Source organism: Ranitomeya variabilis, chromosome 3 (assembly GCF_051348905.1).
Source record: "Ranitomeya variabilis isolate aRanVar5 chromosome 3, aRanVar5.hap1, whole genome shotgun sequence".
Classification (NCBI taxonomy): domain Eukaryota; kingdom Metazoa; phylum Chordata; class Amphibia; order Anura; family Dendrobatidae; genus Ranitomeya; species Ranitomeya variabilis.
In genome coordinates, this window is record NC_135234.1 from 441,212,999 (window position 1) to 442,327,192 (window position 1,114,194).

Here is a 1,114,194-nt window from a genome sequence, read left to right on the forward strand (position 1 = left end):
GCAGCGCAAACTTGAATCAATATGATCTAATAAATAATGAGCAACCTATTAGAAACTCATATAGGATAATGAGTCCCAGGAGAAAGATCGCAAAAAAAGGGGATATGTATAATAAACAAGTAATTTTTATTAAACATGTAATACACAATATAGGGACAAAATTGCAAAAGCAATGTATATGGATAGAATGCAGCTAAAAGACTATGGCACTGAAGATAACAAAAATTGGTGCCAAAATAAGGAGAAAAATACACACGTCTCAGAGAACACGGCCACACAGACCAATTGGAGAGAGGTTCACCACTGATGAAGATGTCCAGTTAGTGATTAATTTATAATAAACAATTGCATTCGGTTAAAGGCATTAAATGTCTCATATCTCTCATATATCTCTATAGTTAGCAGACAGGCCCAATTGAGCTACAGACTGCCCGCTATACCGACATACTGCCAAATTTACTGAATGCTCCATGAATAAAGCATGGCCGCAGAAAAGCAGGTAAAATACTAAGCGGCAGTAGGTAAGCTCAAATATGCGGTATCAGATGAAAATAAGCAGTTCTTATATAAAATAAGCCCTTAAACCTATCGGTAGTGCCAGAGCAGGTAATAGTCATAGCAGAGTTAAAATGCTTTACCTTGCGACATGATCCTCTCTGTGTGCAGCCGCGCCTGTGAGACACGCTATGCCTCGACGCGCGTTTCACCACCCATGGCTTCATCAGGAGGCGTGGTTAAAAGCAGGGGTCACGGGTATTAGTATCAGAGAGTGGGGGGCCAATCAGCGAATCGACACGCTACTGCCCGCGATGCCCCGCCCCCTGAGGGGGATGCCCAGCGCACGACCCGGAAAATGGAAATGAGGACTTCCGTCATCACTTCCCATCACCGCGGCAATGCACCCGGACCCCCCCAGCGAAGGGCGGGCGCAGCGCGCGAGCAAAGCGTGTCTGCGCCTGAGTGGATATATATCCAAAAAGTATGGGCCAGGTCAGTTTCAGAGTAACGGAAACTAGGATGTGTAATCGTCACCCCGGAAAAGACTGTCCAGAAAAGTGAAATCAATTAAACAACTGCTGCCAGAATGTCTACAACAGATGCTATATCCTCAGTATTATGGTTGTTGTGGAATGACCAATACATACTGTAATTATGAATATAAATAACAACAAAGCGCATGTTATCAGGATCCGGAAAAGAATATATACACCCGAAATGATGTCTACACATAATAAAGAGGACACACATATGACCATATCTGTCATGCTGTAACATGACAGAGACGTATAACAAACAAGAGCATCTATGCTAGCAAATGCAGAAGATGCTATATGTAAATAGCACATAATTACATTAATAACGTAAACATGGACAGCATCAAGCAAAAAAAAAAAAAAAAAGGAACCTTTATAATAAATATTCTATAAATAGGCATACATCATTTTAAATGGTGACACAAATCCAGACTCTATGGTGCGATTCATCATGTCCACTTAGATCTTGGGTTATTTTCTTGAATTCATCCAAAGGCGATAATAAGCATGACTAGATCCCCCAGAAAGGCAATATATTTAATGAAGTGACAGGACAATATCTAGAAAATCAAAACATATTATTAATATCAAGAATAAAAACAAACACAAAACCGTGACCCGATTAAAACTAGCGCACAGATGAATGATTTAAAGAAAAGGCTTAAAGCTGATGGTTTCGTTAAGGCCATTAGGTGTCAACGTGTTAAGTGTCACAATCCACCGTGTCTCTTTCTGCATGAGTTTTTGTTTGAGGTTACCCCCATGGATGCCCATATATACATGGTCAATACCACGGGCTACAAGGCCTTTTGGATTACATTGATGAACATCCAGGAAGTGTTTTGGAATGGTTTTTAAAAGCTGTGGCTCTGAGCATTCAGCTGTAGGGTTGAGCGACTTTCATTTTTTTAAGATCGAGTAGGGTTTTGGGAAACCCGATTTTGTCCAGAGTCGAGTCGAGTGCAGTCGGCCGATTATCGCTAAAAGTCGGGGATCGACCGAAACACGAAACCCAATGCAAGTCAATGGGGAAGCATAGTCGGCAGTGAGTGGAGGCCAGGAAAACACCTACAGTGCCCATTTTAATGCCAAAAACATCCATTCTTGTTTCTGAAGCTTGCCAATCTTAATTAACTGTATAATAATAGTTGGGCATAGGGAATTGGGGGAAAGTTGTGGGGGGAGTAGGGCTGGCTCAAGTTTTTCGTGGGCCCAGGAAATGCGGACTACGTCACGGCGGTGTTGCAGGGAAAGGTAAGTATTTAAAAGTTGCAAGTGCTGTGATCCGGAGCAAGCAGGGGGGGGGCCCACTCGTTCGCATTGCCACTGGCACAGGGCCCCTCAAAGTACGGCGGTGTGTTTGCATGGCGGGGGCGCCTCCCACCAGCAGCGACACTTTTGCGTACTCTGAGGGGCCCTGTGCCAGTGACGTCGCCAACGAGTATGCCCCCCCACCTGATGAAGGAACCTGCACTTTCATCTGCACCTTCCTCTTTGTCCCTGTGTAAGGTGGTATAACATGCGGGAAGGGGAACCTTACTTTCAGCAGGGACAGATTCTGGCTGTGTAGAGTACAAGGGGAATGTAGTGGTCTAGGTCAATGTACCAGCAGACTCATTTAGCAGTGGCTGGGCAATGGGCAGGATGAGGAGGAAACAGATATAGGGCCAAAGAATAAAGTAGGCTACATGCAGTTCAAAATTGGTAACAGGACTAAACAGGCGGCATTGCTTTGTTCAGTGGAGTAGCAAACCCAAGAGCAGCAGACACTGTTTCAAGGGCCTAACCACACTAGTAGGCCAAATGCAGTTTAATATCTGATAGTATAGGGCGAAAGCCAGAATGTGGAAGCTCAGCTTTGTTCAGTTGAGGACAACACCAGGGAGGGGCAGACACCTTTAGTAGGCCGGAAAAGCCTATTGCATTTTTTAAAATGGTAATTTGGAGCAGAAGGTTGAAGCTCAGCTTTATTTAGTTGAGGGCAACACCAGGCAGGGGCACACAGACAGACACCTTTAGTAGGCCGGAAAAGCCTATTGCATTTTTCAAAATGGTAATTTGGAGCAGAAGGTTGAAGCTCAGCTTTATTTAGTTGAGGGCAACACCAGGGAGGGGCAGAAGCCGTTAGTAGGCCCTAACCACCATTTTTTTTTTAAAACCACTTAATGAGAGCCGGAAGGTTGAAGCTCAGCTTTATTTAGTTGAGGACAACACCAGGGAGGGGCAGAAGCCGTTAGTAGGCCCTAACCACCATTTTTTTTTTTTAAAACCACTTAATGAGAGCCGGAAGGTTGAAGCTCAGCTTTATTTAGTTGAGGACAACACCAGGGAGGGGCAGAAGCCGTTAGTAGGCCCTAACCACCATTTTTTTTTTTAAAACCACATAATGAGAGCCGGAAGGTTGAAGCTCAGCTTTATTTAGTTGAGGACAACACCAGGGAGGGGCAGAAGCCGTTAGTAGGCCCTAACCACCATTTTTTTTTTTAAAACCACATAATGAGAGCCGGAAGGTTGAAGCTCAGCTTTATTTAGTTGAGGACAACACCAGGGAGGGGCACACAGACAGACACCTTTTGTAGGCCTGAAAAGCCTATTGCATTTTTCAAAATGGTAATTTGGAGCAGAAGGTTGAAGCTCAGCTTTATTTAGTTGAGGGCAACACCAGGGAGGGGCAGAAGCCGTTAGTAGGCCCTAACCACCATTTTTTTTTTTAAAACCACATAATGAGAGCCGGAAGGTTGAAGCTCAGCTTTATTTAGTTGAGGACAACACCAGGGAGGGGCAGAAGCCGTTAGTAGGCCCTAACCACCATTTTTTTTTTTAAAACCACATAATGAGAGCCGGAAGGTTGAAGCTCAGCTTTATTTAGTTGAGGACAACACCAGGGAGGGGCAGAAGCCGTTAGTAGGCCCTAACCACCATTTTTTTTTTTAAAACCACATAATGAGAGCCGGAAGGTTGAAGCTCAGCTTTATTTAGTTGAGGACAACACCAGGGAGGGGCACACAGACAGACACCTTTAGTAGGCCTGAAAAGCCTATTGCATTTTTCAAAATGGTAATTTGGAGCAGAAGGTTGAAGCTCAGCTTTATTTAGTTGAGGGCAACACCAGGGAGGGGCAGAAGCCGTTAGTAGGCCCTAACCACCATTTTTTTTTTTTAAAACCACTTAATGAGAGCCGGAAGGTTGAAGCTCAGCTTTATTTAGTTGAGGACAACACCAGGCAGGGGCACACAGACAGACACCTTTAGTAGGCCTGAAAAGCCTATTGCATTTTTCAAAATGGTAATTTGGAGCAGAAGGTTGAAGCTCAGCTTTATTTAGTTGAGGGCAACACCAGGGAGGGGCAGAAGCCGTTAGTAGGCCCTAACCACCATTTTTTTTTTTAAAACCACATAATGAGAGCCGGAAGGTTGAAGCTCAGCTTTATTTAGTTGAGGACAACACCAGGGAGGGGCAGAAGCCGTTAGTAGGCCCTAACCACCATTTTTTTTTTTAAAACCACATAATGAGAGCCGGAAGGTTGAAGCTCAGCTTTATTTAGTTGAGGACAACACCAGGGAGGGGCAGAAGCCGTTAGTAGACCCTAACCACCATTTTTTTTTTTAAAACCACATAATGAGAGCCGGAAGGTTGAAGCTCAGCTTTATTTAGTTGAGGACAACACCAGGGAGGGGCACACAGACAGACACCTTTTGTAGGCCTGAAAAGCCTATTGCATTTTTCAAAATGGTAATTTGGAGCAGAAGGTTGAAGCTCAGCTTTATTTAGTTGAGGGCAACACCAGGGAGGGGCAGAAGCCGTTAGTAGGCCCTAACCACCATTTTTTTTTTTAAAACCACATAATGAGAGCCGGAAGGTTGAAGCTCAGCTTTATTTAGTTGAGGACAACACCAGGGAGGGGCAGAAGCCGTTAGTAGGCCCTAACCACCATTTTTTTTTTAAAAACCACATAATGAGAGCCGGAAGGTTGAAGCTCAGCTTTATTTAGTTGAGGACAACACCAGGGAGGGGCACACAGACAGACACCTTTAGTAGGCCTGAAAAGCCTATTGCATTTTTCAAAATGGTAATTTGGAGCAGAAGGTTGAAGCTCAGCTTTATTTAGTTGAGGGCAACACCAGGGAGGGGCAGAAGCCGTTAGTAGGCCCTAACCACCATTTTTTTTTTTAAAACCACATAATGAGAGCCGGAAGGTTGAAGCTCAGCTTTATTTAGTTGAGGACAACACCAGGGAGGGGCACACAGACAGACACCTTTAGTAGGCCTGAAAAGCCTATTGCATTTTTCAAAATGGTAATTTGGAGCAGAAGGTTGAAGCTCAGCTTTATTTAGTTGAGGGCAACACCAGGGAGGGGCAGAAGCCGTTAGTAGGCCCTAACCACCATTTTTTTTTTTAAAACCACATAATGAGAGCCGGAAGGTTGAAGCTCAGCTTTATTTAGTTGAGGACAACACCAGGGAGGGGCAGAAGCCGTTAGTAGGCCCTAACCACCATTTTTTTTTTTAAAACCACATAATGAGAGCCGGAAGGTTGAAGCTCAGCTTTATTTAGTTGAGGACAACACCAGGGAGGGGCACACAGACAGACACCTTTAGTAGGCCGGAAAAGCCTATTGCATTTTTCAAAATGGTAATTTGGAGCAGAAGGTTGAAGCTCAGCTTTATTTAGTTGAGGGCAACACCAGGGAGGGGCAGAAGCCGTTAGTAGGCCCTAACCACCATTTTTTTTTTTAAAACCACATAATGAGAGCCGGAAGGTTGAAGCTCAGCTTTATTTAGTTGAGGACAACACCAGGGAGGGGCACACAGACAGACACCTTTAGTAGGCCTGAAAAGCCTATTGCATTTTTCAAAATGGTAATTTGGAGCAGAAGGTTGAAGCTCAGCTTTATTTAGTTGAGGGCAACACCAGGGAGGGGCAGAAGCCGTTAGTAGGCCCTAACCACCATTTTTTTTTTTAAAACCACATAATGAGAGCCGGAAGGTTGAAGCTCAGCTTTATTTAGTTGAGGACAACACCAGGGAGGGGCACACAGACAGACACCTTTAGTAGGCCTGAAAAGCCTATTGCATTTTTCAAAATGGTAATTTGGAGCAGAAGGTTGAAGCTCAGCTTTATTTAGTTGAGGGCAACACCAGGGAGGGGCAGAAGCCGTTAGTAGGCCCTAACCACCATTTTTTTTTTTAAAACCACATAATGAGAGCCGGAAGGTTGAAGCTCAGCTTTATTTAGTTGAGGACAACACCAGGGAGGGGCAGAAGCCGTTAGTAGGCCCTAACCACCATTTTTTTTTTTAAAACCACATAATGAGAGCCGGAAGGTTGAAGCTCAGCTTTATTTAGTTGAGGACAACACCAGGGAGGGGCACACAGACAGACACCTTTAGTAGGCCGGAAAAGCCTATTGCATTTTTCAAAATGGTAATTTGGAGCAGAAGGTTGAAGCTCAGCTTTATTTAGTTGAGGGCAACACCAGGGAGGGGCAGAAGCCGTTAGTAGGCCCTAACCACCATTTTTTTTTTTTAAAACCACTTAATGAGAGCCGGAAGGTTGAAGCTCAGCTTTATTTAGTTGAGGACAACACCAGGCAGGGGCACACAGACAGACACCTTTAGTAGGCCTGAAAAGCCTATTGCATTTTTCAAAATGGTAATTTGGAGCAGAAGGTTGAAGCTCAGCTTTATTTAGTTGAGGGCAACACCAGGGAGGGGCAGAAGCCGTTAGTAGGCCCTAACCAAAGTTGAAGGCCAAATGCAGTTTAATTTCTGATACTATAGGCCGAAAGCCAGAAGGTGGAAGTTCCGATTTAGACAGTGGAGGACAATTTGAATTAGGGACTGCAGACAGACTTAGTAGGCTGTCCCCTGTGGACCATGCATCCACCACATTAACCCATTGCGCCGTAATGGACACGTAATCTTCCGTGGCCATGCCTACAGGTCCATGCGTCTGTTGTCAGGTGCACCTTTGTACTCACAGATTGCCAGAGTGCATGGACAATGCGGTCTTCTACATGCTGGTGGAGGGTTGGGATGGCTTTTCTCGCAAAAGAAGTGTCGACTGGTTAGCTTGTAGCGTGGTACAGCGTAGTCCATCATGGCCTTATTAATAGTAAATAAAATATATAACTAGGCTCTATGAACTTTTAAATAGGTTCCAGGGGTACACGGGCAGCATTGGTGTGGTCAGTGGAGGAGTATTGCAAGTAGGGGCTGCAGACAGGCTATCAAAGGCCTAAAATAACAAACAGTAGGCAGTCATGGCAGTTTTACATCGGTTACATGGATACACAGGCAGGCACTCCAGGCAGCATTGTGGTCAGTGGAGGAGTATTGCAAGTAGGGGCCGCAGACAGGCTATCAAAGGCCTAAAATAACAAACAATAGGCTCATGGCAGTTTTACAGCGGTTACATGGATACACGGGCAGGCAGCTTGGTGGTCAGTGGAGGAGTATTTAAAGTAGGGACCGCAGACAGGCTATCAAAGGCCTAAAATAACAAACAATAGGCTCATGGCAGTTTTACAGCGGTTACATGGATACACGGGCAGGCAGCTTGGTGGTCAGTGGAGGAGTATTTAAAGTAGGGACCGCAGACAGGCTTCAAAGGCCTAACATAAGAAAATGGGCTGGCTGTAGGCACTTTATAATTGGTTCCAGGGGTACACGGGCAGCAGTGGTCTGGTCAGTGGAGGAGTATTTAAAGTAGGGACCGCAGACAGGCTATCAAAGGCCTAACATAACAAACAATAGGCTCATGGCAGTTTCACAGCGGTTACATGGATACACGGGCAGGCAGCTTGGTGGTGGTGAGTGGAGGAGTATTTAAAGTAGGGACCGCAGACAGGCTTCAAAGGCCTAACATAAGAAAATGGGCTGGCTGTAGGCACTTTATAATTGGTTCCAGGGGTACACGGGCAGCAGTGGTCTGGTCAGTGGAGGAGTATTTAAAGTAGGGACCGCAGACAGGCTATCAAAGGCCTAACATAACAAACAATAGGCTCATGGCAGTTTCACAGCGGTTACATGGATACACGGGCAGGCAGCTTGGTGGTGGTGAGTGGAGGAGTATTTAAAGTAGGGACCGCAGACAGGCTTCAAAGGCCTAACATAAGAAAATGGGCTGGCTGTAGGCACTTTATAATTGGTTCCAGGGGTACACGGGCAGCAGTGGTCTGGTCAGTGGAGGAGTATTTAAAGTAGGGACCGCAGACAGGCTTCAAAGGCCTAACATAAGAAAATGGGCTGGCTGTAGGCACTTTATAATTGGTTCCAGGGGTACACGGGCAGCAGTGGTCTGGTCAGTGGAGGAGTATTTAAAGTAGGGACCGCAGACAGGCTATCAAAGGCCTAACATAACAAACAATAGGCTCATGGCAGTTTCACAGCGGTTACATGGATACACGGGCAGGCAGCTTGGTGGTGGTGAGTGGAGGAGTATTTAAAGTAGGGACCGCAGACAGGCTTCAAAGGCCTAACATAAGAAAATGGGCTGGCTGTAGGCACTTTATAATTGGTTCCAGGGGTACACGGGCAGCAGTGGTCTGGTCAGTGGAGGAGTATTTAAAGTAGGGACCGCAGACAGGCTTCAAAGGCCTAACATAAGAAAATGGGCTGGCTGTAGGCACTTTATAATTGGTTCCAGGGGTACACGGGCAGCAGTGGTCTGGTCAGTGGAGGAGTATTTAAAGTAGGGACCGCAGACAGGCTATCAAAGGCCTAACATAACAAACAATAGGCTCATGGCAGTTTCACAGCGGTTACATGGATACACGGGCAGGCAGCTTGGTGGTGGTGAGTGGAGGAGTATTTAAAGTAGGGACCGCAGACAGGCTTCAAAGGCCTAACATAAGAAAATGGGCTGGCTGTAGGCACTTTATAATTGGTTCCAGGGGTACACGGGCAGCAGTGGTCTGGTCAGTGGAGGAGTATTTAAAGTAGGGACCGCAGACAGGCTTCAAAGGCCTAACATAAGAAAATGGGCTGGCTGTAGGCACTTTATAATTGGTTCCAGGGGTACACGGGCAGCAGTGGTCTGGTCAGTGGAGGAGTATTTAAAGTAGGGACCGCAGACTGGCTATCAAAGGCCTAACATAACAAACAATAGGCTCATGGCAGTTTCACAGCGGTTACATGGATACACGGGCAGGCAGCTTGGTGGTGGTGAGTGGAGGAGTATTTAAAGTAGGGACCGCAGACAGGCTTCAAAGGCCTAACATAAGAAAATGGGCTGGCTGTAGGCACTTTATAATTGGTTCCAGGGGTACACGGGCAGCAGTGGTCTGGTCAGTGGAGGAGTATTTAAAGTAGGGACCGCAGACAGGCTTCAAAGGCCTAACATAAGAAAATGGGCTGGCTGTAGGCACTTTATAATTGGTTCCAGGGGTACACGGGCAGCAGTGGTCTGGTCAGTGGAGGAGTATTTAAAGTAGGGACCGCAGACAGGCTATCAAAGGCCTAACATAACAAACAATAGGCTCATGGCAGTTTCACAGCGGTTACATGGATACACGGGCAGGCAGCTTGGTGGTCAGTGGAGGAGTATTTAAAGTAGGGACCGCAGACAGGCTATCAAAGGCCTAAAATAACAAACAATAGGCTCATGGCAGTTTTACAGCGGTTACATGGATACACGGGCAGGCAGCTTGGTGGTCAGTGGAGGAGTATTGCAAGTAGGGGCCGCAGACAGGCTATCAAAGGCCTAAAATAACAAACAATAGGCTCATGGCAGTTTTACAGCGGTTACATGGATACACAGGCAGCTTGGTGGTGAGTGGAGGAGTAGTGCAAGGAGTGTCTGTCCCAGTACTCCCAAAATATAAATAGATGTTAATGTCTCGCAAAACAACCAAAACAAAAAAAAAAGGTGGCATACTTAGGTACAGGGGTGGGCTCATCTACTGAGTTTCTGACATAGTAATTTGGCAGTAACTATTTAATGGTGCCAATATAGGACACAGACACAGACTACTTTAAGTTGCATCATAGATGTCTACAAATTTGTATTGTCAGTGCCAGACATTGAATGATGTCAGCGAATAGACTAAAGATTGGTGGAGCTGTGCGACATAATTTTGCACGTGGTAGAGCACATTTTGAGCTGGGGTAGGGGGGAACTCTCTTGAGGCCGGCGGGACCGCCCCAGGGCCCCTCATGTTACAACGGTGTGTCTGACGTTGGGTGCGCACCACCACCGCCAGAGACACTACATTGTACTATGAGGGACCCAGTAGCAATGCCGTCAACCAAAAGCGAGCACACCCACCTCTTCAGACAAACAGCAGTCTCACGGGTGCTTGCGCCAAGTCGCGATACCACGGCCCCGTGTGGGGAGTTTTGCCATTTAGGGAGGTGTAAACATGTCGTATGCTGTACAATCAGCTGCAGCAAATTAGACATTAGAAAAGTAATTCACAGGCAAGAGCTTTTCATAGGAAAGCTAGGTGTCGGCCGGGCAAGGTGGGGCAAAAGATTTCGAAATCCAGTTGTGGTTCATTTTAATGAATGTTAGATCGTCAACATTTTGGGTAGCCAGACGAGTCCTTTTTTCGGTTAATATTGAACCTGCAGCACTGAATACTCTTTCTGATAGGACACTTGCTGCCGGGCAAGCAAGCTCCTGCAATGCATATTCTGCCAATTCTGGCCAGGTGTCTAATTTGGAGGCCCAGTAATCAAATGGGAATGACGGTTGAGGGAGAACATCGATAAGGGATGAAAAATAGTTAGTAACCATACTGGACAAATGTTGTCTCCTGTCACTTTCAATTGATGCAGCAGTACCTGTCCTGTCTGCGGTCATAGCAAAATCACTCCACAACCTGGTCAGAAAACCCCTCTGTCCAACGCCACTTCTGATGTGTGCACCCCTAACACTCCTAGTCTGCTGCCCCCTGGAGCTCGTGTGAGAACGATCACGTGCGCTGTGTGCTGGGAATGCCTGAAGCAAACGGTCAACAAGAGTTGATTGTTTGGTTGCTAATATTAGTTCCAAGTTCTCATGTGGCATAATATTTTGCAATTTGCCTTTATAGCGTGGATCAAGGAGGCAGGCCAACCAGTAATCGTCATCGTTCATCATTTTCGTAATGCGTGTGTCCCTTTTTAGGATACGTAAGGCATAATCCGCCATGTGGGCCAAAGTTCCAGTTGTCAAATCTCCGGTTGTGATTGGTTGAGGGGCAGTTGCAGGCAAATCTACGTCACTTGTGTCCCTCAAAAAACCAGAACCCGGCCGTGACACGCAACCAAATTCCTGTGCCCCCGGGAAAGGTTCGGCATTAAAAATATACTCATCCCCATCATCCTCCTCGTCCTCCACCTCCTCTTCGCCCGCTACCTCGTCCTGTACACTGCCCTGACCAGACAATGGCTGACTGTCATCAAGGCTTTCCTCTTCCTCTGGTGCAGACGCCTGCTCCTTTATGTGCGTCAAACTTTGCATCAGCAGACGCATTAGGGGGATGCTCATGCTTATTACGGCGTTGTCTGCACTAACCAGCCGTGTGCATTCCTCAAAGCACTGAAGGACTTGACACATGTCTTGTATCTTAGACCACTGCACACCTGACAACTCCATGTCTGCCATCCTACTGCCTGCCCGTGTATCCTCCCACAAATAAATAACAGCACGCCTCTGTTCGCACAGTCTCTGAAGCATGTGCAGTGTTGAGTTCCACCTTGTTGCAACGTCTATGATTAGGCGATGCTGGGGAAGGTTCAAAGACCGCTGATAGGTCTGCATACGGCTGGCGTGTACAGGCGAACGTCGGATATGTGAGCAAAGTGCACGCACTTTGAGGAGCAGGTCGGAGAACCCAGGATAAGTTTTCAATAAGCACTGCACCACCAGGTTTAAGGTGTGAGCCAGGCAAGGAATGTGTTTCAGTTGGGAAAGGGAGATGGCAGCCATGAAATTCCTTCCGTTATCACTCACTACCTTGCCTGCCTCAAGATCTACTGTGCCCAGCCACGACTGCGTTTCTTGTTGCAAGAACTCGGACAGAACTTCCGCGGTGTGTCTATTGTCGCCCAAGCACTTCATAGCCAATACAGCCTGCTGACGCTTGGCAGTAGCTGGCCCATAATGGGACAACTGGTGTGCAACAGTGTCATCTGCCGATGGAGTGGTTGGCAGACTGCGTTCTGTGGAAGAGCTGTAGCTTCTGCAGGAGGACGAGGAGGAGGAGGAGGAGGGGGTGCGAACGCCTACAGCCAACTGTTTCCTAGACCGTGGGCTAGGCACAACTGTCCCTAAATTGATGTCGCCTGTGGACCCTGCATCCACCACATTCACCCAGTGTGCCGTGATGGACACATAACGTCCCTGGCCATGCCTACTGGTCCATGCATCTGTAGTCAGGTGCACCTTTGTACTCACAGATTGCCTGAGTGCATGGACGATGCGCTGTTTAACATGCTGGTGCAGGGCTGGGATGGCTTTTCTGGAAAAAAAGTGTCGACTGGGTAGCTCGTATCGTGGTTCAGCGTACTCCATCAGGGCTTTGAAAGCTTCGCTTTCAACTAACCGGTAGGGCATCATCTCTAACGAGATTAGTCTAGCTATGTGGGCGTTAAAACCCTGTGTACGCGGATGCGAGGATAAGTACTTCCTTTTTCTAACCAGAGTCTCATGTAGGGTGAGCTGGACTGGAGAGCTTGAGATCGTGGAACTTTCGGGTGTGCCGGTGTACATGGCAGACTGAGAGACGGTTGGAGACGGTATTGTTTCCGCCGGTGCCCTAGATGCAATATTTCCTCCTACAAAACTGGTGATTCCCTGACCCTGACTGCTTTTGGCTGGCAAAGAAACCTGCACAGATACTGCCGGTGGTGCGGAAAATGGTGGCCTTACAGTGACGGAAGGGATGTTGCGTTGCTGACTAGCTTCATTGGCCGAGGGTGCTACAACCTTGAGGGACGTTTGGTAGTTAGTCCAGGCTTGAAAATGCATGGTGGTTAAGTGTCTATGCATGCAACTAGTATTTAGACTTTTCAGATTCTGACCTCTGCTTAAGCTAGTTGAACATTTTTGACAGATGACTTTGCGCTGATCAGTTGGATGTTGTTTAAAAAAATGCCAGACTGCACTCTTCCTAGACTCGGATCCCTTTTCAGGGATTGCAGACTGAGCTTTAACCGGATGGCAACGCTGTGCTCCAACAGGTTTTGGCTTTGACACGCGTTTTGGTCCAGATACGGGCCCGGCAGATGGAACCTGTTGCGATGTTGATGCCTGCTGCGGCCCCTCCTCCACCTCCGCTTCTGAACTACTGCCGCCTGCACCCTGTTCCCCCAATGGCTGCCAATCGGGGTCAATAACTGGGTCATCTATTACCTCCTCTTCGAGCTCGTGTGCAACTTCGTCTGTGTCACTGTGTCGGTCGGTGGTATAGCGTTCGTGGCGGGGCAACATAGTCTCATCAGGGTCTGATTGTGGATCTGTACCCTGAGAGGGCAATGTGGTGGTCTGAGTCAAAGGAGCAGCATAGTACTCTGGCTGTGGCTGTGCATCAGTGCACTCCATGTCAGAATATACTTGTAATGGGCATGGCCTGTTAAATGTTTCACTTTCTAAGCCAGGGACGGTATGTGTAAAGAGCTCCATGGAGTGACCCGTTGTGTCGCCTGCTGCATCCTTCTCTCTTGTTGTAGTTTTTGCTGAGGAGGACAAGGAAGCGACTTGTCCCTGACCGTGAACATCCACAAGCGACGCGCTGCTTTTACATTTACCAGTTTTGGAAGAGGAGGCAAAAGAGCTAGAGGCTGAGTCTGCAATGTAAGCCAAAACTTGCTGTTGCTGCTCCGCCTTTAAAAGCGGTTTTCCTACTCCCAGAAAAGAGAGCGTTCGAGGCCTTGTGTAGCCTGACGACGAAACTGGCTCCACAGCTCCAGACTTAGGTGGAATATTTTTATCCCCACGACCACCTGATGCTCCACTACCACTACCATCATTACCAGCTGACAATGAACGCCCACGACGACCTCTTGCACCAGACTTCCTCATTGTTTTAAAATCTTAACCAAAGTAACTTTATTTGTTGCTGTCAAACAACTTACACGGTGAGCTATAACTTCAGTATGATTTCAATATCCCTTAACAGGTTGGTGAGACCACAAGGAAAATCAGGCACAATGTTACACACTCTGTTTTCTGTGGCACAAAATCACAGAGATGACACACACGCAGGACTGTCACTCAAGCACTAATGTCAATATTAATCTCCCACCTAATTTATTTATTTTTTTTTCTCAGGGAGACTTTAGAAACCAAATAATATTAAAAAAAAAAAAAAAAAAAGGCTTTCTATGGCCCACAATTAGAGAGAGAGAGGTGGCACAACCAGGAGTCAAGACTGGCGCACAAGCTGAAAGGGCAATATTACTCTCCCACTGTTTTTTATGTTTTTTTTGTTTTTTTCAGGGAGACTTTAGAAACCAAATAATATTAAAAAAACCAAAAAAAAAAAAGGCTTTCTATGGCCCACTGAATGAGAGGGAGAGAGGTGGCACACCCAGGAGTCAAGACTGGCACACAAGCTGAAAGGGCAATATTACTCTCCCACTGTTTTTTTAGGTTTTTTTTTTTTTTTCAGGGAGACTTTAGAAACCAAATAATATTAAAAAAAAAAAAAAAAAAAAAAAAAAAAAAATAGGCTTGCTATAGCCCACTGAATGAGAGATAGCACACACAGCAGTGGCACACAAGCCCTGACTGAGGCCAATATTTTTCTCCCACTGATTGATGTAGTGTTTTTGTGTTGAGGTAGAATTTAGAACACAAATCACGGAAAAAATAAATAGGCTTTCTATGGCCCACTGAATGAAAGGGAGAGAGGTGGCACACCCAGGAGTCAAGACTGGCACACAAGCTGAAAGGGCAATATTACTCTCCCACTGTTTTTTTATGTATTTTTTGTTTTTTCAGGGAGACTTTAGAAACCCAATAATATTTAAAAAAATAAATAAATAGGCTTTCTATGGCCCACTGAATGAGAGGGAGAGAGGTGGCACACCCAGGAGTCAAGACTGGCACACAAGCTGAAAGGGCAATATTATTCTCCCACTGTTTTTTTAGGTTTTTTTTTTTTTTTTCAGGGAGAATTAGAAACCAAATAATATTAAAAAAAAAAAATAAATAGGCTTTCTATGGCCCACTGAATGAGAGGGAGAGAGGTGGCACACCCAGGAGTCAAGACTGGCACACAAGCTGAAAGGGCAATATTACTCTCCCACTGTTTTTTTAGGTTTTTTTTTTTTTTTCAGGGAGACTTTAGAAACCAAATAATATTAAAAAAAAAAAAAAAAAAAATAGGCTTGCTATAGCCCACTGAATGAGAGATAGCACACACAGCAGTGGCACACAAGCCCTGACTGAGGCCAATATTTTTCTCCCACTGATTGATGTAGTGTTTTTGTGTTGAGGTAGAATTTAGAACACAAATCACGGAAAAAATAAATAGGCTTTCTATGGCCCACTGAATGAAAGGGAGAGAGGTGGCACACCCAGGAGTCAAGACTGGCACACAAGCTGAAAGGGCAATATTACTCTCCCACTGTTTTTTTATGTATTTTTTGTTTTTTCAGGGAGACTTTAGAAACCCAATAATATTTAAAAAAAAAAATAAATAGGCTTTCTATGGCCCACTGAATGAGAGGGAGAGAGGTGGCACACCCAGGAGTCAAGACTGGCACACAAGCTGAAAGGGCAATATTACTCTCCCACTGTTTTTTTAGGTTTTTTTTTTTTTTTCAGGGAGACTTTAGAAACCAAATAATATTAAAAAAAAAAAAAAAAAAAAAAAATAGGCTTGCTATAGCCCACTGAATGAGAGATAGCACACACAGCAGTGGCACACAAGCCCTGACTGAGGCCAATATTTTTCTCCCACTGATTGATGTAGTGTTTTTGTGTTGAGGTAGAATTTAGAACACAAATCACGGAAAAAATAAATAGGCTTTCTATGGCCCACTGAATGAAAGGGAGAGAGGTGGCACACCCAGGAGTCAAGACTGGCACACAAGCTGAAAGGGCAATATTACTCTCCCACTGTTTTTTTATGTATTTTTTGTTTTTTCAGGGAGACTTTAGAAACCCAATAATATTTAAAAAAAAAAATAAATAGGCTTTCTATGGCCCACTGAATGAGAGGGAGAGAGGTGGCACACCCAGGAGTCAAGACTGGCACACAAGCTGAAAGGGCAATATTACTCTCCCACTGTTTTTTTAGGTTTTTTTTTTTTTTTCAGGGAGACTTTAGAAACCAAATAATATTAAAAAAAAAAAAAAAAAAAAAAAAATAGGCTTGCTATAGCCCACTGAATGAGAGATAGCACACACAGCAGTGGCACACAAGCCCTGACTGAGGCCAATATTTTTCTCCCACTGATTGATGTAGTGTTTTTGTGTTGAGGTAGAATTTAGAACACAAATCACGGAAAAAATAAATAGGCTTTCTATGGCCCACTGAATGAAAGGGAGAGAGGTGGCACACCCAGGAGTCAAGACTGGCACACAAGCTGAAAGGGCAATATTACTCTCCCACTGTTTTTTTATGTATTTTTTGTTTTTTCAGGGAGACTTTAGAAACCCAATAATATTTAAAAAAAAAAATAAATAGGCTTTCTATGGCCCACTGAATGAGAGGGAGAGAGGTGGCACACCCAGGAGTCAAGACTGGCACACAAGCTGAAAGGGCAATATTATTCTCCCACTGTTTTTTTAGGTTTTTTTTTTTTTTTTCAGGGAGAATTAGAAACCAAATAATATTAAAAAAAAAAAAAAAAAATAGGCTTGCTATAGCCCACTGAATGAGAGATAGCACACACAGCAGTGGCACACAAGCCCTGACTGAGGCCAATATTTTTCTCCCACTGATTGATGTAGTGTTTTTGTGTTGAGGTAGATTTTAGAACACAAATCACGGAAAAAATAAATAGGCTTTCTATGGCCCACTCAGTGAGAGATGGCACACACAGGGATGGCACTGTAGCAGAAATGCCAATCTTAATCTCCCACAAAAAAAAAACAAAAAAAAAAAAAAAACTGTCCTACAATTACTATCTCCCTGCAGTAATGTAAGCCAGGTATGGCAGGCAGCAATAGGAGTGGACTGATGCACAAATTAAATAAAAAGTGTGGACAAACAAAAAAGATAGCTGTGCAGAAAGGAAGGAACAAGAGGATATGTGCTTTGAAAAAAGCAGTTGGTTTCCACAGTGGCGTACACACAGCAATACAGCTATCACGGAGCCTTCTAGGGCAGCCCAATGAGCTACAGCGCTGAGGGGAAAAAAAAAAAAAAATAGCTTCCACAGTCCCTGCACACCGAAGGTGGTGTTGGACAGTGGAAATCGCTGCAGCACAAGCGGTTTGGTGGTTAGTGGACCCTGCCTAACGCTCTCCCTGCTTCTGACGAAGCGGCAGCAACCTGTCCCTAAGCTCAGATCAGCAGCAGTAAGATGGCGGTCGGCGGGAACGCCCCTTTATAGCCCCTGTGACGCCGCAGACAGCAAGCCAATCACTGCAATGCCCTTCTCTAAGATGGTGGGGACCAGGATCTATGTCATCACGCTGCCCACACTCTGCGTTCACCTTCATTGGCTGAGAAATGGCGCTTTTCGCGTCATTGAAACGCGACTTTGGCGCGAAAGTCGCGTACCGCATGGCCAACAAGCACAGGGGTCGGATCGGGTTTCATGAGACGCCGACTTAGCCAAAAGTCGGCGACTTTTGAAAATGATCGACCCGTTTCGCTCAACCCTATTCAGCTGCATTTTTAATATCCCTTAAATGTTCTTGGATCTGAATTTTAAATGGTCTGGTCGTCATACCAATATATATAAGGCCACAAGGGCAACTTATATGGTATACGACCACTTCAGTGTTGCATGTGATGTGATGCACTATTTTATATGTCTTGTCACCCTTTGCATTTGAAAATTCTTTTGTTCTTATGATATTGCGACATGCAGAGCAATTTCCACAGGGGAAACATCCCCAGGGTGGCCCTTTGCTATTATCTGAAAAAAGGTTATTTCTGGGGGGTATGTAGTGACTCCTACATAATGTATCACCCAAAGTCTGGGATCTACGCCAAGTGATAGAGGGGTAAGGTGTCAGTTGTTTTTGTAAATCTTTGTCAGTTAGTAGAATGGGCCAATGTTTTTTAAAAATTCGGTTAATCTCTGTCCAGTTGGAGTTACATTTCGTAATGAATCTTGGATGTGAGTCTGTCAATGTGGTATGTTTTCGGGGAGGTTTGGATAGAAGATTTGATCTATCCTCTTGCAAAGCGCGGGAATAGCCTCTTGCTATGTCCTTGGTTGGATATCCCCTATTTCTAAATCTCCTTTCTAAATCTTTGGCCTGTCTATGAAAAGTTGTATCATTTGAGCAAATACGACGAGCTCGTAAAAATTGTCCCGTAGTGATAGAGCTCTTAAGTTTTGGCGGATGTGAAGATGAAAAATGTAGTAATGCATTAGTTGCAGTGGTTTTTCTAAAGATGTCTGTGCAGACAGTACCGTCATAGGACTTAGTGATTTGTAAGTCCAGGAAATCAATTATAGTTTGACTGTATTTCCAAGTCAGTTTAATATTTAGTGGCAGGGCTCCACGTCGCAACTCGAACAGTTCCTCAGTCTTCTCAATATTAATCCACTAAATATTAAACTGACTTGGAAATACAGTCAAACTATAATTGATTTCCTGGACTTACAAATCACTAAGTCCTATGACGGTACTGTCTGCACAGACATCTTTAGAAAAACCACTGCAACTAAGGCATTACTACATTTTTCATCTTCACATCCGCCAAAACTTAAGAGCTCTATCACTACGGGACAATTTTTACGAGCTCGTCGTATTTGCTCAAATGATACAACTTTTCATAGATAGGCCAAAGATTTAGAAAGGAGATTTAGAAATAGGGGATATCCAACCAAGGACATAGCAAGAGGCTATTCCCGTGCTTTGCAAGAGGATAGATCAAATCTTCTATCCAAACCTCCCCGAAAACATACCACATTGACAGACTCACATCCAAGATTCATTACGAAATGTAACTCCAACTGGACAGAGATTAACCGAATTTTTAAAAAACATTGGCCCATTCTTCTAACTGACAAAGATTTACAAAAACAACTGACACCTTATCCCTCTATCACTTGGCGTAGATCCCAGACTTTGGGTGATACATTATGTAGGAGTCACTACATACCCCCCAGAAATAACCTTTTTTCAGATAATAGCAAAGGGCCACCCTGTGGATGTTTCCCCTGTGGAAATTGCTCTGCATGTCGCAATATCATAAGAACAAAAGAATTTTCAAATGCAAACTGTGACAAGACATATAAAATAGTGCATCACATCACATGCAACACTAAAGTGGTCATATACCATATAAGTTGCCCTTGTGGCCTTATATATATTGGTATGACGACCAGACCATTTAAAATTCGGATCCAAGAACATTTAAGGGATATTAAAAATGCAGCTGGATGCTCAGAGCCACAGCTTTTAAAAACCATTCCAAAACACTTCCTGGATGTTCATCAATGTAATCCAAAAGGCCTTGTAGCCCGTGGTATTGACGATGTATATATGGGCATCCATGGGGGTAACCTCAAACAAAAACTCATGCAGAAAGAGACACGGTGGATTGTGACACTTAACACGTTGACACCTAATGGCCTTAACAAAGCCATCAGCTTTAAGCCTTTTCTTTAAATCATTCATCTGTGCGCTAGTTTTAATCGGGTCACGGTTTTGTGTTTGTTTTTATTTTTGATATTAATAATATGTTTTGATTTTCTAGATATTGTCCTGTCACTTCGTTAAATATATTGCCTTTCTGGGGGATCTAGTCATGCTTATTATCGCCTTTGGATGAATTCAAGAAAATAACCCAAGATCTAAGTGGACATGATGAATCGCACCATAGAGTCTGGATTTGTGTCACCATTTAAAATGATGTATGACTATTTATAGATTATTTATTATAAAGGTTCCTTTTTTTTTTTTTTTTGGTTGATGCTGTCCATGTTTACATTATTAATGTAATTATGTGCTATTTACATATAGCATCTTCTGCATTTGCTAGCATAGATGCTCTTGTTTGTTATACGTCTCTGTCATGTTACAGCATGACAGATATGGTCATATGTGTGTCCTCTTTATTATGTGTAGACATCATTTCGGGTGTATATATTCTTTTCCGGATCCTGATTACATGCGCTTTGTTGTTATTTATATTCATAATTATGTATTGGTCATTCCACAACAACCATAATACTGAGGATATAGCATCTGTTGTAGGCATTCTGGCAGCAGTTGTTTAATTGATTTCACTTATCTGGACAGTCTTTTCCGGGGTGACGATTACACATCCTAGTTTCCGTTACTCTGAAACTGACCTGGCCCATACTTTTTGGATATATATCCTCTCAGGCGCAGACGCGCATGCTCGCGCGCTGCGCCCTCCCTTTGCTGGGGGAGGTCCGGGTGCGTTGCCGCCGTGATGGGAAGTGATGACGGAAGTCCTCTTTTCCATCGTCCGGGTCGCGCGCCGGGCCTCCCCCTTGGGGGGCAGGGCATCGCGGGCAGTAGCGCGTCGATTCGCTGATTGGCCCCCACTATTTGATACTTATACCCGTGACCCCTGCTTTTAACCACGCCTTCTGACGAAGCCGTGGGTGGTGAAGCGCGCATCGAGGCATAGCGTGTCTCACAGGCGCGGCTGCACATGGAGAGGATCATGTCGCAAGGTAAAGCATTTTAACTCTGCTATGACTATTACCTGCTCTGGCACTACCGATAGGTTTAAGGGTTTATTTTATATAAGAACTGCTTATTTTCATCTGATACCGCATATTTGAGCTTACCTACTGCCGCTTAGTATTTTACCTGCTTTTCTGCGGCCATGCTTTATTCATGGAGCATTCAGTAAATTTGGCAGTATGTCGGTATAGCGGGCAGTCTGTAGCTCAATTGGGCCTGACTGCTAACTATAGAGATATATGAGAGATATGAGACATTTAATGCCTTTAACCGAATGCAATTGTTTATTATAAATTAATCACTAACTGGACATCTTCATCAGTGGTGAACCTCTCTCCAATTGGTCTGTGCGGCCATGTTCTCTGAGACGTGTGTATTTTTCTCCTTATTTTGGCACCAATTTTTGTTATCTTCAGTGCCATAGTCTTTTAGCTGCATTCTATCCATATACATTGCTTTTGCAATTTTGTCCCTATATTGTGTATTACATGTTTAATAAAAATTACTTGTTTATTATACATATCCCCTTTTTTTGCAATCTTTCTCCTGGGACTCATTATCCTATATGGGTTTCTAATAGGTTGCTCATTATTTATTAGATCATATTGATTCAAGTTTGCGCTGCTCTTTTTGAGCCAATTTTTCGGTATATCCTTCAAGTTAAATGTCTTCCTCTGGTGAACAGCAGTCTTCAAGTCTGACCACAGGGTCTCATTTGGATTAAGGTCTGAGCTTTGACTAGGCCACTCCAAAACATTTACATACAGTATATGATGGGCCCCACATAATGCTTCATACATAATGGGCCTCATATAATGCAACAAATGCAATGGCCCCATATAATGCTCCATAAATAATGGGCCCCATATAATGCTACATACATAATGGGCCCCATATAATGCTCCATATACAATGGGCCCAATATAATGCTCCACACATAATGGGCCCCATATAATGCTCCATATACAATGGGCCCCTTATAATGCTCCATAAATAATGGGCCCCATATAATGCTTCATACATAATGAGCCCCATATAATGTTCCATATACAATGGGCCCCATATAATGGTCCACTCATAATGGGTCCCATATAATGCTTTATATACTGTATAATGAGCCCCATCTATTTCTCCATACAGTATATGATGGGTCCCACAGATTGCTCCATATATAATGGACCCTATATAATGCTCCATACAGTATGTACTGGACCCCATATAATGCTCCAGAATATATTGGGCCCCATATATTGCTCCATAAACAATTTATTTGGTAAATTCAAAAAAGTTAATTTTTTTTTCTCATTAATGTACACTCTGCACCCCATCTTGACTGAAAAAAACAGAAATGTAGAAATTTTTGCAAATTTATTAAAAAAGAAAAACTGAAATATTGTATGGTTATAAGTATTCAGACCCTTTGATCATTATTTAGTAGAAGCACCCTTTTGAGCTAGAACAGCCATGATTCTTCTTGGGAATGATGCAACAAGTTTTTCACACCTGGATTTGGGGATCCTCTGCCATTCTTCCTTGCAGATCCGCTCCAGTTCCGTCAGGTTGGATGGTGAACGTTGGTGGACAGCCATTTTCAGGTCTCTCCAGAGATGCTCAATTGGGTTTACATCAGGGCTCTGGCTGGGCCAGTCTAGAATGGTCACAGAGTTGTTCTGAAGCCACTGCTTTGTTATTTTAGCTGTGTGCTTAGGGTCATTGTCCTGTTGGAAGGTGAACTTTTGGTCAAGTCTGAGGTCCAGAGTACTCTGGAAGAGGTTTTCATCCAGAAAATCTCTGCACTTTGCCACATTCATGTTTCCTTCAATGGCAACCAGTTATCCTGTCCCTGCAGCTGAAAAACACCCCCATATCATGATGCTGCCACCACCATGTTTCACTGTTGGGATTGTATTGGGCAGGTGATGAGCAGTGCCTGGTTTTCTCCACACATACCACTTACAATTATCACCAAAAAGGTCTATCTTCGTCTCATCAGACCAGAGAATCTTATTTGTCGTTGTCTGGGAGTCCTTCATGTGTTTTTTTAGCAAACTCTAGGCGGGCTTTCATATGTCTTGCACTGAGGAGAGGCTTTCATCGGGCACTCTGCCATAAAGCCCTGACTGGTAGAGGGCTGCAGTGATAGTTGACTTGCTCCCATCTCCCTAAGACATCTCTGGAGCTCAGCCACAGTGATCTTGGGGTTCTTTTTACCTCTCTCACCAAGGCTCTTCTCCCACGATTGCTCAGTTTGGCTGGACGGCCAGATCTAGGAAGACTTCTGGTGGTCCCAAACTTCTTCCATTTACGAATTATGGAGGCCATTGTGCTCTTAGGGACATTGAGTACTGCAGAAATTATTTTGTAACCTTGGCCAGATCTGTGCCTTGCCACAATTCTGTCTCTGAGCTTCTTGGCTAGTTCCTTTGACCTCATGTTTCTCATTTGGTCTGACATGCACTGTGAGCTGTGAGGTCTTATATAGACAGGTGTGTGCCTTTCCAAATCAAGTCCTATCAGTTTATTTAAACACAGCTTTATTCCAATGAAGGAGTAGAACCATCTCAAGGAGGACCACAAGGAAATGGACAGCATGTTACTAAAATATGTGTCTAGGCAAAGGATCTGAATACTTATGACCATGTGATATCTCAGTTTTTCTTTTTTAATAAATTTGCAAACATTTCTACATTTCTGTTTTTTTCAGTCAAGATGGGGTTCAGAGTGCACATTAATGAGAAAAAAAATGAACTTTTTTGAATTTACCAAACGGCTGCAATGAAATAAAGAGTGAAAAATTTAAAGGGGTCTGAATACTTTCCGTACTCACTGTAATGTACGAGTTTCACTTTTTGTATTAAAGAACTGAAAGAAATTAACTTTTTGATGATATTCAAATTTTGTGAAAAGCACCTGTATAAGACAGCAGTATCAATATAGCAATGCAATTTTTTTACAAATTCTTTTTGTTTGGTGGGGGGGTTTGAGGCCCAACTATAGAATTGTAAAATGCCGTATGAATTGTCAGTGCAGAAAAAAATTACTGTATTACAATGCAAGCATAATGTGCCCACTTCATATGGACGTATAAGACTGCACTATCTATATAGTAATGCTATTTATAACCAAATAATTTTTTTGTTTTGGGATTTTGAGGCCCAACTGTAGCAAGATAAATGCTATATAAAATGTCACTGCTTAAAAAAGTTGCAGTATTATAATAGTAGGAATTTGCCCAATTCAGATGGACGTATAAGACTGCAGTATACCAATGTGATTTATTTAACAAACACAACTGTAGCATGATAAATGTCACATAAAATGTCACTGTTGAAAGAAATTGCAGTGTTACAATGACAGGAAGATTTTCTCAACTCAGAAGGACATATAAGACTGCAGTATCAATATAGCAATGCAATTTTTTTAACAAACTATTTTTTGGCGGGTGGGGTTTTGAGGCCCAACTCTAGCACGATAAATGGTGTATAAAATTTCACTGCTTAAAATTGGGGTATTACAATGCCAGGAAAATTTTCCCAATTCAGATGGATGTATAAGACTGCAGTATCAATATAGCAATGCTATTGAGATCCAACCAAGTCTGGCTATATGCTTCTAGCGCACAACTGCCACCATAAAAACGGTGTATAATATTTCCTAGATCAGAACAATTTGCAGGATTAAGAGCAAAAAGAATATTATTAGCCCTGAGTAGGGGTTTTCGTATGAGTTGTAGGCTGCAACATAAAGGACATGCAATTCACCCTATCCTGTCCTACACTACCCCTTCAGCACATTATGCATGCCAGCTTCTGATGTTGGGTCAGTGACTTTATCATCCACCACCTCGTCTTCCATTGCCGCACCTTGGTTCTCTTTACTTGGTGATTTACGAGTTGACTTATTGACAATTGTATCTCGTCATCATCTACCTCCTAAGGCAAAATTTGCCATTCCCGCTGTCATTTTCTTGTGACCAAGGCTGCTCCAAGTTTTTGCATCACTAAACAGCATGTCCTCCTATTCCTCCTGGAACATGCAGGGTGAGAGGCCACAATAAAGAAATGATAACACTGGTCAACAGCATTTTTGGTGCCAAAAATATTTCATCGAATTTAGGGTATTTTTGGGGTGCTGATTCTGAATATGTCATCAGTTTTGCCAGATTGGCTCAAGTTTTTGAGATTTTTGGTATCTTATTTATAGCACTTGTTGGTAAATGCGACGCATCATCTCATTAATTTCTTTGGATTAGTACTTGAACTGAGCAGTTCTCAATATAGTTTTGTGTTAATTAGTGTTCTAAAAGTTTGTTCATAGCTTGATTTTTGCACTAACTTTATGTTGTTGTCTGTTTTCCAGTGAAAAGCATGAACTCATCAAGAAGAAGTTGTCTTAACGATCCAGACTCATTCTGTTACATTTGTGGTGAATACACACTGCCAAAACATAGAAGAAACATAACAGACTTCGTAAAAAAAGTGTATTTTGCCTATTTTGGGGTTATGCTTGGGGACCAAGACAAGTTTTGGGCACCACACATAGTGTGCAAAGCATGTATCGAATTATTACGAAAATGGAGCAAAGGACAAAGAAAAAGCTTCAAATTTGGTGTTCCAATGGTGTGGAGAGAGCCAAAAAATCATCATGATTTGTAGCTTCAGAAGTGGTGTCCCATGCCTCCCTCAGCAATTCCATTTCCCTTCCCTTACCACACGCCTCACACATTTTCTAATTGCTACTAGGTCTCTGAAAACCAAGCTTCCTTGATTAATTGAAACCATATTTTTTAACTAAAAAAAATGTGGTTACCTGTAGCAGGCCAAGCCTTTTTTTTTTTTTTTTTTAATTTCAAACCACCATAATTTTGGGTCAGTACAATATCATTTTTTTATGTTTTGGCGCTTTTACACAATACAAACTATTTTATGGAAAAAATAATTATTTTTGCATCGCTTTATTCTGAAAGTTATAACTTTTTTTTCCACTGATGGAGCTGTATGGCTGCTTATTTTTTGCGGGACAAGATGATGTTTTCATTGATACCATTTTATTTACATTAATCTTTTTTATTGTGTTTTATTGGCAGTATGATGAAAAAGCATTGTTTTTTGCCCCATATTTGTTTTTACGGTGTCCACTGAAGGGGCTAACTAGTGTGACAATTTTATAGGTAGGATTGTTATGGTCACGGTGGGAGAATGCATACTTTTTTTGGTTTTATACAAAAAAATAAAAATTTATGGGTATAATATATATATATATATATATATATATATATATATATATATATATATATACTAGACTGTGGCCCGATTCTAATGCATCGGGTATTCTAGAATATGCATGTCCCCGTAGTATATGGACAATGATGATTCCAGAATTCGCGGCAGACTGTGCCCGTCGCTGATTGGTCAAGGCAACCTTTATGACATCATCGTCACCATGGCAACCATTATGACATCTACATCGATACTGTGCCCGTGGCTGATTGGTCGAGGCCTGGCGGCCTCGACCAATCAGAGACGCGGGATTTCCATTATGACATCTACATCTATACTGTGCCCGTCGCTGATTGGTCGAGGCCTGGCGGCCTCGACCAATCAGAGACGCGGGATTTCCAGGACAGACAAACAGACAGACAGACAGAAAAACCCTTAGACAATTATATATATAGATATATATATATATACTAGATTGTGGCCCGATTCTAACGCATCGGGTATTCTAGAATATGCATGTCCCCGTAGTGTATGGACAATGATGATTCCAGAATTCGCGGCAGACTGTGCCCGTTGCTGATTGGTCGAGGCAACCTTTATGACATCATTGTCGCCATGGCAACCATTATGACATCTACGTCGATACTGTGCCCGTCGCTGATTGGTCGAGGCCCAGGCAGCCTCGACCAATCAGAGACGCGGGATTTCCAGGACAGACAGAAAAACCCTTAGACAATTATGTATATATATAGATATATATATATATACTAGATTGTGGCCCGATTCTAACGCATCGGGTATTCTAGAATATACATGTCCCCGTAGTATATGGACAATGATGATTCCAGAATTCGCGGCAGACTGTGCCCGTCGCTGATTGGTCGAGGCAACCTTTATGACATCATCGTCGCCATGCTGTGCCGGTCGCTGATTGGTCGAGGCCTGGCGGCCTCGACCAATCAGAGACGCGGGATTTCCATTATGACATCTACGTCGATACTGTGCCCGTCGCTGATTGGTCGAGGCCCAGGCGGCCTCGACCAATCAGAGACGCGGGATTTCCAGGACAGACAGACAGAAAAACCCTTAGACAATTATATATATAGGTATATATATATATATATATATATACTAGCTATTGAACCCGTTCTACGCCCGGGTGGCGAGCATTTATATTGGTATATGGTCTCCATCCTGGTATGTGCTGCTCCCATCTGGCTCTCTCATCCTGTCATGTGCTGCTCCATCCTGCGCCCCCATCCTGTCATGTGCTGCTCCACCGTGTCATGTGCTGCTCCATCCTGCATCCCCATCCTGTCATGTGCTGCTCCACCGTGTCATGTGCTGCTCCATCCTGCGCCCCCATCCTGTCATGTGCTGCTCCACCGTGTCATGTGCTGCTCCATCCTGCGCCCCATCCTGTCATGTGCTGCTCCACCGTGTCATGTGCTGCTCCATCCTGCGCCCCCATCCTGTCATGTGCTGCTCCACCGTGTCATGTGCTGCTCCATCCTGCATCCCCATCCTGTCATGGGCTCCCATCCTGCGCCCCCATCCTATCACGTGCTGCTCCATCCTGCGCCCCCATCAGTGCGGGCGGCTGTGCTGAGTGCGGGCGGCTGTGCTGAGTGCGGGCGGCTGTGCTGAGTGTGGGCGGCTGTGCTGAGTGCGGGCGGCTGTGCTGAGTGCGGGCGGCTGTGCTGAGTGCGGGCGGCTGTGCTGAGTGCGGGCGGCTGTGCGTGGCTGTGCTGGGTGCGGGCGGCTGTGCGTGGCTGTGCTGGGTGCGGCGGCTGTGCTGGGTGCGGGCGGCTGTGGACGGCTGTGCTCGGTGCGGCGGCTGTGCTGGGTGCGGCGGCTGTGGACGGCTGTGCTCGGTGCGGCGGCTGTGCTGGGTGCGGCGGCTGTGGACGGCTGTGCTGGGTGCGGCGGCTGTGGACGGCTGTGCTGGGTGCGGTGGCTGTGCTGGGTGCAGCGGCTGTGCGTGGCTGTGCTCAGGGCGGCGGCTGTTGTGAATTTGGATTCTGGGCTCCCCCGGTGGCCGCTTGTGGAATTGGACTTGTCATCCTCTTTCCTGTTTCACCTGGTTCCATCAGTAGTGGGTGTCGCTATTTAAGCTCATTTCTCTGGTGGTTTCTTGCCGGTCAACAATGTTATCTGATGCCTCTCAGTGCTTGTTCCTGCTTCTAGACTACTACTAGATAAGTTGGACTTTTGTCCATGTTTTGTTTTGCCTATTTGTTCCAGTTCACAGCTGAAGTTTTGTTACTGTGTCTGGAGAGCTCTCGTTGATCAGGGATTGCTACTCTGGCGTTATGAGTTAATGCCAGAGTTTAAGGTAATCTCTGGATGGTGTTTTGTTAGTGTTTTTCTGCTGACCATGAAAGTATACTATCTGTCTTCTGCTATCTAGTAAGCGGACCTCAAATTTGCTAAGACTATTTTCCTGCTGCGTTTGTTGTTTCATCTGAACTCACCGTCATTATATGTGGGGGGCTACTGTCTTCTTGGGAATATTTCTCTAGAGGTGAGCCAGGTCTTATATTTCCCTCTGCTAGCTATTTAGGTCTTAGGCCAGAGCTGGGCATCTAGCGATAAATAGGAAATGCTACCTGGCTATTTCTAGTTGCGCGGCAGGCTTAGTTCATGGTCAGTATAGTTCCATCTTCCGAGAGCTTGTCCCTCTATAGGCTTGCTATGATCTCTGCCTGCAGAGATCATGACAGTTTGACCGGCCAGTAAAGTGTTAAAGACCCAGGTTGAGAAAGGAGAGTTATAAGAAGTCTGCTGGAATTTTTTTTTTTTTTTTTTTCCTCCAGTCTGCCTTGCTGCAGTTTTTTTTTTCTCTCCTCCTAATCTCTGTATGGCTCTGTGTGCACCTGACAATAATGGATCTCCAGAGTGTAACTGCGGGTTTGAATAATCTCATCACGAAAGTACAAAATTTACAAGATTTTGTGGTACATGCTCCGGTATCTGAGCCGAGAATTCCTTTGCCGGAGTTCTTCACAGGGAATAGAGCTAGCTTCCAGAATTTCCGAAATAATTGTAAGCTTTATTTGTCCCTGAAGTCTCGTTCAGCTGGAGACCCTGCTCAGCGGGTTAGGATTGTGATTTCCTTGCTCAGGGGTGACCCTCAAGATTGGGCCTTCTCATTGCCAGCAGGGGATCCTGCGTTACGCGATGTGGATGCGTTTTTTCTGGCCTTGGGCTTGCTTTATGAGGAACCTCATTTGGAACTTCAGGCAGAAAAAACTTTGATGGCACTATCTCAGGGGCAAGACGAAGCTGAAGTTTTCTGCCAAAAATTCCGTAAATGGTCTGTGCTTACTCAGTGGAATGAGTGCGCCTTGGCGGCAACTTTCAGAGAAGGTCTCTCTGATGCCGTTAAGGATGTTATGGTGGGGTTCCCTGTGCCTGCAGGTCTGAATGAGTCCATGACAATGGCTATTCAGATTGATAGGCGTCTGCGGGAGCGCAAACCGGTGCACCATCTGGCGGTGTCTATGGAAAAGACGCCAGAAAGTATGCAGTGTGATAGAATTCTGTCCAGGAGCGAGCGACAGAATTTTAGACGGAAGAAGGGATTGTGTTTCTATTGTGGGGATTCTACTCATGTTATATCAGCATGCTCTAGGCGTACAAAGAAGCTTGATAAGTCTGTTTCCATTGGCACCATTCAGTCTAAGTTTATTTTGTCTGTAACCCTGATTTGCTCTTTGTCATCCATTGCCACGGACGCCTATGTTGACTCTGGCGCCGCTCTGAGTCTTATGGATTGGTCCTTTGCCAATCGTTGTGGTTTTGATTTAGAGCCTTTGGAGACTCTTATTCCTCTGAAGGGGATTGACTCCACCCCATTGGCTAATAATAAACCACAATACTGGACACAAGTAACCATGCGTATCAATCCGGATCACCAGGAGATTATTCGTTTCCTGGTGCTGTATAATTTACATGACGATTTGGTACTGGGATTGCCATGGTTGCAGTCTCACAACCCAGTCTTGGACTGGAGAGCAATGTCTGTGGTGAGTTGGAGTACGTTGTGGAGAAAATTTTGGACTCTCGTGTTTCCAGACGGAGACTCCAGTATCTGGTCAACTGGAAGGGTTACGGCCAGGAGGATAATTCTTGGGTCAATGCATCTGATGTTCATGCTTCTGATCTTGTTCGTGCCTTCCATAGGGCTCATCCTGGTCGCCCTGGTGGATCTGGTGAGGGTTCGGTGCCCCCTCCTTGAGGGGGGGGTACTGTTGTGAATTTGGATTCTGGGCTCCCCCGGTGGCCGCTTGTGGAATTGGACTTGTCATCCTCTTTCCTGTTTCACCTGGTTCCATCAGTAGTGGGTGTCGCTATTTAAGCTCATTTCTCTGGTGGTTTCTTGCCGGTCAACAATGTTATCTGATGCCTCTCAGTGCTTGTTCCTGCTTCTAGACTACTACTAGATAAGTTGGACTTTTGTCCATGTTTTGTTTTGCCTATTTGTTCCAGTTCACAGCTGAAGTTTTGTTACTGTGTCTGGAGAGCTCTCGTTGATCAGGGATTGCTACTCTGGCGTTATGAGTTAATGCCAGAGTTTAAGGTAATCTCTGGATGGTGTTTTGTTAGTGTTTTTCTGCTGACCATGAAAGTATACTATCTGTCTTCTGCTATCTAGTAAGCGGACCTCAAATTTGCTAAGACTATTTTCCTGCTGCGTTTGTTGTTTCATCTGAACTCACCGTCATTATATGTGGGGGGCTACTGTCTTCTTGGGAATATTTCTCTAGAGGTGAGCCAGGTCTTATATTTCCCTCTGCTAGCTATTTAGGTCTTAGGCCAGAGCTGGGCATCTAGCGATAAATAGGAAATGCTACCTGGCTATTTCTAGTTGCGCGGCAGGCTTAGTTCATGGTCAGTATAGTTCCATCTTCCGAGAGCTTGTCCCTCTATAGGCTTGCTATGATCTCTGCCTGCAGAGATCATGACAGGCGGCTGTGCTGGGTGCGGCGGCTGTGCGTGGCTGTATGCAGCTGTGCGTGGCTGTAGGCGGCTGTGCTGGGTGCGGCGGCTGTGCTGGGTGCGGCGGCTGTGCGTGGCTGTGCTCAGGGCGGCGGCTGTGCTGGGTGCGGCGGCTGTGCTGGGTGCGGCGGCTGTGCGTGGCTGTGCTCAGGGCGGCGGCTGTGCTGGGTGCGGCGGCTGTGCGTGGCTGTATGCAGCTGTGCGTGGCTGTAGGCGGCTGTGCTGGGTGCGGTGGCTGTGGTGGGTGCGGCGGCTGTGGGTGGCTGTGGTGGGTGCGGCGGCTGTGTGTGGCTGTGGGCGGCTGTGTGTGGCTGTGGGCGGCTGTGCTCGCTGTGGTGGGTGCGACGGCTGTGCTGGGTGCGGCGGCTGTCGCCACCTGATTCATTTCCGCCGCCATTTTCTTGGTCCTGCTCCCGGAATCGGCGCCTGCGCAGTCCGCGCTTTCCGGCGCCATTTTCTTGAAGACACACTGCAATGTGTCTTCAAGAAAATGGCGCCGGAAAGCGCGGACTGTGCAGGCGCCGATTCCGGGAGCAGGACCAAGAAAATGGCAGTGGAAATGAATCAGGTGGCGTAAGTAACAAATAGCTGTGGCATGAAGTGCCACAGCCTCATGGCACAGCAATTTGTTACTTGCGCTACCTGATTCCTTTCCGGCGCCATTTTCTGTGTCATCCTGGTGCCGGAATCGGCACCTACCTGCGCAGTCCGCGCTGTCCGGCGCCATTTTCTTGAAGACACACTGCAATGTGTCTTCAAGAAAATGGCGCCGGAAAGCGCGGACTGCGCAGGCGCCGATTCCGGCACCAGGAGGAGCAAGACAATGGCGCCAGAAAGGAATGGCGGGTGTAACAAATTGCTGTGGCATGAAGTGCCACAGCATAATCAGGGCGGAAATATTGGACGGTGTCCCCCTGCTCCCGACCCCCTGCTCCCGGCAGTCCGCGCCTTCCGGCGCCATTTTTTTTTTCCTGACACTATAATGTAATGCTAGGAGCGTCGCGCCTGCGCAGTCTATAAAGGCTTCGGACAGAGTGACGCTCCCAGCGTTATATTATAGATATGTATATATATATATATTTTATTTTTTTTTTAACTTTGTATTCTCCTAAAAAAATATTTGTACATTTTTTTTTTACTTTATTACTCAGTCCCTATATGGGAGATCAGAAAAGACACTTCAGGGAAAACACTGTTGGTGTCTTCCGGAAGCGTCTTCTGCTTCTAAAGCAATGCAAGTATGGCAGCTTCTAAAAGACGCCATGTGTACGTTTCCTCATTGGGTGTCTAGAACAGTGAGTACTTAAGGGTTTTTTATATTAGAAAATGTGCTGCTCCTTTTTTCTTCTGTTAGAGAGCCCCTCTAACTGGAGAATACCTCAGCTTTTGACAGGCGTTATATAGGATTCTACCTGGGAATTTTATTGCTTATAAAATTCAATTTTGTTTTTATTTTTTATACTTTTAAAATAATGTTCAGCTAATAGGAACATTTTAAAAGCCTATTATTTAATGAACTTCCATGGCAGAAAAAAAAGTCATGTTATCAGATTTGATACAGTAATTAACGGTGTAAGCGATAAAATATTTTACAGAACACACAAAACATTTAAAGGTCAAACTTGAAAAGGTGCCTGGAGAAATTTCGACTTTTTATTAACTGTGAACACAGCAGACTTGACCTCTCAACTTAGAGCTGAAATGTCATCAGTAAGATACTAAACAAGTTATTTTTTTTTTTAGAATACATAATTAATAGGATGTTGTGATTTTGTAAAGTGATGACACATTGCTGAGAATAAAAGTACTGTCCTGCTGATTAACTGTTTTACTAGCTGAGCAGTCCTGTTTACTTGAATGATCATTTTGCAGTTACAGTATACAACAGCTAGGGCAGAGACAGACTGCCGTATTTCTCCTGCAAGAATTGCATCGCACTGCACAGACTGGCCTGGCACCTCTCCTGACCTGAGCAAGACAGTATGATGTATTTCTATGCAGCTGTCAAGCTCAGGTCAGGGGAGCCGACAGCCAATACGAGGTTTACGATGCGATTCTCGCATGAGAAATACGGTAGTCTGTCTCTGCCCCTAGCTTGATGCCGCTGTGCAGGAAAATACTGAGAAATTGTTGCAGTCACATCACAAAAAAAAGACACCATATTTACCAACAGTATGCTTGGGGCAACACATGTGCAAAGTCCTGAAGAACAATGACTTGCATACCTACCATTCATGAGGAGAGTGGTTGCTGAGTATGATAGGCACAAGTATAAGGTCTGCACAAAGTTCCAGTCACACATATACTTAGTTTACAATATAGCTTAGTTCACAATGCCGGCTTCCGACCTATTGGTCATGCCCATCCTACTAGATCAGGCGGGCTGCCCAGCACTGTGAAAGTGAATCATTTATCCATTCTAAAGACATTACAAATTACCAGAAAACATTAATTTCATGTAAACAAAAAGGTGATTCTGGCATCTAAATCTAAATAGGAAAGGGTTCTTTACGGTTAGAGCAGTCCGACTATGGCGTGCCCTACCCCAAGATTTTGCAATGGCAGACACTATATCAGCTTATAAAAAAGGCTTGATGTTTTTCTCACAACAAATGGTTTTGTGGGTTATCCATAATCTAGCGTTAGAGAATGTATAACTGGTGGAGAAAGGCTGTACTTCATAGCCCTGTGTCTATTTTTAAACTTTTTTCAACCCCACAAGGACAAACAACCTATTTTCCATAACCAACATCACACTTCCTAGATACATCCTGCAATGAAGGAAAAATGCATGGTGAAATAGTTGATATTTTGAGTAAAATTCACTGCCCCTTTCAGTGAATTGCTGGAAATTATAGTAGTGCCGAAGTAACACTATAGTTCCTTCATTATCAGGATCTAGAACTACACTAAATATATTTGCCACATCTTTATATAAAGAGAAAACAACCTCAGTAATTTCAGTTACATCATTTACAGTTTACAAAATACATTGTTCTGTTATTCTATCACAATCATACCCCCAGACAAATCAACAGGAAATCACACATTCGGATGTGGTCCATATTCTGGCCAGTATTGGCAATGCTAAATGGCTGTAATTAAAGCCATAATGTATATATGCCCTATAATTTGTAATTTGTGAGCGTGACCGCTCACGCGACCAATCACAAGCCACCACGTCATCTAAGGTCTTTCAAGCGCTCATTCTTAGGAACGGAAGCTGCCGGTTACATCAGTAAGGTCCAGGCTGCGTCGGAGAGGTGAGTATATCAATATTTTTTATTTTTATTCTTTATTTTACACATTAATATCGATCCCGATACCGATTCCCGATATCACAAAAGTATCGGATCTCAGTATCGGAATTCCGATACCGCAAATATCGTCCGATACCCGATACTTGCGGTATCGGAATGCTCAACACTAGTCCTAATAAAAGGACTATATCCTTCACAAATTCCAAAGCAATTTAGATCTTTCTAAATGGCTAGCTCTGGGTATGCAGACCATCTCACCTGTAATGCAGGAAAATGGCAAAGAGCAATCGCAGTCTTCTCATTTTGTCGTTCCCATACAGGTCATAATTGGGAGCCAAAAATATAATGCTCTGCCATGTTAGATTCTCGAGCAGGAGGGAATTTCATGGATTTACAATTCACACTTGAAAATAACATTGCAAGTAGGACTAAATCCTTGCCAATCGTTATGGAAACTGTAGATGGCTCACCTTTATCATCTAACCTGTCACTTACAAGACAATTTAACTTGAAATCTGTATTGAACTGAATGACCATGAAGTGGTTATTTTTCATCTTATTTCATCTCCAAAATTTTCAGTGTTTCTAGGAATTCCCTGGTTTTCAATCCATAACCAGTCTGTCAACTGGGCATCGAGGACTTTTACCTTTCTCTCTGAAGAACAAATGCCATGCTAATTTATTTGTTCTCAAACAAACTTCAAGTATCCAAGATTTCTCTTCACAATTATGATAAACTACCACCTCAGTACCAGCAGTTCAGTGAGGTCTGCAGTAAGAAGAAAGCTGATCAACTGCCTTGCCATCGTTCTTACGACTGTCCCATTGAACTGCTTCCTGGAGCATCCATTTCATTTGAGCAAATTTACAATCTTTCTGAGCCAGAATTGAAAGTACTAAAAGAATATCTAGATGAAAATTTAGAGAAAGGCTTCATTCAACCTTTTTCGCCAGTGGGAGCACCTTTGTTTTTTGAAGAAAAGAAGGACTCAACTCTGCGGCCTTGTATTTATTATATAGAAATAAATAAGAACACCATTAAAAATCGCTACCCACTTCCATTAATTCCGGAGTTTAAATATCTGGTTATGCCTTTGAGTTAACAGATTGTCTGCAAGACAATCACGCTGGGCATTATTTTTCTTCAGGTTTACTTTTATAATTACTTATCGGCCAGGATCAAGAAATGCCAAGGCTAATGTTAGGGGTCGAGTTCCCGCCTCCGCACAGGGGGAATCTCAGGCCATCTCCGCTGCGGTCTCCCATTCTTCTTCTGCCGCAGTGGAGCCTGCTCAGTGGAGATGTCGGTCCCAGCGTCTCGCTCAGTCTGACTCTGTACAAAGAGTTACTACTGCCTTTCCTGCTTCTGCCATTGAAGTCAGTGCTGGGCAGCGGTGAGCAGACGCTTCTGGGACTAAGTCCTGATTTTCTCGTTCTGAGCATGCCCAGAGTAAGATCTCTCAGTGGAGATCGAGGGTCACATGATCAGATACTGCAGCTAAGGCCATTGGTCCTTCAGGAAAGTCCTGTAGGTGCTCACGCTCTGTGGCAGCCTATCATTGGTCCTTCTAGGAAGGTCCTGTACGTGCTGCAACTATTTAAGGCTCGCATGGCCGCACGGCCATGCGCTAGTATTGTTCTATGTTATGTGCTTTGCGCCAGTGTGGTCATGTGTGCTTGTGTTCAGGGACCCGGCCTCTATATTTACTCGGTGCATTCCGCTAGCCCTAGCAGCTGATGTGCTATGCAGGATATTTACTGAACCTGGACCTCAGGAAAGGTCAAACACTGATTGTACCTTTCCATGTCCATAAACTGTTGGGTGACTAATCAGTCCATATAAAACATTGATATAATATAGAGCTTCCCCATATTGAAGTTAATAGACTCCACTCTCAGCCACCGGTGCCCCAACGTGTGTTTCGCTGTTACGCTTTTTAAAGACAAGTAAGACCAGCCGGGCTGTGTAGTCAGTAAGTGAAAATTCCTTCAGAAATTTACAATAAATAGTAATAAAAGATTTACCACAGTGAAATGGTAACATCACTTACATTGATTAACACAAAATATATATCATTAACATTCATAAATTCCTATGAAAATCCATAAATTATCCAACCAATATTACTAAAAGGTCAATATTCTGTACATTTCCATTGACTCTACCAAAAATTAGCCCCAACTCCCCTTGAGAGAGCGTAGCAGCAAAACGCACATTGGGGCATCGGTGGCTGATTGTGGGGTCTATTAACTTCAATATGGGTAAGTTCTATATTATATCAATATCTTAAATGGACTGATTAGTCTCTCATATTAGTATTTAATATTATATTGCATTACCTTCCTTGTGGATTGATTAATCGCCTGCTTATTTTTGCCTAGTTTCTTATATTACATTGTATTACTGTCCACATAGATTGATTCACTTATGTTTCACATGTCATCTGAATATTTGAACTTAATCAGTATTACCCAGTTTTGCGATAAAGATAACGCTGCTTTTACCCTTACGTTGAGGTTGTGCTGCCACCTCTCTTCTTACTTGATTGAATCCTTTTTTGAATCCTTCAACATGTCCCAGTTATGTTTGGTTCATATCTTCTTGAGTGGTGTTTTCTTGTGTACTTGGTATTCTGATATTGGTTGTATGCTGTAAAAGAACCCACCTATTTACTTACTTAATAATGATGGGGAGACTAATATAGAGATGTCTCTAGCCCCTACATTCATGTATATATGTTTCTTAAAAAATGTTATGGTAATGAATCTAAACTTGTAGGTCACCCTGCAGTCATGAAAATACTAGGATTACTGTTTCATTCTTTTTGGTGGCCTAGTTGTAGGAAGAATGTGAGAAAATATGTTTCCTGATGTATAACATGTGTACGGGACACGACGCCATGATCTTCTCCTCTAGGACTCCTTCAACCTCTTCCAGTTCCATCCAGGCCTTGGGGATCAATTTCAATGGATTTTATCATGGACCTACCTCCATCTAAAGAAATGTTATCCTTGTTGTGGTGGATCAGCTCACAAAGATGGCCCATTTTATTTCAAATAAAGTGATTCCTACCTCTGAACAAACAGCAGAATTGAGAGTCAAAAGATATGTATGATGCATGGAATTCAGGTGTTGATGTTCTGTCTTCATACAAGTTGATACGGTGTGTGATCCAACATACAGCATAAACCACTTCTATCTTCCAAATAAGCAGACTGTTCTCTGTAGTCTAACTTGTTTATTAGTAAACATGTGTGCAGTAAAACTATAAGAATACAAATGATATGGATAAGTATTTATTGCGCCAAATAATAGCACAGCTGATACTTTACAACTAACAGAGAAAGTATACAGTATGATGCAACTTGTGTATATAACTACATACAGTAAGTCTCTGATAACACATTTCCTATGTACTGGCTGCTATACAATAATCACATTCTGTACAACACTATATTACAAGAAAAGAAGTAACAATCTTACCGGATAAACTTAACCAGGATGGCAACTAAGTGAGATAGCTCCAGCACAGCACATGAACACGTGTGTCCCAGAAAGTACACAGAAAGTAATGGAGTTTCTCTTTCCCAGAATACCTTGGTTCAATCCCATAATGCAACACTCTAATTATTACTAAAGCACAGATTATAAATTTAACCACCATTAGATGGTGCTATAACACAGCAAACCAACACTGTAATACTAAGCTTCAATACATAATATGAGCCACACTGGCTTTTCTTGAAATGGACAGAACACTCCCCGCTTGTCATCAACCGATGCCACATACCTTTCTTTTGGATTAGAGGTGGTTGTCTTTAGTCACCGTTCATAGAATGGATAACTGAGGGCGGATTTCCTCATCTGCCTCTGGATCTACCAGTTCAAAAGTGTTTGACTCATCAATGTATGGCTTCGAACGGTATAAGAATGTAGGGCCAGTAAACCTGGTTGTGTCCTTAAGGTGTCTCGCCTCAACGGATCTGGTTGCGTGGTCTGCAGGATTGTGGTGTGTGGACACATAGTGCCACTGTTTAGGGTGGGTGGATCTCCTGATCCTTAGCACCCGATTGCTGACATAGACATAAAAGCGGTGAGTTTCATTGCCAATGTACCCCAGCACTACTTTGCTGTCTGTGTAGAACTCGACTTCTTTGACTTCCAGGTCTATTTCTGTCGAGATAAGTTCAGCTAACTCTACTGCTAGCACAGCTGCACAGAGTTCCAGTCTGGGTACTGCGTGTTTACGGAGTGGGGCCAGTTTTGTCTGGCTCATAACAAGCCTTACATGGCATTGTTCGTTGGTGTCAGTAGTTTTCAAATAATCCCCATCTCACACGACCTTGCCAACGAACCTATCCATTACAGTAAACGGCTGCCCACTCTCCCCAGTCTCACAAGCCCGCTGTCTTGGGGTAATCCTTGACACTGATCTCTCCTTCAAACCACATATCCAAACCCTTTCCACTTCCTGCCGCCTCCAACTCAAAAATATTTCACGGATCCGTACATTCCTAAACCAAGAATCTGCAAAAACCCTAGTGCATGCCCTCATCATCTCCCGCCTCGACTACTGTAACCTCCTGCTCTGTGGCCTCCCCTCTAACACTCTCGCACCCCTCCAATCTATTCTAAACTCTGCTGCCCGACTAATCCACCTGTCCCCCCGCTATTCCCCGGCCTCTCCCCTCTGTCAATCCCTGCACTGGCTCCCCATTACCCAGAGACTCCAGTACAAAAGCCTAACCATGACATACAAAGCCATCCACAACCTGTCTCCTCCATACATCTGTGACCTCGTCTCCTGGTACTTTCCTGCACACAACCTCCGATTCTCACAAGATCTCCTTCTCTACTCCCCTCTTATCTCCTCTTCCCACAATCGCATACAAGATTTCTCTCATGCATCCCCCCTACTCTGGAACTCTCTACCACAACATATCAGACTCTCGGCTACCATCGAAACCTTCAAAAAGAACCTGAAGACCCACCTCTTCCAACAAGCCTACAACCTGCAGTAACCACCGATTGACCAAACCGCTGCACGACCAGCTCTACCCTCACCTACTGTATCCCCACCCATCCCTTGTAGATTGTGAGCCCTCGCGGGCAGGGTATTCTCTCCTCCTGTACCAGTTGTGACTTGTATTGTTCAAGATTATTGTACTTGTTTTTATTATGTACACCCCTCCTCACATGTAAAGCACCATGGAAAAAATGGCGCTATAATAATTAATAATAATAATAATATTAAAATACGCTACTGCTGCAATTGCTTTGGTTGAGGCATCGCAGAAGATACAAAGCCTTTGCATCTTGACTTCTGTTGATGGCATGGAAGCATATGGTCGTGCCACGTAGAGACTTGACAGGGCTTTTAAAGAGTTTTTCATCTTGCCCACAAGTCTCTTTTCTCGATGGGAAGCGGATCATCCCAATTGGACTTCTCTTGGGTGAACATCATTTTACCTTGAATAGTTACAGGGGTTACAAATCCCAGGGGATCGTACAAGCTGTTTACTACGTACAGGACGCATCTACGCATGAAGGGTTTCTCTTCTTCGCTGATCTGGAAGGTAAATGCATCTTTTTTCAAATCCCAGAGTAAACCAAGGCTTCGCTGCATGGGAAGGGAGTCCAACTTAAATCCAAATCGGTTGAGTAATCCTGAGAGGGAAAGGCTGCCATTAGTTTTTGGCTGTTAGAAGCAATTTTGTGCAACCTCAAATTGGACGAAGCGAGCATTTCTTGTGCCCTTTTCAGGAGACTGACTGCCGACTCTTCTGTGGGTGTGGATTTCAGGCAGTCATCTACGTAGAAATCCTTTTCCAAAAACGATCTTACATCCAACCCATACTTTGCTTCACCCTTTCTGGCTGAATGTCTAAGACCATAGATAGCGACAGCAGGGGAGGGGCTGTTCCTGAAGATGTGTACTTTAATATAATATTCAATGATGTCTTTGTAGGGGTCATTATCGTGGTACCAGAAGAACCTCAAATAGTTTCTATGTTCTTCTTTAACAAGGAAGCAGTGAAACATCTGTTGGATGTCGGCCATAAATGCTACTGCTCCTTGCGGAAGCGAAGAAGTACTCCCAGAAGTCTGTTATTGAGGTCTGGACAAGACAGAAAGACGTAATTTAATGAAACACCTTCGTATCTGGCACTTGAGTCAAATACTACTCTTATCTGACCTGGCTACCAACATTCCTCTGAATCTTGAAGTACAGGTGCAATTTCCGCGTGGCCACTCTGGAATATTCTCTCAATGAAGGTAAAGAAGTGTTCTTTTGTTTCTGGTGTCTTCTGCAGTTTGGGTTTAAGGGAGACAAATCGACTGTAGACAAGTTCTCTGTTGTTGGGTAAGCGTTGCCTCTGTGGTTTGAATGGTAAAGGTGCGACCCGACTCTTTGATTCATCTCTTACTATCTCTCGATCCATGATGTCCAAAAACAGTCTTTCCTCTATGGACGTTGCTACCTGATTGTCTTCTCTTGTCCTGTGGAAAACTGTGCACCCTATATGATCTTGCTCACCGTTGCATGCATGGTGTTCACAGGAAGGGTCAGCTAACGGACAAGGTGGAGGGGTGTTGTGTGGCAATTCTTAAATCAGGAAACTGCTCTCGCATGGCTGGAAGAGAGACAGATGTCCATTTTCGAGAGTATTGGTGAGCATGCTGTTGACTGATGTCGGCCTGTGTGCTCCACCAAACAGACGTCTCCCACAATGACCCATCCTAGGTCAAGTTTCTGAGCATATGGGGCGTTTTGTGGGCCGTTAATCTGTCCTCTAGCCTTGTGGATCTGTAGTATGTCTCTTCCGAGGAGTAAGACGATTGGAGCTCCTTGGTCCAGTTCCTGTATCAGGTGAGCTATACGTTTCAAGTGGGTGTGATGAGCTGCTACCTCTGGTGTAGGTATCTCAGACCTGTTGTCAGGGATCTGGTTGCACTCCAGTATTGATGGCAAGGATAAGCAGGTTTGACTGTCTATAGACTCTACTTTGAATCCGGTTGCTTTTCTCCCCGCCATCTCGACAGTACCTGCACATGTCTTCAAGGAGTATGGAGAGCCGGGGCCAGCAATGTTGAAGGTGTCGAAGAGAAAGGACTTAGCTAGAGACCTGTAGCTCTGATCATCCAAGATTGCATATACCTTGATTGCCTTATCCCGTTGGCTTGCTGGGAATACTCTGACAAGACAGATCTTCGAGCAGGATTTTCCTGCTACAAGTTCCTTGCAGATCTCTATACACTGAGAAGTGACCTCTGGGCCTGGGTGTCAATGTCAGTGTACATCTGTTTTTCGACAGACTCTTCTACTCACGACGATACCCCCAAGGGTGGTCCAGGGTGTAAAGCCGTGTTGTGCTCCACACTACTACATTCTGCGCATTTCACACTGGTTTCACAGTTCTTGGCGAAGTGTGAGGTCGTCGCGCAGCATCAGAAGCATATCTTGTTTTCCTTTAGGAAACTCTTATGGTCTTCTAGAGACTTCTCCCTGAAGGCTCTACATTTTAGTAGAGGATGAGGTTTCTTGTGTAGGGGGCAGTGTTTGCTGACATCCTGTGGTTTGTCTTCTTCTGGAGAGGACTTACTTTCCCTGTAAGGAAACCCTGTGGAGGTAACATTAGTTTTGTGGACTGCCACTGGTGTTTTACAGGGTTTTACACCAGAGGCAGTGGTACATGACATAGTGAAATCGAAACTGGGGTCATTTCTAACTTTAGCCTGCTGAGCAACAAAGTCTACAAACACCCTGAAAGGAGGAAATGGTACTTTATGGGCCTGTTTGTAACGGGACCCGTGACTGACCCACTTTTCTTGTAAGTTGTAAGGGAGCTTTTGGACAATTGGGTTTGATACCTCTGGCAGTGTCCAGGAATGCCAACCCTGGTAGGTCACCTTCTGCCTGAGCAGCATGTACCTCCATTAACAAGTCGCTCAGTTCCCTGAGCTTTTGATAACCCTTATTTGCTATCTTGGGAAAATCATCAATTCTTTTATACAAAGCATTTTCTATAGCTTCTATTGACCCATAACATTCTTCGAGTCTCTCCCACACCATACGAAGTCCTGTGTGTACTTTATGTTAATGTTCCTGATTCTTTTGGCGTGTTCAGCTGACTCGCTCCCAAGCCACTTTACCAGTAGATCTAACTCTTCACTACTGGAAAGATCCAAGTCTCTGATGGCGTTCTGGAAGGAGGCTTACCATGCTCTATAGCTTTCAGCTCGATCAGTGAACTTTACAAGTCCCTTGGTCACCAGCTCTTGGTGGGTAAAGAACCTTGCAAAGTTCATAGTGGCTGAGTCAGTGCCAACATGAGCTGGTGTGCTGTTGTCATGCGGTGTGTGGTGCGTCCTCATACCTGGTAGGAGCTTCTGGCTTAGGAAAGTCTGTATAAAACTGTTCCGAAGTGAAGGGTGTCCCTGTCAGTCTGGGAGGAGGCCATACCTTCTATTCTGTAAGATGGTAGTGGTGGTCGACGTCGTTTCGCGGTGTACCTTCCTGCTTCCAGTACAGCATTTGGAGGAAGGATCTCTGGTAATCTGTATAGGCTGGTTGGTGTAACGGATCAGAGTTATCATCTATTCTAGGATGTTGGTGGACATATTCTGAGACGCGTTAAGCTGGGTCCTGTCGATCAAGGTCTGGTCCACGTACGTCACTGTCTCACTCAGATTCAGGAAACTCCACGGCTTCCAAGAACTCAGCTTTGGCTATTGCAGCTGCTGATTCTTTTTCAGCGGAAAGCCTTTCCAAAGTCGCTCGCAGGCGTGCTGTATCTGCGTCTCTATCTGCTTGCAAGCGGGTTCTTTCTGCTTCTTGCTCTGCTTGCAGGCGGGCTCTTTCTGCTTGCAGGCGGGTTCTTTCTGCTTCTCTATCTGCTTGCAGGCAGGCTCTTTCTGCTTCTTGCTCTGCTTGTCTTAACTTTAACTGCATCTCTTGTGCAGCGAAGGAGGATCTTACTTTCGCCGCCTCGGCTTCTGCACGGGCGAGAGCGGCAGACCTTTTCGATGACGACTTGCTAGAGCGGCTTGTTTGGGACCTCGTCCCTAGTGAAGATGCTTGACTTGCAGACATTTCGTGTCTGTTTGAAGACTGTAGGACGTCTCAGAGCGGGTAGAAATGAACTTCAGCGTGGCCTGAGACGTGTCGCGCTTGGTGGGCTGCACTCTCGGTACTTGTGACTGTATGGCAGCCACTGCGGTCTCTGCAGGCAATGCGGTATAGTACACACAGCTGCGTAAGTGGTATTTGCTATCGCTGGCATCTAGCCTCTGTTTTACTGTTCTGTCTTCATACATGTTGATACGGTGTGTGATCCAACATACAGCATAAACCACTTCTGTCTTCCAAATAAGCAGATTGTTCTCTGTAGTCTAACTTGTTTATTGGTAAACATGTGCGCGGTAAAACTATAAGAACACAAATTATATGGATAAGTATTGGGCCAAATAATAGCACAGCTGATACTTTACAACTAACAGAGAAAGTATACAAAATGATGCAACTTGTGTATATAACTACATGCAGTAAGTCTCTGATAACACATTTCCTATGTACTGGCTGCTATACAATAATCACATTCTGTACAACACTATATTACAAGAACAGAAGTAACAATCTTACCGGATAAACTTAACCAGGATGGCAACTGAGATAGTTCCAGCACAGCACATGAACACGTGTGTCTCAGGAGGTACACAAAAAGTAATGGAGTCTCTCTTTCCCAGCATACCTTGGTACAATCCCATAATGCACCACTCTAATCATTACTAAACCACAGACTATAAATTTAACCACCACTAGATGGTGCTATAACAAAGCAAACCAACACTGTAATACTAAGCTTCAATGCATAATATGAGCCACGCTGTCTTTTCTTGAAATGGACAGAACAGTTGAGCTTACATCAATATTTTGGAAACTCTTCTGTACAGCTTTAGGAGCTCCTGTCAATTTGTCTACTGCCTTTTGCCCACAATCCTATGGCCAGACTGATAAAGCTAACCAAACTCTTGAACAATACCTGAGCTGTCTTATTTCTTACCTACAGGATGACTGGGTGGACTATTTACCCACTGCAGACTTTGCCTATAATAACTTGAACCACAGTTCTACATTACACTGTCCATTTTTTACTAACTATGGCTTGCATGTATTTATTCTTAATTTTCCATTTAATACTTTGGTTCCCGCTGAAAGAACTAAATGAGATGTTACAAAAGGACCAAGCTGATTACACAGTAACAGCAGATAAACATCGATAAAGCCCCTCCTCGCCTTCAGGTCAGTGGAAAGGTTTGGCTTTCTACAAAAAATCTGAAAACAAATGTACCGTCTTCTAAATAGGGTCAAAAATTCATAGGTAGTGTTGAACGATACCTTCCGATACTTGAAAGTATTGGTATCGGATAGTATCGGCAGATACCCGAAAAATATCGGATATCGCCGATACCGATACCCGATACCAATACAAGTCAATGGGACTCAAGTATCGGAAGGTATCCTGGATGGTTCCCAGGGTCTGAAGGAGAGGAAACTCTCCTTCAGGCCCTGGGATCCATATTCATGTAAAAAATAAAGAATTAAAATAAAAAATATGGATATACTCACCCCTCCGGCGGCCCCTGGACCTTACCGATGTAACCGTCACCCTCCGTTCCTAAGAATGAGCAGTTTAGGACCTTCAATGACGTCGCGGCTTGTGATTGGCCGCGTGCCGCTCATGTGACTGCTCACGCAACCAATCACAGGCCGCGACATCATCGCAGGCCCTAAACTAGGAGTTTAGGACCTGCGATGACGTCGCGGCCTGTGATTGGTCGCGTGAGCGGTCACATGAGCGGCACGCAACCAATCACAAGCCGCGACGTCATCGAAGGTCTTAAACTGCTCATTCTTAGGAACGGAGGCTGCCGGTTACAATCGGTAAGGTCCAGGGGCCTCCGGACGGGGGAGTATATCCATATTTTTTATTTTAATTCTTTATTTTTTACATGAATATGGATCCCAGGGCCTGAAGGAGAGTCTCCGCTCCTCCAGACCCTGGGAACCATACACTGGGAACTTCCGATTCCGATTTCCGATACCACAAAAGTATCGGAACTCGGTATCGGAATTCCGATACCGCAAGTATCGGCCGATACCCGATACTTGCGGTATCGGAATGCTCAACACTATTCATAGGACGTTTTCAAATTTCTGCACAAATTAACCAAGTTGCTTTTAGTTTAAAACTTACTAGCAGCCTGAAAATTCACCCTGTGTCCATGTATCCTTGCTCAAAACATTCAGTGAGAACCCGTTTCCAGGCAAAACTCAGCCACCTCCTCCACCAGGAAAAGTCCATGGTGAAGAAGAGTACATTGTGGATAAAATTCTGGATTCTAAAAGATTTAGAGGAAGACTACAATATTTTGCGCAATGAAGTGGTTATGGACCAGAAGATAATTCATGGAAACCAGAGGGCAATGTTCATGCACCCACGCTTACAAGAGCTTTTCATCAGAGACAACCAGAGAAGCCAGCACCTGAGATGTACAGAGGCCATCCTGGAAGGAGGTGGATACTGTCAAGACTCGAACATAGCAGCTCTTGTGCACCATGTGACAGCTTTTCCCTCTGAGGTATTCAGTTCACTGGACAGTTCCTTGCTCGCCCAGATACTAGTGCCTTTGTTGTTTATGATTTTCACCTCCATGAGTGCCTGACTGGCTCCACCCTGATTGAACACCCCATTTAAACTCGGCATTGCACTTTCTTTCTTGTGAGATTATTAAGCTACCAGCCTTTAGTCAGGCTTCCTTTCACCTGCTCGTTCCTTCCAAGATAATACTCCTGCTTCCTGACTATGCTACATGATGATCCTTTAACTACATTGCCGCTCCTGTGTGCTGACCCCCTGGCTATTCCTGACTATGCTACCTGTTGGTGCTCCCCTAGTTGCTGCAATACCACTACGCCAACCCAAGTCAGTCCATAACACTGCGTTTCTTAGAGCTCACCATGGAAATCATTCCATGGGCCAACCCTCCATGGAAACAGAATATGTGCAAGTCCAATTTCTCTATTAACTTAGTTGTTATTATTGCACACCCTTATGAAATTACTGTCCCCAAAACCAGTCTAATAGGGTTGCCTTTTGCTTGACCTTTAGGGTCTATTATTATGTCAGAGTCTCGGCCCACAGGAGGATCTGTTGTATTCTGACACATTCTAAAATAATATTAATAATACAATGATTCAGCATACTGAGCAAGGAATATTCATATACCTTATTGCAATGTAAAATGTCTCTTTTCCCAAAGCAAATTTATATTAGGACTCAGACATTTTATACAGATTGTGGCAGGTTATCAATTGTTTTTACAGTGTGCTGACTAACCAAGACATTCTTTGTACACATTTTATTTCAGTGGAAACAAAAGATGCCATACTAGTCCTTTTTCATCATTGAAAGGAATCAAGTAAATAACACATTTGACAGATATCGTTAATTGTTCTTTACTATGCGACCCAGAAAAGCTATTTCCCACCTTCTGATATGACTGGTCGTTCACTCAGTGCATTGTTATTGAAACATTGCAAGCATCGATCAATAAGATTATCCCCAGAGTCAGTAAATGCATTCAGCAGCATGATAACTTACTAAGAGATCAATGTGGTGTATAGGTTAATGGGGCCAATAGTATCTTAACAAACTCATAAACTACTTAATAACCATGATTATAGCTACAGCTCAAGACACAGCTTGATTGACTTTATTATATTGATATTCACTGATGATAATACATTTTCAGCTTCCTAAGAAGATTAAAATCCTGTTGGCAAAATGATCCTAATATATTGTCAGTGGTTCCAGTTATTGCCTGAGAAAGCAATAATCTAAAATGTTAGCACTTTGTGAGCATCTAACAGGAAGTCATATACCTTGTTTAAAAGAATAGGATACCTGCTTAGTGTTACTTGAGAATTTGTAATGGACAAGATGTCTCCCCTCTCACTTCATTGAGCCGTCTGGTTTGCATCACATTTTCCAAAGAACTGTGATGTCCAGATATGAAAGTACATCATAACGAGACTTTGTTTGGTAGCTCTCTTCTGCCATCCATTGTTTCTAAGAAGACTGAGCAAGGATATATGATAAAATTAAATTGACTCCATCTTTCTTGATTACATGACTTTATGAATAATATATTGCTATAAGAATCATAATGTAAATACTTCCTGAGCACTTGATTAGCATTTGTGATGTCTAGATAAGAGAGCGCATAGCAAGAATATACTTTGCAGCTTTCTTCTGCCATCACATTTCTGGGAAATCTAGGCAAATACAGCTCTGGCAAAAATTAAAAGACCACTGCAAAATGTTAAGTTTGTCTAATTTTTCTCTTTATAGGTATATTTTTGAGTAAAATGTAAATTGTTTCTTTATTCTTTAAACTTCTGACAACATGTCTCCGAATTTCCAAGCAATAAATTTTATAATTTTTTTTCTTGAAAAGGAGAAATGGTCAAAATTGAAAAAAAACCAATGCTTTCAGACCTCAAATAATGCAAAGAAAACAAGTTCATTTAGAAACAGCAATACTAATGTTTTAACTCAGGATGAGTTCAGAAATCAATATTGTGTGGAATAACCATGATTTTTAATCACAACTTTCATGCATCTTGGCATGCTTTCCACTAGTCTTTCACACTGCTCCTGGTGCAAAAATTTAAGCAGTTCTTCTTTGTTTGATGGCTTGTAATTATCCATCATCCTCTTGATTACATTCCAGAAGTTTTTAATGGGGTTCAGGTCTGGAGATTGGGCTGCCCATGTCAGGGTTTTGATGTGGTGGTCTCTTAATTTCTGCCAGAGCTGTATACCATCCGCACCCAGACAGTATTCAAATCTATTTGCAATTTGTTTAATTTGGGTGCCTCCTCCCCAAATACAAACCCCAAAAACTGTGACTATCTTCTCCGACTCTTCAACCTACACTGCCCCATCCACCTCCTCCTGCAGTTGGTTCTCCACCCCTTGCTTGTAGCTTGTTAGTTTATTTTGGGCTCATTCTACATTATTTTAAGTGAGTTACCTCTAAAAATAAAAAAAACACAAAAAACACAGTTTTGTATTACAAAACAAAATGGGGGTAAGAGCCAGACAATTTGCCTGCAAACAAATGTTTGCTGTGTGTAGTCTGCACCCATATCTGTGGGAATACAGTGAGAACAATCCCTGGTGTATCCTCTGCAATCCTATGGGAGTACTGTTCTTTTAAGCTTCTGTGTGTACTCTGATGCCCCGACTGTAGGAGTACTGTTCCAAAATAACTCTGCAGCTACTGTATGTCTGTAGGAGTAGTGTGCCAAAAAATATTCTGTTTTGCAGCTGTCTTTTTGGGATTAGAGTGTCTAAAAAAATTGTAGTATGCAGTCTTCTCTTACCCATTTGTGGGCCAAAAAAAATATTTTATTCTACAGCTGTGTCTATACGAGTAGTGTATCTAAAAAGTGATAGTTCTATGTAGCCATTTTTTGTGAGTAATGTGTCTAAAAGATAATTCTACTCTACCGCTGTATCTGTAGCAGTTGTAGCTATGCTTAAGAGAAAAAATGTGCATTTAATCCTCTGTGTGTACTCTGCAACTCTGCCTCTGGGAGTACTGTGTCAAAAAGCCTCTATGTGTACTATGCAAAAAAAAAAAACCTGGGGGTACTGTGCCAAAAAGCCTCTGTGTCCTCTGCATCCATGTCTGTATGAGTAGTGTGCCTAAAAAATAATTATACTCTGCTGCTGTGTCTGTACAAGTTGTAAGCCTAAAAAAGAGTTAAAAAACAAAAAATAGGCAGGCACAACCCCTCGGGATCACCTAAAGCATGCTACAAGACACAAATCAATTAACAAGAGAGAAAGGGTAGCATGCAAGCAAAGAGGGATCACCAGAGCAATAATTTAATCAAACCATCAATTTTATTACACCACATTATTGAAACACTACACAACACAGTTAAAACCACTTAAAATTTGCAAAAACATAGCAAAAGTAGAGAAACACAAGACCAGTAATATGATCAAGCCACGGTGCCACCCACCGAACTGACTAGAGAACCATAATGCAAGATCCCCACATGGCTGAAAGTAGCCACACCATAGGACACTTTATGGTGTGGCTACTTTCAGCCATGTGGGGATCTTGCATTATGGTTCTCTAGTCAGTTCGGTGGGTGGCACCGTGGCTTGATCATATTACTGGTCTTGTGTTTCTCTACTTTTGCTATGTTTTTGCAAATTTTAAGTGGTTTTAACTGTGTTGTGTAGTGTTTCAATAATGTGGTGTAATAAAATTGATGGTTTGATTAAATTATTGCTCTGGTGATCCCTCTTTGCTTGCATGCTACCCTTTCTCTCTTGTTAACCTAAAAAAGAGTTATACTCTGCAATCATGCAAATGGGAATACTGTGCCAAAAAACTGTGTGTGTAATCTGCAAGCATCTCTGTGGGAATACTCTGGAAAAGCCTCTGTGGAGGTGCTGGGCAAAGCAACCTCTGTGAGGTTACTCTCCAAACAGCCTGTGTGCCTGTAATATGCAAAACAGCCTCTATTTTTTATTTAATTTGGGCAGGCCCCAAAACATTGTGAATGTAAAATAGAATAAACAAACTGTGGTAAACTCTAACAATGGCTGGGTGCGGCTGAGCACTTTTTAATTCAGCCAAAGGTACAGCCAAATCCTGTGAGATTCACGCCTGGTTCATTTTAATGGTAGTGCTGGATGTTGTGATATGCTGATTAAGGTTTAACACATTTCTGCCATTCTATCTCTACCTTTCGAGGTGGTGCCGATGCCCTACTGCATTAGCAACTTCCTCCTCTGCGTAGGGTTCCGCTGAGCCCCCGCTGTCAGGTGAGGACTATCAGAGGTGCATCTACCGGTATGCTCTTGTATTTTCCAATCACGCTCTAGTGATCGAAGTAATGGCAGGTTGTGCTTATAGCGGTGATCCAGCATGGATGTCAAACACTAATCAGCACTTTTAACAATCCGGGCAACCTGGTGGTCGTCGCAGAGGCACAGCAGAAATGTCTCAGCTTATGTGTTCCAGTCTACCCAGAGACAATGACAAAAGGTCCTTGCTAGGAAATGTATAATATGGGTCCTCTGGTTCATCTGTATACCACCAGCCAGGCTCCAGTGATGCCCATGAGCTGGTTAGTGCCATTCTGCTATGAACATGGTTGTTCTTCATCCTCTTCCTCATACTCCTCCTCCTCATCTTCCAAAACTGTCCCCTGGCTGGACATTTGTGTACCTGGCCACTTTTGATACAAGAATCTTTAAGATGCGCCAATTCTGGCACTTAACCTCGCTCTTCCCACTGGCCCTGTAGCGGTGGCAAGTGGGATGATAGTTGGGGGATGATGTCACCTTTGTATTGTCAGGTGACATCAAGCCCCATGGATACTAATGGAGAGGCATCAATAAGATGCCCCCATTACTAACCCCATAGTCACATTGTAAGAAAACCCAGAAACCCAGAAAAAAAGTCCTTTACCTGAAAGAAAGACACATGCTCCTCTAATAATCTTTATTAAACCATACTTATGACCTCGCCCATTCCCTCGATGCCCTCGTCATCTGCAAAATAGGTAAAAAGCAAACAACAATATTCCTCACCTTTCTGCAGAGATGCATTTAATCCATTTGTCCCATGATGAGTTCATCTCTGCTACATCTAGATGGCAGGCTGCTTGATGCGACCAAGCAGCCTGTCATCTAGTAGATACTGACGGTGCTCAGTGTCTGGCTGTGAACTGCTACTCCCTATCTGAGGTCACCACCACTGTGCCGTCTGACAGGTCCTGCAAGTTTACAGCCAATGAACTCACTTCACCTATGTGACGTCAGCGCAAGACTTTTGGGTTTTCATTGGCTGTAAACCATAATTATCAACATTTACAGAAATAAACACTTATAATAGATCACACTCTTTGTAATGACTCTATATAATATACAGTGAAGTATAGTTTCTCCTTGCGGAGAGTGACATGATAAGCATGTCGAGGTGAGGAGACTTAAAGCTGCAATGCTCCTCTGGGAAATATGCAAATTGTCTCTTCAGAGAGAAAGAGGACTAGAACTCTAGTGCCACCTGTTGGAAGTAGCAATCCTAACAGTCAATGTCGACCCTTTAATGAGTCTTGTCACATGACTTAGGATAATAGCCAAACCAGAATCTCAATTTGCATACACTGTGTTTCGGGGTACTGCCCCTCGTTAGTGCAAAGTGGATTGCGGCTTTAAGTCTCCTCACCTTGACATGCTTATCATGTAACATTCCGCAAGGAGAAACGATACTTCTTGGATCCCGGTCAGACGCCTCTCAATCAGCCAAACCAGAACTGAAATAAACTAACTTTTTGATGATATTCTAGTTTTGTGGGAAGCACCTGCATGAACCATTTGCACTACAGTGAATTGATATGTACAAATCTTTCTCTGAACCAGGTGTTAATACTCAACAAATGTGTAGGCGCAATATTGCTCCCCACAGCAACACCAGATAACTGTTTTTAAAATGCTTGACTATCGCCTGCTGTGGCTTGCACAGTCTCTCCAGCATATGCAAGGTGGAGTTCGACCTTGTGGGTATGTTGCATATGAGGAGAGGAGCAGGTAGGTAGAATTGAGGCTACACCGCAGACAGGAAAGCAGAAGCAGGGTGACAATGGCAGAGGCACACACTGCCTGCACTTTCTTAGCGGATGAGGAGACAGTGGAGGAAGCATAGCAGGAGGAGGGAAAACATGTAGATTGTAAGCTGGCAAACAGAGTTCTCACTCCTCCTGTAACTGTTTAACCTTCTTCACAGGTCTCCCCCTTTGATGTGGGCTCTGTTAGAATCTGTTTTGTTTTTGACCATCTGCCATCTTGTTGTGGGTTTCTGGCTACTGGTCTTTTTCCCCTGGTGCTGGGTTGTCTTAGGTCAGGTGATTGTATCGCCCTTTATTACCCAGCACCTGCCTCCCATTCCTTGCTGGACATCAGTGTTCTGGCTAGGTGCTTTGATAGCTTTCTGTGTTTGATATTGTGCAGTTCTGGGATCTCTGGTTCTGCTATCTTTAGTTTCTGTTTTCAGTTGGTTTCTGCAGACGTCTCTGTGTTTTCTATTAGGAGGTGGCCTGTTTTTATACCCAGACCTTATATCTTTCAGGGACCTCCTTCCCCATATCTATAGGTCTTTGCTGAGATTAACCTAGGATTGTCAGTGGGTCTATTCGCAAGGAATGGGTCACCCACTCCATCGTAAGGTATCAGCTTAGTCTCAGTGCAAAGTCAGTTTTCCCCCTTCTATCCTAGTTCGAAGTTGCAGTTACGTAACAGTTTGTCCAGCCATACAAAAAAGAAATTCTCTCCAGGATTCCTTCAATATATGCAGCATCCAAGAACTTGTTCACCGCTTGCAAGAGTTAACTTTGGAAGTAGCCGACCTGCAACAGCACGTGAGTAATTACTCTGGAGCATGCTCTGAAGAACCTAAAGTAGGATTACCTGAGTTTTTTTCTGGTAAATGGCAGGAATTTTTTACTTGTAAAAATGCATGTTTACTATATTTTTGGCTTAGAGCCAGATCCTCAGGGAGTGAATTACAGCGTGTGGGGATTATTATGTCTTTATTGCAAAATGAACCACAAATCTCGGCATTTTCATTACATCCTGATGATCCTTGTTTGACATCAGTAGAAGCATTTTTTTTTCTTCTGTGGGGTTGTTATATGATGATCCTGATCGGGTCACATCAGCTGAGGTAGAGCTCAGATGGCTTAAACAGGCTTCTGATGATGCTGAAAGGTATTAGACCCAGTTCAGACGATGGTCCGCAGAGGTCAAGTGTAGGGTTGAGTGAAAAAGATCTGACAAATTCAAAAATCGCCGACTTTTGGCAAATCAGGTTTCATGAAACGAGACCCGATCCTAGTGTGGGATCGGCCATGAGGTCACCGATCTGCGCGCAAAAGTCACGTTTCATATGACGCTTTCAGCGCCATTTTTCAGCCAATGAAGGAGGACGCAGAGTGTGGGCAGCGTGATGACATAGGTCTCGGTCCCCACCATCTTAGAGAAGGGCATGAAAGTGATTGGCTTGCTTTCTGCGGCGTCACAGGGGCTATAAAGGGGCATGCACGCCGACCGCCATCTAAGGCTGCTTTCACACTTGCGTTTTTGTCTGCAGCGTTTTTTGCACAAAAAACGCATGCGTTTTTTTTTCCTATATTTAACATTGAAAACGCATGCGTTTTTTTGCACATGCGTTTGGTCGCGTTTTCAAACGCATGCGTTTTTTGACTGCATGCGTTCATTTTCAAAAATGCTACCTGCAGTATTTTCTTGCGCGTTTTTTTGCCGCGAAAAAACGCATGCGTTTTTTCGCGGCAAAAAAATGCATTGCTGTCTATGTAAACGCATGCGTTTTTAAGCACATGCGTTTGTTTGCGCTAAAAACGCATGCGTTTTTATAGAAAAAACCCAGAAAACACACTAAAAAGTCACCCACCACCATCAAGGTGATAAAGGGATCCAAACCCTAACCCTAACTCTACCCCTAACCTCACCCCTAACCGTTTAATGAACATTTTCTGACAGTCATATTGCCACGTATTTAAGTGCCACGTATCACGTATTTCAGTGCCACGTATGCCACGTGCCACGTATTTAAGTGCCACGTGCCACATATATAAGTGCCACGTGCCACGTATTTAAGTGCCACGTGCCACGTATTTAAGTGCCACGTGCCACGTATTAAAGTGCCACGTGCCACGTATTAAAGTGCCACGTGCCACGTATTTAAGTGCCACGTGCCACGTATTTAAGTGCCACGTGCCACGTATTTAAGTGCCACGTGCCACGTATTTAAGTGCCACGTATTTAAGTACCACGTATTTCAGTTGCACGTATTTCAGTGCCACGTATTTCAGTCACGTTTAGGGTTAGGGTTAGGGGTAGGGTTAGGGTTAGGGTTTTCTTGTTTTTTCTTGTTTTTTCTTGTGTTTTCTTGTGTTTTCTTGTGTTTTTCTATAAAAACGCATGCGTCTAAAAAACGCATGCGTTTTACCGCGTTTACATGCGTTTTTCACACATGCGTTTTTTTAAAAAACGCATGCAGACAAAAACGCAAGTGTGAAACTAGCCTTACCTCTGCCGATCTTAGCATAGGGAGAGGTTGCTGCAGCTTCATAAGAAGAAGGGATATAGTTAGGGAGGGAAGATTAACCCCCAAACTGCTTGTGCTGTAGCGATTTCCACTGTCCAACACCACCTTTTTTGCAGGGACAGTGGAGGCTATATTTTTGTGCATCAGCTCTGTAGCTTATTAGGCTGCCTTATAAGGCTCCCTGATAGCTGCATTGCTGTTTGCATGCTGCTGTGCAAACCAACTGCTTTTTTAAAAGCAAAAATCCTGTTGCTCCTTTCTGCACAGTTATCTTGTTTATTTGTCCACACTTTTGTGTGCAGCAGTCCTTTTTATTGCTGCCATACTTGTCCTGAGATCATTGTAGGGAGATTGAAATTGTACTACAGTCCTTGTATTTTTTCATATATCTTCCAGCCACTTTCTGCCACTTACATTGTGTTGTTATATACACTGGGCCTGAGTTTTGGTTCAGTCTCCCCCCAAAAAAAGTGAGGTTCAAATTCTCACAAAGTGGATATACTTCAGTCCTGTTAGTTTGTCGCATATCAGCCAGCCACTTTCTGCCACTTACATTGTGTTGTTTTATGCACAGGGCCTGAGTTTTGGTTCAGTCTCCCAAAAAGAAAGGGAGATTTAAATTCTCAACAAGTTTATATACACCTTCTACCTTGTTTTACAGTACCATATAACGGTTGTTATTTTGGTTAGATTTCCCAAAAAATGAGGAAGTCTGGTGGAAGAGCCCGTGGGTGGTGGTTGCCAGCTGGTACTGATGGTGGTGGTGGTGGTGGTGCATCTGGTGGTAGTGGCAAGAGCACAATAGCACCTAAGGCTGGAGGTGTTGAGCCAGTGTCATTGTCTGGCTACACAAGGCCTCGAAGGCTCCCTTATCTGGGAGTAGAAAAACAGCTTTTAAAGCCGGAGCAGCAGGAAAAAGTTTTGGCTTTCCTTGCTTACTCAGCCTCTAGCTCTTTCGCCTCCTCTTCAGAAAGTTCCAAATATAAAAGCAGCGAGTTGTCAGTGGATGCTCCCGGTCAGGAACAAGACGTTTCCTTGTGTCCTTCACCCAAACCAAAAGTGAAGGATGCGTCAGGTGACACTGCAGGTTACTCCATGGAGCTCTTTACACATACCGTGCCTGGGTAAGAAAGGGAAATTGTTAACTGCCCATTACAAGATGAATCGGACATGGAGTGCACTGATGCACAGCCACAGCTAGATTATTATGCTGTTCCATTTACTCAGATCACTACATTGCCCTCGCAGTGTACTGAGCCAGAATCTGAACCTGATGAGGCTATGGTGCCCCGTCCCGAACGCTATAGCACCTTACACGGTGACACAGAGGAAGGTGCACATGACATTGAAGAGGAGGTGATAGATGACCCAGTTGTTGACCCAGATTGGCAGCCATTGGTGGAAGAGGGTGCCACTGCCAGTAGCTCAGAAGCGGAGGAGGATGATCCACAGCAGCCATCTACATCGCAACAGCTGTCATCTGGCAGGCCCGTATCAGGCCAAAAACGTTTGTCAAAAATAAAAACAGTTTTAGGACAGTGTGGCCATCCGGTGAAAGTAGCACAGCATGCAATGCCTGAAAAGGTAATCAATAGTAGGAAGAGTGTAGTGTGGCAATTTTTTAACCAAGATCTGAATGATCAGTCAAAAGTTATCTGTAAGAAATGCTCAAAGACCTTTAGCAGAGGGAAGAATTTTCAAAATTTAAATGCAACATGCATGCTTAGACAGCACTTGCAAGCCTGGACTAACTACCAAATGTCCCGTACCGTTGGTGCACCTGCTCTGAATGAAGGTAGTCAGCAACTCTACATTGCTTCCCTCACTGTAAGCTCACCGGTTAGGACACCACCAGCAGCAAATGTGGAGGTATCGTCGCAAGGCCAAAGCAGTCAGGGAATCACAAGGTTATTGGTAGGAAACACTGTATGTAGGCCAACATCAAGAATACCATCACCATCCCTCTCTCAATCCGCCATGTCCACCACCACCACCGCTAGTTCCACCATATGCAGTCCTCCAGTCCAGCTCACCCTACAAGAGACTCTCATTAGGAAAAGAAAGTACTCATCCTCTCATCCGCGTACACAGGGTTTGAACGCCCACATTGCTATACTAATCTCGTTAGAGATAATGCCCTACCAGTTGGTTGAAGGCGTAGCTTTCAAAGTCCTGCTGGCCTATGCAGTACCACGCTATGACCTACCCAGTTGGCACTTCTTTGCGAGAAAAGCCATCCCAGCCCTCCACCAGCATGTCAAAGACCGCATTGTCCATGCACTGAGGCAATCAGTCAGTGGAAAGGTGCATCTCACAACAGATGTATGGACCAGTAGGCATGGCCAGGGACGTTACATGTCCATCATGGCACACTGGGTTAATGTGGTGGATGCTGGGTCCACGGGGGACAGCCATAGTTGGACAGTTCTGCCTAGCCCACGGTCTAGAAAACAGTTGGCTGTAGGCATTCGCCACCCCTCCTCCTCCTCCAGAAGCGAAAGCTCATCCACAGAGCGCAGTCGCATGACCACTCCATCCGCAGCTGCCAGTGTTGCACACGAGGTGTCCCATTATCAAACAGCTAGTGGTAAGCGTCAGCAGGCTGTGTTACAAATGAAGTGTTTGGGCGACAACAGACACACCGTGGAAGTTCTGGCCGAGTACTTGCAGCAACAAACTCAGTCATGGCTGGGCAGTGTACATCTTGAGGCAGGCAAGGTAGTCAGTGATAACGGAAGTAATTTAATGGCTGCCATAGCCCTTTCAGAACTGAAACACATACCTTACCTGGCTCACACCTTGAACCTGGTGGTGCAGTGCTTCCTCAAAAATTATCCGGAGTTACCAGCCCTGCTCCTGAAGGTGCGAAGACTTTGCTTGCACATCCGCCGGTCGCCTGTACACTCCCGCCGTATGCTGAACCATCAGCAATCGCTGAATCTTCCCCAGCACCACCTAATAATTGACGTTGCAACAAGGTGGAACTCCACACTGCACATGGTTCAGAGGCTGTGCGAACAGAGGCGTGCTGTAATTAATTTGTGGGAGGATACACATACACAGGCAGGCACTTGGATGGCAGACATGGAGTTGTCTGGTGTGCAGTGGTCGAAGCTACAAAATCTCTGTGAAGTCCTTCAGTGTTTTGAGGAATGCACATGGCTGGTAAGTGCAGACGACACCATCATAAGCATGAGCATCCCACTAATGCATCTGCTGATGCAAAGTTTGATGAACTTTAAGGAGCAGGTGCAAAGCCGAGGAGGAGGGAAGCCATGATGACAGTCAGCCATCGTCTGCTCAGGGAACTCTCCTGGACAAGGTGGCGGATGAAGAGGAGGAGGAGGAGGATGATGAGGATGAATATTTATGGGAGGAGGATGCTTCTCAGGGGGCAATAGAAACTGGTGGTGTTGCAAGGTCTGGTATAGGATTTTTGCGGGACACAAGTCATGTTGTTTTGCAAGAAAGTGCTCCTCAACCCAGCACAAGCAGTGAATTGACACCTGGAACATTGGCCCACATGGCTGAGTATGCCTTGCGTATCCTAAAAAGGGAACCCTGCATTATCAAAATGATGACCGATGACTATTACTGGTTGGCCTGCCTCCTGGATCCACGATATGAAGGAAAATTACAAAATATCATGCCACATGAGAACCTTGAGCAAATATTGGCTACCAAACAAGCAACTCTTGTTGACCGTTTGGTTCAGGCATTCCCAGCACACAGCAGCGGTGATGGTTCTCACACGATCCGTAGAGAGCAACATGGCAGAGGTGTTAGAGGTGCACAAATCCGAAGTGGCATTGGACAGAGGGGTTTTATGACCAGGTTGTGGAGTGATTTCGCAATGACCGTTAACACAACAGGTACTGCTGCATCAATTCAAAGTGACAGGAGACAGCATTTGTCCAGTATGGTTACGAACTACTTTTCCTCCCTTATCGATGTTCTCCCTCACAGGTCATTCCCCTTTGATTACTGGCCATCTAAAATAGACACCTGGCCTGAATTAGCAGAATATGCATTACAGGAGCTCGCTTGCCCTGCTGCTAGTGTGCTATCAGAAAGAGTCTTCAGTGCTGCTGGTTCAATAGTGACCAAAAAAAAGGACACGTCTGGCTACCCAAAATGTTGATGATCTAACCTTCATTAAAACGAACCAATCATGGATTTCAAATTATTTTGCCCCACCTTCCCATGCTGACACGTAGCTTGCCTGAAAAATGTCTTGCTTTTGGCCTCGTCTTACTGACTGGCCATTTTTATACCTCCCTAAATGGGCTGACTCCCCCCACAGGGCCGTGGTCACCACCTGGAGCAAGCACCCGTGCGAGTGCCGTTTGCCAGGACAGGTGGGTGGGCCCACTCTTGGGCGACGGCACTGGCACAGGGTCCCTCATAGTACAATGAAGTGTCTCTGACGGTGGTGGTGCACAACCAACATCAGACACACCAACGTAATATGAGGGGCCCTGTGCCAGTACCGCCGCCCACGAGAGAGTGTTCCCCCCCAGCTCGAACAATGCTCTACCACTTGCAATACTTACCTCTCCCTGCTCCACCACTGTGTAGTCTGTGCTGTTAAATCCTTCAATGGCACTGCCAATACAAATTTGTTGAAATGATAGATGATAGTTAAAATATACAGGGGCCCTGGCCTCCATTTAGACCAGTTAATACTTTGCGCCTACTACCACTGTCTGCTACTCAGCAGAGGAGCCCACCCCTGTACCTAGCCATGCCACCTGTTTAATTATGAACAATTTTTTGGCAGACACTTAGCCCACTTTATTATTTGGGCCTACTAAATTAGTCTGCTACTCATTACAGTTTTCCTCCACTGAACAAAGCAATGTCGCCTGTTTAGTCCTATTAGCAATTTTGAACTGCATTTAGCCTACTTTATTATTTGGGCCTACTACGTGTATCTGACACTCATTACAGTTTTCCTCCACTGAACAAAGCAATGCCGCCTGTTTAGTCCTGTTACCACATTTGAACTGCATTTAGCCTACTTTATTATTTGGGCCTACTAACTGTGTCTGCGACTCATTACAGTTTTCCTCCATTGAACAAAGAAATGCCGCCTGTTTAGTCCTGTTACAAATTTTGAACTGCATTTAGCCTACTTTATTATTTGGGCCTATATCTGTGTTTCCTCCTCATCCTGCCCATTGCCCAGCCACTGCTAGATGAGTCTGCTGGTACATTGACCCAGACCACTACATTCCCCTTGCAATCGACACAGCCAGAATCTGACCCTGCTGAAAGTCAGGTTCCCCATCCCACATACTATACCACCTTACACAGGGACAAAGAGGAAGGTGCAGATGAAAGTGCAGGTTCCTTCATAAGGTGGGGGGGCATACTCGTTGGTGACATCATTGGCACAGGGACCCTCATAGTACACAAAAGTCTCTCTGCCAGTGGGAGGCGCCACCCACCATCAAACACACCGCCGTACTATGAGGGGCCCTGTGCCAGTGCCAACGAGTGGCCCCCCCCCTGCTTGCTCAGGATCACAGCACTTGCAAAGTTGAAATACTTACCTCTCACTGCTTCACCGCCGTGACGTATTCCACGTTTCCTGGGCCCACGAAAATCTTGAGCCAGCCCTACCCCTCCACAACTTTAGCCAAATGACCCCCAGATTTCAATGCCTAACTATTATTATAAAGTAAATTAAGATTGACAAGCTTAAGTAATAAGAATTGATGTTTTTGGCATTAAAATGGGCACTGTATGTGTTTTCCTGTCCTCCACTCACTGCCGACTTTGATTCCCCATTGACTTGCATTGTGTTTCGTGTTTCAGTCAGCTCCCGACTTTTCGCAATAATCGGCTGATTTCACCCGACCCGACTTTTGACAAAGTCGGGTTTCGCGAAACCCGACTTGATCCGAAAAAAGTAAAAGTCGCTCAACTCTAGTCAGGTGGAATGATCCAGCGTTCACGAGTAGTGTTGAGCATTCCGATACCGCAAGTATCGGGTATCGGCCGATATTTGCTGTATCGGAATTCCGATACCGAGTTCTGATATTTTAGTGATATCGGAAATCGGAATCGGAAGTTCCCAGTGTATGGTTCCCAGGGTCTGGAGGAGAGGAGACACTCCTTCAGGCCCTGGGATCCATATTCATGTAAAAAATAAAGAATTAAAATAAAAAATATGGATATAGTCACCCCTCCGGCGGCCCCTGGACCTTAGCGATGTAACCGGCAGCCTCCGTTCCTAAGAATGCAGTGAGTTTAGGACCTGCGATGACGTCGCGGCTTGTGATTGGACGCGTGAGCGGTCACATGAGCGGTCACGTGACCAATCACAAGCCGCGACGTCATCGAAGGTCCTTCACTCCTCATTCTTAGGAACGGAGGCTGCCGGTTACATCGCTAAGGTCCAGGGGCCACCGGAGGGGTGAGTATATCCATATTTTTTATTTTAATTCTTTATTTTTAACATGAATATGGATCCCAGGGCCTGAAGGAGATTTCCTCTCCTTCAGACCCTGGGAACCATCCAGGATAGCTTCCGATACTTGTGTCCCATTGACTTGCATTGGTATCGGGTATCGGTATCGGCGATATCCGATATTTTTTGGATATCGGCCGATCCCATCCGATACCGATACCTTTGAGTATCGGAAGGTATCGCTCAACACTACTCACAAGTCAGTTTTTAGCAGGTTTGAGTTAAAGAGTTAAACATTTGCTCATTGCATATCCTGGAAACTGCTATGCAGTTAGCTATTCATGTAGATAGAAGATTGAGAGAGAGACAGAATGAAGAGAAGGCTCTTATAATGCTGAACCCCGTCTCTCAGGATAGCCCCGTCGACAGCGGGGAACCGATGCAACTTGGGGCAATATCTTCTCGTTCCCAGGAGAGGGAGAAGAGGTTTTCTGAAGGGCTATGCTTGTATTGTGGTAAGGTTGACCATTTTATTAAGCAATGTGAGGTTTGCATAATGAAAGAAAAAAAAGGTTAGTAGGAGTAACACTCCAGTTCGTATAATAATAATAATAATAGTATTGCGTTTTTACGATCCGCAGGAGTTTTTTTTTCTGGTAATACCACATATCTTGGTCATTCCATTGATTTTCAGGTAATGGTGGATTGTGGTTCTGCACTTAATTTGATTGTTCAACAATTTCTAGACAAATATAATTTTGATTCTGAACCATTGTCATCTCCTATTCCTGTTGTGGCTATTGCTAACACTCATCTGTAACATGGGTGTAATTCTCGAAAGGTTACCGGGTTCTCACTTACTGTGAATATAGAACATCAGGAGTGTATAGACTTGTTGTCCTTGCTAAATTACCTTGCCCAGTCATCCTGGGGTTACCCTGGTTAAAAATGCACAATCCTTTGCTGGACTCGTCGTCTAGTACTATAAGGTCCTGGGGTCAGGGGTGTTATGGTAATTGTTGTAATGTTCATGCAGCACCCCAGAGTCCTGGTTGTTGCAGTACTGTGGCTCCGCCACTATGGGGAGCTATGGTACGTCTGATTGCACTAAGGAGTTTCTCTGACCAGGTACACTCACACCACACTTCACACTCCGGCCACCAAGGGGGGTGGTCCTATCTAGTAGGCCACTCCTCACAACTCTGGTAAAACTGGGGGTTGGACAGGAAGACAGAGGGAAGTAGCTGGGGAGAGCTAGTGAGAGGACCTGTCAGGGATGGGATCCTGGCAGACTCCTCAGAGCAGAACTAACCAGTGCACAACGGGAATACAGTAAAGAAGTATTGGGACCAGAAGGAGTCGTGCTGTTAGACCGAGGCAACATCCTTCTGAGGCGCAAACAGTCGGTGGCCGGAACGCCGAGCAAGTAAGAGACTTTAAGTACACTGCAAACCACGGCCGGACAGCCAATTATAGGTTGGCTGTCTCACACAAATCACCTAAGCAGACAACGGAGGCAGCTGTGGGAGAGGGGCGACTCTAGGGTCCCGGAAGAACTCCAGGCCTACCCCGTCATACGGGTGCGTCCTACCATATCACCTGGAGGACGGAGAGAACGAACAGTAGAGACAGACAGAAACAGTTGTGAGGACTATCCCGGGAGCTCAGCAGGGAAGAACTACAACACCCAGCGCTAGCAGGTAGACACTGATTCCCACCTGTAAAGAGAACTTCTGATGTGCCTTTGGACCGGCCGGTCTCTGACAACCCAGTTAACAGCGCTCTGGACTGAGGTCTCCAAAACCTTCAGTAAAGAGGTAAAGAGACTGCAACCTGGTGTCCTCATTATTTACCGCGACCTGCACCCCACAACTGCACCGTTACAACACCACTTATTGCACCGGACGTCCCCCACTGACAGACAGGGCCACGGACCGGGTCTAGCCACCGTGACAACCCCAGAACTGAGACTCAGAGGCCCGGCTCCAGGTACCCCTCGGTCCTGCGGCGGTGTGGGGGCGCTCGAACTTGGCGTCACGAACAGGATTTACTTAAGCCTGAAGAATCAGGTCATGTGTGCCTTGGAACTGTGATTTACTGTGCTTGGACTGTACTTTATTGAAAAGACTGTGTGCTGTGCCATTTACCGCCAAAATTCGCCATTGCCGCGCACGGAGGGAGGAGCCTTAGCTACGCGGGCGGAACCAGCCAAAAGAAGCGCGGAACGGAAAGCGCGGTAAGGCGCCAATCCCGGAAGAGGAACTCCGACCTCCAGCAGGTTAGTGGGAGGAAGGGACAGCCATGTCTAAGTCGGGAGGAGAGGAGGTGGCGGTCGCAGCCGCGGACGTAGGGGCAGCTCCGGTCCATGCAGCGGGCGAAGCCGCGGCCCTAATACCACCACCGGCTGCCGCAGTACCCGCTGTTCCCCTCAGCCAGCCGGACACTGCCGCTAACACAAAAGCCATAATGCCCTTTTCTATGCCGTACCTGCCCGGAGCGGCCTGGCTCCCACGATACTCTGGGGAGTTGCATACATTCACTGACTTTAAGGAAGGGCTCTGCAGCCTGCTCGAGTTCTATCCCCTGACAGAGCCCCAGAAGGTTCATATGATAACCGGCCAACTCTTTCGGGCGGCTCTGAAAGAATTGAAATCCTGGCCCGCTGAGGATAAAGGAACTGCACAACAGATTTTTGCCAAGCTTAAAGCCACCTTCGATACTCGCACTGCTACGGAAATTAAACTGACTTTTTATGGATGCAAACAGAGGCCGCAGGATAGCTTACCGGACTATGCTCTTAATCTCCAGGAGGCGATGCGGGCTATTAAGCAGAGTGACCCCGGCAGCATGCAGGATGAGGATAAACTTCTGAAGGAGCGGTTCATTGAGGGGCTCCTGTGCAGTCACCAGCGGGGCCAATTGCACTTCCTGGCCATGCAAAATCCAGACTTGACTTTTGTGCAGTTCAAAGATAAAGCTATCCAGGCATTGCAGGAGCGACATCCCAGCCGCGCAATACCACCCAGGCGCCCCGCTCTCACATACCACCAGGAGGTGGCATCGGATACCCCAGTTGCCGCGGAGGCCGACGCCCAGAGCTTCGAGGACGACTCCCCTGCAGGACTCCGTCTTCAGATGCAGGAGCTGACCAAGAACGTTGCTGCCCTAGCCCGGACGGTGCAGTCCCTACAGGAGGCCCCCAAGAAAAAGATCCAGCTAGCCTCCGGACCAGAGGATGTTCCCTGGATGCGACAGAAGAGGACCCCACCGACCAGAGGCCGGGACAGCGATCGTTTCCATCAGGACGGACGACCCATCTGCCGCCGATGTCACCAGGTGGGCCATCTTGCAAGGTACTGTCCTTTAAACGAGCAACCCCTGGGGCAAAGGGCCAACCCCCATGAGTAGGACGGTCAGGCCCGCAGCATTGGAGAACCAAGTATATTGGAGGACGACCAGTTCTCCCTGTAGTGATTGATGGAATCCCCTTGAATGCTTTGCTGGACACCGGTTATCAGGTGACGACTATACCTTACGTGCTCTACAAACGGTATTGGGAGGACGCTGATATTACTCGTGGCCCTGACGATGATTTCACCATAATCGCCAGTAATGGTCAGCCGTTGCCACAAGTGGGGTATAAGGAGGTCACCATCAAAGTGGGGCGGGTGGAATTGAAAGCCCAAGGGATTGTGATTGTTGATATTGATCGTCGAGAATGTAATCCCATGATGACTCTTGGTACTAATGTTATAGAAAATTGTCTTGCAGAAGTGATTGTTTTGTTGCAACAGGTGGCAGAAACCGCTGGCCACAGTGAGCAACGTGCCCTGCAGAAGGAAATCAGAGCTCTGATGCAGAGACAGCAGGTAGAGCTGACTGGTGGTGAGATTGGTCGTGTCACTGTGAGTGATTCAAACCCCATCGCGATACCCCCCAAGAGTGAAATGTTAATATGGTGTCGAGCAGCCATAGGCCTCAGGGGTAAGGACTACCAGGCCTTGGTAGAACCCGTATATTCAGACCATAGGCCTACTGTTCTGACAGCCCGGGGGGTGGTCGACGTCCGTCAGGGGAGAGTGCCCGTACGTGTCCTCAATTGTGGGGAGGAAGAGGTTCACCTCACCAAGTATACCACGCTCGCCAAATTGTTCACTGTCAATAATAATGTGATACAGACACCTGAACCCTTGGTCCCGTCAAACTTGGCGGAGAACAAAGGTTCTGCAGAGCCCTCGAAGGACTGGTGTCGGGAATTGCATGTGGGCACTGACTCTACCCCATCCCATCAAAAACAGGGGGCCTACAGGGTGGTACACGAGTACGAGCAGATATTCAGCAAACACCCCTCAGATTTTGGGCAGGTGAAAGGGATCCAACATCACATCCCCACGGGAGATCACCGACCCATAAAAGAGAGATATCGCCCTGTACCCCCAGCTCATTACCAGTGTGCCAAGGACATGTTGCGGGAAATGAAGGAGGCTGGGGTGGTGAGAGACAGCTGTAGCCCCTGGGCAGCTCCGTTAGTCCTTGTTAAAAAGAAAGATGGTACAATGAGGATGTGTGTTGATTACAGGCAGTTGAATCGCATTACACATAAGGACGCATACCCACTGCCTAGGATAGAGGAGTCTCTGGCTGCCTTAAAATCTGCTAATTACTTCTCTACCTTAGATCTCACCAGTGGGTACTGGCAGGTTCCTGTAGCGGAGGCGGACAAAGAGAAGACGGCCTTCACGACGCCAATGGGTCTCTGTGAGTTCAACTACATGCCCTTCGGATTGTGCAATGCTCCCGGAACGTTCCAGAGGATGATGGAGTGCTGCCTGGGACACCTGAACTTTGAAACCGTGCTGCTATATTTGGATGATGTCATTGTCTTCTCTAAGACCTACGAAGACCACCTGAAGCACCTGGCCGAGGTGTTTGAAGCCCTATCCAACTTCGGCTTAAAGGTGAAACCGTCCAAGTGTCATCTGCTGAAACCTAAAGTGCAGTACCTGGGCCATGTGGTGAGCACTGAAGGAGTGGCCCCAGACCCCGACAAGGTCACAGTGATTAAGGACTGGCCAAAGCCCAGTGACCTCCACGAAGTCCGGCAGTTCCTCGGGCTGGTAGGCTATTACCGGAGGTTCATTAAGGACTTCACCAAGAAGGCCGCACCCTTGCAAAACCGAACGAAGAGCTGGAGGAATCCTTCACCTGTTTGAAGTCGGCACTGACGGGAGAAGAGGTACTGGCTTACCCCGAATACGACCAACCGTTTGTGCTGTACACAGATGCCAGTAATGTGGGACTAGGAGCCGTGCTGTCTCAAGTCCAGAAAGGCAAGGAAAGAGTGATCGCTTACGCCAGCAGGAAACTCCGTCCCACGGAAAGGAACCCTGACAACTACAGTTCCTTCAAACTGGAATTCCTTGCCCTTGTCTGGGCAGTGACAGAGAGGTTTAAGCACTACCTGGCCTCCGTGAAATTCACCGTCTTCACGGACAACAATCCGCTAACGCATCTGGGTACTGCCAAACTCGGGGCTTTGGAACAGCGGTGGATGGCCCGGCTGTCCAACTATGATTTCACCATCAAATACCGGGCAGGACACCAGAATGCCAATGCCGATGCTCTGTCCCGAATGCCCAATTTACCAGAAGTGGGAGAAGACCCGGAGGCACTTGAAGAGGTGGAGCTGCCTGCCTTCCATCGCCCCAAAGCCACTCAGAACTCTCACCATGTGAAGAACAGGCACAAGAACCAACCGGATGCCACGCTGAATCCCCTGCCCCACCACGGATGGGCAGAAACCCAGGATAGTGACCCCGCGGTCCATCAGGTGAAGGAGCTCTTGACGCAGGCTGGGTTGCACCCTGGCCCAGATGATCCACAAGAAACCCAACAGCTGTGGAAGGGGAGAAGCAAGCTGTTTATCCATGATGGCAAGCTGTGCAGGAGGAGCATCGACCCACGTACTCATGAATTAGTGTGGCAGATAGTGGTGCCAAGGCGAGATGCGCCCATGGTTCTGGGAGCCTACCATGATGGAGCCGGACACTTCGAATGGAGGAAGCTGGAGAAGCTACTCCGAGGGAGGTTCTATTGGATTGGCATGAAGAGAACCATTGAGAAGTGGTGTCGGGAGTGTGGTTCATGTAGTCTGCGCAGAAAGGACCGTGACAGTCAACGGGCTCCCCTGCGGCCTATCATCACCAAACGGCCGCTTGAACTGGTCGCGCTGGATCATGTGAAGCTGACACCTAGCCGGTCGGGCTATATCTACGCCCTCACCATCGTGGACCACTACTCCAGGTTTTTGGTGGTTGTGCCTGTTAAAGATCTAACGGCCAGGACTGCCGCCAGGGCCTTCCAGCAGCACTTTTGTAGGCCCCATGGCTACCCAGAGAAGGTACTGACCGACCAGGGACCTGCCTTTGAAGCAGAAGTGTTCCAAGAATTCTGCCAGCTGTACGGGTGTAAGAAGATCAGAACCACTCTGTACCACCCTCAAACCAACGGGATGTGCGAGAAGATGAACCAGGTAGTGATCGATTTATTGAAGACCTTGCCTGTGGAGGAACGGAACCTGTGGCCGACAAAGTTGCCTGACCTGGTGGATATGTACAACCACATCCCAGTAAGTTCCACCAACTGTACTCCAGCGTACCTGATGCGAGGAAGGTCTAGTCGGTTACCCGTTGATCTGGACATGGGGGTCCTAGTACCCGAAGATACCTCGCCGGAGGCAGATTGGGATACAGAAAGGCAGCGAAGATACCGCGAAGTACAGGAGTGTGTAGAGAGAAGTCTCGCCCAGGCTAGGCAGAAACAAGAAAAGGACTACAATCAACACGCTCCTGCGATTCCCCTGTCACCTGGTGAGCAAGTGCTTAAACGAAAGAGGAGGTTACACAAGCTCGATGACCAATGGGAAGCGGAACCGTATACCATCTTGCCATCCGACTTCGACAACACTAAGGTCTGTCTCATCAGCAAGGACAGAGGGGAGACCTCGACAGCGGTATCCAGGGATCACCTTAAGGTCTGCCCCGATAAGTTGAAAGAGAGGGGCACGGCCCCAGAAATCTCCCCGCCGGTGGAAAAGGAGAAAATGTTCCATACTGTCCTTGGTGACTTTCCCCAGTCCTGGACTCAGATAAACCAAGCCGTTGTGGTACCTGTCGTAATGTTTCAACAGCCGGACCCGCCAGAAACAATGGTGGTACCAGATCATCTGGCTCCACTACCTCAACAAGCCTTACCTGATGAAGCCCTGCCAATCGTTGAACCGGCAAGTCCTCCCTCCGCTATCAGTGAATCTGCTGTACCCACTGTTGATAACCGCAGCTCTGAGAGCCCCAACCTGCCAGTGCTACCCAGACTCACTAGAAGTGTAGTTAGAAGACAGCGCACTACACCAGCGGTAGCAAGCATAGCGGGCCCTGTTAGGCCAATAGCAACCCCCGCGCTGCGAAGGTCCACACGCAGCACTCAAAATCAAACTCCCCTCCGCTACAAAACTTGGAGGTATTGATAAGGGCTGCTATTTAATTGAAAATGTTTGTATGCATATCTTTTTGTTACAGGTTTTTAAATGGACACTAGAGTAATGGACGGTGAATTGCTCAAAAACTTTCATAAGGGGGATCCCTTTGTTTACCCGGGGTCCCCGCTGTTTCAACCACTGAACTGAGAGTCATAAACTGTGCATGACCTAACTTTTGCAACGTTCAAGAATCCTCACCTCCCGTAAAGGGAAGCATAGTTATGTTCAATTGTTATGCTATTTCAAAAATTTGTGTGTTTCCTGTTAACATGTATTATTGTTCTTGTTTTCCCAGTCCCGGAGTACTGGATTTAACCGGGGGGGAGTGCAGCACCCCAGAGTCCTGGTTGTTGCAGTACTGTGGCTCCGCCACTATGGGGAGCTATGGTACGTCTGATTGCACTAAGGAGTTTCTCTGACCAGGTACACTCACACCACACTTCACACTCCGGCCACCAGGGGGGGGTGGTCCTATCTAGTAGGCCACTCCTCACAACTCTGGTAAAACTGGGGGTTGGACAGGAAGACAGAGGGAAGTAGCTGGGGAGAGCTAGTGAGAGGACCTGTCAGGGATGGGATCCTGGCAGACTCCTCAGAGCAGAACTAACCAGTGCACAACGGGAATACAGTAAAGAAGTATTGGGACCAGAAGGAGTCGTGCTGTTAGACCGAGGCAACATCCTTCTGAGGCGCAAACAGTCGGTGGCCGGAACGCCGAGCAAGTAAGAGACTTTAAGTACACTGCAAACCACGGCCGGACAGCCAATTATAGGTTGGCTGTCTCACACAAATCACCTAAGCAGACAACGGAGGCAGCTGTGGGAGAGGGGCGACTCTAGGGTCCCGGAAGAACTCCAGGCCTACCCAGTCATACGGGTGCGTCCTACCATATCACCTGGAGGACGGAGAGAACGAACAGTAGAGACAGACAGAAACAGTTGTGAGGACTATCCCGGGAGCTCAGCAGGGAAGAACTACAACACCCAGCGCTAGCAGGTAGACACTGATTCCCACCTGTAAAGAGAACTTCTGATGTGCCTTTGGACCGGCCGGTCTCTGACAACCCAGTTAACAGCGCTCTGGACTGAGGTCTCCAAAACCTTCAGTAAAGAGGTAAAGAGACTGCAACCTGGTGTCCTCATTATTTACCGCGACCTGCACCCCACAACTGCACCGTTACAACACCACTTATTGCACTGGACGTCCCCCACTGACAGACAGGGCCACGGACCGGGTCTAGCCACCGTGACAACCCCAGAACTGAGACTCAGAGGCCCGGCTCCGGGTACCCCTCGGTCCTGCGGCGGTGTGGGGGCGCTCGATTCACATTGCTGCTTTTGTGAAGAAGGAGCTTCCTGAAGCCATTTAGGATTTCTGGAGGGTATTTTGGGAGGATGAGTCTCAAGCTCTACCACCCCATAGAGATTACGACTGCGCTATTGAGTTCGTCCCAGGTTCCACACTTCCTAAGAGTCGTTTATTTAATCTGATGATTCCTAAGAGGAAGGCCTTAAAGGAATACCTACAGACTAGTTTAGCTGCAGGTCATATAAGACCCTTTAAGTCCCCTGTGGCTGTAGGATTCTTGTTTGTCAAAAAGAAGGATGGGGGCCTTAGGCCGTGTCTGGATTTTCGGGAGATTAATAAGATCACTGTGAGCAATCCTTACCGCTGATTCCGGATTTGTTTAACCAACTAACAGGAGCGAAGTGGTTCTCTAAGATTGACCTTCGTAGGGCACATAATTTGCTGCGGGAGAAGGAGGGCGATGAAACGAAGTCAGCCTTTAATACCCCAGAAGGTCATTTTGAGTGTCTGGTGGCGCCTTTTGGCCTTACTAATGTACCTGCGTTTTTTCAAAATTTCATTAATGACATTCTGAGGTCGTTGATTGGTAGGAGTGTTATTGTTTATTTGGATGATATTTTGATCTACTCGACTGATGTGGAGTCGCATTGGCAGAGAGTCCGCAAAGTTCTACAGATTTTGAATGAAAACTCACTCTTTGCTAAATTGGAGAAGTGCGAGTTTGCTGTACAGAAAATGAGTTTTTTGGGGTACCTTGTGTCCAGTGATGGGTTTGAGATGGACCCGATGGAGGTTCAGGCAGTATTGGAGTGGCCTAGGCCTGAATGTTTGAAGTCGGTTCAGAGATTTTTAGGGTTTGCTAATTGTTGCAGAAAATTCATAAAGAATTTTTGTGTGACCGCTAAACCTATAACTGATCTCACTAAGAAGGGTTCTAATACTGTTTAATGTCCTCTGAGGCTGTTAAGACTTTTGAGCATCTGTTTTGATCCAGACAGATGAGACCAAGCCATTTCTGGTAGAGGTTGATGCCTCCTCAGTAGCGGTGGGGGCAGTTCTGTCCCAGGAGTGAGAGGATGGGGTGCATCCCTGTGCTTTCTTTTCTAAAAAATTTTCGTAGACTGAGCTCAACTATGATGTTGGGAACAGAGTCGTTGGCCATTAAACTCGTGTATGAGCATTGGCGACATTTTTTGGAGGGGACTAGACATCCGATACAGGTTTTTACTGATCATAAGAATCTGATATATCTGGATGCTGCTAAAGTTTGAATGCCCATGAAGCTAGGTGGGCACTGTTTTTTGCCCGGTTTCATTTCTCCATAACATATATCCCTGGGACAAAGAATGTTAAAGCAGATGCTTTGTCTTGTAGTTTCTCTCCAGCAGTTAATACTGAGAAGGAGGAATGTATTTTGCAGAAAGGGGTGGTGGTGGCAGCATTGGGTTCTGAGTTGGAGAGTAGCATCCTAGAGGTCCAGAATTGCCATGATTCTCAATGGCGAGAGAACATAGCCCAGCATATATGAGAACTAGCTCTTGGAAGATGGAAACTATACTGACCATGAACTAAACCTGCCGCACAACTAGAAGTGGCCGGGTAGCATGCCTACGTTTTTTAACCCTAGATGCCCAGCACCAGCCGGAGAACTACCTAATCCTAGCAGAGGAAAAGACAGTCCTGGCTCACCTCTAGAGAAATTTTCCCAAAAGGCAGACAGAGGCCCCCACATATATTGGCGGTGATTTTAGATGAAATGACAAACGTAGTATGAAAATAGGTTTAGCAAAATCGAGGTCCGCTTTCTAGATAGAAGGAAGACAGAAAGGACACTTTCATGGTCAGCAGAAAACCCTATCAAAACACCATCCAGAAATTCCTTTAAGACTCTAGCATTAACTCATAACACCAGAGTGGCAATTTCCGATCACAAGAGCTTTCCAGACACAGTAACGAAACATCAGCTGTGAACAGGAACAAAATGCAAAAACACACAAGGACAAAAGTCCAACTTAGCTGGGAGTTGTCTAGTAGCAGGAACAAGCACAGAAGGCTTCTGATTACATTGTTGACCGGCAAGAAACTGACAGAGGAGCAAGGTTATATAGCGACTCCCACATCCTGATAGGAGCAGGTGAACAGAGGGGATGATGCACACAAGTTCAATTCCACAAGTGGCCACCGGGGGAGCCCAGAATCCAATTTCACAACAGTACCCCCCCCTCAAGGAGGGGGCACCGAACCCTCACCAGAACCACCAGGGCGATCAGGATGAGCCCTATGAAAGGCACGGACAAGATCGGAGGCATGAACATCAGAGGCAGTGACCCAAGAATTATCCTCCTGACCGTATCCCTTCCATTTGACCAGATACTGGAGTCTCCGTCTGGAAACACGAGAGTCTAAGATCTTTTCCACAACGTACTCCAACTCACCCTCAACCAACACCGGAGCAGGAGGCTCAACGGAAGGCACAACCGGTACCTCATACCTGCGCAACAATGACCGATGAAAAACATTATGAATCGAAAAGGATGCAGGGAGGTCCAAACGGAAGGACACAGGGTTAAGAATCTCCAATATCTTGTACGGGCCGATGAACCGAGGCTTAAACTTAGGAGAAGAAACCCTCTTAGGGACAAAACGAGAAGACAACCACACCAAGTCCCCAACACAAAGCCGAGGACCAACACGACGACGGCGGTTGGCAAAAAGCTGAGTCTTCTCCTGGGACAACTTCAAATTGTCCACCACCTGCCCCCAAATCTGATGCAACCTCTCCACCACAGCATCCACTCCAGGACAATCCGAAGATTCCACTTGACCGGAGGAAAATCGAGGATGAAACCCCAAATTACAGAAAAACGGGGACACCAAGGTGGCAGAGCTGGCCCGATTATTGAGGGCGAACTCCGCCAAAGGCAAAAAAGCAACCCAATCATCCTGATCCGCAGACACAAAACACCTCAAATATGTCTCCAAGGTCTGATTAGTCCGCTCGGTCTGGCCATTAGTCTGAGGATGGAAAGCAGACGAAAAAGACAAATCTATGCCCATCCTAGCACAGAATGCCCGCCAAAATCTAGACACGAATTGGGTCCCTCTGTCAGAAACGATATTCTCAGGAATACCATGCAAACGAACAACATTTTGAAAAAACAGAGGAACCAACTCGGAAGAAGAAGGCAACTTAGGCAAGGGAACCAGATGGACCATCTTAGAGAAACGGTCACACACCACCCAGATGACAGACATCCTCTGAGAAACAGGCAGATCCGAAATAAAATCCATCGAGATGTGCGTCCAAGGCCTCTTCGGGATAGGCAAGGGCAACAACAATCCACTAGCCCGAGAACAACAAGGCTTGGCCCGAGCACAAACGTCACAAGACTGCACAAAGCCTCGCACATCTCGTGACAGGGAAGGCCACCAGAAGGACCTTGCCACCAAATCCCTGGTACCAAAGATTCCAGGATGACCTGCCAATGCAGAAGAATGAACCTCAGAGATGACTCTACTGGTCCAATCATCAGGAACAAACAGTCTACCAGGTGGGCAACGATCAGGTCTATCCGCCTGAAACTCCTGCAAGGCCCGCCGCAGGTCTGGAGAAACGGCAGACAATATCACTCCATCTTTAAGGATACCTGTGGGCTCAGAATTACCAGGGGAGTCAGGCTCAAAACTCCTAGAAAGGGCATCCGCCTTAACATTCTTAGAACCCGGTAGGTACGACACCACAAAATTAAACCGAGAGAAAAACAACGACCAGCGCGCCTGTCTAGGATTCAGGCGCCTGGCAGACTCAAGGTAAATTAAATTTTTGTGGTCAGTCAATACCACCACCTGATGTCTGGCCCCCTCAAGCCAGTGACGCCACTCCTCAAAAGCCCACTTCATGGCCAAAAGCTCCCGATTCCCAATATCATAATTCCGCTCGGCGGGCGAAAATTTACGGGAAAAAAAAGCACAAGGTCTCATCACGGAGCAGTCGGAACTTCTCTGCGACAACACCGCCCCAGCTCCGATTTCAGAAGCGTCGACCTCAACCTGAAAAGGAAGAGCAACATCAGGCTGACGCAACACTGGGGCGGAAGAAAAGCGGCGCTTGAGCTCCCGAAAGGCCTCCACAGCATCAGGGGACCAATCAGCAACATCAGCACCCTTCTTAGTCAAATCAGTCAATGGTTTTACAACATCAGAAAAACCAGCAATAAATCGACGATAAAAGTTAGCAAAGCCCAAAAATTTCTGAAGACTCTTAAGAGAAGAGGGTTGCGTCCAATCACCAATAGCCTGAACCTTGACAGGATCCATCTCGATGGAAGAGGGGGAAAAAATGTATCCCAAGAAAGAAATCTTTTGAACCCCAAAAACACACTTAGAACCCTTCACACACAAGGAATTAGACCGCAAAACCTGAAAAACCCTCCTGACCTGCTGGACATGAGAGTCCCAGTCATCCGAAAAAATCAGAATATCATCCAGATACACAATCATAAATTTATCCAAATAATCGCGGAAAATGTCATGCATAAAGGACTGGAAGACTGAAGGGGCATTTGAAAGACCAAAAGGCATCACCAAATACTCAAAATGGCCCTCGGGCGTATTAAATGCGGTTTTCCACTCATCCCCCTGCTTGATTCGCACCAAATTATACGCCCCACGGAGATCAATCTTAGAGAACCACTTGGCCCCCTTTATACGAGCAAACAAATCAGTAAGCAGTGGTAACGGATATTGATATTTAACCGTGATTTTATTCAAAAGTCGATAATCAATACACGGCCTCAAAGAGCCGTCTTTCTTAGACACAAAGAAAAAACCGGCTCCTAAGGGAGATGACGAAGGACGAATATGTCCCTTTTCCAAGGACTCCTTTATATATTCTCGCATAGCAGCGTGTTCAGGCACAGACAGATTAAATAAACGACCCTTAGGGTATTTACTACCCGGAATCAAGTCTATGGCACAATCGCACTCCCGGTGCGGAGGTAGTGAACCAACCTTGGGTTCTTCAAAAACGTCACGAAAGTCAGACAAGAATTCAGGAATCTCAGAGGGAATAGATGATGAAATGGAAACCAAAGGTACGTCCCCATGAGTTCCTTTACATCCCCAGCTTAACACAGACATAGCTCTCCAGTCGAGGACTGGGTTATGAGATTGCAGCCATGGCAATCCCAGCACCAAAACATCATGTAGATTATACAGCACCAGAAAGCGAATAACCTCCTGGTGATCCGGATTAACACGCATAGTCACTTGTGTCCAGTATTGTGGTTTATTACTAGCCAATGGGGTGGAGTCAATCCCTTTCAGAGGTATCGGAGCCTCCAGTGGCTCCAAATCATACCCACAGCGTTTGGCAAAGGACCAATCCATAAGACTCAAAGCAGCGCCAGAGTCGACATAGGCGTCCGCGGTAATAGATGACAAAGAACAAATCAGGGTCACAGATAGAATAAACTTAGACTGTAAAGTGCTAATTGAAACAGACTTGTCAGGCTTCTTAGTACGCTTAAAGCATGCTGATATAACATGAGTTGAATCACCACAATAGAAGCACAACCCATTTTTTCATCTAAAATTCTGCCGCTCGCTTCTGGACAGAATTCTATCACATTGCATATTTTCTGGCGTTTTCTCAGTAGACACCGCCAAATGGTGCACAGGTTTGCGCTCCCGCAGACGCCTATCGATCTGAATAGCCATCGTCATGGACTCATTCAGACTCGCAGGCACAGGGAACCCCATCATAACATCCTTAATGGCATCAGAGAGACCTTCTCTGAAAATCGCCGCCAGGGCGCACTCATTCCACTGAGTAAGCACAGACCATTTGCGGAATTTTTGGCAGTATATTTCAGCTTCATCTTGCCCCTGAGACAAGGACATCAAGGCCTTTTCCGCCTGAAGCTCTAAATGAGGTTCCTCATAAAGCAACCCCAAGGCCAGAAAAAACGCATCCACATTGAGCAACGCAGGATCCCCTGGTGCCAATGCAAAAGCCCAGTCTTGAGGGTCGCCCCGGAGCAAGGAAATTACAATCCTGACCTGCTGTGCAGGGTCTCCGGCAGAGCGAGACTTCAGGGACAAAAACAATTTGCAATTATTTTTAAAATTTTGAAAGTGAGATCTATTCCCCGAGAAGAATTCAGGCAAAGGAATTCTAGGCTCAGACATAGGTGCATGAACAACAAAATCTTGCAAATTTTGTACCTTTGTGGCGAGATTATTCAAACCTGTAGCTACACTCTGAAGATCCATTTGAAACAGGTGAACACAGAGCCATTCAAGGATTAGAAGGAGAGAAAGAGAGGAAGGCTGCAGTATAGGCAGACTAGCAAGTGATTCAATTAAGAGCACACTCAGAACTAGAGGAAAAAAAAAATAAAAATTGTAGCAGACTTCTTTTTTCTCTCCTTTCTCAGCCAGTAATTTAACCCTTTTTTGGGCCGGTCAAACTGTCATGATTCTCAATGGCGAGAGAACATAGCCCAGCATATATGAGAACTAGCTCTTGGAAGATGGAAACTATACTGACCATGAACTAAACCTGCCGCACAACTAGAAGTGGCCGGGTAGCATGCCTACGTTTTTTAACCCTAGATGCCCAGCACCAGCCGGAGAACTACCTAATCCTAGCAGAGGAAAAGACAGTCCTGGCTCACCTCTAGAGAAATTTTCCCAAAAGGCAGACAGAGGCCCCCACATATATTGGCGGTGATTTTAGATGAAATGACAAACGTAGTATGAAAATAGGTTTAGCAAAATCGAGGTCCGCTTTCTAGATAGAAGGAAGACAGAAAGGACACTTTCATGGTCAGCAGAAAACCCTATCAAAACACCATCCAGAAATTCCTTTAAGACTCTAGCATTAACTCATAACACCAGAGTGGCAATTTCCGATCACAAGAGCTTTCCAGACACAGTAACGAAACATCAGCTGTGAACAGGAACAAAATGCAAAAACACACAAGGACAAAAGTCCAACTTAGCTGGGAGTTGTCTAGTAGCAGGAACAAGCACAGAAGGCTTCTGATTACATTGTTGACCGGCAAGAAACTGACAGAGGAGCAAGGTTATATAGCGACTCCCACATCCTGATAGGAGCAGGTGAACAGAGGGGATGATGCACACAAGTTCAATTCCACAAGTGGCCACCGGGGGAGCCCAGAATCCAATTTCACAACACAGAATGCTGCACCAACTAACACTCCCTATGGTAAATTATTTGTGCCTAGAGCCTTGCGGAGAGCTTTGTTTGCTGTATGTCATAAGTCTCGGTTGGCTGGTCATCCAGGGATTTCGGAAACTAGAAAGTTGATCGGTCAAAATTTCTGGTGGCCACGGTGGCAAAGAGAAATCATCAAGTGGGTGCGTCAGTGTACTGTGTGTGCTTGGTCAAAGGCCTCACATTCCCCGGCTGCAGGGTTGCTGTGCCCTTTGGAGGTTCCTAGTTCACCATGGTCACATCTTGCTATGGATTTTTTCACCGATCTGCTGGTCTCTGAGGGTTTTTCTGTCATCTGGGATGTTGTGGACTGGTTTAGTAAGATGTGTCATTTGGTCCCGTTCAATAAATTACCCTGCGCCAAGACTCTAGCTAAGGCATTTGTGAAAGAGATTGTCAGGCTCCATGGGGTTCCCACGGACATTGTTTCCATTAGAGGACCACAGTTTGTGGCTCGCTTTTGGTGTGCTTTTTGTGACAGATTAAAGGTTCATTTGTCATTTTCGTCAGGTTATCATCTGAAGTCCAATGGACAGACTGTAAGGAAGAACCAGGACGTCGAGCAGTTTTTAAGATGTTTTGTAGCAGAAAATCAGGAGATGTGGTCGGAATATCTACCACTAGCTGAGTTTGCTCTTAATAATCATATGTCTTCCATGGCTGGGTGTTCTCCTTTTTTTTGCTGTACAGGGAGGCATCCATATTTCAGTCCATTTTCAAAGATTGGGGAAGCGGTGCCTGAGGAGCAGAGTTTTTCTGTAAATTTGGACAGGGTTTGGACCAATGTACGCCATAATCTGAAGGAGACAAATAGGAGTTCAAAGAAATATTTTGACAAGAAAAGAAGGGAGGCGTTGTTAGCAGTTGGGTGACATGGTCTGGTTGTCCTCTAGGAATCTGCGTTTGAAGATCCCTTCTAAAAAACTGGGGCCTAAGTTTGTAAGAGCCATCAAAGTGGTTCAGGTTGTCAACTCGGCAGTGGTAAGATTAGACATCCCCTTGTCCTGGAGAATTAATTCAGTTTTTCATGTATCTTTACTGAAGAAAGTTGACACAGCAGATAAGGAGGTGATGCCAACTGTTCCTCCAGTTGATGAGGATGTGGTTTTCTGGCTGCTGGTCTTTTTCCCCTGGTGCTGGGTTGCCTTAGTTCAGGTGATTGTATCACTAGTGTTGATACCGCAAGTATCGGGTATCGGCCGATATTTGCTGTATCGGAATTCCGATACCGAGATCCGATATTTTTGTGGTATCGGGTATCGGTATCGAAACAACATTAATGTGTAAAATAAAGAATTAAAATAAAAAATATTGCTATACTCACCTCTCCGACGCAGCCTGGACCTCACCGAGGGAACCGGCAGCATTGTTTGCTTAAAATTCGCGGGTTTACTTCCTTACGTGAAGTCCCGGCTTGTGATTGGTCGCGTGCCGCCCATGTGGCCGCGACGCGACCAATCACAGCAAGCCGTGACATAATTTTAGGTCCTTCAGGATTTTAAAATTACGTTCCGGCTTGTGATTGGTCGCGTCGCGGCCACATGGGCGACGTGACCAATCACAAGCCGTGACGTCACGGGAGGCAGGACAAGCGCGCATTTTAAAATGCGCGCATGTCCAGCCTCCCGTGACGTCACGGCTTGTGATTGGTCGCGTCGCCCATGTGACCGCGACGCGACCAATCACAAAGCCGGAACGTTATTTTAAAATCCTGAAGGACCTGAAATTACGTCACGGCTTGCTGTGATTGGTCGCATCGTGGCCACATGGGCGGCACGCGACCAATCACAAGCCGGGACTTCATGTAAGGAAGTAAACCCGCGAATTTTAAGCAAACAACGCTGCCGGTTCCCTCGGTGAGGTCCAGGCTGCGTCGGAGAGGTGAGTATAGCAATATTTTTTATTTTAATTCTTTATTTTACACATTAATATGGATCCCAGGGCCTGAAGGAGAGTTTCCTCTCCTTCAGACCCTGGGAACCATCAGGGATACCGTCCGATACTTGAGTCCCATTGACTTGTATTGGTATCGGGTATCGGTATCGGATTGGATCCGATACTTTGCCGGTATCGGCCGATACTTTCCGATACCGATACTTTCAAGTATCGGACGGTATCGCTCAACACTATGTATCACCCTTTATTACCCAGCACCTGCCTCCCATTCCTTGCTGGACATCAGTGTTAATCCTCTAGAGTTCTGGCTAGGTGCTTTGATAGCTTTCTGTGTTTGATAATGTGCAGTTCTGGGATCTCTGGTTCTGCTATCCTTAGTTTGTGTTTTCAGTTGGTTTCTGCATCCATCTCTGTGTTTTCCATTAGGAGGTGAGGTGTTTTTATACCAAGTGCTTAGACCTTTCAGGGACCTCCTTCCCCATATCTATAGGTCTTCAATAAGATTAACCTAGGATCGTCGGTGGGTATATTGGCAAGGAATGGGTCGCCCACTCCATCATAGGGTAACAGTAGAGTCTCAGTGCAGGGTCAGTTTTCCCCCTTCTATCCTAGTTCTGTGTTGCAGTTCCATAACAGGCTCTTGCACTGAGCCCACAACTTTTCCAGCACATGTAATCTGACTACAACAGCTAACTTGTGCCCCTAACAACCGCCAATGGAATCATGATCTACCTGCTGCTGTTAACCTGTTAAATGCCGCTGTCAATCTCTGACAGAGGCATTTAACATGATCGTGCTGGAAGCAGATCAATAATCCCATCCATTGGTGCCCGAGTCACATGACCATGATAAGGTGGACAATCTCTCACCCACTCTATGGTTGTCCATAAAAACCCCGCCCTTATAATGGCCGATAAACACCTCTCAACACATAGTGTGCTGAAGGAAACCTCTGGGTTTCAAATCACTGAAGTTAATAGCGTCAGTGAAATGTATCTCCCCTCCAGCACTTTGTCAGTGACTTTGTCTCATTGTGTGCACTCTGCAACCCTGCCTGTGGGAGTACTGTAGCAAAAGTTGCTGTGTGTACTCTGAAAACCTGCCTGTGGGAGTACTATGTCCCCATGTCTGGGTGTGAAATTTTTAATCAGATTCTCTGGGGAAAATATTAAAACATGCTCTGTGGGTGACACGTTTAATCAGCTTCTCTGGGGGAAATGAGGAAACATGCTCTGTGGGTGAAATTTGTTATCAGCTTCAATGTGGGAAATGTGAAAACATGCTCTGTGGGTGAAATATATTAGCTTTTGTTAGTGTACTGTACCCCAAAGCCTTTGTGTACGCCACAGCTTTGTATCAAGAACCCTGCTGCAGACTTAAGTTACCGTCACACTCAGCGACGCTGCAGCGATATAGACAACGAGCCGATCGCTGCAGCGTCTCTGTTTAGGTCGCTGGGGAGCTGTCACACAGACAGCTCTCTCCAGCGACCAACGATCAGGGGAACGACTTCGGCATCGTTGAAACTGTCTTCAACGATGCCGAAGTCCCCCTGCAGCACCCGGGTAACCAGGGTAAACATCGGGTTACTAAGTGCAGGGCCGCGCTTAGTAACCCGATGTTTACCCTGGTTACCATTGTAAAAGTAAAAAAAAACACTACATACTCACCTTCTGATGTCTGTCACGTCCCCCGGCGTCCACAGGGTTACGCGCTTCTGCCGAGAGCTTCCTGCACTGACTGAATGTGTCAGACATTCAGTGCAGGGAAGCCACCGGCGGGGGACGTGACAAATATCAGAAGGTGAGTATGTATATTTTTTTTTTTTTTACTTTTACAATGGTAACCAGGGTAAATATCGGGTTACTAAGCGCGGCCCTGCGCTTAGTAACCCGATATTTACCCTGGTTACAAGTTACACACACCGATCCAGCGATGACAGCAGGTGATCAGCGACGAAATAAAGTTCTGGACTTCTAGCTCCGACCAGCGATATCACAGCGGGATCCAGATCGCTGCTGCGTGTCAAACACAACGAGATCGCTATCCAGGACACTGCAACGTCACGGATCATCGTCGTTCTCGCTGCAAAGTCGCTTAGTGTGAAGGTACCTTTACAGCAGGAGTCTGTGCACAAGATACAGAAGGACAGGGGGGTGAGAGGGAAGTGCTGCGGTGAATTTACCTGCCAGAGTGCAGGACCTGAAACACTTGATCACCGGGGGAGGGGCCAGATTTGGAGCCAGACGCCGAGTAGTCGTGGTGACCGGTGAAACCGAGAGTAGTCTGAACATGACGAAGTCAAACCAGGAGGTCGATAAAGTACTAAAAAGTGAGATGCTGAGAGTGGTCAGGGCATAGCAAAAGGTCAGGTAGCCGGAGATAGCAGTGCAGTACAAATGGGGCAGACAGGAGATTAATAAGAGTACTAAGGTCAGAGCCAGAAACAAACCGTAAGCCTGGAATCACAAAGCAATGCACAGAACGAGAACATAAACCGGATAATACACAAGAAGGCAAATGGACTACACAGTATGCAAGCACACCAGGGGGTCAGACACATAACCAGAACAGATGTATCACTGATAAGGATCCCCCAACTAAGGCAGGTAAATATAGCCCTCCCCAAATCAAAAGGAGGCCATGCAAAGTTAACCCTGAGAGGACAGGGAAGGAACCCTGTCCACAACCATGACATTAGTCTGCAAGAGTAGTGTGCCTAAAAAATATTTTTTCTCTACCTTTGTGGCCGGGGTTAAAGCTCATCTGGTGATGTCATCTCAGGGACACCCATGTCGAAGTCAAAGGGGAACCTGCCAGGTCTCACTCTCATCAGATAGTCTGGAGTGCAGTAGGTGGAGTTCACCGGGATATGGTTGTATAGGTCTACCAAGTCTGGCAACTTGGCCATTGGTTTCTCTCTTCCAAGGGCAAGGTCTTCAACAAGTCAATTACCACCTGGTTCATTTTCTCGCACATGCCATTTGTCTGCAGATGGTACGGCGTTCTGATTTTCTTGCATCCATACAGGTTACAGAATTCCTGGAACACTTCTGCCTCAAAGGCTGGGCCTTAGTCACTGAGCACTTTTTTCAGGGTAACCATACAGTCGACAAAAATGTTCTTAAAATGCCTTGGCTGCCGTCTTCACTGTTTGGTCTTTGACAGGCACGGCTACCAGGAACCTTGAGTTATGGTCCACTATGGTGAGGGCATAGACATAGCCTGACCAGCTTGGGGCTAGCTTCACATGGTCCAAAGCTACCAGTTCAAGTGGCTGCTTAGTGATGATCAGCTTTAATGGGGCTCGCTGGCTGTTACGTTCTTGCATGGGCCACATTCTAAGCCCCACCTCTCAATGGCTTTCCTCATGCCAATCCAGTAGAATCTTTCACGAAGTAAGACTTCCAGCTTCCTCCATCCGAAGTACCCTGCTCCATTGTGGTGCGCTTCTAAGACCATTGGCACATCCCGCTTCAGGACTACCACCTACCACCAGTTCATGAGTGCATGAGTTGATGTTCCTCCAACACAGTTTTCCCTCCTAGATGAACAGCTTGCCCTTTTCTTTCCACAACTGTTGGGTCTTTTGTGGAGCATCTGGACCAGGGTGCGAATCAGCTTGCGTCAACAACTCCTTTACTAGGCAGACTGCCGGGTCGCTGTCCTGCGTCTCTGCCCATCCATGATGGGGCAATAGGTTAAGTGTGGCCTCTTGCATGATATAGCACTTGTCCCTCTTGCAATGGGAGCACTGGAAAGCCTCAGGGTGGTGGAAGGCTGGTTACTCGATTTCTTCACTTTCAGGCCAAAGTTGGATAAGGCTTCAAACACCTCAGCCAGGTGCTTCACGCGATCTTCATAGGTTTTGGAGAAGATGATCACATCATCCAGATACAAACAGAACGGTTTCAAAGTTCATGTGCCCGAGGCAACACTCCATCATCCTTTGGAATGTCCCCGGTGCGTTGCAAAGCCCAAATGGCATGTAGTTGAAATCGCTTAAGATCCTGGGTGTCATGAAGTCGGTCTTCTCTTTATCCGCCTCTGCCTTGGGAAGCTGCCAATACCCACTGGTGAGATCTAAGGTGGAGAAATAGTTAGCGGATTTCAGTGCAGCTAATAATTTCTCTATTCTGGGTAATGGGTAGGCATCCTTATGTGTAATGCGGTTAATCTGCCTGTAGTCAACACACATCCTTATTGTAACATCTTTCTTTCTAATGAGGACTAATGGAGCTGCCCAGGGACTACAACTGTCTCTGATCACCTCAGCCTCCTTCATCTACCGTAACTAGTGTTGAGCGATACCGTCCGATACTTGAATTTATCGATATCGGAAAGTATCAGCCGATACCGGCAAAGTATCGGATCTAATCCGATACCGATACCCGATACCAATACAAGTCAATGGGACACCAAGTATCGGACGGTATCCTGTATGGTTCCCAGGGTCTGAAGGAGAGGAAACTCTCCTTCAGGCCCTGGGATCCATATCAATGTGTAAAAGAAAGAATTAAAATAAAAAATAGGGATATACTCACCTCTCCGACGCAGCCTGGACTTTACCGCCGTAACCGGGAGCCGTTGTACCTAAGAATGCGCGCTTGAAGGGCCTTAGATGACGTCACGGCGCTCTGATTGGTCCGTAGCGGTCGTGTGACCGCTACGCGACCAATCACAAAGCAGTGACGTCACCTAAGGTCTTTCAAGCGCTTGAAAGACCTTAGGTGACGTCACTGCTTTGTGATTGGTCCCGATACTGATTCCCGATACCACAAAAGTATCGGATCTCGGTATCGGAATTCCGATACCCGCAAGTATCAGCCGATACCCGATACTTGCGGTATCGGAATGCTCAACACTAACCATAACATACCATTGGCACATTGATAGTGAGCTGGAGGTACAGGCTGGTACCTCTCTTTAATGGGTTGATGATCTCCAGATATGTTGTTGGATCCCTTTTACCTGCCCAAAGTCTAGTGGTTGTTTGCTAAAGACTCGCTCATATTTCTGGACCACCCGGTAAGCCCCATGCTTTTGGTGCAAAGGGGTGGAGTCAGTTCCTAAATGTAACTTCTGACACCAATCCTCCAGCTGCCCCTCAGAACCATTGCCCTCCACCTAGTCAGAGGGAAGCAAGGGTTTTACTGCCTGTATTGCATTGTTATTTACAGAGAACAGCTTAGCCTACTATCAGAGTACACTGGTTCTACCAGGGCATGGTAGTCTTGACCCCTGAGGCCTATTGCTGCCCGACAACACATTAACATTTCACTTCTTGGAGGTACTGCAATGGGGAACGGATCACTCACTCTGACATTGCCAACTTCTCCACCAGACAACTCTAACTGTTGTCTCTGCATCAGTGCTTTGATTTCATTTTGCAGGACTCGCTGCTGACTGGAACTGGCGGTCTTGGCAACCTGTTGCAAAAAAAGAATAATTTATCCAAGACAATGTTCTATTACATTAGTGCTTAAAGTGATCATAGGATGGCATTCTCGTTTGTCAATATAAACTATAATCAAGCCTTGTGACTGCAATTCTTCTTGGCAAATCTTAATGGTCACCTCCTTATACCCCACTTGTGGCAAAGGCTGACCATTGCTGGCAACTATGGTCAGATCATTATCTGGGCCGCAGGTAATATCAGAGTCAGCGCAGTGCCGCTTATAAAGAATATATGGTATAGTCGTCACCTGGAAGCCAGTGTCCAGTAAAGCGTTCATCGGGATGCCATCAATCACAATGGGCAGGACTGGCTGAACTCCCACGTACTTGTCTCGCCAGCTTTGTGGGCCTGGTCATCTTACTCCTGGGGGTTGGCCCTCTCACCACAGGGGTTGCTCGATTAAACTGCAGAATCTTGCGATGTGCCCAGCCTTGCTGCAGCAGTGGCAAATGGGTCGTCCATCCTGGTCATAGTGATTGTTGTCTCTTCTAGGGTTGAGCGACTTTCATTTTTTAAAGATTGAGTCGGGTTTTGTGAAACCCGACTTTGTCCAGAGTCGAGTCGAGTGCAGTCGGCCGATTATCGCTAAAAGTCGGGGATCGACCGAAACACGAAACCCAATACAAGTCAATGGGGAAGCATAGTCGGCAGTGAGTGGAGGCCAGGAAAACACCTACAGTGCCCATTTTAATGCCAAAAACATCCATTCTTGTTTCTGAAGCTTGTCAATCTTAATTAACTTTATAATAATAGTTGTTCAATGGAACTTGGGGGTCATTTGGCAAATTTGTGGGGGGTAGGGCTGGTTCAAGGTTTTAGTGGGCCCAGGAATCGTGGACTACGTCACGGCGGTGGAGCAGGGAGAGGTAAGTATTTCAACGTTGCAAGTGCTGTGATCCTGAGCAAGCAGGGGGGCACACTTGTTCGCATTGGCACTGGCACAGGGCCCCTCAAAGTACAGCGGTGTGTTTGCACGGCGGGGGCGCCTCCCACCAGCAGCGACACTTTTGCGTACTCTGAGAGGCCCTGTGCCAGTGACGTCGCCAACGAGTATGCCCCCCCACCTGATGAAGGAACCTGCACTTTCATCTGCACCTTCCTCTTTGTCCCTGTGTAAGGTGGTATAACATGCGGGAAGGGGAACCTTACTTTCAGCAGGGTCAGATTCTGGCTGTGTAGAGTGCAAGGGGAATGTAGTGGTCTAGGTCAATGTACCAGCAGACTCATCTAGCAGTGGCTGGGCAATGGGCAGGATGAGGAGGAAACAGATATAGGGCCAACGAATAAAGTACGCTACATGCAGTTCAAAATTGGTAACAGGACTAAACAGGCGGCATTGCTTTGTTCAGTGGAGTAGCAAACCCAGGAGCAGCAGACACTGTTTTAAGGGCCCAAACACACTAATAGGCCAAATGCAGTTTAATATCTGATACTTTAGGCCAAAAGCCTAAGACTGAAGCTCAGCTTTATTCAGTTGAGGGCAAAAACCAGGGAGGGGCAGACACCATTAGTAGGCCCTAACCACCAATTTTTAAAAACACAGCACTTAATGAGAGCCAGAAGGTTGAAGCTCAGCTTTATTCAGTTGAGGACAAACACCAGGCAGGGGCAGACACCGTTAGTAGGCCGTAACCAAAGTTGAAGGCCAAATGCAGTTTAATATCTGATACTATAGGCCGAAAGCCAGAAGGTGGAAGCTCAGCTTTATTCAGTTGAGGGCAAACACCAGGGAGGGGCAGACACCGTTAGTAGGCCCTAACCACCAATTTTTAAAAACACAGCACTTAATGAGAGCCAGAAGGTTGAAGCTCAGCTTTATTCAGTTGAGGACAAACACCAGGCAGGGGCAGAAACCGTTAGTAGGCCGTAACCAAAGTTGAAGGCCAAATGCAGTTTAATATCTGATACTATAGGCCGAAAGCCAGAAGGTGGAAGCTCAGCTTTATTCAGTTGAGGGCAAACACCAGGGAGGGGCAGACACTGTTAGTAGGCCCTAACCACCAATTTTTAAAAACACAGCACTTAATGAGAGCCAGAAGGTTGAAGCTCAGCTTTATTCAGTTGAGGACAAACACCAGGCAGGGGCAGACACCGTTAGTAGGCCGTAACCAAAGTTGAAGGCCAAATGCAGTTTAATATCTGATACTATAGGCCGAAAGCCAGAAGGTGGAAGCTCAGCTTTATTCAGTTGAGGGCAAACACCAGGGAGGGGCAGACACCGTTAGTAGGCCCTAACCACCAATTTTTAAAAACACAGCACTTAATGAGAGCCAGAAGGTTGAAGCTCAGCTTTATTCAGTTGAGGACAAACACCAGGGAGGGGCAGACACCGTTAGTAGGCCGTAACCAAAGTTGAAGGCCAAATGCAGTTTAATTTCTGATACTATAGGCCGAAAGCCAGAAGGTGGAAGCTCCGATTTAGACAGTGGAGGACAATTTGAATTAGGGACTGCAGACAGACTTAGTAGGCTGTCCCCTGTGGACCATGCATCCACCACATTAACCCATTGCGCCTTAATGGACACGTAATCTTCCGTGGCCATGCCTACAGGTCCATGCGTCTGTTGTCAGGTGCACCTTTGTACTCACAGATTGCCAGAGTGCATGGACAATGCGGTCTTTTACATGCTGGTGGAGGGTTGGGATGGCTTTTCTCGCAAAAGAAGTGTCGACTGGTTAGCTTGTAGCGTGGTACAGCGTAGTCCATCATGGCCTTACTAATAGTAAATAAAATATATAACTAGGCTCTATGAACTTTTAAATAGGTTCCAGGGGTACACGGGCAGCATTGGTGTGGTCAGTGGAGGAGTATTGCAAGTAGGGGCCGCAGACAGGCTAACAAAGGCCTAAAATAACAAACAATAGGCAGGCATGGCAGTTTTAAATTGGTTACATGGATACACAGGCAGGCACTCCAGGCAGCATTGTGGTCAGTGGAGGAGTATTGCAGGTAGGGGCCGCAGACAGGCTATCAAAGGCCTAAAATAACAAACAATAGGCAGGCATGGCAGTTTAAAATCGGTTACATGGATACACTGGCAGGCACTCCAGGCAGCATTGTGGTCAGTGGAGGAGTATTGCAAGTAGGGGCCGCAGACAGGCTATCAAAGGCCTAAAATAACAAACAATAGGCAGGCATGGCAGCTTAAAATCGGTTACATGGATACACAGGCAGGCACTCCAGGCAGCATTGTGGTCAGTGGAGGAGTATTGCAAGTAGGGGCCGCAGACAGGCTATCAAAGGCCTAAAATAACAAACAATAGGCAGGCATGGCAGTTTTAAATCAGTTACATGGATACACAGGCAGGCAGCATTGTGGTCAGTGGAGGAGTATTGCAGGTAGGGGCCGCAGACAGGCTATCAAAGGCCTAAAATAACAAACAATAGGCAGGCATGGCAGTTTTAAATCGGTTACATGGATACACAGGCAGGCACTCCAGGCAGCATTGTGGTCAGTGGAGGAGTATTGCAAGTAGGGGCCGCAGACAGGCTATCAAAGGCCTAAAATAACAAACAATAGGCAGGCATGGCAGTTTTAAATCGGTTACTTGGATACACAGGCAGGCACTCCAGGCAGCATTGTGGTCAGTGGAGGAGTATTGAAAGTAGGGGCCGCAGACAGGCTATCAAAGGCCTAAAATAACAAACAATAGGCAGGCATGGCAGTTTTAAATCGGTTACATGGATACACAGGCAGGCACTCCAGGCAGCATTGTGGTCAGTGGAGGAGTATTGCAAGTAGGGGCCGCAGACAGGCTATCAAAGGCCTAAAATAACAAACAATAGGCAGGCATGGCAGTTTAAAATCGGTTACATGGATACACAGGCAGGCACTCCAGGCAGCATTGTGGTCAGTGGAGGAGTATTGCAAGTAGGGGCCGCAGACAGGCTATCAAAGGCCTAAAATAACAAACAATAGGCAGGCATGGCAGTTTTAAATCGGTTACATGGATACACAGGCAGGCACTCCAGGCAGCATTGTGGTCAGTGGAGGAGTATTGCAAGTAGGGGCGGCAGACAGGCTATCAAAGGCCTAAAATAACAAACAATAGGCATGCATGGCAGTTTAAAATCGGTTACATGGATACACAGGCACGCACTCCAGGCAGCATTGTGGTCAGTGGAGGAGTATTGCAAGTAGGGGCCGCAGACAGGCTATCAAAGGCCTAAAATAACAAACAATAGGCAGGCATGGCAGTTTTAAATCGGTTACATGGATACACAGGCAGGCAGCATTGTGGTCAGTGGAGGAGTATTGCAGGTAGGGGCCGCAGACAGGCTATCAAAGGCCTAAAATAACAAACAATAGGCAGGCATGGCAGTTTAAAATCGGTTACATGGATACACAGGCAGGCACTCCAGGCTGCATTGTGGTCAGTGGAGGAGTATTGCAGGTAGGGGCCGCAGACAGGCTATCAAAGGCCTAAAATAACAAACAATAGGCAGGCATGGCAGTTTTAAATCGGTTACATGGATACACAGGCAGGCAGCATTGTGGTCAGTGGAGGAGTATTGCAGGTAGGGGCCGCAGACAGGCTATCAAAGGCCTAAAATAACAAACAATAGGCAGGCATGGCAGTTTTAAATTGGTTACATGGATACACAGGCAGGCAGCATTGTGGTCAGTGGAGGAGTATTGCAAGAAGTGTCTGACACAGTTAGTACTCCCAAAAAATAAATAGATGTTAATGTCTCGCAAAACAACTATAAATAAAAAAAAGGGTGGCATGCTTAGGTACAGGGGTGGGCTCATCTGCAGAGTTTATGACAAAGTAATTTGGCAGTAAATTAGTATTTACTGGTGTCAATATAGGACACTGACCCAGACTACTGTAACTATCATCATAGATGTCAACAAATTGGTATTGATTGTCAGTGCCAGGCATTGAATGATGTCAGCGCATAGACTAAACATTGGTGGAGCTGTGCGAGATAATTTGGCACGTGGTAGAGCACAGTTTCAGCTGGGGGGGGGACTCTCTTGTGGCCGGCGGTACCGCCCCAGGGCCCCTCATGTTACAACGGTGTGTCTGACGTTGGGTGCGCACCACCACCGCCAGAGACACTACATTGTACTATGAGGGACCCAGTGGCAGTGCCGTCGACCAAAAGCGAGCACACCCACCTCTTCTGACAAACAGCACTGTAACTAACGGGTGCTTGCGCCAAGTGTCGAGAGTGAGACAACGGCCCCGTGGGGGGAGTTTTCCCATTGGGGGATGTGTAAACATGTCGTATGCTGGTAAAACAGCTGCTGCAAATTAAGAGATTTTAAGACTCAGTAAGACCAGTCCACAAGCAAGACCTTTTTATAGGAAAGCTAGGTGTCAGCCAGGAAAGGTGGGGCAAAATAATTTGAAATCCAGGAGTGGTTCATTTTAATGAAGTTGAGATCATCCACATTTTGGGTAGCCAGACGAGTCCTTTTTTCGGTTAATATTGAACCAGCAGCACTGAATACTCTTTCTGATAGCACACTAGCTGCTGGGCAAGCAAGCTCCTGCAACGCATATTCTGCCAATTCAGGCCAGGTGTCTAATTTGGATGCCCAGTAATCAAATGGGAATGACGGTTGAGGGAGAACATCAATAAGGGCTGAAAAATAGTTAGTAACCATACTGGACAAATGTTGTCTCCCGTCACTTTGAATAGATGCTGCAGTACCAGTCCTGTCTGCGGTCATTGCGAAATCACTCCACAACCTGGTCAGAAAACCCCTCTGTCCAACGCCACTTCTGATCTGTGCACCTCTAACACCTCTGCCCTGTAGCCCCCTGCAGCTCGTGTGAGAACCATCACCGGCGCTGTGTGCTGGGAATGCCTGAATCAAACGGTCTACAAGAGTAGCTTGTTTGGTTGCTAATATTTGTTTGAGGTTCTCATGTGGCATAATATTTTGCAATTTGCCTTTATAGCGAGGGTCAAGGATGCAGGCCAACCAGTAATCGTCATCGCTCATCATTTTAATAATGCGTGGGTCCTTTTTGAGGATACGCAAGGCATAATCCACCATGTGGGCCAAAGTTCCAGTTGGCAAATCTGCGGTTGTGCTGGTTTGAGGGGCAGTTACAGGCAAATCTACGTCACTTGTCTCCCTTACAAAAACAGAACCCGGCCTTGCAACGCCACTAATTTCTGTTGGCCCAGGAGAAGCTTCCTCAGTAAAAAAGTACTCATCCCCATCATCCTCCTCCTCTTCGCCCGCTACCGCGTCCTCTACACGGCCCTGACCAGACAATGGCTGACTGTCATCAAGGCTTTCCTCTTCCTCGGCTGCAGACGCCTGCTCCTTTATGTGCGTCAAACTTTGCATCAGCAGACGCATTAGGGGGATGCTCATGCTTATTATTGCGTTGTCTGCACTAACAAGCCGTGTGCATTCCTCAAAACACTGAAGGACTTGACACAGGTCTTGTAGCTTCGACCACTGCACACCTGACAACTCCATGTCTGCCATCCAACTGCCTGCCCGTGTATCCTCCCACAAATACATAACAGCACGCCTCTGTTCGCACACTCTCTGAAGCATGTGCAGTGTGGAGTTCCACCTTGTTGCAACGTCGATGATTAGGCGATGCTGAGGAAGGTTCAAAGAACGCTGATAGTTCTGCATACGGCTGGAGTGTACAGGCGAACGGCGGATATGCGAGCAAAGTCTGCGCACTTTGAGGAGCAGGTTGGGTAACCCCGGATAACTTTTCAGGAAGCACTGCACCACCAGGTTTAAGGTGTGAGCCAGGCAAGGAATGTGTTTCAGTTGGGAAAGGGCTATGGCAGCCATGAAATTCCTTCCGTTATCACTCACTACCTTGCCTGCCTCAAGATGTACAGTGCCCAGCCATGACTGAGTTTCTTTCTGCAAGAACTCGGACAGAACTTCCGCGGTGTGTCTGTTGTCGCCCAAACACTTCATTGCCAATACAGCCTGCTGACGCTTGCCACTAGCTGTCCCATAATGGCACACCTGGTGTGCAACAGTGGCAGCTGCGGATGGAGTGGATGTGCGACTGCGGTCTGTGGACGAGCTCTCGCTTTTGCAGGAGGAGGAGGAAGAGGAGGAGGGGGGGCGAACGCCTACAGCCAACTCTTTCCTTGACCGTGGGCTAGGCAGAACTGTCCCAATATTGCTGTCCCCTGTGGAGCCTGCATCCACCACATTCACCCAGTGTGCCGTGATGGACACGTAGCGTCCCTGGCCATGCCTACTGGTCCATGCATCTGTTGTCAGGTGCACCTTTGTAGTCACAGACTGCCTGAGTGCATGGATGATGCGGTCTTTAACATGCTGTTGGAGGGCTGGGATGGCTTTTCTAGAAAAGAAGTGCCAACTGGGTAGCTCGTAGCTTGGTACAGCGTAGTCCATCAGCGCTTTGAAAGCTTCGCTTTCAACTAACCGGTAGGGCATCATCTCTAATGAGATTAGTCTAGCAATGTGGGCGTTCAAACCCTGTGTACGCGGATGCGAGGATGAGTACTTCCTTTTTCTAACAAGAGTCTCATGTAGGGTGAGCTGGACTGGAGAGCTGGAGATCGTGGAACTAGCGGTGGTGCCGGTGGACATGGGTGAGTGAGAGAGGGTTGGAGATGGTATTCTTGCCGGTGCCCTACATGCAGTGTTTCCTACTACTAACCTGGTGATTCCCTGACTGCTTTGGCCTGGCGACGAAAGCTGCACAGATACTGCAGGTGGTGTGGGAAATGGTCGGCTTACAGGGAGGGAAGGGATGTAGCGTTGCTGACTAGCTTCATTGGCCGAGGGTGCTGCAACCTTTAGGGACGTTTGGTAGTTAGTCCAGGCTTGCAAATGCATGGTGGATAAATGTCTATGCATGCAACTTGTATTTAGACTTTTAAGATTCTGACCTCTGCTTAAAATAGTTGAACATTTTTGACAGATGACTTTGCGCTGATCATTTGGATGTTGTTTAAAAAAATGCCAGACTGCACTCTTTCTACTATCGGATACCTTTTCACGCATTGCAGACTGAGCTTCTTTAACCGGATGGCCACGCTGTCCTCCAACTGGTTTAGGTTTTGCCACGCGTTTTTGGCCAGATACGGGCCCGGTAGATGGAACCTGTTGTGATGTTGATGCCTGCTGCGGCTCCTCCTCCTCCACTTCAGAACTACTGCTGCCTGCACCCTGTTCCCCCAATGGCTGCCAATCGGGGTCCACAACTGGGTCATCTATGACCTCCTCTTCTATGTTGTGTGCAACTTCGTCTGTGTCACCGTGTAAGCCGGTGGTATTGCGTTCGTGACAGAGCACCATAGTCTCCGCTGGTTTTGATTCTGCCTCAGTACACTGCGAGGGCAATGTTCTGGTCTGAGTCAAAGGAACAGCATAGTAATCTGGCTGTGGCTGTGCATCTGTGCACTCCATGTCCGATTCAACTTCTAATGGGCATAGCCTGTTAACTGTTTCACTGTGTAACCCAGGAACGGTATGTGTAAAGAGCTCCATGGAGTAACCTGTTGTGTCGACTGACGCATCCTTCACTGTTGTTTTTAGTGAAGGACACAAGGAAGCGACTTGTTCCTGACCGGGAGCATCCACTGACGATGCACTGCTCTGACATTTGGCACTTTCCGAGGAGGAGGCGAAAGAGTTAGAGGCAGAGTCAGCAATGAAAGCCAATACTTTTTCCTCCTGCTCCGGCTTCAAAAGTGGTTTTCCTACTCCCAGAAAAGAGAGTGTTCGAGGTCTTGTGTAGCCAGACAACGAACCTGGCTCAACAACTCGAGACTTAGGTGCTGTACTGCTTTTACCACGACCACCTGATGCTAGACCACCACTACCATCATTACCAGCTGACAATGACCGCCCACGGCCACGACCTCTTCAACTAGACTTCCTCATTGTTTGCAAAACGTAACCAAAGTAACGCCATTTGTTACTGTAAAACAACTTATCAGGTGAACTCAAACTTCTGTGGGATTTATATATACCTTTATAGGTGCCTGACACTGAAAGGAAAATCAGGCCCAATGTTACACACTAGGTTTTCTGTGCCCCAATAATTTGAGACAGATGGCACACACAGGACCAGCACTCAAGCAGAAATGCCAATCTTAATCTCCCACTATTTCTTTTTTTTTTCTGGGAGAATTTACCCTAAAAAAAAAAAAATGGCCAAGTATTACACAGTGTTTTCGGTGCCACACAATGACAGACAGATGCCACACACAGCAATGGCACGGAGGCAGACTTGCCAATATTTATCTCCCACTAATTTTTTTTTTGGAAAAGGGAGAATTTAGCACAAAAAAAAAAGGGCCAAGTATTACACAGTGTTTTCGGTGCCACACAATGACAGACAGATGCCACACACAGCAATGGCACGGAGGCAGACTTGCCAATATTTATCTCCCACTATTTTTTGGGGGGGAAAAGGGAGAATTTAGCAAAAAAAAACTAAATGGCCAAGTATTACACAGTGTTTTCGGTGGCACACAATGAGAGACAGATACCACACACAGCAATGGCACGGAGGCAGACTTGCCAATATTTATCTCCCACTAATTTTTTTTTGGGAAAAGGGAGAATGTACCCAAAAAAAAAAAAAAATGGCCAAGTATTACACAGTGTTTTCGGTGCCACACAATGAGAGACAGATGCCACACACAGCAATGGCACGGAGGCAGACTTGCCAATATTTATCTCCCACTAATTTTTTTTTTGGAAAAGGGAGAATGTACCCCCCCCCAAAAAAAAAATGGCCAAGTATTACACAGTGTTTCGGTGCCACACAATGACAGACAGATGCCACACACAGCAATGGCACGGAGGCAGACTTGCCAATATTTATCTCCCACTAATTTTTTTTTGGAAAAGGGAGAATTTAGCAAAAAAAAAAAAAATATGGCCAAGTATTACACAGTGTTTTCGGTGCCACACAATGACAGACAGATGCCACACACAGCAATGGCACGGAGGCAGACTTGCCAATATTTATCTCCCACTAATTGTTTTGGGGAAAAGGGAGAATTTAGCAAAAAAAAAAAAAATATGGCCAAGTATTACACAGTGTTTTCGGTGGCACACAATGAGAGACAGATACCACACACAGCAATGGCACAGAGACAGACTTGCCAATATTTATCTCCCACTAATTTTTTTTTTGGAAAAGGGAGAATGTACCCCCCCCCAAAAAAATAAATGGCCAAGTATTACACAGTGTTTTCGGTGCCACACAATGAGAGACAAATGCCACACACAGCAATGGCATGGAGGCAGACTTGCCAATATTTATCTCCCTGCAGTTATCTCAGAAAAGTATGGCAGGCAGCTATAAAAAAGACTGCTGCACACAAAAGTGTGGACAAACACACAAGATAGCTGTGCAGAAAGGAAGGAAAAACAGGATTTGTGCTTTGAAAAAAGCAGTTGGTTTGCACAGCGGCGTACACACAGGCACAGCAACGCAGCTATCAGGGTCAGGGAGGCTTCTAGTGCAGCCCAATGAGCTACAGCGCTGAGGAAAAAAAAATGTAGCTTCCACTGTCCCTGCAATCAAAAGGTGGTGTTGGACAGTGGAAATCGCTACAGCACAAGCGGTTTGTAGCTTTATGTACCCTACCTATCACTATCCCTGCTTCTGAAGAAGCTGCAGCAACCTCTCCCTACGCTCAGATCAGCAGCAGTAAGATGGCGGTCGGCGGGAACGCCCCTTTATATCCCCTGTGACGCCGCAGAAAGCAAGCCAATCATTGCAATGCCCTTCTCTAAGATGGTGGGGACTGAGAACTATGTCATCACGCTGCCCACACTCTGCGTCCACCTTCATTGGCTGAGAAATGGCGCTTTTAGCGTCATTGAAATGCGAGTTTGGCGCGAAAGTCGCGTACCGCATGGCAGACCCCACACAGGGATCGGCTCGGTTTCATGAGACGCCGACTTTGCCAAAAGTCCGTGACTTATGAAAATGAACGATCCGTTTCGCTCAACCCTAGTCTCTTCCTCTGGTCGGTGGGATCCTCTTCTGCTGTCTCCACGGGACATCATCTGGACTGGAGGCCAGCTGGATCTTCTCCTTTGGTGATACTTGTATGGACTGCACGGTTTTGGTTAGTGCAGCTACACTTTTGGTCAGCTCCTTGATCGGGAGATGCATTCTGAGCATTGGCCTCAATGGGGGCCTATGGAAAGGATGCCGCTTCCGGTAGTATGTAATTGCTGGGTGCCTAGGGGGTGCTGTGCAGCGGGAATTTAGTTCATTCCGCACCCAGATGACCCTATCTTTAAAGTATGCAAAGGGCCAAGATATGCAACTGTGTCCTGTGGATGCTGGACAGGAGTCCCTCAATAAATTGATCCTTTAACAATCTGTCACATGCATCGCATATCATTGTGCTAAATATCTTTAAATGTTAGTACTCCAATTTTGTAGTGTCATAAGCAACTTATTGACACAATAAGGTGTCCCCAAAAATAAAGGACACATTTTGATCAGTCTGTTATATCTGGCTGATGCCTGGTGTATCTGTGGTGTTAAAATCCTCACTTTTCAGGAATGCATTGCATTGTTCTGTCTGCTAGCCTTGGTCTACTCAGTATTTAGTGTTTTCAAACATTTAAAAAAAAAATGATACAGTCTGTTATCTCCGTCACACGCCTGGTGTATCTGTGGTTTAAAAATCTTCGCTTTGCAGCCATACGTTGCATTGTTCTGTCTGCTAGCCTTGGTCTACTCAGTATTTAGTGTTTTAAAAAATTAAAGAAAAAAAATTATACAGTCTGTTACCTCCGTCAGATTCCTGGTTTATCTGGGGTGTCCAAATATTCGCTTTGCAGGCATACATTATATTTTTATGTCTGCTAGCCTTGGTCTACTCATAATTTTTTGTTTAACAAATATTTAAAAAAAACAAACATATTTTTACTGTGTCATCTTCGTCAGACGCCTGCTGTATCTGTGGTGTAAAAATCTTTGCTTAGCAGGCATATGTTGTTAGGGCTAGCGGAACACACCAAATAATAAAGAGGTAGATATGAGGTGCGTTCGCAGCCCGGAGTTCACTGTGCAGACAGGGTACCTGCTGCTGAGTAATGGTGGATGGACACTTGCTCACACGTGGGTTAGACTTCACCCAGTGTGAATGGAAGTGAACTCTGCTGCTTCACAGAGTCGCCAAAATATGCTGCGCCCTGTTAGCAGTCACACACTAGTGGGATCCCTATGAATCACCCCCACTAAACTGGTGATTGGACTCGCTCTGACCCTTGGTGGCTTTTGAGCCCGCGCCTGAGGATGCCCAGAGTCAGATGCAGAGTCCAGGTGAGAATTCCCACCCTACACTGCCAGGCTGTCAGGAAAGCGCACAGAATGTGCACGGTGCCTTACAGACGGGCACTGCAAAAAGGCACTGTAACGTGTGTTACGTGTGCATGTAGCACTGTCAGGCGCTAGATAGCTTCCACCATTCGAGAGCAGTCAACAACACAAGGAATGGGAATGATTAAGGAGCTTTCATCCATTGACAGTCATTCATCTACACACACACATTATCAAGTTTATACTGGCGCATGGCCGGGTGGCCATGCAAACCTTTTATAGTGTAAGCTCTCCGGGACCTTCCTAGTGATCCAATAGGAGCTGTTACAGGACCTGAGCATGTGACCCCCAACCTCCATTGAAAGGTCATCCCTTGGGCATGCTCAGTAGAGAAAAAGCAGGACTTAGTCCCAGGAGTGTCTGCTCGCCGCTGATCAGTGCTGGTTACAATGGCTGGACCTGGAAGGGCAGCAGTAACCAAGCGCACAGTATCTGCCTAAGCCAGATGCTGAGACCGATGTCTCTACTGAGCAGGCTCCACAGCAGCTGGAGAAGAATGGGAGACCACAGTGGACATGGTTCGAGATTCCAACTGTGCAGCTGCGGGAACTCAACACCTAACATTACCCCCCTCCTAGGGCCCTGCTACGTTCAAAGGCTGCAATGAGCAGTGGAGCCTGAATGTGCTCCACAGGTTCCCAGGTTCTGTCCTCTGGGCCATGACCCCTCCAGTCCACCAGATAGTACTTTTTGCCATGTACCACCTTACACCCCATGATGGCGTTCACCTCGAAATCGTCCGTAGACGAACTCGATGACCCGGCAGATGACTCGGAAAACCGGGACATGTGAACGGGCTTTAAGTGGGACACATGAAAGGTGTCGGTGATGCCTAGGCGTGGAGGAAAGGCCAGACGGTAGACCACAGGGTTAATCTGTTCCAGGACCTTGAAGGGACCCAAGTAGCGAGGTGCAAACTTAGTGGACTCAACTCACAGCCTGATGTTACGGTCTGAGAACCACACTAAATCGCCAGGAGCAAAGGTCGGAGCGGGGCACCAATGTGCATCAGCGGAGACCCTCATTCTATCCTTGGAGGCTCGAATGGCATCCTGTGTACGGTCCCAAATGTCGCATGCCTCCACAGCCCAGTCTGCCACCCTGGAGTCGACGGAAGACACAGGCATGGGCACAGGAATCCATGGATGCTGGCCGTAATTGGAATGGGGTCTGCCCCGTGGAGTCGGCTACGGCGTTGTTCAGTGCAAACTCCTCCCATGGTAGCAAGGATGCCCAGTCATCCTGCCTGGCTGAAACAAAATGTCACAGGTATGTGACCAGGGTCTGTTTGGCCCTCTCTACCAATCCATTCGTCTCGGGATGGTATGCTGAAGAGAGATTCAGCTTGATGCTGAGAAGACAACAAAGCTATCTCCAGAACCGAGATGCAAACTGGGGACCCCGGTCACTGACAATTTTGTCAGGCATACCGTGTAGGCGTAAAACGTGCTTAATGAACAACGCTGGCAATACCTGTGCAGAAGGTAGCCATGGAAGAGGCACCAAGTGCACCATTTTGGAAAAATGGTCGGTGACTACCCAAATAATGGTCCAGCTATGGGACTTGGGTAAGCCCACCACGAAGTCCATCCCGACCATTTCCCAGGGCCTCAGCAAAGTGAAGGACAGGATCCAATCCAGGTGAAGTAAAAAAAGTCCTTTATTGTGCCAAATGCATTTGCATTTTATCCGCTCCTCTTCAGCATGAAGAAGAATCCCGCCCCTGCAGGTGACACTGACTTCCTAATGAATCCTCTTGCCAGATTCTCCTGAATGTGTTGGGTCATCGCCTCCATTTCCTGGAGAGAAAGGGGATAGACTTGACCTCGGGGAGGCTCTGCACCAGGCAAGAGGTCAATAGGACAGTCATAGGAGCGGTGGGGCGGAAGGGTCTCCGCAGCCCTCTTGGAGAACATGTCCACATAGGGCCAATAGTGCTTGGGGAGAGAGGAAAGATCTACGGGTACTTCAGTTGTAGCAACCTGAACGCACTCCCTCAGACATCTACTCTCACAAGACTCACCCCATCCCTGAATTCTACCAGACGATCACTCTATATGAGGAGAATGGTAGCGTAGCCATGATATCCCTAACAGGACCTCATCAATTCCCTTGGGAATGACTAGCAGGGAGATAATCTCCTGATGGGATGGAGATATGGACAAAGTAAATGGGATGGTCTGGTGTGTTATTTGTGAGGGCAGAGTCGACCCATTCACCACTCGTACAGTCACCGGCTTGGCGAGCATCACCAGGGGTATTGCGTGGCGAAGACAGAGGACATAAAATTCCCCTCCACTCTGGAATCCACACAAAGCTCGACTAAGAGTGGTCGGGCCTAAAGTGATTGTCCCTTTGAATGACAGTTTAGAGGAAACTTCGCCGTGTCTAGTGTACCACCTCCTACATCCACTAGACGCTGACGTTCTCCTGACCGCTGAGAACATCTGGAGGCAAGGTGTCCTGACCGCCGGCAGACATGACAGACCTTGAGTGCATGAGCGGTCTGGGACTTAGATCCCGGTCGTGACACCTCCTTGGCCTCATGTGGCTCGGACGCCTGAACCGGAGATTCCAGAGGTATGGTGAAGGTGGGAGCCAGCCGAAACCTCTGCCTACACGGGGCTCGCTCCAGCCTTCGATCATTAAAATGAAGGTCGATGCGAGTTGAAACAGCTATTAGCTCCTCCAGTGTGGCGGGAATCTACCTAGTGGCCAAAGTGTCCTTTATATGGTCAGCCAGCCCCCTCCAAAATACAGGGGTCCGGCCACTCCAGCTCAGATGCTAAAGTCCGGAAGTGGACGGAAAAATGGCTTACCAAGGATGATCCCTGTGTCAGTGCCAGCAGTTGGAGCGCCGTATCATGAGTGACTTGAGGTCCCAAAAAGACCTGTTTCAGAGTGCTCAGCAATCGGAGAGCACTCTGCACCACATGATCGTCGCACTTCCACAGCGGCGTAGCCCACTTCAACGCTCTGTCCGACAAGAGGGATATAATGAATTCCACTTTAGCCCGCTCTGAGGGGAAACGTGCAGCCAGAAGCTCAAGGTGTATTGCACACTGGTTCATGAATCCTCTGCATGACTTGCTATGGCCAGAGTACCTATCTGGCATCGGGAAGCGGGATAAGGTCGGAACAGAGGTGGCAGTGGACAAACTAGCTGCAGCCACGCTAGCAGCCTGAACAGCTACTGCAGTAACATCCACAGCTGAGGTTGTGCACTCGAGAGCCGCCAACCTGCCCTCCAGCTGCTGGATGTACCACTGACTGCAGTCGCTGTTCTTCCGCCATTGCTATCCAGACCCTGGTGCTTGTATAATGAAAGGACTAGTGGAACACACCAAATAATAAAGAGGTAGATATGAGGTGCATTCACAGCCCGGGGTCCACCATGCAGAGATGGTACCTGTTGCTGAGTAATGGCGGATGGACACTTGATCACACGTGGGTTAGACTTCACCCAGTGTGAATGGAAGCAAACTCTGTTGCTTCACAGAGTCTCCAAAATATGCTGCGCCCTGTTAGCAGTCACAGGGTGCAGCTGCAAGACACTAGTGGGATCTCTATGAATCACCCCCACTAAACTGGTGATTGGACTTGCTCTGACCCTCAGTGGCTTTTGAGCCCACGCCTGAGGATGCCTCAATTAAGATGCAGAGTCCAAGCGGGAATTCTCACCCTACACTGACAGGCTGTCAGGAAAGCGCTCTGAATGCGCACGGTGCCATCTGACGGACACTGCAAAAAGGCACTGTAACGTGTGCTACATGTGCAGGTACAAATGTCAGGTGCTAGATAGCTTCCACCATTCGCGAGCAGTCAACAACACAAGGAATGGGAATGATTAAGGAGCTTTCATCCATCGACAGTCATTCATCTACACACACGTTATAAAGTTTATACTAGCCGTGTGGCCATGCGAACCTTTTATAGCGGAAGCACACCGGGAGCTTCCTAGTGATCCAATAGGAGCTGCTTCAGGACCTGAGTATGTGACCCCTGACCTCCAATGAGAGGTCATCCCTTGGGCATGCTCAGTAGAGAAAAAGCAGGACTTAGTCCCAGGAGCGTCTGCTCGCCGCTGATCAGCCCTGGTTACAATGGCTGGACCTGGAAGGGCAGCAGTACCCAAGCGCACAGTATCTGCCTGAGTCAGACGCTGAGACCGACGTCTCTGCTGAGCAGGCTCCACTGTGGCTGGAGAAGAATGTGAGACCACAGTGGACATGGTTCAAGATTCCCCCTGTGCAGCAGCGGGAACTTGACACATAACATACGTTGCATAGTTCTGTCTGCTAGCCTTGATCTACAAAGTATTTTGTTTTATGAAAAATTACAAAAAAAAATTGAAAACATTTATACAGTCTGCTATCTCTGTCAGATGACTGGTGTATCTGTGGTGGAAAAATCTTCACTTCGCAGGCATACGTTGCATAATTCTGTCTGCTAGCCTTGTTCTACTCAGTGTTTCGTGTTTTTAAAAATGACAAAAAAAAATAAAAAAACATTTACAGTCTGTTATCTCCGTCAGACGCCTGGTGTATCTGTGGTGGAAAAATCTTCGCTTCGCAGGCATATGTTGCATAGTTCTGTCTGCTCGCCTTGTTCTACTCAGTATTTCATGTTTTCAAAAATTACAAAAAAACATTAAAAAATATATACAGTCTGTTATCTCCATCAAACTCCTGGTGTATCTGTGGTGGAAAAATATTCTCTTCGCTGGCATATGCTGTATAGTTGTTTGCTAGCCTGGTTCTACTCAGTATTTCGTGTTTTCAAAAATTACTAAAAAACATTAAAAGAATGTATACAGTCTGTTATCTCCGTCAGATGCCTGGTGTATCTGTGGTGAAAAAATCTTCACTTTGCAGGCATACGTTGCACAGTTCTGTCTGCTAGCCTTGTTGTACTCAGTATTTCATGTTTTCAAAAATTACAAAAAACATTTTAAAAAATGTATACAGTCTGTTATCTCCATCAGACGCCTGGTGTGTATGTGGTGGAAAAATATTTGCTTCGCAGGCATACATTGCATATGTTGCAAAGTTGTGTCTGCTAGCTTTGTTCTACTCACTATTTCATGCTTTCAAAAATTTCACAAAAAGTAAAAAAAAATGTATATTCTGTTATCTCCGTCAGACAACTGGTGTATCTGTGGTGGAAAAATCTTCGATTTGCAGGCATACATTGCATATGTTGCATAGTTCTGTCTGCTAGCCTTGTTCTACTCAGTATTTTAGGTTTTCAAAAATGTAAAAAAAAAATTAAAAAATGTTTTACAGTCTGTTATCTCTGTCAGATGACTGGTGTATCTGTGGTGGAAACATCTTCACTTCGCAGGCATACGTTGCATAATTCTGTCTGCTAGCCTTGTTCTACTCAGTGTTTTGTGTTTTCAAAAATTACAAAAAAAAAAAAAATATATATATATACAGTCTGTTATCTCCGTCAGACGCCTGTTGTTTCTGTGGTGAAAAGATCTTCACTTCGCAGGCATACATTGCACAGTTCTGTCTGCTAGCCTTGTTCTACTCAGTATTTTGTGTTTTCAAAAAAAAAAATGTATACAGTCTGTTATCTCTGTCAGATGCCTGGTGTATCTGTGGTGAAAAAATCTTCACTTTGCAGGCATACGTTGCATAGTTCTGTCTGCTAGCCTTGTTCTACTCAGTATTTCATGTTTTTAAAAATTACAAAAAACATTTAAAAAAATGTATACAGTCTGTTATCTGCATCAGATGCCTGGTGTATCTGTGGTGGAAAAATATTCGCTTCGCAGGCATACATTGCATATGTTGCATAGTTGTGTCTGCTAGCCTTGTTCTACTCAGTATTTTGTGCTTTCAAAAATTTCAAAAAAATATTTCAAACAATTTATACAGTCTGTTATCTCTGTCAGATGACTGGTGTATCTGTGGTGGAAAAATCTTCACTTTGCAGGCATACGTTGCATAATTCTGTCTGCTAGCCTTGTTCTACTCAGTGTTTCAAGTTTTCAAAAATTACAAAAAGAAAAAGAAAAAAACACATACAGTCTGTTATCTCCGTCAGGCGCCTGGTGTATCTGTGGTGAAAAGATATTTGCTTCGCAGGCATACGTTGCATAATTCTGTCTGCTAGCCTTGTTCTACTCAGTATTTCATGTTTTCAAAAATTCCAAAGAATTTAAAAAAATGTATACAGTCTGTTACCTCCGTCAGATGCCTGGTGTATCTGTGGTGGAAAAATATTCGCTTCGCAGGCATACATTGCATAGCTGTGTCTGCTAGCGTTGTTCTACACAGTATTTCGCGTTTTCAAAAATAAAAAAAATAACAAAATATATAGTCTGTTATCTCCATCAGACAACTGGTGTATCTGTGGTGGAAAAATCTTTGCTTCGCAGGCATGCGTTGCATATGTTGCACAGTTCTGTCTGCTAGCCTTGTTCTACTCAGTATTTTGTGCTTTCAAAAATTAAAAAAAAAATGTATGCAGTCTTATCTCTGTCAGATGCCTGGTATATCTGTGGTATAAAAATATTCACTTCGCAGGCATACATTGCATAGTTCTGTCAGCTAGTCTTGTTCTACTCAGTATTTAGTGTTTTACAAAATTGCAAAAAAAAATTTTTAAAATGTATAGTCTGTTATCTCCGTCAGATGCCTGGTGTATCTGTGGTGTAAAAATATTCGCTTTGCAGGCATACGTTGCATTGTTTTGTCTTTTAGCCTTGGTCTAATCATTATTTTTTGTTTAAAAAACAAACATATTTTACCCCCTTTCTGTCATTGGACGTACTATTCCGTCCATGTGGGGTGGGCCCTACTTCCCCAAGGACGGAATAGTACATCCAGCGCGATCGGCCGCGCTCACAGAGGGGCGCGGCCGATCGCGGCCGGGTGTCAGCTGACTATCGCAGCTGACATCCGGCACTATGTGCCAGGAGCAGTCACGGACCGCCCCCGGCACATTAACCCCCGGCACACTGCGATCAAACATGATCACAGTGTTCCGGTGAATATACACTGTGTGCGAATTTTAATCTCCCTTTTTTTGGGGGGGAACAGAACCACAACTCTGGCCCAGTGGTATAACAGTAAACTATGAACGTGCCAGAAAGTGGCTGCCTGATATATACGACACACTAGCAGTACAGCAGAATATACACTGTGTGCAAATTTTAATCTCCCTTTTTTTGGGGGGGAGACACAGAACCACAACTCTGACCCAGTGGTATAACAGTAAACTATGAACGTGCCAGAAAGTGGCTGCCTGATATATACGACACACTAGCAGTACAGCAGAATATACACAGTGTGCGAATTTTAATCTCCCTTTTTTGGGGGGGGAGACACAGAACCACAACTCTGGCCCAGTGGTATAACAGTAAACTATGAACGTGGCAGAAAGTGGCTGCCTGATATATACAACACACTAGCAGTACTGCAGAATATACACTGTGTGCGAATTTTAATCTCCCTTTTTTTGGGGGGGAGACACAGAACCACAACTCTGGCCCAGTGGTATAACAGTAAACTATGAACGTGCCAGAAAGTGGCTGCTTGATATATACGACACACTAGCAGTACAGCAGAATATACACTGTGTGCGAATTTTAATCTCCCTTTTTTTTGGGGGGGGGGAGACACAGAACCACAACTCTGGCCCAGTGGTATAACAGTAAATTATGAACGTGCCAGAAAGTGGCTGGAATTATTATTTAAAAAAAATAAATAAATAACAAGCTCCCTACAATGAGCTCAGGACAAGTATGGCAGCAATAAAAAGGACTTCTGAACACAAAAATGTGGACAAATAAACAAGATAGGTAACTGTGCAGAAAGGAGCAACAGGAATTTTGCTTTTAAAAAAGCAGTTGGTTTGCACAGCACCGTGCACACAGCTATGCAGCTGCTGCACTAAAATACGACCTCCACTGTCCCTGCACAAAAAGGTGGTGTGGGACAGTGAAAATCGCTCCAGCACAAGCGGTTTGGGGGTTTATATTTCCTCCCTAACTCTGTCCCTGCTTCTGACTAACTGCAGCAACACCTCTCCCTATGCTCAGATCGGCAGAAGTAAGATGGCGGTCGGCATGCACGCCCCTTTATACCCCCTGTGACGCCGCAGACAGCTAGCCAATCACTGCCATGCCCTTCTCTAAGATGGTGGGGACCGAGACCTATGTCATCACTCTGCCCACACTCTGCGTCCTCCTTCATTGGATGAAAAACGGCGGTGACAGCGTCATATGAAATGCGACTTTGGCGCTCTGATCGTGTACCGCATGGCCGATCCCACACTAGGATCGGTTCGGGTTTCATGAAACCCGACTTTGCCTAAAAGTCGCCGATTTATGAAAATGACCGATCCGTTTCGCTCAAACCTAGTGGTAATGCAAAAAAACATTTTTTGCAATAAAATGCGTCTTTTAGTGTGTGACGGCTGCCAATCATAAAAATTCGCTAGAAAACCCGCTATAAATAGTAAATCAACCCCCCCCTCATCACCCCCTTAGTTACGAAAAATTAAAAAAAATGTATTTATTTCCATTTTCCCATTAGGGTTAGGGCTAGGGTTAGGGCTAGGGTTGGGGCTAGGGTTAGGGTTGGGGCTAGGGTTAGGGCTACAGTTAGGGTTAGGGTTGGGGCTAAAGTTAGGGTTGTGGCTAAATTAGGGTTGGGGCTAAAGTTAGGGTTAGGGTTTGGATTACATTTACGGTTGGGAATAGGGTTGGGATTAGGGTTAGGGGTGTGTCAGGGTTAGGGGTGTGGTTAGGGTTACAGTTGAGATTAGGGTTAAGGGTGTGTTTGGATTAGGGTTTCAGTTATAATTGGGGGGTTTCCACTGTTTAGGCACATCAGGGGCTCTCCAAACGTGACATTGCGTCTGATCTCAATTCCAGCCAATTCTGCGTTGAAAAAGTAAAACAGTGCTCCTTCCCTTCCGAGCTCTCCCGTGCACACAAACAGGGGTTTACCCCAACAAATGGGGTATCAGCGTACTCAGGACACATTGGAAAACAACTTTTGGGGTCCAATTTCTCCTGTTACCCTTGGGAAAATACAAAACTGGGGGCCAAAAAATAATGTTTGTGTAAAAAAAAAATATTTTTTATTTTCACGGCTCTGCGTTATAAACTGTAGTGAAACACTTGGGGGTTCAAAGTTCTCACAACACATCTAGATAAGTTCCTTGGGGGGTCTAGTTTTCAATATGGCATCACTTGTGGGGGGTTTCTATGGTTTAGGTACATTAGGGGCTCGGCAAATGCAACGTGACGCCTGCAGACCATTCTATCTAAGTCTGCATTCGAAATAGCGCTCCTTCCCTTCCGAGCTCTTCCATGCACCCAAACGGTGGTTCCCTCCCACATATTGGGTATCAGCGTACTCAGGACAAATTGGACAACAACTTTTGAAGTTCAATTTACACTGTTTCCCTTGGAAAAATACAAAACTGGGGGCTAAAAAATAATTTTGGTGGAAAAAAAATAATTTTTATTTTCACGGCTCTGTGTTATAAACTGTAGTGAAACACTTGGGGGTTCAAAGCTCTCACAACACATCTAGATGAGTTCCTTAGGGGGTCTACTTTCCATAACGGTGTCACTTGTGGGGGGTTTCAGTGTTTAGGCACATCAGTGGCTCTCCAGACGCAACATGGCGTCCCATCTCAATTCCAGTCAATTTTGCATTGAAAAGTCAAATGGCGCTCTTTCCCTTCCGAGCTCTGCCATGTGCCCAAACAGTGGCTTACCCCCACATATGAGGTATCGGCATACTCAGAACAAATTGGACAACAACTTTTGTGGTCCAATTTCTTCTCTCACCCTTAGGAAAATAAAAAATTGGGGGCGAAAAAATCATTTTTGTGAAAAAATATGATTTATTATTTTTACGGCTCTGCATTATAAACTTCTGTGAAGCACTTTGTTGGTCAAAGTGCTCACCACACATCTAGATAAGTTCCTTAGGGGGTCTACTTTCCAAAATGGTGTCACTTGTGGGGGGTTTCAATGTTTAGGCACATCAGCGGCTCTCCAAACGCAACATGGCGTCCCATTTGAATTCCAGTCAATTTTGCATTGAAAAGTCAAATGGCGCTCCTTCGCTTCCGAGCTCTGCCATGCACCCAAACAGTGGTTTACCCCCACATATAGTGTATCAGCATACTCAGGACAAATTGTACAACAACTTTTGGGGTAGATTTTCTCATGTTACCCTTGGTAAAATAGAACAAATTGGAGCTGAAGTAAATTTTTTGTGTAAAAAGTGAAATGTTCATTTTTATTTAAACATTCCAAAAATTCCTGTGAAACACCTGAAGGGTTAATAAACTTCTTGAATGTGGTTTTGAGCAGCTTGAGGGGTGCAGTTTTTAGAATGGTGTCACACTTGGGTATTTTCCATCATATAGACCCTTCAAAATGACTTCAAATAAGATGTGGTCCCTAAAAACAAAATGGTGTTGTAAAAATGAGAAATTGCTGGTCAACTTTTAACCCTTATAACTCACTAACAAAAAAAAATTTTGGTTCCAAAATTGTGCTGATGTAAAGTAGACATGTGAGAAATGTTACTTATTAAGTATATTGTGTGAAATATCTCTGTGATTTAATTGTATAAAAATTCAAAGTTGGAAAATTGTGAAATTTTCAAAATTTTTGACAAATTTCCATTTTTTTTACAAATAAACGCAAGTAATATCAAAGAAATGTTATGATTATAATGAAGTACTATATGTCACGAGAAAACAATGTCAGAATTGCCAGGATCCGTTGAAGCGTTCCAGAGTTATAACCTCATAAAGGGACAGTGGTCAGAATTGTAAAAATTGGCCCGGTCATTAACGTGCAAACAACCCTTTGGGGTAAAGGGGTTAACTCCGTCAGACGTTCGGTGTGTCTGTGCTCTCCAATTGTTTGCTTTTCAGGCATACTGATCACATAAAATTTTTCTCAAAATAAATTCATTTGTATTGAGCTTTTCAAATATTTCAGTAGTACATTTAAAATGGACAAGGCAAGGGGTGATACACCGGGAAGTGAACGTGATGCTGATGGTGCATGTAGAGGACGAGGCCGTGGCCAAGCTGAAAGTAGGCCACAACAAAGACCCACATCTTTGCAATCGACCTTCCTGTCCCAGGTTCTAGGGGATCGCAGCACACCACTATTGAAGCCAGAGCAGTGTAAAACGGCTGTTGGTTGGATAGCAGATAATGCTTCCAGTCACTTAGCCACCACCACCACCATGTATTCCAGATGGTCAAGTCTGAGTAGCCGTGATTGTGGACCGGATATTACCCTGATCCTCCTTCCTCCCACCATGCCGAGTGCCCTGAGACAACTGATACCACACTTTGACACTCCAAAGAGCTGTTCAGTTTTCCCTTTAAAGATTCCAGACTCGTGGCCAGTCAACATGAAGTGGGCCAGATGAGATCGCATGTAGCGATGGCCAAAGTTTTGAATTGCCACGGTCATATGAAGGCGATGGTGGGAAAGTGTCACCAGAGGTGGGAGATGATGAGACACAATTGCCAGAAAGTCAGGAGGAGCAGGGTGCGGATGTGGAAGATGAGGTGGTGGATGACATAGTGACTAACCCAACCTAGCAGGAGGACATGCAGAGTGAGGACAGCAGCACACATGGGGAAGGAGGCATATCACCCCAACAGGAAGGAAGAAGCAATGTGGTGGCCGCAGAGAGAAGGCATGCATCCGATCCCCATAACACCAACATGACAGACTGTTAGATCTTCCCGAGTCTGGTTATTTTTTAAAGACTCTGCCTATAACCCCAAACAGGCCATTTGCAGAACCTGCTATGCCCACAACAGCAGGCGTAGCAAAACTACCAGCCTGACCACTACCAGCATGATTAGGCACATGGCGGCAAAGCACCCGACTTTGTGGGTCAAACCCTAGGCTGCAGGACCACTGTGTGCAGGTGACAACACTGCTTCTTCCACTATTTTGCGCACAAGCCAATCCCAAAATTACCATGCATGTGAAGATGCCTCGGCACCTGCACCTGTTGTTGTGCACAGTTAAACAGCACCATCATCAAGCCCGTCCACGTCCTTGTCCCAGCCCAGCCTTCAGTTGTTTATACCCCAGTCATTGGAACGTAAGCGGAAATACCCAGCCAATGCCTCACATGCCTCAGTACTAAATTCTAACATTTTTAGTCTGCTTGTTCTTGAAATGTTACCTTTTAGGCTCTTTGAGACAGAAGCTTTCCACAACCTGATGGCGGCGGCCGTCCAAAGTAACTAGGTCTCCAGTTGCCACTATTTCTCCCAGTGGGCCATGCCAGCATTACACCAGCATGTGTTCCACACCATTACCCGTCCCCTCAACAATGCTGCTAGAGAAAGTCCACCCAACGATGGACACTTGGACAAGTGCTTGTGGGAAGGGATAGTACATCTCACTCACGGCACACTGGGTTAATATAGTGGAAGCCGGGACCCAGTCGGACCTAGGGATGGAGCACTTCATCTCCATGCTGAGGATTGTAGGCCCTACGTCAATCAGAGTTGCCCCCACAGTCTACAGCTCCTGCAACTCCTCCTCCTCTTCAGCCTCCATCTCTGAAATGAACACATCAGTCAGAAGCTGGAAGCACTGCAGCACTGCCTCAGCCAAGCGTCAACAGGCTGTGCTGAAGCTAATATGCTTAGGTGACAAACCACACAATGCTGAAGAGTTGTGGACAGTGCTGACAGAGCAGTCTGATATTTGGATAACATTGCTGAACCTACAGCCAGGTATGGTCATGTGTAACAATAGCTGGAACCTGGTGGCGGCTCTGAGCAAGGTGAGCTCAAACACATACCTTGCCTGGCCCATGTTCTTAACCTCGTCATTCAATGTTTTCTCAAAAGCTACCCAGAGCTGCTGGATCTGCTAGTGAAAGTATGCCATCTGTCTGCGCACTTTAGAAAGTCAGCTACAGCTTCAGCCACCCTTGCTGTGCTTCAGCAGCATTTTTTTTCAGCTTCTGGCTCACCGACTGATGTGTGATGTCCCAACCCATAGGAACTCTACACTGCATATGTTGGAAAGGATTTGTGAGCAGAAGAGGGCAGTTGTTGACTGCCAGCATCAACAAGGCCATCAATATTCAGTTCAGATTTCACACATAAGACCTCAGGAGTGGACATGGATGTCCAACATATGTACCATCCTCAAAAACTTTAAGGACTGCACCAAGATGGTGAGCGGCGATGATGCCATAATTACCGTCACCATCCCGCTTCTCTGCATTCTGAAAACCTCTCTGCTCTCAATTAAAGAGGATGTATAGCAGGCAGAGCACAATGACATGGAGCAAGCAACCATAGAGTCTGATTACATTCAACCCAGCCTCATGTCGTCTCCACGTAGATTGGTAGGCAATGAGGAGGAGGAGGCGGAAGAACAGGAGCTACTTTCATGCGCTATAGATGGTACTACAAGCACAGCTGTTATACCGTCTGTTCAGCGGAGATGGCTTTAGGACAGGGAGGTTGAGGAAGAGGACAGCATGGTCAGTCTTCCTGTTGATGTGGACACAGAAGTCTTGCCTGCTAGCAGTCTGGCACTCATGGCTGACTTTATGTTGCGCTGCGTTCCCGTGTCCCTCGCATTATTAAAATTTTTGGTGACACTCATTACTGGTTGGTGACACTTCTAGACCCATGCTACAAGGAGAACTTTCAATCTGTTCTTCCAGAGGCAGACAGGTGTACTAAACTTTTGCTGTGCCAGAGGGCCCTTGTAGCGGAATTACTTAAAAAATCCCACGTGAGAATGCTGGTAGCAGAAGCCAAAGTTTGTTGTACAACCAAGGAGTCCAAGCGAGAAAGACAGAAGTACAGTCCAGCTCAGGCAGGGGAACAATGGCAAAGTTCTGGGACAGTTTTCTCAGACCCTCCCATCATGCCGGCACAGAGGCAAGGGGTGCTGTCTAGTAGTGTTGAGTGATACCTTCCGATATTTGAAAATATCGGTATCGGATTGGATCGGCAGATATTCGAAAAATATCGGATATCGCGGAAACCGATACCCGATACCAATGCAAGTCAATGGGACAAAAATATCGGAATTAAAATAAACCCTTTCTTTCCTTGTAGGTTCATTCAACATGAAGGAAAACAACGAAGAATAATGTAGGATGTACTGGGGGAGGTGGAGGACACATTAAAGGCATAGAGGTTTAGCCCAATCAAATGGAATAGCAGGAATTATTATTTTTTTTAAGACGTTCGGAGTTACAAAGTTATTGACTATGTTAAGATTTTTTATATTTTGTCAGATATTGATGTTTCACTAATTCCATGCTTTTCACCTTCTTTATTACTTCTCCGACACTTTCTTCTTCATCATCCACAGCAGCAGCATCTTTTACATCAACTTCTTCTTCACCTTATTCATCTTCTTCTTCACCTTCTTCTATTATTCTTTTTTGTTACATTCTTCATATTCTTTTTAGTCAACTATTATTCTTCTTCATATTCTACTTCTTCATCATATTCTTATTTGTGACAGGCTGTCAGGACTCTGAACATTTTTTATTACCTTTTGTGCATTACTACGCTTTTCTAAGATGGCGTCTTTGGTCTCACATGCACTGTGTCTTCCTGCTATAAAACTCCACCCCAGCCTTCAGTCTGTGCTAGAGTATTCTGCCTTGCATCCAGCTCCTGATCTCTGGTGACTCCCTGGCTATATACCTGCTCCTGTGAACCTGTGGGGTTATCCTGCTAATCTGCTCTGTGTTCCTGCTGCATACACCAGTTCCAGTAATCCTCCTTCATCTGCTGCTCTTGTTTACTTCCATCTGCATTTGCTGGACATGTAAGCTGTTGCTGCTCTGCAAGAACCTGAGACTACAGTTATATGAAAAAGTTTGGGCACCCCTATTAATCTTAAGCCTAATGTTTTATAAAAATAGTTTTTTTTTGCAACAGCTATTTCAGTTTCACATATCTAATAACTTTGGACACAGTAATGTTTCTGCCTTGAAATTATGTTTAATGTACTAACAGAAAATGTACAATCTGCATTCAAACTAAATTTGACAGGTGCATAAGTATGGGCACCCTTATCATTTTCTTGTTTTAAATACTCCTACCTACTTTTTACTGACTTACTAAAGCACTTTTTTTTGTTTTGTAACCTCATTGAGCTTTGAACTTCATAGCCAAGGTGTATGCAATCATGAGAAAAGCTACTTAAAGTGGCCACTTGCAAGTTGTTCTCCTGTTTGAATCTCCTCTGAAGAGTGTCATCATTGGCTCCTCAAAACAACTGTCAAATGATCTGAACACAAAGATTATTCAACATAGTTGTTCAGGGGAATGATACAAAAAGCTGTCTCAGAGATTTAACCTGTCAGTTTCCACTGTGAGGAACATAGTAAGGAAATGGAAGAACACAGGTACAGTTCTTCTTAAGGCCAGAAGTGGCAGGCCAAGAAAAACATCAGAAAGGCAGAGAAGAAGAATGGTGAGATCAGTCAAGGACAATCCTCAGACCACCTCCAGAGAGCTGCAGCATCAACTTGCTGCAGATGGTGTCACTGTGCATCGGTCAACTATACAACGCACTTTGCACAAGGAGAAGCTGTATGGGAGAGTGATGCGAAAGAAGCCGTTTCTGCAAGCACGCCACAAACAGAGTCGGCTGAGGTATGCAAAAGCACATTTGGAGAAGCCAATTTCTTTTTGGAAGAAGGTCCTGTGGACTGATGAAACCAAGATTGAGTTGTTTGGTCATACAAAAAGGCGTTATGCATGGCGGCAAAAAAACACAGCATTCCAAGAAAATCACTTGCTACCCACAGTAAAATTTGGTGGAGGTTCCATCATGCTTTGGGGCTGTGTGGCCAATGCTGGCACTGGGAATCTTGTTAAAGTTGAGGGACACATGGATTCCTCTCAGTATCAGCAGATTCTTGACAATAATGTTCATGAATCAGTGACAAAGTTGAAGTTACGCAGGGGATGGATCTTTCAGCAAGACAATGATCCAAAACACCACTCCAAATCTTCTCAGGCATTCATGCAGAGGAACAATTACACTGTTCTGGAATGGCCATCCCAGTCCCCAGACATGAATATCATTGAAAATCTGTGGGATCATTTGAAGAGGGCTGTCCATGCTTGGCGACCATCAAACTGAACTGAACTGGAATTGTTTTGTAAAGCGGGATGGTCAAAAATACCTTCATCCAGGATCCAGGAACTCATTAAAAGCTACAGGAAGTGACTAGAGGCTATTATTTTTTCAAAAGGAGGATCTACTAAATATTAATGTCACTTTTCTGGTGAGGTGTCCATACTTATGCACCTGTCAATTTTTGTTTGAATGCAGATTGCACATTTTCTGTTAGTACAATAAACCTCATTTCAAGGCAGAAACATTACTGTTTCCAACAGTTATTAGATATATGAAACTGAAATAGCTGTTGCAAAAAAAACAATTTTTTAAAAAACATTAAGCTTAAGATTAATAGGGGTGCCCAAACTTTTTCATATAACTGTATTACCCAGGCCTCCCTGGTTGGGCTAAGATATTATTTGAACTGCCTTATAAGCATATCTATCTGTGTTTTGGACTAAGCAAGGACTTATTCGTGTCAAGTATCCTCAAGAATAATTGTGCTTCATAGACTTTCTGCGTGATTGCATTTTCCTCTGAAGTTTCCTATAGACTGCTAAGCTGCATTTAATATTTACTCCAAGTGTTGTGGACTTGAGTTTCTCTCTGCACCTGTTTGAATCACCATGTGATAATATTGACTTTACCACTTATAAAACTGTGTCCTGTAGTTGTCTTGTTCCACGCAAAGAGTCTCCTGAGTTATCCCCTATAATTATTACAGGATACTCTAGCCTAAAAAAAAAAGGAAACTGCTGGAACAATGACTGCAGAAAGCAGACTAGAGCAGGTGTTTTCCATAATTAGATCACTGCAGAAAGATGTGGAAGGTCTGCAAAAGAAGTTTGGAAGCTTTGAACACAATCAACAAGTGTTTGGACAGACTTTGCAGAACTTAAGCACCCGCATGGCAGCCCAGGAAAACAAACTTGCCGGCATAGAGTCCCAGTATGGACGGGCTTTTCAGGACATAAGCACGCAAATAGCTGCACAGGCGACTTTTCCCTCTGGGCAACCGCCACCAGCTAGCCCACCTAAGTTGCCCCCATTCAGATTTAATGGTGATCGCGACAAATTTTGTGGCTTTGTGAATCAATATATGCTATATTTTGATGTGCATGCTGACCGTTTTCCTAATGATAGATCCAAAGTATTGTGTGTAATAATGCTGCTGACCGCACGAGCACTTGCCTGGGCGAATCCGATGATTGAGTCTCGTGACCCACGGTTAAATAACGTGGATGATTTGTTGGCCACTGTGGCATTAATGTTTGATGATCCTAATCACCGTGCAACCACTGAATTTGCTTTATTGTCTTTACGCCAGGCAAAACGTTCTGTTATTTAGCATGCTACTGAATTCAGGAGATTAGCGGTAGATACCAATTGGGACAGTTATGTACAATTGCCTATTTTTAAAAGGGGTCTGTCTAGTACTGTAAAAGATGAACTAGCTCGCTCTGAGTCACCACAAGAGCTAGAGACATTTATACAGCATTGTGTGCGCATTGACATTCGCCTTACTGAGCGTAGGCAGGAGAAGTTTGCTGCATATAACCGTATTTCTAACTTTTCCCTTCCTTCCAAAGAGCCTGCAGGTAAAACATCTCGGGAGGTGGAGGAGGTGCCCATGCAAATTGATTCCGTTCAAAGGCGCGAGATCAATGAGCGCCGGGAGCATCGCCTTCGTTAAAGTCTATGTTTCTACTGCGGCCAGTCTGACCACTTTGTGATCAATTGTCCTAAGTGTCCCAGACGGCCTAACAAGGTGCTAGCAGCGGTAGGGAGTATGACAACTGTGATGATGAATCTGACATCTCTGAATGTAGCCTGCCTTTAAATGCTGTATTCCATTCACTTTCTATGACTTCACCCCCCAAGGAACTTAAGGAAAAGAACTCTCACTGCTCTCTCCCTATTAAGATCCTGTGTTCAGGACAGTGGATTTCCAGTGCAGCTATGATTGACTCTGGTGCAGGTGGCAATTTCATGGATATCGCATTTGCCGAGGAACATGGTATTGAAATTCAGCAAAGAGCCTCTCCAATTACCATGGAAACAGTGGATGGGTCACCTTTAATCTCTGGGCCTGTGGATCAGGAGACCGTACCCCTTGAAATTTTGTTGGAGCCTAATCATCAGGAGCAACTTTCTTTCTTGCTAATTTCTTCTCTCATTTTCCTGTGATTTTAGGCATTCCTTGGTTGCATTCTCAGAACCCAATTATCAACTGGGAGACCAAGGAGATTATCTTTCCAACAAGGAGCAACTCAGCGTTAACAGAAGCTGTCCCTGAGTCCACGGCTACGGAACCACATGTACAGGTATTTTCTTTACCTCCAGCATATAAAGAGTTCTCTGACATCTGTGACAAGAATAATGCAGATCGGCTTCCTCCACACAGGCATTATGACTGTCCCATTGAGTTGCTTCCTGGGGCAGCTATCCCTTTTGGTAACGTATACCCTTTGGCGGCACCTGAGCTTCAAGCCTTGAAGGAGTATATTGATGAAAATCTGGCCAAAAGCTTCATACATCCTTCTTCCTCACCAGCAGTGGCACCTATCTTTTTTGTAAAGAAGAAGGATGGGACCCTGAGACCCTGTGTTGACTATCGGGAACTCAATAAGGTAACCGTACAAAACCGTTACCCTTTGCCTCTGATTCCCAAATTACTGGAGTCCGCCATGCTAAGGTGTTCTCTAAACTGGATCTTTGTGGGGCTTATAATTTGGTGCATATTCGTCTAGGGGACGAGTGGAAGACAGCATTCAGATGCCAGTATGGACACTTTGAATCTCTTGTGATGCCCTTCGGGCTTTGTAACGCCCCTGCAGCATTTCAACACCTTGTTAATGACATCTTCAGAGATTTGTTGGACCAGTTTGTGGTGATCTATTTGGACGATATACTAATCTTTTCTTACTCTCTACAGGAACATGAAGAACATGTCAAAACTGTTTTAAGACGTCTGAAAGAGAACCATCTGTATATTAAGCCGGAGAAATGCGAGTTCCATCGTTCTGAGATACAGTTCTTAGGTTATATCATCTCTCCCCAGGGGCTGAACATGGAATCTGGTAAGATTCAGGCTATCCTTGACTGGCCGGTACCCAAGAACGTTAAGCAGGTCCAACGTTTTATTGGTTTTGCAAGTTTCTACAGACGCTTCATTCAAAATTTTTCTGATATTGTCCGTCCCATTACTTCCTTGACAAAGATGGAAAAGCCCTTTAAGTGGTCATCACAGGCTCAAGAAGCTTTTGATCGGCTCAAGATCTGTTTCACATCAGCACCGCTGTTGATACACCCAGACGCAACACTTTCTTTCATTGTGGTGGTGGACGCTTCTGATAATGCTTTGGGGGCTATTCTCTCCCAAAGAACTGGAGAGAAGGGTCTGCTACATCCTTGTGCTTTCTTTTCCCATAGACTAACCTCAGCAGAGAAGAATTACGACATGGGAGACAAGGAATTGCTGGCTATTATTGCTGCTTTCAAAGAATGGAGGCATCATCTGCAAGGAGCTGCACAACAGATCATAGTGCTAACTGACCATCGCAATTAATAGTTCCTTAGATCCGCTAGATGTCTTTCTCCTCGTCAGGCTCGTTGGAACTTATTTTTAAATCAATTTAACCTTGTTATCTCGTACCATCCAGGTTCTCGTAATGGGAAGGCTGATGCTTTATCCCGAATCCATGCTGCGGATTCCGTATCTGGAGCCCCGTCCAAGACCATTCTATCTGATGCCAATTTCATCGGAGTTATTCACGATCAGGACTTGTGGAAGGAGTGCAGGGAGGCCTATGATGGTGATGTATTTCTGGCCAACCCATCTGTGAATATTAATCTTGTCTTTAAGGGTGGCATGTGGTTCAGAGATTGACGTATCTACTTCCCTGAGGTCACCCGTCTGCAGATCCTCAAGTTGGTACATGACTCTAAGTTGGCTGGTCACAGGGGGGTACAGAAGACACGAGTTCCTGAGCCAATTCTTCTGGTGGCCAACTTGCCTGAAGGATACCAAGGACTATGTTCTCTCTTGCGAGGTATGTGCTCATTACAAGACTCCTCATGTGGCACCTACGGGTCTTCTACAACCATTACCTGTTCCGTCCCGCCCTTGGGGGGTCTATATCAATGGACTTTATTGTGGAGCTGCCTACATCAGGGGGCATGAATACAATCATGATGGTAGTTGATCGCCTGACTAAAGCTGCTCATTTTGTTCCGTGCACCGGCCTCCCCTCAGCTAAAGATACAGTGAACTTGGTTATACAGAATGTCTTTCGGTTGCATGGGGTTCCGGATGAGATCAGCTCTGACCATGGAGTGCAGTTCACTTCAAGATTCTGGAAGGGGTTTTGCTCTGCACTCAATATTAATGTCTGTCTCTTTTCCGCTTACCATCCCCAGACAAATGGTCAGACTGAGCGTACCAACGAGATGCTGGAACAATATCTAAGATGCTATGTCAGCCATCTCCAGGATGATTGGTTGGAGTTGCTGCCGTTAGCCGAATTTTCATATAACAATTCTCAGAGCGCCTCCACTAAATTTACATCTTTCTTTGCCAATCTGGGTTATCATCCATGTATCTTACCTGGGTTTCCAATTAATTCTCCGGTTCCGGCAGTGGAGGAAAGGCTGACTGCGATGAGGCAAAATCTGGAGGTTCTGAAGGAATCCCTGACCATAGCTCAAGAATGTTATAAGAGATCGGCTGATAGATTCCGCAAACCTGCACCCATGTTCAAGGTAGGAGATTCCGTGTGGTTAGCAACTAAAAATCTGAAGTTAAACATTCCTTCACGAACACTTGGACAGAAATTCATTGGTCCTTTCAAGATCAACGGTATTGTGAGCTCTGTGGCCTGCCGGCTGAAGCTGCCTAGGACTATGAAGGTACACCCAGTTTTTCATGTATCTTTACTAAAGCCTGTATCTCCTAATACCTTCCAGGGACGTGTTGTTCCACCTCCGCAGCCTGTGGTGATTGCCACATGAGGAGTCGGCCGGCCGGAAAGCACAGCGGTGACGTCACTGCTGTGCTTTCCGGCTGGCGCTTACACAGTGCAGAGAAGCACAGCGCCGGGGGACAGACACCGGAATGTAAGTATGTAGTGTTTGGTTTTTTTACGTTTACGCTGGTAACCAGGGTAAACATCGGGTTACTAAGCGCGGCCCTGCGCTTAGTAACCCGATGTTTACCCTGGTTACCCGGGAACTTCGGCATCGTTGGTCGCTGGAGAGCTGTCTGTGTGACAGCTCCCCAGCGACCACACAATGACTTACCAACGATCACGGCCAGGTCGTATCGCTGGTCGTGATCGTTGGTAAATCGTTTAGTGTGAAGGTACCTTTACTTATAACATTTTTTGCCTATTCATAGGAATGCCACACACCATTTATCTCCTCGTTAGCATAGCTGCAGTAAAAAGAGGTATATTGCTTATTCACAGAGAGTATAAATCTGCCCTGGTCATGATGAACATACAGGTGAAAAACGGATTTATGTTACAGCATCAGAGCTAAATTTTGTATTTTGAACAATGCTCCAGTCTGACAATCATCACCAGGACAGATTATTTCCACTAGAAGTAAGCAAGAAATGTTTCCATTGAATGACAACAGGCAGAGATCTTAACAGTCATTAGTAATGATACCCCTGTTTTACTTTGCAGTAAAGTTGGCATTTCAGATTTCTGAGGTCAAAGTTGTGATCATATCTATTACAATTTCTAATTCAAAACTACAGTAAGTATCTTCCAGAAAAAATATTATACTTCTTTCTAATAACTGAATAAGTGCGTATTAAAATATAAACTAAAATATAAAAGAAAAAAGCCATTTTCTTTCAAGTGGCTTTTGAATATGCTTAAATAAGTTGGAGGTCAGTTAAAGTAATTCTAGAAAAGATGCTTGCCAGTATCTAAGAAATATTATACATTATGCCTCTTAAAATAGATGAGTACTTGGGAATTCAATTTTGAAGACTGCAGTAATCTTGTCTTTGACTGCATTAAAATTTAGCACTTCTTCATAATCTTGGTTGACATTAATATTCATAAAATGGCAATAAGTTCATGGACTGTCATTGTACTTTGCATTTGTGCCAAATATGCTGCCTCTCTGTGCAGTAACAGAGCTTTCACTTACAACCAGCGAAGTTGAATAGAGTTTAGTGCATCGGGATGATACATATTGATTTCCAATTCACTTCCAAAAAATGTCTCTATCATTGCCTTGAAGTCATGCAATTTGCCTTGCTTTTTACTTTAAACTAGAGACCTCAGATCACACTGTCAGAGTTAATCCTGTGGGAAATGTTCAATTAGAAATGAAATGGAAAGAATTACTGTAAATCAGCATGTAGTTAGTAGTACTGGAAATGCTATTAAATTCTCCAACTCTCATGTGAGTGAATAGAAGCTAATTTATTCTTTCCATCTCCCGGGATATGCAGTAGACGCTTAGACAATGAAATACTGCAGATTCTTTTGTGTGCTGATATTTTTAAAAGAGAAAATTTAAAAGAAATGATAAGCCCAAATAATCTAGTAATATGACAACATTTCAAGAAAAATGAAGATCAAGTGACAGCCTTTATTAGGAATCTGGACAGAATTCAAGAGAGCATATTCAAAGCTACTGTTATAATTGTAGACAACCTAATATATACTTTTTAAATCTGGAGTGCATTACCATCTCTAATCATTACATTTTAGATACTCAGAGTTAGAAGAAACCTGTCACTAAATTTTCTTAATATAAACTATGGTCATCACCTTAAATGCCTATTTTACAGAAGTCTAGCAACCTGTATATCAGTTCCCAACCTCCTATCCATAGCCAAAAAATTACCTTTGAAATCCTCCATAAAGAGAGGTCCAGTCTAATGGACATAGCTGTTATTGCTTCAGCGCCTCCTCTTTCCTCACAATCACCATCCTGCTGGCCTCATGCGGATGATGCAACCTACGTCATTTACAAAGTATCTTTGCTTGCACCCTTAAGCAGCTGTTTTTATCTCTACCCTGCAAAGGGAAGAGCAAAGTACTGTAATGCACCTGTGCCAAGAGAGTCCAGAGAGCGACGATGACCTAGAAGAAGGCCAACACATGCAGGGCAGTGCGAAATACCCTGCACAGGAGCATGATTGAGGACACTTGTGTGGATAATGTAGGATGAATCATTCACATGAAGTAAGCACAAAGGTGGCAATTGTGAGGAGAGAGGAGACGTCAAAGCAAAACCAGCAATGCCCATCAAACCAGACCGCGTCATATGCAAAGGAGGTTGTAGACTTGTATACAGTTTGCAAGACTATTGTAAAACAGTCATTAAAGATGGTGGCCATAGTTAATATTGGGAAACCTGGTGACAGGTTCCATTTAACATTTACAGTGCCTTGTGAAAGTATTCGGCCCCCTGGAACTTTTCAACCTTTTCCCACATATCATGCTTCAAACAAAGATACCAAATGTAAATTTTTGGTGAAGAATCAACAACAATTGGAACCCAATTGTGAAGTTGAACGAAATTTATTGGTTATTTTAAATTTTTGTGGAAATTCAAAAACTGAAAAGTGGGGCGTGCAATATTATTCAGGCTAACACGGTACCAAGATATATATCTTTCCTGTACTTGTACAATAAATTTAAAACTTGGTGTGTTTTAAAAGAAAATTGTCACTAGATTTTTGAACCTTCAAAACATCAGCATGGCGGCATACTTCTGCGGATGTACATAAGGACAGAAATGTCCAGGAAGGATGGGAAATTTTGAAAAAAATGATTCTCAAAGCACAATCCTTAACAATCCATAAAAGAGGGAAGAATAGGAAGCATTTAAGGAAACAGAGAACTTAATGCTATAAAGGAAGAAATAATTTTTTATCATGTGGAAAGAGAGAGGCATATCTAAAGAAGAATATAATGCTGTCTGCAAAACCTGCGGAGCACGCATCAGATTATCTAAGGCTGATAATGAATTAAGGCTTCCAAGATACATCAAAAGCAATACGAAGGGATTTTTGGGGTATGTCAAAAGTAAAAGAAGTCAAAAATATTATAGGATTTTTACAGGTTGAATATGGTAAAGTGGGAAAAAATGATGTTGAGAAGACCAATCTTTTAAATTTCCATTTTTCATCTGTTTACTCTTAGAAAGTAAATGTAACATCATCAACTGATTTTCACTGTACTATTGAAAGAATAGAAGAATCCACACTATCTATAAACAGAGAGATGATGAGGAAAAACTTAGCTAACATAAATGAATTCAAGTCTCCAGGTCCAGATTAATTACATTCTATGGTACTGAAGGATATAGCAGAGAAAATTATTGAATTACACTCCATAATCTTTGAAAATTCTTTGAGAACATGAGAAGTCCCAGAGTGAATATTGTCCCTATCTTCAAAAAGGGGAAGAAGGTGGTTCCAGGGAATGATAGGCCTGTGAGCATGACTTCTATACCAGGAAAGATATGCGAACAAATTATTAAACAACATGTATGTAAGTACCTTTATGAGAATTAAGAGATTAATCAGAGCCAGCATGGGTTTGTAACTAATAAGTCATGTCAGTCTATGACAGAATCACTGACTGGGTGGATCAGGGAACTGCAGCAGATATAGTATATACTGACTTCAGCAAAGCATTTGACAAAGTATCTCATACCGTTCTTATTGGAAAAAATGACCAAGTATGGAATGGACAAGGCAACTCTTAGATGGATTCATAACTGGTTTAGTGATCAGACCCAAAGAGTGGTCATAAATGGCTGCACACCAGTTGTAAGAAAGTCTCAAATGGGGTACCAAATGGCTCTGTCCTGGGCCCTGTGTTGTTCAACATCTTTATCAATGACTTAGATGAAGGAATTGAGGGTAAACTGATTAAATTTGCTGATGACACAAAGCTAGGAGGGATAGCTAATACTAGAGAAGAGAGAGGATTAAAAAAGATCTAAACAAACTGGAAATGTTGTCAGCAACTATCAGAATGGTTTTAACATTAAGAAATGCATAGTCTGCCATCTGGGCAAGAAAAATGAAAAAAGCATATGCAGAATGGGAGGAAAAGAGCTAAGCCACAGTGCATGTGACAAAGACTTGGGTATACTAATAAATCACAGACTGAAAATGAGTCAACAGTGTGATGCAGCAGCAAGAAAGGTAAACACAATTCTAGGTTGCATTAACAGAAGCACGCAGTCTAAATCATATAAAGTAATTATTCCCCTCTACTCCTCTTTGGTCAGACCTCATCTGGAATACTGTGCCCAGTTTTGGGCACCACATTTTAAAAAAGACATCAACAAACTGGAGCAAGTTCAGAGAAGGGTGTCTTGGTAAATACAGCTGCCTTTTTTTCTGCGTTATTTTTCTAAATATGCCCTAGTAAAAAGTCCCTGTTTTAGAATTATGTATAAAAACTAGGTATAATACAGTGTACACTGTATATAAATTACTGCATTTATTATTACATAAGCTGCATCAGTACATGCATAGAGTGCACATAAAGCCAGTGCCAGTACACCTTACTTTACAGCACATGCTATGTATGTTACTGGATTCTCTGATAATTTACATGCAGCATACACTGTACTATACCTTCTGATTATACAAAATCCTATTTTCCAGCAGCATAACCATGTGATGGTGGCTTAGTGTAATAAAATCTAGTGAGTTTCCCTTTAACATCATTTATAGACTGCATTACATTACAATACTTTTTTATTTTCTCCAGAATTTGATATTATCTTTTCTTTTGCATATATTTTAACTTTTCACAAGTTGTCCTCACTCTCCTGGTGGATAACATCTTGCTCACTTGTGTCATCATTAGCATTAATATGTGTGCTGTAAGGTTTTTGATCTACGTTTTCTTCATGATTTTTTAGTGAGTCCTCATCAGAATTATATCTTGCTTGTTTTCCAGAAATTTCAAAATCATTACTGTTCTCCAAAACTTCAGGAATGGTATCTTGTGTCTTCATGTCAAAGTTCCTTTTGAACTCTATATTTTCAGACTCATGAAAATGGCCATTGTTATCACTATGGTTGTTACCAGGGTGCTCATAATCAGACTTCTTTGTATGCAGCATTAATTCTTCTTTAATGAAGAGATCATTTTCAAACAATGCCTTTGTATCAGAGTCCATGTAATCTGTTTCTTCTGTCAAACCTGTGTTCGCAGCCTTGCTGTCATCTTTTTCACCTGGAACAGAGTCTATCTGATGTCCAATGCTTACATCTTCCCCAATGAGATTTTCATCTTCCTGATATGATTCTGCAATTTTACCAGAAACCATTACATTTTGCTCATCATTAGTTTCTATTTCCAAGTCTCGAATAGAGTCTATGTGATGTCCATTGTTTGCATTTTCCCTGATGAGCTTTTCATCTCCCTGATTTGAGTCTATATTTTTACCAGTAACCATTAAGTTTTGCTCAGTATTAGCATCAATTTCCAAATTTTCCTTAGATTTTTCAGACTTCTCAATTCCATCATTATGGGTTGGAGTGCTATCTGAAGAAGGAATATCTGTAAAAAAAAATTTAAAGCATTATGTGAAATCATTTTTTCTAATATTATTATTATTTATATTTGAATGTTTTACATAGTTCCATACTGGAGCATTACATTATCAGAATTACAATAGATGCAGACAAGTGAAACTGTGTTTACAAGCCGTACCCATGTCAGCTTAAACTCCGTGGAAATAGGTCTAGATATGTCAAGTGAAAGAGGAGTTGAAGTACAGGTTGGTGCACTGTTAAGGGGGTTCTCCATTGGAAAGAAGTTATCAGCTATCCATGGGATGCCCAATATTAGTCAGAATGGGTAACTGTTATCCCCATTAGAATGCAGCAGCAGTGGGTATGCTTAACTGCCACTCCATTAATTCTTTATGGGGTTGCTGAACACTACACTTAGCTTTTTCTAGCAGCCCCATAGAGAATGAATGGAGCTGCAGTTGGACATGCAAACTGCTCTATTCTGTTCCATTCTAACAGGTTTAAAAATACTCATTCTGCTAAACATGTGGGATTCCAGTAGTCACACACACCCCGATCAATTAGCTATCGCCTTTCCTTTAGATAGGTGAAAACTTGCTTTCAATGGAAATCCCTTTGAAGCCTGGTTACCCATATATACTCGAGTATAAGCCGAGATTTTCAGCCCAAATTTTTGGGCTGAAAGTGCCCCTCTCGGCTTATACTCGAGTTATGATCGGCGGTGGGGTCGGCGGGTGAGGGGGAGAGAGGACTGTTGCATACTCACCTAGTCCCGACGCTCCTGGCACTCCCCCTGCCCGTCCCACGGTCTTCGGTGCCACAGCTCTTCCCCTGTTCAGCGGTCACGTGGGACCACTCATTAAAGTTATGAATATGGACTCCACTCCCATAGGGGTGGAGCCGCATATTCATTTCTCTAATGAGCGGTAACGGTGACCACTGACAGAGGAAGAGGCTGTGGCACCCGGAGACCAGCTGTCCGGGATAAGGAGCCCGGGACGCCGGGAGCAGGTAAGTATGTCATAGTTACCTGTCCACGTTCCACACGCCGGGCGCCGCTCTGTTTTCCCATCCTCTTGCAGTGACTGTGCAGGTCAGAGGGTGCGATGTCGTACTAATCTGCGCGCCGCCCTCTGCCTGAACAGTCAGTGCGGAGAGACGCCAAGACGGGACGCTGAGGAGCTGCGGGCAGCAAGAGAGGTGAGTATGTTATTTTTTTTTTTATTGCAGCAGCAGCATTATATATGGCACAGCTTTATAAGGAGCATCTATGGGGCCATACTGAACGGTGCAGAGCATTCTATATGGCACAGCTTTATAAGGAGCATCTATGGGGCCATACTGAACGGTGCAGAGCATTATATATGGCACAGCTTTCTATGGAGCATCTATGGGGCCATAATGAACGGTGCAGAGCATTATATATGGCACAGCTTTATGTGGAGCATCTATGGGTCCATAATGAACGGTGCAGAGCATTATATATGGCACAGCTTTATGTGGAGCATCTATGGGACCATAATGAATGGTGCAGAGCATTATATATGGCACAGCTTTATGTGGAGCATCTATGGGACCATAATGAACGGTGCAGAGCATTATATATGGCACAGCTTTATGTGGAGCATCTATGGGACCATAATGAATGGTGCAGAGCTTTATATATGGCACAGCTTTATGTGGAGCATCTATGGGACCATAATGAATGGTGCAGAGCATTATATGTGGCACAGCTTTATATGGAGCATCTATGGGGCCATAATGAACAGTATGGAGCATCTATTTTTATTTTTGAAATTCACCGGTAGCTGCTGCATTTTCCACCCTAGGCTTATATTGAGTCAATAAGTTTTCCCAGTTTTTTGTGGCAAAATTAGGGGGGTCGGCTTATACTCGGGTCGGCTTATGCTCGAGTATATACGGTATATCTTTGTTGAGAGGGGATAGATTCCAGAAAGTGTTTCAAAGTTTGGAGGGATGTGGAATGATGGGTGGAAGGAGGGAGGTAATTTCAGAAGAGATTGATGTGGGATTGACTAACCATCTAAAGTGTATAGGGGCCTCGCTACTTTACCATGGCAGATTATATTTTGGATTCAAATACACTTTTGTTCTGCAGATGGAAGTATTCATCAGTCGTTGCCTGCACTGTAAATAAAACAAATTTTTTTAAAAATGACAAGGGGTCTACTTTTGATAACCAGCATTGCATAGCTGACAGCTCCAGACAGCAACTCTCAGCTGTCTGCTTTTTCTTGGCTGGTTATCAAAAATAGAGGGGTCTCCATGCTGTTTTTTTAAATTATAATTTTTGACAAACAGCCATGCTAAAGCAGCTATTGCCCCCCAGCCTAAAAATAGCAGTGCGCAACTGCTCACAAAAAGGTGCATCTATTAGATGAAGAGGGTACATTGGGAATAGAACTGGCTGCACAAAGACCAAGGGGCATGTTCAGGAGATGGCCGCACCAGGACTAAGGGAGTTTGGGAACAGGACTGGCTGCACCAGGATCGGGGACAATGTTCTGGACCATGGCCACACAGACTAGGGGAGTTCAGGAACAAGACTGGCATCACCAAGACCACAGATTTGGGTTCAGAACCTGGCCACACCAGGACTAGGGATTCGGATTCAGAAACTGGCCACATCGGGACCATGGATTTGGGTTCAGGGCACTGGCCATACCAGGCCCAGGGATTCTGGTTCAGGGCACTGACCACACCAGGACTAGAGGACCTAACAACTCTCTAGTACACTAGAAGGGGAGACTACATACTAATGAATGCTGTTGCTTTGGCTACTACCTAAGGGAAAAGGAGCCTTTTATGCAGGATGACTCTCAGCAATTGGCTTTGAGCCATCTTGTAGGTGAACTAATTATACTAAATGCCTCTCAGGAACAGGCTGAGAGCATTTCACTATATGTGAGACTTTTTCTCACGGTGCCAGCTGTGATCTCACGGAGGTCACCGCAGTTCATTGGCCCGGCTCAAAGCCTCAGTGACTTGCATCTTAATAGGCACCTCTCCATTATTAACTGCTGGGCAAAGGTAACATCAACCCCACAAATATGAACTCCTCTTGCCACCATCACAAGGCAAGTAGGAAGAGCCAGGATAAGCACAAGAATTGGTGGATCTACTAGATGCACCTTTTCTGGGGCGACTGCTATTATTAGGCTGAGGGGGCAATATCCATGGCCCCTTACCAGCCTGAAAATACCAGCCCCCGGCTGCCTGCTTTAGCTTGGCTTTTTGTAAAAAATGAGGGGGACCCAATGCATTTGTTTCTTAATTATAAATTTAAATAATTTTATAAAACATTGCATGGACTCCTCTATTCTTGATAACCAGCCATTACAAAGCTGACAGCTTAGGGTTGCAGCCCGGAGCTGTCTGTTTTGCCATGCTGATTATCAAAAATAGCAAGACCTCAAGTCATTTTTTTACAAAAAAATATTTATTTATAGCATAGGCGCTGGCTGACAAATACTCCCATCGGCTGCCTCTGCACTCGCTATTATTAGCGGCAGTACGGGTAGGCTGATGGGAGTAGTACTTTCTCATACACTAATGCCTCTGTGACTCAAAGTAAACTTTTTACCACCGATCACAGCTGCTGGCTCATGCTGTAATCTCACCGCCAATCAGTGTCGCCAGTGTTTCTCTCACTGTCCTCTAGATGACACCCAATGTAGTACTCCTACACTCATAAAAGCTCTGCACACAGTGCAGGGCCAAAAATTACAAGCAGGGTAATCCATACACCCTTGAAGGCACCAACTGTAGAACCTCATTCAAATATTGTGAATAAAGTGTAATTGTGGTACTCATGGACTCATAAAGGCTCTGCACACAGTGCAAAACCAGAAAAAAATTAAAATGAGGGTCATTCATACACCCTTGAAGGCACAAAATGGAGTGCCTCATAAAAAAATTAACAAGGTGTAGTTGTGGCACTTCTGCACCAATAAAGACTTTGCAGAGAGTGCAAGGCCAGAAAAAAAAATTATAATGAGGGTTATCCAGTCATCCATGGACCCTTGAAGGAAACAACTGGGGGGTATCATTCAAAGATTTTGAAAGTGTAGTTGATGTACTCCTACACTCAAAGACTTTGCACAAAGTGAAAAGACAGTAAAAGATGACATGGAGGGTAATACAGTAATCCATAGACCCTTGATGGCTACAATTTGCGGACCTTATTTAAATATTATGATAGTGTATTTGGTGTACTCCTACACTCATAGGCATTTTACAAAGTGCAAATCCAGGAGGAAGTGATAAGGAGGATAATACAGTAATCCTCTTCAGGTGTCCATTTCTTCTTCTTCTTCGGAAGGCTGGAGGGACTGACTCCACCTGCTTTCTTTTTGGTAGGTGCCTAGGCTGTAAGTGACCCGGCTTTTGCCAGTGCCGCAGCCCCCGACAAGCAGAAATGGGTGACAGCCCCTGTTTCACCTGCACCATCGTCTCATCCCAGACAGGAGGTGGGGAACTCAAGGACAATCTCTCGGGGGTGGTAGCCCTGTCTCTTGCCACCTCGAGGACCCTCTACCAGGCCCATTAATTTTTCAAGAAGGTTTCATCCTGCTCCCTGGTTCCAGCCATCAGTTCTTGCAGCGTTCGAAGCAAGCAGTGTTTCATCTCTACTGCCTGCTGGTTGAAGATATGATGGCGGGTCACAAAATATTCTATAGAACCCCATCTCTGCTGTTGTCATACACAGCAACCTCCCTCTGGGATGCCAACTCTCAGTACCTTGCAGCTGGCGAGCCCATTAGCATGTCTCCAGCCATGCTCCTGGCTTGCCTCCTCTCTTCTGATCAGCCTAGGCCCTTCAGTCTGCTCACTAATTGCTGGATCATGACTCTCCCATTTGCAGTCCACAAGAATCTGATACAAATAGCAGATACAAATAGTAAAGCACAAGATTAGCCCTTACAAGGACTGTTAGTATGATGGTTCAGCATCGGCACCAGTATCAACACTAGAGGCCTCTGATTAGTTAACCCTTGCACACAGACCTGGATAACTGCTCTCTCCCTCCAATCACAAGTGTCCCTGAGCAGCGCAATGGCATCAATCCTCGCATGTTTATTGGCTGTGTAACAGACGACAAACATACGGAGCAGGAATTCGAGCTACAAATCTGAACACGAGCCAATGCTCGTCGAGTGCCAAGCACATCCGAGCACCCAGATACTCGAGTAATATCCAAATATCACCGAGCATGCTAATCTCTACCAATTACTCATAAGCGCTATATTTCATAGAGAAATAGCAAATTATAGGAAAATGAAAAGATTATTAAACTCAAATATACACTAAAAGCTGCAAGAGAGAGAGAACAAACGTCTATATAAAGCTATGTAGGTGTTCTACCTTATGAATAGTGATATTCATTGAAGATAAGGCATTTCATGAAGATATACACTCACCGGCCACTTTATTAGGTACACCATGCTAGTAACGGGTTGGACCCCCTTTTGCCTTCAGAACTGCCTCAATTCTTCGTGGCATAGATTCAACAAGGTGCTGGAAGCATTCCTCAGAGATTTTGGTCCATATTGACATGATGGCATCACACAGTTGCCGCAGATTTGTCGGCTGCACATCCCAAAGATGCTCCATACAAGGCAGGATGGATCCATGCTTTCATGTTGTTTACGCCAAATTCTGACCCTACCATCCGAATGTCGCAGCAGAAATCGAGACTCATCAGACCAAGCAACGTTTTTCCAATCTTCTACTGTCCAATTTCGATGAGCTTGTACAAATTGTAGCCTCAGTTTCCTGTTCTTAGCTGAAAGGAGTGGTACCCGGTGTGGTCTTCTGCTGCTGTAGCCCATCTGCCTCAAAGTTCGACGCACTGTGCGTTCAGAGATGCTCTTAGGCCTACCTTGGTTGTAACGGGTGGCGATTTGAGTCACTGTTGCCTTTCTATCAGCTCGAACCAGTCTGCCCATTCTCCTCTGACCTCTGGCATCAACAAGGCATTTCCGCCCACAGAACTGCCGCTCACTGGATTTTTTTTCTTTTTGGGACCATTCTCTGTAAACCCTAGAGATGGTTGCGCGTGAAAATCCCAGTAGATCAGCAGTTTCTGAAATACTCAGACCAGCCCTTCTGGCACCAACAACCATGCCACGTTCAAAGGCACTCAAATCACCTTTCTTCCCCATACTGATGCTCGGTTTGAACTGCAGGAGATTGTCTTGACCATGTCTACATGCCTAAATGCACTGAGTTGCCGCCATGTGATTGGCTGATTAGAAATTAAGTGTTAACAAGAAGTTGGACAGGTGTACCTAATAAAGTGGCCAGTGAGTGTATGTTGCCTTAATGATTGCTTCATGAGATGAAAATCTTTTTATTATCCTTTATTTGTTGATATACTTTATTTTAAACTAGAACAAAGGTTATCTAACAGCAATACCAATGCCAAATAATAGTAAAGTAAGCAATAGTAAAGTAAGTACTGCACTGTATGAGTCTATAAACAGGAGCCATAGGGATGACAATGTGGAACTTCAACTGTGTGAAGCAAGCAAAAGCACCTAAAGTATTTCCATACAACTGCTCTAATTAAAATGGATCTTACGTTTACTAATTTAGTTATCAGAAATATTTTACACTTTTGCCAATTGGTAACAAAAGGATGCAAACATGAATGGCAAAATGATACACTGTACGAGAGGAACCAAATCGTCATATTGTCCTGGTCATAGTCAAGGACAGAGTCAATATTTGGAAAGACGTGCTGTATGGATGGAAACATTTCAGCAGGACTGCTGTAATGCCACTGTCAGCGCCCCCCGCATGACTCTCCTCCCTCCCCCATACAGGGACGCTGACATACTCACCGCCTTGGCTGCACAGTGTGTCCCTCGGCCTAGTGCGTGCTCACGCTGCTCTGTTCTCTGTGAAGAGGTGTTGAGCTCAGACATTTTTGCAGACAGTCCTTGCAGGCTTGAAGAAGAGAGTGCATAAGGTGGGATACTGTAACACTACTGTCAGTGCCCCCGCATGGCTCTCCTCCTTCCTCCATGCAGAGTTGCCAACATACTCACTGCCAGAGCCGTGCGACGTGTACCTTGGTAATCTCCCTGCGTCCTGGTTCTCTGTGTTCTCGGTGACGTGCTGCCCTGTTCTTAAAGGACCAGCATATGCACTTGCAAGATGGCTCCCTGACAATAACTGGTAGACATCTTGTATAAAGGGCACCCTCTCCAGTAGAAAGGTGCAGAATAGTGATGAGCGAGTGTACTCGTTGCTCGGGTTTTCACAAGCACGCTCGGTTGGTCTCCGAGTACAGTGCCTTGCGAAAGTATTCGGCTCCCTGGAACTTTTCAACCTTTTACCACATATCATGCTTCAAACATAAAGATACCAAATGTAAATTTTTGGTGGAGAATCAACAACAAGTGGAACACAATTGTGAAGTTGAATGAAATTTAATGGTTATTTTAAATTTTTGTGGAAACATTTTCATTCAACTTCACAATTGTGGTCCACTTGTTGTTGATTCTTAACTAAAAATTTACATTTGGTATCTTTATGTTTGAAGCATGATATGTGGGAAAAGGTTGAAAAGTTCCAGGGAGCCGAATACTTTCGCAAGGCACTGTTTTGTGACTGCTCGGAGATTTAGTTCTTGTTGACACAGCTGCATGATTTACAGCTACTAGCCAGCCTGAGTACATGTGGGGGTTGCCTGGTTGCTAGGGAATCCCCACATGTAATCAAGCTGTCTAGTAGCCGCAAATCATGCAGCTGTGACAAGGAAAACTAAATATGTGAGCACTCACAAATACTCGGAGACCACCCGAGCAACGAGTACACTCGCTCATCACTAGTTCAGAAGCAAAAAACTGTCCTTAGTGTGCTAGTGGCGCAACTAGTGAGTTGTTAGATCCCGTGGTCCTGGTGCGTCCAATCCTAAACCTTGTCCCGTGATCCGTGTGCTGCATTTGCCTGAAACCCTCTCTGTGAGGCCAGTGCCTGAACCTTGTCCCCCAGTCTGTGTGCAACCAGTACCTGAATCAGTATCCAAGACCTGTGTGTCTGTGTGCAACCAGTACCTGAATCAGTATCCAAGACCTGTGTGTCTGAACGTATGCCTGAGTAATCCTTGTATCCGAACTTTCCAATCAGTCTCCAAATCAGCCCTGTCTAAGACTCCATGTCAGCAACCGTTCTACCCTTGGATCCTGAACCTAGAAGTATGAACGGAGTCCGAGTCCATGTCCATAACCGTTTTACAGAGGATGCAGAAGTTAGTAGTTTGAACAGAGCCCAAATCCTACCCTGGGGTCAGCAGCTGCAGGACCAGGAACCGTCTAGGAGTGGTACCTGGTGACTACCTGCAGCTCAAGCCGGACTCCACCATCAGCAGCTCCAGTGAACACCAGGTAGCTGTTTAGCTATGCCCTCTTGGCAAGCCCTGCCCTGTGGCACAGTGGGTTCACGAACCACGTGTGCCAACCTGCATGGGTAACAACTGGATACTACGTACTTTGACAGTTCTAAAATAATATGCTTAAACTAAAAGAAGCAATTGAGCTCACATTAAAACCCGATAAAAGTGACTGGAAGGCAAAATAATCTGACACATGTGCGAACTCTCCTGAGTTCTGTCAGACAACATGTAGATCTATTTCAGTTGACAGTCTAACGCAAATGACACATGATTGTTGATGGAGATAAAGATCTGGTATTACTGATTTCGGACTGGCGATCAATTGTTTTCTAGAAATAAGCAAAGACCAGAGATGTCTGGCGACGACTCTGTCATAGAGAATGCAGGGTATTTGGGAAAGTGAGCGCTTCCATATATGAGAGCGTTGACAGACAGTTGCCGGCCAAATGAGTGGCTGCATCATTGTTCAGTCAACAGCAATCTAATAGAGGGACTTTATAGCTAAAAGGAACATAAGGGTTGTACTTGGCTTTCTCATGTAGCCCCACAGACAATCAATGGAGGTGAGGTCAAATATGTGCACCTTTTGTGCATTTTAGAAGGGACTCTTCAGATCACAGTTACCAGGATTTGGAGCTTCAGAGCCCAAGTTAATCATCCCCTATCCTATACATAAGAGATAGCTTTGAAATCTGTGAATATCTCTTTAATAGCAATGCTATAATCACCCATATCACAGATTACCCAACCATCTGTACAACTTGAATGAACATATATTTTCAATATTTTGGTATGACATTTTTATTCAACAAAATATTGTAAAAAAAAGAGTAATGGAAATTAAAAACAGCTGTAAACAGGATTGTTCAGCCTCATGTGTATCAATAAAATGCCCTGACATTGGCACTCATGTTTACAGAGGCGATTGTGTGCACTGTGGAGCTTGAAACAGATAGAGATCAAATGTAAAGTCTGTAAATGGAATAAAAGCATAAACATAGAAGGACGAGAGCACCCGCAGGCACACTCTGAGCTGGGAATGCTTCAGCACTTTTGTCATCCATTTGATTTGGCTCATATAGTAACAGATGAGTGGTGGAAAACTGGATTTATCCTCAGATAATCAAATAAGGATACAAAGGTTTATATCATATTTGTTCATTTAAATGGAGGGTCATGTCAAGGAAGACTGAAAGGGAAAACAGCCATGCCTGATGGTGCATAAAGCTGCCTACTAAAAAGATATATTGTGTTTCTCAATAACAATACACACTCACGATGCTGGTTTTCTTATTCTACATTTAATGAATGTCTTGCCTCGTTGTATTTATTTGATTTTTCACAGCTAACACAACACATGCCTATGGCAGATTTTTACATCCAAATTGTCATAATCAGATAATCTCGGGTAGTCAGATGTTCCTAATTAGAACCAAACAGGGACCAGGTAGTTAAAGCTTTTTTCAAGAAACATTAATGAATTCTATAGGGAACTGCCTTGTGAGCAATCACACAATATTAGAAATAATACTAACAGAAATGTGCCAGTTTGAAATGTCAGTTTTTTCAGTACGTGTGTATCCTTTATTTTTACAGATAGATCATGGACCCATTACAATGCGCCTTTTCATGTTTTCACATGTCCTTTTTTTTTAGAAGAAGTCAGTGGCTCCATATAAAAACTGGATGCTTCAGCAAGGCTGGAATTGAACAGGTTAATCTTTGCAAAGGACATATGAATCAAGCCACATACAAGGTTATCCTGGAAAAACAGTTGATTCCTTCTGCTCAGGCAATGTTCCCCAACTCTGAGGACTGTTTTTTCCAGGAGGACAATGCGCCATGCCACACAGCTAGGTCAATCATGGTGTGGATGAAGGACCACCACATCAAATCCCTGTCATGGCCAGACCAATCTCCAGGCCTGAACCCCGCTGAAAACCTCTGGAATGTAATCAAGAGGAAGATGGATAGTCACAAGCCATCAAAGAAGAACTGCTTAAATTTTTGTACCAGGAATGGCATAAGGCCACCCAAAAGCAGTGTGAAAGACTGGTGGAAAGCATGCCAAAACGCATGAAGGCTGTGATTTAAAAATCAAGGTTATTCCACCAAATATTGATTTCTGAACTCTTCCTGAGTGAAAACATTAGTATTGTTGTTTCTAAATGATTATGAACTTGTATTTTTTTGCATTATTTGAGGTCTGCAAGCAATGCTTTTTTTGTTATTTTGTCCATTTCTCATTTTCAGAAAATAAATACAAAATGTATTGCTTGGTACTTTGGAGACATGTTGTCAGTAGTTTATAGAATAAAAGAACAATTTACATTTTACTCAAAAATATACCTATAAAGAGAGAAATCAGACAAACTGAAAATTTAGCAGTGGTCTCTTAATTTTTGCCAGAGCTGTAATGTAACCATGAAAAAAAATGGAAACTACACGTACTGGAAACTGTGTGAATGAATGTAATATAATAATAATAATAATAATAATAATAATAATAATGAAGCCTATTGGGTAAGAGAAGCTAAGAATTTTTTTTTCATGTAGAATTTTAAAATTGACATATGGACCAAAACTAGTCCAACACATTGGAAAAAATTACAAACCATTTTTCAAATATAAGAAATAAAAACTGATATTTAAAAATGAGCCTACATGTTGTTATAAGGCTAGGACTACATCTAGACATTTTATCACTGACTACAAAACAATTACTATCTTCTTCTCTTTGTTTGAACATATACTAGAATTGCTAAATTTCTTTCTTTGAACTTCCAGCACTTTTTTGCATATGTATACATAACTTAATTACATTATTTCTTAGTCTGATTTGTACTCTTTGGTCTAACTTTATTCATGTGATCAAATTTGAGTACCACAATTCATTTTTGGCACATTGCCACATTACTTTGCACATATTTATTGTCATGATTCCTCTGCTCAGTGTGTCTTTGACACAGTGACATAGTTTAGTCGTCCAATCTACTGCAGGGGCATGCTGAGCTGTCAATATTTTGATTTACAGCTCAAAAATCCAGTCTGAGACTGGGAGGTGCTGAGCTTCCTTCAGGTATTCCCTGTTTAAAGTAACTACCCAGCTTATATTGCTGTGCTCTGTTTGCTGATCTATTGTTGCCTGACCTTGGATCTCGTTCTGACCATCCATTTGCCTAGCCCCTTTGCACTATCTTTCTGGTAGTCTGACCTCGGACTGTGACCTGACTTCACCTTTGTCTTTCCCTTTTACTTTACTATGTGCTCTCTTGGCATCTGATCTTGGGATATTTGATTATCCTGCTTTACGACTTGTTCATGAGTAGTAACTGGCGTCACATTTATACTTGTTAATTCCACACTATGGATAATATTCTTGTGTCTATTATAAAATGTAGTGTTTTCAGGGATGTTTAGTCCTAGTGAGCATTCTGGCTTTGGAATGTAAGTGTTTTTAGTTTTTAATGGCAAGCTTACATATACTGGATTAATAAAGGTATTTTTATAAATTGATTGACATATATTGGTATGTGCTTAAAAATTATGCATCTTTTACACTATAGATCTTAGATAGGTAATTTGTGTGCTGGACCTAAACATACCGTATATACTCGTGTATAAGCCGAGATTTTCAGCACATTTTTTTGCACTGAAAATGCCCCCCTTGGCTTATACATGAGTCACTGTCCAGAAAGCCAGTGGGAGAGGGGAGCAGTGGAGCAGCGGCAGGAGCCGGCGGCTCTGACATCATACTCACCCTCCTCGCGCCATCGCTGAACGTCCCTGCATTTCAGTTGTTCAGATGCTGCAGTGCTTACTGTGCTGAGCGGTCACGTGGTGCCGCTCATTAAAGTAATGAATATGCCTGTGTCTCCACTCCCATAGGCGTGGAGCACATATTCATTACCTTAATGAGCGGTACCACATGACTACTCAGCACAGGAAGAGATGCTGCATCAGGACAACAGAGATGCAGGGACGTGTAGCCATGGCACAAGGAGCACTAGAGCTGATTTGGCTATTATGATTTGCTGAAAACAGAGATACAAAACCAGACACCAGCTTCTTGGGTTAGTGTGCTGCATCCACCTTCTTCAAATCCCATGGAAGATTTTCTATGGTGCTCAAGTCAGGCAACTGTGATGGCCACACCAGACTCTTTCAGGACTTTTTTTTAAACTAAGCCTTTAGACTTTAAAATATACTTGGGATCAAAGACCAATTACACCCAAGATTCATCTTCCTCACAGAACACATGATGTTTTCTACTGATAGTTGAATGAATCCGTCTTACCCTCTATATGCTACATGTTTCTAGTGCCAGAGAAAGCAAAAGTCTATGCTTTTTCTTCTTCCTGCAGGCATGCTGCAGATCGATAAACTATAAAAGTCCCAGTTTTGTTACACTGCTCTACAATACTGAATCCCAAAACGTTTGTGCCTTATTTACAGGGTTTTAAACATAAGGTTGCTGACTTTTCATGTGCTTTTAGGTCAGTTGCAGTGTGCATCTTGGGAGTTTGGACATGGAAACCTTTAGTGTTTGGTACTGTGCAAGCTGAAACCTGAGTGCCCACAGGTTTTTGGCTCAGAAACCTGGTTGCAGATGGTGATACTTCCTCTTTCTACAATGTCCTGGTGATGTTTTAAACTTTATTTCCAACTGTATTTCTAGGAGCATTCAATGCATCTTCTATTTTTTTGTATAATTTTTCTAGCTTGTGCCAGACAATGATCTCTTTTCTCAATTTTTGAACCACTCTCTTGACAACCCAAGATTATCAGTGGACTGCAGGCCAGTGCCCATGAGGCATGGGCTAAGATTCCACAGGAGCGTTGTCAGAAGTTAATCACTGATTGTGCTTCATGTTTTCAACAGCCAAAGTGTGCTCTACCAAAAACTAAAAAGGCTGGTCATGGAGAGGTTGAAAAATTCTGAGATTTATAAAATGCTATTTTGTGTTGAATTTGGAGAATCACTTGTTATATCAGTTGTATTGAGTTATTACATTATTCTTGCTTGATTCACAATTCCTCACGTCATCCCAAAGTCCACGAAGGATACCTCTCTCTCTGCATCAGCAATACTTCCAACTGTCTCATACTCTTTACTGCCTTCTCTGATACATGATGATCAGGATAGGTTTGTCCTGGAGAAATAAGCAGGGACAACACAAGTAACACCTCTCTCCTGATAACAGGATCAATGCCCATGAGAAATATGCGAAGATTATTCAGGAACCCTGCCAAAAGTTTGTGTCCTGGCTATGCACCAATTTGCATAGATATTCAGGTCATAACAGCCAGAGGGTATGCTATTAAGTAGTGAAGACACTTGTCATGAAAAGGTTGTATAATTCTGAGACTGCAGTAGTCATTAAAAGGGAATGTATAATTGTAGGTTATATAAGGGTTTGAATAATTCTGAGACTGCAGTAGTTATTAAAAAATGACATTTTGTGTTGAATTTAGAGGAACCACTTGTTATATTATATGTGATGAGCAATCTATAATAATAATAATAATAATTTTTATTTATATAGCGCCAACATATTTCACAGCACTTTACATTATAGAGGGGACTTGTACAGATAATAGACATTACAGCATAACAATAAACACAGATCAAAACAGATAACAAGAGGAATGAGGGCCCTGCTCGCAAGCTTACAAACTATGAGGAAAAAGGGGAGACACGAGTGGTGGATGGTAACAATTGCTTTCGTTGTTCGGACCAGCCATAGTGTAAGAATTGGGTGTCCACGTAAAGCTGCAAGAACCAGTTAATAGCCTGAATATGTAACAGTACAGACACAGAGGGCTATTAAAAGCAGAAAGCGTATGAGAACATGATGCGAGGAACCTGATTATGGTTTAAGTTTTTTGAATGGGCATCACAGGAATAGTTAGGTTGATGCGTTGAGACAGTAGGCAAGACTGAACAAATGCGTTATTAGGGCATGCTTAAAACTGTGGGGATTTGGGATTAATCGTATTAACCTGGGTAGTGCATTCCTAAGAATTGGCGCAGCACGTGAAAAGTCTTGGAGATGGGAGTGGGAGGTTCTGATTATTGAGGATGCTAACCTCAGGTCAATAGAAGAATGGAGAGCATGGGTAGGGTGGTAGGCTGTGACCAAGGAGGAGATGTAGGGTGGTGCTGAGCCATGGAGAGCTTTGTGGATAAGGGTAATATGTTTGTACTGGATTCTGGAGTGGATGGGTAACCAGTGTAATGACTGGCACAAGGTAGAGGCATCGGAATAATGGTTGGTGAGGAATATGATCCTGGCTGCAGCATTCAGGACAGATTGGAGTGGGGAGAGTTTGGTAAGAGGGATGCCAATTAGTAGAGAGTTACAATAGTCCAGATGAGAATAAATAAGAGAAACAGTAAGAGGTTTTGCAGAGTCTAAAGTAAGAAAAGGTCTAATTCTAGAAATGTTTTTGAGGTGCAGATAACAAGAGCGAGCCAGTGATTGGATGTGGGGGGTGAATTAAATCTCGAACTCAAGTATGACCCCAAGGCAGCGGGTATGTTGCTTGGGAGTAATGGTGGAACCACACACGGAGATGGCAATGTTAGGCAAAGGTAGGTTAGTAGAGGGAGAAAACACGAGTTCAGTTTTTGACAGGTTCAGTTTCAGATAGAGGGAGGACATGATGTTAGTGACAGCGATTAGACAATCAGTGGTGTTTTCTAAAAAGGCCAGCGTGATACCAAGACCTGAAGTGTATAATTAGGTGTCATCAGCATAGAGAGGGTACTGGTACCCAAATCTACTGACTGTTTGTCCAATAGGGGCAGTATACAAAGAGAAGAGGGGGGCGCCTAGGACTGATCCTTGAGGAACCCCAACAGTAAGGGGAAGATGAGGAAGAGGAACCAGCAAAAGATATAGTAAAGGAGTGGTCAGAGAGATAGGAGGAGAACCAGGAGAGAATGGTATCCGTAAGGCAGATGGAGCGGAGCATAGTGAGGAGGAGCTGATGATCCACAGTATCGAATGCTGCATAGAGATCCAAGAGAGTTAGCATAGAGAAGTGACCATTAGATTTAGCTGTTAGCAAATCATTAGAGACTTTACTGCGGGCAGTTTCAGTAGAGTGTAAAGAGCGGAAACCAGATTGAAGAGGGTCGAGAAGAGTTATCTGAGAGATAGCGGATAAGATGGGAGTGGACCAGGCGTTCGAGGAGTTTAGAGATGAAGGGAAGATTAGAGACAGGTCTATAGTTATCGGCACAGTTTAGGTTGAGGGATGGTTTTTTAAGTAATGGAGGTATGATGGCATGCCTAAATGAGGAGGGAAAGATACCGGAAGAGAGAGAGAGGTTGAATATTTTTTGTTAGATGAGAGGTGACAGCAGGAGAAAGGGACTGGAGGAGATGTGACAGAATGGGGTCACTGGTGCAAGTGGTCGGGCGAGAAAATGCAAGGAGCCTGATTACTTCTTCTTCTGTGACTGGTTCAAAGTCAGAGAGTGAGCTAGATGCAGTGGGGGAGGGCAGTGCATGATATGAGGATATTGGGAGATAATTTCCTGTCGGATACGGTCAATTTTTTCTTTAAAATAATTGGCCAGATCGTCAACATGGAGATCCATGGTTGGGGCTTGCACTCTTGGGTTGAGTAGGGAATGAAAAGTGTCAAAGAGACGTTTAGGTTTATTGGACAGTGAGGTGATGAGGGTGTTGAAATAGGTATGTTTGGAGAGGTGAAGGGCAGAGTTGTATATTTTTTCTAAGCATAAACTTATAATGGATGAAATCTTCGGGTAGATTAGATTTTCTCCACAGGAATTCGGCGCACCTGGAGCATTGCTGTAGGAATTGTGTTTGCAGTGTGTGCCACGGTTGTTGCCATCTGTGCCGACTTGTTCTATGTATTGGAGGTAAAATTTCATCCAGGGCACTTTGCAGGGTTTCATTGCACTGCTTCAGTGCAGAATCAGGACATGAGAGGGAGGAGATAGGGGCCAATGAGGACTGCAAGTTCTTCATAAGTTTCTGGGTGGTATTGGCCTGTATGTTTCTATAAGTGTGGAAAGTGGGGGTTACCTGAGCAGGATGGCAATTCTTGATAGAGAATGAAAGAAGGTGTTGTGGTCAGAGAGCGGGAGAGGGGAGTTTGTGAAATCATCCACTGAGCAAAGCCGGGAGAAGACCAGGTTGAGGGAGTTTCCATCTTCATGAGCTGAAGAGTTAGTATGCTGCAAGAGGCCGAAAGAGGTGGCTAGAGATAAAAGGTGAGAAGCAGATGGGGAGAGGGGAAAAGCAATGGGGATGTTGAAATCATCCATGATGAGGGTGGGGATGTCACAGGAGAGAAAGTGTGGAAGCCAGGTGGCAAAGTGATCAAGGAACTGATGGGAGGGGCCTGGAGGACGATATACCACCGCCACTCGCATGGAGAAGGGGATGTAGAGTCTGACCGCATGGACCTCAAAAGAAGGGAAGACAAGTGAGGGTACTTGGGGATAACCTGAAAAGTACATTTGGGTGACAGGAGCAGACGAATGCCTCCACCTGCTCTGTTGTCCAATCTTGGGGTATGAAAAAGAGAGGAAAGGACAGAGGGGTTCAAATGAATGGAGTGTAAAGAGTTAATGCAAGGGCAGTGAAGGTGAGTGAATGCAGCAGCCAGGATATAGATTATACAAATGCATATGGTGAATATTTGTTGTGTTCTAAATGTACAGGTACAGTGTTCATTTTAGGACATGATCACATATCAAAGTCAAACATCAGAAATACTCTGTCTGATACCTGATTCTGATACTTTATTCTGATACCTGACTCTGATACCTGAGTCTGATACTTGACTCTGATACCTGACTTTGATACCTGACTTTGATACTTGATTTTGATACCTGAGTCTGATACCTGAAGCATTCAAACATCAGAATCAAAAGATTATTCAGATTCCCTCACTACAGTACTTGAATGGTTCATCTCACAAAATTAATCCCTAACATCTCTCTCGACCTGGTGGTGCCATGGTAAGGCTGCTGGCTGCTGTTTGGGGTCCTTAAAATGTAGCTTCTTCTGGGTTCAAATCCCCATGTTTGATTATTATTACCACAAGCTCAAGTGATAGCCTGCAGTGATTTTCTTTAGCTATGAAATCTATGCACACTCTCAGGAACTGGAAAAATAATTTTGTTTTTTGTGACATAGGATATGTGACTTTCTTAAGCTAGTTTCACACTAGTGTTTATCCGGGCTGCGGAGAGCTGCGTAGTTCCTCCGTGAAGCCCCACCCACTGCCTCATCTCTTCATTCAGCTCCGCCTACAGCTGCATGTGACGTGCGCACCCTATCTTTACCATTGGGTAGGCAGGCCATGCTGATGTATGCGGATGCCTCCACATGCGTCGATTTGACGGTGTGGCAACCGCACCAAATTGCAACTCGTTGCATGCAGCGCAGGTCACCGCACCATCAAAACGACGCATGTGGAGGTGGCCTGCGTACCGACGTAGATGGAGCTGACCGGAGGAGGTGAGAGCTTTACGGAGGACTTACGCAGCCCTCCATCCACAAATGTGAAACCAGCCTTAACTCATCAAAGTGAAACATCTCTTTGATTAGTGCAGAAAGTCACATATCATATGTCGCGTTAAAAAAAAAAATAATCAAAAAAGAAAAATTTTACTTTGGGGATAGAACCCAGGTTTCCCATTCTCCAGTCCAAGAGGTTAACCACTCAGCCATCAGCTGAACTAGCAGTGAACAATTCTCTTTTCTTCCCTTATGAGGTGAACCAAGCCAAACCAAACCAAGCAAGTACTGCAGTGAGTGTATCTGAAAAATAGTTTGATTTTGATGTTTGAAAGTAATCAAGTATCAGGTATCAGACAAAAACATTTCGATTTTGATGTTTGAGAGAAGTCAAGTATCAGGTATCAGACTGAAATCACTGAGCATAGAGTTTGTGCCACGTTTACATTGCCAGTCACATAGGCAAAAAGATGAGTTGAACTGAGAGGATAGCACAGTGGTAAGGTGTGCAGGCTTATAAACAGAGAGCTGTGAGTTCAACTCCACACAATGGAAGTTAACTTTTTTTTTTGTTATTATTTTTCTTATAATTTTAAACCAAAACTATGTGTGATGCAGATGCTTCACCCTTAGGCTATAGATTATTTTATTAGAAAGCAGGATAATAAGAATATCAGATATTAAAAGTGGAGCATGATTGGGGTTTGTGTGGTAACCTGCATAACTTAAAAAAAAAATAATAATAATCAAACATGGGGGACTTGAACCCAGAAAAAGCTACACTCTAAGGACCACAGACAGCAACCTTACCATTGCACCGCCAGCTCAAGAGAGATGCTGAGGATTAATTTTGTGAGTTGAACCATCCAAATACTGTAGTGAGGGAATCTGAATAACCTTTTGATTCTGATGTTTGAATGTTTCAAGTATCAGAATCAGGTATCAGACTCAGGTATCAGAATCAAGTATCTGTCACGGGAAGCCTAGGTAGGCAAGAGCTAATAACCCGGGCCCCTGCGATTTCCCTCAGACTAGGGAAATCCTGACTGACCCTCTTCCAGAGTTTACACTGATGGTGTGCATGTCTGGGCCTCCATCCTCACCCTATCTCCTGTTTCAACCCTAGGCTGAAACCACCACCCACCACCCAGTGAAGAGACCACACACCAATACCCACTGTTAGCACAGACAAGGATAACGGAAAATATGAACCACGCCGCAGTCACTCAGGAATACACTATAAATGCACAGGGCAAAACAAATACAAATATAGGAAGGAGAAAATAAGACAAAGGGAAATACACCACCAGATACGATACTCCAACTCCTAGCTCACCACTCCAGACCGAGATAACCAAGCGCAAGACAGAAGCTATAATCGGCGACGCCCAATGTTCAGAAGAACTATTTAAAGGCAATGGGCGTGGCCCAGCTTCCAATCCGAGCACCAGCTAAATTAACCCTGGACCAGCTAGATAAAATCTAGCCGACGCCACTGAGCGCATAGTGGACAAAAGCGGAATTACCGCTGTCTGTCGAACGCCCTAGTATGAACAGCGTCCGACATGACATTACCCCGCCTTCTACGAGGGACCCCAGGGCCCTCACGACTTATAGGACCCAGCTTGTCCGGATGGCGGCGGTGAAACATACTGACCAGCCGATCCGCATGAATGTCCGAGGCTGGTACCCAGGACCTTTCCTCAGGCCCATAACCACGCCAGTGTACCAAGTACTGTAAAGTGCGGCGCACTACACGAGAGTCAACCACCTTGGAGACTTCAAATTCCAAATTACCATCCACCAAGACTGGAGAAGGCATTGGTGTCGCGTCCACAAGACTCACCATCTTTTTTAGCAACGATCTGTGGAACACGTTGTGTATCTTATACACCGTAAGAAGCTCCAATTGGTACGCTACTGGGTTAATGACGGCGGCGACCCTAAATGGACCAATAAACATTGGACCCAATTTAAGGGATGGTATTTTGAGTCTTATGTTTTTTGTGGATAACCACACCCAGTCATCCACACTCAGGTCCGGACCTGGCACACGCCTACTGTCAGCCACACGTTTGTACCTAGCACCCACGTTCAACAGGCTGTTTAACTCTCCTCCAGACTGATGATAATTGTGCTCCAAACTGGTCTTCCTCCGGGACGCTGGAAGAGCCCCCCCTGACTCACAGTACAAAATTGAGGATGTAGCCCGTAAACACAAAAAACGGAGACTCCCCAGACGACTCATGGCGGTGATTATTGATGGCAAACTCAGCCAAAGGAAGGAACGTCAACCACTCCTCCTGGTTATCAGAAACAAAGCAGCGTAAGTACTGTTCCAAATTTTGGTTCATACGCTCGGTCTGACCATTTGACTGAGGATGAAACGCCGAAGAATGAGACAACTTGATCCCCAGCCGTGAGCAAAATGCTTTCCAAAATTTTGCCACAAACTGAGTACCCCTATCAGACATGATGTCAGACGGAACCCCATGAAGTCTGACCACCTCCTGCACAAATACCTGAGCCAGAGTCTTAGCGTTAGGCAACGAAGGCAAAGACACAAAGTGCGACATTTTTGAGAACCGATCAACAATCACCAAGATGACCGTGTTCCCAGCTGAGGAGGGCAAATCAGTGATAAAATCCATGGAGATTTCCATCCATGGCTTACTAGGTACCTCGAGAGGAAGTAGTGTGCCAACAGGACAGGAGCGGGGCGTCTTAGCCCTAGCACACGTGGTGCAAGCTGACACGTATGAGACCACGTCCTGTCGGATCTTGGGCCACCAAAACCGATGTGACACCAACTCCAAGGTACCTCTAACCCCTGTATGCCGATAGAAGAAAACAATTGGAGGAGCGATATCCAATATAAATCATTTATTAGTCATAATATTCACAATACAACATGCAATATACAAAAAGATTTAATACAAAAGAGTACAACTAGATAGAATCATCCATTTGTGGATAGGTTTCAGCAGAAATAGAGAATTACGGGAACAATACCCCAGGCCTGGTAGACCAACTTGAAAACATCCATAGGGCAATACGATAACCCGCCCTAAGTGTTGAAGTGCAAAGAGCAGTCTAATACTATGCTATACCCAATGAAAAACAATCTGCAATATCTCATAATACTGCTTCTTGTATTGCACCAGCCCTATAGCCTAGAATACCATTTAGACCTTATTTATATCATTTTACATAAAGGCACAAGGGAAAGGAAAAAAGGTATGTATAGTACCTGTGGTCATGATGGCCTGAGCGTTTGTCCCGCACTAATGCACCTCGACGCGCGTTTCTCCACACCTGTGGCTTCGTCAGGAGGTGCTCCTACATGTTTATGTGGAGGTATATATATCCCTCGTTCTTTTCTGCCTCTTAGTTTGGTATATGAGGCGTTCTCTTCTGGTGTATACCTCTAACCCCTGGGTGGCCAGCCAGGACAGCATCATGATGCTCCGCCAAAACCTTTAAGCGGAGATGAAGCGGTACAAATGATTTGTTGATGGGAAGCTCAGATGGTACCTCCTCCTGAGCCTCGGCAATCTCAGCCTCAACCTCAGTAGTGAGAGCCGAAACCACAACACCCTATTGAAAGATGGGTACTGGATCTTCCCGAGGTTCTCCCCCCGGAAAACACCTGGACAGAGCATCCGCCTTAGTGTTTTTAGACCCAGGTCTGTAAGTGACAACAAAGTTGAACCGCGTGAAAAACAATGCCCAGCGAGCCTGCCTGGGAGACAGACGCTTGGCAGACTCCAAATAAAGCAAATTCTTATGGTCAGTAATAACAGTAACCTGATAAACCGACCCCTCCAAGAAGTGTCGCCATTCCTCAAAGGCCAACTTGATTGCCAACAACTCCCTGTTGCCGATATCGTAGTTACGTTCGGCGGGCGACAGTTTCTTGGAAAAATAGGCGCATGGACGCAAATCACTCAAGGATGAGCCTTGTGATAGTACCGCCCCCACACCAACCTCAGACGCATCGACTTCCACAACAAAAGGTTTTGATACGTCTGGCTGCACAAGAATGGGGGCCGAAACAAAACTGTTCTTAAGAAATTCAAATGCGCGCACAGCAGCCTCAGGCCAAAGGGAGAAATTGGTACCCTTTTTAGTCATGTCAGTTAGCGGTTTAGCAATGATGGAAAAATCTTTGATAAACTTCCTATATTAGTTAGAAAACCCAAGGAACCGCTGAAGTGCTTTCAGGTTATCAGGCCGTTCCCAATGCAACACCGCTTGCACCTTAGCGGCGTCCATTTTAAAACCAGAAGCAGACGCAATATAACCCAAGAAAGGCAACTCTTGAACTGAAAATACACATTTCTCAAGTTTTGCATATAGCTTATTCTCTCTGAGAAGCTGTAACACCTGCCTGACATGATCCAAATGAGTATCACGGTCGCAAGAATATATGAGAATGTCATCTAAGTACACAATAACGAATTTCCCCAAAACATGCGAGAACACATCATTTATGAAATGTTGAAACGCTGCAGGTGCGTTAGTCAACCCAAATGGCATCACCAAATTTTCAAAATGACCCTCAGGGGTATTAAAAGCCGTCTTCCACTCATCACCTTGACGGACTCTTATGAGGTTGTACGCCCCCCTGAGGTCAAGCTTGGTAAACCATTTAGCACCTGCCACCTGGTTGAACAAATCCGATATCAATGGCATAGGGTATGGATCACGAACCGTAATCTGGTTCAACTCCCTGAAATCCAGACACGGGCGTAGTCCGCCATCTTTCTTCTTAACGAAGAAAAACCCTGCTGCCACAGGCGAGGATGAAGGCCTGATATGCCCTTTGCTCAAACTTTCAGCAATGTAATCCTTTAACGCTTGTCTCTCCGGACCGGAGATGTTAAACATCCTTGCTTTAGGCAATTTGGCCCCTGGTTTAAACCTGATAGTACAGTCATAGGGGCGATGTGGTGGCATCTCTGAACAACCCTTCTCAGAGAACACATCCACAAAATCCAGAAGTGACACCGGAACGCTTGAAGTCACAGCAGACACACATGTAACCAGGCAATTCTCCTGGCAGAACTCGCTCCACTGAATTATGTCCTGAGTTTTCCAGTCAATAACCGGGTTGTGCATAGACAACCATGGAAAACCCAAAACCACCTGTGCAGGAAGATTCTTGAGCACCTTACATGTAACCTGCTCGAAATGTAGAACCCCAATGTGGAGTTTAACCTCAGCCACAAACTCAGTAATCTCCCCCTGTGAGAGAGGAGCAGTGTTACAGACGCCACTCTCCTGCGGCGCCGTTCTCACCGCTCTGTTCCCGGCGCTACGCTCCTGCGTTCCCGCTCCACCGCTGCACCGCCCGGGTCCCGCCACTCTCACCGCTCCATTCCTGGCGCTGCGCTCCTGCGTCCCCGCTCGGTCCCGGCACCTGCTTCCGTCCGCTCTGCTCCTGGTCCTGTTATCGCCGGGTCTTCCTTCCCTGCTGCTGCATGTCCTCGACTATCCATGTCCGGGTCCGCGCGCTCCTCTGCTTCCCTGGCACTTCCGGTGTCCAGGTCCTCTGCAGGTATTCTCTCTTTGCGCAGGCGCTCTAGCTTCCCTCAGGGACGCAGGCTCAGCTCCACTGTTACCTCTTCCTGAGGTCATGAGGTCATCTGTCTCTCACCCAATCCCGTTCCTGCCTCTACTATAAGAGGTAGGTCTTCCTGCTCCCTGGTGCCTGATTGTTTTAGCATTTCTGCTATTGCGTTTGGCCCTTCATTGTTTCCCTGCTCAGCGTTCGCACTCCGTTCTTGTCCGTGCCAACCTTGTCTTCTGTTCCGTCCCTTCCTTTGTTGTTACCCTTCAGTTCCTGGTTACCCATTCCTGTTGTTTACCTATTGTTTTGTTTTGCTTTTTCCCTCAGCGGTCTCTCCGTTCTGGCTTCCCAGTCCTCCTGGTTCTCCCGCTGTTTTCCGTATTCCTCTTCAGTATCCAGCCTTCTTCCTGGAGCCGTCCCTCCTGGTATCTCACCGTGGGTAAGTGACCTCTGGGCTTGCTCCTTGCGGTCCCTGTATAGGGGTCGTTTCTCACCTAGGCCGCTCGCCCAGAGGTAGGTCTCCCCACGGTCCAGAGGGTCCACTCTCTTTCCTCTAGTCCGCTACAGTACAATCAGGCCATGGACCCCGCAGGTACCCCTTTTTCGGCCCAGAAAGTGTTAGCCCATTTGCGCGATAATCAACAGCGCATAATGGCTTTTTTGAAGTCTATGGAATCTCGCCTTACGTCTATACAGACTTCTGACCCTGTTAACGCCGCCCATTTAGCTAGCCTCCAGCAAGAGCTGGCCCAGCAACGTGATACTCAGACCCGCATGCTGAGTTATATGGCCTCTATAGATGATCGTCTGTTTAATCTCCAGTCCGCCCCTGCTGCGGCCGCCCAAGTACCTTCCCTTGACTCCAGTTCTCCGTCTACCGCTCATCCTCCTCCTCGTTTAGGTAAACCTCCCAGGTACTCCGGCGATCCTAAGCTTTGTAGGGGTTTTTTAAATCAATGCCGCCTCCACTTTGAGCTTTTGCCTCTTCAATACCCCTCGGACCGGGCAAGGGTGGCGTTCATAGTGTCTCATCTAGAGGGAGAGGCATTAGCATGGGTTAATCCCTTGTGGGAACGTGACGATCCCGTAGTCTGTCACCTGGAGGATTTCCTTGAGACCTTTCGTAAAGTCTTTGATGAGCCCGGTCGGTTAGCCTCTACGACTGAGTCTCTCTTTAATTTGCGTCAGGGTTCCTCTTCCGTTGGACAATATGCCATCCGCTTCTGTACCCTGGCCTCGGAGTTAGGGTGGAACAATGAAGCACTTGTGGGTGCTTTTTGGCGGGGCTTGTCTAGCCGGATTAAAGACGAGCTCGCTGGTCGTGACACTCCAACTACTCTTGAGGACCTTATCTCCCTTGCCACCCGAATTGACCTCCGCTTTCAAGAGCGATCTCGGGAGTCTGCTCGAGAGAGGAGACCTATTCCTGTCTCTTCTACCTTCCGTCAGTCTAGCTCTCCTCGTGCTCCCGTTTCCGTTCCCTCCTCTGTTCCAACCTCTGAACCCATGCAAGTGGATCGAGTTAAAATGGCGGAACAACGCCGCAAGGAGAGGCGTACACAGGGTCTCTGCTTCTATTGTGGTAGTGCAGCCCATTTACTTCGCAGTTGCCCTGACAGACTGGAAAACTCTTCCGCCTAGGACAGGTAAGAGAGGCCTCCCTAGGTGCCCGCGTTTCCTCTCAACCTTTGACTCTTTCCATTCTTTTTATCTCTAACCAGCATCGGTCGTCTGAGGTGGCGTATGTGGATTCAGGTGCAGCAGGCAATTTTATCAGTCTTGGGGCGGCTCGGAGACTTCGCGTACCAGTAATCTCTTTGGACTCTCCTCGCCTAATCGCCTCTGTGGATGGAAGACCTTTACAGGAGGCTATTTCTTTCATCACTGAAGAGGTGGAGATACAAATCAGGGCTCTCCATCACGAGAAGATCGCTTTTTATGTTCTGCCTAACCTCTCTTACGCCTTCTTGCTGGGCCTTCCCTGGCTTCGAGTTCATGAACCTACACTGAATTGGCGCACTGGAGACGTGCTTCGGTGGGGACCTTCATGCCATGATCGTTGTCTTCGGTCTGTATGTCCGGTTTCCCGTACCCAGCCTGCTGAAATTCCTGGTGGTTTACCTTCTCCTTACTGGCCATACGCTGACGTCTTCAACAAGAGGGAGGCTGAAAATCTTCCTCCCCATCGTTCTTACGATTGTCCTGTGGAACTCCTTCCCGGTTGCTCTCCTCCTAGGGGAAGAATTTACCCGCTTTCTGCAGCCGAGACCAAGTCTATGTCTGAGTACATTCAAGAGAACCTGGCTAAAGGATTCATCCGGAAGTCCTCTTCTCCTGCTGGAGCTGGGTTCTTCTTTGTGAAGAAGAAGGACGGTTCCTTAAGGCCATGTATAGACTATCGGGGATTGAACAGCATCACTATCAAGAATCGGTATCCTCTGCCCCTTATACCGGAGCTCTTCGATCGCCTCCGAGGCGCTCGTATTTTTACTAAGCTTGATTTACGAGGCGCCTACAATTTGGTCCGGATCCGCTCCGGCGACGAATGGAAGACCGCCTTTAACACCCGGGATGGACATTACGAGTATTTAGTTATGCCTTTCGGTCTCTGCAATGCTCCCGCGGTATTCCAAGAGTTCGTCAACGATCTTCTCTACTCTTGTGTTGTGGTTTATTTGGATGATATCCTTGTTTTTTCTCCAGATCTCCCTTCGCATCGCAGGAGTGTTCGCGAGGTCTTTCAACGTTTAAGAGACAACCACTTGTATGCCAAGATTGAGAAATGCTTGTTCGAGCAAACCTCTTTACCCTTCCTTGGATACATTGTCTCGGACTCTGGCCTTAAGATGGACCCTGAAAAGGTGAATGCCATTATTAACTGGCCGCAGCCCTGCGGAGTTAAAGCCATCCAACGTTTCATCGGGTTCGCCAACTACTACAGGCAATTCATCCCGCATTTTTCTTCCGTGATCCGTCCTCTTTCTGTTCTCACTCGCAAAGGTTCCTGCTCCAAGGGATGGACTCCTGAGGCTGAGGAGTCCTTTGTTCTACTCAAAAAATCTTTTTCTTCTGCCCCAGTCTTGCATCACCCGGAGGTGAACAAGCCTTTTATTCTGGAAGTTGACGCCTCCTCTTCCGGGGCTGGAGCTGTGCTCTCACAAAGGACTTCTGACGGTCAAACAGCTCCATGCGGCTTCTTCTCGAAAGCCTTTTCGGCCTCTGAACGAAACTACACAATTGGAGATCGAGAATTGTTGGCCATCAAGTTGGCTCTAGAGGAGTGGAGATATCTACTGGAGGGGTCTGTGCATCCTTTTGTAATCTTCTCCGATCACAAGAATCTTACTTACCTGCAGACTGCACAAAGATTGAATCCACGTCAAGCCAGATGGTCTTTGTTTTTTGCTCGCTTCGAATTTGAGCTTCGTTTTCGGCCCGGCAACAGGAACATAAGAGCTGACGCTCTGTCCAGGTCATTCCAATCATCTGATGCCGTGGAGGAACCAGCATACATCATTAACCCCACTAAGATGGTAACCGTTGCTCCTTTACAGATGCTCTCTCCTCCACCGGGTAAGACTCTTGTCTTGGACGAAGACACTAGGAGGGTCCTATCCTGGGGCCATTCTTCCAAATTGGCTGGGCATGCCGGTACGAAAAAGACTTTCCTTCTCATTTCACGGTACTATTGGTGGCCTACTTTACGTCAAGACGTAAAGGAGTTCGTGGCCTCTTGTACTTCTTGTGCCAGAAACAAAGTACCTAGACGACTACCGCTTGGAAATCTGCTTCCTCTCCCAGTTCCGTCTGCACCGTGGCAACATATCGCCATGGACTTCATCACCGATCTGCCCTGCTCTTCCGCATGTACGGTCATCTTCGTCGTTGTGGACAGATTTTCTAAGATGGCTCTCTTCATTCCGTTGTCCGGGTTACCTTCAGCTCCTGAGTTGGCAAACATTTTTATTCTTAACATCTTCAAATTCCATGGTCTACCTCAGCACATCGTGTCGGACAGAGGGGTTCAATTTACTTCCCGTTTTTGGAGAGCTTTGTGCAGACTTTTAAAGGTGAATCTGGACTTCTCTTCCTCATATCACCCTCAAACTAACGGTCAAGCAGAACGAACCAACCAGACTTTGGCTGCTTATCTACGGCATTTTTCTAATGCTCACCATAATGACTGGGTCTCTCTGCTTCCTTGGGCTGAGTTTGCCTATAACAACCATTCCAGCGAGTCCTCTGTAAAGTCTCCGTTTTTCATTGTTTTTGGGCGACATCCTGGTGTGCCCCTACCAGTTTCTCCTGCCTCTGGTGTTCCAGCAGCTGATTCTATGGCTCTCGAGTTTTCTTCTATCTGGGACGAGGTCAAAGAGACGTTAAACCGAGCTTCATCAAGAATGAAAGAACAAGCAGACAAGAGGCGTTTAGATTCTCCTCCTTTCTCTCCTGGCGATAAGGTTTGGCTTTCTTCAAAATTCATCAGACTCAAGATCCCTTCCTACAAGCTTGGCCCACGTTTCATCGGTCCTTTTGAGATTCTGCGTCGAGTCAATGATGTCGCCTACAAGCTGAAATTGCCTGCTTCACTTCGTATACCCAATACGTTTCATGTCTCTCTTCTCAAACCAGCCGTCTTTAACCGTTTTCATCCCTCCTCTTGTTCCCCTTCTCAACCAGTCAGCACAGACAACGTCTTTGAGGTAAAGGACACATTAGCTGTTAAAAAGGTTCGGGGTAAGGAATTTTTTCTGGTGGATTGGAAGGGTTTTGGTCCGGAGGAGAGGTCTTGGGAGCCCTTGGAAAACATCAATGCTCCTCGTATTCTTAACAAATTTTTTGCTATTCTTCGTAAAGGGGGGTGTAAGAAGGGGGGTACTGTTACAGACGCCGCTCTCCTGCGGCGCCGTTCTCACCGCTCTGTTCCCGGCGCTGCGCTCCTGCGTTCCCGCTCCACCGCTGCACCGCCCCGGGTCCCGCCGCTCTCACCGCTCCATTCCTGGCGCTGCGCTCCTGCATCCCCGCTCGGTCCCGGCACCTGCTTCCGTCCGCTCTGCTCCTGGTCCTGTTATCGCCGGGTCTTCCTTCCCTGCTGCTGCATGTCCTCAACTATCCATGTCCGGGTCCGCGCGCTCCTCTGCTTCCCTGGCACTTCCGGTGTCCAGGTCCTCTGCAGGTATTCTCTCTTTGCGCAGGCGCTCTAGCTTCCCTCAGGGACGCAGGCTCAGCTCCACTGTTACCTCTTCCTGAGGTCATGAGGTCATCTGTCTCTCACCCAATCCCGTTCCTGCCTCTACTATAAGAGGTAGGTCTTCCTGCTCCCTGGTGCCTGATTGTTTTAGCATTTCTGCTATTGCGTTTGGCCCTTCATTGTTTCCCTGCTCAGCGTTCGCACTCCGTTCTTGTCCGTGCCAACCTTGTCTTCTGTTCCGTCCCTTCCTTTGTTGTTACCCCTGTTACCCCTGTTGTTTACCTATTGTTTTGTTTTGCTTTTTCCCTCAGCGGTCTCTCCGTTCCGGCTTCCCAGTCCTCCTGGTTCTCCCGCTGTTTTCCGTATTCCTCTTCAGTATCCAGCCTTCTTCCTGGAGCTGTCCCTCCTGGTATCTCACCGTGGGTAAGTGACCTCTGGGCTTGCTCCTTGCAGTCCCTGTATAGGGGTCGTTTCTCACCTAGGCCGCTCGCCCAGAGGTAAGTCTCCCCACGGTCCAGAGGGTCTACTCTAGTTCCTCTAGTCCGCTACAAGCAGCATTGATGGTGACCACACGGATAGGATGAGGCAGTTTTTCGATCTTAAAACCAGCAGTGCACGCAAACTCCTCATCAATGAGATTTGTGGCAGAACCACTATCCACAAAAACAGTAATTGTCAGCTCTCTGACAGCGATAATAACCTTAGCAGGGAGCATGCATTGAGAAACCACCATGGAGGATATATATAAGCTCAGATTGGCCTCCTCCACACCCTCTGAGCTTAGAAGTTTTCCGCCATTGCGTTTTTCTTAGACAGCAGAGGACAAATGTTAACAAAATGACCAGTTTTACCGCAGTAAAAACAGGCTCTCTGCTTCCTGAGCACAGGGGCTCGACGCTTAACATGTGACACCCCTGTGATTTGCATAGGCTCCGTGGGCTCACCTTCAGCAACCTCACGTGAACCTGAACCCTCTCCCAAAAGTGGCGTCTCATGCTCCCCCTGACGCAAACGGCGATCAATGCGGACAACCAGACTCATAGTGGAATCTAGAGAAGCAGGAGTCTCGTACATCAGGAGGGCTTTTTTAACCCTTCCAGAAACCCCATGAATAAACTGACTTCGCAGCGGGGGATCATTCCACTGTGTGTCAACCACCCAGCGGCGAAATTCAGAACAGTAATCCTCTGCAACTCGCTCCCCCTGGCGAATAGTGTGTATCTTAGATTCTGCTAGAGCCATTCTGTCAGGTCATCGTAAATGTGTCCAAGAGCGGAAAAAAAACTCTCCACAGAGTCAAATGCAGCAGAATCAGATGGCAAAGAAAACGCCCATGCTTGGGGTTCCCCGTTTAATAATGACAACACCAGGCCCACACGCTGAGCCTCATTACCCGAGGAGGTCAGTTAGCACAGACAAGGATAACGGAAAATATGAACAACGCCACAGTCACTCAGGAATACACTGTAAGTGCAAAGGGCAAAACAAATACAAATATGGGAAGGAGAAAATAAGACAAAGGGTAATACACCACCAGATACGATACTCCAACTCCTGGACCAGCTAGATAAAATCTAGCCGACGCCACTGAGCGCATAGTGGACAAAAGCGGAATTACCGCTGTCTGTCGAATGCCCTAGTATGAACAGCGTCCGACATGACAGTATCAAAGTCAGGTATCAGAGTCAAGTATCAGAATGAAGTATCAGAATCAGGTATCAGAGAGTATTTCTGATGTTTGACTTTGATATGTGAAAGTCAGGTATCAAAGTCAGGTATCAGAATCAAGTATCAGACTCAGGTATCAGACTTTGATATGTGATCATGTCCTAAAATGAACACTGTATACAGGGAATAGATTTAATTAATTGTCTTACCTTTCTCCTGCCCTGTCTAACTGCCATGTTGTAACTGCCAGTACTTTGACGAAATGTACTTCGATTACATGTGCACAAATGCCCCCCGCATAAATGCCTCCCCAGGCTATGTCTGAATATATAGGAGGCTAGTTCTTAGATCTTACTTTTCTTTCTTCTCTTGTTAGCAATCAATCAGATTAAGTTGAGACAGCAGGACACAATAAATGTAGTGAACAGATAAACAAATGTCCAGGCCTACTTGGATCATAAACCATTTTGAGAAGTTAGTTCTCATAGCATAAGAGGACAAACAGAGTAAGTTGTAATAACTAAATACCATTATCTATGCAGCTAAAATGAATAACATTTGTGGGACTCATGCAGGAATTCTATTTAAATATCAGTTGTTTGCAAATTCTGGTAACAAACCTAATTTGCAATGGGTATTGAATAATTTTGACAACAACTGTATACGTCCACAGTAGCGTAAGAAGTAACTGTGTTGTAATATTGCAGGATATTATACAATGGATACAGCTGCAGGGTAAGACTGTAGAGATAGTCTTGTGTATGAACATTTTGCATTGGAATTTCCTTTGTAAATAACTTTCGGTTCTAGGGCGCACTGGGTTTATTTGTAAGTAGCAACACTTTCATAACAAAATTGTCAAGATGTAATAAGCAACTTGCATTGCTGTCAAAAGTGTCAGCAAAACACTGCTGTTCTTCAAATGACCTTGCTACCCATGTAAAGTCCTTGCAGTCAGAAACAAGAAAAACTTCACTGAGCAAAGTTCATATTGAAGGAATAATGAGGCTGAAAACATAAACAGTTTTCTCGCTCTTGTAGTTCAATTGTATCCTTTTCTAGAATATCTCTGGAGGACCCAGCCAGTGACTATATTACATGCATAGCTCACTGAATTAAAAGGTGCATCATATAAGTTTTTATTGCACCTGCAAAGTGCTGCGGAGAATGTCACACCCTTAGAAAATATGGTACCATATTAACATCTTAAATACATTAATAGAGAACCTATTAACAGTGTTGTCATGTTAACATGGCATAGTGGCTGCAGAGCTGAATTAAATGTATTATTTAGGGTTTTTGCATTGCAGAGACATTTGCTTGTAAAGGTTAGATTCACATTTCTGATAGCCAGCAGCATCAACAGAGATTTGTCCCTGAAGGCATGTATTTTTTCCTTGTCTGACGGTGACCAAGCATAAGCAGGAGGCCTCATGCAAAGGAAAAAAAGAACATGCCCCCAGAAAAGCTTTAAAACAATCACTCCTCTGTGTGCCATTACAAACACCTGTTAGCAGATTTCATTTTATGGCAGTCACTGTGGGGGAAAAGAAGTACAGTACAACTGACAGGGCCTTGAGACATAAGGCCCCGTCTCACATAGCGAGATCGCTAGCGAGATCGCTGCTGAGTCACAAGTTTTGTGACGCAACAGCGACCTCAGTAGCGATCTCGCTATGTGTGACACGTACCAGCGATCAGGCCCCTGCTGCGAGATCGCTGGTCGTGTCGGAATGGCCTGGGCCGTTTTTTGGTCGTTGAGGTCCCGCTGACATCGCTGAATCGGTGTGTGTGACACCGATCCAGCGATGTCTTCACTGGTAACCAGGGTAAACATCGGGTTACTAAGCGCAGGGCCGCGCTTAGTAACCCGATGTTTACCCTGGTTACCAGCGTAAATGTAAAAAATAACAAACAGTACATACTCACCATCTGATGTCCGTCAGGTCCCTTGCCGTCTGCTTCCTGCTCTGACTGCCGCCGTAAAGTGAGAGCACAGCAGTGACGTCACCGCTGCGCTCTGCTCTCACTGTACGGCGGCACACAGTCAGAGCAGGAAGCAGACGCCAAGGGACCTGACGGACATCAGATGGTGAGTATGTAGTGTTTGTTTTTTTTGGTAACCAGGGTAAACATCGGGTTACTAAGCGCGGCCCTGCGCTTAGTAACCCGATGTTTACCCTGGTTACCCGGGTGCTGCAGGGGGACTTCGGCATCGTTGAAGACAGTTTCAACGATGCCGAAGTTGTTCCGCTGATCGTTGGTCGCTGGAGAGAGCTGTCTGTGTGACAGCTCCCCAGCAACCACACAGCGACACAACAGCGACGCTGCAGCGATCAGCATCGTTGTCTGTATCGCTGCAGCGTCGCTGTGTGTGACGGGGCCTTAAGCTGTAAGACGGGTGTCCATGGCCTGGTGTGGCCCTGGATGGCTGTTAATGTGGCCCAACACAGATTCCTAGTGGGCTGCACTGCTTAATTGTGTTATGCAGTTGTCTGGATGCAATGAACAAAGATCACGAGGCGGGAAACAATCAGGGATTGATATAGTTCTTTACATACAGCTGTAACTTTAACAATTAGTGTTAGTAACTATGCAAATCAACAGTAGAAAGAATGAAAGAATAACAATTTTAGAATAACCAAGAAAGTCTCTAACGCTTGAACGTTAATATACTTTTCACAAAAGGTGGTGCGCCCAGTCATGGGAGTCACCACGTAAGTTCTCCCTGAAGCTCTGGCCCTAGTGGGGTCACCGGTTTATCTAATAGGCCGCAAGTCTCTTTCTCACGTAGTCTGTCAAAGCCCGTTAAGCCTCCCATGCACCCACTGGCCCCCTCCCAACCTGTAATCCTAATCTCAGACGACCCCGATTGTTGTGAATTCCGCTCTTGGGCTCCCTCCGGTGGTTGTAAGTAGCACTTTTGTGAATTCTGCTCTTGGGCTCCCTCCTGTGGTTTTGAGTGGTATAGCTGCTTCTTGGATTTAGTATCAGCAGCTGCTTCCACTGATCTTCTTTCTGCTCGGCTATTTTAGTCTGGCTTTATCCCTCAATCAATGCCAGTTGCCAATTGTTCTTGCCTGGAGGCACGGCTCTTGGATTTCCCTGACATTCTGACTCGTTCAGCAAAGTTAAGTTCTTGCTTGTCCTTTTGCAGTCCACTTGTTGTTGACTTATTGTTCAGCACATTTATGTTTTGTTCATTTGTCCAGCTTATCAGTATGTATCTATTTAGCTAAGCTGGAAGCTCTGGGCTGCAGATTTTGCCCTCCACACCTTTAGTCAGGTGTGGAGATTTTTGCATATCTCTGCGGTGGACTTTTTCTAGTTTTTATTACTGACCGCACAGTGTTTCTTTCCTTACTGTCTATCTAGCTAGAATTGGCCTCCTTTGCTAAATCTTGTTTCATGCTACGTATGTCATTTCCTTCTCCTCTCACAGCCAATATTTGTGGGGGACTGTCCTATCCTTTGGGGATTTTCTCTGAGGCAAGATAGCTTTCCTGTTTCTACCTTTAGGGGTAGCTAGTTCTCCGGCTGTGACGAGATGTCCAGGGAGTGACAGGAACATTCCACGGCTACTGCTAGTGTTGTGTTAAGATCAGGGACTGCGGTCTGTATAGTTACCACCTGCCCAGAGCTAGTCGCATGTCGCTCCTAAATTACCAGTCCATAACACCCGATACCGTAGATGATAGCTGGAAGTGACAACCCTGTTCACTCGCTCTGTTTCTCCACACTTGCCAGTGGGCCTCGACTGTCACAATCTACTCATGGATCTACTCAGCATGACCATCGGCGGAAGCCTCTTATGCTTGGGGTGTAGAGGACTAGGCCTTGGCTCTTGACAGGTGACATCTGGTCTCAGAGGCTTGACCAGTGTAGCACCAGGGTAGGCAGTATTTGGAGGTCTCATGGGGGGAATCTGGACCTTTCCAGGTGGCGACAGACACCTGGGTGGTGCAGACTTCCCGCTGAGGCCTGTCACGCTGGTCTCAGTGGTGTCTCTGGAGCACGTTCCCTCCACTCTCTACCCTGGCGCCAATTCTCCTCATGGTCTGGGGTGCAGGGTTTTTATATCATGGAAGTTCTTCATGTGGGTCAAATGATCCAGTCTAGCACACAACGTTGCTCCCCCTGCAAATCTTCCAGCACAGTTTTGTTCCACTTGATTTTGGATAGCCAGCAGATGGCAGTCTCTCCTCGTCAATGGCACATCCTGCAAAAATTCTTCAGAGATATTGTCAGTTCTTATTACATTCCTCCCCCTTTTTGCTTGCCAACGAGTGGAATTCTTTGTAGTTTCCCCACAGGTAGGCCAAGTTCAGCCAACAGTTGAGCACACTCCTTGGTTTTCTGCTGTATCTGGGACCAGACAAATTCATCCTGAGCATACCAGCTAGGGGGAATTCTGGCATTGGCCCGCTCAGTCCTGTGGAGTTCTTCCTGTAGAGACGTGTCTGGGGTACTTGGAGACACCGCTACTAGAGGTTTTAAGTTGAGTCCTGGTTCATTTTCTGCTCCATTTGAGAGCAGCAACTGCATCTCCGATTAACTCATCAACCTGTCAAGCCATCTTTCCTCTTCCTCTAGGACTGCCCTTTGTGGGACCTTGGCCACTTCTGTTGAGGGACCGGCCTTGGTACGGTCTTCTGCTTTGAAAAAGCAGAGTCGCAGCATATTTTGGTGCAACGCCTGTCATCTCCCTCAGGAGAGCTATCCAGGTGGATGTTCCTCTCTTCTCGGCAGGGTAATGACTCCCAACAGTGATCCAGCTTGTTCCCAGGTCACTTGGCCCGCACCAATACATGGTCCCCCCTGGCTGAAGTTGTCCACCTGACATTGGGGATCGACTTGAATGTTCCATTTCCCGAAACTTCTGTTCAACCAGCTTCCTTACCATCTGAAGTCTGTGTCGGTGTTCTCTGATCCAGGCACTTGGACTACTACCCGGTCAGGAGTCCTCCAAATCTAGCTCCAGTTCAGTGATCTCTATGCTGCTTCGCCCAATCAGCACCATGTAAGGAGTGTAACTGGTAGTCGCATGGACTCGATTGTTATAATTACACACACACTCGGACACGAATTTGGGCCACTTCATGTTCATATCTTCTTTCAGAGTCCACAACATTTGCAACAGGGTTCGGTTGAAGTGCTCACAGGCCCCATTCCCTCGTGAATGATACGGGGTGGTTCAGGATGTATTGATTCCATAGATATTATTATTATTATTATTTATTATTATAGCGCCAACTATTCCATGGCGCTTTACATGTGAGGAGGGGTATACATAATAAAAACAGGTACAATAATCTTGAACAATACAAATCACAACTAGTACAGGAGGAGAGAGGACCCTGCCCGTGAGGGCTCACAATCTACAAATGATACAGCTCGTCTATTACTCGCCCATGGAAGCAGGCCCCTTGGTAGGAGTCAGAGGCGTAGCTAGGGTTTCAACTTAGGGGGGGCGAAACATCTGAGTGGGCCCCTAACCAGCTAAGGCTACTTTCACACTAGCGTCGCAGTGCGTCTGGCCGACGTACCGATGCATACTGTGAAATAGAAACACAATGGGGGCAGCGGATGCAGTTTTTCAACGCATCCGCTGCCCTATTGTAATGTCTGGGGAGGAAGGGGCGGAGTTCAGGCCGCACATGCGCGGTTGGAAATGGCGGACACGATGCACAAAAAAATGTTACATGTAACTTTTTTTGTGCCGACGGTCCGCCAAAACACGACGCATCCGTCGCACGACGGATGCGACATGGGGCAATGCATCGCTAATGCAAGTGTATGGAGAAAATGACGCATTGTGACGTCCGTCGTACGACGCTAGTGTGAAAGTAGCCTAACCCTGATAACAACTACGGTTGCGCACTCTAATTGTGAATATAGTGGAACCTCAGAATATGACCGCTCTGTTATTGAAAATAAATCTATATACAAAAATGAACATTGATTTTACCGCCATATTGTGACCATACGCAACTTTGATGGTCGCAATACTATGAGTGCCCCTATAACAATACAGTAATGCTTAAGTGCCCACTTTACACTTAATGTCCCCTAAGTTCCCTCATGTACTGCTCCATTGTACACAGTATAGTGAGCTCAAAGATCCCATATACACAGTATGGTGATTCTATAACTCCCCTGTACACCGTATGATGTTCCCACTGCTCCCCTCTACACAGTATGATACCACTGCTCCCCTATAGATAGTATGAGCCCAATGCTCCCCTATACACAGTATAATGCTGACAGAACTCCACTACAGAAAGTGTAATGCCCCCCAGAGCTCCCCTATATACAGTGTAATGTAATGGGTCAACAGCCCCCATGTGCACAACATGCCTTCACAGTTCCCTATACACAGTATGGTGGGTCCACAGCTCCCTTATAAACAATACTGTATAATGGGACTGCAGCTTCCATCAAACAGTATGATGTCCCTCACAGTTCCCCTGTACACAGTATGATGGGGCCACAGCTTCCTTATACACAGTATGATGGGGCCCGCAGCTTCCTTATACACAGTGTGATGGGCCCGCAGCTCCCTTATACACAGTATGATGGGCCCGCAGCTCCCTTATACACAGTATGATGGGCCCGCAGCTCCCTTATACACAGTATGATGGGCCCGCAGCTCCCTTATACACAGTATGATGGGCCCGCAGCTCCCTTATACACAGTATGATGGGCCCGCAGCTCCCTTATACACAGTATGATGGGCCCGCAGCTCCCTTATACACAGTATGATTGGCCCGCAGCTCCCTTATACACAGTATGATGGGCTTGCAGCTCCCTTATACACAGTATGATGGGCTTGCAGCTCCCTTATACACAGTATGATGGGCCCGCAGCTCCCTTATACACAGTATGATGGGCCCGCAGCTCCCTTATACACAGTATGATGGGCCCGCAGCTCCCTTATACACAGTATGATGGGCCCGCAGCTCCCTTATACACAGTATGATGGGCCCGCAGCTCCCTTATACACAGTATGATTGGCCCGCAGCTCCCTTATACACAGTATGATGAGCCCGCAGCTCCCTTATACACAGTATGATTGGCCCGCAGCTCCCTTATACACAGTATGATGAGCCTGCAGCTCCCTTATACACAGTATGATTGGCCCGCAGCTCCCTTATACACAGTATGATGAGCCCGCAGCTCCCCTATACACAGTATGATGGGCCCACAGCTCCCTTATACACAGTATGATGGGCCCGCAGCTCCCTTATACACAGTATGATGAGCCCGCAGCTCCCCTATACACAGTATGATGGGCCCACAGCTCCCTTATACACAGTATGATGGGCCCGCAGCTCCCTTATACACAGTATGATGGGCCCGCAGCTCCCTTATACACAGTGTGATGGGCCCGCAGCTCCCTGTCATGATTTGGCAGTCTGCAGTCACATAAAGTGACTGCAGACATTTATTCCCAGCCTTTATCAACTTTATAGTACTAAATTGCTTATTATTAAAGCACCACTCTAGCAGGGTTTTTTTTCCACTGATGGAGAAGTGTTTTAAGCGCAAGTCCCCGGTCACTTGCTCATCCTCCGGCGTATTCACTATTTTGCGGAACTGTTGCAGTCCCACGGCTCAAACTTGTGAGCGCAGCTTCTGACAGGCCAGAAGTGAGAAGCTATGTCACAAGTGCTCAATGTAAAACTATGAGGCTATGTGCCCACGTTGCGGATTCGTGTGCAGATTATTCCGCACCGTTTTTGCAAAATCCACAGGTAAAACATGCTGCATTTTACCTGTGGATTTACTGAGGATTTCCTGCGTTTTTTGTGAGGATTTCACCTGCGGTTTTACACCTGCGGATTACTATACAGGAGCAGGTGTAAAATGCTGCGGAATCCGCACAAAGAATTGACATGCTGTGAAAAATACAACGCAGCGTTTCCGTGTGGTATTTTCCGCACCATGTGCACTGCGGATTTGGTTTTCCATAGGTTTACATGGTACTGTACACCGCATGGAAAACTGCTGCGAATCCGCAGCCAAATCCGCACCGTGTGCACATAGCCTGAGAGTGAGAGAGAGGCCAGAACGAGGCTCCCATAGACTCACATTGATTAGTGACCTCTGCGCTGCTGCATGATACACTGGAGCCTCGGACAGGACACAAACTGCAGGAGACGGAGCCGAGCGGAGACTAAAACAGATGAAGACGCCAGAAGGTGAATATCAGACAGGGGGCAGGGGACGGGGATTGTCAGCACCGCTCCAGCAATGAAATAAAAAATAATGCTGGAGTGGTGCTGTAAATGTGATGCAGCTCTTGGTTACTGTATGGGGGCTCCTTATAGTAATACTCAAAGACCCAGGTGGTACGTATCAAAAGCCCCCTACGCCCCATCTCCAGCCTCCCCAGACAGCAAATATTACATGATGGAGCACATATAACAAAACATTATAATATTCAGCCCCCAGTGACCTGTCCCCCCTCCCCCACTTCAGCCCCAATACCCCCATCATCTCACATCCACCCCTCAGTGCCCTGTCCCACCTCACCCACCTTCAGCCCCCACAACACCCCCATCGTCTCACATTTACCCCCTAGTGCCCTGTCTCCCCTCCCCCACAATACCCCAATCGTCTCACATTTACCCCCCAGTGACTTCTCCCCTCCCCCACTTCAGTACCCAATACCCCCATCATCTCACATCCACCCCCTCAGTACCCTGTCCCCCTCACCTGCTTTCAGCGCCCACAATACCCCAATGGTCTCACATTCACATCACAGTGACATACCTGAATTTAATAAACCTAATAAGTCCCATCCCCAGCACTTACTGATAAAGTTTGCACTGCAGGACCAGGAAGTGTCTAGGTGAAATGCAAGTTGTGGGCACTAGGACCCAGCGTGCCTGAGCCAATCCCAGCGTGCACAGAGTGAAGAAAACTGCAGCCGGGGAAAAGCTTCATGATCAGGTCAGACGGGCGAAACCATTCACTGCAGGAGGGAGACTCTGCAGCCGGCCACTGTGCTAATAGCCAGCTTGCAGAGTCTCCATCAGACGGAGCAGACAATATACTGCTCTGCTCCTATGCGGTGTTCTGCCTCGGCACAGAAGTGGCCCTGGCTCCCAGTGGGCCCCTTCATGTGTCAGGGCCCGGGGCGATGGCCCCCTCTGCCCCCCCAGTAGCTACGCTACTGGTAGGAGTGATTTCACTTCCAGCACCCATATATGCGAATAAAGGCCTGAAATATGGCTCTGGCTGCAGCTTTGTTCTTGTGCTGAGATAATCTTATAATTGTGCCATAACACAGTAGCGGCACATTTATAAGATTAGCTCAGCACAGGAACATTTTTTTAAAACACATCCATATGCATATGTGGAAATTATTATTATTCTAAGATCTATTGATTAAAATGAACTTTGTTTGTGGGGAAATCCCTTTAAGTTAGCGGTAATGCCAAATGGGCCCCTCCAGATCAGAAGCAACTGCTCCCTATGCCTCCCACCAGTAGCTATGCTACTGTAGGTAGAGTTATACACATTCATTCCTTAAAATGTCTTAGAAAACAGTAGAGAACCACAAAGCAAAACCAGCTGAGTTTGTTACATGGGAGATTTAACATGGAGGTATAAGGGTGCGTGTCCACGCTCAGGATGGCCGGCGGTATCGCCGCAGCAGAGAAGCCGCTCGGCGCTAAGCCCCGCCCCCTTTCTGGGACGCGATCATGCCGAATGTGTACAGTACACATCCGGGATCATCGCACCCCTCGCTGCGTCAATCACGCAGCGTTTAGGGTATGTGTCCACGTTCAGGATTGCATCAGGATTTGGTCAGGATTTTTCATCAGTATTTGTAAGCCAAAACCAGGAGTGGGTGATAAATGCAGAAGTGGTGCATGTGTTTCTATTATACTTTTCCTCTAATTGTTCCACTCCTGGTTTTGGCTTACAAATACTGATGAAAAATCCTGACCAAATCCTGATGCAATCCTGAACGTGGACACATACCCTTACAGTATATTTGTTCTGTGGTAGATGAACTAAACAGGACTTCCTGACACCCTATTGAATAATTAAGAAGCTACCTTATATCTTACTAATTTAACTTTTTGCACACTTATAAAAGTCCCTGTTTAAAGTGAATCTCTAACAAGAGACTTCGAAGGCCATGTTCCCATACAGCATAAAAGCTGATGATCGCTCCCATGTAGCTGAGCCAATCGAGTTGTGCCAGCTTCTAGCCTCCCATGGAGGCTATCAAAGCATGGTAAAAGTAAAAAAAAAAGTTTAAAAAAATGTGAAAAAAAAAAAAAAGTTTAAATCACCCCCCTTTCGCCCCATTCAAAATAAAACAATAAAAAAAATCAAACCTACACATATTTAGTATCACCGCGTTCAGAATCGCCCGATCTCTCAATAAAAAAAAGGATTAACCTGATCGCTAAATGGCGTTGCGAGAAAAAAATTCGAAACCCCAGAATTACTTTTTTTGGTCGCCGCGACATTGCATTAAAATGCAATAACGGGAGATCAAAAGAACGTATCTGCACAAAAGTGGTATCAATAAAAACATCAGCTTGGAACGCAAAAAATAAGCCCTCAACCGACCACAAATCACAAAAAATAGAGACACTACGGGTATCGCAATTTTTTTTTTTTTTTTTTTAGCAAAGTTTGGAATTTTTTTTCACCACTTAGATAAAAGAGAACCTAGACATGTATGGTGTCTATGAACTCGTACTGACCTGGAGAATCATAATGACAGGTCAGTTTTAGCATTTAGTGAACCTAGTAAAAAAGCCAAACAAAAAACAAGTGTGGGATTGCACTTTTTTTGCAATTTCACTGCACTTGGAATTTTTTTCCCGTTTTCTAGTGCACGACATGCTAAAACCAATGATGTCGTTCAAAAGTACAACTCGTTTTGCAAAAAATAAGCCTTCACATGGCCATATTGATGGAAAAATAAAAAAGTCATGGCTCTGGGAAGGAGGGGAGTGAAAAACGAACACGGAAAAACGGAAAATCGGAAAATCTCAAGGTTATAAAGGGGTTAAGCATACTACAAATTTAAGTACATAATATCAGCATTACTGCAATAAAAAAACACATAAAAATGCTGTTTAAAATCTGCAGTACAACATAAATAGGGGAAAATACAACAAGAAAATGCTGAAAAAAATGCAGAAATCACAGCAGATTGCTAATGTATATTTTGGTGCTGACACCTGCAGTAATAAAAGCAGTGGAAAAAAGCAGCGTTTTTGCATGTGGGAACATGGCGTCAGAATCACTCAGGTGGATACAAATCTCATCACATCTTCAAACAACTGATTTACTCAACATTCATACTTGATGTATATATAAAAAGTAATGTATAATCAGAAAATGATCAACTAATTCAATCTTTTTTTTTTTTTTAACATTTTTGTTTACTTAATGAACTTAGCACTTGTTCATTAGATGTTTCAATACAAAACAGGGGGTCCAGAGTAAAAATGTAATAATTGTTTTTATGCAGATCGGGTATATCACGGTCCTTGAAAGGACTGCAATGCATGGACTGGCCACGGGTCTCAGGCATATATGAGGCTGTCAAGGTCAAATCAAGACTCAGGAGACCACAGCCAGTCCGTGCATCGTGATAAAGAAGGACATCTGACTTTGGCCAAAGGACAACAAAAATGTAGTTCCAGAAAATATTATGACTTTTCTAGTGATTCAAAATGGAAAAATGAAATGATCTTTATGACAGACCAATGATATGTCACATATTTACCAGTTTGTCTGGACTTCTCTTGTTCTTGCTCCTGAGAAATCACACAATTTTTATCCTTGCTTGGTCTGTTGAAAATTCTGGAGTGTGATGATTTATTCACTTTTGTCAGCGAGCTGGAAAACAAGAAAGAAATGGTGACTCAGGGGAATGATACATTTTCTCAAACATTCTGCCTGGGAAATAGACATGTGAATATAGAGATGTACATAGAACTGACACATTTATATACTATTCTTGTGTACCTCTTGCTATCAAAGGGGTCTGTTCCTGACAAATGAGTAATGTAAAGCAGTTGGATGACTTCCATTTTTATGGCTTGGTTTGACATTGACAGAAATGTAATTGTGAAATCATTTTGTGTGTTAAAAATCATACTACTGGTTTGCTGAATAAAAAATAGAGCAAAGAAAACTACTTTAAAATGAATACCAGCTCAGCTATATATGAAAAAAGGAGTTTGCAAAAATCTCTACATGTGGCGCTATTTATTTTCCTCAATGTTGGCTGCTTTATAGCGCTGCCTCATTATAGCACAGCTACTATCAGTGGCTACAGCTTAGCTACCTGGTATGGTAAATGTCATTAGTAGTTCAATGAGGAGAGAGGGGAATAAGCCTCCGAAAGAGCTCCCTAGCCACAGCTTATCTGGCACATTTAGAGGACCCGCACAATCACATTGTTGGCCAATTCTGCAAGAGTCAGTCGACATGATAGTATAACTTTATACAAAACATATTTTACTGTCACTACTTCCGTCGCAAATCTCATATACAAGAGGTTTATTATTAATTTCGAGAGAGAAAATGGTTGAATTTAACATCAGCTATATATAAAAAGACAAAATATGTAATATATTGTACTGAATGCTACATAGTCTGTCTCAAGGGCTGATCTAATAGCTCAAAGCTACATGTGGGTGGAAATTGTTTGCTCGCATAATGTATACTATTCCATTTCATACCCATAATCTGATAGAGCAATTTTAATAGTTTCTCTATAACTCCAGAAGTGCATATTAATTAGATCATATAGTTGAATGCATACTAATTCATACCCAACGAAAAAAAGAGAACTGAGAGTCCAAAAATGGCAATTTTTATTATATATACGGTACATATATTTGTTATTGCATCTATACTATTGATATAAAAAATCACATGCACTGACACTTGTTATAGGTGCAGATGCCCAACATATACTTGTTATTCTAGTTAATATTATTCATACATAAATGTATATATAATAATTGAGTATAATTTAAGACCTTTATATATGTATTCATTGTGATCTTCTATTGAACTACACTTTAATGTACCTATAATAAAAAGTGGTATTTTTTCTATAGAGCCGTGTGGATTTTTAGTTTTCTTTTTTGGCAAATTTTAACAGCATCCAGATAGAATATTAGTTAAGTTACAGTTTTTTTTATTTTACTTTATATTATATTTTTAATACTATATTTGCAGACTCACAGATAGGACATGTTAACTGCTGGAATATTCAAGTTATCCTATCGGACACGGAGTTTCCCTCAGCAATTCTCCAATTATCACACTAGAGGATAATCTAATGTACGTGACCTTAATTTGAGGACAGTACCTCACATAGACATGTCTCATGATATTTAGCTTCCAACTGTTCTACCCAATTTGTCAGTGTTGTTCCAAATGAAAGTTTCAGCATACCATGGAATTTGAGAAGTAGACAGCCTTGTTTTAACCTCTTCCAAAGGTAAATAAATGTTGGCACTTACTGGGCTTGAGCAGCGCTAACTTTTTTAAGGTCAACAATCTTGCAGCCCTTAGGAATCCCAGAGTCTTCCAAGTGCTTGGATTCCGGTGCAGAGTGATAGCTCTGACCGGCGACATCATTGGGATCCAGATGCTGAGATCAATAGCATTTGCAGCATTTAGAAGTTTTTTGGAGCCGAGGGTTGTCATGGCAGCCGGAGGTCAAATGATGACCTCCGGGTCTGCTAACGATGGTGGCCTTCTAGACTGAGCCAGCAACAGGGTCTAGCAGGTATTCTGACAGTGTAAAATTGACAGTTCTCATGCATTGTAACACACATGTACAGCAATGTGTGAGACCAGCAATCAGAGAATTAAATGTTAAAGTTCCATACAGGGTCTAAATAAAGAAATAAAATAAAAAGTAAAAAAAAAAAACCTATTAAATAAAAAAATCAAATAATAAATAAAAAAAGAAAGAATATTAAAACAATAAATACGTATATTTATGTAAAAACAAAAATAAACAAAAAACGTCTAATTTTTGGTGTCACTGCATCCAGGATGACCCAATGTGTAAAACTGCCACAATAGTTAATCCCTTCATTGAACATTGAAATAAAAAAAATTAAAAACATGGCAAAAAAACTGTTTTCTCATCATACCGCTGAAAAAGTATAATAAAACGCGATCAATAATACAAATGCAATTAAGAATGGCATCTAGGAAAACGTCATCTAGCCACACACAAAACAAGATGCAATACTGCTCCCTCAGCAGAGAAATAAAAAAGTTATACTGCACAGAATATAGTGATGCAAAAGCAATTCTTTTTTTCTATAAAGTAGTTTATATTGTATAAAAGCGGTAAAACATAAAAAAAAAATATACAGTTATATGAAAAAGTTTGGGCACCCCTATTAATCTTAAGCTTAATGGTTTATAAAAATTGTTTTTTTTGCAACAGCTGTTGGACACAGTAATGTTTCTGCCTTGAAATGAGGTTTATTGTACTAACAGAAAATGTGCAATCTGCATTAAAACAAAATTTGACAGGTGCATAAGTATGGGCACCCTTATCATTTTCTTGTTTTAAATACTCCTACCTACTTTTTACTGACTTACTAAAGCACTTTTTTTGGTTTTATAACTTCATTGAGCTTTGAACTTCATAGCCAGGTGTATGCAATCATGAGAAAAGCTACTTAAAGTGGTCACTTGCAAGTTGTTCTCCTGTTTGAATCTCCTCTGAAGAGTGGCATCATGGGCTCCTCAAAACAACTGTCAAATGATCTGAAAACAAAGATTATTCAACATAGTTGTTCAGGGGAAGGGTACAAAAAGCTGTCTAAGAGATTTAACCTGTCAATTTCCACTGTGAGGAACATAGTAAGGAAATGGAAGAACACAGGTACAGTTCTTGTTAAGGCCAGAAGTGGCAGGCCAAGAAAAACATCAGAAAGGCAGAGAAGAAGAATGGTGAGATCAGTCAAGGGACAATCCTCAGACCACCTCCAGAGAGCTGCAGCATCAACTTGCAGATGGTGTCACTGTGCATTGGTCAACTGTACAACACACGTTGCACAAGGAGAAGCTGTATGGGAGAGTGATGCGAAAGAAGCCGTTTCTGCAAGCACGCAACAAACTGAGTCGGCTGAGGTATGCAAAAGCACATTTGGAGAAGCCAATTTCTTTTTGGAAGAAGGTCCTGTGGACTGATGAAACCAAGATTGAGTTGTTTGGTCATACAAAAAGGCGTTATGCATGGTGACAAAAAAACACAGCATTTCAAGAAAAACACTTGCTACCCACAGTAAAATTTGGTGGAGGTTCCATCATGCTTTGGATCTGTGTGGCCAATGCCGGCACCGGGAATCTTGTTAAAGTTGAGGGACGCATGGATTCCTCTCAGTATCAGCAGATTCTTGACAATAATGTTCATGAATCAGTGACAAAGTTGAAGTTACGCAGAGGATGGATCTTTCAGCAAAACAATGATCCAAAACACTGCTCCAAATCTACTCAGGCATTCATGCAGAGGAACAATTACACTGTTCTGGAATGGCCATCCCAGTCCCCAGACCTGAATATCATTGAACATCTGTGGGATCATTTGAAGAGGGCTGTCCATGCTCGGCGACCATCAAGCTTAACTGAACTGGAATTGTTTTGTAAAGAGGAATGGTCAAAAATACCTTCATCCAGGATCCAGGAACTCATTAAAAGCTACAGTAAGCGACTAGAGGCTGTTATTTTTGCAAAAGGAGGATCTACTAAATATTAATGTCACTTTTCTGGGGAGGCGCCCATACTTATGCACCTGTCAAATTTTGTTTGAATGCAGATTGCACATTTTCTGTTAGTACAATAAACCTCATTTCAAGGCAGAAACATTACTATGCCCAACAGTTATTAGATATATGAAACTGAAATAGCTGTTGCAAAAAAAACAATTTTTATAAAACATTAAGCTTAAGATTAATAGGGGTGCCCAAATTTTTTCATATAACTGTATAAATATAGTATTGCTGTAATCATACTGACCCCAAGAATAAAGAAGTGTTATCACTTTTACCACATGGTGAATGGCATTTCAAAAACCCTCAAAAAAGAAATCCTTAATTGCTATTTTTTGCTCATTCTGCCTCCCAACAATCTGAATAGAAAGAGATCAAAAAACATTATGTGCTCAAAAATGGTACCAATAAAAACGACAACTCATCCCACAGCAAAACAAGCCTTCACATGACTGTGTTGGCAGAAAATAGAAAAATTGTATCTCTCAAAATATGGCAATGAAAAAACTTTTTTTTGTAAATAAAAGCGTCTTTTACTGTGTGATAGCAGCCAAACATAAAAAATGATATAAATCTGGTATCACTGTAATCGCACCGACCCAAAGAATGAAGCAGACTTAATACTTGTATAGCACGAGAAACGGCATACAAAATAAATAAAAGTAATTCTTGACCTGCTGTTGATTTGTTCATTCTGCCTCCTAAAGATTGTAGTATGGCTCGGCTCACATTTATCCTATGCTCTACGCTGAGCGCTTTCACTGGGGCTTCCATGTAAATCTCTGAAATACGTGACTGACAACTTTCAGTGGAAGATTCCCTATAATGAGACAGAAGAAGACACTGTGGACACTGTCTGGCTTACGATCCAGCAGTGTCCCACTTTTTAAGTGTGCATAAAAGCACAGTTGACCACAGTTTTGTGCACTTCTGAAAAGACAGACACCACTTAACAGAAGCCAGATGGATTCCAGAGTAACTGTGCTTCCTCATTTTAGTGAATGGATTCCACAGAGGTTTCATCTGAATCAAATCATTTGGAGATTTAGATGGAAACCCCGATGTAAGTGCTCAATGTAGAGGACAAGATAAACGTGATCCGAAATGTTATGTAAAATGTTCCCAATAAAAGCAAGTCATCTGTCAACGAAAATATAGGGGGCTTCCATGGCACTGGTAGCATTGAGGCTCTAAAAACATGCAATGGTGACCTGACCCAAATAAAAAAAATACATTTTGCGCTCCCAAATCCATATGCTCCCTCCTTTCTCAGCCACACAGTGTGCCTAAACCGCATTCAGCATCCACATATGTAGCATTTCTGTAGAGATGAGAGCCTGCTTAATTTACGGGGTTCGCATCTCCAGAAGCAAGAGATGGAACGATGTATGGGCACTACAACATACTGGGCACTTCAGCAAAGTGGACATTAAAATGGCAGATTTACCATTTTCACTAAGCAACATCCATTGCTGCTTGTTTCCAGAAAACACACGCGGAGTCAAAATTGTCACTACACCATTACATAAATTCCCAGAAGGGAGTAATTTCCAAAATGGGGTCATTTGAGGAAGGATTCTGCTCTTATTCCACTAAAGGCTCTGAATATGAAATCTGCAAACTATTCTCTGAAAATTTGATCTCCAACAGTCAAATGGCATTCATTCCCTCTTTGCAGTACTGTGCAGCCATGTGGGGTTTTGCCATGTTAAGCTGAAATTGTGTAACAAATTTTGGTGCCATATTCTATCATTTTTGCTTGGGAAGATGTAAAATCTAGGACTAAAACATTTTTTTCTTCACTGCCCAATGGTATACAATTCTGTGACACACCAGTGGTGTCAATATCATCACTGTACCCCTAAATGAATTAATTGAGAGATGTAGTTTGTAAAATGGGGTCACTTATAGGGAGTTCTGAGACTTCAGGTGCTCTGCCAATATGACATGGCACCTGCAAATCATAATGGCAAAATATGAACTCCATTATGGCGTGCCTTCTTCCCATTTGAGCTTTTCACTGTGCATCAAAAGTAGTTTTTTACCACTTATAGGGTATTGGTGTACTCAGGGGAAATTGTATAACAAATTGTACTGTTCATTTTCCTCTACTACCTCTCTTAAAAATTTCAAACTTGGGGCCAAAGAAATATTTTAGTGGAAAAATGGTAATATTTAATTTACTCAGCCCAATGTTAAACATTACTGTGAATCATCTGAGGGTTAAAAATACTCCTTACCCTCCTAGTTGAATTCCTTGAGAGGTGTAGTTTCCAAAATGGTGTCACATACGTTTGTTTTACTATTTTAGCATGTCAGGGGTTCTTCAAATGTGACATGGCGTTCACAACCTATTCCAAGCAAACTGAAGTCCTTTCCAAGCCATGTCATGTGCTCAAACAGTAGTTTTCTACCACGTATGGGGTATCAGTGTACAAAGGAGCAATTGCACAATAAATTGTACACTTAATTTTCTCTTTATGAAAATAAAAAATTTTGGGCTAAAACATTTTTGTTGGAAAAATACAATTTTTTCATTTTCACAGCTCAAAAAAATTCTGTGAAGCACCTCTAAGTTAAAGGTGCTCACCACACATCTAGATAAGTTCCCTGAGAGGTCTAGTTTACAAAATGGGGTCACTTGTGGGGGATATTCACTATTTAGTCATGTCAGGGACTCTGCAAGCATAACATGATGACTACTATCTGTTCCAGACAATTTTGTGTTTCAAAGGTCAAATGGTGCTCCATCACTGCCAAGCCCTGCTGGGCGCCCAAACAGTAGTTTTCTACCACAAATGGGATATCAGGAATCTTGCTGATCTACCAGATCTCTGAATGCTTCCAATGATTGACAGTTTTTTGTGTACACTGTGCATAAGCAGAAAGCTGTCAATCAGTTCTGGGGGCTGGGGTTATATAGAGTTCATTAATATGGAGAACAACATGGCAGCAGGCTCAATAGTCTTCTAGTGATAATCTGCTTTGAAAACAGTGATTATGTCAAAACTACAGGCCAGTAAATGGCACATTGCCGGAATCATGGTCTCTGCCTAGACATGATGGTGCAGTCAAATTATGTGGCAAAAACCTCATGACATACTCCCTTTATGTGTAGCTGTTTGCCATCTCAATAATAGATAGCTGGATATGGTGTACAAAAGCAAAATTATTATAAATTATTGAGTTTGACAAGAGATGAAATGGCTTTAATACCATAGCATTAAAATAAAAAAAATAAAAAAGAATGACAAAATGCACATAAAACTGACACATTTTAGCAGCTTGGAATAGTAATTTTGTGTTATTTGGTTGCGAGTTATTGTATATACTTGAGTATAAGCCAACCTGAGTATAAGCCAAGACCTCTAATTTTGCCACAAAAAACTGGGAAAACTTATTGACTCAAGTATAAGCCTAGGGTGGAAAATGCAGCAGCTACTGGTAAAATTCAAAAATAAAAATAGATATCAATAAAAGTAAAATTAATTGAGACATCAGTAGGTTAAGTGTTTTTGAATATCCATATTGAATCAGGAGCTTTATATGCTCCATACAGTTCATGATGGGCCCCATAAGATGCTCCATACAAAATACGCCCCATATAATGCTCCATAAAGTTCATGATGGGCCCTATAAGATGCTCCATATTAAAATATGCCCCATATAATGCTGCATAAAAGGTTAATGATGGCCCCATAAGATGCTCCATAGAATAATATGTCCCATATAATGCCTCATAAAGGTTGATGGCCCCATAAGATGCTCCATAGAATAATATAACCCCATATGCTGCTCCATAAAGGTTGATGATGGCCCCATAAGATGCTCCATAGAGTAATGTAACCCCATATGCTGCTCCAAAAAAGTTGATGGTCCCATAAGATGTTCCATAGCCTAATATGCCCATATGCTGCTCATAAAGGTTTATGGCCCCATAAGATGCTCCATAGAATAATATGCCCCATATGCTGCTCCATAAAGGTTGATGGCCCCATAAGATGCTCCATAGAATAATATAACCCCATATGCTGTTGCGATTTTTAAAAAAAATGACATACTCACCTCTCGTCGCTGGGGTTCTGGTGCGGGAGTCACCGCTGGCTCAGGACACTGGCACTTGCGATATTTACCTGTCCCGGTTCCACCGCCGCGCGCCGCTGTGTCTTCCGGGTGTCTGCAGTGACTGTTTAGGCAAAGGGTGCGCACTGTCCACGTCATCGCGCCCTCTGACCTGAACGTCTCAGCCAGAGGACGTGGAAGACGGAGCCCGGCGGTGGAACGGGGACAGGTGAATATCACATGGCTCACCCTCCCCCATCATACTCACCCCATCCTGGTGCGGTCTCTCTGTATGTCCCTGCTTCTTCGATGGTCTCTGGTGCCGGCAGCTTGTTCCTGTGTTCAGCGGTCACATGGTACCGCTCATTAAAGTAATGAATATGTGCGCCACGCCTATGGGAGTGGAGTCACGTCCATATTCATTACTTTAATGAGCAGAACCACATGACCGCTGAACACAGGAACAAGCTGCCGGTGCCTGAGAAGCAGGGAAATGCAGAGACCGTGCCGGGAGGGTGAGTAAGATGTGACCGCCGCCCCCCCTCCCCCGCCGACCCCCGGGGACAATGACTCGAGTATAAGCTGAGAGGGGCACTTTCAGCCTAAAAAAATGGGCTGAAAATCTCGGCTTATACTCGAGTATATACAGTATGTTTTCTACTTTTGTGTTTATTTAATGGAGATAAAATACATAACATATCCATTTTATTTTCTTATAAAGTTAGATCTCCCCAGAAATGCATTTTCCAACATGACAATTGCATGATGCTCTCTCTAAGTCCTCATTCACACTTCAGTATTGTTGCATCAGTGTTAAAGGGAACCTGTCAGCTGAATTTGGCAGGACCGGTTTTCGGCTATATGGGCGGGGTTTTCGGGTGTTTGATTCACCCTTTCCTTACCCGCTGGCTGCATGCTGGCCGCAATATTTGATTGAAGTTCATGCTCTGTCCTCCGTAGTACACGCCTGCGCAAGGCAATCTTGCCTTGCACACGCGCAGTATACTTTGCCCATCTGCGGGCAAAGCCGAAAAGCATTAGTGCGCATGCGCCGGCACACTATGTCCCGGAAGTATTTCGCTGTGTTCCGGGACATAGTGCGCTGGCGCATGCGCACTAATGCTTTTCGGCTTTGCCCGCAGTTGGGCAAAGCATACTGCACGTGCGCAAGGCAAGATTGCCTTGCGCAGGCATGTACTATGGAGGACAGAGCATGAACTTCAATCAAATATTGTGGCCAGCATGCAGCCAGCGGGTAAGGAATGGGTGAATCAAACACCCAAAAACCCCACCCATATGACCACAAACCTGTCCCGCCAAATTCAGGTGACAGGTTCCCTTTAAAAAGCTAAGACAGGAGTTGAATTTGCAGAGAAAAACTATAATTGAAAGACTGTGTTTTGGAGGAACTCCTGGTTTTGGCATACAAACACTGATGAAATACTGATGCAAAATACTGACATGTGAATGAGACCTTAGAAATTAGTATTAATATATTTTTCAACCAACACCTTAGCCATTACATTAATTTCCTACAAATTGGACAGTAGGACAGGAAATCAAGGAGCAAATAAGAATGATATTTGACAACATACAAATGTTTCAATAAGAGACAAAATGAAGACCGTAAACTACTATTTTTTGTATTTTGTTCCAGTGCAGATCAATCATTGTTCTGTTAAGCCTTGTTATGTTTACCCTTGGGAATTTCTTATATAAATAATATGTACTATTTCAAAGAAATCTATATCTACAAGAAATACAAAGCAAAGCATTAACTATTTGATGTTGGATCTTTATATATTAACCCCTTTCTGACATCTGACGTACTATCCCATCGAGGTGGGGTGGGTCCGTATGACCACCGATGGGATAGTACGTCATATGCGACCGGCCACGCTCATAGGGGAAGCGCGGCAGATCGCGGCTGGGTGTCAGCTGACTATCGCAGCTGACATCCGGCACTATGTGCCAGGAGCGGTCACGGACCGCCCCCGGCACATTAACCCCCGGCACACTGCGATCAAACATAATCAACGTGATCGCGTTGCTCCGAGGGTCTCTTACCTCCTCCTCCATGCAGCAGGCCCGGATCCAAGATGGCCGCAGCATCCGAGTCCTGCAGGGAGGTGGCTTCAGTGCGCCTGCTCAGAGCAGGCGCCGGGAAGTCTGGATCTGTGCACTTCAGATCGCCGATCTGACACACTGCACAAAAAAAATATTCACATGTGTAAAAAAAATTTAAAAAAATTCCCCCCCAAAAAATATATATTGTTCCTATAAATACATTTCTTTATCTAAATTAAAAAAAAAAACAATAAACAATAAAAGTACACATATTTAGTATCGCCGTGTCCGTAACGACCTGACCTATAAAACTGTCCCACTAGTTAACCCCTTCAGTGAACACCGCAAAAAAAAAAAAAAAACACGAGGCAAAAAATGACGCTTTATTATCATACTGCCAAACAAAAAGTGGAATAACACGCGATCAAAAAGACGGATATAAATAACCATGGTACCGCTGAAAACGTCATCTTGTCCTGCAAAAAACAAGTTACCATACAGCATCATTAAAGAAAAAATAAAAAAGATATAGTCCTCAAAATAAAGCAATGCAAAAATAATTATTTTTTCTATAAAATAGTTTTTATCGTATAAAAGCGCCAAAACATAAAAAAATGATATAAATGATGTATCGCTGTAATCATACTGACCCGATCAATAAAACTGCATTATCCATTTTACCAAACGTGGAACGGTATAAACGCCTCCCCCAAAAGAAATTCATGAATAGCTGGTTTTTGGTCATTCTACCTCACAAAAATCGGAATAACAAGCGATCAAAAAATGTCACGTGCCCGAAAATGTTACCAATAAAAACGTCAACTCGTCCCGCAAAAAACAAGACCTCACATGACTCTGTGGACCAAAATATGGAAAAATTATAGCTCTCAAAATGTGGTAACGCAAAAAATATTTTTTGCACTAAAAAGTGTCTTTCAGTGTGTGACGGCTGCCAATCATAAAAATCCGCTAAAAAACCCGCTACAAAAGTAAATCAAACCCCCCTTCATCACCCCCTTAGTTAGAGAAAAATTAAAAAAATTAAAAAAGTGTATTTATTTCTATTTTCCGATTAGGGTTAGGGTTAGGGCTAGGGTTAGGGTTAGGGCTAGATTTAGGGCTAGGGTTAGGGCTAGGGTTAGGGCTGGGGCTAGGGTTAAGGCTACAGTTAGGGTTGGGGCTAAAGTTAGGTTTAGGGTTTGGATTACATTTACGGTTGGGAATAGGGTTGGGATTAGGGTGAGGGGTGTGTCAGGGTTAGGGGTGTGGTTAGGGTTACCATTGGGATTAGGGTTAGGGATGTGTTTGGATTAGGGTTTCAGTTATAATTGGGGGTTTCCACTGTTTAGGCACATCAGGGGCTCTCCAAACGCGACATGGCGTCCGATCTCAATTCCAGCCAATTCTGCGTTGAAAAAGTAAAACACTGTTCCTTCCATTCCGAGCTCTCCCGTGTGCCCAAACAGGGGTTTACCCCAACATATGGGGTATCAATGTACTCAGGACACTTTGGACAACAACTTTTGGGGTCCAATTTCTCCTGTTACCCTTGGGAAAATACAAAACTGGGGGCTAAAAAATAATTTTTGTGGAAAAAAAAGGATTTTTTATTTTCACGGCTCTGTGTTATAAACTGTAGTGAAACACTTGGGGGTTCAAAGTTCTCACAACACATCTAGATAAGTTCCTTGGGGGGTCTAGTTTCCAATATGGGGTCACTTGTGGGGAGTTTCTACTGTTTAGGTACATTAGGGGCTCTGCAAACGCAATGTGACGCCTGCAGACCAATCCATCTAAGTCTGCATTCCAAATGATGCCCCTTCCCTTCCGAGCTCTGCGATGCGCTCAAACGGTGGTTCCCCCCACATATGCGGTATCAGCGTACTCAGGACAAATTGGACAACAACTTTTGGGGTCCAATTTCAACTGTTACCCTTGAAAAAATACAAAACTGGGGGCTAAAAAATAATTTTTGTGGGAAAAAAAGAATTTTTATTTTCACGGCTCTGCGTTATAAACTGTAGTGAAACACTTGGAGGTTCAAAGCTCTCACAACACATCTAGATGAGTTCCTTAGGGGGTCTACTTTCCAAAATGGTGTCACTTGTGGGGAGTTTCAATGTTTAGGCACATCAGTGGCTCTCCTAACGCAACATGGCGTCCCATCTCAATTCCTGTCAATTTTGCATTGAAAAGTCAAATGGCGCTCCTTCCTTTCTGAGCTCTCCCATGCACCCAAACAGTGGTTTACCCCCACATATGGGGTATCAGCATACTCGGGACAAATTGGACAACAACTTTTGGGGTCCAATTTCTTCTCTTACCCTTGGGAAAATACAAAATTGGGGGCAAAAAGATAATTTTTGTGAAAAAATATGATTTTTATTTTTACGGTTCTGCATTATAAACTTCTGTGAATCACTTAATGGGTCAAAGTGCTCACCACACATCTAGATAAGTTCCTTAGGGGGTCTACTTTCCAAAATGGTGTCACTTGTGGGGGGTTTCAATGTTTAGGCACATCAGGGGCTCTCCAAACGCAACATGGCATCCCATCTCAATTCCAGTCAATTTTGCATTGAAAAGTCAAATGGCGCTCCTTCGCTTCCGAGCTCTGCCATGCGCCCAAACAGTGGGTACCCCCACATATGGGGTATCGGCGTACTCAGGACAAACTGTACAACAAGTTTTGGGGTCCATTTTCTCCTGTTACCCTTGGTAAAATAAAACAAATTGGAGCTGAAGTAAATTTTTTGTGAAAAAAAAGTTAAATGTTCATTTTTATTTAAACATTCCAAAAATTCCTGTGAAACACCTGAAGGGTTAATAAACTTCTTGAATGTGGTTTTGAGAACCTTGAGGGGTGCAGTTTTTAGAATGGTGTCACACTTGGTTATTTTCTATCATATAGACCCCTCAAAATGACTTCAAATGAGATGTGGTCCCTAAAAAAAAATGGTGTTGTAAAAATGAGAAATTGCTGGTCAACTTTTAACCCTTAAAACTCCCTAACAAAAAAAAATGTTGGTTCCAAAATTTTGCTGATGTAAAGTAGACATGTGAGAAATGTTACTTATTAAGTATTTTGTGTGACATATCTCTGTGATTTAATTGCATAAAAATTCAAAGTTGGAAAATTGCAAAATTTTCAAAATTTTTGCCAAATTTCCATTTTTTTCACAAATAAACGCAGGTAATATAAAAAAAAAATACCACTATCATGAAGTACAATATGTCACGAGAAAATATTGTCAGAATCATCAGGATCCACTAAAGCGTTCCAGAGTTATAACCTCATAAATGGACAGTGGTCAGAATTGTAAAAATTGGCCTGTCATTAACGTGCAAACCACCCTTGGGGGTAAAGGGGTTAATAAATCATCTTTCCTTTAATGTCTAAATGCCAACTATTATAGAAAAGATCACAGTAGAACATCAGCACTTTTCAAGATGCTCAAAACTACATTCAAAAAGTTTACTACAGGCGCATCACAGGAATTTTTGGAATGTGGAAACAAATTAACATGGAACTTTATGACACAAAAATTTTACTTTCGACTCACTTTTTTTTTCACAAGGATAACAGAAATAATGGACCCCAAAATTTGTTGTGCAATTTCTCCTGAGCATGCTGATACCCCATATGTGGGGGAAAACCACTCTCTGGGCGCAGGGCGGAGCTTAGAAGGAAAGGAGAGCCATTTGACTTTATGAATGCAAAATTTGCTGAAACAATTAGTGGATGCCATGTCTAAACAGTGGAAACCAACCAAAAGTGACACCTTTTTGGAAAATAGTCCCCTCAGGGAACTTATTTAGATGTATGGTGAGCACATTGAACCCCTAGGTGCTTCACAGAAGTTTTTAACATTGAGCCATCAAAATTAAAAAAATCACATGTCCCCCACAAAATGTATTTTAGCTCCAAATTTTGAATTTTCATAAGGATAACAGGAGAAATTGCACCATACAATTTGTTGTGCAATTTCTTCAGAGTACTCCGATACCACATATGTGGGGGACTACTACTTTTGAGGTACAATGCAAAGATCAGAAGGGAAAAAGTATCATATTGGAGTTCAGATTTTGCTGGAATGGTTTGAGAGTGCCATATCACATTGGCAGAGCCCCTGAGGTACCAGAACAACAGAAACTCACATATGTGAACTCATCTTACAAACTACTGTACACCCCCAATGAAGTCATTTAGGGGTGCAATGATCATATTGACACCACATGTGCCTTACATAATTTTATACCATTGAGCAGTGAAGAAAGAATAAATTACACTCTTACTACTAAAATGTTGTTTTAGGCCCAAGTTTTTAATTTTTCTAAGGGCTAATAGGAAATTTTTACAACAAACTGAGGTCCATGTTTTGCCAATACCCTACATGATATTGGGAAATATTTTTCAGGCATAGTGCAAAGCTCAGAATGGAAGAATCACCATACCATAGTGCAGATTTTACTGTTATGGTTTGAGAGTGCCATGACCCACTGGGAAGAGCCCCTGAGTTGTTAGAACAGCAGAAATCTCCAGAAGTTACCCCATTTAACAAACTACACCTCTCAACAAATTCATCTAGGAGTGCAGTGATCATATTGACACCACGGGTGTATCACAGAATTTTATACCATTGGACAGTCAAGAAAAAATAATTACATTTTTACAACCAAAATTTTGTTTTAGCCCCAGATTTTACATTTTCACACAATAAGTAGGTAATAATGGCAGAATAACTTATTCCACAATTTCTACTGAACTTGGCAATACCCTATATGTGGCTGTACAATACTGCTTAGCCACACGGCGAGACTCGGGAGGGACGGAGAGCTATTTGCCTCCTGGTGCGCATAGTTTGTGGACTGCATGTACAGAACCCCTAAGTGCTCGAATAACAGAATCCCCCCTCAAGTGACCCCATTTTAGAAAATATACCCCTTTAGGAATATATCTACAGGTGTAGTGACGTTTTTGACTCATGGGTGTTTTCCAGAAACAAGCAGCAATGAATGTTACCGAGTGAATATTGCAAACTGCTGTTGTAGTGACCATTACCTTATAGTCACAAGTAGGGTTGAGCGACTTTTATTTGTATAGGATCGGGTCGGGTTTCACGAAACCTGACTTTCTCAAAAGTCAGGTCGAGTGAAATCGGCCGATCCTATAAAAAAAGTCGGGGTCAGGGTCGGCCGAAACGCGAAACCCAATGCAGTGCAATGGGATACTATGGTTCCCAGGGTCTGAAGGAGAGGAAACTCTCCTTCAGGCCCTGGGATCCATATTTACGTGTAAAATAAAGAATTAAAATTAAAAAAATTGATATACTCACCCTCTGACGCACCCTGGTAGTAACCGGCATTTCCGTTCCTAAAAATGGCGCTTGAAAGACCTTTCGAATGCTTCACGGCTTGTGATTGGTTGCGGCGGCCCATGTGACCACTGAGCGACCAATCACAAGCCGGTGACGTAATTCTCAGGTCCTGTTCTGGTTCTCAGGTACATGAGAATTACTTCACGGCTTGTGATTGGTCGCTGAGCGGTCACGTGGGCCGCCGCGACCAATCACAAAGCCGTGACGTCATCGGAAGGTCCTTCACGCGTTCATTCTTAAGAAGGAAGGCTGCCGGAAAGAAGCAGGGCGCGTACGAGGGTGAGTATATGCAGCGCCCCAGAGTCCTGGTCGTTGCAGTAGCATGGTTCAGCCACTAAGGGGGGGCCATGCTGCGTTCGATGGCACGGAAGGAGTTCTCTGAGCAGGTATCACAGTCACCAATACATTTCACAGCTGGGCCTCCGGGGGGAGCTAAGGGTGCTATTCATTAGGCCACTCCCCACCATAGTGGGTAAACTGGGGGTCAGGCAGGAAGTTAGAGAGAACGCTGACGGGATTGAACGGAGCAACACCTGGTGGCAGAGGGTGTTGTGAAGGGAGAGACTGTAGGGTCTCTGCCAGGGGTGGGATCCTGGCAGAGGCTTGGCATGGAAAGAACGTAAAGGGACCGTGCCTGCTCAGCATAGCGGCGGTGCCCAAGGAAGGACTAAGAAGCGAGATAGATTGTGCTGAGTGAGAAACGAAATCAAGCGAAAGGAGATACCAGTGAGGGTTGTGCTGAAAGAGGCAGCACCTTACTGAGGCGCACTACCGGTGGCCGGAACGCCGAGGAGGTAAAGAGTTTCAAGCCATACCTCAGACCTACGGCAGGGCAGTTAGCTTGAGGCGGACTGTCTCACGCATCACCCAGGAAGGCAAAGGGGGGTACCAACAGGAGAGGGGCGCAGATAGAGTCCCGGAAGATCTCCGAGCCTCCCCGTCATACGGGTGCGTTCCTACCATAGTATCTGGAGGGACGAGGAAGATCATTGCGAATTAAGTTGTTGTGAGGGAACACGAGAAACAGACACAACAGTTGTGGGGTACTTTCCGTAAGCACAGCAGGGAAGGACTGCAACACATAGCGCTAGAAGGAAGGCACCGATTTCCACCTGCAAGGAGAGCTCTGGAAGTGCCATTGGACCGGCCGGACTTGCGCAGCCTGGTGAGCCGTATTCCGGACTGAGGACCCAGAGAGCTTCAGTAAAGAGGTAAAGAGACTGCAACCTGGTGTCCTCGTTATTTACCGCGACCTGCACCCCACAACTGCACCGCTACAACATCACTTATTGCACCGGACGTCCCCCACTGACAGACAGGGCCACGGACCGGGTCTAGCCACCGTGACAACCCCAGGACTGAGACCTAGAGGCCCGGCTCTGGGTACCCCTCGGCCCTGCGGCGGTGTGGGGGCGCTCCAACTTGGCGTCACGAACAGGATCTACTTAAGCCTGAAGAATCAGGTCATGTGTGCCTAGAGACTGTGATTTACTGTACTTTATTGCAAGATTGTGCTGCGCCATTGGCCGCCAGAAGTTCCCGCCAAAAGGCGCCGCCATTGCTACACCCCAGGAGAAGGAGGGTGTGTTATGGGCGGAGACTCTCAGTGTGGCGCGAGAAATGGCTACCGCCCCCTGCACTTCTGGCTGCAAAGAGATGACCTGCCCCAAAACAGAAGACAACCCCCTGAGATGCAACGGCGGGAAGCGGGTGATGGAGAAGCCCAACCTCGGAGAAATGGCGGAGCTAGGTGCATGCACTGCCACCGACTATCAGGCAGCGATGATGAACGGCGAGTGCCTGAGCGAGGAAGAAGCGGTTCGGGCCTGCCTTTCTTCACCGGAGATGGACCGGAAGCCTGCGGATCCAACAGCGAAGCTACGTCCACCAATCCCGACCTCGGAGTTAGAGGAGGAGGAACCACAGCAAGCGGAGCGGAGTCCGAGCATCCCATTGGAGGAGCCCCGGTCCGGGCTGCAGCAGACTTCAGCGTCCTCGTTAACGGACCAGAGCGACGCCGGTGGAACCACATCAGGCGCAGGTATGGGCGGCGCCCCTACTCCCCTGGACGGTTCTGCTCTCCCGACCGATCCTCCCCACAACAGTAACCCCGCGTTTACAATCGACCGGGCGGTTCTCACCCCCGGCGCGTTGGGGAAGTTGTTACCACCATTGCCAACCAGGTGGGGAGAGCCCATAGAAATGGACCCAGGAGGGGTGATGTTCCGATGGGATGTTCCCTGGGTCGAGCAGGATGGGATTCCAATGGAAGGTCTCACTATTGCGATACTTACCTGGGACCAATACAAACAATGCGTGCTCCAGCATTGGGGGCAGCGCACTGAAGTTGAAAAACGGGAACTGCAGAGCAAAAAAATGATCTATGATGGGACGGATGCTGTCAGGCGAGGGACGGTGGCGGCATTCCACCCAAAGAAGGGGTGGGGTTCCATTTGGGAGTCGGGTCTACCTACTGGCATCTTCGTTGCCGGCTATGATGTGGAGACTCCCTGCTGTGATCGAGAAGGTGAACCACTCCGGGAGGGGGATCAGGTGACGTATACCCGTCACTGGAACACACAAGGATGGCGTGCCCGGAAAGTTCAGCGATACGAGTCTGAGAGAATGGCACCTGTGGCCCCAACTGTGGTCAATCCAGGGCTGCCAGACCTTGTTACTGTTTCTACTGTACGCTTTGTAGCAGCTCCTGAACTTGCCGACAGAGTTAGGCTTCAAATTCAGACAGCAGGTGACCAGGTGGTCCCTGCGGAGCTTGCTGCTGGTATCCGTGCTACAGTGGCCGGGGTTCAGGAACCCAAGCCACCAGAAGAAGAATAAACCTCGATACCATGAAAATGTAAATAGTTACTGTTTGTCTTTTATTCCTTTAAGTTGCTGCTAAACCCGCCCAGGGTTAATGGATCCCTTTGTTGACCCGGGATTCCCTTTGTTTGTTTTCCTTTTCTGAAGTTGTTGCACAAAAGTTACACAAACTGCAGTAATCATGGACTGTGCATGATTCGAACTTCCTTTGTAAATAGTTTGCACCTTCTTAAAGGTGCACCCTACTGGTTTTAGCCAAAGACACTTTGCGAAGATATTTGCCCTATTGGTTTGAGCCAAAGACACTTTGTGAAGATACCTTTCCTACCGGTTCTAGTTAAAGACACTTTGCGAAGATACCATACCGGAACCTTTGCATGGGCTGGTAGGCTGAGAAGACGAGCTACCTTAGAAAGACTTGGTCTCCTCTTAAAGGGGATGTGAGAAACTGAACTTGAGAGAGATACTGTTGCAGAACAGTAATGCCATAATGATGCCTTGAAAAGAAATGTAACTGTTTTACATGCCGAGTTATATGTGTTGAATTTGTTAAAATGTGAAATTTGAATAATGTTTTGAAGACAGGAAAGATGCAGAGAGCCCGTAGGGGTAGATGTAGAGGTCTGCATAGTTGAAAGTAAGCGAAGTAATAATGAAGGTGAGGATAGAAGGTAAACCCCGCGTCCCCATTGAAAGTTACTTTGTTACTAAGGACAGAGAGTGAACCCGTAGGGGTTAGAGAGTGAGTCCTTAAAGGAGCCGAGTAGAGCTGGCTCAGAGTTCTTCAACCGAAAGGAATGTTATGTCTATACTGTGTATAGTAGCGAAAGGCAGTAGGCCCTGGCTGAACAGGGCGGTCCTGTAGAAGAAAGGAGAGGCAGTAGGTCTGGTGCCGTAGGGACAGGCGGTCCTGCAGGTTCACAAGAAGGAGAATGTAAAGTTGAAATGCCTTATAATGTGATTATAGGAAGGCCTTTGATAGACTAAGAGTGTGAGTTTCTTAAAGGCAATGTTAAGTTATTATTTCAAAAATTGCACTAAATAGAATACCCGGTTGGGTAACAGAAGTTATTTATACTCTGTAAATTATAAGGTTAATTATGTTTGTAACGTTACAAGTGTCCTCACCTCCCATAAAGGGAAGCCTACTTAAGTATACTTATTGTTATTTGCACTCAACAAAATTGTATGTCTTTTTGCTAACCTGTATTGTTGTTTTTTCTTCCCAGTCCCGGAGTACTGTGTTTAACCAGGGGGGAGTGCAGCGCCCCAGAGTCCTGGTCGTTGCAGTAGCATGGTTCAGCCACTAAGGGGGGCCATGCTGCGTTCGATGGCACGGAAGGAGTTCTCTGAGCAGGTATCACAGTCACCAATACATTTCACAGCTGGGCCTCCGGGGGGAGCTAAGGGTGCTATTCATTAGGCCACTCCCCACCATAGTGGGTAAACTGGGGGTCAGGCAGGAAGTTAGAGAGAACGCTGACGGGATTGAACGGAGCAACACCTGGTGGCAGAGGGTGTTGTGAAGGGAGAGACTGTAGGGTCTCTGCCAGGGGTGGGATCCTGGCAGAGGCTTGGCATGGAAAGAACGTAAAGGGACCGTGCCTGCTCAGCATAGCGGCGGTGCCCAAGGAAGGACTAAGAAGCGAGATAGATTGTGCTGAGTGAGAAACGAAATCAAGCGAAAGGAGATACCAGTGAGGGTTGTGCTGAAAGAGGCAGCACCTTACTGAGGCGCACTACCGGTGGCCGGAACGCCGAGGAGGTAAAGAGTTTCAAGCCATACCTCAGACCTACGGCAGGGCAGTTAGCTTGAGGCGGACTGTCTCACGCATCACCCAGGAAGGCAAAGGGGGGTACCAACAGGAGAGGGGCGCAGATAGAGTCCCGGAAGATCTCCGAGCCTCCCCGTCATACGGGTGCGTTCCTACCATAGTATCTGGAGGGACGAGGAAGATCATTGCGAATTAAGTTGTTGTGAGGGAACACGAGAAACAGACACAACAGTTGTGGGGTACTTTCCGTAAGCACAGCAGGGAAGGACTGCAACACATAGCGCTAGAAGGAAGGCACCGATTTCCACCTGAAAGGAGAGCTCTGGAAGTGCCATTGGACCGGCCGGACTTGCGCAGCCTGGTGAGCCGTATTCCGGACTGAGGACCCAGAGAGCTTCAGTAAAGAGGTAAAGAGACTGCAACCTGGTGTCCTCGTTATTTACCGCGACCTGCACCCCACAACTGCACCGCTACAACATCACTTATTGCACCGGACGTCCCCCACTGACAGACAGGGCCACGGACCGGGTCTAGCCACCGTGACAACCCCAGGACTGAGACCTAGAGGCCCGGCTCCGGGTACCCCTCGGCCCTGCGGCGGCGTGGGGGCGCTCCATATATACCTAATAGGAATATACTCACCCTCGGCTTCTTTCCGTCAGCCTTCCTTCTTAAGAATGAACGCGTGAAGGACCTTCCGATGACGTCACGGCTTTGTGATTGGTCGCGGCGGCCCACGTGACCGCTCAGCGACCAATCACAAGCCGTGACGTAATTCTCATGTACCTGAGAACCAGAACAGGACCTGAGAATTACGTCACCGGCTTGTGATTGGTCGCTCAGCGGTCACGTGGGCCGCCGCGACCAATCACAAGCCGTGAAGCATTCGAAAGGTCTTTCAAGCGCCATTTTTAGGAACGGAAGATGCCGGTTACCAGCGGCGATGTCCAGGCTGCGTTGGAGAGGTGAGCATATCAATATTTTTTATTTTAATTCTTTATTTTACACTTAAATGTGGATTCTGATACCGATTTCCGATATCGCAAACATATCGGAACTCGGTATCGGAATCCCGATACCAGATTCAGAAGATCGCCGACCTCATGGCCGACCCCACACAGGGGTCGGGTCGGGTTTCATGAAACCCGACTTTGCCAAAAGTCGGCGACTTCTGAAAATGGTCGACCCGTTTCGCTCAACCCTAGTCACAAGAGAAACAGCATGCACCAAGCATGAACCAGACCAGTGAAAAATGACAGGGAATATTTGAAAATATATATATTTTTATTATTCCATAACAATAGCTAAAAAAATATTAAAATATTACAAGATAAAAATCAATTATGTATATGTATCACATGTGCACATATCAAAAAAGTGTATATATAGTGCAATATATAATTGCAAGAGGCAGGTCAAATTATATTATATACTAGATACCCCAATAGGCAAAGCAAATATCAAATAGAAGGGTAGAGACCATATGTAGCATATAATAAAAGCCAAAAAGTGAAAACGTGTATAAAATAATCTCATACAAAGTGGATAGTTAATCAAAAAACATTAAAAAATTATATATATATTAAAGATATATCAAAGCATACAGAGATGCAAGAAAAGTGCAATGTGCTGGTTTTATAAAATATAATAAATAACTTGCCATCAAAGGTGCATGCCGTGCATTTTCCACAAAAAAAACGTGCTATATGCACATAGGATCGAATGCCACTTACTTATGAAAATAGGGGAAGTATTCTAGGACCGCCAAGTGCTTGATAGTGTGCACCCCTTATAGTCACAAGTACGTTAACCCCAGCTCATGCTTCTAGAGACACGCACTCGTAAATTAGGCTGGCTCATCTCTTCAGAAATGCCAAAAATGTGGACGCTATATGTAGTTTAGGAACACTGTGGGGCTCAGAAGGGAGAGAGGGCATTTAGATTTGGAAGCGCAGAATTTGCTGAGTTTCTTTTAGAGGCTGAAGAGTCATTTTGTTTTTTTCCAGAGCCTTTGTACTACCAATAACGTGGAAACCCCTATATTTCCGGAAACAGATCACTGACCTGAGTGGGACCTTGCTTTTTGTGGATTGAGCTGAAGCTTTTGTTAGAAATATTTTACATAACTTTTGAGATCACATCACGCTGATCACTTACATTGGGGTTTCCATCTATTTCTCTGAGGGACGTGATTCAGATGAAACCCCCTGTGAAGAAAACTGGCTCCTCCCACATCACCAATCCGTGACGTAACAGCACAGACACAGCTCTCCGGCACCCCCTTTGTTTCTCAGGCCAATAAGGGAACTGCACCTAGAGCAAATGGCCGCCGGGGAGACTGCCCTGTTACCCACACTGGGTATTCCAAGATTCGCAATCAGAATAAAAGGATCAGCCCAAAATTAATTTATGGTTTCATTGCCTTAAGGGCGCACTAAATATAGTAATTACAAGAAATATACAGTAAAATTATACCAAGAGTTACAGTCAGAGTAAAATATAGCAATAATAGTACAAGGCTTAGAGGTATAAAGCTGGAGGTCAATTTACCAGGTTGAAGGTCACATGTGGAGGCCGGGGAGCTCTACGTTCCACAGGTACAAGATTTCTACTTGCCGGGCAGCCCCCAAAAAGCATGTGCTTGCTCCCCTCTGGCTGGCATCTGCCCTGTTCCTTATTTCATCATCATCATCTGCTTCTGTTGTGTCTCACTCTCCATGTGTCCTCAGCTCTTAATCCTTCTGTGTCCCTCCCCCCTGTACATGGGTGGGCTAACAATACCCAGCCTTCTGCTTCGCTGCAGAATCTATTTCCAATACCTTATAAATGGAATAACTTCTCTCAGGATGATCGGATCAGTAGACGGGCGGTACCGGCGCATGTGGTTTGTTCTGCCGGTCATACAGGGATCAAACCTGGACCCATTTGATTGCTGTGGGAGGCTGATCTCTATATCTCAGGTTCCAGAACTCTCACTGACCTGGGAGTTGCACTGTCTGATGCGCAATTTCTTCAGGGCTATGAGGATATTTTTTATAAGCCTGTACCTTGGACGATGCGTCTATAATTCATAATTTCATTTTGTACAGTCCGGCTGGGAAGACAATTAGACGTGTCCTCCTGTAGCCACCTGACATGTATGCTTTAATTGAGCCCCCAGGTACCTCCATGCCCCCTGCTGGTGTGGCTTCCTCAGTAAAGCTTTGAAGTGCCATTTGCCTGCTACACTGGTCTCAGTCCATTAACATACTAAAGGGTCTTCATTCAAGTAGGGAAAAGGTGGGAGCCAGGGGTGCTCATGTCCCTGCCGACGTGTGACCAGGTGAATTCTGATATGAGACAAAATGGAGTCAGGCCAATCTCTGATAGGAGGCCAGCATTATGCCCCATATCCAAGATGGCGGCTGCTCCCTCTTCACACCCCCAAGGGATCCATTCACTATAACGAGGCAGCACAGTTACTCTGGGCTCAGTCTGGCCTCTGTTCAGCGGTGTCCTTCTTTTCAGAAGTGCAGAAAACTATGGTGGACTGCTCTTTTATGCAAGCCTAAAAAGACAGTCACCGGTGGATCACAGTTCCTATAGCGTCCACAGTTCCTCCAGCATCCACAGTTCCTCATCTGCCTCATTATAGTGAATCTTCCAATGGGGTTCCGTCTGAATCACGTATTTTAAATTTTTACATGGAAACCTCAATGTAAGCGCTGAGCGCAGAGCGCAAGATAAATGTGTGCCAAGCCTTACTGTGATCTTTGGGAAGCAGAATGAACAAATCAACAGCAGGTGAAGAATTGTTTTTATTTATTTTTTATGCAGTTACTCTTGTGGTATAAGTGATATGGTGACTTTATTTTTTGGGTTGTTGCGATTACAGTGGTACCAGATTTATATTGGATTTTTATGTTTGACACACTAAAAGATGCTTTTTATTGCAAAAACTAGTTTTTACATCACCATATTTTGGAAGCTATAATTTTTCCATATTTTGGCTGTTAGAGTCATGTGAGGGCTTTTTTTTTTAAGGATGAGTTGATGTTTTTGTTGGTACCATTTTCAGAAATATGACATTTTTTTATCGTTTTCCATTCCAATTTTTGGGAGGCAGACTGAACAAAAACCAGAAATTCAGGAATTTTTTTTTTATGCTGTTCTGCGTGTCGTAAAATTGATAAAGAAGCTCTATTCTTTGTGTCAGTACGATCACAGTGATACCACATTTATATAGATTTTTTTTATGTTTTGGCGCTTTTACACAATAAAAACTATTTTACAGAAAAAATAATTATTTTTGCATCACTTTATTCAGAGAGCTATAGATTTTTTATTTTTCTGCTAATGGAGTTACATGATGATTTGTTTTTTTGTGAGACAATATGCTGTTTTCAGCGGTACCATGTTTATTTATATTTGTTTTTTTAATTGCGTTTTATTCCACTTTTTGTTTATCGGTATGATGATAAAGCATTGTTTTTGCCTTCTTTTATGGTGTTCACTAAAGGGGTTAACTAGTGGGACAGTTTTATTGGTTGGGTTGGTCCAGACACAATGATAATAAATATGTGTACTTCTATTGTTTATATTTTTTTCATAAAAATATTTATTCATGGGTACAATAAATTTTGATTTTTTTTCTTATTTTTTTATTTTTTGTTTTAATGTTTTTACTTTTATTTTACTTTATCCCACTATGAGACTTTCATTTTTTGCCGGCTGATCACTTGTATAGTATAAGGATGCAGGAGCATCCCTACACTATGCAGTCAGCGCTGCACTGACAGTCAAACTTGCTTTATCATGCTCTGAGCCTGGTCAAGCAACTCTGCTAGCTCTTGTGACCCAGATGTTGTCATGACGACATCAGGTCACCATGGCAACAATCGGGACCTCACGGGGTCTCCAATCTAAGGGCAGAGGGGCTTTCTTCCCTCTGTCTGCTCCTGAAATACTGTGATTGAACTCGATAGCAGCATTTAGGGGTTTAAAGTGACGAGAGTGGTGCTGATTAAACCATCCGCAACAGTTTATAAACTTTTTGAATGTAATGCAATTAAAAGATATATACATCAAGTTGTGTGGCTGCATCTGCAGACACTTGTATATAAGTTAGTCGTGTTCTTATATAGCGCATGTATTGTACATAATTTTACAAACTCTTACTTTATTACTGGCTTGCTTCTTGATATTTGCTTCATTGCTGATACAGATCTTCCTAATGTGGCGACACCAAGGTCCGGGTTTGAAAAGATGGCCACCCTCTTTAGATTCCATCGTCTTACTGGCTTTGTGCACTGGATGGGGATCGTCATTACACAATTCTGAGAAAGGCAAATAGATAACATTGGGAGGGAGGAGTGACATCAGACACATGCAAGCAGATCCTGCCCACATCCTGCGCACATTTATTGCAGTTGTAATGCAAGCTAGCATTACACTTGATTTTCATGACAAATGTCAGCAGTTGCTCCGCCTAGTGTTTAAAAGTTGAAAATAACAAAACTTTTTAACATACTTATTATTTTACTTGAAAAAAAAGTATGTAGTTGCTAACAGAGGCAGCCACCTGTCTGTTGTACCCGATGACAGTCATTGGCCGTTCTTGCCAGACATTCAGCTGCTCCCTGTTAACAGAGCAGCAGCTTCTCTTCCTACTGACAGGACTACTAATGTCATGCTGATTGATAGCAGGCTTTCCGCTGCCTAATTGCGGGAAGCCAGCTGTCAAGGAGCATGACACCAGTAATCCTGCCCTGTCAACAGGAAGATGAACTGCTGTTTTAACAGGGAGTAGCTGAACCTCTGGCAGGAGTGATCATGAAAGGTGCTAGGTACAATAGACAGGTAGTTGCATCAGTTAGCCGGACATCCCCTTTAATACTTTACAGTTTTGTTAACTGTTAAATACATGTGTCACTACCTAACATAATGAGCTTAGTAAGATTGTATCTCAAACTATGCAGCACTGAAACCATTTTGGCAACATAGAAACTTTCTGACACATTATCAGCATCCTGTCATTTTCTAATGGCTACATAAGCTATAAAGTCGAAAGTGTGATAAGGTTTTAATAACGATAAAGCAAAAAAAACCCTTTCCGTTTCTTCATTAAGAAAAGCTTTATTATGTAAAAATATAAATAATAAAAGGTACACATAATTGTAATCACTACAACCATACTGACCAAAACGTTAAAGGGGTTGTCTGGCCTTAGCTACAAGTCTGCAGTCACTCTATGTTAATGCAGACTTGTGTATTCTCGCACTTTGTACACATTGCGCTGTGAGGATTCTCTGGTCCTGGCACCAGTAGCGGCAGGCGTGTGATTGAAAGTGTGTGATATGCATACATGTGGTCACGTGCCGACTAGTGCAAGGGTACTGAGCGAGGCATAACACATTTAGCCAGAATGCAGCTGTAAGAATGCAAATTGCCTACTTGTGGTCACACGACCACCTGAACCCGGTGTCAGCACAAGCAGTGTGTGTGATGTGAGGATTCACAATTTAAGATAGAGTGACTACACACTTACCCTAAGGCCAGACAACTCCTTTAAATTGTAAGGAATGCTTTAAAAAATATATACAAATATACTGTAATAATAATAAACAACTCAAAATTATTGTTTTTGTTCATCACTGCTAAAAAAAACTGAATGGAAAGTTATCAAGAAGTCATATACACTCACTGGCCACTTTATTAGGTACACCTGTCCAACTTCTTGTTAACACTTAATTTCTAATCAGCCAATCACATGGCGGCAACTCAGTGCATTTAGGCATGTAGACATGGTCAAGACAATCTCCTGCAGTTCAAACCGAGCATCAGTATGGGGAAGAAAGGTGATTTGAGTGCCTTTGAACGTGGCATGGTTGTTGGTGCCAGAAGGGCTGGTCTGAGTATTTCAGAAACTGCTGATCTACTGGGATTTTCACGCACAACCATCTCTAGGGTTTACAGAGAATGGCCCGAAAAAGAAAAAAAATCCAGTGAGCGGCAGTTCTGTGGGCGGAAATGCCTTGTTGATGCCAGAGGTCAGAGGAGAATGGGCAGACTGGTTCGAGCTGATAGAAAGGCAACAGTGACTCAAATCGCCACCCGTTACAACCAAGGTAGGCCTAAGAGCATCTCTGAACGCACAGTGCGTCGAACTTTGAGGCAGATGGGCTACAGCAGCAGAAGACCTCACCGGGTACCACTCCTTTCAGCTAAGAACAGGAAACTGAGGCTACAATTTGTACAAGCTCATCGAAATTGGACAGTAGAAGATTGGAAAAACGTTGCTTGGTCTGATGAGTCTCGATTTCTGCTGCGACATTCGGATGGTAGGGTCAGAATTTGGCGTAAACAACATGAAAGCATGGATCCATCCTGCCTTGTATGGAGCATCTTTGGGATGTGCAGCCGACAAATCTGCGGCAACTGTGTGATGCCATCATGTCAATATGGACCAAAATCTCTGAGGAATGCTTCCAGCACCTTGTTGAATCTATGCCACGAAGAATTGAGGCAGTTCTGAAGGCAAAAGGGGTCCAACCCGTTACTAGCATGGTGTACCTAATAAAGTGGTCGGTGAGTGTATATTCCAAATTACCCCCCCATAACCTTGAAAAAAATTAATCATTTATCAAGACATTACATGTAAAATCCGATTTGTCACCCAAAAGCAGAATTCACAAGGAAACAGTAACAAATATATTAAAAACTTATGGCTCTTGGAGTGGAGTAAAATGACATAAAAAGCTCAGTCCTTAACTTGTTATTTTTATGGTCAGAAAATAAGTGCAAAGCTACCCAAAATTTTGCATGGAGCACAATTAACAACAAAAATAAAGGAGCAGTCTGGCATTGTCATGTCAATAAACCAGTGGATTGACATAAACAAGCATCAGATTCTGGGCATGCTAATGATACTTCAGACTCACCCACTTTATAAGCTAGAATCCACACTGAATCCACATCATAATTGTCATTAGTAAGGCAATCTGGACACCTTTGCAAATAGATGGGGCCAACCTTGTGGAGCTGCTGGATCTGGAGCTGCCATGCCTGAGGTGACAGTTCTCAGTCAGCCGTTTCCAACAGGTGGGGGATTGCACTCTCTCTGTCTATCTCAGCCTACTTTGAGATTCACATGTCAGGGGTTGATCATCATCAACTTCAAGTTGGAGACTGGATAAAAATTAGCTTAAATGGATCTAATTAAAAAATAATCAATCAATACAACTACCCATTTTTGTCAAATTGCATTAAATATTTAGGCTATGTTCACACATGCTGCATTTTTTAATGCAAATTGTAAGTTGAGTTTTACAGTATCATCAAAGCAATGAGATTTCAGAAATCTCATGCACAAACATTGTTTTTTTTCTTGACTGAATTGGAAAACTGCTGCATTTTTTTAAAACTGCAGCATATCACTTCTTTCAGCGTTTTCTCAGCAGTTGTTGCTGTTATATTGATTAAAATGATACACTGGTTGATGAAATCCGTCTTGTGGTTGTTTAATCTGTATTTGTAGTTTTCAGTTAGTAAGCTTCTCGTGCGGGCCTGTAGGTGTGTCTTTATGTGGTCTCTGCTTACATATTCATCTGTATGTCTTATGACAGGTCACTGATCCCTCTGTGACATGCACCTTATTTTACATAATGCATATAATATTGTGGTATTGTGGGGTTAGAAAAAAATTTGCATTCAGCAAAATGGCACTGGTGATGGCGCGTGCGCAGTAGCATGTATCATATAATGCATATAATATTGTCAGGTAAAAAAAAAAGTAACTTAATCAAAATGATGCCAGAAGCGGCGCATGCGCAGTGGCATCTACCGCGTTCCGATTGATGCTACTGCGCAAAAACGGCCGGCGCCATTTTGCTGCAGCCATTTTTTTTCTCCAGCAAAATGGAGGTGGTGCATGCGCAGTAGCATCTATTGTTTCTAACCCCACAATATTATATTATATTGCATTTTGCAATATATGATACTACCCAGGTGCTGCCACCGGCGCAATTTTGCTGAATGTAAAATTTTTTTTATAAGGCCACAATATTATATGCATTATGTAAAACAGGAAGCAGGTCACTGAAGGATCGGTGAGTGACCTGTCATATGTAAGCAGAGCACCACATAAAGACCCCCGCCACAGGCAGCCCTTGAGCACGAGAATCTCATTAACTGAAAGCTACAAATACAGATTAAACAACGGCAAGACGGATTTCATCAACCCAGATATCATTTTAATCAGTATAATGGCGCCAACTTGACACTGTGGGTTAATGAACACATTCCTGCTGACAGGTTAGCTTTAAGCACAACATATATTACAAGCTAAAGAAAAAAGTGCTATACATTTACAGTAAAGTTACAAAAAAGGCTGTTAACTCAACGTACAATACAGGCTGCTATTGAACTGGTTGAAATAAAACTTTATATATATCATTCAAAAAGAGTGTAAAAAAATGAAAAATCCCATTTAAGACCAAACATTGAGTATTTGGTGAATTTTTTACATCAGTATTTGTAAGTCAAAAACAGAAGATGTTAAAAATACAGAAGTGGTGACTAGAGATGAGCATATTTGATCGGGTCAGGGCTTATTTGTCAGGCTATAGCGCTTACTAAATAAGCTACAGAGGGAACCGGGATACCTGGATTACTCCAGCTGATCAGCTGATTGGCTCTGCAGCTGCATGTGCTGCGGCTGTGTCACTGTCATAACACATGCATGGAGAGCCTGTTTGTTGGGCTCTCCATGCATGTGTCGTAACTGTCACACCGCCGTGACACATGCAGCTGCGGAGCCGTTCAGCTGGAGTAATCCAGGTATCAGAGTTCCCTCTGCAGCTTATTCGGTAAGAGCTATAGCATAGGACCCGTTGAAGCACAGCTAGCGCGAAACGGCCGTCGTTCACAGAAGGTATCGGCTCCTCTCCCGCTGTACCTGTGTCATGGACTAAATAAAGGAATGTTTTACCGGTTGGTGAGTGCCACCTTTTTTCTCTGTTCTTGGACTACAGCTTGCTGAATAAGCCCTGACCCGATCAAATTTGATCATCTCTAGTGATGACGTGTCTATATTATACTTTTCCTCTGATTGTTCCACTCCTGATTTGGCTTACAAATACTGATGTAAAATGCTGACCCAATACTGAACATGGAAACGTGGCCTAAATTATTTTTCTTTTTGGTACAAAAAAAAAACATTTTCAGAATTCTCTACAGAACATTTGACTTTTCACTAAGAAGGCTTAAAGTCTCTAAAAGCACTGAAGATAATTATCATTTTTTAATTGATTTAGATACAGCCTGTAACAGCAGTAAGTTATTAAATGCAATGAGATGCAGTCAGAGCTTCTGTACATCAGACTGTAATGAGCACTGTTTCATTTTAAGAGAAGATGCAAAGTATAAAATACATTAGAATGTAAAGCAGGACATATATGCCTCATTTACCACTGCAGATGTCAACAGGAGCTTAGATTAGCATTTCTCTCATTCTGCCAAGCTGATCATTTTTTGCTCTCTACAGTATTTCCCAGAGGGTTATGTTTGTGCTGCTGGGGGCACTAAAGGCCTAAAGGCAGTTGTTGCATGATTGAACATTATCCCTTTACAGCACTGAACATAATCTCTCTGGATGGCAGTGATTGCTTAACATTCAACCCACAGGCTTCCATTCTCATTTGCTGTATGTAAGCAGAGAAAAAAAAAAACTCTATGCATGTATGCTCAGATAAGCCAAGAAGAACAAAAACACTTACTGGATTTTAGAATATACAGAAACGCTACATAAAAACGCATTACCTCACCTCTTGTAAAGGAAAGGTCACATTTCATGTCATTTTTTACTCAATTTTACCCATAATTTGTTTTTCACAGAGATGTGTGCACCTAAGCTATATTATCCAGAAGGGCACTGAATCTTAGGCACTGCAAGAGCAAAAGTGCCGTACAGCTAGATAATAAATACCATTATAACAGCTAGCCATGACTATTACACTAGCCTAGAATCTAATCTACGTGTTAAAGGGAACCTGTCAGCAGGATTGTGCACAGTAACCTACAGACAGTGTCAGGTCGGCGCCGTTATACTGATTAAAATGATACCTTGGTTGATGAAATCCGTCTTGTGGTTGTTTAATCTTTCCTTTCGGTTTTCAGTTAATGATATGCTCGTGCTCCGGGGCAGGTCTGTGGATATGGGTTGTTATTCAGGTGGTGCTCTGCTTAAGTATTCAACAGTATGGCTTCTGACTGGTCACTGATTCCTCAGTGACATGCCCCTTAGTTTACAAAATGAATATTATGTATATCTTGGAAGAAAAAAAAAAAACTTTTGCAGCCAGGTGCCAGGGATGGCGCTTGTGCTGTAGCATAATCGCATACCGGTATGTAGTGTGTTTATGTTTAATTTCTTTGCTGTTTTCCTGATATTCCTAAAAGGTTTTTTTTTTCCAAGATATACATAATATTCATTATGTAAACTAGGGACAGGTCATTGAGGGATCAGTGACCTGTCAGAAGCTATACACATGAATACCTAAGCAGAGCACCACATGAAGACCCCCCACAGGCCACCCAGAAACACGAGCATATCATTAACTCAAAACTGAAAATAAAGATTAAACAACAACCACAAGACGGATTTAATTAACAAAGGTATAATTTTAATCAGTGTAACGGCGCCGTAAGCCAGTAGAGAAAAAATGAAGGAATAATGTGATCTAAAGTGCAATTTTATTAATAATAACAAATAAATACATACAGTATATAAAATGACAATATCATGAATATAATCTACAAAAATGTAAAAAGTACATATAAAGTAGTATCACATAGTTAAAGGGACTGGCTGCAAATCATGAAAAAAGATAGGGCCACAGATCTATAAAAATTCCATGTTTAAATAACACATCATATCCACTTTAGAGACAACAGAAAAAAGTATCAATAAAAATTCTACATACAGCTGTCTCCTAAATTGGTACAAAAATGGTTGCTCTGACCATAGTAACATGCAGGAACATTGTGCACTGCTCAACTATAAAATATGCACTAATAATAGTTATGAGCAGAAGCACATAGGTTGTGATGAACTCCAATGGTGTATGCCCATCAAATAGAACATGCTTATAAAGTGCTCAGCTATAAAGCTGCAATGCAAATTTTAAACTGCAAAACAATAGTATACCATGTCAATAGAGCTACATCAGTATAGCCATAAATTACCTGCAGTCATTATGCAACCAAGATGTGTGGTCCACCAGCTCACCTCGACGCGCATTTCACCATCTCTGTAGTTGCGTCAGGAGGAGAGTAACGGTGCCGACCTGACAGTGTCTATAGGTTACTGTGCACAATCCTGCTGACAGGTTCCCTTTAAGAATATATTCACATTTGTTGCAGAAAATTCTGCCACTGATCTGATTGAGACCTTAAAGCACCGTTCCAGTGTTCTCTTTATGACAGCACTGGAGTGGTGTTACTAATCAAAGTCTCCTGCACTTAGTATTATACTTGCCAGCTACCTTCTTCATTTGTTACCAGCGCCGCTTTAGTCAATCTCCAGCAGTGTGTGACCTGCTGGATCACTCAAGTATTTGCTGGGCGATTCAAAAGTCACAACTCAATGTAGATCTATGAGAGCGAGAATGAAGTTGCAGTCACAAGATAGCGGTATGGGACCAGAGCAGCACCAGGAAGAACTGAAAACGGCAGCTGGTAAATATATTGCTAGGGTCAGAGAAGTTAAATTGGAAGCACCACTTGTACACTTTAAGAAATCCATGGAGTGGTGCTTTAAAAAAGTCATATGCTGCCCACAAAAGCAATCTCATTATGACACATGGAATCAATTTTCAGTTGCAAAAATTTCAGAAAAAAAATCTGGAGCATGTGAAAATACCCTGAATGTTGTTTCCATAGCACTCAATAATTAACCTATGTTAATTAATTTTTTTCTCTCTTATTATATTGCAATCATCATATTATATAGCACTGTGTACTTACAATTGCTTATTTTGCCATTCTACCCAGTAAATTCTTCTCTTTTGTCTGCTCTATGTAGAAACATGAAGTCTACAGAACATGGTAGATGCTACTGTGCATGTGCCAGTGCCATTTTGATAAAGTGAAAAAAAAATATCCTACAATATTATCTGCATTATGTGATACATGCTACTGCTCTAACGCCACCACCATTTTGCTGAATGTAAACTTTTTTTTGCTAACCCCACAATTTTAAATATGTTATGTAAAATAGGAGGCAGGTCACTGAAGGATCCGTAACCTGTCATAAGCCATACAGATGAATATCTAAGCAGAGCACCACATAAAGCCCCCCACAGGCCCACCCAGAAGCACCAGAATCTCATTAACTGAAAACTAAAAATACAGATTACTCAAGAACCACAGGACGGATTTCTCCACCTCAAGTATCATTTTAATCAGAATAACAGCGCCAACCTGACAGTGTCTGTAGTTTACTGAGCAAAATACTGCTGACAGGATCGCTTTAAAGAAAGATTGACATAGTTTTCCACTGTCTCCATAACAATTGAACTATGAGTGAATCTCGATCTTATAATAAGCTGGTAATTAATTAACTACTTAATTATTATGTTTACGCTGTAAATTAATTTTTAGACTTTGCTTTCAAAAGTAAAAGTTAAAAAGGAGCAAAATAGTTGTGCAAATGTATAGCTGTTAAACTAGCACTCCCATCAAAATTTGTATCCTCTGAATACATTGCAGTCATCATATTGTATAGCACTGTGCACTTACAATTGCTCATTTTGCCTTTCTACCCATAATTTTTTCTTTTTTCCGTGAGATCTATGACATCACGACGTTAAAAACAAACTAGCTGAGTCCTTCTCCATATTTTTTATGTAGAAACAGATCATCTCTTTTTCCTGCATGAGTCATAAGTCACTACAAAAGTCCATGGAGCCTGCACCCTGGCCCTATAGCACAAAGAGGCTCAAAAATCTATTTGCTCAATATGAGAACCAATGCTGTTAAAATACAGTGATATTTAAATGTCCTGTTGGAGATTTTGCATGAGGACTTACCAACTTAAAGTTAAGCTGCTGTGTAGAAAACTGCAATATTTAAATATTTATTGCGTGAGTTACATATTCAATATTTCAAGTTGTTGGTCTTTATACAAGACATATAGACAGAAAATATTGATACAGCAGAAATGTTTTTTTAATGGATTTATTAAGTCAATCTGTATGTTTTACCTGATAAACAGTAAGTTATTTCAGTGAGAAAGCAGTGCAAATTACCTCCTTCATATTGATATTTGCAGGGGCATAACTACCGCGGTCGCAGCGGTCCCAGTGCGACCGGGCCCGGCGGGTCAGAGGCACCCAACAACATGTTGCAGTTCAGGAGATTCCTCCTGCACGGCAACAGTCCAAGGCGTATCTAGGGGGAGGGGGCAGCCAGGGCACGTGAGAGGCAGGAAGCAGCTCCAGTAATCATGGTGAGACAGCTTCTGCTGCTCTGCACTCTGCAGCCCCGGGACAGAAGGCGAGAGCAGGGGGGAGGTGCGGGACAGAGCCGCTTTAGTCAGGAGAAGCTGAGGAGCTGCAGCCAGTTTACATCAGCCACCCCTGTACCAGAGAGGAGATTGTGAGTTGTGTATATGAGCTGGTATCTGGTGTGTGTGTGTCTGATATCTGTAGTGTGTGTGTGTGTGTGTGTGTGTGTGTGAGATATCTGTAGTATGTGTGTGTGTGATATCTGTATGTGTGTGTGTGTGATATCTGTAGTGTATGTGTGTGATATCTGTAGTATGTGTGTGTGATATCTGTATGTGTGTGTGTGATATCTGTAGTGTGTGTGTGTGATATCTGTAGTGTGTGTGTGTGTGTGTGTGATATCTGTAGTGTGTGTGTGTGATATCTGTAGTGTGTGTGATATCTGTATCATGTGTGTGTGTGGTATCTGTAGTGTGTGTGTGATATCTGTATTATGTGTGTGTGTGGTATCTGTAGTGTGTGTGATATCTGTAGTGTGTGTGTGTTATATCTGTAGTATGTGTGTGTGATATCTGTAGTATGTGTGTGTGATATCTGTAGTGTGTGTGATATCTGTAGTATGTGTGTGTGTGATATCTGTATGTGTGTGTGATATCTGTAGTATGTGTGTGTGATATCTGTAGTGTGTGTGTGTTTTCTGTAGTGTGTGTGATATCTGTAGTATGTGTGTGTGTGTGATATCTGTAGTGTGTGTGTGTGATATCTGTAGTGTGTGTGTGTGATATCTGTGGTATGTGTGTGTGTGATATCTGTAGTATGTGTGTGTGTGATATCTGTAGTGTGTGTGTGATATCTGTAGTATGTGTGTGTGTGGTATCTGTAGTGTGTGTGTGATATCTGTATTATATGTGTGTGTGGTATCTGTAGTGTGTGTGATATCTGTAGTGTGTGTGTGTGATATCTGTAGTGTGTGTGTGATATCTGTATTATATGTGTGTGTGGTATCTGTAGTGTGTGTGATATCTGTAGTGTGTGTGTGTGTGTGATATCTGTAGTATGTGTGTGTGTGTGATATCTGTAGTGTGTGTGATATCTGTAGTATGTGTGTGTGTGATATCTGTAGTATGTATGTGTGATATCTGTATGTGTGTGTGTGATATCTGTAGTGTGTGTGTGATATCTGTAGTGTGTGTGTGAGTGATATCTGTAGAGTGTGTGTGATATCTGTAGTGTGTGTGTGTGATATCTGTAGTGTGTGTGTGTGTGTGATATCTATAGTGTGTGTGTGTGATATCTGTAGTGTGTGTGTGTGTGTGATATCTATAGTGTGTGTGTGTGTGTGTGTGATATCTGTAGTATGTGTGTGTGTGTGTGTGTGTGTGTGTGTGTGATATCTGTAGTATGTGTGTGTGTGTGATATCTGTAGTGTGTGTGTGTGTGTGTGTGAGACAGGTGCGTAACTACCACGGTCGCAGCGGTCGCTGCTGCAAGCGGCTCTGGCAGGTCAGGGGCCCGTGTGTCCCCTTGAGCCTGTCTCCCTTGTCCCCTTATGCTTGTGTCCCTTGTCCCCGTGTGCCAGTCTCCCTTGCCCATTAGTCCCTGTGTGTCCCCATGTGCCTGTCTCCTTTGTCCCCTTGTGCTTGTGTCAGTCTCCTTTGTCCCCTTGTGCTTGTGTCAGTCTCCCTTGCCCACTAGTCAGTGTGTGTCAGTCTCCCTTTCCCACTTGTCCCTGTGTGTCCCCTTGTGCTTGTATCCCTTGTCCCCGTGTGTCCCCTTGTGTCAGTCTCCATTGCCCACTAGTCCCCTTGTATCAGTCTCCCTTGCCCACTAGTCCCCGTGTGTCCCCTTGTGTCAGTCTCCCTTGGCCACTAGTCCCTGTGTCCCCTTGTGTCAGTCTCCCTTGCCCACTAGTCCCCGTGTGTCCCCTTGTGCCAGTCTCCCTTGTCCACTTGTCCCCTTGTGCCCCTTGTGTAAGGCTCCCTTGCCCACTAGTCCCCTTGTGTCAGTCTCCCTTGTCCCCTTGTATCAGTCTCCCTTGCCCACTAGTCCCCTTGTAACCTTCTCCCCTGCCTCCTAGCCCCCATGTGTCCCCTTGTGCCTGTCTTCCTTGCTCCCTAGCCCCCCTATGTTACCCTTGTGCCTGTCTCCCCTAACCCCCTTGTGCCCGCTCCCCTGCCCCCTCGTCACCATTTGCTCGTGTTTTTCTCACGGCCCCTGTGTGGAGGGGCTGCATTATACTATGAGGGGGGCTGCATTGTATTCTATGGGGGTTACATTGAATTGTATGGCAGGGCTGCAGGGGGGGGGGGGTCATTTGGAAGTGCGCACCGGGGCCCATAACTTTGTAGTTACGCCACTGGATATTTGACTTGTCATTTTAGAACCTTATTTAGATGCAAGCACTTTATCCACATATGAATATGATATCTTTTGTAGATTTACCCCAAATGTTTAATTACTTAGCTTAAATGTGAACAAACATGAGCATTATCTTTCATAATGCATTCACTACTTCTGCTTGTTTGCTGATAGAGGAGATATCAGATGGGTATTTTAGCAGAACAGCGACTGATGTGGAAAACATTATACAGCTGCTAGGCCATCCCAGATATGTCTATGCATGATATTGAAAAGCTCAAAGCAAAAGAACTGACTGATAGTCTGAGCTCCAGGAAGCTGCAGTAAGACAGGACACGCTAGACAGGAAAAAAGCAGAGTTATTATAAATGTAGCAGAGTGGAACGTCAGCTGTTATGTCCTGTGTTCTGGAGAGAGATCACAAAACAAATGTTCTAGAGTTTTACAGCAGTCAATGCTGGGAGAAGATCGGCTTTAACTCCTTAAAGCCACAGCCCTTTTTTGTCTGTTTTTCACTCCCATTATTCCCAAAGCCATAACTTTTTTTTATTGTTTTGTCCATATGGCCATGTGAGGGCTTGTTTTTGTAGGACGAGTTGTACTTTTGAACTACTTCATTGGTTTTACCATATCATGTACTGGAAAATGGGGAAAAAAAATCCAAGTGCAGTGAAATTGCAAAAAAAAGTGCAATTCTACAACTGATTTTTTTCATTTATTTTTTTACCATATTCACCAAATACTAAAACTGACCTGCCATTATAAATCTCCAGGTCATTATGAGTTCGCAGATAGCAAACATGTTTAGGTTCTTTTTTATTTAAGTGGTGGAAAAAAAAATCCAAAGTTTGATTAAAAAAAAATTGTGTCATTTTCCGATACATATAGCGGCTCCATTTTTTGTGATCTGGGGCTGGGTGAGAGCTTATTTTATGTGTGCCGAGCTGATGTTTTTAATGATACAATATTGGTGCAGATACGATCTTTTGATCACCCATTATTGCATTTTAATTAGTGATGAGCGAATATACTCGTTACTTGAGATTTCTCGAGCATGCTCGGGGGTCCTCCGAGTATTTTTTAGTGCCCGGAGATTTAGTTTTTCTTGGCTCAGCTGAATTATTTACATCTGTTAGCCAGCATAAGTACATGTGGGGGTTGCCTGGTTGCTAGTTAATCTCCACATGTACTGTACTTATGCTGGCTAACAGATGTAAATCATTCAGCTGCGGCAAGAAAAACTAAATCTCCGAGCACTAAAAAATACTCGGAGAACACCCGAGTGTACTCGAGAAATCTCGAGTAACGAGTATATTTGCTCATAACTAATTTTAATGGAACGTTGCGGCGACCAAAAAAACATAATATTTAAGTTTTGACTTTTTTTTCAGTACGCCATTTACAGATTGGATTAAATCTTTTTACATCTTTATAGATCAGGTGATTCTGAATGCGGCGATACAAAATATGTGTATTTTTTATTATTATTCTATTTTGAATGGGGTGAAAAAGGGTGATTTAAACTTATATAAAATATTTTTTTATTTTTTAATATTTTTTAAAATATTTTTTTTTACTTTTCATTTGCTTCAATAGTCTCCATGGGAGACTCGAAGCTGCGATAATCTGATCACCTCTGCTACACACAGGCGATGATCAGATCTCGCCTGTGTATAGCAGAAATGCTCCCTTGCTATGAGCGCCGACCGCTGAGCTGCACTCATAGCAATCAAGCAATAGCAAACACAGGGGTCTCCTGCAGACCCTGGGTTGTTATTTCAACCCATCAGCTCACGAGTGTCAATTGGCGGGATTAGTGACGCACTTCTGATGCGATCACATTAAATGCCGCTCTCAGAGATTGACAGCAGCATTTATAAGGTTAACAGCCACTGGTGGATCGCGATTCCACCCGCGTCTGTTAGGGGCACATGTCAGCTGTTCAAAACAGCTGACATGTTCCAGGAAAGATGTGGGCTTAGCGCTGGAGCCTACATCAAAGGGGGAGACTCGACATATGCTGTACATGTACGGTGCATGTCGTGAAGTTAATAAAAAAGTGTAGAGTAGTTCTTCTTTATTATAAGCTGTACTTCCTTCATTCTATGTATTGATAGGGATGCAGAGGAATAAATCTTCACAACGCAGCTCTCCCCAATCCAATGTGCTTTACCATTTCTTACAAGCTCATCTTGAAAGCAGTCACAGCGCTGATGTGTCTGTCGTGTTTGTAGAACCCTAAGCAATACTACAATTTTTTTTCAGTAAAATATTGATAGGGAATTTCAATAGATGTGAACAAATATATAAAAGTGGAACTGATTTTTACTTGAATATTACAAAAAAAAATGCATTTGCCAATTTACGGATTTATTGTATTTTGCTTTTGTGGGGCTACCATTTTGCTGATCTGTAGAGGTCCATCAAAAACTTAAAAAAAACACTTATGTTCACCTTACCATTCACCCCTATGACCGCTCTGCTGCTCACTGTCTTTCGTATGGTTCTCAGAGCAGCTTATCATTGTTGCGGAGTGCTGATTTCTCGTTGTGACATTGTAATCTTACAGGTTTGAACAGAAACGTCTGGAGCCTCATCAGAGCTGGAAGTGATGTCACCGCTCATCATTCTGGCTTTCGCTCTGCCCTAGTGAGAACCAGCCCTTGAGAACTGAGGAAACCTTATTGACGTCATTACAGTTCACAGCAGTGGGGTTTTGTGGAGTACAGCATGATACCCGGCAGTGGTTGCTGCTCCAGTATATGGCGCTTTGGTCTCTGAAAGGGGCTGCATACACTGGATGAAGAACACGGGGATGGTTGTGGGACCGCCATTTTTCTGTGTTTTTATTAATAATAGCGACACTCAGCGTCATTTTTTTAGGGTCCCCTCATTTTAATAACATTAAAAGCAAAGCAGACAGGTGGGGTCTGATACTAATAGGCTGGGAAAGTCCATAGATATTGACCCCTTCCCAGCATAAGGCCAGCTCAAAGCTGTCTTCTTTCACTTGGCTGGTTATAGACATAATTGGGTCTACAAGTCTTCTTTTTAATTATTTATTTTACACTGTCACGTGGTGCACTGGCCAATCACAGCCATTACTTGGCATGGCTGTTATGGGGCAGGAAGTGCCACAGCCTTAAAGCTTGTTGATTGGCTGCACTGCAGCCTTTCAATAAGCTTTACTAGGCTGATGAACTCGAACAGTGACAAGGATGTACAGTAAGAAGTCCGTGTCCGGGGTTCGGTAACAGACACTTTGTGTCCAGTATGAAACCCAAACTTTATAGTTCGGGTTCACTCATCCCTAGTCATAAGGGAATTTCTTATCATTTAAATCATGGTTTTGTACTACATGCATTTTTAACAATTTTTGGCAATCTTTTTTTTCTACATCACAAACTATATTAATAGGTAAAATTTCAGGAAAGATATATCAGTCTGGAGCGGTGTCCTCGCTGTGAAGGCTCTGGAGCGGTTTCTGCCAGGTGGGGATTCGGCGGCGCTGTGTTGATGATCGCGGCAGCAGCGCTCAGGAAGGAATCCTCCGGCTTTGTTCCAGGGGCCGCGCAGGGGCTCTGGTCAGCGGAGGGGGTGAGGGAATATCTCACCGCTGGCTGCTGTGTGAAGTGCGGCTCCTCCTCCGGTCCTCCGTCCTCGGCCTGCAGACTTCAGCTGTGCTTCAAAGTGTCCCTCTGGCCTGGCATCCCAGTACAGCATCCGGATGGGTGCTGCTGTGCGGTGAAGGGAGACAGGGGTCAGTACCCAGTCTCCAGCCAGTCGATCAAGATGGCACTCTTCCTCTTTCTTCTGTGCTATCCCCCAGTGAGCAGGGGGACCCAGCACCGCAGACAATGAGCTGCGCAAGTAGTCCTTGTAGTATAGAGGAGATGGTTAATCCAAAATGGCGGCACTCGTCTCTCCCCAGTCAGGCAGGGAAGGGTCCACACAAAAACTCTGTTTATGCTCTGATTAAAGACACGATCTTGGTCTCAAATTAAGGCATGCTGTAGTGGCTGTTGACTAAAGTTATTAAGGCTATGAAATTGCCTCAAAAGGTAGCTTTTATGTTGCTTAAAAAGGGGTACTATGGGAGAGCTCCAAGTTCCTGCGTCCTCACATGGCAGAAGCTAGGCCACACACCCCCAATTTCTAATTTCTAGGTAAAATTAGTAACCTTGCAATTTTCACACTGTCCACTGGGGCTATTATAAATTCCTACTTCTTGTCATTTGAGGAACACCCAATGATGTGCAGCATCCGTCATAGGGCGCCTCCCTCTATTTAACAAAAAAGCAATGACCACAAATCCCAAATTATAGTATTTCAGCAGGGTGTGATTAATTTAAAATTACAATAGCTTTTATTAAATAATTCTTTAAAAGAACCCTAACATGGGCACAAAGACAACAAACGAACATATAGTGAAAAAGAATGCAAACACAGGCAAAAAACGCATACAAGCGAATGCACACGCTGCTTTTTTTTGCCATCATGCCGTAAGCTGATGCGGATAAAAAACACTGCATAAGCATGCATTTGCACGCATTTTTGCATGCGTTTGTGCGAGTTTTTGCATGTGGTTGCGCATGCAGCTAATAAGCTGCGCACATATACGTAAATGTGAACTTACCCTAAGATGTGCCAATTTTGGCACTTCACCTTGCTCTTCCCACTTGCCCTGTAGCAGTGGCAAGTGGGGTGATAGTTGGGGGGGTTGATGTCACCTATGTTTTGTCATCTATACTGTACGCGGAACATGAATTGCCGGCTTTTGTTCTATCTATATAATATATATATACACTGATCAAAAAAATAAAGGGAACACTTAAACAACAGAATATAACTCCAAGTAAGTCAAACTTCTGGGAAATCAAACTGTCCACTTAGGAAGCAACACTGTTTGACAGTCATTTTCACATGCTGTTATGCAAATGGAATGACAACAGATGGAAATTATTGGCAATTATCAAAACACACACAATAAAGGAGTGGTTCTGCAGGTGGGGACTACAGACCACATCTCAGTACCAATGCTTTCTGGCTGACATTTTGGTCACTTTTGAATGTTGGTTGTGCTTTCACAATCGTGGTAACATGAAATGGACTCTACAACCCACACAACTGGCTCTGAGTGCCCGATGTCCACAGATGGGGGGGTGTGCTCACAGCCCAACACCGTGCAGGATGCTTGGCATTTGCCACAGAACACAAAAAAATGGCAAATTCGCCACTAGCACCCTGTGCTTTTCACAGATGAAAGCAGGTTCACACTGAGCACATATGACAGATGTGACAGAGTCGTGAGACGCCATGGAGAGCAATCTGCTGCCTGCAAGATCGTTCAGCATGACCGGTTTGGCAGTGGGTCAGTAATAGTGTGGGGTGGCATTTCTTTGTGCCCGCCAGAGGTAGCCTGACTGCCAATATGTATCGAGATGAGATCCTCAGACCCCTTGTGAGACCATATGCTGGTGCGGTTGGCCCTGGGTTTCTCCTAATGCAGGACAATGCCAGACCTCATGTGGCTGGAGTGTGTCAGCAGTTGTGGCTGTATATATATATATATATATATGTATATATATATATGTATATATGTATGTTTTGACAAATATTTTCTTTGAAAACGATGTATAAATGACATAGAGAATTGCTGTATGAAAAAGCTCATGTTAAAATTGAATTGTAATCGGATATTAATCGCACTGCATTTGGATGTAAATCGAATGCTAGGTGTGAAAAATCAGATTGTACTCGCATGACACTCGTGCGACTCTCGGCAGGGAGAATCTGACCGATTTGTCATACGTTTAGTGTGACTCCGGCCTCATACTGATATTTAAGCCTATGGCATAAAAACTATGCAAAATTCCAATCTCCCTCTGAAAACATAGACATTGACTATTTTACAATTCCTCAATCATTTTACATTGAGAAAGTCCCTTGCCATACAGAAGTACATAAACGTTAATAGAGTTCACATTGCAGCTTTAACTCCCCCAAAGCTTAGGGCATATAATTATTGCCTGCTATGTGTTACAGCTCCCTTATGGGTAGACCGCCCCATGTGATTTCTTTCCCATCTTCATGGAGCTACAGTTTCTAAGCAATATCTAATCTTGTTACAGAGAAATCCAAGAAATAGTTGTAATATACATGGACGGTTCCTCGGTTTCATTTGGGGAAAATACTAATTAGAAGTCTAAGTTTAACATTTCTAATTAGATTACTGTTCATTTATACTTCGTGATAAATATTAAGTCAATGTACTACTTTCTATTAGGAGTTGAGGATCTTTCCAACAACTTTTAAATGCATACGTAAATCTCAGCTGCATTGTTCTGGCTACCCATTGCCCTCTTCATTTTTTACCAAGACTTTTATAGTACTGCCTTGTCCTGTACATTGTTTAATACTAAAAGTAATTTTCCTTGAACTACATGCAGTCTTCATTGCCTCATAATTAAAGACCCCAAATGATTAACTGAAGTAGAATTTTTTATTTCAACACAGTAAAATTTTGTAAGGTTCTGCTAAATCATGATGATTTCTTTCATTTATTCATTTGTCCTAAAGGCACTGGTATGAATATTAATTAACATTATAAGAATGTTTAAGTACTGTAACCAATTAGTCCTGTGTAGCAAGGAGAGCTGTGCCTTTTGGATATTCTTACAAAGCTGGCAATCCTAACACAGGGATCTAAGGGGTAACATTTTTCATTGTGGAGAGTAAGATGCCAGGCCTGGCAGGTCAAAGTGAGGAGACTTGTACGCCATGCATGCTCCTCTGGGAAATCAAATATGCAAATTGCCTCTTCTAAGAGGAAGATGACTTGAACTCTAGAGGCAACTACTGAAAGTACCAATCCCTAGATGCCAGTTTTAAGCCTCTCACCTAGCCAAGGCAGATCTCATATTTTGCACTGACCAAGGGCAATACCCAGAAACACTGTGTCTGCAAATTCAGATTCTGGTTTGGCTTTTATCCTAAATTATATGGCAAGGCTTATTAAAGGTTCGATATTGACTTTTTTCTTTTTTAAATCAGGTAAATTTTTATTGATTTTAAAATATTTGACATAAAGAAAAAATAGGATATCCAAATCAGAACGTTTGAGCCCCAGCTTAGTCCTCCCCCCAAACAACCAGCCCACCCTTACAAATACCAGTCATGCTCGACCAAAACCCAGATTACAGTGCACATAGAAATATAAAGTCTAAAACATCTATAACATGTCTTTTCACACTTTGACAGGACCAGCTAGCCAGTGCGCAGTCCAAAGATATAGAGCATCTAAGGCTCTTTAGCACAACATTCAGCAACAATATAATCAATAGTTGTGGACCACCCAAAGAGACCAAAGTTTGTCAAAATATGCACTTCTGTTCCTTTTGGAGTAAACCCCTTTTTCAACCAGAATAAGAGACTTCATGTGTTTAATGTATTCCCTGCAGGATGGAGGTCTTTCTGAGAACCAAATTTTAGCAATTACCGTATTTTCCGGCGTATAAGACAACTGGGCGTATAAGACGACCCCCCAACTTTTCCAGTTAAAATATAAAATCTTCTTAAAAGTCGGGGGTGGTCTTATACGCTGTATGTCGTCTTATAGGGCTGGTGACTAATGTGCCTTTTTTGGGGGGGGAGTGGTCCCGATGACGGAGGGGGCGTCTCACAGGAAAGTGTGAGTGGAGTATGCCCCATTACCTCACATTGTAGCTGCAGCCAGCGTCAGCGTGGGGTGCTGTGGAGCGGCGGCGGCTGCTCCTCTTTGTGCCGCAAGGGTACTGTGCTGTGGGGCGGCGGCTCCTCTTCCTGCAGCGTCGGGGCTCTGTGCTGTGGGGCGGCGGTGGCGGCGTATCTTCATGCACAGTCAGTCGGGGCTCCTTATGCATCTCCTGAAACCCGGAGGCACCGGCATCTCCATTGCTACGATGCCGTGGCCTCCGGGAAAATGGCCGCTGGGGGCGGCGCATGCTCAAATTCAGATCTCGTCTCCCGAGATCTCGGGACGAGATCTGAATCTGAGCATGCGCCGCCCCCAGCGGCCATTTTCCCGGAGGCCACCGCATCGCAGCAATGGAGATGCCGGTGCCTCCGGGCTTTGAGAAGATGCCAGAGGAGCCCCGACTGACTGTGCGTGAAGATACGCCGCCGCCGCCCCACAGCACAGAGCCCAGACGCTGCAGGAAGAGGAGCCGCCGCCCCACAGCACCCACGCGGCACAGAGGAGCAGCCGCCGCCGCTCCCCAGCACCCCACGCTGACGCTGGCTGCAGCTACAATGTGAGGTAATGGGGCATACTCCACTCACACTTTCCTGTGAGACGCATCCTCCGTCATCGGGACCACTCCCCCCACCCACCCACCATATACATGGTGGGGTTTCCCACGCCTGCTGGTCTGAGTGATTCTATGTCTCTGGCCATTCAGATTGATTGGCGCTTGAGCGAGCGCAGAGTTGTGCGTGCTGTGGCGTTGTCTTCCGAGCGGAGTCCTGAGCCTATGCAGTGTGATAGGATTGTGTCTAGAGCTGAACGACAAGGATTCAGACGTCAGAATAGGTTGTGGTTTTACTGCGGCGATTCTGCTCATGTTATTTCTGATTGCCCTAAGCATAGTAAGAGAATCGCTAGTTCTGTTACCATCAGTACTGTACAACCTAAATTTCTGTTATCTGTGACCCTGATCTGCTCATTATCGTCAATTTCTGTCATGGCATTTGTGGATTCAGGCGCCACTTTAAACTTAATGGACTTAGAATTTGCCAGACGTTGTGGGTTCCCTTTGCAGCCTTTGCAGAGTCCTATTCCTTTGAGGGGCATTGATGCCACACCGCTGGCTAAAAACCTCAGTTTTGGACACAGCTGACCATGTGTATGGCGCCAGCTCATCAGGAAGATTGTCGTTTTCTGGTGTTGCATAATTTGCATGATGCTATTGTGCTGGGTTTCCCATGGTTACAGGTGCATAATCCGGTATTAGATTGGAAATCTATGTCTGTAACTAGTTGGGGTTGTCAGGGGGTTCATGGTGACGTTCCTTTGATGTCAATTACCTCCTCCCCCTCTTCTGAAATTCCTGAGGTTTTGTCAGATTTCCAGGATGTATTTGATGAGCCCAAGTCTGGTTCCCTTCCACCGCATAGGGACTGTGATTGTGCTATCGACTTGATTCCAGATTGTAAGTTCCCTAAGGGCCGAATTTTTAACCTGTCTGTGCCAAAACATGCCGCCATGCGGAGTTATGTTAAGGAATCTTTGGAGAAGGGGCATATTCGGCCATCTTCTTCACCATTGGGAACAGGTTTTTTTTTGTTGCCAAGAAGGATGGCTCCTTGAGACCCTGTATTGATTATCGCCTCTTGAATAAAATCACGGTCAAATTCCAATACCCTTTGCCTTTGCTTTCTGATTTGTTTGCTAGGATTAAGGGGGCTAGTTGGTTTACTAAGATTGACCTTCGAGGGGCATATAATCTTGTTCGTATTAAGCAGGGTGACGAATGGAAAACTGCGTTTAATACGCCCGAGGGCCATTTTGAATACCTTGTGATGCCATTCGGGCTCTCTAATGCCCCATCTGTGTTTCAGTCCTTCATGCATGATGTATTTTGGAATTATCTTGATAAATTCATGATTGTATATTTGGATGATATTTTGATTTTTTCAGATGATTGGGAGTCTCATGTGAAACAAGTCAGGATGGTATTTCAGATCCTCCGTGATAATGCTTTGTTCGTGAAGGGGTCTAAGTGCCTCTTTGGAGTACAGAAGGTTTCTTTTTTGGGCTTCATTTTTTCTCCCTCATCTATAGAAATGGATCCGGTTAAGGTTCAGGCCATTCATGATTGGATCCAGCCCACATCCTTGAAGAGCCTTCAGAAATTTTTGGGCTTTGCTAATTTTTATCGCCGTTTCATTGCCAACTTCTCCAGTGTGGTTAAACCCCTGACCGATTTGACGAAGAAGGGCGCTGATGTGGCGAATTGGTCCTCTGCAGCTGTTTCTGCCTTTCAGGAGCTTAAATGCCGATTTACTTCTGCCCCTGTGTTGCATCAGCCGGATGTCTCCCTTCCATTTCAGGTTGAGGTTGACGCTTCTGAGATTGGGGCAGGGGCCGTTTTGCCTCAGAGGAATTCTGATGGTTCCTTGTTGAAACCGTGTGCCTTCTTTTCTCGAACGTTTTCGCCTGCGGAACGCAAATATGATGTCGGCAATCGTGAGTTGTTGGCTATGAAGTGGGCATTTGAGGAGTGGCGTCATTGGCTTGAGGGGGCCAAGCACCGTATTGTGGTCTTGACTGATCATAAGAATCTGATTTACCTCGAGTCTGCCAAACGGCTGAATCCTAGACAGGCCTGATGGTCCCTGTTTTTCTCCCGTTTTGATTTTGTGGTCTCGTACCTTCCGGGTTCTAAGAATGTTAAGGCGGATGCCCTCTCTAGGAGCTTTTTGCCTGATTCTCCTGGGGTCCTTGAGCCAGGCGGCATTCTGAAGGAAGGGGTGATTCTTTCTGCCATCTCCCCTGATTTACGACAGGCTCTTCAGGAATTTCAGGCTGATAAACCTGATCGCTGTCCAGTGGGGAAACTGTATGTTCCTGACAGATGGACTAGTAAAGTGATTTCTGAAGTTCATTGTTCTGTGTTGGCTGGCCATCCTGGGATTTTTGGTACCAGAGATTTGGTTGGTAGGTCCTTTTGGTGGCCTTCTTTGTCACGGGATGTGCGTTCTTTTGTGCAGTCCTGTGGGACTTGTGCGCGGGCCAAGCCTTGCTGTTCCCGCACTAGTGGGTTGCTTTTGCCTTTGCCGGTCCCTGAGAGGCCTTGGACACATATTTCTATGGATTTTATTTCAGATCTTCCGGTTTCCCAGAGGATGTCGGTTATCTGGGTGGTTTGTGACCGGTTTTCTAAGATGGTTCATTTGGTACCTTTGCCTAAATTGCCTTCCTCTTCTGATTTGGTTCCATTGTTTTTTCAGCATGTGGTTCGTTTGCATGGCATTCCGGAGAATATTGTGTCCGACAGAGGTTCTCAGTTTGTTTCTAGGTTTTGGCGAGCCTTTTGTGCTAGGCTGGGCATTGATTTGTCTTTTTCTTCCGAGTTTCATCCTCAGACAAATGGCCAAACCGAGCAAACTAATCAGACTTTGGAAACTTATTTGAGATGCTTTGTGTCTGCTGATCAGGACGATTGGGTGGCTTTCTTGCCATTGGCCGAGTTTGCCCTTAATAATCGGGCTAGTTCTGCTACCTTGGTTTCACCCTTCTTTTGTAATTCTGGTTTTCATCCTCGTTTTTCTTCAGGGCACGTTGAGCCTTCTGATTGTCCTGGGGTGGACTCTGTGGTTGACAGGTTGCTGCAGATTTGGGCTCATGTTGTGGACAATTTGGTGTTGTCTCAGGAGGGGGCTCAGCTTTTTGCTAACCGTCGTCGGTGTGTTGGTTCCCGGCTTCGGTTTGGGGATTTGGTCTGGTTTTCTTCCCGTCATGTTCCTATGGTTTCTTCCCCTAAGTTCAAGCCTCGGTTTATTGGTCCTTATAGGATTTCTGAGACTGTCAATCCGGTGTCTTTTCGTTTGGCCCTTCCGGCCTCTTTTTCCATCCATAATGTTTTTCATAGATCTTTGTTGCGGAAATATGTGGTGCATGTTGTTCCCTCTGTTGATCCTCCTGCCCCGGTGTTGGTTGATGGGGAGTTGGAGTATGTGGTTGAGAAGATTTTGGATTCTCGTTTTTTGAGGCAGAGGCTTCAGTATCTTGTCAAATGGAAGGGTTATGGCCAGGAGGATAATTCTTGGGTTGTTGCATCCGATGTTCATGCTGACGATTTGGTTCGTGACTTTCATTTGGCTCGTCCTGATCGGCCTGGGGGCTCTGGTGAGGGTTCGGTGACCCCTCCTCAAGGGGGGGTACTGTTGTGAATTCTGCTCTTGGGCTCCCTCCGGTGGTTATAAGTGGTAGTGCTGCTGTCTTTGGATCGCAGCATTCATCAGGTGTGTCCACTTATTGCAATTCTGACTGGGCTATTTAGTCTTGCTTGACCCTTTAGTTAGTGCCAGTTGTCCATTGTTTCCTGGAGGATTCACTTCCCTGCCTGGTCTCTCTTGCTTGCTGTTCATTTCAACAAAGATAAGTTCTGGCTTTGTTTTTTGCAGTCCACATGCTGTGGGCCTGATCGTTCAAGTTATTTTCCATCTTTTGTTTAGTCCAGCTTGGTCTGTATAAGGATTTGTTCAGCCAAGCTGGTATCTCTGGAGATGCAGATATACCCTCCATATCTTTAGTTAGATGTGGAGATTTTGTATTTTCTGTGGTGGATATTTTCTAGTGTTTTAATACTGACCGCATAGTACTCTGTCCTATCCTTTCTATTTAGCTAGAAGTGGCCTCCTTTGCTAAATTCTGATTTCAGTCTGCGTATGTTATTTCCCTCTCCTCTCACAGTCAATATTTGTGGGGGGCTGTCTATCCTTTGAGGATTTTCTCTGAGGCAAGATAGTTTTCCCTTTTCTATCTCTAGGGGTAATTAGTCCTCCGGCTGTGTCGAGATGTCCAGGGAGTGTTAGGTACATTCCACGGCTACTTCTAGTTGCGGTGTTAAGTTCAGGGTCTGCGGTCAGTACAGGTACCACCTTCTCCAGAGTACGTCCCATGCTGCACCTAGGCCACCAGATCATAACACCTTCCCCAGTATGGAAGTGGGATGTATACTGAAGGAACAGAAATCTCCGTATAAAAAATACCCTATATATTAGATATACAAATTCACCATCAATATCTGTATTAATACACATAAGCTCAAATGTGACCGCCAAGTGAATCAATATAAAAAAATCCTCTAGAAAATGAAGAAAATACAGTGGGGAAAAAAGTATTTAGTCAGCCACCAATTGTGCAAGTTCTCCCACTTAAAAAGATGAGAGAGGTCTGTAATTAGCATCATAGGTACAACCACAACTATGAGAGTCAAAATTGAGTGAACCAATCCAGAAAAGCATCTTCTCTGATTTGGCAAAATTTATTTTTCAAATTATGGTGGAAAATAAGTATTTGGGCACCTAAAAACATGCAAGATTTCTGTCTCTTACAGACCTGTAACTTCTTCAAGAGGCTCATCTGTCCTCTTCTCATTACCTGTAGTAATGGCACCTGTTTGAACTTGTTATCAGAATAAAAAACACCTGTCCACAACCTCAAACAGTCGCACTCCAAATTCCACTATGGTGAAGACCAAAGAGCTGTCGAAGGAAGAATGGATCTGCAATAGGCAAGCAGCATGGTATGATGCAATCAACTGTGGGAGCAATAATAAGAAAATGGAGGAAGACAAACAAGACCACTGATAATCCCTCGATCTGTGGCTCCAAGAAAGATCTCACCCCGTAGGGTCAAAATAATCACAAGAATGGTGAGCAAAAATCCCAGAACCACACGGGGGAACCTAGTGAATGATCGGCATAGAGCTGGGACCACCGTAATATAGACTACCATCGGTAACACACTATGCCACCAGGGACTCAGATCCTGCAGTACCAGACATGTCCCCCTGCTTAAGCCAGTACATGTCCAGGCCCGTCTGAAGTTTGCTAGAGAGCATTTGGATAACCAGAAGAGTATTGTGAGACTGTCATATGGTCTGATGAAATCAAAGTAGAACTGTTTGGTAGAAATAAAACTCATCATATTTGGAGCAGACAGAATGCTGAGTTGCATCCAAAGAACACCACACCTACTGTAAAGCAGGGGGGGCAACATCATGTTTTGGGGCTGTTTCTCTGCAAAAGGACCAGGACGACTGATCCGTGTACATGAAATGGGGCCATGTATTGAGATTTTGAGAGCAAACCTCCATCCATCAGCAAGGGCATTGAAGATGAAATGTGGATTGGTCTTTCCGCATGATAATGATCCCAAGCACACAGCCAGGGCAAAGAATGAATTGCTTTGTAAAAAGCTTAAGAAGGTTCTGGAGTGGCCTAGCCAGTCTCCAGATCTCAACCCCATAGAAAACCTTTGGAGAGAGTTGAAAGTCCATGTTGTCCAGCGACAGGTCCAAAACATCACTGCTCTAGAGGAGATATGCATGGAGGAAAAGGCCAACATACCACCAACAGTGTGTGCCAACCTTGTGAAGACTTACAGAAAATGTTTGACCTCTGTCATTGCCAACAAAGGACAAAGGATATATAACAAAATATTGAGCTGAACTTTTGTTAATGACCAAATACTTATTTTCCAACATAATTTGAAAAATAAATCTTGCCAAATCAGACAAGGTGATTTTCTGGATTTGTTTTCTCAATTTTGACTCTCATAGTTGTGGTCTACCTATGATGTCAATTACAGGCCTCTATCATATTTTTAAGTGGGAGAAATTACATAATTCTTGGCTGACTAAATACTTTTCCCCCAGTGTATACAGTGGTAACTTGCCTGCATCCACCTCTTATTCACCAAGGTTGTTCTCTCTTTTGTAAGGTGTGTTTCTTGAAGCTATATTATAGAAGGGTTATAAGATTGAATACATTGAAAAACTGCAGCTCTTGTTAGCCAATCTAGAAGACCTCTAACATTCCAACTTAAAATTGCAGTTGTTCCTGACATTTTGGCTGGAGTCAAAAAGTTTACCCAGGATACTACTATCTATTAAACTATTTGGTACAATTTCTGCTTTAAACTATGCAAAATTTTCCCAGCTGAGGAGTGATGGGGAGGCTAGTTCCGCTGAGGATGAGGTGGAGAGACAGAAACTGGAATACAATGAGACTGAAACATTGATGGAAGTTGAAGCTGCTGTTCTTGGTGTGGGGAAGATGTGTGACATCCCAGCATCTGACTCGGTCCCAGACTCCACCAGGTCCACCCAGTGTGCCGTCATGGAAATGTAGCATACCTGTCCACAATAACTTGTCCACGTGTTTGTGGTTAGGTGGACCTTCCCTGTGCTTATGTAATGCAGGGATGACACACCGTGAAAAATAGTGGTGGCTGGGAATGGAGTACCATGGGCTTCCACCGCCAAGAGGTCACGAAAAGACTCAGTTCCCACAAGCTAAAATAGCAACATTTCCAGGGTTAGCAATCTGGCAATGTGGATGTTTAGCGTTTGGGCCTGTGGGTGGGTAGATATTTCTGCTTTCTGTTAAATGTCTGTGGTAGGGACAACTGAACGCTGTGCTGGGACAATGAACTGGACGTGGTCTGTGCAACTGCAGGTTGTGGGCAGGAGACATCAGCACCTGCTTCATGAACAGCAGATTGGGAAGACCGGAACACAGGGGAAGGGGCAGTGGTTTCACCCTCAGACACAGATTTGGCAACCAGGCGTTCCTCCCTCCAACTGAGGTGTTTGGCTGCCATGTCCTTTTGCATGCTGGAGGTGCTCAGGTTAGCAGTGTTTGTGCCTTTTCTTAGCTTGGTTTGGCAGATGCTGCAAATTACAGTTGTTTTGTCTGAAGGGCTTTCAGAAAAAAACTGTCATACAGGGGAACAATGCACCCTTAGCCTGTTATCTTGCCGAGTGGGGGGAACTCTGTGGAACAGTTGACAGAGTTCTCCCTCTGGTCAAACCACTACCTTTCCTTGCCTGCTTTCGTGCTATGGATCCATCCCTCTCTGCACTGCTGTGCTCGCTAGGTGTGCCACCATGCCAGGTTGGATCAGTGGCCTCCTCATCGACCAAGTCGTCTCCCAATTCATCAATCTGATCCTCCTTCTGAGTTGTGATTTTAGGCTGACCTGTGCATCATGATTATCCTCCACCTCTTTAGACAATAATTGACCTTCCCCAATGTGGCTTTCTATTGGCCATGGGTGCTCAAATGTTGGGGCATGTTTCCTCATGACCCTCTTTAATGGTGCATGTTGAAAGGCCTGAAAAATTGCAAGAGAGCGTAAACAGTTCCTCAGAGTGGCCAGCATTGGGGTCATATGTCTCCTTGGACTCTTGATGGTGGGAGGAAAAAGGACTAGGTTGAGGATTCAGAGGCCCAGCCTCTTGGATACTGAGACTGAACCATGTGGAAGACTTCATGGTGCTGCTTTTCAACACACTGGAGACTTTGTCTGCCATCCAACCCACAACATCCTTGCACTTGTCTGGGTTCCTCAGTGGTGTAGCACGCTGACCAAATTTTTCAGGAAGCTAGAATGAGATACATTCACCTTCTGATCTGTCACACAGCCTTGTCAGGCATCACAACAACCACATCCCTTAACTTCACCCTTTCTCATAATGAATGCATAATGATTATGATGAAAAAATGTCCTGCGTTTCCTGCCTTTATTTTTTACAAGTACCCTCACAGAGGTGTTATGTACAAATTCCCTGTATCTATCAATGTGTGGCTATTTTTTGTCAGATATCAGCTTTATTACATGCAGCAACAGCAGACTCACGAAAATTACAGGTAAAATCACATTTGCATATCTCAGCAGGGTTTGCACCAGTCGCACAACTGCTAGCTAAAGATACGCTATTTATTTAATCAATAGAAAATTAGTATTCTTTTTATATCGCATTGCTGACACACGCCAACAGCAGACTAAGGAAAATTATTGGCACTAATAAATTGTGACATTTGCTTATTTCTGAACGGATGTTGCCAGTCGCACAACAGCTAGATAAAGATTCACTATTTATTTAATCAATAAAAAATTAGCATTCTTTTTATATCGCCTTGCTAACACATGGCAACAGCAGACTAAGGAAAATTATTGCCACTGGTAAATTGTGATGTTTGCTTATCTCTGCACGTATTGTGCCAGTCACACAACTGCTAGATAAAGATACACTATTTATTTAACCAATAGAACATTTTTATTTTTTTATATCATTTTGCTGACACACAGCAACAGTAGGCTCAGTGAAATTAATGGTAAATAGTGATGCTTCTGTAGCTTAGCAGGTTTTGTGCTAGTCGCACAACTGCTAGATAAAAATTAACTATTTAAGCAATAGGCAAGGAATATTATTTAACAATTAGCTTTTAAAAAGGATTTTACTATATGCTGGCACTGAGAAATACTGTTTAGCTGTAAAAATAATATATACAGTACAGACCAAAAGTTTGGACACACCTTCTCATTTAAAGATTTTTCTGTATTTTCATGACTATGAAAATTGTACATTCACACTGAAGGCATCAAAACTATGAATTAACACATGTGGAAGTATATACTTAACAAAAAAGTGTGAAACAACTGAAATTATGTCTTATATTCTAGGTCCTTCAAAGTAGCCACCTTTTGCTTTGATGACTGCTTTGCACACTCTTGGCATTGTCTTGATCAGCTTCAAGAGGTAGTCACTGGGAATGGTCTTCCAACAATCTTGAAGGAGTTGCCAGAGATACTTAGCACTTGTTGGTCCTTTTGCCTTCACTCTGTGGTCCAGCTCACCCCAAACCATCTCGATTGGGTTCAGGTCTGGTGACTGTGGAGGCCAGGTCATCTGGCGTAGCACCCCATCACTCTCCTTCTTGGTCCAATAGCCCTTACACAGCCAGGAGGTGTGTTTGGGGTCATTGTCCTGTTGAAAAATAAATGATGGTCCAACTAAACGCAAATCGAATGGAATAGCATGCCGCTGCAAGATGCTGTGGTAGCCATGCTGGTTCAGTACACCTTCAATTTTGAATAAATCCCCAACAGTGTAACCAGCAAAGCACCCCCACACCATCACACCTCCTCCTCCATGCTTCACGGTGGGAACCAGGCATGTAGAGTCCATCTGTTCACCTTTTCTGCATCACACAAAGACACAGTGGTTGGAACCAAAGATCTCAAATTTGGACTCATCAGACCAAAGCACAGATTTCCTCTGGTCTAATGTCCATTCCTTGTGTTCTTTAGCCCAAACAACTCGCTTCTGCTTGTTGCCTGTCCTTAGCAGTGGTTTCCTAGCAGCTATTTTACCATGAAGGCCTGCTGCACAGAGTCTCCTCTTAACAGTTGTAGTAGAGATGTGTCTGTTGCTAGAACTCTGTGTGGCATTGACCTGGTCTCTAACCTGAGCTGCTGTTAACCTGCGATTTCTGAGGCTGGTGACTCGGATAAACTTATCCTCAGAAGCAGAGATGACTCTTGGTCTTCCTTTTCTGGGGCGGTCCTCATGTGAGCCAGTTTCTTTGTAGCGCTTGATGGTTTTTGCCACTGCACTAGGGGACACTTTCAAAGTTTTCCCCATTTTTTTCGGACTGACTGACCTTCATTTCTTAAAGTAATGATGGCCACTCGTTTTTCTTTACTTAGCTGCTTTTTTCTTGCCATAATACAAATTCTAACAGTCTATTCAGTAGGACTATCAGCTGTGTATCCACCAGACTTCTGCACAACACAACTGATGGTCCCAACACTATTTATAAGGCAAGAAATCCCACTTATTAAACCTGACAGGGCACACCTGTGAAGTGAAAACCATTCCCGGTGACTACCTCTTGAAGCTCAACAAGAAAATACCAAGAGTGTGCAAAGCAGTCATCAAAGCAAAAGGTGGCTACTTTGAAGAACCTAGAAGGTGTGTCCAAACTTTTGGTCTGTACTGTTTATGGTGCTACGCAGGAATATTATGTAGTGCCAAAAAAATTGGTTTAGAATATGCTGGTACTAATATTATTTGGCTCTAAAAAGAGCTGCAGCTACTTTGTATACTATGGTAGTGGATGAAGCCCTGCCTATCTCTCCCTAATCCCACAGTCTGTTCTTAATCCTAAACTACACAAGACAATGCAAAATAGCAGAGATCTGCAGCATGTTCTTGAAATGATGATGTGATAACACCCAGGGGCCTGCCTTTCCCTCTCCCTCATATTAACTCTCTCCCTACACTATTTCCACCCAACAAAGAACTAATCTTCACTCTCATGAGCACTTAGGCCATGTGCACACGTTCAGTATTTTTCGCGTTTTTTCGCTATAAAAACGTGATAAAAACACGAAAAAAACGCTAACATATGCCTCCTATTATTTACAGTGTATTCCGCATTTCTTGTGCAAATGTTGCATTTTTTTCCGCGAAAAAATCGCATCGCGGAAAAAAAAGCAACATGTTCATTAAAAATGCGGAATTGCGGGGATTCCGCACACCTAGGAGTGCAATGATCTGTATACTTTCCGCACTGGGCTGTGCACACCATGCGGGAAGTAAGCAGATTATGTGCGGTTGGTACCCAGGGTGGAGTAGGGGAGACTCTCCTCCACGGACTGGGCACCATATAATTGGTCAAAAAAAAGAATTAAAATAAAAAATAGTGATATACTCACCTTCGATGTCTTCCCGCCTCTCAGGTGCATGCTGCCGCTTCGGTTCCTATAGCTGGTGTGCGGTGAAGGACCTGCGATGACGTCGCGGTCCTGTGATTGGTCGCGAGACCGGTCATGTGACCGCTCACGTGACCGCGACGTCATGGAAGGTCCTGCGCACACACACCAGCTATAGGAACGGACGCCGCTGAGGAGATCAGCTGTCTGCAGGTGAGTATAAGCATTTTTTTATTTTTTTATTATTTTTAAACATTCTATCTTTTACTATAGATGCTGCATAAGCAGCATCTATAGTAAAAAGTTGGTCACACTTGTCAAACAGTATGTTTGACAAGTGTGACCAACTTGTCAGTCAGTTTTCCAAGCAATGCTACAGATTGCTTGGAAAACTTTGGCATTCTGCAAGCTAATTACGCTTGCAGAATGCTAAAAAAAACCGCGAAAAAAACGGAAAAAGAACGCAAAAAAAAAAAATGCGGATTTCTTGCAGAAAATTTCCGGTTTTCTTCAGGAAATTTCTGCAAGAAATCCAGACGTGTGCACATACCCTTAAAAGAGCTTTTTGGGATCACAAACTATCCCAATACGCTCCTTCCACTCTTCCTAAGCTCACAGTACGCTTTTCCTACGATGTTTCCAGCAGCCATGTGCTGATTGGCAAGCAAGCCCAGCATGTTCATTAACTGCAAATAAAGCGCCAAACATGCTGGGCGGTCACTCGAATATACCAAGGCAAAAAGAAATGTGATTCATCTAAAGCAACAATTCTCAGTCATGCTGGATACAACACACAATAAGACAGGTTAAGGTCCCTTAATCGCTTTGTCCATTCTGTGAATTTAATCCTCTATTTTTGAACTTCTGTGGAGAAATCCAGAACCATTTGCAGACAGGTCCTGTATGTCACTCGCACGTCTTAAAATGGTATCACGGTCTCTGTAGTGCAGAATCCTGGTTAACATTGGACGAGGGGGGTGTCCACAAGATAAGGGTATTGAAGAAATCGAGTGAGCATGTTCAATAGCAAATAAAGGTGTAAGAATGTCAGTCCAAAAAATATTTTAAAACCAGTTTTTCAAAAATTCAGTGGGAGCATTCCCTTCCGTTATTGACTGTTAGAATTGCTAACTAGAGTTCCATTACACTTCCTCTCTGAAGAGGCAATTTGCAATCCTAAGAACGACATTTTAACCATGTGACATCTTCACCTTACAACATCATACAGGGAGTAGGGAAAGGGATTAGTGGTGCCTCACTGGTATCCAAATGAACACAGGTGCCAGGAACAAGTGACTAGATACCACTCAGTAGCAATAGCAAAAAAGGAAAAAAAAGTTCCAGTACCAGGCGTCTCTTCATAAAATCTTCAGGCGTTTAGGGGCTGCACCCCTGCATGATGTTTTTCTTCTTGACATGAGAATAAAATACTGAAGATTTTATGAAGAGACACCTGGTGCTGGAACTTTTTTTCCTTTTTTGCTATCTTCACCTTACATTTTCCCTCCTAGCTTTATGACTGGTTATTTGTAACTTGAGTTAGTGAAAGACAGATACTGGTTACATGCTGTTCTTTAAGTGTTGTGGCTACAAAACACAGTGATTTTAGAATGATTGCATAAATTATTATAAAGCAGTAACTTACTTGCATGGTCTGATTCATGTACACTGGGCAGTCATAAATACCAGTGCCATCCTCCTTTGGTTTGGTATTCCCAAGATATATAGGATTTATTATAACATATGGTAATGGATGTCTCCCATTCCTGGAACAGATTGAAGAACACATAGTAAACAGTTTTACTTACCATTCACTATGATTATTATAGTATTTTTGTTAAAATTGGATCATTTTGTTAATGTTATATAGTTACGCCACATTCATACATCCACGTGTCAAGGTCGGAGGACAGACCATGATTCTCAGACTACACGCAGGTCTCTTGACCAGAATTTGAAAGCCTCATAAGTGTATATGATGCTGTCATGTTAGGATCAGGAAATTCACGGCCTGTCTGTGAATCAAGGTTCATACTTGGACCGTTATTCTCCTATGTGCGAATGCAGGCTTAAACTGTATAGACATGTAACTTCACAAGGGATAATATTTCTGCTTGTGATAATAAAATCATGAGCTTAAACTATCAGAATTAATACAGTTTCAGGCAGTGAAATAATGTTTGTCAAATTTGTTAAAAGTTTATGTAAAATATAAGAGAGGCATTACATACATCATGAAAAAGCAGATTCAAGGTGACAGCAAAACATAACTAGCCTGATGGATTGTTAGAGGGGTTGTGAATTATTCACCCTTAAGCTAAAGTCACACTAATATTATTATTTATTTTTAGAGCATCATTGATTCCATGATGCTGTACATGAGAAGGAATTACATACAAAAGAAAAATATAAATTACAATGAACAAATTAACAATGACAGACTGGTACAGAGGGGAGATGGCCCTGCCCTTGCGGGCTTACAGTCTACCACTACACTAGTGTTGGACCCAATGTTAAGGATAAGTTCCAAAATGTTTCCAGGAAAAATAGCACAGCATTCTGCTCTATTTTTTTGTAAGTTAAACCTAACAGAAGCCAAAGTGACCCATTTATAGCAAATAAAGTCTCTATTCCACCATTTGTGTCTGTCATAGGCCTAATCTGTTTCTTTTAGGAGTTAGATGGATCATGGACTGAGGAAGACAGAGTTCAAACATATCGTTATTTTGCAGAAGTATAGTTAGATGAAGACCAAGATTGCTTCCATGCGTAGGCAAAGGGTGAAAAATTGAAGGGGTGGAGATACCGAGGCATGTGCAGTGGTAGCAGGTGAAAACAAAGTTTCAAAAAGGCTAGTACCACCAAAATCATTTGTTAATATAACGTTTATCTAATGCATATAGACATCTTAGGAGGTTCATTCTGATAGCATTCCACTTTTGATGCAACATATTATAAAATAATTGTCATTTCATACCTTGATTTTTTCAGGAGATTATCTTTGAAATCCCATGCAGCACCCTGTAAAACAAGGTCCTTGAGGCAGAGTGAATACAACTCGCTGTATGGTTTACAGTCTAGAGATTCTACAATGTGACACTGGAGAATGATCTGCAAGAAAAAAAACAAATCAACTTTATAACATGTAGTTTAGGAAACAATGAGGCAGAACAGATACAGGTGTCACCGATGGAATGGTTATTCCACTATGTACAACATAAAGTGTTATGGCGGCAGAGGAGGTGGACTGGGCAGAACACTGACTCAAGCTTATTGTGTCACTGTCAGAAGCTACATCATCATACTTTTACTGAGATGAGCAATGTGAAATATATTTTGTTACGCCCTTCAATTCCTCCTCACTAGAGATGAAAATATCTGGAGAAAGCTGAAATTGCCAAATCGCGTAGATTTTTCCAGGAAGTTCGATTCACAGCTAAATTATTCTCATTGAATTGATTGTTCCCAATTATGGTCTGGGGTCTTTACAGATTATAAAGCATAATAAACATTATATGTGAAAAAAAATAAATACTCACTTGATAGTATTGAAAGCCCCCTTTATTAATGATACACATTATCATCAACAGTTACAAAACATATACCTCATGCAATAAATATCCATGATGAAGGGCAAACTCCACTTTCAGTGCCAATAGCAATGCTTTTGGGTTAACCAGTCCGTCAATATTTAAGGATATCAGTGCTTCCTTTTCACCCTTGGCAAATGGCATTAGTCCTTTTGTCATCCAATGTTTCAGCTGTGTATGCTTTTTGTGCAGACCTAGCCAACATCAAAGAGTTAGACAGACAGCAAATGCAAACTCCTATATTGCCAGAACAGTAAATGTTGATGTGCTTTGGTTGCAGTTCAAGAAAGATTTATAGTTACATTTAGCTTTTAGACAGTGAAAAGAAGATGTACAGTAACACAATGGACAATGAATGGCTTTGCTGACCCTCACTGCTATTCTTTCTCATAAGACTTGTGTAGTCTAGCTATTTAAGGCACTTTTAAACAGAAGAAAACTATATATCACTATTGCACAGTGGCTTTGTTGACTTATTGGCACAAAATTTGCCATGTCTAATGCAGTATAATGTCCAGCCAAGCTAACTGGTTGGCATTTAGACGGTCCATCTGTTTGTTTGAATTCATTTCCAAGTCTGTAAAAGACACTAAAAGCTGACAGTGGAAACATTAGAAATCACACAAGATGATGCTTTGGTGTCAGAATGCAAAATATATTTTTGTGCACTGATTGAGTAAAAGTATTGCTTGCACATTTCTTGCAGCATCTTGGACTTTTAAGCTTATTACATACCTTTCACTACACCAAATGACCAAATGAATGTCCCTTAGAGACAGGCTACTAAGTACTAACTCAATGTAGATGATCTTAGGTAGACATTTTCTACCCTTTCTCTAACTTACTTGCATTGTCTTGTGTAATCATACCATATTACAAAGTGCTTATTGTTGAGTCCAACTTCTTAACAGCTAAAACATTAAGCAATCCAAAGTCAAAGCTAGACAGGTTGAAAAAAGACAGGTCTATCAAGTTCAATCTTTCTTGACCAGTTATAAATTCTCAATCGCTATAGTATATAAAAGCCAAAATGCCATTTGTTATGAGTCAATCATCCAGTCCTTGTTATAAATGCTGATATAGCATCCGCCATTACTACCTCTTGCAGTAAGGCATTCCACAGTCTGACTGCTCTAACTGTAAAGAACCCTTTCCTATTTAGCTGTTGGAATTGCATGTGGTATATAACTTGCCTTCCAGCCAGGGGACTATGTTAACAGATGTTTGGCAGTAGTGAGAGGGAAGCCATAATTTGGGGACCTCTCCTTTCTGTAAAACCTCAGCAGTGCCTCTTAGATGTTCTGGTATTGCTGTCACACCTCCAAGCAAAAAATGTGATAACACAGTAACAGTGCTTTTAATATGTTTCAGGTTTGAATTCATCCAACTGCACTCCTGCAATACAGAAGCAAAAGCTTATTTAGCTAACATATACTTTTTTTTATAAAACACTATTTCACATGTAAAACAAGTGTGTCGTATATGAGTTTACATAGCAGGCTTAAAGAGGTTGTTCCACAAAGTATATGTTAATTAATAGACCTTGGAATAAAAATAAGGTCCACAAATGGATGTGTTAAAAAAAATGTTCCTGTGCTGTGTACTGTATAATGACCATGTCTGACCATGCAGGAATGCAGCGCCCCAGAGTCCTGGTCGTGCAGTGTTGTCGCTGTCCCACCAGGGGGAGTGATGGTACGTCTGATGGCACTAAAGGAGTTCACCTGACCAGGTATCACAGTCACACACTACACTTCACAATCCGGCCACCAGGGGGAGCAAAGGGTTCTATCTATTAGGCCACTCCTCACACTCTGGTAAAACTGGGAGTCGGATAGGAAGTTAGAGAGAAAGCTGACTGGGGAGACCCAGGGAGGACCTGTCAGGGGTGGGATCCTGACAGCGGCCTAGCACGAGATAGAGTGTTACGGAGCTGCGCCTGCACTTCATTGCGGCAGCATCCTAAGAAAGGACAAGAAGCAAAGTATATTGTGGAGAAGTGAGAAACGAGATCACAGCACTAGGAGATAACACCAGGAGGAGTCCTGCCTTAAGATCGGCAACATCCTTCTGAGGCACGTAGCCGGCAGCCGGAAAGCCGAGGGAGTGATTGGCTTTACGCATTACTCTGAACTATGGCAGGGCAGTTAATTCCAAGTTGGCTGTCCAACCTTTACACCTAATGAAGACAACGGAGGCAATTGTGGGAGAGGGGCGTCTCTAGGGTCCCTATAAAATAACTCCAGGCCTACCCCGTCATACGGGTGCGTCCTATCCATACCATCTGGGGGACGGAGAGAGAAACAGAAACATACATGACAGTTGTGAGGACTATCCCGTGGTGCTCAGCAGGGAGGTACTACAACACACAGGCGCTAGTAGGAAGGCTACTGATTTCCCCCTGCAAAGGGAACTCTGGATGTGCCTTCGGACCGGCCGGTCTCAGCCAGCCCTGTGAACAGTACTCTGGATTGTGGATGCCGAAGTCTTCAGTAAAAAGGTAAAGAGACTGCAACCTTTGTGTCCTCGTTATTCATTGTGCCTTACAACGTCCACCATCACCACCTACATATCTGGGAAGCCCTGGGGACATACTTCACCTGTGGGAAGGTATACCATCTAGCTGCCATTCCATCACCCCAGCGGACCCCTAGCAGCGTCGGTCACTCTGACCGAATACCACAGGTGGCGTCACGAACACTTGACAAACTTTCAGCACCTTTAATTGGGCGCCCCTTAGCAGGGCCACGGACCGGGTCAGGCCACCGTGACATCCCCAGAACCGAGACAGAGGGATCCGGTACCGAGTACCCCACTGCCCTGCTCCTGGGGGCGCTCCAGGAACATAGTCTGATAGTATTACAGCTCCTGGGCAGGGGAGGAAGCAAAAGAGTATACAGACATTACAACAAGGGATCACAAATAATTATTTTTGTGAGGCAAAACATTTCACTGCCTTTTTTTAAGCAATGTTTTACCTCAAAGAAAGAATCATCTGCTGTCCTGTCCATGTCCCCTATTTTGCTTCCTCCCCTACCCAGGAGCTGTGCTGTGATCAGACCATCTTCCTGCATGGTCGGACACAGCCATTACACAGTACACAGCAGGGGCACAGTTATAAGATTATCTCAGCACAGGAACATTTTATTTAAACACCTCCAATTGTGGAACTTATTATTATTCAAAGACCTATTGATTAAAATATTGATTAAGATTAACTTTTAGTGGGACTTTTCAGCATAATATTTTCATATAAAAAGAAAACTATTAATAAGATAAGTGGATTGAGTAGTGCAGCGGTGTTCACACAGTGCGACAAAGAGACAGTGAACCAAGAAAGATCAACATAAAACGTCTTTATTTCCAAAAACTCACAAAGTAAGTAAAAACATTATCCTCTGGATCACAGCCGGGTCATCCAAACTGTCCGTATCAAAGCACTGCCGAATACCTCTTGGGTGTGTCAGAAGCTTTGTTGACCTTGGCTCTGTGTTCAACCTCACACAGAAATGTATTGCATAGAGTCTCCTGCTCTGCAGCTTGAAAAACAAAACACGGACACACCCAAGAGAAAACAGAGTTTAAATTGGTTTCATAGACATGTGCCAAACTCAAAACCTAGAGTGGAGGGAGAGATCCAACCCACTACCAAACCTGCAAATTTCTCCAAAAATAAAAGTCCATGAAAGGTTTTCTTAAAATCTGTCTTGGTCAACTAGTTTCACCAAATCTGCTCTGCCTTTTATTCTGCCTTGTAATCACTGATGTTGCTGTAATTACATCGCTCTCCAGCGGCTTCAATATGTCTCTATATGCTTCCTGGGGGACACATACCGGCCCCCGTATATGATCCCCCACACTGCCTCACAGTGGAGAGAGAGAAGCTGGAGGAGAGCCACACAGCGAATACTTCTCCCTATGAGTCTTTTCAAAACAAAAGCTTCTCTCAAACACTGCAGCATCTCAGAGTAAGGCCGGGGTCACACTTGTGAGTGTGATGCGAGAAACTCGCGCATCAATACCCGGCACTGTCGCTGGCACTTGGGACTAGAATGTGCGGCTGCTTAGAAATACATGCAGCTGCACACTCCGGTCCCGAGTGCCAGCGGCAGTGCTGGGTATTGATGCGCAGGTTTCTCGCATCACAATCACAAGTGTGACCCCGTCTTAAAGCATAGTACTTTGCCATGAAGGAGTCTATCAGCATTTCATATAGCCCACGATTAGCGCAGCATGAATCTGCCGACAGGTTCTCCTCATGAAACATCAGAGTCTTACTAACTGTATTTCTTTAGGTTTTAACACCGAAATGCCCATTTACACTAGCAGCATATACAGGCAGGCAATCACCTGATAAATGATCAAAATGCTTATTTGTAAACATTCTTATAAACCCATCATCCTGGGTAAGCAGAACACAGAATGACTGCATTAATGATCATTCTGTAAACACAGAAGTGCGGTTGAAAGGTCTAAACAAGCCATTAAGTGACTGCCGATTTGCTTACAAGTAGCCTATTAGAGGTCGGAGAATGGCAGCAGTTGAGCTGTCAGAATCCAGCTTGGGGGAATATATAGGCATATGACCCCCAAGAATAAACATCAATTACAGAATGAATGTAGTGATTAAGCTAGTTAGTATTGTCTGCAGTTTTAGCATTCTGCCTGTTGAATTAATGGTGAATACAATTACAATCCTATTTACTTTTCTCTATCTACATGAACATAATACTGTCATGCCACCATAACCCAAACATGCAAAATATCATTCCTCTCAAACTATCCATCCCTGCTTAACTTCATAAGACATGGGATAACTTGTTACCTTTCTATTAGGAAAATTATCACTAAATGCCACATTGTTACAATTTATATTTTGTTCTGCGCACTAAGTAATACAATATACAAATACCCAAATAATCAAAATTAACATAATGAAATACTGTGTGGCATAGTAAATAATACAGCCACAGCAGACATATTAAACTACTGTTACACTCCCAACAATTCAGGATTTCCATATTTTTATTATCTGACACCGAAGGCTAAAAATGACTGCGCAGCCTGTCACAGCCACGGTGATGGTACACGGCTTGTCAGTCTAGCTTATTCATATTCCAGTCTGTAAAACTGAATTTAAAGTGATGAATAATAATATTGATTATCTGTGTTCGGCTCGGGGAGCTGTCTTAGTTGTCCGGCTGCACTTTATTTGACAGAACATAAAGTATAATATCTTTGAATTGACGACAGTCCCAATTCTTGAGGCTTCCCATTAGTTTAGACTACCATGTTGTAACCAGCACACAAATGCCTTCATGTGGCGGCCTTTCTATACCAGTGGGTATTCATCGGGTTTCACATCTTTTTGACATGCTTGCATCCTTCCTTGCATCTTTCCTCACCTACTGTATTCTCACCCATCCCTTGTAGATTGTGAGCCCTCGCGGGCAGGGTCCTCTCTCCTCCTGTACCAGTTATGACTTGTATTGTTTAAGATTATTGTACTTGTTTTTATTATGTATACCCCTCCTCACTTGTAAAGCGCCATGGAATAAATGGCGCTATAACAATAAATAATAATAATAATAATAATAATAATAATCCTAGTCTGAAAGGTGCATTGTTACATTCTTTGTGGAATATCCTATTCCTATATAAATCAACTATACATGATTAACTCTACACTCTCAGGAACAGATTGCATGTAAAGTCAAGTACTTGTAAATATTAGTAAACTAGAACCATTTTATTAGTGCAGTATATAGACATGTAATAGTAAATAACCTACTTAAAATGAATATTATGTCAAAATAATCTTCTGCTCTATACAACGATAAATGTAAGGCGATATTGGTGGAATCTTTGACCTCAGATCACTACTAATTTTAGAAAGATCCTGCACACATCATGTTTTTTTCTGAGTTTAACATATTCATTGGGACAAGATGTTCAGCAGCATAATGTCATCTGTCGGAAATAGACTTTAAGGGTATGAGCCTTCCAAATGCTTTTTTGTGATGTATCAATTAAATAAATTCTAAAATAACTTACGAGTCCAGAATGCAGAGAATCATGACAATGGGTGGCAACCAAGGAAATAAAGTAAGCTCACAATCCAGATCTAATTAATAGGAAGACTTTAGCATTCTTGAATTATAGTACAGAGCTCTGGCACAGCCCCTTCACGACATGCGCCGTACTATTACTGCACATGTCGTGTCTCCCCCTTTGATGTGGGCTCCGGCGGTGAGCCCACATCAAAGTCGCGACATGTCAGCTGTTTTGTACAGCTGACATGTGCGCACAATAGCGGCGGGTGAAATCGTGATTCACCCGCCGCTATTAACTAGTTAAATGCCGCTGTCAAACGCTGACAGCGGCATTTAACTACCGCTTCCGGCCGCGCGGCCGGAAATAAGCGCATCGCCGACCCCCGTCACATGATCGGGGGTCAGCGATGCATCAGGATGGCAACCATAGAGGTCCTTAAGACCTCTATGGTTAATGATGCCGGCCTGCTGTGAGCGCCCCCCTGTGGTCGGTGCTCATAGCAAGCCTGCATTTCAGCTACATAGCAGAGATCTGATGATCGCTGCTATGTAGCTGAGCCGATCGAGTTGTGCCAACTTATTGAAGCATGGCACAAGTAAAAAAAAATGTTTTTAAAAATATGAAAAAAATACAAAAAATATAAGTTTAAAACACCCCCCTTTCGCCCCATCCTAAATAAAATAAAAAAAAATCAAACCTACACGCATTTGGTATTGCCGCGTTCAGAATCGCCTGATCTATCAATTAAAAAAAAGCATTAACCTGATCACCAAACAGCGTAGCGAGAAAAAAATTCAAAACGCCAGAATTACGTTTTTTGGTTGCCACGACATTTCATTAAAATGCAATAACGGGCGATCAAAAGAACGCATCTGCACAAAAGTGGTATTATTAAAAAGTCAGCTCAGCGCGCAAAAAATAAGCCCTCACCCAACCCCAGATCACGAAAAATGGAGACGCTTCGGGTATCGGAAAATGGCGCTTTTTTTTAGCAAAGTTTTGAATTTTTTTCACCACTTAGATAAAAAATAGCCTAGACATGTTAGGTGTCTATGAACTCGTAATGACCTAGAGAATCACAATGGCAGGTTAGTTTCAGCATTTAATGAACCTAGCAAAAAAGCCAAGCAAAAAACAAGCGTGGGATTGCACTTTTTTTGCAATTTCACCGCACTTGGAATTTTTTTCCCGTTTTCTAGTACAAGACATGGTAAAACCAATGGTGTCATTCAAAAGTACAACTTGTCCCGCAAAAAATAAGCCCTCACAGGACCATATTGACGGAAAAATAAAAAAGTTATGGCTCTGGGAAGGAGGTGAGCGAAAGACGAAAACGCAAAAACCAAAAAGGGTCGCTTCTTGAAGGGGTTAAGAGACCACTGCAAAATGTTCAGTTTGTCTGATTTTTCTCTTTATAGGTATATTTTTGAGTAAAATGTAAATTGTTATTTTATTCTATAAACTTCTGTCTCCGAATTTCCAAGCAATAAATTTTGTATTTTTTTTCTGACAAAGAAAAATGGTCAAAGTTTAAAAAAAAAAAACCAATGCTTTCAGACCTCAAATAATGCAACGAAAAGAAGTTTATAATCATTTAGAAACAATAATACTAATTTTTTAACTCAGGAAGAGTTCAGAAATCATTATTTTGTGGAATAACCATGATTTTTAATCTCAGCTTTCATGCGTCTTGGCGCAAAAATTTAAAGGGAACCTGTCACCCCCCCAGGCGTTTGTAACTAAAAGAGCCACCTTGTGCAGCACTAATGCTGCATTCTGTCAAGGTGGCTCTTTTATTTGGGGTCCCTTCCACCGCTGAAAGAATCGTTTTTATAATTTGCCCTCCATACCTGTAGTTTGCCAGGGGGGCATTGTCTTTCCTCCCAGGACACAAACGCCTCCCAGCCATCAGTCATTTCCTCCTTTCCCCTGGGCACCGCCTCCTCAGCGTTCAGTTATGTCCCCAGTGCCTGTGCTGTAATTTTTTTCTCGGGCATGCACAGTTAGCTCTGCCCTTCCACTGATATCAAATGATGTCTTCATTCTCGCGCCTGCGTGTACGCGCGGCCCAAGATTCCCGGCCCCGCAGTGTGAATTAATCGGAGCTGTATTTCAGTTATTTTATATTTTAAGTGTTTAGGAAAATTCATAAGCAGCAGATGTTTTCAGGCATGAAAACTCTGTGAGACCATCAGAATCTCCAAACTACACCATTAAAAAGGGGCAAAAGTACCAATAATGTATCCATGAACAATTGGAATTTTTTCTGTTTGTAGACCTACACAAGAAAGTATAATTCTTCTTGGACATTTACAAACTTAAAGAGGTTGTCCACTATTAGACAACCCCAGTTTAATCAATTCAGGGCCTCAAATAAAATTAAAACAGAGTAAACTGTCCTTTGGCAGCATTGGCGATCCAGCTGTGTCGGCGTACTTGTTTCCGATGGTGATGTCACATTGTTATAAAACGAGCCGGCTGCAGCCAGCATTCTCTATTTCTTGTCACTGACGATATTGCTGAAACAAATTGACTAAAATGGGGTTGTCTAGTAGTGGACAACTCCTTTATCATGCCTGAGAAGCATTTACAGGAAATGTAAGGTGGACACCCTATAACCTGACCACTAGCTTGGCCATATTTAAACTTTAAGTTTAAAAAAAAAAAGTAGACCCTCAAGGGTTCCGCTCCTCATGATTTTTAATTACTTAAGGAGAACTTGTCAGGAGATTCATCCCGCACAAACTACGAGCAGCAAGAATCAGAAACTCGCTATGCTATTGTAGCCGTATCTGTTTTACTCTGTGGTGTTTCAGAGAATACATAGTTTGTGAAGCTGGGGACTATGCATCTTGGATGATTAGTCTGCAGCCAGTTCATGTCAGATTCTCCAAGCCTTGCCTTCTTAGACTGAGAGGTCGCTTCCTCAGAATAGTCATTTAAGACTAGAGTTGAGCAAATTTTTCAAAATTCAGTTCTGATTACAATTGGCAGCGAATGTTGTTTTTGCAATATTCGCCAAACACAGCTGAACGTCATTAGAGTCAATGGGAGTTGAAATGAACACATGTTCGGAATCGACTGTCAAACATAAATTCGGCATGAATAAGGTACCAATATTGCACGAATATGGCAAATTCTGATACGGCCACCGATTCCGAACATATTCGCTCAACTCTATTTAAGACTCATTATCCCCAGCCGGCTATCCAAAGTATATTTTCTCTGAAATGCCAGAGTAAAACATACATGGCTGTGATAACGCAGCCAGGCTCTGTTCAGCTTCGGGCAGCATGACATCTACTGTCAATTTTTCTTTAATAAGCCAAGATATGAGTGTCAAGATCAGGCTGGAGTTTTCCCTTTGCTACGCAGTGAATATTCATACAATAGGTCGCTAATAAATAAAATGTTAGGTCAAAATTAGAATAAGCATTGGTTTCTATTTCTCGACAATTTGGATAACCTTTTGAAATAATAATAAACATAACATTATAAAAATAAAGAAAAAGGGGTGTGTTCATCTTATGAAATGGAAGGGATTGAAAGCGAAATACAATCTCTTTACTTACAGAATATTTAAATTCATGTGATTCTCACCTGCGCTGAATAGAGGCGGTAACATTTAGTATATGACATTCTACATAACCTACCAGTAACATAGCAAATATCTCAGTGTAACATAAACAGAGGTTTTTCTATCAAGACAATGTTTAAATGATACATAAGTGGATTTAATATCACAGTTTATTCAAAGAAACATTATTGGTTTGAAATTAAAGACAGCGCAAAACTTATTGTACAAGCCTTCTTACAGAACACTCCATGCGTCATGGCAGAAATGTGGGACTATTTCCCAATTAAGTGGCTCTTCATAACACCACTAGGGTCAATTGAAACTGCTCATCACAATAAAGACATTCAGAGAGCTATGTTCTTTCTTTTATGCCTGCAATCCAAAGTGCATCAGTCTGCAACTTCCTTGTTGCCAATGATTAATAGCCCATAAGCGGGAAGAGTCCACAAAGAAAAGTGCCAAGAGAAGCAGGTGCAGAAGGCTTTATATTATCGTGACTGCTACAAACTAATTCAGCAGTGTCAGCTCTAACCGTTATATTCTGGTGATAAAATATGACCAGGAATGAAATTGATGTTCTCCGCTCCCCTTTTAAGGTGCACCGGCCTTCTCAATGTCAGGCAGAACACCAAGAAATGGGATAGCACCTTTTATACAATGTAATAGTGATAATACTCGACTATTAAACTACCAGAAATGTATATGAAATACCGTCTAGATAAAACTTATCTAGTCTAAATATTAAATCTTAGTGGTCTCCATCAAAAGATTATTAATAACGTTACTGAAATCAAATCATAGAAATGTCATGTGCCCAGTTTTATTACCAAAGTTAATAGATAGATAGATACAGTAGATAGATAGATACGTGTGTATACATCCAGTAAAGTCTAGAACACTTGATAAGCAAGAAAACATAACACATTAGTCCCAGAATATGTTCTGTATTGACATATAAATTAAGACTTCTTTGCATATTTACCTGTAAAAGAACATGCCTACTTAGTTGTCCGCTGGTATTTCCATGATTTATGGAATCCCCATGCTCGAGAGATTTAACAATACCATCAATCTAGAAAATAATATTGGAAAAGGATTTCATTCTTCACGAAAAAATGTACAAAAATAGTCATAAGATATGCCTAATAACGTACCATAATTACCTTCTTCGTGAGGTCATAACAATCACTGTAACAGGCACAGTGACAGCTATAGGGACCAAAGTGTCAGAAGGGCAGCACATGAGAAAGAGAGTGGAGGATGCGCAGCATTGCTTACATTACAGTACACATAGGCATCATTCACATTCTTTATCTTTCTCCAGTCTCAGATCAGCCCCAATGTCAGGTCACGGGGGCGGGGGGGTAAGGCAGTGTCAGGGTTCACAGTGTGAAAGTGCGCAGTGCTGAAATGGCCTGTCAGGACAAGGCCATGGCCTACAATCCAGTCAGCACTGTGCCACTCCTCTACCCGATGTCTGAAGCTCTGAAATGGCTTCGTGTTCCTGCATCCCTGCAAGTCAATCTTGGGATCAGTGGAGTAAAGCAGAAGCAAAGGAGAACTATGTCTGACTAATAGATCCATCATAGAAGGCTAGAGTGTGTGTAAGTGTGAATATGTATGTGTATGAGTGTCAGATTGTCTGTAAATAAAGTAGGCAAGTGTATAATGCATGTATCTAATATATAATTGCCTAGAATACTACTACCTGCAATTTGTGCCAACTTCCGTGGCTTTGTCCGGATCTAATGTCCGGAGCTAATGTCCGGAGCTAATGTCCGGAGATAAGTGACGTCACCAGTGTCCTACACCCAGGCAGAGCACAGTGGCCCCAGGCAGAGCACAGGGGCCCCAGGCAGAACATAGGGCCCCAGGCAGAGCACAGGGGCCCCAGGCAGAGCACAGGGGCCCCAGGCAGCATATGGGGCCCCAGGCAGAGCACAGGGGCCCCAGGCAGCATATGGGGCCCCAGGCAGAGCACAGCGGCCCCAGGCAGAGCACACACCAAATCGGAGGCCGAGGGGCCCCGCCAACCAAATCGGAGGCCGAGGAGCCCCGCCCACCAAATCGAAGGCCGAGCGGCCCCGCCCACCAAAGCGGAGGCCGAGGGGCCCGGCCCCACCCACCAAAGCGGAGACCGAGGGGCCCCGACCACCACATTGGAGGCCGAGGGTCCCCGCCCACCAAATCGGAGGCCGAGGGTCCCCGCCCACCAAATCGGAGGCCGAGGGTCCCCGCCCACCAAAAGTAAGTGCGGCCCCAAAAGTAAGTGCGCCCCCGGGTGCAAAAGTAAGTGCGACCCCGGGTGCAAAAGTAAGTGCGCCCCCGGGTGCAAAAGTAAGTGCGCCCCCGGGTGCAAAAGTAAGTGCGCCCCCGGGTGCAAAAGTAAGTGCGCCCCCGGGTGCAAAAGTAAGTGCGCCCCCGGGTGCAAAATTAAGTGCGCCCCCGGGTGCAAAATTAAGTGCGCCCCCGGGTGCAAAAGTAAGTGCGCCCCCGGGTGCAAAAGTAAGCGCGCCCCCGGCCCCCGGTGCAAAAGTAAGCGCGCCCCCCAGTCCCGTGTATGAAAAGTGCTGCTGTAAAGCTGGTAGCGCTGTTCAAGCACCATGTATTTCCTTCAGGAAATGCCCATCTAATATATAATTGCCTAGAATACTACTTCCTGCAATTTGTGCCAACTTCCGTGGCTTTGTCCGGAGATAATGTCCGGAGCTAATGTCCGGAGATAAGTGACGTCACCAGTGTCCTACACCCAGGCAGAGCACAGGGGCCCCAGGCAGCATATGGGGCCCCAGGCAGAGCACAGGGGCCCCAGGCAGCATATGGGGACCCAGGCAGCATATGGGGCCCCAGGCAGAGCACAGTGGTCCCAGGCAGAGCACAGGGGCCCCAGGCAGCCTATGGGGCCCCAGGCAGAGCACAGGGGCCCCAGGCAGAACATGGGGCCCCAGGCAGAGCACAGGGGCCCCAGGCAGCATATGGGGCCCCAGGCAGAGCACAGTGGCCCCAGGCAGAGCACAGGGGCCCCAGGCAGAACATGGGGCCCCAGGCAGAGCACAGGGTCCCAGGCAGAGCACAGGGGCCCCAGGCAGCATATGGGGCCCCAGGCAGAGCACAGGGGCCCCAGGCAGAGCACAGGGGCCCCAGGCAGCATATGGGGCCCCAGGCAGAGCACAGTGGCCCCAGGCAGAGCACAGGGGCCCCAGGCAGAACATGGGGCCCCAGGCAGAGCACAGGGGCCCCAGGCAGCATATGGGGCCCCAGGCAGAGCACTGGGGCCCCAGGCAGCATATGGGGCCCCAGGCAGAGCACAGTGGCCCCAAGCAGCATATGGGGCCCCAGGCAGAGCACAGTGGCCCCAGGCAGAGCACAGTGGCCCCAGGCAGAGCACAGGGGCCCCAGGCAGCATATGGGGCCCCAGGCAGAGCACAGGGGCCCCAGGCAGCTTATGGGGCCCCAGGCAGAGCACAGGGGCCCCAGGCAGAACATGGGGCCCCAGGCAGAGCACAGGGGCCCCAGGCAGCATATGGGGCCCCAGGCAGAGCACAGTGGCCCCAGGCAGAGCACAGGGGCCCCAGGCAGCATATGGGGCCCCAGGCAGAGCACAGTGGTCCCAGGCAGAGCACAGGGGCCCCAAGCAGCCTATGGGGCCCCAGGCAGAGCACAGTGGCCCCAGGCAGAACATGGGGCCCCAGGCAGAGCACAGGGGCCCCAGGCAGAGCACAGGGGCCCCAGGCAGAGCACAGGGGCCCCAGGCAGCATATGGGGCCCCAGGCAGAGCACAGTGGTCCCAGGTAGAGCACAGGGGCCCCAGGGCCCCAGGCAGCCTATGGGGCCCCAGGCAGAACACAGGGGCCCCAGGCAGCATATGGGGCCCCAGGCAGAGCACAGGGGCCCCAGGCAGAGCACAGGGGCCCCAGGCAGAGCACAGGGGCCCCAGGCAGAGCACAGGGGCCCCAGGCAGAACATGGGGCCCCAGGCAGAGCACAGGGGCCCAAGGCAGCATATGGGGCCCCAGGCAGAGCACAGGGGCCCCAGGCAGCATATGGGGCCCCAGGCAGAGCACAGCGATATTTTGGACCACTGTGCGGTGTTTCAGACCCCCTGTGTGATGTCTGGGGCCCTGTTCTTAAGTATATTAAAGATTAAAGTAACGTATATTAAAGTATATTATAGATCAAATTTGACACGTTTATGAGCACCATTGAGTGATATACTCAAGAATGACATAATTTTTCAACATTTTATGGTTTCAAACTGTAAACACTCAGAGTTTTTTTTACTTCAACCAGAAAACCTTAACGGTTCATAAAAAACTTGACTGTTCAGGATATGATAAAAGTCATAGTATTCTGAATCTTTAACTTATAAAGATACCTTTACATGGGGTGATTATTGGTTCCAGAGAGGCTTTCGGCCGATAATCGTACACATGGCTGGTGACAGGACAATACAATATAAACGTTCAAAGGTAAACACTGATAACATTAAAATCTAATATATAATTGCCTAGAATACTACTTCCGGCAATTTGTGCCAACTTCCGTGGCTTTGTCCGGAGATAATGTCCGGAGATAAGTGACGTCACCAGCGTCCTACACCCGCTCAGGGTGGACAAAGATATATGCCTTCGTGGTGCGCGGCACTTTTCTGATTGGTTGCTGCCTGCCGCGAGCGACCAATCAGAAATGTGCCGTACTGTCAAGAGCTGGTGAGTGCAGCCATTTTTTGTTCTTTCTTACTATTATTTATTAATTGTATTATTCTTACATTTGAATAAATAAAGTATATATGGATTCTAGACTCCCGATTCTTTAGAATCGGGCTGCCATCTAGTGGTACCATAATAGTAATAAGATGTCACACATAGGTGCCAGTTGTAAAATGAGTTAATATCTATTTTTTGGATAGCACCATATGGAATAGCAAGAAAGTAGTAGACCATCTTCTTGTGCCCAAATGAAAAGACAAATGGGGCCTTATAGATATCCTCATGATAGTGTGATTTGCAACCTGTAATGTTCATGCTGATTGAGAAGGCCCATTCAAAACTTTGCTATGGGGCACAGCTTCTTTAGTTACACCACTAATTCTGCACAAGTAATATAAACTCTCTTTTGGATGAATACTTCCCCTCTTTTTGGATGTATGGTAAATGACCGGCTTGAGGAAACAATTTAAACTTCAAAGTTTTTCTTATTGTAAGTGAAGACAGAAAGTTGAATCTTTAGCCATTTTGGAAACTATTGAGGGCTGTCTACGGTCACCCACCTTTTACAAATTTAAAAACATTTTTCCCTCTTCCCATGACAATTAATCTTGGAAAGGAATGAACATGACAAGCCACATGTGCACAGGAAACTACATAGCAATACAAAGAGCAAAGGATTTCCATTCACTTCCATGTAGTGATGAATCAGGCTAAATACATTTAAAAGATATAATACAACGCATGCAACTTTTAAACCCCAAAAATGTAATTTTAATTGACAAGCAAGAAATAACTGTTAATATGCTTTCACTTTAATAATTTTTATAATTTTCGGTGCATCAACGGACCTGTAACAATGGAGGAATTTGCTCTAGCACAGTATCAATGACTGTACGCAAGTAAGCCAGCTGTTTTACAGAATAATGCTCTTCTAGAATGTTGAATGGCAATGAACTTCTCACTGCATCATACATAGTTGACAGGTCCTGCATAAAACGTAGTGCACTGAAATAAAAAGAATAAAATACCGGTAATCAGGACTTGTTTTCAGCAGCATATACCTTACAATGGACATACGAGACGTAGCGGTATACTACAAGGTTTATCACACACGTAATTACAGAAATCTAGCATCAGCAGTAGAATGGAGTGTGGCAAGCTAGCTCGATTTTAATTCATTTCTTATTAGCAACATTGTGATTATGACAATTAACATATTCAATTGAACAAAATTTCACTTTTTAATAATTTCTCTTTCAGGACTGGCCTATTGTTTTATTACATTTATTACATAGCAACAAGAGTTACAGTCCTTTGCCGGAGTTTCAGGCAGTTTGCCAACACCTACTTTGCTGAAATAAAGCATGTACAAATTAAGGCATCTCATGTGGAAAATTCATTCAACAGCCTCAAAAGCCAAATGAATGGTAATTGCTTTGAACACAATGCTGTGGCAATCAAATCAGATTGAATCATCCTTTTAAATATACATCTACATTCTGAAGAGCCAAGATCATTATGAATTATGCAAATAAACAAGACAGTTCAATGCCTTGGCTGCTGGCTAGGAAGGAAGGAGGACATTGCTGTGATGTTGGGTTTTACTAATGACGTTTAATTCTAGACTATTGATTCTCTTCATAGAGATATAAATGCATTTTCTAGATTAAATAGGAAGACAAAATGATCAAGCTTGTGTACTGTCAACCATAATGGAAAATTGGTCACCAACAGATTTAAGTCACATGGCAATAGGTACATTGGCATGTAAACGTTTGGGCACCCCTGGTCAAAATTACTGTTACTGTGAACAGTTAAGCATGTTGAAGATGAAATCATCTCTAAAAAGGCTAAAGTTAAAGATGACACATTTCCTTTGTATTTTAGGCAAATATATATTTATATTAATCTTTTACATTTTAAAAATGACAAAAAGGTCTGATGCTAAAGTTTACCTGAGCCACTTGTGTGGGTTGTAGAGTCCGTCTCATGCTACCAAGAGTGTGAAAGCACAACCAACATTCAAAAGCGACCAAAACATCAGCCACAAAGCATTGGTACTGAGATGTGGTCTGTAGTCCCCACCTGCAGAACCACTCCTTTATTGAGTGCGTCTTGATAATTGTCAATCATTTCCATCTGTTTGCTATTCCAATTGCTCAAAAGCATGTGCAATTGATTGTCAAACAGTGTTGCTTCCTAAGCGGACAGTTTGATTTCACAGAAGTTTGATTTACTTGGCCATGTGGGGGCTTATTTTTTGCGGGACGAGTTGTACTTTTGAACGACATCATTGGTTTTACCATGTCGTGTACTAGAAAATGGGAAAAAAATTCCAAGTGCAGTGAAATTGCAAAAAAAAGTGCAGTCCCACACTTGTTTTTTGTTTGGCTTTTTTGCTAGGTTCACTAAATGCTAAAACTGACCTGCCATTATGATTCTCCAGGTCAGTACGAGTTCAGAGACACCAAACATTACTAGGTTATTTTTTATCTAAGAGGTGAAAAAAAGTGAAAAAAAATTCCAAACCTTGCTAAAATAAAAAAAAAATTGCGCCATTTTCCAATACCCGTAGCATCTCCATTTTTCATGATCTGGGGTCAGGTGAGGGCTTATTTTTTGCATGCCGAGCTGGCATTTTTAATGATACCATTTCGGTGCAGATACATTCTTTTGATCGCCCGTTATTGCATTTTAATGCAATGTCGCGGCGACCAAAAAAACGTAATTCTGGCTTCTTGAATATGTTTCTTGCTACGCCGTTTAGCGATCAGGTTAATGCTTTTTTTTTATTGATAGATCTGGCGATTCTGAACGCGGCAATACCAAATATGTGTAGGTTTGATTTTTTTTTTTATTGATTTATTTTGATTGGGGCGAAAGGGGGGTGATTTAAACTTTAATATTTTTTTTATTTTTCTCACATTTTTTTTTACTTTTTTTTTTACTTTTGCCATGCTTCTATAGCCTCCAGGCCTTACTGGAATCACTCGCACATCTACTAATTTGTAGGCCCGAAGTGACATCATTGCACCTAATCTACAAATCAAAACAAGTGATGGAATTTCCGGCAGCTCAGAACCAGATCTCAGGGCTCCCATCTGGCAGCCACGACCTGCTGAAGAGGATATTAAACGAGAGTCCAGCAACTCACTCATCTTTAATCATTAGGCTAGGGCCACACAAGAGTATATTCTCTCACTTGAGAGAATCAGGCCAATTAAACAAATCACACTCTGATCAGAGTTTGATCATAGTGTGATCATAGGGTGATCCAATTCTCTCTGATGAGAAGATGGAGAAAAAAAATGCATCTATCCTCTCCATTGTGTCAGTCCATGGAAAATGGACTGCACTCAGATGTCAATGGAGTGCAGCCTGATCGTATCCACAGGCTCATTGACTTGCTTGGCCAAGTGCCATCCGAATATTGGATCACACTCTGTGTGCTGTTCAGTTTATTCTGATAGACTTTCAGTCATACATGGACATTTATGTAATGGTAATATACCTAGTTCTATCGTTTATTGTATTTGTTATACTTTGCTGCCATCTACTGGCCATTGCTGTATCACACTGTAATATTCCTTAAGGAACTTTCCCACAATGCCTTTCTGTCTTTAGTTCCTCCTATCTTCTTCCTTCTTTTCCTGTTTTGTACTCTGTGCCATCTTAGATCTCACATGTGCTGCAGAGCTGGAGAAAGGATTCTCTTGTTACCTCTAACCTGAAGCTTCTATTATCTCTATCTGGTGATCCTGTAATACCTCTAACCTACAGTCCTCATCTCACCAAGGTACTGTAAATAAAACCTGTTGAATGTATCACTGCATCATCCTTCCGGATCACCACGCACAGCTGATAAGGACTATGAGCACAGTTAGTGAGTATCGCTGTCCGCCATTGTTTATATAGCGATCTGTGATCACATCCCTCAGACACATCTCATCCACGTATATCGGAGGCAGAATAGTAACAAGAGACCTAAGTCTACAGTGTCTGTGTGCATATGCATTGTCTGCTAGCAAGTCTTAACCGTCCACCATCTTAGCTAAAACATGTCCACAAAGGGCACCGTGGACCCATCTGCAAGTGAAGCACATCAGGTTCCCCACACCATAGATGCTGCAGGAGCAGAGTCCACACTTACTACAGAGCAGGACGTACGACCCAGACGTGTAACCAAGCCGACACAAAAGGCCAGAGAGAACTTTGAGACTACTAGAGACGAGTTCCATGATAACCTAGAACATTTATGGGGCAGAGTTGATCACTATTTAGCAGCTCTTCCACGCTATCACAGTGACGCCGCAGGTTTAACCGCCACATTGAAGAGTTTATCTGCCACCTATGATGGCTACCAGAGACTGTCTGTAAAGTACATCACATTCCTGAGTAACTGTGACATGGAAGATGCCCCAGCAGAACTAACTGAAAGGGAAACTCTTCTCCAAGAAAATACCTCATTAGTCCGAGATGCTCAGGATAAAGCAGAACTCCGCATCGCTCACCTCCAAGAGGTTAGGTCACATCGCACAACATCGACCAAAATCACAGCTCGGTCTTCCAGATCATCTCACTCCAGGAAGTCAACATTGTCCAACAAGCTACTGGAGATCCGTGCGGCTGCAGAAGAAGCTAGAGTAAAAAGCTCCTTTGCTAAGAGGGAGGCTGAAGTGGAAGTAGAAGCTCAAAGGAAATTAAAAATACTCCAAGCAGAAAGGGAAGAAGCAACAGCCCTTGCTAAACTGAAGGTCCTTGAACAAGCACTGGGACAAGATGATAATTCTGACTGTCTTATTCCAGAAGAAATGGAGGACGCAGCTGATCGCACCACTGACTACGTGCTAAGACATTCAACATCTGCACCAGCGCCACCTCCAGTTTCTAACACGGATGTGCCCGCAAGTCAAGAAATGTCGCCACCTACTGCCGACAAGGTAACTTCTAGCACTAACCCACAATTTAGGCAACAGCCAACAGAACCTTTAGAGACTAAACTGCAGTTTAACCCTTATGCCGCATCATTTCGTCCTGATTTGTCGCAGTCATATAAGCCAGAGAACTTACATCCCCTACGGATACCACAAGTTCATCCTGAAACAATGACCGGGAGATCGGACATGTCTGACTTCGCCAGATACATGATTCGCTGGGAGTTAATAAACATTAGTCTCTCAAAGTTTGATGATCGTGCTGAGAATTATAGAGCCTGGAAATCCACCTTTCAAGCAGTGATCCAAGACCTTAATCTCACCGGCAAGGAACAACTGGATTTGCTTGTTAACTGGTTAGGCCCTGAATCAGCAGAGCGCATAAAGACAATAAGGGCAGTTCATGTGGACTATTCAGATGCAGGTCTTATTGCAGCCTGGGAGAGACTGGAACAAACCTATGGCAGCTCAGAAGCAATAGAAAGTTCCTTATTTAAAAGACTGCAAACCTTCTCAAAGATAACTAACAAGGACAATAGAAAACTTCAAGAATTGAGCGACCTGCTAAAAGAAATAGAATTGGCAAAATTAGACCCACGTCTTTCAGGACTGAGCTACCTAGATACTGCTCATGGCGTTAATCCAATAGTGTCCAAGTTGCCACACGGCATGCAGGATAAATGGGCAGACCACGGCTCATGGTATAAAAGGCAGTATGATGTGTCCTTTCCCCCCTTTTCACTTTTTTCCAGGTTCATCAGTGACCAAGCTCGGAAGAAGAATGATCCCAGCTTCGACTTCACTGAGCCTACTTCACCAGCATCATCATCATCTACAAGGTATGATAACATTGCCAAACGTAGAGATTCAAGGAACACAGTATCTGTGAGAAAGACTGACGTTCCACTTACTACACCTGCCTTCACTAAAACAAATAATGTTGCTCCTAAAGTCAGGGACAGTAACCGTATGTGCCCTATCCACAAAAGGCCTCACCCACTCAAAGAATGCCGTGGATTCAGAGCAAGAACTCTGCAGGAGCGTAAAGACACCCTCAAGGAGCTAGGGATATGTTATAAGTGTTGCACCTCCTCAGACCACCTCGCTAAGGACTGTAAGGCCGTCATTAAGTGCACTGAATGTAGCAGTGATAAACACATCACAGCCATGCATCCCACGCCAGCTCCACACAACTCACAACCTTCTGCAGCATCCAATCCTGCTCCAAAGCATGGCGGGGAGCCACAGGTCCCTGACCCAACTGCAACTGCTGTTTCCTCCTCATGTACTGAGGTATGTGGAGAAGGGATTGTTCCTAAATGCTGTGCCAAGGTATGTCTGGTTAAGGTCTATCCAGAAGGACAACCCGACAAGGCCTCTAAAATGTATGCCATAATAGATGAGCAAAGTAACCGATCTCTAGCAAGGCCCAAATTCTTTGAGATCTTCAACATAAAGGGACAAACGACTCCATACACCCTCAACACCTGCTCTGGTCGTATTGAGACTTCTGGCAGGAGAGCCTCTGGGTACATAGTCTCTTCAATCAAGGGAAACGTGCATATACCCTTGCCAACCATAATTGAATGTGACCAGATACCTGATAACAGGGAGGAGATCCCCACTCCGGAAGCCGCACTTCATCATCGCCACTTGAGGCACCTGACTAATGAAATTCCTCCTCTGGACATGAATGCTGATATTCTAATCCTACTCAGAAGGGACATTCTGAAGGTCCACAAGGTACGCCAACAATGCAACGGCCCAGATGATGCTCCATACGCCCAAAGACTCGACCTAGGCTGGGTAATTCGTGGGCGATGTATGTCTGGATAGGAGTCATAAGACATCTGAAGTCAACGCCTGTAAAACGTATGTGCTCCAAAATGGTCGTGCAACTCACTTTAAGCCATGCCTTCATCACTACGAAGTGAAAGAAAGGTTCTCTGATTGCATCCAGGAGCCTGACATCATCCCCACTCCCTACGGTGATGACTTAGGGAGAACAGTGTTTCACACAACAAAAGATGATAACAAAGTCGCCTTATCCATAGAAGACAAGGAGTTTCTTAAAATCATGGACAGTGGATTCTTCAAAAATGAATCTGACCGCTGGGTTGCTCCCTTACCCTTCAAGGCTTCAAGGACCAGGCTTCCTAACAATAGAGAACAGGCCTTATCCAGATTCATCTCACTGCAGAGAACATTAAAGAACAAGCCTGAAATGAAGGAACATTTCATAGCTTTTATGGACAAGATATTTCGCAATGATCACACAGAGCCAGCTCCACCATTGCAAGCTGATGAAGAATGCTGGTATCTACCTTCCTTTGGAGTGTATCATCCAAGAAAGCCGAAACAAATCAGAGTGGTGTTCGATTCTAGCGCCAAACATGATGGCGTATCTCTGAATGACGTTCTCCTCACTGGTCCGAACCGGACTAATAACCTGGTGGGAGTGCTCATGAGATTCAGAAAGGAACCTGTCGCCATTACCGCTGACATCGAACAAATGTTCCATTGTTTCATCGTGCAACAAGATCACAGAAATTATCTCCGTTTTCTATGGCACCGAGACAACGACACCAACAAGGAAATGATTGAATACCGCATGAAGGTGCACGTTTTCGGAAACAGTCCCTCTCCTGCAGTCGCTACATATGGCCTACGTAGGACCGCCTCCGATGGCGCCGCAGAGTTCGGGAAGGATGCCCAACAGTTCGTTGAAAAGGACTTCTACGTGGACGACGGCCTTAAATCCCTGCCTACAGCGGAGGAAGCCATAGATCTGCTCAAATGGACACAAGGTATGCTTTCTAAAGCTCATTTAAGATTGCATAAAATTGCCTCCAATAGTGCTGTTGTCATGAAGGCCTTTCACCCTAATGATCATGCCGCAGAATTTAGGGACTTGAACCTAGGCTCAGACAATCCACCAGTACAGAGAAGCCTAGGCCTGAGGTGGAATTTGCTAAAGGACTCCTTCAGCTTTCAGGTTAATGGTGCAGAAAAACCATTTACTAAGCGTGGGGTTCTGTCAGTGGTGAACAGTCTATATGATCCACTTGGGTTTGTCGCACCCCTGACTATACAAGGCAAGCTCCTGCTGAGACAACTCTCAGAGTGCATTAAGGACTGGGATATACCACTCCCTGCGGACAAACAACTAAGGTGGAAGTCGTGGAGAGAATCTCTTTGCGCCTTGGATAAGATCCACATACCACGTTGTTACACTCCGGCATCCCTAACTACGAGTCAAAGGAAAGAGATTCATGTATTCGCTGATGCCTCCACTGAAGCTATTGCCGCTGTCGCTTACTTGAAGGTTGTAGACTCTAATAATGAAGCCCATGTTGGATTTCTGTTTGGAAAGGCTAAACTGGCTCCTAAACCCGAGCACACCATACCCAGACTTGAGCTCTGCGGGGCTGTACTAGCCATAGAGATTGCAGACTTCATACAGAGTGAACTAGCTATTCACGTGGATGACACAAAATTCTACACAGACAGTAAGGTAGTTCTGGGCTACATATACAACCAGACGAAACGCTTCTACGTCTATGTCAGAAACCGAGTGGAAAGAATCAGGAAATCCTCCAAACCCCAGCAATGGCAGCACGTCCCATCCCATCTTAACCCTGCGGACCTTGCTACTAGACCAGTGTCTATTGGTGCCTTCGCAAGCTCTTCTTGGTTGACAGGACCAGAGTTCCTTCACGAACAGTGCGAAGAGACTGCCGTTGAAGACAGCTTCAGCCTTCAGGATCCAGATGTCGACCCAGAGATCCGTCCTGATGTCAGCACCTTCATCACCAAATCCAAGGAGAAGGTTGGCTTGGACTGTCGGCGTTTTGATCGCTTCTCAAGATGGATGAGACTGGTTCGTGCCATTGCAAGGTTAGTACACGTTGTACAATGCTATCGCAATAAGGACAGTAACACTGATTGTCACGGTTGGCATATCTGCCATAAGCCTCTCTCTGCAGAAGACATTGCTCTGAGTGAACTCATTGTGATACGCAATGTGCCGCAGAATGTTTTTTCACAAGGAACTTCAACCTTTGGATTACAAATGGGTTGGAGACAGTTTGGCCTAGCGCGGCTTCTCCAATCCGAAGATGGGTTATCCGTTGGATTACTTCAGGAACTCGATATAGACATTTGTCTATTTTGTTATACAATATGTTATTGTTGCATTGCATGCATTGTTTTTATCTTACAGGTTGAGGTATCCCTCCATGCACTTCTGGTTAACACTCCCAATTCGAGACTTATGGTATAGTGAAATCCAAGGATTTCAGACGGGGAGTGTGCTGTTCAGTTTATTCTGATAGACTTTCAGTCATACATGGACATTTATGTAATGGTAATATACCTAGTTCTATCGTTTATTGTATTTGTTATACTTTGCTGCCATCTACTGGCCATTGCTGTATCACACTGTAATATTCCTTAAGGAACTTTCCCACAATGCCTTTCTGTCTTTAGTTCCTCCTATCTTCTTCCTTCTTTTCCTGTTTTGTACTCTGTGCCATCTTAGATTTCACATGTGCTGCAGAGCTGGAGAAAGGATTCTCTTGTTACCTCTAACCTGAAGCTTCTATTATCTCTATCTGGTGATCCTGTAATACCTCTAACCTACAGTCCTCATCTCACCAAGGTACTGTAAATAAAACCTGTTGAATGTATCACTGCATCATCCTTCCGGATCACCACGCACAGCTGATAAGGACTAGGAGCACAGTTAGTGAGTAACGCTGTCCGCCATTGTTTATATAGCGATCTGTGATCACATCCCTCAGACACATCTCATCCACGTATATCGGTGGCAGAATACTCTGGCATGCTGCAATTTTTTCTTTGAACCGGCTCTGTCCGAGGAAAAAAATCAGACTAATATTGGTTTGAGTGCAATCTGATGTTTTGCTGGATTGCACTTGGAAAATCTACATAAGCCCTTAGCTATATATTTGCACTTTATCCTATTTTATTAGCCTCTAATAATCTAATACACTATAATATTGTATTTTACTACTAGTCCATTGTCCTTTTGTTCATTGTATGGAACCATTTAATATACTCACTCCATAAGCCCTTTGATATATTGAGGATTAGGATCATTTAAGACATTCTTGCATTCTTCTATTGGCTCATCTTATTTGTTATACTTCTGCACATTATAGAATGGTGGTGTTTGGGAATCCATTTATGTTGGACACCCTAAAATGGAAAAATGTGTTTTGTGGCCAATTCACTTACTTGTGACTAGCTTAGAACATCCACTGCTGCTCTTATATTATTTATAATTTGTGCACAGGGTGTTTGCACCAGAGTGCAGCAGGCAGGATTTGCACCAGAGTGCAGCACGCAGGATTGGCACCAGAGTGCAGCAGGCAGGGTTTGCAACAGAGTGCAGCAGGCAGGGTTTGCAACAGAGTGCAGCAGGCAAGGTTTGCAACAGAGTGCAGCAGGCAGGGATTTGGACCAGAGTGCAGCAGGGACTGGTATGCAACCTAACAGAACATAGACAGCAAACAGGAAGGTTGCTCAGGCACCTCACCAGTAGTGAGGAAGCAATGTATACATAATGCCTCTCAGCTATTGGCTGAGGAGGAAACAGCAAGTGCACTCGCTGGCCCTTTAAGAGGGCAGGAGCACGCTCACACTATAAACATGGCTGGAAGCTCTGCTGGGAGCATGCAGAGCATGAGGAAGGGGGAAACCGACTGCAGCATGTGTGAGTGAAGTGACAACCCGGAGACCCTGCCTGTCAGAGCAGGGATTTGGCATGGTGCTAACACACGCACATTGTTGGCATTACATTTTCCCACAATTTTATTAAAATGTCTGTTTCATATGTGCAAATATTACTGTTTATTTTTTTTACAGATTGTCCAAAGGTGATAACAGGAAATGTCAGCCATGGTCACTTCTTCATAGTATTGTTGCCTATATTTTAGCCAGATTCCTGTAACTATATATCAATATAGTTAGGCAATGATACATTACTTTCTATTATCTTTTAATTTTTTTAAAAAAAAACTAATTTAGTAATTAAAACTCTAGAAATGGTGATAATCCCTATGCAATCGATCTACTTTTTTGAAAACATAAATAAGAGCAGAGATCATTAAAAACAATTTAATGGAAACTTGAGAAAAGAGACCAACTCAAACCTTAAGTGCATATTCACTGGTTTTATGTAGAATTTATTTACATCTGGTTTCTTTAGCATCACATGAAGCGTGGGGAGATAAGAGAATACACTTTACTGCTAGAAGATTGCGCAGAATGAATCCCATACCCTCAATCTCCACGTAATAGCAAAACAAGATTTTTTTTTATCAAGGTATATTCACAAGTATCTAATGCTCATCTCTGCTAAAGTAAGTGCTGTGAGTTGATGTTCACCTCCATGACACAGCTTTAAAGTAAACATGCTGCCTTGTGTCTGCTCTGCCTATTATTGAATCTTGAAACCAATGTAATGCTCATCCAGCCATGCATCACTCCGAAAGGATAAGTACAAATGGATTTATTTCTCTTGAGATGCTATCAGCCACAGAAACAATATGTACAAGAAATGCTCATCACCATAGCTGCTGTGGCATGATGGGGATCTTACAAACACAATTTGTAGGACACTAAAAAACACATTGTGCAAGAGAAAATAATAACAAAAGCATATTAAAAGAATGCGACACTTGAGGCTTTTAACTTGGAATTAATGGTGCTATATAAATAAATAAATAATAATAATAATAATAAAAAACTTATTTTCATATCTCTGTAAAACTGGTGCGAGAAACAGTGAGAGATATCTACATATAGATAGATACAGGCTCGGACTGGCCCATAGGGTAACAGGGGAAACCCCCAGCGGGCCCCTGTGCAGATCAGGGCTCCCAACCCCACTATATGGGCACTGTGGTGGGCCCTTGGCATCCCAGTCCGTCACTGGATAGATCGTTATATATATATATATACGTAGATATGCATAGATCTATACACATATGTACTGTATATAGTACTATGCAAGGTAAGAAGTTCAAAATTAGAAGTGTTACTAGTTTATTTATAACAAGATAAACATACTACCCAACAACTCTCTTTACCCTCTCAACACTCCATCACAGCTGAAACCACACAGATTATGTCGTACACAAGAAGTGTTATTTAGGCCCGGGTCACACATGTGAATGTGATGCGAGAAACTCGCGTGAGCCTCTCGCATCAATACCCGGCACTGCCGCCGGCACTCGGGACCAGAGCGTGCGGCTGCATGTATTTCTATGCAGCCACATGCTCTGGTCCGAGTCAGTAATACTAAAAATCAATGCTTTATTGTCTCAACATAAAAACATACACAAATACTCTAAAAAGATGCCTCAACCAGACAGAAGGAGAGAACAGCTAAATGTTGAATGTTACAAAGTTAGAATTGAAGAGATGTAATTAATCATTAAATATAGCCTAGATATTCAAAAACTTTATATACATAAACACTGGAGACTAAATAACGAAGTATACACAGCAACATAATCACATGCTTTGATAGAATTTGTTTGTTGGTTAATAATAATTCTCATAAGTGTCCAACATTAATAACAACTGAACAATGTTCAAAGTACACCAATGCAGCAAAATGTGATACCCTCAACATTTCATGATATTACCGTAATTTACATATTTTCTCATATAGGGCTACACTGAGTACCTTTTTAATATTATTGTACTATCAGCATTCCAAGTTTAAATATTAATGTATTACATAGCTCAAAGCATGTGTATGTTGCTTAAAATATATTTGCAACTGATGCAGTCAGTGTTGTAAGTCTAGATGATTGCTTCAGAGGGAACCCCTCTATGCAATACTCATATATCCTAGTTCATCAAACAACCACTAAATTCCAAATGAGAGTGATTAAGGAATATTAATCAATTCTAAGCATTAATGCCAACAACACCACAGGATCGAAAAAATACATGCTACCTGTGGATGTAATCTCGGCTGGCAAACTTAAGTGACTCCACGCTGTTGCTCCTCACCCCTAAGGTGGAGTCACTTCAGTTTGAGAGGCGAAATCACATCCACAGGTAACATTTATTTTTTCAATCCTGTGCTGTTTTCAGTGTACAGAAGTACACGTAGTCCTGGAAGTCATGATATGGCCCTCATAGAGAACTGATCTCAACATCAATTCTTTCTGGAAACACATGAAAATTCAGAAGCATCTACACAATCCTAAATCCATAGATTTGTGGTCTGCTCTCCAGGTTGTCCACCCTCCTTGCTAAGTTCCTTCAGAAACTGTTCCTAGAAGAATTGATGGTTTATTGCTGTTTGAAGGCAAGTTAATATTGATTTTATTTAGATTTCTCTTTTGTCTATTCACTGTGTATTTTGTCAGCTGTGCTGTGATTGGCTGGTGCACTGTGTAAAAAATAAATTAAAAAACAGCTTGGGGTCCCCTCTTTTTTGATAACAAGCACAGGTAAAGCCGACAGCTGCGGGCTGAGGCCCTCAGTTGTCAGCTTAATCTTGGCTAGTTATGAAAAATAGAGGTTCCCACATGCCATTTTTTTTTAAACTATTTAAATAATTTAAAAAAAAGGTGTGGGGTCCCCCCATTTTTTGATAACCAGCCAAGCTAAAGCAGACAGCTAGGAGCTGGTATTCTCAGGCTGGGAAGGCCCATGGATATCTGGCCCTCCCCAGCGTAAAAATAGCAGCTACACCAGAAAATGCGCATCTATTAGATGGGCCAATGCTGGCTCTTTGCCTGGCTCTTCCCTCTTGCCCTGGTGCGTTGGCAAGCAGGATAATATTTTGGGGTTAATGTCAGCTTTGTAATGTCAACCAACATCACGCCCAGGGGAAAGTAATGGAAAGGTGTCAATCAGACGCCTCCATTACTAACCCCATAGTTAACATGAATAAAGACACACACATAGAAAAAAAAATTATTCAATTGAACAAAACACTTTCGGACAAATCCCCTGTTTTACCCATTTATTAACATAAAAAAATATCAAAGTAATCCTCACCTGTCTGCTGATAATCCATAACCTTAATCACACACAGCTGAGTTCTCAAGCTCAGCTCAGTGTGGTTTGGCTGCCATGCTCAGTGGTCACATTACTGATATCACCATTCAGCAATACAACCAGATTTGCGGCTCCTTGTGGCACATCAGAATTATGGATCATCGGTGTACAGGTGAGGATTGCTTTGATTTTTTTGTTTTTATTTTTATGTTAATAAATGGGAAAAAGAGGGCATTTTGTGATTTTTTCAATTAAAGGATTTTTCCCTGCGTGTGTCTATACTACTTTTGACTACAGGCAAGTAATGGGGGTGTCTGATAGATACCTCTCCATTGCTAACCCATAGATTTAATGTTAGCAGACATACAACATGGTATCGCTGAGTTCAGAAATGTTCGATCCATCAAAATATAAAATAAATTAATCTGATTGGTAAATAGCGTAATGAGAAAAAATTCTAAATACCAGAATTACGTTTTTTTTGGATGCGGCAACATTGCAATGAAACGCGATAAGAGGTGACCAAAACATATTTAGCCCAAAATGGTATCAATAAAATAATGTTAGCAATGAGCAATCAAACGGTAATCTTGAAAATATGGAAACCCTACAGGTCTCGGAAAATGGCGACAAACACAAAAACTTTTTTTATACAAATTTTAGATTTTTTTTTCCCCATTTAAATAAAAAGTAAAACTAAACATCTTTAGTATTTGCGCACTAGTACTGATCTGTGGAATCAAACTGTCAGATCAGGTTTAGCATATAGTGAACATAGTAAATAAAAAATCCAAAAAACTATTGTGGTAGAATCTATATGGTAAAATCAACGACGCAATCAAAAGAACAACTCATCCCGCAAGACTGTGGCTATACTGAAGGAAATATAAAAAAGTTATGGCTTTTGGAAGATGGGGAGGAAAAGATGAAAATGAGAAAAAAGGAAACTGGCTATGGCATGAAGGGGTTAAGAAAAACATCAAGTATATACTGACAAATTCAGGAAAATGTACTGGAAATGTGGCTGCAAAGGACTGGGGTAAAATTATTATCTCTGATGAAGCCCAGTTTAGTCTGTTTGGAACATCTAGAACAATGATTTTCTCTAGAGAAGAAAAGGTGAGGACTAACATAACTTCTGTGTCATGCTGATAGTAAAGCATCCAGAGACCATTAATATCTGAGGTTGTTTTTCAACCTGGGAACACTGCTATGAATAAAGAATAGTATCTAAACATCCTCCAAGAGCAATTTCTCTCAATGATCTAGGAGCAATAAAGTAAGGAAAAATGTTTTTTTTTTCGAGCATGATGAAGCACCATGTCACAAGTCAAAAGTAATAAAGTGGATTGGTTAACAAAAACATTAAAATATTGAGTCCACGGACACGAAAATTCCACTTCTTTACCTCATTGAACATCTGTGATTTCTGTGATAACACAGAAATTGTGATAAACTCAAAGCACTGTTTACTAGTGATGAGCAAGTATACTAATTGTTTGGGTTTTCCCGAGCATGCTCGGGTGGTCTCTGAGTGTTTGTGGGTGCTCGGAGATTTAGTTTTTGTCCATGCAGCTGCATGATTTACGACTGCTAGCCAGCCTGAGTACATGTAGGGGTTGCCTGGTTGCTAGGGAATCCCCACATGTATTCAAGCTGTCTGGCACCCGTAAATCATGCAGCTGCGTCAACAAAAACTAAATCTCACAAATACTCGGAGACGACCCGAGCGTGCTCGGGAAAACCCAAGCAACCAGTGTACTTGCTCATCACTATTTATCATCACTTAGGATTTGGCCCAGAAGATGACATCCAGCATTCTAGGAAGAATTGCAGAACTCATCAAAAATAAGGGTCAACATCAACTCTGTTAACATTGAGTCTTAGCATAAACTTGATATATTTGTCAATCAAAGTTTAAAAAGTTATGAAATGCTCATAATTGTACTTTATTACACCATAGAAACATCTGACTAAAAGATCGAAAAACACTGAAGCAGAAAACTTTGTAAAAAAACTAAATTTGTGTCCGTCTCAAAACTTTTTCCATAACTATACAGTATGGTGAGAGTTTATCAACAGATGTCCAAGGAAAGACAACCAGCCACAGGATCAACAGAAACCAACGTTTGATTCAAAGACTACACCATTTGATACATTCCCATAGGGGCAAATTGTTGAAAGCATTAACATGGTTAATGCTACTGCTGGACACACTCAGAGATCTGATACCATTGATCATTTTAAGAAAAAACATGTTTGCTTTAATCTCTGTCAGAGTAACATTCTTTACCATGATCCTATTAAGACTATATCGTGACATTAAACAGATATACATACACATACGTAGTGTAACATACTTTGTGCCAGCAAGGGCTCCTACAGTCTTCCTTGGCAAATTTGAGACTTCTGTTGGCATCTGGTCAATTAACCAGCTGTAATACTGTGTAGGATCAACATCAGCAGATGGTATAGGAATTCTTAGCGAGTTGATGACAAGAAATTCTGTAAAGCAATAAAAACATATAAAAGTTAATTTTTGGTACCTATAAAACATCCAATTGAGAAAATCAGATTTTATTCAGAAGCCCATGAAATACTACAATACTTAAGCTTGATCTGCGCTATAAATTTTACGTTGTATTTTAATGAAAGAATAAAACAATATAATTATTATATAACTATACTATTTTATAATTTTACATTTTTTGTGTTTTTTACATAACAATTGCATGTAAATTTAACCATACTTATAATCCTAACCATATTTACAGTTAGAAATACTGAAAGACTGTAAAAAACGTTAAATTAATGTTATATTTTTTTAAGTTAACACTATTTTAAAAATTTGCACTGTTTTTTCAGAGTTTCCATCTCTTCCCAGGTCTATGTTCTAATGACAGCTGCGACAAGCCAATACCAGATTCTCCTGATGAAGCAGCTGCATGTTAACAGCTGCAACATGAAGATTTCAGTTATGTTTGCAGAAATCTTATTTTTTATTCTATTTATTTTACTCACAGTGGCTTGCGAAAGTATTCACCCCCTTGGCGTTTTTCATGTTTTGCTACCTCACAATCTGAATCTCACAGGATTTTTTGAAGGTTTGCATCAGTTCTTGTAAAGAAGATGCCTACAACTGTGAACCTTTTGTTTCCTTTTTATTGTGGCAAACTCAAAATGAGCCTTACATTTTTTTAATTTATGCCTATATTTTTCTCATTTTACTTCACCAACTTAGACTATTTAGTGCTCATGCATCACATACAAATCGGATTACAAATATATTTAACCCCTCTGTGACCTTTGACGTACTATCCCGTCGAGGTGACCTGGGCCTATCTGACCCTTGACGGGATAGTACGTCATAGCCGATCGGCCGCGCTCATGGGGGGAGCGCGGCCGATCGCGGCCGGGTGTCAGCTGCATATCGCAGCTGACATCCGGCACTATGTGCCAGGAGCGATCACGGACCGCCCCCGGCACATTAACCCCCGGCACACCGCGATCAAACATGATCGCGATGTGCCGGCGATGCAGGGAAGCATCGCGCAGGGAGAGGGCTCCCTGCGGGCTTCCCTGAGCCCCCCGCAGCAACGCGATGTGATCGCGTTGCTGCGAGGGTCTTACCTCCCTCCCTGCCTGCTCCAGACCCGGATCCAAGATGGCCGCGGATCCGGGTCCTGCAGGGAGGGAGGTGGCTTCACAGAAGCCTGCTCAGAGCAGGCACTGTGAAGCAGCCTGCACTTCAATCAGATCGGTGAGCTGTCAGAGTGCTATGCAAACTGGCAGATCACCGATCTGTATTGTCCCCCCCTGGGGCAAAGTAAAAAAGTTAAAAAAAAAATTTCCAAATGTGTAAAAAAAAATAAAAAAAAATATTCCAAAATAATGAAAAAAAAAAAAATATATTATTCCCATAAATACATTTCTTTACCTAAATATAAAAAAAACAAAACAATAAAAGTACACATATTTAGTGTCGCCGCGTCCGTAACGACCCGACCTATAAAACTGGCCCACTCGTTAACCCCTTCAGTAAACACCGTAAAAAAAAAAAAAAAAAGAGGCAAAAAACAACGCTTTATTATCATACCGCCGAACAAAAAGTGGAATAACACGCGATCAAAAAGACAGATATAAATAACCATGGTACCGCTGAAAGCGTCATCTTATCCCGCAAATAACGAGCCACCATACAGCATCATCAGCAGAAAAATAAAAAAGTTATAGTCCTGAGAATAAAGCGATGCAAAAATAATTATTTTTTCCATAAAATAGTTTTTATCGTATAAAAGCGCCAAAACATAAAAAAAATAATATAAATGAGATATCGCTGTAATCGTACTGACCCGAAGAATAAAACTGCTTTATCAATTTTACCAAACGCGGAACGGTATAAACGCCTCCCCCAAAAGAAATTCATGAATAGCTGGTTTTTGGTCATTCTGCCTCACAAAAATCGGAATAAAAAGCGATCAAAAAATGTGACGTGCCCAAAAATGTTACCAATAAAAACGTCAACTCGTCCCGCAAAAAACAAGACCTCACATGACTCTGTGGACCAAAATATGGAAAATTTATAGCTCTCAAAATGTGGTAACGCAAAAAATATTTTTTGCAATAAAAAGCGTCTTTCAGTGTGTGACGGCTGCCAATCATAAAAATCCGCTAAAAAACCCGCTATAAAAGTAAATCAAACCCCCCTTCATCACCCCCTTAGTTAGGGAAAAATAAAAAAAAAGTATTTATTTCCATTTTCCCATTAGGGCTAGGGTTAGGGCTAGGGTTGGGGCTAGGGTTAAGGCTACAGTTAGGGTTGGGGCTAAAGTTAGGGTTAGGGTTGGGGCTAAAGTTACGGTTAGGGTTTAGATTACATTTACGGTTGGGAATAGGGTTGGGATTAGAGTTAGGGGTGTGTCAGGGTTAGGGGTGTGGTTAGGGTTACAGTTGAGATTAGGGTTAGGGGTGTGTTTGGATTAGGGTTTCAGTTATAATTGGGGGGTTTCCACTGTTTCGGCACATCAGGGGCTCTCCAAACGCGACATGGCGTCCGATCTCAATTCCAGCCAATTCTGCGTTGAAAAAGTAAAACAGTGCTCCTTCCCTTCCGAGCTCTCCCGTGTGCCCAAACAGGGGTTTACCCCAACATATGGGGTATCAGCGTACTCAGGACAAATAGAACAACAACCTTTGGGGTCCAATTTCTCCTGTTACCCCTAGGAAAATACAAAACTGGGGGCTAAAAAATAATTTTTGTGGGAAAAAAAAGGATTTTTTATTTTCACGGCTCTGCGTTATAAACTGTAGTGAAACACTTGGGGGTTCAAAGTTCTTACAACACATCTAGATAAGTTCCTTGGGGGGTCTAGTTTCCAAAATGGGGTCACTTGTGCGGGGCTTCTACTGTTTAGGTACATTAGGGGCTCTGCAAACGCAATGTGACGCCTGCAGACCATTCCATCTAAGTCTGCATTCCAAATGGCGCTCCTTCCCTTCCGAGCCCTCCCATGCATCCAAACGGTGGTTCCCCCCACATATGGGGTATCAGCGCACTCAGGACAAATTGGACAACAACTTTTAGGGTCCAATTTCTCCTGTTACCCTCGGGAAAATACAAAACTGGGGGCTGAAAAATAATTTTTGTGGGAAAAAATTTTTGTTTTATTTTTACGGCTCTGCATTATAAACTTCTGTGAAGCCCTTGGTGGGTCAAAGCGCTCATCACACATCTAGATAAGTTCCTTAGGGGGTCTACTTTCCAACATGGTGTCACTTGTGGGGGGTTTCTACTGTTTAGGTACATTAGGGGCTCTGCAAACGCAATGTGACGCCTGCAGACCATTCCATCTAAGTCTGCATTCCAAATGGCGCTCCTTCCTTTCCGAGCCCTCCCATGCGCCCAAACAGTGGTTCTCCCCACATATGGTATATCATCGCATTCAGGACAACTTGGACAACAGATTTTGGGGTCCAATTTCTCCTGCTACCCTCGGGAAAATACAAAACTGGGGGCTAAAAAAATAATTTTTGTGGGAAAAAATTTTTGTTGTATTTTTACGGCTCTGCATTATTAACTTCTGTGAAGCCCTTGGTGGGTCAAAGCGCTCACCACACATCTAGATAAGTTCCTTAGGGGGTCTACTTTCCAACATGGTGTCACTTGTGGGGGATTTCTACTGTTTAAGTACATTAGGGGCTCTGCAAACGCAATGTGACGCCTGCAGACCATTCCATCTAAGTCTGCATTCCAAATGGCGCTCCTTCACTTCCGAGCCCTTCCATGCGTCCAAACGGTGGTTTCCCCCCACATATGGGGTATCAGCGCACTCAGGACAAATTGGACAACAACTTTTGGGGTCCAATTTCTCTTGTTACCCTCGGGAAAATACAAAACTGGGGGCTGAAAAATAATTTTTGTGGGAAAAAATGTTTGTTTTATTTTTACGGCTCTGCATTATAAACTTCTGTGAAGCCCTTGGTGGGTCAAAGCGCTCACCACACATCTAGATAAGTTCCTTAGGGGGTCTACTTTCCAACATGGTGTCACTTGTGGGGGGTTTCTACTGTTTAGGTACATTAGGGGCTCTGCAAACGCAATGTGACGCCTGCAGACCATTCCATCTAAGTCTGCATTCCAAATGGCGCTCCTTCACTTCCGAGCCCTTCCATGCGTCCAAACGGTGGTTTCCCCCCACATATGGGGTATCAGCGCACTCAGGACAAATTGGACAACAACTTTTGGGGTCCAATTTCTCCTGTTACCCTCGGGAAAATACAAAACTGGGGGCTGAAAAATAATTTTTGTGGGAAAAAATTTTTGTTTTATTTTTACGGCTCTGCATTATAAACTTCTGTGAAGCCCTTGGTGGGTCAAAGCGCTCATCACACATCTAGATAAGTTCCTTAGGGGGTCTACTTTCCAACATGGTATCACTTGTGGGGGGTTTCTACTGTTTAGGTACATTAGGGGCTCTGCAAACGCAATGTGACGCCTGCAGACCATTCCATCTAAGTCTGCATTCCAAATGGCGCTCCTTCCTTTCCGAGCCCTCCCATGCGCCCAAACAGTGGTTCTCCCCACATATGGTATATCATCGCATTCAGGACAACTTGGACAACAGATTTTGGGGTCCAACTTCTCCTGCTACCCTCGGGAAAATACAAAACTGGGGGCTAAAAAAATAATTTTTGTGGGAAAAAATTTTTGTTTTATTTTTACGGCTCTGCATTATTAACTTCTGTGAAGCCTTTGGTGGGTCAAAGCGCTCAAAACACATCTAGATAAGTTCCTTAGGGGGTCTACTTTCCAAAATGGTGTCACTTGTGGGGGGTTTCAATGTTTAGGCACATCAGTGGCTCTCCAAACGCAACATGGCGTCCCATCTCAATTCCTGTCAATTTTGCATTGAAAAGTCAAACGGTGCTACTTCCCTTCCGAGCTCTCCCATGCGCCCAAACAGTGGTTTATCGCCACATATGGGGTATCAGCGTACTCAGGACAAATTGTGCAACAACTGTTGGGGTCCAATTTCTTCTCTTACCCTTGGGAAAATAAAAAATTGGGGGCGAAAAATAATTTTTGTGAAAAAAATATGATTTTTTATTTTTACGGTTCTGCATTATAAACTTCTGTGAAGTACTTGGTGGGTCAAAGTGCTCACCACACCTCTAGATAAGTTCCTTAGGGGGTCTACTTTCCAAAATGGTGTCACTTGTGGGGGGTTTCAATGTTTAGGCACATCAGGGGCTCCCCAAACGCAACATGGCGTCCCATCTCAATTCCAGTCAATTTTGCATTGAAAAGTCAAACGGTGCTACTTCCCTTCCGAGCTCTCCCATGCGCCCAAACAGTGGTTTATCGCCACATATGGGGTATCAGCGTACTCAGGACAAATTGTACAACAACTTTTGGGGTCCAATTTCTTCTCTTACCCTTGGGAAAATAAAAAATTGGGGGCGAAAAATAATTTTTGTGAAAAATATGATTTTTTATTTTTACGGTTCTGCATTATAAACTTCTGTGAAGTACTTGGTGGGTCAAAGTGCTCACCACACCTCTAGATAAGTTCCTTATGGGGTCTACTTTCCAAAATGGTATCACTTGTGGGGGGTTTCAATGTTTAGGCACATCAGGGGCTCCCCAAACGCAACATGGCGTCCCATCTCAATTCCAGTCAATTTTGCATTGAAAAGTCAAATGGCGCTCCTTCGCTTCCGAGCTCTGTCATGCGCCCAAACAGTGGTTTACCCCCACATATGGGGTATCGGCGTACTCAGGACAAATTGTACAACAAATTTTGGGGTCCATTTTCTCCTGTTACCCTTGGTAAAATAAAACAAATTGGAGCTGAAGTAAATTTTTTGTGAAAAAAAGTTAAATGTTCATTTTTATTTAAACATTCCAAAAATTCCTGTGAAGCACCAGAAGGGTTAATAAACTTCTTGAATATGGTTTTGAGCACCTTGAGGGGTGCAGTTTTTAGAATGGTGTCACACATGGGTATTTTCTATCATATAGACCCCTCAAAATGACTTCAAATGAGATGTGGTCCCTAAAAAAAAATGGTTGTAAAAATGAGAAATTGCTGGTCAACTTTTAACCCTTATAACTCCCTAACAAAAAAAAATTTTGGTTCCAAAATTGTGCTGATGTAAAGTAGGCATGTGGGAAATGTTACTTATTAAGTATTTTGCATGACATATCTCTGTGATTTAAGGGCATAAAAATTCAAGGTTGGAAAATTGCAAAATTTTCAAAATTTTCGCCAAATTTCCATTTTTTCTGCAAATAAACGCAGGTAATATCAAAGAAATTTTACCACTATCATGAAGTACAATATGTCACGAGAAAACAATGTCAGAATCGCCAAGATCCGTTGAAGCGTTCCAGAGTTATAACCTCATAAAGGGACAGTGGTCAGAATTGTAAAAATTGGCCCGGTCATTAACGTGCAAACCACCCTTGGGGGTGAAGGGGTTAAACACAGGTTGTAATGTAACAAAATAGGTAAAGGCAAGGCGGTGAACACTTTTGCAAGCCATTATATATTTTGCCATTATTCCATATTGATTTACATTCATCATTATTACTGTCCCTATTGGTGCTTACATCTAAATTTCCTACCAGTATGTCTTTGGGTGTGGGAGGAAACTGGATTACCCACAGAAAAAATGGGTGCTCCGGTTTTCTCTCACCAGTAACATCTTAAGCATAAGGCAACATGACCTCTTCAAATATTTTAATACATGCAAACTGGTCCATGATCCCTGGTATGTGGTAAATAGATCCAGAACCAAAGTAACAGAAACATGCCCATATCATGATGCTTGTTCCACCATGCTTCACTGTCTTCAGAGTGTACTCTTGCTTAAATGCAGAGTCTGGGGGTCATCTGATGAACTGTCTGTGGCCGTTGGACCCAAAAAGAACAATTTTACTTTCATCAGTCCACAATATGTTTCTCCATTTCTCTTTAGGCCAGATGATGTGTTCTTTGGCAAATTGTATCAGCTTCAGTACATGTCTTCTTTTTTTTTTAACAGTGAGACTTTGCAGAGACCTCTTGCTAAGAGATTAGCTTCACACAGGCATCTTCTAACTGTCACAGTACGCACAAGTAACTTGAGACTGTCTTTGATCATCCTGGAGCCATTCTAGCTATTCTTCCGTCCACTGGAATGGTAGTCTCTTTTCTTCAATGTCTCTCCGTTTTGGTACCGACGCATACTGTGAAAAAAATGCCTGACGTGGGCATCTTAAGATGCTTCGACTGCCCCATTGCAAGGTCCGGGGAGGAGGGGGCGGAGTTTCGGCCGCACATGCGCGGTCGAAAATGGCGGACTAGACGCACAAAAAACGTTACATGTAAAGTTTTTTTGTGCCGACGGTCCGCCATAACACGATGCAACCGTTGCACAACGGTTGCAACGTGTGGCACTGCGTCGCTAATAAAAGTCTATGGAGAAAAAAACGCATCCTGTAGAAAACTTTGCAGGATGCGTTTTTTCTCCACAATGACGCATTGCGACGTGCAGTGCCCGACGCTAGTGTGAAAATAGCCTTAACTGAAAATTGTTTTTCGTTATTACCACTTAATTTTGCAGAATTTTCTTAACCATGTCAAACTTTTTTAATATGTGTTGCTGCTATTGATTTCTAAATGACTTTTTTTTTTTCAAATGAAATGGAAAACAATGTCTACCATTCCACTTCTGATATGTATTCTATGTTCACTTGTGAATAAAATATGGGTATAAGAGATTTACACAAATCATTGCATTTCTTGTTTTCTATACATTTTACCACTTGTAATATCTTTAGAGAAATGCTTTTTAACTTCTATGAAACTTTCCTAATATTTTTTCAATAATATTTTAAAATCTCACAGGGGGCACAAGTCCCACTTTGAATGCCAGAATACAAGTCATTTAACCCCTTAATGACCACCAATACGTCTTTTTACTGACCTGAGATATAAGAGAATAACATCCCCATACAGGTGACAATCCAGTAGCAGTCAGCTGTACACAATAGCTGACAACTTGCTGTATCAGCCACGATTAGTGTTGGCACCATCCACATCTGTTTAACCCCTTAGTTGCTGCTGTTTTAATCTCATCGGCAACCTGAGATCATGGCAACTCATGGCCAAATAGCGGCCTTAGAGTCTGCCGGCTATAGTGACCTGTTAAGAAGTTAGCGATATTTAGGTGGTAAAAATACACTTTTTCATTCCTGTTATGCCACCTTGCATTAATTCCTGAAAATCACCTGAAGAGTTAATAAACTACTTGACTGCAGTTTTCAATATGTGGAGGGATGCTGTTTTTAAAATTGTAGCACTTTTTGGAGGTTTTCCAATATATAGGACCCCCAAAGTCACTTCAAACTTGGATAGGTCCCTCAAAAAAAAAAAATTTTGTAAATTTCCTTGAAAAAAATGAAAAAATACTGCTACATCTTTAGGCAAAGTGCACACGATGCGGATTTGGATGCGTTTCCACAGCGTTTTTGGCCGCACGGATTCACATCAAATCCGCAGTGTAGTGCACACCCAATGTTAGTCTAGGTGAAATTGACATTTGTTGTGCACATGCTGCAGAAAAAATTAGCAGATTTGCAGTGTTTTTTTCCGCAGCATGTCAATTCTTTTTGCGGATCTGCAGCGTTTCTGCACCCATTGACTTCCATTGAGTCAGTCAAATTCGCAGCTAAACCGCAGATGTAAAAAAGATCTGCGGTTTTTCTGCAGATGAAACGCTGCAGATCGGGAGGAGGGAGTGTGTGGGCTGAGCTATGTGCATGTATGTGTGAGTGTCAGTGTCTACGTGAATCTGTTTGCAGGTGTGTGTGTCCCTGTGTGTGCCGGTGTCTGCCTGTATGTGTGTGCACAGGTCTGTGTCTCTGTGTGTCTGTGCGTGTGTCCCTGTGTGGGTGTGTGTCTGTGTAGGCAGCCATTGTCTGATGGGATTACTGTTCCCATCCGGCAATGAATGCTCACAGTGTCAGTATTGCCGATGATGGGAAAGTAGTCCCATCAGACAATGGCTGTGTTCAGTAGTTAAAAAAACATACAGAACATATAACATACAGGACATACACATAACATAGAGTACATACTTACCTATCACCTAGTCCCGAAGCCCTCGATTCTCCTGTAATAAAAATACCATAATAAACCAATCTATACTTACCTTTCTGCCGTAGTCCAGTAAATAACAAGTGTCCCAAGACGATCTCCCATGTAGAACAGTGACATTGGGCAATGTCAGCGCTCTACAGAGGCCCTGCGATGAACTGAAAGCGGGGGTAATCCTCCGCGATGTATATCCCTCCGCCACTGCCGGGAGAGAGGTCACTTAAGTTCATTATGTCATTGGCAACGCTGTGTGAGAAAATTCCCACGCAACGAGACTGTAAAGCGAGACAATGAACTCAAGTATCCTCTTCAGGAGCCATTGTCTCCTGTCAGTGTGTTACTGGAGGCCTATAGAGCAGTGACATCACTCCTTGAGATCTCTATGGTTATTGACGGCCGATTGCTTTGAGCGCCACCCTGTGGTCGGCGTTCAAAGTACACCTGCATTTCTGCTACATAGAGGTGATCTGTGCTTCACCTCTATGTAGCAGAGGCGATCGAGTTGTGCATGCTTCTAGCCTCCTATGGAGGCTATTGAAGCATGTCAAAATTTTTAAAAAAAGTATTTAAAAATATAAAAAAAATAAAAAATATATAAAAGTTCAAGTCACTCCCCTTTCGCCCCAATCAAAATAAAACAATAAAAAAAATCAAACATACACATATTTGGTATCGCCGCGTTCAGAATCGCCCAATCTATCAATAAAAACAAAGGATTAACCTGACCGCTAAATGGCGTAGCGAGATAAAAAATCAAAACGCCAAAATTGTTTGTTTGGTCGCCGCAACATTGCATTAAAATGCAATAACGGGCGATGTAAAGAACGTATCTGCACTAAAATGGTATCATTAAAAATGCCAGCTTGGCACGCAAAAAATAAGCCCTCACCTGACCCCAGATCACAAAAATTGGAGACGCTACGGGTATCGGAAAATCGCGCAAATTTTTTTTTTTTAAGCAAACTTTGGAATTTTTTTCACCACTTAGATAAAAAATAACATAGACATGTTAGGTGTCTATGAACTCGTAGTGACCTGGAGAATCATAATGGCAGGTTAGTTTTAGCATTTGGTGAACCTAGCAAAAAAGCTAAACAAAAAACAAGTGTGAGATTGCACTTTTTTTGCAATTTCATCACACTTGGAATTTTTTTCCCGTTTTCTGTTACAGGGCATGGTAAAACCAATGGTATTGTTCAAAAGTACATCTCGTCCCGCAAAAAATAAGCCCTCACATGGCCATATTGACAGAAAAGTGAAAAAGTTATGGCTCTGGGAAGGAGGGGAGCAAAAAACAAAAACTAAAAAACTGAAATAGCTCCGGGGGTGAAGGGGTTAAACCCTTATGACATATGCCACCAGTATAGGGCAGTGGGAAGAGAGAGAGAGGTTAAGTGCCGGAATTCCCGCTTCTTACAGATGCGCCATTTCTGGGGCTGCTGGGTGCTGGTATCCATGGCCCCCTCTCTAGGCTATGAATATCAGCCCACAGCTGTCTGCGTACCCTTTCTGGCTAAAAATTACAAATGGGACCCCACATCATGATTTTGGGGTCCCCCTATTTTAATAGACAGTAAAGGCTATGCAGACAGCTGCGGGCTGATATTCATAGCCTGGGAAGATCTATGGGTATTACCCCGCTCCCAGGCTATAAACATCAGCCCCCAGTCACCGGCTTTCCCACTCTGGACTTGAAAATTGCGCGGGAGAACACGCATTTTTTTTCCCATTTTTTTAAAATTAAACAGATATTGCGTTTAAGGCCGGGGTCACACTTACGAGAAACTCGCACGAGTCTCGTACCTCAATACCCGGCATTGCCGCTGGCACTCGGGACTGGAGTGTGCGGCTGCATGTATTTTTATGCAGCTCAACGCTCCAGTCCGATTGCAGGCGGCAGTGCCAGGTATTGAGGTACGAGACTCGTGCGAGTTTCTCATAAAGTGTGACCCTGGCCTAACACAGATTTTTTTCTATCTATAGGTAGATCTATCTATCGATATATCTATAGATAGATACTGTAGATATATCTATTAATAGACAGATATATCTATAGATAGACAGATCTATAGATAGATATACAGTATCTATAGATATATGTATCTACCTATCTCATTCCTTCTATCTATCTATCTAATCTATCTATCTATCTATCTATCTATCTATCTATCTATCTATCTATCTATCTATCTATCTATCTATCTATCTATCTATCCCATAACTATCTATTGATAGCTAGATATGGGATAGATAGATGGATAGATAGATAGATAGAAGGAATGAGATAAATAGATAGATAGATAGATAGATAGATAGACAGATCTATAGCTAGATAGATGGAATGAGACAGATAGATAGACCTATAGAAAGATAGATTTATAGATCTATCTATCCCATATCTATCTATCTATTTATCTGTCTATCTGTGTGTGTAATGGAATGTGGGTTGGACAAATGTTAAAGAGAAGGTTGGACCAGAAATGACATCACACATCTTTTTTTTTTGTTCAATAATAGATCTTTATTTAGCTTTCAAAAACGCGTACAATTCTGCATGAAAAAAAGGATCAAAAACGCATAAAATCCGCACCTGCGTTTTTTGCTAAGAGATGCAGATTCTGTGTGGAAAATTTTGCAGGCCAATCCGCAACGTGTGCACATACCCTTAAAAGTACTAAAAGGGTAATAAAATAAAATAACATTTTAAAAATGTTGCTGATGTAAGGTAGATATGTGGGAAATGTTTTTTATTAATGTTTTTCTGTGGTATGACTATCTGGATTAAAGAGATAATCATTAAAAGTTTGATAATTGAAATTTTTTTACATTTTTGTCAAATTTCTGATATTTTTTATAAACACAAAACATATTGACCTAAATTTACCATTATCATAAATTATAATGTGCCACGGTATAGCAATCTCAAAATTACTCGGATTTGTTGACGCATTCCAGAGTTACAGGTGTTTTTCTCAAAATTAGAATATCATCAAAAAGTTAATTTATTTCAGTTCTTCAAAACAAAAAGTGAAACTCGTATATTATATACAGTCATTACAGAGTGACCTATTTCAAGTGTTTATTTCGGTTTATGTTGATGATTATGGCTAACATCCAACGAAAGCCCAAAAATCATTATCTCAGTAAATTAGAATACTTTATAACACCAGCTTGAAAGGTGATTTTTAAACCAGAAATGTTGGCCTACAGAAATGTATGTTCAGTAAATGCACTCAACACTTGGTCGGGGCTTCTTTTGCATCAATTACAGCATCAATGCGGCATGGCATGGAGGCAATCAGACTGTGGCACTGCTGAGGTGTTATGGAAGCCCAGGTTGCTTTGATAGCTCGTCTGCATTGTTGTGTCTGGTGTCTCTCATCTTCCTCTTGACAATACACCAAAGATTCTCTATGGGGTTAAGGTCAGGTGAGTTTGATGGTCAATCAAGCACAGTGATACTGTTGTTTCTAAACCAGTTATTGGTACATTTGGCAGTGTGGACAGGTGCCAATTCCTACTGGAGAATGAAATTTCCATCTCCAAAAAGCTTGTCGGCAGAGGGAAGCATGAAATGCTCTAGAATTTCCTGATAGATAGCTGTGCTGACTTTGGTCTTGATAAAACACAGTGGTCCTACACCAGCATGTAACGCCTCCTAGAGTGGACCCTCTGGGTCGTGATACCGGACCAGCCCTGAGTGAGCTGACCTAGTGAAACCACCCCCTATACAGGGAGCATCAGGGGCATGCTCAATGGGGTTAAATACCATGACAACTGGTACCAGGGGGCGGCTCATAGGTGACTGAATAGACAAAGTCTGATGGTGAGATGACAGGGAGCACCGGAGAACAGACAACAACTAGGGACAGACAGGTATGTGGTATCAGTGGTGGGAGATGAAGGTGTGGGCACAGAATCCGGGTACCAGGGAATGAGGAGACAGGGCTGGATCCGAGGACCTCTAGGAACTGAAGACTGGCACTGAAAGACAGCAAGTTCAAAGCAGGATAAAGCTCATGCAAAATTAACATGCAGAGAAGCACACGGGGGCCTGAGTACAGACCAGCATAAGCACAAGCACCAAGGCTGGCACCAGGGCAGATACTAACAATAATCAGGCACCTCCTCTAGCAGGAAGAAGCCTGATATACCCAGTAGCTGCCATCATGACAGGACAGGGCTTCCAGGTCAAGACATCCTGGCCGCATAAGGCACTGGAGGAGCACGTGGCCGCAACCTAAGCTGCCCAGGGTAATTGCGCGGGCACCAGGATCCCTGAAGCGGCTGAGAACCAGGAAGTGCCGGTGAGATGCGGTGAGGAACCCAATCAGCATCACACCGGGAAGCGGAAGGAAAGAGGTGAGTATCACGGGCAGTCTCAGCTGTGACACAGCAGATGACATGGCTCCCCAAACCATCACTGATTGTGGAAACTTCACACTAGACCTCAAGCAGCTTGGATTGTGTACCTCTCCACTCTTCCTACAAACTCTGGGACCTTGATTTCCAAATGAAATGCAAAATTTTCTTTCATCTGAAAACAGCACCTTGAACCACTGAGCAACAGTCCAGTTCTTTTTCTTCTTGGCCCAGGTAAGACGCTTCTGTTGTTGTCTATTGGTCATTAGTGACTTGACACTTGTAGCCCATGTCCTGGATACATCTGTGTGTAGTGACTCTTGAAGTAAGGACACCAGCAGTAATCCACTCCTTGTGAATCTCCCCCAAATTTTTCAATGGCCCTTTCTTAACAAACCTTTCAAGGCTGTGGTTATCCTGGTTGCTTGTGCATCTTTTTCTACCACACGTTTTCATTCCACTCAACTCTCCATTAACGCCTTCATGACCGAAGCTTTTTCAGTTTTGAGTTTTCGGTTTTCGCTCCCCTCCTTCCCAGAGCCATAAGTTTTTTATTTTTCCGTTGATACGGCCATGTGAGGGCTTATTTTTGTGGGATAAGTTGTACTTTTTAAAGACACCATTGGTTTTACCATGTCGTGTACTAGAAAATGGGAAAAAATTACAAGTGCGGTGAAATTGCAAAAAAAGTGCAATCCCACACTAGTATTTTGTTTGGCTTTTACGCTAGGTTCACTAAATCCTAAAACTGACCTGCCATTATGACTCTCCTGGTCATTAGAAGTTCATGGACATCAAAGATGTCTAAGTTCTTTTTTATCTAAGTGGAGAAAAAGAATTCCAAACTTTGCTAAAAAAAAAAAATGCGCAATTTTCCAATACCTGTAGCATCTCCATTTTCATGATCTCGGGATGGATGAGGGCTTATTTTTTTATGCTGAGCTGATATTTTTAATGATACCATTTTGGTTCAGATACACTCTTTTGATCACGTGCTATTGCATTTTAATGCAATGTCACGGCGACCAAAAAAACGCAATTTTGGCGTTTTGATTTTTTTATCGCTACGCCGTTTAGCGATCAGGATAATCCTTTTTTTATTGATAGATCGGGCGATTCTGAACACGGCGATACCAAATATGTGTAGGTGTGATTTTTTTTATTGTTTTATTTTGAATGGGGCAAAAGAGGGGTAATTTAAACTTTTATTTTTTTTATATTTTTAAAAACATTTTTTTTTACTTTTGCCATGCTTCAATAGTCTCCATAGAAGACTAGAAGCTGGCACAACTCGATCGGCTCAGCTACATAGAGGCAATGCTCAGATCACCTCTATGTAGCTAAATTGCTGAGTTGCTATGAGTGCCGGCCACTGGCACTGACAACCATGGAGGTCTCAAGGAGACCTCTGGTTGTCATACTGATGAAGCGATGACCCCAGACAATGCGACAGGGGTCACCGGTGTACATATTTCCGGCCCACTGGCCTGAAGCATGATTTAAATGACACTGTCTGAGTTTGACAGCGGCATTTAACTAGTTAATAGCCGCAGGTGGATCACAATTCCACCCGTGGATATTGCAGGCACATGTCAGCTGTTCAAAACAGGTGACATCTCCCCAGAAAGATGTGGGCTCACCACCAGAGCCCACATCAAAGCGGGGGATACTGACATCAGCGTACTAATATGCCTGATGTCAGTAAGGGGTTAATATGCTTGGATACAGCACTCTGTGAACAGCCAGCTTCTTTAGCAATGACCTTTTGTGGCTTATCCTCCTTGTGGAGTGTGTCAATGACTGAATTCTGGACATCTCTCAAGTTAGCAGTCTTCCCCATGATTGTGGAGCCTACTGAAACAGAATAAGGGACCTTTTTAAATGCTTAGGAAGCCTTTGTAAGTTCTTTTTGTTAATTATTCTAATTTAATGAGATAAGGACTTTTGGGTTTTCATTGGCTGTAGACCATAATCATCAACATTAACAGAAATAGATCACACTGTTTGTAATGGCTCTATATATCAGTTCCACATTTTGTTTTGAAGAACTGAAATAAATTAACTTTTTGATGATATTCTAGTTTTGTGAGAAGCACTTGTATAACCACATAAAGTTATATTGGTCAGATTTCAAAAATTTGGCCAAGTCAATAAGGGGCTAGCCAAAAAATGGTGCATTACTTCATATCACTTACTCTCAGGATAAAAAAATAAACTCTGTTGGAAAAAAAAACATTTAAGTTTTGTTTTGGTTTTTTTTTTTTGGGGGGGGGTTAGTGTACCCTTGATCAATAAAAATTTGCAGGTAAAAAGGGTTGAACGGTGGATTTATGTTTTATTTTTAACCACCCTGACTATCAAACTGTGTAACAAAAGATTATCCTTGTTGTAAAGCAAGAGAGCGGTATTGAATTACTGCAACTGCTACAGCAGTGTGGATGAAAGTCACTGCAGATTTGATTTGATGACTCTAAAGAAAAAATGATAGTCTTTGTAAGGACAATTTGTTATTCCTTAAAAGAAAGATACATCAGAAGGTGAGTGGATAGTAATGTTTAATGCCAGGCAGCTTTCCATTTCACAAAAGTGATTTCAAAATTGATTTCTCTGTACGTGTGCAGAAATGCTGACTGACAGAATCACGCAGGGCAAATAAATCTGCCACATATTTTGTTAAGTTCTTATTCATTTTGAAATATATCTATATTACCAGAATAACAATAGGATATTGCAAGGCAGGATGCATAAATTGTGCTAATGATAACAAGACAAAACTATGCACCTCTAAATCAATATTCCTTTCTAATGCAATATCAAGAAGAGCAATGCAAACATCAATGAAAAAAGCTAAATAAATAAAACATAATATAATTATAAAATCCTAGAAATCTGGGGCAAAAATATAACCTATTAAAATAATTGAATCATTCAAGGATTTCTAACTGAAACAATAGCAATAAAAAAAAGTTCAAATAAAAATTCAATTAACTATCTAACCCATAGAAGCCAAGGAAAAATGACATATGGTCTAAATCAGGTTTCTTTGTAAGTATATTTAGGAAAAATTATGATTTTTTTTCAATTTTACATAACTCTATCGATATTAAAATAATACAAAAATCTAAAAATTTTCACACTTGCCACTAGACCGTATACTAGGCTCACACTTCCTGTTTTTGAAGACTTTTCTCTAGCCACATTAATATCACAGACATGATTACAATGAAAGTTAACACCTGTATATACAGTAGATAACTCAGGATTCACAATAGATCTTTTTAATAGATCACTTCCTCCCCCTCCCTTCATAATGATCTGTGCCCAGATTAGAGCATGCTCACCTTAGAAGATCAGAAGGTTTCCATGCAAACAAGTAGGGTATGAGGGAATCTATTGCTGCTATTGTCCATGTGCCCAAAAGGAATTAGAAGTTTTAAATTAGGAGTAGTGTTGAGCATTCCGATACCGCAAGTATCGGGTATCGGCCGATATTTGCTGTATCGGAATTCCGATACCGAGATCCGATATTTTTGTGGTATCGGGTATCGGTATCGAAACAACATTAATGTGTAAAATAAAGAATTAAAATAAAAAATATTGCTATACTCACCTCTCCGACGCAGCCTGGACCTCACCGAGGGAACCGGCAGCGTTGTTTGCTTAAAATTCGCGGGTTTACTTCCTTACGTGAAGTCCCGGCTTGTGATTGGTCGCGTGCCGCCCATGTGGCCGCGACACGACCAATCACAGCAAGCCGTGACGTAATTTCAGGTCCTTCAGGATTTTAAAATTACGTTCCGGCTTTGTGATTGGTCGCGTCGCGGTCACATGGTCGACGCGACCAATCACAAGCCGTGACGTCACGGGAGGCTGGACACGCGCGCATTTTAAAATGCGCGCGTGTCCTGCCTCCCGTGACGTCCCGGCTTGTGATTGGTCGCGTTGCCCATGTGGCCGCAACGCGACCAATCACAGCAAGCCGTGACGTAATTTTAGGTCCTTCAGGATTTTAAAATTACGTTCTGGCTTGTGATTGGTCGCGTCGCGGTCACATGGGCGACGCGACCAATCACAAGCCGTGACGTCACGGGAGGCTGGACACGCGTGCATTTTAAAATGCGCGTGTGTCCTGCCTCCCGTGACGTCCCGGCTTGTGATTGGTCGCGTCGCCCATGTGGCCGCGACGCGAACAATCACAGCAAGCCGTGACATAATTTTAGGTCCTTCAGGATTTTAAAATTACGTTCTGGCTTGTGATTGGTCGCGTCGCGGTCACATGGGCGACGCGACCAATCACAAGCCGTGACGTCACGGGAGTCAGTACAAGCGCGCATTTTAAAATGCGCGCGTGTCCAGCCTCCCGTGACGTCACGGCTTGTGATTGGTCGCGTCGCCCATGTGACCGCGACGCGACCAATCACAAAGCCGGAACGTAATTTTAAAATCCTGAAGGACCTGAAATTACGTCACGGCTTGCTGTGATTGGTCGCGTCGCGGCCACATGGGCGGCACGCGACCAATCACAAGCCGGGACTTCACGTAAGGAAGTAAACCCGCGAATTTTAAGCAAACAACGCTGCCGGTTCCCTCGGTGAGGTCCAGGCTGCGTCGGAGAGGTGAGTATAGCAATATTTTTTATTTTAATTCTTTATTTTACACAATAATATGGATCCCAGGGCCTGAAGGAGAGTTTCCTCTCCTTCAGACCCTGGGAACCATCAGGGATACCGTCCGATACTTGAGTCCCATTGACTTGTATTGGTATCGGGTATCGGTATCAGATTGGATCCGATACTTTGCCGGTATCGGCCGATACTTTCCGATACCGATATTTTCAAGTATCGGACGGTATCGCTCAACACTAATTAGGAGTGAAAATTATATATATTATTTTTCGATGGAGTGAAATATAAAATAAAAAAATCAACAAATTTTAAACCTGTTTAACATACTAATAAATTTGTTTTAAACACTAGGTCATTTTCTTATGACACATTCCCCTTAAGTATTTTAACTGCCATATAACTGCATGGAGAAAGGGCACTTTATATGTACATTTTTTATCCATTTACAAATTTAAAGGGAATCTGTCACCCCATGGATAAATTTCAGCTATTACAATGGCCATACAGGTAATAGAATAGTTAAACCAGTCTTACCTGTATACCTCACAGCTATGGTGCAGCTGTTGAGAAAAGCAGTTTTAATGTTATTTGTGTCATGATCTGCTTAGTTTGTGGGATTATGTAGTTCAGAGGTTAATCTGGATGGCCTCACTATGGGATTCTGGGAGGTTTCTTTTAACCTCATTGTGGGGTCATTCCTCACTGCTTATACTCTGACCCTTGGCCGAGTGTGTGCGGCCCTGTTGTGCCTGTGTCTGTGCCTTGTGCCTGTGCTTTGTGCCTGTGCTACTTTATGCTTGTCTGGTTCTGATCTGGTTCTGTCCCCATTAAGAGTTCTGCCTGTCCCTCCTGTACTGCGCTGCTATCTCTGTGTATGACTCCTTGCTTACGTTCTGACTATACTCTGATCGCCCCTCCAGTACCACGCCGCCCTCTCCGTGTTTGACCCCCACTTGTCCGACCTGATTTCCCCTCTCCTCTACTTCAAGGTCCCTGTAGAATCCTGCACTCATCTCCAGCAGCAGAATGCTAAGCCCCGCCCCCAGTGTCAGCAGGATGCTAAGCCCCGCCCCCTGTCACCCTGTTCAGCCATAGCAGTGCACCAGTGCTGACAGGATCCTGATATTATAAGCGACCATCCATATTTTAGGGTTGGGGAAAGCTGTGTGCTTTTCTGTGCAAATTAGCAGCATGGATCCCCTGCAGGCTTTGGCCAATCAGGTCAATCATCTAACCCAAATGTTCCAAAAGCTCAATGTGGAACAGCACACGATGGCCCATACCCAACAGCAGTTGGTGAACACCGTGCAGGGGGCTGTTGTGGCAGGGTCTCCTGGTTCTGGGAGTAGGGACATATCTGTGGCATCTGTTGTGAATTAGACTTTTTGGCTCCCTCTTGTGGTCACTAGTGATATGACTCTGGGATTGTCTTTCTTCAGTTTGGCACTCACCTGGGTCGTTAGTCCAGGGGTGTCGCTATATAAACTTCCTGGATCCTTAGTCCAGTGCCTGGCATCGTTGTAATCAGATCCTTCTGTTGCTCCTGTCTGCTGGTCCGGGCTCTTGCAAAATTAAGCTAAGTCCTGCTTCTTTGTTTTTTGAGTTACTTGCTTTGCTTCTATTTTTGTCCAGATTGTACTAAATGTGATTTCTGACTTTGCTGGAAGCTCTAGGGGGCTGGTGTTCTCCCCCCGGCCGTTAGACGGTTCGGGGGTTCTTGAATATCCAGCGTGGATATTTTGATAGGGTTTTTGCTGACCATATAAGTCATCTTACTATATTCTGCTATTAGCTAGTGGGCCTCTCTTTGCTAAATACCTAGCTCATTCTTGTGTTTGTCTTTTCCTCTTGCCTCACCGTTATTATTTGTTGGGGGCTTGTATCCAACTTTGGGGGTCTTTTCTCTGGAGGCAAGAAAGGTCTTTTCTTTTCCCTTCTAGGGTTAGTTAGTTCTCCGGCTGGCGCGAGACGTCTAGAACCAACGTAGGCACGTTCCCCGGCTACTTCTATTTGTGGTGCTAGGATTAGATATATGGTCAGCCCAGTTACCACTGCCCTATGAGCTGGTTTTTTATGTTTGCAGACTTGGTATTTATTCCTGAGACCCTATGCCATTGGGGTCATAACAGTATGCCAGGCCTATATTGAATGTTTAATGCATTGCAGAAGTGGGATAATAAGAAAGGAAATTCTGAGTTTTTTTTTTTTTTTCCTCTCTTCCTCCCCTTTACCTCTGAGTGGCTTGAGCTTGCTGCAGACATGAATGTCCAGACCTTGATTACAAGTGTGGACCAGCTTGCAGCTCGTGTGCAAAGCATACAAGATTTTGTTACCAGTAGTTCTATGTCTGAACCTAAAATACCTATTCCTGAACTGTTTTCTGGAGACCGATTTAAGTTTAGGAATTTCAGGGATAATTGTAAATTGTTTCTATCTCTAAGACCCCGTTCATCTGGAGACTCAGCTCAGCAAGTTAAAATTGTTATCTCTTTTTTACGGGGCGACCCGCAGGATTGGGCTTTCTCGCTAGCGCCAGGAGATCCGGCATTGGCAAATATTGATGTGTTTTTTCTGGCGCTCGGATTGCTGTACGAGGAACCCAATCTTGAGGTTCAGGCAGAAAAAGCCTTGCTGGCTATTTCTCAGGGCCAGGATGAAGCTGAAGTGTATTGCCAAAAATTTCAGAAATGGTCCGTGCTTACTCAGTGGAATGAGTGTGCTCTGGCCGCAAATTTCAGAAATGGCCTTTCTGAAGCCATTAAGAATGTGATGGTGGGTTTCTCCATTCCTACAAGTCTGAATGATTCCATGGCGCTGGCTATTCAAATTGACCGGCGTTTGCGGGAGAGCAAAACCGCTAATCCTCTGGTAGTGTTGTCTAAACAAGCACCTGATTTGATGCAATGTGATAGAATTCAGACCAGAAATGAGCGGAAAAATCATAGACGTCAGAATGGGTTGTGTTTTTACTGTGGTGATTCTACACATGTTATATCAGCATGCTCTAAACGCCTAACAAGGGTTGTTAGTCCTGTCGCCATTGGTAATTTGCAACCTAAATTTATTTTGTCTGTGACTTTAATTTGCTCATTATCCTCTTACCCTGTTATGGCGTTTGTGGATTCAGGTGCTGCCCTGAGTCTTATGGATCTGTCATTTGCCAAGCGCTGTGGTTTTGTTCTTGAGCCGTTGGTTAATCCTATCCCTCTGAGGGGTATTGATGCTACGCCATTGGCGGAAAATAAACCGCAGTTTTGGACACAGGTAACCATGTGCATGACTCCTGAACATCGGGAGGTGATTCCTTTTCTTGTTCTGCATAAGATGCATGATTTGGTCGTTTTGGGTTTGCCATGGTTACAGACTCATAATCCAGTCTTGGATTGGAAGGCAATGTCTGTGTCAAGTTGGGGCTGTCAGGGTATTCATGGTGATTCCCCGCCGGTGTCTATTGCTTCCTCTACTCCTTCGGAAGTTCCTGAGTATTTGTCTGATTATCAGGATGTGTTCAGCGAGTCCAGGTCCAGTGCTTTGCCTCCTCATAGGGACTGTGACTGTGCCATAGATTTGATTCCAGGTAGCAAATTTCCTAAGGGAAGACTATTTAATCTGTCTGTACCTGAGCATACCGCAATGCGTTCGTATATCAAGGAATCTCTGGAGAAGGGGCATATCCGTCCTTCCTCTTCCCCTCTTGGTGTGGGATTTTTTTTTGTGGCCAAGAAGGACGGATCTTTGAGACCTTGTATTGACTATCGGCTTTTGAATAAAATCACTGTTAAATTTCAGTATCCTTTGCCTCTGTTGTCAGACTTGTTTGCCCGAATTAAAGGTGCCAAGTGGTTCACCAAGATAGATCTTCGTGGTGCGTACAACCTTGTGCGCATTAAGCGAGGAGATGAATGGAAAACCGCATTTAATACGCCCGAAGGTCATTTTGAGTACTTGGTGATGCCTTTTGGGCTCTCTAATGCTCCTTCAGTGTTTCAGTCCTTTATGCATGATATTTTCCGGAAGTATCTGGATAAATTTATGATCGTTTATCTGGATGATATTCTGGTTTTTTCTGATGACTGGGACTCGCATGTAGAGCAGGTCAGGATGGTGTTTCAGGTTTTGCGTGAGAATGCTTTATTTGTTAAGGGCTCAAAGTGTCTCTTTGGAGTACAGAAGGTTCCCTTTTTGGGGTTTATTTTTTCCCCTTCTGCGGTGGAGATGGACCCAGTCAAGGTCCGAGCTATTCATGATTGGACTCAACCCACGTCAGTTAAGAGTCTTCAGAAGTTCTTGGGTTTTGCTAACTTCTACCGTCGTTTTATTGCTAATTTTTCTAGCATTGTTAAACCTTTGACGGATATGACCAAGAAAGGTTCTGATGTTGCTAACTGGGCTCCTGCAGCCATGGAGGCTTTCCAGGAGTTGAAGCGCCGGTTTACTTCGGCGCCTGTTTTGTGCCAGCCTGATGTCTCACTTCCCTTTCAGGTTGAAGTGGATGCTTCTGAGATTGGGGCAGGGGCCGTTTTGTCGCAGAGAGGTCCTGGTTGCGCTGTGATGAGACCTTGTGCCTTTTTCTCGAGGAAGTTTTCGCCTGCTGAGCGGAATTATGATGTTGGCAATCGGGAGTTGTTGGCCATGAAGTGGGCATTTGAGGAGTGGCGTCATTGGCTCGAGGGTGCTAAGCATCGTGTGGTGGTCTTGACTGATCACAAAAATTTGATGTATCTCGAGTCTGCTAAACGCCTGAATCCTAGACAGGCCCGCTGGTCATTGTTTTTCTCCCGTTTTGACTTTGTGGTCTCGTATTTACCAGGTTCAAAGAATGTGAAGGCTGATGCTCTTTCAAGGAGCTTTGTGCCTGACTCTCCGGGAGTCGCAGAACCGGTTGGTATTCTTAAAGAGGGAGTTATCTTGTCAGCCATTTCTCCGGATTTGCGACGTGTGTTGCAGAGATTTCAGGCTGGTAGACCTGACTCTTGTCCACCTGACAGACTGTTTGTTCCTGATAAGTGGACCAGCAGAGTCATTTCCGAGGTTCATTCCTCGGTGTTGGCAGGGCATCCGGGAATTTTTGGCACCAGAGATCTGGTGGCTAGGTCCTTTTGGTGGCCTTCCTTGTCACGGGATGTGCGGTCATTTGTGCAGTCCTGTGGGACTTGTGCTCGAGCTAAGCCTTGCTGTTCTCGTGCCAGCGGGTTGCTCTTGCCCTTGCCTGTCCCGAAGAGGCCTTGGACACACATTTCCATGGATTTCATTTCAGATCTCCCGGTGTCTCAGGGCATGTCTGTCATCTGGGTGGTATGTGATCGCTTTTCTAAGATGGTCCATTTGGTGCCTTTGCCTAAGCTGCCTTCCTCTTCCGATTTGGTTCCTGTGTTCTTTCAGAATGTGGTTCGTTTACACGGCATTCCTGAGAATATTGTGTCTGACAGAGGATCCCAGTTTGTTTCCAGGTTCTGGCGATCCTTTTGTGCTAGGATGGGCATTGAGTTGTCGTTTTCGTCTGCCTTTCATCCTCAGACTAATGGACAAACGGAGCGAACTAATCAGACTCTGGAGGCTTATTTGAGGTGTTTTGTTTCTGCGGATCAGGATGATTGGGTGACCTTCTTGCCGTTGGCTGAGTTTGCCCTTAATAATCGGGCTAGTTCCGCTACATTGGTTTCGCCATTTTTCTGTAACTCTGGTTTCCATCCTCGTTTTTCCTCGGGACATGTGGAGCCTTCTGACTGTCCTGGGGTGGATTCTGTGGTGGATATGTTGCAGCAGATCTGGAATCATGTGGTGGACAACTTAAAGTTGTCACAAGAGAAGGCTCAGCGTTTTGCCAACCGCCGCCGCGGTGTGGGTCCCCGACTTCGTGTTGGGGATTTGGTATGGCTGTCTTCTCGATTTGTTCCTATGAAGGTCTCCTCTCCTAAATTTAAGCCTCGCTTCATCGGTCCTTACAAGATATTGGAAATCCTTAATCCTGTGTCCTTTCGCTTGGATCTTCCGGTGTCGTTTGCCATTCACAACGTGTTCCATAGGTCTTTGTTGCGACGGTACGTTGTACCTGTGGTTCCTTCTGTTGAGCCTCCTGCTCCGGTGTTGGTTGAGGGCGAGTTGGAGTACGTGGTGGAGAAGATCTTGGATTCTCGTCTCTCCAGGCGGAGGCTTCAGTATCTGGTCAAGTGGAAGGGCTATGGTCAGGAGGATAATTCCTGGGTGGTTGCCTCTGATGTGCATGCGGCCGATTTAGTTCGTGCCTTTCACGCTGCTCATCCTGATCGTCCTGGTGGTCTTGGTGAGGGTTCGGTGACCCCTCCTTAAGGGGGGTACTGTTGTGAATTAGACTTTTTGGCTCCCTCTTGTGGTCACTAGTGATATGACTCTGGGATTGTCTTTCTTCAGTTTGGCACTCACCTGGGTCGTTAGTCCAGGGGTGTCGCTATATAAACTTCCTGGATCCTTAGTCCAGTGCCTGGCATCGTTGTAATCAGATCCTTCTGTTGCTCCTGTCTGCTGGTCCGGGCTCTTGCAAAATTAAGCTAAGTCCTGCTTCTTTGTTTTTTGAGTTACTTGCTTTGCTTCTATTTTTGTCCAGATTGTACTAAATGTGATTTCTGACTTTGCTGGAAGCTCTAGGGGGCTGGTGTTCTCCCCCCGGCCGTTAGACGGTTCGGGGGTTCTTGAATATCCAGCGTGGATATTTTGATAGGGTTTTTGCTGACCATATAAGTCATCTTACTATATTCTGCTATTAGCTAGTGGGCCTCTCTTTGCTAAATACCTAGCTCATTCTTGTGTTTGTCTTTTCCTCTTGCCTCACCGTTATTATTTGTTGGGGGCTTGTATCCAACTTTGGGGGTCTTTTCTCTGGAGGCAAGGAAGGTCTTTTCTTTTCCCTTCTAGGGTTAGTTAGTTCTCCGGCTGGCGCGAGACGTCTAGAACCAACGTAGGCACGTTCCCCGGCTACTTCTATTTGTGGTGCTAGGATTAGATATATGGTCAGCCCAGTTACCACTGCCCTATGAGCTGGTTTTTTATGTTTGCAGACTTGGTATTTATTCCTGAGACCCTCTGCCATTGGGGTCATAACAGGCATCCCCTTAATCTCTGGTCAAATTACCTGATTTTTTTTCAGGGGATAAAAAGGAGTTTAGGTCCTTCAGGAAGGGATGTAAGCTTTTTTATTCTTTATGGTCCCGTTCCTCTGGGGACGAGTTCCAGAGGGTGGGGGTCGTTATTTCTTTACTGTGGGGTGCCCCCCAAGCATGGACTTTTTCTCTGTCTCCCACTGCCCCCGAGAGAATGACAGTTGATGCCTTCTTTGAAGCCTTGGGCCACATATATGATGAGCCTGACAGAGTACGTATGGCTGAAGATATGGTCATAAGTGTGCGTCAGGGTAAATGCTCGGCTGAGTGGTTTTGTGTGGAGTTTCAGTGCTGGGCAGCGGAGGTCTCATGTAATGATGCCGACCTTCGGGGCTTATTCCGCAGAGGTCTGTCTGAACACCTCCAAGATGCTCTGGCCCTCCATCCACCACCTGACACCTTGGAGGATGCCATTACTCAGGCCATGCACATGGACCACAGGCTTCAGGCTAGGAATGTCATGCAGTCTGAGACATCAATATTTTCCGGCACCAAAGAGACTGGTGTCGTTCCTGAACCCATGGAGATTGGCGCCACTTCAGTCAAGGAGATGGAGAGGAGATGCCGCAGGGAGAATCAGCTCTGTTTTTATTGCAGAGAGTTTGGTCATTGGAAAAAGGATTGCCCCTTGTGCCCATCATCCTCCAAAGCGACGGGAAACGACTAGATCTGGGTAGTGGTCGAGGAGGCTGCCCAGACCTGCAGGTACTTTCTTCCTCATGTCTTAAAGTTTTTCTAGGGTTGCACTGCTGGTAGATAATGTCCGTTTTTTCTCTAAAGCACTGGTGGACAGTGGTTCATCACTCAACCTGGTCAGCTCTGATGTCATTTCCCAATACCAGATAGGGAAAGTAAGGCTTCCTACACCACTTAAAGTCATGGCTATTGACTCATCTCGTATTACGCGAACTGGGATCATTTCTGTTTCTGAAAATTTTGTGTTGAAAATTGGTTCTTCCCATGCGGAAGAGATTGAATGTTTTGCCATGGAAAAATTACCAGCAGGGCTGGTGCTGGGTATGCCGTGGCTTTGGTGCCATAACCCAGTGATTGACTGGGAATGTGGGGAGATTGTTAAGTGGGGGTCCAATTGTGCTGACTGTTACCATAAATCTATTTGTTGTGTGAAAATCTCAAAACCTGTCTCTGTGTCTTCTAATAGTCTGGAGGGTATTCCGGAGTACCTGAGAGACTTTGAGGACGTTTTCTGAGAGTGAGGCTGAGGCGTTACCCCCTCTTAGGCCATTTGATTATGCTATCAATCTGATTCCTGGAGCCAAATTGCCCAAAGCTCACCTGTTCAATGTCAGGCCTGGAGCACCTAGCTATGAAACAGTAATTTCTGAAAGTCTCCATAAGGGGCACATAAGACCCTCTGTTTCCCCGGTAGCAGCGGAGTTTTTCTTTGTTAAGAAAAAAGATGGCAGCCTATGTCCCTGCCTCAACTTTCGAGAACTAAATAAAATTACTGCCAGGAACACATACCCCCTACCGTTGATTCCTGATCTCTGTAAGCAGCTCTCTGGCTCCAAATGGTTTTCTAAATTGGATCTGAGCGGGGCTTACAACTTAATAAGAATATGAGAAGGGGACGAGTGGAAAACGGATTTCCTTATGTCTGAGGGCTTATTTGAAAATCTAGTAATGCCATTTGGGCTCACCAACACACCAGCAGTGTTTCAAAATTTTATCAATGTGGTGTTTTCGGATCTCATTGGCCATTTTGTAGTGGTATACCTAGATGATATCCTGATATATTCTGTTGACAGTTTCCCATTTGTTGCTTGTTAAAACAGTGCTTCAGAGGCTCAGAGAAAACCAATTGGTCGTCAAATTCGAGAAATGTTCATTATTTGTTCAGGAATTGTCATTTCTAGGTCTGATAATTTCACCTCATGGGTTTTCGCATGGATCCCAAGAAAGTGCAAGCTATTGTGGAGTGGGTCCAGCCCCAGGACCTTAGGGGACTCCAGCGTTCTTGAGATTCGAGAATTATTATCGCAAGTTTATTAAGCGTTTTTCACAGGTGACCGAGACTCTCACGGACCTCACTTTTAAAGGGGCAGGCAGATGTCAGAAACTAGTCCTCGTTAGCTAAACAATCCTTTCTAATGCTAAAAAACAGTTTTTCATCTGCTCCTATCCTGGTCCAACCGGACCCTTCCAAACCATTCGTGGTTGAGATGGATGCTTCCAAGGTGGGGGTGGGGGCAGTTTTGTCGCAAGGACCAGCTTCTCTGACTAATCTCAGGCCCTGTGCCTATTTTTTAAAGAAATTTTCTCCGGTGGAGAAAAATTATGACATAGGCAATAGAGAGCTTCTGGCCATTAAATTGGCGTTTGAAGAATGGAGGCACTTTTTGGAGGGGGCGGCTCATCCTATTACGGTTATCACTGACCATAAAAATTTAGAGTACATCAAATCTGCTAAAAGACTGACTCCCAGGCAAGCTCGCTGGTCACTTTTTTCTAGATTTTAGTTTTCCATTACCTTTCGGCCAGGGTCTAAGAACGTAAAAGCTGATGCCTTATCGCGTAGTTTTGAGCCATTGTCTGCCCCTGATCCGCCGTCCCCCATTCTTCAACCCAGTCTTGTGGTTGCCGACGTGTCGTTGGAATTGGAGCAAGAGATTTTGGGGGCTCAATCTTTGGCTCCAAGCTCCAAACCTTTAGCCAATTGTTTGTCCGGCAGCATTTGCGCAACAAACTCCTGTGGGAGTTCCATGATTCGAAGTTGAGTGCACACCCTGGTAAGGCCGCCTGACAGGAAGCAGTGGCAAGGGTCTTTTGGTGGCATTTAATGGCTTCAGATATCAAGAAACATGTTGCAGCATGTGGGATATGTGCCCGTTGTAAGAGCTCGAGTTGCCAGCCGGCCGGGGAATTGGTGCCTTTGCTACTCACAGGAAGGCCATGGACTCACATGTCCATGGACTTCATCACCAATCTTCCATCATCCCATGGTAATACGGTTATTTGGGTAGTGGTGGATGAGTTTTCTCAGTTGGCACATTTTGTACCCATGACAAGTTTACCTTTAGCAGAGACGCTCTATAGATATTTCCTGTCCCAGGTGGTACGCTTTCACAGGGTCCCCACTAATATTGTGTCAGACAGAGGGACTCAGTTTGTGTCTAAATTTTGGCGGGCCTTCTGCAAAAAATTGGGGACATCTCTATTTTTTTCCTCAGCGTATCACCCAGAAACTAACGGACAAACTGAACGCACCAACCAGTCGCTTAAACAAATTCTTCGTTGCCTGTCTTCTACCCTGCAAAGCGACTGGTCTGATGCCTTACCATTAGCAGAATTCGCCTTCAACAACCGGGTAAATCAATCTACCAGTAGGTCACCATTTTTTATTAATTATGGGATGAACCCTCATTTTGGCTAATTTTCTCGAATAGATTCTGGTTGTCCGGGGGAAGAGGACGGGGTCAATCGTCTCAAGGATCTTTGGACTAAGGTTCGTTTAAATATTTCTAAGGCTCAGGAGAAATATAAACGTTTTGCGGATAGGAAAAGGGACTCTGATCAGACGCTGCTTTGTGGGGATAAAGTCTGGCTGTCCACAAGAAATATAAATCTTCGACTGCCCTCTGCCAAACTGGGGCCTAAATTTATTGGCCCCTATGAGGTCATCGAAGTAGTGAACCCGGTAACCTATCACCTCCGTCTTCCTCCCTCCTTAAAACTCCATATTGTCTTTCATAGGTCTTTACTTAAACCCTTTAGGGCGGTGAGGGAGGATACTGAAGCTGCTCCTCCTCCAGTCTTGGTTGAGGGACATATGGAGTTTGAGGTACAACATATTGTGGATTCCAGGTGGGTTCGGGGGTCTTTGCAGTATTTGGTACATTGGAGGGGGTATGGTCCTGAAGATCAATCATGGGTACTAGCCAGATCGGTACACGCTGAACGCCTGATTCGTGCATTCCATGCCCGACATCCTGGGAAACCTTGGAGTCCGGAGGTCCCCCATTGAGAGGGGGGGACTGTCATGATCTGCTTAATTTGCGGGATTAGGTAGTTCAGAGTTTAATCTGGATCCCATTATAATGTCACCCCCCTCCCATGCACGTAACACTGACCTGTGACATCAGCTGCAGCGCTGTAAGCACATCTCCCCTGATGAAACTACCTCATTGAGCGGCGATACGCATGGGGATTGCTGTATCCTTATTTGCTCATTGGTATGGATCATTATCAATCCTTATGTCCTTTCTTGTCCTCTACACAATTGTGCCCGCAGCATAAGTAAAGACAAGTAGGTTATATCATAGGTTATTATTAGATATGAGGGGTGTTCATTAAATATTTCCCTGACCCACTTCTATGTATCACAGGATGCTGAAACAGCACATGTGTTATGATATAAGTCTTTATAGGGTATGTGCCAATTTGCAACTTAGAACTGATAATGGTCTTGATTTCACAGGTGTTGAAGTGGTGTGAGGTTTAACACCTTTCCGACATCGGGTGTAAATGTACGTCGATGTCGGACTCCCTCTTTTTGATGTGGGCTCCGGCGGTAAGCCCACATCTTTCCTGGCACATGTCAGCTGTTTTGCCGATTCACAGCCACAGGTTGAATTGTGAACCACCTGCGGCTGTTAACCCATTAAATGCAGTTGAAACTCTGGCAACGGCATTTAACTCGCGCCCCAGAAATCCGCCCATCGGTGACCCCGTCACGTGATTGCGGGTCACCGATGGGTTGGCATGACAACCAGAGGTCTCCAGCAGACCACTTTTGTTGTCATTGCCGAATTGCTATGAGCGCTGTCCGCTGGTTGGCTCTTATAGCAAGTGAGTAATTATACTGCATGCAGACGATCTGATCATCGCCCGTATGTAGCAGAGCCAATTGGACAAGTGCAGCTTCTAGTCTATTGAAACATGAAAAAAATAAAAAAGTTTAAAAAAATAAAAAAAAAGTTCAAATCACCCCTCTTTCGCTCTATTCAAATTAAATCAATAAAAAAATCAAACAAACATATTTGGTATTGTCGCATTCAGAATCGCCAGATTTATCAGTATAAAAAAAAATTAACCCAATTGCTAAATGGCGTAACGAGAAAAAAAAAAAAAAAGCCAGAATTACGTTTTGTTGGTCACCGCAACATTGCATTAAAATGCAGTAACAGGCAATCAAAAGAGCGTATCTGCACCAAAATCGTATCAATAAAAACTAACAAACTTTGGAATTTTTTGCACCACTTAAATAAAATAGAACCTTGATATGTTTGGTGTCTATGAACTTTAATGACCTGGAGAATCATAGTGGCAGGTTAGTTTTAGCATTTAGTTAACATGGTGAAAAAAACAAAAAATAACTGTGGGATTACACTTTTTTTAAAATTTCACCGCTCTTGGAATTTTTTCCCATTTTAGAGTACACAACATGGTAAAACCAATGATTTTGTTCTAAAGTACAACTCATCCCACAAAAAAACAAGCCCTCACATGGCCATTTTGACCAAAAGATGCAAAAAAGCATGGCTCTGGGAAGAAGGAGAGTAAAAAATGAAATTGCAAAACTAAAAATACCTCTGGTCGTTAAGGGGTTAATAATAGACCCAGTGGAATACAGAGCAGTCATCAAGTTCCTTTACTTGAAAGGCTGCACACCAAAGGAGACGTTCAGTGAGATGAAAGAGGTTTATGATGATGATTCCCCACAATATGATGCATGCAAGAACAGACATCGTCAATTCAAATGTGGTCAGACTTCGGTGCAAACTGCTCCTATTCCAGGGCGACCCCACTCTGCTATTGATGAACACACCATTCAGCAAGTGGAGGTCGCAATTTGGGAAAATCACTGCATAACCAAAATGTCAAGATTAGTGCGTGGTCCGTGGAAAAAATCATCCAAGACCATCTTCACATGCATAAGGTACGTGCTTGATGGGTTCCCCAGCTGCTCACACCTTCCAGGAGCAGGAATAAGTCAAATGCTCTCAAGCTCTATTGACGATGTGCCATTGAAACCAGGAGGACTTTTTCAACAGACTGATCACACAGGATGAAAGCTGGGTCCATCACTATGATCCTGAGACTAAAGTCCAGTCGATGCAATGGAAGTATCATGACTCACTGCCTCCAAAGTAGGCACGTGCCCAACCCTCAGCAGACAAGGTCATGCTCACAGTATGGGACCAGCAAGGAGTAGTATTGATGGATTTGGGATGTGCGGTTCATGCTCTTTTTTTTCTTTTTGCACATAGCATGTACTTGTCTCTTTTTTTGGACCAGCACTCCTCCCATTTGGCTCAGGTGATTTTAATTAGCAGGAGACTGCAAAGTAAGGGGTCTAGCCCATTTTGGCTCTCACTGAAGAGCTGGAGGAAGGTGAGTTGAAATGCTCCCTTCATTTTGGTGCTGGTGCTGTGTGGCGGCCATTGTTGCTGTGGCTTTGTGCTGGTGGGGCGGCGCGGTCTGGAGTCTTGGGGACTCAGTCTCGCAGCATGGGTGCTGTGGGGCAACAGGCCGTCCGCCCTGCTGGTGCATGGCCGCTGCGGCGGTGGTCGCCGCACGGCTCCGCTCCGTTAGGGCGTTAGGACCCACTACGAGGTTTGCCGTGAAGGGGCAGTGGGCTTCATACAGTCTGATCAGAATGTTAAACTGAAAACCTCATGTTCAGTATTTAAATTTTTGCCTAGCGGCTTTAGATCAACGTATGATTTTGGGATGTGCGGTTCATGCTCTTTTTTTTCTTTTTGCACATAGCATATACTTGTCTCTTTTTTTGGACCAGCACTCCTCCCATTTGGCTCAGGTGATTTTAATTAGCAGGAGACTGCAAAGTAAGGGGTCTAGCCCATTTTGGCTCTCACTGAAGAGCTGGAGGAAGGTGAGTTGAAATGCTCCCTTCATTTTGGTGCTGGTGCTGTGTGGCGGCCATTGTTGCTGTGGCTTTGTGCTGGTGGGGCGGCGCGGTCTGGAGTCTTGGGGACTCAGTCTCGCAGCATGGGTGCTGTGGGGCAACAGGCCGTCCGCCCTCCTGGTGCATGGCCGCTGCGGCGGTGGTCGCCGCACGGCTCCGCTCCGTTAGGGCGTTAGGACCCACTACGAGGTTTGCCGTGAAGGGGCAGTGGGCTTCATACAGTCTGATCAGAATGTTAAACTGAAAACCTCATGTTCAGTATTTAAATTTTTGCCTAGCGGCTTTAGATCAACGTATGATTTTGGGATGTGCGGTTCATGCTCTTTTTTTTCTTTTTGCACATAGCATGTACTTGTCTCTTTTTTTGGACCAGCACTCCTCCCATTTGGCTCAGGTGATTTTAATTAGCAGGAGACTGCAAAGTAAGGGGTCTAGCCCATTTTGGCTCTCACTGAAGAGCTGGAGGAAGGTGAGTTGAAATGCTCCCTTCATTTTGGTGCTGGTGCTGTGTGGTGGCCATTGTTGCTGTGGCTTTGTGCTGGTGGGGCGGCGCGGTCTGGAGTCTTGGGGACTCAGTCTCGCAGCATGGGTGCTGTGGGGCAACAGGCCGTCCGCCCTGCTGGTGCATGGCCGCTGCGGCGGTGGTCACCGCACGGCTCCGCTCCGTTAGGGCGTTAGGACCCACTACGAGGTTTGCCGTGAAGGGGCAGTGGGCTTCATACAGTCTGATCAGAATGTTAAACTGAAAACCTCATGTTCAGTATTTAAATTTTTGCCTAGCGGCTTTAGATCAACGTATGATTTTGGGATGTGCGGTTCATGCTCTTTTTTTTCTTTTTTTTCTTTTTGCACATAGCATTTCCTAGCAAAGGGCATCATGATCACTAGGGTATACAATGCCTCACTGCTGCAGAAATTGCGGGAGGTTATCAAAACCATGAGATGTGGCATGCTCACCAAAGGTGTCCGCCTCCTGCAAGACAATGCACTAGTTCACAACTCACATGTTGCCCAAATGGAAAAATGTTCCTGTGGCTTTGAAATTCTACCGCATCCCCCTTATTCACCCGACTTCGCATCATCGGACCTACACCTCTTTCCAACAATTAAGTTATTTTTGAAGGGCAAGCATTTTCCAGATGATGAAACTGTGATTTCCAAAGTCACAACTTGGCTTTTGGAGCAACCTGTCGACTTCTACAAGTGAGGTGTTTACAGTTGCTTAAAGAGATGGGAGAAGTCTGTGTCCCTAGGTGGCACCAATGTAAAGAAGGCCTAATGACTGTGCCAAGTTTCATTGCTCTCAGTCCACAGGAAATGGGTCAGGGGAAATCTTTAGTGCATGCCCCTCATATGTATCATATTGTATGCATTTGAATTTTTTGCACATGCACTTTGTCATTATGATTATTGTATTTAGCCCGTGCTTTACATGGCTATACATTTTTGATACTTCCTTTGTTTAGTGCACTTCATTCGCACCCTGTATGTCTATTATACAACATATTTTTTCCTGTGCTTGCATACATATTTTTCAGCTGATTTTGGCCTGCATTTCTAGGATGTAAAAACATTTTTTGGACTGAAAGAATTTTTTAGATCTCATGCACAGGCAGTTCTACAGACTTATTGTTTCCCAACTGATTCTCTAACAGATTTAGGATTTGGCCTAAAGCATCATAATGTTTGGGTCCTATATAGTGGCATAGTTCATTATGCTTTTTAATTGTTTTCAATATTTTCTTGTTTGGCTTGTGTTGTCAATAACTATTTTTTTCTTTATTTGGTGATCACTGTCTTTTTCATATTGCCTTTCTCTTCTTATATTTGCTGTAATCCTGTGCGTGTTCTGTCCACTTGAACGGTTATGTGAATCTTATTCGCCCTTCTATGGGCAGAGTCTTTATTGATCTTCTGCACAGGCACTGGCGAATCACTGTGCAGTAGCAGAGCCTTGCCGGCGCAGAAGATTGATGAAGACTCTGCCCATAGAAGGGCGAATAAGATTCACATAACCGCACGAGTGGACGATGCATGAGCGGGATTACAGTGCCGCAACTGCACGTCATAGGTCAGTGTGACGTACATGGGAGGGAGGTGCCATTATAATAAAGAGATGAGGCAGGGATCTCTTCCAGGTACAGAACACCCCAGAGCCTGGAAGAAATCATTAACATATAACATTAAAACTGCTTTTCTCAACATCTTCTCATCTTTCTCATCTTCTCTCAGCTATGAGGCATACAAACAAGACTGATTTAACCATTCTATTACCTGTCTGCCCACAGAAATAGCTTAAATTTGTCCAGGGGGTGAAAGATTCCCTCTAAGGATGATGTTATTGCTAACATGAAGAAATATTTTTTGCAGTCCATGCCAGTTTGTCTGAAATGGGTCTGTTTAAAAAATCTACAGTGAAGACTTGATAGTCTTCATAGCTATAGACTTGATAGCTATGGGCCTATATTTTACTTCCATGCACCTTCAGAACATGCATTTTTCTCTGGTGAATTTATATGGAAGCATTGCTTCTGCAAAAGTATACAGACCCTTATGAGAACACCATGCAGTGTTAAATGGATCACAAAAGAGGAGGTATTAATATAAATATGCTATGAAATGGCATTGCATCCACATCCACCAAATTCTAAAGTTGGAAAGCTTTAGTAATTACAAACAAAAAAATAAAAAATGAAATAAGATGCCTAAATAAAATAAGTTACTTATAACAAAAGGTCACTTTGTCGCAATATACATTGCTGAATTTGCACTAGGCTTTAGAGATAAGTAAAAAAGCTGACAAAATGTCCCCATTGACAATGGTAATCTTTAATTTAGTATAGAAAGTCAGCAAATATGTCTCTGAAAATCAATATGAAAAATCCTCTATTGATGAGGCTTTTTTACCATCTGGGTTTTACATAACACTAAAATCATTCACTTAAAGCGTGAATTATTTTTATTAAGGAAAGTACTGTATTTGTCTTCATAAACTCATAAATTAAAATATAAGAAAAGTCATGTCATTGGTGGAGTAATCAATGTTACCTGCATGTAAAGACATTTAATTGTAAGCAGTGATATTTCATTGATTCTCAATGTTGAATTATATTAAGCTTCAATGAGAATTAACCCAACCTGCTTGAGGAGGACTATTGATTCTAGACTATGTAGTTGTAAATTTTCAGACAAGATCTTATCTGTAATTTAATTTTCAGGTGGAACTGTTTCAAAGATTGATGTCAGTTTTTGGAAGATAATGGAAAAACAAATTATGTTAACAAAAATAAAAAAATAATATTCTATTTTTACAAGGTAATAATAATAATAATAATTTTATTTATATAGCGCCAACATATTCCGCAGCGCTTTACAAATTGTAGAGGGGACTTGTACAGACAATAGACATTACAGCATAACAGAAATCACAGTTCAAAATAGATACCAGGAGGAATGAGGGCCCTGCTCGCAAGCTTACAAACTATGAGGAAAAACATGTTATTAGAGATGCATATGTTTTGTCACATTTAAAGGACTTAAAGAAGTCTGCGTTTTAAAAGAGTAGTGTCAGGAATGTTAGCTCTGTACCTGAGAGGGCTCTTTGTGCTTCTGGGCGGGTTCCAGCTCTGTGGCGGGTCACCTGTCATGACTCACTGACCATGAGGGGTGAGGTGTCACCTCCGAGGAGTAGAGATTGCGATGGTGCTCACTGAATCCCGATAACACATTCTAGGAGATGCACTCTTAGCATCGCTGGGAGGCGGGAATCCGCTGCTTCCAGTGAATATGCTGTGCGGGGACCCAGGGACGTCAGTAGGTGCTGAAGTAGTCAGATGGTGGTAGGTTCCCTCCAGTCTTCTCTCCCGTCCTCCGGTGTCTCAGTGGTCTGGAGGTGTTGATTGGACATTGCCCAAGCGTGGACAGGTTTAAACCTGTCATTTCCTCCTTTGGTTGCTCATTATTTCAGTTCTGGTGGGTGGTTAAGGACAGTGTTGCTGTGCTTTTGAGGAGGTTGATGCTTCAGCGCCTGTGATTGGTTTATCATTGTTCACCTTAGTTTATGCAGTTACACTGTGGTTTTTGGTTCTGGTATGTTTGCCCTGCCTGCTGTTTGTGTGAACAGTCACCAGCTGCCGTGCTGCTCTCCGGGGAAATAGTATACCCGTCAAGTGTGGCAGACACAGTGCTCTTGCTGGCTAGCAGTTGGTCATTTCAACATCACCCAGCATAACAGGTAGGCTCAAATGAGTGTATACAAAATCATTCAAGGTAGGTCTCATATGTTTTATTTTTCAAAAACCTGCTACATGTATTATAATTATTATTATTTATATAGCGCCATCATATTCCACAGCATTTTACAGATATGGTTGTTCCCAATGGGGCTCTTTGGAGTGCAGGAGGAAACCGGAGAAACTGGAGGAAAGCCACACAAATACAGAGAGAACATACAAACTCCTTGCAGATGTTTTCCTTGATGGGACTTGAATTCAAGCGTTGCAAAGTAGCATTGCTAATCACTGAGCCACTGTATTGCCAACATATTATTAAAAGTTGCATGCCTCTTAATAAATTTGGTGCATTAAACTCCAGAGGAATTTTGGTTGATGGCATTATTTAAGAAGTTATTCAAGTAACCCATATAAGTTTGCATGCATATGACTTACCGTATATACTTGTGTATAAGCTGAGTCTTTCAGCACTTTTTTTGTGCTGAAAAGGCCCCCCCTCGGTTTCTATACTAGTCAATTGTCCCAGAGGGCCAGTGGGGGAGAGAGAGAGGCAAAGCAGCGGATCACAGAAGTAGGAGCCGGCAGCTGCAGCTAAAGCATGTGCTACTGCTTAATAATGCACAGTGCCAGCCGCAGCTGCCGGCTGCCAGTACACATCCTACACACCTACCGACGCGCCATCGCTGGCACTGCATCTCCTTCATTCTGGCGCCAGCAGCTCTTCCTGTGCCGAGCAATCACATGGCCCCGCTCACTAAGGTAATGAATATGTACGCATCTCCAGTCCCATAGGCGTGGAGTGAATATTCATTGCCTTCATGAGCGGGCCACGTGAATGCTTGGCAGGAACAGCTGCTGGTGCAGGAATTAATGAAATGCAGTGCCACCGAGGGCGTGCAGGTAGGTGAGTAGGACATGTTTTTTTTTTATAACAGGAATCATGCATACAAGGGGGATAAATAGCCATACATAATAGAACAGGGACGGGGGAGCCATGCATGCAATAACAGGGACGGTGGAGCCATGCATACAATGACAGGGACCGGGGTGCCATGCATACAATGACAGGGATGGGGGAGCCATGCATACAATGACAGGGAGGGGGGAGCCTTGCATACAAAGACAGGGATGAGGGGGCAATTCATACCAGAATGGGGATGAGGGGACGATGCATACTCGGCTTATACTCGAGTCAATAAGCTTACCCAGTATTTTGTGGCAAAATTAGGTTCCTCGGCTTATACTTGGGTCGGCTTATAATTGAGTATACAGTATACGGTATGTACATGACTGTATTATAGCTCAATGCTTGAGCATTATGTTTAAAGCCAAGGATAGGATTAGATCACTTACAATGAAGTCAGGAAAGGCTTTCCTAGAATTATTTCACTTTAATTGTAGTAAATATGCAAATATATGGCTCATATGCTCATATATATTGCAAGTGAAGAAGTCCAAGTCCTCACATTGAAGAAGATTACTGGCATTCATTGGCATTATAGTTTACCTTGTTCCTCTAGGCTGCATGACAGAATCTCATACACAACAGCTTTTATATATTCTGCGTCGTTCAGCGTCAGAGCAAGACAAGCATATACAGAGTTTACTTCTTCCATCACTGCTTCAATAAAGTTCTTATCGCAGCTTTTCATTTTGTCATAGGTAGACAAGACCGTACTCAGGGCCTAATTGTACAAGCAAACATTTTTATAAATCTTTTGTGTCAGAGAAAATCCCATTATAATAGTAAGAAACCATCACAGTAGCGACCTGGAACTACTCTAAATGTAAATGATGTATCTCAATATCTAACAGGTTAGAAAAGTACACCATACAAAAGAATGTGGATATAATTTAAAGTTGACTTTCAGCACCGCTGCTTGTAGGAACACTAAGCACAAAAAAATTTAAAAAAGGTATCAATCCCCCACTAATCTCGAAAACTAGTGCTCTGAAGCTCCAGCTGAATGGATCAGTGGTTGATCATGAGGAATGTTGCTCTATTCAATCTAATGGGAATATCAAAGATCAGTCAATCTCAGTGCTCAGAAATCTGCAGTAGTCCCATTAGGAATGAATGGTGTTGGGAGTGCCCATGATCGACCTCTGCTGCATTCAGTCGGGGTTCTTCAGAACCCTGACTCTTGGGATATGTGTTGGTAAGACCCCCAGAGATTGGAAAGTTATCCCCTATACAATGGATGTGAGATATCTTTCAAACTTAAGAATTCTTAAAGGGTAATTCACTTCTAAGTTTGGTGCTCACTTAATTACCTTACAGGTATTCTCAAATGTCATAATTTTTATTTTCAGAAATAATCTAAATTTATCTGTTCACAAGTAGTGTTGAGCGATACCTTCCGATATGCAAAGGTATCGGTATCGGATTGGATCGGCCGATATCCAAAAAATATTGGATATCGCCGATACCGATACCCGATACCAATGCATATCAATGGGACACAAAATATCGGAATGGTTCCCAGGGTCTGAAGGAGAGGAAACTCTCCTTCAGGCCCTGGGATCCATATTCATGTATAAAATAAAGAATAAAAATAAAAAATATTGATATACTCACCCCTCCGACGGCCCCGGCTCTCACCGGTCCAAGCGTCTGCCTCCGTTCCTAAGAATGCAGAGTGAAGGACCTTCGATGATGTCGCGGCTTGTGATTGGTCGCGTGACCGCTCATGTGACCGCTCACGCGACCAATCACAAGCCGCGACGTCATCAAGTGTCCTTCACTCCCTGCATTCTTAGGAACGGAGGCACCGCTAAGAGCCAGGGGCCATCCGAGGGTGAGTATATCAATATTTTTTATTTTTATTTTTTACATGAATATGGATCCCAGGGCCTGAAGGAGAGTCTCCTCTCCTCCAGACCCTGGGAACCATATGCACCGCACACTTCCGATTCCGATTTCCGATATCGCAAAAATATCGGAACTCGGTATCGGAATTCCGATACAGCAAATATCGGCCGATACCCAATATTTGCAGTATCGGAATGCTCAACACTATTCACAAGATATAGCCACAGCCATACTATTTACACAAAGCTTATCTTGTTCTAACCCAGTTCTGCAATGGATCATTGTGCAAAGTGGAAACTTCTGGAGCTATATTTTACAATTATTGGAATCTAGGATTGAAAAAAAATCAATAATGGTCGTACCAACTTTGTAGTTCTAGAAGGAGCCACTGGAGCCCTAAAAACATATCACTGAACCTATTTAGTTGCACCATGGGCAAAAGTTATTGCAATGGTATATGTTGATTTAATATAAAGAGTTCATTTTAGGGTAAAATGGATTTTCTGCAATGTTTCTTGGAATATTAGAAATTACTTAACTACCTTCTTTAAATAAAATTTAAATAAAATCATCCCCCTCTTAAACTATTGACCCTGCTGCTCTGCTCTTCCCCCTGCAAGTGACTTTTGCAGAACTGACTCATGCAGGGAAAAGAGACTTCCTGTTTCTACATAGAGCTTAGAATGATTCAGCTAGTCTGTTTTTAATCACGTGATGACATAAACCTAATGGAAATTACAAGAATTAACTGGGTAGAAAGGTAAAATGAGCAATTGTAAGTACACAGTGACATATAATATGATGACTGCAATATATAAAAAGGATAAAAATTTTAATAGGAGTGCTTCTTTAATTCTCACATAAAGTTAGGAAAGGTAAATACAACAATATAAGCTTAATAACAGTTAAACAATATGATGAATGACTAAGATTACCTGTTGTAGCTGCATAGGACTTATTTCTAGTAAGTGTTTCAAGCCAGTTTGGGGATATATCCTCTGTGTTTGGAGAAATCCATGCAACACGCAAACTGCATAGCAAAGTCTCTGTATTGTGAAGTAGCTCATTCTCATTCTAATACACATTTCCTTCTTCATCTGCTCCAGGGATGATAGGATGGCTATAGAAATAATTTTAAATATGAAGAACATTTTTAAAAAATGCACGTGTATGAAACTCTTCATAAAAGTGTTGATATCGGATGGGTCCTCCAGGACTGATTTTGGGAGGGATTAGATTGCTAATTTTGGGAGAGTTCTTAAAGAAGGTTCCTATCAGTCGTTATCACTTGGGGAATTAGCTGATGCCCCAACAAGCCCTCTGCAACAAAAGAAGATTTTATGGCCAGCATTCAAATGGATAGGCATCCATGTAATGTATGGACCATGGAGGCCTCATTTTCTGTCTTATAGAGGGAATTTCTAGTGAGAATTTTAATTTGCAATTAAACTGTATTCTCTGATTTTTCGAACTTATTTGAAATCTATACCTATAAGAAATATAGAAAAAAGCAGGTCTCACTTCATCATCTGACTAGTCCACATGGTATCATGCTGATACTGATGTATCACATATCCATCCTTGAATATGATATATATACGTACTGTACATATATATACAGTGGGGCAAAAAAGTATTTAGTCAGTCAGCAATAGTGCAAGTTCCACCACTTAAAAAGATGAGAGGCGTCTGTAATTTACATCATAGGTAGACCTCAACTATGGGAGACAAACTGAGAAAAAAAAATCCAGAAAATCACATTGTCTGTTTTTTTATCTTTTTATTTGCATATTATGGTGGAAAATAAGTATTTGGTCAGAAACAAACAATCAAGATTTCTGTCTCTCACAGACCTGTAACTTCTTCTTTAAGAGTCTCCTCTTTCCTCCACTCATTACCTGTAGTAATGGCACCTGTTTAAACTTGTTATCAGTATAAAAAGACACCTGTGCACACCCTCAAACAGTCTGACTCCAAACTCCACTATGGTGAAGACCAAAGAGCTGTCAAAGGACACCAGAAACAAAATTGTAGCCCTGCACCAGGCTGGGAAGACTGAATCTGCAATAGCCAACCAGCTTGGAGTGAAGAAATCAACAGTGGGAGCAATAATTAGAAAATCGAAGACATTCAAGACCACTGATAATCTCCCTCGATCTGGGGCTCCACGCAAAATCCCACCCCGTGGGGTCAGAATGATCACAAGAACGGTGAGCAAAAATCCCAGAACCACGCGGGGGGACCTAGTGAATGAACTGCAGAGAGCTGGGACCAATGTAACAAGGCCTACCATAAGTAACACACTACACCACCATGGGCTCAGATCCTGCAGTGCCAGACGTGTCCCACTGCTTAAGCCAGTACATGTCTGGGCCCGTCTGAAGTTTGCTATGGGCATTTGGATGATCCAGAGGAGTTTTGGGAGAATGTCCTATGGTCTGATGAAACCAAACTGGAACTGCTTGGTAGAAACACAACTTGTCGTGTTTGGAGGAAAAAGAATACTGAGTTGCATCCATCAAACACCATACCTACTGTAAAGCATGGTGGTGGAAACATCATGCTTTGGGGCTGTTTCTCTGCAAAGGGGCCAGGACGACTGATCCGGGTACATGAAAGAATGAATGGGGCCATGTATCATGAGATTTTGAGTGCAAACCTCCTTCCATCAGCAAGGGCATTGAAGATGAAACGTGGCTGGGTCTTTCAACATGACAATGATCCAAAGCACACCGCCAGGGCAACGAAGGAGTGGCTTTGTAAGAAGTATTTCAAGGTCCTGGAGTGGCCTAGCCAGTCTCCAGATCTCAAACCTATAGAAAACCTTTGGAGGGAGTTGAAAGTCCGTGTTGCCAAGCGAAAAGCCAAAAACATCACTGCTCTAGAGGAGATCTGCATGGAGGAATGGGCCAACATACCAACAACAGTGTGTGGCAACCTTGTGAAGACTTACAGAAAACATTTGACCTCTGTCATTGCCAACAAAGGATATATTACAAAGTATTAAGATGAAATTTTGTTTCTGACCAAATACTTATTTTCCACCATAATATGCAAATAAAATGATAAAAAAACAGACAATGTGATTTTCTGGATTTTTTTTTCTCAGTTTGTCTCCCATAGTTGAGGTCTACCTATGATGTAAATTACAGACGCCTCTCATCTTTTTAAGTGGTGGAACTTGCACTATTGCTGACTGACTAAATACTTTTTTGCCCCACTGTATATTCTCATCTTTTACATTTTGAAAAGTTACAAAAAGGAAAATGGGCCAATGCTTAAGTTTGGGCATTCTGCATGATTAATACATATGTATACTCACAAAGCCAAATCAATTAGTGGCACAAGGAATGTAGGAAAAAATCAATAGTTTTATTTATACAAAAATTCATATAAAATCATATCAATGTATATAGGTACCTCAAAATAGAACTAGAGAGACAGCAAAATTGGGCACAAAAACAGTCCTAATAAATCCAATAAATGCTGGGTGGTTCTTACAGCGAGTGGTCTTAGCACCAGATGCGCCGTCAGATCCCTGTCGGCACATTTTTTCATCACAACCACATGGTTTCATTAATGGTGTTTTGATTGGCTATCGGGTATTTAAAATGACCTCTCGCCTCCCCAGTAGACACGCCCCCGGAAGAAAAACAGGTGAAACACACGTCGGGGTGGGACGTGATGGCAATTGGGCACGCTACAGGTATTATACCTATTATATGCACTTTTTTATGGTCCCTAAGTCATTTTTTCAGCTTTTGCAGATGGTCATGATTAGCGCTCTTGTATGAGCCACTGATACAGAAGTTGCTAGCATTGGCTATGTAGTATTATATTTGAGATCACTGGATTACTGATGATCATATGATCAAGCTGCAGCTACGTGTTATGGGTGCCATATAGCGTTTATTGGATTTATTAGGGCTGTTTTTGTGCCCAATTTTGCTGTCTCTCTCTAGTTCTCTTTTCAGGTACCTATATACATTGATATGATTTTATATGAATTTTTGTATAAGTAAAACTATTGATTTTTTCCTACATTCCTTGTGCCACTAATTGATTTGGCTTTGTGAGTTTACATAGTTTCATAGGGAGTGTGACCTACAGCATGTAGCTTAGGGTGTAAGGACTAATATGTATGCATGATTAATACCTAGCAGCACCCCTTTTGCAAGTATCACAGCTTGTAAATGCTTCTTGTAGCCAGCCAAGAGTATTTCAATTCTTGTTTGAGGGATTTTCAACCATTTTTGCTTGGAGAATTCTTCCAGTTATATGAGATTCCTGGGTCATCTTGCATTCACTGCTATTTTGAGATGTAGCTACAGATTTTCAATGATGTTCAAATCAGGGGACTGCGAGGGCCATTGTAAAATATTCAGCTCGCACATTTTGAGGTAGACTATTGTGGATTTTGACATGTGTTTAGGATCATTACCCATTTTTGTAGACGCCATACTCTTTTCAACTTCAGCTTTTTTATAGATGGTGTTATGTTTGTATCAAGAATTTATTGAAATTTAATTGAATCCATTCTTGCCTCTATCCATGAAATGTTCCCCATGCCATTGGCTGCAACACAGCCCCAAAGCATGATTGATCAACCCCCATTCATAATGGTTGGTGAGATGTTCTTTTCCTGAAATTTTGTGCCCTTTTTAATTCACACATACCTTTGATCATTGCTGCCAAAGAGTTCTGTTTTAACTGATTGATTCACAGGACTTGTTTCCAAAATGCTTCAGGCTTGTTTAGATGTTATTTTACGTACTTCTAATGCTGAATTTTATGGTGAAGATGCAGAAGACGTTTTCTTCCAATGAATCTTCCATGGAAGCCATATTTGTGCATATGTCTCTGAATAGTAAAACAATGTTCCACAATTTCGAACTCTGCTAAATCCTTCTGAAGGTCTTTTGCAGTCAAGCAGGGGTTCTGATTTGACTTTCTAGCAATCCTGCGAGCAGCTCTCATTGAAATTTTGCTTAGTCTTCCAGACCTTATCTTGACCACCACTGTTCCCGTTAACTTCCATTTCTTAATTACATTTTGAAATGAGGAAAGGGCAACTTGAAAATGCTTTGCTATCTTCCTATAGCCTTCTCCTGCTTTGCAAGCCTCCACAATTTTCATTTCCACAGTGGTAGGCAGCTGCTTAGAAGAGCACAATGCTGCAGTTTTTGGCACAAGGTTAAAGGAGGTTGGGTTTTCATAAAGCTGGGAAATGCGCATCATCTAGTTTTTCCTAACCATGATAGTGAACAAGCCATAAATCATAACAGGCTAATTAAGGTCTGAAATCAAGGTCAAAGTTATCAGAGCACACAAATCTCCATGGATGTCCAAACTTTTGCATCTGCCCATTTTCCTTTTTGTAATTTTTAAAATATAAAAAAATGATACTTGTTTGCCTAAAATATAAAGGAAATGTGTCATCTTTAACTTTAGCCCTTTCAGAGATAATTTCATCTTCAACCTGCTTAACTGTTTGCAATAAATGTAATTTTGACCAGGGGTGTACAAACGTTTACATGCCACTATATATCTATGTATACATATATATTTATATTTATTATATATATATATATATATATATATATATATATATATATATATATATACACACACACACTACTGTTCAAAAGTTTAAGGTCACTTAGAAATTTACTTATTTTTAAAAGAAAAGCACAGTTTTTTACAATGAAGCTAACATTAAATGATTCAGAAATACACGCTATACATTGTTAATGTGGTAAATGACTGTTCTAGCTGCAAACGTCTGGTTTGTAATGCAATATCTTCATAGGTGTATAGAGGCCAAGCTTTGAGAAAGAACATACCATTGTTCGAAACGCGTTGCTTGCTACTCTTCACTATGTAATTTATTGGATTGGACTGGACTTTGCCTTTTATCCTTAATAAATTTGTAAGTTTTTGGAAGCTGGATTTTTTTCTCTTTTTTGGATTACCAAGTTTGAGGTGTTCGGATCACACAGAAGAACATTTGTGAGACGCAGAACAACTGAAAAGATGCTGGAAGAGTGCCTGATGCCATCTGTCAAGCATGGTGGAGGTAATGTGAAAAATAAACTAGTAAAACTTACTTTTGGACTGTAAAAATTTGCATATACATTTCACAGGATCCTGTTGAACCATGGTCAGCATGAATCAGAGCCAGATTGCAGCCAGGTATGTTTTTCTCTAAAGTGCTCTGCTATTTCACAGAAAACAGTATACAGATCCAGTTGGGGACTACAGGCAGAGGCGGGACTATTCCGAGGTCACTCCTGGCTGGCTTCTACATGCCCTGCTCCAGGATTAATCTAGTGACAGGTTCACTTTAAGGTTTAGTTTGTATCTAACCACAGTCAAGAGAAGCAAGGACAGTAATGGGTTAAAGCACCAGAGATAACAGCCTGATCAAAAACCGTGGGATAATATTTGGTCTCATCAAGGTTTCAGAGTCTTGTGTAATATAGGATAATTGTTACTATTGCCTTATATCATATTTACCTGAATAAAGTACTTGTGGCAGAGAGTCAATAAATATCGCATCACTCACTAATGTTTTTCTGTTCATCTGGTTCAACAAAAGGAAATGCCAGGATACCTGTAATTAGCAAAAATCTCATTGCTCTGGTTTTATTTGGGGTTGAAAAAAAGAAGTTTAACTTAGTAATGTAAAAAACACAACCTGGGATGAAAACAAATTGAGCAAATACTCTGCAGTAAGTAAATGCTTCATTAGCAATAGTACATGTAAATCACTGGAAATAGGACCGTCCTGATTGGGTATACCTTGTCATGTGGGATTACTTTTATGTTTTTTTTATCAAAATAGTATTAACTAAGTATCCTATGTTAATTACACGTCCTATTACAAGTGTGTTTGCTCATTATTGTTTGTATGCTAAGTTGTGTTTATTAATGGCCATAGTGTGAACGCACACCAACAAGTTACACTTGAACTAATATGTCAAATAAAGGTTAAAGAGAATGTACTAGCAAAAAGAAATGTTCTGCAGGAGCTTGAAGCTGTAAAACATAAGAATGTTAGTGATACTCATCTACCACCCCTCTTCCACCCACCAAAACCATCACCCCTGGATTCAGCACATGATGCTCTGTGCTTTGCACTGAAAGAGGAAGCAGAGACCTCTCCATCCCACGATCAGCAAGACCACTGCAGATGGTGAATGGCTTCAGCGGGCAGATGACTTGACCAGAGTGTGATCTAAAAAAAATCAGATGATGCCCAGCTCATGTCGCCTGACCACTGCAGACAATCACAACTGCTGGTGAAAGAATAATGTCTCCTCTTGCACTATTAGCGCTGATGAAAGCACGACCAGTGTAGAATCCAGGTGGATGACGGAAGGTGAGTATCACTTAGGCTACTTTCACACTAGCGTCGGGAAAGACCCGTCGCTGTGCGTCGGGCCGACGTTCCCGACACTAGCGTGGTCTCCGCCGCACAACGGGGGCAGCGGATGTATTTTTCCAACGCATCCGCTGCCCCATTGTGAGGTGCGGGGAAGTGCGGGGAGATGGGGGCGGAGTTCCGGCCGCGCATGCGCGGTCGGAAAAAGCGGACCGTCGTGAGCAAAACGTTTTTTTCTCCCGACGGTCCGCTACCACACGCCCAAGCGTCGCAAAACGGACGCGACGTTTGGCAATGCGTCGCAAATGCGTCGCTAATGTTAGTCTATGACGAAAAAACGTATCCAGCAAGAACTTTTGCTGGATGCGTATTTTCGGCAAAACGACGCATTTGCGACGTATTGCAGTTAACGCTAGTGTGAAAGTAGCCTTAGCTTGTTATTTTTTATTGCTCCAAGTTCCTTGGGAACATTTTTGCCCATTTAAATCTTTATTTACATGGCAATATTTAGGTCAGAAATTGGAAGCCAAAATCAGAAGCATGTTCTCTTCCATGTTTGTACTCCATTTATGATTTCAACCTACAAATAGACTTATGTGGATTGAAGCTGCTCATCTGAATTGTATTAGAGGACTTCACTTCTAGAAGAACTTAAAGGGAACCTGTCACGTGAAAAAATGCTATCAACCTGCAGATATGGATTTAATCTGCAGGTTAATAGATAACTGTCTGAACATGATTGGAACCAGCACTTGAAATCCCGCTGCAGGAAGGAAATTAACTTCATTTCTCAAAATAGCATTCAGGTTTCAGTCACAGGGGTGGCATTGGTGTGGGTTCAGTCACCGCACTGTGTTTAGAAAGTGGCATCTGTAACCGCACCCCCGGTACTGACTGACAGCAGCGCAGCATTAGAATCGGCTGTCAGTCAGTGCCGGGGGCACAGCTACAGTCACCGTGCCCTATGCGCCACCCCCGTGTCTGAATGGCTGGGAGGAATAAAGTTCATTTCCTGTTGGCAGTAGGGGTCTAAGTGTGGGCACTGTGAAGGTTCAGAATGCTATTAACCTGCAGATGAACCCCATATCTGCAGGTTAAGAGCATTTATTCTCGTGACAGATTCCCTTTAAAATGAACTCGTATTTTTCAATGGTATCTGATCAAAGACTGGTTTATATACAGAACCAGGGATATCTGTCCCATTAGTAACATACCCACTTTCACAAATCACATATTCATTTCTCTTCCCACAGATTAGTGTGATGAACATGAATATTATTCTATATTGGAAACTATGGCCTGTGAATATACAGTATATTATAACAGAATAACCCAGAAAGTCATTTCTTACATTTTTACATCTAATCCTATTGTTTAATTATATTACAAAAAGTTTAAAAGAAAACTGAATAAATTATAATTAGATCTATTCATAAGTAATGTTTTGTTATGAATCGTCAATAAATTGTGTAAGTTAAAAAGAAAATGCAATTAAAGGGAAAACTGACAACTGACAATTTGTGTGTTTATAAGATACGCATACTTATTAATTGCTTCATGCATGGTTTTACTTTCAAATGGTATCAAGTAGTATTTTTCAATGTTCCATTGTTCAGTTCAAGAACTGAAAATTTGGCACCAGTACGATAACTCAAATTCATCATAAGGCTATGGCTATGCTGAGACTTGTATTACTCCTTGACTATTAACTGACAGCTGCAGTCAACAAAATAGACGTGGCTAGATGAGAAGGCAGAGACTGGCATTGCACCAATGGGGGTGGGGTGGCTAGAGAAGTATTGGGCCATCTGTAATCAGAGAGCTCATTTACATACTGAGAAATTTACATTACAAAGAAACACAGTGTCTGCAAATTGAGATTCTGGTTTGGCTATTATCCTAAAGGTACCTTCACACGAAGCGACGCTGCAGCGATAGCGACAACGATGCCGATCACTGCAGCGTCGCTGTTTGATCGCTGGGGAGCTGTCACACAGACCGCTCTCCAGCGACCAACGATGCCGAGGTCCCCGGGTAACCAGGGTAAACATCGGGTTGCTAAGCGCAGGGCCGTGCTTAGTAACCCGATGTTTACCCTGGTTACCAGCGTAAAAGTAAAAAAAACAAACAGTACATACTCACCTGCGCGTCCCCAGGCGTCCGCTTCCTGACACTGACTGAGCTCCGGCCCTAACAGCACAGCGGTGGCGTCACCGCTGTGCTTTCACTTTCACTTTAGGGCCGGCGCTCAGTAAGTGTCAGGAAGCAGACGCTGGGGGACGCGCAGGTGAGTATGTACTGTTTGTTTTTTTTTACTTTTACGCTGGTAACCAGGGTAAACATCGGGTTACTAAGCGCGGCCCTGCGCTTGGTAACCCGATGTTTACCCTGGTTACCAGTGTAAAACATCGCTGGTATCGTTGCTTTTGCTTTCAAACACAACGATACACGGCGATCAAACGACCAAATAAAGTTCTGGACTTTATTCAGCGACCAGCGACATCACAGCAGGATCCTGATCGCTGCTGCGTGTCAAACTAAACGATATCGCTAGCGAGGACGCTGCAACGTCACGGATCGCTAGCGATATCGTTACAAAGTCGTTTCGTGTGAAGGTACCTTAAGTCATGTGACAAGGCTCGTTAAAGGATCGACATTGACTTGTAGGATTGCTACCCAGGGCCGTATTTAGAGTTTCTGCTGCCCTAGGCACTTTTAGTGCTGCCTCCCCCTTTGGTGAGTATGACACTATCGGCAGTGACTTTGGCAAGAATCGCTGATGTGAAAGTAGCCTTTTGCAGCAGATCCGGCAGTTTTTCTGCATCTGCCACGTAACGGATCGCTTACGGCAACACTGCGTTTGGCCTCATTCATTCTCTATGGGATTTACGGCACTTGCAATGATCTGGCAAATGAGGTATCATACCTCCCAACTTTTGAAGAAGGGAAAGAGGTATAAAGTTTGCGGCGTGCGTAGTGTGCCACGGAAAATTTTAGGCCTCTGACCACACCCATTTCACAACTAGTCACACCCATATCCACGTCCCAACCACACCCATTTAGCACTGCTGATCACACTGTTTCATATACAATAATTATAACCAAAAAAATATGGCCACACAGTGCTCCATACTGTATAATGGCCACACATGATGCTCAATACTGTATAATGGCCACACATGATGCTCAATACTATATAATGGCCACACAGTGCTGCATACTGTATAATGACCACACATGATGCTCCATACTGTATAATGGTCACACATGATGCTCAATACTGTATAATGGCCACACATGATGCTCAATACTGTATAAAGGCCCCACATGATGCTCCATACTGTATAATGGTCACACACAGTTCTCCATACTGTATAATGATCCCACATAATGCTCAATACTGTATAATGGCCACACATGATGCTCCATAGTGTATAATGGCCACACATGATGCTCCATACTGTATAATGGCCATCCATGATGCTCCATACTGTATAATGACCACACATGATGCTCCATACTGTATAATGGCCACACATGATGCTCCATACTGTATAATGGCCATCCATGATGCTCCATACTGTATAATGACCACACATGATGCTCCATACTGTATAATGGCCACACATGATGCTCAATACTGTATAATGGCCATTGTCCACACATGATGCTCCATACTGTATAATGGCCACACATGATGCTCCATACTGTATTAATGACCCCACATGATGTTCAATGCTGTATAATGGCCCCACATGATGCTCCATACTGTATAATGGCCACACATGATACTCCATACTGTATAATGGCCACACATGATGCTCCATACTGTATAATGGCCCACATGATGCTCCATACTGTATAATGGCCACACATGATGCTCCATACTGTATAATGACCCCACATGATGCTCAATGCTGTATAATGGCCACACATGATGCTCCATACTGTATAATGGCCACACATGATGCTCCATACTGTATTATGGCCCACATGATGCTCCATACTGTATAATGGCCACACATGATGCTCCATACTGTATAATGACCCCACATGATGCTCAATGCTGTATAATGGCCACACATGATGCTCCATACTGTATAATGGCCACACATGATGCTCCATACTGTATAATGGACACACATGATGCTCCATACTGAATAATGGCCACACATGACGCTCCATACTGTATAATGGCCACACATGACGCTCCATACTATATAATGGCCCCACATGATGCTCCATACTGTATAATGACCCCACATGATGCTCCATACTGTATAATGCCCCCCTCCCATCTTATATGCATGGCTCATCTCCCCCCATCCTGTATGCATGGCTCATATCCCCCCTCCTGTATGCATGGCTCATCTCCCTCTCATCCCATATGCATATGGTCGGGAGGTGACCCAGGACTTAAATAAATTTAAAAAAAAAACCTTGCTCAGGTGCCGCCCCCCGCATCGTCCCGCCCTAGGCACGTTCCCTCAAGTGCCTAGTGGCAAATACCGCCCTGTTGCTACCTTCCAATAGGTGGCACTAGAGTTCTAGCCCTCTTCCTCTCTGAAGAGACAATTTGCATAATTAGCATATTTCCCAGAGGAGCATTGCAGCTTTAAGTCTCCTCACCTCGACATGCTTATCATGTCACTCTCCGCAAGGAGAAACGATACTTCTTGGATCCCAAAGAAACTTGGGAAATGTAGTTTTCAGCTGGGAAATGGCAAAACCAGAAGTGATGAATTTCAGCAAGTCCATCACAGGGTGGTAATTATGGGGAATCCAATGTGGATGGTAATAACAAACTTAAAGTTTGTGGAGGGCTATATAATTGCAAAGTAATGATATACAGATGCTTCTCACAAAATTGGCTTTTCATTGGCTGTAAACCATAAACATCAACATTAACAGAAATAAACACTTGAAATAGATCACTCTGTTTGCAATGACTCTATAGAATATACAAGTTTCACTTTTTGTATTGAAGAACTGAAATAAATTAACTTTTTGATATTATTCTCATTTTGTGACCTGTAGTCTCTCCAAAAAGTGACATTTCACATTAAAAGATTTTCTAATAAAGAAAGTGATAGTATATGTCTAAATATTGCTACTTATTTTGGGGAGTTTAATTGCTGACTTACCTGCCAGATATTCAGAATGAGGCAGTGCCATCACTGATTAAAGGGAATCTGTCACCAGGTTTTTGCTACCTCATCTGAGAGCAACATAATGTAGGAAAAAATACCCTGATTACAATGATGTATCACTTAGTGTACTGGATGCAGCAGATTTGACACAATCAGAATTTATAGATGCAGCATGCAGTAGAGCTCATAAAGCTGCCCCCGCCTACACCACAGCTTTCTGCGTACATTGTCTATTGGCAGAAAACTGCTTATCTCCTGGTGATACAACAGTCATTGTATGGAAACAACAGCACACAGCCTGATAAGTGACACATCCCTGAAATCTGTGTCTCATCTGCTACATCATGCTCTCCTCAGATTACATAGCAATAACCCGCTGACAGATTCCCTTTAAATGCTATGACTCCTTCACAATTTTGTCTCAATACAATTTAGTGCAAGGAACTAATGCACAGCTCCATTTTATATTAAAGGGGTTGCCATCAACCTTTGGGAAAAACTATTATTATTTATTTTTAGTTAAATGAATGTATTAAGTTCCAAACATTTGCTGTTGGGTTTCATTAAAAATCTTGCACTGTTTTGCTTTTTAAGGCTCTTTGTGCTCCAGCGCATTCAACCTTGATGTGGTCTGTGAGCATAAATCAGCTGAGAGGAGCTCAGAAAAAGACAGCTATAAGTCCCAAATTCTCCTGTAACTCAATCAGATGGATTCTCAGAAAACTCATTCTGTAGCCAGCAATACAACACAAAGGCTGTAGAAGTGAAATGGTGCAACATTTTTAATGAAACCCAATTGCAAAAATCATATTGAGCCCCAAATCCTTGCATTTAAGTAAAAAATGGCCCCCCCAAAAGTGGAGTGATAAGTCACAACATCACAACATGAGATGGACACATTCACCCTTGGGGAATGTACTGTAGGGGCTTATAGTATATATAGATGTTCAGAAACATAAAATCGGTAACAGAGTTCCACCTACCGGGCACCATTTACACTGTATTTTTTTATTTATCCCTTGGGACTCCTCAGGGGCCAGGACTTAGATTTTACTTCTATCCATGCCCCCTTGTAGCTACGCCCCTGTGGGTGTTGTATATTGACATTGTGCGTCTCAATCATATTATGTGGTTTGGGTATTACAAAGCCTAATTGAAATGTGAAAACTCCTTATGACAGACATCATTAAAATGCAATAAACAGCAATTAAAGTTCACCCACTACTAGTAATTCACATGTCTAATTAACTCCAATAAATATAGAGATTAACACAAAGCATTGATAATGAATGAATAACCTGCAGAGCCACATGAGCGTGGTAGTTATGTGTCAAGCTCTATTTTGTTGTTATTAAAAGATTATGCTGTGTGTATTAGACCCCAATTACATGTTGAATGAAGCATTAAGAATATCGCTTTGGGTTGAGTAGGCTTTAATTGCAATTAAGTGGATTGCTTGAATCCTGCAGCAATATGATTCCGTCTCCCGAGATTCTAGAGATAAGGTGCGTGGACACGTTTCTATTTTACTTCTAAATATTAATAAAGCAAATTGTACACATCACATGACTACATAAATAATGCATTGCCTGTTCCTGCAATAATGTGCATAGCGTTCAGAAGAACAATTAATATATGCGGGATTTGGAGATAACACTATGGGCTTTCAGAGTCATTTTGGCATATAATGTATATAGTTTTGGAGGTAATTGTATTAGAAAACATTGTCTCTTAGTGGTCATTATATGCTTCTCAGTTCATGCTTGGTTCACCAGGGAAGTCCAAATATAGAGTTATTTTATCCACATTGTATTCAACTAGTTGTTAAAATCTGCTTCTTTCTCCTCCAGAACTAATCAGTCGTTTTCAACATGCTCAAATCATGGGTATAATCTGTATTCAGAGAAGACAAACTTTCCCAAGACGGAGATAGGAGATGGCAGTTGGTGCTGATAAGGAGAGGAGGGCAAAGCTAAAGGCAGAGCCCCTCCCAGAGGTCTATAATGAATTTTGACACTAGCATCTCCTTCCTTAGTAATGTTAAAATGTTAGTTGAAAACAGATTTTACCTGAGAATTGAGAATTTTGAAAATTAATTATCAGTTCTGGGAGAGAAAGAAGCAGATTTCTCTGACAAGTTATATTGCAAAGTTGGTAATGTTCACGTCTACTATTTACTTATTGTTACATAAAATTAAAAAGAATGGTTACACTTTAGCCCGTTTCTGATATCGGGCGTAATAATACGCCGCTATCGGTCTCCCTCCCTTTGATGTGGGCTCACATCTGTTCCGGCACGTGTCAGCTGTTTTGAACAGCCTTATATGTAAAGTTTATTTCATGGAGATTAGGGAATTACCTTTTAAAACAGGATTAGGATAACACTACCTTCCCGAATAAAATATTTTCTCTCATCACATGAAAAAAGAAGTATGAAGAGAAATTCAGTTTAGCTTACCTTTTTAAGATGTGCTAGGAAGTCCTGAGGAATCGAAGTTCCCAGCTCAGAAATTAGCCACACACAGAACTGCCTCTCCTCTTTCTGTGAATCTGAAGAGATCAGATTTATAATAAGCAACAATATTGTATATCACGATGATAAAGTGATGTACTGTGTGCATGGAAATCATTAAGTATGAGTGGAGAACAGAATATATCAATGCTCCCCAATCTATGGTTTGGAAGCCACATATGGCTATGGCTATGGTGTGTGTGGGTTTGCACACAGTTTAGCATTATTGCCACTGCTACATCTAAAACAACAAGCAGTCCAGTAAGTGATACTTCATTGAAATCAGGCTCTCTTGTAGCTCTCGGATTACATAGCAAGCACCTGCTGACAGATTCCCTTTAACAGATGTAAATACTCTAATACACAAACAGCACCAGTAATGTGTTATTATCGTAGTAGGGGCACAATTTTGTAAGAATTCTATGAATTTGTGATATATTCAGTGAATGTTCTTTTACAACACTCAGTACAGCTTAACCCCTTAGTGACAGAGCCAATTTGGTACTTAATGACCGAGCCAATTTTTACAATTCTGACCAGTGTCACTTTATGAGGTTATAACTCTGGAACGCTTTATCGGATCCCGCTGATTCTGAGATTGTTTTTTCGTGACATGTTGTACTTCAAGTTAGTGGTAACATTTCTTCGATATTACTTGCGATTATTTATGAAAAAAATGGAAATATGGCGAAAATTTTTAAAATTTTGCAATTTTCAAACTTTGTATTTTTATGCCCTTAAATCAGAGAGATATGTCACAAAAAATAGTTAATAAATAACATTTCCCACATGTCTACTTTACATCAGCACAATTTTGGAAACAATTTTTTTTTTTGTTAGGGAGTTATAAGGGTTAAAAGTTGACCAGCAATTTCTCATTTTTACAACACCATGTTTTTTTTAGGGACCACATCACCTTTGAAGTGATTTTGAGGGGTCTATATGATAGAAAATAACCAAGTGTGACACCATTCTAAAAACTGCACCCCTCAAGCTGCTCAAAACCACATTCAAGAAGTTTATTAACCCTTTACGTACTTCACAGGAACTAAAACAATGTGGAAGAAAAAAATTAACATTTTACTTTTTTTTGCAAACATTTTACTTCAGAACCATTTTTTTTAATTTTCACAAGTGTAAAAACAGAAATTTAACCACAAATTTTGTTGTGCAATTTTTCCTGAGTACGCCGATACCCCATATGTGGAGGTAAACCACTGTTTGGGCGCACCGCAGAGCTTGGAAGTGAAGGAGCACCGTTTGACTGTTTCAATGCAGAATTGGCTGGAATTGAGATCGGACGCCATGTCGCGTTTGGAGAGCCCCTAATGTGCCTAAACAGTGGAAACCCCCCACAAGTGACACCATTTTGGAAACTAGACCCCCCAAGGAACTTATCTAGATGTGTGGTGAGCACTTTGAACCCCCAAGTGCTTCACAGAAGTTTATAACGTAGAGCCGTGAAAATAAAAAATCGCATTTGTTTTCACAAAAATGATTTTTTCGCCCACAAATTCTTATTTTCACAAGGGTAACAGGAGAAATTAGACCACAAAAGTTGTTGTGCAATTTCTCCTGAGTACGTCGATACCCCATATGTGGAGGTAAACCACTGTTTGGGCGCACCGCAGAGCTTGGAAGTGAAGGAGCACCGTTTGACTTTTTCAATGCAGAATTGGCTGGAATTGAGATCGGATGCCATGTCGCGTTTGGAGAGTCCCTGATGTGCCTAAACAGTGGAAACCCCCCACAAGTGATACCATTTTGGAAACTAGACCCCCCAAGGAACTTATCTAGATGTGTGGTGAGCACTTTGAACCCCCAAGTGCTTCACAGAAGTTTATAACGTAGAGCCGTGAAAATAAAAAATCTCATTTTTTCTACAAAAATGATCTTTTTGCCCCCAAATTTTTATTTTCACAAGGGTAACAGGAGAAATTAGACCACAAAAGTTGTTGTGCAATTTCTCCTGAGTACGTCGATACCCCATATGTGGAGGTAAACCACTGTTTGGGCGCACCGCAGAGCTTGGAAGTGAAGGAGCACCGTTTGACTTTTTCAATGCAGAATTGGCTGGAATTGAGATCGGATGCCATGTCGCGTTTGGAGAGTCCCTGATGTGCCTAAACAGTGGAAACCCCCCACAAGTGATACCATTTTGGAAACTAGACCCCCCAAGGAACTTATCTAGATGTGTGGTGAGCACTTTGAACCCCCAAGTGCTTCACAGAAGTTTATAACGTAGAGCCGTGAAAATAAAAAATCTCATTTTTTCTACAAAAATGATCTTTTTGCCCCCAAATTTTTATTTTCACAAGGGTAACAGGAGAAATTAGACCACAAAAGTTGTTGTGCAATTTCTCCTGAGTACGTCGATACCCCATATATGGGGGTAAACCACTGTTTGGGCGCACCGCAGAGCTTGGAAGAGAAGGAGTGTCGTTTTACTTTTTCAATGTAGAATTGGCTGGAATTGAGATCGGACGCCATGTCACGTTTGGAGAGCCGCTGATGTGCCTAAACAGTAGAGACCCCCCACATATGACACCATTTTGGAAACTAGACCCCTTAAGGAACTTATCTAGATGTGTGGTGAGCACTTTAAACCCCCAGGTGCTTCACAGAAGTTTATAACGTAGAGCCGTGAAAATAAAAAAATCGCATTTTTTCTACAAAAATGATCTTTTTGCCTCCAAATTTTTATTTTACCAAGGGTAACAGGAGAAAATGGACCCCAGAAGCTGTTGTACAATTTGTCTTGAGTACGCCGACACCCCATATGTGGGGGTAAACCACTGTTTGGGCGCATGGCTGAGCTCGGAAGCAAAGGAGCGCCATTTGACTTTTCAATGCAAAATTGACTGGAATTGAGATCGGACGCCATGTCGCGTTTGGAGAGCCCCTGATGTGCCTAAACAGCAGAAACCCCCCAAAAGTGACCCCATTTTGGAAACTAGACCCCCCATGGAACTTATCTAGATGTGTAGTGAGAACTTTGAATGCCCAAGTGCATCACAGAAGTTTATAATGCAGAGTCGTGAAAATAAAAAATATATATTTTTTAACAATAAAGATTTTTTAGCCCCCAAGTTTTTATTTTCACAAGGGTAACAAGAGAAATTGGACCCCAAAAGTTGTTGTCCAATTTGTCCTGAGTATGCTGGTACCCCATATGTGGGGGTAAACCACTGTTTGGGCGCATGGCAGAGCTCGGAAGGGAAGGAGTGCCATTTTGGAATGCAGACTTTGATAGAATTGCCTGCGGGCGTTATGTTGCCTTTGCAGACCCCTAATGTACCTAAACAGTAGAAACCCCCAACAAGTGACCCCATTTTGGAAAATAGACCCCCCAAGGAACTTATCTAGATATGTGGTGAGAACTTTGAATGCCCAAGTGCTTCACAGAAGTTTATAATGCAGAGTAGTGAAAATAAAAAATATTTTTTTTCCCACAAAAAAGATTTTTTTAGCCCCCAAATTTTTATTTTCACAAGGGTAACAAGAGAAATTGGACCCCAAAAGTTGTTGTCCAATTTGTCCTGAGTATGCTGGTACCCCATATGTGGGGGTAAACCACTGTTTGGGCGCACGGCAGAGCTCGGAAGGGAAGGAGCGCCATTTTGCAATGCAGACTTTGATAGAATTGTCTGCGGGCGTTATGTTGCGTTTGCAGACCCCTAATGTACCTAAACAGTAGAAACCCCCACAAGTGACCAAATTTTGGAAACTAGACCCCCTAAGGAACTTATCTAGATATGTGGTGAGAACTTTGAAAGCTCAAGTGCTTCACAGAAATTTATAATGCAGAGTAGTGAAAATAAAAAAATATATTTTTTTCCAACAAAAAAGATTTTTAGCCCCCAAGTTTTTATTTTCACAAGGGTAACAGGAGAAATTGGACCCCAAAAGTTGTTGTCCAATTTATCCCGAGTACGCTGATGCCCCATATGTGGGGGTAAACCACTGTTTGGGCGCACGGCAGAGCTCAGAAGGGAGGGAGTACCATTTGACTTTTTTAGCGCAAAATTGGCTGTCGTGTTTGGAGACCCCCTGATGTACCTAAACAGTGGAAACCCCCCAATTCTAACTCCAACCCTAACCCCAACACAGCCCTAACCCTAATCTCAACCCGATCCATAATCCTAATCACAACCCTAACGATAATCACAACCCTAACCCCAAAACAGCCCTAATCTCAACCCTAACCATAACCCTAATCAAAACCCTAAATCCAACACACCCCTAACCCTAATCCTAACCCTAATCCCAACCCTAATCCCAAACGTAACACTAATCCCAACCCTAATCCAAACCCTAACCCTAATCCCAACTCTAACCCTAACTTTAGCCCCAACCCTAACTTTAGCCCCAACCCTAACCATAACTTTAGCCCCCGTCGTCACAAAAAAAGTTCAATGTAACCTTTTTTTTGTACGTCGCGTCCGCCATTTCCGCGGATGCGTGGCCGTAACTCTGCCCTCTCCTCCCCAGGACATAGACTGGGCAGCGGATGCGTTGAAAAACTGCATCCGCTGCCCACGTTGTGCACAATTTTCACAACGTGCGTCGGTACATCGGGCCGACGCATTGCGACCGCCCCGTACCGACGCAAGTGTGAAAGAAGCCTTAGGCTACTTTCAGACATAGCGCATTTTTGAGCGCTATTTTGCGGGCGCTTTTCAAAAATGCGCAATGTCATTTTCGTCTGCCGGCAAAGTGAATGAGAAATTCACTTTGCCGTTCAGACACACCGCAAAAAAACGCGGCGCTTTTGTCTGCAAACACGCCGGCGTAAAAAGAATTGACATGTCAATTCTTTACGCAGCGGCGTGTCTGCGTATCCCCCTAGGGCCCCATATTACCTTCCACACACAGCGCCTTTGTCCTGGGTGTCGGCGTCTTTGTACGGAGGGGTTGACACCCAGGACCGGACGTGACGTCGGACAGGAAGAGGGAAGCCCCCGCCCCCCAGTGAAGCAGCATGGAGTCCTTCTGTGTGTGCGTGTGTGTGCGTGTGTGTGTCCCCATGCGACGCTAGTGCCACCATTGTGCTAAGTCGCCGTATGGGACTACTACTCCCATCCGGTATTAGGATGGGAGAGTTGTCCCTGTGTCCGGCGACTTAGCACAATTGTAAAGTTACACAAAACACCTACACACAATACACATACATGACACACAGTACATACAACATATAACACAGAGTATATACTCACCAACAGCACACTTGTAGGCGAAGCCCTCGATCCTCCAGGAAAAAATCCAAAAATAATAAACCAAATTCATACTCCCTGTCCGCAGAATCCATAAAACGAGTGTCCCACGCCGATCGGCTGCTCTCCGGCGATACACTGCCAGGAGCGAAGCTCCTAGCAGTGTATCGCGTACTGTTCCGGAGTTCAATGACTCCGGCGTCTCGGTTAACAGCAGTACAGCTGCGTTGAACTTTCCCACGCAGCACTGCCGTTAAGCGAGAGTGCCGGGGTCAATGACCGCCGGTAAACTCGCTCGCGCATGCGCAGTGACACACCGACAGGAACTATGGCTCCTGTCAGTGTGTTGCTGCAGCCGTGGAGAGCAGACATATCTCTGGATGTGTCTGTTCTCCATGGAAAATCTTGATACGTGGCACTTAAATATGTGGCAATTAAATACGTGACACGTGGCACTTATACGTGATACGTGTCACTTAAATACGTGGCACTGAAATACGTGGCACGTGGCACTTTGATACGTGGCACGTGGCACTTTGATACGTGGCACGTGGCACTTTGATACGTGGCACTGAAATATGTGGCACGTGGCACTTTGATACGTGGCACGTGTCACTTAAATACGTGGCACGTGGCACTTTGATACGTGGCACGTGGCACTTTGATACGTGGCACGTGGCACTGAAATATGTGGCACGTGGCACTTTGATACGTGGCACGTGGCACTTTGATACGTGGCACTGAAATATGTGGCACGTGGCACTTTGATACGTGGCACGTGTCACTTAAATACGTGGCACGTGGCACTGAAAGATGTGGCACGTGGCACTTTGATACGTGGCACGTGGCACTTTGATACGTGGCACGTGGCACTGAAATATGTGGCACGTGGCACTTTGATACGTGGCACGTGGCACTTTGATACGTGGCACGTGGCACTTTGATACGTGGCACTGAAATATGTGGCACGTGGCACTTTGATACGTGGCACGTGTCACTTAAATACGTGGCACGTGGCACTGAAATATGTGGGACACGTCGCACAAAAAAGTTACATGTAGTTTTTTTTGTGTCGACGGTCCGCCGAAGCACGACGCATCCGTCGCACGACGGATGCGACATGTGGCAATCCGTCGCAATGCGTCGCTAATGCAAGCCAATGGAGAAAAAACGCATCCTGCAAGCACTTTTGCAGGATGCGTTTTTTCTCCAACGACGCATTGCGACGGAAGCCAAAAAACGCTAGTGTGAAAGTAGCCTAACCCTAACCCTAGCCCTAACCCTAAATTTAGCCCCAACCCTAACCCTAACCCTAACTCTAACCCTAACCCTAACCCTAATTTTAGCCCCAACTTGTCTTCTCCTGCCGGCCGGCAGATGGCAGCAGATGGCGGGCGCACTGCGCATGCGCCCGCCATGATGAAAAAGCCGGCTGGCAGGAGAAGACAGAAGAGGACCCAGGGACCCCGGGTGAGTATGTTAGGGTCCCCGAATCCCCCTATTTCTCTGTCCTCTGATGTGCGATCACATCAGAGGACAGAGAAATAACTGATCGCTTTTTTTTTTTTTTTTTTTTTTGCGGTCGCCGGTAAACTGTTAATTACCGGCGATCGCAAAGCAGGGGTCGGTGCAAATCGACCCCGATCATGTTCTTTGGGGTCTCGGCTACCCCCGGCAGCCGAGACCCCAAAGAACATCCGGGTGCCGGGCGGCGGGCGCACTGCGCGTGCGCCCGCCATTTTTTCCCGGAAAAAAGATGGCGGCGCCCATGGGGAGACACGAGGAGCACCGGGGGAGGTAGGTAAGTATTGGGGGGCTATTGGGGGCCATCGGGGACCACATTTCTCTGTCCTCCGATGTGCGATCACATCGGAGGACAGAGAAATTAAACGGCAAATCGCGTTTTTTTTTTTTTTGTTGCGACCGCCGGTAAACGGTTAATTACCGGCGATCGCAACTCGGGGGTCGGTAAAAACCCCCCGAATCATGTTCTCTGGGGTCTCGGCTACCCTCGGCAACCGAGACCCCAGAGAAAATCCGACTCTGGGGGGCGCTATTCACTTTTTCCACAGCGCCGTTAATTAACGGCGCTGTGGTTTAAGTACCCTTAGCGGCCGCCGTTAAAAGGCGTATCGGCGGTCGTTAAGGGGTTAACACCATCTGTCATAGCTGAAAATAGATTTAAAAAAAACACACAAAATAGAATGGGGTCTTTTCTTGGCTTGGGTTTTAAATTTTACATCTAAAGGTACTCAATATAGCATTGGGGAACTGCAAATATCCTATCCTATCTTAGCTAAAATACTTGCAGTTACCTGACGAAACCTGAAGGACCTCATTATATGTCAGTAGGATCCATCACAATTTGGTGCAGCTTTAGTGTTTTCAGTCAATATTTATTTACTTTCGTGCAGCAATGACATCCCATCTATATATATGAGGCATCGTAATTACTCGCTAATCCCACCCCCTGCACCACACATAATCCTGCCCCCACCACATCACCACACACAATCCCGCCCCCACCACATTACCACACATATTCCCGCCCCCTGCACCACACATAATCCTGCCCCCACCACATTACCACACACAATTCCGCCCCCCCACCACATTACCACACACAATCCCGCCCCCACCACATCACCACACACAATCCTGCCCCCCCACCACATTACCACACACAATCCCACCCCCCACCACATTACCACACATAATCCTGTCCCCCCACCACATTACCACACATAATCCTGCCCCCCCACCACATTACCACACACAATCCCGCCCCCCCACCACATTACCACACACAATCCTGCCCCCCCACCACATTACCACACATAATCCCGCCCCCCCACCACATTACCACACATAATCCCGCCCCCCCACCACATTACCACACACAATCCCACCCCCCACCACATTACCACACATAATCCTGTCCCCCCACCACATTACCACACATAATCCCGCCCCCCCACCACATTACCACACACACAATCCCACCCCCCCACCACATCACCACACATAATCCCGCCCCCCACATTACCACACATAATCCCGCCCCCCACCACATTACCACACATAATCCCGCCCCCACCCCATTACCACACATAATCCCGCCCCCCCACCCCATTACCACACATAATCCCGCCCCCCACCACATTACCACACATAATCCCGCCCCCCACCACATCAAAACACACAATCCCACCCCACCACATTACCACACATAATCCCACCCCCCACCACATTACCACACATAATCCCGCCCCCCACCACATTACAACACACAATCCTGCCCCCCACCACATTACCACACATAAACCCGCACCCCCACCACATTACCACACATAATCCCGCCCCCCACTACATTACCACAGATAATCCCCATCCCCCCACCACATTACCAAACATAATCCCGCCCCCCCACCACATCACCACACATAATCCCGCCCCCCACCACATCACCACACATAATCCTGCCCCCCCACCACATCACCACACATAATCCCGCCCCCCACCACATTACTACACATAATACCGCAACCCACCACATTACTACAGATAATCCCACCCTCAATACATTATCATACATAATCCCGCCCCACCACAATACCACACATAATCCCACCCCCCACCACATTACCACACATAATCCCGCCCCCCACCACATCAAAACACACAATTCCGCCCCCACCACATTACCACACATAATCCCACCCCCGCCACATTACCACACATAATCCCGCCCCCCACCATATTATCACACACAATCCCGCCCCCACCACATTACCACACATAATCCCACCCCCCACCACATTACCAAACATAATCCCGCCCCCCCACCACATCACCACACATAATCCCGCCCCCCACCACATCACCACACATAATCCTGCCCCCCCACCACATCACCACACATAATCCCGCCCCCCACCACATTACTACACAATACCGCAACCCACCACATTACTACAGATAATCCCACCCCCAATACATTATCATACATAATCCCGCCCCCACCACATCAAAACACACAATCCCGCCCCCACCACATTACCACACATAATCCCACCCCCCACCATATTACCACACATAATCCCGCCCCCACCACATTACCACACATAATCCCACCCCCCACATTACCACACATAATCCCACCCACCACCATATTATCACACATAATCCCGCCCCCACCACATTACCACACATAATCCCGCCCCCCACCACATCACCACACACAATCCTGCCCCCACCACATTACCACACATAATCCCACCCCCCACCACATTACCACACATAATCCTGCCCCTCACCACATTACCACACATAATCCCGCCCCCCACTACATTACCATAGATAATCCCATCCCCCCACCACATTACCACACATAATCCCGCCCCCCCACCACATCACCACACATAATCCCGCCCCCCACCACATCACCACACATAATCCTGCCCCCCCACCACATCACCACACATAATCCCGCCCCCCACCACATTACTACACATAATACCGCAACCCACCACATTACTACAGATAATCCCACCCCCAATACATTATCATACATAATCCTGCCCCCACCACAATACCACACATAATCCCACCCCCCACCACATTACCACACATAATCCCGCCCCCCATCACATCAAAACACACAATCCCGCCCCCACCACATTACCACACATAATCCCACCCCCCACCACATTACCACACACAATCCCGCCCCCCACTACATCACCACACATAATCCCGCCCCCCACCACATTACCACACATAATCCCACCCCCACCACATTACCACACACAATCCCGCCCCCCACCACATCACCACACACAACCCTGCCCCCACCACATTACCACACATAATCCCACCCCCCACCACATTACCACACATAATCCCGCCCCTTACCACATTACCACACACAATCCTGCCCCCACCACATTACCACACATAATCCCACCCCCCACCACATTACCACACATAATCCCGCCCCCCACCACATTACCACACACAATCCCGCCCCCACCACATTACCATATATAATCCCACCCCCCACCACATTACAATACATAATCCCGCCCCCACCACAATAACACACATAATCCCGCCCCCCACATTACCACACATAATCCCGCATCCCCACCACATTACCACACAATCTCGCCCCCCACCACATTACCACATAATCCCGCCCCCCACTACATTACCACAGATAATCCCATCCCTCACCACATTACCACACATAATCCCACCCTCCCACCACATCACCACACATAATCTCCCCTACCACATTACCACTTATAATCCCGCCCCCGCACCACATCACCACACATAATCCCGCCCCCCTCCACATTACCACACATAATCCCGCCCCCACCACATCACCACACATAATCCCGCCCCCCCAACACATCACCACACATAATCCCACCCCCCACCACATAACCACACATAATCCCGCCCCCACCACATCACCACACATAATCCCGCCCCCCCAACACATCACCACATATAATCCCGCCCCCACCAATTTATGTTTCGTTATGAAATTTGTTTAGATGCTGGAATGAATAAAAAATGCACATCTTACTAAATCCAGTTTGTTTTTGATTTTACACTGTGAATAAAATGTATTATTAGTATTATTCAGATTTTTAATGATTGTTATTGTTATTAACTTCATTTTAAGTTAATTTACCACCTGCGTAAGCGCTATTGAATGTTGTCATTATTTACTTTAGGTTAATCACCAGCAGCGTTAATTAGATAGCAATGAGCGTGCCGATCGTTAGCTGGCTGGAAACAGCTAGTCAACACATATAACCACTGCGGCCAACTGTCACACCACTGAGACCAGTGATTGGCTTCAGAAATTAGGTGGGTTGTTGGGGCGTCATTGCTACAGCCATGCAAACAAAGACCGATGGGGAACAGCGGATTAGCAAGAATTTAAAGGAGTCCTGTCATGTACCCAAACACTATTATCCTGCAGCTATGGGGCTAATCTGCAGGTTAATAGAGTTCTAAAGTTGCCCAGCCGCCTTACTGAAAGCATGGATACCGGGAGGAAATTAACTTCAATCTTCCTGGCAGCCTCTGGCTTTCAGTCACAGAGTCACAGCCAACGTGCCTTCAGTCACCGCTCAGTGCATAGTGAGCGGCGGCTGTAAACACTAGAGATGAGTGAATATTTCAATATTCGGTTTGGATTACGATTTCGGATTACGATCGCCAAATTTGTAATATTCGCCAAACATAGCCGAATATTCCTGGAGTCAATGGGAGTACAGATGAGCGAATATGTTCGGAAACGATTGTCAAACATAAAATCTGCACGAATATGGCAAGTTTGGTTTCGTCGATCATTTTCCGAACATTTTTGCTCATCTCTACTAAGCACATCCCATGACGCTGACTGACAGCCGTATAAGTACACAGACAGTTGTCAGTCAATGTACTAGGGTGTGCTAACAGCTGCCACTTGCTATATACTGAGCAGTCATTGAAGCTAAGCCAGCCGGGTCTTTGTGACAGAAATCTGGAAGCTACTGGGATGAGTAATGTTAATTTCTGTACACCAGGCTATCGGTACGATCGCCGCAAAACTTTATAACACTATTAACCTGCTGGATAACCCCATATCTGCAGTTTATTAGCATTTGGGGACATGACAGGTTCCCTTAAAACAGAAAATGCTTCTTATATTTTATGGAATTGCTCCCCTTTGCCTATTTTGTCTTGACTATGGACAATCCCTTTAAATCTATCAAGCTGCATTACAGCAGGGATCACTGAATGACAGAACCTCCAGCAAACTATTATGAAGACGTCTGTCACGCAGTGTGAACCATTTCCAGTAGTTACATGAGGAAGCATGTTTGTAGCGTAATGCAGGCTGTAAATGTTCATTCTGTGAATGTCACTTTTATACAGTACAAAACCAAACTTTGCACACAGACTTTCCTCAGCTCCTAGCATTCTCATGCTCTCCTGCTCTCCTGCTGTCTGTCCATGAAATGCACATAGTACATCACCCAGCTTTGCACACAGACTTTCCTCAGCTCCTAGCATTCTCATGGTATGTTCATCCACCCAGCTTTCCTGCTCTCCTGCTGTCTGTCCATGAAGAGCACATAGTACATCACCCAGCTTTGCACACAGACTTTCCTCAGCTCCTAGCATTCTCATGGTATGTTCATCCACCCAGCTTTCCTGCTCTCCTGCTGTCTGTCCATGAAGTGCACATAGTGTTATGATCTGGTGGCCTAGGAGCAGCATGAGATGTACCCTGGAGAAGGTGGAACCTGTACTGACCGCAGACCCTGAACTTAACACCGCAACTAGAAGTAGCCGTGGAATGTACCTATCACTCCCTAGACATCTCGACACAGCCGGAGGACTAATTACCCCTAGAGATAGAAAAGGGAAAACTATCTTGCCTCAGAGAAAATCCCGAAAGGATAGATAGCCCCCCACAAATATTGACTGTGAGAGGAGAGGGAAAAAACATACACAGACTTAAATCAGAATTTAGCAAAGGAGGCCACTTCTAGCTAAATAGAAAGGATAGGACAGAGTACTCTGCGGTCAGTATTAAAACACTAGAAAATATCCACCACAGAAAATACAAAATCTCCACATTTAACTAAAGATATGGAGGGTATATCTGCATCTCCAGAGATACCAGCTTGGCTAAACAAATCCTTATACAGACCAAGCTGGACAAGACAAAAACATGGAAAAGAACTGAACAATAAGGCCCACAGCATGTGGACTGCAAAAATCAGGGCCAGTACTTATATTTGATGAAATGAACAGCAAAGCAGGAGAGACCAGGCAGGGATGAAATCCTCCAGGAACAATGGACAACTGGCACTGACTAAAGGATCAAGCAAGACTAAATAGCCCAGTCAGATTTGCAAAAAGTGGACACACCTGATGAATGCTGCGATCCAGAGACAGCAGCGCTACCACTTATAACCACCGGAGGGAGCCCAAGAGCTGAATTCACAGTACCCCCCCGCCCCTTGAGGAGGGGTCACCGAACCCTCACCAGAGCCCCAGGCTGATCCGGACGAGCCAAATGAAAGGCACGAACCAAATCCTCAGCATGAACATCGGAGGCAACAACCCAAGAATTATCCTCCTGGCCATAACCCTTCCATTTGACAAGATACTGAAGCTTCCGCCTCGAAAAACGAGAATCCAACATCTTCTCAACCACATACTCCAACTCCCCATCAACCAACACCGGGGCAGGAGGATCAACAGAGGGAACAACGGGCACCACATATTTCCGCAACAAAGATCTATGAAAAACATTATGGATGGAAAAAGAGGCTGGAAGGGCCAAACGAAAAGACACTGGATTGATAATCTCAGAAATCCTATAAGGGCCAATAAACCGAGGCTTGAACTTAGGGGAAGAAACCTTCATAGGAACATGACGGGAAGACAACCAGACCAAATCCCCAACCCGAAGCCGGGAACCAACACACCGACGACGGTTAGCAAAGCGCTGAGCCCCCTCCTGAGACAACACCAAATTGTCAACAACATGAGCCCAAATTTGCTGCAACCTGTCAACCACAGAGTCCACCCCAGGACAATCAGAAGGCTCAACCTGCCCTGAAGAAAAACGAGGATGAAAACCAGAGTTACAAAAGAAGGGTCAAACCAAGGTAGCAGAACTAGCCCGATTATTAAGGGCAAACTCGGCCAATGGCAAGAAAGCCACCCAATCATCCTGATCAGCAGACACAAAGCATCTCAAATAAGTTTCCAAAGTCTGATTAGTTCGCTCGGTTTGGCCATTTGTCTGAGGATGAAATGCGGAAGAAAAAGACAAATCAATACCCAGCCTAGCACAAAAGGCCCGCCAAAACCTAGAAACAAACTGGGAACCTCTATCGGACACAATATTCTCCGGAATGCCATGCAAACGAACCACATGCTGAAAAAACAACGGAACCAAATCAGAAGAGGAAGGCAACTTAGGCAAAGGTGCCAAATGAACCATCTTAGAAAACCGGTCACAAACCACCCAGATAACCGACATCCTCTGGGAAACCGGAAGATCCGAAATAAAATCCATAGAAATATGCGTCCAAGGCCTCTCAGGGACCGGCAAAGGCAAAAGCAACCCACTAGCGCGGGAACAGCAAGGCTTGGCCCGCGCACAAGTCCCACAGGACTGCACAAAAGAACGCACATCCCGTGACAAAGAAGGCCACCAAAAGGACCTACCAACCAAATCTCTGGTACCAAAAATCCCAGGATGACCAGCCAACACAGAACAATGAACCTCAGAAATCACTTTACTAGTCCATCTGTCAGGAACAGTTTCCCCACTGGACAGCGGTCAGGTTTATCAGCCTGAAATTCCTGAAGAACCCGTCGTAAATCAGGGGAGATGGCAGAAAGAATCACCCCTTCCTTCAGAATGCCAACCGGCTCAAGGACCCCAGGAGAATCAGGCAAAAAGCTCCTAGAGAGGGCATCAGCCTTAACATTCTTAGAACCCGGAAGATATGAGACCACAAAATCAAAGCGGGAGAAAAACAGGGACCATCGGGCCTGTCTAGGATTCAGCCGTTTGGCAGACTCGAGATAAATCAGATTCTTATGATCGGTCAAGACCACAATACGGTGCTTGGCCCCCTCAAGCCAATGTCGCCACTCCTCAAATGCCCACTTCAAAGTCAACAACTCACGATTGCCGACATCATAATTGCGTTCCGCAGGCGAAAACTTTCGAGAAAAGAAGGCACACGGTTTCATCAAGGAACCATCAGAATTCCTCTGAGACAAAACGGCCCCTGCCCCAATCTCAGAAGCGTCAACCTCAACCTGAAAAGGAAGAGAAACATCCGGCTGACGCAACACAGGGGCAGAAGTAAATCGGCGTTTAAGCTCCTGAAAGGCAGAAACAGACGCAGAGGACCAATTCGTCACATCAGCGCCTTTCTTCGTCAAATCGGTCAGGGGTTTAACCACACTGGAGAAGTTGGCAATGAAACCTGTTGTGAACTATATTTCTTGGCTCCCTCTTGTGGTCACTAGCGGTATTACACTTGGATCATCTTTCTCCAGGTTGGTACCCACCTGGTTCGTTAGGCCTTGGGTGTTCCTATTTAGACTTCCTGGAAACTCAGTCTAGTGCCTGGAATCGATGTAGTCAGTCTATGTCTGTTTGCTCCTGACTCCTGGTCTCCTGTTCTTTGCAAGATACGCTAAGTCCTGCTTTCTTATTTTTGTTTATTCGCTTTGCTTCTATTTTGTTCCAGCTTGTTCATAATGTGATTCCTGATTTTTGCTGGAAGCTCTAGGGGGCTGATATTCTCCCCCCACACCGTTAGTCGGTGCGGGGGTTCTTGGATTTTCAGCGTGGATATTTTTGTAGGGTTTTTGCTGACCGTATAAGTCTCCTTCCTATTTTCTGCTATTAATTAGTGGGCCTCTCTTTGCTAAATCTAGTTCATTCTTACGTTTGTCTTTTCTTCTTACCTCACCGTTATTATTTGTTGGGGGGCTTGTATTATAACTTTGGGGTCCTTTCTCTTGAGGCAAGTGAGGTCTTATTTTCTCTGAAAGGGTTAGTTAGTTCTCCGGCTGGTGCGAGACGTCTAGAATCAACGTACGTACGTTCCCCGGCTACTTCTAGTTGTTGTGCTAGGATTAGATATACGGTCAGCCAAGTTACCACCTTCCTATGAGCTGGTTTTTGTGTTTGCGGACTTAGCTGGAACTTCTGAGATCCTCTACCACTAGGATCATAACAGAAACCGCGATAAAAATTAGCAAAGCCCAAAAATTTCTAAAGGCTCTTCACGGATGTGGGCTGGATCCAATCATGAATGGCCTGAACCTTAACCGGATCCATTTCTATAGATGAGGGAGAAAAAATGAAGCCCAAAAAAGAAATCTTCTGTACTCCAAAGAGGCACTTAGACCCCTTCACAAACAAGACATTATCACGAAGGATCTGAAATACCATCCTGACTTGTTTCACATGAGACTCCCAATCATCTGAAAAAATCAAAATATCATCCAAATATACAATCATGAATTTATCAAGATAATTCCGAAATATATCATGCATGAAGGACTGAAACACAGATGGAGCATTAGAGTGTCCGAATGGCATCACAAGGTATTCAAAATGGCCTTCGGGCGTATTAAACACAGTTTTCCATTCATCACCCTGCTTAATACGAACAAGATTATATGCCCCTCGAAGGTCAATCTTAGTAAACCAACTAGCCCCCTTAATCCTAGCAAACAGATCAGAAAGCAAAGGCAAAGGGTATTGGAATTTGACCGTGATCTTATTCAAGAGGCGATAATCAATACAGGGTCTCAAGGAGCCATCCTTCTTGGCAACAAAAAAAAAACCTGCTCCCAATGGTGAAGAAGATGGCCGAATATGCCCCTTCTCCAAAGACTCCTTAACATAGCTCCGCATGGCGGTATGTTCTGGCACAGTCAGGTTGAAAAGTCGGCCCTTAGGGAACTTACAGCCAGGAATCAAGTCAATAGCACAATCACAGTCCCTATGCTGTGGAAGGGAACTGGACTTGGGCTCATTGAATACATCCTGGAAATCTGACAAAAACTCAGGAATTTCAGAAGAGGGGGAGGAGGCATTTGACATCAAAGGAACGTCACCATGAACCCCCTGACAACCCCAACTAGTCATAGACATAGATTTCCAATCTAATACCGGATTATGCACCTGTAACCATAAGAAACCCAGCACAATAGCATCATGCAAATTATGCAACACCAGAAAACGACAATCTTCCTGATGGGCTGGCGCCATGCACATGGTCAGCTGTGTCCAAAACTGAGGTTTATTTTAAGCCAACGGTGTAGCATCAATGCCCCTCAAAGGAATAGGACTCTGCAAAGGCTGCAAGGGGAACCCACAACGTCTGGCAAATTCTAAGTCCATTAAGTTTAGAGCGGCGCCTGAATGAACAAATGCCATGACAGAAAATGACGAAAATGAGCAGATCAGGGTCACAGATAACAGAAATTTAGGTTGTACAGTACTGACGGTAACAGAACTAGCGATTCTCTTGGTACGCTTAGAGCAATCAGAAATAACATGAGCAGAATCGCCACAGTAAAAACACAACCTATTCTGACGTCTGAATCCTTGTCGTTCAGCTCTACACACAATCCTATCACACTGCATAGGCTCAGGACTCCGCTCGGAAGACAATGCCATAGTGTGCACAACTCTGCGCTCGCGCAAGCGCCGATCAATCTGAATGGCCAGAGACATAGAATCACTCAGACCAGCAGGCGTGGGGAACCCCACCATAACATCTTTAACGGATTCAGAAAGACCCTTTCTGATAATTGCCGCCAAGGCATCCTCATTCCATTTAGTCAGCACAGACCATTTTCTAAATTTCTGGCAATATGATTCTGCCGCTTCTTGACCCTGACACAGGGCCAACAAGGTCTTCTCAGCATGATCCACTGAATTAGGTTCATCTTACAATAACCCAAGCGCCTGGAAAAAGGTGTCTACATTAAGCAAAGCCGGATTCCCAGGTTCCAGGGCAAATGCCCAATCCTGGGGGTCACCACGCACCAGAGATATAACAATTTTAACCTGCTGGATGGAATCACCAGAGGAGCGGGGTTTCAGAGCAAAAAACAGTTTACAGTTATTTTTAAAGCTCAAAAATTTGGACCTGTCCCCCCAAAAAAATCAGGAGTTGGAATTCTAGGCTCTAAAATCGGAGTCTGAACGATATAATCAGAAATACCCTGTATGCTAGCAGCAAGTTGATCCACACGAGAAGCCAATCCCTGAACATCCATGCCAAACTCCTGAGCCACCCAGAGGCAAAGAGGGAAAAAAAAACACAACAGACTACAGAAAAAAAAATGGCTAAGCACTTTCCTTCCCTTCTTCTGAGATGCGGTTAACTCATTGTGGGCCAGTTGTACTGTTATGATCTGGTGGCCTAGGAGCAGCATGAGACTTACCCTGGAGAAGGGGGGACCTGTACTGACCGCAGACCCTGAACTTAACACCGCAACTAGAAGTAGCCGTGGAATGTACCTATCACTCCCTAGACATCTCGACACAGCCGGAGGACTAATTACCCCTAGAGATAGAAAAGGGAAAACTATCTTGCCTCAGAGAAAATCCCCAAAGGATAGACAGCCCCCCACAAATATTGACTGTGAGAGGAGAGGGAAAAAACATACACAGACTTAAATCAGAATTTAGCAAAGGAGGCCACTTCTAGCTAAATAGAAAGGATAGGACAGAGTACTATGCGGTCAGTATTAAAACACTAGAAAATATCCACCACAGAAAATACAAAATCTCCACATTTAACTAAAGATATGGAGGGTATATCTGCATCTCCAGAGATACCAGCTTGGCTAAACAAATCCTTATACAGACCAAGCTGGACAAGACAAAAACATGGAAAAGAACTGAACAATAAGGCCCACAGCATGTGGACTGCAAAAATCAGGGCCAGAACTTATTTTTGTTGAAATGAACAGCAAAGCAGGAGAGACCAGGCAGGGATGAAATCCTCCAGGAACAATGGACAACTGGAACTGACTAAAGGGTCAAGCAAGACTAAATAGCCCAGTCAGATTTGCAAAAAGTGGACACACCTGATGAATGCTGCGATCCAGAGACAGCAGCGCTACCACTTATAACCACCGGAGGGAGCCCAAGAGCAGAATTCACAACACATAGTACATCACCCAGCTTTGCACACAGACTTCCTCAGCTCCTAGCATTCTCATGGCATGTTCATCCACCCAGCTCTCCTGCTCTCCTGCTGTCTGTCCGTGAAGTGCACATAGTACAACACCCAGCTTTGCACACAGACTTTCCTCTGCTCCTAGCATTCTCATGGTATGCCTTTCAGCTAACCCCAGCTCTACCCTAGTGTTATTTATGACCTTGTTTACTCTGGCTTGATTGTATGCATCTGGTCCACTCTTAATTCTCTGACCAAGATGAACAGAGACCACTCCTCTCTGCTTCACACCTGAACGCACTTAGTTTTACATATATTGCATAGCTCAAGTCTGCAATGACTTCAGTCTGCAGTGTGATTCCTATAAGTGTGTCCTAGAAGTGTGACGATTACAGTAGAATTAAAACCTGAATTGAACCTGAAGGGAACTGAAGGTAACTGGCCAGTCACTGTAAACAATGTTTTTGTTTATTTTCACTCTCATCATTATAATCCTTCACTTTATGCTACCTCCCCTAATCCCTACACCAAGTAAGGAACTGTTTATCTCTGCTTCAATCCTCCCCATCCATCTCACCTCCTCCTCAGAACTCTTCCTTAACCTACAATCCTCTGCCTCCAAACACAGACAGCCCCCTCATACCCTTTCCTGCTCCCACCTGCTAACACTTTCTCTGCTCCTTCTCACTGCTGGTGATAACTCTCCAAATCCTGGTCCTCCTCACTAGGGTTGAGTGAAACGGATCGGACAATTTCAAAAATCGCCGACTTTCGGCAAAGTCGGGTTTCGTAAAACCCGACCCGATCCCAGTGTGGGATCGGCCATGCTGTCAGCGATCTTCGCACCAAAGTCGCGTTTCGTATGACGCTTTCAGCGCCATTTCTCAGCCAATGAAGGAGGACGCAGAGTGTGGGCAGCGTGATGACATAGGTCTCGGTCCCCACCATCTTAGGGAAGGGCACGACAGTGATTGGCTTGCTTTCTGCGGCGTCACAGGGGCTATAAAGGGGCGTGCACACCGACCGCCATCTTACTTCTGCCGATCTGAGCATAGGGAGAGGTTGCTGCAGCTTCATCAGAAGAAGGGATATAGTTAGGGAGGGAAGATTAACCCCCAAACCGCTTGTGCTGTAGCGATTTCCACTGTCCAACACCACCTTTTCTTTGCAGGGACAGTGGAGGATAGATTTTTGTGCATCAGCTCTGTAGCTTATAAGGCTCCCTGATAGCTGCATTGCTGTTTGTACGCCGCTGTGCAAACCAACTGCTTTTTTAAAAGCAAAAATCCTGTTGCTCCTTTCTGCACAGTTCTATTGTTTATTTGTCCATACTTTTGTGTGCAGCAGTCCTTTTTATTGCTGGCTGCCATACTTTTCCTGAGATCATTGTAGGGAGATTGTTATTGTAGTACAGTCCCTTTTTTATATATATATATATGTCTGCCAGCCCCTTTCTGCCATGTATACTGTGTAGTGTAATACAGTGGGCCTGATTTTTGCAGTAGTCTCCCACACATAGAAAGGGAGATTTAAATTGCCACTAAGTGCATCTGTGTCAGTTCTGTTTGTCGTATATCTGCCAGCCCCTTTCTGCCACGTACACTGTGTAGTGTAATACAGTGGGCCTGATTTTTGCAGTAGTCTCCCACACATAAAAAGGGAGATTTAAATTGCCGCTAAGCGCATCTGCGTCAGTTCTGTTTGTCGTATATCTGCCAGCCCCTTTCTGCCACGTACACTGTGTAGTGTAATACAGTGGGCCTGATTTTTGCAGTAGTCTCCCACACATAAAAAGGGAGATTTAAATTGCGGCTAAGTGCATCTGGGTCAGTTCTGTTTGTCGTATATCTGCCAGCCACTTTCTGCCACGTACACTGTGTAGTGTAATACAGTGGGCCTGATTTTTGCAGTAGTCTCCCACACATAAAAAGGGAGATTTAAATTGCTGCTAAGTGCATCTGCATCAGTTCTGTTTGTCGTATATCTGCCAGCCCCTTTCTGCCACGTACACTGTGTAGTGTAATACAGTGGGCCTGATTTTTGCTGTAGTCTCCCACACATAAAAAGGGAGATTTAAATTGCCGCTAAGTGCATCTGGTCAGTTCTGTTTGTCGTATATCTGCCAGCCCCTTTCTGCCACGTACACTGTGTAGTGTAATACAGTGGGCCTGATTTTTGCAGTAGTCTCCCACACATAAAAAGGGAGATTTAAATTCTCAACAAGTTTACATACACCTTCTACCTTGTTTTACAGTACCATATAATGGTTGTTAGTATGGTTACATTTTCCCAAGAATGAGGAAGTCTGGTGGAAGAGGCCGTGGGCGGTCATTGCCAGCTGTTAATGATGGTGGTGGTGGAGCATCTGGTGGTAGTGGGAAAAGCAAAATAGCACCTAAGGCTCGAGTTGTTGAGCCAGCGTCATCGTCTGGCTACACAAGGCCTCGAAGGCTCCCTTTTCTGGGAGTAGGAAAACCGCTTTTAAAGCCGGAGCAGCAGGAAAAAGTTTTGGCTTTCCTTGCTGACTCAGCCTCCAGCTCTTTCGCCTCCTCTTCTGAAAGTTCCAAATTTAAAAGCAGCGAGTCATCAGTGGATGCTCACGTTCAGACTGTGGAGACCTGGGTGTCGTAACCAGTGCCTTCCCCCCTCCCATCAATCCCGTAATGAAACACACACAGTCCTAGGTGGGCTGAACAGGTCGGTCACAGTTTATTAATTAAATAAGCAAAGAAAGGGCAATTACATATCCTAACGAGCGGCTCGCGCCGAGCTCCTGTCCGTGATCGACAGGGGAATTGGCCCAACGAGCGGTTACGACCTTTGCCCTCCTCCGCTTCTTCCGCTGTGACTTAATAAAATTACTAAGGTTAGTTACATCCACATACGTATATACACACTTTTTTTTTATATATATATTGCCATAGCCTTTACAAATTTACATTATCCCGCAGGTTAATATCACCAATAGCCTTTAAAAGGGAGGGAGGGTGGGACAAAAGCTTCCAGGTGTCCGCCGGGAGGAAAAGAGGAAGTTCCTGGCCGGACACCTGGATTTAACCCCTGTAGGAGTGGCCGTAGGACCCCTCCCCTCTAGTGGCCACTGGCCGGCTGGGGGTCTCCTAATTAGTGCATCACTAGGGGGGGGGAGTGATGCCAGGGGGGAACTGGCACTGACATCCTTTTAATGCTGCTCTACCTGTGTGCTCCCCAGTCAGAGACGCGCACCTTATTCAGTACCGCGTCTGCCAGGAACAAGTCGCTTCCTTGTGTCCTTCACCCAAACCAAAAGTGAAGGATGTGGCAGGCGACACTACAGTTTACTCCATGGAGCTCTTTACACATACCATGCCAGGGTTAGAAAGGGAAATAGTTCACAGCCCATTACAAGATGAATCGGACATGGAGTGCACAGATGCACAGCCACAGCTAGATTATTATGTTGTTCCATTGACTCAGATGACAACATTGCCCTCGCAGTGTACTGAGCCAGAACCTGACCCTGATGCCCCGTCCTGAACGCTATAGCACCTTACACGGTGACACAGAGGAAGGTGCACAGGACATTGAAGAAGAGGTGATAGATGACCCAGTTGTTGACCCAAATTGGCAGCCATTGGGGGAACAGGGTGCCGCTGGCAGTAGCTCAGAAGCGGAGGAGGATGAGCCGCAGTAGGCATCAACATCGCAACAGCTTTCATCTGGCAGGCCTGTATCAGGCCAAAAACGTGTGTCAAAAACAAAAACAGTTTTAGGACAGCGTGGCCATCCAGTGAAAGTAGCACAGCGTGCAATGCCTGGAAAGGTATTCGATAGTAGGAAGTGTGCAGTATGGCAATTTTTTAACCAAGATCCGAATGATCAGTGCAAAGTTATCTGTAAGAAATGCTCAAAGACCTTTAGCAGGGGGCATAATGTCAAAATTTTAAATACAACGTGCATGCGTAGACATTTAACCAGCATGCACTTGCAAGCCTGGACTAACTACCAAACGTCCCGTAACGTTGGTGCACCTGCTCAGAATGAAGGTAGTCAGCAATGCTACATTGCTTCCCTCACTGTAAGCCCACCGTTTAGGACACCACCTGCAGCAAATGCGGAGATATCGTCGCAAGGCCAAAGCAGTCAGAGAATCACCAGGTTCTGGGTAGGAAACACTGTATGTAGGCCAACATCAAGAATACCATCTCCAACCCTCTCTCAATATGCCATGTCCACCACCACCCCCGCTAGTTCCACCATATGCAGCTTTCCAGTCCAGCTCACCCTACAAGAGACTCTCATTAGGAAAAGGAAGTACTCATCCTCACATCCGCGTACACAGGGTTTGAACGCCCACATTGCTAGACTAATCTCGTTAGAGATGATGCACAACCGGTTGATTGAAAGTGAAGCTTTCAAAGCCCTGATGTCCTACGCAGTACCACGCTATGACCTACCCAGTTGACACTTCTTTGCGAGAAAAGCCATCCCAGCTCTCCACCAGCATGTCAAAGACCGCATTGTCCATGCACTCAGGCAATCAGTCAGTAGAAAGGTGCACCTGACAACAGATGCATGGACCAGTAGGCATGGCCAGGGACGTTACATGTCCATCACGGCACCCTGGGTTAATGTGGTGGATGCAGGGTCCACAGGGGACAGCCATAGTGGGACAGTTCTGCCTAGCCCACGGTCTAGGAAACAGTTGGCTGTAGGCATTCGCCACCCCTCCTCCTCCTCCAGCAGAAGCAAAAGCTCATCCACAGAGCGCAGTCAGACGACCACTCCATCCGCAGCTGCCAGTGTTGCACACGAGGTGTCCCATTATGGAACAGCTAGTGGTAAGCGTCAGCAGGCTGTGTTGGAAATGAAGTGTTTGGGCGACAACAGACACACCGCGGAAGTTCTGGCCGAGTTCTTGCAGCAAGAAACTCAGTCCTGGCTGGGCAGTGTACATCTTAAGGCAGGCAAGGTAGTCAGTGATAACGGAAGGAATTTTATGGCTGCCATAGCCCTTTCAGAACTGAAACACATACCTTGCCTGGCTCACACCTTGAACCTAGTGGTGCAGTGCTTCCTGAAAAGTTATCCGGGGTTACCAGCCCTGCTCCTGAAGGTGCGAAGACTTTGCTCGCACATCCGCCGGTCACCCGTACACTCCAGCCGTATGCAGAACCATCAGCGATCTTTAAAGCTTCCCCAGCACTGCCTAATAATCGACGCTGCAACAAGGTGGAACTCCACACTGCACATGCTTCAGAGGCTGTGCGAACAGAGGCGTGCTGTAATGAATTTGTGGGAGGATACACATACACAGGCAGGCAGTTGCATGGCAGACATGGAATTGTCAGGTGCGCAGTGGTCAAAGCTACAAGACCGCTGTCAATTCCTTCAGTGTTTTGAGGAATGCACGCAGCTGGTAAGTGCAGACGACGCCATCATAAGCATGAGCATCCCACTAATGCGTCTGCTGATGCAAAGTTTGACGCACATTAAGGAGCAGGCGTCTGCAGCCGAGGATGAGGGAAGCCTTGATGACAGTCAGCCATTGTCTGCTCAGGGAACTCTCCTGGACGAGGTGGAGGACGAAGAGGAGGAGGAGGAGGATGATGATGGGGATGAATATTTATGGGAGGAGGAAGCTTCTCAGGGGGCAATAGAAACTGGTGGCGTTGCAAGGTCAGGTACAGGGTTTTTGCGGAAGACAAGTGATGTTGATTTGCCAGAAAGTGCTCCTCAACCCAGCACAAGCAGTGAATTGACACCTGGAACATTGGTCCACATGGCTGATTATGCCTTGCGAATCCAAAAAAGGGACCCCCGCATTATCAAAATGATGACCGATGACGATTACTGGTTGGCCTGCCTCCTGGATCCACGCTATAAAGGGAAATTGCAAAATATCATGCCACATGAGAACCTTGAGCAAATATTGGCTACCAAACAAGCAACTCTTGTAGACCGTTTGGTTCAGGCATTCCCAGCACACAGCGGCAGTGATGGTTCTCACACGAGCTGCAGGGGGCAACATGGCAGAGGTGTTAGAGGTGCACAAATCAGAAGTGGCATTGGACAGAGGGGTTTTATGACCAGGTTGTGGAGTGATTTTGCAATGATCGCAGACACGACAGGTACTGCTGCATCAATTCAAAGTGACAGGAGACATTTGTCCAGTATGGTTACGAACTATTTTTCCTCCCTTATCGATGTTCTCCCTCACACATCATTCCCCTTTGATTACTGGGCATCTAAAATAGACACCTGGCCTGAATTGGCAGAATATGCATTACAGGAGCTCGCTTGTCCAGCTGCTAGTGTGCTATCAGAAAGAGTCTTCAGTGCTGCTGGTTCAATACTGACCGAAAAAAAGGACTCATCTGGCTAGCCAAAATGTTGATGATCTAAACTTCACTAAAATGAACCAATCATGGATTTCTAATTATTTTGCCCCACCTTCCCCTGCTGACACGTAGTTTGCCTGAAAAATGTCTTGCTTTTGGCCTCCTCTTACTGACTGCTCCAATTCCTCCATTGGCAGCTGCTGAATGTCCACCATAGGCCATTTTTTTACCTCCCTAAATGGGCTGACTCCCCCCACAGGGCCGTGGTCACCACCTAGCGCAAGCACCCGTGCAAGTGCCATTTGCCTGGACAGGTGGGTGTGCCCACTCTTGGGCGACGGCACTGGCACAGGGTCCCTCATAGTACAATGAAGTGTCTCTGACGGTGGTGGTGCACAACCAACGTCAGACACACCGTCGTAACATGAGGGGCCCTGGGCCAGTACCGCCGCCCATGAGAGAGTGTCCTCCCCCTGCTCAAACAGCGCTCTACCACTTGCAAAACTTACCTCTCCCGGCTCCACCACTGTTTAGTCTGTGCTGTTAAATCCTTCAATGGCACTGCCAATACACATTTGTTGAAATTATAGATGATAGTTAAAATAAACAGGGGCCCTGGCCTCCATTTAGACCAGTTAATACTTTGCACCTACTACCACTGTCTGCTACTCAGCAGAGGAGCCTGTTGTGGATTCTGTTTTTGGGCTCCCTCTGGTGGTTACGGCTGGTACTGGGTGACTTTGGTGGGTTGCGGTCTCTGCTTTCCACCTGTCCATCAGAGGCTGGGTGTTTCCTATTTAACCTGGCTTTTCTGTCATTCCCTTGCCGGCTATCAATGTATTCAGATGTGCTCAGTTTGGTTCCTGACTACCTGCTCCCAGATCTCTCAGGATAAGCTAAGTTCTGTTTTTTAGTTGTTTGGTTTTTTGTCCAGCTTGCTAATTATGACTCTATGCTAGCTGGTAGCTCTAGTGGGCTGAGGTTCTCCCCATGTGCCATGAGTTGGCACATGGGTTCTTGTAATCTCAGGATGGTTTTTGATTAGGGTTTTTTGCTGACCGCTCAGACCCCTTTTGTATCATTCTGCTTTCTAGTTATAGCGGGCCTCATTTTGCTAAATCTATTTTCATCTCTATGTGCGTGCCTTCCTCTCATTTCACCGTCAATACATGTGGGGGGCAACTATACCTTTTGGGGTTCATTCCTCTGGAGGCAAGCTAGGTCTTTATTTCCTCTGCAGTGCTAGTTAGCTCTTAGGCTGGCGCGTGGCGTCTAGAATCAACGTAGGCACGCTCCCTGGCTATTTCTAGTTGTGTTTGTCAGGAGTAGGGCAGCGGGCAGCCCAGGTTCCATCACCCTAGAGCTCGTCCGTTATTTATGTTACTTTGCTTGTCCAGTGCGATCCCCAGCCATTGGGATCCATGACAGTATAGCCGGCCTACAAAGTGTTAATTGTTTGGGCTGAAGCAGGAGAAAAAGAAGTGTTTAAGGGAAATTTTTTTTTTTTTTCCCCTCAGAGTTTTGCTGCCTAGCCCTTAATTGCTGTCTAGCTGCTTCTTACCTCCTCTTAACCCTTGAATGGCTCTGACCTTAGCTGTTTAACATGGATGTCCAGAGTTTGGCTTCCAGCCTGAGTAATCTTGCTGCAAAAGTTCAAAACATACAGGATTTTGTTGTTCACACTCCCATGTCTGAACCTAGAATTCCTATTCCAGAGTTTTTTTCTGGAGATAGATCTACCTTCCTGAATTTCAGGAACAATTGCAAATTGTTTCTTTCTTTGAAATCTCGCTCCTCTGGAGACCCTGCTCAGCAGGTTAAGATTGTAATATCTTTCCTGCGGGGCGACCCTCAGAATTGGGCATTTGCATTGGCACCAGGGGATCCTGCATTGCTCAGTGTGGATGCGTTTTTTTCTGGCACTGGGATTGCTCTATGAGGAACCTAACCTGGAGATTCAGGCTGAAAAGGCTTTATTAGCCCTCTCTCAGGGGCATGATGAAGCGGAAGTATATTGTCAAAAATTTCGGAAATGGTCGGTGCTTACTCAGTGGAATGAGTGCGCCCTGGCTGCAAACTTCAGAGATGGTCTTTCTGAGGCCATTAAGGATATTATGGTGGGGTTCCCTGCGCCTACAGGTCTGAATGAGTCTATGACTATGGCCATTCGGATTGATCGGCGTTTATGGGAGCGCAAACCTGTGCACCAGTTGGTGGTGTCTTCTGAACAGGCACCTGAGACTATGCAATGTGATAGAATTCAGTCCAGAAGTGAACGGCAAAATTATAGGCGGAAAAATGGATTGTGTTTTTATTGTGGTGATTCAGCTCATGTTATATCAGCATGCTCTAAACGCACAAACAAGGTTGATAAATCTTTTGCCATTAGTACTCTGCAGTCTAAGTTCATTTTGTCTGTAACTCTGATTTGTTCACTGTCATCCATTTCCGTCGATGCCTATGTGGATTCGGGCGCTGCCCTGAGTCTTATGGATTGGTCATTTGCCAAACGCTGCGGTTTTAGTCTGGAGCCTCTGGAAGTTCCTATTCCTTTGAAGGGAATTGACTCTACACCATTGGCTATGAATAAACCGCAGTACTGGACACAAGTGACCATGCGCATGACTCCCGTTCATCAGGAGGTGATTCGCTTCCTTGTACTGTATAATTTACATGATGTACTAGTGCTTGGTCTGCCATGGTTACAAACTCATAATCCTGTCCTGGATTGGAAAACAATGTCTGTGTTAAGCTGGGGATGTCAGGGGGTTCATGATGATGCACCTCTGATTTCAATCGCTTCATCTACTCCTTCTGAGGTCCCTGCGTTTTTGTCTGACTATCGGGATGTTTTTGAGGAGCCTAAGCTCAATTCGCTCCCTCCTCATAGGGATTGTGACTGTGCTATAGAATTAATTCCTGGCAGTAAGTTCCCTAAGGGTCGTTTATTTAATCTGTCAGTGCCAGAGCATACTGCTATGCGGAATTATATTAAGGAGTCCTTGGAAAAGGGACATATTCGTCCATCTTCGTCCCCTCTGGGAGCAGGTTTTTTTTTTCGTGGCAAAAAAAGATGGTTCCCTGAGGCCTTGTATAGATTATCGCCTTCTGAATAAGATTACAGTCAAATATCAGTATCCGTTGCCATTATTGACTGATTTGTTTGCTCGCATTAAGGGGGCTAGGTGGTTCACTAAGATAGATCTTCGCGGTGCGTATAATCTTGTGCGGATAAAACAGGGTGATGAGTGGAAAACCGCATTTAATACGCCTGAGGGCCATTTTGAGTATTTGGTAATGCCTTTTGGACTTTCTAATGCTCCTTCAGTCTTTCAGTCCTTTATGCACAATATTTTCCGTGAATATCTGGATAAGTTTATGATTGTGTATTTGGATGATATTTTGGTGTTTTCTGATGACTGGGAGTCTCATGTTCTACAGGTCAGGAAGGTGTTTCAAGTCCTGCGGGCCAATTCTCTGTTTGTGAAGGGCTCAAAATGTCTCTTCGGAGTCCAGAAAATTTCTATTTTGGGGTACATTTTTTCTCCTTCTACTATTGAGATGGATCCCGTCAAGGTTCAGGCGATTTGTGACTGGACACAACCTACATCTGTTAAGAGTCTTCAGAAGTTCTTGGGTTTTGCTAATTTTTATCGTCGGTTCATTACTAATTTTTCCAGTGTTGTTAAACCTTTGACTGATTTGACTAAAAAGGGTGCTGATGTTGCTAATTGGTCTCCTACGGCTGTGGAGGCCTTTCAGGAACTTAAGCGCCGGTTTTCTTCTGCTCCTGTGTTATGTCAACCAGATGTTTCACTTCCTTTTCAGGTTGAGGTTGATGCTTCCGAGATTGGAGCGGGGGCGGTTTTGTCACAGAGAAGTTCCAATGGCTCGGTGATGAAGCCATGTGCGTTCTTTTCTAGAAAATTCTCGCCCGCCGAGCGCAATTATGATGTGGGTAATCGGGAGCTTTTGGCCATGAAGTGGGCATTTGAGGAGTGGCGTCATTGGCTTGAGGGTGCTAGACATCGTGTGGTGGTCTTGACTGATCACAAAAATCTGATTTACCTTGAGTCTGCCAGGCGTCTGAATCCTAGACAGGCTCGTTGGTCGTTGTTTTTTTCTCGTTTCAATTTTGTGGTTTCATACCTGCCAGGTTCAAAGAATGTGAAGGCAGATGCTCTTTCCAGGAGTTTTGTGCCTGACTCTCCTGGAGACTCTGGGCCTACTGGTATCCTTAGGGATGGGGTAATATTGTCTGCCGTCTCCCCAGACTTGCGACGTGCATTGCAGGAGTTTCAGGAGGATAAACCTGATCGTTGTCCACCAGAAAGACTGTTTGTTCCGGATGATTGGACCAGTAGAGTCATCTCCGAGGTCCATTCTTCTGTGTTGGCTGGTCATCCTGGAATATTTGGTACTAGAGACTTGGTGGCCAGGTCTTTTTGGTGGCCTTCCTTGTCAAGGGATGTGCGCACCTTTGTGCAGTCTTGTGAAGTGTGTGCTCGGGCTAAGCCTTGCTGTTCTCGGGCCAGTGGGTTGTTGTTATCCTTGCCTATCCCGAAGAGGCCTTGGACGCACATTTCCATGGATTTTATTTCAGATCTCCCTGTCTCACAGAAAATGTCCGTTATCTGGGTTGTGTGTGACCGCTTTTCTAAGATGGTTCATTTGGTACCCTTGCCTAAGTTGCTTTCTTCTTCTGAGTTGGTCCCTTTATTTTTTCAGAACGTGGTTCGTTTGCATGGGATTCCGGAGAATATCGTTTCTGACAGGGGATCCCAGTTTGTGTCTAGATTTTGGCGGACGTTTTGTGCTAAGATGGGCATTGATTTGTCTTTCTCGTCTGCATTCCATCCTCAGACGAATGGCCAGACGGAGCGAACTAATCAGACCTTGGAAACTTATTTAAGGTGTTGTAACAACTCTGCTGGCATCACGGCATGGCCTCGCATTTCTAACACTATCTTACCCACTGCTCCAGGCCATGATGTGGTTTCTGTTTCTTGCCAGCTCCATGTTCTGTGTCTCTGCTCTCTGCATGCTTCATAGTTCTGTGTATAGAGGGGCGGCGCCTGAACTCTCTGGTTCTTATAGCAATCAGGTGCATCTGTCCAATCTGTTCCTGACCAATTACCAAGAGGCCTCCAGTATATAGTGCAGCTTCACCCAGTGTTCTGGGCCTGTGCAATGTGTTAGCTCAGTTAGTGTCTTGCTTCTGAGTTTGCCTGGCCTTGATCTGAGTTACTCCCTCTCTAGAGGATTCTCTGTGTTATTTCCTTGGTCTTGCTGTCCGCCCACCAGGAGGCAGTATATCCTGGTCCCAGTGTCTTTGTCCTTGTGTCTTGTTCCATTGCCTTGTCTGCACTTATTCTTACCTCGGTCTCCTAGTCTTTGGCTTCTTTCCCTGTTGTCTTTCCTAGTATTCTCAGCCTGCCTACAATCTGCACTCTTGCAGCTCTGCCTGCTCTGAACCTTTGTGACTTTACCTCTGTTCCTCACTTCTGCGTTTCTGCTCCTTTCTACTCAGCTTATCTTCTGCTGTTGCAGTTATCCCTTGCTGCAGCTTCTCTCCACATTCTTTGTGGCTCTGCTCAGCTTTGCTGCAGAGACCTTCTCCCGCAGCACCTCTGCGCTCCTTGCGGTTCTACCTGGCTCCGCTCCTTGCGGTTCTACCTGGCTCCGCTCCTTGCGGTTCTACCTGGCTCCGCTCCTTGCGGTTCTACCTGGCTCCGCTCCTTGCGGTTCTACCTGGCTCCGCTCCTTGCGGTTCTACCTGGCTCCGCTCCTTGCGGTTCTACCTGGCTCCGCTCCTTGCGGTTCTACCTGGCTCCGCTCCTTGCGGTTCTACCTGGCTCCGCTCTTTGCGGTTCTACTTCTCCTGCACTTGGCTCCACCTCCAGCTCGTGGCTCCGCCTCCTGCCTGTCTGCACTCGGCTCTGCCTCCAGCTCTTGGCTCCGCCTCCTGCAGTTTTGCACTTGGCTCTGCCTCCAGCTCTTGGCTCCGCCTCCTGCGGTTTTGCACTTGGCTCCGCCTCCTGCTCTTGGCTCCGCCTCCTGCATTTCTGTTCTTGGCTCTAGCTCCTGTGCTTTCGCTCTGCATCCGCTCTTGCGGTCTATATCTACTTATTCCTAGGTCCTCGTGTCTGAACAGGTTCTTACCCGTTCTACATACCTGCCTGCAGTCCGGTCCCTACCGGTTCTTCCAGTGTACCAGTCTTGTCCACCAGTCCTGCCAGAGAGCCAGCCGTGCCCGCCTGCCTACCAGAGAGCCAGCCGTGCCCGCCTGCCTGACAGTGTTCCTGTTGTACCCGTCTGCCTGCCTATGTGCCAGCCGTGCCCGCTTGCTTGTCTATGTTCCGTTCCCCAGTGGGATCAGCAGCCACAACCAGACTCCACCCTGGAGTGGTACCTGGTAGCTTCCTATTGCACAAGTCTGACCTCACCATCAGAGGCTCCAGCGAACACCTAGGAAGCTACTTAGTTACGCCCCTTCCAGGGAGGTTTGGTCTGTGGTCCAGTGGGGCCACTCCCCCGCACGCCCGCGCCAACCAGTCTGGGCGCGAGCATGACAGTTTGCACAGGCCATGGCCTCCGCTGTATCCCATGTCCTACCGCTCGCAGAGCATGATGAACTTTTTTCCTGCCCGTATGAGCAACCTGAAAAATTTGTTCCACCAAGGGTGGTTCAGATTGAAGAGACCTCTGACCCAATTATAGTCTCTAATGCTCTCTTCAAGCAACTTCAGGCCTATGAGGAGGAGCACTACCCAGCTGACCCACCTAGGTTCTATGGGAATCCTGAAGAATGTCAGGGGTTCCTGAAGCAGTGCTTACGCTACATCCTGCAGAATGCAGCTTGTTTCCCCTCTGACTGGGTCAAGGTGGGTTACATCATGTCCTACCTGGCCGAAGATGCTCTAATATGGATAACTCCCCTCTGGGAAGCAGGGGATCCTATCGTCATGAACCTAGGGGCCTTCCTAGTGGCCTTCCGTAAAGTCTTTGACAAGCCTTGTCCTGCTGCTCCTGTTAAGTCTTCCCCATCCAGATCTGAGAGGCGCTCCAGACGGGCGAAACCCGTGAAGAAACCCCCACGTCAAGCCATGACCGTCTGTGACCCTCCTGTTCCTCTACCCGTTAAAGCAGCTACCTGTGTGAAGCCTAAGAAGGTTGTTGAGAGTGGGCTGGCAAAGCAGCAGCCTGAAATCAGCCATAAGAAGGGCATACAATGTCGCTGCTGTTGTGAGGAACACCTGGATGGCCTCTGTCCAGGGGATCTTAAGCTCCAAAACCTCGGGCCAGTTGGAGAGGCTGCCCCTGGCGAGAGTACTTCCTCTCCATCTAAGTTAATGACTGTTTCTCTGCCTTCTGGGAGCTTTGGTGTGTCTAAGCCGCCTGTCATACGGAGTCGGTGTATGGTCTCCGTTCTTCAGCTCCAGAACCCAGTGTGGGCGTTGCCTGATAATGGCCGAACCCTGCTAAAGAGCAGTCTAGTCCTGCAAGGACAACTACAGCTCCAAGTTGGAGCCTTATACACGAAGAAGTTTGTTTTCCGTATGCTGTCTGTTATGCCCATGGGTCATTCTAAGCCAAAGACTCTACCACCCGCTTTGGTCAAGAGTTGCAGTAAGGTGCTTCGTTTGAACTTACCCAGTCTTGAGAAGTGTCTGGTTCCCATGCGTCAAAGACACTCAGCAGTGACATCTTCTTCTGCTGGTCTGCTAGTCGTCGAGTCAAGCTGTGCTGACGTCACCGAAGATGGGGAAACGGTGACTATGTCTCCACACATCTCCAGCGACTATACCAGTAAACACTTAGTCGTCGAGTCAAGATGTGCTAATGTCACCGAAGATGGGGAAGCGGTGACTATCTCTCCACACGTCTCCAGCGACTTTGCCTGTGTTCCGTTCCTAGGAACATCCCCGCCGCTTGGACGATTTCTTCTGGATAACGGGCAGAAGATGGTTCCTATGTTTGTACCTTCTGCGTCCTTGTGGCCGGCTGGTGAAGATTTCAAGACAGAAGTTTGTTCACCTCAATTTTTCTCTGACCCGGTGGAGCTGATGCTCTCCACACTCATCTCTAGTGACTTTTCCTGTGTTCAGTATCCGGGAGCTTCTCTACTACCTGTTGGGCAAAATTTGAATCCTATGAGACGGTTTCCAGTTTCCGAGTGTCTGGCTGGTGAAGATATTAAGACGGCAGCATTCAAGTCCCTGTTACCTATGTACCTGGAGGAGGTGGTCCTGCTCATTGTGGAAGCTAACCCTGTTGAGTACCAAAAGACTTTGTTTTCTGAGATACCTGGTGACCCTCCTGCCGCCTTCTACCCTGAAGATGTCATGTTGGCCTGGACTATGTGTGCTCCCATCCTTCTTCTACAAGTTATTCTGGCTGGCTTGAAGAAGAGGGGCCGTAAAGGGGGGGGTACTGTAACAACTCTGCTGGCATCACGGCATGGCCTCGCATTTCTCACACTATCTTACCCACTGCTCCAGGCCATGATGTGGTTTCTGTTTCTTGCCAGCTCCATGTTCTGTGTCTCTGCTCTCTGCATGCTTCATAGTTCTGTGTATAGAGGGGCGGCGCCTGAACTCTCTGGGTCTTATAGCAATCAGGTGCATCTGTCCAATCTGTTCCTGACCAATTACCAAGAGGCCTCCAGTATATAGTGCAGCTTCACCCAGTGTTCTGGGCCTGTGCAATGTGTTAGCTCAGTTAGTGTCTTGCTTCTGAGTTTGCCTGGCCTTGATCTGAGTTACTCCCTCTCTAGAGGATTCTCTGTGTTATTTCCTTGGTCTTGCTGTCCGCCCACCAGGAGGCAGTATATCCTGGTCCCAGTGTCTTTGTCCTTGTGTCTTGTTCCATTGCCTTGTCTGCACTTAGTCTTACCTCGGTCTCCTAGTCTTTGGCTTCTTTCCCTGTTGTCTTTCCTAGTATTCTCAGCCTGCCTACACTCTGCACTCTTGCAGCTCTGCCTGCTCTGAACCTTTGTGACTTTACCTCTGCTCCTCACTTCTGCGTTTCTGCTCCTTTCTACTCAGCTTATCTTCTGCTGTTACAGTTATCCCTTGCTGCAGCTTCTCTCCACATTCTTTGTGGCTCTGCTCAGCTTTGCTGCAGAGACCTTCTCCCGCAGCACCTCTCCGCTCCTTGCGGTTCTACCTGGCTCCGCTCCTTGCGGTTCTACCTGGCTCCGCTCCTTGCGGTTCTACCTGGCTCCGCTCCTTGCGGTTCTACCTGGCTCCGCTCCTTGCGGTTCTACCTGGCTCCGCTCCTTGCGGTTCTACCTGGCTCCGCTCCTTGCGGTTCTACCTGGCTCCGCTCCTTGCGGTTCTACCTGGCTCCGCTCCTTGCGGTTCTACCTGGCTCCGCTCTTTGCGGTTCTACTTCTCCTGCATTTGGCTCCGCCTCCAGCTCGTGGCTCCGCCTCCTGCCTGTCTGCACTCAGCTCTGCCTCCAGCTCTTGGCTCCGCCTCCTGCGGTTTTGCACTTGGCTCTGCCTCCAGCTCTTGGCTCCGCCTCCTGCGGTTTTGCACTTGGCTCCGCCTCCTGCTCTTGGCTCCGCCTCCTGCATTTCTGTTCTTGGCTCTAGCTCCTGTGCTTTCGCTCTGCATCCGCTCTTGCGGTCTATATCTACTTATTCCTAGGTCCTCGTGTCTGAACAGGTTCTTACCCGTTCTACATACCTGCCTGCAGTCCGGTCCCTACCGGTTCTTCCAGTGTACCAGTCTTGTCCACCAGTCCTGCCAGAGAGCCAGCCGTGCCCGCCTGCCTACCAGAGAGCCAGCCGTGCCCGCCTGCCTGACAGTGTTCCTGTTGTACCCGTCTGCCTGCCTATGTGCCAGCCGTGCCCGCTTGCTTGTCTATGTTCCGTTCCCCAGTGGGATCAGCAGCCACAACCAGACTCCACCCTGGAGTGGTACCTGGTAGCTTCCTATTGCACAAGTCTGACCTCACCATCAGAGGCTCCAGCGAACACCTAGGAAGCTACTTAGTTACGCCCCTTCCAGGGAGGTTTGGTCTGTGGTCCAGTGGGGCCACTCCCCCGCACGCCCGCGCCAACCAGTCTGGGCGCGAGCATGACAGGTGTTTTGTTTCTGCTGATCAAGATGACTGGGTTGCCTTTTTGCCACTGGCCGAATTTGCCCTTAATAATCGGGCTAGTTCTGCTACTTTGGTCTCTCCTTTCTTTTGTAATTCGGGGTTTCATCCTCGTTTTTCCTCTGGTCAGGTGGAGCCTTCGGATTGTCCTGGAGTGGACGTGGTGGTGGACAGGCTACATCAGATTTGGAATCAGGTGGTGGACAATTTGAAGTTGTCTCAGGAGAAGACTCAGCAGTTTGCTAATCGCCGTCGCCGCGTGGGTCCCCGACTTCTTGTTGGGGACTTGGTGTGGTTGTCTTCTCGTTTTGTCCCTATGAAGGTCTCTTCTCCTAAGTTCAAGCCTCGGTTCATCGGTCCTTATAAGATCTTGGAGATTCTTAACCCTGTATCTTTTCGTTTGGATCTCCCAGCATCGTTTGCTATTCATAATGTGTTCCATCGGTCGTTATTGCGGAGGTATGAGGTGCCCGTTGTTCCTTCGGTTGAGCCTCCTGCTCCGGTGCTGGTGGAGGGAGAATTGGAGTATGTTGTTGAGAAGATCTTGGATTCTCGTGTTTCCAGACGTAAACTCCAGTATTTGGTTAAGTGGAAGGGTTATGGTCAGGAGGATAATTCCTGGGTGGTCGCCTCTGATGTTCATGCGACTGATTTGGTCCGCGCCTTCCATAGAGCTCATCCTGATCGCCCTGGGGGTTCTCGTGAGGGTTCGGTGACCCCTCCTCAAGGGGGGGGTACTGTTGTGGATTCTGTTTTTGGGCTCCCTCTGGTGGTTACGGCTGGTACTGGGTGACTTTGGTGGGTTGCGGTCTCTGCTTTCCACCTGTCCATCAGAGGCTGGGTGTTTCCTATTTAACCTGGCTTTTCTGTCATTCCCTTGCCGGCTATCAATGTACTCAGATGTGCTCAGTTTGGTTCCTGACTACCTGCTCCCAGATCTCTCAGGATAAGCTAAGTTCTGTTTTTTAGTTGTTTGGTTTTTTGTCCAGCTTGCTAATTATGACTCTATGCTAGCTGGTAGCTCTAGTGGGCTGAGGTTCTCCCCATGTGCCATGAGTTGGCACATGGGTTCTTGTAATCTCAGGATGGTTTTTGATTAGGGTTTTTTGCTGACTGCTCAGACCCCTTTTGTATCATTCTGCTTTCTAGTTATAGCGGGCCTCATTTTGCTAAATCTATTTTCATCTCTATGTGCGTGCCTTCCTCTCATTTCACCGTCAATACATGTGGGGGGCAACTATACCTTTTGGGGTTCATTCCTCTGGAGGCAAGCTAGGTCTTTATTTCCTCTGCAGTGCTAGTTAGCTCTTAGGCTGGCGCGTGGCGTCTAGAATCAACGTAGGCACGCTCCCTGGCTATTTCTAGTTGTGTTTGTCAGGAGTAGGGCAGCGGTCAGCCCAGGTTCCATCACCCTAGAGCTCGTCCGTTATTTATGTTATTTTGCTTGTCCAGTGCGATCCCCAGCCATTGGGATCCATGACAGGAGCCCACCCCTGTACGTAGCTATGCCACCTGTTTATTTATGAAAATTTGTTTGGCAGACATTTACCTCACTTTATTGTTTTGGCCTACTAACTGTGTCATCCACTCCTTACAGTTGTCCTCCACTGAACAATCCTATGATGCCAGTTTACTCCTGTTACCAGTTTTGAACTGCATAGAGCCTACTTTTTTATTTTAGGCCTACTAAGTCTGTCTGCGCCACTCCTTACAATCGTCCTCCGCTGAACAAACCAATGCTGCCTGTGTACCCCTGTAACCTATTTTAAACTGCATTGAGCCTACTTTTTATTTTAGGCCTACTAAGTCTGTCTGCGCCACTCCTTACAATCGTCCTCCGCTGAACAAACCAATGCTGCCTGTGTACCCCTTTAACCTATTTTAAACTGCATTGAGCCTACTTTTTATTTTAGGCCTACTAAGTCTGTCTGCGCCACTCTTTACAATCGTCCTCTGCTGAACAAACCAATGCTGCCTGTGTACCCCTGTAACCTATTTTAAACTGCATAGAGCCTACTTTTTATTTTAGGCCTAGTAAGTCTGCTCCACTCCTTGCAATCGTCCTCCGCTGACCTAACCAATGATGCCTGTGTACCCCTGTAACCTATTTTAAACTGCATAGAGCCTACTTTTTATTTTAGGCCTAGTAAGTCTGCTCCACTCCTTGCAATCGTCCTCCGCTGACCTAACCAATGATGCCTGTGTACCCCTGTAACCTATTTTAAACTGCATAGAGCCTACTTTTTTATTTTAGGCCTAGTAAGTCTGCGCCACTCCTTGCAATCGTCCTCCGCTGACCAAACCAATGCTGCCTGTGTACCCCTGTAACCTATTTTAAACTGCATTGAGCCTACTTTTTTTATTTTAGGCCTACTACCTGTGTCTGTCTGCGCCACTCAATACAGCTGTCCTCCACTGAACAAAGCTGAGCTTCAATTTTCAGGCTTTCGGCCTATATCAGATATTAAACTGCATTTGGCCTACTTGTTTGTTTGGGCCTTCTAACGATGTCTGCCGCTGCTTGTTGCTCTCCTCCACTGAACAAAGCTGAGCTTCAATTTTCAGGCTTTCCGCCTGCAGAAAATATGAAACTGCATTTGGCCTACTTGTTTGGTTGGGCCCTACTAACGGTGTCTGCCGCTCCTTGCTTTTCTCCTCCACTGAACAAAGCTGAGCTTCAATTTTCAGGCTTTCGGCCTATATCAGATATTAAACTGCATTTGGCCTACTTGTTTGGTTGGGCCTACTAACGGTGTCTGCCGCTCCTTGGTGTTCTCCTCCACTGAACAGAGCTGAGGTTCAATTTTCAGGCTTTCGGCCTACGTAAAATATGCAAATGCATTTGGCCTACTTGTTTGGTTGGGCCTACTAACGGTGTCTGCCGCTCCTTGCTTTTCTCCTCCACTGAACAAAGCTGAGCTTCAATTTTCAGGCTTTCGGCCTGCAGAAAATATGAAACTGCATTTAGCCTACTTGTTTGGTTGGGCCCTCTTAACGGTGTCTGCCGCTCCTTGCTTTTCTGCTCCACTGAACAAAGCTGAGCTTCGATTTTCAGGCTTTCGGCCTATATCAGATATTAAACTGCATTTGGCCTACTTGTTTGGTTGGGCCATACTAACGGTGACTGCTGCTCCTTGCTTTTCTCCTCCACTGAACAAAGATGAGCTTCAATTTTCAGACTTTCAGCCTATATGAACTATGAAACTGCATTTGGCCTACTTGTTTGGTAGGGCCTACTAACGGTGTCTGCCGCTCCTTGCTTTTCTCCTCCACTGAACAAAGCTGAGCTTCAATTTTCAGGCTTTTGGCCTGCAGAAAATATGAAACTGCATTTGTCCTACTTGTTTGGTTGGGCCCTACTAATGGTGTCTGCCGCTCCTTGCTTTTCTCCTCCACTGAACAAAGCTGAGCTTTCAGGCTTTCGGACTGCAGAAAATATGAAACTGCATTTGGCCTACTTGTTTGGTTGGGCTTACTAATGGTGTCTGCCGCTCCTTGGTGTTCTCCTCCACTGAACAAAGCTGAGCTTCAATTTTCAGGCTTTCGGGCTACGTAAAATATGAAAATGCATTTGGCCTACTTGTTTGGTTGGGCCTACCAACGGTGTCTGCCGCTCCTTGATGTTCTACTCCACTGAACAAAGCAGTGCCGCCTGTTTACTCCTGTTACCAATTTTGAACTGCATTTGGCCCACTTTGTTACTTGGGCCTACTAACTGTGTCTGCCACTCATTACAGTTTTCCTCCACTGAACAAAGCAATGCCGCCTGTTTAGTCCTGTTACCAGTTTTGAACTGCATGTAGCCTACTTTCTGGTTTGGGCCTATATCTGTGTTTCCTCCTTATCCTTCCCATTGCCCAGCCACTGCTAGATGAGTCTGCTGGTACATTGACCCAGACCACTACATTCCCCTTGCACTCTACACAGGCAGAATCTGACCCTGCTGAAAGTCAGGTTCCCTGTCATGATCTCCATGGCCAGAGAACTAGCATAAGCCTCTATAGGAACAAGCTCTTGGAAGATGTAACTGTACTGACCATGAACTAAACCTACCGCATCATCTAGAAGTAGCCAGGTAGCATGTCCTACTTTTTATCCCTATATGCCCAGCGCCGGCCGGAGAACTAAATAATGCTAGCAGAGGGAAATATAAGACCTGACTCACCTCTAGAGAAATGCCCAAAAGGAGACAGAAGCCCCCCACATATATTGGCGGTGATATGAGATGAAACAACAAACGCAGCAGGAAAATAGTTTTAGCAAATTTGAGGTCCGCTTTCTAGATAGCAGAAGACAGAAAGCATACTTTCATGGTCAGTAGAAAACCCTAACAAAACACATCCAGAAATTACTTTAGGACTCTGGCATTAACTCATAATACCAGAGTGGCAATTCCTGATCAACAAGAGCTTTCCAGACACAGTAACGAAACTGCAGCTGTGAACTGGAACCAAAATACAAAAACAAAACATGGACGAATGTCCAACTTATCTAGTAGATGTCTGGGAGCAGGAACAAGCACAGAGAGGCTTCTGATAACATTGTTGACCGGCAAGCATCTAACAGAGAAGCCAGGTTATATAGCGACACCCAGATCTAATCAGAACAGGTGAACAGGGAAGATGATGTCACAAGTTCAATTCCACCAGTAGCCACCGGGGGAGCCCAGAATCCAAATTCACAACAGTACCCCCCCCTCAAGGAGGGGGCACCGAACCCTCACCAGAACCACCAGGGCGATCAGGATGGGCCCTATGAAAGGCACGAACCAGATCAGAGGCATGAACATCAGATGCAGTGACCCAAGAATTATCCTCCTGGCCGTATCCCTTCCACTTGACCAGATACTGGAGTCTCCGTCTGGAAACACGGGAGTCTAGGATTTTTTCCACAACGTACTCCAACTCACCCTCAACCAACACCGGAGCAGGAGGCTCAACGGAAGGCACAACCGGTGCCTCATACCTGCGCAATAACGACCGATGAAAAACGTTATGAATAGAAAAGGATGCAGGGAGGTCCAAACGGAAGGAAACAGGGTTAAGAATCTCCAATATTTTATACGGACCGATGAACCGAGGCTTAAACTTAGGAGATGAGACCCTCATAGGGACAAAACGAGAAGACAACCACACCAAATCTCCAACACAAAGCCGAGGACCAACACGACGGTGACGGTTGGCAAAAAGCTGAGTCTTCTCCTGGGACAACTTTAAATTGTCCATCACCTGCCCCCAGATATGATGCAATCTCTCCACCACCGCATCCACTCCAGGACAATCCGAGGATTCCATCTGACCGGAGGAAAATCGAGGATGGAACCCCGAATTACAGAAAAACGGGGAAACCAAGGTGGCAGAGCTGGCCCGATTATTGAGGGCGAACTCCGCCAATGGCAAAAAAGCAACCCAATCATCCTGGTCAGCAGACACAAAACACCTCAGATATGTCTCCAGGGTCTGATTAGTCCGCTCGGTCTGGCCATTAGTCTGAGGGTGAAAAGCAGACGAAAAAGACAAATCTATGCCCATCCTAGCACAAAATGCCCGCCAAAATCTAGACACAAATTGGGTTCCTCTGTCAGAAACGATATTCTCAGGAATACCATGCAAACGAACAACATTTTGAAAAAACAGGGGCACCAACTCGGAAGAAGAAGGCAATTTGGGCAGGGGAACCAAATGAACCATCTTAGAAAAACGGTCACACACCACCCAGATGACAGACATCTTCTGAGAAACAGGCAGATCTGAAATAAAATCCATCGAGATGTGTGTCCAAGGCCTCTTAGGAATAGGCAAGGGCAACAATAATCCACTAGCCCGAGAACAACAAGGCTTGGCCCGAGCACAAACGTCACAAGACTGCACAAAGCCTCGCACATCTCGTGACAGGGAAGTCCACCAGAAGGATCTTGCCACCAAATCCCTGGTACCAAAAATTCCAGGATGACCTGCCAACGCAGAAGAATGCACCTCAGAGATGACTTTACTGGTCCAATCATCAGGAACAAACAGCCTATCAGGCGGACAACGATCCGGTCTATCCGCCTGAAACTCCTGCAAGGCCCGCCGCAGGTCTGGAGAAACAGCTGACAAGATAACTCCCTCCTTAAGAATACCTGTGGGGTCAGAGTTGCCAGGTGAATCAGGCTCAAAACTCCTAGAAAGGGCATCCGCCTTAACATTCTTAGAACCTGGTAGGTACGATACCACAAAATTAAACCGAGAAAAAAATAATGACCAGCGCGCCTGTCTAGGATTCAGGCGCCTGGCGGTCTCAAGATAAATCAAATTTTTGTGGTCAGTCAATACCACCACCTGATGTCTGGCCCCCTCGAGCCAATGGCGCCACTCCTCAAACGCCCACTTCATGGCCAAAAGCTCCCGATTCCCAACATCATAATTCCGCTCAGCGGGCGAAAATTTACGGGAAAAGAAGGCACAAGGCCTCATCACGGCGCAGTCAGAACTTTTCTGCGACAACACTGCCCCAGCTCCGATCTCAGAAGCGTCGACCTCAACCTGAAAAGGAAGAGTCACATCAGGCTGACGCAACACAGGGGCAGAAGAAAAACGGCGCTTAAGCTCCTGAAAGGCCTCCACAGCATCAGGGGACCAATTAGCAACATCAGCACCCTGTCTAGTCAAATCGGTCAATGGCTTAACGACATCCGAAAAACCAGAAATAAATCGACGATAAAAGTTGGCAAAGCCCAAAAATTTCTGAAGACTTTTAAGAGAAGAGGGCTGCGTCCAATCACAAATAGCTTGAACCTTGACAGGATCCATCTCAATGGAAGAGGGAGAAAAAATATATCCCAAAAAGGAAATTCTCTGAACCCCAAAAACGCACTTAGAACCCTTGACACACAGAGAATTAGACCGCAAAACCTGAAAAACCCTCTTAACTTGCCGGACATGAGAGTCCCAGTCATCCGAAAAAATCAGAATATCATCCAGATACACTATCATAAATTTATCCAAAAAATCGCGGAAAATATCATGCATAAAGGACTGGAAGACTGAAGGGGCATTAGAAAGACCAAAAGGCATCACCAAATACTCAAAGTGGCCCTCGGGCGTATTAAATGCGGTTTTCCACTCATCCCCCTGCCTGATCCGCACCAAATTATACGCCCCACGGAGATCAATCTTAGAGAACCACTTGGCCCCCTTTATGCGAGCAAACAAATCAGTCAGCAACGGCAATGGGTATTGATATTTAACCGTGATTTTATTCAAAAGCCGATAATCAATACATGGTCTCAAAGAGCCGTCTTTTTTTGACACAAAGAAAAAACCGGCTCCTAAGGGAGATGACGATGGACGAATATGTCCCTTTTCCAAGGACTCCTTTATATATTCTCGCATAGCAGTATGTTCAGGCACAGACAGATTAAATAAACGACCCTTTGGGTATTTACTACCCGGAATTAAATCTATAGCACAATCGCACTCACGGTGCGGAGGTAGTGAACCCAGCTTGGGTTCTTCAAAGACGTCACGATAATCAGACAGGAACTCAGGGATTTCAGAGGGAATAGATGATGAAATGGACACCAAAGGTACGTCCCCATGAGTCCCCTTACATCCCCAGCTCAACACAGACATAGCTCTCCAGTCAAGGACTGGGTTGTGAGACTGCAGCCATGGCAATCCCAGCACCAAATCCTCATGTAGATTATACAGCACTAGAAAACGAATAGTCTCCTGGTGATCCGGATTAATACACATAGTCACTTGTGTCCAGTATTGTGGTTTATTATTAGCCAATGGGGTGGAGTCAATCCCCTTCAGAGGAATAAGAGTTTCCAAAGGCTCTAAATCATACCCACAACGATTGGCAAAGGACCAATCCATAAGACTCAAAGCGGCGCCAGAGTCGATATAGGCGTCAGTAGTAATAGATGACAAAGAGCAAATCAGGGTCACAGACAAAATAAATTTAGACTGTAAAGTGCCAATGGAAACGGATTTATCAAGCTTTTTAGTACGCTTAGAGCACGCTGATATAACATGAGTAGAATCCCCACAATAGAAACACAACCCATTTTTCCGTCTAAAATTCTGCCGCTCGCTTCTGGACAGAATTCTATCACACTGCATGCTTTCTGGCGTCTTCTCAGTGGACACCGCCAGATGGTGCACAGGTTTGCGCTCCCGCAGACGCCTATCGATCTGAATGGCCATTGTCATGGACTCATTCAGACCCGCAGGCACAGGGAACCCCACCATAACATCCTTAATGGCATCAGAGAGACCCTCTCTGAAAGTAGCCGCCAAGGCACACTCATTCCACTGAGTAAGCACAGACCATTTACGGAATCTTTGGCAGTAAATTTCAGCTTCATCTTGCCCCTGCGATAGGGACATCAAAGTTTTTTCTGCCTGAAGTTCCAAATGAGGTTCCTCATACAGCAAGCCCAAGGCCAAAAAAAACGCATCCACATTGCGCAACGCAGGATCCCCTGGTGCCAATGCAAAAGCCCAGTCTTGAGGGTCGCCGCGGAGCAAGGAAATCACAATCCCAACCTGCTGTGCAGAGTCTCCAGCAGAACGAGATTTCAGGGACAAAAATAGCTTACAATTATTTCTAAAATTCTGAAAGCTAGATCTATTCCCTGAGAAGAATTCCGGCAAAGGAATTCTCGGCTCAGATACCGGAGCATGAATAATAAAATCTTGCAAATTTTGTACTTTCGTGGTGAGATTATTCAAACCTGCAGTTACACTCTGAAGATCCATTATTAACAGGTGAACACAAAGCCATTCAAAGATTATAAGGAGAGAGAAAAAAAAGAAAGACTGCAGCATAGACAGACTGGCAAGTGATCCAATTAAGAGCACAGAGGGAAAAAAAAAAAAAAAAAAAAACTCTCAGCAGACTTCTTATTTCTCTCCTTTCTCAGCCAAGGATTTTAACCCTTTAGTGGGCCGGTCAAACTGTCATGATCTCCATGGCCAGAGAACTAGCATAAGCCTCTATAGGAACAAGCTCTTGGAAGATGTAACTGTACTGACCATGAACTAAACCTACCGCATCATCTAGAAGTAGCCAGGTAGCATGTCCTACTTTTTATCCCTATATGCCCAGCGCCGGCCGGAGAACTAAATAATGCTAGCAGAGGGAAATATAAGACCTGACTCACCTCTAGAGAAATGCCCAAAAGGAGACAGAAGCCCCCCACATATATTGGCGGTGATATGAGATGAAACAACAAACGCAGCAGGAAAATAGTTTTAGCAAATTTGAGGTCCGCTTTCTAGATAGCAGAAGACAGAAAGCATACTTTCATGGTCAGTAGAAAACCCTAACAAAACACATCCAGAAATTACTTTAGGACTCTGGCATTAACTCATAATACCAGAGTGGCAATTCCTGATCAACAAGAGCTTTCCAGACACAGTAACGAAACTGCAGCTGTGAACTGGAACCAAAATACAAAAACAAAACATGGACGAATGTCCAACTTATCTAGTAGATGTCTGGGAGCAGGAACAAGCACAGAGAGGCTTCTGATAACATTGTTGACCGGCAAGCATCTAACAGAGAAGCCAGGTTATATAGCGACACCCAGATCTAATCAGAACAGGTGAACAGGGAAGATGATGTCACAAGTTCAATTCCACCAGTAGCCACCGGGGGAGCCCAGAATCCAAATTCACAACAGTTCCCCTTCCCGCATACTATACCACCTTACACGGTGACAAAGAGGAAGGTGCAGATGAAAGTGCAGGTTCCTTCATCAGGTGGGGGGCATGCTCATTGGCGACGTCACTGGCACAGGGCCCCTCATAGTACGCAAAAGTGTCTCTGCCGGTGGGAGGCGCCCCCGCCGTCAAACACACCGCCGTACTTTGAGGGGCCCTGTGCCAGTGCCAATGCGAACGAGTGGGCCCCCCCTGCTTACTCAGGATCACAGCACTTGCAAAGTTGAAATACTTACCTCTCCCTGCTCCCCCGCCGTGACGTATTCTGCGTTTCCTGGGCCCACGAAAATCTTGAGCCAGCCCTACCCCCACAACTTTAGCCAAATGACCCCCTGTTTTCAATGAATAACTATTATTATAAGGTAAATTAAGATTGACAAGCTTAAGTAACAAGATTGGATGTTTTTGGCATTAATATGGGCACTGTAGGTGTTTTCCTGTCCTCCACTCACTGCCGACTTTGCTTCCCCATTGACTTGCATTGGGTTTCGTGTATCAGTCGGCTCCCTGACTTTTCGCAATAATCGGCCTATTTCACCCGACCCGACTTTTGAGAAAGTCGGGTTTCGCGAAACCCGACTCGATCCTAAAAAAGTAAAAGTCGCTCAACTCTACTCCTCACCACATTCCCACAGTCATTTCTACCTCCCATCCATGCTCTATCACAAACTTCCGTAACCTCTCTAACCTTATACCCATTTGCCCAGCCCCCGCTTCCCCAGTCCCACTAACAGGAGCTCTGTGGAACGCTCGCTCTGTCTGCAACAAGCTTTCTACATCCATGATCTTTTTGTTACAACCAAACTTTACTTCCTCGCCATCACCGAAACCTGGCTCACCCCTTCTGACACTGCCTCCCATGCTGCACTCTCTTAGGGTGGCTTCCACCTTTCTCACACACCCCACCCCAGCAGCAAACATGGCGGAGGAGTTGGTTTTCTCCTGTCAGATAACTTGCTCCTTCACCCCAATCCCACTGCCACCCTCTGTTACCCTCCCTTCCTTTGAGGTGCACTCTGTGTGCATCTACTCCCCCTCCAACCTCCAACTGGCTGTCATTTAGCGCCCCCCAGGGCCAGCCACCACCTTCTTTGACCACTTCACCAACTGGCTACTTCATTTCCTTTCCGCGGACATCCCCACTATCATCATGGGCGACTTCAACATCCCCATTGACACTTCTCTCTCAGCTGCCACTAAACTTCTATCTCTCACTTCCGCCTTCGGCCTCACTCAATGGTCTTCTACAGCCACCCACAAAGATGGTCACACACTGGACCTCATCTTCACCCGCCTCTGCTCCCTATCTAACCACTCTAACTCACCTCTTCCTCTCTCTGACCACAACCTTCTCACATTCCCTTCCCTCTCCACTCAATGTCTACAATCCCCACCCCACGAACTTTCACACCCTCGCAGAAATCTTAAACATCTTGACCTACATTCATTCTCTGAATCTCTCCTCCCTCTCACAGATATAAGTTCCTTACACAATGCGGATGATGCTGCCACTCTATATAACACCACAATAGCTGTAGCTTTGGAATCTGCTGCTCCACTTACACATACCAAAGCTCGCAAAATCAACAGACAGCCCTGGCACACCAGCCTGACCAAAGAACTGAGGCGAGCTTCCAGGGCTGCTGAGCGCAGATGGAAAAGATCCCACTCCAACGAGCACTTCATCGCATTCAAACAGTCCCTCACTACTTTCAAGACCACACTCACCACAGCTAAACAAACCTACTTCTCATCGCTCATATCCTCCCTGTCTCACAACCCTAAACAGTTATTCAACATCTTCAATTCTCTCCTCCGTCCCCCAGCACCTCCTCCCTCCCCACTTATCTCAGCTGAAGACTTTGCCTCATTTTTCAAGCAGAATATTGATAACATCAGAGACAGTTTTGGTCAACAACCCCCAGAGCCCTTCCTCCCGACTTCCCAGCCCTCGACCTCCAAAACCAACTTCTCCACCATTACAGAAGATCAACTCTCCACACTACTCTCAAGATCGCATCTCACCACCTGTGCACTTGACCCGCTCCCATCCCACTTCATCCTAAACCTCACCACAGTCTTCATCCCAACAATAACCCATCTCTTCAATCTATCACTAACAACTGGTGTTTTTCCCTCAAGCTTTAAACATGCCTCCATTACACCTATCCTCAAAAAGCCCTCTCTTGACCCATCCTCTGTATCTAGCTATCACCCTATATCACTTCTCCCTTATGCCTCCAAACTACTGGAACAACATGTCTACCTTCAACTGTCCTCCCATCTCTCTTCTTGCTCCCTCTTTGACCGCTTACAATCTGGCTTCCGGTCACACCATTCCACTGAAACTGCAGTAACTAAGGTCACCAATGACCTCTTAACCGCCAAGAGCAAGTGACACTACTCTGTCCTCCTCCTCCTCGACCTGTCGGCTGCCTTTGACACAGTGGACCATTCCCTATTATTACAGACCCTCTCATCCCTTGGCATCACAGACTTGGCCCTATCCTGGATCTCATCATACCTAACAGACCGGACATTCAGCGTCTCCCACTCACACACCACCTCCTCACCTCGCCCCCTATCTGTCGGAGACCCACAAGGTTCAGTCCTAGGGCCCCTGCTCTTCTCCATTTACACCTTTGGCCTGGGACAGCTCATAGAATCTCATGGCTTTCAGTATCATCTCTATGCTGATGACACACAGATCTACATCTCTGGACAAGATATCACCTCCCTACTAACCAGAATCCCTCAATGTCTGTCCACTATTTCATCCTTCTTCTCCTCTAGATTTCTGAAACTTAACATGGACAAAACAGAATTCATCATCTTTCCCCATCTCACATGACCCCCCCAACGAACCTATCCATTACAGTAAATGGCTGCCCACTCTCCCCAGTCCCACATGCTCACTGCCTCGGGGTAATCCTTGACGCTGATCTCTCCTTCAAACCACATATCCAAGCCTTTTCCACTTCCTGCCGACTTCAACTCAAAAATATTTCACGAATCCGTACATTCCTCAACCAAGAATCTGCAAAAACCCTAGTCCATGCCCTCATCATCTCTCGCCTTGACTACTGCAACCTCCTGCTCTGTGGCCTCCCCTCTAACACTCTCACACCCCTCCAATCTATTCTAAACTCTGCTGCCCGACTAATCCACCTGTCCCCCCGCTATTCCCCGGCCTCTCCCCTCTGTCAATCCCTTCACTGGCTCCCCATTGCCCAGAGACTCCAGTACAAAACCCTAACCATGACGTACAAAGCCATCCACAACCTGTCTCCTCCACACATCTGTGACCTCGTCTCCCGGTACTTACCTACACGCAACCTCCGATCCTCACAAGATCTCCTTCTCTACTCCCCTCTTATCTCCTCTTCCCACAATCGTATACAAGATTTCTCTTGCGTATCACCCCTACTCTGGAACCCTCGACCACAACACATCAGACTCTCACCTACCATCGAAACCTTCAAAAAGAACCTGAAGACCCACCTCTTCCGACAAGCCTACAACCTGCAGTAACCACCGATCGACCAAACCGCTGCATAACCAGCTCTATCCTCGCCTACTGTATTCTCACCCATCCCTTATAGATTGTGAGCCCTCGCGGGCAGGGTCCTCTCTCCTCCTGTACCAGTTATGACTTGTATTGTTTAAGATTATTGTACTTGTTTTTATTATGTATACCCCTCCTCACATGTAAAGCGCCATGGAATAAATGGCGCTATAACAATAAATAATAATAATAATAATAATAATACAGGTAATAGCTTATGATGCTGCTCTGGATCTGGACAACTGTTAGAAACGCAGAACCTATTTCTATCTCTATCTCCGTCTATGAATCTGATCCTACATGACAATAGACAGGCTAAATGTGTCACTAACCGTACCTTGCATTTTGGCAGCATATTTCAGGCTCTTGGAGAGATTGTTCAGCATCGCTTTTGATGCCAGATGAAGATTTTCTATAACGAGCCAGCCATTGTGATTCATTGTGTCATTTAGTGCTGCTTTCACCTCTTCCTCATTTCCATTCGTCAAACTGACTGTGCAAAATGGTATGCCTTTCTCCTAAGAACAAAGAAACATAATTATATTTCTTCAGAGAGTAACACAAATATTTAAGGTGCGTAGAGAACACATTTATATTTCTGTATATAATGTAGCGTAAACCCATTATTAGCGCAGCTTTTCTACTTTATGGTGAAACATACACAGCATAATCTCCGACTACAGTCAGTGGCTGTCTCCTCTCTATTACGGTAAAGTAAGTGGAAAAGAAGAGTAATTGAGATGCAATTGCTAACATAATAAAAGGTAATGTACATTGGGGACAGCTGTGCACAGCGTGAGGCTAGAGGACGCCTGTGTGTGACTTTGGTGCACCTGGCATGTCTCACCAGGGTGGTAAATGTGTGGGCATGCCCAGATCTATAACTTTAACACAAGAATTAAACTCTAAATATTGGTTTATGCAATAAATGTAACCAGATATCATGACTCATTATAGATAAGGTTGAGTGACAAAACAACAAGCGATTGATGCAGCGGAAACAGCGCGCCATGTAACACGAATGCAGTCATTTTCTTTTGTAATGCCACCTTCTGCTCCAAATGATGTCCTCCTGTCTGCATCTGTCAATCACTTGAGATCACAGTGACCCCAGAGAAGAGTCTCCTAATAGACATGACTGTCATGGTCAGAGGCAAATACTCAAATAAGAATGAAATGAACACTACAACAGTTCTTCATGCAAGGAAAATATTTGATTAATTTACTAAATCCACTGTATTTTCTAATCTCCGTGCTTGGATGCATCTTTATGTGCAAATAAATGGGCGCATATGATATGATGTCCTCGGTGAAGTTTTTTGTATTACTTGATTGATCCTAAAAACATTGTGGCAGTTGCATTGGTGTTACTATAGCAATAAGTTCTAGCACAACAGGGAGAGAATAGAACAAGGAAATATATCTTAGGCTATGAGCACACAATGTGGATTTGTTGCTGATCAGAGCAATTTTCCCCATGGAATTGCACCAAATCCACAAAGAAGTGCTCAATGTTAATCAATGGGAATCCAGAATTGGTGTGCACATGCTGCGGAAAATTCCGCACCGATTCGCAGCATTTTATTTTCTGCAGCATGTTAATTCTTTTTGCGGATCTGCAGCGTTTCTGCACCCATTGACTTACATTGAGTCAGTAAAATCTGAAGCCAAACCGCAGGTGTAAAAAGATCTGAAGATTTGCTGTGAATTTGCATGCCAAAAATGCAGAAAGGAAGGAGGAAGAGTGTGCGGGCAGAGAATATGTGTGTGGGCAGAGACTATGTGTGAGAGGATCTGATTGCTGGTGTCTGTGTGTGTGTGCGGGTGTCTGTGTGTGTTTGCGGGTGTGTGTGTGTGTGTTTACGGGTATCTATCTGCGGGAGCCTTTGTGTGTGTGTCTGTCTGCGGGTGTCTGTGTGTGTGCAGGTGTGTGTTTGCGGGTGTCTGTGTGTGTGCGGGTGTCAGTGTGTGTTTACAGGTGTCTGCGAGTGTCTGTGTGTGCAGGTGTCTGTGTGTGTGCGGGTGTCGGTGTGTGTTTACGGGTGTCTGTCTGCGAGTGTCTGTGTGTGTGTGCGGGTGTCTGTGTGTTTGCGGGTGTCTGTCTGCGGAAGCCTTTGTGTGTGTGTCTGTCTGCGGGTGTCTGTGTATGTAGCCAGGTATCGTCTGATGGGACTACTACTCCCATCTGGCTATGTCTGCTGTCACATATAACAGTGAAAGCATGAGTCGATAATGGAACAGTAGTCCCATCATCCAGCGACTGTGTTCAATTGTAAAAAAAAAAGAACAAAACATTCTCATACTCACCAAATACCTGATCCCCGACGCCCGCATTTCCTGCAACAAAAATAAAATAATAAACCAACATATACTCCCTGTCCGCCATAGTCCACTTAATAATGAGTGTCCCACGATGATCTCACGTGTAGAACAGTCACATCGGGACATGTGACTGCTCTACACGGACTCCGGTGATACACTGACAGGAGGTGATCCCTCCCATAGTGTATCACAGAGCCAAAAAAGGGCAGGTATAGATGGAACCCAAGCAAGAGAGAAGGTGTATTTAAATGATTGGCAACATCATGGTGCACCAAGTGCCTGTACTTGGTGTGAATAGTCATTTTGTGCTGACAGAGTCCCTTTAAACAAAATTCAATGCAAGATGAAAGAGGATAATTTTGTATGCTCAGGAATAGAAACGTTGGTGAGTTGTAGCAATAAAGGTATAAGAGCAAATGACATACATAACTGTAAAAAGTAGGGGAAATTTACTAAGCCTAGTGTTTTTTATGCTTATTTTGAATAGCTGTGTGTTACAAATTTATTATGAGGCACACACCTTTAAATTTGGGGTATATTTGCCTGTTTGTATTGTAGAACATGAAATCTGTGCAGCTAGAGCATAAGCTAGTGGAGATTTGTGTTGTAGCACCCGCATAACTGCCTGCAGTCCCTCTCTCCCTGCAGAGACATCAGCGTCCTCACTGCCAAGGCGCCTGTCCTGCCTCTTTCGGGTCTGCTGCTGCCTGGGGTGCACACACTCCTAGCAGGTCTCCAGGCACTGTGCTTAGAGTGCACACGCGCACCCTTCCTTTTTCTTAATGGGGCCGCACGTGTTCCTCTAAAGTGTCCCCAGCCAATAGCTGGAGGTCACTTACTATTTAAACCACCTCCTCCTACATGAAGGTGCCTGTGCAATGTTGTGAGTTTGTTCCTAACACGCTTGTCAGTTCTCAGGTCCCTGTACTAGCATCTCAGTCTGCTGCACTGACCAGTGCTCACCTCAACGGCCGCCAAGCCAGCTGCACCCGCAAGTGCTCATCTCTCTTTCAGACTGTCCTGTCTGCACCTGCGGTTCCTGTCATCTACTCTACCTGCCTGCATCTGTTGGACATTCACCCAGGCCATTCCAGCTATCCACTCCTAGGGGTCAGCCGCCATCTACCCAAGGTCAGTCCTGGAGTAGCACTTGGATCACCTCTCTAGTCTCTCCATGGACCGCGGTGTTGTTAGCTGCTGCGTGTCCGTGGTCGGATTGGGTGAGGCTCCTAGTCAAGCCCCTCCAGGTCTTCCTAGGGCTTTAGCACAGTGGTTCCACCACCCGGCCCGTTACATATGTTATAATTGATGACATTTTATGGCATTAACTTTCCCATTAAACTTCCCTCATTTTTCTATATCACTTTAAAAAACATGGCAAAATAGTAAAAACTCACACCTTTGGAAGGAGAATAGCATCCACTAAAATGGGCGACTTTTTTTCACCAGAAAAGTGGAGTACAGCCCTTAACAAATTCCTTAAAGGGACTCTATCATCTGAATTTGGCTGGCTATGTAAATGCCCTGTGTCCGGTCCGATGGGTGGTGTTTCTTCTTTTTTCCTCTACCCCATCCTCCCTTGCTGTCTGCAATATTTTCCCGATGTGGAGTAGGTGTCCTCCATAGTTTGTGTGTGCGCAATGCAATCTTGTCTCACGCACGAGCAGTATGCTTTGCCTATCTGCGGGCAAAGCCGAAAAGCATTACTGCGCATGCACCGGCGCACTATGTTCTGGAACACAGAGAAATACTTCCGGAACATAGTGCGCCGACGCATGCGCAGTTATGCTTTTCGGCTTTGCCCACAGATGGGCAAAGCATACTGCGCATGCGCAAGACAAAATTGCATTGCGCATGCGCAAGACAAAATTGCATTGCGCATGCGCAAACTATGGAGGACACCTACTCCAATTCCGGAAAATATTGCGGACAGCGGGGAAGGATGGGGTGGAGGATTTATAATTGTAGGTTGGATCTGAGCTATAATCCAGTAATAGAAAATTGATAGTAAACCATAGGGGCTTTCTTAAATATAGGGTTTGATTTGTGAAAGAAGGAATGACATATGGATGACTGTTTTAAGAAGAAAGTACATAAGCCTTAAAGGGAATCTGTCAGCAGGTTTTTGCTACCTTACCTGAGAACATCCTGATGTAGGCAAAGAGAGGCTGAATCCAACTATGTATCTCTTAGATTACAGGGAGCAGCCGTTCTGACACAATCAGAGATTATAGATTAAGCAATACAGCAGAACTGAGGAAGTCCATAGACAATGAGTTGCTTATCACAGGAGGGGGCGTGTCAGACCAGTGCTCACAGACCAGCTAGTCAAAGCAATATAATCTACTGGTGCTAAAACAAAACTTGAGTAAAAACAAACAAAACCCAAGCCTGATAAGAGAGGCATTGCTGAAATCTGTGTTTTAACCCCCACAGCATGCTATCTTCAGATTACATAGAAAAAAACCTGCTGACAGATTCCCCACAAACAAGCTTTTTAATCAATAGTTCTTGGAATAATAATAAGTTCTGCAAATGGGTGTGTTAAAACAATGTTCGTGTGTAGCGATAATCTTATAAATCTCCCCCTGATATGTGCTGCTTAATGAATGTGTCTGACTGTGCAGGAACATGGTCTGAATCAACCATATATCCTGGCCAGTGGAGAAAGCAAAAGAGATTATACAGATAGGGCAGCATGATTCTTTTTGTAAGCTAAACATTTCCCTGCCTGTTTTTGCACAGGAGTGAGTGTTTCTGTCACATCTCTACCACTCTGAGCTCACCATAAATCAAGTCAGTGACGTACGAGTTCAACAACAGCTGGAGCACCTACTTCACTGATTTGATTTCTGATCAGCTCAGGGAACTGGAAACATGCAGAAATACTCACTCCTGTCATAAACCAGATAGAGAAATGTTTTACCCCACAGAAAGAATCATTTGAGATCCCGTGCTGTCCTGCCTGTATGCTTTATTTTGCTTCCTCCCATTGTGGTATGTGCAAAAAATGTTCCTACACAATCAGACACAGCCATTACACAGTACATAACCGGGGCGCATTTTTAAGATTATCTCAGCACAGAAACATTGTTTTTAACACATCTAATTGTGGAACGTATTATTATTCCAAGATCTATTGATGAAAATGTACTTTGTTCGTGAGACAACTCTCTAAATCCATGTGGGAAAAGACATAATATGCTGTATAGTTATATAGGAAGCGAGTGTTGTAAAATAATGTCAAGGGTTTATACCAAAAATGGATAACATCCTGCACAAGTAATTTTGTTATGTACATCTTTTCAGTTAGATTGAAAGCTTCGAGATTAACACAGATTCTCCTGCATTATGTGGTTATTTCAATCAAGGGCACATTGTGTGACACACAAGATACTGGTGCAGAATGCCAAGCATAAAAATAAATAAAACAAGATGATGCAGATTAACAGGAAGCGTTTCGTCATGCTGATTCACAGCACTTTGCTATCTACAAAGTACGTCTCACTAATATATTACCTACCACAGAGTACGAAAGCAGATTCATCATTTCAGATCATTATAATGAATTCTATGAAACTCTATGAAATAAACTTAATTATTATCTTTCAAGAGTCTCAGGAAAAAAACATAAAATTATTAGGTATCGGAACATCTTCATATTATGTTGTTTAAAATGAATGCTGGTAAAAGAGAAATATACTGTAATTATGAAAAATAATGAAAGCTTACACTGCATATTATGTTACATTAAACAACCTCTCAAAAGTATGTTATATTTACAATGGGATTTAATGGCAGATGTTTGCATAGGTCTGGGGCACCATTCAGAAGCACCCTTCTAATACTGTATATATGTTGAAAACACAGTGGACCTACACCAGCAGATGACATGGTTCCCCAAACCATCTCTGATTGTGGAAACTTCACACTAGACCTCAAGCAGCTTGGATTGTGTGCCCCTCCACTCGTTCTCCAGACTCTGGGACCTTGATTTCCAAGGTCTAGTATGAAGTATCAACGATCAATGATTGTTTCGGGAGCCATGTCATCTGCTGGTGTAGGTCCACTGTGTTTTATCAAGACCAAAGTCAGCGCAGCCGTCTACCAGGAAATTTTAAAACACTTCTTCATTCCCTCTTCCGACAAGCTTATTGGAGATGGAAATTTTATTCTTCAGCAGGACTTGGCACCTGTCCAAACTGCCAAATGTACCAATACCTGATTTAAAAACAACAGTATCACTGTGCTTGATTGGCCAGAAAACTCATCTGACCTTAACCCCATAGAGATAATCAATGGGGTATTGTCAAGCGGAAAATGAGAGTCACCAGACCCAACAATGCAGACGAGCTGAATGCTGCTATCAAAGCAACCTGGGCTTCTATAACACCTCAGCAGTACCACAGGCTGATCGCCTCCATACCATGCCGTACTGATGGAGTAAATTGATGCAAAAGTAGCCATGACCAAGTATTGAGTGCATTTACTGAACATACATTTCAGTAGGCCAATATTTCGGACTTTAAAATCATTTTTTCAAGTTGGTGTTAAAAAGTATTCTAATTTACTGAGACAATGACTTTTGGGTTATCATTGGCTGTAAGCCATAATCATCAACATTAACAGAAATAAACACTTGAAATAGATCACTCTGTTTGTAATGACTCTATATAATATATGAGTTTCACTTTTTGTATTGAAGAACTGAAATAAATTAACTTTTTGATGATATTCTAATTTTGTTAGATGCACCTGTACAATTGATCATTTTGCCTTAATACCTGGCTAATTCTTCTCTTTTCCTTAAGGCCTATAACATCATGTGATTAAAAACAGACTAGCTAAATCCTTCTTAGCTTTATGTAGAAACAAGAAGTCTCTTGTCCCTGCTTGAGTCATCCCCCTCTTCAACTCTTTAGCCAGCTGCCAAGGATTTTGCAGTGATGTAGAATTGTAGTTCTAATGATGACTCAAGCAGGGAAAAGAGTAGAGCTTATAAGGATTCAGCTAGTCATTTTTGACCAGGTGATGCTATAGACCTAATGGAAAAGAGAAGAATTAACTGGCTAGAAGGGCAAAATAAACAATTGTAAGTACATAGTGCCATATGATATGATAATTGCAATATATTAAAATAAAAATTTTGACAGGAATACTTCTTTTACTGAGAAAACTCCCCCCTAATGCCACATCCACTTTCATTACTTAGGACCAGGTCACTATCTGGATATATAGATTCACCTTTTGTACAGTAATTGCTCTCCTCCTCAGTCAATACATTAGTCACGTCTTCAACTTCCCAGTCATTCTTTTGCTCTGCACAGCTGTACCCTCCTGATTGTTAAAATGGCTCACCAGTCCCAGCAGCATGGTTCACTCTGATTTTTTGTGAGCACTTAATAATATTCAAAACAAATGCTATTACATTCATCTTGGTACTACTCATGCCATGTTCTATGTTTGAGTCCAATCAAGGAACCAAGAGCATACATCCATTACCTCTGCTGCATGGCAAATGGCTTCTTTGGCTTTGTGTCGCATGAGAGCTCCTCCCGGGAAAAGTGGGTGGGTTCTGTTAGAAGGTTCAAGAACTAAAACACCAAATGTATTTTCCTCCAGTGCTAGAAAGAAAAAGATTTAAATAGATGACACAGGAATGAATCGCACAAAAGGAGTAACGGACATAAAGTGTGCATGCAGAATTAGTTGTAAGAAGGTGCAGCCTCCCACAATGAAGGGGTCACCATTTGGCCAACTCCACAATACTTTCTTTCTGGTGCCTTTGCAGTAATAATTATTTTATTCTTATTTCTTATGTTTGATTATGTATCTTTTTAAATAAATTTAACAGGTATCATATTGTCCTCCTGATATCGGCAAAGGATCTCAGATCTGGACAACAAAGACATGCCAGAAACTTTGTATTCTGAGCTATTAATTTTCAGGTGCTGAGATCCATCAGAGTTGTCCAGGAGAATTTCAAATGTCTGTTATACTAGATATAATCTAAAAATTGTTTAGTTATACAAATAAAAGAGTATTTAGCTTGATAGCTAATTTGTGGGGATAAAGCAGAGGGGATGAAATACATGGTCAGTCCTCTTCAGTAGGAGCAATGACTCCAAAGAGAGACATACAGTTAGGTCCATATATATTTGGACAGAGACAACATTTTTCTAATTTTGGTTATAGACATTACCACAATGAATTTTAACCAAAACAATTCAGATGCAGTTGAAGTTCAGACTTTCAGCTTTCATTTAAGGGTATCCACATTAAAATTGGATGAAGGGTTTAGGAGTTTCAGCTCCTTAACATGTGCCACCCTGTTTTTAAAGGGACCAAAAGTAATTGGACAGATTCAATAATTTTAAATAAAATGTTCATTTTTAGTACTTGGTTGAAAACCCTTTGTTGGCAATGACTGCCTGAAGTCTTGACCTCATGGACATCACCAGACGCTGTGTTTCCTCCTTTTTGATGCTCTGCCAGGCCTTCACTGCGGTGGTTTTCAGTTGCTGTTTGTTTGTGGGCCTTTCTGTCTGAAGTTTAGTCTTTAACAAGTGAAATGCTGCTCCATTGGGTTGAGATCAGGTGGCTGACTTGGCCATTCAGGAATATTCCACTTCTTTGCTTTAATAAACTCCTGGGTTACTTTGGCTTTATGTTTTGGGTCATTGTACATCTGTAGTATGAAACGACGACCAATCAGTTTGGCTGCATTTGGCTGGATCTGAGCACATAGTATTGCTCTGAAGACCTCAGAATTCATTCGGCTGCTTCTGTCCTGTGTCACATCATCAATAAACACTAGTGACCCAGTGCCACTGGCAGCCATGCATGCCCAAGCCATCACACTGCCTCCGCCGTGTTTTACATATGATGTGGTATGCTTTGGATCATGAGCTGTACCACGCCTTCGCCATACTTTTCTGTTTCCATCATTCTGGTAGAGGTTGATCTTGGTTTCATCTGTCCATAGAATGTTCTTCCAGAACTGTGCTGCTTTTTTAGACGTTTTATAGCAAAGTCCAGTCTAGCCTTTTTATTCTTGATGCTTATGAGTGGCTTGCACCGTGCAGTGAACCCTCTGTAGTTACTTTCATGCAGTCTTCTCTCTATGGTAGATTTGGATATTGATACGCCGACCTCCGGGAGAGTGTTGTTCACTTGGTTGGCTGTTGTGAAGGGGTTTCTCTTCACCATGGAGATTATTCTGCGATCATCCACCACTGTTGTCTTCCGTGGGCGCCCAGGTCTTTTTGCATTGATGAGTTCACCAGTGCTTTCTTTCTTTCTCAGGATGTACCAAACTGTAGATTTTGCCACTCCTAATATTGTAGCAATTTCTCAGATGGTTTTTTCTGTTTTCGCAGCTTAAGGATGGCTTGTTTCACCTGCATGGAGAGCTCCTTTGACCGCATGTTTACTTCACAGCAAAACCTTCCAAATGCAAGCAACACACCTCAGATCACCTCCAGGCCTTTGATCTGCTTAATTGAGAATGACATAACGAAGGGATTGCCCACACCTGTCCATGAAATAGCCTTGGAGTCAATTGTCCAATTACTTTTGGTCCCTTTAAAAACAGGGTGGCACAGGTTAAGGAGCTGAAACTCCTAAACCCTTCATCCAATTTTAATGTGGATACCCTCAAATGAAAGCTAAAAGTCTGAACTTCAACTGCATCTGAATTGTTTTGTTTAAAATTCATTGTGGTAATGTCCATAACCAAAATTAGAAAAATGTTGTCTCTGTCCAAATATATATGGACCTAACTGTATATACAGCAGCCATCTGCTCCAAAGCTAACTACAAATATTTATGTGCATGTACAGTCATAGCCGAAAGTTTTGGTACCCTTAAAATTGTTCCAGAAAATTAAGTGTTTCTCCCCAAAAATTATTGCAATTACGCATTTTGTTATACACATGTTTATTTCCTTTATGCGTATTGGAGCACAAAAAAAACAGCAAAAATGCAAATTGGACATAATTTCACACAAAACACCAAAAGTGGTCAGAATTGTTGGCACCCTCAACTTATTATTTGGTTGCACACACTTTTGGAATAAATAACTGCAATCAATCGCTTCCTATAACCATCAAAAAGCTTCTTACACCTCTCAACTAGAATCAGGTCTTTGGAACCTGATTGGGGCTTCTTATCCACCAACAGGACTTTCCTGAGTTGCAAACTCTCATCAATTTTTCTCTGCCGTCCATGTCCAGGGAGATTACCTACAGTGCCATGGGTTGTAAGCTTCTTGATTATGTTGTGCACCGTGGAGAAAGGAATATCAAGATCTCTGCAGATGGACTTGTAGCCTTGAGATTGTTGATATTTTTCCTCAGACAATTCTCTTCTCCTATTTCTGTTCTCCATATTTAGAGTGGCACGTACAGACACACAATGTAAAAATTGAGTCAACTTCTCTCCTTTTTATCTAGCTTCAGGTGTAATTTTCATATTGCCCCACATGTTACTTGCCACTGGTGAGTTTGAACGAGCATCTCATGTTTTAAACAGAGTTGTTTACCCACAATTTTGGAAAGGTGCCAACAATTTTGTTCCCTTAATTTTGGAGGTTTTGTGTGAAATTATGTCCATTTTGCCTTTTTTTCTCTGTTTTTTTGTGTTGTTCCAAAACACACAAAGGAAATAAACATTGGTATAACAAAACATATAATTGCAATAATTTTCTGGGAGAAATACTTATCTGGAACAATTTGAGGAGTGCCAACACTTCCGGTCATGACTGTATATGTCAATAGGTGTAATCCATTGCGTTGCTGATAGTTCACCTCTAGAACCATATGGATGAGCATGCATTATCATGTGAATGAGTGAGCAATGTGTGAATGTCTGTGTGCATAAGTGGTCATGTGGGTGGTTATTTTTGAACACGCGCATGAGAACAGGTGTCATAGAGCAGCACAATCTTTAAAGTTGCAGAGCATTACTAAAGAGGTATCAGTGACCCTAAAGGCTTTGAGTTCAGTTCCATGCTGAGGATCACTAGACCTGCTGCAGGAACAGACACAGAGAGAAGAGGGCCCTTGTGAAGAAGAATATATGGGCCCTTTGAAGTTCAATAGCTCATCATAATACACACCTGCTTTGAAGGAGAGAGTGGGTCCCCTTACCTTTTGAACCCATGTATGGTTTGCCCAGGTTGCATCGATGGTATATTTGCCCTTGACCTGATGGCTGTCTTGTCACTTAAAGGGAACCTGTCACCCCGTTTTTTCAATATGAGGTAAAAATAGTGTTCAATAGGGCCTGAGCTGTGCTGTACAATAGTGCCTTTATTATCCCCTGATTCCCCACCTTTGCTGCCAAAATACCTTAGTAAAGTCGCCATTTTCGGCTGTCAATCACGCAGGTCTGGTCAAATGGGCATGGTGAAATCGCTGTTTCTCCCCCACCTCTTGCTTTTCTTCCCGGCGTTGGCGTAGTGGTTCGCGGCTGCGCTTTACAGTCTCTTCACTGTAACCGCTGTGCAATACATACTGCGCATGCGCAACAGCCGAATGCACTGCGCAATGGCACAAAAAAGAGCGCGATCTGTGCTATTCACCGGTTTATCGGTGGCGACGGCCATCTTCCTGAGGCCGCGCGTGCGCAGATGGAGTGCTCTGCTTCCCGGGGCTTCAGGAAAATGGCCGCCGCGATCTCCATCTGCGCACGCGTCCTCTATTGATAATTTCCTGCTGATAAAACACTGATTGCATTGTGGCACTTCCATGGAATCAGATGCTCTGCCCCTATATTATGCTGCCTTCAGATTAAATCAAAAGCCTGCTAACAGATTCCCTTTAAGATAGATGCAAATATTTATTAACGTTATTTTGCTTGATTTTGGCCACGTTATATTAATGTTATTTGGGCAGTATATGATAGTATTATTTGGGCATTTTATTATACACCAGAAGGACAATGCATTTACCAAAAGCAGGCGTTGTCTACAGTTCATAACATTGACTCCTATAGCATAAGCTTGTAATATTATTTACTATTTACATATTTGTATGTACATTATTCTATAGATTCTAAGAACTGAAATTAAAAGCTGCTATTGGTACAAGCCTTTCTCATTTACTATATTTTCACACAGTAAAATATCACTTTTACTCACTTCCGGTGTTGACGCTGCTCCAGCAGTGACGGCACTGTCTCTCAAGACTCGCATTACATTATTATGTCACCGTATCAGGGCAGTGAATGGTCAGCATGCTGTAATCTTGACTGACATCCTGATCTGCAGCGTGTGCAGGATGGGATATCAGTCAAAGAACTGTGACAGTGATTACAGTGCGCTCACTGATTAGTAAACCCTTTCTATCGACAGCCCCAGGTACTTGATGACTAAAACCAAGCAGCTGAAGGAAGAATAACTTTATTTTCTCTTTCACTTTGAATTAGTCACACGCACATTTTTTAAATGACATTTACCTGCAGACTATATGGACTAATTTACACACTAGAACAATAAAAAAGCAGATAATTTTATAAAAGATGAATTTTAGTATCTATGAAATATATCATTATTGGTATTATCTTGCTGCAATCTTCCACAAATGTTTATTACTACAATAGGATTTACAGTCATTCTCTGACAAGCAAATATAAGGAGTTAACATCTTCCAGGACTCTTCTTTACTTACCGGCTATGTTATTAATGCCTGGGCAGAGATCACGAAATTCTAGGTCACTGGACAAAGTTTCAACATATCGACATAAAGCATCAGGAAAACGGTCTGGACAAACTGCGCGGACTACCAGTAAGTAGTGGAAGTCATCCAACTGAGTTCTCTCATCACCACATGCAGGAAGCCGATCATCACTTCCCTCTAAAGTGTCTTTTTCACCTGGTATTTAGTGTGAAAAATGTAACACTTTAAGTACACTGAAAATCAATCTGTTACAATTGAAGATTAAAGTAGCCAAACATTATCTTAACAGGGTCAGAAAATACATTTTACCATTAGATATTAAACAGTGAAACACAAGGAAAAACTGAACTAGCAAAAAGATTTGGCAATATTAATGGATAAGAAAAAACATATAAAAAAAGCATAACATACAAAAAGAAGATTCAAAGTAACTACCAAAGTAATTGGTGGAATTTGGGGTAAAAACATCACATGACGCTGCCTCCACCACCACTGTCACAATTCTTTACATGTGCTCCTGTCCAACAACCCATAGAACAGATGAGAGGGAAGAACTTGGTCACGAGAGGGGAGAAACTGTTCTCCCAGTGTATGTGTGGGTTGCCTCCGGGTTCACCAGTTTCCAAGCACACTCCAAAACCTTACTCAGGGGTGATTTAGATTATGAGCCCCAGTGAAGATAGTGATAATGATGTCTGTAAATCGCTGTAGAATTAATGGCACTATATAAGTGAGTAAATAAAATAAGATTTGTTATGAGTAGTGATGAGCGAATAGTGAAATATTCGGATTCGGGAAAATCAACACAAATAATCTATTTATGTAATTGCCTTGTAATGTTTTCATTTCCTGTTCTGTCCAGATGTCACTGTATCCCAGAATTCCAAGTGGAGGAAGTTCACCGACCGCCATACTGGTACCAACCTATTGCGTGGTATGACCAGCGGAACACCGTCGCACTACACACACATACCACTCTATACGCTGTATGCACCACACACACACACACTCACATACACACTCACACACTCTCACACTCACACACTCACTCTCACAGCCTCTTGCGCGGTACCACCAGCGGAACACCATCGTGAACATGCTGCCGCCGGGATCAGCCAAATGATTCACTGACTGCCGCCATCTTTGTACAGGAGGAGCGCATGTGCAGTTTTAATGTGACCGTCGCTATCTGTCTGCACAAAGATGGTGGTGGTCTGATTTACTGCACCTGCGTGAATTATGCGCAGGTGCAGTGAATCATTTGGCTGATCCCGGCAGCAGATGCACGACGTGTCTACAGGCAGAGGAAGCCAGTCACGTTAAAGGGGTTTTCCTACAAATGAAAGTTCATTTTAAAAATTAACTGTGTCTGACTATGTACGGAGCATACCACATCTCCTGGGCAGGGGATGAAGCAAAAGATAATACTGACATTACAGCAGGGAATCACAGTGGATTCATTTTGTGAGGTAAAATATTTCACTGACAGTTTTTTAAAAATATTTTACCTCAAAAAATATAACCTCTGCGATCTCCTGTTGTAATGTCAGTATTGTCTTTTGCTTCCTTCCCTGCCCAGGAGCTGTGGTATGTTCGGTACAACAATTTTTAAAATGAACTTTTCTTCGTGGGAAAACCCCATTAAAAAGCAAATATCAATGCCAACATGGCTCCTCATAAAAAGTACGCCAATGACAATGAAAGGAAAGCAGCAAAGGCACAACGTCGAAGATAACAAAGGGCAAATGCGACTCTTGAAGAGCAACAGCTTCGCTTGGACAAAAACATTGCATATAAGCGTAGGCATCAAGCACATGAGTCCCCTGATGAAAAAGTCATTAGATTATCACAGGATGCCATTAGGCAATAACAGTGCCGAATGCTTGCCCCCATCGTGACATTACTGTCCTCCTGATGCAATAGCATTGGGCCTCCATCTAGTTTATAATATCTATGTATTCGTACCGAATAACGAATCCAATGCAAGTCAATGGGAAAGACAAATATTTTTGTGCTGGACCCAACAAACAGGTCTGAGGGCATGAGAAAAAAGCTGAAATGGAAAAGAGCTAAAACAAAAAGGGAAAAGCTTGGAGAAGATGCCTGCATGTCTTTCTGACTCAAATATGGTATCTGGGAATAATGTTGTCAGACTATAGTGGGGGGTTTTACGGACTTATAAAAAGACTTGCCAAAGCAAACCTAAATTTGTTTTTAAAGGGAAAAATGCTAAGAAATATTTTTTCCTTCATAATTACATTTACATAACACAAAATTAACAAAAACCTCCCCTTTAGCATATGTTCACACTGAGCGTTTTGGCTTTATGTTTTCCTTTAACATTTGTGAGGGCTCTCACTCCTACATTTGGGAGGTCCCTCCCTCATTTCAAATTGTTAGCTAGATAGTGGAATACATATTCCCCATCACTGTACAATGCCAGGTAAAAGATGGCCATTTGAGTTTTGAGCTACACAGGCCACCACCACATCCACTGCCATGTCATTATGCAGCCCTCGCTTGGCATTTTCAAAGGGCCAGAAGGTGCCATGAAATCCGAGTTTGAGAAGGGCCCTCAGGTGGTCCTGTATCATACATTGGGAGAGCTCTCCTATATTAGGGAGGTCCCTCCCTCATTCAAAATTGTTAGCTAGATAGTGGAATACATATTCCCCATCACTTTAGAATGACAGCTAAAATATACCCATTTGAATTTTGGGTTTCGCCCGCCACCATGTCATTATGTGGCACTCACTTGACATTTTCCGAGGGCCTGCAGGTGCCATGGAACCTGAGTTTTTGACCACAACCAGAAGCATTACATCTGGAGAGACGTCAACAAGGCCTATGATGAAAGGAACACTTACTGTAAAGCACGGAGGTGGATTGCTTATGTTTTGGGGATGTGTGAGCTATAACGGCACAGGAAACTTGGTCAAAGTTGAAGGAAAGAATAATGCAGAATGTTATCAGCAAATATTGGAGGCAAATTTGCACTCATCAGCCCAGAAGCTGTGCATGGGGTGTACTTGGAAGTTCTAACATGACAACAATCCAAAACACAAGGCCAAGTCAACCTGTCATTGGCTACAGGAGAACAATGTGAAGGTTCTGAAGTGGCCATCTCAGTCTCCTGACCTCAATATCATTGAGCCACGCTGGGGAGATCTCAAGCACGCAGTCCATACTAGACAGGTCAGAAATTTACAGGAACTGGAGGCTTTTTGCCAAGAAGAGAGGGCAGCTTTACCATCTGAGAAAATAAAGAACCTCATCCACAAATACCACAAAAGACTTTAAGTTGTCATTGATGTTAGAGCGCAATACATGGTATTAAGAAATGGGGTATGTGAACTTTTGATCAGGGTCATTTGGAGGTTTTGGGTTGCCATTGTGATTTAAAAAGAGAAAACACAGTAGTTTGACAATAAATGGATTTATCAAACCACTAACTATGAGTGGAGAAAAAGTTTTGGTGTTACCATTCATATTCTCTGAAAAAAAGGCCAAGAAAGGAAAAATTCTGCCAGGGTATGTAAACTTTTGAGCACAACTGTATGCTGACAAAAACAACTGAACACTGCGCTGGGACAATGAACTGGACGTGGTTGCTGACTGTTGTGTCTGTTTTGATACAGGAAAGATATATATCTTGGTACCGTGTTAGCCAGTAGATAGAAAAATATTTAGAATTGAGAGTCCTCAGTGGTTGAAGTGGTTTTAGTTCCATAAAGATGCGGTACATTCTGGTATCCTCCATTTTGATACAGGAAAGATATATATCTTGGTACCGTGTTAGCCAGTAGATAGAAAAATATTTAGAATTGAGAGTCCTCAGCCCTCAACCACTGAGGACTCTCAATTCTAAATACTTTTCTGTTGTGTCTGTGCAACTGTAGGTTATGGGCAGTAGGCATCTGTGCCTGCTTTCTGGACAGCAGATTGGGAAGGCGGTAACACAGGGGAAGGGCCAGTGATTTCACCCTCAGGAACAGATTTTGTACCCAGGCATTCCACCCACAAACTGCAGTGCTGTGTATATAAGCAGTATATGGCGTAAACTAACAGAGGAATTATGTCGGATTTTCCTTTTATAAAGGGATGTGTGGGTAAAATTCCTGGCTTTATTTTTCCACATGTACCTTCACAGTGGTGTTATGTATAAATTCCCTGTATCTAGCACAATGTGCCTATTTTTTTTCAGATATCAGCTTTATTACACACGATAAAAGCAGACTCATGAAAATTACAGATAAATAGTCACGTTTTCATATCTCAGCGGGCTTTGCGCCAGTCGAACATCTGCTAGATAAAGATACGTTATTTATTAAACCAACGGAAAATTTTTATTTTTTTATATCACCTTGCTGACACACGGCAACAGCCGACTAAGGAAAATTATTCCCACTGGTAAATTGTGTCATTTGGGTATCTCTGCACAGATTGCGCCAGTTGCACAATTGATAGATAAAAATACGCAATTTATTTAGCCAATAGAAAATTTTACACTGCCTTGCTGACACACAGCAACAGCAGACTAAGGAAAATTATTGCCACTGGTAAATTGTGATGTTTGCGTATCTCTTCACAGTTTGCACCAGTCGCACAACAGCTCAATACAGATATGCTATTTATTTAACCAATAGAAAGTTAGGGTTTTCTTATATCAACTTTCTGACACATGGCAACGGCAAAATAAGGAAAATTATTTCCATTGCTAAGTTGTGATGTTTGCGTATCTCTGCAGGATTTGTAACAGTTGCACAACTGCTGGAAAAAGAGACACTATTTATTTAACCAATAGAATTTTATTTATTTTTTGCATCACCTTTATGAGACACATCAAGAGCAGAAAGCTGGTAAATAGTGAAATTTCTGTAGCTCAGCAGGTTGTGCGCCAGTCACACAACTGCTAGATAAATATTAGCTATTTCAGCAATAGCCAAGGATTATTTATTAGCAATTAACTTCTAAAAAGGATGCTACTATATGCTGGCACTGATGAATATTATTCAGCTGTAAAAAAAAATGTTTTTTATATGCTGGTAAGCACAAAAATTATGTAGCTCCAAAAAAAGATTTAGTATATGCTGGTACTAACTAATATTATTTCACTCTAAAAAGACAGTCTGTTCCTAATCTCTACATCACAATGCAAACTAGCAAAGATCTGCAGCATGTCCTTGCAATGATGATGTGATAACACCCAGGTACCTGCATTTCACTCTCACTCATATTAAATCTCTACCTACGCTATCTCCACCTAACAAAGAACTAATCTTCACCCTCATGTGCTCTTAAAAAAGCTTTTAGGAATCACCAACTCTCCCTATATGCTCCTTTCACACTCCCTACAGTCACACTACACTCTCCCTACGCTGTTTCCGGCTGCAATGTGTGCAAGATGGCGCCGGCAGGGATTTAATATCCCTTATGATGCTGTAAGGCCAGCCAATCACAATAATGACTCACCAAAGCTGGCACCAGCATTATTGTGATTGGCAAGCAAGCCGAGTATGTTCATTGGCTGCAAATAAAGCGCAAAACTTGCTTGGTGGGTAACTCAAATATACCAAAGCGAATACCAAATTATTCGCCGAGTAACAAATAGCCACAATAGTGTACTATTTGTTGGAGTAAGTAATAGTGCCGAATGTATTCGCTCATCACTAGTTATGAGTAAAAGTCAATTTTGCCGAGTAGATCATTGTGTGACTAAAGAGCAAAATAAATTATCGATACACAAAGCAAGACAAGCACTTACATGTTACAGTAATCATGTAAGAAATCATTCACTTTTTATCAAGAAATCACTCAGTCGAAGACTCTATTTACACTTGAAGATAATTGGCAGTGTAGTGCGGAAAAGGCATTGAAAAAAATTGTATTCACTATGTAGAGCTGAAGGAACAAATGATTTCCATTTACAGTAGACAATCAAACGAGTAGATAATTTTTTTTTTCATTTGTATGAATGATTCCATGCACGAAGTGTAATGCATGTGATCTGAATGCAACAACAGAGACAACAGGCGGAATCAAGAATCTGCTGCTACTTTATTCACTTAACAATGCGGGAAAGATGATTATCACAGATAATTTGCACAAAAACAATATTCAGAATGTATAGAGACATATTGGTTAGTACATTACAAGAGATATATCCTCGAGATCAGTTCGGGGTCTACAGTCCAACCTTGGTCTAACCAGGAAGGGGGGAATACTGTATTTAGCAGAAACAGTCTCTAGTGTACCTTTGCTGCTTTCTGGGCCCTGACAAAGTCTAATAATGCTTTCTGGGCCGCTTTAGCTTCTGTCAGGCCTTGTCTCATCTGCAGCCTACTCCTGCCCACATCCAGTACTTTGAGTCTGTGCTGAAAGCAACGGCCCTGATCACTCGCGTCCTCAGATCACGAGCTGATGTGAGAATCTCTGTGTCATCGTCTGCCTGGATTTTCAGTTATTGTCCATCTAGGGTTAATCCTATGTGGCCTCACTTTGGTTTGGGGAGGGCTATAAGTAACCGCACTGGTACTATGCTCGTTGTCAGTGATACGTCCGTTCCTGGCAGAGTAGCCGACCATTGTATACCTGTGTATATTGCCTGCTTCTGTACGATTGCTCTGTGTATGACCCGATCTGTTTCCCATTTGATATTTGTCTGCTGATTCTGCCCTTTCTGTGTTACTCTTGGTTCTACCCGGGCTATGTCCCTGACTTCTCGCCTGCTTGTTCCCCTGGAACTGCATTGCTTTCTCTGGCTTCTGGCCCCCAGCTTGCTCCTTACCACTCTATTTGTGTTACCTGCTTGTTACCACACTGCCCTCTGGTCTGACCTCGGCTCTATTGTCTATTCTCCTGGCTCTGCTGGGTTCCACTATCCCTGCTAAGAGTCCGGGACCTAGCTAAGCCCTGGATCATGCTCCCAGTGCTCACATGATTGCAGGTCCTGTTCCTCCTGCAGCACACTTTGTGCCGTGTCCACTTTCCACTGCAGCAGTTGCATGGTTCCCCAGTACATCTTTGGACATGTGTACAGTCTCTGGTGGTGAGTCTGATACAGTGTCCATCACACTCTGGTCGTGTATTCTTTGAATATCTTTGGTGCTTGACAGCCGTCGAGAGTCTCCTCGATCTGGTAAAGTGGGGAGGCTGGTCCTTGACTCTTGACTGGCGTTGTCTAGGTCTGGGTCTTGACCTGTTTTACTCTGGTCTTTGGTACTTGACCAGCATAGTCTGCATCCTACACCTCAACTGGAGTCGTCTGAATCAATTATCATGCGCGATGACTCTTTCACTCTCCCTCGTATTAAATCTTTACCTATCTCCACCTAACAATTTTTTTTGTAATTTTCACAAGGATTTGAGGAGAAAATTGACACCATAATTTGCTGTGCAATTTCTCCTGAGTACACTGATACCCTATATGTGGTCAAAAACTACTTTTGAGGCACAATGCAAAGCTCCGAAGGGAAGAAGAGCTATTTTGGATGTGAGATTATGGATGCCATAATCCACTGGGAAAGCCCTAGAGATGGCACAAAAATGTGTCCTACAATTTCTGCTGAACATAGAGATACTCCATATGTGTCTGCACAGTACTGCTTAGTCAGACGGCAAGACTCAGGAGGGAAGGAGCGTGATTTGACTCCATGTGTGTTTTCCAGAAACAAGCAGCAGTGGATGTTGCTGAGTGAAAATTGCAAATCTACCATTGTAGTGCCCTGTAGTTTGTAGTGCCCTGTACATTGTAGTGCCCAGTACATTATGCCCAGCTCAAACTTCTGTACATATGCACCCATAAATTAGGTGAGCTCTCATCACTGCAGAAATGCCAAACATGTGGATGCTAAATGCAGTTTAGGCATTCTGCCCCACAGAAGAGGAGGGGCATTGTAATTGGGAGCTCAATTTGCTGAATTTCTTTTGGGGGCAAAGAGCCATTTCACCATTCCAGAGCCTTTGCACTACCAGTAACATGGAAGCCCCCCCCCCCATATTTCTGTTAACAGATGATGGGCCTGAGTGGGGGCTTGCTTTTTTTGTGGATTGATTTGAAGCTTTTGTTTGGAACATTTTACATAACATTTTGGATTACACTTATCCTGGGCTCTACGCTGAGCACTTACTTTGGAATTGCAATCTAAATCTTCAAATTATATGATTCAGATAAAACCCATGAGGGACCCATTCACTATAATGAGGCAGCAGAGTTACTGAGGACTACGTCTGGACTCTGTTCAGCATTGTCCTTCTTTTCAGAGGTGCACAGACTGCAATTGTTTATAACTGTCATTGCTGCACTGACACAAGCCCCTTAGACCATGCTCTGCACATGGACTAAGAAGCTTGCGGTAGCCTGGTAACCAGGATGTCGTCATGACAACCTTGAGTCACCAAGGCAACAGTTGGCCCTGCGATGACGTCACAGAGTGGTAGGTCAGAGGGAGCTCCCTCCCCCTGCCTTCTAAATGTTGCAATCGATATTGGCAGCAGCATTTATGGTTAAACTGCCAATAGTGGTTCAGGCACTGCTCCTGGCAGTGAGAGCTGAGTGTCATCTAATATGTTAGCTGAACACCAACTGGCAATCATGAAAAATCGCCATGGTGTACCTAGTACCTCCAAGGTCAGGAAGTCATTCCTTTCAATGATGTACTGGTAACATCCAAGGTAGGGAATCTGTTAAAGGGGTTATCCACTTTTACGACAACCCCTTCTCAATCAGCATATTTGCCCACGTTAAAATAAAAACACTTATACTCACCTAACATGCCAGCACCATTCCAGCGGTGTCGGCACTCACTTTCCCGGGGCTCACGTGCGGTTGTTATGACACGTGAGCCATGTGCTCAATCAGCACTGGTGTCACTGTCCCCGCCTTTGGACCAATAAGTAACCAAGAGGAAGTCAGAGCTGTGGCTGCTCTCTCAGTACCTCTTGATTACTTAAACATCAAAAAGCAGGGCCAGTGAAGCCAGAGCTGACTGGGCGCAGGACTCGGGTAACATAACATCTTCACGTGAGTGTCATGTCGGACACTGTTCAGACCAGGTCGTCTGACAGACAGCGGTAATTCCGCGTTTGACCACTGTTTGCTCATTGGCGTCGGCTAGTTTTCGTCTGGCTGCTCCGGGGTTAATTTATCTGATCCTCGGATTGGAAGCTGGGCCATGCCCATTTCCTTTAAATGGTTCTCCTGATCTTTGGGCGTCGCCGATTATAGCTTCTGTCTTATCCGTAGTTATCTCGGTCCGGAGTGGAGAGCTGGTTGTTGGAGAATCGTTGGTGGTGGTGTATTTTCTTTTGTCTTATTTACTACTTCCTATATTTGTATTTATTTTGCCCTGCACCTTTATAGTGTATTCCTGATTGACTGTGGCGTGGTGTATATTTTCCTTTATCCTTGTTTGTTATAATTGTGGGTATTGGTCTATTGCATTCACTGGGTGGTGGGCGGTGGTGTTCAGTCTAGGGCTGAATCAGGAATCAGGGTGAGGGTGGAGGCCTGAACATGCACACCTTCAGTGTAAACTTCAGGTAGAGGGTCAGACAGGGTTACCCTAGTCTGAGGGAAATTGCAGGGGCCCGGGTTATTAACTCTCGCCCTCCTTGTATCCCCGTGACAGTGAGCCTCTGAAGAGCGAGTGCTGACTCCACTAGAATGGGTCTGACAAGAGAGATGTGTATAAGTGTTCTTATTTTAATAGAGACAAACATTCAGAAGAGGTTGTTATAATAGTTAACTTTTACAACCAGGATGCACATCTAGCAATATGTAACACTTGGACTACCAAAAAATAGAATATTAGAGATTTCAACATTCAAAAATAGATGTGACCGTACAGGGCGACTACATGTAAGGACAATGGGTCTCATAGGTACAATAGACACTGCACTGCACTTTCCTATCTATGGTACTGGAGGAGTTAAATGAACTAGTGAGTAACCTGATGTTCATTTACGCCTGAAAAAGCAGGAAGACCTTCAAACAGTTTGACCCAGTCCCTCCTGCATTTCCATTCTGAAGGATGCCACTTAAATATCTCCAGGGACACAAGATAAATGTATCCATTAGGATTGTAAAGTGGACTGGGAGAGATACAGTAATTCAGAGTCCTCGGGCGCAACCTTTCCTTCATTGTGGTATTAATGCATAGCAGATGTGTACAGAAGATGAACTGTCATACAAAGTCATTTACACATTATTATAAATGTTTATGAACGCACAATGTATACTCTATGTTTCCATCTCATCTCGACTGATGAGGCTTTACTGTATATCATAGAATATGGAACGAGTTGACATAAAAATAGAACGATTGAGTATTTATCGTAGTTCTGTGCTGGAGGAGCGGACACACTATTGGCGCAACCTGCGCAGCCAAATGGGGACCCAAGATGCAGGGGGGCACTTCATGTTGAATTGTGCATTTTGATGAGCTATAGGATTGCAAAGGGCCCATATATTGTTATTTCACAGGGGTCCTATTCTGTCTGTGTCTTCCAGAGCGGTGCTGAGATTTATTCTTGCACTTAACAACAACATAGAATTGTATGCACCATGTAACATGATACAGTGCAGCCTCTCACAATATACACTATAACATTATGGATTATACTGTACAGTCATGTCCAAAAGTGTTGGTACACTTGAAATTGCTCCAGAAAATGAAGTGTTTCTCACAGAAAATTATTGCAAGTACACATGGTTTGTTATACACATTTACTTTATGTGTAACAGCACAAAAATAAACGAGAAAAAAAGGGAAAATGGACATAATTTCACACAAAAACACCAAAACGGGCAGGACAAAATTGGCACTCTCAACTTAATATTTGGTTGAACATGCTTTGGAATAAATAACTGCAATCAATCAGTTCCTATACCATTAACAAGCCTCTTACGCCTCTCAACTGGAATTTTGTAGCAGTCTTCTTTTACAAACTGCTCCAGCTCTCTCATATTTGAAGGGTGCCTTCTCCCATCAGCAAGTTTAAGTTCTCTCCACAGGTGTTCAGTGGGATTTAGATCAGGACTCATTGCTGGGGTCATTGTCCTGCTGTAAGACACATGACCTAGGACGCAAACCCAGCTTTCTGACACTGGGCACTACATAGCAACTGAAAATCCTTTGGTAATTTTCAGGTTTCATAATGCTTTGCACACAGTCAAGGCACCTGGTGCCATAGGTTTAAAACAGCCCCAAAGCATCCTTGAACCTCCACCATATTTGACTGTAGGTACTGTGTTCTTTTCTTTGTATGGCTCATTCCGTTTTCGATAAACAGTTTCCCAGAAGGATTCTGGCTTACTCGAGTACATTTTGGCAAACTGCAGTCTAGCTTTTTTTCCTCTGTGTTAGCAATGGGGTCCTTCTGGGTCTCAAGTCATAGCATTTCATTTTATTCAATTCAAATGTCTTTGCATAGTTCACACTGACACTGGTGCAGCTTGAGACTGCAGGACAGCTTGAATTTCTTTGGAACTTGATTGGTCCTGCTTATCCACCATATGGACTATCCTGAGTTGCATTTTATAAATTTTTCTCTGCCATCCATGTCCGGGAACATTAGTTAAAGTGCCATGGGTTGTAAACATCTTGATTATGTTGCGCACCATGGAGAAAGGAACATCAATATTTCTGGAAATGGACTTGAAACCTTGAGATTGTTGATATTTTTCAACAATTTTGCTTTTCAAGTCCTCAGACAATTCTTGTCTCCTCTTTCTGTTCTCAATACGTAGTGGCACACAGACACACAATGCAAAGATTGAGTCAACTTATCAGGTGTGATTTTCATGTTGCCCAAACCTGTTATTGCCACCGGTGAGGTGAATTTGAATGGGCATCACACGCTTGAAACATATTTGCTTACCTACAATTCTGGAAATGTGCCAACAATTTTGTCCAGTCCATATTTGGGGTTTTGTATGAAATTATGTCCAATATGCTTTTTTTTCTCTGTTTTGTTTGTATTTTTCCAATACACACAATGGAAATTAATAAGTGTATAATAAAACATTTAATTGAAATAATTTTCTGGGAGAAATACAGAATTTTCTGAAACATTTTCAAGGGTGACAATGCTTTCGGTCATGACCGTAAAAGTAAAAATGTGGACACAAAACAATTTACTATGGCCAAACAGACTTATACGAGAGGTTCACTTGTAAAATTATTAAGCTCTATTTGATACTTGTGACCAGGCCACCATTAGGGCATTACTGCCCTTACTGTTGTATGGGGCCCAGTGAGCAGAAGTAAAGAGGGGGGCCTAAACTCAGTCCGGGCCCTCACCTCTTGTGCTTCGGCTCACTGGGTCCCAGGGTATAATGGAACATTACGAGCCAGAGCGCCAGCAATGGCAGTGCACATTTCGGCACAGGGAGCCTTCCTGGAGCTTCACCACGCAACGGCCATGCAGCTCCAAGGGAGTGCCTCTGCATCTTCTGTGATGCGTGCATTTGCGGTGCCGGCATGTACGTGTGCAACTCACCATGACACCAGAAGCAGAGATGCACCTGCCTTCAGGGGATCATATGAGAGGTATGTATCACAACATTTTTTTTAAATAAACTGAATTAAATAGGCTTGAAGGGGGAGTAAATTATTATGAATTGAGGGTTACCTGTACATTGAAATTATATACAGAGCTCCCGTGTATAATGTCACTTGTAATCCCTGTAATACCAGTACACTGACACTATATACAGAGCTCTTGTGTATAGTGGCACTGGTGATTTGTTGTATTAACTGTACACTATACACTATATACAGAGAGCTCATGTGTATAATGGAACTTATGGAAATATTAGTATTGTGTTTTTTTATTAATGATCTATTGTAGTAATCGGTTACTATGTAGTAGTAATATGTGGTCTGGTCATGATGTGGTGGTATTTACTCTTGTATGTAATATTATTTGGTTACTATGTGGTGGTAATATGTAGTCTATGTGGTCTGGTCACCGTGTGGTAGTATTTGTTTCTTGTATTTCGTATTATTCGGTCACTATGTGGTGGTAATACATGGTCTCGTCATGGTTTGGAAGTATTTCTCCCCTTGTACATGGTATTATTCGATCACTATGTGGTGGCAATATGTGGTCTGGTCATGGTGTGAGGGTATTTGGTCTGGGCACATCTGAGTGTAGTGGTATTTGTTCCTTGTATTTGGCATTATTCAGTCACTATGTGGTGGTAATATGTGATCTGGTCATGGTGTGACATTTTTTCTTCTTCATACATGGTATTATTCAGTCACTATGTGGTGGTAATATGTGATACGGCCATGGTGTGATGTATTTGTCCCTTGTGTGTGGTATTATTGGTCATTTTAAAAAATGTATGTGACATATTCCCTTAAAGAAAAACAAATACAAATATACCTGAAAAGAGTATAGGTTATTTTAAGAAATGTTTAATTGGTTAAAGTAGGATAGGGCCTGGCCAAAGGAATCCACCGTGTTAAAGTGTCAGGTTTAAAAAATCTTTTGGCCAAAACAACAGGTGATGGCTATGTACTGTATGTGATAGTGTTTGATGGGAACTGTTAATGTGTGATTGGTGAGGACGTGGTACAGAAGAGGAGTTTTTCCTAGAGTGGATGGTGGGACTCTGGAAGGTTCAAGGGGTGAAGGCTGAGCTGGGGTGGAGCCTGCACAGAGTGTCAAGGGGGCCTGAACAGTTTGCCAGTATGGGGCCCTGAAATTCCTAGTGACAGCCCTGCTTCTGAATGCTTGTATAATATATTTGCATTGCTACAAAAGAATAGAAAATCCATCTGTAGGACCAGTTTTAGTTAATATGATGCTTCAAATGTGAAGATTTTGTATAATCACACAAATATTCAGGTTACATGTAAACAAGCTGAATTCAGATTGCTAAACCGGCCTCTTTTCACAAGCTGATGAAGAATGATGGGGACAGAACAATTGCTAATATCATTCTGATCACACATAGCATCATGATGGGCAGCACATGTCCTGTTCACACCAGGTGATGTGCTGTGGAAAACAATGATTTTTTTTTTCCAACATAAATGATCCAATCACTCGGTGAAATTAACAATTTGTTCATTTGCTGGGTAATGGCAGACAACTCTCATCTGCTGTACCGGCATGTTTAAATGCAGATGCTACTCACTGTATGTTACACACACACTCACACTATATTATATATACATACATAGAAATACACACACTGTATATTACACACACAAAGACATACTGTATGTTACACACAAACTACATGCTACACACACTGAATGACACACATATACAATCCATACTATATACACATACTTTGTTACACATACACACACACATACGCATGCTACACATACATTGTATGTTAGAACAAAACACACTGAAGGTTATACACACACAGTACATGTTATACACACACTACATGATACACAAACACTGCACGATGCACACACACTGCACACTATGTTGCACACAGAGCATGTTACACACACATTGTATGTCACACAAAGGCCACGTTCACACGCTCAGTATTTGTCATCAGTATTTGTAAGCCAAAAACTAGGAGTGGGTGAGAAATATAGAAGTTGTGACGTGTTTCTATTATACTTTTCCTCTGATTGTTCCACTCCTGATTTTGGCTTACAAATACTGACGTAAAATACAGACCAAAAACTGAAAGTGTGAACGTGGCCAAACTGCATGATACAGACGCAGTAAAGGCCAAGTTCTCTTCTGTTCTTCCACATCGCCAGTCTCCCGCAAGGTTAAGGACCTTTGGTATGACCATGATGTCACCAATGGTCTTTCTACTCTTATACCCTCGGAAACTGAACTGATAATGCAAGACTGGTATTATCAGTACAATTTCAGACTGGTGCCGTTTCTGGCTTATAAAGGTTGAGAGCCCTTTGTGGGTTTGGAGTCTTGGGTAGTTGTCATTTTTGCCCTTTTCCCTAATGCTGAACCTGCCTGTCTGCATAGCCATATTCTCATGTAAAGAAAAAGTATTCCAGCTTCAAAAAATCCAAAGGTTTATCGAAAAATCTTTCAAAGTTGATTTAAAAAAAAATGGGTCTACATGGTGACTATACCTTTCTCTAGCTTTGAGAAAGGATGCCTGAAGAGTTTGAAACAAATTGCCTTGAGGTCACCATGTAGATCCATTTTTTTGTAATCAAATTTTAAAGATTTGACAATAAACATTTGGATTTTTTGAAGTTAGAATACTTTTTCTTTCTATGGACTGCACGTGGAGCCACACATTTTTCTTTGCTTCTGCACACCGAGGTCCGCTTTAGATGAGCTGGTTTCAAATCTCTCTACACATTTCTATATTCTCGTGAAATAGTGTTCTAAGATACTGTAGATATAACCTGCAATGTAGGGTAACTGAGTCGTCCCGCGGGAAAGGGGTACTCGGTACCGGGTCCTGCTGTTTCACAGGGAGATGTCACGGAGGCTGTGACCTGGTCCGTGGCCCTGGATGCCCATGTAAAAGGGAAAGGTCTTTAAAGGGATAAAGTTTATGTTCGTGACGCCACCTGTGGTATTCGGTCAGGGTGACCGACGCTGCTTTAAGGGGTCCGCTGGGGTGATGTTATGGCAGCTAGATGGTATACTTTCCCCTATGTGAAGTATGTCCCCAGGGCTTCCTAGTGTGTAGACGGTGGATGGTGAGAGGCACAGAGAAGAACGAGGACACAAGGTTGCAGTCTCTTTACCTTTATTGAACACTTCAGCATCCACAGTCCATAGCACCAGACCACAGGGTAGGCAGAGTCTGGCCGGTTTGGAGGCAAGTCCTGAGTCCCCTTGTCCAGGTGGAAATCAGTAGCCTTCCCTTGCGCTGCAGTGGTGTAGTCCCTTACTGCCTATGGCTTCACATAAGGGTCTCACAGATGCGATGTTTCTCTCTCTCTGTCCCCCATATAGGATAGGACAAAACCCATATGACTGGTGACTGGAGCCTGTTTATAGGGTCTCTTAGACAACCCGGCTCTGTGGGTGTCACCGTGCCTTCTGGGTGTAGGTGCGGACAGGTAACCTGCAATTAGCTGTCCTGCCGGTCTCTGAAATAAGGCGTAGAGGTCCTTACTCCCTCGGTGTTCCGGCTACATGAATTTTGCGCCTCAGAAGGAGGCAGCCTGAGCAGGGCTGGTCCCCTTCTGGTATCCTTTTCTTTGCTTCGACTTCCTTCACGCTCGCTGCAATACAATTCTGCCTTTCAATGTCTCTTTCTGGGAGCTGCAGCTCTGAGGGCATGCACAGCTCCGTGGACCCTCTGTCCTCCTCAGACTACTGTCTAGAACTAACTGAGCTCAGCCAGCAACCCACTTCTGTCTGGAACTGACTGACTTTCTGTACAGACTACCAGTTATATATATATATATATATATATATATATATATATATATATATATATATACTAGACTGTGGCCCGATTCTAATGCATCGGGTATTCTAGAATATGCTTGTCCCAGTAGTATATGGACAATGATGATTCCAGAATTCGCGGCAGACTGTGCCCGTCGCTGATTGGTCGAGGCAACCTTTATGACATCATCGTCGCCATGGCAACCATTATGACATCTACGTCGATACTGTGCCCGTCGCTGATTGGTCGAGGCGAATTCGCGGCAGACTGTGCCCGTCGCTGATTGGTCGAGGCAACCTTTATGACATCATCGTCGCCATGCTGTGCTCGTTGCTGATTGGTCGAGGCCTGGCGGCCTCGACCAATCAGAGATGCGGGATTTCCAGGACAGACAGACAGACAGACAGACAGAAAAACCCTTAGACAATTATATATATAGATATAGGGAGTGACCTAATAAATAGGAGCAAACGCTCCCCCTGGTGGCCTGGAGTGTGAATGTGTGTTGCATGTTTGTGATACCTGGATGCAGTTATCCTTCCTTGCCTCCAAACCTAGCATCACTCCCCCCGAGAGGAAAACAATACCACTGCGAGGACCAGGACCCTGGGGCGCCGCATAACCAAAATACCCTTTTTTAGTAATGTAGTTAAAATTTTAATCAGAAAAGATTATCCTTAAAGATTATAATTAGGATGGTTTCAACCACAGCATATTTGGATTTTTTTTTTTTGCTCAAAAATGCTGCAGCCAAATGTTATACTACAGTCCATGTTGAAACATAAAAAAACACTACATACAAAGCTTTTTGAAGTTCAGTGTTTTTGAGGTCATACAGTTGCTTTCAAAAGTATTCACCCCACTTAACATATTTTGTGTTTTGATACCTCACAACCTGAAATTTCACTGGATTTTTTTTTAGGATGTGCACCAGTTCATGTAAAGAACATGCCTACAACTATGAACATTTAGTTTTGTTTTCATTGTGAAGCAAACAACAAATAGGACAAAATAACTAAAAACTTCAGTGTGCATAACTATTCACCCTCCTAAAATCAGTACTTTTAAAGCCTCCTTTTGCGGTTCTTACAGCGGCAAGTCACTTTGGATAAGTCTCTATGAGCTTTCCACATCTTGCAACTGGGATTTTTGCCAATTTTTCAAGGCAGAACTGCTCCAGTTCCTTCAAGTTAGATGGTTTCTTCTGGTTAACAGCAATCTTCAAGTCTGACCTTTCGAATGTTGCTTTATCAGTATGCTTTGGGTCATTGTCTTGTTGGAAAGTGAACCTCCGTCCCAGTCTGAAATCACTGACATACTGAAACAGGTTTTGCTCAAGAATATCCCTGTATTTCACACCATACATCTTCCCTTCAAGTCGGACAATTTTCTCTGTCCCTGCTGCCGAAAAACATCCTCACAGCATGATGCTGGCACCACCCACATTTCACTGTGGGGATGGTGTTATTGGGATGATGAGCTGTGTTGGCTTGGCACTAGACTTAGCATTTATCTTAGTGGCCAAAAAGTTCAATTTTGGTCTCATCTGAAAACAGCACCTTCCTCCATAGATTTGAGGAGTGTTCCATATGTCTATTATAAAAACTTGATTACAGCTCACCCAGTTGCTCTATGCTCATCCACCTGGGGCTCAGACATTGGCCTCGCCCTGACCTCACGTCAAGGATAATAGATAAAATTGGAGAACAGCTCAACAGGACTGGATTTTCCTTTTGTTTTATTTATCAAAAGAAAATATAGTGCATAGAAAAGAAAAATGTGCATGGTTGACATGACCCAGTTGGTGGGTTTTGACTGCATTAAGCAGTCTTACAAATTTTTTTGTATGCACTATATTTTCTTTTGAAAAAGAAAAGAAAAGGAAAATCCAGTCCTATTGAGCTGGACTCCAATTTTTTCCATTGTTCTATATGTCTATTGGCAAACTCAAAACAAGCCTTACAATTTTTATGTACAAGTAAATGCTTTTTTCTGCCCTCTTTTCCATACAGGCCACCTCTATGGAGTGTATGGGTTATTGTGGTCGTATGTACAGATACTCCAGTCTCTCCATGGGAACTCTGCAGCTCCTTCAGGGTTACCTTTGGTCTGTGTGCTGCCTCTCTGATTTATTCCCTCCTTGCCCGGGCTGAGAGTTTTGGTGGGCAGCCCTCTCTTGGCAGGTTTGTTGTGGTACCATGTTCTTTCCATTTGATGATAATGGATTTGCTGGTGCTCCAAAGGATCATCAGAGATTGGGATATTTTTTTTTTTAGAACCTGACCCTGGCTTCTAATTCTCTACAACTTTGTACCTGACTTGTTTGGAGATCTCCTTGGTCTTTATGGTGTAGTTTGGTTAGTGGTGCCTCTTTCTTTATGGTTTTTCAGCCTCTGTGGCCTTTCAGAAAATGTGTGTATATACTGACAAACATTCACCATTTCACTAAGCATGTGACTTATGAAGGTAACTGTTTGCACCAGAAATTTTTAGGGGCTTCATTGCAAAAGGTATAAATATATTTGCACATTTTTTAGTTATTTGATCCCATAAATGTAATTTATGCCTATATTTTTCTCACTTCACCAACTTAGACTATTTAGTGCTGATGAACCACACACAAACAAATTACAAAAATATTTAAACACAGGTTGTAATGTAACAAAATAGGTAAAAAAAGCCAAGGGGAGTGAATACTTTTGCAGGCCACTGTAGGTGTTTTTCCTGACAAAACAGAATGCTTACTTTAAGCAGTTTTGCTGTTGCATATTTATATAACCTTCTCTAACTGTGTACAAAATATTGCCAAACAAAAAATGCCACTAAACCATTTTTAACTGTGTGTTATTTTTACAAGTAAAATTGCTGAAAAAACCTGTGTGTGAAGGATAATATTGATAAAACAATTACTGTATTTTTTGGACTATAAGATGCAACGGACCATAAGATGCCCCTAGCTTTTAGAGGAGGAAAATAGATAAAAAATGAAGCAAAAATTGTAATCCAAGTATACATGCCCCATCATCACCATCCTTGTATACATGGCCCCCTCATCCCCATCCTGGTATACACCATGTTCCAAATAATTATGCAAATTGGATATAAGTGTCATAAAAATTTAATTGTTTTGTTTTTCAAATAAACTCATGGATGATATTGTGTCTCAGGGCTCAATGGATCACTGAAATCAATCTTAAACAAATGTGATAATTAGTTTTCCAGGTGATTCTAAGTAAAGGAAAACTACTTAAAAATGATGTTCCACATTATTAAGCAGGACACAGTTTTCAAGTAACATGGGAAAGAAAAAGGATCTCTCTGCTGCCGAAAAGCATCAAATAGTGTAATGCCTTGGTCAAGGGATGAAAACATTAGATATTTCCTGAAAACTTAAGCGTGATCATCATACTGTTAAGAGATTTGTGGCTGAATCTGAGCACATACATGTTCATGCTGATAAAGGCATAATGAGGAAGGTTTCTGCCAGGCAAGTTCATCGGATTAAGAGAGCAGCTCCTGAAAAGCCATTGCAAACCAGCAAACAATATTTGAAGCTGCTTGTGCCTCTGGAGTCCCTCGAACCTCAAGGTGTAGGATCCTTCAAAGGCTTGCTTTGGCTCATAAACCTACTAGTCGGCCACCCCTAAACAGTGTTCACAAGCAGAAACGGTGGCAGTGGGCCCAGACATACATGAAGACTAATTTTCAAACAGTCTTGTTTACTGATGAGTGTCAAGCAACCCTGGATGGTCCAGATGGATGAAGTAATGGATGTTTGGTGGATGGCCACCATGTCCCAACAAGGCTGCGACGTCAGCAAGGAGGTGGAGGAGTCATGTTTTGGGCTGGAATCATGGAGAAACAGCTGGTAGGACCCTTTAAGGTTCCTGAAGGTGTGAAAATGACCTCTGCAAAGTATATAGAGTTTCTGACTGACAACTTTCTTCCATGGTATTAAAAGCAGAAACGTGCCTTCAGGAGCAAAATCACCTTCATGCATGACAATGTACCATCTCATGCTGCAAAGAATACCTCTGAGTCATTGGCTGCTACGAGCATAAAAGGAGATAAACTCATGGTGTGGCCACCATCTTCCCCTGACCTCAACTATAGAGAACCTTTGGACTAACATCAAGCAAAAGATCTATGAGGGTGGGAGGCCGTTCACATCAAAACAGCAGCTCTGGGAGGCTATTCTAACTTCATACAAAGAAATAAAAGCAGAAACTCTCCAAAAACTCACAAGTTCAGTGGATGCAAGAATTATGAATGTGATATCAAAGAAAGGTTCCTATGTTAACATGTAACTTGGCCTGTTAGGAAGTTTTGGAGTTAAATAGCTTTTTTGTTCAGTGAATGTGACCTCCTAATGTTGCAAAATCAACAAATGAGCATTTTCAGTTCTTTAAAACATATCAAATGTTTAGAAATTCTACTGTGCCTAATAATTTGGAACAGTGCATTTTGAGTTTTTATTAATTTTGGAGATTATACAGTTATCATTGGGAGGTTTCTTCAATAAAATTCGATGTTTACTCTAACAGGTGATGACTTTTATTAGACTGAAAGTCATTTGCACTGACCATTTAGGAAAATCCGAGAAAAATATAATTTGCATAACAATTTGGAACATTTTGTACATGTGCCCCTCATCATCATCCTGGTATACATGGCCCTCTTACCTCCATCCTGATATACACGGCCCCCTCATTCCCATCCTGGTATACATGGCCCCATCCCTATCCTAGTATACATGGCCCTATAATCTCCATCCAGGTATACATGGACCCTCATCCCCATCCTGGTATACATGGACCCCCCATACCATCCTGATATACCATATATACTTGAGTATAAGCCGACCCCAGTATAAGCCGAGACCCCTAATTTTGCCACAAAAAACTGGGAAAACTTAATGACTCAAGTATAAGCCTAGGGTGAAAAATGCAGCAGCTACCGGTAAATGTCAAAAAAACAAATAGATATCAATAAAAGTAAAATTAATTAAGTGTTTTTGAATATCCATATTGAATCAGAAGCCCCATATAATGCTCCATAAAGTTTGATGGGCCCCATAAGATGCTTCATATTAAAATATGCCCCATATAATGCTGCACAAATGCGGATTATGGCCCCATAAGATGCTCTATACAGACATTTGCCCCATATAATGCTGCACAAATGTGGATTATGGTCACATAAGATGCTCCATAAATATATTTGCCCCATATAAAGCTGCACAAACATTGGTTATGCCCCATAAGATGCTCCATGTAGACATTTGCCCCATATAAAGCTCCACGAACATTGATTATGCCCCATAAGATGCTCCATGTAGACATTTGCCCCGTATAAAGCTGCACAAACATTGATTATGCCCCATAAGATGCTCCATGTAGACATTTGCCCCATATATAGCTGCACAAACATTGATTATGCCCCATAAGATGCTCCATGTAGACATTTGCCCCATATAAAGCTGCATAAACATTGATTATGCCCCATAAGATGCTCCATGTAGACATTTGCCCCATATGCTGTTGTTGCGATAAAAAAAAAAAAATCACATACTCAGCTCTCGTCGCTCAGACCCCCGGCACTTGCTATATTCACCTGTTCCCCGTTCCAATGCCGCCTGCCGCCTCTGAGTCTTCCCCATCCTCTGCACTGACTGTTCAGGCAGAGGGCGGCATGCACACTAATCGCGTCATCGCGCCCTCTGACCTGAGTGTCAGTGCAGGGGACAGAGTAGACACAGCGGCGGCCGGCGGCGTTGGAATGGGGAGCAGGTGAATATCACGCACTGCATTATACTCACCAGCTCCTGGCATGGTCCCAGTCGGTCTGTTCCCCGGCACCGGCAGCTTCTTCCCATATTGAGCGGTCACATGGTACTGCTCATTACAGTAATGAATATGCGGCTCCACCCCTATGGGAGTGGAGTCGGGTCCATATTCATAGCTGTAATGAGCGGTACCATGTGACCGCTCACTACAGGAAGAATCTGATAGCGCCGGGGAACCATAGACGTACAGGGACCACGCCAGGAGCAGGTGAGTATGATTACACAGCTGCTGCTTCACCTCCCCTGCCGACCCCTGGGAATGACTCGAGTATAAGCCGAGAGGGGCGATTTCAGCCTAAAAAAAATGGGCTGAAATTCTTGGCTTATACTCGAGTATATACAGTATATGGCAACTATCACCCTGCACAAATAAAAACAAAAACCATTCTGTGTACCTTCCCTCCGCTCCATTGCAGAGTCATTTTCTGATGCGAGCAGCTGATTTTAGCTTGTAAACAGTGCATGGCAGTCATGTCATGTACTGCTTACATGCTGAGGTGAGCTGCCAGAATACTCACTGCTCTCCACGCCTGGGACTTTGAAAGTGAATATTTATCTTCTTTAATGGTGGACACACTCTTAGCTGCAGCCGCTGGCTTTCTGCAGCGAGTGGGCGATCATGTGTGCCCGCTATTAAAGAGAATGAATATTCACTGCTGTCCATTCCCATGGATGTCGCTTCCACCTCTCGGTGCTGGCTTCAGTACACAGAGGTGGGAGGGATTATGGGCATGGGGATCAGTGAAAATTAATTTTCTTTAACAGAAGGCAAAGGTGTTAGCTACAGCATCTGGCTCCTGCCTTCTCTGACCCACTCATATGCCGCTGCTCCCCTACCCACTTCTCCATCCACAACCACAGCAGATGCATCCTTACTATAAGACACCCCCCCATTTTTCTCCAAAATTTTGGAGGAAAAAAGTGTGTCTTATAGTCTGAAAAATACAGGATGTATTACCAATAGCTATTTAGTAAGTAAATAGAACAAAAGTTAGAGAAGATCTGTTTTATTCTACCTCCTTCCTATTCACCTACTCTACCAGTATTTTTTCTCTTCTCTTCCTCTCACATCTCTTTCCAACTCTCTCCAGTCATTCATTAATGACTGCATTCTGATCTACCCTCTGTTGTGCCTGCATTTTAATTAACCTATGATTATCATTTGTCTTCACTTGTGCTTTTCTACAGGCTTATTGATTGTTATTTTAAAAATGCAGAGAAAAGTGAGTGTGAAGGAGAATATTGTAAAAAAAAACAATTCTCTTACCAATATCCATTTAATAGGTCAGTAGAACAAAAGTTTAAAAAAAAATCCATTTTACTTGTACTTGCTTACTACTTTCCAACCCTAGCCTTTACTTTTCTCCCTTCTTTTACCTCTTTCTGACTTTTCCATTGCACTCTGCAGATGACTTTCGACTAACCTCTGCACTAATTCGTACCTCCCACTACCGACTCCAAGACTTCTCCCGTGTTGTGCCAATCCTCTGGAATGCTCTACCCCAAGAAATTAGGACTATCCACAATTTGCATAGTTTTAGGCGCTACCTCAAAACACATTTGTTCAGAGCGGCCTATTACGCTCACTAATCAAAGTCATTTTATGTGGAAGTGTGCATGTGTAGCCCATTCACTAGCCCCATCTATCCCCCACTCCCTCAAGATGGCTGGACCATCATTGTAAATACATCATTGTAAATACACACCTGTACTTTGTATCTCCCCACCTCATTGTAGATTGTAAGCTCTCATGGGCAGGGTCATCTAATTTTGCTTTAATTATTGTATTGTTAACGTTGCTACTAATGACTTGTGTTTTGAAACTGTTAAACTGTAAAGCGCTGCGGAATATGTTGGAGCTATATAAATATAGATTATTATTATTTAGTATTATTATTTTCCTCTCACTCTTTATATTATCTGTCTCTGGGTCCTTTCTTTAGTCTTGACTCCATCTTTGGCTATTAAACGTTTCACACTGCAGAACTCTGCACTCTGGTATCCTCCTTTGCGCCTGATTTTATATTGCCCAGCTTTGTAATACTCCTATGATTATCATTTACATGTAGCCGTGCTTTTCTATAGGCTTTTTGATTGTTATGCCTTTAATGGAAATTGAGAAATGTCAGTAATATCAGTGTTGGGTTATCATTGCTTCTTTGAGGAATATGATACTCTTTATACTACTTAATTACCACTGTTTATGATCAGGAAAGTATTCTGTATGTGGTTGCAAATCACCACACCTAAGTTTAGTTTTTTTATAACTAATTGAAGTTTTAGAATCACGCATATCATGCTCTTGCTAGAAAATAAGTGAACTGCTATGAATTAAGTCAAGGTTTTGGCGCGCATGTGCTAAAACCCTTTTCTCTAATTAACACTTACCTGAAATGTCAATATCTGAGCATTCCATTCTCTGCATTCTGTACCATTTCTCCCACTCTGAATGATTTTCTGCAATCTGAAAGGAATAACGTTTTTAAAAAAGACCACAAATACAAATATAATAGCTACAGTTATTTAGTACCAAAATAGTAAATAAATTCTAAAGCTTCATTTAGACAGGAGAATTATACCGATGTTTAACTGTCTTGTTACGTCGTGTAAAACCCAAACCAACCACAGTACAATTAAAAGGAACTTTCAAAACCATAAGGATCTATAGCACTGTAAGTTCAGTTCTCAGGTGATGTAGGAAGATTATATTCTAATACCATTAGAATATAGAATGCTATGGTGCCAGTATGAGGTGTTAACCAGCCCAGATTGGCGATAGATCTATTATCTTAATGGACAGTAAAGGCTGAGTCACACATAACGATATCGTTAACGATATTGTTGCAACGTCACGCTTTTGGTGATGTAACAACGATCCCGCTAACGATCTCGTTATGTGTGACAGCAACCAACGATCAGGCCCCTGCTGGGAGATCATTGGTCATTTGGGAATGATCAGGACCATTTTTTGGTCGCTGATCACCCGCTGTCATCGCTGGATCGGCGTGTGTGACGCCGATCCAGCGATGTGTTCACTTGTAACCAGGGTAAATATCGGGTTACTAAGCGCAGGGCCGCGCTTAGAAACCTGATATTTACCCTGGTTACCATTGTAAAAGTAAAAAAAAAAACAGTACATACTCACATTCTGATGTCTGTCACGTCCCCCGGCGTCCACAGGGTTAAAACTGCTTTCGGCAGGAGCGCTGCTAATGCACACGCTGCTGCCGAGAGCTTCCCTGCACTGACTGTGTCAGCACCGGCCGTAAAGCAGAGCACAGCGGTGACGTCACTGCTGTTACTGCCAGCGCTGACACATTCAGTGCAGGGAAGCTCTCGGCAGCAGCGCGTGCATTAGCAGCGCTCTTGCCGAAAGCAGTTTTAACCCTGTGGACACCGGCGGGGGACGTGACAGACATCAGAATGTGAGTATGTAGTGTTTTTTTCTTTTTACTTTTACAATGGTAACCAGGGTATATATTGGGTTACTAAGCGCGGCCCTGCACTTAGTAACCCGATGTTTACCCTGGTTACCCGGGTGCTGCAGGGGGACTTCGGCATCGCTGAAGACAGTTTCAACACTGCCAAAGTCGTTCCCCTGATCGTTGGTCGCTGGAGAGAGCTGTCTGTGTGACAGCTGCCCAGCGACCACACAACGACTTACCAACGATCACGGCCAGGTCGTATCGCTGGTCGTGATTGTTGGTAAGTCGTTTAGTGTGACTCCAGCTTAAGGTTCGAATAACATTGAGCAATCGGCAGCAGTAAACAACCATCGATCTGTAAAACTTAATCGGTTGGTGGTCATTCCATAGCCTGCTTACACAGTTAGAACGCAGTGATAGAAGCACACTAAGCAATCTGTAATAGATCACTCAATGTGGTTGTATCTGTTCTCGTCAGCGTGAGTCCTGTTTACACAAAATGATGCAGCGCTAAGAACTATGATCTTTTGCAATGTGCAAAACATCATTTCACTCACTAAACATGCTTTCAGCTCAATCATCGGGCGATTGGCAGCCTGTTTACACAAAAAAATTATTATAAACACTTGTTAACTGTTATCTTTCAGTGTAATGCAGTTTAGTCAAAACGTGCAGTTTTATTGCTTTATAAAACTCCGAGGAATTCAAAATCAAAACAGCCTTTTTTTGGCACTAAAGTATAGCAGAAAATAAAAAGTTCATGTAGCAGGCACATGTATGTCAGTGTGGGCATACCAAAACAAGTTACAGTTCTTTCTCCCAGAGCAAAAAAAGGCACAATCCCACCAATCTCTGTATCACTTTCAGCCTGAGCTCTAGCAGCCTCCAGCACCAAACAGAAGTATTCAACTCTGGGCACAGTTCACACTGATCTGTCTGAGATGATTTCGTGAATCCTGCATTGAGCAGGGGGTTAGCCCAGATGACCCATGAGATCTGTTCCAACTCTACCTTTCTATGATTCTATGACCAGTCTGCAATTTCCACACATTTACCTGCAGCTCCAAAACATACTGCTCAGATTTCCTCACTGACCCATACAATCTCCATTCAGAGAGAGATTCTGACATGTCTCTGTCCCAGCTACAGCTCACATTTTGGCTGGGCACTCACCATACATACACACCACCACAGCACATTCGACTCTGTATCATTTAGCAGACTGGTGAACCCCGATGTACAGTATGTGTAAAAATCTGCGCTGCTGATAAAGATGGAAGGCAGATGATATTCTTCAAAGTATTATTTCAAAACAGCTTGAACAATGGACAGCGACTAATAGAATGTTATTTAACAGGAAGGAATTAAAGATTTTACCTCTGTGCAAGAAAAATGAAAATTACATCTACAGAATTCTTCAAGTGTCACGGGAAGCCTAGGTGGGCAAGAGCTAATAACCCGGGCCCCTGCAATTTCCCTCAGACTAGGGAAATCCTGACTGACCCTCTTCCTAGAGTTTACACTGATGGTGTGCATGTCTAGGTCTCCACCCTCACCCTATCTCCTGTTTCAACCCTAGGCTGAAACCAACCACCCACCACCCAGTGAAGAGACAATACACCAATACCCACAGTTAGCACAGACAAGGATAACTGAAAATATGAACCAAGCCGCAGTCACTCAGGAATACACAATAAGTGCACAGGGCAAAACAAATACAAATATAGGAAGGAGTAAATAAGACAAAGGGAAATAGACCACCAGATACGATACTCCAACTCCTAGCTCACCAATCCAGACCGAGATAACCAAGCACTAGACAGAAGCTATAATCGGCGACGCCCAATGTTCAGAAGAACTATTTAAAGGCAGTGGGCTTGGCCCAGCTTCCAATCCGAGCACCAGCTAAATTAACCCCGGACCAGCTAGACAAAATCTAGCCGACGCCACTGAGCGCATAGTGGACAAAAGCGGAATTACCGCTGTCTGTCGAACGCCCTAGAATGAACAGCGTCCGACATGACATCAAGCTTATCTAAATCCTTCTGAAACCTTTCTCTGTCTTCTCTAGTGTTAGCTATGCCATCAAGCTTTGCATCATTTGCAAATTTGATACATTTAACTTCAGTTGCCTTATCTAGATTATTTATGAAAATATTGAACAACACTGGGGCCAAGACAGAGCCTTGTGGTACCCCACTTGAAACACTCTTCCAATTTGATGTGCAACCATTTATTACCAATCACTAAGTCCAATCACTTAGCCAGTTGTGAATCCACCTATCCGTAGCCTTATCAATGCCAAACTTGGTAATTTTATCAATAAAGATAGTATGAGAAACTTTATCAAACACTTTGCTAAAATTGAGATATACTATATCTATCGCATTTCCCTTATCCACCTAATTAGTGATTCCATCACAGAAGGAAATTAGATTAGCCTGGCATGACTTTTTTGCAACAAACCCATGCTGGTTCTGGTTAATTACTGCATTCTTATCCAGATACCTGCATACATGCTGTTTAATAATTTGTTCAAAGATTTTTCCTGGTATAGAATTAAGGCTCATTGGCTTATAATTTCATGACTCCATCTTCTTTCCTTTTTTGAAGAAAGGGACATTAGCCCTTCTCCAATGTTCTGGAACTTCTCCTGTTCTCCAGGATTTTTCAAAGATTCTGGCCAGTGGTTCTGCAGTTTCCTCTGCTATCTCTTTCAGTACTCTAGGATGTAATTCATCTGGACTAGGAGATCCAAATTAATTTAAATTAGCTAAATGTTTCCTTACCATCTCTCTGTTCATTGATAGTGTGGATTCTAATATTCCTTTGATACCACAGTGAAGATCATTTGATGTTACAATTAGTTTCTTAGAGAATATAGATGCAAAATAGGAATTTATAAGTTCGGCCATCTCAACATCATTTTGACCACTTCATCCTTTTCATTCTGTAAAAATCCTGTAACATCTTTGACTTTTCTTTTGCTTTTGACATACTCTGAAAATCTTTTTTATTTCTTATAGTCTCCCTTGCAAGCTTCACTTCATTACTGACTTTAGCTCTTCTAACGCTTGCCCTGTATTCTCTGCAGGTAGCATTATATTCTTCTCTCTTTCTATTTGATATATATTTTAGCAGGTGTTTATGTTTTGATATAATCTGTTGGGAGCGAGTCATGACAACCGCATATAGATTGACTATTGGCTGCTTGGTGGCCTCTCAGGTGTTATTAGCTCCAGAGGGCAGCTATTGCATAAACTGTTTAGTCATTGCTGCAGCTAATAACAGCTGATAAGTGAGGGTGCTTGGGATACCTACTGATCTTATATTGATAGCCAATCCCAAAGATAGTTCACCAATGGAAAAAAAATAGCAATAATCGATTTAAAAAAATTGCTGGGCATTAAACTCTTGCTCAAATGAGCCAATAAAAGGAAAACACTGATTAACAAACAGTCTAGTCTAGCACTACGGGGCACTGCTACTGTACCAAGTATCAGATGTCTCTGTGAAATCATCATCAGCAAAATTCCCATGATTGCAATCAACAGTCTCTTTACTTCCTGTACAATTTGTGATCAATTAGGGATAAAATTAGCATCACAAGTGGCCAAAGCTGATCTGTTTCCATTGAGAATTATGTTCACATTAGAGTCTAGTGTTTCGTAGGAAATGTTTAAAATCCTCAAATAACTGCAGAGAACTAGACAGGTCTATCAATAATGTGACAAGGACAAGTTTTGTACAAAAACTGCCATTTATTACCGCGATGTCTATGATATATGTCATATGTTACATGGCTTATGATAAATATCTATAATGTATTTTTTTTTGCTAAATTCGTAGTACATTTATATGCACCATAGCTAAAAGTGCTGCATTTTCTGTGTGTTCGTATTATTATTTTTTGGTTTTTTTCTATTATTTGTTATTTTCCAATTTTTCCCATATCCATTCTATATTTGCATTTATTTATTATCTGCTCAGTTTTTGATATACTAATGCATTTTTCTACTTTTATACATAGAATATCCAATTTACATATCTGCTATTTGGAGCCCACAAGATATCCTCCAGAAAATCACCTTGTGTGATTTGGCAAGATTTATTCTGCAAAATATGGTGGAAAATAATTATTTGGTTAAGGCTTGGCTTATATGCAATGAATGATTGTTCGAGTTCTCTAGCTTTATTCCTTGTATTCCCCATGCAATTTATACCTTTCCTTCCCCTTCCCCTCTTATTTTATTGTGTTTCCTCACTTATTCCGTTATATAAAAAAAATTTTCTGAAAATATTTTTTGGTCACCTAAAAACATGCAAGATTTCTGGTTCTCATCGACCTGTAACTTCTTCTATAAGAGGCTCCTCTGTCCTCCACTCATTACCTGTAGTAATTGCACCCGTTTGAACTTCTTATCAGTATAAAAGACACCTGTCCACATCCTCAAACAGTCACACTCCAAACTCCACTATGGTGAATTGTAGCCCTGCACCAGGCTGGGAAGACTGAATCTGCAATAGGCAAGCAGCTTGGTGTGATGAACTGTGGGAGCAATAATAAGAAAATGGAAGACATACAAGACCACTGATAATCTCCCTCGATCTGCGGCTCCGCAGGAGATCTCACCCTGTGGGGTCAAAATGATCACAAGAATGGTGAGCAAAAATCCCAGAACTACATGGGGGACCAAGTGAATGACCTGCATAGAGCTGGGAACACCGTAACAAAGGCTACCATCAGTAACACACTATGCTGCCTGGGACTCAGATCTTGCAGTGCCAGACGTGTCCACCTGCTTAAGCCAATACATGTCTGGGCCCATCTGAAGTTTGCTAGAGAGCATTTGGATTATCCAGAAGAGTATTGGGAGAATGTCATATGGTCTGATGAAACCAAAGTAAGACTGGTAGAAACAAAACTTGTCATGTTTGGATAAGACAGAATGCTGAGTTGCATCCAAAGAACACCATACCTACTGTGAAGCATGGGGGTAGCAACATCATGATTTGGGGCTGTTTCTCTGCAAAGGGGCCAGGACGACTGATCCGGGTACATGAAAGAATGAATGGGGCCATGTATCGTGAGATTTTGAGTGCAAACCTCCTTCCAATAGCAAGGGCATTGAAGATGAAACGTGGATAGGTCTTTCAGCATGATAATGTTCCCAAGCACACCGCCAGGGCAACAGAGGAGTGGCTCCATAAGAAGCATATGAAGTTCCTGGTGTGGCCTAGCCAGTCTCCAGATCTCAACCCCATAGAAAACCTTTAGAGGGAGTTGAAAGTCCGTGTTACCCAGCGACAGGCACAAAACACCACTGCTCTAGAGGAGATCTGCATAGAGTAATCAGCCAACATACCACCAACAGTGTGTGCCAACCTTGTGAAGACTTACAGAAAACGTTTGACCACTATCATTGCCAACAAAAGATATATAACAAAATATTGAGATCTCTTGTTAATGACCAAATACTTATTTTCCACCATAATTTGAAAAATAAATCTTGCCAAATCACACAAGGTGATTTTCTGGATTGTTTTCTCTTTTTGACTCTCATAGTTGTGGTCTACCTATGATGTCAATTACAGGCCTCACTCATCTTTTTAAGTGGGAGAACTTGCACAATTGGTGGCTTACTAAATTATTTTTTCCCTACTGCATGCTCTCCTATCCAGGTATGTGCTCCACCATCCTGGTATATGTCCCTCATTCCTGGTATATGTCCCTCCATCCAGGTATATGGTCCTCCATCTTTGTATATGTCCCCATTCTGGTATATGTTCACCCATCCTAGTGTATGCTCCCTCTTCATGGTATATGTTCCCCCATGCGGCATATGCATCACCATCCTGGTAAATGTCCCCCAACCTATCCTGGTATATGCTCCCACATCCTGGTATTTGTCCCACATTCTGGTATATGCTCCCCCATCCAGGTATATGCTCCCCTATCTAGGTATGTGCTCCACCATCTTGGTATATGTCCCTCCATTCTGGTATAAGCCCCCATCCTGGTATATACCCTCTCTTTTTTATGTTTCCATCCTGGTATATGTCTGCATCCTGACGCATGCTCCCCCATCCTGGTACATGCTCCCCCACACTCGTATATGCTCCCCATCATGGTATATATCCCTCCATCCTAGTATATACTCCCACCATCCTGGTATATGCTCCTCCATCCTGGTATATGCTCTTCACCCTGGTATATGCTCTTCACCCTGGTATATGCTCCCCCACCCTGGTATATACTCCCCATCCTGGTATATGTCCCTCCATCCAGGTATATGTCCCACTATCCTGGTATATGCTCCCACCATCCTGGTATATGCCCCATCCCTGTATATGTCCCCATCCTTGCATACAGAGGGTACAGAAAGTATTCATACCTCTTTAAATTTTTAACTCTTTGTTTCATTGCATTTGGTAAATTCAAAAAAAATATTTTTTTTTCTCATTAATGTATACTCTGCACCCCATTTTGACTGAAAAAAAACAGAAATGTAGTATTTTTTGCAAATTTTTTACAAAAGAAAAACTGAAATATCACATGGTCATAAGTATTCAGTCCCTTTGCTCAGTATTGAGTAGCAGCACCCTTTTGAGCTAGTACAGCCATGAGTCTTCTTGGGAATGATGCAACAAGTTTTTCACATCTGGATTTGGGGATCCTCTGCCATTCTTCCTTGCAGATCCTCTCCAGTTTCATCAGATTGGATGAGGAACGTTGGTGGACAGCCATTTTCAGGTCTCTCCAGAGATGCTCAATTGGGTTTAGGTCAGGGCTCTGGCTGGGCCAGTCAAGAATGGTCACAGAGTTGTTCTGATGCCACTCCTTTGTTATTTTAGCTATGTGCTTAGGGTCATTGTCTTGTTGGAAGGTGAATCTTCAGCCAAGTCTAAGGTCCAGAGCACTCTGGAAGAGGTTTCCATCCAGGATATCTCTGTACTTGGCCGCATTCATGTTCCCTTCAATGACAACCAGTCATCTTGTCCCTGCAGCTGAAAAACACCCCCACAGCATGATGCTGCCACCACGTTTCACTGTTGGGATGAGCAGTGCCTGGTTTCCTCCACACATACCACTTAGAATTATCACCAAAAAGGTCTATCTTCGTCTCATCAGACCAGATATTCTTATTTCTCATAGTCTGGGAGTCCTTCATGTGTTTTTTAGCAAACGCTTTCCGGGCTTTTATATGTCTTGCACTGAGGAGAGGCTTCCGATGGGCCACTCTGCCATAAATACCCAAGTGGTGGAAGGATGCAGTGATAGTTGACTTTGTGGAACTTTCTCCGATCTCCCTACTGCATCTCTGGAGCTCAGCCACAGTGATTTTGGGGTAATTCTTTACCTCTCTCATGAAGGCTCTTTTCTCACAGTTGCTCAGTTTGGCAGGAAAGCTAGGTCTAGGAAAATTTCTAGTGGTCCCAAATTTCTTCCATTTAAGAATTATGGAGGCCACTGTGCCCTTAGGAACCTTGAGTACTGCACAAATTCTGTTGTAACCTTGGCCAGATCTGTGCCTTGCCACAATTCTGTCTCTGAGCTCCTTGGCCAGTTCCTTTGACCTCATGATTCTCATTTTGTCTGAAATGCACTGTGAGCTGTGAGGTCTTATATAGACAGGTGTGTGCCTTTCCAAATAAATTCCAATCAGTTTAATTAATCACAGCTGAACTCCAATGAAGGAGTAGAACCATCTCAAGGAGGATCATAAGGAAATGGACAGCATGTGTCAAGATGGGGTGCAGAGTGTACATTAATGTGAAAAAAATGAATTTAGCAAATGGATGCAAAGAAACAAAGAGTGACAAATTTAAAGGGGTCTGAAAACTTTCTGTACCCACTGTATGTCTCCATCATGGTATATACTCCCCCCATCCTGCTATATACTCCCCCCTATCCTGGGATATGCTCCCCATCCTGGTATATGCCCCACATCCTGGTATATGCTCCCGCATCCTGGTATATGCTCCTCCAACCTGGTATATGCTTCTCCACCCTGATGTATGTCCCCCATTCTATACTGGTATATAGTTCCCCATCCTGGTGTATGACCCCCATCTTGGTCCCCCACCCTGGTATATGCTGTCCTCGGTATATGTCTTCCATCCTGGTATATGCTTCACCCGGTATATGTTTCACCCGGTATATGTACCCCATCCTGGTATATACTCCCCCATCATGGCTGCGCTGCTCTTGTTCAATACATAGAAAAAAAACAATAAACACTCCTACTCACCTTTCTGCTGCAGCACGTCATCTTCTTCTGAAGCCAGCAGATGGCCTCAGCATCCAAGCGACGGGGGTGTATGATGTCACTGCCAAGCTCCTAGTTGCGTGTATTGTGGTGCATGGACCGGCAAGTTTGTGCACTGTAATACACTTTTGCTGCATATGCATCCAAGAATGCACATCCAGCTGAAAAAGGGGATAGCGTTAGCAGCATATGCACTATGGCGCCATTTTAACTAAAGAGAGTCTTCAATAAAATGGCGCCATAGTGTTCAATGTGCATGTGCTGACTCCTGCACCACACTGCTCAAGCATCAAAGCTTCAGACAGAAGCCTACATGTTCAATTATATTATAGATATATGTATACTGTATATACACACACACATACATTTTATTAGAACTTCTTTATGTTCCTTATATATTTCAGAAACTTTGCTACTCTACCTGCATAGTTAAATTCTTCAAGTCCACCGAAATAGCAGATAATGCTTTTAATTCTTCCCATGTCTCAGAAGGAAGCCACGCTAGATGATCTGTGTTGAGGACAAAGCCATCCCATATTGTTTTATTGAATGCTTCTCTGCCTGCAAATTTAATTTAATGAAAATACATTATGTTAGTTTTATACAGAAAAAACAACCACTTCTATATGCCCAAGGAAAATATTGCATACACTAGAGTTCGGATTAACATTATTTTTAGCCGAATGAAGAGAACCATAAAGTTAAAAATTAATAAATCTTTATTTAAATCACTAAAAACAAGGTAGAGTATAAAATATAACATATAACAGAGTGCCCAGTAGGGGGGACACCAATCTATGCTGTCAATAAATCGCTATATGGGTGAGCAAAATTATTTCAGAGGGATAATATATAATTGTCAGGGTCCAGTCACCTCCCACTTTATAGTATCAGACATACAATTTGGAAGTCATGTTACTAGTGCCTGCAATAACCATTCCGCCGCCTCACCACCACCCGAGCTGCCGCCTCACCACCACCCAAGCTGCTGCCTCACCATCACCAGAGCTGCCGCCTCACCACCACCATAGCTTCCGCCTCACCACCACCAGAGCTGCCACACCCCCGACCTTCTGTCTCTTCCCATTATCCCACAGAATGTAAGTCCGCAAGGACAGGGTCCTCTCCCCTCTGTACCAGCCTGTCACTGTAAATTTGTTTACTGTAAACAATATCTATAACTCTGTACGTAACCCCTTTCTCATGTACTGCACCGTAGAATTAATGGTGCTATATAAATAAATAATAATAATAATAATAGTGACATTACATTGCTGCTAAATATACCAAATACAGAAGAATCTAATCCCAAGTGTAACTGTATAAACTGACACCAATCTATAGAAACAACTAAGAAAAAGGACTATGTAGTCATATGTAAGAAAATTGATATCAGGAGAAAAGAGCAATGTAGCCCAATATCAAATGTCATAACCTGTCACCATGGTCACGATTAGTCTCCATTGTAAATAAGTCATCTATGTATAACCATGTAGCACGGTGGTAAGAATAAAGAGGCAATAATACCTGTAATAGAGGTTTGTCACAATGCCACTGGTCAGGCAAATAGGATAGAATAAGCACCCCCCCACCCCAATGCACTTTTCATCATCAGCTTCTTCCACCATCCTTCTTGATGCCCCTGGAAGAAGTTGACGGCGAGACGTGCGTCGGGGTGATGGGAACGCCTATTTTATAATATACAGTACAGACCAAAAATTTGGACACACCTTCTCATTTAAAGATTTTCTGTATTTTCATGACTATGAAAATTGCACATTCACACTGAAGGCATCAAAACTATGAATTAACAAATGTGTAATTATATACTTAACAATAAAGTGTGAAACAACTGAAATTATGTCTTATATTCTACGTTCTTCAAAGTAGCCACCTTTTCTTTAATGACTGCTTTGCACACTCTTGGCATTCTCTTGATGAGCTTCAAGAGGTAGTCACCGGGAATGGTTTTCACTTCACAGGTGTGCCTTGTCAGGTTTAATAAGTGGGATTTCTTGCCTTATAAATGGGGTTGGGACCATCAGTTGTGTTGTGCAGAAGTCTGGTGGATACACAGCTGATAGTCCTACTGAATAGACTGTTAGAATTTGTATTATGGCAAGAAAAAAGCAGCTAAGTAAAGACAAATGAGTGGCCATCATTACTTTAAGAAATGAAGGTCAGTCAGTCTCAAAAATTGGGAAAACTTTGAAAGTGTCCCCAAGTGCAGTGGCAAAAACCATCAAGCGCTACAAAGAAACTGGCTCACATGGGGACCGCCTCAGGAAAGGAAGACAAAGAGTCACCTCTGCTTCTGAGGATAAGTTTATCCAAGTCCCCAGCCTCAGAAATCGCAGGTTAACAACAGCTCAGATTAGAGACCAGGTCAATGCCACACAGAGTTCTAGCAGCAGATACATCTCTACAACAACTGTTAAGAGGAGACTTTGTGCAGCAGGCCTTCATGGTAAAATAGCTGCTAAGAAACCACTGCTAAGGACAGGCAACAAGCAGAAGAGACTTGTTTGGGCTAAAGACCACAAGGAATGGACATTAGACCAGTGGAAATCTGTGCTTTGGTCTGATGAGTCCAAATTTGAGATCTTTGGTTCCAACCACCGTGTCTTTGTGCGAAGCAGAAAAGGTGAACGGATGGACTCTACATGCCTGGTTCCCATTGTGAAGCATGGAGGAGGAGGTGTGATGGTGTGCGGGTGCTTTGCTGGTGACACTGTTGGGGATTTATTCAAAATTAAAGGCATACTGAACCAGCATGGCTACTACAGCATCTTGCAGCAGCATGCTATTCCATCCGGTTTGCGTTTAGTTGGACCATCATTTATTTTTCAACAGGACAATGACCCCAAACACACCTCCAGGCTGTGTAAGGGCTATCTGACCAAGAAGAAGAGTGATGGGGTGCTGCGCCAGATGACCTGGCCTCCACAGTCACCAGACCTGAACCCAATCGAGATGGTTTGGGGTGAGCTGGACCGCAGAATGAAGGCAAAAGGGCCAAGAAATGCTAAGCATCTCAGGGAACTCCTTCAAAATTGTTGGAAGACCATTCCTGGTGACTACCTCTTGAAGCTCAACAAGAGAATGCCAAGAGTGTGCAAAGCAGTTATCAAAGCAAAAGGTGGCTACTTTGAAGAACCTAGAATATAAGACATAATTTCAGTTGTTTCACACTTTTTTGCTAAGTATATAATTCCACATGTGTTAATTTATAGTTTTGATGCCTTCAGTGTGAATGCACAATTTTCATAGTCATGAAAATACAGAAAAATCTTTAAATGAGAAGGTGTGTCCAAACTTTTGGTCCGTACTGTATATTTAGCAGCAATGTAATATATTTAGCAGCAATGTAATGTCATTAGTAACATGATTGCAAAATTGTATGTCTGATTAGCATTATACTATAAAGTGATAGGTCACACTCACTGGACATTGATAACTACATATTATCTACTTTGAACTTATTTGGTTCACCCATATAGCAGTTTGACAGGATAGATTGGTGTCCCCCCTACTGGGCACACTGTTATATGTTATATTTTATACGCTAGATTGTTTTTTAGTGATTTAAATATAGATTTATTAATTTTTAACTTTATGGTTCTCTTTACTGAGCTAAAAGTGATGAGTGTATGCATTGATTTGAAGTGCCATTAATCTAAGACATGGACACCATTTGATAAACTAACCAAGTAAAATAATGAAGAGTAAAATATTTCTGTAACGCCAGGAAACATAACTTGATAGATTTGCTACAATGCTAAGCATTGTAAACTTCCTTTTATCCATCATTTGGAATGATGTGTTGCTATCCTGTTTTATTTCAAATGTTATATAAAAGAAGCAATGACCATTACTATATTTATCATTTCTGTTCTGTTCAATAAATATAATGATAATAGTCAGTGAAAATAGTTTTTTGTAAGGCTGGGGTCAGACGAGGATTTGAAAATTCAATTGAGTTTCATTCGGAACAACTCAGGCGATTTTCATCCATATTGTCATCCATTTGCTGTCTGTGTGCCATCCGTGTGTCCGATTTTTACATCCGTGTAATATCCATGTAACATCCATTTTTATATATCAACGTTTTAACATGTACTTGATTAAACACAGTTTTCTAGGTTAATAATGGCAATATATCCATAAAAAATCTAATGCAAACATTCGGCTACTGCACGGATGATGCAATATTTTTTTTGGTGCACCCATATACTTGTGTGTTCAATTCTTATCCGACTGTCATCTAAACAACACTCCTTGAATTGTAGTTTGCTGTCCAATCTTTACTCGGACAGCACATGTCTGTACAATACACTCATCTGAATGAGCCCTTAATGAAATTAATTATCAATTATCCATGTTGAAATCCATGTTTTTCTAATATGTGAAAAAGCTGTTAAGATCTGTGTGCCGTGCACTCATCCGTATGAGAATCTGCCTCTAGAGCTTATTTTACATGAAAAGGAGTGTTACAAGTTTGAGACAGGTAGATCAGCAGAGCAGACTGTCAGTCATTACATATGTCACACTGGTAACGCCCCCTTTCATGTAAAATAAGCTCTGGAGGCAGATTCACAAGCATATCAGTGTCCAGCCCATAGCTCTTATCAGCTCATTTACATATTAAGAAAAATATGGATATCTCTGGAATAAGACATCATATGGCAGTTATGAAGGTATCATTTTATTCAGCTTCCTATGACCTACATGCCCATATAGACAGCTTAGGAGGGTTGATCCTACTGACACTTTAACACCATGCAACATTTAGTTCCAATACTCTGATGATTAATTACTTAAAGGGTTTGTCCAGTAGCTAACCATTGGCTGCAGCAAACAATGTAACACCGTTGCAACCAGTGATTGACTTCAGCAGTCAACTCGCTGTACCAGAAAAGAATGTAAAGAAACTAAAGAGATATCCAGGCAGGGTCCAAAAAAAGGTGTAGAATTGGTAGATAAGTGGACTGTGTTTTTTATGTTTAGACTCTGGTCATGCTGTGTCTTTTTAAATATAAAGACTGGTAGATATTGTTTTTTATAGCTATTAAATCCCCTTAGCCCAATAGTTAAATGGTCCAATTATGGACACCTCTAGGTGGCATATATAAGGCTACTATATTAAAATGTATACAGTACATACACATAATAAAACAGTAAACAGTACAGGAAATTTACATGGAAATAAAATAACTTTAGATTAAATTAATCAGAATTTTGGATTTCCTTAGTCGAACGTTCATCATACTTACAAGCAGAACAATATAGCCAAACAAACACGAGTGTAAAAAGTACAAATCGTAGAAAGCAAATGCTACATAGATCTTAAATACGTGACCCAAACTCTGCATATTCCAGGGAACTCAAAATAACATGGTGTTGCAAGATTTAATCAGTGTAGTATGGATGTGACAGGACTTTATGACTGCTGATCCACCAGCACTTGGAACTGGAAAAAATACTGCATTTACTATATTATTCATTATCAAACAGAGAAGTGAATGGCGCAAGTTGAAAGATGTTGCCTGGAAAAGTGGATTTTTCTGTCTTCAACTGTAATTTAATATACAAGTAAACCTATCATACTACATCTTCAAGGAATACAAATGAAACGCACTTAACATTTCAGTGCTTGTTGCTGTGATGTGAATTGAGCAAAACTTTTGCGAAGCAGTCTTCAAAGATTAATTCTGTTTATTCAATTAATTGCAATCCTGTCCTATAACTAACATTGCATTAAGGCATAGGGAAATTTGTTTCTACATACTATTCATTTTCCTAGTAAAAATCAATGCACTGTTTGTATATTATCAATAGTATGTATGTTCATTTCCATAATTCAAGTCAAGATCCATGGTACAGTTACTAGAAAATGTACTCCTTACCTTATAATAACATGGAGTGATGATGAACTATCAGTGTGAAATACTTCCAGATACCAATATAGCACACCATGTGATTCCAAAAAGTGATTTATAGAGATGAAGTGACCCGTAAATGTTTGAGTTTGTTGGGTTCGGTAGAACTAGAGTAAAAAGTTTGGTTCAGTATTCATACTTGACCCCAAACCTGAATGTCGATGCTTTAAAATGGCTCTAAAATTGTCATAGTAAAGGCTAGGGGGCTGTGCAATAGGAAGAGCAGGGGCAGGTGCGTGATGATATGATGTGATCGTGCACCCGCAGTGTCAGAGGCAGAGCAGGGAATGATGGGAGAGGGAGCGTCAGCAGATGCTCTCTCCTCCATCATTGCATTCAACTGTACCGGCGTTATAGATGCTGGTATAGTTGAATGCGGGGCGGGCGATCGGTGGGGGGGTGAGTTGGCGCTGGTGGGAGGAGTCGGCCCTGGCGCCGCTGATAGCAGCAGCGGCCCACTCCTGGCCCTGGCCCTTCTGGCATTTGCCAGAAGGCCAGTCCGGCCCTGCCTCCATGGCATAAAGAGCAAGCTTAGGCCATGATTCCAATTTGGAGACCCAGAAGTTAAAAAGGAGGCAGACCCATCAGTACTCTTCCACCATGTTGTTGTATCGTTGCCTCCTGCTAATACGGACCATATCAGATGGCGTGGTCACAAAGCTTTACCACTTTTCAGCCATGCTAACCTTGCCTTCTGAGGTGGTGGCGGTGCCCCAGCTACATTGACAACTTCCTCCTTTGCCTCTGCCTTGTTCTTCCACTGAGCCTCCGCTGTCAGCGAGGAAAGCTGTCAAGGATTATCGCAGCCCAGGAAGGTCTCACAGAACAACCCGCTGTGATCTTTGTGTTGAACAGCGCTCTGCTGCCCCCTATTGTCAAGACAATTATGTGATTGGTTGCCGATTAATAGAGGATGCCGTAGGCTGTCACTAGTAATAGGCCAGTTATAGGACAACTAATAGTGAGTGTATGGTATATACACCTCCTATTTCAATGCCTGGAATATCGATATACCCCGTATGAACACTGCTAGCTCCAAGATAACCCCAGACATCTCGCCGCCACTACTATTCCTTTTTTAGTATACACAGGCTGACTGGAGACCTGGTAGGCAGCATATGGCTTTGAGGGACGATTTACAAAACAAAAGGAACAGAACTATTAAATTCTATATTTAATCCAAAGGGAGGCAGTGTTTATGAAAAATATGCAAAAGATTTTACTAAGGGGACAAAACAATACAGCATATACAGTTACAGAAAATAAATGGGATTGACAAGAGAACTTACTACACCAATCACAGAAACGATTCAGTTTAGCCAATGGAGAGCTCTTTGCTTCAGTAAACGGGATTTATGCATACGTGATGTGTATATCTCTACAGGAACACAGATAATAATTCGGCCTGATCTTTTATTAGCACCTGAGTTAAACCCATACATACTCCCCCATGATGACCTCACGTGGGCCTGGTTGTGGGATGTCATCAACCCTTCAGGATTTTATGAAAATCCCAACTTATGCGATAACTCCTCTCCAGATGACTGCAAAAGTTCGAGATTGCTGCTATGTTTTTAATAGGGATTTTACCTTTCCCCTATTGTCAGCGATTTGCCCATTATCGATTTGTGGCCTATAGGCAGGGGTTACAGTTAGGGAAATTATGTATCTTCTTCCCTAGTTTGCCCTGGTGCTGAAAATGTATGTCTCATCAATATCTTATTTATACAATCTCTGATATTACATATTTTCTTTCGGAGACATCGAGCCATCAGTAGTTTCTCTACCAGCATGTGATTGTATTCAGCTCTGTAAACACTATAGTCAACTTGGCAGTTGTTGCAAAGGCACAGCAGCATGCATTGGCTCATGTGTTTCAGGCTGCCCAGGGGCAATGACAAGCTGTCCACGGTCGGAAGTTTATTGTCTGGGTTCTCTGTATCCCCCAAAGCCACACTCCCATAATGCCCAAGGACTGTTCTCAGTGCACCCTGTTGTGAACACTGTTCTTCCTCCTACTCCTCATTCTCCCAAACTGTCCCCTGGCTGTACAATTGGGTACCTGGTCGCTGATGGCATAGTAACCAAACCTCTGAGCCATATGTGGATGACAGACCTGATAACGGTGAGAATTGGCCCTGCTTCGCCTGCTCCTCTTCCTTCTGTGGCACCACCTCATTCATCATGGCCTGAATTGTTTTTTCCATCAGGCATAAAAGTGACATAGTAGTGCTGATGATGTCATCATCAGCACTGGCCATATTGGTGGAGTATTCAAAGCAGCGCAACACGGCACACACGTCCAGTTGAGTCCTGCATAGAGGCCCACTCATTGGTAGTAAACTGGGGTTGTTCTGCAGAGCTGGAACTCCAATATTGTCTGTGGCTGCTCACAAAGTCTCTCCTGCATATGTGAGGTGAAGTTCCACCTTGTTGATACATCGCATATGAGGCATTGAGCGGAAAGGCAGAAGTAATGCTGCAGCGCAGACAGGTGAGTACCAACAGGGTGAGAACACCAAAAGTGCGCATGTACTGCCCGCACTTTCGCAGCAGCTCTGACATACGTGGATAGTTTTTCAGGAAATGCTGCAACACCAAGTTCAGCATATGCACCAGGCAAGGGATGTGCATCAAACTGGCTAGGCCCAGAGCTGCTAAGAAATTTCACCTATTATCTCATACCACCAGGCCAGGATTGCGGTTCACCAGCATTAATTACTCATCTGTGTGCTGTTTGATCCCCATACACAGCTCCTGCGTGTTATAGCATCTTTCCCCCAAACAGAGGTGTTAAAGAACAGCCTGCTGTAATTTCCTTCTGACTGTGCTGAAGCTGGCGGTGCAGATTTTATTGTGACCGGATGAGGAGGTAGTGGAGGAAGCGGGAAGCGAAGTAGGAGGAGGTGGCAACCTGTACAGATAAACATCCAGCAATCCTCAGTGGTGGTAGGACATGGGCTACAATGCCTTCTGCATCTGTCCCAGTCGCCACTACATTTACCCAGTGGGCAGATAGGGAGATGTAACGTCCCTGGCCCTGTTTACTGGCCTATGTATTGGTGGTTATGTGGACATTGTCGTTTATGACGTTGTGCAGTGCACACCTTATTTTGTCCGCAACATGTGTGTGCAGGGCATGGATAGCATGACTGGAAAAGTAGTGGTGGCTGGAAATAACATTCTGCCGGACAGCCTCTGCCATTAGTTTTTTTAAAACTATCCATCTCCGTCAGCTGGAATGGCAACATTTCAAAGGCCAGTAATTTGGAAATGCTGTCATTCAGGGACATGTCTTGTGGGTGGATAGAGGGGTATCTCCTCTTTCTCTTGAGGGTTTAGAGGATGGAAAGCTGAACACTTTCATTGGACGGTGTAGAGATGCTCACATTCTCTCTTTGTGGGGAATCAGGTGACTCTGTTGATCGTGACCGGGAAAAAGAGGTCGAGACCACAGCAGTAGAGGGAGCAGGAGAAGGCTCAGATCAGTCATGGTTTTTAAAGTGTGTGCTCCACTGCATATCATGCTTGGAATTCTGATAACTCGTCATTCAGGTGGTGCTCAGGTTGAGGACATTTATGCCTTGCTTCAGGCTCTGATGGCACAGCGTGAAAACCACCTGTCGCTTGTCGTCTGTACAATGCCTGAAGAAATGCCACACCAGGGAGTTATTTTGACCTGGCTTTGGTGTGCTGAATTCAGCTGTGTGGTGGGCAGTAGCAGCCAACATACTGAATTGGGGCCACCCGCTTTGCCTTTGCACCCTGCTCCCCTTTTTCTGTGGTGCTGGGGCAGCGTGGCCACCTCCTCTTCCTCCAAACTGCGCAAGTCACTAGTTCACTTGGATGGCCTCCGCTCCATGTGGGGTCTAGGACTTCATCTTTCCCAGCACCATCTTCTATCTACTCCTCACCCCTGCTCTCTTTGCCGGTCTGAACACTGCAGAAAAATGCTGCAGTTGGCAATAGAGTTTCGGCATCATCTGACGTGCTGTGGTGGTCCACTGACTATGTCTCTAGTCCTCCCACATACCCATCCTCCAAAATAACAAGTGGATGGGCATCAGTGCACTCAGTCTCTTCCACTTCTGGGGCAAGGCCAGGTGGATGGGCCATGGAACCCCAGTCAGCGGAGACATCAAAAAGCAGAAGAGACTGCTGTATGACTTGGGGCTCAGACTGCTTGGCTGAATTGCAAGGGAGTGAAGAGGAAGCCAGGTGACCATGGTCCTCAAGTGCCAACTCTGTTTTCTGAAGTGCAATGGATGGAAGATTATGCAAAGGAACTGGAGCCACTGTCAGCTATCCAATGTAACACAGCCTCAACATGTTCTAGATTCGCCATTCATGTAGTGATATTCGGCCCTATGAAAGGACTCATAATGTCCTATCACATACATGCACCAGAAGAAGGTGTTGTATTTGGGCACATAGCAGGAATAGAATGACCACTTCCTCTCCCTGCAGCAGATACACCACTACCACTAGCAGCAACTACTTCAGCACCAACATGGCCATGTCCATGTCCCCTATTTGATGCCCTCTTGGAAGCGTTTTTCTTGGCACACTACTCACACAGAGATGGTGGCAGAGTAGATTTATTTTTTTTGCCACACTAAACGTATAGACAGCATTTTAGCAAAATTATTTGTTTGGCTTACAAATGGCAAAGAGATGGCTGCATAGTGCAATAACTTTTTTGTAACAAACATGGCAAAAACATGAATGCAGAGAATTATTTTTTGCCACACTACTCATATAGACACAGCAATACAGTAAATTTATTTATTTGGCCGAGTAGACTGATTTTTTCAGGAACACTACTCGTACAGATACGGTTGCAGAGTACCCACAGCGGATTTTTGGTACAGTACTCCCACAGGTGGGTTTGCAGAGTACACACTGTGATTTTTTGGCACAGTACTCCCACAGATATAGGTGCAGAGTACACACAGTGGCTTTTGGCACAGTACTCCCACAGGTGGGAGTGCAGAGTACACACAGCGACTTTTAGACAAAGTACTCCCACAGATATGGGTGCAGAGTACACACAGCAGCATAAAGGCACAGTAGTTGCACAGGTGGGATTGCAGAGTACAAACAGCAGCTTTTTGGCACAGCATTCCCACAGATATGGTTGCAGAGTACACACAGCAGCTTAATGACACAGTACTCGCACAGGTGAGGTTGAAGAGTACATACATCAGCTTTTTGGCACAGTAATCCCACAGATGTGGGTCCAGAGTACAAACAGTGGGTTTTTGGAACAGAACTGTCACTGAAACACACAGAGTGCACACAGCGGCTTTACTGCAGAGTGCACAGCAGAACACTGTCCCTCACTTCAACTGCATCCTATCCCTACACTAATCAGAGCAGAATGGCGTTGGCACTCGTGATCTGGTATTTATAGAGGCCGAGTCACATGGTACACCGTCCAGTCACAGCCATGCCAATACTTGGCATGGCTGTAATGGCTCCGGAAGTGTGCTGCAGCCTTTCAACAAACTTTATTACGTATCCGAATCCAAACAGCTGACTGGACTTCCTGTTAAATGTCTGTGTTTTTGGTCCAATACCAGACACTAGGTGTCCGGTACAAACCCCAAACTTTGCAGTTTATGTTCGCTCATCCCATTGCCTGGTGATTTAATAGCCCATAGTGATGATGATGTTTCGGTTCAGATGTGAACCTTTTCCAAGCACATCTGAACCAAAATGCCACCATCACTATGGACTATAAAATCACCTTTGCTTTTTTGAAAGAACATGGTGTGCTACCTCAATTTTTTCATTTTATGTTGAGGCTTGGTAATTACTTGGAAGCTTGGCACCTTGGTAAAACTAATTTGGTTGGGATACTTCAAACTTTTTGCTATTTTAGATAGATAGATAGATAGATAGATAGATAGATAGATAGATAGATAGATAGATAGATATGATTATCTATACAAACTGTACCTTTAGACAAAAAAGCTATTTCCTCCTCTGTTTTGACTTCATTATTTTCCATGTGTTCTGTCCAAAGAAACAGGAGGGCACATGCCTGGATACTATGCTCAGGCAGTAGACTCCTATAAAAGAGATCAATTATTTTCGGGTGGTCAAATATCAAGACATCTACATTTCCACTTACAAAAAAGGCAAAAGATATGGGTTAAGTTTAGAAATTGTACCAATTGTGGGTCTCAAAACTTAAACATTACAATGTTGACTTCTCCAGTTTCAAGCCCCAGGATTGTTTACCATCCTCCTTCTTACTATTTTTCTGAGACAAGAACAGGATAAACCTCAACCGGACCCTTCTTCCTGTATCTTGAAAATTCTGTACAGATTTTCACTTATTATGATGGCTGCACCATACACTACATGCACTTTTTCCTTTGGTGTAACCCCCATTTCCTTATAAGCTAATGAGCAGCCGCCTCTCTTCTCTTGGGTAGATTGTAAACTTATGTGTTACTCTATAATGTCGGATATTGTTTGTACATTAATTCTCTCAATTGTAGAGTGCTGTGAAATACATTGGCACTATAGTAAAAAAAAATTATAATTTATCATTCCAGAGGTTTTCTAGAATCCCAAAATCCAAATGTCCAACTGAACAAAAGGCCATAACTTTCCTTTCTTTGTAAGATGAAATTGCTATGCTTGAGAGTTAAGCTACACATTTAGTACGAAAACCCTTCAGCAAGTATTTTCATGCTTGAAATTACAATGATAAGTAGCTAGTCGTTTCATCTACTGTCATATTTCATTGATAATAAAAAGTGACTGAAAGCATTAGAAACAGAAAGGCTTAAATGAGATTCTCATTTAACAAACGAGCTGAGTATATAATTGCCTATGTACCATAGACCAGTAATTGTAATAGATGGGAACTGGGAAAGCCATATGCAGCCTATATCAGAGGCCAGGCTTATGACGAATGTAAAAAGTCTCACAGCGTGGAGGATCATAGTTGTTAAAAAAGTCATTCATTGCTGCAGCTTAAAGAGTAACCATCGTTTTATTTTATTTTTCTCAGAATTCAATAGTACAGGTGAAAAGAACTTTGTATTATATCTTATCAGAAAAATCGGATTCTTTCTCCTCCTGAAACTGATCATTCATTATCAAAATTCTGAATTCACAGGTTAAATCTGTATTCAATGAAAACAAATGTTCCTAGTACTGAGTTAGGAGATGACAGTTGGTGCTCATAAGATTCTATGGAGAACTGTAGCAGTGTTTCATGAGAACTTGCAGCAAGATGTCTGTATCTGCCTTAAGATCCCCTTCTCCCCTCTCCAGGGAATTTTAAAAGCACAAACTGTCATCTCCTATCTCAGTAATGAAATAATCAGACTTCACTGAATACAGATCAATTTTACCCATGAATTGAGAATGAGAGATCGATAAAGGAGGTGAAAGAAACATATTTATCTGATGAGATATATTACAAAGTTGCTTATTTTCATTTGTACCATTGATATATGACATAAAAATTATAATGACGGGTATTCTTTAAGCATAAAAAAATTAATTTGTTCTATAATATTTTGTGTATAAGGTGGAAATGAGAGTGTTTTGTCACAGACTAAGAAAAAAGAATTAATATGAAGATTTTGAATTTTATTATACGTTCTAAAATATGTATCTGATATTTTCCCAGCTGAGGGCTAATTGATGTTTTACTGTCTATCTTGACTATTTACTCTAATACTATAAGCACAATTTTAGAAATGAAATTCATTTGAAAATTATTATTCTGCTCTCGAGTGCTATATAAATGAGTGCATGAAAAATGAATCTAATTTAAGTCTCATGTGCGTCATAAGTATAATGTATGTTTGGCTTTTATAAATATAATGTGCACTTCAACTGAATGTTAGGAAGCCACATGATATTCATTAACTAGACTTAATGCACTTGCTGCTGAAATTATGATTTAATGCCATAAAACTAGATATACACTAAGAAGACTGGTGTTATTATCCCAACTGTTCTCGTGAGATATACCAGTAATCCTGTACCTCCCAGCAGAGGCGTAGCTAGGGTTTTGGTTCGGGAGGGGGGGGGGGGGGGGGGGGCGAAGCTGCTGAGTGGGCCTCTAACCAGGTAACCTTGATTACAACTGGGTGACGCACCCTAATAGTGGAGGACAACCTCAGCAGATGACCGCGCTGTTACTGAAGATAATCTCTATATAACGACCAACATGGATATTACTGCCATATGGTCAGTGGTAGATACCAGTCCTACACAACATATAAGAGATCACAGCACAGTTACAGATAATGACTTACCGCTGACGTCCTTTCTGATGGAATCGTTCATTTTTCCCGTCTTTTCCATCTGGCCCAGACCGACATGACAACTTCTTCCAGCTACAACTCGTCTGCAGAGAATACAACAACGGCACGTTTAACTTCTCATATTCCAGCCCCATCACCATCTCTTCCCAGCCTGCACAAACCCCTCATCCTACTGATATCCCAATACTGAGCCGCTGCTGCCATATATGTCCCTATTACTGCCCCTGATACCCTAATACTAAGCTGCTGCTGCATGTGTCCCTATTACTGCCCCTGATACCCCAATACTGAGCCGCTGCTGCCGTATGTGTCCCCATTACTACACCTGATACCCCAATACTGAGCCACTGCTGCTGTATGTGTCCCTATTACTGCCCCTGATATCCCAATACTGAGCCGCTGCTGCCGTATGTGTCCCCATTACTGCACCTGATACTCCATTACTGAGCCGCTGCTGCCATATGTGTCCCTATTACTGCTCCTGATACCCCAATACTGAGCCGCTGCGGCCGTATGTGTCCCTATTACTGCACCTGATACCCCGATACTGAGCCGCTGCTGCCGAATGTGTCCCTATTACTGCACCTGATACCCAAATACTGAGCCGTTGCTGCCGTATGTGTCCCTATTACTGCACCTGATTCCCCAATACTGAGCCACTGCTGCCGTATGTGTCCCTATTGCTGCACCCGATACCCCAATACTGAGCCGCTGCTGCCTTATGTGTCCCTATTACTGCCCCTGATACCCCAATACTGAGCCACTGCTGCCATATGTGTCCCTTTTACTGTTCCTGATACCCCAATACTGAGCCGCTGCTGCCGTATGTGTCCCTATTACTGCACCTGATACCCCAATACTGAGCCACTGCTGCCTTATGTATCCCTATTACTTCACCTGATACCCCAATACTGAGCCGCTGCTGCTGTATGTGTCCCTATTACTGCTCCTGAAACCCCAATACTGAGCCACTGCTGCCGTATGTGTCCCTGTTACTGCTCCTGATATCCCAATACTGAGCCACTGCTGCTGTATGTGTCCCTGTTACTGCACCTGCTGTGTGGTTCTCTGTGCTCTCTAAATTCTAAAGCAACTCTCTACAACATAGTAATGCCAGGTGCAAGTGCCCTAGAAACAGCGTCCATATTTTGCCCCTAGAAAGTAATAATGCCCTCTGTGTGCCCCTTTGATAGTTACAGTAACCTGAGTTCCCCTATAACAATAAGTGCCCACTTTACATTTAATAAAGTCTTGAGTCTCCCCCTGTACAGCTCCCCTATACACAGTGTGATGCTCTCTTATACACAATATAATGCACCCACACAGTATACTGACTCCTTAGTAGCCGCCAAACTGTTTGATGGCTCCAACAATGTATAATGACCCCCACACTGTAATCTCCATACTGTATGATGGCCCCTAGATAGCCTCCATATACAGTAGCATAATGCACCAAATAGTCCACAATATAGTATAATGCACTCCCCATAGGCCTACTCTATAGCATACGGCAGCCCCCATAGGCAGACCCTGTAATAAGGTAGTACCCCCATAGGCAGACTCTGTAGTATAAGGCAACACCCCCATAGTCAGACCCTGTAATAAGGCAGCACCCCCATAGTCAGACCCTGTAATGAGGCAGCACCCCTATAGTCAGACCCTGTAATAAGGCAGCCCCCATAGTAAGACCCTGTAATAAGGCAGCCCCCATAATCAAACCCTGCAATAAGGCAGCACCCCCATAGTCAGACCCTGTAATGAGGCAGCACCCCTATAGTCAGACCCTGTAATAAGGCAGCCCCCATAGTCAGACCCTGTAATAAGGCAGCACCCCCATAGTCAGATCCTGTAATAAGGCAGCCCCCATAGTCAGACCCTGTAATAAGGCAGCCCCTATAGTCAGACCCTGTAATAAGGCAGCACCCCCATAGACAGACCCTGTAATAAGGCAGCACCCCCATGGACAGACCCTGTAATAAGGCAGCCCCCATAGTCAGACCCTGTAATAAGGCAGCACCCCCATAGGCAGACCTTGTAATAAGGCAGCCCCCATGGTCAGACCCTGTAATAAGGCAGCCCCCATAGTCAAACCCTGTAATAAGGCAGCCCCCATAGTCAAACCCTGTAATAAGTCAGCACCCCCATAGGCAGACCCTGTAATAAGGCAGCCCCCATAGGCAGACCCTGTCATGAGGCAGAACCCCTATAGTCAGACCCTGTAATAAGGCAGCACCCCCATAGGCAGACCCTGTAATAAGGCAGCACCCCCATAGGCAGACCCTGTAATAAGGCAGACCCCTATAGGCAGACCCTGTAATAAGGCAGCACCCCCACAGGCAGACCCTGTAATAAGGCAGCAGCACCCATTAAAAAAAAAAAATACTCACCTCTCTTCTTCCTGGTTCCTGCGCTGCTCCCGCTGATCTCCTGACAGCGGCCGCCGGGCAGTGACATCATCACGCTCGCTGTCAGTGTCGGCGATGTCAGACGCCGACACCGACAGGGGGATGATGGGAGAAGGAGCCCAGAACTCCTTTTCCCATCATTGTGGTTAGCTGTATCGGCTAAATGCCGGTACAGCTGACCCTGCGATGACATGTGACTGCTGGACTACTTATGCCATGTTTAACATCTAGACATCCAAATTATAAAAGACAAGAAAGGGAAGGAGCGACATGTTACCAGATATACCACTAGGTACCTTCTACATGATACCCTTTCCCATTGTATCTTTCATGACCCCTATTTGGGTACAGAACAAATAACAGAGCCCATTCATTGTTTTCTTTATAGCCACCTTTTCTAACCCCTTCACAACATGTGCGGAATATGTGCGGCACTACCAGTAGTGTGTTTCCACAAACCGCCGTACATGTACGGCTTGACGATCGCATGGGTTCACACCGAACACTGCCACGATCAAATGCGGGTGTCAGCTCTATAATACATGACCACCCACGATCGGTGCTAGCGCAGATCGCAGGCATTTAACCCCTTGATGCCGCTGTAAATAGTGACAGCGACATTGATCAGCAGAGGGAGCTCCCTCTTTGCTCCCATTGGCACAACTTGAGTGCTGTAAGTCTCTATAGTGACCCTGGGCCGAAAGATGACAATAAGGTCACCAATTGACGATGACTTGAAATCTCCTGCTCATAGCAAAAATTTTACAGATGAACGAGGCACCTTCAGGTATCTTGAAATTGTACCTAAGGATGAACCAGATTTGTTCACATCCACAATTCTCTTCCTAATATCTTTAATGACTTCTTTAGACTTTCCCATGATGCTACACAAAGAAAGAGTGTGCTTCAGGTGTGCAATAAAATACATCCACAGGTGTGTCTCTAATTAACTCAGATGTTGCCAAAAAACCTATCAGGAGCTTCCTGATGACATCATCATATGGACAGTCCAGAATTATTTTTAGGCATAGAAATCTCAGAGTATGTAAACTTTTGACTTTGCAGTAAGCAATAAAAATGCCTTAAAACATTCTCTCTCGATCTCATCATTCTGGCATTTGGCAAATATTAATAGTTATGGGAAGCCTAATTGATCTAAAAACGGGAAAGGTTTATTCTGATTTCATGTCAGATATTGAAAAAAACATGCATATGTGTCTTTATATGAAATAACTTTCTGGTTTAAGGGCACTAAAAATTAAAGATTTGAAAATTAAAAAATTTTCAACAAATTTCAGGGGTTTTTTTTCACAAGTAAATGCAAGTCATATCAAACAAATTTTACCACTACCATTATGTACAATATGTCACGAAAAACAAATTCAGAGTCACTGGGATCCATTGAAGCATTCCAGAGTCATTAGCTCATAAAATGACACGGGTCAGAATTGAAAAATGTGGCCATGTTAGGAAGGTGAAAACAGGCTTCGAGGTGAAGGGGTTAAACGTATATTCTAAATCTGGAAAAGAGAATACAATTGACAGCACTGACTAGGACATTGATGGCGAACCTATGACACGCGTGTCAGTGCTGACACGCGTAGTCATTTTCAGTGACACGCCGGCCGCGGCCCCATAGAAATTGCATGGCATCCGATCCGATTTTTTATCGGATCGGATGCCATGCAGGAAGTCTGTGGGTCCAAACAACAGAGCTCCGGCACAGAGCGTCTAGGCCTGGGACTTCCGGTAGGCCCGGCGCAGCTCCCAGAAGTCCCAGGCCTCCGCGCGGGTCGGATGCCATGCAGGAGATCTGTGGGCCCAAACAACAGAGCTCCGGTGCAGAGCGTCTAGGCCTGGGACTTCCAGTAGGCCAGGCGCAGCTCTCGGAAGTCCCAGGCCTCTGCGTCGGAGCTGTGTTGTTTAGGCGGCATTGCGCTGCTCCCTGCTCCCTGCTTCGCCGGCCGGAAAGATCGGACCTACCGGTCCCATGCCTAGAGTCCGCTCTGCGCCCTAGCTCTGTTGGGTGGCATTGCGCTGCTCCCTGCTGCGCCGGCCAGAAGTCCCAGGCTGCACTTCTGAGGCCTGAGGAGATCGCTGTCTGGAGGCCCTGTGATTGCTGTCTGCAGGCCCTGTGATTGCTGTCTGCAGGCCCTGTGACAACTACAGCAACCATCATCCAGTGAACTGTGGGGTGTCATTTGCCATTACTAAGATAAGTGAGGGGGAGGCTGGAAGAGGCCTGTGCTATGGGTGCCGTTTCCCGCCATTAGGAACGCCATCTTGCAGCATAGTACAGACTCCATTTCACCACCATTACTGTTTGTGGTGCATCCTTATTAACCCCTTAGTGATGGCGAACCTGTGGCAGTCCAGCTGTTGCAAAACTACAATTCCCATCATGCCTGGCCATTCCAAGCAAAAGCTTTGGCTGTGAAGACATGATGGGAATTGTAGTTTTGCAACAGCTGGAGTGCCACAGGTTCGCCATCGCAAGAATTCCCCCTCCCCCTCACTTATCTTAGTTCACGGTACCCCACACAAGTTAAATAATAGCAAGACCAACAAAAGAAACCAACTGACAGATGAACAAAGAAGTCACTAAGCAGGTAAGTTAAATAATTATAATTATACATATTTGTTATTTAAACTATACATGTCGCAAAATTATGGTTTTTTATCAAGGTGACACACCACCCAAGTTATGCTCGGTTTTTTGGCGAATTTTGACACACCAAGCTCAAAAGGTTGCCCATCACTGGACTAGGATATGGCTATGCTTCTAATCATGTACACTTTCTGAAAGAACTTAAAAACTGGATTCGGATTTTGGAGGTTGTACAATGGGCATTCTTATGAGCATGGCAAATATGCCATAATCAAAATGGACAAGTAGACAAGCGATGTATAATATGCTGCAAAATTATTAGAAACTTGTGAACATGCATGTGATAACAGGAAATCTGAAAAAAAAACCTTTACAGAAAAGGCATGCTGGGATTGTGACAATTCATAGCATGCCCTCATTTGAGCACTAAGCTTTTCTGCATGAATGGAATTTTCTATATAATACCTTCCACATGCACTGTAATGTACTTTTGTTGGATCCATTTTTCTTTTTACACATGTAACTTATGCAGCATATTATTGACACCAAGAAACCTATATTATTCCTCATCATATGTGGAGATCCCTTCACAATCACACTGTGAAACTACCATAGTACAAGGAAGGAGCAATGATCCAATAATATACAAAGAATAATATCAAATTTTATTACATTATAAAACAATTAAAGGGAATCTGTCAGCCCAAAAATCATATATGAGCTGCGGCCACCGCCATTCTGTAATGCTGTAGATAAGCCCCCGATGTATCCTGAAAGGTAAGGCTACTTTCACACTAGCGTTAACTGCAATACGTCGCAAATGCGTCGTTTTGTGCTTGCAGGATGCGTTTTTTCTGCATTGACTAACATTAGCGACACATTTGCGACGCATTGACACACGTCGAAACCGTCGTACGACGGTTGCGCCGTGTTGTGGCGGACCGTCGGGAGCAAAAAACGTTACATGTAATGTTTTTTGCTCCCGACGGTCCGCTTTTTCCGACCGCACATGCGCGGCCGGAACTCCGCCCCCACCTCCCCGCACTTCCCCGCACCTCACAATGGGGCAGCGGATGCGCTGGAAAAATGCATCCGCTACCCCCGTTGTGCGGCGGAGACAACGCTAGCGTCGGGGACCTCGGCCCGACGCACTGCGACGGACCGAGCCCGACGCTGGTGTGAAAGAAGCCTAAGAAAAACAGGTTATATTATACTCACCCAGGGATGGTCCCGCTGTGGTCTGGGTCCGGGGCCTCCTATCTTCATCAGATGACGTCCTCTTCTTGTCTTCCTGCCGCGGCTCTGGTGCAGGCGTACTTTGTCTGCCCTGTTGATGGTAGAGCAAAGTACTGCAGTGCGCAGGCGGCGGGAAAGGTCAGAGAGGCCCAGCACCTGTGCACTGCAGTACTTTATTCTGCCCTCAACAGGGCAAATCAGTACACCTGTGCCGCAGCCGCGGCAGGAAGACAAGAAGAGGACGTCATCGTATGAAGATAGGAGACCCCGGACCCAGACCACAGCGGGACCACCCCTGGGTGAGTATAATATAACCTCTTTTTCTCATCTTTCAGGATACATCGGGGGCTTATCTACAGCATTACAGAATGCTGTATATAAACCCTTGATGCTGGAGGGCTTAGCTCATATACGATTTTTGGGTGTGACAGATTCCCTTTAACAAGCAACATTACAAATATAGATTGCCATATTGTGGGACATGTTACAACAAACTACAGCAGCGCGCACATACCTCTCTCAATTTGGGAACATTGGTATACTAATTTTTATTCTATAAATATCCCGTCCTCATTTCTGTGGATAATATATAACCAGATGAACAATTTATCATATATCAATGTAATAATAAAGGATATAATAGGTAGGCATACATAGGCTGGCAAATAAAAATTCCAATCAAAAGTGCTTACACTAAACCTAAGCCACAGCCTATCATTGAATATTTAGCTAGATGCTAGCATACTGTATATGCCCAAAAGCATCTTAATAGCCTGTACCTGTAGACATGATGAGAAGAGTGTGCATACAGCTGCCTCACAAGGACATTTTATCTTAAAAGTGAATCTGACACCAGGTTTTTATTATCTAATCTGAAAGCAGCATATTGTAAAGGCCACCTTAATTCCAGTAATGTGTCAGTTACTGGGCTGCTTGAGACATTTTATCAGCAGGAGATTATCACTTGAGAACTAACTAGTAAACCCGATGCCAGGTAGTCCAACTACACCCTGACCACTGATTAATAGCTTTCTGCCTAAGCACAGTGTGCAAAGGAAGCTGTAAATCAGTGATATGTAGCGGGTTATACAGATCTCAGTATTCAGATAATTACTAGGATCTCTGTAGCACACAGTAATCTAGGTGATACATAGCTGGAATCAGGGTCTATCATATTAAGCAGCAAAAACCTGGTGACAGATTCAACAATGTCCAAAATTTGAGAATGTGCTTCACTGTGTCCAACTGTACTCACTGAATTATAGCTTGGTACATTGCCTTGGTTAACAAATCCATACTTTGTCTGGTGGAATGGGGAGCTGTGCCAATGCCATGAGATTCTGAAGGATTGATGGGAGGTTGACCAGTGAAATCAGGTACACCATCTGCAGAAAACAAAAATAAGTTTACATTTATCAATGTATTGTAACAATGCTACTCACCTGGAAGCAATATGAGTTATCACAGGAACCATTTCTATTTAAAAGTGACTAGTTTATTTCAGTACTCATAAACCACATCACAGGAAAACTTAAATACAGTTCTTGTCTGGCACAAAGTGAAATATTAAGGAAAAAGTCCATACAATAGTGCTGGTTTGCCCACTTGGGTTAGAGTCCATTTTCTTAGTCCTTTAGCATAGGAAGACAATCCAGGAGGTCTCTCCACCTCCATACATGGAACCACGTGTGAGATAAACAGATCCCATTTTACAATGTGAAGCACACCCAGGGATTGGAGAAATGGTGAGCAGCCACCCTGCCCTAACTCTTCAGCTGCTCACAATAAGACCTGGCCCTATTATGGGAGATTAACCCCTCTTAGTACTATGTGTACTAGAAAGTTACTTCAGGTTTATATCACAGAGGACATGCACCTCTGTGATGCATTTCTCCCATCCATGATGTGCCCTGCAGCCATTTTACAGTATGTATTATTTATTGCGGCACTTACTATACATTACTTATACCATATTACACAAATGCCCAGATATAAGTGAACTAGGATATGCAAAACTCAAAATAATATAGCAACAAGGAACAGAGCAAGAAGGCTCACAAAGTATAATCCTAAAAAAATATTTTTATTAGAAATATTAAAATACAAATCAATTAAAATACAGAGAATACTGAGCACACTTGGGGAGCAAGGTGACTGACATATTAAAGTGCAAGCTATAATATCATAGGCAAATCGGCCTTAAGAGTAAACCTAAGCCAAGTAATAGGTAAGTAATGGAGTCCGCATAATGTGTGTATAGATTAGCCTTACTAATGAGACCTTAGACAAGGTGGCTGATATAGTTCAATTACAATACAATTACAATAGTGGCCAGCAGTGAGGGTATCAAAGCAGAATTGGTAAAAAAACATGTAAAGGGATGCCATGTTGTGAAACAAAGTAAAGGTGCTATAAAAAGCTGTACTACTTTCTGGCGATAATGTCAGTCAAGATGCTCACCGTCGCCCCAACACATGTTTCGTTTAGAATTTCAGCAGGAGGCGCCTCCTGTTATAGTTGTAAATGAAACGTGCATTCCATCCAGCCGTATTTGTGCCATAGGACTGGAGGACGGCTGACATGTTACCGATATTTAAGAAAGGTAAGAAGGTGAATTGTTATGATCCTGGTGATAGGATCTCAAACTGACCTGACAAATATACCCTGAGTATATAGGACAAGTTCTGGGGATGTGGAAGCTATACTGACCGCAATCCTGATCCTATCCAAACACACTAAAGGCAGCTGTGGAACGTTACCTGAAAACCTAGACGTCTCGTCACAGCCTGAGAAACTGACTACCCCTAGAGAGAAAGCAAAGACCTCACTTGCCTCAGAGAAATGTACCCCAAAGTTTTAGATAGCCCCCCACAAATAATAACAACGGTGAGTCAAGGGGAAAACACAAACGTAGAGATGAAACAGATTTAGCAAATGAGGCCCGCTAATACTAGATAGGCAGAAAATAGATAGGTGTCTGTGCGGTCAGTACAAAAACTATCAAAAGTAAACCACGCAGAGAATACAAGAACCCCCACACCGACTCACGATGTGAGAGGCGCACTCTGCACCCCAGAACTAACCAGCAAGCAAAAAATCACATAAAAGCAAGCTGGGCTGAACTCATTATATAATGAGAAACATTTTCAAGGAAATAATGAGAAACTGAACAAGCAATCTTAGCTTCTCATAGCTGGAGACTGGTCACAAGGAATATTCAGGAGAGCACAGGATCAGGACTGAATACACCGACAGCAGGCGACAAATAAAGGTCCAGGTGAGTTAAATAGGCCCAGCCTAGCAGGAGATGAAACAGCTGAGCCAAGCCAAGACCAGCCATATCGCTAAAGGCCACCAGAGGGAGCCCAAGAACAAACTCACACAGTACCACTCATGACCACAGGAGGGAGCCCGAGAACGGAATTCACAACAGTACCCCCCCCTTGAGGAGGGGTCACCGAACCCTCAACAGAGCTCCCAGGCTGATCAGGACGAGCCAAATGAAAGGCACGAACCAAATCGGCCGCATGGACATCGGAGGCGACAACCCAGGAATTATCCTCCTGACCATAACCCTTCCATTTCACTAAGTACTGAAGCCTCCGTCTCGAAATACGAGAATCCAAGATCTTCTCCACCACATATTCCAACTCCCCCTCGACCAAGACCGGAGCAGGAGGATCAACAGAAGGGACCACAGGCACCACATATCTCCGCAACAATGACCTATGGAACACATTATGAATGGCAAACGATGTTGGGAGGTCCAAACGAAAAGACACAGGGTTGAGGATTTCCAAAATCTTATAAGAACCGATGAAACGAGGCTTGAACTTAGGAGAGGAAACCTTCATCGGGACATAACGAGAAGACAACCATACCAAATCCCCCACACGAAGTCGGGGATCCACACAGCGACGGCGGTTAGCAAAGCGCTGAGCCTTCTCTTGGGACAAAGTCAAATTATCCACCACATGGTTCCAAATCTGCTGCAACCTATCCACCACAGAATCCACCCCAGGACAGTCAGAAGACTCAACCTGACCAGAGGAGAAACGAGGATGAAAACCAGAATTGCAAAAGAAAGGTGAAACCAAAGTAGCAGAACTAGCCCGATTATTGAGGGCGAACTCAGCCAATGGCAAAAAGGTCACCCAATCATCCTGGTCAGCAGAAACAAAACATCTCAAATAAATTTCCAAGGTCTGATTAGTTCGTTCGGTTTGACCATTCGTCTGAGGATGGAAGGCTGACGAAAAAGACAATTCAATGCCCATCTTAGCACAAAAGGATCGCCAAAATCTGGACACAAACTGGGATCCTCTGTCGGACACAATGTTCTCCGGAATACCATGTAAACGAACCACATTCTGAAAAAACAATGGCACCAAATCGGAGGAGGAAGGCAACTTAGGCAAGGGTACCAAATGGACCATTTTGGAAAAACGATCACAAACCACCCAGATGACAGACATCTTCTGAGAGACAGGAAGATCCGAAATAAAATCCATGGAAATATGCGTCCAAGGCCTCTTCGGGACAGGCAAAGGCAGAAGCAATCCACTGGCACGAGAACACGAAGGCTTGGCCCGAGCACAAATCCCACAGGACTGCACAAAGGAACGCACATCCCGTGACAAGGAAGGCCACCAAAAGGATTTCGCCACCAAATCCCTGGATGACCCGCCAACACCGAAGAATGAACCTCGGAAATAACTCTACTGGTCCATCTGTCTGGGACAAACAGTCTCTCCGGTGGACAACGGTCAGGTCTATTGGCCTGAAACTCCTGCAACACCCGTCGCAGATCAGGAGAGATAGCAGACAAAATCACCCCCTCTTTGAGAACACCAGTCGGTTCAGAAACTTCTGGGGAGTCAGGTACAAAACTCCTAGAAAGGGCATCAGCCTTCACGTTTTTCGAACCCGGAAGATATGAAACGAGAGAAAAACAGCGACCATCGAGCCTGTCTCGGATTCAACCGTTTGGCAGACTCGAGATAAGTCAAATTCTTGTGATCCGTCAAGACCACCACACGATGCTTGGCTCCCTCAAGCCAATGTCGCCACTCCTCAAATGCCCACTTCATTGCCAACAACTCTCGATTACCAACATCATAATTCTGCTCGGCAGGCGAAAACTTTCTTGAAAAGAAAGCACATGGTCTCATCACAGAGCCATCAGAGCTTCTCTGCGACAAAACAGCCCCTGCTCCAATCTCTGAAGCATCAACCTCGACCTGAAAGGGAAGAGAGACATCGGGCTGGCGCAAGACAGGAGCCGAAGAAAACCGACGTTTCAACTCCTGAAAGGCCTCCACGGCCGCAGGAGACCAATTCGTCACATCAGAACCCTTCTTGGTCAAATCCGTCAAAGGCTTCACCACACTAGAAAAATTAGTGATGAAGCGACGGTAAAAATTAGCAAAACCCAAGAACTTCTGAAGACTCTTCACAGATGTAGGTTGAGTGCAGTCATGAACAGCCTGAACCTTGACTGGATCCATCTCGATAGTAGAAGGAGAAAAAATAAAGCCCAAAAAGGAAACCTTCTGGACTCCGAAGAGACATTTAGAGCCCTTCACAAACAAGGCATTGGCACGCAGGACCTGAAATACCATCCTGACCTGCTTCACATGAGACTCCCAATCATCAGAAAAGACCAAAATATCATCCAGGTACACAATCATAAATCTATTCAGGTACTCTCGGAAGATATCGTGCATGAAGGACTGAAACACAGAGGGGGCATTAGAAAGCCCAAAAGGCATCACCAAGTACTCAAAATGACCTTCGGGCGTATTAAATGCTGTTTTCCATTCATCGCCCTGCTTTATGCGCACAAGATTATACGCTCCACGAAGATCTATCTTGGTGAACCAACTGGCCCCCCTAATCCGGGCAAACAGATCGGACAACAGTGGCAAGGGATACTGAAATTTGACCGTGATGTTATTTAGAAGGCGATAATCTATACAGGGTCTCAGAGAACCATCCTTCTTGGCCACAAAAAAGAACCCCGCACCCAAAGGGGACGAGGACGGGCGAATATGTCCCTTCTCCAAGGACTCCTTTATATAACTCCGCATAGCGGTATGTTCTGGTACAGACAAATTAAAAAGTCGTCCCTTAGGGAACTTACTACCAGGAATCAGATTTATGGCACAATCACAATCCCTATGAGGAGGTAGGGCACTGGATTTGGGCTCATCAAATACATCCTGGTAGTCCGACAAAAATTCAGGGACTTCAGAAGGAGTAGAAGAAGCAATTGACACCAAAGGAGCATCGCCATGAATCCCCTGGCACCCCCAACTTGACACAGACATTGCTTTCCAATCCAGGACTGGATTATGAGCCTGCAGCCATGGCAGACCCAACACGACAACATCATGCAAATTATGTAGCACCAGAAAGCGAATTACCTCCTGATGTACAGGAGCCATGCACATGGTCAATTGAGTCCAGTACTGAGGTTTATTCTTGGCCAATGGTGTAGCATCAATTCCCTTTAGCGGAATAGGGAATTGCAAAGGCTCCAAGATAAAACCACAGCGCCTGGCAAATGACAAATCCATCAAATTCAGGGCAGCACCTGAATCCACAAAAGCCATAACTGGGTAGGATGACAGAGAGCAAATCAAAGTAACAGACAAAATGAATTTAGGTTGTACAGTACCAATGGTGACAAACTTGGCAACCCTTTTTGTGTGCTTAGTGCATGCTGAGATAACATGAGCAGAATCACCACAGTAAAAGCACAACCCATTCTGACGTCTGTGGTTTTGCCGTTCAACTCTGGTCAGAATCCTGTCACATTGCATAGGCTCAGGTTTCTGCTCAGAAAATACCGCCAGAGGGTGCACAGGTTTGCGCTCCCACAAACGCCGATCAATCTGAATGGCCAAAGACATTGACTCATTCAGACCCGCCGGCGTGGGGAACCCCACCATAACATCTTTAAGGGCTTCAGAAAGACCCTTTCTGAAAATCGCCGCCAGGGCGCACTCATTCCACTGAGTGAGCACTGACCACTTCCTAAACTTCTGACAATAAACCTCTGCTTCATCCCGACCCTGAGAGAGAGCCAGCAAAACCTTCTCTGCTTGGTCTACCAGATTTGGTTCCTCATAAAGCACTCCAAGCACCAGGAAAAACGCATCAACATTTAGCAGTGCCGGATCTCCTGGCGCCAAAGAGAATGCCCAATCTTGAGGGTCACCCCGCAACAAAGAAATAACAATTTTGACTTGCTGAACAGAGTCGCCAGATGAGCGAGGTCTCAGAGAAAGAAATAACTTACAATTATTCTTAAAGTTCAAAAACCTAGATCTATCTCCGGAAAACAGCTCAGGAATAGGTATTTTAGGCTCTGACATAGGACTGCGGACTACATAATCCTGAATGCCTTGTACCCTTGCAGTGAGATGATCCACACTAGAAGACAGACTCTGAATGTCCATATTAGTAGCTGCATACAGAACCACCCAGAGATTAAGGGGAGGAGAGAGGCAAAACACAGTGCAGAGGAAAAAAAAAAAAAAAATGACCTTAAGATTTCTCTTCTCCCTCTTTAGCTGCATTAACACTTTCAGGCCTGCTGTACTGTTATGATCCTGGTGGTAGGATCTCAAACTGATCTGACAAATATACCCTGAGTATATAGGACAAGTTCTGGGGATGTGGAAGCTATACTGACCGCAATCCTGATCCTATCCAAACACACTAAAGGCAGCTGTGGAACGTTACCTGAAAACCTAGACGTCTCGTCACAGCCTGAGAAACTGACTACCCCTAGAGAGAAAGCAAAGACCTCACTTGCCTCAGAGAAATGTACCCCAAAGTTTTAGATAGCCCCCCACAAATAATAACGGTGAGTCAAGGGGAAAACACAAACGTAGAGATGAAACAGATTTAGCAAATAAGGCCCGCTAATACTAGATAGGCAGAAAATAGATAGGTGTCTGTGCGGTCAGTACAAAAACTATCAAAAGTAAACCACGCAGAGAATACAAGAACCCCCACACCAACTCACGATGTGAGAGGCGCACTCTGCACCCCAGAACTAACCAGCAAGCAAAAAATCACATAAAAGCAAGCTGGGCTGAACTCATTATATAATGAGAAACGTTTTCAAGGAAATAATGAGAAACTGAACAAGCAAACTTAGCTTCTCATAGCTGGAGACTGGTCACAAGGAATATTCAGGAGAGCACAGGATCAGGACTGAATACACCGACAGCAGGCGACAAATAAAGGTCCAGGTGAGTTAAATAGGCCCAGCCTAGCAGGAGATGAAACAGCTGAGCCCAGCCAAGACCAGCCATATCGCTAAAGGCCGCCAGAGGGAGCCAGAAAACAGGCAGAGATGCTTACCTGTTCAAGGCCTCCAACAATTGCACTAACCAGGGTGCATATAATATATTATTTGCACCTGTGTATTTGCTATCTCTATTTGGGCCTGGTGCACCCTGGTTAGTGCAATTGTTGGAGGCCTTGAACAGGTAAGCATCTCTGCCTGTTTTCTGGTGTTTTTTTGTTTAGTATAGTGGAGGTTTTTCCTCTAATGGTGTCTTTTTAGATTAGGACTGCCAAGATACAAGGACCCTTGACGTGGGTTGGCAGCTTCAATTTTGTGGCCATAATATCAACCAATACCTTGCATACATTGTTATGTTTTTGGTGCACTGTATATTTTTCCAGGGTGCGTCTGGGCCCTAGATGGCTCTGTACACTGTGGCCTCTGTTCACACAGGATGCATCATGGTTAGCCCGCTATACATATGGTGTCATTAATAGGCTTTGCACCATATATTTTGCATTCCTGTGTGAACATGCCACATACAGACTATTTTTTGCACGGGTGCTCCAAGCGGCCAATTCCTGATTGTAGGTTGGCTGCATAGGTATTATTTGCACCTGTGTATTTGCTATCTCTATTTGGGCCTGGTGCACCCTGGTTAGTGCAATTGTTGGAGGCCTTGAACAGGTAAGCATCTCTGCCTGTTTTCTGGTGTTTTTTTGTTTAGTATAGTGGAGGTTTTTCCTCTAATGGTGTCTTTTTAGATTAGGACTGCCAAGATACAAGGACCCTTGACGTGGGTTGGCAGCTTCAATATTGTGGCCATAATATCAACCAATACCTTGCATACATTGTTATGTTTTTGGTGCACTGTATATTTTTCCAGGGTGCGTCTGGGCCCTAGATGGCTCTGTACACTGTGGCCTCTGTTCACACAGGATGCATCATGGTTAGCCCGCTATACGTATGGCGTCATTAATAGGCTTTGCACCATATATTTTGCATTCCTGTGTGAACATGCCACATACAGACTATTTTTTGCACGGGTGCTCCAAGCGGCCAATTCCTGATTGTAGGTTGGCTGCATAGGTATTATTTGCACCTGTGTATTTGCTATCTCTATTTGGGCCTGGTGCACCCTGGTTAGTGCAATTGTTGGAGGCCTTGAACAGGTAAGCATCTCTGCCTGTTTTCTGGTGTTTTTTTGTTTAGTATAGAGGAGGTTTTTCCTCTAATGGTGTCTCGCCAGAGGGAGCCCAAGAACAAACTCACACAGTACCACTCATGACCACAGGAGGGAGCCCGAGAATGGAATTCACAACAGTGAATCCAGGCAACTACCATCTGGTAAGCCTGACATCAGTAGTGTGCAACATTTTTAAGGGCACTACGTATAAGAGATGACCTGCAGAAATATACTGCAAAGAATAATTTAATAACTGACAACCAGAATGGATTCATGAAACATAAGTCATGTCTAACCAACATGTTGGGTTTCTATGGGGAGGTGAGTGCACATCTGGATGCTTGCAATGCGGCTGATGTGATTTATTTGGACTTTGAAAAGGCATTTGATACTGTACCACATAACAGCCTTATACTGAAGCTACAGAGGCAAGGACTGGCGGCAACTATATGCAGATGGGTAAGGAATTGGCTAAATGACAGAAAACAAAGATACAAACCCCCAAATATAACAGAAATCATGGAAAGTCTACTTCTAAAGCAGATAGATGAAGCTGCAACCCATAATGAGGTCCTGGTTATGGGGGACTTTAACTACCCGGATATTAACTGGGAAACAGAAACCTGTGAAACCCATAAAGGCAACAGGTTTCTGCTAATAACCAATAAAAATTATCTTTCACAATTGGTGCAGAATCCAACCAGAGGAGCAGCACTTTTAGACCTAATACTATCTAATAGACCTGACAGAATAACAAATCTGCAGGTGGTCGGGCGTCTAGGAAATAGCGACCACAATATTGTACAGTTTCACCTGTCTTTCACTAGGGGGACTTGTCAGGGAGTCACAATAACACTGAACTTTAGGAAGGCAAAGTTTGACCAGCTTAGAGATGCCCTTAATCTGGTAGACTGGGACAATATCCTCAGAAATAAGAATACAGATAATAAATGGAAAATGTTTAAGAACATCCTAAATAGGCACTGTAAGCAGTTTATACCTTGTGGGAATAAAAGGACTAGAAATAGGAAAAACCCAATGTGGCTAAACAAAGAAGTAAGGCAATTAACAGTAAAAAGAAAGCATTTGCACTACTAAAGCAGGATGGCACCATTGAAGCTCTAAAAAACTATAGGGAGAAAAATACTTTATCTAAAAAACTAACTAAAGCTGCCAAAAAGGAAACAGAGAAGCACATTGCTAAGGAGAGTAAAACTAATCCCAAACTGTTCTTCAACTATATCAATAGTAAAAGAATAAAAACTGAAAATGTAGGCCCCTTAAAAAATAGTGAGGAAAGAATGGTTGTAGATGACGAGGAAAAAGCTAACATATTAAACACCTTCTTCTCCACGGTATTCACGGTGGAAAATGAAATGCTAGGTGAAATCCCAAGAAACAATGAAAACCCTATATTAAGGGTCACCAATCTAACCCAAGAAGAGGTGCGAAACCGGCTAAATAAGATTAAAATAGATAAATCTCCGGGTCCGGATGGCATACACCCACGAGTACTAAGAGAACTAAGTAATGTAATAGATAAACCATTATTTCTTATTTTTAGGGACTCTATAGCGACGGGGTCTGTTCCGCAGGACTGGCGCATAGCAAATGTGGTGCCAATATTCAAAAAGGGCTCTAAAAGTGAACCTGGAAATTATAGGCCAGTAAGTCTAACCTCTACTGTTGGTAAAATATTTGAAGGGTTTCTGAAGGATGTTATTCTGGATTATCTCAATGAGAATAACTGTTTAACTCCATATCAGCATGGGTTTATGAGAAATCGCTCCTGTCAAACCAATCTAATCAGTTTTTATGAAGAGGTAAGCTATAGGCTGGACCACGGTGAGTCATTGGACGTGGTATATCTCGATTTTTCCAAAGCATTTGATACCGTGCCGCACAAGAGGTTGGTACACAAAATGAGAATGCTTGGTCTGGGGGAAAATGTGTGTAAATGGGTTAGTAACTGGCTTAGTGATAGAAAGCAGAGGGTGGTTATAAATGGTATAGTCTCTAACTGGGTCGCTGTGACCAGTGGGGTACCGCAGCGGTCGGTAATGGGACCTGTTCTTTTCAACATATTCATTAATGATCTGGTAGAAGGTTTACACAGTAAAATATTGATATTTGCAGATGATACAAAACTATGTAAAGCAGTTAATACAAGAGAAGATAGTATTCTGCTACAGATGGATCTGGATAAGTTGGAAACTTGGGCTGAAAGGTGGCAGATGAGGTTTAACAATGATAAATGTAAGGTTATACACATGGGAAGAAGGAATCAATATCACCATTACACACTGAACGGGAAACCACTGGGTAAATCTGACAGGGAGAAGGACTTGGGGATCCTAGTTAATGATAAACTTACCTGGAGCAGCCAGTGCCAGGCAGCAGCTGCCAAGGCAAACAGGATCATGGGGTGCATTAAAAGAGGTCTGGATACACATGATGAGAGCATTATACTGCCTCTGTACAAATCCCTAGTTAGACCGCACATGGAGTACTGTGTCCAGTTTTGGGCACCGGTGCTCAAGAAGGATATAATGGAACTAGAGAGAGTACAAAGGAGGGCAACAAAATTAATAAAGGGGATGGGAGAACTACAATACCCAGATAGATTAGCGAAATTAGGATTATTTAGTCTAGAAAAAAGACGACTGAGGGGCGATCTAATAACCATGTATAAGTATATAAGGGGACAATACAAATATCTCGCTGAGGATCTGTTTATACCAAGGAAGGTGATGGGCACAAGGGGGCATTCTTTGCGTCTGGAGGAGAGAAGGTTTTTCCACCAAAATAGAAGAGGATTTTTTACTGTTAGGGCAGTGAGAATCTGGAATTGCTTGCTTGAGGAGGTGGTGATGGCGAACTCAGTTGAGGGGTTCAAGAGAGGCCTGGATGTCTTCCTGGAGCAGAACAATATTGTATCATACAATTATTAGGTTCTGTAGAAGGACGTAGATCTGGGGATTTATTATGATGGAATATAGGCTGAACTGAATGGACAAATGTCTTTTTTTGGCCTTACTAACTATGTAACTATGTAACTATGTCATAAATGGCACATTCTCTAAGTGGGATGTAGTTAGAGTGGGGTACCGTAGGGATCTGTGCTAGGACCAATTCTTTTTAATCTCTTTATAAATGATCTTCTGGATGGAATGGAGAGTAAAGTGTTGGTCTTTGCTGACCACACCAAACTATAAAGGGCATTAAAATGATCTGGATAAGATGACTGAATGGGCAAACTCTTGGCAAATGAGGCTTCATGTTAATAAATGTAGAGTAATGCACCTAGGACGGAGTAATCCTATTACTGCATATACATTAAATGGGAGTATACTCCGCACTACAGAACAGGAGACGGATTTGGGTATTAGATTGGGTATAAGATTTTAGGTTGTATAAAATGAGAGGTAAAATTCATCGATCCGAACGTATTACTACCCCTTTATAAATCACTGGTGAGGCCACATCTAGAATATGGGATCCAGTTTGGGGCCCCATATTTAAAAAAGGATATTCAGAAGTTAGAATCAGTTAAATGATGGGCAACTAGATTATTACAAGGGATGGAAAGCCTCTCATATGGGGAGAGGTTGGAAAAGTTGGGCTTGCTTAGCTTAGAAAAAAGACGCCTCAGAGGAGGTCTCATTTATATGTATAAATATATGTGTGGTCAGTAGTGTTGAGCGATACCGTCCGATACTTGAAAGTATCGGTATCGGAAAGTATCGGCCGATACCGGCAAAGTATCGGATCCAATCCGATACCGATACCCGATACCAATACAAGTCAATGGGACTCAGGTATCGGACGGTATTCCTGATGGTTCCCAGGGTCTGAAGGAGAGGAAACTCTCATTCAGGCCCTGGGATCCATATAAATGTGTAAAAGAAAGAATTAAAATAAAAAATATCGCTATACTCACCCTCCGACGCAGCCTGGACCTCAGCGAGGGAACCGGCAGCGTTGTTTGTTTAAAATTCGCGCTTTTACTTGGTTACGTGAAGTCCCGGCTTGTGATTGGTCAGGGCGGCCATGTTGCCGGGACGCGGACCAATCACAGCAAGCCGTGACGAAATTACGTCACGGCTTGCTGTGATTGGTCCGCGTCCCGGCAACATGGCCGCCATTAACCAATCACAAGCCGGGACGTCACGGGAGGCTGGACACGCGCCCATTTTAAAAAGCGCGCGTGTCCAGCCTCCAGTGACGTCCCAGCTTATGATTGGTCACGGCGCCATGTTGCCGGGACGCGGACCAATCACAGCAAGCCGTGACGAAATTACGTCACGGCTTGCTGTGATTGGTCCGCGTCCCGGCAACATGGCCGCCATTAACCAATCACAAGCCGTGACATCACGGGAGGCTGGACACGCGCGCTTTTTAAAATGGGCGCGTGTCCAGCCTCCCGTGACGTCCCGGCTTCTGATTGGTTGCGCCGCGGTCAACCAATCACAAGCCGGGAGGCTGGACACGCGCGTATTTTAAAATTTTAAAATGCGCACGTGCAGCCTCCCGGCTTGTGATTGGTTGATCGCGGCGCAACCAATCACAAGCCGGGACGTCATGGGAGGCTGGACACGCGCCCATTTTAAAATGCGCGCGTGTCCAGCCTCCCATGACGTCACGGCTTGTGATTGGTTGCGTCTCCCATGTGACTGCGACGCAACCAATCACAAAGCCGGGACGTAATTTTAAAATCCTTAAGGACCTGAAATTACGTCACGGCTTGCTGTGATTGGTTGCGTCGCCCATGTGACTGCGACGCAACCAATCACAACGCCGGAACGTAATTTTAAAATCCTGAAGGACCTGAAATTACGTCACGGCTTGCTGTGATTGGTTGCGTCCCGGTCACATGGGCGGCACGCAACCAATCACAAGCCGGGACTCACGTAAAGGAAAGAAAAGCGCGAATTTTAAACAAAGAACGCTGCCGCTTCCCTCGGTAAGGTGCAGGCTGCGTCGGAGAGGTGAGTATAGCAATATTTTTTATTTTAATTCTCTCTTTTACACATTTTTACATTAATGTTGTTTCGATACCGATACCCGATATCACAAAAATATCGGATCTCGGTATCGGAATTCCGATACAGCAAGTATCGGCCGATACCCGATACTTGCAGTATCGGAATGCTCAACACTAGTGGTCAGTACAAAGGACTGGCACATGACTTATTCTGTCCAAAAACCGTACTACGGCCCAAGGGGCACTCATTATGGGTGGTAGAAAGGCGATTCCGGCAACTAAATAGGAAAGTTTTAGAGCAGTCAGACTGTGGAATGCCCAACCACAAGAGGTAGTAATAGCAGACACTATAACAGCTTTTAAAAAAGATTATAAAAAATTACTGCGGCGCTGAGTATACAGGTCTCGTATTGCTGCGAATTTAGACAACAACCACTTATTTGTCAAAAAAAGTAATATAAAAAATGTTATATAAATTCGCGCACGAGATCAAAGATAAAGTGACGTAAGTTTAATAGAACAATAAATACGGTACATAAACCTGTACACAGACAATGTACAGATATAAGCTTGCACTATTCCCAGAATAAATTCCAACTATAGTAAAGACTAGAGTTGAGCGACTTTCATTTTTTTAAGATCGAGTCGGGTTTTGTGAAACCCGATTTTGTCCAGAGTCGAGTCGAGTGCAGTCGGCCGATTATCGCTAAAAGTCGGGGATCGACCGAAACACGAAACCCAATGCAAGTCAATGGGGAAGCATAGTCGGCAGTGAGTGGAGGCCAGGAAAACACCTACAGTGCCCATTTTAATGCCAAAAACATCCATTCTTGTTTCTGAAGCTTGTCAATCTTAATTAACTTTATAATAATAGTTGGGCATAGGGAATTGGGGGTCATTTGGCAAAAGTTGTGGGGGGAATAGGGCTGGCTCAAGTTTTTCGTGGGCCCAGGAAATGCGGACTACGTCACGGCGGTGTTGCAGGGAAAGGTAAGTATTTCAACGTTGCAAGTGCTGTGATCCTGAGCAAGCAGGGGGGGCCCACTCATTCGCATTGGCACTGGCACAGGGCCCCTCAAAGTACGGCGGTGTGTTTGCATGGCGGGGGCGCCTCCCACCAGCAGCGACACTTTTGCGTACTCTGAGGGGCCCTGTGCCAGTGACGTCGCCAACGAGTATGCCCCCCCACCTGATGAAGGAACCTGCACTTTCATCTGCACCTTCCTCTCTGTCCCTGTGTAAGGTGGTATAACATGCGGGAAGGGGAACCTTACTTTCAGCAGGGTCAGATTCTGGCTGTGTAGAGTATAAGGGGAATGTAGTGGTCTAGGTCAATGTACCAGCAGACTCATCTAGCAGTGGCTGGGCAATGGGCAGGATGAGGAGGAAACAGATATAGGGCCAAAGAATAAAGTAGGCTAAATGCAGTTCAAAATTGGTAACAGGACTAAACAGGCGGCATTGCTTTGTTCAGTGGAGTAGCAAACCCAAGAGCAGCAGACACTGTTTCAAGGGCCTAACCACACTAGTAGGTAAAATGCAGTTTAATATCTGATAGTATAGGGCGAAAGCCAGAATGTGGAAGCTCAGCTTTGTTCAGTTGAGGACAACACCAGGCAGGGGCAGACAGACACCTTTAGTAGGCCGGAACAGCCAATTTTTTTAAAAAACAGCAGTTAATAAGAGGCAGAAGGTAGAAGCTCAGCTTTATTCAGTTGAGGACAACACCAGGCAGGGGCAGACCCCTTTAGTAGGCCGGAAAAGCCAATTGCATTTTTAAAAATGGTAATTTGGAACAGAAGGTTGAAGCACAGCTTTATTCAGTTGCAGCTTCTTGGCAATAATATAAAGAAGACGAGACAGGACAACACTCGTTGGATGCCATATCTGTGTTTTCACTGGAAAAAAAACTGTCAGTTAACTACTTGTAGGAGAAAGTTTGTGTAGCTGGAGGCCACTTTTTGTATTGTACCAGTTTTTTGTTGTATGTTTGGAACTGAAGGTTGAAGCTCAGCTTTATTCAGTTGAGGACAACACCAGGCAGGGGCAGACCCCTTTAGTAGGCCGGAACAGCCAATTGCATTTTTAAAAATGGTAATTTGGAACTGAAGGTTGAAGCTCAGCTTTATTCAGTTGAGGACAACACCAGGCAGGGGCAGACAGACACCTTTAGTAGGCCGGAACAGCCAATTGCATTTTTAAAAATGGTAATTTGGAACTGAAGGTTGAAGCTCAGCTTTATTCAGTTGAGGACAACACCAGGCAGGGGCAGACAGACACCTTTAGTAGGCCGGAACAGCCAATTGTATTTTTAAAAATGGTAATTTGGAACTGAAGGTTGAAGCTCAGCTTTATTCAGTTGAGGACAACACCAGGCAGGGGCAGACAGACACCTTTAGTAGGCCGGAACAGCCAATTGCATTTTTAAAAATGGTAATTTGGAACTGAAGGTTGAAGCTCAGCTTTATTCAGTTGAGGACAACACCAGGCAGGGGCAGACAGATACCTTTAGTAGGCCGGAACAGCCAATTGCTTTTTTAAAAATGGTAATTTGGAACAGAAGGTTGAAGCACAGCTTTATTCAGTTGCAGCTTCTTGGCAATAATATAAAGAAGACGAGACAGGACAACACTCGTTGGATGCCATATCTGTGTTTTCACTGGAAAAAAAACTGTCAGTTAACTACTTGTAGGAGAAAGTTTTTGTAGCTGGAGGCCACTTTTTGTATTGTACCAGTTTTTTGTTGTATGTTTGGAACTGAAGGTTGAAGCACAGCTTTATTCAGTTGAGGACAACACCAGGCAGGGGCAGACAGACACCTTTAGTAGGCCGGAACAGCCAATTGCATTTTTAAAAATGGTAATTTGGAACTGAAGGTTGAAGCTCAGCTTTATTCAGTTGAGGACAACACCAGGCAGGGGCAGACAGACACCTTTAGTAGGCCGGAACAGCCAATTGCATTTTTAAAAATGGTAATTTGGAACAGAAGGTTGAAGCACAGCTTTATTCAGTTGCAGCTTCTTGGCAATAATATAAAGAAGACGAGACAGGACAACACTCGTTGGATGCCATATCTGTGTTTTCACTGGAAAAAAAACTGTCAGTTAACTACTTGTAGGAGAAAGTTTTTGTAGCTGGAGGCCACTTTTTGTATTGTACCAGTTTTTTGTTGTATGTTTGGAACTGAAGGTTGAAGCACAGCTTTATTCAGTTGAGGACAACACCAGGCAGGGGCAGACAGACACCTTTAGTAGGCCGGAACAGCCAATTGCATTTTTAAAAATGGTAATTTGGAACTGAAGGTTGAAGCTCAGCTTTATTCAGTTGAGGACAACACCAGGCAGGGGCAGACAGACACCTTTAGTAGGCCGGAACAGCCAATTGCATTTTTAAAAATGGTAATTTGGAACAGAAGGTTGAAGCACAGCTTTATTCAGTTGCAGCTTCTTGGCAATAATATAAAGAAGACGAGACAGGACAACACTCGTTGGATGCCATATCTGTGTTTTCACTGGAAAAAAAACTGTCAGTTAACTACTTGTAGGAGAAAGTTTTTGTAGCTGGAGGCCACTTTTTGTATTGTACCAGTTTTTTGTTGTATGTTTGGAACTGAAGGTTGAAGCTCAGCTTTATTCAGTTGAGGACAACACCAGGCAGGGGCAGACAGACATCTTTAGTAGGCCGGAACAGCCAATTGCATTTTTAAAAATGGTAATTTGGAACAGAAGGTTGAAGCACAGCTTTATTCAGTTGCAGCTTCTTGGCAATAATATAAAGAATACGAGACAGGACAACACTCGTTGGATGCCATATCTGTGTTTTCACTGGAAAAAAAACCGTCAGTTAACTACTTGTAGGAGAAAGTTTTTGTAGCTGGAGGCCACTTTTTGTATTGTACCAGTTTTTTGTTGTATGTTTGGAACTGAAGGTTGAAGCTCAGCTTTATTCAGTTGAGGACAACACCAGGCAGGGGCAGACAGACATCTTTAGTAGGCCGGAACAGCCAATTGCATTTTTAAAAATGGTAATTTGGAACAGAAGGTTGAAGCACAGCTTTATTCAGTTGCAGCTTCTTGGCAATAATATAAAGAAGACGAGACAGGACAACACTCGTTGGATGCCATATCTGTGTTTTCACTGGAAAAAAAACTGTCAGTTAACTACTTGTAGGAGAAAGTTTTTGTAGCTGGAGGCCACTTTTTGTATTGTACCAGTTTTTTGTTGTATGTTTGGAACTGAAGGTTGAAGCTCAGCTTTATTCAGTTGAGGACAACACCAGGCAGGGGCAGACCCCTTTAGTAGGCCGGAACAGCCAATTGCATTTTTAAAAATGGTAATTTGGAACAGAAGGTTGAAGCACAGCTTTATTCAGTTGAGGACAACACCAGGCAGGGGCAGACAGACACCTTTAGTAGGCCGGAACAGCCAATTGCATTTTTAAAAATGGTAATTTGGAACTGAAGGTTGAAGCTCAGCTTTATTCAGTTGAGGACAACACCAGGCAGGGGCAGACAGACATCTTTAGTAGGCCGGAACAGCCAATTGCATTTTTAAAAATGGTAATTTGGAACAGAAGGTTGAAGCACAGCTTTATTCAGTTGCAGCTTCTTGGCAATAATATAAAGAAGACGAGACAGGACAACACTCGTTGGATGCCATATCTGTGTTTCCACTGGAAAAAAAACTGTCAGTTAACTACTTGTAGGAGAAAGTTTGTGTAGCTGGAGGCCACTTTTTGTATTGTACCAGTTTTTTGTTGTATGTTTGGAACTGAAGGTTGAAGCTCAGCTTTATTCAGTTGAGGACAACACCAGGCAGGGGCAGACCCCTTTAGTAGGCCGGAACAGCCAATTGCATTTTTAAAAATGGTAATTTGGAACTGAAGGTTGAAGCTCAGCTTTATTCAGTTGAGGACAACACCAGGCAGGGGCAGACAGACACCTTTAGTAGGCCGGAACAGCCAATTGCATTTTTAAAAATGGTAATTTGGAACTGAAGGTTGAAGCTCAGCTTTATTCAGTTGAGGACAACACCAGGCAGGGGCAGACAGACACCTTTAGTAGGCCGGAACAGCCAATTGCATTTTTAAAAATGGTAATTTGGAACTGAAGGTTGAAGCTCAGCTTTATTCAGTTGAGGACAACACCAGGCAGGGGCAGACAGACACCTTTAGTAGGCCGGAACAGCCAATTGCATTTTTAAAAATGGTAATTTGGAACTGAAGGTTGAAGCTCAGCTTTATTCAGTTGAGGACAACACCAGGCAGGGGCAGACAGACACCTTTAGTAGGCCGGAACAGCCAATTGCTTTTTTAAAAATGGTAATTTGGAACAGAAGGTTGAAGCACAGCTTTATTCAGTTGCAGCTTCTTGGCAATAATATAAAGAAGACGAGACAGGACAACACTCGTTGGATGCCATATCTGTGTTTTCACTGGAAAAAAAACTGTCAGTTAACTACTTGTAGGAGAAAGTTTTTGTAGCTGGAGGCCACTTTTTGTATTGTACCAGTTTTTTGTTGTATGTTTGGAACTGAAGGTTGAAGCTCAGCTTTATTCAGTTGAGGACAACACCAGGCAGGGGCAGACAGACACCTTTAGTAGGCCGGAACAGCCAATTGCATTTTTAAAAATGGTAATTTGGAACTGAAGGTTGAAGCTCAGCTTTATTCAGTTGAGGACAACACCAGGCAGGGGCAGACAGACACCTTTAGTAGGCCGGAACAGCCAATTGCATTTTTAAAAATGGTAATTTGGAACAGAAGGTTGAAGCACAGCTTTATTCAGTTGCAGCTTCTTGGCAATAATATAAAGAAGACGAGACAGGACAACACTCGTTGGATGCCATATCTGTGTTTTCACTGGAAAAAAAACTGTCAGTTCACTACTTGTAGGAGAAAGTTTTTGTAGCTGGAGGCCACTTTTTGTATTGTACCAGTTTTTTGTTGTATGTTTGGAACTGAAGGTTGAAGCACAGCTTTATTCAGTTGAGGACAACACCAGGCAGGGGCAGACAGACACCTTTAGTAGGCCGGAACAGCCAATTGCATTTTTAAAAATGGTAATTTGGAACTGAAGGTTGAAGCTCAGCTTTATTCAGTTGAGGACAACACCAGGCAGGGGCAGACAGACACCTTTAGTAGGCCGGAACAGCCAATTGCATTTTTAAAAATGGTAATTTGGAACAGAAGGTTGAAGCACAGCTTTATTCAGTTGCAGCTTCTTGGCAATAATATAAAGAAGACGAGACAGGACAACACTCGTTGGATGCCATATCTGTGTTTTCACTGGAAAAAAAACTGTCAGTTAACTACTTGTAGGAGAAAGTTTTTGTAGCTGGAGGCCACTTTTTGTATTGTACCAGTTTTTTGTTGTATGTTTGGAACTGAAGGTTGAAGCTCAGCTTTATTCAGTTGAGGACAACACCAGGCAGGGGCAGACCCCTTTAGTAGGCCGGAACAGCCAATTGCATTTTTAAAAATGGTAATTTGGAACAGAAGGTTGAAGCACAGCTTTATTCAGTTGAGGACAACACCAGGCAGGGGCAGACAGACACCTTTAGTAGGCCGGAACAGCCAATTGCATTTTTAAAAATGGTAATTTGGAACTGAAGGTTGAAGCTCAGCTTTATTCAGTTGAGGACAACACCAGGCAGGGGCAGACAGACACCTTTAGTAGGCCGGAACAGCCAATTGCATTTTTAAAAATGGTAATTTGGAACAGAAGGTTGAAGCACAGCTTTATTCAGTTGCAGCTTCTTGGCAATAATATAAAGAAGACGAGACAGGACAACACTCGTTGGATGCCATATCTGTGTTTTCACTGGAAAAAAAACTGTCAGTTAACTACTTGTAGGAGAAAGTTTTTGTAGCTGGAGGCCACTTTTTGTATTGTACCAGTTTTTTGTTGTATGTTTGGAACTGAAGGTTGAAGCTCAGCTTTATTCAGTTGAGGACAACACCAGGCAGGGGCAGACAGACATCTTTAGTAGGCCGGAACAGCCAATTGCATTTTTAAAAATGGTAATTTGGAACAGAAGGTTGAAGCACAGCTTTATTCAGTTGCAGCTTCTTGGCAATAATATAAAGAATACGAGACAGGACAACACTCGTTGGATGCCATATCTGTGTTTTCACTGGAAAAAAAACTGTCAGTTAACTACTTGTAGGAGAAAGTTTTTGTAGCTGGAGGCCACTTTTTGTATTGTACCAGTTTTTTGTTGTATGTTTGGAACTGAAGGTTGAAGCTCAGCTTTATTCAGTTGAGGACAACACCAGGCAGGGGCAGACAGACATCTTTAGTAGGCCGGAACAGCCAATTGCATTTTTAAAAATGGTAATTTGGAACAGAAGGTTGAAGCACAGCTTTATTCAGTTGCAGCTTCTTGGCAATAATATAAAGAAGACGAGACAGGACAACACTCGTTGGATGCCATATCTGTGTTTTCACTGGAAAAAAAACTGTCAGTTAACTACTTGTAGGAGAAAGTTTTTGTAGCTGGAGGCCACTTTTTGTATTGTACCAGTTTTTTGTTGTATGTTTGGAACTGAAGGTTGAAGCTCAGCTTTATTCAGTTGAGGACAACACCAGGCAGGGGCAGACCCCTTTAGTAGGCCGGAACAGCCAATTGCATTTTTAAAAATGGTAATTTGGAACAGAAGGTTGAAGCACAGCTTTATTCAGTTGAGGACAACACCAGGCAGGGGCAGACAGACACCTTTAGTAGGCCGGAACAGCCAATTGCATTTTTAAAAATGGTAATTTGGAACTGAAGGTTGAAGCTCAGCTTTATTCAGTTGAGGACAACACCAGGCAGGGGCAGACAGACACCTTTAGTAGGCCGGAACAGCCAATTGCATTTTTAAAAATGGTAATTTGGAACAGAAGGTTGAAGCACAGCTTTATTCAGTTGCAGCTTCTTGGCAATAATATAAAGAAGACGAGACAGGACAACACTCGTTGGATGCCATATCTGTGTTTTCACTGGAAAAAAAAATGTCAGTTAACTACTTGTAGGAGAAAGTTTTTGTAGCTGGAGGCCACTTTTTGTATTGTACCAGTTTTTTGTTGTATGTTTGGAACTGAAGGTTGAAGCTCAGCTTTATTCAGTTGAGGACAACACCAAGCAGGGGCAGACCCCTTTAGTAGGCCGGAACAGCCAATTGCATTTTTAAAAATGGTAATTTGGAACAGAAGGTTGAAGCACAGCTTTATTCAGTTGAGGACAACACCAGGCAGGGGCAGACAGACACCTTTAGTAGGCCGGAACAGCCAATTGCATTTTTAAAAATGGTAATTTGGAACTGAAGGTTGAAGCTCAGCTTTATTCAGTTGAGGACAACACCAGGCAGGGGCAGACAGACACCTTTAGTAGGCCGGAACAGCCAATTGCATTTTTAAAAATGGTAATTTGGAACAGAAGGTTGAGGCACAGCTTTATTCAGTTGCAGCTTCTTGGCAATAATATAAAGAAGACGAGACAGGACAACACTCGTTGGATGCCATATCTGTGTTTTCACTGGAAAAAAAACTGTCAGTTAACTACTTGTAGGAGAAAGTTTTTGTAGCTGGAGGCCACTTTTTGTATTGTACCAGTTTTTTGTTGTATGTTTGGAACTGAAGGTTGAAGCTCAGCTTTATTCAGTTGAGGACAACACCAGGCAGGGGCAGACAGACACCTTTAGTAGGCCGGAACAGCCAATTGCATTTTTAAAAATGGTAATTTGGAACTGAAGGTTGAAGCTCAGCTTTATTCAGTTGAGGACAACACCAGGCAGGGGCAGACAGACAACTTTAGTAGGCCGGAACAGCCAATTGCATTTTTAAAAATGGTAATTTGGAACAGAAGGTTGAAGCACAGCTTTATTCAGTTGCAGCTTCTTGGCAATAATATAAAGAAGACGAGACAGGACAACACTCGTTGGATGCCATATCTGTGTTTTCACTGGAAAAAAAACTGTCAGTTAACTACTTGTAGGAGAAAGTTTTTGTAGCTGGAGGCCACTTTTTGTATTGTACCAGTATTTTGTTGTATGTTTGGAACTGAAGGTTGAAGCTCAGCTTTATTCAGTTGAGGACAACACCAGGCAGGGGCAGACAGACATCTTTAGTAGGCCGGAACAGCCAATTGCATTTTTAAAAATGGTAATTTGGAACTGAAGGTTGAAGCTCAGCTTTATTCAGTTGAGGACAACACCAGGCAGGGGCAGACAGACATCTTTAGTAGGCCGGAACAGCCAATTGCATTTTTAAAAATGGTAATTTGGAACTGAAGGTTGAAGCACAGCTTTATTCAGTTGCAGCTTCTTGGCAATAATATAAAGAAGACGAGACAGGACAACACTCGTTGGATGCCATATCTGTGTTTTCACTGGAAAAAAAACTGTCAGTTAACTACTTGTAGGAGAAAGTTTTTGTAGCTGGAGGCCACTTTTTGTATTGTACCAGTTTTTTGTTGTATGTTTGGAACTGAAGGTTGAAGCACAGCTTTATTCAGTTGAGGACAACACCAGGCAGGGGCAGACAGACACCTTTAGTAGGCCGGAACAGCCAATTGCATTTTTAAAAATGGTAATTTGGAACTGAAGGTTGAAGCTCAGCTTTATTCAGTTGAGGACAACACCAGGCAGGGGCAGACAGACACCTTTAGTAGGCCGGAACAGCCAATTGCATTTTTAAAAATGGTAATTTGGAACAGAAGGTTGAAGCACAGCTTTATTCAGTTGCAGCTTCTTGGCAATAATATAAAGAAGACGAGACAGGACAACACTCGTTGGATGCCATATCTGTGTTTTCACTGGAAAAAAAACTGTCAGTTAACTACTTGTAGGAGAAAGTTTTTGTAGCTGGAGGCCACTTTTTGTATTGTACCAGTTTTTTGTTGTATGTTTGGAACTGAAGGTTGAAGCTCAGCTTTATTCAGTTGAGGACAACACCAGGCAGGGGCAGACAGACATCTTTAGTAGGCCGGAACAGCCAATTGCATTTTTAAAAATGGTAATTTGGAACAGAAGGTTGAAGCACAGCTTTATTCAGTTGCAGCTTCTTGGCAATAATATAAAGAATACGAGACAGGACAACACTCGTTGGATGCCATATCTGTGTTTTCACTGGAAAAAAAACCGTCAGTTAACTACTTGTAGGAGAAAGTTTTTGTAGCTGGAGGCCACTTTTTGTATTGTACCAGTTTTTTGTTGTATGTTTGGAACTGAAGGTTGAAGCTCAGCTTTATTCAGTTGAGGACAACACCAGGCAGGGGCAGACAGACATCTTTAGTAGGCCGGAACAGCCAATTGCATTTTTAAAAATGGTAATTTGGAACAGAAGGTTGAAGCACAGCTTTATTCAGTTGCAGCTTCTTGGCAATAATATAAAGAAGACGAGACAGGACAACACTCGTTGGATGCCATATCTGTGTTTTCACTGGAAAAAAAACTGTCAGTTAACTACTTGTAGGAGAAAGTTTTTGTAGCTGGAGGCCACTTTTTGTATTGTACCAGTTTTTTGTTGTATGTTTGGAACTGAAGGTTGAAGCTCAGCTTTATTCAGTTGAGGACAACACCAGGCAGGGGCAGACCCCTTTAGTAGGCCGGAACAGCCAATTGCATTTTTAAAAATGGTAATTTGGAACAGAAGGTTGAAGCACAGCTTTATTCAGTTGAGGACAACACCAGGCAGGGGCAGACAGACACCTTTAGTAGGCCGGAACAGCCAATTGCATTTTTAAAAATGGTAATTTGGAACTGAAGGTTGAAGCTCAGCTTTATTCAGTTGAGGACAACACCAGGCAGGGGCAGACAGACATCTTTAGTAGGCCGGAACAGCCAATTGCATTTTTAAAAATGGTAATTTGGAACAGAAGGTTGAAGCACAGCTTTATTCAGTTGCAGCTTCTTGGCAATAATATAAAGAAGACGAGACAGGACAACACTCGTTGGATGCCATATCTGTGTTTTCACTGGAAAAAAAACTGTCAGTTAACTACTTGTAGGAGAAAGTTTGTGTAGCTGGAGGCCACTTTTTGTATTGTACCAGTTTTTTGTTGTATGTTTGGAACTGAAGGTTGAAGCTCAGCTTTATTCAGTTGAGGACAACACCAGGCAGGGGCAGACCCCTTTAGTAGGCCGGAACAGCCAATTGCATTTTTAAAAATGGTAATTTGGAACTGAAGGTTGAAGCTCAGCTTTATTCAGTTGAGGACAACACCAGGCAGGGGCAGACAGACACCTTTAGTAGGCCGGAACAGCCAATTGCATTTTTAAAAATGGTAATTTGGAACTGAAGGTTGAAGCTCAGCTTTATTCAGTTGAGGACAACACCAGGCAGGGGCAGACAGACACCTTTAGTAGGCCGGAACAGCCAATTGCATTTTTAAAAATGGTAATTTGGAACTGAAGGTTGAAGCTCAGCTTTATTCAGTTGAGGACAACACCAGGCAGGGGCAGACAGACACCTTTAGTAGGCCGGAACAGCCAATTGCATTTTTAAAAATGGTAATTTGGAACTGAAGGTTGAAGCTCAGCTTTATTCAGTTGAGGACAACACCAGGCAGGGGCAGACAGACACCTTTAGTAGGCCGGAACAGCCAATTGCTTTTTTAAAAATGGTAATTTGGAACAGAAGGTTGAAGCACAGCTTTATTCAGTTGCAGCTTCTTGGCAATAATATAAAGAAGACGAGACAGGACAACACTCGTTGGATGCCATATCTGTGTTTTCACTGGAAAAAAAACTGTCAGTTAACTACTTGTAGGAGAAAGTTTTTGTAGCTGGAGGCCACTTTTTGTATTGTACCAGTTTTTTGTTGTATGTTTGGAACTGAAGGTTGAAGCTCAGCTTTATTCAGTTGAGGACAACACCAGGCAGGGGCAGACAGACACCTTTAGTAGGCCGGAACAGCCAATTGCATTTTTAAAAATGGTAATTTGGAACTGAAGGTTGAAGCTCAGCTTTATTCAGTTGAGGACAACACCAGGCAGGGGCAGACAGACACCTTTAGTAGGCCGGAACAGCCAATTGCATTTTTAAAAATGGTAATTTGGAACAGAAGGTTGAAGCACAGCTTTATTCAGTTGCAGCTTCTTGGCAATAATATAAAGAAGACGAGACAGGACAACACTCGTTGGATGCCATATCTGTGTTTTCACTGGAAAAAAAACTGTCAGTTAACTACTTGTAGGAGAAAGTTTTTGTAGCTGGAGGCCACTTTTTGTATTGTACCAGTTTTTTGTTGTATGTTTGGAACTGAAGGTTGAAGCACAGCTTTATTCAGTTGAGGACAACACCAGGCAGGGGCAGACAGACACCTTTAGTAGGCCGGAACAGCCAATTGCATTTTTAAAAATGGTAATTTGGAACTGAAGGTTGAAGCTCAGCTTTATTCAGTTGAGGACAACACCAGGCAGGGGCAGACAGACACCTTTAGTAGGCCGGAACAGCCAATTGCATTTTTAAAAATGGTAATTTGGAACAGAAGGTTGAAGCACAGCTTTATTCAGTTGCAGCTTCTTGGCAATAATATAAAGAAGACGAGACAGGACAACACTCGTTGGATGCCATATCTGTGTTTTCACTGGAAAAAAAACTGTCAGTTAACTGCTTGTAGGAGAAAGTTTTTGTAGCTGGAGGCCACTTTTTGTATTGTACCAGTTTTTTGTTGTATGTTTGGAACTGAAGGTTGAAGCTCAGCTTTATTCAGTTGAGGACAACACCAGGCAGGGGCAGACCCCTTTAGTAGGCCGGAACAGCCAATTGCATTTTTAAAAATGGTAATTTGGAACAGAAGGTTGAAGCACAGCTTTATTCAGTTGAGGACAACACCAGGCAGGGGCAGACAGACACCTTTAGTAGGCCGGAACAGCCAATTGCATTTTTAAAAATGGTAATTTGGAACTGAAGGTTGAAGCTCAGCTTTATTCAGTTGAGGACAACACCAGGCAGGGGCAGACAGACACCTTTAGTAGGCCGGAACAGCCAATTGCATTTTTAAAAATGGTAATTTGGAACAGAAGGTTGAAGCACAGCTTTATTCAGTTGCAGCTTCTTGGCAATAATATAAAGAAGACGAGACAGGACAACACTCGTTGGATGCCATATCTGTGTTTTCACTGGAAAAAAAACTGTCAGTTAACTACTTGTAGGAGAAAGTTTTTGTAGCTGGAGGCCACTTTTTGTATTGTACCAGTTTTTTGTTGTATGTTTGGAACTGAAGGTTGAAGCTCAGCTTTATTCAGTTGAGGACAACACCAGGCAGGGGCAGACAGACATCTTTAGTAGGCCGGAACAGCCAATTGCATTTTTAAAAATGGTAATTTGGAACAGAAGGTTGAAGCACAGCTTTATTCAGTTGCAGCTTCTTGGCAATAATATAAAGAATACGAGACAGGACAACACTCGTTGGATGCCATATCTGTGTTTTCACTGGAAAAAAAACTGTCAGTTAACTACTTGTAGGAGAAAGTTTTTGTAGCTGGAGGCCACTTTTTGTATTGTACCAGTTTTTTGTTGTATGTTTGGAACTGAAGGTTGAAGCTCAGCTTTATTCAGTTGAGGACAACACCAGGCAGGGGCAGACAGACATCTTTAGTAGGCCGGAACAGCCAATTGCATTTTTAAAAATGGTAATTTGGAACAGAAGGTTGAAGCACAGCTTTATTCAGTTGCAGCTTCTTGGCAATAATATAAAGAAGACGAGACAGGACAACACTCGTTGGATGCCATATCTGTGTTTTCACTGGAAAAAAAACTGTCAGTTAACTACTTGTAGGAGAAAGTTTTTGTAGCTGGAGGCCACTTTTTGTATTGTACCAGTTTTTTGTTGTATGTTTGGAACTGAAGGTTGAAGCTCAGCTTTATTCAGTTGAGGACAACACCAGGCAGGGGCAGACCCCTTTAGTAGGCCGGAACAGCCAATTGCATTTTTAAAAATGGTAATTTGGAACAGAAGGTTGAAGCACAGCTTTATTCAGTTGAGGACAACACCAGGCAGGGGCAGACAGACACCTTTAGTAGGCCGGAACAGCCAATTGCATTTTTAAAAATGGTAATTTGGAACTGAAGGTTGAAGCTCAGCTTTATTCAGTTGAGGACAACACCAGGCAGGGGCAGACAGACACCTTTAGTAGGCCGGAACAGCCAATTGCATTTTTAAAAATGGTAATTTGGAACAGAAGGTTGAAGCACAGCTTTATTCAGTTGCAGCTTCTTGGCAATAATATAAAGAAGACGAGACAGGACAACACTCGTTGGATGCCATATCTGTGTTTTCACTGGAAAAAAAAATGTCAGTTAACTACTTGTAGGAGAAAGTTTTTGTAGCTGGAGGCCACTTTTTGTATTGTACCAGTTTTTTGTTGTATGTTTGGAACTGAAGGTTGAAGCTCAGCTTTATTCAGTTGAGGACAACACCAGGCAGGGGCAGACAGACACCTTTAGTAGGCCGGAACAGCCAATTGCATTTTTAAAAATGGTAATTTGGAACTGAAGGTTGAAGCTCAGCTTTATTCAGTTGAGGACAACACCAGGCAGGGGCAGACAGACAACTTTAGTAGGCCGGAACAGCCAATTGCATTTTTAAAAATGGTAATTTGGAACAGAAGGTTGAAGCACAGCTTTATTCAGTTGCAGCTTCTTGGCAATAATATAAAGAAGACGAGACAGGACAACACTCGTTGGATGCCATATCTGTGTTTTCACTGGAAAAAAAACTGTCAGTTAACTACTTGTAGGAGAAAGTTTTTGTAGCTGGAGGCCACTTTTTGTATTGTACCAGTATTTTGTTGTATGTTTGGAACTGAAGGTTGAAGCTCAGCTTTATTCAGTTGAGGACAACACCAGGCAGGGGCAGACAGACATCTTTAGTAGGCCGGAACAGCCAATTGCATTTTTAAAAATGGTAATTTGGAACTGAAGGTTGAAGCTCAGCTTTATTCAGTTGAGGACAACACCAGGCAGGGGCAGACAGACATCTTTAGTAGGCCGGAACAGCCAATTGCATTTTTAAAAATGGTAATTTGGAACTGAAGGTTGAAGCACAGCTTTATTCAGTTGCAGCTTCTTGGCAATAATATAAAGAAGACGAGACAGGACAACACTCGTTGGATGCCATATCTGTGTTTTCACTGGAAAAAAAACTGTCAGTTAACTACTTGTAGGAGAAAGTTTTTGTAGCTGGAGGCCACTTTTTGTATTGTACCAGTTTTTTGTTGTATGTTTGGAACTGAAGGTTGAAGCTCAGCTTTATTCAGTTGAGGACAACACCAGGCAGGGGCAGACACCTTTAGAAGGACGGAAAAGCCAATTTTTTTAAAAACAGCAGTTAATCAGAGCCAGAAGGTAGAAGCTCAGCTTTATTCAGTTGAGGCCAACTTGAATTAGGGACTGCAGACAGACTTTGCAGGCTGTCCCCTGTGTGGACCATGCATCCAATACATTAACCCATTGAGCCACAAAGGACACGTAACCTTCCGTGGCCAGGCCTACAGGTCCATGTGTCTGTTGTCAGGTATACCTTTGGACTGACAAATTGACAGAATGCAAGGACAATGCGGTCTTTAACATGCAGGTGGAGGGGTGGGATGGCTTTTCTCGCAAAAGAATTGTCAACTGGGTAGCTCATAGCGTGGTATATCGTAGTTCATCCTGGCTTTATTAATATTAAATTAAATTAAAAAATAGGCTCTATGCACTTTATAATTGGTTCCAGGGGTACACGGGCAGCAGTGGTCTGGTCAGTGGAGGCCTAGTGGAAGGAGGGAGCGCAGAAAGGCTTTGAAGGCCTAACATAATTAAATTGGGCTGGCTGTAGGCACTTTATTATTAGTTACAGGGGTACACGGGCAGCAGTGGTCTGGTCAGTGGAGGCCTAGTGGAAGGAGGGACCGCAGACAGGCTTCAAAGGCCTAACATAATTAAATTGGGCTGGCTGTAGGCACTTTATTATTAGTTACAGGGGTACACGGGCAGCAGTGGTCTGGTCAGTGGAGGCCTAGTGGAAGGAGGGACCGCAGACAGGCTTCGAAGGCCTAACATAATTAAATTGGGCTGGCTGTAGGCACTTTATTATTAGTTACAGGGGTACACGGGCAGCAGTGGTCTGGTCAGTGGAGGCCTAGTGGAAGGAGGGACCGCAGACAGGCTTCGAAGGCCTAATATAATTAAATTGGGCTGGCTGTAGGCACTTTATTATTAGTTACAGGGGTACACGGGCAGCAGTGGTCTGGTCAGTGGAGGCCTAGTGGAAGGAGGGACCGCAGACAGGCTTCAAAGGCCTAACATAATTAAATTGGGCTGGCTGTAGGCACTTTATTATTAGTTACAGGGGTACACGGGCAGCAGTGGTCTGGTCAGTGGAGGCCTAGTGGAAGGAGGGACCGCAGACAGGCTTCGAAGGCCTAATATAATTAAATTGGGCTGGCTGTAGGCACTTTATTATTAGTTACAGGGGTACACGGGCAGCAGTGGTCTGGTCAGTGGAGGCCTAGTGGAAGGAGGGACCGCAGACAGGCTTCGAAGGCCTAACATAATTAAATTGGGCTGGCTGTAGGCACTTTATTATTAGTTACAGGGGTACACGGGCAGCAGTGGTCTGGTCAGTGGAGGCCTAGTGGAAGGAGGGACCGCAGACAGGCTTCGAAGGCCTAACATAATTAAATTGGGCTGGCTGTAGGCACTTTATTATTAGTTACAGGGGTACATGGGCAGCAGTGGTCTGGTCAGTGGAGGCCTAGTGGAAGGAGGGACCGCAGACAGGCTTTGAAGGCCTAATATAATTAAATTGGGCTGGCTGTAGGCACTTTATTATTAGTTACAGGGGTACACGGGCAGCAGTGGTCTGGTCAACGGAGGCCGATTGTAATGAGTGTCTGCCAGTTAGTAGTCCAAAACAACAACTAAATGTGAATGTCTCGCATTAAAACAAAACAAAAACACTAAAGGGTGCAATCATTAGGTTCAGGGGTGGGATCCTCTGCGTTGTTTCAGACCTACTAATTTTGCGCAAAGTATTTACTGTGGTAAATAGAGGACACTGCCCCTGACTATGTTAAGTACCATCATACATGTCAACACAATGGTATTGTCAGTGGCAGGTATGGAAGGATGTCAGCGCATAGACTTAACATTGGTGGAAGTGTGAGAGATAACTGTGGAAGTGGTAGAGCAATGTTTGACCTGGGGGTGGGTGAACTCTCTTGTGGCCGGCGTTACAGGCCCAAGGCCCCTCATGTTACAACAGTGTGTCTGACGTTGGGTGCGCACCACCACCGCCAGAGACACTTTATTGTACTATGAGGAACCCAGTAGCAATGCCGTCGACCAAAAGCGAGTACACCCACCTCTTCAGACAAACAGCAGTCTCACGGGTGCTTGCGCCAAGTCGCGATACCACGGCCCCGTGTGGGGAGTTTGGCCATTTAGGGAGGTGTAAACATGTCGTATGCTGGACAATCAGCTGCAGCAAATTAGACATTAGAAAAGTAATTCACAGTAGTCCACAGGCAAGAGCTTTTCATAGGAAAGCTAGGTGTCGGCCGGGCAAGGTGGGGCAAAAGATTTCGAAATCCAGTTGTGGTTCATTTTAATGAATGTTAGATCGTCAACATTTTGGGTAGCCAGACGAGTCCTTTTTTCGGTTAATATTGAACCTGCAGCACTGAATACTCTTTCTGATAGGACACTTGCTGCCGGGCAAGCAAGCTCCTGCAATGCATATTCTGCCAATTCTGGCCAGGTGTCTAATTTTGATGCCCAGTAATCAAATGGGAATGACGGTTGAGGGAGAACATCGATAAGGGATGAAAAATAGTTAGTAACCATACTGGACAAATGTTGTCTCCTGTCACTTTCAATTGATGCAGCAGTACCTGTCCTGTCTGCGGTCATAGCAAAATCACTCCACAACCTGGTCAGAAAACCCCTCTGTCCAACGCCACTTCTGATGTGTGCACCCCTAACACTCCTAGTCTGTTGCCCCCTTGAGCTCGTGTGAGAACGATCACGTGCGCTGTGTGCTGGGAATGCCTGAAGCAAACGGTCAACAAGAGTTGATTGTTTGGTTGCTAATATTAGTTCCAAGTTCTCATGTGGCATAATATTTTGCAATTTGCCTTTATAGCGTGGATCAAGGAGGCAGGCCAACCAGTAATCGTCATCGTTCATCATTTTCGTAATGCGTGTGTCCCTTTTTAGGATACGTAAGGCATAATCCGCCATGTGGGCCAAAGTTCCAGTTGTCAAATCTCCGGTTGTGATTGGGTGAGGGGCAGTTGCAGGCAAATCTACGTCACTTGTGACCCTCAAAAAACCAGAACCCGGCCTTGACACGCAACCAATTTCCAGTGCCCCCGGGAAAGGTTCCGCATTAAAAATATACTCATCCCCATCATCCTCCTCGTCCTCCACCTCCTCTTCGCCCGCTACCTCGTCCTGTACACTGCCCTGACCAGACAATGGCTGACTGTCATCAAGGCTTTCCTCTTCCTCTGGTGCAGACGCCTGCTCCTTTATGTGCGTCAAACTTTGCATCAGCAGACGCATTAGGGGGATGCTCATGCTTATTACGGCGTTGTCTGCACTAACCAGCCGTGTGCATTCCTCAAAACACTGAAGGACTTGACACATGTCTTGTATCTTCGACCACTGCACACCTGACAACTCCATGTCTGCCATCCTACTGCCTGCCCGTGTATGTGTATCCTCCCACAAAAACATAACAGCCCGCCTCTGTTGGCACAGTCTCTGAAGCATGTGCAGTGTTGAGTTCCACCTTGTTGCAACGTCTATGATTAGGCGATGCTGGGGAAGGTTCAAAGACCGCTGATAGGTCTGCATACGGCTGGCGTGTACAGGCGAACGTCGGATATGTGAGCAAAGTCCACGCACTTTGAGGAGCAGGTCGGAGAACCCAGGATAAGTTTTCAATAAGCACTGCACCACCAGGTTTAAGGTGTGAGCCAGGCAAGGAATGTGTTTCAGTTGGGAAAGGGAGATGGCAGCCATGAAATTCCTTCCGTTATCACTAACTACCTTGCCTGCCTCAAGATCTACTGTGCCCAGCCACGACTGCGTTTCTTGTTGCAAGAACTCGGACAGAACTTCCGCGGTGTGTCTGTTGTCGCCCAAACACTTCATAGCCAATACAACCTGCTGACGCTTGCCAGTAGCTGGCCCATAATGGGACAACTGGTGTGCAACAGTGTCATCTGCCGATGGAGTGGTTGGCCGACTGCGGTCTGTGGAAGAGCTGTAGCTTCTGCAGGAGGACGAGGAGGAGGAGGAGGAGGGGGTGCGAACGCCTACAGCCAACTGTTTCCTAGACCGTGGGCTAGGCACAACTGTCCCGAAATTGATGTCCCCTGTGGACCCTGCATCCACCACATTCACCCAGTGTGCCGTGATGGACACATAACGTCTCTGGCCATGCCTACTGGTCCATGCATCTGTAGTCAGGTGCACCTTTGTACTCACAGATGTCCTGAGTGCATGGACGATGCGCTGTTTAACATGCTGGTGCAGGGCTGGGATGGCTTTTCTGGAAAAAAAGTGTCGACTGGGTAGCTCGTATCGTGGTTCAGCGTACTCCATCAGGGCTTTGAAAGCTTCGCTTTCAACTAACCAGTAGGGCATCATCTCTAACGAGATTAGTCTAGCTATGTGGGCGTTAAAACCCTGTGTACGCGGATGCGAGGATAAGTACTTCCTTTTTCTAACCAGAGTCTCATGTAGTGTGAGCTGAACTGGAGAGATGAAGATCGTGGAACTTGCGGGTGTGCCGGTGGACATGGCAGACTGAGAGACGGTTGGAGACGGTATTGTTTCCGCCGGTGCCCTAGATGCAATATTTCCACCTACAAAACTGGTGATTCCCTGACCCTGACTGCTTTGGGCTGGCAAAGAAACCTGCACAGATACTGCCGGTGGTGCGGAAAATGGTGGCCTTACAGTGACGGAAGGGATGTTGCGTTGATGACTAGCTTCATTGGCCGAGGGTGCTACAACCTTAAGGGACGTTTGGTAGTTAGTCCAGGCTTGAAAATGCATGGTGGTTAAGTGTCTATGCATGCAACTAGTATTGAGACTTTTCAGATTCTGACCTCTGCTTAAGCTAGTAGAACATTTTTGACAGATGACTTTGCGCTGATCAATTGGATGTTGTTTAAAAAAATGCCAGACTGCACTCTTCCTAGCATCGGATCCCTTTTCAGGGATTGCAGACTGAGCTTTAACCGGATGGCAACGCTGTGCTCCAACAGGTTTTGGCTTTGACACGCGTTTTGGGCCAGATAGGGGCCCGGCAGATGGAACCTGTTGCGATGTTGATGCCTGCTGCGGCCCCGCCTCCACCTCCGCTTCTGAACTACTGCTGCCTGCACCCTGTTCCCCCAATGGCTGCCAATCGGGGTCAACAACCGGGTCATCTATTACCTCCTCTTCGAGCTCGTGTGCAACTTCGTCTGTGTCACTGTGTCGGTCTGTGGTATAGCGTTCGTGGCGGGGCAACATAGTCTCATCAGGGTCTGATTGTGGATCTGTACCCTGAGAGGGCAATGTGGTGGTCTGAGTCAAAGGAGCAGCATAGTACTCTGGCTGTGGCTGTGCATCAGTGCACTCCATGTCAGAATCTACTTGTAATGGGCATGGCCTGTTAAGTGTTTCACTTTCTAAGCCAGGGACGGTATGTGTAAAGAGCTCCATGGAGTGACCCGTTGTGTCGCCTGCTGCATCCTTCTCTCTTGTTGTAGTTTTTGCTGAGGAGGACAAGGAAGCGACTTGTCCCTGACCGTGAACATCCACAAGCGACGCGCTGCTTTTACATTTACCAGTTTCAGAAGAGGAGGCAAAAGAGCTAGAGGCTGAGTCTGCAATGTAAGCCAAAACTTGCTGTTGCTGCTCCGGCTTTAAAAGCGTTTTTCCTACTCCCAGAAAAGAGAGCGTTCGAGGCCTTGTGTAGCCAGACGACGAAACTGGCTCCACAGCTCCAGACTTAGGTGGAATATTTTTATCCCCACGACCACCTGATGCTCCACTACCACTACCATCATTACCAGCTGACAATGAACGCCCACGGCCACGACCTCTTGCACCAGACTTCCTCATTGTTTTAAAAAATTAACCAAAGTAACTTTATTTGTTGCTGTCAAACAACTTACACGGTGAGCTATAACTTCAGTATGATTTCTATATCCCTTAACAGGTTGGTGAGACCACAAGGAAAATCAGGCACAATGTTACACACTCTGTTTTCTGTGACACAAAATCACAGAGATGACACACACGCAGGACTGTCACTCAAGCACTAATGTCAATATTATTCTCCCACCTAATTTTTTTTTTTTTTTCTCAGGGAGACTTTAGAAACCAAATAAGATAAAATGTTTTTTTCAGGGACAATTTAGAAACCAAATACTAATAAAAAAAAAATTAAAAAAAAATAGCCTTTCTATGGCCCACAATTAGAGAGAGAGAGGTGGCACACCCAGGAGTCAAGACTGGCACACAAGCTGAAAGGGCAATATTACTCTCCCACTGTTTTTTTATGTTTTTTTTTTTTTTTTTTCAGGGAGACTTTAGAAACCCAATAATATTAAAAAAAACAAAAAAATAAATAGGCTTTGTATGGCCCACTGAATGAGAGATGGCACACACAGGAGTGGCACACAAGCCCTGACTGAGGCCAATATTTTTCTCCCACTGATTGATGTAGTGTTTTTGTGTTGAGGTAGATTTTAGAACACAAATCTAGGAAAAAAATAAATAGGCTTTCTATGGCCCACAATTAGAGAGAGAGAGGTGGCACACCCAGGAGTCAAGACTGGCACACAAGCTGAAAGGGCAATATTACTCTCCCACTGTTTTTTTATGTATTTTTTTTTTCAGGGAGACTTTAGAAACCAAATAATATTAAAAAAAGCAAAAAAATAAATAGGCTTTCTATGGCCCACAATTAGAGAGAGAGAGGTGGCACACCCAGGAGTCAAGACTGGCACACAAGCTGAAAGGGCAATATTACTCTCCCACTGTTTTTTTATGTTTTTTTTTTTTTTTTCAGGGAGACTTTAGAAACCCAATAATATTTAAAAAAACAAAAAAATAAATAGGCTTTGTATGGCCCACTGAATGAGAGATGGCACACACAGGAGTGGCACACAAGCCCTGACTGAGGCCAATATTTTTCTCCCACTGATTGATGTAGTGTTTTTGTGTTGAGGTAGATTTTAGAACACAAATCAAGGAAAAAAATAAATAGGCTTTCTATGGCCCACTCAGTGAGAGATGGCACACACAGGGATGGCACTGTAGCAGAAATGCCAATCTTAATCTTCCACAAAAAAAAAAAAAAACAGGGACTGTCCTACAATTACTATCTCCCTGCAGTAATCTCAGCCAGGTATGGCAGGCAGCAATAGGAGTGGACTGATGCACAAATTAAATAAAAAGTGTGGACAAACAAAAAAGATAGCTGTGCAGAAAGGAAGGAACAAGAGGATATGTGCTTTGAAAAAAGCAGTTGGTTTCCACAGTGGCGTACACACAGCAATACAGCTATCACGGAGCCTTCTAGGGCAGCCCAATGAGCTACAGCGCTGAGGGAAAAAAAAAAAAAAATAGCTTCCACTGTCCCTGCACACCGAAGGTGGTGTTGGACAGTGGAAATCGCTACAGCACAAGCGGTTTGGTGGTTAGTGGACCCTGCCTAACGCTATCCCTGCTTCTGACGAAGCGGCAGCAACCTCTCCCTAAGCTCAGATCAGCAGCAGTAAGATGGCGGTCGGCGGGAACGCCCCTTTATAGCCCCTGTGACGCCGCAGACAGCAAGCCAATCACTGCAATGCCCTTCTCTAAGATGGTGGGGACCAGGACCTATGTCATCACGCTGCCCACACTCTGCGTTCACCTTCATTGGCTGAGAAATGGCGCTTTTCGCGTCATTGAAACGCAACTTTGGCGCGAAAGTCGCGTACCGCATGGCCGACAAGCACAGGGGTCGGATCGGGTTTCATGAGACGCCGACTTAGCCAAAAGTCGGCGACTTTTGAAAATGAACGACCCGTTTCGCTCAACCCTAGTAAAGACTCCTAAGCAAAAAATCAACAGTTTGTATGGTAATTATACAACACCGTAAGTTAAACCGAATTGATGTTAATGTCATCAGCAGCCCCTTATTTCTATATAAAAGGACTATAGTAACGCTGTATCTGTCTGTAGCAATGTGTAACAGCTAGAAAGAGGACAAAGATACTGAATGCCACGCACTTATTTAAAAATAATAGCACAAAAGGAGTATTTCTATGAACTTTGTTTAGCTGAAAACTAATCCCCCACTGTGGGAATGCAACAATAAGGAAAAAAAAAAATATATATATATTTTATGAAAAGGAAAAACTGGTGATAACAGTCATGATGCAAGAAGCGGCCCCGGCCGGTGGCAAAGCTTCACTATAAAGGAGGGTAATGAGGCGTACTGCAATCGGATTAAACCGGGTTGGAAATCCGATGCATGTACGCCACTGGTTACCTTAAGCAGAACGCTGATAGTGGATAGACGAGAGGTGCTCCTTCCACGTTGCTCTTGCTGATGTAGATGTCCAGCGTCCTGTGTTGTCTGGAGAGTCCCGGCTGCCCGTAGTAATGGCTGCACGCAGTGATAGCAATCTCCTCACAATGTGTGATCACAGAGCAGGACCTGCCGTGACATCACCAGTCACGTGATGCAGTGAAAGAAGTTCCAATAGAGTGAACGTGCAGATAGCAGAAAGGACCAATAGTATCCTTACATAAAACCAAACAATTCAAAGTCACTGTTTAGTCCTTTTGGAATTTTTTATATAAGCTTTTAAAAAAGGGCTGGATGCTTTCCTCAGTACACATAACATTATAGTTAATTTAGTGACAATATGTACAATTGGAGAAAGGTTGACTTTGATGGACCTAGGTCTTTTCTTAATCTATGTAGCTATGTAATGGTGCTTTAAAGGGACAATAACCGATGCTGAAAGGTGAAAAGACAATATGGGATGTTTGTCACTGTTTTGTACTCAGTTAATGGACACTATCATCTTTTACACAAAGTCATTGCATACAGACACCCACACAAATCTCATGTAGTGCTTAAGATGAATGTTTTCCAGCTTACAATTATAGCACAGCTAATTACCTAGTGTCATTTCATATTCATATGGTAATTAAAACAGCAAATACAGAAAGCCCATAAATCACTGATGATGTAAATCGAAGAGAAAAAATAGACCGCATTGTGTTTGCCAAGCCATAAACAAATAGCCTTATTGTCTATTGAATAAATAATCCAGAGATACAGTTAATCATTTTCACAAGACATATTGTTGTTTCACTTGTAGGGAAACTGCAGGTTCAGAGATAAGGACAGAATACAAATTAAAATGGTACAGTTTAGAGCAGCAATTATAATGTCTTCCAGATCAGCTTTCTGCTGGAGAAACTGATTCCCAAGCAGCACTGTAAGATAAGCCCACTTCATTTTATTGATTGCCAGGGTTAGTTTAAACTGTACCGACAGCCAAAAAATGAAAATGTGTCAGTGCTCCTGTATCTCCCACTGCTATCTGCAGTTTTGCACTATTCTCAGGCTTCTGTTCTCACACAAAGAAGTTGTCTTAAGGTCAGCATACACATTAGATGGCTGTCGGCCAAATGTTCAGTTGACAGTCATCTTGGCTGTCTCTCCCATACACAGAAGTGCTTGTTTGGCCAAGAGGGCTGTCACTAGACATGTGGCGGGGGCTTATCTCTGGCAGACAATACAAATGAAATTGGACATGCTGGATCAATCTTTCTGCCGATAATAAATTGTCCAGTGCTCTCATTTTGGACTGTCCGCAGAACCCGTCCGTTTTGCTGAGTTTCAGCCGACATTAGTCTAATGTGTATGGGGGCCTTTACAATATAATTATAGGACAGCAGAATTTTAACTCTGAGAAGCAGTAAAATAGCTGTAAATTTATGGCTTAACTTCTATGTTTCCCTATAATAGAAAATTTTCGAAGCATGGTTGCGTCTCTCACAAAATTGTTTATTTCTCTATTCATATTGGAAAACATTGAAATCATACTGTCTTATTCCCATGGCTACAAGCAACGTTATGTAACTAAGCTGCCATAACGTAAAGATAAGTCCCATGAACCATAATTACCATCACTGTGGCTAAAATGTGAAAACCCTTCAAGTCTGTGAGTTTGGGCAAAGATTCTCCTCAATGGTCTATACTATTATTGGAGGGCCATAAGTTAAGACCCCATTGATTTAAGGAATAAGTAAGCAATGTTTCATTTTAGCCTCACTTGGAAATTTAACCTCACATGTTAGGGTGATAGAACTCCCAATGAAATCAATAATACTGCAATGTTCTTGGTTATTCCAGTCCCATTTATTTTAATGTGCGTGCATGTGTGTGAAAAATGCATGGAAAACAGCATCTTCAATATAAGATTCAGAGTAATGGCCTCTACTAATTGAACCTCACTGATAATAAAACGAAACATTACATTTTCCAGGATCATATATTGGTACTAAAGATCTCAGTTAGCTTTAGACAATTGTCAGCTAATGGCTTGGTTGGAATAAAGCTATCTCTCCTCACTCCCCCCGTATAAATTAATGTTTGGCCAAGCCTTCCTATGTTGTCTATGAGAAAAAGGGGGAAAGCAGTAGGCTGCTACCACACTCATCTGGGTGATAAACTTCAAACTAGCCTCTTCTTAACCTACCAAGAGAGTTGGGAGGCGCCATACACAATAGATGGCAGGATTTTTCTGTATTCTAGAATCAAACTCATGGTGTGTAAAGTTGAACAACTACGCATCTGTCAACCACCAACAACTGTCCAAGCCTCTACAAGTTTTAATACAAGTACCAGAGCGCCCACTGTGCAACACATATTTTTACTGGCAGAGTAGATAGTTTGCATTGACACCAAAATAGTGAATTATTTTTTTATAGCATATTGTGATGTTGCTTGGACTTTCCCACAAGGGAACAGGAGACTCCTTCAATGGGGCAGGAATAGGACCCGCAACCTTTTACATGAGCAGTGCTCAGCACAGTATACTAGATGTGTTTTTTTACAGGCTGCATCTCATTATTTATTTAACAAGCTACCCAGTGTATTACATTTTGGCAGTATAGGCTGAGACATAAAGGACTAGTAACAAATTACATAGTGTCCTCCTTCTCCGGGCCTTGTCTTCTCAATATGGTTGCAGGAGCCCCTCAACAAATTATATTGCAGCTTCTTACATCTCATAGGGTTAAGAGGGCCCATATCCAGAGGCATACACCAGGCATCTGACTAATAGTAAAAAAGTGTTTTCATACTTGTAGGTAATTAAAATAAATTATTTTTTTTTACATTCCTATTATCACTTTCTCCTCCATCTGGAAATGTAACTCCTAGCATACTCTGACAACTGCAGACCTTTAGGACCTGTAGGAGTTGTAGTTTTCTCGACAGATTGTATTCCACAAAAAAACTTTCTTAAGGGAGAGTTTACATGAAGACTTTACACTGACGTGCTTTTTCACCACAAAATGTAACAGTTTTCATACTGATTGTTATCAGATCTCAGGATTGAGAATAAAAATGCTGTTTATCTGCAAAAATGCAAAGCCAACACCAACTAAATTGAAAATTGCAACATTTTGTTGTAAAACTGCGACATCTATTCATATAAGTGGAGAACATGTTACCAAGAATCACGTAATATTGGCAGGTAGCTAAATCAATGCTATGGGTGGGTCCTTAATAGAGGGAATGTATGGAGAGCAGTAAATCCAGGCAGTAATCATAGTAGTGCTCATGGTGTCAGATAATCATCTATAAAAATGCCGTGGAACAACCTAGCAATGTGCCACAACATTTATGATGGACAAAACACCCATATTTTTGTTTAATTAATGAAACGGTACCATAATTATTGTGCTATTGTGTCTAATGGTCCACTTATGGTCACTGTGGAGGAATTTTACACATTTGTCTTACTAAATTTGTTTTAAGGGTCTCAATCACTTACAAGATTTTTGTGTTTGAGTGTTATTCATGTTATTTACAGAACGCACACCTACCTGTAATAGTGAATGGGACCACTCACATTTTTCGTGTACCGAGTGGTCCTCACAAAAATATTGATCTGAGCATCGGATCAAAATCGACAATGCAAGCCTTAGGAACATTTTTGTTTTGTTTTCTTTTTCACATATGAGAAAACCTGATGAAAGTCGGACCAAACACTGATGAAACTCGGATGACACTGATGAAAATCTGACAAAACTCTTAAGGTACCTTCACACTAAACGACTTTGCAACGATAACGATAGCGATCCGTGACGTTGCAGCGTCCTGGATAGCGATCTCGTTGTGTTTGACACGCAGCAGCGATCAGGATCCTGCTGTGATATCGCTGGTCGGAGCTAGAAGTCCAGAACTTTATTTGGTCGTCAGATCGGCGTGTATCGTCGTGTTTGACAGCAAAAGCAACGATGCCAGCAATGTTTTACAATGGTAACCAGGGTAAATATCGGGTTACTAAGTGCAGGGCCGCGCTTAGTAACCCGATGTTTACCCTGGTTACCATTGTAAAAGTAAAAAAAAACAGTACATACTCACCTTCTGATGTCCGTCAGGTCCCTGGCCGTCTGCTTCCCGCACTGACTGTGAGCGCCGGCCGGCCGTAAAGCACAGCACAGTGGTGACGTCACCGCTGTGCTCTGCTTTTAATTTACGGCCAGCCGCCGCTCACAGTCAGTGCGGGAAGCAGACGGCCAGGGACCTGACGGACACCGGAATGTAAGTATGTACTGGGTTTTTTTTACATTTACAATGGTAACCAGGGTAAACATCGGGTTACTAAGCGCGGCCCTGCACTTAGTACCCCGATGTTTACCCTGGTTACCCGGGGACTTCGGCATCGTTGTCGATATCGCTGCAGCGTCGCTTAATGTGACGGTACCTTTAATGAAAATCACTGATGAAACTCAGTTTGTTTGTTTTTTGCACATGAGAAAAACTGACACCTGAATGACCCCTTATTCAGATATGCTGGGGACTTTCAAAGCCTGAACTTCCTAGTGAAACCTTACTCTAGACTTTGACTCAATCACTTAGGGTACTGTCACACAGTCACACTTTGATCGCTACGACCGTACGATCCGTGACGTTCCAGCGATATCCATACGATATCGCTGCGTCTGACACGCAGCAGCGATCAGGGACCCTGCTGAGAATCGTACGTCGTAGCAGATCGTTTGGAACTTTCTTTCGTCGCTTGATCACCCGCTGACATCGCTGGATCGTTGTGTGTGACAGCGATCCAGCGATGTGTTCGCTTGTAACCAGGGTAAACATCGGGTAACTAAGCGCAGGGCCGCGCTTAGTAATCCGATGTTTACCGTGGTTACCAGCATAAAAGTAAAAAAACCCAAACAGTACATACTCACATTCCGGTGTCTGTCCTCCGGCGTCTCAGCTTCTCTGCACTGTGAGCGCCTGCCAGCCGGAAAGCGAGCACAGCGGTGACGTCTGACGTCACCGCTGTGCTTTCCGGCTCTGCTGCTTACACAGTGGAGAGAAGCAGAACGCCGGGGGACAGACACCGGAATGTGAGTATGTACGGTTTGTTTTTTTTACGTTTACGCTGGTAACCAGGGTAAACATCGGGTTACTAAGCGCGGCCCTGCGCTTAGTAACCCGATGTTTACCCTGGTTACCCGGGGACTTCGGCATCGCTCCAGCGCCGTGATTGCAACGTGTGACCGCAGTCTACGACGCTGGAGCGATACTCATACGACGCTGCGACGTCACGGATCGTGCCGTCGTAGCGTCCAAAGTGTGACTGTGTGACAGTACCCTAAGGGCCCCTTCACACTGTGCAATCAAAGTCTGAACGAGCGTTCGATTTGTGACGTTTATCCGTCCTCGTTCCGAGGTTGCAAAGTGTGACATGGCGTTACGATTTGCGACGCAGCCCAGCATCGTACGATGTGAAAGAAAGAGCAGAACTTTCTTTCGTCGTAAATGTCTCGCTGTGGCGGTCGAAATCGTAGTATGTGACGGCGGTCATACGAGCTCGTAATGCGACTACGTGGGTTGGGCTTCCGCATACCTGTCTCCTGATTGGGCGTGACGTTTTAGCACGCCCATGCTGGTAATACGTCACGCTCGGAGTCGTAGGACTATGGCGGTGTGAAGGGTAGCGTACGATTGCGACGCGTGACGTTCACATCGCAACTACGTCAGAAAAAGCGTTAACATCGTAGAGTGTGACCGCTGGCTACGAGCTCGTACTGCGATGTCGAATATGACGCAAATGCGTCGTAATCGTAGCAGAATCGACCAGTGTGAAGGGGCCCTTAGTCTCTTATTTGCAAACTGATTACTTTACAAATTGTTAAACAAAAATTCTTAAAAGATCTAAAACAATTAAATGCAACAAATACAAAACAGACAAACAAAAAAAGTAGATCATAAACTTTTTCAGTGTGCTAAAGCTTTGAAAAGTAAATTAAATGATAATCATCATTAGTAGATCATTGTAAGTATATTCTTGTCCTACACACATGACACACGTGTTATCCACTAGCAGCTTTGTTTAGGATACAGATCTGCTTTCTTTCTGAGATGAATACAATAATCTGAGGTCCTTGTATCATTGCCGGCAACTGGAGTTCTTGACATTCATCATTAGTCTTGATCTTTATTTATGGCCATTTCTATAGTCCAGACTTTGTCTGTACTATCCTATATCCTAAGCACGTCTGACCCTTGAGACAACCAATGACTCAAACCTCTATCTTTATCCCGTAATTGACCTACCTTGTTTTGGCACAATACAGATGACCTCTGCTGTATTTTATTCTATCACATCTATTCTAAGGGTATGTGCACACGTCCGGATTTCTTGCAGAAATTTCCTGAAGAAAACCGGAAATTTTCTGCAAGAAATCCGCATTTTTTTTTTTTGCGTTTTTTTTCCGTTTTTTTCGCGTTTTTTTTTAGCATTCTGCAAACGTAATTAGCTTGCAGAATGCTAAAGTTTTCCAAGCGATCTGTAGCATCGCTTGGAAAACTGACTGACAGGTTGGTCACACTTGTCAAACATAGCGTTTTGCTTTTGCAGCATCTATAGTAAAAGATAGAATGTTTAAAAATAATAAAAAAAATAAAAAAAATGCTTATACTCACCCGCAGACAGCTGATCTCCTCACCGGCGTCCGTTCCGTATAGATGGTGTGTGCGCGCAGGACCTTCCATGACGTCGCGGTCACGTGAGCGGTCACATGACCGGTCTCGACCAATCACAAGACGGCGACGTCATCGGCAGGTCCTTCACCGCACACCAGCTACAGGAACCGAAGCGACAGCGTGCAGTGGAGAGGCGGGAAGACATCGAAGGTGAGTATATGACTATTTTTTATTTTAATTCTTTTTTTTTTTGACCAATTATATGGTGCCCAGTCCGTGGAGGAGAGTCTCCTCTCCTCCACCCTGGGTACCAACCGCACATAATCTGCTTACTTCCCGCATGGTGTGCACAGCCCCGTGCGGGAAGTAAGCAGATCAATGGACTCCTAGGTGTGCGGAATCCCCTGCAATTCCGCATTTTAATGAACATGTTGCTTTTTTTTCCGCGATGCGATTTTTTCGCGGAAAAAAAGGCTACATTTGCACAAAAAATGTGGAATACACTGAAAATAATGGGAGGCATATGTAAGCGTTTTTTTCGCGTTTTTATCATGTTTTTATAGCGAAAAAACGTGAAAAAAACGCGAAAAATACTGAACGTGTGCACATGGCCTAATAAAGATTTTGTGCATGTCTGTAGTAAAGCCATTTCTTTACTTACTGGTTGTAATCTTGGGAAGTTACAATTGATAAGGTATTAAGAATCTATGTGCTGGGTTTTTGTCAATAAATGTAAAATTAAAAATGGCCCAACAATAATTTATGTGGCTTGCTTGCTACACATAAACAACATCATTTTGTTTTTAAGGTATTGTGTTTAGTTGATCCTTTGACTGGAATGGTGGTACCATTGCATAAAGGTACCTTCACACTAAGCGACGCTGCAGCGATACAGACAACGATGCCGATCGCTGCAGCGTCGCTGTTTGGTCGCTGGAGAGCTGTCACACAGACAGCTCCCCAGCGACCAATGATGCCGAGGTCCCCGGGTAACCAGGGTAAACATCGGGTTGCTAAGCGCAGGGCCGCGCTTAGTAACCCGATGTTTACCCTGGTTACCAGTGTAAAATGTAAAAAAAACAAACACTACATACTCACCTTCGCGTCCCCCGACGTCCGCTTCCTGCACTGACTGAGCGCCGGCCCTAACAGCAGAGCGGTGACGTCACCGCTGTGCTTTCACTTTACGGCCGGCGCTCAGTCAGTGCAGGAAGCGGACGCCGGGGGACGCGAAGGTGAGTATGTAGTGTTTGTTTTTTTTACATTTTACACTGGTAACCAGGGTAAACATCGGGTTACTAAGCGCGGCCCTGCGCTTAGCAACCCGATGTTTACCCTGGTTACCAGTGTAAAACATCGCTGGCATCGTTGCTTTTGGTGTCAAACAGGACGATACACGCCGGTCTGACGACCAAATAAAGTTCTGAACTTTCTTCAACGACCAGCGATATCACAGCAGGATCCTGATCGCTGCTGTGTGTCAAACACAATGATATCGCTAGCCCGGACGCTGCAATGTCACGGATCGCTAGCGATATCGTTTAGTGTGACGGTACCTTAAAGCTACTCATATGGCCTTTAGAATGTAAAGAAGAGTTTTATTTTAAAGGCGTATTACAATCTCATATATTTATGTTATAGTCACAGGATATGCCATAGAACTTAATGTTATATGCTAGTCCCAACAATGGGACCTTTATCTATCTTGAGTAGGGTAATCTGACAAGCGCTGACCATCATCCAGTATAGATTAATGGCATATCCTGTGAATATACCATAAATAAAAGAGATGGAATACCTTTTTTAACACTGTAACTCGCACTTCCGGTAAGCGTGCCAGAAATCTCGCCCATTGGTGACCCCGTCACATGGTTGTGGGTCACTGAGGGGTTGGCATGACAACAAGAGGTCTCCAGCAGACCTCTATGGTTGTCATAGCTGGATTGCTATGAGCGCTGCACAGCTGTCGGCACTCAAAGCAAGTGAGGATTTCTGCTACATACAGGCGATCTGATCATCACCTGTATGTAGCAGAGCCGATCAGACAACTGCAGCTTCTAGTCTCCCATGGATTGAAGCATGCAAAAAGTAAAACAAGTGTTTAAAAATATTAAAATATAAAAAATATATAAAAGTTCAAATCACCCCCCTTTCTCCCAATTCAAAATAAAGCAATTAAAAAATCAAACATACACATATTTGGTATCACCACATTCAGAATTGCTCGATCTATCAATATAGAAAAAGAATTAACCTGATTGGTAAATGTCGTAACGAGAAAAAAATTAAAAACGACAGAATTACGTTTTTTTGGTCGCCACGGCATTGCAACAAAATGCAATAACGGGTGATCAAAAGATCGTATCTACACCGAAATGGTATCATTAAAACCATCAGCTCACTATGTAAAAAATAAGCCTTCACACATCCCCAAATCACGAAAAATTGAGAAGCTACAGGTCTCGGAAAATGGTGCTTTTTTTTTTTTTACCAAAGTCTTTATTTTTTTTTCACCAATTAAATAAAAAAGAACCTAGGCAAGTTTGATGTCTGTGAACTCGCAATGACCTGGAGAATCATAATGGCAGGTCACTTTTAGCATTTAGTGAACATGGTAAAAAAAAATGTGGAATTGCACATTTTTTGCAATTTCAAAGCAACTTGGAATTTTGATCCCATTTTCCAGTACACGATATGTTAAAACCAATGGTGTTGTTCAAAAGAACTTGTCCCACAAAAAACAAGCCCTCACATGGCCATTTTGACAGAAAAATAAAAAAGTTATGGCTCTGGGAAGAAGGGTGAGTAAAAAACTTAAATGCAAGAACGAAAATACTGTACCTCCAGTCATGAAGGGGTTAAAGCTAGAAGTAGACAAGACCATGTATTGCACATGGGGCTAGCTGGTCAGTTACAGACATTAATAACACTTGTCAATAGGGTGATGCATGGACTCTACACTCCAGATAAGAGCTACAGCTATACAGTAAGGGGGCAAAAATGGAAGCTGGGAGATTTCAGTTTCCATTTTCTGAATCACGGTTGGGATTAGTGTGCACAAATAGCAGTCCATGGATAAGGGAGAAGAGGTGCCCTGTCATCTCTGTGCAGCTGATGACCTGGTATGGAGCCTCTCTATTGTTTCATCTGCTTAGGTGTATTTTGTTTGCTGAGACCAGAAGCTCAGGGGAAAACGGGAGCACAAAACTTAGAGTGGACAAGTTTTGTATAAATTGTGGGGGTAAACTTTAGTCTCTACCATAACCTCTACTTAGTTGGGTAACCTTCACTGGGAAATGGGTCATTGGAGATTGGATCTTCTTTCCCTATTAGCCACATTGGACCCAATTATATTATGCTGACTCACTCTACCAGGCCCTTGGCCCCATCCAAATTGTCCCCAAATTTATATCACATGTGGTTATCGTTGTAGGGGAGTTTCCAATTTTTGAAGTGATGGCATAATGCTAGGATGGGCCACTACTTTATCATCATTGGTAGGCCAATGTTAGGATTGCCACTTATCCTAATTTCATACAGTTGACTAAGCAGCAAATCAAATTTAATCAAGCTTTCAAGGAATAGGAACCTATATTTGCTAGCCAGGTGGCTGGGGCTCAGCTGCAGATGGGAAAGAAGTGAAGGCGATGCAATCCTACTTTAGCACTGCAGCTCCTTCATTCTTTGGATATTAGGGTTCCCAGAATTTGGATTTTGTTAACCAACTGAATAAATGTTAATAAGGCTAGGTTCACACCACCATATTTTCTTTCATCCCAGAGAATCAGGCCAATTATGCTAATTACACTCTGATCAACTCTGGTCAGTGTTTGATCAGAGTATGATCAGAGTGTGATCCAATTTTCTCAGATGAGGAGAAGATGAGAAGAAAAAATGTCTCCATCTTATCCATTCTGTTAGTCTATGAAAATTGGACCGCATTCGGATGTCATCAGATCGCTGTCTGCTTTTTTTTTACGGACCCATTGTGACCTGCATGGCTAAGTGCGATCGAATATCGTATATAACATAATGAAAATTTTTCTTCAGATAGTCTCAGTCCGAGGAAAAATTCAGACATGTGCACAGACACATACACATAGAATAACATTGGTCCAAGTGTGATCCAATGTTTAGTTGGATCGCACTCGTACCGCAAAATACGACTGTCTGCATGAGCCTTAAGGAGTATGAGGCAGATGGAAGGGAGTGCAACTGCAGTCTACGTGAAATTTATTTTTGGCCTGTTATCCTTGAGACACAGAGATTGGTAGAGGAGCTGTGTGCGCCAAGCTGCATTGGCACAATAAAAAATGGTGGAAAAGGTGAACATAACTTTTAAACCACCTTATCACATTTCAGTAAACTTCACAAATCTATTATCTTTCCTAATTATTCTTTTATTCATTTAGAGAAGCTACATAAATAGCTGTTTGCTTTAAAATGTTATTTTCATTAAAACTAAGTGTGAATCATCAGAGTGAATAACTGTTGATTAATATTCGTTAATAGACAATATAATAAGCTGCCTTTTTTATGTTACCTGAAACTGTATTCAAATAATTACTAAAAGATGCAGGGATATGTCACAATCTTTTGTGTGAAGATGATATATAATTTCCACTGTATAAAGATCTTCAAAATTATTATCTGCAGAAAACTATTAAAAAAAGGATTAACATTTAAGAAAACCATCAAAATTACGTCTTATTGTATTCTGGAGAGGCAGAAACAATGGCAGTGATTACCAAACTGCATGGCAATCAAAATGAGTCTAGCCTAAAATTAAGCTAAAATGTTAATAGTATATCAAAGGCTAAAAGCAATAGGTTAGCTAAGCACAAAGGAAATGCTACATATGTTCAAAACCTATTAATCTATTTTAGTCACTCTAGCAGTAAGTGGTACTGTGTAAATCAGTATAAAATGTGAGATTTTACTAATGGAACACAATCTACAGCCATTAATTTAGTTATGTGTTCTGTAAAGCATAAACATCTTCATGGTGTGCTACTGCCCTCTAGTGCAGCGTCTGCAATGAAGAACATACGCCTCTTGCACAACAAACAATCCAGGAAATTGAGAGAATAAACATCCTTAGTATTTGACCATCTTCATCTGTAACTTATAGTATTATAGTAATTTTTCTTCCAAATTGCACAAAATGGACTGTTTATGTAGCAGAACATGCTCAACAAATGTTGAGTACACTACTGTACAAATCAATCAGGTGTAACGGAAAGTTCCTAAACCCCCTTCATGTACTGTGCCTACTATGTGACATTTATAATTCTGGTTCTTCAAATGTGGCACGGGGTGTAGGTTTGCTCTGCACTTCCTATAGCTGCACCCCACGGGCAGTGACCATTACAAAAATATTCAGTGATGGGCTTGAAACCCAGTATAACTGTAATAAGCCTCAAAACACAGCCTCTTGATGATAGTTAGTTGGTTTGGCTCAGCAGATCACCTTCTACCCATGTCTGTGTAACAGAAGAGGCTGCTTGCACCTTCAACTTAAAGCACTGCTTCAGTGAGCGTCGGAGTGGTGCTACTAATGTAAGACACTCGCTCTACCTACTTACCATCTGACATCTTCTGCAGTTATCCGGTCGGTCTCCAGCAGTTTGTGACCTGCCAGATCGCTCCAGTGTTTGCTGGTGCGAGCCAGAGTTTAGTTTCCACTGTAAGTCTGTGGAGCCCCGTTTTGGCTCTCATAGACTTCCAGTTAGTCAGAAATTGCAGTCACAAGATGGCGTAGGAGCAGAGCAACGAAGGGTAGACATGAAGATGGGGGTGGTGATTATCATATTAGGTGCAGTGGCCTTACGTTAGTAGCACCACTCCAGGGCTGTAATAAAAAAAAAATGCTGACATGGTGCTTTAGTTTTTCTTCCAATAGAAAAGAAGGGTGCTGTGGAGAAATTCTGATTTACTTCATATACTGGAGATAATTACACATATACAAAGAAATAATGCTTTAACTAAGGGTGGACACTGACAGAAAAGGGCCCTTGTGCAAAAACAATATACACTCACCGGCCACTTTATTAGGTACACCTGTCCAACTTCTTGTTAACACTTAATTTCTAATCAGCCAATCACATGGCGGCAACTCAGTGCATTTAGGCATGTAGACATGGTCAAGACAATCTCCTGCAGTTCAAACCGAGCATCAGTATGGGGAAGAAAGGTGATTTGAGTGCCTTTGAACGTGGCATGGTTGTTGGTGCCAGAAGGGCTGGTCTGAGTATTTCAGAAACTGCTGATCTACTGGGATTTTCACGCACAACCATCTCTAGGGTTTACAGAGAATGGTCCGAAAAAGAAAAAAAATCCAGTGAGCGGCAGTTCTGTGGGCGGAAATGCCTTGTTGATGCCAGAGGTCAGAGGAGAATGGGCAGACTGGTTCGAGCTGATAGAAAGGCAACAGTGACTCAAATCGCCACCCGTTACAACCAAGGTAGGCCTAAGAGCATCTCTGAACGCACAGTGCGTCGAACTTTGAGGCAGATGGGCTACAGCAGCAGAAGACCACACCGGGTACCACTCCTTTCAGCTAAGAACAGGAAACTGAGGCTACAATTTGTACAAGCTCATCGAAATTGGACAGTAGAAGATTGGAAAAACGTTGCTTGGTCTGATGAGTCTCGATTTCTGCTGCGACATTCGGATGGTAGGGTCAGAATTTGGCGTAAACAACATGAAAGCATGGATCCATCCTGCCTTGTATGGAGCATCTTTGGGATGTGCAGCCGACAAATCTGCGGCAACTGTGTGATGCCATCATGTCAATATGGACCAAAATCTCTGAGGAATGCTTCCAGCACCTTGTTGAATCTATGCCACAAAGAATTGAGGCAGTTCTGAAGGCAAAAGGGGGTCCAACCCGTTACTAGCATGGTGTACCTAATAAAGTGGCCGGTGAGTGTATAACAGTATTTGAGCCCTTTGCGTTTTAAAAGCATACTAGTTGGCCCATGCAAAATTTTCGCACATTGGTTGTCGGGGGCACAGGCAATTTCAGGAAAATCAAGCTGGTCAAATGTAAATGTATTTAATGAGATGATGAACACAGAGAGGCATGTGTCTCAATGACATATACTGTATATAGACTGTATATATGGTTTCACGAATATTTGTCACACGGATGCTTACATGCGAGAAAATGCTCACGGATGACATACGGATCACTGTTCAGGGAACATTTCTGCGATTCTTGTTCGTGTAAAACGGACCAATTTTTTATACGTTGTGTGACTCCAGCCTAAAGGAGATCCCCCAACATTAAACATAATGGTATTTTACTTACTGATAAGAAGGGGTCTGATTGTCAGGACCTTGCAAAAGAACAAGGGCAGCAGCATTTTTTTCCCTCCACAGCAGCACTGCCATCTATCTGCAGCGTAGGGAAGTGCAACACAGCCCTATGTATGTGAACGGAGCAGCTCCCTGTACAGCATTGCCACTTTGACAGTAAAAATGATGAAGGAGAATTGACCCCATAACTGAGCATACTTACACCATTGTATAATAATTGGGAATTGTCTCTTCAGAGAGGAAGAGGACTAGAACTCTAGTGCCACCTGTTGGAAGTAGCAATCCTAATAGTCAATGTCGACCCTTTAACGAGCCTTGTCACATGACTTAGGATAATAGCCAAACCAGAATCTCAATTTGCAGACACTGTGTTTCGGCGTGCTGCCCCTCGTCAGTGCAAAGTGGAGATCTGGTTTGGAAGGTTGAGAGGCGTCTGACCGGGATCCAAGAAGTATCGTTTCTCCTTGCGGAGAGTGACATGATAAGCATGTTGAGGTGAGGAGACTTAAAGCCGCAATGCTCCTCTGGGAAATATGCAAATTGTCTCTTCAGGGACAATTGGGAATATTCCTTTAAAAAAAAAGAAAAAGCAATTATCTGCAGATTATTTTACCTTTATTTTCTCTAAGGTTGGATTTTTTTTTAATTTTTGCAAGGTTGTTTCCACCAATCTCTGCCATTGGGAAACAATGTACAGTCTGAGTTATGGAAACACTGCAGTTTTTTACTTGGAACCAGAGGTAACTCCGGGTCACCAATAAGCTGCAACCTTAGAAGGAAGATAGACTTTATAATGACTGTCCAATAATACGGAAAGTCTGATGGTTCAGAACCTGTCCGGTACCTTTTAGGCTGCATTCATTTAAATCTTCAGTTTTAAAGCTGAAGTCTTAAACAGGTAAAGTTTTACTTTTATTCTACTTCCACATATGTAGCAAATATTTTATATGTACCTGCCTGAAATCGGCTTGGCAAGGAGTTCGGCAAGCTGGAAAGCCCCCAAGGCAAATGTTAGGATTTGTTTCAGCCTTGCAGTATTGTGCTTTGGGGTAGTGTGCTGCCACCTGCAGGTCATTTTTCATTACTGCAGGTTTATGAAAATTAATGTTTAAACTGTATTTTGTGATCACATCGTGGATGTGTGGTTTGTTTGGCTATTTTCTTGCTGAAGGGGGCAAGTTTACCTTTCAAATGGTGTATCACTTGTGTGTGTGGGTGCAGTATGAACGGAGATACAAAGTAATCACCGAAAAAGAGTGTTTTGAAATAATATAGAAGGATTATAATGCACCCATTCAAGTGTCTGTCATGGAAGTTGCTTTTTGCTTTGGAGGTGAAAGTGGGTCCCCTTAAGGCTTCACAAGTTGGACCAATAGCATGTTCTCTCCTGCTTTAAAAGAATTGTATCATTAGAAAATGACCTATTGCTAAAATCAGGTTTTGATATTCAAGGTGTTGTCTGTCCTTTGTGTACAAGTTGGTTTTAACTCTATGTGACCCCTCACAGTGCACACTGCAAATTTCATATTTTAGTCACCTGACTGCCCACTTCCGACACTGGAGAAACCTCTATGTGACTGCACACTTGTGAATCCTCACAGTGTATGCACTGCGCGCTGCGAGGATTCACATGTGTGGAGTCAAAAAGAGTTACTACAGACTTATACCCTAAGGCTAGACAACCCCTTTAATTGAATTTTCTTTCTATTAAAGTCTGAAAAAAATATAGAAAGGTTGTAATTTTCACGCTGGCTACTGGGGCTATTTTAGGCTAATACTTCCATTTTTTTTTTTCAGGAAGATTTTGCAGAAATCCCAGTATAATCAGAGGCAGGATTACAATGACAGGTTACACTACTATACACAACTGATAACAGGATCCACATATCACAGCAGGCAATGTCACAGATGACCCTGCCTCCTCTCTCTCTGCAGTGACCTTTGCCCCCTCTCATTGAAATGCAAAGGATAGGGTCTGACTGTCTATCACTGCTGATGTACATGGGAATTTCGGGAAAAAAAATGGGACAGATAAGTCTAAAATAGCTCCAGTGGCTAGTGTTAAACTATTTTTTTTAAATACAGATAACAATAAACAAACACATTACCAAAAATATTTAAAAAATGCATTTCATATAAAAACATTATATAAACAGTAGGTGATTTTCTAATGACATATTCCCTTCAACACACATGTTAAGTAATAGATTATGGGATTAAAAAGGAACACATTTCTGCAAACAGATTGCATATATTATTAAATAGATCTCTTAGACCTGATGAGACAAATGACTTTAATTTGAAAAGTTTCAGAAAGAATTATAAAGCTGTTCTAACATGGATTCAAAGTAAGTACACCAGCCTGACTGAATCTAAAAGATCTATGTAATTAATGCAGTTTATATTGTAAAATCTGGAGACCAATTCTATTTAAGATGCCTACCTTATCAAACCTAAAGTACTTCCAGGATTAAAGAAAAATGTTCCATGAGGACTTTTTCCATTTCTAAATTTGTTTTTAGCACTTGCTGCTATACTTGTCAGTTTATAGTCAGCAGGTAAACAGCCACAACTGTTCAATATTGCAGATCATTTTCAGACGGGAAGACACATTTAACAAAATCATCATCTGTATATAGCATCGGATTTGTTTCTGAGAATGTGATCTTCATCATGTCCAGGAGAATTACTTTCTCAGCACTGCTAATACAGGAAATGTAATTTTACCCTATTTTAAGTCTACTTTAAAAATGTTCTAAACAGAAAGGAAAACTTTTCGGATATAATAAATCATTCCAAATACACTTTTGTCATTGATTTGCAGTTTGTTCTAATAGCAGTCCTGTATTAGGCTATTTTGGGGATGTGTGCCATTAATTTAGGTCACGATTAATTCAGTGGCATCGTGCATGGCAGTCTTAATGAATGGCGCTGCTGGAGTAAGATGCGCTGAATTCATAAAGAGCCACATGCCACTAAAGAATTGCTCCCATTAAGTTTTTTATTTGTAAAATGTCTGTATATGTGCATGTAATGTAGTGTGAGTGTAGTAATATACTCAGCTACCGCTATCTTCCCCAGGATCCAGCAAAGATCTGTTCCTCTTTTCAATGATGTCACCGCAATTGTGGCTAGCTGGCTCACTCTATGCCCTATGTGACCCGGAAGTCTCTTTTACAATGAAAGCCTATGGAGTCTCGTACTTACTCTCCATAGGCTTACATTATAAAGCCACTTCCAGGTCATGTAGAGAGCAGCATGACGTGCACAGTCTGCAGAGTGGTGACGTCACTGAGAAGAGGAGCGGAATGGCGCTGGACGACGGAGAGAGCAGCGATAGGTGAGTATATTACTACACTCACACTACATTACATGCATATAATGTACATACACTTAGTGAACGAAAAACTTAATGGGAGTGCTCCTTTAATAAATTAGGCACATCTTACAAATGCTGTGTGCCTCTAGTAGAGATAGACTCAAGTCAAAGACTAGAGTACATTTCTGGAGTTAGTTACGCCACACCTTCTTGATTCGGGGCCTAAGTGTTCCCCTATGCCCTACCTTTTTGAAGCAGCAGGAAACAATAATGCATTTTTTCATTATGGATTTCGCAAAGCCAGTGAGACAAGATCAATTATATTGATTTTTTTTTTATATCCAGATGATCACTGTAAACATGTAATCCATAGACGACCCAGGTCAGCAGCACTGCCCGCAAGGGTGAGGCACCTTTCTTGTGTAGACAGAACTTCTGCCAAAACAGTTGATGGTAGATTTTTCTGACTGCAATCTTCACTTGTTTGGCAACACAATTGACTTCATTGGGACATGTTTAATATTATATTATATTATAGAAAATCTAGGATTAAACATGGCTTCACACATCCGACATTCACGGTCCCGATATCCACTGTGATATCTGCACTGAGCCTCATAAGCATATACAGTATGTTGGTCCGGGCATAGAGATCTATACTTGGACTATACTGGAAGTGTGAAACCAGCTTAGCCGATACATTTTTTACACTTTAATTAGAGTTTTGTCTAGAAAAAAAACAGTTTTTAAAAACCATTAACTGTGTAAAACATGGAAAATCCAAGTGTTCAAGTATTAGGGAAACTTTCCTCTATTACATCCATATGCCCTACTAGGGCACATGGATAGGGGTTGTCAAAATCACACACCACCTGTAATCCATGGCTATGTTCAATGAAGACTATAAGTGCCACTGTCATAAAAGAGACGCTTTCACTGGGGCATCTACAGTATAAAATGGTCATGGAGCAGTATGGATACTGGGCTTGCTGGGAGGATATGTAGAACTGCTAAATGACTGAAAGCAACTGACATACAGGGATTTCTTTACAATGACTTATCATATATCATTTTCTTCCAAATGCCAGGCAGTTTGTAGAAAGTATTGTAATTTACTAGATAGAGAAGTCGTTTATTTCCATTTTTCTTTTATTAATTACTTTCTAAGGCTTCTGTCCCTTTAATACTAAACCTATGATAAATACATATACTTTATTTCATGCATACTGTATTTGACGAGCACTTCACTTTATTTACATGTATAAACCTTGCTCTGTTAAATGTACAATTCTTTTTATATTACAATCATAATTCTAAATTTAGAACATAATATACAATTTCTTTCCTCATAAGATTTAGTTGTCAAATTTCTGGTGAACCAAGAAACTTATCAATATATTTATTGTACCTAGTACTCCAGGTATCAACTTTCCGATATCTTTCTTGTGCCCGCATCATCATATTTGCAATAAGTGCAGGCCAGCGAAAGATTAGTTGTCACTGCATAATACAACATAGCCAAATGTACCTTCTCCAATAAATTGTGGTGTTAAACCATCAGGGTACCATAATCAAGCAAGAGACCATGGCTGAAAGTTACAAAGCAGTTTCACAGTATGATTACAAAAAAAAAGCACGTTTGATAATTTCATATAAGTTATTTAATGTTTGCTTCTCAGCATGCCCATATCTGTGTAATGCAATAATCTAATGCTTTTACTAATATACTTTAATTAAAAAGTCCTTATTGTTCCATCTCTTCTCTCTGAATTTTTTTTACCTACGTCTGGTTTTATGATATTTTGTTTAAGAATTGCCAGTGCATTCTGGGATATTAACAATCATTAGGGGGCACAAGCCGCGGTCACAGCCGCAGACCATCTCCATCGTGAAGCAAAGCATCATCAATAATGTCCCATTCAAGGGCTAGGCTAGTCTCTACTCTACTGAGCAAGCATTGGTTGTGAATTCTGACGTATGCTCAGTACAAGCTCTCTTGTCACTGAGCAATATTCATCTCAATGCACAGTGACAATGCACTCCCTTGCAGACACTGATGAAAGGTGACAAGCCGGCAAAAGAGCGCAATGTCAGTGCGCGTTGTAAGGACAGAGCCTGAGGAGCAGAAAAAAGCTGAGACCAGACAAGCCCCTTAAAGTTATGCCTGTTTTGGGGATGTTCTCTGTTTTCCCTGTTCACTGGATTCTCTCCTTACAAAGCAAACTGATGGTGAGATCTCTTGCTACATTTAGGACTCATTCAAAACCTAGAAGGACAGGATGGGTGTGGCATCCATCTAAAGCAAGTGAACAGACACAATCAAAGGGCTCTAATGGGAAATAAAATGGTCCATAATAATGTTGTTAGTAGTTCATATAACTATCAAGCATGTTACAAAGTGTCCTATATTTCTTGGCTCCATGATTTCATTTACTAAAATCTAGTAAATTCCCATTCAAGAACTAGACTTAAACTAACCCCTTTACAAGCAGCTATTTCCTCTTTAAGGTTATCCTTTTACAAGCAGTTATGTCCTCCTCTTGCAGATTAACCTTTTACAAGAAGCTGTATACTCATTTATTTTGTCTGCATAATACACAGAGACTTATTACATTTCTGATATAAAACTATTCATTGTGAAGTTAAATCTGAAATGGTGGCATTGAATTGAATTGTTCAATTCTGTTAGATTTGCATTTTGCAGATTTGATACACATGGGGATATATTGGTAAATTAAGCCACAATGTAGGTATTTTGCTTTTCACAAATTTATGACAAAAAATACATAAAATAAAATTTCCATTTTATTATATCGGACAATGACTTGAAAAACCAATGAAACAAGTAAATTGATTTGTTCACCCTGATTCCTGACTGCAGGATGGTTCTTCCCAGATTATCTCACCAGACCCCGCACACCTGGTAAAATTATAGCAAAACCTGCATCCCTGTAATACTGAGGAAAATCATTCAATTACCTAATGATGGGCATTTAAGAAACGTTTTCTAATTTCAACTACAGTCACTTTTAGTGATTTTCTCAGCAGCAATGGCTCCCCTTTAACTACAGTAAAGTGCCTGATTAAGTATGATCTTTCATACAATCATAAGAATACATTATAATGACCTAGACAGTGCACATTGAGTAGCTGTTCTCAGAACCCTTTTAGCCCCAAAGGATGACTTAATCTTAACACATTCTAAGAAATGTCAATTACTCTCGAAAGTAACCTTTTTAATTACCCAGGCATATTTGGTGTAATAAGGCACATTTACATATATATAAAACTAACATGAGTAATTTAAGACTTAATGGAGGCTTCAACTGGCTTAAAAATGTTAAGATCCAGTTAAGTTACGATGCGGTTAAATAACTTTAAGACAGATCGATTTAGGTGGCACACAAACCTAAGATACTGTACATGCAAAAGGAATACATTTAGACCTGCAACAAGTTTTAAGGTACCTTCACACTAAGCGACGCTGCAGCAATACAGACAACGATGCCGATCGCTGCAGCGTCGCTGTTTGGTCGCTGGAGAGCTGTCACACAGACAGCTCTCCAGCGACCAACGATGCCGAGGTCCCCGGGTAACCAGGGTAAACATCGGGTTGCTAAGCGCAGGGCCGTGCTTAGTAACCCGATGTTTACCCTGGTTACCAGTGTAAAATGTAAAAAAAAAAAACAGTACATACTCACATTCGCGTCCCCTGCCGTCCGCTTCCCTGCACTGACTGAGTGCCGGCCCTAACAGCAGAGCGGTGACGTCACCGCTGTGCTGTGCTTTCACTTTACGGCCGGCACTCAGTCAGTGCGGGAAGCGGACGGCAGGGGACGTGAAGGTGAGTATGTACTGATTGCTTTTTTTTACATTTTACACTGGTAACCAGGGTAAACATCGGGTTACTAAGCGCGGCCCTGCGCTTAGTAACCCGATATTTACCCTGGTTACCATTGTAAAACATCGCTGGCATCGTTGCTTTTGGTGTCAAATACGACGATATACGCTGATCTGACGACCAAATAAAGTTCTGAACTTTCAGCAACGACCAGCGATATCACAGCAGGATCCAGATCGCTGCTGCGTGTCAAACACAACGATATCGCTATCCAGGACGCTGCAACATCACGGATCGCTAGCGATATCGTTTAGTGTGAAGGTACCTTTAGTCTACAAATAATCTTTCCACACAGCAGGAGAATTAAATTTTGCAGTGTGAACAAAGGCAATAGAGCATTGATTATCTCATTGTTCTCTACAGACAAGTGCCTTGACAAAATGAGGAAACAAGGGTATTTGGTTGCTCACCCTGAATCCTGAACAGGATGATTCTGAAGCATGGATGCTATGGATTTTAAAATCAGCAATATGCCTAAAACTACATGGCAGATTGTTTTACTCTGAGTATGCTGCGGATTTTCTGCATGCAATTCCACAACGGAAAATCCACAGCATATTCGATATACACTCACCGGCCACTTTATTAGGTACACCTGTCCAACTTCTTGTTAACACTTAATTTCTAATCAGCCAATCACATGGCGGCAACTCACTGCATTTACGCATGTAGACATGGTCAAGACAATCTCCTGCAGTTCAAACCGAGCATCAGTATGGGGAAGAAAGGTGATTTGAGTGCCTTTGAACGTGGCATGGTTGTTGGTGCCAGAAGGGCTGGTCTGAGTATTTCAGAAACTGCTGATCTACTGGGATTTTCACGCACAACCATCTCTAGGGTTTACAGAGAATGGTCCGAAAAAGAAAAAAAATCCAGTGAGCGGCAGTTCTGTGGGCGGAAATGCCTTGTTGATGCCAGAGGTCAGAGGAGAATGGGCAGAGTGGTTCGAGCTGATAGAAAGGCAACAGTGACTCAAATCGCCACCCGTTACAACCAAGGTAGGCCTAAGAGCATCTCTGAACGCACAGTGCGTCGAACTTTGAGGCAGATGGGCTACAGCAGCAGAAGACCACACCGGGTACCACTCCTTTCAGCTAAGAACAGGAAACTGAGGCTACAATTTGTACAAGCTCATCGAAATTGGACAGTAGAAGATTGGAAAAACGTTGCTTGGTCTGATGAGTCTCGATTTCTACTGCGACATTCGGATGGTAGGGTCAGAATTTGGCGTAACCAACATGAAAGCATGGATCCATCCTGCCTTGTATGGAGCATCTTTGGGATGTGCAGCCGACAAATCTGCGGCAACTGTGTGATGCCATCATGTCAATATGGACCAAAATCTCTGAGGAATGCTTCCAGCACCTTGTTGAATCTATGCCACGAAGAATTGAGGCAGTTCTGAAGGCAAAAGGGGGTCCAACCCGTTACTAGCATGGTGTACCTAATAAAGTGGCCGGTGAGTGTATGTTGAAACGTAAACTAAAAGCTCCAATAGTTAACAAAAAAAACAGGGTGCAAGGTATAAAAATGATATAAAAAAACTTTACCAATCATTAATAATGTTTTAACGAAACAAAAATATATTATAGTCATTACATCATTACATGCATAAGAGTTACTAACGAGTGTACACTCATGATGCACATAAATACCCCCGGTCATCAAAACTTTTTGAGATATCTCAGGGCAAATTAGCTCCTGGGTTCATCATCTTCATGATAGCATTGTTGGAACTTTAACTTCAGCACCGTGGTTTAACCAACACGTCACTTTACAAACCCAAGTCTGGTTAAATATCAGATTAAACATCAGATTGTTACCGTTCCTATACAGTAGAGCCAAATAATTTCATAGTCCTTTGATCAGATTTCCCTAGAAAGTGCACAAGTCTTTCCTTGTCTCTCAGTCCCTGTCTAGGTTTAGAATAAACTGTTGTATACTCAGCAGTTCACCAAAACCTGAGCTTATGGAGGACATGTACTGGAGTGAATGGGAACAGCATGCCCACTCCAACCTTCCCATCAAAATGTAGGTGAGAAAATGACACAAGGGCTCTAATTAATCAAAGCAACACAGACTTTTCACCAGTGTTGGCAAGCTCCGCCAAGACGGTTGTAGCTGGAGCGGGACCGGAGAGCAACAGAGCAAGGCGACGCTTACTCATCAAATTCACGATGAGCTGCAGGGTGCCTTATGTAACAAATCTTGACTGAGCACCACCTGCCTCTTTTCAAACATGTCTCATTCATTAAGACATATTAGCCTCTGACTCCAGCATGCCCCTCATCAAGACCGGTGTGAACAACGGCAGTCTTGATGAATCAGGGCCTAACTTCACCGAGCAAATATGGCTTTCCTGGTCATCGCATCAAGTTTTCCCTTGATGAGATATACAGTACATTCCCTCCAGCACTTCTGCTTTGGGTTCTTAACAAATGATGGCTCGATACCGACTATTTATATACAATTGTTAAAAAAGAAATCAACCCACCTGGACCCCGGTTATCTGCAATATAATATATCCCCATGCGACAGCAATTACATAGTCATTCTTCTAATTTTAAATGATAGCGCAGACACTTCATGATAGTCGCTGAAGTAGATTAATTTCATATGGTAAAAAGTCATTCGCACTGCTGTCACATCACAGCTCTCATGTGATGCCTAAAATGCAAATAGATACTATTTGAAATTACAGTGCATTTCACAAACACGTTCCCTTAGGAAAATTGCGGTAAATACTTTCAGCCCAACTAGCTGCGGCAGGAAGATTATCTTGTGTTTGTAATATAACATGTGAATTATGTATTGATGAGACCATTTAGGGTGCTAATCTTTTTCATCCTCCAACATGTTTACAGTCAGCTGTACGACTAATGTTCAATTAGAAACAGAATTTTATTATCTAGAAATGCAGGTTTAAAATATGCATGGGAGGAAGGAGAGGGAGGTGATCCTTGTCCCGAAATAACAGATTTTTTACTTATAAAACAGCTATTTGCCAGGATTTCAAAAGCCATCTGCTTTCAAAGACTACCTTCCTCCTTGTTTACCACAGGCTGTCTTGTCTGTTTTAACAACCTCCCATGGGATTCTGTACACCTCATTATGCAAAAACCACTGTATGTGTATTCACTTCGACACTTCCAGCTAATCTGCACACATAGCACCTTTTCTATTATATGCGACATCCTTTCGAGGCTGCACTTTACAGCCACTAACCATATGCAGCTTTCTTCTTTCCTCATACTGCAGATTTAAGTCCAAATGTTCTACATGGGGCTCATTTAAAATTCTCCCTTTTGTGATCCAACTCCATAAAACATAAAAACTCCTAGTTGTACTATGAGGATGTCACGTGCTCTAGCAAGCGCTCCAAAGCTAGAACAAAAAAACTTTAAACAAGTCCCAGATGTTTATGGCACATACAGAAACAATATCTAACCTCCCCATCTGTAAGTGAAATCGGGAATTGTTGCACTCTCGTCAACTACATCACTGGTGCTCTGGAATGTAGAAATTGAGGAGTTGGTCCAATCAGCGACACATTAAAGAAAAGCAAATCATAACCGCACCGATTATTACACTATCTGTGCTCTCGGTGGACGCACCTGCGTGAGTTAAGAACCAGAACAAGCTATGACTGCTGGGGTGAAAGGCAGGCTACACACATTTGAACTAGAGCCATATCCATTCTGCATACACATGAGATCTGTAAAAAAAACACACACGCACTATACAAGCACAATTCATATCCTGCATATGAAATCACGTCCATTTAAATAAATATAGTATGTATTTAATCAGCTAATCAAAGCAGAACGTCATTAAGACGTAAAGAGGTAATCCGTATGTTATAAAATGGATAGGCGAGTGCATTGTGTTAAAATAAGCAAGTTTGCAATTACCTTGTTTCTTCTAATGTGCCCCTTTTTCCTGCTATGTATCAAGACCCCTGCTGCAGACTTGCACGTGTTACAGAAGGACAGGGAGTGTGTGAGGAGTGCTGCAGTGAGCTTACCTGCCGAAGCGCAGGACCCGAGACATGTGACCACCGGGGGAGTGGCCGGAGGTGGAGCCAGACGCTGAGTAGTGGCAGAGACCGGCAAAGCCAGAGAGTAGTCTGAACGTGCCGAAGTCAAGCTGGGAGGTCGATAAAGTGCCATAAGGTGAGATACTAAGAGTGGTCAGGAGTCAGGACATAGTAAAAAGGTCGGGAAGCCGGGGATAGCGGTGCAGTACAAATGGGGCAGACAGTTGGGAAGTTAGAGTACCAAGCTCAAGGTCAGAGACGAAAACAGACAACAAGCACAGAGTCACAAGGCAATGCACAGAGCGAGAAAACAGACCGGGTCATACACAAGAAAGCAATCGGACTAAAGAGTATGCAAGCACACCAGGGAGTTAGGCACACAGCCAAGACAGATGTATCACTGACAAGGATCCCCAAAGGAAGGTGGGTAAATATAGTCCTCCCCAGACCAAAATGAAGCCATACAAAATTAACCCTGAGAGTACAGGGAAGGAACACTGTCCATAACCATGACAATATGTGATCTTTACGTTTTTTAGCTCGTTGAGAAAGAGTCTGTCCAACACTGTTGTATTAGACTGGTGGCCGAACATGCGCAGTTGCAATTATATATTTTACACTAAGGCTATCCTTTATCTTGGGAGAGCTAGCTCCAGATCCAGGCCCACCTCTTCTGCGCTTTCATTTCTTTACAACTATTTTTGGGCAGTAGACGAAGAGCATTTCTACATACCAGTCCTTGTCAGCTTGCTGCTCTCCTTCCCAAGTCTCATCTGACTCTCCCCAGATGCCGCTATCCTTGAACCCAGTCAGTTAGCTGAGTCTGCCGAGCCCTTGTAAAGGCTTTTAAAGTGTTCTCAATCATTGTTCCATCAATCACCATTCTAATTTTACAAGGTATTTTCAGACACATGGAAAATATAAAACACATTTGCTACAGATTCCGTCTATGTATTGCAAAGTGAAAAATCCACAGTGAGAATCTGTAAAATAAATCTGACCAATGTTAGTGTTACCCGAAAAGAAAAGTGTATGTCTCACTACCAGACCTGGCAATAAATGTCCATTTTTCCACAGGGTTTACATGAATCACACCCCTTTCCATCTCATGGTGGACCAAATTTACCAGGGCTGCATCCGAAAATTTGGGCAAGATTTAAAAATGTATAAATTGACATGTAGTAGAAATAAAATATGCAGCATATCTGCACAGTGTCAACTTAGCCATAAATTGGTGAAATAAGGCTTTATGGTGAGCCTCTACTATAGGTAGGATGTGAATTTACTATCTACAGGAGGAATAGACCTCTGGACCTTGATCTTCTGTAAACTGATCCTGAGAATGAACAAGCAGCAGACATGTATCCCAGTAATTGTTTTTCCTGTGCAGGGGTTCCCTTCTGGTGAAAAGGCCTGGATGCAATTCCCTGCATGTTAGGGTAGATGGATCCTTTTCTCTCAGCCCAGTTCAATCAGGAAAGGAGTCATTATCAAAGTAAGCAACAAGGATTCACTGACAGAGTGTACTAATTTTCAAAGAATTAATGTAAAAAAACAAAATTTATAGTAACATTTTATAATCTCATTTCTAATGATAGAAAATATATAGGTGAATTGTGTAATTTGCCGTTTCCACACATGAATATTTTGCGATCGGTACTGAGACCACGATGCACAGACTGGCCTTGGGACTCCTGGCCTGAACTTGGTTGCATCATATATACGTTTTCTAAACCTATATCCCTATGGAAACATGGATTTGTGAAACTGTCCTAAACAGAAGTTTCCAATAGCCACTAAAATGCAAAATATACTGAACATTGAACAATGACATAAGAAATTCTTATTTGCGTTGATTAACTGCATTTTTTTCAAGTAAAAAAAATGTATAATTAAACACACAATGGCACATGGTGGGCATGGCATCTTTTGTGGGGGGTTCTCATAGTCTTCTCTATATAACTTAAAATACTAGGCAAGAAAACGTACATACAAAATTACAATGCATTTTATAGAACAGCAAAAATGCTTTATTGCTTGTGCAAAATATGACGTAGATAAACTGTACTCATATGTGGTCGAAGCAGACAGCAGAAAATATAGAGATTTCACATGAGAGTTCGAGATCTAATTAGCTAAAGCAGATTATTTTCCTAAAAGCAATAGGTTTCTAGTAAATGGTCCAAGCTTAAAGTGGCGGTCACGGTCCATCTGATATATGGGTTTTAACAATCTAATGGACACATGTCTGCACATTGCCAGCCTTTATTATTTGCCAGAGCAGCTTTGTTCAGTCAAGCCCTAGCATTTTCTCGGCTAGCTTATTCCTAAACACTGGGTAGCGTGTCTCCAGGGCACATACAATGGCTCATTACATGGAATTGAGAAGTGGTCAGCAGCTGCACACAATTAACTCAGCTTGAGCCTGGTCTTCGAGCAACATTTTCTACTATGTCTATAATTATATCCAAGATGTTCCTTTGAATGATTGTATATCAGAAGTCATTTTCTGTTTAAACACTCTATCTGCCGAATCTCCTGGATAATTATTTATTTGGATGTAATAGCTATGTTTTAAAATGTGCCAAATATCTTCTCCATAAAGCTCCCTGAGAGGCGTATCCTTAAAGGAGCTAAGTTTTCAGGGGCAAGGGATGGAGAATATGATAACATAATTAAAGAAGTATGACTTACTTGTTGAATTCCCCACTTCTCTATTATTGCAGCTCTGGTGGGCTAGTGATTGACCATATGATATATAAAGGTTCACCGCACACTCTTCAGACTTAAAAGTGAAAATAAATTTAATTTATTACAGTTCAATGTCCAATAACAGTTGTTTCGAGGAGCAAAACAAGTGATAATATATAGAATGACCTATATTTACAAGCGACCTATGGTCAGACATTTCGACCCTTCCCAGGTCTTATTCATCAAGTTGCTGTATGTTTTAGGTAGGTAACTTAGTCTAGGTTCATGGCATTCATAAATAATCTGCAAGAATAGGGGTGGCTGCCAGGGCGCTGGTGACCTGTTGGTCTGGATGGGACTAGCGGTGCTCCCGCTCCTTGCTGAGGTGTTGGCCTATGGAATCATGGATTTGTGAAACTGGCATAAACAGGAGTTTTCCAATAGCTGCTAAAATGCAAAATATACTGAACATTGAACCAAAACCTAAGGTATTCTTATTTGCGGGAACACCGCTAGTCCCATCCAGACCAACAGGTCACCAGTGCCACTGGCAGCCACCCCTATGTGCACTGCTTATGGATTATTTATGAACGCCATAAGCTTAGACTAGGTTACCTACCTAAAACATACAGCGACTCGATGAATAAGACCCGGGAAGGGTCGAAATGTCTGACCATAGGTCGCTTGTAAATATAGGTCATTCTATATATTACCACTTGTTTTGCTCTCCGATACCACTGTTATTGGACATTGAACTGTAATAAATGAAATTTATTTTCACTATTAAGTCTCAAGAGTGTATCGTGAACCTTTGACTCTTTAACTGCAGGGGCTCTTCAGCCCATTACACCAGCACCTCGACCACCAGGCCAGAGTGCACACTAATTGTTGTACTGTTACACATATGTATATGGCATGTCATAAATGCAGTCTAGTGCACAAGGTCCGGCAAAGCGTAACAAAGCAGCAGCAGTGACAAGGGGGAGATTGAATAGGTAAATTATGCTTGTTATTATTATATCATATATTTTCCTCCTCAACCAATTTTTTGGACAACCTGGAAAACTTTTCTAAAATAGTTAAGCTGCTAGATATTGTGTGACACTGTGTGCAGGGCCTGGGCTTAAATTCAGGCAGTGCTCACTCTGGACACTGAGAGGTGTCAATTAAGCTATGTGTGGCATATTGATTGAGGGGTGGAACAGTATACTGAGCCCTTGGCCAAACTATGAGTCCCCCAATGAAGCCCCATTGTCATATGAAATAAAACCAGTTTTCCATCCAACTAAAAAAGTAAAATCTATACTGCAGGTTTTATAGTGGCTATAGGGTCTAAGGCTCCTATAGGACAGTATAAGTAGTTTGGATCAAGTTTTAGGGGTGACAGACTCTCTTCAAGGTATACTACATAAAGACTCTAAGCAATAGATAATAAATCACCAGGAAGACTATAGTGTGGTAGCATAGATAGAACTTAAATGTTCTCCCTGAAAGACTAAAACACCACATTCCCCTAAATGTATTAGCTCTTCAGGATCTCATCCTTCTTTAGGCTTGAAAAAATATATATGAAGTACTGATCTGTAATTAAAAATGATTTACCTCCAGTGTCCTTGACATCTTCAATGCGGTTTGCTGCTTCTTTGACCTGACCATCAAGTTTGTGGGCTGCCAATGAAATATTTTCATGCAAAATTTCACCCTTTATCTAAAGTCAAAGGATTGAGAAAGAAAATTAGAGTTCTTAATTGTGGATGCAATCAAAGTATCAGTGTCGCAAGCCCAAGTAACTTTCCCATCATGTGTAAAACGAAACTTTTCACTGAACAGTAAAGTTCTAACACCTTATGTTATGATACAGTATCTTTATGGATGATTTTTTAATGTTACGTGCAACCAGAAATTGTTCTGCTCTATTCTTTTTGCATAAGTAATTATCAAAACTGATCTAAAACTGATCAGTGATTTTTGATCCCTTTTATTAGAAAATACACATTATTTAGTTTGAGTTGGGCTGCATGATGAGTACTAACTTTTTTCTAGTTTTAGTAGGACCATCTTAATGCTAAGGTATCAGGTTCAAAGAACTTAAATGGAGTCTAAAAGGAGAATGTTTCATTTTGTGGAGAGTACCATTAGGAGCCTTATAGGCCATGCAATGCTCCTCTGGGAATTTAAATACGCAAACAGCCTCTTTAGAGAAGAAAAGTACAAGAACTCTAATGCCACCAATTGAAGGTAATAATTCTACTAGTTAATATCAAAACTTTGGCAGGCCTTCTTGACTTAGGATAAAAAGCCAAAGCAAAGGGAGTATCTTGTTTGGCTTTTTAACCTAAGTCATGTGCAAGGTGTTAAAGGTTTGATAATAACTTTTAGGATTGCTATCCCTAATAGGTGTCACTAGAGTTCCAGTCCTCTTCCTCTATGAAAAGGCTATTTACTTATAAAGAACTTAAATGCCATGAACACAGGACCTGTGCTAAATTTCACTGAGTAACATTTTGGTTGATTTAGAATATAATTTGCAGGATAGGATGTTTAGCTATACTGTACAATCCAGATAGAAGACTGGAGGCTAACAGCAAAGTGGAAACCAACTCCATACACTGTAAATGGCTATCGTTTTATGGTATTCAATAAGTACATATATTTAAAGGAGCCGATTCATGAAGACTGGCATAGCGTAAGTTTCTACTATGCCAGTCTTCACACAGAGTACACAGCGCCAAATTCATTAAGAGGCGCATGGACTGGAGTAGCATTTCTGGCACAGAAAACAGATTTGATGAATTTCACATGGGTGTAGCTATGCCCCACCTCATCTCCTCAACACCTCTGCACATTTTGGTGGAGTTGATCCAAGTAGCATGAAAATTACAAAAGTCACAAAATGTTTGCCAACTCTGCGTTGACCAAAAATATTGCAACAGTTCAAAGCTTTTACGACACTTTTGTGGTATAAATGCTTTAATGAATCGGCCATCAAATATTTGGGTGTCCACATACTCTTATCCATGTAGCAAAATAATGTGAATGTAATGAATAGTGCTGCCTTTTACTATTGCTAAAATCATATCTTTACTCATAACATTCTGGGGATCAACCACAAAAAATAAGTAATATTCCTCCAAGAGCTCTTTAATATATTATTTTTTCTATGTATCATTTTTATGGATAGATCATGGATCCATTTCAATGAATGTGCCTTTTCATTTGAATAAAAAAAAGGATCAAGCTCCTCAATGCAATTTAATGGCCCAGTGAAAAAAATGTATAGGGCACAAATATCACTAAATTGCAGTCGTGCTTTACTGTTTGCTGGGTAGAAGAAGCTAAGAAAGTTTTATCTGCCCGCATCTACTCTCCCTCCAACCTCCAAGTGGCCATCATATACTGACCTCAGGGCCTGGCCACTGCCTTTATTGACCAATTCTCTACCTGGCTTCTTCACTTTTTTTCCACTGACATTCCCACTATCATCCTGGGTGACGTCAATATCCCCACTGATACCCTTCAGTCAACAGCCTCCAAACTCCTGTCCCTTACTTCATCTTTTGGACTTGCCCAGTGGTCCTCCTCAGCCAACCACACAGACGGACATACAATAGCCCTGGTCTTCACCCATCTCTGCTCTCTATCTAACTTCACCACTTCCCCTCTCCCTCTATCCGACCACCATCTACTCACTTTCTCATCCATGCCCTCCTCACCTGTCACCCATGTCCAGCAACATGCCACCCCCTCAGAAACCTTGCACATCTAGACACCCACATGCTCTCTGACTCAGTTCTACCACTGGCATCCATATCCTCACTCTACAACACAGGCAGTGTTACTGCTTTCTACAATGCCACTCTCGCTTCAGCTATTGACGCAGTTGCCCCTCTCACTCATGGCAGAGTGCGACATATCAACAGACAACCCTGGCACAACAACACCACTAAAAAGCTCCGGCAAGTGTCCAGGGTTGCAGAGTGGCGTTGGAAGAAAACACATTAGCAAGACGACTTCACTACATTTAAACAGGCAACACTCATTTGCAAATCTGCTCTTACCTCTGCTAAACAGGCCTACTTCACAACCCTCATATCTTCCCTATCCTACAACCCCAGACAGTTATTCAAAACTTTTAACTCCCTCCTCCGCCCCCCACTGCCCTCTCCAACCTCCGTCATCTCTGCTGAGGACTTTGCCACACACTTTAAAAATAAGATCGACCAAACAAGGCAAGTCTTCATTGATCAACCACCACAACCCCTTTGTATACCAGACCAATGCCCAAACCCCATATCCTCCCTATCCAACATCACTGAAGGGGAGCTTAATTGTCTCCTCTCCAAATCGCACCTCACCACCTGTGCGTTCGACCCCATCCCATCCCACCTCCTCCCCAACCTCACCGCCACTCATATCCCATCCCTAACCCACCTCTTCAACCTATCACTAACTAACGGTACCTTCCCTTCTGCTTTCAAACATGCCACAATCATGCCTATCCTTAAAAAGCCAACCCTCAATCCAATTTGCTATGTCCAGCTATCGCCCAATATCGCTGCTCCCATTCGCTTCCAAACTCCTGGAGCAGTACGTCCATGCTGAACTTTCCTCCCACCTCTCATCTAACTTACTCATTGACAATCTACAATCTGGTTTCCGCCCCATCACTCAATTGAGACAACCCTGACCAAAATTACTAATGGCCTACTTACAGCCAAAGCTAACGGACAATACTCTATACTCCTCCTCCTAGACCTGTCCTCTGCTTTCGACACAGTTGACCACTGCCTCCTACTACAGATCCTCTCCTCCTTTGGCATCAAAGACCTCACCCTATCCTGGATCTCTTCATACCTTTCCAACCGCACATTCAGTGTCTCCCACTCCAACACTACCTCCTGAACCCACCCTCTCTCTGTGGGAGTCCCCAAGGCTCTGTTCTAGGACCCTTACTCTTCTCAATCTACACACTTGGCCTGAAACAACTCATAAAGTCCCATGGATTCCAGTACCACCTTTATGCTGATGACATTCAGATCTACCTCTCTGGCCCAGACGTCACCTCTCTGCTGTCCAGAATCCCAGAGTGTTTATCAGCCATATCCTCCTTCTTCTCCTCTCGCTTCCTCATGCTCAATGTGGACAAATCTGAAATCACCATCTTTCCTCCATCTCATAGATCTTCCTTACCTGACCTATCTATCGCAATTAATGACATCACGCTTTCCCCTGTACCGGAAGTCCGCTGCCATGGAGTAACCCTTGACTCTGCCCTGTCCTTCAAACCGCACATCCAAGCTCTTTCCACCTCCTGTCACCTCCAGCTCAAAAATATCTCCAGAATCCCTCCTTTCCTCAACCCTCAATCTACTAAAATGCCTGTGCATGCCCTCATCATCTCCCACCTCGACTACTGCAACATCCTTTTCTGTGGCCTCCCTGCTAATACCCTTGCACCTCTCCAGTCAATTCTTAACTCTGCTGCCCGACTAATTCATCTCTCTCCTTGCTACTCCTCCGCTTTCCCCCCTCTGCAAATCTCTTCACTGGCTCCCATTCCCTCAGCGTATCCAGTTCAAGTTACTAATACTAACCTACAAAGCCATCCATAACCGGTATTCTCCATATATCTCTGAACTAATCTCCCGATATCTTCCCTCACATAATCTCCGGTCATCTCAAGACCTCCTTCTCTCCTCCACACTTATTAGCTCCTCACCCAACCGCCTCCAAGACTTCTCCCAAATATCCTCCATCCTCTGGAATTCTTTGCCTCAACACGTCGGACTATCTACCACATTCGGATCCTTCAGATGGAACCTGAAAACCCACCTCTTCAGGAAAGCTTACAGCCTGCACTGACCCCTCTGCCTCCTCACCACTACCGGAGCTACCGCCTCACCAACACCGGAGTGCTGCAACCCTCAACCTATTGTCTCCTTCCCCACCATCCTGTAGAATGTAAGCTCCCAAGGGCAGGGTCCTCGCCCCTTTGCATCAGTCTGTAATTGTTAGTTTGCTTACTGTAAGTGGTATCTGTAATTTGTATGTAATGTAACCCCTTCTCATGTACAGCATCATGGAATAAATGGTGCTATATAAATAAATAATAATAATTTCTTTGTAACAGAAAAATGAATGCAACAAGGATTATGAAACGGACATATGGACCAAAAATGGATCCAACACGCTAAAACAAAACATCCTTTTAGATTTGCGAAAAGAAATGGTGTGTGAAACAGGCCTTACTGTGAGATAAGAAAAGCTTTTCCTCAGAACATTTTTTAATAAAAAGGCAATCATTGGAATTGCAGGGCATGGAACAAGTCAGTGCTCAGTAGCTATAATCAATAATTCTCCCGTGCTGAAGGAGCAGCACAAGGGGATATACATTGTAGTGGGTTGTTAGCAGAAATAAGTTATTGCACAAGTAACACCAGAATCCTCAAGGGTTTGATGGCACACAAACTCCATGTCACGCTCTTCAGGCTCTGCCAGCATCTGCTGCTTCCATTTTCCTCATGTTCCTGATTTGCACACATCACTCGCACATTGCAGAAGAGAATTAGTGGTGTGTTGTGTGAAAATCCAGTATGTAAAAGGAGTGACAGAGTCCTCTTCAGCTGAACGCAGGAAGTCTAAGCATCACAGACCCCATCATATTTATAAATTGCAGCAGATTTTGTCACTTAGGACCTGTCACCAAAGGTATCATTTTTGTTTTGCTTTTCTAGCCAGCAGTGATAAAGTGTAAAGCACTGAATGAGATAGTTCTCTAACAGCATTTGACAAGATTGATCATTTATCTGTGAAATAAAATAAGGCAATCTTTAAAGTGAGCACAGCTTTTTCTTTATAAGGTACATATGTGTAGCTACTGTCTAGGTAACTTGTCAGCAGATTTTCCCAATATGTACTGAAGCCATCTCTTTTATCTGCTTTATTACTGCAGTTCATTGACCTGTAACTGATTGATGTGGATAACGCATCCTGTTATCTACAGATTGCCATAAATCTTGATCTGCACTGTTGGAGGGCAGGGCTTCACAAGTGCACTTTTTTTCTGCTCTGTTAAGGACAGAGTGTAATGCAGGTGTCTCTGCACCTTCATCCCCAGCAGAGACGCCGCCGCTCTCACCAACGGAGCCTGGCAACTCCTTCTCCTGATGTCCCTGCTATGGCGCCAGCGTCTCTGCACTCTGCCTTCCTTCCCCAGCAGAGACGCTGACATACCGCCGCGGTACCGTGCCTTGTCCTTATCTTCCAGCGGCTGCCTGGGTCTGCGCCCGGCTCCCAGATCCCCAGGCACTGTGCTTAGGGTGCACCATCCTAAAGTGTCCCCAGCCAATGGCTGGGGAACATTTATTATTTAAGGCACCTCCATCAGGTGCGAGGTGCCTGTCCAATGTTGTAAGTTTGTTCATAACACTCCGGTTAGTTCTCAGGTCCCAGTGCTCGTATTCTTGTATACCTGCCTGTCAATGAGCCATGCCTGCATGCCTGTCTATCAGCCATGCCCGCCTGCCTGTCTATCAGCCGTGCCTGACAGCCTGTCTATCAGCCGTACCCGCCTGTCTGTATATGAGATGAGCCCGCCTGCCTATCAGCCATGCCGGCCTGCCTGACGATCAGCCGTGCCAGCCTGCCTGTCTGTCTGCCATGTCCGCCAGTGCTTGCCAAGTCTACCATCCCTGTCCGTTCATGCCTCCTGTCCCTTGGAGGTCATCTGACATCTACGCAATTTCAGTCCTGGTGTAGCACCTTGTCCCAACTACCTCGTTTTTCCTCGGATCATGGTATCATCAGCCGCCATGCATCCGAGGTCAGACTTGGTGAGGCACCTAGTCACGCCCCTCAAGCTTTCCTCGAATCACAGCACAGTGATTGCACCACACAGTTTGTTACAGTTTGCATATGCCATGGAATCCGGTGGCTCCCAGGCTCCTCCACTCTCAGAGATGCATACCTGGAGGTTTTCTGCCAAAAGGAGCAGCAGGACAAAATACTCTCCTACCTATGGACAGTAACCACAGTCCTCCAGGCTTTCCTCTGATCAAGGCACAGTGATTCCACCGCCCAGTCCATTACACAGTGCAAAGTCCTTGCCTAATTATGCACTGGCACCTTTAAAACACAGAAGTGAAATCGGTTCTGACATTATATGACTTTGCTCTGCTCCTAGTTGGGCAGAGCATAAGCATGCAGCAACTGTGCAAGTGTGCATTTCAACTGCACAGATACAAGTTTGGGGTGCTCTGTGGATGACATAGGTTGCATTATCCACATCAATAAAGCCAGAAGGACGGCAGATGCAGGGGTTGAAGAGGCATCAAGGAGAGAAAAATAGATGCCCATTGGACCCCATCTTGTTGTATACCATAAATATGGAACGCCCACCAGGGCCGTGGGGTGCTAAGTACTGGGTACTTTAAGGGATGTGTCACAGCGGCGGCGACCCGGTCCGTGGCCCTTGGCACCCATATAAAAGGGACAGTCTTTAAAGGGGTTTGAGAAATAATAAAAATTTGTGATGCCACCTGTGGCGCTGCTTAAAGGGGTTCTCTGGGGTGATGTTATAGCAGCAGGGATGGTATGGCTTCCCACAGGTGAAGCTGGGTCCCCTGGGCACCCGCTGTGGTTGGCAAGGATGGTGTGGTGCCGGAAAATAAAAGGAGGACACAGGGTTGCAGTCTCTTTACCTGGTTTACTGATGAATTCAGGCAGCCACAGTCCACAGTACCGGATCACAGTTACAAGTAAGGTCTGGCTGGCTTGGAAGTGAATCTGAAATCCCCTTAACCAGGTGGGGTTGGAAGCCTTCCTTCTAGCACTGCGTTGTAGTTCCTTGCTGCCTTAGGCCTCACACAAGGTCCTCACAGTTTCTCTCTCTCCCCCTTTAGGTAGGACATTACCCGTATGACAGGTAACTCAAGCCTTTTTACAGGATCTCTATCATGACCCGGGCTCTATCTGCTACTGTGTCCTCGCGTGTTAATGGTGGACAGGTAACTTGCAATCTGGTGGTTTCTGCCGTGGGGCATAGAGTTAGCCCCCCACAACCTCGGTCTTCCAGCTACTGGTATCTGCGCTCAGTGTGGGGGTAGCTCAGTCGCAGGTTCTCTCCCCAGCTCTTCACTCTCCTTTGTTCCTGTTCCTCCTTCACGCTCTCTACAGCTTGTTCCGTCCTTTTCTCTCTCCTTTCCAGGAGCTGCAGCACCTCACGTGGCTGCACAGCCCCACACTTTCCTCACAGGAGCTACAGATCTTCTCGTCTGCACGGCCCCTTTCCTCTGTCTCTCTCACAGACTGACTGACTACTTTCCCTCCAGCAAGAATATATATAGGGGAGCCACCCACAAACTGGATCAGAGCTCCCCCTTCTGGCCTGGAGTAAGAACATGATGCATGTTTGTGAATACCTGATAAAGGGATCCTTCCATGCTTCCAAGCATGACATCGCTCTCCCCGTGAGGAAAGTAATGCCACTGTAACAACCAGGAACCTGGGGTGTTACAAAAATATAAGGTATTTTTTTTACAGATACAGGGGGAGTTCAGATCTTAGATACAGGTTGATGAACTGCAATAATAGAGCAGATAAAGGTGATGGTTTAAGTATATAGTGGGAGAACTTTAAAGGGAACCAGTCAGTAAGATCATGCTGACCAAACCACAGGCAGCATGAATTAGAGCCTGGATACATGATACCAGCATGATATACTTTTCTCTGAAACACAAAACTAGTTCGGTTGGGCCCCCAGTTTCTCCACACATTGGTCTACTTGATTGACAGGTCTCTCCCATATGTGTATACAAGCAAAAAAAAAAAGCAATTCCTAACTTGTTTTTTCTGTTTTGCTTTTACATTGTTCTATGTGGTGTAAAAATGAGCTATATATACAGTTAGATCTAGAAATATTTGTACAGTAACTGAATCTTTGTGATTTGGGCTCTGCATTCCACTATTTTTTATTTAAAATGAACCTGAGCTTCAATTGAAATGTAGACTTTCAGGATTAATGAAAAGGTTAGAACATTGTTATCTACTGTGGACATCCAGGCATTTTTGAGTTACCAAGCTAACTAGTATGCAAATTGCCTCTTCTGAGAAAAAGAGGACTTAACTCTATAGCGCCACCTGACGCTTCGCACTGACGAGGGCCAACAGCCCGAAACACCGTGTCTGCGAATTGAGATACTGATTTGGCTTTTATCCTAAGTCATATTGCACAACTCGTTAAAGGGTTGATTGTGACTTGTAGGATCGCTACTTCCAACAGGTGGCGCTATAGAGTTAAGTCCTCTTTTTCTCAGAAGAGGCAATTTGCATACTATATTTCCCAGAGGAGCATTGCACGGCGAATAAGCCTCCTTACCTTGACAAGCCAGAGATGGTATGTCACTCTCCATAAGGAGAAACGATACCCCTTAGACCCAAGCTAACTAGTGCACTCTTTCTTTTGCAAAATATACCAAACTGTTGATTTGGCCACTCCCAACATTTCTGTTATCTCTACGATGGATTTCTTATGTTTTTCAGCTTAATGATGGTCTGTTTCTCGTCCATTGAAAGCTCCTTCGTCTGCATGGTTTGGATTCATAGCAACAGCCTCCAAATTCAAATTCCACACGAGGAATCAGCTCCAGACCTTTTACCAGCTTAATTTATGATGGATTATTGAAAGAATTGCCCAGTACTTTTGGTCTTTTTAAAAAGAGGTGACTACATATTAAAGAGCTGTAATTCATCAACTCTTAGCCCAATTAGAATGTGCACACCCTCAAGTTAAAGCTGTGACTCTGAACTTTAAGCACATATTGATTAAATAACTGTATCTTGAAAATGTTTTGGTAAACCACTAAAATGCCAAAAATTGTCTCACTGTTCAAATATTTCTGAACCTAATTGTATATACAGTGGGTAAGGAATGTATTCATACCCCTTTACATTTTTCACTCTTTGTTTCAATGCAGCCATTTGGTAAATTCAAAAAAATTCTGCACCTCATCTTGATTGAAAAAAAACAGAAATGTAGAAATTTTTGCAAATTTAATGAAGAAGAAAAACTGAAATATCACGTCATAAGTATTAAGACCTTTGCTCAGACACTCATATTTAAGCCACATGCTGTCCATTTCCTTGTGATCCTCCTTGAGATGGTTCTATTCCTTCATTGGAGTCCAGGTGTGATTAACTATACTGATAGGACTTGATTAGGAAAGGCACACACCTATCTATATAAGACCTCACAGCTCACAGTGCATGTCAGACCAAATGAGAATCATGAGGTCAAAGGAACTGGCCAAGGAGCTCAGAGACAGAATTGTGGCAAGGCACAGAGCTGGCCAAGATTGCAAAAGAATTTCTGCAGTACTCAAGGTTCCTAACAGCACAGTGGCCTCCATAATCCTTAAATGGAAGAAGATTGAGACCACCAGAAGTCTTCCTAGATGTGTTCGTCCAGCCAAACTGAGCAATTGCTGGAGAAGAGCCTTGGTGAGAGAGGTAAAGAAGAACCCCAAGATCACTGTGGCTGAGCTCCAGAGATGCAGTAGGGAGATGGGAGAAAGATCCAAAAAGTCAACTATCACTGCAGCCCTCCACCAGTCAGACCTTTATGGCAGAGTGGCCCGACGGAAGCCTCTCCTCAGTGCAAGACATATGAAAGCCTGCATAGAGTTTGCTAAAAAAACACATGAAGGACTCCTAGACTGTGAGAAATAAGATTCTCTGGTCTGATGAGACGAAGATAGACCTTTTTGGTGATAATTCTAAGCGGTAGGTGGGGAGAAAACCAGGCACTGCTCATCACCTGCCCAATACAATCCCAACAGTGAAACATGGTGGTGGCAGCATCATGCTATGGGGGTGTTTTTCAGCTTCAGGGACAGGACAGATTGTCATTAAAGGAAACATGAATGCGGCCAAGTACAGAGATATCCTGGATGAAAACCTCTTCCAGAGTTCTCTGAATCTCAGACTTGGCAGAATGTTCACCTTCCATCAAGACAATGACCCTAAGCACACAGCTAAAATAACAAAGGAGTGGCTTCAGAACAATGCTGTGACCATCCTTGACTGGCCCAGCCAGAGCCCTGACCTTACCCCAATTGAGCATCTCTTGAGAGACCTGAAAATGGCTGTCCACCAATGTTCACCATGCAACCTGACAGAAGAGGATCTGCAAGGAAGAATGGCAGATTATCCCCAAGTCCAGGTGTAAAAAACTTGTTGCATCATTCCCAAGAAGACTCATGGCTGTACTAGCTCAAAAGGGTGCATCTACTCAATACTGAGCAAAGGGTCTGAATACTTATGACAATGTGATATTTCAGTTTTTCTTTTTTACTAAATTTACAAAAATTTCTACATTCTCGTTTTTTTCAGTCAAGATGGGGTGCAGAGTGTACATTAATGAGAAAAAAATGAACTTTTTTGAATTTACCAAATGGCTGCAATGAAACAAAGAGCGAAAAATTTAAAGGCGTATGAATACTTTCCGTACTCACTGTATATGTATGGTATTGTCATAATTGTACTGACCTGGAGAATCACAATGTACAATGTAAAAACAAAACACAACTACCGGGTAAGGAGCGGGATCACCTCATGTACCTGTGTGGTGAATGTCAGTAAGCGGTGGTAAAAAAAAACCCATTTCAAAATGTTGTTACAATTAAAAAGGGTGTCCTAGGGATAAAAAGAGTTTCAGTGTCTGATATAAATGAAATATCAAAAGAACATTGAATAATTTCTCCATAGAAAAGAAATGGCGATATGCACATGTTAATGATCATGGATATCGATAAAGATATGGTTTCTTTTTCCAAAAGGCCTATACTTTAGGGTTAAACAATTATATGGTATATAAGAAAGTAATATCTCATGAAGCCATAGTGAATTAGATCAAATTGATCCCTATTGCCAGAAGGACTAATTGAATTTCTTTATATGATATAGCTAGAGTTTATGGTGCCTAATTTTATCTGCAGTACCCAACGACTTAGGAGCCACATGCGTTTGAGTTATACCTAGGCCTTTCATTAGATCCATAAAAGATTCACAAAGGCTTGACTAATCCAAGTCATACTGCATTTCTTCTACACTTTATCTCCCACAGATGTAAAAGAAATAAGTCATACCGGTATAAAATCTTTGCTTCCTTCAATAGCTGAGTCAAAGAGTTTCAGGAAGAATTCTAATGTAAAGTAATACTCATTAGCAAGTGAACGCAGAGCCTTCAAGATGCAATAAAACAGAGCTCCTCTCCGTGCTAAGGGGTACAGTTCATCTCTCCTTTGCAGTAGGTCATTCAGACATGATTTAGCCCCTTCAAGTTCTTCTGAAATCTTGAAAATGAAAAACGTAGTCAATGTGAAGAGATACAAGTGAAATTTGATTTCCATTAGCAGCACCATTCTTGGGATTTGTGTGGGTAATTCTCAGTCTCTAAGGGTACTGTCACACTAAACGATTTACCAACGATCACGACCAGCGATACGACCTGGCCGTGATCGTTGGTAAGTCGTTGTGTGGTCGCTGGGGAGCTGTCACACAGTCAGCTCTCCAGCGACCAACGATGCCAAAGGCCCCGGGTAACCAGGGTAAACATCGGGTTACTAAGCGCAGGGCCGCGCTTAGTAACCCGATGTTTACCCTGGTTACCAGCGTAAAAGTAAAAAAAAACAAACAGTACATACTTACATTCCGGTGTCTGTCCCCCGGCGTTCTGCTTCTCTGCATTGTGTCTGCGCCAGCCGGAAAGCACAGCGGTGACGTCACCGCTGTGCTGGCTTTCCGGCTGGCCGGCGCTCACAGTGCAGAGAAGCAGAACGCCGGGGGACAGACACCGGAATGTGAGTATGTACTGTTTGGTTTTTTTTACTTTTACGCTGGTAACCACGGTAAACATCGGGTTACTAAGCGCGGCCCTGCGCTTAGTAACCCGATGTTTTCCCTGGTTACAAGCGAACGCATCGCTGGATCGGTGTCACACACAACGATCCAGCGATGACAGCGGGAGATCCAGCGACGAAAGAAAGTTCCAAACGATCTGCTACGACGTACGATTCTCAGCAGGGTCCCTGATCGCTGCTGCGTGTCAGACACAGCGATATCGTATGGATATCGCTGGAACATCACGGATCGTACCGTCGTAGCGACAAAAGTGCCACTGTGTGACAGTACCCTTAAAGTAGACTGAAATGCAATGCAAACATTATGCACTATGCAATGTCTATAGATAAGAGTGGTGCTGTTTCCAAAATGATCAGTAAACAAAATAATGGGACTGGCTATGATGACTTATAGACTTTAAGATTTTTCTTCATAAATGGCATGTGATTACAAGTATTGATCTTTTTTGCATTTGACTTACTTTTTTCTTTTCCTCGAAAAGTGTAATGATATTGACATCAGCATGCACGCTGCTTAATTCTGAAGAAAGTAAACATTCTCTAGTTTTCTCCTCAAGTTCTTTTAAACTCTGTTGGTGTTTCAGAATAATGTTTCCCATTTTCTAAAAAAAAGACATATACTGTATATTGACAACAGCTCTACAATTGAGCTAAACAAGGTAAAAAGTTGAAATGTCGTTATTTTATACTTTTTACATATTCTGGCTACCACTCTTAGATCAGATGAACATGACCGTATAAGAAATCATCTGAGTTTCATCCAGAAAACTATGACAATTTTTTTTCTCACTTGCCATCCATGAGCAGTCCGCATGCAATATGTTTTTATACAACAGCTAATTATTATCTATAATAATAATAATAATAGACTATTACCAGTTTCCTATATTATATAATTGCAATATATCCGTAAAAAACAGATATCCATGTGGCATACAATTATTTTGTGCACCTAGACTTAAATGGGGGAGTCTCGTTCAATTTAAGCCCATGCTGCGATTTTTTTTCACACGCAGATTCGGCAAGTGAAGAAAATTGGCTCCGCCCCAATGAATAGCATTGGTCTGAGTGCAGTCTCTTGAAAAACACAGAGAGCACTTGGAAAAGAAAAACTGACGTAAGGTCTCAAAGTATCATGCTGGATTTGTGTTTAGCAAGACAACCAATTCTCATTTATTTATCTGAAACAAATATTCAACATTTTAAGAACCAAGCATACATGTCTATGACGACGGACAACTCACATCAAGCTGGCTGCTCAGATGAGGCTGGAGGTTTGCAAATGCCCTTATCATCAGTAACTCAAGCAGACTTCCTTTGGAGAAATTATAATTTATAATAGTTGTCCCTGAATTGATGTCAGTGTTGAGATGGGGCTCTAGTTCACAGGCAGATAAGTAGAGTTTGAAGTCATCGGCACAGAGAAGTCTATGTCCATTAAATGAAATTATTGAGGAAGACCCTAAAAAATGAGGTGTAAATTATGAAATAATGAAAATTCTAGAACTCTAAAGACAACAACAACAACTGAAAAACACATGACCAAAGTATCTCATTTAAATCTATTGTTCAGATCTTAGAAAATTAAGACACAGATAGAAAAATATTTAGAATTGATAGTCCTCAGTTGTTGATATCTTTTAATGGCTAACTGAAAAGATGGTAACAAATTGCAAGCTTTGGGGTCTGGTTCTGTTGTGATGACCCCAATCAGAGGACAATAAAATAATCCCCAGCAACACAGGTGCCCCAGGCAGCGCACGGGGCCCCAGGCAGCAAACAGGTGCCCCAGGAGGCGCACAGGGCTCCAGGCAGTGCAAAGGGGCCCAAGGCAGCGCACAAGGGCCCCAGGCAATGTACAGGGCCCCAGGCAGTGCACAGGGCCCCAGACAGAACACAGGGCACCATGCAGCACACAGGGCCCCAGGCAGCACACAGGGGCCCCAGGCAGCGCACAGGGACCCATGCAGCACACGAGGTCCCCGGCAGCACACAGGGGCCCCAGGCAGCACACAGGGCCCCAGGAAGCACACAGGGCCCCAGGAAGCACGCAGGGCCCCAGGCAGCACACGGGGCCCCAGGCAGAGCACGGGGCCCAGACAGCGCACAGGGGCCCCAGGCAGCGCACAGGGCCCCAGGCAGCGCACAGGGCCCCAGGCAGCACACAGGGCCCCAGGCAGCACATGGGGCCCAAGGCAGAACACAGGGCCCCAGGCAGCACATGGGCTCCAGGGAGCACACAGGGGCCCCAGGCAGTGCACAGGGGCCCCAGGCAGCACCTAGGGCCCCAGGCAGCACACGTGGCAGAGACAGCGAATGGGGCCCCAGGCATCACACAGGGCGCCAGGCAGCACACAGGGGTCCCTGGCAGCACACGAGGCCCCAGGCAGCACACGGAGTGGAAGAGACAGTGCACAAGGGAGGGGGAAGAGACAGCGTGCAAGGGGGGAAGAGACAGTGAACAGGAACCCAGGCAGCAAACAGGGCCCCAGGCAGCGCACAGGGGGTCAGAGACAGTGCACAAGGGAGGGGGAAGTGACAGTATGCAAGGGGGGAAGAGACAGTGCGCAGGGCCCCTGTGCGCTGTCTCTGCCCCCTGTGCGCTGTCTGGGATCCCATGTGCGCTGTTTGGGACCCCCTGTGTGATGTCTGTGGCCCCGTTCTTGAGTATATTAAAGATTAAAGAATATTAAAGATCAGATTTTTCACGTTTATGAGCAGCATTGAGTGATATACTCAAGAATTACATAATTTTTCAACATTTTAGTGTTTAAAACTCTAAACACACAGACTTTTTTTTACTTCAACCTGAAAACCTTGACTGTTCATAAAAAAAACTGTTCAGGATATAATAAAAGTTATAACATTCTGAAACTTCAACTTATAAAGGTACTTTTACATGGGGCGATTATTGGTTCCAGAGAGGCTTTCGGCTGATAATTGTACACATGGCTGGTGACAGGACACTGCAATATAAACGTTCAAAGGTAATCACTGATAACATTAAAATGATTAGTAAACACTAATAACAACATTAAAATGATCATGATTGTTTTCAAGATAAAGTGCATGTTATGTTGTTGACTGCAGATTGAAGCTTGCGGGATAGGTCAACCAATCCACGGTGTCATCAACTTTGGTGTGGATGACGATGTCACAACTCAACAGATTTGCTGTGGCCATGATTTCAGCATCAGTTGCCCAGACTCCATCACGAGAGATGCCAGAGGTGTTCACATATTCATTCATATCTTGATTACAGTAGCGCCCTGTAGTTTTTTGGACAAGTCAGTTTTCATGTGGTGGATGACTTTAGCTCTGAGAAGGGAGTAGTTGTCCTCTGTTCCTGTCAGGAAATAGCTGATGGCCCGAAAATAGCAGTTCCCATCACCTTTGGTTTTATATGTACGCTATGGTTATCCAAGATCTCTTGTGCCTCCAAAGTACACAACCCTATTAAACGTAAGGTCAAGAGTGGTGGTAAGATACTTCCTTCCTGAACTTGGTAGTGGGTTTGCTGGTGTTTCTGTGTGGCAGAGTCACTGGGACAGTCATCAGGGGACTGGGGTGGTAGAGAAGTCTCTTCATCCTGGTAAATCTTAAGGTTGCTGGCATGGTAGGTGTTGCTTAGTATCTTGCAAGTCTTATTATTCTTAAGTTTTACTCGTCCCTTGGTTAAGGATTCCACAACTAAGTAGGGTCCAACCCAGCGTGGTGCCATCTTTGAACCCATGCGATGAATATGACATTGATTCTTGATATAAACAATGGTGCCAGCAGTGATTTCTTTGTTGCTCTTGTGTCGGCGATCAAAGGCACACTTTTGGTGTTCCTGAGCAGAATGGATGTTGGTACTTACAGTTGAGAGGATCCTGTTATGAATGGCTGTGAGTGTATTTAGCACATCAGGGTTGGCATCATCTGAAAGAGACATGACATCCACAGTGTCATTTGCTGATGGATTAAGGTCAATAGGAAGCTTAGCCTTTCGTCCATACATGACTTCAAATGGAGTGCACTTGGTTGAGGCATGCACAGATGTGTGATAGGCAAACAAAACACAAGGTCCCAGTTGGTTCCTTGGTCACTGACAAGCTTGGAAAGAGATTCTTTGAGTGTTCGATTGTCATGTTTCCACTGGCCATTTGTTTGTGGGTGGTAGGCAGATGAAATGCGGTGATCTGTTTTAAAATGATCCATCAGGTTGTCGATGATTGAGTTCACAAACTCTCTTCCCTGGTCGCTAATCAGAGTGTCAATACAGCCTAAGCGGCAAATAATGTTGTACAAAAATTTTGCTACTGACATGGCACTCTTGTCTGGAACAGCTGTTGCTTCAGTCCACTTCGAGAAATGATCAGTGACAGCAACTATATATTTGTTGCCGTTTGATGTTTCCTGAAGAGGACCGATCATATCAATCCCAACTAAGCTCCATACTTTTCCAGGCACTGGTATACTGTTGAGTGGTGGAGCTTCTTTGCTGATTTTGGGACATATGACAAAACATTTTTGACAGGCTTTGACATGTTGGTAAACATCATTCTTCATTCCCTTCCAGTAATATCGGTCAGAAATTTTGGCAAATGTTTTATCTCTGCCAAAATGGCCACCAGAAGTTGGGTTGTCGTGACAGGCCTTCAGGATATTTGGCAGTAGGCTTTTAGTGAGAACCTCCTTTTTTCCATAGTAAATTATCCCTTTCTCTGCTCGATATGGCTTAGATGTTTGTCTAAACTGGGACTTGGCATTTGAACGTTTCTCTGGAGGTAGATCGTAGATCCACTGGGGGTACTTTTGTTCTGTTGCAGTGTAGAATCTCAAAAGCTGATCATATAGTTGGTCTTCCATTGTTGTCAAAACTGAAAAACTTTTTGTTGGAGGTGTTCCAAGTTCACTTTATATACCTTATCAGGATTGAATAGGAACGCACACTGGAGAACTTAAGGTGCATATCATAGAGAGCAGGGAGAAACATACATAACAAGTTACAACACATAACATTAACTATGCACTGATGGAACTGCACCATCTACTGTCAGTTCAATGTAATGCCTCAAACACATGCTATAAGTTTAGTCCACCCGTTCCCTTGCACTAGATTTGCTGCTGATTTTCAACAGGGAAAAAATAAGCAGTCAATCTGCATCAAAATCCGCATCCCAACGATGTGGATTTTTTTGTGCAGAAGCACAGCAGATTTCTCCGTGTCACGTGGAAGAGGGAAATCTGCTGCAGACTGCATGAAAATCTGACAAAAGCCGCATGAAATGGTATATGGTTTGTGTATGTGCATCTATATATACTGTAGCACTACAGCAGCAAAAACACACTAATATTCTGCCCTAGAGGAACATAGACCATGGGTATATTATACCTAGGCCAGATTATACTCCTCCGGGCCAGAATATACCCCTGCTGCTGTAGATCAGATTTTTCACACTTATGAGAACCATTGAGTGATGTACTCAAGAACTGGGCCCCAGACATGGCACAGGGGCCCCAGACATCGCACAGGGGCCCTAGATATCTTAGGCTAGTTTCACATTTGCGCACGGCTGTGTACGCTCTTCGTGAAGCCCTGCACACTGCCGCGCCCGCCAGTTAAGCTCCACCCAGGTACGCATGCGGCCGCATGCGGCCTGCGTACACTATCTTTATCATTGGGTATGCAGGCCCTGCGGATGTTTGCTTTTGCGTCCGCATGCGTTGTTTTGACGATTCGGTGAACGCAAGAAAATCCAACTTGTTGCCTTCGCCGCGTGTTGCAGCACCATGAAAAGAACGTGGGTGGAGCTTAACCGGCGGGACGCAGCAGTGGTCAAGGCTTCACTGAGAGCGTACGCATGCGCACGGCTGTACGCGTATGTGAAACTAGCCTTACAGGATTGAGTGATATACTCAAGAGCAGGGCCCCAGACATCGAAAAGGGGGTCCCAGACAGCGTACAGTGGGTCCCAGATAGCGCACAGGGGGTCCCAGACAGCGCACAGGGGACATGCACTCTGTCTATTTCCCCCCTTGTGCGCTATCTCTTACCCCCTTGCTCACTGTCTCTGCCCTGTCATGGTTCCCAATGGCAGGGGAACGTCAGGACACATAAATAACGGACGAGCTCTTGGGTGATGGAATCTCGAGCTGACCGTGAGCTAAACCTACCACACAACTAATAGTGGCCGGGGGGCGTACCTACGTTTTATCCCTAGACGTCTCTCGCCAGCCGGAGGACTAACTAACCCTAGTAGAGGAAAAAACAGACCTGGCTTACCTCTAGGGAAATTCCCCCGAAAAGGAGACAGAAGCCCCCCACATATATTGACGGTGAGTTCAGAGGAAAAGACATACGCAGTATGAAGGTAGGTTCAGCAAAGCGAGGTCCGCTTACTAGATAGTAGAAAGATACAAAAGGGAACTGCACGGTCAGCTGAAAACCCTTTTAAAATACCATCCTGAAATTACTTTAAGACTCATGTGTCAACTCATGACACCGGAGTGGTAATTTCAGCCCACAAGAGCTTCCAGCTACAGAGAATGATATAACTGTAAACTGGAACAAAAAATGCAAACAAACTTAGGACAAAGAGTCCAACTTAGCTGATCAGTAGTCTAGGAGCAGGAACATGCAACAGAAAGGCTCTGGTTACATTGATGGCCGGCAAGGCAATGACTGAAGAGCAGGAATAAATAGGAACTCCCCACTACTGATGAAAACAGGTGAACTGAGAAAGAAAACACACCCGAGTCACCAGTACCACTAGCCACCACCAGAAGGAGCCCAAAAGCAGATTCACAACAGTACCCCCCCCTCAAGGAGGGGGCACCGAACCCTCACAAGAACCACCAGGGCGATCCGGATGAGCCCTATGAAAGGCACGAACCAAATCAGAGGCGTGAACATCAGAAGCAGTTACCCAAGAATTATCTTCTTGACCATAACCCTTCCACTTAACCAGATATTGTAGTCTCCGTCTGGAAATACGGGAGTCCAAGATTTTCTCCACAACATACTCCAATTCACCCTCAACCAGCACAGGAGCAGGAGGCTCGGTAGAAGGAACAACCGGCACCTCATACCTCCGCAACAACGACCGATGGAAGACATTATGGATAGCGAAAGATGCCGGAAGGTCTAAACGAAAGGATACAGGGTTAAGAATCTCCAAAATCCTATAAGGACCGATGAACCGAGGCTTAAACTTAGGAGAAGAAACCCTCATAGGGACAAAACGGGAAGACAACCACACCAAGTCCCCAACACGAAGACGAGGACCAACACGACGACGGCGGTTGGCAAAATGCTGAGTCTTCTCCTGGGACAACTTCAAATTGTCCACCACCTGTCCCCAAATCCGATGCAACCTATCCACCATAGTATCCACTGCAGGACAATCCGAAGACTCCACCTGACCGGAAGAAAAACGAGGGTGAAACCCCGAATTGCAAAAGAAAGGAGAAACCAAAGTGGCAGAACTAGCCCGATTATTGAGGGCAAACTCTGCCAACGGCAAAAAGGCAACCCAGTCATCCTAATCCGCAGACACAAAACACCTCAAATAAGTCTCCAAGGTCTGATTAGTTCGCTCCGTCTGGCCATTAGTCTGAGGATGGAACGCAGACGAAAAAGACAAATCAATGCCCATCCTAGCACAGAATGCCCGCCAAAATCTAGACACGAACTGGGTCCCCCTGTCAGAAACGATATTTTCCGGAATACCATGCAAGCGAACCACATTTTGAAAAAACAGAGGGACCAATTCGGATGAGGAAGGCAACTTAGGCAAAGGTACCAAATGAACCATCTTTGAAAAACGGTCACACACCACCCAGATGACAGACATTTTCTGAGAAGCAGGGAGATCAGAAATAAAATCCATAGAGATGTGAGTCCAAGGCCTCTTCGGAATAGGCAAAGATAACAACAATCCGCTAGCCCGAGAACAACAAGGCTTGGCCTGAGCACAAACATCACAAGACTGCACAAAAACTCGTACGTCTCGAGACAGGGAAGGCCACCAGAAGGACCTAGCCACCAAATCCCTAGTACCAAAGATTCCAGGATGACCTGCCAACGCAGAAGAATGAACCTCCGAGATGACTCTACTGGTCCAATCATCAGGAACAAACAGTCTACCAGGCGGGCAACGATCAGGTCTATCCGCCTGAAACTCCTGCAAAGCCCGTCGCAGGTCTGGGGAAACAGCAGATAATATCACCCCATCCTTAAGGATACCTGTAGGTTCAGAATCACCAGGGGAATCAGGCTCAAAACTCCTAGAAAGGGCATCTGCCTTCACATTTTTAGAACCTGGTAGGTATGAGACCACAAAATTAAACCGAGAGAAAAACAACGACCAGCGCGCCTGTCTAGGATTCAGGCGCTTGGCAGACTCAAGATAAATCAGATTCTTGTGATCGGTCAATACCACCACCTGATGTCTAGCCCCCTCAAGCCAATGACGCCACTCCTCAAAAGCCCACTTCATAGCCAAAAGCTCCCGATTACCAATATCATAGTTTCGCTCGGCGGGCGAAAATTTTCGAGAAAAGAACGCACAAGGTCTCATCACGGAGCAGTCGGAACTTTTCTGCGACAAAACCGCCCCAGCTCCGATCTCGGAAGCGTCGACCTCAACCTGAAAAGGAAGAGCAACATCAGGCTGACGCAACACAGGGGCAGAAGAAAAGCGGCGCTTAAGCTCCCGAAAGGCCTCCACAGCAGCAGGGGACCAATCAGCAACATCAGCACCCTTTTTAGTCAAATCAGTCAAAGGTTTAGCAACATCCGAAAAACCAGTTATAAATCGACGATAAAGATTAGCAAAGCCCAAGAATTTCTGAAGGCTCTTAAGAGAAGTAGGTTGCGTCCAATCACAAATAGCCCGAACCTTGACAGGATCCATCTCAATGGAAGAAGGGGAAAAAATGTACCCCAAAAAAGAAATCTTTTGAACCCCAAAAATACACTTAGAACCCTTCACACACAAGGAATTAGCCCGCAAAACCTGAAAAACCCTCCTGACTTGTTGGACATGAGAGTCCCAGTCATCTGAAAAAATCAAAATATCATCCAGATACACAATCATAAATTTATCCAAATATTCACGGAAAATGTTATGCATAAAGGACTGAAAGACTGAAGGGGCATTTGAAAGACCAAAAGGCATTACTAAATACTCAAAATGGCCCTCGGGCGTATTAAATGCGGTTTTCCACTCATCCCCCTGCTTAATTCGCACCAAATTATACGCCCCACGAAGATCAATCTTAGAGAACCACTTAGCCCCCTTTATTCGAGCAAACAAATCAGTCAGCAGTGGCAAAGGATACTGATATTTGACTGTAATTTTATTCAAGAGTCGATAATCAATACACGGCCTCAAAGAGCCATCTTTTTTAGACACAAAGAAAAAACCGGCTCCTAAGGGAGATGAAGAAGGACGAATATGTCCCTTTTCCAGGGACTCCCCTTCACCCCCGGAGCTTTTTCCGTTTTTCCGTTTTCGTTTTTCGCTCCCCTCCTTCCCAGAGCCATAACTTTTTTATTTTTCTGTCAATTTGGCCATGTGAGGGCTTATTTTTTGCGGGACGAGTTGTACTTTTGAACGACATCATTGGTTTTACCATGTCGTGTACTAGAAAACGGGAAAAAAATTCCAAGTGCAGTGAAATTGCAAAAAAAGTGCAATCCCACACTTGTTTTTTGCTTGCCTATTTTGCTAGGTTCACTAAATGCTAAAACTGACCTGCCATTATGATTCTCCAGGTCAGTACGAGTTCATAGACACCTAACATGACTAGGTTCTTTTTTACCTAAGTGGTGAAAAAAAATTCCAAACTTTGCAAAAAAATAAATAAATAAAATTGCGCCATTTTCCAATACCCGTAGCGTCTCCATTTTTCGTGATCTGGGGTCGGGTGAGGGCTTATTTTTTGCGTGCCGAGCTGGCATTTTTAATGATAGCATTTCGGTGCAGATACGTTCTTTTGATCGCCCGTTATTGCATTTTAATGCAATGTCGTGGCGACCAAAAAAACGTAAATCTGGCGTTTCGATTTTTTTTTTCATTACGCCGTTTAGCGATCAGGTTAATGCTTTTTTTTTATTGATAGATCGGGCGATTCTGAACACGGCGATACCAAATATGTGTAGGTTGGGCTTTTTTTTTATTGATTTATTTTGATTGGGGCGAAAGGGGGGTGATTTAAACTTTTATATTTTTTTTATTTTTTTCACATTTTTTTTTACTTTTTTTTTTAACTTTTACCATGCTTCTATAGCCTCCATGGGAGGCTAGAAGCAGGCACAGCCCGATCGGCTCTGCTACATAACAGCGATCATCAGATCGCTGTTATGTAGCTAAAATGCAGGTGTGCTGTGAGCGCCGACCACAGGGTGGCGCTCACAGCCACCGGCGATCAGTAACCATAGAGGTCTCCAGGACCTCTATGGTTACAATGGAGGAGCATCGCCGACCCCCGATCATGTGACAGGGGTCGGCGATGCGCTCATATCCGGCCGCACGGCCGGATGCGGTAGTTAAATGCCGCTGTCTGAGTTTGACAGCGGCATTTAACTAGTTAATAGCGGCGGGTGATCGCGATTTCACCCGCCGCTATTGCGCGCACATGTCAGCTGTAAAAAACAGCTGACATGTCGCGACTTTGATGTGCGCTCACCGCCGGAGCGCACATCAAAGCGGGGGTCCCGACATGTGACGTACTATTACGTCACATGTCGGGAAGGGGTTAATATACTCTCGCATAGCAACATATTCAGGTACGGATAAATTAAACAAACGACCCTTTGGAAATTTACTACCTGGAATCAGATCTATGGTACAATCGCAATCTCTGTGAGGAGGGAGTGAACCAAGCTTAGGCTCCTCAAAAACATCATGATAATCAGACAAAAATGCCGGAATCTCAGAGGGAATAGATGATGAAATGGAAACCAAAGGTGCGTCCCCATGAGCCCCCTGACATCCCCAGCTTAACACAGACATTGCTTTCCAGTCAAGGACTGGATTATGAGATTGTAACCATGGCAATCCGAGCACCAAAACATCATGTAGATTGTACAACACAAGGAAGCGAATCACCTCCTGATGGTCTGGAGTCATACGCATAGTCACTAGTGTCCAGTATTGTGGTTTATTACTAGCCAATGGCGTAGAATCAATACCCTTCAGAGGTATAGGGACTTCCAGAGGCTCTAGATTAAACCCACAGCGCCTGGCAAAGGACCAATCCATAAGACTCAAGGCGGCGCCAGAGTCAACATAGGCGTCCGCGGTAATTGACGATAATGAACAAATCAAGGTCACAGATAGAATAAACTTAGACTGTAAAGTGCCAATTGAAACAGACTTATCAACCTTCTTTGTGCGTCTAGAGCATGCTGATATAACATGAGTTGAATCACCACAATAGAAGCACAACCCATTTTTTCGCCTAAAATTCTGCCGTTCGCTTCTGGACAGAATTCTATCACATTGCATATTCTCTGGCGCCTTCTCAGAAGACACCTGTTGTGGATTCTGTTGGTGGGCTCCCTCTGGTGGTTACTGCTGGTACTGGGTGACTTTGGTGGGTTGCGGCCTTTGGTTTCCACCTGTCCATCAGAGGCTGGGTGTTTCCTATTTTACCTGGCCTTTCTGTCATTTCCCTTGCCGGCTATCAATGTGTTCAGATGTGCTCTGTTTGGTTCCTGCCTACCTGCTCCCAGATCTTTCAGGATAAGCTAAGTGCTGATTTTCAGTTGTTTGGTTTTTGGTCCAGCTTGCTTAGAATGTCTCTATGCTAGCTGGTTGCTCTAGTGGACTGAGGTTCTCCCCATGTGCCATGAGTTGGCACATGGGTTCTTGTAATCTCAGGATGGTTTTTTTGATTAGGGTTTTTTGCTGACCGCTCAGTCCCCTTTTGTATCATTCTGCTTTCTAGTTTTCAGCGGGCCTCTATTTGCTAAAGCTATATACATCATCTCTATGTGTGTGCCTTCCTCTCATTTCACCGTCAATATATGTGGGGGGCAACTATACCTTTGGGGTTAATTCCTCTGGAGGCAAGTGAGGTCTTGTTTTCTCTGCAGTACTAGTTAGATCTTAGGCTGGTGCGTGGCGTCTAGAACCAACGTAGGAACGCTCCCTGGCTATCTCTAGTTGCGTTTGTCAGGCGTAGGGCAGCGGTCAGCCCAGGTTCCATCACCCTAGAGCTCGTCCGATATTTGTTATACTTTGCTTGTCCTGTGCTATCCCTAGCCATTGGGGATTCATGACAGTAAAGCCGGCCCACAAAGTGTTAATTGTTTGGGCTGAAGCAGGAGGAAAAGAAGTGTTCAAGGAAAATTTTTTTTTTTTTTTTTTTTCCTTCAGAGTTTTGCTGCCTAGCCCTTAATTGCTGTCTAGCTGCTTCTTACCTCCTCTTAACCCTTGAATGGCTCTGATCTTAGCTGTTTATCATGGATGTCCAGAGTTTGGCTTCAAGCCTGAGTAATCTCGCGGCAAAGGTTCAAAACATACAGGATTTCGTTGTTCACACTCCCATGTCTGAACCTAGAATTCCTATTCCAGAGTTTTTTTCTGGAGATAGATCTACCTTCCTGAATTTCAGGAACAATTGTAAATTGTTTCTCTCTTTGAAATCTCGCTCCTCTGGAGACCCTGCTCAACAGGTCAAGATTGTTATATCGTTCCTACGGGGCGACCCTCAGAATTGGGCATTTGCATTGGCACCAGGGGATCCTGCGTTGCTCAGTGTGGATGCGTTTTTTCTGGCCTTGGGATTGCTCTATGAGGAACCTAACCTAGAGATTCAGGCTGAAAAGGCTTTATTAGCCCTCTCTCAGGGGCATGATGAAGCGGAAATATATTGTCAGAAATTTCGGAAATGGTCGGTGCTTACTCAGTGGAATGAGTGCGCCCTGGCTGCAAACTTCAGAAATGGTCTTTCTGAGGCCATTAAGGATGTTATGGTGGGGTTCCCTGCGCCTACAGGTCTGAATGAGTCTATGGCTATGGCCATTCAGATTGATCGGCGTTTACGGGAGCACAAACCCGTGCACCAGTTGGCGGTGTCTTCTGAACAGGCACCTGAGACTATGCAATGTGATAGAATTCAGTCCAGAAGTGAACGGCAAAATTATAGGCGGAAAAATGGTTTGTGTTTTTATTGTGGTGATTCAGCTCATGTTATATCAGCATGCTCTAAACGCACAAGAAGGGTTGATAAATCTTTTGCCATTGATACTCTGCAGTCTAAGTTCATTTTGTCTGTGACTCTGATTTTTTCACTGTCTTCCATTTCCGTCGATGCCTATGTGGATTCAGGCGCTGCCCTGAGTCTTATGTATTGGTCATTTGCTAAACGCTGCGGTTTTAGTCTAGAGCCTCTGGAAGTTCCTATTCCTCTGAAAGGAATTGATTCTACACCATTGGCTATGAATAAACCGCAGTATTGGACACAAGTGACCATGCGCATGACTCCCGTTCATCAGGAGGTGATTCGCTTCCTTGTACTGTATAATTTACATGATGTATTAGTGCTTGGTCTGCCATGGTTACAAACTCATAATCCTGTCCTGGACTGGAAAACAATGTCTGTACTAAGCTGGGGATGTCAGGGGGTTCATGATGATGCACCTCCGATTTCTATCGCTTCATCGACTCCTTCGGAGATCCCTGCGTTTTTGTCAGATTATAAGGATGTTTTTGAGGAGCCTAAGCTCAATTCGCTCCCTCCTCATAGAGAGTGTGACTGTGCTATAGAATTGATTCCTGGCAGTAAGTTCCCTAAGGGTCGTTTATTTAATCTGTCACTGCCAGAGCATACTGCTATGCGGAATTATATTAAGGAGTCCTTGGAAAAGGGACATATTCGTCCATCTTCGTCCCCTCTGGGAGCAGGTTTTTTTTTCGTGGCAAAAAAAGATGGTTCCCTGAGGCCTTGTATAGATTATCGCCTTCTGAATAAGATTACAGTCAAATACCAGTATCCATTGCCATTATTTACTGATTTGTTTGCTCGCATTAAGGGGGCTAGGTGGTTCACTAAAATAGATCTTCGTGGTGCGTATAATCTGGTGCGGATAAAACAGGGTGATGAGTGGAAAACCGCATTTAATACGCCTGAGGGCCATTTTGAGTATTTGGTAATGCCTTTTGGACTCTCCAATGCTCCGTCAGTCTTTCAGTCCTTTATGCACAATATTTTCCGTGAATATCTGGATAAGTTTATGATTGTGTATTTGGATGATATTTTGGTGTTTTCTGATGACTGGGAGTCTCATGTTCTACAGGTCAGGAAGGTGTTTCAGGTTTTGCGGGCCAATTCTCTGTTTGTGAAGGGCTCAAAGTGTCTCTTCGGAGTCCAGAAGATTTCTTTTTTGGGGTACATTTTTTCTCCTTCTACTATTGAGATGGATCCCGTTAAGGTTCAGGCTATTTGTGACTGGACACAACCTACATCTGTTAAGAGCCTTCAGAAGTTCTTGGGGTTTGCTAATTTTTATCGTCGGTTCATTGCTAATTTTTCCAGTATTGTTAAACCTTTGACTGATTTGACTAAAAAGGGTGCTGATGTTGCTGATTGGTCTCCTGCGGCCGTGGAGGCCTTTCGGGAACTTAAGCGCCGGTTTTCTTCTGCTCCTGTGTTGTGTCAACCAGATGTTTCACTTCCTTTTCAGGTGGAGGTTGATGCTTCCGAGATTGGAGCGGGGGCGGTTTTGTCACAGAGAAGTTCTGATGGCTCGGTGACGAAGCCATGTGCTTTCTTCTCTAGAAAATTCTCGCCCGCCGAGCGCAATTATGATGTGGGTAATCGGGAGCTTTTGGCCATGAAGTGGGCATTTGAGGAGTGGCGTCATTGGCTTGAGGGTGCTAAACATCGCGTGGTGGTCTTGACTGATCACAAGAATCTCATTTACCTTGAGTCTGCCAGGTGTTTGAATCCTAGACAGGCTCTTTGGTCATTATTTTTTTCTCATTTCAATTTCGTGGTTTCATACCTGCCAGGTTCAAAGAATGTGAAGGCAGATGCTCTTTCCAGGAGTTTTGTGCCTGATTCTCCTGGAGACACTGGGCCTGCTGGTATCCTTAGGGATGGGGTAATATTGTCCGCCGTATCCCCAGACTTGCGACGCGCATTGCAGGAGTTTCAGGTGGATAAACCGGATCGATGTCCTCCAGAAAGACTGTTTGTTCCGGATGATTGGACCAGTAGAGTCATCTCCGAGGTCCATTCTTCTGTGTTGGCTGGTCATCCTGGAATATTTGGTACAAGAGATTTGGTGGCCAGGTCTTTTTGGTGGCCTTCCTTGTCTAGGGATGTGCGTACCTTTGTGCAGTCTTGTGAAGTGTGTGCTCGAGCTAAGCCTTGCTGTTCACGGGCTAGTGGGTTGTTGTTATCTTTGCCCATCCCGAAGAGGCCTTGGACGCACATTTCCATGGATTTTATTTCTGATCTCCCGGTTTCACAGAAAATGTCCGTTATCTGGGTTGTGTGTGACCGCTTTTCTAAGATGGTTCATTTGGTGCCCTTGCCTAAGTTACCCTCCTCCTCTTAGTTGGTTCCTTTGTTTTTTCAGAACGTGGTTCGTTTGCATGGGATTCCGGAGAGTGTCGTTTCTGACAGGGGATCCCAGTTTGTGTCTAGATTTTGGTGGACGTTTTGTGCCAAGATGGGCATTGATTTGTCTTTCTCGTCTGCATTCCATCCTCAGACGAATGGCCAGACGGAGCGAACTAATCAGACCTTGGAAACTTATTTGAGGTGTTTTGTTTCTGCTGATCAGGATGACTGGGTTGCTTTTTTGCCACTGGCCGAATTTGCTCTTAATAATCGGGCTAGTTCTGCCACGTTGGTCTCTCCTTTTTTTGTAATTCGGGGTTTCATCCTCGTTTTTCCTCTGGTCAGGGGGAATCTTCGGATTGTCCTGGAGTGGACGTGGTGGTGGACAGGCTACATCAGATTTGGAATCAGGTGGTGGACAATTTGAAGTTATCTCAGGAGAAGACTCAGCAGTTTGCTAATCACCGTCGCCGCGTGGGTCCCCGACTTCTTGTTGGGGACTTGGTGTGGTTGTCTTCTCGTTTTGTCCCTATGAAGGTCTCTTCTCCTAAGTTCAAGCCTCGGTTCATCGGTCCTTATAGGATCTCGGAGATTCTTAACCCTGTATCTTTTCGTTTGGATCTCCCAGCATCGTTTGCTATTCATAATGTGTTCCATCGGTCGTTGTTGCGGAGGTATGAGGTGCCCGTTGTTCCTTCGGTCGAGCCTCCTGCTCCGGTGCTGGTGGAGGGAGAATTGGAGTATGTTGTTGAAAAGATCTTGGATTCTCGTGTTTCCAGACGCAAACTCCAGTATTTGGTTAAGTGGAAGGGTTATGGTCAGGAGGATAATTCCTGGGTGGTTGCCTCCGATGTTCACGCGACTGATTTGGTCCGCGCCTTCCATAGAGCTCACCCTGATCGCCCTGGGGGTTCTCGTGAGGGTTCGGTGACCCCTCCTCAAGGGGGGGGTACTGTTGTGGATTCTGTTGGTGGGCTCCCTCTGGTGGTTACTGCTGGTACTGGGTGACTTTGGTGGGTTGCGGCCTTTGGTTTCCACCTGTCCATCAGAGGCTGGGTGTTTCCTATTTTACCTGGCCTTTCTGTCATTTCCCTTGCCGGCTATCAATGTGTTCAGATGTGCTCTGTTTGGTTCCTGCCTACCTGCTCCCAGATCTTTCAGGATAAGCTAAGTGCTGATTTTCAGTTGTTTGGTTTTTGGTCCAGCTTGCTTAGAATGTCTCTATGCTAGCTGGTTGCTCTAGTGGACTGAGGTTCTCCCCATGTGCCATGAGTTGGCACATGGGTTCTTGTAATCTCAGGATGGTTTTTTTGATTAGGGTTTTTTGCTGACCGCTCAGTCCCCTTTTGTATCATTCTGCTTTCTAGTTTTCAGCGGGCCTCTATTTGCTAAAGCTATATACATCATCTCTATGTGTGTGCCTTCCTCTCATTTCACCGTCAATATATGTGGGGGGCAACTATACCTTTGGGGTTAATTCCTCTGGAGGCAAGTGAGGTCTTGTTTTCTCTGCAGTACTAGTTAGCTCTTAGGCTGGTGCGTGGCGTCTAGAACCAACGTAGGAACGCTCCCTGGCTATCTCTAGTTGCGTTTGTCAGGCGTAGGGCAGCGGTCAGCCCAGGTTCCATCACCCTAGAGCTCGTCCGATATTTGTTATACTTTGCTTGTCCTGTGCTATCCCTAGCCATTGGGGATTCATGACAGACACCGCCAAATGGTGCACAGGTTTACGCTCCCGCAAACGCCTATCAATCTGAATAGCCATTGTCATGGACTCATTCAGACCTGTAGGCGCAGGGAACCCCACCATAACATCCTTAATGGCATCAGAGAGACCCTCTCTGAAATTCGCCGCCAAAGCGCACTCATTCCACTGAGTAAGCACAGACCATTTACGAAATTTTTGGCAGTATATTTCAGCTTCATCTTGCCCTTGAGACAGGGCCATCAAGGCCTTTTCAGCCTGAATCTCTAAATTAGGTTCCTCATAAAGCAACCCCAAAGCCAGAAAAAATGCATCCACATTGAGCAACGCAGGATCCCCTGGTGCCAATGCAAAAGCCCAATCTTGAGGGTCACCTCGCAGCAAGGAAATTACAATCTTAACCTGCTGTGCGGGATCTCCAGCGGAGCGAGGTCTCAGAGAAAGAAATAATTTACAATTATATTTGAAATTCAAAAAATGAGATCTATCTCCGGAGAAAAATTCTGGTATAGGAATTCTAGGTTCAGATATAGGAGCATGTATAACAAAATCCTGTAAATCTTGAACTTTTGTGGCAAGATTATTCAAACCTATAGCCAAACTCTGAAGATCCATTTTAAGCAGGTGAGATCAGAGCCATTCAAGGGTTAGAAGGAGAGGGAGACAAAGACTGCAATTAGAGCTGAAATGCAACTGATTCAACTATAGAGCAAGCACCAAGGAAAAAAAAAAAAAAAAAATTTGCAGACTTCTTTTTCTCTCCTTTCTTCTGCCAACAGTTTTAACACTTGGCCGGCCATACTGTCATGGTTCCCAATGGCAGGGGAACGTCAGGACACATAAATAACGGACGAGCTCTTGGCTGATGGAATCTCGAGCTGACCGTGAGCTAAACCTACCACACAACTAATAGTGGCCGGGGGGCGTACCTACGTTTTATCCCTAGACGTCTCTCGCCAGCCGGAGGACTAACTAACCCTAGTAGAGGAAAAAACAGACCTGGCTTACCTCTAGGGAAATTCCCCCAAAAAGGAGACAGAAGCCCTCCACATATATTGATGGTAATTTCAGCCCACAAGAGCTTCCAGCTACAGAGAATGATATAACTGTAAACTGGAACAAAAAATGCAAACAAACTTAGGACAAAGAGTCCAACTTAGCTGATCAGTAGTCTAGGAGCAGGAACATGCAACAGAAAGGCTCTGGTTACATTGATGGCCGGCAAGGCAATGACTGAAGAGCAGGAATAAATAGGAACTCCCCACTACTGATGAAAACAGGTGAACTGAGAAAGAAAACGCACCCGAGTCACCAGTACCACTAGCCACCACCAGAAGGAGCCCAAAAGCAGATTCACAACACTGCCCCCTGTGCACTATCTGGGACCCCCTGTGGGCTGCCTGGGGCTCCTGTGGGCTGCCTGGAGCCCTGTGTGCTGCCTGGGGCCCTATGGGCTGCCTGGGGTTACTGTGGGCTGCCTGGGGTCGTGTGCGCTGCCTGGGGCCCCGTATGCTGTTTGGAACCCCGTGCACTTCCTGTGGCCCCTGTGCTCTTCCTGGGGCCCCTCTGTGCTGCCTGGGGCCCCTCTGTGCTGCCTGTTGCCCTGTGCACTGCCTGGGGCCCCGTGCACTTCCTGTGGCCCCTGTGCTTTTCCTGGGGCCCCTCTGTGCTGCCTGAGGCCCCTCTGTGCTGCCTGTTGCCCTGTGCGCTGCCTGGGGCCCCTGTGCTCTTCCTGGGGCCCCTCTGTGCTGCCTGGGGCCCTGTGTGCTGCCTTGGGCCCCTGTGCTCTGCCTGGGGCCCTATGCGCTGCCTGGGGCCCCGTGTGCTGCCTGAGGCCCCTGTGCACTGCCTGGGGCCCCTGTGCTCTTCCTAGGGCCAATCTGTGCTGCCTGGGGCCCTGTGTGCTGCCTGGGGCCCCTGTGCTCTTCCTAGGGCCCATCTGTGCTGCCTGGGGCCCTGTGTGCTGCCTGAGGCCCTTGTGTGCTGCCTGGAGCCCTTTGGGCTGCCTGGGGCCTTGTGGGCTGCCTGGGGCCCCTGTGTGCTGCCTGGGGCCCTGTGCGCTGCCTGGGGCCCTGTGTTCTGCCAGGGGCCCCGTGTGCTGCCTGAGGCCCCTGTGCGCTGCCTGGGGCCCTGTGGGCTGCCTGGGGTCCTGTGCGCTGCCTGTGGCCCCGTGCACTGCCTGGGGCCCTATGTGCTCCCTGGGGCCCCTGTGTGCTGCCTGGGGCCCTGTACTCTGCCAAGGGCCCTGTGCGTTGCCTGGTGCGCCTGTGTGCTGCCTGAGGCCCTTGTGTGCTGCCTGAGGCCCTTGTGTGCTGCCTGGAGCCCTTTGGGCTGCCTGGGGCCTTGTGGGCTGCCTGGGGCCCCTGTGTGCTGCCTGGGGCCCTGTGCGCTGCCTGGGGCCCTGTGTTCTGCCAGGGGCCCCGTGTGCTGCCTGAAGCCCCTGTGCGCTGCCTGGGGCCCTGTGGGCTGCCTGGGGTCCTGTGCGCTGCCTGTGGCCCCGTGCACTGCCTGGGGCCCTATGTGCTCCCTGGGGCCCCTGTGTGCTGCCTGGGGCCCTGTACTCTGCCAAGGGCCCTGTGCGTTGCCTGGGGCGCCTGTGTGCTGCCTGGGGCCCTATGTGCTGCCTGGGGCCTTGTGCGCTGCCTGGGGCCCCGTTTGCTGCCTGGGGCTCCATTATTGATTATATCACTCAATGGTTTTCAAAGGCTGAAAAATCTGATCCACAGCAGCTGGGGTATATTCTGACCTGGAGGGGTATAATCTGGACTAGTCCAATTTGTACCCCGGGGTATAGTTTGGGCAAGGCCAGAATATACCCGGGTTATAATCTGGCCTAGGCCACTTTATCCCCGGTTATATTCTGGGTGGGGGGGTTAATCTGGCCTGTTACAACGGTACCAAGATATATATCTTTTCTGTAAGACATAGACAGACACTTTTCCTTTGCACCAAGCGAGGTGCCAATACATGTTCACCAATAAAGCATGGTAATGGAAAGACATCATACTAGTTATTATCATTTAACCCACTTATACTGTTGATTAGTAAGTTTTGTGTCTGCACGTGCATCTAAGCAATATTCTATAATGCAGATGTGTGTTCTGTCATCTCCTAGCACAGGATCATACCATAGTATCTCAGGTAGTGATCATGCTGCTGGAGTCCAAATTGCATTATGGCTCCTTAAAAGGGTTGTCCACTATTTGGACAACTAATTACTCTACTTCCCCTTATAAAACAAAAATACCTTATATTCACCTCCTGTCCCGGCATCATTCACACCTCTTCTAGATGTCCGAGGTTCATCTGAAGGACGTGAGAGCACCACAGCCCAATATCGGCTGCTATTTGGCTGCCGGGCTCACATGGCATAACAATGTCGCTCAATCCTCAGGAAACTCGGCACTGACATTATTGCAACAGTGCAATCACAGGAGGCGAGTATAAGGCGTTTTATTTTACATTGGGAAATGTGGGATTTAAGAATGGGTTGCCCTATTAGTGGACAAATCCTTTAAGCATATACAGGGGTTGGACAAAATAATGGAAACACCTAACCTTTTGGCATCATAATCTTCGAACATGTTAGAAACATGCAAACCGTGACATATGGTAATGTTTTGTAGTTGATTATTTGTGTTACGTGATATGTGTATGCAAATTAACTGTTTGCTTTGCTGAATTGTAAGTACATTGATGAGAACCTGATACCAATGGCAGACCTCTCGGATTTTCAAAGAGTCCAAATTGTTGGTGCTCGTATGGCAGGCGCTAGTGTAACAGAAAGTGCCCGAATGCTTGGCGTGTTAAGAGGAAGAGGTACTGTCTCCAAAGTAATTACTGCGTTTGAAAGAGAAGGAAAAATGTCCACAGCAAAGCACAGGTCTGGCCGAACGTCGAAGTTGACTGAGAGAGACCGTCGGACTCTAAAGCAAATTGTGAGAAAGGATCGCAAGACCACGGCTCAGAAAATCACTGCTGAGCTCAATGAACACCTATAGAACCCAGTTTCCACGAAAACTGTTCGTCGGGAGCTGCACAAATCTGGCTTCCACGGAAGAGCTGCAATTAGAAAACAGCTGCTCTCAATGACAAATGTTTCCAAGCATTTAGAGTGGAGTAGAAACCTCCAGAATTGGTCCCTCGAGCAGTGGAAACGTGATATTCTCAGAAGAATCATCGTTTACCCTATTTCCGACCTCCGGCCTAGTGTACATTTGGAGATAGCCGAAAGAAGCATTCCATCCAGACTGCCTTCTCCCAACCGTAAAACATGGCGGAGGTTCTGTGATGATCTGGGGTGCTATTTCGTGGAGATCCATTAGGCGAATGATATCCCTTCATGGAAGAATTAACAGCTGAGATTATTTAGGCATTTTGGGCAACCAAGTGCATCCAATGGTTCAAGCACTGTTCCCGGAGGGGAACGCCATCTTTCAGGATGATAATGCACCAATTCATACAGCTAGAATCGTTCAAGCATGGCACGAGGAACATTCTAATGAAGTTGAGCATCTCATCTGGCCCCCTCAATCCCCAGACCTCAACATTATTAAGCATTTATGGTCGATTTGAGAGATTCAAGTTAGATGTCGATTTCCACTGCTATCGTCGCTCAAAGAACTGGAGGGTGTTTTAACTGCAGAATGGGCTAAAATTCCTTTGGAAACAATTCACACCATGTATGAACCCATACCTCGGAGAATTGAGGCTGTAATCACTGCAAAAGGTGGACCTACACCATATTAAACTAACTTTTGTTGATATTTCGAGGTGTTTCCATTATTTTGTCCAACCCCTGTATATATATATATATATATATATATATATATATATATATATATATATATATATATATATATATATATATATACAGTGCCTACAAGTAGTATTCAACCCCCTGCAGATTTAGCAGGTTTACACATTTGGAATTAACTTGGCATTGTGACATTTGGACTGTAGATCAGCCTGGAAGTGTGAAATGCACTGCAGCAAAAAAGAATGTTATTTCTTTGTTTATTTTTTTTTTAAATTGAGAAACGTTTTTTCAGAGCGTCATTTATTATTCAACCCCTCAACCCCCAGAATTCTGTTTGGTTCCCCTAAAGTATTAAGAAGTAGTTCAGGCACAAAGAACAATGAGCTTCACATGTTTGGATTAGTTATCTCTTTTTCCAGCCTTTTCTGACTATTTAAGACCCTCCCCAAACTTGTGAACAGCCCTCATACATGGTCAACATGGTAAAGACAAAGGAGCATTCCAAGGCCATCAGAGACAAGATCGTGGAGGGTCACAAGGCTTGCAAGGGGTACAAAACCCTTTCCAAGGAGTTGGGCCTACCTGTCTCCACTGTTGGGAGCATCATCCGGAAGTGGAAGGCTTATGGAACTACTGTTAGCCTTCCACGGCCTGGACAGCCTTTGAAAGTTTCCTCCCGTGCCGAGGCCAGGCTTGTCCGAAGAGTCAAGGCTAACCCAAGGACAACAAGGAAGGAGCTCCGGGAAGATCTCATGGCAGTGGGGACATTGGTTTCAGTCAATACCATAAGTAACGTACTCCACCGCAATGGTCTCCGTTCCAGACGAGCCCGTAAGGTACCTTTACTTTCAAAGCGTCATGTCAAGGCTCGTCTACAGTTTGCTCATGATCACTTGGAGGACTCTGAGACTGACTGGTTCAAGGTTCTCTGGTCTGATGAGACCAAGATCGAGATCTTTGGTGCCAACCACACACGTGACGTTTGGAGACTGGATGGCACTGCATACGACCCCAAGAATACCATCCCTACAGTCAAGCATGGTGGTGGCAGCATCATGCTGTGGGGCTGTTTCTCAGCCAAGGGGCCTGGCCATCTGGTCCGCATCCATGGGAAGATGGATAGCACGGCTTACCTGGAGATTTTAGCCAAGAACCTCCACTCCTCCATCAAGGATCTTAAGCTGGGTCGTCATTTCATCTTCCAACAAGACAACGACCCAAAGCACACAGCCAAGAAAACCAAGGCCTGGTTCAAGAGGCAAAAAATCAAGGTGTTGCAGTGGCCTAGTCAGTCTCCTGACCTTAACCCAATTGAAAACTTGTGGAAGGAGCTCAAGATTAAAGTCCACATGAGACACCCAAAGAACCTAGATAACTTGGAGAAGATCTGCATGGAGGAGTGGGCCAAGATAACTCCAGAGACCTGTGCCGGCCTGATCAGGTCTTATAAAAGACGATTATTAGCTGTAATTGCAAACAAAGGTTATTCCACAAAATATTAAACATAGGGGTTGAAGAATAATTGACCCACACTTTTAATTTATAAAAATTTAACTGAGCAACAAAACTTTTTGGTTTGTAAGATTTATGCATCTGTTAATAAATCCTGCTCTTGTTTGAAGTTTGAAGGCTCTAACTTATTTCCATCTTATTAAACCTGCAAAATCTGCAGGGGGTTGAATACTACTTTTAGGCACTGTATATATATATATATATATATATATATATATATACATATATATATTACACTATAGATATATGTAGAAATTTATGTAGCAAAAATTAGGGCAGCACGTTCTTTAATGAAAACTTAGAAAATGATTCCATTTCCATGATATGCCATGTTTCAGCTTTAACACTAAATAAACACTTGAGAAGGGCTCACTGCATACCTTGGGCACGGAATAAATAGTTTTCTAACTTTGAATGAGGAACGGGCTGCCTCAGATTTTGGTTACTTGTATTTTGGAGCCTGATTGCCATCAGGCAGAAGCAAGTTAGCATAATATTTTTACAAAAACAAAAATCTGAAAACAGTGTCAGTTAGAGATGGTGTGCTTGCTAGTTGCAAGTGACTGCACTGAGTTTCTACATTTCTTGTGCCATTCTTTTTGTGAAGCTGCAATTGTCTACTTCACAAATTGTGCATGTCAATTTGTATTACACATCTGTTTTGCCAACCAAACTTTACATTTGTGTATGTACAGTAACACCAATTCAGTGCCTTGTTGCAGGTGTTGGCTTTTTGGATGTGTAACTTCCTAGCATTTCTTATCATGTCATTTTTGAGAAGGAAGTTGAATTTTTTTCAAAATGTTTTCAAAATGTAGACATTTAACTCTGCATGTGTGTTTTTGCGCAAGTGTTTTAATAGTCCAATTTTTCAGCTGTACACTCGACATCTATACTGCGAACTGCTGCAAAATTTTGCTTTCTGTATGTGCACCTATCTGCATAGCATTTCTTACTACCTTCTTTTTGACAAGGGTTAAATAATTAGAGATGAAAAAATTATTATCAACTGGGATGTTGGTTAATACAGGATATTCGTCCATTTCTATAGCGAGATAACCCTGACATTAGAAAGGCTGTGTTTTTCCGTCAAAGAGATTGAGGTCTATAAGAACTGTATCAGACCCCTTCCAGAACAAGAAAAAACAAGGATTCAGCAATAGGGTATAGGTTGCTAAATATAAATTTTAATTCAAGTAGATAAAATGATATTGCGTCTGGCACTACCGCACTGTTAGGAAAGATCAATGCATTTTGACTTGTGTCTTAGTCAATAAGGAGGTGGTACAAATATATAGCATTTCTATTGAATCTGATTGGCTACATTGTAAAAGTAATTAACATGTATGCTAAATACAATAAAGTAATGTGGTTAAAAACAAATGTGAGAGACTGGAAATAGTACATATATGAATGAATTTGCAGATATAAAATTAAATGATGTCCTATGTTTAGACTATATATGTCTGAAACTGGAAAAAATGACCTTTAAGAGTAAATTCAATATTGGGTAATTAAATCATGTCTTGCGTTTAAGCCATATGTATAATAATAATAATAATAAATATTATTATTTGCGGATTCTACCAGAAATGTATTATCATCTGCGCAATTTCATTTGATTCTGATTAATTCACCATATGGAATATTATTAATGTGGAGTGTGAGAAAATGTTGCTGTCAAAATGGAATTACTAGCTGTGGGCTTTCTGTAGGGCATAATTGTTTCTAAAGAAAAGAAAAATAAACCAGCTCACCCGTGATGCATTAGTTGAGCTTCGGGAGCACGGACCCCCATAATTGTTTCTCCATGATTAGTTTTATTGCCAAAAAGCTGTAGGGCTAGAAAATTTATACTGTTTTTTTTGGTAAGATAGGTACATTTGAAATTAAAATTGTTCCTGTTGATATAGTCGCTGTGTACAACAGGGAAGGAGGTCATCAATGAAGCGGCCATACCAAATTATGTGTGGGCTGTGAATATTATCATTATACAGAAAAAGCTCTTCCCATCTAGACATAACAATATTGGCTAGGAATGGTAAGAATGTAGCACCCATGCTAACTCCAATCTTTTGCAAGAAGTATCTGTTATCAAAACTGAAGAAGTTATGGTTGAGAAGAAAATGGACTGCAGAAATCAAAAACTCTTTTGTTTCAATGTCATAATTACTAAAGGTGTCCAAGTGGTATAACAAGCTAGACAGGGCAACAGAGTGGGGAATAGATGGGTAGAGCCCCACTAAATCGCAGAAGAGCCAAGCGTATTGATTGGACCAAAGAAAGTTGTCAAAAATAGTAGTAACATATTTAAAATCCCTGATATAGCTGGGTGTTTTCTGAACTAGAGATTGTAGGTAGTGATCCACCCAGTTGCTAAACAGAGAATCTTACTGGATGTTTATGTTAGATACACAAATCCCATATGGCTTAAATATGATTTAAGTCATGATTTAATTACTCAGTATTGAATTTACTCTTAAAGGTAATTTTTTCCAGTATATATACCGTATTTTTCTGACCATAAGACGCACTTTTTTTCCTCCAAATTTGGGAGGAAAGTGTGGATGCGTCTTATGGTGGGGATGCAGCATGTGGGGAGGGGGGCAGCAGCAAGGGGGATCACACTGTGATCCCACTTCAGGAGGCAGAAAAATGTCCTCGCTGCCCGGAATCAGCGCTGGGGAAACCATGTGGTCCCGATGATTAAGTGCAGTGAATATTCATTAGCTGCTTCCCCGCCCACCTATCAGCTGAGAGGTGAGCCGGGAGCAGCAAATGAATACTGCACTTAAGCAGGGACACACATGGTTTCCCCAGCGCTGGATTCCTGCAGCAGCTGGGGAGATCTGTGTGTCCGGGGGAGGAGAAGGCAACAGCAGGGGCCAGGGGAGAGGAGAACGCTGCATACCTGCCTGGGCTGGACGCTGAGTCCTGTGCACAAGGAGGACCTGTGTGATGTCAGAAGTGGGCGGGCTGGAGCATCACATGGCAGCACAGAGCCCTCCCTCTTCTTGAAATCATCACAGGTCCTTCAGACTCCCCACTAGAATCTGCAGGCTTCCTCTTATAACCTGTGCTGTGGAAAGGCAACAAGAGGGAGGGCTCTGTGTGTGCAGTCATGGGATGCTTTTACCTCACCACAGTGGCTGGCTGGCTGCCACAATTAAGAGGTTAGTCTTTACAAAACACAATAAAGCACTCTGCCACTCCTTTGGTGAACTATAACTCCCAGCATGTCATAATATCTGCAGGACATGCTGGGAGTTATAGTTCTCCCATTGGATTTTAAAACAGCACTCCAGTGTTATTTTGCAGTGCTGGAGTGGTGCTTTCAATATAAGCCCTGTGCCCCCATTCTTATACTCACCCTCCAGCGTCTTCATATAGTACTTCACAGACACCACACTGGTCCCGCAGCTTCCAACATAATATCATACTATTACATACAATAGTATGTTATTTATGTTATTAAATATTTTACCACATTTTTTTTGCTTCAAATATTTTTTTCCCTATTTTCCACCTCTAAAATCTGGGTGTGCCTTATAGTCCGGTGCGTCTTATAGTCCGAAAAATACGGTAGCCCAGATATAGTCCAAATATAGGACATCATTTAATTTTTTATCTTCAAATTCATTCACATATGTACTATTTCCATTTTTTGTCAAATTTGTTTTTAACCACGTTACTTTATTGTATTTAACATATATGTTAACTACTTTTACAGTGCAACCAATCAGATTAATTAGAAATGCTATATATTTGGACAACCTCCTTACCGAGTTAGATAATGATTAAGACGCAAGTTGAAACAAGTTGATCTTTCCGAACAGTGTGTTAGTGCCAGACACAATATGTAGTGTTCATTTTATCTACTCAGATTAAAAGTTAATTTTTAGAAACCTCCTGTTAGGTGTCGAGTTCCGGCCGCTGCACAGGGGGAATATCGAACCATGTCTACTGCGGTGTCCCATTCTCCTCCAGCCGTAGTGGAACCTGCTCAGCAGAGACATAGATCCCAGCATCTGGCTCAAGCGGATACTGTGCGCTTGGTTACTGCTGCCTTTCCAGGCTCTGCCTTTGTAACCAGCACTGATCAGCAGCAAGCAGGCGTTTCTGGGACTAAGTCCAGCTTTTCCCATACTGAGCATGCCCACGGGACGACCTCCAATTGGAGGTCAGGGGTCACATGCTCAGGTCCTGTTGTGGCTCCTATTGGACCATCTGGAAGGTCCTGGAGAGCTACTTCTATAAAAGGTTCGCATAGCCGCTCGGCCATGCGCTAGTATAAACTTGATAACGTGTGTGTGTAGATGGATGTATGTTGATGGATGAAAGCTTCTTAATCATTCCCATTCCTTGTGTTGATGACTGCTCGAGAATGGTGGAAGCTACCTAGCGCCCAACAGTGCAACCTGCACACTTTGCACACATTTCAGTGTCTAATCGCAGTGCCCGCTTGTACGGCACCGTGTGCAATCAGTGCGCTTTCCTGACAGCCGGTCAGTGTAGGGTGAGAACTCCCTCTTGGACTCAGCATCTGACTCAGAGAGTCCTCAGGCACAGGCTCAAAAGCCATCGAGGGTCAGAGCGAGTCCAATCACCAGTTTAGTGGGGGTGATTCATAGGGATCCCACTAGTGTCTTTCAGCTGCACCCTGTGACTGCTAACAGGGCGCAGCGTATTAACGGCGACTCTGTGAAGCAACAGAGTTCGCTTCTGTTCACACTGGGTGAGGTCTAACCCACATGTGAGCAAGCGTCCATCTGCCATTACTCAGCAGCAGGTGTCATCTCTGCATGGTGGACCCCGGACTGCGAACGCACCTCATATTATTATTTGGTGTGTTCCACCAGTCTTAACACCTCCACCCCATCGCTGTGTCCTTGTTTTTTTCCTTTTCATTCTGCTGTAGTTGCCTCACCCTGATCCTCGTGAGGCGTTGGTTTGCGCCGGGGCGCATGCACACCCATGCTGGTAAGCATGGCAGTTGGAGCACCTGTGATTCATGGTAAATTTATTCGCTGCGAATGAATATTTGGGAAAAAATCCCAGAATTTCAAAAGGTTCCACCATCTCTAACAGATTATCACTGTTGTATAGCAATTTTAAAGGGGACCTTTGAACAGATTCATGTTAACTAACCACAATCACTGGCTGTGCAAGTTCAGCAGAGGATGTCTTACTCTAAAACATTACTGCTTTCCAGAGTAACATTTTTAAAATCTGGACAGAAACTGTGTCTTAGCTATCTAATCCAAGGCCAGTCACTGGTCGACTTCATCACACTTTACTCCAGTACACTGACAGTCAAAGGAATCAGGATGGTGAGAAGTTATCAGGCACCTGCCTCAAACTTGTCAAATACGATGAATAGTGTACATTCGGCTGTCCAAAATATGTCTACTTTGGAACTCCACAGCATTTCAAAGTAAAATATACCTGCCTACTATCACGCAGTCGATGTCATATTCATGCTGGACATTTGTTCAGGCAGCATAACAGGTTCCCTTTAAAAGGGTTGTCTTGTCTACAATGACAAGTCTGCAGTCACTCTGTGTGAATGCAGACATGTGAATTCTCCAAGCGCAGGTACTGTGGTGTCTGCACCAGGAACGGCGGTCAAGTATACAATATGCATACTCCCAGCCACAATCTGACGAGTAGACGTGACCTCAATACACCCTGGACACTTGTAGCAAGGCTGGGCCCACTAGCCACACATAGTGACTGCAGACTTGTCATTCTAGACCAGACAATCCCTTTAATGATGGGGTTTCAATAACTCGGGTAAAACCATTGTTCTTCGGAAGTATTATAATTTCCGGTCATTTTGTCACGTGTTACAACTGTACTCATTGTGTGCAAACTGTATTACATTAAATTTCCTCTAGGTATTACAAATCCAATTAAGGGTATGTTTCCACGTTCAGGATGGCCGGCGGTATCGCCGCAGCGGCGAAGCCGCTCGGCGCTAAGCCCCGCCCCCTTTCTGGGACGCGATCATGCCGGATGTGTTAACTCTTCACATCCGGGATGATCGCTCTCTCCCATAGCGCCCTGTGATATGCCTTGCGGGGACGCTGCGTCCCTGCAAGGTGTACGGACATGCTGCGATCTGAAAAGACGCGCAGCATGTCCGGAGTCGCAGAGCCGCCGCGTGCAGGTTTCCACGCATAGTGGAGACGGGATTTCATAAAATCCCCTCCACTATGCTGGAACATCTGGACGCTGCTTGTTTGACGCTGCAGCTCTGTGCAGCGTCAAACAAGCAGCGTTTCCTGACCGTGGAAACATACCCTAATTGTTTAGAATAAAATTATTTATTCCTTATTTCTAGCAAACATTCTTATTATTAGTGAAGAATATGGTGCCGAATTGTACAGGGGAAATATAGTCTACATTTGCAAGTCTACTGATGAGAATTGCAATGTTTGGTGTAAATGAAGACTGAATATATCATTTATGTCCATTATGCTTTAAAAACCTGCAATATCCAGCACATTTCAAACTGCGGCAAAACATTATTTCAAGTTATGCTGGTTTTGCACGTTAAAGAAGCACGTCTGAAAAGTTGTAAAGCATATTAAGCCATCAAAATCTAATCATCACAATAAAGTTGATATCTCTCTACTGGTATTTTATTTCCTACATGTCTCTTTTTATGTCATTTTAGACAGCATTGCCAACAATTTACAGAAATAGAAAATATTGGGAATCACTATTCAGTCCAAATTCAGCAGTGTTTAACACACTGCCAGAATGCAAAATATATATACGCATCAGATACATTAATTTTACAGTACTTAAAATATTTAGAATTAAGTCAATAAATAAACAAAACACATATAGTCAATTTATTTAAAAGCTCAGAAAATAATTAATTCCTACATATATAGAGTTGCTTGTGAAAGTCCAAACCCCCCCCACCTTGGCATTTTTCGTGTTCTGCAACTTCACATCGTGGAATTTTATGTTTTTTTTAGGGGTTGCATGTAAAGAAAATGCCTACAACTGTGAACATTTGCTTTCTTTTTATTGTGAAGCAATCAACAACTAGGGCAAAATAACTGTAAACTTCAGTGTGCATAACTATTCACCTCCCTAAAGTCAGTACTTTGTAGAGCCTCCTTTTGCGTCAATTACAGCTGCAAGTCGGTTTGGATAAGTCTCTATGAGCTTTCCACATCTTGCCACTGGGATTTTTGCCCGTTCCGCAAGTCAAAACTGCTCCAGCTCCTTCAAGTTAGATGGTATCCGCTGGTGAACAGCAATCTTCAAGTTTGACCACAGATTCACAATTGGATTAAAGTCTGAGTTTTGACAAGGCCACTCCAGAACATTTACTCATTTCCACTTAAATGACTCGTGTTGCTTTAGCAGTATGCTTTGGGTCATTGTCTTGATGGAATGTGACCCTCCGTCCAAGTCTCAAATCACTGACAGACAAAATGGTTTTGCTCAAGAATATCCTGGTATTTCGCACCATCCATCTTCCCCTTGACTCAGACTATTTTCCCTGTCCCTACTGCCGATACACTTCCCCACAACATGATGCTGCCCCTACCATATTTCACTGTGAGGATGGTGTTCTTGGGGTGATGAGCTGTGTTGGTTTGGCACCAGACATAGCTTTTTGGTGGCCAAAAACTTCAATTTTGGTCTCATCTGACCACAGCACCATCCTCCATTCACTTGGGGAGTCTCCCATATGTATTTTGGCAAACTCAAGATGAGACTTACAATTTTTGCGTGTAAGTAAAGGCTTTTCTCCAGCCACTCTTCCATAAAGACAATGTCTATAGAGTGTACGGCTTATTGTGGTTGTATGGACAGATACTCCAGTCTCTGCTTGGGAACTCTGCAGCTCTATCAGGGTTACCTTTGTCCCTAACTTGTTTGCAGATCTCCCTGGTCCTCATGGAGTTGTTTGGTTAGTGGTGCCTCTCGCTTAATGGTGCTTTTACATAGCGCAGCATGACCAGACCAGTCTGCAGGGCGATGACGTCAGTGACAAGCAGAGTAGAACAGCGCTGGACACCGGAGAAAGCATAGGTAGGTGAGTATATTAACCCCTTAAGCCCCAAGGGTGGTTTGCCCGTTTATGACCGGGCCAATTTTTACAATTCTGACCACTGTCCCTTTATGAGGTTATAATTCTAGAACGCTTCAATGGATCCTGATGATTCTGACATTGTTTTCTTGTGGCATATTGCACTTCATGATAGTGGTAACATTTCTTCGATAAAACTTGCGTTTATGTGTGAAAAAAATGGAAATTTGACAAAAATTTTGAAAATTTCGTAATTTTCCAACTTTGAATTTTTATGCCCTTAAATCAGAGATATGTCACACAAAAAACTTAATAAGTAACATTTCCCACATGTTTACTTTACATCAGCACAATTTTGGAACCAAAATTAATTTTTGTTAGGGAGTTATAAGGGTTAAAAGTTGACCAGCAATTTCTCATTTTTACAACACCACTTTTTTTAGGGACCACATCCCATTTGAAGTCATTGTGAGGGGTCTATATGATAGAAAATAACCAAGCATGATACCATTCTACAAACTGCACCCCTCAAGGTGCTCAAAACCACATTCAAGAAGTTTATTAATCCTTCAGGTGTTTCACATGAATTTTTGGAATGTTTAAATCAAAATGAACATTTAACTTTTTTTCACACAAAATATAATTTAGCTCCAATTTGATTTATTTTACCAAGGGTAACAGGAGAAAATGGACCCCAAAAGTTGTTGTACAATTTGTCCTGAGTACACATGGCAGAGCTCGGAAGTAAAGGAGCGCTATTTGACTTTTCAATGCAAAATTGACTGGAATTGAGATGGGACGCCATGTTGCGTTTGGAGAGCCAATGATGTGTCTAAACATTGAAACCCCCTACAAGTGTCACCATTTTGGAAAGTAGACCCCCTAAGGAACTTACCTAGAGAACTTTGAATTCCCAAGTGTTTCACTACAGTTTATAACGCAGAGCCGTGAAAATAAAAATTATTTTTTTTTCCCACAAAAATTATTTTTAGCCCCCAGTTTTGTATTTTCCCAAAGGTAACAGGAGAAATTGCACCACAAAAGTTATTCAATTTGTCTTGAGTACGCTGATACCCCATATGTGGGGGGAACCACCGTTTGGGCACATGGTAGAGCTCAGGAAGGGAAGGAGCGCCATTTGGAATGCAGACTTAGATGGAATGGTCTGCAGGCGTCACATTGCGTTTGTAGAGCCCCTAATGTACCTAAACAGTAGAAACCCCCCACAAGTGACCCCATATTAGAAACTAGACCCCCCAAGGAACTTATATAGATGTGTTGTGAGAACTTTGAACCCTCAAGTGTTTCACTACAGTTTATAACGCAGAGCCGTGAAAATAAAAAATCATATTTTCCCACAAAAATTGTTTTTTAGCCCCCCAATTTTTTTTCCCAAGGGTAACAAGAGAAATTGGACCCCAAAAGTTGTTGTCCAATTTGTCCTGAGTACGCTGATACCCCATATGTCGGGGTAAACTCCTGTTTGGGCGCACGGGAGAGCTCGGAAGGGAAGGAGCACTGTTTACTTTTTCAACGCAGAATTAGCTGGAATTGAGATTGGACGCCATGTCGCGTTTGGAGAGCCCCTGATGTTCCAACAGTGGAAACCCCCAATTCTAACTGAAACCCTAGCCCCAACCCTAACCCTAGCCCCAGCCCTAGCCCTAACCCTAGCCTTAACCCTAACCCTAGCCCTAATCCTAACCCTAACCCTAGCTTTAACCCTAGCCCTAACCCTAACACTAGCCCTAACCCTAGCCCTAATCCTAACCCTAGTCCTAACCCTAATGGGAAAATGGAAATAAATAAATTTTTTAAATTTTATTATTTTTCCCTAACCAAGGGGGTGATGAAGGGGGGTTTGATTTACTTTTATAGCTTTTTTTAGCGGATTTTTATGATCAACAGCCGTCACAGACTAAAAGATGCTTTTTATTGCAAAAAATAGTTTTTGCGTCTCCACATCTTGAGAGCTATAATTTTTCCATATTTTGGTCCACAGAGTCATGTGAGGTCTTGTTTTTTGCGGGACGAGTTGACGCTTTTATTGGTAACATTTTCAGGCACGTGACTTTTTTGATCGCTTTTTATTCCGATTTTTGTGAGGCAGAATGACCAAAAACCAGCTATTCATGAATTTCTTTTTGGGGGGGCGTTTATACCATTCCACGTTTGGTAAAATTGATAAAGCAGTTTTATTGTTTGGGTCAGTACAATTACAGCGATACCTCATTTATATAATTTTTTATGTTTTGTTGGTGCTTTTATACGATAAAAACTATTTTATAGAAAAAATAATTATTTTTGCATCGCTTTATTGTGAGAACTATAACTTTTTAATTTTTTTGCTGATGATGCTGTATGGCAGCTCGTTTTTTGCGGGACAAGATGATGTTTTCAGCGGTACCATGGTTATTTATATCCGTATTTTTGATCTCGTGTTATTCCACTTTTTGTACGGCGGTATGATAATAAAGCGTTTTTTACCTCTTTTTTTTTTTACCGCGTTCATTGAAGGGGTTAACTAGCGGGACAATTTTATAGGTGGGGTCGTTACGGATGTGGCGATGCTAAATATGTGTACTTTTATTGTTTTTTTATTATTATTTAGATAAAGAAATGTATTTATGGGAACAATATTTTTTTTTTTTTGGCTGGTAAGCCACCTCCCTACACGACCCGGATGCAGCCCCGCGGCCATTTTGGATCCGGGCCTGCTGCAGGGAGAAGAAGGTAGGAGACCCTCGGAGCAACGCGATCACATCGCATCGCTCCGAGGGTCTCAGGGAAGCACGCAGGGAGCCCCCTCCCTGCACGATGCTTCCCTATGTTTGATCGCAGTGTTCCGGGGTTAATGTGCCAGGGGTAGTCCATGAACGCTCCTGGCACATAGTGCCGGATGTCAGCTGCGATAGTCAGCTGATACCCGGCCGCGATCGGCCGTGCTCCCCCCGTGAGCACGGCCGATCGCATATGACGTACTATCCCGTCACTGGGCATTTAGTCCCAGGTCACCTCGACGGGATAGTACGTCATATGGGATTAAGGGGTTAATACACTCACACTACATTACATGCATACACACATTTAATGAGTAAAAAAAATCATGGGAGTTAATCAATTAACTCACATGCACAATCAATTGTCTCACATGCACAATTCAATTTGTGTCAAATTAATCATCATATAATATCATCATATTCTGGCATACACATCATGTTAAATTTGGAATAACTGAACTGATATGAATTAATAAATAATTACATTTGGAACTTTTTCCCTTACACAGTTATTGATTACTGATTTCTGATTGCCTTCCTTGGGTCCATCCTTAAATGTTTGTTGAGACTTAGTATCAATCTACAGAACATATGCTTAGCACCTTTTAATTGCATCTTAAATTGTGCTGCCATCAAGAGCACATTTCGAAATTTGCACTTTAAATGTGGTTGCGAGATCTTTGGGATCCATTATATATTTAGAAACTGGGCTCAAAGGTAATTTGTGAGCAACTTCAATCCTGATAGCTGGCACATATAAACACATGTTTTGCACCAAAGTGTTTGTGATTTGGCAAACATTTTGAACACAACCATTCATTGCACAATTTTCTTAAGTCATCAAAGTATCTCTTTCTTCAATGACTTCAGCCATATGAGGCTAGTTATATCCCCAATTACCGTATTTAACTACTGCACTCTTGATTTTCCTTTATTTGTTTCAAGCATCCACAAATATTGTCTGTAACGTTCAACATTATGGCTGGGGCTTGCAGCGACCAACTGACATCTTCATGTGGGCAAATTTCACTATGTGCCGCTGCTGCAGGATCATCTAGGAAACTTTACATGTGCGACAGGTGTTGCGGCCAAAGTCACCATGTAGCTCTAGTCTATTTCTTACCTTGTGGACTGCTTTTGTCATTAGCTGCATAACAGTGGTCAATGAGAGGCATTATTAAGTAATCCCATTTGCTGCAGTAGTTGCTTAACATCAGTGGACTACCAGATGAAATTGTCTTCTCAATTGGTGCCAATACATTGCTTCCTTGCCTAATCACAAATAAAGATATGACATGCAAATTTAAAATAAAGTAGAATTTTTTTTGTAGAAATTCTTAGAATCTAATTCATTATTTCATAAACATGTATTGCATATGTTGCAAGTTTTGTGTGAAACGAAGACATTGTATATTATATCTAGCTTTAAAAAAAGGCCTAAAATATGAAGGCGATGTATAACATGAGTGAATCAAAAGATTGTATCTGCACCAAAATGATATCATTAAGAACGTTAGCTTGGCACGCAAAAAATAAGCCCTCACCAAACCCGAAAACATGAAACATGGAGACGCTACGGGTATTGGAAAATGGCGCAATTTATTTTATTTTTTTGAGTTTTGAACTTTTTTTCACCACTAAGATAAAAAAGAACCTAGTCATGTTTGGCATCTATGAACTTGTAATCACGTGGAGAATCATAATGGCTGGTCAGTTTTAGCATTTAGTGAAATTGGTAAAAAAAAATTCAAAAAACAATTGTGGAATTGCACTTTTTTTGCAATTTCACCACACTTGGAAGTTTTTTCCAGGTTTTCTAGTACAAGACATGGAAAATCCAATAGAGTCATTCAAAAGTACAACTCGACCTGCAAAAAACAAACCCTCAACATGGCCATATTGAAGGAAAAGTAAAAACGATAGGGCCGTGGGAAGAAGAGGAGCAAAAATGGAAACGCAAAAACGAAAATACCACTGGCCCTTAAGGGGTTAAAAAAGTGGACAACCATTTTAATGAGAAGAAACAAAGCATGGTGGCCACTTCATTCCACCCCCAGCTTTGTTTTCTGGATTAGTGGACCCCCATCAATACCACCAATTTTACTTAGGTTGCTCATTCACTTGAAAAGCCTTGTAATGTGAGCATCACACAATTTTAATAATGTCTTCAGCTAAAAAATGAAATTTCAATGCAGCAAGTGTTTTTCCATTACTGCTTTGTAATAAGAAATCCGCTCCCTAGAGGACTTTGCTGTAATAATGAAACTGAAAACAATTGCATGCATTGCTATTTTTTATTTTTCTTTACTCGAATGATTCCATCTTACCGAGCTTGGAGATTTATAGAAGATAATAGCTTTCCTGGGGAGGTCTCTAGGATTTCCTGAACCCACATTTCTCCACTGAAACATGGATCTATCAATACAACCGGGCGCTGCCAAGAAAAGTAAAGTATAGCTGCATTCTCCATCTGCTGAGAAGTCCAGTCTGCAGGAGAAAATCATATTTTTATTGAGCTGATGTCCAATACCAGGTTTTCTGCCCATATTTTGGCTCAGTCACAAGGTCACCACCTGCCTAACAACAAGGTGAGCCAAGCACAATAATGATATGAAGACATCTAATTGAATAAAATTCACACCACAGAACATTAACAATTTTGATAAGACACTGAAAAATAATAAAAAACAAGAAACATACATTTTTAATGATATAACGATACAATTACAATAAATCACAACTATAAAAAATAATGCAAACAAATAAATAAAACAAATCATGTGACACTATTTCTTATTTAATAGGAAGTCTAGCTATTATTGTTCATAATGTCGCAACTGTTGTTGGAATACCCATGGCTAGGGGCTTCCTTCCTTGTCCCTAATGCTAGGGGCGCCATAGCTATACCTGCTTCCAGATTACTTCTGATGGTAAAGACGCCTGGGCCACGTACCTTGCTGAACTCCTGAATCAGCCCTTTATCTGTCCCCCTCCTCCACCCAGGGAAGTGGGGAGTAATAGTGTATGTATATACACAAACTAGACTAACAAGAGAAGACATACAGGGATACATGAAAATACCAAACATACAAATATGCGCTGAAAGACAACACAGAAAAACACCAGAGAAAAAAGGAAGGAAAACTAAATAGAAGAGGATGAGGATTTGTACACAGCCGAAACACTAAGCAATAGTCACAGATCAACACTCCAAATGCCTCTACCAACAACCGATACCTCCACTCAACAACAGGCAGTATAAGGCCGGCCTCACACTCAGCATATGTAAATACGGTCCATTTTTTACGGCCGTAATACGCAGAAAAGTCCACAAAATAGTGGTTCGTATGTCATCCGTAGGCAGGGTGTGTCAGCGTATTTTGCGCATGGCATTCTCCGTATGTAATCCGTATGGCATCCGTACTGCGATATTTTCTCGCAGGCTTGCAAAACCAACATCTAATGGATTTATGTGCTCAAATGTTCGTTAAAACATATATACAGTATATATATATATATATATATATATATATATATATATATATATGTCATTGAAACACATATATATATATATTCTGTATTTATATTTAATTCAGCGCGATATATGTGAAAAGCCGGTAATTCAATTGCCGGCTTCTCATTTCTCCTTCCCAAACCCGACAGGATATGAGACATGGTTTACATACAGTAAACCATCTCATATCCCCTTTTTTTTTTTGCATATTCCACACTACTAATGTTTGTAGTGTGTATGTGCAAAATTTGGGTGCTGTAGCTGCTAAAATAAAGGGTTAAATGGCGGAAAAAATTGTCGTGGGCTCCCGCGCAATTTTCTCCGCCAGAATGGTAAAGCCAGTGACTGAGGGCAGATATTAATAGCCAGGAGAGGGTCCATGGTTATTGGCCCCCCCATGGCTACAAACATCTGCCCCCAGCCACCCCAGAAAAAGGCACATCTGGAAGATGTGCCTATTCTGGCACTTGGCCACTCTCTTCCCACTCCCGTGTAGCGGTGGGATATGGGGTAATGAAGGGTTAATGTCACCTTGCTATTGTAAGGTGACATTAAGCCAGATTAATAATGGAGAGGCGTCAATTATGTCACCTATCCATTATTAATCCAATTGTATGAAAGGGTTAAAAAACACACACATTATTAAAAAGTATTTTAATGAAATAAACACACAGGTTGTTTTAATATTTTATTGCTCTCTCAATCCACCTGAAGACCCTCGCTTGGCAAAATAATAAACCAACAATATACATACCTTCTGTTGATCTGTCACGTCCCACGAAGTAAATCCATCTGAAGGGGTTAAATCATTTTACAGGCAGGAGCTGTGCTAAAGCACTCGCTCGTGCCTGTAAACCCCGGGTGCTGAAAGGAAAGCTGGGTGATCTGTACTTACATTGAGTCACGGTGAGGCGCCCTCTGCTGGATGAACTCATATGAACTCGAGCGTGGGAACTTTTCCAAGGCTCCAGTTCATGAGGACATCCAGCAGAGGGCGCCTCACCGCGACTCAATGTAAGTACAGATCACCCAGCTTTCCTTTAAGCACCCGGGGTTTACAGGCACGAGCGAGTGCATTAGCACAGCTCCTGCCTGTAAAATGATTTAACCCCTTCAGATGGATTTACTTCGTGGGACGTGACAGATCAACAGAAGGTATGTATATTGTTGGTTTATTATTTTGCCAAGCGAGGGTCTTCAGGTGGATTGAGAGAGCAATAAAATATTAAAACAACCTGTGTGTTTATTTCATTAAAATGCTTTTTAATAATGTGTGTGTTTTTTTAACCCTTTCATACAATTGGATTAATAATGGATAGGTGACATAATTAACGCCTCTCCATTATTAATCTGGCTTAATGTCACCTTACAATAGCAAGGTGACATTAACCCTTCATTACCCCATATCCCACCGCTACACGGGAATGGGAAGAGAGTGGCCAAGTGCCAGAATAGGCACATCTTCCAGATGTGCCTTTTCTGGGGTGGCTGGGGGCAGATGTTTGTAGCCAGGGGGGCCAATAACCATGGACCCTCTCCTGGCTATTAATATCTGCCCTCAGTCACTGGCTTTACCACTCTGGCGGAGAAAATTGCGCGGGAGCCCACGCCAATTTTTTCCGCCATTTAACCCTTTATTTTAGCAGCTACAGCACCCAAATTTTGCACATACACACTACTAACATTAGTAGTGTGGAATATGCAAAAAAAATGGGATATGAGATGGTTTACTGTATGTAAACCATGTCTCATATCCTGTCGGGTTTGGGAAGGAGAAATGAAAAGCCGGCAATTGAATTACCGGCTTTTCACTAACACCGCTGCGTATTTCTCGCAAGTCACACTGCTGGTCCGTGTGGAATCCGTATTTTTCTCGCCCCCATAGACTTTCATTGGCGATTTTTTTGCGCAATACGGTGACAAACGCAGCATGCTGCGATTTTCTACGGCCGTACAAGACCGTATATTACGGATGCGTAATATACGGCAGATATGAGCTGGGCCATAGAGATTCATTGGGCCGTATGTAATGCGAATTTTACAGACGTAGTTTATGCGCTCATACGTCCGTAAAACTCGCTAGTGTGAGGCCGGCCTAAGACTAACACTGGCAATCCATATTGCCAGTGGTGAGTATAAATAGGAGAGGGGAATTGCCAATACTCAACAGCTGAGATCATACAAGCAGGAATGCTTCAGAGACTCTAAGCTGAACAGTTTAACCACTGCAGTGCTAACAGAAACCTGCACCATTTAATATGAAGGAAAAGTGCTTTTAATCAGTGCAAGAGTACATGAACTCAGATGCTGCATGTTTCTGGCCCCTATTAGTGATGAGGGAATAGCATTGTTGTCCGGGTCTCCCAGAGCATGCTCAGGTGATCTCCGAGTATTTTGGCATGCTCGGAGATTTAGTTTTCGTCACCTCAGCTGCATGATTTATGGCTGCTGGACAGCCTGAATACATGTGGGAATGCCCTAACAAACAGGCATTCCTCACATGTATTCTGCCTGTCTAGCAGCCGTAAATAAAAAAATTGAAAACTAAATCTCCAAACACGCCAAAATACTCGTCGATCACCCGAGCATGCTCGGGGAGACCCGACCAACGAGTATACTCGCTCATCACTAGCCCCTATCTATCGCAGTAAACCTGTGACACATATATTTTTATTTTTTTACTGAGCTGGCTTTTTTTAATCATTTTTTTGATTGTTGTCATATGAATGGGATATCATAGTCCTCAAAGACCTCAGACTTCAGGGAAATTTCAGAATAAATCTTTGTGTCGATCATACTGTACTTGCAATATTTTCTGTAGTTCTGACACTTGTAGCTACAAATTTTTAAAGAAATTTTCGATACTCTTAAGGCATTGTGTGACCTTATACAGTTGTGGCCAAAAGTATTGACACCCCTGCAATTCTGTCAGATAATACTCAGTTTCCTGAAAATAATTGCAATCACAAATTCTTTGGTATTATTATCTTCATTTAATTTGTCTTAAATGAATTAACACAAAAGAGAATGAAGCAAAAAGCAAAACATTGATCATTTCCCACAAAACTCCAAAAATGGGCCAGACAAAAGTATTGACACCCTCAGCCTAATACTTGGTTGCACAACCTTTAGCCAAAATAACTGCGACCAACCGCTTCCGGTAACCATCAATGAGTTTCCTACAATGCTCTGCTGGAATTTTAGAGCATTCTTCTTTGGCAAACTGCTCCAGGTCCCTGATATTTGAAGGGTGCCTTCTCCAAACTGCCATTTTTAGATCTCTCCACAGGTGTTCTATGGGATTCAGGTCTGGACTCATTGTTGGCCACCTTAGAAGTCTCCATTGCTTTCTCTCAAACCATTTTCTAGTGCTTTTTGAAGTGTGTTTTGGGTCATTGTCCTGCTGGAAGACCCATGACCTCTGAGGGAGACCCAGCTTTCTCACACTGGGCCCTACATTATACTGCAAAATTTGTTGGTAGTCTTCATACTTCATAATGCCATGCACACAGTCAAGCAGTCCAGTGCCAGAGGCAACAAAGCAACCCCAAAACATCAAGGAACCTGTGCCATGATTGACTGTAGGGACAGTGTTCTTTTCTTTGAATGCCTCTTTTTTTTCTCCTGTAAACTCTATGTTGATGCCTTTGCCCAAAAAGCTCTACTTTTGTCTCATCTGACCGGAGAACATTCTTCCAAAACGTTTTAGGCTTTTTCAGGAAAGTTTTGGCAAACACCAGCCTGGCTTTTTTATGTCTCAGGGTAAGAAGAGGGGGGGTCTTCCTGGGTCTCCTACCATACAGTCCCTTTTCATTCAGACGCCGATGGATAGTACGGGTTGACACTGTTGTACCCTCGGACTGCAGGGCAGCTTGAACTTGTTTGGATGTTAGTCGAGGTTCTTTATCCAACATCCGCACAATCTTGCGTTGAAATCTCTTGTCAATCTTTCTTTTCCATCCACATCTAGGGAGGCTAGCCACAGTGCCATGGGCTTTAAACTTCTTGATGACACTGCGCACGGTAGACACAGGAACATTCAGGTCTTTGGAGATGGACTTGTAGCCTTGAGATTGCTCATGCTTCCTCACAATTTGGTTTCTCAAGTCCTCAGACAGTTCTTTGGTCTTCTTTCTTTTCTCCATGCTCAATGTGATACACACAAGGACACAGGACAGAGGTTGAGTCAACTTTAATCCATGTCAACTGGCTGCAAGTGTGATTTAGTTATTGCCAACACCTGTTAGGTGCCACAGGTAAGTTACAGGTGCTGTTAATTACACAAATTAGAGAAGCATCACATGATTTTTCGAACAGTGCCAATACTTTTGTCCACCCCTTTTTTATGTTTGGTGTGGAATTATATCCAATTTGGCTTTAGGACATTTCTTTTTGTGTTTTTTTCATTTAAGACAAACTAAATGAAGATAATAATAACAAATAATTTGTGTTTGCAATCATTTTCAGGAAGAAACTGAGTATTATCTGACAGAATTGCAGGGGTGTCAATACTTTTGGCCACAACTGTATCTTCAAATATACAAAAGTCAGAAATGTAGAGTCATCATTTAATATAACTAGGTTAAGAAACATTATGCCATAAAACAGTTATTATTTATAAAGAAATAGTGTCTGTGGCATAGTATGTGCACTAGTCAATGAATAGTGGCATTGCTAAGATGATTTACCTTTTGTTGACCATTTCTGAATGTTATCGCCTGGCACAATTCTCATTAGTAGAGCCTTTATGAAGTCCAGATAATGCTCATCTGTAACGATGGGTGAATATTGCCTGTGGAATGACAATTCATCTGAGCAGATTTCTCCTTGGTCTGGATGCTGGTTACAATTCTCCATACTGATATTATGTTCTCCTGTGGAACAAAAATAAAATCACTCTCGACATTAGAAGAAAATTGTCTAAAGTAAGCCAAAGAAATAACATGTTTACCATACACTTATGGCAATATCGGATCAGGAGTGAGCAAACACGAGGCAGGAGGTGGGGACATTCGGAATTAGTGGTGGTATGCAGGTACGGACTGGGCAGAAATTCAGTGCTGGCATTTGAAATCACACAGGCCCATGTTGTGCCCGTCCCCAAGCACCAGATGGGATATATTACTAATATTACCCTGGATAGAGGAAAGGAAGATTTTCTACAAGACCAATATTTCTAATGATACTCGTGGCCTGCTGGGGTAAGTGACGAAGTCAGCAACTTTGTGCTCCATCACAACTCTTAACAGTATGGCTATCTTGAGAACACCGATTCTGTTAACAACATAGCAGACAAGGCAGCCCATGACAAGACAGGCCCTTCTGGCATTAGCCAGAATTGCCAGATGGCCAGTCCGGCCCTGGTGGTATGGCACTTGTCTGAACTTAGGCTACAAATACTGCGCAAAGTAACTGCGGACCTGTGGACTATGTGGCTCTCTAAAAAGAATGTTACAATTATTAATGCCAAATGGTTTATGTGATAAGCAATACACTGCAGTTATCCAGTAATGATGATGGAGCGCCCCCACAGTAAGGGCAATGGGGTACTCGGTACCGGGTCCTTTGGTTCGGGGGATGTCATGGTGGCCTGACCTGGTCCGTGGCCCTTTGGGGGGTGTCCAATAAAAGGAAAAGTTTATATGATGTTCGTGACGCCACCTGTGGTATTCGGTCAGGGTGACCGACGCTGCTTAGGGGTCCGCTGGGGTGATGTTATGGCAGCTAGATGATATACCTCCCCACAGGTGGAGTGTATCCCCAGGGTTTCCCAGAGTGTAGATCGTGAATGATGTGAGGCGCAGTGAATAACGAGGACACAAGGTTGCAGTCTCTTTACCTTTTACTGAAGGCTTCAGTGTCCACAGTCCAGGGCACCGGATCACAGGGTAGGCAGAGTCCGGCCGGTCTGAAGGCAAATCCAGAGTCCCCTCGTCCAGGTGGAATGCAATAGCCTTCCTATGCGCCTAGTAACACAGTAGGTTCCCACTTGCATAAGCTTTAATGAGGTCCTCACTGTTATTACTCTTCTCACTGTTCCCCGTGGTCGGATAGAACAAAACCCGTATGACTGATGGCCTGAGGCTTGTTTATAGGGACCCTAGAGACGCCCCAACCCCCACAAGTTGCCACCGTGTCTTCTTAGGTAGTAAGGTCGGGCAGACAATTTGGAATTGACTGTCCTGCCAGTCTCTGAAGCATGGCGTAGAGCACTTTACTCCCTCGGTATTCTGGCTACCGGATTGCGCACCAGAAGGATGCCGCTTCTCTTCGGTCACTATCCTCTCTGGTATCCACTTGTTTCTCACTCACTGCAATACAATTCCTTTCAATGTCTCTTTCTTTGGATGCTGCCGCGCATGGGGCAGGCGCAGCTCCGTGGACCCTCGTCCTCCTCAGACTGCAGTCTGGATCTGGCTGGAACCCACTCCAGCCAGCTTCTGCCAAACTCTGTCGGGCTCTTACTGTCTGGGTGAAGCCCAGTCAGCTTCTGTCTAACTTCCTAACCAACCCACCAGTTTTACCTAACTGTGAGGAGTGGCCTAGTAGATAGAACCTTTACTCCCCCTGGTGGACTGGAGTGTGAAGTGTGTTGTGTGTGGTTGTGATACCTGGACAGAAGATCTCCTTTATTGCCTCCAGACGTAATATTGCTCCCCCTGGTGGAAGAACAACATTACTGCAACGACCAGGACTCTGGGGCGCTGCAACGACATTACTTTTTTTGCTAAAAATTCTTATGGTGCTCTACTACATGAACAATTAATTGAAAGAGAAACATTTTATATATTGAAATTGCCAGATGAGACCTTCTTTGCTTTTCATCTTGGCTCGAAATATCATAAGCTAAAAGTTTTGAAATGACAAGGTTTTACGAAGCAAAATGATTTTGTGAAACTATGATTTTTTTCTGTCAAGATGGGGTGCAGAGTGTACATTAATGAGAAAAAAATGAACTTTTTTGAATTTACTAAATGGCTGCAATGAAACAAAGAGTGAAAAATTATTTAAAGGTGTCTGAATACTTTCCGTACCCACTGTAAATATCATAACAAAAAGTGCATCTACAGTAGCTTTAATTTCTAAAGATTACAATAATGGAGCATAATGTACCTTCATTTTCTTGTTCTACACCACTTTTTTGGTTATCCACTGAAGAACCAGATGTAAATATGACAGCAAACTCAATTACACGTCCTACAAGCAAAATATTACAAAACTGTAAGATTGGAATGTGAAAAAGGTTTAACACAGGTATGTCTGGATCCCTGGTCATTTATTGGACCATGAGTTGTGATACCGTTTGTCAATTAACTGAATGTTATTCCTGAGTGACCCTGTAGACTTGCTACTGTCACATTTTTTGTCACTTTCATATACTAAGGTCTTCATATAGTATTTAAAAAGATAGTCAAAATATAAAGCTTCACCAGTGTGAAGACAAATATTCATGGCATGACTGGTAAATGGCATTACCAGAGGAACATTTTCATGTTACTGTGAAGAACATGTAATGTGAAGAATCTGAGCAAATGTCTATCTTGTCGTACCTTGACTATTTCCTTTTTGCTTCGAACATGCTCAACATGAATCTATCAGCAGGTTGTTGCTATTTAATCTGAAAGCAGTATAATGTAGGGGCAGCGAGCCTGATTCTACAGATGTGTCACTTACTACGCTGTGTGTTGCAGTTTCAATACAATCAGTGTTTTATGAGCAGACTATTATCACTGCAGGACTAGGTTTTGCATATAAGCCAAAACAACTATCTGTGTAATCCTACCCCCACCACTGATTGGCACCTTGTTAACAATGTATAATGCATAGAGGAAGCCACCGACCAGTGCTGTGGGTGGGGTAACACACGGCTCAGCATTCTGTCCACTGCTACATTTACAGCAGAGAAAACAGGGGATTCTATCAAAACTGCACCAAGCAGCCCAGTAAGTGACACATTGCAGGCTTTTTAGCCCCATGCTATGTTGTTCTCACATTATATAGCAAAAGCCTGCTGACAGATTCCCTTTAATTTAGGTGTTTAATTCAGAACAAGTTAACCCCTGTCTACAAGCTCATTTGTTTTACTAATGCTTTATTAGAAAAGAGGATTGTCCTTACTATATAATATATGATCTGCTTACTTACAGAAAGCTAAATTTATGGTGCAATCTGAGGCCTAGATGTTAACAATTCCCTATATGCCTTGGAATAACGCTTGATTCTGCCCTGTCCTTCAAACCGCACATCCAAGCTCTCGCCACCTCCTGTCGCTTCCAGTTCAAAAATATTTCAAGGATCCGTCCTTTTATACATTTTTTGAGAATACATGTTCCTCTCTTTAGCATTGAATATTATATAAATTAGTATTTCGGAAATAAAGAGTCTAATCTACAAATGTTATGAAAGCTACAAGAATAATGAAAAAATACAATTATAGGCATTAGAAAAATGATTACTATTCTACAATAGACACATTTTCAGCAATGTATAGGCTTAAAAAGAGACACTGGCTTTCAGATTTTATTCTACTATACAACTTATATTTTCGCGCACGTATATTTAACCAGATTTATGTTACCTTTGAGTGGGTCAATTGAGTCTATCATTAACGGAAAACCTCTCTCTTTCACAGCCATGGGCCACTCCACTGCTAGCATGATCTGTCGAAATTGATGCTCATAAGTACCAAGGTACGACACTAATCCTGCTGCCATGGCTGTACTTCCAGGGATCCCACTGAGCCTGTCTGGAAGGGAGCTTACAATAGTAGAGTATTTCTTGTTCTCCTCGTCAAGAAGCTTCAAAAAGATTAAAGATATTATAGACAGTTAAATGGAGTTGTCAAGTTATATGTCATTTTATAGGATTGGGCTTGGGGTGGGTTGTCTAAAGGGCTAGGATCTTTCCAGGCTGCTTCTATATTGTTATTTTCTTAGCCTTAGAGCATCACTCATCTCCGGCTTGCAGATCTGTGTGGAGTAAATCAAAAACGACATCATCCTTTTTTATGCAGCTTATGGATGCGTGTTCGGAATGTGCCTTCGTAGAAATCGGTGTTCTAACTTTTTTTGGCTATTTTGTATGATAAATTTTCATTCTGCTTTATTGATGTCTATTGATGCTGATGTTCTGCATGTTGATTTATTTATACAGTTGAAAATGAGGTACTAAAAGGCCCATCAGGTAATCCCTGTGGGCCATACAGCGAAAAGGAAGGCCCTATTATGCTATCAGGTGCTCTCTGACCTTTTCAATCAGGATATTGAGGGGCTTTACTCCACTCAGATGCTTCCACTAGTAAAGCTACATGAAGACATCTTATATATACACTAATTTAAAGCGGACCTTTCACTACATTTTTCAAGTTGAGCTGGACACACGACATATTAGTGGCTGAAAAATGGAATAAAACGTTTTTTTCTCGTTTGTTTTTTTATTTCGTCTCTCCATTGCAGAGATATTAGCAATCAAAGAACTGGCACATAATGAGTTAACTTTATTTAAGTCCAAGTGGGTGTTATCAGATAGCAACTCATACAGGAGAATTACACAGCCCCAACCCCCAGTGAAAACACCCCCTTAGTCTTAACTATAGTTAACTCACTAGGTGCCAACAACTTGACTGCTAATATCTCCGCAACGGAGAGGCAAAATAAAAAAAAAAATAATGTTTTATTCCACTCTGCAACCACTATTATATCGTGTGTTCAGCCCAACATGTAACATTTGGGGAAAGATCCTCTTTAAAGACTGCATTGATAGCATATGTGTTGTAACTGCAGCCAAATCACTTTCCCCCTTTAAATGTGTTAGAAACGTGACAAAAGCGCAAGATAAATCACATATTAAGAGCAGGCTGATTTCAATAATACATTTATTTTAATTGTGTTTGTCAGGCAATTATTCCCTAGCAACTAATCCTTTTTAGGTAACTAATTCACTCTCTTCAGTTGAAGAACGAATATTGGGAGAGTGCAGATAATAATGGATAAGGAGGATGTCTGAGTATTATTACTAGTCTATACAATCAAAATTTCTGCCATGATGAAACTTACCTGAGCTATTTTTGTTGATTGATCCAACCTCTGGGCAATTTCAATTGTCCGTTGCTGTTGCTTGTTTTTATGCATGGTTGCTTCCTCAAAGCCTTTCTCTAGGTCAGTCAATCGTATTAGTAGAGCGTTCTTTCTCTGCTGTAAAGTTGTCATTTTCTGTTCAGCTTCTTCTAAAGCAGTAGTCATTTCTGACACCTTATTTTGTAGGGGTTTTACCTACAAAATATTGTATATTGGGATTGGTCAACAGCAATTTATAACTATTGCTAAATGTAATGCATGGGGCTGTGTTGGTGACAGGCAATTTCTGGAATCGTGGAAATAGTGGTAATATATAAAAACACTTGAAAATTAAGATTAAACAGTCATTTGCAGAACTCGCTCTTCTTTGACCTACTCTCAATGATTGCAACACTACACAGTGTAGCTGTATCGGCAGGATAAAAGCCCTTCCATGGTTGGATTCTGGATATACTGTATTTTGGCCAGGAAAAGAAGTAACATAATTGGCTACTCACATTTGCCTTTTAGTTGTTGAGGGAGAGCAAAGGGAAAGTTAGGATACCATACCTTGCATGGCACTGTACTTGTTAGCAATTATGTGACACTACGATTAGCAATATGGGGTACTGTGGCAGTGGTGTGGGCACTAAAGATCGGATAGGTCAGTAATCTGTGACCGCTGGACCGGAGGCCTACACCTTTCCTTATCTCCTAGAATTCCTGGCTGTTTTCGTCATGATGCGCACATGATGTCATACCAGCCCAGCAAATCAAAAGAATAGTGGGAAGTAAGAAGATTCGCAGGTCTCCTGGTTAGCAGTCACAGATTACTAACCTGACCAATTGACTTGAGTCCTCTGAATCAATTCTCACATCTCTAGTACGCACCAATACAAGCACCAATACTTGATATTATGTGAGTGTTGTTGACACTACTCAGACAACTGCAATAGTCAAAAAATCCAGACAGGATGTTCCAGATGTAGTGTGAATAATACATATTTCCAAAATACTTCATTCCACCAACATCCTAATTACCAATCATATTGCCAACAAGCACTGGCTATCAAATCTAATCCAAATATCGGTAATGAATAAAGAAAATAAAAGTAGTTTATCCTCATCACTTGTTCTCTCAGTTCTTTAACACTCTAGGGAAGAACTGAAAGGGGGTTGCCCCTTTTCTCCTCATTATTTCTTCACTTATTCACCACCACTTAGGAGATCGAGGAAGGTGGTCTTCAGGCACATGGAAAACTTCATTCTGCTGCATTGACAAACTCAGCTATATATTTATATGACCTAATATTGGTGTTGATTTTCTCACATGCTTGAGCCAGTTGACACATGGGTCAACATAGTAAAACTTTGTCAAATGGAGTGCAATGAAATACCGGTTACTTAGAGTCTGTTTTAACAGCTTTTCATCATTTGCACCAAGGAAATCCATATGCAGTAATTTTATCTTCATAGCCTTGTTTATCTGGGCTACAAATCGATTTGACAGTTGTTAGAAATACAATGGTATGTAATGTGTGGCAGTGAGGGTGGTAAATGGCCATTGTGTTGATTAAATTACAAGACATCCAGGCAAAAAAAAAATTCTTTAGCAGTATTGCCAAGTGCTACTGCTGAAGTGAGAATGCTGGATGCCTTTTCTAGCTGATATATTTGTTAACTGTCGAGGACATTAAGCTAATTATTTTACAGATCATTCATGTTTACATCCATATGACACCCAAAATTTATTTTGCTATAATTTCGAGTAAATAAGCACAAGTCTCTTTCAATTTCAATTAACTGGCAGGAAATGTATTTAGGTGGCTGATGGGAACTATTTAGGGGATTAATGATCACTGATTTATGAATATTGAGCAGCATTTCAATAATCTAGACAGAATAATCACTTATATCTCAAGCCAGATTTCCAAACCATTCTACTCTCCAGCAATCACTCAAAGGAAGTTAAATGATTCTGATTTATAACCGTAACCTACAGGGCCCAGTACATTTGCTCTATCAGTGTGTAAATTGTACAAATGCAATTCTCGCCACCTCTAGAGAACCAATTTAAGTCAACATTATGCATGAGCTGAGCATGCCGGAATTCTCCACTCTCTTATTTAACTCATTAAATTTGCACTGAACATCTTGCAATTAAAATTTCGCACATATTTCTTCTTATGATTGACATTTGGCCTTGGTAAAAATTTGTTTAAATTGGTTTCTTTGAACACATGAAGGAACCGCAATAGATTCAGGAATATGTTTCTTCTTGGATAATACGTATTAGTTCTTTGAACCTGATGACTTTCTAATAGATATCATGAAGTGAGATTTACAAACCATTTAAAGTTAATGTCTGTAAAATATTTAAGGATAGAAAGAGCTGGGCTTTCAGTGGCCTCACAATAACAACTAGATATAAATGTATTGTTAGGTTGGGCTCACTAAAAATACAACAAACCTGAAAGGGAATCTGTCACCTTTGAAAAATGCTTCTTATCTGCAGTTATAAGGTTAATCTACAGGTAAATTTCACTACGATGCTTTCAGGTCACCTTACTAAGAGAGCAGCTACCGGGAGAAAATGAACATATTTCCTTCTGGGAGCCACCAGCTTTCAGTCATTGGGAACATGCACAGTCATTGTTCACAGCCCCACTCACATGTGAGTGGCAGCTGTAAGCATGTTCTGACACTTTGATTGACAGCTTGCTCTGCACAGATGTGTTGTGGTGACTGTAGCCACTCTATGCATGACCCTAGGGCTGAAAACCAGCAGCTTCCAGATGGAAATTAGTTCATTTTCTCCCAGTAGCCCACATTTAGGAAATTGGCTGGGCAGCATTGGAAAGCTAATTATCTTCAGTTTAACCCCAGGTAAATAGTGTTTAATGAGGTAACATGTTCTCTTTAAGGCAGTGGCTTAAGGTACCTTTACACTAAACGACTTACCAACGATCACGACCAGCGATACGACCTGGCCGTGATCGTTAGTAAGTCGTTGTGTGGTCGCTGGGGAGCTGTCACACAGACAGCTCTCTCCAGTGACCAACGATCAGGGGAACGACTTCGGCATCGTTGAAACTGTCTTCAACGATGCTGAAGTCCCCCTGCAGCACCCGGGTAACCAGGGTAAACATCGGGTTACTAAGTGCAGGGCCGCGCTTAGTAACCTGATATTTACCCTGGTTACCATTGTAAAAGTAAAAAAAAAAAGAAAAACATACTCACATTCTGATGTCTGTCACGTCCCCCGGCGTCCACAGGGTTAAAACTGCTTTCGGCAGGAGCGCTGCTAATATGCACGCGCTGCTGCCGAGAGCTTCCCTGCACTGAATGTATCAGCGCCGGCAGTAACAGCGGTGACGTCACCGTTGTGATCTGCTTGACGGCCGGCGCTGATACATTCAGTGCAGGGAAGCTCTTGGCAGCAGCGCGTGCATAGCAGCGCTCCTGCTGAAAGCAGTTTTAACCCTGTGGACGCCGGCGGGGGACGTGACAGACATCAGAATGTGAGTATATACTGTTTTTTTTTTAACTTTTACAATGGTAACCAGGGTAAATATCGGGTTACTAAGCGTGGCCCTGCGCTTAGTAACCCGATATTTACCCTGGTTACAAGTGAACACCTCGCTGGATCGGCGTCACACACTGATCCAGCGATGACAGCGGGTGATCAGCGACCAAAATAGGTCCTGATCATTCCCATCGACCAACGATCTCCCAGCAGGGGCCTGATCGTTGGTCGCTGTCACACATAACGAGATCGTTAGCGGGATCGTTGCTACGTCACCAAAAAGCGTTACGTTGCAACGATATCGTTAACGATATCGTTATGTGTGACTCAGCCTTAATCCTTTAGCACCGCAGTCAATTTCTATTTTTGTGCTTCTGTTTTTTAATCCCTTTCTTCCTAAAGCCATAACTCTTTTATTTTTCCATCTACAGTGCCTACAAGTAGTATTCAACCCCCTGCAGATTTAGCAGGTTTACGCATTTGGAATTAACTTGGCATTGTGACATTTGGACTGTAGATCAGCCTGGAAGTGTGAAATGCACTGCAGCAAAAAAGAATGTTATTTCTTTGTTTATTTTTTTTTTTAAATTGGGAAAAGTTTTTTCAGAGGGTCATTTATTATTCAACCCCTCAACCCACCAGATATCTGTTTGGTTCCCCTAAAGTATTAAGAAGTAGTTCAGGCACAAAGAACAATGAGCTTCACATGTTTGGATTAATTATCTCTTTTTCCAGCCTTTTCTGACTATTTAAGACCCTCCCCAAACTTGTGAACAGCACTCAAACATGGTCAACTTGGGAAAGAAAAAGGAGCATTCCAAGGCCATCAGAGACAAGATCGTGGAGGGTCACAAGGCTGGCAAGGGGTACAAAACACTTTCCAAGGAGTTGGGCCTACCTGTCTCCACTGTTGGGAGCATCATCCGGAAGTGGAAGGCTTATGGAACTACTGTTAGCCTTCCACGGCCTGGACAGCCTTTGAAAGTTTCCTCCCATGCCGAGGCCAGGCTTGTCCGAAGAGTCAAGGCTAACCCAAGGACAACAAGGAAGGAGCTCCGGGAAGATCTCATATCAGTGGGGACATTGGTTTCAGTCAATACCATAAGTAACGTACTCCACTGCAATGGTCTCCGTTCCAGACGAGCCCGTAAGGTACCTTTACTTTCAAAGAGTCATGTCAAGGCTCGTCTACAGTTTTCTCATGATCACTTGGAGGACTCTGAGACTGACTGGTTCAAGGTTCTCTGGTCTGATGAGACCAAGATCGAGATCTTTGGTGCCAACCACACACGTGACGTTTGGAGACTGGATGGCACTGCATACGACCCCAAGAATACCATCCCTACAGTCAAGCATGGTGGTGGCAGCATCATGCTGTGGGGCTGTTTCTCAGCCAAGGGGCCTGGCCATCTGGTCCGCATCCATGGGAAGATGGATAGCATGGCCTACCTGGAGATTTTGGCCAAGAACCTCCGCTCCTCCATCAAGGATCTTAAGATGGGTCGTTATTTCATCTTCCAACAAGACAACGACCCAAAGCACACAGCCAAGAAAACCAAGGCCTGGTTCAAGAGGCAAAAAATCAAGGTGTTGCAGTGGCCTAGTCAGTCTCCTGACCTTAACCCAATTGAAAACTTGTGGAAGGAGCTCAAGATTAAAGTCCACATGAGACACCCAAAGAACCTAGATAACTTGGAGAAGATCTGCATGGAGGAGTGGGCCAAGATAACTCCAGAGACCTGTGCCGGCCTGATCAGGTCTTATAAAAGACGATTATTAGCTGTAATTGCAAACCAAGGTTATTCCACAAAATATTTAGCCTAGGGGTTGAATAATAATTGACCCACACTTTTATGTTTAAAATTTATAAAAATTTAACTGAGCAACAAAACTTTTTGGTTTGTAAGATTTATGCATCTGTTAATAAATCCTGCTCTTGTTTGAAGTTTGAAGGCTCTAACTTATTTGCATCTTATTAAACCTGCTAAATCTGCAGGGGGTTGAATACTACTTGTAGGCACTGTATATAGACCAGGGTTTTGGAACCTTTTTTCTGCCAAGGGTCATTAGGAATTTTATAATAGTGTTCAGGGGACTTATAAAAATATTAACTTAAAAATTAATAAACTATATTGATTCAAAGATTTAAATAAATTGCAGCTCCCCCACACACAGAATAGTGTAGCTCGCCCCACACACAGTATAGTGTAGCTCGCCCCGCACACAGTATAGTGCAGTTCCCCCCACACACAGTATAGTGCAGGCGCAGCTCCCCCAATACACATTATAGTGCAGGCACACACACACAGTATTGTGAAGCCCCTGCACTCAAACATACGCACACCCACAATAATTCATACACACACACAATACTCACCCCTCCTCTTTGTTCCCCACGCTGCTCCAGGCACTGCTCACGTCTCATCGGCTCCACTGCTGGTACAGCAGCATGCCGCATGATGAGGTGACGTCATCGCGCGCCCGCTGAGTCACAAGCAGAGGGGCAGTGATGGGAGAGGGAGCGTGTGACGCACTCGCCTTCATCACTACTTTCAACTGTATCGGCGTCTATGATGCCGATAAGTTGAATGAGCAATGGGGATGGCTCTGGGCCACATAGCGGCAGTCCGTGCACACCTCTGCAGAATTAAAGGGTCCGCAGCCAATAAATTGCAAAGTAGCTACGGGTGCAGCAGGTGATATTGTGGGCCGGACGTTCCCCACCCCTGGCATTAACATATGAGGGCTTGTTTTTTGCAGGGTGAGATGTACTTTTGAATGACACCATATGTTTTACCACAGAGTGTAGTTGAAAACCAGAAAAAAATTCCAAGTGCAGTGAAATTGTGAAAAAAAAAAAACAATTGTGACGTTTTTTTGAGAATTGGTTTTAAGGTATACATTTTATGGTAAAAATTACCATGCAATATGATTCTTCTCATCAATACGATTACAGCAATAACCAACATGTGCAGTTTTTTTTATTATTTTAGTGGTGAAAAAATTATCAGAAGTTTACAAAAAAACTAATTTGGAGGCTGTGTTGCCATTTTCTGAGACCCATAACATTTTTTGTTTTTCACCCAATAGATCTGTGAAATGGCCTATTTTTTGCAGGATGAGATCCTGTTTTTATTAGTACCATTTTGGGATAGATGTGACTTTTGGATCGCTTGTTACAGCATGATTTGCTTTCTTGATTTTTTCTGCGTATGGTGTTTACCGATAGAGTTATTAATTGTTTTTATATTTTCTGAATGTAGCAATACCACATGTGTATAATATATATATATATATATATATATATATATATATATATATATACATATATACATATATATATTTAATATACTGTATATATATATATATATATATATATATATATATATATATATATATATATATATATATATATGCACTGCTCAAAAAAAATAAAGGGAACACTTAAACAACAGAATATAACTTCAAGTAAATCAAACGTCTTTGAGATCAAACTGTCCACTTAGGAAGCAACACTGTTTGACATACAATTTCACATGCTGTTGTGCAAATGGAATAGACAACGGATGGAAATTATTGGCAATTATCAAGACACACTCAATAAAGGAGTGGTTCTGCAGGTGGGGACCACAGGCCACATCTCAGTACCAATGCTTTCTGGGTGATGTTTTGGTCATTTTTGAACGTTGGTTGTGCTTTCACACTCGAGGTAGCATGAGAAGGACTCTACAACCCACACAAGTGGCTCGGTTAGTGCAGCTCATCCAGGATGGCACATCAATGTAAGCTGTGGCAAGAAGGTTTGCTGTGTCTGTCAGCATAGTGTCCAGAGTCTGGAGGTGCTACCAGGAGACAGGCCAGTACATCAGGAGATGTGGAGGGGGCCTTAAGAGGGCAACAACCCAGCAGCAGGACCCCTACCTCAGCCTTTGTGCAAGCAGGAACAGGAGGAGCATTGCCAGAGCCCTGCAAAATGACCTCCAGCAGGCTATAAATGTGCATGTATCTGCAGATACTGACTCCATGAGGATGATCTGAGTGCCCGACGTCCACAGATAAGGGTTGTGCTCACAGCCCAACACCATGCAGGACGATTGGCATTTGCCACAGAACAGGATTGGCAAATTCGCCACTGGCACCCTGAGCTCTTCACAGATGAAATCAGGTTCACACTGAGCACATGTGACAGACGTGACAGAGTCTGGAGAAGCCGTGGAGAGCGATCTGCTGCCTGCAACATCCTTCAGCATGACCAGTTTGGCAGTGGGTCAGTAATTGTGTGGGGTGCCGTTTCTTTGGAGGGCTGCACAGCCCTCCATGTGCTCATTAGAGGTAGCATGACTGCCATTAGGTACTGAGATAAGATCCTCAGACCCCTTGTGAGACCATATGCTGGTGCGGTTGGCCCTGGGTTCCTCCTAATACAGGACAATGCCAGACCTCATGTGGCTGGAGTGTGTCAGCAGTTCCTGCAAGATGAAGGCATTCAAGCTATGGACGGGCCCGCCCATTCCCCAGACCTGGATCCGACTGAACACATCTGGGACATCATGTCTCACACCATCCACCAATGTCACGTTGCACCACAGTCTGTCCAGGAGTTGGCAGATGCTTTAGTCCAGGTCTGGGAGAAGATCCCTCAGGAGACCATCCACCGCCTCATCAGGAGCATGCCCAGGCATTGTAGGGAGGTCATACAGGCACATGGAGGCAACACACACACAACTGAACATCATTTCCTTGTCTAGAGGCATTTCAACTGAAGTTGGATCAGCCTGAAATTTGATTTTCCACTTTGATATTGAGTATCATTACAAATCCAGACCTCCATGGGACCATGGGATATTAATTTTGATTTACATTGATCATTTTTATGTTTTATTGTTCTCAACACATTCCACTGTGTAATGAACAAAGATTTGCAGCTGAAATATTTCATTCAGTGATATCTAGGATATGGTATTTTAGTGTTTCCTTCATCTTTTTGAGCACTGTATATATATATATATATATATATATATATATATATATATATATATATATATATATATATAAATAGAAAAAGAAGGCAGCACTCCAAGTCCTTTTCAGGGTGAAAAAATGTGCAGTTTATTCAACCCACATCTCTGTGCGACGTTTCGGCTCACACTGAGCCTTTCTCAAGCAGTGGGTACTGCTTACAAATGTGCTTATATAGGTATAATCTACAATCATTTGCATATTAAAATGGCCATCAATAAATAAATACTTTCTCATAATATTTACAAAACATATACAAAACATCCATAGTATAATCTTCACATAATAAAGTGCTATGTGCCAAAGTGCTACTTAAGACATGAGTCTTCACATTTATTCCTCTCATTTATAATTTATTCATGTGATCATTATCGAGAACGTGTACCATGTGTAATTTATATTAATTATAGTTTATATCCCTTACCCTGCTGCGTACAATCAAAGCCACATGGAGGACGCTGTAACTGCCATTGTCGGCGTTCTATTACTTCTACTGCGCATGTCTGTGAGTCATTTTACTATGTGGAAGAGGAGAGGAGGCAAGTGTCACCACCGGTACCAAAAGAAAAACAGAGAGGAACAGAATGCAACCGCAGAGACAAGCCACATCCAAGAAGAAAGATCAGACCTCGTGATTAATATTTCTAATAAGGTATTAACCCCTTCACAGGTGTCAATATTGAATAAAGGATTGTCTTTTTCACCTTGTACACATACAAATTGGTTTGACTTACAGGTGGATCTGGAGAGATTCTTTAGGTCTATCAAATTAAAAGAATGGTTCCAGGATAAAAATGTAGTGAGTAAATTGGGAAGTGGTGAATTTAATTCTATAAATATGGAATTATGAAAAAGCAGTAACTTTGTACCGCCATTCAAATTCTTCGATTATTGATGCCTTTGAGAGAGTGGTGAGAAGGGATATTGAGAAAGTTAGAAGTGAGGTCCCCAATAGGTTTGAACATCCAAATGTGACAAGGGAGGAATTTAAGGCCTTGAAAGAGCTTGTCCATGATGACGACATCATAATAAAACCCGCGGATAAAGGGGGTGCTGTCGTCATCATGGACAAGCCAAAATATATTGCAGAAGTAGATCGGCAATTGAGGGATGAGAGTGTGTATAAAAAATTGGACAGTGACCCTAAATTTAAAATAATGGGAGAAATTAATGGTTGTTTACAAAAAGCACTGAATAACAAAATTATAGATCAAGAGCTAAAAGATTATTTATCTATAGAATTTCCCAGAACTCCAGTTCTATATATAACCCCAAAGATCCACAAAACATTGGTCGACCCTCCGGGGCGACCAATTGTGTCAGGGGTAGACTCGGTCTTTAGCAGAATAGGTATCTTCTTAGACAAAATTCTCAATCCCATTGCTAAAAAATCAAAATCATATATTAAAGATACGACAGATTTTTTAAATAAACTACAACTACAATTAGAAGGTGATGTAATTTTGGCATCATTTGATGTCATCTCACTCTATACTTCAATTCAACGTAATTCAAGAGTAAGAGCAGTAGAAAAAAGTTAAATACAATTGGAGTGACTCTGGAAGGCAAAATATTTTTAATAAAATTATTGGAAATAATTTTAAGGCGGAGCTATTTCTTATTCGGAGATACATATTACTCACAACAGCGTGGAACATCAATGGGGGCCAATATGTCCCCCGCATATGCAAATCTTGTTATGAGTGTCTTGGAGGAGGACCTCGTCTATGTGTCCCACCACTTCCGGCATGTCCGTGTGTGGTGGAGGTACACAGACAATGTCTTCCTCCTATGGAGTGGCACTGAAAAGGAACTGGAAGACTTTCACAAATATTTAAATGAAATAGATGAGACCATCAAATTTACTTTGAGTTTCTCCAGATCCAACATACAGTTTTTGGATGTATCTGTGAGATTGAAAGATGGAGAATTAACAACCACCCTTTATGTTAAGGAGACGGATAGGAATAACCTCCTTACGTATGACAGTCAACATCCCCGCAGTATGGTGAGGTCAATACCCCTTAGTCAACTCCTAAAGGTACGTAGGATTGTGAAAGAAGACAGAGATGTAGAAGGTGTTGTAGATACACTAGTAAAAAAGTTTTTAAATAGGGGGTACCCACAAGAAATAATAAATATTGCAAAACAGAAGGCCATAAAAAAAGATCGCAAGGAGCTGTTGGGGAAAAAGGCTCAAGATAAGAGAAAAAACTTAATGAGAATACCGTGTGTGACAACATACACTGAGGAAAGTGCAAAAATTGAGGGTATTATTAGAAAGCATTGGGGAATGTTAGGTAACTGTTTACCAGGAATAAAAGAACTGAGTGAGCCCCCTCTGTTTTCGTACCATAGGGGCAAAAAAATATCAGAGACTATGTGGTTAAAGCGGATATTGGCCCCTTAAAAAATCCATGTCAGACAACGATTACAGGAATTAGTCAGACAGGTTGTTTCCCCTGCTTGTCATGCGTAAATTGTACATATATGTTAAAGGGTCCCACCTTCAAACATCCAGACACAAATAAGGTATATGCAATCAAACAATTTCTAACATGTAACTCTGACCATGTCATTTATATACTAGAATGTCCCTGTAAATTATGGTATGTAGGAGAAACCACGTGCGAGTTGAAAGTGCGTATAAACAATCATCGACATTCAATCCGAAAAAAAACGACTAGACCTCCCAGTCTCGAAAAATTTTGCAGAATCAAAGCATACGGAGAGAGATCTAAAGTTTAGGGTGATAGATAGGATCCTGTTGTGAATTCTGCTTTTGGGCTCCCTCCGGTGGTTGTAGGTGGTAATGCAGTTGCCCCTGAGTTGCAGTCCTGGTCAGGTGTATCTGCTGATTGCAGATCTGACTGGGGTATTTAGGCGTGCAGGATTCATTAGTCCTTGCCAGTTGTCAATTGTTGTTGGGAGGTGTAGGACCTCTGCCTGGTTCCTCCTGCCTTTCTGCCAAATCAGCAAAGATAAGTGTCTGGTTCTTTTTCCCTGTGGCACACATGTTGTGTGCTTCACAATTCAGTGCTATTCTTTGTGTTTTCTTGTCCAGCTTAGATTGTGTCAGTAATTTCTCAGTCTTGCTGGATTCTCTGGAGTGGCAGATATACATTCCATGTCTTTAGTTAGATTGTGGAACTTTTTGTATTATCTGCTGTAGATATTTTTGGAAGGGTTTTAATACTGACCGCCTAGTTATCTGTCCTATCCTTTCCTATTTAGCTAGAGTGGCCTCTTTTGCTAAATCCTGTTTTCTACCTGCGTGTGTCTATTCTTCTCCTACTCACAGTCATTATTCGTGGGGGGCTGCCTATCCTTTGGGGGTCTGCTCTGAGGCAAGATAGCATTCCCATTTCCATCTATAGGGGTATTTAGTCCTCTGGCTGTGTCGAGGTGTCTAGGGAGTGTTAGGCACATCCCACGGCTACTTCTAGTTGCGGTGTTAGCTCAGGATTGCGGTCAGTACAGGTTCCACCGACTCCAGAGAAAGTTTCATGCGGCTCCAAGGTCACCAGATCATAACAGGATCCCCGTACAAAGAAGAGGGGGAGATAGAGTAAGCCTCTTGAAAAAACTAGAATTAAGATGGATATATGAGCTTCATACTTTAAAACCAAAGGGACTAAATGTAGAATTCAAAATTTAACCAGGTATGCAATAGTCTCACAAGAATAGACCTAGGATTCAGTTGTATATAGACTCCTGTTAAACAATATTTGGGGTACTATGCATTGGTGAAAAATGAATTTTATGATTATGTATAGTGCTCTAATTTTAATTTATTTTTAATTTTGTTTTTTAGTGATATCTTCACGTCTAACAATTCACAAGTTATCCCTGACCTGCTGGTGGATGAATAACCACATGGAGGACATAATAGATATAATTTTTTTTCTTATTTTTTGTTAAAAAAATTTCTTATGATAATTTTTTCTGAGTCAATTAAATATGTCATTACTGTCAGTCAATAATATTTGCTAAATAAAGTAATTGCATTTAGAAAGTAACTATCTATGAGAGCTTGTTATATACCTAGACACATAGCTATAAATATATTCACTTATATGGAATCCCCTATGGTGACGATGTGGCCTGGAAAGGCTATGCGTCAGCTTGGGGATACATTGACTAATGGAGTTAGCCTGAAGAAGGTGTCATCCGTTCAGTCAGAGTGGAGATCAATGCGTTGAAGCTATTAAGTGTCTAGAAACAAGAAAGACATGTATTAAGAACCAGTATTTATGTGGACAAAATGGATGGATGTATTAGCCATATACAAAGTGACGCCGCAGTGCCTATCGCTGTGTATATAAGTGTATTAGTTGGCTGTTTGCCACATCTAAGACGGCGTTCCGACTTGGATATAATGGCAGTGCGCATGCGCTGAGAAAAGGACTGCCTACCTTAGCCTAGATTGGCTGACATATTATGACATAGTAAAATGACTCACAGACATGCGCAGTAGAAGTAATAGAACGCCGACAATGGCAGTTACAGCGTCCTCCATGTGGCTTTGATTGTACGCAGCAGGGTAAGGGATATAAACTATAATTAATATAAATTACACATGGTACACGTTCTCGATAATGATCACATGAATAAATTATAAATGAGAGGAATAAATGTGAAGACTCATGTCTTAAGTAGCACTTTGGCACATAGCACTTTATTATGTGAAGATTATACTATGGATGTTTTGTATATGTTTTGTAAATATTATGAGAAAGTATTTATTTATTGATGGCCATTTTAATATGCAAATGATTGTAGATTATACCTATATAAGCACATTTGTAAGCAATACCCACTGCTTGAGAAAGGCTCAGTGTGAGCCGAAACGTCGCACAGAGATGTGGGTTGAATAAACTGCACATTTTTTCACCCTGAAAAGGACTTGGAGTGCTGCCTTCTTTTTCTATTTTTGTATACATGTTGGATAGATGAATGGACCATTCTATCCAGGAGGCTAGGCACCCACCGGTGAGCATTGTGCTGTTCCATTTTTCACTTATATATATATATATTTTTTATTTTCAATGGGTGGAAAGGGTGGCGATATGAACTTTTAGGTTTTTTTTATCTTTTAGAACCTTTTTTCTTCTACTTTTCACTGTTCTTGTTAGCCCCCTTATGGGACTTGAAGATCCGATTGTCCGATTGTTTGTGCTATATGCAGAGTTGCCATAGCATAGCTGCATATAAATCACGGTCGCCTTTTAAGCCCAGCCACAGGCAGGGTTTCAAAGGCGCTTCGTAATGATAGGCACAGAGGTCACCAGCCAATCCTCAGCTGTCATGACATCCTATCAGCAACCTGCAGTCACGTCATGGGGCACCGTTGGGCAGAGTTAATGATACGCGCACACGTTGGAGCGCATTAAGTGACGCTGTCAGAGATTGACTGTGGCCTTTAAACAAGTTAAGCACTGCTTCAGCCAGATTGTATTTTTGCTGACTTTGCCAGGTTTTTACACACCTCCTAACAAAACTTGGTGAAACTCATGTTTGGGCACTGAGCTACACACTGGGAGGACTCTTTTTTTATACCATGTAAGTCTGCATGCATATTCAATAATTATGTGAATAGACATATCTTATAAATATACTTATACATATTCCCTATGCATGGCTTCTTTTGATCACACATACTTTTTGTAGGCCCCAGTGTGATCTTTTTAGCCATTCATTGAGCTACTCTGTTTTAAATTTTGTTTTTGATAAATTGTTTTATATATTAATAAAGTTCTGTATTTTGCAGTAGCCATTTTTTTGACTACTGTATATGTAGGTGTGTCTCCATTATTTTGCTCTCTTCAATGGCTTTAGGAAGCTAGTTTGTCTTAAAATTATTTTTGAAGCAGTTTTATATGTGCAGCATGTCAATTCTTTCAGCATTTTTGCTACTTTTTTCACCCGCTCACATGAATAGAAAAAGAAAAGCGTCAAAAACGCACACAAAAACACAAGCATTTTATGCAGCTGTTTTTCCTCCAAGAGACATGTTTTTGTGTGGAAATGTCTGCTGCAAATACTTAACGTGTGCACATTCCCCTGCCCAGACAAAGATTCCTGTTAAAAACGTTCACTTCCATCCAATATTATAAACACTGGCTACATTCTTTGAAGACTACCAACCTAACAGAGAAATTTTCATTGCAAGTTTGGGTGGTCATCTAAAAATGTTTCACTGTATGTCAGTTTTCAGGATCACTGCCTGAAGATGCTTGAAGAAATCAGCATCACCATTTTTGGATGAACAATATCAATAGTATAAAACAAGTGTCAACATAGATTGGGGTGAATTCTTTGTTTTGAGCATACTAATCCTCAACCATCACTCAATTCCAAATATGTACACCCCAAGGCATACATCTTACCATGCATTTATGTGATTCTTAGAGGAATATGAATGCATAAGAAAGGGTTGAAGTAACAAACTTGGTGACCATATTCCAAATATGTAAGACCATTGTTTTTAAACAATGCAGTTAAGAGCATAAGAGATTCCATCTTAAGACACTTATTTGTCACTAATTCCTGAAGATCTGAAGAGAAAAATGAAGTGGCTATTAACCACTCCATGCAACAAGTTCTCCCGATACTGAAAAGTGTAATTTGACACATAACTTGACATCTTCAATGGCTTTTGATGTTGTCAAGAAATATCTTACTTATTATTATCTTTCTGCACGTAGGTGTAGTTATTGCATTGTGTGTTATGTTAAGACATGCTACATCTGTATGTACAGACTGGATTTTGTTGATTATTCCGTATCTTTAGTATCTCCAAATTGTTTTAACCTCTTTTCAATTTGTGCGTGTTGCCTTGTCATGTTAAAGTCGGAATTCAATAGAGCAGCACTATAAATTTGCCAAATTATCATGCTAATTAAATAATTCACTAAATGATGTTATTCTACAGTAAAAAGAAATACCATGTTTATAGATCCCATAAAACATAATGGGCCTAATTCATCAAGACCGGCATTATTCATGCTGATCTTGCTAAGATGTTCTGGAGTCAGATGAACCTTATTCATGAAGAGACGAATGCTTAATCAAAAACAGAAGCGTCGGACGAGTGTTATACGCCTTTGTGTGTGCCTTGCCACAAATCCTATTCCAGCCGCTGCTGCAGTAAGATTTGGGGCATAGCAAATGCCGTGCTTGTTACAGATTTGAGGAGCGGTGGTTACCACAACACCTTCCTGTCCCGCCCCAGTTCTGGCCACTTAATCTTAGCTGGGCGAAAATGTCATGAGAATTCCGAAAGTCACATCATTTTAGCGTAGCCAACAGTTTCACCAAAATTATGTGCCTTTTTAAAACTTTTTACACTAGACTATTGGCATAAAAGCCTTGATGAATCGGGCTCGTTGTCACTATATATTGACTCACACCACCACGCCCTCTCATTAAGATTGGTGTGAACAACGCTTGTCTTGATGAATCAGGGCCATAATGTTTTACGTTGTGCCAAACTTACAATACCATTTTTAAACATAAAATTAATTAAAGTGGTATTCCCATCTCCAAGATCCTTTACCAATAAGTAGCAGATGTAATAATAATAATAGCAAATACCTCCAATTAGAAATGTAGTATAGTTTTTCTGATTCGCTATGTCTCTTTCGTCATGTGCAGGCATTGCAAGACTTTAGGTTTCCATGGTTATGACCACTAGCAACTAGCAAACTGTTACTATATCAGTGGTTGTATCTAGTGATGAGCGAATATACTCATTACTCGAGATTTCGCGAGCATGCTCGGGTGTCTTCAGAGTATTTTTTAGTGCTCGGAGTTTTAGTTTTTAGCGCTGCAGCTGAATGATTTACATCTGTTAGCCAGCATAAGTACATGTGGGGATTCCCTAGCAACCAGGCGACCCCCACTTGTACTTATGCTGGCTAACAGATGTAAATCATTCAGCTGCGACGCTAAAAACAAAAACTCCGAGCACTAAAAAATACTCGGAGGACACCTGAGCGTGCTCGGGAAATCTCGAGTAATGAGTATATTCGCTCATCACTAATTGTAACCATGGATACCTAAAATCCTGCAATGCAAAAAAATAACTTTTATTATTGCAAAAAGCTTTTAAAAATACCAATTCCCGGTGAAACAAAGCAAATAAAGGATCCAAAATGTGCACCTATCCTAGCATATATCCCTACGCTTTTCTACTGTCCCTTCCTGGCAGTGGAGGTTGGCACCCTGATAGATACGATTTTGGCGCCCCCACTCAACGGCGGCTGACCCCAGCTCACCCTATTGAAGGACTAATAGGCTATAGGTGGGAAAACAATAAGCGTATAAAAGAGATGAAGTAAAGCATAAAGAAAAACAAGCTAAGGTTCACAAATGTACCCCCATGTATTGTCCTAAGCCAGACAAAAGTTGTATATGTACTGCACATGAGCACTGTTATAAGCATGTAACTAATTAGCTCAAAGCATCCCAACTGCTGATCACCAGATGTACCTATGTCACCAACCTTATTTGGGGCTGCAAATGAATATATAGAGGACAATAATAGCACGGGGAGGTAAAAATTACCTACTATTAAAAGTCTGGTTCATGAATCATATTAGACTGTACAGAGTAGCCTTAACAGGCCCTAGGCAGAGTACCAACATACATACATTTAGATAGTTAGGAAAATTACAGTACAACGTTGTAGCCCCAAGCCATGCAGCTGAAATTAGTTGTTCAAAATATAGGTGCCTGATGATAATGAATATCAGCAATATACAGTCTAAATAACAGTATCAGGTTTCAAGGACAGCAAAGAAAGGGTAATGGCCCCAAAAAAAGACACTTAGCTTCCAAGTAATCGCCTCGACGCGTTTCCCCGAAGTACGGTTCCTCAGGAGGCAACAATGTAAGAACCAGTAATGCATAGATACAGGTGCCCTGATACCTGGGCAGACCATACCTGAGGTCTGTCCTTGAAACCTGATACTGCACATTTTGGATCCTTTATTTGCTGTTTCACCGGGAATTGGTATTTTTAAAAGCTTTTTGCAATAATAAAAGTTATTTTTTTAAGGGGATTACATGTTACACAGTCTATAATTTTTCCCTACTTTGTATCAAATTTTTTTGAAGTCTAGCAGCTATTTTACCATGAAGGCCTGCTGTACAAAGTCTCCTCTTAACAGTTGTTGTAGAGATGTGTCTGCTGCTAGAACTCTGCCGTTAACCTGCGATTTCTGAGGCTGGTGACTCAGATAAACTTATCCTCAGAAGCAGACGTGACTCTTTGTCTTCCTTTCCTGGGGCGGTCCTCATGTGAGCCAGTTTCTTTGCAGCGCTTGATGGTTTTTGCCACTGCACTTGTGGACACTTTCAAAGTTTTCCCCATTTTTCAGACTGACTGACCTTCATTTCTTAAAGTAATGATGGCCACTCATTTTTCTTTACTTAGCTGCTTTTTCTAGCCATAATACAAATTCTAACAGTCTATTCAGTAGGACTATCAGCTGTGTATCCAGCAGACTTCTGCACAACACAATTGATGGTCCCAAACACAATTTATAAGGCAAGAAATCCCACTTATTACACTTATTAAACCTGACAGGGCACACCTGTGAAGTGAAAACCATTCCCGGTGACTACCTCTTGAAGCTCATCAAGAGAATGCCAAGAGTGTGCAAAGCAGTCATCAAAGCAAAAGGTGGCTACTTTGAAGAACCTAGAATATAAGACATAATTTCAGTTGTTTCACACTTTTTTGTTAAGTATATAATTCCACATGTGTTAATTCATAGTTTTGATGCCTTCAGTGTGAATGTACAATTTTCATAGTCATGAAAATACAGAAAAATCTTTAAATGAGAAGGTGTGTCCAAACTTTTGGTCTGTACTGTATATATATATATATATATATATATATATATATATATATATATATATATATATATATATATATATATATATATGCACTGCTAAAAAAAATAAAGGGAACGCTTAACTCCAAGTACATCAAACTTCTGTGAAATCAAACTGTCCACTTAGGAAGCAACTCTGTTTGACAATCAATTTCACATGCTGTTGTGCAAATGGAATAGACAACAGATGGAAATTATTGGCAATTATCAAGACACACTCAATAAAGGAGTGGTTCTGCAGGTGGGGACCACAGACCATATCTCAGTACCAATTCTTTCTGGATGATGTTTTGGTCATTTTTGAATGTTGGTTGTGCTTTCACACTCGTGGTAGCATGAGACGGACTCTACAACCCACACAAGTGGCTCGGGTAGTGCAGCTCATCCAGGATGGGACATCAATGCGAGCTGTGGCAAGAAGGTTTGCTGTGTCTGTCAGTGTAGTGTCCAGAGGCTGGAGGCGCTACCAGGAGACAGGCCAGTACACCAGGAGACATGGAAGGGGCTGTAGGAGGGCTACAACCCAGCAGCAGGACCCCTACCTCAGCCTTTGTGAAAGGAGGAACAGGAGGAGCACTGCCAGAGCCCTGCAAAATGACCTACAACAGGCTACAAATGTGCATGTATCTGCACAAATGGTTAGAAACCGACTACATGAGTATGGTCTGAGTGCCCGACGTCCACACATGATGGTTGTGCTCACAGCCCAACACCATGCAGGATGATTGGCATTTGCCACAGAACAAGATTGGCACTGGCGCCCTGTGCTCTTCACAGATGAAATCAGGTTCACACTGAGCACATGTGACAGACGTGACAGAGTCTGGTGACGCCTTAGAGAGCGATCTGCTGCCTGCAACATCGTTCAGCATGACCGGTTTGGCAGTGGGTCAGTAATGGTTTGGGGTGGCATTTCTTTGGAGGGCCGCACAGCCCTCCATGTGCTTTCCAGAGGTAGCCTGACTGCCATTAGGTACCGAGATAAGATCCTCAGACCCCTTGTGAGACCATATGCTTGTGCAGTGGGCCCTGGGTTCCTCCTAATACAGGACAATGCCAGACCTCATGTGGCTGGAGTGTGTCAGCAGTTCCTTCAGGATGAAGGCCTTCAAGCTATGGACTGGCCCGCCCATTCCCCAGACCTGGATCCGATTGAATACATCTGGGACATCATGTCTCACACCATCCTCCAATGTCACGTTGCAACACAGACTGTCCAGGAGTTGGCGGATGCTTTAGTCCAGGTCTGGGAGGAGATCCCTCAGGAGACCATCCGCCGCCTCATCAGAAGCATGCCTAGGCGTTGTAGGGAGGTCATACAGGCACATGGAGGCAACACACACACAACTGAACATCATTTCCTTGTCTAGAGGCATTTCCACTGAAGTTGGATCAGCCTGTAATTTGATTTTCCACTTTGACTTTGAGTATATTTACAAATCCAGACCTCCATGGGATATTAATTTTGATTTACATTGATCATTTTTATGTTTTATTGTTCTCAACACATTCCACTATGTAATGAATAAAGATTTGCAACGGAAATATTTCATTCAGTGATATCTAGGATGTGGTATTTTAGTGTTTTCTTTATTTTTTTGAGCACTGCATATATATATATTTATTTTCAATGGGTGGAAAGGGTGGCGATTTGAATTTTTAGTTTTTTTTCTTATTTTTTTAAACCTTTTTTTCCTAATTTTCACTGTTCTTGTTAGCCCCCTTATGGGACTTGAAGATGCGATTGTCCGATTGTTTGTGGTATATGCACAGTTGCCATAGCATCGCTGCATATAGCAGAATTTACGGTCACCTTTTAAGCCCAACCACAGGCAGGGTTTCAAAGGTGCTTCGTAATGATAGGCACAGAGGTCACCGGCCAATTCTCCGTTGTCATGACATCCCATCAGCAACCTGCAGTCACGTCATGGGGGCGCCGATGGGCAGAGTTAATGACACGCGCACACGTCGTTGCGCGTTAAGTGACACTGTCAGAGATTGACTGTGGCCTTTAACAAAGCACTGCTTCACCCGGATTGTATTTTTGCTGACTTTGCCAGGTTTTTACACACCTCCTAAAAAAACTTGGTGAAACTCATGTTTGGGCACTGAACTACACACTGGCAGGACTCTTTTTTTATACCATGTAAGTCTGCATGCATATTCAATAATTATGTGAATAGACATATCTTATAAATATACTTATACATATTCCCTATGCATGGCATCTTTTGATCACACATACTTTTTGTAGGCCCCAGTGTGATCTTTTTAGCCATTCATTGAGCTACTCTGTTTTAAATTTTGTTTTTGATAAATTGTTTTATATATTAATAAAGTTCTGTATTTTGCAGTAGCCATTTTTTGACTACTGTATATGTAGGTGTGTCTCCATTATTTTGCTCTCTTCAATGGCTTTAGGAAGCTAGTTGGTCTTAATATTATTTTTGAAGCAGTTTTATATGTGCAGCATATCAATTCTTTCAGCATTTTTGCTGCGTTTTTCACCCGTTCACATGAATAGAAAAAGAAAAGCGTCAAAAACGCACACAAAAACACAAGCATTTTATGCAGCTGTTTTTCCTCCAAGAGACATGTTTTTGTGTGGAAATGTCTGCTGCAAATACTTAACGTGTGCACATTCCCCTGCCCAGACAAAGATTCCTGTTAAAAACTTTCACTTCCATCCAATATTATAAACACTGGCTACATTCTTTGAAGACTACCAACCTAACAGAGAAATTTTCATTGAAAGTTTGGGTGGTCATCTAAAAATGTTTCACTGTATGTCAGTTTTCAGGATCACTGCCTGAAGATGCTTGAAGAAATCAGCATCACCATTTTTGGATGAACAATATCAATAGTATAAAACAAGTGTCAACATAGATTGGGGTGAATTCTTTGTTTTGAGCATACTAATCCTCAACCATCACTCAATTCCAAATATTTACACCCCAAGGCATACATCTTACCATGCATTTATGTGATTCTTAGAGGAATATGAATACATAAGAAAGGGTTGAAGTGACAAACTTGGTGACCATATTCCAAATATGTAAGACCATTGTTTTTAAACAATGCAGTTAAGAGCATAAGAGATTCCATCTTAAGACACTTATTTGTCACTAATTCCTGAAGATCTGAAGAGAAAAATGAAGTGGCTATTAACCACTCCATGCAACAAGTTCTCCCGATACTGAAAAGTGTAATTTGACACAACTTGACATCTTCAATGGCTTTTGATGTTATAGTTGTCAAGTAATATCTTACTTATTATTATCCTTCTGCACGTAGGTGTAGTTATTGCACTGTGTGTTATGTTAAGACATGCTACATCTGTATGTACAGACTGGATTTTGTTGATTATTCTGTATCTTTAGTATCTCCAAATTGTTTTAACCTCTTTTCAATTTGTGCGTGTTGCCTTGTCATGTTAAAGTCGGAATTCAATAGAGCAGCACTATAAATTTGCCAAATTATCATGCTAATTAAATAATTCACTAAATGATGTTATTCTACAGTAAAAAGAAATACCATGTTTATAGATCCCATAAAACATAATGGGCCTAATTCATCAGACCGGCATTATTCATGCTGATCTTGCTAAGGAGATGTCCTGGAGTCAGATGAACCTTATTCATGAAGAGACGAATGCTTATTCAAAAACAGAAGCGTCGGACGAGTGTTATACACCTTTGTGTGTGCCTTGCCACAAATCCTATTCCAGCCGCTGCTGCAGTAAGATTTGGGGCATAGCAAATGCCGTGCTTGTTACAGATTTGAGGAGCGGTGGTTACCACAACACCTTCCCGTCCCACCCCAGATCTGGCCACGTAATCTGAGTTGGGCGAAAATGTCATGAGAATTCCGAAAGTCACATCATTTTAGCATAGCTAACAGTTTCACCAAAATTATGTGCCTTTTTAAAACTTTTTATACTAGACTATTGGCATAAAAGCCTTGATGAATCGGGCTCGTTGTCACTATACAGAATACTGTGCCATATGACATAATTAGATGATGGATCACAGTATCTTTTATGTAACGAGATGCAGCAGTTTCCTTCTGTTGTAGAATTGATGGGTGTACAGGAGGTAAGCATCTGGGTTTTTTCCATTTATTTATTAGATCTTTTATTTTAAGACCATCTTTTTAAATTAAAAAAAATAATAGACAGCCATTGCCAAACTTATGATGACAACAGTTTGTGATTAATGGCTAAAATCTTTTTGTACGTAAGCCCCGATTCATCAAGTGTTTACCCCAGAAGTCACAAAGTTGCACAAAAATGTTGCAACTTGTGGTGGTTTCATGCTAATTTTGACCAGTTAAAACAGAATTAGTAGAGCTGGGCGGGATGGGGAGAGGTAACGACCACTTGTCTAGTTCATGACTAACTGTGGTGTACCTTGTGCCATAAATCTTACTCCAGTCTCAATAGAGTAAAATTTGAGCTGAGTTGCACGCCACTTTTAAGACTTGCCTGAATCATTAAGAGGCAAGAGCGTATGACTCACACCACCACACCCTCTCATTAAGATTGGTGTGAACAACGCTTGTCTTGATGAATCAGGGCCATAATGTTTTACGTTGTGCCAAACTTACAATACCATTTTTAAACATAAAATTAATTAAAGTGGTATTCCCATCTCCAAGATCTTTTACCAATAAGTAGCAGATGTAATAATAATAATAGCAAATACCTCCAATTAGAAATGTAGTATAGTTTTTCTGATTCGTTATGTCTCTTTCGTCATGTGCAGGCATTGCAAGACTTTAGGTTTCCATGGTTATGACCACTAGCAACTAGCAAACTGTTACTATATCAGTGGTTGTATCTAGTGATGAGCGAATATACTCGGTACTCGAGATTTCGCGAGCATGTTCGGGTGTCTTCCGAGTATTTTTTAGCGCTCGGAGTTTTAGTTTTTAGCATCGCAGCTGAATGATTTACATCTGTTAGCCAGCATAAGTACATGTGGGGATTCCCTAGCAACCAGGCGACCCCCACTTGTATTTATGCTGGCTAGCAGATGTAAATCATTCAGCTGCGACGCTAAAAACAAAAACTCCGAGCACTAGAAAATACTCGGAGGACACCCGAGCGTGCTCGGGAAATCTCGAGTAATGACTATATTCGCTAATCACTAATTGTAACCATGGATACCTAAAATCCTGCAATGCCTGCTCATGACGAAAGAGACATAGAGAATCAGAAAAACTATACTACATTTCTAATTGTAGGTATTTGCTAGTATTATTATTATTATTATTACACCTACTACATATTGGGAAAGGATTTTGGAGATGGGAATACCCCTTTTAACTGTAATAAAATATATGTTTTCTGAATGATTTACATTCAGATACTGGGCAACAAGAAATTATTTTGCTTATCATGTTTAAGCTTTTGTATACTATATTATGACCTTGCTCCGTGACACACTGTTTAGCTCTTAAAACTGTTGCCTTTTTGGCAATTATTTATTTCCTATAAGTAAAATAAAAATTACCTTAAAAGTCAAAATCCTGTAATACTGTATGGCACCTTGAAGCCATCTCATAAGACTTCCAGCTGCCGCATTACCAGCAGTCTTCCTCTCCATGTTCTCAGGAGTAAACTGAATTTTCTTTGTATTTGTTTCCACAAGCTCAAATGTAGACTGAGCTAACTAAAGATGAAAAATGCAACATTGTTATAGGGCACACATGTCAAACTATGGCCTGCTTGCCAAATCTAGCCTGCTAGGTGATTATATTTGGCTGCAACACAGACACCGCCCCCCTCTGCCTGTCATTGCACTTTCAACTATATTGGCATCCTGAATGCCGATAAAGTTGAAAGCAATGATGCAGTAGGGAGTCGTCAGCTGATACACGCTGCACCATCATTTTCCCTATGTGTCTGACGTCCCAGCGATGGCATCACTATTTCACACCCGAGCAGTGAAGAGCTGCAGAGAACTCGCTCCTCATCACAGAGCAGGGGGGGAATGACGTGAGGTGAGTATTTATATTTTTAAATATGGGGCCCATTATTCTGAATAAGAACTGTGGGACCATTATACTCTATGGAGCACTATGTGGGGCCATGGTACTGTATGGAGGACTATGTGGGGCCCATTATACTGTATGGAGGACTATGTGGGGCCATGATACTGTATGGAGGACTATGTGGGGCTCATTATATTGTATGGAGGACTATGTGGGGTCCATTATTCTGCATGAAGGACTATGTGGGGCCATTATACTGTATGGAGGACTATATGTTGCCCATTACACTATGTGGAGGGCTGTGTGGGGATCACAGTTTGGGCATCATACTATGATGGGGTCACCATACTGTGCTGAAGGGTATGGTAGGGTAATCATACCATGCGTGTGCAGAGTACTGTGGATGACTTTACTGTGGGGGCATCATACTGTGTTTGGGGGCACTTTTGTTAGCATCATACTTTATTATCTGTATTATTTATTTATTCAAGGTTTTTTTTACCTTTGTTATTACATATTTAAATAAGGCCACTGGGCTATATGCTTTTTACTGCTCTTGGATAACATATTATATTATTCCAGGATGCCTAATTTGTGATTATATGTTTATTTTATTCTAAGATCTATTAATTAAAATGTATTTTGTTGAAGGGACTACCCATTGAGGGTATGTGCACATGCTGCGGATTTTGCTGTGGATCCACAGAGGATTGGCCGCTGCAGATTCGCAGCAGTTTTCCATGCGTTTACAGTACCATGTAAACCTATGGAAAACAAAATCCACAGTGCACATGCTGCGGAAAAAAACGTGTGGAAACGCTGCGTTGTTTATTCCGCAGCATGTCAATTCTTTGTGCGGATTCTGCAGCTGTCTACACCTGCTCCATAATAGGAATCTGCAGGTGGAATCCGCACAAAAACCGCAAAAAAACGCGGTAAATCCGCAGTAATTTCGCAGTGCGGATTTCATGCGGATTTACCAATATCAGTGTGGAAAAATCCGCACACCTTTCCGCAACGTGTGCACGTACCCTAAAGTTTGTTTCCATGTGAAAAGGATCATCGTTATATTTGATGATAAAAGAAAATGTTCTCAATTGTAGACATTTTTTAAGTAATATCAAGGATGGTTCATGACTTTGTCCAAGTTTTTAATTATGGCCCTCTGTGTATTTGAGTTTGATGTAACTTTAAGGAATATGATAACAAATATGTTTAATATTACAAATATTTAATAAAATCCATAAATACAGAATTTCACCTGTGACATGTGGAAATTTGACAACTCATTTAGGAAGCGATCTATATTGGCCATCTGCCTCTTAGCTCCCTTTGCCCATGTCAGATCTGCACTTGGTGACTTGAGAATAATAATGATCGATGCCATTAGCTCTTCAATGTCCACATCTGGCTTCTGCATTGCACGCAGATCTCCTGGAAATATAATGATGACATCAAAAGATCAACTTAGGTTGACCCTGTTGACCACCCTCTCCTACTCTCTAGGCTCCAGTCACTAGGCATTAAGGACACTGCTCTCTTCTGGTTCTCCTCCTATCTTTCTGACCGCTCCTTCAGTGTTCTGTTCTCTGGCTCCACTTCATCTCCTCTTCCTCTCACTGTCGGGGTACCTCAGGGCTCAGTCCTTGGCCCCCTTCTCTTTTCCCTCTACACGGCCCCAATTGGACAGACCATCAGCAGATTTGGCTTTCAGTATCATCTTTATGCTGATGATACACAACTATACACATCATCCACTGACCTTACTCCCGCTGTACTACAGAACGCCAGTGACTGTCTGTCCGCACTCTCCAACATCATGTTCTCTCTATATCTGAAACTCAACCTCTCCAAAACTGAACTTATTCTGCTCCCGCCATCTACTAACCTCCCTAAATCTAACATTTCCCTCTCAGTTAGTGGCACCATAATAACACCCCGGCAGCAGGCGCTCTGTCTGGGCGTTATGTTTGACTCCAATCTCTCCTTCACATCCCATATACAATCTCTTGCCCGCTCGTGCCGCTTACACCTAAAGAACATCTCTAGAATCCACCCTTTTCTCACCATGGAAACAACAAAAACCCTCACTGTCACCTTGATCCACTCCCACCTGGACTACTGCAATGCTCTACTAATTGGCCTCCCCCTTACTCGACTTTCCCCTCTCCAGTCTATCCTTAATGCAGCAGCCAGGGTTGTCCATCTAGCTAATCGTTACTCGGACGCCTCCGCTCTTTGCCAGTCGTTACACTGGCTGCCTATTCATTACAGGAAACAAGTCAAAGTACTTGTTCTCTCCCACAAAGCTCTCCACAGTGCGGCACCCCCTTACATCTCCTCCCTCATTCCAGTCTATCGGCCTAACCGACCTCTGTGCTCTGCAAATGACTTTCGACTAACCTCTGCACTAATCTGTATCTCCCACTCACGACTCCAAGACTTCTCCCGTGCTGCGCCAATCCTCTGGAATGCTCTACCCCAAGATATTAGGACCATCCACAATTTACATAGTTTTAGGTGCTCCCTCAAAACACACTTGTTCAGAGCGGCCTATCACGTTCCCTAATCAAAGTCATTTTATGTTTGTGTGTGTAGCCCATTCACTACTTCCATCTATCCTCCATCCCCTGAAGATGGCTGGACCATCATTGTAAATACACACCTGTACCTTGTACCTCCCTCATCTCATTGTAGATTGTAAGCTCTCACGAGCAGGGTCATCTTATTTTGCTTTAATTATTGTATTGCTAACGTTATTACTTATGACTGTTGTGTTTGAAACTGTTAAGCTGTAAAGCGCTGCAGAATATGTTGGCGAAATATAAATAAAGATTATTATTATTATTACTATTTCTATTTTGTCTTATTTCCTTCTTCTAGCTGGTGTCTCTAGAAATCACATATCACAGTTCGGTTCTCCATCATATCATTTGCAGAGTTTAGAACTATACAAACCACTACTCCTTACCTAAAGCTGATATATCTATGTTTTGCACCATTTGCTTAATATTTTCTATTATAGCTGAACATTTGTATTCTGATTTCTCTAGTGCAACTTGATACTCTGGGAGTAGGGATCTCAGTTTCTTGATCTTCTCTAACTGTCGATGGACAACATGGATCTTCTGTTCCACCATAGCCTTGTCTTGCGCAATCTGCTTTAATATTTTCAATGTTCCTTTTTTGTGTTGTTCAAGTACATTCTTTTTATGTGCAAGGTCATCAGTTAGCTTTTCATGTGTTCTACGCTTTTTATCAATGCAACTGAGAGTTTCCAAGGCCACCTCATGCTCCTTTTTTATTAAGGTATACTGATCTTGTAGAAGGGATCTGAAGCATTGAACAAATTTATCAAAGTTTGCATTGGCTATATTTCCATAATTTTGATTTGTTGACTTGGCATGCTCACAGACAGAAAGGTGCATGGATGATAAGAGATGGCACACATTTTCAATTTCCTGTTTGGTTAAAATGTCCAAATCCTGAATATGATAGCTCGCATGTTCTACTAGGTCTTCCCTAAAAGACAAATGTGACACATTAGGAAACACAGTAGACTGTAAAAGTAAACAGATGGGGAGATTTATTGTTACAAAGTTGCAAATTGTAGCAGACACCAACATTTGTGCATTTTTTCCTTCTTTTCACTTTTCAAAAGAGTTGTGACAAATGGGCAGGAATAAGCAGAGGAAGAATGGCCACCAATATTTTGAACGGTTTATTAAACTTATGACAGAACATATCAGGCGTAGATTTTAATTTCAACCCAAATTTATTACGAGGCATATACTGTGTAAGTTCTTGTATATTATCAGGTGTACAAAAAAGTCCATATAACATACATCCCTGAAGCAGCCTCACTAGCTACTTACAGGTGCTTCTCACAAATTTAGAATATCATCAAAAAGTTAATTTATTTTAGTTCTTCAATACAAAAAGTGAAACTCATATATTATATAGAGTAATTACAAACAGTGATCTATTTCAAGAGTTTATTTCTGTTATTGTAGATGATTATTGCTTAAAGCCAATGAAAACCCTAAAGTTATTATCTCAGTAAATTAGAATAATTGACAAAAAACACCTGCAAAGGCTTCCTAAGCATTTAAAAAGGTCCCTAAAGGTACCTTCACACGAAACGACTTTGTAACGATATCGCTAGCGATCCGTGACGTTGCAGCGTCCTCGCTAGCGATATCGTTTCGTTTGACACGCAGCAGCGATCAGGATCCTGCTGTGATGTCGCTGGTCGCTGAATAAAGTCCAGAACTTTATTTGGTCGTCCGATCGCCGTGTATCGTTGTGTTTGAAAGCAAAAGCAACGATACCAGCGATATTTTACACTGGTAACCAGGGTAAACATCAGGTTGCTAAGCGCAGGGCCGCGCTTAGTAACCCGATGTTTACCCTGGTTACCAGCGTAAAAGTAAAAAAAACAAACAGCACATACTCACCTGCGCGTCCCCCAGCGTCTGCTTCCTGACACTTACTGAGCACCGGCCCTAAAGTGAAAGTGAAAGCACAGCGGTGACGTCACCGCTCTGCTGTTAGGGCCGGAGCTCAGTCAGTGTCAGGAAGCAGACGCTGGGGGACGCGCAGGTGAGCATGTACTGTTTGTTTTTTTTACTTTTACGCTGGTAACCAGGGTAAACATCGGGTTACTAAGCGCGGCCCTGCGCTTAGCAACCCGATGTTTACCCTGGTTACCCGGGGACCTCGGCATAGTTGGTCGCTGGAGAGCTGTCTGTGTGACAGCTCTCCAGCGATCAAACAGCGACGCTGCAGCGATCGGCATCGTTGTCGCTATCGCTGCAGCGTCGCTTCGTGTGAAGGTACCTTTAGTCTATTTCAGTAAGCTCCACAATCATGGGGAAGACTGCTGAATTGAGAGATAAAAAAATCATTAGGGAAGATCATTTGCAAACTATATGATGTATAAGCTCATAATAATGCCTACTTTCTGCTGAAAGTCAGTATGTGGCTGCCAGACCTGGGGATCCGGCATGTATATCACCATATCCTAAGAAAGATGATTTGAAAAAAATGAAATGAATACAAAATCCCAAAACAATTAATACAGTTATTAAATAAATGCTCAATACATATATGACTAGATATGCCCTTTTTAATGCTCTATATTATAAGTATTCACATACGTATTAAGCATTTACTTATTAAATGTATTCATTGTTTTGGGATTTTATATTCACTTAATTTTTTTCTAGGATTCAATCAACTTTCCTGGGATATGTCGATACCTATTATGGTGGAAGTGTGGTCCAGTATAGCTTAGAAACTTTATTAGGGACATCTTTTTGTATACTGTGTTCCCGGCATGCCTAGTGGCGCTACATTACCCCATAGAAAAGAACGTGATTTTTCTTCCTTGAACAGCATGATCTCGCAAATTATGGCAAGAGCTTAATTAGAGAAAATGTTCAGTGCTATGGAGTGAAGGATAATGTTTGAACTACTGCAAGGGCCATAAGTTTACTTTATTAGTACAGTTGTTATTGCCGAACACTGTACAAGACTGATACACTGCTCTTTGCTCTAATCAGCGGTAAACCACATTTTAGAACAGAGAGCAGTGTGACAGTTATGCCGAGTGAAGCGAAGCACAGCAAACAGTGACAATTATACTAATAAAGTAAAACTATGACCTCCACAATAGCGCAAACATTATCTTTCATTTTCGATATCCTCTCACCTAATCGCTACACTAAACAGCATGATCTCACCATTTATAGCAGAATAATGATGTTTAGACCAGAGAATAATGCGCTATGCAAAGTGATACCTGAAAAGCCATGCCATCTGAAAGATAGTTGCAAACTTCTGAAAAAAATAGATATTTAAAAAAAAAAAAAAGATTTTAGACAGATACTGCCTTTCAAAGCAGTCAGTATCCATTGAAAACATATAAACACATATAAATAATTACACTATTTAAGAATAAAAGCGGCCATTTTGTGACAGGTATTCTTTAATTCTTACTTTGTATTCAGTGAGTATCTGGACAAAAAAAACATGAATTTGTCTCCTGAAAGCCAGGAGAGAGTCTGCTCCAATAAGGGGTGGGGGGTGGGAAGGAGCGCAGAGAAGGCCAGACATGTGCTGCTAGTGGGGAATTCCATCATTAGGGGAACATACAGGGCAATCTATCAGAAAGACTTGGATGGTTGCATGGTGTGTTGTCTTCCTCCTGCTCAAGTTCGACACATCGCAGATCAGGTTCACAGATCACTAGAAGAGGCTGGTGAGGACCCAGCAGTCATGGTGCACATCTGTACAATGACAAAGTCAGAGGTAGGTGGAAGATCCTTAGAAATGATTTCAGGGAATTAGACTTACAGCTTAAGGCAAGGACCTCAAAGGTTGTACTGTATTCCCTGAAGTACTATGTGCCAAGCCAGAGAGACAGCTGGAGATTAGAAAGGTAAATAAGTGGCTCAGGAATTGTTTTAGGAAGAAGGGCTTTAGGTTCCTGAAGAACTGAGCAGACTTCTCTGTTGGCTACAGGTTCTATGGTAGTGTAAAGCCTAAGTCACACTAAACGACTTACCAACGATCACAACCAGCGATACGACCTGGCCGTGATCGTTGGTAAGTCGTTGTGTGGTCGCTGGGGAGCTGGGACACAGACAGCTCTCTCCAGTGACCAACGATCAGGGGAACGACTTCGGCATCGTTGAAACTGTCTTCAACGATGCCGAAGTCCCCCTGCAGCACCCGGGTAACCAGGGTAAACATCGGGTTACTAAGTGCAGGGCCGCTCTTAGTAACCCGATATTTACCCTGGTTCCCATTGTCACCGCTGTGCTCTGCTTTACGGCCGGCGCTGACACAGTGAGTGCAGGGAAGCTCTCGGCCAGAGCGCGTGCATTAGCAGCGCTCCTGGCGAAAGCAGTTTTAACCCTGTGGACGCCGGGGGACGTGACAGACATCAGAATGTGAGTATGTACTGTTTTTTTTTTTACTTTTACAATGGTAACCAGGGTAAATATCGGGTTACTAAGCGCGGCCCTGCGCTTAGTAACCCGATATTTACCCTGGTTACAAGTGAACACATCGCTGGATCGGTGTCACACACGCCGATCCAGCGATGACAGCGGGTGATCAGCAACCAAAAAATGGTCCTGATCATTCCCCAACGACCAACGATCTCCCAGCAGGGGCCTGATCGTTGGTCGCTGTCACACATAACGAGATTGTTAGCGGGATCGTTGCTACGTCACCAAAAGCGTGACGTTGCAACGATATCGTTAACGATATCGTTATGTGTGACTCAGCCTTAAGAGTGTGACCAGAACGGTCATGTGCTTCTCCATTGACTAGAAAAAAGGTTCTAACCTATACAAAAAAGTGTTTTATTAGGCACAGGACCTTATAGGCACCAAAGTGCACAGTTAATGCATTGCTATAATATGTGGATGACTCAATGTGTTCTGAAAAATCTATTAGATATAGTGAAAGTATAAGATTAGTGCATAGCGCATAGGTTAAGGTTTAGCTATAGGATTGGGTATAGTGCGGCTGTGGGCACCATAAGTTCAGGAAGTAGACAGGTCTATGATAGAAACAGTTAATGTGTTCTGGAACAGCTCCAGTGTGGGAGGGGCACAGCCAGTTAACAAGAGGAACACTTCCTGTTTAGTGCAGTGAGAGTAAGAGATTAGATGAAGAGACAGCAGTAGTTGGAGATCAGAGGGCACGAGTAGCACAGGCTGTTCAGCAACAAGAGAACGTCAGCGATAAATTCGGAGCCGACATTCCTGGAACACCCGGGGCCTACAGTCCAACTGAGGCACTGAGAAGCAAGTATGTTTCAATATCTTCATATGAGAGAAAGTCAGACAGGGAATCACATAAGGGAGTCGGGTCGGGACTCATGGAAGCTGCAGAGCCGGATGGACTACCCAGGGATCAGAGGTGCGAGTGAGGAGGAGGATAGCTCAGGGTGAGCGAACAGGGGACATCAGAATGTGCTATGCTATTGACTTTGAAATAGGAAAAGTTTATGCCTAAAACAGCGTGTTTCAATATGATGAAAATGGATTGTTAAGCAAACAAATGTGATCTCCCCTAATGTGTGTGCGGCTGTTCCTGAAGTTGAAGAACCGAAGACAGCAGAGGCCTGCGACCAAAAACGTCAGTGTTATGCACTAAATGCATAGCACAGGAGAATCGGGACACTGTTTATTTGTAGCATGCCAGGGTGTGGGAAGTGGGAACACACCAGCCCCTCACCCATGACTACCAACCTGTGCACCTTACAGTGTGACTAGGCTGCATGTCAATGGAGAGGGTGCAGCTGTGTTGAGGGAAAGAATGGCTAAAAGGTTGGAGGCATGGTTAAACTATGGAGGGGAGGTTAATTACTATACAGGAGGAGAAGATAGTGTAGATAGTGACTTATGCCTAAGCAATGAAAGTGGGGGGTGGCATGGGGAAGGGCTTAGAAGATTTAAGGAGAATTTGTCAGTAGGTTTTTGCAATTTAGTCTGAGAGCAGCAAAATATAGGGCACAAAAGCTTGATAAGATGGACATGTCACTTATTAGGCAGTGTGTTGTAGTTTCTATACAATCAGTTTTTAACAACAGGAGATCAACACTACAGGACTATATCTCACATGCCAGAGAGTCAGGCTAATTTGTGTAACCCCGCCCCACCACTGATTAGCAGCTTGCTTACAATTCACAGTTTTCCAAGTAAGCTGCCAGTCGGGTGTGGGTGGGATAATGCACAGCCCAAAAGTCTTAGCTCTACTCCGTGTACATCAGACAAACAAGGATTCTATCAAAACTACACCAAACAATTCAGTAAGGGATACATTGCTGGAATCAGACTGTCTTGTCCTTTATCATGCTGCTCTTAGATTACATAGCAAAAATCTGTTGATATATTGCCTTTAATACACTAAAGAGAAATAGAAATACAGAAAATAAATAAAATGTATGTATACTAATGTCAAGAGCCTCCCCAATAACTCCACCATACCAAGCCTCACAACCTGGCAAAGATCCTTGAAAATAAAAATACACAAAGTAAATTGGAAACTTTTATAAACTTTTCTGAAAAAGAACTGTGCACTAAGGGAATAAACAAATTATAAATTGGAGGGGTGCAATAGATGACAAAAAGAAAGCGTTTAGGGAATTAAAGCTAGTGATGAGGAATTATATAATAATAGTGAATTAAAAATTGTGTAAAAGACAAATTAAGGCAGTAGAGACTGAGACAAAGAGGCTCATTGCTAAGTAAAGCAAAATTAATCACAAAATATTCTTCAACTATATAAACAAAAATAATTTGGGTGAAATTGGGGCAGAGGATGAGGGAACTACTAATCAACTAAATGAGTCCTTTTCTACAGTACTTACACCAGAAGATCCCATGATAGATAACATGATCAGGCAAACCATAAATTCTCCATTAAATGTCTCCTCCATAATCCAGCAAGGAGAACGACATCCTCTTAAAAAAGGGAATATGCCACCCCCTGGGACATGTAGAACCTATTAATATGGGCATACAGGTGATAGAAATGTTAAACTAGTCCTACCCGTATGCCTCATATTAGCAATCCATATATACACATAGTTCCTAGCGATGACTATGCAGGTAGGAAATGGGGAGAGTACCTGCCAGAGGTCACTGGAGCAGAAGCTGCAGTGACTTGCTGGCGCCTTGCACAGAAGATCCCTGAATACACTGTCCAAAGAAGTGAAGAAAAGAAGTGGATTGTGGAATTGTAGAGGGAGTGCAGGGCGCAGGCGCAGGATTGTGGCGCCACAACTTTACTGTGATGTGCATGGCGCGGGGGGGGGGGGGGGGGGGTGACATTACAATGAAGACAGGAGGCAGGGATTTCTTCCAGGCACAGTATTCCCCGGAGCCTGGAAGAAATCATTAGCATAACTTAGCATAAAAGATTAATATACGTTTTCTCAACAAGACCGCTAATATGAGGCATATAGATAGGACTAGTTTAACAATTCTATCACCTGTATGTCCATATTAATGCGTTAAATACGTCACAGGGGGTGACAGATTCCCTTTAAAAACACTGAAGTAGACAAATCACAGGGCCTGGATGGCATACACACCCCAGTACTGAAGGAATTAAAAACTGTGATCCCCAATAATTCCATAATAACAGGATCTGTACCACAGGACTGGCCATAGCAAATGCAGTGACAGTATTCAAAAAGGGGGGAAACACGTGTTATAAGGGCTGCTATATAGGCAAGCCTAGATTGATTTGTAAAAAACCACCTGTTACTGCACCGAGGACTAGATGTCTGCTGACCACATGGTAAAATGCAGCGACGCTGCTATTGAAAAATGCATGTGTCAATATAGAGATGATGGAACATATTATACATAAAAAAGAAAGCGAAATGCGCATCGGGAAGCCATAGTATCCACTGTGATTCCCTGCAAAACAGGTATAATATGTTCCATCATCTCTATATTGACACATGCATTTTTCAATAGCAGTGTGTTTCCCACCTTTCTCTTTCCCTTGATAATTGATGAACATTGGTATTTGCACTTGTTCACAACACATTTTTTTTTGCTTATCATTGACTGTTTTATGTACTTTGTCCTAAGCAAAGGCAGTTTTGGATTAAACCATTAAAACACGTTTTTATAGCAGCCTCTTAGCACACATATAATAGTATTTCCTGCATCTTTCCCTATGACATCTTATGACTATCAATAATTGGTATAGTTTAAAAACTGTATGTTTTCAATCTCAGTGGTTTATATCTAGCACCTTTCTTGGTTATGTATATTTTTAATATTTTTTATATATATTATATATAATATATAATATAATAAATATATAATATAATATAATAAAATATTACGTTTTATTTTATTTTATTTGAGCTTTAATGTACTTCTTATTTACCTGAGTATTAATTTATCATTGGTATTTTTGATGGTGGTTATTGAATTCATTGAAGTACTAAACCCAACCTGGTTGTATGGGTAATAGAAACTAGGACAAAAACGTATGATAAATATATAAAACAGTTGTAAAATAACAAGGGAGAAATGACAGGAATACGTATTGTCCTTCTGTTTCTTTTGTGCATCTCAGCTTTCTACAGTCCTGACTAGGGTTAAGCGAAATGCATCGGACAAATTCAAAAATCGCCGACTTTCAGCAAAGTCGGGTTTCATGAAACCCGACCCGATCCTTGTGTGGGATCGGCCATGAGGTCGGCGATCTTTGCGCCAAAGTCGCGTTTCGTATGACGCATTCAGCGCTATTTCTCAGCCAATGAAGGAGGACGCAGAGTGTGTGCAGCATGATGACATAGGTCTTGGTCCCCACCATCTTAGAGAAGGGTATGACAGTGATTGGCTTGCTTTCCGCGGCGTCACAGGGGCTATAAAGGGGCATGCACGCCGACCGCCATCTTACTTCTGCCGATCTTAGCATAGGGAGAGGTTGCTGCAGCTTCGTCAGAAGAAGGGACATAGTTAGGGAGGAAAGATTAACCCCCAAACCGCTTGTGCTGTAGCGATTTCCACTGTCCAACACCACCTTTGTTTTGCAGGGACAGTGGAGGCTAGTAGGGTTGAGCGAAACGGGTCAGCCATTTTCAGAAGTCGCCGACTTTTGGCAAAGTCGGGTTTCATGAAACCCGACCCGACCCCTGTGTGGGGTCGGCCATGAGGTCGGCGATCTTCTGAACCTGGTATCGGAATTCCGATACCGAGTTCCGATATGTTTGTGATATCGGGAATCGGTATCGGAATCCATATTTAAGTGTAAAATAAAGAATAAAAATAAAAAATATTGATATACTCACCTCTCCGACGCAGCCCGATGAAGCCGGCAGCTTCGGTACCTCAGAATGAGCGCTTGAAAGTCCTTAGATGACGTCGCGGCCTGTGATTGGTCGCGGAGCGGTCACGTGACCGCAACGCGACCAATCAGAAGCCGTGACGTTCATCTAAGGTCTTTCAAGCGCTTGAAAGACCTTAGATGAACATCACGGCTTCTGATTGGTCGCGTGCCACTCATGTGACCGCCACGCGACCAATCACAAGCCGCGACGTCATTCTCAGGTCCTAAATTTCTAATTCTAGGAATTTAGGACCTGAGAATGACGTCACGGCTTGTGATTGGTCGCGTGGCGGTCACATGAGCGGCACGCGACCAATCAGAAGCCGTGACATCATGGAAGGCCCTAAACGTGCTCATTTTAAGCAAAGAAGGCTGCCGGTTAACAGCGGTGAGGTGCAGGGGCCTCCGGAGAGGTGAGTATATCAATATTTTTTATATTGATTCTTTATTTCACACATTAATATGGATCCCAGGGCCTGAAGGAGAGTTTCCTCTCCTTCAGACCCTGGGAACCATAGTATCCCATTGCACTGCATTGGGTTTCGTGTTTCGGCCGACCCCGACCCCGACTTTTTTATAGGATCGGCCGATTTCACTCAACCCAACTTTTGAGAAAGTCGGGTTTCGTGAAACCCGACCCGATCCTATAAAAATAAAAGTCGCTCAACCCTAGAGGCTAGATTTCTGTGCATCAGCTCTGTAGCTTATTAGGCTGCCTTATAAGGCTCCCTGACAGCTGCAATGCTGTTTGCACCACTGCTGTGCAAACCAACTGCTTTTTTAAAAGCAAAAATCCTGTTGCTCCTTTCTGCACAGTTATCTTGTTTATTTGTCCACACTTGTGTGTGCAGCAGTCCTTTTTATTGCTGCCATACTTGTCCTGAGATCATTGTAGGGATATTGAAATTGTACTACAGTCCTTGTATTTTTTCATATATCAGCCAGCCACTTGCTGCCACTTACATTGCGTTGTTTTATACACTGTGCCTGAGTTTGGGTTCAGTCTCCCCCCAAAAAAAAGTGAGATTCAAATTCTCCCAAAGTGGATATACCTTAGTCCTCTTAGTTTGTCGTATATCAGCCAGCCACTTGCTGCCACTCACATTGCGTTGTTTTATACACTGGGCCTGAGTTTGTGTTCAGTCTCCCCCCAAAAAAAGTGTGGTTCAAATTCTCACAAAGTGGATATACCTCAGTCCTCTTAGTTTGTCGTATATCAGCCAGCCACTTGCTGCCACTCACATTGCGTTGTTTTATACACTGTGCCTGAGTTTGGGTTCAGTCTCCCCCCCAAAAAAAGTGAGATTCAAATTCTCACAAAGTGGATATACCTCAGTCCTCTTAGTTTGTCGTATATCAGCCAGCCATGTTCTGCCACTTACATTGTGTTGTGTTATACACTGGGCCTGAGTTGTGGTGCAGTCTCCCCCAAAAAAAGGGAGATTCAAATTGTCACAAAGTGGATATACGTCAGTTCTGTTAGTTTGTCGTATATCAGCCAGCCACGTTCTGCCACTTACATTGTGTTGTGTTATACACTGGGCCTGAGTTTTGGTTCAGTCTCCCCAAAATAAAAAGGGAGATTTAAATTCTCAACAAGTTTATATTCACCTTCTACCTTGTTTTACAGTACCATATAATGGTTGTTATTTTGGTAACATTTTCCCAAAAATGAGGAAGTCTGTTGGAAGAGGCCGTGGGCTGTTGTTGCCAGCTGGTACTGATGGTGGTGGTGGTGGAGCATCTGGTGGTAGTGGGAAAAGCAAAATAGCACCTAAGGCTGGAGGTGTCAAGCCAGCGTCATCGTCTGGCTACACAAGGCCTCGAAGGCTCCCTTAACTTGGAGTAGGAAAACCGCTTTTAAAGCTGGAGCAGCAGGAAAAAGTTTTGGCTTTCCTTGCTGACTCAGCCTTTAGCTCTTTCGCCTCCTCTTCAGAAAGTTCAAAATATAAAAGCAGGAGTCGTCAGTGGATGCTCCCGGTCAGGAACAAGACGTTTCCTTGTGTCCTTCACCCAAACCAAAAGTGAAGGATGCGTCAGGCGACACCACAGGTTACTCCATGGAGCTCTTTACACATACCGTGCCTGGGTTAGAAAGGGAAATTGTTAACTGCCCATTAGAAGATGAATCGGACATGGACTGCACTGATGCACAGCCACAGCTAGATAGATTATTATGCTGTTCTATTGACTCAGATCACTACATTGCCCTCGCAGTGTACTGAGCCAGAATCTGACTCTGATGAGACTATGGTGCCCTGTCCCGAACGCTATAGCACCTTACACAGTGACACAGAGGAAGGTGCACATGACATTGAAGAGGAGGTGATAGATGACCCAGTTGTTGACCCAGATTGGCAGCCATTGGGGGAAGAGGGTGCCGCTGCCTGTAGCTCAGAAGCGGAGGAGGATGATCCGCAGCAGCCATCTACATCGCAACAGCTGTCATCTGGAAGGCCCGTATCAGGCCAAAAACGTGTGTCAAAAACAAAAACAGTTTTAGGAAAGCGTCGCCATCCGGTGAAAGTAGCACAGCGTGCAATGCCTCAAAAGGTATTCGATAGTAGGAAGAATGCAGTGTGGCAATTGTTTAACCAAGATCCGAATGATCAGTCAAAAGTTATCTGTAAGAAATGCTCAAAGACCTTTAGCAGAGGGAAGAATCTTCAAAATTTAAATACAACGTGCATGCGTAGACATTTAACCAGCATGCACTTGCAAGCCTGGACTAACTACCAAACATCACGTACTGTTGGTGCACCTGCTCAGAATGAAGGTAGTCAGCAAGGCTACATTGCTTCCCTCACTGTAAGCCCACCGGTTAGGACACCACCAGCAGCAAATGTGGAGGTATCGTTGCAAGGCCAACGCAGTCAGGGAATTACAAGGTTATTGGTAGGAAACACTGTATGTAGGCCAACATCAAGAATACCATAACCAACCCTCTCTCAATCCGCCATGTCCACCACCACCACCACCGCTAGTTCCACCATATGCAGCTCTCCAGTCCAGCTCACCCAACAAGAGACTCTTCGTTAGGAAAAGAAAGTACTCATCCTCTCATCCACGTACACAGGGTTTGAACGCCCACATTGCTAGACTAATCTTGTTAGAGATTATGCCCTACTGGTTGGTTGAAAGCAAAGCTTTCAAAGACCTGATGGCCTACGCAGTACCACGCTATGACCTACCCAGTCGGCACTTCTTTGCGGGAAAAGCCATCCCAGCCCTCCACCAGCATGTCCTAGACTGCATTGTCCATGCACTGAGGCAATCAGTCAGTGGAAAGGTGCACCTCACAACAGATGCATGGACCAGTAGGCATGGCAAGGGACGTTACGTGTCCATCACAGCACACTGGGTTAATGTGGTGGATGCAGGGTCCACAGGGGACAGTCATAGTGGGACAGTTCTGCCTAGCCCATGGTCTAGGAAACAATTGGCTGTAGGCGTTTGCCACCCCTCCTCCTCCTCCAGAAGTGAAAGCTCGTCCACAGATCGCAGTCGCACGACCACTCCATCCACAGCTGCCAGTGTTGCACACGAGGTGTGAAGACTTTGCTCGCACATCCGCCGGTCGCCTGTACACTCCAGCCGTATGCTGAACCATCAGCGATCGCTGAATCTTCCCCAGCACCGCCTAATAGTCAACATTGCAACAAGGTGGAACTGCACACTGTACATGCTTCAGAGGCTGTGCGAACACAGTCGTGTTGTAATTTATTTGTGGGAGGATACACATACACGGGCAGGCACTTGGATGGCAGACATGGAGTAGTCTGGCGAGCAGTGGTCGAAGCTACAAGACCTCTGTCAAGTCCTTCAGTGTTTTGAGGAATGCACACGGCTGGTAAGTGCAGACGACACCATCATAAGCATGAGCATCCCACTAATGCGTCTGCTGATGCAAAGTTTGACGCACATTAAGGAGCAGGCATCTGCAGCCGAGGAGGAGGGAAGCCTTGATGACAGTCAGCCATTGTCTGCTCAGGGAACTCTCCTGGACGAGGTGGTGGACGAAGAGGAGGAGGAGGATGGGGATGAATATTTATGGGAGGAGGATGCTTCCCAGGGGGCAATAGAAACTGGTGGCGTTGCAAGGTCAGGTACAGGGTTTCTGCGGGACACAAGTCATGTTGATTTGCAAGAAAGTGCTCCTCAACCCAGCACAAGCAGTGAATTGACACCTAGAACATTGGCCCACATGGCTGAGTATGCCTTGCGTATCCTAAAAAGGGACCCCCGCATTATCAAAATGATGAACGATGACGATTACTGGTTGGCCTGCCTGCTGGATCCACAATATAAAGGAAAATTACAAAATATCATGCCACATGAGAACCTTGAGCAAATATTGGCTACCAAACAAGCAACTCTTGTAGACCGTTTGGTTCAGGCATTCCCAGCACACAGCGGCGGTGATGGTTCTCACACGAGCCATAGTGGGCAACATGGCAGAGGTGTTAGAGGTGCACAAATCCAAAGTGGCGTTGGACAGAGGTGTTTTATGACCATGTTGTGAAGTGATTTCGCAATGACCGCTGACACGACAGGTACTGCTGCATCGATTCAAAGTGACAGGAAACAGCATTTGTCCAGTATGGTTACAAACTACTTTTCCGCCCTTATCAATGCTCTCCCTCACATGTCATTCCCCTTTGATTACTGGGCATCTAAAATAGACACCTGGCCTGAATTGGCAGAATATGCATTACAAGAGCTCGCTTGCCCTGCTGCTAGTGTGCTATCAGAAAGAGTATTCAGTGCTGCTTGTTCAATACTGACCGAAAAAAGGACACGTCTGGCTACCCGAAATGTTGATGATCTAACGTTCATTAAAATGAACCAGTCATGGATTTCAAATTATTTGGCCCCACCTTCCCCTGCTGACACTTAGCTTGCATGAAAAATGTCTTGCTTTTGGCCTCCTCTTACTGACTTCTCCAATTCCTCCATTTGCAGCTGCTGAATGTCCACCATAGGCCATTTTTATACCTCCCTAAATGGGCTGACTCCCCCCACGGGGCCGTGGTCACCACCTGGCGCAAGCACCCGTGCGAGTGCCGTTTGCCTGGACAGGTGGGTGGGCCCACTCTTGGGCAACGGCACTGGCACAGGGTCCCTCATAGTACAATGAAGTGTCTCTGACGTTGGTGGTGCACAACCAACGTCAGACACACCGTCGTAATATGAGGGGCCCTGTGCCAGTACCGCCACCTACGAGAGAGTGTTCCCCCCCCAGCTCGAACAGTGCTCTACCACTTTCAATACTTACCTCTACCTGCTCCACCACTGTGTAGTCTGTGCTGTTAAATCCTTCAATGGCACTGCCAATACAAATTTGTTGAAATTATAGATGATAGTTAAAATATACAGGGGCCCTGGCCTCCATTTAGACCAGTTAATACTTTGCGCCTTACTATCACTGTCTGCTACTCAGCAGAGGACCCCACCCCTGTACCTAGCTATGCCACCTGGTTATTTATGAAAAAAATTTGGCAGACATTTAGCCTACTTTATTATTAGGGCCTACTCACTGTGCCAGCCACTCCTTACAATTGTCCTCCGCTGAACAAAGTAACGCTGGCAGTTTAGTCCTGTTACCAATTTTGAACTGCTTTTAGCCTACTTACTTATTTGGGCCTACTCACTGTGTCAGCCACTCCTTACAATTGTCCTCCGCTGAACAAAGCAATGCTGCCAGTTTAGTCCTGTTACCAATTTTGAACTGCATTTAGCCTACTTACTTATTTGGGCCTACTCACTGTGTCAGCCTCTCATTACAGTTGTCATCCGCTGAACAAAACAATGCCGCCTGGTTAGTCCTGTTACCAATTTTGAACTGCTTTTAGCCTACTTACTTATTTGGGCCTACTCACTGTATCAGCCACTCCTTACAATTGTCCTCCGCTGAACAAAGCAATGCCGCCAGTTTAGTCCTGTTACCAATTTTGAACTGCATTTAGCCTACTTACTTATTTGGGCCTACTCACTGTGTCAGCCTCTCATTACAGTTGTCCTCCGCTGAACAAAACAATGCTACCTGGTTAGTTCTGTTACCAATTTTGAACTGCTTTTAGCCTACTTACTTATTTGGGCCTACTCACTTTGTCAGCCTCTCATTACAGTTGTCCTCCGCTGAACAAAGCAATGCCACCTGGTTAGTCCTGTTACCAATTTTGAACTGCATTTAGCCTACTTACTTATTTGGGCCTACTCACTGTGTCAGCCACTCCTTACAATTGTCCTCCGCTGAACAAAGCAATGCCGCCAGTTTAGTCCTGTTACCAATTTTGAACTGCATTTAGCTTACTTACTTATTTGGGCCTACTCACTGTGTCAGCCACTCCTTACAATTGTCCTCCGCTGAACAAAGCAATGCCGCCAGTTTAGTCCTGTTATCAGTTTTGAACTGCATTTAGCCTACTTATTTGGGCCTACTCACTGTGTCAGCCTCTCATTACACTTGTCCTCCGCTGAACAAAGCAATGACGCCTGGTTAGTCCTGTTACCAATTTTGAACTGCATTTAGCCTACTTACTTATTTGGGTCTACTCACTGTGTCAGCCTCTCATTACAGTTGTCCTCTGCTGAACAAAGCAATTCCCCATGGTTAGTCCTGTTACCAATTTTGAACTACCTATAGCCTACTTACTTATTTGGGCCTACTCACTGTGTCAGCCTCTCATTACTGTTGTCCTCCGCTGAACAAAGCAATGATGTCTGGTTAGTCCTGTTACCAATTTTGAACTGCATTTAGCCTACTTACTTATTTGGGCCTACTCACTGTGTCAGCCACTCCTTACAATTGTCCTCCGCTGAACAAAGCAATGCCGCCAGTTTAGTCCTGTTACCAATTTTGAACTGCATTTAGCTTACTTACTTATTTGGACCTACTCACTGTGTCAGCCACTCCTTACAATTGTCCTCCGCTGAACAAAGCAATGCCGCCAGTTTAGTCCTGTTATCAATCTTGAACTGCATTTAGCCTACTTATTTGGGCCTACTCACTGTGTCAGCCTCTCATTACACTTGTCCTCCGCTGAACAAAGCAATGACGCCTGGTTATTCCTGTTACCAATTTTGAACTGCATTTAGCCTACTTACTTATTTGGGTCTACTCACTGTGTCAGCCTCTCATTACAGTTGTCCTCTGCTGAACAAAGCAATTCCCCATGGTTAGTCCTGTTACCAATTTTGAACTACCTATAGCCTACTTACTTATTTGGGCCTACTCACTGTGTCAGCCTCTCATTACTGTTGTCCTCTGCTGAACAAAGCAATGATGCCTGGTTAGTCCTGCTACCAATTTTGAACTGCACTTAGCCTACTTACTTATTTGGGCCTACTCACTGTGTCAGCCTCTCATTACAGTTGTCCTCCGCTGAACAAAGCAATGCCGCCTGGTTAGTCCTGTTACCAATTTTGAACTGCTTTTAGCCTACTTACTTATTTGGGCCTACTCACTGTGTCAGCCTCTCATTACAGTTGTCCTCTGCTGAACAAAGCAATGACGCCTAGTTAGTCCTGTTACCAATTTTGAACTGCATTTAGCCTACTTACTTATTTGGGCCTACTCACTGTGTCAGTCTCTCATTACAGTTGTCCTCCGCTGAACAAAGCAATGCTGCCTGGTTAGTCCCGTTACCAATTTTGAACTGCTTTTAGCCTACTTACTTATTTGGGCCTACTCACTGTGTCAGCCTCTCATTACAGTTGTCCTCTGCTGAACAAAGCAATTCCCCATGGTTAGTCCTGTTACCAATTTTGAACTACCTATAGCCTACTTACTTATTTGGGCCTACTCACTGTGTCAGCCTCTCATTACTGTTGTCCTCCACTGAACAAAGCAATGACGCCTGGTTAGTCCTGTTACCAATTTTGAACTGCATTCAGCCTACTTACTTATTTGGGCCTACTCACTGTGTCAGCCTCTCATTACAGTTATCCTCCGCTGAACAAAGCAATGCTGCCTGGTTAGTCCTGTTACCAATTTTGAACTGCATTTAGCCCACTTTATTATTTGGGCCTATATCTGTGTTTCCTCCTCATCCTGCCCATTGCCCAGCCACTGCTAGATGAGTCTGCTGGTACATTGACCCAGACCACTGTTGTGAATTTGCTTTTTGCTCCCTCTAGTGGTTACTAGTTTTTTGACTCTGGTTTTTCTGTCATTCCTTTTATCCGCACCTGGGTCGTTAGTTAGGGGTGTTGCTATATAAGCTCCCTGGACCTTCAGTTCAATGCCTGGCAACGTAGTTATCAGAGCTAGTCTGCTGTGCTCTTGTCTACTGATCCTGGTTCCAGTTATATCAGCTAAGTCTGCCTTTTGCTTTTTGCTATTTTGTTTTGGTTTTGTATTTTTGTCCAGCTTGTTCCAAATCTATATCCTGACCTTTGCTGGAAGCTCTAGGGGGCTGGTGTTCTCCCCCCGGACCGTTAGACGGTTCGGGGGTTCTTGAATTTCCAGTGTGGATTTTGATAGGGTTTTTGTTGACCATATAAGTTACCTTTCTTTATTCTGCTATCAGTAAGCGGGCCTCTCTGTGCTAAACCTGGTTCATTTCTGTGTTTGTCATTTCCTCTTACCTCACCGTCATTATTTGTGGGGGGCTTCTATCCAGCTTTGGGGTTCCCTTCTCTGGAGGCAAGAAAGGTCTTTGTTTTCCTCTACTAGGGGTAGCTAGATTCTCCGGCTGGCGCGTGTCATCTAGAATCAACGTAGGAATGATCCCCGGCTACTTCTAGTGTTGGCGTTAGGAGTAGATATATGGTCAACCCAGTTACCACTGCCCTATGAGCTGGATTTTTGTATTCTGCAGACTTCCACGTTCCTCTGAGACCCTCGCCATTGGGGTCATAACAGTTTGCCAGGCCAGTATTAAATGTTTAATGCATTGCAGAAGAGGGATTATAAGAAAGAAGATTCTGAGTTTTTTTTTTTTTTTTTTCTTTTTCCCCTTTACCTCAGAGTGGCTATGCTTGCTGCAGACATGAATGTCCAGACCTTGATTACAAGTGTGGACCAGCTGGCTACTCGTGTGCAGGGCATACAAGACTATGTTATCAAAAATCCTAGGTCAGAACCTAAAATACCGATTCCTGAACTGTTTTCCGGAGACAGGTTTAAGTTTAGGAATTTCGTGAATAATTGTAAATTGTTTTTGTCCCTGAGACCCTGTTCATCTGGAGATTCTGCTCAGCAAGTAAAAATTGTTATTTCGTTCTTACGGGGCGACCCTCAGGATTGGGCTTTTTCGCTGGCGCCAGGAGATCCGGCATTGGTTGATCTTGATGCGTTTTTTCTGGCGCTCGGTTTACTTTATGAGGAACCCAATCTTGAGATTCAGGCAGAAAAGGCCTTGCTGGCTATGTCTCAGGGGCAGGACGAGGCTGAAGTGTATTGCCAAAAATTTCGGAAATGGTCCGTGCTGACACATTGGAACGAGTGTGCACTGGCCGCTAATTTTAGAAATGGCCTTTCTGAAGCCATTAAGAATGTTATGGTGGGTTTTCCCATTCCCACAGGTCTGAATGATACTATGGCATTGGCTATTCAAATTGACCGGCGGTTGCGGGAGCGCAAAACCGCAAATTCCCTCATGGTGTTGTCTGAACAGACACCTGATTTAATGCAATGTGATAGAATCCTGACTAGAAATGAGCGGAAAATTCATAGACGCCAGAATGGCTTGTGCTACTACTGTGGTGATTCTACACATGTTATCTCAGCATGCTCTAAACGTATAGCTAAGGTTGTTAGTCCTGTCACCGTTGGTAATTTGCAACCTAAATTTATTCTGTCTGTAACTTTGATTTGCTCACTGTCATCTTATCCTGTCATGGCGTTTGTAGATTCAGGTGCTGCCCTGAGTCTCATGGATCTCTCATTTGCTAAGCGCTGTGGTTTTACTCTTGAACCATTAGAAAATCCTATTCCTCTTAGGGGTATTGATGCTACACCATTGGCAGCAAATAAACCGCAGTATTGGACACAGGTTACCATGTGCATGACTCCTGAACACCGCGAGGTGATACGTTTCCTGGTTTTGCATAAAATGCATGATTTGGTTGTTTTGGGGCTGCCATGGTTACAGACCCATAATCCAGTCCTGGACTGGAAGGCTATGTCAGTCTCAAGTTGGGGCTGTCGTGGTATTCATGGGGATTCCCTGCCTGTGTCTATTGCTTCTTCTTCTACGCCTTCGGAAGTTCCGGAGTATTTGTCTGATTATCAGGATGTCTTCAGTGAGTCTGAGTCCAGTGCACTGCCTCCTCATAGGGACTGTGACTGTGCTATAGATTTGATCCCGGGCAGTAAATTTCCTAAGGGAAGACTGTTTAATCTGTCGGTACCTGAACATACCGCTATGCGTTCATATATCAAGGAGTCTCTGGAGAAAGGACATATTCGTCCGTCTTCTTCCCCTCTTGGTGCGGGATTCTTTTTTGTGGCAAAAAAGGACGGATCTTTGAGACCTTGTATTGATTATCGGCTTTTGAATAAGATCACTGTCAAATTTCAGTATCCTTTACCGCTGTTGTCTGACTTGTTTGCCCGGATTAAGGGTGCCAAGTGGTTCACCAAGATAGACCTTCGTGGTGCGTACAACCTTGTGCGCATTAAGCAAGGTGATGAATGGAAAACCGCATTCAATACGCCCGAAGGTCATTTTGAGTACTTAGTGATGCCTTTTGGGCTCTCCAATGCGCCTTCAGTTTTTCAGTCCTTTATGCATGACATTTTCCGGAAGTATCTGGATAAATTTTTGATTGTTTATCTGGATGATATTTTGGTTTTTTCTGATAATTGGGATTCGCATGTGGAGCAGGTCAGGTTGGTCTTTAAAATTTTGCGTGAAAATTCTTTGTTTGTCAAGGGCTCAAAGTGTCTCTTTGGTGTACAGAAGGTTCCCTTTTTGGGGTTCATTTTTTCCCCTTCTGCTGTGGAGATGGACCCAGTCAAGGTCCGAGCTATTCTTGATTGGACTCAGCCCTCGTCAGTTAAGAGTCTTCAGAAGTTCTTGGGCTTCGCTAACTTCTACCGTCGTTTTATCGCTAATTTTTCTAGCATTGTGAAACCTTTGACGGATATGACCAAGAAGGGCTCCGATGTAGCTAACTGGGCTCCTGCTGCCGTGGAGGCTTTTCAGGAGTTGAAACGCCGGTTTACTTCGGCGCCTGTTTTGTGCCAGCCTGACGTCTCACTTCCCTTTCAGGTTGAGGTGGATGCTTCGGAGATTGGGGCAGGGGCCGTTTTGTCGCAGAGAGGCCCTGGTTGCTCTGTTATGAAACCTTGTGCCTTTTTCTCTAGGAAGTTTTCGCCTGCCGAGCGAAATTATGATGTGGGCAATCGGGAGTTGTTGGCCATGAAATGGGCATTTGAGGAGTGGCGTCATTGGCTCGAGGGTGCTAAGCATCGTGTGGTGGTCTTGACTGATCACAAAAATCTGATGTATCTCGAGTCTGCTAAACGCCTTAATCCGAGACAGGCCCGCTGGTCATTGTTTTTCTCCCGCTTTGATTTTGTTGTCTCGTATTTACCAGGTTCAAAGAATGTGAAGGCCGATGCTCTTTCTAGGAGCTTTGTGCCTGATGCTCCTGGAGTCACTGATCCTGTTGGTATTCTTAAAGATGGAGTTATCTTGTCAGCTATTTCTCCGGATCTGCGACGTGTGTTGCAGAGATTTCAGGCTGATAGGCCTGAGTCTTGTCCACCTGACAGACTGTTTGTCCCGGATAAGTGGACCAGCAGAGTCATTTCCGAGGTTCATTCCTCGGTGTTGGCAGGTCACCCGGGAATTTTTGGCACCAGAGATCTGGTGGCCAGGTCCTTTTGGTGGCCTTCCTTGTCAAGGGATGTGCGGTCATTTGTGCAGTCCTGTGGGACTTGTGCTCGAGCTAAGCCTTGCTGTTCTCGTGCCAGCGGTTTGCTCTTGCCCTTGCCTGTCCCGAAGAGACCTTGGACACATATCTCCATGGATTTCATTTCTGATCTTCCGCTATCTCAGGGCATGTCCGTTATCTGGGTGATATGTGATCGCTTCTCCAAGATGGTCCATTTGGTTCCTTTGCCTAAGCTGCCTTCCTCTTCCGATCTGGTTCCTGTGTTTTTCCAGAACGTGGTTCGTTTGCACGGCATCCCTGAGAATATTGTGTCAGACAGAGGATCCCAGTTCGTTTCCAGGTTCTGGCGATCCTTTTGTAGTAGGATGGGCATTGATTTGTCGTTTTCGTCTGCTTTCCATCCTCAGACTAATGGACAGACGGAGCGAACCAATCAGACTTTGGAGGCTTATTTGAGGTGTTTTGTCTCTGCGGATCAGGACGATTGGGTGACATTCTTGCCGTTGGCTGAGTTTGCCCTTAATAATCGGGCTAGTTCCGCCACCTTGGTTTCGCCTTTTTTCTGCAACTCTGGTTTCCATCCTCGCTTTTCTTCGGGTCATGTGGAGCCTTCTGACTGTCCTGGGGTGGATTCTGTGGTGGATAGGTTGCAGCAGATCTGGAATCATGTGGTGGACAACTTGAAGTTGTCACAGGAGAAGGCTCAGCGCTTTGCCAACCGCCGTCGCGGTGTGGGTCCCCGACTACGCGTTGGGGATTTGGTATGGCTTTCTTCCCGCTTTGTTCCTATGAAGGTCTCCTCTCCCAAATTTAAACCTCGTTTTATTGGGCCTTACAAGATATTGGAAATCCTTAATCCTGTATCTTTTCGTCTGGATCTTCCTGTGTCGTTTGCTATTCACAATGTATTTCATAGGTCCTTGTTGCGGCGGTACATTGTGCCTGTAGTTCCTTCTGCTGAGCCTCCTGCTCCGGTGTTGGTTGAGGGCGAGTTGGAGTACGTGGTGGAGAAGATCTTGGATTCTCGCCTCTCCAGGCGGAGGCTTCAGTACCTGGTCAAGTGGAAGGGCTATGGTCAGGAGGATAATTCCTGGGTGGTCGCCTCTGATGTTCATGCGGCCGATTTAGTTCGTGCCTTTCATGCCGCTCATCCTGATCGCCCTGGTGGTCGTGGTGAGGGTTCGGTGACCCCTCACTAAGGGGGGGGTACTGTTGTGAATTTGCTTTTTGCTCCCTCTAGTGGTTACTAGTTTTTTGACTCTGGTTTTTCTGTCATTCCTTTTATCCGCACCTGGGTCGTTAGTTAGGGGTGTTGCTATATAAGCTCCCTGGACCTTCAGTTCAATGCCTGGCAACGTAGTTATCAGAGCTAGTCTGCTGTGCTCTTGTCTACTGATCCTGGTTCCAGTTATATCAGCTAAGTCTGCCTTTTGCTTTTTGCTATTTTGTTTTGGTTTTGTATTTTTGTCCAGCTTGTTCCAAATCTATATCCTGACCTTTGCTGGAAGCTCTAGGGGGCTGGTGTTCTCCCCCCGGACCGTTAGACGGTTCGGGGGTTCTTGAATTTCCAGTGTGGATTTTGATAGGGTTTTTGTTGACCATATAAGTTACCTTTCTTTATTCTGCTATCAGTAAGCGGGCCTCTCTGTGCTAAACCTGGTTCATTTCTGTGTTTGTCATTTCCTCTTACCTCACCGTCATTATTTGTGGGGGGCTTCTATCCAGCTTTGGGGTTCCCTTCTCTGGAGGCAAGAAAGGTCTTTGTTTTCCTCTACTAGGGGTAGCTAGATTCTCCGGCTGGCGCGTGTCATCTAGAATCAACGTAGGAATGATCCCCGGCTACTTCTAGTGTTGGCGTTAGGAGTAGATATATGGTCAACCCAGTTACCACTGCCCTATGAGCTGGATTTTTGTATTCTGCAGACTTCCACGTTCCTCTGAGACCCTCGCCATTGGGGTCATAACAGACCACTACATTCCCCTTGCACTCTACACAGCCAGAATCTGACCCTGCTGAAAGCCAGGTTCCCCTTCCCGCATACTATACCACCTTACACGGGGACAAAGAGGAAGGTGCAGATGAAAGTGCAGGTTCCTTCATCAGGTGGGGGGGTCATACTTGTTGGCGACGTCACTGGCACAGGGCCCCTCAGAGTACACAAAAGTGTCTCTGCCGGTGGGAGGCGCCACCCGCCATCCAACACACCGCCGTACTATGAGGGGCCCTGTGCCAGTGCTAATGCCAACGAGTGGGACCCCACTGCTTGCTCAGGATCACAGCACTTCCAAAGTTGAAATACGTACCTCTCCCTGCTCCACCGTCGTGACATATTCCGCGTTTCCTGGGCCCACGAAAAACTTGAGCCAGCCCTACCCCCCCACAACTTTAGCCAAATGACCCCCAGCTTTCAATGCCTAACTATTATTATAAAGTAAATTAAGATTGACAAGCTTCAGTAATAAGAATTGATGTTAAAATGGGCATTAAAATGGGCACTCTAGGTGTTTTCCTGTCCTCCACTCTCTGCCGACTTCGCGAAACCCGACTCGATCCTAAAAAAGTAAAAGTCGCTCAACTCTAGTCCTGACCATAGGCTCATATTTCCAGGATCACCTGGATTAAACTTTTTAAAAATTGCTGTTTGTGGTTGGATGGTGATCTAAGGGCCTTGCATTTAAAGTATCCTATGTCTCCCCACTCCATTCTATACAGTAAATAGTAAATATTCTGACCAGTTACAGATTATTTGCTAGCTCCTTTGAAGCTACAGGTACCTTCACACTAAGCGACGCTGCAGCGATATCGACAACGATGCCGATCGCTGCAGCGTCACTGTGTGGTCGCTGGAGAGCTGTCACACAGACAGCTCTCCAGCGACCAATTATGCCGAAGTCCCCGGGTAACCAGGGTAAACATTGGGTTACTAAGCGCAGGGCCGCGCTTAGTAACTCGATGTTTACCCTGGTTACCAGTGTACATGTAGAAAAAAACAAACACTACATACTTACATTCCGGTGTCCGTAACGTCCCTCGCCGTCTGCTTCCTGCACTGACTGTGAGTGCCGGCCGTAAGGCACAGCACAGGGGTGACGTCACCGCTGTGCTCTGCTTTTACTTTACGGCCGGCACTCACAGTCAGTGCAGGAAGCTTACGGCGGGGGACGTGTGACAGACACCGGAATGTGAGTATGTACTGTTTGTTTTTTTTAACATTTACAATGGTAACCAGGGTAAATATCGGGTTACTAAGGGCAGCCCTGCGCTTAGTAACCCGATATTTACCCTGGTTACCATTGTAAAACATTGCTGGCATTGTTGCTTTTGCTGTCAAACATGACGATACACGCCGATCTGACGACCAAATAAAGTTCTGGACTTTCAGCAACGACCAGCGATATCACAGCAGGATCCTGATCGCTGCTGCGTGTCAAACACAACGATATCGCTATCCAGGACGCTGTAACATCACGGATCGCTATCGTTATCGTTGTTAAGTCGCTTAGTGTGAAGGTACCTTACAGGTCTAGGAGCTGAGGTGCCATATTTGACACCTCTCTGTATTCTTTCAGAACATCCCCCCACTCGCCTGCAATAAGAGTAGGCAGATGTCATGACCTTTGTGAAGAGACAATCATGTGGATGCAGACTTAGGCTAAGTTCACATTTGCATTCGGGGGCTTTGCGGAGGGCTGCGTACGTCCTCCGTTAAGCCCCGCCTACATCCGCATACTTCTGCAGGCGTCCTGCGTACCTAACTTTAACATTGGGTACGCAGGACATGCGGATGTATGCAAATGCGTTGTTTTGATGAGCCTGCCGAGCGCACGGGAACGCAACAAGTTGCACGTTGTGTGGACGGCGGGTGCATCAAAGCGACGCATCCGCATACATCTGCATACATCCACATGTCCTGCATCCCCAATGTTAAAGATAGGTATGCAGGACGCATGCAGAAGTATACAGAAGTGGGCGGGGCTTAGCGGAGGACGTATGCAGCCCTCCGCAAAGCCCCGGAGCGCAAATCTGAACCCGGCCTTAACTAGTTATTTTACTGATATTATACTTTCTTTTGCAATTATACGTTTCCTTCACAATGATGATTGTAATTTAATAAGAAGATAAAAACTTTGATGGGAGTGCTTCTTTAAAAAGATAATATTATTCATAATAATTTAACTTAATAATAATAATGTATTATTAAAGATAATATTATGGGCAGTAGATTCTGCAATGTGACGTTGATCCAGGGGACGAATCTGATTGCAATATGTGGAGTCATGAGGGAATTTTTCCTTTAATATGGGGCAACTAGCATCTGCCTCATAGATTAGGTTAAAAATGGAACTTGATGGTCTTATGTCAGTATCTGTAAGGGCTTATGCAGACGACCGCATAACTCGGACGAGTACTATCTGTTGTTTTGACTAATAGCACTCAAATATTATGGACTGCAGAATGTCCCCACCCCTCTCAGCCTTTAGATCCCATACTGCCTGCTGATTCAACAGGTAAATCCAGCTATAGGGTCACATTTTTCCTATGGTTAATTATCTGCTGCCTGTCAAGAAGGAAGCAGCAAATGTTGTTATACAGATGTGATATGCTTCAAAGTCATCTAAATATAGAGAAGAAATGTCACACAAGATAAAATTCATCAGCTTCTATAATGCCTAAGTAAACAGAATTCTTGCTCCAGGTCTCCTAAGAATTTTTTTTCTTCAAACACACGCACAAAAAACAAGTGTTCAGGCATAAACTTTTATTTTATGTAATAGCTAGAGGGAAATAAAAACATACACATAACATCCTCTTCCAAAACCCATCGACTAGGCTGAATCCATAGGGAAGGCAAAGAGATTAAATTCACAATACAAACTGCAGCTGTGTTCCCCTGGTTACCCGCCAGTCTGTTCCATAATTAATAAAAAAAAGAGTTGGTCGGGTCACATTATTGATCATGAAATACATTTCATTGCTGTATAGACTTACTCAATTACTGTGTCTAGTTTGTGAGGTTGTAATAAATCAGCTCTGAAACTAGCAGTGAAGGAGGATGATATGGTTTTGATTTCCGTGCTGACATTCATATGACATTTATTGGATAGCTCACACCCCAGCCCGACTCCCAAGGTTGACTCCTAGGTCTCGCTCACACTAGCGTATAAGAGTTATGCGTTGTTTTATCGGATAGCACTCGGACCAATGTTATAACTGTGGGGCAGTGCAGATCTGCAATTTTTTTTTTTTTCGTGCCGATCTGGCATCATGATTGTCCAGGTCAATATGATTACGGTGATTCCAAACGTGTCCAGTTTTTTTAATTAATTTAACGGTGAAGAAAATATTGGAAATTTAGAAAACAAAAATGGTGGGAATGTGTCACAATTTTCACAGACCTGTAACATTTTTATTTTTCAGTTGCTGGAGCTGTGTGAGGGCTTATTTTTTTGTCAGGTGAGCCAATTTTTTTACTAATAGCATTTTGTGATGTACCGTATATGATATTTTGATTGCTTCTTACATGTTTTTGCAGCATAGCATAGTTTTTGCAAATTTGGCTTTTTTTTATGTTTACGGCATTAATTGATCAGGAGAATGTATTGTATATTTTAATATATCTGACTTTTCTGGATACTAAAATAGGTGTTTTTTTATTACCTTTAGTTTTAGAGGAGGAAATAAGGGTGATTTGAATTTTTAGTTTATTTTTATTTTATTTATATATTTTAGACTTTTTTTTGAAACTTTTTATTGTATTTGTTAGACTTTGTCAGAGACATGAACCTGTGATCATCTGATCGCTTGTAGTATATACAGCAATACTTCAGTATTTATGGATGTAGTAAAAATCACGGTCTACTTTCAAGCCCAGCACTAGACTGGGTTCAACAGAGCTCCGTGATGGCAGGCATGGGGGACTATAACAAACTCCTGACTGTCATAGCAACCCATCAGCCCATTGCGATCACATCTCGGTGTAGACGCTGGGTGCATAGAATAAAGCATTACAATGTCGGTGCGTGTAGAATAACACTCCACCATGCTGGACCACTGTTCTTGCACAGATTGACAGCAGGGTTTAACAAGTTAACAGTCACAGATGGAGCTCGGCTCCACCCAAAAGCAGCGAAAGTTTCATAGTTTTTAAGTTGGAAGGAAGGCAACTGCTCCTACACTTGTTAGTACAGCCTTCCTCAAAGACTGCACAGCTCTCTTGCCCACAAATTGTTATTGATGGAGGAGCATGTGACCAGACCTGTTTATCAGTTTCCTCCAATAGAATAGCACTACACATGGGAAAGATGTTTCTCTATAGAGAAGATGCTGATGGACAGGAGTGATCCCATGCTCTTTCATCAGAAGCAGATGGAGTACTTGTGGAGAATAATCTTTCTCTATGGTCCGCGACAACTGTTTCCAGTGCTCCTGCAGGTGATTGAGAGGTCTCTCCTTCAGATGTACATAAGGAGACATCACCTGCGCTGGAAAGAGCCAACTGGTCTAATGCAAATGACTAAAATTGTGAAGGCAGGCTGCAATTCATGGTGCACGCCTCTTGGGCAGCATGAATCACCAGAAAAGAACACCTTAAAGATGTTTAGTAGGCTAGAAGAATTGTTTTCTTCAAGGCACAGTTCTCCTTTAGTCTATGGACTCTGTTTATTAATTCATCCCAACTTCATTGATGGAGACAAAACAAAAGATGCTGTTTCTGGAAGTGGGCAGCCATGTTTCTCACTTTTCACGCAATTTTTTTAAATCTCATCTTGTTAGATGTGAATATTCTACTGGTAAACATATGCTTATATAAAAATGTATATGCACAAAAAGCCAATCACAGCAGGACAGAGTCAGTTACATTCTTGATGTATGATAAGCAGCCATACACAGTGAGCTAAAATCTGATCGCTTCTAATGTGCACTTACCGTAACCATTTTGGAACATAATAAACACTTAATGCATTAAAAAGTGATGAAAATTCGGTGCACCATTTATAAAATGAGGACCCTGTGTCACTCCGAATGAGAAGCCAGCGAACGTTCTGCAGCACCGACTGTAGGAAGAGATTCCAAGCATTCTCTTTGGAATATGTCAGTCCAGCATTAGCTACCTGGAAAACAATGAGAGTGAAAAGTCTGATCTTTATTCTAAGGCAGTTGCAATTCTAGGTGATCAGAATACATACAAGTTAAGTATCCCCTTTCATTACATTCCATGGCACAAAATATCCTGTTTGTTTAATACGTACCCCCATCCATTTCTGATCAAAAAGTGGAATGTATTTTAAATATGTTTTAAAAATACATTAAAGAAAATTAATTTCATATGGAGTGGACTACATAGTTTTTTTCTGCATAGTGTAGAATACCTTCTTATACAGGGGTCAAAAGATTCTATGCAAGAAAAATCTAACAAAAGGGTCTTTAACGTAACATTTTTATTGAGGATCTATCAAAAATCCAACGTGGAATAGCATTAAGCATTTCTGACACAACGTACTGAATCATTGCATGCCAAACACTACACTACATAGCCAAAACTATGTATCCACCCCCCTACACATGAAATTTACATACTGAACATCTCCATCGAAGATAGGAGGCAATCATGGATTTATCAGATATCACATTGCTGCTTTTACTGTCTACATTATTATTATTATTATTATTATTATTATTATACATTTTTATAGCGCCATTTATTCCATGGCGCTTTAGATGTGAAAAAGGGGGCAAATATAGACAAGTACAATAAACATGAGCAAAAAACAAGGCACACAGGTACATAAGGAGGGAGGACACTGCCCGTGAGGGCTCACAGTCTGCAGGGGATGGGTGAGGATACACTAGGAGAGGGTAGAGCTGGTTGTGTGGCGGTTCAGTAGGTTGAGGATCACTGCAGGCTGTAGGCTTGTCGGAAGAGGTGAGTCTTCAAGTTATTTTTGAAGGTTTCAATGGTAAGCGAGAGTCTGATGTGTTGGGGTAGATAGTTCCAGAGTATGGGGGAAGCACGGAAGAAGTCTTGGATGCGGTTGTGGGAAGAAGAGATAAGAGGGGAGTAGAGAAGGAGATCTTGAGAGGATCGGAGGTTGTGTGCAGGTAAGTACTGGGGGACGAAGTCACAGATGTATGGAGGAGACAGGTTGTGGATGGCTATGTATGTCATTGTAAGGGTTTTGAACTGGAGTCTCTGGGCGATAGGAAGCCAGTGAAGGGCTTGGCATAGAAGAGAGGCTGGGGAATAGCGGGGAGACAGGTAGATTAGTCGGGCAGAAGAGTGTAGGATGGATTAGAGTGGTGCCAGAGTGCTAGAGGGGAGGCCAGAGAGTAGGAGGTTGCAGTAGTCAAGGTGGGGGAGGATAAAGCCATGCACTAGTTTTTTTGTGGTGTCGTGGTCAAGGATCTGCAAATTATTTTTGAGTTTGAGATGGCAGGAGGAGGCAAGGGCTTGGATATGTGGCTTGAAAGAGAGGGCAGAGTCAAAGATCACCCCGAGGCACCAGGCGTGTGGGACTGGGGAAAATGAGCAGCCATTGACATTGACATTGATATGGATAGGTCTGGTGGAGGGGCAGAGTGAGATGGGGGAAAGATGATGAATTCTGTTTTGTCCATGTTCAATTTTAGAAAGCGAGCAGAAAAGAAGGCTGAGATAGCAGACTGACATTGTGGGATTTTGGCGAGTAAGGAGGTGAGGTCAGGTCCGGATAGGTAGATCTGCATGTCATCGGCTTAGAGACGATACTGCTTACCGTGGGATTCTATGAGCTGTCTCAGGCCGAAGGTGTAGATGGAGAAGAGTAGGGGTCCTAGAACAGAGCCTTGAAGAACACTGACAGACAAGGGGCGAAGTGAGGAGGTAGTGTGGGGGAGGGAGACACTGAATGTACGGTCTGTCAGATATGACGAGATCCAGGATAGGGCCAAGTCTGTGATGCCAAGAGATGAGAGGATCTGTAGCAGAAGGGAGGCGTCCACAGTGTCAAAGGCAGAAGACAGGTCCAGGAGAAGGAGGACAGAGTAGTGTCGCTTGCTCTTGGCAGTTAGTAGGTCATTGGTGACTTTAGTTAGGGCAGTTTCAGTTGAGTGATGGGGTCAGAAGCCAGATTGTAACTGGTCAAAGAGGGAGCAGGAGGAGAGGTGGGAGGACAGTTCAAGATGGACATGTTGTTCCGGTAATTTTGCGGCATAAGGGAGAAGAGATATTGGGCGATAGCTAGACACAGAGGATGGGTTGAGGGAGGGCTTTTTGAGGATGGGTATGATCTTGGCATGTTTGAAGGCTGATGGGAAGACACCTGTTGTGAGTGAGAGGTTGAAGAGGTGTGTTAGGGTTGGGATGAAGACCGTGGCAAGGTTAGGGATGAGGTGGGATGGGAGTGGGTCAAGCGTGCAGGTGGTGAGGTGTGATCCGTTTAAAACTGTATTAAGGTAAACGGACATTATACTTACAATAAAATTAATTTGACTTAAAAGGTTCATTAGTATACAGAAGTTGTGGTGAACTCACCATTTTCTTGTAAACACTGTTTTTCTAAGAAAACACTTTAAAACAGATGTTTTTTTCATGCAACTTCAGCTTAAACTTTACGTACATGGTGTTTTTGCTACTAGGTAGGCAGTGGTCAACACTTTAGTCTACATTCCCATGAGTTTTTGGTGAGTTTTTATGCTGATTATTTTTGAAAAAAATGCAAGTAACCTGTTTTTACTTAATGGGTGCAGAAATGGTGCAGAAAATCTGCAACATCAAAAACTCACCAAAAGCTTATCATGAGAATGTGGCCTTAATGTGTTTTATGGGATAAGATAAGATATCACATAAAAATGAGTAGTTGCTTTTCCTTTTTTGATGTGCTAGAAACTGGAATTTAAATAGATATTTAAGGGGATGTGTATACAACATGAGAACCACTTTGAAGGTGCAATATATGTTTTTAATTTCTTCATATATTCCAATCATCATATTTTATGGCACTGTGTACTTACAATTGTTCATTTTGCCCTTTTACCTGATTTTTCTGTTTTCAATTAGGTCTATGGCATCATTAAAAACTGACCAGCTGAAACCTTCTAAGCTCTATGTAAAAACAGAAGGTCAATTTTCCCCACAAAAGTCAATAGTTACTGTAAAAGTCTATGGCACGGGGTGGAGCGATGTTCATCTGCAATTTATATTTTCCAGCTCAGACCAGATCACAATCGGACTGGAAAAAAAATCGTAGCATGCCGTAATTGGAAATCGGATCGCATTCACGAATAGAAGTTAATGGGTGTGATAAAAAAAATCACACAACACTCGGACCATGCGAGTGCCATCCCATTTTTACACACCCATGTCTTTGAAAAGCCGGCGATTCATCTGCCGCGTACAGTAAAATTAAAGAGTGACTGGACAAAATAGAATGGATAGAATAGATATATACACATAGTTATAAAGATATATATATATATATATATATATATATATATATATATAATTAGTACAGTGCTTATGATGTTTGCTGTACATATATTTATTTCCTTACTAAATTATTTTCTGAAAAAAAAGGCATGGGATCCCCTGACATTTTATTAACCAGTAGAGGGAAAGCAAATAGCTGGGAGCAGAGGTTTATAGCCTGGGAAGAGGGTAATACCCATGGAGTTTCCCTGGCTATTAATATCAGTTCATAGCTGTATACTTAGCCTTTCCTAATTATTAAAATGGGGGTCCCCCAAAAAAAATGACATAGAATCCCCTTATAATTAACAACCAGCAAAGCAAAGGCTGGTTGTTAAAGGCAGCAAAGGCAAGACAGACAGCTGTGAGGTGATATTAATAGCCTAGGAAGGGGCTATGGATTTTGGCCCCTTCCCAGACTAAAAATATCAGCTTTCAGTCACCCCAGAAAAGGTGAATACATAGGCACCCCCATTACTAATACCATAGTGATATTGTATAAAAAACACACACCCAGAATAAAGTCCTTTAATTGAAATAATGACATAGACTACTTTATTAAATCTAAATAAAACCAAACCAGTTATGCTCTGCGCAATGTTGAATCCACTGAAGCCAATGTCTACTGTAACAGAATTAATATAATAAACAACCATATTCCTCACCTGTCCGCCAAGAACCTAATAATCCATTTGCCCCCGACACGTCTAGTTATGCTACATCTAGATGGCAGGCTGCATTGTTGCATAATACCACTATACAGCCTGCCATCCAGTAGAGACACTGAGCTATGCATGCTTGGTCAGCTCAGTGGATCACTGTTTAGCCCTTTCACCTCACTGATGCCACCGCGAGCATGTGAAAGAGTTCTCACATTCGCGGTACCGTCAGAAAGGTCCTGGGAATTCACAGTCAATTAACTAAGTTCAAATCACTGACTTCAGCATGATTGTCGGGGTATACCCCACCATTCTTTTTCCAAAAGGAATTTATTTATTAAAAAAAACATGTACATTAAACTACACATTCTTTTTTTTAAGAATATGTAATTGACAAAAAATGTGTAAATGACAGAGAATTGCCCTATGTAAAAGTTTTTGTTAAAATCGCATTGCAATCAGATTGCCTTCACATGTAAGTTGAATGCTAGGTTTTAAAAATCGGATTGTACTAACATGAATAAAGCATAACACTTGCATGACACCCACCAGACTTTTCCAGAACAAAATCGGAGCGATTTTAAAAACACTAGTGGAACCCTGGTCTTATAGTGATCCTATGGACACATATTGCCATCTTCCAAGAGGCTCTTCGGAGCTCTATATAGTTGGTGTACTTTTCTGAATCTCTGAGTAATTACCTCCTTTCCCAGTCTGTCATTGTTGGTGAGCTGCCCTTTCTTGTCAGATTTGTCATTGTGCCATGTAATTTAATGTAATCAATTAATTTAATTTAAATTAATTTACATTTCATTATGGTGGATTTAATAATGCTCAGTGGGATTTTCAAATCTTGGAAATTTTTTTATTACCAAGCTCTGATTTGTAATTCTCAGCAACTTTGTCTATAATCTGTTTTGGAACACTCCTTGATCTCATACTGTTTGTTTACTGGTTCTAAAATGAGTGGATCTGAAAATTATTCGAATTTGGCAAATCACGCAGTATAATAAATGTAGAATTAAAAAAAATAATGATAATACCTCATCTAGCCCACTGTCACTGCAGCCCAATGTCCAGTCCTCAACATATCTTTTTTTCTCCTTCTTTCAGGTGACTGGATAGGTGAGCAGTGAGGTCAGTATTATCATTTTTTCACAGTTTGCCTAGCTATCTACAGTTCAGAAAAATTGCAGCCACAGTGGAGCGCCCCCAGTAGGGCAGTGGGGTACTCGGTACCGGGTCCTTCGGTTCTCAAGAGGGATGTCACAGTGGCTGACCCGGTCCGTGGCCCTAGGGACGTCCGTTGTAATAAGAAAAAGGGTCTTTAAAGGGAAAGTGTTCATGACGCCACCTGTGGTATTCGGTCAAGGTGACTGACGCTGCTTTAAGGGGTCTGCTGGGGTGATGTTATGGCAGCTAGATGATATACCATCCCACAGGTGAAGTGTAACCCCAGGGCTTCCCAGTGTGTAGATGGTGGATGGTGAAAGGCGCAGTGAAGAACGAGGACACAAGGTTGCAGTCTCTACCTTTTTACTGAAGGCTTCAGCATCCACAGTCCAAAGCCCCAGATCACAGGGCAGGCAGAGTCCAGCCGGTCTGAAGGCAAATCCCGAGTCCCCTTATCCAGGTGGAAATCAGTAGCCTTCCTCTAGCGCCTGGGTGTTGTAGTACCTTATTGCTGAGCCTCTCATAAGGTCCTCACAACTGTTGTAGATGTTCTAGATGTTATGTCTCTTTCTCTGTCCCCCTGATGGTAAGGATAGGACAAACCCATATAACGGTGGCCTGAGGCTTTTTACAGGGACTCTAGCACGCCCCGGCCTCTCAATTCTTTATTGCCTTCAGACGTAACATCACTCTCCCCTAGGGGAGAATGATATTACTGCAACGACCAGGACCCTGGGGTGCTGCAACAGCATGCTGCCATTTTGCTGGCCTTGCATGGAGCGCATTACAAAAAATCTGAGCTCTGGAGTAGAGATGAGCGGTGTTCGAGTCGAACTGTTCGCTAATTTCAAATTCATACTGTTTTGGGCGTTGTTCGAGTCGTTCGTCAAACTCGAACAATTTGCTTAAAATTCGGCTGTTCGAGTTTCTGTTCAATAACTGTTCATTCACCATAAGCCTAACTTGATTTGCACATTAAAACTGTTAATCATTGTTAATAGACTGTTTCAGTGTAGAGTGGGGGGGGGGTATAGTTCGGGGCGGGGGATATGTTGTGAATTTGGTTTTTGGGCTCCCCCGGTGGTCGCTGGTGGTACTGGACTTGTGTGCTTCACTTTCTCTGTTCACCTGTTTCTATCAGCATGTGGGAGTATCCTATTTAGCCTTGCTGCTCAGTTACTCTAGTGCCGGCCATCAATGTAACCAGAGCCTTTCTGTTGCATGTTCCTGCTTCTAGACTACTATCAGCTAAGTTGGACTCTTAGTCCTAAGTTTGTTTGCATTTTTGTTCCAGTTCACAGTTATGTTATGTTTCTGTAGCTGGAAGCTCTTGTGGGCCGAAATTACCACTCCGGTGTCATGAGTTGACACATGAGTCTTAAAGTAATTTCTGGATGGTATTTTAATAGGGTTTTCAGCTGACCGTGAAGTTCCCTATTGTATCTTCTTACTATCTAGTAAGCGGACCTCGCTTTGCTGAACCTACCTTCATACTGCGTATGTCTTTTCCTCTGAACTCACCGTCAATATATGTGGGGGGCTTCTGTCTCCTTTTTGGGGGAATTTCCCTAGAGGTAAGCCAGGTCTGTTTTTTCCTCTATTAGGGTTAGTTAGTTCTCCGGCTGGCGCTGGGCGTCTAGGGATAAAACGTAGGTACGTCACCCGGCCACTGTTAGTTGTGTGGTAGGTTTAGCTCACGGTCAGCTCGAGATTCCATCACCCAAGAGCTAGTCTGTTATTTAAGTTCTCTGACGTTCCCTTGCCATTGGGAACCATGACAGGGATAGATCTGTGCTGAAATAATGCTGATCTCCATTTTTTTTTCTTTCCCACATTTACAGTGAGGCGGTGCAGTCTCTCAGCCCATCAGCAGTGCGCACAAGGGCATGTGTCATTGTCTGTGTATGTCACATGTCCTTGCCCTATAAGAACCAGCCATTTTCCCCGTTGCCACCATTTCCTCACTGCTGTGATAGATGGCTGATGCTGTGGGCGCTATACAGTAAAAGAGTCTTTTTTTGCGAGCAAATATTCTGAGAGATAGGTTTAGGGAGTCGGGAGTTGGGACTAGTTGTAATATCAGCCCTTTTCAGGGTAGGTTACAGCAGTTCCTAGCACTTTTTGCCAGGCAGGTCTGTGCCAGTGCTGTGCAAGTGTTTTTCATAGCATTTGGTGTAATCTAGCTGAGCCAATCCTTTTGGGCTAGTAGCATTGTCTGGTAGTCATCTGAGTAGCCCGCCTGTGAAGCTAGCTACACCACCTGTGTATCTAAATTTTTACTGCATCTAACACAGTAAATTCTTTTGGGCCTAGGAGCAGTGTCTGCACGTCAGCAAAGTAGCCTGCCTGTGAAGCTAGCTACACTGCCTGTGTATCTAAATTTTTACTGCATCTAACCCAGTAAATCGTTTGGGCCTAGGAGCAGTGTTTGCACGTCAGCGGAGTAGCCCGTCTGTGAAGCTAGCTACACCGCCTGTGTATCTAAATTTTTACTGCATCTAACCCAGTAAATTGTTTGGGCCTAGGAGCAGTGTTTGCATGTCAGCGGAGTAGCCCGCCTGTGAAGCTAACTACACCGCCTGTGTATCTAAATTTTTACTGCATCTAACCCAGTTAATTGTTTTGGGCCTAGGAGTAGTGTATGCACGTCAGCGGAGTAGCCTGCCTGTGAAGCTAGCTATACCGCCTGTGTATCTAAATTTTTACTGCATCTAACCCAGTAAATCGTTTAGGCCTAGGAGCAGTGTTTGCATGTCAGCAGAGTAGCCCACCTGTGAAGCTAACTACACCGCCTGTGTATCTAAATTTTTACTGTATCTAACCCAGTAAATTGTTTTGGCCCTAGGAGTAGTGTCTGCACGTGAGCGGAGTAGCCCACCTGTGAAGCTAACTACACCGCCTGTGTAGCTAACTACACCGCCTGTGTATCTAAATTTTTACTGCATCTAACCAAGTAAATTGTTTTGGGTCAGGAGCAGTGTCTGCACGTCAGCGGAGTAGCCCGCCTGTGAAGCTAGCTACACCACCTGTGTATCTAAATTTTTACTGCATCTAACCCAGTAAATCGATTAGGCCTAGGAGCAGTGTTTGCATGTCAGCGGAGTAGCCCGCCTGTGAAGCTAACTACACCGCCTGTGTATCTAAATTTTTACTGCATCTAACCCAGTAAATCGTTTGGGCCTAGGAGCAATGTCTGTATGTCAGCGGAGTAGCCGGCCTGTGAAGCTAACTACACCGCCTGTATATCTAAATTTTTACTGCATCTAACCCAGTTAATCATTTGGGCCTAGGAGCAGTGTCTGCACGTCAGCGCAGTAGCCCGCCTGTGGAGCTAACTACACCGCCTGTGTATCTAAATTTTTACTGCATCTAATCCAGTAAATAGTTTTGGGCCTAGGAGAAGTCTCTGCACGTGAGCGGAGTAGCCCACCTGTGAAGCTAACTACACCGCCTGTGTATCTAAATTTTTACTGCATCTAACCCAGTTAATAGTTTTGGGCCTAGGAGCAGTGTCTGCACGTCAGCGGAGTAGCCCGCCTGTGAAGCTAGCTACACCGCCTGTGTATCTAAATTTTTACTGCATCTAACCCAGTAAATCGTTTAGGCCTAGGAGCAGTGTTTGCATGTCAGTGGAGTAGCCGGCCTGTGAAGCTAACTACACCGCCTTTGTATCTAAATTTTTACTGCATCTAACCCAGTAAATAGTTTTGGGCCTAGGAGTAGTGTCTGCACGTGAGCGGAGTAGCCCGCCTGTGAAGCTAACTACACCGCCTGTGTATCTAAATTTTTACTGTATCTAACCCAGTAAATTGTTTTGGCCCTAGGAGTAGTGTCTGCACGTGAGCGGAGTAGCCCGCCTGTGAAGCTAACTACAGCGCCTGTGTATCTAAATTTTTACTGCATCTAACCCAGTAAATAGTTTTGGGCCTAGGAGCAGTGTCTGCACGTCAGCGGAGTAGCCCGTCTGTGAAGCTAACTACACCACCTGTGTATCTACATTTTTACTGCATCTAACCCACTAAATCCTTTTGGGCCTAGTACCACAGTTTGGCCACTCAGCTCTGCTCGTTTTCATCCATCGTTTTTTGTGCCAACAACTACAGATACAGAGTTGTCAATTAGTTAAGCACCAAAATGAGTGGCAAAAGGCCTTCTGCTGGTGGAAAGGGGAATAGGCGTGTTGGAAAGGGAAGAAAAGGTTGTGTCCATGGGGTAGGTGGTAAAGCAACAGTAACATCTGCAGAAGAAAGACCATCTTCCAGCCAAAGTAAGATGTCTACTTCTTTTCGTGGACAATCTGATATGATCCCTTTCTTACGACCATTGCTACGATCATCGCTACAAATTCAAGATGAGGCACAAAAACAGCAGGTGCTTGAACGGATATCAAGTGCTCATTCAAGTGGGCTCTCCTCCATGTCAACTTCAACATCACAACTACTCCAGTCCTCAGAGGTGTCACCCCAATCGCACTTGTTTTCTCACACCTCACAAGTCTCCAGCCGCCCATCTGAGTATGGGGTAACACAGATGGTTGAGTCTGCAGAGCTGTTTACTCATACTATAGCCTGGGAATCAGAGGTCTCCTCCAGAGCTTCTTTGAATCCAGATGAGGAAATTATCTGCACTGATGCCCAGAATCTTTGTGAGTCGGATCCAGGCCCAGATGAAGAAGGTTCTGAGCATAATGTAGATCCTCATTCCCAAACTGTAACTCCTGTTGTTGGAGACAATGAGGAAGATGATGATGAGACTGCGATACCTGATTGGAACGAAAACTTGACTTTTCGGTCAGGGCAGGAAGAGGTTGGCTCTGAGGACGACGGGTGCGAGAACACACAGGATGATGACGAGGTTGGAGACCCCACTTACAGTCAACCCACAGTCCGCCAGTTCATGAGGTTAGCAAAGGAGGTGGAGGAGGATGCTAGTGACGAGTCTGATGACAAGGTTAGGTTGAAGGTTGACGGAGAACTGGAAGCACGTCAACAACTGCATCCTCAACCCCAACTGTGCCTCTGAGCAGAAGATGTGGTGGCTCTTCAGGTCACACGAGCTCTAAGCCTTGCATAGCCTGGGCATTTTTCAAGATCACAAAGAATGACCCAACTCATGTTGTCTGTAAGATTTGTCACCAAAATCTCAGTAGAGGCCAAAAAAGGACTAGTTTGAGTACTTCATGCATGAACCGTCACATGGATATGAGGCATAAGTTGCAGTGGGAAGCTCACTGTGCTACAATGCGGCCTAGTGGGCCGGGTCAATCACCGTCTGCCCCATCAAGTGCATCCACGTCCTCTTCATCCTCTGTGACTGTGGAGACAGCAGTCGCACATGGTTTCGGATGCAGACCTTCCACCGCTTTACTCGCAACAGCCAGTGTGATTGGCAGGTCGTCAGGACATTTGCAAGTGGAAACACCTGCTGATGTTGAGAACTCTCTGACATCGAGACCACAGTTTGATCAAGGCAACATAACATCTCCGCCTGCGCCTTCCTCACAGACCAGCAGTTTGCCGTGGACACCCTAATCAACCCCGTCTAAGCACGGTAGCCAGCCCTCAGTCCCTCAGATGTGGACAAGTAAAAGACCATTTCCTCCTAGCCATGACAAAGCTAAGAGGTTCAATTTCACCATCTGCAAGCTGTTGACTACAGAAATGCTGCCTTTCCACCTGGTGGACACAGAGGATTTTTGAGACCTTATGTCCGTCACAGTGCCCAAGTACCAGATGCCCAGTCGCCACTACTTCTCAAAGAAAGCTGTGCCTGCGCTACACCAGCATGTCGTACACAACATCACCGCTTCCTTGAGAAACTCTGTGTGTAACAGGGTGCATTTCACCACAGACACTTGGACGAGTAGACATCGACAGGGACATTACATGTCAGTGACTGGGCACTGGGTAACTATGGTGACATCAGGAGAAGGGGCTGCTGTCCAAATTTTGCTGTCCCCACGAGTTACTCGTCGATCCTCTGTATCTAGAAGTTCCTCCATGCTTCTGCCTCCTCAACCTCCTCTCGGTCCTCCATCTGCACCCAAAGCCTGTCTGGTAATGCCACCTGCGTTCTAACTGCGCAGAAGGAATCCTGCACACCTCCTTACTATGCTGTCACCAGGGCTCAATGGATCAGGTTGTGTTTACATTGAAATGTCTGGGAAATGTGAGTCACACAGCTGAGGATTTGTGGTCAGCTCTGGAGACCAAGTTCCATCAATGGTTGTCTCCACTCAACCTGCAGCCAGGGAAGGCCGTGTGTGATAATGCTGCAAACCTGCCCATCGCCAAGGCAATTTCACACACGTTCCTTGTATGGCTCACGTTTTGAACCTGGTTGTCCAGCAATTTTTATCCAACTATCCCGGACTAGACGGGCTTCTGCATAGGGCACGGTCGCTGTGTGCTCACTTCTGCCGTTCGCATCCCGCACCTCAATGACTTACATCTCTGCAGAAGTCGTTGGGCCTGCCAGTTCACCGGCTGAAATGCGATGTTCCCACACGGTGGAATTCAACTCTGCACATGTTGCAGCGACTGTGGCAGCACCGACAAGCCCTGGTGCAATACGTTATGACGTATAGCCTGGGCCAACGAGATCCAGAGGTGGGGCAAATTACGCTGCAGGAGTGGTCTCAGATCAGGGACCTATGCACCCTTCTGCACAGTTTTGAAATAGCGACGAAGATGTTTAGTGCTGACGATGCCATTATCAGCATGACTATTCCGGTAATGTACATGCTGGAGCACACCTTAAACAGTATTCAGAGTCAGGTGGTGGAACAAGAGGAGGAGGAGGAGGAGAAGGAACAGGAGGAGTCGTATGCAGAAAAGATAATATCTCCAAGGTCCAGACGGTCGGCAGCACCAAGGTGGCTAGCATTGGAGGCTGGGGGAGAGGGATTACCGAGGGCGCATGGTAGCAGCCAAACTGGGCGAGGAAGAAGTGGAGGACGAACTGGCGCTGGGCATGGAAGACTCATCAGATGGGGGAAACCTTGATCAAATTTCTATTGTACGAGGTTGGGGGGAGAGAGCAGAGGAAGGAAGCATGATTCTCACCTCACCACCACCAAGACAACAAGGACTTGGTCCTCCTGGATTTGCAAGACACATGAGTGCCTTCTTGCTGCACTACCTGCAACATGACCCTCGGATTGTCAGAATCCTAAGTAATGCCGACTACTGGGTTGCCACACTCTTAGATCCCCGGTACAAAAGTAAATTTGGCAAAACAATTTCTGCCATAGAAAGGGATTCACGCATGCAGGAGTATCAGCAGAGACTGTTACAGAATCTTACATCTGCTTTTCCACAAAACACCAGTGGTGCACGTAGTGAATCTCTGAGTTCTCACTTGCGATATGTGCATTCCACACTAGGCAATAATGGGACAGGCGCAAGTCATAACATCTGGTTAGTTACGGAGTAGATGAATGACATATGCGCTCCCAGATAATATAAAACTAAGAGTGCCTGGCAACTGCACAACTGTAAATATATGTAGCGCGCCCTGAATCGCAATAGAGAATATTAGCCTAAAGTGGTATTATATAAAATTAAGTGTCATTGCAAAGAAATATATGTTAGTTGCTGCAGCATGCTCAAAGCAATATTTATACAGAATCCATATTAAATGAACCGCAATAGCCAATAAACAGACATATATGGTCCCACAATAGTATTAACATAGAAAAAGTCACCCAAACATAGGTGACAGGTCAATGAATTACGTCATGGTCTGTAAGAACCAATATAACGTAGGCAAGACATATTTTTAGACGGTGTTAACCAGATTAAATGAAGCGCCCAAAGTTGAGTTGCTCATTGAGGCCCCCAGGACTGACAGATTCCATCCAATAGATCCATCTAGTCTCCCTCTGGATGATCCTCCTGTCCCAATTCCCCTATCAGATTGAGGTACAGTCTCAATCACCCTGAATGAAATTGATTTGCGATCCCCCAAATGTGTTTCATTTACATGACGTGCCCAGGGGGTATCTCTTTTATGGATAATGTCTCCAATATGCTCCCCAATCCTCACTTTTAGTTGTCGCTTTGTTTTGCCCACATAGTTAAGTGGACATGTGCAAGTGCACAAATATGCTACCCCTGTTGTCTTGCAATTGGCAAAATATCTGTTCTGATAGGTTCTGCCAGTGACGGCGCAAATAAAAGTTCATATCTCGGCTTCAGGAAAATGGCCGCCGCGATCTCCATCTGCGCACGCGCAGCATCCCGCGGCCATTTTCCTGAAGCCCCGTGCAGCAGAGCACTCCATCTGCGCACGCGCGGCCTCAGGAAGATGGCCGCCCCCACCGATGACCAGGGGAATAGCGCAGATCGCGCTCTTTTTCTTCACCTGCGCAGTGGATTCTGCAGTTGGACATGCGCAAACCACTACGCCACCAACGGAAAGATAAGCAAGATCTGGGGGAAAAAACAGCGGTCACCACGCCCATTTGACCAGACCAGCCTGATTGATAGGTGAAAAATGCGACTTTGGTAAGGTATTTCCGCAGCATAGGTGGGGAATCAGGGTACACAAAATACACTATTGTAACGCACAGCTCAGGCCCTATTTAACTGTATTTTTATCTCATACTGAAAAAACGGGGTGACAGGTTCCCTTTAAATGGTTTGAACAAACTTTACTTAGAGAATTCTTAGCAAAGGGGATAAATAAATATTTAATTTTCTTAGCTTTTTGGGATTCTTTTGCTCCTTTTTTTAATTGCATTTTAACAATTTGGACTATTTCTGAATAATTTTTCAAGGTACGTTTTAGTATATATTTAGGGTTTACTTTCAAAAAACTGTGTTAAAGAAAACCTGATCAAATGGGCTTCATGAATCAGAGCCTGATTGCTCAATTGTAGCCAAGTATGTCTTAATTTGAAACAGAGTAAACATAATTTCAGAAGCTAGCTGGGAACTATGTGTCTTGGATGACTAGTCCTAGCTGTCAGTTGTATCAAACTCATAATGGTAAAAATAAACTGTCAGCTTGCTATGCAAAAAAAACAAGCTCTAACAGAAAAATAAAAACTAATAAAATAATAAAAATGTTTTGGTCTCAGAAAACACAAAACTTTATTTTAATAAAAGTCAGATTTTTTTCACTACCTCAATAAATAAAAACTAAACATGTTCAGTATCACCATCATCATACTGACCTAGAGAATCATTTTGCCAGGTAATTCTTACCACATAGCAAAGACCGTAAAAACAAAACTTCAAAAAACAAAGGTGGAATCATATGAGATTTTTACATTTCACCAAACTTCAAATATTTCCCCATTTTTACAGTACTCTGTATGAAATGAGTTGTGCCATCCAAAACTACAATTCGCCCTGCCAAAAATAAGCCATCATATCTTGGTGGAAAAATAAGAACATTATGACTTGGAAGAAGGAGGTAAAATAAACATTTTTTGAGATCAGCTAAAGACTGAGAGAGATCATTAGCCTACCTTTGGAGGGTGAGATATTAACAACACCAGGTGGCTATTGAGGGCATGTCAATCAAACTGCAAGATTAAGTTTAATATTTCAAAAAGCCATGCTGAATGATTCTAGACTTAAAGGGAACCTGTCACCAGAAAAAACACTATCAACTGGCAGATATGGGGTTAATCTGAAGTTTAATAGCATTACTAAACTGCGCTTAGCCAAACGCTGTGAGGAGAAAATTAAAATGAACCTGTCACCAGCTTTGGCCGATAAGAGATACGGCCATCACCTTTCAGGGCTGATATGCAGCATTATATAATGCTGTATATCTCCCCCAGCCGGACCTGTAAGAGAAGAAAAATAACTTTTATTATACTCACCTGATGGGCGGTCCAATCCGATGGGTGTCGCTGGTCTTGGTCCGGCGCCTCCCATCTTCTTACGATCCCTGTCCTGCTGCTTGCTTTGTGTGGATGACATGTCCCTTCATCATCAATGCAGTCTCCTCGGCATTGCGCTCCTTCACAGGTGTACTTCTCTACCCTGTTGAGGGCAGAGCAAAAAATTGCAGTGCACATGCGCCTGGGCTCTTTGACTTTTCCTGGCACCTGCGCTCTGCAGCACTTTGATCTACCCTCAACAGGGCAGAGAAGTGCGCCTGCACAGGAGCACGATGCCGAGGAGACGCGTCATCCACACGAAGCAAGCAGGAGAACGGCATCGCAAAAAGAAAGGAGGCACCGGACCAAGAAGAGCGACACCCATCTGACCGGACCACCCTACAAGTGAGTATAATAAAAGTTATATTTCTTATCTTACAGGTAGGGTTGAGGGCAGATACACAGCATTACAGAATGCTGTATCAGCCCTGAAAGGCGGTGGCCATATCTCTTATCGGCCAAACCTGATGACAGGTTCCCTTTAACTTTATTCCCCCTAGTGTTGGGGTTTCAGTCATGGGGGCACGGATTCAGTCACCGCTCTGAGTATAGTGAGTGGTGGCTGTAACCGGACCCCAGTACTGACTGACAGCTGGCCTTAATGCAGAGCCAGTGTCAGTCAAGGACAGGGCACAGTTACAGCCACCAAAGCAGTGACTGACTTTGCAGCAGTGCTACCCCCATCACTGAAACCCAAATGCTGTCAGGGGGAATAAAGTTCATTTTCTCCCAGCAGCGTGCAGTTAAGAGCAGGTGCCGGGCTGGGTAATAATGCTATTAATCTGCAGATTAACCCCGTATCTAAAGGTTAATAGCATTTTTTCTGGAGACAGGTTCCCTTTAAAAATGTACAGTTTTTATTATTGGAACATATATGATTAAAACAGTGCTTTCAAATGTCTAAGACCAAATGTTGAAAACGCATTGGCTTAGACATTTGAAGATTCTGTGTTAAACATTTATGTTTCATAAATAAAAAATTTTAAGCCTGAAAACAGAGTGCTGGAAGTTTTTCTCTTCTATGTTTACACACACTCATATATCCAATCAACTGTGAGGAGGGAGGAACAAATGCAAGGTTTTTGAGCTGAAAAACACGAACCTTATCCCTACATTTGTTTTAAAATATGAATCTTCATTTTAACTAATGGACGTTTACAATCTAAGAAACACAGGCCACACACAACGATAATCCTTTGACGATTATTCTATGCAAATATGACTGCAGACTTATGAATCTAACATCGTGCACTGGTGCCGCGCTGGGAACGGCGAAGCATGACAGCAAGTATGGGTTTTGTATACATGTGGTTATGTGCCAAGTACATGTGCGCAGCATTGAGCGAGGCAGGAAGCAGCCTAGTCGGAGCATGGTTGGGAGTATGCATATCGTATTGCATACTTGTGGACCGCCACTTCCGGCAAAGGAGAATCCTCACAGCCTACAGTGCGCACAATGTGAGGATTCACAAGTCTGCATACAGACTACAGTCATACATACAGTAGTGAATGCAAACTTCTAGATTATGATCGGACAACCCCTTTTACCATTATTTTGTTATTTTACATCATGGCTTACATTTTTTCTATGTTCTGAAATTGAGTTAGCATATCATTCATATACAAAATACACACTATGATGTAAGTCTATAGTAAAATATCATGTATTACTAATATATTATAATGTATTATTAATATATAAAGAAAACTTACAGTGCTAGATGTACCTCTACTTTGACATGCTAGGTGCACAGATATAAACTATGGCATCTATGACTATTTTGATGCTCCATACCTCACTTCTCATGGCATTGGTGATTGTTGCCTGCTGTTCACGTGTAAAAAGTTGTGACACAAAACCAAATACAACAAATTCTGTTAGGTAAACTAGTGCTGTAGGGTCGATTTGTTCTTCTGTGAGAAGGAGGAGAGTCTTCTGGCCCTGGAAAGATTAACCATTGGAATATAAAGGTTACAGTTACCATACTAAGGTCCCTAGGATCAGGTAAAATATTCTCAATTACAAAGAAAAAAAACACAATGATACCATTGGTTTGTAAATATTAAAGTTCTATTGATTAAAAACCTTAAAGCACAGAACATTCATTTGTCTCTGTTTTATCCTAAATAGTAAAAGTCAGTCTATGTAGGCGAAGAGGGTCACAGTGCTCATAGTCCATCAGTGCCATAGATGATCATTCAAATCTTAAGAATATTCTACAGTGGAACTGCTAATGCCTGTAATCACAGTACTTGGGTTCTGCCATAATAACTGTCATTTTTCCAGAAAAAAATAGCACAGCATGCTGGTTTCTTGTAAATCTAAACGTGCAATAGAGGCCACAAATAGAGTCTCCAGCACAGATGTGAACAGGGTCTTAGGATATATAACTACAGTAAATGCACCATAGTGTACATAATCACAAGATAATGGTACAGATCTAGCAAAAGTTAACTTGACTAACTAACTATGCAGTCGTCAAACACTTGTGAAGGATGAAGTTATCTGAAAACGGCATGTTTAAATCAAGTTTTTGTGTTAAATGCATTTTTTTATTTTGCCTTTTTTTCAAATAATAATCCGAATAAAAAATAAAAATGTTAAATCTTTCATTTTAAAACTGGTTATTAGGGCTATTTTTTACTTCATTTAGGAATGAAAGAAAAAACATTTCTGAATAAAAAAATACAAATGACACAAAACCCTGATTTAAAGAGGTTGTCAACTACTTTTACGACCTGTCCTTAGGACATTAGTCATCAAAGTCTCACACCCGGCACTCCCCCCTCCCCCAATCAGCTGTTATTAGAATTGGTCATGCCAGCCAGAAGTACTCACTTGCAGAGCTGCTCCGTCTTCTGGTAGTGACGGAGGCATGGCACTGCACATCATATATAACAAGATGGTGTAAGAGAATGGTCAGCCACAATATACTGAACAGCCATGTTGGCTCTAGCAGCCATCTTGTGCAAAGTTAGAAACTAACTAATTCTGCCTCTAAAAAGCTAATAAGATGTACTCCTGAAAGCCCTAGACAGATTGGAGACACAAGATGAGATCATGGCCATTAGCAGGTATAGCTGGCTTACACATAGGTTAACCCCTTCATGACCCAGCCTATTTTGACCTCAATGACCTAGCCATTTCTTGCAATTCTGACCAGTGTCCCTTTATGAGGTAATAACTCAGGAACGCTTCAACGGATCCTAGCGGTTCTGAGAATGTTTTTTCGTGACATATTGGGCTTCATGTTAGTGGTAAATTTAGGTCGCTAATTTCTGAGTTTATTTGTGAAAAAAAACAGAAATTTGACGAAAATTTTGAAAATTTCGCAATTTTCACATTTTTAATTTTTATTCTGTTAAACCAGAGAGTTATGTGACACAAAATAGTTAATAAATAACATTTCCCACATGTCTACTGTCACGGGGAGACTAGCTGGGCGAGAGCTAATAACCCGGGCCCCTGCAATTTCCCTCAGACTAGGGAAATCCTGACTGACCCTCTACCTGGAGTTTACACTGATGGTGTGCATGTCCAGGCCTCGAACCTCACCCTGTCTCCTGTTTCAACCCTAGGCTGAAACCTCCGCCCACCACCCAGTGAAGAGGCAATACACCAATACCCACAGTAAGCACAGACAAGGATAAAGGAAAATATACACCACGCCACAGTCACTCAGGAATACACTATAAATGTGCAGGGCAAAATAAATACAAATATAGGAAGGAGTAAATAAGACAAAGGAAAATACACCACCAGCAACGAATCTCCAACAACCAGCTCACAACTCCAGACCGAGATAACAACGCACAAGACAGAAGCTATAATCGGCGACGCCCAATGATCAGGAGAACTATTTAAAGGCAATGGGCATGGCCCAGCTTCCAATCCGAGGATCAGGTAAATTAACTCCGGAACAGCTAGATAAAATCTAGCCGACGCCAATGAGCACATAGTGGTCAAAAGCGGAATTACCGCTGTCTGTCGAACGACCTGGTCTGAACAGCGTCCAACATGACATCTACTTTACATCAGCACAATTTTGGAAACAAATTTTTTTTTTTGCTAGGAAGTTATAAGGGTTAAAATTTGACCAGTGATTTCTCATTTATACAACAAAATTTACAAAACCATTTTTTTAAGGGACCACCTCACATTTGAAGTCAGTTTGAGGGTTCTATATGGCTGAAAATACCCAAAAGTGACACCATTCTAAAAACAACACCCCTCAAGGTGCTCAAGACCACATTCAAGAAGTTTATTAACCCTTCAGGTGTTTCACAGCAGCAGAAGCAACATGGAAGGAAAAAAAATGAACATTTAAATTTTTAGTCACAAAAATGATTTTTAGCAACACTTTTTTTATTTTCCCAAGGGTAAAAGGAGAAACTGGAATATGAACGTTGTTGTCCAATGTGTCCTGAATACGCTGATACCTCATATGTGGGGGTAAACCACTGTTTGGGGCGCACGGCAGGGCTCGGAAGGGAAAGAGCGCCATTTGACATTTTGAATGAAAAATTGGCTCCAATCTTTAGCGGACACCATGTCGCGTTTGGAGAGCCCCCGTGTGCCTAAACATTGGGGCTCCCCCACAAGTGACCCCATTTTGGAAACTAGACCCCCCAAGGAACTTATCTAGAAGCATAGTGAGCACTTTAACCCCCCAGGTGCTTCACAAATTGATCCGTAAAAATGAAAAAGTACTTTTTTTTCACAAAAAAATTATTTTAGCCTCAATTTTTTCATTTTCACATGGGCAACAGGATAAAATAGATCCTAAAATTTGTTGGGCAATTTCTCCTGCGTACACCGATACCTCACATGTGGGGGTAAACCACTGTTTGGGCACATGGTAAGGCTCGGAAGGGAAGGAGCACCATTTGACTTTTTGAATGAAAAATTATCTCCATCGTTAGCGGACACCATGTCACGTTTGGAAAGCCCCTGTGTGCCTAAACATTGGAGCTCCCCCACAAGTGACCCCATTTTGGAAACTAGACCCACCAAGGAACTTATCTAGAAGCATAGTGAGCACTTTAAACCCTCAGGTGCTTGACAAATTGATCCGTAAAAATGAAAAAGTACTTTTTTTTCACACAAAATTTCTTTTAGCCTCAATTTTTTCATTTTCACATGGACAACAGGATAAAATGGATCCTAAAATTTGTTGGGAAATTTCTCCTGAGTATGCCGATACCTCATATGTGGGGGTAAACCACTGTTTGGGTGCACGGCAAGGCTCGGAAGGGAAGGCGCGCCATTTGACTTTTTGAATGGAAAATTAGCTCCAATCGTTAGCGGACACCATGTCGCGTTTGGAGAGCCCCTGTGTGCCTAAACATTGGAGCTCCCCCACAAGTGACCCCATTTTGGAAACTAGACCCCCCAAGGAACTTATCTAGATGCATAGTGAGCACTTTAAACCCCCAGGTACTTCACAGAAGTTTATAACGCAGAGCCGTGAAAATAAAAAATAATTTTTCTTTCCTCAAAAATGATTTTTAGCCCGGAATTTTTTATTTTCCCAAGGGTAACAGGAGAAATTGGACCCCAAATGTTGTTGTTCAGTTTGTCCTGAGTACAATGATACCCGATATGTGGGGGTAAACCACTGTTTGGGTGCACGGCAGGGCTCGGAAGTGAAGGCACGCCATTTGGCTTTTTGAATGGAAAATTAGCTCCAATCATTAGCGGACACCATGTCACGTTTGGAGAGCCCCTGTGTGCCTAAACATTGGAGCTCCCCCACAAGTGACCCCATTTTGGAAACTAGACCTCCCACGGAACTAATCTAGATGTGTGGTGAGCACTTTGATCCCCCAAGTGCTTCACAGAAGTTTATAACGCAGAGCCATGAAAATAAAAAATAATTTTTCTTTTCTCAAAAATGATTTTTTAGCCCACAATTTTTTATTTTCCCAAGGGTAACAGGAGAAATTGGACCCCAAAAGTTGTTGTCCAGTTTCTCCTGAGTACGCTGATACCCCATATGTGGGGGTAAACCACTGTCTGGGCACATGCCGGGGCTCGGAAGGGAAGTAGTGATGATTTGGAATGCAGACTTTGATGGAATGGTCTGCGGGCATCATGTTACGTTTGCAGAGCCCCTGATGTGCCTAAACAGTAGAAACCCCCCACAAGTGACCCCATTTTGGAAACTAGACCCCCCAAGGAACTTATCTAGATATGTGGTGAGCACTTTGAACCCCCAAATGCTTCACAGAAGTTTACAACGCAGAGCCGTGAAAATAAAAAATCATTTTTCTTTCCTCAAAAATGATGTTTTAGCAAGCAATTTTTTATTTTCACAAGGGTAACAGGAGAAATTGGACCCCAATAATTGTTGCCCAGTTTGTCCTGAGTACACTTATACCCCATATGTGGGGGTAAACCACTGCTTGGGCACATGCCGGGGCTCGGAAAGGAAGTAGTGACGTTTTGAAATTCAGACTTTGATGGAATGGTCTGCGGGCGTCACGTTGCATTTGCGGAGCCCCTGATGTGCCTAAACAGTAGAAACCCCCCACAAGTGACCGCATTTTGGAAACTAGACCCCCCAAGGAACTTATCTAGATATGTGGTGAGCATTTTGAACCCCCAAGTGCTTCACAGAAGTTTACAACGCAGAGCCGTGAAAATAAAAAATCATTTTTCTTTCCTCAAAAATTATGTATTAGCAAGCAATTTTTTATTTTCGCAAGGGTAACAGGAGAAATTGGACCCCAATAGTTGTTACCCAGTTTGTCCTGAGTATGCTGGTACCCTATATGTGGGGGCAAACCACTGTTTGGGCGCATGTTGGGGCTTGGAAGGGAGGGAGCACCATTTGACTTTTTGAACGCAAGATTGGCTGGAATCAATGGTGGCGCCATGTTGCGTTTGGAGACCCCTGATGTGCCTAAACAGTGGAAACCCCTCAATTCTAACTCCAACACTAACCCCAACACACCCCTAACCCTAATCCCAACTCTAGCCATAACCCTAATCACAACCATAACCCCAACACACTCCTAACCACAACCCTAACCCTAATCCCAACCCTAACCCTAATCCTAACCCTAACCCTAATCCTAACCCTATTCCCAACCCTAACCCTAACCCCAACCCTAACCACAACTTTAACCCCAACACACCCCTCACCATAACCCTAACCACAAGCCTATTCTTAACCCTATTTCCAACCCTAGCCCTTATTCCAACCCTAACTCTAATTCCAACCCTAAGGCTATGTGCCCACGTTGCAGATTCGTGTGAGATTTTTCGGCACCATTTTTGAAAAATCCGCAGGTAAAAGGCACTGCATTTTACCTGCGGATTTACAGCGGATTTCCAGTGTTTTTTATGCGGATTTCACCTGCGGATTCCTATTGAGGAACAGGTGTAAAACGCTGCGGAATCCGCACAAAAAATTAACATGCTGCGGAAAATACAACGCAGCATTTCTGTGCGGTATTTTCCACACCATGGGCACAGCGGATGGTACTGTAAACCTGATCGAACACTGCTACGAATCTGCAGCAGCCAATCCGCGGATTTAGCTGTGGATCCGCAACGGCCAATCCGCTGTGGATCCGCAGCCAAATCCACACCGTGTGCACATAGCCTAATTCTAACGCTAACCCTAGTTCTAACCCTAACCCTAACCCTACCCCTAACCCTACCCCTAGTTCTAACCCTAGTTCTAACCCTAGTGGAAAAAAATATATATATATTTTATTATTGTCCCTACCTATGGGGGTGATAAAGGGGGGGGGGGTCATTTACTATTTTTTTTATTTTGATCACTGTGATAGGTTTTATCACAGTGATCAAAATGTAGCTGGAACGAATCTGCCGGCCGGCAGATTCGGCGGGCACACTGTGCATGCGCCCGCCATTTTGGAAGATGGTGGCGCCCGTGGAGAAGACGGACGGACACCGGGAAGCTCGGTAAGTATGAGGGGGGGGTGATCGGAGCACGGGGGGGATCGGAGCAGGGAGGTGGGATCGGAGCACGGGGGGAGCGGACAGGAGGACGGGGGAGCGGACAGGACGACGGAGCACAAGATGGAGGACTGGGGAGGAGATCGGTGGTGGTGGGGGGTGCAGACCAGTGTTTCCAGCCATGGCCGATGATATTGCAGCATCGGCCATGGCTGGATTGTAATATTTCACCAGTTTTCATAGTGAAATATTACAAATCGCTCTGATTGGCTGTTTCATTTTCAACAGCCAATCAGAGCGATCGTAGCCACGGGGGGTGAAGCCACCCCCCCTGGGCTGAAGTACCACTCCCCCTGTCCCTGCAGATTGGGTGAAATTGGAGTTAACTCTTTCACCCGATCTGCAGGGACGCGATCCCTCCATGACGCCACATAGGCATCACAGGTCGGATTGCACCGACTTTCATGATGCCTACGTGGCATCACAGGTCGGGAAGGGGTTAATTGGTACAGCTGCAGGGCAATGAGATAATGTAAAAAGGGTAACATATGGTAAAAAATAAGTGTATTTGTTGTAGTGATATTGAAGTACAGACATATACAGTTGTCAATATGTAAAGATTTATGTGACCAGCCTAAGAGCTGTGATGTGATTAATGACCGTGACTAAGAGGAACCTGGAGAGTTACGAGTTCTAATGGAGTTTGGGGTAAAGAACCTTAAAGTCATTACATTTAACCATTGTATTCTTTGTTCTAGAATATATACTTTTCTCCGCATTATAATGCTATCATGTATACGCCCTTTTGCTGCAATATGCTTTCTTTGTCTCTTTGTCTGTATCATGTATAAAAAGCCCCTGTTACTGATGTTCAGGGCCATAACATCGCCAGTCTGCTGCCAGGCCAGACCATGGCCAGACCATCGCCAGATGTCCCAGTATTACTTTGTCTGTCTGGACACCTGCTCGTGCCTGCATGCTTTGTCTCACTAACTTTCCACAAAACTGTTCTGCTGCGAATCTCCGAATAAACTTCAGCCTCAGCTTCATAAGAGGATTGTCTACATATAATTCCCAGCTCTTCCAGCTCTCAGTAAGGACTTTTCTTACAGATGGGGCATTCGTAAGTCCTGATTACCTTTGCTACATTTGTACTTCTCTGTCCATATAGTGCTCATTCTATATGACTGGTAACAACTGAATAGTTTTAGTCCTAAAATCTTACCTTTAATCCAGCTTTTATGTAACAATCTACAAGTTGAGATTTCAGTGTTCCACTTCTCTGCTTCTCATCCTCCGCTTTAGTGTGTGAGCCAAGCTGTACTACAGTGAATCCCGACAGATGTCCTGCAAGCCTGGCAAGTGCAGAGCTATACTGTGGACATCCCTCTCCACAAAGTAGTGTATGGGCACTTCCATGGGCACTCCAAAGATTACGGGCCATACGGCACAGTAGACTAATTGCACACTATGAAAAAGATTAGAATAAAAAAATAATAAAAATACAATGTCATAGGAACTTAAAACACAACATTATATAGATGAAATAGCAAGAACCCCTGAGACCCATCTCCAGTTCTTTATTGCTTATTTTCTAGATTTAGTTTGTGAATTAGCTCTGTGCATTACAAATCTTAATGAATAGAAATGTCTGTTATAATTTTCAAATAATAAGCAAACCTACCCTTCAGATATAACTATAGAAAAGAGAGTTCCCTCCTTACATAATACTGGCTAATTCAAGAAAAAGACATTTGTTTGACCAAATCTATTGATAGATCCCCTTTAACGTCATATTTGTCTGAATGGAAGCAGTGAAATTTTGGATCTGTAATAGAAAAATGGAGCTCTTGGTTAGGTCATCAATATCAGATCAATGGAGGTCCAACACCTGGTACCTCCATTGATCATCTATTATTTACTGTGAGGTTGACCAGATGTACACACTGTATGGAATGGGGACAATGATGGTACGGCAGATTATCTCTTAGTCAAGTGAATGGGACATAAGATGCAGTACCCCCAAAAAAAGCCACTAAATGATGCAGGGTGTCACGCTGTTCCGGTTCTGTACAGCTGATAACAGCTAGTCAGTGGGATTGCTAGGATCCATTTACACTGCAAGTTTATCATGAATAAATGACCCTAGAAACATTTGTAATATGATAATTGCGTAGTCTAAACAGGCTGGTGATCACAACATGAACAAGAAAAATGCTCATTAGTCAGGTGAAATAATATTTTGCGCACAAAAGATAATCGTTTTAGGCATTGCATGGTTATGTGTTGTGATTTTGCTTTTTGCTCCCTCTAGTGGTCATTAGTGATTTGACTCTGGAGCGTCTGTCTTTTCCTATATCCTCACCTGGGCCGTTAGTTCAGGGGCGTTGCTATATAAGCTCCCTGGACCTTCAGTTCAATGCCTGGCATCGTTGAAATCAGAGCTAATCTGTTGTGCTCTTGTCCTAGGATCCTGGTTCCTGTATTTCAAGCTAAGTCTGCTTCTTTGCTTTTTGCTTTTGTTTTGTTTGGTATTTTTGTCCAGCTTGTTCCTATCTGTATCCTGACCTTTGCTGGAAGCTCTAGGGGGCTGGTGTTCTCCCCCCGGACCGTTAGACGGTTCGGGGGTTCTTGAATCTCCAGCGTGGATTTTTATAGGGTTTTTGTTGACCAGATAAGTTATCTTGCTATATTCTGCTATTAGTAAGCTGGCCTCTCTTTGCTGAACCTGGTTCATTTCTGTGTTTGTCATTTCCTCTTACCTCACCGTTATTATTTGTGGGGGGCTTGTATCTTGCTTTGGGGTCCCTTTCTCTGGAGGCAAGAGAGGTCTTTGTTTTCTTCTCCTAGGGGTAGTTAGATTCTCCGGCTGGCGCGAGTCATCTAGCGATCACCGTAGGCATGATCCCCGGCTACTTCTAGTGTTGGCGTTAGGAGTAGCTATTTGGTGAACCCAGTTACCACAGCCCTATGAGCTGGATTTTTGTATCTTGCAGACTTACACGTTCCTCTGAGACCCTGTCCACTGGGGTCATAACAGTTATGCACAAACAAGATTTGCACTATTGAGAATAATGGCAGCTTATACGCTCTAAACCATTACAGGTTGTACAGTTCACATTGTTATCATCTTCCTCTCCTGACATGTAAGGTGCAAGTCTGGAGAGGGTGTATGGAGCAGGCTCAGAGACTTAGTCCGACCCATACATGGCAGTAAATGGTTGTGACGCACAGCCAGGGTCTTCCTATAATAGCCAAGAGTGCTTCATAACATGAAAGTAAGGTTAATAATATAACTTTCATTACGAAAAATTCAGTTTTACTAAAAGTAGTTCATGTAAAAATGAATACACTCAAGCCATAAACTACTACATCTAGTTTTTCTAGTATTACAGTGAAACACAGTGGTGGTAGTGTCCTTATGAGGAGCTGCTGGTGTCTGGGAGCTACATATCATTCATAGTATCATGAAGTCACAGATACACTGCCCTGTGCTGAAAGATAAGATGTAACATCTGTGTAGGATGACTCAGGAGAGGTCACACAGAAACCCACCTCTGACATCACATGTGAAGAACCAGCGCCTCCCCACCCCGACTGACGTAACTATTACATCCGAGGGATGACGTGGTGCGCTCTCTCCACTTACACCAATGTGACGTTCCGCATCCCCTCGGGACACATAAGGTCAGCTTGGCACAGTTTTAAACAGACACCACCTGCCCACACAGGGCCATGGAGGCACAGGGAGTGAGAGTATGTGGCCAAAGCAGTTGCTGACGTGGCACCACACTCGCTCACAACCCTAACAGACTGAGAGGTCCCTTTCACTAGCACCAATGAAAACATCATCTGGTCATCCGGTAGGACTGCCACCAGTTCCTTGTTAGATATAAGCCAGTGTGTTAACAGGTTTATATCAGGCCAGAAACCAGTCCCGGTAGCAAGGAAAGTTAAGCCAAGAACACGAACGTGTGGTTCATGAATCGAGATAAAAGCACAGCCCAAGGTAAAATGATATATTTAGTCGCCTTGAGGGCACACTAGAAAAAACACTATATACACAATGGTTATGCATATACATTGGTCAGATATGCAAATAAAATAGTGGGAGGACAAAGTATGCAGAATATAAGAGTCAGTTACCAGTTAGATTAAATGCTTGGCTTGTGGGGGAGGGGCTGCCATATTGGAGCTTGTGGTCCCCTCTGTTCCTTGATTTCTCCCCACACGATATGTCGTTGTGATCTCCTCAGAGAAAAGCAATAGGCCATGCTTTACATGAGCATTTAACCCCTTGGGGTCAATCTGCTCCTGGCCCCTGACCTGGACCTAAATTCCTTCCCCTTATATCGAGCAGCTAAAAACTCCAAAACCTAAGATGGGTCATAACTCCTTAAAGGACAGTCATAGGGAAGAAGTTTTGGTGCTACTGGATCTGGCCAGGCCCCTCCTACATGTTGAGACCAAACACAGCTTTGATACCTGGCTCCTACTAGCGATTTGATTTTATCCTCCCACTCTGGGGTGTTAAATTGGATTGAGACCTTGGAAGGCATTCAGCACTTTCTAGAGATCTCGAAAATGTAACCAGTGTGTGGCTAGGATGTACAATAAGTCCATATTCTCCTTTTAAAATCCTAGCTGTCTGAACAAAGCAGTTACGCCGCATGGATTGGATACTAGCTAAACTGGTGGAGGGGTGTGAAAGTCTACTTTGAAGCTGAGAAGGCTGTGCCACATACTGAGCCAAATGTCCTTTTACAGCTACACATGTTTTCAGGAGGACTGTAAGCTGCCATTAAATCCCCCATCCTTCACCACTCTGTGCCCTTAGTACACATGCAGTTTTCCAACATGACAGTGCTCAAAAATATACATCTGTTGCATTTCTGAAGAACAACAAGGTGAAAGTGATTCAGTGACAAAGTATGTGTCCTGATCTGAAGCCAATCAAACACCCGTGGGGAATTCTAAAGAGACAAGTTGAGCATCACTCTCCATCCATCATCCAGGCTCCAAAAAAGAGGCTGTTCTTAAAGGGAATCTGTCACCAGATTTTTGATACCTCATCTAAGAGCAGCATAATATAGGAAAGAGACACTGATTGCAATGATGTATCACCTCGTTTACTGGCTGCAACAGTTGTGACACAATTAGAGTTTATAGATGTAGCATAGAGCAGAGATCAGTAAGTTAACCCTGCCCACACCACAGGTTTCTATGTACATTGTCTGTTGCCAGTGAGCCGCTTATCAGAAGGAGGTGTGCTCATGCAGGCATCAGTCCTGGCTATGTCCTGGTGATGAATTCTTCATTCTATAGAAATAACAGCACATAACCTAATAAAAGACACATCAGCTGCTATATCATGCTGTCCTCAGATCACATAGCAAAAAGCTGCAGACAGATTCACTTTAAAGAATGGAAAAAGATAGATGATGCAATATGTCACCAACTTGCTCATTTTATGCCTAGAAAAATACTTGGTGCTGTCCTTAAAAATCATGGAGATCATACAAAATACTAGATGTAGTACTGTAGTTTTGATTTGGGGTATATTCAGTATTGCATCAACTAATTTGAGTAACCCTGAAGATTTTGTAATGAAAATCTTATTATTAATCTTTCTTTCATGTTATAGATTTTTTTTTAAATGTTCTATGAAACTCAGTCTTGAGAAAGTGTTGGAAATTATGTTTATGTTCAGTGAGATATTGATTAAAATCTTACTTGTCACAGGAGGGTGCATTTTATGCTGAAAACTGTATATATTTAAACTGCATGTGACCTTGTTATTTTAAGAGGAGCAGTGATCTTTATGGCAAAGTCTGCAGTGAGGAGTTGTGTGTGGAAGATGTCGACAAAAAAGGTCAGAATAAATGAAGAAAAAACTAAAGGAAACAATTCTAATGAGATGAGATGTTAGAGGTAAACTTCTGGATATAAATATTTATTCTGTATCTATTTTGTATGACTTGCAATGAGATCATGGAAGTAATACTCTTGTTTGTAAAAGAAAGGCTCTTATTATGTACAGCACTATCTCTTCCCTTATTATTTCTACCTCTGTACCTTATTATTGTCCTCTTTTTATGTATATCATTGATCCTTACTATATAATGTCCTCTCTTATAATGTACAGTGCTATCAAATATTATATAATGTACTCTTTTATAATGTATAACACTGTCTATTATATAGTGTCTTCTCTCTTCTATATGGCTCCTTCCCTTAATACATAGAATCCTCTCTTATTTTGTATACCGCCATCCCTTATCACAAAGATCCTCTCTTATGCATAGCACCTATCCCTTAATACATATTGTCTTCTTTTTGTTATTTGTAGCACCGTCCGTTATTATACAGTGCCATAGGTACAATGCTTGTGGCAGTCTGGAAGCAGTTAATAGGGCTTCCCGTGCAAGCTTAGCACAAGCCACTCCATTTACCAGATCCCAAGGGTTACACTGGCCTTTATTCACTGCACAAAGATCTGAACTTACGAAGAGACCCCTGTGCTGGGGCCACAGAGTCAGCTGCAGCCCTGTGATGAAAGCTGATAACAAGGAATGTTATCATTCAAGATTGATACCAAGAGACCACTTCAGCGACAAAATCAGAAAGCAATCTTGTGTCAAAATACAAGCCAAGGTCAAAAAATGGTACAAGCACAGTAGCACAACAGGAGCAATGGATCAAAGTGACCTAGACTAGCATAATGAAATAAGTGCGTCCAGAGACTGTCTTCTTGGGTTTATATAGAAAGGAGCCTCGCCCATGGCACCCAGCAAAGATCTAATTACATTACAAGGTCACTGCAGCAAAACACGGGTGGACAGGAAAGGGAGATCTAGTCTCAGCAATCTTACAGCTAAACAGTTCTTGTCCAACAGTAACTGCAGTATTAGTGTGGTGCCACGTATGCAGCAGCATGTTCAGACAGGAATGTGACAATGTCCTCTTTTATTATGTAGAGAGCCGTCCCTTATTAGATAGTGCTTGTTATCTATAGTGCTGACCCGTATTACATAATGTCCTCCCTTGCTATGCATAGAACAATCCATTATTACCTAGTGTCCACTTTTGTAATATAGAACGCTGTCCCTTATTACACAGTGATAACTCCTTTTATGGATCGCTCTATCCCTTATTGCATAGCTTCCTCCTTGCTCTGTATGGTCCTATTCTTTATTACATAGGTGCCTGCAGTGCATGACAGTTGCAGACAATCTGTGGCTGAATCGTTGGCACTTTGGTCATTGCTGTGGCTTCTAATTGGCTGCTATTTCTGGGACTGTCTTCCTCTTCAGGTCTGGGAACTAACTACAACCAATTCCTGACGTATGTATACCTTCAGGACTTGCTAGTAGTTGTAGTTTCTCTTGCTGAAACCTACTGTGATATTGTATTGGAGTTATGGTTCAGTTACATGAGCTGTGCCCTTCACGATCATTTGCTGCTCTTTACTGTTTTATAGAGCCAACATATTCTCTAATGGCTGGGAATAGATATATGGCTGGGATAAGATGCAACAGGCGATATAAATATGGTATTAAAAATGCAAGTGCATAAAAAGTTAGATTGGATCTAATCTTTTTTTTTCTAATATCCCCGTGTTTTCATTGTTTAAGAAAAACGTACTTTGAATAGTGCAGTGTACAGTACAATGCTGTTCTGCTTTGCACATTGTAAATATGAACATGTACTGTATATGAACATGTAATATTTTAATCTCAACAACAATCCTTATACACAGGGTGGGCCATGTATATGGGCACACCTAAATAAAATGGGAATGGTTGATGATATCAACTTCGTGTTTGTGGCACATTAGTATATGGGAGGGGGGAACTTTTCAAGATGACCATGGTGGCCATTTTGAAGTCGGACATTTTGGATCCAACTTTATTTTTTCCAATGGGAAGAGGGTCATGTGACAAAAACTTATTGAGAATTTCACAAGAAAAACAATGGTGTGCTTGGTTTTAACATAACTTTATTCTTTCATGAGTTATTTTACAAGTTTCTCTTTGTTTACACCCACTGAAACGTTGCAGAGGTTACCACGTGAGGAGCGGATAGAAATTGTGTTGATGTCTGGTGAACGCAGTACCCAGGTCATTGCAGCAGATGTCAATGTAAGACACCCTACGCAAGAAAACTGTCACAATTCCCATGTTATTTAGGTGTATCCATATAAATGGCCCACCCAAAAAAGTTTGACTCATCACTGAACATAATATTCTGTGTAAACTGAGGGTCCGTGCCGATCTGGCATCAGTTGAACATCCTTTCGGCGGATATTAGCTATTCACAAATGGCACCCTTACAAAATCCAGCTGCTGCAGCATCTCAACCAGGATGACCCAGATCGGCTTGCTGAATTTGCAAAATGGGCAAAACAAAAATTGGAACAGGACCCTCAGGAGCCAGCTTCCGTTCCCAGTGATGCATTGCGAAATTACCCAGATGACTTAGGCCGGTTTCACATTTGCGGTTGAGTCCGCAGCGTTTCTTCCGCAATAATCCGCATGCGTTGTGTATTCTTATATTTAAGATTAGGGACGCATGTGTCTGCGTTTGATTGCGTTTTGCCTCGTTTGAAGACGCATGCGTCATTTCGTCATCTGCGGTTTGGCGCGGTAAACGCTACATGTAGTAATTTTAGAGGCGTCAATTTGCCACCTAGAAACGTATGCAGTTGTTAGTGGAAGAAATGCGGCAAAAAAACGCATTGCTGTCTATATGAATGCATGCGGCCGCAAGCACATGCGTTTGCTTGCGTTCGTGAACGCATGCGTTGCACCAAAGAAAAACATGTCTAGACACTGATTAGCCACCCCCCACATACAAGGTGATAAAGTGAGGGAGTGGACAGTTGAAGGTCACTTCTCAGCAGAGAAGCAGAGGAGACAGACAAAAGCACCTTGGAGGAAACAAGACTCTGAACAATGTAAGTATATCCTAACCAATGCCTTTATTTTCTATTTTCTGTCTCTACATGTCCTAATTTCTGCCATTTCTTTCTTTCTGCATGCATCAGAATGTCTTCTTCTTCTGATGAGGAGCAATGTCGTGGGCCTTCTCAAGCCGAACATGTCAGTGAAGTGAGTACTCACCTCCTAAGATTGGTAAGTATTCACTGTAACATCTACACATATGACAATTTTTTTTCCTTTTTTTAGAGCACTTCTTCCACTGTGGCAGAGGGTGAGCAGGAGCAGCGGGGTTACGGTCGAGTGTCAAGGCGGCAGCATGTAAGTATACCTGGCTGACTGTTTACTGTATCCTCACTTTAGTATTCCTGAATCTTCCATTCTTTACTTTCCTCTTTCTTTACATTTTTATTCTGGACTCCTTTTTTATCTTGACTTTTCTTATTCATGCCATTTCTCAGCCTCTGTTTTCTTTCTTTTCCTTATGTTAGTGTATACAACATTTAATGTCTTCACTTAGGTTTAAGGTTCCAGAACGGGATGAGGACCTCATTGACAACGATATCCTCATCTCCCTGGTCCATGAGCGAGTCCCGTTGTGGGACACCCGGGTTCCACAGCACTTGGACAAAGTGACGATCCAGCCCCTATGGAATGAGGTGGCCAAAGCGATGTGGGATGGCTGGGACAATGCCCCGACTCGGGTCCGAACTGCATTTTGTAAGTATTGCAATGCAGTGTGAAGCAGCAGAGACCTTGGCCGTGCTCACACAACTGTGTGTGATGACACAAACTCTCAGAAGTTTCTCTCATCACACACAGTTGTGTGAGCACGGCCAAAAGTACATTTTCTAAGCATTATGTTTTGTTTTTTCAACAGTGCTCAAAGTCAAAACACGTTGGCGTTAGATGAAGGACCGCTTCAACAAGGACCTGCGTCAAGAGAGCCGTGTTCCCAGTGGTTCTGGAGCAAGGATCCAAAAGTATAAATACCATCGCATTCTGGCATTTTTAAGACCGGTCCTTGCCCAGAGAACGTAAGTATTTCTCCTGTGCATTAGGTTGTGTTGTATTGCCATAATCTGTATGTTTCTATTCAACAGGAGTTGGCGTTTATTCAGTTTTTGGTATTAATTTTTTTTTTCCTTTGTTCACAGCACATGGAGCAGCACTGTTGACCCAGGTTCTGGAGCAGTCCTTCATCAGACAGCCACGGACCCTTCCCAGCCATCCAGCAGCGCTGCAGCAAGTGAGCCTGCCACACTAACTGGAGACCAGGAAGCTGGCCCATCAGGTGTTCCCCTTTCCCAGTCCTCTGCCTCTGCCCCTTTTTTTGGGCTCCTCCCGGCAGCAGCAGAGGGCATCGGACAGGTCACTCATGCCCGATTTTTTGTACTTGAGCTTGGTTTTTCACGATGGACTCAAGGCTTTGGGTGACCAACTGGATACTGCCATTAGCCATGGACCCTGGCATGGCCTTCCACTCTACGAGCACTATGGACCCTGGCATGGCCTTCCGCTCTACAAGCACTATGGACTCTGGCATGGCCTTCCGCTCTACGAGCACTATGGACTCTGGCATGGCTGCACGCTCTACGAGCACTATGGACTCTGGCATGGTTGCACGCTCTACGAGCACTATGGACTCTAGCATGGCTGCACACTCTATGAGTACAGTGCAGCCGGACCCTGACAGGTCACCCACCACGACCATGCCACGACAAATGAGCCCACCGAGGCTTCCCAGAACACGTCGATACCAGAAAGGGAAAAAAAATAAAAAAATGCGTACATTTTCCGTATTCCTCCCCCCTCACCTCCCAGTGTGTCTGTAATGTCAGGTTTATCTCACCCCTCCAGTGCGTCTCAGGCCTCTCATGTGTCAAGCCCCATCCCCGAACTACCAGACCCCACTAGTTTAATTGCCCCTTCTCCTGCCACCCCTGCGTCGTCCACACTTAGCCATTTCCATCACTCTACCCCAAGCAGGCGCAGTTAAATAAAAATTTTGTTTGTAAGAAAATAAATACTATTGTTTTTTGCCCCCAATTATGTGTGGTTAATTGTGTATTTCGCCGCCGGCAACACACACCGTGCACCAAATAAAACACTGGGCCACACACTTTATTTTCTGTCCACATCATAGCTCCAGTAGTTATCAAGTACAACACTTTGTGTGTCTTTAGTATAGAGATATGAGGTGGACCAAAAAATTTATACTTGTATTTTATCCATAATCTTTTCATTCTGCTTTGTCTGTGACTAGTGTTGCAGACTGAAGAGAAAATGGTGGCAATACAATGCAGAACTATGCTCAACAGGTCAGGTGTCCAAAAACTCATTAGTTAGGACACCTGACCTGGTAAGTAGAGAAGTGCATTGTATAACCTCCTTTTTCTCTTCAGTGTACGTAATCTATTTCACACAAAGTGAAGGGACGATGGCGGTCATACAAGGCATATCTATGCTCACCTGGATATGTGTCAGAAATAGTGAATTCATGAGGCTGTTATATGTGCATCATGAATTCATTATTTCTGACACCTGACTGGATGATTATAGATCTGTTTTGAATTAAACAGCAATTGTCTCTTCAGTCTGCGTCCAATGGATACTGCAGAACAGAATCAGGACGCAATGACGTTAACAACCTTACCACTAAAACAACCTGGCTGCCGTCACACTAGCAGTATGTGGTCAGTATTTTACATCAGTATTTGTACGCCAAAACCAGGAGTGGAACAATTAGAGGAAAATTATAATATTAACATATTTAGCACTTCAGCATTTATCCCCCACTCCTGGTTTTGGCTTACAAATACTGATATAGAATACTGACCAAATACTGCTAGTGTGAGGGCAGTGTTATGTTGGGCTGGTGGTTAGGAGCACTAGAAATGACCAGATGAGCAAACTAGCAATACAGGACGAGCTCTGGGAAGTGGGAGCTCTGCTGACCGCAAACCCTAATCCTATCACAACAACTAGAAATAGCCGTGGAGCGTTCCTGACTCTGCCTAGACGCCTCTTCACAGCCTAAGAGCTAACTACCCCTAAAGATAGAAAATACAGCCTACCTTGCCTCAGAGAAATTCCCCAAAGAAATAGGCAGCCCCCACATATATTGACTGTGAGTTAAGATGGAAGTCACAAACACAGGAATGAAATAGATTTCAGCATAGGAGGCCAGACTTAACTAAACAGACAGAGGATAGAAAATGTATCTTTGCGGTCAGCATAAAAAACTAACAAAAAACCATGCAGAGTATGCAAAAGAAACCACCGCACCGACTCACGGCGCGGTGGTGCCACTCTGCATCCCAGAGCTTCCAGCTAACAAGATTAAATCATAATAGCAAGCTGGACAAAAACACAGTGGTAACAAATAAGCTAGCAGGGACTTAGCTTTTGCTGAAGTAGACAGGTCATCTGAAAGATCCAAGAGAACTGAACCAGTACTACGACATTGACAGCTGGCATCAAGTAAAGATCTGAGTGGAGTTAAATAGAGCAGCCAGCCAAGGCCTGAACGAGATCAGCTGGAGAAGGAATCTCAGAACCAGCAGCTCCACTCACAGCCACCAGAGGGAGTCCATGAACAGAACTCACCGAAGTACCAATCATAACCACAGGAGGGAGCTCGAGAACAGAATTCACAACAGTACCCCCCCCTTGAGGAGGGGTCACCGAACCCTCACCAGAGCCTCCAGGCCGCTCAGGACGAGCCAAATGAAAGGCACGAACAAGATCGGCAGCATGAACATCAGAGGCAACTACCCAGGAATTATCCTCCTGACCATAACCTTTCCACTTGACTAGGTACTGAAGTTTCCGTCTCGAAATATGAGAATCCAAAATCTTCTCCACCACATACTCCAACTCCCCCTCAACCAACACCGGGGCAGGAGGATCAACGGAGGGAACCATAGGAGCCACATATCTCCGCAACAACGACCTATGGAACACATTATGGATGGCGAAAGAAGCTGGAAGGTCCAAACAAAATGACACAGGATTAATAATTTCAGAAATCTTATAAGGACCAATGAAACGAGGCTTAAATTTAGGAGACGAAACCTTCATAGTAACAAAACGAGACGACAACCAAACCAAATCCCCAACACGAAGTCGGGGACCAACACAGCGACGGCGGTTAGTGAAACGTTGAGCCTTCTCCTGGGACAATGTCAAATTGTCCACTACGTGAGTCCAAATTTGCTGCAACCTGTCCACCACAGAATCCACACCAGGACAGTCCAAAGGCTCAACCTGCCCTGAAGAAAAACGAGGGTGGAAACCAGAATTACAGAAAAAAGGCGAAACCAAAGTGGCCGAGCTGGCCCGATTATTAAGGGCGAACTCAGCCAAAGGCAAGAAGGACACCCAATCATCCTGATCAGCAGAAACAAAGCATCTCAGATATGTTTCCAAAGTCTGATTGGTTCGTTCGGTTTGGCCATTTGTCTGAGGATGGAAAGCTGAAGAAAAAGACAAATCAATGCCCATCTTAGCACAAAAGGACCGCCAAAATCTTGAAACAAACTGGGAACCTCTGTCCGACACGATGTTCTCGGAATGCCATGTAAACGAACCACATGCTGGAAAAACAATGGAACCAAATCAGAGGAGGAAGGCAATTTAGGCAAAGGTACCAAATGGACCATCTTAGAGAAGCGATCACAAACCACCCAGATAACCGACATCCTCTGAGAGACAGGGAGATATGAAATAAAATCCATGGAAATATGCGTCCAGGGCCTTTTCGAGACCAGCAAGGGCAAAAGCAACCCACTGGCACGAGAACAGCAGGGCTTAGCCCGAGCACAAGTCCCACAGGACTGCACAAAAGAACGCACATCTCGAGACAAGGAAGGCCACCAAAAGGATCTAGCCACCAAATCTCTGGTACCAAAGATTCCAGGATGACCAGCCAACACCGAACAATGAACCTCAGAGATAACTCTACTAGTCCATCTATCAGGGACAAACAGCTTCTCCGCTGGGAAACGGTCAGGTCTATCAGCCTGAAACTCCTGCAGCACCCGCCGCAAATCAGGGGAGATGGCAGACAAAATTACCCCCTCTTTGAGAATACCAGCCAGCTCAGGAACTCCCGGAGAATCAGGCACAAAACTCCTTGAAAGGGCATCAGCCTTCACATTCTTAGAACCCGGAAGGCACGAAACCACAAAATTGAAGCGGGAGAAAAACAGCGACCATCGAGCCTGTCTAGGATTCAACCGCTTGGCAGACTCGAGATAAGTCAGATTCTTGTGATCCGTCAAGACCACCATGCGATGTTTGGCTCCTTCAAGCCAATGTCGCCACTCCTCAAACGCCCACTTCATAGCCAACAACTCTCGATTACCCACATCATAATTGCGCTCAGCAGGCGAAAACTTTCTAGAAAAGAAAGCACATGGTTTCATCACAGAGCCATCAGAACCTCTTTGAGACAAAACAGCCCCTGCTCCAATCTCAGAAGCATCCACCTCGACCTGAAACGGGAGCGAAACATCTGGCTGACACAACACAGGGGCAGAAGAAAAACGACGCTTCAACTCCTGAAAAGCCTCAACGGCCGCAGAAGACCAATTGACCACATCAGCACCTTTCTTGGTCAAATCAGTCAATGGTTTAACAACAATAGAAAAATTAGCGATGAAGCGACGGTAAAAATTAGCAAAGCCCAGAAATTTCTGAAGGCTCTTCACAGAAGTAGGCTGAGTCCAATCATAAATGGCCTGAACTTTAACAGGGTCCATCTCGATAGTAGAAGGGGAAAAAATTAAGCCCAAAAATGAAACCTTCTGAACTCCAAAGAGACATTTGGACCCCTTCACAAACAAGGAATGAGCACGAAGGACCTGGAACACCATTCTGACCTGCTTCACATGAGACTCCCAATCGTCCGAAAAGACCAAAATATCATCCAAATATACAATCATGAATCTATCCAGGTACTTTCGGAAGATGTCATGCATAAAGGACTGAAACACAGATGGAGCATTAGAAAGCCCGAATGGCATCACCAAGTACACAAAATGGCCCTCGGGCGTATTAAATGCTGTTTTCCATTCATCGCCCTGTTTAATACGCACAAGATTATACGCCCCTCGAAGATCTATCTTGGTGAACCAGCTAGTTCCCTTAATCCGAGCAAACAAATCAGACAGTAGCGGCAAACGGTACTGAAATTTGACGGTGATTTTATTAAGAAGGCGGTAATCTATACAAGGTCTCAGAGAACCATCCTTCTTGGCCACAAAAAAGAACCCTGCTCCCAACGGTGACGACGACGGGCGAATATGCCCTTTCTCCAAGGACTCCTTTATATAACTCCGCATTGCAGTGTGTTCTGGCACAGATAAATTGAACAGTCGGCCCTTCGGAAACTTACTACCAGGAATCAAATTAATAGCACAATCGCAATCCCTATGAGGAGGTAGGGCACTGGATTTGGGCTCATCAAATACATCCCGGTAATCTGACAAGAACTCAGGGACTTCAGAAGGATGGGAAGACGAAATAGACAACAATGGGACATCCCCATGTACCCCTTGACAACCCCAACTGGATACAGACATAGATTTCCAATCCAATACAGGATTATGGACCTGTAGCTATGGCAAACCCAACACGACCACATCATGTAGAATATGCAACACCAAAAAGCGAATATCCTCCTGATGTGCAGGAGCCATGCACATGTGTTGTGAATTTGCTTTTTGGCTCCCTCTAGTGGTTACTAGTGATTTGACTCTGGGTATGTCAGTCATCCCTTGTATGCTCACCTGGGCCGTTAGTTCAGGGGTGTTGCTATATAAGCTCCCTGGACCTTCAGTTCAATGCCTGGCAACGTTGTAATCAGAGCTAATCTGTTGTGCTCTTGTCTACTGATCCTGGTTCCTGCTAGATTAAGCTAAGTCTGCTTTCTTGCTTTTTGCTATTTGTTTTTGTTTGCATTTTTGTCCAGCTTGTACATAATCTGTATCCTAACCTTGCTGGAAGCTCTTGGGAGGCTGGAGTTCTCCCCCCGGGCCGTTAGACGGTTCGGGGGTTCTTGAATTTCCAGTGTGGAATTTTGATAGGGTTTTTGTTGACCATATGAGTTATCTTACTACATTCTGCTATTAGTAAGTGGGCCTCTCTTTGCTAAACCTAGTTCATCTCTGTGTTTGTCATTTCCTCTTACCTCACCGTTATTATTTGTGGGGGGCTTGTATCCAACTTTTGGGGTCTATTATCTGGAGGCAAGAGAGGTCTTTGTTTTCCTCTTCTAGGGGTAGTTAGTCCTCCGGCTGGCGCGAGACATCTAGCGACCAACGTAGGCATGTTCCCCGGCTACTTCTAGTGTTGGCGTTAGGAGTAGATATATGGTCAACCCAGTTACCACTTCCCTATGAGCTGGATTTTTGTACTTCGCAGACTTACTTGTTCCTCTGAGACCCTCGCCATTGGGGTCATAACACACATGGTCAATTGAGTCCAGTACTGAGGCTTATTCTTGGCCAAAGGTGTAGCATCAATTCCTCTCAATGGAATAGGATACTGCAAGGGCTCCAAGAAAAAACCACAGCGCCTGGCAAACTCCAAGTCCATCAAATTCAGGGCAGCGCCTGAATCCACAAATGCCATAACAGAATAGGACGACAAAGAGCAAATCAGAGTAACGGACAAAAGAAATTTTGGCTGTACCGTACCAATGGTGGCAGACCTAGCGAACCGTTTAGTGCGCTTAGGACAATCAGAGATAGCATGAGTGGAGTCACCACAGTAAAAACACAGCCCATTCTGACGTCTGTATTCTTGCCGTTCAGCTCTGGTCAAGGTCCTATCACATTGCATAGGCTCAGGCTTCTGCTCAGAAAACACCGCCAAATGGTGCACATTTTTGCGCTCACGTAAGCGTCGATCGATCTGAATGGCCAAGGACATAGACTCATTCAGACCAGCAGGCGTGGGGAATCCCACCATAACATCCTTAAGGGCTTCAGAAAGACCCTTTCTGAAAATTGCCGCCAGGGCACACTCATTCCACTGAGTAAGCACAGACCACTTTCTGAACTTCTGACAATATACCTCCGCTTCATCCTGACCCTGACACAAAGCCAGCAAGATTTTCTCTGCCTGATCCACTGAATCTGGTTCATCATAAAGCAATCCAAGCGCCAGAAAAAACGCATCTACATTACGCAATGCAGGATCTCCTGGCGCAAGGGAAAATGCCCAGTCTTGAGGGTCGCCACGTAGCAAAGAAATAATGATTTTTACTTGCTGAATGGGGTCACCAGAGGAGCGGGGTTTCAAAGCAAAAAACAGTCTACAATTATTTTTGAAATTCAGGAACTTAGATCTATCCCCAGAAAACAAATCAGGAATTGGAATTCTGGGTTCTAACATTGGGTTCTGAACTACATAATCTTGAATGCTTTGTACCCTTGCAGTGAGTTGATCCACACAAGAGGACAGACCTTGAATGTCCATATCTACACCTGTGTCCTGAACCACCCAGAGGTTAAGGGGAAAAGAAATACAAAACACACTGCAGAGAAAAAAAAATGGTCTCAGAACTTCTCTTATCCCTCTATTGAGATGCATTAACACTTTGTATGGCCAGCTGTACTGTTATGTTGGGCTGGTGGTTAGGAGCACTAGAAATGACCAGATGAGCAAACTAGCAATACAGGATGAGCTCTGGGAAGTGGGAGCTCTGCTGACCGCAACCCCTAATCCTATCACAACAACTAGAAATAGCCGTGGAGCGTTCCTGACTCTGCCTAGACGCCTCTTCACAGCCTAAGAACTAACTACCCCTAAAGATAGAAAATACAGCCTACCTTGCCTCAGAGAAATTCCCCAAAGAAATAGGCAGCCCCCACATATATTGACTGTGAGTTAAGATGGAAGTCACAAACACAGGAATGAAATAGGTTTCAGCATAGGAGGCCAGACTTAACTAAAACAGACAGAGGATAGAAAATGTATCTTTGCGGTCAGCATAAAAAACTAACAAAAAACCATGCAGAGTATGCAAAAGAAACCACCGCACCGACTCACGGCGCGGTGGTGCCACTCTGCATCCCAGAGCTTCCAGCTAACAAGATTAAATCATAATAGCAAGCTGGACAAAAACACAGTGGTAACAAATAAGCTAGCAGGGACTTAGCTTTTGCTGAAGTAGACAGGTCATCTGAAAGATCCAAGAGAACTGAACCAGTACTACGACATTGACAGCTGGCATCAAGTAAAGATCTGAGTGGAGTTAAATAGAGCAGCCAGCCAAGGCCTGAACGAGATCAGCTGGGGAAGGAATCTCAGATCCAGCAGCTCCACTCACAGCCACCAGAGGGAGTCCATGAACAGAACTCACCGAAGTACCAATCATAACCACAGGAGGGAGCTCGAGAACAGAATTCACAACAGGGCAGCCTTGGTTTGTAGAGGAAATACATAGGAGACACAGTCAAGATACCAAAAAATAAAGTTTATTAATAACAACCAATATTAGTAACATTTAAGAAAATAACTGGTACAGACAAAATCCCAACAGGACATTTACACAACATTGTCCTGCCATGACACATGTCCAATATCTGATTCAAAAAAGGCAGCAAATTGGTCCCGCATGTGGCCAACTTCAGCAGTTGACCACAGCGGGTGATGCTGGTAATCGGACAATGGGTGTGCAACTGGTTCATCCAGTTCAATGTTGGGTCGCTCCTTAGCCATTATGTAATTGTGCAGAACCACATAGGCTTTGACCACCTCGTCAACTGTCTCCATTTTTAGATTAATGGCTGTTGCAAGAATGCGCCATTTTGAGACTAGAATCCCAAAGGTACACTCTACTGTTCTTCGGGCCCTGGTCAGTCTGAAGATAAAGATCCTTTTAGTGTGGTTCAAGTCCCGACTGGAATATGGCTTCAGTAGGTTTTCACTCATCTGAAAGGCCTCATCCCCAACCATAACAAATGGCATCGGTGGACCTTGAGTGTTGGGGAGAGGTCGTGGCCGTGGAAAATTAACATTTTTGCCATACAAATGGCGGCCCATATCAGAGTTCTTAAAAGTCTGGGAATCGTTGGCACGGCCAAAAGCTCCAATGTCCACGGCGATGAAGCAACAGTCCGCATTGGCTATTGCCATGAGCACAACAGAAAAATATTTTTTATAATTGAAGTACTCCGATCCTGTTCTGGCTGGTTTGATAATGTGGATGTGCTTTCCATCCACCGCTCCCAAATAGTTGGGAAAATCACACACACTCCAGAATTTTTCAGCAATTGCCATCCACATGTCCGCGGTGGGTAGGGGTATAAACTCATCCCGGAGAACATTCCACAAAGCCCGGCAGGTGTCCGCAACTATTCCAGACAGGGTGGAAATTCCAAGCCGGTATTGGAAGTGGAGGGATGATAAACTCTCTCCGGTTGCCAGAAATCTGGAAGAAAAAAAAAATTACAATCAATTCTATTTATGGTGTTGTTATGCTAAAGACATAAAGGAAAATACAAAAAAATACATGTCAGAACACCCAAAATTAGCACTGGCATTTCTTTAGATTGGTTACGTACCTTAATTTAACCAGCAGACATTCCTCTGGTGGAATCGCTCTACGGAGCTGGGTGTCCTGTCTCCGGATGGCTCCTTGGACACGAGCAAGCAAATCGTTGAAAGAGTCTTGCGACATCCTTGTATATTCCGGGAATTTGTCCGGGTTGGCATTAAGCTCGCCATACAGCGTGTGATAGGCTCCACGGCTCTCACGTAGTTCAATAATGGGGTGTCTCCAAAAACGCCTACGCCGTCTCCTTCTCCATCTTTCGCTATTTCTGTCTTGCTCCCAAGCAAACGCACAGGCAAGAAACAGCTTCATGCTTAAATCCAGGTTGAAATAAAAGCTCTCCATGCAAAGATCCATCATGACACAGGATACAGTAGAACACTGTTAAGATTTCAGCAGTCCTAGGGTCTATATATAGAGATCCCATAATACACGCCCTCTGTAGTCACATTGGCGGTGTCTGGTTATCTAGATTTTTCTCCTGTAAAATTTTTCACCAAGCGCATGACAAAACGCATGGAAAAGCGTGCAAACGCGGCATTTTTTTAACCGCATGCGTTCCCGCATGCGTCTTAAAAACGCTGCGTTTGTACATGTTTCTATGTGTTTTTTCCTGCACTTGCGGATGTGGATTAAACGCTGCGGATTCTAATGCAAATGCAAAACTAGCCTTAGCGGTCTCGCGAGACCGCTATGTCATGTGGGTAATTTCGCAATGCATCACTGGGAACGGAAGCTGGCGGCAGCATCGCGCTCATCGGGACAGCTTCGGTGGACCCCGGAGGGTGAGTATATAACTAATTTTTATTTAATTTTTTTTTCTAACAGTGATATTGTGCCCACACTGCTATATACTACTTGGGCTGTGTTATATACTGCGTGGGCTGTGTTATATACTGTGTGGCCTGTGTTATATACTATGTGGGCTGTGCTATATATTACGTGGGCTGTGTTATATACTACGTGGCTGCTATATACTATGCGGCTGCTATATACTACGTGGCTGTGCTATATACTACGTGGCTGTCTGTATTACGTGGGCTGTGCTATGTATTATGTGGCTGCTATATACTATGTGGCTGCTATTTACTACGTGGCTGTGCTATATACTACGTGGCTGTGCTATATACTACGTGGCTGTCTGTGTTATATACTACGTGACTGTGTTATATACTAAGTATCTGTGCTATATACTATGTGGCTGTGCTAAGCGCGGCGTACATACATACATACATATTCTAGAATACCCGATGCATTAGAATCGGGCCACCATCTAGTTATTTTAAAAACAGCACCCCCTAACATCCTGAAAACTGCTGTCAGGCAGTTTATTAACCCTTCAGGTGCTTTTCAGGAATTAATACAAAGTGACATGAAAGGAATGAAAAAGTTTATTTTTACTACCTAAATGTTTCTAACTTCTGAACAGGCCGCTGTAGCCGGTAGACTCTAAGGACGCTATTTGGCCATGAATTGCCAAGGCAAACACCCGGACCACAGAATCATGATCTCATAGTGCCGATGGGGATAAAAAGGAAGCCCCCACACTCTTTTAACCATTTATATGATATAGTCATTATTGACAAATAGATATGGTTAAATAGATATGGACGGTGCCAACACTGATTGTGGCTAATGCAGCAAGTTGTCTATTAGGCTGCCGTCACACTAGCAGTATTTGGTCAGTATTTTACATCAGTATTTGTAAGCCAAAACCAGGAGTGGAACAAATAGAGGAAAAGTATAATAGAAACATATGCACCACTTCTGCATTTATCACCCACTCCTGGTTTTGGCTTACAAATACTGATGTAAAATACTGACCAAATACTGATAGTGTGGCGGCAGCTTTATAGTGTACAGCCGACAGCTGCTGGATTGTCACCTGTATGGGGAGGCTATTCTCTTACATCTCAGGTCAGTAAAAAGACGTATTGGCGGTCATTAAGGGGTTAATATAGAGTGTGATGCCTAGGACCAGTCTGGATAATCAGAAAACAAATTCAATACATATACATATATATTGTATGTAGTTACCTATGTAATATAGCTATAATAACACCAAAGGCATCACACATATATTAAGACATATCACAAACAATAATAAAGTGTCTGTGCATGAATCCTGTAAATCCTAAGGGCAAAAATAGTCTTAAAGTAATATAGTAATGACAGGTCACATGGGGTTAAGGAAAAATCAAGAAATAGTTACCATCCGTACATAACAGTGGTGCAGACCCACGTGTGCTGAGCCCCGTCGCGCGTTTCCCCCTGCTTACTCAAGGGGCGTGTGTCTATAGGATACTTGGATCTTGGCTCTAACACCATTGTGTTTTGATAGTTGTGAGGTAACTTTGCTTTTTAATTGTTTGCGATTATTCTAACTTTTTTTGAATCATTTTTTTTTTTTTTTTTAATTATTGGAGTTATATTGCACCTAATTGGTGTATTTGGGATTTTTTCTGGGGGTCTGTTTCTGGTCTTTCATGTAATATTTCAATGTACAGTAGCATTAGGATGAGACCAAGAAATAAATTCTACCTATGAGCCCTAGGCACTTCAGTTCAACACTGTATATGGTGGTTAGATATAACATTTGGCTGAGAATAGAAATTTATTAGAAAAAAATACATCATGTCTCTTTCTCACTTAACAATTTTTTTTTTCACATGAGTAAGGGTTGAAATATTGCGCCAAAACAAACATGTTATGTAATTTCACAGAAGCTTTTACTAGAATATTGTGCTTTTTTATTATTCCTTAACAGGCTATCGACCATTCTGCCTACTGGCACAGAAGAGAGCAATGCTTTATCGTAGTTTTATGAGTACAGTATGTATGTTCCATCTGTCTGTCTGGAGAAATGAATATTGAAAATGGCACAATATAGAGACTGTCTTGAAATACTAGACATAACAGACATCCTTCCGGAAGACCTTTGTTCTCGAAACAGGCATTAAGATATCAAATACGTATACAGAGAAAAGGCTATACATCAATTACCTCCCTTTTCAGAGATTAATAGACAGGAACAGAAAATCCGTTTGAAATGAGTCTGTTCTTTCCAACAAGTTAGTTCATTTAACAAAGGATTTTTCCAAGAGAAATAGATCAATATGTCTTGTGCTCAAGTTCAGTGTTCTGTTCAGTGAGCACACAATGATCTCCTTAATAATTTATGAGCCACGCTACAGTATGAATGACAGCTGAACAAGTCACAGCCACAGACCTGGTAAAATGTGATGCTCAATCTGGGATTCACTTTGTTGTATTCTCTCAGCGCTTCTGTTAGCAACTTCTTCACATGAATGGAATCAAACATTTGCTGGTAGCCATCTAAGACCTGATTGGCGCTGCTGGACTTCTCACTTCTTCTCAGCAAATTTGTATCCTGCTGTCTGGCCACAGTAGTAACTAGACCACCTTCATCCTCCACAATGTTACTGAATAGGGGCTGCTGAGGACCTAGAATGATTTGTACCTGCAAAACATTGCAATATGGAATTTAGCAAAGGGGATTATTTCAGAATATATTTAGGTTTTGTGTTAGATTTTTTTCCAAGCTGCTCAGTCATGTGCAAAGCTTATTTTTGAATGCCAATTTATTAATTTATATGTATTATATATTGTTGCGTTCCTCAGTTAATGAGTAAATTAAGGCAATAGGATGCTTTTTGAAACACTATTTTTGACATTTTAGTAGCAAGTTTGACCACAAGCTTAAAGTAACTGTCCACCTATATTATTGAAGCTCTAGGCACTATAAAAAAAAAATCAACCAATACAGAATTACTGCACAAAAATGAGTTAAATGGTTCTCTGAGAATGAGATAAAATGGAGTTCCTGATATATGTATTATACACACCTCATTTGGTGGCCGGCTGTCACATGTGAAGAAATATATCTCTTCATTACTGAGCACAAATGGGGTTATCGCTAGCTTTAATGTTTGTTTGTTTTACTCTGTACACCACTATAAAGCTGTCAGACTGATGGAGGAGGAAGAGGATGAAGATGGAGATCTTCTTGTCAAGCACAACATGGGTTAAAACATATTTCTTCACATAATGCAGAAGTACTCCAGGCCGATGACGAGGTATGTGTGATACAGCTCTTGTCAGTTGAGTCATAGGTAGCTGTATGTTTTCAGTCCGCAGGTGGTACTAACATGACAGTAACTAGTAAAGTCTGCAGTTTGAATTATATTAAGGACTCCATTATAGCTCATTCTCTGAGAACCTCTTCAAGTTATTTTTGTACAGTAATTCTGTGTTAATTGATCTCGGGAGCTATATGTCTTTGGTTTGCAGCCTATACTAACATGTGACTATGACGGGCTGCAATTTCAATTATATTAGGAACTACCATTTTATCTCATTCTTGGAGAACCCTTTTAAAGTTGTTGACCAGCAGTGCTCACTTGAATAGGACATGTGCATAATACTTGATGATTGTTGTCATGGCTTGGTTTGAAGATTCGATCTGCTGCCATGTTGCTACATGATAGGTTCCCCAGTCTGCTGAGAGATGTGCCTTTTCTTCCCTGTCAAAATGCTGATAGTTCCAATTGTCTTTGTTCCCTCTTCTTGGTTTGGTCCTCTCCAGGTGTCTACCCTTTTTTCTGTTACTTATGAGTGTGTGTGACACTCATAACATTATAGCCAGCTAGTAGTGTGTTTTGGGGTGTCAGCAGGATCCAGTGAACATTTTGACTGGACTATTATAAACTTTATCCTTGGAGGCTGCGGCTATCAAGCGTCAACAGCTCGCATGTTCAACTGTTCAAAATTACTTGGACAATCAGAGCAACCTAAGATAAAGTTGTCTGAGTGCTTCAACAGGAACAGAAGTTCTCAGTTTGTTTTCCTTCGTAGATGTCATCAGCACTGCTTACCTCCTGATATGGACAACCCCTTTAAAGAGAATAGATGGAGACTCACTTTAAGAGCATAGTCAGATGGCCATATTACTCATGCGAGGATTGCATCGCAATCCTTGGACTGGCCGTTGGCTTTCGTAACCTGAGCCTGACAGTTATATAAAAATACATGCTGTCATGCTCAGGTCAGAAGAGCTGTCAGCCAGTCCGCGGATTGCGATGCGATCATCACACAAGTAATACAGCAGCCTGACTGCTCCCTTAAAGGGAATCTCTCAATCCATTTGAGCATTTTGATCTTTTAATATGGCATACAGGTTGTATACAGCTGCAACTAGTCATCTTTTATCGCTTTATGTTAATTAGATCTTCCAGGCTATGGGGCGTACACTGTCTAGAAGAGAAAACTGCCTCCTCTCTTTATTATACCAGATTTCTCCTCCCCACTCTTCACAGTGTGCCTCTGACCCGATGCACGGCCGGAAATCCCGTGCCTATGGATTCTGCCTATCTTAGCTCCTCTGCACTGTTCCACCCTTCTCTGGGCATTGACTTTGACTTTGCTATGCGCAGGCACCGGACAGTCCCTGTAACTTCTGGTCCAAGTGTTCACTGGCACACAGAAAAGGTGCACACCTGACTTCCTTCCTCCAGCCCTGCATAGTAAGCATGTAATTTCCAAAGCCCTAGTATAATAAAGTTGTGCTAGACAGCTCTCTTAATTGTGAGACAAATTAGCAATCAATAGCCTCAAGAGTCGTATTCAATACGAGTAAACATGACCTTTAAGGCCTGTTATTGGCTGCAGAAGTCAGGTAACTGATATTTGGAATATCAACACTTCCCATTATTAGCAGGGGCCAGCAGAGTCAGTTTTATGAAGCAGCAGAGGATTAAATAAGTTAATTATACTATTTTCTTTATATAGAATTGTACTATAACCATACCTACTGTGGAAAAAAAAATTAAAATCCTTTAAAAGTCATATAAAAAAAACCTTCAAAACAAGAAAGAAGCTACTAAAGTATATTTTACACTGGTTTACCTCTTCTTCATTTATAAAATCCTTCTGTACTGCTATGGTCATCTCCTGAACATATCTGCTGTAATCCACTGCACTAGACATCCTGTGGCCATACACCCAGTCACATTCATGTCTCCAAAGCCTTAGAAGCTTTTCACTCGTTGTCTTTCCATCTAGTGACAGACAGATGTTCCTGCAAAATAAATATGTGAACTTACTTATTTCTTGGTCAGCTAAATGAGTTAGCATTTTAGAATATTGTGGAGGGAATCATTACAGTAGAAAACTCTTTAAGGGGTGACACCAGCTAAGGGAACATATCCAATAATGCATTTTCAAGAGTTTCTAGACAATTCATTCAGAAGGTCCACAATGCCTTTTAAAATTGTACTGTCAAGGCAAAACTTTATCATTTGAAGTTTTCCAACTTAAAAAGCCATATTTTGCCATCAACCATTGTAAACAATGGTCTGTGTAGAATATATTGTCACGATTCTACCCCTTAATTTGTCTGGGATGCAGTTACTGATGGCTCAGCCATCCAATGTGGTACCGGGGTGTGCTGAAGCTGTCAGTACTTTGATTGACAGCTCAGTGTCCAGTGTGGTGCAGGGACGTCCCGAGCTGTCAGTGTTTTAATTGCTGTCCAATCTGAGATTGGGAGCTGCTGGCTGTCTCCAGGTGTTCATTGCCACAGGTAATTGCTAGGCTACTCAACTTGGCTGTTAGTTCCAGATTTCTGCCAGACGTACATTTAGCTTTTGTGTGGTTTGTCTCTATGTGCCTTGTGTTTGCTTGTAGATCTTTTGTTGCCTGACCTTGGACCACATTCTGATCATCTGTCTGTTTAATCATTATGCACTGATACGCTATCTTCCTGGTATTTTGACCTCAGACCGTTACCTGACTACACCTTTGTCTTTTCCTTCTGTTTATGAGGTATCCTCCTAATTTTTGACCTTGAACTCCTTGATTATCTTCACTATCCCGACTGACAGCTTGTTTGTGAGAAGTGACTCAGGGTCACATATACAAAAAATAGCCAAAATCGGGCCCTTTGATTCAACTTCTATCTTATGTGCCTGGGACTAAAAATCAACTTCGGCACACAAACACCACCAGTCTAGATCTTATATCTCCACATCAAAAAAATATACCAGCGCACGACGCAAGTTTCAACAGATTTTTTTTCATGTCATATCCTTTAGTACACCTGTAAAGTGATTGTCCAAAGCTGAAAAAAGTGCACAAGTCACACAAGAATTATGCTAATATCATATAATCACTTTGCTATTTTCCTGTCACACAAGCGCTATGCTCATGTCACAAAATACAGCTAATGTGTGAGAATAATTATTGCTCACGTGACTATGCTAACTTCCAACAAGCATAGCGTGCACATCACACAAGCACAGCATACACGTCATACAGGCACAATTCACACAAGTATAGCGAACATGTCATACAAGCACTATGATAATGTTACACAAGTTTAGTTACACAAGCTCAGTGCACACCTCACACAAGCACATATCACGCAAGTATGATAAACAAGCCACACAAGAACTATGCTAATATAACCAAGTACAGCTTGCACGTCACACAATCACACCATACATATCACACAAGTACAGCATACAGAAGCACTATGTTCATATCACACAAGCACAGTGCATACATAACACAAGCACAGCACACATGTCATACAATTATAGCACACAAGTCACACAAGCACTATGCAAATGTCATAGAAGCATAGAGCACAAGTCATGTAAGAATAGCGCACACCTCATGCAAGCACTTTGCTAATGTCACACAAGCACAGCACACAGGTCATACAAGCAATCAAATCACACTACTATGGTGCACACATCACAAAAACACTATGCTAATATCACAGAAGCACTGCACACATTTAAAACAAGCACAATGGTAATGTCACACAAACACAGCTTACACATCCCACAAGCACAGTGTACACTTCACTCAAGTGTATCGCACACATCATACCAGCACAGAGTACGCATCAGACAAACACATGAAACAAGTACAGTGCACACAAGTGTATGATATACATAGTACAAACCACATGTAAACATGGTAGTAAAGCATTGATACATTATCACTAGTGATGAGCCAGTGTACTCGTTGCTCAGGTTTTCCCGAGCACGCTCGGGTGACCTCCGAGTATTTGTTAGTGTTCGGAGATTTAGTTTTCATCACGGCAGCTGAATAATTTACAGCTATTAGCCAGGCTGAGTACATGTGGGGGTTGCCTGGTAGCTAGGGAATCCCCACATGTAATCAAGCTGGCTAATAGCTGTAAATCATTCAGCTGCCGTGATGAAAACTAAATTTCCGAGCACTAACAAATACTCGGAGACCACCCGAGCAACGAGTACACTCGCTCATCACTAATTATTATGATTACTTACCACATTCAATGCTCATCTCCAACAAGATCAATCCTTCAGAAAGAAATCTTAACTCTTTCTGTTAAGCTCCACATCCATTTCAACACACTCCAAGCTATTACTCTAAAATGACCTTTATATAGGACTCACCCTTCCCCTGTTGGGCCCCCATGCAGCTGCTGTATGTCTACTGACTGGTACAAACCTCAGTCAAAGGGCAGACTCTTTGACTGCACTAGTAGGAGGCCAGGGGTACACTGAGATCTGGACTTTGAGGACTAAAGCAATAATAGCTCCTGCTTTACAGAATGTCTTGATGCACAGTGTCAGTCTCCAGAGCAGGACTCTGCATGCATTATTCCCCTGAGAACAAAAGGCTCTAATGTTGACATTCAGCATATGCCCTATATTTTTTCTCCTAATATTATTTGTTGGGGAATTGTCGGGAGACCTCTTTGCCCCAAAAATATTTGTGTAGATCTGACATCAGCTGGTTTGGCCAATGTTAAAGGATAATTGTGCTTTCAAGTAACTGTTCAGAATAAACTGTCATGTGTGTGAGGAATAACACTATTTCTGGCTATTATGTGACTTATACCCTTCATTCTCATAAGTTTCCCCATCTGTAATTTGCAATTCCCTGGGAGCTGTGGGGAGGAGACTAGCTGGAGAGATTTTTCCCATAGACAGCACAGGAAGAGGAGTGCCTAGTCATCATTTCCTTTTTATATCACATAGGCAAAATGAGGACACACGGAGGACAGTATACAGCAGAGCTCAGCTGTTTTAGTCTGAATCAAGCTCTGGTGTAATACACTTGTTATAGAGCTCTGCACATAGTTTTCCACCTGCCTCTGTTGTTTTCTGTGCTCAATGCTTCTTCCCTTCCCATCTCCATAGAGTATAATGGGCTATGTCCCATGATACCTGCAATCTGTCTCCTCTGAGCAAGACGGATTTGAGCTGCTTTTTCACAGTGGATGGTGAGTTCAGGAGGCAGTGGGAAGAAGTGGCTCATAAGTGGGGAAGGATACATTATATTGCAAAGTTTTTTCTATAATCGACTGTACTATTGATTTATGCAAAGTTTGCTGAAAGTACAGTTCCAAATTAAGTTGATATATAATAATGTATAAACAATATGTATATACTTTATGTTTTTTGTTTTCCTAATTGCAATGCCCCTTCATAAAATATTTACAGAAACAAACATCGAAACCTAGAAATACCCCATAGGTAGTTTTTTTTCAAAGACTAAAAATTAATATATCGAAGTTGAAGTTTCTATGCATCAATTACCTGGCAAGAATAACCTTTGTATGCAAGGTTTCTGTAGGTTTTAATTTTCAAACCTGAAAAGTAAATAGCTTTCCCTTATCCTTCCAAAACAGAATTTACAGCAATAAAAATAACTGCATTTTAGTAAAACAAAACATTGTGAGAAATTTTTTTTTGCTGCTTTATTACTATATACTATCCATCATGCACTAGCTAAAATATAATGACTTTTTTGTAATGACAGCAAAAAGTACATGAGGAAGTCTAACCTTAGTTAAAACAATGAAAATATACATGAGCTCATCATTCTTTCACAAAAGGGCTGAGTTCTTGGCAGCGAAAGAAGGACATTTGGACAGACCTAAACTAACAAGGGCAGAAACTGCATGTTCATCTCAAAATCCTAGTGATTGATCATGATACTGAAATACAGAAGAAAATAGGACAGACAAGTTCAAGTCAGCCTTTTCTAGTAATTGTCACACATAGCCATGGGACCGACTTTTTTTTACTTATAATGTGGCTGGCATCTCTTACCTTTATGTATCATCGTGTATAGTGACATGCCATCACCGAACACTTCTTAAACAGCTTTTATAAGTAGCACAGAGAGCTGACACAGCAATAACTGTTCATAGAAGTGAACTACTGGTCCTATCAAATGAGTCCAACCAACATGTAACATCTTTTCCTCTCCATTACCTGAATATTTTTGCAAGGTCTCGAAGTGTAAATATGTAGTGACAGCGCTGAGACGTCCCCAAGAACACAGTTCGGAGTCTTTCTTGTAGTTCTATTGAAACTTTCGCGATCGCCAAAATTAATTCCTGGAGGTGCTCAGTAGACACAGCGCCAGTGCTGCCAGCCTGAAATCAAACGCAAATGGTCACTGCCTACCCCAATGAATAAGCAAATCAATGGCTACTTCTTATCTCGTTACAGATAACACAATTAGTAGTGTGTTTTTAAGAAATGTAATAAAGGGAAATACTGAATACACTGCTGATAGGAACATTCTTTGCAATTAGTGAAACGACTTGCCACATAATAAAAATTACTTCCTAAACATAAAATTAAACAAATGAGACTATTCACAAAAGGACACTGGGAGCCTTGAGATTTCTCTATAATTGTCTCTACTTGATGTATAGATATTAAATTGTTTCTTTTAAAGCATGCTTGAATTGTGGTTAATCCTAAATGTGTCACTAAATTTTACTGCCACTTGCGAAGCACTGCAATTACTTCATTATGACAGGCCATTAACTAATAACTGGTACGCTACAAGCTTACAATGAGCACACAATTAGCTGAGCTGCTGTGACACTGTTCATTTTCCTTAACATTCCACTAATGAAGGAGAGAAGACAGGTACCTTGTGTTCTGTCACTCCTGGCACAAAGTGAGCATTCAGTATGCTGCTGAATATCCCAAGCTGTTCGCTTTGACTGAAAGAATAAAAAATAAGAGACAAACCAATTCACCTCTGTCTTCACGTTCAAAATTAATTTGTCTTATCATATTTAAGGGGTTATTTCCGAAATCACAATGTGGTCTGATAATATTGTGCACATATATTTATTTATGACACAATAACTTATTTTTAGATATGACTTATTTTGCAAATTTCACTCCCCAAAGGATAAACCTCCAGGTTTTTTCTCATGCTGTAGTTTCAAGCTACTGGTTGATTATGCGCAATGCGGTCTCTTTTATCTAGATTTCTCCAGCATATCTCTGCTCTGCCTCCATCTCTGACAGAGTGTATTCTACCTTTAGAATATATTATTGATGCCTCTGTGCACTGTCTCCTCCTGTAACATACAATGCCTTGCCAATTTTATCTTCTGCACTCAGCATCGGTATAGCTGTCTGTGTGGTTTTACATCATTGTTAGCTGATTTATCTTGGAACTGAACTTTCCTGCACTCCTCTACAACAGAGCTTTTAATTACTAGGTGCAGGGCTGAGCTTTGTTTACTGCCAGATATGTGAAACTGGAAAAGCTGCTCTGTTGATGCATATGGCAGAAGATAATCATTTGCAGGCTCTCTCTCATTTTCAATTCACTCTAAGCTAGTGATTTGAGACTTGCTGCTTTGATGTTTCTGATACTAAGTATCCCTGCTATTTTTTGTAGCATATAGAGAGAAGAATTAGCATGGATAACATTATACAAAAGTACTAAATAGTGTGGCTGTGAATCCAGTTCTGATCTGAAATACAACTGCTGAAAGCTGCAGCTTACTGGTCCCTGACTGTGCAGAGACACCAATTAGACTCATCATCCCCCTTCCCTATCTATAGAGTTCACTATACAATTGTGGGAAAAAGTGTTTGCCCTCTTCCTGATTTCCTATTATTTTGCAAGTTTGTCACACTTAAATGTTTCAGGTCATCACCAAACAAATTTAAATATTAGACAGACAGAACCCAAGTAAACACAAAATGCTGTTTTTAAAAGAAGGTTTTTACTGTTAAGGGAAAAAAATTAAAACCTACAGGGCTCTGTGTGAAAAAGTGATGGCTCCCTAAACCTAATAACTGGTTGGGCCACCCTTAGCAGAAACAACTGCAATCAAGCGTTTGCAATAACTGGCAATTAGTCTTTAACAACACTCCAACACTGGAGGCTGTCAGAGCATGAACAGCTTTTTTAAGGACATGCCACAGCACCTCAATCAGATTAAGGTAAGGAATTTCACTAGGCCACTCCAAAGTCTTTACTTTATTTTTCTTAAAGGGAAGGTACCGCATTTGTAGATCATTAGTAAATCAATGTAATGTAGCATAACATGCTGTTATAACCATGTTTTGATTGCATTTGAAACATATTTTGTGTGTTATAAAAGTTTAAATAAGGCATTGGAGGCTGACATCTCCCTTTCACAGTAGCAGCATGACACTTTCAGTGTCACCATATGGCACCCCATGGTCATAGCAGATAACGGACAGACACAGACCCTATCTATTGTAATAGAACTGTCACTGCTGTGAACTGGGCACACCTCTGTGGGCTGCACAATTCACAGTAGTGGGAGTGTTCTGCTGCCATATTCATGGAGCTCTTGGCTGTCAACTATGCTCAATTCTCGTCTTCTGTCATTAGGATCTGCTAACATAAGCAGTACTCAGAGGTGTATCTAGCCTTTCCTGCACCCGGGGCAAAGTATCAGTTTGGTGCCCCCCCCCAACCTCCCCCATTTGAACCTTAACTCCATTGAAACTGTATGACCAAGCCAAGGTACATTCCTGAATCCCTATAATGTTAAAATAGATACCAATAAAAGTAAAATTAATTGAGACATCAGTAGGTTAAGTGTTTTTGAATATCCATATTGAATCAGGAGCCCCATATAATCCTGCATAAAGGTTAATAATGGCAACCATAAGATGCACCATAGACACATTTGCCCAATATAGTGCTGCAGAAACATTGATTATGGCCCCATAAGATGCTCCATAGAGACATTTGCCCCATATAGTGCTGCAGAAACGTTGATTATGGCCTCATAAGATGCTCCATATAGATATTTGCCCCATATAGTGCTGCAGAAACGTTGATTATGGCCCCATAAGATGCTCCATAGAGACATTTGCCCCGTATAGTGCTGCAGAAACGTTAATTATGGCCTCTTAAGATGCTCCATAGACACATTTGCCCAATATAGTGCTGCAGAGATGTTGATTATGGCCCGAAAAGATGCTCCATATAGACACTTGCCCCATATAGTGCTGCACAAATGTTGATTATGGCCCCATAAGATACTCAATATAGACACTTGCCCCTTATAGTGCTGCACAAATGTTAATTATGGCCCCATAAGATGCTCCATATAAGCACTTGCCCCATATAGTGCTGCACAAACGTTGATTATGGCCCCATAAGATGCTCCATACAGACACTTGCCCCATATAGTGCTGCACAAACGTTAATTATGGCCCCATAAGATGCTCCATATAGACACTTGCCCTACATAGTGCTGCACAAACGTTAATTATGGCCCCATAAGATGCTCCATATAGACACTTGCCCTACATAGTGCTGCACAAACGTTAATTATGGCCCCATAAGATGCTCCATATAGACACTTGCCCCATATTGTGCTGCACAAACGTTAATTATGGCCCATAAGATGCTCCACATAGACTCTTGCCCCATATAGTGCTGCACAAACATTAATTATGGCCCCATAAGATGCTCCATATAGACACTTGCCCCATATAGTGCTGCACAAACGTTGATTATGGCCCCATACAGACACTTGCCCCATATAGTGCTGCACAAATGTTGATTATGGCCCCATATAGACACTTGCCCCATATAGTGCTGCACAAACGTTATGGCCCCATAAGATGCCCCATACAGACACTTGCCCTATTTGATGTTGCTGCGATAAAAAAAAAATAAAATCACATACTCACCTCTCCATCGCTCAGGCCCCCGGCACTTTCAATATTCACTGCTCCTCATTCCAGCTGCCGCTCCATCTTCAGCATCTTCTGCACTGACGTTCAGGCAGAGGGCGCGCACTATCCACATCACCGCACCGTCTGACCTCAGCGTCACTGCAGAAGACGATGAAGACTGAGCGGCGGCTGGAACGAGGAGCTGGTGAATATCATGCAGTGCAGCGCTCCCCTCCCTGTTATACTCACCTGCTCCTGGCGTGGTGCAGTCCCTGCTTCCCCGGCGCCAGCAGCTTCTTCCTGTACTGTGTACTGTCACCGTAACCGCTCATTACAGAAATGAATATGCGGCTCCTCCCCAAGTTTTCCAGGTCCTGAAGCAGCAAAACAGCCCCAGACCATCCACCACCACAATATTTTACTATTGGTATGATGTTCCTTTTCTGAAATGTGGTGTTACTTCTACGCCAGATGTAATGGGACATGCATTTTCCAAAAAGTTCAACTTTTGTCTCATCAGTCCACAGAGTATTCTCCCAAAAGTCTTGAGGATCAACAAGATGTTTTCTACCAAACTGATACAAGCCTTTATGTTTGTATTGCTCAACAGTGGTTTTTGTCTTGGAACTCTGCCATGCAGGCCATTTTTGCCCAGTCTCTTTCTTATGGTGGAGTCATGAACACTGACCTTAACTGAGGCAAGTGAGGCCTGCAGTTCTTTGGATGTTGTTATGGAGTCTTTGGTGACCTCTTGCATGAGTCATCGCTGCACTCTTGGGGTAATTTTGGTCAGCTTCTCACTCCTGGGAAGGCTCACAACTGTTCCATGCTTTTGCCATTTGTGGATAATGGCTATCATTGTGGTTTTCTGGAGTCCCAATGCTTGAGAAATGGCTTTATAAGCTGTTCCAGACTGATAGATCCCAATTACTTTGGTTCTCATTTGTTCCAGAATTTCTTGGATTGTGGCATGATGTCTAGCTTTTAAGGATCTGTTGGCCTACTTCACTTTGTCAGGCAGGTCCTATTTCAGTGATTTCTTGATTGAGAACAGGTATGGCAGTAATCAGGCCTGCGTGTGGTTAGGGAATTTGAACTCAACTTCCCAAAGATGTGATAAACCACAGTTAATGTATGGGAGGGCAATCACTTTCTCACAAAGGGCCCTGCAGGTTTGGATTTCCTTTTACTTTAATAATAAAGACCTACATTTACAAATTGCATTTTATGTTGACTTGTTTTATCTTTGTCTAATATTAAATTTGCTTGGTGATGTGAAACATGTTAGTTTACTATACTTGCTTAGCATGATTTAAATAAAGGCTAGATCCCCTATATAAATGTTTAGACAGTTTAAATGTCATTTTGGGGTGACAGACTCCCTTTAAGCAAGTGAGATAAAACACTTATTCATATGGTCAGACATATGTTGAGTAAGAGAAATAAGAGACTTGCAAACTATAGTAAATTAAAGGGAACCTGTCAGCAGGATTATGCTGAGTAACTTACACACTGTGTTAGGTTGGCGCTGTTATACTGATTAAAATGATACCTTTGTTGATTAAATACGTCTTGTGGTTGTTGTTTAATCTATATCTTCAGTTTTCAGTTAATCAGATTCTCGTGCTCCGGGGCGGCCTGTGGGGGGCTTTATGCGCTTTGGGGCAGCATGTGGCGGGGGGTCTTCCTGTGGTGCTCTGCTTAGGTATTCATGTGTATGGCTTCTGACAGGTCACTGATCTCACTGACCTGCCTGATATTTTACATACTGCATATGTTATGGTTTGAAAAAAAAATAGATGCCACTGCGCAGGCACGGCCAGCACCATCTTGGTGGAGACAAATTGTTTTTTCCTCTAGCAAAATGGCAGTGGCGCCTGCGCAGTAGCATCTATCGCGTTCCAAATGATGATACTGTGCATGTGTGACTGAAGCCATTTTGAGGAAGAATTTTTTTTCCCAAGCAATTTATATCACTAACTAAAATAAAAAATATGGATATTATAGATGCGATCAGGTACAACGCAGGCACCGTCGGCATAATGAATGTAATTTATTTATGCATTTCAAACCATAAAATATACAGTATGTAAAATAGGGGGCAGGTCAGTGAGGGATCAGTGACCTGTCATAAGCCATACAGATGAATAGCTAAGCAGAGCACCACATGAAGACCCCCACAGGCCTCCCCGAAGCCCGAACATATCATTAACTGAAAATAAAGATTAAACAACAACCACAAGATTTCATCAATAAAGGTATCATTTTAATCAGTATAACAATGCCAACCTGACACTGTCTGTAAGTTACTCAGCACAATTCTTCTGACAGGTTCCTTTAAAAAAGAGACCTACCATAAGAAATGTTCCTGTTTCTGTTTTTAAAGCTGAAGCTATTTTTGTTTTTCAGGATGTGCAGCACAAGAAGTGGGCTAGTTGATTAATTATGACTGCTGTCATCTTCCATTATACAAACACAAAGATCGCTTTGTCCATTGTTTCCACAGTATATAGATGGGCAGTCAGGGCCTTTGTGGCAAGTGTGATATGAAGCTGCTTGTACTTTCCCACCACAATATTTTAGCTTATTGCCTTTTCCAATTTTTGCATATAAAGTAGCCAATCTCTTTGAAGCATATTTACCAATTCTCCCTTAAACATCCTGTAAAAAATAGACACTTTGTGTAAAGCAGTCATCTAATGTTTCCAGTGTGCGATGATAGAATCATCCATCATCGGATGGAACCCTAGAGTCAAAATATTCATTCATGAACTGAGAAATGGGGAACAGAGGGGGCATAGACCGGGTGCAAAGCACATAGCCTGGGAAAAGCATGGTGAAGAAGGGCATAGTGACGCGATTTCTTTTCAATTGCAAAAATGCTACTTCTATGACACAAGTGACTTGCAGGCTACACTACTGGAAGATTCCAATGACAACATATGACTTTCAAAGTTTTTGTCAGGCACATCATTGTCATGTAAAACCTTTTGTGAATCCAAATCCCCATTTACATCAATGTGTACAAATGGACATAAAGCATCTGACAGAAATAATAAAAAGATCAGTAGAAATTAATGTAGAGTATCATAATTACACAGAGAACTGAATTTAATAAAAAAAAAATTATATTGACATCTCAAACCTTGGGTACTTGCAGTAAAACGAACAGAAGTGTCTGAGAAGACGTCTTAGCCCTGGAGAACTGTTAGCTTTTGCAGTGTTCCATGTTGCCAGGTATATTATGCCTTCTATGGTTTTCCATGTCATTGTGGTGGGATCAAATATTCTCTTCTGGTCAAGCAGCTGCCGAACAAACTCACAAGCTGGCTGATAACCAGGATCACTGGCCTACGAAGACACAGTAAAAACACATAAACCTCTTTACAAGTTTATAATGTGGTGCTTCAATTACTTATGATTTAAAGGGAATCTGTTTCTCCATATGAGAGCAGCATGATGTAGGGCAGAGACCCTGATTCCAATGATATGTCACTCACTTTACTTGTTTTACTGAATTCTGTATAACCCCGCCCACATGACTGAATGGCAGATTTCTGTGTACACTGTGCATAGGCAAAAAGCTGCCGATCAGTGGCGGGGGCATGGTTGTACTACATTGCATATATTGCCCAGATCACTTTATTTAGGAAATAGAAAAGAATGTGGCATCCTCACATATGCAAGTCTCTGATCTTTGATGGGCAGGTGCTCAAAGTGTACAAATTTGTCGTGCCCATCACAGAGAACACAGCAACTGATATATGGGAACATAGAACACAATTCACACTACAAAACTGTATTGACATAGCATTCAGTACAAATTTTTGTATCTGTACTCCCAACACCATCCGCAGAATACAGTCATTAGATAGAGCATCAGGGCATTGCAGAATACGGACTACCCTCTACCAACAGGACTGGGAGGCTATGGAAAGTGCAGGTGTCATTCTTTGTCTTAATCTCATTCATGCTTTCAGATCCAGTAACAAGTATAATAGGGAATTAATTTATGATAATGTATTAGGCTCACATTCATTTTACCATTTTCTTATGTTATTTAAATCGCGCAATTTTCTTTGTAACTATAATGCTTGCCTTTTAAAGATTACTATATGATATAATTGAAAGGCTATTTGATATAATTTTCATATGAGAAAATTACTGGGTGAACCCCTAATAGCAAGAATTGACACACTGACCAAAAAAGTGAGGAAAATCTAACCCAAAACCACTAAAAAAATTATTACTTTTTTTTAGCACTCAAAAAAATGGATCTCTGATTGAGGCTTAAAGAGAACCTGTCACCAGATCAAAAGGGGCCAGTTTTTGTTTTTATTTTATTCCCACTGCTCCCCTGAGTATCATGTTCTTCTTTAAAAAAAGGAAAATCTGCCATACGGTTCTGGAAATATGGGACTTTTTATTTTGTCTGAATTTTTATGGCCTTTACCAAGTGGACTCTAGAGCTCAGCGTTCCCTTGTGTAGACCATAAAAATGATCCCTGAATGAAAAGTTCTGTATCTCTGGAACAGTATACAGATTTTAAAAAAAAACTCACTAAGGAGACCAGTGGGAACAAAATAAGAGCAAAAAATGTCCTCTTGTGACCAGATGACGTCCTCTTTAAAGGGAAGGTGCCACAATTTTGTTTATGTATTAAAAATGATTGTTTATATAAACAATTATTTTTACTACAAAATTATTTTTTTTACTTTAATATCTTTTTTATTATTAATTATTTTTGCAGCCATTGGGTGCCGCCATTTTGCTTTGCAGGAGTGTAAGTGCAGCTGCACGACACTTACACTCTGCAAATACGGCAGCCCTGGGCATAGGACTCAGCGGTCGGCCTCCGACCCCATACCTATCGTTGAGCTGCTCCCTGCTCTGATGTGACCACGCCCCATGGGCTGTCTCCACATCACAGCAGAAGAAGGTCAGCGCCATCTTTTTTCAGCCCACAGTGTGTAAGCTCCACTCACTGTGACTTCAGAGCTGCGCTGTTATAGGAGGGACAGCTCCAGCTGTCTCCCCTTCACACTGTCAGCAGTCGGCCCTTCCCTGTCCTCTGCTGCCTGGTGTGTGGCTGTGATCTCTAGAATCGCTAGAGAGGATGAAGTGCTGCGGTCTGATGTCCTCAGGAGCTGCAGAGAGGTAACACGGGGGAGGGGGAGGCTCTCTGTGCTGCTCCGACCCTGCCTCTCACTGTAGCTCCTCACAGGACATCATACCGTGTATCTATCACTATACTGTGCTGAGCCATGTATCTAATCCTCTCCTGTGATACTGCCTGCTGTGCCGTGTACCTAATCCTATACTGTGTGATACTATGTTGAGCCATGTATCTAATCCTATACTGTGTGTTACTGTCTGCTGAGCCGTGTACCTAATCCTATCCTGTGTGATACTGTCTGCTGAGCCGTGTATAATAATAATAATCTTTATTTTTATATAGCGCCAACATATTCCTCAGCGCTTTACAGTTTGCACACATTATCATCGCTGTCCCCGATGGGGCTCACAATCTAAATCTAATCCTATCCTGTGTTATACTATGCTGAGCCGTGTATCTAATCCTATCCTGTGTGATACTATGCTGAGCCGTGTATCTAATCCTATCCTGTGTGATACTATGCTGAGCTGTGTATCTAATCCTATACTGTGTACTGTCTGCTAGCCATGCATCTAATCCTATACTGTGTGATACTATGCTGAGCCGTGTATCTAATCCTATCCTGTGTGATACTGTCTGCTGAGCCGTGTATCTAATCCTATCCTGTGTGATACTATGCTGAACCGTGTATCTAATCCTATCCTGTGTGATACTGTCTGCTGAGCCGTGTATCTAATCCTATCCTGTGTGATACTGTCTGCTGAGCCGTGTATCTAATCCTATCCTGTGTGATACTGTGCTGAGCCGTGTATCTAATCCTACACTGTGTGATACTGTATGCTGACCTGTGTATCTAATCCTATACTGTGCTGACCTGTGTATCTAATCTTCCTGTCGAATACTGACTGCTGAGCCGTGTATTTAATCCTCTCCTGTGTGATACTGACTGCTGAGCCGTGTATCTAATCCTATCCTGTGTGATACTGTGTTGAGCCGTGTATCTAATCCTATCCTGTGTGATACTGTGCTGAGCCATGTATCTAATCCTATCCTGTGTGATACTGTCTGCTGAGACATGTATCTAATAATCCTCTCTTGTGTGATACTGACTGCTGAGGCTACTTTCACACTTCCGTCGGTACGGGGCCGTCGCAAACCGTCGGCCCGACGTACCGACGGATGTTCAACGTGGGCAGCGGATGCAGTCTTACGACGCATCCGCTGCCCATTGTGATGAGCGGGGAGGAGGGGGCGGAGTCCCGCTGCCCATGTGCGGTCGGAAAAAGCGGAACCGACGGACAAAAAAACGTTATATTGAACCATTTTTTTGTGCGTTGTGGCCGCCAATACACGACGCATCCGTCACACGACGGATGCGACGTGTGGCCATACGTCGCAATGCGTCGCTAATGTAAGTCTATGGGGAAAAAACGCATCCTGCGGGCAACTTTGCAGGATGCGTCTTTACTCCAAAACGACGCATTTTGACGTATCCCTAAAGACGGAAGTGTGAAAGTAGGCTGAGCCGTGTATCTAATCCGCTCCTGTGGGATACTGACTGCTGAGCCATGTATCTAATCCTATCCTGTGTGATACGGTCTGAGCAGTGTATCTAATCCTATCCTGTGTGATACTGTCTGGTGAACCGTGTATCTAATCCTCTCCTATGCACTCCTCTCCCCCCTGCATGTCTTTCCCCATTGCACACACAACTCGATGCGTGTGATAACAGGAGCTGCAGGGGTCAGGCTGTATTATGGCATTATGTGAGATCTATATGACGGTATTATGTGATCTGTATGGTGGTATTATGCTTGATCAGTATTGTGAGAATTATATGGTGGTATTGTGTGTGAACTATATGGCGGTATTATGTGAGAACACTGGCAGCATTATGTGTGATCTATATGGCGGTATTATGTGAGAACACTATGGCAGTATTATGTGTGATCTATATGGCGGTATGTGAGAACACTGGCGGTATTATGTGTGATCTATATGGTGGTATTATGTGAGAACTGTATGACAGTATTGTGTGATCTATTTGATAGTATTGTGTGTGATCTATTTGATAGTATTGTGTGTGATCTATATGGCGGTATTATGTGAGAACACTATGGCAGTATTATCTTTAGAAAGCGGACCCATTCTATGGTGGTTCTGGCTGAGCACCTGCACACGGGTCTGGGGTAATAGAGGGGGCAGCATGACCTCCAGTTAGGTGCAGTCAGGGGAGGGCTGGTCAGGCTGCTGAAGAGAGGGGTCTCATTTTTATCGTTACTATATGGCTACATTTCCTTCCCAGCGTCACCCCGAACTTCGCCTGTCGCCTCGCTTTCACACATCGCCAGGACAGGATGGAGAAGACAGGATCTGAGGAGGGGAATGGGGTCTGCATGCAAAGTCTGGATCAGAACAGGCCATCAATCCGCAGAAATGTTTCCTGGATTTCTGTGGAGCAGACAAGCAGACTGTCCATCCATGTGTATAAAAGACAGCGCTCTATGTAAATCCCTGGCTGCTCCGCGCACTGAACATGGTGCCCCCCCATAGACCTGCACACTGCTCTCCTGAAATACTCTGTGCTGCTGTCACCCTGCTCCCTCCACCACATATCTCCCAGAATCCTTGCTGCCTGCCATCCTCGGTGACTGTCTACTTGTCAGTGAAAATACGGTCCGTTTTTTACGGCCGTAATACGCAGAAATGTTCCCAAAATAGTGGTCCGTATGTCATCCGTAGGCAGGGTGTGGCAGCGTATTTTGCGCATGGCATCCTCCGTATGTAATCCGTATGGCATCCGTACTGCGATATTTTCTCGCAGGCTTGCAAAACCGACATCTAATGGATTTATGGGCTCAGATGTTCGTTAAAACATATATACAGTATATATATATATATATATATATATATATATATATATATATATATATATATATATATATATATATATATTTCAGACAGCGCTAGCCATCATAAAAGCCGGTAATTCAATTGCTGACTTTTGCTCTCTCCTTCCCAAACCCGACGTGATATGAGACATGGTTTACATACAGTAAACCAGCTCATATCCCTTTTTTTGTGCATATTCCACACTACTAATGTTAGTAGTGTGTATGTGCAAAATTTGGGCGCTGTAGCTGCTAAAATAAAGGGTTAAATCGCGGAAAAAATTGGCGTGGGCTCCCGCGCAATTTTCTCCACCAGAGTGGTAAAGCCAGTGACGGAGGGCAGATATTAATAGCCTAGAGAGGGTCCATGGTTATTGGCCCCCCTGGCTAAAAACATCTGCCCCCAGCCACCCCAGAAAAGGCACATCTGGAAGATGCGCCTATTCTGGCACTTGGCCACTCTCTTCCCACTCCTGTGTAGCTGTGGGATATGGGGTAATGAAGGGTTAATGTCACCTTGAAGCCAGATTAATAATGGAGAGGCGTCAACTATGACACCTATCCATTATTAATCCAGCAGTACGAAATGGTTAATAAAACACACACACATTATTACAAAGTACTTTAATGAAATAAAGACACAGGGTGTTTTAATATTTTATTAGACTCTTAATCCACCTGAAGACCCTCGTTCTGTAAAAAAGGAAAAATAAAAAAACAACAATATCCCATAACTTCCGTCATTCTGGTCACGTCCCATGATGTAAATCCATCTGAAGGGGTTAAATCATTTTACACCCAGGAGCTCTGCTAAAGCAGTCACTCCTGTCTGTAAGCAGAGCTCCTGGGTGTAAAATGATTTAACCCCTTCAGATGGATTTACATCGTGGGACTGACGGAACGACGGAAGGTATGGGATATTGTTGATTTTTTATTTCACCTTTTTTACAGGACGAGGGTCTTCAGGTGGATGACGAGTATAATAAAATATTAAAACACCGTGTCTTTATTTCATTAAAATACTTTTAAATAATGTGTGTGTGTTTTATTAACCATTTCGTACTATTGGATTAATAATGGATAGGTGTCATAATTGATGCCTCTCCATTATTAATCTGGCTTAATGTCACCTTACAATAGCAAGGTGACATTATCCCTTCATTACCCCATATCCCACTGCTACACGGGAGTGGGAAGAGAGAGGCCAAGTGCCAGAATAGGCGCATCTTCCAGATGTGCCTTTTCTGGGGTGGCTGGGGGCAGATGTTTTTAGCCAGGGGGGGCCAATAACCATGGACCCTCTCTAGGCTATTAATATCTGCCCTCAGTCACTGGCTTTACCACTCTGGCGGAGAAAATTGAGCGGGAGCCCACGCCAATTTTTTCCGCGATTTAACCTTTTATTTTAGCAGCTACAGCGCCCAAATTTTGCACATGCACACTACTAACATTAGTAGTGTGGAATATGAAAAAAAAAGGGATATTAGATGGTTTACTGTATGTAAACCATGTCTCATATCCTGTCGGGTTTGTGAAGGAGAAAGAAAAAGCCGGCAATTGAATTACCGGCTTTTTATGATATCTAGCGCTGTATGAAATATAAATATATATATATGTGTGTCTCACTGACATATATATATATATATATATATATATATATATATATATATATATATATATATATATATATATATACCTATTCTATGTGTAGACATTTATTCTACCTATTCCATTCTGTCAGTGTGATTTTACTGTACACCGCACTGAATTGCCGGCTTTTCTAGAGAACACCGGTGCGTATTTCTCGCAAGTCACACTGCTGGTCCGTGTGTAATCCGTATTTTTCTCGCCCCCATAGACTTTCATTGGCGATTTTTTTTTGCGCAATACGGTGACAAACGCAGCATGCTGCGATTTTCTACGGCCGTACAAGACCGTATAATACGGATCAGTAAAATACGGCAGATAGGAGCTGGGCCATAGAGAATCATTGTACTGTATGCAATCCGTATTTTCTGTACCTCTCATACGTCCGTAAAACTCGCTAGTGTGACGCCGGCCTAAGGCTGCTTTCACACTAGCGTCGGTACGGGCCCGTCGCAGTGCGTCGGGCCGAAGTACCGACGCATGCTGTGAAAGAAATGCCCAACGTGGGCAGCGGAAGCAGTCTTATGACGCTTCCGCTGCCCCATTGCAAGGTCCGGGGAGGAGGGGGCGGAGTTTCGGCCGCGCATGCGCGGTCAAAAATGGCGGACTCGACGTACAAAAAAAGTTACATGTAACTTTTTTTGTGGGGGCGGTCCGCCAAAACATGACGCAACCGTCGCACGACGGTTGCGACGTGTGGCAATACGTCGCAATGCGTCGGTAATGTTAGTCTATGGGGAAAAAACGCATCCTGCAGACAACTTTGCAGGATGCGTTTTTTCTCCTGAACGACGCATTGCAAAGTATTGCAAACAACGCTAGTGTGAAAGTAGCCTAAGGCTGTCGGCACACTAGCAGTATTTGGTCAGTATTTTACCTCAGTATTTGTAAGCCAAAACCAGGAGTGGGTGATAAATGCAGAAGTGGTGCATATGTTTCTATTATACTTTTCCTCTAATTGTTTCACTCCTGGTTTTGGCTTACTAATACTGATGGTAAAATACTGACCAAATACTGCTAGGGTGACGACAGCCTTAGTCACCAACAAAATGGCTGCTCACTGGGTTCCTGAATATCATCCTCTTATCCCTTAGCAAACACCCAGAAGGGGAGGAGAGGAGACATCACACACGTCAGCAGACTCCACCCATAATTACTGCAGTGCTGTAATGTGAGCTAGTTGTACACTAGGTTTTTCTGAAATTTCAGCAGCTGCTCCCCCTAGTCTTTAACAGTGGAAATTCCAAAACTTTTCAAATTATTTTTCATATTTTACCAAATTATAAACAAATGATAATATTTTTTAAGAAAATGTAAACATTAATTCTTTACATTTTTACAATTGCTGTAAAAAATTTTTTTTTGATGGCACCTTCCCTTTAATTGAAGTAAATGGAAATATTCTAAATTCTGATGAGTTTAAACATATTTAGTCTATATTTTATGTGCTTGACCTACTGTCTCCTTAATCCTGTAGAATGTAAGCCCGCAAGGGCAGGGTCCTCTTCCTTCTGTATCAGTCTGTCATTGTTAGTTTTGTTTACTGTAAGTGATATTTGTATTTTGATGTAACCCCTTCTCATGCAGAGCACCAAGGAATCAATGGTGCTATATAAATAAATAATAATAATAATAATAATAATAATAATAATGTAAGAAAAATGAGAAAAAAGGAAACATACGTATTGATAGAAAATCCGGTTTAAACATTGTAAGCAACCAAACTTTTGACATTCTTTGCTATATTTTGCTACCATTAGAGCCACTCATAAGTCAGGTAAGTCAAATTGTTACTCGTCCATTTAATCCTATTGTATAATTATGTCAGAACCATTCTTACTTTTGCTTTCTAAAGCATTATTTAGAAATTATGTATTTGAAAGAGAGACGAGGATTGATTATCTAATTCCAAAGTCCATTAATCCATTAATCTTTTATCATTTCTATTTAAATGCATCTACGTGCTTCTAAAATATATAAATGCACTAGTTTTCCAGGGTGACATTGAAGCTAAAGATCCCAATGTTCTGCAATGAATGCATTCCAATGCACTTAGCCTTAAGTCACCGTTTGTACATCTGTTGTGCACAATGTTTAACCTTGCAAGCACCACATTTATAAAATGTGCTTTTGATTTGCCACAGCAAGACAGGTCTTCCAAACTAATTTGCAATAATAGGCTGCCTAGTCTAGCCTCTTGAGCATAAAGTAATCACCTTAGCAAGGTTGAGGTCATCAAGCAAACATAACAATTTCTTGTTTCCTGCTGGTGTATGCAATGTGCCATGTCGCCATTCTAATCGGTCTTTTAAACATCCCCATATTCTCCGAGGATCTGTAGAACTAGAAAATAAATATGCAAAGTAGAAAATGTACTGTCTGCAATTACAATAATGCCTAATAAGCCAGCAATTATCAGCAGTCTATCATTCCTGAAAGTACATTTGCATGATTTACAGACTTTTCTAGATCATCCTAAATTGAAGGTTCAAGTCTTCCTTTTTTATTGTTCAGATCTTATAAAAGAAGAATTAAAGGGGTTGTCTATGAAAAGAGGATAGGTGGTAACTTACTGATTGGTAGGGGTCTGACCTAGGGACCACATCGATAGGCAGAATGAAGAATTTTAATCCTTGAAGGGCAATTTTACAAAATGTATGCCCGCTGATCCATTCATTCTCAATGGGGCTGCCAGAAACAGCTAAGCACAGCACTCAGCGGCCCCACTGGATGTGCATGGAATGGCGGTCGAGTATGTGTACTGCTACAACCTTCTAGGGAGGACAAAAAGGCCTCGTTCTACCAATCAGTGCAGTTCCCAGAAGTTATACCTTCACCAATCAACAAGTTATCACCTATCTTGGGGATAGTTGATCATTTGTTTTCTCAGGACAACCCCTTTAACGCTTCAGAAATACAAACAATAAGTATAATTTTAAAATAAGTGCAATCTTCTTTTCTTATTCAACTCATGTCTGATGAACTTTTATTTCTTGTGGTATCAGCCACATTATTTCAACCTTATGGTTAAGGGTTTGTCTGTTTTTGTAGATGCTGATCACATCTAGTAACAAATTTATTCGATAGTCTTCTGGCTCTGCTGTAATCCACAGAGGAGCCTAATATCTAGTGTTTAGTTTTCCGACAGCACCATCATGGAGGACAAAAAGCTTTACACAGTGACAAGTAAAGGGCTGTCTATGGAGTTGAACTCTGCCCTGATATATTCGATGAAAGCCCTGAACAGGGGATCCAACTGTAACAACTCAAAATATCCTAGTACCAAATGAACATTACACATTTGTCATTGAAGCAAATATGCCGTACATGGGCTGTGTGTATCAACAGATACCATGGACTGAAAAGTCTCGGAACACTTTTACTGACCTCAGCACTTTAGTAGGGTGATTCATAAAAATTGTGCAGGTTTTCAATACTTTTGAACATTGGTAGTCAAATTCTACCCCCAAAACAGATGTTATTTTTATTTTCAAATACTTACTGTAAGGAAAACCACACCACAGAAGAGCACCGGGGGGATGCGGATATCACCCCACCGTCACCAATCTGTGACGGAGCTTACACAGTTGCCGCTCTCTGGCGTCCCCCTTACCCTCAGGTCAGTCAGGAAACTGCACCTAGGAGAAGTAGTCGCCGGAGAGGCTGCACTGTTATGTACTGGTTATCGGGACACTCTGCAGCGAGGGCGGTATATATACAGTTAGGTCCATATATATTTGGACAAAGACAACATTTTTCTAATTTTGGTTATAGACATTACCACAATGAATTTTAAACAAAACAATTCAGATGCAGTTGAAGTTCAGACTTTCAGCTTTCATTTGAGGGTATCCACATTAAAATTGGATGAAGGGTTTAGGAGTTTCAGCTCCTTAACCTGTGCCACCCTGTTTTTAAAGGGACCAAAAGTAATTGGACAATTGACTCCAAGGCTATTTCATGGACAGGTGTGGGCAATCCCTTCAATATGTAATTCTCAATTAAGCATATAAAAGGCCTGGAGTTGATTTGAGGTGTGGTGCTTGCACTTGGATGGTTTTGCTGTTTAGTAAACATGCGGTCACAGGAGCTCTCCATGCAGGTGAAACAAGCCATCCTTAAGATGCGAAAACAGAAAAAACCCATCCGAGAAATTGCTACATTATTAGGAGTGGCAAAATCTACAGTTTGGTACATCCTGAGAAAGAAAGAAAGCACTGGTGAACTCATCAATGCAAAAAGACCTGGGCACCCACAGAAGACAACAGTGGTGGATGATCGCAGAATAATCTCCATGGTGAAGAGAAACCCCTTCACAACGGCCAACCAAGTGAACAATACTCTCCAGGAGGTCGGCGTATCAATATCCAAATCTACCATAAAGAGAAGACTGCATGAAAGTAAATACAGAGGGTTCACTGCACGGTGCAAGCCACTCATAAACATCAAGAATAAAAAGGCTAGACTGGACTTTGCTAAAAAACATCTAAAAAAGCCAGCACAGTTCTGGAAGAACATTTTTTGGACAGATGAAACCAAGATCAACCTCTACCAGAATGATGGAAAGAGAAAAGTGTGGCGAAGGCGTGGTACAGCTCACGGTCCAAAGCATACCACATCATCTGTAAAACACGGCGGAGGCAGTGTGATGGCTTGGGCATGCATGGCTGCCAGTGGCACTGGGTCCTTAGTGTTTATTGATGATGTGACACAGGGCAGAAGCAGCCGAATGAATTCTGAGGTCTTCAGAGCCATACTGTGTGCTCAGAGCCAGCCAAATGCAGCCAAACTGATTGGTCGTCATTTCATACTACAGATTGACACTGACCCAAAACATAAAGCCAAAGCAACCCAGGAGTTTATTAAAGCAAAGAAGTGGAATATTCTTGAATGGCCAAGTCAGTCACTTGATCTCAACCCAATTGAGCATGCATTTCCCTTGTTAAAGACTAAACTTCAGACAGAAAGGCCCACAAACAAACAGCAACTGAAAACCACCGCAGTGAAGGCCTGGCAGAGCATCAAAAAGGAGGAAACAGCGTCTGGTGATGTCCATGAGTTCAAGACTTCAGGCAGTCATTGCCAACAAAGGGTTTTCAACCAAGTACTAAAAATGAACATTTCATTAAAAATTATTGAATCTGTCCAATTAATTTTGGTCCCTTTAAAAACAGGGTGGCACATGTTAAAGAGCTGAAACGCCTAAACCCTTCATCCAATTTTAATGTGGATACCCTCAAATGAAAGCTGAAAGTCTGAACTTCAACTGCATCTGAATTGTTTTGTTTAAAATTCATTGTGGTAATGTCTATAACCAAAATTAGAAAAATGTTGTTTCTGTCCAAATATATATGGACCTAACTGTATATATCACCTGTCCCAGGCCGGGAATATATATGTACCTTCGATCCTTCACTGCCAGGATTCCCAAATAACACCAGAACGGTATGCTGTCACCGGTTCCTCGTTAAATATAAGCCTGGTCTGTTAAAAAGCTTATATGGGGTCAGAAACCAACCCCAGGTAGCGTCTAAGTACTAGCCGAACTCACGGATGTGGAAAATCAGGTTTTTGGATAAAAGAGCAGCCCAAAGTTAATTGATATTTTAATTGCCAAAAGATGCACTAGAAACTACAAATATATACAAAGTAATATACAGATATTACAGCCAGAAGTACACATAAAAATTAGGGTACAGGTTGGGAATAGCAGTTAGCTGTAGGTGTCATGTTACTGTGTCTTAGAGCATGTGGGCCCCAGGGAAGCGCTGAGTCCACAGACACTTCCTTAGTTCCTGGTCCGTCTCCACACGTAACGTGACGTGGCTTCCAAGGTAGAACAAAGATGGGGTTGAAAGTTTGTAGCCAGCTTTTAACCCTTAGCTCGCTCCCTCCCATATTTGCTACTGCCCCTCTGGGTTGTACTGAATTATCCTCCCTTGACCTCCTAGCCGAAATAATTCCCAATATCTAGGATGGGTGATAACTTCCCAAGGGGAGGTACAAACAGGACGACTGACATCTCAACGGGTTAGTTAGGGCTGAACCGATATGGAGAGTCCAAACTTGGGTGGCTAAGTGGTTCTGGAGAAACAGTCCTGATAGCTCAGAATCTGGGACGACAAGAGAAATATGGGACACAGGGGTACGTGCAGGGGGCTCCTAGGATTCTGGTGGTATATCGGACATAACCCTGAGATTCACGGTATGCTCATAATTCATCTCTAGATGTCGTGACGCTGGGTCTGGCTTTCATGGTACTCTCATGATTCATCTCTAGGTGTTGGTGACGTTTGGTCTAGAGTCTGCATTGATGTTGGCTTCCTTGCACAAAAGACAGCAGGGGGTCCTAGCTCTGCTCCTCCCTGCCTTCATTAACACGTGGTCTCTAAGTCTCTGGCCAAATGGTAAAAGCCCTGCTCTGATGGGAATCTGTGTGCTTTTCCCAAGGGTGGGGGCCACATTTCAGGAGTGGAGGGAGATCTCCTGAATCTATGGGGCCTGAATTCATAAATCCAAAATGGAGTCTCCCTCGTCCCTCACACTTACTGTATATAGCAGGCTTAGCTCACTTTGGTAATTGGAGGGTTCTTTTTTTTCAAATTTATGATAGATATGAAATCCACTTTGATTTTTTCCCAACCAGGTCCTGCCTTCGGATGATTGGCATGTTAAGCCCCAGAATATGTGGCACCTCAGAATGTAAATTGGCACGGTCAGCCATTACATCAACAGAGGGTGCTAGTTCTGCAGACACTAGCCAGCAGCACACTAGTACATCATCCCCAACCATTCAGGTAGTTCCTCTTTCTACATCAACTAGAGAAAAGGCGATAAACCGCCTTGACAGTTGCAGAAATGGAACACACCCGAAGCTCAGGCAGTCAGAAGAGGACTTATTGAGGAGCAGACCAAGAGACTTGCCTGTGACCATGTCAAGCCATGAAGGACTGTTGCACAAAAAAACACCAGTTCTGACCTAGCAGCTAACCACAGGGGATTTTTCTTCATACTAGTGACTGTGCTTACCCTCTTGGGATTTAAGTCCCTATCCCTTTCCATTGGTTTATTTAGTCTTTGCACTCAAAGCAATATTTCTTGCTGAATAGTAGTCATTTACTATGTGTGTCAAGAAAGAGAAAATGGAGCAGAAGCTGTTTATAACTTTTTATTAGGGCAGTCTCACACGTCCAGATAATTCCGGTACCGGAAAAATCGGTACCGGAATTATCCGTGTCCGTGTGCCCGTGCGTTTCTGTGGCACATCAGTGTGGCACACGTGCGGCACACGTGTGCTGCCCGTGTGCCGACTGGGTACCAGTAATGGGCTCTGTAATGGGCGGCCCCACGTGACCGCATACAGGAGAAGCTGCGGCCAGGACAGGACACTGCGAGGGAGGCGGGTGAGTATTTTTATAACAGCGGGCGGGCGCACAGGGGGTGGGAGGGGCGTGGGGACATGGATCTTTATGTTAAACACGAGAAACAAAAAAAAAAAAAAGGATTATTCATATCTTCTCTACAGCAAACGCTGCTGCAGAGAAGATATGAATGGCGGCTTCAGCACCACGTGGGGGGGATAGCGCTTACTGTAGCGCTGTCTCCTGCACGGCACACGGACTGCACACGGACAACGTCCGTGTGCGGTACGTGTTTTACACGGACCCATTGACTTTAATGGGTCCGTGTAATACGTGCGCTCCCACGAACACTGACATGTCTCCGTGTTTGGCACACGGAGACACGGTCCGCAAAAAATCAATGACATCTGCACAGATGCATTGATTTCAATGTGTCTACGTGTGTCAGTGGCTCCGGTACGTGAGGAAACTGTCACCTCACGTACCGGAGCCACTGACGTGTGAAACCGGCCTTACTAAAAGTGGCTATTCAACAGAGAATGGACTTTATTTTCTAAAGTGCCTGTTGGGGTCATTTATCTCCTCACCATTGTGTATTGTTTTATTATGTGTATTTTGTTTATGTCCCTCTCTTTCTGTCTTACATAGTGGCAGGGTGCTCAAGTAATATTGCCATAATGTGCACAAAAAGGCCAAATACTCATTTATGGTAAAAAAAACTTTCCAGTCATATGGGAATATAGCTGTATCCTGTACACTTGCCCTTCCATTGCTTTAAGCATGGAGTGTGGTATTTCACGAGCAAGCCTAGGCCACCACCGCCACTGGCATCCTTTTTATTAGTAACACGAAGTGCAATCATAATATCATAATATCTACACAAAGCCAGACCTACTCCCAGTAGATCCTAACAGATACTGATAGATCTAAGGCTAGTTTCTAGCGTTTTGAGGAGCTGCGGAGGGCTGCGGACTTCCTCCGTGAAGCCCTGCCCTCGGCCGCACCCCCGCCGCTAGCTCCGCCTACTTCTGCATGAGGCCTGCATGCGGCCTGCGTACCTATCTTTAATATTAGGTAGGCAGGTCGTGCGGCTGTATGCGGATGCTTACCCATGCGTCGTTTTGACGATGCGGAGAAAAAAAGAAATTGCAACCAGCTGCGTCCTATGCTGGTCGCCGCATCGTCAAAACGACGCATCCGTGTACAGTGGCACGACCTGTGTACCTAATGTTAAAGATAGGTACGCAGGCCGCATGCAGGTCGCATGCAGAAGTAGGCAGAGCTAGCGGCAGAGGTGCGGCCGAGGGCGAGGCTTCACGGAGGAAGTCCGCAGCCCTCCCCAGCTCCTCAAACGCTAATATGAAACCGGCCTAACAGAATTTTTGTTCACCTGGCAAAACAGCATAGTTCCCTACCCATCAGAAAGTGTAAATAAAGCCCACTCCTCATTAAAATTGTACAACATATAATATGTGCTTTCCAGTTAGCACATGACAAAGTGTCTTGGACACAAAGATGTCCTATTCTTTAACTTACTGCCATCTTGCATGAAACTCCTCCAAGCATGACTGTATTTTCAATAAAAGCATTGCATCACTCTAGACTGAAAACTCCATCTACAAATTGAATGATTCTATTACAGACGAATAGAACAATACATAACAGGGTTCATTGGCGATGCTAGACCTCCTTAGTTCTTAGCGTTTCATGTAACACATGACACAGATGAGGACTTAGTGTAATAATAATACTTGTTGTTCTGCTGATTATTTGTTCCATTATACTCAGTAATGCATATCATGCAGACCAATACATGCTGGCATTATTCCTATGCTTTGAAACATCTGCTATGCGTAACACAATCTGTTAGATATTTTATTTTTGGACTACAGTGTTCCTTAACTTATATATAAATGTGTAGGAAATACAATAATGGATAAGGGTAAAAATAGTTTGCACCCCTTAGTCTGTTACACATGGGGTATGTTTTATAAGACAAATGCAAGAAATCATTTTTAGAGTGACCTATTTTACCTGTTAATTGGAATTTTTAGCTCAGACATCTCTGCAACATCACCCAAACATAGAGAATTGAGAAGCTCCTGACTGAGACTTGATTTGCCACATCCTGCATCTCCAGCAAATAGAACCGGGCAACCAGAAGTAATCAACAAGCTTGAAAGGTATAAGAGTTGCTGTAATAAAAAGAAATGTAAAGTGAAATGCACAAGGATGAAGTAAATGTTAAAGAGGGTTTCCAGGCACATAGCTTATAAAAGCATTGTTAAGCTGGTGAGAAGTGAAGAACCTTCCCAACGCACTATTACACTTTGCCCTATTCCTGAGATGTCCATGAGGCTGGGACCACAGTCTCAAACATTACCATTAGTAACATACTACGTCAACATGGATTAACATCCTGCAGGACACGCAAGGTCCCCCTGCTCACGCCAGCATGTGTCCAGGCTCATCTGGATGATCCAGAGGAGGCATGAGAGAAGGTCATTTGGTCAGATGAGACTAAAATATAACTTTTGGTATCAACTTCACTCATTTTTGCGGCATGGGTGACATTTCGCCAGCCCAACTAATCATAAGGGATCCTGGAGGGTGAGGAAATTCACGCAGTTCTTCTCTATGGCAAGAAAGCACAGACCTGGCCCTTGGACTGGAGTTGTGCAAATTAACCAACTCATCTCCAACATATAAATGTATACAGTATGTATGTACGTGTAATTCTGTATACCTCCAATTTCATATAAAGGCAAACGGGTTCACTGCATATAGATGACATTTGACACCCCTTTAAAGGGAATCTTTCACAAGGTTTTTGCCACCTAATCTGAGAGCAGCATAATGTAAAGACAAAGTGCCTGATTCCAGTGATGTATCACTTCACTTACTCGGCTACTTAGTGTAGTTTTGAAAAAAAAAAACACTGTTTTATCAGCAGGAGATTATCATTAGAGGACTAGCTAACCTTATACCAGGTAGTCCAGCATATTCATTAGCTCTGTTTAACCACACTCCCTCCACTGATTAACAGCTTTCTGTATACACTGTACATGGGCAGGAAGCTACCAATCAGTGATGTGAGCGGGGTTATACAGCGCTCAGCATTCTGAGAACTGACAGATCTGCAGGAGATAACACAGCATTTTTATCAAAACTACGCTAAGCAGCTGATACATTGCTGGAATCTGAGTCTCTGTCTCAACATCATGCTTCTCTCAAAAACCTGCTGAGAGATGCCCTTTAAGGAGCACTATATCCTCCATGCACGAGTGTACAGGTTCCACACACGTGTCATCAGACAACCTCTCTAATACTAAAAAGTTTTATGGTAATTATATTTTTTATTAGAGCAAACTTGTTGCCCACTATATCAATATTGTAGTTTTGGTTTGTTTTCTTTTCTAAATCTCCCTGCTGGGTTTGAATGTATCTGTATAGTAAATGTATTCTCCAATTCACCCTATTATGATTTTATCTTACTTTGTTTAGGATTTATATCTAAAAACTTATAATGAATTAGTTTAACAATAACAGAGAATGCTAATTGAAAACAGGGCTTGTTTAGAACCAGACTGTGATTGGTACGTTCCTTAGAATTGTAGAATAAGGAATAAGGATAGCACATTTTACCTCACTATGCACTGTGTGAACAAACGCCTCGGAGGAAACACTTTGCCCGTGACTAACGGAGAAAGAGGAAAGTGTGTCATGCCATCTGACAAAATGTCTCGTATCAGTGTCAATGTGATAGTCCCAGACCTGCAGCAAAAATGAATACGGATTGTCAGCAACAAACGTTCGATTTGGATTAAATATTTATACTTCTGAGTAGTGATGACAGGTCCTGACACTTATTCGCAGGCACATCATTTCAACATGATCACTCCTTGCCAAAAGAAAACCCGTGCCAAGTTATATTGTCTCTTCTAGAAGATGATGCATGTCTGCTAGGGAAGATGGCCCATTAACTCTTACAGTGCCTTCATCCTTCAATGCACATGTACATATAGGTGCAGGTCCTCGCCTTTGAACATAAATGTGTTAGTTTAACATTGTTATATTTGTCATTTTTTATATTATAATAATATTATAATTATATAAGTAATATAGGACACTACGTAGTTACAAAATAACTATTAACAATTCCTAAAAATGTATTTATTGAAACATGATATGGATATGGATACTGTTATAAGATATAATTACTTCTCCTTCTGTAGGGAATGTTGTTTGGCTCCTGAATGTTCGTCTCCACCAGTTGCTAAATAAAGTTCTTTCATTACAGTCCAACCATCCTCCAAAAGACCATATACAGGAGAATATAAAATATTTTTTGATCTCTTCACCCAGCATATCAGGAACTTGCTTTGCCAAAGTCTATGATACAACACATGGATTAAAACATAATAGCCTCAAACATGGGAAATAATGAATAATCATAGATAATTCAAGCAATAAATATATCATACAAGATACATAAGACATTTAAGAAAACTATTGTCATTGCACAGTTGCAAGATATCCCGGGGGCGCCCTAGCTATCCCTGCTCCCTGGGTTACTTCTGATGGCGAAGACGCTGGGGTCATGTGCCTTACTGAGCTCCTGAATCAGCCCTTATCTGTCCCCTCCCCCACCCAGGAAAGTGGGGAGTTGTGGTGTATAAGAATACACAAACCAGACTAACATGGGAAGACGTACAGGGGTAAATGAAAGTACCAATCATACAAATATGCACTCACAAACAACACAGTGGAGCATCGAGAAGTAAAATAAGGAAAAAACAAATATGAGAGAATGTGGATATGCACACAAAAAAAATCACCAAGCAACAGTCTCCTGAACAACACTCCAAAACAACTCCTCAAACAAACAACACCTTCAGCTCCAGAACCAAGCAGTATCAAACTAACTCTGGCAATGCCTGCTTGCCAGAGGCAAGTATATATAGCAGAGAGGAATGGCTAACACTGAACAGTTGAGAGCATCAAAGCAGGAAAGTTTCCAGGAGCTCTCAACTGAACAGTTAACCCCTGCACTGCTAGAAGAAACCTGCTGTTATGCTCTAAGAATCAGGCTGCACTCAGATGTCATCTGAAAGAATCAGGCTGCACTCAGATGTCATCCGAGTGCAGTCCTATTGTGAGTGACGATTCAAAGAGGGAAAACAGGAAGTGGACCCTCTAGACCGCGACGACGAACCCCTCACGGACGAGCTGACCAGATAGACCGCCCCCTATACAGGGAGAGTTAGGGGAAGCCCCGTGAGGGACTATGACCACGGAAGCTGGAGGACCAGGACGGGAGAAGACAAAGAAGAGGCGGAGATAGTAGGACCACAGGATAGGTGAGTACTGCAGAGACACAGGACTGATGGGTAAACTGCAGCAGTGCAGGGACTGGCGGAGGAACTGAGGGAACGCAGAGGCTAGCAGGATACAGGAAAGACAGGATAAACCCAAAGTCAGAGGGAAAATGAACTACACAGAGACTAAGAGCGGCCAGGAACACCTGAAGGAACAAATGATAACCAGGCACAGAGGAACAGCAGGAAGCAGTTTAAATACCTAAAGGCAGGGTAGCACTTCCGGGTAACAGACCGGAAACCATAGAGAGGACAATAAGGCGGACCGACAGAAGATCAGAAGTGCACACGTGCAGCACTGAACCTGGTATGCGCGCCCGCACGAGAAGCAGAGGCCGGGAGCGAGCGTGGAGGGAGAGACGCTGCAGAAGGAGAGGCGCGCCGGGACGTCAAAGACAGGTAAGTAAGGCTAGGGTCACATTGCGTTAGGGCAATCCGTTAAGCGCATAGCGCTAGCGGATTGCGCTAACGCAATGCTTCTCTAGGGTCCGCGTTCGGCGTCCCCGCTAGCGCAGATCCCCGATCTGCACTAGCGAGGAACGGACCTCGGGCACGCCGCGGACGCTGCCCCAAGTCCTTTGGGGAGGACGCACGGAGCCTGTGACCACTTCACCCGGCCCCTTGATGAGAGGTAATTACCATTGATATAAGATCGGTTTCCTTCTTGGTCTTAGTGTGGGGGTTATATTTGTGCCAATATACATTGTATGGGTATGTACTTTTGATTGTGATATCCTTCTGTGGATTGGACTATATTATATATTTACCCCTTACTGGCTATGATATAGATGGGTGTATGTGCTTCAGGCTCCGGGCGCCCTTATTGTGTTTTTATGTTTATGCGGTGTCTCTGTACACCATGTGGGACCGTACCTCACCTGTTCTTGTTATAATGCTGTACCTTTTTATAGGATTTATATTGTTTATACACGAATAAAGAATATATTTATACATTGTTTAAAACGGACGTGGTGGTCGTTCTTTTCTGGGCCCTTGTGACCCACATTTTTTTCGTGTTTCTTAGCGACTTGTCCGTATATTTATCTCCTGGTCCTTTATAGTATGTTGTTGCTTGTTGTGTTTTTTGTTATTTACGTTGAACACTAGGTGGAGCCATACTATATAGGTACATTTCATAACTCTGTATTAAATTATTAAACAGCATGTAAATACCTAAACAGCATGTAAATAACCAACATCATTCTTTTTTTGCTCTATATACTGAGGTGATAAGTAATGTTGGGTCAAATGTGTCATAAATTTGAAAAAAAAAATTAACCCTTTTACTACAGTTTAATTTAGTTGTCAACATTTTTTACATTGATTGTAAAGATATTACTTTATTTATTACTGTAAAGACTTCCAAGAATGTGAATCATGATAGTAAGCACTGTTAAAACATAGTGCCCCCCAAAATGAAACTGGATGAAGCCTTGGAACCACCATAATTCTGAATGCAGCTCTGGATTATAACACAGGCTGTAGTGTATAAACCTGGTCACCAATCAGTAAGGAACTAAAGAGTCAGCTCTATTCTGACTTTAGTATCTGTGGTTCCTTCTCTGGGCTAAGTCTGTATATTAATTTATCATTTTGTTATCCTGAATCCAGTGCTGGATATTTTACCAAAAACTTCAGGCTATACTGGCCTTGCTACATGTGCTTGCCATATATCTGAGCTTAAATTTTGCACCCATCCAGTGATGGATCCTGGACCTCTACCCTGAATCCTGCATCTCTACCCTGAAAAGTGAAACATATGGTCGGCGAGACAAAGCTGTCTGACAGATCAGCTATGGTAACATTCACATTTGCGTTGTTGGGCGCAGCGTCGACGACGCAACGCACAACACATGCACAACGCAGCTTTTTGTGACGCATGCGTTCAACATTTACCTTAAATTTGACGCAGAAAAACTGCATCATGTAGCGTCGCCTGCGCCCTGACTGTTGTGCCCAAATGACGCATGCGTCACAAAACGCTGGACAACGCATACCGGCGCATGTCCATGCGCCCCCCATGTTAAAGATAGGGGCGCATAACGTATGCGTCGACGACGCTGCGCCCATCAACGCAAATGTGAACGTAGCTATCTTCCCTGAACCTCGATCCTGACCCTGTACCCTATGCAATATCCTCTACCTTGGAATCTCAAACAGGAGTGTGGTTCCTGAATTCTTTAGTCTTGTCCTGAAGTTATCCTGTTTTTCATATCTGAATTTGTGCCAGAATACAAGGACTCTGGAAAGGATTCTTAAAGACTGGCATTTTTTACGCCCATCTTGAAGAATAGTCGGCTAGAGTAAAATGCGCCATATGCAATTATAAGTGAAGATGCATTAATAAGTTTGCCACATCTATCAGACTGCTGGTGTGTCAGAATAAGAAGCCTCCGCTAGCTATGAAGAAGAATTCTGTCAGGCAGCCCATGGCCTCATCCCTCTCACTAGGATCTGCCCAGTTTTAGGATGATAGTGGTGTTGGTGTAAAAATACCTACAATCACAACACTTAATGTTGTGCAATAATCTGCATATTTTATAGGCCACTTTCTTGTGTTAAATTATTGATTATCCTCATTGGCTCTGAAAGTACATCTCCTACTCAACTCTAGTACTGGTAAGGCAAACTTAGCTCTGCTGCAACTGTTCCTTCAAAATCCCATAGGGTTAAATTCCCACAATTAGTTTTTGGTGAGATTCTGACACTGCAAATTTTTGATACGCAAAAAAAGCAGCATCTTATAGTTCCTGCAATGTGGATCGGTTTTATAAAAATATCATGCCCACTGTGCTTGTTTTTTATGCTGTGCATGTTTTAAATTCGCAACATGTCAATTTCTCTTGCAAGTACGCTCAACTTTATGTTGGACATTCCCCATAGAATTGTATGAAATGTAGAAAATCCGATTGTAAAAAGTGTGTATGCATTCTAGTGCATTTTTGCGGCAGAAATTGCATGTACTCTCCACATGACTGTATTACAGTCAACTACCAGATAATAACAAAAACAAAGCAGCTTAATTTAAAACACGACATACCAAAATCGAGACAGGGTCAACAATGCAAGAAAAACACATGTAAAAAAAATGCAATAAAAATGTGAATAAAAAAACTAACATGCAGAAATGCTGCAGAAAATCTGCAAAATCAAAAATTTTAAATTTACCAATCACCATGGGAACATATCCTTGAGGACTAGTTCCTGAGAGCTAGATCATTGCAATATGTAAAATGATATTTAAAATGAATATATGGTTCATATACTGTTTTTAGCCAATCGCAGTCAATTTGCTATGTGTAGCTCTGTTCTGTAGTGGATTTGTGCTTTAAGTATTAGTAATGTAACTGAATGTAAATTATTTTGAAACCCTATTATATTTCATCAGCAATGCATTTAGAAGAGCCCTTTGTGAATGGACTTTTAAGGCTGTGAATTCTTGATTGCTCCCCGAGAGCATTATAAATGCCTGGCAATGGTTACTCTGCATTAATAATACATACCATGTTTCTGCAACACATTTTACCGTATTATGTCAAATATTTAGGAATTTTTCAGCCATTATCTAAATTGTAATATTAAATCTAGTGCACTTTTCTTACTTAAAACCATGAATAATATTAATTAATGTACATTATTCAAAAGAAATAGGGCTTTTATAGTAAAAGATGGAAGTAATATTCAGATTGCCTGAATATGAATTGTTGCTTTTGGCCTAAGAAGATGTAGTAGTAGGAAATCTTAGGTCATTTGTGGAATAATATTTCTCACATTTATGAGGAGTACATTAATTGGCAGCTAAATGAACCATCTGTGCGGGGAAGAACAAAGACAGCATGCTAATATGGAAGAGAAATTCACAGTATAGTAATGGTACTGCTCCAGGAATATTTTTCATATATTACCTTCTGCAGAGTAAATTGATGTTAAAAAAAATATTACAAGACAGTTCACACAGTATACATTCTGCAGTTAAACATTGCTTTGAAGTGCAGAAGTACAACACTATCTGAATGGTGACAAGCACAATTCACACATGCATCATATCCAGAAAGATAACCAAAGTATAAATGACATATATTCAGTTCTGTAACAATATGTTTAATATAAATGTCAATTAGGGCACATATTATGCACGCTCTAGTGCAAATCGTTGTCAGTGGGTGTTCAAAGAGTTCACAATATGCCAAGAGTATTTTCAGTAGGATCAAAGTAATTATTATATCGACTTGTCTATGATTTAATACAACTTTTAGACCCAGTGTACTTATTGTAACGCCAATGATGCCGTCCCTGCTTGGTCCCTTTCCCCCCTCGAAGAAAGGTCGCCGTCATACTCGCCACCCCTCATAACAGTGTCCCCATTCCCTGCTTTGGCTTCCTGTCACTCTCGGCCTGCATACACCGCACAGGTCCAATTGTTAAAGCAGCAGGAAATAAACCCAACCAATACACCAATAGCTGAGAGGCATCAAGTATATAAGGCACGTTCCCCCGTAGGGAGGTGCCTGAGCACCCAGCTGGATTTAGTGTTTTGCAACTAGTCAGTTGCCAGGCCTCCCCATGTTGTCTTAACCAGAACTTGTTCCTGAAACCTTTACTGTCTGAACCAGAACCTGTTCCTGAAGCCCTTGTTGTCTGAACCAGAACTTGTTCCTGAAAACCTTGTTGTCTGAAATCCATGTTGTCTGAACCAAAACCTATTCCTGAGACCCATATTGTCTGAACCTGCAGCCGCTCTAGCTGTACCTGAACCAGCAACAGTCCAAATCCTGTCTTGTGTCCCAGAATCTGGCCTCTCTGAACCAGGACCAGTATCCAAATCCTGCCCTGCCAGGAGTCTGTGTTCTTGACTGCGATCCTGACCCTTAGGGACTGCCTAGGAGTGGTACCTGACACTATCTGCAACGCAAGCCTAACTCCATCATCAGGAACTGTAGCATTCACCAGGTAACCGCTTGGTCACGCCCGTTCTAGGTAAGCCAGATTGTAGCACAGTGGGTCCATGATCCACGTATGTGAAAGTTTGCTCAGGCAATGGACACCGCTGATCCTAATGCCCCTTTGCACTTAGAGGTGTATCAACAGATATCCCGTCAGCGAGATCACCATGAAAAAATTCTGTCCTACCTGTGGATAGAGAATACCCATCCGGAAGCCCTGACGTCTGCGGTGTCATCCACTCCAGCCCAAGTTGCAGAAACTATGGCCATGACTAGTCAGCCTGCAATTCATGCTCCTAGAGCTAATCCTTGTAGGTCTGCTCCGCCTTGTTACAATGAGGATCCTAAGCAGAGCCATGGGTTCCTAAACCAGTGTACTATGCACTATGACATGTTGGCCCAACAATTTCACTCTGAGCTGGTTAAAGTGGGATTCCTGATATCTCACCTAGCAGGAGAGGTCCTGGAATGGCCCAACCGCTTTTGGGCGAGAGGGGACCCTGCGACCTCGGCGCTGCATTCCTTATTGATGGCCTTCTGTAATGTCCTTGATGAGCTAGATCTGTGATGTGTCTTCTGCTGCATCTTCCCTTCTGAGACTGTGTCAGGGAGGTCTGTCTGTAGGTCAGTATGACATCTGGTTCCGCACCCTGTCTTCCGAACTTGGTTGGAACAACAAAGCATTGATAACTGCCTTATGGGAGAGTTTGTTCAGGAGGATTAAGGATGAATTGGCTGGTCATCATTCCCCTTTATTCCTTGCACGGGTGAACGGCCACGTGACAACATGGATGTAATTTCCATACTTTTGGTCAAGTGCTGATCAAACTCACCTGTTTTCTCTCAGTAGAAGAGAATTGAGAAAAAATGCAAGAGTCTAGATGGCATATAATGACAAGTGTACACCCGCACGGGGTGTACTGAGAAGTCATGATAGTGCTTGTGTTGCGCACAATTTGGCAGTCTTTAGTTACATACAGTGCCAGCAGATATTTCAATACAGCCCAGACAACCCCTTTAAGTCTATTATCTATAAAGCTGACAAATATATTATATTTATACATGTGAAATACCTCATTGATCCTACAGAATGTCAAAAGTACACTTGCTTCGCAAATATTCCTTTGTGTATAACTTTGTTCATTTCCAGGTTGGTAAAATATTTTGTGATCTTGGAGAAACTGCAAGCTGGGCTCTAAAATACAAGAGAGAAAAATGACAATATATGTTCCTTCTCCGATATGTAATAGTAATACTAACACACACTTTAGCCATTTAAATTGCAAAAAAAATTTAAAGAATTACAATTTTAATTAATCTCTAACAAATTACAGAAGTTGGCTGTGTCATCCATTACCTGGAGGCATGTTGATGTTTTCCATTTTTTATTGGCTGGGCTTATGATATTCTTATACACAAAATAATTTATTATGAAAGCACCTAACAATATCTCATCAAAATCTATGCACTCCACAAAGATCAGGTTGTCAATATGATGTACAGCCCACAACGAGTCCTGTAATGTAGGTTAAATTGCCTGAGTCATGAGCAATGATAGTGTAATTCTACAGAAAACTGGAAATCAATTCCTGTCATTGCAGAATAAAACTCCTTTATCAGGGCCCCAGTTCACCAATGTAATGCAGCCAGTGAGAGGTCTGAGATGGCAATCATACCAATTTTACTCAATAAATGGAAATCATGTTTTAGTTACGGCGCTGGGGAAAACTCTGATCCAATACATTTCATTCTCGGATTAAGTTGCTCCATTCTATCAACAATGGAAAAATAAAGGATTGTCTAAATTGGCACTCTGCACTCATCTGATAATGGAAAATGCCAGCTCAATGATGTCAATAGACGTTCTGGAAGAGCACAGCTTGTAGTGAAGAAGAAAGCTTTACTCAACACTGTCGCAAGGAAATATTCAACTTTATTTCAAAATATAAATCTTTAAAACATGCTTTATTACAGGGGTCTCAAACACACGGCCTGTGGGGTCACGGAGCCTAGAGAGATAATGATTACCAGGCCCGGGGAGGAAAGGGGCCCTTGTGTTTTCAGCTTTGTATGCATCTTTAGACATACATTCAGCTGAAATTTATTGTAGTGCAGAGAGGCACCGACTTTACACGCCGCCGGCCAATCAAAGACCGGCCTCTGAAGTTGGTGGGCACAATGTCATTACCGTGTGCCACCCCACTCCCCTGCGACGGCTATGAAGTAGGAAGATAATGTTGCTTACCATGGGAGCAAAGACAGGTAAGAAAAAATGTTTATTTTTATTTTTAATAAGCATGTGGAGAGAAGAATGATGGAGGCCATTATTAAAGAAAACGGTCCAGGATGGGAGACATCATTACAGGATTGAGCCAGGATTAGAGTATAGGACCAAAACAGAGGACATTATTTTGGGATGGAAAACATTGTTACAGGATATAGGCCTGGATAAAGAACATTGAGAGACATTATTACAGGATGGGGGACATTATTGCAGGATAGGCGTCAGGACAGAGGACATTATTACAGTACTAGATGGTAGCTTGATTCTAACGCATCGGGTATTCTAGAATATGTATGTAGTTTATTTATGAAGATTTTAGAATAATACATTGAATACACAGGATTCGGCCGGCCGCGACCAATTAGCGAAGCGTGGTTCAAATCCTGCGCCAATTCGTGGCCAGACTGCGCCTGTCACTGATTGTTCACGGCTGGCCACATAGTAAATAGCACAGCCACGTAGTATATTGCACAGCCACGTAGTATATTGCACAGCCACGTAGTATATAGCACAGCCACATAGTATATAGCACAGCCACGTAGTATATAGCACAGCCCACGGAGTATATAGCACAGCCACATAGTATATAACACAGCCCACAGAGTATATAGCACAGCCACATAGTATATAGCACAGCCCACCGAGTGTATAACAGCCCACATAGCATATAACACAGCCACGTAGTATATAACAGCCCACGCACGCAGTATATAACACAGGCCACGTAGTGTATAACACAGGCCACGTAGTGTATAACACAGGCCATGTAGTGTATAACACAGGCCACATAGTGTATAACACAGCCCATATACTGTATAACACAGCCCACATAGTATATAGCACAGCCATGTAGTATATTGCACAGCCCACATAGTATATTGCACAGCCCACGTAGTATATTGCACAGACCACGTAGTATATTGCACAGCCACGTAGTACATTGCACAGCCCACGTATTACATTGCACAGCCCACATAGTACATTGCACAGCCCACGTAGTACATTGCACAGCCCACGTAGTATATTGCACAGCCCACATAGTATATAGCACAGCCCATGTAGTATATTGCACAGCCCACATAGTATATTGCACAGCCCACGTAGTATATTGCACAGCCCATGTAATATATTGCACAGCCCACGTAATATATTGCACAGCCCACGTAGTATATTGCACAGCCCACGTAGTATACAGCAATGGGGGCATCATATCCCTGTTAAAAAAAAAGAAATAAAATAAAAAATAATTATATACACACCTTCCGTTGGCCCCCGGATCCAGGCGAAGCGGTTACCGATGCTCCTCGCGCGCTCTGGTCTCAAGAGTGCATTGCGGTCTCGCGAGATGATGACGTAGCGGTTTCGCGAGAGGTCACCGGAGTGTCGCGAGGAGTGGGGAAGGCCTGTTCTGGATCCGAGGGGCCGACGGACGGTGAGTATATAACTAAATTTTTATTATTATTTTTAACATTAGATCTTTTTACTATTGATGCTGCATAGGCAGCATCAATAGTAAAAAGTTGGTCACACAGGGTTAATAGCAGCATTAACGGAGTGCATTACACCGCGGCATAATGCGGTCCATTAGCGCTGCCATTAACCCTGTGTGAGCGCTGACTGGAGGGGATTATGGAGCGGGCACTGATGGCGGGGAAGAAGGAGCGGCCATTTTGCCGCCGGACTGTGCCCATCGCTGATTGGTGATGGCTGTTTTGCCGTGACCAATCAGCGACTTGGGATTTCCGTGACAGACAGACAGATAGAAAGACAGACAGACAGACGGAAGTGACTCTTAGACAATTATATAGTAGATAGGGGCAAGGATGGGGGACATTTTTATATGATGGGGACAAAATTAAAGGATAGGGGCAAGGACAGGACATAATCAATGGATAGAGGCCAGGATGAGGAATAATATCACCTAGGCTTATTGGGGGTCAATATTATTGATTGGGATACATTGTTACTGCTCAATAGGCAAAATTAATAGTTGCCATAGCAACCCGAGGCCAAGTAACTGCTTTTGGCAAAGCCAGCTACAATGGCCTGTAAGGCCCTGCAGTAAGCAAGTTATAACAGGTGAAGTGTCAGTGTAAAACTGACAGATCTAATATCCTGTAATACAGAAGTATTGCAAGATATCTACTATATAATTGTCTGAGGGGTACTTCCGTCTGTCTGTCTGTCTGTCTCGGATATTCATTGGTCGCGGCCTCTGTCTGTCACGGAAATCCAACTCGCTGATTGGTCACGGCAAAACAGCCACGACCAATCAGCGACGGGCACAGTCCAGCGCCAAAATGGCCGCTCCTTCCTCCCCGCAGTCAGTGCCCTCTCCATTATTCCCTCCAGTCAGCGCTCACACAGGGTTAATGGCAGCGCTAATGGACCACGTTATGCCGCGGTGTAACGCACTCCATTAACGCTGCTATTAACCCTGTGTGACCAAATTTTTACTATTGATGCTGCCTATGCAACATCAATAGTAAAAAGATCTAATGTTAAAAATAATAAAAAAATAAAAAATCATTATATACACACCTTCCACCGCCATTCCCGCTCCTCGCGTCGCTCCGGTGACCGCTCCATGCAAGCGTCAGGTTCCGGTGCTAAGGATGGTATGTGACAAGGACCTGCCATGACATCACCTGCCATATACTCCTGCACGGTGGACCCCGGGCTTTCAATGCACCTTTACTATCGTTATATTTACTTGGTGCGTTCCGCCAGCCCTAACATGCAGCTATTGTGGTGTTATATAAAGCGGCAGCGGCATCCGCATTATGTAGGGAACTTATGTCTGTAAAAGGGAGAAGGGTTTCATAGCGTGAGTGTAGATTGATGCGTTTTCAGATTTCTGCGAGGGTGTGCAAGTTTGTGGTGGGATGTGTCAATGGGTATGGTGAAGTCACCCATGATGATAGTGGGGATGTCAGCGGAGAGGAAATGAAGTAGCCAGGTGGTGAAGTGGTAGAAGAAGGTGGTGGCTGGTCATGGGGGGGTAAATGACAGCCAGTTGGAGGTTGGTGGGGGAGTAGATGTACACAGAGTGCACCTCAAAGGAAGGGAGGGTAACAGAGGGTGTGCAAGTTTGTGGGGTGGGGATTGTGGACCTGGAGAGGAAAGGGAAGAGAATGTGAGTAGATTGTGGTCAAAAAGAGGTAGAGGTGAGATCGAAAGGTTAGATAGGGAGCAGAGGTAGGTGAAGATGAGGCCCCGTGTGTGGCCATCTTTGTGAGTGGCTGCAGAAGACCATTGAGCAAGGTTGAAGGAGGAAGTGAGAGATGGAAGTTTAGTGACAGTTGAGTGGGATGTGTCAATGGGTATGGTGAAGTCACCCATGATGATAGTGGGGATGTCAGCGGAGAGGAAAGGAAGTAGCCAGGTGGTGAAGTGGTAGAAGAAGGTGGTGGCTGGTCATGGGGGGTAAATGACAGCCAGTTGGAGGTTGGTGGGGGAGTAGATGTACACAGAGTGCACCTCAAAGGAAGGGAGGGTAACAGTGGGTGGCAGTGGGATGTGAGTGAAGGAGCAGTTATTTGTCAGGATAAAACCAAATCTTTTGACATGCTTGCTGCTGGGGCGGGTGTTTGGGAAAGGTGGAATCCACCATACGAAAGTGCAGCTGGAGAGGCTGTGTCAGAGGGGGTGAGCCAGGTTTCGGTGATAGCGAGGAAGGAAAGTTTGGTAGTAATGAAAAGATCATGGATGTAGGAAAGTTTGTTGCAGACAGAGTGAGCGTTCCATAGAACTCCTGTTAGTGGGATGGGGGGAAGCGGGGGTTGGGCGAATGGGTATAAGATTAGAGAGGTTATTGAAATTTGTGGTAGATTGTGAATGGGACGTAGAAATGACTGTGGGGATGTGGTGAGGAAAACCAGGATTTGGAGAAATATTACCTGCAGTGAGGAGGAGCAAAGAAAGTGATAGCAGGTGGGAGCAGAAGAGGGCATGAGAGGGTTGTCTGTGTTTGGAGACAGAGGATTGTATGTTGAGGAAAAGTTCTGAGGAGGAGATGCGGAGGATGGAGGGAGAGATAATCAGTTCCTTACTTGGTGTTGGGATTAGGGGGTTAGGAAAAAGTGAAGGATTATAGGGGTGAGAGTTAAACAAACAGAAACATTGTTTACAGTGACTATCCAGATACCTTCAGTTCCCTTCTGGTTCAATTCTGGATTTATTCTTTCATTGCTCCACACACTTGTATGATACTCTTATATGATGCACAGAGCGCCCTGTCACAACTGCAGTCCATGGCCATTTTAACAACCAAGCAGAATATGCAGCCATAAGAGGACACCGAGGGACACATATCTAACAGGTAGCTAAAATCAGCATGCGTTTCAATAAGTCATGCTGCCATTAGATGGTTAAAGATTAATTCACAGAATCACATTTTTTTTTTCACAAAGTGCCGTTAATGCATACTTATTAGCACTATACAGACTAAGTCCAACATAAAGTTTATTTATTGTACCTTTGTGTTTTTTTCATCTCTATCTATCCCTCTGTGCATCCATCTTCACATACCAGAATAGGCAGCCCTATATTTATCTATGAAAACTATGATTCCCAGCAACACTTGATTCTCCGCAGTGCTGCAGGCCAACTTCTCTTTCTAGTTTGTGCTCCTGACTATCCCTTCCTTTCTTAGTTATCATCCAGCTAATTTACATGAAGAATTTAGCTTGTGGTTCTGAGCACTATCTGCCCCTGTACAGGAACCTTCATAACTGAGTTTATCTTCTACCATCTACATCAGTAGAACTATTGGGTGGTTTTACATCATTAGCTGGCTCTAGCAGAGCTCAACTGTCCTGCACTCCTCCACCAAGGCAGTGCAGAGTATGTTTGTTTCCTGCAGTAGACAGATCAGTTATGTGAAATTACAAATGTTGCTCTATAGATAACTAAAGCAGAAGAAAATTTTCTGTCCTATGCATCAACCGAGTAGCATTTGTAGTTTCACAGTACTGATCTCTCAGCAGCAAGCAACAAACACAACTAAGCTAATCTGTTTTTGTACACCAAGCCCCATCCTGCAGTGTATCAGCCTCTTAGCCATCTACACAGAGTCCCTCCTGCAGTATATCTCTCCTCTTTACCCCTTCCTGCAGTATTCAATTCCTCTCACCCACCTGTAAACAGCCCATTCTGCAGTAAATCGACTTTCTTGGTTATTAGCACACTGACACACCGCTGCGTCCTGGTATAAACTCCTACAATGTCATAAAGTAGGCTTTTTGCCTTTCCATGACATCCTCCCTCACATCAGAAGCTCTGTACGAGACACAGCACAGCGATGCTGGCAGGTAATCTACTGTGAAAGAGCGAGACTGCACAGCCATTATCAACCATGAGCTGAAACTAGTAAAAAACTGTCAAATGGTAACATAAGTATACGTAATAGGGCTTAGAGTAGCATCCTCAGAGGGGTAATTTGAGAAAAAAAGGGCAGATTTAAACTTGGATTATATTGGCAAAACTTGTGTGTATGCATAATGTGTACATTATTTTAAGACGAAATTGTAATTTTGGGAATATTCCTTTAAGGCGTACCTGTAGAGGAAAAACAAAGCAAAAAAAAATTTGCAGCGCCATTAGATCCTTAGGTGCACTACCTGTGCAGTACTTGTTATGAGTTTCATTTCAGGTGTCAGTCTTTCATACTACAAATCTTTCTTTCTTCCTAAATTACTAACAATAAGTTCTTATAATTGTTTGCCAGGGTTCTGATACAGTCCAGCTGCAATCTCGTCGTGGGACGAGGCCACTGTTTAAAAATCCTACACCATATGGCTTCATGGCCTTCCCTCCTCCCCCTTTAACACTGCAGAAAGTAAGACTGACTGCTTACAACAGTGCACTGCTAACTACTGTATGACTTTGCTAGCTACCATGTTTCCTCATCAAAGACAATATGCAATCTCATGATTGCGGACTTTTACTTTATTTTATTCTTGTGTGTCTCTCATTTGGTATCTGTTGCATCTGGCCATCTATCTTGCCAGTAGGAAATAAAGAAATGAAATGAAGTGCGCATCCAATGAGTGAATTAAGCTAAAGAACTAGAAAGATGACTGGTCTTTTAATACTTTATCAGAAACTTGAATTTTCAACTGCACCTGCAAAAATACAATCTTTGGGGATTTTGAAATGTATAGCCTATCGCTAGGAAAGGACATCAAATTAGAAGAAATTTAGAATCCCCCTAATCACCTGCTACCATGTCCAGCAATGGCTATAATCCTATGGGACCTGAAGATGTGCTGGAGTCAGATGCATATGCCTCTGCATGAATTGGGAGCGTCACAAATCCTACTCAAGCCCCTACTGAAGTAAGATTTGTGCTGTAGCCAACACCACCACTTATTCTAAAGTTCACAAGCAGCAGTCGCCACAAGCCCTTCCAACTCAGCTCTGCCCACTTTGTCAGAGCTGGGCAAAAATAGCGGAAAATGACAAAAGTCACAACATTTTAGCACAGTCTCAATTTGCACAAAAATTATGTGCCTTTTCAAAGTTATTTAAGCCAGAATACTGTCATAAAAGCTTTGAGGGATCAGGCTCGTAGTGTACGGAGCAGGAATACGAATGCTCCTTACACTATATGATGTCCGTTCTCAAGTACTTCAACTCGGCTCCCATTGAAAGGATAAAAGTTGCCCTGCTGTCCCTAAAAACAGAGTCGATGCCGGCTGTCAGACCTCCATGTTGATGAATTATCCTAAGGATATACCATACATATCAAAATTCGGGACATGCCATTTAAACTAAAGCATAAAAATTAGAATGTGTCCAGAATGTAATTTGTTATCTTTGATTTTATCTTTCCAAAACTGTAGACACACACTATAAATATCTATGTCACTGAATACCCTGAGCATTTGTAATATAAAAATCTAACATATAATGATTTTTAAAAGATGTAAGTCAGCCAAAATGTGTGACAATGAGAATTACATTTATTACCTAAGTATGTCTCAGAAAGTTGGTGTAAAAGCAACTGACGGTCCTCAGCGTGTGTTTTCATCCACATTTTGAGAGGTAATTTCCAATCAATATCATCACTTGTCATAGTCACGATACCCACACAGCACAAAACTGATGGACTCACATTTGCTAATGTTTCAAGCTAGAAAGTTAGAAAGAGATAATATATTATATTTAGTCATACAATTGATCTTGATCTTGGTGTACGTTTTTCATGTGACCACAGTGCCACCCTCTGTTCAGCCTCAAATTCAAGAATTAATTTTGTAGAATCTACAAGTAAAAAATACAGAAGATGCAGTATGAAATGAAAATCTTCTTTAAATCTTATTTATTGAAATTCAACCCAGACAAGTTAAGATAGAGCTTATAACATTTACTATAGAACAATTAACTTCTTCGGAAACCACATAAATTTCTTAAATTGTAAAGCCATAGGGAAAATGTTTGAAAGCACACACTTTAAAAGAAATACTGTAGTTATCACTGATACATTTTACAAAGAAAACTTGGTAATATATTGTTTTTTTCTCACCTCCCAGAAAATAAGAAGTGAGTCAGAGATCCGTATCCGCTCATTATTTTCAGAGATAAAAAATTCTGATGAAATAGAGCAAAACTTTGTTAATTGATCTCAAATTTAGACACTTCTACTGATAGGGTTGAACTTAAGTAAGGCATGATAAATCAGTGGCATGAAAAGACACACATGAATAGACTACAGTATACTGTAATCAGCACCCTGCTGATAGGTAAGGATAATGGACAAGATGACAAAAATATCAGGGTACTCAAACAATCTAGCAGCACCCATGTATCGGGGCATACATCTGAACTCCTTGCAAAATGGGGTCAGAAATATGCGGCTCTGGGGCCATAGATTGTAATGGTGACAACAGAGCGAACCTGCCTTCTGATGTACCATTTTCAAAAGTGTATGCCTACAGCAGGCGGACACTAAGACGTAGTAGACTGCGTCTGGGAGTCCGCCTACGGTAGGTGTACAGTCTCGAAAATGGTGCACGTCAGAGCGCATATACTCTCTGCTGTCACCATTGCAATCTATGGCTCCACAGGCGCATACGTCCAAACCCGTTTTGCAGGGAGGTTCAGACATATGCTCCGACGGGAACCACAAACATAATGTGAAAGCACCCCTAGTTATCTACAGATATCAGAGTATTCTGTAAAGCTGAAGGGATCGCTTGAAATTCAAATTCGCCAAATTTTCCCCAAAAAATTGAATCATGGGAAATAAATACTGGAAAGCTGTTAACTACTAGGACAGCACACATGGGGGAAAGGAGAGACAGAGGACCCCAATGTCCATAAGAGATTACACTCTACAGGACAGAGAGAGAACCTCACTGACCGTTAGAGCTTACTCTCTATAGAAAAGAGAGGACTCTGCAGACCATGAGAGCTTACACTCTACAAAAGAGGTAGAGGATTTTAGATATGTTTGACTTTCTAATATGATTACTCATTATGTCTCCTTTTGACTAAATTTTATGTATCTATTGGTTTATATCTAGAATGTTTATATTTATATAATCAGCGTTGGACTGGGCTGCCAAGGGCCTACCAGTACTATTGACTGTGCGGGCCCACTGTCTTATATGCAATATTTCATTACCCACATTCATAAATTTACCTCTTCTACTATATAATAACAAACTGAATAGTTTGCTACATGAATTATGAGATGCTGCCTTTGTCTGTACATAGTGAATTAAGTATAATGTGACAACTACTGTTTATGTAGGGGGTCCACTTCGACACAGGTACCTACCAAAGGTTTCACCTGTTCTGTGGGCCAGTCTTAGCATATTATGTCACATGTTATTCCTGTCTGAATATGTATATTGATTGTCTATATCCTAATTATGTAGTTTTAAAAGTTGTGTCTTCAACTGCTTTTATACATGGCCATGCCCCCATGATATGTTGGGTGTGTTATTAAACATAATTCTTTTGTGAAGATTCCCTGGGCTGGACTGTTGCTTGGTGCAAACCTTAATGATCTTTACTACACATGATCTTACACTTGTGATCCTTACAGTGCCTTGCGAAAGTATTCGGCCCCCTGGAACTTTTCAACCTTTTCCCACATATCATTCTTCAAATATAAAGATACCAAATATACATTTTTGGTGAAGAATCAACAACAAGTGGAACACAATTGTGTAGTTGAACAAAATTTATTGGTTATTTTACAACTTTGTGGAAATTCAAAAACTGAAAAGTGGGGCGTGCAATGTTATTAGGCCCCTTTACTTTCAGTGCAGCAAACCCACTCCAGAAGTTCATTGTGGATCTCTGAATGATCCAATGTTGTCATAAATGCCTAATGATGATAAATATAATCCACCTGTGTGTAATCAAGTCTCCGTATAAATGCACCTACTCTGTGATAGTCTCAGGGTTCTGTTTGAAGCACAGAGAGCATCATAAAGACCAAGGAACACAACAGGCAGGTCTGTGATACTGTTGTGGAGAAGTTTAAAGCCAGATATGGATAGTTACGAAATGATTTCCAAAACTTTAAACATGCCAAGGAACACTGTGCAAGCGATCATATTGAAATGGAAGGAGTATACCACTGTAAATCTACCAAGACCCGGCCGTCCCTCTAAACTTTCATCTCAAACAAGGAGAAGACTGATCAGATATGCAGCCAAGAGGCCCATGATCACTCTGGATGAACTGCAGAGATCTACAGCTGAGGTGGGACAGTCTGTCCATAGGACAACAATCAGTTGTACACTGCACAAATCTGGCCTTTATGGAAGAGTGGCAAGAAGAAAGCCATTTCTCAAAGATATCCAATAAAAAGTGTCATTTAAAGTTTGCAACAAGCCACCTGGGAGACACACCAAACATGTGGAAGAAGGTGCTCTGGTCAGATTAAACCAAAATCGAACTTTTTAGCAACAATGCCAAACGATGTGTTTGGCATAAAGGCAACACAGCTCATCACCCTGAACACACCATCCCCACTGTCAAACATGGTGGTGGCAGCATCATGATTTGGGCCTGCTTTTCCCCAGCAGGGACAGGGAAGATGGTTAAAATTGATGGGAAGATGGATGGAGCCAAATACAGGACCATTCTTGAAGAAAACCTGTTGGAGTCTGCAAAAGACCTGAGACTGGGACGGAGATTTGTCTTCCAACAAGACAATGATCCCAAACATAAAGCAAAATCTACAATGGAATGGTTCACAAATAAACATATCCAGGTGTTAGAATGGCCAAGTCAAAGTCCAGACCTCAATCCAATCGAGAATCTGTGGAAAGAGCTGAAAACTGCTGTTCACAAATGATCTCCATCAAACCTCACTAAGCTTGAGCTGTTGGCCAAGGAAGAATGGGCAAGAATTTCAGTCTCTCGATGTACAAAACTTATAGAGACATACCCCAAGCGACTTGCAGCTGTAATCGCAGCAAAAGGTGGTGCAAGAAAATATTAAGTTAAAGGGGCAGAATAATATTGCACGCCCCACTTTTCAGCTTTTGAATTTCCATAAAAATTTAAAATAACCAATAAATTTCATTCAACTTCACAATTGTGTTCCACTTGTTGTTGATTCTTCACCAATTTACATTTGGTATCTTTATGTTTGAAGCATGATATGTGGGAAAAGGTTGAAAAGTTCCAGGGAGCCGAATACTTTCGCAAGGCACTGTATTTGACTATTTATGGACTTTACAATAAATTGTCCACTTATTATTATGGCTTAAGTGTATCAAAGTAACAGAGCGGAATAGTAATGTATCCAAACAATTTGGGATTAATGATTGTAACATGTAACATCACCTTGGGGAGATTTATTCTCAATTTGACAACTGATTGTACACTCCTAAACAAATGTGTGCGAAGGTTGTAAGAATACATGTGAATCCATACCTTTATTAAACAAAAAATTGCACTGCTGCAGAGAAATCCACTTAAATGTTATATGCAAATGAGATTGGAAGGGCCCTGGGCAGGATGGAGCACTTCCACCAATCTGGCTTCCAGCTCCATTCACGGCCTAACTTCACCCTCCACTAGGTGATTGACAGTTAAGTAAAACTGATACACTATGTCAATCTCCTAATGAAGAAAGGAGAAAGGAGCTAGGAGCTGAGGCAGTGAAAGTGCTCCGCCCCGCCAAGAGCACTTCCAGCCTCATTTGCATATCACTTCTGAAGTGGATTTCTCTCATTTCTAAATCAATGCAGTATGATAAATAGCTGTTACACAATTAAATATGCACAGTCCAAAGAAGGTTTGGGTGGGGGCTTTTGTAATAAAACTGAGCAAACACACCTCACGTATGCAGACAGTAAAACAGGGTAGCAAGATGTAATTATCTTCTAATCTGCCTGTCTTGCTGACCATGGTATAATTATAAGTGTTGTAGAGAAAGATAATTAATTGCTATAATTATACATAATTTTGCTGTGCAGACATGCAGTTTATTTTAAATATATTAATTACCATAAACTATTTTGGTACATAAACAACACATAAGATTAACACTGAGAGAATAAAGGCCCCGTCTCACATAGCGAGATCGCTAGCGAGATCGCTGCTGAGTCACAAGTTTTGTGACGCAACAGCGACCTCCATAGCGATCTCGCTATGTGTGACACGTACCAGCGATCAGGCCCCTGCTGCGAGATCGCTGGTCGTGTCGGAATGGCCTGGACCTTTTTTTGGTCGTTGAGGCCCCGCTGACATTGCTGAATCGGTGTGTGTGACACCGATCCAGCGATGTCTTCACTGGTAACCAGGGTAAACATCGGGTTACTAAGCGCAGGGCCGCGCTTAGTAACCCGATGTTTACCCTGGTTACCAGCGTAAATGTAAAAAAAAAAAAACAGTACATACTCACCATCTGTTGCCCGTCAGGTCCCTTGCCGTCTGCTTCCTGCTCTCACTGACTGCCGGCCGTACAGTGAGAAGTGAGAGCACAGCGGTGACGTCACCGCTGCGCTCTGCTCTCAGTGTACGGCGGCTCAGTCAGAGCAGGAAGCAGACGGCAAGGGACCTGGACACCGAAAGGCGAGTATGTACTGTTTGATTTTTTTTGGTAACCAGGGTAAACATCGGGTTACTAAGCGCGGCCCTGCGCTTAGTAACCCGATGTTTACCCTGGTTACCCGGGTGCTGCAGGGGGACTTCGGCATCGTTGAAGACAGTTTCAACGATGCCGAAGTCGTTCCCCTGATCGTTGGTCGCTGGAGAGAGCGGTCTGTGTGACAGCTCCCCAGCGACCACACAACGACTTACCAACGATCACGGCCAGGTCGTATCGCTGGTCGTGATCGTTGGTAAATCGCTTAGTGAGACGGGGCCTTAAGAGTTCACTGCTAAACCTGATATGCTAATTACTTACTGCCTAACAACCAGAATACATGTGGGATTTACATTGCCTTTACTTCAAGCAAATATCATGGCTAATTATTGAAGTGGGTATGTAGCCTAGTCACTTCTCAAAGTGATCCAATATGATGTAACCTAAACAAAAATTTTCACTTTTAGGGTCTTTTTTCCCATTGTGTTTCCAATGCATATTGGAGGTACATGCTGTAGCTATACAATGGCATATGTCATGCATACTCTCCAGTCTTATAGAAAAGTATATGATGCAGTATAGAGTCTATTTTAAGGATGCCTTTGAACGGAATAGTGCAGCAGACTGCGCTGTTCTGTATATTTGGGGACAAAAAGTTTAACGGAGTACAAAACTTTGGTGACTAGCAGACGAAGGACATTCTCAGTCAAGCTAAAGAGGTTGTCCACTACTTTTTAATGTAGGATCGGTTGGGGTCCGACACCCAACACACCTGTCGATCAGCTGATATAGGTGGCGGCCACCATCCGGAAGTACTCCCTTGCGGAGCTGCTCTGTCTTCTGATAGAGGCTTGATACTATACATCATCCTCTTATTTAAAACAGGAGGTGGATATGCAGCACCCTGCGGTGGCCACTTTCAGAAGATAGAACAGCTACGCAAGTGAGTACTTCCTGCTGGTGGCAGATATCACCTGGACCCACGCCAATCAGACACCGATGACTTATCTCAAGGATATGTCATCAATGAAAAAGTAGTGGACAACCCTTTTAATAGAGCCTGCAGATACTTTTGAAGGTATCCTCACATGCACCCAGGAAAACTGACACTGCAAATCCAACATGAATTCAGTTTAAACTGGAGTAAGTTATAAAGTACTAGATGGTGGCCCGATTCTAACACATTGGGTATTCTAGAATATGTATAGTAGTATATAGCACAGGCCACGTAGTATATAGCACAGCCCACGTAGTATATAGCACAGCCCACGCAGTATATAACACAGCCCATGTAGTATATAACACAACCACGTAGTATATTGCCCAGCCACGCAGTATATTGCACAAACACATAGTATATAGCACAGGCCACATAGTATATAGCACAGAGACGTAGTATATAACACAGCCATGTAGTATATAACACAGGCCATGCAGTATATAACACAGCCCACCTAGTATATTACACAGCCACGTAGTATATTGCCTAGCCACGCAGTATATTGCACAACCACATAGTATATAACACAGCCACGTAGTATATAACACAGCCAACGTAGTATATAACACAGCCCACGAAGTATATATAACATTGCCACGTAGTATATTGCCCAGCCACTCAGTATATTGCACAGTCACGTAGTATATAGCACAGGCCACATAGTATATAGCACAGGCCACATAGTATATAGCACAGAGAAGTAGTATATAACACAGGCCATGCAATATATAACACTGGCCACGCAGTATATAACACAGCCCACGCAGTATATAGCAATGTGGGCACCATATCACTGTTAAAAAAAAGAATTAAAATAAAAAATAGTTATATACTCACCTTCCATCAGCCCCCGGATCCAGGCCAGGCGTTTAGCGATGCTCCGGTCCCAAGAATGCATTGCGGCAATAACACGTGATCATGTAGCGGTCTCGCGAGACCGCTACATCATTGCCGAATTGCATTCTTGGGACCGGAGCATCACGAGGAGCAGGAAAGGCACCGGAAGGTGAGAATGTAATGTTTTTTTATTTTTTTTACTATTTTTAACATTATATGTTTTTACTATTGATGCTGCATAGGCAGCATCAATAGTAAAAAGTTGGTCACACAGGGTTAATAACAGCGTTAACGGACTGTGTTACACCGCGTTATTCCGCGGTGTAATGGAGTCCGTTTAACGGACTGCTAAAACCCTATGTGGCCGCTGACTGGAGGGGAGTATGGAGGGGGCACTGACTGGAGGGGAGTAGGGAGGGGCAATTCGTGGCCGGACCAATCAGCGACCCAGGATTTCCACGACAGACAGACGGAAGTACCCCTTAGGCAATTATATATAGAAGATTCAGCAAATTAAGGTGTGTAGACTCAGTTACATGCCAACATTCTGTCTGCCAGTAGTTACCAGCAGAGGGAGCTTTGGAGCTAGCTGCACGCGGTTTAAAAATAAACCTTTCAGTAGGATTTTGTAATGTTGAGTAAAGATATGGCTCTAATGGTGCTTTAATACAGATTAAATTGGTACTGCTGGTGAAGAAATCCTCTTTATTGTTCTTCATTAAAGCACCACTTCAGCGATTTTTTTCATTGCAGCTCTAGAGTGGTATCACTAATCTAAGTTACTTACAATGACAACTTGTGACCATTATCTCTGACTTCCAGTCTGTCAGAAGGTACAGTCACAAGATGGCAGTGCGGGACCAGAGCAAAGCAGGGAACAGCTGAAAATGGCAGCTGGTAAATATAAGGCTAGAGTTAGGGAACATAGATTCTTAGCACCAATCCAGTGATTAAATAAAAAACAAAAATGCTGGATTTGTGCTTTAATCACCATTTGAAGTTTTTTGCTAATTAGATTGCGGTGCACAGGGGCTGGACTGTACACTTGGTCTTCTCCGCTCTGTCTGTGATTCCCCGACCCTCCGCCTGCCTCCGGTCTGTTAATGACCTGCCTCCGGTCTGTTAATGACCTGCCTCCTCTGTATGAAATCTCAGCAGTGACCTGTCATTCATAGAGCGGAGGCAGGCAGAGGGGCCGGGAAACACACACAGGGAGGAGAGGAATAAGGGTACAGTCCGTCCCCCGTGCACCGAAATCTAATCAGCTGAAAACGTCACATGGTGATTACAGAAGTACCACAAAGCGGATTTCTTCACCAAAGGTATCAGTGTACTCAGTATTATAGCACCGCTACAGACATGTTTTTATTTTACATTACAAAATCGTGCTTACAGGTTCGCTTTAAAGTGAACCTGACACCTGCTACATGCTGACTATTCTCTGGGCACCATGTATTAGGCACTGGCTGTATGATCTCCGCCATGTATGTTTTACTCTGAAACACTGCAGCCAGAGACTAACCTGTATGACTAGTCACTCATGCGGCTTGGTCCCTGGCAACTATTAAAAGTATGTTTTTCTCTGAAACACTGCAGCATTTCAGAGTAAAACAAGGTGTCAGGTTCACTTTAACTGCAGTACTAATACAGTATACTGCAAGCTAATATTCTTCTCCTACTGGTACATAAAGACAATCAAATGTTATAAAAATCCGGCAAAATTTCACAAAACATAAACCAAGACAGAATGCTAGACTAAAAAAAATCAAAATATAAACAAAATGATATAGCCAGGAAATTATACGGGTAATGGGCTCAAAGAAAGAGAGATCCCATGTAATAACCTCAAACTGAAATGCATGTGTCATCAAAGAAAGGGGTCACACCAGTTGATGAAGGCTCCGTTCCGAAATACGTGTTGGGATATGGCGCCAGCACAGCACAAGAAGATGACCACAGACATCATTTTGTCTATGTTTACTGTCTTTTGCGCATGCCTTTGCACCTAGACCCCTTTCTTTGATGACACATGCATTTTAGGTTGAGGTTATTACATGAGATCTCTCTCTTTTTTGAGCTTATTACCCTTACAATTTCCTGTTTTGCAGCCCTGTGCATAGAAATGTGTTCATCTTCTCCTGCTGTTATGTCGCCCTAGCTAGCTCACTGTACCTATGTTTTAAATAATCTTTTAAAAATGTATTCTAAATAAAGATTTATAATATTTTTTATAATTTATATGCTATATAATTTTGTTTACAGGTTTTTCACTATTTATGTAAAGTTTTTTTTTTTACTATTTGCTTGATTAGTGGTTTACATTTCATATTATTATCATTATTTCTTTATACCACTCTGTTTTGGCTTACATAGGTTAACAATTTTGCCATTTTTAATTTTATCATTTCCAAAGTCCAAAGCTGAAAGGGAACAATAATAAAAACAGCATGGAGGTAGGAGGTGGATATGATTGCTTAATTTCTACTGACTTACTTTCTCCACAGAATAAGTTCTGCATGATCTCCATTTCAGGACCATTTACCTAGAGGAATATAATATAAGTGGTTGAGTAGCATGGTAAAAAGGGTTTTTAAATGGAATCTGTCAGCAGGTTTTTGCTATCTCATCTGAGAGCAGACTGATGTAGGCAAAGAGAAGTTGAATCCAATGATGTATCACTTAGATTATTGGGTGCAGCCTTTCTCACACAATCAGAGCTTTTAGCTTTAGCAATACAGCAGGGCCAAGAACGTTCCCCTGCCCACACCACAGCTAACCCAGCCCACTCATGTCTATGTATGTACATAGTCTATTGTCAGTGAGCTGCCTATCACAGGAAGGGGCGTGTTTGACCAAGGCTCACAGGACCAGCTAGTCACAGCAATGATAAGCTCCTGGGGCTAAAACAATCATTGCAAGCAAACAAAACCCCCAACCTTGATAAGAGGGGCATCATTGAAATCTGTGTTTTAACGCCTACCTCATGCTGTCTTCAGATTACATAGCAAAAACCTTCTGACAGATTCCCTTTTAAATTTCTTTTATTTGACAAGTCTTTTAACACTTATTTAACACTAATACTACTGCAAAGGTCATGACTTTGTTTAGACCTGTAAAGGTCAAAGTCAAGATAGCTATCCTTTAACTTATTAGTCCTAAAGGGTTGTTTAAGATATAACAAATATGGCTGCTTTCTTCCAAAAAGCCACATCCACGTATAGGCTTCATATGGTCATGTATGAATTTGTAGTTCAGCTCTAATGAAGTGAAGGGCATTAGGTATAATACAGTGGCACTGTTTTTGGAAGAAGGCAGACATATTTTTCGAATCCTGTGTAACCTGATTAAAAGCAACACAACAGAGGTTTTTTTATTTCAGCGCTTGATTATTATACATACCAGCAGCCATCTTCAATTGTTCCCTGCACCACTCCGGTCCCGAGTTGCCATCTGGTCCCGAGTTGAGTTTGGTCACCATCTTGTGACCAAAACTTTTGACTAACCAAAAGTCAGAGGCAGCAGTCCCAAGCTATCAATGGAAATCAATGAGATCCTTGTTCTGGCTCTCATCGACTTACATTGAATAGTGGCCTCCAAAAAGCCCACAAAACACTGGAGTGATTCAATAGGTCACCATGTACAGAAAATGTATGCAGCAGCGCCGATAACAGAAGACGACGACAGCTGGTGAGTATAATATTAGTGGCAAGGAACTTAGATTCGTGACACAAGTACAGCGGTAAATAAAAAATAACCCACTGGAGTGGTGTTTTAAGCTATTTTTGATATATATCTATATACATTAATGTGTGTTTTAAAATCCAAATAAATAAATTGTACATTCTGTCTACTTGTCAGGATACCGAATATACCGTATTTTAGAGTTGTTTTTCTGGTAAGTAACGCTTCTTAAAAAAAAAAGAAAGAAAAAAACATTTCACTGCTAACGTTCGTAATAAACTACTAAAACAGAGTCAAGTAGAGCATAAAAATCACCAAATAATTAGCTGCAAATATGACATACGTGATATTACGCTAGTAGTTTCCTGAGAATGTGATATATCAGCCTAACACCTCATCTGAGCACACACTTTATTATCACCTATTAGTAGTAAAACAACATCAGCAACATGACATGTTAGGTGCTATCTTCACCTCTCCATCCAAGTGCAGAATGTTCATTTGCGCATTATCAGTTATTGTACAAGGCTTACAATATGTTCTTAGCAATTGTGGTAACAACCCATCATTCCACCTGAAAGATAAAGAATGGTGCTTGTTACATTTAACGGTTTTATTCTTAACAGTATCATGATTTATTATGTAGCAAGTATGACTTCTGGTTTTCAACCTAGAATAAAGGTGCTTTTTATCTCCCTTTACACCCTTTATTAATTAGAGTAATCATCTTCAGAAATAACCTTGACTAGTTTAAATAATTCCAGTATATGAGATGCTAATTTTATCTACCACCAAGAGTTTGGCAGGAGAAATATCAGCATAATATTAAAATAAGGGAGGGCATTATTAGACTAGAATAGCAGCATATATGCTGACTACATTTCACACAGCCCTGCTTTAAAAGTAAGGTGTTGTAATATGCAGTGTTATATATGGAAACACAATATTCGGTCCTATAAGGCTATGTTCACACGTGGTGTTTTTGTAGCATTTTTCCTGCAGCCAAAACCTTCAATCTTGGCAGTAAAACCGCTGCATATAAAACACAGCAATCGTTTTTTTTTGTAGCTTCAGGCGTATTACATTTGTGCTTTGCCTACAGTTAGTTTTATTCACGCAAAATGCTCAAGAACACAGCACAAATGTTATGCTTTCCATGGGTGAAAAAATACTGCAAAAATGCTGAAATAATTGATTTCTGAAATCTCATAGCTTTTGCTGGAACTGTAAAATACAGCTTCTTTTCTGCAAAAAAAAATGCAGAAAAAATATGCTGCAAAAACGTCACGATGAACGTAGCCTAAATGAAAGCAAAAATAATGGTTGCATAAATAAAATAAGCTAACTTCTTTAACTTTATTTACAAGCATATTTCTGTGTTTAAGTTAAGCATGAATTTTCTCAGATTTCATATACCTATATAGAGCCTAATACAATTATAAACATGTGGTTCTCTTAGGCTCCGGTCACATTTAGCCAGCCTTTTCAAAGTATTTTCAGTTCAGCATTTTACTAAAATGTTTTATGGAAGTCAAGTTGGAACTGATCCTATTGTTTTCAATAGGATTTTTCCCAACTGTTCAGTGCATCAGTTGTTGAACTAAATAGATCCAGAAACTGGTTAATGCTACGTTCCCATGATAAGGAAGTAGCACCGGTTTGGACGCAGCATTTTCTTTGCAGCGTTCTAATCACGCAGGGAAATCTGCATGTGCTCACTCAACAGACTAGCGTCTCCTGAACAGAAATTGACATGCTGGGGCTCATAAACCGGCTCCGCGGGTCTGTTTACAAAGTGTCAAATAGAAGAACAATGGGCATGGGATTTCTATAAATCCCATCTACTGTGCTTGTACTGTACAACGCAGCGAATGGAACGCAGTGCAAGTGCGCGGTGTCAAAAACAATACTATTCCTGATAGTGGGCACATACCCTTAGAGGTCATAACTAGTGATGGGCGAACCACCCGATGATTGGGATCAGTGGGTTCGCCTACGTTTTTTTGTAAAGTTTGAGTTCGGGGCCGGAGATGATGCAAACTTGCGTCCAAACCCCGAACTTGGATTTTACAAAAATGGGATGGGGCGGGGGGCTGTAAAAGAAAGAATAAAATTAATAATAAACATTATAAATATTATACTTACCTGTCCAGTGACGCGTCCTCCCGTTCCGCTGTCTCCAGGCCGCATCTGCTTCCGGGGCTGATCATTACCTTCCAGCGGTATTCACTGCACTCGACAGTCTTCGGCTTTTTCTGTCAGTGTTCGTGCGGTGTACAGGCCCTGGACCCAAGCTGGACCCGAATTGTAACACGGGTTTCCCATGGAAACTATGTGTCCGGTACGGGTCCGAACTTTACAGTTCGGGTTCGCACATCCCTAGCCATAATTTGATGCAACACTTTTTTACCTGGATCCCGGACAGGGGTTGAAAAGCCTGATAAAAGTGGATATATCTTGTAACATGAAAACAAGAGGAGAAATGATCCAGCTGAAGGCGGAGGAGGCTCAAACTTTGTAAAGCTTTATTGGACAACTAAAAAAGTATAACGTTCTTCAAAAAATCTGCAGCAAACACCTGGCACACCAGTGAGGACAATCAACGCATTTCAACTATGGAGTCTTACAAAGTTTGAGCTGCCTCCACCTTCAGCTGGATCATTTCTCCTCTTGTTTTCATTTGGCGTGGGCACTCACCCCGATCTGTGCTGGGCGTTGGCAGGTTTGAGGATTTCTTTGTAGACCGGTAAGCTGACTACTTTTCTTATATCTTGTAACAGGTATGACATCAGTTGAGAACTGATACAACTTATCTGTGAGCCCATTCTAAAAGTATCAAATATACTGCTTACTCAGTAGTGAGTAAAACGCTATGAACAGCTGCATTCAAATACAACATTGCAGCCAACACTCACCAACGTATTTGTTATTTCATTTTATTCCAAGTCTCTTGCATAGTTGAACCATAACTTGGGCAACAACATGTGATACAAGAACTGTAGTTGAACTGAAACCGCTATTTAAAGTGGTTTTATCAATTTATCCAATATACATACGCTAAGGTATAACTTTACAATCTCTGGGGATAACTTCCCAATCGTTGGGGGTCTGACTCCTGGAACACCTACCAATTCTGACAACTCCTCATATGAATGGAGTGGTGGTCAATCATGCATACCTCCACTCCATTCATTCTTAGTTGGAGTGCCAAAGACTAGCAGAACGCTGCGCTCAGCTAAATTTGGCGGCTGCAGCTCTCAGGATCGGTGAAGGTTCCAGTGGTTGGACAACTTTGAAACTTGGTACAATATATTTAAAATTAATGTCATGAAAGAGATGCATTATAAATAGTGAGTGAGTCCTAAGGCCACCAAACTGTCAGGGAGAGACTTGGTGAGCGAGAGCTAATAACCCGGGCTCCTGCAATTTCCCTAAGATTAGGGAAATCCTGACTGACCCTCTACCTGAAGTTTACACTGATGGTGTGCATGTTCAGGCCTCGAACCTCACCCTAACTCCTGAGCTCAGCCCTAGGCTGAAACCTCAACCCACCACCCAGTGAAGAGGTAATACTTAAATACCCACAGTTAGCACAGACAAGGATAAAGGAAAATATACACCACGCCACAGACACTCAGGAATACACTATAAATGTGCAGGGCAAAATAAACACAAATATAGGAAGGAGTAAATAAGACGAAGGAATATACACCACCAGCAACGAATCTCCAACCACCAGCTCTCCACTCCAGACCGAGATAACAACGCAAGACAGAAGCTATAATCGGCGACGCCCAATGATCAGGAGAACTATTTAAAGGCCATGGAAATGGCCCAGCTTCCAATCCGAGGATCAGGTAAATTAACCCCGGAACAGCTAGACAAAATCTAGCAGACGCCAATGAGTAAATAGTGGTCAAAAGCGGAATTACCGCTGTCTGTCGGACGACCTGGTCTGAACAGCGTCCGACATGACAGTACCCCGCCTTCTACGAGGGACCCCAGGGCCCTCACGGCTTAAAGGACCTGGCTTGTCCGGATGACGGCGGTGAAACAACCTGACCAGCCGGTCAGCATGAACGTCCGAGGCTGGTACCCAGGACCTCTCCTCAGGCCCATAACCACGCCAGTGAACCAAGTACTGTAAAGTGCGACGCACTATACGAGAGTCAACCACCTTGGAGACTTCAAACTCCAAATTACCATCCACCAAGACTGGAGGTGGCATAGGCGCCACGTCCACAGAACCCACCACCTTCTTTAGAAGAGACCTGTGGAACACATTGTGTATCTTATACACCGTAGGGAGCTCCAATCGGTACGCAACTGGGTTAATGACGGCGGTGACCCTAAATGGTCCAATAAACCGTGGACCCAATTTAAGGGACGGTATTTTGAGTCTTATATTTTTTGTGGATAACCACACCCAGTCATCCACACTCAAATCCAGACCTGGCACACGCCTACTGTCAGCCACACATTTGTACCTAGCACCCACACTCAACAGGCACCGTTTAACTCTCCTCCAGACTGACGACAATTGTGTTCCTAACTGGTCCTCCTCTGGAACGCCGGAAGAGCCCCTCTGACTCAAGGTACAAAAAAACGGAGACTCCCCAGATGACTCCTGGCGGTGATTATTGATGGCAAACTCAGCCAAAGGAAGAAAGGTAGACCACTCCTCCTGGTTATCAGAGACAAAGCAGCGTAAGTACTGTTCCAAATTTTGGTTCATACGCTCAGTCTGACCATTTGACTGAGGATGAAACGCCGAAGAATGAGATAACTTGATTCCCAGCCGTGAGCAAAACGCTCTCCAAAATTTTGCCACAAACTGAGACCCGCTATCAGACACGATGTCAGACGGAACCCCATGAAGTCTGACCACCTCCTGCACAAATACCTGAGCCAGAGTCTTAGCGTTAGGCAACGCAGGCAAAGACACAAAGTGCGACATTTTAGAAAAACGATCAACAATCACCAAGATGACCGTGTTTCCAGCTGATGAGGGCAAATCAGTGATGAAATCCATGGAGATTTTCGTCCATGGCTTACTAGGTACCTCAAGAGGAAGTAGTGTGCCAACAGGACGGGAGCGGGGCGTCTTAGCCCTAGCGCACGTGGTACAAGCTGACACGTATGAGACCACGTCCTGTCGGATCTTGGGCCACCAAAACCGACGTGACACCAACTCCAAGGTACCTCTAACCCCTGGGTGACCAGCCAGGACGGCATCATGATGCTCCGCCAAAACCTTTAGGCGGAGATGAAGCGGAACAAAAGATTTGTTGACAGGAAGCTCAGATGGTACCTCCTCCTGAGCCTCGGCAATCTCAGCCTCAACCTCGGTAGTGAGAGCCGAAACCACAGCACCCTTTTGGAGGATGGGTAGTGGATCCTCCCGAGGTTCTCCCCCCGGAAAACACCTGGACAGAGCATCCGCCTTAGTGTTTTTAGACCCCGGTCTGTAAGTGACCACAAAATTGAACCGCGTGAAAAACAATGCCCAGCGAGCCTGCCTGGGGGACAGACGCTTGGCTGACTCCAAATACAGCAGATTCTTATGATCGGTAATAACAGTTACCTGATGGACCGACCCCTCCAAGAAGTGTCGCCATTCCTCAAAGGCCAACTTAATTGCCAACAACTCCCTGTTGCCGATATCGTAGTTACGTTCGGCGGACGACAGTTTCTTGGAGAAATAGGCGCACGGACGTAAACCACTCAAAGATGAGCCTTGAGATAGTACCACCCCCACACCAACCTCAGACGCATCGACTTCCACAACAAATGGTTTAGATACGTCTGGCTGCACAAGAATGGGGACTGAAACAAAACTGTTCTTAAGAAATTCAAATGCACGCACAGCAGCCTCAGGCCAAACAGAGAAATTGGTACCCTTTTTAGTCATGTCAGTTAGCGGTTTAGCAATGATGAAAAAATCCTTGATAAATTTCCTATAGTAGTTAGAAAACCCAAGGAACCGCTGAAGTGCTTTCAGGTTATCAGGACGTTCCCAATGCAGCACCGCCTGCACCTTAGCGGCGTCCATTTTAAAACCAGAAGCAGACACAATATAACCCAAGAAAGGCAACTCTTGAACAGAAAATACACATTTCTCAAGTTTAGCATACAGCTTATTCTCTCTGAGAAGCTGTAACACCTGCCTGACATGATCTAAATGAGCCTCACGGTCGCAAGAATATATGAGAATGTCATCTAGGTACACGATAACGAATTTCCCCAAAACATGCGAGAACACATCATTGATGAAATGTTGGAACACTGCAGGTGCGTTAGTCAACCCAAACGGCATCACCAAATTTTCAAAATGACCCTCAGGGGTATTAAAAGCCATCTTCCACTCATCACCTTGACGGACTCTTACGAGGTGGTACGCCCCCCTGAGGTCAAGCTTGGTGAACCACTTAGCACCTGCCACCTGGTTGAACAAATCTGGTATCAGAGGCATAGGGTATGGATCACGAACCGTAATCTGGTTCAACTCCCTGAAATCCAAACACGGGAGTAATCCGCCATCTTTCTTCTTCACAAAGAAGAACTCTGCTGCCACCGGCGAGGATGACGGCCTGATGTGCCCTTTGCTCAAGCTTTCCGCAATGTAATCTTTTAACGCTTGTCTCTCCGGACCAGAGATGTTAAACATCCTTGCTTTAGGTAATTTGGCCCCTGGTTTAAACCTGATAGAACAGTCATAAGGACGATGTGGAGGCAACTCTGAACATCCCTTCTCAGAGAACACATCCACAAAATCCTGAAGTGACTCCAGAACGCTTGAAGTCACCGCAGCCACACATGTGGCCAGGCAATTCTCCTGGCAGAACTCGCTCCACCGAATTATGTCCTGAGTTTTCCAGTCAATTACCGGGTTGTGCATAGACAACCAAGGAAAACCCAAGACCACCTGAGCAGGAAGATTCCTGGGCACCTTACATGTAACCCGCTCAGAATGTAGAACTCCAATGTGGAGTTTCACCTCAGCCACAAATTCAGTAATCTCCCCCTGAGAGAGAGGAGCAGCATTGATGGTGATCACGCGGATAGGATGAGACAGTTTTTCAATCCTAAAACCTGCTGTGCGCGCAAACCCCTCATCAATGAGATTTGTGGCTGAACCACTATCCACAAAAACAGTAATTGGCAGCTCACTGCCAGCAACAAAAACCTTAGCAGGGAGCATGCACTGAGAAACCACCATGGAGGATATACATAAGCTCAGACTGGTCTCCTCCACACCCTCTGAGCTCAGAAGTTTTCCGCCATTGCGTTTTTCTTAGGCAGCAGAGGACAGATGTTAATAAAATGACCAGTTTTACCACAGTAAAAGCAGGCTCCCTGCTTCCTGAGCTCAGGGGCTCGATGCTTGACATGTGACACCCCTGCGATTTGCATAGGCTCCGTGGGCTCACCTGCAGCAACCTCACGCGAACCTAAACCCTCTCCCATAGGCGGTGTCTCATGCTCCCCCTGACACAAACGGCGATCATTGCAGACAACCAGACTCATAGCGGAATCCAGAGAAATAGGAGTCTCGTACATCAGAAGGGCTTTTTTAACCCTTCCAGAAATCCCATGTATAAACTGACTCCGCAATGCTGGATCATTCCATTGGGTATTTTTCGCCCAGCAGCGGAATTCAGAACAGTAATCCTCTGCTACTCGCTCCCCCTGGCGAATAGAGCGTATCTTAGATTCTGCCAGAGCCATTCTGTCAGGTTCATCGTAGATTTTCCCAAGAGAAGAAAAAAAACTCTCCACAGAGACAAATGCCGCAGAATCAGATGGCAAAGAAAACGCCCACGCTTGGGGATCCCCACTTAACAATGACAACACCAGGCCCACACGCTGAGCCTCATTACCCGAAGATATCGGGCGCATACGGAAATATAGTTTACAAGCTTCACGAAAAGAAACAAATTTACTGCGTTCCCCAGCAAATTTTTCAGGCAACGGAAATTTAGGCTCAGTAACTCTTCCTGTCGCTCCAGCTTGCACATTGGACACTGCTAGTCCCTGTTGCTGCACTGCCCCCCTCAACTCAGTGACCTGTAGGGACAGCGCCTCCAACTGGCGGGTTATGGAAGTCATGGGATCCATGACAAAACAAAAAAAAAGAAACCCCTCTTTTTTTTTTCTTGTTGTTGTTGTTGGGCCGATTATAATGTCAGGGAGAGACTTGGTGAGCGAGAACTAATAACCTGGGCTCCTGCAATTTCCCTAAGACTAGGGAAATCCTGACTGACCCTCTACCTGAAGTTTACACTGATGGTGTGCATGTTCAGGCTTCGAACCTCACCCTAACTCCTGAGCTCAGCCCTAGGCTGAAACCTCAACCCACCACCCAGTGAAGAGGTAATACTTAAATACCCACAGTTAGCACAGACAAGGATAAAGGAAAATATAAACCACGCCGCAGACACTCAGGAATACACTATAAATGTGCAGGGCAAAATAAACACAAATATAGGAAGGAGTAAATAAGACGAAGGAATATACACCACCAGCAACGAATCTCCAACCACCAGCTCTCCACTCCAGACCGAGATAACAACGCAAGACAGAAGCTATAATCGGCGACGCCCAATGATCAGGAGAACTATTTAACCCCTTCCCAACCTTTGACGCCACGTAGGCTTCATGAAAGTCGGTGCCAATCCGACCCATGACGCCTATGTGGCATCATGGAATGATCGCGTCCCTGCAGATCGGGTGAAAGGGTTAACTGCTATTTCACCCGATCTGCAGGGAGAGGGGGAGTTGTACTTCAGCCCGGGGGGGTGGCTTTGCCCCCACGTGGCTACGATCACTCTGATTGGCTGTTGAAAGTGCAACAGAGCAATTTGCAATATTTCACCTATGAAAATGGTGAAATATTGCAATCCAGCCATGGCCGATGCTGCAATAGCATCTGCCATGGCTGGAAATCATGTTCTGCCCCCCCCACCGCCCCCGATCTCCTCCCCAGTCCTCCGTTCTGTCCGGTACCCCCCTCCGTCCCCATGTCCGCTCCCCCGTGCTCCTGTCCGCTCCCCCTGTCCTCCGATCCCCCCCTGTGCTCCGATCCACCCCCCCACCACCCCCTCATACTTACCGAGCCTCCCGAAGTCGGTCCGTCTTCTCCCTGGGCGCCGCCATCTTCCAAAATGGCGGGCGCATGCGCAGTGCGCCCGCCGAATCTGCCGGCCGGCAGATGCGTTCCATGTACATTTTGATCACTGTGGTAAACTTATCACAGTGATCAAAATAAAAAAATAGTAAATGACCCCCCGCCCCTTTATCACCCCCATAGGTAGGGACAATAATAAAATAAAGAAAATATTTTTTTTTTCCACTAGGGTTAGAACTAGGGTTAGGGTTAGGGGTAGGGTTAGGGGTAGGGTTAGGGTTAGGGGTAGTGGTAGGGCATAGGGTTAGGGTTAGGGTTAGAACTAGAGTTAGCGTTAGAATTAGGCTATGTGCACACGGTGCGGATTTGGCTGCGGATCCGCAGCGGATTGGCCGCTGCTGATTCATAGCAGTGTTCCACCAGGCTTACAGTACCATGTAAACCTATGGAAAACCAAATCCGCTGTGCCCATGGTGCGGAAAATACCGCGCGGAAATGTTGCGCTGTATTTTCCGCAGCATGTCAATTCTTTGTGCGGATTTCGCAGCGTTTTACAGCTGTTCCTCAATAGGAATCTGCAGGTGAAATCCGCATAAAAAACATTGGAAATCCGCGGTAAATCCGCAGGTAAAACGCAGTGCCTTTTACCTGCGGATTTTTCAAAAATGGTGCGGAAAAATCTCACACGAATCCGCAACGTGGGCACATAGCCTTAGGGTTAGGGTTGGAATTAGAGTTAGGGTTGGAATTAGGGCTAGGGTTGGAAATAGGATTAAAAATAGGCTTGTGGTTAGGGTTATGGTTAGGGTTAGGGGTGTGTTGGGGTTAAAGTTGTGGTTAGGGTTGGGGTTAGGGTTGGGATTAGGGTTAGGGTTGGGGTTAGAGTTGTGGTTAGGGGTGTGTTGGGGTTGGGTTGTGATTAGGGTTATGGCTAGAGTTGGGATTAGGGTTAGGGGTTTGTTGGGGTTAGGGTTGGGATTAGGGTTAGGGGTGTGTTGGGGTTAGTGTTGAAGTTAGAATTGAGGGGTTTCCACTGTTTAGGCACATCAGGGGTCTCCAAACGCAACGTGGCGCCACCATTGATTCCAGCCAATCTTGCGTTCAAAAAGTCAAATGGTGCTCCCTCCCTTCTGAGCCCCGACGTGTGCCCAAACAGTGGTTTACCCCCACATATGGGGTACCAGCATACTCAGGACAAACTGGGCAACAATTATTGGGGTCCAATTTCTCCTGTTACCCTTGCAAAAATAAAACATTGCTTGCTAAAACATAATTTTAGACGAATGAAAAATGATTTTTTTTTTCACGGCTCTGCGTTGTAAACTTCTGTGAAGCACTTGGGGGTTCAAAGTGCTCACCATACATCCAGATTAGTTCCTTGGGAGGTCTAGTTTCCAAAATTGGGTCACTTGTTGGTGAGCTCCAATGTTTAGGCACACAGGGGCTCTCCAAACGCGACATGGTGTCCGCTAATGATTGGAGCTAATCTTCCATTCAAAAAGCCAAATGGTGTGCCTTCCCTTCCGAGCCCTGCCGTGCGCCCAAACAGTGGTTTACCCCCACATATGGGGTATCATCGTACTCAGGACAAACTGGACAACAACATTTGGGGTCCAATTTCTCCTGTTACCCTTGGGAAAATAAAAAATTCTGGGCTAAAAATCATTTTTGAGGAAAGAAAAATTATTTTTTATTTTCACGGCTCTGCGGTATAAACTTCTGTGAAGCACTTGGGGGTTCAAAGTGCTCACCACACATCTAGATTAGTTCCTTGGGAGGTCTAGTTTCCAAAATGGGGTCACTTGTGGGGGAGCTCCAATGTTTAGGCACACAGGGGCTCTCCAAACTCGACATGGTGTCCGCTAACGATTGGAGCTAATTTTCCATTCAAAAAGTCAAATGGCGCTCCTTCCCTTCCGAGCCTTGCCGTGCACCCAAACAGTGGTTTACCCCAACATATGAGGCATCGGCGTACTCAGGAGAAATTGCCCAACAAATTTTAGTATCCATTTTATCCTGTTGCCCATGTGAAAATGAAAGAATTGAGGCTAAAATATTTTTTTTGTGAAAAAAAGTACTTTTTTATTTTTACGGATCAATTTGTGAAGCACCTGGGGGTTTAAAGTGCTCACTATGCTTCTAGATAAGTTCCTTGGGGGGTCTAGTTTCCAAAATGGGGTCACTTGTGGGGGAGCTCCAATGTTTAGGTACACGGGGGCTCTCCAAACGCGACATGGTGTCCGCTAAAGATTGGAGCCAATTTTTCATTCAAAAAGTCAAATGGCGCTCCTTCCCTTCCGAGCCCTGCCGTGCGCCCAAACAGTGGTTTACCCCCACATATGAGGTATCAGCATACTCAGGACAAATTGGACAACAACATCCGTGGTCCAGTTTCTCCTTTTACCCTTGGGAAAATAAAAGAAATTGTTGCTAAAAGATCATTTTTGTGACTAAAAAGTTAAATGTTCATTTTTTACTTCCATGTTGCTTCTGCTGCTGTGAAACACCTGAAGGGTTAATAAACTTCTGGAATGTGGTTTTGAGCACCTTGAGGGGTGCAGTTTTTAGAATGGTGTCACTTTTGGGTATTTTCAGCCATATAGAACCCTCAAAATGACTTCAAATGTGAGGTGGTCCCTAAAAAAATGGTTTTGTAAATTTTGTTGTAAAAATGAGAAATCACTGGTCAAATTTTAACCCTTATAACTTCCTAGCAAAAAAAAATTTGTTTCCAAAATTGTGCTGATGTAAAGTAGACATGTGGGAAACGTTATTTATTAACTATTTTGTGTCACATAACTCTCTGGTTTAACAGAATAAAAATTCAAAATGTGAAAATTGCGAAATTTTCAAAATTTTCGCCAAATTTCCGTTTTTTTCACAAATAAACTCAGAAAATATCGACCTAAATTTACCACTAACATGAAGCCCAATATGTCACGAAAAAACAATCTCAGAATCGCTAGGATCCGTTGAAGTGTTCCTGAGTTATTACCTCATAAAGGGACACTGGTCAGAATTGCAAAAAACGGCAAGGTCATTAAGGCCAAAATAGGCTGGGTCATGAAGGGGTTAAAGGCCATGGAAATGGCCCAGCTTCCAATCCGAGGATCAGGTAAATTAACCCCGGAACAGCTAGACAAAATCTAGCAGACGCCAATGAGCAAATAGTGGTCAACAGCGGAATTACCGCTGTCTGTCGGACGACCTGGTCTGAACAGCGTCCGACATGACACAAACAACTCCTCCAGGATTGTTAGAATGGTGCAGTGTTTTAGGTGGGCATCCTAGTGAAAGCATCTCTGTTTGAGTAAATATAAAAGTCACTATTAGTGTTGAGCATTCCGATACCGCAAGTATCGGGTATCGGCCGATACTTGCGGGTATCGGAATTCCGATACCGAGATCCGGTACTTTTGTGGTATCGGGTATCGGTATCGAAACAACATTAATGTGTAAAATAAAGAATTAAAATAAAAAATATTGCTATACTCACCTCTCCGACGCAGCCTGGACCTCACCGAGGGAACCGGCAGCGTTCTTTGCTTAAAATGCGCGCGTTTCCTGCCTCCCGTGTCGTCACGGCTTGTGATTGGTCGCGTGCCGCCCATGTGGCCGCGACGCGACCAATCACAGCAAGCCGTGACGTAATTTTCAGGTCCTGAATGCCTAATTCTAGGCATTCAGGATTTTAAAATTACGCTACAGCCTTGTGATTGGTCGCGTCGCGGTCACATGGGCGACGCGACCAATCACAAGCCGTGACGTCACGGGAGGCAGGAAACGCGCGCATTTTAAAATTACGTCACGACTTGTGATTGGTTGCGTGCCACCCATGTGACCGCGACGTGACCAATCACAGCAAGCCGTGACGTAATTTTCAGGTCCTGAATGCAGAATTAGGCATTCAGGACCTGAAATTACGTCACGGCTTGCTGTGATTGGTCGCGTCGCGGTCACATGGGCGGCACGCAACCAATCACAAGCCGTGACGTAATTTTAAAATGCGCGCGTTTCCTGCCTCCCGTGACGTCACGGCTTGTGATTGGTCGCGTCACCCATGTGACCGCGACACGACCAATCACAAGGCTGTAGCGTAATTTTAAAATCCTGAATGCCTAGAATTAGGCATTCAGGACCTGAAAATTACGTCACGGCTTGCTGTGATTGGTCGCGTCGCGGCCACATGGGCGGCACGCGACCAATCACAAGCCGTGACGTCACGGGAGGCAGGAAACGCGCGCATTTTAAGCAAAGAACGCTGCCGGTTCCCTCGGTGAGGTCCAGGCTGCGTCGGAGAGGTGAGTATAGCAATATTTTTTATTTTAATTCTTTATTTTACACATTAATATGGATCCCAGGGCCTGAAGGAGAGTTTCCTCTCCTTCAGACCCTGGGAACCATCAGTGATACCGTCCGATACTTGAGTCCCATTGACTTGTATTGGTATCGGGTATCGGTATCGGATTAGATCCGATACTTTGCCGGTATCGGCCGATACTTTCCGATACCGATACTTTCAAGTATCGGACGGTATCGCTCAACACTAGTCACTATGCATTCAAACCTGCCATAAGATAAATATTCAGATACGAAGATTCCTTAATATGTAACAAAAGGGAAATATTGCCATTTTAATAAGTATCTAAGCAGAAATAAGTTAATCTTTGGATATAAAATACATAAATGTCATTTGCATCAATGATTTAAGGTTTGCTCCAGTCTATATACAAGTGTGCAATAACCTGATGTTTTATATACCCCAGTCAGTTGTAGATACTTACCCAGTACTTTTATTTAAGAACCCCAATAAGTGGCCAGACTGAAGAGCTTTGGTGTAAACTGTATCCGTCTTAATAATTTTTCCTTGCATGGAGACTGTTTCCATGAACATTTTGATACATGTAGTCTTCCCACAGCCAGCGGGCCCAGTCACTACCATCTGGCCAAAAATAAAAAACAGAATCATGAGCCGTAATTTCTATTTTTCACCTGGGGTTCATCACAGGCATCTATAATACAGTGTAATCTAAGTGATGCCATTAATACTTCTCTGCAATGGGTAGAAATGCATCCACGGTGTGATAATAAACTGACAATGTAACTGAAAAGCTAATGAATTCAATGGCTTGGCTCGAGAAAGTACAACGTGTATTGGCATAAAACGCATGATCGTAGGTGCTATATTTAAGTTATCCATTTGAAGATGTAACTGTGGAGCTTTTGCTGCTATCGTTTCAGCATGCCACTGTTTATAAAGCTTCTATAGCTCAGTGATGGCTGCCACATGTCTGCTGAAAGTGTCCATGGTACGCCAGGCATCTGGACTTCATGGATATGTAGCCTGCAGCAAGCACAATCACTCCAATAACTTTGATGATGCATTCAAATTAGTCATTATGAGCTACATCTGTACTTACTGTTTGGTATTTTGGTGCCAGCTGAACCAGATGGGAAACTTTGGATACAAATGTGTTACTGGGAAAAATATGACATTTTTCTGCAGCTTTTATTATGGCACTCGGGACGCTGGAATCTTCTGTACATTCAGATGAGGGAACCTGCTGTCCAGGACCATATTTCCCAGCAATGACTGCAGGGATCAGACCATCTGGAGCCAAAGACATAACAGATTTAGTAGTAGAAAATAGTTTATACTGCTGTATGCTAAAAACGCAAATTTACAGAAAAGAGCCCTTGCTTTTTATATGTGCATCTACTGTAAGTATATTAATTGTCACAGTTAGGAAAAGCCATATGGCGTTAAGATATAGAACAGCTTCTAGCAAATTTGTGAAAACAGCTTAAATGCATAACGCTAACATTTTTAACAAAAAATACATATTTGAGAAATCAAGAATAAGTCGCACAAAATGTTTAATTAAATGCTACTACATGACACACATGGAAGCTCTAAAGTGCCATTCCTTTCTTTACATCTTGGGAGAAGGCCATTCTCCAATTTTCTGTACGTTATTTAGAATACATGCAGAAATCTATTTGACCTCTATATATTCAACGAGATATAATGGGGGGCCACTGGTATCTATTAGGTCAGAGATCTGACACTTCTGTTTCTGTGATGGAGCAGAACTGCTAACTAACAAATACACCTTTCTAAAATATGACTTTTATTAAGTTTGAAACTTAATAAAAGTCTTGGAGCAGAACCAAAGAAATAACCAATGCATATATAAATGGAGCCTTTTTTCTTTTTAAAGGGAACCTGTCACACCCCCCAGGCGTTTGTAACTAAAAGAGCCACCTTGTGCAGCAGTAATGCTGCATTCTGACAAGGTGGCTCTTTTAGTTCGGGTCCCTGGCACTGCTGAAAAAATCGTTTTTTAAATTTGTCCCTCATACCGTGAAATCACCAGGGGGGTAGGTCTTTCCCCCCTAATCCAGACGCCTCCCAGCCGTCACTCATAGCCTCTACGCTATAAGTTCGAAGGGCAGCGCAACTGCGCATGCCCGAAAAAAAAAACAACTGCGCAGGCGCCGTGGACGCTACTGAAGGAAGAGGAGGCGGCGCCCGGCGCGCAGAGGCCATGAGTGATGGCTGGGAGGCGTCTGGATTAGGGGGGAAAGACCTGCCCCCGTGGCGATTTCACGGTATGAGGGACAAATTTAAAAAACTATTCTTTCAGCAGTGGCAGGAACAAGAACTAAAAGAGCCACCTTGTCCGAATGCAGCATTACTGCTGCACAAGGTGGCTTTTTTAGTTTCAAACGCCTTGGGGGGTGACAGGTTTAAATTCTTTTTATTATGATTTTATAAATGGGTTACAACAAGGTATAATAAATGGAGCCATTTTGAGAGACCTCCCTGATTCTTCTGAAGCTGAGATGAGCTTTGTAGCCACTCTAATAAATAAACCCCCCTGACTAACATTAACAGCCCTCTTACAGGGATGCAAACATTACTGTATCAGAAGCCAATCGACTGTCCAACGTACCTTAAATGGGACAGTTTCCATCCAAAGCACATGAAAAACTCTATTGTCTATAGCCAAGCCATCAGATACAATCATATATGTTCCAACCACATGGATAGAGATGAACACCTTGGACGCCTTAGAAAGACCTTTTTGAATCACGGCTACCATCGAAGAACAATTGAAAACCAGATTAGAAGAGCCACCAGAATATCAAGGAATCACCTGCTACATTACAAAGCTAAAGAAGAAAACAACTGGGTGCCTCTAGTAGTTACCTACAATCCAAATCTGGAGGTGCTAAGGGGAGCTGCACGGAAATTACAACCCTTACTACAAAAAGACACCCGCTTACAATCCATTTTTACAGCCCCCCCACTACTGTGTTTTAGGCAGCCCCCAAATCTAAGAAGCATCATTGTCAAGAGCTCCCTGTCCTCTCCAACAGCTGCAGGTACCTTTCCTTGCAATCAGAAAAAATGTAAAACCTGTCCATTTATAATGACCACGGACAAGATAAAGATCCCCAATTCACATTAGGACTATAAGATACCAGATACTTTCAGCTGCGTCACTTCTAATGTGGTGTACTTAATCATTTGTACTAAATGTCCAACTGGGGGTCTGTATGTAGGGGAGACAGGGCAGAAACTGAGAACAAGGATGAACTCTCATCGCCATACAATAAGAGAAACTGATGATGACCTTTGACACTCTTAGTGGAGGAATGAATGTGTCGCATGCATTTATGTCTTTTTACATCAACTAAGGAACTAAGGGATTTGCCCCTCAGACCATGTGGGGTCATTACAACAGAAACAGACCCCAATCAGAGGACAATAAAACACTCCTTATCTAAGAACTGGTCCAATAATTATGGACATAACTGTTTATCACTCAAGGTAATTCTGCTTCATGTCACCTGTCTTATCCATGTTTTTTTCTGTTTTTTTTTCTGTGATGTGTTGCGCATAAATATGTGATTCTCCAGAATTTCTTTTAGTCTATGCCTGATGAAGAGACCTGTGTAGTCTCGAAAGCTTGCAATTTGTTACCATCTTTTCAGTTAGCCATTAAAAGGTATCAACTACTGAGGACTCTCAATTCTAAATATTTTTCTATCCACTGGCTAACACGGTACCAAGATATACATATTTCCTGTATCAGCCCTCTTACAGCTTCCAAAAAAGGTTTTACTAACCAGATTACTAAAAAAAATAAATGGAGAATGGCTATCAGTATGGTACATATAAAAAAGGATTATTCAGAATTAGAAAAACATGGCTGTTTTATTCCAAAAGCAGAACCACACCAGTCCATGAGATTTTCATGCTATTTCAACCTAACCTTTGTTTCAAGGAGCTGAGCAGCAAAATACAAACTCAAGCAATGACCAGCGTGGTCCAGTTTATGAAATAAAATATCCAAGTTTTCCAGTTACTGTTATGATTCCTGGAGTGGACCCAGTGGATCGCTGTGATGACCGTTCCCAGGCGAGCTGACCAGGTGGAACTGACCCCTATACAGGGACCGTTAGGGTCAAGCCTAGGAGGGAGATACACCGTGACAGCTTGTGCCAGAGGGGCGGCTCGAGGACAACGAGGAGAATCAGGGTACTCACTGAGGACCAGACGGGCGGAACAGCCACAGAGAAAACCCGCAACTCAGGACACGGCAGGGTTCACGCAGGGTTCACGCTGAGGGTACCAGAGTTTGCATTGGAGGAGTATAGGGATGGAGCAGAGCAGATCACACACTGGAAGCGTGCAGGGACAGAGCAAAAGCGCGCACTGAAAGCTTACAGGGACTGAGCAGAGCACGCACCCACTGGAAGCGTGCAGGGACAAAGCAGAGCATGCACTAGAAGCATACAGTACAGGGACTGAGTAGAGCACGCACACACTGGAAACGTACAGGGACTGAGCAGAGCACGCACGCACTGGAAGCGTGCAGGGACAGAGCAGAGCACACACTGGAAGCATACAGTGACTGAGCAGAGCATGCACACTGGAAGCATAGAGGGACAGAGAAGAACATGCACACACTGGAAGCATACAGGGACCTGACGTACAGAAATCTAAGTGGACCAGGAGGAAGCACAGAGAGGCACAATAACAATCAGGTGCTTCCTCTAGCAGGAAGCGACCTGATATACCCGGAGGCTGATGTCCAGGCAGGACAGCGCTTCCGGTTCAGTACAACCCAGCATTATAAAGAAGTCGGGAGTGTGCAAGACCGCGACCTAAGTGGCCTAGCGCACATGCACGGGGAACGGGATCCCCAGTGCGGCTGAGGACCTGGAAGAGGAGGTGGGACACGGCAAGGGATGCGGAAAGCAAGGGGAGTATCTGCATGCAGCATAATAGTACCCCCTCCCTTACATCCCCCTTTCCTAAGGCTGGAAAGAAATCTAAAGACACGAGGAGCGTTGATGTTCTCCTGTGGTTCCCATGACCTCTCCTCAGGCCCATACCCCTTCCAATCAATCAAGAAGAAGGTTCTCCCCCTAGCCTTTCTCCTTGCTAGTATATCTATTACTTCAAAAACATTATCAGTGCTAACAGGTGGTGGAGAAGAACCAACAGAAGAATGATGGTGGTTAAGGACCACAGGTTTAAGGAGAGACACATGGAAGGAGTTGGGGATACGGAGCGAGGCAGGCAACCTCAACCTGTAGGCTACGTCATTGACTCGAGCCAGGCTCTCAAAGGGACCAATGAAGTGAGGACCCAATTTATAGGAGGGAATCTTAAAACGAATATACTTGGACAAAAGCCAGACCTTATCGCCGGGTGGATAAGGAGGAGCATCCAAACGCCTTTTGTCAGCATGCTTTTTCATCATAATGCAAGACCTCTCAAGTGCATCCTTGGTCTCCTCCAAATCTTAGAGAATTACAAGGACAGGGAGTCAGCAGCTGGCATAACCCAAACCAGGGGAAACTGGAAGAGGCTGGTTGGGATGTTGACCAGAGACGATGAAGAACGGGGACTTGGTAGAATAGTAACCAGAGTGATTGTTATAGGCAAACTGAGCCCAAGGGAGGAGGTCAACCCAATCATCCTGGTGGGCATTAGAAAAATGTCGGAGATACGAGGTCAAGACCTGGTTAATCTGCTCCACTTGACCGTTGGACTGGGGATGATAGGCTGAAGAGAAATCTAAAGTCACGTTCAAAAGTTTGCAGAGAGCACTCCAAAATTGGGAGGTGAATTGGACTCCCCTATCTGACATGATGTGTTGCGGGCAACCATGGAATTTGAAGATGTGATGAATAAAAATTCTTGCCAACTCAGGAGCTGAGGGCAAACCAGGCAGAGGACAAAGTGGGCCATCTTAGAAAACCGATCCACAACCACCAGGATAGTTGTGCAACCCAAGGAAGATTGGTGACAAAGACCATGGCAATATGCTGCCAGGAGACCGAGGAAGGAAGAGGATGCAGGGTCCCAGAGGGTAGTTGTCTCAGAATCTTTTTCCGGGTGCAGGCAGGACCGGAAAATTCTTTGACATCCTGGGGCAGGGATGGCCACCAGTAGTGGCAAGAGATAAAGAAGTATGTCTTCTTAGTTCCAGCATGACCGGCAATTTTTGAAGAGTGTCCCCAGTGCAGCATCCTCTCCCTGTCTTTCTCAGAGACGAATGTCTTACTCGACGGTAAGGTAGCAAACCTCAGGGGAGCCACCGAGATGATTTTGTAGGGATCAATTATGTGGGATGATTCCTCTTGAAAATCAGCCAACTGGAAAGACCTTGACAGCGCATCAGCCTTAACGTTCTTTTCGCTAGGTCGGGCCACCGAGCTTGCATAGGGTTGAGTCTTTGGGCCAACTGAATATAAGCCAGATTCTTGTGGTTGGTGAAAATTATGAAGGGGTGTACTGCACCTTCCAGAAGATACCACCACTCCTCCAACGTTAACTTGATGGCCAGTAGTTCTCTGTCACCGATGGAATAGTTGCGTTCCGAAGAAGAAAATGCCTTGAAGAAGAATCCGCAAGTGATCAAACGACCGGACGATGACCTCTGGGAGAGCACAGCGCCGGCCCCTCAAGAATGATGGTCTATTAGTGTTTGGGCGATGAAGTACTGGCGCTTGTGCAAAGGCTTGCTTCAGAGTCAAAAAGACATCCTTGGCCTCCGAAGACCAAAAACTGGGATCAGCTCCCTTGTGGATAAGTGACGAGAGGTGCATGGTCAACGAGGAGAAGTGGGGCACAAACTGCCTGTAATAGTTTGCGAAACCAAGGAATCTTTGGATGGCCTTCGCCCTGAGGGCTCGCAGCCAGTTGAGGATGACAGACACCTTCTCGAGATCCATCTTTAAACCGGAATCAGAAATGATGTACCCCAAAAATGGCAGGGATGTCTGTTCGAAGATACACTTTTTGTACTTGGCGTAGAGACGGTTCTCTCTCAAAAGAAGTAACACTTGACGAACATTCCGTATATGGGTAGGCAGATCCGGAGAAAAAATGAGAATGTCATCGAGGTACACCACAATGCAGGAATGTAAGAGATCCCGGAAGGCGTCATTTATAAACTTCTGAAACACTGCAGGAGCATTGCAGAGACCGAAGGGTATGACCAAATATTCGTAGTGCGTAGTGTGTTGAATGCGGTCTTCCACTTATCTCCAGCACGGATGCGGACCATATTGTAGGCCCCACGGAGGTCAAGCTTAGTAAAAATTCTTGCTCCTCGTAGGCGATGAAAGAGCTCAGGGATGAGCGGCAGTGGGTACTTGTTCTTGATGGTAATTTCATTGAGCCCTCTGTACTCAATGCAAGGATGAAGTGGCTGTCTTTCTTCTTGACAAAGAAGAATCCAGCGCCAGCGGGAGAAGGAGACTTTTGGATAAAGCCTTTGGCCAGATTCTCCTTAATATATTCCAACATTGCTTGCGACTCAACTGGAGAGAGCGGATAGATTCTACCCCTGGGAGGCGTAGAGCCAGGAATGAGTTCATTCGGGCAATCATATGGTCAATGCGGAGGAAGACTCTCTGCCTCCCTCTTGCAAAAGACATTCGCGAAGGAGCAATAAGCAACTGGTAATCTGGCCAGAGCGGAGATGGGACGAGAAATTTTGGCAGGGCGAACTGATAACAGGCATTGATCATGGCAGTGCTGGCCTCGACGAAGAACGTTCCCCGAGCGCCAGTCCAGGATAGGTTCATGCACCCTCAGCCAAGGTAGCCTGAGAAGAATTGCATGGGACAAATTGGGCAAGACGTGGTAAGCGATTCTCTCACGATGCAGAGCCCCCACCTGTAACTCCACCTCTTCCGTAACCTTCATGACTGTCTCTTGTAAAGGCCTTTCATCCACAGAGGAAATCAGATGTGGCTCCTTCAGAATCCTGACCAGAATCTGGTGCTTCTTGACCTCTTCCAGACTAATGAAGTTGCCTGCCGCTCCCGAATCCAAATACGCCAACACCGAGTAGCGCCCATTCACAGAAGTTATCTGGACAGAGATAGTTAAAGCTAGAAAGGAGTCACACACACCCAGGGAGGCCTCTCCTACCTGACCTAGGTGGAGGAGTTTCTCGGCCAAACGGGGCAGGAATGGAGTAAATGCAAGGCACTACCACAATAAAAACAAAGCCTTTGTGCAACCCTCTCTTTCTGACCCTGATCAGCCATCTTGACCTGATCCACCTTCATATGCTCAGGTGTGGGAACAGAAGAGGATGCCACAGATCACGGGCTGAGAGATCTGTTAATGGAGGAAACCCGACAATGGTACCTCCTCTCCTGGGCAGACTTCCAGGAGCGCTCCTGGAAGCGTAGGCCAATACATGTGGCCAGGGAGATCAAATCCTCTAGGGAGGTTGGAGTATCCTGACCCGCCAATTCATCCTTAATTCGACCTGACAACCCACGCCAGAATGCTCCGACCAGTGTCTCCTTTTTCTACCCCAGCTCTGAGGACAGAGTACGAAAACGAATAGCATATTGCCCAACCGTAAGGCAGCCTTGCTTGAGAATAAAGAGAGCCTCACTGGCTGAGGCTACATGACCAAGCTCGTTGAACACTTTGCAAAAGTTCTCTAAAAAGGTAGACAATTGAGAGGTTATGGGATCATCACGTTCCCACAAAGGATTTACCAAGGCCAGGGCCTCGCCCTCCAAATGTGAAACTACAAATGCCACTTTTGCCCGATCGGTGGGCTATTGGTGCTGCAATAATTCAAAATGTAGGTGGCATTGATTCAAAAAACCCCGACACAGCTTGGGGTCACCATTATACCGGGGTAGTTTACCAAGACAGGGTGGAGGATGCGGAGAGGGATCAGGGTTATGAGACTGAGCTTGGGCAGAGGCTGCGGTGGCAGACTGAAGGGAGAGTGTTGTGAGTTTGGTTTTTGGGCTCCCCCGGTGGTCACTGGTGGTACTGGACTTGTGTGCTTCACTTTCTCTGTTCACCTGTTTCCATCAGGATATGGGTGTATCCTATTTAGCCTTGCTGCTCAGTTATTCTAGTGCCGGCCATCAATGTAACCAGAGCCTTTCTGTTGCATGTTCCTGCTTCTAGACTACTATCAGCTAAGTTGGACTCTTAGTCCTAAGTTTGTTTTGCATTTTTGTTCCAGTTCACAGTTATGTTATTTTTCTGTAGCTGGAAGCTCTTGTGGGCCGAAATTGCCACTCCGGTGTCATGAGTTGACACATGAGTCTTAAAGTAATTTCGGGATGGTATTTTGATAGGGTTTTCAGCTGACCGTGAAGTTCCCTATTGTATCTTCTTGCTATCTAGTAAGCGGACCTCGCTTTGCTGAACCTACCTTCATACTGCGTATGTCTTTTCCTCTGAACTCACCGTCAATATATGTGGGGGGCTTCTGTCTCCTTTTTGGGGGAATTTCCCTAGAGGTAAGCCAGGTCTGTCTTTTCCTCTATTAGGGTTAGTTAGTCCTCCGGCTGGCGCTAGGCGTCTAGGGATAAAACGTAGGTACGCCACCCGGCCACTGTTAGTTGTGTGGTAGGTTTAGCTCACGGTCAGCTCGAGATTCCATCACCCAAGAGCTGTTCTGTTATTTATGTTCTCTGACGTTCCCTTGCCATTGGGAACCATGACAGTATGGCCGGCCCAGTGTTAAAACCGTTGGCAGAAGAAAGGAGAGAAAAAGAAGTCTGCAGATTTTTTTTTTTTTTTCCTCTGAGCTTGCTCTATAGTTGACTTAGTTGCATTTCTGCTCTAATTACAGCCTTTGTCTCTCTCTCTCCTTCTAATCCTTGAATGGTTCTGATCTCACCTGATTAAAATGGATCCTCAGAGTTTGGCTACAGGTTTGAATAATCTTGCTACGAAGGTTCAAAATTTACAGGATTTTGTTATTCATGCTCCTATATCTGAACCTAGAATTCCTATACCAGAATTTTTCTCCGGGGATAGATCTCGTTTCCTGAATTTCAAAAATAATTGTAAATTATTTCTTTCCCTGAGATCTCGCTCCGCTGGAGATCCCGCACAGCAGGTTAGGATAGTAATTTCCTTGCTGCGGGGTGACCCTCAAGACTGGGCATTTGCATTGGCACCCGGGGATCCTGCGTTGCTCAATGTGGATGCGTTTTTTCTGGCTTTGGGGTTGCTTTATGAGGAACCTAACTTAGAGATTCAGGCTGAAAAAGCCTTGATGGCCCTATCTCAAGGGCAAGATGAAGCTGAAATATACTGCCAAAAATTTCGTAAATGGTCTGTGCTTACTCAGTGGAATGAGTGCGCCCTGGCGGCGAATTTCAGAGAGGGTCTCTCTGATGCCATTAAAGATGTTATGGTGGGGTTCCCTGCACCTACAGGTCTGAATGAGTCCATGACAATGGCTATTCAGATTGATCGGCGTTTGCGGGAGCGCAAACCTGTGCACCATTTGGCGGTGTCTTCTGAGAAGGCTCCAGAAAATATGCAATGTGATAGAATTCTGTCCAGAAGCGAACGGCAGAATTTTAGGCGAAAAAATGGGTTGTGCTTCTATTGTGGTGATTCAACTCATGTTATATCAGCATGCTCTAAACGTACAAAAAAGGTTGATAAGTCTATTTCAATTGACACTTTACAGTCTAAGTTTATTCTGTCTGTGACCTTGATTTGTTCATTATCGTCAATTACCGCGGATGCCTATGTCGACTCTGGCGCCGCTTTGAGTCTAATGGATTGGTCCTTTGCCAGGCGCTGTGGGTTTGATCTAGAGCCTCTGGAAGTTCCTATACCTCTGAAGGGTATTGACTCTACACCATTGGCTAGTAATAAACCACAATACTGGACACAAGTGACTATGCGTATGAATCCAGACCATCAGGAGATGATTCGCTTCCTTGTGTTGTACAATCTACATGACGTTTTGGTGCTCGGATTACCATGGTTACAATCTCATAACCCAGTCCTTGACTGGAAAGCAATGTCTGTGTTAAGCTGGGGATGTCAGGGGGCTCATGGGGACGTACCTTTGGTTTCCATTTCGTCATCTATTCCCTCTGAGATTCCGGAATTTTTATCTGATTATCGTGATGTTTTTGAGGAGCCTAAGCTTGGTTCACTACCTCCTCACAGAGATTGCGATTGTACCATAGATCTGATTCCGGGCAGTAAATTTCCAAAGGGTCGTTTATTTAATCTATCTGTACCTGAACATGCTGCTATGCGAGAATATATTAAGGAGTCCCTGGAAAAGGGACATATTCGTCCTTCTTCATCTCCCTTAGGAGCCGGTTTTTTCTTTGTATCTAAAAAAGATGGCTCTTTGAGGCCGTGTATTGATTATCGACTCTTGAATAAAATTACAGTCAAATATCAGTATCCTCTGCCACTGCTGACTGATTTGTTTGCTCGAATGGGGCTAAGTGGTTCTCTAAGATTGATCTCCGTGGGGCGTATAATTTGGTGCGAATTAAGCAGGGGGATGAGTGGAAAACCGCATTTAATACGCCTGAGGGCCATTTTGAGTATTTAGTAATGCCTTTTGGTCTTTCAAATGCCCCTTCAGTCTTTCAGTCCTTTATGCATGACATTTTCCGTGAATATTTGGATAAATTTATGATCGTGTATCTGGATGATATTTTGATTTTTTCGGATGACTGGGATTCTCATGTCCAACAGGTCAGGAGGGTTTTTCAGGTTTTGCGGGCTAATTCCTTGTGTGTGAAGGGTTCTAAGTGTATTTTTGGGGTTCAAAAGATTTCTTTTTTGGGGTACATTTTTTCCCCCTCTTCCATTGAGATGGATCCTGTCAAGGTTCGGGCTATTTGTGATTGGACGCAACCTTCTTCTCTTAAGAGCCTTCAGAAATTTTTGGGCTTTGCTAATTTTTATCGTCGATTTATAACTGGTTTTTCTGATGTTGCTAAACCTTTGACTGATTTGACCAAAATGGGTGCTGATGTTGCTGATTGGTCCCCTGCTGCTGTGGAGGCCTTTCGGGAGCTTAAGCGCCGCTTTTCTTCCGCCCCTGTGTTGCGTCAGCCTGATGTTACTCTTCCTTTTCAGGTTGAGGTCGATGCTTCCGAGATCGGAGCTGGGGCGGTCTTGTCGCAGAAAAGTTCCGACTGCTCCGTGATGAGACCTTGTGCGTTCTTTTCTCGAAAATTTTCGCCCGCCGAGCGAAATTATGATATTGGTAATCGTGAGCTTTTGGCTATGAAGTGGGCTTTTGAGGAGTGGCGTCATTGGCTTGAGGGGGCTAGACATCAGGTGGTGGTATTGACCGATCACAAGAATTTGATTTATCTTGAGTCTGCCAGGCGCCTGAATCCTAGACAGGCGCGCTGGTCGTTGTTTTTCTCTCGGTTTAATTTTGTGGTCTCATACTTACCAGGTTCTAAAAATGTGAAGGCGGATGCCCTTTCTAGGAGTTTTGAGCCTGATTCCCCTGGTGATTCTGAACCTACAGGTATCCTTAAGGATGGGGTGATATTATCTGCTGTTTCCCCAGACCTGCGACGGGCTTTGCAGGAGTTTCAGGCGGATAGACCTGATCGTTGCCCGCCTGGTAGACTGTTTGTTCCTGATGATTGGACCAGTAGAGTCATCTCGGAGGTTCATTCTTCTGTGTTGGCAGGTCATCCCGGGATCTTTGGTACCAGGGATTTGGTGGCTAGGTCCTTCTGGTGGCCTTCTCTGTCTCGAGATGTACGAGTTTTTGTGCAGTCTTGTGATGTTTGTGCTCGGGCCAAACCTTGTTGTTCTCGGGCTAGCGGATTGTTGTTATCTTTGCCTATTCCGAAGAGGCCTTGGACTCACATCTCTATGGATTTTATTTCTGATCTCCCTGTTTCTCAGAAAATGTCTGTCATCTGGGTGGTGTGTGACCATTTTTCAAAGATGGTTCATTTGGTGCCCTTGCCTAAGTTGCCTTCCTCATCCGAGTTGGTTCCTCTGTTTTTTCAAAATGTGGTTCGCTTGCATGGTATTCCGGAGAATATCGTTTCTGACAGGGGGACCCAGTTCGTGTCTAGATTTTGGCGGGCGTTCTGTGCTAGGATGGGCATTGATTTGTCTTTTTCGTCTGCGTTCCATCCTCAGACTAATGGCCAGACTGAGCGAACTAATCAGACCTTGGAGACTTATTTGAGGTGTTTTGTGTCTGCGGATCAGGATGACTGGGTTGCCTTTTTGCCGTTGGCGGAGTTTGCCCTCAATAATCGGGCTAGTTCTGCCACTTTGGTTTCTCCTTTCTTTTGCAATTCGGGGTTTCATCCTCGTTTTTCTTCCGGTCAGGTGGAGTCTTCGGATTGTCCTGGAGTGGATACTGTGGTGGATAGGTTGCATCGGATTTGGGGACAGGTGGTGGACAATTTGGAGTTGTCCCAGGAGAAGACTCGGCATTTTGCTAACCGCCGTCGTCGTGTTGGTCCTCGTCTTCGTGTTGGGGACTTGGTCTGGTTGTCTTCTCGTTTTGTCCCTATGAGGGTTTCTTCTCCTAAGTTTAAGCCTCGGTTCATCGGCCCGTATAAGATTTTGGAGATTCTTAACCCCGTGTCCTTTCGATTGGACCTCCCAGCATCTTTTTCTATCCATAATGTCTTCCATCGGTCATTATTGCGCAGGTATGAGGTACCGGTTGTGCCTTCCGTTGAGCCTCCCGCTCCGGTGTTGGTTGAGGGTGAATTGGAGTACGTTGTGGAGAAGATCTTGGACTCCCGTGTTTCCAGACGGAAACTTCAGTATCTGGTCAAGTGGAAGGGCTACGGTCAAGAGGATAATTCTTGGGTGACAGCCTCTGATGTTCATGCCTCTGATTTGGTCCGTGCCTTTCATAGGGCTCGTTCTGATCGCCCTGGTGGTTCTTGTGAGGGTTCGGTGCCCCCTCCTTGAGGGGGGGGTACTGTTGTGAGTTTGGTTTTTGGGCTCCCCCGGTGGTCACTGGTGGTACTGGACTTGTGTGCTTCTCTTTCTCTGTTCACCTGTTTCCATCAGGATATGGGTGTATCCTATTTAGCCTTGCTGCTCAGTTATTCTAGTGCCGGCCATCAATGTAACCAGAGCCTTTCTGTTGCATGTTCCTGCTTCTAGACTACTATCAGCTAAGTTGGACTCTTAGTCCTAAGTTTGTTTTGCATTTTTGTTCCAGTTCACAGTTATGTTATTTTTCTGTAGCTGGAAGCTCTTGTGGGCCGAAATTGCCACTCCGGTGTCATGAGTTGACACATGAGTCTTAAAGTAATTTCGGGATGGTATTTTGATAGGGTTTTCAGCTGACCGTGAAGTTCCCTATTGTATCTTCTTGCTATCTAGTAAGCGGACCTCGCTTTGCTGAACCTACCTTCATACTGCGTATGTCTTTTCCTCTGAACTCACCGTCAATATATGTGGGGGGCTTCTGTCTCCTTTTTGGGGGAATTTCCCTAGAGGTAAGCCAGGTCTGTCTTTTCCTCTATTAGGGTTAGTTAGTCCTCCGGCTGGCGCTAGGCGTCTAGGGATAAAACGTAGGTACGCCACCCGGCCACTGTTAGTTGTGTGGTAGGTTTAGCTCACGGTCAGCTCGAGATTCCATCACCCAAGAGCTGTTCTGTTATTTATGTTCTCTGACGTTCCCTTGCCATTGGGAACCATGACAGGAGAGCAATCGGTCATCCACTGAAGCCATATAACTTAATATGTAAGTCTGGGTGTCACACTGCTGAAATAGCTTCTGTTGGAGACTAGCGAGCTGGAAAGCATTCCCAGGATGAGAGGCCTGTAAAGCGGCACAACAGAGATTCCATGGACTTCATGAACGAAATTATACGCGTCTGATTCTCCCGCAAGTACACCAACTCCTGAGCGGCAGCTGAGGCACCAGCGGGGTCCATGGCCTGATTATGGTTCTGTTATGATTCCTGGAGTGGACCCACTGGATCGCGGTGATGACTTTCCCAGGTGAGCTGACCAGGTGGAACCGACCCATATACAGGGACCGTTAGGGGCAAGCCTAGGAGGGAGATACAACCCAATAGCTTGTGCCAGAGCACAACCCAGAACTCAGGACACGGCAGGGTTCACACAAAGGGTACCGGTTCCTGGACGGAGCAGAGCTCGCACTGGAGGAGTATAGGGACGGAGCAGAGCAAGTACTGGAAGCATACAGGGACTGAGCACAGCACGCACTGGAAGCGTACAGGGACTGAGCAGAGCATGCATATACTGGAAGCATACAGGGACAGAGAAGAGCAAGCACTGGAAGCTTACAGGGACTGAGCAGAGCATGCACACACTGGAAGCGTACAGGGCCTTAGCAGAGCATGCACGCACTAGAAGCATACAGGGACAGATCAGAACACGAACACACTGGAAGCTACAGGGACCTGATGTACAGAAACCTAAGTGGACCTGGAGGAAGCACAGAGAGGCACAATAACAATCAGGCGCTTCCTCTAGCAGGAAGTGACCTAATATACCCGGAGGCTGTTGCCCAGGCAGGACAGCGCTTCCAGGTCAGTACAACCCGGCATCATAAAGAATCCGGGAGTGCGCACCACCGTGACCTAAGCAGCCTAGCACGCATGCACGGGGAACAGGATCACCAGCATTGCTGAGGACCCGGAAGAGGATGCGGGACGCGGCGAGGGACCTGGGAAGCAAGGTGAGTATCTGCGTGCGGCGTAATAGTTACATCACAGATTTCATTGCATTATAGATGCTTCAATAGAAATATGTTCTGGAGTCAGGATAAATTTCATACTTCAATTGTACATTTCCAATCAAAATTATTCAGTCACCATTGCACAATGGATTTATTAGCAAATTTTTCAAACTTTCTGATGTTTGTAATAAACCAGTAAATAATAACAATTTAAATAGATCAACAACTAATGTAACAAGTTTCATCAAATTCACCACCAAGTACCACTTTTCCAGACTACTGCAGTCTCAAAAATCTTTAAAACCACTCTAAGGAATCCCTCATAGGAGCAGACAACTAATCAAGGGGTTTATTAGTATTTTTAGGTGTGCTGGGGACAAAACACATGAAATACCTGGACTGACTAGGGGTTGCACTGTGACATTAGATTGCATATTAGAAATAACGATAGGTCAAGAGAGTGGTCCAAATATGTAACAAATGAAATGATTGCTTTTCAAAACAAGGAAAAGGATCCAAAAAGATAGCAAAGGCGTTGCATGTTCCCAGAGATACGGTTGGAAGCATAGTTCACATGTTCAAAGTTAAAGGATTACTTGTGATACTATCTGAACTTCGCAAAGAGTTGGAGTTATCACCAGCTGTCACCAGATTCCTATGGAGACAGGTGGTCTAGAACCCATGAGTGACTGCAAAACACCTGCAGGAAGATTTGGGGGCTAGACATAGTTTCACTTAGCACACCATACCGTGAAGATCCTCATTCCTGACCTCCAACATGTTCACCAGCACTGACCAAATAGCACTAGAAAAGTTGTCTCCAAAAACATTATCAATTTTGTTAATAAACCTAATTTGCAAAGTGGGTTTTACCATTTTGTTTGGAATTGCATTTAATGCTCCCATGTGTTAGGGTTGGCGGAACGCACCGAGTATATATATATATGTATTATTAGGTGCGTTCGCAACCTGGAGTCCACCGTGCAGGAGAGGAACCTGCTGCTGGCAAATGGTGGCGCTATATGGTGGTATAAGCGAACTCTGTTAACTCCACAGAGTCGCTAGGAACAAGATGCTGTGCCCTGTTAACCTCACAGAGGTACACAGCTACCAACCAGAGCAAACTGTGGTCATGCAGTCAGAGAAAACAGACAAACAACTCCTCACCGGAGGTGCCGGTATTCTAGCGGCTTATTTCAGCCAAGGCCCTGAATACACTCATACAAACTCCTCACCGGAGGTGCCGGTATTCTAGGGGCTTATTTCAGCCAAACCCTAACCGCATCCAGACATGACCACACTGGCGCTGAGCTCATAGACATTGGTTTAATACTAGCGCATTGCCGTGCGGCCATGCAAACCTTTTATAGCTGCAGCAACTTCAGGACCTTCCTAGAGGACCAATGGGAGCTGCTACAGTACCTAAGCAACTTCAGGACCTTCCTAGAGGACCAATGGGAGCTGCGGCAGTATCTGAGCATGTGACCCCCGACCTAAAATGAGAGGTCTTACCCTCGGCATGCTGAGAAGGGGAAAAGCAGGACTTAGTCCTAGAGACATCTGCTCGCCGCTGACCAGTACTGGCTACAAAAGCAGAGCCTGGAAGAACAGTAGAAACCAGTCGCCCAGTATAAGCCTGAGCCAGATGCTGGGACCGACGTCTCCGCTGAGCAGGCTCCACTGCGGCTGGAGAAGAATGGGAGACAGCAGCGGAGGTGGTTCGAGATTCCCCCTGTGCAGAGGCGGGAACTTGACACCTAACATTACCCCCCTTCCTAGGGCCCCCCTCCTTGGACCTCGCTACGCTTGAAGGCAGCAATGAGCTGCGGAGCTTGAATGTGCTCAGCAGGCTCCCAGGACCTGTCCTCTAGGCCATAACCTTTCCAGTCCTCCAAATAAATTTTTTTGCCACGTACCACCTTGCACCCCAAAATAGCGTTCACCTCGCAATCGTCTGAAGACGAACTCGATGTCCCAGCAGATGACTCGGAAAACCAGGACATGTACACGGGCTTCAGGAGGGACACATGAAAGGTGTCGGTGATACCTAGGCATGGAGAAAGGGCCAGATGGTAGACCACTGGGTTAACCTGTTCGAGGACCTTGAAGGGACCCAAGTAGCAAGGTGCAAACTTAGTGGACTCAACTCGCAGCCTGATGTTATGGGCGGAGAGCCACACTAAGTCGTCAGGAGCAAAGGTCGGAGCAGGGCACCGATGTGCATAGGCAAAGGACTTCATTCTCTCCTTGGAGGCCCAGATGGCATTCTGAGTGCGGTCCCAAATGTCCCGTGCCTCCACAGCCCAGCCTGCCACCCTGGAGTCGGAGGAAGACACGGGCATAGACACAGGGACCTGCGGATGCTGGCCGTAATTAAGGAGGAAAGGAGTCTGACCAGTGGAGTCGGCTATGCATTGTTAAGTGCAAACTCTGCCCACGATAGCAAGGATGCCCAGTCATCCTGCCTGGCAGAAACAAAATGTCGCAGATCTGTGACCAGGGTCTGGTTAGCCCTCTCTACCAACCCATTCGTCTCGGGATGATATGCTGAGGAGAGATTCAACTCAATGCTGAGTAGACGACAAAGCTCTCTCCAGAATCGAGACACAAATTGGGGACCCCGGTCACTGACAATTTTGTCTGGCATACCATGTAGGCGAAATATGTGTTAGATAAACAACGCCGCCAGAGTCCGTGCAGAAGATAGCCAAGGAAGAGGCACCAAGTGTACCATTTTGGAAAAATGGTCGGTGATCACCAAAATAATGGTGCAGCTATGAGACGTGGGTAAGTCCACCACAAAATCCATCCTGACCATCTCCCAGGGCCTGTCTGCCACTGGCAAGGGGTGAAGCAACCCAGCTGGCCGTTGACGAGGAAACTTGTTCTTGGCGCAGGAGACACATGCCCGAACATAGTCTGTGACGTCACGTGCCATATGCAGCCACCAATATGTCCTCGCCAGTAGCTCAGATGTCCTTTTGGTCACGAAATGTCCACCCACCCTAGATGAGTGAGCCCAAGAGGGAACCTCTGGATGCAAACTGGATGGTACAAAAGTCTTGCCCGGAGGCACAGACTCTAGTGAAACCGGGGCCACAGTTCTCAGGCTCTCGGAAGGGACAATAAGCCGAGGCTCCTCCTCCCCAGATGATACAACGGAGCAAGAGAGAGCATCGTCACGAATGCTCTTCTCCCCGGAAAGAAAATGGAGCGTGAAATGGAACCGAAAGAAGAACAAGGACCATCTGGCCTGGTGTCAGGACTCTGAACATTTTTTATTACCTTTTGTGCATTACTGCCCTTTTCCAAGATGGCGTCTTTGGCCTCATGTGCACTGTGTCTTCCTGCTATAAAAATCCACCCCAGCCTTCAGTCTGTGCTAGAGTATTCTGCCTTGCATCCAGCTCCTGACCTCTGGTGACTCCCTGGCTATATACCTGCTCCTGTGAACCTGTGGGGTTATCCTGCTACTCTGCTCTGAGTTCCTGCTGCATACACCAGTTCCAGTAATCCTCCTTCATCTGCTGCTCGTGTTTGCTTCCATCTGCATTTGCTGGACATGTAAGCTGTTGCTGCTCTGCAAGAACCTGAGACTATTACCCAGGCCTCACTGGTTGAGCTAAGATATTAGTTGAACTGCCTTATAAGCATATCTATCTGTGTTTTGGACTAAGCAAGGACTTATTCGTGTTGAGTATCCTCAAGAATAATTGTGCTTCATAGATTTTCTGCGTGATTGCATTTTCCTCTGAAGTTTCCTATAGACTGCTAAGCTGCATTTAATATTTACTCCAAGTGTTGTGGACTTGAGTTTCTCTCTGCACCTGTTTGAATCACCGTGTGATAATATAGACTTTACCACTTATAAAACTGTGTCCTGTAGTTGTCTTGTTCCACGCAAAGAGTCTCCTGAGTTATCCCCTATAATTATTACAACTGGTGAGAATTTAGCCGCTGGGCGGTCCGTAAATAAACCAAACTCTTGTGGTCTGTGAATACTTGGAAGGGAAAGTGAGCCCCCTCCAAGAGATGTCTCCACTCTGAGAAGGCCAACTTCATTGCTAGCAACTCCCTGTCCGCGATGGAATAATTCCTCTCCACTGGTGTGAAGGTTTTGGAAAAGAAGAAGCAAGGATGCTTCTGACCTTGAGCATACTTTTGGAAGAGGACTGCTCCAGCACCAACGGATGAGGCATCCACCTCCATTATAAATGGCTTATCTACATCGGGGCGATGTAGGATGGGAGCGCTAGCAAAATGAGATTTAATAGAAGTGAAGGCCTTGGAGACCTCCTCAGACCACAATTTGGGATTTGCTCCCTTCTTGGTGAGGGCTACCAAGGGAGCTACCAAAGTTGTGAAATGAGGGAAGAACTGGCGATAATAGTTAATGAACCCCATAAAGCACTGCACCGCTTTAAGAGAATAGGGTTCTTGCCAGTCCATCACAGCCTGTAGTTTGGCAGGATCCATAGCCAATCCCTGGCAGATATGATATAGCCAAGGAAAGGTAAGGACTCCTAGTCAAACACACACTTCTCCAACTTGGCATAGAGGGAGTTAATCCGTAAGAGGTGGAAGACTCTGCAAACATCTCTCCGGTGGGAGTCAATTTCTGGAGAGTAGATGAGAATATCATCCAGATAGACTACAACCGAGGTGGAGAGCATATCCCAGTAGATATCATTTACAAAGTCTTGGAAAATGGCTGGAGCATTACAGAGCCCAAAGGGCATCACTAGATATTCATAGTGCCCATCCCTGGTGTTAAAAGCCATCTTCCATTCATCTCTCTCACGGATGCGAATCAGGTTGTAAGCACCCCGCAGATCTAAGTTAGTAAATACCCTTGCTCCCCGTAGCCTATCAAAGAGCTCAGATATCAGGGGTAGTGGGTACTTATTCTTAACGGTGATGACGTTAAGACCCCTGTAGTCTATGCATCGATGTAGTTCTCCACTCTTCTTCAGCACGAAGACGAACCCAGCCCCTGCAGGTGACACTGACTTTCTAATGAATCCTCTTGCCAGATTTTCCTTGATGTACTGAGACATTGCCTCCATCTCCGGGAGAGATAATGGATAGACTCGACCCCGGGGAGGCTCAGCACCATACAAGAGGTCAATAGGACAGTCCTAGGGGCGGTGAGGCGGAAGGGTCTCCGCAGCCCTTTTGGAGAACACGTCCGCATAGCGCCAATATTGCTTGGGCAGAGAGGATAGATCTGCGGGTACCTCAGTTGTAGCAACCTGAATGCTCTCTCTCTGACATCTACCCCCACAAGATTCACCCCATCCCAAAATTCTGCCTGTGGACCACTCGATATGAGGAGAGTGATACCATAGCCAAGGCATCCCTAACAGGACCTCATCAATTCCCTCAGGAATGATGAGCAGAGATATAATCTCCTGATGAGATGGCGACAAGGGCAGAGTGAAAGGGATGGTCTGGTGTGTAATCTGTGAGGGCAGTGTCGACCCATTCACCATTCGTACAGTTACTGGCTACTGGAGCTAGCATTACCAGGGGTATTGCGTGACATTGGGTGAAGGCAGAAGACATAAAATTGCCCTCTGCCCCAGAATCCACGCAGAGCTCTACCAAGTGAGTGAATGAGCCTATTGTAATTGTCCCCTTAAAGGTCAATTTGGAGGAAAACGTCGCCGTGTCTAGTGTACCTCCACCTACTACCACTAGACGCTGACATTTCCTCGACCACTGTGAACATCTGGTGGCAGGATGTCCTGACTGCTGGCAAACATGGCAGACCTTGAGTGGAAGGACTTAAATCCCGCTCGTGACACTTCCATGGCCTCTGTGACTCAGGGAACAGGACCGGAGATTCCAAAGGATTAGCGAAGGTGGGAGCCAGCCGAAACCTCTGCCTACACTGGGCCCGCTCTAACCTCCGCTCGTGAAAACTGAGGTCAATATGGGTAGACACAGCTATTAACTCCTCCAGTGTGGCGGGAATCTCCCTTGTGGCCAGAGCGTCCTTCATGTGGTCAGCCAGCCCCCTCCAAAATATAGGGATAAGGGCTTTATCCGACCACTCCAGCTCAGATGCTAGGGTGCGGAAGTGGACGGCAAAATGGCTGACCAAGGACAAGCCCTCAGTCAAAGCCAACAGTTGGAGCGCCGTATCATGGGTGACTCGAGGCCCTAAAAATACCTGTTTCAGAGTGCTCAAGAACAGTGGAGCACTCTGCACCACATGATCACCATGCTCCCACAGCGGCATAGCCCACTCCAATGCCCTGTCCAACAGGAGAGACACAATAAATCCCACCTTTGCGCGCCCTGTGGGAAAGGTGCCTCCAGAAGCTTGAGATGTATAGAGCACTGGCTCACAAAACCCCTACAAGATTTACTATCACCAGAAAATTTTTCTGGCAGCAGGAGGCGAGATAGAGTCTGAACAGGGGTGGCCGTGGACAAGGTTGCTGCAGCCACGCTAGCAGCCTGAACAGCAACCGCGGTAACATCCACAGCTGAGGTTCTGCGCTCGAGAGCCGCCAACCTACCCTTCAGCTGCTAGATGTACCACAAGGATTGCTGTTTATCCACCATTTACTAGCCAGACCCTGGCGCTAGTATTATGTTAGGGTTGGCGGAACGCACCGAGTATATATATGTATTACTAGGTGCGTTTGCAACCCGGAGTCCACCGTGCAGGAGAGGAACCTGCTGCTGGCAAATGGCGGTGCTATATGGCGGTATAAGCAAACTCTGTTAACTCCACAGAGTCGCTAGGAACAAGATGCTGTGCCCTGTTAACCTCACAGAGGTACACAGCTACCAACCAGAGCAAACTGGATGAGAGAGGATCTTGGTGCAATTAACTGGGACGATATCCTGAGACACAAAAATACACAAAGAAAATGGGAGACGTTTATTAGCATCCTGGATAGGACCTGTGCACAGTATATACCGTATGGGAATAAACATACTAGAAATAGGAGGAAACCAATATGGCTAAATAGAGCTGTAAGGGGCGCAATAAGGGACAAAAAGAAAGCATTTAGAGAATTAAAGGAAGTAGGTAGTGAGGAGGCATTAAATAAATACAGAAAATTAAATAAATTCTGTAAAAAGCAAATCAAGGCAGCAAAGATTGAGACAGAGAGACTCATTGCCAGAGAGAGTAAAAATAATCCCAAAATATTCTTTAACTATATAAATAGTAAGAAACTAAAAAATGACAGTGTTGGCCCCCTTAAAAATAATCTGAGGGAAATGGTGGATGAGGATGAGGAAAAAGCCAATATGCTAAATGACTTTTTTTCATCAGTATTTACAAAAGAAAATCCCATGGCAGACAAAATGACTAGTGATAAAAATTCCCCATTAAATGTCACCTGCTTAACCCAGCAGGAAGTACAGCGGCGTCTAAAAATAACTAAAATTGACAAATCTCCGGGCCCGGATGGGATACACCCCCAAGTACTGCAGGAACTAAGTACAGTCATTGATAGACCATTATTTTTAATCTTTAAAGACTCCATAATAACAGGGTCTGTACCACAGGACTGGCGTATAGCAAATGTGGTGCCAATATTCAAAAAAGGGGCAAAAACTGAACTCGGTAATTATAGGCCAGTAAGCTTAACCTCTACTGTGGGTAAAATCCTGGAGGGCATTCTAAGGGATACTATACTGGAGTGTCTGAAGAGGAATAACCTTATGACCCAGTATCAGCACGGGTTTACTAGGGACCGTTCATGTCAGACTAATTTGATCAGCTTCTATGAAGAGGTAAGTTCCGGACTGGACCAAGGGAACCCAGTGGACGTAGTGTATATGGACTTTTCCAAAGCTTTTGATACGGTGCCACACAAAAGGTTGTTACATAAAATGAGAGTAATGGGGATAGGGGAAAATATGTGTAAGTGGGTTGAGAGCTGGCTCAGGGATAGGAAACAAAGGGTGGTTATTAATGGAGCACACTCGGACTGGGTTGCGGTTAGCAGTGGGGTACCACAGGGGTCAGTATTGGGCCCTCTTCTTTTTAACATATTTATTAATGACCTTGTAGGGGGCATTCAGAGTAGAATTTCAATATTTGCAGATGACACTAAACTCTGCAGGGTAATCAATACAGGGGAGGACAATTTTATATTACAGGAGGATTTATGTAAACTAGAAGCTTGGGCTGATAAATGGCAAATGAGCTTTAATGGGGATAAATGTAAGGTCATGCACTTGGGTAGAAGTAATAAGATGTATAACTATGTGCTTAATTCTAAAACTCTGGGCAAAACCGTCAATGAAAAAGACCTGGGTATATGGGTGGATGACAAACTCATATTCAGTGGCCAGTGTCAGGCAGCTGCTACAAAGGCAAATAAAATAATGGGATGTATTAAAAGAGGCATAGATGCTCATGAGGAGAACATAATTTTACCTCTATACAAGTCACTAGTTCGACCACACTTAGAATACTGTGCACAGTTCTGGTCTCCGGTGTATAAGAAAGACATAGCTGAACTGGAGCGGGTGCAGAGAAGAGCGACCAAGGTTATTAGAGGACTGGGGGGTCTGCAATACCAAGATAGGTTATTACACTTGGGGCTATTTAGTTTGGAAAAACGAAGACTAAGGGGTGATCTTATTTTAATGTATAAATATATGAGGGGACAGTACAAAGACCTTTCTGATGATCTTTTTAATCATAGACCTGAGACAGGGACAAGGGGGCATCCTCTACGTCTGGAGGAAAGAAGGTTTAAGCATAATAACAGACACGGATTCTTTACTGTAAGAGCAGTGAGACTATGGAACTCTCTGCCGTATGATGTTGTAATGAGTGATTCATTAATTAAATTTAAGAGGGGACTGGATACCTTTCTGGAAAAGTATAATGTTACAGGGTATATACACTAGATTCCTTGATAAGGCGTTGATCCAGGGAACTAGTCTGATTGCCGTATGTGGAGTCGGGAAGGAATTTTTTTCCCCATGGTGGAGTTACTCTTTGCCACATGGTTTTTTTTTGCCTTCCTCTGGATCAACATGTTAGGGCATGTTAGGTTAGGCTATGGGTTGAACTAGATGGACTTACAGTCTTCCTTCAACCTTAATAACTATGTAACTATGTAACTATGTAACTGTGGTCATGCAGTCAGAGAAAACAGACAAACAACTCCTCACCGGCGGTGCCGGTATTCTAGCGGCTTATTTCAGCCATGTCAATGAATACACTCATACAAACTCCTCATCGGAGGTGCCAGTATTCTAGGGGCTTATTTCAGCCAAACCCTAACCGCATCCAGACATGACCACACTGGCGCTGTGCTCATAGACATTGGTTTGATACTAGCGCATGGCCATGCAGCCATGCAAACCTTTTATAGCTGCAGCAACTTCAGGACCTTCCTAGAGGACCAATGGGAGCTGCTACAGTACCTGAGCAACTTCAGGACCTTCCTAGAGGACCAATGGGAGCTGCTGCAGTATCTGAGCATGTGACCCCCGACCTCCAATGAGAGATCTTACCCTCGGCATGCTCAGAAGGGGAAAAGCAGGACTTAGTCCCAGAGTCGTCTGCTCGCTGCTGACCAATACTGGCTACAAAGGCAGAGCCTGGAAGAACAGTAGAAACCAGTCGCCCAGTATCAGCCTGAGCCAGATGCTGGGACCGACGTCTCTGCTGAGCTGGTTCCACTGCGGCTAGAGAAGAATGGGAGACCGCAGAAGAGGTGGTTCGAGATTCCCCCTGTACAGAGGCAGGAACACGACACCTAACACCATGTGACCGAAATTGAAAGGCAAACAAACTGAGCATTACAGCTAACACGTTTTGGAAAATGTTCCTATTCTTTCCTAAAGAAATGGATCTCTTTTATCAGACAGTGGCCATTAAACAGCGTATGGAGCTGTGGTGTACTACTCTATACACTATTCACATATGGCACATATAACAGCTGATTGGTGGGAGTGCTAGATATGAGACCACTATGATCCTTTATTGATAACCTATCCTAATGAGAAAAAAAAGGAAAATAACTTGAAGGATTTATTAAACCTTCATAATTCAAATATGTTTCAGAAATTAATTCTATCTATAAATATATTGAAACATTTCTAACCCTATGCAATGTTTATTTATGTATCTGAGCAGAAAAAAATCCACTTAATAAGAATGTCAATTGTCCTTACCTGCTTCATCAACAGTGTTACATGAGCCATTCAGGAAACTCAGGGTGTTTGGCCATTCTGCCTCAACAAATGACTTTAAAACACTTGCTTCAGTACTTGATAATTGTGTTAGCCAGCAATTTTGTATTGCAGAGACCACCGCTCTTTCCTCAAGGGTTTGCTTACTTTCCAACTCTTTTTCTTGGAAATAAAAGCAGAATCTTACAGTTAGAGTAAAAAAAAATTCTGATAGGGTAAAGCTACAGTAAATTATGAAAGTATATTAAAAAACATTACATTGCATTTGGAGTCTTTGGTATCATTATGAACGGGCTGGAGTACCATGGTCCCACCAGTAACATTGACTCTGGAGGCCCACTGTTAAACTACATGAAAATGTTACATTACTCTCAATCACATATTTACTTATTTTCTATATGATTAAGAACAGGATAGATTTGAAATCAGTTATGAGATCTTGCCCTAGTCTGTAAATAGTGAATCAAGTGTATTCTGAAAAACTACTACTCATGTAGGGTGCAGGGTCTACCTGAGGGTTCACCGGTTCCCCATTGGACCAATCCAAGCCTATTTATAAACAATAACATGAGGGCAAATACACAGAAGAGTCCAAACTATAGTTGTCACCCAATGCATGAATGGCCTGTTGCTAGGCAACATTCTTGGAAAATTCTGGTGACATTGCAACACTGGCTTGAGACATCATTATTTCAGGAGATCTACATGGGATACTTTTTTCTTCGCTTTAAGGCCTAGACTACATGGCAACATTTGTCATATGACATGTAAATCTCAGCAATACACTGCAATTGCATGTTTCCAAATGTGTTGGATTTAGTCACTGGTCACCAGTCGCATGCAACTCGCCACAGACTTCAGTGCAAGTCATAAATGACATGCGACTTGCGTACGACTTATCTGCAACTTAGCGGTTTTATTAACAGAAAATCAGAGCTCTAAAATAGTCATGTGACAGCAAGTCACAGACAAGTCGTATAAATGATTTTGTGCTGCGACATTTCAGAGAACTGCCGTTGTGCTGCAAATGTCAATGTGTAGCTCCAGCCTAACTCTTAAGTTTAAAGGGAACCTAATCGGAGGTTCAGCTGTCCAAACCACAGGCAGCATGAATCAGACACTGGCTGTTGCAGCAATCTATGCTTTGCTCTGAAAGGCTGCGTCTTACATCTGAACTGTTTAAAGTGGTTTTCTGGAACTACAAAATTCATGATGGCCTCTCCTAGCGCTAAACCATAACAATATCAGATCAACAAATTAAAAGGGCTATGCACATTTTATTGTTTACCAGGCACAGTTCTGTACTTTTGCGAGAGCTGTGCTCGGTATTACAGCTTAGTACCATATTCACTGAATCTGGGCTGCTATAAATATATATAGCCAAAGATTGTCTTCTTAAGTCGTTTGCTTTGATAAAACATCACTGTCTATTGCAATGTACAGAAGTATGGTACATAGATAGTCCTTTAATCTGCAACAGACAGACCAAAAAAAGTATAAATGGTCTAAAACAATGACCTAAATAAAATAGTAAAATTATTACTCCCCTCCACCTCTCTGCGGGGAGCTGTTTAACTGGAAATTTGTCTGAAGAGGTTTATCCAACTACAGCACCATCATTAATCCTTACACTAATTTCAGCTCAACTCAGGCTCGAAGAGACTGAACGCATGAGACTCAATCAAAGGACACAGAATAGTCTTCTCTAGCAGGTGGGAAACTACTAAATCAATGACAATTCCTAGCCATGAAAGCAGAATGGTAAATGTATATGCACTTGGGGAACAAAACCTTGTGCAGAACAGTTCTAATGAATGATGCTGCCAATAAAAAGGTTTAGTCTTAAATACCATCTTTATTATTATAAATATCTGATCCGTCTGGTGCGGCAGTATCGGATAATAAGTTGTCCTTCTTGTTTTGTGGTAATGCAATTTACTTAATGTCCTTTGTGTCTCAACACTTGAATTCTAATTCAAGGCACACATTTTTCCAACTAATTTCTGAATCACAAAGAAATTGGTCAGATTTCAAAATGTCAGTGACTGGTTAGCAATTCAAATGAAAGCCGCGGTAATTATGGCTTTTCTTTGTCTGGCATGCTGCACTGCATCAAAACTGACACAAATTCTGGCTTCCGTAATACCAGAGTGAGAAAATTAGCGTCCAAAATGATATGGAAATACACTGCTCAGAGATTAATAACTGCTCTACCAGAAAGAAAGATGGTCCTTTCAGTAGGTCTATTAAAGAGTGTGAAGGAATACGGAAAATAGCTGTGAAGCCATGTCTCACGGAGGCAGCCAGCTCTGCTTTATTACTCACAAGCTGTAATCACTTCTGTCAGTTGGATTTTGATGTATATAGAGAGAGATACATAAGTCGTGCACTACTCCAATATGCCGGCTTTTTGAAAAAAACACTATAGTTATCCGGTATTGAAGTCTTGAGTGTTGGTTGTTTATATATTTCCTTAGAGAAATTGATGCCTTACATTTAGAAGCTTAAACCTTCAAAGGAAAATTGATCCTCGATGCAATGAGAACACCAATAACATTTTAAAATTGAATGGCAAATAATGCAAAAAGGCAACACTTGGCTCAGTGAATGGTAAGTAAAGGTATTGCCATCTTTATGACTGGATGGGCATTTGCAATGGATATGATACGGTGAAATGATTAATCATTGAAGCATTTCAATCCAACATTTTAGTTTCAGATAGAAGGCTATGCTTTATACTTTACATCCAAGGCCACATTAAAGGAAATCTGCCAGCAGGTTTTTGCAACCTCATCTGAAAGATGTATAGTGCAGGCAAACAGAATGTGAATCCAATGATGTATCACTTAGTTTAGCGGGTGCAGTGGTTCTAACACAATCAGAGTTCTGAGATTTAGTTATGCAGCAGAGCTGAGAAAGCTGCCCGCGCCTACACCAGGCTCTGTATATGCAATGTCTATAGACAGTGAGCTGCTTATATTGGGAGGAGGTGGAGTCAGACTAGCCTGCAAGTGCTGCTGTAGCTGCTGTGGTCCAGCAATGATAATTACCGGTTAATAAAACGTTTAGCATAAGTAAACAACAGCACATAGCAATATATTTGACACATCAATGAAATCTGTGTTTTAACCCCTACCTTATGCTACCATCAGATTACACATCAGAAGCATGCTCACAGACTCCTTTTAAAGGGGTTTCATTGGACAAACACATTGAGGACTTATCCACATGATAGGTCATTAATATAAGATAAGTGGAGGGGTAGATAAGTTATCAATATGTAAGTGATGGACCACTACTTTAATAATAATTCACATTGCAGAGAATCGGTCCTTTCTGTTGGATGTTGGATGTTCTACAGTGAATTTACCATTCATTTATTTAGTAGGGGTACCAGGTGTTGGCCTCCCACCAATCTTATATTTATGACCTATCATATAGATAGGTTATCAATACATTTATCCCCTGCAACCCCTTTAATGTATTGGCCCCCCACCATGGGGCACCTCCTCATCTATACGTAATTGACATAACACCCCATTCAGGATATTTCTCAAGAATGGAATCTGTCAGCTCACAAATTCTTTTCGAATCAAGCACAGTTCAGGCATCAATGAAGCTGAGGATAAGCTACCTAGCTAAACCTTTGGAGGGAAAGTGCTTCGGATCACGCTTCATCGTCCATTGTGCCCAGAGCAGATCATTTGCATATAAAATTATAGAAGGATTACTGCAAAACTAGAGGTATGGTTAAAGGTATGTCTGGTGTTAGCACAGAATTCCCTACCAGGACCAGTGCTTACACTGTGTGTCGTTAAAGGGAGTATGTGACTTTCTTTAATGATAACCAATGATTTTATAGTCCATTCAGTGACATCTAAATTCAATTACAGATCCTTTCAGAATTATATATATGTGTCAGCACAACAACTACTGGAGACAAACTGGATCTTAAATTAATAGCATAATTTTATTGAAATACATAAAAAATCCATAAATGTAAAAGGAAACTAGATTATATGGCATAAAACAGCAGGGGAATAGAATAAGAATCTATAACATACACTGGTATATAAAACCAGATAGAAGGCATGTAACAACAAGCAGCAATAATCCACATATCAGATAACCCATCCACTGGGTCAGAAACCTTTTTAATGAGCATTTTTGTTAATGAGTCTTTACATGAAAAGTATATAAATGGAGCCTCTCCAATAAAGTCATTTACGATTACTTATAGAAGCAGACAGACTTCCGCTAACTATGGTGGAGTTGTGTTAGTGTTAATATGCGCTGCATAATTTGCATGGTTGTTACGCTCAAGTAGATGATTTACATAATGTGCATGGTTGTTACACTGAAGTAGATGATTTGCATAATTTGCATGGTAGTTACTCTCATCTAGATGAAATTGTTATGAATGTAGCTTGGAGTTATTGAAATTTAGGCCTATAATTTTCATATATACAAGAGGTACAGGACTTTTTTATTCTACAGACCTTGGCATTGAAGATCACAGATCCTACCTATATCATCTTTACAAATATCGCTAATGAAGTTTTGGTGCTATTAATTTAAGCAGCTTACCATATTGAAATTTACATGTACTTTTAATCACATTTCCTACATATATATGATGGATTACATCACAGATCTGGGCTTGTTATACTTCTTACCGGGGAGGCAATAGATGGCGATACATCAATACAAACAAGAAATTGTGTTTAGCTGCAAAGAAAAGTGTTTTGTGACTCATTGGAGGCAAACAATGGTACATCCGAGCGTGAAGTTATGTAGCAGCATGTCATCTGCTGAGATATACCTCTGTTTCATCAAGTACAAAGTCAATGGTCAAAGCAGAATACAAATATCTGTCACATAATATCCTTAAAGCTTTTGATGTAGTCTCTAGGAAATGTGCAACGAGATAAACAAGTCACCAATTTATGTGCACCTCAAACAGCAAGAAAAGGAGCCAACGACAGTATGTCTTTTTCTGGCGTATATATTACAGAGATATAAGCTTGTATCTGTAAATCATCCTCTTGCAGCACAATACGTATTATTATGATATAAAAGTAACAAATCCTCTTCTTGTGTCACTTGTTTTCAATTGTCTCTACTGGACTTGTTAGTTGAAAACTATAAGCTTCCTTCTTATCCACATCAAAGCTACTGTACTAATAAGTGAAAGTCGAAATAATTGAAGCCCAAGCCCCATGTTCTTCATTGATTAGCATATTGGAGGGGCTATGGTCCTCAACGTCGTGTGGCAGCTTCTTCAATGATATTCTCAGCACAATTGTGCTGCTGTGGATAGAACTAAGATATATTACCAACATGCCCCAGCGTCTAGTGCTGTAGCTTATGACTCTCCTAAATAAAGCCAAAAGTACCTGATGGAAGCATACATGGCACTTTGCAAAACATCTATTCTAGGTATCACTGACAGTAGGCAAAGAAGTAAAACACACTTAAAAGGTTATTCCTTTCCCCAAAAAACAAGTAACGGTAGTCCTTATCCATAAGGGTTCAAGTAAAAACACAAAAGACAAAAGGCTACATGAAAATTGCTGTTATATATTACATTATTATTACACACGTAATAATAATGTAATAATATAATGCTGTAAGCATTATATTATTACATTATCATTACTACATGTGTTACTCATTATTTGAGCATCATGTCCAGTACTTTGTTGTGTGTGCAGATGTCTGTGATACTTAATAACTAAACAGTCATATCCTACACACAGTCTTGTTGTGTAACATCTGACAGTCATGTGTTCAAAAAAACAGAGATTTGTGCACAGTTACTAAGCTGCAAGGATACTGTAGCCTAGACTTGGGCAACGTGAGGCCGAGGGCTGAAAAAAAGTTGTCCACGGCCGCACCATGCCCTCCCACGCCCGCCCACTGTCTCCGCTGTCGCCATCTGCACTGACTTCATTGGTGGAGGAGGGGCCACTTCCTCCACCAATCAGCATGTGAAACAGGTGACGTGATAACATCATTTCATCATGTCAGCTGTGTACTGCAGAGAGTCAGCGCATCAGAGACAGGAAAAGAAGCAGAGTGCCATGGGAACGGGACCAAGGTGAGTATGTGGTCTTTTTTTTCATGTGAATGGGATTTTTGGCTGGACATGGGGAGGCTATGGGAGCCTCATCCTGGGCATGGGGAGGCTATGGGAGTCTCATCCTGGACATGGTCAGGCTATGGGGGTCTCATTCTGGACATTGAGTAGCTGTGGGTCTCTCATACTAGACATGGGGGTCTCAGGTGGACATAGGGTGGCTAGGAGGCTCTCATGCCGGACATGAGGAGGCTGTGTGGGGCTCTCATGCAGTATATAGGGTGTCTGTGTTGGGCTCATGCAGTGTATAGGGAGGTTGTGTGGGGCTCATGTAGTATATAGGAAGGCTGTTTGGGGATCATGTATTATATAGGGAAGCTATGTGGGGCTCATGCAGTGTATATAGGGAGGCTGTGTGGGGCTCATGCAGTATATAGAGAGGCTTGTGGGGTTCATGCAGTATATAAGAAGGCTGTGTAAGGCTTATGCAGTATATAGGGAGGCTGTGTGGGGCTCATGCTGTATATAGGGAGGCTGTGTGGGACTCATGTAGCATACAGGAAGGCTGTATGGGGCTCATGCAGTATATAGAGAAGCTATGTGGGGCTCATGCAGTATATAGGGTGTCTGTGTGGGGCTCATGCAGTATATGGGGGAGGCTGTGCGGGGCTCATGCAGTATATAGAGAGGCTTGTGGGGCTCATGCAGTATATAAGGGGGCTGTGTAGGGCTCATGCAGTATATAGGGAGGCTGTGTGGAACTCCTGTAGTATATAGGAAAGCTGTATGGAGATCATGCAGTATATAGGGAAGCTATATGGGGCTCATGCAGTATTTAGGGTGCCTGTGGGGGTTCATGCAGTATATAAGGAGACTGTGTAGGGCTCATGCTAGACATGGGGGGCTGTGTAGGGCTCTCATGCAGTATATAGGGTGTCTGTGTTGGGCCTCATTTAGTATATAGGAAGGCTGTTTGGGGATCATGCAGTATATAGGGAAGCTATGTGGGGCTCATGCAGTGAATATAGGGAGGCTGTGTGGGGCTCATGCAGTATATAGAGAGGCTTGTGGGGTTCATGCAGTATATAAGGAGGCTGTGTAAGGCTTATGCAGTATATGGGGAGGCTGTGTGGGACTCGTGTAGCATACAGGAAAGCTGTATGGGGCTCATGCAGTATATAGAGAAGCTATGTGGGGCTCATGCAGTATATAGGGAAGCTATGTGGGGTTCATGCAGTATATAGGGTGTCTGTGGGGGTTCATGCAGTATATAAGGAGGCTGTGTAGGGCTCATGCTAGACACGGGGGGCTGTGTGTGGCTCTCATGCAGAATATAGGGAGGCTGTTTGGGGCTCATGTAGTATATAGGGTGGCCATGTGGGGCTCATGCTGTATATAGGGAGGCTGTGTTGGGCTCATGCTGTATATGGGGAACCTGTGTAGGGCTCATGATGTATATGGGGAAGCTGTGTGGGGCTCATGCTGCATATTGGGTGGCGGCGTGGGGATCATGCTGTATATGGGGAGGCTCCGGGCTCATGCTGTATATGGGGAGGCTGTGTGGCCCTCATACTGTATGTGGGGAGGCTGTGTGGGGTCCATGCTTTATATGGAGAGTCGCTGTGGAAATCATGCTTTATATGGGGAGGCTGTGTGGGGCTCATGCAGTATATGGGGGAGGCTGTGTGGGGCTCATTCAGTATATGGGGGAGGCTGTGTGGGGCTCATGCAGTATATAGGGAGGCTGTGCCAGCTTGTGGTGATTTTATTTGCAGCAGGATCCTACCTACCCATAAATTCAGTCTTTAGCCTAAGAGAGGGTAATACACTAGACACGTAGGTTCCCAGCAAACCAGAGATTGCCTTGACATTGGCTTGTGGGCTTGCATGATTGGCCAAATTATGTGCTAGGTATCTTAATTTTTTCTTTATTACCTAGACCAGAAATGCTATTCATATTTCATATATTTCATATTTACATGCTTTAACACTACTATTATTTGTTTGTTATATATAGAGATACAGTGTGTACAGGTGCTCCTTGTTCTCACCTGTACACACCAATTTTCTGATAAGTATGTGCCAGTCAGTTTTTTGTTTTAAAATTGATAAAGGGAATCTGTCACCACATTTTAACTATCTAAACTGTTCATATGGGCATACAGGTTATAGACTGCTGATTAGAGTGATGCCTGTATGTCTCATATTAGATGTGTTGTTGAGAAATCATCTTTTATCACTTTATTTAAATTAGCTCTTCCAGGCTATTTGGAGGATGGTGCCTGCAAGATAACTCTGCCTCCAGAGCTCAATTTACATGAAGGGAAGTTACAAGTGTGAGACAAGTAACTAACACAGAACAGGAGAAATTAAATTTGTCTTCTTGCAAACACATTTTTTCCCTTCTCTCTGAGATTGACTATTACAAAAAAGGAATTGTACTAAAACAACTAAAAAGTGATTCATGACACGCAAACTTTGTGAGGTAGATGACAGTTGTGTTAAAATTTTTGGATTGTGGAAATTTTTCTTTTCTCTTAAAAAGACAAAAACATAATGGCTTGCCTTCCTCCCAAGCCAGGAAGTACAGTTTCTGACACACAACCTTTGGTTTTAGGATTTTTCTTTAGTGAAAAAGGGGTAATAAATTGCGCTCCTTGATTGCACTGTCTGAAGAATTAAAAATATGCTATTAGTAAGGTGCTGTAGCTGCAATATATCACAGTTAGACAGATTATGCAGGCACAGCTCATTCCTATAGCAATTGAATCTTTGGATTATTAATCATACTGATTCTTCATCAGTATCTTTGTGAATCAAAAGACAAAATATTTGAATGCCAAGACACCAGCAAATTTGAGGAAATTAACTCAAAGATAATTCTCAGCTAATCGATCTGCTCATCTATAGTCAAATGTCAAAGATTCATATAAACAAATGCCCTTTAGGGTATGTTTACTCCCTCTATAGCTTTCCTTTAAGTGGTTGTCTCATAAAGGAAACTTCACATCACGGGAGCACCAATGGGTGCATAGAATGACGTGCCTCCCTGTTGGCGCGCATTGAATCTCTGAAACAGGTTAACAGCCATGGAAAGAGCTCCATTCCACCCGCAGCTATCAGAGGCAGATGATGGATGAATATCACAGCCATCATCTGCCAGGAAAGATGCTGGTCTGGCTTGCAAGCCCACTTCAAAGTCAGGGAGCTGGCATATGACACGACTGTAAGTGATATGTCAGTAAGGGGTTAAAAGTTGTCTCTGATATGACACCTGCCTTGTTTTGACTGCATTTCAGCTCTACTGTGATTAGTGAATTCAGCACTGTACTAGGCTCAGTGTACTTTATTCGAACCACAAACTTATAGACTAGTCTAATTTCTGATGATGTTCATATTGACCATATTTTCTCCTCTTCATGACCCACACTGTAACTCTGCTTGACATCTTAATCTTGTTCAGATTGACTGATTTATACAAAACAGCTGTTATATCGGTCTTAAACACCTAAACAGCCAGGGTGAATGACATATATTGCTGCACAAAAATGTGAAATATCTAAATATAATAAAATCTTTATATAAAGGACATTGTTTGCATATGTTTCATTACTGAAATTTTGTATTATCCATCATATATTACATATTTAAGAACAGAATAAATATTGAGGATCCAAACAATATTATAGTTTTAATAATGCATTTCTATGGTTTGTTTTATTTGCATTCTTTTTGGGATTTCATAAAAGCAATGCAGATTTCTGCATGTTAAAAAAAATATGTAAAGAATAAAATTACCTTGGCTCTCCATGTGGCATTTATGCAGATATTTGAAAGTCTGGCTGGCCTCATTAAGGAGATTCTGGAGCTCTGCCATTGATAAGCCACAATTTTTTCCTTCAAATAAAATAAATAAGAACAGGGGAAGAAAAACAGTATTAAACAATTCAATAAAATGGAAAAATAAATGTTAAGTTTATTGTAGATACTTTACAAAACCCACCATGGACAGATGACACATAGGCCAACAAATCTGCATCATATAACTTCGAGAAAGAATCCATTACGACACAGAGCTTTTGCGCCAAATCTGCAACATTTGAAAATCCTGTAAGCAGAAAAAGAGATCATACACATCAGTGGTTATGTACGAGCTTTATTTTTCAATCCAGTCAAAGAAAACTCTTAACAACAATATACTGATGACACCCCTACCCACACACTACCTCTATTACATAAATATACAATAGAATGTATTAGGTTAGGTTTACAAAAAAATGTTTATATGCGCGTCTGAAAAGAAACACGGCCAGGACGGAGGCCAGACAGTGTCCAAAATGATCTCATTGGCTTCATTGAAGTGAATGGATCTGTCAGGGTTTCTGTCAGAATCTTTTTTCTAGGATTCTAATAGAAACCCTGACATAGTGCTGAAAGAAGAGCACTGTATGTGTGAACTTAGCCTTAGTCACTTCAGGGGATTGAAGTTCTAGTTACTTATAATAATAAAAATAATCTTTTATTTATATAGCGCCATCATATTCTGCAGTGTTTTTCAGTTTGCACACATTATCATCACTGTCCCCGATGGGGCTCACAATCTAAATTCCCTATCCGTATGTCTTTGGAGTGTGGGAGGAAACCGGAGAACCCGGAGTAAAACCACGCAAACACTGGGAGACCATACAAACTCCTTGCAGATGTTGTCCTTGGTGGGATTTGAACCCAGGACCCCAGCGCTGCAAGGCTAACCACAGAGCCACCATGCTGCCCTACTTACTTAGTTGCTTACACTACTCCAGCATGGTCACTGTTGATGAGATAAAAGCCTACCCCACACTTATTTTTATTCTACGTTTGGCACCCACTATTGGAAAAACTACAGTCAGAGGATTGACATGAAGTTGCTGGACTCCAATGTAAAATGTATACATCTATAATACTAGTGTTTTCTTACATGACAGATGGGCTTTTTTGCCCCCAGAGTGTCCAAAGCCTAGATGTGGACACTTCCTCTGCTCGCCCTACAGTTCTGCCCTTGTGTATGCTCTGTCTGATTTCAAATGGGTTCCCCACTGAAGATCCCTAGATCATTATTATGTGTACAAGTGAATATTGTTTTGCATTCAAGAAATAAAACAATCAAGGGGCTGTGTACTTTATAAAAGTGAAAATAAAATTAGCCATCAATGAAACAATCCATCATGTCTACTTCACTAAACACCTTCCATTCAACACCGAATCTCCCATGAGGTGTGATAAGCATCTTGCCTCATGTAGTGGACTGAGGTATACCTCAGAGGATGGCATAATCCTCATGCTCCTGATTCTAATCAGCCACTCAGCTACAATCTCAGGCTGTTTTGTTCTGTAACAGGAGGATTGTACCTGCCCCATAGAGACATTATTCAGGCAATGAAAACCCACACAGAACATATGATGCTGCAGTGTTGGCTGGTCAGGAGCAGTCCTAATCAAACTCTATCCAGACTGCCGTAGCGTCATTACATTCTATGCAGGCAGACATGGCTTGAGTTACAGTGATTGTAAAACAGCACCCCAGTTACCCCTGAATGTATGTATGTATAAGACTGTATGTGTATCTGTGTGTTAAAGGGAACCTATCACCAGGTTTCTGCTACCTAATCTGAGAGCAGCATAATATAGGGGAAGAGATCCTGATTTCAATGGTGTTTAGTGTAGTTTTATACAATCACTGTTTATCAGCAGGACATTATCACTAGAGGACTAGTAGACCTGCTGCATTGTAGTCAAACTGCGCCCCCACCAGTAATTAGCAGCTTTCTTCTTGACATTTGTGCATACATGGAAGGAATATCACATTCCAATCACTGCACGTTCAATGACAGCAATTTAGAAATGACAACCTATATGAGCATAACCTCTTTGATTATCCCCTTAGGTAGATAAATTATTTTTCATAGATAGAGACATACTAGAATATCAGCAGAGCAAAAACAAACATCCCTGTGCAATATGTCTAAATTATGTTCTATAAACAATCATCAAATGAAGCAACAGGCCAAATTATAATAATTACCCGTCTTTGTAGACTAATTATGTTATCTCCTGCTAGCCAAGTACATGGCACATTTGCTAATAGATTTTTGAAGATTTATCATTATGTGCCAAGATAAGTTGCTTGTCAGACGACGATACCATAAGAATTGGTCTAGCTTACATCAGATCCATCCTGTCTACACACTCTTGTCGAAGAAAATTACAAGCGCTGATAAGGCAATTTCAAGTTTTTAAATGCTTTACAATTTATAATAACGGACATACGTATCCATGAAGAATGGTTGATAGATCTACCTAATTAAAATTCACCAAGATTTATTGGAATGCATTGGGGAAACCTACACCAAGCAAATAACATCCTAATGATAATTTGCAGCTCAATGTAAGCCACCTTCATATATTTTGATATTCTTAATAAATTGGGGTAATAGGACTAAGTGTAAAACAAAGCTGTGGTATTTTCAGCTAGCTGAATTGTAATATTTAAAATAAAATAACAATAAACACACAAAACTCAAAGTAACACGTATCAGAGTATTTGACTGAGTGCCACGCTCATTTGTAACCTTATCCCCTCTGTTGTAACACTATATACTTAATAAAAATAACTATAATATCTTTGTGATTCTAAGAAATACAGGAAATATTCTACTATCTGATGCTATGCATTTTTTTCATGGCATATAGGCAAAAAAAGTGAACAAAAAGAAAAATGGAAAGGGGTTAATTATCTTTAATTTACATGCTTGAAGGTAGAAGATGTAGTTAATATTTACTAACCAGCTTATGTTATTGTCCCACGTCAGCTCCACCGATTTTGGCCAAGCTGGGCAAAATTGGCATGAAAACACCAAAACAAAAACTTTGACACTTTTCAAAGCGACTTATGAATCACTTTGATGAATCAGGGCCTAAATGTACACACACATTTCTGCAGAATACACAGCATTGCTACATGCACAGTAGAAACACATAGCATTGCGGCAGATATAGTTGAGAACTTGAATTTATTCTGCTGTGCAATGGTGTGCTGTTGCATGTCCACTTTAGATTTCACTTCTGTCTTCTGCTAATCAGACAGATTAGTGTGCATTAAGGCTCATTCAGGGGTGCGATTTTCACGTACGAGTGCTATGTTCTGTTTGATGAATTCTGTCATGAATCACACTCTTTGAGTATCTCCAGGCTCTTTATTCACATCATGCCTCAACCTCCATTACATGAAACAAGTGAACAACAACATCCAACAAGTTGCAAACAAAGAATATAGAACACACATAAAAGTAGTGAGACCCCTAGAGGCCACATGAACATATAACATATTGCTACATCCTTTCTCTTTTAACTGGAGGAACAATAAAAGATACTAAACTAAAGTATACTATGACAAAGTTAGAAATTAACCTAGTACATCCAGTTAGATATAATCTTTGAGGTGCGCCGGCTTTTTGCTAATTCTGCCAGCTCTGGTAATATAAGATGTGTCCCTTTCTACATCTGGTATATCTGGTAGTTCTTCTGATATTGTCTGTCTCTGGCCAGAGTCCTCACCCTGATGGTCAGCTGTCACTGTTGGTGCCTGACTTGTACTTTCTGCCTCGTTGTCTTGGGTGTCTGGATACTGTTCAAAAGGCCATGAATCATCTCTTTCTCGCGTTTTCCTCAAATGTCTCCGATTCCTCCTTAGTCTTCTTCCGTCGTCTGTTAGAATTTCGTAGGACCGAGGTCCCAGTTTCTGGACAACCTTCGCCTTTTGCCAGTGTGTGTCAAATGTGCTGCTTGGCTGCAGCCGAATGTTGTCATTTCTCTGGAGCTCAGGCAGATCCTTTGCCGATTTATTGTAATAGAAAGCTTGCCTCGCTTGATTCTTCTGTAATTTAGCTTCGATGTTTCCCATCAGCTTTGGCTCTAACAGATGACACGCAGTTGGTACAAGTGTCTTTGTACGCCTACTCATGAGCCTCTGTGCCGGACTGCTGTCTAGGCCTTGGGTGGGTGTGTTTCTATGATCCAGTATAGACAGATATACATCAGCACCCGCCTGGTTAGCTTTCTGCATGAGTCTTTTGGCCGTTTTTACTGCTGACTCTGCTTTCCCATTACTCTGAGGATATCTCGGAGAAGACGTCTGGTGTTCAAATTCCCACTTCTTACTGAAAGTTTTGAATTCTTCCGACGTAAACTGTGCCGCATTGTCAGAGAAAACGATATCTGGAATGCCATACCTGGCAAAATGGGCCTTGAGTTTTTTAATCACTGTTCTCGCCCTTGTGTCCTGCACCAAATCAACCTCCCAGAAGTTAGAGAAATAGTCCACTGTAATCAGGTATTCTTTGTCATTCCATGTGAACAAGTCTGTTCCTATTTTTGACCAAGGCCTATGTGGAATTTCATGAGGTTGCAATGTCTCCTTTGGTTGCTTATCATTGCAGGATGCACATATTTCACATTGTGCTATGTAATTTTTTATGTGGTCATTCATTCCTGGCCAATAAACTGATTCTCGTGCACGACGTAGGCATCCTTCCATGCCTAAGTGAGAAGAGTGCAATGTTTTCAATATGTCTCTTCTGAGAACTGCAGGTATAACAGCCCTGTCTCCTTTAAAGATGATTCCTTGCTGCACTGACAATTCATCTCTTATGTGGAAGAATGGTGAGACTTCCCTCGGAGCATGCTGCTTGTATTTTGGCCAGCCCTGCAAGATGACAGTTTTTAAACTCTGGAGACTTTTATCCTTCTCTGTAAAAATCTGGATTTGCTTGACCTTTTCTTTTGACACTGCAAGGTAGTTACACATGTTGATGGTTTCAATGTCTTCCTCCTCATCATTTGTGCTAGGAAGGTAAGCTCTGCTTAGCGTATCTGCAATCAGTAAGTCTCTTCCTGGACAGTACCCGATGTCAACATCATATTTCTGAAGTCGCAACAGCATGCGCTGTAGTCTCTTTGGGGCATTTAGTAATGGTTTCTTTGTAATGCTCTCCAATGGTTTGTGATCCGACTGCACTGTTACCCGTCGACCATAGGTGTACTGGTGAAACTTCTCCATCCCAAATACCACAGCCAGTAGTTCCTTCTCAATCTGCGCATATCCCTGCTCTGTTGTTGTAAGGGCTCTGCTTGCAAATGTAATTGGCTGTTTGTTCTGCATTAATGTGGCTCCAAGGCCTTTTTCCAAAGCATCACATTGTACCACCACTTCTCGATCTGGATCGAAATACTTTAGGGTTGCTGTATCTGCAATGGCATTCTTTACTGCTCGGAAAGCAGTCTCCTGGCTTTCTGTCCATTCCCAGCGCACATCTTTGTGGGTTAGCTGTCTCAGTGGCTCACACATGTCTGACAGATGTCTGCAAAATTTTGAGAGATAATTCACCATGCCCAAAAATCGTTGTACTCCAGAAACATCAGTAGGGGTAGGCAAATCTTGTATTGCTCTCACCTTTTCAGGATCCACTCTGACCCCAGTTGAAGTCAGTCGATGACCAATATAGGCCACTTCTGTCATTTTCAATTTGAATTTGTCCAAATTCAGCTTTATGTTTTTTTCTCTGCATCTGACCAAAAATTGTATCATCTTCTGATCGTGATCCTTGACTGCAGATTCCATATTTTCACCTTCTCCCACTATCAGGATATCATCCGCTATTGTCTTCACTCCAGTAAGTCCTTCCAAAGCCTGCATCAATTTCTGCTGGAATATCTCTGGAGCAGGTTTTAGTCCCATGGGCATTTTCAGCCATTTAAAGCGTCCAAATGGTGAAGAAAATGTTGTCAATAAACTTGAATCTTCAGTCAGGGCCACATGCCAGAATCCATTTTTTACATCACATACAGAAAATATTTTAGCCTTTGATAAATCTGGTAGGACATCATCTAATGTTGGCATTGGGTAATGATTTCGTTTCAGCGACTTGTTGAGTGGCTTAGGATCAATACATATTCTTAACTTGCCCGATGGTTTCTGCGCTATGACCAAACTGCTGATCCAATCTGTGCTCTTATGGACTGGTGCTATCATGCCTCTTCTCTGTAGATCTTGCAGTTCTACTTTCAGCGGTTGCATTAAAGCTACAGGCACTCTTCTTGTGGGTAATCTGGTGGGCTGCACTGTGTTGTCAATTTCTAGCCTATATTTACCTTCAAAGCACCCATCACCTTCAAATACATCAGCATACTCTGCTTTTATTTTCTGCATGTCCAAGTTGTGCTCTGCATTTAGTTTTGGATTTTGTATATCCTGGGCAACTTCAACAGACATAATGTTCTGAGACTGTACTTTTATTAAGTCCATTGCCTGAACTGCTTTTACTCCCAGTAATGGTACATGGTTACCACCCCGTAACACGGTAAATTCAACTCTATAACTCTTTCTGTTACATGGGTTTCGTATTTTTAGCTTACATGTCCCCATTGGTTTCAGAACACTTTTGTTGTACATCACCAGTAACTTGTCAGTTGGCTCAATAGAAACCTGTTTGTTTAGCAGATCAAATGAAATTACATTGCAGCTTGCTCCACAATCCAGCTGAAATCTAATGGGCTTCTCCTCCAACAAGAATGTTGCATAAAGCTGCTTGGCATCCTTCACTACTGACTGCCCGACTACATTGACTTTCTCTGTTGTAGACTGCATTTGTAGCCATGTAATGTCCTCTGCACTGTCAGTGTCTGGTGTCACAGTGTGGAGCTGTCTGTACTGTTTGCCTCTTCCCTGCCTGCAGACAGCAGAGTAATTCTTCTTCTTGCCACATGACCTGCAGGTTTCCCCATATGCTGGACACTTGGTTTTGTCTCTCTCATGTCTTTTCCCACAATACTTGCAGTGGACAGTGTTTATAGGGTAGTCTGGTCCTGTCTTTCCTTTTATAGATACTGCATGTACCTTGTCATCATCATTCTCACTGGTGCCTGCCATCATCTTCAGGCTGTGCTGTGTGAGCTCCGCAGCCCTGCAGATTTGCATACATTTCTCTAAAGTCATGCCTTCCTCTCTCAGTAATCTTTCTTTGAGATGACTGTCCGTTATGCCACACACCATTCTGTCCTTGATTAGACTGTCCCTGATCTCTCCAAAGCCACATGTTTCTGCAAGTCTCCTCAGCTCTGTCAGATATCTGTCCACATTTTCACCATCCTCCTGATGTCTTGTGAAAAACTTATATCTTTCCACTGTCTCATTCTTCTTTGGGTCACAGTGTTTATCAAATGTCTGCACAATGTCTGCTAGGAGGAGGTTGTCTGTGTCTGGGAGCAAGGTGTGGGCTAATTCTCTGCCATTTTCCCCAATTAGGTAATAAAACAGCTTTACTTTCCGTTTGTCGTCAGTGGGGCCCACAGTCAGATCCACATACAGTGTAAACTCTTCCTTCCAATGTCTCCAGGTCTGGGACAGATTACATGAAGTGACATCCAGTCTCTGAGGGGGCTTCAGACCAGTCTCCATTTTGCTGTACTGTCAGGGAATCTGTACTTACAGTTGCAGTGATCTGTGCAGTTCCAGCCTCATATAAGCTCTGAGAATTTGTAGGTTCTGTGCCCGGCTGCCACCATGTTCTGTTTGATGAATTCTGTCATGAATCACACTCTTTGAGTATCTCCAGGCTCTTACATCAGATCCATCCTGTCTACACACTCTTGTCGAAGAAAATTACAAGCGCTGATAAGGCAATTTCAAGTTTTTAAATGCTTTACAATTTATAATAACGGACATACGTATCCGTGAAGAATGGTTGATAGATCTACCTAATTAAAATTCACCAAGATTTATTGGAATGCATTGGGGAAACCTACACCAAGCAAATAACATCCTAATGATAATTTGCAGCTCAATGTAAGCCACCTTCATATATTTTGATATTCTTAATAAATTGGGGTAATAGGACTAAGTGTAAAACAAAGCTGTGGTATTTTCAGCTAGCTGAATTGTAATATTTAAAATAAAATAACAATAAACACACAAAACTCAAAGTATAACACGTATCAGAGTATTTGACTGAGTGCCACGCTCATTTGTAACCTTATCCCCTCTGTTGTAACACTATATACTTAATAAAAATAACTATAATATCTTTGTGATTCTAAGAAATACAGGAAATATTCTACTATCTGATGCTATGCATTTTTTTCATGGCATATAGGCAAAAAAAGTGAACAAAAAGAAAAATGGAAAGGGGTTAATTATCTTTAATTTACATGCTTGAAGGTAGAAGATGTAGTTAATATTTACTAACCAGCTTATGTTATTGTCCCACGTCAGCTCCACCGATTTTGGCCAAGCTGGGCAAAATTGGCATGAAAACACCAAAACAAAAACTTTGACACTTTTCAAAGCGACTTATGAATCACTTTGATGAATCAGGGCCTAAATGTACACACACATTTCTGCAGAATACACAGCATTGCTACATGCACAGTAGAAACACATAACATTGTGGCAGATATAGTTGAGAACTTGAATTTATTCTGCTGTGCAATGGTGTGCTGTTGCATGTCCACTTTAGATTTCACTTCTGTCTTCTGCTAATCAGACAGATTAGTGTGCATTAAGGCTCATTCAGGGGTGCGATTTTCACGTACGAGTGCTATGTTCTGTTTGATGAATTCTGTCATGAATCACACTCTTTGAGTATCTCCAGGCTCTTTATTCACATCATGCCTCAACCTCCATTACATGAAACAAGTGAACAACAACATCCAACAAGTTGCAAACAAAGAATATAGAACACACATAAAAGTAGTGAGACCCCTAGAGGCCACATGAACATATAACATATTGCTACATGCTATCCATGTTTTTAATGGATAGCACTAGTACAGGTGATAGTCTATGCGGCCACTCACATCTTTTTCAAACCGAGTTTTCCATTGAGAATCGCAAAAACACGTCCTATTTTGATCTGAGGGTCAGATAAAAATTGTCAATGCAAGTCAATGGGTCCGTGAAAAAAATCGAAATTCAGTCTGATTTTTACAGACTATCAGAATGGAGAAGGTGGAGAAACATCTTATTTTTATTTCAACACGTATGAGAAAAAAAGGATGACTCTCAGACCACAACCTGATCAAACTCTGATCAAAGTCTGATCGGAATAATCTGTCCATTTTTCTTGTACGTGGAAAAATCAGAAGACTGAAAAATCCCTGAGGGAAAGAGACTTGGCAGTAGAGATGAACCTTTTAAGGTTCAGTTCGGCTATGTTCGCCAAACTTCCCAATGTTTGCCGTATAGTTTGCCGAAGAGTTCACTGAACATAACTGAACATAACTGAAATTCGATGGGAGGAAAAACCAAACACATAGGCAACACCTACCCCCTGTAGGTGTTGCCTATGTGTTTGGTTTTTCCTCCCATCGAATTTCAGTTATGTTCAGTTATGTTCGGTGAACTCTTCGGCAAACTATACGGCGAACATATACGGGACCAAAACTGCTCAAATTAGAGGCAGACACCAGGAAAAGTGGCATCAATTGACACATCAATTCCACTGTAAATAAATAATAAAATAAATTATTGTGGGTTCCCTGTATTTTTGATAACCAGCCAGGCAAAATTGACAGCTGTAGGTTGCAAGAACAAAGGGATCTTCACACTGATTTTTAAATCATTTAAATAACTAATTTAAAAAAAACAGCATGGGGTTCCCCCCATTGTTGACAACCAGCCAAGCTAAAGTTAACATTTCGGCGCTGGTACTCTCAGGCTGGTAAGGGGCCATGGAAATTGACCTAAACAGCCTAAACATAGCAGCCCGCAGCTTCCCCAGAAAAGGCGTATCTATTAGATGCACGAATTCTGGAGCTTTGCCCCGCTCTTCCCATTTGCCCTATGGCTGTGGCAAGTGGGGTTCATATTTGTTGGGTTGATGTCACCATTGTATTGTCTGGTGACAACAAGCACAGAGGTTAGTAATGGAGAGGCATCCATAAGATATCCCCATTACTAACCCCATAGTGATATTGTATAAAAAAAAAATACACCCAGAATAAAGTCCTTTATTTGAAATAATGACACAGACCCCTTTATTGACTTTAAATTAAACCATATTCACGTCATCGCCCAGTCCATTGAAGTCAATGTCCCCTGCAAATGAATTATAACCATATTCCTCACCTGTCCGAAGTGAAGAGATAATCCATAATGTCCCACGATGATCCTAATGACTTTGAGAGTAGTCACTGATGCAACTGCTCTACCCTGCAGCAGGCTACACACTGACACAAAAGGTAATGCAGTGCAGTGTGTAGCGCTAAGCTGAAGTGAGAAAATTCACCAGAGTTCATCAGCTGATGAGTCTTGGTGATCTCACTTATGGCACCACTGCTGCATGAGAACTTTTTCAGGCAACAGAGCCATAAGTGAGATCACTGGAGCTCATCAGCTGGTGAAATCCAGTGACCTCACTTATGGCACTTCAGCCCTACATACTGCAGGAGTGATTACATGCCCCTGTCAGTGTGTCGCCAGCTGCCAGGTTGAGCAGTCACATCAGCTGATGTGACTGCTTTATAAGTGTCTCAATTTTTTTTTTTTACAGAAGACAAGGGCTTCATCAATTAGGTGTAAGGTGAGTATACATTGTATTTCTTTTTTTTTTCAATATTTATTTCTTTATTTTAACTTTTTTTTTCTTTACTTTGAGCACAGGCGCCAGCTGATGACTACATCCATCAGCTGCCTCTTGCCCCCATTGTTATCAGTGACAGCAGACGTAGACTGATGGGAGTAGTAGTCTCTCATCAGCTCATGCCTCGATCATTTACCGAACTTTGGTAGACTTTTGACGATTTTGAGAAAAATGCTTGGGATTCCGAACACGAATCCGAATGTGTAACATTCATGCCGACTTTGAGATTGGCAAACGTTCTCCAAACAAGTTCACTCATCTCTGCTTGGCAGCTGCTCAGTTCTCTCTGGATCAAGAAGGATGCTGCATTAAGGCTCTGCTCAGTCACTAAGGAAGTTGACTGCAGGTTATAAGATGGACACACTTTTGAGAAATTGTGTTTTATTGTCCAAAAATATGGTAATTGGTTTTGGCATTCCTTTTTTGTGTATTGGAGTTGTGATTGCATTTTTAAACCTAGATCCCCTCATTTGGCCATGTCCTACTCTTTGATTTAGGCTCATAGCATAAAAGTATTTAATCCGAGGTATTTACTGGGAGTATTTCCTGCTGTACGCTACAGTGTTTTAATTATTTTACTCACCTATTTGGCCTCATTAATTCCACAGCGATTTACAGACATCAGAATCATTGTCCCCATTTGGGCTCACAATCTAAATTTCAAGTTATCTAAATCAGTATGTCATTGTAGTATAGACTTCTGTATGGAATGGAGCAATCTACCATACTATTCCATGCAGTAAGAAAGAAAAAAACTACATAAAATTGCCCTTGTCATTGTTGCAAAGGTTTAGTGGAAGCACTGACTCTGATCTCATTCATGATTTACATTGCAACCCTTCTTGCTCAGATTGGCTGCTATGCATAGATACAAACCCTTCAAGAAGCTTACAAAGTATGGTATGATAATGAATTACATGCAACTAAACCACCAATGGGAAGAAAAGCAATCAACTAGGCCTGGCTTCACACTACATTCGGCAAATCTAAACTTCTGTACAACTTTCTTCATAAAAAAGTTGGAATAGACTTGAGTACAGAAGAAAAAGGTTTATGTAAGTTTCCATTCATCTTGTACAAGGAAAATGTAATGCCTGCTTTTAATATAAAAAAGATATAAGGACAAGAGAAAGAGGGCAGATCTCTCCAGATTGTAGATGCTAAAATAGTTACTGAGCCAAATGAGCCTGAATAAGGCTGGGTTCACATTAAGTTCTAGCAGTCCGTTAGACGGACTGCGTTACACCGTGGCATAACGCGGTGTAACGCAGTTTGTTAACGCTGCCATTAAGTCCTATTTCGGGCGCATTGCTAGCGATGTGCCGTCATTGAGTGACGGACCCTTGTACGCGGGCTGCAGCATTTCCGGGTCCGTCACCGCTAGCGCAGATAGAGCATCTGCTAGCTCTATCTGCGCTAGCATGTCGGCACTTGCGTTAACGCAGCCCGTTTAATGCATGTGTTGAACGGGCTGCTTTAACGCAATGTGAACCTAGCCTAAGGAGGTATATAGAGGTCATCAATAATGATGTATACCTAAAAAATTACATAAATAGATTAAAATATACGTGATGACCTATTTGTCACGCAAGTTATAAATGGCATAAACCTTAGTTAACCACTTTGCCACTGTTTCCTTGTCGAACTGATGTATGTCGGGTATTATATGCTGATGTTGTGGGTATAGTTAGCTGTCAATCCAGTACAAACAGAAGCTTAGTGAGTGTCAGCGCTTCATCCCCAGGCTTGGATTGCTCCCCTCAATAAACACATTAGAGATGCATTGATATGTTGTGTTGGCTTAATATACTACTATCCATCTGCTATGGTGGCATACAGCCTGTTTGCTGTCTCAGACGGCCAAATGTGGTTCTTTTTGTTATATCTGTCTCATATAACTGCCAAGAATGAATTGCAATTAAAAATATTTTAAAGATCCGTTTAGCTGTACATCTACACTAACTTCAAGCACTGCATAAAGTATATTCCTTTATTTGCCAGAAATTTAGAGCAAGTAATTTAATCTATCTCAAATGAATGAATTCATTTGTAACGTTATTATTGCTCAGTAACATAAAGTTATGATAACTACCTGACATTCAGCACATTTTAACAAGGAATATTTTAGTTATACTGGATGTCAGTGGACTTCTGGTCTATACAAGCAAGTACAATTAAATTGTAGAAAAGGGCGTTTTTTAAGTGACTTTTCTTTTTTGTCTTGTGGTCTAGTTTACAATTTTTGCGGTGCCAAATCCATTAAAATGGTACATGTGATTCATGAATTTGGCGCAAAGTAAAAAATGGGCTTTTTTCTCGTCTTGAATTGTGCCAGCATATTGGCATACTCAAAATACACCAGAGGAGGGCTGGAGTGGAGATGCAACAAAGTTTGCAGATTTTTAAAAGGTTGCAGTTGATGAATCAGGCTAAAACATCTGGAAATTCTAGACTTCACCCACAAAATGAAAAAAAAAACATAAAATAGACTTAAAAAAGGAGCAAATAGAATAATGAATTGGATGCAAGCAAAAACAAAGGCACAAAACATGCAAAATTAGACAAAATAGGAGCAAATGCAATGATAAATTGGGGCCAAAGTGCATTAATATCAGGTTATTGTCATGCTTTTACTGTCTTTAAATGGAATCTGTCGGTCAATTCATGCTGCTTAAACCATGGTCAGCATTAATTAGACATTGCTGCCAGAAATGTTGTGAAGCTGCAGCGCTAACCTGGTCATTTATGCGGGGGGGTGAATTATTTTTAATTATGTGAGACGTATTGTTCATTTGTTCAGTAGGTCACGAGACATGAGCCATTGTTTCATGTGAGACTGTCCATTGACTTTTCTTGAATGTTAATTTGTGGAATGCCTGCTGATTATGTATTGCATCAGTCCCGTGCGTTGTACTAGTCTGCACAACTTGGAAAACAAATATGCAGGCTAATGAAACAATCAACCAATGAGGGATTACATCCCCCCACCTTCCTCCAATCCTATGAGAGAATGCCCTGAATGAGAGCTGTAGATATAAAAGGTATCCATCTCTGTTTTCAAAGAGACTCCACAGGACATCAGCCAAAGGAAAAACGGCTCCAGCTTATGGAATACAGATCTGCTCCACTGCCAATCACTGAACCCATAAAGACATTTGGAGAACCCAGGTTGGGAAAATCAGGTCACCTGGCTGCAAACCTCACTGTGCTCGGTCAGTTTCCTAAACTTGCTGCTACCTCCTCTCTGTGGGTGTCCAACAAAAGTGGGTTGCTACTGGTTGGGGTAGTTGGACCTGGATGCTCTGAAGTTGCAGTGTTTCTAATCCGCGAGCCAATGGAAGAGTGAGACTGTCATTTGCACCACCTTGTGTACTTGCTAGGAATATACTATATGTTGTTGACTGTTGGTGATCAAATAAAATATTACTGCAGTGTGTTATCCTCACCTTGTGTTGTGTGAGTAGGATTCTGCCACGGGGAAGAAGTATGTGGGCAGTGGGCAGTGGAAAGAGCACGGGCTCATGCGGTCCTTCTAAAGACATCTAGGCTAGTGGACAAGAGCACCCACTGAATCATGTCTCTACATATGTTTTCTCTGCATCTCTCTGCACGGCTCTAGTTGATTGACAGGTTTCTCCTATGTGTGTGCAAAGGTAGAGACCTGTGAAACAGCTAGAGCAGCGCAGGAAGAAGCCGATCAGGGACAGCACTGGACTAGTCAGGTCTCTCCCAATAGTTCCCAGCCAGCTCTTCAAACTTTTTTTCTCTGAAAGAAGAGTTTTAGAGAAAAACATGCCTGGCTGCAATTAGGCAGCATGAATCGAGTGACAGGTTCCCATTAATCTGGTAATTATGCTTTAAATACCTTTCAGAAGGAGCTTTGCTTCAAGAATAAACCTGACGGGAAATTCACCAACTCCAACCATTCGAAAGCAGTTCAGAAGGTTATCAGGCAGCTTATACGAGCTAGAGCAGTCGTCTGTAGACAATGTGGCCCTAGGAGGCCTAAAGTTAAATAAAGCGGAATACAACAAAAGTAAGTTACAGATCTCTGTATGGTAACAAAACAAATGTATGTAAGAAAAAAGCATTATTATCATCATTCCTGGCATATAATGATTAGCAACTGTCAATGGAATCGAAACAACCATAAAGTAAAAAATATCAATCAAGACTGTATTATACTGGATACAATATGTTAAGAAGTGAGAATACACTGTCCATGACAAGGCAGTAAAATCCATCCATCCATCAAAGTATCAATCCATTCTTCACAAAGACAGGCTAAACATTTGACTCCACTATATACAGTAGTGACATATAACACCTACTATGCCACATTGCTTAAAGCATTATTAACCCCTTAGTGACAGAGCCAATTTGGTACTTAATGACTGAGCCAATTTTTACAATTCTGACCACTGTCACTTTATGAGGTTATAACTCTGGAACGCTTTAACGGATCCCGCTGATTCTGAGAATGTTTTTTCGTGACATATTGTACTTCATGGTAGTGGTAACATTTCTTCGATATTACTTGCAATTATTTATGAAAAAACAGAAATATGGCAAAAAAATTTAAAATTTAGCAATTTTCAAACTTTGAATTTTTATGCCCTTAAATCGGAGAGATATCTCACACAAAATAGTTAATAAATAACATTTCCCACATGTGTACTTTACATCAGCACAATTTTGGAAACAAAATTTTTTTTGTTAGGAAGTTATAAGGGTTAAAAATTGACCAGCAATTTCTCATTTTTACAACAAAATTTACAAAACCATTTTTTTTAGGGACCATCTCACATTTAAAGTCACTTTGAGGGGTGTACATGACAGAAAATACCCAAACTTGACAGCATTCTAAAAACTGCACCCCTCAAGGTGCTCAAAACCACATTCAAGAAGTTTATTAACCCTTGACGTGCTTCACAGCAACTGAAACAATGTGGAAGGAAAAAAATAACATTTAACTTTTTTTTGCAAACATTTTACTTCAGAACCAATTTTTTTTATTTTCACAAGTGTAAAAAGAAAAAATGAACCACAAAATTTGTTGTTCAATTTCTCCTGAATACGCAGATGTTCAATTTCTCCTGAATACGCAGATACCCCATATGTGGGGGTAAACCATTGTTTAGGCGCACGGCAGGGCTTGGAAGAGAAGGAGCGCCATTTGACTTTTTCAATGCAGAATTGGCTGGAATTGAGATCATACGCTATGTCGCATTTGGAGAGCCCCTGATGTGACTAAACAGTGGAAACCCCCCACAAGTGACACCATTTTGGAAACTAGACCCCTTAAGGAACTTATCTAGATGTGTGGAGAGCACTTTGAACCCCCAAGTGCTTCACAGAAGTTTATAATGTAGAGCCGTGAAAATAAAAAAAAATCAAATTTTTTACACAAAAATGATCTTTTTGCCCACAAATTCTTATTTTCACAAGGGTAACAGGAGAAATTAGACCATGAAAGTTGTGGGGCAATTTCTCCTGAGTATGGTGATACCCTATATGTGGGGGTAAACCGATGTTTGGGCGCACGGCAGAGCTTGGAAGAGAAGGAGCACCGATTGACTTTTTCAATGCAGAATTGGCTGGAATTGAGATCGGACGCCATGTCGCGTTTGAAGAGACCCTGATGTGCCTAAACAGTAGAAACCCCCCACAAGTAACACCATTTTGGAAACTAGACCCGTTAAGGAACTTGACTAGATGGGTGGTGAGCACTGTAAACCCCCAGGTGCTCCACAGAAGTTTATAACGTAGAGCCTTGAAAATAAAAAATCGCATTTTTTCTACAAAAATGATCTTTTCGCCCCCAAATTTTTATTTTCACAAGGGTAACAGGAGAATTTAGGCCAGGAAAGTTGTTGTGCAATTTGCCCTGAGTATGCCGATACCCTATATGTGGGGGTAAACCACAGTTTGGGGCGCATGGCAGAGCTTGGAAGAGAAGGAGTTCTGTTTGACTTTTTCAATGCAGAATTGGCTGGAATTGAGATCGGACGCCATGTCGCGTTTGGAGAGCCCCTGATGTGCCTAAACAGTGGAAACTCCCCACAAGTGACCCCATTTTGGAAACTAAACCCATTAAGTAACTTATCTAGATGTGTGGTGAGCACTTTGAACCCCCAAGTGCTTCACAGAAATTTATAACGTAGAGCTGTGAAAATAAAAAATCCTTTTTTTTCCCTCAAAAATTATTTTTTAGCTCACAATTTTTTATTTTCTCAAGGGTAACAAGAGAAATTGGACCCCAAAATTTGTTGTCCAGTTTGTCCTGAGTACGCTAATACCCCATATGTGGGGGGGACCACTGTTTGGGCACATATCAGGGCTCGGAAGGGAAGTAGTGACGTTTTAAAATGCAGACTTTGATGGAATGGTCTGCGGGCGTCATGTTGCATTTGCAGAGCTCCTGATGTACCTAAACAGTAGAAACCCCCCACAATTGACCCCATTTTGGAAACTAGACCCCCCAAAGAGCTTATCTAGATGTGTGGTGAGCACTTTGAACCCCCAACTGCTTCACAGAAGTTTATAATGTAGAGCCATGAAAATAAAGAAAATCATATTTTTTCAACAAAAATGATCTTTTCACCCCCAGATTTTTACTTTCACAAGGGTAACAGGAGAAATTGGACCCCAAAATTTATTGTGCAATTTATGCTGAGTACGCTGATACCCCATATGTGGGGGAGGACCACTGTTGGGCGAATGGCAGAGCTCGGAGGGGAAGGCGCGCCGTTTTGGAATGCAGACTTTGATAGAATGGTCTGCGGGCGTTATGTGGCGTTTGCCCCTGATGTACCTAAACAGTAGAAACCTGTTGTGGATTCTGTTTTTGGGCTCCCTCTGGTGGTTCCAACTGGTGCTGGGTGACTTTGGTGGGTTGCGGTTTCTGGTTTCCACCTGTCCATCAGAGGCTGGGTGTTTCCTATTTAACCTGGCTTCCCTGTCTTTCCCTTGCCGGCTATCAATGTTCTCAGATGTTCTCAGTTTGGTTCTGACTACCTGCTTCCAGATCTCTCAGGATAAGCTAAGTTATGCTTTTCAGTTGTTTTGTTTTTTTGTCCAGCTTGCTAAATATTACTCTATGCTAGTTGGAAGCTCTAGTGGGCTGAGGTGCTCCCCATGTGCCATGAGTTGGCACATGGGTGCTTGTAATCTCAGGATGGTTTTTGATTAGGGTTTTTTGCTGACCGCTCAGACCCCTTTTGTATCATTCTGCTTTCTAGTTATAGCGGGCCTCGTTTTGCTAACTCTATTTTCATATCTATGTGTGTGCCTTCCTCTCATTTTCACCGTCAATACATGTGGGGGGCAACTATACCTTTGGGGTTTATTTCTCTGGAGGCAAGCTAGGTCTTTATTTCCTCTGCAGTGCTAGTTAGCTCTTAGGCTGGCGCGAAGCGTCTAGAATCAACGTAGGCACGCTCCCTGGCTATTTCTAGTTGTGTTTGTCAGGAGTAGGGCAGCGGTCAGCCCAGGTTCCATCACCCTAGAGCTCGTCCGTTATTTATGTTATTTTTGCTTGTCCAGTGCGATCCCCTAGCCATTGGGATCCATAACAGTATAGCCGGCCCACAAAGTGTTAATTGTTTGGGCTGAAGCAGGAGAAAAAGAAGTGTTGAATGGAAATTTTTTTTTTTTTTTTTCCCTCAGAGTTTTGCTGCCTAGCCTTTAATTGCTGTCTAGCTGCTTCTTACCTCCTCTTAACCCTTGAATGGCTCTGACCTTAGCTGTTTAACATGGATGTCCAGAGTTTGGCTTCCAGCCTGAATAATCTCGCTGCAAAAGTTCAAAACATACAGGATTTTGTTGTTCACACTCCCATGTCTGAACCTAGAATTCCTATTCCAGAGTTTTTTTCTGGAGATAGATCTACCTTCCTGAATTTCAGGAACAATTGCAAATTGTTTCTTTCTTTGAAATCTCGCTCCTCTGCAGACCCTGCTCAGCAGGTTAAGATTGTAATATCTTTCCTGCGGGGCGACCCTCAGAATTGGGCATTTGCATTGGCACCAGGGGATCCTGCATTGCTCAGTGTGGATGCGTTTTTTCTGGCACTGGGATTGCTCTATGAGGAACCTAACCTGGAGATTCAGGCTGAAAAGGCTTTATTAGCCCTCTCTCAGGGGCATGATGAAGCGGAAGTATATTGTCAAAAATTTCGGAAATGGTCGGTACTTACAGAGTGGAATGAGTGCGCACTGGCTGCAAACTTCAGAGATGGTCTTTCTGAGGCCATTAAGGATATTATGGTGGGGTTCCCTGCGCCTACAGGTCTGAATGAGTCTATGGCTATGGCCATTCAGATTGATCGGCGTTTATGGGAGCGCAAACCTGTGCACCAGTTGGCGGTGTCTTCTGAACAGGCACCTGAGACTATGCAATGTGATAGAATTCAGTCCAGAAGTGAACGGCAAAATTATAGGCGGAAAAATGGATTGTGTTTTTATTGTGGTGATTCAGCTCATGTTATATCAGCATGCTCTAAACGCACAAAAAAGGTTGATAAATCTTTTGCCATTAGTACTCTGCAGTCTAAGTTCATTTTGTCTGTAACTCTGATTTGTTCACTGTCATCCATTTCCGTCGATGCTTATGTGGATTCGGGCGCTGCCCTGAGTCTTATGGATTGGTCATTTGCCAAACGCTGCGGTTTTAGTCTGGAGCCTCTGGAAGTTCCTATCCCTTTAAAAGGAATTGACTCTACACCATTGGCTATGAATAAACCGCAGTACTGGACACAAGTGACCATGCGCATGACTCCCGTTCATCAGGAGGTGATTCACTTCCTTGTACTGTATAATTTACATGATGTACTAGTGCTTGGTCTGCCATGGTTACAAACTCATAATCCAGTCCTGGATTGGAAAACAATGTCTGTGTTAAGCTGGGGATGTCAGGGGGTTCATGATGATGCACCTCTGATTTCAATCGCTTCATCTACTCCTTCTGAGGTCCCTGCGTTTTTGTCTGACTATCGGGATGTTTTTGAGGAGCCTAAGCTCAATTCGCTCCCTCCTCATAGGGATTGTGACTGTGCTATAGAATTAATTCCTGGCAGTAAGTTCCCTAAGGGTCGTTTATTTAATCTGTCAGTGCCAGAGCATACTGCTATGCGGAATTATATTAAGGAGTCCTTGGAAAAGGGACATATTCGTCCATCTTCGTCCCCTCTGGGAGCAGGTTTTTTTTTCGTGGCTAAAAAAGATGGTTCCCTGAGGCCTTGTATAGATTATCGCCTTCTGAATAAGATTACAGTCAAATATCAGTATCCATTGCCATTATTGACTGATTTGTTTGCTCGCATTAAGGGGGCTAGGTGGTTCACTAAGATAGATCTTCGCGGTGCGTATAATCTTGTGCGGATAAAGCAGGGTGATGAGTGGAAAACCGCATTTAATACGCCTGAGGGCCATTTTGAGTATTTGGTAATGCCTTTTGGACTTTCTAATGCTCCTTCAGTCTTTCAGTCCTTTATGCACAATATTTTCCGTGAATATCTGGATAAGTTTATGATTGTGTATTTGGATGATATTTTGGTGTTTTCTGATGACTGGGAGTCTCATGTTCTACAGGTCAGGAAGGTGTTTCAAGTTCTGCGGGCCAATTCTCTGTTTGTGAAGGGCTCGAAATGTCTCTTCGGAGTCCAGAAGATTTCTTTTTTGGGGTACATTTTTTCTCCTTCTACTATTGAGATGGATCCAGTCAAGGTTCAGGCGATTTGTGACTGGACACAACCTACATCTGTTAAGAGTCTTCAGAGGTTCTTGGGTTTTGCTAATTTTTATCGTCGGTTCATTGCTAATTTTTCCAGTGTTGTTAAACCTTTGACTGATTTGACTAAAAAGGGTGCTGATGTTGCTAATTGGTCTCCTACGGCTGTGGAGGCCTTTCAGGAACTTAAGCGCCGGTTTTCTTCTGCTCCTGTGTTATGTCAACCAGATGTTTCACTTCCTTTTCAGGTTGAGGTTGATGCTTCCGAGATTGGAGCGGGGGCGGTTTTGTCACAGAGAAGTTCCGATGGCTCGGTGATGAAGCCATGTGCGTTCTTTTCTAGAAAATTCTCGCCCGCCGAGCGCAATTATGATGTGGGTAATCGGGAGCTTTTGGCCATGAAGTGGGCATTTGAGGAGTGGCGTCATTGGCTTGAGGGTGCTGGACATCGTGTGGTGGTCTTGACTGATCACAAAAATCTGATTTACCTTGAGTCTGCCAGGCGTCTGAATCCTAGACAGGCTCGTTGGTCGTTGTTTTTTTCTCGTTTCAATTTTGTGGTTTCATACCTGCCAGGTTCAAAGAATGTGAAGGCAGATGCTCTTTCCAGGAGTTTTGTGCCTGACTCTCCTGGAGACTCTGGGCCTACTGGTATCCTTAGGGATGGGGTAATATTGTCCGCCGTCTCCCCAGACTTGCGACGTGCATTGCAGGAGTTTCAGGCGGATAAACCTGATCGTTGTCCATCAGAAAGACTGTTTGTTCCGGATGATTGGACCAGTAGAGTCATCTCCGAGGTCCATTCTTCTGTGTTGGCTGGTCATCCGGGAATATTTGGTACTAGAGACTTGGTGGCCAGGTCTTTTTGGTGGCCTTCCTTGTCAAGGGATGTGCGTACCTTTGTGCAGTCTTGTGAAGTGTGTGCTCGGGCTAAGCCTTGCTGTTCTCGGGCCAGTGGGTTGTTGTTATCCTTGCCTATCCCGAAGAGGCCTTGGACGCACATTTTCATGGATTTTATTTCAGATCTCCCTGTCTCACAGAAAATGTCCGTTATCTGGGTTGTGTGTGACCGCTTTTCTAAGATGGTTCATTTGGTACCCTTGCCTAAGTTGCCTTCCTCCTCTGTGTTGGTCCCTTTATTTTTTCAGAACGTGGTTCGTTTGCATGGGATTCCGGAGAATATCGTTTCTGACAGGGGATCCCAGTTTGTGTCTAGATTTTGGCGGACGTTTTGTGCTAAGATGGGCATTAATTTGTCTTTCTCGTCTGCATTCCATCCTCAGACGAATGGCCAGACGGAGCGAACTAATCAGACCTTGGAAACTTATTTAAGGTATTTTGTTTCTGCTGATCAAGATGACTGGGTTGCCTTTTTGCCACTGGCCGAATTTGCCCTTAATAATCGGGCTAGTTCTGCTACTTTGGTTTCTCCTTTCTTTTGTAATTCGGGGTTTCATCCTCGTTTTTCCTCTGGTCAGGTGGAGCCTTCGGATTGTCCTGGAGTGGACGTGGTGGTGGACAGGCTACATCAGATTTGGAATCAGGTGGTGGACAATTTGAAGTTGTCTCAGGAGAAGGCTCAGCAGTTTGCTAATCGCCGTCGCCGCGTGGGTCCCCGACTTCGTGTTGGGGACTTGGTGTGGTTGTCTTCTCGTTTTGTCCCTATGAAGGTCTCTTCTCCCAAGTTCAAGCCTCGGTTCATCGGTCCTTATAAGATCTTGGAGATTCTTAACCCTGTATCTTTTCGTTTGGATCTCCCAGCATCGTTTGCTATTCATAACGTGTTCCATCGGTCGTTATTGCGGAGGTATGAGGTGCCCGTTGTTCCTTCGGTTGAGCCTCCTGCTCCGGTGCTGGTGGAGGGAGAATTGGAGTATGTTGTTGAGAAGATCTTGGATTCTCGTGTTTCCAGACGTAAACTCCAGTATTTGGTTAAGTGGAAGGGTTATGGTCAGGAGGATAATTCCTGGGTGGTCGCCTCTGATGTTCATGCGACTGATTTGGTCCGCGCCTTCCATAGAGCTCATCCTGATCGCCCTTGGGGTTCTCGTGAGGGTTCGGTGACCCCTCCTCAGGGGGGGGGTACTGTTGTGGATTCTGTTTTTGGGCTCCCTCTGGTGGTTACAACTGGTGCTGGGTGACTTTGGTGGGTTGCGGTTTCTGGTTTCCACCTGTCCATCAGAGGCTGGGTGTTTCCTATTTAACCTGGCTTCCCTGTCTTTCCCTTGCCGGCTATCAATGTTCTCAGATGTTCTCAGTTTGGTTCTGACTACCTGCTTCCAGATCTCTCAGGATAAGCTAAGTTATGCTTTTCAGTTGTTTTGTTTTTTTGTCCAGCTTGCTAAATATTACTCTATGCTAGTTGGAAGCTCTAGTGGGCTGAGGTGCTCCCCATGTGCCATGAGTTGGCACATGGGTGCTTGTAATCTCAGGATGGTTTTTGATTAGGGTTTTTTGCTGACCGCTCAGACCCCTTTTGTATCATTCTGCTTTCTAGTTATAGCGGGCCTCGTTTTGCTAACTCTATTTTCATATCTATGTGTGTGCCTTCCTCTCATTTTCACCGTCAATACATGTGGGGGGCAACTATACCTTTGGGGTTTATTTCTCTGGAGGCAAGCTAGGTCTTTATTTCCTCTGCAGTGCTAGTTAGCTCTTAGGCTGGCGCGAAGCGTCTAGAATCAACGTAGGCACGCTCCCTGGCTATTTCTAGTTGTGTTTGTCAGGAGTAGGGCAGCGGTCAGCCCAGGTTCCATCACCCTAGAGCTCGTCCGTTATTTATGTTATTTTTGCTTGTCCAGTGCGATCCCCTAGCCATTGGGATCCATAACAGAAACCCCCCACAAGTGACCCCATTTTGGAAACTAGACCCCTCCAAGGAACTTATCTAGATGTGTGGTGAGCACTTTGAAAACCCAAGTGCTTCACAGAAGTTTATAATGCAGAGTCGTGAAAATATATATTTTTTTCCACAAAAATGATTTTTTTAGCCCCCAATTTTTTATTTTCCCTAGGGTAACAGGAGTTGTTCTGAGTATGCTGATACCCCATATATGGGGGGGACCACTGTTTGGGCACACATCAGGGCTCGGAAGGGAAGTAGTGACGTTTTAAAATGCAGATTTTGATGGAATGGTCTGCGGGTGTCATGTTGCATTTTCAGAGCCCCTGATGTACCTAAACAGTAGAAACCCCCCACAAGTGACCCTATTTTGGAAACTAGACCCCCCAAGGAACTTATCTAGATATCTGATGAGCATTTTGAACACCCAAGTGCTTCACAGAAGTTTGACGCAGAGCCATGAAAATAAAAAATCTTTTTTTTCCCCACAAAAATGATTTTTTTTTAGCCCCCAATTTTTTTATTTTTGCAAGGGTAACAGGAGAAACTGGACCGCAAAAGTTGTTGTCCAATCAGTCCTGAATACGCTGATACCCCATATGTGGGGGTAAACCACTGTTTGGGTGCACGGCAGAGTTCAGAAGAGATGGAGCACCAATTGACTTTTTGAACGCAAAATTGGCTGTCGCGTTTGGAGACCCCCTGATGTACCTAAACAGTGGAAACCCCCCAATTCTAACTCCAACCATAACCCCAGCACACCCCTAATGCTAATCCCAACCCAATCCATAACCCTAATCAAAACCCTAACCCCAAAACACTTTTAACCCTATTCCCAACCCTAACCATAACCCTAACCACAACCCTAATGCCAAAACACCCCTAACCGTAATCCCAACCCTCGCATCGGGGGAGATGGGTGAGTAACGGGGGGCTATCGGGGACCCCATTTCTCTGTACTCTGATGTGTGATCACATAGGAGGACAGAGAAATTAAATGGGAAATCGCGGTTTGTTTGTTTTTGCGGCAGCCGGTAAACGGTTATTTAACGGCGATCACAACCTGGGGGTCGGTAAAAACCGACCCGAATCATGTTCTCTGGGGTCTCGGCTACCTCTGGCAACCGAGACCCCAGAGAAATTCCGACTCTGGGGGGCGCTATACACTTTTTCCACAGCGCCCTTAATTAACGGCGCTGTGGTTTAAGTACCTTTAACTGCTGCCCTTAAAAGGCGTATTGGCGGTCGTTAAGGGGTTATGATGTCAACCAATATAGTGAGTAAACCTTTTTGTTATGAATGAAGGATAGACTTGCTTGCTTTTCATTATTTAATATAATAAAGTTATACTTTATTACGTGTTCAGCCAGATGCAAACACAGATCTAGGTTATTCAGAATAATGGCCTTCTCTATTTCGGCATCTTTCTAAATGATAAACTAAGGGTTCAAATATCTGCTCGTACAAAAATGTATACCGTCTGGCCACGTTCAGATGTTCAGTATTTGTTCAGTATGTTACACCAGTATTTGTAAGCCAAAACCAGGAGTGGGTGAGAAATACAGAAGTGGTGACCTGTTTCTATTATACTTTTCCTCTGAATGTTCCATTCTTGGTTTTGGCTTACAAATACTGATGTAAAATACTGACCATATGCTGAACGTGTTAAAGTGGCATTTATGTACTGTAGTTATTTTCCGACTTCTTTTTTTAGTTTGCCAATACTGGGAACATTAGACATGAAAGTCTTTCTTTAGCTTTGGGGCTTATACATCTCTGAGCTCTCCAAATGTAAAACAGATTGCAAACAGATCGTTGCAGGTCAATGGAGTAGTTCACGTGAGTGTTTTTACAGACCGATGGGACGCATCTAAAAGAATTGAAGCATGCACCAGTCTGATCCACTTTTTGGATAAGACTTACCTATTAAACTCATTGGGTTTGTTAAAAAAAGCAATTCTATATATGCCATAGAGATCCATTTTTTATTTATCCATTGCAATTATTAACGTAGACAACTGTATTTGACTTTTTATAATTTTTTAAATTGCTGATATATAAAATGGATGCTATACCGTTGTAGAGAATAGACATACAGATAGCATACAGATGACACTACAAATGTAAAATTATCCATTATTTTTTATATGAAAAATGGATAATTTTACATATTCTCGTCTGAACTCAGCCTTAAATAAAGATGGGAATTAGAGCGTGGCAAATTTCTCAACTTTTAAAGAGGTTATCCACTACGATCACATTGATGACCTATCTGTAGGATAGATTATCGATGTCTATTAGGTGTTCGAAACCAGGCAAACCCTCTGATCAGCTGTTATCGGTGTCAGCGGCAGCCGCTGACGGCCGGAAGTTCTCACTTGCCGAGTTCTTCCGTCTACTTGCAGTGTCTTGGGGCTTGGTGCTGAACATCCGCCTCCTATTCAAATCAGAGGTGCCACTACAAGTAGAAGGAGCAACTCGGTAAGTGGCCGGCGGCCGACGCTAACCCCAGCCGATCACACATTGATGACCTATCCCAAGGATAGGTCATCAATGTAAAAGTAGTGAACAACCTCTTCATATAATCATAAGCAATTTGTAGATGGTTTTTGCCATACAGAAGCAACCATAACTATATTCACAACTTTTCCACAAATATGTAACCATATGTGAACCAAAAGTTGACAATGTTTTTCAATTGGCATAGTACTTCTCTGCTCACAAAACAGCAGTTACAGATTGCTGTTTTTTTTTTCGATCCTCTCACACAGTGTTGTTTCTGCAATCTAGAGATGAAATATCACACTAGAGCAACATATTAACAGAACTGATTGCTCAACAAAATTTTGTAGCAGTATTTGGCAGTGCAGTGTAATGTACTTGTAGGCTCAAAAAGGCTACTTCAGACAGACTTGGTGTTACTCTGTTTGACAGATTCCAGGGGAACCTCAAATTTCAGCCTTTATTCTCTGCACAGATATCTGTTCTTACAATAGGGTCCACTGGACTGCTTCCGCGGAAAGGCTGCTGGCCGGAGGAGAAAACCAGAGACAAGAGAAGTGAAGGTAGCCGAATCAGAACCAGGAGGGCAATCAATGTATAAAATTAGAAGCCAAAAGAATAGTCAGGAAATAGGCCACAGTCTACAATAGGAATTCAAACAAGAAAGGCAGGAGCTGAACCAGATAAGAATTTTAACTGGCAGTGAGAATCAGAGGTTCAGGGGTTTCAATACAAATTAGGCTCACAGAAAGTATCAAAAGACCCAGGAACTAAATAGTACAGCCTTGTCTCGCCGAATAAAAAGGTGTGACACCACCCAACCAACAAAGTGGAAACAAAGGGGACAAGAAATAGCCAGGACATTACAGGTAGTTGCTAAATATTTACTTTTGTGATTAAGCTGACGAAACTGAAAACAGCCCAATTACCTTTTAATGGTTGCAATGCATGCACCTGCTGGATTTAGAGGGACTTCTTCTAACTGTACAGTGACTGCTTCTTTCCCCAAACATATTGATGACTGAATTTGTTGAAGAAACTGTGCTAGTAGCATCATACTAGGTAGAGTTAGCTGTTCAATTCCATTCATGCAAACCCATGCTCCTGAAAGAAAAAAAAAACTGCAGTTATAAATGCTGTAAACTAAAAAAGAATTATACTTACCTCTCAGACTGGAGAAGAAGTATCAGTCTGTCATGTATCAATCTTTTTTTTAACCTACTTGACCCATTAACATGTGGTTGTCCAGTAGTGCAAAACTATTTTTTTATATACTGTATATATATATATATATATATATATATATATATATATATATATATATATATATATAGACTGTATTTAAAGGGAATCTGTCACCACATTTGACCTATCTAAACTATTAATAAGGGCATATAGGCCACAGAATATTGAAAACAGTCCTACCTGTGTGTCTCATATCAGCTGTGTTGTTGCTGAAAAATTATCTTTCATCACTTTATATAAATGACCTCTTCTAGGCTCCGGTGTGGATGGTGCCTGGAAATAACTCTGCCCCCAGAGCTTATTTTACATGAAGGAGGTGTTCCCAGTATGAGACAAGTAACCAACACAACAGGAGAAATGAAATTTGTCTTCTTGCAAACACATTTTTTATTCTCTCTCTGATCTGCTGTAATGAAACAATATTGCAGCCCTATATACCTGTGAGCTGGAAACTAGTGTTGAGCATTCCGATACTGCAAGTATCGGGTATCGGCCGATACTTGCGGTATCGGAATTCCGATACCGGGATTCCGATACTTGCCGCGTATCGGATACCGGAATCGGAAGTTCCACGATTCAAAATGCAGAAATTCAGCCAATGAGAATGATTCCAAGTGTGGGCACATCCTGTTTAGCATGGAGGGCATGAAACTACTGGCAAGGCTGTGATTGGCTGCTGAAATGATGTCATGCTGCAGTTTAAAAGTCGCTGGCGCCATTTTGCGATCACTCTGCTGTGAATTCAGTTAGTGACAGGACGCTGTTTGCTGACTGAGGGACAGTTTAGAGAGAGCGATTTGCTTCTTTGTGCTTTCCAAAGGCTAATTTAGCAACCGCTGTGTTCACCTACTATTCACCTTGCTTTTGCCTTGTAGCGCTGTTTTCACAGCGATCTGCAAGGTCTGTGTGTGTGTGTGTGTGAGTGCAGCCCACTCTCTAGTCTGAGTGCAGCCACATAGGCCATCCATAGCTGGTTGTATTCAGTTCAGGGAGGGTGGTTCATTGCCTCATACTGTTCTTTTTTTTTTTTTTTTTTTTCAAGTAGTGTAGTCTGCTGCTAATTTTTTCAAAAAATTCCTATTAGTGTCTTTCCACCCGTCTCCAGCTAATTTGTGGAAAAACACTACATAGGATAACGTAGAGGAGTGTTTTTGGGCCTTGCAGCGCCGTTTACGGCTGTCTGCACGGTCTCCGTGTGACTGCAGCTCGCCCTGTAGTCTGTGAGCAGCCATAGCCTGGTTGTCTCCAGCTCAGGGTTGTTCACTGCGTCATACCGCAAAATCAATTTTCATTTTGTTTTAAGTAGTGCAGGCTGCTGCACATTTTTTCAAAAAATTCCTATTAGTGTCTTTCCACCCGTCTCCAGCTAACTTGTGGAAAAACACTACATAGGATAACGTAGAGGAGGGTTTTTGGGCCTTGCAGCGCCGTTTACGTCTGTCTGCACGGTCTCCGTGTGACTGCAGCTCTATCCGTTGTCAGTTCAGCCCCCAAAAAATAAATAAATAATAAAGTTCACCAAACACACCAGTTACACCACTTTACATTTGTGTAGGCCACATTAGCTCATATTAAAGTCTAGTCCACACTTTAGAAAATTAGTGTTTCTTATACCTGTTAGGAGGAGTTGCTCAGGAATAAGCACACAAAGCCGTTAGTACTTTTCTGCTTATCTTTATCAGTCAACCAAGATGAAGAAGGCAGTGAGTAAGGCACGTGGGCGTGGGCGTGGGCGCGGAGCAGGGAGGGGACGTGGGGATTCTGTGCCTGCTGCGGGCACCGGTGACTCATCAGAACCCACATTCACCAGGCAACAGTCGTTCATGCGCAGCTTTGTGTCAGAGCGCCGTACACCGCTGCTGCGTGAAGAACAAATTGAAGCCGTTGTCGGATAGATGGCAGCTAATGCATCAACTTCAATTAGTGCCACATCCTCTCAGACACAGAGCACTGGAGAGCAGCCATCTGTCTCTTCACCACCTGCCAAATTGCCCAGGCAGACAGAGAGCCCAGGACAGGAGCCGTCTCTACTTCTGTTCTCTGAATCTCTTGGCTTGGAAACAGGGGGCCAGCCAAGCAGCATTGGAGAAATGGAAGAAGAGGCAGGGTGCAGTGATGCCCAACAGCTTTTTCTCTCTTCCTCTGAAGAGGCGGGTGGGCCAGTGGCTCCGGTCACCACATCGCAGGCCGCATCAGCTGATGATGACACTCAGGTGCCACTTACTGGTGCGTGCTCTGCTGCTGAGACTACCCAGGAGGAGCAGTTGGGGGCAGAGGGTAGTGTAGATGATGAGGTCCTTGACCCATCTTGGCGTGAGGGACAGGAAGGTGGTGGGAGCAGCTCTGAGGAAGAGATTCCCCGTACGGCCCAAAGAGGGAGAGGGAGGGGGAAGACTGCGGATCCTGCAGCCTCCGCTTTGGCACCCGTTAGGAGCATGTCTCTTCCAAAAGCCAAAAAGGGCGCTCCCAAGACTTGCAGTGCCTGGCCCTTTTTTGACACAGTTGCAGATGACATTTGCTATGTCAGATGCAAGGTGTGTCATCAAAAAGTCAAAAGAGGTCGAAATGTCAGCAACCTCAATACCTCCAACATGTGGAAACATGTGCGCAACAGGCACCCGGCGGAGTTAGAAAAACACACTGAAGAGCTAGGCCAACCAACAGCGGCAGCTACCACCTCTTCAGCTCGTGTTGCCTCTTCCTCTAGCTCACACGCAGCTGGTTCGGCTTCCTCCCAGGATCGCCGTGGAAGAACCTCTGGCCCTGTTGTCCAGAGACCCACTGTAATTCCACCCGCAGCACCACTTTCCCAGTCATCCACACACTCCCAGCCCAGTCTACAGCCATCGGTAGTACAGGCATGGGAGAAAAGGCGGCCTTTCTCGTCAAACCACCCACGAGCACAGGCTCTGACTGCAGGCATTGCCAAACTTCTTTCACTGGAAATGCTGTCATTCAGGCTGGTGGAGACTGACAGCTTCCGTGACTTGATGTCATTGGCAGTCCCACAGTACAATGTGCCCAGCCGCTTTTACTTCAGCAGGCAAGCCGTCCCTGCCCTGCACAAGCATGAGGAGGGACACATAAAACACGCGCTACTGAACGCCGTCAGTAGCAAGGTCCACCTCACCACCGATGCGTGGACCAGTCAACATGGACAGGGGCGATACCTTTCCCTCACTGCCCATTGGGTTAATGTCGTTGAGCCGGGTACAGACCGTGCGAGTGGTGCAGGACGTGTCCTGCCCACTCCAAGGATTGCAGGAATCCATTCTGTACGCATTGACTCCTCCTCTTACACCAGTTCCTCAGAATCATCGCTGCAGGAGCCGTCACAGTCCACCTCCACATGGACCCGTGATGAACGTGTACCTGTTACGACCGACATGAGCACAGCCGTGGCCAAACGTCAACAGGCCGTCTTGAAATTAATTTTTTGGGGGAATCGTAGCCACACAGCGCAGGAGCTCTGGAATGCCATCAAGCAGGAGAGCGATGTGTGGTTTGTGCCAGCGAATCTCCAGCCAGGCATGGTAGTGTGTGATAATGGCCGAAATCTGGTGGCAGCTCTGGGCCTCGGCAACCTCACTCACATCCCATGTCTGGCACATGTGCTCAATTTGGTCGTGCAGAGCTTTTTGGGGGACTATCCGGATCTTGATGCACTGCTGCACAAGGTCCGCCTAGAGTGTGCTCACTTGCGGCGTTCCAGCACGGCAAAAGCACGCATTGCGGCTCTGCAGCGCCGACACCGCCTGCCGGAACATCGCATCATATGTGACCTACCTACCAGGTGGAATTCCACGTTACATATGTTGGAGCGGTTGTGTGAGCAGCAGCAAGCTGTAATGGAGTACCAGCTGCTTCAGGCGCAAAGAAGTCGCAGTCAGCGCCGTACAGACTTCACAACCACAGAGTGGGCCACTATGAATGACGTCTGCCAGGTTTTGCGTCCCTTTGATTATTCCACGCGGATGGCGAGTGCAGATGATGCACTAGTCAGCATGACTGTCCCCCTTATCTGCCTGCTTGAAAAATCACTGCAAGCGCTAAGGGATGATGTTGTGGAAGAGGTGGAGGATGAGGATTCACCATTTCCATCATCTTCTGGACAGTCAGCGCCACGTGGTTCCTCACAAACGCGTAGGCAGGGGACAGTTTGTGAGGAGGATGAGGAGGAGTCAATGGAGGAGGAAGACATCCGTCCAGAGGAGGGAGTTACCGAATTGTCCAGTACTCAGTGTGTACAGCGAGGGTGGGGTGATGACGAGCGGGCAGAGACCACGCCTCCAGCAGGGGACAGCGTTTCTTGGGCAGTTGGCAGTCTGCAGCACATGGTGGATTACATGCTGCAGTGCCTGAGAAACGACCGCCGCATCGCCCACATTCTCAACATGTCTGATTATTGGGTGTTCACCCTCCTCGATCCTCGCTACCGGGACAACGTAGAAAGCCTCATCACACCGTTGAACCGGGAGCGAAAAATGCGGGAGTACCAAGACACACTGGTCAATTCCATCATCTTCTCCATTCCAACTGAGAGAAGTGCTGCTAGTGCATTCCAAAGCAGCTCAGTGTGTCCAGGCAGTGGTGGAGGCTCTGCACAAAGAGGGAGCAGAAGCAGTGCCTCTGCCCAAGGCAAGACCAGTATGGCCCAACTGTGGCACAGTTTTCTGTGCCCCCCACAAAAGTCTACACCATCACAGACGGCTCCAGTCAGCAGGAGGCAACGGTTCCGTCAGATGGTGACAGACTACATGTCTTGCCCTCTTGCTGTACTCCCAGACGGCTCTTCCCCTTTCAAGTTTTGGGTCTCAAAGCTGGATACATGGCCAGAGCTAAGCCAGTATGCATTGGAGGTGCTGTCTTGCCCTGCGGCCAGTGTATTATCGGAACATGTCTTTAGTGCTGCAGGTGGTGTACTAACTGACCGTCGCATGCGACTATCCTCCGATAACGTTGACCGGCTTACTTTCCTGAAAATGAACAAGGCCTGGATCTCGCAGGAATTTGCCACTCCTCCTCCTGATTAAATAATTAGGTCACTGTATACGTTATCCAGGTCTCCTGTTGTGTTCATCTTTCTACCACCTGAACTTAAATTCCTGGGCTCCAACACCGCCAGTTGAGGCTCAGAAGTGCCGTCTGCACAGTCAAAACATACGACCCAGTGTTATTGGGTTTCAGTAACGTCAGCTGATCCCCAGCTGTGTAGCCGGCAATGTGTCATGCGACCGCCACGCTGACACAACAACTGAAATGTAAGGGAATCAGTCCCCCCCCCCAAGGCGTTTGTTACTGAAAGAGCCACCTTGTGCAGCAGTAATGCTGCACAAGGAAAAGGTAGCTATTTTGGTTTAGCTCCTTGCACACGCAGAACTTAACACTTATAAAATGTGTCCACTGATACCGTAAAACCGTCCCGGAGGTGGGACTTTCCTTCGTAATATGACGCAGCACAGCCGTCATTCCTACCCCCCCGGCGCCGCGCCCCGGCTCCTCAGCGTTGTTTGATTCCGTCCCGGAGCCTGCGCTGTTATGTTATCCCGTGGCCAGGCACACTTAGCGCTGCCCGTCTTCTGGCATCATTTGGTGTCAGGATGGCTGCGCCTGTGCGGCCGCGCTGGCCGAGAGCCCGCCTCGCAGTGTCTTCTGATTTAATCCCACTGGGGGCCTGGGATCCATGGACATGCGCATTGCATATCTGAACCTCCACCTCTCACTCATCTCCCTATGGCTTCTTCAGACTGTTTGGTGTCAGCTGGTCCCTAATAGCATGCCACGGTCGTGACACCGCACAGTCTTAAGAAGCCGTAGGGAGGGGAGTGAGAGGCGAGGATATGCACTGCGCATGGCCATGGATCCCAGGCCCCCAGTGGGATAAAATCAGAAGACACTGCGAGGCGGGCTCTCGGCCAGCGCGGCCGCACAGGCGCAGCCAGCCTGACACCAAATGATGTCAGAAGATGGGCAGCGCTAAGTGTGCCTGGCCAAGGGATAACTTAACAGCGCAGGCTCCGGGACGGAATCAAACAACGCTGAGGAGCCGGGGCGCGGCGCCGGGGGGGTAGGAATGACGGCTGTGCTGCGTCATATTACGAAGGAAAGTCCCACCTCCGGGACGGTTTCACGGTTTCAGGGGACACATTTTATAAGTGTTTAGTTCTGTGTTTGCAAGGAGCGTGATGAAAAGAGCCACCTTTTCCTTTTGCATCTTTTGTGCTGCACAAGCTGGCTCTTTCAGCTACAAACGCCTTGGGGGGGGGTTAAAGGTTCCCTTTCGACTTTCTCAGGCTTCGGCCTACATTGTGTTCCTCTGCTTTTCCACCTGTCCCTGGGCTCCAACACCGCCAGTTGCCGTCCAGAAGTGCTGTACGCACAGTCAACAGTCCCTCCTCTGTTATTGGGGTTCAGTAACGTCAGCTGTTCCCCTGCTGTGTGTGTGGCAATCCCTCCTACCTCCTCCTACCTCCTCCTCCTCCACCTGTCCCTGGGCTCCAACACCGCCAGTTGCCGTCCAGAAGTGCTGTACGCACAGTCAACAGTCCCTCCTCTGTTATTGGGGTTCAGTAACGTCAGCTGTTCCCCTGCTGTGTGTGTGGCAATCCCTCCTACCTCCTCCTACCTCCTCCTCCTCCACCTGTCCCTGGGCTCCAACACCGCCAGTTGCCGTCCAGAAGTGCTGTACGCACAGTCAACAGTCCCTCTTCTGTTATTGGGGTTCAGTAACGTCAGCTGTTCCCCTGCTGTGTGTGTGGCAATCCCTCCTACCTCCTCCTACCTCCTCCTCCTCCACCTGTCCCTGGGCTCCAACACCGCCAGTTGCCGTCCAGAAGTGCTGTACGCACAGTCAACAGTCCCTCCTCTGTTATTGGGGTTCAGTAACGTCAGCTGCTCCCCAGCTGTGTGTGTGGCAATCCCTCCTACCTCCTCCTACCTCCTCCTCCTCCACCTGTCCCTGGGCTCCAACACCGCCAGTTGCCGTCCAGAAGTGCTGTACGCACAGTCAACAGTCCCTCCTCTGTTATTGGGGTTCAGTAACGTCAGCTGTTCCCCTGCTGTGTGTGTGGCAATCCCTCCTACCTCCTCCTACCTCCTCCTCCTCCACCTGTCCCTGGGCTCCAACACCGCCAGTTGCCGTCCAGAAGTGCTGTACGCACAGTCAACAGTCCCTCCTCTGTTATTGGGGTTCAGTAACGTCAGCTGTTCCCCTGCTGTGTGTGTGGCAATCCCTCCTACCTCCTCTACCTCCTCCTCCTCCACCTGTCCCTGGGCTCCAACACCGCCAGTTGCCGTCCAGAAGTGCTGTACGCACAGTCAACAGTCCCTCCTCTGTTATTGGGGTTCAGTAACGTCAGCTGTTCCCCAGCTGTGTGTGTGGCAATCCCTCCTACCTCCTCCTACCTCCTCCTCCTCCACCTGTCCCTGGGCTCCAACACCGCCAGTTGCCGTCCAGAAGTGCTGTACGCACAGTCAACAGTCCCTCCTCTGTTATTGGGGTTCAGTAACGTCAGCTGTTCCCCTGCTGTGTGTGTGGCAATCCCTCCTACCTCCTCCACCTCCTCCTCCTCCACCTGTCCCTGGGCTCCAACACCGCCAGTTGCCGTCCAGAAGTGCTGTACGCACAGTCAACAGTCCCTCCTCTGTTATTGGGGTTCAGTAACGTCAGCTGTTCCCCAGCTGTGTGTGTGGCAATCCCTCCTACCTCCTCCTCCTCCACCTGTCCCTGGGCTCCAACACCGCCAGTTGCCGTCCAGAAGTGCTGTACGCACAGTCAACAGTCCCTCCTCTGTTATTGGGGTTCAGTAATGTCAGCTGTTCCCCTGCTGTCTGTGTGGCAATCCCTCCTACCTCCTCCACCTCCTTCTCCTCCACCTGTCCCTGGGCTCCAACACCGCCAGTTGCCGTCCAGAAGTGCTGGACGCACAGTCAACAGTCCCTCCTCTGTTATTGGGGTTCAGTAACATCAGCTGTTCCCCTGCTGTGTGTGTGGCAATCCCTCCTACCTCCTCCACCTCCTCCTCCTCCACCTGTCCCTGGGCTCCAACACCGCCAGTTGCCGTCCAGAAGTGCTGTACGCACAGTCAACAGTCCCTCCTCTGTTATTGGGGTTCAGTAACGTCAGCTGTTCCCCAGCTGTGTGTGTGGCAATCCCTCCTACCTCCTCCTACCTCCTCCTCCTCCACCTGTCCCTGGGCTCCAACACCGCCAGTTGCCGTCCAGAAGTGCTGTACGCACAGTCAACAGTCCCTCCTCTGTTATTGGGGTTCAGTAACGTCAGCTGTTCCCCAGCTGTGTGTGTGGCAATCCCTCCTACCTCCTCCTACCTCCTCCTCCTCCACCTGTCCCTGGGCTCCAACACCGCCAGTTGCCGTCCAGAAGTGCTGTACGCACAGTCAACAGTCCCTCCTCTGTTATTGGGGTTCAGTAACGTCAGCTGTTCCCCAGCTGTGTGTGTGGCAATCCCTCCTACCTCCTCCTACCTCCTCCACCTGTCCCTGGGCTCCAACACCGCCAGTTGCCGTCCAGAAGTGCTGTACGCACAGTCAACAGTCCCTCCTCTGTTATTGGGGTTCAGTAACGTCAGCTGTTCCCCTGCTGTGTGTGTGGCAATCCCTCCTACCTCCTCCACCTCCTCCTCCTCCACCTGTCCCTGGGCTCCAACACCGCCAGTTGCCGTCCAGAAGTGCTGTACGCACAGTCAACAGTCCCTCCTCTGTTATTGGGGTTCAGTAACGTCAGCTGTTCCCCTGCTGTGTGTGTGGCAATCCCTCCTACCTCCTCCTACCTCCTCCTCCTCCACCTGTCCCTGGGCTCCAACACCGCCAGTTGCCGTCCAGAAGTGCTGTACGCACAGTCAACTGTCATGGTTCCCAATGGCAAGGGAACGTCAGAGAACTTAAACAACAGACTAGCTCTTGGGTGATGGAATCTCGAGCTGACCGTGAGCTAAACCTACCACACAACTAACAGTGGCCGGGTGGCGTGCCTACGTGTTATCCCTAGACGCCTAGCGCCAGCCGGAGGACTAACTAACCCTAATAGAGGAAAAGACAGACCTGGCTTACCTCTAGGGAAATTCCCCCAAAAAGGAGACAGAAGCCCCCCACATATATTGACGGTGAGTTCAGAGGAAAAGACATACGCAGTATGAAGTTAGGTTCAGCAAAGCGAGGTCCGCTTACTAGATAGTGAGAAGATACAATAGGGAACTTCACGGTCAGCTGAAAACCCTGTTAAAATACCATCCCGAAATTACTTTAAGACTCATGTGTCAACTCATGACACCGGAGTGGCAATTTCGGCCCACAAGAGCTTCCAGCTACAGAAAAATAACATAACTGTGAACTGGAACAAAAATGCAAAACAAACTTAGGACTAAGAGTCCAACTTAGCTGATAGTAGTCTAGAAGCAGGAACATGCAACAGAAAGGCTCTGGTTACATTGATGGCCGGCACTAGAATAACTGAGCAGCAAGGCTAAATAGGATACACCCATATCCAGATGGAAACAGGTGAACAGAGAAAGTGAAGCACACAAGTCCAGTACCACCAGTGACCACCGGGGGAGCCCAAAAACCAAATTCACAACAGTCAACAGTCCCTCCTCTGTTATTGGGGTTCAGTAACGTCAGCTGTTCCCCTGCTGTGTGTGTGGCAATCCCTCCTACCTCCTCCACCTCCTCCTCCTCCACCTGTCCCTGGGCTCCAACAACGCTAGTTGCCGTCCAGAAGTGCTGTCCGCACAGAGCCAAACACCTCGCCAATGTGTTAGTGGGGTTCAGCACCGCCAGCTGTTCCCCTGCTGTGCAGCCGGCAACGTGTACTGCGACCGCCACGCAGGCACAACAAGTTAAATTTAAGGGAACCTGTCCCCCCCCCCCCAGGCGTTTGTTACTGAAGGAGCCACCTTGTGCAGCAGTAATGATGCAAAGGGAAAAAGTGCCTCTTTTCGTGGTGCTCCTTGCACATGCTGATCCTAACACTTATGAAAAGTGTCCCCTCCTACCGTGATACCGTCCGGTTGGTGGAACTTTCCTTTGTGATGTGACGCAGCACAGCCGTCATTCTTACCCCCTTGGCGCCGTGCGCTGCCTCCTCAGCGTTGTTTGAATCAGTCCCGGAGCCTGCGCTGTTAGGTTAGCCCTTGGCCATGCACACATTTTGCGCTGCCCGTCTTCTGACATCATTTGGTGTCAGGCTGGCTGCGCCTGTGCGGCCGCGCTGGCCGAGAGCCCGCCTCGTACTGTCTTCTGATTTAATCCCACTGGGGGCCAGAGATCCATGGACATGCGCAGTGCATATCTGAACCTCCACCTCTCACTCATCTCCCTACGGCTTATTCAAACTGTGCGGTGTCAGCTGGTCCCTAATAGCATGCCACGACCGTGACACCGCACAGTCAGAAGAAGCCGTAGGGAGATGAGTGAGAGGTGGAGGTTCAGATATGCACTGCGCAGGTCCATGGATCTCAGGCCCCCAGTGGGATTAAATCAGAAGACAGTACGAGGCGGGCTCTCGGCCAGCGCGGCCGCACAGGCGCAGCCAGCCTGATACCAAATGATGTCAGAAGACGGGCAGCGCAAAATGTGTGCATGGCCAAGGGCTAACCTAACAGCGCAGGCTCTGGGACTGATTCAAACAACGCTGAGGCGGCGGCGCACAGCGCCAAGGGGGTAAGAATGACGGCTGTGCTGCGTCACATCACAAAGGAAAGTTCCACCTACCGGACGGTATCACGGTAGGAGGGGACACTTTTTATAAGTGTTAGGTTCAGCATGTGCAAGGACCATAATTAAAAGAGCTAAGTTTACCTTTTCCATCATTAGTGCTGTACACGATGGCTCTTTCAGCTACAAACGCCTGGGGGGGGGTTAAAGTTTCCCTTTCAACTTGCTCCAGTGCAGGCTTCGGCCTACACTCTGCTCCCTCTCCTCCTCCTGCTGACCCTGGGCTCTAACACCGCCAGTTGGGGCCCAGATGTGCTAGCTGCACAGAGCCAAACACCAGCCAATGTGTCAGTGGGGTTCAGCACCGCCAGCTTTTCCCCTGCTGTGTAGCCGGCAACGTGTCCTGCGACCGCCACGCAGACACAAGAACTGAAATTGAAGGGAACCTGTCCACCCTCCCCCAGGTGTTTCTATGTTTTACAGCCACCTTGTACAGCAGTAATGCTGCATGTGTGCAAGGTGGCTCAGAAACGTATTCTCCTTGCACTCGTGGAACTGAACACGTCTAAAATGTGTCCTCTGTGACCATTAAAACGTCCCTCAGGTGTGATTTTCCTTTGTATTGACACGCAACAAGCTCCTTGGTAACGCTGCCCGTCTTCTGGCATCATTGTTTGGCTGGGTGCGCCTCTGCGGCCGCCTTGCCCCACACAACGGCCCTCGGTGTCTTATTTATTTTGACTGCGAGGGTGTGATTGACGGGCATGAACAGTGCATTTCTTCGCCTGTCCCTCATCTCCTTTCGCCTTCTTCGGACTGTGCGGCTTCATGGCCGTGGCATGCGATAAGGGATCAGCTGACGCCACATAGTCTGAAGCAGGTGTAAGAACCCAAGCGAGAGGCGAACATATGTACTGCGCCAGGCCATGAATCCCAGCCCCGCAGTATTTTAACTATGTCAAGACACTGCGGGGCTGGGATTCATGGGCATCGCGAACCGCACCGGCCGACATCAAATGATGTCAGAGGACGGGCAGCACTAACAGCGCAAGGCCAAGGGATAACACGACAGCGCAGACTCCTGTGCAACAAATAACGATGCTCAGGAGGCCGCGCAAAGCACCAAGGTGGCATTTTTGCCAGCTGTACTGCGTCTCTTTACGAAGGGAACTCACGCCTCAAAATCAGTTTGACTGTATAAAGGGCTAAATGTTATACGTGTTCCTTTCAGCGTGTGCAAGGAGCAAAATTAAAAGAGCAACCTTTGACTTGTGCAGCACTACTGCTGCATAAGCTGTGGCTCTTCTACTTTGTAACCCCTGACGGGGGGGTTAAAGGTTACCTTTGAAATTGGTTCAAGTAGGCATCGGCCTACACTCTGCTCCCCCTGCAGAGCCCGGGCTCCAACACCGCCAGTTGGGGCCCGGTACTGCTAGCTGCACAGAGCCAAACACCAGCCAATGTGTCAGTGGGGTTCAGCACCGCCAGCTGTTCCCCTGCTGTGCAGCCGGCAACGTGTCCTGCAACAGCCACGCAGGCACAACAGACCCAAAGCTGCCGCCAGTGCAGGCTTCGGCCTACACTCTGCTCCATCTCCTCCTCCTGCTGACCCCGGGCTCTAACACTGCCAGTTGGGGCCCGGTACTGCTAGCTGCACAGAGAAAAACACCAGCCAATGTGTCAGTGGGGTTCAGCACCGCCAGCTGTTCCCCTGCTGTGCAGCCGGCATCGTGTCCTGCAAAAGCCACGCAGACACAAGAACTGAAATTGAAGGGAACCTGTCCCCCCTCCCCCAGGCGTTGGTACGTTTTTAAGGCCACCTTGTACAGCGGTAATGCTGCATGTGTGCAAGGTGGCTCATAAACGTATTCTCCTCGCACATGTGGAACTGAAAACACGTCTGAAATGTGTCCTCTGTGTGACCATTTAACCGTCCCGGGGGTGTGACTTTCCTTTGTAATGACACGCTGCAACCCCCTTGGTAGCGCTGCCCGTCTTCTGGCATCATTGTTTGGCTGCCTGCGCCTCTGCGGCCGCCCTGACCCACACAACGCCCCTCGGTGTCTTATTTCTTGGACTGCGAGGGTGTGATTGATGGGCATGAGCAGTGCATCAGTTCGCCTGTCCCTCATCTCCTTCCGCCTTCTTCAGACTGTGCGGCTTCATGGCCGTGGCATGCGATAAGGGATCAGCTGACGCCGCACAGTCTGCAGCGGGTGTAAGGACCCGAGTGCGAGAGGCGAACATATGTGCTGCGCCAGGCCATGAATCACAGCCCCGCAGTGTTTTAACAATGTTAAGACACCGCGGGGCTGGGATTCATGGTCATCGCGAACCGCAGCGGCCGACATTAAATGAGGTCAGAAGATGGGCAGCGCTAACAGCGCTAGGCCAGGGGATAACACGACAGCGCAGACTCCTGTACAGCAAATAACAACGCTCAGGAGGCTGCACCCAGCACCAAGGTGGGATGCTTGACATCTGTGCTGCGTCTCATTACAAAGGGAACTCGCGCCTCCAACACAGTTTGACTGTATAAAGGGCTAAATGTTATACGTGTTTCATTCAGCGTGTGCAAGGAGCAAAATTAAAAGAGCAACCTTTGACTTGTGCAGCACTACTGCTGCATAAGCTGTGGCTCTTCTACTTTGTAACCCCTGACGGGGGGGTTAAAGGTTACCTTTGAAATTGGTTCAAGTAGGCTTCGGCCTACACTCTGCTCCCCCTGCAGAGCCCGGGCTCCAACACCGCCAGTTGGGGCCCGGTACTGCTAGCTGCACAGAGCCAAACACCAGCCAATGTGTCAGTGGGGTTCAGCACCGCCAGCTGTTCCCCTGCTGTGCAGCCGGCAACGTGTCCTGCAACAGCCACGCAGGCACAACAGACCCAAAGCTGCCGCCAGTGCAGGCTTCGGCCTACACTCTGCTCCATCTCCTCCTCCTGCTGACCCCGGGCTCTAACACCGCCAGTTGGGGCCCGGTACTGCTAGCTGCACAGAGAAAAACACCAGCCAATGTGTCAGTGGGGTTCAGCACCGCCAGCTGTTCCCCTGCTGTGCAGCCGGCATCGTGTCCTGCAAAAGCCACGCAGACACTTGCTCTTGTACCTTCTGCTCCCCATCCTGGTTCCAGTACCGTCAGCTGGTTCCGGGCAGAGCCTTTGGCTTAGGTGCCTCCCTCTGGGTATCCGAGTTCCACCAACGTCAGGTGGTCCTTGGTAGTGCTTTCAGGCACGGGTACCTCCTGCTTAGTAACCGGGTTCCAGTAACGTCAGCTGGTCTTCGGTAGTTCCATTGGCTCTTGGACCTTCGGGTAGCCATCCGAGTTCCAGTTCCATCAGCTGGTTCTCGGCATTTTCTCAGCCTTCTTGTACCTTCTGCTACATTTCCAAGTTCAAGAGACTAAACACGATGACCCGGAAGACCACCCCTAAGATGACGACGACACCAGAGACGACAACCACCGTGATGACGACGACCCTGGAGACGATGACCCCGAAGACCACCCCGATGACGACGACCCCGGAGACGACGACCCTGAAGACCACCCCGATGACGACGACCCCGGAGACGACGACCCTGGAGACGACGACGACCTGGAAGACCGAGAAGCAGAAGAACAAGAGGCTGCAGAACAAAGAGCAGAAGAACATTAAGCATAACACTAAATATCAGAGCAAAAAATATTATCTAAATTATAAGCAGAAGAAGACTAAGCAGTGTATGGGGGTGAGTCCGTTCCTCCTCGTGGTGCCCCTGGATAAAGCCTGATGCTGCAGGCCAAACTGAACGCGGACAAATGTAACTCTTTTGTGACAGGCAGAACGGAAGGTGTAATCTTCAAACTTTTATAGATAACAACTACGGGAATGCCTGTCACAAATAAGAATATGATGAAGAAGTAGAATATGATGAAGATAATAGTAAAATAAAAAGAATAGGAACAATGTAAGAAAAAAAATAATAGGTAGAAGATGAAGAAGAAGATGAATAAGGTGAAGAAGTTGATGTCAAAGAAGCTGATGATGAGGATAATGAAGAAGAAAGTGTGGGAGAAGTAAAAAAGAAGGTGAAGGGCGTGGAAGTAGTGAAACATCAATATCTGACAAAATAAAAAAAAAATTAACATAGTCAAAATCTTTCTACCGCCGAACGTCATAAAAAAAATAAAAAACCTGCTATTCTATTACATTGGGCTAAACCTCTGTGCCTTTAATGTCTCCGCCATGTCCCCCAATACATCCTACATTAATCTTAGTTGTTTTCCTTCATGTAGAATGAACCTACAAGTTTATAAAGGGTTTATTTTAATTCCGATATTTTCGTCCCATTGACTTGCATTGGGATCGGGTATCGGTATCGGATTAGATCCGATATTTTTTGACGGTATCGGCCGATACTTTCCGATACCGATACTTTCCGATATCGGAAAGTATCGCTCAACACTACTGGAAACTGAAGCTGAGAGGAAGCTGCAAGATGTGTCATTACACATCACACTGGTAACAGTGGTAACCATGTCACATCACTGGTAACTCCCAATTATATTTAAAATAAGGTTGGGAGGCAGAGTTATCTCCAGGCACCATCCGCCCCGGAGCCTGGAAAAAGGTCATTTATATAAAGCAATAAAAGATGATTTCTCAGCAATAACACAGCTGATATGAGACACACAGGTAGGACTGTTTTCAGCATTCTATAGCTTGTATGCCCATATTAATAGAGTAGATAGGTCAATGTGGTGACATATTCCCGTTAAATGATATTTCATGTGCAGTATACGTCTGCTCTTATCAGGGGTGGAAGTGAAGCCATTGGGAACAGAATTTATCAAAAGATAAACTGCAATGTTATGCTCCCAGTGTTCTCCTGCTTGCAAAAAAACTTTGCACTACTCAAATACTAGTGACTCGCTGACAACTGCGCAGAAGGAAAGTGATGCTTATGCACATAGAAGAGCGAAAAACTAAGGAGGTATGATGGGAAATGGAATGCACTGGTGTAGGGGTCAGCCCCTGTCAAGAACTGAAGTACACTGTCACTTTGAGAGACGATGCTCCCCTCTGATTTGTGTAAACTTAGACTAGTCCTCTTCCTCCCTACAACTTGCTGTGTGTTGGTTTGAGCAAGAAGCAGGAAGTGTCTGATCAGGAAGTGTAGAGTCAAACTCATTCATGGGTGAGAGAGACAGGACAATTAGTGTGTCCTAACACTGAGAAACTAGTAAATTAACTAACAGCTTCAAGGGAGCAGACAGTGCCCGATAACCACAGGATTCATCATCCAGACCACTTCAGAAGGAAAAAGTCACATAGCACAGTCAAAGTGGTTCTCCATGAGCACCTGCAGCCTGAGAGAGAAAGCAATGCTGTGTTACCAGTAATCTTTCAGCATTAAAATTGGGAATGAGATTTGTTTACACCCAGAAAAAGATGGATCCGTTAAACTGAAGGAATCAGAACAACAATCTCGGCTCCACTACATCGGGACTAAGCAGAAGCAATCAGCCTTTTTCCAAAGTGCTATAGAAGCATGAGTGTGACACGGGTGTTCAAATGTGCTAGGATGTAGAGCAGAGTTCTTTAGCTAGGGCCCTGTAGCAGCCAGCACGATTATCGGAAGCCAGGTAGGAAGTTAGAAAAGAGTAGTTTGTATAAATTGTTTATACTGTTTGTATTGGACTTTGCACTGCCATAGCTGGAGCGCAGCTCCTATGACAAGCTCCAGCTATCACTACTTGTATCTATTAGATACAGTTTGGGATAATTGTGTATTAGATACAGTTTGGGATAATTGTGGTAAATTTCTGCGCTGCTGAATCACTGGAATTCCAGAATTATTAGTACATGTGGCTATATTATTCTACGCGTTTCAGAGTTCAAGACTCCTTCATCAGGAAACACCACAGGAACCATCTCATACAGATGTCTGTCCAGCCTGTGTTTGAAGACTTCCATTGAAGGAGAACTCACCATCTCTCATAGCAGCCTGCTCCATCCATTGATCATCCTCACTGTCAAAAAGTTTTTTATAATATCTAATTTGTATCTTCTCCCTTTCAAGTTCATTCCATTACTTCTCATGTTTCCATGTGCAAATGAGAATAAGAATGATCCCTCTACACTGTAACACTCCTTCAGATATTTGTAGACAACTATTAAATCTTCTCTTCGCCTTCTTTGTTGCATGCTAAACATTCCCAGATCCTTTAACCGTTCTTCGTAGTACATACTCTGCAGTCCGCTCATCATTCTGGTAGTTCTTCTCTAAACCTGCTCCAGTTTTTTAAAATGTGGTACCGAGAACTGGACACAGTATTCTAGATGAGGCCTGACCAAGGAGAAGTACAGGGAAATAATTACATCATGTGATCTAGACTCTATGCTTCTCTTAATACATCCTAGAACTGTGTTTGCCTATTTTGCTGCTGTATCACACTGTTGACTCATGTACAGTCTGTGATCTATTAGTATACCTAAGTATTTTTCACACGTGCTGTTGCTTAGTTCTATTCCTCCCATTCTGTAGATGTCATTTTCGTTTTTCTTGCCGAGATGTAGAATCTTGCATTCTCCTTTAAATGCCATTCTATTAGTCGCTGACCATCGTTCAAGCTTATCCAGATCATTCTGAATCTTTTCTCTGTCTTCTCTAGTGTTAGCTATCCCTCCTAGCTTTGCATCATCTTCAAATGTGATTAGTTCTCTTATCTAAATCATTTAGATAACCTGGTGGTACCTCACTTGAAACACTCTTCCAATTGTATGTGCAACCATTTAATTACCACTCTTTGAGTACAAGTCAGTTATGAATCTTCTTAACAATAGCCTTGTCAATCCCATACTTGGTCATCTTTTCAATAAGGATAATATTAGGTACTTTATCAAATGCTTTGCTGAAGTCAAGATACAGTTGTGGCCAAAAGTATTGACACCCCTGCAATTCTGTCAGATAATACTCAGTTTCTTCCTGAAAATGATTGCAATCACAAATTCTTTGGTATTCTTATCTTCATTTAATTTGTCTTAAATGAAAAAACCCAAAAAGAATTGTCCTCAAGCCAAATTGGATATAATTCCACACCAAACATAAAAAAGGGGGTGGACAAAAGTATTGGCACTGTTCGAAAAATCATGTGATGCTTCTCTAATTTGTGTAATTAACAGCACCTGTAACTTACCTATGGCACCTAACAGGTGTTGGCAATAACTAAATCACACTTGCAGCCAGTAGACATGGATTAAAGTTGACTCAACCTCTGTCCTGTGTCCTTGTGTGTATCACATTGAGCATGGAGAAAAGAAAGAAGACCAAAGAACTGTCTGACGACTTGAGAAACCAAATTGTGAGGAAGCATGAGAAATCTCAAGGCTACAAGTCCATCTCCAAAGACCTGAATGTTCCTGTGTCTACCGTGCGCAGTGTCATCAAGAAGTTTAAAGCCCATGGCACTGTGGCTAATCTCCCTAGATGTGGACGGAAAAGAAAAATTGACAAGAGATTTCAACGCAAGATTGTGCGGATGTTGGATAAAGAACTTTGACTAACATCCAAACAAGTTCAAGCTGCCCTGCAGTCCGAGGGTACAACAGTGTCAACCCGTACTATCCATCGGCGTCTGAATGAAAAGGGACTGTAGGGTAGGAGACCCAGGAAGACCCCACTTCTTACCCTGAGACATAAAAAAGCCAGGCTGGAGTTTGCCAAAACTTACCTGAAAAAGCCTAAAACGTTTTGGAAGAATGTTCTTTGGTCAGATGAAACAAAAGTAGAGCTTTTTGGGCAAAGGCATCAACATAGAGTTTACAGGAGAAAAAAAGAGGCATTCAAAGAAAAGAACACAGTCCCTACAGTCAAACATGGCGGAGGTTCCCTGATGTTTTGGGGTTGCTTTGCTGCCTCTGGCACTGGACTGCTTGACCGTGTGCATGGCGTTATGAAGTCTGAAGACTACCAACAAATTTTGCAGCATAATGTAGGGCCCAGTGTGAGAAAGCTGGGTCTCTGTTATGACCTGTTGGTTACGGAGTGGTACTGAGATGACCTGGTGGGTAAAACCAATCATGGACAAGCTCAGAGGAGGTGGCAACTCTACAGACAATAATCACCTATATGACCTAGTGACCTAGTGATTACGGAGCAGCACCTAAATGACCTAGTGGGTAAAACAAATAATGTACTAGCTCTGAGGAGGTGGTAACTTTACTGACCGCAATCCCTACTCCTAACACCAACACTAGAAATAGCCGTGGAGCATTCCTATCTCTGCCTAGACGCCTCTTCACAGCCTAAGAACTAGCTACCCCTGAAGATGGAAACGGAAAACTATCTCGCCTCAGAGAAACCCCCAAAGGAAAGATAGCCCCCCACAAATATTGACGGTGAGTGAAGAGGGTAATGACAAACTCAGAAATGAAACTAGATTTTAGCAAAGGAGGCCACTACTATCTAAATAGACAGAGAAAGAAAAGGCTACTGTGCGGTCAGTATAAAAACTAAATGTCCATGCAGAGTTTACAAAAATAAGCTCCACACCGACTCACGGTGTGGAGGGGCAAATCTGCAACCCCAGAGCTTCCAACTAGCCGGAATATTTCATGATGACAAGCTGGACAAAAGAGACGTAACTTAAACTGAACAAAAGGTCATAGGGAAACACCCAAAAACTAGCAGAACTTATCTTAAGCTGAAATGGACTGGCCAACAGAGAACTTCCAGGAAAGGACTGAATCCACAGGAAGGAACATTGACAGCTGGCATCCACTACAGCCCAAAGCCCAGTTAAATAACAAGGCCAGGGAACCGATTAGTGAAAGCAGCTGCTAAGTTCCACTTGAAACCACCAGAGGGAGCCCAAGAGCAGATCTCCCAAAAATACCATTTGCAACCACAGGATGGAGCCCAAGAACGGAACTCACAACAGTACCCCCCCCTTGAGGAGGGGTCACCGAACCCTCACCAGAGCCCCCAGGCCGATCGGGACGAGCCAAATGAAAAGAACGTACCAAGTTGGCAGCATGAACATTGGAGGCAAAAACCCAAGAGTTATCCTCCTGGCCATAACCCTTCCACTTGACCAGATACTGAAGTTTCCGCCTTGAAAGACGAGAATCCAAAATCTTCTCCACCACATACTCCAGCTCCCCCCCAACCAACACCGGAGCAGGAGGGTCAACGGAGGGAACCACGGGCACCACATATCTCCGCAACAAAGATCTATGGAACACATTATGAATGGAAAACGAAGCTGGAAGGGCCAAACGAAAAGACACCGGATTGATAATTTCCGAAATCCTATAAGGACCAATAAAACGAGGTTTGAACTTAGGGGAAGAGACCTTCATAGGAACATGACGAGAAGACAACCAGACCAAATCCCCAACCCGAAGCCGGGGACCAACGCACCGACGGCGGTTAGCAAAACGTTGAGCCTTTTCCTGAGACAATGTCAAATTTTACATAGTTATTAAGGTTGAAGGAAGACTGTAAGTCCATCTAGTTCAACCCATAGCCTAACCTAACATGCCCTAACATGTTGATCCAGAGGAAGGCAAAAAAAACCCATGTGGCAAAGAGTAACTCCACCATGGGGAAAATAATTCCTTCCCGACTCCACATACGGCAATCAGACTAGTTCCCTGGATCAACGCCTTATCAACGCCTTATCAAATTGTCCACCACATGAGTCCAAATCCGCTGCAACCTGTCCACCACAGAATCTACCCCAGGACAGTCCGAAGGCTCAACCTGCCCTGAAGAAAAGCGAGGATGAAAACCAAAATTACAAAAAAAAGGCGAAACCAAGGTAGCCGAACTAGCCCGATTATTAAGGGCAAACTCGGCCAATGGCAAGAAGGTAACCCAATCATCCTGATCAGCCGACACAAAGCATCTCAAATAGGTCTCCAAGGTCTGATTGGTTCGCTCCGTCTGTCCATTTGTCTGAGGGTGAAACGCCGAAGAAAAAGACAAATTAATTCCCATTCTACCACAAAAGGACCGCCAAAACCTAGAAACAAACTGGGTACCTCTGTCAGACACAATATTCTCCGGAATACCATGCAAACGAACCACATGCTGGAAAAACAAAGGAACCAAATCAGAGGAGGAAAGCAACTTAGGCAAAGGTACCAAATGGACCATTTTGGAAAACCGGTCACAAACCACCCAGATGACAGACATCTTCTGAGAAACAGGAAGATCAGAAATAAAATCCATGGAAATATGCGTCCAGGGCCTCTCAGGGATAGGCAAGGGCAAAAGCAACCCACTAGCACGAGAACAGCAGGGCTTAGCCCGGGCACAGATCCCACAGGACTGCACGAAGGAACGCACATCCCGTGACAAAGAAGGCCACCAAAAGGACCTGCAACCAAATCTCTGGTACCAAAGATCCCAGGATGACCAGCCAACACTGAACAATGAATCTCAGAAATCACCTTACTAGTCCATCTATCAGGAACAAACAATTTCCCCACAGGACAGCGGTCGGGTCTATCAGCCTGAAACTCCCGAAGCACCCGCCGTAAATCAGGGGAGATAGCAGAAAGAATCACCCCCTCCTTGAGAATACCAGCCGGCTCACGGACTCCAGGAGAATCAGGCAAAAAACTCCTAGACAGGGCATCAGCCTTCACATTCTTAGATCCCGGAAGATACGAGACCACAAAATCAAAACGGGAGAAAAACAAAGACCACCGAGCCTGTCTAGGATTCAACCGCTTGGCCGATTCAAGGTAAATCAGATTCTTATGATCGGTCAAGACCACAACACGATGCTTGGCTCCCTCAAGCCAATGTCGCCACTCCTCGAATGCCCACTTCATAGCCAACAACTCCCGATTGCCGACATCATAATTACGCTCAGCAGGCGAAAACTTTCTGGAGAAGAAAGCACACGGTTTCAACACAGAGCCATCAGAACTTCTCTGAGACAGAACAGCTCCTGCCCCAATCTCAGAAGCGTCAACCTCAAAATGAAAAGGGAGAGAGACATCTGGCTGACGCAACACAGGGGCAGAAGTAAAACGACGCTTAAGCACCTGAAAGGCCTCCACAGCCGCAGAGGACCAATTCACCACATCTGCACCTTTCTTGGTCAAATCGGTCAGAGGTTTAACCACAGTAGAAAAATAAGCAATGAAGCGGCGATAAAAATTAGCAAAGCCCAAAAACTTCTGAAGGCTCTTCACAGATGTGGGCTGCGTCCAATCATAAATAGCCTGGACCATAACAGGGTCCATTTCAATAGCCGAGGGAGAAAAAAGGAAACCCCAGAAAAGAAACCTTCTGAACTCCAAAAAGGCACTTAGACCCCTTCACAAACAGTGTATTAGCACGAAGAATCTGAAATACCATCCTGACCTGCTTCACATGAGACTCCCAATCATCAGAAAAAAACAAAATATCGTCCAAATATACAATCATAAATTTATCCAGATACTCCCGAAAAATATCATGCATGAAGGACTGAAACACAGATGGGGCATTAGAGAGCCCGAAAGGCATCACAAGATATTCAAAATGGCCTTCGGGCGTATTAAATGCTGTTTTCCATTCATCACCCTGTTTGATGCGGACCAGATTATACGCCCCTCGAAGGTCAATCTTGGTAAACCAGCTAGCCCCTTTAATCCGAGCAAACAAATCAGAGAGCAAAGGCAAAGGGTACTGGAATTAGACCGTGATCTTATTGAGAAGGCGATAATCTATACAGGGCCTCAAGGAGCCATCCTTCCTGGCAACAAAAAAGAATCCCGCTCCCAACGGTGACGAAGACGGGCGAATATGCCCCTTCTCCAAGGACTCCTTTACATAAGTCCACATAGCGGCATGCTCTGGCACAGACAGATTGAAAAGTCGACCCTTAGGGAACTTACAGCCAGGAATCAAATTAATAGCGCAATCACGGTCCCTATGAGGAGGCAGAGGACTGGATTTAGGCTCCTCAAATATATCCTGGAAATCCGACAAAAACTCAGGAACTTCAGAAGAAGGGGACGAGGAAATTGACATCAGAGGAATGTCACTATGTATCCCCTGACAACCCCAACTAGTCACAGACATAGATTTCCAATCCAGTACTGGATTATGTACCTGTAACCATGGAAACCCCAGCACAACCACATCATGCAAATTATGCAACACCAAAAAAAACAATATTTTCCTGATGTGCTGGAGCCATGTTCATGGCTAACTGTGTCCAGTACTGAGGTTTATTCTTGGCCAATGGCGTAGCATCTATCCCCCTCAAGGGAATAGGACTCTGCAAAGGCTCCAAGGAAAAACCACAGCGCTTGGCAAATTCTAGGTCCATTAAGTTCAGGGCAGCGCCAGAATCCACAAATGCCATTACAGAAAAGGACGACAATGAGCAAATCAGGGTAATAGACAAGAGAAATTTAGGCTGTACAGTACTGATGGTAACCGAACTTGCAACCCTCATAGTTCGCTTCGGGCAATCAGAGATAGCATGAGTAGCGTCACCACAGTAAAAACACAGCCCATTCTGACGTCAGAACTCCTGCCATTCTGCTCTTGTCAAAACTCTATCACATTGCATAGGCTCAGAACTCTGCCCAGAGGACACCGCCATATGGTGCACAACCTTACGTTCACGTAGGCGCCGATCAATCTGAATGGCCAGAGACATTGATTCGTTCAAACCAGCAGGCGTGGGAAACCTCACCATAACATCTTTAAGAGCTTCAGAAAGACCCTTTCTGAAAATAGCCGCCAGGGCATCCTCATTCCATTTTGTAAGCACAGACCACTTTCTAAATTTCTGACAATATATCTCTGCCGCTTCCTGACCCTGACACAGAGCCAGCAAAATTTTTTCTGCCTGATCCACAGAATTGGGTTCGTCATAAAGCAATCCAAGTGCTTGAAAAAATGAATCTACATTGAGCAATGCAGGATTCCCTGGCTCAAGGGAGAATGCCCAATCCTGAGGGTCACCACGCAGCAGAGAAATAACAATCTTCACCTGCTGAATGGGGTCACCAGAGGAATGGGGTCTCAGAGCAAAAAACAATCTGCAATTATTTTTAAAATTCAAAAACCTAGATCTATCCCCAGAAAACAAATCAGGGATAGGAATTCTAGGCTCAGAAACAGGAGTTTGAACAACATAGTCTTGGATACTCTGTACCCTTGCAGCAAGATGATCAACACGCGCAGACAGACCCTGAACCTCCATATCAGTACCAAACTCCTGCACCATCCAAAAATCAAGGGGAAAAAAAAAGACGAAACAAGCAACAAAAAAAAACAAACTATGACTCAGAACTTTCTCTTCCCTCTTTTGAGATGCATTTAACACTTTGTGGGCCAGCTGTACTGTTATGACCTGGTGGTTACGGAGTGGTACTGAGATGACCTGGTGGGTAAAACCAATCATGGACAAGCTCAGAGGAGGTGGCAGCTCTACAGACAATAATCACCTATATGACCTAGTGATTACGGAGCAGCACTGAAATGACCTAGTGGGTAAAACAAATAATGTACTAGCTCTGAGGAGGTGGTAACTTTACTGACCGCAATCCCTACTCCTAACACCAACACTAGAAATAGCCGTGGAGCGTTCCTATCTCTGCCTAGACGCCTCTTCACAGCCTAAGAACTAGCTACCCCTGAAGATGGAAACGGAAAACTATCTCGCCTCAGAGAAACCCCCAAAGGAAAGATAGCCCCCCACAAATATTGACGGTGAGTGAAGAGGGAAATGACAAACTCAGAAATGAAACTAGATTCTAGCAAAGGAGGCCACTACTATCTAAATAGACAGAGAAAGAAAAGGCTACTGTGCGGTCAGTATAAAAACTAAATGTCCACGCAGAGTTTACAAAAATAACCTCCACACCGACTCACGGTGTGGAGGGGCAAATCTGCAACCCCAGAGCTTCCAACTAGCCGGAATATTTCATGATGACAAGCTGGACAAAAGAGACATAACTTAAACTGAACAAAAGGTCATAGGCAGGGAAACACCCAAAAACTAGCAGAACTTATCTTAAGCTGAAATGGACTGGCCAACAGAGAACTTCCAGGAAAGGACTGAATCCACAGGAAGGAACATTGACAGCTGGCATCCACTACAGCCCAAAGCCCAGTTAAATAACAAGGCCAGGGAACCGATTAGTGAAAGCAGCTGCTAAGTTCCACTTGAAACCACCAGAGGGAGCCCAAGAGCAGAACTCCCAAAAATACCATTTGCAACCACAGGATGGAGCCCAAGAACGGAACTCACAACAGGTCTCCCTCAGAGGTCATGTCTTCCAGCAGGACAATGACCCAAAACACACTTCAAAAAGCACTAGAAAATGGTTTGAGAGAAAGTACTGGAGACTTCTAAGGTAGCCAGCAATGAGTCCAGACCTGAATCCCATAGAAAACCTGTGGAAAGATCTAAAAATGGCAGTTTGGAGAAGGCACCCTTCAAATATCAGGGACATGGATCAGTTTGCCAAAGAAGAAGAATGGTCTAAAATTTCAGCAGAGCATTGTAAGAAACTCATTGATGGTTACCGGAAGCGGTTGGTCGCAGTTATTTTGGCTAAAGGTTGTGCAACCAAGTATTAAGCTGAGGGTGCCAATACTTTTGTCTGGCCCAGTTTTGGAGTTTTGTGTGAAATGATCAATGTTTTGCTTTTTGCTTCATTCTCTTTTGTGTTTTTTCATTTAAGACAAATTAAATGAAGATAATAATACCAAAGAATTTGTGATTGCAATCATTTTCAGGAAGAAACTGAGTATTATCTGACAGAATTGCAGGGGTGTCAATACTTTTAGCCATAACTGTATACTATATCTACCACATTTCCCTGGTCCACTTAGTCAGTGATTCCATCATAGAAGGAAACTAGATTAGTCTGGCATGACTTGTTTGCTACAAGCCCATGCTGGCTCTGGTTAATTGCTGTATTCTGTACTTACATACATGCTGTTTAAAAATTTGTTCAAAGATCTTTTCTGCTATAGAAGTGAGGCTCACTGGCCTTTAATTTCCTGGCTCTGTCTTCTTTCTTTTTTTAAAGATAGGGACAACATTTGGCCTTCTCCAATATTCTGGGACTTCTGTTTTCCAGGATTTTTCAAAGATTCTAGCTAGTGACTCTGCAATTTCTTCTGCTAACTCTTTAAGTACCCTAGGATAGAATTCATCTGGAGCAGGAGATTTAAATTCATTTAAATGAGCTAAGTGTTACCTCAACATCTCTCTGTTTATAGATAGTTTGGATTATTTTATTCCTTTCATGTCACCATGAAGATCAGTTGATGTTACAATTGCTTTCTTAGAGAACACATATGCAAAATAGGAATTTAAAGGTTTGGCCTTCTCATAATTTTCTACCACTTCACTCTTTTCATCCTGTAAAAATCCTATAGCATCTTTGACTTTTCTTTTGCTTTTGACATACCCCTAAAATCCTATTTTACTGCTTTTGGTCTCCTTTGCAAGCCTCACTTCATTACTGGCTTTAGTTATTCTAACACTTGCCCTGCATTCCCTGCAAACAGCATTATAATATTCTTTAGATATGCCCCCTCCTTCCATTTAATATACATTTTGTTTTCCTTTTTAACAAGAGTTTAAGTTGGGTTCATCCATCCTGGTCTCTTTAAATGCTTCCAATTCTTCCTTCTTTTCGAGATTGTTACTGATTGTGCAGTGAGAAATTAATTTAGCAAAACCTCCCATCCTTCTTGGACATTTCTGTTCTTTAGAACATTGGACCATTGGACCTTTCCTACCCTTTTTCTGAGTCCATTAAAATCGGCCTTTCTTAAGTCCATCCTTAAAGTCTGAGTCTTCAATGGTCTTCAGTCTCATGTAATCCAAAATTTGAGGATAACATGATTGCTGCCTCCTAAATTCCCAGCCACCTTTACTTCCTCAACCATTTTGTCCCTGTTGGTAAGAATTAGGTCCAAGATTACAGATCCTCTTGTTCATTCATCTACCTTTTGAAAGATAAAGTTGTCAGCAATAGAAGATAAGAATTTTCTGGACCCATTACTTTGGCCTGAGAGTGATTCCCAACAAATATCTGGATAGTTAAAATCTCCCATGGCCATGATCACTATGTCGTACTTTTTTGAGAATAGAGATATCTGATGTAAAAACAGTTCATCCATATCTTCAGTCTGTCCAGGTGGCCTATAGTAAACACGTACAATAGTGTCCTTTCTCCTTGTATTCTTACCCACACAGTTTCTGCAGAGCTACCATTCTCTGAAGCTTTAATCTCTGTGGAGATAGTTGGAGCACCCCCACTGCCGCAGGGCCGAGGGGTACCCGGTACCAGGCCTCTCTGTCTCGATTCTGGGATTGTCACGGTGGCTAGACCCGGTCCGTAACCCTGCTGAGGGGCGTCCAGTGAAAGTTGAGAGTGATGATGGTGTGGTGCAGGTCGCGATGAATAACGAGGACACTAAGTTGCAGTCTCTTTACCTCTTTACTGAAGGCTTCAGGATCCTCAATCCGAAGTACGGTTAACAGGGCTGGCTGAGACCGGCCGGTCCGATGGCACCTCCAGAGTTCCCTTTGCAGGTGGAAATCTGTGCCTACCTTCTAGCGCTTGTGTGTTGTAGTCCTTCCCTGCTTAGCACCACGGGATAGTCCTCACAACTGTTGTGTCTGTTTCTGAAGTTCCCTCACAACTGATTCTGATGTTCTTCTCCGTCCCCCAGATGATATGGCTAGGACGCACCCGTATGACGGGTAGGCCTGGAGGTCTTCCGGGACCCTAGAGTCGCCCCTCTCCAACTGTTGCCCCCTATGTCTGCTTAGGTGATTTGGGTGAGACAGCCCGCCTATAACTGACTGTCCTGCCGTAGGTTTGAAGTAAGGCCTGGAGCTCAATACTTCCTCGGCGTTTCCGGCCACCGGCTACGCGCCTCAGTAGGATGTTGCCTCGGTCTTACAGCACAACTCCTACTGGTGTTTTCTCCTTGTTGCGTTGATCTCGTTTCTCACTCTTCACAATAAACCTCGCTTCTTGTCCTTTCTTGGGGTACCGCTGCAATGAAGTGCAGGCGCGGTCCCGTAACGTTCTTTCTGTTCGCTAGGCCTCTGTCAGGATCCCACCCCTGACAGGGACCCCCCTGAATCTTCCCCTGCAACACCCTCTGCCACAGGATGTTGCCTGGTTCCAACCCAGTCAGCTTCTGTCTAACTTCCTATCTAACCCCCAGTTTTACCAGATTGTGAGGAGTGGCCTAATACATAGCACCCTTAGCTCCCCCTGGAGGCCAGACTGTGAAGTGTATTGGTGTCTGTGATACCTGGTCAGGTGAACTCCTTCAGTGCCATCAGACGTACCAACACCCCCCATAGCGGCGGAGCATCAGTACTGCAACGACCAGGACTCTGGGGCGCTGCATATACGTTTTCCTATCATGCATTCTATATTAACAAACAGCTTAACAATAACACCTAATCAGAAAATAACATGAACAGTGAATCTTGACTGATTTCAGAAGTGATATTAGGGGTTCTCGTAATTACACTGATGGTCTCAGAGCTGTAAGAGTTTATCAGACTTCTGGTACACTAATGTGAATGGACATTCTCCCGTTACACAACATGGACATATTATATGGGCGGAGACTAAAAATATGTTTGATTCCCTGTCAATTTTGGAGATGTCACAAATGGGAGACAGAATGTATTTCACTTTCTGTTACACTCACAAATAATCCTCCCTTCTGGCCTAAATATCTCTTCCCTATAATCGTTAGAGGAGAGACAGTGTTTATTACTGTAGTGCTTTTTGCAATGATGTAATAATTATGCTATGCACTTAGTCACATTTATTTTTTCATGGAATTATTTTAACCCCTTCATGACCTTGGGATTTTCCGTTTTTCCGTGTTCGTTTTTCGCTCCCCTCCTTCTCAGAGCCGTAACTTTTTTATTTTTCTGTCAATTTGGCCATGTGAGGGCTTATTTTTTGCAGGACGAGTTGTACTTTTGAACGACATCATTGGTTTTACCATGTCGTGTACTAGAAAACGGGAAAAAAAATTCCAAGTGCGGTGAAATTGCAAAAAAAAGTGCAGTCCCACACTTGTTTTTTGCTTGGCTTTTTTGCTAGGTTCACTAAATGCTAAAACTGACCTGTCACTATGATTCTTCAGGTCAGTACGAGCTCATAGACACCTAACATGACTAGGTTATTTTTTATCTAAGTGGTGAAAAAAAATTCCAAACTTTCCTAAAAAAAAAAAAATTGCGCCATTTTCCGATACTCGTAGCGTCTCCATTTTTCATGATCTGGGGTCGGTTGAGGGCTTATTTTTTGCGTGCCGAGCTGGCGTTTTTAATGATAGCATTTTGGTGCAGATACGTTCTTTTGATTGCCCGTTATTGCATTTTAATGCAATGTCGTGGCGACCAAAAAAACGTAATTCTGGCGTTTCGAATTTTTTTCTCGCTACGCCGTTTAGCGATCAGGTTAATGCTTTTTTTTATTGATAGATCGGGCGATTCTGAACGCGGCGATACCAAATATGTGTAGGTTTGATTTTTTTTTTTTATTGATTTATTTTGATTGGGGCAAAAGGGGGGTGATTTAAACTTTTATATTTTTTTTATTTTTTTCACATTTTTTTTTTACTTTTTTTTTACTTTTGCCATGCTTCAATAGCCTCCATAGGCGATCGCCTCTGCTACATAGCAGCGATCTGATGTTCGCTGCTATGTAGCAGAAATGCAGGTGTGCTGTGAGCTCCGACCACAGGGTGGCGCTCACAGCTGCCAGGGATCAGTAACCATAGAGGTCTCAAGGACCTCTATGGTTACCATTCAGAAGCATCGCCGACCTCCGATCATGTGACGGGGGTCGACGATGCGCTCATTTCCGGCCGCCCGGCCGGAAGCGGTAGTTAAATGCCGCTGTCTGCGTTTGACAGCGGCATTTAACTAGTTAATAGGCGCGGGCAGATTGCGATTCTGCCTGCGCCTATTGCGGGCACATGTCAGCTGTTCAAAACAGCTGACATGTCCCGGCTTTGATGCGGGCTCATCGGGGCTTCTGACCTCGGACGTACTATCCCGTCCGAGGTCAGAAAGGGGTTAAAGTATTTAAAATAAAGTAATATTTTTATAAGTATCCCTCTATAGATACAGTATATAATGTTCATTCTGTTTTAAAGGGAATCGGTCAGTAGGATCAACCCTTCCAAGCCGTCTATATGGGCATGCAGATCATAGAAAGTTGAAAATAATTATACCTTGATTTCTGCGATCTGACATTTTATTTCAGAGTACTACCACATTTTTCCTAATATGTTAATAAGCTCTTGAGTTCTAAAGGCCAGGCATAGATCTCCCTGAAAATCTGACTCCAGGACTTATTTTAAATGAAAGGGGCAGTGTGAGACATGAAATGACTGACAATCTACCCTCCTGATTTACATATCTCACACTGGTAATGCCCCCTTTCATTTAAAATAAGCTTTTGAGGCAGATTCTCAGGGAGATTTATGTCCAGTCCATAGATCTTAACGGCGCAATTATATATTAAGAATATCATGTTTTTTTGGGGGGAATAAGAAATCGGATCACAGATATCAAGGTATAATTCTATTCAACTTTCTATGACCTACATGCCCATTTAGACTATTTAGGAAGGTCAATCCTAAGGTATCATAAAAAGAGCCTCTTATTGAGAACCTCTTACTGATAAATCTCATGGGGTAGAATTTATTTAGCTGTGATGACAAAAGTACATGTCAACATTATGTAGATAGGAGGACAAGGAGTTTTACTGAAAATATTTATTTATTGAATCCAAAAGGATATACACAATAAAAAATGGATAATAAATATCGAATACATGTTATATAAACAGTGAACTACCCAGGTGAGTATTACATGACCTATGGACCATACAGGGAAGCAACGAAAAAACTTGCATGTGCACAATGGTTATAACATACCTATGCCTCAGTGTCGTTAATGCAGTTGGGCCTTTCACCTTGTGCTAAACATTGCACCATTGGGCCACTAAACACTGCATGTCAGTGTGATTGACTACATTGGTATATATATAAATCAAGTTTTAATGGTAATAATTACCCATGTGTAGTTTTTCCAGTTCCTGTGAGGGCCTCGGTCTCCCCAATGCGCATTTCGCGTGCTATCAATAGCCTCGCTTCCTCAGGGGGCGTCCGAGGCCCTCACAGGAACTGGAAAAACTACACATGGGTAATTATTACCATTAAAACTTGATTTATATATATACCAATGTAGTCAATCACACTGACATGCAGTGTTTAGTGGCCCAATGGTGCAATGTTTAGCACAAGGTGAAAGGCCCAACTGCATTAACGACACTGAGGCATAGGTATGTTATAACTATTGTGCACATGCAAGTTTTTTCGTTGCTTCCCTGTATGGTCCATAGGTCATGTAATACTCACCTGTGTAGTTCACTGTTTATATAACATGTATTCGATATTTATTATCCATTTTTTATTGTGTATATCCTTTTGGATTCAATAAATAAATATTTTCAGTAAAACTCCTTGTCCTCCTATCTACATAATTTATGTAGGAGTAGTCTGAATGGTTGGATAGTGTTATTCTGCTGGTACTCTTTTCTAACATGTCAACATTAGTCAACAATATTATTGGGAATACAGGAAGCAGATTTATTAAAGTTATCTAACAAATACAGGTGCTTCTCACGAAATTAGAATATCATCAAAAAGTTAATTTATTTCAGTTCTTCAATACAAAAAGTGAAATTTATATATTACATAGAGTCATTACAGACAGTGATCTATTTCAAGTGTTTATTTCTGTTAATGTTGATGATGATGGCTTACAGCCAATGAAAACCCAAAAGTTATTATCTCAGAAAATTAGAATAATGAACAAAAAATACCTGCAAAGGCTTCCTAAGTGTTTAAAAATGTCACTTAGTCTGTTTCTGTAGGCTCCACAATCATGGGGAAGACTGCTAACTTGACAAGTGTCCAGAAGGCAGTCATTGACACACTCCACAAGGAGGGAAAGCCACAAAAGGTCATTGCTAAAGACACTGGCTGTTCACAGAGTGCTGTATCCAAGCATATTAATGGGAAGCTGAGTGGAAGAAAGTGTGGTAGAAAAAGGTGCACAAGCAACTGGGATAACAGCAGCCTTGAAAGGATTGTTAAGAAAAGGCCATTCAAAAATTTGGGGGAGATTCACAAGGAGTGGATAATGCAAGAAGCGTCTTAACTAGGCCAAGTAGAAAAAAAATTGGACTATTGCTCAGTAGTCCAAGGTGTTGTTTTCAAATGAAAGTAAATCTAGCATTTCATTTGGAAATAAAGGTCCCAGAGTCTGGAGGAAGAGTGGAAAGGCACACAATCCAAGCTGCTTGAGGTCTAGTGTGAAGTTTCCATAATCAGTGATGGTTTGGGGAGCTGTGTCCACTGTGTTTTATGAATACTAAAGTCAGCGCAGCCATCTACCAAGAAATTTTAGAGCACTTCATGCTTCCCTCGGCCGACAAGCTTTTTGGAGATGGAAATTTCATTCTCCAGCAGGACTTGGCACCTGTCCACACTGCCAAAAGTACCAATACCTGGTTTAAAAACCACAGTATCACTGTGCTAGATTGGCCAGCAAACCTGCCTGACTTTAACCCCATAGAGAATCTAAAGGCTTTTGTCAAGAGGAAGATGAGAGACACCAGACCCAACAATGCAGACGACCTGAAGGCTACTATCAAAGCAACCTGGGCTTCTATAACACCTCAGCAGTGCCACAGGCTGATTGCCTCCATGCCACGCCACATTGATGCAGTAATTGATGCAAAAGGAGCCCTCACCAAGTATTGAGTGCATTTACTGAACATACATTTCAGTAGGTCAACATTTTGGATTTTAAAATAATTTTTCAATTTGCTATTATAAAGTATTCTAATTTACTGAGATAATGATTTTTGGGTTTTCCTTGGCTGGAAGCCATAATCATCAACATTAACAGAAATAAACACTTGAAATAGATCACTCTGTTTGTAATGACTATATATACTATATGAGTTTTATTTTTTGTATTGAAGAACAGAAATATATTTGATGATATTCTAATTTTGTGAGTAGTGCCTGTATCTTTATTGGCCATAATACCCAATCATTAGAGTATCTGTTATTTTACCAGATCTGTTAAAAATGAAAGTTGAGCTCTAATTAGTTACCATGTACATCAAAAATACTCCTTCTTTTAAAAAGCTTTGATAAATGAACTATGTACTCTTTCCATGCACTTTGTTACCTTAGCATGTTTAATTATTATTTTTATCATTATCATGTCACTGTAAGGAATTTCCCAAATTGTATATCTTTCCTTGGCGAATAAACAAGGTATTAGCTGCAGAGGATTGTAAATTGTCTAAAATTGTTTAGGTCAGGTTAAAATAATTATTAATAACCAATTTTATTCTAAATTAGTATGAATTCTTAGTATATTAGATACTGGAATTTAGTAACTTAAATACAATTAGCATTTAATTGCTGGTTTCTAAATGATTTTAAAACACTATCAAATTGCAATGTTTCTTGGTGTAAATGCAATTAAGCATCACAACCTCTGCTCAATTAATCCTAGTGACCAATTACCATCTGCTTTCTTTGTGTGCTTCCATGATAATCAGATATGCACTGTACACAATTAGCATGACATAGCACCCATGTTCAATCTAAAATGTTATTTTATTATGAAAAGATTTCATCTGCACTCTCGCCCCACAGCTGCCAACATGTCCACAAGACTTATTCGTAGTTCTGGAAAAGCTAATTGAAATTGTATTACAATAATGGAGAGGACTCCCTTTAACATTAAATCACTATAGCAGGAGATTTTACAAATTAGCTTGTGGACTCGGCCTTAGCTGGAATCACATTCTACATAGAATAATGTAATCTTTCATATTAACAGAGACAGCACTGTTACAAAAGATTTACTGCTACAATTAGGTTTTTCAAGTCATTTTATTTTTGCCTAGCAAAAGTGTAACTGCTATTGTGCAAAAATTCTGCCTTTGATCAGACCTTTTTAGTTGTTCGGATTTAATGAAAAACATCTCTCAGTAAACTAATCCTCAAATGCTGATAAAAACTTCTTCTTAACACTGTATATAGATTACTGTCACGGGGAGACTAGGTGGGCAAGAGCTAATAACCCGGGCCCCTGCAATTTCCCTCAGACTAGGGAAATCCTGACTGACCCTCTACCTAGAGTTTACACTGATGGTGTGCATGTCTAGGCCTCGACCCTCGCCCTGTCTCCTGTTTCAACCCTAGGCTGAAACCACTGCCCACCACCCAGTGAAAAGATCATACACCAATACCCACAGTTAGAACAGACAAGGATAACGGAAAATATACACCACGCCGCAGTCACTCAGGAATACACTATAAATGCGCAGGGCAAAATAAATACAAATATAGGAAGGAGTAAATAAGACAAAGGGAAATACACCACCAGCAACGATACTCCAACTTCTAGCTCACCACTCCAGACCGAGATAACAACGCACAAGACAGAAGCTATAATCGGCGACGCCCAATGTTCAGGAGAACTATTTAAAGGCAATTGGCATGGCCCAGCTTCCAATCCGAGCATCAGGTAAATTAACCCCGGAACAGCAAGATAAAATCTAGCCGACGCCAATGAGCACTGTGACAAAACACTCCGGGATCGCCTTTGCTGGGGTCAAAGGTCACGTGGTTTGTGCATTGAATCTGAGGCGTACAGCAGGTTTCTTTAGCAGGCTGACTTCAGGTCAGATTTATTAAGGTGATAGCAACATAGATAAAACAAAGCATAAAAATAAATCCTAGCCTGTCCGGCACTAACTAAACAAATACGCTGCTATCTAACAACTGGGGGGGCTTCTCCCACCCAGCTAACAACACACAGTGCTTGAGCACGGCTCTCACTCACGTTTGTCTCACACAGACAGGCAATCTGTGTGCCCCAGGCTGACGCTGGAAACCCTCAGCTGGTCATCCTTTATTCCCGCACTCATTAACCCATCATTATCCTGAAAATACTGAGCGGCCTAATTCCCATAGGACAAATACCTGGGCGAGATATACCTGCCCCCGACTACCAGACCGACATGATTCTTACAGCACATAGTGGTCAAAAGTGGAATTACCGCTGTCTGTCGAATGACCTGGTCTGAACAGCGTCCGACATGACAATTACTCTCTCTTTTCACTGTTAAAAACAAATGCTGAATCTGTTGTGTGGTTCCAACGTGTTTTGAGCCCAAGAAATACCAAAAACAAAGAGGTGATCATACTATACGATAGGGAATAATTCCATAGGCTGTAAAGCAATAGAGACATGGTTTTCATGTTCAGCACAAAGCTTCTCAGCAGTGCAAAATAAAAGAATAAGTTCTAATCTGTCCGAGCTTTACAAATGCCTTTGATTTTGTCCAAGTCTTGGTTATTGTACTTTAATTTTTGGCATATATGGTATACTATGGCTTGCACAATCTCTGTGTTGTACAAAAGTGTAACATAGGACATATACAGGGCCCTACTGTATATTCGTATGCCTCCAATTTTATATAAAGGCATATGGAGAATTACGTTTAGCTTATAAAATCTATCTTACTGTCCCTTTAAATAAAGTGATAGGACTGTCATATGAAATAGGGATCCACTCTGTGGACACAGTCCATTCGTGCATTACATGGCCATTGGCTGACCATTTATAGATGTCATGTATTACAAAATTTTTCTACCATTGCCCACATAGACAGACATATCTCCCCAGCAGGCTGAACGGCAGGAGTTAGAGAAGTCAAATAACTGCTTTAGGGATCATACAGACGTCTGTATTAAGTGGACATGTGCCATTCTATTTTTGATCGGACAGCACACAGATCCATGTTATTTAATAGGATTCTTCAGATTTTTCTCCCAGCTGACTGTAGTAAAAAAAATCGCAGCAGACATCTCAGACTTTCTTCTTAGTCTAGGATGAGACTCACCCATTCACGACGATGGGTTTGTAAAAAGAAAAAAAATCGAATCATAATGGACAGTCTGAGTGGCTTCCAATTTTTATAGATACATTTCTATTATAAGGAAAACTGCATTTGATCATGTGCACGTTTTAATGTAGTTGTATGAAAATGGATCAAACATAGGTATCACACAGACATCACACGGATGTCACGCGAACTTAAAAAATGGAAACACAGGTGGCACATGGATGAAAATCTAGTGACAAAAAACAATTGTCTGACTTTTCTGGATGAATGCAGGGGCACTAAATGACACAAATACTACCTGAGGAGGCAAGTCCTTTGCAGAGATCTTTCAAAATGTTGTGATCTGAGGACTTTGTGAAATGAAAACTGTACAGAGGTTTTCCCAGAGCAAGAGATAATTCCTGGATGGTAGACTTTTTTCCACAGGCCTAAAAAATAATGAAGAAAGTAAGGAAAACATTTACAATTTTTCGTGCTGTTAAACCTACAGTATACTCTCCTTGAGGATTTACTGAAATCTAGCTTACTGTTAAACAACAATTATTGTCCTAATGGTACTGCCAAGGCGGTAGTCATGGCAACGAGCTGTAGTGTTTCCACACCCTGGCGCCTCACAAATGAAACAATATGTCCCTTCTGCTGTGTGTGTAGTGTGCGCAACAGGACACTCACATTAGTTGCTGGAGTCCCCTCATTTTCTGTCACTCCGTCTCCAGATCCACAGGTCTCACAAACCACTCCAGACTCATTGTTCATTCCAAACAGTTCAACTTTAGTAATTAACAGGGTATTCAGTACATAAGCAGGACAGTGTATACAGAGTGGCATCCCTAAGACTTTCCCTGCTTTCCCAGCAACCTCTATTCTTCTTGGCAATCTCTGCCTTGCTTCTGGCAATCCCTGCCTCTCCGAGCAATTGCTGCTCTTTCCGGACAATTCCTGTCCTGTTCCAGCAATCACTGCTCTTTCCTGGACAATCTCCGTCCCTTCTTAGCAATCTCTGCTCTTCCTGGAAATCTCTGTCCCATCTTAGCAATTTCTACTCTTCTCGGACAATCTCTGTCCCATCCGTGCCTTTAGGCCCACCAGCTTCCTGCCATTCACCTGGTCTTGCTTCGAATTATAGGGTAAAAGGCTTGCCGTCTCAGCTTCAACTAATCCCTGCCGTAAGCTTTGGATCCTCTTGGAACAGTCCTAATTAAGCTGGTGACCGCCTGCACAACACCCAGCTTGGGGTCAATTCTTGCTGAAGCAACCTTATCTCCACGGCTGTCAGACTGTCCCAATTCACTGCTGCATCACAACTTGCCCTGGGCATGGATGCCCTGGCTCTGCTCACTAAGCAGTAAGTATCTTCTCTATATCCCCACTGCTCTGCACTACACTACTCTGTAACTCCTCCCAGTCTGAAAAACCCCTATGCTGCCTATACCTAAGCTAATGCTCTTACGCCCTATCTCTAGTATGCCCCCTCTATTCTAATCCCACTATTGTCCTATACTACCTTCTATTCTCTCTCTAATTCTGTACACGACACATATCAAATACATTCACATTGCAGTACATAAACACATTAACACTTATAAACGCTCTGGAACAGCACGCATCAAATGTGAGCAATGTTCAAAGGGAGGGAAGTATATGATGAACTCCGTCATCTCCTTACAACTCAATAATATACAGTACTAACAGGGTATACATTGTGCTGTTAGATCAGCAGGAGAAATGAGCAGTTTGATTGCACACCATTTTCTACACGGATGAGTTACATAACTACAGATTATTAGAAACATCAATAATAAACTCAAACAATTTTTATTATGTATTTAAATTTAAAGGTGTCATAACATAAAACCCACTGAAACAGAAGTTAGTAGATGTGGGAAAAGGAATATTGGTTATCTCCTCGTATTACACAAAAAACTATTTGAGAGTAAATATTATAGTCACTTTTAATGCTTATTACTTAGTACCTAGTAAAACTCACAGATTCCTGGATCCTGTCACTATGACCCTGATTCATCAAACTGTTTTCCAGATAATTCTGGCATAAAGTTCTTTGAATAGTCATGCAGAAATTTTGTGACTTTTACAATTTTTACACCAGTCAGCTCTTCCAACCTATTAAAAAGTAGGTTGTGTGATCCTGAGTGTGGCCGGCAAAGTCATTATAATTTTTGCCACAAAAGTGGTGTAAATTAAGGCAGAAATGTACTCCAGTTAGCACGTCTTACTCCACTCCACTTACTTGCACTGTTCATCAAAACTGATATGCAAAACACCAGTCTTGACGAATCAGGGCCCATATATATATATATATATATATACATATATATATATATATGTATATATATATACTAGCTATTGAACCCGTTCTACGCCCGGGTGGCGAGCATTTATATTGGAATATGGTCTCCATCCTGGTATGTGCTGCTCCCATCCTGTCATATGCTGCTCCATCCTGCGCCCCCATCCTGTCATGTGCTGCTCCCATCCTGTCATGTGCTGCTCCATCCTGCGCCCCCATCCTGTCATGTGCTGCTCCACCGTGTCATGTGCTGCTCCATCCTGCATCCCCATCCTGTCATGTGCTGCTCCATCCTGCGCCCCCATCCTGTCATGTGCTGCTCCACCGTGTCATGTGCTGCTCCATCCTGCGCCCCCATCCTGTCATGTGCCACTCCACCGTGTCATGTGCTGCTCCATCCTCATCCCCATCCTGTCATGTGCTCCTATCCTGCGCCCCCATCCTATCACGTGCTGCTCCATCCTGCGCCCCCATCAGTGCGGGCGGCTGTGCTGAGTGCGGGCGGCTGTGCTGAGTGCGGGCGGCTGTATGTGGCTGTGCTGAGTGCGGGCGGCTGTATGTGACGTGGCTGTGCTGGGTGCGGGCGGCTGTGCTGGGTGCGGCAGCTGTGGACGGCTGTGCTGGGTGCGGTGGCTGTGCTGGGTGCAGCGGCTGTGCGTGGCTGTGGGAGGCTGTGCGTGGCTGTGCTGGGTGTGGCGGCTGTGCGTGGCTGTGGGCGGCTGTGCTGGGTGCGGCGGCTGTGCTGGGTGCGGTGGCTGTGCTGGGTGCGGCGGCTGTCCGTGGCTGTAGGCGGCTGTGCGTGGCTGTGCTGGGTGCGGAGGCTGTGCGTGGCTGTGGCGGCTGTGCTGGGTGCAGCGGCTGTGCTGGGTGCGGCGGATGTGCTGGGTGCGGCGGCTGTGCTGGGTGCGGCGGCTGTGGGTGGCTGTGCTGGGTGCAGCGGTTGTGCGTGGCTGTGCTGGGTGCGGCGGCTGTGCGTGGCTGTGGGCGGCTGTGCTGGGTGCGGCGGCTGTGCTGGGTGCGGCGGCTGTGCTGGGTGCGGCGGCTGTGCTGGGTGCGGCGGCTGTCCGTTGCTGTGGGCGGCTGTGCGTGGCTGTGGGCGGCTGTGGGAGGCTGTGCTGGGTGCGGCGGCTGTGCGTGGCTGTAGGCGGCTGTGCGTGGCTGTGGGCGGCTGTGCTGGGTGCGGCGGCTGTGCTGGGTGCGGTGGCTGTGCTGGGTGCGGCGGCTGTCCGTGGCTGTAGGCGGCTGTGCGTGGCTGTGCTGGGTGCGGAGGCTGTGCGTGGCTGTGGCGGCTGTGCTGGGTGCAGCGGCTGTGCTGGGTGCGGCGGATGTGCTGGGTGCGGCGGCTGTGCTGGGTGCGGCGGCTGTGCTGGGTGCGGCGGCTGTGGGTGGCTGTGCTGGGTGCAGCGGTTGTGCGTGGCTGTGCTGGGTGCGGCGGCTGTGCGTGGCTGTGGGCGGCTGTGCGTGGCTGTGGGCGGCTGTGCTGGGTGCGGCGGCTGTGCTGGGTGCGGCGGCTGTCCGTTGCTGTGGGCGGCTGTGCGTGGCTGTGGGCGGCTGTGCTGGGTGCGGCGGCTGTGCGTGGCTGTAGGCGGCTGTGCGTGGCTGTGGCGGCTGTGCATGGCTGTGCTGGGTGCGGCAGATGTGCTGGATGCGGCGGCTGTGCTGGGTGCGGCGGCTGTGGGTGGCTGTGCTGGGTGCGGCGGCTGTGCGTGGCTGTGGGCGGCTGTGCGTGGCTGTGGGCGGCTGTGCTGGGTGCGGCGGCTGTGCGTGGCTGTGGTCGGCTGTGCTGGGTGCGGCGGCTGTGCGTGGCTATGGGTGGCTGTGCGTGGCTGTGGGCAGCTGTGCTGGGTGCGGCAGCTGTGCTGGGTGCGGCGGGCGGCTGTGCGTGGCTGTGGGCGCCTGTGCGTGGCTGTGGGCGGCTATGGTCGGCTGTACTGGGTGCGGCGGCTGTGCGTGGCTGTGGTCGGCTGTGCTGGGTGCGGCGGCTGTGCGTGGCTATGGGTGGCTGTGCGTGGCTGTGGGCAGCTGTGCTGGCTGTGGGCAGCTGTGCTGGGTGCGGCGGCTGTGCGTGGCTGTGGGCGGCTGTGCGTGGCTGTGGGCGGCTATGGTCGGCTGTGCTGGGTGCGGCGGCTGTGCGTGGCTGTGGTCGGCTGTGCTGGGTGCGGCGGCTGTGCGTGGCTATGGGTGGCTGTGGGCAGCTGTGCTGGGTGCGGCGGCTGTGCTGGGTGCAGCGGGCGGCTGTGCGTGGCTGTGGGCGCCTGTGCGTGGCTGTGGGCGGCTATGGTCGGCTGTGCTGGGTGCGGCGGCTGTGCGTGGCTGTGGGCGCCTGTGCGTGGCTGTGGGCGCCTGTGCGTGGCTGTGCTGGGTGCGGCGGCTGTGCGTGGCTGTGGTCGGCTGTGCTGGGTGCGGCGGCTGTGCGTGGCTATGGGTGGCTGTGGGCAGCTGTGCTGGGTGCAGCGGGCGGCTGTGCGTGGCTGTGGGCGGCTATGGTCGGCTGTGCTGGGTGCGGCGGCTGTGCGTTGCTGTGGGCGGCTGTGCTGTGCGTGGCTGTGCTGGGCGCGGCGGCGGTGCTGGGTGCGGCCATTTTCTTGGTCCTGCTCCCGGAGTCGGCGCCTGCGCAGTCCGCGCTTTCCGGCGCCATTTTCTTGAAGACACTGCAATGTGTCTTCAAGAAAATGGCGCCGGAAAGCGCGGACTGCGCAGGCGCCGATTCCGGGAACAGGGGGACAGTCACGGCCCGGAAGCGCGTCGGTGGAACGGGTCAGGTAAGTATACTCACCCTCCGCCTCCTGGCTCGTCCCTGCTTGTCCGGTGGAGATCGCGGTGTGCGTTCAGCGCTTACGCATACCGCGATCTCCTGGGAGCGTCGCTCTGTGCGGTCCAGACTGCGCCGGCGCTTGCGCTTGCGCAGTCTATAGAGGCTTCGGACAGAGTGACGCTCCCAGCGTTATATTATAGATATATATATATATATATATATATATATATATATATATATATTCATTCATTGCTACCTTATTAAAAAAAATGTTTATTTTCAGAAAATCTTACCTGTGGCCCTACACACATTGCATCAATTCCAGCTGTCATTGCAGCCATAATACTCAGAAAGATGCGTTCAGTTAGTGGTGTGATGAACATATGCTCAGCTGACCCTTGGTACTCATAACCATAGTGAAGTTTAGAATCTCCAATCTGTAAGAGTATATTAGAAAATTGCACAAAATAAAAAACATTTGCCAAAAAATAAATATCAGTTTCATGATACATAATTGATATTAAAGAAGCAAGCATCTTCTAATATTATCAAATGGGAGCTTTAGATAACTTATGGATTTGAAAAACAGAAACGTGTGCTTCCATACATGTACTCGCATGGTTCAATTCAAACACGGGTGATACATACTTTTCTTCGGTAGATTTTCTTCAGAAATACTAATTGTTGACAGTGTGCATAGAGGAATTATAATCATGAGTCAGTACTTGCGTACGGCGAGATTACTCTATCAAAATACTGATACATCTTTTTATTTTACAACATTCCTGTCACGGGCATACTGGAACAGAGAGGGGCCAAAAGATTGTGGAGTCTGGTTACACGAACTCCTGAACTTATTAGAACTGCTACACCATCCTATTAAACAGTGCCGGTTTTCTTTGCTCTGTCATGGCAAGGGTTAATCAGTTTAGTTGATTTCCTGGAGCTCTCCATCCTGAATTGTCTCAGCTGTTCTGTATTGGCCCCCTCCTCTCTGGTATATATGCTCGCAACTGGCACTTGGGAGTTCCCAGTGATAGTTCTACTTCCCGTTTTGGTGTTGAAGGAGAAAGTTCAGTAATTGGAGTTGGTGGTTGGAGAGTTTTTCTGAAGATTTCTGAGTGGGGTTGGTTTGAATGTTTATCTTTGTCCTCTCACATTTGGCTTCCCCTTCGTATATCTACCCTGTTTCCCACTCTGTTTTTTGTGATTGTATTTTTACGATTGTAGTTTTCTTTTATCCCTGTCTATTTACACCTGTTTGTCTAGTTAGTGGTTTCCTATGCACTTCGGCCTCTCACCTCCTTAGGTGGAGGAGGGATAAGCTAAAGGTTTAGGTTAGGAGCATAGCTATGAATGAGACCCCGATGTCTCCACCATACGGGGTAACCCGGGAGACAGGGATAGACTAGGGCGCCCCTAGTTCGAGGGATCGAATAGGTTCCCACAGTCCCTTGTTGCTAAGTGATAATTCCCTACTCAATTTTTTAAGTCCACCCCTTTACTATCTGTATGTCATCATACCTAACTAAAATTTCCCATTCTACGTAAAGCAGATCTCCAGATCAACAATTAAAATGCACTGAATCCTCATTTATAGTAACTGGAGTAAATGAAGGCCCTAGCCTTTAGGTTTTTGATAATTAAAGTAACTGTCAGAGAACCCATCATTCTCAATATGCAGAAATCTGTACAGTGTGGAACATAATGTTAAATGGAACTGACCTGATAGATATAAGGCGTACCAAGATACATGCCATTTACTTCTTGTGCAGACTATGTAGAATACATTGCAGAAGAATAAAATACATACACAATAAATTTGTAGGAGTAGCATATAAGCGCAATATTCTGTTACAGCTCACCTTTACAATGATATCTTTAGTGCTATCATCATGTTCATAACACAGTGCTGGGCTTTGTTTCCACACAGATGCTGCTCCAGACCACATGTCCTTGATAAGATCACGCTATAATTACAGAAAAAATATATCACTTTATCGATATAACTCCAGAGTAATGGTTATTTTCCAACATTATTCTAAACAGTCATGAAAATCGGTATGTCTGAGTCACTTTACTGCATCCCACAATGATCGGGTAGGATACTAGAATCTTGGCAGCTTTATTACATGTATTTTGTAAAGATTGTTCTGGAATTTGCATAACCACTTTTATTTTCTATAAGTGAGGATGGATAACCCTATGTCATGCAGCGTGAGAAAAGTACTTTATTTTTGGTAATGGTTCAGGTATTTACAATGCGTCATTATCTATTGCGACACTGACAGCTTCTACATCATGGCCCCATGTATAAAACAGGGTTTTCTTCTATTTTAATCATCACCATCTACTAAAATGGTATAAGAAGCCCATGTGGAACGGTACACACTCGTATGTATGTTGCAGAGATTCGACAAATGCATTCTTTAGATGAATGTTTTTTTCCTGCAGCATATACATGGATTTCAGACTAATGGCTCAGGCACAGAAATTTCTGCCACAAATCTGCCATGTACAAATATACCCTAAGACTGGGTTCACATGTACTGTATTCATCAGAAGTGCTTCTAAAAGCCTCCATTCCAGATTTAGAAAATGCACAAAATGTTTTTTTGTAGAAGGGCAGACACTGTCACCGAAATCCGATAGACACTATCGTAACTAGTGTGTCCATTCTAGTCAATTGTCCATGTAGTGATGCTTCCAGGACGGATATTTTCATTTTTCTGTTTCTATAATAAACATAATGAAAATAAGATAGTAGATGTGAACTGGCCTCAAGTTGTTAGGGAAATGAAGGCTACATACTGTATATAAATGCCTGTAAACTTAACTAACATGTGTTGTTTAACCCTTCAACAACGTGTGATGGATAAATCTGCCACTGGAGGATGCTTATTCTTCTCCACAAAGGATCTATCCGTCATGTCATGGGCACTACCCAGTGTACCCGTAAGACTGTGGAGGGACTTTGGCTGTAACACAACATTGTCCTCCTGCCACAACTTACAGGATTGAAGATTACTTTGATTGTGGCAGTATAGGGTGCTCCCTTTGTCAGCCCATCAGGTTGTGTTCTGATGACAGCTGCCAGTGGGTTTCCATTACTATTGAGGGTCTAAGAAAGGTCCACAGGCCTGATATAGATGAAAGTCCATTAGGCCATGCCAGAGTATACAGTATACATAGCATGCAACATTGCTTTGGAATACTATTACAGAGCTTCATTTTTTAGATAACTACTACTACTACAAAAAAAAAAAATAGTGTATATTGCTTACCTGATATAGTAGTAGTAGGATGTGATTAGTGAGGTTCAATACTTCTTTTGCAGACAATAAAGGCTTGAAATCTAACCAGTCATCCTCGTGTACATTTCCAAGGATCATATCTCCTGCTAAAATAAGTACTCACAAAGTTATTACATACTATATTATGTATTGCGTAAGGCTATGTTCCCACTTTGCATTTTTGCTGCAGTTTTTTATGCAAATTTTATGTTGCGTTTCTCATGCACACATATTGGTTTTTTTTCCTGACTGAATTCGAAAACTGCTGCATTTTTCAAAACTGTCACTTTTTTCAGCATTTTTGCAGCGTTTTTACACCCATAGAAAGAAATGAGTAAGTGCAAAAATGCAGCAAAAAACACAGCAAAAAAATGCAGGCATCAGGTTTGCTGCCTTTTTGGTGCAGAAAACTCAGGAAGTTGCATCAGGCTTTTTGGGGGGCCACTAAACTTTTTTAGCATGGACAAGAGACAAATGTACCTGATTAAAAAATAGCAAAACGCAGCAAATATGTGGCAAAAAAACAGCAAAACCTTCTTTTTGTAAGCAGCTTATTTACTACTAAGAGAGCAAGTTTTGCCTGCAGAAAAAAAAGAATATAGCCAAAATGCAACCTGTCAAAATAGTCTAAAAGTTCAGGTTCTTTACTGCTTTATTACAATTTATTCCTTTCAAAACAAAAGAAAAGCTTGCAGATTTTTGAGTGATTTCAATGAAATGCTCTACATTGCCCTGGTCACAGAACTTTACACTCTGAAATCAGTTTTAATCTCACATGTTGCCATAGTTGATAGGGTATATGGATTATTTTTTGTGAATGTCAGGTATAATATCAATATATTTTGTATAATTAATAAGGCTCACTTTCTATATTCTTAATTCCCCACTGAACTGAAAAGAAGAATTTCAGTAATAGCCTCCAGTTTTTTTAACTTTATAGAATATAAGTTACTAAGTAGTCATCTAGACATTAAAGCTGCATTTATACAGAAATATTATCATGAACAAGCGTTTATAATAACACTAGTTTCTCAACAATCATTCAGTGTAGCCAGACAGCCAATCAGCCAATGAATGAGCAAAATGATTGTCTTTTGAGTGAAGTAATTTTTTGCATAGTGCAAAAGACCTTGGTTCTTACCAGCGCATCTTCCTGTGTTTACAAGACTTGCACTGCCAAGAACCACAGAAACATATGTGTGTAAGAGGAAGCAATGGAACTTCTGAATCTCCCCTGCGTGGTGTGACCTTAGTGTCTGGCTGGATGAAACCAGGTGGAACCAAGTGGCACCAGAAGAATTGCGGTTCTCGTACGGGACCTGGTCAGGTGCCTTGCATGACAGAGTTCCTGGATATGAAAACCCTGGACACCAAATCGCAGGAGAATTGCCGGCGCCAAGTAGACATGGACCAGAAACAACGCTGAAGCCAGTGTGACAGGCCGCAGTAGAAAGCATGGGCCACCAAGATGTCAGTCACTGTCAGACAAAGTGCAGACGATGCCCAGTGAGACCCAGAGACCCGACCTACACCGTTCTAGATCCGGAGTCTAGGCACCGGTCGAGACCAGAACCTTCAGCTGGTCAAGTTCCCGAGGCCAGACAATTCCCTTCGAGTATCAGGATACAGTCCTCTCTGCCCCAGGCAGATCCACAAGGAGACGTCAATGAGAGGAGGATGCCTGCTTTTACAGAAGGATGGCATGTGTGAGCAGGTCCGTCACTTCCAACTATAACATATGGTACAGGGGTTGGCCTGAGTTAGGACAACAGGTGGGGTAGGGCTAGTTGGTGCACAGGAGGCTCAACACTCTTTGATACACTTTGTCAGGAGGACTTGTGGCCTAGCGGCAAAACTCGGTGACCCACGCTAGCCCACTGTTCCAGGAAGAGTTAGCATGGTGGCTCCCAGGAACAGGCATACCACCCTTGTATAAAGAACCTTAGTATAATTTTCGAGAGCTTTTCTCCGTTATTATAATTGTATTGTTTATGGTTGTATGGTTTATTGCAGTTTCGCACTGTTTGATATCATTAACTAACCCCAAACTACAGAGTGGGCCATTTATATGGATACACCTAAATAAAATGGGAATGGTTGGTGATATCAACTTCCTGTTTGTGGCACATTAGTATATGGGGATATCCACACAAAGAGAAAAAGGACACCCTGGTAAGGAGGTCACCGAAATTGTAAACAATGCAAGCTTTATTAAAGTGTGCAAACAGACCAACAATACCTTAAAAACATTTAAAAATACACAGACAATTCCCTGATAGATGGAGGCCCCCAAAAAGACCACAAATAAATGCTAGTCACAACATCATATACTGATCTGGCATATATAACCTGTACAATAGTCAAAAAACAAATGCTAGTCTTGGCACCTGGTAGGGCGAGTTGTTACTCAGTCCTCTATTACTAAAGCCTAACATGCAATCCAATCCAAAATATACCGTGGAGCGAATAAATAAATATATAAATGTAATTCACCCTAATGCCCAGAGGAGGAAAATACCTCATGGAAGGTTCACCTGTAACTTGTACTGCGTCAGCCTTAATGGTAATAATGATAAACAAAGTACATAATTATGCTAAGGTGTGCTATATACGCATGTGAGATAACCTAAGAAAGGTACTGGTGACTCCCACACATGTTAGGGCCTCAGTGTATGGTACATGCCAGTACAGATAATATCCACTGAACACGACCAACCCAGGCACAGACAAAAAGGAAAAAGGTATACATTACGGCAGATGGGCTGCAGAGAGGTGTAAGCAGTCACACTAAATGCCACAGGAGCCAAGGTTGTTGTCAAAGATCTGGATAGGGTCCATGGAGGGCCTTTTGTGCATAAACATTAGTATATGGGAGGGGGAAAACTTTTCAAGATGGGTGGTGACCATGGTGGCCATTTTGAAGTCGGCCATTTTGGATCCAACTTTATTTTTTCCAATGGGAAAAGGGTCATGTGACACATCAAGCTAATTGAGAATTTCACAAGAAAAACAATGGTGTGCTTGGTTTTAACTTAACTTTATTCTTTCATGAGTTATTTACAAGTTTATGACCACTTATAAAATGTGTTCAAAGTCCTGCCCATTGTGTTGGATTGTCAATGCAACCCTCTTCTCCCACTATTGACACACTGATAGCAACACCGCCAAAGAAATGCTAGCACAGGCTTCCAGTATCTGTTGTTTCAGATGCTGCACATCTAGTCTTCACAGCATAGACAATTGCCTTCAGATGACCCCAAAGATAAAAGTGTAAAGGTACCTTCACACGAAGCGACGCTGCAGCGATAGCGACATCGATGCCGATCGCTGCAGCGTCGCTGTTTGATCGCTGGAGAGCTGTCACACAGACGGCTCTCCAGCGACAAACGATGCCGAGGTCCCCGGGTAACCAGGGTAAACATCGGGTTGCTAAGCGCAGGGCCGCGCTTAGTAACCCGATGTTTACCCTGGTTACCAGCGTAAAAGTAAAAAAAACAAACAGTACATGCTCACCTGCGCGTCCCCCAGCGTCTGCTTCCTGACACTGACTGAGCTCCGGCCCTAACAGCACAGCGGTGACGTCACCGCTGTGCTTTCACTTTCACTTTAGGGCCGGCGCTCAGTAAGTGTCAGGAAGCAGACGCTGAGGGACGCGCAGGTGAGTATGTAGTGTTTGTTTTTTTTACTTTTACGCTGGTAACCAGGGTAAACATCGGGTTACTAAGCGCGGCCCTGCGCTTAGTAACCCGATGTTTACCCTGGTTACCAGTGTAAAATATCGCTGGTATCGTTGCTTTTGCTTTCAAACACAACGATACACGGCGATCGGACGACCAAATAAAGTTCTGGACTTTATTCAGCGACCAGCGACATCACAGCAGGATCCTGATCGCTGCTGCGTGTCAAACTAAACGATATCGCTAGCCAGGACGCTGCAACGTCACGGATCGCTAGCGATATCGTTACAAAGTCGTTTCGTGTGAAGGTACCTTAAGGGGGTCAGATCAGGAGACCTTGGTGACCATTCAACTGGCCCTCGATAACCAATCCACTTTCCAGGAAACTGTTCATGTAGGAATTCTCAGACTGGACACCCAAAATGGTGAACCACCACATTTTGGGTTTCAGGTCTGAGCATCCCTACATGAACAGATTCCTGGAAAGTGGATTGGTCATCGTGGGCCAGTAAATATTTTGCTGTCACGGAGGTGAATCCTAGTGGGTGGAAATGTCATTTCCAGTGAAGTCCGGTGTTGAGGGTCCAGATGCCCCTTGTTGAAAGGGGGGTACTGCCATGATTAATTTTTGGATTCGTGGCAGCTCTGGTTCTACTATAATTTAAATGTAGCTTTTTTCCTTTTGGGCCAGCAAGGGTTAATGTCATTTTCACTTGCTGGCAGCTGCTTTGTTGCTAGTCAGCACTTCCACCATCCTTTAAAAATTCACAAGACCCATCAGCTGACTGTCAGTGATAGAGTATTCTATATTGACCAAGCCTGGAGTAATGAGCTCTCTGATTGTAGCGTGAGGCCGCTGTTTTCGTGGAGTTTGTGGTCCTGGTTATCCTCTGTTTGTCTTGTGTTTTGTCTCTCTCCCTGTGTTATTCATTATCTGCAGTGGTAAGGCTAGCATCCTTGATGGCCAGTGCATTAGTCAGGGATTAGTGAGGTGACAATCAGGGACTAGGAACGTGATGGTGGCAGGGGGAAAGACCTGCATAGGGCATTTGGGGAGTTTAGGGATAGGCTCAGATTGGAGTTCTGAAGCTGCCTCCATCCCTCGTTCCCTATGATTAAGGCCTTCCTTACCACATTCTATCCAGATGTAGGTATAAGTTGTGTCGTCCGCTGGACTTTACCTTGTCGGTCATGACATTATCACCGACAATACCTTTTTCCAGTGAACCCTTGGCCCATGCTGAGGCTTTTGCTCGCCTGATCCAGGTTTCCGAGTTGCAGACTCAGGTGGTGCAGCTACTTCAGCAAGTGAGGGGGTTCTTGGTCTCTTCTTTACCCTATTCAATCCTGTTGTAGGTATAAGTTATGTCGTCTGCTTGACTTTACCTTGTCGGTCGTGAAAGTTGCCTCTTCTACTCCATCAACACCATTCAGGGGTAACAGCCACTGCTAAGATTCAGAGGTGGTGACACTAGTTGTTAAAACTACCTACTACCCCAAAGCAAAGCTGTTCAGTTATTGGGTATAGCTACAGAATAGATAAATCATTGCTGATCACCATACGTTGCGTATACTGTTCCAGAGTTCTGTGTCTTCTTCTCTTGACTTCTCTTTCTTATCAGGTATTGAATTAATGTGTCACGGGGTTACTGCAACAGTGTGGAGTCAAAAGACTGCAGCGTCTGATTGCTCCTACTGCGGTGCTGAGAAGAAGCACTTCTCCTTCATTTTAATAGTGTTTATTCTGTCTGGCAGAAAAGGGGTTAATCGGCCATGTTGGAAATCTCTGTGCTCGCAGCTCAGCTTGGTTTGCCACTCAATTTCCCCATTATAATCAGGGCTATGATACCAATCCTTGTCAGAGCTAGCATTTGTTGGCATGGCTAATGGAGGGAGAGGGAGAGGTGTTCATATGAAAAGGAAAATTGGAGGAGTTATCAGTGACTTTTGCTTTGTTGGTATGTGTGGTAATTCCCTATCCTTCTCCTTCAGTTATATGAGAGTCAATATTTTGTATGCCTGGAGTTTTCTGTTAACCCTTGTTTGTGTTGCCTTGTTTGTCGGGTTGGTGTACTAAAGTGCACACAGTAGCGCCCCTCTTGCTTGGGTGGGGGAAGAGAACTGATGGAGGGCTAACTAAGGAGATAAGGCAAGGGTGGAGGCCCCGGCACCTTCACCCTCTGAAGTATCCCAAGAAGTAGGACACGCTAGGGCGCCCCTAGTGTTAGAGACAGGGAAGGAATCTTTGGTCCTGGGTCAGCCGACAGCTGTGTCATGACAAAGATTTCATTTGAAACACATATTGCTTTGTGTTATAATTATTATTAACTACTTCTGGACGATCTGCAGATTTTCAACCCCTGGGCGGACTGCATTCTACTGCAATGACATTGTAAAATACTATAACAGTTGCACGAGATTATGCGGGAGTCTGCAAACGGCTGTCAGACACATCTGGACACCCCACAGAAAAGACAGAGATGGTTTGCCACCAATCAATGTACCGATCGCTGTACACACAGCACTGTACCCAGTGATCATGTGATTGCTGGGTGTAGGGAGGGAGCAGGGGCTGCAGGGTCCTAACAGATCCTTATCAGCACCACTGCTCAAGAAGGAGGCTAAATTTGCTTTATGACTGGTGCTCATATACAGCCCCAGTGACAGAGGAAATCAATTTATAAAAAGATATTAAAATGTTGACATTAACTTAAAAGGTCTTTTATGACCTAATGGGGGGCACAATGTGTAAAATAAATGAAAAATAAATAAATATGAAAATATAAGCAGGAAAAGAGAAAATAAATAGAAAAAAAGCCGCTGCTAATCTAAATTCCTGTTATTGACCCAGCACTCGTCGAAAAAAAACAAACCTGCCAGTACATAACAATAATTCTTATGCAAAGGGGAACAAAACAGAAAAAAATTTTTTAGTGATCATTTGTGGTCTTAAAAAAGGGAAAATCAGACATTTATTTCCTTCAGTTTAACAGCGATATCGCCCAATATTGGCAAAAACTAAAAAAAAGAGTATGAAAATAATTCTGAAAATTACGCCCCACTTATCACATAAAAAAATGCAAAAAATATTTGAATATATGAATGAGTAAAACATTTACAGCTTTTTAAACCGCATGTATGAAAAAAAATGTGCCTGGTTATGAACTGGGGAAAGTTGCCTGGTTTTGAACTGTTAAGTTACATTTTTATTACTGCATTGAGATTTTTTTTAGAAAGGTTCTCATATCTAACTCTTATATCAAAAGAATCATCAGGATGTACCAAAACAATGTTTATAAAACCCCAATTTACGTAATCAACCTTTAACAAAATCTGAAAAAAGGATAGGGGCTTCATAAGCCTTGAGTAAAAAGCATTTATCCAGCTCTAAAGTGCTGTGTTAAGCCATTATTGATTTCTAAGCAAGGATGGATGTGCACTGAACACAGGTTACATGGTTTATAAAAAGAATCATGGCTGATCAATAGCTTTTTGCCCTTACTTATCCATCATACCTGTTTAAAAAACACGAGTATACTGGCAATTACATTCTGAAATGAAATCAATATTTCTAATGTTGTAGAAATTGGTATTATAGCGTTGGCTGAAATGTAGATCACAGAACTTCTAAAAACCTAAAATCCACCCAAGAAACGAGAATTTCACCTATATTTTACAGAAAAAAATTTCTATATTAACTCTGAGATTCTGACCCAGCATACCCAACAAAATAGAATCAGTAGCTGACCATCATACACCTGCTCTCAAGCAGATCTGAAGAATTTGTGACCAATTTCCACAAGTAGACTAACTTGAGGGCAATATGTAAAACAAGGGTATGGCAGCACAGTGGCTCAGTGGTTAGCACTGCATTGCTGGGGCCCTGGTTTAAAATCCCACCGAGGGCATCATCTGCACAGTTTGTATGTTCTCCCTGTGTTTGCGTGGGTTTCCTCTGAGTATTTCGGTTTCTTCCCACACTCCAAAGACATACTGACAGGGAATTTAGATCGTGATCCCAATGGGGAGAGTTCCGATAATGTCTGTAAAGCGCTTCGAAATATGATAGCGCTATATAAGCAAAAAAGCATAAGGGTAGAAAACTCTAGTGTTCTCCACAGTTTATACAATTGGCCTATTAAGTCACTTCTTTAAGGTATCATTTATGGCACACATGTTAAGCCTTTAGAAGCCAATTGCTTTCTTTTGAGACTATTCTTTAACATTACTCATTGCAAGCCAATTTGTACCAAGTTCTGTTTCTGGGAAATAACTGGATTACAGACAATTCTAGTGTGTTTTAACACAAATGCTCAAAGACACTTGCTAATGTTAAAAATGAACATTCAGCCTTTTTTTAAAAAAAAGACTTTTATAGATATCCAACTCTCCAAGGATCCTGGAGCAGATCAATGGACGCAAACCAAGATCATTAAGTATGACTTACCTTGCCCATTTCCTCTTCTCTCTGCCTTTGAGGTCCTTTCAGAATGCAGCTGAATGTCTTTCTGGGGAATTTCATTTAATATCTTGGCAGCATGCTCAATTCCTTCTGTCAGATTGTTAAGGCAGGCCTATAAATATAAGGTAGAATATTTTATTGCTAGAGTCAGCAAAATGATTTTGTTCAATGAGCTCCTAACTCAAAGCACTTTATTGTGATGATCATGATTACCTCATTGGCAGCTGGTGAATTCTAAGTGTGTAATGTTCTCCACATGTCTTTAGCACCACATGCATATAACTATTTACGGTAATCAGTCTTTGTTACTACTAGAACATACATGCATCATGACCTGCAGACAATATAGCCATCAACCCACTTACACAGTAAATCAATAAACTGCCCTTTTCTGATTTATGAAGGATCCGTCATGTGCTTTAATACCATACATCTCAACTTTCATAGAACAGAAAGTACATACGTACACGTATGTCATGTGTCATGAAGGGGTTAAGTACAGAATCAAAACTTTTCTGTACTTAAACACATCAAAAATGCAACTTCAAATCTAATCTAAAATTGATGGTGGAAAATTCATTCCAAAGACACAGCAAAAAAGCAATAATCAGGGAAAATTCTCACTGTTTAGTGTGGTGCGGACATAGGCAAAAAGCAGCAGAACAAACATTGCATTTACACTGAACGTTAACAGATCCTCAGTAATTTTTCGGGCTATGAGGCTGTGAAGGACTTTTTTTTTGTGCCCTTACCTGACATTTTCACTGATACCATTTTAGAGTAGATACGATATGTATATGGCCTCTTTTTGCATTTTATTGCAATGTTGCGACGGGCAAAACCCACGATTTTGGTATTTGATTTTTCTTCTCCTTACGCCATTTACCGACTGGATTAATTTACTTCATATTTTGATAGATCGGCCTTTTACAAATGCAGTTGTAAATCATGCACTGAGGGTGTTGTTCCAGGTACAGCGGAGTCACGGGTGGGAAAAGAACCAATTTCACACAGTCCACTTTCTATAACTATTTTACTTAGAGATGAAATTATTCCTACTCTCGGTTTTGATAACCACACAAAGAGAACACATCAAACAAATATTTCGCCAGAAGGCTATATCCTCTGTGCTGAACAGCTCGGCACCCAAGAGAACTGTTTGTTATATTCTCTACGTAAATTTACCTGTTGGCACACCCGTCTGAACAGGCCGCCATTACCTTATTACACCCTGAGATAAGCTGGTTTAATTAAATTAGTGCAAAGCACGGGCTCGCCTGCGGTTCCAGTGTAATCTCAAGAAAACTAGCTCCTCTAGCCTGTGGGCCATGCCGAGGATGCTTGTAGTGTGACTTATTCACAGGGCATAGCACCTCTCTCTCCTGGTCCCAGTCCCTTCTGTTCCTTAGCAGTTTGAACAGTAGGAATTCCCTCACATCAGGACAGGTTCAGATCCCGGACCAGCTCAGCTTCAATCTGCCACTGCTTCTAACTCAAAGTGATGCTGTCATGAGAGGATATAATTGGATGCCTCTCCAGCACAGCCTTACCCACCCCTCATTCCTGCAGACCCTGCACAAAATGGCCATGCTTCCCTTTTCTGTGTTTCATTTTATAAAACCCTCCTAAAATATCTTATAGGCATAACAAAGTCTCTTACCCATGTTCAACAACAGCGACATCTTGTGGCCAGTTAACAAAATTAACTATAAAGAAACAAATATATTTACAGCAAGTACAGGGATTATTCAGGCATGCGTGCAAGTATTCTCAATTATACCATCCTGGTGGGTCGACACACATCTCTCTCAGTGATAAAAATGTTTTTTTTTTTGTTTTATTTTTAAGCAGCCAAAATCGGGGTGATTTGAACTTATGTGGGCTTTTATTTATTTTTTCATATTTTTAAAAATTGTTTTTTTTTTTACTTTTTACTGTATTTAATATTTTCCTTAGGGGATTTGAAGCTGCAATCATCCGATCACTTATACTATACATTGCAGTGCATCAGCAATCTTGCTATGGGGCACGCCGACGGAGAGTGCTAAATACTGCTGTCAGAGATTGACAGCAGGATGTAACACTTATCAGCCTCGAGTGGAGCTCAGCTCAATCCGCAGCTGTTAAAGGCAAAAGATGGCTGAAGTAAATTAGCCATCATCGCCAGGAAAGATGCAGGCATAGATTGCAAGCCCACATTAAAGGCAGAGAAACTATATGATGCACATGTACATCATATGTTAAACTACATGGCCTGGTATAGTGTGTAATCAACATATCAGCAAACATCATTGTTCAATTACCCTGTGTCTCTGTCATCCAGGATAACAGCACAATATGTTACAACAAGCATCAACTTAAAAGTCAATATTACAGGCTTATATGAACAAAAGTCTGTGTTTTCTTGACCATCCAATGAACAAACACATAAATTCAAAAGTCTTGTGGAAAGAAAAAAATTGGGACGAACCGAACATTTTTGTTTGAAAAATTAGATTTTTTATTTTCATGGCTCTACGTTATAAACTTCTGTAAAGCACCTGGGGGTTCAAAGCATTCACCACGCATCTAGATAAGGTCCTTGAGGGGTGTAGTTTCCAAAATGGGGTCACTTGTGAGGGGTTTCCAGTGTCTAGGCGTCTCAGGAGCTCTCCAAACACAACATAGCATCCTCGATTCCAACCATTTTTGTGTTCAAAAAGTCAAACAGTGCTTTTTTATTCTCATAGCTCTACTTTCTAAACTCCTGTGGAGCACCTGGGGGTTCAAAGTGCTCACCACACATCTAGATACATTCTAGTTTCCGAAATAGTATAACTTGTCGGGGGTTTCCACTGTTTAGGCACTTCAGGGGCTTTCCAAACTCGACATGGCGTACGCTAACGTTTCCAGACATTTTTGCATTCAAAAATGCCGTCTGATGTCCCAGCCAGGCTTGCACACTGTGCCTGCGCGGGCATTGCAGCCAGCCACCTTTGGAATCCCCGCACTGTGTTATGCATTATGCACAGTGCGGGACAGGGATTCCAAAGGTGGCTGGCCGCAATGCCCGCGCAGGCGCAGTGTGCAAGCCTGGCTGGGACATCAGACGGCCAGAGCTTACTGCGTCTGCGCAGGACACCAGTACACAGCGCAGGCGCCGGTTTTGACACGATAACAGCGCTGAGGGGGCGGCGCCGAAAGCGCAGGAAGATTGGAGTGACGGCAGAGGAGCTGGCCAATCTGGGGAGTGAGGACCCGCCTCCCTGGCTAGAGACAGGAATTGTGGCTAAGTATAAAAACACTTTATTTGGGGTATACTTGAACCTAAAACTAAAAGAGTCACCTTGTTAGAATGCAGCATTACTGCTGCACAAGGTGGCTCTTTTAGTTTATAGCGGCTGGAGGGGAGTGACAGTGGCCCTTTAAAGACTTTGAGAGTGTAGTTTTTAGAATAGTGTCACTTTTGGGCACTTCCTGTCATATAGCCCCTTCAAAGTCACTTCAAGTGTGATGCGGTCCTTCAAAAAATGGTTTTGTAAATTTTGTTGGAAAAATGAGAAATTGTTGATCAAATTTTAACACTTTTAACTTCCTAAAAAAATTATTTAAAAAAATGATACAGAGGTAAAGAAGACATATGTGACATAATTCTTTGGTTTAAGGGCATAAGAATTAAAAGTTTGAAAATTGTCATATCAAACAAATTTTACCACTATCATAAAGTACAATATGTCATGAGAAAACAGTCTCAGAATCACTGGGATCCATTGAAGCATTCCAGAGTTATTACCACATAAAGTGAAACTGGTCAGAATTGTGACATTTGGCCTGGACATGAAGGTGAAAATGGGCTTGGGGGGTAAAGGAAAGCTCTTTTTTTATGTTTTTGTCCATAGATGAAACAGTATGGGACAAGCTGTAGCTTTACTGGTTTAATTTTCTTTTGTAGTAAACATTAATTTTTTATTTTTTTTTTACAAAGTTCACCATGCAGTATAATTGACATGCTAACTTTATTCTGTGCATTGATTCAATTATAAACACAGATAAACATAGTTTAAAGGGAATCTGTCAGTAGGTTTTTGCCATGTAATCTAAAGACAGCATGAGGTAAGGATTTAAACACAGATTTCAGTGATGCCTCTTTTATCAAGCTCCGTCCTGTTGTTTACTTGTAATTATTGTTTTAGCAGCAGGAGTTTATTATTGTTCTGATACAGTGTTCTGAGCAAAGTTTGACTCTGCCCCTTCTGTGATAAGCCGCTCACTGTCTATAGACATTGCATATATAGAACCTGGTGGGGGCAGGGTAAGCTTTCTCAGCTCTGCTACATTGCTAAATCAAAAATCAACTTTATTCTCTTTGTCAGCAATCGTTTCAGTCACGAGTGCAGCGTGGCGCTGGTTCTGATTCAGTCACTGTTCTAAGTATTGTAACAAGGTCACTGGCACTGTATGTGAGGGGAGATATGTGTCACGAAGATTGCTTTGTTCTGTGATCTAACAACCCATAGGTTTCTCTCCAGTATGCTGTGCGCTGAAGGGGTTAACCAGCCATGGGACTGGGTTTTTTGGTGAGTAGGTAAAAGATGGGTGTGACGCCTACTCACCATATCTCCATCTCAAGGGAGTGGCTGGGGAGTTAAATGTTCAGCCACTTTTTTTTCTGTGTTGTATGTTTGGAGAGGAAGGTCTCCAGACAGTGGCTCCAGGTGGAGCTGAAGACTTGTGGTGTCCTCTGTGGGCGAGTCCCGCCAACACAAGGATTTTCTATACTTTATCTTTTGTTTTGCCATTTTGCCAGAAAGGCCATGTTTATTTTGTTAAACCCTGCCATGACTTATGTTGTTCTACAATAAACCAGCAGGTGACTTACTGTATGTTTTGAACTATAAGACACACTTTTTACCCCCCAAATTTGGGGGGAAAATGGGTGTGCGCCTTATATTAGGAATATATTTACCAGTAGCGTGGCGGCAGCAGTAGTTGGGTGACGCTGCAAGACGATGATCTCACTCCCATCCCAGGCTGGTGCAGCAGTATCTCAATCTGCACATATGCCACCTCCGACAGCCATTTTCTCAGAGGGCACCACATCGCAGCAATGGATGTGCAGGGGTTCTGGGCTTTCACAAAATGTCAGCAGAGCCCCCGTTCTGCCAAGAACCGCCGAATTCTGCCGCACCAGGCTGGGATGAGATATTACGGAGGCCAACACATCACAGCAATGGATATGCAGGGGCTCCGGGCTGTCACAAAATGTCAGCGGAGCCCCCCGCACTACCGCCAAACCTGCCGCAGCAGTCTGGGAGATGGGAGTCATATCACTGCCAGACCACAGAACACCCCCTGTGACCACTGCTTCACCAGCGCTGCTAATCCCCCCTCCTGGTAACTTGAATTTGGACTGTAAGATGGACCCCCATATGATGCATTAATTTTTTCCCCCTATTTTCCATCTGAAAATATTGAGTTTGTCTTATGGTCCAAAAAATCAGGTACACAAGAAGCATTCCTGTGTCTTCCTTTGCAAGCAGCCGAGTGAGTAAACTACCTAATGTGTAAACTGACTTCCAGCTGGCCCCAATACAGAATGAATGTCAGTAAGGGCTGGGGGCACAGAAACAGTGGCAGCTCTGTATACTCAGAGCGGTGACTGAACCAGCGACTGAAACCCGAACGCTGATGGGGAAATAAAGCTAATTTTCTCCCCGCAATGTTTGGCTACGTGCAGGTGCCGAGCAGGTTAGTAACACTATTATCCTGCAGATTAACCCCATATCTGCAGGTTAGTGTTTTTCTGGTGACAGGTTTCCTTTAATACCATGTTTACCTTCCTATTGCTGTATACACAATACTGAACCAGTGATTGTGTATACAGATTAGGAAGCACTGATAGTACTTCCTCATCCAGATCAAGTGACCATGTGGTTACTGGGTATAAGTAGAGAGCAGAAGCTACTGTGTACTAGGAGATCCAGTCAGTTCTGCTATACAGGCAAGAGGCTGAAATTCACCTGTAATATACCAGTTGCAGGGGAAATCAGCAATGAAAAGAATGTATTATTATGTAAAAATCCACACAAAGGTCTTTAGGGGGACCCACTGTGTAAAATAAGATTCAAAAAAATTAAAAAAGCAAAAATAAAATAGAAATAAACATAAATAAATCTAATGATGCCAGTCTGAGTCACTGTTTCTAGCCTTATCCCCATCAAAAAATATACGTCCAATATGTAAGAATTATTTCTATAGAAAGGGGAATGCAATTTAAAATGTTTTTAGCAATCCTTTCTGGTCACAAGAAAAATGTGAAAAATTGACATGTTTTTACTTTTTTTTATTACATTTTCCCCCTCAAGATCAGTAAAAAAAAAAAAATAAAATAAATAAACATATATGACATAAAAATCAAGCCCAGTATCACGAAAAAGAATAGTTAATAGCCCATGTATTATAAATCTCCAAAATGTGCCTAGTGAGATATTACGCTCCGCCTAGTTATCCTAGGCTGCTCCAGTCTCACAGTGTCACTTGGAGGAGACAAGATAGTTCCCCTGATGCAGATGTCCCCGACTCAGCAAGTCTGACAGATACTCTGCACTATTACTTGGGATTGGATATGGAAGTCTATGGTTCTAATATTTAAAACCGTTTGCTGAAGAGGATAGAAGGATAGAAGTTGAGGAAAAAAAGGAGCAGTAGAAAGCAGCTCGTATTGCAAGAGAATTGGCAACCCAACAAGACACAATTCTCAAGTGATATTTCTAGCAACACCGTCAACAACCCTCACGGGGATACTGCAATCACCTACTATTGTTGCACAGCTTTTGTAAATGCTCTTCAAATTTATGTGACCCATGTAATAAAATTTTCACCTGCTCCAAAAAAAGTACCCAGTCAGGAATGGGGAGCAATGGCTCGGTCCTGAACTGGCTAATTGATACAGTATGTACTTACATTATGAATTACGATTAATTGTGTGTCCTTCATGTAACTTGAGATATATTGTACATTTATGTAATTTTGTGATACCAAATTATAAGTTTAGCTTCAATTAGCTAATTAATATGTTTGTAACACCTTTGTCTCTTTATATATATATTCACTTCATCTTATGTAACACTTGAGAAAGACTTTGCCAATTTGATTAAATCTGATTAAAATCCATTTTTCCATCATCTGATTTTGGAGTGATGCTCCCATTTTTTATAGTTTTTGCAAGTAAGACGTTTTGGCGATTACCTTGGTGGCTCTGTACCAATCTTTATATGGAAAAGTGCTGCTTTTATTAGATAGATAGATAGATAGATAGATAGATAGATAGATAGATAGATAGATAATTGTCACTCCTAAGGTTAAAGAGTGTCTTGGTACTGAGTAGGAGAAAAATTACCAGTATCAATACCTGAACAGTATCTTTACTTTGCTCTTTGTATTTATTATATTCTTGGCAGAACTTTATCTGAGTATGAAGGTATGCCACGTCACTTAGTGTAGTCAGGACCCAGTGCTTGGATTCTTCAACCTCATCACCTCCAGATTTTATGGACACACTTTTTTCACTTGGAGATGTTTTCATATCTGAAAATGAGAAAATAATTGAAATTCGGAAATAAAATCACATTTGTAATGAAACTAAAATACTGTCTATTATACATCCCCAATTTAAAAAAAAAGTTGGGATGCTGCTTATAATGTAAGGAAAACAAGTATCCAATGATTTAAAAACAGATATTCTGAATTTATTCACAACAGAATAGAACACATATCAGACATTGAAAGCTAGACATTTTTTCACTTCTGAAATAATTACCATAACTCATTTAAAAATTGATGGCAGCAACACAGCTTAAAAAGTTAGGACAGGGCCATCTCTACCATTGGGCAGAATCGCCAGCTTAGATTTACAACAGTCTGTGCACATCCAAGCAATGAGGAGACCAATTACTAGAGTTTTGGGAGAGGAATATTGTCCCATGCATGTCCTAACTTTTTTGATGTGTTGCTACCAACAATTTCTAAATTAGAAAGAACTACTGATCTGTGTTCTATCTTCTGTTGTGAATTAAATATGGCTGTAAGAGATTTCCAAATCATTGCATTAAATAGCATCCCAACTCATATAGAAGCTTATGGGAGAAGTCACAATCATAGGGTATGAGAGAAGGGTACTGGAAAAGCAATAAGCCAAAGATGGCTGTGTGTTACAATCTGCAGAAATAACGTGTAGATGGAAGAAGTAGTCATGGTAATCAGGACTTACCGGGAAACTTAATAATTGTGATCAGAAAGATCGTCACAGGTGAGTCAATGATATCTACTCATGTTTGAATAAACTCCTGAGTATTAACATCTTCCATGTACAGCATTGCGGGACGTATCCACAGGGTCGGACTGGCCCACCGGAGAACCGGAGGATTCTCCGGTGGGCTCAGGCACTGACACCTGCAGGCATAAAGGGCCAGCAGCTGCCTAGGGCCCCCACTGCTCCAGGGGACCCAGCCAGTGGCGTATCACTAATAGCTGCACACCATGCAGCTGCTATTGGGGGCCCCGGTGACAGCAGAGCAGCAGCGTGTGACAGGAGGCAGAAGCCGGCTGTTGCAGCTAAAGCCTGTCCCCGCTGCTAAAGAGAAATGAATATTCACCCTTCCCCACGCCCCCATGGGCACGGAGAGAGGTGAATATTAATTTCACTTTAATAGCGGGCAGTGTTAGCAGCAAGCTGCATCTAACACTGCAAGCTATCAGGGCCGGCAGACCTGAGCCGCCCCCCAAAGCCACAACCATAGGAAACATTTCTAGCGAAGCCAGATTACTAATCAGATTCAAAGCCCTCCAAGCATCGGGCCCTTCCTCAACACACTATCTGCCTCAGCAGTAAGCCCCAAAACCCTCTGATCCAGATGCGTCTGTATAAAGAACTAAATCCATGTTAGACACAACTGGCTCCAACCGCATAGACCAATCATTATACGAATGTAAAAAATAAGCCTAAACCTTCAGATCTGCCTGATGCCCTGAATTCAACCTAACAAAATGCAAACGGTATACAATGCCCGCTGTGGCTTCCATCATCATTCATAAAAAAACTTCACCAACAGGTAAGATCCTGCAGACAAAATTCAGCTTACCTAACAGAGATTGTAATTGACAGAGCCAAAGTTTTTTTAGCTTGTAAATCCTCTTCCATGCTCCCCTTTAAATACATGAGCTTATCAGCTGGTAAACGGCATTCCATCCTCACCAAGTCTATTTCTATGCCCAAAAACTTCAACACCATTGAAAGGCCCTCAGGTGTCAAAGGGATCCCGAAATGCTGAGCCAGGGCCGGCGTGTATCCCTGCGTCAGCCCCATATATTGCTCCATATATAATGGGCCCTATATAATGTTCCATGCAGTATATCATGGGCCCCATATAGAATGGGCTCCATATAATGCTCCAGTGCTACAGGATATCTACTTAGAAACGGACGCATCCAATCTATTTCCACTGGAGTCCTCCCTTTTTGCTGAAGACTCAACATATTTTCTCTTTCCCGCCTTAAAACACTTGGCGTGGCTGTGAGACCCGCCGCCTCCCAAGCATTCAAGCTTGAACTCTCCACCTTTTCTGTATGACTGACATTTTATCATGTATGATATATAAAATGCTGCTCAAAACCTGTAAATATTATTTAAAGTAGTGACATTGGCATACTTTTCTTTTCTGCTTCAGCTTCTTCTTTGGAGACGGTTTTGTTTATCACCACCCGTCGGGCCCCAGCACTATGTATTTCTTTTCTTCTCGTTATAACTACATTTGAGCTCTCCATTGCAGCCCACAGGTGAAATTGAAGAGATTCTTTTATGCTGTTTACAAGCTGTGGAAGCCAATTCTCCACAGGGCCGCTACATTGAAGAGGCTGCAATAACACAAAAACAGGTTACCCGCTATGCAATGGTCAGAAGTTTTTATAAGCATCCTGGCACATAGTCTGTCATCATTCTGACATCTCCTTTGATCAATAAAACGTTATCTTATATAAGTAATGTCTGAAAGATGTAAACCACACAGAAGAACTAGCAAAAGTTCTGAATGCTAAGCTGGAGTTTAAAGGAATACCATAGACGTCCAGCAAAGGATTAACTCTTTGTACAACACATTGGTGCTTTTGTGATTATAGTTCTTGTGTGAAAGGACGAGACTCAGGAATCCACAAAGACCTAAAGGTTTCCCAATGGACATGAATTTAATCCCATCATCTGTGATACAACCCAGAGCCATGTATCTAATCCCATCATCTGTTGTACAGGGTGGAGCGCGGTAATTTGCTGATTTGGGAATGAAATAAAAAAATTATGATCATTAGAAAAATTTATTTTATATTTTAATTATACTGAACAGTAATGGAATTTTTAAATTACATGGTTTTAAATAGTGTATCTGGCAAATGTCGACCTTCGCTATCCACACACTGCTGCATACGTTTTCTGAAGTTTTCATGAACTCTAACAAGCATGTCCACTGGTATTCTGCCAATTTCAGCTTCAATATTGTTCCTTAGGTCTTCCAAGGTGTTGGGACGGTTGATATACACCTTAGACTTCAGGTAACCCCAAAGGAAAAAATCGCATGGGGCTAAATCTGGTGAGCGTGCTGGCCAGTTCACATCTCCCCTCAAAGAGATAAGCCGTCCAGGAAACATTTGCCTCAAACAATTCATGGTAACCCTCGCTGTGTGTGCAGTGGCACCATCCTGTTGGAACCATGTATCCTCTAGTTCCATTGCCTCAAGAGCCGGCTGAAAATAATCCTGTATCATAGACAAGTACCGTTTGGAGTTCACAGTTATGGCACGACCATTATCCTGAAAAAAGTAAAGACCAATGATGCCTACTCGTGATATGGCGCACCACACAGTGACGCGGTCCGAATGCAGAGGTCTCTCGTCAACTTCTCTGGGGTTTGTTTCACTCCAGTAATGCATATTTTGTTTGTTTACACACCCACTGAGGTGAAAATGTGCCTCATCAGAAAAAAACACAATTGCGTCACGGGGTATCGTTGCTAACATGTCTTCACAAGAGGTCCGCCGTGTCAAATAGTCCCGTGCTGACAATTATTGGACCACGCACATTTTATACAGGTGAAAATTCAGTTCATCATGAAGAATCCGGTGGAGAGAACGTCTTGAAATGCCAAGAGCAAATGATTGCTTCCGAGCAGAGCGTTTCGGAGATTGCAGTACTGCTGCTCTAACTCTCTCGATGTTTTGTGGTGTTGTAATCCTTCTCTCAGGTCCCCTTCGTACACATGACACATTCCCTGCTGTTCTGAATGCATTCACCCAATTTACAATTGATTGCCGTCCAGGAACACGTCCGCGTGGAGGAACAGCGAATTGTAAACGAAAAGCATGCTGCACTGCAATGATCGAGTGGGCATTTGAAAAATACGCTTCAACACAAAATGACCTCTCCTCACGTGTCCACTGCATGATGGCAACTGAAAGGCGGAGGAATACAAATCTCCCATCAGCCACTGTAAGCCACACCCACTCTCCCCTCTCTTCGACCGACAGTGCCGCCACAGCATGCAGTGCAAAAAAGCAAATTACCGCGCTCCACCCTGTACAAACCAGAGCTGCCCATCATCTGTGATACATATATATAGAGTAATTCACAGCACACTCTTATTTTAAAGGTGCAAACATTTATTCCAAATGCAGACATTTAGTAGACGTGTGAATAGACATCAAGGTGCAGGGAGAAATACGACAATGATAATAACATTTTGGCCGTTCCTGGGTCTTGTTCACAACGTCGCTTTGTAGGTCAGGCTCGTCTTGCTTATGATGAGCCAGATATAGGCGCGGGAACGCCTCCTCTCCACCCTGCACAAAGCAACGTTGAGAACAAGACCCAGGAAGGGTCGAAACGTTATTATCATTGTTGTATTTCTCCTTGCACCTTGATGTCTATTCACATGTCTACTACATGTCTGGATTTGGAATACATTTTTGCATCTTTGTAATAAGAGTGTGCTGTGAATTACTCTATATATGACACCTGGAACTCTGCATCCCATCCACCAGCACCTTGAAGTACAACTCAGAGCCACTTATCTAATGCCCATCATGTGAAATACAACTGAGTGCCACCTATCTGACCCCATCATGTTTGGTACAACCCACAGAGACGCGTATCTAATCCCAACATGTGATAGACACTGGAATTGAATATGCTGAGTGTATTACACATTACATCACTGCTCCCATAGAAGTGGATGGAGCGGTGTCACATGTATCCAATCCCATCCTATGTGATACACTTTGCTGGGCCCTGAATCTAATCCTAGTGTGTGATACAGTCCATGTATCTAATCACAGCACATGACACATTCGGCATATCTAACCCCAGCATATGATACGGCGAGCAGCACCAACCAGTAGAATCAGTGCTGCCAGCCGTTCTCGGTAACACTTTCCACATTTCAGTATCACTCTGCAGTCACCAACAAAATGGATTCGCACTGTGATCTTAAACCTTATCCTGCCTTATTCTTTTGCAAACAGCCAGAAGGGGGAGGAGATGAGTGATGTCACACACGTGAGAAGATCCTGCCCACTTTTAATACAGTCGTAATGTGAACTTGCAGTACAATAGGTTTTAATGTTTAAAATTGGAAAATATCAAAACGATTTTAATTATTTTTCACATTTTACACTATTACAAAAAAACGTTAATTATTTTGTTTAAATTAAAACATTAATATTTTAAATTATTTCAGTTTTTAAAAAAATAAATTTGATGGCATCTTCGTTTTACAAAAATATATCATCAATATAAAACAGGAATATACACATATGTCACATAAACAGTAAACTACTTTTAATTTTTATTGAATTACAAATATCCTCTATTACACAACTAATATCCATAGCCTATTATATGTGCTGCTCACCTTGGTAAAATGTAACTCCTCTCCTAAAAAACTTCTTACACCGAAAATCTGATGGCCATCTTCCTGAGAGTCCGTTTGGTATATAAGACCTTGTACATGCTTAAATATCTTCACAATATAGCCACTTATAACATCCAGGTCATATCCTGTTATAAACAGTGACAAATTATTCTCACCAGAAATATATGTGTACAGCAGCTGTGTAGATTTTTGCATGCACTAAATGGAAAAAAAATTATTGGGATACACGTCATGTCTTATTCATTGAATTCAGTTTTTTATTAAGCCAAAGTGCCACGTGTGTAAATCATGCCTCCTGCCAAGTAGGCTGCCCGTAGAAACATTAGTGAAAGAATGGGTTGTTCTAAGAAGATCACTGAATTCAAGCATGGTACTGTAAATGAGACCTATAGATGGACCCAATAATATATGGCTCTCCCAAAGCTTCTATTAATCCTACATATAAAAAAGGAGTGTTATAGCCACACCGAACAAAAATAATAGCTTAATTACACAAAACATAATATAAATAAAATGAGATGTAAAAACAGAGAATGACTCCCCGCAACAGACCCCTTCATAGTATATGTGTCACCCACAGTGCTTGTAATGTAGAACACAGCATTCTGGATGCAGGGAAAATACCCTCCATCCAAAACGCTACTAATCCTGTGATCGTGTGTTTCGAAGGCCCACTGTGGACGCCTTTAAACAAGGATGTAAAAGAAAAAATTTGGAAGGATGAGTACATGGAGATATTTTCCCTGTTGCCATTAGAGAAGTTTAATTTTGATAAGGTATAAAAAGGACGATAGCAAAAAGGAGGAGGAAGAAAAACGAAGATGGCAGTTCATAACAAACTTTTATAAACTGACTTCAAGTGTTTGTGATTTTAGCAAGCGTGATCGGTAAGAAGGCTCCAGAGAACTGTTCCCCCCTTTTTTGCTATATGGATACTATAGGGGAGGAATATAGGACATATGGTGGACAAGCCTAGTTTCATTGCAAAGAACAATTTCAGCAAAGGAATGCGGTACGCCCTACTAGGTGGGACCAAAAGGTTATTGGACTATGGTTAAAGGTTATGGCGCCTTATGGATATGGTTATTCCTTTCTTGGGGGCACAAGCGGTAGGAACCAACATGAATCGGTGGGAGGAAGAGGTCAGGGTTTGCAGGGAGAGAAAGAGAAAACAGGAGAATGTTGACAATTTAATGAGGGGCCATGTACATATAGGTCCAGTTGTTAATTTAGCCATGTCTGCTCACATTGCAAATGGTCATCCCATGGGGCAGCCAGATGTATAAAAAAAGGGAAGGGAAAAGGTAGTACCATTAATTAAAAAAGGGGAGACGTCAGTGAGTCTTCCCACAATTGTCCCCTTACTAAATAGATTTCCAAACAGAGTAAGGGTTGATTGCATTATCAAGGTTTTAAGGAATGTTTTAAAATCCCCCCTCCAAACCATCAAGTTCCGTTTTCGTAAAAAAAAATTAAAGTTGCTGCTTTTGCATCCATGGGTTGTTTTGGAAAAAATAGGAAAAGAGGCACAGCTCGGGTGAATGGTGGGCCCTTTTCAAAACACCCCAATTGAAGATTTGATCGTATGACCGATGGGAGTGGTACTAAAAAGGAGCCAAATAAATTTTCTCCTAATCCATAACCTTTCATAGCCAAATGGATTGTTGGTTAACAATGGAATTGACCCCGATTTGTGTTCAGTGGCTTACACATCATTTGATGAGGCTGTTAGATGGGTGCGACGTTACGGGAATGGTACATTATTAGCTAAAATGGACAGTGAATCGACATTTAGATTGCTTCCAGTTCATCCAGAGAGCATACATTTATTGGGTTGTTATTGGGAAGGGTGTTTTACTGCGAAAGGGGTTTGCCGATGGGCTGCGCAATTTCATGTTCACTGTTTGAAGTGTTTAATTCTTTTCTGGAATGGGTGGTGAGAAATGTTTCCAACATTCAGTCCGTCATTCATTATTTGGACACCTTTTTGTTTATAGGTCCGCCTGAGTTATTAGTTTATAAGAATTTATTGGGAACCATGTGTTGGATGGTGAAGTGTTTTGGGGTACCTTTAGCTAGGGAAAAAACTGAGGGACCTACTACACAGTTGAGCGTTTTGGCCAGTTTGATAGACTCAGTGGCTATGAAGTGTAGGCTAACTGAAGACAAGTTGGTGTCGTCGATGCAGGAAGCGGACAGGGCGCAGCGTTTGCATAAACTTACATTGAGAAAGTTGCAGTCATTATTGGGAAAATTGAATGTTGCCAGTAGAATTCTGCCCATGGGCGAAATTTTTTGTAGAAGGCTAGCTGCAGCAACAGCGAGGGTATGAGCTCCGCATCATTATGTGCATTTAAGGAAGGAGCACAGAGATGACTTGGTGGTCTGGGGTATTTTTTGTAAATTTACAATGGCCAATCCATGATTCAGGATGAGGTTCAGGATAATGTGGATTGCGAGATTTATACAGATGCTGCTGGTGGTGCAGATTTTGGGGCCTATTGTAGGAGTCAGTGGTGCGCAGGTGAATGGCCCAATGAGTGGAAAGAGCAAGGACTTGTGAAGAATTTGGTGTTGTTGGAGCTATTCCAATTGTGGTAGCTGTATCTATTATTTGGGGAGAAGAATTTAAGAACCAAAAAATCAGGTTTTATTGTGATAACATGGAGGTGGTAGCTCTTATTTACAGTTTAACGGCTTCATCCCCTTTTGTGATAAAATTGCTCAGGAAATTTGTCTTGTGTTGCCTACAGTTGAATGCTTGGGTGGTTTCGCTGGAACGATTTGGGCCATACACTGTCATGTGACCAACCCTGTTAACTCTTTTTGCAGCCAGCAATAGACAGTGTAATACAGCAGCTATAAAAGGTAAACAGTTAAATATTTTTAATGAAACCCAATTGAAAAAATGATTTTTCTCCTCAATTGCATATATTTAAGAAAAAAAAAGTCCACAAAGGGTGGACGACCCCTTTAAGGTAATTTGGAAATAGTAGTTGGGAAACAACTTCCTAAATTTATATGGTATGAACTAATAGAGAATATTAGAGTAGCAATGGTAATTATAGAGCCATATGATTACCTAAAATTGCCATATTGTAATAAATCAATTTAAATTAAACAGATACTCAGCTTCATGCAGGTAGAAAATGAATAAGGTATGCTTATTATAATGATATTCCAGCAGTAATATACTGGAATGATGCCCCATTGTTTGTAATAACTTTAGAAAGATGGAATAGTAATTGGCAGAATCCTATTGTTGATAATCACATTAGATTGAAAGATAAAGTATTGTGACTGACACATCACCGCTGTGAACAAGCTGAGGCATTCTGCTACCCCGCTAACACCATCAGCTGTTGTTTGTGCATATGTAAGGTTTGATGTTGGGATCCAACAGAAAAAGCTAGCTGGAATTTGCTGCAAATACTGAGGAGGGAATATCCTGAATTACAAATTAACATATGTAACTCCGGTGTGACCCGAGATGCCTCTGATGCTTTATTTATGTTCAAGCTTGAAAGCGAGAGAGAATTAGATGCTGGGAAAGCTCACAGAAGGAATAAAATATGTGCAGTTTGATAAAGATCATGCTGCTCGGAACAATAAACCACTGATATTAGATCACAGACAGATTGGCTTTATTGTCAGTTAAAATTTAGAAGTACCTGGAGGCTTGGGATAAAAGGTTTCTCTCATTGTGAGAAGAATTATCATTCCATCCAGTATAAACAGCATTGGCATTAAGCAACTAACAACTACTGACTTCAAAATTGATATTTGCCAAAATCATATTAATTTCTAAACATATTGGCCCTGATTCATCAAGACCGGCATTGTTCACGCCAGAAGGTACATATCCGCTTTTTATGTGGAGAGGAACATGTGACTTCGGCAGCCAATGGCACAAGCCTTGTGTCTGGAAATTGTGGTTGTTTTCTGCTCCCTGATTGGCTGCTGGAATCTCCACACATTAAGTTAATTAAAAAAGAAAATGAGTCCGCCGCTCCTCTGACCTCTCCCCACCTCATCAAACACGTCCACCCGCTCATCATACAGCACCACTATCCTAGCCAAAGTCCTAACAAAAGCATTAGGGAAAACGCAATCATTTACAGAACTTTGGCTGAATTTTGTTGATTTTGAGGAAAATGCTTGGGAATCCGAAAATGAATCCGAATGTGCAAGGTTCATGCCAACTTTGAGATTGGCAAACCTTTTCCGAACAAGTTCACTCATCTCTACTGGTTAGCACTGCAGCCTTGCAACACTGGGGTCCCGGGTTCAAATCCCCACCAAGGACAATATCTGCAAGGAGTTTGTATGTTCTCCCCGTATTTGCGTGGGTTTCCTCCAGGTTCTTCAGTTTCCTCCCAAACTCCAAAGACATATTGATAGGGAATTTAGATTGTGAGCCCCATCGGGGACAGCGATGATAATGTATGTAAAGTGCTGCGGAATAAGATAGCACTATATATGAAAAGCATAATAAATAAATACATGCTTCAGACATATTTTGGGTAGGTCACTGATTATCTCTTTTTTCACTCCCGTTCATCCTTGATTTCAGTTTCAAATTTTTTAATGGAGGCCTTCATGGAATGCACGCCGGCTGCAGGACAAAACTGAAGTGAAGATAGCCTTAGATTCACACGAACATGATTCCAAGTCCATATGGACCCCTATGCCCAGTCTAGAGGCGGCAATGCCGACCTGAACTTAAAGCCTTATATGTGTCTATGAGGTTGTAAGTTCAGGTCAAGAGACCTGCAGCAAATTCAGGTATTGTGGTCTGTGTACAGACCGTGAAGTAAGCTCATCTGAACCTGGTCTTACTCTTACTTAAAAAAATAAGCATAGGTTAATTGGGTTTCCAAAAATGCTGTACCAGCTTGTGGATGTGATACATTCATGTTGATACAAACATGCTGTTGCCACATAAAATAATATATAGTTATAAATAAATAAATAAAAACACTTTATATGACATGAATACGTACCATAACACACAATGTTGAGTGTATCTTCCACGGATAAAAAATAGAGTCTTGGAAAAAGCTGTCGCTTCTGTTCTAAGTGAAGGCGGACAGCTCTTTGACAACGTTCAAGTTTATAGTTCAGCATCTCTAGAAGAGACTGCAAGCCTAGTAAAACAAAATAAAAATATTACATTATCTAAAAGTAACACTAATCATCTCAAAAAGAATTTACAGTTCTTGTGAATTTTATGTTATACAACATCTTCAGTATTAGTACACTGAAAGCTTCTTTTCTGCAGACAGATACTGAAAAATATGTAAATACCTCATACTTCTCACTTGTGATGGTTTGTGTCAATGTGTAAAAAAAAAAGAGGATGGTATATGAGAGGCACATGTAACCCAAAATAAATGAGTGTCAGAGGCCACATGCAGGCAAAAATTTGTAAGAAATTTTACTAAATAATCAAAGTAAATAAAGGATCATTAAAAATATTTAAAAAGAAAAAAATGGGGTTGGAGTTATTTTTGCTAAAAATCAGATATGACAGAAGAATATGTATGGGGATCAATACAAACTCTCTGTCAGCTGTGAGGCAGTGACCGGTGTTATATGTGAGGGTCGTTATGTGTCCCCCAGGATGCGCACAGAAGTTTATTGATGCCACGGGAGTGCATTGCAGTCACAGGCATAGCTGTGATTGCAGTGCAAAATAAATGTAAAACAAGAGGGGATTATAGGGAGAAAAATGGGAAGCGCAGACTTCTGAGTGTAGTAGTTAGTTTCCAAAGGTGTGTACTCAGTGTGAATCCACTCACCTTTTTAGTGTCTTGATATACTGTGTATAGATCCAATCCATGGATCACTCCATTCCTCTTTCCACTCAGTTTGCTGCAAAGATCTGGGAACTGATGAGCGCACTGAACAGTGCTTTCATAGGCGATAACTCTTTGTGAATGTTTTTCCCAGCAATATGCGCTCCTGAAGGATGATGATGGAACTCGATATTCTGATTCAAAGATGATTTTTATTTCAAACTAAAATACAACCGGTTTCGACTTCTTAGAGTCTTCCTCAGGTATAATGTCATGCATATAAACAGGTCTATCTGAACACATTTTATAGCAGATATCCCTGCATGTCAATTTTGGGTGGGGGCTGACAGATTTTTCTTTTTTTTTTTTTTTTTTTCTCTTCCCACACAAGGAAGAAAAAAAAGTGTTAAAAAATTCCACACTGAAAAAAAAAAAAATGTACCCACAAATTCTTCACTAAAATGATTTTTTCTTTTCTAAAAACACTATAAATATAATTATGCTATATATAAAATTTCTTTTAAAATGTTATTAAACATACTAAAATGTGATTTCATACTAAAATGTAAAATCCTACAAACATATACATAATAACAAAAAAAACAAAACAAAAAAAAAAAAAACAACTCCCTTTTTTCATATTGGGACTATTTCCAAATGCCAAATACAAATTTTCGAAATTTCATTCATATCAAAACTGAAAAAACTAATATGCAATTTTGTACCTGTCAATGTATTTGCTTTGTACATCATATACCTTCTATAACATCATTTAATCCATCTGGGTATAATGTACCCAGACGGAAGATCCAATATGATTCTTTCCAGTTTAACTTTTGTACTCTATTAGTACAATTCACAGGTATTTGCTCCAACGGGGTTACAGAAATATTGAATGTTTTGTTATGCTTCAAACATAAATGCCGGGATAAGCTCTGTTTTAAAAAGCCATTTTTAGTATTGTGTCTGTGGCCATTCATACGTGATCGTAAGGACTGAATAGTCCGACCCACGTATTGCAGGCCACAAGCACAGGTAATAACATATATCACAAAATCACTGTCACATGTTAGTTTTTGTGTGATTGCTATGGTTTCACCCGTACTATACGACGTGATGTGATGAGTCATATGGGTGATAATTTTACAGGTACAACATTTTCGGGAACCACATCGATAAATACCCGGTTTGGAAGCATCCGTTTTGTTAAAATAGAGCTTATCCCGGCATTTATGTTTGAAGCATAACAAAACATTCAATATTTCTGTAACCCCGTTGGAGCAAATACCTGTGAATTGTACTAATAGAGTACAAAAGTTAAACTGGAAAGAATCATATTGGATCTTCCGTCTGGGTACATTATACCCAGATGGATTAAATGATGTTATAGAAGGTATATGATGTACAAAGCAAATAAATTGACAGGTACAAAATTGCATATTAGTTTTTTCAGTTTTGATATGAATGAAATTTCGAAAATTTGTATTTGGCATTTGGAAATAGTCCCAATATGAAAAAAGGGAGTTGTTTTTTTTTGTTGTTTTTTTTTGTTTTTTGTTTTTTTTTTGTTATTATGTATATGTTTGTAGGATTTTACATTTTAGTAAGAAATCACATTTTAGTATGTTTAATAACATTTTCAAATAAATTTTATATATAGCATAATTATATTTATAGTGTTTTTAAAAAAGAAAAAATCATTTTAGTGAAGAATTTGTGGGTACATTTTTTTTTTTTTTTTTTTTTCAGTGTGGAATTTTTTAACACTTTTTTTTCTTCCTTGTGTGGGAAGAGAAAAAAAAAAAAAAAAAAAAAAGAAAAATCTGTCAGCCCCCACCCAAATTGACATGCAGGGATATCTGCTATAAAATGTGTTCAGATAGATCTGTTTATATGCATGACATTATACCTGAGGAAGACTCTAAGAAGTCGAAACCGGTTGTATTTTAGTTTGAAATAAAAATCATCTTTGAATCAGAATATCGAGTTCCATCATCATCCTTCAGGAGCGCATATTGCTGGGAAAAACATTCACAAAGAGTGCAAAATAAAAGTAAGAGTTGGTCTTGGACAAGTTATTTGCCCAAGGCAGATTTAAGAAAACCCGCCATGGGCTTTTATTTTTGAAGCGGACTACAGGATGGTAGTGGGGCAGTCTGCTTCCTCCAAGCCAGGTCTTACAAGTGACCTATGGCAACAGGTTCCTTGTAAAAACCCTGAAGCAGAAGGTTGGGTGTGTAAGTCTTGGCTTGCAAACTGCAGAGCTGGAGGCTCTGCAAAGCTTCAGCCTGTGTGAAGTTACATGGAGCCAAGCAGAGCCAAAACGTCTGGCACCCCTTAGCGTACACGGTGGTGCAGTCGCCCACAGCCACCGGTCTCAGATTCGGACTGTCTTGTTTCCCGGCTGCTATACAGAGGATACCATTTGTTTTCCGTTTTGTGAGTATGCTGAACATTAAAGAGACTTTGTTTTTGAACAATAAATAATGGCTATATTATACCAATAGATTACAAGAAATATAATATATGGAAGGTAAACATAAATATGAGTATACATATATACAATACAACAATACACAAATGCAAAATATACAGTATTATCTATAAGTGACATTGATTTTTCAGTTCTTGTGAATTTTGTACCATATATAAGATCTTTAGTATTAGTACACCAAAAGATTCTTGCCTACAAACAGATGCAGAAAAAAATGTTAAGACCTCATACTTGTCACCTGTGATTGCTTGTGACAATGTAATATTAATATGCTCATGAAGTGCTTTCTCTCTCTATTTTTTTTTTCTTTTTTTCTCCTTTCATAGATATCTGCATTAATGAGCTTGGTAGCCTGACCTCCAAACTGACAGCTCTTCTGTAACCAGATACGTCTAAGGCTACTTTCACACATTAGGTTTTTTGTTTCAGGCACAATCCGGCAAGTTTTGAAAAAAACTGATCCGGGTTTTTTTTTGCGCTAGATCCGTTTTTTTCTCATAGAGTTGTATTAGTGCCGGATTGTGCCTGATGGCCAGACGTTTCATCCGCTTTTTTCCGGATCCGTCCAAATAGTCGTTTCCAGCGGACGGAGAAAATGTCCAGATGAACGTTTTTTCGTCCGGCGAAAAAAGCGCACAGCGACGGAACCGGCCAAAAACGTGTGAAACGGGCATGTGAAAAGATGAATCCGGCCTCCGATTCCGGGTTTCTCTCTCTCTCCTTTTCCAGGAAGTCAATGTAAACCACATACTAACAATAAAAACCAGATCCGGCAGAAAAACGTATCCGTTGCATCAGTTTTTACACTATTTCCAACGGATCCGTTTTTTGAAACATCACATTTGCGTTTAAAAACGCAGCGTTTTTAACGCAAACGCATTTGGTGCAAAAACGCATGTAAACATGTTTAAACGCTGGGTTTTTTAGACGCATGCGTTTTTGCATGTGGTAAAAAAACGTGGCGTTTTGACGCGTTTACAAGCGTTTTTTCCTGCCTTTGCGTTTTTGAAACGCATGATGAGAAGTGTGTGACAGCTGCCAATCATCAAAATCAACTAGAAAACCCCCTATAAACAGAAATAGCTAGGGTTAGGGTTAGGGTTAGGATCCCTAGTAACTCTAGGGATCCTAACCCTAACCCTAACCTTAGGGATCCTAACCCTAACCCTAACCCTAGGGATCCTAACCCTAACCCTAAGGGTTAGGATCCTAACCCTAAGAGTTAGCCTAGGGATCCTAACCCTAACCCTAACACTAGGGATCCTAACCCTAACCCTAGGGATCCTAACCCTAACCCTAACCCTAGGGATCCTAACCCTAACCCTAGGGATCCTAACCCTAACCCTAAGTGTTAGGATCCTAACCCTAACCCTAAGGGTTAGGGTTAGGATCCCTAGGGTTACTAGGGATCCTAACCGTAACCCTAACCGTAACCCTAGGGATCCTAACCCTAACCCTAACCTTGTTTTTTCTTGTGTTTTCTTGTGTTTTTCTATAGAAACGCATGTGTTTAAAAACGCATGCAAACGCATGTGCTTAAAAACGCATGCGTTTACATAGACAGCAATACAATTTTTTGCCGCAAAAAAACGCATGCGGTTTTTTGCGGCAAAAAAACGCCGCTAGAAATTACTACAAGTTGCATTTCTGCAACAAAGCGCAAGCATAAAAAAACGCATGCGTTGCCAAAAACGCATCAAAACGCATGCAAAAAAATGCATGCGTTTTTAATGTTAAGTATAGAAAAAAAACGCATGCGTTTTTTAGCGCTAAAACGCAGCGGCAAAAAACGCAAGTGTGAAACCAGCCGGATTCTGCCTGAAACAAAAAACCTGATGTGTGAAAGTAAGACTCTCAGAATGCAAGAGATCTGTGCTGCTGATGCGTTAGACTACAAAACCAGCCGGATTCTGCCTGAAACAAAAAACCTGATGTGTGAAAGTAAGACTCTCAGAATGCAAGAGATCTGTGCTGCTGATGCGTTAGACTACAAGAATATTGTCTATACTTTTTATAATTTATAGATTATAGATATTTGAAGTCATTAGTAAATTAATAAACTGATGTTGTTCAACTTTACATGTAGAATATTTTTCATGTAAACTATACAATGGTGTTCAGAGTAGAAGATCCTTATCACATATTTCCCTTTAAAGGGGTTTTACACTTTTAAAATAGGTGGCTATCAAAACTTTTCCTGTAATGTAAAATAACAAAGACAGAAAGTACTTGTTAGGCCCCTTTCACACATCAGTTTTTTGCCATCAGTCGCAATCTGTCGAATTTGGAAAAAAACAGATCCGGCGACTGATGCCGCCGGATCCGTTTTTTTCTCATAGACTTGTATTAGCGACGGATTCAGCCGTCGTTCGCCAAATCTGTCGAAAATTGTTTGTCCGGTGGCCGGAGACGACGGACATAGTAATTTTTTTGGCTACGTCGTTTGCTAGAATGGAAGCCTATGGCGCCAGATCCGTCAAATGGCGGAATCTGGCGACGGATTACATTTTTTTTAACTGAGCATGCTCCAATCCAATTAGCCAGATACGCTAGTTGGATCCGTAGAAAAAACGAATCCGTCGCATCAGTTTTTCACAATCTGCGACGGATCCCTCAATCCTTTGAACCAACGGATTGTGACTGACAGCAACAAAAATGATGTGTGAAAGGGGCCTTAGGCGCCTGGATTCTCCCATTGCACAGGGTAGATCCCAAGCCATGTCTGCCTCTGCGGTCTCCCATTCTGCTTCAGCCGCAGTGGGAGCTGCTCAGCAAAGACGTCGGTCTCAACATCTTGCCAAGACTTGTGCTGTTCGCTTGGTTACTGCTGGCTCTCCAGCCAAAGCTATAGTAACTAGCAATAGGCAGCAGCGAACAGGCGTTTTAGAGGCTAAAGGTACCTTCACACTAAGCGACTTTGCAACGATAACGATAGCGATCCGTGACGTTGCAGCGTCCTGGATAGCGATATCGTTGTGTTTGACACGCCGCAGCGATCTGGATCCTGCTGTGATATCGCTGGTCGTTGCTGAAAGTCCAGAACTTTATTTGGTCGTCAGATCGGCGTGTATCGTCGTGTTTGACAGCAAAAGCAACGATGCCAGCAATGTTTTACAATGGTAACCAGGGTAAATATCGGGTTACTAAGCGCAGGGCCGCGCTTAGTAACCCGATATTTACCCTGATTACCATTGTAAAAGTAAAAAAAAAAACACTACATACTCACCTTCTGATGTCTGTCACGTCCCCCGGCGTCCGCACTGCTGCTCAGAGCTTCCTGCACTGACTGTGTCAGTGCCGGCCGTAAGGCAAAGCACAGCGGTGACGTCACCGCTGTGCTTTAGGGCCGGCGCTCACACAGTGCAGGGAAGCGGACGCGACAGGCACCGGAATGTAAGTATGAAGTGTTTGGGTTTTTTTACATTTACACTGGTAACCAGGGTAAACATCGGGTTACTAAGCGCGGCCCTGCGCTTAGTAACCCGATGTTTACCCTGGTTACCAGGGGACTTCGGCATCGTTGGTCGCTGGAGAGCTGTCTGTGTGACAGCTCTCCAGCAACCACACAGCGACGCTGCAGCGATCGGCATCGTTGTCGATATCGCTGCAGCGTCACTTAGTGTGAAGGTACCTTTAGTGTTATGATCTGGTGGCCTAGGAACAGCATGAGACGTACCCTGGAGAAGGTGGTACCTGTACTGACCGCAGACCCTGAACTTAACACCGCAACTAGAAGTAGCCGTGGAATGTACCTAGCGCTCCCTAGACATCTCGACACAGCCGGAGGACTAATTACCCCTAGAGATAGAAAAGGGAAAACTATCTTGCCTCAGAGAAAATCCCCAAAGGATAGACAGCCCCCCACAAATATTGACTGTGAGAGGAGAGGGAAAAAACATACACAGACTGAAATCAGAATTTAGCAAAGGAGGCCACTTCTAGCTAAATAGAAAGGATAGGACAGAGTACTATGCGGTCAGTATTAAAACACTAGAAAATATCCACCACAGAAAATACAAAATCTCCACATCTAACTAAAGATATGGAGGGTATATCTGCATCTCCAGAGATACCAGCTTGGCTAAACAAATCCTTATACAGACCAAGCTGGACAAGACAAAAACATGAAAAAGAACTGAACAATAAGCCCACAGCATGTGGACAGCAAAAATCAAGGCCAGAACTTATCTTTGTTGAAATGAACAGCAAAGCAGGAGAGACCAGGCAGGGATGTGAATCCTCCAGGAACAATGGACAACTGGCACTGACTAAAGGGTCAAGCAAGACTAAATAGCCCAGTCAGATTTGCAAAAAGTGGACACACCTGATGAATGCTGCGATCCAGAGACAGCAGCGCTACCACTTATAACCACCGGCGGGAGCCCAAGAGCAGAATTCACAACACTTTAGTCCAGAAATCACCCTACTAAACATGCTCGTGAGGTGGCGACCTCTCATTGGTGGTCGATCTTCAGCTGCTCGGGTGATGTGGCAGTTCCAGATTGATCCTCAATCAAGGTCCTGTCTGACTGGACTTAAGCAGAACATATAAAAGGTCCTCTGGAGCACACGCCGATGTGCTAAGATCATTTATACAAACATAAGGGTAGTGTGGACTTGTCTGCATGTGCTCAGGGCAGGCATATAGCCTTTAGAATTCTGGCACCTCCGGAGAGGAGTTTGAGTGAATTCAGGGCAGGCGTATAGCCTTTAGAATTTTGGCACCTCCGGAGAGGAGTTCATGTGCCCCTGTGAGGGTTGTGTTCTCCTGTGAGGTTAACAGGGATCATGTTTAGCGCCATACTTGCTCTGTTACTGTGTGCAAGTGACACAGCCTTACTCCAGAGCATCCTTTCCATTACTGTGTGCGAGTGACACAGCTCTATTGTAGAGCATCTATTCTGTTGCTGTGTGCGAGTGACATATGCTTGTGTGTTATACACTGAGTGACGTGCAACTCAGTGCGAGCTAGCTATCGCTGTGTGTTCCGCCATTGCTCACTAGCTGCGGTTTTCCATCACTGCAAGGTGGACCCTGGGTGGCAATCGCACTTTATCATAATTTATATTTAGTGCGATCCGCAACCCCTAAGAGTACTCACCTCTCCCCCACTTTAGCCCTGGCTTGCCACTGTTTCTCTGGACTCTGAGTTTCGGCTGCAGCGGTAACGGCACGTTGACAATACGCATCACCTCTGCAGACAATCAGTGGGCTCAACGGTTTGTGTCATCACTGTGATTGACTGCAGCAGTGATGTGGGCTGTTGACGAAATGTCACCGCTGCAGCTAAAACACAGAAAGGAGCTGGTGCTGGAGCAGAAGAGAATGAGTTTTATCTGTCTTTGCTTTTTACCATTACAGGGATCTTTTGGGTCCAATTTTCTAAAAAAAGGATTAACAGACAAGATGGGTTAACCCACTCACCTCTACGTGTGCAGTTCTGCAATATGTTTGGATTCTCCTCAACTGACTTCATTAACCGGCAAAAATGGTGATGTACATCAGCAAACAAATTGGCTTCTCTGGGCATGGCTATGCGGAATGCTAATGTAGAGAAAGCCTGTGGAAAGTAAAGTAACAGAATAAAAAAATACTAATTTTATATAGTTCCATAGTGCTTGGAGCGCATCAGGTTATAGACCACATGTACGACATATTTTGGGACGAGGACAGACAGACAGATAGATAGATAGATAGATAGATAGATATGGGATAAATAGATAGATAGATAGATAGATAGATAGATAGATAGATAGATAGATAGACAGATAGATAGATATGTGATAAATAGACAGATATGGGATAGATAGATAGATAGATAGATAGATAGATAGATAGATAGATAGATAGATACATAGATAGATAGATAGATAGATAGATAGATAGATAGATAGATAGATAGATAGATAGATAGATAGATAGATAGATAGATAGATAGATAGATAGTAAATACAGCTCTGGCAAAAATTAAGAGACCACTGCAAAATGTTCAGTTTGTCTGTTTTTTCTCTTTATAGGTATATTTTGAGTAAAATGTAAATTGTTCTTTTATTCTATAAACTTCTGACAACATGTCTCCAAATTTCCAAGCAATTCATTTTGTATTTTTTTTTCTGAAAAGGAGAAATGGTCAAAATTACAAAAAAAACAGTGCTTTCAGACCTCAAATAACGCGAAGAAAACAAGTTCATAATCATTTAGAAACAACAATACTAATGATTTAACTCAGGAAGAGATCAGAAATCAATACTTTGTGGAATAACCATGATTTTTAAAAACAGCTTTCATGCGTCTTGGCATGCTTTCCACCAGTCTTTCACACTGCTTCTGGCGCAAAAATGTAAGCAGTTCTTCTTTGTTTGATGGCTTGTGACTATCCATGATCCTCTTGAATACATTCCAGAGGTTCTCAATGGGGTTCAGATCTGGAGATTGGGCTGCCCATGACAGGGTTTTGATGTGGTGGTCTCTTAATTTTTGCCAGAGCTGTATATACCATAAAAGAAAAATATACCATACATGTATTTACCAAGCTGTTTCTCTTCTGCTTGCTGAGAGTTGTAGTGTTGCAATAGTTACTACCTCACATAGTGGAGAACAGTGTATATTTTGTTTTACACTTTAATAACATGCTTTATATTAAGTTACAGATATAACACAGACTACGTTAAAGTAGTCTCCTAAAACATATCTAGGAGGCAAAATTCAGATGACTGATAACTTTCAGCTCAGGCACGTGCTTATGGCAGGGCCTAACAGGCCACTAAACATGGCATATTCTGAAGGCATTATGGTTACCCTGACAACCAGCAACTCCTTGTGATTGAGTCATGGTCGTGCCAATGATTTTAGGGATAGGAAGCCCCCATTCTCTCACCACTTTAAATGTTATGATTATTATAAGCAATTGTGGCATTTATAGAGGGTTAAATTGGCTGTTACAGCAGGAGCTTGGCTATCAGTTAAGCAGGGCTCCCAGCAGTGATTGTGAGGGTAGAACACATGTGCCTTCACAATCACCTAAACATACCGATCCATTTTCAGGAACTCACAGCAAAATGGCACATACTGGTACATACTGCCCAATGTTGGGAATGGGTTTTCAATTCAATTAACCTTAATAAATAATAAGACAAAGGATGAAAATTAAAAACCTCTTCCATCTGAGTCCATTTCTCCTGAACAGACAGCCATAGGTGGACAGCAGTCTCAATGACTTGCAACTTCTTTTGCCATTTTGTCACATCATCAAGGAAGGATCCAGCTTCTGCATAGGGTTGTATACTTATCAACACCAACTGATGATGTTCCAGTTCCTCAAATATAGCTTCTGTATTTCTGATGAGCAGAACTTTACCAAACTCCTAGTGGTATATTCACATAGTTATCGATCAACGAGGAATATCAGTATACTGTAACAAGTTGCAGTAAATTATTATTCAACAGACAGCATATGCTTGTATGTTGTTAAGCCAGTATGGTAACAATACTCCACAGTAACAGGTCATATATTTACCTATCAAGCATTTCATTGCAAAGTAAAACTTAATATGGAATAAATGCATTTTAAATTATTTTTTTAATATAAGCAGGGCACAATAAAAGAATAAATCATTTATTATGTTTTGCCAAAATATATTCAGTAGGTCCTAAAACACAAATGCATTTATTTGGCAGAAATTGAGAACAACAGAAAGGCATAAAGCAATGAGAAAATGAAGGACATGAACAAGTGGGGAGGCGAAGGAATTTGGCAGTTAGACCCACTCTAATTTAATTTATGTCTTAAAAGAATATGCTTCTATCTTGTCAAAGAAGATCTATGTTGTAAGGTGACAGCCAATGAAAAAAAGAATACAACTCTTACATTCATCTACCTTACCTCTATATGTTTCAAAGACTCATATAAGGACACTGTGCTTCCTCTGCCTGCCTTTTTGGAAAGGAGAAAACCACGGTCTGATTGCCTGCTAAGCCTTCGGCTGCCTTTTCCAGTTGTTAAATTCCTGCTTACATCTCCTCTGGTGTAGTGACTGCCAGACACAGAACTGGCAAGTTCCTAAAATAGTTTATTTACAGACTTTAGATCAAGGGAACATGAGAGGTAAAAGATCTTGTAGCTATGCCCTTTCTAGAACCCTACAAAGAGGAGATCCTCATGGTCTTATGCCATAATTGGTTTGATTAATGTCCAAGGTTTCATTTGGAGAAATTTACATTTGGTAAATCCTTTTGAAAACATTTGTTCAAAAATGAAACAACAAGAAAGAAAATTTGATCTTGTATCTTACACAAAATAAATTGCCCATTATGGACACCTAGAAAAAGCGAGACAATTGCAAAATCGCTTATCGCCATACTAACTGAATCAATTTAATAACATGAGAATAGCCCTTTAAGTTGATATTAAATATGCTTTTCTCAGACAATACCTCATTTTCAGCTCTGGGTGAGATGACTCGGCTGTGAGGACCAAGGTCAAATATTCTACTAAGCCAAACTTCTTCACAGTTCTTCAAGGAGCTTTCAATTGTCACTTCTAGCATTGCTCTCTGTACAATTGTCCTTACATCTTCTGTGTGTTCTAATATACAATGGCAATGAAAATTATCTGTGTTATTACTAACATAATATGCATTACTAACTTTGCCACCACAAATAGGGTCCCTTTACCCAGACGGGCCGTTGCCACAATAAGGTCGGAGATTGGCAGATAAAGTAAATGATGTGCACTGAATGATCTATACTAGACCACTCAGTGCGCATAAGCTGTCATTGTTTACGATAGCACAAGTTTATTTACATAGGATGGTGCACCGCCAAGAGCGATGATCTTTCATGCCGCATAAAAGATCATTTCACCTGATGATTTTGCTCGTTCATAGGGTGATTGGCAACCTATTTAAACAGCAAGATAATCATGAAACAAGTGGTTTTAACTATGCTTTCTCATGATTATCTTGCAGTGCAAATTACAAATCCAGTAACACCAGAGTGATTTGTAATTTTCTTTACATTAAACACAAAATACGTATGTTTTTGGAAGAGATCCAACTATATTCAATTATACGTGCTGGATTTAAGAAAATAAAATGTTATGGGGAAACAGGCACCAAGAAAGTGCAACCCAATCTGCAGGCATGTTATAGAGCAGGGTGAGCTGATTCCAATTCAATATAACTTGCATTTTCTTTCTTTAATCCTCTGCTCTTTCTGGGATTTTTTGGACCAGTGGACCTATCAGTGTTTGAAAGCTATCTCAATATGCACACTTATACAAAGAAAGCTGTCAGCCACTGAATTGAAAATCACAGAAAGAACAGGTATAAATAATGAAAGATTGATTGCCCTCAGTAGGAGAAACAAAATAATAATCTTGTAGTTATACCATGTTACAAAACAAACTTTTGAGACTAATTAGGCATAGTATAACAGAAACACAAATATATACACAAAAAGAGGAGAGACATGACATAATAGATGAACATTTAAAAAAACAAACAAACTGAGCTTGGGGATTGACTCCTTTGTGTGTATCAGCTTAGATACAAGAAAGATATATATCTTGGTACCGTGTTAGCCAGTGGATAGAAAAATATTTAGAATTGAGAGTCCTCAGTGGTTGATACCTTTTAATGGCTAACTGAAAAGATGGTAACAAATTGCAAGTTTTCGAGACTACTCAGGTCTCTTCAACAGGCATAGACTAATAGAAATTCTGAAGAATCACATATTTATTCACAACACAGCACAGGAAAATGCCATAGACAGGTGACGTGAAGCAGAATTACCATTATGCGAGTGATAAACTCTTATGTCCATAAATATTGGTACAGTTCATAAATAAGGAGTGTGAACGTTTTATTGTCCTCTGGTCTGGGTCTGGTACTGTTTATGGTGACCCCACATGCTCTGAGGAGCAAATTCCTTAGTTGATGTAAAAAGACATAAATCCATGCGACACATTCATTCCTGCACTGAGAGTATCAAAGGTCATCATTAGCTTATATTCCCAGATTCCTCTGTCTGAGATTTGAAGTTACCTTTTAATACAAGTAATTTCATGTCCATAATGCTATGATCGGGAGACAAAAATGTATTGCCACAAGTAGATCCATTATTTTTTCTCTTATTGTGTGGCGGTGAGAATTCATCCTTGTTCTAAGCTTTTGCCCTGTCTCCCCTATAAACAGACCCCCAGTTGGACATTTAGTACAAATAATTAAGTACACCACATTAGATGTGATGCAGCTGAAAGTACCTGGTATCTTGTAGTCCTGATGTGAATTGGGGATCTTTACCTTGTCCATGGTCATTATAAACGGACATTTTTACTGGTTGCAAGGAAAGGTTCCTGCAGCTGTAAGATAAATTTATATTCCCAGACCCTTACGTTTTTTTGTGATTTGAAGTTCCCTTTTAATATGACAACTTTCATATTGGTTATTTTGTGTCTTTTTGACCCCTAAAACATTTAGCAACAGGTAGATGGGTTTTTGTCAATAATTGTGTGGTATGATACCTAATCCTTGCTTTCAGATTTTGTCCTGTGTCTCCAATAGAGAAAGCCCCAGTTGGACATATGGTGCACAGAATTAAGTATAGCACATTGGAAGAGCATGTGAATTTCCCAGGAATCTTAAAAGCTATTAAAACCATTAAAAGGCATCTTAAGTGCAAGATTATTATTTTGTTTCTCCTACTGAAATCAATCTTTTTTTCAACTGGTCAAAACAGTACAAAAACCCTGTTTCTTTTCTTTTGTATAAATGATGAAACCACAGGTTCTACTGAATCTTTTCTCACAAAACTATAAATCAATCTTAGCTCCCTTTGCTCTATAACATCGTGACTGCAGATTGGACAGCACATTCATGGTGACAGGTTCTCTTTAAGCCTCTAGAGAGTTTACAAAGTTTGTAGATATCGTCCAGATGCCCCTTACCTGGCACATACTGCTCGCTGCTAGTGTGTACAACTACCAGCAATGAAGTAGCAGTCATTATTATAGTTTGGCTGTGAATATAGCATTTACAATTATGAAATGGCCATCACCTGAAGCCCAACTAATCAAGAGGTTAGCAAAAACACTTTCACATAAAAATATCTTACTATTTGGTATTTTTGTAAATGAACTTAATGAAAATAGTTATTTGGATAACATACTCTGCAGGTCCATAGAAAGTAAATCACCCAGGGTCATCGCCTTTAAAGTATCTGCAGTAACGCGAAGCAATCCTCCTGTTTGGCGGACAAGTTGGTTCCAGTGTCTTGTCCTCATTGCAGGATTACTAAGGTCTTCTATTAATGGCAAGGTCATCTAGAATATTAAAGGAAAATGATTTTTGTACAGTATAGACTGAATAACATTCCTATAATAAAGAACACATTCAAATACCGTAAGTTTTTCTTAAAAAAAATAACCACTGAAAGCATTTTACCTTGGCGTTAACATAAAAGTACGGCTCATAAGAGTCTTACTCATACACTTTCTTATGAATATGAAAATCCGGAAAAAGGAGTCATAGAGTTGTCTTTAGAGGTACAAAATGACATGTTTATTTAACAACCATAAATATAAGGAATGCTAATATTTAAGTATACATACAGAATCATACAGAGTAATACTGTGAATAATGGAAAACGGGTAGACAAAATCCACAGGTCGTACCTACAGTGTACGCCTAGAGAGTCCGGGTAAACACAATGAGTAAGTGGCCATACCACTTGGTGGGAACCGCCAACCCCACAGGTTCATACCACGTCTAAGGGTACCGTCACACATTGAAATTTCCATCGCTACGACGTTACGATTCGTGACGTTCTAGCGATATCGTTACGATATCGCAGTGTCTGACACGCAGCAGCGATCAGGGATCCTGCTGAGAATCGTACGTCGTAGCAGATCGTATGGAACTTTCTTTCGTCGCTTGATCACCCGCTGACATCGCTGGATCGTTGTGTGTGACAGCGATCCAGCGATGTCTTCGCTTGTAACCAGGGTAAACATCGGGTAACTAAGCGCAGGGCCGCGCTTAGTAACCCGATGTTTACCCTGGTTACAAGCGTAAACGTAAAAAAACAAACCGTACATGCTCACCCGTCGGTGTCCTTCAGGTCCCTTGCCGTCTGCTTCCTGCTCTGAGTGCCGGCCGGAAAGTGAGAGCAGATCACAGCGGTGCTGCGCTCTGCTCTCACGGTACGGCTGCACTCAGAGCAGGAAGCAGACGGCAAGGGACCTGAAGGACACCGACGGGTGAGCATGTACGGTTTGTTTTTTTACGTTTACGCTGGTAACCAGGGTAAACATCGGGTTACTAAGCGCGGCCCTGCGCTTAGTTACCCGATGTTTACCCTGGTTACCCGGGGACTTCGGCATCGCTCCAGCGCCGTGATTGCAACGTGTGACCGCAGTCTACGACGCTGGAGCGATATTCATACGATCGCTGCGACGTCACGGATCGTGCCGTCGCAGCGATGAAAATTTCAATGTGTGACGGTACCCTAACATGGGTGAGGTCCGGTCTCTTATTAACTGATAGCCCTTTATTTTACACATATTGTGGGTGGGATCAGTAAGTTGGTATGGCCACTTACTCATTGTGTTTACCCGGACTCTCTAGGCGTACACTGTAGGTACGACCTGTGGATTTTGTCTACCCGTTTTCCATTATTCACAGTATTACTCTGTATGATTCTGTATGTATACTTAAATATTAGCATTCCTTATATTTATGGTTATTAAATAAACATGTCATTTTGTACCTCTAAAGACAACTCTATGACTCCTTTTTCCGGATTTTCATATATATTGTTGGGGAGTTTTTGTTTTATCCAGTTTTGGATTTATATGTGGCTGAGTTCTAATTCTGTATACTTTCTTATGAATGACATTTAGATATTATAGTTCTTGCCATTAAAAGCCTTTTATCTGTTCTGTGATGTATTAGAAATAGAAAAGAGACCAATAATACCAGGTATAATTCATACTTAAAAAAGGCATAAATAACATTTCCGGCTGCTCTAAGGTCATTGACTGCTGATAAATTCTGTGGGAGACTACACCCCTGCACGATTTTCAGATAACCACTAAAGCTACATCATGAAATATTAGGCAGACGTCCCCTGGAACATTTGCGAAAAGTGAAATAAGTATTGTTTATAGTACATAGAATTCACAAAGGAAAAAAACATTCCATTAACAAAATTTAAGAGAAAAAAACAACTTACATGCATGATATTGACAATTTCCAAGGCTTTCTTGTATACGTCCCATTCTTGGACCTCTCGGGGAAAAGACTGCAAAAGGATTAGATGTTTCGTTGTTTTTTTGTACAATTCATCTGTATTCATATTTTGCCACAACTCCTTCTTCCATATGTCCTGCTCTTGAAGGATTGAGTCGACATGTTGCCATACAAGACCAAGTTTCTGCAGCAGATCATCACAGCTGTGACAGATAGAGCAAATAGTAGCAGAAATACTCATGATAACTACTAAAAAACACTTCACCAACTGGACTTCAACATTAGACTATTTTCCCATCTTTAGTCTAGAACAACAGCAGTTCACAGCACCGCTGTGGTCAAACACTGGCCCCAGAAGTCTCATTCATATATGCCACCATCACTGTTGAGGCCAGCAATTGGCTGCGGAGGTAAAGTGAATGTATGCCATGTCATCGCATCAGAGAAGAAAACAAAGTTTGTCAGGGACCACCTGAGCATCGGCACTGGAGGTTTCAGTGATTAGATAGGTGAATATTATTATTTTTTTATTTTAGTAGAAGTGAGGGAACAATGTAATCTGGCACTCCAGAAGGCAACCACCATCATATAAAAACGTTTTTATTAAAAATGGAAAAAATGCTTTTTAGCCATGTTTAAACACTTTTTTTTATCTGATGGTGGTTGCCTTTCGGAGCAGTATGAATGAAAAAAAGGGGGAAGGGGAGAGATTATTCAGCTCACCGGGAGCAGCACAATTGAGGTCTCCATCTAAAGAATGCGGTGTGTGTACTCCAGACCGGCAGCTGGGCAACAAGCAGAGGAAAAACAAGGGAATTCCAGCATCCGCTTAATTATGCAGAGACAAAACATGACTTTTATTGAGAAAAAAAATTAAATTATAAGAACAAAAACATGGCAAGCAAAAATGGGGGAGAAGGGGAGGTAGACATGGGATAGGGGGTTGGAGATAAAAGGATATGGGTCTACACGTTTCAAGCTGTAAAGCTCTTAGTCCTGACAATGAGTGTGTCCGAATGATTTGTATATATATGTTTGCTATATATGCAAATCATTTGGACACACTCATTGTCAGGGCTACAGGACTAAGAGCTTTACAGCTTGAATCGAGTAGCCCGTGTCCTTTTATCTCCACCCCCCCTCTCGTGTCTACCTCCTCTTCTCCCCCATTTTTCTTTGGCATGTTTTTATTCTTATAATTTTTATTGATTCTCATTAAAAGTCATGTTTTATCTTTACATGATTACGCGGATGCTAATTGTTGGCCACTGAGCTCTGAACTGAAGGAGATGCCAGCGGTTCACTAGGAGGGATACACCTCATCGCAATACCTTACATTGGTGCCCTGTGTTATACAACCCCTAAAGGTGAGAGTCCATTCTTTTCACTTTATATCATCCATACCTCATTTCTCACTAATACTATGCTCTTTGCCTTAATTCATAGGACATTTTCCGTCTTTAAATGTATTTTATTACATTTTCACCTGCTACCAATTTTATTTTTAAAGGGAACCTGTTGTGAATTCTGCTCTTGGGCTCCCTCCGGTGGTTGTAAGTGGTAGCGCTGCTGTCTCTGAATCGCAGCATTTATCAGGTGTGTTCACTTTTTGCAATTTTGACTGGGCTATTTAGTCTTGCTTCACCCTTTAGTCAGTGCCAGTTGTCCATTGTTCCTGGAGGATTCACATCCCTGCCTGGTCTCTTCTGCTTTGCAGTTAATTTCAACAAAGATAAGTTCTGGCCTTGATTTTTGCTGTCCACATGCTGTGGCCTTATTGTTCAGTTCTTTTCCATGTTTTTGTCTTGTCCAGCTTGGTCTGTATAAGGATTTGTTTAGCCAAGCTGGTATCTCTGGAGATGCAGATATACCCTCCATATCTTTAGTTAGCTGTGGAGATTTTGTATTTTCTGTGGTGGATATTTTCTAATGTTTTAATACTGACCGCATAGTACTCTGTCCTATCCTTTCTATTTAGCTAGAAGTGGCCTCCTTTGATAAATTCTCATTTCAGTCTGTGTATGTTTTTTCCCTCTCCTCTCACAGTCAATATTTGTGGGGGGCTGTCTATCCTTTGGGGATTTTCTCTGAGGCAAGATAGGTTTCCCTTTTCTATCTCTAGGGGTAATTAGTCCTCCGGCTGTGTCGAGATGTCTAGGGAGCGCTAGGTACATTCCACGGCTACTTCTAGTTGCGGTGTTAAGTTCAGGGTCTGCGGTCAGTACAGGTACCACCTTCTCCAGAGTACGTCTCGTGCTGCTCTTAGGCCACCAGATCATAACAGGAACCTTCCACTAGTTTTGTCACTTACAAATTATGCTCATCACCTTTAAGATCATAAGAATGAGGATCCTGCGACCCCTTTATATCCTCACACGTTCCCGGCATAAGTCAGAAAAAGTGTTTTATATTTGTGCTGTGCTGTTTGTAAATTGTGCCGTACAGTGCCTTCAAACTTTGCTGCTGCGTGACTCTTGAAACGCTGCATCTTCTAACTGCATGTAAGTGGAAGACGTTTCCCCATCATCCACGTAGTGCCTGAAGTCTCCCACCTGTGCAGAGGAATCACTGACTTGTTTTATAGGGCACAGTGAGCTCTCTGATTTCACTGCACAGCTGTGAGACTTTGGGCACTATGTAGGTAACAGAGAGACGTCATCCACTCATATGCAGTTAGAAGAGTTGGCGTTGGAAGGGACAGAGGCGGCTTTGATCATAATTTGGAAACACCCAACGGACCGGACCGCACAATTTACATACAGTGCAGGACAAGTATAAAACACTTTTTCTGATGTGCACAGGGGCAGGTCTGAGGGGTTGCAGGATCCTCTTTCTTATGATGTTAAAGGTGATGGGCATAGTTTATAAGCCAAAAAACTGGTAACAGGTCTCTTTAACCTTGGAAAATCAACTGCAAAAAAATAGATAACACGTACTTGTTTAAAATTGAGAAGTCAACCACTGTAGTCTCCAAAAGTTCTTGTAGTTCTTTCAGGTCTTTTTCTTCAATTTGCAAAGTTTGCAGCAGAGCATTGAAGTTCTTAATGGTTTTAAAGGCTTCTTGTGATGCGTATTCATACTGGTACACCTCAGAAGTCTCAATGTCAGTACCCAGAACATCAAGCTTACGTTGAAAAAGTTCCAAATCCTATTAACAAAGTCATATGTCAAAATGCAAAACTTGCAGTAAAAGGACATTATAAATTTAAAATTAAAAAGTGGATCAACACATTTAAATACTAAGCTACAATACTAACCACTAGCTCTCATTTGTTCAATCTTAAATTTGAACAAAATATAAAATGCTAAAAGTTTTTCTTCCAGGAAAGATATATATCTTTGTACTGTGTTAGACAGTAGATAGAAAATTATTTAGATTTGAGGATCCTCAGTGGCTGATACCTTTTAATGGCTAACTGAAAAGATGGTAACAAATTGCAAGCTTTCGAGACTATTCAGGTCTCATCATCAGGCATAGACTAATGCAATATCTGAAGAAGGTTTTTTTAGGCATTTTCCATAATGGTCTAATCTAAGTATAGGGGACATTTACTGATCTTCAAATCTTGAAGGTCAGAAAAACAAAGGGACAGAACTGTGGTCCCTTCAAAGTAGCTAACACAAGAAAATCCAGATGCCAATACCCTAAAGATGCATCATCAATGAAAAACCCTTGAAACTCCTTGAAGCCCTACATGCTAGCAGTAATTGTCCACATGTAATGACAAAATATCATCATTACATTAGAATAAGCAACAGATATTCAAGATATTTCTAATCTGGTTAAAGTTGGAACTTTTCTTTAAACAATGTGTGCACTGTATACACAATTGATGCTGCCATAAGCATGATCACTTTTTATATAGAACCATGTAGATGCATTACAATAAATTGAGGCAAGTGAATTTCTTTAATACTGGTGATGTATAAGTACAACATGATGCGGAAATACTGCACTCCTAGACTGTTCAGATGCACAGAAAGGGCCCAATCCCATAAAATAAGTCATGTAAGAATCTGGCAGCCTACAGTGAATTGCAAAAATATTCACCCCCCCCCCCCGGCATCTTTCATGTTTTATTACTTCACATTGTGGAATTCTACTGTTTTATTTCAGGTTTGTATCATGGTGTTCATGTAAAGATCTTGTCTACAACTGTGAACATTTGGTTTTCTTTTTATTGTGAAGCAAACAACAAATAGGACAAAATAACTGGAAACTTCAGTGTGCATAACTATTCACCCCTCTAAAGTCAGTACATTGTAGAGCCTCCTTTTGCGGCAATTACAGCTGCAAGTCACTTTGGCTAAGTCTCTATGAGCTTTCTGCATCTTACCACTGGAATATTTGCACATTCCTCAAGGCAAAACTGCTCCAGCTCCTTCATTTAGATGGTTTCCTCTGGTTAATAGCAATCTTCAAGTCTGACCACAGATTCTCAATTGGAATAAGGTTTGAGCTTTGATTGGGCCACTCCAAAACATTTATACATTGCCCCTTAAACCACCTGAGTGTTACTTTAGCAGTAGTACTTGTGGCTTTGTCTTTTTGGAAAGTGAACCTCCGTACCAGTCTCAAATCACTGACAGACTGAAATAGGTTTTGCTCAAAAATATCCCTGTATTTCGAACCATTCATCTTTCCCTCAACTCAGACCATTTTCCCTTTCCCTGCTGCCGAAAAACATCCCAATTGCATGATGCTGCCACCACCATGTTTCACTGTGGGGATGGTGGTGGCAGTTCTTAGGGTGATAAGCCTTGTTGGTTTGTAGCCAGATATAGCATTTACCTTTGTGGACAAAAAGTTAAATTTTGGTCTCATCTGACCACAGCAACTCCTTTCATACATTTGGGGAGTCTCCAACATCTCTTGGCAAACTCAAAACGACCCATACAATTTTTGGAAGTAAAGGCTTTTTTCTGCCCACTGTTCCATAAAGGCCACCTCTGTGGAGAGTACGGCTTATTTTGGTTATATGGACAGATACTCCAGTCTCTTCTTGGAAACTCAGCAGCTCCTGATCTCTGTTCTGCCTCCTGATGAACACTCTCCTTGTCCCGTCTGAGAGTTTTGGCGGGCGGCCATGTCTTGGCAGGTTTGTTGTGGTACCATGTTCTTTCCATTTGATGATAATGGCCTCTTTGACCACTCAGAAAAGTTGTGTATGTACTAACAGACCATGTTACTAACAGACCATGTGACACTTAGATTGCACACAGGGGGACTTCCGTTCACATGTAACAAAAGCATGTGACTTTTGAAGGTACTGTAATTTCTTGCATCAGAAACTTCTAGAGGCTTCATAGCAAGAAACTTAATTTATGCCTACCTTTGTCTCACGTCAGCAACTCTCTTTACTATTTAGTGCTAATGCATCCCACACAAATCAGATTATAAAAATATTTAAACACAGGTTGTAATGTAGGAAAATAGATAAAAAGACAGGGGTGAATACTTCCGCAAGTCACCGTATGTGGATATTAACCCCTTAATCCCATATGATGTACTATCCCGTCAAGGTGACCTGGGACTTAATTCCCAGTGACGGGATAGTACGTCATAGCGATCGGCCGCGTTCACGGGGGGAGCGCGGCCGATCGCGGCCGGGTGTCAGCTGCCTATCGCAGCTGACATCCGGCACTATGTGCCAGGAGCGGTCACGGACCGCCCCCGGCACATTAACCCCCGGCACACCGCAATCAAACATGATCGCGGTGTACCGGCGGTACAGGGAAGCATCGCGCAGGAAGGGGGCTCCCTGCGGGCTTCCCTGAGACGATCGGTACAAGGGAATGTACTCACCTTGTACCGAGCGTCTCCTCCCTGCAGGCCCCGGATCCAAAATGGCCGCGGGGCTGCATCCGGGTCCTGCAGGGAGTACTTCCGGGTGCCGTGCAGGCGCTGGTAAGCCTGCAGTGCTGTGATTGAGATCGCCGATCTGACAGAGTGCTATGCAAACTATCAGATCGGCGATCTGTGATGTCCCTCCCTGGGACAAAGTAAAAAAGTTTAAAAAAAAAAATTTCCACGTGTGTAAAAAAAAAATAATAAAAAAAAATTCCTAAATAAAGAAAAAATATATATATTATTCCCATAAATACATTTCTTTATCTAAAAAAAACAATAAAAGTACACAAATGTAGTATCACCGCATCCGTAACGACCCAACCTATAAAACTGTCCCACTAGTTAACCCCTTCACTGAACACCGTAAGAAAAAAAAAAAACGAGCCAAAAAACAACGCTTTATTATCATACCGCCGAACAAAAAGTGAAATAAACGCGTGATCAAAAAGACAGATATAAATAACCATGGTACCGCTGAAAACGTCATCTTGTCCCGCAAAAAACGAGCCACCATATAGCATCATAACCAAAAAAATAAAAAAGTTATAGTCCTCAGAATAAAGCGATGCCAAAATAATTATTTTTTCTATAAAATAGCTTTTATCGTATAAAAGCGCCAAAACATAAAAAAATTATATGAATGTGATATCGCTGTAATCGTACTGACCCGATGAATAAAACTGTTTTATCAATTTTACCAAACGTGGAACGGTATAAACGCCTCCCCCAAAAGAAATTCATGAATAGCTGGTTTTTGGTCATTCTGCCTCACAAAAATCGGAATAAAAAGTGATCAAAAACTGTCACATGTCCGAAAATGTTACCAATAAAAAACGTCAACTCGTCCCGCAAAAAACAAGACCTCACATGACTCTGTGGACCAAAATACGGAAAAATTATAGGTCTCAAAATGTGGAGACGCAATAACTTTTTTGCTATAAAAAGCGTCTTTTAGTGTGTAACAGCTGCCAATCATAAAAATCCGATATAAAAAACGCTATAAAAGTAAATCAAACCCCCCTTCATCACCCCCTTAGTTAGGGAAAAATCATAAAATTAAAAAAATGTATTTATTTCCATTTTCCCATTAGGGCTAGGGTTAGGGCTAGGGTTAGGGTTAGGGTTAGGGCTAGGGTTAGGGCTAGGTTTAGGGCTAGGGTTAGGGTTAGGGTTGGGGCTAGGGTTCGAGCTAAAGTTAGGGATAGGGTTGGGGCTAAAGTTAGGGTTGGGGCTAAAGTTAGGGTTAGGGTTGGGGCTAAAGTTAGGGTTAGGGTTTGGATTACATTTACGGTTGGGATTAGGGTTTGGATTAGAATTAGGGGTGTGTCAGGGTTAGGGGTGTGGTTAGGGTTACAGTTGGGATTAGGGTTAGGGGTGTGTTTGGATTAGTTTCAGGTAGAAATGGGGAGTTTCCACTGTTCAGGCACATCAGGGGCTCTCCAAACGCGACATGGCGTCCGATCTCAATTCCAGACAATTCTGCGTTGAAAAAGTAAAACAGTGCTCCTTCCCTTCCGAGCTCTCCCGTGCGCCCAAACAGGGGTTTACCCCAACATATGGGGCATCAGCGTACTCGGGACAAATTGGACAACAACTTTTGGGGTCCAATTTCTCTTGTTATCTCTGGGAAAATAAAAATTTGGGGGGCTAAAAATCATTTTTGTGGGAAAAAAAGGATTTTTTATTTTCACGGCACTGCGTTGTAAACTGTAGTGAAACACTTGGGGGTTCAAAGTTCTCACAACACATCTAGATAAGTTCCTTGGGAGGTCTAGTTTCCAATATGGGGTCACTTATGGGGGGTTTATACTGTTTGGGTACATCAGGGGCTCTGCAAATGCAACATGACGCCTGCAGACTAGTCCATCTAAGTCTGCATTCCAAATGGCGCTCCTTCCCTTCCGAGCTCTGCCATGCGCCCAAAGAGTGGTTCCCCCCACATATTGGGTATCAGCGTACTCAGGACAAATTGGACAACAACTTTTGGGGTCCAATTTATCCTGTTACCCTTGTGAAAATACAAAACTGGGGGCTAAAAAATCATTTTTCTAAAAAAAAAAAAAGAATTTTTATTTTCACGGCTCTGCGTTATAAACTGTAGTGAAACACTTGGGGGTTCAAAGCTCTCAAAACACATCTAGATAAGTTCCTCGAGAGGTCTAGTTTCCAATATGGGGTCACTTGTGGGGGGTTGTACTGTTTGGGTACATCAGGGGCTCTGCAAATGCAACGTGACGCCTGCAGACCAATCCATCTAAGTCTGCATTCCAAATGGCGCTCCTTCCCTTCCGAGCTCTGCCATGCGCCCAAACAGTGGTTCCCCCCCACATATGGGGTATCAGCGTACTCAGGACAAATTGGACAACTTTTGGAGTCCAATTTATCCTTTTACACTTGTGAAAATACAAAACTGGGGGCTAAAAAATCATTTTTCTGAAAAAAAAAAAAGAATTTTTATTTTTACGGCTCTGCGTTATAAACTGTAGTGAAACACTTGGGGGTTCAAAGCTCTCAAAACACATCAAGATAAGTTCCTTAGGGGGTCTACTTTCCAAAATGGTGTCACTTGTGGGGGGTTTTAATGTTTAGGCACATCAGGGGCTGTCCAAACGCGACATGGTGTCCCATCTCAATTCCAGTCAATTTTGCATTGAAAAGTCAAATGGCGCTCCTTCCCTTCCGAGCTCTGCTATGCGCCCAAACAGTGGTTTTCCCCCACATATGGGGTATCCTTGTACTCAGTACAAATTGCACAACAACGTTTGTGGTCTAATTCCTTCTCTTACCCTTGGGAAAATAAAAAATTGGGGGCGAAAAGATCATTTTTGTGAAAAAATATGATTTTGTATTTTTACGGCTCTGCATTATAAACTTCTGTGAAGCACTTGTTGGGTCAAAGTGCTCACCACACATCTAGATAAGTTCCTTAAGGGGTCTACTTTCCAAAATGGTGTCACTTGTGGGGGGTTTTAATGTTTAGGCACATCAGGGGCTCTCCAAACGCGACATGGTGTCCCATCTCAATTCCAGTCAATTTTGCATTGAAAAGTCAAATGGCGCTCCTTCGCTTCCGAGCTCTGTCATGTGCCCAAAAAGTGGTTTACCCCCACATATGGGGTATCAGCGTACTCAGGACAAATTGTACAACATCTTTTGGGGTCCATTTTCTCCTGTTACCCTTGGTAAAATAAAACAAATTGGAGCTGAAATAAATTTTGTGTGAAAAAAAGTTAAATGTTCATTTTTATTTAAACATTCCAAAAATTCCTGTGAAACAGCTGAAGGGTTAATAAACTTCTTGAATGTGGTTTTGAGCACCTTGAGGGGTGCAGTTTTTAGAATGGTGTCACACTTGGGTATTTTCTATCATATAGACCCCTCAAAATGACTTCAAATGAGATGTGGTCCCTAAAAAAAAATGGTGTTGTAAAAATGAGAAATTGCTGGTCAACTTTTAACCCTTATAACTCCCTAACAAAAAAAAATTTTGGTTCCAAAATTGTGCTGATGTAAAGTAGACATGTGGGAAATGTTATTTATTAAGTATTTTGCGTGACATATCTCTGTGATTTAAGGGCATAAAAATTCAAAGTTGGAAAATTGTGAAATTTTCAAAATTTTTGCCAAATTTCCGCTTTTTTCACAAATAAACACAAGTTATATCGAATAAATTTTACCACTAATATGAAGTACAATATCTCACGAGAAAACAGTGTCAAAATCGCCAAGATCCGTTGAAGCGTTCCAGAGTTATAACCTCATAAAGGGACAGTGGTCAGAATTGTAAAAATTGGCCCGGTCATTTACGTGCAAACCACCTTTGGGGCTTAAGGGGTTAAAGGTACTATTTATTTATCTGATTCACATTGTATACAGTGGGGAAAATAAGTATTCCATCTACAAAGAATGGAGAGGTATGCAATTATTATCATAGGTACGCTTCAACTGTGAGAGACAGAATCTAAATATAAAAGCGAGAAAATCACATTGTATGATTTTTAAATAATTAAATAAGTATTTGATAATCCACCAACCAGCAATAATTCTGGCTCACAGACCTGTTAATTTTTATTTAAGAAGCCCTCTTACTCTATACTTATTACTTGTATTAATTGCAAATGTTTGAACTTGTTACCTGTATAAAAGACACCTGTCCACCCACAATCAATCACACTCCAACCGCTCCATCATGACCAAGACCAAAGAGCTATCTAAGAACACCAGATACAAAATTGTAGACCTGCATAAGGCTGAGATGGGCTACAGTACAATAGGCAAACAGCTTGGTGAAAAGGCAACAACTGTTGGTACAAATATTAGAAAATGAAAGAAACACAAGATGACTGTCAATTGTCCTCGGTCTGGGGCTCCATGCAAGATCTTGCCTCGTGGGATAAGGATGATTATTCTGAGAAAGGTCAGGAATCATACCATAAGTACACGGGAGGACCTGGTCATGACCTGAAGAGAGCTGGGACCACAGTCTCAAACATTACCATTAGTAACACACTATGGCGTCATGGATTAAAATACCGCAGGCCACGCAAGGTCCTCCTGTTCACGCAAGCACATGTCCCGGCCGGTTTGAAGTTCGCCATCTAGAGGATCCAGAGGAGGCATGGGAGAAGGTGAGATGAGACCAAAATAGAACTTTTTGATATCAACTCCACACGCTGTGTTTGGAGGAAGAAGGGTGAGTACAACTGCAAGAACACCATCCCAACAGTGAAACATGGTGGGGGAAACATCGTACTTTGGGGGTGCTTTTCTACAAAGGGGACAGGATGACTGCACTGTATTGAAGGAAGGATGGAGGGGGTCAAGTATCATGAGATTTTGGTCAAAAATTTCCTTCCCTTGGTAAAAGAATTGAAGATGAGTTGTGGCTGGGTCATCCATCATGACAGTGACCTGAAACTCACAGCCAGGGCAACTAAGGAGTGGCTCTGTGAGAAACATTTCAAGGTCCTGGAGTGGCCTAGCCAGTCTTCAGACCTGACCCCAATAGAAAATCTTTAGAGGGAGCTGAAACTCAATGTTGCCCACTGACAGCCCTAAAACCTGAAAGACATGGAAAAGATCTGTGTGGAGGAGTGAGCCAAAATTCCTGCTGCAGTTTGTGCAAAGAACTACAGCAAACGTGTGACCTCTATAATTGCAAGCAAAGGTTTCTGTACCAAATATTAAGTTCTGCTTTTTATATTGTATCAAATACTTATTTCATGCAATGAAATGAAAATTAATTATGTAAAAATCACACAATGAAATAAAAATTACAGACCTTTCCATTCTTTGTAGGCGTGAAAGCTTGTAAAATCAGCAGTGTATCAAATACTTATTTTTCCCACTGTATGTGTGATGTTTCAGTCTTACTCCATAGTACAGAGTCCCTTTTAAGACATGGTCAAATATCAAATGTCAAAGTCACATATCAAAGTAAGATGTCAAAGTCAAATATCAGATTCAGATGTCAAAGTCAGTTATCAAAGTCAGATATCAAAGCCCGTTCTGAGACAGGGTATTTAGCCTCAAATTGACATTATTCTGTTGTTTGACTTTGATATCTGATCATGTCCTAAAATGGACACTGTAACATAGAGACACTAGTCGTATCATACACCTTTCCTCCATGCCACTATCACCTTCTCTTTAGGTCCATTTCAGCACCATGTGTCTGTCTGATGATGATGAGTAAGTGCAGCGCCCCAGAGTCCTGGTTGCTGCAGTAATGTCATTCTTCCACCTGGAGGAGTGGTATTACGTCTGATGGCACTAAAGGAGTTAATCTTTCCAGGTATCACGGCATCACAACACACTTCACACTCCAGACCACCAGGGGGAGCCATGCTCCTATCTAGTAGGGCACTCCTCACGGAAGGGTAAAACTGGTGGTTTGGATAGAAAGTTAGAGAGACGCTGGCTGGGCTTTGCCCAGGCAACACCTGTCAGGCACACAGGGGGAAAGGAGGAACATCTGAGCTGCAGACAGGGGGTCCCTGTCAGGGGTGGGATCCTGACAGAGGCCTAGCACAAGATAGAAAGACACGGAGCTGCACCTGCCCCACGTGCGGCAGGATCCTAAGAAAGGACACGAAGAGTATTGTATTGTAGAGAGTGAGAAACGAAGTCACAGCACAAGGAGATAATACCGGGAGGAGTTCTGCCCCAAGATCAGCAGCCTCCTTCTGAGGCGCATAGCCGGTGGCCGGAACACCGAGGGAGTAAGGCCATGTGCACACGTTGCGGATTTCTTGCAGAAATTTCCTGAAGAAAACCGGAAATTTTCTGCAAGAAATCCGCATTTTTTTTTTTGCGTTTTTTTTCCGTTTTTTTCGCGGTTTTTTAGCATTCTGCAAGCGTAATTAGCTTGCAGAATGCTAAAGTTTTCCAAGCGATCTGTAGCATCGCTTGGAAAACTGACTGACAGGTTGGTCACACTTGTCAAACATAGCGTTTGACAAGTGTGACCAACTTTTTACAATAGATGCAGCTTATGCAGCATCTATAGTAAAAGATAGAATGTTTAAAAATAATAAAAAAAATAAAAAAAATGCTTATACTCACCCAGACATCTCATAAGCGGCGTCCGTTCGTCTTCCTATAGCTGGTCTGTGCGCACAGGGCCTTCCGTGACGTCACGGTCACGTGAGCGGTCACATGACCGCTCACGACCAATCACAGGACAGTGACGTCATCGGCAAAGTCCTTCGCCGCACACCAGCTACAGGAACCGAACGGCAGCGTGCAGCGGTGAGGCGGGAACACTGCGCGGGACATCGAGGGTGAGTATAGGACTATTTTTTATTTTATTTCTTATTTTTTGACCAGTTATATGGTGCCCAGTGCGTGGAGGAGAGTCTCCTCTCCTCCACCCTGGGTACCAACCGCACATAATCTGCTTACTTCCCGCATCGTGGGCACAGCCCCGTGCGGGAAGTAAGCACATCAATGGACTCCTAGGTGTGCGGAATCCCTGCAATTCCGCATTTTTAATGAACATGTTGCTTTTTTTTCCGCTATGCGATTTTTTCGCGGAAAAAATCGCAACATTTGCACAAAAAATGCGGAATACCTTGTAAATAATAGGAGGCATATGTTAGCGTTTTTTTCGCGTTTTTATCACGTTTTTATAGCGAAAAAACGCGAAAAAAACGCTAAAAATCCTGAACGTGTGCACATGGCCTAACAGACTCTACGCTTTACTTCAGAGACTGGCAGGACAGTCAATTCCAAGTTGGCTGCCCGACCTTAATACCCAAGAAGACACGGTGGCAAATTGTGGGGGTTGGGGTGTCTCTAGGGTCCCTACAAACAAGCCCCAGGCTATCCCAGTCATACAGGTTGTCCTATCCATATCATCTGGGGGACAGAGAGGAAGAAATAACATCAAGGACAGTTACAAGAGTTGTGAGGACTATCCCGTGGTGCCCAGCAGGGAGGTACTACAACACACAGGTGCTAGTAGGAAGGCTACTGATTTCTACCTGGATAAGGGAACTCTGGATGTGCTTTCGGAACGGCCGGATTCTGCCTGCCCTGTGATCAGTGCTCGGGACTGCGGATGCTGAAGCCTTCAGTAAAAGGTAAAGAGGCTGCAACCTTGTGTCCTCGTTATTCACCGCGTCTTACACCATCACCATCGACACTTCTGGGAAGCCCTGGGGATACACTTCACCTGTGGGAAGGTATACCATCTAGCTGCCATAATATCACCCCAGCGGACCCCTAAGCAGCGTCGGTCACCCTGACCGAATACCACAGGTGGCGTCACGAACAATATACAAACTTCACCTTTAATTGGACGCCCCTCAAAGGGCCACGGACCGGGTCGGGCCACCGTGACATCCCCAGAACTGAGAAGGACCCGGTACCGAGTACCCCATTGCCCTGACGTGGGGGCGCTCCAGATATTGAAGTCACGAACATGATGTACTTAAGCCTGAAAAATCGGGTCATGTGTGCCTAAGAACTGTGTCAGAACTGTATTGGAACTGTGATTTGCTTAAGGACTGTGTATTGACATTTGCGGCCAAAATTCCTGCCAAAACCGCAGCCATTACCGCGCCACGAGGAGTGCAGAAGAAGAAGAAGGGCGTGGAGTTGTGGGCGTGAACGAACTGAGAAGTGCAAAATATAATGGCCGCCCAGACTAAATATCTCTGTACCTTGAGGATGTGTCCATCAGCAGCCGAGATCCACCTCCTGATCCTCAATGGCGGGCGGAGACAAAGAAAGCGAAACCGCCCACGAAGGAGAGAGCAGGAAAAAGACGAGGAAGGAGTCAGCCACGTGGAGGATGCCATGACCAGCCCCCCAGAGCCAGAGCGTGGGGTCGGAGCAGAGGACTCCCCCAGCTACCCGGAGAGGCACCGCAACCAGGCCTCCACCGCTGATGCCGAGTCCCTGCAGGCTGGAGTGGACGAGCTGATTGAACAACTTCTGCAGCTGCGGGTGAAGACCAAGGCCCCGTACTGGACACTGTCTGCAGAGGATCCACCAGCACCGAAGCCGACATCACTCCAGGAGCCGCTGCCAACACCGCTGCAGACGCCGCCGCCAGCAGAGCCAGTCAACGTCGAAGACACCGCTGTGGCAGGTAAGAACGCTGACCCTGACCTGGTGACTGAAAGACTGCTGATAGGCCCCGTAGCAGCGCTGCCTGCTGCCACAACTAAGACTAACGACATTAACCCCCTAGTCTCTGAACTAGCGGGTCCCAACACTACTACCACTACGACTATTATGCCTACTTGTACCTTTACTAAGACAACTGTGTGCACTGTCACAAATACTGATACTGTCATGGCCACAGAGCCAACTCCAATGGTAACCGGTGCCCAGGTTACCCCTGAACGGAACACTGTGGGTACTCAGACCCCCGTCTGGAGTGAGAGAGCACCCTATGTAGCACCAGGTAGCCGCCAGTATCCAACCGGGCTACCTCCACCAGTGCTACCTCCAGAGCTGCAATAAACCTCGGAAACCTGAAAATGTAAATAGTTACGGGAGTGCTGGATTTAACGGGGGGGAAGTGCAGCGCCCCAGAGTTCTGGTTGCTGCAGTAATGTCATTCTTCCACCAGGAGGAGTGGTATTATGTCTGATGGCACTAAAGGAGTTCTTCTTTCCAGGTATCACGGCATCACAACACACTTCACACTCCAGACCACCAGGGGGAGCCATGCTCCTATCTAGTAGGGCACTCCTCACAGAAGGGTAAAACTGGTGGTTTGGATAGAAAGTTAGAGAGACGCTGGCTGGGCTTTGCCCAGGCAACACCTGTCAGGCAGACAGGGGGAAAGGAGGAACATCTGAGCTGCAGACAGGGGGTCCCTGTCAGGGGTTGGGATCCTGACAGAGGCCTAGCACAAGATAGAAAGACACAGAGCTGCGCCTGCCCCACGTGCGACAGCATCCTAAGAAAGGACACGAAGAGAATTGTATTGTAGAGAGTGAGAAACGAAGTCACAGCACAAGGAGATAATACCGGGAGGAGTTCTGCCCCAAGATCGGCAGCCTCCTTCTGAGGTGCGTAGCCAGTGGCCAGAACACCGAGGGAGTAACAGACTCTACGCTTTACTTCAGAGACTGGCAGGACAGTCAATTCCAAGTTGGCTGCCTGACCTTAATACCTAAGAAGACACGGTGGCAAATTGTGGGGGTCGGGGCGTCTCTTGGGTCCCTACAAACAAGCCCCAGGCTATCCCAGTCATACGGGTTGTCCTATCCATACCATCTGGGGGACAGAGAGGAAGAAATAACATCAAGGACAGTTACAAGAGTTGTGAGGACTATCCCGTGGTGCCCAGCAGGGAGGTACTACAACACACAGGTGCTAGTAGGAAGGCTACTGATTTCTACCTGGATAAGGGAACTCTGGATGTGCCTTCGGACCGGCTGGATTCTGCCTGCCCTGTGATCAGTGCTCTGGACTGTGGATGCTGAAGCCTTCAGTAAATTTAAAGAGACTGCAACCTTGTGTCCTCGTTATTCACCGCGTCTTACACCATCACCATCGACACTTCTGGGAAGCCCTGGGGATACACTTCACCTGTGGGAAGGTATACCATCTAGCTGTCATAATATCACCCCAGCGGACCCCTAAGCAGCGTCGGTCACCCTGACCGAATACCACAGGTGGCGTCACGAACAATATACAAACTTCACCTTTAATTGGATGCCCCTCAAAGGGCCACGGACCGGGTCGGGCCACCGTGACATCCCCAGAACTGAGAAGGACCCGGTACCGATTACCCCACTGCCCTGACGTGGGGGCGCTCCATAATAATAATAATATTTTTTATTTCTAAAGCGCTAACTTATTACAGTGTGAATGATGTCATAAAAACTCACAGACCACCAACTTTTGAAGAATTAGTGCTATGTCCAGGCAGTACTTCTAATCAGGTGGATATTTTCAACAAGGGTATTCTTTTTTTCTTAATTCAGCTTTTTTATTGTGCTCTGACTATTCTATAATAATTGGCTGATCAAAACGTAACACACAAATGAAAAAATAATTGGCATTGTGTTGTGAACACAGCCTTCGAAAACTCTACTACCACATTAGTTTATCCAAGCAGGGAATGTCTTGTTTTCAGGCTCTAAAAAAGCTATATTCTTCTCAAGATATCACTGGAAAATCATCATGTAATTTTCGGTGACACTACTTAACCTGCACAGAATAGCATACAAGTGAATAAACTGACTTACAAAGAGTATTGCAATTCAGTAGTACTTTAGTAATTAAATTGGATTGACCTCTTCTGTCTATGTACAGTTTACGTATATTAATATAACATCTGAGTCTATAAACCATTAAGCTTCACTTATTAATCTTGACCTCTGTGAAAGCAAAGCATAACAAGAAGAGGTTGCTATAGATACTTAAGACAGAGAAAACTGAACCAAGACCTAGAGAATAAAGTATTATGGACCATAAAAGATGTAACTTGACAGGGATGCATTCACACAATAAAAACCTGATTTGTAGTTTGCATGGAAAAAATCTGAGGCTCACTCTAATATTTCTGCTGAAGATTTGCAATTTTTTTTATCACCGATTCACACAGGATTAGCTCCGAGTAGAGATGGGTGGAAACCTGGATGTTCTGGTCTGGAGGGTTTGGCCCAACAGTTACAAAAAGTTTGCGTTCGGGTACCAGAACAGTACCCGACCCGAACCTAAATCCAGACCCCATTTACTTGAATGGGGGGCCCGAACATCCAGTGTGTGCCACGCTGTCATGTGCATGACAGCGCGTCAAACACCAATTCTGATCGGCAGTGAAATCATCACCTCCTTTCAAAAGACAGCTTGAGCGCACAGCTGTGATTGAAGGTATAAAGTTTACCTCCGAGCACTGGTGTCAGCTGATGGGACTACTGCTCCCATCATCCGATGCCTGCTGCCACTAATAATAGCGATAGCAGGAGCGGCTGATGGGAGTATTCATTAGCCGGCTCCTGAGCTGTAAATAAATATAATATAAATGATATTTTTTATAACCAGCCAAGCAAAACTCACAGCTGGAGGCTGCAACCCTCAGCTGTCACCTTCAGCAAGGCTGGTTATCAAGAATAGAGGGGTCCCCACGCTGTTTTTGGTAATTATTTAAATAAATAATTTTTAAAAAAACAGCGTAAGCCCCCTGTTGGAGACAACATGGACAATGCACGTATCATAGAAATCACTGAGATATATTGAATTTATGAGTGCTGAATATGTCCAGGACTCTGTTGATGAGATAAACCAGTTACAAGACTGAAAATCTATTAGGTGGTCAGGCTTGTGTTCTTTTGTGTGATGTCCTTTGTTTCAGTGATAAGGCAGAGGTACATCTACATACGAAATGAATATTGGCCCTAAAGCCTAATGGAAGACACAGGTATACACTGTGGAAATCTTGAATGAATAGCCTCTATCCTTGTTTGAGACCTATCATTATCTACATATGTACACAACTCCTGTGGGTTTCCATTATAAGCCAGTGGTCCTGAGATAGACATCCTGTCTTCGGCCTATAGATATGTATATTGATACACAATGCCTGTGGCATTTGGGTGACAAACCATTGTTCTTTGAATAGACATCTTGGAGCCATCCCAAATGGGGTTGAACTGTCCTACACAAGAACTTTCTTCCCAAGTACGAGGATGCCATCTGCAGGAAGGTGATGATTACTGCAGCCAATGACAGTGTTCACATTGCCAGAAGATGATTGGACATTTGCCACAGAAGATACCAGAAGCAAGGGTGGAGTCATGGCTTGTATGTGGGTGTGGATGTGTATTGGTTTAATATATATGTAAGGATCAGTTATGCATCTTCTCTTCCCCACATCCCAGTTTCCTCTGCCCTCTCCTACTACCCCTTCCCTTTAATTTACCCTTGTCCCTTAGTTAGACTTCCCTTATGTATGTCATTGTAAATACCTTGTATGTAATAAACCCCCTTTTAAAGATCCAGTAGTTCTTGTTAATTAGTATTAACTGGCACCCCAAAGCTCAGCAGATTCTACACCCCCCATTTTTCACAACCAGTCTTGCTAAAGCAGACATCTGAGGGCTGGTATTCTCAGGCTGGTAAGGGGCCATGGATATTGGCCCCCCAGCCTAAAAATAGCAGCCCTCAGCTGCCAGGAAAAGGCACATCTATTTGATACACCAATTCTGAAGCTTTGCCTGGCTCTTCCCACTTGCCCTGTAGCGGTGACATGTTCAGGTTAATATTTGTGGGGTTGATGCCACCTTTGTATTGTCAGGTGACATTAAGCCCATGGATTAGTAATGGAGAGGCATCTATAAGACACCTATCCATTACTAATCCTATAGTTATATTGTAAATAAAGACACAGCAAGAATAAAGTCTTTTATCAGAGATAAAACAAAACACAGTTTTTATTTTAAAAAAATCAAACACAGTTATATTCACCAAACGCCTATTCCACCGAAGCCCTCGTATTCTGTTATAAAACAAAAATAAAAGACAACAATATTCCTCACCTGTCAGTCGATATGTCCCACGCCATAATCCATGTCTGGGAGATAAACAGTTTTCAACCTAGACGGGGACAAAATGCTACCGTCCAGGCTGAGAACCACTGGTGTATGAACTGCTGTGAGTGCAGCCTAGCGGTGACATCATCGAGGTTACCTCTGGTCACTGAGGCTGCGTTCCCAGCCCGGCTGAACTGCCATGACCTCAGTGAGATCCCTGCTAGCACCATGAGAAAAACTCTGAAGAAGCAATTTGCATATTTAATTTCCCAGAGGAGTATGTGTAGGGGATGTAAATATATTTTTGTTCCCTTCTCCTCCCCAACCTCTTTTTAGTGTAAGCAATGTATGTGTTATTAATGTGACCGTTCACGGTGGTACTGCTACACATAAAGTGTATTACCACTGTGTACAAGAGCATTGCTATACTTTCCATAAACAGTATTGCTCTGTATATTTATGTAATGCCATAGTTTGCTATAAACTTGCACATATAGTTTATAGGGAAAGTTTGTCCCCGGGCCCAGTATAGTGTTAGGGGCGTAGTGTCCATAGTTGGCCACTAGATGGGGGCACTATAGAATATAGTTAGAGTAGGAGGGGCACAGTGGAATAAGGATAGTGTAAGCTTCCTGATTAGTCAGTCAGGGCCTGGGCGCCCATGTAGCTCACTGGGCTGCCTGGCCAGGAGTCGCTGTGCCCCGCAATGTACAAGGAAGGGGCCCAGCATAAGATATATAGTACCAAAGGATTCCTCTAGGAGGAAAGGAGTACGGCAGCGCTGTAGATGCAGTTAAAGGAATCTGTCCCCATAGAGAGAGTGAGAAGTTTGTTTAGCTGGGTAGTACAAGCAAGATGTGGCAGATCTTTGCCTGGGTGGCAGTTCTTAGAACCAGGGAGAAAAGGTGTAGGACTCCCCCATGTGAGGCAAGAATTCTGGATGGAACAGAATCTGTGGGACCGGAAGGTACGGTCCGACCTGGGGCTGAGCATAGAGAAGGAAAGGACAGAGAAGGGACATAAAGGAAGAAATCAACTGTGATACTTGAAGTGCCTGTATTTGAATAAGCTGTGCTGAATAAAACATTGAAGTTAAGCCGGAGTGTGTCTCCTTTATTGCGGAACCATCTGTGAGGAATTCATCCCTGTACCGGGCAAGTCCAGATGGCGCAGAGAGCCAGCTACCAGGTACTGCAACAGATAGATGTGATCTTATGTGGGAGGGGATCCAGGGAGTGATACAAGGATTGCTGTCAGCCATGGCTACCTCCCTGGCTCCCCCCTCCTACACTTGGCGTAGTCGGCAGGATCTCACTGCCCCATATGGCAGTGAAGCCGCTGCGGTGATGAAGAAAGAAGAAAATGTTTTGGACATGACTAACGTGTTACGATCTGGTGGCCTAAGAGCAGCATGGGACGTACTCTGGAGAAGGTGGTACCTGTACTGACCGCAGACCCTGAACCTAACACCGCAACTAGAAGTAGCCGTGGAATGTACCTAGCGCTCCCTAGACATCTCGACACAGCCGGAGGACTAATTACCCCTAGAGATAGAAAAGGGAAAACTATCTTGCCTCAGAGAAAATCCCCAAAGAACAGGCAGCCCCCCACAAATATTGACTGTGAGAGGAGAGGGAAAAAACATACACAGACTGAAATGAGAATTTAGCAAAGGAGGCCACTTCTAGCTAAATAGAAAGGACAGGACAGAGTACTATGCAGTCAGTATTAAAATACTAGAAAATATCCACCACAGAAAATACAAAAACTCCACAGCTAACTAAAGACATGGAGGGTATATCTGCATCTCCAGAGATACCAGCTTGGCTAAACAAATCCTTATACAGACCAAGCTGGACAAGACAAAACACGGAAAATAACTGAACAATAAGACCACAGCATGTGGACAGCAAAATCAAGGCCAGAACTTATCTTTGTTGAAAAGAACTGCAAAGCAGAAGAGACCAGGCAGGGATGTGAATCCTCCAGGAACAATGGACAACTGGCACTGACTAAAGGGTGAAGCAAGACTAAATAGCCCTGTCCAAATTGCAAAAAGTGAAAACACCTGAAAAATGCTGTGATTCAGAGACAGCAGCGCTACCACTTACAACCACCGGAGGGAGCCCAAGAGCAGAATTCACAACAGTACCCCCCCCCTTGAGGAGGGGTCACCGAACCCTTACCAGAGCCCCCAGGCCGATCCGGACGAGCCAAATGAAAGGCACGAACCAAATCATCAGCATGAACATCGGAGGCAACAACCCAAGAATTATCCTCCTGGCCATAACCCTTCCATTTGACAAGATACTGAAGCCTCCGCCTCGAAAAACGAGAATCCAAAATCTTCTCAACCACATACTCCAACTCCCCATCAATCAACACCGGGGCAGGAGGATCAACAGAGGGAACAACGGGCACCACATATTTCCGCAACAAAGATCTATGAAAAACATTATGGCTGGAAGGGCCAAACGAAAAGACACTGGATTGATAATCTCAGAAATCCTATAAGGGCCAATAAACCGAGGCTTAAACTTAGGGGAAGAAACCTTCATAGGGACATGACGGGAAGACAACCAGACCAAATCCCCAACCCGAAGCCGGGAACCAACACAGCGATGACGGTTAGCAAAACGCTGAGCCCCTTCCTGAGACAACACCAAATTGTCAACAACATGAGCCCAAATTTGCTGCAACCTGTCAACCACAGAGTCCACCCCAGGACAATCAGAAGGCTCAACCTGCCCTGAAGAAAAACGAGGATGAAAACCAGAGTTACAAAAGAAGGGTGAAACCAAGGTAGCAGAACTAGCCCGATTATTAAGGGCAAACTCGGCCAATGGCAAGAAAGCCACCCAATCATCCTGATCAGCAGACACAAAGCATCTCAAATAAGTTTCCAAAGTCTGATTAGTTCGCTCAGTTTGGCCATTTGTCTGAGGATGAAATGCGGAAGAAAAAGACAAATCAATGCCCAGCCTAGCACAAAAGACCCGCCAAAACCTAGAAACAAACTGGGAACCTCTATTGGACACAATGTTCTCCGGAATGCCATGCAAACGAACCACATGCTGAAAAAACAACGGAACCAAATCAGAAGAGGAAGGCAACTTAGGCAAAGGTACCAAATGAACCATCTTAGAAAACCGGTCACAAACCACCCAGATAACTGACATCCTCTGGGAAACCGGAAGATCCAAAATAAAATCCATAGAAATATGCGTCCAAGGCCTCTCAGGGACCGGCAAAGGCAAAAGCAACCCACTAGCGCGGGAACAGCAAGGCTTGGCCCACGCACAAGTCCCACAGGACTGCACAAAAGAACACACATCCCGTGACAAAGAAGGCCACCAAAAGGACCTACCAACCAAATCTCTGGTATCAAAAATCCCAGGATGACCGGCCAACACAGAACAATGAACCTCCGAAATCACTTTACTAGTCCATCTGTCAGGAACAAACAATTTCCCCACTAGACAGCGGTCAAGTTTATCAGCCTGAAATTTCTGAAGAACCCGTCGTAAATCAGGGGAGATAGCAGAAAGAATCACCCCTTCCTTCAGAATACCGACCGGCTCAAGGACCCCAGGAGAATCAGGCAAAAAGCTCCTAGAGAGAACATCAGCCTTAACATTCTTAGAACCCAGAAGATACGAAACCACAAAATCAAAACGGGAGAAAAACAGGGACCATCGGGCCTGTCTAGGATTCAGCCGTTTGGCAGACTCGAGATAAATCAGATTCTTATGATCGGTCAAGACCACAATACGGTGCTTGGCCCCCTCAAGCCAATGTCGCCACTCCTCAAATGCCCACTTCATAGCCAACAACTCACGATTGCCGACATCATAATTGCGTTCCGCAGGCGAAAACTTTCAAGAAAAGAAGGCACACGGTTTCATCAAGGAACCATCAGAATTCCTCTGAGGCAAAACGGCCCCTGCCCCAATCTCAGAAGCGTCAACCTCAACCTGAAAAGGAAGAGAAACATCCGGCTGACGCAACACAGGGGCAGAAGTAAATCGGCGTTTAAGCTCCTGAAAGGCAGAAACAGCCGCAGAGGACCAATTCGTAATATCAGCGCCTTTCTTCGTCAAATTGGTCAGGGGTTTAACCACACTGGAGAAGTTGGCAATGAAACGGCGATAAAAATTAGCAAAGCCCAAAAATTTCTGAAGGCTCTTCACGGATTTGGGCTGGATCCAATCATGAATGGCCTGAACCTTAACCAGATCCATTTCTATAGATGAGGGAGAAAAAATGAAGCCCAAAAAAGAAATCTTCTGTACTCCAAAGAGGCACTTAGACCCCTTCACAAACAAGGCATTATCACGAAGGATCTGAAATACCATCCTGACTTGTTTCACATGAGACTCCCAATCATCTGAAAAAATCAAAATATCATCCAAATATACAATCATGAATTTATCAAGATAATTCCGAAATATATCATGCATGAAGGACTGAAACACAGATGGAGCATTAGAGTGTCCGAATGGCATCACAAGGTATTCAAAATGGCCTTCGGGCGTATTAAACGCAGTTTTCCATTCGTCCCCCTGCTTAATACGAACCAGATTATATGCCCCTCGAAGGTCAATCTTAGTAAACCAACTAGCCCCCTTAATCCTAGCAAACAGATCAGAAAGCAAAGGCAAAGGGTATTGGAATTTGACCGTTATCTTATTCAAGAGGCGATAATCAATACAGGGTCTCAAGGAGCCATCTTTTTTGGCAACAAAGAAAAAACCTGCTCCCAATGGTGAAGAAGATGGCCGAATATGCCCTTTCTCCAAGGACTCCTTCACATAGCTCCGCATGGCGGTATGTTCTGGCACAGACAGGTTGAAAAGTCGGCCTTTAGGGAACTTACAGCCTGGAATCAAGTCAATAGCACAATCACAGTCCCTATGCGGTGGAAGGGAACTGGACTTGGGCTCATTGAATACATCCTGGAAATCTGACAAAAACTCAGGAATTTCAGAAGAGGGGGAGGAGGCAATTGACATCACAGGAACGTCACCATGAACCCCCTGACAACCCCAACTAGTCACAGACATAGATTTCCAATCTAATACCGGATTATGCACCTGTAACCATGGGAAACCCAGCACAATAGCATCATGCAAATTATGCAACACCAGAAAACGACAATCTTCCTGATGGGCTGGCGCCATGCACATGGTCAGCTGTGTCCAAAACTGAGGTTTATTTTTAGCCAACGGTGTAGCATCAATGCCCCTCAAAGGAATAGGACTCTGCAAAGGCTGCAAGGGGAAACCACAACGTCTGGCAAATTCTAAGTCCATTAAATTTAGAGCGGCGCCTGAATCCACAAATGCCATGACAGAAAATGACGATAATGAGCACATCAGGGTCACAGATAACAGAAATTTAGGTTGTACAGTACTGATGGTAACAGAACCAGCGATTCTCTTGGTACGCTTAGGGCAATCAGAAATAACATGAGCAGAATCGCCGCAGTAAAAACACAACCTATTCTGACGTCTGAATCCTTGTCGTTCAGCTCTAGACACAATCCTATCACACTGCATAGGCTCAGGACTGTGCTCGGAAGACAATGCCATAGTGTGCACAACTCTGCGCTCGCGCAAGCGCCGATCAATCTGAATGGCCAGAGACATAGAATCACTCAGACCAGCAGGCGTGGGGAACCCCACCATAACATCTTTAACGGATTCAGAAAGACCCTTTCTGAAGATTGCCGCCAAGGCATCCTCATTCCATTTAGTCAGTACAGACCATTTTCTAAAATTCTGGCAATATGATTCTGCCGCTTCTTGACCCTGAGACAGGGCCAACAAGGTCTTCTCAGCATGATCCACTGAATTAGGTTCGTCATACAATAACCCAAGCGCCTGAAAAAAGGTGTCTACATTAAGCAACGCCAGATTCCCAGGTTCCAGGGCAAATGCCCAATCCTGGGGGTCACCACGCAGCAGAGATATAATAATTTTAACCTGCTGGATGGGATCACCAGAGGAATGGGGTTTCAGAGAAAAAAACAGTTTACAGTTATTTTTAAAGCTCAGAAATTTGGACCTATCCCCAAAAAAACAAATCAGGAGTTGGAAGTCTAGGCTCTAAAACTGGAGTCTGAACGATATAATCGGAAATACCCTGTACTCTAGCAGCAAGTTGATCCACACGAGAAGCCAATCCCTGAACATCCATACCAGCGCCGAACTCCTGAGCCACCCAGAGGCAAAGAGGGAAAAAAAAACACAACAGACTACAGAAAAAAAATGGCTCAGCACTTTCCTTCCCTTCTTCTGAGATGCGGTTAACTCATTGTGGGCCAGTTGTACTGTTATGATCTGGTGGCCTAAGAGCAGCATGGGACGTACTCTGGAGAAGGTGGTACCTGTACTGACCGCAGACCCTGAACCTAACACCGCAACTAGAAGTAGCCGTGGAATGTACCTAGCGCTCCCTAGACATCTCGACACAGTCGGAGGACTAATTACCCCTATAGATAGAAAAGGGAAAACTATCTTGCCTCAGAGAAAATCCCCAAAGAACAGGCAGCCCCCCACAAATATTGACTGTGAGAGGAGAGGGAAAAAACATACACAGACTGAAATGAGAATTTAACAAAGGAGGCCACTTCTAGCTAAATAGAAAGGACAGGACAGAGTACTATGCAGTCAGTATTAAAATACTAGAAAATATCCACCACAGAAAATACAAAAACTCCACAGCTAACTAAAGACATGGAGGGTATATCTGCATCTCCAGAGATACCAGCTTGGCTAAACAAATCCTTATACAGACCAAGCTGGACAAGACAAAACACGGAAAATAACTGGACAATAAGACCACAGCATGTGGACAGCAAAATCAAGGCCAGAACTTATCTTTGTTGAAAAGAACTGCAAAGCAGAAGAGACCAGGCAGGGATGTGAATCCTCCAGGAACAATGGACAACTGGCACTGACTAAAGGGTGAAGCAAGACTAAATAGCTCTGTCCAAATTGCAAAAAGTGAAAACACCTGATAAATGCTGTGATTCAGAGACAGCAGCGCTACCACTTACAACCACCGGAGGGAGCCCAAGAGCAGAATTCACAACACTAACGCCCAACTTCAGGAGGTACGGATGCCCTGGAGATGGCGGAAAACCTGGATGTGACTGTGAGTTTGCTAAGGACTGACACGGCAAAGATGGTCGACCAAGATGGTGGTGAGTGGTGCCAAAAAGAAGGACTATTGCTATAATTGTACCCTTTGTGGGTGTGTCTGCGCTGAAATGGTGTGAAGATCCTTTGAGCGATGCCTCCAGAGGAAGCCCCGAGGAAACGTATCCCCACACCTACTGAAGCGACTTTAAAAAGTATGGGAGGAGCGAATGGAAGCGATCCCACTGTGGAACGGGTGGGGCCAAGAAGAGAGTCACGGATGCGGCTGCGCGGGTATCAGTATATGATCCGGCACCGGCAGCAATGCATCGTTCTTGTGGCTCTGGAGGAGTGAGCCACCTAGAGTGTCAGTGGAGACAGAAGAGAGGTTGGGCCCGGTCTGTGCCGTGGAACAGCAAAGCCTGGGGAACACTGCCCTTACCTGAAGCCAGAGGACCTCGGCGGTTGCCTGAGGTCATACGCCATCCGGATGGAGACAAAAGACAGAGCCCGGTGGGGCAAAGTGATCAACATCAGGAGCCTGTGGAGTCGGAGCCCAGATGCCCATCAAGACCAGGGCCGTCGGCTGAAAGGCCGAAGTCTTCACGACCACGGGAGCCTGAACTGGAAGCTAGGCCGCAGCCGGGACTACTTCCAGAAGGATCAGTCTGCACCACTTCCGCGGAAGGATACAGCAGTGGCGGAGAGGACATGATCCAGAGATGACCAACCGAGGCAGTAAGCGAGCCCCGTCCCATGACCCAAGAGAGCGAGACGTTGTTCCCATCGTCTAATCTCGGAGCCTGTCCCAAAATTGCTTCCCAACCGACCGACCAGAGCCAAAGGGGTCAGAGGTCCCGGGGCGTATGACAGCTCGCCGGGTGCTGGAGGGGAGGTACATCGCAAGCACCCAGGAGTCCCATGGGGCCACACGTCCTGCCCGCCCAAATGAAGGTCCATTTCCATCTTCAGACCAGCTGGCCTGGATCGCCAGTGTAGTAGAACAAAAGAAGAAGGAGAAAGAAGGTTGGGTAGAGATGCGCCAGCCGGGACGTGGCGCTATAGCTGGTTGCCGCACCTATGTCCAGCTTACTTATGTGGAAACATGCCGAGGCTACGGCTTTATTCGCGAGGTCAAGATCCATCATAAGGTCTACTTGAACGCGGCCTCTGTCAAATTCGGGAGACCCCTTTTGCACTGATCACTATTTTACATGTAAAAGCAAGTACCAGCGTTTTAGTGAGCATATGTGATCTTTGCAATTGGGAAAACGCTCTCCTAGACTCATTGAACAGAGGAAGCTCAGGATATTAATTCAGAACACTGCTAAGAGAAGGGGATACACTGCTAATGGAAGGGATGCACATAAATATCGCTACGGGGAGGAGATACACAAAAAGCGCTGCTAAGGTGAAAAGCACAATTGAGTCTCAAACTGGAGGCCACAGGACCAATTGGTCTTAATGACCACACGTCCATCTTCTAATTTTGATGCAGAAAATATGTTTTTATATCTCAGCATGGGTAAATAAGTAAATATGCCCATGTTTGATTGAGTATTTTTATTGCAAAGTACTTTGGTATGAATAAAGATAACCTGACAGCTGATACATGCTGCTTGAACCAGGGACAGTATGTATGAGACACAGGCAGTATGATCTCAGCCAAATATGTCTGACTCTAAAATACTGTGGTGTTTCAGAGAAAAAGATACTTTAATAGCCACAGGGTACTGAGTCGTGCTGGGACTAGTCAGATAGGGGGGCTCTGGCAACATGCCCTGGATTGAAAGGTCTCTGCCTACATGCGGCAGCATATATCAGCTGTCAGGTTAACTTTGAAGTTGAGCTAACCAGATTTAAGAGGGGCGGTTTGACATCAGATGTCATGGATTAGAAGAAGATTAACAAACACATGAATCAAATGTAGCCTTAGCTCTATGTTACACCTTGCGGCCCCAATTATGCAATTAAGCAAACTATCTTGTCCATTCATGGCTTGAAAGTGGACTTTATACAATGCTCGGGTTGTTGCTGAGCACCACCTTGTCTGACAGTATGGCATCTGAATGAATGCTTTAAATGATTACTAAAATGCTGTATGGTGGCAGTTCCAGCATTATTGATGGATGGATTGTGATAAAGTACACCAATGCAGAGTGTTCTACCACATAATTGGGTCTTTTAATTGTTTTAATACATTTTCAAAATTAAAACTGGAACCTGGAACAAAAACTCTTTGGCCTAAACCTTGTGTAGATGCCTTCCTAAACTTCCTGGCACATTAAAGACACATAAAGAATATTCTTTCAAGCAGTAGCAGCATACAACTAGACTGTCTTTAAAATTAATTAATCGATGAGAAATTACCCTGGTGACAATTTCGGCTTCCTCCTGTATCCTAGGACCCAGACGCTGCTTGGCAAGAGACACCTTGGTTTTCATATTGTTCCAGCGTGCTGGCATTGTCCTATAAAGAAGCTCACTCTCTGTTGGAAGAGACATCTGATGCTTTCCCAAAAGTGTGACTGTCTTCTGCAACACAGCGAACTGCACCTCCATTTCCACTTGCTTAGAAGAAACCTTATTCAGTAAGACATGGTACATAAGCATTAAACATTACACACACAAATGACAGCGCTTGAACAGATTTTTATGTAAAACATGGCATGTGAGCAGAGCACCTATAAAACATGTAAATGCTTGCATTGCTATAGGAATTGTACTTTAAAAAAAAAAAAACAGTAAGACCCTGATTCATCATTTGCCTTGTTTTTTTTGTGTCTTCTTATTCCACTGGTGGATTTTGTTCCAAATTTATCAAAATGGTGCAAGATGTTGCAAATTCAAAGATGCTTTTTTGCGCCTTTTGAGTGGCATGTTGCATTTTATTCTTCAACTGCACAAAAAAATGCCAGATTTGGTACTCGATTTAGGACATTGGAGTACAGTTGCACAATAATTGCTGACCCACATTAACCATGTTTATACATTTATGCACACACCGTATTCATAGGTCAAAAATGTCCCCTCTAGGGCAAGAACATCCCCTCCGAGCTTGAATTCAATAGTTACACATCAGATTTTTGAGAAGGGTGATTCTGACTTTGAAATATTGAAGTTTCAACAGTATCCAGCAGAAACACCTACATTCAACTTTTATTTTATTTCACTTTTTTGTTTTTATGAAAGAAATTGCCTTATTACAAATACAATATTTTTTAGACAGACACAAAATATTCATTAGCTGGGCATTTTCTGGGTCATTCTCATCATAGAATTACTGAGTTAACCTCAAATATTCTTCATCCTCTAAATAGCATTTTATGAATCTGGAGATACCTAAATGTACCAACAGAAAGAAGTAGCCCATGGAGCCCCCTTTTTTAGAAGATTTTGTATTTATCAAATCCGGTAGATACAGAAAGATCCATGCTAAACAATGCATATACACAGTTGTGTGCTTCTTCTACCTTATTCATTAGAAAAGTCATGTTCACAAGGATATGTCAATAACCCTAACCAGGGATCAGACAGAGCCGTAAAGTCTGTAATGAATCTAGAACTTGGACTCTAGGAAGCATAGTTGCTGGCTCCTCATGGGGACTGGCAGCACTTCCTTGCATAAGAATTTATCCTCTAATTAATGTGTGCTGAGGGCAAAACTTGATGTATGACTGTACTAAAGGCCAGCCAGTACGAATTGTAGTCACATCCAGTTATGTTAAACAGATCACATTAGTGGAAACAAAACAGGTCAACGGAAAAGAACTCTTAGGCTCCTGCCAACAGAACTGATACCTCATTTATTTAATTATAACAATGACACATGCCTCACCGAGCAGCTCATAGTTATTGACATGTTCTGGAGGGAATATTAGTGTAATGCGTACATGTATAGTATGTGTCGGCAATGCATAAGGCACATGGAGCGTCACTGGGTATAGCTACATCTAAAAAAACAATAACTTTTTTCATGTCACTACGATATATACATTTACAGAGATTTTTTTTCTTTATTTTTGTAAGTATGATCTACAGTGATGTGGATCCCTACTTGTCAGTAAATGTGAACTTCTGTGCTTTCATACTGAGGTTGAACCACTGCATTAAACATTTGCAACACCTCTTCCCCACACAAAAGGGATTCAAAAAGCAACCTGCAAACTCTTATTGTTTTATGGAAAGTTGTGGAGCAGGGAGGGGGTCATTGGCTGCCACTTAGGCACTCATCTCTCAATGTTCAATTTCATAAAACCAATTAACCTTTCAGTATATTTTTGGTTTGCGGGAAGAAACTAAATTACCCTAAGGAAACCCTTGCAAACAGGAACAACTTACAAAATACTTTCAATTTACGGTACTAAGGTGTTTATGTCAGAATTGTACCCTAAATCACCTTAAAATGTTGTCAATTTATTACGTAATGAGAAGTTGCTTACAATTTTTTCCAGTTTTCTGCCAGTTTCACTAAAACGGGCAGAGCTTTGGTGGGCTGGAGTGTGGCGAAGTACACATAGCATTCATTTAGTGGGGTAAATTTAATCAGAAATGTACTACAGTCCCAGATTGGAGTAACATTTCTTGCAGAAGTAAACAGCCCTTGTAAGATGCACCTAGCTCATTAAGTGGTGTTTGCCACTAGATGAATTAGGCGCATCTTACTCCTACACGCCCCTTCATTAAGACTAACATCTACAATGCCAGTCTTAATGAATCGGGCCTATACTACTTTGTAAGATTCAATCTGGGAACCGAGCACTGCAATGTTACAATGCAAAGTACTTGACCACCATGCTTCCAACACATGTAAGCTAATACTACTGACAAGTTGAAGTTTTGTAACCACTGTAGACAATCCTTCGAAAGAGCTAGACACTCAGGCTCTGACTGGCCCATAGGGGAACTGGTGAATCCCCCGCTTGGCCCCTGTGCCGCAGTAAGCCACTTACCGCCCAACATGACCAGTAATTGGTACAATACATTTGATTCACTATGTGCAGACACAGGCAACATCTCATCATTCATTGAGCAATCTAACTAGTTTATCATTATATGAATTTATGATTAAGGGTAATGTAAGATTTGTATGTAACTGAACAGTCAGACCTCAAAGTCAATGTCACCAGTGGGCCCTTACCACCCAAGTCCAACACTGCAGACATTGACAGCACAGATCAATTCTCTGGCCTATTTTTTGGCACAATCTTGCAGTCTGAATAAATTTCTTTAGCCTCCTGCTCTATTTGTACAGATTATGGAGGATTTCCTAGACAGAATAATATTGTAGCAAACTCTCAGATGTGATAAGTTATCGCTATTGGTAAAACAGATATTAACTGGATGGAAATTATTAATATACATTATATTTAAAGAAAAGTCTGTACCTCATTAAAAAGGCGCATCATCTTCATGAAAGATCCAGTATCCCGCTCGTCGCCTCTTATACTTTCTATCTGAGGCTCAGACCTTCTTAGAAAGGAATCTAAGCTTTTTAACATAACAGTAGTCTACAATAAAGGAAATGTGTAATGAATAGTGATAATATTTAATTACGACCAACTACTCTTAAAATGGTTTCCAAAATATTTATTTTTTACTTCTCAGACTTGTCAGGGGTGAAAATAACAAATTTAACGCCGCTCACCCTCTGCTGTTCTGGTGATCGCTCTCTTTCCTGGCAGACATCAGTGTTGACGTCACCACTATAGTGCAGGTGACTGCTATGCCCAAGCATTACATTTATCTGTGACGACCGAGGTAGTTGACAGGACACTGCTGATCCCAGTGATTGGGAACAGTGGTCACGTGCATTATAGTCACGTTGTCATGACTGCAACCTGTCAACAAAGACTGGGGGCAGCGGAGATCCTGTGCTCGGCATGGCTGGAAGTGGACAAAAAATATTCTTGAAAAACCATTTTAAGCATAAATATTCAATTAGAAGTGATTATTATGGTAAACAGGCTTTCAATACCTTTCATTATTATCCTGGCACAATACAACTAGTGTTGTTCAATTCATTTGACCTTTTTGATGAGATTTTTATTTACACCTACAATATATATATATATATAAATATATATATATATATATATATATATATATATATATATATATATATATATATATATATATATATATATATATATATATATAGAGAGAGAGAGAGATTTTAACCAACTGTGTCTGATCTAAACTCTGCTTGGCGAGTAGATCTCATGACAGCAGGGGTTACATTTGCAAGTACGGTAACTAATATGCCTTTATGAATACAAAATTTATTTCCAGCTCTCATACGAAATGTTGGCATTCTGTTGTGCTTATGGCACCATAATCACAGATTTAACATTTGGTAACTGCGATATCTGCACTACAATTGATACAACAGGCCAGATGGGAGCCTGCAATAAAACCTAAACAGGGTAGACATCACACAACATGTCTCTTGGAAAATCTTGGCTTACACATACACGAACAAACTCAAAACTCGTGTTTGCTGTAATCTGACAAGGTTCCACCATAAATCACTGATGCAAATCTTGTTTCCATTTTCCCCTTGTCATGTTTCCTTGTGTTTAAGCATTAACTGCCCAAATCCACTCCCAAATGGTCTTGTTTTGATGTCAACAATGCCCACTGTGTAGCCATCATGTAACCAGTATGATAATATTCCAAACAGGTATCTTCCTAAATTACAAGCTCTTCTTATTCTTCGTTAATGTTAAAGTAATGTCCTAATACACACAAATGTACAGATGTGTGATATCATTGGTATAGTCTAGTCTGTTAAAGGGAATCTGTCACCAGATTTTTTACACCTAACCTGAGAGCAGCAAAGACAAGTACATTAATAGTATAGACAATGACCCTAAGTAATAGTAATAATAATAATAATAATCTTTACTTATAAGTCTAAAGGTACCTTCACACTAAACGACTTTGCAACGAGAACGAGAACGATCCGTGACGTTGCAGCGTCCTGGATAGCGATATCGTTGTGTTTGACAGGCAGCAGCGATCAGGATCCCGCTGTGAGATCGCTGGTCGTTGCTGAAAGTCCAGAACTTTATTTCGACGCTGGATCTCCCGCTGACATCGCTGAATCGGTGTGTGTGACACCGATCCAGCGATGTCTTCACTGGTAACCAGGGTAAACATCGGGTTACTAAGCGCAGGGCCACGCTTAGTAACCCGATGTTTACCCTGGTTACCATTGTAAAAGTAAAAAAAAAAAAACACATACTCACATTCCGGTGCCCGGCGTCCGCTTCCCTGAACTCCTCCTGCATCCTGTGTAAGTGCCAGCCGTAAAGCAGAGCGGTGACGTCACCGCTCTGCTCTGTGGGAGATGCCGGAGATGTTCGGCGCTGACACAGGATGCAGGAGGAGTGCAGGGAAGCGGACGCCGGGCACCGGAATGTGAGTATGTGGTTTTTTTTTTTACTTTTACAATGGTAACCAGGGTAAACATCGTGTTACTAAGCGTGGCCCTGCGCTTAGTAACCCGATGTTTACCCTGGTTACCAGGGGACTTCGGCATCGTTGGTCGCTGGAGAGCTGTCTGTGTGACAGCTCTCCAGCGACCACACAATGACTAAACAGCGACGCTGCAGCGATCGGCATCGTTGTCTGTATCGCTGCAGCGTCGCTTAGTGTGAAGGTACTGTCTTGAAATGTGTCACTGGGCTGCTTGCTGTAGTTTTGATAAAATCACTATGTTATCAGCTGGGGATTATTACTAGAGGACTAGTAAACCTGTTGTCAAGTAGTCCTCCATATTCATGACCTGTGTCTAACCCTACCCCCACCACTGATTGGCAGTTCTCTGCCTATGAGCAGTGCACATAGAAAGCTGTCAATCAGTGGTGTGAGCGGGGTTGTACAGAGCTCAGCATTCAGAGAACAGGTAGATCTGAAAAAAAAAAGTCTTTGTTCCAGCTCCTTAGATAAAATCTTCAAAATTTATTTCATCAATTAAAAATGACAAAAGGCATGCTCCAAGACCGCACCATGTGCACACAGAAACAGCAGGTGACGCGTTTCGATTGCAACAGATAAAATTGTGATTTTATTACAACTGAAGTAAGCATCCCTGAAATCGGGGTCTTTGCCCCTACATCACACTGCTCTCAGATGGGGTAGCAAAAACCTGGTGACAGATTCCCTTTAAAACTGCCACAATGAAAGCAAGAAAAGCAAGTTACCTGTTCTATAAGGTACTTTGTAAAGGTCCACATCCACTGGAGGGCATATGCACTGAGAACCTGCTTGATTGGCTGAAAGTCTATTTGAATCCATTTGCATTGCTGAAGATCTTGGAGTCCCTGAATGCTGTCTCTGGCCTTCTGACATTAAGAAAATAACATTCCATTGTATTTTGGTAATAACTACAAAAATGTATTTGGAAAATATAACTAAAACACTTCCTGAATATTACAGGGCATTACAGGGTACACAGAGGATAGGGATCTCATTAAATCATAGACACTTTCTTAGCTCTGAAGATCACCGGCAATCATGGTAAAGAGGAAGGTTGAAGTTAAAACATTCCTAACCAAGAGTCAATAACTAAATCACCCCTTTTCTGAGGTATAGATCAACTACTTAGCAAGTAAGTAACTACATGTTAGCTAAAAATTAGCTATAGCCATGAAATATCAGTGCGATAACAACTAACCTCATATGCAGAGATTTCTGAGTCAAAGTCTTCTAACAACGGCCCATCACTCACTTCTGTAACTGTAGGCAAAATGAAATCTCTCTCTGCTGCTATCAATGGACTGTTGTGGGACTTTATATCGGTAGAATTGTCACTAAATTGGAAAGGGGAAATATTTGTATTTAGAAGTCAGTTATAACAGATTGCTAAAATTGGTTAGTATTGTGACTGGCACAGTTTGAAAGGTACTTGGGATCTGTAAAGGCCTTATATTGTTGATTATCTAATCTCTTCTATGGCTAATGCCACCTAACAGCAAAGTGGATTCATCATTATTCCATAAGTAGAGAAGGTGGACAAAAGATACTGAGTTACTGTAAGCGAAAACCACCATTTGCTGAACCAAACTGAAAGTGAAAGTAAAAGAAATGAAAGAACTGTGTTAGTAGGAACCAAATTATGCTGGGAGATTTGCAGGGGGGGGGGGGTGAATAAGCCTGCTGAACCTGATCAGGTGACACACAGGAAGGACTCCCTGAAAAGGCCTGGCCAGGCTGAGAAGAGCAGATGGTGCCAGAACCTGCACCAGGGCAGGTTGTATGTCTGCGAGGTGGGTTAGCAGTCACCATGGCCACAGAAGAGTCCAAGAGTGGTCAGATGCCGGAAAAGGCATGAGTTCTGAGGGCGAACCATGCCCCACTCCAGTGGAAAGCCGTGACAAGAGCCAAGCCAGGCCTAATGGACGTCGCTGCTGAGTTACTGGGACATACTTGGTGAGTGAGTCAGATGAGACATTGTGAGCCAGTGTAATAATTATAGGGGATAACTCAGGAGACTCTTTGCGTGGGACAAGACAACTACAGGACACAGTTTTATAAGTGGTAAAGTCTATATTAACACACGGTGATTCAAAGAGGTGCAGAGAGAAAGTCAAGTCCACAACACTTGGTGTAAATATTAAACGCAGCTTAGCAGTATATAGGAAACTTCAGAGGAAAATGCAATCAAGCAGAAAGTCTATGAAGCACAGTTATTCTTGAGGATAGTTGACACGAATAAATCCTTGTCTTAGTCCAAACACAGATAGATAAGCTTATAAGGCAGTTCAAATAATATCTTAGCTCAACCAGGGAGGCCTGGTTAATAGTCTCAGGTTTTTGCAGAGCAGCAAACGCTTACATGTCCAGCAAATGCAGATGGAAGTAAATACGAGCAGCAGATGAAGGAGGATTACTGGAACTGGTGTATGCAGCAGGAAGTCAGAGCAGAGTAGCAGGATCACCACACAGGTTCACAGGAGCAGGTATATAGCCAGGGAGTAATCAGAGGTCAGGAGCTGGATGCAAGGCAGAGTACTCTAGCACAGACTGAAGGCTGGGGTGGAGTTTTATAGCAGGAAGACACAGTGCACAGGAGACCAAAGACACCATCTTGGAAAAGGGCAGTAATGCACAAAAGGTAAAAAATGTTCAGAATCCTGACAGCCAGTGAGCGGTATTCAGACGGCTCCAGTTTAGGCCTGGGATCCAGACAACGCTGGTTAAGTACCAAAGACCAGAGCAACGCCACTCAAGATCCAGAACCCAGATGATGCCAGTCAACAGTCGAGGACCAGCTTCCCCACTTTACCAGATCAAGGAGACGCCTCTCGGCGGTCAAGCACCGAAGATACCCAAAGAATACACCACCAGAGACTCTCACATCAGCTGGTGATCAGAGGACGCGAGTGAGGAGGGTCATTGTTTTCAGCATAAACTAACGGTACCAGTTATGGGCAGGGGAGTCTGCAGATGAGACAGGTCCTGGCTGATGCTAAAGCGGCCCAGAAAGTGTGCCCTAGAGACTGTTCCCGCTAAATACAGCGTTTGCACTTCTCCCGGTTAGACCAAAGTTGAACTGCAGACCACGAACTGATCTCGAGGACATATCTCTTGCAATGTTCTTACCAATATATCTCTATGCATATAATTGCCTGTTGCCTGTAAATGATACTGTGAATATTGCTCTTGTGCGATTTATCTGTGATAATAATCTTTACCGCACTTAACTCTGTTAAGTGAATAAAGTAGAAGTAGATTGTTGATCATGCCTGTTGTCTCTGCTGATGCATTCAGATCACCTGCATTACACATACATACATTTTTTGTAAAGCCTTCTGGATTAATCATGCTATACATACTTGAGTTAGTTTTCTGAAATCCAATATTACAGAGTAAAGTTAAAATTTAGTATGCCTTCTTAAGCCGAATTTTAATATTATATTGAGGAGAAGTTATAATTCATAAAGTGGAAGGAATTAATTACTTACTCATTTTCTAATGGTATCTCATTCTCAGCATGTTCTTGATTTGGTAATGTTTTTACCATTTGCTTTCCATGCAGGAAATCTTGAAATTCAGATTGAACATCTTTCTTCCACAAATAGGCATATCTGTTTAAACCCTCAAGGAATGCCTATAAAATAAAAGTTAGAATAGGAAATTAAGTAACAATAAAATTATCCGCAATTTTTTCTTGTGGTATACCTCTGAAATACGATCATTCAGTAAAGAATTGTGACACTGAGGACACTGGTTGGCAAGATTGAGGGCATGATTTATGTCTGATAGATTTTATTGTTCAAATATATTAAGGGTCTAAACTATTGTGTGATAATGACAATGTACAAGGCAAACTGTTACAAATATTCTGAGTAGTACAATAAAGTGATTGCATAATTTAGAGCCCTCCACAGTTTAAAATACTACATTTTAAACAGCATTTTAGGATGCATGTAAGCAATTTCAATTTTTATATATACCAAGTCTCTAAAAAAAAAGGAGTCTTCAAAGAAGCACTGCAGAGATTTCCTTCCATCCCTGGATTTTATACATGCTGCACTTAATTCCATGTAATTCAGCCCTTGTTTCTCTTCAGACTCTATGTAGATTCCCTGATTTCAGCAGGCATTTTATTTCTTGATGCTCTGCTATAAATCCCACAATGCATCAGCATCACATGGGCAGCTAAAGCTGGTACCATCTCTGCCTGCTGTGGTAAATAGGCTATTGCACTGTAAGTATATAATCACAAGGCTGAATTGTGATTTGTGAATTGAGTGACAGGAGCTGTGCAGTCATAATCAGTAACTGTGACAGGAGTTTCTTTCCCTCTATGTGGAGGAACTTTAGTGGTACAGTCCATGTAATTTCATTATACAGGATGCTTTTGTGATTGACATGATAACCCTCTTAAGATAATGAATGCCATTTTATTTCCAGAGGATTACAATTGAATCACCTAGCTGAAGAGAAGGAATTCATTAATTTTCTGATAAAAAGGAGAACCTAAATAAGACATTACTAGCTGTATTATATTATATTAGTGCACAAGTTACAGGATGAATTTTAAACAAATCAGGGGAGAGCTACTCTACATCTTATCATCTTGCCTTTAAGAATTCAATCCCAAGTTTTCCACTATTTTAATCTCTCTCAAGCAGTCTCAAGTGCCTCTATAATACATTTTCCTCGCTTCCTGATCCTAAAATACAAGACGCTAGTTACTAATCTTACTGTTCATCAACTTGTCTCCTAATTTAAAGATAATGACATCTGTCAAAATATAATTTTACATTATACTATTAATAATATTTAAAAGTCCTTAAATACTCTATATTGTGCAAAGTTTAACCCTGTAATAGAGAATGACTAAAATCATAACTAAAGTTTCTTTTGATAACAAAGTCAAACAAAGTCAAATACTTAATATCTATGGACTTAAATAGTGCATAAGATAGCTTCCAGGTAGATGGTTTTTAAAAAAAAAAAAAAAAAACTAAATTGCAGTAAGAGAGATGTGTATGAGATTATGAAATATTTGAGACATTTGATTCTTCTTCAGATGTTACCATTTGACTGCACATTTTTTTATGATGATACCCGCACCCATATTTTCTGCTGGAGATTTTATGTCAGCATTTCTGCTGCTGATGGTCTGCAATCAAAATGCCCCATGGGAATGTACCCATATACGTGCCACAAGTTATAGAAATAAAGACTTTAGACTGCTAAAGCAAGAAGGCAATAGAAAAAATACATTTTATAAAGATGAATAAAATGCAGAAATGATTGTGAAAAAGAGAATAATTGCCATAGAACGTTAAAATATTCCAAAACAATACAACAATACATCAAAACTTTGCTCGGTCAGAAATAATCTGGGTGTAAAACTGGAAGAGGATGGAGAAAACACCAATCATTCAAATGCCATCTTCTCTACTGTGTTTACTACTGCCGTCCTATAGTATCTATCGTAATGAAAAAAAAGACGTAAACTAGGATCAAATAGGTTTGTGAGAGATCAGTCCAGTCAAATCAATCTGATCAGCTTCCACAAAGAGGTAAGTTCCTGACTGGACCGGAGTAAAGCTGTGGAGGTATAATTTATAAGGTCCCTAAAAAGGTTTGTACACAAAATGAGAATCATGATACTAGAGTAAAATATGTAAAAGTGTTAAAGGGAACCTGTCACCAGGTTTTTCCCATATGAGATAAGGCCCCCACCTTTCAGCCATGACATACATCATTTTAATATGCCGTATATATGCCTTAAATCAACCATGCAAGAAAAGAAAAATAGCTTTTATTATACTTACCTACGGAGCGGTCGGGTGTGATGGGCATTGCTGACTTGGTAAGGTGTCTCCCTTCTTCTTGCGATGCCATCCCCCTCTCTTCTACTTTACATGGATGATGAATAGTGATGATCGAGTATACTCGTTGCTCAGGTTTTCCTGAGCATGCTCGGGTGACCTCTGAGTATTTGTAAGTGTTTGGAGATTTAGTTTTCATCACAGCAGCCGAATAATTTACAGCTATTAGCCAGGCTGAGTACATGTGGGGGTTGCCTGATTGCTAGGTAATACCTACATGTAATCAAGCAGGCTAATAGCTGTAAATCATGCAGCTGCGACGATGAAAACTAAATCTCCGAGCAGTCATAAATACTTGGAGGTCACCCGAGTGTGCTCAGGAAAACCCAAGCAACGACTACAGTCGCTCATCACTAATGATGAATCCTACATCATCCACACAGTGTCCTGGCATCATGGTACTGCACAGGCGTATTTCTCTTCCCTGACTCGGGCAGAGTAAAGTATTTCAGTGCGCATGCACCAGGAAAGGTCAAAGAGTCCCGGCGTATGCGCACTGCAGTACTTTGCTCTGCCCTTGACAAAATACATATGCTCTGATGCAATGATACAGCAGGTGAAACACATAAGAGACGAAAAGTCCTTCAATTGAAAAATACTCCCTGACTCTCTTTTAGCCATTTATTCCCATAGAAATCAAAGTTATACTCAACTCATAATTCCATACTAAGAAGGTCCCATGACGATCACCAATTCTGTCACATTCGGGTGGTGTGTTGAGCTATGACATCATAATGTGTCCGCTCATCACGCCAGCTGGAACACAGTGAGAGAGATTTCTCACGCTGCGAGCGGTGACGTCAGTAAGGTTACCGCAGTTCAAAGGCCAGCTCACACAGAGCTTACAGTGGGAACCGCTGCCTGTGACCTGCAGGGACCTTAATTACGGTACTCTCACTGTGTTCTGGCTGGTGTGCTGAGCGATCACATTACTGATGTCACCGTTTAACACACCATCCGGATGTAGCAGAGCTGGGGATTGTCGTGGGACCTACTTATTAAGGAATTACAGAGGACAGCTGAGTATAACTTTGATTGCTATGGGAAAAATGTCTAAAAGAGGGTTGGGGAGTGTTTTTTCAATTAAAGGTCTTTTCTCGCTGTGCTTTATTACTTTTGACTACGCTTTTAGTAATGAGGTGTCTGATAGACACCTCTCCATTGAGAACCGTGCTGCAGAAAAAAATTGGACATGTCTATGTGTTCTGCACACGGACACACACGGTCCATGTGAACACACTGACATGTGCGCAAGACCTATAGATTTGAATGGGTTTACGTCATGTGAAAACTGTCACTATACGTTCTGGAGACCTATGGGGCATAACAAAGGGATTGAGTGTGGTCCATTCTCCACACAGACAGCACATGAACTTAAAATATATTCATCTAAACATACGCTAACACCTCGTTCACACATACGTGTTTAAAAACATACGTGAAAAAATGGTACCAGTGTCATCAGTGTTTCATCAGTGTGTCCGTTTTTACCATCAGTGTGTCCGTTTTTACCATCAGTGTGTCATCAGTGTATTTCATGGATGGATAATGAAAATAAATCACACAGACAGCACACAGACAACACACTTATGCCACCTGTATGCTGTATGTGTTTTTCAAGGACCCACAGACTTGTGTTTCGCACGGACACACATTCATGACAAAATCCATGTGAGTAGCACTATAGATTATAATTGGTGAATGTTGTATCTGAGAGAAGAAAAAGCAGATAGAATACGTATGTGCAACATGTACGTCTGAATGAGGCCTATGGCTGGTTTCATATGTCTGTGAAACATAGATCATACTTGAATTGGAATAACCTGTTGATCCTACTGACAAATTCTCTTTAAGATTTTCATAGGATGTGTTGACAAGGTAGAAACAGACATCTTTTTGATGGATTCGGCTACAAGGAAGACCAATCTCATCAAGAATAGAGAGCTTAGCAGTAGTTTACTGTCATGGGATACACAGTTTAGATAATGTATCAGAATACACAATTATTTTGGTGAACATCATATCTTTATTTATGTAAAAATAAGTACCATGCTATTTCTAACCAAAGGGTTCAGTTCATGGAGCAATACTGCCATCTAGTGCTCCAAACATGGATAGCATGCGCATATTTTTTTAGATTTCTACAGAAGACAATTTTCTCACCTGACATTCAATAACACCATTCTCCACCTGCTGCAGTATGTGGCCAACTAATTCCAGAGCTTCATCATCTTCTGACATATACTCTTGATATCCTCCCTGAAATACATTGAAGATTGACTTTGATTATATTGAATATATAATATCACGGCTCAGTGGTTAGCGCTGTAGCCTTGCAGTTCTGGAGACCTAGGTTCAAATCCTACTAAGAACAATATCTGCAAGGAATTTGCATATTTTCCTGTGTCTGTGCGGGTTTCCTCCCACACTCCAAAGACATGCTGAATTTAGAAGTGTTGTGGTATTAATGGTGCTGTGTAGTAACTTTACAATACAATAGCATAGTGCATTTTGCTATAAAAAAAAGATAATATAGTAATGGCCCAAAATGTTGACACCCTTGAAATTGTTCCAGAAAATGATTGCAATTAAACATGTTTTGCTATACACATATTTATTTCCTGTGTGTATCAGAACAATACAAAAATAGCAAATTGAACATAATTTCACACAAAACATCAAAAATTGGCAGGACAAAATTGTTGGCACCCTCAACTTAATTCTTAGTTGCACACCCTTTGGAATAAATAACTGCAATCAATCGCTTCCTACACCATCAACAGGCTTCTTACACCTCTCAACTGGAATTTTGCACCAGTCTTCCTTTTACAAACTGCTCCAAGTCTCTCATATGTGAAGGGTGCCTTCTCCCAACAGCAGTTTTAAGATCTGTCCACAGGTGTTCAATGGGATTTAGATCGGGACTCACTGCTGGCCTCTTCAGAACTCGCCAGCGCTTTGTTTACATCCATTTATGGCTGCTTCTTGAAGAATGTTTCAGGTAATTGCCAGCTGGAAGACTCATGACCTAAGACACAAACCCAGGTATCTGACACTTAGCACTACATTGTGACCCCATTTCATTTGGTAATCTTCAGATTTCATGATGCTTTGCACACAATCAAGACACACAGTCTCGGAACCTCCACCATATGTAAAAATCCGACTGCACTCAGATGTCATCCGAGTGCAGTCCTATTGAGAGATCTTTTGGAATACCTGGGGTGGACCCGCAGATCCACGACAACGAACCTCCCAAGGGTGAGCTGACCAGGTAGACCACCCCCTATACAGGGAGCGTTAGGGGCAGACCCAAGGGAGACTATTGCCGCAGAAGCTGGAACCCGGAGACAGGTAGTAGGATGTACAAAATAGAGAAGCTAGGCGTAGGACGGACAGAGCGGGGAAAGATGGGTACAGTTAGGTAAGAGCTTGGTACAGGGCGAGACCAAAGGAGCACTGCGAAGGGGAAGACACAAAGGAAGCAGGACAGGACAGAGACACCAGACTAACAGAGTACGAAGAGGACACTGGGAGGGCTGGACTGGATGAGGAGACAAGGAAGCCTGGGAGAGACAGAGAAGCTGAACTGGCTGGACAGAGTGGAGACTCAAAACAGGCAATGCAAAGACAAAGGTGGACCTGAGTCACAGAAGCACAAATGACAGACAGGCAAGGAGCAGAGGAAGGAATCGCCTTATATACACGGAGTGCTGGAGGACTTCCGGGTCACGGTCCTCCAGGATCACAGAGAGGAAATACAGAGCGCCTGTAAATCAGAAAGAGGAAGTGCTGGAGTGGGTGGTGCGCACGCGCACCCGACGAGAACCAGGGAGCGGAGAAGAATGAAGGAGAGGAAGCGCGCCTGCAGGAGGAGCGCGCCGCAGCAGGTAATTATGAGCAAAAGGAGTGGCCGTGACACCATATTTGACTGTTGACACTGTGTTCTTTCTTTGTAGTTCTCATTCCATTTTCAGTGAACAGTAAAATGATGGGCTTTATCTATTTACGGTCTCATGTGTCCACTAGATGCTTTCTAAGATTTCTGAGTCAGCAGTGAAGTCCTCCTGGGTCTCCTGCCATAGTGATAATGTCTGTAAAGCACTGTAGAATTAATGTCGCTATACAACTGAGTAAAATAAAAATAAATAATAGCGTTTCATTTCATTCAAATGTTGAATAGTTTGCGCTGACACTGATGCACTCTAAGCCAGCAGGATAGCTTGAATTTCTTTGGAACTCGATTGGGGCTGCTTATCCACCATCCAGACTATCCTGTGTTGCAACCTTTCATAACATTTTCTCTGCCATCCACGTCAAATGAGATTAGCTATGGTGTCATAGGTTGTCAACGTCTTGATTATGCACACCATGGACAAAGGAACATCAAGATCTATGGAGATAGACTCATAACCTTGACATTGTTGACATTGTTCAACAATTATTGTTCAACAATTTTTGTTCTCAAGTTCTCAGACAGTTCTCTTCTCCTCTCCATGCTTAGTGTAGCACACACAGACACACAATTCAACAGATTGAGTCAACGTCTCTCCTTTCTATCTGCTTTCAGGTGTGATTTTCATATTGCCCACACCTGTTACTTGCCACAGGTGAGTTTGAATGATCATCATATGCTTGAAACAAAGTTGTTTACCCACAATTTTTAAAAGTTGCCAACAATTTTGTCTGACCCATTTTTGGAGTTGTGTGAAATTATGTCCAATTTGCCTTTTTTCTTCTGGTTTTTTTTTGTGTTGTTCCATTAAACACAAAGGAAAGACACATATGTATAACAAAAAGTGTAATTTCCTGGGAGAAATACTTAATTTTCTGGAACAATTTCAAGGGTACAATTTCAGTCATGACTGTATATCTACAAAGTATAAGTTTATAAACAGCTTTTATATTGAGCCCATACAGCTCTGTGCACACACTCAGAAAACAGCTGGGTGCTTCTGTATAATCTTTTTTTTTTCCAATAATTTTTATTGGTTTTATAAATTTTATGAAGGGGAAGGGTAAAGGGTAAGGGAAAGCAGGGTGGAGGGGAAAAAAAAATAAAATATCATATAATATGAGGAAGAAGGGAAAAAGAGGACAGGCATACATACAAACATTTCCGTAGGTTTACATAAAACAACTATCGCTTAATATCAGCACCTGAAAAATGAAAATCAGTCAGTAAGATGACAAAATCAAGTGTTACTCAAAGACAAAGCCTAGAAATAGAAAATCAGTACATCTATTATACTACAAAGCACATATAATAGAGATAGCTTCAAAAACAAAGGCCAGTATTCTCAATATCAGCACCTAGTTAATACACTTATTTTGCCTCAAATGTAGCAGAACAACGAACAAAATATGCGTTATGTTATGTAAAGTATAAGAAAAGCATGAGGACCTGTCATGTCTGGAAACACTATAAGCTGATCCTAAGACAGGTTGGAGGGCAATGTCCGTTTTTTTTAGTATTATAACAAGTGGAATAAAGGTCTTTTCAAGTAGGATATATATTTAATGTAAACAGAGAGGAGATATCAGGAGAAACCGTAGAAGATGTCATTCCTGTTCTTTTCAGAAAGTTAATTCCTTTCTCCGGAGACGAGAGAGTGAACAATTTTGAAGCAAATTTCACTTGTAGATTGGAAGTCTTAGTCCATTGGTAGGGTATTCCGGCATGTAGGAGTTCCCATGTGGTTTGAGAGAGTGATTTCTTTAGACAAGTCCTTGAAAAAAGATAAGCTGCTGTAAGGAGATGGAAGGAGTTTTGAGTCTCTTGTCAGCATAAGGAAATCGTTCTTTACCCCGGTAGGATAAAGGGACACAATAACATCTCGAGCAATATTTGTAGGGAGCGTCCTTTGAATTCTGAAAACCTTCTCAATCAGATTTCTTCCTTTGTTTTTGGGTAATAAGTGAGAAATCATTGAAGAAATATAGTATTTTAACTGTGAAGGCTGGACCGACTCCAGAATTCCTCTGATTTTTATGTTGCTTTTTCTTTTAAAATCTTCATAGTTAGCCATGTAGTTTCTAAAAAAGATTATGTCTTTTTGGATCTTCTCCAGAGAATCAGAGAGTATGTGTGGACTATGAGCATGGATAGAAGGCGAGATCCGGTGGTTTTTGTATAGAGAATCTGTTATTTTTGAATCTTGAAGAGGGACATCAGGGACCTTGGTAGAATTTAAGTTAGAGTCTTTGACTATGAAATATAATGTATCTTTAAAGATATGTGTAATGTGTAATCTTTTGAACAATCAATGAGCTTTACCACCCAGTAAACACAGGTTTACAGCAAATGACAGTTACACTTTAACTTATGCTCACCTATTCATGCCACTTCAGTAGTTCTTTTGTAACCTGTTCTGCGGAGATGACATTCTATCTACCTGCATGTAAATACTGCAGCCAATCACTGTCCACCATGCAAACAAAAGGCCAGTGATTGGGTGCAGCAGTTTATACAGGCAGTCGGGAAAGTCTTTACTTTAGGACAGCTACAAAGACCACTAAGACCACCAGAGTGGCAGTAATCAATCAGAAGGGGATTTACCAGATAATTAAAGTTATTTTAATTAATGTGATTATGTTATTCACCTGTTGCTGTTGCAATACCGGACTTTGCTACCTTCTACTGGCCACTTTGCTTTGCAATAAACTTTGACAAGTTCTCGAGTAATCCAGAGTCACGCTAGCGACTCGCATGCCTTCTACGCGCCGCCCTACTCACCGTGTGTTCCACTCTGCTCCACTGAGTACCTAAACATTGCTCTTATTTGTCCTGTGCTACATTTTTGCCCCTTTCCTCTTGAAAGACATTCCTCCTGGAAAACCTTTGTCCAGTTTATATATAAATTTTGGAGGGCTCTTTGCAAGCTGCTGAATGTCTGTCTGGATTTCTCCTCTGCGTACCATCCACATAAGGAAAAAAGGGAATCCAACCCCAAGAGATAAAATCACTTACGGTAACTTTAATAGTATTCATTTAAAATAAAAAATAGGCTATAAGACATACAAAAACCGGATAAGTGCTCTTAGTCACAGACCAATGGACAAATGGAACGATGTAACCAGAGACTCTCAAGAAATATCTTCGCTACTTTATCTCTGCATGCCAGGACAACAGGGTACAACTACTCCTCTGGGTGGAGTTTTTCTACAATAACCATGTTGGGAATTCTCTGGAGCATCCCCATTCTTCATTGTTTACTCTCATCATCCTCAAGTGCCTTCTCCTACGTATGCTTCATCCCAGGTAAGAGCTGCTAATTCTTCATTTGCCAACTTCCTCCAGATGTGGCAGTATGCTCAGGCCTCCCTCCTTAAGGCCATGTCTCAGATGAAGACTATAGCAGACGAAAAAAGAGAGGTTCGCCGTCTCACTACCTACCTGGAGAAAAGGTTTGGTTGTCTTTGCAGAATGTTTGCCTAAAGGAGCCTGGGTATCTTGGTCAGTTCAAGATCATCAGACAAATTAATCCAGTGATCTAGAGTCTTCTACTTCAGCCAAATCTACAGATCCAGAACTCCTTCCCCATCTTGCTCTTGAAGCCAGTGATCCTGAATTGCTTCTCCAAGGTCCATTCTCCTGCCTCTGCCTCAATTCCTGAGGGGCCTTCGGACGTGTTTGAGGTCAAAGGCATTCTGGATTCCAAGCAGGTCTGGATCCCAAGCACATTGTATTTAGTAAATTGGAAGGATCTTTTTATCTGAAGAAGAGGTCTTGGGAGCATGCGGAGAACGCCTGCGCCCCTACTATCTTTGAAAGATTTCTCCATTGGTCTGGCCAAAAAAGGAGGGGGCGGAATGGGGGTACTGTTACATCAGTGACTCGCACGCCTTTTAAGTGCCGCCCTACTCACTGTGTGTCCCGCTCTGCTCCACCTGACCATCACTCTGAGCTGACTTGTGCTACACTTCCAGCTCTGCTGTTATTGCCTGTTGCTGCAAATCTATTGGGAGATGCGGCCAAACTCTGTTGGAATTTGTATCCACTCTGTCCTGCAGAGATCTGCTTCCCTATCCTATCACTTGCCAGAAGGTGATATATCAGACAACTGATATCATTCCTGTGATTAACTGCATCCTTGCTGGAAGATACCAAATTGCATATACATCTCAGTATTCCTGTGAGTAACTGCATCACTGTTGAAAGATAAGTTTCCTACACAGTTAATATTCCTGCATATATCTGCACACCTGGTTCAGCTTCAACTGATGCTAGCTGCTCCACATATTGTCTGCTATACTGCATACTCTGCTGCCTTGGTCCTCGCTGACCCATATGTCGTTTGACAAGATCCACTTCATTGCACCATTGCTTCTGGTCTTTGCTGCTCATCCAGAACTATGGCTTAAAGAATCCTCCTCACTAAGTGTGCCTTGCCTTTAACAGCCTTATCTCTACCTGGTTTTAAAACATCTTCAGCCACCTCTTTCAGGTAACATCAGATTATCTCGGTTTTGCAGGACAATATTTAATGTCAAGGATGGATTAGATTTCTATCTAAAACAAAACCATTTCATTATGACTAAATTTACTATATACAGCTAGATGTGGCCATTTGAATATGTTTTCCAGTCTTTTGTACATACCTTCACTGTAGAAGAAAGCCCCTTTATATGTGAGCCTCTAAGGAGAAACATTTTAAGCCATTCTTCTATGTTCTCCATTACACTCATATCAGAAGTGCTCTTATCAAGTGGTGGATTAAAGGCAACTTCACCATTAATCAATTCAACTTCAATGCTAAGAGCAGGTGAAAACTATGGAAGAAAAAAGCATGTAGTTACCCAATCATCTAATGATAATCCAGCAAATCATGCCCACTTTTATATTTTTTAGTCCTCATGATGCGACATGTGTCTTGTTTTGTGAGAGAAGGTATCTACTACCTCCAAAGCAGTTGGAATTGTGCATTATGAGGAGCTCTTGGGCTGCAAAGTGCCCCTATATTGTTTTTGCACAGCGGTCCTTGTCTATCTGTGTCCGCCATTGCTCAAATCCATCTTTAACTCTGCTGTCCTAATAATCCACATTCCCCTGAGGTTACTCCTCTGCCTCTTGCCACCACACTGCCATATCAGCAGCTTCTCTTCTCACTTACTGTCTTCTGCCTCATTACTGTAGACTGTTGAGGTACCTTCACACGAAACGACTTTGTAACGATATCGCTAGCGATCCGTGATGTTGCAGCGTCCTCGCTAGCGATATCGTTTAGTTTGACACGCAGCAGCGATCAGGATCCTGCTGTGATGTCGCTGGTCGCTGAATAAAGTCCAGAACTTTATTTGCTCGTCCGATCACTGTGTATCGTTGTGTTTGAAAGCAAAAGCAACGATACCAGCGATATTTTACACTGGTAACCAGGGTAAACATTGGGTTACCAAGCGCAGGGCCGCGCTTAGTAACCCGATGTTTACCCTGGTTACCAGCGTAAAAGTAAAAAAAACAAACAGTACATACTCACCTGCGCGTCCCCCAGCGTCTGCTTCCTGACACTGACTGAGCTCCGGCCCTAACAGCACAGCGGTGACGTCACCGCTGTGCTTTCACTTTCACTTTAGGGCCGGAGCTCAGTAAGTGTCAGGAAGCAGACGCTGGGGGACGCGCAGGTGAGTATGTACGGTTTGGTTTTTTTACTTTTACGCTGGTAACCAGGGTAAACATCGGGTTACTAAGCGCGGCCCTGCGCTTAGCAACCCGATGTTTACCCTGGTTACCCGGGGACCTCGGCATCGCTGGTCGCTGGAGAGCGGTCTGTGTGACAGCTCTCCAGCGATCAAACAGCGACGCTGCAGCGATCGGCATCGTTGTCGCTATCGCTGCAGCGTCGCTTCGTGTGTAGGTACCTTAAGTCCTCCTCACTGAAAGGGTCCATTTTCTCATTGTTCTTGTCTGTGTGTCACTTATGTAGCTCTTTTTAGTCAAAATTTTTATAATTTATTATTGATTATTAATTGATTGTAATGAACAATAAACCCAATTTTCATGTCTACAGTGCCCAGAATTAAGCGCGCTAACTAATAAATTTATAAATAATTCATAATATTAATTGCAGATAAAACATGTTTTATGTTATACTTTCACAAATGTAATAATCAATATTGCTAAAAAAGAATCGCTATTTTGCAAAAAAAATGGCAAAATATTGTCCTTTTTCATCACTGAAAAGACGCATAACTATTTTAATAAACTAAAAAGTAAAAAAAGGCATATTCTGAAAAACTGTACAGTTCTCATCATCTTCAGCAGGAGCGCTCTGCTCCCTGACCAGTCTACTTCTTTTTTTCTAATAGGGGTAGGTTCTCCTGCATTACTGTCAGTTTGGACCGGCAGCATTGTTGTGCCAATGGCCCAAGCAGTGCATTCCCGATGCGGTTACAGTACATGAGGCAGCTTTGCCTCTGCAACGTTAGAAGCACAGTAACATTGACACTGGCTGGGACAAGGAGCTAACAATGTGCTGCGTAATCCAGATCCATTGTATTGCTTACTCACTCCATAAATAAAAGCTAGGAAGCACTGTGTGCTTTCAGCCAATGTAGCAGTAGCCGGACCAGTAGTCAAAAAGCTATAAGCCATGAAATTAGCAACAGGGTAATGTGGTAGGGGGGGGATTTTAAAAAATAGTGGATAATAAAAATGCTTAGATTTACAAACACTAACTAGTGATGAGCGAATATACTCGTTACTCGAGATTTCTCGAGCACGCTCAGGGGTCCTCCGAGTATTTTTTAGTGCTCGGAGTTTTAGTTTTTCTTGCCGCAGCTGAATGATTTACATCTATAAGCCAGCATAAGTACATGTGGGGGTTGCCTGGTTGCTAGGGAATCCCCACATGTACTTATGCTGGCTAACAGATGTAAATCATTCAGCTCCAGCGCTAAAAACTAAAATTCTGAGCACTAAAAAATACTCAGAGGACCCCGAGCGTGCTCGAGAAATCTCGAGTAACGAGTATATTCGCTCATCACTAACACTAACCAATAATTTCCTGCAATGAATAACGCTTTTAGGCCTAGAATGCTTCTAGGGGAGAATGTTTAAATGTAAACATTTAAAATAAAAGTAACCAAGGCAAGGAGATAGCAATATGTAGGATCCAAGAATTGGAATCTATTAACTCTTCTTACATGATAGTCCAGCAGTGTATTTAGCAGGGCAGCCAGGCTGGATATAGTAACTTTCTTCAGACCTTGTAGAATGATAGCATCGATATGCATAATGAAGTCCTGCCATGCCGGTGATGCTTCACTAATCCCACATGCTGCAAAACACTGTTGAACAAGGTTGTGTATTTTTACTCCATCGGGAACAAGTAAAGCCTCCAGCTCATGTTCAATTTTCCTAAAAGCACAGAAATTAAAAATGAAAGCTTGTTTACCCACAAAATAGCAAATGTATTATTAAAATCAAGTAACAATGGAGAATTATTTCCAATGTCTGCATTGTTTCATCCTAATTACATCCGGCACCAGGGACTTTCCGAGATCTCTCCAACTCATTTAGTTCTTTGCTGTAGATCCGCTCAGCCTTCATGTGATGGTGTATAATGCTCTGTGGGGAACCATATGGGGGAGAGGCTTCTAGGGAAAAGTACCATTGGATATGGCATATGAATATATACAGAATTTGACAGAAGCGGCTGAAATCAAAGGTATAGAGAGGTAGAGTAATGCTCCAGGCACCTCTACAGATGCTGTATCATGACTTCATGTAAAGAAGAGTGGTAATACAACCATGGGCACACGGCTTTAGAGAGCATGTTTGACCCCCAATTCGTTTAGCCTGACGTTTGGTATGCCAGTCTTAATGGGGTGCAGGCAGGAATGAGATGCCCCTAATTCATTAAGAGACGCATTCCACTTAATAGATGCAGACACATCATACCAGTAGCGTGCACCTCGCCAGAAATATTACTCCCATCAGAGACTAGAGTAAAATTTCTGGTGTAATGTATACCATCACTTTTGATTAATTTGTTGGGCAGGAGTTGTCATGCCCTGTTCCATCCTGACTCCTCCCCAGCTGGACAACAGTATTGTGAGAATGCCAAAAGTTGAAAATTGTGCAAAAAAAGATGTGCAAAAATCGTAGAACTTTTTAAAGTGTTTTACACCAGGATTCAGGCATAAACATTTTGATGAATCGGGGCCTATGTGTCTTTCAGAAGGGATAATATACTTCTTGTGCTATTGGAACATGGTTCAATGCGAGTGTCCATATTCTTTGTACTGCTAGACATAACAGACTATGGTGGGACAATGTAAACAGGGCACATGTGCCACAGTGAAATGAAGCAAGTGGCCTAGCTGTAAGCAGTCACAACAGGAGCTGCCAATTAAGAGGTTCACAGTACAGGAATCCAAGCGATAAGGTGGCCCTCTTCCACTGCAAAGCAGCAAGCAGCTTTTGTTACAGACACAAAAAGGGGCCCATATACTGTTCTTGTGACACCCAGGATTTCGGGTACCACAGTGGTGCTGCCTTCCTCTCGGGGAGGGTAATGCCATGCCTGGAGACAGGAGGGATCCCTTTGGCAGGTAATCTCACATTCAACAGAAGGGGGAGCTCAAAACCTGGTTTTAGGGGAATTTCCCTGATTTTCATCCTGGTCTGGAGGAGGAGTTAGACAGTCTAGTGCAGGCAAGAAACAGGGAAAGAGCAGAGGAATGATTAGGAGGGGGGCTGTTACTGAGTTCCTCAGAGCTGAAGTACAGAGGCTGGGCACCGGGAGCCCGAGGTTGTGGGTAACTGCAAGTCCCACAGCAGAACCGGAGGGCAGAGAGCTGAAAGTAACCTGCCCCATTAAACCTGAGGTACAGCAGCATTCTAGAGCCTGAAGTCACCGTATACAAAGACCACAGAAAAATGGCTCAAGCTGCCCACCATATAGGTACTGTCCCAGGACAGGAGAGAACGAGGACCTTGTTAGGACACTACAGGCAGCAAGGGACTAATAGCGCAAAGTGGAAGGCTCCCAACCTGACCTGTCAAGGGGATTCCACTTGTCTTCAGGCTGCCTGGACTCCATCTGCACCTGTTGCCGGTACCCCGGACTGTGACCTGCTACCATCAGTAAACCAGGTATAGACTGCAACCCTGTGTCCTCCATTTATTTACCGGCAACCCACCATTCTTGCCCACTCCACTGGGAGCCCTGGGGACCCCGCTTCACCTGTGGGAAGCGTCACCATCTATGCTGCAGTAACATCACCCCAGAAGACCCCTTTAAGCAGAGTCGGTCCCCTCTGACGAGAACCACAGGTGGCGTCACAAATACAAACTTTATTACAAAGCCCCTTATAAGATTTTTCCCTTTTAATTGAGTGCCCAGTGCCACGGACCGGGTCCTGCCACCGTGACATCCCCTTTAAGTGCAACCGGACCCAGTACCGAGTATCCCCATTGCCCTAGTGGGCGACTCAACCTTGGCATCACGAACAGGATTTCGTGCCCTGGCATCACCAGGTACTGTGTGCCAGAGACTGTGACCGTTTACTTGCAAGCTGCCATTGCCGCGCCGCGTGCAGTGCGAGGGGAAGAAGGAGGCATTCCTTTGTGGCGCTGCGAGAGGAGATGCAAGTGAAGATGCCGTTCAGCAGAGCCACAAGTGGAGACGCAGTGCCGGAGCCCCGGAAGGAGGACCGGGAGGAGCGCCCGACTGCATACAGCAGGAACTTCTACAGACTCCGGTGGCAAGACGCCAGCCCTGCAAGGTTAAGGGAAGGGGACATATCTGACCCGGGAGGATTGGCAGCGGTCGCAGCCACAGGCCAATGATTCCCCCCATGCCTCGCGGTGGACGCAGCCGCAGGTCCCATAATGCCACCAGGCACCGAAGTGCCCGCAGCTCCTGCCAGCCGGCCGGATCTCACCGCAGTAACAGCTCCTATAATGCCTGGCTGCCACAATATTCAGGGGAGTCCCATACACTGAGTGACTTTAAGGAAAGGCTCTGCAGCCTATTTGAAGTATATCCCCTGACAGAAAATCAAAAGGTCAGCATCCTAACTGGCCAACTAATTGGCGCAGCCCTAAGAGAAGTAAAATCCTGGCCGGACATGGAATAAGGAAATGTTAAACAGATATTTGCCAAACTTAAAACCACTTTCGACACCCGCACCGCTGCAGAAATTAAAATGAGGTTTTTCGGGTGCAAACAAAGAGCACAGGATAGCAAACGGGACTATGCCCTTAATCTCCAGGAGGCATTGCGGGCCATTAAACAGGATGACCCTAACAGTGTGCAGGATGGAGACAAACTATTAAAAGAGCAGTTCATTGAGGGACTCCTGTCCAATACCCAGAGGACACAGCTGCGCATCCTGGCCTTGCAAAACCCTGACCTGGACTTTGCACAATTTAAAGACAGGGCCATCTGGGTGCTGCATGAACCACCGCCCAGCCGCACAGTTCCCACTAGGCATCCAGCCCTCACGTACCACCAGGAGGTGGCACCCTCTCCTTAGGTCGCCGTAGAGGCCGGCGCACAGATCCTGGATGATGATCTCTCCACAGAATTATGCCTCCAGGTCCAGGAGCTGACTAAAAGCGTAGCTGCACTAGCCAAAACCGTACAGACCCTGCAGTAATCCCCAAAGGAGAAAATCCAGCTGGCTTCCAGTCCGGAGGACGTCCCCTGGCGACGACAGAAGAGGATCCCACCGATCAGAGGAAGAGACAACGACCGCTATCATCAGGATGGACGACCTATCTGCCTCTGCTGCAATCAGGCAGGACACATCGCAAGGTTCTGCCATTTAAATGAGCGACCCCCTTGGGCAGAGGGCCAACCCCCAAAAATAGGATGACCAGGCCCATAAAGTTGGCTAGCCAAGTACGTCTGAGGATGACCAGTCCTCCCCATTGTGATCGCCGGAATTCCGATGAACGCTTTACTGGACACCGGCTCTCAGGCGACAACTATGCCTTACATCCTCAACAAACGGTATTGGGCCGACTCAGACATTACCCGTGGTCAGATAGTGATTTGACAATAGTAGTCAGTAATGGTCCGCCTTTGTCACAGGTGAGGTACAAGGAGGTCACCATTAAGGTGGGGCGGATAGAATTGAAGACCCAAGGACTGGTGATTGTTGATATTGACCGACAAGAATGTAACCCCATGATGACCATAGGTACTAATGTCATTGAAAACTGTCTTGCCGAGGTTATTGTCTTGTTACAACAGGTGGCCGAAACTGCTGGTTCCAGTGAGCAACGTGTCCTGCAAAAATAAATCAGAGCCCTGATGCAGAGACAACAGGTAGAATTGTCTGGTGGAGAAGTTGGACGTGTCACAGTGAGTGATCCGATCACCATTGCAATACCCAACAGGAGTGAAATGTTAATATGGTGTCGGGCAGCAATAGGCCTTAGAGGTAAAGACTACCAGGCCCTGGTAGAACCTGTGTATTCAGACAGAAGGCCCACCATCCTGACAGCCAGAGGGGTGGTTGATGGCCGCAAGGGGAGGGTACCAGTACGTGTCCTTAACTGTGGAGAGAAAGAGGTCCACTTAGCCAGATATGCCACACTTGCTAAACTGTTTACTGTTAATGATAATGCAATAAAAGCAACAGAACCCTTGGTCCCGTCCGACCAGGCGGACGACAATGGCTCTGCAAGACAGATGGAGGATTGGTGTCAGAAGTTACACGTGGGCACTGACTCTACCCCACCTCACCAAAAACATGGGGCTTACCGGGTGGTCCATGAGTATGAGCGGGTATTCAGAAAACACCCACTAGATTTTGTGCATGAAAAAGGGGTTCAACATCATATCCCCACTGGAGGTCATCCGCCCATTAAAGAGAGGTACCGGCCTGTACCTCCAGCTCACTACCAATGTGCTAAAAAGTATGTTACGAGAGATGAAGGAGGCTGGGGTAATCAGAGATAGTTGCAGCCCCTGGGCAGCTCCATTAGTCCTCGTAAGGAAAAAGGATGGTACAATGAGGATGTGTGTTACCTGTTTAAATTGTTTGCTTATGCTTATTACAGGTTTAAAATGGACAATAGGGTAATGGACAGTGAATTGCCCAAAAACTGTCACTGTACATAGTGGGCACCTTCTAGGTGCACCTTTGGTTCTACCCACATTGCCAGCGTGGGTAGAGCCTTGTTTGTTCACAGACCTGAAGCAAAAAAAAGTCTGGCGTGGCTGAACACTGGGTCTGGATATACACCTTGTAGCTCGCCCAAGCCTACGTTGGGGTTTATGACAGATCCCTCACATCAGTACTGTTATTCATGAACAAGGACACCCTGGTATAGGACCAGTTGTACTCTTGTATATATGTTTGCAACGTTAAAGCCAAAAGTACCTCCCGTAAGGGAAGAAAAAGTTTAAACCTGTTAAATGTTTTTCAAAACTGTTTTGCATCTTATCTAACCTGTTTGTTTATGTTTCTTTTCCCAGTCCGTCAGTACTGGATTAAATGGGGGGGAATGAGGCACCCCAGGAGTTCGGGTACCACAGTGGTGCTGCCTTCCTCTCGGGGAGGGTAATGCCATGCCTGGAGACAGGAAGGATCCCTTTGGCAGGAAATCTCACATTCAACACATTCTGACTCCATGCCAGAAGGGGAGCTCAAAACCTGGTTTTAGGGCAACTTCCCTGATTTCCATCCTGGTCTGGAGGAGGAATTAGATAGTCTAGTGCAGACAAGAGACAGGGAAAGAGAAGAGGAGTGATTAGCAGCTTGAGGGGGGCTGTGACTGAGCCCCTCAGAGCTGAAGCACAGAGGCCGGGCACCGGGAGCACGAGGTTGTGGGTAACTGCAAATCCCACAGCAGAGAGCTGAAAGTAACCTGCCTCATTAAACCTGAGGTACACTAGCATTCCAGAACCCGGAGTCAACAGTATACAAAGACCCCACCCAGAGAAATGGCTCAAGCTGCCCACCATACAGGTACTGTCCCAGGACAGGAGAGAACGAGGACCTTGTTAGGACACTACAGGCAGCAAGGGACTAATTGTCAACGCAAAGTGGAAGGCTCCCAACCTGACCTGTCAAGGGGATTTCCACCTGTCTTCAGTCTGCCTGGACTCCATCTACACCTATTGCCGGTACCCTGGACTGTGGCCTGCTACCATCAGTAAACCAGGTAAAGACTGCAACCCTGTGTCCTCTGTTTATTTACTGGCAACCCACCATCCTTGCCCACTCCACTGGGAGCCCTGGGGACCCTGCTTCACCTGTCTGAAGCGTCACCATCTATGCTGCAGTAACATCACCCCAGAGGACCCCTTTAAGCAGAGTCGATCCCCTCTGACCGAGAACCACAGGTAGCGTCACGAATACAAACTTTATTACAAAGCCCCTTATAAGATTTTTCCCTTTTAATTGAGTGCCCAGGGCCACGGACCGGGTCGAGGCCACCGTGACATCCCCTTTAAGTGTGACCAGACCCGGTACCGAGTATCCCCATTGCTTTAGTGGGTGACTCATTCTTGCACAGGGGCCCTCGTGTGTGTGTGCCTGCCCTTGTAGACACAGACAGGCTTGTGATTTTGCTAGAACTATAGTCATTCCTTACAGAGCTAGCATATAACATATATAGATATTTGGTCTATAAAGGTAACATACTTTTGCTCTGATATTAGTTCACTGATTGAATAGCTCCTTTGGGATTCCCGGCTTGTAAAAATATCAAGATGTGCTGTGCACCATGCCGCTGTGATCTCACTAATGGCCTTGTAATTATTTGTAACAATGCTGAAGTTGTTATAGAGGTCTGTGCAAATGTAGGAAGTAGCAAGTTCAGTATAATCCATGCTCTCGTCCATGCTCCAAGTGAACACGTTCATTCCATCTTTCAAAATCTGCAGGGAAAAAAGCAATGACTGTGAAATTGACTCACTTATACAGCAGTAAAAGGGAAATTAATGTGTTAAAAGGTCATCATTTTCAGAAAATAAAGTAATGATTACTTACCTAGAGTGCAGTACATACTAAAGACAAAAAATACCCTTTTAGCCTGCAGGAAAGTCAATCCAACAACTTCCTAATTAGTTAAAACACATTAAATACTTGTTGTGGCTCATACAATCGCTTGATAAGGGTCAAAGAAGAAATCCAGCGTAGTAACAGGTATGTAGAATCCAGAGCTTATTGTAGAAAATATCAATATAAAATCATAGTGACAGACGGCTCCAACCAGTGTGAATAGAGACCAACGCGTTTCAGACCCTAAGGGCCTTAATCATTAACCATTTGTGTGCGAACCGCCGAGCTAGACAGGTTACCGGCATCAGATCCTTTGTTGTGTGCAGCTAAATTGTGCCTCATCAGCCTGTATGCAAACACCGGCCAACTTACCGAGTACAGGTGCACACCAAAAACAAATGGATATGCAATGTACAGAAGAGAAAAAAGGTGGCACTCACCCTCCGGGTAAAAGAATCCTTTATTCAATCTTGTAAAACAGTTTCAGAGGGAGAATGTGGAAAAACTTCTTAGGACAATGGCCGTTTCGTGCTAGTTGCACTTCAATTGGTCATGTGCTTGGGTCCTGTGCTTACAAAATTGAATAAAGGATTCTTTTACCTGGAGGGTGAGTGCCATCTTTTTTCTCTTCTGGACAGTGCTTAATCATGAACCATGATTAAGGCTCTTAGGAGCTGAAACGCTTTGGTCTCTTTTCACACTGGTTGGATATTTTCTACAATAAACTCTGGATTTTATTCTACATACCTGCTACGAAGCTGGATTTCTTCTTTGACTCTTCGCATACAGATAGATCCCCAGCTTCTCCGTGCGTGTTTTCAGCAGGATCGATGCTGCACCGATGTGATGAGTTGACCCTCCTTCCCTGTTTCCTAATTTGAATTCATACAATCGCATACACACAATACCTCAGAGATCTTCAATAACTTCTTCTCAAACAGCGCCCTCTGGTGGGAAGAGATTGCTTTTACAACTTCATTGTATTTGGATGCTACCATTTCCAAATGGGTACAAAGCACTTTAAACCTGTTCTTATTCATATGGTCTATAAGACTTCCATTTGATTCTGGGAACTAAAAAGTGAAAAAATAAATAACTAATGTTACTTAGTGCAAAATAATATGTTAACTGTTATTTAATTTGATTTATTTAAACGGTTGTTCCCTTATTAGTGTTCCCCGCTTCTACTGTCTGCAGGATAACCCCTTAATGACCGGGCTATTTTTCTTTTTGTTCTTTCGTTTTTTTCTCCTCTTCTTCCAAGAACCATAACGGTTTTCTATTTTTCTGTCGATATACTGTAGCTGTATGAGGGCTTGCTTTCATTAGGACAAGTTATTTTTTTGAATGACACTATTCATTTTAAAATGAAATGTACTGGAAAACAGAAAAAAATCCATGTGGGATGAAACAGTGAAAAAAAAATGCATCCTTGTTTTTTGGGTTTTATTCTTAAGGTATTCATTGTATAGTAAAAAAAAAAAAATGACGCATTAACATGATTCTCCAAGTCAGTATGATTATGGCAATACCAAACTTGAGAAAAAAAGTTCATAAGTTTGTAAAAAAAAAAAAAAGTGGGGGAAGCGTGGGTAAGTGGGGTGACCGGAAAAAAAAATGAAATTCTGGCGTTTCGATTATTTATTTTTCTCTTTATGGCCTTGACCATATCAGTTAATAATTTTATATTTTCATAGACCAAACTTTTAAGAATGTGGCAATACCAGATATTACTTTTAAAAGCTTTTTATTTTTTAGATTATTTTTTGTCCCCTTAGGAGATTTCAACCAATCATTTGTCCTATATACACTGAAGTACCTTAGTATAGCAGTGTAGAAGAAAAATCAGTCTCCAAAGTAACAGCCTAAGAAGTACCAAGAAGACAGTGATGGGGACCTTCAGCAGGAATCCAACTGCCATGATATCCCTCAGTAAACCGCAATCTTATTGCACGGGGTCGATAGAAGGCAGCAACCGCTCTATGTTAATGCCGCTGTTAGAGATTGGCAACATCATCTAAATGGGTAATAGCAGCAATCAGAGCTCAGCTCCGGCTGCTACTGTTAGAGACAGATGCTGTGTAACATAGCTGGCACCGACCACATGTGCAGACTGGTACCTACACATGTGCTAATGTGTTATAAATCAGCAGTTCACACAGAAAAGAGTAACATACAACTGCAAGTTCAGACCTTACGAATGGAATGTGTGTTGTCTATAATGTCATGGAGATGCACATGTCAGCACAGGAACTGTATCCTCTAAATAGTTTAATATATTCAATTCATATTATTTTACTATTTATTTTGATTTATTTTAGACGAATATCAAAATAAATAATTACTTTTAACTAAACTTCTAATTTAAAGGGAATATGTCAGCAGGTTTTTGTTATCTCACCTGAGAGCAGCCTGATGTAGGCAAAGAGTAGCTGAATCCAACGATGTATCACTTAGCTTGCTGGGTGCCGCCGTTCTGATACAATCAGAGTTTATAGATTCAGATTGAAGCAGAGCTGAGAAAGCTAACCCCGCCCCACCAGGCTATCTGTGTAAAAAGTCCAAAGACAGCGAGGTGCTTGTCACAGGAGGGGGCATTGCCAGACCGGGAGGCACCAGCATCTGGGTAACAGCAATGGCAAACTCCTGATGCTAAAAGAATCATTGCAGGCTAATAAAACCTCGAGAGGCATCGCTGAAATCTATGTTTTAACCCCTACCTCATGCTGTCTTCAGATTACATAACAAAAACCTACTGACAGATTCCCTTTAAAAGTGTAATTCAAATTAAAGGGTTTTTCCATTTTCATGCTTTTTCCCTGTAGGTCAGCTCTGTGTAAAATAATAAAACCATATGGTACTCACCACTCCTGGGTCCAGCGCCAACTCAACTACAGCACGCATCATGTTGCAACCAATTACTTACCTTGCCTGATTTTTCTATAGTAATATAAAATTTAATTCAGACAGTAACCAGTAATTTTGTTTAATCAACAAACTGGACTGATCATTTAGGCTATGTGCACACTTAGCGGTTTTTGCTGCGGATCCGCAACAGTTTTCCATGTGGTGTACAGTACTATGTTAACCTATGGAAAACAAAAAACGCTGTGCACATGCTGCGGAAAAAACCGCGTGGAAACGCAGCGGTTTTCATTCTGCAGCATGTCAATTCTTTGTGCGGAATCCGCAGCGGTTTGGCACCTGCTCCATGTTAAAAACCCGCAGGTGTCTAAAACCGCAGTGGAAACAGCACAAAAAAACACGATAAATCCGCAGTACTTTTTGCACTGCGGATTTCATCAAATCCTCTGCGGAAAAATCCGCAGCAGAATCCGCAAAGTGTGCACATGGCCTTATTCTACATTCACAGTTGGATGAGTATTTGGATAAGTAAGTAAAACTTTCACCTCTTTCAAATGATGAAATTTGACCAATGAACTGGTTAAAGGGTTTTATAAAATTTCAAATTCCATAGGGAATCATAGATGTGGGCACTATTTAATCTATTAATTCATAAGTACAGAGAAAATAATCCCTGATTCTTCCGCTCTTTTCTGTTTTGTATTTGCACTGCGACACTCCATTGCAGAAATATTCACATTTGTTGCTTTTGGAGCACAGTATGTGAAATCTCTCCTTGCAGTCCAACTGGGCATCTCTTCACAGTCCTCTCTGGAAGCATGTGCTTTCAATCTTCCCTCCCAGTTGACTCCTATCACAGCTTGGCAGCTAATCTACCAGTCTGAGACTATGCCAAGCTGTCATTGGCAGCATCTAGGAAAGAGGTGTGAAAGCACATAACCCTAGAAAATACTCTCAGGAAACATCATATCGGTCTTCCATCAAAGATTTCATATAGTGTAGTATAGAAGAAAGAAAGTGTCAGAATCAGGGATTTTTAAAAGTAATATAAGTAATTTTTTTGGAGCAAGTGACAGGTCCACTGTGAAAGAGAAGCATAATAATAATGCTCTTTAACATGTGTAAGCACCTAGAGATAGATTAGATAGGAATACCACCCAACTACCCTGCAAAGTGGAGATGACTACTAAGAGCATTTGGACCTTGCGGACTGAATGACAAGAATTACTTGTCTACTTTTCTCTAATGTTTAAAATCTAATTTAGTGATCTTTTATCTAATGTCTGATATGCCTACATAGTTTACAATGCTTGCAAGTACCGTAGTATATTTGATATTTTGTAATTAGAAAATATATAAAATAGTAAAGTGAAAAAGATAAGTTGTGTAAAGCAGGACAATCAATATGAGCAGAGGAGTAAATAATACGTTTCCTATTTTCAAAGTTTCAGCTAAATTACTATCTCTTTTGAAATTCCCATAAATGTGCACATGAGCAAGACTACAAAAAGCTACTGATTTTCTAGCAGGAACAAGGAATTGTTCATTGTTGACTGATCATACCACATTTGACAAATTTAGTCAAAATTGCCAGTTATTTTCAACCTAATTCCTGTTGTCTGGATACAATGATATGTAGAGTGATGATTGCCTCGATGAGATCAATGTAATTCACTACCTTCAATGTGAAGGGAGGTTTGAAAAAGTACTCTGCTTCACGTAGATGAACCGGCAGATCAGGGTTAAGATTGATCTCTATTGGGCACAAATACTCTTCAGGATCATGGTTTGAAGCAGAGGGTTTCTGGAACACAAAAGAAAAAAATAAATAATTAGTGCACATAGTAAAGAAAACCTGTCATTTCAATATTTTTTCATAAATAAATAGTAGACATGAACGTAAGAAACATTGTAATATATTGTGATGACACATCATTTTATTTTAATTAGCCAGACATCTATCTTCAACAAGCCAGGAAGAATAGACTGTTATCTACAGTTAGGTCCATATATATTTGGACAGAGACAACATTTTTCTAATTTTGGTTATAGACATTACCACAATGAATTTTAAACAAAACAATTCAGATGCAGTTGAAGTTCAGACTTTCAGCTTTCATTTGAGGGTATCCACATTAAAATTGGATGAAGGGTTTAGGAGTTTCAGCTCCTTAACATGTGCCACCCTGTTTTTAAAGGGACCAAAAGTAATTGGACAATTGACTCCAAAGCTATTTCATGGACAGGTGTGGGCAATCCCTTCGTTATGTCATTCTCAATTAAGCAGATAAAAGGCCTGGAGTTGATTTGAGGTGTGGTGCTTGCATTTGGAAGGTTTTGCTGTGAAGTAAACATGCGGTCAAAGTAGCTCTCCATGCAGGTGAAACAAGCCATCCTTAAGCTGCGAAAACAGAAAAAACCCATCCGAGAAATTGCTACAATATTAGGAGTGGCAAAATCTACAGCTTAATACATCCTGAGAAAGAAAGCACTGGTGAACTCATCAATGCAAAAAGACCTGGGCGCCCACGGAAGACAACAGTGGTGGATGATCAGAGAATAATCTCCATGGTGAAGAGAAACCCCTTCACAACAGCCAACCAAGTGAACAACACTCTCCAGGAGGTAGGCGTATCAATATCCAAATCTACCATAAAGAGAAGACTGCATGAAATTAAATACAGAGGGTTCACTGCACGGTGCAAGCGACTCATAAGCATCAAGAGTAAAAAGGCTAGACTGGACTTTGCTAAAAAACATCTAAAAAAGCCAGCACAGTTCTGGAAGAACATTCTTTGGACAGATGAAACCAAGATCAACCTCTACCAGAATGATGGAAAGAGAAAAGTATGGCAAAGGCGTGGTACAGCTCATGATCCAAAGCATACCACATCATCTGTAAAACACGGCGGAGGCAGTGTGATGGCTTGGGCATGCATGGCTGCCAGTGGCACTGGGTCACTAGTGTTTATTGATGATGTGACACAGGACAGAAGCAGCCGAATGAATTCTGAGGTATTCAGAGCCATACTGTGTGCTCAGATCCAGCCAAATGCAGCCAAACTGATTGGTCGTCGTTTCCTACTACAGATGGACAATGACCCAAAACATAAAGCCAAAGCAACCCAGGAGTTTATTAAAGCAAAGTAGTGAAATATTCTTGAATGGCCAAGTCAGTCACCTGATCTCAACCCAATTGAGCATGCATTTCACTTGTTAAAGACTAAACTTTAGACAGGAAGGCCCACAAACAAACAGCAACTGAAAACCACCGCAGTGAAGGCCTGGCAGAGCATCAAAAAGGAGGAAACACAGCGTCTGGTGATGTCCATGAGTTCAAGACTTAAGGCAGTCATTGCCAGCCAAGGGTTTTCAACCAAGTACTAAAAATGAACATTTTATTTAAAATTATTGAATCTGTCCAATTACTTTTGGTCCCTTTAAAAACAGGGTGGCACATGTTAAGGAGCTGAAACTCCTAAACCCTTCATCCAATTTTAATGTGGATACCCTCAAATGAAAGCTGAAAGTTTGAACTTCAACTGCATCTGGATTGTTTTGTTTAAAATTCATTGTGGTAATGTCTATAACCAAAATTAGAAAAATGTTATCTCTGTCCAAATATATATGGACCTAACTGTATATGTTGACTTTTGAATGAATGTGTTCCTTTCTGGTTAGTCAAGAAAACAGACTTTTGTTTGTGTAAAGGTACCGTCACACTAAGCGACGCTGCAGCGATACAGACAACGATGCCAATCGCTGCAGCATCACTGTTTGGTCGCTGGAGAGCTGTCACACAGACCGCTCTCCAGCGACCAATGATGCCAAGGTCCCTGGGTAACCAGGGTAAACATCGGGTTGCTAAGCGCAGGGCCGCGCTTAGTAACCCGATGTTTACCCTGGTTACCAGTGTAAAATGTAAAAAAACAAACACTACATACTCACCTTCGCGTCCCCCGGCGTCCGCTTCCTGCAGTGACTGAGTGCCGGCCCTAACAGCAGAGCGGTGACGTCACCGCTGTGCTGTGCTTTCACTTTACGGCCAGCGCTCAGTCAGCGCAGGAAGCGGACGGCAGGGGACGCGAAGGTGAGTATGTACTGTTTGTTTTTTTACATTTTACACTGGTAACCAGGGTAAACATCGGGTTACTAAGCGCGGCCCTGCGCTTAGTAACCCGATATTTACCCTGGTTACCATTGTAAAACATCGCTGGTATCGTAGCTTTTGCTGTCAAACACAACGATACACGGCGATCTGACGACCAAATAAAGTTCTGAACTTTAATCAACGACCAGCGATATCACAGCAGGATCCTGATCGCTGCTGCGTGTCAAACACAACGATATCGCTATCCAGGATGCTGCAACGTCATGGATCGCTAGCGATATCGTTTAGTGTGACGGTACCTTAAGACTGTAATATTGCCTTGTAAGTTGACAATTTGTTCTAACACATTGTGCTCGTATCCTGGATGACTAGTGATACAGGGTCATGGAACAATAATTTTTGCTGATATGTTGATGACACATTGTCCAGCAAATAGATTACAAACAATGCGAGTTGGTATTATCTCCATTCTTCCCCTTTAGCTGTAAATGCTGGATGAAGACCAGTTGTTAACTATAAAAAGAGATTATATGATTCCGTAACATGAGACAGACAGATTCAGCCAAGACATCCAGACATCCAAACATTCAAAGAACCAGAGTCTCTACAGGACAGCAGCCAAGACATCATGGCTCCATCATGAGGGACACAGATTTGTCATTCTACAGGATGCCAGCTTAGGGTACTACGGCCCCGGCTGTAAGAATACATAAAAAATTAATTTAAAAAAAACTACTATGCAGTCGCCGGCGGCGCCATCTTGCTAGAGAAAAAAAAATAGCTGCTACTGCGCAGGCGCGGCTGGTGCCATTTTGAAACTATTTTTTTTTAGGAATTTAAGGATAACATGAAAGAAAAGGATTACATACACATTATATATGCGATCATGCTGCAGTGCAAGCACCACCACAGGCACTTGCCTACAGAAGGGGATTTATATATTTCAAGCAATATATAGAATATTGATTATGCAATCTAGGAGGCAGGTCACTGAGGGATCACTGACCTGTCTGAAGTCATACTGGTTAATACCTAATCAAAGCCCCACATGAAGACTCCCCCCATACACACAGGCCCGCCACAGAGCACGAGAATCTCATTAATCTTTATTTTCAGCTTTGAGTTAAACAACAACCACAAGACAGATTTCATCACCCAAGGTATCATTTTAATCAGTATAATGGCGCTGACCTGTGTCTATAGGTTACTGTGCACAATCCTGCAGTAGTGTAACTACCAGGGGGGCAGAGGGGGCAGTCACCCCTGTCCCCACGCTCAGAGGGGGCCCACCCAAAGCTACGCTACTGTAACTGTATCGGCGTGCACAGCAGACCCATACAGTTACATTCCACAGCAGAGCAGGGAGAATCGATCTCCCTGCTCTGCCACTCGGCCGCTATGGTGCCCCTGAGCAGGCGGGGAGGCTGGTGCCAGCAGTGGGCCCCCGCCTGTCATCGCAGGTTCAACTGTATTAGCGGCATGTTGATACAGCTGACCGCATTGATACGAGAAGGAGGGTTACGCTCCCTCTCCTATCATCCCCCTTTCAGTGTCTGGCGCAGACAGTGACAGCGGGCGCGATGACGTCACTACTTGGCGCCCACTGTCAGGAGATGAGCGGGAGCTCGGAGTAGCACAGGAACCAGGAGGAAGAGAGGTAAATATTGGTTGTTTTTTATGGAGGTGCATTATATTACAGTCTGCCTATGGGGGGCTGCATTATATTAGAGTTTGTCTATGGGAGACTGCCTTATATTAGAGTCTGCCTGGGTGTGCATTATATTACAGTCTGCCTATGGGGGGCTGCATTATATTAGAGTCTGCCTATGGGGGGCTGCCTTATATTAGTCTGCCTGGGGTTGTATTATATTACAGTCTGCCTATGGGGGGCTGCATTATATTAGCATTTGCCTCTGGGGGGGCTTCATGATATTACAGTCTGCTTATGGGGGGCTGCCTTATATTATAGTCTGCCTATGGGGTTGCCTTATATTACAGTCTGCCTATAGGGGACTGCCTTATATTACAATCTGCCTATGGGGGCTGCCCTACATTACAGTGTCCTATGGGGGGCTGAATTATACTATAGAGTCTGCTTATGGGTGGCTGCATTATACTATAGAGTCTGCCTATGGGGGAGTGCATTATACTGTACAGTCTGCCTATGGGGGGTGCATTATACTATATAGAGTCTGCCTATGGGGAGTGCATTATACTATATTGAGGACTATCTGGTGCATTATACTACACTGAGGACTATCTGGTGCATTATACTATATGGAGGCTATCTAGGGGGCATCATACAGTGTGGAGATTACAGTGAGGGGGCCATCAAACAGTGTGGGGAAAATTAAGGGGTCAGAATATATACAGTGAGGGGGCATTATACTGTGTATAAGAGAGCATTTTACTGTGTATAGGGGAGCTGTACGGGGGGGAGACTCGGGACATTATTAAATGTAAAGTGGGCACTTATTGTTATAGGGGAACTCAGGTTACAGTGACTGTCAAAGGGGCACACAGGGCAATATTACTTTCTAGGGTACAAAATGTGGGCACTGTTTTCTGGGGCACTTGCACCTGGCATTACTGTATTCTAGAAAGTTGCTTTAGAATTTAGAGGGCACAGAGAACCACACAGCAGGGGCAGTAATAGCGACACATATGGCAGCAGCGGCTCAGTACTGGGGTATCAGCAGGATGAGGAGTTTGTGCAGGTTGGGAATAGATGGTGATGGGGCTGGAATGTGAGAAGTGAAATATGTCTTTCTTGTAATCTCTGCAGCCGAGTCCTGGCTGGAAGAAGTTGTCATGTTGGTCTGAGCCAGATGGAAAAGACATGAAAAGTAAACGATTCCATCACAAAGAACATCAGCTGTAAGTTATTATCTGTAACTGTGAACTGATCTCTTATACGTTCTGTAGCAGGGGCGTAACTACTGCGGTCGCAGCGGTCGCCGCTGCGACCGGGCTCGGCGGGTCAGGGGCCCGGCAGGTCAGAACAGTGGCGTATCCGGGGGGGACCCGGGGCATGTGCCCCGGGCACAGCCGACAGGGGGGTGCCAGCAGGCCGCCTGATGATGCGGCGGTCCAAGGAGGGGGTTGGCAGGGCCAGGGAGCGGGGGCTGTCTAATTATACTCACCTACTCCTGGCGCGGTCCCTGCAGGTCCCTGGCTGCCCGGCACCCCGGCTTCTTCCTGTACTGAGCGGTCACATGGTACCGCTCATTACAGTAATTAATATGCGGCTCCACCTCCCATAGGGGTGGAGCCACATATTCATTACTGTAATGAGCGGTAACGGTGACCGCTCAGTACAGGAAGAAGCAGCAGCGCCGGGGAAGCAGGGACTGCACCGTGCCAGGAGCAGGTGAGTATAAACGGGAGGGGAGCGCTGCGCGATAGTCACCTCTCCTCGTTCCAGCCGCCGCTCCGTCTTCTGCAGTGACGCTGAGGTCAGAGGGCGCAATGACATAGTTAGTGCGCGCAAGACCCGTCAGTGCAGAGGAGGCAGAAAATGGAGCGGCGAATGGAACGAGGAGCGGTGAATATTGAAAGTGCCGGGGGCCTGAGCGACGGAGAGATGAGTATGTGATTTTTTTTTTTATCACAGCAACAGCAAATGGGGCAAGTGTCTGTATGGGGCCATAATGTTTGTGCAGCATTATATGGGGTCCATAATGTTTGTGCAGCACTATATGGGGGCCATAATGTTTGTGCAGCACTATATGGGGGCCATAATGTTTGTGCAGCACTATATGGGGGCCATAATGTTTGTGCAGCACTATATGGGGGCCATAATGTTTGTGCAGCACTATATGGGGGCCATAATGTTTGTGCAGCACTATATGGGGGCCATAATGTTTGTGCAGCACTATATGGGGGCCATAATGTTTGTGCAGCACTATATGGGGGCCATAACGTTTGTGCAGCACTATATGGGGGCCATAACGTTTGTGCAGCACTATATGGGGGCCATAACGTTTGTGCAGCACTATATGGGGGCCATAACATTTGTGCGGGCCATAACGTTTGTGCAGCACTATATGGGGGCCATAACATTTGTGCAGCACTATAATGGGGCAAGTGTCTGTATGAGGTCACATTATACAACTTTGCAATAAAGCTATAGTGTGCAAAATGAATAGGGAAAATATGAATTTGGGAGGAAAATATTTTGGCGGGGGGGGGGGGGGGCCCATTTGAAAGTTCGCACTGGGGCCCATAACTTTGTAGTTACGCCACTGTTCTGTAGGACTGGTATCTACCCCTGACCATATGGCGGTAATATCCATGTTGGCCTTTATATAGAGATTATCTTCAGTAATAGCGCGGTCATCTGCTGAGGTTCTCCTCCACTATTAGGGTGCGTCACCCAGTTGTAATCAAGGTTACCTGGTTAGGGGCCCACTCAGAAGCTTCACCCCCCCGAACCAAAACCCTAGCTACGCCTCTGTGCTGACAGGTTCCCTTTAAGTAGATGCACTCATTAGTCATGGTATCACTGTAACACATAACACATATACTACATAAAATTGATGTCAATAGTTGCAAATATACTACTCCTAGACGTTTACCAAGGAATAGCCAATGTATGACTTCTGGAGCCAAACTCATGCATCACTTAAATAAAACTGGGTTATCATGATACCTCCACCTCTTTAAGATTTGGTAAGTTTAAAGCAAAATATTTTTAGGCAAAGGGGTTTGTATTTATATTATCATGTGCTCACTACTATGAGCAACTTTATAATTTGAAATGTCACTAAATCTATGAAGTTCCAGCCAAAGGTGTCATTGTAGTCTTATTTAAAAAGCTTGTTCCCATAAAAGGTTTAAAACATTGATGTTCTAAAATTCCACTGGTGTAAAGAGGAACACACACATACATGAATGGAAGCTACATAAAGTATCAGTCATTAAAATAATTATTTTATGTGAAAACCTGTTTAAGTAGTAGACAGTTTCTTAAAGGAATCTGTCACCATTTTTTTTCTAAATAATCTTAGAGCACTAAAATTTAGAAAGACAGAGACCTTGGTTCCAGAGATGTGTCACTGACTGGGCTGTTTGCTGCAGTTTTGATAAAATCACTGTTTATCAGCAGGAGAGTAACACTAAGGACAAGTAAACCAGTGGCCAGGTAGTCCTCTGAATTCATGAGCTGTGTATAGGCCCCACCACTGATTGGCAGCTTTCTGTGTCCAGCACCACTGAGTTAACAAATAACTCTTTTATAAGCAGGAGACTACCACTAGAGGACTATTTGGCCTTTTATCAGGTAGTCCAGCTATGCTCCCACCACTAATTGGCAGCTTTCTGGCTATACACAGTGTACACAGGTAGATCTGCAGCAGATAAAACAGTGATTTTATTATGCCTACAGCAAGCAGCCAAGTAAGTGACACATTCCTAGAATCAGGGTTTCTGACTCTAACTCTTGTTGCTCTCAGATATGGTAGAAAAAATCAGGTGACAGATTCCCATTAAGACATCATACTTACCAGTAATGGAAGCTTTAACGAGTCACTTAGTTCATTGCTCACAGTTGAGAACCATGATGTTACCAGTCTGTTCTCGAACCTTTCATATTGACAGAAAATAAAATGGAAAATAGTACATGAGAACATGTGAAACCATGGCAAAAATGCAACTATAACGTAAGTTTTTTCAAATTCTTATCAAAATTTGCCGAACCCCTTTCAGACATCCACTGTACATGTACAATGTATGTCGAGTGTAGGTGTATCAAGCAAGTTCAAGAGCTCAGAGCTCACACTACTCCATTGGTGGAAAAAACAAAACGTTACGCGTCTCAGAAAATGACGATACAAATCTTTTCTTTTTTTTTTTTTTACACAAAACATAAAAAAAATATTTTTCACTGAACACTGTAAAACAGAAAAAAGGCAGAAGCGCATTTTATTCACAAAGTTAGGCCACTTTTATTTCCATTTTTATTACATTATATGGTAAAATGAACAGAGTCATTCAAAATGACAACCCATCCAACAAAATCAAGCCCTCGTATGGCTATGTCAACAGAGAAAAAAAAACAATACATGGTTCTTGGAAAAAAGAGAGGAAATATGATAATGCATAATGTGGCAGTTCTATAGGTAGCTGATAAGTCCAGTCTCATTGTGTGCAGTCTCAGCACCAGGGTCAAACTGTCTGATCACTAAGCTTTAACCCAGCTTTCCCAGTCTCAGCAGCAATTTCAGAACATAATATCGCTGAGGTATAAAAAACCAAATTCTCTAAGTCTTAGGGCTCATATTCATTTGCGAGAAAAACAAACGAGTGCAATCTGAGGAAAAATCGGATTGCACTCTGACCAATGTTATTCAATGGGTGACATCTCATCTGCGATTTTTTTCTCAGCTGAAATTGGAGTGAGAAAAAAAATCGCAGCATGCTGAGATTTGCTGCGTATTTCAGACGAGACTCGAAATGCAACTCAAAGGATGCAAGAAATAAACGCACAGCACTCGCATCATGCGAATGCTTTCCTTTTTTACGCACCGGTGTCCTTTGAAAAGTCGGTAATTCATGTGCGGTCTACAGTAAAATCACACTGACAGGTTAAGAATAGCACAAAATAGAAATATACACATATAATACATATATACTGTATATACATGTCAGTAACACACACATATATATATATATATATGTATATATATATATATATATATATATATATATATATATATATATATATATAAATATATATTTATATTGCACAGAAAGATAGAAGAAAAGCCCATAATTCATCTGCCGGCTTCTGTAAAATCACTGCAGGAGCCGACAGGATAGAAGAGATGGATTACATACAGTAAATACAAATAGAATAGGTAGATATGTAGATGTCAGTGACAAATACAATTAGTACAGTGTGTGTGCAAATTACTGGATATGTAGGATATGTATTTAATTAATAAAAGATTATTTTACGGAAAAAAAGGGAGTGGGCTCCCGCGGAATTTTCGCAACCAGCAGAGGGAAAGCAAACGACTGGGGGCAGATGTTCATAGCCTGAGAAGGGGGTAATACCTAAAGAGCTTCCCAGGCTATTAATATCAGCTAACAGCTGTATACTTAGCCTTTTACTGGCTATTAAAATGGGGAAATCTCCCCCCCCCCAAAAAAAAAAAGACGTGCATTTTCCCACTGTCCAGAGTTCACCACAGATCAAAAAAAGAAAAACTGAAATATCACATGGTAATAAGTATTCATACCCTCTGTACTCATATTTAAGTCACATGCTGTCCATTTCCTTGTGATCCTCCTTGTGATGGTTCTACTGTACTGTTCAATGGAGTCCAGCTGTGTTTAATTAAATTGATAGGACTTGATTTGGAAAGGCACACACCTGTCTATATAAGACCTCACAGCTCACAGTGAATGTCAGACCAACTGAGAATCATGAGGTCACAGGAATTGGCCAAGGAGCTCAGAGACAGAATTGTGGCAAGGCACAGATCTGGCCAAGGTTACAACAGAATTTCTGCAGTACTCAAGGTTCCTAAGAGCACAGTGGCATCCATAATCCTTAAATGGAATAAGTTTGGGACCACCAGAAGTCTTCCTAGACCTGGCCATCCAGCCAAACTAAGCAATCGAAGGAGAAGAGCCTTGGTGAGAGAGGTAAAGAAGAACCCCAAGATCACTGTGGCTGAGCTAGAGAGACGCAGTAGGGAGATGGGAGTAAGTTCCACAAAGTCAACTATCACTGCAGCCCTCCACCAGTCAGGCCTTAATGGCAGAGTGGCCCGACTGAAGCCTCTCCTCAGTGCAAGACATATGAAAGCCCGCATAGAGTTTGCTAAAAAAACACATGAAGGGCTCTCAGACTATGAGAAATAAGATTCTCTGGTCCGATGAGAGGAACATAGAACTTTTTGGTGAGAATTCTAAGTGGTTTGTGTGGAGAAAACCAGGCACTGCTCATCACTTGCCCAATACAATCCCAACAGTGAAACATTGTGGTGGCAGCATCATGCTATGGGGGTGTTTTTTAGCTGCAGGGACAGGATGACTGGTTGTCATTGAAGGAAACATGAATGCGGCCAAGTACAGAGATAGCCTGGAGGAAAACCTCTTACAGACTGCTCTAGACGACTTGGCCGAAGGTTCACCTTCCAACAAGGCAATGGCCCTAAGCACACAGCTAAAATAACAAATGAGTGGCTTCAGAACAACTCTGTGACCATTCTTGACTGGCCCAGCCAGAGCCCTGACCTAAACCCAATTGAGCATCTCTGAAGAGACCTGAAAATGGCTGTCCACTAACGTTCACCATCCAACCTGATGGAACTGGAGAGGCTATGCGAGGAAAAATGGCAGAGGATCCCCAAATCCAGGTGTGAAAAACTTGATCCATCATTCCCAGGAAGACTCATGGCTGTACTAGCTCAAAAGAGCCATGACCATGTGATATTTCAGTCTTTCTTTTTTAATACATTTGCAAAAACTACTGCATTTCTGTTTTTTTCAGTCAAGATGGGGTGCAGAGTGTACATTAATAAGAAAAAAAATGAACTTTTTTGAATTTACCAAATGGCTGCAATGAAACAAAGAGTGAAAAATTTAAAGGGGTCTGAATACTTTCCGTACCCACTGTATCTCTTTCTGCCCACCCAGCTCAACATCATTGACAAGTCTCTTCCTATATGCAATTTGGCCAAAATGAAGAAGCCAAAGGGATCTGGTAGGCAGACGCTCCTTTCCCAGCACAGTTGTTTCCTTAAAGCTATTTTATTCTTGAAAAGCTGTAAAACATCTTTTTTTTTTTAATAAGAAAGCCTGGCTCCATTTCATGTTGCCCGTGGTTTAACAGCATGAAATGTCTGACAGATTCCCTTAAATTAGATTCTTGCATAGAAAAGTCTGTGCTGTGAACACAGGATTACACAAACATATGCTGCTAAGTGAATGACGTTTTTACTGAGGGACATTCCACACAATAAATTAATAGTCCATGATAATCCACAGAGAGGAATATGACATTACAGTAATGCCTGTCCTGTATATGTCAAGGTTTGTAGTGACATTTTCTAAGAGCAGATGTACCTTTCTAGTTCTTCTGTTAGCTCAGTATAGAGATGCCTCAGTTCCCAGCCTTTGTCTCCTTCAAGAGTTAAAGATGACACTCTCCTCAATTTCATCATAGGTTCCTCAATAAAGAAAGACAATCATCAACGTATTGCACATAGCCTTACTTACCGTAATTAAAAACATATATATATATATTTAACTGACATCAATAATTATATACCTAAATCAGTGCATCTCAACCCCGATCTCCTGGAACACAATCAGAAAGTAGCACATTTAGGCCAAGTTTGCACTATCAGCATTTGGTCAGTATTTTACCTCAGTATTTGTAGCCAAAATTTGTAGCCTTGCAGCCAGGCGTGGAACAATCAGAGGAAAAGTGTAATAGAAACATGTCACCACTAGGGTTGAGCGACTTTCATTTTTTTACGGTCGAGTCGGGTTTTGTGAAACCCGACTTTGTCCAGAGTCGAGTCGAGTGCAGTCGGCCGATTATCGCTGAAAGTCGGGGATCGACCGAAACACGAAACCCAATGCAAGTCAATGGGGAAGCATAGTCGGCAGTGAGTGGAGGCCAGGAAAACACCTACAGTGCCCATTTTAATGCCCAAAACATCCATTCTTGTTTCTGAAGCTTGTCAATCTTAATTAACTTTATAATAATAGTTGGGCATTGGAAATTGGGGTCATTTGGCAAAAGTTGTGGGGGGTAGGGCTGGTTCAAGGTTTTAGTGGGCACAGGAAACGTGGACTACGTCACGGCGGTGGAGCAGTGAGAGGTAAGTATGTCAAGTTTGCAAATGCTGTGATCCTAAGCAAGCAGGGGGGCCCACTCGTTGGCATTGGCACTGGCACAGGGCCCCTCAAAGTACAGCGGTGTGTTTGCACAGCGGGGGCGCCTCCCACCGGCAGCGACACTTTTGCGTACTCTGAGGGGCCCTGTGCCAGTGACGTCGCCAACGAGTATACCCCCCCCACCTGATGAAGGAACCTGCACTTTCATCTGCACCTTCCTCTTTGTCCCTGTGTAAGGTGGTATAACATGCGGGAAGGGGAACCTTACTTTCAGCAGGGTCAGATTCTGGCTGTGTAGAGTGCAAGGGGAATGTAGTGGTCTGGGTCAATGTACCAGCAGACTCATCTAGCAGTGGCTGGGCAATGGGCAGGATGAGGAGGAAACAGATATAGGGCCAAAGAATAAAGTAGGCTAAATGCAGTTCAAAATTGGTAACAGGACTAAACAGGCGGCATTGCTTTGTTCAGTGGAGTAGCAAACCCAAGAGCAGCAGACACTGTTTTAAGGGCCCAACCACACTAGTAGGCCAAATGCAGTTTAATATCTGATACTATAGGCCGAAAGCCAGAAGGTAGAAGCTCAGCTGTATTCAGTTGAGGGCAACACCAGGGAGGGGCAGACACCGTTAGTAGGCCCTAACCACCAATTTTTAAAAACACAGCACTTAATGAGAGCCAGAAGGTTAAAGCACAGCTTTATTCAGTTGAGGACAACACCAGGCAGGGGCAGACACCGTTAGTAGGCCGGAACCACCAATCTTTTAAAAAACAGCACTTAATGAGAGCCAGAAGGTAGAAGCTCAGCTTTATTCAGTTGAGGACAAACACCAGGGAGCAGCAAACAGAGGTATTCGGCCCCATCCAGCAATTAAAAAAAAAAAAAAAAAAAGCTTAATCAGAGCCAGAAGGTAGAAGCTCAGCTTTATTCAGTTGAGGACAACACCAGGCAGGGGCAGACACCGTTAGTAGGCCGGAACCAACAATTTTTTTTAAAAACAGCAGTTAATCAGAGCCAGAAGGTAGAAGCTCAGATTTATTCAGTTGAGGACAACACCAGGCGGGGCAGACACCGTTAGTAGGCCGGAACCACCAATCTTTTAAAAAACAGCACTTAATGAGAGCCAGAAGGTAGAAGCTCAGCTTTATTCAGTTGAGGACAAGCACCAGGGAGCAGCAAACAGAGGTATTAGGCCCCATCCAGCAATTTAAAAAAAAAAAAAAAAAAAAAAAAAAAAACAGCAGTTAATCAGAGCCAGAAGGTAGAAGCTCAGCTTTATTCAGTTGAGGACAACACCAGGCAGGGGCAGACACCGTTAGTAGGCCGGAACCACCAATCTTTTAAAAAACAGCAGTTAATCAGAGCCAGAAGGTAGAAGCTCAGCTGTATTCAGTTGAGGGCAACACCAGGGAGGGGCAGACACCGTTAGTAGGCCCTAACCACCAATTTTTAAAAACACAGCACTTAATGAGAGCCAGAAGGTTGAAGCTCAGCTTTATTCAGTTGAGGACAACACCAGGCAGGGGCAGACACCGTTAGTAGGCCGGAACCACCAATCTTTTAAAAAACAGCAGTTAATCAGAGCCAGAAGGTAGAAGCTCAGCTGTATTCAGTTGAGGGCAACACCAGGGAGGGGCAGACACCGTTAGTAGGCCCTAACCACCAATTTTTAAAAAAACAGCAGTTAATCAGAGCCAGAAGGTAGAAGCTCAGCTTTATTCAGTTGAGGACAAACACCAGGGAGCAGCAAACAGAGGTATTAGGCCCCATCCAGCAATTAAAAAAAAAAAAAAAAGCTTAATCAGAGCCAGAAGGTAGAAGCTCAGCTTTATTCAGTTGAGGACACCACCAGGCAGGGGCAGACACCGTTAGTAGGCCGGAACCAACAATTTTTTTTAAAAACAGCAGTTAATCAGAGCCAGAAGGTAGAAGCTCAGATTTATTCATTTGAGGACAACTTGAATTAGGGACTGCAGACAGACTTACCAGGCTGTCCCCTGTGTGGACCATGCATGCAATACATTAACCCATTGCGCCACAAAGGACACGTAACCTTCCGTGGCCATGCCTTCCGCTCCATGTGTCTGTTGTCAGGTGTACCTTTGGACTCACAGATTGACAGAATGAAAGGACAATGTGGTCTTTAACATGCTGGTGGAGGGGTGGGATGGCTTTTCTCGCAAAAGAATTGTCAACTGGGTAGCTCATAGCGTGGTACAGCGTAGTCCATCATGGCTTTATTAATATTAAATAAAATAAAACAATAGGCTCTAAGCACTGTAAAATAGGTTCCAGGGGTACACGGGCAGCAGTGGTCAGGTGAGTGGAGGCCTAGTGGAAGGAGGGACCGCAGACAGGCTTCCAAGGCCTAACATACTAAAATGGGCGGGCTGTAGGCACTGTAAAATAGGTTCCAGGGGTACACGGGCAGCAGTGGTCAGGTCAGTGGAGGCCTAGTGGAAGGAGGGACCGCAGACAGGCTTCGAAGGCCTAACACAATAAAATGGGCTGGCTGTAGGCACTTTATAATTGGTTCCAGGGGTACACGGGCAGCAGTGGTCTGGTCAGTGGAGGCCTAGTGGAAGGAGGGACCGCAGACAGTGGTCTGGTCAGTGGAGGCCTAGTGGAAGGAGGGACCGCAGACAGGCTTCGAAGGCCTAACACAATAAAATGGGCTGGCTGTAGGCACTTTATAATTGGTTCCAGGGGTAAACGGGCAGCAGTGGTCTGGTCAGTGGAGGCCTAGTGGAAGGAGGGACCGCAGACAGGCTTCGAAGGCCTAACACAATAAAATGGGCTGGCTGTAGGCACTTTATAATTGGTTCCAGGGGTACACGGGCAGCAGTGGTCTGGTCAGTGGAGGCCTAGTGGAAGGAGGGACCGCAGACAGGCTTCGAAGGCCTAACACAATAAAATGGGCTGGCTGTAGGCACTTTATAATTGGTTCCAGGGGTACACGGGCAGCAGTGGTCTGGTCAGTGGAGGCCTAGTGGAAGGAGGGACCGCAGACAGGCTTCGAAGGCCTAACACAATAAAATGGGCTGGCTGTAGGCACTTTATAATTGGTTCCAGGGGTACACGGGCAGCAGTGGTCTGGTCAGTGGAGGCCGATTGTAATGAGTGTCTGCCAATTAGTAGTCAAAAACAAAAATTAAATGTGAATGTCTCGCATGAAAACAAAACAAAAACACTAAAGGGTGCAATCATTAGGTTCAGGGGTGGGATCCTCTGCGTTGTTTCAGACCTACTAATTTAGCGCAAAGTATTTACTGTGGTAAATAGAGGACACTGCCCCTGACTATGTTAAGTACCATCATACATGTCAACACAATGGTATTGTCAGTGGCAGGTATGGAAGGATGTCAGCGCATAGACTAAACATTGGTGGAAGTGTGAGAGATAACTGTGGAAGTGGTAGAGCAATGTTTGACCTGGGGGTGGGTGAACTCTCTTGTGGCCGGCGGTACAGGCCCAGGGCCCCTCATGTTACAACAGTGTGTCTGACGTTGGGTGCGCACCACCACCGCCAGAGACACTTTATTGTACTATGAGGGACCCAGTAGCAATGCCGTCGACCAAAAGCGAGCACACCCACCTCTTCAGACAAACAGCAGTCTCACGGGTGCTTGCGCCAAGTCGCGATACCACGGCCCCGTGTGGGGAGTTTGGCCATTTAGGGAGGTGTAAACATGTCGTATGCTGGACAATCAGCTGCAGAAAATTAGACATTAGAAAAGTAATTCACAGTAGTCCACAGGCAAGAGCTTTTCATAGGAAAGCTAGGTGTCGGCCGGGCAAGGTGGGGCAAAAGATTTTGAAATCCAGTTGTGGTTCATTTTAATGAATGTTAGATCGTCAACATTTTGGGTAGCCACACGAGTCCTTTTTTCGGTTAATATTGAACCTGCAGCACTGAATACTCTTTCTGATAGGACACTTGCTGCCGGGCAAACAAGCTCCTGCAATGCATATTCTGCCAATTCTGGCCAGGTGTCTAATTTTGATGCCCAGTAATCAAATGGAAATGACGGTTGAGGGATAACATCGATAAGGGATGAAAAATAGTTAGTAACCATACTGGACAAATGTTGTCACCTGTCACTTTCAATTGATGCAGCAGTACCTGTCCTGTCTGCGGTCATAGCAAAATCACTCCACAACCTGGTCAGAAAACCCCTCTGTCCAACGCCACTTCTGATGTGTGCACCCCTAACACTCCTAGTCTGCTGCCCCCTGGAGCTCGTGCGAGAACGATCACGTGCGCTGTGTGCTGGGAATGCCTGAAGCAAACGGTCAACAAGAGTTGATTGTTTGGTTGCTAATATTAGTTCCAAGTTCTCATGTGGCATAATATTTTGCAATTTGCCTTTATAGCGTGGATCAAGGAGGCAGGCCAACCAGTAATCATCATCGTTCATCATTTTCGTAATGCGTGTGTCCCTTTTTAGGATACGTAAGGCATAATCCGCCATGTGGGCCAAAGTTCCAGTTGTCAAATCTCCGGTTGTGATTGGTTGAGGGGCAGTTTCAGGCAAATCTACGTCACTTGTGTCCCTCAAAAAACCAGAACCCGGCCTTGCCACGCAACCAATTTCCAGTGCCCCCGGGAAAGCTTCCGCATTAAAAATATACTCATCCCCATCATCCTCCTCGTCCTCCACCTCCTCTTCGCCCGCTACCTCGTCCTGTACACTGCCCTGACCAGACAATGGCTGACTGTCATCAAGGCTTTCCTCTTCCTCTGGTGCAGACGCCTGATCCTTTATGTGCGTCAAACTTTGCATCAGCAGACGCATTAGGGGGATGCTCATGCTTATTATGGCGTTGTCTGCACTAACCAGCCGTGTGCATTCCTCAAAACACTGAAGGACTTGACACATGTCTTGTATCTTCGACCACTGCACACCTGACAACTCCATGTCTGCCATCCTACTGCCTGCCCGTGTATGTGTATCCTCCCACAAAAACATAACAGCCCGCCTCTGTTGGCACAGTCTCTGAAGCATGTGCAGTGTTGAGTTCCACCTTGTTGCAACGTCTATGATTAGGTGATGCTGGGGAAGGTTCAAAGACCGCTGATAGGTCTGCATACGGCTGGAGTGTACAGGCGAACGTCGGATATGTGAGCAAAGTCCACGCACTTTGAGGAGCAGGTCGGAGAACCCAGGATAAGTTTTCAATAAGCACTGCACCACCAGGTTTAAGGTGTGAGCCAGGCAAGGAATGTGTTTCAGTTGGGAAAGGGAGATGGCAGCCATGAAATTCCTTCCGTTATCACTCACTACCTTGCCTGCCTCAAGATCTACTGTGCCCAGCCACGACTGCGTTTCTTGTTGCAAGAACTCGGACAGAACTTCGGCGGTGTGTCTGTTGTCGCCCAAACACTTCATAGCCAATACAGCCTGCTGACGCTTGCCAGTAGCTGGCCCATAATGGGACAACTGGTGTGCAACAGTGTCATCTGCCGATGGAGTGGTTGGCCGACTGCGGTCTGTGGAAGAGCTGTAGCTTCTGCAGGAGGACGAGGAGGAGGAGGAGGAGGGGGTGCGAACGCCTACAGCCAACTGTTTCCTAGACCGTGGGCTAGGCACAACTGTCCCGAAATTGATGTCCCCTGTGGACCCTGCATCCACCACATTCACCCAGTGTGCCGTGATGGACACATAACGTCCCTGGCCATGCCTACTGGTCCATGCATCTGTAGTCAGGTGCACCTTTGTACTCACAGATTGCCTGAGTGCATGGACGATGCGCTGTTTAACATGCTGGTGCAGGGCTGGGATGGCTTTTCTGGAAAAAAAGTGTCGACTGGGTAGCTCGTATCGTGGTTCAGCGTACTCCATCAGGGCTTTGAAAGGGCATCATCTCTAACGAGATTAGTCTAGCTATGTGGGCGTTAAAACCCTGTGTACGCGGATGCGAGGATAAGTACTTCCTTTTTCTAACCAGAGTCTCATGTAGGGTGAGCTGGACTGGAGAGCTGGAGATCGTGGAACTTTTGGGTGTGCCGGTGTACATGGCAGACTGAGAGACGGTTGGAGACGGTATTGTTTCCGCCGGTGCCCTAGATGCAATATTTCCTCCTACAAAACTGGTGATTCCCTGACCCTGACTGCTTTTGGCTGGCAAAGAAACCTGCACAGATACTGCCGGTGGTGCGGAAAATGGTGGCCTTACAGTGACGGAAGGGATGTTGCGTTGCTGACTAGCTTCATTGGCCGAGGGTGCTACAACCTTAAGGGACGTTTGGTAGTTAGTCCAGGCTTGAAAATGCATGGTGGTTAAGTGTCTATGCATGCAACTAGTATTTAGACTTTTCAGATTCTGACCTCTGCTTAAGCTAGTTGAACATTTTTGACAGATGACTTTGCGCTGATCAATTGGATGTTGTTTAAAAAAATGCCAGACTGCACTCTTCCTAGCATCGGATCCCTTTTCAGGGATTGCAGACTGAGCTTTAACCGGATGGCCACGCTGCCCTCCAACAGGTTTTGGCTTTGACACGCGTTTTGGGCCAGATACGGGCCCGGCAGATGGAACCTGTTACGATGTTGATGCCTGCTGCGGCCCCTCCTCCACCTCCGCTTCTGAACTACTGCCGCCTGCACCCTGTTCCCCCAATGGCTGCCAATCGGGGTCAACAACTGGGTCATCTATTACCTCCTCTTCGAGCTCGTGTGCAACTTCGTCTGTGTCACTGTGTCGGTCGGTGGTATAGCGTTCGTGGCGGGGCAACATAGTCTCATCAGGGTCTGATTGTGGATCAGTACCCTGAGAGGGCAATGTGGTGGTCTGAGTCAAAGGAGCAGCATAGTACTCTGGCTGTGGCTGTGCATCAGTGCACTCCATGTCAGAATATACTTGTAATGGGCATGGCCTGTTAAGTGTTTCACTTTCTAAGCCAGGGACGGTATGTGTAAAGAGCTCCATGGAGTTACCCGTTGTGTCGCCTGCTGCATCCTTCTCTCTTGTTGTAGTTTTTGCTGAAGAAGACAAGGAAGCGACTTGTCCCTGACCGTGAACATCCACAAGCGACGCGCTGCTTTTACATTTACCAGTTTCAGAAGAGGAGGCAAAAGAGCTAGAGGCTGAGTCTGCAATGTAAGCCAAAACTTGCTGTTGCTGCTCCGCCTTTAAAAGCGGTTTTCCTACTCCCAGAAAAGAGAGCGTTCGAGGCCTTGTGTAGCCAGACGACGAAACTGGCTCCACAGCTCCAGACTTAGGTGGAATATTTTTATCCCCACGACCACCTGATGCTCCACTACCACTACCATCATTACCAGCTGACAATGAACGCCCACGGCCACGACGACCTCTTGCACCAGACTTCCTCATTGTTTTAAAAACTTAACCTAAGTAACTTTATTTGTTGCTGTCAAACAACTTACACGGTGAGCTATAACTTCAGTATGATTTCAATATCCCTTAACAGGTTGGTGAGACCACAAGGAAAATCAGGCACAATGTTACACACTCTGTTTTCTGTGGCACCAAATCACAGAGATGCCACACGCAGGACTGTCACTCAAGCACAAATGTCAATATTAATCTCCCACTGTTTTCTTTTTTTTTTCTTTTTCAGGGAGACTTTAGAAACCAAATAATAAAAAATAAATAGGCTTTCTATGGCCCACTGAGTGAGAGATGGCACACACAGGAGTCAGGAGTGGCACACAAGCAGAAAGGGCAATATTAATCTCCAACTGTTTTCTTTTTTTTTTTTTTTTCAGGGAGACTTTAGAAACCAAATAATAATAAAAAAAAGGCTTTCTATGGCCCACTGAGTGAGAGATGGCACACACAGGAATCAGGAGTGGCACACAAGCCCTGAGGCCAATATTTTTCTCCCACTGATTGATGTAGTGATTTTTTTTCAGGTAGATTTTAGAACCCAAATCAAGCAAAAAAATAAATAGGCTTTCTATGGCCCACTGAGTGAGAGATGGCACACACAGGAGTCAGGAGTGGCACACAAGCAGAAAGGGCAATATTAATCTCCCACTGTTTTATTTTTTTTTTCTTTTTCAGGGAGACTTTAGAAACCAAATAATAAAAAATAAATAGGCTTTCTATGGCCCACTGAGTGAGAGATGGCACACACAGGAGTCAGGAGTGGCACACAAGCAGAAAGGGCAATATTAATCTCCAACTGTTTTATTTCTTTTTTCTTTTTCAGGGAGACTTTAGAAACCAAATAATAAAAAATAAATAGGCTTTCTATGGCCCACTGAGTGAGAGATGGCACACACAGGAGTCATGAGTGTCACACAAGCAGAAAGGGCAATATTAATCTCCAACTGTTTTATTTTTTTTTTCTTTTTCAGGGAGACTTTAGAAACCAAATAATAAAAAAAAGGCTTTCTATGGCCCACTGAGTGAGAGATGGCACACACAGGAGTCAGGAGTGGCACACAAGCAGAAAGGGCAATATTAATCTCCAACTGTTTTATTTTATTTTTTTTTCAGGGAGACTTTAGAAACCAAATAAAAAAAAAAAAAAAGGCTTTCTATGGCCCACTGAGTGAGAGATGGCACACACAGGAATCAGGAGTGGCACACAAGCCCTGAGGCCAATATTTTTCTCCCACTGATTGATGTAGTGATTTTTTTTTCAGGTAGATTTTAGAACCCAAATCAAGCAAAAAAATAAATAGGCTTTCTATGGCCCACTGAGTGAGAGATGGCACACACAGGAGTCAGGAGTGGCACACAAGCAGAAAGGGCAATATTAATCTCCAACTGTTTTATTTTTTTTTTCTTTTTCAGGGAGACTTTAGAAACCAAATAATAAAAAATAAATAGGCTTTCTATGGCCCACTGAGTGAGAGATGGCACACACAGGAGTCAGGAGTGGCACACAAGCAGAAAGGGCAATATTAATCTCCAACTGTTTTATTTTTTTTTTCTTTTTCAGGGAGACTTTAGAAACCAAATAATAAAAAATAAATAGGCTTTCTATGGCCCACTGAGTGAGAGATGGCACACACAGGAGTCAGGAGTGGCACACAAGCAGAAAGGGCAATATTAATCTCCCACTGTTTGAATTTTTTTTTTTTTTTCAGGGAGACTTCAGAAACCAAATAATAAAAAAAAGGCTTTCTATGGCCCACTGAGTGAGAGATGGCACACACAGGAGTCAGGAGTGGCACACAAGCCCTGAGGCCAATATTTTTCTCCCACTGATTGATGTAGTGATTTTTTTTCAGGTAGATTTTAGAACCCAAATCAAGCAAAAAAATAAATAGGCTTTCTATGGCCCACTGAGTGAGAGATGGCACACACAGGAGTCAGGAGTGGCACACAAGCAGAAAGGGCAATATTAGTCTCCCACTGTTTTCTTTTTTTTTTCTTTTTCAGGGAGACTTTAGAAACCAAATAATAAAAAATAAATAGGCTTTCTATGGCCCACTGAGTGAGAGATGGCACACACAGGAGTCATGAGTGGCACACAAGCAGAAAGGGCAATATTAATCTCCAACTGTTTTATTTTTTTTTTCTTTTTCAGGGAGACTTTAGAAACCAAATAATAAAAAAAAAGGCTTTCTATGGCCCACTGAGTGAGAGATGGCACACACAGGAGTCAGGAGTGGCACACAAGCAGAAAGGGCAATATTAATCTCCAACTGTTTTATTTTATTTTTTTTTCAGGGAGACTTTAGAAACCAAATAAAAAAAAAAAAAAGGCTTTCTATGGCCCACTGAGTGAGAGATGGCACACACAGGAGTCAGGAGTGGCACACAAGCAGAAAGGGCAATATTAATCTCCCACTGTTTGAATTTTTTTTTTTTTTCAGGGAGACTTTAGAAACCAAATAATAAAAAAAAAAAGGCTTTCTATGGCCCACTGAGTGAGAGATGGCACACACAGGAGTCAGGAGTGGCACACAAGCCCTGAGGCCAATATTTTTCTCCCACTGATTGATGTAGTGATTTTTTTTCAGGTAGATTTTAGAACCCAAATAAAGCAAAAAAATAAATAGGCTTTCTATGGCCCACTGAGTGAAAGATGGCACACACAGGGATGGCACTCTAGCAGAAATGCCAATCTTAATCTCCCACAAAAAAAAAAAAAAAAAAACAGGGACTGTCCTACAATTACTATCTCCCTGCAGTAATCTCAGCCAGGTATGGCAGGCAGCAATAAGGAGTGGACTGATGCACAAATTAAATAAAAAGTGTGGACAAACAAAAAAGATAGCTGTGCAGAAAGGAAGGAACAAGAGGATTTGTGCTTTGAAAAAAGCAGTTGGTTTGCACAGCGTCGTACACACACAGGCACAGCAACGCAGCTATCAGGGTCAGGGAGCCTTCTAGGGCAGCCCAATGAGCGACAGCGCTGAGGAAAAAAAAACGTAGCTTCCACTGTCCCTGCAAACAAAAGGTGGTGTTGGACAGTGGAAATCGCTACAGCACAAGCGGTTTGCAGCTTTATGTACCCTGCCTATCACTATCCCTGCTTCTGAAGAAGCGGCATCAACCTCTCCCTACGCTCAGATCAGCAGCAGTAAGATGGCGGTCGGCGGGAACGCCCCTTTATAGCCCCTGTGACGCCGCAGAAAGCAAGCCAATCACTGCAATGCCCTTCTCTAAGATGGTGGGGACTGAGATCTATGTCATCACGCTGCCCACACTCTGCGTTCACCTTCATTGGCTGAGAAATAGCGCTTTTCGTGTCATTGAAACGCGACTTTGGCGCGAAAGTCGCGTACCGCATGGCCGATGCAACGCTGGGATCGGCTCGGTTTCATGAGACGCCGACTTTGCCAAAAGTCGGCGACTTTTGAAAATGAACGACCCGTTTCGCTCAACCCTAGTCACCACTTCTGTATTTATCATCCACTTCTGATTTTGGTAACAAATACTGAGGTAAAATACTGACCAATACTGAATGTGTGAATGTGGCCTAAAGGGAACCTGTCACCTAGAAATTTGTAGTTAAGTAGTATTTAAATCATATGTTGCAGATTTACTGGAGCAGTAGGGAGTGTTATAGTCTCCGCTCACTACACAGTGAGTGCGCTGTAATCACTTCCTGTAATCTATGTGTATCATGCTCTGCGCACACACGCTGCACAGCAGGTTGTCCAGACCTGAATCTAGGTTTTACAGAAAGCGGGGCAAGAATTCAGTTTGGCACCCCTCCTATACACAGCTCAAGTGGTTTGAGTAGTCATCATGCGATCACTCATATTCGATTTGCTCACTCTATGTGACAATAGGCTTCTGAATCCTTACAGCCTGGACACTGCAAGTTCTCAAGATTCTCTCAGCCGTCTCACTGAATGGCAGAATCCCACTTGGGGATGACCTGCCTGCCTCCTATATACAGCCCTACATTGTCACTGAGGGATGCAGGGAGTGATTACAGCATGACAGCCGGCCTAACATGATTGAAATGCCATTTACCATTAGATCACCAAAACATCTGCAGGTAAACAGTGTAGTGGCAGGTTCCCTTCAAAATCAGTGAACGGTGTATTCATCCTAAGTAGTGATGAGCGAATATACTCGTTACTCGAGATTTCCCGAACATGCTCAGCTGTCCTCCGAGTATTTTTTAGTGCTCGGAGATTTAGTTTTTATTGCCGCAGCTGAATGATTTACATCTGTTAGCCAGGCTGAGTACATGTGGGGATTCACTAGCAACCTGGCAATCCGAGCACTAAAAAATACTCGGAGGACACCCGAGCGTGCTCAGGAAATCTCGAGTAACAAGTATATTCGCTCATCACTAATCCTAAGCTCTTCCGACACACTTTATTTAGGCCACATTTAGATGCCCATGCATGATGGCTCGAGTACAGACCACGATGCATTGCAGATTGGCTGCATGTCTCCTGACCCAAAAGTAACAACCTCATTTATGCCAGGGACTGTTAAGCTGGGGTTGGGAGTCCAACAGTCATTCCAGACATCACGGTCTGTGCATGAACCATGATTCACAGATGTCTGAATTTGGCCTTGTGATGGAAGAAACATAACAACTTTTTATATGCTACACTTATATACTTTTTCTTAATATACAATATTAATACTGAGCACATTTGACTTTAATGTTTGATTAGGCCATAAAATACTGCCATGTAAAAGAAAGGCACAATAGGGCCAATTCTTCAAAGTTTTTACACCAGAAAAATGGAGTAAAAGCTTTGAAAAGTAGCAAAATTTTTGCAATTTAAGATGATTTTTCACCAGTTTGACTCAGCTCAGTTGATATGGGCCAAGTTTGGGGACAGCCAGGGCAGACTTGGGCATGGCCACACTTAATGAATTCAGCGCCTATTTCAGCAAGTAATATTATTCATCTCAGCATCATGGTTATTTAATATACTATCGTATATATAGCTTTAACATCACCATGTATCTACTTACAGAGATTCTTGCTCGAAGTCCTTTTATCCAAAAGAGTTTACTGATGGTGGGAGTCATATTCACATGAAGAGGAGGACTGCTTGCCATTACTTGGAACATGTCTTTTAATTGACTGAGTTCTTCTAGAAACATATTAAGTAAGTGGCTATCTTTATCCTTTAAATGATCCTAAAAATATTAAAACAAAAAGGAATTTAAATGAAATTCATATAAAGTATCTTTCTTGTCCCTACATAACTAATATATGGCAACATCCACACAAATTATTGGGACAATGAATGTTTTCACATGCAGTTTTCTACTATTTTTTCCCAGCGATATTTGGTGTATTTTTAAAAATTAGGGTAAGTTCACACTGGGCGTTTTTGCTGCGTTTTTTATGCTAATTTTCAGCTGCTTTTTACAGTACCAGCAAAGCCTATGAGATTGTCATCAGGATTTTGTGCTTTGCAGCATATTTTTGACAGAGCATGTCACTTCTTTCAGCATTTTTTTTTTTGGGTGAAAAACGCTGCAAATACTCAGGTTGACTTCTTTGCAGCGTATTTTTTGCAGAAAAGTCAAGGACAGCAGAATCTGACCTCACTGTCAGCTCCGCTACATCTAGAGGCTGCAAGGTTGCATGATGCGTCCATACAGCTTGTCATCCAGCAGAGCGGACCTGAACCCCATTCACTTGAATGTGGGGCCCGACAATACAGTGTTTGACACACTGTCATATGCATGACAGCGCGGCAATCACTGCTTCTGATCCATGGTGAAACCATCCCCGCTGGTCAGAGAGCCGCGGTTCCCATGCTGTCAAAAGACAGCGTGAGTGCTCAGCTGTAATCAAAGGTATACAGTTTAACTCCGGTCACTGATGCCAGCTGATGGGACTACTGCTCCCATCATCCGACAACTGCTGCCACTAATAACAGTGTCAGCAAGAGCAGATGATGGAAATATTTATCAGCCAATCCTACGCTGGAGATAAATAATTTAAAAAAAAACCTGCGTGGGTTCCCCCCTATTTTTGATAACAAGCCAGGCAAAACTCACAGCTGGGGGCTGCAACCCTCAGCTGTCAGCTTCAGCAAGGCTGGTTATCAAGAATAGAGGGATCCCCACACTGCTTTTTTAATTATTTAAAAAAATAATGTAAAAAAATGTCATGGGGTCCCCCCCATTTTTGACAACCAGACTTGCTAAAGCAGACAACTGGGGGCTGGTATTCTCAGGCTGGTAAGGGGCCATGGATATTGACTCCCCCCAGCCTAAAAATAACAGCCCGCAGCTGCCCAGAAAAGGCACATCTATTAGATGCGCCAATTCTGGTGCTTTGCCTGGCTCTTCCCACTTGCCCTGTAGGGGTTCATATTTGTGCAGTTGATGTCACCTTTGTATTGTCAGGTGACATCAAGGCCATGGATTACTAATGGATAGGTGTCTATAATACACACATCCATTACTATTCCTATTGTTGTATGGTAAATTAAGACAGCCAGAATAAAGTCTTTTATTAGAAATAAAACAAAACACACTTTTCCATTTTTATTTAAAAATAACAAACACAGTTATGTTCACCTAACGCCTATTCCATTGAAGCCCTCGTTTTCCTGTAATAAACCAAAAATAAAAAAACAGCAATATTCCTCACCTCTCCGTCGATCTGTCCCACTCCGTAATCCATGTCAAGTTAATCTGCAGGGTAATAGTGAGTGGTTAAACCAAAAGGCATGAACAGATTCAAAAATAAATCCTCAAATGCTGTCTTCTGCTCATCACCCTCCCGAATGCGTCTCAGATTATAAGCCCCTCTAAGATCATGTTTAGAAAACCATTTAGCTACAGTAAGCTGATTATATAGGTCAGGAATGAGTGGAAGTGGGTAAGTATTTTTAAACGTAATTTTGTTTAGTACATGGAAATCTAAGTAAGGGTGAAGCCCCCCTTTACAAAGAAGAAACCAGCAGCTACAAGCAGCGTCGGACTGGAGCACCTTGGGCCCACCAGAGAAAATCATTCTTGGGGCCCACTATGTAGCTACATAGAAATAGATACAAGACCACCAATTGTGCAGTAAAAAGCACTAATATCAGGGTCTAATATAAGGTAGTACACATCTTAATTATGTAGCAAGCGTTGGGGTAGCCCCCTCACAGAATATAATGTAGCCCCCTCATAAAATATAATGCGGTCCCCTCTCATAGAATATAATGCAGCACCCCACAAAATATAATGCAACCCCCTCAGGTATGAAGCAGTCCCCACCATAGAATATAATGTAGCACCCCCCATAGGGTATAATGCAGCCCCCCTCATATAGTATAATGCAACCCACCACAGAATATAATGTAGTCCCTTGAGAGAATGCTTTTCCACCACAGAATATAATGCAGCCCCCCCATAGAGTATACTGTAGCCCCCTCATATAGTATGATGTAGCCCCCCATAATATAATGTAGTCCCCTGAGAGAATAATGCAGCCCCACCACAGAATATAATAGTATGATGTAGCCCCCCATAATATAATAGACAAAAAAATGTTAACACTAAAGGGGCAATATATATTTATAAATTAAAATCTATATTTTTAATATCCACTTATGAAGACCCCAGTGAAAACAAATAGAGTAAGTGGAGACCACTTGAAAGCAGTGAAACACCAACCACCAGAGCTAGAGACCTAACTCCAAGAAAGAGACATGGCAAGGGTATACAATAATTACAATATTCCTTTATTATGTAATGGTAACAACATATATATATATATAAATGTGCACATTTTGGAAGGATATAAAAACAACAATCGGCAAGATAAAATCACCAAAAATGTAGATAAAACCTATATAAGTAGATGTAGGGTATGCCAGAAAAGGAAATTAATATCAGGACTCTATGACATAGTAAAAATGTGATCCACGAGTGCTAAAAAAAGGGGGTTTAAGAATAAAATGTATCAAAAGTGAGCATAGAACACAAAAATGTCCATGGGGTTTAAAATAAAATAACCCATAATACAATATAATCTGACCTCATGGCCAACCACCATAAACAGTGCAATACGCAAGCAAACAATGTGGTAAGTAACCAGAGAATAACACTGTGCAAAAGTAGCAATTTGTAAACAAGAGGGTGAGGAAGGGACATAATTAAGAGAGTACCTGTACCCCTGGGGTGTGCTTTGGTTGGATTTGGTGCTGCCATTTAAGGTACAGGTACTCTCTTAATTATCTCCCTTCCTCACCCTCTTGTTTACAAATTGCTACTTTTGCACAGTGTTATTCTCTGGTTACTTACCACATTGTTTGCTTGCGTATTGCACTGTTTATGGTGGTTGGCCATGAGGTCAGATGATATTGTATTATGGGTTATTTTATTTTAAACCCCATGGACATTTTTGTGTTATATGCTCACTTTTGATACATTTTCTTCTTAAACCCCCTTTTTTTTAGCACTCGTGGATCACATTTTTACTATGTCATAGAGTCCTGATATTAATTTCCTTTTCTGGCATACCCTACATCTACTTATATAGGTTTTATCTAAATTTTTGGTGATTTTATCTTGCCGATTGTTGTTTTTATATCCTTCCAAAATGTGCACATTTATATATATATATATATGTTGTTACCATTACATAATAAAGGAATATTGTAATTATTGTATACCCTTGCCATGTCTCTTTCTTGGAGTTAGGTCTCTAGCTCTGGTGGTTGGTGTTCCCCATAATATAATGTAGTACCCTGAGTATAATGCAGTCCCCCCACAGAATATAATGTAGCCCCCCCAGGGCCGTATTTAGAGTTTCTGCTGCCCTAGGCACTTTTAGTGCTGCCTCAACTTTGGTGAGTATGACACTATCGGCAGTGACTTTGGCAAGAATCGCTGATGTGAAAGTCGCCTTTTGCAGCAGATCCGGCAGTTTTTCTGCATCTGCCGCGTAACGGATCACTTACAGCAACACAGCGTTCAGCCTCATTCATTCCCTATGGGATTTGCGGCACTTTGCCGTGATCTGGCAAATGCGGTACCATACCTCCCAACTTTTGAAGGGAAGGAGGTATAAAGTTTGCGGCGCGCGTAGTGCGCCGCGGCAAATTTTAGGCCACGCCTCTAACCACACCCATCTCACAACTAGTCACTGCCATATCCACGTCCCAACCACAGCCATTTAGCACTGCTGATCACACTGTTTTATATACAACTAGATGGCAGCCCGATTCTAAAGAATCGGGAGTCTAGAATCCATATATACTATATTTATTCAAATGTAAGAATAATACAATTAATAAATAATAGTAAGAAAGAACAAAAAATGGCTGCACTCACCAGCTCTTGACAATTCTTGACAGTACGGCACATTTCTGATTGGTCGCTCGCGGCAGGCGGCAACCAATCAGAAAAGTGCCGCGCACCACGAAGGCATATATCTTTGTCCACCCTGAGCGGGTGTAGGATGCTGGTGACGTCACTTATCTCCGGACAAAGCCACGGAAGTTGGCACAAATTGCCGGAAGTAGTATTCTAGGCAATTATATATTAGATTTTAATGTTATCAGTGTTTACCTTTGAACGTTTATATTGTATTGTCCTGTCACCAGCCATGTGTACGATTATCGGCCGAAAGCCTCTCTGGAACCAATAATCACCCCATGTAAAGGTATCTTTATAAGTTAAAGATTCAGAATACTATGACTTTTATCATATCCTGAACAGTCAAGTTTTTTATGAACCGTTAAGGTTTTCTGGTTGAAGTAAAAAAAACTCTGAGTGTTTACAGTTTGAAACCATAAAATGTTGAAAAATTATGTCATTCTTGAGTATATCACTCAATGGTGCTCATAAACGTGTCAAATTTGATCTATAATATACTTTAATATACGTTACTTTAATCTTTAATATACTTAAGAACAGGGCCCCAGACATCACACAGGGGGTCTGAAACACCGCACAGTGGTCCAAAATATCGCTGTGCTCTGCCTGGGGCCCCATATGCTGCCTGGGGCCCCTGTGCTCTGCCTGGGGCCCCTGTGCTCTGCCTGGGGCCCCATGTTCTGCCTGGGGCCACTGTGCTCTGCCTGGGGCCCCATATGCTGCCTGGGGCCCCTGTGCTCTGCCTGGGGCCCCATAGGCTGCCTGGGGCCCCTATGCTCTACTTGGGACCACTGTGCTCTGCCTGGGGCCCCATATGCTGCCTGGGGCCCCTGTGCTCTGCCTGGGGCCCCTGTGCTCTGCCTGGGGCCCCATGTTCTGCCTGGGGCCACTGTGCCCTGCCTGGGGCCCCATAGGCTGCCTGGGGCCCCTGTGCTCCGCCTGGGACCACTGTGCTCTGCCTGGGGCCCCATATGCTGCCTGGGGCCCCTGTGCTCTGCCTGGGGCCACTGTGCTCTGCCTGGGGCCCCATATGCTGCCTGGGGCCCCTGTGCTCTGCCTGGGGCCCCTGTGCTCTGCCTGGGGCCCCATGTTCTGCCTGGGGCCCCTGTGCTCTGCCTGGGGCCACTGTGCTCTGCCTGGGGCCCCATGTTCTGCCTGGGGCCACTGTGCTCTGCCTGGGGCCCCATAAGCTGCCTGGGGCCCCTGTGCTCTGCCTGGGACCACTGTGCTCTGCCTGGGGCCCCATATGCTGCCTGGGGCCCCTGTGCTCTGCCTGGGGCCACTGTGCTCTGCCTGGGGCCCCATATGCTGCCTGGGGCCACTGTGCTCTGCCTGGGGCCCCATATGCTGCCTGGGGCCCCTGTGCTCTGCCTGGGGCCCCATATTCTGCCTGGGGCCCCTATGCTCTGCCTGGGGCCCCTGTGCTCTGCCTGGGGCCCCTGTGCTCTGCCTGGGGCCACTGTGCTCTGCCTGGGGCCCCATATGCTGCCTGGGGCCCCTGTGCTCTGCCTGGGGCCCCATATGCTGCCTGGGGCCCCTGTGCTCTGCCTGGGGCCCCTGTGCTCTGCCTGGGGCCCCATATGCTGCCTGGGGCCCCTGTGCTCTGCCTGGGGCCCCTGTGCTCTGCCTGGGGCCCCATGTTCTGCCTGGGGCCCCTGTGCTCTGCCTGGGGCCACTGTGCTCTGCCTGGGGCCCCATATGCTGCCTGGGGCCCCTGTGCTCTGCCTGGGGCCCCATAGGCTGCCTGGGGCCCCTGTGCTCTGCCTGGGGCCACTGTGCTCTGCCTGGGGCCACTGTGCTCTGCCTGGGGCCCCATATGCTGCCTGGGGCCCCTGTGCTCTGCCTGGGGCCCCTGTGCTCTGCCTGGGGCCACTGTGCTCTGCCTGGGGCCCCATAGGCTGCCTGGGGCCCCTGTGCTCTGCCTGGGACCACTGTGCTCTGCCTGGGGCCCCATGTGCTGCCTGGGGCCCCTGTGCTCTGCCTGGGTGTAGGACACTGGTGACGTCACTTATCTCCGGACATTAGCTCCGGACATTAGCTCCGGACATTAGCTCCGGACATTAGCTCCGGACAAAGCCACGGAAGTTGGCACAAATTGCAGGAAGTAGTATTCTAGGCAATTATATATTAGATAATTATAAACAAAAAAATATGGCCACACAGTGCTCCATACTGTATAATGGCCACACATGATGCTCAATACTGTATAACGGCCACCACACATGATGCTCCTTACTGTATAATGGCCACACATGATGCTCCATAGTGTATAATGGCCACACATGATGCTCCATAAGGTATAATGGCCACACAGTGCTCCATACTGTATAATGGCCACACAGTGCTCCATACTGTATAATGGCCACAGATAGTGCTCCATACTGTATAATGGCCACACAGTGCTCCATACTGTATAATGGCCACAGATAGTGCTCCATACTGTATAATGGCCACACACAGTTCTCCATACTGTATAATGATCCCACATGATGCTCAATACTGTATAATTGCCACAAATGATGCTCCATACTGTATAACGGCCACACATGATGCTCCATACTGTATAATGTCCATTGGCCACATATGATGCTCCATACTGTATAACAGCCACACATGATGCTCAATACTGTATAATGGCCACACACAGTTCTCCATACTGTATAATGATCCCAAATGATGCTCAATACTGTATAATGACCCCCCCCCCCTCCTGTATGCATGGCTCATCTCCCTCCCATCCCATATGCATGGCTCATATCCCCCCTCCTGTATGCATGGCTCATATCCCCCCTGTATGCATGGCTCATATTCCCCCTCCTGTATGCATGGCTCATATTCCCTTCCCCTGTATGCATGGCTCATATTCCCCCCTGTATGCATGGCTCATATTCCCCCCTGTATGCATGGCTCATATTCCCCCCCCCCCATATGCATGGCTCATATCCCCCCCTGTATGCATGGCTCATATCCCCCCCCGTATGCAAGGCTCATATGCCCCCCCCCGTATGCATGGCTCATATCCCCCCCTGTATGCATGGCTCATATCCCCCCCGTATGCATGGCTCATATTCCCCCCTGTATGCATGGCTCATATTCCCCCCTGTATGCATGGCTCATATCCCCCCCTGTATGCATGGCTCATAACCCCCCCGTATGCATGGCTCATATTCCCCCCCCCTGTATGCATGGCTCATATCCCCCCTGTATGCATGGCTCATATCCCCCCATATGCATGGCTCTCTCTGACCCCCCCGCTCCCGCTCCTGCTCCTGCTCCCATCTTGCATGGCGCGCCGGCTTATGTCCCCCTTCATCCCCCCTTCCCCCGTCCCTCATACTCACCTGTCCCTCATCGCGCGGCCGTGGCGACATCCCTCTGGCTCTGTCCCGACTCCCGGCGCAGCACCGTCTTCCTGCGTGAGCGGTCATGTGATACTGCTCATTAAGGTCATGAATATGCGCATATTCATGACCTTAATGAGCGGTACAACGTGACCGCTCATTCAAGACGAGCTGCAGACGCCGAGACAGGCATCGCTGGAGCAGGGTGAGTATCATCTCCAAGGAGGGTTAGGCGGGCGGGTGGCCGGGGGGGGCCCTGGAGCAGTTGGGGCCCTAGGCAGCTGCTGGCTAGTATGCCAGCAGGTGTCAGTGCCTGGGCCCACCAGAGAATCCTCCGGTTCTCCGGTGGGCCAGTCCGAGCCTGGCTACAAGCGAGGGAGAAGGATGGATATGACCCTTCCGTAAACTTTTCTTTCATATTCTTTCATAGCGGTACGTTTAGGTTCAGACAAATTGTACAGGTGAGATTTATGCAGTTTGGCATTAGGAATAAAAGCAATAGCACAATCATAAAGAGGATGATGTGGAGGTAGTATTTCTGCCTCTTTTTCCATGAACACATCTCCAAAGTCTTTCCAGTATGCCAACAAACCCTCCAGACTAGCACAGCAAATTTGCACAGGATGAAGACATTTCTTATGGCATTTGGAGCTCCCCTTAACAATATCCTTTCGCCACAAATCAATAATAGGTCTCGCACCCTCCGATACTTACCTGTCAGGCCGGCGCGCCCCCGACGTGGTTCCTTGCTGCTTTCTGCTCAGCTTCTCAGGCTCACGGCGCTTCGCGCATGCGCCGTAGCGCCGCTTACGCCGCCAGGGGTTCTGGGAGGTTGTGACCCGGTGGCTCCACCCCAATATGGCAGCGCCCACCGGGTATTTCTGTTCGGCGTTTACCCAGGTAAGACGCCTGTGCATCTTCGTCGCAGCAGCGCCTGCTTATCCCAGGTTTTCCTCTACGCCCTCAGGTCCCGTTCCTCTGCTACTTTCCCTCGCTAGCCCTGTGCCATTTCCTTTTCCCTAGCCTGGATATCTTGTCCCTTCCATTCCCTTGCCTCTTCCTTACCCTGTCCTTTTGTCTTCCCTATGATTCTGTAGCCCATTAGCATACCTGCCGTTTACTATTTGTTTCTTCCTTTCCAGCTCCCAGTTTCCAGCCACCCTCAGTTCCCGATCCCTCCTTGTTTCCCGTTACCACCTATCTTCATTTTTTGCCCCAGTCGTCCCTTTGGCTCCGGCAGCTGTGGTTCCATCCCCCTTGGGCCTGCTCCTAACACTCCCTGTATAGGGGGTGGATCCATCTGGTACACTCGTCCTCGGGGGCTCTGGAGCCATGACCCAGAGGGTCCACTTTCGGGTTCTTCTCTTAGTTTCCCATTCGTGACAGTATGCACAGGCCATGGATCCCGCTAGAGCCTCGGCCGCCCAGAAGGAACCAGTCTTTTTGCGGGAGAATCAGTCCCGTATGATGTCCTTTATGAAGTCCATGGACTTTCATCTCTCCGCTCTTCAGACCTTTGATCTGGGGAATGCTTCCCAGCTGGCCGGTCTGCAACAAGAACTGGCTCAGCAGCGTGACACCCAAGCCCATATCCTAAGTTACATGGCATCTGTTGACACTCGGTTACTCTCCTTACAGTCTGCCGCATCAGCTCCTGTCCCAGCCTCGGCTCTTCACCCTCCTCCCCGTTTGGCTAAGCCACCGCGCTATAATGGAGATCCCAAATTATGCCGGGGTTTCTTAAATCAATGTTGTCTCCATTTTGAGCTTTTGCCTCTGCAGTACCCTACTGATCGGGCCAAAGAAGCCTTCATAATTTCCCACTTGGAGGGAGACGCGTTGGCATGGGTAAACCCTCTTTGGGAGCATGACGACCCTGTGGTCTCACAACTATCTAATTTTTTGGAGACTATCGTTGAGTGTTCAACGAGCCAGGTCACCTGGCCTCTACCACAGAGTCTTTATTTAATCTTCACCACTTAGTCCATGTCTCAGGATGACCTCCTCTGTATCAGTGCCTGAGTCGATGCAAGTCAATTGGCTCAGAATGTCAGAACAATGTTGCCAGGAGAGACGCACTCAAGGTCTTTGCTTCTACTGTGGGAGTGCCTCCCATCTTCTTTGTGTCCCTTACTAGCCTACGTTGATTCGGGCTCCGCAGGGAATTTTATTAGGTTAGAGGAGGTTGTTAAATTTTCTGTTCCTGTTAGGACCTTAGAAAAACCCCTCCTCCTCGCTTCCGTGGATGGCAAGCCATTGCAAGAAAGTATAACTCAGGTTACACAGGTGGTTGAGCTTCAGCTGCATAAGGAAAAGATTGCATTTTATGTTTTAGCCAGTATTTCCCATCCAGTTCTTCTTGGTCTTCCTCAGTTGCGGATGCACGAGCCTACTTTAGATTGGCATAATGGTAATATTCTGCGTTGGGGGGATTCCTGGTGGGCTTGGTGTCTGCTGCCGGTACGTCCTGTTGGTGCTCCATGTTCCCCCTCTATTCCTTCTGGATTGCCCTTGGTTTACAGTTCTTTTTCGGATGTCTTCGACAAGAAGGAGGCGGAAAATCTTCCTCCACATCGACCCTATGACTGCCCAATTGATTTTGTTCCTGGTACTGTGCCACCTAGAGGAAGAATCTATCCTCTCTCTCCTGCAGAGACTCAAGCCATGTCGGAGTATATTCAAGAGAATCTCACCAAAGGCTTCATTCGGAAATCTTCTTCTCCTGCCGGGGAAGGTTTCTTTTTCGTTAAGAAAAAGGATGGCTCTCTTTTCCCATGCATTGATCATAGAGGCCTAAACAACATTACGGTGAAAAATAAATACCCATTACCACTTATCCCAGAGCTCTTTGATCGCCTGAGGGGAGCATGAATATTTACCAAGCTTGATCTTCTAGGAGCCTATAACTTGGTCCCCGCGCAGGGGACGAGTGGAAGACCACATTCAACACCCGTGATGGTCAATATGAATATTTGGTCATGCCTTTTGGTCTCTGTAATGCTCCTGCAGTGTTCCAAGAATTTGTGAACGATGTGTTCCAAGATTGCCTCTATTCTAGTGTCGTAGTCTACCTGGACGACATCCTCGTCTTCCCTCCTGATCTATCAACTCATCGGCGTGACATTCATCTGGTTCTACAATGACTAAGGGAGAATCTTCTCTTCGCTAAGATTGAGAAGTGTGTCTTTCAGCAGTCTTCTGTACCCTTCCTCGGTTTTATAGTCTCGAAGTCTGGCCTGAGGATGGATCCGGCAAAGGTGTCTGCCGTACTCAAATGGCCACGTCCCCTTGAAGTGAAGGCTAGGGTTGAGCGACTTTCATTTTTTTAAGATCGAGTAGGGTTTTGGGAAACCCGATTTTGTCCAGAGTCGAGTCGAGTGCAGTCGGCCGATTATCGCTAAAAGTCGGGGATCGACCGAAACACGAAACCCAATGCAAGTCAATGGGGAAGCATAGTCGGCAGTGAGTGGAGGCCAGGAAAACACCTACAGTGCCCATTTTAATGCCAAAAACATCCATTCTTGTTTCTGAAGCTTGCCAATCTTAATTAACTGTATAATAATAGTTGGGCATAGGGAATTGGGGGAAAGTTGTGGGGGGAGTAGGGCTGGCTCAAGTTTTTCGTGGGCCCAGGAAATGCGGACTACGTCACGGCGGTGTTGCAGGGAAAGGTAAGTATTTAAAAGTTGCAAGTGCTGTGATCCTGAGCAAGCAGGGGGGGCCCACTCGTTCGCATTGCCACTGGCACAGGGCCCCTCAAAGTACGGCGGTGTGTTTGCATGGCGGGGGCGCCTCCCACCAGCAGCGACACTTTTGCGTACTCTGAGGGGCCCTGTGCCAGTGACGTCGCCAACGAGTATGCCCCCCCACCTGATGAAGGAACCTGCACTTTCATCTGCACCTTCCTCTTTGTCCCTGTGTAAGGTGGTATAACATGCGGGAAGGGGAACCTTACTTTCAGCAGGGACAGATTCTGGCTGTGTAGAGTACAAGGGGAATGTAGTGGTCTAGGTCAATGTACCAGCAGACTCATTTAGCAGTGGCTGGGCAATGGGCAGGATGAGGAGGAAACAGATATAGGGCCAAAGAATAAAGTAGGCTACATGCAGTTCAAAATTGGTAACAGGACTAAACAGGCGGCATTGCTTTGTTCAGTGGAGTAGCAAACCCAAGAGCAGCAGACACTGTTTCAAGGGCCTAACCACACTAGTAGGCCAAATGCAGTTTAATATCTGATAGTATAGGGCGAAAGCCAGAATGTGGAAGCTCAGCTTTGTTCAGTTGAGGACAACACCAGGGAGGGGCAGACACCTTTAGTAGGCCGGAAAAGCCTATTGCATTTTTTAAAATGGTAATTTGGAGCAGAAGGTTGAAGCTCAGCTTTATTTACTTGAGGGCAACACCAGGGAGGGGCAGAAGCCGTTAGTAGGCCCTAACCACCATTTTTTTTTTTTAAACCACATAATGAGAGCCGGAAGGTTGAAGCTCAGCTTTATTTAGTTGAGGACAACACCAGGGAGGGGCACACAGACAGACACCTTTAGTAGGCCTGAAAAGCCTATTGCATTTTTCAAAATGGTAATTTGGAGCAGAAGGTTGAAGCTCAGCTTTATTTAGTTGAGGGCAACACCAGGGAGGGGCAGAAGCCGTTAGTAGGCCCTAACCACCATTTTTTTTTTAAAACCACATAATGAGAGCCGGAAGGTTGAAGCTCAGCTTTGTTCAGTTGAGGACAACACCAGGGAGGGGCAGACACCTTTAGTAGGCCGGAAAAGCCTATTGCATTTTTTAAAATGGTAATTTGGAGCAGAAGGTTGAAGCTCAGCTTTATTTAGTTGAGGGCAACACCAGGGAGGGGCAGAAGCCGTTAGTAGGCCCTAACCACCATTTTTTTTTTTTAAACCACATAATGAGAGCCGGAAGGTTGAAGCTCAGCTTTATTTAGTTGAGGACAACACCAGGGAGGGGCACACAGACAGACACCTTTAGTAGGCCTGAAAAGCCTATTGCATTTTTTAAAATGGTAATTTGGAGCAGAAGGTTGAAGCTCAGCTTTATTTAGTTGAGGGCAACACCAGGGAGGGGCAGAAGCCGTTAGTAGGCCCTAACCACCATTTTTTTTTTTAAAACCACATAATGAGAGCCGGAAGGTTGAAGCTCAGCTTTATTTAGTTGAGGACAACACCAGGGAGGGGCACACAGACAGACACCTTTAGTAGGCCTGAAAAGCCTATTGCATTTTTTAAAATGGTAATTTGGAGCAGAAGGTTGAAGCTCAGCTTTATTTACTTGAGGGCAACACCAGGGAGGGGCAGAAGCCGTTAGTAGGCCCTAACCACCATTTTTTTTTTTTAAACCACATAATGAGAGCCGGAAGGTTGAAGCTCAGCTTTATTTAGTTGAGGACAACACCAGGGAGGGGCACACAGACAGACACCTTTAGTAGGCCTGAAAAGCCTATTGCATTTTTCAAAATGGTAATTTGGAGCAGAAGGTTGAAGCTCAGCTTTATTTAGTTGAGGGCAACACCAGGGAGGGGCAGAAGCCGTTAGTAGGCCCTAACCACCATTTTTTTTTTAAAACCACATAATGAGAGCCGGAAGGTTGAAGCTCAGCTTTGTTCAGTTGAGGACAACACCAGGGAGGGGCAGACACCTTTAGTAGGCCGGAAAAGCCTATTGCATTTTTTAAAATGGTAATTTGGAGCAGAAGGTTGAAGCTCAGCTTTATTTAGTTGAGGGCAACACCAGGGAGGGGCAGAAGCCGTTAGTAGGCCCTAACCACCATTTTTTTTTTAAAACCACATAATGAGAGCCGGAAGGTTGAAGCTCAGCTTTATTTAGTTGAGGACAACACCAGGGAGGGGCAGAAGCCGTTAGTAGGCCCTAACCACCATTTTTTTTTTTAAAACCACATAATGAGAGCCGGAAGGTTGAAGCTCAGCTTTATTTAGTTGAGGACAACACCAGGGAGGGGCACACAGACAGACACCTTTAGTAGGCCTGAAAAGCCTATTGCATTTTTTAAAATGGTAATTTGGAGCAGAAGGTTGAAGCTCAGCTTTATTTAGTTGAGGGCAACACCAGGGAGGGGCAGAAGCCGTTAGTAGGCCCTAACCACCATTTTTTTTTTAAAACCACATAATGAGAGCCGGAAGGTTGAAGCTCAGCTTTATTTAGTTGAGGACAACACCAGGGAGGGGCAGAAGCCGTTAGTAGGCCCTAACCACCATTTTTTTTTTTAAAACCACATAATGAGAGCCGGAAGGTTGAAGCTCAGCTTTATTTAGTTGAGGACAACACCAGGGAGGGGCACACAGACAGACACCTTTAGTAGGCCTGAAAAGCCTATTGCATTTTTTAAAATGGTAATTTGGAGCAGAAGGTTGAAGCTCAGCTTTATTTAGTTGAGGGCAACACCAGGGAGGGGCAGAAGCCGTTAGTAGGCCCTAACCACCATTTTTTTTTTTTAAACCACATAATGAGAGCCGGAAGGTTGAAGCTCAGCTTTATTTAGTTGAGGACAACACCAGGGAGGGGCACACAGACAGACACCTTTAGTAGGCCTGAAAAGCCTATTGCATTTTTTAAAATGGTAATTTGGAGCAGAAGGTTGAAGCTCAGCTTTATTTAGTTGAGGGCAACACCAGGGAGGGGCAGAAGCCGTTAGTAGGCCCTAACCACCATTTTTTTTTTTAAAACCACATAATGAGAGCCGGAAGGTTGAAGCTCAGCTTTATTTAGTTGAGGACAACACCAGGGAGGGGCACACAGACAGACACCTTTAGTAGGCCTGAAAAGCCTATTGCATTTTTTAAAATGGTAATTTGGAGCAGAAGGTTGAAGCTCAGCTTTATTTACTTGAGGGCAACACCAGGGAGGGGCAGAAGCCGTTAGTAGGCCCTAACCACCATTTTTTTTTTTTAAACCACATAATGAGAGCCGGAAGGTTGAAGCTCAGCTTTATTTAGTTGAGGACAACACCAGGGAGGGGCACACAGACAGACACCTTTAGTAGGCCTGAAAAGCCTATTGCATTTTTCAAAATGGTAATTTGGAGCAGAAGGTTGAAGCTCAGCTTTATTTAGTTGAGGGCAACACCAGGGAGGGGCAGAAGCCGTTAGTAGGCCCTAACCACCATTTTTTTTTTAAAACCACATAATGAGAGCCGGAAGGTTGAAGCTCAGCTTTATTTAGTTGAGGACAACACCAGGGAGGGGCAGAAGCCGTTAGTAGGCCCTAACCACCATTTTTTTTTTTAAAACCACATAATGAGAGCCGGAAGGTTGAAGCTCAGCTTTATTTAGTTGAGGACAACACCAGGGAGGGGCACACAGACAGACACCTTTAGTAGGCCTGAAAAGCCTATTGCATTTTTCAAAATGGTAATTTGGAGCAGAAGGTTGAAGCTCAGCTTTATTTAGTTGAGGGCAACACCAGGGAGGGGCAGAAGCCGTTAGTAGGCCCTAACCACCATTTTTTTTTTAAAACCACATAATGAGAGCCGGAAGGTTGAAGCTCAGCTTTATTTAGTTGAGGACAACACCAGGGAGGGGCAGAAGCCGTTAGTAGGCCCTAACCACCATTTTTTTTTTAAAACCACATAATGAGAGCCGGAAGGTTGAAGCTCAGCTTTATTTAGTTGAGGACAACACCAGGGAGGGGCAGAAGCCGTTAGTAGGCCCTAACCACCATTTTTTTTTTTAAAACCACATAATGAGAGCCGGAAGGTTGAAGCTCAGCTTTATTTAGTTGAGGACAACACCAGGGAGGGGCACACAGACAGACACCTTTTGTAGGCCTGAAAAGCCTATTGCATTTTTCAAAATGGTAATTTGGAGCAGAAGGTTGAAGCTCAGCTTTATTTAGTTGAGGGCAACACCAGGGAGGGGCAGAAGCCGTTAGTAGGCCCTAACCACCATTTTTTTTTTAAAACCACATAATGAGAGCCGGAAGGTTGAAGCTCAGCTTTATTTAGTTGAGGACAACACCAGGGAGGGGCAGAAGCCGTTAGTAGGCCCTAACCACCATTTTTTTTTTTAAAACCACATAATGAGAGCCGGAAGGTTGAAGCTCAGCTTTATTTAGTTGAGGACAACACCAGGGAGGGGCAGAAGCCGTTAGTAGGCCCTAACCACCATTTTTTTTTTTAAAACCACATAATGAGAGCCGGAAGGTTGAAGCTCAGCTTTATTTAGTTGAGGACAACACCAGGGAGGGGCACACAGACAGACACCTTTAGTAGGCCTGAAAAGCCTATTGCATTTTTCAAAATGGTAATTTGGAGCAGAAGGTTGAAGCTCAGCTTTATTTAGTTGAGGGCAACACCAGGGAGGGGCAGAAGCCGTTAGTAGGCCCTAACCACCATTTTTTTTTTAAAACCACATAATGAGAGCCGGAAGGTTGAAGCTCAGCTTTATTTAGTTGAGGACAACACCAGGGAGGGGCAGAAGCCGTTAGTAGGCCCTAACCACCATTTTTTTTTTAAAACCACATAATGAGAGCCGGAAGGTTGAAGCTCAGCTTTATTTAGTTGAGGACAACACCAGGGAGGGGCAGAAGCCGTTAGTAGGCCCTAACCACCATTTTTTTTTTTAAAACCACATAATGAGAGCCGGAAGGTTGAAGCTCAGCTTTATTTAGTTGAGGACAACACCAGGGAGGGGCACACAGACAGACACCTTTTGTAGGCCTGAAAAGCCTATTGCATTTTTCAAAATGGTAATTTGGAGCAGAAGGTTGAAGCTCAGCTTTATTTAGTTGAGGGCAACACCAGGGAGGGGCAGAAGCCGTTAGTAGGCCCTAACCACCATTTTTTTTTTAAAACCACATAATGAGAGCCGGAAGGTTGAAGCTCAGCTTTATTTAGTTGAGGACAACACCAGGGAGGGGCAGAAGCCGTTAGTAGGCCCTAACCACCATTTTTTTTTTTAAAACCACATAATGAGAGCCGGAAGGTTGAAGCTCAGCTTTATTTAGTTGAGGACAACACCAGGGAGGGGCAGAAGCCGTTAGTAGGCCCTAACCACCATTTTTTTTTTTAAAACCACATAATGAGAGCCGGAAGGTTGAAGCTCAGCTTTATTTAGTTGAGGACAACACCAGGGAGGGGCACACAGACAGACACCTTTAGTAGGCCTGAAAAGCCTATTGCATTTTTCAAAATGGTAATTTGGAGCAGAAGGTTGAAGCTCAGCTTTATTTAGTTGAGGGCAACACCAGGGAGGGGCAGAAGCCGTTAGTAGGCCCTAACCACCATTTTTTTTTTAAAACCACATAATGAGAGCCGGAAGGTTGAAGCTCAGCTTTATTTAGTTGAGGACAACACCAGGGAGGGGCACACAGACAGACACCTTTTGTAGGCCTGAAAAGCCTATTGCATTTTTCAAAATGGTAATTTGGAGCAGAAGGTTGAAGCTCAGCTTTATTTAGTTGAGGGCAACACCAGGGAGGGGCAGAAGCCGTTAGTAGGCCCTAACCACCATTTTTTTTTTAAAACCACATAATGAGAGCCGGAAGGTTGAAGCTCAGCTTTATTTAGTTGAGGACAACACCAGGGAGGGGCAGAAGCCGTTAGTAGGCCCTAACCACCATTTTTTTTTTTAAAACCACATAATGAGAGCCGGAAGGTTGAAGCTCAGCTTTATTTAGTTGAGGACAACACCAGGGAGGGGCACACAGACAGACACCTTTAGTAGGCCTGAAAAGCCTATTGCATTTTTTAAAATGGTAATTTGGAGCAGAAGGTTGAAGCTCAGCTTTATTTAGTTGAGGGCAACACCAGGGAGGGGCAGAAGCCGTTAGTAGGCCCTAACCACCATTTTTTTTTTTTAAACCACATAATGAGAGCCGGAAGGTTGAAGCTCAGCTTTATTTAGTTGAGGGCAACACCAGGGAGGGGCAGAAGCCGTTAGTAGGCCCTAACCAAAGTTGAAGGCCAAATGCAGTTTAATTTCTGATACTATAGGCCGAAAGCCAGAAGGTGGAAGTTCCGATTTAGACAGTGGAGGACAATTTGAATTAGGGACTGCAGACAGACTTAGTAGGCTGTCCCCTGTGGACCATGCATCCACCACATTAACCCATTGCGCCGTAATGGACACGTAATCTTCCGTGGCCATGCCTACAGGTCCATGCGTCTGTTGTCAGGTGCACCTTTGTACTCACAGATTGCCAGAGTGCATGGACAATGCGGTCTTCTACATGCTGGTGGAGGGTTGGGATGGCTTTTCTCGCAAAAGAAGTGTCGACTGGTTAGCTTGTAGCGTGGTACAGCGTAGTCCATCATGGCCTTATTAATAGTAAATAAAATATATAACTAGGCTCTATGAACTTTTAAATAGGTTCCAGGGGTACACGGGCAGCATTGGTGTGGTCAGTGGAGGAGTATTGCAAGTAGGGGCTGCAGACAGGCTATCAAAGGCCTAAAATAACAAACAGTAGGCAGTCATGGCAGTTTTACATCGGTTACATGGATACACAGGCAGGCACTCCAGGCAGCATTGTGGTCAGTGGAGGAGTATTGCAAGTAGGGGCCGCAGACAGGCTATCAAAGGCCTAAAATAACAAACAATAGGCTCATGGCAGTTTTACAGCGGTTACATGGATACACGGGCAGGCAGCTTGGTGGTCAGTGGAGGAGTATTTAAAGTAGGGACCGCAGACAGGCTTCAAAGGCCTAACATAAGAAAATGGGCTGGCTGTAGGCACTTTATAATTGGTTCCAGGGGTACACGGGCAGCAGTGGTCTGGTCAGTGGAGGAGTATTTAAAGTAGGGACCGCAGACAGGCTATCAAAGGCCTAACATAACAAACAATAGGCTCATGGCAGTTTCACAGCGGTTACATGGATACACGGGCAGGCAGCTTGGTGGTCAGTGGAGGAGTATTGCAAGTAGGGGCTGCAGACAGGCTATCAAAGGCCTAAAATAACAAACAGTAGGCAGTCATGGCAGTTTTACATCGGTTACATGGATACACAGGCAGGCACTCCAGGCAGCATTGTGGTCAGTGGAGGAGTATTGCAAGTAGGGGCCGCAGACAGGCTATCAAAGGCCTAAAATAACAAACAATAGGCTCATGGCAGTTTTACAGCGGTTACATGGATACACGGGCAGGCAGCTTGGTGGTCAGTGGAGGAGTATTTAAAGTAGGGACCGCAGACAGGCTTCAAAGGCCTAACATAAGAAAATGGGCTGGCTGTAGGCACTTTATAATTGGTTCCAGGGGTACACGGGCAGCAGTGGTCTGGTCAGTGGAGGAGTATTTAAAGTAGGGACCGCAGACAGGCTATCAAAGGCCTAACATAACAAACAATAGGCTCATGGCAGTTTCACAGCGGTTACATGGATACACGGGCAGGCAGCTTGGTGGTCAGTGGAGGAGTATTGCAAGTAGGGGCCGCAGACAGGCTATCAAAGGCCTAAAATAACAAACAATAGGCTCATGGCAGTTTTACAGCGGTTACATGGATACACAGGCAGCTTGGTGGTGAGTGGAGGAGTAGTGCAAGGAGTGTCTGTCCCAGTACTCCCAAAATATAAATAGATGTTAATGTCTCGCAAAACAACCAAAACAAAAAAAAAAGGTGGCATACTTAGGTACAGGGGTGGGCTCATCTACTGAGTTTCTGACATAGTAATTTGGCAGTAACTATTTAATGGTGCCAATATAGGACACAGACACAGACTACTTTAAGTTGCATCATAGATGTCTACAAATTTGTATTGTCAGTGCCAGACATTGAATGATGTCAGCGAATAGACTAAAGATTGGTGGAGCTGTGCGACATAATTTTGCACGTGGTAGAGCACATTTTGAGCTGGGGTAGGGGGGAACTCTCTTGAGGCCGGCGGGACCGCCCCAGGGCCCCTCATGTTACAACGGTGTGTCTGACGTTGGGTGCGCACCACCACCGCCAGAGACACTACATTGTACTATGAGGGACCCAGTAGCAATGCCGTCAACCAAAAGCGAGCACACCCACCTCTTCAGACAAACAGCAGTCTCACGGGTGCTTGCGCCAAGTCGCGATACCACGGCCCCGTGTGGGGAGTTTTGCCATTTAGGGAGGTGTAAACATGTCGTATGCTGTACAATCAGCTGCAGCAAATTAGACATTAGAAAAGTAATTCACAGGCAAGAGCTTTTCATAGGAAAGCTAGGTGTCGGCCGGGCAAGGTGGGGCAAAAGATTTCGAAATCCAGTTGTGGTTCATTTTAATGAATGTTAGATCGTCAACATTTTGGGTAGCCAGACGAGTCCTTTTTTCGGTTAATATTGAACCTGCAGCACTGAATACTCTTTCTGATAGGACACTTGCTGCCGGGCAAGCAAGCTCCTGCAATGCATATTCTGCCAATTCTGGCCAGGTGTCTAATTTGGAGGCCCAGTAATCAAATGGGAATGACGGTTGAGGGAGAACATCGATAAGGGATGAAAAATAGTTAGTAACCATACTGGACAAATGTTGTCTCCTGTCACTTTCAATTGATGCAGCAGTACCTGTCCTGTCTGCGGTCATAGCAAAATCACTCCACAACCTGGTCAGAAAACCCCTCTGTCCAATGCCACTTCTGATGTGTGCACCCCTAACACTCCTAGTCTGCTGCCCCCTGGAGCTCGTGTGAGAACGATCACGTGCGCTGTGTGCTGGGAATGCCTGAAGCAAACGGTCAACAAGAGTTGATTGTTTGGTTGCTAATATTAGTTCCAAGTTCTCATGTGGCATAATATTTTGCAATTTGCCTTTATAGCGTGGATCAAGGAGGCAGGCCAACCAGTAATCGTCATCGTTCATCATTTTCGTAATGCGTGTGTCCCTTTTTAGGATACGTAAGGCATAATCCGCCATGTGGGCCAAAGTTCCAGTTGTCAAATCTCCGGTTGTGATTGGTTGAGGGGCAGTTGCAGGCAAATCTACGTCACTTGTGTCCCTCAAAAAACCAGAACCCGGCCGTGACACGCAACCAAATTCCTGTGCCCCCGGGAAAGGTTCGGCATTAAAAATATACTCATCCCCATCATCCTCCTCGTCCTCCACCTCCTCTTCGCCCGCTACCTCGTCCTGTACACTGCCCTGACCAGACAATGGCTGACTGTCATCAAGGCTTTCCTCTTCCTCTGGTGCAGACGCCTGCTCCTTTATGTGCGTCAAACTTTGCATCAGCAGACGCATTAGGGGGATGCTCATGCTTATTACGGCGTTGTCTGCACTAACCAGCCGTGTGCATTCCTCAAAGCACTGAAGGACTTGACACATGTCTTGTATCTTAGACCACTGCACACCTGACAACTCCATGTCTGCCATCCTACTGCCTGCCCGTGTATCCTCCCACAAATAAATAACAGCACGCCTCTGTTCGCACAGTCTCTGAAGCATGTGCAGTGTTGAGTTCCACCTTGTTGCAACGTCTATGATTAGGCGATGCTGGGGAAGGTTCAAAGACCGCTGATAGGTCTGCATACGGCTGGCGTGTACAGGCGAACGTCGGATATGTGAGCAAAGTGCACGCACTTTGAGGAGCAGGTCGGAGAACCCAGGATAAGTTTTCAATAAGCACTGCACCACCAGGTTTAAGGTGTGAGCCAGGCAAGGAATGTGTTTCAGTTGGGAAAGGGAGATGGCAGCCATGAAATTCCTTCCGTTATCACTCACTACCTTGCCTGCCTCAAGATCTACTGTGCCCAGCCACGACTGCGTTTCTTGTTGCAAGAACTCGGACAGAACTTCCGCGGTGTGTCTATTGTCGCCCAAGCACTTCATAGCCAATACAGCCTGCTGACGCTTGGCAGTAGCTGGCCCATAATGGGACAACTGGTGTGCAACAGTGTCATCTGCCGATGGAGTGGTTGGCAGACTGCGTTCTGTGGAAGAGCTGTAGCTTCTGCAGGAGGACGAGGAGGAGGAGGAGGAGGGGGTGCGAACGCCTACAGCCAACTGTTTCCTAGACCGTGGGCTAGGCACAACTGTCCCTAAATTGATGTCGCCTGTGGACCCTGCATCCACCACATTCACCCAGTGTGCCGTGATGGACACATAACGTCCCTGGCCATGCCTACTGGTCCATGCATCTGTAGTCAGGTGCACCTTTGTACTCACAGATTGCCTGAGTGCATGGACGATGCGCTGTTTAACATGCTGGTGCAGGGCTGGGATGGCTTTTCTGGAAAAAAAGTGTCGACTGGGTAGCTCGTATCGTGGTTCAGCGTACTCCATCAGGGCTTTGAAAGCTTCGCTTTCAACTAACCGGTAGGGCATCATCTCTAACGAGATTAGTCTAGCTATGTGGGCGTTAAAACCCTGTGTACGCGGATGCGAGGATAAGTACTTCCTTTTTCTAACCAGAGTCTCATGTAGGGTGAGCTGGACTGGAGAGCTGGAGATCGTGGAACTTTCGGGTGTGCCGGTGTACATGGCAGACTGAGAGACGGTTGGAGACGGTATTGTTTCCGCCGGTGCCCTAGATGCAATATTTCCTCCTACAAAACTGGTGATTCCCTGACCCTGACTGCTTTTGGCTGGCAAAGAAACCTGCACAGATACTGCCTGTGGTGCGGAAAATGGTGGCCTTACAGTGACGGAAGGGATGTTGCGTTGCTGACTAGCTTCATTGGCCGAGGGTGCTACAACCTTGAGGGACGTTTGGTAGTTAGTCCAGGCTTGAAAATGCATGGTGGTTAAGTGTCTATGCATGCAACTAGTATTTAGACTTTTCAGATTCTGACCTCTGCTTAAGCTAGTTGAACATTTTTGACAGATGACTTTGCGCTGATCAGTTGGATGTTGTTTAAAAAAATGCCAGACTGCACTCTTCCTAGACTCGGATCCCTTTTCAGGGATTGCAGACTGAGCTTTAACCGGATGGCAACGCTGTGCTCCAACAGGTTTTGGCTTTGACACGCGTTTTGGGCCAGATACGGGCCCGGCAGATGTAACCTGTTGCGATGTTGATGCCTGCTGCGGCCCCTCCTCCACCTCCGCTTCTGAACTACTGCCGCCTGCACCCTGTTCCCCCAATGGCTGCCAATCGGGGTCAATAACTGGGTCATCTATTACCTCCTCTTCGAGCTCGTGTGCAACTTCGTCTGTGTCACTGTGTCGGTCGGTGGTATAGCGTTCGTGGCGGGGCAACATAGTCTCATCAGGGTCTGATTGTGGATCTGTACCCTGAGAGGGCAATGTGGTGGTCTGAGTCAAAGGAGCAGCATAGTACTCTGGCTGTGGCTGTGCATCAGTGCACTCCATGTCAGAATATACTTGTAATGGGCATGGCCTGTTAAATGTTTCACTTTCTAAGCCAGGGACGGTATGTGTAAAGAGCTCCATGGAGTGACCCGTTGTGTCGCCTGCTGCATCCTTCTCTCTTGTTGTAGTTTTTGCTGAGGAGGACAAGGAAGCGACTTGTCCCTGACCGTGAACATCCACAAGCGACGCGCTGCTTTTACATTTACCAGTTTCGGAAGAGGAGGCAAAAGAGCTAGAGGCTGAGTCTGCAATGTAAGCCAAAACTTGCTGTTGCTGCTCCGCCTTTAAAAGCGGTTTTCCTACTCCCAGAAAAGAGAGCGTTCGAGGCCTTGTGTAGCCTGACGACGAAACTGGCTCCACAGCTCCAGACTTAGGTGGAATATTTTTATCCCCACGACCACCTGATGCTCCTCTACCACTACCATCATTACCAGCTGACAATGAACGCCCACGACGACCTCTTGCACCAGACTTCCTCATTGTTTTAAAATCTTAACCAAAGTAACTTTATTTGTTGCTGTCAAACAACTTACACGGTGAGCTATAACTTCAGTATGATTTCAATATCCCTTAACAGGTTGGTGAGACCACAAGGAAAATCAGGCACAATGTTACACACTCTGTTTTCTGTGGCACAAAATCACAGAGATGACACACACGCAGGACTGTCACTCAAGCACTAATGTCAATATTAATCTCCCACCTAATTTATTTTTTTTTTTTTCTCAGGGAGACTTTAGAAACCAAATAATATTAAAAAAAAAAAAAAAAAAGGCTTTCTATGGCCCACAATTAGAGAGAGAGAGGTGGCACACCCAGGAGTCAAGACTGGCACACAAGCTGAGAGGGCAATATTACTCTCCCACTGTTTTTTTATGTATTTTTTGTTTTTTCAGGGAGACTTTAGAAACCCAATAATATTTTAAAAAAAAAATAAATAGGCTTTCTATGGCCCACTGAATGAGAGGGAGAGAGGTGGCACACCCAGGAGTCAAGACTGGCACACAAGCTGAAAGGGCAATATTACTCTCCCACTGTTTTTTTATGTATTTTTTGTTTTTTCAGGGAGACTTTAGAAACCCAATAATATTTTTAAAAAAAAATAAATAGGCTTTCTATGGCCCGCTGAATGAGAGGGAGAGAGGTGGCACACCCAGGAGTCAAGACTGGCACACAAGCTGAAAGGGCAATATTATTCTCCCACTGTTTTTTTAGGTTTTTTTTTTTTTTTCAGGGAGAATTAGAAACCAAATAATATTAAAAAAAAAAAATAAATAGGCTTTCTATGGCCCACTGAATGAGAGGGAGAGAGGTGGCACACCCAGGAGTCAAGACTGGCACACAAGCTGAAAGGGCAATATTACTCTCCCACTGTTTTTTTATGTATTTTTTGTTTTTTCAGGGAGACTTTAGAAACCCAATAATATTTAAAAAAAAAAATAAATAGGCTTTCTATGGCCCACTGAATGAGAGGGAGAGAGGTGGCACACCCAGGAGTCAAGACTGGCACACAAGCTGAAAGGGCAATATTACTCTCCCACTGTTTTTTTAGGTTTTTTTTTTTTTTTTCAGGGAGACTTTAGAAACCCAATAATATTTTAAAAAAAAAATAAATAGGCTTTCTATGGCCCACTGAATGAGAGGGAGAGAGGTGGCACACCCAGGAGTCAAGACTGGCACACAAGCTGAAAGGGCAATATTACTCTCCCACTGTTTTTTTAGGTTTTTTTTTTTTTTTCAGGGAGACTTTAGAAACCCAATAATATTTAAAAAAAAAAATAAATAGGCTTTCTATGGCCCACTGAATGAAAGGGAGAGAGGTGGCACACCCAGGAGTCAAGACTGGCACACAAGCTGAAAGGGCAATATTACTCTCCCACTGTTTTTTTATGTATTTTTTGTTTTTTCAGGGAGACTTTAGAAACCCAATAATATTTTTAAAAAAAAATAAATAGGCTTTCTATGGCCCGCTGAATGAGAGGGAGAGAGGTGGCACACCCAGGAGTCAAGACTGGCACACAAGCTGAAAGGGCAATATTATTCTCCCACTGTTTTTTTAGGTTTTTTTTTTTTTTTCAGGGAGAATTAGAAACCAAATAATATTAAAAAAAAAAAATAAATAGGCTTTCTATGGCCCACTGAATGAGAGGGAGAGAGGTGGCACACCCAGGAGTCAAGACTGGCACACAAGCTGAAAGGGCAATATTACTCTCCCACTGTTTTTTTAGGTTTTTTTTTTTTTTTCAGGGAGACTTTAGAAACCAAATAATATTAAAAAAAAAAAAAAAAAAAAAAAAATAGGCTTGCTATAGCCCACTGAATGAGAGATAGCACACACAGCAGTGGCACACAAGCCCTGACTGAGGCCAATATTTTTCTCCCACTGATTGATGTAGTGTTTTTGTGTTGAGGTAGAATTTAGAACACAAATCACGGAAAAAATAAATAGGCTTTCTATGGCCCACTGAATGAAAGGGAGAGAGGTGGCACACCCAGGAGTCAAGACTGGCACACAAGCTGAAAGGGCAATATTACTCTCCCACTGTTTTTTTATGTATTTTTTGTTTTTTCAGGGAGACTTTAGAAACCCAATAATATTTTTTAAAAAAAATAAATAGGCTTTCTATGGCCCACTGAATGAGAGGGAGAGAGGTGGCACACCCAGGAGTCAAGACTGGCACACAAGCTGAAAGGGCAATATTACTCTCCCACTGTTTTTTTAGGTTTTTTTTTTTTTTCAGGGAGACTTTAGAAACCAAATAATATTAAAAAAAAAAAAAAAAAATAGGCTTGCTATAGCCCACTGAATGAGAGATAGCACACACAGCAGTGGCACACAAGCCCTGACTGAGGCCAATATTTTTCTCCCACTGATTGATGTAGTGTTTTTGTGTTGAGGTAGATTTTAGAACACAAATCACGGAAAAAATAAATAGGCTTTCTATGGCCCACTCAGTGAGAGATGGCACACACAGGGATGGCACTGTAGCAGAAATGCCAATCTTAATCTCCCACAAAAAAAAAAAAAAAAAAAAAAAAAAACTGTCCTACAATTACTATCTCCCTGCAGTAATGTAAGCCAGGTATGGCAGGCAGCAATAGGAGTGGACTGATGCACAAATTAAATAAAAAGTGTGGACAAACAAAAAAGATAGCTGTGCAGAAAGGAAGGAACAAGAGGATATGTGCTTTGAAAAAAGCAGTTGGTTTCCACAGTGGCGTACACACAGCAATACAGCTATCACGGAGCCTTCTAGGGCAGCCCAATGAGCTACAGCGCTGAGGGGAAAAAAAAAAAAAAATAGCTTCCACAGTCCCTGCACACCGAAGGTGGTGTTGGACAGTGGAAATCGCTGCAGCACAAGCGGTTTGGTGGTTAGTGGACCCTGCCTAACGCTCTCCCTGCTTCTGACGAAGCGGCAGCAACCTCTCCCTAAGCTCAGATCAGCAGCAGTAAGATGGCGGTCGGCGGGAACGCCCCTTTATAGCCCCTGTGACGCCGCAGACAGCAAGCCAATCACTGCAATGCCCTTCTCTAAGATGGTGGGGACCAGGATCTATGTCATCACGCTGCCCACACTCTGCGTTCACCTTCATTGGCTGAGAAATGGCGCTTTTCGCGTCATTGAAACGCGACTTTGGCGCGAAAGTCGCGTACCGCATGGCCGACAAGCACAGGGGTCGGATCGGGTTTCATGAGACGCCGACTTAGCCAAAAGTCGGCGACTTTTGAAAATGATCGACCCGTTTCGCTCAACCCTAGTGAAGGCCATTCAACGTTTCCTTGGCTTTGCCAATTATTATAGGCAATTTATTCCTCATTTCTCTTCCTTGACCAGACCAATCTCTGCACTTACCCGCAAAGGTGTCGATCCCAATCACTGGCCCTAGGAGGCAGAGGTCGCCTTTCAAACCCTAAAACAAGAATTGGCTGCAGCCCCGGTGCTCCATTGTCCGGATGTCAATAAACCATTTATTCTTGAGGTTGATGCATCTTCCGTTGGAGCTGGGGCAGTCCTTTTACAAAGATCTATCTCTGGTCGCATAGTCACCTGTGGCTTCTTCTCTAAGTCCTTCTCCCCTTCAGAACACAATTATTCCATAGGTGACAAGGAACTGTTAGCCATTAAGATGGCTTTGGAGGGGTGGTGTTATCTTCTCGAAGGGGCCGTTCATCCCTTCATCATTTTTACAGATCACAAAAACTTGGCTTACGTTCAGTCCGCCCAAAGGCTTAACCCTCGGCAAGCCAGATGGTCCTAGTTCTTTGGACGTTTTGACTTTGAGCTCCACTTTCGCCCATGAGATAAGAACATCAGAGCTAATGCCCTCTCTAGGTCCTTCCAGCCTCTGGAAGAAGTGGAGAATCCGGCGCATATTATTGATCCAGCTAGGATCATTTCCGTGGCTCCTTTGAATGTAATCACTTCTCCTCCTGGAAAAACCTTCGTGACAGACTGTGACAAGGTGAGAGTCTTGCAATGGGGTCATTCCTCCAAGTTTGCCGGACACGCAGGAAGCAAGAAGACACTCTCTCTTATTTCTTGCCATTATTGGTGGCCGTCTCCTCGCCAAGATGTCCTTGATTTCATCGCTTCCTGCTCTTCTTGCGCCAGAAACAAAGTTCCTTGGCAACTACCTTCTGGACTCCTGCATCCACTTCCTGTGCCTAAAGTTCCTTGGAGCCATATTGCTATGGACTTTATCACTGATTTGCCTCGCTCCTCGAATTGCTCCGTTATCTTGGTAGTAGTGGATAGATTTTCCAAGATGGCTCACTTTGTTTCCCTGCCAGGACTGCCCTCTGCCCCCGAGTTGGGAAAATCTTCATACACCATGTCTTCCGACTTCACGGCTTCCCACAGCATATCGTCTCTGACCGAGGAGTCCAGTTCACCTCCCCGTTTTTGGAGGGCTCTGTGCGGTTTAATGGAAATGACTCTGGATTTCTCCTCTGCCTATCATCCTCAATCCAATGGCCAGATTGAGCGTGTTAATCACGTTCTCACATCTTATTTTCAGCATTTCTCCAATGCTCACCAGAGTGATTGGGTTTCTCTTCTTACATGGGCAGAGTTCGCCTACAATATTCACCCTAGTGAATCCTCTGCTAAATCTCCTTTTTTGTGGTCTTTGGGCAACACCTCGGTATTCCTCTTCCCATTTCCCCAACCTCAGGCGTACTGGCGGCCGTCTCTTTCTCCATGGAATTCTCTAAAGTTTGGCAAGAGGCTCTTGAAAGGGCTAGTAGCAGAATGAAAAGATACGCTGACAAGAGACACCTAGACAATCCTCCATATCAACCGGGAGATAAAGTCTGGCTCTCTTCTCGCTACATTAGACTTAAGATTCCCTCTCAGAAGCTTGGTCCAAGCTACATTGGTCCTTTTGAGATTTCTAGTCGTATTAATGATGTGGCCTCAAGTTAAAGCTGCCTGCTTCGTTGCGAATCCCCAATGCTTTTCATGTGTCGCTCCTTAAACCCGCAGTCTTTAAATCACTTTCATTCTTCTCAGTCTCATTCTCCTCTATCCACCATTTCTGATGGTGTATTTGAGGTTGAGGATATTCTAGCCAAAAAGACAGTTAGGGGGAGGACTTTATTTTTACTTGATTGGAAGGGATTCGGTCCTGAGGAGAGATCATGGGAATCCCGGGAGAACATCAATGCTCCTCTTATCTTGAGGAGGTTCCTCTCCAGCCTTAAAAAGAGAGGGAGTAAGAGAATGGGTACTGTTGCACCCTCTGATACTTATCTGTCCGGCCGCCGCGCTCCCAACGTGGTTCCTCGCTGCATTCCGCCCGGTTTCTCGGGCTCATGGCGCTTTGGCGGTTCGCGCATGCGCCGTAGAGCCGCTTCCGCCGCCAGGGGTTCTGGGAGGTTGTGACCCGGTGGCTCCACCCCAATATGGCGGCGCCCACTAGGTATTTCTGTTTGGCATTTACCCAGGTAAGACGCTTGTGTATCTTCGTCGTAGTGGCGCCTGCCTATCCCAGGTTTTCCCTCTATGTCCTCAAATCCCATTCCTCTGCTACTTTCCCTCGCTAGCCCTGTGCCATTTCCTTTTCCCTAGCCTGGATATCTTGTCCCTTCCACTCCTGTGCCTCTTCCTTGCCCTGTCCTTTTGTCTTCCCTGTGACTCTGTAGCCCATTAGCATACCTGCCGTTTACTATTTGTTTCTTCCTTTCCAGCTCCCAGTTTCCAGCCACCCTCAGTTCCCGATCCCTCCTTGTTTCCCGTTACTGCCTATCTTCGCTTTTTGCCACAGTCGTCCCTTTGGCTCCGGCAGTTGTGGTTTCATTCCCATTGGGCCTGCTCCTAACACTCCTTGTATAGGGGGTGGATCCATCTGGTTCGCTCATCCTCGGGGGCTCTGGAGCCACGACCCAGAGGGTCCACTTTTGGGTTCTTCTCTTAGTTTCCTATTCGGTGACAATAGGATTATGAATATGCAGCCATGGAAACACCAAAACCTTAGTGTGAAATCCACCGTTACCAGCTGGACAAAGTTCTGGAGCAACGGTGTCTTGTCAATGGTGAGAATCGGAATGGGTCTTTTCAACCTCACTGTCCCTAATCATAATTTAAGAACCAGCCCAGAATCAATACAGTTTGCAGCAGACCAACAGTCAATGAAAGCAAGTGCAGATAACCACAGGATCTGAAAACAAAGTTCCCTGTTGAACAGTAGTTTATCTGAGGAGTAAAAAAGTACCTTTAAGCAAGTTTGACCTCCTTGATAATCACCCAGATTTAGACGTTTCCCGATGACTTGTTTGCTTGAGGGCGAATCGAGCAGTCCTTGAGATAATGGCCAGCATGACTGCAGTAGAGGAAGAGCCCAATATTGCACCGACATTATCTCTCCACAGTCCGAGAGCTGCCTGCTCCAACCTCTACTGTTTCCATCTCAGGTAAGGAAACAGACTTGTGAAGAATGACCGAAACCCCCTGTCGCTCCCAAATTCTACAATCCATACGGATGGCGTGAGTCATGGCCTCGAAGAACAGGGTGGAGTATGCAAAGCCAGAGCATCAGAGGCCATAGTGAAACTGACACCTAAGAGCAGCATCATTCCACAGAGACTCAGAGGACATTGCTGGAACTCCCTAACTATAATCCTCAGGGTGCGCTCTGCATCAGATTCATGATCTTAGCCTCCGTGACCTGAACCCTGTCAGGTTCTTCATAGATCATCTCTAGGGCATCAAAAAAGGCATCAACAGACCGTTCTAGGACTAGTGGGGCCAAAAAGAATGCCCAAGTCTGAGGACTCCCATGCAATGGGGACATAATTATACCCACCTGCGTTGACTCATCCCCAGAAAACCAGAGTCATAGAGAAAAAAATTATTTACAGCTCATCTTCAATCTGTCAGGAAGTGCCAAAACTGGTTCGGAGGCAGTCAACTGCACGACAGAGGGTCCAGAAGATATAACTACTGTCGATAGCGGAGAGCTTTGGGATGCACCTAGCGTACGAAACTGACCCTACAGCTGGGAATGCGATGATTTTTGCCTCTGGTGATTCATGGCCAGATCCTGAACCACCTGGATCAGATTTGTCACCTGGTCACAGAGGGCATGAACTGGATCCATTGGAGAAAAACAAAGTACACTGCTCAAAAAAATAAAAGGAACACTTAAACAACAGAATATAACTCCAAGTAAATCAAACTTTTGTGAAATCAATCTGTCCACTTAGGAAGCAACACTGTTTGACAATCAATTTCACATGCTGTTGTGCAAATGGAATAGACAACACATGGAATTTATTGGCAATTATCAAGACACACTCAATAAAGGAGTGGCTCTGCAGGTGGGGACCACAGACCACATCTCAGTACCAATGCTTTCTGGGTGATGTTTTGGTCACTTCTGAATGTTGGTTGTGCTTTCACACTCATGGTAGCATGAGACAGACTCTACATCCCACAAAAGTGTCTCAGGTAGTGCAGCTCATCCAGGATGGCATATCAATGAGAGCTGTAGCAAGAAGGTTTGTTGTGTCTGTCAGCGTAATGTTCAGAAGCTGGAGGTGCTACCAGATGACAGGCCAGTACACCAGGAGATGTGGAGGGGGCCGTAGGAGGGCAACAACCCAGCAGCAGGACTGCTGCCTCAGCCTTTGTTCAAGGAGGAACAGGACGAGCACTGCCAGAGCCCTGCAAAATGACCTCCAGCAGGTCACAAATGTGCAGATGTCTGCACAAAATGTTAGAAACCGACTCCATGAGGATGGTCTGAGTGCCTGATGTCCACAGATGGGGGTTGTGCTCACAGCCCAACACCGTGCAGGACACTTGGCATTTGCCACAGAAAACCAGGATTGGCAAATTCGCCACTGGCGCCCTGTGCTCTTCACAGATGAAAGCAGGTTCACATTGTAGACGCATTGGAGAGCAATCTGCTGCCTGCAACATCCTTCAGAATGACTGGTTTGGCAGTAGGTCAGTAATGGTGTGGGGTGGCATTTCTTTGGAGGGCTGAACAGCCCTCCATGTGCTCGCCTGTAGCCTGACTCCCATTAGGTATCGAGATGAGATCCTCAGAAACCTTGTGAGACCATATGCTGGTGCGGCTGGCCCTGGGTTCCTCCTAATGCAGGACAATGCCAGACCTCATGTGGCTGGAGTGTGTCAGCAGTTCCTGCAAATGAAGGCTGTCACGATATGGTATGAAATATCATATAAGTTTAGTTCTGTTGCTAGCAAGCTGTGGGCTAAAAAAAAACCCTTCCCTGTTATGATCCTAGTGGCAAGGATCGCAAGTAGGACTAGCTAAGTAACTAAACCGACTACAAACTCTGGGGAAGTGGTAACTGAATTGACCGCAACCTGATCCTATCCGCAAACAACTATAGGCAGCCGTGGAACGTTACCTGAAAATCCTAGATGTCTCTTCACAGCCTGAGAAACTGACTATTCCTAGAGGGAACGAAAGTCCTCACTTGCCTCAGTGAAATGACCCCAAAGATATAGAATAGCCCCCCACAAATATTAACGGTGAGTTAAGGGGAAAGCACAAACGCAGAGATGAAATTAGATTTAGCAAATGAGGCCCGCTAACACTAGAAAGCAGAAAATAGAAAGGGAACTGTGCGGTCAATTAAAAACCCTATTCAAAATATCCACGCAGAGATCGCTCGAGCCCCCACACCAACTAACGGTGCGGGGGAAGCAACTCTGTACCCCAGACCAAACCAGCAGAAGAAATCACATATTAGCAAGCTGGACTAAACTCATCATACACAGAAATCATATTGCAGACTGATGAGCAAAAAATAATTAAACAGAACTTAGCTTCTCCTGAAGAGACTGAAACCGAAGATAATCAGGAGTAATCAGAATAGCACTGAGTACATTGACAGCCGGCAACAAGTGGAAGTGAAACAGAGCTAAATAGGAAACTCCCAAGTGAATAACGAGGCAGCTGATCAGCCACAGACCCGCAGGATAACAAACAAAGCCACCAGGGGGAGCCCAAAACAAAAGTCACACAATACCACCTGTGACCACAAGAGGGAGCCTGAAAACAGAGTTTACAACAGTACCCCCCCCTTGAGGAGGGGTCACCGAACCCTCATCAAAACCCCCAGGGCGATCAGGGTGAGCCACATGGAAGGCCCAAACCAAATCGGCCGCATGAACATCAGAGGCGACAACCCAGGAATTAGCCTCCTGACCATAGCCCTTCCACTTAACCAAATACTGAAGCCTCCGTCTAAAAATACGAGAATCCAAGATCTTCTCCACCACGTATTCCAATTCTCCCTCAATCAGCACAGGGGCAGGAGGCTCAACCGGAGGACCCACAGGCACCACATACCTCCGCAACAACGACCGATGAAACACATTATGAATAGCAAATGACGCTGGGAGGTCCAAACGAAATGACACAGGGTTAAGGACTTCCAAAATCTTATAAGGACCGATAAACCGAGGCTTGAATTTAGGAGAGGAGACCTTCATAGGAACAAAGCGAGAAGACAACCACACCAAGTCCCCAACGCGAAGTCGGGGACCCACACAGCGACGGCGGTTGGCAAAGCGCTGAGCCTTCTCTTGTGACAGCTTCAAATTGTCCACAACATGATTCCAAATCTGATGCAACCTATCCACCACAACATCCACTCCAGGACAGTCAGAAGGCTCCACCTGACCCGAGGAAAAACGAGGATGAAAGCCCGAATTACAAAAAAAAGGAGAAACCAAAGTAGCAGAACTAGCCCGATTATTAAGGGCAATCTCGGCCAACGGCAAAAAAGTCACCCAGTCGTCCTGATCAGCAGACACAAAACATCTCAAATAGGTCTCCAAGGTCTGATTAGTTCGTTCGGTTTGGCCATTCGTCTGAGGATGGAAGGCCGACGAAAAAGACAAATCAATGCCCATCTTAGCGCAAAAGGTCCGCCAAAATCTAGACACAAACTGGGATCCTCTGTCGGAAACAATATTTTCAGGGATCCCATGCAAACGAACCACATTTTGAAAAAACAGCGGAACCAACTCGGAGGAGGAAGACAACTTAGGCAAGGGCACCAAATGGACCATCTTAGAAAAACGATCACACACCACCCAGATGACAGACATTCTCTGAGAGACAGGGAGATCTGAAATAAAATCCATGGAAATGTGCGTCCAAGGCCTCTTCGGGACAGGCAAAGGTAACAGCAAACCACTGGCACGAGAACAGCAAGGCTTAGCCCGAGCACAAATTCCACAAGACTGCACAAAGGAACGCACATCCCACGACAAGGAAGGCCACCAAAAGGACCTGGCCACCAAATCTCTGGTACCAAATATTCCAGGATCGCCCGCCAACACCGAAAAATGAACCTCGGAAATAACTCTGCTGGTCCATCTATCCGGGACAAACAGTCTCTCCGGTGGACAACGGTCAGGTCTATCCGCCTGAAACTCCTGCAGCACTCGTCGCAAATCTGGGGAGATGGCAGACAAAATCACCCCTTCTCTGAGAATACCAGCCGGCTCTGAATCTCCAGGAGAGTCAGGCACAAAACTCCTAGAAAGAGCATCAGCCTTTACATTCTTCGAACCAGGCAGGTATGAGACCACAAAATCAAAACGAGAGAAAAACAACGACCAACGAGCCTGTCTAGGATTCAGCCGCTTGGCCGACTCGAGATAAATCAGATTCTTGTGATCAGTCAAGACCACCACACGATGCTTAGCTCCCTCGAGCCAATGTCGCCACTCCTCAAATGCCCACTTCATAGCCAACAACTCCCGATTACCGACATCATAATTCCGCTCGGCAGGCGAAAACTTTCTTGAAAAGAAAGCACATGGCTTCATCACAGAGCCATCGGCGCTTCTCTGCGACAAAACAGCCCCCGCTCCAATCTCGGAAGCATCAACCTCGACCTGGAAAGGAAGAGAGACATCTGGCTGACATAAGACCGGAGCCGAAGAAAACCGGCACTTCAGCTCCCGAAAGGCCTCCACAGCAGCAGGAGACCAGTTAGTAACATCAGAACCTTTCTTGGTCAAATCCGTCAAAGGCTTAACAACACCAGAAAAATTTGCGATGAAGCGACGGTAAAAATTAGCAAAACCCAAGAACTTCTGAAGACTCTTAACAGATGTAGGCTGCGTCCAGTCATGAATAGCCTGAACCTTGACTGGGTCCATCTCAATAGTAGAAGGAGAAAAAATGAAACCCAAAAAAGAAACCTTCTGGACTCCAAAAAGACATTTTGAGCCCTTCACAAATAAAGCATTGGCACGCAGGACCTGAAACACCATCCTGACCTGCTTAACATGGGACTCCCAATCATCAGAAAAAAAACAGAATATCATCCAGATACACAATCATAAATTTATCCAGATATTCGTGGAAGATGTCGTGCATAAAAGACTGAAAGACAGAAGGAGCGTTAGAAAGTCCAAAAGGCATCACCAAGTACTCAAAATGGCCTTCGGGCGTATTAAATGCAGTTTTCCATTCATCACCCTGCTTAATACGCACAAGGTTATACGCACCACGAAGATCTATCTTGGTGAACCAACTAGACCCCTTAATGCGAGCAAACAGATCAGATAACAATGGCAAAGGATACTGAAATTTGACCGTGATTTTATTTAGAAGGCCATAATCAATACAAGGTCTCAGAGAACCATCCTTCTTAGCCACAAAAAAGAACCCCGCACCAAGAGGGGAGGAGGAGGGGCAAATAAGTCCTTTCTCCAAAGACTCCTTTATATAACTCCGCATGGCAGCATGCTCCGGCACTGACAAATTGAAAAGTCGTCCCTTAGGAAACTTACTACCAGGAATCAAATTTATAGCACAATCACAATCCCTATGAGGAGGTAGAGAACTGAGTTTGGGCTCATCAAATACATCCTGGTAGTCTGACAAAAACGCAGGGACTTCAGAAGGAGTGGATGAAGCAATTGACACCACAGGAGCGTCGCCATGAATTCCCTGACAACCCCAACTTGACACAGACATTGCTTTCCAATCCAAGACTGGATTATGAGTCTGCAACCATGGCAGACCCAACACGACAACATCATGCAAATTATGCAGCACAAGAAAGCGAATCACCTCCTGATGAACAGGAGTCATGCACATGGTCACTTGTGTCCAGTACTGAGGTTTATTCATAGCCAATGGCGTAGCATCAATTCCCCTTAGTGGAATAGGGAATTTTAAAGGCTCCAAAACAAAACCACAGCGCTTGGCAAATGACAAGTCCATCAGACTCAGGGCAGCACCTGAATCTACAAAAGCCATAACCGGGTAAGATGACAAGGAACAAATCAGGGTAACAGACAAAATGAACTTAGGCTGTAAAGTACCAATGGTGACAGATTTATCAACCTTTTTTTTGCGCTTAGAGCATGCTGAGATAACATGAGCTGAGTCACCACAGTAAAAGCACAACCCTTTTTGCCGTCTATAATTTTGCCGTTCACTTCTGGTCAGAATTCTATCACATTGCATAGACTCAGGTGTCTGTTCAGAAGACACCGCCAAATAGTGCGCAGGTTTGCGCTCCCGCAAACGCCGATCAATCTGAATGGCCAGAGTCATTGACTCATTCAGACCTGCAGGCGTAGGGAACCCCACCATGACATTCTTAATGGCCTCAGAAAGACCTTTTCTGAAATTAGCAGCCAGGGCACACTCATTCCACTGAGTAAGCACCGACCATTTCCGAAATTTCTGGCAGTACACCTCTGCTTCATCTTGCCCCTGAGAGAGGGCCAACAACACTTTTTCAGCCTGATTCTCAAGATTAGGTTCCTCATAGAGCAATCCAAGGGCCAGAAAAAACGCATCAACACTGAGCAATGCCGGATCCCCTTTCGCCAATGCGAAGGCCCAATCTTGAGGGTCACCACGCAAGAAAGAAATTATAATTTTAACTTGCTGAAAGGAATCACCAGAGGAACGAGGTTTCAAAGAAAGAAACAATTTACAATTGTTCTTAAAATTCAGGAACCTAGATCTATCTCCAGAAAACAACTCCGGAATAGGTATTCTAGGCTCTGACATAGGACTGTGAACAACAAAATCCTGAATACTTTGTACCCTTGCAGCAAGATGATCTACACTGGAGGCCAAACTCTGAATATCCATATCAGCAGCTGAGTTCAGAGCCACACCAAGATTAAGAGGAGGAGAGAAGCTAGACACACAGCAGCTAGACACACGGCAAAAAAAAAAAAATTCTCAAGGCTTCTTTTCTCCTGCTTCTGCCATGCAATTAACACTTTACCGGCCGGCTGTACTGTTATGATCCTAGTGGCAAGGATCGCAAGTAGGACTAGCTAAGTAACTAAACCGACTACAAACTCTGGGGAAGTGGTAACTGAATTGACCGCAACCTGATCCTATCCGCAAACAACTATAGGCAGCCGTGGAACGTTACCTGAAAATCCTAGACGTCTCTTCACAGCCTGAGAAACTGACTATTCCCAGAGGGAACGAAAGTCCTCACTTGCCTCAGTGAAATGACCCCAAAGATATAGAATAGCCCCCCACAAATATTAACGGTGAGTTAAGGGGAAAGCACAAACGCAGAGATGAAATTAGATTTAGCAAATGAGGCCCGCTAACACTAGAAAGCAGAAAATAGAAAGGGAACTGTGCGGTCAATTAAAAACCCTATTCAAAATATCCACGCAGAGATCGCTCGAGCCCCCGCACCAACTAACGGTGCGGGGGAAGCAACTCTGTACCCCAGAGCAAACCAGCAGAAGAAATCACATATTAGCAAGCTGGACTAAACTCATCATACACAGAAATCATATTGCAGACTGATGAGCAAAAAATAATTAAACAGAACTTAGCTTCTCCTGAAGAGACTGAAACCGAAGATAATCAGGAGTAATCAGAATAGCACTGAGTACATTGACAGCCGGCAACAAGTGGAAGTGAAACAGAGCTAAATAGGAAACTCCCAAGTGAATAACGAGGCAGCTGATCAGCCACAGACCCGCAGGATAACAAACAAAGCCACCAGGGGGAGCCCAAAACAAAAGTCACACAATACCACCTGTGGCCACAAGAGGGAGCCTGAAAACAGAGTTCACAACACTTCCCTTTCACTCAGCCAAGAGCTGCCTTGTCAATGTACATGGGGGAAGGGAGTTTTATTGACGAAAGGTATTTACGACCGGCATTTCCTGTAGTAGAAAGTGCCCAGCTTTAACTGGATTAGAAACTTCTAGAATCTGAAAGTCCTTTGTTCTGTTATTGTGAGATATTAGGCAAACTATTTGAGATAGGAGAATGATAAATACATATCCTTGATCTCCATCGAAGCATCTACCCATCACTCTAAACACAGACGTCTAAGGGTACCGTCTCACTATACGATTTACCAACGATCACGACCTGCGATACGACCTGGCCATGATCGTTGGTAAGTCGTTGTGTGGTGGCTGGGGAGCTGTCACACAGACCGCTCTCCAGCGACCAACGATGCCGAGGTTCGCTGGTAACCAGGGTAAACATCGGGTTACTAAGCGCAGGGCCGCGCTTAGTAACCCGATGTTTACCGTGGTTACCAGCGTAAAAGTAAAAAAAAAAAAACCGTACATACTCACCATCTGATGTCCTTCAGGTCCCTTGCCGTCTGCTTCCCGCTCTGACTGAGTGCCGCCGTACAGTGAGAGCAGAGTGCAGCGGTGACGTCACCGCTGTGATCTGCTCTCACTTTCCGGCCGGCAGACAGTCAGAGCGGGAAGCAGACGGCAAGGGACCTGAAGGACATCAGATGGTGAGTATGTACGTTTTTTTTTTTTTTACTTTTACGCTGGTAACCACGGTAAACATCAGGTTACTAAGCGCGGCCCTGCGCTTAGTAACCCGATGTTTACCCTGGTTACCGGCGAACGCATCGCTGGATCGCTGTCACACACAACGATCCAGCGATGACAGCGGGAGATCCAGCGACGAAAGAAAGTTTCAAACGATCTGCTACGACGTACGATTCTCAGCAGGGTCCCTGATCGCTGCTGCGTGTCAGACACTGCGAGATCGTAACTATATCGCTAGAACGTCACGAATCGTGCCGTCGTAGCGATGAAAATGCCACTGTGTGACGGTACCCTAACTCCATCGGGTGAAAAAGTAGGGATTGCTCTGTAAATAATAGGACATATTTGATCTCATTAGAAAGCCCACGTTAATCCCAGATGAATGCTGGGTTTCTCACAACTATGACATGTTGTGTAGCGGAGTTATAGAAATTAGATATAGGTTAGGGAAAAATCAGTTAGCAGAAGAAGTAGGAGGGGTTGGAAAAGCCAGCCCTTTCTGTGAGGTCACAGACTGTAGGTTTTAAGTGCTGGCAGGCATCCAAGAGATCAGATTTGAGCTTCTTGTCTTTTCCTGAAGTGCCCGCAGCACGTCCAATGAGCTGGGACGTATGGTTGCCTGCAATGCAATGATCTGAGAATATGTGAGTGTTATCTTTTCTTCATTTAATCCTTTTATTTTCATAATTACCTTGTACATATTTGCAATTGTCTCATTTGTAACATCTTTGTAAAATATTTTGATAAAGCACTGCCTAACCTTTCTGGAGTATAATATTTAATACTAGTTCGTTCTTTATGCTCTAAAAACGTACCCTGTCTCTTGAAGGGAAATTACGCTACTGTTTTTGGGTTAGCTCCGGACCCGTTTAATCGGAGCTGGTGGCAGCAATACCGTGTACAGGCCGTTGGGTGTCACTGCAGCGACTGCGGCTTGATAATTATTGTTCCTGCCCGAGCGGGAGTAGTTATCGCCTCGCTGCAGCGTGCCCAATAGCCAGTACATAGCAGGCAGCCTTTCTGGCGACTAATCACCCTAGGTGCAGTACCTAATCTGACCTGACAGAAAGGGGGACGCCAGAGAGCTGCAAGGTTTAAGTGGAACTGTAAGCGGGATATACACAAATCCCTGCAGTTCATGGTATATTGAAGAGCAGTGGGATACCTAAAATAAGCCCCTGCTGTAATTTAAGAGGTCAATAGCCTCGTGTGTGTTTTTTCATCACATTGTGGCAGTGGAGGGATAACTAGGATAAGCCCCCTGCACATGTGATAGCCGTCTGTTGGTCTAAAGTCACCCCAATCCGTGACATATTGTGGGCAGCGGCTATGGGATCTTGACAGTCACGGTGTGAATCGTGACAATTGTTGGCAAGGCGGTGGGATATTAGAGCATTAGTGATTTGGTTTGAGCAATCATTCCTCTCACTAAAAACTTGCAGAAAGTTCTTGCGAGAACTCTGCGCAAATAAGTTTGGGAGAACGAACTCAGTGCTTATTAGTTGTGAGACAATTGTGTGTACTGGTAATTATCCCCTCCCTTTCTCTTCGTTTTTCTATCCTATCTTTTATTTGGCAACCATGGCTGCGAAAGGAGAAGCCTGGTACGCCCAGCAGAAGAGAGACGCTCTTGCTGGGATATGCACGTATCATGGCCTGAACCCCCACAGCAAGACCAAGACTCAAATGGTCGCTGAACTGGTGCAATTTGAAGCAGACCAAGCCAGGCTACAGAGCCCAGAGGCCGCAGAAGCCGGCACAAGCGAACATGGTGCTGCAGCAGAGGTCCAACCACTGAATACGGGCCCTACAGGCAACCAGGGGGGCGCAGACCTCCTCCTGCAGCTGGCTCTGCAACAATGCTCCGCAGATGTCCTGGACCGACGTCTGCAGCTGATCCAGCAATACCAAGAGAGAGCCGAGCGAGAGGCCCGAGCCGAGCGAGAGGCCCAGCGAGCCGAGCGAGAGGCCCAAGCACAGCGGGAGTACCAGCTGCAGATGGCCCGACTGCAAATGCAGGGGTCGTCCCAGTCCAGTCGTGAGCCCAGCAGCGCTCAGACACCAAAGCCCCGGCCCGACCACTTTCCTGTTATGGAAAAGGATGGGGACTTGGACACTTTTCTGCGGGCCTTTGAGAAAGCCTGCAGACAGTACCAGCTGCCTACACAAGAATGGGCACGATACCTGACACCAGGGCTGAGAGGCAAAGCTCTGGAGGCATTTGCTGCCCTCCCTCAAGAACAAGATGGTGACTATGAGGCCATCAAGCAGGCTCTGATAGCCAAGTACCAGCTTACACCCGAGGTGTACCGTAAAAAGTTTCGGACCCTCCAACGTGGCCCACACGACAGTTACAGTGATGTGGTGCATGGACTGGGGACCCACTTTGACCAGTGGACCCAAGGACTGTCAGTGACCACCTTTGCACAGCTGCGAGACCTGATGATCAAAGACCAGTTCTTCCATCTTTGCCCAACTGAGGTGCGACAGTTCATGATGGACAGAGAACCCGAAGAGGTGACGAAAGCAGCGCAGATTGCCGATGCCTATGAGGCCAACCGTAGATCGGAAGTGCGGAAGCCAGTCACCTCCAGCTGGAGAGGGGGTAAGCCTGCATCCAACGCCAGTACCCCTGCCAGCCAACACTCCAGAGGTCCTGTCCCCGTGGCCAACAGCACCAGACCTACCACCGAACTTCGCCAGTGTTACCACTGCAGGCAGCCTGGTCATATCAGTACCTTCTGTCCAACCAAGCAGAAGAACCCACCAGCCAAGGCCCCAGGGCTGAATGCAGCAGTTCTTTTGGTGGGTGGTGTGGTTGGGAGGGTGTGTGACAATGTACAGCACGTCACTGTGGAAGGTCATGTTGCTACAGGCCTCAAGGACACCGGGGCTGAACGAACCCTCATCCGACCCGAACTGGCGGCCCCTGAAGAAATCATTCCGGGGAAAACCCTAACTGTCACTGGGATTGGGGGCATCAGCTGTCCCTTACCGATGGCCCGGGTTTATATTGATTGGGGTGCCGGGAGCGGGGTGAAGGAAGTGGGGCTGTCTGATAATTTGCCCACTGATGTTTTGTTGGGGACCGATTTGGGGAGGTTGGTTGCATACTACGACGTTGACACCCCTCCCCAATCTACTAATGAGGGTAAAGTTAACCCTGATGATGATGATGATGGGAAATCGCATGTGTTACCTGACCATGCTTTATCTTGTAATGATGCATCTGTTAACCATTTTTTCCCTAGGATCGATGGTGAAAATGTTGTACCTGTGCCAACTGAATCTGATAATGATGTTTCTGTGCAAGTTGATGTGTCCATAGGTACAGGAGTGCTCAGCCACGTTGCTCTGCGGAGTGAGACGGCTGAGGAACCCCTAGCAGGGGCAAGTGTCGGTGCTACAAGAAATGGGGAGATACATGGGAACCGTGAGCAAGGTGATGCCATGCAATTGACCAGTGCCACCGAGGAAGGTAACTGGCCCATAAGTAGCAATGCTCCTGAGGTAATGGGGGTGGATGGGAAGGCAGAACCCGTAGCAGCGTCGGCTGATGGGTCTGCAGAAACCCCCGGGGAGACAGCCTACGTAGCTGCTGTCACCCACAGTCAGAGTGCCCGGAACGCAGATAACTGTCTGCCTTCCGGACCCTCCTCAGTCATCATTGTGACTGAACCAGAGGTGGACCTAGAGCAGGTCCCAGAGGGTTCCCGTGGGGAAGGGACCCTGACGTCACTTCTGGCTTCCCCTAGCCAGGAGTTTCAGGCCGCTCTGCACACAGATGCGAGCCTAGAGAGTTTGAGACAACTCGCCGGGACGCGCTTCTCCGAGACTGATAAGGAGAAGGTGTTCTGGGAAGGAGGAAGGTTGTACCGGGAGACAGTACCCGGAGAAGCACAAAAGGAGTGGTTGAGGGAAAGACAGCTGGTCGTCCCGCAGCAATTCCGGGGTGAGTTGTTGCGGATTGCCCATGAAATCCCTCTAGCTGGACACTTGGGGATCAGCAAAACAAAGGCCCGGCTGTCTCAACACTTCTATTGGCCTAAGATGGGGACAGATGTGTCAAACTACTGCCGCTCCTGTGTCACCTGTCAAAGAGTGGGGAAGGCGGGGCCTGCTCTTAAGGCTCCCCTGATCCCTTTGCCAGTGATAGAGGAGCCTTTCCAGAGGATCGCGGTGGACATTGTGGGCCCGCTGGCCGTCCCCAGCAGCTCTGGAAAGCAATTCATCCTTACTGTGGTAGACTACGCTACCCGGTACCCAGAGGCAGTAGCTCTGTCGTCAACTAGGGCAGATAAGGTGGCGGATGCCCTGTTGGCTATCTTTGCACGGGTAGGATTTCCCAGAGAAATGCTTACTGATCAAGGGACCCAATTTATGTCTCACCTAATGGAGGCTCTCTGTAAGAAAATGCAGGTGAAGCACCTGGTATCGAGTGCGTATCACCCACAGACCAATGGCTTGTGTGAACGCTTCAATGGTACCCTCAAACAGATGCTACGCATGCTGGTTGAGACACAAGGGCGCGACTGGGAGCAGTACCTCCCACACCTGCTGTTTGCTTACCGAGAGGTTCCGCAGGCCTCGACGGGGTTCTCTCCCTTTGAGCTCCTGTACGGCAGGCGAGTCTGGGGACCCCTTGGGTTGGTAAGAGAATCCTGGGAAGAGGAGCCGAACCCTTCTGAAGTGTCCATAGTGGAGTATGTCATGCGCTTCCGTGACAAGATGCAGACCTTGACGCAGTTGGTGCATGACAACATGACGCAGGCTCAGGCTGATCAGAAGCACTGGTACGACCAGAACGCCCGGGAGCGGACCTACCACGTGGGTCAAAAGGTGTGGGTGCTGGTCCCCGTACCAACGGATAAGCTTCAGGCAGCCTGGGAGGGCCCGTACGTCATCCACCAACAGCTCAACCCGGTCACCTACGTGGTCACGCTTGACCACGCTCGGGGTAGGCGAAAGGCCTTTCACGTCAACATGATGAAGGCTCATCACGAACGTGAACCTTTCGTCCTACCGGTCTGCAGCGCACCCGAATACGGGGAGGAAGACACCCTTCTGGACACGCTGGCCCAAGCCAAGGCCAATGGGTCCATTGAGGACGTGGAGGTAAGCGCCTCGCTAGATGAACCACAGCGGTTGCAGTTGCAAACCACACTAGAACCCTTCCGGGTCGTGTTCTCCAACCGGCCTGGAAGGACTGAGTTAGCCGTCCACGAGGTGAACACCGGGAATCACGCCCCACTACGGCGAACACCCTATCGAATCTCTGACTAGGTGCAGCAGATTATGCGCCAGGAGATCGATGAGATGTTACAGCTGGGGGTGATTCGATGGTCAAAGAGCGCGTGGGCCTCACCGGTAGTTCTCGTGCCAAAGAAGGACCGGACCACCCGGTTCTGCGTGGACTACAGGGGGCTCAACGCCATTACAGCCTCTGATGCGCACCCAATGCCGCGCATCGAAGAGCTGCTTGAGAAGTTAGCGGGCGCAAAATACCTGACAATAATGGATCTGAGTCGCGGATACTGGCAGATTCCCCTGAGCCCCGAGGCGCAGGAGAAGTCCGCCTTTATCACACCCTTTAGACTGTACGAGTCCACGGTCATGCCCTTCGCCATGAAGAATGCCCCTGCCACTTTCCAGCGGATGGTCAATCTCCTGCTTCAGGGACTGGAGAAGTACGCCGTGGCGTACTTGGATGACATTGCCATCTTCAGTCCCTCCTGGGGGGAACACCTGCAGCATCTCGAGGAGGTGCTCAGGCGAATTCACCGAGCAGGACTGACTATCAAGCCGGGAAAGTGCCAGATGGGCATGAGGGAGGTCCACTACCTGGGGCACCGGGTAGGCGGAGGCACCCTGAAACCGGAGCCTGAGAAAGTGGGCGCGATCGTGAACTGGCCCACTCCTGGGACCAAGAAACAGGTGATGTCCTTCCTGGGCACTGCAGGGTACTATAGGCGTTTCGTGCAGCACTATAGTAGCCTGGCAAAACCTTTGACGGACCTCACCAGGAAGAAGCTACCCCACATCGTCAACTGGACAGATGGCTGTGAGGGGGCCTTCCAGGCGTTGAAAACTGCTCTGAGCAACGCCCCTGTGTTGAAAGCAGTCGACAGAAGTCGACCGTTCTTGGTACAGACCGACGCCAGCGAGTTTGGCCTTGGTGCTGTGCTCAGCCAGGTCGACTCGGAGGACCAAGAGCACCCCGTGCTGTACCTGAGCCGGAAACTTTTGCCGAGGGAAGTGGCCTACTCCACCATTGAGAAGGAGTGCCTGGCCATAGTCTGGGCCCTGCAGCGCTTGCAGCCCTACTTGTACGGTCGCACCTTCACCGTGGTGACCGACCACGACCCTCTGCGCTGGCTAAGCACCATGTGTGGAACCAACGGCAGGTTGCTACGCTGGAGCCTTGCCCTTCATCAATTTGACTTCACCATTAAACACAAAGCGGGCAAAGAGCATGGGAATGCCGATGGACCCACGGAGGTGCGCATGGAGGCATACCGAGAGGTTCTGCCACCGTAGCGCACGCTAAAAGGGGGAGGTGTCACGATATGGTATGAAATATCATATAAGTTTAGTTCTGTTGCTAGCAAGCTGTGGGCTAAAAAAAACCCCTTCCCTTTCACTCAGCCAAGAGCTGCCTTGTCAATGTACATGGGGGAAGAGAGTTTTATTGACGAAAGGTATTTACGACCGGCATTTCCTGTAGTAGAAAGTGCCCAGCTTTAACTGGATTAGAAACTTCTAGAATCTGAAAGTCCTTTGTTCTGTTATTGTGAGATATTAGGCAAACTATTTAAGATAGGAGAATGATAAATACATATCCTTGATCTCCATCGAAGCATCTACCCATCACTCTAAACACAGACGTCTAACTCCATCGGGTGAAGAAGTAGGGATTGCTCTGTAAATAATAGGACATATTTGATGTCATTAGAAAGCCCACGTTAATCCCAGATGAATGCTGGGTTTCTCACAACTATGACATGTTGTGTAGCGGAGTTATAGAAATTAGATATAGGTTAGGGAAAAATCAGTTAGCAGAAGAAGTAGGAGGGGTTGGAAAAGCCAGCCCTTTCTGTGAGGTCACAGACTGTAGGTTTTAAGTGCTGGCACGCGTCCAAGAGATCAGATTTGAGCTTCTTGTCTTTTCCTGAAGTGCCCGCAGCATGTCCAATGAGCTGGGACGTATGGTTGCCTGCAATGCAATGATCTGAGAATATGTGAGTGTTATCTTTTCTTTATTTAATCCTTTCATTTTCATAATTACCTTTTACATATTAGCAATTGTCTCATTTGTAACATCTTTGTAAAATATTTTGATAAAGCACTGCCTAACCTTTCTGGAGTATAATATTTAATATTAGTTCGTTATTTATGCTCTAAAAACGTACCCTGTCTCTTGAAGGGAAATTACGCTACTGTTTTTGGGTTAGCTCCGGACCCGTTTAATCGGAGCTGGTGGCAGCAATACCGTGTACAGGCCGTTGGGTGTCACTGCAGCGACTGCGGCTTGATAATTATTGTTCCTGCCCGAGCGGGAGTAGTTATCGCCTCACTGCAGCGTGCCCAATAGCCAGTACATAGCAGGCAGCCTTTCTGGCGACTAATCACCCTAGGTGCAGTACCTAATCTGACCTGACAGAAAGGGGGGCGCCAGAGAGCTGCAAGGTTTAAGTGGAACTGTAAGCGGGCTATACACAAATCCCTGCAGTTCATGGTATATTGAAGAGCAGTGGGATACCTAAAATAAGCCCCTGCTGTAAACTAAGAGGTCAATAGCCTCGTGTGTGTTTTTTCATCACATTGTGGCAGTGGAGGGATAACTAGGATAAGCCCCCTGCACATGTGATAGCCGTCTGTTGGTCTAAAGTCACCCCAATCCGTGACATATTGTGGGCAGCGGCTAAGGGATCTTGACAGTCACGGTGTGAATCGTGACAAAGGCATTGAAGCTATGGACTGGCCCGCCCGCTCCCCAGACCTGAATCCAATTGAACACATCTGGGACATCATGTCTCGCACCATCCACCAATGTCACGCTGTACCACAGACTGTCCAGGAGTTGGAGGATGCTTTAATCCAGGTCTGGGAGGAGATCCCTCAGGAGACAATCCACCGCCTCATCAGGAGCATGCCCAGGCATTGTAGGGAGGTCATACAGGCGCATGCAGGCCGCACACACACCACTGAGCATCATTTCCTTGTTTTGAGGCATTTCCACTGAAGTTGGATGAGCCTGTAATTTGATTTTCCACTTTGATTTTGAGTATGGTTCCAAATCCAGGCCTCCGTGAGATATTAATTTTGATTTACATTGATAATTTTTATGTTTTATTGTTCTCAACGCTTTCTACTATGTAGTGAATAAAGATTTACAACTGGAATATTTTATTTAGTCATATCTAGGATATGGTATTTTAGTGTTCCCTTTATTTTTTTGAGCAGTGTATATGGCCAGACGTAATGTGCCTCTAGTCACTGCTCACAGACAGAACATGAGGCAGAGAAGTCAAACGTTCTGGGGTCAGTACCAAGAGAACACGTAGAAAACCAAGGGAAATGGCAAAGGAGTAAGTCAGGTCATGGTCCTGAAATAAAATACCAAGAGATAGCAGATCAAAGCAAAAATACAAGACAAAGGTATAGTCAGAGCACGGTCCAAGGGTCAGGCAGTGGAAGATCAGAGCTCAGAACAACAGAATCAGGCAAACACGCACAAACTATGTCTGTCAGGGATAAGAGTCAAACAGCTCAGCTCACCTGAAGAAAGTCCTCCCAGTCACAGATTGGACAGCCTCACTGTTAATCGAAGCACCAACAGCTCAGCACACCCATCACAAGATTGGACAGCCAAGCTGTCAATCAAAACTCTTACAACTCCCGCTAAATCTTTGGTTCTCCCTATTTTATTTTCCCCCGACGTGAGAGTCCGCCTGAAGCATCAATACCCTTCCAAGTGGGTGGAAGATGGAATCCCATACTTAGGTATTATGCTCACCGCCTCCAAAAGTCTGCTAGACAAGTAATATCCCCAAATTATTGAAGTCCATAAAAAAGGACCTAGAGAAACTTCAAACTGTATCTGTGCCGTGGATAGCCAGAATTAATACTTTTAAGATTGTTACTTCCAAAAATTTTATATTGCTTCAGATGACTCTCGATTAAGATCCCCCTGAGATATATATCATCCTTTCAGAGGATGACCAACCAATTCATATGGGCTAATAAGAAGCCCAGAGTTGCCAGTAAAACAATGTACTATCCTTATGATTTGGGGGGAATGGGAGTTCTGAATATATTAGCATAACATAGAGCAGCCATTCTTGGGGGGATCTGGAGTTGGTGACTAGTCGACAACCCTAACAAATGGTTTCAAATAGAATCTTACTTTGCTAAAGGGGGCTCAACCAGATCGGTATTGGAAATTGAGACAGTTAAACATACTGTAGCTCCTATACTCCGTGCCTCCCGACAATGGAGGTTACCGTATAAACGCGAGTATAAGCCGACCCAAGTATAAGCTGAGGCACCTAATTTTGCCACGAAAAACTGGGTAAGCTTATTGACTCGAGTATAAGCCGGGTATGCATTGCCGCCTCATCTCTGTCCTGGTATGCATGGCTCCGCCATCCCTGTCCATGTATGCATGGCTCCCCCTTCGCTGTCCTGGTATGCATGGCTCCCCCGTCCCTGTCCTTGTATGCATGGCTCATTATCCCTTATCCTTGTATGCATGGCTCCCTGGTCCCTGTCCTTGTATGCATGGCTCTCCCATCGCTGTCCTTGTATGCATGGCTACTTATCCCCTATCCTTGTATGCATGTTTCCTACTAAAAGAAACCAAACATCCTACTCACCTTCCTATGCGCCCTCGCTGCATCTCGTTCTGGTGCCAGCAGCTCTTCCTGCCGAGCGATCACCTGGCCCTGCTCATTAAGGTAATGAATATTCACTACATGCCTATGGGAGTGGAGAGACATGCATATTCATTACCTTAATGAGTGGGACTACGTCAGGGTCGGACTGGGCCACCGGAGAACCGGAGGATTCTCCGGTGGGCCCAGGCCCTGACACCTGCTGGCATACAGGGCCAACAGCTGCCTAGGGCCCCCACTGCTCCAGGGGCCCCCAGCCAGTGGGGTGTCGCTAATAGCGGCACACCACACAGCTGCTATGGGGTCCCCGGTGCCAGTGGAGCATCGGGTGACAGGAAGCCTAAGCCTGTTCCCGTTGCTAAAGTGAAATAAACATTCACGCTTCCCCACGCCCCCATGGGCGTGGAGAGGAGTGACTTAATTTCATTTTAATAGCGGGCAGTGTTTGCCGCAGGCTGCAGATAACACTGCCAGCTATCAGGGCCCCCGCTCCCCCAGGGGCCCCCCAGCCCACGTGGTCGCAACCGGGCAGTAGGCCACTGGGACCCGGCATCAGAACCGCCCCCCCAGTGCGTGCTGCATTCTAATGGAAAAGGGAGCGTCAGATGATGCTCCCTCTCCCATTATTCCCCTCTGCCTCTGACACACAGCACGTGCACGATGACGTCACTTCATCACGTACCTGCTGTGTGCCAGGCCGACTGCAGAGCAGCTCCTGACACCGCTGACATCGGAGCAGAGCCGCCGCCGGAATCAGCATGGGAGCGAGAAGGAGAGGTGAGTATTGTGGTTTTTTTTAATATATATCAGTGAGTCCAGGGAGGTGCATTATACCCTATGGGGATGGAGCTGCATGATACCCTGTGGAGGGGGAAGCAAGATACCATGTGGAGGGGGCAGCATGATACCCTATTGAAGGGGGGCAACATGATACCCTATTGGAGGGGAGCAGCATGATACCCTACTGGAGGGGGGCAGCATGATACCCTATTGGAGGGGAGCAGCATGATACCCTATTGGAGGGGACAGCATGATACCCTGTGGAAGGGGGGCAGAATGATACCCTATTGAAGGGGGGCAACATGATACCCTATTGGAGGGGGGCAGCATGATACACTATTGAAGGGGGGCAGCATGATACCCTATGAGGGGGGCAGAATGATACACTATGAGGGCGCTACATTATATTCGGTGGGGGCTGCATTATATTCTATGGAGGGGCTGCATTATACCTTATGAGGGGGCTGCATTATATTCTGTGGGGGGCTGTATTATACTATTTGAAGTGGGCTGCATTATACCCTATGAGGGGGCTATATTATATTCTGTCGGGGGCTGCATTATACCTTATTAGGGGGTTGCACTATACTCTAAGGGGGCTACATTATACCCTATGGGGGGCTGCATTATACTTTATGAGGATGGTTGCATTATATTCTATGGGGGCTACATTATATTCTATGGTGGGCTGCATTATATGCTATGAGGGGCCTACATTATATTCTTTATGAGGCCTGGATTATATTCTGTGAGGGGGCTACTTTATATACTATGAGGAGGATACTTTGTACCCTATGAAGGGGCTACTTTATATTCTATGAGGGGGCTGCATTATATTCTATGAGGGGGCTACCCCAACCCCTGCCACATAATTAAGACATGTACTACCTTATATTATACACTGACATTAGCGCGTTTTACCGCACAATTGGTGGTCTTGTATTTATTTCTATGTAGCTACATAGTGGGCCCCAAGGATCATTTTCCCTGGTGGGCCCAAGGTGCTCTTCTGGAAGCCGGCGACTGTGGGTATCATTGTGCGCGCTATAAGAGAAATTAATATTAATCTCTCTTAAGCAATGGGCATAGTTACAGCCACCAGCTCCTGCCGCTCCCCCTCCCCCGCCGGCCCTCTGGGACAATTGACTTGTGTATAAGCCGAGGGGGGCTTTTTCGGCACAAAAAAATGTGCTGAAAAACTCAGCTTATACACAAGTATATACGGTACCTTAAAATATTGGAGAACACTGGCCCCAAAATTGATAAAAATTCCCCTAAAGGACATCTCACTAAGGGCCCTTGAATCTCACATTCCCTTTCTTAATCTTCAAAAATGGGTAGAGGCGGGAGTAAAAAATGTACAAGGCTTAATGGACAATTTCTTGCTCATCCCCTTCGATCATTTGACAGCAAAATTTCCAGGAATTCGGCATTATTTTTACCAATACCTACAACTTGGATACCTCATCCAGACCTCCCCACCAGGGCCGGACTGGCCATCGGCACTTCTGGCAAATGCCAGAAGGGCCGGTGCCAGTCGTGGGCCGCTCGATCTGCCTTCCCCCGCCCCCGCCGACTCCCCCCCTCGCCGACTCCCCCCCTCGCCGTCGCATTCAACTATACCGGCGTGTAGACGCCGGTACAGTTGAATGCAATGATGGAGGAGAGAGCGTCTACAGACGCTCCCTCTCCCATCATTCCCCGCTCTGCCTCTGACACTGCGGGTGCGCGATGACGTCATATCATCGCGCACCTGCTGTGTCCCGGGCAGACTGCAGCTGCTGAGACAGGAGCAGGAACCAGGAAGCAACGCAGGCAAGAGGAGAGGTGAGGAGAGTGTTTTTGTTTTTTTTTACTGGACAGTGGGCCATTCTCGGGGGGGGGGGGGAGGAGGGGAGATGCGGGCTGTGCTCTGTGCTGTATACTACTGTGTGGGCTGTGCTGTATATAGTACTTGGTGGGCTGTGCTATATATAGTACTCTGTGGGCTGTGCTGTATATAGTACTCTGTGGGCTGTGCTGTATATAGTGCTCTGTGGGCTGTGCTGTATATAGTACTCTGGGCTGTGCTATATATAGTACTCTGTGGGCTGTGCTGTATATAGTGCTCTGTGGGCTGTGCTGTATATAGTACTCTGGGCTGTGCTCTGTGCTGTATACTACTGTGTGGGCTGTGCTGTATATAGTACTCTGTGGGCTGTGCTGTATATAGTACTCTGGGCTGTGCTATATATAGTACTCTGTGGGCTGTGCTGTATATAGTGCTCTGTGGGCTGTGCTGTATATATTACTCTGGGCTGTGCTATACATAGTACTCTGTGGGCTGTGCTGTATATAGTACTCTGGGCTGTGCTATATATAGTACTCTGTGGGCTGTGCTGTATATAGAGCTCTGTGGACTGTGCTGTATATATTACTCTGTGGGCTGTGCTGTATATAGTGCTCTGTGGGCTGTGCTGTATATAGTACTCTGTGGGCTGTGCTGTATTTAGTACTCTGTGGGCTGTGCTGTATATAGTACTCTGTGGGCTGTGCTGTATATAGTACTCTGTGGGCTGTGCTGTATATAGTACTCTGTGGGCTGTGCTGTATATAGTACTCTGGGCTGTGCTGTATATAGTACTCTGTGGGCTGTGCTGTATATAGTACTCTGTAGGCTGTGCTGTATATATTACTCTGTGGGCTGTGCTGTATATAGTGCTCTGTGGGCTGTGCTGTATATAGTACTCTGTGGGCTGTGCTGTATATAGTACTCTGTGGGCTGTGCTGTATATAGTACTCTGGGCTGTGCTGTATATATTGCTCTGTGGGCTGTGCTGTATATATTGCTCTGTGGGCTGTGCTGTATATATTACTCTGTGGGCTGTGCTGTATATAGTGCTCTGTGGGCTGTGCTGTATATAGTACTCTGTGGGCTGTGCTGTATATAGTACTCTGTGGGCTGTGCTGCATATAGTACTCTGTGGGCTGTGCTGTATATATTACTCTGTGGGCTGTGCTGTATATAGTGCTCTGTGGGCTGTGCTGTATATAGTACTCTGTGGGCTGTGCTATATATAGTACTCTGTGGGCTGTGCTATATATAGTACTCTGTGGGCAGTGCTGTATATAGTATTCTGTGGGCTGTGCTGTATATATTGCTCTGTGGGCTGTGCTGTATATAGTGCTCTGTGGGCTGTGCTGTATATATTACTCTGGGCTGTGCTATACATAGTACTCTGTGGGCTGTGCTGTATATAGTACTCTGGGCTGTGCTATATATAGTACTCTGTGGGCTGTGCTGTATATAGAGCTCTGTGGACTGTGCTGTATATATTACTCTGTGGGCTGTGCTGTATATAGTGCTCTGTGGGCTGTGCTGTATATAGTACTCTGTGGGCTGTGCTGTATTTAGTACTCTGTGGGCTGTGCTGTATATAGTACTCTGTGGACTGTGCTGTATATAGTACTCTGTGGGCTGTGCTGTATATAGTACTCTGTGGGCTGTGCTGTATATAGTACTCTGGGCTGTGCTGTATATAGTACTCTGTGGGCTGTGCTGTATATAGTACTCTGTAGGCTGTGCTGTATATATTACTCTGTGGGCTGTGCTGTATATAGTGCTCTGTGGGCTGTGCTGTATTTAGTACTCTGTGGGCTGTGCTGTATATAGTACTCTGGGCTGTGCTGTATATATTGCTCTGTGGGCTGTGCTGTATATATTGCTCTGTGGGCTGTGCTGTATATATTACTCTGTGGGCTGTGCTGTATATAGTGCTCTGTGGGCTGTGCTGTATATAGTACTCTGTGGGCTGTGCTGTATATAGTACTCTGTGGGCTGTGCTACATATAGTACTCTGTGGGCTGTGCTGTATATATTACTCTGTGGGCTGTGCTGTATATAGTGCTCTGTGGGCTGTGCTGTATATAGTACTCTGTGGGCTGTGCTATATATAGTACTCTGTGAGCTGTGCTATATATAGTACTCTGTGGGCAGTGCTGTATATAGTATTCTGTGGGCTGTGCTGTATATATTGCTCTGTGGGCTGTGCTGTATATATTGCTCTGTGGGCTGTGCTGTATATATTGCTCTGTGGGCTGTGCTGTATATAGTACTCTTTTTGCTGTGCTGTATTTAGTACTCTGTGGGCTGTGCTGTATATAGTGCTCTGTGGGCTGTGCTGTATATAGTGCTCTGTGGGCTGTGCTGTATATAGTGCTCTGTGGGCTGTGCTGTATATAGTGCTCTGTGGGCTGTGCTGTATATAGTGCTCTGTGGGCTGTGCTGTATATAGTACTCTGTGGGCTGTGCTGTATACTACTGTTTGGTCTGTGCTGTATACTTCTACGTGGGCTGTGCTGTATACTACTGCGTGGTCTGTGCTGTATACTACTGCGTGGGCTGTGCTGTATACTGCTGTGTGGGCTGTGTTATCTACTACACATGCTGTGCTATATTATGCAGGCTGTGCTATATACTATACGGTTTGTGCTATATACTATGCGGGCTTTGCTATATACTATGGGGAGTATATTATATTCTATGGGGAGGCCATGTTATGTACTATGTGGCTGTGTTATATACTATTGTGGGGGAATATTCTATTCTATGGGGGGGCTGTGTTATATACTATGGGGGTGGCTGTGTTATATACTATGGGGGCTGCATTATATTCTATGGGGGGCTACATTATATATTATGGGGAGGTGGGCTGTATTATATTCTATGGGGGGTTACATTATACTCTGTGGGGTGGCTGCATTATACTCTGGGGTGGCTGCATTATACTATATGTGGGCTGCATTATACTGTATCGAGGACTATGGGGAATACGTTATACTATATGAAGAACTATGGGGTGCATTATACTATGGGAAGTGAATTGTAGTACATGGATGACTATGGCAGTGCATTATACTATATGGCGAACTATGAGGAGTGTATTATACTATGTGGAGGACTGAGCACTGTATTTTAATATGGAGGACTATAGGAAGTGTATTATACTATATGGAGGACTGTGGAGCACATTATAATATATGGAGGACTATGGGGTGTATTTTACTATGGGAAGTGAATTGTACTACATGGATGACTATGGCGGTGCATTATACTATATGGAGCACTATGAGGAGTGTATAATGCTATATGGAGGACTATGAGGAGTGTATTATACTATGTGGAGGACTGAGCAGTGTATTTTAATATATGAAGGACTATAGGGAGTGTATTATACTATATGGAGGACTGTGGTGCACATTATAATATATGGAGGACTATGGGGTGTATTTTACTAAACAAGTAAAATGCTGCATATTCAGATTGTTTTTGCTGGAACAAAAATAATTGTTCTCAGCAGCACATCGCGGGTGTAAACTGTAGATGTGCTGCTTATAACATGATACTGTATGGTGATCTGTTAGTGATCTATTAGTGATCGTTCTGTCCCATCATTATTCCTCAGTTGGTGGAAAGAGGCCGGGAAACAAGCGTTGAACAACTTCCGTAATGTCGATCAAACTCATTTAGCGGCCTGAACTCAGCGCTTGTAAATACAACCGAAAAGAAAAGGCCGGAGCAAGCCGTACCCCCTCCCCCCACGGTGTAGGCGAAGGCCTGCATGACAAGGGGGGGGAGTGGGGTAGGTAATGGGTTAATGAGAGGGGAGGGAAGGTTTTTGGCCTGAGGGTTTATGGGAGTTTGGGGGGTGGGATTGGTCACTTCCCGCACTTTTGGATCGTGAGCAGACATACCTGTAATGTCTGGCATTGATTCGATCCTTGAGGCCCTCAGGGCGGCTGCAGCATCGCATCCCCCCGGCTGGTTACAGGCGCAGGTGGCCCACATCATGTCGGACGGTGCAGGGCCGTCCGGCGCTGCAGCGCCGCTGGAGCGGCGTTCTCGGAGGACGCGGCCCCCCGAGCGCCTTTCCCCAGACTCCGGTCCTCGAGCCCCCAGAAGGCGCAGGAGCCCCTCGCGGGACCCTCCAGGCTGGGCGCCGGTAAGATCAGCGGTAGCTCGGTCCCGGCCTGGGAGGAATCCATCTGCCGGTCGGGGCTCAGCGGCGGTTGGCAGGCCTTCACCCCGCAGTGCAGTGGGGGCGGGGCTTCGGCGCGCCGGACAGCGTTTGGGGCCTGTTGGAACGGGAGGCCGCAGCGGTGAGGCTCCAGCCGCGCGGCCTGCCTCGGCCACATCCGGGAGTGCGGCGTTTTCGGTCGGCGACATCAGGACGGGCGGCCCAAGGCAGGACGGATCCGGGCTGGCCCCATCGTCAGTGGCGGGGACCTCTCCTGCATCAGGTCGGCAGGATGGCGTTATGGCGGCAGGCGCTGGAGCGGATGGGAGCTGGTGTGCTGCCAGCACATCCACGCAGGCACCATTCTCCTCCGGAAGACAGAGTCTGGCACCTTTATCTGCGGTGCCTGTACCTGGACAGGGCACCCTTGAAGACCTCCTGGGATCTCATCATCGGTTGGATTCGGGCGGATCGGTCGTGGACGCGGCGAGCCGGGGACGTCTGGATGCCAGCACTTCGGCTGGGGGGACTACAGATCCCTTGCAGCCCAGTGAGTATATGTCTGTGTCGGGTCTGTGTACTCCTAATTTGGCATCGCCAGCTTTCATGGGTAGTCAGGGGGTTGGTAGTGTTGAGAGGGTGGCGGGCGATGCTGGTTCAGTGGGGGTTCGTGAGCTTTTGGGTAGCGTGCAGGGTTTGTTATCTAGATTAGAGCAGAGTATGTCCGCTCAGAGACATTTGGCTTGGTTGAGCCCGCAGGTGGGGGCTTTTGGGGCAGTGGGGGCTCCAGTTGTGGCGCCTGCACCGACATCAGTTTCAGTGCAGACGGAGAAAGAAAAAGAGTGTAGGGTGCATGTAGATGACAGGACTCACGGCGAAGTTTATGTGTGTTTTGAGGGCCCCCTAGGGGCGCATCTTAAGAAGGAAGTTAAAGAAAAGATTGCGAAGGACGAATATGTTGAAATATTTTCGTTACTTCCGTTAGAGAAATTTAATTTAGATAAGAAAAAGAAAGATGAGGGTAAGAAGGAAGATGAGGAAAAGCGGCGGTGGCGCTTAATTCCTCAGACGTTCGCTAACTGGCTGCAGGCCTTTGCCATTCTGGCTAGTGTGATTGAAGAGAAGGCACCCGAGAATCGCTCAGGGATTTTCTGTTACTTGGACTCTATTCATGAGGCTTATAGGGTTTATGGTGGTCAGGCGTGGCTCAGGTATGACGAGCAGTTCAGACAGAGGAAAGCGGTTCGGCCGGCACTTCGCTGGGATCAAAAAGATATCGGGCTTTGGTTGCGGGTGATGGCCCAGTACAAGTTCGGCCATCCCTTTCAAGGAGGGGCCGGAGGGTCCGGCCAGGGTTTTCAGTCCGGTGCCTCAGGGTCCTCTGGTTCCGCTAGCCAGGCAGGGGCTCAAAAGTTGGGTGTTTGCTGGCAGTTTAACGAAGGCCAGTGTAGATTCGGGGTCAACTGCAAGTTTAAACACTTGTGTTCTCACTGTAGCGGCTCCACACACGGGGCGGCGAAATGTTTCAAGAAGGGTAGAGGGAAGTCAGGAGCCAGTAATACCCATGGGGGTGACACCGGTGATGTGGGAAAAGATGGTCCCTTATCTAAGTAGATATCCAGATAGGGAAAAAGCGGTGTTATTGTTGTCAGGTTTTCAAGAAGGTTTTGTAATTCCGGCCCCTTCGTTTGAGGTCCCTTGTGTTAGGAAGAATTTGCGGTCGGCTTTGTTATATGCTGATGTGGTTTCCGAAAAGTTGCGGAAGGAGGTTGCTTTGGGGCGGATGGCGGGCCCGTTTGAGTTACCGCCTTTTGAGGATTTGGTGGTTTCCCCTTTAGGAGTTGTGCCTAAAAAAGAGGAAGGGAAATTTTGTTTGATTCAGCATCTGTCGTATCCTAGAGGTATGTCAGTTAATGACGGGATTGACCCTGGGCTTTGCTCAGTGGTTTACGTGTCGTTTGACTTGGCGGTTGAATGAGTTCAAAAAGCCGGAAGAGGGGCTCTGCTAGCTAAGACAGATATAGAATCCGCTTTTCGTTTATTGCCGGTTCATCCAGATAGCGTTCGACTGCTTGGTTGTTTTTGGGAGGACCGCTTTTTTGTTGATAGGTGTTTGCCCATGGGGTGTTCGCTTTCTTGTGCGTTGTTTGAGGCGTTTAGCTCCTTTTTGGAGTGGGTGGTTCGTGACGTTTCGGGTTGTGATTCCGTCATTCATTATTTGGATGATTTTTTGTGCGTCGGCCCGACTGGGTCTGACTGTTGTAAGAAGATTTTGAGAGCGATAGAACTGGTGGCGCATCGTTTTGGAGTTCCGTTGGCTCCGGGTAAAACTGAGGGCCCGAGTACGTGTTTGTCTTTCCTTGGTATTGTGATTGATACCATTCAGTGGGAGTTCAGGTTGCCCATTGACAAAGTTGTGACTTTGCGCGAGGAGGTGCTGCGGGCTTGTCGTTTGCGGAAGTTGTCATTGAGGGAGTTGCAGTCGCTCCTCGGAAAGCTGAATTTCGCCTGTCGTGTTATGCCTATGGGCAGAGTTTTTTCTAGGCGGTTGGCTATGGCTACGGCAGGAGTTCGTGCTCCTCATCATTTTGTGCGGTTGTCGGCTGACCATAAGGATGATCTGACGGTGTGGAGTAGTTTTTTGCAGAGCTACAATGGCCGGTCGTTGTTTCAGGAGGGAGTGGTTGACAATGAGTCATTGGAGTTGTTTACTGATGCGGCCGGGGGGTCAGGGTTCGGTGCGTATTTTCAGGGGCAATGGTGCGCAGCACAGTGGCCGGCTTCGTGGATTTCTGCTGGTTTGGTTCGGAATATCACACTTTTGGAAATTTTCCCTATTTTGGTGGCGGTGCATTTGTGGTAACAGGTTTTTCGGAACAGGCGTGTTCGTTTTTATTGTGACAACATGGGGGTGGTTTGTGCGATAAACAGTTTGTCGGCTTCGTCGCCCCCTGTGGTGCGTGTGTTGAGACAGCTGGTTTTATCGTGTTTGAAATTGAACGCGCACGTAACTGCGACACATGTTCCTGGGGCTCAGAATTCCATTGCCGACTCTCTTTCTCGTTCGCAGTTCGAACGTTTTCGGTCACTGGTTCCAGATGCGGAGGTCGTGGGGTTGGAATGCTCTGCAGAACTTTGGCTTGTGGTGTTCGAGACGCGGAGGCATTGATCAAGTCGTCATTGGCTCCCAGAACGTGGGAGGCTTACCAGGCTATTTGGCTGGAGTGGGTGGAGTTGTTGCGGGCTGTTGGTTGTGGGCCAAGCGAGCAGGAGCAGGCTGGGGTGTTGTTGTCTTGGTTGAGTCGTGGAGCTGCAGAGGGTTGGTCCCCTGCTAAGGTGTCTCGTGTTATGTCGGGTTTGGCATTTGGTTTTAAATTATGTGGTCAATCGGATTTAACTAAGGTTTTTCTGGTAAAACAAGCGGTGAAGGGTTTTCGGCGGCGGCCGCGGCGCATGGATGCCAGACGTCCCGTGTCTTTCAGCTTGTTGGAAAGCTTGGGCGGGGTTTTGCCTTCGGTTTGTGTGTCGGGTTTTGAATTGCGTTTATTTCGGCTAGCTTTTTCTTTAGCCTTTTTTGGGGCATTCCGGGTTGGCGAGTTGGTTTCACCTAGTAAGAATGTTATGGGAGGTTTGTTAGCTCGCGACGTGTTTTTATCGGCAGGGACGGTCGAGTTGTGGCTGCGGCGGTCTAAGTCCGATCAGGAAGGTAGGGGTAGCAGGATTGTGTTAGGTGCTGTTCCGGGGTCGGTTATGTGCCCTGTTGCCTGTTTAGCAAATTTTTGGGAATTGCGGCCTAGTCGTGATCGGTCGTTGCTATGCCACATGGACGGTTCCTTGTTGTCCCGGTATCAATTTACGTCGATTTTTAGAAAGGCAATTGGGTTGCTGGGTCTGGAGGTAGGTGGTTTCGCTCCTCACTCTTTCAGGATTGGGGTGGCGACGGAAGCGGCGTTGGGGGTCTTGGGGTTCCGGTAATTCAGCGCATTGGTAGGTGGCGCTCCGATAGATATCAGAGCTACGTGCGCCCGTAAATGGAGGTGCGTTTTTGGAAAGTGGGGGCTGGATGGCTGTTGTTTTTGGTTGTGTTGTTTTGATTTTCGCTTTGTATTTTTCAGGTTCCTCGCCGTTGTTGGTGTGGATTTTCGGCCATTCATACGTCCATTGGGGAGCGCAGCGGGCCGACGTGCGGAGCGAGGGGCGGCAACTGGGTTTCGGTCGCGAGGTGGCGGTAATCCATTGGTTGGGTTTTAGGGGGTTGGTGTGGCATAGAGTTTCGAAGGAAATTAACGATAGTGTTCGGCTGGACAGGGCTCCAGATGTTTTAGTATTGCACGTCGGGGGTAATGACTTGGGTGCCCGACCATTTAGAGATTTGATAAAGGATATCAAGCAGGACTGTCTGCGTTTGTGGGTATTGTACCCCGGTTTGACCATTATTTGGTCAGATATCGTGCCGCGCAAGCGGTGGAGGAACATGAGGTCTTTGGACAAGTTGAATAAAGCCCGGATAAAGGTTAATCGGGTGGTATCTGTTTTTGTGGCCAGGAATGGAGGTGTGGCGGTTCGGCATTTCGAGCTGGAGAAAGGGGAAGGGGCCTTTTGGTTGGCCGATGGGGTCCATTTGAATGCGGTGGGTATGGATTTTTGGGCCCTCGCTATTCAGGAGGGCATTGAACGGGCTATATTTTTTCGGAGTGGTGGGGTCTCGGGCCTTTGAGGTGTTCAAAGGGCCTCTCATTGTGGTGGCTGGGGGGAGTCCTGGGAGTTGGTAATAAATTGGTTTGGGGATCCATTTTGGCTTATGGCTCCTCTGTTTTGGTGTTGGTGTCTTTTGAATCTGGTGAATGGTGGTTGGGGAGTTCCGGCAGGGGTGGCCGGATCTCCTGGGATTTTTTACCGTGAACAGGGAACCCTTGGTTGGGTTTTTGGTGCTCCCGAGCCAGGGTTTTTGAATGGCTGGGAGTAAAGTTGGTGTTATGTACGTTCACGGTATGGGTTGTCAATCACCAGATTCTTGGGGCTCCGAGGACTCCTTCTAGCCTTTAAAATGTTATGATTGCTTTGTATCAATGTATTTATTGTTTATGTTTAATAAAAAGGCTACTGTGGCCTATATCATTCCAAAAGAATTAATGTGGTCATGTCTTTATTGTTTATAGGAATGATAGATGGGGGCCACGGTTGGGAGAAGAGGTGTGGGGGGTGGGTCTTTTACTTCAGAAGACTACCCCGTCGACAATACCAGGGTCATGCTTTTGTGTGATGTGCAATATGTTAGCATTTGGGGCCCCATTTTAAACTTTACCTAGGGCCCCACTTTGTCACCATGTGACAAGTGGGCCTGTGTGACTTCAAATGCCAGGGCTGAATTTTAGTCCCAGTCCGGCCCTGCTCCCCACAATCTGTATTTTTCACTCTCCCCATAAAACACTGGGCTAATAGTTAATTCTAAAGGAGTTTCAATTTTATGCAAAGCTCTGAATGAGATAGATTTAGGTGATAAACTACCCTATATGAAGCACTGGGAATTGGAATTAGGCATATCCCTAGAACCGGACGAGTGGAGTGTGGGTTTGGGAGAGGTACAACGTGTATCCTCGTGTATAAACCATCTTGAACACTTGAAAAAGATACACCTACGATGGTACCAGTGACCAGCGAAACTAGCTCATTGTTGTTCCACATATCCTCACTATATTTGAAAGGATGTGGGGAGAAAGGTACATTGGGTCATCTGTGTTCATTTTGTCCCATAGTCACTAAATTTTGGGATAGGGTAGCCAATCTTATTAAAAAGGTTCTCATGATGCAGATATTATTGGACCCCAGCTTAACCCCTTCATGACCGGAGCTTTTTTCGTTTTTGCGTTGTCGTTTTTCACTCACCTCCTTCCCACAGCCATAACTTTTTTATTTGGTGGTCAATATGGCCATGTGAGAGCTTAATTTTTGCAGGATGAGTTGTAATTTTGAATGACACCATTGGTTTTAGCATGTCATGTACTCGAAAACAGGGAAAAAAATTCCAAGTGCGGTGAAGTTGCAAAAAAAGTACAATCCCACATTTGTTTTTGGCTTTTTTGCTAGGTTCCCTAAATGTTAAAACTGACCTGCCATTATGACTCTCCAGGTCATTATGAGTTCATAGACACCAAACATGTCTAGGTTCGTTTTTATCTAAGTAGTGAAAAAAAATTCCAAACTTTGCTACAAAAAAAAAAATTGTGCCCGTAGCGTCTCCATTTTTCGTGATCTCGGGTTGGGTGAGGGCTTATTATTTGCGTGCCAAGCTGACATTTTTAATGATACCATATTTGTGCAGATACGATCTTTTGATCACCCGTTATTGCATTTTAATGCAATGTCACGGCGACGAAAAAAAAATGTAATTCTGGAGGTTTGATTTTTTTCTTAATATACAATACATGATTACTTGATGGAAAAGCTGAGATCACAGAGCTATTGATATATTGCACAGATATCCTTTGTTAGTTATGTGGTTCCGCCAGCCATGTTGACAGGTGGCTATTTGTGTTGAATTTTGAAAACTTAATAAAAATTTATTGGAATAAAAACAACTCTTACAACTCGGCATGACCCAGTTTCCATAGTACAGCAAAACAATCACTGAGTGGAGAAATTGTGACAGAGCTAGATGAAGTGCAGGAGGGAACAGAATGCATGATATTAGGACATTGGGAGTAATTTCCTGTTTTCAGTCATACAGGTGTGCTGCCACAACTGCAGTCACCGTTCAGCACAGAGTGAGCGACAGCTATAAGAGGTGAAACAGTATAGAATCTGCTGTCAGCTAAGGCTACTTTCACACATCCGTCGGTACGGGGCCGTCGCAAACCGTCGGCCCGATGTACCGACGGACGTTGTGCTAAATGTAGCACAACATGGGCAGCGGATGGACTTTTACAACGCATCCGCTGCCCATTGTGATGAGCGGAGAGGAGGGGGTGGAGTTCCGGCCGCGCATGTGCGGTCAGAAATGGCGGAACCGACGGACAAAAAAACGTTACATTGAATGTTTTTTTGTCACGACGGACCGCAAAAACACGACGCATCCGTCACACGACGGATGCAACGTGTGTCCATCCGTCGCAATCGTTCATTAGTTAAAGTCAATGGCAAAAAAACGGATCCTGCGGCACATTTGCAAGATCCGTTTTTTGCCATAATGACGGATTGCGACGGAGGGAAAAAGACGGAAGTGTGAAAGTAGCCTAAGCTGCTGAGGTCCAGCTTAGAGCTGCCGCTCTGTAACTGTAGCCACACAGGGGTGCCTGTATGACTCAAAGCAGCAGCTCCAGGGAAGAATAAAGATAATTTTTTCCAGGTAGCTACGCTTTCAGTACAGAAGCTGGGCACCTTTCTAACACTATTAACCTGCAGATTAACCCTATATCTGCAGTTTAATGGTGGCATCATCCGACGTGATAAGTTGCATTGATAGTTTATTAAGTTTTATTGGTTTAGTCTGACAATGTGACCAGATATGTTAGTGCACTCCTGATCTAAATAAAGATGTCCGTATACATATTTTCAGGAAATGATTATAGTAACAATATTTGCAGATACTGTAGCCCACAATATGAAAAGACATATGAAACTGGAGAAGCAAGAATTACAGTATATAAACAGCATTTAGAAGAACAACTGCTTGAAAAACAAAGGTATATAGAATATCAAACTTACCTAAATGGTAGTGGGAAAAAAACAGACATTGTGTATTAAGCTGCAGCTATTACCTTAACAACATCTCTTCTGGTGACTCCTTCAAACACCTCCAGCAGTTTTAGGTGGGAAGCTATAGTAGGACATTGATCCAGACTATTTCTAAGAATATTTCCAAGCTGATGTTCCAGGCTCTGCCAAAAGATAAATTAACAAAATGTTAGAAGGCTGGTAAGTGACAGAAGTTATGCTGAGGAGAGATGTAATTGATTGCATCCTTGAATACTCTTACATTTGTGAAATAATATATTACTGATTTTTAAAAGGTACCTTTATTGTAGTTCTCAAGTCAAAGAAAGCTTTCTGGAAAGTACTATTTTTACCAGCAGTTAAAACATCAGTGATTTGATTCATAAAAGATTCTTTGGCTTGGCAATATGAGCTCCAGATTTCTTGCACCATAGCATCAGAACTTGGGGTTCCGGCACCACCAATAACCGCCACGTCATTTAAAGCCTCAAAATGTTTCATTGTTTCCACCACATCAAGAACATCGTTGCACCTAAAAAGAAATGCAGAAAGATAACAAAACTACATTACAAACTTTATCTTCTCGATGTATGGGTATGCCACAAATACAGCAACCCCGTACATTTTTTCATTCAACAGATAGAAATAGCTCAAGCACAATGTGATCAGATAAACTAGTCAACTAGAGATGAACAACTCGATTCGCACTGCAGTGGTCTGGCATCCAGTTCGGTCCTCTCTGAGAGGCAGACTATACTTTCAGGGATCATATTTATAGACTTCAAATGGTGAAATGTACTTAAAAAGTCCATACTTCCACTATGATGAGTTTTATGGTTTGCTTCTGAGAAGGTTTGTTTCTTCTCATCCACCCCTTTAGAACACACGTTAAAGGGAACCTGTGAGTAGATTTTTAATTCCAAACTTATCGTGTATGGTTAGTAGCCAGACAGCCCAGGTGGTTATTTTATTTTGTACTGTGATTAATTTTGCAATGTATGAATTTAATAAAGCAGGGTGTAACCAATTTTGAAACTTATCCACCATTTTGAAGTTACGTTCGTATGTAGTGACATGTATTTACAGGACCCTATTTGCTACTAAGCCCTGGACATCCAGTGCCTAAAGCTGCAGGTTGAGCGGCCGGTTCTGGCATGAATGAAAAAAAAATACTATTTTTCTATCTCCTTATACCTCCACCAGATAAAATAACAAAAACGGCATCTTTATGGAGGGAAGGGGTTGCATTAATTGCATTCACTTCATTGAGACATGAATACAAATGAAAATTTGAGTGTGCTGGCACTTCCAGGTTTAGAGGAGCACTACTGCACTCCATGCCCCAACAAGCAGTGGTGGGATAAGTTCACCACGCTGCATCATACTGCTGATGTCATTATAACACTGCTAAAGTGGCAAAAACGCAGAAGCTGTGGCAAGAAGGTAAGCAATCACAGAGTTGAAGATAAAAGGAATTTTCACTATACATGGGAAATGGGGAGGGTTCGTCATACAGAGTATGAGATAGTGTGAGGGCACAGTATGGAGACTGGGTAGCATAGAGGACATAGTGTCAAGATGTTGGACAGAATGAAGAGGGAGTAGCTTAGGGGGACAATCTGAGAAGAGCACAGCATGGAGAGGTACACTGCGAAAAGGGGAACACAGGGGTGGACACAACATTGGTGTAACAACCTGCGCAACTGCTCAATAGATAAGGGGCCTATTTCAATCCCCAAAGCAGCAAGTACATTTTGTCACAGACACATTAACAGGTGTATTATCAGGAGCTATTGGACTGCAAAGGGCTTATATACTGTTGTTGCACAAGGGCACCCTGTGGGCACAGTATGGGGAGAGACACTGAAGAGGGGGCAAAGTATGGAGAGGGGCACTATAAAGAGGGGTCACAGTATAAAGGGACACTGTGGAATGGGGGCACAATATGGAGAGATGCATTGGAAAGAGGTGACACTATGGAGAGGGGCAGTGTGGGGCAGTGTGGGAGAACAGCGTGAAGAGGGTTCACAGTATGGAGAGGAACATAGTGAAGTGGAGATATAGTATGGAGAGGGACACTGGAAAAAAGGGAACACAGCATAAAGAGGGACTCTGTGAAAAGGGGACACAGTATGGGGAGTGGGCACCATGGAGATATGGACAGCATGAAGTGGACAGTGCAGTGTGGAACCACGGTTCATAAGGACTACGATTTGGCAGTCATAGACTATAATGGAGGATGATGTGGAAATTATAATTCATAAGGGAGGGCCATGTGTTGGTTACACATCATAATGAGGATAGTGTCTTGGTTGTAGTTCATAAGGAGGACGATGTTGCAGTCATAATTCATATTAGCTCTGAGTGGCAGTTATAATTTATAAGGGGGGCTGTGTTGTGGTCCTAGTACATAAGTGATGATTGTGTGATAGTCAAAGTACATAAGGGAGGAATGTGTGGCATTACTAGTGTGCATTTCTCTGACTGAGAAGCTGCTTCCAGAGATTATTTTAAATGAAAGGTGCCATTACCAGTGAGAGACGTGTTATGACTGCCAGTCTACTCTCCTGATCTCACTGCAGAGCTGTGTGTAATCACAACTTACACAGTACAGCAAAGTTGAACAATGCCTCTTTATAAACATCTTAGTAGCTACAGTTCTCCTCTCATAGGGCTGTTAGCTCAGCTATACTCCCTTCAGATCAAGTGATTAACTAAAGCCTCCATATTTTTTAGATAGCTGTCAATCAAAACCAATCAGCCAATTGTTTGGCTAGCAGATATCTTGCTAAACTCTCTCATACACAGGGGTGCTCACTGTGGAGAGCTGCTGCCAGACATCTCTTGTGATGACTTACCTCTTAGCAAACAAAAGGATCTGCAGTCTGAAATTTGATGTTCTATATCCTTATCTCCTCTGACAATCATGTGACAGGGCCCCCCCCCCCCCTCCCATGCACGTTTGCAAAAAATTATTTTTATTATTTTGTAATTATGACCATCTCACCGTTCCATAAACATGTTCATATTTTGGAAACAGGAAGCATTGTGCAGAGGCCATGGAGAGTCTATCCAAACTGACTCCTCACTTTCCAGAGTCTTATCATCAAAGAATTGATCTCCTCCATACACCCATGGAGTTGGTACTTCATACATGGTAATGCTCTGAGACATTTCCAACGACTGTTTGTTTCTGTGAAAAACATAATTATTTTGTTATATATGGTTACACATACTGTATATGGTATACTTGGTCACATCTGTCATGAGGTGAGATGAGCAGCTCAGGACCAACCAATATTCCTATAACCAAAAAGTATCTCGCTGAATAAGAGAGATGCACCTAAGTATCCCAAGATAAACAAAATGAAAAATGGTGCTACAAAATATCGCACAAACACATCAACTTTATTAAATATCAACTTTATTAAATATATTAAATATAAAAGTGACTAAAGCATTATCCTATAAGTGAGTACAGCTTAGTGGGAAGCTGGAAGGGGATCAGATGCATACCTCACAACTTTTAAAGAACAGAAAAAGGGGCAAATTATGTGATACAAATTTCTCCTCTGCATCTGACAACTCATCACAGCGGGCGCAATGACATCACTACAACAAACCCAATGGACCGAGATGTGCAGAGGATCTGAAAACACCATGTAGAGACAGTGAGCAGCGGGGGAGTTGGCAGAGGTGAGTATTTAATTATTTTTGTTTTAATGTGGAGCATATTTTACTGTATGGTGCACTGTGTGGGGCCATTATACTGTATGGAGCACTATGTGAGGTATATTATTCTGAATGGAGCACTATATTGGACCCATTATACTGTATGAAGCACTATTTTGGGCCTCTATACAGAATGGATCACTATGGGAGGCCATTATACTGTATGGAGCAATATGTGGGGTGCATTATTTTGAATGGAGCACTATATGGGGCTCATTATACTTTATGGAGCACTATGTGGGGCCATATACTGTATGAAGCACTATGTGGGGTGCATTATTCTGAATGGAGCACTATATGGGGCTCATTATACTGTATGGAAGGCAATGCTGGTCCACATTATACTGTATTGAGGACTATGTGGGGATTACAGTTGGCGGGAGAATCATACTGTGATGGGGTCATCATTCTTTGTCGTTGGAGATTGAGGGAGGGGGTCCAGTAGGGTCATCATAGTGTGCGTGTGGAAGGTACTATGAAGGAATTCACTGTGGGGGTATTATACAGTATTTGGGGGCACTTTTGCTGCATCATACTTTTTTATATGTATTATTCAAGTTTTTTTTTATCATTTGCTATTACCATATATACTCATGTATAAGTCAACCCAAGTATAATCCGAGGCACCTAATTTTGCCACGAAAAACTGGGAAAACTTATTGACTCGGGTATAAGCCGGGTATGCACCGTCACCTCATCCCTATCCTGGTATGCATGGCCTCCTCATCCCTGTCCTTGTATGCATTGCTCCCCATCCCTGTCTTTGTACGCATAGCTCCCCGTTCCTGTATGCATGGCTCCTTATCCCTGCTCTTGTATATATGGCTCCTTATCATCTATCCTTGTATGCATGGCTCCCCATCCCTGTCTTTGTATGCATGGTTCCAATAAAAAAAAACACATCCTACTTACCTTCCCTGCGTGCCCTCGCTGCATCTCGTTCCGTGCCAGCAGCTCTTCCCTCCGAGCGATCACGTGTCCCCGCTCTTTAAGGTAATGAATATTCACTCCACGCCTATGGGAGTGGAGAGAAGTGAATTTTCATAACCTTAATGAGCAGGTGACACGTGATTGCTTGGCCAGAAGACCTGCTGGTGCCAGAACGAGAAGCAGCAAGGGAGCGCAGGGAAGGTAAGTAGGATGTGTGCTGGAAGCTGGCAGCTGCAGCTGTAACTGTGCGCACTATAAGAGAAATGAATATTCACTGCCAGCGCAGTGAATATTAATTTCTCTTTAGCAGCAGGCACAGGCTTTAGCTGCAGCCGCCGGCTCCTGCCTCTGTGACCCGCTGCTCTGCCGCTCCCTCTCCCCGTCTGTCTTTCTGGGATGATGACTCGTGTATAAGCAGAGGGGGGGTACGTTTTCACCACAAAAAAAAGTGCTGAAAAACTCGGCTTATACACGGGTATATACGGTAAATATTTAAATTGTGCCATATGTTTTTGCTGCTCTTACATAACATATTATATTATTCCAATATTTTATTCTAAGATCTATTAACTAAAATGTACTTTGCTTGTGGGACAACCCCTTTAAGTCTGTTTACATATGAAAACGTCCATCATTATATTTCATGATGCACATAACAAAAAGCCGTTGCATTTTTAAAATCAAAGCTTTTCTATAGTATTAAAAAATGGAGTCACACCTGCACCAAAAAAAGCATAAAATAAGGAGGAAAACACTTACAAGAAATGCAGCAAACACACAATAATCAGAAAAGGTTATTATTGCATTGTGTGGTGCGGACCCAAGCGGAAAATATAAAGAAAAAAGCATTCGGAAAAATCGCAGCATTTCTACGGCAATCACGCCATTTGTTTTACACAATTTACCTATCTCTGAATCTGATAGCTGTGTTGTACAGGTTGCTACGATTACAGGGTCAACAAATATGTCTGTTATTTGCTGATTTGTGATGTTTATTATTACTTTAAAAAGGACATTAAAAATGACATTTTTATGATTATTTTTTAGCAATTTTATAGGAAAAAAAATCTCTTTTACTCTCCCTCTAGAATCTAAGGACATAGAAATACATTGCTAAGTACAGATGTGCCTCTATGTGCCAGTATCATCTACTTCTGGGGTCACTGCCTGCAATGCAGCTTAAGGCTATGATAACACTATCAGTATTTGGGCAGTATTTCACATCAGTATGTATAAGCCAAAACCAGGGGTGAGATAAAAATGCAGAACTGGTGCATGTGTTTCTGTTATACTTTTTCTCTGATTGTTCCTCACCTGGTTTTGGCTTACAAATACTGATGTAAAATGCTGAAAAAAATACTGATAGTATGAACATAGCCTTAAGTATAGAAAATTCTCCCAGTGCATGCAATTTTGTAGGTTCGAGTCCTGGGGAGATTAATAAAAAAAGGGAAAATTACATTTTTGAAATTTTTTTATCATTTTTTAGTAGTTTTATAAGAGCAAAATAATATGACTTTTTCTCCATCTCTAGGATACAGGACATAGAGATATATTTCTATATACAGATGTATCTCTCTGTATCTGTATCATCTGCCTGCCATACAGCTCAAGATTACCAAATTCTCCTATCTTTATCAATGTGGGCAGTGGCTCATAGCTAGCGCTTCTGGCTGTGAATATGGAGGTTGTGAGTTCAATGCTCGCTAGAAAAGAGAGTTTTTTATTTTATTTATGTACGTGTTATCAGAGAGATGTGGCCCTGCCCACGAGGAAAAGGAGCCACGAAGGTAGAGAAGAGAGTGAGACGAAGTTAGGACAAAAGCCCTGACAGAGCCCACAAATTGGGAAAGTCCTGCTGAATCCAGTAGAGTTTGGAGCTATGCCCAAACCAGAGCAAAGTTGAGAACAACAGTGGTGCAGAATTACTGGTAGTCCTAAGGCTACTATTGGCTGGACAAGGACTCCCTGATAAGAGTGATAGATTGCAAATTGACACCTAGTGTAGAAGATTTGGAGAAGGAATTCTGTCTTGTCTCAATGTAAAATCTGGAAAGGTAGCTGCAGCAAAGGGTGTGCAGAAAGTAGCACAGAAGGATTCTGCTAGCATGGAATTGTATGACTGAGATCTTGTTGAGGATGAAATGTAAAGTACTGTCATGTACAGTGAAGGAAATAATTATTTGATCCCTTGCTGATTTTGGAAGTTTGCCCACTGACCAAGACATGAACAGTCTATAATTTTAAGGGTAGGCTAATCTAAATCATTAAGATTTTGAGGCTGTCGCTTGGCAACTCGGAGCTTCAACTCCCTCCATAAGTTTTCTATGGCATTAAGGTCTGGAGACTGGCTAGGCCACTCAATGACCTTAATATGCTTCTTTTTGAGCCACTCCTTTGTTTTCCGATGGACAGAAGTGTGCGTTAAATGCCGCTGTCAAAGTTTGACAGCGGCATTTAACGAGTTAATAGCAGCTGATAGATCGCGATTCCACCCTTGGCTGTTCCGGGCACATGTCAGCTGCTCAAAACAGCTGACATGTGCCGGGAAAGATGTGGGCTCATCGCCGGAGCCCACATCAACGGCAGAGAAGCGACATGCGCTGTACTAGTACAGCACAGGTTGCAAAGGGGTTAAGAATAAAAAAATTTAAAAATAGTGTCAAAGAACACTTGTAAACAGATCATTGGACATGCAAAATACTAGGCCAAGGGTGAGGACACAAGAACGCAGAATGACAAAATGACTAAATTAATCCATAGTAAATAAGCATGAAATATTAGTAATATATGTCATCATTAATCCAGTTCCAATTTCAAAGAAATTCAAGCATATTAAATAATAATATCATTATGCAAACAGATGGCGTTAAAGTGTAGAAGAAAAATTTTAATAGTATGCTGATATCACTGAGAGAACACAAGTACTGTATATGCATGTTAAGATGGGTGAAAATAAACATGCTATTGTAGGAATGGTTACAAAGAGTGAAAGTAATTTCATGGCTTACCTATGTAAGGGGTTGTCCTGATCTGAGTCTGTAGCCCTGACGCGCGTTTCACATAGGCTTCCACGTGGGGCTATGTGGCATCATGTATAATGTGTGCATTTATACAGTATACACCTGCTTACAGGTGTATGTGTTTGTGTTTCCAGTCATGGTTTCAGCACTTGCACAGTTGCGCACTGGCCACTGGTCACATCACATCTGGCCAATCTCGGTGACAATGTGGGTGAGGGAAAATATCCCTGTGACATCAGTACCCAATGCTGCCCTCGTATGGATGCCGTCCGAGATGTTGGCGGAGCGGGGCTACACCACGACCGTGCAGGTGGCAGCAGCCATTTCTCTTAACGGAAAAGTTCAAGGCAAACATGTATAAATATGAAATCAGTAGAGATGCGAACGTGAAGGTGAATGATATATAGTGAAGGAAAAGGAAGGGACAAGGGAAAAAAAGAGGAATAGGGAAGAAAAGAGAAAAAGGAAAGAGGGGAAAGGAGGTAAAACAAAAAAAGAGAAGTAATAATGATAATAAATATGTGTAAATTAAATACAGTAATAATAAATAATACGTGCAAGTGATGTATAATGACCAAATTAGTCACTCTAATATAAGTGATCACTACATGATAATAAGTACAAGTAATGAGTACCAAGTTGATCACAAAAATACACATGCTGAAAAATATACTGCATATATGTAGGATAGAAGACCGGGCTGTGGGTGCTGAAAGGGCACCAGGTCCGGAACTGCTGGGGCCGCACCTACTGTTGCAGGGGAGAAATTGATTGAGGATGGAGCAAACATTGAACCCAGGCAGAAGGGGCGTGGTGAGTCAGGAAGGTACAAAAGGGATTGCGTGGGAAAAGAGAGGGGCTTTCCCGCCAGAAAGACGAGTCAGAGAGGACGGCGCTGAACTGCGGGGAAGGATAAGCTGCATAGCAGCGATCACGGCCGGGCACAGTGACGGTGCCCGGGTTTCAACGGACGTGCGGAGGAACCTACGCTGAGTGGAGAATTGTGGTGAATGTCCCTTTGCAGAGCTTCAGCATAACGGACTAGGGGCTCAGCGGGTAAGACCTGTAACCGCCCGCTGATGCCAGAAGTGAGGACATCTTGTTAGGCGGGGAAGCTGGAAGAACACAGCACCGGCCTCAGCCGACAGCCGACCAACCATCTGACCCAGGAGGAGAAACGGACAGTGGACTCACACTAAGTGGAATTAATACATAGACTGCCATTTTGAATGAATGTTTCCCCATGTTTTTCCCTCATGCTTTATTCGTTTATTTCCTGTTGCTCCCTGCGAGGAGGTTGTTCCTGTATTGATAAATAAGTAATTGTTAACCCCTGCTCTATGCTTCTGTGTCACTGCATCCGATTACCTGTGTTACATTTGGCGCAGTCAGCAGGATGCAGTCTTTTGACACAGACGCTGCAGACCAATCCACCATGAGTGCCCCGAGGTCCAGCTTACCATTGGGGGCCATGCTTAGCAATCTCGCAAAGTTCACAGGGCGTAATATGATGTTGTGGGACTGGACAGAGAGGGTTAAGAGTATGTTGTGGATGCACCCCATGACCCCCGCTATGCTGGCTGAGACAGCTTTAATGACCCTGGTGAGGCCCTGTACTCTACTATGTTCCGCCCCCTCCCCCACAAACGGGATACATTGGATAAGGTGGTGCAGATTCTAGAAGAAATGCATGGAGATCCCACTGATGTGGGAAAGTTGCGGATGCGATTGTTTCACTGCGTTTAGAGGGAGGGACGATGATGCAGTATATCAATGAGATGCAGGAGGTGCGTGCATGCGCACATCACTAAAAGGGATAATGTGGGGACGATGGGAGTGGGACCCCCCGATAGGATATTGAGAGATCAGTTTGTGTCGGGTCTCAGGGACGTGCCGCTTAAGAAGGTTTTGCGAGAACACCTACGCACTAGCCCACGTATTACCTTCCTAGAAGTAGAGGGGGAGGCGCACATGAGAGAGCAGGAACAGGGGTGGCAGCCCTAGCAGGGATGGTCCGGAGCAATGAAGTACCTATCCCACCTCAGCGTTAATTAATAGGCTGAGAACCAGATGCTCTGCATTCCTTGTGTGAACATGCCACATACAGAGTATGTATCTTAGCGCATTGGTGTACCACACGGCCAATCCCTGATTGAAGGCTGGCTGTTTCATTAGGTATTGCACCTGTGCATTTGCTATTTTATTTGGGTCCGCTGCACCCTGCTTGTGCATTTGTATTGAGGCCCATTTAGACAGGTAAGCATCTCTGCCTGTTTTTGGTGTGTTGTCTTGAATTTTTCCTGTTTTGGTGTTTTTTACCCATCCCACCTGCAGCTGAGCCAGAGTGAAATACAAGAAATGCGGAGTGAATGGTCCAGCTTCAGCGGAGCCCCTGCTCCGGCTCAAGAACCATCGAGAGCAGCCCCCCCCGCAACAAGATAGGAGTGAATCATATTAAATCATGTAAGTGCGGGAGCTCTGGGCTTTCACAAAATGTCGGCAGAGCCCCCGCACCACCGAATACCCGCAGCGGCGCACACCTGAACACCTCCTCATCCCAGCCTGCGGCCTGCAGCAATGCTCCACTCTTGCGTCCGCCAGCAGCGACCCTGGGACCCCGCTTCACTGCAGCCACCACCCCCGGTAAGCAATAAGGCTACGTTCACATTTGCGTTGTGCGCCGCAGCGTCGGCGCCGCAACGCACAACGCAAACAAAAACGCAGCAAAACGCATGCACAACGCTGCGTTTTGCGCCGCATGCGTCCTTTTTTTTATTGATTTTGGACGCAGCAAAAATGCAACTTGCTGCGTCCTCTGCGCCCGGACGCGTGCGCCGCAGGGACGCATGCGGCGCAAAACGCAAGTGCGACGCATGTCCATGTGCCCCCATGTTAAATATAGGGGCGCATGACGCATGCGGCGACGCTGCGGCGCCCGATGCTGCGGCGCAGACCGCAAATGTGAACGTAGACTAAGACGCATGGATTATAAGAAGCACCACCATTTTATTAAAAAAAAGTATTTTTTCCTATTTTTCTCCTCAAAATTTGGGGTGTGTCTTAGAAACCGGTGTGTCATATAATCCGCAAAGTTATATATATATATTGTACCATAAATAAATATTTTAATAACAAAAAAGTACACATATTTGGTATCACCGTATCCAGAATGGCCCGCCCTATGAAAATGTCACACTAGTTAACCCCTTCAGTGAACATTGTAAAAAAAAAAAAGAGGCAAAAAACGATGCTTTATCATCATACCGCCGAACAAAAAGCAAAATAAAACGCAATCAAAACACGAATGTAAATAAAAATGGTATTGCTGAAAATGTCATGTTGTCCCGTAAACAGCAAGCTTGCCATACAGCTCTAGTAGCGGAAAAATAGTAAAGGTATAGTTCTCAGAATAAAGTGATGAAAAAATAATATAAATAGTTTTTGTTGTGTTAAAGCGCCAAAACATAAAAAAGGATATAAATATGGTATCACTGACACCCACATACCATTCCATCAAAGTCTGCATTCCAAAATGTCACTCCTTCCTTTCTGAGCCCTACAGTGTGCCCAAACATGGGACCAGTATCATCATGACTGTTGGCTCTTACAATGGAGTCCGCTGTATTCTTTGTAATTATTAGTGTACCATATATTTAGAATATATACATTAATACTATTAATTAAATATTGTGTGCACAGCTGATGATTGTTTCATGGTCAACATATGGATAAGGCTAGTTTCACACTAGCGTTTACTGCATTACGTCGCAAATCCGTTTTTTTGCCGAAAAAACGGATGCGTCAAAAAATTGAAAAACGGTGACAAACGTATGCCACGCATCCAGCATTTCGACGGATCCGTCGCAAATCCGCTAAACGTTTCCGTCGAAAATACTGGATGCGTTGCATACGTTGTATCCGTTTTACCATCCGTTGTATCCGTTTTTCCGACGGATCCGTTTTTAAAAGGGGAGGCTCCCAAAATTTGATTGGCTACTGGAAAATTTGAAAAACTATATAGTACTGTATTTACAGCCCATCTTTGTGGGTTTTAGTTTTGTGGCAGCGATGGAAGGTGTTCTTGGGAGGATTGCTAGTTTGGTTACCGACGTTATCTTTGAGACAAATCGCCTGGATATCATAGTGCGGGAGAAGGAGGCGGCAGCGGAAAGGCGTAGGATGCTTCTGCAGCAACGGAGACGAAGACGAATGTGGATTCATCCGATTAATCAACTACGGATGACCCGGGGTGTCCAGTCCACTCTGTACCTGGAGTTGCGGCACAATCCACACAAATTCCACAACTACGTGCGGATGAGGATTGAACATTTTGATTTTTTGCTTGCAAAACTGGAGGATGTCATCCGAAGACAGGATACAAGGATGAGGCTTGCCATCACACCGGCGGAGCGGCTGATGGTGACCCTGCGGTAAGCCTCTTTTTTTTATTTCATTGCTGATATTGAATGTTATATTACATGCTGCAGAAAATACTGCGCTGGCATATTGCGCACTATTTTCTGCAGCATGTAGTTTTGGTTTTCTTGGCGGACATTCAACTGCTTTATTTAAATGTCATTGCTGATATTGAATGTTAACAGACTGCAGAAAATACTGTGCTGAAATATTGCGTTGCATTTTCTGCAGTTTTTTTTTTTTTTGGTTTTTTTGGGTTTGATGACATGCAACTGCTTTTTTCCTGTCATTGGTCATTTTGAATGTTATATTACATGCTGCAGACAATACTGCGCTGACATATTGCGCACTATTTTCTGCAGCATGTAGTTTGTGTTTTCTTGGCGGACATTCAACTGCTTTATTTAAATGTCATTGCTCATATTGAATGTTAGATAACAGACTGCAGAAAATACTGCGCTGAAATATTGCGTTGCATTTTCTGCAGTTTTTTTTTTGGGGGGTTTTTTGGGTTTGATGACATGCAACTGCTTTTTTCCTGTCATTGGTCATTTTGAATGTTATATTACATGCTGCAGACAATACTGCGCTGACATATTGCGCACTATTTTCTGCAGCATGTAATTTGGGTTTTCTTGGCGGACATTCCACTGTTTTTTTACACCGGATTCATGCTGGTTTTATTGGGTCTCCTGTCATTTTAAAAAAAATTAACAGTGCCATATTATAAAAAATTGCACAGACAAACAATTTTTAACATTTTTTTTTTTTTTTTTTTTTATAAAGTTTCCTAGCTACGGGTGAATCTATGACTTCGCTCCATTATCAGTTCAGGCTGGGCATTTCAACTATCTCTGGAATAGTGAAGGACACATGTCGGGCTGTTTGGACCACTTTGCAACCAGAGTATATCCCCCAACCATCCACGGAAATCTGGTTGCGAAGTGCTGAAGAGTTTCAGCAAATTTGCAATTTCCCTAATTGTGTGGGTGCAGTTGACGGGAAACACATAAGGATTGCGAAACCGGCAGGAACAGGATCGGAGTATTATAATTATAAGAAGTATTTCTCCATCGTCCTTATGGCTATTGCAGACGCCAACTGCAGGTTCCTTGCCGTGGACATTGGAGCGTATGGACGGTCCAACGATTCGCAAGTGTTTAAAAACTCTCCGATGGGTCGTTGCCTTTATGGAGAGAGCTACGATTTCCCGCCAGCCAGACCACTGCCAGGAACAAATGACCCAGCCCTGGAATATGTCTTTGTAGGTGATGAAGCCTTTCAACTGTCGCTGCACCTACTGAAACCGTACAGTAGCCGGAACTTAAACCATACCAAGCGGGTCTTTAATTACCGGCTTACTAGAGCACGAAGAGTAGTGGAGTGTTCCTTTGGCATATTGACGGCGAAGTGGCGAGTTCTGCTGACGGCTATCAAGCTGAAAACAACAACTATAGACGAGGTAGTTAAAGCCTGTGTGGTGCTCCACAACTTTGTCCTGTCAAAGGAGCCCGTTTCTTTGGATGATGAAGAGTTGGAGACCACCTTGTGGGACTACCGCAGCAGCTCGGTTCGCTCTACAAGTTCAGTTACAAGGATGAGGGACCAGTTTGCCGATTATTTTGTCTCACCTGTCGGGCGGATCCCGTGGCAAGACATGATTGTGTAACCTGTTTCCCATGTGTAACCTGTTTCCCATGTGTTTTGGTTATGTAAAAAAAGTGTTTCTGCCCCCCCCCCAAAAAAAAAGGCCCAAAAGCGTGGTTTTCTTGCTAGTAAAACCATTATGTTATACCCTTTACATGTCTGGTGTTTGTTTTTATTAAACCTTTTTTTATTATATTACCTTAATAAATCCACACACACACAAAGAGTAGAATTGTAATCCGAATTTTATTTTAACTCTTTTTTTTTTTTTTTTTTTTTGTTTTGCAAAAAAAATATATATATATTTTCCAACATTTTTATAGAAAAATTAGAACATTTTTTAGAATCTTATTTACACACTTTACAAATTTTCAAAGTGTTGGGTGGAGATATGAGAGGAGGATGTGCCGGAAGGTTGGACCACGTCGATAGGTGGGGAAACCCTACTTGTTTGGGGTGCAGTGGAAGTGGGGGTTAAACCAAGAGGCTGACCAGAGGGGGGTGGTGTTGGGGTAGGTGGAAGAGAAAAGTTCAGTAAGGAAAACATTGGGGAAGTAATTTGGTCTAGGGGCCGGGATTGTTGTGGGGACTGGGTCGGGTATTGTGACTGGGTAGGGTAGTGGGAGTGGCGTGGGGTTTGGTAATGGTGCTGGTGTGGGGATTGGAGCTGGGTTTGGTAATGCTGCTGGTGTGGGTATTGGGGCTGGGTTTGGTAATGGGGGGTATGGTGTGGAAATGGGGCCTGGTGTGGAATTGGAGTGGAGGTGCGGTGAGGTGTGTGGGTCGATTCATTAATGGCCTGCAGTGCAGCATTATGGCAGGTATTCATTACCCGCATCTGTTGCTCAAAAGAAAGCTTCTCCATGCTCATGAGCATGGATTGGAAAAAAAGGTTGGCCGGATCGGGACTTACAGCTGAATGCAGCCTATCCAAGCGACTGCTGGTTTCCTGGCTTGTTTCACTGATGCGTGATTGCACCATGTTGAAACCAGCAGTCACTTGCTCTCCCAAAATTTTGAAAGAGCCTTGGAAGGATGCATTCAGGTGTAAGAACTCAGGAGCATAGCTCCTTTCCTGACCCCTCTGGCGCTGCCGCCACGAACCTAATGGTGGTGTCGAGGTGGCAGGATCAGAGGGGTGGGGTAAAGGGAACGCTAACTGTTCAGCATCAGATGCGAGCAATGAAGCCTGCAATAATGCTCCACTGCTTGGGGCGGATGAAGTGGAGGGGACAGAGGGGTCAGAGGAGAGGACAGAGGGGTCAGAGGAGGGGACAGAGGTGTGGGGCCTACCGACGTGGCCCTCAGTGGCGGACTCAGGAGGGATCGCTCCAGAGGGCGCAGAGGAAGATGCAGGCGCCCGGTGGCTGGAGAAGGTGCTGTGAAAGAAAAAACAAATGAAATTAATACATTGGAATGAAAAAGCCCTGACTGAAAGCAAACTAAGTAGACAGGTTAACATGGTTATTAGTGGGCTGTAGAATACTTACACTCTGCTTAGCATTGTTCGCCTCAGGAAGGAGAGGGCCTGGCCATATTTATATTTGCTCCTCTTCCTTCCTGCAGAGCCACTCGGGGCCTTCATCTCATCATTGAATTCCCTCTTAAAGCGATCCCTCAGTGACCGCCACCGCTTCCTAATCTTTCCAACTGTGAAGACAAGAATCAAAAGAAAAAACCAAAAATTGGTAAATGCAATACATTACAGTCAGCTCAAAACATCACTGGAAAGTGAATACTTACCTAGTTTGCTCTGCTGCTGAGGATGAAGGCTCTCCCGCCTTGGAAACAGGTTGCGACACACTTCGTCCCAGAGCCGACGGGTGACACCGGTATCAGCATGCCTGCGGTCAGCCATGTTCCACAGCGGCTCCCGCTCGCGAACCTCCTCGATGAGACAATCGATGTCAATGTCATCATCATCATCCTCCTCTTCTGCGGGAGCACGCTGTGAAGCCTGTGTCAAAAAAAAAAAAAAAAAAGGAAAACAAACAAATTAGTACACTGAAATACTAAAGTACCAATAGAATCCCCCTCCCCCCCAAAAAAAAAACTCACTGATGGCCGACCGTGGCGACGAGTCCGCCGACTCTGGGACTGTCTGGGAGAGCCTTCAGCGGCAGCAGCAGGAGCAGCAGCAGCAGCCTGAAATGAAGGAAACAAATTCTCAGTTAAGGTAGGCAGGTGTTTAGTAATCTGTTTTGTGTATGGTACAGTGTGATGTGCGAAGCAACTGTTTCACCACTACTTACACTTGGTTCCTCCTCCACTTGCATCTCTCCACCCGTCTCGCCCCCTTCTGACAGCTCCTCATCTGATTCAGCTTCCTGTTGAAACATAATGTATGCATGTAGTTATCCATAAAAATTTAATTTAAAGAAATTTAAAAAAAAAAAAAAAATTTGTGTTAACTTACCGATACACGCTGTTGCTGTGGAGGAGGGCTGTCAGAAGAGGACATCGTTTTGTGGTCCTGGTGGGCAGTGGCTGTGTCCTGGTGGGCAGCGGCTGTGTCCTGGTGGGCAGTGGCTGTGTCCTGGTGGGCAGCGGCTGTGTCCTGGTGGGCAGCGGCTGTGTCCTGGTGGGCAGCGGCTGTGTCCTGGTGGTTCTGTAAGTTAAAGACACACTTGCAATCTGCTCGACACATTGAAGTAGCAGATTGGGGTCTTCAAAACTTACTTCTAGCTCTTTAGCTGTGGTCCTGGTGGGCAGCGGCTGTGTCCTGGTGGGCAGTGGCTGTGTCCTGGTGGGCAGCGGCTGTGTCCTGGTGGGCAGCGGCTGTGTCCTGGTGGTTCTGTAAGTTAAAGACACACTTGCAATCTGCTCGACACATTGAAGTAGCAGATTGGGGTCTTCAAAACTTACTTCTAGCTCTTTAGCTGTGGTCCTGGTGGGCAGCGGCTGTGTCCTGGTGGGCAGTGGCTGTGTCCTGGTGGGCAGCGGCTGTGTCCTGGTGGGCAGCGGCTGTGTCCTGGTGGTTCTGTAAGTTAAAGACACACTTGCAATCTGCTCGACACATTGAAGTAGCAGATTGGGGTCTTCAAAACTTACTTCTAGCTCTTTAGCTGTGGTCCTGGTGGGCAGCGGCTGTGTCCTGGTGGGCAGTGGCTGTGTCCTGGTGGGCAGCGGCTGTGTCCTGGTGGGCAGCGGCTGTGTCCTGGTGGTTCTGTAAGTTAAAGACACACTTGCAATCTGCTCGACACATTGAAGTAGCAGATTGGGGTCTTCAAAACTTACTTCTAGCTCTTTAGCTGTGGTCCTGGTGGGCAGCGGCTGTGTCCTGGTGGGCAGCGGCTGCGGTCCTGGTTTATCTGTTATATGTATAATGGATCTATAGTTAGACCACCCCCTGAACTAGGTAATGTTCAATGATAAACACCCTACTAAAATGATGTCAGAAATGTTCATACAGGTGAACACCAAAACCCCCCCAAAAAGTTGCACGTTATACCATTCATTTCCATGTCCCAAAAAACAAAATTTTTTAATGTTAACACCATGAAAAAATATATTTGACACATTTTATTTAAAATAAATAACCTCTCCCCCCCCCAAAAAAAAAAAAAAATACTTTACAGGTTAACCTTTATTAAAAAAAATGAGCCCTCAACCAACCCTGTATTGCATGTGTAACCATTGGTACATACACCAGTTTTAAATTTACCTTTATGAAATAATACTACGGACATTTTTTTAATAAACATTTTATTATAATTTTTTTTTTGCACTTTTTTTTTTAAAAATCACAAGGAGCTGACATGCTCTTTATTTTAAATACAAGTACTTCAACTGCAAATGGTTATAACTGTAATAAAAAAAAATTCAACACTTTTATTAAATAGAAAAACCCCACACTCACACATTCAAACCACAAGCTGCACACCGCTAGACTTTTTTAAAAAACACATCAGATTTAAAAAAAAAAAAAAAAAAAAAAAAAAAAATTTAAACCACATGCTGCACAGACCACTATACAGTCAATACATCAGAAAAAGGCAAATAACCAATTATACAGCATGGACAAATGCACATGCCATCAACAAGACGTACCCAAAAAACATGCATGGTATGTGTCCACATTCAGGATCGCATCAGAATTTGGGCAGGATTTCCCATCAGTATTTGTAAGCCAAAACCAGGAGTGTAAAAATTAGGTAAAGTATAATACGAAAACAGGCACACTTTTGCTTTTATCACCCACTCCTGGTTTTGGCGTACAAATACTGATGGAAAATCCTGACCACATCCTGATGCAATCCTGCACATGGACACATACCCTCCCACATGAACAGGCATAAAATTGGCAAAGGCATAATATGGTGCAGGCACATGGTACAAAAGCACACAGCCGTCCAAAAATGCACACATACACATGCACGCACATAGCTTTATGCAAATACACATATGTACAACAAAGGCAGAAAGGTGAAACCAATCAGAAGACGCATACACACACACACATACAAAAGGCTGACAATCCTTTGGCTGAAGCAGCAGGTCTTCACAGTGGCTGGCATCATGGTGGATCTGGACTCTAGCATGGCACTGGCTGGTGCAGGACGATGGCAGGCCTCAGGTTCTCTTCAGGTTTTAAGCTCTTGCTGTAGTCAGTAGTACCTCATACACACAGAAATGCACAGGCACACAGATGCACACTAAAATTGCAATACTCACACTGGCTATGGTGGCTGGAGTCTTGTAGCAGGATGTCTGGAGTCTTGTGGCAGGATGGCTGGAGTCTTGTGGCAGGATGGCTGGAGTCTTGTGGCAGGCTGGCTGCAGTCTTGTGACAGGCTGGCTGGGGTCTTGTGCTTGGCTGGGGTCTTGTGGCAGGCTGGCTCTTGCTGGCAGGCTTCTTTGCTTCTCTGTGTCTTGCTGGCATATGTGGGGTTCAAGGCCCAGGCCAGGTTTATATAGATTTGGGGGTGTCTGACCAATTGGCAACAAAATACTTCTTCTGAGCATGCTCAGTGTAAAAAAAACGTATTGCAGCGCTGCATTGCGTCGTACGACGTGTCCCGACGCATCCGTCGCTCATAGGCTTCCATTGCAGCCAACGACGTATGCCGCAGGATGCGTCGCGACACGTTTTTTAGGCGGAGACAAAAAACGTTACAATCTACGTTTTTTTGAGACGACGTGTCGCCAAATTTCGACGCATCCGTCGTAAAACGTACACGACGTATGCCAATCCGTCGCCATACGTCGCCAATACAAGTCTATGGGAAAAAAACGCATCCAGCAAAAAGTTTTGCTGGATGCGTTTTTTCTGAAAAAAGACGTTTTGAAACGTAATGCAGTTAACGCTAGTGTGAAAGTAGCCTAACATTGCACAAAGTTCCTTTGTCCTGTCAAAGTTAATATGAACATATAAGCTTCTTCCTTAAAAGATCTTCCCCTGACTTTGTTATGTGCCTTATAGGCTGTAACTTGAGAATGTGGTCTTGTGTGCTCATTGCTACCTGTCGCCCACTGGAGAAGAGCTGGCTGCTATCTTGTGAATACCTCACTGCCATTACTGAAAGGAGTGATTACTGTCTGTCTACAAGGTGCCATGTTGTGAATATAAACTGAGGTTTTATTACTTTACTAACAGGGGGGATGGTTGGAGAATAGCAAATAACATATTTTTATGGGTGGGGTAGTGAGATGATGACTACACTGTGCACATTATGGTTACTGTGAGAAGATCGATAATGATGTTTTAATAATTGGCGGTGCAGCGCCCCAGAGTCCTGGTCGTTGCAGTACTGTGGCTCCGCCGCTAAGGGGGGCTATGGTACGTCTGATGGCACTGAAGGAGTTCATCTGACCAGGTATCACATACACCAATACATTTCACAGTCGGGCCTCCAGGGGGAGCTAAGGGTGCTATTTATTAGGCCACTCCTCACCGTGTGGGTAAACTGGGGGTCAGGCAGGAAGTTAGTGAGAAAGCTGACTGGGTTGGAACCAGGCAACACCTGGTGGCAGAGGGTGTTGTGGGGGAAGATTCGGTAGGGTCCCTGTCAGGTTTGGGACCCTGACAGAGGCCTGGCTACAAGAAAGAACGTCACGGGACCGTGCCTGCTCAGCATAGCGGCGGTGCCCTAAGAAAGGAACAGAAGCGAGATATATTGAGCTGAGTGAGAAACGAGATCAAAGCAAGAGGAGAAATACCAATAGGAGTCGTGCTGTAAGACCGAGGCAACATCCTACTGAGGCGCACAACCGGCGGCCGGAACGCCGAGGAAGTATTTATATATCTAGCTCCAAGCAATACTTCAAACCAACGGCAGGACAGTCAGTCTCAGGCGGGCTGTCTCACATACATCACCTATGAAGACATGGGGGGTGCACTAGGAGAGGGGCAACTCTAGGGTCCCGGAAGAGCTCCGAGCCTACTCGTCATACGGGTGCCGTCCTAACCAGAACATCAGGGAGGGACGGAGGAGAAGAACATCATCCGAATGAGTTGTGAAGGAACATCAGAAACAGACACAACAGTTGTGGGTTACTATCCCGTAAGCACAGCAGGGGAGGACCACAACACATAGAGCTAGCGGGAAGGCACAGATTTCCACCTGCAAAGAGAACTCTGGAGGTGCCATTGGGCCGGCCGGACTTGCGCAGCCTGATGAACCATATTCCGGACTGAGGACCCAGAGATCTTCAGTAAAGAGGTAAAGAGACTGCAACTTGGTGTCCTCGTTATTTACTGCACCGCACCACCACGACCATCTACATATATCAGATACTGTGCGCCCTTCGGCAGGGTCACGGACCGGGGCCTCGCCACCGTGACAACCCCAGAGCAGAGACTCAGAGGCCCGGTACCGGGTACCCCTCAGCCCTGCGGCAGTGGGGCGCTACAACTTGGCGTCACGAACAGGATCTACTTATGCCTGAAGAATCAGGTCATGTGTGCCTTGGAATTGTGATTTATTATGCTTGGACTGTGACTTATTGCAAAGACTGTGTGTTGCCACTTGCCGCCAGAAGTTCCCGCCAAAACCGCCACCATTACAGCACTAAGGAGAGCGCAGGAGAAGAAGAAGGGCGTGGAAGTGGGCGTAAACAAGCTGAAGAGCGCGAAAGACAATGGCCGCCCAGTCTAAGTATTTCTGCCCCTTGAGGACGTGTCCGTCAGCAGCCGAGGTCCGCCTCCTGATCCTCAATGGTGGGCAGAGACAAAGAAAACGAAACCGCCCACGAAGGAGAGAGCGGGAAAAGGACCAGGAAGAAGAAGTCAGCGACATGGAGGACGCCATGACCAGTCGCCCGGAGCTGGAGCGTGGGGTCAGAGCCGAGGACTCCCCCAGCTACCCGGAGAGGCACCGCAGTCAGACATCCACAGTTGACGCTGACCTCCTACAGACCGGAGCGGACGAGCTGATCCACCAACTCCTGCGGACGCAGCTGAGCACTGAGGCTGGGTGGAAGAAGACCATCAACGGGAGCCTCACCAGACATCTGTCGGCAGCCTCGTCTGGTCCGGAGCAAGAAAGAAGTTCCAGCGCTCCGAAGCCAGAAAGCAAGGCCCTGCCGGAAAGCGAGATGCTGCAAACGGAGATGACAACGCCGCAGCGCAAGGCCCTGCAACCAGCGTTCCAGACCCCAGCGGAGACGGAGCAGACCGGCACCGGAGGGACCGCATCTGAAGCAGGTATGAAGGACGACCCTGCCCTGACGACCGAAACCACTCCAGTGACTGCTAGTGCCACAGCTGCTGACTCCATTCCAGTGACTGATCCTGCAGCAGCCGCTACCTCTGCTGCAGCCAATGTCCATACTCAAGCTGCGCAGACCTCCATCGCTGCGCATGATTTAACCGTACATGAAAGACGGATTAACGGCGTTTGTCCAGCACTGGGTGTAACCCTGGACCTCACTTTTCCCAGGCCAAGAAGGGTTAAGTGCCAGGTGCATCCCTGGAAGCCGTCCAACTAAACCTCGGAAACCTGAATATGTAAATAGTTAACTGTTTGTTTCCCTGCTTTTTGCTGCTTTATACCCGTTCAGGGTTAACTCTTAAAGGGATCCCTTTGTTGACCCGGGATCCCTATTGTTTCTGTTGTTTGGTTTTGTTTTTCTACCTTTTCATTCCATTATCAAGAACTGCTGGGATCATGAACAGTGCATGATACGAACTGCTTGTAAATAGTTTGCACCTTCTTAAAGGTGCTCCCTACTGGTTTTACTTAAAGAAAGACTCTTTGCGAAGATACCGCACCGGAGCCTTTGCTGAGTACGGACTGGTAGCTTGAGAAGATGTGCTACCTCATAGAGACTTGATCCCCTCTTAAAGGGGATGTTCACGTATTGCGCTGATGAACCGCATTGCCTTAAGACAGCTGGGTGGCAATAATGTCTTGAAAAGAGAAAGTAATAATGCTGATATGTAAGAGTTAAATGTAACTAACTAGTTAATCGTAAGAAAGGTTCAATAATGTTGAAAGAAAAATGAGGACAGAAAGTGAACCCGTATGGGGTTAATCAGTGAGTCCTCTTAGGAGTCATGTAGGGATGGCTCAGTGATTTCAAACTGAAAGTAAATGTTATGTTCTATACTGTGTATAGTAGTGGAAGGACAGTAGGCCCGGGCTGAAAAGGGCGGTCCTGTAAAGAAAGGAGAGGCAGTAGGTCTGGAGCATCTCGGACAGGCGGTCCTGCAGATTTAAAGAAGGAGTATGAAGTTAATTGCCTTATAATGTGTTATAAGAAGGTCTTTAGTGGATTTAGAGTGTACATCCTTAAAGGCAATGTTAAATTATTGTTCAACAATTTTGCACTTAGTAGAATACCCGGTTGGGTAAAGGAAAGTTAGTTATAGCATGTTGCTATAATATTTAACCATGTTTGTAACGTTTAAGTGTCCTCACCTCCCATAAAGGGAAGCTCTGTTCAAATATGCTTATTGTTATTGCACTCACAGAAATTGTATGTCTTTTTGCTGACATGTATTGTTGTTTTCTTCCCAGTCCCGGAGTACTGGATTTAACCGGGGGGGAGTGCAGCGCCCCAGAGTCCTGGTCGTTGCAGTACTGTGGCTCCGCCGCTAAGGGGGGCTATGGTACGTCTGATGGCACTGAAGGAGTTCATCTGACCAGGTATCACATACACCAATACATTTCACAGTCGGGCCTCCAGGGGGAGCTAAGGGTGCTATTTATTAGGCCACTCCTCACCGTGTGGGTAAACTGGGGGTCAGGCAGGAAGTTAGTGAGAAAGCTGACTGGGTTGGAACCAGGCAACACCTGGTGGCAGAGGGTGTTGTGGGGGAAGATTCGGTAGGGTCCCTGTCAGGTTTGGGACCCTGACAGAGGCCTGGCTACAAGAAAGAACGTCACGGGACCTTGCCTGCTCAGCATAGCGGCGGTGCCCTAAGAAAGGAACAGAAGCGAGATATATTGTGCTGAGTGAGAAACGAGATCAAAGCAAGAGGAGAAATACCAGTAGGAGTCGTGCTGTAAGACCGAGGCAACATCCTACTGAGGCGCACAACCGGCGGCCGGAACGCCGAGGAAGTATTTATATATCTAGCTCCAAGCAATACTTCAAACCAACGGCAGGACAGTCAGTCTCAGGCGGGCTGTCTCACATACATCACCTATGAAGACATGGGGGGTGCACTAGGAGAGGGGCGACTCTAGGGTCCCGGAAGAGCTCCGAGCCTACTCGTCATACGGGTGCCGTCCTAACCAGAACATCAGGGAGGGACGGAGGAGAAGAACATCATCCGAATGAGTTGTGAGGGAACATCAGAAACAGACACAACAGTTGTGGGGTACTATCCCGTAAGCACAGCAGGGGAGGACCACAACACATAGCGCTAGCGGGAAGGCACAGATTTCCACCTGCAAAGAGAACTCTGGAGGTGCCATTGGGCCGGCCGGACTTGCGTAGCCTGGTGAACCGTATTCCAGACTGAGGACCCAGAGATCTTCAGTAAAGAGGTAAAGAGACTGCAACCTGGTGTCCTCGTTATTTACTGCACCGCACCACCACCACCACCATCTACATCTATCAGATACTGTGCGCCCTTCGGCAGGGTCACGGACCGGGGCCTCGCCACCGTGACAACCCCAGAGCAGAGACTCAGAGGCCCGGTACTGGGTACCCCTCGGCCCTGCGGCAGTGGGGCGCTACAGCGGTATCATTGTTGGATGTTGGCACCATTTCAATTTTCACAGCAGGCGGCAGAAAATCTAGAATCATTCCTTATGGTATACATACATACATATATATGATATAAGGTCCTGAAGACTGTCTGATTTTAATTACCAATTATCAAAAATACACTAAATGAAGTTTTCATATTTTTATACTTGCATGTAAGAACTGAAACACCAGGACAAAATTGAAATCATTTTTGGAGAGGAACGTTTAGTTTTACTTAATAGCACTGACCAATCTAAGTTTGGACAAGCATATTTCAAAATTTCCATCTTGCACAAACTCGGCTTATTTAAGACTGTAAAGTGGCTAAATTGTTTTGTGTAGATATTGAAGCTATATAAATCTAAGATGGCAGTTATTAGCATTGTAGCCTTGCATCACTGGGGTCCTGGATTCAAATCTCACCAAGGACAACATCTACAAGGAGTTTGTATGTTCTCCCCATGTCTGTGTGGGTTTCCTCTGGGTACTCCGGTTTCCTCCCACACATCCTGATAGGGAAATTAGATTGTGAGCCCCATTGGGGGCAGTAATGATAATATCTCTAAAGCCCTGTGGCGTATGATGGCGCTATATAAGCAAAACGCAATAAGTAATAAATAATACTATACTTGTATAGAGAAGAAATTTCCTCCTTCTTCTTCACATTGAATTCATCAGCCTTAATTTTTATGTCAAGATAATTTCCACGAAAAGTTGCACATGTTTTTAAAGCTTCCTTAAGCAAACTGTAAGCCTGCAAAATAAATACAACAAAATTAAATGATTTCTACGCAAAATCGCAAAATCAATAGTTTAATGGTGTTATCATTAAAGAGGTGTTCTTATCTCCACTGGATACATGTGATGAGGCGAAGAAAGTTTTTGGAACTAAAAGCTTCAAAATTATATGGCGTCGCCAATGCTGCTGGTGTCGTGGGATCTACATTTAATTGATGGTACCATGAATTCACAGATGTACTGCTCTATATTGAAAGAAAAATTGCTACCATTAGGCCATGTGCACACGTTCAGTATTTTTCACGTTTTTTCGCTATAAAAACATGATAAAAACGCAAAAAAAACGCTTACATATGCCTCCCATTATTTTCAGTGTTTTCCGCATTTCTTGTGCAAATGTTGCATTTTTTTCCGCGAAAAAATCGCATCGGGGAAAAAAAAGCAACATGTTCATTAAATTTGCGAAATGGCGCAGATTCCGCACACCTGGGAATGCATTGATCTGCTTACTTTCTGTATGGGGCTGTGCCCACCATGCGGGAAGTAAGCAGATCATGTGCGGTTGGTACCCAGGGTGGAGGAGAGGAGACTCTCCTCCACGGACTGGGCACCATATAATTGGTAAAAAAAAAAAAGAATTAAAATAAAAAATAGTCATATACTCACCTTCGATGGCCCCCGGAGTCTTCCCGCCTCACAGGTGCATGCTGCCGCTTCCGTTCCTATAGATGGTGTGTGTGAAGGACCTGCGATGACGTCGCGGTCACATGACCGCGATGACATCGCGGTCAAGTGACCGCGACGTCATCGAAGGTCCTGCACACACACACCATCTATAGGAACGGAAGCCGCTGAGGAGATCGGCTGTCTGCAGGTGAGTATAACCATTTTTTTTTTTATTATTATTATTTTTAAACATTCTATCTTTTACTATTGATGCTGTATAGGCTGCATCTATAGTAAAAAGTTGATCACACTTGTCAAACACTATGTTTGACAAGTGTGACCAACCTGTCAATCAGTTTTCCAAGCGATGCTACAGATCTCTTGGAAAACTTTAGCATTCTGCAAGCTAATTATGCTTGCAAAATGCTAAAAAACACACGAAAAAAAACGGGAAAAAAACGCAAAAAAAAAAATGCAGATTTCTTGCAGAAAATTTCCGTTTTTCTTCAGGAAATTTCTGCAAGAAATCCTGACGTGTGCAGATACCCTTACTCTGTGCCTTTGGTAGATGTGCCCTTTTCCAACATGGCAATGTTCCAAAACACACATCTAAGGTCACTATCACATTTCTGAAGAACAGACCTAAAGTGACTCAGTGGCCAAGTATAACATGTGATATGAACCCAATGGGACACCTATGGCACTAAATGAGGTCAATCATGAAAAATGGAAAAAGAAAGATGTTGCAATTTGTCGCCAACTTGTTCATTCCTTGCCTAAAAAACTTGGTGCTACTCATAAAAGCCATGAAGGTCATACAAAATACTAGATGTAGTAGTTTTTGATGTGGGATGTATTTATTTTTGCATCAACTAGTTTGAGTAAAACTGAAAATTTTGTAATGAAAGTTACGTATGTGATAAAGTGTTTGCCCACTTACTGATTTCTTATTCTTTTGCATGTTTTTCATACTTAAATGTTTCAGATCAACTTTCACACAGGACCCTATAGGTTTGGATTTCTTTTTCCCTTAATAATAAAACCTTAATTTAAGAAACTGCATTTTGTGATTACTTGTGTTATCTTTGTCTAATATTTAAATGTGGTTGGTGATCTGAAACATTTAAGTGTGACAAACATGCAAAAGAATAGGAAATCAGGAAGGGGCAAACACTTTTTGACACAACTGTAATTAACCTTAGTACTGGAAGGTGTCCTACATACTACCTTTCACCATAGGGAAGTCCTGGAAGTTGGCAAACACAGTAGTTCAATGATAAGCCTGGATCCTCAAAGGATTGTGCACATATGAATACGGACAAAACCTCCCCGAATAATCCACCCGATGGTAGCCCGTAATGCAAGCGTGCTTACTGGTGTAAACACATGTACTCACTAGGTGTAGAAGCAGGAGTGAACACAGCGTGGAGAGTATCAGTCGTCCTGCTTGAGAGCGATGTTGTACTGGGCTTGGTACAGGACTTGGTACAGGACTTCCCTATGGTGAAAGGTAGTATGTAGGACACCTTCCAGTACTACCACTCCACAAGCGCAGGTGATTTATTTATTTGTACTTCAGTATCTAATTCAGACGCGGTGCAGCACAGACACAGTCACCTCACCAGCTGCTCACTACTCTTTGTTCTCTTTCTCCCGCTACCTGCTATACAATAATCCCCCTTTTTCTGGTCAAGTGCAGCGCCAGTGTATATCAATATTGTAATTAACCTTACTTTCATGTTATGGAATAAATAAATGTTCTGTGAAACTCAGGCTTGTCAAAATGTTGTAAATTGTTCTTGTGTTCAGTTAGATATTGATTAAATGCTTTCTTTTCAAAAAGTGTGTACTCATTTATGCTGAGCACGGTATAGGCATTTAAGATTTCAGGGTATATTTAAAACCTAAACATGTGGAGTGTGTAATCTACTGTGGCTTGTGAATGTATTCACCCCCTTTGTTTTTTTACCTATTTTGTTACATTACAACCTGTATTTAAACATTGCACCAAATAGTCTAAGTTGGTGAAGTGAAGAGAGAATAAATTAAATTTATGGGATCAAATAACTAAAAATTGACATGTGCATATGTATTCAAAGAAAATAAAAATTCACCAGCTCACCCGTGATGCATTAGTTGAGCTTCAGGAGCACGGACCCGCTGTGTCCAAACATGTAAAGTCCAAAAGAAGAAAAATGTCCAGCTCTACAGAATCCGTGAAGATAAAATTTCTTTATTCACAAACTTGTAACATAGAGGGCACAAACTTGTGAATCTCACACCCATATGGTTTGTGCTGAAGTTTGTACCCTCTATGTTACAAGTTTGTGAATAAAGAAATTTTATCTTCACGGATTCGGTGGAGCTGGACATTTTTCTTCTTTTGGCATATGTAGTCACCCTTTTTGCTATGAAGCCTCTCAAAATGTCTGGTGCAAGTACCGTATATACTCGAGTATAAGCTGAGATTTTCAGACCATTTTTTTAGGCTGAAAGTGCCCCTCTCAGCTTATACTCGAGTCATTGTCCCAGGGGGGTTGGCAGGGGAGGGGGAGCGGCGGCTGTGACATACTCAACTGCTCCTGGCGTGGTCCTTGCATCTCCGATGGTCTCCGGGGGCTGACAGCTACTTCCAGCGTTGAGTGGTCACATGGTACCGCTCATTACAGTAATGAATATGGACGAGACTTCACTCCCATAGGGGTGGAGCCGCATATTCATTACTGTAATGAGCGGGACCGGTGACCGCTCAAAGCTGGAAGAAGCTGTCAGCTCCCGGAGAAAACCATCAGGGAAGCTGCCAGGAACCACGCCGGGAGCAAGTGAGTATAATGGGGAGGGTGAGCAGCATTGCGCGATATTCACCTGTCCTCGTTCCACCGCCGGGCTCCGTCTTCCGCGTCCTCTGCTGTGACGCTCAGGTCAGAGGGCGTGATGACGTGGTTAGTGCGCGCCCTCTGCCTGAACGGAGCGGCGCCCGGCGGTGGAACAAGGACAGGTGAATATTGCAAGTGCTGGGGGCCTGAGCGACGAGAGGTATGTCATTTTTTTTTTTAATCGCACGCAGCAACAGCAGCATATGGGGCAACTATCTCTATGGAGAATCTTATGGGGCCATAATCAGCATTTGTGCAGCAATATATGGGGCAAATATCTCTATGGAACATCTTATAGGGCCATAATCAACATTTGTGCAGCATTATATGGGGAAAATATCTCTATGGAGCATCTTATGGGGCCATAATCAACATTTGTGCAGCATTATATGGGGCAAATATCTCTATAGAGCATCTTATGGGGCCAAAATCAGCATTTGGCAAGCATTATATGGGGCAAATGTCTCTATGGAGCATCTTGTGGGGCCTTTATTAACCTTTATGCAGCACTGTATGGGGCAAATGTGTCTATGGAACATCTTATGGGGCCTTTATTAACCTTTGTGCAGCATTATATGGGGCATATTTTAATATAGAGCATCTTATGGGGCCCATCATAAACTTTATGGAGCATTATATGGGGCATATTTTGTATGGAGCATCTTATGGGGCCCATCATGAACTGTATGGAGCATTACGGTATATGGGGCTCTTGATTCAATATGGATATTCAAAAACACTTAACCTCAATTAATTTTATTTTTATTGGTTCCTATTTTCATTTTTGAAATGTACCGGTAGCTGCTGCATTTTCCATCCTAGGCTTATACTCGAGTCATTAAGTTTTCCCAGTTTTTTGTGGCAAAGTTAGGGATCTCGGCTTATACTCGAGTATATACGGTAATTCCTTTCATAAGTCACATGTTTAGTGAAAGGAAGTCCAATGGTGTATAATCTAAGTGTCACATACTCTGTCAGTATATACACACCTTTTCTGAAAGGCTACAGAGGTTGCAACACCATTAAGCAAGAGGCACTAATCAAGCAACCAAACAACACCATGAAGACCAAGGAGATCTCCAAACAAGTCAGGGACAAAGCTGTTGAGAAGTACAAGGCAGGGTTGTATTATAAAAAAAATCCCAATTACTCATGATCTCTCGGTGTGTCATCAAATCCAAAATCACCAAATGGAACATGGTACCACAACAAACCTGCCAACAGAGGACTGGCCATCAAAAGTCTCAGTCCAGGCAAGAAGGGAATTAATCAGAGAGGCAGCACAGAGACCAAAGGTAACCCTGAATGAGCTGGAGAATTCCCAAGCAGAAATTCCGAGTATCTGTCCATATGACCATAATAAGCCATACACTCTAAAGAGGTGGCCTTTATGGAAGAGTGGGTAGAAAAAAGCCTTTACTTACACACAAAAAATATATGGTTCATTTTGAGTTTGCCAAAAGACGTGTGTGGGAGATTCTACAAATGTATGGAGGAAAGTGATGTGGTCAGAAAGACAAAAATTTAACCTTTTGGCCACAAAGGTAAAAGCTATGTCTGGCGCCAAACCAACAAAGCTCATCACCCCAAGAACACCAGTGAAACATGGTGGTGGCAGCATTATTCTGTGGGGATGGTTTTTGGCAGCAGGGAAAGTGAAAATGGTCTGTGTCAAGGGGAAGATGGATGGCGTGAAGTACCGGGATATTCTTAAACAAAACCTGGTTCAGTCTGTTATGTTAAGTGATTTGAGACTGGAAGGAGGTTCACCTTCCAACAAGACAATGACCCAAAGCATACTACTAAATCAATACTCTAGTGGTTTAGGGGGAAATGTGTAAATGTATTGGAGTGGCCCAGACCTTAATCCAATTGAGAATCTGTGGTCAGACTTGAAGATTGCTATTCAACAGAGGAAAGCATCTAACTTGAAGGAGATAAAGCAGTTTTGCCTTTATGAATAAGAAAACTCTCAGTAGTGAGGTGTGGTAAGGTCATAGAGACTCATCCAAAGAGACTTGCAGCTGTAATTGCCACAATGGAGGTTCTACAAAGTACTGACTTTAGGGGGGTGAATAGTTATGCACACAGAAGTTGTTATTTTGTCCTATTTTTTGTTTGCTTCACAATAAAAGAATACAAAATGTTCACACTTGTAGGCATCTTCTTTACATGAACTGATTGAAACCCTTCAAAAAATACAGTGAAATTCCAGGATGTGAGGTAGCAAAACACAAAAAATACCAAGATGGGTGAATACTTTCGGAAGTCACTTTTCAATTAACCCCTTAGTGACAGAGCCAATTTGGTACTTAATGACCGAGCCAATTTTTACAATTCTGACCAGTGTCACTTTATGAGGTTATAACTCTGGAGCGCTTTATCGGATCCCGCTGATTCTGAGACTGTTTTTTCGTGACATGTTGTACTTCAAGTTAGTGGTAACATTTCTTCGATATTACTTGCGATTATTTATGAAAAAAATGGAAATATGGCGAAAATTTTAAAAATTTTGCAATTTTCAAACTTTGTATTTTTATGCCCTTAAATCAGAGAGATATGTCACAAAAAATAGTTAATAAATAACATTTCTCACATGTCTACTTTACATCAGCACAATTTTGGAAACAATTTTTTTTTTTTGTTAGGGAGTTATAAGGGTTAAAAGTTGACCAGCAATTTCTCATTTTTACAACACCATGTTTTTTTTAGGGACCACATCACCTTTGAAGTGATTTTGAGGGGTCTATATGATAGAAAATAACCAAGTGTGACACCATTCTAAAAACTGCACCCCTCAAGCTGCTCAAAACCACATTCAAGAAGTTTATTAACCCTTTACGTACTTCACAGGAACTAAAACAATGTGGAAGAAAAAAATGAACATTTAACTTTTTTTTGCAAACATTTTACTTCAGAACCATTTTTTTTAATTTTCACAAGTGTAAAAACAGAAATTTAACCACAAATTTTGTTGTGCAATTTTTCCTGAGTACGCCGATACCCCATATGTGGAGGTAAACCACTGTTTGGGCGCACCGCAGAGCTTGGAAGTGAAGGAGCACCGTTTGACTGTTTCAATGCAGAATTGGCTGGAATTGAGATCGGACGCCATGTCGCGTTTGGAGAGCCCCTAATGTGCCTAAACAGTGGAAACCCCCCACAAGTGACACCATTTTGGAAACTAGACCCCCCAAGGAACTTATCTAGATGTGTGGTGAGCACTTTGAACCCCCAAGTGCTTCACAGAAGTTTATAACATAGAGCCGTGAAAATAAAAAATTGCATTTGTTTTCACAAAAATGATTTTTTCGCCCACAAATTCTTATTTTCACAAGGGTAACCGGAGAAATTAGACCACAAAAGTTGTTGTGCAATTTCTCCTGAGTATGTCGATACCCCATATGTGGAGGTAAACCACTGTTTGGGCGCACCGCAGAGCTTGGAAGTGAAGGAGCACCGTTTGACTTTTTCAATGCAGAATTGGCTGGAATTGAGATCGGATGCCATGTCGCGTTTGGAGAGTCCCTGATGTGCCTAAACAGTGGAAACCCCCCACAAGTGATACCATTTTGGAAACTAGACCCCTTAAGGAACTTATCTAGATGTGTGGTGAGCACTTTGAACCCCCAAGTGCTTCACAGAAGTTTATAACGTAGAGCCGTGAAAATACAAAATCTCATTTTTTCTACAAAAATGATCTTTTTGCCCCCAAATTTTTATTTTCACAAGGGTAACAGGAGAAATTAGACCACAAAAGTTGTTGTGCAATTTCTCCTGAGTACGTCGATACCCCATATATGGGGGTAAACCACTGTTTGGGCGCACCGCAGAGCTTGGAAGAGAAGGAGTGTCGTTTTACTTTTTCAATGTAGAATTGGCTGGAATTGAGATCGGACGCCATGTCACGTTTGGAGAGCCGCTGATGTGCCTAAACAGTAGAGACCCCCCACATATGACACCATTTTGGAAACTAGACCCCTTAAGGAACTTATCTAGATGTGTGGTGAGCACTTTAAACCCCCAAGTGCTTCACAGAAGTTTATAACGTAGAGCCGTGAAAATAAAAAAATCGCATTTTTTCTACAAAAATGATCTTTTTGCCTCCAAATTTTTATTTTCCCAAGGGTAACAGGAGAAAATGGACCCCAGAAGCTGTTGTACAATTTGTCCTGAGTACGCCGACACCCCATATGTGGGGGTAAACCACTGTTTGGGCGCATGGCTGAGCTCGGAAGCAAAGGAGCGCCATTTGACTTTTCAATGCAAAATTGACTGGAATTGAGATCGGACGCCATGTCGCGTTTGGAGAGCCCCTGATGTGCCTAAACAGTAGAAACCCCCCAAAAGTGACCCCATTTTGGAAATTAGACCCCCCATGGAACTTATCTAGATGTGTAGTGAGAACTTTGAATGCCCAAGTGCATCACAGAAGTTTATAATGCAGAGTCGTGAAAATAAAAAATATATATTTTTTAACAATAAAGATTTTTTAGCCCCCAAGTTTTTATTTTCACAAGGGTAACAAGAGAAATTGGACCCCAAAAGTTGTTGTCCAATTTGTCCTGAGTATGCTGGTACCCCATATGTGGGGGTAAACCACTGTTTGGGCGCACGGCAGAGCTCGGAAGGGAAGGAGCGCCATTTTGGAATGCAGACTTTGATAGAATTGTCTGCGGGCGTTATGTTGCGTTTGCAGACCCCTAATGTACCTAAACAGTAGAAACCCCCACAAGTGACCAAATTTTGGAAACTAGACCCCCTAAGGAACTTATCTAGATATGTGGTGAGAACTTTGAAAGCTCAAGTGCTTCACAGAAGTTTATAATGCAGAGTAGTGAAAATAAAAAAATATTTTTTTTTCCAACAAAAAAGATTTTTAGCCCCCAAGTTTTTATTTTCACAAGGGTAACAGGAGAAATTGGACCCCAAAAGTTGTTGTCCAATTTATCCCGAGTACGCTGATGCCCCATATGTGGGGGTAAACCACTGTTTGGGCGCACGGCAGAGCTCAGAAGGGAGGGAGTACCATTTGACTTTTTTAGCGCAAAATTGGCTGTCGTGTTTGGAGACCCCCTGATGTACCTAAACAGTGGAAACCCCCCAATTCTAACTCCAACCCTAACCCCAACACACCCCTAACCCTAATCTCAACCCAATCCATAATCCTAATCACAACCCTAACGATAATCACAACCCTAACCCCAAAACAGCCCTAATCTCAACCCTAACCATAACCCTAATCAAAACCCTAAATCCAACACACCCCTAACCCTAATCCCAACCCTAACCCTAATCCCAACCCTAATCCCAAACGTAACACTAATCCCAACCCTAATCCAAACCCTAACCCTAATCCCAACTCTAACCCTAACTTTAGCCCCAACACTAACTTTAGCCCCAACCCTAACCATAACTTTAGCCCCCGTCGTCACAAAAAAAGTTCAATGTAACCTTTTTTTTGTACGTCGCGTCCGCCATTTCCGCGCATGCGTGGCCGTAACTCTGCCCCCTCCTCCCCAGGACATAGACTGGGCAGCGGATGCGTTGAAAACACCAAGGTTACTTACCGGTAGCCGGTTTTTCCGGAGCCCATGACAGCACACCTGAGGGATCCGCCCAGTCAGGACAGGAAACCTACTGAAATAAAAGGGCGGTACCTCTCCCTCGCTTCAGTTGGTTTTCCAGAGCATGAGAGGCCCTTTTGGTTAGTACATGGTAATCCATCACCACATTATAAATATAACAAAATACACCCAGCTAAAAAGTGCGCACCAAAGGGTGAAAAAGAGAAGGGAGGGAATATACAGGTGCTGTCATGGGCTCCGGAAAAACCGGCTACCGGTAAGTAACCTTGGTGTTTTCCCGTCTCCCATGACAGCACACCTGAGAGATTTTTGGAGAAAGAACACCTTAGGGAGGGACCACCGCTTGCAGCACCCTTCTACCAAAGGTAAGGTCAGACGAGGAGGATAGATCTAGCCGGTAGTGTCTAAAGAAGGTAGACGGAGAGGACCAGGTAGCGGCTTTACAAATTTGATCTATCGATACCTCTGCTTTTTCAGCCCAGGAAGTAGACACGGCCCTGGTGGAGTGAGCCTTGATGCCATCAGGGATCGGGGCGCCACAGGAAGCATAGGATAAGGAAATAGCCTCCCTAATCCACCTGGCAATAGTACACTTGGATACCCCATATCCTTTCCTACTACCCTGGAAGGCTATGAAAAGGGATTGATCTTTTCTCCACTGATTTGTCAAGGATATGTACTGCACAATAGCCCTCCTCACATCCAGTGTATGAAATTTTGCCTCCCCTGGGTTCCTAGGATTATTACAAAAGGAGGGCAACACAATCTCTTGACTTCTATGAAATTTAAGTACGACCTTTGGAAGGTATGCCGGATCTGGTCTGAGTACTACCCTGTCATCAAAAATTTGCGTGTAAGGAGGGGAGACGGACAGGGCCTGTAAATCACTCACCCTACGGGCTGATGTTAACGCAACCAGGAGTACCGTTTTAAGAGTGAGTATCTTTAATGATGATTCCTGCAGGGGTTCAAATGGACTATTGGTTAGAGCATTTAATACCAGATTTAAATCCCACGGGGGAAGTCTCTGAATTTTTATCGGTCTAGACCTACTACAGGATTTAATAAAGCGGGACACCCATCTATTGGAGGCAAGATTACAATTGTATAAGGCACCTAATGCCGACACCTGGACCTTGAGTGTATTGGTTGCCAACCCCAGTTGTAAACCCGCTTGTAAAAATTCTAAGATGGTACCCACAGGAGCCTTGTCCCCCAAAGGTTGCCCCGAAAAATCCAGAAACTTTTTCCACGTTCTACCGTAAATTCTAGATGTTACTGGTTTTCTACTTTTTAATAAGGTGGAAACTAACCCTGGCGAAAACCCCCGCCTACTCAGTAATGCCCTCTCAAATTCCAGGCTGCAAGATGGAAGCCCTTCACCTGAGAGTGGCATATTGGGCCCTGGGTTAGAAGGTCCGGAATCTCTGGTAGGATCCACGGATCGGTTATAGACATTTGTCTCAGGAGGGAGAACCAAGGTCTTTTCGGCCAAAATGGAGCAATCAATATTACTCTCGCTTGCTCCATCCTGATTTTCCTCACTACTGCTGGTATCATTGCTATTGGTGGAAACACATACGCGAGACTGAAATCCCATTGAATCTGCAGGGCATCTACTGCGAAGGGATTCTCCCTCGGGTCTAGTGAACAGAACCTGTCTACCTTCCTGTTGATTAGGGTGGCAAACAAATCTATCACAGGTAAGCCCCAGGCCTGCACTATCTCTTGAAAGACCCGGGGATTTAAAGACCACTCCCCCTGCCTCAGTGTCTTGCGACTTAGGTAGTCTGCTCTCGAATTCTCGATTCCCCTTATGTGAAGAGCAGAGAGGGATAGCAGGTGGTGCTCTGCTATTTGTAGGAGGACAGACGCTGACTTCATTAGGGAAGGGGATCTCGTCCCCCCTTGGTGGTTGATATATGCCACCACTGCGCGATTGTCCGACATGACCCTGGTATGGTGGCCCTGAATGATGGGAAGGAAGTGTTTCACAGCTCTTTCTACGGCCCCTAATTCCCTTAAATTTGACGCCTGTTGAGACTCTAGATGGGACCAAGATCCCTGAACTGAAAGAGTCCCTAAATGAGCTCCCCATCCTGTACCGCTTGCGTCTGTGGTGATGACCTGTTCTATCGGAGTTACCCACTGGACCCCAGATGTTAAATGATTTCTTATGGTCCACCATTTTAGGGAATCCGTTACCCCCAATGAAAGACACAGTTTGCCCTCTAAACGCCCTTTTAACAGTTTTTGCGCCGACAGGACCTCCCACTGTAATAATCTTAGATGGAATTGAGCCCATCTTACTGCGGGTATACAGGACGTCAGAGAGCCCAGCAAGGACATTGCTTTTCTCAAAGTCATTACAGGGTGTTGAATTGCTGATTCCACCAGATTTTGGATTTTGACCAACTTGTTTTCTGGTAGAAGACAAAGCTGACGCTCGGAGTCCAGAACCAGGCCTAAAAAGGACTGAACCGGCTCCGGCGTCAACCTTGATTTGGCAAGATTTATTTTCCACCCCAGCAATTCTAGTGTCGTCGTAACCTCTTCTATTTGTGACCGGCAGTGCGCCGCTGAGTTCCCTATTATCAGGAAGTCGTCCAGATATGGAACAATTACCACGTCCCGTGAGCGGAGGAAGGACATGACCTCTGACATCAGCTTGGTAAAAATTCTTGGCGCTATTGACAGGCCGAACGGGAGGGCAGCGTACTGATAGTGCCTGAGACAACCTTGGACATAAACCGCTACCCTTAGGAATTTTTGAAAATCTTGATGAATTGGGACGTGATAATAGGCGTCTTTTAAATCGATAGCTGCCATGAAGCACTGTGGGAACAGGAGTTTTATCGCTGTATTTATAGACTCCATTTTGAAGGAACAGTTTTTTACCGATTGATTGAGGTTTTTTAGATTGACGATAGTTCTTAAAGACCCGTCTGGTTTTTTTATCAAAAAAAGAGGGGAATAAAAACCTTTTCCCTGTTCCTCCCGCGGGACTTCTACCAGAACACGTTTTGAAACCAGCTCTAGTACCTCTGTCTCCAAGGCTAGCTGCTCTTCCGGGGTTTTTCTTTGGGGTGTTGAAATAAAAGTCCGTCGCGGTGGATAAACAAAATCTATTTTTAGGCCGTCTTTGACCACCATCAGAGCCCAATGAGAGGGGGAGATGTTTACCCATGCTGGGAAAAAGGATGAAAGCCTCCCCCCTACTGGCCTGGCGTCATTGGGAGGGCTTTTTAGTTGAAGTTGAGGGACCTTTAAACATATATCCAGATCCCCTTTTGTCTCTGGAGTCCCAGCCCCTTCTGTCTCCCGGGGGGCGGCCCCTACTAAATTTGCCCCTCCGAAAATAAGGCCTTCTAAAGTCCACTGGAAAGCGAGGAAAACCTTTTTTCCTGTCACCGGCTTTTTCCAGAATGTCCTCCAACTTTTTACCGAAGAGGAAATGGCCATCACATGGTATAGAACAGAGTCTATTTTTTGAGGGCAGGTCTCCCGGGCACCCCTTTAACCAGAGAGCACGCCTAGCTGCATTGGATAAACCTGCAGCTCTGGCCGCCAGCCTTACGGAATCTGCTGATGAATCTGCTATAAAGGCGGCTGCCCCTTTAGCCATAGTCACATTAGATAAAATTTCGTCTCTTGGGGCTTTAGATGTCAACTGCTCCTCTATTTGCTGTAACCAGACAATAAGGGAACGAGACACACAGGTTCCTGCAATTGCCGGTTTCAGTGCGCCTGCGGTTGCTTCCCAGGTGTGTCTTAAGAAACCGTCCGCCTTTTTATCTAAGGGGTCCCTTAATACCCCAGAGTCCTCTAAAGGAAGGGATAGTTTTTTAGAGGATTTTGCTACTGCGCCATCTATCTTAGGTACTTTATCCCAAGTCTCTGAATCTTTTTCCTCAAAGGGGTAACGTCTTTTAGAAGCCGAGGGCAGATTACCCGATTTTTCCGGCTTTTTCCATTCCTTTTCAATAAGGGCTTTTATTTTGGAGTTAACGGGAAACGTACGTTTTCTTTTTTCCTCCAACCCTCCGAACATAATGTCCTCCAGGGATTTGGTTGTTTTCTCGTCTTTTAGGCCCATAGAAGTTCTAACGGCTTTAACCAGTTTGTCCATGTTCTCGGTAAGAAAGCATGGACGCCCCCCAATATCACTGTCTGAGGAAGAGCCAGGGGACTTAGAGGCGGAGGAGCAGGGAGACAACGGATCCTCCTGATATTCCTCTTCAGAATGAGAAACCTCCGACGCGGAAACCGGTTCTGGGTCTCTACTACCCTTTTTCTTAAGGGCCGCTTTAACAGAGCCTTCTACTTCAGCTCTAATAATTGCCCTAAGACTAGAGGCAAAGTCAGGGGTTTCTTCCTGGATGGTTTTTTGAATACAATCTATGCAAAGACTTTTTTGCCACTGGACTGCCAACGGAGCTCTACAGAGGGCACATTCCTTATTCCTGGTCTTGGAGCTAGCCTTCCTCGGCGCCTGCCAAGTAAACAGAAAATGTAGCCTATTACCACCAGGGTGACATTCACGTAGATCACTCACCACCCGCTGACCACAAACGGTACCGGAATCTGAGGCGGACTAGGAGCACGTTGGACGATTCTCCTGGGGGTAGAATCCTGAGACGACCGACCAGGGCGTTTGCCACTCCTTGCACTCGAGCGGCTATCTTTTTTGGTACGCTGGTGAGCAGGCGTATCACTTGAAAGGGGCTCACGCTGCTGCTGCTGCTGCTGTAAAGGCTGCTGCTGCTGCTGGAGTTCCATACGATCCTCCATGTCTGGATAGCTGCATGGAAATGAGCGTTGTTCCAGCGTTATTTCTCCCTTAATAAAGGGTACTCGTGCTCCCACCTCTTCCGGTGACCGTTGCGCTCTTTTTCCTCCCCCTGGATACCGCCGGGTAGCCTGTGGCGTTACCGGCGTTCTTTGCATGGGCGCCGCCATCTTGGATCCGGCGCGCCGGTCTGACGTCACGCGGGCACGCCCACTCCCAGCGTACCTTGCGCGAAACGTCAGCCGCGCACCCGGAAGTGGCCCAGCTGAGGGGGAGAGAGCGGCGTGGTGGACAGAGACCGGCCCCAGGAGTCCGGACTGTGCCGGACCGACGCCCGCACGTGCGCAAGAGCCCTATGGGATCTGCGAACGGCGCTACCGCTTCCTGAAGGCCGACATACAGGCGCCCTGCCTGTGCTTCCAGTGCCGGGACAGGAGCGGGTAAGAAGATCTTCTATTAATAAAATCGAACCGCCGTTCTTCAGCACAAGGGGTTCCCATCAGGACAGGAAACCCAACTGAAGCGAGGGAGAGGTACCGCCCTTTTATTTCAGTAGGTTTCCTGTCCTGACTGGGCGGATCCCTCAGGTGTGCTGTCATGGGAGACGGGAAAAACTGCATCCGCTGCCCACGTTGTGCACAATTTTCACAACGTGCGTCGGTACATCGGGCCGACGCATTGCGACCGCCCCGTACCGACGCAAGTGTGAAAGAAGCCTAAGGCTACTTTCACACTAGCGTCGTACTCGGCCCATCGCAGTGTGTCGGGCCGACGTACCGACGCTAGCGTTGTAAGCGCCGCACAACGGGTGCAGCGGATGCTGTTTTTTCAACGCATCCGCTGCCCCATTGTGAGGTGCGGGGAGGCGGGGGCGGAGTTCCGGCCACGCATGCGCGGTCGGAAATGGCGGACACGTCGCACAAAAAAGTTACATGTAGTTTTTTTGTGTCGACGGTCCGCCAAAGCACGACGCATCCGTCGCACGACGGATGCGACATGTGGCAATCCGTCGCAATGCGTCGCTAATGCAAGCCAATGGAGAAAAAACGCATCCTGCAAGCACTTTTGCAGGATGCGTTTTTTCTCCAACGACGCATTGCGACGGAAGCCAAAAAACACTAGTGTGAAAGTAGCCTAACCCTAACCCTAACCCTAACCCTAAATTTAGCCCTAACCCTAACTCTAACCCTAACCCTAACTCTAACCCTAACCCTAACTCTAACCCTAACCCTAACCCTAACCCTAACTCTAACCCTAACCCTAATTTTAGCCCCAACTTGTCTTCTCCTGCCGGCCGGCAGATGGCAGCAGATGGCGGGCGCACTGCGCATGCGCCCGCCATGATGAAAAAGCCGGCTGGCAGGAGAAGACAGAAGAGGACCCAGGGACCCCGGGTGAGTATGATAGGGTCCCCGAATCCCCCTATTTCTCTGTCCTCTAATGTGCGATCACATCAGAGGACAGAGAAATAACTGATCGCTTTTTTTTTTTTTTTTTTTTTTGCGGTCGCCGGTAAACTGTTAATTACCGGCGATCGCAAAGCAGGGGTCGGTGCAAACCGACCCCGATCATGTTCTTTGGGGTCTCGGCTACCCCCGGCAGCCGAGACCCCAAAGATCTTCCGGGTGCCGGGCGGCGGGCGCACTGCGCGTGCGCCCGCCATTTTTTCCCGGAAAAAAGATGGCGGCGCCCATGGGGAGACACGAGGAGCACCGGGGGAGGTAGGTGAGTATTGGGGGGCTATTGGGGGCCATCGGGGACCACATTTCTCTGTCCTCTGATGTGCGATCACATCGGAGGACAGAGAAATTAAACGGCAAATCGCGTTTTGTTTTTTTTTGTTGCGACCGCCGGTAAACGGTTAATTACCGGCGATCGCAACTCGGGGGTCGGTAAAACCCCCCCGAATCATGTTCTCTGGGGTCTCGGCTACCCTCGGCAACCGAGACCCCAGAGAAAATCCGACTCTGGGGGGCGCTATTCACTTTTTCCACAGCGCCGTTAATTAACGGCGCTGTGGATTAAGTACCCTTAGCGGCCGCCGTTAAAAGGCGTATCGGCGGTCGTTAAGGGGTTAAGTCTGCAGTTTGCCATCCAATATGATACTGAATGTCAAACCATGCTTCAAAGATAGATTGATAAATAGATAGATATCACCCTCCCCCACCTCACATTGGAACACTGCTAGTATTATTAACATTAGTTGTACTCCATCTCCCTCTTTCAATTGTGCACTCTGGAATCCACGGTTTGTTTGTAGCAAGCTTCCTTACCTGCACAACTACTTTTAGAACAATTCTCTTAATCTGCTGGCTCTCGCCAAAACCTGAATTCTGACACTGTTTTCCCTTTCCACTATTTATTAAGGCAGCTTACACTTTTCCCATTCCCCGAGACCAGCAAATAGACTTGGTGGTGGTGTCGGCATACTCCTGTCCTCACAATGCTCCTTCCAAATCATCACCCCTGTTCCATCACCTTCATTCCCTTCTTTTGAAGTCCACACCATCAGGCTCTTACATCCCCTCTCCCTCAGAGTAGCTGTCATATACCGTCCCCCAGGCTCACCCACTCAGTTCCTTGATCAGTTTTTCTTCCTGGCTGCTGCACTTCATGTCCTCAGAATTACCAATCCTTTTCCTGGGAGACATCAACATCCCCATAAACAACCCTACCTACCCGTCTGCATCCCAGCTTCTATCTCTAACCACTTCTCTTGGCCTCTCACAGCTTTCAACCTCTGAGACACATAAAGACGGCAACAACCTTGATCTCATCCTTGCCGGCTCTGTTCAATCTCCTAACTAGATAACTCTGACCACAACATTCTCTCCTTCATGCTCACAAATCCTTGCCGACCCGTGCACACTCCTACCTATCACACATTCAGAAATGTACAAGCCATTAACCTTCATACCCTTACAGACTCCCTACACTCACAACTGTCCCCAATCCCCTCTATTTCCTGTCCTGATCTGGATGTAAATCACTGCAAAGAAACTATCAGAAGTGCCCTGGACAAAGTAGCACCCCACACCCTCAGAACCTCCAAAAACAGAGTAAAACAGCCCCGGCTCACATAGAAAACGTAATTTCTCCAGCGATGCTCTAGGACTACTGAACGCAAATGGAGGAAAATTTGCACACCAGAAAACTTTATCCACTACAAATTCATGTTAAGAACCTATAACTCTGCTCTTCACTTCGCCAAACAGACCTACTTTACCACGCTGATCTCCTCACTATCCAACAACCCCAAAAAACTCTTCAACACATTTTACTTTCTCCTCAGTCCTAAAACACAAGCCCCTATCACACACATTTGTGCTAATAATCTGGCCTCCCACTTTACAGAGAAAATAGAAAATATCCATCAGTAAATCCGCTCCCAGCCTCCAAGTGCTGGGACTCCCATCTCTGCCCTCACCTCCTCTGACTCACACTCCACATTTGACCCAGTCACAGAAGAAGTCTCCAGGTTCTTCTCTTCTTCTCGCCCTACTAAATGAACTACTGACCCCATTCCTTCACTCAACTCCAGTTTCTCTCTACAGTTATCACTACTCACCTAACTAAAATCCTCAATCTCTCCCTCTCCTCCGGTATCTTCCCCTCCTCCTTCAAACACTATCATTACGCCATTATTGAAAAAAAACTTCTCTTGACCCATCCTGCACAAATAACTACAGACCAGTCTCCAATCTCCCCTTTTTCTCTAAACTTTTGGAATGCCTGGTCTACTCCTGCCTTACCCGTTACTTCTCCATTAACTCACTCCTAGATCCATCACAGTATTGTTTCTGCCCCCTACATTCTACAGAAACTGCATTCATCAAAGTGACCAGCAAACATTTGACAGCAAAATGTAACAGTGACCACTCTCTGATCATTTTTCTTGACCAGCTTTTGACACTGTTGACCACCACTTCCTACTCTCTATGCACCACTCATTAGGCATAAAAGGACATTGCTTTTTCCTGGTTCTCTTCCTATATTTCTGACTGTGCCTTTAGTGTATCATTTTCTGGCTCAATTTTTTCTCTTCCTCTCACTATTAAGGTCTCTCAGGGCTCAGTCCTTGGCCCTGTTCTCTCTCTACACAGCCCCAGTTGGACAGTTCATAAGCAAATTTGGCTTTCAGTACCCTCTTTATGCTGATGACACAGAACTATACACTTCATATCCTGACCTTACCCTCGCTGTAATACAGAACACCAGTGACTGTCTGTCCGTAGTTTCCAACATTGAACTTCTTCTGCTCCCACCGTCTACTAACCTCCATAAATCTGACATCTCCCTCGTAATGTGTGGCACCACAATAACGCCTAGGCAGCATGCTCGCTGTCTGGGTGTTATGTTTGACACCAATCTTTCCTTCACCTCCTATGTACAATCTCTTGACTGCTCTTGTGGCTTGCACTTGAAGAACATCTCTAGAATCCGCCCCTTGGGTATTGCTTGTTTTTTGCATTTTTTTAAAAACTGACTGATCATATGGCAAAAAGTTTTTTGAAGGGAACAATCCATTTTAAAGAGTATTCAAGCCTAATTTTTTTTTACCTACCCACTGGATACTTGATAATGGCTAGATAAGTTGTGGCCCATCATTAGTACTGGACAAGTCGCTAGAATGTGGAACTTTTGCCCTCTTTCTCCTTGCATCTTTGGATAACCCTAGTTTCTTGGACTTTAATGGAGTTGCAAGAGTGGAGAACATGAATAAGCCCACACTGATCTAACAGTTATCATCGCTTCAGTGATATAGCCTACCCCTTTACCTGTAGATGTAAAATGTAGTCAATTTCCTACAATTATGCATTTTACCTGGTACTATGGATCCTTACACAAATACAGGCACCTTGAGTTCTTACCTGTGGTCTGGCTAATATATTAGTTCCCAAGTGGCACCTAGCTATCTCGCTCACTTCATTAGACATTAGCCTCAGAAGATTTAGAAATACTTTGGGTTGACGATAATATCTGTAGTATGGAAGAAAAGAAAATGAGAATCAGCTATTAAATAGGATGCCCTATTAAATTGCATAAAGCCAAAAATTAATACTCACATGCACATTGGTTAGTGGCCAGAAATTACAATGGCTTTAACACAAATGTCTGTCCAAAGTCTATGTATTGAGATTATATCAACCTAAATTGCTGTGTAGAAATAATCTATTGAACTGTGCCATTTCATAGAAAACTGATCTGACTGGCTCAAAACTTGTTTTTCTACAATCTCCTTTATGACTAGAATCTGTCATATATCTCATGCTAACATAGGCAGATTATAATGAGGGCAATCTGGGCTAGCGTCCGGGGCCCGAGGCTCCAGGGGGCCCATGCCCTCATTATAATGTTCTGTGTGGTGCATATATCCCAGCAGGGAGATTTCCTGGACCTGCGTTGCAGACGATGTAGAATGGCAGCGCAGCTCCAGAGTAGTTCCTGTCGCCTCTATTGTGCCAGCACGTTGTCATCGGCAGGTACTGGCGCGTTGACGTAATCACGCTAGCATGTACGTGCTAACCAGAGAAGTCGAGCCTCGGGGACAGCAGCAGAACGCCAGGGTAATAGGAGCGAGGTGAGTATATCAGTATGTCTTTTGGTTTTTTATTAATATGTGTATGAGACATGAGTACTGTACATAGGAGGCTATAGATGGGCTCACTTTGTGTACAGGAGACTATATTGCGACTCATATTGTCTACAGGAGGCTATATAGAGGCTCACACTGAATACAGGAGGATATATAGGGGCTCACACTGTATACAGGAGGCTATATAGGGGCTCACACTATATACAGGAGGCTATATAGGGACTCATACTCTATGCAGGACGCTATATAGGGACTCACACTATATACAAAAGGCTATGTGGGGCTTATACTGTATATAGGAGGCTATGTGCGGGTTCATACTGTATGTAGGAGGCTACATACGGGCTTATGCCGTATATAGAAGGCTATGTGTGGGCTTACACTGTATATAGGAAGCTATGGGTTGGTTCATACTGTATATAGGAGGCTATGTGTGGGCTCATACAATATATAGGAGGCTATGGGCGGGCTCATACTGTATATAGTAGGCTATGTGGGGATCATACTGCATTTAGGAGGCTATGTGCAAGCTCATACTGCATATAGGAGGGTATGTGGGGGCACATAATGTATATAGGAGGCTATGTGAGGGCTCATACTGTATATAGGAGATTATGTGCGTGTTCATACTGTATATAGGAGGCTATATGGGGCTCGCACTGTATATAGGGAACTATGTGGGGTTTATACTGTATATAGGTAGTTATGTGGGGGCACATACTGTATGTAGGGGGAGGTGTGTGGATTCATCCTGTATGTAAGGGGCTGTGTGGATTCTCATATTGTATGTAGGGGGCTATGTGAGGGCATATTGTCTGGACCTGTGAGCTTTTATCTTCATTGCAGCATGGCTTATGGTCTCCTTTTCTTGTCCTGATTGAAGGAATTCCCTGATATAACCCTGACCAAAAGCGGGGGAAAACACGTTGAAAGAAGATGCCATTAAGCTAAGTACACAACTGTTCATCGAAATGTGACTATGAAGTATATGGATGTTTTGTGGTTTTAACAGCACTGCCACTCAACTGGTCATTTGTGATCTGAAGGGTTATTCTTTGTTATACAAAGACATTATATATGTTTCCTCTTGGACTTTGTTGAAAACTATTGATAATATATTATTATTATTATTATTATTATTATTATTTATATAGCACCATTAATACTGTATTGCAGTCATCATATTATTATATAACACTGTGTAGTTACAATTGCTTGTGTTGCCTTTGTACCTAGATAATTCTTTTCTTTGCTCTACGTAGAAATAGGAAGTCTCTTCTCCCTGCATTTATCATCCCCCTATTCACCTCCTGACTCAGCTGCTCCCTCCTCCCCCTGTCAGGGACTTTTGCAGTGATTCCTTACTCATGCAGGGAAAATAGAGTTCCTGTTTCTACATAGAGCTTATAATGATATAGCTAATCATTTTTTATCACATGATGTCATAGACCTAATGGAAAAGAGAAGAATTAACTGGGTAGAAAGGAAAAATGAGCAATTGTAAGTACACAGTTACATATAATATGATGACTGCAATATATTAAGAGGATAACAACTTTGATGAGAGTGCTTCTTTAATTGGCAGCCAAGCTATATAAATAGTGTAAGCATGTGTGACAAAGTCACTGGCAAAGTACTGGAGGAGAGATATGTGTCACTGAGGTAATAAACTTCAGTGATATGAAACTAGGAAAATGCTCCAGCACACTAAGTGCTGAGAGGGGTTAATCGGCCATAATAAGGGCTAGGTTTAGTGAACAGCGGAAGAGTGGGTGGAAGGCTGTTCACCATCTCTCCACCCCAGATGGTTTTTAATAAACCAGTTAAAGATTTAAAGAGACAACGTTCCTCTGTCTACCTCTATGTGCAGCCGAGTGAGCAGATCGACCACACATGATGTGACCATATTTAACATAGAAATAGTGAAACAGCAGTGAAAAAAACAGCTGATTCATTAATACCTGCAGAAAAAAAATAGTTTACCTTGAATGAATCCAAACCAAATACAAATTATGTAATATGAGGAAGAAGAATTTCTTTTTCTCCTTAGAAGTTTTAGCAGACCTCAGCTGATCGTAGCAACGAGTCAATATTTCCAAAAATGTAACGTTTTCAGATGCCTCAAAATGTGCCTAAATAGAAAAAAAATGTTAGACAACTATGAAAATTGTCATGTGTGCATTGTAATCCAAGCGTGGGAATAATGTACACCACTGGTAGTAAGTCTACAACATTTATGGGATTTTAAGGGCGCCAGATGCGACCCTTATCTCCAGCTGAGGACAGCATAATTGAAAAACATGGTTCTCTTTTACCATGAAAAGGGTTGTGCACATAAAAATAGTCAAAAGACCCACTAAGGGCAAGTGCACACAGCACAAGTTTTCCAAGGCAAAGTCGCTTCAGGAAACCAACAGCAGTGTTTTTCCTGAAGAATTTCTTGTTGCCATTTTTTCTGTAATATTTTCAGTGGCTCCACCATCTTTATTCGTGATTTCAAATTTAAACAGCCCAAGCATGAACAGGCTACTTCTTTTAATTGCTTCCAGGTTTTCAAAGCCTGAGACGGTTAAAAGAGGTGACAAAAGACGGAACATGTGCACAGCAAGTCATTTTTATATTGCTGTGCATTATGTTCATTCTTTGTAGCATGTGATTAGCGCTTTTTCAGGTGGGTTCCAGGTGGAATCTGTCAGTAACAATTTTGTATGTGCATACCCTAGTAGTGAAGACGTTGACATGAAAAAATAAAAGTACATAAGATCCTGATCTTTCATTACACAGTACTAAGTACATACAGTGGGGAATATAAGTATTTGATATGCTGACAATTTTGCAAGTTTTCCCACCTAAAGGCATGGAGAGGTCTGTAATTTTTAGCATAGGTATACACTTCAACTGTGAGGCCGGGGTCACACTTGCGTGCGCAATGCGAGGAACTCACGCAAATCTCTCACCTCAATACCCGGCACTGCCGCCGGCACTCGGGACCGGAGCATGCAGCCACACGCTCCGGTCCAGAGTGCCGGCGGCAGGGCCGGGTATTGAGGTGAGAGATTTGCGCGAGTTTCTCGCATTGCACTCGCAAGTGTGACCCCAGCCTGAGAGACAGAATCTTAAAAAAATCCAGAAAATCACATTGTATGATTTTGAAATAATTAAATTGCATTTTATTGCATTAAATAAATATTTGATCACCTACCAACCAGTAAGAATTGTGGCTCTTACAGACTTGTTTTTCTTTAAGAAGCCCTCCTACTCTGCACTCATTATCTGTATTAATTGCACCTGTTTGCACTCGTTACCTGTATAAAAGTCACCTGTCCACACACTCGATCACACTCCAAACTCTCCACCATGACCAAGACCAAAGACAAAGAGCTGTCTTAGGACACCAGGGACAAAATTGTAGACCTGCACAAGGCTGGGATGAGCTACAGGGCAGTAGGCAAGTAGTTTAGTGAGAAGACATACATGATCTCTCCTCATGGGGTAAGGATGATTCTGAGAAAGGTCAGGAATCAGCCCAGAAATAAATGGGAGGGCCTGGTCAATGACCTGAAGAGAGCTGGGATCACAGTCGCAAACATTACTGTTATTAGTAACACACTACGCCATTATGGATTAAAATTCTGCAGGGCATGCAAGGCTTCCCCTGCTCAGGCCAGCACATGTTCAGGCTTGTTTGTAGTTCACCAATGACCTTCTGGATGATCCAGAGGAGGAATGGGAGAAGATTATGTGGTCAGATGAGAACAAAATCAAACTTTTTGGTATCAACTCAACTTCCCGTGTTTGGAGAAAGAATAAGCATGAGTACAACCCAAAGAACACTGTCCCAACCGTGAAGTATGGAGGGGGAAACATCATACTTTGGGGGTGCTTTTCTGCAAAGGGAACAGACAACTGCACCCTATTGAAGGGAGAATGGAAGGGATTGTGTATCATGAAATTTTGGCCAACAACCTCCTTCCCTCAGTAAGAGCATTGAAGATGAGTTGTGGCTGGATTTTCCAGCATGACAATGACCCGAAACACACAGCAAGGACAACTAAGGCGTCTCTCTGTAAGAAGCATTTCAAGGTCCTGGAGTGGCCTAGCCAGTCTCTAGACCTGAATCCAATAGAAAATCTTTGGAGGGACTGAAACTCAATGTTGCCCAGTGACAGCCCTGAAACTTGTAAGATCTGGAGAAGATCTGTATGGAGGAGTGGGCCAAAATCCCTGCTGCAACGAGTGCAAACTTGGTTAAGAACTAAAGAACACATCTGACATATGTAATTACAAACAAAGGTTGCTGTACCAAATATTAAGTTCTGTTTTTGTATTGTATCAAATACTTATTTCATGCATAAAATGCAAATTAATTATGTAAAATTTATACAATGTGATTTTCTGGATTTTGTTTAAGATTCTGTCTCTCACATCTGAAGTGTATCAACAATCAAAATTACATACCTCTCCATTCTTTGTAGGTGGGAAAATTTTCCCACTGTATATGTTCTTCTTCCCTGTTTCTCTGCCTTTGGCTCAGGTGTCCTGCATATATACCGTACTGTATATTGTACTGTATGAAATACAGCATTGTTTCATGTGCAACACCAAATATTTATTAAGGGCAGTGCAGTTAGCAGCAGGAAAGCAGAACAGCAGTACAGTGCCTTGAGAAAGTATTCGGCTCCCTGGAACTTTTCAACCTTTTCCCACATATCATGATTTAAACAAAAAGATACCAAATGTAAATTTTTGGTGAAGAATCAACAACAAGTGGAACACAATTGTGAAGTTGAACGAAATGTATTGGTTATTTAAAATTTTTGTGGAAATTCAAAAACTGAAAAGTGGGGCGTGCAATATTATTTGGCCCCTTTAACATAATATTTTGTTGCGCCACCTTTTGCTGCGATTACAGCTGAAAGTCGCTTGGGGTATGTCTCTATCAGTTTTGTACATCGAGAGACTGAAATCTTTATGTTTGAAGCATGATATGTGGGAAAAGGTTGAAAAGTTCCAGGGAGCCGAATACTTTCGCAAGGCACTGTATATGACATGGACCCAGGAACTGTATATTCTGTATGGTACACAGAATTACAAGGCAGGGCAGGGGCTACATGGTGAGCAGTACACTCTTAAAGGGAATCTGTCATCACATTTGACCTATTTAAACTATTAACCCCTTCATGACATGCGCCGTACATGTACAGCGCATGTCGTGCATCTCCCTTTGATGTGGGCTCCGGCGCTGAGCCCACATATTTTCCGGCACATGTCAGCTGTTTTGAACAGCTGACATGTGCCCCTAACAGCCACGGGTGGAATCGCGATCCACCCGCAGCTGTTAACCTGTTAAATGCCACTGTCAATCTCGGACAGCGGTATTTAATGTGATCATGCCAGAAGTACGTCACTAATCCCACCCATCGTTGCCTGTGTCACATGACCACGGGTCGCCAATGCGTTGGTATGACAACCCGGGGTCTGCAGGAGACTCCTGTGGTTGTCATTGCCGGATTACTATGAGCGCCACCAGGCGGTCAGCGCTCATAGCAAGTGAGCATTTCTGCTACACACAGGCGATCTGATCATCGCCTGTTTGTACCAGAGGCGATTGGATTATCGCAGCTTCTAGTCTCTCGTGGGGAAAAGTAAAAAATAAAAAAAAGAAAAGTGAAAAATAAAAAAAAATGTTTTAAAAAATATTTAAAAAATTAAAAAAATATAAACGTTCAAATCACCCCCCATACGCCCCATTCAAAATAAAATAATAATAATAATAATAATAATAATGATAATAAAAAATACACATTTGGTATCGCCACATTCAGAATCGCTTGATCTATCAAGATATAAAAAGAATCCAATTGGTAAACGATGTAGCAAAAAAAAAGTCAAAACGACAGAATTACGTTTTTTTTTTTTATCACATCCTTTGTACAGTATATAGGGCAGCAAAAAGATGGAATCTGTCAGCAGGTTTTTGCTATGTAATCTGAAAACAGCATAATATAAGCGCTGAGACCCTAATACTTATGATGTGGTACTCACTGGGCTGTGTATTGCTGTTTCAATAAAATTTGTGTTTTATTAGCAGGATATTATCACTACAGGACTTGTGCCTCCTAGTCCTCTAGCCCTGTGTAAACACGCTTCCTCCATTGATGAGCAGCTGTCAATATAAAGTGTACACAGAAAGCTGCTAATCAGGAGTGTGAGCGGGTTTACTGTACATAGTGCTCAGCATTTGAGCACTGCTACATCTACGGCCAGTCTCACACGTCCAGATAATTCCGGTACCGGAAAAATCGGTACCGGAATTATCCATGTCCGTGTGCCCGTGCGTTTCTGTGGCACATCAGTGTGGCACACGTGTGCCGCCCGTGTGCCAACTGGGTACCACACGCGCCGTGCAGGAGACAGCGCTAGAGATAAGCGCTGTCCCCCCCACGTGGTGCTGAAGCCGCCATTCATATCTTCTCTGCAGCAGCGTTTGCTGTAGAGAAGATATGAATAATCCTTTTTTTTTTTTTGTTTCTCGTGTTTAACATAAAGATCCATGTCCCCAACCCCCTCCCACCCCCTGTGCGCCCGCCCGCTGTTACTAAAATACTCACCCGCCTCCCTCGCAGTGTCCTGTCCTGGCCGCACCTTCTACTGTATGAGCGGTCACGTGGGGCCGCCGATTACAGTCATGAATATGCGGCTCCACCTCCCATAGGGGTGGAGCCGCATATTCATTTCTGTAATGGGCGGCCCCACGTGACCGCATACAGGAGAAGCTGCGGCCAGGACAGGACACTGTGAGGGAGGCGGGTGAGTATTTTAATAACAGCGGGCGGGCGCACAGGGGGTGGGAGGGGGGTGGGGACAGGGATCTTTATGTTAAACACGAGAAACAAAAAAAAAAAAGGATTATTCATATCTTCTCTACAGCAAACGCTGCTGCAGAGAAGATATGAATGGCAGCTTCAGCACCACATGGGGGGACAGCACTTACTGTAGCGCTGTCTCCTGCACGGCACACGGACTGCACACGGACAACGTCCGTGTGCGGTACGTGTTTTACACGGACCCATTGACTTTAATGGGTCCGTGTAATCCGTGCGCTCCCACGAACACTGACATGTCTCCGTGTTTGGCACACGGAGACACGGTCCGCAAAAAATCAATGACATCTGCACAGATACATTGATTTCAATGTGTCTACGTGTGTCAGTGGCTCCGGTACGTGAGGAAACTGTCACCTCACGTACCGGAGCCACTGACGTGTGAAACCGGCCTACAGCAAAGAAAACAGGGATTCTATTAACATCAGAGCATGTAAACCAGTAAGTGGCACATCACTGGAATCAGGATCTCTGCCCTTACACCATGTGGCTCTCAGGTTACATAACAAAAATCTGCTGACAAATTCCATTTAAATGTGAAAAAGCTCTTTTACGTTCTTTATTGTGAAACTTAGATTGGAGAGTTAAATACAATCTAACAAAGTAATTGAAAAATATGCAACCGGTAAAGTAATTGACTGAGAAAGCTTAAAGACAGGTTCAGTTTTATTATTCATTAATAGGTGTACTGTTCCGTCAATTATGATTCCAGCTGGCTTTCCATTTTTTTTTAGATCCCATTATTTTTGCCAATATGCAGAACTGATAAGCAGCTAGAACCCAGCAGACCTTTCTTATTTACTGCACTAGGTTCATAGAGGGAACAGTTCTATTTACTAAAATTGTTAGTGGAAAATCTGAAAATAATATTATTTTTTTTTAAGATATACTTGTACTTACTTTCTTCACATCCTGAGTCACTGATGCAATGGATTTTCCATACATACTTTTTGCCTGCTCCAGTTGGCTGACCATTTCTCTGGCTTCAGCAGAATTTAACTGCATTTTTATGGATTCCAAGTTATGAATATGAAACTCCCACATTTCTTTTTCATGGTAGATCCCCGCAAACACACCCTTAGACTTGATCTCCGCAAGAGGGTCATGTTTAAGTACCACCTGTATTAAATATATGGATAAATAAATCCCTATTCTAGTCAGGCACCAAATATCACATCCTTTATCAGGAGAGAATACTCCTGTGGACTAAGGGTACCGTCACACAGTGCCATTTTCATCGCTATGACGGCACGATTCGTGACGTTGCAGCGTCGTATAAGTATCGCTCCAGCGTCGTAGACTGCGGTCACACGTTGCAATACACGGCGCTGGAGCGATAATTTCATGACGTATTTGCGATGTAGAAGCCGTTGGTTACTGTGCGCACATCGTATACAACCTGTGTCACACGATGCAATCATGCCGCCACAGCGGGACACTAGACGACGAAAGAAAGTTTCAAACGATCTGCTACGACGTACGATTCTCAGCGGGGATCCGGATCGCAGTAGCGTGTCAGACACAGCGATATCGTAACGATATCGCTAGAACGTCACGAATCGTGCCGTCGTAGCGATGAAAATTTCACTGTGTGACGGTACCCTAAGGGGAATCGAACCAAGGCTTCCACACCTTATCACAGTTTTAGGACAGTGTCTATTTTTCTATACCTCCCTCTCATAGGAAGCTGCAGTATTTACCATATTGACCCAGTGTGCAATCCGCAGGAGTCTTCTAGTCCTCCATCTCATGGCTATAGCCGTGCGAGCTAAAATAAATTCTGCAGCCTCTTCCCCACTCCTATGGCAATCTGCAATGCTAGATCTTTTTCGCATGAGAAATACGTCCCCATTTTGTTGACATTATCCAAATAAGTGGTGTTTGAGCTGGTAAATGTGGTAGGGGGACCATTTTGGATCTTTTCCCAAATTCCCTGTGTCTGAACCTGTACCTGTCTCTAAAACCTGCAGTGACTGAACCAGTACCTGCCGGTATCTCTGCCGTGCCTACCTGCACTTGCCTGTATATTAGTCGTGCCTGCCTGCACTGACATGCCTGCATACCAGTCATGGCTGCCAGTACCTGCCTGTCTGTGAATCAGCTGTGCCATTGTACCTGCCTGCACCTGCCATTATAGTGTCTTGTCCATTGGGTATCAGCTGCTACTACCTGATGCCGCCCTGGAGTGGTGCCTGGCAGCTACCTGACCTCACCACTAGAGGCTCCAGTGAACACCAAGGTAGCTGCTTAGTCATGCCACTCCGGGGTAAGACTGGCACACTGGGTCCACGAACCACGCTCGGGGTAAACAGTTTTTGCGTGAGCGTAACACATGGCAGTTTGGGGAGTGTTTACCATCAAAGTATACACATATTGGATACTACACAGCGTTCACTACTAACAATGGTAGATCTCACATGAAATAAATCAGAGACAAACTGCCTATTTCTCATGCAAGAATCGCATCGTAAACCTCATACTGGCTGTCCGCTCTCCCCACATGAGTTGACAGTTGCATAGTAATCCATCACGCTGTCATGCTCAGGTCAGGAGAGGTGCCGGCCAGTCCGTGCAGTGCGATGCGATTTTCGCATGAGAAATACGTCCCCATTTTGTTGACATTATCCAAATAAGTGGTGTTTGAGCTGGTAAATGTGGTAGGGGGACCTTTATACATTTGGCAATCATCCTGAAAAACCTTTCATAATGCTAATGTATCAGATTACTAATATCAGCACAGTGGTTCAGTGGTTATTAAGGCAGCTTTGTAGAGCTGAGGTCCTGGAGTTTGAGTTTGTATGTTCTCCACGTGTTTGCGTGGGCTTCCTCTGGGTACTCTGGGTTCCTCTCCCACTCCAAACACATACTGATAGGGAATTTAGATTGTGAGCCCCAATGGGGACAGCGATAATAATGTCTGTAAAGCGCTGTGGAATTAATAGCAGCATATAAGTGTGTAAAATAAATAAATCATAGTACTGATACATGACCCAAGTATGAGATTCACTCACATGGAAGTGTGTAGAGCTTTAACATGGAAGTGTGTAGAGCTTTAAGGCCCCGTCTCACTAAGCGATTTACCAACGATCACGACCAGCGATATGACCTGGCCGTGATCGTTGGTAAGTCGCTGTGTGGTCGCTGGGGAGCTGTCACACAGACAGCTCTCCCCAGCGACCAACGATCAGGGGAACGACTTCGGCATCGTTGAAACTGTCTTCAACGATGCCGAAGTCCCCCTGCAGCACCCGGGTAACCAGGGTAAACATCGGGTTACTAAGCGCAGGGCCGCGCTTAGTAACCCGATGTTTACCCTGGTTACCAAAAAAAACAAACACTACATACTCGCCTTTCGGTGTCCAGGTCCCTTGCCGTCTGCTTCCTGCTCTGACTGAGCCGCCGTACAGTGAGAGCAGAGCGCAGCGGTGACGTCACTGCTGTGCTCTCACTTCTCACTGTACGGCCGGGAGTCAGTGAGAGCAGGAAGCAGACGGCAAGGGACCTGACGGACATCAGATGGTGAGTATGTACTGTTTGTTTTTTTTTACATTTACGCTGGTAACCAGGGTAAACATCGGGTTACTAAGCGCGGCCCTGCGCTTAGTAACCCGATGTTTACCCTGGTTACCAGTGAAGACATCGCTGGATCGGTGTCACACACACCGATTCAGCAATGTCAGCGGGGCCTCAACGACCAAAAAAAGGTCCAGGCCATTCCGACACGACCAGCGATCTCGCAGCAGGGGCCTGATCGCTGGTACGTGTCACACATAGCGAGATCGCTATGGAGGTCGCTGTTGCGTCACAAAACTTGTGACTCAGCAGCGATCTCGCTAGCGATCTCGCTATGTGAGACGGGGCCTTTAAAGTCAACTTTGTGTTAGCATATGCAAATACAACAAAGATTACATTTTGGTCTGACAGTCTGCACTTTTTATCTAATCTGAACTGTCTTCATGAAACTGAATGTCTTACCTTGATTTGCCTTATCCATCCAATTACTGCTGTTTCCATAATATGTATCGTAGCTCCTTGTTTGGTGAATACAGTTGTGTTTTTTAGTAGTTCAATAGAAGGAATGGGAAGCACAATAGATCCCTAAAAAATGTATCCAAAAAGACAAATAGCACTACATTAAATATACTGTTCTATAAAACACATTTTACTGGGATCAGCTAGTAATGAAGTATCACAATTATTCAACCATAGTAACACCACTTGGATGCTTTTAGTAGCACTGACACAGTATGTCTTATAACCATTGGATCACATGCAAGGATGGTGGACTGTGCTGTCACATTCCTACCCCTGAAGAAACCAATAGCATTGTGTTGTATTGTAATGTGTATTATGGCATACATCTTTGTATATATCATGTCATGTGAATTGTGTTTTAATGTACAGTGTGTAGTAATCCTATAGTTAATGTATAGCGTAGGTTGTGATAACGTAAAGTATAGTGTGTAAGCAGGGCCAGCAACTGGGGCAAGCAGACTAGGCAGCCGCCTAGGGCCCCCGCTCCTACAGGGACCCCCAGCCAGTGGCCGCTATGGGGCCCCTGAGTAAGAGGGGCCCGGCACCGCCCCTCCCCGCATCGCACATTCAACTTGAAAGTTGAAAGCAGTGATGGAGGAGAGAGCGTCATACCCTTACACTTTTACTTTTGGGGTTATGTGAAGCAACATGTGTACATTGAAAGTATCAACAACATTAAACACTTAAAACAGAGAATCACAGACGTTAGTCACTCTGTTATACCAGATGTCCTTACCCGTGTGTGGCAAGAACTTCGCTATAGTTTGGATGTGTGTAGAGCAACAAATGGAGCTCTCATCGAACTGAACTGAATAGGTATGAAACTGGGAGAGATTTTCTTTTATTTGGAGCAGATTTCACATTTTTTATCGTTTTTTGTTGCTTTCCAGTGACTGGTCAAAAGTGCACCATGACTTTACGGACACACTGTGTATATATATATATATATATATATATATATATATATATATATATATATATAGCCTTCTGTCTCTTCCCCATTATCCCGTAGAATGTAAGTCTGCAAGGACAGGGTCCTCTCCCCTCTGTACGGATCCGCCATTGTAAATTTGTTTTCTGTAAACGATATCTATAACCCTGTATGTAATCCCTTTTCTCATGTACAGCCAGTGGCGGATTATAATGAGGCCAATCTGGGCGGTAGCCCAGGGCCCAGTGGTGTGGGGGGGGCCCTGGGCAACCTGACTGGCGTATGGGCCAAGTGGGCCCGCATCGGGCCCCGTCTCATCTCACCGGGCCCCTACCGGCGCTGTGGCAGTTTAACGCTATTGATGTGCAGGCACGCGCCTGCACTTCAATAGTTAACAGCCGCCAGCCAATTGGAGGCTGGCAGCTGAAGTCAGCCACAGCGCGCATGTAGCCGGTGTCTGATGTCATTGTCAGTCACCGGCGAGTGCGCGCTGCTGGAGGGAGCATCGCTGAAGGAGCACGGACAGGTAAGGAGAACTAGATTTTGTTTTTTTTTAATGCAAACGCCAATGCGGGGGGCCCGGGCCAGAATGCTGGACACACTGAGGGCAGAGATGCTGGACACACTGGGGCAATATGCTGGACACACTGGGGCAATGATGCTGGACACACTGGGGGCAATATGCTGGACACACTGGGGGCAATATGCTGGACACACTGGGGCAGAGATGCTGGACACACTGGGGGCAATATGCTGGACAAACTGGGGCAGAGATGCTGGACACACTGGGGGCAATAGGCTGGACACACTGGGGGCAATATGCTGGACACACTGGGGCAGAGATGCTGGACACACTGGGGGCAATATGCTGGACAAACTGGGGGCAATAGGCTGGACACACTGGGGGCAATAGGCTGGACACACTGGGGGCAGTATGCTGGACACACTGGGGGCAATATGCTGGACACACTGGGGGCAGGATGCTGGAGACACTGGGGGCAGAATGCTGGAGACACTGGGGGCTGAATGCTGGACACACAGGGGGCAATATGCTGGACACAATGGGGGCAATATGCTGGACACACTGGGGGCAATATGCTGGACACACTGGGGGCAATATGCTGGACACACTGTGGGCAATATGCTGGACACACTGGGGGCAGGATGCTGGACACAATGGGGGCAGAATGCTGGACACACTGGGGGCAATATGCTGGACACACTGGGGCAGAGATGCTGGACACACTGGGGGCAATATGCTGGACAAACTGGGGGCAATATGCTGGACACACTGGGGGCAATAGGCTGGACACACTGGGGGCAGTATGCTGGACACACTGGGGGCAATATGCTGGACACACTGGGGGCAGGATGCTGGAGACACTGGGGGCAGAATGCTGGAGACACTGGGGGCTGAATGCTGGACACACAGGGGGCAATATGCTGGACACAATGGGGGCAATATGCTGGACACACTGGGGGCAATATGCTGGACACACTGTGGGCAATATGCTGGACACACTGGGGGCAGGATGCTGGACACACTAGGGGCAGGATGCTGGACACAATGGGGGCAGAATGCTGGACACACTGGGGGCAATATGCTGGACACACTGGGGCAGAATGCTGGACACACTGGGGCAGAATGATGGACACACTGGGGGCAGTATGCTGGAGACACTGGGGCAGATTGCTGGACACATTGGGGGCAGTATGCTGGAGACACTGGGGCAGATTGCTGGTCACACTGGGGGCAATATGCTGGACACACTGGGGGCAGGATGCTGGACACACTGTCTGGGGGCAATATGCTGGACACACTGGGGGCAGAATGCTGGACACACTGAGGGCAGGATGCTGGACACATTGGGGGCAGAGATGCGGGACACTGGGGGCAGAGATGCTGGACACTGGGGGCAGAGATGCTGGACACTGGGGGCAGAGATGCTGGACATACTGGGTGCAGGACTGGAGACAGATGGGGCAGGATTGGAGACATGGGCAGAATGTAGATAAGGGGCATGATTGGAGACACGGGGTCGAATGAAAGACATGGGGCAGGATTGGAGACAGATCGTGCAGGATCATGGGGCAGGATGGATATGATCGAGACTGATGGGGCAGGATGGGGAGATCATATGGGGCAGAATGGATACTCATGAGGGCAGGATGGGAGAACATATGGCTGAAGCCAGGAATGAGACACATGGGGCCAGGATGGGGGATATTATTATTACCATAGGGGCTAATTAAGGGATATTATTACTGCAGTGATGTATTTATTTTATTTTTTGAGGACACTGTTTTAAATGGGGGGGGCGGTCCTGTTACTGTGTAGAGTGACACTATGTTGCCTCTTTTTCTTCATGTGGTGTAATGTAGAAGCTGGGAAAAATTAAGTAATGTGTTCTGCAAGCGGAGCTCGAGATAACTGTTATTTCCTGCAGAGACAAGTCCTGGCTGGATGAAGTGATGGCGGTCTGTGCTGGATGAAAGATGAAGGACTTCACCTAGAGACGTCACTGGTGAGTCAGTGTTACCTATACACTGACACTATACACTGTATACTATATACAGAGGTCCTGTGTACAATGTCACCGGTGACCACTGTATTACCTCTACACAGACACTGCATACTAAGTACAGATCTCCTGTGAATACTGGCACTTATGGTGATAGTATTGTGGGGTTTTTTTCTGAATGCTATTGACTAGATCAATGGATGTTTGACAAGTTATAGTTTCACACAGCAACAATTTTTCTGTAATAATCTGGTTCAGGTATATGATGACCCCGTTGCATGACCCCGTCGCATGACCGGGGGGCCCACAGTGTCTGTGTGCACATACCCTAAAGAGTACAGGAAATAAGAGTCAAACGGCCTCAATATTCTCGATCACGCTCGCTTAGCGGCCTGAACTTAGCGCTTGTAAATACAACAGAAATGTTTCTGTGTGATGGTGCGATATGTTAGCATTTGGGGCATCACTTTAAACTTTTGTCCAGGGCCATACTTTTTCTAAAATCGGCCCTGTGTGTTAGATGGGTAGATAGATAGTTGACTGTAGCATAGGTAGTGACATTATGGTAAGATAGAGTTAATGTTTGGGACTAGCCCACAAAGGATGGGGGTGTTGTAGGGGCAAGTGCCAGCTTCCTGTTAGTTGGTTACATAGGTTGGAGTGTAAAGTAAGCAGAGCTGCATGAATGAGTGGCCCTAAGTAAAAGGCGACTAAGGACGAGGGATAGTGTGACCCTGAAGATAAGTGACTGACAAGACAAATTTACCTTCTGAAGAGGGGTCCTTGGATAGGACGCCAAGTCACGAGCCACAAAGCTTGTAACACAGACGGAAACTGACTTAAGCAGGACTGAGAATGACGAATAGTGGAGGTGACTGCAAGGGTTCCAGGGCACCAGTAGTGGAAGAAATAGTACACGGAACCGAAGAGCAAGTAAGGAGACTTGCTGATCAGGACTATAGCATAAAAGCTGGGATGTGGCATGTAGAGAGAAACAGTGTGCATCACTCCCCTAGGATTAAACTATGGAGGAAGGATATTGAAAGTGGAAAATGCTTTATACCGTAAAGGAAACGTCCATAAGACTTTGCACCCGCTATCCTTTGTATTTAAACTTTACCAAGTCACCATTCAGTAAAGGGTTTGTTTTGGAATGGAAGTTCCCTCATTGAACTGTAAAACACACGGTCCCGACCAGCCCACACCACAGGGTACACGCGGCCTGAACGGGTGTAAGGCCTTCACAGTACCAGTCCACACAGCCAGCCAGGACCCTCATTTTCATATAGCGGGCCAGGGAGTAAAAGGAGACAAGTGCTTCACCTGAGGCTACCACCCTGCGCCGTGCTACACATACATTACCTACCTCTGCATGACCTGCTATAACTTCAAGGTTTCCAGTGAATCTATACAAAATTTCAATAATCTTTTCTGTGCTATGTGATCCAACTGTGATACTGCCATTGCTGAGGAGTGGAAGAAAAACTTGATGGAGAACAGTGTCAAAGTACTTCAACGGAAATTTGGCACAATCCACCGACATCACCTGATTACCTAAAGTAAATCCAGAATATATAAAAGATAACGATGCCAAGAGGAAAACAACCAAAAATACATGGCCGGCCATGTAATTTTTTTTTTCCATTGTAATTACAGCATGACCTTTTAGTAGCTTACCTATGTTTTCACTCGTGAGTTTAATTGCAGATGGTAGCTTCACAAAGCATATGCATTTGCTCTGTAATGTTGAAGGAGGTTTAATGGAGGCTGCTAGAGAACCCTTTCCTAGCTTAAAATAAATGTATAATGTGTGGACATCTTCATTCTTCAGAAATTCACAGAGATTGTTCCTGCGAAAGTAATGGAATCATTTGTTATGTGTGGGTGAATGAAAATGGTCTACTGTAAAGTGGTTAGTGAGATAAACAACAAGACATTACATATAGCCTTCTGTACCTGTAGTAAAGTGTATGTATATATATATATATATATATATATATATATATATATATATATATATATATATATGTATATACAGTATATATATATATATATATATATATATATATATATTTATATAGCACCATTAATTCCATGGTGCTGTACATGTGAAAAGGGGTTACATACAGGGTTAAAGATATCGTTAACAGGAAACAAATTTACAATGACAGACTGGTACAGAGGGGAGAGGATATATGTGTATCTATACACATCTACAGTATAAATGTTTCATTGTGTTATCAAATTGTAAATTATGGGCAGTTTCTAACATTGCAATCTAAGCTTTAGCTACTCAGATGGATAAATTAAATCTTAAAAAATGATAATTTTTGCTCTATATATGTGCATATATTGGGATCTTTACTATTTTGGCCAATTTTTTTATGTTAAAATAAATCAGGAGAAAAAATGGTCGTTGTACAGTTATGCGCTGCAAGCCACTTATTGCTGCCTGCAGGGGGTGACCCGACTAGCTGCACCCAAATGGAAAAGCTGGTCATGAAAACACGATATCAAACAAATTATAACAGAGAACCGTTCATGGTTGTATGTTCTGGGTATGCACATAACACAAAACAATTTTCCATAGGGCAGAACCTTTCCTGGTTTCAGGTATGTGTAGTTTTTATATATTATAAATCAATGTTGTTAATACCTGTAGATGTGGTCCACAAACAGAGCCTTCATGTCATCAGCCCGTGGTCTCAGGGAGGACATAACCCTGATTTCAGTCCAGTGTAAAAGCTCATCCATTCTTGCAACAACTGCAAGCAAAAATGGTATGATCAAAATTGCTAAATGACTGGAAAATAAACTCATAAACACATAGTGTGATAATACTAGTCATCTAATCTAAAGTACTGTGATCAAATAATAATAGGATAGTCAATTGTCACATGATTCAGAAGCCAATATGGCAATTACTATGTATGGCTTTGTTCATACTGCAGGGCACATTCAGCATACATATAAGACAATGATCCAGTAATGTCAAGTCCAATGACTTGGGAATTATACAGTATTGTATTTTAATTGTATTATTGCTGATTGCTATCCAATCACGTTTGCTTTTTGAAGTTTGTCCGGTCTCTCTCCCTGTAGTCCAGCTCTCATGTAGGTAACCCCTCCTTTCTTCTTATAGTTTGCATTAAAGGGGTATTCCTATTTCCAAGATCCTTTCCCAATAGGTAGCAGGTGTAATAACAATAATATTAGCAAATATCTCCAATTAGAAATGTAGTATAGTTTTTCTTATTCACTATGTCTCATTTCTCATGTACAGGTGCAGCGCCCCAGAGTCCTGGTCGTTGCAGTACTGTGGCTCCGCCGCTAAGGGGGGCTATGGTACGTCTGATGGCACTGAAGGAGTTCATCTGACCAGGTATCACATACACCAATACATTTCACAGTCGGGCCTCCAGGGGGAGCTAAGGGTACTATTCATTAGGCCACTCCTCACATACTGGTAAAACTGGGGGTCAGGCAGGAAGTGAGAGAGAACGCTGACTGGGTTGGAACCAGGCAACACCTTGTGGCAGAGGGTGTTGTGGGGGAAGATTCGGTAGGGTCCCTGTCAGGTTTGGGACCCTGACAGAGGCCTGGCAACGAGAGAGAAAGCTACGGGACCGCGCCTACACTTCATAGCGCCGGTGCTCTAAGAAAGAACAAGAAGCGAGATTTATTGTGCTGAGTGAGAAACGAGATCAAAGCAAGAAGGAGAATACCAGTAGGAGTCGTGCTGTAAGATCGAGGCAACATCCTACTGAGGCGTAAACAACCGGCGGCCGGAATGCCGAGGAAGTATTTATATATCTAGCTCCAAGCAATACTTCAAACCAACGGCAGGACAGTCAGTCACAGGCGGGCTGTCTCACCTAAATCACCTAAGACGACATAGGGGGCAACCTGTGGAGAGGGGCGACTCTAGGGTCCCGGAAGAGCTCCGAGCCTACCCGTCATACGGGTGCGTCCCAACCATAACACCGGGAGGGACGGATTAGCAGAACATCATCTAATCGAGTTGTGAGGGAACACGAGAAACAGACACAACAGTTGTGGGGACTTTCCGTAAGCACAGCAGGGGAGGACCACAACACACAGCGCTAGCAGGAAGGCACAGATTTCCACCTGCAAACGGAACTCTGGAGGTGCCATTGGACCGGCCGGACCAGCGCAGCCTGGTTAACCGTATTCCGGACTGAGGACCCAGAGATCTTCAGTAAAGAGGTAAAGAGACTGCACACCTGGTGTCCTCGTTATTTGACTGCGACCGGCACTACACTACCACCATCATCCACATCTATTACTGTACGCCCCTCAGCAGGGTCACGGACCGGGTCTAGCCACCGTGACAACCCCAGAGCAGAGACTCAGAGGCCCGGTACCGGGTACCCCTCAGCCCTGCGGCAGTGGGGGCGCTACAACTTGGCGTCACGAACAGGATCTACTTAAGCCTGAAGAATCAGGTCATGTGTGCCTTGGAACTGTGATTTACTGTGCTTGGACTGTACTTTATTGCAAAGACTGGGCTGCGCCACTTGCTGCCAAAATCCGCCGCCATTACAGCGCTGAGGAGAGCGCAGGAGAAGAAGAGGGGCGTGGAGTGGGCGTAGGCAAGCTGGAGAGCGCGAACAACGATGGCCGCCCAGTCTAAATATTTCTGTGTCCTGAGGACGTGTCCGTCAACAGCCGAGGTCCGCCTCCTGATCCTGTTTGGAGGGTGGAGACCATGGAGACGGGGCCGCCCACGAAAGAGACCTCGGGAAGAAGACGCTGGGGAGGAGATAGAGATGGCGACGCTGGGAGCACCGCGTGGGGATGATCTGACTCGGCATGGAGCCGCATCACCGGACACAGCCTCGGAGACGCCATCGTTGCGGGGACTGGCCCTCACGGAACCACCGATGGGTCGACCTAACTGGCGAATGTCCGAGGAGTGTGTGGCCGCAGCCGAGGCCCGACAGATAGCACGCCGCTTGGAAGCTGATGCCCGCGTGCTCGCTCGGCTGGGCCAGCCCACGGAGGTCCGCCTGTCTCCGGTGTCCCCTGCTCCTCCCAACCCGGCCGCGGCTGAAGGTACGCTGCAGACACAGGGCATGAGAATCCTGCCGGAGGCCGAACACCTGCGGCGCTTGATGACGGCGTGGCGGAGCCGGCCTCAGCCTGCAGCCCAGATTGACCTGACCAGCGTGGAAGAAACCCCGCCGTCACACTGGGGTGTAGTGGTGTCCTTTAACTCCCGACATGGAAGGGGAGTTATACAGGAGATTGGGGAGCCGCTACAGGTCCGTGTAGACCGGGAGGAAGTGGAGCCCTGCGGAGGAAGGTTCGCTCGCGACCTGGAGCCAGGTGACGCTGTGACCTACACCAGATGGAGGAGGGAGGTCAGCTGGATAGCTCGGGGCGTCCAGCGGTGCGTCGCACTCCAGGCCGCTGCTGGAACATCAGAAGACGAACCTCCTGCTGAAAAGGCAGCGGAACCTGTCCCTGCGGAGCAGCGGGGAACCCGGACCCACCACGTACCTTGGGGCCGTGCCAGTCCATCAGTGAAAAGGGCATCACGGCGAGGGATCCTCTCATTGCTGGGGCAGGAACCGCTCCTTGGATCGGCAGCGCGACCCGTTGGTCTGGTGAGGTCCGGGAGGAAACCACCGTCTGCACCACAAGAGTAAGATCTTAAAACTCTGAATATGTAAATAGTTCTTCAAACTGTTTGTTTTCTGCTACTTTGCTGCTAAAACCCGTCTAGGGTTATTCCTAAAGGGATCCCTTTGTTGACCCGGGATCCCTATTGTTTTTGTTTGTTTTGTATGTTTGCACAAGTTATCAAAGAACTGCTGAATCATGAACAATGTATGATACAAACTCCTTGTATATAGTTTGCACCTTCTTAAAGGTGCTCTCTACTGGTTTTACATAAAAGATGGACTCTTTGCGAAGATACGGTTCTTGGAACCTGCACTGGAGTCCTTGCTGCATACGGGCTTGCGGCTTGGGAAGTTGTACTACCTCAAAGAGACTTGGTCCCCTCTTAAAGGGGATGTTCACATCCTGCACTTATGAACAGTGTTGCCTTAAGATGGTTGAATGGCAATAATGTCCTAAAAAGAAAGTATTGATGATGTTGATATGTGAAAGTTAAATGTAACCAACTAGTTGATTGTAAGAAATGTTTAATAATGTGATAGAGAATGAGGACAGAAAGTGAACCCGTAGGGGTTAGTGGTGAGTCCTCTTAGGGGCCATATAGGGATGGCTCAGTGATCTCAAACTGAAAGAAAAAGGTGTTCTATACTGTGTATAGTAGTGGAAGGACAGTAGGCTCGGGCGGAAAGGAGCGGTCCTGTAACAGAAAGGAGAGGCAGTAGGTCTGGAGCAGTTAGGACAGGCGGTCCTGCAGACGTAAAGTAGGAGAATGTAGCACAGTTGCTTAAGCCTTATAATGTGTTATAAGAAGGTCTTTAGTGGATTTAGCGAGTACTTCCTTAAAGGCAATGTTAAACTATTGTTCAGAATTTGGACTCAGTAGAATACTCGGTTGGGTAAGAAAAGTTATTTATAGTAAGTTATTTAAAAGTATTTTACCATGTTTGTAACGTTCAAGTGTCCTCACCTCCCATAAAGGGAAGCTCTGTTCAAATATGCTTATTGTTATTGCACTCACAAAAATTGTATGTCTTTTTGCTGACATGTATTGTTGTTTTCTTCCCAGTCCAGGAGTACTGGATTTAACCGGGGGGGGGGGGGGGGGGAGTGCAGCGCCCCAGAGTCCTGGTCGTTGCAGTACTGTGGCTCCGCCGCTAAGGGGGGCTATGGTACGTCTGATGGCACTGAAGGAGTTCATCTGACCAGGTATCACATACACCAATACATTTCACAGTCGGGCCTCCAGGGGGAGCTAAGGGTACTGTTTATTAGGCCACTCCTCACATACTGGTAAAACTGGGGGTCAGGCAGGAAGTGAGAGAGAACGCTGACTGGGTTGGAACCAGGCAACACCTTGTGGCAGAGGGTGTTGTGGGGGAAGATTCGGTAGGGTCCCTGTCAGGTTTGGGACCCTGACAGAGGCCTGGCAACGAGAGAGAAAGCTACGGGACCGCGCCTGCACTTCATAGCGGCGGTGCCTGTTGTGAGTTAGACTTTTTTGGCTCCCTCTTGTGGTCACTAGTGATATGACTCTGGGATTGTCTTTCCTCAGTTTGGCACCCACCTGGGTCGTTAGTCCAGGGGTGTTGCTATATAAACTTCCTGGTTTCTCAGTCCAGTGCCTGGCATCGTTGTAATCAGTTCCTTTCTGTTTGCTCCTGTCTGCTGGTCTTGGATCTTGCAAAATTAAGCTAAGTCCTGCTTCCTTGTTTTTTGGTTATTTGCTTTGCTCTTATTTTTTTGTCCAGCTTGTACTAAATGTGATTCCTGATTTTGCTGGAAGCTCTAGGGGGCTGGTGTTCTCCCCCCGGGCCGTTAGACGGTTCGGGGGTTCTTGAATATCCAGCGTGGAAATTTTGATAGGGTTTTTGCTGACCATATAAGTCATCTTACTATATTCTGCTATTAGTCAGTGGGCCTCTCTTTGCTAAATATCTAGTTCATTCTTACGTTTGTCTTTTCTCCTTACCTCACCGTTATTATTTGTTGGGGGCTTGTATCCAACTTTTGGGGTCTTTTCTCTGGAGGCAAGAAAGGTCTATCTTTTCCCTTCTAGGGTTAGTTAGTTCTCCGGCTGGCGCGAGACGTCTAGAACCAACGTAGGCACGTTCCCCGGCTGCTGCTATTTGTGGTGCTAGGATTAGATATATGGTCAGCCCAGTTACCACTGCCCTATGAGCTGGTTTTTTGTGTTTGCAGACTTGGTATGTACTTTTGAGACCCTCTGCCATTGGGGTCATAACAGGTGCCCTAAGAAAGGACAAGAAGCGAGATTTATTGTGCTGAGTGCGAAACGAGATCAAAGCAAGAAGGAGAATACCAGTAGGAGTCGTGCTGTAAGATCGAGGCAACATCCTACTGAGGCGTAAACAACCGGCGGCCGGAACACCGAGGAAGTATTTATATATCTAGCTCCAAGCAATACTTCAAACCAACGGCAGGACAGTCAGTCACAGGCGGGCTGTCTCACCTAAATCACCTAAGAAGACATAGGGGGCAACCTGTGGAGAGGGGCGACTCTAGGGTCCCGGAAGAGCTCCGAGCCTACCCGTCATACGGGTGCGTCCCAACCATAACACCGGGAGGGACGGATTAGCAGAACATCATCTAATCGAGTTGTGAGGGAACACGAGAAACAGACACAACAGTTGTGGGGACTTTCCGTAAGCACAGCAGGGGAGGACCACAACACACAGCGCTAGCAGGAAGGCACAGATTTCCACCTGCAAAGGGAACTCTGGAGGTGCCATTGGACCGGCTGGACTTGCGCAGCCTGGTTAACCGTATTCCGGACTGAGGACCCAGAGATCTTCAGTAAAGAGGTAAAGAGACTGCACACCTGGTGTCCTCGTTATTTGACTGCGACCGGCACTACACTACCACCATCATCCACATCTATTACTGTACGCCCCTCAGCAGGGTCACGGACCGGGTCTAGCCACCGTGACAACCCCAGAGCAGAGACTCAGAGGCCCGGTACCGGGTACCCCTCAGCCCTGCGGCAGTGGGGGCGCTACACAGGCATTGCAGGACCTTAGGTATCCATCAGTACGACCACTGATATAGTGACAGTTAATTAGCTAGTTGCTAGTGGTCGTAACCATGGATACCTAAGGACCTGCAATGCCTGCACACGAGGAAAGAGACATAGTGAATCAGAAAAACTATACTACATTTCTAATTGGAGGTATTTGCTAATATTATTATTACACCTACTATACATTGGGATAGGATCTTGGAGATGGGAATACCCCTTTAAGTTAGCCATCCCTGGTTAAAAATCATCAAATTACACCTAAAGATGTTTTGTTATGTACAAAGCAAGAATTTCAGCTTGAGAACAAAGCTCCCCTGGAATCTTCATATGTGCCCCTGCAGATGAGTTGATACTGTCCGACAGTTTTTGGTGTGAATACTGGTTCAGTAGACATTCATAGATATGATGTCTAAAGAGCCCCACAGTTGCACCCCAGTTATGGAGTCAGAGTAAGTAGTATGCACCAACATAGACTTTTAAGGACTTGACCTATTAAACTTCTAAGGACTTGACCTCTAGGCAAATACACACATTTTTACATTAGGAGTTAATAGGTATCATATGCAACTATAATGGCATAAGGTAACATATATCTTAACAATATGTTCAATTTATACAGGAAAATTCCTGGCATATATGCTAAAGTACACTAAAAATGCAGGGTGAACATAGTTTTAAAGCACCACTCCAGCATTCTCATTTTTTATTTCAGTGCTGGAGTGGTGTCAATAGCATAAGTTCCGTGCGCCTAGAATTCTACTTACCAGCTGCCATCTTCATCTGTTATCAGCGCCGTTCTGGTCGGTCTTCTGTAGGTTGTGACCTGCCACTTTGCTCCAGTGTTTACTGGGCGATCCGGAGGTCACTACTCAATATAAGTCTAGAAGAGCCAGAACGCGCTCTTACTCTGACTTTTGACAGCTTGGAACTGTTACCTCTGACTTCTGGTCAGGCAGAAGTTGCAGTCGGAAGAGGAACGGCGCTAGGAACAGCTGAAGATAGCAGTAAGGGTCCCTTTCCACTTGCGAGATAAAAAACGGTCCGTAATCTGGACCGAAAAAACGGATGGAACGTATGCGATTTTCATGCGAGTGTCATGCGAGTACAATGCGATTTTTAATCGCATCATCCGTTTTTTATAATCGCATCATCCGTATGACATCCGTATTACTGTCCGATTTGTACGCACCGGTGTCCTTTGAAAAGCCGGCAATTCAGCGCAGTGTACAGTAAAATCACACTGACAGGTTAGAATAGACTAGATATATACACATAGAATAGGTATATATACATATATATATGTCAGTGAGACACCTATATATGTATATTTATATTTAATGCAGCGCAAGATAGCATAAAAGCCGCTAATTCAATTGCCGGCTTTTAATTTCTCCTTCCCAAACCCGACAGGATATGAGACATGGTTTACATACAGTAAACCATCTCATATCCCCCTTTTTTTGCATATTCCACACTACTAATGTTAGTAGTGTGTATGTGCAAAATTTCAGCGCTGTAGCTATTAAATTTAAGGGTTAACTCGCGGAAAAAATTGGCGTGGGCTCCCGCGCAATTTTCTCCGCCAGAGCGGTAAAGCCAGTGACTGAGGGCAGATATTAATAGCCAGGAGAGGGTCCATGGTTCTTGGCCCCCCCCTGGCTACAAACATCTGCCCCCAGCCACCCCAGAAAAGGCACATCTGGAAGATGCGCCAATTCTGGCACTTGGCCACTCTCTTCCCACTCCCTGTAGCGGTGGGATATGGGGTAATGAAGGGTTAATGCCACCTTGCTATTGTAAGGTGACATTAAGCCAGATTAATAATGGAGAGGCGTCAATTATGACACCTATCCATTATTAATCCAATTGTAGGAAAGGGTTAAAAAACACACACACACATGATTACAAAGTAGTTTAATGAAATAAACACAGCGGTTGTTGTAATAATTTATTGCTCTCTCAATCCATCAGGAACACCCTCGCTTGGCAACATAATAAACGCACAAGATACATACCCTCAGATGTCAGATCACGTCCCACGATGTAATCCATCTGAAGGGGTTAACTAATATTACAGGCAGGAGCCCTGCTAAATGCAGCGGTGCTCGTGCCTGTAATTCCCCGGCGAATGAATGAAATGTAGGTCATTGACCTACATTTCCTTCAGTCGCGGTGATGCGCCCCCTGGTGGATGTCCTCATATGACCTGGAGCGTGGGAAAAAGTTCCCAGGCTGCAGTTCATGAGAACATCCACCAGGGGCGCCTCACCGCGACTCAATGTAAGTACAGATCCTGCTTTCCTTTCAGCACCCGGGGATTACAGGCACGAGCGAGTGGTTTATTGCAGCTCGTGCCTGTAATATTAGTTAACCCCTTCAGATGGATTACCTCGTTGGACGTGATCTGACATCAGAAGGTATGTATCTTGTGCGGTTATTATTTTGCCAAGCGAGGGTGTTGCTGATGGATTGAGAGAGCAATAAATTATTACAACAACCGCTGTGTTTATTTCATTAAAATACTTTTAAATCGTGTGTGTGTGTTTTTTAACCCTTTCAAACAATTGGATTAATAATGGATAGGTGTCATAATTGACGCCTCTCCATTATTAATCTGGCTTAATGTCACCTTACAATAGCAAGGTGGCATTAACCCTTCATTACCCCATATCCCACCGCTACAGGGAGTGGGAAGAGAGTGGCCAAGTGCCAGAATAGGCGCATCTTCCAGATGTGCCTTTTCTGGGGTGGCTGGGGGCAGATGTTTTTAGCCAGGGGGGGGCCAATAACCATAGACCCTCTCCAGGCTATTAATATCTGCCCTCAGTCACTGGCTTTACCGCTCTGGCGGAGAAAATTGCGCGGGAGCCCACGCCAATTTTTTCCGCCATTTAACCCTTTATTTCAGCAGCTACAGCGCTGAAATTTTGCACATACACACTACTAACATTAGTAGTGTGGAATATGTAAAAAAAAAAAGGGATATGAGATGGTTTACTGTATGTAAACCATGTCTCATATCCTGTCGGGTTTCGGAAGGAGAAATGAAAAGCCGGCAATTGAATTAGCGGCTTTAATGCTATCTAGCGCTGCATTAAATATAAATATACATATATAGGTGTCTCACTGACATATATATATGTATATAGACACATTCTATGTGTATATATCTAGTCTATTCTAACTTGTCAGTGTGATTTTACTGTACACCGCGCTGAATTACCGGCTTTTCAAAGGACACCGGTGCATAAAAATCGGACAGAACTCGCATGGTGCGAGTGCTGTGCGATTTTTTTCTCGCACCCATTGACTTGCATTGGCGAGTCTCGTCCGAGAATCGCAGCAATACGCAGCATGCTGCGATTTTTTTCTCAGCCGATCCAGATTTTTCTCAGTCCGATTTCGGCTGAGAAAAAAATCGCAAATCAAAAGACACCTATTAACTAACATTGGTCCGAGTGCAATCCGATTTTTTATCGGATTGCACGCGTCCGTTTTCCTCGCAAGTGGAAAGGGACCCTAAGTATGTTGTAAGTAAAATACTAGTGTCAGGGAACTTAGATAATTGGCACCACTCCAGCACTGAAATAAAAACACTGAAGGTGTGCTTTAAATTATAAAGGAATAATAATACAATACAAAGGGAAATATGGCTGGCTGTTATATGGCTGGCTGGTAAATTGTATGTTTTCCTTTGGTATTATGATACTGAACCATTATTTTTTATGCTATATTTATCATTTTTTGAAATGCAAACACTGAATAAAGAACAATACATTATTTATTTCATTGTAGATGTGGGGGAATGTTCTTCATAATAAATAGCACAAACTGAAGGCAAAGTCTGCAAATATCAAATAATTTTTCTTTCTATGAGTACAATTTGCTAATGTGCATAACTGTGTCGCTATTCGGTACAGGAATGTCATTGTCTCCTTTACCTTGAAACACTGTCATAGCATTTTGTTATGGCAACAATGTCCAGTTCCACAATGTGTACATAGCATTTCCTTCCTGGAAATCTATTATATTATTCATATTTGTTAACGGAATAGTGGAATAGTATTATCACAATCACATCTTAATTTTAACCAATTCAAGACTGGGTCATAACCTAGTACATTTTTTGTTTTTTTTCTGACATGCAGTTTAAAGAGCTAAAAAAAATTCTTTTACAGTTATCTAAGTAATTTTGTGTATTTTTTTCATGATAAATGAGGATTAATTTTTATTTCACCGTCATATCATATTCTCTCTTCTTTTTCTTTTTGCTGATATCGGGCAATATCGGTGGGGACAGTGACGCCAGCACAGATTTGGCGCCAGGCACATGTCATACAACCACACAAGAGCCCCAGGACCGCAAGTGCCGACACTGCTGAAACGGGGTGAGTATAGTCTTTTTTATTTGATCTGGGCCAAACATTTAGATCAAGAGGGGGTTGTCCTAATAGTGAACAACCCCTTTAAAGGGATTGTCTAAGTTTGTGATGAAGATCTGCAGTCATTCTATATGACTGTAGACTTCTGAATGCTCACAGTGTGCACTGCACACTGTAAGGATTCTCTGGTGCCGACAGTAAGGCTGCCATCACACTAGCAGTATTTGGTCAGTATTTTACATCAGTATTTGTAAGCCAAAACCATGAGTGGGTGATAAATGCAGAAGTGGAGCATATGTTTCTATTATACTTTTCCTCTGATTGTTCCACTCCTGGTTTTGGCTTACAAATACCATAGCTCCCAACCGTCCCTCATTGTGCGGGACTGTCCCGGTTTTGAGCCTTTGCCCCGCTGTCCAGCACGGGACGCTCTGCTTCCCGCAGACAGCAGAAGCAGCTGACACGCCCCCTTGTGTTAAGCCATGCCCCTTACCCTTCCATATGCAGTGCACATACCTCCCAATCATCCCGGATCCAGCGGGACTGTCCTGATTTTGACAGTCAGCCCCGTGATCCTGGGCGGGACATTAGTTGTCCCGCACTGGTTGGGAGGTGTGTATATCACCCAGTCAGCTCCCTGAGCCCCTGCACCCGCAGAGCAGCATATTGGCTGCTCTGTGCACACAAGACCTGTGATGAGGTCACAGGATGGGAGGAGTCAGGGGGTCACATGATCGGGAGGACCTCCGTGTACAGGACTCTGCTGGTTGTCATGGCGCTGGAGGAAGGTAAGCGTATGTGTGAGGTCAGGAGGTGTTTACAGTGTGGATGTAGCGGAGCCATGTGTGTACGAGGTGTATGGATCGGAGCAGCGTGTGAAAGCTTTATGGAGCAGAGTCGTGTGTGTAAGACGTGTATGGAGCGGAGCCACGTGTGTACGAGGTGTATGGAGCGGAGCAGCGTGTGAAACGTGTATGCAGCGGAGTCGTGTGTGTAAGAGGTGTACGGAGCAGAGCAGCGTGTGAAAGGTGTATGGAGCAGAGTCGTGTGTGTAAGACATGTACGGAGCGGAGCCACGTGTGTACGAGGTGTACAGAGCAGAGCCACGTGTGTACGAGGTGTGCGAAGCAGAGCCATGTGTGTACAAAGTATACGGAGTGGAGCAGCGTGTGCAATGTGTATGGGACGGAGCCGTGTGTGTACGAGGTGTATGGAGCAGAGCGTTGTGTGTACGAGGTGTATGGAGCAGAGCTGTGTATGTACGAAGTGTACAGAGTGGAGTCGTGTGTGTACGAGATGTACGGAGCGGAGCTGTGTGTGTATAAGGTGTATGGAGCGGAGCCGTGTGTGTACGAAGTGTACGGAGTGGAGCCGTGTGTGTACGAGATGTACGGAGCGGAGCCGTGTGTGTATAAGGTGTATGGAGCAGAGCTGTGTGTGTAATAAGTGTACAGAGTGGAGCAGTGTGTGTACGAGGTGTATGGAGAGGAGCCGTGTGTGTATGAGGTGTAGGGAGCGGAGCCGTGTGTGTATAAGGTGTATGGAGCAGAGCCGTGTGTGTACAAAGTGTACGGAGTGGAGCCGTGTGTGTACGAGGTGTATGGGGAGGAGCCATGTGGGTGTGCAAGGTATACGGAGCGGAGCAGAGTCTGCAATGTGTATGGAGCGGAGCTGTGTGTGTACGAGGTGTGCGGAGTGGAGCCGTGTGTGTATGAGGTGTATGGAGCGGAGCCGTGTGTGTACGAGGTGTACGGAGTGGTGCCGTGTGTGTACGAGATGTATGGAGAGGAGCTGTATGTGTATGAGGTATATGGAGTGGAGCCGTGTGTGTGCAAGGTATACTGAGCGGAGCAGCGTGTGCAATGTGTATGGAGTGGAGCCGTGAGTGTACGAGGTGTACGGAGTGGTGCCGTGTGTGTACGAGATGTATGGAGAGGAGCCGTATGTGTATGAGGTGTACGGAGCAGAGAAATGTGTGTGTGCAAGGTATATGGAGTGGAGCCGTGAGTGTACGAGGTGTACGGAGTGGTGCCGTGTGTGTATGAGATGTATGGAGTGGAGCCATGTGTGTATGAGATGTACGGAGTGGAGCCGTGTGTGCAAGGTATACGGAGCAGAGCAGCGTGTGCAATGTATACGGAGTGGAGCCGTGTGTGTACGAGGTGTACGGAGTGGAGCCGTGTGTGCGCGAGGTGTACGGAGTGGAGCCGTGTGTATGAGGTGTACGGAGCGGAGCTGTGTGTGTACGAGCTGTACGGAGCGGAGCCGCATGTGCAAGGTGTATGGAGCGCAGTCGTGTGTGTACGAGGTGTACGGAGTGGAGCCGTGTGTGTACGAGATGTATGGAGAGGAGCCGTGTGTGTATGAGGTGTACGGAGCGGAGCCGTGTGTGTATAAGGTTTATGGAGCGTAGCCGTGTGTGTACAAAGTGTATGGAGTGGAGCCGTGTGTACGAGGTGTATGGGGAGGAGCCGTGTGTGTATGAGGTTTACGGTGTGGAGCCGTGTGTGTACGAGGTGTACGGAGCGGAGCCGCATGTGCAAGGTGTATGGAGCGGAGTCATGTGTGTAGGAGGTGTATGGAGCGGAGTCGCATGTGCACGAGGTGTACGGAGCGGACGCTGGCTGTGTCAGATCGGAGCAGATATTGCTCCTCACTCTGACACTGACTGGCACAGGAAACATGGAGGTCTTTATCAGTGGCGTACCACAGCTGCAGCGACGTGAGCAGTCAGCGGCGCAGCTGGATGACACCATTCAGCGCCGTGGGAGTGGAAGCTCCTGGCTGCTGAGAGGGAGCGCGGTGAAAGGTGTGTGTGTAGTGATGGAGAAGGCAATGATGGGGGTGGGGTAACCATGTGTGGCCATTATACTGCACCCAGCATTGTGTGGGGCCATTATACTGTATGGAGCATCGTGAGGAGCCATTATACTGTACCCAGCATTATGTGTGGCCATTATACTGTACCCAGCATCGTGTGGGGCCATTATACTGTACAAAGCATCATGTGGGACCATTATACTGTATGGACCATCACGTGGGGCAAGTATACTGTACGCAGCATCATGTGGGGCCATTATACAGTATGGAGCATAATGTAGCCATTATACAGTATGGAGCATTATGTGTGGCCATTATACAGTATGGAGCATCATGTGGAGCCATTATACAGTATGGAGCATCATGTGTGGCCATTATACAGTACGCAGCATCATGTGTGGCCATTATACAGTACAAAGCATCATGTGGGGCTATTATACAGTATGGAGCATAATGTGGCCAATGGCCATTATACAGTATGGAGCATCATGTGTGGCCATTATACAGTATGGAGCATCATGTGGCCATTATATAGTATGGAGCATCATGTGGCCATTATACAGTATGGGGCATCATGTGTGGCCATTATACAGTATGGAGCATCATGTGTGGCCATTATACAGTATGGAGCACTGTGTGGCCAATATACAGTATGGAGCATCATGTGGAGCTATTATACAGTATGGAGCATCATGTGTGGCCATTATACAGTATGCAGCATCATGTGTGGCCATTAAACAGTACGAAGCATCATGTGGGGCTATTATACAGTATGGAGCATAATGTGGCCAATGACCATTATACAGTATGGAGCACTGTGTGGCCAATATACAGTATGGAGCATCATGTGGAGCCATTATACAGTATGGAGCATCATGTGTGGCCATTATACAGTATGGAGCATCATGTGTGGCCATTATACAGTATGGAGCATAATGTGTGGCCATTATACAGTATGAAGTATAATGTGGCCATTATACAGTAAGGAGCATCATGTGTGGCTATTATACAGTATGGAGCTGTTATGATCCCAATGGCAGAGGATCTCTGATATTCCGGCAAGATAGCAAAAATATAAATACTGCTCTAGGGAGGTGGAAACTGGGCTAACCGCATACCTGATCCTGACACAAACAACTAAAAGTAGCCGGTGAACGTGCCTACGTTGGTTCTAGACGTCTCGAGCCAGCCGGAGAACTGACTACCCCTAGAGGGAAAAAATAAGACCTCGCTTGCCTCCAGAGAAATTGAACCCCAAAGATATAGAAAGCCCCCAGCAAATAATAACGGTGAGGCAAGAGGAAAACACAAACGTAGAGATGAACTAGATTCAGCAAAGTGAGGCCCAATAGTCTAGATAGCAGAAAATAGATAGTGGACTATGCGGTTAGCAGAAAACCCTACAAAACATCCACGCTGAACATTCAAGAACCCCCACACCGACTGACGGTGTGGAGGGAGAATATCAGCCCCCTAGAGCTTCCAGCGAGTCAAAAATCAAATGTAAAGCAAGCTGGACAAAAACACTGAATAATGCAAACGATCCAAATTGTACAAAACAGACTTAGCTTTTCTTGCATGAGGCAGACTGAAAGGAATCCGGAGGAGACCAAATTGGTCTGGATACAACGATGCCAGGCAAGAGACTGAGTCCAGAGGAGACTCAAATAGGAAACACCCGCTGCTTAACGACACAGCTGGAGCTCAGGCCTGCAACAAGACATACCTAACACAATACCGTTAGTGACCACCAGAGGGAGCCCCGAAACACAGTTCACAACAGGAGCACTGTGTGGCCATTATACAGTATGGAGCACTGTGTGGCCAATATACAGTATGGAGCATCATGTGGAGCCATTATACAGTATGGAGCATCACGTGTGGCCATTATACAGTATGCAGCATCATGTGGAGCCATTATACTGTATGGAGCATCACGTGGGGCCAGTACACTGTATGCAGCATCATTTGGGGCCATTATACAGTATGGAGCGTCATGTGTGGCCATTATACAGTATGGAGCGTCATGTGTGGCCATTATACAGTATGGAGTGTCATGTGTGGCCATATTTTTTTTGTTTATAATTATTGTTTATGAAACATTGTGATCAGAAGTGCTAAATGGGTGTGGTTGGGGCGTGACTAGTTGCGAAATGGGTGTGGTCAGAGATGTGGCCTAATGAAACATTAGGTCCTGACACTGCCAGTGTCAGCATCTGGACGTACTCTGTGGGCGGAGCTAGTGTGATGCACTCCCATACCACATATGAAGATCACAGCAAGAGCCTCGTGTCTCCTGTGATATACTGTATGCACTAGCGGCAAAGAGTCTCCTGGAAGAGTGCACCAGCCCCAGTGTCTCCTGTGAAGTATATAATCCAGCCCGTGTCTCCTATGTGACGTATATGCTCCAGCCCCCGTGTCTCCTATGTGATGTATATGCTCCAGTCCCAGCGTCTCCTGTGTTATGCATATGCATGCATGTGAGCAGCGATGAATTTCCCACTGTATGGAGACATGCAGTGTAATCTACATCTGTGTTTGGAACAATTTACTGCTACAAGTTCTTTACAAAACTTATCATCACAAAAAGTCAACTGTGATCCAGACTGACACAAATTTGGAAAATCAGTTGCAAGTAGATACATCTTCACTACCACATAACATCACAGTCACACAAAGAGAAGCAGTTCTAACCATCACATTAGGGGTGAGTTAATTAATTAATGCTCACCTTTGGACCCATAGAAGCGCATGGAGTGCAAAACGTTCATAGTCCGCATCAGTTTACACCTATGTCTCCCACAGCCATGTAAGCAAGATACTGAATAAAAGATTGCATCAGTAACAGCGAGTGTTGCCTCTATTTATGGACAATATTGTTATCTCCTTGCCTTTTTGGCAAACACCTGAGCTTCCATCCTTCCGGATTCCCACAACGCTGTTGCATTGGGCATTTATATACCAGCGTTCTTGTTCTAGGGACCCCCCTCTCCCCGCTGAGTTAATGAATTATTTAACAAAATATTCCAGGATCATTTTCAAGTTGATAATTTAGTATGGCCCCGGAACTAAGTTATAAATATCCAAACTGTGCGTGGTGGAATAAAGGTTCCCCACCTCTGGTCTAGCACAAGCTGCTTTAGAGGTCTGTAGCAGGACAAAATGTAATGACACCAAATTCTTTGATCACATTACCACTAAGCCCTCAGGTAACTGGAATAAAAACATCATCAGATGTGCTTCTGCTGATGCCCTGTAACAGGTCGCAGTAGTCACGTGTGCAAAGAATGAGACATTGTTGCCCCCTATCTAGCTGGAGACCACCAGAGTGACTTGTGCTGGAGCCAAGGAGTCAATATACAACACCTTCTGGAGAGTTCCCATAACACAGTGTTTTCTGATGAGTACCTATGACACAGTGCCTTCCAGAGAAGCATGTCAAATGCACACTTTATACCTTTCAATAAAAAGTTTTTGTGTCATTGAAAGCTCTGTCATTGTGCTTTTCTGTTAAGGAAAAAGATGTTAATGTACGAGTTGTTTTGGGCAGCATGTTTCAGCTGACAGATTCCCTTTAGTAATGTCCCCTAGCGCTCTTCTCCAACACATTTAAAAAAAATAACTTTTATAATCCCCTCATACATTGATGTAATGTCAGTATTGTCTTTTGCTTCCTCCCCTGCCCAGGAGATGTGGTCAGACACAGACAAATTTTAAAATGAACTTTCGTTCGTGGGAAAACCCCTTTAATGTGACCGGCTTCCTCTGCCTGTAGACACGTTGCGCATCTGCCGCCGGGATCAGCAGTAAATTAGATCGCCTCCATCTTTGTGCAGGCAGATAGCAGCTGTCACATTAAAAATGCGCATGTGCTCCTCCTGTACAAAGATGGCGGCGGTCAGTGAATCATTCAGCTGATCCCGGTGGCGTGTTCACGACAGTGTTCCATTGGTGGTACCGCGCAAGAGTATGCGTACGGCATATACAGTGTGTGTGTAGTGCGTACGGCGTATACAGTGTGTGTGTGTGTGTGTGTGTGTGTGTGTGTGTGTGTGTGTGGTGCAAGTGTTCCGCTGATGGTACCGCGCAAGAGGCTGGTACCACCAGCAGTTTCCATATTGAGACACCCATCACTTGGGTCCAAATATGGAGGTCGGTGAACTTCCGCAGCTTGGAATTCTGGGATCCGGACACATCTGGACGGAACAGGATGTGAAGATATTACAAGGTAAGTATATATTAAGATGTATGTGTATATATAGATATGCTCAAGTATACAGATAAATACATGTACACGGCAGAGGACGCCCAATGTGTCGGTCCGAAGTGTCTCCCCTGGCGGCTGCATTCTGCAGTTCCCTGGACAGGTAGTCGGCAGTTCTCTGTGCCATCTGTCAAGAGATCAGTTGTACTTGCATCTTCCAGACATGAGAATTAAGCTCTGACCGCTGGGTCAGAGTGATGCCAGCAGCGTGATCAGGTCATGTGATCACGCTGAGGACATCACTCATCGGCGCTGCAGAGGAGCACATTGGTGGTAAGTGATCCAGTGGAGCTGAAGACACTGAAGATTAAGTGCATGGATGGAGATTTAATGTGTATGAGATTTAGTATGAGTATGGGGGTATTTAATGGTGTTGGGAGATTTAGTATGGGGATGGAGGTATTTAATCAGTGCGGGGAGATTTAATATGAGGATGGTCGTATTTAATGTGTGTTGGGAGATTTGCATTTAATGTGTGTAGGGAGATTTGGTGTGGGGAAGTTTTGAGGAAACAGTTTGGGGAGCACGGAAAGAACAGGTGCAGACAATATGGGCAGCTGGAGAAATTTGAAGACACAAAATGATAGCAAGGGGGTAGGTGGGGGAATGTATGAGGGGATAGATGCTGACACAGTATTGTGAGTGGGGGGATGGGTGCAAACGCAGTATCGGAAGCAAAGGGTGGAATGTATGCGGACACAGTATGAGTAAGGAGCTGAAAATGTATGGGGTGTGAGGCTGATGGGATGTATGCAGATACAGTATGAGGAGTCCCGGGGGATGTGTGAGCAGGCAGTATAGTGAGGGGGTAAATATATGAGACAGTATGGAGCGCTGGGGGTGTGAGAGGAGACAGTATGAGGAGGGAGGGTAAAATGTGTGAGACTATTGAGGGGAATAGTGTGAGGAAACAGAAGGGGGAGAAAAGAGTGCTCACAGAATAAAGCTGAGTAGTGGGGGCATAGCATGGGGGGACAGTGTAAGGGTACATCCAGGAGGGGACAGTGTGATGAGGGGGTACAGTATAGAGATTTGGCCCTATAGGGGGCACAGTGTGAGGACAGTGAGAAGATGGAGCCCAGTATGGAAAGGAGAGGTCAGTGTGGAGAGAAAGTACCATAAGGAGAGTTTGGGGTCATATTTTGTGCAAGGAATATAATGAGGGGCAATTCAAGGGCTCAGCGTAGGGCAGATATATTTATTCAGGAGCATAATAATAACATTGCTATCTTTAAAGGGAACCTGGCGTTTTTAACTAAAAGAGCCACCTTGTGCAGCACTAAGGCTGCATTCTGTCAAGGTGGCTCTTTTAGTTGTGGTCCCTTTCAATGCTAAAATAATCATTTTTGTAATTTGTCCCTGATACCTCGAATTTATCCAGGGGGGGGGGGGGGGCAAGTCTTTTCCCTCCGGACACAAATGTCTCCCAGCCGTCACTCAATACTCTGCGCTCTGGGCTCCGCCTCCTCTGCCTTCATTAACATCCCGCTGGGGCTCCCGGATTTACCGCCTTGTCATTGACAATAGCAGTGCATCCCTTGCTTCCCAGACGACCTTCCACGGTCGGAGCAGCAGCCGCTTTGAGGAAGTCAACATGCAGCAGTCACCAATGTGTTCTGCTGCGGCCCCGGAGCCTGCGCTGCAAGTTCGAAGAGCAGCGCAAACTGCACATGCCCGAAAAAACTGCAGAATTATCACAGTGCGCACTGCACACTGTCATGGTTTTCTGGTGCCAGTGATTTGCATACATGTGATCACATGCTAACTAGACATGCATGGCCTCAATGAAAATTCAGTGAGGCCAGACATGTCTAGTCGAAATGTGGCCAGAAGTATAGAAATCGCATACTTGTGCTGACATGACTGTCCACTCTTGCCACCGGCAAGGGAGAATCCTAAGGGTATGTGCACACGTTGCGGTTTTTGCTGCGGATCCGCAGTAGTTTTCCATGCGGTGTACAGTACAATGTTAACCTATGGAAAACAAAAACCGCAGCGCACATGCTGCGGAAAAAAACGCGCGGAAACGCAGCGGTTTATTTTCCGCAGCATGTCAATTCTTTGTGCGGAATCCGCAGCGGTTTCACACCTGCCCCATTATAGAAACCCGCAGGTGTAAAACCGCAGTGGAAACCGCACAAAAAAACGCGATAAAATTCGCAGTACTTTTGGAACTGCGGATTTAGCAAATCCGCTGCGGAAAATTCCGCAATGGAATCTGCAGCGTGTGCACATGGCCTTAAAGTGTGCAGTGCATGCCCTGTGAGAATTCAGGAGCCTGCACTCACCCTTTAATTATAAAATGAACCCCTGTAGCCAATCCTAACAGCCTGTAATATCCTCACTGTTAGGATTCAGCCCTGCTTGCTGGTTCCCTGAGTTATCACATGGCCACTTCACTCATGTGCAATTTTCATCGTTACGGTCATGTGACAACTAGCTTCTCTTCCTGCTTCTCAGTTTTTCACTGAACATTGAGAGAATTAGGAAGAGCAGCTCATCGGTACATGACTAAGTGTACCAATCACATACTGTATGTCCTTGGTGGGCGAGAGGGGGCGCCAAACTGAATTCGTGCCCTAGGTGCCAGAAAACCTAGATACACCTATGAAGTTCTGTAAACGTTTACAGTAAATACACATGTAAGCAATTATATAAACATATATAAAGTTAGAAACATATGTATAAAGTTATGTACTTATAAAAAACTGAAATAAAGGACACATGTAGGAAGCTATATAGGAATATGCAGTTGTATACGGTAAGAAATATTATGCACATGAATGCTAGAAGGTATCATAACTATAGGATTGTCTTGTTTTTCCCACAGAGCATGCAGTTAGACACATGGATTTAACTAAACATAAAGTAATTAAGAAGAATACATAGGCTGCATAGACAGAACTCGTGCCCAATGGACCTACCGGAGATATGACTGGTACAAGTCTGATACAAGAGCTTACCAGGAGAGCCCAGCACACAGCACCTCAGCAGTTTCACCTCAGGCACAGTCAGTGTTGTATACTGGTTGCCTGGCAGCATGCAGACTAATGCCACCTAGAGGTGGAGTCGGGGATGTGCACAATGCAGAGCAGCCTGGCTCCCTCACCTGCTGCATTCAGTGATTGGACAGATCATCTATACACATCTTTTCCCTTACAGCTGCCTATTATTTCATACAATAATAATTATATTTTTTTCCATGAACTAAAATATTACTTAGAGGTGTTATAGTTACGCAGTGAATACGGTTGAAAAAAGTCAAATGTCCATCAAGTTAAACAGAGGAAAGGGTAAGGAAGATAAAAGAAAGGGGTATCCATAATGCATGAGCCAGTCCGCTGCACAAGAGCTAAGCTTTCTCTCCAGATCCAAATTGTCCATCCACCGGACCAAACATTCTGAAAAGAACTTTACACAGTGATTATTTTATTCTAAAGAAACATTAAAGGTATGTGCACAGGTTCAGGAATTTTCGTGTTTTTTCGCTATAAAAAACGCATACATATGCATCCTATCATTTAGAATGCATTCCGCAATTTTTGTGCTCATGCGTTTTTTTCAGCGAAAAAAACGCATTGCGGTAAAAAAAAGCAGCATGTTCATTAATTTTGCGGATGTTTTGCGTTTTTTCCACTATTTAATGCATTGGGAAAAACCGCGAAATAAACGCACAAAAAAACGAGAAAAAAACTAGTAAAAACCGCGCAAAAAACGCATGCGGATTTCTGGCAGAAATGTCCGTTTTTTGTCAGGAAATTTCTGCAAGAAATCCTGACGTGTGCACATAGCCTAAGTCTTTTTATTAAGCCATCAATGGTTCCTGCTGTGACCAGCTCTTGAGGTAGACGGATCCAGGATTAATAGTTCTTATGGTGAAGAAGCCCTGTCACCTGTGGAGCTGGAACCTGTCTTTCTCCAGATGGAGGGAGCACCCCCCCAATCTTTTGAGGGTTTTTAAAGCGAACCTGTCACCCCGTTTTTTCAGTATGAGCTAAAAATACAGTTAAATAGGGCCTGAGCTGTGCTTTACAATAGTGTATTTTGTGTACCCTGATTTCCCACCTATGCTGCCGAAATACGTTACCAAAGTAGCCGTTTTCGCCTGTCAATCAAGGTGGTCTGGTCAAATGGGCGTGGTGAAATCGCTGTTTCTCCCCCAGATCTTGCTTATCTTTCCGTTGGTGGCGTAGTGGTGTGCGCATGCCCAACAGCCGAATCCACTGCGCAGCTGAAGAAAAAGAGCGCGATCTGCGCTATTCAACGGATTATCGCTGGCAGCGGCCATCTTCCTGAGGCCGCGCGTGCGCAGATGGTAGAGCCCGGCTTCCCGGGGCTTCAGAAAAATGGCTGCGGGATGCCGCGCGTGCGCAGATGGAGATCGCGGCAGCCATTTTCCTGAAGCCGAGATGCGAACTCGGACACAGGGCATTTACATAGCCCGCCAAATTCAGGTGACAGAGTCCCTTTAAATATACAAGCACTAGGGTAACATGCAGAGTAGAGATGCCGTAAGGCTAGTTTCACACTAGCGTTCCGCAGGGCTGCGGATGAAAGCCTTCTTCCTCCGTTAAGCCCCGCCCACTGCCACATCTCTTTCTTCAGCTCCGTCTACATCTGCATGCATCCTGCGCACCCTATCTTTATTATTGGGCACGCAAGTCAGAAACCAGCCTAAGCGTTCAAATAAATTAGAATGCATTATGACATGTTAATAAGACAAGGATATAAACACTGAACGAGTTTATGAAACCCAATAAAACTAAAATTTGGGGAAAAAAAATAACAAAAAATGTCAGTTTTATTACAGACTAGCTGAAGAGCCCGGCGTTGCCTGGGCATAGTAAATATCTGTGGTTAGTTATAGCACCTCACTTCTCTTATTTTCCCATCACGCCTTTCATTTTCCCCATCACATCTTTCATTTTCCCCCTCACATCTCTCATTTTCTCCCTCACACCTCTCATTTTCCCCCTCACTCCTCTCATTCCCCCCTAACACTTGTCATTTCGACCTCACATCTGTCATTTTCCGATCACTCCACTATTTTCCCTCACTCCTCTCATTTTGCACTCACACCTTTTCATTTTCACCTCACACCTCTCATTTTCACCTCAGTATATACATGTTTGTCATCTCCCTTATATATAGTATACACCTGTATGTCATCTCTTGTATAGTATATACCTGTATGTCATCTCGCCTGTATATAGTATATACCTGCTGTGTGTCATCTCCCCTGTATATAGTATATACCTGTATGTCATCTCCTCCTATATATAGTATATACCTGTATGTAATCTCCTCCTGTATATAGTATATACCTGTGTGTCATCTCACCTATATATAGTATATATCTGTGTGTCATCTCCTCCTGTATATAGTATATACCTGTATGTCATCTCCTCCTATACATAGCATATACCTGTATGTCATCTCCTCCTGTATATACTATATACCTGTAGGTAATCTGCTCCTGTATATAGTATATACCTGTGTGTCATCTCCTCCTGTATATAGTATATACCTGTATGTCATCTCCTCCTGTATGTAGCATGTACCTGTATGTCATCTCCTCCTCTATATAGTATATACCCGTGTCATCTCTCCTGTATATAGTATATATCTGTGTGTCATCTCCTCCTGTATATAGTATATACCTGTGTGTCATCTCCCCTGTAAATAGTATATACCTGTGTGTCATCTCCTCCTGTATATAGTATATATCTGTATGTCATCTCCTCCTGTATTAGACCTCGTTCACACGTTATTTGGTCAGTATTTTTACCTCAGTATTTGTAAGCTAAATTGGCAGCCTGATAAATCCCCAGCCAACAGTAAGCCCACCCCCTGGCAGTATATATTAGCTCACACATACACATAATAGACTGGTCATGTGACTGACAGCTGCCGGATTCCTATATGGTACATTTGTTGCTCTTGTAGTTTGTCTGCTTATTAATCAGATTTTTATTTTTGAAGGATAATACCAGACTTGTGTGTGTTTTAGGGCGAGTTTCGTGTGTCAAGTTGTGTGTGTTGAGTTGCGTGTGGCGACATGCATGTAGCGACTTTTGTGAGATGAGTTTTGTGTGGCGACATGCGTGTAGCAACTTTGTGTGTCGAGTTGCATGTGACAGGTTAGTGTAGCAAGTTGTGTGCAGCAAGTTTTGCGCATGGTGAGTTTTGCATGTGGCGAGTTTTATGTGTGGTGCCTTTTGAGTATGTGCAAGTTTTGTGTGAGGCAACTTTTGCATGTGTTGCAACTTTTGTGCATGTGGCAATTTTTCCACATGTGCAAGTTTTGCGTGTGGTGAGTTTTCCATGAGGTGAGTTTTGCACGTGTGGCGAGTTTTGCATGTGGAGAGTTTTGCGTGTGGCGAGTTTTGAGCGGCGACTTTTGTGTTTCGACTTTTATGTGGCGAGGTTGGTGTATGTGTGGTGAAATGTGCACTGAGGGTGGTATATGTGTTCGAGCACGTGGTAGTGTGTGGCGCATTTTGTGTGTGTGTTCATATCCCCGTGGTGGTGTGGTGATTATCCCATGTCGGGGCCCCACCTTAGCAACTGTACAGTATATACTCTTTGGCGCCATCGCTCTCATTCTTTAAGTCCCCCTTGTTCACATCTGGCAGCTGTTAATTTGCCTCCAACGCTTTTCCTTTCATTTTTTCCCCATTATGTAGATAGGGGCAAAATTGTTTGGTGAATTGGAAAGCGCGGGGTTAAAATTTCACCTCACAACATAGCCTATGACGCTCTCGGGGTCCAGACGTGTGACTGTGCAAAATTTTGTGGCTGTAGCTGCGACGGTTCAGATGCCAATCCCGGACATACGCACACACATACATACATACACACATTCAGCTTTATATATTAGATGAAGAAGATGATTTATAAGTTCAGAGATCTGGAAGTGTGAAGTATGTCTATGTAGTGGCTTAGATTGAAGGTTCTGAGACAAGGACTCAAAGTTCTCACCTTGAATTTTCCTTTCTCTGTTCTCAAAAAGACTTCACAGGTTTCCTTTTAGACTTATAAGTCTGTCTGAAGCCCTGTACACACAATGCATTCGCAACACATTTTTTGCTGCAATTTTTAAAAAACGCAGTACAAAAATGGTGATTTTATGTGTTTTCATAAAACTGCAGGAAAAAAAAGTTAATCAGGAATGTATTGTGTGAACATAACCAGATTCCATCATCTAGAGAAGTATTTTCTCACAGAAGCATCTAGCTCTTTACTTATCGTGTATGTGTAGATTCATTCTGTAGTGTGGTTCTTGCTGTGTTTCACCAATATAAGTTACATCAGGACACCTTGTACACACCATACTGGAGGATGTAAATGAGAAAGCATTGTATGACATCAAAATAACACCACAAGTGACAAATTTTGTGCCTAAACCACAGATAACCAAACTCATAAAAGCCTGTGCAATGCATATTCTGTGAAAATTGGTCCCAAGCACTGCGTCACCACCAACTAAATGGCATCTGATAGGCGATGCCTGCTTTAAACCAAGCAGAAACCAATCCTTGTTTATTTCCTTATTAAATTAAAGGAAAAAACAAACATTTGACTTGTATTTAACCCCTTAGTGACAGAGCCAATTTGGTACTTAATGACCGAGCCAATTTTTACAATTCTGACCACTGTCACTTTATGAGGTTATAACTCTGGAACGCTTTATCGGATCCCGCTGATTCTGAGATTGTTTTTTCGTGACATATTGTACTTCAAGTTAGTGGTAACATTTCTTCGATATTACTTGCGATTATTTATGAAAAAAATGGAAATATGGAGAAAATTTTTAAAATTTTGCAATTTTCAAACTTTGTATTTTTATGCCCTTAAATCAGAGAGATATGTCACGAAAAATAGTTAATAAATAACATTTCCCACATGTCTACTTTACATCAGCACAACTTTGGAAACAAATTTTTTTTTTGTTAGGGAGTTATAAGGGTTAAAAGTTGACCAGCAATTTCTCATTTTTACAACACCATGTTTTTTTAGGGACCACATCACCTTTGAAGTCATTTTGAGGGGTCTATATGATAGAAAATAACCAAGTGTGACACCATTCTAAAAACTGCACCCCTCAAGCTGCTCAAAACCACATTCAAGAAGTTTATTAACCCTTTACGTACTTCACAGGAACTGAAACAATGTGGAAGAAAAAAATGAACATTTAACTTTTTTGTGCAAACATTTTACTTCAGAACCATTTTTTTTAATTTTCACAAGTGTAAAAATAGAAATTTAACCACAAATTTTGTTGTGCAATTTCTCCTGAGTACGCCGATACCCCATATGTGGAGGTAAACCACTATTTGTGCGCACCGCAGAGCTTGGAAGTGAAGGAGCACCGTTTGACTGTTTCAATGCAGAATTGGCTGGAATTGAGATCGGACGCCATGTCGCGTTTGGAGAGCCCCTAATGTGCCTAAACAGTGGAAACCCCCCAAAAGTGACCCCATTTTGGAAACTAGACCCCCCATGGAACTTATCTAGATGTGTAGTGAGAACTTTGAATGCCCAAGTGCATCACAGAAGTTTATAATGCAGAGTCGTGAAAATAATAAATATATTTTTTTTTTTTAACAAAAAAGATTTTTTTAGCCCCCAAAAGTTGTTGTCCAATTTGTCCTGAGTATGCTGGTACCCCATATGTTGGGGTAAACCACTGTTTGGGCGCATGGCTGAGCTTGGAAGGGAAGGAGCGCCATTTTGGAATGCAGGCTTTGATAGAATGGTCTGCGGGCGTTATGTTGCGTTTGCAGAGCCACTGATGTACCTAAACAGTAGAAACCCCCCACAAGTGACCCCATTTTGGAAACTAGACCCCCCAAGGAACTTATCTAGATATGTGGTGAGAACTTTGAATGCCCAAGTGCTTCACAGAAGTTTATAATGCAGAGTAGTGAAAATAGAAAATATTTTTTTTCCACAAAAAAGATTTTTTAGCCCCCAAGTTTTTATTTTCACAAGGGTAACAAGAGAAATTGGACACCAATATTTGTTCTCCAATTTGTCCTGAGTATGCTGGTACCCCATATGTGGGGGTAAACCACTGTTTGGGCACACGGCAGAGCTCAGAAGAGAGGGAGCACCATTTGACTTTTTTAGCGCAAAATTGTCTGTCGTGTTTGGAGACCCCCTGATGTACCTAAACAGTGGAAACCCCCCAATTCTAACTCCAACCCTAACTCCAACACACCCCTAACCCTAATCTCAACCCGATCCATAATCCTAATCACAACCCTAACGATAATGACAACCCTAACCCCAAAACAGCCCTAATCTCAACTCTAACCATAACCCTAATCAAAACCCTAAATCCAACACACCCCTAACCCTAATCTCAACCCTAACCTCAAACCTAACCCTAATCCCAATACACCCCTAACCCTAATCCCAACCCTAATCTTAACCCTAATCCCAACCCTAACCCTAATCCCAAACGTAACCCTAATCCCAACCGTAACCCTAATACCAACCCTAATCCAAACCCTAATCCCAACTCTATCCCTAACTTTAGCCCCAACCCTAACCCTAATTTTAGCCCCAACCCTAGCCCTAACCCTAACTTTAGCCCCAATCCTAACCCTAAATTTAACCCTAACTTTAGCCCCCAACCCTAACCCTAAGGCTACTTTCACACTTGCGTCGTGTGGCATCCGTCACAATCCGTCGTTTTGGACAAAAAACGGATAATGCAAATGTGCCCACAGGATGCCTTTTTTGCTCATAGACTTGTATTACCGACGGATGGCCACATGTCGCGTCCATCGTGCACTGGATCCGTTGTGTTTTGGCGGACCGTCGTCACAAAAAAAGTTCAATGTAACCTTTTTTTTGTACGTCGCGTCCCCCATTTCCGCGCATGCGTGGCCGTAACTCTGCCCCCTCCTCCCCAAGAAATAGACTGGGCAGCGGATGCGTTGAAAAACTGCATCCACTGCCCACGTTGTGCACAATTTTCACAACGTGCGTCGGTACGTCGGGCTGACGCATTGCGACCGCCCTGTACCGCCGCAAGTGTGAAAGAAGCCTAAGGCTACTTTCACACTAGCGTCGTACTCGGCCCATCGCAGTGTGTCGGGCCGACG

General features: G+C 44.0%; 4 protein-coding genes across 4 annotated transcripts; 1 reads left to right on the top strand and 3 right to left on the bottom strand.

The window, feature by feature from the left end:
• Nucleotides 1–119,401: 119,401 nt before the first annotated feature.
• LOC143816267 (uncharacterized) lies at nucleotides 119,402–777,255 on the bottom strand. Its single transcript, XM_077296442.1, has 57 exons — nucleotides 777,156–777,255; nucleotides 762,622–762,726; nucleotides 762,417–762,515; nucleotides 752,522–752,701; nucleotides 727,784–727,974; nucleotides 727,148–727,305; nucleotides 713,711–713,810; nucleotides 712,049–712,097; nucleotides 703,189–703,253; nucleotides 702,633–702,795; nucleotides 694,450–694,571; nucleotides 687,277–687,447; nucleotides 686,701–686,829; nucleotides 685,090–685,250; nucleotides 677,911–678,037; nucleotides 669,185–669,390; nucleotides 663,005–663,077; nucleotides 662,332–662,495; nucleotides 657,959–658,130; nucleotides 655,263–655,514; nucleotides 633,753–633,995; nucleotides 626,393–626,539; nucleotides 609,354–609,538; nucleotides 581,676–582,226; nucleotides 579,966–580,138; nucleotides 578,224–578,382; nucleotides 554,264–554,479; nucleotides 552,787–553,006; nucleotides 551,322–551,405; nucleotides 548,897–549,082; nucleotides 543,022–543,181; nucleotides 541,818–541,966; nucleotides 507,563–507,780; nucleotides 506,780–506,920; nucleotides 505,545–505,751; nucleotides 494,005–494,110; nucleotides 427,714–427,843; nucleotides 417,874–417,986; nucleotides 406,395–406,534; nucleotides 396,667–396,742; nucleotides 372,059–372,262; nucleotides 366,891–367,012; nucleotides 359,404–359,584; nucleotides 310,344–310,435; nucleotides 301,868–301,964; nucleotides 296,287–296,471; nucleotides 294,047–294,224; nucleotides 256,014–256,158; nucleotides 240,520–240,676; nucleotides 235,946–236,035; nucleotides 226,526–226,727; nucleotides 225,348–225,526; nucleotides 224,720–224,853; nucleotides 223,388–223,508; nucleotides 190,789–190,946; nucleotides 165,500–165,612; nucleotides 119,402–123,401 (listed from the first exon to the last, which is right to left on the bottom strand). Exons 1-57 carry the CDS (start codon nucleotides 777,214–777,216, stop codon nucleotides 122,644–122,646), a joined length of 9,468 nt encoding a protein of 3,155 aa, XP_077152557.1. The 5' UTR covers nucleotides 777,217–777,255; the 3' UTR covers nucleotides 119,402–122,643.
• A 48,312-nt stretch (nucleotides 777,256–825,567) lies between these two features.
• On the bottom strand, nucleotides 825,568–1,107,125 carry LOC143817709 (uncharacterized). The gene is made up of 42 exons (XM_077299196.1): nucleotides 1,107,004–1,107,125; nucleotides 1,086,584–1,086,692; nucleotides 1,085,605–1,085,777; nucleotides 1,085,294–1,085,481; nucleotides 1,080,415–1,080,537; nucleotides 1,077,340–1,077,558; nucleotides 1,071,539–1,071,687; nucleotides 1,068,831–1,068,939; nucleotides 1,049,932–1,050,056; nucleotides 1,028,422–1,028,607; nucleotides 1,025,715–1,025,946; nucleotides 1,025,459–1,025,578; nucleotides 962,788–962,955; nucleotides 949,638–949,741; nucleotides 946,067–946,145; nucleotides 938,130–938,255; nucleotides 934,495–934,659; nucleotides 933,227–933,462; nucleotides 926,765–926,978; nucleotides 924,224–924,394; nucleotides 917,786–917,881; nucleotides 913,238–913,383; nucleotides 910,948–911,083; nucleotides 910,475–910,615; nucleotides 907,655–907,777; nucleotides 904,638–904,850; nucleotides 879,213–879,424; nucleotides 876,260–876,479; nucleotides 874,196–874,349; nucleotides 871,462–871,613; nucleotides 870,912–871,088; nucleotides 870,184–870,393; nucleotides 868,454–868,589; nucleotides 859,741–859,884; nucleotides 854,717–854,862; nucleotides 851,471–851,675; nucleotides 849,175–849,350; nucleotides 841,770–841,896; nucleotides 833,637–833,752; nucleotides 832,218–832,322; nucleotides 830,646–830,789; nucleotides 825,568–825,717 (listed from the first exon to the last, which is right to left on the bottom strand). The coding sequence occupies exons 1-42, from the start codon at nucleotides 1,107,119–1,107,121 to the stop codon at nucleotides 825,568–825,570; spliced, it is 6,543 nt and encodes a 2,180-aa protein (XP_077155311.1). The 5' UTR covers nucleotides 1,107,122–1,107,125.
• ATP5ME (ATP synthase membrane subunit e) lies at nucleotides 847,483–848,528 on the top strand. The gene is given in 2 exon segments (XM_077299043.1): nucleotides 847,483–847,511; nucleotides 848,333–848,528. Coding segments are annotated over 2 exon segments (225 nt in total).
• Nucleotides 1,039,273–1,041,685, bottom strand: LOC143816268 (uncharacterized). The gene is made up of 6 exons (XM_077296443.1): nucleotides 1,041,579–1,041,685; nucleotides 1,041,415–1,041,489; nucleotides 1,041,221–1,041,307; nucleotides 1,040,906–1,041,119; nucleotides 1,040,653–1,040,812; nucleotides 1,039,273–1,040,541 (listed from the first exon to the last, which is right to left on the bottom strand). The coding sequence occupies exons 1-6, from the start codon at nucleotides 1,041,621–1,041,623 to the stop codon at nucleotides 1,039,524–1,039,526; spliced, it is 1,599 nt and encodes a 532-aa protein (XP_077152558.1). The 5' UTR covers nucleotides 1,041,624–1,041,685; the 3' UTR covers nucleotides 1,039,273–1,039,523.
• Nucleotides 1,107,126–1,114,194: the final 7,069 nt, after the last annotated feature.

Bases quoted from the DNA above. Each gene is read 5' to 3' on its own strand.
- LOC143816267 (XM_077296442.1), bottom strand. From the start codon at position 777,216: ATGGTTGGAGTTGGTGAATTTCCCGTCAGGTTTATTCTTGAAGCAAAG. The intron at 762,727-777,155 runs GTATTTAAAGCA...TTCTGCTTACAG, and splicing joins AGCAAAGCTCCTTCTGAAAG to GATTTTCAAATGTTGCAGAT. The intron at 301,965-310,343 runs GTAAGCTAAACT...TGCTAATTACAG, and splicing joins TCCTAGCACATCTTAAAAAG to GTATCCTGGCATTTCCTTTT.
- LOC143816268 (XM_077296443.1), bottom strand. From the start codon at position 1,041,623: ATGTCCTCTTCTGACAGCCCTCCTCCACAGCAACAGCGTGTATCG. The intron at 1,041,308-1,041,414 runs GTAAGTAGTGGT...CCTTCATTTCAG, and splicing joins AAGTGGAGGAGGAACCAAGT to GCTGCTGCTGCTGCTCCTGC. The intron at 1,041,120-1,041,220 runs GTGAGTTTTTTT...TTTTTGACACAG, and splicing joins GTCGCCACGGTCGGCCATCA to GCTTCACAGCGTGCTCCCGC.
- LOC143817709 (XM_077299196.1), bottom strand. From the start codon at position 1,107,121: ATGCTGCCAGGCAACCAGTATACAACACTGACTGTGCCTGAGGTGAAA. The intron at 841,897-849,174 runs GTATTGATACTG...TTATATTTATAG, and splicing joins AAAGTAAAGATACTGTTCAG to GCCTGCCTTAACAATCTGAC. The intron at 833,753-841,769 runs GTAAGTCATACT...TACTTATTTTAG, and splicing joins GAGAAGAGGAAATGGGCAAG to CAGGAGATATGATCCTTGGA.